The sequence below is a fragment of the Tursiops truncatus genome, chromosome 9, assembly GCF_011762595.2.
Source record: "Tursiops truncatus isolate mTurTru1 chromosome 9, mTurTru1.mat.Y, whole genome shotgun sequence".
Classification (NCBI taxonomy): domain Eukaryota; kingdom Metazoa; phylum Chordata; class Mammalia; order Artiodactyla; family Delphinidae; genus Tursiops; species Tursiops truncatus.
This window is the reverse complement of record NC_047042.1, coordinates 18,934,993-20,088,425: the sequence shown is the minus strand read 5'-3', so window position 1 is coordinate 20,088,425 and position 1,153,433 is coordinate 18,934,993. Positions and strand designations below refer to the sequence as shown.

Here is a 1,153,433-nt window from a genome sequence, read left to right as displayed (position 1 = left end):
ATATCAAAGTTTAGTTGTGCAAAAAAAAAAAAAAAAAAAGTTTAGTTGTGCAGATTATATGAAATAATATATGTACCTGATATAGTTCCTAGAACAAAGTAGATTCTCTAGCTAGCTATAAAATTGTATATACAGTGTTACTTGAGAGACAGTATAACATGCTTGGCATGTAGTAAGCACTCAGTAAATGTTAACTGTTATGGGGATTTGCATATGATAACAGTAATAATAAAGATGCACATTTGTATTGTACTTTGGAGAAAACTAAAAGATATTGGTTATTTTACCCTAAATCATCTTTTTCTGACCACAGCAACCAACAGTGATTCCTCTTTCCTTTGACCTCATACAGAACTTGTCTTTTTCAGCTGATTCAGCACTTACAGTACTTCACTCATTCCTGTTTTGTGGCTAAATTTATATGGAGATTTGTTTCCTCTAGCAACTAAGTGATGTCAAAAATTGGAAGGAGCAGTTTTTCAGGAAACATTGAGGTCCCTGTCATTGGAGATAATCAAGCATAGAGGGCACAACTAGTGTGGTGTAGAGGGAAATCTAGCTTTAAAGGACTGGAACTGGTAGTCTTGAAGCTCAGCTCAGATTCAACAAGTTTTTCAATTAGAATGCAGTAAGTCTCTCAGAGGTACTGTCTGGAACCCTGCTAGCTTTTTATACCCCTTTCACAAGCATCATATTTAGAATACAGTAAGTTCTCAATAAATACTAGTTGCTTGCTCAACCCTTTATGGGTATCTTCAAGGATGTAAAGAATTGTTTTAAGAATACAGGAATTCTTATGTTGCAAGGGGTAGGATAACATTGTTTTCTGCTTAGAGAATGGTTAGAGTTCAAGGAACCAGAGAAAATGTAAAGCAAGAAGGAATATTTTAAACAATAAGAATAGTTTATTGAAAGATGAAACAAGCTTCAAAGGGAGATTCAAGGCTCTTGGTGTCTGCAAACCCTTTTCAGTAGCATCTGTCAATATCTTGGACTGCTTGAATCACTTCTGCTTTAAGCCTTTTTTTAAAGCTCTGATATTCTTTGAAGTTAAACTTTCTCAGAGGTTTTAAATTAAGAATAACTTATAAAAATTATTACAAGGTCTATGATACATTCATGGTAGCATTCTCACTCATGGAAAATCTGAGGCACAAAGATGAGTCCAAGGCATTATGCTTGGCATAAATCAGTGCAGATCTGGGAAATGTCAGAACTTTTCCTCTTTTATAATTCATATTTTCCTTTAGAGACATGTAAGTCGTATTAAGTACTTAAGTCTGCAGGCATTTTTCAACATAATCATTCATGAAATTCCATTTCCCCCCTACTGATAAGATTATTATATGCTCTTCTGGCTACAGTGCTACAAAATCACACATATATCAATGCTGTTGATTTTCTTTTCTCAGAAAATGTTAGACTGAGATTCTTAAGCTTTTATAGTGAAAATGGAGAGAAAATTAAAAATTACCGATTTTGACTTCCATCCCATGTATCAACCAATTTTGCTGTGGGTTAACAATCTTGAAGACAACTTCCAAATCGCTTAGTGAGTTAAATAATTTCTTCTCTGTATCTTATGAGCTGAGTCACAGTATGGGGGCTTAATGACTGCATTCCTAAGTTGGGTATGTAGAAGAGACTGATTTTCACTAACATTTACTGACTGTCACAGTAATGTGCTTCTGCCAAAATCCTGATTTACACCACCTCGACAGGTGGCAGCTCCCAGTCTCAAAAAAGCTCACCTCATGGTGCATACTCATAACACCATCTCTTGACTATTTGCCTCATTACATTCTGATTAATCCTGCTACCAACTTCTGTTTGGGGGTGGGGTGGGGTTTCCTATTGATAATTACAGAAAAATCTTGTGCTACCAAGAACTATTTTCTATAATGAAGACTATTTTGTGCTGCTTCAAAGGCTGAAATACAACTTCCACAATTCTAAGTTATAAACTGAATTCATAACTACAGTATCTCAAATATCCTTTCTGACCACAACATTATGAGACTAGATATCAATTACAGGAAAAAAAACTGTAAAAAATATAAACATATGGAGGCTAAACAATACACTACTAAATAACCACGAGATCACTGAAGAAATCAAAGAGGAAATCAAAAAATACCTAGAAACCAATGACAATGAAAACACGATGACCCAAAACCTATGGGATGCAGCAAAAGAAGTTCTAAGAAGGAAGTTTATAGCAATACAATCCTACCTCAGGAAACAAGAAACAGGGCTTCCCTGGTGACGTAGTGGTTGAGAGTCCGCCTGCCGATGCAGGGGACACGGGTTCGTACCCCAGTCCGGGAAGATCCCACATGCCGCGGAGTGGCTGGGCGCGTGAGCCATGGCCGCTGAGCCTATGCGTCCGGAGCCTGTGCTCTGCAACGGGAGAGGCCACAGTAGTGAGAGGCCCGTGTACCGGGGAAAAAAAAAAAAACAAGAAACATCTCATGTAAATAACCAAACCTTACACCTAAAGCAATTAGAGAAGGAAGAACCAAAAAACCCCAGAGTTAGCAGATGGAAAGAAATCATAAAGATTAGATCAACAATAAATGAAAAAGAAATGAAGGAAACAATAGCAAAGATCAATAAACCAAAAGCTGGTTCTTTGAGAAGATAAACAAAATTTATAAACCATTAGGCAGACTCATCAAGATTTTTCTTGGGTCTTGGAGAAGACTCAAATCAATAGAATTAGAAATGAAAAAGGAGAAGTAACAACTGACACTGCAGAAATACAAAGAATCATGAGAGATTACTACAAACAACTATAGGCCAATAAAATGGACAACCTGGAAGAAATGGACAAATTCTTAGAAAAGCACAACCTTCTGAGACTAAACCAGGAAGAAATAGAAAATATAAACAGACCAATCACAAGCACTGAAATTGAAACTGTGATTAAAAATCTTCCAACAAACAAAAGCCCAGGGCCAGATGGCTTCACAGGTGAATTCTATCAAACATTTAGAGAAGAGCTAATACCTGTCCTTCTCAAACTCTTCCAAAATATAGGAGAGGGAGGAACACTCGCAAACTCATTCTATGAGGCCACCATCACCCTGATACCAAAACCAGACAAAGATGTCACAAAGAGAGAAAACTACAGACCAATATCACTGATGAACGTAGATGCAAAAATCCTCAACAAAATACTAGCAAACAGAATCCAACAGCACATTAAAAGGATCGTATACCATGATCAAGTGGGGTTTATCCCAGGGATGCAAGGATTCTTCAATACACGCAAATCAATCAATGTGATACACCATGTTAACAAATTGAAGGATAAAACCCATATGATCATCTCAATAGATGCAGAAAAAGCTTTTGATAAAATTCAACACCGTTTATGATAAAAAAAAAAACGTCCAGAAAGTAGGCATAGAGGGAACTTACCTCAACATAATAAAGGCCATATATGACAAACCCACAGCCAACATCATTCTTAATGGTGAAAAACTGAAACCATTTCCTCTAAGATCAGGAACAAGACACTCTCACCACTATTATTCAACATAGTTTTGGAAGTTTTGGCCACAGCAATCAGCGAAGACAAAAACATAAAAGGAATACAAATGGGAAAAGAAGAAGTAAAACTGTCACTGTTTGCAGATGACATGATACTATACATGGAGAATCCTAAAGATGCTACCAGAAAACTACTAGAGCTAAATAATGAATTTAGTAAAGTAGCAGGATACAAAATTAATTCACAGAAATCTCTTGCATTCCTATACACTAATGATGAAAAATCTGAAAGAGAAATAAAGGAAACACTCCCATTTACCACTTCAACGAAAAGAATAAAATACCTAGGAATAAACTTACCTAAGGAGACAAAAGACCTGTATGCAGAAAACTATAAGACTCTGATGAAAGAAATTAAAGGTGATACAGACAGATGGAGAGATATACTATGTTCTTGGATTGGAAGAATCAACATTGTGAAAATGACTGTACTACCCTAAGTAATCTACAGATTCAATGCAATCCCTATCAAAGTACCAATGGCATTTTTCACAGAAAAATTTCATAATTTGTATGGAGATACAAAAGACCCTGAATAGCCAAATCGATCTTGAGAAAGAAAAACGGAGCTGGAGGAATCAGGCTCCCTGACTTCAGACTATACTACAAAGCTACAGTAATCAAGACAGTATGTTACTGGCACAAAAACAGAAATATAGATCAACGGAACAGGATAGAAACCCCAGAGATAAACCCACGCATCTATGTTCACCTTATCTTTGATAAAGGAGGCAAGAATATACAATGGAGAAAAGACAGTCTCTTCAATAAGTGGTGCTGGGAAAACTGGACAGCTACATGTAAAAGGATGAAATTAGAACACTTCCTAACACCATACAGAAAAATAAGCTCAAAATGGATTAAAGACCTAAATGTAAGGCCAGACACTATAAAACTCTTAGAGGAAAACATAGGCAGAACACTCTATGACATAAATCACAGCAAGATCCTTTTTGACCCACCTCCTAGAGAGATGGAAATAAAAACAAAAATAAACAGATGGGACCTAATGAAACTTAAAAGCTTTTGCACAGCAAAGGAAACCATAAACAAGACGAAAAGACAACCCTCAGAATGGGAGAAAATATTTGCAAATGAAGCAACTGACAAAGGATTCATCTCCAAAATATACAAGCAGCTCATGCAGATCAATATCAGAAAAAACAACCCAATCCAAAAATGGGCAGAAGATGTAAATAGACTTTTCTCCAAAGAAGATATACAGATTGCCAACAAACACATGAAAGGATGCTCAACATCACTAATCATTAGAGAAATGCAAATCAAAACTACAATGAGGTATCACCTCACACTGGTCAGAATGACCATCATCAAAAAATCTACAAACAGTAAATGCTGGAGAGGGTGTGGGGAAAGGGAACCCTCTTGCACTGTAGGTGGGAATGTAAATTGATACAGCCACTATGGAGAACAGTATGGAGGTTCCTTGAAAAACTAAAAATAGAACTACTTATGACCCAGCAATCCCACTACTGGGCATATACCCTGAGAAAACCATAATTCAAAAAGAGACATGTACCACCATGTTTATTGCAGCTCTGTTTATAATAGCCAGGACATGGAAGTAACCTAAGTGTCCATTGACAGAAGAATGGGTAAAGAAGATGTGGCACATATATACAATGGGATATTACTCAGCCATAAAAAGAAATGAAATTGAGTTATTTTTAGTGAGGTGGATGGACCTAGATTCTGTCATACAGAGTGAAGTAAGTCTGAAAGAGAGAAACAAATATCATATGCTAACACATATATATGGAATCTAAAAAGAAAAAAAAATGGTTCTGAAGAACCTAGGGGCAGGACAGGAATAAAGACGCAGACGTAAAGGATGGACTTGAGGACAAGCGGAGGAAGAAGTGTAAGATGGGACGAAGTGAGAGAGTAGCACTGACATATAAACATTACATATATACACTACCAAATGTAAAATAGGTAGCTATTGGGAAGCAGCTACATAGCACAGGGAGATCAGCTTGGTGCTTTGTGACCACCTAGAGGGGTGGCATAGGGAGGGTGGGAAGGAGATGCAAGAGGGAAGGATTATGGGAATATATGTATATGTATAGCTTATTCACTTTGTTATACAGCAGAAACTAACACAACATTGTAAAGCAGTTATACCCCAATAAGGATGTTAAAAGAAAAAAAGAAAAGAAAAAGAATGTATATATAAATTTATCACTGTCATTTTGCTGTGAAACAGAAATTCATACAACATTATAATTCAACTGTACTTCAATAAAAATTTTTTGTTTGTAAAAAAAAAGTTATTTCTTCTAAGAGCATATTCTGAATTTCCTTACCGTAGGAAAAAGAGCCTTGTAAATGTAAATATCTATGTAAATGTACATAGATATTTAATTTTTAAAGTTAAAGTATAAACAAAAAGGTAATTCTTTAACAAACTAATTTTATTTTTCTTGAATATTGACCATCATTTATTTGGTGTTAGCCCAGAAATAAATAATCTTATAACATCTCTATACACAATTTGGGCATAATAAACATCCACACACATTGACATATTCATGTAGTCTAACAACCACTAAGATGTGTACATATATTTAATTTAGCACACACATGTGCTAGACAGTTAGGTATATACTTACATGTATTTACATGTAAATATATGTAATCTAACATGCTAAAACTTGTAAATATTTAATTTGCACACATACACTACACATAGGTATACATTTACATACATACTTACATGTAAACACACAAAGGCATGTTTTCAGTGCGTACATACATGTGTAAGTCCTTGTGGTGAGACATCACTAAACCTGATTTTCTCGTCTTTAGTGCTGTTTCTTAACTACCTCAACATATGAAAACTGAAATAATAAATAATTTTGGTCAATCTCCAAGGTTTTCACTCTCAAATAACCTGCATAAAGAAAAATATGCACATTCATATGTATGGATATTGCATTCATGTATTTATAGCATACTTCATTCCCCAAAAAAGGGAATGAGAAAGAAAAACTAGATTAAGGGAACGTAAAAAGCAACTGGAGTAAATAATTTTATTTATTCCTTTGGTTCTATCCAAACAACTTAATAAGACAGAGCTTCCAATTTATTTGTATTGTAACATCCCAGTTAGACCAATTTTTTGCCAAACTTGACAGTCTGTTATTTAAATTTGCAAAATGCTCAAGGAAAAGTTTTCTTAAGAAATGGTCAATTATGACTGTATCAAACATTGCTTCCAAAATAAATGTGTCTTTCAAGAGCACCAAATAATTTTAGTTTAACATGATCGCTGAATGTCTAAAGTTCTCAGAACAAAACTAAAGTTGGGGAAAGTAATTAAAACCAGATTCTAAAAAGTCAATACATCTGAGGCTCCAGACACTCAAACTGCATGTGCTGTGGTTTCCAGTAAAACTAAAATGAGGTAATTTTTTATTCCTGTAATGTTCATGATTTGTGCAGAACCAAATCAGGGTAAAAATGCTCATCTCCTCCTTTTTCTCATTAATTCATTATGTAGTTTTCAATGCTTTAAGCTAGAAAGAAAATCTCCTATAGTTAGCTTCTAAAGTAATAAGAAAAAATTTCCTGATAAATTTAGGATAACCTAAACATCTCAGTTTAACCACCTTAGTTTATTCTCTTCCCCCTCTCTTGTAAATCCAGATAAGGAATTGTGAAATTGGCTCATGTGTCACTTTCTCCTCCCCCTTCTTTGTTTCATCTCTTTTGGAACTTAATAATTGGGCTGGAGGAGGGAAGGAGGAGAAGGATTACCACATGCCCAGAAGTGTGAACCTTGGATCCTTGGAAGAGGTAAAAGGAGGTTAAATGCCCCAACACTCGAGTGCACACACACACACACACACACACACACACACACACACACACACACTCCAAAAGCAGGGAGGAGAAAAAGAGGGATGATGAGAAAGAGAAAAAATTTTTTTCATGAACTTGAATAGAACAGCTGATCTTATGCAACTAATAATTAAGTAATTCTGTATTTCCATGTGCTTGTATTCCCCCTGTTTTATTTTCTTTTAGGGCACTGAAAATCAATACATACCAATTTTTAAAAGGTTACATTTTTTAGAGCTAGGCCAAACTCAGCTGTATGATCATATAGTTAGCATATGGGTAAACGCTTTCATCTAAGATCTCAGAGCACCTAAAAATAGTATGATTTTTCAGGCTCCAAAGAATGAAAATAAAAAGGCCTGGAACCTGTAGACTCAAAGATAAATGGCAGAAAGCAGTGGCTTCCTGATATGTAGCCTCAGACTTTGGTCAGCCCTCTGTCTCATCCAAAGAAGCATTTTAAAATTAATAAGTGATAGATATTAAGAGGCCATGTATGTCATCACCATGGTAGGTTTCAATACTTCTGAATGATTTGTAGTTGTTGATCAAATGTGACTGATCACCATATAAGAAATATAACCCAGTATTAGAAATGTTAACACTTAACCGTTTTATTTTAATAAACTTTATTCTATCACTTTGTCAAAGACCTTTTGAAAGCCCGACTAGATCATATTCATGGATAAAGTTTTATGTAAATGCATGTTTAATCCTTAAATGAACTGCAGTAGGTAAACCATGGTTTAGCCTTACAGGAACCTCTTGGCTTTTTCTTCTAGTGGGTTACATGCATTATAACCCCTTTTGTTATTGTAGAGTTACAATCTTGTCCTATATGCAAGTTGTTAGTCCTCTCTGGGATCTTTGTTTTGAAAGATAGTGTTTGTTCTTTTTAACTCTTTATACAATTGAATGTACTACTAGGTAGATTTCTTAGGAACCTGCTAGAACCTTTGGAACCAGGGTCTGAAACTGGGGGAAATTGACATTGCTTGACACTAATACCTCTAAAAGGAGAGTCCCTAATGGTGTTACATTTTCCTCTTAAGTACCATTATATTGTCCAGATGCAGTGAAATACAGCAAAAATCATTTGAAAACAGTTTTTCCCACTGTCATGTTGCCAATCAACCATTTAGAACAGCAGTTCTCCACTTCTACTCTTCGTTTCTGTAAAACTAGATGAGTTAGATTAGTTTGCTGAGATGGCATAGGACTTTGGACTAATCATTTAAGCCCTCTGGGCCTTAGTTTCCTCACTTGTAAAATAACAGAGTGGTTTAAATGGTTCTAAGATTCCTTGAGCTTCAGAACACTAGAATTCTATGCTAAAGTCTAGAGCACCGTTTGGCCTGTCCCTCTCTATAGCCCACCAGTTCATATAATATTTTAACACTCTCCTATTAGTAATGTTAGGACTTGCAAAGTCCATTTCAAATTCATGGAAGAGAGCTTAACTTCAAGTCTGCCATGCTCTGGTGGACTTTTCAGCCATCATTTGCAGTATCTTTCCATATGTGAGATAAATCCTTTTATCTCAATAAGGGTTTCTGTTTAAAAAAATTTTTTTCTGAGTTTAGCCCCAGATTTTCATAAATGCTTGGGGTTTTGAACTCTCAGGATAATTTAAATGGAGTTTCTGATGCATTTAACAGTTTCCGCATTCCTAGATTATTAGTTCCCTTTAAGAATGTTATCTTCCATTATTTTACTAATAAGTAACCAGATTTTGCCCTAGTTCAATACATGTGTGACATATGATTGCAACTTTTCTTCTTTTAACAGCAAATTGAGTTGCTTAATGTTGTGATAAACATTACATGTGGCTTACTCACAATAGCTACTTTATGACTTCCTATATATCACTCAACACCAGGTCTAGGAAATGTACTTCTCATGAGTTCTTAAAGTACCATTTGAGCACATAATCATTTATTCTATCCAGTTACTTATCTCATGCTTTCTATCCTGGTAAACTATGCTACCAGCTATGTTTGAGTAACTTAAGTCCCTAATTGTTAAGTACCTGGTATAGGTTTTCAGAGTCCCCCAGTTTTTATGGTTAGATGATATAACACAGATTATCTACAGAACACTTCCATTATATGAGACTTTTACCACATTGCAGTTCATCATTCTACAAGTAAAATGTCAACCTATCCCTAGTTATCCTGTAAGTCTGACATCTGGAAGGGAGAGAGTAGACAAGAAAAATGGGAAAGCAAACCTCTCAGTCACCTTGGGCTGTGGAGACCTGACTATTGGCAGATGTTAATCTTGGCTCAACCAGGATCACATATGTATTGTTACAGTTCCAATCCACTTCTTTTTTCTGTTGTGACCTACAAAGATTATTTGATTTGTGCTTAATTTTCAATCTTAATTCTTTAACGAAGAACTGTAATTATCTTACCTGAATTCCAATATCAGTGATTTTATCACACTCAGATAAAGTTCCTTTAATTTTTTATGCCTGGAAAGTGTCATCAAACCCAAAAAATGTTTAATATAAAGATTATTTGATGATTATAATTTAGTATGGAAGGTATATTTCCAATGAGATAACAATTATGCAAACTAAAAGAAATTTAGCTTCTGTCTTCTATTTCTTTACACTTAACAAATCATAAAATCACTTTGGTTAGACAGCATTGTTAAATAAAATTTTCAGGTTGTCCCTAATGTTTTACAAAAAGTGTTAGAAATCCCAGAGGCAGGAAACTTCTTATCTTGCCTTCTGTTTCCAGGTAAATGTTATACGAATCAATATAAAGAAACCTTAAAGACCCCTAAGCTTACAGCTTTGTTTTGAAGACGCTTCATGTGGCTAATGAATCTATTTATCAATAAATTCTTTTTTATGCCTAGCCTAAACATCTGAAAATCTTTAGCTCATTTTATTATGTTTAACTGCTTGGAGGGAGAAGAAATATCTTTATATAAAGGCGTATAGACAGATAATCATTCATCAGTAGCTCACTTCTTTTTTGGGCTAAAAGCTTTGCTTCTTTTTATTTAAAAAAATACAGATTGTACTTTTAGCCCTTCATTTTTTTATGTGTGGTTTTGCTGGCCCATTTCTCCGTACCCTCCTGCCCTAAACTGGCACAACATTCAGATAAGGAACTGACTAATGTGCATTATAGATGCCATCCTCCTGTTTTGCATTCAGGATCATATTACTTTTCTATTTCTGTTAGATATGCTTCCTAGACCATTTTCCTCATTCTATGGTCCCAGAGCTGGCTGGCAGGGAAAATGCCAGAAATGGTATATGATTTGTCCTTTTTACATTTTATTTGCAGGACTGGTTTACATTTTATTGATCGTAAAAACCACATTTGGATCGTAATTGAAAATGGGTCCTGCAAATATTATATCCCGCTTTTTTCACTGATGTACATATTAGGCCCTTTCATTTTTCAAAAACAAAAGCCAGATCAAGGAGGAAAGTGCTTGAAGTTCTGCTTCATTGAAGTCACTGTTTAAATTGCAATTTCTAATCTCATTTAACAGTCCTGTATACCACACAAAAATAAAATCACTCCATTTATACTTTTAATTTTATTGCAAATGTGGATTCTTTTGCTAGGAGCACATTATGTTTTCTGTCTCCTTATTTCAAAACAAAGAATGGGCAAACCCTGTGAAGCCATCACACGTGGTCTGGGTTCCAGATGTGGATGCTGTTTTATTCATGTTAGAAGAATTGGAGTTTAGATACTACCCCAACAGAAACTAAATGGTTTGGACAAAAATATCAAGTAAGAGATGCAAAGTTTTTCCCTTTGCCCTGTACTTGATAATAGCTAAAGATGTTTTATTATTCGATGTGGACTTTGTCTTATGAAACTATCTCTGAATAGTTTCTCTGAAGTTTTCACTTTTTTTTTATGTCTATGTAGCCATGTTAGAATTTTTTAAAGATGAGCTGTAATGAAGTATACTTGTTAAGTATGACATTTAACAGACTATAATATCTTTACCATTTTGTTCAAAATTATTTTAAAATATTAATTAGTATTAAAATGGAGTGCCACATTTCATCACTATGGTTGTTCATTAAAATGTATGGCCTCAAAATTTAATTAATTAAATATCATTAGCCATTAAGTAAATACCATTAAGTAAATCAAAACCACAGTGAGATACTAAATAAGTAAATTAAGTAAATAGCCATTAAGTAAATCAAAACCACAGTGAGATACTAAATTACTAAATACTACATACCTACTAGGATGGCTATAATTAAAAGGACAGATAATAAGATGCCTTGGCATTGTGAAGCTTATAAATGCTCCAAATTAGAAGGTGAAGCAAGTGATGGTTCCAGCATTTTACAGTCTTTCTTTATACCTTAGAAAGTCTTAAATCTCAGGTCTAGGTAAAATTCATTCATTCTTAATTCATCATTCGATAAATATTTATTTAGCATGTATTATATTGTTCAGGCTCTGGGATAGAAGCTGGGAGTATAAAGGTCAATGAGGTGCAGTGTTTACTGTCAAGGATCCCATAGTCTGGCATTAAAGACAGACGTGTACACTAGATCATTACAACCCTGTGGAAGGTAAATACTGTGCACGGTGGTCGAACCAAAGAGGAAAGATGAGGGCACTACTTTGGATTAGAGAAGACTGCATGGAGGAGAGTCATGAGTGGGGAAGTGTAAATTGCCAAGAAAGCTACAAAGGGAAGGACATTCCAGGCTGAAGGAACAGAATGTGCAAAAGCATTGAGGTATGAAATAGTATGGCATGTATATGGAACTATGTAGCATGGCATGATTAGATTTACATGGATTTTTAAAATATCTGAAAAGCTGATCTAAGAATTTCTGTTAAGGAATAAACTGCAGGGTTTTGTTTTTGTTTTGTTTTGTTTAATACCTTGTTAAGTGCTTGGGGGGGAAAGTCCTGGGGGTTGGCTGTGCCAAGCTTTTACTTCTGGGAGGGATAAGAAGAGGAAGGTGGGAGGACAAGACTAAGAAAGAAGCAAAGAGGAGCCAACCAGATGGAGTGACTGGGCCTCAGTGAGGCAAAGAGCAGGTGGGTACTTAAATTTTCAGGGAAGTTGTAGCATCATGAAAATGTAAATCCTCCTTCATCTCCCTCAAAAGTCAGCCAAACTCACGAATGCTTTGCAGGAAAGGTTCTGGTTTATTTTCCCAAAATTTAGAAGGGGCTAAATTTTGTAATCAGGTAAAATGCAAAGGAAAGCAGATGGTGTGGTAGCCTGGAGAAGTCACTAGCATTACAGGTTGTATGAGAATGCGAAGCCTTAGGAATTCATAGGAATCCTGGGGAGCGCCTTGCTCCTTCATAGGCCATGGAATTGAGAGACCTGGATCTTAGGGGTCCAGGCGTCCCTAGTGAAAAATTGGCTTATATTGTAGCTCTGGTCCATTGAAGGGAGTGTCAAGACTTAAGACTCAAAAGGAAGCAGGCACCAAGCCATGAGAGCCTCGTACATTATTCTGGAATGTGGATTTTATCCTATGCAACATTGTTAAACAAAACTTTCCCTCTTTAGGGAATAAGTGACAATAATGCAAAAAGAATGAGGATGTGTTTCAAAAGAGGTATAGAGATCACAGGGCAGGGGGTGATTGCTTTTAGTTGGAAGGAATAGGTGACAGTCTAGAAGAGACTTTCACAGAGGAAGAAGAATCTGAATTAAGCCTTAAAGTCTGGGTAAGATTTTGACAAAGGAATAGGAACAGTGTTTCAGACTGAGGAAGCAGCATGAACAAAGGCTTCATTTGGAAAGTGTGAGTTGTTTGGAAAATAGTTCAGATTGGGGTCACTGGGAGTAGTGGGTGGGAACACTACATGCTGCCAGGAACAGATAGATGTACACCAGATAGTTGGGAGCAAACAAATCCTTTGAAAACTATTCTTTTTTTCCCCCAATTTTACATCTGGAATTGCTTAGGTGATATAGATAGACATCAGCAATGAACGAGTTACCAAATGTTGGAATGGTATGTGTGTCTGTGTGTACTTACTATATGACTGAGTCATACTACTCCAGGCTTAGAATATCACCAACATAAACATAAAACATACTTCCCCCAACTCTTTATTTTTAAAATATTCAAATCTACAGCCAGGTTCAAAGAATGGTATAATGAACACTTACATATCCTTTACCTAAATTCACCAGTTATAAATACTTTGCCACATTTTGCTTAATTGCTGTTATAGTTTTACTGATATTTATGTGTGAATATAGTTTTATATGTATATATAATATATATATTTTAAATTCATATGTGTAGTGTGAACCATTTGAAAATAAGTTTCAGCTATCTTGATGCTTTACCTCTGAATATTCTATATGCATCTTCCTAGGAATAAGGACATTTTCCTATGTAACTATATAGGATTATGTATATATAATATGATACTGAAGATTAACAGTACTACCATACTATATAATATAGAGTCAGTATTCAAATTTGCTTTTTATCCAGTCCTCAGAGTTCACACGTTACATTTGGTTGCATGTCTCTTTAGCCTTTTTTTTTTTCTTTAAATGTTGTCTTTCAAGATCCCAGGCCAGCCATTACGTAAAATGTCCCACATTCTGGATTTGTCTGACTGTTCCTTATGATTAGATTCTAGGTAAACATTTTCTGTAAAACTACTACCTAGGTGCAGTTTCATTAGAACTGTATTTTTTTCTGTTTATTTAATAAATAATCCATGATGTGATCCTTTGAGACCGCATGAATTCCCTGTTTCCCAACAACGTTTCAGTCAATGATTTGAGCATTAATTGATGATCCTTGCCTAAATCAGTTATTTTGCTGAAAGTTGCAAAATGCTGAGTTTTCTGATTCTATCCTTTCTTCTAAATATAGAATCTGTTATTTATTTAAACCTTTTTTTCCATCACTCTTTCCCTTATTTCCTGCTGAATAGTTTGAGAGGTACTTTGAACAAAAGATTATTTTAGACATAACAACTAGCTGTCCCAGTTAATTTGTTGTGTTACCTATTAATCTTTTTTATTAAGATATAATTAACATATAACATTATATTAGTTTTAGGTGTACATATAGTGATTCAGTATTTGTATGTATCGTGAAATGACCATCACAATAAGTCTGTTTAACATCTGTCACCATATATAGTTACAATTTTTTTTCTTGTGATGAGAACTTCTAAGATCTCTCTTAGCAATTTTCAGATATACAATACATTATTATTAACTGTAGTCACCATGCTGTACTTTACACCCCATGACTTATTTATTTTATAACTAGAAGTTTGTACCTTTTAGCCCCCTTCACCCATTTTGCCCACACCCCCCAACCCCACCTCCACCAATTACCAATCTCTTCTCTGTGTCTATGAGGTTTTTATTTGTTTTTTTTTAGATTCCACATATAAATGAGATCATACAGTATTTATCCCTCTGTGTCTGACTTTTTTCACTTGGCATTGTGCCCTCAAGGTTCATCCATGTTGTCACAAATGGCAAGATTTCCTTCTTTTTTATGGCTAAATATATATATATATATATATACACCACATTTTCTTTATCCAGTCATCCATCAATGGACACTTCGGTTGTTCCCATGTCTTGGCTATTGTAAATAATGCTGCAGTGAACAGGGGGTTATATATATCTTTCTAAATTAATGTTTTCATTTCCTTTGGAAAATCTAGATCATATGATAGTTCTATTTTTAATTTCTTGAGGAACCGTCGTACTGTTTTCCATAGTGGCTACACCAATTTACATTCCTACCAACAGTGCACAAGCAGTCCCATTTCTCCACATTCTCACAAACACTTGTTATTTCTTATCTTTTTGGTAATAGCCATTCTAACAGGCAACAGTCTTTTAATTTTCCCAAACTCCTGTTAAGCGCATTTACAAAATGGAGTTACTGTTTTGCTTGGTGTAATTATGTTGTTTGTTGGCAAAAGATGACACACTGAGGAAAATAAAAACATCAGTATGTTGCCCTATTATAAGACTAAATATTTGGTCATAATTAAAAAACAAGTTTTATATATTGTTGAGGAAACCTTGTTAATCAGCTTCACAATCTGAAAGATTTAGTCTTTACAACTTGCACATGGCTTTTCTTCTGAGAGTCTGTGCTTTTAGAAAAAGTCTGGAAGATGGTCTAGGCATTATGGAATACTAACTTTAGAATAAAATACAATGTAGTTTATCTGATAGCCAGGAACCATCCTTGTTTATGGTATATTTCAGTTTGGAAACTGTCAGCACTTTAATACAGGCACACCAGAACAGTAAATAAGCATAAATAAATTTTATAATCTGTTCTGCGTATAATTAAAGAAAGTCTCTTGAAAAAATCTGTATAAAATTACGTAAGATTGCATAGTTTGTCCAACTTTTAATTCATTTTTTCTTGAATACTCTTTATAAGCAGTAGCTTGTAGGCTTTCAATATTAAAACACTGAAACAAACCTCTCTTCCATAGTCATGACATAAGCCATTGTAAAGTATGGAGAAAATATGACACATGATTAATAACTACATTATAAGGAGTTCATACAAATTGGCAGGAATATTGAGACCCCTCAATATATAAATGACTAAAGAATCTAAACAGAAAATTCACATAAAATACAATCACAAAGATAAACAAATATAGGGGGAAATTTCTCTGAGAAATCTATAAATATAATCTATACAATTTAGGATATTTGAATATAGGATGTTGGAAAATACATTCTATGAAATAAGATGGAATGAGGTACCCAGGAGTCTAGGATGACTGAGGACTTTGATGTAATTATTGGGGGTGTAGATCATGAGAAATCTAAAAAGAACAAAAGATCCCTAACAGCAAACATAAGAAGCCTCCTTTCTTGCTGCTTTTTTTTTTTTTTGAGGGTAAAATGGGATATAAGTTGTTGTGATAGAGGGGATACAGTTAGAAGGTGTTGTTGAAAATCCTTTGCGTAAATTTTCTGCTTTCAGTAATGCTTAAATTGTAATATATGGAATGCCTATGATTCCTTGTCAAACATACTGAGAAACAAAACAAAACAAAAGGGAAGATTCTGAAGTCAAATGGGTGTCTGTCTTTTTTGTCAGCCAGGACCAAATGAGCTCTTAGTCAGGAGAGATGTGCCCTGGTACTGGATTGAAACATGTTGAAATGGAATTCAGCATCTTGTGTCCAAGTCCTAATCCTTTTCTTAGGATTCTTTTCCTGGTTAATGGTACCACCATGTCCACAGCTGACCAGATAAAAACCTGGATATTATCTGTGTCTACTCCTCTCCCCACTGCTCCCCATATCCAATCAATCACCAAGCCCGCCCTACCTATACTACCTCCTAAAAATCTCTTATGCATGCCTCATCTGCCACCATGATCAAAACCTCATTATTTCTAGTGTCATTGCAATACCTTTCCCATTCTTAAATAGATCCCCCTTACCGTTATGTCTGTGTACACAAATCTGTATGAGTCGTACTTAGAGTTCTTCAGTGGCTCCCATTGCATATAGCACAGTCTGAATCGCTTTGCGAGGCCATACACATTCTGCCCTCCTCCTCTTTCTCCATCCTCATCTCCTGCCACATCCTCCGTCTTCTCAGGCCATGCTATGCCAATACAAAGTCACCTGTGGATCTCCCAACATATAACCCTCTGTCATGTCTCTATGCCTCCCCCCCTGCTTCTTCCTTCATTGAGAATGCCCTTCTCTTCTTTACCTCACAAACACCTACTGAAGCTCTTAGCTGCACCTCAAAAGCTGAAGAGCATCTCCTGACTCCTCCACAGAGACAACAGGGACAAAAGCACTCACTTTCCAACTCATCCATGCTGCCAAGATGCAGTGCAGTACACATATCTCCATAACAGCAAATATACCTCATTATGTCATAATTCCAATAAATTATTGCGAAGATGCATTGAATGTTTACCGTGTGCCACACACTTATGTTAAGCACTTTACAAATCCTCACAACACTATGAGGAAAGTAATATTATAATTACTGTTTTAAAGAGAGGGTAATGGAGGCACAGAGTAACTTGCCTGAACTCTCATAGTGTTGTGACACCAGTAAGGATGTGAAGCCACACTCTGAACTCATTCTTTTAGTAACTTTTAGCCATGTAATGTTGTTACTCTTGTTGTTGTTTTGCCACTAAGGTGTACCTTGAGACCAGGCTGTGTAAGTTTAATACTCCTATAACCTTGCATAGCGTTTGACACACAGTTGACAATGAATAAGTATTTGTGAATGAATGAGTAGTCTATTTATAAAATTATTTTTATGGACCCAGTTTTCCCTTATCTTGCTGGCATACTCTCAGAATTCTTGGATGAAATCTAGTTCCCTTTGTAATTGTGTGAATCAGTGTTAACATTTATATAATGTTTCTTTCTAAAAGATTTGCTGTGTTTGGTGTTGCCTACCACATTCTCTTAGGAGTAAAGAACAAAACTTTTATTGGAAATATGTTTTATCTCAATTAACACATCCTCTTTCTAAAATCATTGATAATGCTATCTTGTACAATGTCCATGAAAATGTATCTTAACCTCACAAGTGATCTTCCCCTTTATACTCTGGTTAGCAATTACAATTTTATAAAAATAATTTACCTTTTCTTCTTAATTATTTTTATTTATTTCTACTTACTTGATTATTAGTATGAATTTTGTATCATACTTCTTTTTGAAATGTGTCAACCTTTCCACCCTAATTTACCAACCTACAAGTCTAAAGGAAAGTAGGCTTTGGTCAATACACAGAAATTGGTCCTCTATATGTTTATGGAGGGAAGGAAAATTAGCATCTCTGTTACCTGGAAATAGAAAAGTCACCTTGAGTCTACTTGCCTCCTACCTGATGGAGGTTGAGAGGAAAGTTATATCAACCAGATATTCTCCTTGAGGGAAAAGACAAGCTCAGGATGGTCACTTCTTTTTGCAATGATTTTAGTAGGCATTTTGCTGGAAACAGGAGAAAATTGACTGGAACTTCTATAAGGAAAACAACTATTGCTAGTGATGGGACCAGCAGACTCATATAAGGCCACTGGCTGGGAAGAAGGGCCTGGAATGGACTAAGGAGAGGTCCAGCTTCATATGAAAAAGTTCAGTAGGGCAGACTTCTAATGTGTTTTTTGTTTTTAATCCAAGGCAAATCCATTTGTCTCTGAGTTATTCTGCTTTCTTTTAACTCCCATTCTTTCTATTTCTTAAATCTCAAGAGATTTCATGTGCTTCCTCCTTTAGGGGTTGTGCTACACTAAACCTCAGGCTTTATTTGTATGTGTGTTCCATGCAGATGGGTGGTCTCTTGAAAGCATATCATCAGATTAAGACATGCAACTGTAAGCTCTCCCACTCCAGCTCAGATCATAGCTAAGAAAATGTGGAATTTTTAAAAGTCTAAGTGTTTGGTTTACAGGAAGGAAACGGTACCAGATCCATTCATTCCCTCACTCACTGACTCACTGATCAAATATTTTACACACCTCTATGTACTAAGCATAATGCTGGGCATCCCAAAGATAGGATGATCCAGCCTCTGCCCTCAAGAAACTTACAATTTGTAAGGAGATAGGCGTGGAAAAAAATATTAAAATATATCGAGCTGATTCTTTATTGGAGGCATTATAAAGTACAGCGGAAGCACAAGGCAGGTAGATCCTAAGCCTGCCCAGGAATTCCAGAAGAGCTTCACACAGCTGAAACTTGAGGGATGAGCAAGAATTTACTAGGTGGACAAGAAGAAAGGCTGTTTCCGACAGAGAGATTAACTCACAGAAATGGGAAGGCAAGGAGAGCATGCCATGTTTGCGGAGCTGTAGGAGAGTCAGTTCTATATCTCTGGAGCAAAGATGAAAGGTGGGAGTCATCTGGAAGTGAGGCTGCACAAGTAGGCAGGAACCACCTCAGGAAGAGCTTGGTCCTCCACAGTAGACTATTTAGACTTTATGCTGAAAGCAACGTAGAGCTCCTGAAGAAGTCTGAGCAAGGAAGTGAAAGGCTCAGGTTTGCATGGTGCAAGATCACACCACAGCAGAGTGGAGAACAGATCTGAGGACAGTGATACTTAAGGCAAGAGAGGTTAGTAAGGAGAAATGGTGCTTGAACTATGGCAGTGGCAGCAGGGTTGGAGGGGAGGCAGGAGACAGATATAGGAGATATTGTTGAAGTTCTCACATTGGCTTATTTTTTTTGGCTAGAAATATCTGAAACTAAATGACCTTATAACATATACAGTTAAAATTAAGATGGAAACCACACGCCAATATTCAATTAGGAATACTGGTTTTTTTGTTTGTTTTGCAGTTCAATTTGAAAATAATTAGGGTGCTACCCAAATGAGGCCATCTAAAAGCATAACACCCCTCTAGGGGACTATACTGTAATGTGGCAGAGATAAGATACAATATATTAGGAACTAAAGAACACTTATTTAGAAAACCATCTAGAGTAATTAATCTCACCATGTGATTTATGTTTTCTTAAAGAGAGAATGCATCAATAAAATAAAACCTATTGATATTGCCTTGAAATGACCTAGGTTGAGAGTGTGAATTTTTTTTGAATTTTATTTTATTTTTTTATACAGCAGTTTCTTATTAGTTATCCATTTAATATATATTATCGTATATATGTCAATCCCAATCTCCCAATTCATCACACCACCACCACCATCACCCCCCGCCACTTTCCCCCCTTGGTGTCCATACGTTTGTTCTCTATATCTGTGTCTCAATTTCTGCCCTGCAAACCGGTTCATCTGTACCATTTTTCTAGGTTCCACATATATGTGTTAATACACGATATTTGCTTTGCTCTTTCTGACTTACTTCACTCTATATTAGAGTCTCTAGATCCATCCACGTCTCTACAAATGACTCAATTTCGTTCCTTCTTATGGCTGAGTAATATTCCATTGTATATATGTACCACATCTTCTTTATCCATTTGTCTGTCAATGGGCATTTAGGTTGCTTCCATGACCTGGCTATTGTAAATAGTGCTGCAATGAACATTGGGGTGCATGTGTATTTTTGAATTGTGGTTTTCTCTGGGTATATGCCCAGTAGTGGGATTGCTGGGTCATATGGTCATTTTATTTTTAGTTTTTTAATGAACCTCCATACTGTTCTCCATAGTGGCTGTATCAATTTACATTCCCACCAACAGTGCAAGAGAGTTCCTTTTCTCCACACCCTCTCCAGCAGTTGTTGTTTGTAGATTTTCTGATGATGCCCATTCTAACTGGTGTGAGGTGATACCTCATTGTAGTTTTGATTTGCATTTCTCTAATAATTAGTCATGTTGAGCAGCTTTTTATGTGCCTCTTGGCCATCCGTATATCTTCTTTGGAGAAATGTCTATTTAGGCCTTCTTCCCATTTTTGGATTGGGTTGTTGGTTTTTTTAATATTGAGCTGCATGAGCTGTTTATATATTTTGGAGATTAATCCTTTGTCCATTGATTCGTTTGCAAATATTTTCTCCCATTCTGAGGGTTGTTTTTTCATCTTGTTTGTAGTTTCCTTTGCTGTGCAAAAGCTTTTAAGTTTCATTAGGTCCCATTTGTTTATTTTTGGTTTTATTTCCATTACTCTAGGAGGTGGATCAAAAAAGATCTTGGTGTGATTTATGTCAAAGAGTGTTGTTCCTATGTTTTCCTCTAAGAATTTTACAGTGTCGGTCTTATATATAGATCTCTAATCCATTTTGAGTTTATTTTTGTGTGTGGTGTTAGGGAGTATTCTAATTTCATTCTTTTACATGTAGCTGTCCAGTTTTCCCAGCACCACTTATTGAAGAGACTGTCTTTTCTCCATTGTATGACCTTGCCTCCTTTGTCAGAAATTAGTTGACCATAGGTGTGTGGGTTTACCTCTGGGCTTTCTATCTTGTTCCATTGATCTATGTTTCTGTTTTTGTGCCAGTACCATATTGTCTTGATTACTGTAGCTTTGTAGTATTCTATGAAGTCAGGGAGTCTGATTCCTCCAGCTCCGTTTCATTCCCTCAAGACTGCTTTGGCTATTTGGGGTCTTTTGTGTCTCCATACAAATTTTAAGATTTTTTGTTCTAGTTCTGTAAAAAATGCCATTGGTAACTTGATAGGGATTGCATTGAATCTGTAGATTGCTTTGGGTAGTATAGTCATTTTCACAATATTGACTCTTCCAATCCAAGAACATGGTATATCTCTCCATCTGTTTGTAGCATCTTTAATTTCTTTCATCAGTGTCTTATAGTTTTCTGCATACAGGTCTTTTGTCTCCTTAAGTAGGTTTATTCCTCGGTATTTTGTTCTTTTTGTTGCAGTGGTAAATGGGAGTGTTTCCTTAATTTCTCTTTCATATTTTGTACCATTAGTGCATAGGAATTCAAGAGATTTCTGTGCATTAATTTTGTATCCTGCAACTTTACCAAATTCACTGATTAGCTCTAGTAGTTTTCTGGTGGCATCTTTAGGATTCTCTATGTATAGTATCATGTCATCTGCAAACAGTGACAGTTTTACTTCTTCTTTTCCCATTTGTATTCCTTTTATTTCTTTTTCTTCTCTGATTGCCATGACTAGGACTTACAAAACTATGTTGAATAACAGTGGTGAGAGTGGACATCCTTGTCTTGTTCCTGATCTTCGAGGAAATGCTTTCAGTTTTTCCCCATTTAGAATGATGTTTGCTGTGGGTTTGTTGTATATGGCCTTTATTATGTTGAGGTAAGTTCCCTCAGTGCCCACTTTCTGAAGAGTTTTTATCATAAATGGGTGTTGAATTTTGTCAGAAGCTTTTTCTGCTTCTATTGAGATGATCATCTGGTTTTTATTCTTCAATTTGTTAATGTGGTGTATCACATTGATTGATTTGCGTATATTGAAGAATCCTTGCATCCCTGGGATAAATCCCACTTGATCATGGTGTATAATCCTTTTAATGTGTTGCTGGATCCTGTTTGCTAGTATTTTGTTGAGGATTTTTGCATCTATATTCACCAGTGATATTGGTCTGTAATTTTCTTTTTTTGTAGTATCTTTGTCTGGCTTTGGTATCAGGGTGATGGTGGCCTCATAGAACGAGTTTGGGAGTGTTCCTTCTTCTGCGATTTTTTGGAAGAGTTTGAGAAGGGTGGGTGTTAGCTCTTCTCTAAATGTTTGATAGAATTCACCTTTGAAGCCATCTGGTCCTGGACTTTTGTTTGTTGGAAGATTTTAAATCACAGTTTCAATTTCATTACTTGTGATTGGCCTGTTCATATTTTCTATTTCTTCCTGGTTCAGTCTTGGAAGGTTATAACTTTCTAAGAATTTGTCCATTTCTTTCAGGTTGTCCATTTTACTGGCATAGAGTTGCCTGTAGTAGTCTCTTAGGATGCTTTGTATTTCTGTGGTGTCTGTTGTAACTTCTTTTTCATTTCTAATTTTATTGATTTGAGTCCTCTCCCTCGTTTTCTTGATGAGTCTGGCTAATGGTTTATCAATTTTGTTTACCTTCTCAAAGAACCAGCTTTTAGTTTTATTGATCTTTGCTCTTGTTTTCTTTTTTCTATTTCATTTATTTATGCTCTGATCTTTATGATTTCTTTCCTTCTGCTAACTTTGGGTTTTGTTTGTTCCTCTTTCTCTAGTTCTTTTAGTGTAAGGTTAGATTGTTTATTTGAGATGTTTGTTGTTTCTTGAGGTAGGCTTGTATTGCTATAAACTCCCTCTTACAACTGCTTTTGCTGCATCCCATAGGTTTTGGATCATCATGTTTTCATTGTCACTTGTCTCTAGGTATTTTTTGATTTTCTCCTTGATTTCTTCAGTGATCTCTTGGTTACTTAGTAATGTGCTGTTTAGCCTCCATGTGTTTATGTTTTTTACGTTTTTTTCCCTGTAATTGATTTCTAATCTCATAGTGTTGTGGTCAGAAAAGATGCTTGATATGATTTCCGTTTTCTTAAATTTACTGAGGCTTGATTTGTGACCCAAGATGTGATCTTTCTTGGAGAATGTTCCATGTGCACTTGGGAAGAAAGTGTAATCTGCTCTTTTGGGATGGAATGTCCTACAAATATCAATTAAATCTATCTGGTCTATTGTGTCATTTAAAGCTTGTGTTTCCTTATTAATTTTCTGTTTGGACAATCTGTCCATTGGTGTAAGTGAGGTGTTAAAGTCCCCCACTATTATTGTGTTACTGTCAATTTCCTCTTTTATAACTGTTAGCAGTTGCCTTATGTATTGAGGTGCTCCTATGTTGGGTGCATATATATTTATAATTGTTATATCTCTTCTTGGATTGATCCCTTGATCATTATGTAGTGTCCTTCCTTGTCTCTTGTAACATGCTTTATTTTAAAGTCTATTTTTTCTGATATGAGTATTGCTACTCCAGCTTTCCTTTGATTTCCATTTGCATGAAATATCTTTTTCCATCCCCTCATTTTCAATCTGTATATGTCCTTAGGTCTGAAGTGGGTCTCTTGTAGACAGCATATGTATGAGTCTTGTTTTTGTATCCATTCAGCGAGCCTGTGTCTTTTGGTTGGAGCATTTAATCCATTTACATTAAGGTAGTTATCGATATGTATATTTCTATTCCCATTTTCTTAATTGTTTTGGGTTTTTTATTGTAGGTCTTTTCCTTCTCTTGTGTTTCCTGCCTACAGAAGTTCGTTTAGCATTTGTTGTAGAGCTGGTTTGGTGGTGCTGAATTCTCTTAGCTTTTGCTTGCCTGTAAAGCTTTTGACTTCTCCATCGAATCTGAATGAGATCCTTGCTGGGTAGAGTAATCTTGGTTGTAGCTTCTTCCCTTTCATCACTTTAAATATGTCATGCCACTCCTTTCTGGCTTGTAGAGTTTCTGGTGAGAAATCAGCTGTTAATGTTATGGGAGTTCTCATGTATGTTATTTGTCATTTTTCCCTTGCTGCTTTCAGTAATTTTTCTTTGTCTTTAATTTTTGCCAAATTGATTACTGTGTGTCTAGACGTGTTTCTCCTTGGGTTTATCCTGCCTCGGACTCTCTGCGCTTCCTGGACTTGGATGGCTTTTTCCTTTCCCTGTTAGGGAAGTTTTTGACTTCCCTAACATGGGAAATATTTTCTCGGGTCTTTCTCTCTCTCTTCTCCTTCTGGGACGCATATAATGCGAATGTTGTTGCATTTAATGTTGTCCCAGTGGTCTCTTAGGCTATCTTCATTTCTTTTCATTCTTTTTTCTTTATTCTGTTCTGCAGCAGTGAATTCCACCATTCTGTCTTCCAGGTCACTTATCCATTCTTCTGCCTCAGTTATTCTGCTACTAATTCTTTCTAGTGTATTTTTCATTTCTGTTATTGTATTGTTCATCTCTGTTTGTTTTTTCTTTAAATCCTCGAGGTGTTTTTCTTTAATTCTAGGTCTTTGTTAAACATTTCTTGTATCTTCTTGATCTTTGCCTCCATTCTTTTTCCGAGGTCCTGGATCATCTTCACTATCATTATTCTGAATTCTTTTTCTGGAAGGTTGCCTATCTCTACTTCATTTAGTTGTTTTTCTGGGGTTTTATCTTGTTCCTTCATCTGGTACATAGCCTTCTGCCTTTTCATCTTGTCTGTCTTTCTGTGAATGTGGTTTTTGTTCCATAGGCTGCAGGATTGTAATTCTTCTTGCTTCTGCCGTCTGCCCTCTCGTGGATAAGGCTATCTAAGAGGCTTGTGAGAGTGTGATTTTCTGATAATTACAGATAGCATGCCTAATGTTTAGTATCTATAAAATTACATCCAGAATATCTTAAAAGGCATTATCAGCCCATGTCAAGATTCTACAGCTATTGTCAGGAACATCAGGGATTACTTGCTTAGCATCTACCTACCCAAGCACAAGAGTGGGAGGAGGAGCATCCCAAGCAGAAAGTATAATATATATAAAGATCCTGAGATAGGAAAGAATTTGGCTTGTTTGAGGAGCTTGAAAGTGGCAGTGGGGCTGGAGGAAAGAGAATGAGAGGAGCAGGCACATGAAATGATATCAGAGGGGTTGGCAGGCATCTGTTTAATTAATGGTAAATGTTCTTTCAAATTTTGGTCTTTCTCCGATTTTATTTTTGTTTTATTAGACGTTGTTGGTTATTCCCTCAACATTCCACACATGACTACACTCACCTGATTCTCTTACAATATTTTTCATCTTCTCTCTTTAGTATCCTTCATGGATTTATCTTCTTCCCATTCTTTAAATATTGGTGTTCTGTTGTGTTCTTCCTGGGTACACATCTCTCCTTACTCCCTACACTGTCTCTCCGGATCTTGGCCACATTCACACCTCCATGCTGATGACTCCTAAATCTGAGTCTTCCTTCAGGATCTCTCTCCCAAGCCTTTGGCCTGAATATCCCATACACTCTGACTCAGTCTGATAAAACTGACATCACCTTTCCCTCAAAACCTGTTACTTTTCCTACATTACCTAAGTTTCTTTCAGGTAGGACTTCCATCCGCCCAAAGCCAGATTTTGGAATCATTCTTATCCTCCCCCTCACCCCCAGGCTCTTATCTTCCACATCTAATCAGTCATCAAGTTCTTTGAATTTTACCTCCTAAGTAGTCTTGAATATGTTCTTTCCATACTACTTCTGTCCTGTGACCTAGTTCAAGAACTCCTCATCTCTTTCTTTAACTATTGAAGTAACTCCCACTGGTCTCCCCTCCAGTCTGTCACCCAGAGAATAACCCAAATAATCTAAAATGGGAGGCTGACTCTGACTGTGGCTCCCCTTCTAGATGCTACTTCATCATCCACTGATTCAAGTCCAGGCTCCTTGGGGATAACGTGATATTCCCTCAGTGACATCTCCTTTTCACAGTATATTCTAGCAGTACTAAGCTACGTAAAGTTCCTTCAACAAGCATGCATTTGCATGCTTCTGTGTTAGACAGACTGAGTTAATAGATCCTTTTCTCTGCTTCCTCTACCACTACACCTGCCACACCATATTTAAATTAGTCACACCCTTCCAAACTGGGCTGCAGGGAACAGATCTTATTCAAATTTGGTGCCCTAGAGCTCAGCATTTGTTCCTTCATTCAATGTGTACTTATCGAGTGTCTGCTACCCCCAGGGAAAACAGCAGTGAACAAAACAAAGTCTCAGCCTCATGGATCTCACATTCCAGTGAGGGGACTCCAGGAGATGGCCTACACAGTAGGCACTCATGGTGAAAACTTTTGAAAATCAGGCAAATGAAAGAGTCTTCTTAAAGCCCCTGTCTAAGCATACTGTCTGGAACATTGCTCTGACTCATTTTTCCTTTAAACAAGTATGGTGGTGACTAAAACAGTTTAAGCAACAGATTGAACTGCCCTAACTGTGGATCCTGTGGTCTTCAGCAAATGATAATTCTCCTAACTAGAGTGGAAAACATTTTCCTGTATACATGGAGATATAACCTTATATTCAAACAATCCTCTGGGGTAAGTAGAGAACAAATAACATCCCACTAAATTAGACATTAAGAAAAAGTTATGGAAAGTTAAAGAGTTTTAAAGATAGCTTAAAATACCATCACATTAATAAGCTATTTCCTTCACTTACAAACCCTATCCTGTTTATATTGGAAAAGTTGATGTTTTTCCTTTTCTATAAAATATGCTTATTAGATAACTTCCTAAGTAACTTTTATTCATGGATGATGTAATACATTAGTCACTATTGTCCACAAAAAGAATGGCCGAAGACAGTAAAATAATTATAAAAAATGTATAAAGTTTGAAATAACTGTGTTCTCTTCTTGGCTTCCCCCATTTAAATTAGCTCTCTCAATTAAACATCTTTTTGGATTTCTAAATATCTGTAGTTTTGCCTTTGCTGATTAACTTGCTCATAAGTATCCATGACTTTCTGAACACAGTGCCCCATCACCCACTGCAACCCTAGAGAGCTTTTCTACCTCCAAAGAGTAAATTTCACTGATATCCCTGCTTATTTCCGGAGCGCTTATACATCTCTATAAAGCTGTCTTGCAGGTGACTCAAACTAAACATGCCTATTTTCCCAACCTGTAGCCAACCTGTTCCTCCCCCTATGGAAGGGACACAGCTCAGTAAAGGACACCACCATTTATACAGATGCTCAAGCCAAAAATCTGGCATCATCCTTGATTCCCTCCCCCTCTTCCTTACCCCCATACTCCTTCTATCCCTAGCTCCCGTTGATTCTTTCTTCTAAATGTCCCTCAATCTGCTGTGCCAGCCCTACTACCATCTCCCTGGTTATAGCCCTAATATAGACCCTCATAATTTTTCACCTGGATTACTTTATAATTGGTCACTAGTGCATAGGGACCTTTTCAAAATGTCAGTCTGACTGTGTTACTGTCTAATTGACAATACTGAATGTCCTTCCATTGCCAACAAGGCAGAGAACAAACTCCTCACTGTGGCTTCTGGGCCCCTTATGACCTGGCCCCCGCCTACCTCTCAAACATCATCTCTCACCACTCTCCTCCTAATCAAGCTATACCTAAATGTGCAGATTTCCTTGATGCGACCATACTTTCAACCTCTCTACCTTTGTGCGAGCTTTTTCTTTGGCTCACCACATACTCTTTCTCCTTCTCTCGTAAAAGAAGATCTTCTCTGACTCTCTGAGCCAGGTTAAGTTTCCCATCTGTTTGTTTCCCACACCCATCATGTTTTGTAACCACTTGTCTCACACCTGTCTTCCACTAGAATGTAAGGGCTAGGAGGAGGGGCCCTGTCTGTTTTGTTCAGCCCAGTATCCCCAGCACCAAGCACAATGTAATTGGAGTATATTTTTGTTAACTAAGTAAGTAGTGTGATTGTAACTAAAAACTCACTAGTGAAAAGAATTGTGAGTGAACATAATTATTAGAAAACATAAATTGTTTTTTTCCCAAAGGTGTAAGTGGTCACATTTGATCTCTGGTGAATATCTGTAACATTCCAGAGTTTAAATCTCGAATGTTAAGTCTATAGTCATATTTGCACTTCATCAGACCTACAATCCAGGCTGGTGTTTAGCTGCCTGAGTTGACATCTGGGCTGACTCATTTTAATTTGACTGTTTGAGGTTAGCTTCCACAGCTGTTGTAGCACTATGTTGTCAATGATTTGACTTTTAGATCACAATTTAACTTACTTGGAGGAAGAAAACAACAGCCTTCAGAAGACATATTTTTCAGACTTTTGGCAGAAAACAACTAGCTTTCTTCTCCATAGGTGCTCTTTCAGATTGTGTGTATTCTTTACAAGAAAATTAAAAGTGAATGGGACTTGAGGCTATATTCCTAAGTTTTTAACTTTTCCTCAGTTAAAAATTTTAATATATGGTCTTCGAAAATAAAAACTGAGCTTTTCGCAAATGCTAAAAACTAGGATAGAGCATCTGAGCCTACCTTCGTTAATTCAACAAATGTTCACCAGATCCTTCAGGCTTGTGATGAGTGCTGTGGTGGAATTATATTTTGATGTACTTTAAAATGTGCTTTGATCCTTCTTGTTACCCTGTGACCCTTCAGTCAACAGCCTGGCCTTCTACTTATATGTGTCAGGGAAGGGTTTTTACAGAACAACACAGGAGAAAGACATCCTAGACTTGTAAGCTTTAAATTCTAAACCCTGAAAGACTTGGAACATGACATTTTTAAAAACCATGTAATCAGTTGGAACATTTCTTCCACCCTCAGATTAGACAAAGAATCTATGCCAAGAGAAGAGACTGGGAGCAAAGAAGAGAAGAGGGGAGAGGAGCAGAGGGGGAAGGAGAAGAGAAAGGAGAGAGGAGAAGAAGGGAGAGAGAAGCGGGGGAAGGAGGGGAGAGTGGAGGAAGAAGAGGGGAAGGGAGAGCAGGAGGGAAGCAAAAGAATGAGGTGCTGGGATACAGGGCCCTGTTCCAGACCTCCCTGGACTCTATCTCCTGATAGGTTTGGGGGTCTAAGAGTACATGAGAACTCATTCTACCTTTCCCTGGTATGGCTGTGCAAAGCGACAAGGCAGGAGAGTTTTCCTACGCTCATCATTTTACCAGCTAAGATCTAATGAGGAAAATAAAAACAACTCTAATTTCAAACTGAGGAAATTTAATTGTGAAAGAGAATTGACGACATAGGTGTTAGAGAACTGAGGAGCCTAATGGAATAATGACAAAATCTAGAGATTTAGCAGCAGGAAACCACTACCACCCCTATGCTGGAAAGACAATGGGAAGCAATGGTGTTTATTAGAGCCCAGAGTCCAAGGTCAGGAGGGAAGCTAGAACCACAGCAGTTCTGACTAAAGGGAGTAGATCACAAAAGACATGCAGCTGATGACAATAATGAAAGGAAAGGTGGAGGAAAACCTGGCCTCTCCCTCCTTCTGACCCTCCCATTGTGCACAAATGCCTCACAAGCACCAAACCCAACTGGAATCTAACTGACATGAATCAGCCATTCTGCAGGAGAGTGAGAAGGGTGAGGCACGGGTCTGAGGGCAAATACACCCAGATGTAACAGCAGGAAAATGTCTGCAGGGGATGTCTGGGATTGTGGACCTAAGAAGGCCTCACAGAGTCCCCATGCCCCAGGATGACCCAGAGGGGCCCAGAGCAAGGGCCCCTATGACAAAGGAGCCTGAAGATTTGAAGGGGGGCTTGGAGCCAGGAAAGGGAAGACACATCAGGAATTTACCTGGAAGGAAACCAAATGGGCCCTCAGACATCTCACTGGATTCCACCTTGGACAAAAGACAGCATTGAGAAGACCAAGCTTGATTCCACCATGAGTTGACTACATGTAACTGCCCTGAGCTCCCACTCTCATACTACATTTAGACAACACTCCAGGGAAGGGAAGAGGAGACCACCTAGCAGAATGGAGGCTGAATCTAAATTCACTCTTAGATAAAGAAAGGAAAGAACCTGAACCAATGAACAGACATAGTTATTTAAAAGAGCCCAGTGAATATGTAGGGAAGGATGGACATATAACACAGGTATCAGTAATGCAGTGAGAAACAGAAACAGGTCATGTTAAAGAATGCACTGTGGCTGGAGATGTACATAGAGAAGTTCCTGTACTTGCCTGTAAGGTAGGACTTCTCAGAGAAGGCCTCAGAGACAGGTGATATTTGATGAACTTGAGGGATGAATAGGGATTTAGCAAGCAGATGGGGGAGAGATCCTCACCTCTGTTGTCCTCTTCTATCCCTCCCAATGCTTTGATTTTTAAGAGAAGCCAGTACATTCCTTATCTAACTACAGTCCATTAAAGTCTTTCAGAAACATGACAGATCTCTGGGTTTATCTTCATTTTGATTAGTAAATGGGGCAGTGCTGGAATGATAGGATAGGTGTGACCTGTGTTTCAACTCTGACGAGTAGCAACAGCAGCTTGCAAGAAATGAGTTTCTTAAAATGTATCCTCTTATAGATTTGTAGAGGCCATTTCTAGACTTCAGTTTTGAACTAAGGACTTGGATCTCAAGGCACTCAGGTAGTCTTATAGAATATACAATCCACAGGAAAAATATACCTAAGCCATCCAAAATATATCTCCACAATAACCAAATGTCTATAATTGAAACACATGTCAGATCTATCACATAAAACTCTGATCTGTCAGGACTTTCCTCAAAATACTGTGTTTTGCCAATTTTTAAAGAAGAAAAACAAGACCATTGATTTACAAATAACTTCATCCATCGCTATTCCAGAAACAATATTCCCAAACTTGCCCTTTATAATCCAATATTCTAAGAAATAAAAATAATTGTTCTCTCCATTGTTTACACAATGGAAAATGATTATATTACAGAAAGCAATAGAAGTCATTGAATTGTTTTTACCTCATTAGAGATGTCTGTTCCAGAGAGATCTACTGATACCAAAGAAAAGATGTTTACAATAAATTCAATTCCTAGGTCAGTCAGATGTTCACAATTTCGTAAACTCAAGTAGTCTAAATTAGAGCAGCTGAAAGAAAGTAGCATGAAGAGTTCATTTTAGCTTTTAATCACACTCAGTAGAAATTTCTTCATATTAAAAACTACTTGGGGAAAGCAAATGCTATTGAAACAAGGATTTTCCTTTTCTTGTCATAAAAGTAAGCTTAAAAGTGTAAATAATTGCGACTTCCCTGGCCATCCAGTGGTTAGGACTCCGCGCTTCCACTGCAGGGGGTGCGGGTTCGATCCCTGCTCGGGAATTAAGATCCCACATGCTGTGGGCAGCACAGCCAAGGAAAAAAAAAAAAGTAGAAATAATTGACATTACAAAGTTGAATGAAAGAGAGGTGGATTATTGTATAAAACATTCTGTGATTTCATTTCATATTGCAATTTCTATTAAGAAAAAATATATTACATGCATACAAAAACTATCATGTAAATACCACGATTGGGACCGCCTTCTTTCACGGCTTTGGGATACACCAGAAATACATCTACACGTGGAGCAACTCCTAAATACCACGATGAATGACCACTAAAAGTGCAAAGTTAAATTTCTCACTTATCTTTACAAGTGTGTTACAAGAATTGTACTTAACCCTTTAGTGTACACAAGACCTTTTACAAGTAAACAGGATCAAGAATAAACCCACCAGCTAGAATATCCCTTGGGAAACACTGTAAAGGTTTACATAGAGATGATATCCTTGAAAAGTACAGAGAAGTCACCCAGGTATAGCTATTCATAACTTCATGAGTGATTCGATCTCAGACTTTCTGCAAGTTGAAATTTTGTAAGAAACGTCTTAGATATAGTCAAAAGATTAATTCATTCCATGACTCCAATGTCTTATTTCATTTTGCTGAATATTGGACCAGCTTCTGGACATCCCTCATGTTTTCCAAATGGCTTCAAAAGTCTACCTCTGATCTGTCCTATTAACAAATATACGATTACTAATAACATGATGTAAAATATTATTGTTTTATCATACCACTCTGATAGTTTTGCAATAGAGGCATCACCCAGGTGGATACAGTTACATAAATTTAGCTCTCTTATCTTTGTGCTTGCAGGACCATCAAGAAACTGCTTTAATCCCATGCCACCAATTCTGTAGGAAAGAGTAAGAAAAGCTCTACATGTGATTTTATGTATAAATATGTAGAATACTATTAAAATAAGTTACTATACCCAATACATTCCAAAATAGCAAGGTGATATCTATATCTGGTATTTTGCCAATATTTGTAAACCAAATTTGATTATATAGCTTTTATTTTAATAGAAAATATATAAATGATAGTAATGGGAGAAATATTACTAAAAATGGTATTCCTATTCATCTGTTCATTTAATTAGGTGGCCTAATTATTAATAAAACAGATAGCCTATAAGGTTTCTTCCCTGGGGTTAAAATGTGATCATGTTAAACAGTGCCTGACGCAATCTCCTGCAAAAGAAGAAGACAAAAACTTAGGATAGCGAGAACCAAGCCTAACAGTCAAACTACTGTCAAAATCTTGGAGGAATTTCCACTAAGTACAGGTCAATTTAGCTGGACTGGGAACCTAATAAGTTACCTAAAGATCCCTTCTTTCTGAAGCAGAGAAAATCTGATGCTGTAAGATCTTGACCTCAGTCTTCCCATACTGTCCTTAATCATAGACACCTATGTGTCAGTGCCATCCCTCCCACCCCTCCCATGTAAGTCCACATTTATAAATGATTCTCTAAATTATAAATAGTCAACCAGAAACAGATTTATAATAAGATGACAACAAAAACAAAGAAAATTGTGCAGTGGTATTAGGTAAAGATAAATAAAATTAACACAGGGGTGATAATTTTACATAGAGTTAGAATACTATACTAGTAAAAATATTAAGCAAGACTAACAGGGTAATTTTACATTGATTAGGTATCACCCCAATGAAGATAATATGGTTGGGTATAGAATTTAGGGAGCATATTCTTTACTGCCATGAAATTGCATACAGTGAAATGGTGTAATGATGTAACAATTAAAATATATATATGTGTGTGTGTGTGTGTGTGTGATAAAAAAAATCAGACTATCCATAGAAATTAACACAACATTGTAAATCAACTATACTTCAATAACATAATTTTTTTTTTTTTTTTTTTTTTTTTTTTTTTGCGGTACGCGGGCCTCTCACTGTTATGGCCTCTCCCATCGCAGAGCACAGGCTCCGGACGCGCAGGCTCAGCGGCCATGGCTCACGGGACTAGCCGCTCCACGGCATGTGGGATCTTCCCTGACTGGGGCACGAACCCGTGTCCCCTGCATCGGCAGGCGGACTCTCAACCACTGCGCCACCAAGGAAGCCCAGTAAAATAATTTTTTTAAAAAATCAGTGTGGTTAAGACTTCATGCTTCCAATGCAGGGGGCACTGGTTCGATCCCTGGTTGGGGAACTAAGATCCCACATGCTGTGCAGTGCAGCCAAAAAAAACCAACAACCCCCCCCCCAAAAAAAAAACCCTAAAAAATCAGACTGGCCTTGGATTTCTCCTCTGTAACAGAAATACCAAACATATAAATGTATATATATTATATAACAATATAAACAATATTAATAAAAAGATCAATTATAAATAATTTTCTGTTACAGAAGAGAAATCCAAGGCCAGTCTGGATTCTTTTTTTTTTTTTTTGGTAATTTTAATCATGAACTTTTATGCAATATATAATATAGCATAAATACAAAATGAAAGAAAAATAAAAATTCAAAAAGAACATAATTAAGATACAATTTTGTATTAGACTTAGCTTTTGACAAACAGAAAAGGGGCATAAAGTTTAAGTAATATAATTAATGTAATTTAAGTTCCATGGACTATTCATATATATTCAACATGATAAACAACATAACCATCATCTTTTTCACCAGCATTACCCCTAAATAAAGATCCCAAAAGACAGAAGTTGTACAGGCTGTATTTTTGTACCATGATGTCATAAAATGAAAAATTAGTAACAATGATAATTAGATATAAACTACATGGATATCTGAATACATTTTTAATAAATAATTCTTGGGTAAAGAGAAAATCAGATAAGTATTATAAAACTATATATCTTTCCAAAATTTATATATTTAACATAATTTCAATTAATAATAGGATTTTTTCTGAAATATGACAAAATTATTCTAAAGTTCACTTGGAAGAATAAACTGGCAAAAATATCTAATAACTTAAAAGAAGACTACTAATAAAGAGTCTCATTCTATTAGATATTAAAACATATTATAAAGCAGTAATAATAATAAAGGGTAACATTCCTTGAGTGCTTATTATGTGCCAGACACTATTCTAAGTACATTATATGAATTAACTTATTTGATCCTCACAACAATCCTGAGTATATATTCTTTATTTTCCCCATTTTACAGATAATGTACTGTGCAAGATTAGACAGAAAACAGATAAATGAATGGAACAGAAAAGATAGCCTGACAACAGACATTTATATACTAACACACACACACACACACACACACACACACACATATACTGACATGTGTATGTGTATATATATGGATGTGTATATATAGATATATATATACATTTATATGATAATCCTGGAGGTATAAAAGTCAATAGAAAAGGACTTTTCAGGTAATGGTCCAAGTTAATGGGTTGATGCAGTTAATCCTAAACCTGGCTGTGCATCAGAAGCACCCATGTTGTTTTTTAAAAAATATATAAGCGAGTGTTCCATCCCTAGATATTCAGATTCAGTAGCTCTGGGGTAGGGCTTGGGCATATGTAGTTTTATTCAGCTCTTCAGGTGATTCTGCTGCCCTGGAATTTTCACTTTTAAATCATATATATTTTTGAAATTTATCTTTTTATTATTACTGATTCCTAATTTAACTGCATTGTAGTTAGAGAATATAGTTTGTTACCAATACTATGAAAGTTGTGGGAACTTGCTTTAAAACTTCATACATAGTCCATTTCTTGAAGGATTGATATGTGGTTGAGAAAAATGTATACTTTGACTCTCAAACTTCCTGTTTTAGGTGTATCTCTTATAGATGAATTTTAAAAATCTAATCTAAAACGCTGATATTAAACCTTCTCTGTCTTTTGTTATACTCTATCACATTTTTCTTTTTATTTTTTCACTCTGCTGTCATTTCTTCAGTTATCTTCCAGCTTTGTACTTCTCTTCTTCAGTGAGTTCTAATCTGCTGATTAGCAATTCATTTTCTTTATTTCAATAACTATATTTTTTATTTCTAAAAGTTAGTTTTTCAAGTAAATCTAGTTATTTTTATCACATTTTGTTGTCTGCTTATATTTCTGGTTCCATTATTTCTTCAAATATTTCATATATAGTTACTTAATATTCTGTGATAATTCTAATATATGAATTATGGAAGTTCAAATTTATTTTGCTTCATGGTGACTCATATCTTTGTACATTTGATGGTCTTTAATTGCGAGCACCTATTTATTTGACTTTAACCTATGGGAACTTTGGACGCCTAAAGAGAAGGTGCTTTCCTTCAGAAAAGCTTTGAGCTAACTTCTTCCAGGGGTCTAGGTACTATCTACCTGAGACCACTGTGTCCCCCTTGAAGAGGTCCAGACACTGCAGAAGTCTCATCCTGCTTCCCTATCTTGAGTCTCACTAAAACTGATTGTCTCAATGCCAATGTTGAAATGAACATTTATGCTCATAGCGGCTCTATCTTTTATGTTTGCTTGGTATTCACTGTTCGTCTTAGAGAGTCTACTCATTGAGAAGGTGGTGAAGAATCATGATATTGGATATTGGATATTTCTTGTACTCTTTGTGGGCTCAGCAATGTATTGAAAGTATGTTTCATCCAAGATCTAAATTGTTTGTAGCAAGGAGTCCTTTGAAGTGTTTTGTCAACTCTACTGCTGGACGCAGAAAAACCTCCATTTCTTTTTAAAATTAGGTAACCTGCAGAAGCCTGAGTGAAATATATGAATGCAATTCAGTTTTATTTCACATGTTAATACAGATAGGGTTAGCTGTTACACACACACACACACACACACACACACACACACAGAGTTATCCTGCTTGCATTATGGTGCCAGCTTGCTCATGAGCTTGCAACCAAGATGCCAGCTGGAACTTTAATCATCCAACGGATTGACTGAGGGTGGAGGGTCTGCTTCCAAGTTCACTCACATGGCTGTTGACAGGAGGCCTCAGTTCCTTGCTGGCTGTTGACTGAAGGCTTCATTTCGTAATCCAGGTTTTTCCCATTTCAAATCCTGTCTTTACCTCCCCTCCACAACCCATGGTGCCTCCCCATTTTAATAACAGGGAACATGAGTTAAGATTTTGTGTAGCTTAGCTTATTACTCTGACTTGACTTATGTTTTCCCAAATATTAGCCAATTTCATTGTAGATCAAATGCTATTTTTTTATCATCTGGCCCTTTAATATAATAAGAAATTTATACAAGCAAGAGGCTGAGCTATCCACCAGGGAAGAAATTTTAGCAAGAATTTGATCGTTGCCCACCTGAGAATACCGGGATAGAAGCCCATTTGTAACCCAGCTAAAGAAAGGGTTTCAGTAAGAACTTGCCCTCTGTCCATCTGTGAGCAAACCCACACAGAGGAGAAATCTAACTAGTACCCAAGAGGAAACACTTCAGTAAGATTGGTTCTTCATAAGCAAGTTGGAAAGTCCATTTGGGAAAAAGACCTATTAACTGAACTAGCTGTGAGAACCATCACTAGGAAAGGTGGCCCATAAGTGTTCCAGCAAATTCATTTAATCTTACAAGGGCCTGTGATTCCACATATCCTGAGCATCCCCTGACAATCTCCCCATGCCCCTACATAACTAGTCTGGGTTGGGTGCCCCTCCTTTGTTTTACCGCAGAACTATGCATTTACCTCCACTTGGACTCCTGACTTTCATGTTTACTCTCCTAACCGATGAGCATCTTGAGGAAGTCTGGAACATTCTAGATAATCAGTGTTTCTTGACTGAATGACTCATTACCTTACACAATTTGCCAGATTCAACAGAGTAAGCTGCTTCAAAGGTGAGAGTGACTTGAGGCTACCATCTGTTATTCCATTGCAGTCCACCATGTAAATGTGACTGATATTTGGAGAATTCTTGTCTATAAATTTGAAGCACACATCAGTAATCCTTTTATTTCCTGTTTTTTTTTAAAAAAAGAAGTATTGTATTTGAATTGCCACAAGATTAAAAGTAAAATTAATGCTAAACCACTTTTTAACATCACAGACCTTCAAATCGGATCTTTCTGAGGTCACAAGTAGAAAGAGGTTTGAAAGTACAATCGGAAATATGTGGTGCACCAATGAAAACTACTGATGTAATTCGATGGCATTTTTCAACTAAAGCCTTTAGAAGAAAAAAAAAAAAGATTAACCAGAGTATAGAGAACAAGCTTATGAAAGTGATGAGGTTATTTTCTTCCTCTCAATATTTTCAGAAACAGACACATTAGCTATTAAATTGTCCTAATTTCAAAGAAAATGGGACGTTTTTTCAATGTATTTTAGTACACTTACATTTGAGTAATGCGTAGGAATCAACTAAATGATGTTACAAAAGTAAGGGAGGGCTTCCCTGGTGGTGCAGTGGTTGAGAGTCTGCCTGCTGATGCAGGGGACACGGGTTCGTGACCCGGTCCGGAAAGATCCCACATGCCGCAGAGCGGCTAGGCCCGTGAGCCATGGCCGCTGAGCCTGTGCGTCCGGAGCCTGTGCTCTGCAACGGGAGAGGCCACAACAGTGAGAGGCCCGCATACCGCAAAAAAAAAAAAAAAAAAAAGTAAGGGAAAACATGAGAAAATGGAATGCTGAAAAGAATCACTACATTTAGAAGCTTGACATGTAGAATTAGACTTAAGGTTTATGCTTAAGCCACAATATCATTGAAATAAAAATATCCTAACTGTGCAACGAAGCTTCTCAGGGTATTTAAGGATTCAAATGTGTGTGTATAAATTTCCTAATGATTTTCTTATATAAGAAAACTAAAATGAAAAACCCATTCATATTTTTCAATAATTCAAGCCTCTAGAAAATGTGCCAACCAAATGTGACTGAAAAGAAAATATAGTTTCCAACTACGTACTTTTACACAGTTGTCCGTCAGAGTTGGCGTGTCATTGATGGTCAGATGCCTAATCCCACTGCAGCTGTTTGCAATGTTCCTGAAGCCTTGGACTGAAATCTGAATTGTACAGAGTTGGTGAAAATGTGGGAGAACCCATTAGTATGACCTCTAATAAAACCCTAAGATAGTAATAGCCAAAGTTATGTCATGATTTTGCTACTGTGTTTTAAAATTGAAACCATAAAATATTGCAGACATAAAAGGAAACAAAGAATCTAATCTTGATTTCTTTAATTTTTATATGTAGGTTTTGTGAAATTATCATCACAGTTAGTCTAGTTAACTTATTATTCTATTTTTTATTGAGGTAAAATTCATATAACATAAAATCAGTCACTTAAAAGGTCATTTAAACATTCGTAATTTTGTATAACCACAACTTCTACGTAGTTTCAAAACATTTTTATCACCCTAAAAAGAAACCTTTTACCTATTAAGCAGTTGCTCCCCATACTCACCTTTTCCCAACCCCTGGCAATCACTAATCTGTTTTCTGTCTCTATGGATTTACCCATTCTAAATATTTCATATAAGTGGAATTATACAGTATGTGGTCTTTTGTGTCTAGTTTCTTTCACTTAATGTTTTTGAAGTTCATCCACAATGTGGTATATATCAGTACTTCATTTTTTATGGCTGAATAATGTTCTGTTTTATGGATATACCACATTTTGTTTATCCACTCATCTGTTGATAGATATTTTGTATATTTTGAATAGTGCTGCTATGAACATATGTGTACATCTATTTGTTTGAGTACCGGTTTTAAATTCTTTTCGGTATATACTTAGGAGTGAGATTGCCAGATCATATGGCAATTCTATGTTTAACTTTTTAAGGAACGACCAAAATATTTTCTACACTGGCCATACTATTTCACATTCTCATCAGCAATCTACAAGGGTTCCAATTTCTCCACATCGTTGCCAAAACTTATTTTTTATTTTTCCATATTTTCCTTTTGCAAAAAATTTCCTAATGAGTTTGAGGTGGTACCTCATTGTGATTTTGATTTGCATCTCCCTAATGACTAATGAGATTGAGCATCTTTTCATGTGCTTATTAGTCATTTGAATGTCTTCTTTAGGGAAATATCTACTCAAGTCCTTTGACTAATTTTCAGTTGGGTCATTTGTCATTTTGTTGAGTTGTAAGAGTTCCTTATATATTCTGGATTCTAGACCCTTAGGTATATGACTTAAGAATATTTTCCCCATTCTTTAGGTTATCTTTTCACTTTTTAATAATGTCTTTTCATGCACAGTTGTTAATTTTGATTAAGTCCATTTCTCTGTTTTTTCTTTTGTTGCATATGCTTTTTTTTAAGCAATGAATATTTATTTATTTATTTTATTATTTTTTTAACGTTTTTATTGGAGTATAATTGCTTTACAATGCTGTGTTAGTTTCTGCTTTGTAACGAAGTGAATCGGTTATACATATACATATATCCCCATATCTCTTCCCTGTTACGTCTCCCTCCCTCCCACCCTCCCTATCCCACCCTTCTAGCTGGTCACAAAGCACTGAGCTGATGTCCCTGTGCTAGGCAACTGCTTCCCACTAGCTGTCTGTTTTACATTTGGTAGTGTATATATGTCCATATATACACTACCACTCTCTCACTTTGTCCCAACTTACCCTTCCCCCTCCCCATGTCCTCAAGTCTATTCTCTAGTAGGTCTGCGTCTTTATTCCCGTCTTGCCCCTAGGTTCTTCATGACCTTTTTTTTTTTTTAGATTCCATATATATGTGTTAGCATATGGTATTTGTTTTTCTCTTTCTGACTTACTTCACTCTCTATGACAGACTCTAGGTCCATCCACCTCACTACAAATAACTCAATTTCGTTTCTTTTTATGGCTGAGTAATATTCCATTTATATATGTGCCACATCTTCTTTATCCATTCATCTGTCAGTGGACACTTAGGTTGCTTCTATGTCCTGGCTATTGTAAATAGAGCTACAATGAACATTGTGGTACAAGACTATGCTTTCAGGGGTCATTTCTACAGTTTGTTGCATATGCTTTTGATGTCATATCTAATAATCCATTGCCACATCCAAGGTCATGTAGATTTACCCTCAGTATTTTCTTGTAAGTTTTATCATTTTAGCTCTTATATTTAGGTCATTGTTCCCTTTTCAGTTGATTTTTATATATGGTGTGAGGTAGGGATCCAATTTCATTTTTTTGCATGCATATATCTAGTTGTCCAGCACGAGCTATTGAAGAGAATATTTTTTCCCCCACTGAATGGTCTTGGCACCTGTGTTGAAAATTAATTGGCCATGACAGTATAGGTTTATTTCTGGACTCTCAATTCTATACGTCTGTCCGTATGCCAGTACCACACTGTTTTGATTACTACAGCTTTGTATACTGATTTCTTTCTTTCAACTATCATTATCCACATTAATGGAAGCAGCAGTGGTAGAGAGTATTCAAAGTAATTACTGGTCAAAAGATCAAATATCGTCACCTATGAATGAATTACCTTAAAATAACATGTTATTTAGGCTCCATTTCCTAACAAATGGTCATGGATGGGAAATGATATACTGATTCAGTAATGGGAAACTGAGACTCTATCCAGAAACGAACATCAGGGGGAACTCTCCCACAGAGTCATCTTCACAATAGCATGACAGTGAGAATGAGGAACAGCAGTTGTATATATTATGATCTTAATCTTGTTTTAAAAAAGTATGTGTTGGGACTTCCCTGGCAGTTCAGTAGTTAAGACTCCACACTTCCAATGCAGGGGGCATGGGTTCAATCCCTGGTGAGGGAATGACATGCCACATGGTGCAGCCAAAATAAGTAAAAATAAATAAAAAAATTAAAAAGGTATGTGTCACAGACAAATGGACAAAAAACTAGAAAGACACATTTCAAAATATTGTTCGTTATCTTTGGATGCTAGGATTATGGATTATTTTTATATTCTTTTATATTTTAAAAATTTTATATAATGAGTGTATAATTCTTCTGTAATCAGAAAACAATTTATATCAAAGGAAAGAAGGAAATTCAGTCCTCTTCTTCATACAGTAGACTTACAGTCACATACCTAAAGAAAGTGCTGCTGAAGTAAGCTGAAAGTGAGCATCTACTGAGAACTTCTGCTCCAGGACATGGTCCTTTTAACTTATTGAAAAGCCAAGACACTGGGTGATACTTGGCCTAAAAGTATCTTGTTAGATGATTTCAAAGACCTCCTGGTAAAGCTCAGGAATACATCTGTGGAATTCCTCTTTCTCCCACTCTTTAGTCAGTGACTGGAAGAAAAAGTTGCTGATCAGAAGATCCAAAATGTTCTATGAGAGACTGTGGTGAGCTCAATGAGTCCAGGAGGATTTATAATAACTACCATTTAAGTAACACTTATTGTGTACCAGGTACTCTTTTAGGCAATTTTCATATACTGGTCTATATAATCCTCACAACCACCTATTGGGAGGTATTTTTTTTTTTTTTTTACAAATGAGAAAAATGAGGCCCAGAGCAGTTAAGTAATGTGTCCAAGGTGATCTAGCTCATAAATAGTGGAGCCAGGATAAGAATCCAGGCAGTCTAGTTCCAATGTAGTCATTAAACTACACTACCTCTTAAAAAGATCAGCTTGCTTTACTGCGCTTAAAAGGACACAAAAGACCTTTCTTTTTTTTTTTTTTTTTTTTTTTTTTTTTGCAGTACGCGGGCCTCTCACTGTTGTGGCCTCTCCCGTCGCGGAGCACAGGCTCTGGACGTACAGGCTCAGCAGCCATGGCTCACAGGCCTAGTTGCTCCGCGGCATGTGGGATCCTCCCGGACCGGGGCACGAACCCGTGTCCCCTGCATCGGCAGGCGGACTCTCAACCACTGCGCCACCAGGGAAGCCCCTTTCTTTTTTTTGAATTTTACTTAATTTATTTTTTTATACAGCAGGTTCTTATCAGTTATCCATTTTATACATACGTCAATCCCAGTCTCCCAATTCATCACACCACCACCACCATCGCCCCCGCCACTTTCCCCCCTTGGTGTCCATACGTTTGTTTTCTATATCTGTGTCTCAATTTCTGCCCTGCAAACTGGTTCATCTGTACCATTTTTCTAGGTTCCACATATATATGTTAATATAGGATATTTGTTTTTTTTCTTTCTGACTTACTTCTCTCTGTATTACAGTCTCTAGATCCATCCACGTCTCTACAAATGACCCAATTTTGTTCCTTTTTATGGCTGAGTAATATTCTGTTGTATATATGTACCACATCTTCTTTATCCATTTGTCTGTCGATGGGCATTTAGGTTACTTCCATGACCTGGCTATTGTAAATAGTGCTGCAGTGAACATTGGGGTACATATGTCTTTAAAAGGACACAAAAGACCTTTTGCCACTGGACTCTGAGAGAAACCTGCTGCCTTGTTCCTTCACTTTTGGATCCAGATGCTAATGCTACTGTGTTAGTCAGGGTTCCCCAGAGAAAGAGATCCAATAGGAGATAGATGGATAGATGGATGGATGGATGGATGGATGGATGGATGGATGGATAGATAGATAGATAGAAACATACATACATACATACGTAGATACATAGAGTTATTATAAGGAATTGGCTCATACAACAATAGAGACTAAGAAGTCCCAGGATCTGCAGTTGGTAAGCTGGAGACCCAGATGAGCTGAAGGTATTGTTCCAGTCTGAGTCCAAGTCTGAAGGTAGGAAAAGACCAGTGTTCTAGCTTGAAGACAGTCAGGCAAAGAGAGTGTATTTTCCCTTTCTCAGCCTTTTTGTTCTATTCAGGCCTTCAACAGATTGGATGAGACCCCCACACTGGGGAGGGCAATCTGCTTTACTTAGTCTCCTGACTTAAATATTGATCTCATCCAGAAACACCCTCACAGACAAACCTAGAAAAATGTTTATCCAAAAAACTGGGCACCCCATGGCCCACCCAAGTTGACACACCAAAATTAACATCACAGCTTCCTTGAAGACTTTGGACATTGACTTTTCCTAAGACTCATGGTTGATGCTCTTTTTGCTCTTGCCTGCTTTGTCCTGGCTGATCATCTGCGCTTGCCTGGCCACATTTTTTTTCCAGATTAGCATCTTTGAGACCATTCATCATATCTGGCACCACTAACTGTCTGAATCATACACAACTGAAAAGAAAGCCCTAAGACCTTATTGTTGCCTCACATTTTCAAGTTAAAACAGAAACTCTCTAGCCTTAAAGTTTTAATTCTAAATATTTAATTAAGGAACTTTAGTGTCTTAAAGTTAAATTATGAAATTGGTAGGGTAAGAATTCCATTTTTTAATATTTTATTGAAGTATAGTTAATTTACAATGTTGTGTTAATTTCTGCTGTACAGCAAAGTGATTCAGTTATACATACATATATATATTCTTTTTCATATTCTTTTCCATTATGGTTTATCACAGGATATTGAATATAATAGTTCCCTGTGCTATATAGTAGGACCTTGTTTATCCATCCTATATATACTAGTTTGCATCTGCTAATCCCAAACTCACGATCAAAAATTCAATTTTTAATGCATGTGTATGAGTATTATTTAACTTGTGTAGCCTGATTTCATTATTTAAATTGTATAGCTTAATTTTTATTATTTAACTTGTGTACCTTTGTGAGAAATCATGTTTTTCAGCACTGTGAGCGTTCTCACGGAGTACATGGGATTATACCATGTTGTGAAAGGTCTTAGCTCATAACTGACTCCTCACACGTAAAGACATACTATAAAATGGCTGGAGGTGGGAACAGTAGGAGAAGAGACAGGCTATTCTAAGGAGCTTGGACGTCTATAGACCGAGGTAGCCCCAGGAGATAAGGAAATGGAGACTCAGGTCTCTTGATCAATTTTCTCCAGATTACAAATTGATCAGGCAAGAACACAGGTGTGCAAACTCTTAATCCAGTACTCCTTCTGATTAACATTCTTCAACAATAACATCCAGTTCAAATGTTCCATTCCAGCTTCCATAGTTCTTCAAACCTAGTCACTCCAGCCAGAAAGACATCCAACTTCTTCAATACTCAACGGACCTCTCTGCTCTTTGTCTGACCTTGTTACCTCTCCCTGCCTCTTTCTCTTTTCATCTAATCAAGCCTTAACTATTCCTCAAGTTCCAGTGACTCCAGCCCTATTCTGCTACCTTCCTTCTCTTTCCCTCACAGGTCTATAAGTATTTTAGCCTATAACTTTCCTATAATCTGTGCATATCTTATTTCCCCCAAGGAGATGATCTTACACTCTTTTTTTTAACTTCTTACTGTGTTGGATAACTATTAGGGGATGAATGAATTAAATTTAGGAGTAAGACAAAGTCTGGGAAAGAGTACAGAATTTGGCTGAAGACAAGATTGAAAATGATTCCAAGCTGAAAGTAAAGCACAAGCAAAGGCAAAGCAGTGGAAGCCCTGGGCTTAAATGAAGTGGCAAGATCACCCTTGGGATGAATAAGAAAACTTAGTAGGTAAAGAGGGAAGGAAAACTAATGGAAGACCCATAAGGCAAAAGTTACATATTTCATATTGTATTGCCATGGGTTCTTGAATAAGTTTTCCATAAATATTCCCAGAGAAAAGTCCAGGGGAGATGAATTAACATTATAAATCTGGAGAACAGAGGAGGGGGAAAGAATGCTGGGCTTGGAGTCAGCAGAGCTGGGTTTGAGTCTGGCACTGCCTCTTTCTCACTTACAACAAAAGGTAACTCAACCTCTCTGATGCTTTATAGATGTTTTCTCATCTATAAAATGGATATAATAATACTTATTTTAGGAGTTTCTTGAGAAAACAAATAGAGTAATGTATATAAAAGTGATTAGTTAGCACAATATCTGGCATGTGCTTTGAGAACCAGTTTTCCTGTTACTGTTCTTCTGGGCACATTGTGAGCCCACAGAAAAATAAAGGTTCAAGTACTAGAGGTAGAGGGCCTCGAAAGATCATTCTAGTCCATCCCTCACATTGTAAACATAAAGAAAAGGTATTTAGAGAAATTGTGTGATTTGAGAACAGGTTCCTTATCTATTCCTCACTGTGCGTCCCCAGTGCTGGACGTAGTGTCAGACACAGAGTGGCAGCTCCATAAGTGCCGAATGAATGAAAGAATGTTCCTGAGTCACACCGTGACTCTGCGGCTCTCCACCGCAGAGCCAAGGATAGAGACTATTTCTCCCGTTGTGACTCACAACTCCAGGGATGGAAACAGTTGTTTTTCACAACACTTCTAAATTCCTCCCCTTTATCTCAGCCCTAGTCTATTACCCTAACACTAGCCTCTCCAATAATGGCTTCCCCAAAACAAGCGAAAAACTTTTTCTGTCTTGCTTTCTCAGAAACATGCTCATGAGAAGATTCCTGAACAAGGGGAAAAAATGAGAGCAGTAATCAGCCACAGCTGAGTGGTTCCTTGCAATGCAGCCAAAAACTGGGTGCTATCAACCAATAAGATTGTATACAGAAAAGGGGGGTCAGGGAGACCTCTGAGAAAAGCTTTTTAGTTTTGTCCTGGCATGAAACACTTAGTTCTCTACACAGTTTATTTTAGAATATCCAGAGAGTTGCTTGGCTAATATTTCATGACTCAAGTATTCCTGTCAGAATCCTTTAGGGTAACCAACTATTAGTTGTTCTTTCTCTTCACTGAAAGAATGGTGATATAAGCCTGAAATTAAAGATTCATCTCTAGGAGGAAAAAGCAAAATATTTTACCACGTTCAAATACCGGGTTTCACCACATCTGGTATCTGTGCATTTTCTGTATAGTATTCTTACAAAACTTGGGATCTAAAATCTTGTTGTTTAGTTTTGAGGTGATTTGGGCTTCAATTTGGGCACCAACTGGAGCCCTGCCACTCTGCTATTTTCTGGTTTAAGTTCCCAATGATTTAGGAACTTGGGGAAGTTGGCCACACCAGTGGTGTTCCAGTCTCAAGTCCCAGCAGACTGCTACTGCTGCTATTGGGGGCAGAGAAACCTTGGTGATCACAGGGAAATTCTCTCCATCTGCCTCGTGTGTCTCAACCCATCAGCACAACAGGACACAGCTGTCTGTGTGGGAAATGCGCTATCAGTGAACCATACAAAATGAAGACGAGAGTGCTGTGCATCAAGGTCTAGCTCAGATCCCTCCTAGCCACTCCAAAGTGGTAAAAAGAAGGAAGAGACTTACCTCAGTGAGGATAGCATCTTACCAAGCTCCCAGTTTCCACTTCTTAACAACAGTGTCTTTGAATCAGTTAGCTCAACAGCACAGAAAAGAGGTATATATATAGGGCCAGACCCTCTATGACAGCTAGAAATATCCATCTTAGGTAGACATGGCCCACACTGTGTTCCTGTACCATTTCCAGCTGTTTCTCTCATTCTAACCAGCACTGCAGCCAGTGACTAACGTGTAATGTGATGACTTTAGTCATATCCATATATCCTTCATGACTTCTTGGTGACCTCAGAGAAGCGTGGCTTAGCAAGTAGAATGAATTGTTGGAAAGACAAAGATTTCTCCCAAAGCATTATGGAATATTGTGTTTTATTGCATTCAAATGTGCCACAAGCTTCAGTAGGAACACTTCCCAGGATCTGTGTTAACAGGGCTTGACAGGCTTTCAAATATTGTGTCCTCTGTGGTGACAGGAAGAGAGGTCTAATTATTATCTCTGCCAATCTCTCTCTTTGGATGATGCTGTACTTTCCAGTCTATATATTCTTCATGGCCACCCCCTCCTCTATGTTCACTAATGCACTTCTCCCAGGTAGCCCTGGAAGAAGCTTCAGATAGAGCTGTCTCTTTGTCTTACATCTCAGAGCACCAACGACCAGAGCCCTCACTTTGCATTTTGCATCTTCTGCCTTATATGCACATGTCTAATATCTATGCACATGTCTAATATCTATGCACATGTCTAATATCCCTGCCAAGGAACATGAACAGCATCTTATCCATCATATCCTTTACAGTACAGCACCATGCTTAGCGCAAAGTATGATGCAACAACCGCTTGTTCGTAGACCAAGTAGTTGTCAAATAAGTTGTTTGTAGAATGTAAATTTGTAGTTCCAAAGTGTGTGTGGGGGTGGAGCATAGTCAATACAGTCATTTGTTAAAGATTGCCGTATATATCTAAAAACACTGAACAGCCAAACAAGAAAAAAAGTTTCATTTTCCAATGTGAGTAAGGAACTAGAACACAAGATTAGTAAAGCCTGCGGATGCCAGGAAGGCAAGCATGTGTGCCAACTCAGCATGTACTCACCGCACAATGACTCAGAGCTGCGATCTGCAGAAGCAGGCTGACCCTTCCTAAACTTTACCATTCTTGTCTAGAGTATACTATGTTGTTCTCTTCCTCACCCACTGGCCAAATTACTTATAGCTTCCCCTGTATTATAACGGAGCTTTATCTCCTTCTTTTTTTTAAGATTTTTTTTTATGTGGACCATTTTTAAAGTCTTTATTGAATTTGTTACAATATTGCTTCTGTTTTTTATGTTTTCGTTTTTTTGGCTGCGAGGCACGTGGGATCTTAGCTCCCCGACCAGGGATCAAATCCTCACCCCCTACACTGGAAGGTGAAGTATTAACCACCAGACCACCAGGGAAGTCCCTTTTTTAACCAAGAGAATCACAACTATGATACGTTACTTTTACAACACAGTGATCCATAGAGCTACTTGGTTTGTCTAGATTTATTGAGCTAGATGGTGGCTTTACAGCTGCAATCCTAACTACGGGCTTCACTCAGGTCCAAAGACCTAAGTAGAGTTTTATGAGCAGTTCATGAAATTCTGTGTGTAAGTCATTTCCTATGATAGGGAGCAGAGGAGAAGCTAAAATAAGTATGGTTTTTCAGAAAGCATTAAAATTTTTTTCAAACCTTTTCTCCAGAGGGGTGAATATGATTAGTCCCCTGAGACTCATCATTTTGTCATCTGATTCTTCAAGATCTAAAAATTGTTTCCAGATGTTTTATTTTTTTGCTACTTAATGTAATAAACATCCTTATACATTTTGGCTACAAAGAGATTGCATTAATCTATGGATGCTAAACGATAGGTGTTTGTTATATTTCTTTATATTTTATTTTCAGTATGGCTAGTATAAAGTTATATTCAAAGTAATAATAACAACCATTTAAATTTCCATGAGTCCTGTCTACAAGAAACATTAAAAGATGTTAATAAATTCTTCTATTTTTTTTTCCCAATGCGGGTTGAAGTGCGATTCAAAAAGGACACAAAACATTCCTTTAACAGGGAAACTCAAGCACAAGAACTGACCCAGAAAAGCAGAAATTGCACTGTGACTTTTCTGATTCATGGCTGCTTTTCCACTAGAACCCCTCCTTACTGATGACACTTAAGACCACATAACATTTTTTTCAAATATGAAATGCAGCAATAATTTTTTACCATACACAGTATATAGCACTTTATAGTTTTACAGATGATAGTCTAGTGGTTAAGAGCCTGGTCTTCAGAATTAGGTGGATCAAGGTTCTAATCTTGACCCAGACATTTTCTATGTGACCTTAGGCAAGTTACTTACTCTGTCTTAGCATCATTTTCAGTGGTGTGTGGAGCCAGCTTATACTAGCTTGCAAGAGCAGATTGTTAAAATTTTAGGAACTATGGAAGCCAGTTGTTAAACACAGCTAGTTAAAAGATTAAATCATATAAACTTAAAATTAAATAAACAATATTAACAAGTGTAGTGAATACCCAAACTCATGACCTTCTAATTATTTTACCACGTTACCATTATCTATGCTCTTGAAGATATGTATGTTTATTATATCTGTATGGTGACAGTATTACATAAGGCACATTTCTTCCTATCTCTCTGTTCAGTGACCTCTTGTTGTTAGCTTGAAATAGGCCATGGTGAGAGTTTTTACACCATGGAGGTCAACAACCACTGTAACTCAGGGATTTGCGTGTTCCTATCCAGTTGTTAGATATTTACCAACAGACCAGTGTTCAGTTTCCACATCTCAAAAATGGGAATAGTGATACTGACCTCATGTAGTTATTTATAAATATTAAATGAGATAATAAATGTAAAACACTTTCTTCAACACCTAGCTCATAGCCAATACCCAACAAATGGTAACAGTTATTATTACCATCCATTAAAATATAGAATAAGGGAAAATGTAATCAAATAAATATTAAATGAATTATAATTTGGCTGTTACCAAGTTATTTTGGTACATAACCTGTTTATTCACAACTGGTTTAGCTGGTCACATAACTTTTATTGTTCCATTTACCTCCTGCTGATAAACTACCAAATCTGTACCTCCACTCCCAGCTCTGCTCCAAGGACCAGACTTCCACTTTCAATTAGTTCTTGTCATTGACAACCAGGTATATCACAGGAACCTCAAATTCAGCTTTTCCAAAATACCATTCATTATTCTTTTCCCCCAGTCTTACTCCTTCTTTAGTTATCTTGGTTAGTCATCATACAGAAACACAAAATCCTAAAGCTGAAAAAGATCTCAGAGATCATCTAGCTAACCTAGCCATTCTACAGAAGAGAGAACTGAAGCAGAAAAAGCAAGTAAATGTCCAGGGTTGCACAAGTGCTTAGTGGCATAGCAAGGACTAGATCCTGAGTCTCTTAACTTCAGTTTGGGGCTCCTTTCACCGTCCCATTGCCTTCTGCTGTATGAGAGAGAGTGAGAGAGGTTGCTCTGCTTATGCAGTCTCTGTTCCATTTGGCTAATGCATTCATCCCCGGATGTGCCTCCGTGGCTTTCTCCCACCTCCACCACAAACCCCAGAGGTGAATAAGTAAGACCTTCCATGATCCTTGCCTCTCTGAAAGGGGAGGTTGGAATTTATGTAGCCTAGAGAGAACTAAAATGACCTTAGAATCTTCCAGTTTGCAGTTTACACAGTGTACCTTTAAGATTCATGGTTCCCAGAGAGATTTCATAGTACAGGAATTACTGATAAACCATTATTACTATATTGAGTATTCCAATCATTTGAACATCTCTGGGATGCTGTCCCTTTTCATTTCTGTTGACTTGTGTAGTAACTGAAAAATAATTGATGAAAACATACTTTCACTTTAGTATTTTGTAGTTTCCTAGGCTCTTTTCTCCCTGTAAATCGAAAGAAATGTCAGACCCAACTCTTACCAAGAAAAGATCATCAGACCTTGCTGTAGCAAGTTGCCAACTTCTCAGATACCTAACAAGCCTCCTGAGCTTCCACCTGAAGAACCTGGCTAGCCATACCCTGAAACTGGCTGCAGTTTCATTCATTCATTCATGAAACATTGATCAAAGTCCTACTATGTGCCAGGTATTTATTATGCACTGAGGATACAGATACAGATAAATAAGGCACCATCCTGACCATCAAGGAGCTCACAGTGGGGCGGAGAGCAGACAAATAAGCAGACCATCAAATACACAGAGAATGCTTAGTGGAAGTGGAATAAAGGGATCTTAACCCAACCTGGGTTAGGGGAAATGAGGGGTCAGCAAGGGGTTCCTAGAGAACGCTGTGATTGAGCAGAGCCTCAAAGGGTATGTGAAAGTTAACCTGGTGAATGGGAGAAAGGGAAAGTATGAGGGTGTTTAGTCAGAGGGCAAAAAGTGAGCCTAATGGAAGTACTTAGGCTGGAAATGAAGAGCACGGGAACGGAGAGGCAGAAACTGTTGTAAGCTCTCTTGCTCTCTGGTTTAACTTAAATCTTAAATCTGAACATGTAAATCTGTACCTTGGCCCAAACTCCCCACTCTTCATCTGGCTCCTTTTCCCACTCCATGTTCAGAGTTACTGGTTTCTGGCCACTTGGGTTTCAACCAGAGATTGGCTTCAGCCTAGCCTTCCTTCCCAGCATAGCTGTGATTATTCCATGCCTAGCTATAACCCACTGCTAAACACAATTGGAGATACATGAATCTGTAGGAAAAGTGGCTACCCAAAGGCAATATCAACATGAGAACCCTTGGAGTTACACACAAACAGAGCAGAGGGTAAAGGAAAAGCATAACCGGGAATCACTGCCCTCCTAATTGGCACTTTCTCATGTACATGTAAGATAGACTTATCCTTTCCATTAAAACTCTTAATCCTACCCGTATTTTCTTCTTTGAGATTTTGAAAGAAACAAGATCATATGTTAGAGAGCTCTGATATGAACATGGAACTAATATGGATCTCTTTGGAGCATTTTAGCTGATGCATTTTTATCCACTTATTCATTCATTTGGGGGTATGTGAGAAAGACTTAAAGGAGGTGAGAAAGCCATACAGGTAGCTGCAGAAAGAGTGTTCCCGGCAAGGAAAACAGCCAGTGCAAAAAACCCGAAGGCAAGAGCTTGTGTGTTGAAAGAACATCAAAGAAGCCAGTGTGGCTGGAGCAGAGTTGGTAAGAGGAAAAGTAGTAGGAAGTGATGTCAGAGAGACAATTAGGGAAGGAGGCAGATTATATGGAATCCTGAAGGTCCTTCCAAGGCTTTTGTTTTATTGAGTAAATAAGAAGAGTTGCCAGGTATTTGAACTGAGGCAGAACATTGACTTGGGTTTTCAAAAGACCATTCTAGATGCTGCTGTGTTGAGAGGAAACTTAGAGGTTGAAGTGAAAGCACAGAGACCAGTTAGGAAGCTATCACAATAATCCAGGCAAGAGATGATGGTGACCTGAACTTGGGTAGTAACTGTGAAAATGGTGAGGAGTGGTCAGATCCTGGAGAGATTCTGAAGTAATAGTCAACTGGACTTCCTGACAGAGTGCATGTGGAGTGTGAGAGAAAAAGTCAAGAATATTGTATTAGTTGACTAGGTCTGCTGTAACTAAGTACCACAAACTGGTGGCTTAAACAGCAGAAATTTGTTGTCCAACAGTTCTGGAGGCCAAAAGGTCCAAGATCACAGTGTTAGCGGGGTTGGTGGAAGGGTATGGTTCAGGCCTCTCTCATTCGTTTGTAGATGGCTATCTTCATGTTTACATGGCGCTTTCCATGTAAATGCATGTGTCGGTGTCCAAATTTCCCCTTTTTGTAAGGACATCAGTCACATTGCATTAGGGCCCACCCTAATGATCTCATCTTAACTAATTACATCTGTAATGACTTTATTTCCAAACAAGGTCACATTCTAAGATACCAGGGGTTAGGAATTCAACATATTAATTTGGAGCAGATACAATTCAGTCTGTAACAGATGACTCCAAGACTTTTGGCCTAAGCAGCTGTAAACATGGAGCTGTCATTAACTGAGATAGGAAAGGCCGAAGGTGGAGCAAGGAGTTACATTTTCGAGCAGGGATTTTTTTTTTTTTTAAGATTTAAGAGTCTAGGGACTTTGCTCATGGTCCAGTGGTAAAGAATCCGCCTTGCAATTCAGGGGACGCAGGTTTGATCCCTGATCAGGGAAGTTAGATCCCACGTGCCGCGGGGCAACTAAGCCCGCGTGCCACAACTGCTGAGCTTGCGTGCCTCAACTAGAGCCCTCGTGCTGCAACTAAGACCCGATGCAGCCAAAAATAAATAAAATAAATGAATAAATTTTTTAAATGATATGAGTCTAAAATTCGAGAGAGAACTCTGGGTTGAAGATCTATATTATCTATCATATATATGTGTCTGTGTATGTATACACAATATGTGTATATGTATATATATGTACATGCATATATACATATATTACTTCTCTCTATATATAACATATATAAGTACTCCTGTATACATATATACTCCTATAAACACATATACATGCACATGTATATATACATATATAAACATACTCCTATGTGCATACATTACATATATATGTATGTGTATATACGTATGTGAGCATATATTTGTGTGTATGTGTGTATATTATGCATATACATATGTAATGATTTTATATATACATTATATATATTTTACATATATACATATATGAGTGTTTGTTGTTGGGTTTTTTGGGCATAATTTTAGATTTATAGAAAATTTGCAAAGATAATACAGAGATTTCCCACATACCCCTTACCCAGCTTCTCCTGATGCTAACATCTAAAATAACCATAGTACATTTGTCAAAACTAAAAAATTAACATTGTTACAGTGCTATTAACTAAACTACAAATTCTATTCCTGTTTCACCAGTTTTTCTATAATGTCTTTTTTCCTGTTCTAGGATCTAGTCCAGGATACCATATTACATTTAAAAATTTCTAATTGACATGTGTTGAATTTTTGACATCAGATGGTACAAAACTAGATACAGTCCAGGATTTATATATGACATAAAGCAAGGATTAGCATTCTCTGAGGCCTGTATATTAAAGATTTCTGTGATTATGAGGGCTGGTTGGCTGCAGCATATTTCCTTCCCTTCCGCTTTTAAGTCACTGTGCATTGCCATACTCTGTAGCCCCAGTAAAAGAACAGGAAATAAAACCATGTATCCTACTTTTGAGACGCTAGTGACCTCTGGTCTGAAGACATGCATGGCACAGACCAGTGTCCTCTAAAGAAAGAGGGAAAGTCAAATTGACCACAAGCCAGAGCTGACAGATCACGTGAGAATGAGGGGTTTGTCTGGATATTCACTACTCAGTCTTCTGCTCTCATTGGAACTGCAGATCTTGGCTTTGTAGAGCCCGTGGCAACAGTTTTCAGCTAGGGTGCTTCTGTAATTCTCACTACCCACTTTCAATAGGGCACAGCCATGTTGTCATAAAAGGACCCGAGACACCCACATGAACAGATTCGTTGGTACTGTAGAGTGTCTCTGGGGGAGCACCTCAGACAGGAAGTGGAAAGTCAGACCTTACATTCTGGTCAGGAACCTGTCCTCTGAGCCTTCTCCCAGTGATGGCTGTGTTCCTGATGCTGAGTGCTGCAGCAGAGGTTGCTGGAAGCAGGTGGCTAATTCTGTATGGGTTTCCGGGCTTGTCTGAAGGAGGGGTCCCTGAGGACAGGAGGCTGATGGCTCATCTCTCACCACGGTTTGTCTAGTCAGGGATTCAGTTCCCTGGCTCCAGCTCTGGTGATAGTATACTGAAATTCCACACCTTCGCCTTACTCTTTTCTGCTAACTCTGCTCATAGCAGTTCACACACTTCCTTTGACTGGCTAGGAAGGCAGAGAAGAAGGAAGCCACTGCCGAAAAAGGTCAACCTGAGCCATACAGAGAACAGAAAATGAGTATAGATAAAGGAAAATTGTTCTGCTGCTGGAAGGCAGTTGAGGATGATGACATTGTTATTGGACTATCTTTATTGTACCTAGATGCTGTTAATACCTTTTTCACACTGTTGTTGATGGTAATTGTTGGTCTTTCATCTCTATTTTGCTGTGATAGATCTTTTTTTTTTTTTTTTTTGCAGTACGCGGGCCTCTCACTGCTGTGGCCTCTTCCGTTGCGGAGCACAGGCTCCGGACGCGCAGGCCCAGTGGCCATGGCTCACGGGCCCAGCCGCTACGCGGCATGTGGGATCTTCCCGGACCGGGGCACGAACCCGTGTCCCCTGCATCGGCAGGCAGACTCTCAACCACTGCGCCACCAGGGAAGCCCTGTGATAGCTCTTTATTGGAGTTCTTTTTCTTGATTTAATGTAAGAACGCCTTTGAGTTTCCACTCCAACATTTTTTTCTTTTGTACGCAGAGGAGTTTCTTCCTATTTCTTCTTTATTAGAACCTGTCTTCCCAAAGGCTCCTGCTTACTGATCCAGTGGTCTTCCCTTTCTCTGTAGATGTCTTGTGGCAAGAAGGGAAGGCCTCCGGAGCGGCGTACAGTAGTGAGAAGGAGCTCACTGAACGAACTCCTTGTGAAGGTGAGTGAGTGCCCAGTACGTGGAGTGTGTGGCCCTGCCACTTTAGATTACCACATTTTTTTCTCCTTATTTTTGTAATTAAAAAAAAATTACTTAATGAAAGTTTATTGTTAAAATAAAACTAAAGAGGTTTAGAAAGTGTCTCTTTACCCAGACATAGGCAAATATGCGTAATATTGTCAAAGACATCTTCAATCTGTAAAAAAGTAAAAGGTTACTTATGTTTCCAGGCTTCATAGATGCCCTGTGTAGAAGGCAGATTTAGGGAAGGTAGTCCATCATTTGAGATTTTTAATGACAAGGTATATTTTGTTGGATCAGAAGAGACAAAGGATGGAAACTGGATCATAATTTCCTGTACTACCTGAGTCTCAAATCACATGACCTGAGAATGAGCAGTGGTCTCAATTATAATTCAAATAATTCTCATTTTTTGTTGACTTTAAAATTGCCTTTAGCTTTTTCCATTTCTAATCAAATTTATTTTTTAAACCCCACTTCGTCATATAAAATTGGCATTGGACTGCTGGTCTCTAAGTTCTTTGTGTTTTTTTTGTTTTTTTTTAAATTTTATTTATTTATTTATTTATGGCTGTGTTGGGTCTTCGTTTCTGTGCGAGGGCTTTCTCTAGTTGCAGCAAGTAGGGGCCACTCCTCATCGCGGTGCACAGGCCTCTCACTATCGCGGCCTCTCTTGTTGCAGAGCACAGGCTCCAGACGCGCAGGCTCAGTAATTGTGGCTCATGGGGCTAGTTGCTCCGCGGCATGTGGGATCTTCCCAGACCAGGGCTCGAACCCACGTCCCCTGCACCGGCAGGCAGATTCTCAACCACTGCGCCACCAGGGAAGCCCAGGTCTTTGTGTTTGATTATTGTAACTATGAAACTGCCCATACCTTACTAAATATTATAGGTTTTGCTCAGCTCTATCTTGACATGATACCCGACCTTACTTCTATGCTTAAGAATCTTTCAACCAGTCCTGTTATTTTCCCACATGAACACTAACTCCTGCCTTTTCTCTTTACAGAGTACACCTTGCTCCTATGTTGTTTTCCTTTCCCTCCTGTTCTTAATCATGAATTCCTATTCATGTCTCAAGGTTCCACTCAACAGATAACCTCCAGATCACTCAGGATGTTCATTATTCCCTCTTTAAGGCTCCTTACCCTCATGTACATATGTACATCTGGTATCGCACTTAAAATAGTTGTTCCAGACACTCTACTAAGTGGTTCACATGCATTATCTTATTTACTTATGGCTAGAACCCCATCAGGTAGGTACTATGATTATCCCCTTTAGCATATGTGGAATCTGAGCCTTAGAGAGGTTATTTGACCTAAGAATACACAGCTAGAAGTGATAGGTAAAGCTAAGATTTCAAACTGGGTCTGTTTGGTGTTTTAGTCTGTGCTTTTAACCACATTTATACTTCCTCTCTTACCACATTGTAAAATAATTTTTATGCCTGTCTGTCTCCTCCACTGTATTTTGATCTTCTTTAGATTAGGGAACATGTCTTACCATTTTTCCAGTTTCTATTGTTGTGTCTGATACCTAGAACCTTTTGTTTGTTGCGTGATTCTTTTTTTTATATGAGTGTTTGTTGTTGTAGGTGATATTTAAAGCCATGATCTAGGTGACGTCACCAAGTGCGTGATGAGAAGAAAAGTAGACCAAAAACTGAACCTTGGGGCTCTCTATGATTAAGAGATTAAGGGGTTCAAGAGAAGAGGTGACTGAGGTACCTTTAGAAACATTGTCAGAAATAAGAGAAAGAGCCAGAGCTATAGCACAATATCATTTATGAGGATTAAAATCCACACACAGAACCACAATATAAGAATGCAAGAATACATTGATATATATATGTATATATTAATATATTCCTTTTTGTTGCTAGAGAAAGACTTTTATGTTTTGCTCATTTTTTAAATTGAAGTATAGTTGAATTACAATATTGTGTTAGTTTCAGGTATACAGCATAGTGACTCAGTTTTTTTGCAGATTCTATTCCATTATAGGTTATTATAAGATATTGGGTATAATTCCCTGTGCTATACAGTAAATCCTTGTTGCTTATCTATTTTATGTATAGTAGTTTGTATCTGTTAATCCCATACTCCTAATTTGTCCCTCCCCCTCCCCTTCCCCTTATGTAACCATAAATTTGTTTTCTATGTCTGTGACCCTGTTTCTCTTTTGTATATATATTCGTTCGTATTATTTTTTAGATTCATATCATATGTCATATCATATAGATTTGTCTTTTGCTGTCTGACTTGTTTCACTAAGCATAATATTCTCTAGGTCCATCCACATTGCTGCAAATGACAATATTTCCTTTTTTATGGCTGAGTAATATTCCTTTGTGTATGTGTGTATATATATATGTGTGTGTGTGTGATATATATGTGTGTAAATATATATATACACACAACAGATGATTGGCTTAAGAAAATGTGATATGTATATATATAAATATATATATATATATATATCTCATCTGTTGATGGGCACTTGGGTTGCTTCTGTGTCTTGACTATTAAATAGTGCTGCTATGATCATTGGGGTACAAGTATCTTTTCAAATGAAAGTTTTTTGTATATGGAACCACATAAAACAAATTAGAGGGTTTGCTTGTGTAGAGAAAGGGGAACATGAGTGGGAAATGTAGATAAAAGGGAATAAATAAAACAAGAGATCAGCCTTGCCTGGAATGATGATGAAAGTGTGCCATGAATTGAGGAGTGTGATTAAATCTGTTCCTGGTACCTGAGTTCCAAAATAAGTAAAATAAAATAAATCTAGTATGAAATAAAATAGAAATCCCTGGTTATGTTTCTTCCCTTGAGTACTTTTCCTCTCCTGAAAAATACCACAGAGAACACACAATATTTTTAAACCTCTCTTCTTATTTTCTTTTAGTGAACGTAGTCACCAGTGATGGATTCTAAATGTTTGATTAAAATAGTTGAAAAGAGGGAAGTTTAATGAAGCCTGCTTGCTATGGAAGTGAATATAAGATGACTTAAATACTTATTGCTAATTTCTGAGAAGGGAAGAGTACTCATCAGCATAGAAGCCCACTCTAGGTTTGAACGTTGTTCTCCTACCTCTCCTGTACTGCACTTTAACAATAGTGTTGCTATGAAAATAAATTATGTGGGTACATATAGGGAGTAAGTATGTAGAGCCACAGCATTAGCTTTCCTGCAGAAATCACACCCTCATGAGTTTTCTAAATCATAATCATTAGGATTGACACAGCCAATTTAGGAAACTAACGATGATATCAACAAAAGCCAAACATACACATACTTCACACCCAGCCCATTTGATTCCTATGTGTATACTCAACAGAAACACATTCTGTGTTCACCAAAGGACATGTATATAGCACTTTGTGCACTTTTCTGTATATTATACTTACCCTCAAAAAAGTCATTAGGGAATGCCTTTGCTCAGTATGTCCCAGCTGTCGGTGCCAGCAAAACAGGAAGCAGATTTAATCCGGTTTCTTGGGTGGTAAGGATTGCTTTGTGGTCAGTCACAGGCATGCTCAAAGCAACAAATTCAGGTACATGGTAGAATACAAGCATGTGAAGAGCTATGAGAAACCTTCACAACTTCCTCTCTTGGGGCTTAGTTTTTTCCTTGAGAAAGGCTTTCCATCAAAGTATTCAATACCCCAACTAAAAGCTAAATAGGAATCACATCCTCAACAGTTGTACCAGTCAGCTTCCTTGAGTCACAATGACCCAACATAAACTAGCGTAGGTAAAAAGGGAATTAGTGGTATCTCTAACTGAAAGTCCAGCTAAGCAAAAATATACGATCTCTCCTTCTCAAACACAGCATCTCTTCCTCTTGAAGGTCAGCTCTTTGTGAGGATTTTATTCTTTCCCATTGCAGACAAATTTCCTCCATGTTCCTGAGCAAGAGAACCACAAACCAGCCTAGACTTACACATTCCAGGCCCTGCAACCTCAGAAAAAACTGAATTTATTTTTCCCAATGTTGAGCACCTGAAAGAGTTTTGAATAGTTCTGCTAAGGTCATGCTCTTCCTGGAAAAACCATAGCCACTGCACATGGAATTTAGGAATGTCTAGGCCTGGGCCAAATGATAGCGGCCATTGGAAAATACTAATAGTAATCTAATAATAATAGCTAATCGTGGCTAAGCATTTACTGTATGAAGCCATCATTCTAAGACTCTTATATGTATCAAATAATTTCATTCACACAACACACTTAGGAAGTTACTAGTATTTTCCCCATCTCATAGATAAGGAAAGTGAGGTATACAGAAAGCTTAGGTAACCTGCCCCAGTCCCATACCTAGTAAATAGTAAACTCAAGATTAAAATGCAGGTGCCCCAGAACCAATGCTTCCAATTGCTGTGGTGTGTTGCTTTCAAGGTGCCACAACTGACCGCTCCCCAGAACCACAAGGGAAGGGAGAGGAGTGGTTCCTTGAAGCAGAGTATGAGATGCAAAGGAAAACTACCAACATCTCATACAGTGGTTCATTAGTTTCACTTATTTAACTAAACATTAATCCAAAAATTCAACAAATATCTGACAAATGTCTACCATGAGTTAGGTCACACATCATTCCTTAGAGCATAGAAAAAGACGGATTCATTCACTGTCGCCAAATGTCTCCCAGATTATAGATGACAAAGGAGCACAGGAAACAGTACCTTCTTTACGTGATAAAGCCATTTTGTTTCCAGAGTCTTTCCAAATTGTATTTAAACATGGTTTTTAAAAAATTATTTTATGGCATAAGGTTAGATTTTATAACTTTGTGTAAGTAGCAAATATAAAAGCAAACAAATTAAATTTGTTCAACTGATTCAGCCAGAATCATTTTGTTAAATGAATGTAGATTTTTTTTTCTTCTGAAACTACTATAATGAAAATGTTGCACTCAGGCTCTGAAGAAATTTTTTTAGAGAAATATACTAATAGGTTTTTTTTTTTTTATCATCAACTGTGTCAGGCACTTAACTTACATTATCTCCAATATTCTCCAGTTTGAAAGAGATTTTTTAATTAATTTGAAAAATATTTTAACAGTGGCGGCCTGTTGGGATAAGAATGCTGTCATTCAACAGATATTTATTAAGTGCCTGTGTATGGTTTAACTTTGCCTGGTAATCAAAGAAATACAAATTGAAAATATAAAATATCATATTCAATGTCAAATTGGCAAAATTTTTTATATACAATATATTTATGAAGAGAACAAACTATTTTACATTTATGCTAAGTGTAAACTGACAATCTTTGTAGGGTATGGATGGCCTTAAAAATAACTATATCCTCTGACCATTTCACTTCTAAAAATTTGTACCAAAAAATTGCATAGACATATGTAAAGATATGGCTACAATAATTTTCCTCACAGGTTATTTATGACAGCAAAAAAAATGGTAGGCCAAAAAAAAGAACTGTAGGCCAATAATGAATGGTTAAATACATATTGGTATTTTGATACAATGAAATACTATATAGCTATTAAAAGTAAGTTACAGGAAAAATATTTAATGGAATAAAGACATATTCACTTTATAAAACATTAAATGAAAGATATGTGTACTATATAATCCATTTCAGTTTAAAAAATTCTAGACAGGCATAGAATAAAGACCCTGAAATTCTAGTAGTGTTTATTATTTCTGGTGATGAATTTTCAGGTAATTTAAATTTTTTTCTCCTGTTTTTTTTTTAATTAATTAATTAATTTATTTATTTTTGGCTGTGTTGGGTCTTTGTTGCGCACAGGCTTTCTCTAGTTGGGGCGAGCAGGGGCCACTCTTCGTTGTGGTGCACAGGCTTCTCATTGCAGTGGCTTCTCTTGTTGCAGAGCATGGGCTCTAGGCACGCAGGCTTCAGTAGTTGTAGCATGTGGGCTCAGTAGTTGTGGCTCGCGGGCTCTAGAGCACAGGCTCAGTAGTTGTGGTGCACGGGCTTAGTTGCTCCGCGGCATGTGGGATCTTCCCGGACAAGGGCTCGAACCCGTGTCCCCTGCAATGGCAGGTGGATTCTTAACCACTGCACCACCAGGGAAGTCCCTTTTTCTCCTTTTTTTCTTGTATTTTTCTGCCTTTAGCATGTAATAAGAAAAAAAGCAGGTTTTTTAAAAGTGAAAAAAGAAAACTCAAAGTGGCAAGTATATGGGTAGAAATTTGCAGAGGATAGTGAGAGAGCTCACTGAAGCAGCCCTATCCCAGTTCAGGCCACGTGTGAGCAGAGGCTTTTTCAAGGAGGAGAAACTGGGCAGAGGCATCACCTCAACCCCATCAAAGATGATGACATGCAGGGGAACGTGCAAGTGCTGGTACTCATTAGGAAATCGGTCATATTACTTAGTGCACCCTACAGTGTTTATCCAATCCCATAAGAATGCAGAATATTTCTAAAACATATGTAATTGATTTTCACTTTTCTTTGTAGTTCTCCATCATCCACTTATTTATTTTTTCTAACAAATATGGATTCAAATTCTTTCACAATACTGTATACATCTTTCCTTTTTTGGGCAGCTGTGACTGCATTAACATTTAGCCCTTGACGTAATTCACTTATGTTAATCCAGAGCTTCCAAAAGACAGAGATGCTATTTGACTCATCATGGTGCCCAGTATGCAGCAGGCACTCAATAAACACCAGTGTAAAGCATTTTGTTGTAAGTTTCTATTCTCAACTTTTTGTTTTATTAGGGCCTTTTTCCTTGATCAGATATACTAACACATGACTTCATAGTGCAAAATTCCAAACATAAGAAGAAAATACATTTTACTTTCCAAGGGAAGAACCTGAAAAACCTGTGAATAGTCAACTTTCCTTCTTTGAAACCATTTTATACTGTCATATCAATGCAAGTAGGTCTGGAAGGGTGAAACTATCCTCACACCCAGAGCTAGGGAGGTAGATGGAGCCTCCTCAAAAGACTTAATAAGTCCCTCAGAAGCAGTGACATCCAAGATTCACTGATTCTCTGAAGTTACAGCAGCAGCCATTATTAAGATATCTGTGGTTCATAATGAGCCCATTTCTTATAAAGTTTCAAATGGTACAATTTCCAGTGCCTGACACCTAGGGTTAAATCTCTCGAGTAATTAAATTATTAAATGAACAAATGGAAGACAGATGAACAAAAAAAACAACATTATTTTGCATAATGATGTGAAATACTAATGTCACTGTGGTTTGAGACTTACAAATTAAGGGTCAGTTAGGAAAAGAAATCTATTCTTTAGAAATACATTCAGACCAAACTCAAATACCTACTGAGGCAGGCAGGCAATGCAGTGAAGTGGTAGCAGTTCCAGAGTAAGTGCATGTGTGGACATTACTGAGTGGAGGAGAGGGCGGCATACTGAGGAGAGGGTGCCATCTCAAGGGGGTGAGGCTGACTCAGCTCCAGCCTTTTGTTGCCATGTGGGAAAGCAGGCCCAATTTTGCTAGTTCTTCTGGTTTTTTAAGAGAAACTTGAAGTCTAGATTTTTATTTGAAAACTCCAAAATTCCAAATGTTGGCTCAAAATTTAAAGACAGACTGTGTCTATATGTTTTGAATATATATCTAGCCAGAGGGTCATCAATTTGAAACCTCTCATTTTGACTTTAGTGTGTCTGAAAATATTTAACCTTAGGACATGTGCATGAGTGTTTGTGTGTCTGTGCATGTGTTGCGTGTTTTTGCTACAATAATTACCTGATGGAAACTGAGAAGAACAAGGAGGTAAGTCACACTGTGCAGAGGGTTCGGAAGCACTGAGGTAAGCTAGGCACGACTGTATGTAAAATAGATAACTAATAAGGACCTACTGTATAGTACAGGGAACTCTACTCAGTACTCTGTAATGGCCTATATGAGAAAAGGATCTAAAAAAGAGCAGATATATCTATATGTATAACTGATTCACTTTGCTGGACAGCAGAAACGAACACAACATTGTAAATCAACTAAACTCCAATAAAAATTAATTTTAAAAAAAGTACTGGAGCATGTATCTTTAGGGGAGAGATTGATCAGTTAGATGTGTCACGCACATTGAGTTATTTCTGAATTTGCAGGTATTCTTCCTTTGTGATTAGGCCTCTGTGTTTGCTAACTGACATCCATATGGAAGTTAGGCTCCCATCCTCCCACAGAGACTGGGAGATACTGATGCTCTCTCTCTTGATGATTACATATTAAAGGCTGGCTCCCAGGTCTTTGAGGAAGACATTCCTGGGTTGTAAAACTGGCAAGAAGCTTTTTAAGGGCTTTACATCTCAACGGGAGCAGAGAAAGAATGTACAACCACAAGTTTTCTAAAGTAAACGCTCTAAGGAAAGGGAGGTCAGGGGTCCAGAGTCCAGAAGAAGCCTGTCTGAAGTTTTGTCCATCTGGAGGGAACATTAAGGCCATCTTGGCCACAGAGTGATGGTAGATGTTGATGCTATATCACAGTAAATTGGATGTTAAACAAATGCAACTTCTAGCCATTTCAGCCCTAGCTTAACGTCCCCCCCTCCTTTCCCTTACATCCTCTCCACTGTGTGGTGTACCAGGAAACCATGATATGCCAGTAGTAGTGCTATGTAAGATTTCTGTCCATTCAAGAACTTGGAGGAGAAATCTGTTCTGTCCCTGTATTCCTTCCAGGGAATCTACCTGCTTATAACTGTACCAGTACCATGTGCTTTCACCAGCCGTGCAGCCCTGGGAGCCTTGGTCTTTTCATGTCTAAATGGGCATGATAAATACATACTGCACAGCATTTATATGAGCAGTAAATTTGATCTGTATGACAGTCAACATGGTGCCTGGCATATAGTAACAGTTCTCATTTGTGTTATTAGTCTCATAGAATGATGAACATTCTATGACACAAATATCAATAAAATACACAGAGAGGTGAAAGAAAAGTTAAAAGAATCATGACTGAAATCAAACAAAACAGAGCAGAAGAAACTATCAAGGAGGTAGTAACTGCTTCCAAAGTGCCATGCCCTACCCTCCACAATTCCACACTCTTTTCTGCCCAGTTTTCCTTAGTCTTGTTCCTTCAAACTTAAATATTTCCCCATATAGACCTCAAATCGTCATGTTATTTAGCCCAAGGATATAATGCAGTTTTAAAAATCATAATCTTTGGGCTTCCCTGGTGGCGTGGTTAAGAATCTGCCTGCCAGTGCAGGGGACACGGGTTTGATCCCTGGCCCGGGAAGATCCCACATGCCACAGAGCAACTAAGCCCGTGTGCCACAACTACTGAGCCTGCACTCTAGAGCCCGCGTGCCACAACTACTGAAGCCTGTGCGCCACAACTACTGAAGCCCGTGCGCCTAGAGCCCGTGCTCTGCAACAAGAGAAGCCACTGCAGTGAGAAGCCCGCGCACCACAACGAAGAGTAGCCCCCGCTCACCGCAACTAGAGAAAGCCTGCGCACAACAACGAAGACCCAGCACAGCCAAAAATAAAAACAAATAAAAAATAAATAAATAAAATCATAATCTTTGTGTATTTCCTTTCATGCATTTATCACTTGTAGCATCTTACCCAATACTATTTACTCTCTGAGGGCCCACGTGAGAGCAAACTGACTCTTCAGGAAGTTCTTTGCAAATTCTCCCCACAAAATGTTTTTCTTTGTTTGTATCTTGGTATCAATTCTAAAAAGTTTTCAAGATTTGGACTCTGGTATTATAACTGTGCTCAGAGTATCCACACAGACGTGTTCTGCTTCATCATCCAATGAACTCTGCCTGTTAGTGGATGTGGCGCTCCAGTGGAAGGAAGCCAAGAGCCTATAGTAGCGATCCTGGGGAAAATTTAAGCAGCTGTGGCCATGTAATTTAAAACCTCCAAAAAGTGTGCTGCGGTCTCTGCACAGCGTTAGTATAACATGAGGGCTGGATATAGCCAGTTCTCATTCTCTGGAGGACTTCTTCGCCTGCTGCAGGAAAGAGAAGGCTGAAAGACAAACCTGGGTGCAGCCGGAAAGGTCCAGATAGATGAGCTTGTGGCATCCATTCCCCAAATTCAGGTACTGTAAACCTTTGTCTGTAAACTTTCTGCAATAAGCCAAACTAAGATTCTGTAAACTGTGGAAGTACCTGAAAAGACAGGGCGAGAGAAGAGAGGAAGGAAAGTGATTATACTTTCGTTGTTTTCTCACATCTTTGTTAAGCCACTATGACAAAGAGAAGTAAAACTGTAAATTAATCTTTTCTCCTTACAGATATTCAAGAGTTGAACTTTACTGTTAATACTCTTCCTGTTAAGTAAAGGAGATTGCAGTAGCATATCAGATAATGCATAATCACATTTCAAAAGAAAATAATTAAAGATTTGTCTAGATTTTTAAGAAAGCTGATTGGGATAAAGCTTTGGGGGTGGGGGAGGTTTGTGCATTCCTATTGTTTGGAAGTTAGTGTTTGAAAGCAGTTTCAGAGTTTGTGTTATTGTTGCATTTAGGTTTTATCTTTGGAGCACCAAAATAACATGCAAAATGTCTAGGAGGACAAACCCTTTGTAAACATTTAAGTGGCGATTAACTGTTACATGAGAGTTAGGATTTGGGGCAGAAAGGAGGCAAAGTTGAACATAACAGGCTCTTAAAATGGACATGGTAAGCAAATGGCTTGAAAAAAATTTTTTTGTAACAGTGCATGATTTTGTATGTAACAGTTTCATTATTATGGATAAAGAAAGACATTGATATACAGAGCTTAAAAATGGGTTAAGAACCGTCTGCAAATGAGTGGGCAACATATGAGAGGAATAAAAACTACAGTCAGAGGCTATCAATCTCACTGGAGTTGAAACAGATTAACTATGGCATTACCACCATGACCAAAATGAGAGCTTCCAGAAAAAAAAGAGGGTCTTCAGGACGAGTCTGTACTACTGTGCAAGGGCTCACGGTTTGAGGACACTCTGGATGATTTTCAAAGCCCTCCTAAGCCTGGCATTTTATAAAAGTGCAAGAATTCCCACTACTGCCTGCTCTTGCAATGGAATTAAAAACGTGCTTTTGGTTTGTGATCTGTAACGGTTTAACAGCAAATTAGAAAGCAAAAAGAATGAAAAGTAGGAAGAAAACTCTCTGTCCCTCAAAAGCCCACAAATGACTAATAAAGTTTATCTTCACATAAATGGGAAATTAGATATGCAAGCTTTGACCATTAATCAGATTTATTTCCCAAATCTGAAAAAAATACAACTATATGATATGATTCACATTCCATAGCAAATTATTTGACTCAGAACACACATTTCCCTCTGGTAATGGCTGTGTCCATGAGATTCAGGAGAATGGAGAGGGAAGCTTTCTGGATTCCCCAGTGGCTGGGTGGGCAGGGTTCTGAAGGAGAAAGGAGCACTAACATCCCAAAGAACGTCCCTTCTCCTGGGGCCCTTGAGTTAACTAAGAGCATTGCCAAAGCTTTGGAAATGCTCGATCTTCCTCTCCCTGAAGCATACCCTTGTGATTCAGCTGAGTAAGTACAATTTTCTTGGGGGTTGTCATTCCTAACAACCCTTTAGCTCTCTAATTTGGAGAAAGGAATAGTGAGGCAGGCAGCATGACACAATGGAAAATACACAAGGGTTTGGAATCTGATGAAATTGGATTTGAATCCCAGTCCTGACACTTACTGCAACTTCTCCTAACCTCTCAGAGATTGTTTCCGCATCTGTTAAGTGGATATTTTAACATTATCTGTTTTTTTTTTAACCCTCACCAACTGTGGGGCCTCCAGCTTTCCTGAACCTCAGTTTACTCGTCTGCAACATGGATGTAATCCTATCTGCTCTTTCCTCTTAGAGATGTGACAATTACATAAGCACATAGATGTAATAGTATTATAATGAGAGTGATCTTTGATGATAAATATTAGCAGGGATATGGTAGAACCTTTAAATATATATATATTGTTATTGTTGCTACTACTACCTCAAATAATAATTACATATGAATTATTCTTATGAAGTTTGTACTGTCTTCCTTCCATTGAATGGAATAAGTACTCACCTGACAAGAGTGGTGCATACAACTGATACTAAGAGTTTGGGGGGCCTCATAAGCCACCTATACCCTCATTTTGGTCATGGTGGTAATACCATATGTAATCTGTCAACTCTAGCGAGATTGATAGCCTCTGGTGTAGTTTCTGTTCCTCCCATGTGTTGCCCACTCATTTGAAGACTGTTCTTCCTAACCTATTTCTAAGCTCTGTATATCAGTCAGTCTTTCTTTAGATATAATAATGAAACTGTTACTTGTGAAATCACGCATATTCAAATCGGGTCCAAGCCTATTGTTCAATTTCTTTAAGTGCATGTGTCAGTTAACAAATACCAAAAATGAGAATTGAGCGAGGAGTTCTTAATAGATACCTATGGACCTATGGCCCCTTTGTCAGCATAATATAATGTTTTTTTTTTTTGGAGTATAGTTGCTTTATGTAATGTTGTATTATCAACATAATGTTTTTGGACAGTAAGGGAAGAGTCTAGACCTTAAGGATGTCAAAGACGTAATAAGACTAAGCTCAGGATGATATGTCTCGCAGCATAAGGCAGAGTGTATTGAAGGGAAGAGAGACCAAGCGTGAACCATCAGGATGCCACACCAAATGAGGTGCTGAGAGTGCCACCTAGATTGTGGCAATGGGAAGAAATGGAGAGGGTTTAATTCAGGAAATATTTCAAAGCAAAAAATGTTTTGGAATGGGCATGAGCTGTGGGCAGCCCTCACTTTCAACTTTAGAAAACTGAGCAAGTCCCCAAAGAAGTGAGGAAAAATATTGAAATAAAAAACTGGCAAATCACTGTTGCTAAGAAAGGCAAACAAATTACATTTTTCTTTGGAAAGAAATACTAAAGACACGAGAGACAATGAGAACAGCAACAAATAACACATCTCTGGTTATTTACCGCTTAACAAATGCTTTTGCATACCCAAGCATGTTTGAAACAATAGAAAGCAGAGCAAAAATAGAGAATCATTATGAAATGTATTTTTATTATAGATAAGAAAGTCAACGTACATTTTTTTCATATGGCGAAAAACATCAATATTAATTAGTTTTATCCTAAGTGTTGTCTCAATAGCAAGAACTAGAAGTTAAAATCAAAACAGAATTCTCATTTTGGGTCCTATTTTTCTATCTGTTACCCACTAAAGGTATAGCTTCATTTGTAAAATAACTGTCCTTAAAAAATTATGCAGAGATGTAGTGTTATTTTAAATTTCCTAGGAGAAAAGTTTATCTCAAACTATGGTTGGAAGAGATGTTTTAAGTTAAAAAAATAATTTGTACTGTGATACATGCTACTCCCAAATCATCTACTTTGAGAGTTCAGATTTTCACATATGGATTTATGGATTTTTTAATATATATTTCTCTCTCTCCTCCCTCTTCACCCCCCCACTCTCTTTCTATCTATAGATACATACACACATACATACATACACACATGCACATATATTCTCTCTCTATATATAAACACACATTCATACATGCACATATATTCATCACATATATATCTTAATATGAAATGCTAAAGAAAAGTACTGAGTGATGTTCTGTATTGCAGGACAAAGAATCCTACAGAATTCCTGAAACGGTCAGGGGCCCTCCACAGTGGTGCTTCTGGAGCTGGCTTGTACCAGCCCATGAGAACCAATTGTTAGCATCTCTTCCCAGTTCCACATTCAGTGGCATCATGTTGGTAGCTTAAAATTGGCCATGATGGAATTATTTATATCACAGAAATCAATAAATCCTACAAATCAAAACACACCTTTAGGGTTTCCCTGGTGGCGCAGTGGTTGAGAGTCCGCCTGCCGATGCAGGGGACACGGGTTAGTGCCCCAGTCCGGGAAGATCCCACATGCTGCGGAGCGGCTGAGCCCGTGAGCCATGGCCGCTGAGCCTGCGCATCCGGAGCCTGTGCTCCGCAACGGGAGAGGCCACAAGAGTGAGAGGCCAGCGTACCGCAAAAAAAAAACACCTTTACTCCCTACCCCAGCCAGTTATTAAACATTTATCGGGACACTGCTGTCCTTGGAACACACTTTCAGAACTACTGATATAGAGAATCAGCAGTATGCTGAGAAAATGTATACAGAAATAAAAATGATGAGAGAGAAGATGACAGCTTTGAAGGACAAGAATAAAAATCGATCTAAAAATAAAAGGGGATTCTTAAGATAAAACCTGAACAAATGGAATAGAAGCATTTAAAAAGAAAAATATCCATCAGATAAACCCAAATTGAGGGACATTATATAAGATAAATAACTAAACCGTATTCTTCAAGTGTCGAGGTCATGAAATACAAGGAACTACTGACGACTGGCACAGATTTGAGGAGACTAAGGAGAAATGACAACTGAATGCAATATGGAACCCTACATTGGATCCTAGAGCAAAAATAAAAGGACATGAGTGGAAAACTTGATGAAATTTGTATAAAGACTTTAGTTTAATTAATAGAAAAAAAAAAGAGGGCTTCCCTGGTGGCGCAGTGGTTAAGAATCCGCCTGCCAATTCAGGGGACACAGGTTCGAGCTCTTGTCCAGGAAGATCCCACATGCTGTGGAGCAACTAAGGCCGTGAGCCACAACTACTGAGCCCATGTGCCACAACTACTGAAGCCCACGCACCTAGAGCCTGTGCTCTGCAACAAGAGAAGCCACCACAATGAGAAGCCCGTGCACCATGACGACGAGTAGTCCCCGCTCGCCACAACTAGAGGAAGCCTGGGCGTAGCAATGAAGACCCAACACAGCCAAAAGTAAATAAATAAATAAATTTATTAAAAAAAAAAAGAAGGAAGGAAGAGAAAAACACCTTCCTTGGCTGAGAAAAATCTAAGTTTTAATGTTCAAAAGGTTTACTATGTTCCAGGAAAAGTTAATTGAAAGAACACAGTTAAGTTTCGAAGATGTTTTTAATTTCTCAGAGAAAAGGAAGTTCATGCCAGCATCTTGGCAGAAAAATATAGGTTACCAACAAAGGAAGAGAAAAATCAGGCTGGCTTTAGACTTCTCTTTAACTTGAAATAGTAAAGATTATGGAGCAACATTTGTAGGGTTTTAAGGATAGAGTAAGGGACATGATTCAAGAACCATACACCAAGAGAATTTGTTGTTCATCCTTCAAGACAACAGAAAGTCATCTTCAGAAAGTAATGACTGAAAATCTAATACTTGCACATCTTTCCAGATAAAGAGTTTTTAAAACTATATTTCCAGTCATCATAGGGTGAATCAAAATCAAAATTAAAGAATAAGGAAATTGTGGAACAAATGGACCATCAATGAATGTTAAAACTAGAGTTTGGACTACATAATCATTATAAATATGATTACAATGTTGAGTTCAAACACCAAAAATCAACATTAAAAGGAAAGTTAAATGATTAACAAAAATCACAATTAATAGGTATTTACATATAGGTGCGTGGAAGTAGAAGAACATCAAGTTCAAGGGAGAATTAAAGTGTATCAGGTCTCTTGCCTAACACAGGGGGAGCCAAAGTTACTGTTTCATTGTGACTTTGATAATTAGAGAAATGCATGTTAAAGCATGTTTTTAAAAAACATACAAATATCCACTAGTTAGAATACACAAGAGAATATGCATATATCTTTGAAATGCATTCAGATTATAGAAATAACACTTTTATAGCAAAAGGCAGAAAAGATGAGTACAGTGCAGTAACGTAAAAAATAAAAAAATCTAAAACATAAAGCAAGATGATAAAAATAAGACCATACACTCAGTTTTGACAAGAAATATTAGTCTTTTAAACTTCCCTCTTAAAAAGGCAAAGAGATTGAAATTTTTAAAAATAGAAGTTAGCTATGTGCTGCATGTAAAAGATAAACCTAAAGTACAGCAACACAAAGGTTAAAAATATGGGTATACATAAAGTTATTCCACAAAAGAAACCAAACGTGACTGTATAAATAACAGATTAAAAAGAATTTAAGGCAAAGAAATATCAACCAGGATAAAAAATATAATTTTATGTGAACAACTGCTACAATCTATAATGAAACATACTACTTATTAATCTTTACATGTAAAATAAAAAAAATAAATTAATAGAAGCTTTGTCATAATAGGCAACTAATATATCACTTATCTATGACATATCGAGAATTTATACATATATGTGCATATACACCTAGAAATGTTCTCTGAAAGAAACTCTTTTGTTTTAAACATTCATGGATGATTTACTGAAATTGAGTATATAAACTAGTCCACCAAGAAATCTCAATAAATTTCAAAAAGTAGAAATAATTCAGTCCACATTTCTTGACCACAGTGTAAAAAACTAGAATTAAAAACATAAGCTTAATTAAGAAACTTCAACAATTTGAAACCCAAAATCCTCTTCTAAATAATTATTAGGTCAAAGTGGTAATCAACATATAATCAAATATACAACAGTTTGGTTAGAAAATGAGAACAATATTTATCAAATCTTATAAGCTTTGCCTAAGTTCTTCTTTAGAAGTAATTTCATAGCTCTATTTTTTATTTTAAAAGGAAAGAAATCAAATCATACAAATGAAAAGTTTAAAAAGATACAGGTACATCAGGCCCAAGTCCAAAAGTAACCATTTAGAAAATATAATGAGAAATCATAATCAGAAAGGATACTATTCACAATGGCAATGAAAAAGACACCACAGACTATCCATGTGAATAAAACAAAATTTTGAGACATTTAAGAACATTTGAAAGAAAAATTTTAGAAGTATACTATGTTCCTGATAGGGAGACTAAATATTATAAAAATATGGATTATTCCCAACTTATTTTACCTTTAATTATTGACATACTGGTAAATATCTTACAGCTGGTTCTTCAAAAACATGTATGCATATAAATGTATATATGTTTACTGTAAATTTGTACATCTTACTATTTTCTTAAATAAATTTTTTAATTTAATTTTATTTATTTTTGGCTGCGTTGGGTCTTTGTTGCGGTTCGCAGGCTTATTGCAGTGGCCTCTCTTGTTGCAGAGCACAGACTCTAGGTGCGCAGGCTTCAGTAGTTGTAGCACATGGGCTCAGTAGTTGTGGCTTGTGGGCTCTAGAGCACAGGCTCAGTAGTTGTGGCTCATGGGCTTAGTTGCTCCACGGCATGTGGGATATTCCCGGACCAGGGCTCGAACCCGTGTCCCTTGCATTGGCAGGCGGATTCTTAACCACTGCGTGACCAGGGAAGCCCACCTCTTACTATTTTATATTAACTATTTTACATATATAAAAGATGTATAGCACACAACTTACAAATAATAACATACACAATACTGTTTATTGCTAATTTCATATAATCAGTTGATTCTCACACAATGTTTTCATTCATTGACTTTTGCCAAACTCATAAATATAGCTAGTACTTTTGTCTTCTCCTATGTGCACATAAAGGAAGAATAAAATTGTTCACTCTGATGTATTTCTTTTTTTTAACCAAAAAATAAAGTTCAAAAGCTTGAGGAATGGGTATAATTCCAATATGAATATTTTTATTTATATTAATGGGTAAGACAAAAATAAAACCACAAAGATTTATGTCCAGATTTCACTCATCCATCAATGATGTGACAGTTTTCAAGTACTGAAAAGATATTTCCTCACCTTTTTTGTGCTAATCATAATGTTGCAGCTACAGACATGACATACTTTTTTTCAATATTTTTTATTGAAGTATAGTTGATTTACGATGTTGTGTTAATTTCTGCTGTACAGCAAAGTGATTCAGTTATACATATATATACATTCTTTGTTAATATTATTTTCTGTTATGGTTTATCATAGGATATTGAATATAATTCTCTGTGCTATACAGTACGACCTTGTTGCTTATCCATTCTATACATAAAAGCTTACATCTGCTAACCCCAACCTCCTACTCCATCCCTCCCCCAAACCCCTGCCCCCTTGGCAACCACAAGTCTGTTCTCTATGTCCGTGATTCTGTTTCTGTTTCATAGGTAGGTTCATTTGTGTCATATTTTAGATTCCACATATAAGTGATGTCATATGGTATTTGTCTTTCTCTTTCTGACTTACTTCACTTAGTATGATAATTTCTAGTTGCATCCATGTTGCTGCAAATGGCTTTATTTCATTCTCTTTTATGGCTGAGTAGTATTCCATTGTATTATGTATCTTCTTTAACCATTCATCTGTCAATGGACGTTTAGGTTGTTTCCATGTCTTAGCTATTGTGAATAGTGCTGCTATAAAATAGCGATGCATGTATTTTTTGAATTATAGTTTTCTCTGAATATACGCCCAGGAATGGGATTGTTGGATCATATGGTAATTCTGTTTTTAGTTTTCTGAGGAACCTCCATAATATTTTCCATAGTGGCTGCACCAACTTACATTCTCACCAGCAGTGTGGGAGGGTTCCCTTCTCTCCACACCCTCTCCAACATTTGTTATTTGTAGACTTTTTAATGATGACCATTCTGACTGGTGTGAGGTGATACCTCATTGTAGTTTTTTTAATTGTTGATTTCTGATAGTTACCTTTTTTTAATTTATTTATTTATTTATTTATTTTTGGCTATGTTGGGTCTTCATTTCTGTGCGTGGGCTTTCTCTAGTTGCGGTGAGTGGGGCCCACTCTTCATCGCGGTGCACGGGCCTCTCACTGTCGCGGCCTCTCTTGTTGTGGAGCACAAGCTCCAGATGTGCAGGCTCAGTAGTTGTGGCTCACGGACCTAGTTGCTCCGCGGCATGTGGGATCTTCCCAGACCAGGGCTCGAACCCATGTCCCCTGCATTGGCAGGCAGATTCTCAACCACTGCGCCACCAGGGAAGCCCTCATTGGAGTTTTGATTTGCATTTCTGTAATAATTAGCGATGTTGAGCATCTTTTCATGTGCCTATTGGCCATCTGTATTTCTTCTTTGGAGAAATGTGTATTTAGGTCTTCTGCCCGTTTTGGGATTGGGTTGTTTGTTTTTTTGTTGTTGACTTGTATGAGCTGTTTGTATATTTTGGAAACTAAGCCCTTGTCGGTCACATCGTTTGCAAATATTTTCTCCCATTCTGTAGGTTGCAGACATGACACACTTTTAATCTGCTATCTTGTCTTCTCCAGTCTAAACAATCAACAAAAAAATAAATCAAACCCTAATTTGTATTGTATGGCATTTTTCATGGTACAGAACACTCCCATTTTGGCTGGTTCTAAGCTACCAATGAGAGAGGTCACTGAACATGGAGTTGGGAAGAGATGCAGAGTGCTGTAATATTTTAACCATACAGATACAATGGTCATAACCTCTAGAACATAGATGATAGTAACATGTACAAAAACATTAGAAGGTGATGAGTTTTTAGTATGTACTACCTATATAAAAATTTTAGATATATAAAGAGGTATCACACATCACTTGAGAAATTTTTATTCAATAAATGATGCTGGAATAATTGTTTAGTTATTTAACAACTCTTTTTTTTAATTACTGAAGTATAGTTAATTTACAGTGTGTTAGTTTCAGTGTACAGCAAAGTGATTCAGTTATACATACAAGTATACATATATATATTCTTTTTCAGATTATTTTCCATTATAGGTTATCAAAAGATATTGAATAGGGTTCCCTGTGCTATACAGTAGGTCCTTGTTGTTCATGTGTTTTATATACAGTAGTGTGTATATGTTAATCCCAAACTCGTAATTTATCTCTCCCCCTCCCCTGCCCCACTATCCCCAAGGGTTTAACAACTCTTGATGTGAAAAAAAAGATATTCTTAGCTCATGGACTGCACTAAAACAGGCTTTGGGCTGCACAAGTCATAGTTTGATGAACCTGTTAGATCACTGCTTCATTTATCTACCAAAATTAATTCTAGGTTGATTATAAATTTAAATAAAAACAAATCATAGGGCTTCCCTGGTGGCGCAGTGATTGAGAGTCCGCCTGCCAATGCAGGGGACACGGGTTCGTGCCCCGATCTGGGAAGATCCCACATGCTGTGTAGCGGCTGGGCCCGTGAGCCATGGCCGCTGAGCCTGTGCGTCCGGAGCCTGTGCTCCGCAACGGGAGAGGCCACAACAGTGAGAGGCCCGCGTACCAAAAAAACATCATACAAGAAAAAAAATAAATGTATATCAAATGCCTGGAAGGAGGAAAACCCTCTATTTTTTAAAAGACTCATGAAAAATTTCAAAGGAAATGTTTGATAGATTTGACTGACTAGAATATGGAAAGTCAATTAATGAGATAAAGCAAATATGCATGTTTCCAGAAAATGGTTAGAGAGAAAAGATAAGGAAAATTACCACCTATAATTTTCTCTGTTTAAGCTTCTCTAAATGCCTCACTGTTATTTTTCGAAGGATCTCAAAAAAGTTACATTCTCAAAAATGGTTCATTCTTTCACAGTAGTTTGAAAACTGTTTTGAATCTCTCCCAATATGAGCATATACTCTTCCTGATTAGTCTTTTTCTTGGTGAAAATAAAGAATAATTGAATGACGTAAATTTTTGATAAAATTGAATATTCTGTCAACTCTTAGTGATGTCTTATATTCTCCTTTCCCTTCTTCTCCAAAGAAGTGCTGGCTTGTCAACAGTCCATAGATCAAAAAAACGCAAGCATCAGGTTTCCTGGAGGTGATGGGGGTCCCAACAGGTAACCAGAGCATGGCAACAGGGAACCTGGCTCTGCAGTGCTCAGGGTCTAAGGAGGCAGGATATTGGGGTTCTGTTGTAGAGAAGTCCAAACACTGGACTGGGATTGATGGGCCAGGCTCCAAAGCCCAGGAACGAGGACCAGAAAGAGATAGGCAGAGCCTAACTCAACCTACTGGGCAAACTGCTACAAGAGTGACCCCCAAATACTGGCCAAGGCAAGGCTAAGGAGGGAGAGGTTAGGCACTAGCTTGGGGACTTGAAAGCAGTCCTGTTATCAGAATAGGGGTACCAAGGTGGTGGGGTGTTAGTAAAAGGATCACTGCCTTTGGGGAATACTAGAGCAAGTCAGAGCCTAGAGGAGCATAACTATTTTCAGTGTAATACAGATAACACAAGCATTACCTCGGCAGGAGTCGCATTGTCCTGTTGGTGATAGTTGTGTTAGATAGATTGAGATACAGGACTCCTGGACAGCTCTCAGAGATGTATCTCATTGATTCATCGTGCATAAAAACACAGGGAAGAATCTTATCAAAGTCTAACAGGCTTTGCTATTTCCCTATTATCTCTCTATTATCTCACTCCCTACTCCAAAAAAGTATATGCGAGTCTTGGTCTCTTCATAGTCTCTGTTATCATTTATAAATCAAATTAAGTAGAAGGTGATGGCTTTGCTTGAAGGTTCATTACTCCCTCCCGTTCCCTTTCTTTGGAAATAAAATCCCATTGCATCACAATGACACTTCACTAAAATCTGAACCCTTGCCAGTTCAACCCTTTGAGCTCGTGTCAAAGTGTCAAACACTCCTGACTCGTTAGATACATGAAAGTGATTAAAAGTGGATCCATTTTTAAATTTACCAAAATCATTCTGAAAGACAGGATGAAACTCTTTCAACTGGACTTCATTAAAAAGTGAGTCCAGGGCTTCCCTGGTGGCGCAGTGGTTGAGAGTCCACCTGCCGATTCAGGGGACACGGGTTCGTGCCCCGGTCCGGGAAGATCCCAATGCCGCGGAGCAGCTGGGCCCGTGAGCCATGGCCGCTGAGCCTGCGCGTCCGGAGCCTGTGCTCCGTAACGGGAGAGGCCACAACAGTGAGAGGCCCGCGTACCGCAAAAAAAAAAAAAAAAAAGTGAGTCCATATTTACACATGTATATTGATACAGAGGTGTGTGTGTGTGATTAAGTTTCTGTGGTTCTGTTACTGAAGGTATTAAAACAGCTAAACAGCCTTGCACCAAATTTACGTTAAGTTTGAGATGTCCTGAAGTAAAATATAGGCTGCATACGTGTTGGACATGAAATTCAATGCAGGGGGTACTGCAGGGGAGAAAATCAAAGATTCAGGGAACCCTCTCCCAGAGAGCTGAAATCCAGTACAAGAGAACAGTGTGACTGCAACATGAGAAAAACACGGAGTGATTTCAAGCATGAGCCCTAAATTGACATTTGCAAGACAGATGTGTTTCAAGCTTTGATTGCAATGGTGCTGCTTCTTGTATTGGTAACTATTTATAAGATGTTCTAGAATGAGTAGCAGCGGGTTTGTATTTATTTAATGATTTATGAGTCTCCCCAGGAACACTGAAGAAGTCTGCTAGTTTTAAATATTTGTGGTACATTGTCCTGGAAGAATAGGCCTTTGCAGGAAGAGGTAAACTGGCACTAGGCTAGGAGATGAGGTTCGGGGAAGAATTCTGCGTGGTCAATATGGCTTCCCCGAACACCACTAAGGATGGCAAAGGTTTACTTTCAGCAGGACCATCAATGCCTAACATTCTGTTCCTAGCTGCTTCCTGGAATGATGAATATTAAAATAACAAAATCCTGTAGGTCAGAGCATCTTGCACATGGGATAAGAACTGATTGATTTACAGGGGAAGCAAACCACACCTTAAAGAGAACACAAGGTTTTTTTTTTTAAGTTGTAAAACTGTAGTTCTGTTGTCGAAAGGTTCTATGTGCCAATGACGCATGAGAACAAGTGCAGGGCTTTCAATAAACACTGTACTCTTGCCACTGCATTCGAGATACCAGCAATTTTTCTAGACACTCCACCACCAAAATGTAGGATTTGGATATACATGTACAGATTAAAGAGTATACAGTACACTTTTTCCCAGCAGGAATGGAGAGAACAAACATAATGTGTGGCATTATAGTTCAATAGAGAGAATCTATCTTCAAAAATGTTCATGGTGCCAATCAGCCGTCAAAGTGATTGTGCACCTGGTGGAAGACGCCAGCAAAAATGCAAATGAAATGGGACAAGGAGGAGGATAGAAAGCTGGTTTACACCCTAGAGAGGTGGCCACACAGATGAAAATATATGGGAGCCAGCAAGAGGAAGATGAAGTAGGCATTATGTAACATAGAATAATCTGATTTTCCCTTTGAGATGAGGAGGAAGTTCAAAGGAATTTTGTTCTCAATATTTAAAAGAGCTCAAATTTCAATCCCCAAATGTTTGAGCACATAAATGCAAAAATTGTTTCAGTGTCTACATTGCAGGATGGTCCATGAATTTGTCTATGATGCACTCAAAATCTCTCCAGATGTAATATATTCGTAAGGCAAGCTTCTTAGAAATCAAAGCTTTTTGAATGAATGTTACTCAACTCCTTAAATGTAAGCCTGTCTCTCAGTCTTTGTCTCAAAGGGAAAGACAATAGTAAAATGTAGCTGGATAAAGTTATCAGCCCTGTACATTATTAAACTCTAAAACTGGAAAAGACTTTGATGTTCACAAATTCAACACAGATGGAATTGTTTTTTTTGGTTTTTGGGGGGTTTTTTTGCGGTACGCGGGCCTCTCACTGTTGTGGAGCACAGGCTCTGGACATGCAGGCTTGGCGGCCATGGCTCACGGGCCCAGCCGCTCCGCAGCATGTGGGATCTTCCCGGACCGGGGCGCTAACCCGTGTCCCCTGCATCGGCAGGCGGACTCTCAACCACTGCGCCACCAGGGAAGCCCAGATGGGCTTGTTTTGGCTTTCCTATTAGAAAGCCAAATTAAAGAATATGATCTTTTATCCAAGTGAGAACTAAAACTCCCTGAGGGCCAAAACTGAAAATTCATCTTAAATTCCCTATAGAACCTCTATTTTATAACATATAAGTTCCCTATATATCTTTATATATAAAGATAAATATATCTTTAACATAGTAGGTGCTAAAAATATCCACAGAAAGAATGAAATCCAGTAGAAATCTGAAATAAAGAACTGTTAATGATGAGTCTGGGTAGGTAGCAAGGAAGAGCCAATTCACGAATCTTTTCACCTGTGCCAAGGGGCATGGACTTCATCCTGGAGCTGGTGCTTAATGAGGAGGGGGAAGCAATCAGGCCGTTCATTCTTTTCCCTCCTATCTCCAAGCAAAGAGCACAGCCGGAGCAAAGGCAAAACAGCAAGAGGAGCTTGGTGCATGCAGGAAAGAAAGCATAGCAGCTTGTGGCTGCTGAAACTTAATGTGCATGTAGGATTTATAAGAAGATGAGGCTGGAAAGGGAGGCAGAGACAAGACGACCGAGGGTCTCCAAGGTACAGTAATGTTAAAGAGCTTTGACTCTATCCAATAGTGTAGATGATAAGTGTGTGTATAAATGATGGCAGATGGTAGTGAAGTGGTCACATCTGCCTTTAAGAAGGAATATTCTGTGTCCACAGGGTGTAAGACAGATTGGAAGTAGAGGAAAGCCTGGAGACAGGGACTAGGAAGGAGTTGGCTAGAGTTACATGTTCATTTCCATCTTCTTTGGCACCACAGCTGATAACCATGAAGACTTATAAATTGAGCCTATTGTCTCTGCTGGGGCCCAATTTTTTCTGTCTCATGCACACATGGCCTTAAACAGAAATATAGTTCATTTTTGTCTAATCGTTGAATAGTTTCCACTTTCCAGAGACTCCAACCTTGGACATATCTACAGGAATAATAAGAGCATTACATAAGTTGGATAAAATTTCTTGCCAGTGTTTAACATAGTTTGCTTTTCTCCATATTTAATCCTAAATGAGCACACAGGCATGTATTTTGGCAGAATCTCTGTGTATTAGTGCTCCAGTGGAGCAAGTCTGAATCTATATAAACAACAGTAAAATAAGCTTATACTCACCGTGAGTGTTGGACAGTCAGAGACATTCAGCTCTTGCAAGTTTCTACAGAGGCCTAAATCAAACAAGTTACACATTATTAAACACCATATTACAAATCTTTAAAGTTTTTCCATCCTACATTCACTGCTGTGTATTCATCAGAAAACAAACAAAAACCCTGGCAAATAACTTGTCCCAAGTATATGGTTTCCTTTCCCCAGAAAAAATGATTTATTTTGGCTTTAAAATTAAAAAGTATACACATGTTTATTATTGTTTGAGGATTAAAGAAGGAAGGGGGAAAGAGAAAACTATTTTGGGAAGAAACTGTATATACTTAGAGCTTTCAGCTTTGAAGCACTTGAAGAAAACCAGTCTGCTTTTTTGTGGCATGACATTTTTGTTAATTTGGGGGGTTTTGTTACCTTTTAACATTCAAACATACAAAGAAGTTGAGAGAATTGAAGAATTGTACAGTGAATGTACCCATCACCCACCCATATTCTACAATTTATATTTTACTATATTTGCTTTATCACATATCCACCTGTACATCCATCTCTCTGTCCCTCAATCCATCTTAATTTTTTATGCATTTTAAAGTAAGTTGCAAACATCAGCACACTTCCTCCCCACAAATAATTAAGCATGAATATCATGAATAATTCATCATGCATAGAAATTCACAAAATATTTCTATTTTAGGTTAGAGTTACATACAGTTTACAATGAGTTGCAGATTGAGATGTGGAGAGTCAGAAAGGTTAAGTGCCTGATTAGTTCTGGAACCAGAGACACCTGCACAGCTTGTGCTCTGGCAGGGGAAACAAGGCTTGTGTTATACAATCAGCTCTCTGGGTCTAGACTAACAGTAAGTAAAACTCCAAATCTGAGACAGAAGAGAAGCAGTGAGGGGAGGGGACACAAAACAGTGAATGGGAGGAATGCTTGGGGCAAAGAAGGGGAAAGGCATTCTAGATGGAGGAGACCTGTACAAGCAGGAAAACTCCAGGTAAGGGGATGATCCTGGCATTCACACTGCTACAATGAATAGGAAACACATCTGCCAGTTATAACCAAAGAGCCCCACGACAATAACAACAGAAATGTTATTAATTATAAATCCATTTTGAATATTTATGTCTCTGCCAAGAATGGGCTATGTCCTAAGTAATAAGTACAAACCAAAACCAATTTCAGAATTTTAAAGATGAAAACAATTCTTAAAAATGTACAGCTCTTGACAGCAAAGGAAACCATAAACAAGACAAAAAGACAACCCTCAGAATGGGAGAAAATATTTGCAAACGAAGCAACTGACAAAGGATTAATCTCCAAAATATACAAGCAGCAGCAGCTTATGCAGCTCCATATCAAAAAAATAAACAACCCAATCCAAAAATGGGCAGAAGACCTAAATAGACATTTCTCCAAAGAAGATATACAGACTGCCAACAAACACATGAAAGAATGCTCAACATCATTAATCATTAGGGAAATGCAAATCAAAACTACAATGAGGTATCACCTCATAATGGTCAGAATGGCCATCATCAAAAAATCTACAAACAATAAATGCTGGAGAGGGTGTGGAGAAAAGGGAACCCTCTTGCACTGTTGGTGGGAATGTAAATTGATACAGCCACTATGGAGAACAGTATGGAGGTTCCTTAAAAAACTACAAATAGAACTACCATATGACCCAGCAATCCCACTACTGGGCATATGCCCTGAAAAAACCATAATTCAAAAAGAGTCATGTACCAGAATGTTCGTTGCAGCATTATTTACAATAGCCAGGACATGGAAGTAACCTAAGTGTCCATCGACAGACGAATGGATAAAGAAGATGTGGCACATATATACAATGGAATATTACTCAGCCATAAAAAGAAATGAAATTGAGTTATTGTAGTGAGGTGGATGGACCTAGAGTCTGTCATACAGAGTGAAGTCTGAAAGAGAAAAACAAATACCGTATGCTAACACATATAAATGGAATCTAAAAAAAAAAAAAAAAAAAAAAAAAGGTTCTGAAGCACCTAAGGGCAGGACAGGAATAAAGATGCAGACGTAGAGAATGGACTTGAGGACAACACGGGGAGGGGGAAGGGTGAGCTGGGACAAAGTGAGAGAGTGTCATGGACATATACACACTACCAAATGTAAAATAGATAGCTAGTGGGAAGCAACCGCATAGCACAGGGAGATCAGCTTGGTGCTCTGACCATCTAGAGGGGTAGGATGGGGAGGGTGGGAGGAGACGCAAGAGGGAGAAGATATGGGGATAGATGTATATGTATAGCTGATTGACTTTGTTATAAAGCAGAAACTAACACACCATTGTAAAGCAATTATACTCCAATAAAGATGTTAAAAAAAATGTGCAGCTCTTGGAAGTCATCAGTAATACTTAAGGGAAGAATAGATACCAAAAAATATAATAACTAAATTTATGAGATTATTAATATTTTTATAGAGTGGTTACCTGAATTCATGCAATTCAAATATTTATCAAGAACCTGCTATGTGCTAGAAACTCTACAGGTACTGGAAATACAGCAGTGAACAAAATAGAGAAAAATTCCTGCCCTTAGGAAGTTTACATCCTAGTTGGGGGAGAAGGACAATAAACAAAAGAAACAAAATATCTATTTTGACAGATGGTGATACGTGCCCTGGAGAGAAATAAAACCAGAAACGGAATAGAGGGCAACCAGCGAGTGGGAAGGGGTACTACTTTTAAATAGAGCAATCAGAGAAGGTTTTGCTGAGAAGGTGACAGTTAAGCCAAGATGTGCAGGAAATGACAAGGACAGTTGCAGTTTAGCCTGAGCATTTCTGGAGCCCACCTTCAACATGATTGGTGATTGGGAGACAGTAAAGGAAAGAAAAAAATAAGCTCAGGAGAACATTCATTGGAGTCCAACTCTGATTTGCACATCTCAAAGCTGTAAGGAGAATCCCTTTAATTTCTTGAATCCAGTTTCAGTTTTCATAATGCTAAGTCCTAACAATGTGGAGTACTTCCCCTGGATCAGGCACTGCGAAGTGTTTGATGCACATGAGCCTGTTTCATCTTCCCAACAATACTAGAGGTATCCTCAGTCCCACTTTACAGATGCTGAAGATGAGGTTAAATAATTAGCCTGAGGTCACACAGTTCAGCAAGTAGAAGAGCCTTGATTCACACTCAGGGCCCAAACATTTAGCTACCAAACCAGGCAAGTAGGAGGGTGTGGAGACTTCTACACCACTCTTCTGCATGTGCCTTTATTAACGGAATGCCTTTGCTTAAAAATAAAAGTAACTTGAAAACTTGCTATTATTTGTCAGTTGCGTTGCTCACAATGGTCTCTAAATATTTTTTCCTCCTGCAATCTAGGGACTCCACCGTACCTCAGCTGGGCCTCATTGTTCCTGAACTGCATTAGTTAAGATTACGCAAACGTGGATTTCAAAGGAATACTTTCATTGTTCCATCTGTCACACCAAGTAATTGGGGCCAGCTGGATGTCAGGATGCGCGTGGTAACCATCTTAATCCTGCTCTTCTTTTGTAAAGCCGCTGAGCGCAAAGGAAGCCCTGGGGGTGCGAGAAACCGAGTGAATCACAGCCGGGCTGGTGGGAGCCGGAAGGGCTCCAGCCTGGTCAAACGCTACGCTCCAGGCCTCCCCTGTGAAGTGTACACATATCTTCACGAGAAATACTTAGATTGTCAAGAGAGAAAACTAGTTTATGTGCTGCCCGGCTGGCCTCAGGATTTACTGCACATGCTATTAGCAAGAAACAAAATCCGCGTACTGAAGAACAGCATGTTTTCCAAGTTTAAAAAGCTGAAAAGCTTGGATTTACAGCAGAATGAGATCTCCAAAATTGAGAGTGAGGCTTTCTTTGGTTTAAATAAACTTACCACTCTCTTACTGCAGCACAACCAGATGAAAGTCTTGACAGAGGAAGTGTTCATTTACACACCTCTCCTGAGCTACCTGCGTCTCTATGACAATCCCTGGCATTGTACTTGTGAGATGGAAACGCTTATTTCAATGTTGCAGATTCCAAGGAACCGGAATTTGGGGAACTACGCCAAGTGTGAAAGCCCACAAGGACTAAAAAATAAAAAACTGAGGCAGATAAAATCTGAACAGTTGTGTAATGAAGAAGAAAAGGCACATTTGGATCCAAAACCCCAAGTGTCAGGGAAACCCCCAGTCATCAAGCCTGAGGTGGACTCTTCTCTTTGCCACAACTACGTGTTTCCCATACGAACACTGGACTGCAAAAGAAAAGGTTTGTAAGTTTCTTACTTTTTCGTTTTCATGGATGATTAAAAATGCTTTCTGAGTCTTAGGAATTTCTGCATCCCACCATGACTTAGAATTTTGGGAGCATTTCCACCAGAAATCTTTCCCCAATGACAGTGGAATTTACCCGAGCTCAAGGTGGTTAGTGATTTGGGGAACATTAGAGGAGGGTAGGAGGTATGCTCAGGAGGGGCAGCCATTTGGGTCCTACTCTTATTTGCTCATTGCAAGCTGTGGCTGTAAGAAATTTCTTTAATTTTAAATCCAATGTAACTTAACTTATGTAGGTAAACCAGTGGGTATGAAATCAAGTGCCAGTGCTGTCTGTATAACCTGATTTACACCAATTAAATTCAAAACATGGTATGCATCTGTGGGGCGATAATAACCTCAAGGAAAACCATGTGCAGAGCAGGACAGGTGAGAACACCAGGAGAAGGAAGCCAAGTGGGCTGTAGTGATGGCGTGTCTGTAGTTCTTATAATTTAGTCTCAGAGTTTTCAAAAATGCTTGCTAACATCCTGTATCTTAATTGTTCCCAAATTATCCAAAATAAAACATAAGAATATTGAAAAAAACTAAGTTGAAAGTATTAATCCAAGAACTATGCGACTAAGAATAGCTTTCTAGACTATTACTTTCTGCAAATCATTACTTGCTTTTACATCGCACACAATCTTGGGCTAGTAGTGTGCGGGATTTGTGCATACAGGACAAATACATGAAATAAGAAAACAGATGGGAGATTTCAGTAAGGCTCCTGACATGTTAGTGAAGACATTCTCAAAGTGTGGTCTGGGCACCGCTAATCTATCCTAGGACAACAAGGCATTTTGAGTGTCTGTTTCATTTCTGTCATGGGTTAATAACTTATATGTAATATTAAATTAAAGCCAGATGTCATTGAATTAGGGTCATAAAGAGCATGGTATCATTCCTTCCAGTTATTTTAGGAGGGTTTGTTTTAAGAACAGAAAGGAAAGGTTAAGAGGAACATGGAGACTGGCTCCTCTCAAGGAAACCACAGGCAGGAATCTGTGGATTTTGAAGAAGCAGGAATAAATTTGTTCATTTTTCAGCGAAGTCTTGCTCAAGACTTGCTCCCTCTCTCTGACTGTGGAAGGTGACACCTGGTTAGATCACACCACGACTACATGACACCAAAAGCTTTGCTTACTGTGACACTCTGTGAAGTATATATCGTTGATGCTAGAGTAGAGCAATTACAGTATCATAACCTGGGAGATGCCGTCATGGGATCCTCTGAGTTTGAGAGAAAGTGCTCATTAATTCAGAACGTACTATGCTCCAGGTATTCCACACACATGCTGTTTACAGCTGCTAACAAGGTAGTAATGATAGTATCCCCATCTACAGTTGAGGAAAATGAGGCTAAGGGAGGTTCAGTCAGTTGCTCAAGGTCTCATAGGCAAGCAGCAAAACTAAGATTTGAAACTTGGTCCACCTGAGCCTGCTGGCATCCATAATTAATCTAACCATGTTCAAACAAGCAGCTGGAACAAAGAAAGCGTTAAAGAATTGCAGAGAAGTCAGTACGTGAAGTTTTTCTGTAGCCAGATTGGGTGGAATTTCCCTAACACGGTTAACAGTGAGTACTTGGTGCTTCATGACAAAGAGCATGTTTTACTAGGATTTCCTTTGTGATGCTTAAAAACTTGAATTATATATTTTAAAAACTAATACAAAGCTACTATTCCTAGACTTGAGTTAGAAAACCTACTTGATATCGCTAAGGTTCTATCCTCAAGCTAAAGTTAATTTGCACTTGCTGTATCAGGTGACAAAGAGAAAATAGTAGAATTAAGCTCATTAATTATCTGAGAAAAATGCTATTAACACAAAATTGAAGATTTCTACAGCTATACCACACTGTAATTTAAGAAAAGATAACATAGTAGGAAATAGCTTTCTTTTTTACTGCTTTTCTACTCTGGCCATTCCCTCTCCAGTGAGCCTATTTCTGCCTTTGTCTTTTTTTCCATGATGTTTTTCTCTTTTTTCTTGGCAAAAATCAACTTATAAAAATACAAATATATTTTTTATTGCTCTCCTTCCTCAAGTTACTGTTGTTGTCTAAACACAACCTTCCAGACATGCTCCATAAATTCATTCTTCATGCTTTAAAAACACATGATTTACTGGAAAACAGTATAAATAAAGTTTATATGACATGCACGGTTAGTACATATATACTAACACTAAAGGACAACTCAAGGTCCTTCACTTGTTAGTGATGATGTAAATCAGAGCCTATACTTTTTAGATTATAAAATGAAGGGTAGTTGTGTCTTTTAATATCAATATAAATCACTCTCACTATGGTTGATATCAGTCTATTGATTCAGCTGATAATTTACTTTTCATTTTTTGGTATATTGTTGATTCCCATAAGTTCAAAGTCAAAGGTCTTCTCTATTAAATTCCCTTTGGTACTGCCTGGCACAGGGCCATGTTCTTTAGATTGATGACAATAGTTGAGCTGCTTTCTTTGCTCTTACAGAGCAGTAATTTAAGCAACTTTTAAACATAAAAATATATAGAAGTTAAAAATCATGGCTGGAATTCAAGTATGACACTGAATTTTATCCATTGTAGTTTTCCTTACCCCATTCTATAACTAGATAATAAATGTCAAATACTGAGACTAAATGTTCAGCAGTGTTCATCTCTAACTGCCTGCCAGAGGGTAGTAATACTTTTGATTGTGCTCACATGTTGGACACTATGTAGGATCTAAAGAAGCCTAAAACATGCCATCAAGAGTGGAACTAGCAGTGATATTAATGAGAGCTGCCATCTAAATGCTCTGTGTGCCTAAGACATAGCAGTTTCATGCATTGTCATTTACTCCTCACAACCTTAAAAGAAATACTATTATTATCCTCATTTTAGGAAGGAAGAAGTAGAGGAGTAGAGAGGTTAGGTTGCCCTTTGAAGATCACATAGGCAATCCCTAAGCAGTTCCCAAGCCATTGGCCACCATGCACTGTCCTCTCTTCCTTCAAGATTCTGGGTATGCCTATTAACCAAGAAGAATATATAAAAGCCTTCTGGGTGATTCCTTCCAGTATTGAACCCTCCTCTTAGGCTCTGTACAATTCATCATGTACATGATCACACTCAAGGAACCCGAATACAGATTCCCTTAACTCGGGAATTAGTTGTGCCTTTCCTAGCTGACAGATGATGAGTCAGATGGTGTGTGTAGGGTACCTAATACATGCCATTTTGACCACATAGACCTCAAAGATCACTATTTTTGCCTTAAACATCTGACAGCAAGAAAAAGAAACAATAGCTTTATTCACTGGGTGACAGGCACTTTGCCAACAAAACTTAGTCTTTCTAAGGGAATAAATGTGAGATTAGTTGAAAGCCATGTTTATGCCATATTGAGATGGATGGATTTGCCAAAAATACATGAGAGAGTTTTAAAACTGCTTTTTAGCTTCACATTTACCAGAATAATTTACCATTTTAAGGATTTATTTTACTTCTAAGATTAGGGCTGTGGCGAATTATGACCATAAATTGCTCCCAGCTGCCTCTGAAGATAATTTCACCATTAGTTTGAACAATAATTAAGAATCTTTTATTTGCAATACACAGGGCCATTTATATCTCTTTACCTACCACTACCAAGCCTTAAGAGTAGTTCTGACATTGCTGACAATCAGGGTAGCCTACTAAATGAGAAATTACGTGGAAAAAATTTCCCAATTTCCTCCTCAAAATCAGCAAGGTTTGGTGGGGGGAGAGGCAATGCTTGCCAGGGGTGATAAGTAAATATGATATTCGTTGAAGGTTTACCAAAAACCTCAGATAGCAGCAAATAACCGTGTGGTGCCTGGTCTAGAAATGGGGACATTGACCAAATTTGATTTCTGGTCTGGGGAAATTTGTATTTGTGTAATCTTTATCAAAGACAAACATACTTCACATCAACATTTGCATTTCTCATTCAAGTTTAAGGTTAAAAACTAAAGAACTGTTTTTACTCATCACTACAACAAATAAGATTTTTCCATGTTTTTCTAAGGCTACAAGTAAAGGCTTTGGTTTGCATTTCCTGGTATTACTTGTGGATCCTATTTTTACTCAGGTCTGCTGGTAACAATGCCACAGTTGGTTCTGCAGTTCATATTCCTCTTCCACAGGTCTGCCACGTTGCTTAAGCTGGGTTTCAGGGTGTTCTCATAAACATTTTTTTTCTACCCATTTATTTGTGGTTAACCCGCTTTAGCTTGTCCTACAATGGTTGCTTGGGACTCACCCTCATGTCCTACAGTGGTTGCTTGCCATTCACCCTCATGTCCAGCCCAGCAGATGTGGGTTCAGCAAGCAAGTACTGATAAATAGGCTGTTTTCCAGGACCTAGGAGATACTAACTCTGGTGGCAAGGAAGACCTACAGCCCTTAATGGCTTTGTAGGGCCTTGGTGAGGACTTGGGCTTTTATTCATAGTGAGATGGGAAGCAATGAAAGGGTTCTGCCATCTGGAGGATGGCAAGCCATCTGGTAAAATGACAGGATCTCACATGTTTTAACATGATCACCTGGGCTTAGGACAATATTGGGATAATCCAGACAAGAGGTGATGGTGGCTTGGCCCAATGGGGTAGCAGTGAAGGAAGAGAGGAGAGGTGGGATCCTGGGTATTTTGAAATAAAACTCTATTCCTCTTTTAAAAATCTTCTAAGAAAATGCCACAGCCATTCTCAATAATTATTCCAAATGCTAAATGTCAAGAAATTATTTCTTCAAGTGTCTCTGTGGTTTTCACTTTTTCCTGGGATATCCATCTCCTTGTTTACGTGTAGTGCCCAAGAGAGAATATAGCTCTCCAGTCAGGGTCTTGCTGATCCTAAAGGGAGGATTACCTCAGCGTTGCAACATTATAATAAGTTCAAGTCTTAAAATCTTTCACCTTTCTGTATGTTGGCAGACACAACTCTAGGTCAAACAAAACAATGTCTTATCGGAGGATGGAAATAAAATCAATCCAAATATTCAAAGCATTTTTATTACAAACGGGCTCAATATTCCTGAATCATTAAACTCAACACATTTAATGAGCTCATTATTTCCCATATGTTAGTTAGATAACTTTGTTGCTGCCTAAGAAACTACCCCAAAACTCTGTGGCTTAAAACAACACACTTTATTATCTCACAGTTTCTGTAGGTCAGGAAACCAGATATGGGTTAGCTGAGTCCTCTACTTCAGGATCTCTCACAAGGCTGCAATAAGATGTGGTTTCACCTGAAGGCTCAACTGGAAAAATATCCTCTTCCAAGCTCATATGACTGCTGGCAGGATTCAGTTCCTCAAGGACTGTTGGACTGAGGGCCAGAGTTCCTTGCTGGTTGTTGGCCAGAGGCCAGCCTTAATTACTTGCCATGTGAGCCTCTCCAAAATGGCAACTTGCTTCATCAAAGCCAGCAAAAGAGAGTCTGCTAGCCAGACAAAAGTCACAATTTCTTATAACCTAATTATGGAAGTGAGCTCCTATCATATTTGCTGCATTCTATTATTAGAAGCAAGTCACTAGGTTCAGCCCATACTTAAGGGGAAGAGTTTATACAAGGGCATGAATATCAGTAGAGGAGATTGTTGCATGACATTTTAGAAGCTGGCTGCCACATACCACTTATTTATTTATGATATATTAGGCACTTCCCTCAGGAAGCTTCCATGGCAAGGAGGGTGCAAAAATGAAAAAAATCAGTAAGATGTACCCTGCGCCTGATGCTGATTAACTGCCATTGAGAAAAAGCAGGAAATGGTATTATCATTGCTGTTGTTGCCTACTTGAAAGCAGGGAGATGTCATTTTAAATACAGAGCCAGAAAGGTCTTATGGCCATTCCAATATATTGACCCCCACCCCAGTTGCTCCCCAATCCCCACTTAACCCTACATGACAAGCTTGAGGATTCTAAGCAGATGGAACAGCGTAAGTGAAGCAGAAAGGTACCATGAATAGGCAGCAGAGCATAGTGGTTAGAAGCATAGTTTTGGGGGCTAGCATGTCTGTGTTTAACTCCTAGAGTGTGTACCAAACGTAAAATAGATAGCTAGTGGGAAGCAGCTGCATAGCACAGGGAGATCAGCTCCGTGCTTTGTGACCACCTAGAGGGGTGGGATAGGGAGGTTGGGAGGGAGGGAGATGCAAGAGGGAAGAGATATGGGAACATATGTGTATGTATAACTGATTCACTTTGTTATAAAGCAGAAACTAACACACCATTGTAAAGCAATTATACTCCAATAAAGATGTTAAAAAACAAAAAACAACCCCAAACACTCAAGGCAGAGATACAGCAGCAAAATTGTCAGCTGCTTCCCTTTATACCCGCTGAGCCTGGGTGTTATACAAAAAAAAAAAAAAAATCCTCGAGTGTGACTATGGGCAAGTTGTGCCTCAGTTTCTTCATCTGTAAAATGGGGATAATGTACTTAGCTCATAGGGTTCTTGTCACATAATACTTGTTAGGGCACCTAGAAAAAGTTCTTGTACATAGGTACTAAGATACCAAGATCCCATCAAGAAGAAAAAGCAAATTTAATAGTAATAAGGATACCAAAGAAGGAACTACCAATACCATCCCATTAACCATGGATTCTGAGCTGTTAAAAGAAGGGGGGGATGTAAGACTGAGTCTTTATGAAAGTAAACATACTATGAGTTAAGAAATCATATATACCAGAAGGGGTTTTTAAAAAATATTTGGAAAACATTATCAGTAAGTCAGTTATTCTATAGCAAAAAGGGAATTATGGATAAATGGATACCACCTTTCATAAACTTACTGTACCTAGTTCAAGGAATTTCTACTTATTCAGAAAGTCTTTGGGTCATGCTGTTTCTCAGGTGTGAACTAATCTGGACATTTTATTTGTTGCTTCTAATTTTCTTTTGTCTGAACAGGTTTGCTTCTCTTCACAGGCTTCACTTGCCCTACTTAAAATTGAATAAAACCTTTTCAGAATATTTTGCTAAAGATTAAAAGAAAGGGCAAGTATTATGCTAAACTATAAAATAAACACACTTTATAGTATTTTAAAGCATGATTTAAAGACAAATATAAATAGTAAGAGATAAATTAGGTGAACCTTGATTTCCTATTAACCTATGAAAAATAACTGGGCTCCTCTTCCAGAGGCTTTTTTGTAGTCGTAGTCATTGTTGACTCAGTAGTAGTAGTAGCAGTAGTAGCAGTAGTAGCAGCACTATTGTTATTACTGTTTCTCCTGAGGAGTCCAATTACTTCAGTACCTTGGGAAGAGTCAGGGAGGAGTGGTGGAGTATAAATTATGTCACAAGGATTCAGGGAATAAGTGGGTGATGAAGAAGCAGGGGGAGCAGATGAGGACTATTCTTTCTCCAATTTTAGCGTCCAAGGAAAGGAGAAATGAGGTAACAGCCTGAGGGTCATCAGGGTGGAGGGCTTTTTGTTTCTTTTTTAGGATGGCAAGATCTGTGCTTATTTGTTAACAGAAGGAGTCTGAGGAGAGGGATAAAAGGAAGATGCAACAAAGAGGCAATAATTAATACTGAAAGCTCTTAGAGGAGTGGGAAGGGAATGGGAGGGGAGGCAGGAAGAGTGGTTTGATTTGTGGGTTTCATTTTGTTTCAGCTTTCTGTTTTTAAGAGCGTCCCAGGTGATTCTAACAGGCGGCCAGGCTTGAGCCCCACCACGCCGCCTGATGCCCAGCCAGCTGAGCTGCACTGCCTGCTGTCCTGCTCTTGATTTCTTGCCGCCTCTAGGAAGTTTCTCAGAACAGTTCAGCAAGGAGTGATATCTGCTCCTCTAAGTGTGATGCACTTGGTTCGCTGGGCTTTGGTGGAATTTAGCATATTCTAAGGCTTGTTCATATAGTAATGTTCTTTGGCTTTAGATGGGATATCCTTTTTCCCTTCAAGAGCTGACTCTTCAGTCACACAGGGATAAGAGTGATAGAACAAATGGGGGCAAGAGGAGAGCTTGATAACCTGAACATTTTTATTTTTTCCAGAGTTGAAGAAAGTTCCAAACAACATCCCTCCAGACATTGTTAAACTTGACTTGTCACACAACAAAATCAACCAGCTTCGACCCAAGGAGTTTGAAGATGCTCATGAGCTAAAGAAATTAAACCTCAGCAGCAACGGCGTTCAATTCATAGATCCCGGTAAGTTCCACAGAATAGCCCTTTAAACAGGTGACAGGTGTTCTCTGTTTTTTTATTATGGCAACAATTTTTTTTTTTTTTTTTTTTTTCTTTTGCGGTACACGGGCTTCTCACTGTCGTGGCCTCTCCTGTTGCGGAGCACAGGCTCCGGACGCGCAGGCTCAGCGGCCATGGCTCACGGGCCCAGCCGCTCCGCGGCATGTGGGATCTTCCCGGACTGGGGCACGAACCCATGTCCCCTGCATCGGCAGGCGGACTCTCAACCACTGCGCCACCAGGGAAGCCCATGGCAACATTTATAGTAAATACAATTTAGTTTTTAAAAAACTAGTAAGAAGTTTGAATTTAAATGAAACATGGTGCTTATAGTAGAACTTGCTTGGCCCTCAGAAATATTTGCCAAACTGTTGCTTTATGAAGTATGTAATAAGCAACAATTATTCAGTTGGTCCAAATAAAAGAAGTGTTTTGTAGAATATATTTTAAAAATAAGAGTATATGGCTCGGGCTTCCCTGGGGCACAGTGGTTAAGAATCCACCTGCCAATGCAGGGGACACGGGTTCGAGCCCTGGTCCAGGAAGATCCCACGTGCCATGGAGCAGCTAAGCCCCTGAACCACAGCTACTGAGCCTGCGCTCTAGAGCCCACACGCCACAACTACTGAAGCCTGCGCACCTAAAGCCCATGCTCCGCCACAAGAGAAGGCACCACAATGAGAAGCCCGCGTACCGCAGCAAAGAGTAGTCCCGGCTCACCACAACTAAAGAAAACCCGCACGCAGTAATGAAGACCCAAAGCAGCCAAAAAAAAAAATACATAGGGTATGTGGCTAGTGCTCAGTAATATGCTAAACATGTCGTGATTTTTAAAAGGAAATTCAGATCTGGCATTTTCTTTGCTTTTCATTAAGTCCAAACTTATTTAAAGTAAGACTTTAACTTGTTTAAAGTAAATTTGAAACAATCTGCTAAGCAGAATAAATTAAGCTCATAAAATTAAGATCTAGGGCTTCCCTGGTGGCGCAGTGGTTGAGAGTCCGCCTGCCGATGCAGGGGATGTGGGTTGTGCCCCGGTCCGGGAAGATCCCACATGCTGCGGAGCGGCTGGGCCCGTGAGCCATGGCCACTGAGCCTGCACGTCCGGAGCCTGTGCTCCGCAACGGGAGAGGCCACAACAGTGAGAGGCCCGCGTACCGCAATAAAAAAAAAAAAAAAAAGATCTAGTGTGCTCATAAATTAAGATAAAATGTGCTCAAACTAGAGCCAGAGGGATTTTATCTAATCCTAAATGAAGATCAATTCTCTTTTCCATCCTTCAAATCTCTTCTCCATTTGCTAAGCAAAGCCTCTGACAAAAATGAGCATGGTAAGTTAACTCACTGAATTTTAGAAAGAACTGAGAATTACTGCAGTGCTGATCAGATTTGTAACGTACATAATATTTGTGCCTTCGCAGTGCGTTCATAATTTGAAAAGCTGTCTTTAAAAATGTGTATTACTACTATTAATAGTGCAATGTTAATGTCATAAACATTTTGAGTACAATTGTTTCTTGTTTTCTTAAAGGTAATTTAATACCATTAACAGAACATTAGGATTTTAACATTGTAGAAGTAAAAACTGAAAATGAATATTCTAGAGCTACCAAGGCATATTTTAGTATTAATAACATTTGTAAATATTAAGAAATCATAATTTTAAAAAACTTTGAAAGGAACAGCAATATGCTACACTCATACCTTAGCCTGTACAGATAGTGTAAACTTGGGAGTATCTTAAAATTTTGAGATCAAAAGCAATTTTCATTTTACATTGAATAAGAATACTATAGAGATACTCTTCTCCCAAACGTAAGCGATCATTGTATTAGTGTGCAGGTCAGTCACTGGTAGCCGGTCTCCACAAAGCCAGGCCACAGGGTGAAGAATCTGGAGGTGGAGATCCTCTTTTGCTGAATGAGAACCAAAGAACTGCAAGACAAGCATGCCTGTCTCGGGTCCCTGGGCAAGTGTCTAATCCCCCCCCCCGCTCCCCCCCGCCGCCCCCCCCCCCTCGCCCGCATGCAGCAACAAAGACCCAACGGAGGCAAAAATAAATAAATAATTTTTTTTTTTTAAAAAAGAGAAGAGGTCTTCCCTGGTAGCGCAGTGTTTGAGAGTCCGCCTGCCAATGCAGGGGACACGGGTTCGTGCACTGGTCCTGGAAGATCCCACATGCCGTGGAGCAGCTGGGCCCGTGAGCCGTGGCCGCTGAGCCTGCGCTTCCGGAGCCTGTGCCCCGCACCGGAGAGGCCACAACAGTGAGAGGCCGCGTCCCGTTAAAAAAAAGAAAAAGAAAGAAAAAGAAAATTGTGAGATCATTAACTCACAAAATGTTTGCAAATTTTTTAAAATGCAGTGTCTTCAGAACTATCATTGCAAGGGCTGACCTTTTGCTCCTCCCCAGCCACCTGCTCCCCTCTCCCAATGACCCAAGTCATTGCTTTGCACCAAAATAGACTTTTAGGGGGAATTAAGGGTTTTGTCTGAGAACAAATGATATGAAAATAGTTAATGGTATTAGTTTGAGAGCATATTTTTCAAATTCAAAATAAGGGCACTGTATGCTCTGAGGAGAGTATTTTAAAAGAGCAATGAGAAAATGTTTGAAACAAACAAAATATTTGAAATCAGCATTGACCTGTAAATTCTAGAGTAGCTAGTCAGTTTACATCAACTGAAGTAGGGATAATTTAGGTTTAGATTTCTTTACTCTCAGAGGGGAAAAAAAAGCTTTCTGTTGTATTATTTTGTGTTATGTGTTTGCTATTTGTTTTAATTATCCACCCTCCAGCAGAATTAAATGCATATGGATTCAAAGCTGATAGCTACCATAGCTTGCCAAAATACAACCAGATGTCTTAAAAATGTTGATAAAAATTTTTTTGGTTTTGGACAATACAAGAATATAATTCCTTCCCCCTGGGAAGGAAACTGGGAAATGGCTATTTTCTAGGCATTTTCAGAGTTATATCCCAGAGAGCTGTCAAATCACCCCCAAACACGTTTCTCATTTTTTATGCACTTATGTCTTACATTTGAGATATTTTCCTAATTCATGCCTTTTTTGTGGCAACTTTCCAGTGAGTATTAAAAAATGCACATGAGCACAAAGTACATTTTTACAAATTAACTTAAAACTGATTTTTCAAATAAAATATTGTATTCTAGTCAATTTAATCAAGGGGAAAGCTTTGTCTGAGTAAAAACATATTTCAGAATTTTACATTTAGACACGTATACTGTTAGGGAAATATAATTAAAACCGAAGTCTTCACCCAACACAGAAATCCTCTCCACAATGGTAAAGAGAAAGAAGATTCTTTTATTATTGAATAAGCATTAAACCAGAATGTGATGTACATCACAGGCAATCTGCTAAGAGATTGCAGAGACAGAAGGAAATCTCACCCTTTGTATAGCCAAGCAGATACAACCTAATACATACGTGTTTTCAGGATAAATAATAGCTAGTTCTTAAGTAAGAAGACTTGCCAGCACCGTTTGTCAAACATTGTTCATTCTAACCTTACTCGCAAGTGAGTTGGCATCTGTGTTAGCTAATTGGCTTTATCAAGAGGAAAACAAACTTCTATCTTTATGACAAGAGGTGATTTTGTGACTTGGAAGAAGGCTCCTACCCCCCCCCCCCCACAGAAACTGGGAGACAGGTGTTCTCTCCCTTGATGTTTCCATTTCAAAGAGATGGCTCCCAGGTTCTTAAGAAGGATGATCCTCATAAAGCTGAAAAAGGCCTCTTTAGCTTTCTAAAGGATATATACACATTTCAAAGAGAAGAGAAAGTACGTGCAAGTTTTCTAAAGTAAGAACGCTGAGAAAAAGGCGGGGAGGGAAATCTTTTCCTTTATTTTCAATAGAGAGAATTAACTCTCTTATTTTTTATTTAAATTTGTCCTTATAATATACAGTGCACTTAACCCAATTACCCAATTGGTTTAATAAATATTTTCTGTTTCTAGCTGCTTTTTTAGGACTCACACATTTAGAAGAGTTAGATTTATCAAACAACAGTCTGCAAAACTTTGACTATGGAGTATTAGAAGACTTGTATTTTTTGAAACTCTTGTGGCTCAGAGATAACCCTTGGAGATGTGACTACAACATCCACTACCTCTACTACTGGTTAATGCATCACTACAACGTGCACTATAATGGCCTGGAGTGCAAAATGCCCGAAGAATACAAAGGGTGGTTTGTGGGAAAATATGTTCGGAGTTACTATGAAGAATGCCCCAAAGACAAATTACCAGCATACCCTGAAACATTTGACCAGGATACAGAAGATGACGAATGGGAAAAAATATATAAGGATCACACAGCAAAGAAACAAAGTGTAAGAATCACTATTGTGGGATAACTTAGAAATTGTTCTGGTTGCAGCTAATTTTGTATTTGCTAAACTGGTGTTGGAAAACCACATGTTTAGATTTTGATTAACTGTTTTACCTGTTTAGGCGAGGTTACCCAGCTAAAGGAAGGTTCCCTTAATTATTATTATTGTTGTCACAGTATAGTAATCAAGGGAATACTCTCATGCTGCTTGCCTGCCTGTTTGCAGAACAGCTTTTGATGGTGACTCCACACTGGCAACCTGCAGGAGTTGGGTCCTAATGATGGCGTTAGGAGGTCATAATGTTCTGTATAAATGTTTTTATTGCTTTTTGAAAATTAAAAAAACCTGGTTCATTTTTATATGCTTTTCAAGAGCTGCTTGCACATACCTAAAGATGATCAAAATGAAGAGATACAAATGCTTAGTAATAATAAAATGTAATTCTCTCCCCTCTGCCCCCCAACTTTTTTTTTTTCAGTAAGTCAGCTTGTGCATTGAATAAATTTCCATTTCTGATTCCTGTGCACTCCAAAATGAGGTCCTGGTAAACCCAAATTCTCAACTACTTTTCACTGATCCTTGCAAAAAACTGTCAAGCTAGACCTGAAGGAGAATTGCCACAGGCAATAAGCCAAGAATCTGAGAATTATATTAGAGACGGCTCAGAAGATGGGACTCTCAGAAGCAGTTGTAGATGATGTGAACATGAGCTCTGAACAGGTATAAACACTAGTAAATGTGGAAACAGCACTGGTTTTTTAACAGAGTTCAGACTAGGAAGCCACCTGTCAGTGGGAAGGATCTGAGAGCCCTTCCTGCTAAGCTAATATGTCAAGGAACATAAAACAGGATGAAATTAGGATTCAGGGTCAGGATTTGGGATGAAAAAGAAGCAAACAGAAAGGGAAGTGATATCAGAAGCAACTGAGGGCAGAGGTGGTACCCAAGAGAAGCCCCATGATTTGCGTTGCAGGTTAAAATTAGTTCACCTGGAGAAACAATAACCAGAAAGAGAGGAAGTTTCTGGAGACTGACCCATCAGTTTGTATTTTGATAGTACTGTACTATTAGAAAAATAAAATGCAAAGAAATATGTACATATCATTAGAAATACCACTTTTTCCTTTTTATGCAGATTTTCTTTTCACTGAGTTGAATATATTTCCATTTCTTATATCAAGGTATTCATACAAAGTTTGACAACTGGTCTTATCTGATACTTGTACAAATTTCCAAAGTATAGAACGTGGTAAATAACAAAGAGTATTAAGCATTTTTTTTTTTTTTTTGGCCGCACCACGCGGCTTGCAGGATCTTAGTTCCCCAACCAGGGATTGAACCCAGGCCACAGCAGTGAAAGCACCAAGTCCTAACCACTGGTCCTCCAGGGAATTCCCTTGAACATTTCTTAAACACCTGTTAGAGGCCAGACACTGTGCTAAGAGCTTCACGTATTCTATTTCTAATTCTCACAAGATCCCTCTGAGGTACATAATATTATCTGCCTTTTCTAGATGAGGAAACCGAGGCTTAGTATGTAGGTAACTTGGATAGAGCCACAAAGCTGGCAGGTGGCAGAGCCTGGATTCAGGTCCGCCTAAGTCCTTTCTACTGTGCAAGGATACAGAGCACTCTAAATGTTACCTTTAGTCATGGCTGCCTCACATCAGAACTTCCAGAAACAGACACTAAAAGAATAGTATGTGCTTTTTCTCCTGAAACACTTATGAGGGCAGGTGATAATCTTTGGGTCATGTCAGTTAATTCTATTAATATGTATAGGAAACCAAGAGAGTGGGAAGCTGGAACAATTGCTGGAGCTGGTGGTTCAGGAAATGACACTGGATTGTAAGGTTCTAACCAATATGTGCATTTTATCAATGGTTTGGGTCAGGGTGGAGACTTAGAAATACTGGTTCTCAATGCAAATTCTCACATTGTTCAACATGAGGTATTGAAGGTAGCAGTTAAGTTTGAAGTGTTACCAGAGAGATGTAATAAATTCACTTATTGTTGATGAGCACTCAGAGTGGAATATTAAATAAAACATCCAAGATTTGATGGTGGAGAATGCCAGGTGGGACCTCAGTGGAAGACAGAGGCACACAGTGGGAATGTGAGGGTTCTGGAAAGAAATAAGGGCATTAAATCTGATTCAGAGAAGGGCCCAAGTTACTCTCTGGTTTAATCTTTGGAGGCTAGCTGGGAATTTTATTGGTTTATTTTTATATTCAGGATCATTCCCAGGGATCTATTTGAAAATAAAGCTCTGGAACACATCATGATAGAAATTGATCCAGACCATCCAAAAGTAAGTCATTTAGAATTGCTAATATCTCCCAGGGCCAAAATTTAAATACATTTTTAAAAGCTTAAAATTTGCTCTTTTTTTGTATCTGAGTTTATATTTTTTCAGGGAAGCATAGTTGATCAGTGATGGAATTAATAATTAGATACCTCCTCTTCTGCTAATTTCTTTTTTTAATTAATTTTTATTGGAATATAGTTGATTTATAATGTTATGTTAGTTTCTGCTGTACAGCAAAGTGAATCAATTATACATATACATATATCCACCCTTTCTGCCAACTTCATACTTGATTGATTAATAACTTGCCTTTGCAACTTCCTTCTGTTCAGTAGGTGATGAAATTCAAGAGTTTTTTTAAAAGTATATTTTATGGTAGTCAAAAATAATACAATCCTGAGATCTACATATTTGAACATATATGTTTAAATATCACTTGAGTTTTTATCCAAATACCCAAGTGTTTTTTTTTTTCAACTAGTTCTAAGATTCTTTGATTTTTCTGAAGTAAATAAGATTTACCACAAGCTGAGTTCTCCTGAGTCCTAAGCCTGAGTCAACTCTGACCTAATTTTTGATTATTTGGGAAAGATATTTAACATTAAACAGTTCAGATAATTCATTTACTAACCATCCCCTCCTCTGGAGTTTACGCCCTGGATCAATTAACGTCTGTTTCTGAGAAATCTGAACAAGTCTCCTGCCTTAGCAAATAGAAGCAATTCAGTAATGAGAATCTACTTGTCTAAATTCTGTGAGATGTTGGGGCTTCTTTCTGCAGCAGGTGGAGTGTTGGTGAATGATGGGGAGATGTAATATGTATCAGTCAACAGTGCAACAAGGGAACTCCTATAAGACCATCAGCTGCCTTTTCAGCAGAAACTCTGCACACCAGAAGGGAGTGGTGTGATATTTTTAAAATGATAAAAGGAAAAAGAATAATCTACTCAAGGCTATCATTCAGATTCAAAGAAAAGATCAAGAGTTTTATAGACAAGCAAAAGCTGAAAGAAACTGGGTTTACAAGAAATGTTAGAGGGACTTCACTAAGTGGAAAAGAAAAGGCCACAACTAGAAATATGAAAATTACAAAAGGAAGAAAATCTCATTGGTAAAGGCAAATATACAGTAAGGATAGCACATCAACCACTTATAAAGCTAGTAGGAAGTTTAAAAGACAAAAGTAGTAAAGTCATCTATATCAACAATAAGTAGTTAAGAGATGCACGAAACGAAAGATGTAAACTATGATGTCAAAAACAAACTTGGAGGGAGTAAAAATGCAGGGTTGTTAAAATGCATTCAAACTTAAGAGATTAGGAACTTAAAATAATCAAATATGTATAAAGATTGCTGTATATACACCTAATGGTAAGCACAAACCAAAAATTTATAATAGATACACACAAAAAGAGAAAAAAAATCCAAACAAAACACTAAAGATAGTCACCAAATCACAAGGAGAGAGATCAAAAGAAGAAAAAAATAACAAATTGGTTTAAGATGGCAGACTAAGCACGTTTCAGTTTTCCTCTCCTACCCAAATTACAAGAAATAAATGATTTTTAATCTATAATATCCTTGGAAAACAAAAAGGAATGGTCTTGGTGGATCAGAAATTAATAGTTCCTAAAAATCCAAAGGCAGACATGACCAGATTGGATGAGGAACATGCATAAGATGGCTGCTGTAAAAGATGGAGCAGCATTATATCTTTATGAAGGGTGTGTCCCAGAAATTAAAAGATATAATAGTATTAACACCATTCTCATTAAAAATATGAGAAAAGGACTCAAGAACAAGACAAGATGGCTGCATATCCTTGCTACTGAAAAAAGAAGTAAAAGATACAAGATAGGAATGAATGGAAATAAAACTGTTAGTATTTCCAGATGACATGACAGTCTACCTAGAAAACCTAAAAGATTCAACCAACAAACTTAAAACCAAGAAGATAGTTTAATACGTGATCAGGTAAAATAACATCATATATAAAGCTACTGCTTTCTTCAGCACCAGCAATAACCAATTAGAATTATTCCATTTTGTGTTTTTTCTTTTTTCAATTAAAAAAATATTACAGATAACAGTTGAAACCCCTTGTGAACCTCTTCCCCATTTCCTTCAACCCTCTCCACCTTAGAGGTAACCACTATCTTGCATTTGAGGCCTTTGATTCCCATGCAAGCTTTTTATATTTTACTGTGTGAGTGTGTATGTACAAGTGCCCTTGAATATATAGTATTGAAATTATTTCCAAATATAAAGTGTATGGTATGATTTTACACATTGAAAAGTTGTATACAAATGGTACTAGATTATGTATATCATTCTGCAACTTGCTTTTGCCCATTAATATCTTTAGACTCATCCATGTTGATATTTACATGTGTTTATGGCATTCTTTCTCATTATCTGAAGTCAACATGGATGTGTACTTTTTGAAATCTATTTTTTCTCTCATTTCCAGAAATACATATGGAAACTTAAAAATGTACCTCAAGGGACATATGGGTTAATGCAATGTGTTAACCCATATGTCCCCCCAAAATTCACATGTTGGAATCCTAACCCCCAATGTGATGGTATTAGGAGGTGGGGCCTTTGGGATGTAATTAAGGTGGAACTCTCATGAATAGGATTAGTGCCCTTACACAAGGAATTCCAGAGAGTGCTCTCTTCTGCTCTCTATCATGTGAGGATACAGGGAGAAGACAAAAGTCCACGACCCAGAACAAGGCCCTCACTAGAGCCCAACCACGTTGGCACCCTGATCTTGGACTTCCAGCCTCTAGAGCTATGAGAAATAAGTTTTTGTGGTTTATAAGCCACCCAGCCAAAATGGAACTTTATTATAGCAGCCTGAACTAAGACAATTAAATACAGACTTCACAAAACAGCTTGGAAAAAACTGGAAATAACCTCAATGTCCATCAATAGGAAGAAAGTTAAATAAGTTACAGTATAGCCATAGTATGGGAAAATAACTTTGTAGTTCTATATGTACTGACATGAGAAGATTTCCAAGACACAATAGAAAATATAAGACAGTATGATCCCTTTAATGTTACAAATTAAAATTGTGTATTTTTAATCACAAATACGTAAATGTATTTTAGAAAAACAGAAAGACTGATAATGTTGAGTACCATGGGGTAAGTGAATGGGTTTGAGGGAGATGAAGGTAGATTTCTGCTTCTACTGTCTATTGTTAGAATTTCTTTGATGAGAAGTTCTTATATTGTATTTTATTAGTGGATAAACTAATGACATATAGATAGAAAAATGTTAGACAAAAAAAAAAAAAAAGCAGTCAGTCAATAAGAATGACCAAAGGACCAACTCCCAGGGCATACACTCCATCAAGAGCTGGCTATATTATAGGACTTTTAAATAGTTTTAATAGGCATTCTTATGTCCTAAGGCGGTAATTGAAGTTTCCATTTTAAAATACAGGAAAGCAAGACAAACAGTTGTAATGAACATACTTACTGATCTCAAAGTTTTCAGTCGGAGAACACAACCATGAAAATTCAAGCACAGCACATTTAGACGCCATCTTTGCAAAGTAGACACTATGTGCTTATCTGTGATTATATTTTTTACTGCGGAAAAATCAATCTAAAAAGGATAAACAAAAACATTAAGAAATGAGAGAGATCTTTTGCATGTAAAACTTTAAAAATATTTTTAAAGCATCAAAGAACTAAAATTTCTTCATCTCACCACTCATTTTTTTTGGGGGGGGGTTGGGTTTTTTGTGGTCATTCCCAGGTTTAATTGCAAATAGATTTTTTTTTCATGGTCATTCCTAGGTTTAATTAAAAACAGATTCTAAATGTCCAGTCCAGGTTGACAGCTGGGAGGGCAGGGGTCTCACATCCACCCGTCAACAGAGTCAACTGTCTTAGAGTGGCGTGGATGCCCGCCTGTAATTCCAGGTGAGCCCCAAGGCTTCCCCCTTCTTCAATGTCAGTGAACTCTCCTGGGTTCATCATTAATGTGTGCCTTCTTTTTTCATGAGCACAAACTATACATTGAGTCCTTGACTATAGGAAAGACAGTTTAGAGTGTGTGGTCTATAATGGCCTTTTCATAACTCATAATTTGGTGGGGGTAGTTCTAGAGAAAAGGAAAGATGACCTGAGTGTACCTTGCTGATTATATGTAAAATTGAAGAGCACAGAGGTTTAGTGAGCTCCGAATGGCCAGGGCTGGTTGATAAACGATAACATAGTATTTTTTAAATTGAAGTATAGTTGATAACAATAACATAGTATTAATACTATCTTTCAGCTAAAAGGTTAAGTATGTGAACATTCACTTTCTCATTGCCTTCTGAACAAAACTATTCTTTGTGCTAAAATGTTTGTTATAGTTGCGCCACATTTGAGCACTCACAAATAAAGGAAAAAATAACTGCAAATGAAGGACAACACATTATTGAGGAAAGAGAAATTTGCTGAACATAAAGCAGCTTAACTTCCAATCCTGGCTTTGTTCTTCACTGCCATATGCTCATATTTTCTTCATCTTTAACCAGTGAAGTCTTGGCAGAAGTGCTGGCTTTTTCTGCCATTTTTCTGCAAGATATGTCCTGATTTTAATATTGTACATGTTCTTTCTCTTCCAGATCATTTGGATTTATTTATTTTTCTTCTTTATGGGTTTTCCAAAGGAAAAAGTAACACCTAATCTGTCACATAAGTAAGAGATTTATTCCTTTAAATCAGTGGTTCTTAGTGTGGTCCTGGGACCAGCAGCATCAGCATCATCCAGGAACTTGTTGGAAATGCAAATTCTCAAGCCCCACCCCAGACCTACTAAGTCAGAAACTCTGGGGGTGGCAACCATCAATCTGTCTTAACAATCCCTTCAGATGATTCTAATGCATTCTAAAGCTTAAGAATCACTGCCTTGAACTACAAATACATCTAAGACAGGAATACTAAATTTGGTAGCTAAGAGGGGTTAACTAAGACAGAAGCACATTTTCTTATTGCCATTGCTGCATAAGATGAGAGTAGAGCAGTATAGCCAAGAATGGGATGGTGTTCTGATGAGATGTAAAGATTCTGAGTTGACTTATAGAGCCTAGATTCCCTGTACCTTGTCAACTCCTCTTAGTTTCTTTGTCAAAGTTTCTGCAGAATGGCCCTGACCACCTATTCATAGATCAGTCTGAGCACATGATATCATTTGTCCTCCAATCAATAGCAATTAAGGAGGGGTGGTGAAGCTAGCTATTTACTGGACTTAGGCAAGGAAAATGTTACTACTCCAACATTTGTTGATGGCATAAATGGTCACAGTTGTTAAGATTAAAGCAATCATCCAAGAGAAAGAAAAGAAAGGTCGTCAGGGATAACACATGCTTATTTTCTGTTGTTGGCTAAGACCTACGACCCAATGTCTCTTTGGAATGAAAAATATAAGCTTGTTCTAGTTTATGAGAATAGTATAAAAATAGTGCAATGACAAGAACAATACAGAGGCATGAGCCTAGGAGTCCGCATTAGAAAATTCCTGAGTGTGTGTGTGTACATGTGCATGCAAATACACTAAGAATTATCAAACAAGCTTTGCGTACATGTATATTTTAGCCCTATTTCATGCTCAGTAATTTTTTTTCCTTTACTCCATATTTTGTGCTGCTTTGTTGTATTTTTTGAACCAACAATAATAGCTAATATTTACTGAGTGCTGCCTACATGCCAGGCTCTACAGTAAGCACCTTGCTTGCATTTTCTCAATATATCTCTGGAGCTCCTTGACTAAGGCAATGTTAAGCCTAACTCAGATATAATGGAGCTTTGTTTCAATCCAAAAATAATATTCAATTTATTTCTACTAGTTAAATTAGAAAATACTCATATTGAATCTCTTCAAATAACATTTTTTTATCTTGTCCTTCAGGCTTGTGCCTGGACAAAAGAGAAACAAATGCACCTACTTTTTGTGGCCCCATGTTGTGGAGCAGGGAAGAAGGTATTCCCCATTACGGGTGGCTTTATAGCGGTCTATTCTCCTTTGAGAACTAGAATAAAGACATAGCTTCAGGTCGTGTCTACTTACACCATTCCACAATGAGCTCATTTGTGTCATCAACAACCAGGAGCGATTAACTTGACCACATATTACCACATCTCTTAAACTGAGGTAGGAGAAAATCTAAACACAAAGAAAAACATTCATGATTTTGAAAAAATATGTGAATTTTGATCTAACTCTTCAATTTACCATTTTGTGTGAGTGTGTGTGTGTGTGTGTGTGTTTTAATGGTAATGTAATCCGTATATTGTGGTAGCAGGGGTTTATGTGCTTGAATTTTATCTGAAGGTAGGAATTTTATCTAGAGTTCTAGAACTTATCTGATGCTGCCTTTGATATAATGTGATCAAATTGATAGTTGCAGAAGGATGGTGAGGAAGATAGGTAGATTTATTTTATTTTCTGAATTAAAGTGGTATTCTGCTAGAAAGTGAATAATTTTCCAAATAATAGCTGGTACTACATAGAAGGCATTCAATAATTATTTTCTGAACTGGATTCTTTTCAAAGTTATAGGATTCCTGGGAAAGATCAATAAACCCACTTTGGCTTCTATTTCTAGAAAAAGGGTAGACTAGAAAATCTGGAAATCCTCTTGATACAAAACATCAGTAAATGCTAAAACAAACATTTTTAAAAATATTTCCTTTTTAAATTTTTTAAAATTTCAGCTTTATTGAGGTATATTGACATAAAATTATAAGATATTTAAAGTGTACATCATAGTGAGTTGATTTATGTATACATTGTAAAAGGATTCCCCCATCTAGTTAAATTAAACATATCCAACATCTCACATACTTATCTTTATTTATTTTTATGAGAACATTTAAGTTCTACTCTGTTAGCAATTATACAACACAGTGTTATCAACCATAGTCATTATTTAGATGACTTTAGATTACTTTTAATCTAAAGTGTATTAGATTATTTATCTCCATGTATTACTTAGATTCTCAGACCTTATTCATCTTATAGCTGAAAGTTGATATCCTTTTTCCAAACTCCCTATTTCCCCTACCCCATAACCCCTAATAATCAGTTTTCTACTCTCTAAAACAAACATTTGTTTTTTAAAAATAATTGAGTTTTCAAGAAAGTAAGGAAAATATCCAGGGCCCCAGTCTTTGTAAACCCAGACACACAATAAGATATCCACGCCATAGTTGCTTGGGATGGGAGAACAGTGGAGGTAGTTGCTGCTTTTCATAACAAATAGGTTCAGATTTTACTGGCCATGCAGGGACAGAAAAAGTTACCAGGCTTATACAAAGCTGGAGGTCATAACTGAGTCAGAGGGAGAAAGAGAAGGAGACAGAGAAAGGGAGAGAGACAGAGAAATCCAGGATTATAAAAAAGAGATGTAAAAACAAAATAAAAAACTGCTATTGACAAGAGAAAAACTGAAGTACCTAGCCTGGGATGAAAAAAATTTCCCAAAGAATTTGTAACCAAAGACCACTTATTGTGTGCATTGGAATTTGAATTTTATTATGTGTGGGATCTAACTTGAATTTATTACCTTTGTAATTGTATTTGATACATTAACATGAAAAGAGTTTCCAACTTGGTAGTAACTATGGGGCATTTGGCAGAAATAAATACCCTCTCTCTAAAGAAACACACCCTCAAACCTGGCCTTGTAGAATTCGTACAGATTAAGCCACAACAAAATGAGCTCTCAATAAAAATTACAAAACACAGGAAGGAAAAAAAGTCCAACAAGAGTGAACAACAGTAAAACAATAACTTCATGAATAAAATTGTCAGTAATCATGAAAACATTAAGGTGATGAAGACAAAAAAATTCTTGAGAAAAGCTGTTGAAAAAGGACTGGGCAGATTTATAAAGAAACCAAATAAAATTCATGGCAATTAAAAACATAATGATTGAAACTAAAAACTCAACAGATGAGTTAAATAGCAGAAGAAACCCAGCTAATACAAGGAATAGCAAACTGGATTATGTATAATGAAATTACACAGGATAAAGCACAGAGAGATAAAGAGATGGAAAATATAAAGGAGGTTAAGAGAGACATTATATAACATAAAAAGGTCCAATATTCTATATATCTTTATAGAGTTTCCAGAAGGAAGGAACAGAGCAAATGGAATCAAAGCAAAACTCAAAAATAGGGCTTCCCTGGTGGCACAGTGGTTGAGAGTCCACCTGCCAATGCAGGGGACACGGGTTCGTGCCCTGGTCCGGGAAGATCCCACATGCCGCGGAGCGGCTGGGCCCGTGAGCCGTGGCTGCTGAGCCTGCGCGTCCAGAGCCTGTGCTCCGCAACAGGAGAGGCCACAACAGTGAGAGGCCTGCGTACCACAAAAAAAAAAAAAAAACATATTACAGACAAAAATGCTTTAGAACTGATGAAAAGCAACAATTCTCAGATTTAAGAAGCACAAGAAATCCCAAACAGGATAATCAAGATACCATGGGTTTGTAGTGAAATTGCAAAAGGCCATAAGCAAAGGAAAACCTTAAATGCAACTGGAGACAGATTACCTACAAAAGAATGTCACTTAGCAGTCGCAGAAAGCATAGTCAGCAGAAAATACTTACCAATCTCAGATACCACATGCAAGTAAATTACAACTCAAGGATGAGTATTAAGTAAAGACACTCTACGACAAAGACTGAGAGAGTTTGCCTCCAATACACCCATCACAAAACAACTTCTAAAGGACATTGAAATCAGAGGAAAGGAGTGAGATGAAATAGTAATGATGGGCAAAGAAATTTAATAAGCATAAGGGTAAACCCAGCAACCTTATAAAAACATATAAGGATGATGACACGTGGGAGTACAAAAAACAAGGGACAAAACTGCTAGAATATATTCATACTCTAAGACTGGAGAAAGTAATCAGAGTTAAAATGTTCTAAATTCCATTAATGAGTCAGGAAGAAAGTATAGCTATTAATTTACTTTAGGCTTTATTAAGGTAAATGCACATGTCAAAAATATTTAAGAGAAGCCACTGAAATAATGGAAATAGAATGGATATCTTCTAACACATGAAAATGGGGACAAGGCGGTAGCTTTTAAAATTCAATAAATAAAGGCAGGAAAGGACAAAACAAGTACATAAAAGAGAATAAATAGTATAAAATAAGATGAGAAAAATGAATCTAAGTATATCTAGCAATAATAAATTTAACAAAATTCACTGCTTGGAAGACAAAGATTATCCCTAATAATGCTTTTGCTTTAAAGTTTTCCCCTCTGATATCAATATAGCTATCAAATTTCCTTTCAGTTGTGTTCATCTTGTTCAGTATTGTATTTTAGGTGGATTTTAAAAATTTGTCTGATAAAGAGGGTCACTACATTATAATTAAAGAAAACAATACAAATAATTTACTAAAGATATATAACAATTCTAAATGAAAGTATCCAGTAGTAGAGCTGCAAAGATACAAAGGAGAAATTGACAAATCCACAATCATCATGAAAGGTTGTATCAGAACTCTCAATTGTTGATAAATCAGTGTGAGGAAATAAAAATCTTTCCTGGATTCCTCAGTGCTCCTGAGGAAAAAGCTCTAGCCTCTGGAGACAGAAATCTATATGATAAAAAGGTAATGTTTTGTCTTCACTTCCTCTATAAACATTTTACTTTCCACATACTATGGAGATTAGATCTGTAGCTTTCTGTCTAGTTAATTTCTCTGATCTAAAAGGATAATAAAACTTCTCTTGTCTCCCCAAGAAGGTCAAATGTGTATAATCTGGCCTAGTTCCTTCCCTAGGTCAAGTTCCCAAGATGTCAGGAAGATCCCTAATAATTTACATTCAAGGAGATACGTGTCGCAGGACCTGGGAGACATCTATAGATCATAAAAACTAGAGACACTGGTGCTTATCTGGCCCTTGGAGAGATGTATTTACAAGGAGTCCTACCTCCCTCTTTTACTTATAAGGACCCTTGTGATTACATTGGATCCACCCAGATAAACAAGGATAATCTCACCATCTCAAGATCTTTAACTTGAGTCTGCAAAGACTCTTGCCATGTATTCACAGGTTCTGAGGATTGGGGTGGGGGTGGGGGGCAGGTAGCACAGGGGACTATTATTCTGCCTATCAAACTATGTAAGGAAATGATAAACACTAAATTTAAGAGAGCAGTTAATTTTTTTTTAAGATCTTTATTGGAGTATAATTGCTTTACAATGTTGTGTTCGTTTCTGCTGTATCACAGAGTGAGTCAGCTATACATATACATATATCCCCATATCTCCTCCCTCTTGCATCTTCCTCCCACCCCCCCATCCCACCACTCTAGGTGGTCACAAAGCACTGAGCTGATCTCCCTGTGCTATGTGGCTGCTTCCCACTAGCTATTTTACATTTGGTAGTGTATATATGTCCATGCCACTCTCTCACTTCATCCCAGCTTACCCTTCCCCCTCCCTGTGTCCTCAAGTCCATTCTCTACATCTGTGTCTTTATTCCTGTCCTGCCCCTATGTTCTCCAGAACCTTTTTTTTTTTTTTTTAGATTCCATATATATGTGTTAGCATGCAGTATTTGTTTTTCTCTTTCTGACTTACTCTGTATGACAGACTCTAGGTCCATCCACCTCACTACAAATAACTCAATTTCATTTCTTTTTATGGCTGAGTAATATTCCATTGTATATATGTGCCACATCTTCTTTATGCATTCTTCTGTCGATGGACACTTAGGTTGCTTCCATGTCCTGGTTATTGTAGATAGAGCTGCAATGAACATTGTTGTACATGACTCTTTTTGAATTATGATCTTCTCAGGGTATATGCCCAGTAGTGGGATTGCTAGGTCATATGGTAGTTCTATTTTTAGCTTTTTAAGGAACCTCCATACTGTTCTCCATAGTGGCTGTATCAATTTACATTCCCACCAACAGTGCAAGAGAGTTCCCTTTTCTCCACACCCTCTCCAGCATTTATTGTTGGTAGGTTTTTTGATGATGGCCATTCTGACCATTGTGAGGTGATACCTCATTGTAGTTTTGATTTGCATTTCTCTAATGGTTAGTGATGTTGAGCATCCTTTCATGTGTTTGTTGGCAGTCTGTATATCTTCTTTGGAGAAATGTCTATTTACATCTTCTGCCCATTTTGGGATTGGGTTGTTTGTTTTTCTGATATGGAGCTGCATGAGCTGCTGCTGCTTGTATATTTTGGAGATTAATCCTTTGTCAGTTGCTTCATTTGCAAATATTTTCTCCCATTCTGAGGGTTGCCTTTTCGTCTTGTTTATAGTTTCCCTTGCTTTGCAAAAGCTTTTAAGTTTCATTAGGTCCCATTTGTTTATTTTTGTTTCCATTGCTCTAGGAGGTGGGTCAAGAAGGATCGTGGTGTGATTTATGTCATAGAGTGTTTTTCCTATGTTTTCCTCTAAGAGTTTTATAGTGTCTGGCCTTACATTTAGGTCTTTAATCCATTTTGAGTTTATTTTTGTGTATGGTGTGTAAGAGAGCAGTTACTTCTGAGGGAGGGGGAAAAATGCAGTTAGAGCGGCTTTAATTGTATTTGTTAAGTTTTATTTCTTAAACTGAGTAGTGATTACACAGGTGTTCATTATATTATATTTCTTTGCATGCCTAAAATATTTTATTTTAAAAACCTCACTTTTGAATAAAGTACCCAGGAATAAATTTAAGGAGGTGGAAGACTAGTACACTGAAATTTCTTTCTTTACTGAAAGAAATTAAAGAAGACCTAAATAAATGGAAAAATATCCCAAGTTAATAGATTGGAAGACATAATAACAATAAAAGAAATTTAATCAGACTTTGAAATCTGCCCATGAATAAACACCAAAAACAAACAAACCCGCAGGCTCAAAGAGTTTACAAGACTATTCTATCAAATATCCAAGGAATAGGTAATACTAACACGAATAGTATTAAGATGTCAATACTATCGAAAGTGATCTACAAATTCAGTATAATCCCTATCAAAATGCCAGTGGTCCTTTTTTTTCCCCAGAAACACAGAAAAGCCAATCCTCAAATTCATATGGAACTGCAAGGGGCCCCAAGTAGCTAAAACAATTTTGGAAAAGAAAATCAAATTTAAAGGAGACACACTTCCCAATTTTGAAACTTATTACAAAGCTACAGTAACCAAAACTGCATGATACTGGCATAAGGATAGGTAAATATACTGTTGTAGTAGAATTAAGAGTATAAAAATAAACCAGGGCTTCCCTGGTGGCGCAGTGGTTGAGAGTCCGCCTGCCGATGCAGAGGACACAGGTTCGTGCCCCGGTCTGGGAAGATCCCAATGCCGCGGAGCGGCTGGGCCCATAAGCCATGGCCGCTGAGCCTGCGCGTCTGGAGCCTGTGCTCCGCAACGGGAGAGGCCACAACAGTGAGAGGCCCGTGTACCGCAAAAAAAAATAAATAAATAAACCAATACATCTATGGTCAATTGATTTTTGCAAGGATGCCAAGAACATTCAGTGTGGCAGGAACAGTCTCTTCAATAAACAGTGCTGGGACAACTGGATATCAAAATGCAGAAGAATAAATTTTGGACCTCCTACCTCACATCATACACAAGATTTACTCAAAATGGATCAATAACCTAAATATAAGGCTAAAATCTATAAAACTCTTAGAAGAGAAAATAGGGGTAAATCTCCATGACCTCGGGCTTGGCAATGGACTCTTAGATATGACAACAAAAGCGTGAGCAATAAAGGAAAAAATAAGTTAGGATTCATCAAAGTTTAAAACTTCTGTGCATCAAATGACTTTATCAGAAAGTAAAAACTCTACCTTTTGTCTGTATGTGCTGCAAAGGGGAAAATGTGCCACAAATTGTCAGTCATTGAAATGGCCTAGAAGTACTAGAAAGGTATTATGGTCAATCAGATGGCCTGAAAAGTGTACCTGTACAGTTTTGCACATATACTATACTTGAGGAAGTATTATAATAGACAGGGTTTATGCTCAGGGGTAAAAGCAACCTAGAAAAGAGAAGTAGCAGCACAGAATAGCAGTAAAAGTGTAGGGCCAAATTTCTGAGACTCTAAGCAATGTGAGAACAAGTGACTTGTGTAAGAGTTGGGTAAGAACAACTTGGTGTAAGAGGGGGCCAGAAAGCAAAGCCCTAAGGGTAGCAAACTGTAATAGAACTAATGAAGACATAAAGTCACTGAAGAGAGCACCTCTGAGTCTCCTCAACACACAAGGAAATGGACATGCCACTGCTCAGGGTGGATTGAGCCTTTATTCCAGAGTCACTGCTACTCCTTCGAAGGTTACTGTCTTAGTTTCCCAAGGCTGCTGTAACAGATTATCACAAACTGTGTGGCTTAAAACAACAGGAAAGGGTACAAGTCTGAAATGACAGTGTTGGCAGGGCCATGCTCCCTCTGAAGGCTCTAGAGGTGGCTCCCGCCTTGCCTCTTACTAGCTTCTGCTGTTTGCTGGCATTCCTTGGCATTCCTTGGCTCATAGCTACATCACTCCAATCTTTTTCACATGGCCTTCTTCCCTCCTGTGTGTTTCTGTGTATCTGAATCTCCCTCTCCTTTCTTTTATGAAGAAACCAGTCATTAGATTTAAGACCCACCCTAATCCAGTGTGATGTTATCTTAGCTAATTACATCTATTTTCAAACAATTTTGGAGCGATTTTGAATTTTGAATTTTGGAGCAATACTACTCATTTCAATTACCTAACTTCCCTGAGTCCATTTCCACATCTGCAAAATGAGGGTCTTTGATGAGCAAATCTCCCAAAGCCTCTTCCATACTGAAAATTTTATGATTACTGTTGTGATTCATGGCCAGATAGTTAAAACTAGACTTCTAATTGTATTGCCATTGTGTAATCTTTAATGTTAAGTTTAAAAGGTTGATTTTTCCCATATCATGTAATTAAATTACTTTTAAATGAGAAATCTAACAGAATATTATTTATAACCAAAAGAAAGTCCATTTCTAACTGGATTGTACCCATCATCCAGGTGCAAATCCTTGCGTAAATGGAGACAGACTTTTATATGAAAGGCATTCCTGCATTCTTGTCTACCTAGTAGAAAAGCAAGGAGCTAATAGAAAAAGACCATATAATGCCATTTCCGATATGTGGTATTAATTTATTCACTAGTTCATTTAACACTTATTGTTAAGCACCTGCTCTATGACAATCATACCTCACTAATTCTATAGAACATTACCCAGAAATATTTAAGAGGCAGATTTTCCACATCTCAGTGTGGAATAAATTTTTGTGAAGAATTTAAGTGCAATTACCATAAACTTACACTTTCTCCTAGGGAGTCATGCCATTGTTGTGCAATATATATTGAGAGTTCTAAAACATTCATATGCGTTTATACTTGGAAAAATGGAAAATAACTCCACAAGGAACAGGGGCTGTTGCCAACATGGAAACCTGGGAAGAACATCAGGGCAGGTAAGTGTGGATTTCTAATTCAATTCCATAGAAAATTACTGTGTGGTTATTCTATGCACGGGATTCTAACAACAACAGCAAAAAAAAACTGACAAGATGTGACAGAATAAAAAGCAAAGTTTTAAGAAAACTTAATACCATAAACTATATATAAGTATCAAGTGTGAAGCTATTCAGTCTTCCTATTTAATATGTATCAGTCAGTACCCACTATGTGCCAGGTGGAGTGGGATCCTTAGGAGAAGAAAGAACATCTAGTGGTCGTGAAAACATAGTGAGGCGAGCTAGAGAAATGAAAGCCCATATTACAAGGGAATTGGAGGGATGTAACAAAGAAGACAAAATAGGAGAGAAGACCCTTGCACCCCTAGGAGGGGGAGAACAAAAGAAAAAGAATTCACAAGTTCAAGGAAGCCTGCTCTGCCCCTAAGCAGTCACAACAGGTGCTGGTGGTATATGATCCCAGCTAAGGAATATGGCAGCAGCTGGAAGAAAAGTCTACCTTTCACACTTAATGCCCACTCCTCACTTCTCCTGATTCATGTGGTAATGAATAACACTTGCAAGAGACCAGGAATGGTTCCTGGGATGGGGAGACTATGAAATGCTGACAGTAAGCTGAAGCACCAGGTGTACAACAGATATTTTCATTTTGACCCCAAATGATAGAACTAGGATCCCTGGGAGGAAATCAATAGCTGACAGATTTCAGCTTTATGTAAGGAAAGTCCTCTAGGCTAGTCCCTTCTAGCACAAAGACTCTATGATTTTAGGATTTTGTAATTCTCTGCTCTCCCAAGCAAGCAAGTTCCAAAAGAAAGGAATGTATAATGGTCATGGTGAGAATTAAATATATTCTCTAACCCTCTGTGGTGTTCGATTGGTATTGGAACACATATCAGCACATGTGTTCAACATAGAAGCAGGGAGAAGGATCAAGGAAGAGCTAAAGTGAAGTGGGCTGACTAGGAAGGATGTCTGCTCACTGATTATGATAGAACATAGAGTGTGTTACCGAGGAGTTACTGACTTGGGGTAGAGGAGCCTGTTGGAAGAGATGAACTTTAAGTTCCTCCTAGACGAAGATTCTGTTATTCTAAGATTTTGTAATTCCTTGCTTTCCAAAACAAGCCAGCTCTTAAAAAAAAAGAACTTCATGAGAATTAAATCTATTCTCTAGTAACACCAGCACTCCCTACTTATTTGTTAGATTGCCTGGATAGTAATGCATTTCATGTGGGAGTTCTTGCTGTGAGCACAGTGAAAACCAAACAAAAATAAGTCCAGACACCATTGGCCCTGGAGGGGGAAAATGTTACAGTATAAATCTTCTAAATCAGACACAATTTGTGCATCACAGAATTATGCGACAGTGTGCACCATCAAATAACTGTAGCAAAGCCTCCTGAGCAACTGTATAGCACTCGGTTTACAAAATGTTGTTACGTGCATGCTGGCCAAATCATTCTGCAAGGCCTATATATTCACGTTGCTTGGTAAAGCTGAAGAGGGATTCCCTTCAGGTCAAGATATCTGTATTTCTCGAGGTTTATAAAAGAGAAAAAGTAGAAATGAGAAAAACATGCCTGTGAAAGGCTGGTTTCCACTAAGCTAAGTCAGGTACCACTCACTGGTACCTCTATCCAGTGACTGAGTAGGTGAGCCTGTTAGTTCTAAACCAAGAGACCATACCTCAAAGCTGGAGAAATGGAAAAGATCCTTTCTCTTGATGGAAATAAGATATAATAAAAATTAAAGGTTCAGTTTTGGTCCATTACACATAATGTGTCAAAGCCTATATCACAACCTTCAGGCAGGCCTGGTCCTCTGCCCAGGAATAAAAGAACGATGGAGGGATGTGAAAACCCGAACCCTTCCTCTTTCTAAACCTATTAGGTGGGACTAACACAGTAGGCATCTGAGTGGAATGTGAGTAATAGCCACTCCCAGAGGAGGGCATCCACTTAGGAGGGCTACCCCGTGCAGATGTTTGAGCTTCAGTGGGGGAGGCGGGCATCCAAGTGAGGCAGAGGTGAGGGGTGAGGGCATGGTGTCAGGTGGGGCACCAACAGCATGAGGAAGCTGGCCTGGCACAAGGCTTAGAGCCCAAGTGCACAGGAAAGTGATCTAGTCAAGCAATGGGGACGCAAGGAGAGATAAGGCAGGTGGTCACCCTGGGGGGCGTGGAGGGGAGATGGAGCTTGGTGGTGTGAGAAGCACATCGATTCTTTTTTTTTTTTTTTTTTGCGGTACACGGGCCTCTCACTGCTGTGGCCTCTCCCGTTGCGGAGCACAGGCTCCGGACGCGCAGGCTCAGCGGCCATGGCTCACGGGCTCAGCCGCTCCGCGGCATGTGGGATCTTCCCGGACCGGGGCACGAACCCGTGTCCCCTGGATCGGCAGGCGGACTCTCAACCACTGCGCCACCAGGGAAGCCCGCACGTCGATTCTTGAGATGAGGGACTAGCCTGTGTGGAATGTCAGAACCAGAGGAGTGTAAGGAGGGTGGTACTTGCACAGGAAAGGTGGCCGTGACGGTAGGAGATTGGTACATATGGGGAAGAGGTGGATAGATCAAGTAAGTTAAAAGGCTAGGAAATTGGGAGCCGGGTTTCTCCCTCTAGGAGAAGGTAGTTATGAGTGTGGAAAGGAAGAAAACTAGAATGAACCCTGTGGTGTTACACTGGAAGTGGGTATTGGTGGAAAATCGTGGTTTTCGATTATATACAACTAGATAAATAGGGGAGGCTAGGAGCAGGAAAATCATCCCCTGAAGCTCATGAAGAGTGGACTCTTGAACCAAATCAAGGTTCTGTTAACAAGAAAGAGGGGAGGGATTGACTATTAAGCAGCAAACATCTTGCCAGTCCACCACCCAACAGATCGTCAAAGTAGGGAGCAAACACCCTTGGCTTCAGGACGCTTTCACCACCTCTTTGATTTCCTGGGTCTTACTCACTAACCTAGTAGTATTTAGTATTTAGTATTTAGTATTATAGTATTTCTAGGTTATTGCTAGACCAGGGGTCAGCAAACATTTTCTAAAAAGGGTCAGAAAGTAAATATTTTGACTTTGTGGGCCAAGAGGAAATGTCCTCAACTCACTGAACAACAAATCACCAAAAGATGAATGGTCTTTTTTATTTTACATCTGAAAATGTAAAAACTATTTTTAGTTAGAAATTCATACAAAAATAGGTGGTGGTGGGCAGGTTTGTCCCATAGGCCACAGTCTGCCACCCTTGCTGTAGACCATCCCCATCCTCAGCACTCCCAAGATGGGGCCCAGCTTGGTGGCTCTTCTGGGACTTAACCTAAAAGAGCTATGGCAAGATCCCTTGGGGCAAGCCAAATTCTTAACCCTATTTGTTTCTTGTCACCCCTGTCCTGAGGGCAACCTGTGTTCTGAAACACTCATTTCATCAGAACCAGCAGAGCCAAATTTAGGGGCAAGAAATGAAAAATCCCCAAAGATCTTTTTTGGCAACACTGCTTTGCCTCAGAAGGGCCAGTTTTCACAATTCCCAGAGATTAAAAATAGAGTTCTGTTAGAATGTGAATATATTTAAACATTCACTAGTAATCGAGGTCATCATTAGGCAGCTTAGGCATAAGTGCTTTTAAATGTCAGAGTAAACCTCTTGGGTCATTGACCATTGACTGTCTACCAGTGGGATTGTTTAGTATTGGTTTAGTCATGTTTAGTATTGGTAGGCTCATTCACAAACATAGTTCACATCAGCTTTATCCCCATTATACAAATCAGGAAACTGAAGATCAAAGAGATTAAATTACATGCTGTAGATTACACAATGTCTCAGTCAGCTCAGGCTACTATAACAAAATACCGTAGACTGAGTGGCTTGAACAGCAGACATTTCTCACAGTTCTGGAGGCTGGGAAGTCCAATATCAAAGTACTGGCAGATTTGGTTCTTGGTAAGGGCTTTTTTCCTGGCTTGTAGACAACTGCCTTCTTGTTGTGTCCTCACATGGTAAAGAAAGGAAGCTCTGGTGTCTCTTCGTCTTCTTCTAAGGGCAGCAATCGCATTATGGGGGATCTACCCTCATGACCTCTTCTAAACCTAATTATCTCCCCAAGATCCTACTTCCTAACCATCTCATTGGGAGTTAATACTTCAACGTATGAATTTGGTAGGGGCACAACCATTCAGTCCATAACACACAGTTATCCAGAGCTCAGATTCATACTTCGATTTTCTACATTTAGGATTCATTTCCCTACACAATTTCCACTGAAACTTTACCCCATTCTAGAATGATATATTGTTCTCACCTGACTGCCACCTGCCTAGAATAGAATGAGTCATAAAACACCTTTCAGCGTAAATTTTAATCCTCACCATATAACCTCTATTTTGAATATTTTCCCAAAGCCTCATAATTATTAGACATTTTCCAATCATAAACTACTTGACAGTATGAAAAGACTTTCATCATTTTGCTGACAAATTCTCCTAAGAGATATTTGTGTCAAAATTCTGCAAACACCCATTTACTTGAAGAAAAATTTTGTTCGAAAGTAAACCTCAATTGTTTAATGAAGTCATTCTCCTCATCCAAATTCAAAATGGAACTTTGCCAGTACGAGGTCAAGAGTTTTCTGTTCCCTGTTTAAACTAACCATTCCTTTTTGCACAACATCTAATGTCAAAAAATATAACAACACTTTCCCTTCCAAACAGAGGAAAATTTAACCATATCCCATTAGAAATAGAACTCCCAAGAGTAGAACACTTAACAGTTAATCTGCTTCCATGGCTAAATTGCATGTTCTATTTAAACTTAATCTTTAAAAAATTTAAATATTATTTCAATTCCTGGACCACTCGTAGCAACTATCTTGTTCTGCTTACCCAAAGTAGGACATTCTAGAGAAGTTATTTTTGTTTTTAATGCAGTATTTCTGATGTATAAAATGGTAGATATTCTAAAAACTTAACTGTGAGCTTCTTCTCATGTATATAGAATCTTAAGGGAAAATAATAAATTAATGTGAGTTTTTCACTCTGTACCTTTCTTCTATTTCTCCCTAACTTAAACTTATTCTCAAAGGAGACATATGCTCTCTAGAAGACAGTATCCTAAAAAACATTCTACTATGATTCCCAAATGCCATTAAAAGTCAAAACATTGTTTTGGATATAAGTTCCATATGGGTCTGAACTACGGTTTGGTGGTTATAGCCTGACATTCAAGAGTTAGATCCCAGGGACATATAGACCAATATTTCCACAAGTGTTACTTAAAATATTAAAAAATATTTGGTAGGAAAAAATAATTATGTGACCAAATAAGTTTGGGAACTTCAGATCAAAGCAAAGTAAAATATTATGAAACATTTAAGCATCTAGAGGAAGAAAGAAATTAATAATAAGCACATATCCATTAATCAGATTTAACAAATATTACCCTTTTAGAAACTGAAGTCAAGAACTTTTTTCTTTAGGACCTTCTTTTATCTCCAGAAAGACAGTGACATTAACCATTTACTGTGAACCTCATTTTTGTTTTTTTAATGTAAATTCTCTATTCTCACAGCTTCCAAGATGCCGCATTATCCTGGTTTTTCCCTGACTCTCCACCCTGGTTCTCTGCTCTCTCCATTTTTCTATTAGTCTAGGGAAACAATAGGATATATACATATGTATGCACACACACACACACGCGCACACACACACACAGACACACACACACACACACACACACACACACTGTAAGTAATTGGCTCCCACAATTATGGAAGCTGAGAAGTCCAAGATCTGCAGTTGGCAAGCTGGCTATTCAGCCTTCAATGGCTTGGATGATACCCACTCCCACTGGGGAGGGCCATCTGCTTTACTCAGTGTACTAATTCAAATGTTAATCTCATCCAAAAACATCCTCACAGACACACCCAGAAATAAAGATTAGCCAAATATCTGGGCACCCCATGGCCCATTCAAGTTGACACATAAAATTAACCATAACAGTCCCCAGTTGGCTTCCCTGCCTTTTCTTAAATCATGGGTATTTCCCAAGGCACACCCTTTGGCACCAGCAAATTTTTAAAAATTCTCTCCCTCAAAGAGTTTGTTCATTCTTACGGCTTATATGATATTTTATTTATGACAACTACCTAATCAAAATTTTAATGCTAGACTTTCAATAAGAAGGGAAAGAAGCTTGTGTGAAGGTGGAAAGGACATTTACATTTATTGTGCACTTCTTCTGTGCTAGGCATTTCATTTTAATTCTTAGAAGACCCCTGTTATGTGTCCATGGTTATCCTAGTCTAAAGATAGAGGGACCTAACTCTATACCATTTTCCAGTTCTACCTGGATTAGGCTTGCTACATAAAATACAGGATGCCCAACTAAATTTGAATTTACATAAACAACTAATAAATTTTTAGTATAAGTATATGCCACATATTGTACAGGACAAAGTTATACTACAAAGAAAAGGAAAACTTTACCTGAAATTTAAATTTAATTGGGCGTCCTGTATTTTTACTTGCTAACTCTGGCAACCCTCACCTGAATTGGGGTCCTCCATTGCTTGTTCTGGTCCCTTAGCTCTGTATACAGACCCTCAGTGTCTGCCTGACCACCTGTCCCTCATCACCTGCCTGTTGCCATGGTCACCACATGTTGACAGCTGCCATACCCCGATCCCTGTGTTCTACGCACCTGCAGGACTCTCACCAGATGGGAATTCTTTCATGCTCACTACCTGGCTTGGCTGTGGCTGTTTGGCCAAATCCTCTGAAGACCATTCTCTACCACAGTCAGCTATGGAACAGTCTTCCCCTCACTCCACCCAGAACTAGCACCACCCTGGTGGTCGTGATCCTGGTTAAGTGTCCCACCAGCATATAAACCATGCCCACTTTCCATACAATACAGGGTCTTGTGGGAAGGGGGAAAATATGGATAGAAAACTGATTTTAAAAACCCAAAAAATGGGCTTCCCTGGTGGCACAGTGGTTGAGAGTCCGCCTGCCGATGCAGAGGACACGAGTTCGTGCCCCGGTCCGGGAAGATCTCACATACCGCGGAGTGGCTGCACCCGTGAGCCATGGCCGCTGAGCCTGCGTGTCCGGAGCCTGTGCTCTGCAACGGGAGAGGCCACAACGGTGAGAGGCCTGCGTACCACAAAAAAAAAAAAAAAAAAAAAAAACCACAAAAAAAAGCAAAGCCAGAGAGGCATCTTAACAGCTCAGGGGAGCAGAATGAGCCCCAGAAAGGAAGAGTAGACAGGATTTTTGTTCAACATTTTTTCACCATTGATAAGACTGTAAGCATCATGTTTATAAAAGCAGTGAATTCCACAGGCTGTACGACATAGCTAACTCACTGAATATTGGAATTAGAACCAAAATCAACAAGATGAACTTGAATAGGAATAACAGGAACTGCTGTGTTTAGGTTGAGAATAGCAGTGACATAAGGTAAAACTGCTGGCCAGCAGTTCGGATAAAAAAGACCTCAGCATTTTTGTTCAACACAAGTTCAAGGATAGGCATTATGATGTAGTAGATGAAAAAACAAGACTTAGATTCAAACATACCCTATCTCAATTCCTGATTTCACCACTTAGGGAAAGAATGGGAGCTTATGGCAGACATCTGTGCTGCATTCCCATGCCAACCCTCCTAAGAGGTGACAGGCCCCCTAATGGGAGCCCTCTGAAGGCCACAGCAACTGACCACTAAAAAGCCTGCCTTGAACGCCATGGTAAGAATCCCTGTGCCCAAGCTTGGTTCAGAAACTGTGGAGCCTCCTGCCTTCAAGGGACTGAATCAACTTAGGAAGCACAGGTGTGGTGGCCAGCACTGGACTTAGTGGGCTCAAGTCCAGTGCTCTTCTTGGGTTCTTGGGCTCTAAGAGACCTCTAAGACTCTTGCACAACCAAGGAGCAGGGGCCAAGGGGGATTAGGATTACATGTCATGATTGAGATTGACTTTACTGGCTGCCAAATGGGTGGAGACGTGTAGCAGACGGACCTGACATAGGGGAATAAATAAATATGACATTTATTTTCATCCAAATATTAGGGAGTATAATTCACACTCTACAAAGTTTAAAGTACTTGTTCAGTCAGACAGACTCAGACCAATCCCAACCATACCACTGCAATTTAACCTAGTTTCCAAGCATCATTTCATTTTTTTGCAAAAAAGAAAAAATAATGCCAAATTCACAAAGCTTTTAGGAGAATTACATGAGATAACTTGTGGTAAAAACCCTAACATAGTTCTTAGTGTGGTATGGTTGCATTTTATACAAATATGAATTCTGTGGATTTAAAATAGTGCAATAAAAATGAGACCCATTCTATGGCAAAATTTGAAAAAAATGTGAATCCCATTTTATATTTTTATTCTTTTTTTTTTTTTTTTTTCTGGTTCATGTATTTCTTGTTTTTTTTTTTTATGTTTCTTTTTTTTTTTTTTAACATCTTTATTGGAGTATAATTGCTTTACAATGGTATGTTAGTTTCAGCTTCACAACAAAATGAATCAGTTATATATATACATATATTCCTATATCTCTTCCCGCTTGCGTCTCCCTCCCTCCCACCCTCTCTATCCCACCCCTCCAGGCGGTCACAAAGCACCGAGCTGATCTCCCTGTGCTATGCGGCTGCTTCCCACTAGCTATCTACCTTACGTTTGGTAGTGTATATATGTCCATGCCTCTTTATCGCTTTGTCACCGTTTACACTTCCCCCTCCCCATAGCCTCAAGTCCATTCTCTAGTAAGTCTGTGTCTTTATTCCTGTTTCACCCCTAGATTTTTCATGACATTTTTTTTTTTAATTCCATATATATGTGTTAGCATACGGTATTTGTCTCTCTCTTTCTGACTTACTTCACTCTGTATGACAGACTCTAGGTCTATCCACCTCATTACAAATAGCTCAATTTCGTCTCTTTTTATGGCTGAGTAATATTCCATTGTATATATGTGCCACATCTTCTTTATCCATTCATCCGATGATGGACACTTAGGTTGTTTCCATCTCTGGGCTATTGTAAATAGAGCTGCAATGAACATTTTGGTACATGACTCTTTTTGAATTATGGTTTTCTCAGGGTATATGCCCAGTAGTGGGATTGCTGGGTCATATGGTAGTTCTATTTGTAGCTTTTTAAGGAACCTCCATACTGTTCTCCACAGTGGCTGTATCAATTTACATTCCCACCAACAGTGTAAGAGGGTTCCCTTTTCTCCACACCCTCTCCAGCATTTATTGTTTCTAGATTTTTTGATGATAGCCATTCTGACTGGTGTGAGATGATATCTCATTGTAGTTTTGATTTGCATTTCTCTCATAATTAGTGATGTTGAGCATTCTTTCATGTGTTTGTTGGCACTCTGTATATCTTCTTTGGAGAAATGTCTATTTAGGTCTTCTGCCCATTTTTGGATTGGGTTGTTTGTTTTTTTGTTATTAAGCTGCATGAGCTGCTTATAAATTTTGGAGATCAATCCTTTGTCAGTTGCTTCATTTGCAAATATTTTCTCCCATTCTGAGGGTTGTCTTTTGGTCTTCTTTATGGTTTCCTTTGCTGCGCAAAAGCTTTTAAGTTTCATTAGGTCCCATTTGTTTACTCTTGTTTTTATTTCCATTACTCTAGGAGGTGGGTCAGAAAGAATCTTGCTGTGATTTATGTCATAGAGTGTTCTGCCTATGTTTTCCTCTAAGAGTTTGATAGTTTCTGGCCTTACATTTAGGTCTTTAATCCATTTTGAGCTTATTTTTGTGTATGGTGTTAGGGAGTGATCTAACTTCATACTTTTACATGTAGCTGTCCAGTTTTCCCAGCACCACTTATTGAATAGGCTGTCCTTTCTCCACGGTACATTTCTGCCTCCTTTGTCAAAGATAAGGTGACCATATGTGCGTGGGTTTATCTCTGGGCTTTCTATCCTGTTCCATTGATCTATCTTTCTGTTTTTGTGCCAGTACCATACCGTTTTGATAACTGTAGCTTTGTAGTATAGTCTGAAGTCTGGGAGCCTGATTCCTCCAGTTCCTTCTTTCGTTCTCAAGATTGCTTTGGCTATTCGGGGTCTTTTGTGTTTCCATACAAATTGCAAAATTTTTTGTTCTAGTTCTGTGAAAAATGCCAGTGGTAGTTTGATAGGGATTGCATTGAATCTATAGATTGCTTTGGGTAGTAGAGTCATTTTCACAATGTTGATTCTTCCAATCCAAGAACATGGTATATCTCTCCATCTATTTGTATCATCTTTAATTTCTTTCATCAGTGTCTTATAATTTTCTGCATACAGATCTTTTGTCTCCTTAGGTAGGTTTATTCCTAGATATTTTATTCTTCTTGTTGCAATGGTAAATGGGAGTGTTTTCTTGATTTCACTTTCAGATTTTTCATCATTAGTATATAGGAATGCCAGAGATTTCTGTGCATTAATTTTGTATCCTGCCACTTTACCAAATTCATTGATTAGCTCTAGTAGTTTTCTGGTAGCATCTTTAGGGTTCTCTATGTATAGGATCATGTCATCTGCAAACAGTGACAGCTTTACTTCTTCTTTTCCGATTTGGATTCCTTTTATTTCCTTTTCTTCTCTGATTGCTGTGGCTAAAACTTCCAAAACTATGTTGAATAAGAGTGGTGAGAGTGGGCAACCTTGTCTTGTTCCTGATCTTAGTGGAAATGCTTTCAGTTTTTCACCATTGAGGATGATGTTTGCTGTGGGCTTGTCATATATGGCCTTTATTATGTTGAGGAAAGTTCCCTCTATGCCTACTTTCTGCAGGGTTTTTATCATAAATGGGTGTTGAATTTTGTCAAAAGCTTTCTCTGCATCTATTGAGATGATCATATGGTTTTTCTCCTTCAGTTTGTTAATATGGTTTATCACATTGATAGATTTGCGTATATTGAAGAATCCTTGCATTCCTGGAATAAACCCCACTTGATCATGGTGTATGATCCTTTTAATGTGCTGTTGGATTCTATTTGCTAGTATTTTGTTGAGGATTTTTGCATCTATGTTCATCAGTGATATTGGCCTGTAGTTTTCTTTCTTTGTGACATCCTTGTCTGGTTTTGGTATCAAGGTGATGGTGGCCTCGTAGAAGGAGTTTGGGAGTGTTCCTCCCTCTGCTATATTTTGGAAGAGTTTGAGAAGGATAGGTGTTAGCTCTTCTCTAAATGTTTGATAGAATTCGCCTGTGAAGCCATCTGGTCCTGGGCTTTTCTTTGTTGGAAGATTTTTAATCACAGTTTCAATTTCAGTGCTTGTGATTGGTCTGTTCATATTTTCTATTTCTTCCTGATTCAGTCTTGGCAGGTTGTGCATTTCTAAGAATTTGTCCATTTCTTCCAGATTGTCCATTTTATTGGCATAGAGTTGCTTGTAGTAATCTCTCATGATCTCTTTTATTTCTGCAGTGTCAGTTGTTACCTCTCCTTTTTCATTTCTAATTCTATTGATTTGAGTCTTCTCCCTTTTTTTCTTAATGAGTCTGGCTAGTGGTTTATCTATTTTGTTTATCTTCTCAAAGAACCAGCTTTTAGTTTTATTGATCTTTGCTATTGTTTCCTTCATTTCTTTTTCATTTATTTCTGATCTGATTTTTATGATTTCTTTCCTTCTGCTAGCTTTGGGGTTTTTTTGTTCTTCTTTCTCTAATTGCTTGAGGTGCAAGGTTAGGTTGTTTATTCGAGATGTTTCCTGCTTCTTAAGGTGGGCTTGTATTGCTATAAACTTCCCCCTTAGAACTGCTTTTGCTGCATCCCACAGGTTTTGGGTCGTTGTGTCTCCATTGTCATTTGTTTCTAGGTATTTTTTGATTTCCTCTTTGATTTCTTCAGTGATCACTTCATTATTAAGTAGTGTATTGTTTAGCCTCCATGTGTTTGTATTTTTTACAGATCTTTTCCTGTAATTGATATCTAGTCTCATGGCGTTGTGGTCAGAAAAGATACTTGATACAATTTCAATTTTCTTAAATTTACCAAGGCTTGATTTGTGACCCAAGATATGATCTATCCTGGAGAATGTTCCATGAGCACTTGAGAAAAATGTGTATTCTGTTGTTTTTGGATGGAATGTCCTATAAATATCAATTAACTCCATCTCGTTTAATGTATCATTTAAAGCTTGTGTTTCCTTATTTATTTTCATTTTGGATGATCTGTCCATTGGTGAAAGTGGGGTGTTAAAGTCCCCTACTATGAATGTGTTACTGTCGATTTCCCCTTTTATGGTTGTCAGTATTTGCCTTATGTATTGAGGTGCACCTATGTTGGGTGCATAAATATTTACAATTGTTATATCTTCCTCTTGGATCGATCCCTTGATCATTATGTAGTGTCCTTCTTTGTCTCTTCTAATAGTCTTTGGTTTAAAGTCTATTTTGTCTGATATGAGAATTGCTACTCCAGCTTTCTTTTGGTTTCCATTTGCATGAAATACCTTTTTCCATCCCCTTACTTTCAGTCTGTATGTGTCTCTAGGTCTGAAGTGGGTCTCTTGTAGACAGCAAATATATGGGTCTTGTTTTTGTATCCATTCAGCCAATCTGTGTCTTTTGGTGGGAGCATTTAGTCCATTTACATTTAAGGTAATTATCGATATGTGTGTTCCTATTCCCATTTTCTTAATTGTTTTGGGTTCGTTATTGTAGGTCCTTTCCTTCTTTTGTGTTTCTTCCCTAGAGAAGTTCCTTTAGCAGTTGTTGTAGAGCTGGTTTGGTGGTGCTGAACTCTCTCAGCTTTTGCTTGTCTGTAAAGGTTTTAATTTCTCCATCAAATCTGAATGAGATCCTTGCTGGGTAGAGTAATCTTGGTTGCAGGTATTTCTCCTTCAACACTTTCAATATGTCCTGCCACTCCCTTCTGGCTTGCAGAGTTTCTGCTGAAAGATCAGCTGTTAACCTTATGGGGATTCCCTTGTGTGTTATTTGTTGTTTTTCCCTTGCTGCTTTTAATATGTTTTCTTTGTATTTAATTTTTGACAATTTGATTAATATGTGTCTTGGCGTATTTCTCCTTGGATTTATCCTGTATGGGACTCTCTGTGCTTCCTGGACTTGATTAACGATTTCTTTTCCCATATTAGGGAAGTTTTCAACTATAATCTCTTCAAATATTTTCTCAGTCCCTTTCTTTTTCTCTTCTTCTTCTGGAACCCCTATAATTCGAATGTTGGTGCGTTTAATGTTGTCCCAGAGGTCTCTGAGACTGTCCTCAGTTCTTTTCATTCTTTTTTCTTTATTCTGCTCTGCAGTAGTTATTTCCACTATTTTATCTTCCAGGTCACTTATCCGTTCTTCTGCCTCAGTTATTCTGCTATTGATCCCATCTAGAGTACTTTTAATTTCATTTATTGTGTTGTTCATCGTTGCTTGCTTCATCTTTAGTTCTTCTAGGTCCTTGTTAACTGATTCTTGCAATTTGTCCATTCTATTGTCCATTCTATCTCCAAGATTTCGGATCAACCTTACTATCATTATTCTGAATTCTTTTTCAGGTAGACTGCCTATTTCCTCTTCATTTGTTAGGTCTGGTGGGTTTTTATCTTGCTCCTTCATCTGCTGTGTGTTTTTCTGTCTTTTCATTTTGCTTATCTTACTGTGTTTGGGGTCTCCTTTTTTGCAGGCTGAAGGTTCGTAGTTCCTGTTGTTTTTTGTGTCTGTCCCCAGTGGCTAAGGTTGGTTCAGTGGGTTGTGTAGGTTTCCTGGTGGAGGGTACTAGTGCCTGTGTTCTGGTGTATGAGGCTGGATCTTGTCTTTCTGGTGGGCAGGTCCACGTCTGGTGGTGTGTTTTGGGGTGTCTGTAGACTTACTATGATGTTGGGCAGCCTCTCTGCTAATGGGTGGGGTTGTGTTCCTGTCTTGCTAGTTGTTTGGCATAGGATGTCCAGCACTGTAGCTTGCTGGTCGTTGAGTGAAGCTGGGTGCTGGCGTTGAGATGGAGATCTCTCGGAGATTTTTGCTGTTTGATATTATGTGCAGCTGGGAGGCCTCTTGTGGACCAGTGTCCTGAAGTTGGCTCTCCCACCTCAGAGGCACAGCACTGACTCCTGGCTGCAGCACCAAGAGCCTTTCATCCACAGGGCTCCTTAATTTGGGATGATTCGTTGTCTATTCAGGTATTCCACAGATGCAGGGTATATCAAGTTGATTGTGGAGCTTTAATCCGCTGCTTCTGAGGCTGCTGGGAGAGATTTCCCTTTCTCTTCTTTGTTCTGACAGTTCCCAGGGGCTCAGCTTTGGATTTGGCCCCGCCTGTGCGTGTAGGTCGCCGGAGGGCGTCTGTTCTTTGCTCAGACAGGACGAGGTTAAAGGAGCCGCTGATTCGGAGGCGCTGGCTCACCCAGGCCGGGGGGTAGGGAGGGTCACGGAGTGCGGAGCGGGCCTGCAGCGGCAGAGGCCGGCGTGACGCTGCAGCCTGAGGCGCGCCGTGCGCTCTCCCGGGGAGCCGTCCCTGGATCCCGGGACCCTGGCAGTGGCGGGCTGCACAGGCTCCCCGGAAGGGCGTGTGGCTAGTGACCTGTGTTCGCACACAGGCCTCCTGGCGGCGGCAGCAGCGGCCTTAGCGTCCCATGTCCGTCTCTGGGCTCCGCACTCTTAGCCGCGGCTCGCGCCCGTCCCTGGAGCTCTCTCAAGCAGCGTTCTTAATCCCCTCTCCTCGTGCACCAGGAAACAAAGAGGGACGTAAAAGTCTCTTGCCTCTTCGGCAGGTCCAGACCTCTCCCCGGACTCTCTCCCAGCCAGCCGCGGCGCACCAACGCCCTGCAGGCTGTGTTCACGCCGCCAACCTCAGTCCTCTCCCGGCGCTCCGACAAAAGCCGGAGCCTCAGCTCCCAGTCCCGCCCGCCCCGGCGGGCGAGCAGACAAGCCTCTCGGCTGGTGAGTGCCGGTCGGCCCGATCCTCTGCGCTGGAATCTGTCCGCTTTGCCCTCCGCACCCCTGTTGCTGTGCTCTCCTCCGCGGCTCCCAAGCTCCCCCACTCCGCCTCCCGAAGTCTCCACCCGCGAAGGGGCTTCCTAGTGTGTGGACACTTTTCCTCCTTCACAGCTCTCTCCCGCTGGTGCAGGACCCGTCCCTATCCTTTTGTCTCTGTTTAGTTTTTTCTTTTGCCCTAACCAGGTACGTGGGGGGTTCCTTGCCTTTTGGGAGGTCTGAGGTCTTCTGCCAGCGTTCAGTAGGTGTTCTGTAGGAGTTGTTCCACGCGTAGATGTATTTCTGGTGTATCTGTGGAGAGGAAGGTGATCTCCGCGTCTTACTCTTCTGCCATCTTCCCGGAAGTCTATTTTTATTCTTACGTGGAAAAACATCTTGAATGGGTATGATTTGCTAATCACTAATTGGATGTGGAGAATAAAAATAAAAGGGGAAGTTTAGGATGACCCTCACAGTTAAGATTTGGGTGACAAGTGATGATGCTGTTTACCAAGAAAGGCCAGGAATATGGAGGGGTGGGGAGAAGTCCCCCAACGGCAGTAGGGAGGTGATGTTTTTAAGTTAGACAAGCTAGGGGGAGATTCTGTGGAACATTCAGATAGAGGTGCTCAGCAGGTATTGCTGATAGTGGCCTGGGTCTCAGAAGAGAAAGCTGGCTGGAGATTTATAGATTTGAAAGTCAGGAGTAAACAGCATATAACTTAAAGCATGTCTTTGAAATCACCCGGAGATTGAGGATGGAATGAGAAGATCAAAGAAGCAGTGATGTAGCCTTTACAAATACTATCATATAAGAAGTGAATAGGAACACATTATCTCTAGAGGAATCTTAAAATGAATGTTCAGAGAGGTGGACAGAAAACCAGGAGGGAGTGTTGTCACTGAGGCTGAGTTTAAAGAGAGATTTTTCTTCAATAATTTTTTAATTGAAGTATAGTTGATTTATAATGTTCTGTTAATTTCTGCTGTACAGCAAAATGATTCACTTATATATACATTTTTAATATTCATTTCCATTATGGTTTATCATAGGATATTGAATATAGTTCTCTGTCCTATACAATAGGACCATGTTGTTTATCCATTCTATACATAAAAGCTTACATCTGCTAACCCCAACCTCCCACTCCATCCCTCCCACACCCTCCTGCCCCTTGGCAACCACAAGTCTGTTCTCTTTGTCCATGATTCTGTTTCTGTTTCATATATAGGTTCATTTGTATCATTTAGATTCCACATATAACTGATATCATATGGTGTTTGTCTTTCTCTTTCTGACTCACTCTACTTAGTTGACAATCTCTAGTTGCATCCATGTTTCTGTAAATGGCATTATTTCATTCTTTTTTATGGCTGAGTAGTATTCCACTATATATATGTACCACATCTTCTTTATCCGTTCATCTGTCGATGGACATTTAGGTTGTTTCCATTTCCTGGCTATTGTGAATAGTGCTGCTATGAACATAGGGGTGCATGTATCTGTTTGAATTACAGTTTTGTCTGCATATATGCCTAGGAAGGACTGCTGGATCATATGGTAATTCTGTTTTTAGTTTTCTGGGGAACCTCCATACTGTTCTCCATAGTGGCTGCACCATCTTACATTCCCACCAACAGTGTAGGAGGGTTCCCTTTTCTCCACACCCTCTCCAGCATTTGTTATTTGTAGACTTTTTTTGCGGTACGCGGGCCCCTCACCACCGCGGCCTCTCCCACCGCGGAGCACAGGCTCCGGACGCACAGGCCCAGCGGCCATGGCTCACGGGACCAGCCACTCCGTGGCACGCGGGATCCTCCCGGTCCGGGGCACGAACCCGTGTCCCCTGCATTGGTAGGCAGACTCTCAACCACTGCGCCACCAGGGAAGCCCTGTAGTTTTGATTTGCATTTACAGAGAGGTTTAATGCTAAAGAAGTTGTCATCCATGTCTGGTCACAGAAAGGTCAATAAAGTCATAACATTTTCATCAGCTGTTGAAGGGCAGTGGAGAGTCTAGCTAGCACAACTTCAGTGGAAAAGTGGGAGCAAAGATGGGCTTCAGGAATGTCCATTTTAAGGGAGGTGATACTTGCACTGGATGCTGCCCTGATCAAATCACACTTGGAATTTTTCTTCTAACTTTGGCACTGTTGAGTGTGAAGTACTGATTGGAGGAAACAGCCATTGCATAGGAGAAGAGAAGCAGGCAGGCATCAAGATTAGGTAGTGAAAGAGAAAAACAAATGTCATGTATTAACGTTTATATGTGGAACCTAGAAAAATGGTACAGATGAACTGGTTTGCAGGGCAGATATAGAGACACAAATGTAGACAACAAACGTATAGACAGCAGGGGGAACGTGGCAGGGAGTTAGTTGGTGGTGGTGTGATGAATTGGGAGATTGGGATTGACATGCATACACTAATATGTATAAAATAGATAACCAGTAAGAACCTGCTGTATAAAAAATAAATAAAATTAAATTTTAAAAAAATTAGGTAGTGAAAATAGAAGATAAATTAGAAGGCTCAGGAAAAACCAAACTGATAAGCCATGTTATATGGAAATTAGAAAGACAAAACGAAGGGGCAGAGGCAGGAATATGGAGTGATTTATATTTTTTAACCACAGAAGGAACAGCAGCCAGGAACACAGTGTGGATCAGACCCCATGGGGCTGAGGATCTCAGCATGGTGCACTCTCCACACCCTATCACTCTGGCAAAGGATGCCTTCATGATGCAAACAGCATTATGAGGAAATCCTCAAGCTCTGAATAAAACCATAACTGGTCAGAGCCTTAAATGACCTGGGTATCTCTATCTGGGAGACAGAGCTTTCCATATAAAAGGATTAACTTGAACCTGGGTGCACAAGACCCACCCTGGGTGCTGCTACTCCCACTGATTCTCATCTGACTCAGTGTTGAGTAGTAAGTCACATGAGTGAATATTCACATTGTCTAGTGTCGTTTTCTCTCACACTGCTACTTGAAGGGAAACCTCAGGACCAGGATAAGGAAGGAGCTGAGTATAAAAGTACAGAGAGATCCAGGCCACCGATTACCTGGAGAGCTCCCCTGTATTTAGAAAGTTGGGCCCATTCAGGGTGGGGAGAAAACATGGTCCATACCACTCTATGAGGGACCTACAAATAGAGAATTCTCAGAAAATGGCAACCAAGATAGTAGCAGGAGTGGAGGGGGGAAGAGTTGAGACTAGAAACTGTGAGAGAAGAATAAACAGTTGACTGAACTGGGAATTTGTAACCACATAAGTACTAGAAAATAAAATCATAGCTATGTTTTATAATTGACAAATTTGTTCTTATTCCTTGTGGATGCAGCAGAAAGAACTAGGGACAAAGGGTGCTTGGGAAGCTGCTTTCTCTGCTTTGATATGAGAAACAACTTGCTAATTACATACCTACTCCTCCCCGAAAGGGAACAGAATGCACCCCAAAGTCAACAGCCTCTCAAGCACAGAAAGCGTTAGACCAGAGGCTGGATACACATTACTATTCCTGGAGATGCTTCATTTTCTTGGCCTCATATCCCCATCCGAAAGCACTTCAGTAACACTCCAGGGCTCTGTCTCCACCCCTCCCATCTCCCCAGGAGAAGAGGAGGGATGTTACCTGACTGGCGAATTTTGGAGAAATAACCAGGCCTACAATTCAGCTCCCGGTCCACTCTGCCCTGACTCAAAAGCAAATGCATGCATCCTGGCTGCCCTCAGCAGCCTGAGGGAGGGGTGCAGTAGTCCAGGCTGTGCAGTGACTGAGGGTAAGTCTGTCTGATCCAGGTGTAAAGTACTAGCAAGTCACCTTGGTCAATCAATGTCTTAAGCCATGGTTTCCTACCATCTATATCTATATCAGATAATATTTAGCTCTCCAGCAGTCTACTTCCCAACTGTTTCCAAACTCAGACAAGGAAGAGGGTATTATTATATTGTCCCCTAAGACTCTAACAGTATCTCTGAGGAATACCGTCCTGGGGGAAATGTTAGACCATATAACTCAGAAGTTGTTCTAAATGTAGGATTCTGTGACTTAATGACTTCTCAGATACTTCTAGGATCTTCTAACTTAGTGTCCAGTTGACATTTCAAATTCAATGAATCTAAAATTAAATTTCTCTTCCCCCCACACCAGTTCACTCTCCCAACTTTGCAGCACATCAAAAGTACAACTGGCCTCATATTCATTGAGATTTAAAAGGTTAAAGTTCCCAAATGGTAGGGAAGTTGAAAACATCCCTATCATGATTGCAAATCCATACTGACATAGCCAAGTGGTGTTTGAAAAATCTGTGATCGCCAAGATCTAGTGAGAGTATGGAGAAAAGAGAAGGGGCCAAGGTCAATATCCACAGGTGCTGTGAGGAAGCTGGGGGAGAGGGAAGAGCGAGAAACCTAACATGAGGACCAAGAAATAATTCCCAGAGAAAACGACTAGGACGTGTCATGCCATAGAACCACCCCCCTCCAAAAAAAGGGCATTTCAAAAAAGAAGCATAATCAAATGCTACTCAAAGAACAGGGAAGAAGTGAGCATAAGCTATTGGATTTGATGATTAAGAAATTCCTGGGAATGAGACCAAGTTTGTGGCGGTGGGGCTGAAAGGGGAAAAATCATTTCCCATTCATTTATTCAACCAGCATTTATTGAGCATCTAGGGGTTATGAATTCAAAGCATGTAAGCCACTGTCCCTGTCCTCAAGGCACTTACAGTGCAAGAGGAAAACAGAAAATAGACAGTTATAACAGACAGTAAGAAATGCTTCAGGGGCTCTGGGAACACATAAGAAGAGTAACTAATCAAGACTAAGGGAGAGGACAGAAGATCAAAGGTAGCCTTTCTGGAAAAGATGACATCTGAGCTGTGCCTAGACAGGAGTGAGCCAGTCAAAGAGAAGGGGACCCTATACAGAAAGGGCATAATGGCTGGAGAGAATGTCTTATACTTGAGTAGTAGACTAGGTAACTCAGTATAGCTAGAGCCAAAGATTCCTGTGGAGAAATGGTGGAGAATGAAGCTGAAAGGTAATGAGGGGGACAGAAAGGGCTTTGTGGGCAATGTTAGAGCTGATGGGGAGTCAAGGAGAGATTTTAAGTGGGAAAGTAACATGAATAAATGTGACTTTAGAAAGACATCTCTGGTGGGCAAATGAAGAATGAGTTGGAAGGTCAAGGTCAAAAATAGATGCTGGAAGACCCAACTAAGGGTTGGGTCTTTATATATAGATATAGATATATAGATATATCTAGATATATAGATATATAGATAGATATAGATATATAGATATATCATATTTTCTTTTATCCATTCATCTGTCGATGGATACTCAGGTTGTTTCCATGTCTTGGCTAATTGTAAATGATGCTGCAGTGAACAGGGGGCATCTTTTTGAGTTAGTGTTTTTGTTCCCTTCAGATAAATACCCAGAAGTGGAATTGCTGAATCATATGGTAGTCCTGTTTTTAATTTTTTGAGGAACTTCGATGTTTTTCATAGTGGCTGCAACAATTTACATCCCCACCTTTGCTTTTGTTGTTCCTTTTAGTAAAGGTGTTCATTTTTACCCTGACATATTTTCTTCTTAGCATTTAATTCTATATGACATGTCCTTGTGTATGTTTCCTTGTTTGCTATCTGATTCTTCACCCTAAAATATAAGTCCCTTGAGAGCAAGGTATTTGTCTAATCCACCACTATTTCCCCAATACCTAAAACAAAGCCTTGTACATTGTAGGCATTCAACATAGTTATTAAATAAATAAAATAAAATCTTTATGGAGCACCTGCTTGTGCCAACCTCTTAGGTGCTGAGGATAAAGAAATGTAAAAAATCAATAAACAGAAACTTCAATTAAATAGATTTGGGAGACCAGAAAGGAGAACTCTTACACCTGCAAGGATAGCAGAGCCCAACAGGAAGAACTCTTCTTTCCATGGCAAAGACTCAGGCAGTGAGAAGCCATGGGATCTTTGTTTACTTAGCCCTCCCAACTTCCTTTTCCTTCTTATAAAAGCACTCTCCTTCCCTTGCCATTGGGGGACTTGCGCATGACTCATAATGGTTACAGACCTCCAACTGCAATTCTCTTCTGCTCCTGAATAAACACATCTTTGCTGGAGAATTGCCTGATAGTATATTTGTTTTAGGTCAACAGAAGTAATCAAAACAGATGTAATTCCAAAACCCCAAAAGCATACAATTTACTGGGAGAGACAGACAGAAAAAACAAGAACACTGGGCTTCCCTGGTGGCGCAGCTGTTGAGAGTCCACCTGCCAATGCAGGGGACATGGGTTCGTGCCCCGGTCCGGGAAGATCCCACATGCCGTGGAGCGGCTAGGCCCATGAGCCATGGCCGCTGAGCCTGTGCTCCGCAACGGGAGAGGCCACGGCAGTGAGAGGCCCATGTACCGCAAAAAAAAAAAAAACCAAAAAAACAAGAACACTATTAAAAAATAATAGTTATGTACAATGAGAAGTGCTATGAAGGAAAAGAACAGGCCTTAGAGCAAAGATTGATTTTAGATTGAGTAATCAGGAGAGGTCTTTCCAATGGGGAACATTCTGAGACGTAAACAGAGACCTAGTCAAACTAACAGCAGATGGAGAAGAGTTCCCTATGGGATATGAGCACGGGCAAAGCCCTCTGTAGGATTTTCTACATTCACTTCTTACATTTTCCTCTACTGGGATGCTTGTTTTCATCCAAGAGTCATAGGTGTTTAAAGCTGGAAGTGATCCTAAAAGCTATCTAGCCCACCCTCATTTTACAGAAGAAACTCCGAATACATATGTACTTTTTGCTGGGAATTTTCAAAGTCTTTAAACTGAGGGTAAGAGAACATAGATGCCCTGTGGGAGGTCAGCAAGCTGACAGAGCCAGCAGGGCTACGTGTAGAATCCAGTCTTCCTGACTTTCTCTTCAGTGGCTTCCTGTCATTCAGCCATCTAAATTCAATATATTAAAAATAGTAACTTCTACTGAGAAATTATGTGTGCTAGGCATTGTTCTAAGCACTTTGTGTGTATTAACTCATTTAATCCTCACAATAGTAAGTGCAGGAGATATTATTATTATCCTTTCATTACAAATGAGACAGCTTAGAAACAAAAAATTAAGCAAGATGTCCAAGGTCATGCAGCTAGTGATGGAATCAGCTATCCAGACTCCAGAGCGCACTCTCGGTTTCCATGTAGCTGCCTCTTTCTGTGCTGTAGTTTTTCACCTCACAAATGATGTATCATTTTGCAAGGGTGGTTCCTGCTAAAATTAATGTAGCATCTTCTACAATTTAAAAGTCATGAAAACTTTATTTCAAAATCATTTGTAAACTTCTTAATTTAGGTAGCGTTACTGATTAGGGCTGAAGTGATGAAAGCCAGGTCTATGGGCACAGCAATCTTATACCCAAAATAAACTGATCCTAAAGCAATTTTTAGATGTTGAGCTTAATCTGCTTTTTCACCCACCCCACAGATTGAGCCAACACACACACAGTTCTTTGATGGAGCCGTGTGGTTTTGGAAGCTCCCTTATCTGAAGTTCACACAGTGCATGCCTAAGAAACTTGGAACCACTTTGCTTTAGTGAATTGAGGTCAGACTGACCTCTGAGGTTATCAAAACATAAACTCAAAAAGTCATTGAGACTACTCTTTTGTTTTAGAATTCCAAGTAATTTAATCTAACAGGCCTGAACCATCTGGTTTCTCTCCTGCAACACGGTACAAGTTTTAACGTTTTTCCAGGGACATTTTTCCCCAAGTGAGATGAGTCATCCACACTATAAAATCTGAAGGTGATTTTACAAGTCTTTGCAAGTCCACACACTATTATCTTTTACAAACAAACAAAAAGTTACAGTTGTTTAAAATGAAAGACAGCCCTAAGATACTACTTATATTATTAAACTAATCAAACACTTTTCATTTTAGGACAACTGCATTACTTGACTAGATTATTTAGACTTTCCAAATTCATCCACATAAGGGTTTTCTCTGTATTGCTTGTCAAACTACACACATACAAAAAAAAAAAAAAGTTGCATTTTCATGGAAAATGATCTTTGCCGAACCTCCCAAATAGCTCTGAGTTTGACTGATAGTGTATGAGCTCTACCATCTAACAAAGCAGCATTTCGTAATGGGTAAATGATACTAAGGAAAATGATAGTGAAACAGAACCTGACTTCTTTTCATGAGTTGATGCAACTGAACCTAAAAAGCAAGCCTACAGTTTTTCAAGTTAGGTTCAAATTGCATCACAATAATTGAAACTGATTGCTGTTTTCAATTATTCCTTCAAAACATTAGGCAGTCTAAATATACAAATCTCCATTTTGAAAACTAACACTTCCAAAAACTTTAAAGTTTAGATCCAGCTCACATTACATTTTTATGTGTTGTTTCTTAAGTCCCTGAGAATTCACTGACCAGAGAAGTCACCAAATTAAATGCCATTTTAGAACTATGATTTAAAAAATTAATTCTGCAAATCTATTGCGTTAATAAGCTTAATAAACACAACTGTTTAAGACAGGAGTGTTAGAATCATTAATTTCCAATTTTATAACATTATATAAATTCACTCTTTTATTACCTGTACATTTTAATGGATATTCTTGACAATTTATTTGATTGGGAAAAATTTGAGACTATCTCCAAAAATAATTCTGTGCTTTAGTGTCATGTCAAGATTGAGTAATTTTTAAAAGTTACTCTTGTATTTTTTTAAGGGTAGTACAACTAAACAGATGTATTGAATATAATGGTTCTTTTTTTTTAACATCTTTATTGGAGTATAATTGCTTTACAATGGTGTGTTAGTTTCTGCTTTATACAAAGTGAATCAGCTATATGTATACATATATCCCCATATCTCTTCCCGCTTGCATCTCCCTCCCACCCTCCCTATCCTACCCCTCTAGGTGGTCGCAAAGAACCCAGCTGATCTCCCTGTGCTATGTGGCTGCTTCCCACTAGCTATCTATTTTGAATATAATGGTTCTTAATTATTGTTTTTTATTTCACAATTATTTTACTCATATGTACACATACTATAAATGATTATTTTACATATATCAATATAATTACATATATATGTGTGTGTATATATTCTTATTCTATTTCTTTAGAATTCTCCAAGAGGAAAAACCAGAGTGATATAGAGGCTATAATTTTACCCAAGTAGTCAGGAAAACCAGATTCTGGTCTCAGTTTTGTAGTTGTCTGGCTTTGGGGATGTCATTTAATTTCTCAGATCCTCAGCTGTCCCTCCTGAAAAAGGTAATAGCTCAGCACAAAAATCTCTATGTTCTTTTCTAGATCATGCTATGGTTTGAGCACTCTGACAGACTCTATAAATCTGATCCCCCAAGGGCTCAATATCATTCCACAAAGTGGTGGGGGTGAGAATTAGGGTGGAAGGAGGGACAGGAAGACTGATCATAACCCATGACGTGATATCATAAAGAAATATTTAAAATGCAAAAACTGGCAATGATTTTCATTGTCCTGAGCAAAATCCCCAGTAATTCTACATGTTTCCCATATCCTGATATGAGATTTTTCCAAAGTGAATCCAAACGTCAATTAATTCAACATAAACTCGTCTCTGTAAGTTTAGAGTTTTGTCCGGGTAATGAGAATGCAGAAGTCTTAAAAATCAAGGGCCAAGAGGGTTAAAACTGCCCAAGGTCGTATTGCTAGTGAGTAGCTAGGGCAAGATATGAACCTAGTTCTCCTGAGCCCTATGCCTGGACTTTTAATCATATTATCAAACCAAAAGACTTCTTATGAGAAAGGATGCAAGTTCATAGCTCATCATAACTGTTGAAGTTTCCATGTACAAGTTTCTGTTAGGGCCCGGATCACATTATAAAGTGGTTTACTGGCTCTGGGTTCTGTGGTTCTTTATTAGTTGGCATTTTTAGTTTCTCTGAACTGGAAGACAGAAGAGTATTAAACCAGAGTTCCTCTGCAGCAACTATGTATTGACTTCTTAAACATCTTCTTGTTTCTTATCTGTTGTAATTGTTATTTTGCTTTTCACTGAAACCAACATTTTTTTCTGACAAGGAGGAATGCCCTTTTAAATACTGTCTGATGACTGGCAGTTCAAATCCACCTTCAGTGAGGCTGATTGCCCAATTATCTCACCCAATCCCCCACTCAAAGTCCCCTCCTGCCCATAGCAATCTTGCAGTTAGACCTGGCCTAGTGACAAAGTTCTAACCTAAAGCACATCACTGAAATTCTTGACTGTGGGGTCTTGGGGAGACTTTGGCTTTCCTAATAAACAAAGGTAGAGAACCATTTGCCTTCTACCACTGTGATTTTCCCCCTTCTCCTGGCCTGGTGAATGAATATGAGGCTGGAAGAGGAGTAGCCGTATTGGAACCACGAGACAATAAGCAAGAGGATACTAAGGACTGTGGAGTGAAAAGATAGAAAATTTCCACTTTTATTGGCATTATGGAGGACCAGCCCTGGATTGCCTTCCTCTGGACTTTGTGTTACAGGAAAAAAATAAGCCCTTATTTCTTTAAGCCCCACTATCAGTCAGGTTTTCCTGTATTGGTAGGTGAAGGCAGTATAAGCTGATACCTTAGAGAATTACTAGACCCAGAATGTTGTGCATAAAATAGCTACTTTGAAGCACACTGAAGTGTTTGCATCCAGTCAGCTTCTGAGACTAGGCACTTAAATGTTTTTATGCTCTCCTTAAGTCATCTGTATGGAGGCCCATAAAAAGAAAGGTGCTGTGTTCTTGAGACCTAAAGATCTTTCAGAACCTTACGCCTTTTCTCTTCTGTTTCAATCAGCCCTAGGATTATTTTTCAGTTATTGAAAGCTTACCTTTTATGTCTATTCATCAATAATTGTTTAGAGATTTGACTGTCACAAGCACAACAAACAGCCTGAGGAAAACTTTGATGTTTTTATTCTAGATCTGCACCATCTTTCTTAACCTTGAATTGGAGCAGCACAGTATAATTTCTTAAATGACATATTCATTCACTTGATAAATATTTTAAAATATTCTGTGTGCTTGTAAATCAGGGAATATAATATGAATAAGACATACTCCTAGACATCCAGGAATAATCTAGTATGTGTATACCATTGAGTGCCTTGACTAACAGGCAACAAAACCATGTTGAGAAACTGTCTTGTATTTGAAGTTCATTACGCAACTTTCTGTCGACTACTCCTTATTGACTCAAAACTGATATTAATAATGGCCTGAAAATAGCTTTCATCACTACCCATGGCAGAAATTAGAGAAAAACATCTAATATAAATATTCTACATTATATAGGCAAAATGCCCTTAGAACAGAAAAGGAAGCCAAGATGGGTATGGATGGTACATTTGAAAAGAGGGTACAGAGATCAGGAGAACAAGATTGAGGAAAGGGGTCAGGAAGTAAGTTGAAGGAGTTCCTACCTGATGGCATGTATTTTCTCAGTGAAGAAGGATGGAAAGTGAAGGTGAAGGGCAGTGAAGTGGGGGATTTAGCATGAAAAATTGAAGAGTGGTAATAGTCTGCTCAGGGTACCATAACAAAATACCACAGATTAGGTGGCTTAAACAACAGAAGTGTATTTCTCATAGTTTTGGATGGTGGGAAGTCCAAGATCAAGATTGTGTCCAGTTTGGTTCCTGGTGGGAGTTTTCTCTTCTCTGCCTTCTTGCTGTGTACTCATATGGTGGAGAGAGAGCACTGGTGTCTCTGCCTCTTCTTATACAGGCAACCACCCTATTGGATTAGGACCCCAACCTCATGATTTAACCCTAATCATCTCTTCACAGGCCCTATCTCCAAATACAGTCACATTGGACGTTAGGGCTTCAGCACAGGAATGGGGAGGGGAGGACAGAAACATTTAGTCCATAAATAAGAGCTTAAACAGTCTCTGTAAGAAATGGAAGGAAGAGACCCATAGAAGGATAGACAGGCATTGTTTGGAGCGACTGAAGTTAAATACCACTCAGGAAAACCATCAGCAGTCTTCCACTTCCAGCCATGATAAGGTAATGGTATGAAACTCTCCTTCCCACCATATATAACTAGAGAAATGGACAAAATATGTGAAACAACTGCTTTCAGACGTTGGACAACAGTCATCACAATATTCGGATCTGTGAAAGAAGGAAAATAAATGAGATGAGACTTATGATAGCCCAGGCTTTCTGCATGGAGACATTTTTTGGCTGCTTGTGAGAGAAAGAGTGCCAGGCAGTCTCACTAAGCCAAGGAGATAGAACCCCAGTGGGATTCAAGGATGTTGAGGTTGCTGGAATTTATCAGCAAAGTACTGGAAAAGTGGGAGTTACACAGAAAAGATAGCTTGAGAAGTCTGCATAGGGATCCTTGCATCTTTGCATTTTAAACAATATGTGTGCAGGGGACACTCCATGAGGCTGAACAAAAAAGTGACTACTGGGGACAAAACATCTGCGGGGAATCTGTAAGCAGAACAACTACTATAGTTCGTACGGGATTGGAAAATTTACAAATTGAGACAAATCAGAGTACAGACATGCCACAGAACACTTGGGGCGTTCAGTAAAGACCCCGGAAGGTCACATGATAGGAGTAAGGAAAAACTAGCCTAGAGTATAAGTTATTCTAGTCTTTCCTTAACAAAGCTTAAGTATAAGCTGAGAAAAGATGAAGTTTATCTTCAAGTAAGTTAACTGACTACAAAAACCAGTACAAGGGCTTCCCTGGTGGCGCAGTGGTTGAGAGTCCGCCGGCCGATGCAGGGGACACTGGTTCGTGCCCCGGTCCGGGAAGATCCCACATGCCGCGGAGCAGCTGGGCCCGTGAGCCATGGCCGCTGAGCCTGTGCGTCCAGAGCCTGTTCTCCGCAAAGGGAGAGGCCGCAACAGTGAGAAGCCCGCGTACCGCAAAAAAAAAAAAAACAGTTCAACACTTCTTAAAAATAACAACATAATATAGTCAACAATGTAACTTACTAAACATCCAGCATATAATAAAAAAATTACTATATCTGTAAAGAAGGAAAATCTGACACAACACATAACCAAGAGAAAAATTTAGAATGTAAACACACAGAGAAATTACAGGGATAATAAAATGAGTAAACAAGTTCTTTAAAACAGCTATTATAAAAATGCTCAAGGATTTCAAAGAAAAATGAGAGAGAAGTGGAGATTTTTTAAATGAACCACATAAAACTTCTAGAGATGAATATATCTATAGTGAAAAATTCACTGGAATGACTTAATAGCAGATTAAACACTGACTTTTTTTTTCCCCTAAACAAACACTGTTTAATTATTTTGGAGGGAGGCAGTGAATAAAAACAAAAAAATCCCTACTATAAAACTAGGCAAATGCCACTAACGACCAATGATTTTCTTGTTGTACATTATGAGGAAGTTATCGTTTATTGTGCCATTCCTCTCTGCATCTTTCTGAGATGTTTCTAAACTCAGAATTGACTATATGCATTTTTAGCCCCTTTTAAGGTAGTTGAAGAAAAAGGAGGTTAACAAAAGCTAGTAAGAATTTTAAAATATGCTAAGTTCATCCTACTTACAAAATTCAGCAGTATGTTGCAGGCTATCTATTATGCAAATTGTTGGTGCCTTTTTTTTTTTTTTGGCCAGTTTTGGTGAGTAATTAAACAGAAGTTAATGGCTTTTTAAAGACAGTTGCATATTTACTGTGCTGAACTTGAAGACATAGCAATAAACACTATTCATAATGAAGCACAGAAAGAAAAAAAAAGGCTTAAAAAATGAACAGGAACTCAATGAAATGTGGGACGATATTAAGTTGTTTAATAGATGTGTAATCGTTGTTCCAGAAAGAGGAAGAAGACAGAAAAATAGTTGAAGAAATAATGGCTGAAAACTTTCCAAATTTGCTGAAAAATATAAACATGTATATCCAAGAGTTCAATGAATTCCAAGAAGGATAAACACAAAGAAAACTACAAGGCATATCAAAATCAGATTGCTAAAGATTCAGTAATAAAAAGAAAAATCTTCAAAGCAACAAGAAAGAAGACACATACATACAAAGGAAGAAAAAAATATTCCACTGATTTCTCATTTAAAATAATGCAATCCAGGAGACAATGGAATGACGTCTTTTAAATGGAATGAATGAAATTTTAAAAAACCTGTCAGTCTAGAAGTCAATGTCTAGAGAAAATCTCTCTCAGAAACAGAGTAAAAATAAAGACTTTTTCAGAGAAATACAAGTTGAGAAAATTAAGCACCAACAGACGGACCTGTGCTTCAAGAAATGTTAAAGGAGGTTCTTCATGCTGAAGGAAAATAGTTCCAGATGAAAACTCAAATCTAAACCAAAAGAAAGAAGGCCAGAATCAACCTATTTGTGGAAAAATAGAAAATACTTTTTTCTGAGTTTTAAATTTCTTTAAAAGATAATGAACCCTGGGCTTCCCTGGTGGCTCAGTGGTTAAGAATCCACCTGCCAATGCAGGGAACACGGGTTCGAGCCCTGGTCCGGGAAGATCCCACATGCCGCGGAGCAACTAAGCCCGTGCGCCACAACTACTGAGCCTGCGCTCTAGAGCCCACGAGCCACAACTACTGAAGTCTGCTTGCCTAGAGCCCGTGCTCCACAACAAGAGAAGCCACCACAATGAGAAGCCCGCGCACCGCAACAAAGAGTAGCCGCCACTCTCCGCAACTAGAGAAAGCCCGCACACAGCAACGAAGACACAACCCAGACAAAAATAAAATAAATTTATATTTAAAAAAAATAATGAATCCCTTCCACTACCCTTTCGCTTTCTTCTTTCAATACAATTCAGTCTTAAAGCCATTAGATTGGTCCAAGCAAAGCAGGCATCCATGCCAGGGTAAGGGGCGCAGAAGGGGCTCTGTTGGCCCAGAACAGGGCATCAGAACTAGGGTACATAAAGGGGAGCATCCACTCAGTGGCGCAGCCTTCCTTGCACAAAACAGGTGAGGAGGGTGTCCCCAAGGAGGAATGTCCCAGAGTAGAATATCAGAGCCCCAGTGGAAAAAGGAAGACAAACGAGGAAGCATGGCTCACTGTGGGATACTGGAGCCCAGAGTAGATGGAGCCCAAGAAGAGGACATCTGCCCAGCACAGACAGTCAGAGAACAAGCAGACTGAGAAGGGCATTCGTCCACATAGAAGTATAATGTAAGATGTTGAAGTCTGCAAGGAATGAGGAGGAAGTTCCTAAGGAGGGGGCAGCCACTGTGGGATGTCAGAACCTGAGCAGGACAAGGAGGGGGAACCGAGGAAGTGAAACCCTGTATAACATACCAGGAGCTAAGTGGGATGTGGAGAGTGGCTCTACTGGGGGAGGAGGGTGGCATGTGGTGACAGAGCCTCCTCAGTATAAGGTGGGCAACCCCAAAGAGGGGCAGCTCATGCATGGAGCGTCAGAGCCTGAGTAGGGTAAGGAGGGCATCTACAGAGGAAGGTACTCAGTGCAGGGCGTGTTAGCCCAAAGTTAGAAAGGCAACTACATAGGAGGAAAAGCAACTGGCATAGGATGTCAGAGCCCAAGCAGTATGAGGAGGGCCTCTGCATGGCAAGCAATGTCAAAGCCTGAGCAGGATGAGGAAGGTATCCACACAGGGAGGGAACAGTGGCAGCCACGTGTGTGACTGCTTCCACACAGGGGGAGTGATCAAATAAGTAACTACATGAATAATGAGAGCTGGGATTCTCACTGTTGGAGAAGGACATTGCAGATATGTAAAAGGAGAAGACTAGTATGAGCCCTGTGGTGCTAAATTGGACCTGGAAGTATCCACATACAGTTTAGGTTTAGTTTAGGTTTTTTAGGTATATAGAGGTACATAGATATGGGGGGAAATATGTATATGTGTGTTCCTACTTACAGTCTCTAGTTCTGTCTACTGAGAAGGCATGGGAGAAGCAACACTTCAATGGTGATGATCACAGATAGAGTTCAAATCTTGGTTCCTATGTACAATTCTCCATTAAAAAGGATTCAAAGAGTCCTAGAGAAATGACCTATCCAGGATGGAGCATGGAAAGTACAAGAGGAGCCTGAGACATCATGCTGTGCTATAAAGTAAGGAAGTGCTCAGAGGATGATAGTTACACATCAAAGGGACAGAGAAGGCAACCTGAAAGGACTCCCACTGAATCTGGAACAATTTGAGCAGCAAAATAAATAGTGATAGTAATGGATTATAACCCATTGAATAAAATAGAAAACCATGAGTCCATACTGATATAAATAAACTAAAAGTTTGATGAGGAATGCGTATATTTATATAATTGTAAAGTACCTACCCACGAAATGCACATCCATTACAAAGGGGGCAACTGAATAGTGGAGAAGCCTAGCAGACACCACTTTCAACAAGCAGCCGCCGTGAAATCACCAATCCTGGGCAAATCCAAATCCTGTGCCACCGATAGGATGCAGTGAGAAGAGCACAGCATGATGTCTGTGGTATTTCCAGGAAATATGCAGAACCTGAATCTATTCTTGAGGAAACATAAAACAAGCTCAAATTAAGAGAACTTCTACAGTAAACCTGGCCTGATCTTCATGTCAAGGGAATGAAAATTAAAGAAAGGCTGACTAAAGGAGAGGAAGGGCCATGATAATCAGCTGTTCTGTGTGATTCTGCACTGCATCCTTTTACATTATTGGGATAATTGGGGATACCCAAATTAGGTCCGAGGATTTTGATGGCTGACTGTAAGAGGATGCCCTTGTTATAGTAAATACACCAATAATATTTAGGGGTGATAGAGCATCATGTCAGCAACTTACTCCCAACTCGTTCAGGGAAAAAAGTTCTTTGTGTTGTACTTGCAACTTTTCTGTTTGAGATTGCTAAAAATGAAAAATACATGCTGAATAAAATATAATTGACTGTTTAAAGCAAAAATAAATTCTAATGTAGGGTTTATAAATACATAGAAATAAAATGCACGGCAATCATAGCATGAAGCGCAGGAGGGGGAAGTGAAAGCATGCTCTTGTTAGGTTCTTACATCAAATGTAAAGGGATAAAAAATTATTCTAAGGCATAATGTGCAATAAATTAAAAATGCAGCTGCTTACAATGTAAATAAAGAAACAGCAGTCAAAACGTTGGAGTTCAAAGACAAAAAGCAGCTGCATAAGTGTAGGAAGGGGTGTGATATGGCTTAGAAAAATAGCTAAGAATGACATATTAATATGACACAAAAAGAGAAATAATTAGGGCAACAGTAATAGACTCTGTTACTTAAAGCTTTAAAATTTCTCTCATCAAAAGACTCCATGGGCAAAATTGAAAGCAGGCATCAAGTGTAGGGGAAAAAATCTCAAATACATTCCAGGAAAAGGGTGAATATTACCAGTATATAAAGAGCTATTATGAACGGTAAGAAAATTATAAGAATTCCAATTTAAAAGCAAGCAAGAGATGAGCAGACAATTTATAAAGAGGAAACAGTGGACAAAAATGTCCTCATCCTAACTCTATGCCATACATACAGTGCAAGATTAGATATAAATATAGGTATAGATATCTTGTTTCCCAAAATAACTTGAGCTCAAGTCTCTACATTTAGAAGGATGGATTTAATACATGGAATTTTATAACGTACATCTGCCATCAACCAGAATAAGACGATATTTTACAACTCTTCCACCATTTATCAGGTAGTCCCACAAAGTAGAAATGGCTTATTTATCAAAATAGGAAAGAATATAACCAGTAGTTGGAATTATGGCTTATATTTCAGAGATCAATTCAATGAGTTGTAAGCTATAGATACATGATTCTTGTTGTTATGAACTCATGATCTATGGAAGAAAGATGATAGGCATAAATATTTTAACTAACTGAAAGATGCAATATGACAAGCCCCATTTATATTCTGGAGTGTAGGTATAACGTTAAGATTAAAAGATTAGGGATTAGTGATTAAAAGATAAGCATTGGGTTATCTAAAATCTGTTGTACCTTAAATGACAATATATGCTTGAAGGAGGAAGGAAAGAAAGACATTCCTTTCATTCTTATTTACTATAGCTTTAATTTCTCCATTTTTGATTGTTATAACAATTTACAGCCATCCAAATTGATGACTTCCAAAAAATGAAATAGCCCAAAGCTAGTTGTAAAAAATATTTTCCTTCAAAATATGGCTTCCATCATTCATGCAAGGTTCATAAAACCACTCTTTAAACAAACATTGTGAAAATAACTAGTTAAGATATGAATTCATACGAACCTGTAATACTGTTCTTTTGGGTAACTGTGAAATGTCAAATTCAGGAATCTCACCTACAAGAAAGACTTCAGACACATTTTGTTCAGGTGAAATGTATTCTTCTTTAGAATTTACTCTGAGTTTTAACTTGCTTCTCCATTTTTTAAATTGAAGTTCATGCTTTAACATCTGCCGTGAAAATAATTTACAAATTCCATGGAACTCTTGTAAGGATTAAATGAGATGATACATGTAAAACACAATGCTTGATACAATCATAGCACCAATTAAACATTATTTATTATCATCATTGTCATTATATAAATTATCATTGTCCAGAGCATGTGTAATAATGTGTAGTCTCTGAATCACCATTATAGATCATTTCCACCAGTTGTCATACAACATTGGCATAGGCAGTCACCTTGAAGATGTGGTCCAGCCTTCTCTTTTAGAGATGAGGAAGCGGAATCCCAGAGAGTCAAGGTTCTGGTAATGCCAGAACTGGTATGTGGGGCATGGAAGGGTGCGGGTTAGCATGGGGCTATAGAAGGAGAGTTAGGGGAATTCCCCGGCAGTCCACTGCTTAGGACTCTGTGCTTTCACTGCCCAGAGCCTGGGTTCAATCCCTGGTCGGGGAACTAAGATCCCACAAGCCACATGGTGTAGCCAAAGATGAAAAAAATAAATTAAAAATAAAACTAAATAAATAAATATTTTTAAAAAGAGAGAGTCAGAAGGAAAGAATTTGGAGAACTGCCTAATCTATCATTACAGGAAGTCCCCATTTTAACTTTCAATACGTTCCTTAAAACTGCATAATCAAGAAAACACCCAAAGGGTAAATAAGTGTTGTACCCATACAAACACACACACACACACACACACACACACACAATTTTGGTGTAATATATGGATATATTAGAGCCTAAGGAAGAGCACACATTGGAGAGCTAGCACATACAAGTGTTCCCTGCCTCTCCTCCCAGCAGACACCTGCCTTCCTCACTCCACCCTGAATACTGGCCTAGTAATATTGTTAGGCCAAGATATCACATAGCTAAAAGAAAATATTTTCTCTAACTATTTAATACATATCTATATTGAGGATATTATTATCATATATATTAATATGTATCAACTACTACAAAACATTGTGCTCAGTGTATGGGGATGGTTAAGAGAACAATACTGCCTGCTCTCAGGGATGTTCAGTTTAAGGGGATGTAAAAGGGGCAGCCTGGTCATGCACAGTTACCTTTTCACCATTAGACAATCAATGGCCAGGCTAGGGGCCAGGTCAAAACATTAGCTTGGTACAAGAAGTGGTGGAAAACACAGAATGCCCAGACTAAAACAGTGGTACCCAAAGTACAACCATTTAACTGGCAACGTTGAAAATGTCGTCCACAAAAGGCAGGTGCTAGAGGACATCCGGTAAGAACACCAGTTCAATACCAGGGGTCGGTAAACTTCTAGAGAGTAAGAATGATCAATGCTTTATGCGTCTCAGTCTCCTCCGCAGACTCTAGCACTGTTTCAAGCATTATGTGAGTAATAAATCTTTTCTTACTCTCTTGGTACATACATAGTATCGTCAGTGTCAATATCTGAAACAATCTGGAGTGAGAGGCATTGATCTTCCCCTCCACAGGGCAACCATAAAACAGGGGGGTTAATTTCTTCCTATTTTTCTCTTTCCTATTTATCCCAACTTTGTATTTCAAAGAATATTAATAAAACGTTACCTACTAAATAATGTAACTACAAAAAATTCCAGCGTGTTTCTATGTCTGTTCCTAGTTACTATGAATATTCTAAAACAATATTAAATGATAATATACTGTACTGATAGCTAAAGCAAACTAGAGATACTTTTAAGTTTGGAGGAGTTTGCTTGGATCCTCTGTTTTGATTGATTTAATTCCTAATGGGTGTCCCAGTTAAGAATGATCCTTTAAATTCAGCAATTTAGTAGTTTAAAAAATAATTTAGTATTAAGATTATAATTTATTAAATTGAATGTTGAAAAAGAATAAAAAGCAATTTAATCTTATCTAGAAAAGAATAAATTTAATCTTTATCATTTATTTCTTTGTTATAATCATATCAAACAGTTCCTCTTCCACTTTAGACATCTATATCCACCTAAACACTTGCTTAAACAAAAAATCTTGGTGTCTTTATCAATAAATTTAAACAAAATGTTAAAAAGATTTTTCCTTGATGTTCATAGTTCAAATGAAACAACAAAATTTTTTAGGACATATTTTGGGTAGCTGAGGTGACATTTAAATTACTAAGTTAAAAGAACAAGGACCCCATTAAAAGTATATAATATTCAGGACTTTAGTGTTTTCCACACAGCATTATTATCTGAGGCAACATCAATGTAACAGCAAAATTCAGTTTCTAAAAAAATTGTTTCCAATATGCCATACCAGCTCATCTTCTCTCTCTTTATACTTATGTCTTGCTTTATCCCTCCATTTAGTTAGGATAATTATCAGCTTGTAGCAGTAGAACATCTGTTGTACCCACAGTAGTGTATCTGAAGAAAGTGCATTAGATTACTGTATATAGTTAAAGCTGCTCTCAAAAAAACAAAGTGTTTACTATTCTATCATGTTTTTAATATGAACCAATGTTGCATCTGATAGTTTTTTATTTTAATTACATATGAAATTACTTTTGACAGCAGTAGATAGTACTCCTGAGACTTTATTAACCTGTAAACATCACCTTTGCCCTTATAAATTAAGATATAATAGATGCAATAAAATGTCAAGATATATATCATTTCTTTTTTAACAAATCTGTTCTTTATAAAACCAGAACTTCCAAATTTATTCGTAGAAATACAATCATGAGGTAGTATTCTGATTTAGTTAAATACCCTATGATTAAATAGATTGTTCCATATATATATATATATATATATATATATTTATAAAAATATATATATATATATATATATATATATATTTTTTAACCAGGGGTCCAAAGCTCAAACATAGGGGCCAGGCTGGGAAGGAGGATGATTAAGGCAGGCCTTGGAGACACCACTCTTAGATAATTGTTTCCTCTCAGAAATAGAGACCCACTACCCTTATGTTAAAACCATCAGAGGGTCCACTCTGAGGTACGAACAGGAGCCAGTCAAGAGGAAATGATTCTCTGATTTGCAGCAGCCATAAACAAATCAGTATCTAGTGAGCTGGATAAAATCTCTGTTCTTGCTCCTAAGAGCACATACATACACTGTCCACTCATTACAACTATCAACGGTTTAAGTAAAACTTAAACTTATTTTTCTATAAGTTTTCTCAGGTATTCATTAAATGAAATATCTGTAAAGAATGAAGAGCTCTCTACAAAAAATAGTCAGTTTTGATATCTATCAATCTATCTATATCTATACCAGCTCTCTATTATGTAAAAAAGTTAATAGTAGATCCCTATTTATATTGAAACTTGTATATATATATATCTCACACAAATACATACAGAATTTTATTTTAAATATGCTGTTTTCTATTACACTAAAACCCTTTGAGACATATCTCATTAAATATTTTAAATTAGTGGCTTTACATTTCATGACAATCCTCTAGACATAAAAATAATAAAAAATTCTTTAGTACAAATTATGTTTAACTGTTAAGTTTGTTGAAACTTTGGATACATGAAAACAAAAAACCAATTGTTACTATGTAAGAATTTACCTTTAAGTCGTTCTTTTTGACCTTTCACATAAGAGTGCCAGTGATGAAATACACATTTTTTAAGTCTGAAATTGTCATATTCTATTGATTTTTCCATTTTTTCAGCCAGAAGCTCATCTTCATTTGTAGGAGATATTGCTATCTTTCTCCACGTGCTGTAAGCAGAAAATACAGAAACATAATATTTTGATGTTATGGCAATACATTAGTAAATAAATTGAGAGAGAGAAGAAGAAATACACTGGGCTTCCTTTACCTCCTCAAAAACCACAGCATGAAAGAAATTGTTATTTTTACTGTTTTATTTACAGCTAGTCCTTGCATTTCCTTTAAGCTTGCACTTCCCGTGTCTACATTTCGAAAGCCCAGAAAGCTCTGAAATCTAAAAGTTTTTTTTTTTCCATAACCTATTTAAGGGCAAAGCTAGACCTGACCTAAACTAATTTTGCATCAAAACCTCTCTGAATCTGACACATAGCTGTTCACAGTCTTTCTTCATTTTTCTTAGTAAGAATATACATATATGTTTTACTGTTGAAATACTAATATGTTCAGATATGTTTGGTTCCAATGTGCCATCCCAGACACCACTGAACATGTTATACAGTACACAGTATGTGCAGAGATTTCCTTTCTAAAAAGTTTTCTTAGAAAGGGAATCTAGATTCCAAAACATGTTGTCTTCAAGGGCTTCAGATAAGCGGATTGTGGACCTATACTTTCAATTTTGAAGTTCTATTAAAAAAAAAAACCTGACACCTCAAAGAAGTAAAGAACATCTTTTAACTAAGTAAAAACCAATTAAATATAAAAGAAATATATAATACAAAATGGTGGAAACAAGATTAAATAGGTAGGGACTTCCGTGGTGGCACAGTGATTAAGAATCCACCTGCCAATGCAGGGGGACACGGGTTCGAGCCCTGGTCCAGGAAGATCCCACATGCCGTGGAGCAACTAAGCCCATGCGCCACAGCTACTGAGCTCCCGCACCTAGAACCAGTGCTCCACCACAAGAGAAGTCACCGCAATGAGAAGCACATGCACCGCAATGAAGAGTAGCCCCCGCTCACTGCAACTAGAGAAAGCCCTCCGGCAGCAACGAAGACCCAATGCAGCCAAAAATAAACACATTAATTAATTAATTTTAAAAAAGATTAAACAGGTAAAATCAGCACAACTGGCCAAAAGTGAGCTGTTCTTCACCTGGAGACTGTCAAGAATAAGAACACAAAGAGGAAGAAATAGTGTATAAAAATCATGTTCTTACTAAAAGTGGGTCTTCAGTAAACGTCCAGTATAAAAAGTACATGCTTTTATCATTAATTCTGGAGTCACCTAAAATAAAGAAAGAGATGAAATAACAGCATTAGAAATAAATGGAATACACAGGCTACCTCTGGAAGATGTACAAGAGAATGAGAGTGATGGTTGCATTCGGGAAGTAGAATAAGGCAGTAGAGAGACAGGAACAGACTAGAAGAACTATATACCATTTATATATTCTGGAATTTTATTGTGTATGCCTATTACCCATTTTTTTTAAAGTTAAAATCACAGCTTAAAATTTTCCCATTATATTGTACTTACTTTAAAGCATTTTCAGGTAAGTACTATGGCATTATTATTATCAAGTATATTGATAGGAAATATTGATAGTTGTGGGTTGGCTGGTCACTATTAAGCTGAATGATTTTGCCTTCTCAAGGGTAGAAAATGAGGGAGGGATAAATTGGGAGATTGGGACTGACATATACACACTACTATATATAAAATAGATAACTAATAAGGACCTACTGTACAGCACAGAGAACTCTACTCAATACTCTGTAATGGCCTATATGGGAAAAGAATCTAAAAAAGAGCGGATATATGTATATGTATAACTAATCCACTTTGCTGTACACCTGAAACTAACACAACATTGTAAATCAACTATACTCCAATAAAAATTTTTAAATAAAAATAAAAATAAATAAATAAAATTAGGGGCTAAGCCCAAACTCAAAAAAAAAAAAGTAGAAAATGAGATTCTCTGTTAAAAAAAATACAAGAATGCCTCACTTGCCAAGCAGGAATAGGAAAACTATATAAATTAAAAGTCTAAACTGTGGAATATGCTGAAAGAGATGCAGATATCACTTGCAGTTATTCACAATAACACACATTAATGTGCGAATGGCTCACTGAGGATTGCTGAAATCGTCTGTACCTTCTGTACATTCTTTAAAGAGTAAAGATAGTATTATATTAACAGTAGGTTAACATAATATAGGTATCTTTACTCCACCTCAATTGGACATCAAAGCTCTTAGGAAGGCAACAGCGGCAGCACTAAGCCTCCACCTTCAGATGGCTTCACAGGTTTGGGACAGAGACACTTGGATTTTTTGAATTCACACAGGACAGCTTTGAGATTCCCAGAAGCAATTGGTTGGAATTTTAAGGAGAAACCAACCTCCTGTGTTACAAAGATAGGGGCTAGAAGCAGTGAAATTTGGGATACTCCTATCAACACTGTTACTATCCCAGGATGGTGAGACCTGGAGAAATTTTGTAATAAATGAAAAGATAATGAAATACCATTACAAATCATTAATGCTAACTTACAAACAGATACCAAATTTATGGCTCTTTAATATCAGTAGTAATTGGTCCCATTACTGTTTTTTTTTTTTTTTTTTGGCTGTGATGGGTCTTCGTTGCTGAGCATTTTCTCTAGTTGCAGAGAGCGGGGTCTACTCTTCATTGCAGTGCTTGGGCTTCTCATTGCGGTGGCTTCTCTTGTTGCGGAGCACAGGCTCTAGGTGTGTGAACTCAGTAGCTGTGGCTCATGGGCTCTAGAGCGCAGGCTCAGTAGTTGTGGTGCATGGGCTTAGTTGCTCCACAGCATGTGGGATCTTCCCGGACCAGGGATCAAACCTGTGTCTCCTGTATTGGCAGGAGGATTCTTAACCACTGTGCCACCAGGGAAATCCCCCCATTAATTTTTAACTTTGTAAGATACTCACTTTATTATATATGAGAAAATGGACGTATTTAAATAATACCTATAGAAAAAAGGTTTTACTTCTATAATACTTGATGTACCTAGTATAGCATAAGTTAATCATTAACTTCAGATTATAATTTTTGGTTTCTGGCATATTATAACATAATTTTTCCTCTGGTGGGCAATTCCTCTTTTTGCTCAGTTAATCCTTGAAACAAGAAATTATATATTAATTGTCTTAACACATCTTACCATATTTTAAAGCACCATGCCTTTATCTCATTCATGAGCTTTATTAATATCCCATATAGTATCATTCTAGAATAATGCTAGCAACATAGTATGGAGTTTGCTATAGATTGAATGTTTGTGTTTCCCGTAATTCATCTGCTGAAACCTAATCCCCAGTGTGATGGTATTTGGAGGTGGGACCTTTTGGAGGTGATTAGGTCATGAGGGTGGAGCTCTCATGAATGAGATTAGTGCCTTTAAAAAAGAGGCCCCAGATGGGCTTCCCTGGTGGCTCGGTGGTTAAGAATCTGCCTGCCAATTCAGGGGACACGGGTTCGAGCCCTGGTCTGGGAAGATCCCATGTGCCATGGAGCAATTAAGCTCATGTGCCACTACTGCTGAGCCTGTTGTGCTCTAGATCCTGTGCACCACAACTACTGAGCCCACGCGCCACAACTACTGAAGCCCACGTGCCTAGAGCCCATGTTCCGCAGCAAGAGAAGCCACGGAAATGAGAAGCCCATGCACCGCAATGAAGAGTAGCCCCTGCCCACCGCAACTAGAGAAAGCCCACATGCAGCAACTAAGACCCAATGCAGCCAAAAATAAAATAAATAAATAAACAAAAAGAGACCCCAGAGAGTTCCGTCTCCCCTTCTGCCATGTAAGAGCATAGCAAGAAGATGGCAGTTTATGAACCAGGAAGCAGGCTCTCAAGACATCAAATTGGCCAGCACCTTGATCTTGGACTTCCCAGCCTCCAGAACTCTGAGAAATAAATTTCTCTTGTTTGTAACCACCAGTCTATGATATTTTCATTATAGCATCCTGAACAGACTAAGAGTTTATTAATATGTGTTGAATGCATTAATTTAAATCCCTCCCAACTCTGAATTGTTTATTTTTCATAGGCTATAAAAGCTAATAGTAATAACAACAATAGTAAAAAGAAACCATGTCTTTAATGCAGAAGTGAGCACAGTCTAAAATACAGTACCATGGCCTGACATAAGTATTGGATTTTTCATGCTGAGTAGTTTTCTTATTTTTTGACCTTCTGCAAATTATTGACAGACCATTTAGTGTTCAAGGAGCTTTTGTGCATGGAGGGAAACACTCACTGTTATTTGTATTTTAGAGCTCTGTTTAATAAACACAGTTAATTCAGTACAACTTGGAAAAATCAATTTTTCTTACACATGTAAATGTTTATTGCAAATTTCATTAGGTAAAGTCCCTGAAACAACTTAAACTAAATTAAAAACTTACAAAGATGTTCCTTAGAACTCTCAAATGCCATACACAGCAGACACACATACATAAATGCTATATCATTAGCTATTATTACTTATTTTATATTTAAACTTATCCTAAAGTAAACAGTATGAATCTAGTTTGTATCTTCACTATTTCTATACTTCATTATTTTTATTCCTTCCAGATTACAGTAACACTTATTTTGATCCCTCCTCAGGAAACGATCTCCATCTCAAAAGACTACTTTTGCAAACCAGCAAGGATATAGGATGTGGTTATCTTGTTTAGGGCACAAGATCTGTCTGCTTCTCCCAAATTATTAAAACCCCAGCTCCTGGGTTCATAAAGTTAAGTTTCCTTTTCATAGTTAAGCTTTGGTTGTTATATCAGTAAGACTTTTTAAGTCCACATCTTTCATTTAGATTTTAGAGTTTTGTTACTCAGTGCTCTCTCTGATAGCATCATTTTAAAAGTCGTATAAGGGAGTGATCTCTAGGACATATTGAGTGAGAAAAGCAAGAAGCAGAAGGCTGTATGTAGTCTGCTACTTCTGTGTAGGAAGTCAAGGGGGAGGGGAATACATGTATTTGCTCATATATTTTCAAAAAAAAGCAATGGAGAGATAAACTAAAAGCTACTGAAATTGGTTACCTAGAGAAAGGGATGGAATAGAGTAGATAAAGAGGCAGGAAAGGGAACAATACTTCTCTGCGAACTCCTCATTTATTGTTTTGATTTTTGCTGTCATGTAATGTTACAAATAATTGAAAAAGCATAATTATATCAAAGAAAAAAAAGATGACCATCGACACACAAAAAAGTATTATTTTAATGAAAATACCGGGTAAGATATATATATCTTAAAAGCAAAAAGAATTGCATAATTTTCTTAAACAGCTTTCCATAGTTCTTTGGTTACTGGTCTTGTGGTATTGTTATTTCAAAACCATCATATGGGTGTTGTAGGATGAAACTAATAAGCAATTAGTTAATGTCAGGCAGACCATGGGTGCCTCCTGATGCAATGCATTAGAAGGAACCCAACATCTCCTCTGCATTATTCTTGTCATCAGAGAAAAAGAAGGAAAAAAGAACCTGAATATCGAGTTTGTAGATCTAACTGCAAACTTGCAGGAAATACAAGAAACAGAACAAATGAAAGGATTCTAGAGGAAATGAGAATGTGGGACATTTTACATGACAGATGATCTGTTTTCTTCTATAAATAAGTGGCGTGGGAAAAAAGAAGAAAGGAGAGGGCTTCCCTGGTGGCACAGTGGTTGAGAGTCCGCCTGCCGATGCAGGGGACACGGGTTCGTGCCCTGGTCCGGGAGAATCCCACATGCCGCGGAGCGGCTGAGCCCGTGAGCCATGGCCGCTGAGCCTGTGCGTCCGGAGCCTGTGCTCCGCAACGGGAGAGGCCACAACTGTGAGAGACCCTCATACAGCAAAAAAAAAAAAAAAAAAAAAAAAAAAAAGAAGAAGAAAGAGAAATATTGCAGATGACAAGAGACATTAGATACATAACAAACCAAGTGTAATGTGCGGACCCTGTATGGATTTCAACTTAACAGAGCCATATGTGAAAAGGCATTTTCGAGGCAATTTGGAAAACCCAAATATGGACTGAATATGGAGTCTATATATATCTGAATGTGATCATCACTAGATGACATTCAGGAATTATTGCTCATTTCATTACATTTTACAGACAATTGCACTGTGCTACGTTCTCTAAAAACACCATTTGTTGTTAAAGATGAACACTGAAGTATTTATTGGTAAAGTAATACAATTCCTGGGATTTACTTTCTAATACTCCAGCAAAACGGGGGAGGGGAGAATAATTAACAAGATTGGCAAAATGTTGATTATTGTTTAAGCTGAATGAAGGGGGATCATTATATATTCTCTCTACTTTTGAGTCATATTTAAATTCTTCTGTAATAAAAAGATGTTTTTAATGTTACAGATGCCTTTTCTTCTTGTAATTAGTAGGCCCACCTGGAGATTTCATTTCCTAAGAAATGAGAATCAAGTCTGTGAATTTAGTTTCCTCCTTACAATGGTTGATTCTTTAATCTTGGAACACACAGTTAAACTGTCTTTCTGTCTACTGTCATGAGAGCAGTTTCTCTCTTTTTTTTTTTTGTAACTGTTTGGCTTACAGTTTCTTGTATTCAATCTTCTCTGTTTGCACAAATAGAAACAAATACATATTCATAAATAGACATGTCCTTGCTGTGGAGGACTTCATAGCGTGAGGCCATAAAAATGACTGCACGCTGAAACCATGCAAAGCAATCTTAATAATCCATGGGGGAAATTACAGTTGTTTGTGATCTGTAAAATATTTTAGCAAACCATTAAAAACTCTGACTGGCAGTTATAACTATAGGAAAGAAAAATGGCGGGGGGGGGAACAAAGCTATGTTTATTTAGTATACTGTAATTTAAAATATTAGAAACATTGAGGATTAAAGTGTTTTATGTCTTTGTGGGGGAAAAAAAAACCTTTGTTTTTCTCTGAGGGTGAAAGAGAAATGAATTGTCTATCCAGCCTAGGTTGAGCTCTCTAAGCAATCCTAGGCACCTAGAGATTTACAGTTTGCGAAGTCATATCTATTTTCTGTTTTTTCTAACTTACGAAGTGGGCAGCCTTTCTATGCCTTGGTGAATTGTCATACTCTTTTCTAAATCTGGATCAGCTTCCAATATTTTGTGCTTTTAATGTCATGAAATATCTCTATGAATTCCTTTTCAAATAAAACTTTAGATTTGAAGTAGCTACAGTGTCTCAGAATTCTGTGCAAACTTGTAAAGATTCTCTGTGGGCTTCTAGCTAGACATTGGACACAATCTGATTGTATTTTATAAGGTCATTTTCAAAATATTGATAATATTTACCCCTCTAGATCAGTGGTTTTTAATAATTTTAGTATCTTATAGCAATGGTTTTCAAGTGTTTTTTCATGTGACATTATACTCAGTGCAGTACTGTTCTAGAGGATAAGGGGTGGGGAGGAGAGGATCAAGAATCCCATCCCCTGGGTCTTCTCTCCCCAGCTCCTGAGGTTGCCCCCAAACACCTCCAAGAACACAGTTTGCAGATATCTGCACTCCATAGTGGATCAAAATTCTGTGGTTGATAAAGTCTTTAAGACACCCACACACCATGATGCAGATCAACTATGATCAAACATATGGGTTCTTCCCAGTGTATTGGTGCCTCTGAATCATCCCAGGCTTGGCAGAAATATCCCATCCCTCTATTTCTGTCTCTCTGTTGTAGATCACTGATTAGGATCTGGTGTTACTCTCCACCCATCCTTCTAAATGATGCTTCACCTTGTTCCTGGCTCTCAGCACCCACCGTGACCATGGCTTTGATTCTACTTTTCAGTGCCTGACGTCACCAGCAACTAGCCCTGCCTGTGCTCACTGAGACACCAGCCTGGGACCTAGAGGTATGACACATGGTCCCACACACATCTAATTCGTGTTGCCCTTTCTCTCCCCACATGCCTTTTGCTATTTTAGCTTCTCTCAGGTGCACAGTCTTTGTTCTGAAAGTCTCCATATTCTGAATTACTTCCTTCCCCTCTTTACAGGATCAAAACCAGCTGTTGGAGCTGGTTGTTCCTTTCATTAACTTGGTCTGGTTTTTAAGTTAGGTCTCATCAATGTTTCGGCCATATCTTTGTGAGCATAATTCCCAGGCAGATGGCAGAGAGAATGGAGGGGGCGTGGAATACAGAGGAAGTAGATTAGAATGGAAAGAAAATATCCTCCTTTAAAGCTTTCCATAATGCTATTTTTGTCATTATAAAGATACAAGAGAGGAGGAGAAGGAGAAAGGGGGAGATTTAGTAGAGAGATTTTGTCAGAAAGAGAGAGAATAACTGCCTGTCCAAATGCTTCTTGGAAATTTGGGGAGGTTTCTATGAGTGTGGCTTTGTGCATATGTGTGTAGGGGGGTGGGGTGGGATGTTTGTATATGTGTATGTGATGTTCTTTCACGTTTCTGAGTGGCCCCAATTCCAAAAACAGTGTGACCTCACACCTCTCGTGAAATCTAAAATCTTTTTGAGAGCTTCCGTCCAAACTTAAGATGTATAGTGTAGAGTGTTTGGTTAATAATACTTACCAGCTGATCATCCAGTCCAAAAAGTTGTTCCACGTAAGTTTCCAACAGTCTCCGAATTTTGGGTTTCATTGATGGATCAATGCACATATCCCTTTAATAAAATCATAAAATGCAGTCAAAAATTAATTTCATTTCATAGTAATTAGTTCCATAATTAAATCAGTGATTTTAATGGGTGGAGGGGAAGGGAAGGGAAGGAAAAACACTTCCCCTTGGGAGAGGCATGTCAGAATCACCTGGAGGGCTTTTTCAAACCACTCCCCCCTCAGGATTCTGCTGTGCTCCCCAAGAAGCATCCTCATCCTGTCCTCATCCTCAACTTGAAATAAACTGTCCTATGAGCACACGTTGTTGATGAGAGTGTGCTATGTTTCTCACTTAAGAACCAGTGGAGAAATTTTTCCTATTGAAGTTTGGGGGACTTAAAAGCCAATGGAGGGGAACTTCCCTGGTGGCGCAGTGGTTAAGAATCCGCCTGCCAATGCAGGGATCACGGGTTAGATCCCTGGTCCAGGAAGATCCCACATGCCGCGGAGCAGCTAAGCCCATGCGCCACAACTACTGAGCCTGCACTCTAGAGCCCGCGAGCCACAGCTACTGAAGCCCACACGCCTAGAGCCTGTGCTCAGCAACAAGAGAAGCCACCACAATGAGAAACCCGTGCACCGCAAGGAAGAATACCCACCGCTCTCTGCAACTAGAGAAAGCCCACGTGCAGCAACGAAGACCCAACACAGCCAAAAATAAATAAATAAATAAATTTATTTAAAAAAAAATAATAACAGACTGCAAACTACTTGGGGTAACTAAATGTCCTAGCTCAGTAAACAATCATGATGATTTTATATATATATATATATGCCTATGGAGGGATTCTTGGACAATCTTAAGATTGGAAACATTCATTAGCAAGACCTTTTTTGATAGTATACAATGAGTGTTTTACCTTCAAAATAAAATATCTCCCTACCATAAATCAAAACAATACTTACCAGAGAAGACTTTCAAGACCATTTTCCATTACAGCAGTGATCATTTTCTCTAAATACCTCAGGGGATCCTCAGGACATGTAACAAGTAGACCACATAACAGAGCCTGGGAAAATGAAATGGAATCAGTGTTTCTGGATTTGCATGTTCTTACTAAGCAAGAGACTTTCTGTCAGACAAAGTCAAATAATGTGACAGTTTCTAAACTAAATGTGCTTTATAGATACCCCTCTGTGTTTATTCAATGTTACCAAATAACCAGAGCAACATGCAGTTTACCTTTACTCTTAAAAAAAATTCCGTTGTAAATGGCGAGTTGTTGCATTATGTGAGGGGTCGCGGGTTAGATCCCTGGTCCAGGAAGGGACAGTCCAATTGAAGAAATAGTTGTGATTACCTTAGATCAATGGTTTCTACCATTTTTAAATATGAGGAACTCCTTTTTTATTGAAGTATAGTTGATTTACAATGTTGTGTTAGTTTATGGTGTACAGAAAAGTGATTCAGATATAGATATAATCTTTTTCATTATGGTTTATTATAGGATATTGAATATAATTCCCTGTGCTATACATTAGGACCTTGTTGTTTATCTTTTTTATATATAGTAGTTTGTATCTGCTAATCCCAAACTCCTAATTTATCTTTTCCCCCTCCTCCTTTTCCCTTTGGTAACCATAAGTTTGTTTTCTGTGTCTGTTTCTGTTTTGTAAATAAGTTCATTTGTATCATATTTTAGATTCCACATATAAGTGATATCATATGGTATTTGTCTTTCTCTTTCTGGCTTACTTCACTTAGTAAGATAATCTCTAGGTCCATCATGTTGCTGCAAATGGCATTATTTCATTCTTTTCTTATGGCTGAGTTATTTTCCATTATATATATATAATGGAAATTGAATCAGTGATTTTAATGGGTGGAGGGAAAGAACGCTCCATATATATATACATATATATGTATATATATGTATATATATGTGTGTGTATATATATATATATATATATGTTCCGCACACAGCAACGAAGACCCAATGCAGCCAAAAATAAGTAAATAAAATAAAGTAAATTTTAAAAATGTATTGGTGGGGCTTCCCAGGTGGTGCAGTGGTTGAGAGTCCGCCTGCCGATGCAGGGGTTGCGGGTTCGTGCCCCGGTCCGGGAAGATCCCACATGCCGCGGAGCGGCTGGGTCCGTGAGCCATGGCCGCTGAGCCTGCGCGTCCGGAGCCTGTGCTCCGTAACAGGAGAGGCCTGCGTACCGCAAAAAAAAAAAACCAAAAAAAAAAAAAAGTATTGGTGAGTCATATATTGAATACCTCTCCATTTGAGACAGAGAAAAAGAGTTACAGCACACATCCCACAGCAACCACCTGGAGTGCTTAGACATTTCTCTTTGGTTCACTGGTGGGTCTCCTGGTACAGGTGTGGGGATGTGTATGTGTGTGTATAGCGGGTGAGGCTCTCTCTTTGGCCCTTCCTCCACATAGGGCCTCCTCTTGCTGGCTTTTTTCCTACTCCTCTGTCTCATGAACAAAATAATTCCACCTCTGAGTCATGCAGAGTTCTTCCCACCTACCTCCATGAGCCAAGTGTCAACAGATCCAGGCCTGGGGGTCCTGGGTTTTAGACCCTCAGCAGTTCTCATAGTGTTCCTCCACATAAGAGCATAATTCTCCTGACTGAACCTGCACAACACATTTTCCCATTTGCAGTAGCTCCATGTCCCCCCCCTCCCCCCCACCTTAGTGTGCAACCTGCGGGCTGGGAACCTAGCCCCTAGGGCTATGGCCAAAGGGTAAGACCTCGATGTCTCTCCCTTCCCAGCTCTGCCTCCGATGTAGCCCCACCCCAGCTGCTTACAGTGAGCACTCAGCCATCTGCAGACTAATTTCCTTCTCCCCCAGACCTAAAGAATATAGTGATACGGGAGATCAGTGTTCTCACCAAAGTTGTCAAGCTGGATTTGAATAGTCTTCTATTACCTAAGGGCTGAAGTTGTCTATTCCCTGGAGTCTAGACTTCAGACAGCTCCCTAAATAGCCCTGATGAAAAGCCCATCTGCTTTCTAGCCCTTCTGTGCCTCAATCACTATAGTACTGAGTTTCTCTACTCCCTACTCCACATTCTCCCCTTGATCCTAGTCTGGTACCCAGAGGACATCTGCAGCAGAATAACCTGGCGAATGAATTGGTCTCAGAGGATGAGGTCTAGGAACCTGCATTTTGATTGTCTCCCCAGTTGATTCCTATCACACTGAAGCCTTACTGGAATTCAGCTTTAAAGTAAATTATTGAGAAAATTGGGATCTGATAAATGAATATGAGAAGTTGCTTATTTCTTTATATTTCCAAGCTCCACAGATCAGAAAACTACTTTTCCTGAAAGTTATCCCGCAGAAATCAAATCAAGTTGAAAGGATAAGTCTATGGAGTGCTAATAAAGTCATATGGAACTAGCATTGTTCAAATGTTCACTTTTTGCATAACAAATCTCACTGTTCATAGTTTCCCACTGGGCAAAATAAAATATCCTGGGGTTTCACATCTTAATGTGTGAACAGTGCATAGCTCCATGCAAATATGAAAGCATAGTTAGTGAATCAATAGATTTCTTTTTCTGCTATAAAACCATTAGCTTGGTCTTTATAAGGAGAGACAAAATATGCAAAGATGCCTGCAAAATGAATGTTTGACTCTCAAAAAACGATGAGTAGGGCTTTATTATTGCTAGCCTTCTTAGTAAAAACTTACATGGTCAAGGACAAAAAAAAGACCATGACTTACTTGGCTTTCTCAGTCTTGTAAATTCATAAAACAATTGTGCAATCCTCCACTTTCTTTGCCTCTGCCTCCCTAATCTCAGTCCAGAATATTTCTCAAATATTCTGAAAAATGTCTGGGTACTGAGGACAAAGAAGGGTTTATCCAAGACGGTTGTTTCTACTCCTTTTCAGTACTACCCATCTTACAAGAAGCAAGATAATGCAGTGAATGGAGTCCTCTGGGTTTAACTCCTGGATCTGTAATTTTCTGGTGTGTAACCTCTGACAAGCTACTTCTCCTGTGCTTCTGTTTCCTTAACCATACATGGGATAATAAAGGTATATATATCATAGGGCTATCATGATAATTAAATGAATTAATATATGTAAAGTACTTGGAATTGTTTTCTAGCACAAAATAAGTACTCAATAGATAATAATGATAGCAAGGCATCATCATTTTTTAAACCATTCCACTGCTAATTATCACTTCCATTACAGGAAAAGACTTGGACAAAGAGAAAATAAATTTTTAAATATTCCCTTGTACCATTCAAAGGCCAGTGTAATGACAGAGAAAGAGAGACTTTATACCAAGTCTATTGGAAGAGATTAAGACCAATGCATTTGGTCTTGGTTAGGAGAGAGAAATGGTTAGGAGAGAGAAGTTGATAGAACAGTAGTTTAAATATAAATAGCAAGGTAGGAACTGTATATTAGAGCTATGGGTAGATATAAGACACTTGAGAGAGCAAGTCTTGTTTATCTTTTTAGATACTCAGATAAACATAGGAAAAATGCTAAGGGCCTAAATAGCAATATAGAAGATAATTGCTTCATGAGGGCAGAGATAAAAGTGATTACCAAATGCTTGTGGGGTCCTCAGCAGTTGGAGAAACTTTCAACTGGTAAGGAGAGGGCAAGGGTCTTCCTCTTGGCAAGAACAAAACCTCAGGGGCACAAACCAGTTTGGCTGGAATGGAGGATAAATGTAAAAGAGAAGCAGGCAGAGTCACTCTGTGACGACGTCAGAATTCCATACCGGGACCCAGGACTGGATCCTCCTCTAGACACAATAGGTCATTCATGATCAAACCCCTGCAAGATCAATCACATGGCCAAGGTCACAAATGGCCATACAGCAGAGAGTCGCAGCTCAGTGTGTTTCCAAGATCCCTCTAGGGTTGACCTCGACTTTTAGAGGGTATATTCTTGCTTCTGGATTTCACAGATGAGGCAGAGAAGGGCCAAGTGATTCACAGAGCCAGCATGTTTTTAAACTACAAACCTCGGACTCCCCCCTGGCCCATACCATGCACTCAAACAAAATTGTGTGCACGTGTATCTTTCTCCAGAACTTGAGAGGTTTTTTTTCACGTTATCTCTTCCAAAATATTTTATTCATATGCCAACCCCCAAACACATTCTTCTTTCAAGTAGACGGTAATCATATAGTTTACACCTTGTTTTTTTCCCAGATGAGATTGCTTTTAAAATTGCAATGTCAGCACCATATAGTTACAGAAACCCCTTTACTTAGGAAGAGACTTAAGTTTCTAAACATTGTCCAAAGTCCCTTCAACCTCCCTACCCTCCAACCCCCAAAACAGTCCAAAGTGCCATCTCAGAAATGCTCACCATCCCCATCTGTAGTAGAGACGGTGTTGGCATACTGTAGTTCTAGGAGTGTCTTAATGTTTTTCTATGGAGGTTAGTAAGTTAAAAATTTGTAAATAAAGGGGGTTCTGTGTCTTGTCAACATTTAAATAGAGGGTGCCAAATTTTTATTTTAGAAACTCTATAACTAAAAACATATTGAAGATTATCGAAAGGGATCAACTGGATTTAGCCATTAAGGAGGGACCCCAGGGACAGGAAGATGCCCCCAAGGCCAGAACTTGAGGGGTTTTAAGGCAGACTGGACAGGAGAGGAGACGAGGTCTCTATGAAGTGAGAGCAAGACAGTAAAAGCAGGATCCTAATACCTGTGGGATTGTGCCTGGCCCAACAGGGAGGTGGTCACCAGCCATGTAATCCCTAGATGAGTAGGTGAATTGTTACTGAAGAAATAATAAGCCTTTGGGTTGTCATATGCCTTTGGGTTGTTTAAGTGTACCATGGGTTTTCCTCTGGAACTGCATCTATAAACTGGCTGGCTGGGCTAAGGGAACACAGCAAACATAACTGCTCTCAGGGGAAGCCACAACCTTCTAGTCCCAGGGTCCAGCAAAATGAGTTAGTGTGACCAGTTCCTTCTCATCTACATAAGCTTGTGGTCTCTTGCTCATATATTTAGTAATTCCTGATTCTTGCATTTCTGGCAAGTATTTGCAGCTATTAGTCTCTAAAAATACTTCTGATAGTAGAGTCTATGTGATTTAGAAATAAATACGTTTTTTAAAAATACAGATTGGAAACTTAATCATGAAAGAAACACAAAGCATAAAAACTGCATAAGAATTTTTAAAAACATGTATTTATTTATTAATTTCTAAAAATAGAAAACTTTGCATAAAGATCATGGTTTGTAACTTAAACATGCCCTCTGCTGGGCAGATCTAGTTTTGCAAACTCCTTTAATCTTTCCTAGTTGTTAAACCGAAACCTGAGCTAACACTTTCTCACACTCGCAGATGCAATCTTTATATGTAGGGGCTAAAGAGTTTTGTAGACATTATACCCTTAAGATCTTGCCCATCTTTGGTCCCTATGGGGCAGGCCTTGTTTGTAGACAGTGTGCTGACTTCTGCCTAGTATGTAGAAAATTGAAAGAGAAACAGATTTCTAAATACTTCTGATAACTTACTGTTTGATATTCTACCAATAGGGCTTCATTGTATGGACTCCTAGCTTAGTGATAGCTTTTAAAATATAGATGTCTTTTGGAAGGAATATCTCCAAGGAAGGAGATTCCAACGGTGGTGGGATGAGTATTTCAGAGTTCTCAGAGAGAGAAACAATGAATATAGTGAGAGTGAAGAATTAGAAGGCAATATTCAGTTTCCCCACAACTGTATCGAGGCGCAGGCTCTCAGTGTCTACATGTAGATAGTTTTTTAAAAAAACTTTGAATTTCTGAAATATACTTTTGCCAAATCTTAGAATATATAGAAAGTAAATAATTTATTGCCCGAATCTTTGATCATTTAGTTCACTTTGTTTTTCAAATCTAAAATTAAAGTTTAAAACAATACTTGACTCCAAGGTCTAAAAAACTGTCTCTATGTTTATATCTGTTGTATAAATAATACACCTAGGTTGCATGACACTGTGCTAGGTGCTGATGGTCTATGAGGTCTACTCACTTGCTGCCACATGGAGGACATGAACCATGAAGGAAGAGATTATTTCCTGTGACTGATCACAGTGGTTTCAAATTTTGTTTTTTAAATCAGAAAAAAAAAATCTTAAAAAAAACCCCAAACTCATGGGAATCCCCAAATATAATCTAGATCCTTTCTTAACCTCTAGAGCATCCCCCATAGGCATCCTTAGAACCCTGGGATTCTGCTAAAAAAGAAAAAAAAACTTTGGAAATCTATCAGTATGCAATTAGTCACACACAGGCCTACGTGAAAGCAGAGTGAGAAGATTTTATGGAAGTGCCATCGTAAGCAGGAAAAGAGGCTGACCCATCTAGGAAAGAGGGTGTCCAGGAGACCTCAGCTGGCACAGCAGCCAGAGGAAAAGGGCTCTCGTCCCAGGGAGACCAGACACAGGCCTGCAAACTGGCCAGCCAGCTGGTTTCCTAGACTGAGAAACCGGCACTTGCCAGCAATGAGTGTTTTTATGCTTCCTATGCTTTCTTTGTATGTTTTTTTTCTAATTCTCCATCAATAAATTTCACTTGATGATAGTATGGGAAAGCAAAAAAGGAAGCACTTTTCCCTACACATAAGCCTGTTTTCATTATTTTGTTTAAATATATGAACTTTTTCTGATTATAAAAATATATATGTTCTATGTAATTTGGAAAGTTGAAAAAAAATACAAAGAAAATAAAAAGCAACCATCATCCTGACAACCAGAAATAGCCTCTAATAAAAATTTTAATTTCAGTCTTTCCTCAATACATATATTTTTACAAAATTAAAATTAGGATCATACTACAGTTTTTTTTTTTTAATAAATTTATTTATTTTATTTTTGGCTGCCTTGGGTCTTCGCTGCTGCGTGCGGGCTTTCTCTAGTTGTGGTGAGCGGGGGCTACTCTTCATCGCAGTGCATGGGCTTCTCATTGCAGTGGCTTCTCTTTGTTGTAGAGCATGGGCTCTAGGCACGCCAGCTTCAGTAGCTGCGGCATGCGGGCTCAGTAGTTGTGGCTCGTGGGCTCTAGAGCGCAGGCTCAGTAGTTGTGGCGCACGGGCTTAGTTGCTCCGCGGCATGTAGGATCTTCCTGGACGAGGGTTCGAACCCGTGTCCCCTGCTTTGGCAGGAGGATTCTTAACCACTGTGCCACCAGGGAAGTACCTACATATACCTTTTTTTTATTCCTGGCTAGTTATTACATTGCGAACATTTTTCCATGCCACCAAAAATTCTTCAAAACATCATGTATTGAGGTTGGTTGATAACCTATTGCATAAAATTATACCATAAATGTTTACAATTTATAAATGGCTGGACATTTAGGTGTTTTTAACTTTTTCCCTTTATTAAAAATTATATGATATACATATTATCACTACTAATGATGAAATGTACATATCTTCACCTCTATTTCCTTAGAAATAGAATCAAAATGTGTATTTTGAAGATCTTCATACATTTCTCAAAATTGCTTTTCTAAAAAGATATTATCAGTTTATACTTTCATTGATAGCCAATGGGAGTGTCCCATTCACCTTGCCAACACTGAGAATTAAAACATTTTTATATTTGTTGATTTGATGAAAATAATTCATTTTCATCTACATTTCATTTTTTCAGTGCAGTTAAATTAGTTTTCTTACATTTACTAGCTGCTATAGACTGAACCGTGTCCCTGCAAAATTCATATATTGAGGGGCTTCCCTCGTGGCTCAGTGGTTAAGAATCCACCTGCCAGTGCAGGGGACACGGGTTCAAGCCGTGGTCTGGGAAGATCCCACATGCCATGGAGCAACTGAGCCCGTGCGCCACTACTACTGAGCCTGTGCTCTAGAGCCCGTGAGCCACAACTACTTAGCCCATGAGCCACAACTACTGAAGCCGGCACGCCTAGAGCCCATGCTCCACAACAAGAGAAGCCACTGCAATAAAGAGTAGCCCCCGTTCGCTGCAACTACAGAAAGCCTGCATGCAGCAACGAAGACCAAATGCAGCCAGAAATAACTAAATAAATTTATTTAAAAAAAATTCATATTTTGAAACTCTATTCCCCAATGTGATGGTATTTGGAGATGGGGCCTTTGGGAGATAATTAGGTTTAGATGAGGTCATGAGGGTAGGATCCTCACGATGGGATTAGCACCCTCATATAAAGAGACACCAGACAGCTTGCTCTCTTTCTTTCTCTGCCAAGTGAGGACACAGTGAGAAGGCAGCCATCTGCAAGCTAGGAAGGGAGCCATCAACAGAGCTCAGCCATGCTGGCACCCTGATCTTAGACTTGCAGCCTCCAGAACTGAGAAAATAAATTTTTGTTATCTAAGCCACCCAGTCTATGGTATTTTATTATAGCAGTCCAAGCCAACCAAGATACTAGCCATCTATGATTTTCTATACATTCGATATGTCATTTTTGGGGACAGGCTTTATTTAGATAAGGATGCAAGATATAACAGTAACCAAAGAGAGAATCTCAAAGGGATGGTAGAATTCAGAAAGATAGCAGGGCCGCCTGTTGAATCTCTACTCATGTCTCCCGAAGTCTCCCCTGGAGTCTTTCTCAGCTAAGGATTTAAAAGGTTTTGTGGTTTGAGACAAGCCATGGCAGCAGTTAGTCCATGACTTACTCTCTGTCTTAGTCCATTTGGACTCCTATTACAGAACACCATAGACTGGGGGACTAATAAACAACAGAAACTTATTTCTCACAGTTGTAGAGACTGGGAAGTCCAAGATCAAAGTGCAGGAAGATTCTGTGTCTGGTGAGCACCACTTCCTGGTTCATAGATGGCCATCTTCTGACAGTGCCTTTACATGATGAAAGGAGCAATGGAGCTCTCTGGAGTCTTCATCGTAAGTATTCTAACCCCGTCTATGAGGGCTCCACCCTCATGACCTAATCACCTCCCAAAGGCCCCACCTCCTAATACCATCACATTGGAGATTGGGTTTTAACATGAATTTTGGGGAGACATAAACGTTCAGTCTATAGCATGTTCATATCACTTTGTTCATTTTTCACAATATGAAACTAATCACTGTGATTCCTGAAGATTTGAAAATAGGTATCAATTTATTTCGGTGCATGTGAGAACAACTGTCCCATGTGTGACACTGATTGCAGGTGATCAACCTGACTAGACAGCCGCTCCACCCTCCCTGTGCCACTCAGACTCTTCCTGAAGTTCCAGAAGCTTGGTGCCTGTGAAAACAACAACCTTCTCAAAGACACAATGATCATATCTGGGTCAAAGGTAATTTTCTCTGGCTTATTAAATATGTTAATGCATTCCAGACCTGCACTAATATGGCAGCTACCAGTTTCATGTGGCTATTGAGCACTTCAGATGTGGCTAGTCCAAACTGAGATGTGCTGCAAGTGTAAAATACACACTCGATTCTGAAGACTTAATATGATTTTATATTGAGTCCATGTTGAAATGATTATAGCCTGGATAGATTGGTTGGTAGAAAATCTCTTGTTAAAATTAACTTTGCCTATTTCTTTTCACTTCTTTAATGTGTCTGTAGGACACCCAAAGGGATAACGCACAGAGCACTCAGGAGAAAGTTTGAGCTAGAGACAGCTTCAGAGTCATAGCTGCAAATGGTTGAATCTGTTTTCTACTAGCACATGGTAGATGCCCGGCAAATGCTTGCTGATGAAATGGTCAAATGTACCCTTCTTAGCTGACCACTCTTGCCATCCCCTCCAAGAAAAAAAGGCTGGCTGGTGTCCAGAGCCTAATCTGTTGTTAAAAAAAAAACCTAACTTGAATTGAACATAAAATCCAGCAGATTTTAAGCTGGTGTGCAAACCTCTAGAAGCCCACAAAGGCTTTCCAAGGGATATGTGAGGGTGAATAGTATAAAGGACTCCATTTCCAGATCCTCACCTTTCCCATGTATTCTTTCCAGAACCTGATTTGCCTCAGGACACATTTGTGATTTTCTTTTCCCATTCTTCCCATTCACAATTGCTTTCTCCCACTCTAGAAACTAAAGGCCTGTCTCTCATCCATCTGGAATCTCACTACACAGAAAACTGAGGCAGAGAGATTTAGAAACTTGCTCAAAGTCACACAATTAGTAATTGGCAAAGCCAAGAATCAAACCTAGGCAATCTCGTAATAATAGATAATCCCCTTGTATTGCTTCACACACTTTAGTGTTCAAGTAATAAACCTCAACTAAACATGGAGTTTATTGGCTCCTACACTAGAAATTCTAAAGGTAGATCATGCTTTGGATGAATTTAACCCAGTGACTAACTGATGTCACTAGAGGCCTGATTTCTTTCCATTTCCCGACTCTACCTTCTTCAGAATCCGCTCACCCTAAAACCATCTTTCCTTGTGGACACAGGAGAATTGGCAATGGCTCCCAGGGCTACATGCTTCCCCACAAACATCCAGAGATGCTATATCTCTGTCCCAGCATTCCAACCAAGCAACCTGATCTAAACTGGTTTAGGTCACATCTTGCCCTCTCCCACGATCCTCACCACCACCCGTCATAGTCACAAACATTGTGGCCAGGGAACTTGAATGCGCTGGTTGTCATAAGCCAATCAGGGTCCAACCCCAGAGATAGGGATAGTCAGTTTCCCTGAAGCATATGGGCTATATGGGGAAGAGGTAGTTTATGGAATAAGAGTGTTAGAAATATTAGGAAGAGGGAAGTAGATGTTGTGTAGGCAACTTGTTAATGTCCAGTATACATCTGCTCCTGGGGAACATAGAAAAGAAAGAAGGGATATTTATAGAAGAATTGAGACCCACTTACTGGGTGATAGTGTTGTGATCCACATCTTGTTCGTTCAGATAATACTTTGAGATCCAACTTGATCCCAGATTCCCCTTGAATGAACAAGCCAGGTATATAGCTGATTGTATTTCCTTAAATGGCCATAACAATATATCCCATCCCATGAGCTCTTTTTGCAATGTGACTTTGATACACTTCCCATCAAGAAGTGGGGTATATGTTCCCTCCTCTTGAATCTAGGTGAAAATAATGTTATGTTCACTTCCAAGCCTAGGTCATAAATGGTGATATAACTTCTACCTAGTTCTCTCTGGGGATACCTGCACTTAGAACTCAGCCACCATACTGTGAGGAAGTCCAAGCAGCCCATGGAGAGGCCCATATGGAGGAACCAAGCCTCCTGGTTCACAGACCTAACTGAACTCCCAGCCAACATCTGACACCAACTTGCGAGGCATGTGAGTGAACCATCTTAAAAGTGGATCTTTAACCCTCTGCTGATCCACCCTGGATGGTACCACATGGAGCAGAGACAAGCTCTCCCTAAAAAACCTTGCAAGAATTTCAGACTTTTGAGCAGACTAAATGAGTCATGTTGTTTTAGGCCATGAAGTTTTGCAGTTGTGTTACACATAAATGAATAATTGATACAGCAAGCTAACAGAAAATGACTGCACAGCCAAATCAAGCCTGTCATTTCATCCATCCCTAGCTACATACATTATGAGCAGCCATGACTATCATTTATTTTAACTTTTTATTATGGAAAACTTCAAACGTATATAAAGTAAACAATAGTATAATGAACCCCTATGTGCCCATCACCCAGTTTCAACAATTATCACCATTCTGTGATCTTTGTATTATCTATATATTCACCCATTTTTCCACCTGTTCTCAATTATAATTTTTTTAGGTAAAGTTTACATGAATTCAACACAAATCCTAGCTGTATAATTCTGACAATGGATACACCTACACCTCAGTCATTTTCCAACTCCCCAGAAAGTCCCCTGTGTAGCGTTCCACTTAAGCCTTCTGTATCAGTCAGCGTCCAGCCAGGAGACAGAAATAAGTAAATAAGTAAGTTGAGTAAAGAACATTTATTCTATTCTAATAACTAAATTCTAATAATTTAATTCAAAGTTATTCATATTAACAGACAATGGTTTTAAATTAATAATAACATGTTAAAGAAAACAGGAAATGATAGACAAAATGGATGAAAAGATGCAGAATATTAATTGGAATGTATAAAAAAATCAAATGGACATTCTAGAACTGAAAAATATACCATCTGAAATTAAGAACTCATTTGATTCATTTGATGTATTTAACAGTAGATGAGACTCAGCATAAAACAGAATCTGTAAACGTGAAGACAATCAATGAAAAATATCCAAACTTAAGCACACAAAAGAGAATGGGGAAAAAACAGAAGAGAGCCAAAGAGGCATAGGCATGTAGGACTAAGTTAAAAAAAAAAAAAAAAAAGCTAACATATTTATGATCGGAGTCCCAGAGGGAGAAGAGAGAATTAGGTAGAAGCAGAATTTGAAAATGACCAAGAATTTTCTAAAACAGATGAAAAATATCAATCAACAGATTCAGTAAGCCCAGTGAATCAAGCAGGATTGAAAAAAAAAAATCAGCCTCTATTCAAAAGTCGGCAGGGAAATGATATCCTACGTAGACAGCCAGGTTTTATTCAGGACAGGTAGGTGGAGTTCAGAAGAGGTTAAATATACATAGAAATCTGTGATGAAAGATGATGGATTCCAAAACTTGCAGAAGATGGGTTTTAGAAGAGTGCTAGGCATGGAAAATTGGGTCAGGCGAATAGATGTACAGGGATATGAGACACAATGGGATTCAGCCTGATAGTCTCTTAGGGGAAGCAGGTAACCAGGTTAAGGTGGGTGTGTGAGGCTCTCTTGCACCTGCTGGTAACGTGGTAGCAGAGGTGAGTGAAGGACTCCTCGGAAGAATATCGTCTTAGGCAATGGGGAGCACTTCTAAGGGCCTCTTTTCTCTAGGGGCAAAACAGTATGGTAGGCTGGTGAGGAAGAGGTGCTCTCATCCAGAGGGGGAACCAGGGATGCCTCCTGCAGCCATGTAGTGTTATGGCAAGTGGAGAGCAAGGCAAGGAGAGGTTACTACTTCCCTGATGTTCCCTGACCCTCAACTTGAGTCCAGTTGTGCTACCTGCGCCACGGCCAACTTGGACTGAGTCATCACTCAGAATGGCTTTATCCTGAATCTTAAATAGCCCTCTGTATCTGCAGGTTCTTCATTCATGGATTCAACCAAATGTGGATCCAAAATGTTTGGGGGAAAATTCCATTGTTTCAAAAAGCAAAAGAGTTCACTGTGTGCAGGCAACTATTTACATAGCATTTACATTGGATTAGGTACTATAAGTGATCTAGAGATGATTTATTTAGAGGTGATTTATACAGTGGGATGTATGTATGCAAATACTATGCCATTTTATACAAGGTCCTTGAGCATGCACAGATTTTAGTATCCATGGCGGGTCCTGGAACCAACCCTGAGGATACTGAGGGACAACTGTATTAGGTCCTTTGAGGAGGCTCTTTCTCCCCAGGATAGTTTCACGCCTCCAGGCCTACTTGTATTGATATGATAGTACAAAAATGGTTTCAAAGAGGGAAAATTGATGATCCACAGATTTTTCAGGTTCTCCCCTTGGAAACTAAGTCCATTTCCTTTTTATAAGTTTGGAATTTTGCACTATGAAGTCATGTGTTATTTTTATTTATTTATGGCTGTGTTGGGTCTTCGTTTCTGTGCGAGGGCTTTCTCTAGTTGTGGCAAGCGGGGGCCACTCTTCATCGCGGTGCGCGGGCCTCTCACTATCGCAGCCTCTCTTGTTGCGGAGCACAGGCTCCAGACGTGCAGGCTCAGTAGTTGTGGCTCACGGGCCCAGGTGCTCCACAGCATGTGGGATCTTCCCAGACCAGGGCTCGAACCCGTGTTCCCTGCATTAGCAGGCAGATTCTCAACCACTGCGCCACCAGGGAAGCCCTGAAGTCATGTGTTAATATATCTGACCAAGAAAAAGGTCTAATAAAACAAAAAGATGAAGATACTGAGAGAGAACTATACAAACATTCCACTTTCTGACCCCCATCTCCTATTTTCCAGCTCCCTCACTCAATTACTCCCTCTACCCCTCTTCATTCCCCTCTTACAAACTTCTACTTTCTACCCACATATCAGTATTATGTCTTGTTCTCATTTCCCACCCAGTCCTTAGAGTCCTTGCCCATCAGTTCAGGCACTCTCAAAAGCTTAGCTCCCTCACCATTGCCCTTCCATTATATATGTCTGGCAAACTCCTATCCTGGATGAAGTCAACTCTTATTTGTGTACCTGCATCTGATTTACTGAGTGCTGCTTGAGAAAATCATATAACTGGGAAGATGAGTACCATGCTCTCTACACATTTTCAAATATAATTGTACAGAGGTAAAACATGAATGAAACTCATCATAAAAAAATTAAAACAATGTATATGGAGTAAAAGATGAGAGTTCTCTCCTAAAACCATTCCCCAAAACATTGCTGTTAAGTTTGCCATATGTTCTATGCATGTATTATTGTCTTAAATATAGATATATATGCATGTACATATATATACATATAAACACACATATATACACATATACATACATATATGAAATCAGATAGGTAGCTAGATTGTAGTACACACTTTGTTAAGCAATTTGCATTTTTTTCTTTTCTTTTTAAAATTTAATATGTCACGGAGAGCCCTTCTTCTCAGAAGGTACAGGTATATTTTATTCTACATAATATCCCATTCCCTTACTTACACTTAGGTAATAACCATTTTCACTATGAACAATGTTATAATGAAAATATTTGTACATCCTTCTGGTTACATGTGCAAATATGTCTCTAAAGTGGATCCTCAGAAGTGGAAATGCTTGGTCAAAGGGTATTCATATTTAACATTTTAATACATATTTCTAAATTACCATCCAAAAAGGAGGAGCTATACTGAATTGCCCTCCCACCTGCGTAGGAGAGTTACTACCCCAAGCTGGGCTCTCAACACTGCCTGGCTCTCTTTCTCTTTCCTTCCCTAGACTTCTAACTCTCCCTCCTTCTCTGCATAACTTAACTACTCAAAACCTCTTCTGCACCCTCCATCCCCACCCAAACATACCATTCTTGGCAAATATTTCACCTAATATTAGCAGAGAAAATGGAAGTCACCAGAAGAGAACGTTCTTGACTTCCTATCCCCAAACCTACAAAACCTATCCACCTCTTGTCCTCCTTCCCTCCTGTTACAAGGCGGGTGGGTGAGGACAGTCCTTCCTCCCGTGTTTAAGTCCTGGTTGTGCGGTCCTTCCCTTCACAAAGGGCTAACTACCTTCCATCTAAAGGTCTCAGCTTCCACTCCTCAGCCAACTTAAATCTATTTTCTGCCTTCATCGCTCTACTGAAAACCCAAACTCACCTTGGGTCAAATCCACTACACACCTTTTCAGGTCCTTATCTTAGTTGACACTATTGCCCACTCTCTTCATAAAGCCACACTCTCCTGCTTTTCCTTCTCTGTCTCCACAGCACTTCATTCTCACTCCTCTAGTCTTCAGGCTCCTCTTGTCCAAACCTTAAAAGTTGGAGTTTGGGGTTTCTGTCCCGAGGCCTTTGTTCCTTCTCTCTGGGAGATGTCACCCATTCCCCCCTTTCAGGCACTGTCACCCCTCTGTCTTCAACTCTGATCGGTATGTTCAGCCCAGACCGCCGACCTGCCCAAATGTGACTTCATCCTTTCCTTTTCGCTCCTCTGAACCTCCACTCCCTCTCTCCACCAAACCCCAGTCACTCCTCTGGGAAATCTCTTCCAATTCCTTTCTCTTCTAACTCCGGCGCACTTGGCTCCAGTACCTCGCAGACCTGAGGAATGTATTTCTCCTTGAAGTAGTTCCTCAGCCTGGGTCTGGCAAGGCGCAGCGAGGCCATGACCGGAGGCCCTGCTGAAACTCTGCGCTTCCAGCCTGCGCTTCACGCCCCGCGCAGCAGGAGCCGCGCCTGGCTAGGGGCTGGCGCGTCTCGGCGTTGCCCCGGCAACCACGCTGCGTGGAGGGGAGGGGCTAGGCGCTGCGTTGCCGCGAGCGCCCACCCTGGTGCCGAGGACTGCCGGGAGGGAGGTGAATCTCGGGCCGGCCTGGGGGCGGTCCCTGGTGTGTGCTCTTGGGGCGTTCAGTCATTGCAGCTCTTCACCGAGTCCCGCTCTCCTTCACCCGCGCCCCGCCCGGACTCGAGGAAGCCGCCGGGACGCGTCCGGGCCGACAGGGCGGTTTCCGAGAGGCGGAGTTCAGTCGCCCATTTCCTTTCTCCGTCGGCTAGAACCCGGACGGCGGCAGCACCCTCTGGCTTCGGACCATCCTGCGCCAGGCCCAGCGCTGCGCGTGGCCCCAGCGGCAGCATGGGCGGCGCCCGGGATGTGGGCTGGGTGGCGGCGGGCCTGGTCCTAGCGGCCGGCGCCTGCTACTGCTTCTACAGGCTGACGCGGGGCCGGCGGCGAGGCGTCCCCGGGCTACGGCTGCGCCCCTCGCGGTCTGCAGGTGAGGCCACGGGGTGCCTGGCAGGTGGGCGGGGACGGGGACTGTGGCTTTCCCAGAGTGGGGGTTGAAGACGCCACAGGTGCTCGTGGCTTTCCAGTGCTGGGAGTAAATAAGGAGCCCAGCCAGGGAGGGAGGCTGATGAGAAGGGCAAAGTCGGGAAGCCCAGGTGCAAAAGACGGGTCTTCCACGTGATTGGGTGAGTGTAGGGTTCAGAGGTGGTTCCCCGCCTCCATTTCTTTGTTCAAAATTCCGGGATGAAAAATTGCCCAGACTTTCTTGTCTGAGTCTGGCGTCACAGCTGAGAACAGTTTCTCAAAAGCGTGTTGATTGCCTCTCAACGTTAAAGCTTGCTCCCGGCCTTTGTATTACCAGGGGGATTCTGGGGCGATAGATGAAATTCTGCGTGCAGGTAGCCTGGAAGAAGGGACGCCGGAGGGGCAGTTCTGAGGGGAGGTACTTTGAAGTCGCCGTGGTCTATATATATATATATATACACACACACACACAAAGTATGCGAGAGATCCTGGAGATACAGATATAGCTATGTATATCAAATTAGAACAGTTGTCTGCATGGAGGACACCCTCCTGGCGGACAAGTGCATGGTGAGGTTTCGGTCCAAAAATTGATTGCTGCATTCAGGATTCTAACAACTTGTTGAATGTTCTAGGGGGTATTTCAGGTCATGAAAGCTGTTACAGAAATAATTAAAAATAAAATCTCCTGCCAACCAAGAAATTCCTCTCTACAAATGTAGAAAAGAACTAAATAGCTTTATTAGAGAATAAGCATTAAACCAGGTTGCTACGCCCATCACGGGCAATCTGCTAATGGGATTGCAAAGACAGAATTCTCACCCCTTTATGTATCCAACCAGAGATAACCTATAACCTCTTTCATATTAAGTACATGCCGTCAAGATAAACAGTAATTTGTCCTTAAGAGGACTTGACAGAACCATTTGCTACACGTAGTTCATTCTAAATTCACAGGTAGTTGGGGTGGTATTTGTGTTAGCTAATAGCCGTTATGTAGAAGAAAAATAAGACTTCTCAGTATCTATGATAACCGCGTAGTTACAACACAGAGCCAAGAACCGAGCTCTGACTCACCCAGAGACAAGGAGATGGGGACTCCATCTTCCTTGATGTTTACACTTCAGATGACACCAGCGACGCTAAGAAAGATTTTCTTGGGTTTTAAACCGGCAAGAGGCTTACTTAGCTTTTAAAAAGATGTATATTTATATCAAAGGGACAGACAAAGGATTTACAATTACTAGTTTGCTCAAGGAAATGTTCTCAGAAAAGGGAGTGGGTGAAAGGTTTCTTTCCCTTTTGGCACAAGGGGGAAAAATTCATTTTAAAACAGATTTGGACTTACCTTTACTTCCAAAACCTACTTTGTTGTCTTTGTGTCAGAGATATTTTTGTATAAGTAGTCAGGTGACCCGAACTCAGATACCTTCTCACTTACACTTACTCAACATGATGAACACTGACAAAGTCTTACTACCCCCCCCAAAATCACCAGTACCTTGGCCAGGCAGCTTACAAAATACGTTGCTCACAGCCACTACCTGAAGCTACACTTTTTTCTTTGAAGAAGACTCAAGAAATACCCATTTTGTCAGCATCACCCTTATGTTTTGGAGGGTGATCTATTTTTTTTAAATTGAGATAAACACCGTATTAGTTTTAGGTGTACAACATAATGGTTTGACATTTGTATATATTGCAAAATGATCACCATAGTAAGGTTAGTTGACATCCATCACCACAAGTTTTCTTGTGATGAGAACTTTTAAGGTCTACTGTCTTAGCAACTTTCAAGTATACAATACAATATTGTTAACTATAGTCACCAAGCTGTACTTTACACTCCTAGTACTCATTGCCCTTATAACTGAAAGTTTGTACCCTTTGACCCAGATCTTCCCATTTCCTTCAGCCCCCAGCCCCTGGCAACCACCATGACACTCTGTTTCTATGAGTTGAGTTTTTTAGATTCCACATAAAAGTGAGATCATTGTGTATTTGTCTTTCATCGTCTGACTTATTTCTCTGGACATCATGCCCTCAGGATCCATCCATGTTGTCACAAATGGCAGGATTTCCTTCTTTTTTATGGCTGAATAACATTCGATTGTATGTATGTGTGAGTGTGAGTGAGTGTGTGTGTGTGTGTGTTATCACGTTTTATTTATACATTCATCCATCGATTGACACTTAGGTTGTTTCCATGTCTTGGCTATTGTAAATAATGCTTCAGTGAACATGGTGGTGCAAGTATCTTTTCAAGGTGGTGATTTCGTGGAATCACGAAGTGGAATTGCTAGATCATGCGGTAGTTCTGTTTTTTTAGAATTTTTTTTAAAGTTTTTTTTTGATGTGGACCATTTTTAGTCTTTATTGAATTGTTACAATATTGCTTCTGTTTTATGTTTTGGTTTTTTGGCCACGAGGCCTGTGGGATCTTAGCTCCCTGACCAGGGATTGAACCTGCACCCCCTGCATTGGAAGGTGAAGTCTTAAATCACTAGACTGCCGGAAGTCCCTGGTAGTTCTATTTTTAATTTTTTGAGGAACCTCCATATTTTCCATAGTGATTGGAAATTTACATCCCCACCAGCAGTGCACAAGGGTTCCCTTTTCTCTACATCCTAACCAACATTTGTTATCTATTGTCTTTTTGAGGATAGCCATTCTAACAGGTGTGAGGTGATAGCTAATTGTGGTTTTGGTTTGCATTTCCCTGAAGATTAGTGATGTTGAGCCCCTTTTCATGTACTTGTTGGCCATTTGAATGTCTTTGGGGAAAGGTTCATACAGAGCCTCTGCCCATTTTATAATTAGATTGTTTCTTTTTTTTTTTTCCTATTGAGTTGCTTGAGTTTTTTAAATATATTTTAGATAGTAACCATTTATCAGATAAATGATTTACAAATACTTTCTCCCATTTCATGGGTTGCCTTTTTATTTTGTTGATGGCTTACTTTGCTGTACAGAAGATTTTTTCATGTAGTTCCACTTGTTTATTTTGCTTTTGTTGCTTTTGCTTTTGGTCAAATCCAAAAAATCATGTCAAGACCCATGTCAAGGAGCTTACCATCTATTTTTTTTTAGGAGTTTTAGGTTTCAGGTCTTTTTTTTAAGAATTTATTATTTATTTATTTATTGGCTGCTTTGGGGTCTTCCTTGCTGCATGTGGGCTTTTCTCTAGTTGCGCCAAGTGGGGGCTACTCTTTGTTGTTGTGCGCGGGCTTCTCACTGCGGTGGCTTCTCGTTGCGGAGCATGGGCTCTAGGCGCAGGGGCTTCAGTAGTTGTGGCCCACGGGCTCTAGAGCGCAGGCTTAGTAGTTGTGGCGCACGGGCTTAGTTGCTCCGCGGCATGTGGGATCTTCCCGGACCAGGGCTCGAACCCGTGTCCCTTGCGTTGGCAGGCAGATTCTTGACCACTGAGCCACCAGGGAAGCCCCTAGTTTTCAGGTCTTATATTTAAGACTTTAATCCTTTATGAGTTGATTTTTGTGTATTGTGTGAGATAGTGGTTCGGTTTCCTTCTTTTTTGTGTGTGAATTTTATTTTATTTTTTATACAGCAGGTTCTTATTAGTTACCTATTTTATACATATTAGTGTATATATGTCAATCCCAATCTCCCAATTCATCCCACCACCATCCACTGCTTTCCCCCCTTGGTGTCCATACGTTTGTTCTCTACATCTCTGTCTTTATTTCTGCCTTGCAGACTGGTTCATCTGTAGAAAAATGGTACAGATGAACTGGTTTGATTCTTTGGCATGTAGCTGTCCAGTTTTTCCAACACCATTTATTAATGAGACTCTTCTTTCCCTATTGTATAGTCCTGGCTCCTTTGTCATAAATTAATTGATCATGTGTGTGGGTTTATTTCTGGGCTGTCTGTTCTATTCCACTCATCTATGTGTCTGTCTTTGTGCCGATACCATACTGTTTTGATTACTATAATATAGTTTGAAATCAGGAAGCATGTGAGTTTCTGTTGTGGATTTTTGGTTTGCAGTTACCATCCATGAGGTTTTGATATAGCAGTACATATATATATAAACAAGATAGTTTTGAGTTGCTGGTCTCTTAATCTCAAATACATTTCCAATGTCCTGCATTTCTACTGTCCTCACAGTTGATGGTTTTGATATTTGTGTGTGGATGATTTCCTAACTTTACTGTATGTTTGCCTTTACCAGTGAGCTTTACCCATTCATAATTTTCTTGTTTTTAGTTTTGGGCTTTTCTTTTTTGCCTAGACAAGTTCCTTTAGCATTTGTTGTAAAGCTGGTTTGGTGATGCTGAATTCCCTTAACTTTTGCTTGTCTGTAAACATTTTTGATTTCTCTGTCAAATCCGAATGAGAGCCTTGCTGGGTAGAGTATTCTGTTTTTGTTTTTTTTTTAATATTTTATTATTTTGGTTTTTTTGTTTTGTTTTGTTTTTCACACACACACACACACACACACACACACACACACAGTATTTTATTTTTACAAGAGATAAATAGACTGACACCAAGCATTGTAAATGGATGACCACAACAAAAGCAACAATGATTGCAATTACCAAACACGAAACACACTCACACTATGTCATAATATTGACATTCACTCCAGTAATCCTCCACTGTAATAGCTCCTTTACTTTGCAGTGAAAATTGATTTGTATATTTTTTGCCTTTGAGTCCTTGTGGGATTTTTTTTTTTTATTCAAACAGAAGGTCACAAAAATTATAATCATCCTCATCAGTTCACTCAGTCCCCTGTAATCAATTTTTTTTCATCTTGATCTTTTGTTAGCACTTTATGAGTTCATCAGTTTTCCATTAGAGTTCTGAAAATGCTTATTCATTCAGTTCAGCAGTATAGTCAGTTACCAGAAACCTGTACTTGTCTTTTCCATGAATTCCTTGAAGATGAAACCCTTTTATAGTAACATATTTGCAAAAGCATCAGAGTACACCCAGAACTGTCTGTAAATGACAAAAGACTTAAAAATGACCACGGTTAAGGATTTGATGAAAGTTCATAATAATGCAATTGACAAGGAAATTTAGTTATTTCTGAGATATACATTTTAAAGTAATAACTAGAATTATGACTTATAATACCAGAACATACAAGATTTTTAGAAATTTCATGTAATGTCTGAAACATTTATATTAACATATTTCCATAAAAATAACCCAAGGAAAGTTTAGTTGTTTTGTTTGTTTTTTTATACTGCAGGTTCTTATTAGTCATCGATTTTGTAGACATCAGTGTACACATGTCAAACCCAATCGCCCAATTCAGCACACCACCGTCCCTACCCCACCACGGTTTTCCCCCCTTGGTGTCCACGTGTCTGTTCTCTACATCTGTGTCTCAACTTCTGCTCTGAAAACTGGCTCATCCGTACCACTTTTCTAGGTTTCCACATACATGCATTAATATACGATATTTGTTTTTCTCTTTCTGACTTACTTAACTCTGTATGACACTCGCTAGATCCGTCCACGTCTCAACAAATGACTCAGTTTCATTCCTGTTTATAGCTGAGTAATATTCCATTGTATATATGTACCACATTTTCTTTATCCATTTGTCTGTCAATGGACTTTTAGGTTGCTTCCATGACCTGGCTATTGTAAATAGTGCTGCAGTGAACATTGGAGTGCATGTGTCTTTCTGGATTATGGTTTGCTCTGGGTATATGCCCAGTAGTGGGATTGCTGGATCATATGGGAATTCTATTTTTAGTTTTTTAAGGAACCTCTATACTGTTCTCCATAGTGGCTGTATCAATTTACATTCCCACCAACAGTGCAAGAGGGTTCCATTTTCTCTGCAACCTCTCCAGCATTTGTTGTTTGTAGATTTTCTGATGATGCCCATTCTAACTGGTGTGAGGTGATACCTCATTGTAGGCTTGATTTGCATTTCTCTAATAATTAGTGATGTTGAGCAGCTTTTCATGTGCTTCTTGGCCACCTGTATGTCTTCTTTGGAAAAATGTCTATTTAGGTCTTCTGCCCATTTTTGGATTGGGTTGTTTGTTTTTTTGATATTGAGCTGCATGAGCTGTTTATATATTTTGGAGATGAATCCTTTGTCCATTGATTTGTTTGCAAATATTTTCTCCCATTCTGAGGGTTGTCTTTTTGTCTTGTTTATGGTTTCCTTTGCTGTGCAAAAGCTTTGAAGTTTCATTAGGTCCCATTTGTTTATTTTTGTTTTTATTTCCATTACTCTAGGAGGTGGATCAAAAAAGATCTTGCTGTGATTTATGTCAAAGAGTGTTCTTCCTATGTTTTCCTCTAAGAGTTTTATAGCGTCTGGTCTTACATTTAGGTCTCGAATCCATTTTGAGTTTATTTTTGTGTATGGTGTTAGGGAGTGTTCTAATTTCATTCTTTTACATGTAGCTGTCCGGTTTTCCCAGCACCACTTACTGAAGAGACTGTCTTTTCTCCATTGTATATCCTTGCCTCCTTTGTCATAGATTAGTTGACCATAGGTGCGTGGGTTTATCTCTGGGGTTTCTATCTTGTTCCATTGATCTATGTATCTGTTTTTGTGCCAGTACCATATTGTCTTGATTACTGTAGCTTTGTAGTATACTATGAAGTCAGGGAGTCTGATTCCTCCAGCTCCGTTTTTTTCCCTCAAGACTGCTTTGGCTATTTGGGGTCTTTTGTGTCTCCATACAGATTTTAAGATGATTTTTTCTAGTTCCATAAAAAATGCCATTGGTAATTTGATAGGGATTGCATTGAATCTGTAGATTGCTTTGGGTAGTATAGTCATTTTCACAATATTGATTCTTCCAATTCAAGGACATGGTATATCTCTCCATCTGTTGGTAACATCTTTAATTTCTTTCATCAGTGTCTTATAGTTTTCTGCATACAGGTCTTTTGTCTCCCTAGGTAGGTTTATTCCTAGGTGTTTTATTCTTTTTGTTGCAGTGGTGAATGGGAGTGTTTCCATAATTTCTCTTTCAGATTTTTCATCATTAGTGTATAGGAATGCAAGAGATTTCTGTGCATTAATTTTGTATCCTGCAACTTTACCAGATTCATTGATTAGCTCTAGTAGTTTTCTGGTGGCATTTTTAGGACTCTCTATGTATAGTATCATGTCATCTGCAAACAGTGACAGTTTTACTTCTTCTTTTCCAATTTGTATTCCTTTTATGTCTTTTTCTTCTCTGATTGCCATGGCTAGGACTTCCAAAACTATGTTGAATAATAGTGGTGAGAGTGGACATCCTTGTCTTGTTCCTGATCTTCGAGGAAATGCTTTCAGTTTTTCACCATTGAGAATGATGTTTGCTGTGGGTTTGTTGTATATGGCCTTTATTATGTTGAGGTAAGTTCCCTCTATGCTCACTTTCTGGAGAGTTTTTATCATAAATGGGTGTTGAATGTTGTCAAAAGCTTTTTCTGCATCTATTGAGATGATCATATGGTTTTTATTCTTCAATTAGTTAATATGGTGTATCACATTGATTGATTTGCGTATATTGAAGAATCCTTGCATCGCTGGGATAAATCCCACTTGATCGTGGTGTATGATTGTTTTAATGTGTTGTTGGATTCTGTTTGCTAGTATTTTGTTGAGGATTTTTGCACCTATATTCACCAGTTATATTGGTCTGTAATTTTCTTTTTTTGTAGTATCTTTGTCTGGTTTTGGTATCAGGGTGATGGTGGCCTCATAGAATGAGTTTGGGAGTGTTCCTTCTTCTGCGATTTTTTTGGAAGAGTTTGAGAAGGATGGGTGTTAGGTCTTCTCTGAATGTTTGATAGAATTCACCTGTGAAGCCATCTGGTCCTGGACTTTTGTTTGTTGGAAGGTTTTAAATCACAGTTTCAATTTCATTACTTGTGATTGGTTTGTTCATATTTTCTATTTCTTCCTGGTTCAGTCTTGGAAGCTTATACCTTTCTAAGAATTTGTTCATTTCTTCCAGGTTGTCCATTTTATTGGCATAGAGTTGCTTGTAGTAGTCTCTTAGGATGCTTTGTATTTCTGCGGTGTCTGTTGTAACTTCTCCTTTTTCAGTTTTCCTTTTTGCCTAGAGAAGTTCCTTTAGCATCTGTTGTAACGCTGGTTTGGTGATGCTGAATTCCCTTAACTTTTGCTTGTCTGTAAAGCTTTTTGATTTCTCTGTCAAATCCAAACGAAAGCCTTGCTGGGTAGAGTATTCTTGGATGTAGGTTTTTCCTTTCATCATTTTAAATACATTGTACCACTTAGTTCTGGCCTGCAGAGTTTCTGCCGAAAAATCAGCTGATAACCTTATGGGGATTCCCTTGTATGTTATTTGTTGCTTTTCTCTTACTGCTCTTCATGTTTTCTCTTTGTCTTTAATTTTTGTCAGTTTGTTTAATATGTGTCTCAGCCTGTTCCTCCTTGGGTTTATCCTGTATGGGACTCTTTGCGCTTCCTGGACTTGAGTGTTTCCGTTCCCATGTTAGGGAAATTTTCAGTTACTATCTCTTCAAATATTTTCTCAGGTCCTTTCTCTCGTCTCTTTCTGGGACCCCTATAACGTGAATGTGCCTTTAATGTTGTTCCAGAAGTCTCTTAGACTGTCCTCGTTTCTTTTGTTTTTTCTTTGTCCTGTTCTGCAGCAGTGATTTCCACCAATCTGTCTTCCAGCTCACTTATTCATTCTTTTGCGCCATTTATTCTGCTACTGATTCCTTCTAGTGTATTTTTCATATCAGTTATTGTATTGTTCATCTCTGTTCTTTTTCTTTTTTTTTTTTGCGGTACGTGGGCCTCTCACTGTTGTGGCCTCTCCCGTTGTGGAGCACAGGCTCCGGACGCACAGCTTCAGCGGCCATGGCTTACGGGCCCAGCTGCTCCGCAGCATGTGGGATCTTCCCGGATCAGGGCACAAACCCGTGTCCCCTCCATCGGCAGGTGGATTCTCAACCACTGCGCCACCAGGGAAGCCCCATCTCTGTTCTTTAAATCTTCTAACTCTTTGTTTAACATTTCTTGTATCTTCTCAGTCTGTGCCTCCATTGTTTTTTTGCGAGATCTTGGATCATCTTTACTATCATTGTTCTGAATTATTTTTCAGGCAGATTGCCTATATCCACTTCAATTATTTGTTCTTCTGGGGTTTTATCTTGTTCCATCGTCTGGAACATATTTCTCTGCCGTCTCATTTTTTTTCTAACTTTCTGGGTTTGTGGGCTCTGTTCTGCAGGCTGCAGGATTGTAGTTCTTCTTGCTTTTGATGTCTGCCCTCTGGTGGGTGAGGTTGGTCCGGGAGCTTGTGCAGGCTTCCTTGTGAGAGGGACTCGTGTCTGCCCACTGGTGAGTGGAGCTGGGTCTCGTCCTTCTGGTGGACAGTGCCATGTCAAGTGGCATGTCTAGAAGTGGCTCTGGGCTCAAGACAACTTTAGGCAGTCTGCCTGCTGATGGGTCGGGCTGTGTTCCCACCCTGTTGGTTGTTTGGCCTGAGGCATCCCAGCACTGGAGTCTGCAGGCTGTTGGATGGGGCCAGGTCTCGGTGCCAAAATGGTGACCTCCAGGAGAGCTCACACTGAGGAGTATTTCCTAGGGGCCTCCGCCACCAGTGACGTTGCCCCTGTATCGGGCCACAGCCAACCCCCACCTCCCCAGGAGTCCCTCTGAGATCCGCAGGTGGGTCTGGTCCAGTCTTCTGTGGACTCACTGCTTTACCCTGGGTCCCAGTGCACATGAAACCTTGTGTGCACCCTCTAAGAGTGGAGTCTCTGTTTCCCCCAGTCCTGTGGAGTCCCGCACTCAAGCCTCACTGACCCTCAAAGCCAAATGCTCTGAAGTCTCCTACTCCCAATTCCAGACCCTCAGGCTGGGGAGCCTCATGTGGGGCTCAGAACTCTTAGTTTCTGTGGGAGAACCTCTGTGATATAATTATTTTTCAGTTTGTGGGTCACCCACTTGGCAGGTATGGGATTTGATTATATAACAGAAGCGCTCCTCCTACTGTCTTGTTGTGGCTTCTTCTTTGTTTTTCGGTGCAGAATATCTTTTTTGGTAGGTTCAAGTCTTTTTTTTGTTGACTTGAACAAAAAACATGGTTATTTGGCAGTTAGTTGTGTTTTTGGTGTTTTTGTAAGAGAAGGTGAGCTCAAGTCCTTCTACTCCGCCATCTTGTCTCCCATCACCTCTACAAGAATTGTTAAAATGACTTTAAGTGGAAAGGAAAAAGGCACAACTAGAAACGTGAAAATTACAAAAGGAAAAATGTCATTAGTAAAGGTAAATATACAGTAAAGGTAGTAAATCAACTGCATGCCAAGCTAGTAGGAAGGGTAAAAGACAAAAGTAGTGAAATCGTCTATATCCACAATAAGTAAAGAGATACACAAAACAAAAAGATGTAAAATATGATGTCAAAAACAGTAGTCATGGGCATGGGGGGAGTAAAAATGCAGGGTTGTTAAAATGTGTTTGAAATGAAGAGATCAGCAACTTAAAACAATCACATACGTACATATGTGTGTGTGTGTATGTATATATATATGTATTGCTATATAGGAGTCATGGTAACTACAAACCAGAAATCTATAATAGAATCAAGAAGAAGATGTAACAATTTTAAACATATGTGCACCCATCATAGGACCACGTAAGTACATAGCAGATATTAAGAGACATAAAGGGAGAAATCGATAGTAACACAATAATAGTTTGGGACTTTAACACACCACTTACATCAGTGGACAGATCATACAGACAGAGAATGAATAAGGAAACAGTGGCTTTAAATGACACATTATACCAGATAGAACTATTAGATATATATAAAACATTCCATCCAAAAGCAGCAGAATACACATTCTTTTCAAGTGCACATGGACCATTTTTCAGGGTAGATCACATGCTAGTCCACAAAAAAAAGTCTCAGTAAATTTAAGAAAATTGAAGTTATATCAACCATCTTTTCCAACCACAATAGTATGAAACTAGAAATTAACTACAAGGAAAAAACTGCAAAAAACAAATACTTGGAGGCTAAAACATATGCTGTTGAACAACCAGTAGATCACTGAAGAAATCAAAGAAGAAAGTAAAAAATACTGGAGACAAATGAAAACAGAAACACAAAGATCCAGAATCTATGGGATGCAGGAAAAGCAGTTTTTTTTTGTTGTTTTATTTATTTTTTTTTTTTTTTGTGTTACGCAGGCCTCTCACTGTTGTGGCCTCTCCCATTGTGGAGCACAGGCTCCGGACGCACAGGCTCAGTGGCCATGGCTCACGGGCCTAGCCGCTCTGCGGCATGTGGGATCTTCCCAGTCCGGGGCACGAACCCATGTCCCCTGCATCAGCAGGCGGACTCTCAACCACTGCGCCACCAGGGAAGCCCAGGAAAAGCAGTTTTAAGAGGGCATTTTATGCAATACAGGCCAGCCTCAGGAAACAAGAAAATTCTCAAATAACCTAACCTTACACTTAAAGGAACTAGAAAAAGAAGACCAAACAAAACCCAAACTTAGCAGAAGGAAAGAAATTATAAAGATCAGAGCAGAAATAAATGAAATAGACTCATAAAAAAAATAGAAAATATCAGTGAAACTGAGAGCTAGTTCTTTGGTAAGATAAAATTGATAAACCTTTAGCCAGACTCATAAAAAAAAAAAAAGAGGGGGCCCAAATCAATAAAATCAGAAATGAAAAAGAGGTTAGGACCAACAACACAGAAATAGAAAGGATTATAAAATACTACTATGAACAACTATATGCCAATAAAATGGAAAACCTAGAAGGAATGGACAAATTCCTAGAAATGTACAATCTCCCAAGACTGAACCAGTAAGAAATAGGAAACATGAACAGACCAATTACCAGTAATGAAATTGAATAGTTTTTTAAACTCCCAACAAACAAAAGTCCAGGACCAGATGTCTTCACGGGTAAATTCTACCAAACATTTAGAGAAGTGTTAACACGTGTCCTTCTCAAACTATTCCAAAAAGTTGCAGAGGAAGGAATGCTTCTGAACTCATTCTATGAGGCCAGCATCACCCTGATGCCAAAACAAGACAAAGATATCACACAGAAAAGAAAATTGCAGGCCAATATCATTGAACATAGATACAAAAGTCCTCAACAAAATATTAGCAAACTGAATTTAACAGTACAATAAAAAGATCATACACCATGATCAATTGGGATTAATTCCAAGGATGCAAGAATGGTTCAATGTTGGCAAATGAATCAGTGTGATACACCACATTAATGAATTGTAGAATAAAAATCATATGATCATCTGAACTGATGCAAAAATGTTTTGACAAATTCAGCATCCTTTTTTTTTTTTTAACAAATCCCTCAACCAAGTTGGTATAGATGGAACATACCTCAACATAATAAAGGCCGTATATGAGAAGCCCATAGCTAACATGATATTCAGTGGTAAAAAGCATTTTCCTCTAAGATCAGGAACAAGATAAGGATGCCCACTCTTGCCACTTTTATTCAACATAGTATTGGACGTCCTAGCCACAGCCATCAGACAAGAAAAAGAAATAAAAGGAATCCAGATTTGAAAGGAAAAAGTAGGACTGTCACTATTTGCAAATGACATGATACTATACATAGAAAATCTCAAAGACACCACCAAAAAGCTCATCAATGAATTTGGAAAAGTTGCAAGATGCAAAATTACTATACAGAAATTGGTTGCATATCTATACACTAACAACGAACTATTGTAAAGAGAAATTAAGGAAACAATCTCATTTTCCATCACATCAAAAAGCATAAAATACCTAAGTATAAATCTGCGTAAGGAGTTAGAAGACCTATACCTAGAAAACTTTAAGACACTGATGAAAGAAATTGAAGATGATGCAAATAGATGGAAAGATATATATGTTGTGCATTGATTGGAAGAATTCATATTGTTAAAATGACCATATTCTCAAGGCAATCTACAGATTCAAGGCAATCTACAGATTCAGTGCAATCCCTATCAAAATACCAATGGCATTTTTTCAAAAACTAGAACAAATAATTTAAAAATATTTATGGAAACACAAAACACCCCGAATAGCCAAAACAATCCTGAGAAAGAAGAATAAAGCTGGAGGAATCAGGCTCCTGGACTTCAGACTATACTGCAAAGCTACATTTATCAAAACAGTATGGTACTGGCACAGAAACAGACACATAGATCAATGGAACAGAATAGATAGTTCAGAAATAAAGCAAGAACTTATGGTCAATTAATCTAGAACAAAGGAGGCAAGAATATACAATGGGGAAAAGCTAGTCTTTTTAATCAGTGGTGCTTAGAAAACTGGACAGCTACATTTAAAAGCATGAAATTAGAATATTTTCTCATACCATATGCAAAAATAAACTCAAAATGGAACAAAGACCTACATGTAAGACTGGAAAGTATACAACTACTGGAAGAAAACATAGGCAGAACACTCTTTGACATAAATCGTAGCAATATTTTTTTGAACCTGTCTCCTAAGGCAAAGGAAACAAAAGTAAAAATAAGCAAATAGGACCTAATTAAACTGAAAAGCTTTTGCACAACAAAGGAATCCATTTGCAAAACAAAAACACAACTTACTGAATGGGTGAAAATATTTGCAAATGATGCAACCAACAAGGGGTTACTTAATATCCAAAATATATAAACACCTTATACAACTCAATACCAAAAAAAGAACCTGGTTAGAAAATGGGCAGAAGACCTGAACAGATATTTTTCCTAAGAAGACATGTAGATGGGCAACAGGGACATGAAAAGATGCTCAGCATTGCTAATGATCAGAGAAATGCCAATCAAAGCCACAGTGAGATATCACCTCACACCTGTCAGAATGCTGTCATCAAAAAGACCACAAATAACAAGTGTTGGTGAGGATGTGGAGGAAAGGGAATCATTATACACTGTTGGTGGGAATGTAAATTGGTGCAGCCACTGTGGAAAACAGTATGGACATTCCTCATAAAACTAAAAATGGGACTACCACATGATCCAGCAATTCCACTCTTGGGTATATATCCAAAGACATAAAAATGCTTTAAGGTAGGCATTATTAACTCCCATGTAATAGATGAAGAAACTGAGTCTTGGAGAGGTTAAGTCTCTCAGCTGGTAAATAGCTTAGCTGGAATTTGAACCAGACTTAACCTTGGCTTACTTTTAACTTTTAACTTACTTTTACTTTTAACCACATTGCACTTCCTTCCTTCAAGTGAAAAATCTATGATTTAACACTTTTCCCTGTAAATTTTTATTTGGCTATTTATAAATAATTTATGTATCTATGAAACTTTTTAATGACTTTGTGGAAAATATATAAGGAAGTTATAGGATTTTGAAATATTTTGGAAGTATGAATGAGTTAAATTTATCCTATTTCTGTCATGTGTATATGTATAAAATTACACAACTTCAGGGCTGTACAGGAACTTTTGGAACCAGTTATAGTGTTTGACCAACCTTATTTTACATGTGAGAAGACTGAGACCCAAAAGAGGTTAAGTGGTTGTCTGCAGCTTTGTATTTTCATTTCTCTGGTCTCTGCTACTAACTCCTTTGTGACATTAGGCAAATCCTTAAATGATCCTGGTCTCAGTTTCTTTGTGTGTAAAATAAGAGGTTTGGATGAACCCCCCAAAAATCTTTCCATTTTAAAAATCTGTGTTTTTGTCATTGTTTCACTTACCTTTTCAAGTATTCTTTGGGTGAAATTCTTTTATAAGGTGTTAACGAGGCAGGTTGTGGATTCAGGCGTAAAAGCATGGTACAGAGGTTCTGATTATAAGACATGGGAGTGAGAATCTGCTGGCTTTTTGGCTTTTAGATTTTCCTAATAATTGATTTCTTGTTTGGCTTCTTCAGGACATCATATCACTTATTGGCTCCCATAATCTAAACTTGTCTGTTTACCTCATATTTTTCTGTGTTTCCTCTTTAAGCAATATACTCAATTATTTTAATAAAGTGATACATGTTTACTGTAAAAAAATCAGAAAGTACTCATGAGCACAGGGGTAGAAAATAAGTCATTCATAATCCCAGCATCCAAAGATAACTTTTAATAATTTGAGAGACATTTTTAAAAACAAAAAGCACAGCTGTGACATCATACAGCACCTCTTGTTATAAACTGCCCCCTCAGCCCCACCCTGGGCAATGTACTGTGGACACTTGCACTGTCTGACCTATTCTCATAGTTTAATTTGGAGAGAATCATGTTCTATATTTATAACACAATTATAGCATTATACAAATGCTTTCTGTTTTTCCTGTGGTGATTTCTACAAAGAGGATTTTTTTTAAAAGGTTAGAGCTATAAATTTTAAATGTTCCTGAGCAGATCCAGCATTTGACTACTTGACCTATTCCTCAGAAGAACAGCTTTTGTCATCACCCCCAGGTGGACTGCTGTTCTTGCGTCTCGGTCATCATGCCTTGCTCATATAAACCAAACAAAAGCGCCCCACGAGCAGCATGATTGGGCCACTCCCATAGCTTTTGCTCCAGCCTGAGGCACTCTTAAAACTGTGATCAGAACAGTTCTCCCTAATGCAAATTCTGTTTCTTAATAATCTATGTCTGTAGGGAAGTGCTCCACTGGATGGGTGTACTTGATTTTTACAAAGAAGAAACAGAAAATGCTGTTGGCATGCAGTGCCTTACTAAAAGAGAAATGCTGTTGGCATGCAGTGCCTTACTAAAAGAGAAAAGTAACCATTGGCTAATTTCTTAACGTTTATAAGCCTCAGTATTCTGTCTGTAAATTGAGAATTATAATAGTATCCTCTGCCAAGGGTCACTTGAAGATTAAATGAGATAAGGCATTTGAAGTGCTTAAAACTGTGCCTGGCATCAGAATATGCATTCAGTATTGTTCGTAAAAAAAATTTGTCTCATATTGATTTTAAATGAACTTTAATAACTTTATTCTTATGCAGAAGACTTAACCAATGGCTCATATGATGATATCCTAAATGCTGAACAACTTCAGAAACTCCTTTACCTGCTTGAGTCTACTGAGGATCCTGTCATTATCGAAAGAGCTTTGGTCACTCTGGGTAACAATGCAGCCTTTTCAGTCAACCAAGTGAGTACCCTAGTCTCTGCAAACACGTTCCTCCTATTCTCACACACCAGCACCAATTGTGACCGTGATAAGTTACTTAACCTCTCAGAGCCTCGATTTTTTCATCTATATAGTATGGCTATGGATACCTACAGAATAACGTTTGTTTACTTCTGAAAAGCACAGCCTAATAGTAATACGAGTAGTAATAGGATTCTAGATCAAGATCCTTATGAAGTTGGTCACTGGCATCACATTTGTAATAAGTGTATCTAATCAACACTTAGCATTGCGTGGCCTTTTTAATTATTTAAAGTTCAGCAGTGCTGCAGTAGAGCAACAAAAGCATCTGACATTTAAGTACATGTTTTACATTGTACACAGGGCTTATGAGGATGGTTCTGATGCAGGTGCTCCCTAGACCACACGCTGACAACCACGGACCAATGTAAATGGCCTCTGCTTCCTCCCCCCACTACCCATGGAGAAAAGTAAAACAGTTTTTGTCATTATTTTCAGCTAATGCCCTTTCTTAACATTGTCATGCATGCACAGTTTTGAATTTATACTTCATTTTAGTCCGTATTTATCCATCATGTCAAGGTTTACTCTAAAGCTCTAGCGATTTATAGGGAGATACAAGGAATATTTGTCTGTTACTCACATTTCAGTTGTAAATGACAGAACCCAACTTAAATTATTTCAAACCAAAAAGGGAAAATATTGAGCTCAGTTAACTTGGACATCCAAGGGTATCATTGGTTTCAGGCACAAGTGTGAATATAGTTCAGGGTTACAGAAAAAATTATCAGACCTTCTCTTTCTCTGTCTTTTGGCTGCTTATCCCTGCTTCTTTTTGTGTTTTGATCTCTGTCTCTCTGGCCACAAAGAGGTTTTCTTCACAGGGATGGAAAGAAAGTCACTGGCCTCTCAAGCCTTCATTATTGTAGCTTATGATCTGAAAGGTGGAGTTGCTCTGCTAGGATAAGTGCCAACCCTTTGGATTGATTGTTGGGCCAAAGCACCCTGGACCATGATTACCAAGGCCTGGCTCACATGTGCATCCTGCAGCCAAAAACAACAGGGATGGGTGTGAACACAATTGACCAGCAGTCCCACCAGGGACTATATAGGATAGAGGAGGTGTTGTGTCTGCCCCAATAGATAGAGGGGTGCCTGGCAGACGGAAACAACAGATGGTGACTAGCTTATTAGCATGCCTGTATTGGGGTTATTTCCGATGCCATAGTTTTATATTCCTCTGAAACAAACTGTAGTCAGAGTGAGGGGGTCAGAAGCCACTGGTAAACAAGTACTTTCTTCAGTAATGGGAGTTGGTGTCCCTCGTCATCAATTATAATGCCTTCATCTGCTTTAACAGTACAGTTTTTTTTGTTTTTTTTTTTTAAAAAGGGCTGTTTTCTAGTAACCACACGTTCTTTGAAAGAACCTGGAATTGCAGAGGGAAAACTTCTTTATCTCTTTTTCTGATAGAATGGCATGTTTTGGCCTGACAGGAGTCATTTTCAGCTTATTTTTCTTGTGAGGAATGAAAGTTTATGTCTCTTTCAACGTTGGGACAAAGGCACATAGTATTTAGTGTTGCAGTTGATTGTGAGAAATCTCCAGATTATTTTTCCTCTGAAAATTTGGGCACCATTTCCAAACTGTGTGGAACTTTAATACTTCAAGATGTTAATAAGTTTTCTTCCTCTCCCCCAACTGAAAAATGATCTTCTTTATGGATAAAGTTTATAGAAGTACTATATTCAATACTCCCCTCTCGGAGATTCCAATGCACACGAACATAGGATTGCGTCAAAATAAAGAGACGTGTTTAGTCTTGTTATACCCAGAGTTTCTCAAAGTTACTTATCCATGAAAGCTCCCTTTTTTTTAATGGAGCATCTACTAAAATCTTGAGGGATTAGTCTTCCAAAGTATTCATTTTAGCAAAACAATACTGTAGTGTTCTAAATCTTAATGCATTTCCAAATTGGCCTGTAATAGAGATATAACTTATTTCAAAGTAAAATAATTTTGTTTGTAAATTGCTTTGAGATCATTATAGTAGCTCTTGTAGTAGATATAAATCTTCATTGTATATCTCCATGCTATAGTTTAAATATTACATATATTAATAATTTATTTTCAATTGGTTTCTTTACCTATAAAATTATGGGTAGTAAACTTTTTTGAAAAATAGGAATCAGAGGTTGTATATGGGAACAGTATTTCCAAAGAGTCATGAGTTTTTATTTGTTATTTGTAGATGCAAAGAATATAATGAAGGGGGGTGCATTTTGAAGTCATGGTCCTGTTTTTTCCTTCTTAGGTCACGATTCGTGAATTGGGTGGTATTCCAATCATTGGAAGCAAAATCAACAATCCCAACCAGAGTATTAAAGAGAAAGCTTTAAATGCACTGAATAACCTGAGTGTGAATGTTGAAAATCAAATAAAGATAAAGGTAAGTTATCTGAAATCACAAAAGGTAAGGATTTCTGTAAATGAAAGAGAAAAATAACAAAAAGGTAAGTAATGAAATTTTAGTAGGCCATACTTTATAACTTTATAGCCAAGAATTATTTTTATTTTTTTCCAGCTTTATTGAGATATAATTGACATAAATATTGTATAAGTTTAAGGTATACGACATGATGATTTGATACACATATATATTGCAAATGATGGCTGCTACTGTATAGCATTGGCAAACACCTCCATCACCTCATAATTACCTGTGCATGCATGTGTGTGTGTGGTGAGAACATTTGAGATCTACTCTCTTAGCAATGTGCAAGTATACAATATAGTATTGTTAACTATAGTCACCTTGCTGTACATTTGACTCCACAACTTATTCACCTGATAACTTTGTTTGTCTGCTTTGATCACATCTCCCCATTTCCTTCACCTGAACATTCTCCTCTCTGTTTCTGTGAGTTTGGCTTTTTCACATCCCACATGTAAATAGGATCATTCATTGTTTGTCTTCTCTGTCAGACTTATTTCACTTAACGTAATGCCCTCAAGGTCCGTCCATTTTTCACAAATAGCAGGATTTCCTTTTTTATAGTGAATAGTATTCCATTGTATATACACACATTTCCTTTATCCATTTGTCCATTGATTGACACTTAGGTTATTTCTATGTCTTGGCTATTGTGACTAACACTGCAGTGAACACGGGAGTGCAGATGTTGCGTTGAGATAGTGATTTTGTTTTCTTTGGATATATACCCAGAAGTGGGATTACTGGATCATATGGTAGTTCTATTTTAAATTTTTTGAAGAATATCCATACTGGTTTCCATAGTGGCTGCACCAACCACCAACAGTACACAAGGGTTCCTTTTTCTCCACATCCTTGCCAGCACTTGTTACTTCTTGTCTTTTTGATAACCACTCTACTAGGTGTGAGGTGATATCTCACGGTGGTTTTGATTTGCATTTCCCTAATGATTAGTGATGTTGAACATCTTTTCGTGAACCTATTGACCATTTGTATGTCTTTGGAAACATGTCTGTTCAGGCCCTCTGCTCATTTTTATGGAGACTAAGTCAGAGGAAGGAGGGACCTGAACCAGCCAATAAGAAGTGCAGTGGACTTCTGAATTGGGGGTTCAGTTTAATCCAAGTGTGGTAAAGGAACCAGGCCAAAGTCAGATGACATCAGCAGGAAGACACAATAAATGAGGAAATTATGTTAATTCAACATTTATTGAGCTCCTGCTCTGTGTTAACAGAGTTTAGAAATGAACGTGATTAGCTCTTGTTTTAAGAAAGCTAGAAGGAGGGATGAGGCAAGTCCACAAATAGTTGTAATTCAAGGCAGAACATGATGAAATACTTTAAGGAAAAATACAAGTAAAATATCATTGAATACACAGAAAGGAGAGATTTCATTCAGAAGTTTCTGTAAAAGGTAGAGCCCAAGATGGCTCTTAAGACTGTCTAAGCTTTCTACGGGCAGAGTTGGGGAAGGAGGGAATCACAAGAGAAAGGAACAAGGTGAGGTGGGCACGGCTCCAGGAATAACTGAGCTGGCCCATTTGGTAATCTTGTTGCTAGAACTGAAATGGAGAAAAGATTCAGAGCTAATAAGGATGTAAATGCTCAGCACATTTTATGAAATGCTTTGAAAGACATGAGCATCCTGTGAAAATACATGATTTATAATGATTCTAAGGAAATGCCATTTTTTAAAAGGATGGATGTAGAATGAAATGGTGACCCAGGACAGCCAGATTGATTTGTAAATATCATTTAGATCTTGAAACCAGATTAAAATTGTAATCTCTCTTTGCTTTACTGCCATTAGGTAACATGAATACATTTGGATATTTTTAAAAGTTAATACTGGCTTATGGGACAGTTGGTAATTCCTTAGCATTTTATATTAGGGAATTTTTCTTACCAATTAGAATGTTTGGTGGAGTTCAGACTTAGGTGAATACCAATTATTTGTGAGACATAACTTTTCCAAGCTGGAGAGATCATGGCCAAAACATAGAAAATAGAGTTTCAGAAAAATTTCCATCACCCTGGGTTTAGTTTAGATCTGTCATGTGTGAAATAGGAGTACTACTGGCATTGCATTACTTTTTGCCAGTGGCGGTTTACAATATTATGAAGGAGTAGTTCATATACATATACCTCAGTAAATAAGAACCTTGGGCCAAATAGAGTTTGCCTCTGCTTTTTTTTTTTTTAATTAATTAATTAATTTTTGGCTGTGTTGGGTCTTAGTTGCTGTGCGCAGGCTTTTCTCTAGTTGCTGTGAGCGGGGGCTACACTTCGTTGCGGTGTGCGGGCTTCTCATTGTCGAGGCTTCTCTTGTTGCGGAGCACGGGCTCTAGGTGCGCGGGCTTCGATAGTTGTGGCACGTGGGCTCAGTAGTTGTGGTGCGTGGGCTCTAGAGTGCAGACTCAGTAGTTGTGGCGCACAGGCTTAGTTGCTCCGCAGCATGTGGGATCTTCCTGGACCAGGAAGATCCTGCCCGTGTCCCTTGCGTGGGCAGGCGGATTCTTAACCACTGCACCACCAGGGAAGCCTTCTGCTTACTTTTGAAGGAAAGAACTCTAAAGAAAAGTTCTATTTGACTTTGTGTCTCCCCCATTCTTTACTTCTAACATGATATCACCCCTAGATCCTACTGTTCAGGTACTTAACCATGGTACAAAATGGCCCTACAGGTCTTCTTCCTCATCCAAGTGTGCCCAGACACAGAAAGGCAGACGGGGTTGGGAGGCCCCCCATTGGTGTTGGGAGCATGGTCTCTGGGGTTGGACACTGCTCCACCAGCTCGTTACATTGGGCAGGGGGTCCAAGCTCTTGGAAGAGTTTAAAGTCCTTGTCAGTAAAATGGCCATAATAACACTGCCTCATTAGAGTTGTCTCAGGGCTGAAGTGAGGTATATCTGTAAAATACTCCGTGCCTCCCATTAACAAGGGCAGCTTAAAAAAAAAAAAGTCACCCAAGTTTGAGGGCTGGATACAAATACCATCTTTCCTAAGGAGCAAGTCTCATCCTGAACAATCACCCTGTTCTGCTGTGCAGAAAAGTTACGGTTCAATAGAAAAATTTTGGAGATCCTAAGACGCTCACTTTTTCCCCGCCTTCAGGTGTACGTCAGTCAAGTCTGTGAGGATGTCTTCTCCGGCCCCCTGAACTCCGCTGTGCAGCTGGCCGGACTGAGGTTGTTAACAAACATGACAGTGACCAATGACCACCAGCACATGCTTAGCTGTTACATTACAGACCTGTTCCACTTGTTGCTCACGGGAAACGGAGGCACCAAGGTATGAAGGAAGTGGTTGGTCATTACTTGCAGTACAAACAGCTATTGCATCCAGTTTATTAAGATTGGAATTCAGTTTACAAGTCACCCGTCTTAAGTTGATGCTCCTCAAAAAAGAAAGTTCAAAGTTTACTAAAAACCCTTACATGGGCGCAAGAAAGTATATTATTTTTATACCCTAATGTTGAATTTCAAAGTTAACTTGTGAAAATAATCTGTTGTTTCACTTATCAATAGATGGGTATTCATTTGGTTTTCTGAAAATCAGTTTACCTTTTACTGAAGTGAAATAGCTAGCTTCACCCGCACCAGATACAGGACCATTGTGATTCAAAGAAGTCTTTGAGTGACAGTGCTGGGTAATTGAGTTTTTTGCTTACCTCAGGGTTAACAGAACTTTTTTTTTGATTCGACCATTGTGTGTTGTAAAATCTTTCCGACACTGATACTTTTAAGTTTCAGTAATGCATGTCTCAGTGCTCCACTTTGACCTGTTATGTATCAATAGATGTAGGAGGCAACAGAGTTGGAGCTGAATTAACTGGGACACCCTGTGAAAACTGCTTGAGTAAAGCCCTCATATTGGTGTGCATTCTTACCAAGCACCACTTTTCAAGAAATACCATAAAAACAGAAGGTAGAGTAATCAAAGGCTCTAATTAGTTGAGTCAGTTGTTCATCAGTGTTTTACTGTATTGGTCTGTGTTCTCTGGCAGAGTTGAAAAAAATGCATGAGCATTTTAGAAGGACTAAATGTGAAGCCAAACTCCAGATAATCAAGTTCACTGAAGTTACTTCTGAGGTTATCAAATTGTGATTACAGCAGAGCCTTACTATAGTCCTTTTAAAATTTGTTCTGAGATGTTTTTATATGGGTTTTCCACATTTCAGGTAGCCAGACTTACTTAGATCTGGTCCAAGATGTACCCGAAGGCACTCAAAATTAAATGTAATAATTGTATTAGCAATATTTTAGGAATAATGCTCCATCCATAGGCAATTTCCAAATGCACACACCCGTCAACACCCCTCTCTCCAGGGGAGCAAGGTAACTTCCAGCCCTTGACCCCATAGAAACTGCATTCTCTCTACCACATGGCATTGGAGCTGTTGGAAACTCTTCTGTTCTCTCTGCAGCTACTTTGCCCAAAACCTCAGAGGCACGTTGTGTTCAGAGCCAAGTACCTCTGGCCTTGGGGCTGTATATATCTGTCTCAGAGATGGTTTGTATATATATATTTTTTAACATCTTTATTGGGGTATAATTGCTTTACAATGGTGTGTTAGTTTCTGCTTTATAACAAAGTGCATCAGTTATACATATGTTCCCATATCTCTTCCCTCTTGCGTCTCCCTCCCTCCCACCCTCCCTATCCCACCCCTCCAGGCTGTCACAAAGCACCGAGCCAATATCCCTGTGCCATGCGGCTGCTTCCCACTAGCTATCTACCTTACTACGTTTGTTAGTGTGTATATGTCCATGACTCTCTCTCGCCCTGTCATAGCTCACCCTTCCCCCTCCTCATAACCTCAAGTCCGTTCTCTAGGAGGTCTGCGTCTTTATTCCTGCCTTACCCCTAGGTTCTTCATGACATTTTTTTTTCTTAAATTCCATATATATGTGTTAGCATACGGTATTTGTCTTTTTCTTTCTGACTTACTTCACTCTGTATGACGGACTCTAGGTCTATCCACCTCATTACAAATAGCTCAATTTCGTTTCTTTTTATGGCTGAGTAATATTCCATTGTATATATGTGCCACATCTTCTTTATCCATTCATCCGATGATGGGCACTTAGGTCGTTTCCATCTCCAGGCTATTGTAAATAGAGCTGCAATGAACATTTTGGTATATGACTCTTTTTGAATTTCGGTTTTCTCAGGGTATATGCCCAGTAGTGGGATTGCTGGGTCATATGGTAGTTCTATTTGTAGTTTTTTAAGGAACCTCCATACTGTTCTCCATAGTGGCTGAACCAATTCACATTCCCACCAGCAGTGCAAGAGTGTTCCCTTTTCTCCACACCCTCTCCAGCATTTATTGTTTGTAGATTTTTTGATGATGGCCATTCTGACTGGTGTGAGATGATATCTCATTGTAGTTTTGATTTGCATTTCTCTGATGATTAATGATGTTGAGCATTCTTTCATGTGTTTGTTGGCAGTCTGTATATCTTCTTTGGAGAAATGTCTATTTAGGTCTTCTGCCCATTTTTGGATTGGGTTGTTTGTTTTTTTGTTATTGAGCTGCATGAGCTGCTTGTAAATTTTGGAGATTAATCCTTTGTCAGTTGCTTCATTTGCAAATATTTTCTCCCATTCTGAGGGTTGTCTTTTGGTCTTGTTTATGGTTTCCTTTGCTGTGCACAAGCTTTTAAGTTTCATTAGGTACCATTTGTTTATTTTTGTTTTTATTTCCATTACTCTAGGAGGTGGGTCAGAAAGGATCTTGCTGTGATTTATGTCATAGAGTGTTCTGCCTATGTTTTCCTCTAAGAGTTTGACAGTTTCTGGCCTTATATTTAGGTCTTTAATCCATTTTGAGCTTATTTTTGTGTATGGTGTTAGGGAGTGATCTAATCTCATACTTTTACATGTAGCTGTCCAGTTTTCCCAGCACCACTTATTGAAGAGGCTGTCCTTTCTCCACTGTACATTCCTGCCACCTTTATCAAAGATAAGGTGTCCATATGTGCATGGGTTTATCTCTGGGCTTTCTATCCTGTTCCATTGATCTATCTTTCTGTTTTTGTGCCAGTACCATACCGTCTTGATAACTGTAGCTTTGTAGTATAGTCTGAAGTCAGGGAGCCTGATTCCTCCAGTTCCTTTTTTCGTTCTCAAGATTGCTTTGGCTATTCGGGGTCTTTTGTGTTTCCATACAAATTGCAAAATTTTTTGTTCTAGTTCTGTGAAAAATGCCAGTGGTAGTTTGATAGGGATTGCATTGAATCTATAGATTGCTTTGGGTAGTAGAGTCATTTTCACAATGTTGATTCTTCCAATCCAAGAACATGGTATATCTCTCCATCTATTTGTATCATCTTTAATTTCTTTCATCAGTGTCTTATAATTTTCTGCATACAGGCCTTTTGTCTCCTTAGGTAGGTTTATTCCTAGATATTTTATTCTTTTTGTTGCAATGGTGAATGGGAGTGTTTTCTTGATTTCACTTTCAGATTTTTCATCATTAGTATATAGGAATGCCAGAGATTTCTGTGCATTAATTTTGTATCCTGCCACTTTACCAAATTCATTGATTAGCTCTAGTAGTTTTCTGGTAGCATCTTTAGGATTCTCTATGTATAGGATCATGTCATCTGCAAACAGTGACAGCTTTACTTCTTCTTTTCCGATTTGGATTCCTTTTATTTCCTTTTCTTCTCTGATTGCTGTGGCTGAAACTTCCAAAACTATGTTGAAAAAGAGTGGTGAGAGTGGGCAACCTTGTCTTGTTCCTGATCTTAGTGGAAATGCTTTCAGGTTTTCACCATTGAGGATGATGTTTGCTGTGGGCTTGTCATATATGGCCTTTATTATGTTGAGGAAAGTTCCCTCTATGCCTACTTTCTGCAGGGTTTTTATCATAAATGGGTGTTGAATTTTGTCAAAAGCTTTCTCTGCATCTATTGAGATGATCATATGGTTTTTCTCCTTCAATTTGTTAATATGGTTTATCACATTGATAGATTTGCGTATATTGAATAATCCTTGCATTCCTGGAATAAACCCCACTTGATCATGGTGTATGATCCTTTTAATGTGCTGTTCGATTCTGTTTGCTAGTATTTTGTTGAGGATTTTTGCATCTATGTTCATCAGTGATATTGGCCTGTAGTTTTCTTTCTTTGTGACATCCTTGTCTGGTTTTGGTATCAAGGTGATGGTGGCCTCGTAGAAGGAGTTTGGGAGTGTTCCTCCCTCTGCTATATTTTGGAAGAGTTTGAGAAGGATAGGCGTTAGCTCTTCTCTAAATGTTTGATAGAATTCGCCTGTGAAGACATCTGGTCCTGGGCTTTTCTGTGCTGGAAGATTTTTAATCACAGTTTCAATTTCAGTGCTTGTGATTGGTCTGTTCATATTTTCTATTTCTTCCTGATTCAGTCTTGGCAGGTTGTGCATTTCTAAGAATTTGTCCATTTCTTCCAGATTGTCCATTTTATTGGCATAGAGTTGCTTGTAGTAATCTCTCATGATCTCTTTTATTTCTGCAGTGTCAGTTGTTACCTCTCCTTTTTCATTTCTAATTCTATTGATTTGAGTCTTCTCCCTTTTTTTCTTGATGAGTCTGGCTAGTGGTTTATCTATTTTGTTTATCTTCTCAAAGAACCAGCTTTTAGTTTTATTGATCTTTGCTATTGTTTCCTTCATTTCTTTTCATTTATTTCTGATCTGATTTTTATGATTTCTTTCCTTCTGCTAGCTTTGGGGTTTTTTTGTTCTTCTTTCTCTAATTGCTTGAGGTGCAAGGTTAGGTTGTTTATTCTAGATGTTTCCTGCTTCTTAAGGTGGGCTTGTATTGCTATAAACTTCCCCCTTAGAACTGCTTTTGCTGCATCCCACAAGTTTTGGGTCGTTGTGTCTCCATTGTCATTTGTTTCTAGGTATTTTTTGATTTCCTCTTTGATTTCTTCAGTGATCACTTCATTATTAAGTAGTGTATTGTTTAGCCTCCATGTGTTTGTATTTTTTACAGATCTTTTCCTGTAATTAATAATCTAGTCTCATGGCGTTGTGGTCAGAAAAGATACTTGATACAATTTCAATTTTCTTAAATTTACCAAGGCTTGATTTGTGACCCAAGATATGATCTATCCTGGAGAATGTTCCATGAGCACTTGAGAAAAATGTGTATTCTGTTGTTTTTGGATGGAGTGTCCCATAAATATCAATTAAGTCCATCTTGTTTAATGTATCATTTAAAGCTTGTGTTTCCTTATTTATTTTCATTTTGGATGATCTGTCCATTGGTGAAAGTGGGGTGTTAAAGTCCCCTACGATGAATGTGTTACTGTCGATTTCCCCTTTTATGGCTGTTAGTATTTGCCTTATGTATTGAGGTGCTCCTATGTTGGGTGCATAAATATTTACAATTGTTATATCTTCTTCTTGGATCGATTCCTTGATCATTATGTAGTGTCCTTCTTTGTCTCTTTTAATAGTCCTTATTTTAAAGTCTATTTTGTCTGATATGAGAATTGCTACTCCAGCTTTCTTTTGGTTTCCATTTGCATGGAATATCTTTTTCCATCCCCTTACTTTCAGTCTGTATGTGTCTCTAGGTCTGAAGTGGGTCTCTTGTAGACAGCATATATAAGGGTCTTGTTTTTGTATCCATTCAGCTAATCTGTGTCTTTTGGTGGGAGCATTTAGTCCATTTACATTTAAGGTAATTATCGATATGTATGTTCCTATTCCCATTTTCTAAATTGTTTTGGGTTCGTTATTATAGGTCTTTTCCTTCTCTTGTGTTTCTTGCCTAGAGAAGATCCTTTAGCATTTGTTGTAAAGCTGGTTTGGTGGTGCTGAACTCTCTCAGCTTTTGCTTGTCTGTAAAGGTTTTAATTTCTCCATCAAATCTGAATGAGATCCTTGCTGGGTAGAGTAGTCTTGGCTGCAGGTTTTTCTCCTTCATCACTTTCAGTATGTCCTGCCACTCCCTTCTGGCTTGTAGGGTTTCTGCTGAGAGATCAGCTGTTAACCTTATGGGGATTCCCTTATGTGTTATTTGTTGTTTTTCCCTTGCTGCTTTTAATATGCTTTCTTTGTATTTAATTTTTGATAGTTTGATTAATATGTGTCTTGGTGTATTTCTCCTTGTATTTATCCTGTATGGCACTCTCTGTGCTTCCTGGACTTGATTAACTATTTCCTTTCCCATATTAGGGAAGTTTTCAACTATAATCTCTTGAAATATTTTCTCAGTCCCTTTCTTTTTCTCTTCCTCTTCTGGAACCCCTATAATTCGAATGTTGGTGCGTTTAATGTTGTCCCAGAGGTCTCTGAGACTGTCCTCAGTTCTTTTCATTCTTTTTTCTTTATTCTGCTCTGCAGTAGTTATTTCCACTATTTTATCTTCCAGGTCACTTATCCGTTCTTCTGCCTCAGTTATTCTGCTATTGATCCCATCTAGAGTACTTTTAATTTCATTTATTGTGTTGTTCATCGTTGCTTGTTTCATCTTTAGTTCTTCTAGGCCCTTGTTAACTGATTCTTGCATTTTGTCCATTCTATCTCCAAGATTTCGGATCATCCTTACTCTCATTATTCTGAATTCTTTTTCAGGTAGACTGCCTATTTCCTCTTCATTTGTTAGGTCTGGTGCATTTTTATCTTGCTCCTTTATCTGCTGTGTGTTTTTCTGTCTTCTCATTTTGCTTATCTTACTGTGTTTGGGGTCTCCTTTTTGCAGGCTGCAGGTTCGTAGTTCCTGCTGTTTTTGATGTCTGTCTCCAGTGGCTAAGGTTGGTTCAGTGGGTTGTGTAGGCTTCCTGGTGGAGGGGACTAGTGCCTGTGTTGTGGTGGATGAGGCTGGATCTTGTCTCTCTAGTGGGCAGGTTCACGTCTGGTGGTGTTTTTTGGGGTGTCTGTGGCCTTATTATGATTTTAGGCAGCCTCTCTGCTAATGGGTGGGGTTGTGTTCCTGTTTTGCTAGTTGTTTGGCATAGGTTGTCCAGCACTGTGGCTTGCTGGTCGTTGAGTGAAGCTGGGTGCTGGTGTTAAGATGGAGGTCTCTGGGAGATTTTCGCCGTTTGATATTATGTGGAGCTGGGAGGTCTCTTGTTGACCAGTGTCCTGAAGTTGGCTCTCCTACCTCAGAGGCAGAGCCCTGCCTCCTGGCTGGAGCACCAAGAGCTTTTCATCCACACGGCTCAGAATAAAAGGGAGAAAAAGTAGAGGGAATTAGTAGAAGTATGAGGAAAGAAAGAAGGAAAGGAGGGTAGGAAGGAAGGAAGAAAGAAAGAAAGAAGCAAAGAAGGAAAGAAGGCAAGAAGGAAAGAAAGGAGGGAGGGAGGGAGGAAGGAAGGAATGAGGGAAAGAAAGAAAAAAGACAGAAAGTATAATAAAGTTATTGAATTTAAAAATTCTTATTTAGAAAAAAAAAAAGGACGGATAGAACCTTAGGACAAATGTTGGAAGCAAAGCTATACAGACAAAATCTTACACAGAAGCATGCACATACACCCTCACTAAAAGAGGTAAATGGGGAAAAATCATAAATCTTGCTGTCAGAGACCACCTCCTCAATTTGGGATGATTCGTTGTCTAAAGGAGGGAAGGAAGGAAGGAAAGAAAGAAAGAAAGAACGAACGAAGGTAAAGTATACTAACATTATTAAAATTAAAGTTGATTATTAAGAAAAAAATTTTAAAAAAAAACCATGGACGGAGAGAACCCTAGGACAAATGGTGGAAGCAAGACTATACAGACAAGATCTCACACAGAAGCATACACATATACATTCACAAAAAGAGGAAAAGGGGGAAAAAATCATAGATCTTGCTCCTAAAGTCCACTTCCTTAATTTGGGATGATTGGTTGTCTATTCAGGTATTCCACAGATGCAGGGTATATCAAGTTGATTGTGGAGCTTTAATCCGCTGCTTCTGAGGCTGCTGGGAGAGATTTCCCTTTCTCTTCTTCTCACAGCTCCCAGGGGCTCAGCTTTGGATTTGTCCCTGCCACTGCGTGTAGGTCGCTGGAGGGCGTCTGTTTTTTGCTCAGACAGGACGGGGTTAAAAAAGCCGCTGATTCGGGGGCTCTGGCGCACTCAGGCCGGTGGGGAGGGAGGGGCCCGGAGTGCGGGGCGGGCCTGCGGCGGCAAAGGCTGGCGTGACTTTGCACCAGCCTGAGGCGCGCTGTGCGTTCTCCCGGGGAAGTTGTCCCTGGATCCCGGGAACCTGGCAGTGGCGGGCTGCACAGGCTCCGCGGAAGAGGGGTGTGGAGAGTGACCTGTGCTCGCACCCAGGCCCCTCGGTGGCGGCAGCAGCAGCCTTAGCGTCTCCCGCCCGTCTCTGGGGTCCCCGCTTTTAGCCGCGGCTTGCGCCCGTCTCTGGGGTCCGCGCTTTTAGCCACGGCTCGCGCCCGTCTCTGGGGTTCGCGCTTTTAGCCGCGGCTCGCGCCCGTCTCCGGAGTTCCCTCAAGCAGCGTTCTTAAACTCCTCTCCTCACGCCCCAGGAAACAAAGAGGGAAGAAAAAGTCTCTTGCCTCTTCGGCAGGTGCAGACTTTTCCCCGGACTCCCTCCCGGCTAGCCGTGGTGCACTAACCCCTTCAGGCTATGTTCAAGCCGCCAACCCCAGTCCTCTCCCTGCGCTCCGTCCGAAACCGAAACCCGAGCCTCAGAGCCTCAGCTCGCAGCCCCGCCCACCCCGGCGGGTGAGCAGACAAGCCTCTCGGGCTGGTGTGTGCCGGTCGGCACCGATCCTCTGTGCGGGAATCTCCCTGCTTTGCCCTCCGCACCCGTTGCTGTGCACTCCTCCGCGGCTTCGAAGCTCCCCCCTCCGCCCCCCGCAGTCTCCGCCCGCGAAGGGGCTTCCTAGTGTGTGGAAACTTTTCCTCCTTCACAGCTCCCTCCCACTGGTGCAGGTGCCGTCCCTATTCTTTTGTCTCTGTTTTTTCTTTTTTTTTCTTTTGCCCTACCCAGGTACGTGGGGAGTTTCTTGCCTTTTGGGAGGTCTGAGGTCTTCTGCCAGCGTTCAGTAGGTGTTCTGTAGGAGTTGTTCCACGTGTAGATGTATTTCTGGTGTATCTGTGGGGAGGAAGGTGATCTCCGCGTCTTACTCTTCCGCCATCTTCAAGGTCCCCCGGTTTATATTTTATGACATGTTGAAAGTGACTCACACCACAATACTATGTTCATTTTTGGTTTGTTTTGTTTTGCCACTACATTGCCTAGCAGGTATTTCTGGGATAGAAAATTTGCTTTTTTCGTCTGTCTGGGAGGCTAACCACCAGTTGTTTCTCCATTAAACAATGACTTTAGGGACTTTCCTGGCAGTCCAGTGGTTAAGACTTCGCCTTCCAATGCAGGGGGTTGCGGGTTCGATCCCTGGTCGGGGCCGCTTGGCCAAAACTCCAAAACATAAAACAGAAGCAATATTGTAACAAATTCAATAAAGACTTAAAAAATGGTCCACCTCAAAAAAGTCTTTTAAAAAAAATGAGTTTAAAGTTGCAACTTGCAAATGAACTTTTGGATAATGATCCATTTGTAAGTGGAAGAATGTATCCATTTTAGATATTTTCTTAGTAAAAAACCACCAACATGAATTTTTTAAATCTTTATTTTTAATAAGTGATCTCACTCTACTATAATAACCTCTTGGGTTCAACACTGATTCATAACTAAATACGAATAGTAGAAGGTGAATTTAAGTAAACCTTGTGTTTGCTACATCTGCCATGAGAACAAAAGTAAGTAATGGCTTAAAAGAAATGTCCTAGAGCCACCACAAGATGGCATATGTGACACAAGAAAAAGTTACGGTTCAATAGGACAGACCGTGGTTTCAAAACAAAATACCATATACATGTTTAATCTGTAGTTCTACTCTAACTTTATATATATTTTTTCTCACCTTTAACACACGAGACGTAAACCCAGGTCACGAGTCTAAAAGCGGGCGGCTGATTTCTATCTTTCTATCTTTATACTTTTTATTTTATATTGGAGTATTGTTGATTTACAATGTTGTGTTAGTTTCAGGTGTACAGCAAAGTGATTCAGGTATACATATACATATTATTTTTCAAATTCTTTTCCCATTTAGATAAATACAAAATATTGAATAGAGTTACCCGAGCTATAGAGTAAGTCCTTCATGGTTATCTATTTTAAATAGTGTTTATATGTTAAACCAAAACTCCTAATTTATCCCTCCCAACACTATTCCCCGGTGGGCACCCTAAGTTTGTTTTTGAAGACTGTCTGTTTCTGTTTTGTAAATTAGTTCATTTTTTTTTAGATTCCACATACAAGCGATATCATATGATGTTTGTCTTTCTCTGTCTGATTGACTTCACTTAGTATGATCATATCCAGGTCCATTCACGTTGCTACAAATGGCATTATTTCATTTTTTTAAGGCTGAGTAATATTTCCTTATATATGTACCACATCTTCTTTATCCATCCACCCGTCGATGGACATTTTAGTTGCTTCCATGTCTGGGCTAGTGTAAATAGCCCCGCAAGGAAGGTTGGGGTGTATGTGTCTTTTTGAGTTATGGTTTTCTCCGGATATACGCCTAGGAGTGGGATTGCCAGATCATATGGCAGCTGTTTCTTAAGGAACCTCCCTACTCTTCTCTATAGTGGCAGTCACCAATTTACATTCCCACCGACAGTGTAGGAGGGTTCCCTTTTCTCCATGCCCTCTCCAGTATTGTTTGTAGACTTTTGGATGATGACCATTCTGACTGGTACCCCTTGATACCCCCTCGTGCTTTTTTTTTCTATTGGAGTATAATTGCTTTACAATATTGTGTTAGTTTCTGCTGTACAGTGAATCAGCTATGTGTATACCTATATCCCCTCCCTTTTGGTCCTCCCTCCCATCTGCCTATTCCACCCCCCATCCCACCCATCTAGGTCGTGTCAGAGCACCGAGGTTAACTTCCTGTTTTATAGCAGGTACCTGCTAGCTCTCTATTTCATGCGTGGTGGTGTATATGTCGGTACTGATCTCACAATTCATCCCACCCTCCGCTTCCCCCACCCCGTGTCCACATGTCCTTTCTCTATGTCTGCATCTCTATTCCTGCCCTGCAAATACGTTAATGTGTACCATTTTCTAGATTCCATGTATATGCGTTAATATATAGTGCCTGTTACCAATTTACATTCCCACTGATAGCGTAAGAGGGTTCCTTTTTCTCCGTGTGCTTTCCAGTGTTTATTGTGTGTAGATTTAAAGATGATGGACATTCTGACTGATGGAACATGATGCCTCATTTTACTTTTCATTTGCATTTCTCTAGAAATAAGTGATGTTGAGCATCTTTTTTGTTCCTCTTGGCCACATGTATGTCTTCTTTGGAGAAATGTTTATTTAGGTCTTCTCATTGTTTGGGTTATTTTTTTATATTGAGCTTCATGAGCTCTTTGTATATTTTGGAAATTAACCCCTGTTGGTCACATCATTTGCAAATATTTTCTCCCATCCTGTAGGTTGTCTCATCGTTTCTATGGTTTCTTTTGCTGTGCAGAACCCTCCTGCACTCTTTGAAATTTATCATGAACATGTATTAATTTTATTTAAAAGTTTTAAATGATAAAAATAGTAAAAGTAGGGGAAGTCTTATATCTTTCTATTTAACAAATTAATATGTACAGTGTGATCAAAGGAATGTGTATTAGGATATGTATATGAGAAAATACCAAACTTAGTATCATTTCTAGTCATGGAAATGTGCATTTCATTTTCCTTTCTGCTTTTCTGTAGTTAAAAATAATGTTCTATAGTAAACACATAATGCCTTTGTAATTCGAAAAAGGTTTATATAATAATATCCGGGTCTCTTCCAGGGAGTAATGGAGGGCACATTTGTCACTTTTTCCTGATTTCAGTCTGCTCTCCCTGCTCCTCACTTTCTGCAATTTCAAGTATCTTGTAGAAAGTATACTTTTACATGACTTGCATTTTTTTTTTTGGCTGCGTTGGGTCTTCGTTGCTGCGCACAGAGTTTCTCTAGTTGTGGCGAGCCGGGGTTACTCGTCGTTGCGGTGCGTGGGCTTCTCATCACGGTGGCTTCTCTTGTTACAGAGCGTGGGCTCTAGAGCGCAGGCTCAGTAGTTGCAGCGCACGGGCTTAATTGCTCCGTGGCATGTGGGATCTTCTCGGACCAGGGCTTGAACCCGTGTCCCCCACATTGGCAGGTGGATTCATTTTTTTTTCTTTTTATATAGCAAGTTCTTATCAGTTATCTATTTTATACATGTTAGTGTATACATGTCAATCCCAATCTCCCAGTTCATCCCACCACCACCAACCCTCCGCCACTTTCCCCCTTTGGTGTCCACACGTTTGTCCCCTGCATCCGTGTGGCAGGCGGATTCTTAACCACTGCACCACCAGTGAAGCGCCACGACTCGCATTTTTAAAGGAAGAATTCCATTTGAATATTTTCATTACTGACTTTTCAGTTATAAGTGATGAGTTCTGATATTTTGGCTAGTCAGCTATAAGATAACATTTGCTTATTTATGTCACTGCGTAGTTAAATGATTGTACAGTTTTTCACATAGAAACGATAAGCTCCAAGAATCATAGAAACCTAGTATAAAGCACCATATTGTTAGTCTTCATAACCAAACTATCCCCAAATTTTCATACTTGAAGTAGAAACAGGTTTGAGAGATTCGTTTTTTTGTTCTAAAGATATTTCACTTAACAGTAATTGTAATAAAGATTATTTATGTAACACATGTTAAACTTACTCTGTGTTAGGTATTTCTGTGCGCCAGGGGTAGGTAGCTAAGATGTTCATTATTTTCTCCCTGTCTCCCTATCAGTATCATTGGAAAACTAAGGTTTTAAATAAGAGGAATTGAGAAAGCTTCGTGGAATGGAGAAAATTTGAGTCAGACGTTGAAGAATAGGCAGGACTTTAAAATGTGGACTTGGTTGGGGGACAGCATGCCAGGGAGAGAAAACCCACGCTTGCTAGTCTGAAATAAACTAATGTTCTTATTTCAGGTTCAAGTTTTAAAACTGCTTTTGAATTTGTCGGAAAATCCAGCCATGACAGATGGACTCCTTGGTGCCAAAGTAAGTTCAGTAGCTTACATATTTGTTTTGTCCATACAAATATATAGATTTGGACAGACAGATCTGGAAGGAAAGGACTTACCTCAAATATTAACAGGGATTATCTCTGAGGAGCAATATTAGAGGTGGGGTTTTTTTTTTGGTTCTTTCTGCTGATATGAATTTCCTGTAATTTCTGTAATGAACGTATTTTACTTTTAAAAATCATTTTGAAAAGTTCTCCCTAGCAATAATGAATTACATTTTTTCTGTCTATGTCCAATTTGGGGTACTTATATATCATCACGTTTTATATTTGACCGGCTTATGTTCAGTGTATCTTAGTATCCACTGACACACTAGTATTTATGGAGGCCACAGTATGTGCCTGATGCCAGGCTGAGTGCCAGGATACACCAGTGAGTACAGCATTACCTGGTGCTTGTCCTCGTGAGCTTACAGTCTAGGGAGAGGAGACAAAAATATGTAAGAAAGGAGCAGTTAAAAGCTGTGGTATTTTGAAGGAAGCATAGGTTAGTGCTGTGGTAGAATGGACCTCACGTCCTATAGAAAAGGGACCCTGTCATATTCATCTGCTCAGCCCTATGCCCTGCACACTGTGTTTGGTGAATTAATGAGTTTCCATGATGACTGTATATGATGGGTCTTAAAGAGGAAATGGGTGTTTTTCCAAATGACTACATTCTAGGATTCCAAGGAAATAGTATCAACCTCTTTTCCATTAGTATATGACATAGGAGTGCCTAAGATTTTACACATTTACGTTACGCAGTCTTAGGGATCGTTTTCTATGACAAGATCTTTAAAATGCATTTTACTACAGCTTTAAAATGTGAACATACACATGGAAAATGTTTTCGTATATTTTTTAATCTTCATTGTTTCCTACTTCAGGTGGATTCATCATTCCTTTCCCTTTATGATGGCCATGTAGCAAAGGAGATTCTTCTTCGAGTTCTCACACTGTTTCAGAATATAACTACCTGCCTCGAAAAGGAAGGCCGTTTAGCTATTCAGCCAACTTTCACTGAAGGTTCACTGTTTTACCTGTTATATGGAGAAGAATGTGCCCAGAAAATGAGAGCTTTAGTTTATCACCATGATGCAGATGTGAAGGAAAAGGTAACAATGATACCAAAATTCTAACTGGTTGGTCATATTTTTCCAAAGAGTAATGCAGTCTAGAAATAATACGCATAAACTTCTCATTTTTCACCTTCCTTACAAAGGGATTCTTTGAACTGCTGAATTTAAACAAACAGTAAATATCACCTTCCATCATTAACACAGCTACAACTTGCCCTGGTCTCGGACCATTTTATTGATACCAAAATAAGAGCTTGTTCTGAAACCATTTTGTTTTTATTTTGCTTTTTGCTAAGCTACTTCAGTTATCCTCTACAGGGAGTGACAGTGACCTTTTTATGTGTAAGCTACCCTTCCACTGTTGGCAGTGATTTGCAGTTATGCATCTGGGACAGCAGCAGTATGTTTCATAAGCGCCCTAGGAAGGACCCGAGATCAATCCCAGACTCCCAAGGCCACCTGCCACTCTTTCAGGTCTGTTCTAATCATTAGAATCTATTCTAGTCTATGTAAACTGTTAGAAATGTTTCCTAGTACTCACCCACTCCCATTCAGTTTGATGTGTATAACATACTGGGATCAATCAAAATCCACCCAAAGGCAAAGGCAATTGGTTAAATCAGTTATATAGTCTTTAAAGAGAATGAAGCAAGTCTGAATGTGCTGATATGGAAAGACGTCCATGAAATATGGTTGTTTTTCAAAATACATGTTGTAGAAAAATATGACCCCATTTGTGGTTTTCTTAAATCAAAAAATTTATGCTTATATATGGACAGAATACTTCTTTCATATATAGGCATTTTGGTATATATATCTAGAATGAAAGCCACACTCCTGAGAATAGCATTAGGGAGTAAGGAAATGACTTTTCTATGTACACCTTCTAGTGTGTACATAGAATTTTGTGTACATTGTGTACATTTGAATTTTTTACTCTGGGCGTAAATTTCATAATTTTTTTAAATAAGAAAAATGTCACAGGATTATTTTCTCCCCTTAATTGAAAGAAGTTTTATTAATTTTCACCCATATTTTACATGATTAAAATTACAAGATATGAAAAATTCTCAGCAGTTATTTTTAATAGTATTTTTATCCCATAAGCTAATCTAACAATTCGAATTCAGCCAGGTTCCCCCGTCCAGGTTTTGTAATATTCAAGTTCATAACCACCACCATGCTTAGTTATTAAGTAAATCAATTTGTAAGCAGAAGCTTTCCTAGTCATGTATTTAAGGCAAAGCTTTAAGAGAAGAGTACTTTAAATTTCATTTGTAAATACATAGATTTCCATAGGAAGTCACAAATCCTCAAACAGAAAAATGGGCTTTATCAGGGTTATCCTGATACAGAAATGAAACTTGGGAGACATATTTTTACAGTATAAATGTGATGAAAATGTGAAAATTCTGAATTAGCTACAGCAGTAATAATGTACATTATGAAGGCTAAGGATCATTTATCAAGTGATGCACATAAGTATTAACTCCCTGAAAGGCACATTTCTTTATAACAATTTTGCTTAATCTTCCTCCTTGTTTACTGAAAATATATATTCAAAATGTACACACATTAAAACGAAGATTTGATTTCAATGTGCGGTAGCAGCATTGGATTCTAAAACACCCTCTCTTCTTTTCCTCTATTATTAGTTTGAACAAATAACGTTTCCTGGAGATGAGAGCATTGAGTTTGAAATGTCAAAATGCTAGAGAAAAGGGGGGAGTCATCTAGAAAGAATTCCACAGGGAAAGTGCACAGTTTGATCTTTACCTATGTAGGTCATGTGCCACATCTTACCTTTTTTAGGTGGGCTTTCTCCTAATTGATGGTCCCACCCTCTTGGGCAGTGAGTTTCAAAGTGTTCTTCAGTTATCACGGGAGAAAGGGATTTCAATAAAATCTTACATGTTGGTATGGATGCTGGCTAATCAAAGAGGAAAATGAAATTGACTTAGAGGATGAGACAAATGAAAAGGTATTATGACATGTATTAGACTGAATGGAGGGAACAGAGTGGATTAGTCTTTTCAAAATTTGTTTTTGCTTTGTACATAAAACCCTTCAAAACGTGGATAGGAGAGATGAAGCTCAGTGTACTTCCTAATGAACAAAATGTCAAAGTGGAAGGAATGCAAATAGTCATAAAACTTACAGCTTACAGCTTGGAGGAAGCCTAGAAAATGAGGCAGGCCCAATTAAGTGGAACTTAGAACGTAATTTAAAGTGCTTGGAGACCCCTCAGTTAAACAGTACATGTGAATACAAAATTAACAGTAAGGCCACTCAAGGAGAAGAAATAATTAAGCAAGATGTGCTTGGCTTGCTTCATAGAGCAGAGGCAAGAGATGAATTTTCCGTCTGGCGTGCAACAGCAAGGAAGGTAACCACAGAACTCTGGCTAGTATTAGGGCAACCTATGCCAAAGCTAATCCACCATAAGCCAAACATCTTGATTCCCATCTGTTTGCTAAATGTTCCTTTGGAGTGAAAAAGTGGGTTTTTTTTTCCTGAAAGTTTATGGGGAAATTTTTTGTGCTTTAGTGCCCACGAATCATATACATTCAGCTATATTACATATACATTTCCCCTTGACAGATTTGCATCTTTGTAGATAAAAATGCTAAATTTTGATATATATTATTTACATTTATCTTGGCTATTATTCTCCAAATTTACAAAATGTGGGAGACAAAGTTGTTAGTCCTCAATGTTTAGTGTCCTTATGTGCTTGAACATACATTATCAAAAGCATTAGCCTATTTTCCACTTTCAAATCTACCTACCTGTATAAGGCAGTGATATCTGAAGATATCATTTTCTCCCTTATATTTTCCAAGTGTTTTTTCTTAAAAAAAGACTTATTTATTCTTCACAGTTTTGGGAGGTAGGTGAAAATCATCCTCTTGTTGCACGTGAGGACACTGAGGCACACTGAGCTTAGGTGACAGAGAATCCAAGGCAGAAGCAGGATTAAAAGTCAGATTAAGTGGCTAACATGCATATATATACGTGAAAATAAATTACAGGGCACTACCTGGGTAGCATTTGGTGTAGGACACCTATTTTGATTATTTTGTGTGAATAAAGTTCATTTCACTGAGGCTGGATTGGGAAGACAGAATGGGCCTCTAATCAGCTCTCTCATTTAGGAAGGTTCAGAGTAATGGAGTGCGTGTAGAGCCTGTCTAGGACTAAAACTCAGGGCAGTGGACTCCCAGAATCACTGTCTTTTTTTTAACCACTAATATTCCACACTGGCTTAATAAAAGTAGAACCGTGCTTAAGGATCGTGTAAATATAAGAGAATCATGTAAAACAGAAAATATTTATAAAGCTCACTGACATACTGGGGTTTGAGCTAAGAAACCAGAAAAAATAATGAGTATATATATATAGAGAGAGAGAGAGAGAGAGAGAGAAGATGGAATATGGAAAGAATAAAATTTAACTCAAAGTATATGGTCTATTAACATTTAATATCTGCATTTATCTTTGTAAATTATTTCCTTGCAGCTATATTTGTGCTGAGCAGGTCTGACTTTTAGATTAAAAATAAAACATTTCACAAATCATGTTCTCATAACCACACTTCCCCTTCCTCTGCCCAGCTCAGAGGGCTTTTGATTTGGGGATTGTAGGTATGCCACAGAGTATATTATTCCTCTCTTTAAAAAAAATGGTAACTTAGCCCAAACTCCTATGTTTTTATGTTTAAAAAAATAAATCTCTTAACATTTGGCATATAACCATGTGGGGAATCAATGTCATCATTTGCTCTAACATGACTGTAAGAAATATGTTTCTATGTGCAGGCCTGTGAGAAAATCTAGGTAGGTAGTCAGCCTTGACTTACCTTGCAGAAGGCCCCTAAGAATAGAAAAACAGAAATGAGTTTTTAAAATCAGTTTTTCATAATCTCAAAACTCTACCACTAAAGTAGAATGCTTTAGTAAAAAAAATTCCATTGCAGTGTTTTATGTCACTGAGACATGACTTAAAATCTACATTAGCCTTCATTATGTAAATGACCCACCTTGAACTCTTCTCTGTTTATAAGAACTGGCAATCATATTAAGCAGGTTACAACATAGAACACAAACCTGCAGAAGTTGTTTCCAAATGTAAAAAATTGTAATATTCATGAATTTCTTAGTCTTTTTGGATTTATATCCGATGATGCCTTTTTCATTAAAAGCTCCTGTGCTCATATTTACTCAAAGTTGTCATCATCAGTATTAAGGTATCTTGACTCTCCATGCTTCAAGACAAAAAAATCTTCAGTCTTAAGTCCATATCTTTCTAGAGCCTCACTCAGTTTCACTGGAGGTTCTAAGTAATGCTGGCAAAGGGCAGAGAGAAACAAAAATGGAAAAAGATTAAGCATACATATATTTGGGGGGATATGTCAAACAAGAGTTCAAACTAAAATAACCAAACAGCCTACTTAAAGTAATGCTCTTCCTTTTCATTGAAGCATTAGCAAATGAGTCCATCATACTTTCTAATATAGAATCATTAAGCCAATAGAAATGTCATATTTATCAATCTGTTAACACCATGCATGTCAAATTTGGCCTTAGATTGAGCATTATTAGACTGCATGAATTCTGATTAGACTGCATGAACTCTGCTCACATTTCCCTACATGAAATCCCAGTCTAAATGGAATCAGTGCTAAAGAATTAAGTGTTACCAATAGTTTGGGAGAACAGAGAAACTTAGATTATAAGGAAGAGTATGTGTGTACAAGCAAACGCTAGAGAAAATATTTTTGGCTGAAGAAGGGTTGTCATCCCCAAACCCCAACCAAATACTGATTCTGTAGTCTATGGATTGAAGAGGGGCCTCAGGAAAAGAGATTTAACAGGTGGAGTTACCTTTTGTTTCCTCACCTTTTCATAACTCAAAAAAAAATAAAGACAGCACACTGTTGAAGAATGTTTCAACATACTCAAATGTTTACCAAATAAATTGAAACCACCTGAACATGTGTTATAGTTAAAGAAAGCAAAAGGTATAAAAGAAATCACTTCACCAGTTATTTCTCTTTCGAGCTAAATATTTACAGTGTATAGTAGCTATTTTTACAGGAAATAAAGGAAAAAAACAGGTATTACACAAAGGGTTTTTCCCCCAATTTCAATTAGAAAAGCTATAAAATGTTAAAATTAAAGCAGAAATAAAAATCAGTCTCTACTCTGATCGCTGGTGGTAAGTCTGCTTCTTCCCTCCATGCAGCAATGGCTGGTGAGCACCCAGAAAGCGGCCAGGTCAGTGAACTAAATAAAAACCCTTGCCTTCCTAGAGCTGTCATCCCAATACAGAGACAGATAAGAAATGAATAAAGGAAACAGTATCTGAGTGGGTGACATGTTCTGGGTAGAACATCGTTGGTAAGTGTCGGGGGTGGAGGTTTAATTTTAAATACAGCCATCTAAGAAGTCCTCTTGGAGATGGCAACTTGAACAAAGATCTGAGGGAGCAGATTGCACCAGGCTTTGTAGGCAGCTGTGAGGGCTGTGGCTTTGACTGGGAGTGTGATGGAAAGCTGCAGGTCCTTCTGGCACAGGAGTGTCACAATCTGATCTAAGGGGTAAGGTCGCTGCCCTCTGCAGCGTTGAGAACAGACTGTAAGGGGCAGTGTGGCATCAGTGACGGGGGTAAGAGGTACTCAAAGTCTAAATACAATGTAAAGGATGAGCTGACTGCATGTGGGGAAAAGCTGGAGGGAGGATATGAGAGAAAGAGAGTAAAGGGTTTGGCCTGAGGAACTGGAAGGAGGGTGTTGCCATTTACTGAGATTAAGAGAAATGATTTTGAGAGAAGATCAGGAAGTTTGGTTTTAGACTGAAGTTTTGGGTACCTGATGGGCATCCAAGTGGAGAAGTCAAGTAGGCAGCTGGATACATAAACATGGATTGTAGGGGGAAACCTGGGCTAGAGAGGTACAGTGGGTAGATGGTGTTTAAAGCCGTAAGACTAATGAGATGCCCAAGGGAGCAACCAACTAGAGAAGAAATGGGGCCCCTGGACTGAGTCCTAAGGCACTCCCTGCTGACGAGGAACTAGCAGCAGAGATTAGGGAGGGCCAGCCAGTGATGTACTAGGAAAACCAGGCAAGTCTTCTGTGGCTTCAGATGTACACATTGCTAACAGTTACTGGCCACACGTGGGTCTTTTCTCCCCGCTTGCTCACTTCTAGGTTTATGGCTACGTTTAGAGGGTCAGGGATGCCTTCCCACTGACTATGGAGTAACTGAGGTTAACTGTGCATTAGTTACCCAGTATTCCTAGAGAGAGCCACTTATTAATGGATTAGTTGACAACAGGAATCCACTTTTAGTCTTTTTTATGCATATAGGAGATTGCTAATATATCCCCCATGAGATTTAACTGTAAATAATAGCCTAAGTCAAGAAGCTTCCCTTGCAAAATTGTTTTTAAGAGATTTCAAAATGACGAAATTCTTTCCCAATGAAAAATAATTGTTCTGTTAAATTTTTTCTCCCCTGTGCTCTCTCTACAAGTCTTGGCCAACAATACACTTACACAATTGCCCTACACTAATAATGTCTTTCCTAGACTGTAACTTTAGTTATAAGCTATAATTTAGTATGGATTTTGATGTTGCAGTATCTTTCTGAGTTTCTTCGTAGGTCAATTCTTGGCTGCTTCAACCATCTAGAAGGGAGCTCTAGAAGTAGGCAAGAAAGCCTCTGAGTGACTGATAGCTATCTCTTAGTACAAGCACATTAATCCTGCAGGGAAGGTAAAAATGCCCAATAGCCATGGGACCAAACAATATGTATACAGCAAGGTAGTAGGTTAGACATATATACCACGGAATCTTACTCAGCCATAGAAAGGAACAAAACTGAGTCATTTGTAGTGATGTGGATGGCCCTGGAGTCTGTCATACAGAATAAAGTAAGTCACAAAGAAAAACAAACACCATGTATTAACGCATATATATGGAAACTAGAAAAATGGTACTGATGAACCTAGTGGTGGGGCAGGACTAAAGACGCAGACATAGAGAACGGACTTGTGGACACAGTGGGGGAAGGGGAGGGTGGGACGAATTGAGAGAGAAGCATTGACATACATACACTACACCATGTGTAAAATAGACAGCTAGTGGGAAGCAGCCGCATAGCACAGGGAGATCAGCTCAGTGCTTTGTGACCACCTAGGGGGGTGGGATGGCGAGGGGATATAGGTATGCATATACCTGTGCAGCAGAAACTAACACAACACTGTAAAGCAATTTTAATCCAATAAAGATGTGGGAAAAGAAAAAGTAAGTGGTGAAAGCAGAAGCTCCCAGCAGTGTGGACCCATTAAGGGCCAGGCAACCAGCCCCAGACAGCTCATACATTCCCTTTCAAAGGGGTCACTGTTTTATGATCTACTCCAACAGAAGAGACTCAAAATAAAGACCGTGGTCATTTAAGAAGTTAACATATATTATGTAGTGCCTACAGTTTGTTTCTACCAAAACTAGTCGGTTAAGTTGAAGTGCTTAAATACATCATTTAGGAAATTCACTCATCATTCCTTAGATGAATCAGATGTTGCCGTACGTACAATTTTAAAGTGTTGCCAAGTCAATACATCCTTAAGCTGCTTATATTATAGTAAGCAGTTATTACAACTATTTACATGCAAATCATTTAAAACTGTTTGCAAAGCATAGGCTAAACCTCCTCCTCCAAAATTCCGTGTACTTTATAATTTATTTAGCAAACTCGCAGTTCTCAATTTATGCAACTAATGTCAAAAAGACTAAATGAGGGCTCCCCTGGTGGCGCAGTGGTTGAGAGTCCACCTGCCAATGCCGGGGACACGGGTTCGTGCCCCAGTCTGGGAAGATCCCACATGCCGCGGAGCGGCTGGGCCCGTGAGCCACGGCTGCTGGGCCTGTGCGTCCGGAGCCTGTGCTCCGCAACGGGAGAGGCCACGGCAGTGAGAGGCCCGCGTACCAAAAAAAAAAAAAAAAAAACTAAATGAGAGTGTATTTTATATTTCATTAAGAAATAAAGATGAAGTTTAGATTTAAAACAGTAATTCTTGAAGGCTGCATAACACAATAACTCTTGAAGACTGAGGTTTTCTCTCCTCATCTTCCCATCTCTGTAAAGAACATAGCCACCTTCCCAATTACTCAAGTTAAAAATTTAGGAGTCATCCTAGATTCTTCTCTTTGCAAGGTTTAATAAAATACTATTACTTCATCTAAGTTGCTGAAATATGTTATATATAGAACATAAACATACATATATCTAAATTTACCTATATACATATGGAACACACATACACACACACGGAATAAGACACTGCTTCTAAATAATAGTGGTAAACCAATGGAAACCAGTATCAAATTCCCCCTTCTCCAAATACACAGACACAGAAACACACATCATATTCTCCTTCACCCTTCCCATGCCCGTGGACATTCATTTATTGATTCCATTCTGTCCCCCAGCAGTGTGGCTCAGGGCCACAGCATTGCAGAATGGGAATTCAGATTGGGGGGGAGTCAGCAGGGGGCAGGCAGTGTATTAATTCTGGAATAAGATGCAACTAGGGAGAGGGCAGGCCAGAAATAGGACAGAGAGGGAGTGCTTAAATCAGCATGAAAGCACAGGGCTCCTGCAGAGAGGCCGTGGAATGTGGAAGATGCCACACAGAGCAAAATAGAAGCCAAGTTCAGTCATCTGTTTCTAAATTTTGCTTAGGGCAGGCCCTGGATTGAGGAAAGCAGAGAATGCTTTTTGCTAAGCTTCTGTTTGATCCCACAACCCTGGCTAGTAGCAGAGTTCCAGGGTTCAGCTACCTTAAGGAAAAATAAGCTCTTCTGTACTAGTCTAGGAATAAAACCACCTTTTATCCCAATGCCTGGCACACAGCAGACACCAAGTCAGTGTTTACTGGATGAATAACATACTTCTGAAAACTTCCAAGCTGTCCAGCCTCACTTCCCCCATTGCCCTCCCTATCATCCATACTCTGGCTGAACCGATTCCTCACTATTCCCCATGCTTGCTGCCTCCAATCCCACACTTTCCTCCTCTTGAAATGCCTTCCTCCTTGCTTTTTCACAGCCAAGTTCAAATGTCAACTCTTCCACGAAGCTCTCCCTGATCCCTGCAAGTCGTAACAGTCCCTGACTCTGAGACCACTTTATCTGTCCCACTTTACAACACTCTGAGTAATTATGTGCATGTCTTGTATCTTCTGCCAGAACAAAAGCCTCCCGTGAGAGGGATGACATGACGGTTCATTTTTCTATTTACTAAGGCTGCGCACATTTTTGGTTATATAAACACTTGCTTCATTAACTACACAAATAAGCCAAAAGAACAACATGCACTGAGGATTTTTTTTCCCACTGTACATAAATATCGTTTCACTAATTAATATGATTTACCACCCTAAGTCACTTGATGACCACGCAGGTTCTGATTCTAGTTTGGTTTCCGAACACACTGCAGGGTACAGTGATCAGTCCTATCATCGGTCAGACACGTCACGAGTTATTGTTACCACAATCACACTCACCTCATTCGCTAAGGCAAAAGTTCCCCAGTGAATCGCCACAGATCTCTTTGTCTGCACATCAATGTGAATCTTTACAGCCTCTTCTGGGTCTACATGCTGGTACTTCATAAACCACCTGATAAAACACAGTAATTTATTAAATCTGGGCTTTTAAGTATACAATAAATTCTAATTACTGCTTCATGTAATCAACCTTTAACATTCTGCACAGAAATAAATCACAGTAGGCAAAACCATCTCCCTTCAGTCCACTTTTCTGCTGGAAAAAAATAAAAATCTTTCTTGTACAAACTGCTATAACAGTAGATACGTCTCAAGCAAAACTTCCCTTTGAATAGTAGATTTTGTTTCACATGTATTTTTATTTTACTGATGATTTATTCTGAAGATATCTTATTACTTTAAAAAGCAGATATTTTGCAATCCTGGTATGAATGAAAGAAACAGAATAATGGGTAAAGAACTAGAAATCAAAACTCCAGTTGCAAATAACCTTGCTGAAACAATTTTTTTTTTAACGTGCTAAAGTGAAAAGGAAACAAAAATTAGTGTATAATTTGTAAGATCAGGAGCAAAAAAAATCCAGTTACTATTCAAGGATTTTATTTAAATACCATACAACTGATGAATGAGGTGTTTGGTTTGGCAAGAAGAAAGGGTACATCAGGGAGACTAAATAGAGTTTAGCAATGTGAAAGGCTGCCTCATGCCTGGGAAGAGACGGCTCTGGAGGCAGGGGGCCTGGGCGTGAATCCCAGCTCTACCAATTCCTGGGAATGCCTTTGGAGCTGCTTCAGTTTCTCCAACTGCCATTTCCTGGTCCGTGAAATAGAAACTATACCCACTTCACAGGGTTATTGTGAGGATTAAACAAGACAAAATTTATTCAAAGCATGAAGTACAGCAGCTACTTCATAGAATTCTTCCAAAAGAGTAGGGAGTTGACAAAGCCAACACTTTCAGGAGAATTATTTCTGATACAAAAGTAAAATGTACTACATACAGGCAAATCCTTTGCTTGCCCAGCCAGCAGTTTATTTATTTTTATAAATTTATTTTATTTATTTATTTTTGGCTGTGTTGGGTCTTTGTTGCTGCCCACCGGCTTTCTCTAGCTGCATCGAGCAGGGGCTGCTCTTCGTTGCAGTGCGCAGGCTTCTCATTGTGGTGGCTTCTTGTTGCAGAGCGCAGGCTCTAGGCACGTGGACTTCAGTAGCTGTGGCACTCAGGCTTCAGTAGTTGTGGCTCGCAGGCTCTAGAGCACAGGCTCAGTAGTTGTGGCGCACGGGCTTAGTTGCTACGCGGCATGTGGGATCTTCCTGGACCAGGGCTCAAACCCGTGTCCCCTGCATTGGCAGGCGGATCCTTAACCACTGTGCCACCAGGGAAGCCCCCTCAGCCAGCAGTTTAGAAGAGGTAAAACAACAGTGTCTTCACATTATTTATATCCTGGGTCTGCTACTGGCAATGAACACTGCAGTGAAGATTAAGGGATCTGGATTCAGCAGAGGGGCTGCTGCACTTTGTAGAACACGTCATGGAAAAGTTCATCCATCTGCACAGCACAAGGGTTGTTATTTACTGTTAGGAGTTGCCGGGCCTGATGGGAGCCCCAAAACAAAGCCACTGTGTTCTCAACAAGAGATTAGAGAAGCACTTGTTCTGCTTTATCTCCTGACACTTAGAATTCAGGGCAAGATGAAAACAGTTTTGGCTGTTTCTCTCTATTGATTTTTTAAAAACTCCTACTTCAAATCAAAGGGATAGACATATTCCTTTCTTCAAATCAAAGGGATAGACATATTCCTTTTCATGTCTGAAATACATTTAAAATGTTTACTCTAGTATACAAATTAAAATAAAAAGTCAAAATCCTAACCGACTTGGATAGAATGCCCGATGACAGGAGATCCCAAAAGTAAGGGTGAAAACATTCTAAGCAGATTATTGAAAATCGTTTTGGGTGTGATCATCTTACATTTATAGACTACTCTGAAGTTTTGTTGATAACAACATTTCTAAAACTTTAGTACTGGGGCTTCCCTGGTGGTCCAGTGCTTAAGACTCCAGGCTTCCAATGCACAGAGCATGGGTTGGATCCCCAGTCAGGGAACTAAGATCCCCCGTGCCATGCAGCATGGCCAAAAAAAATAAAAATAAAACTATAGAACTGACTAGAGAACTGGAATACAGAGTAGAGGCTACTACCAATTTAATTCTTTAGAGCAAATACTGTCCTCCCCATCCTTCTCCCATCTTAGTGACAAGACAGCTGCAGTGCAAGAAGCAAGGGGGAATTATGTGAGTGCATTTGTGTACTTCGGCTGTACATATTTTATCACCTGTATATGACAAGTCTGTATATTTCTACATATGAAAATTTTATTTTCACAAGCACAAGTATTCTAATATACTAAGAACATATATTGAATAAGGATCAATACCATATAAAATTGATTTGTAAACAGGTTGACTGATGTTTTAAGAGGTTTCATTAGAATTCAGAATTAGAATTATGTGGAAAAGTGAAATTCAAGCCCTACTATTGGCTTATAATAATTTTTTAGTAAGGTAAAAATATCTAGTCCCTTAAATGAAGAAACTAGAAAAAAGGGAGAAGTAAGCATTAATATACTTAGCAATGTAATGGTTTTGGTGAACTTAAAAAGTTAATGAAAAGTATAACAATCTGATGGAAACCAATGATCAGATTTGCTCAATTCATCTATGTATCAGTGTTCTGTTTGTAGGATCACCTAAATAAAATGCCATCCTACATACCATTCTGTATGAGTCTGTGCATGGACTTCAGAAAATAAAACATTTTTTTAAATTAGCCCCTACTTTGCTACTTTTAGTGTTTATTTTCTCTTAACTTGTACATATCAACCAGAGTTGACTGAAATCTAACTGAATTCTTGAAAATCATAGGCAGTATTAAGGAAAACACAGGCAGCGGATGGGTCTCCTGGGTCTCAAATGCTCGTGTGACCTTTATCTGCTCTGTGCTCTGAAGACAGGCAATCAGTACAGAGAGGTTGCAGGGCAAGTGGTAAGTAGTGCAGCAATGTCTTTAGCAGACTAACCTCAGTGCTGCCTGCAGTAAGACCGTCACAAGGGACTGATGCTATAGGCCAAGCCCTTTTTCTCCACTAAACACAGGACAGGGCATGGGTGCATTCCACTCATGGAGTGTATCCTCCACGTGAAAGAAAGACCAAGAGTCAGGTTTGAGTACTGGCCGACAGGTTTAACTTTAGTCGGAATAGTACACGAACTTCGGGCTAGGCAGAGTAATTCTTTAAACCGTCGTCCTTTTCTCTTGGTAATATAATTTCAGTAACTACAATTATTTAACTGATATCACTGTAATTAAAGCATTTTAAAATTCAAAGAAAAATTTTAACTGACTCTGGCCCACCAACCCCCCACCCAATGTATAACAAAGCCCACCATTAAAACCACAGATTACTCGGAGTCCAGTTAATTTATCATGTAGCAGGAATGCTTGCTTTAGACATCTACATACCTTGGTTCATACGCTCCAATGGGAATAGCTGCGAGGTCAAAAGGTCCAAATCTTTTTCCTATCTCTTCAAAAGCAGAGCAATAACCAGTGTCTCCTGCGAAAAAAAAGCGGTTCCAGGGCCCCAAGACAGACCAGCTGCCCCAGAGAACCCTGTTGTCATCCGTCAGAGTCCTTTTACACCAGTGCTGGGAAGGTGTGAACACAAACGTCACCTTATCGTGTCCGGGGACGCAGTTCTCCTCCCACCAGTCCAGCTCGATCACATTCTCACAGCCACATTTCTGCATCCAGTCCAGGAGCCCCAAAGGCACAAACCACCTCAGCTCGTTACCAAATCGCTCGTTCAGAGCAGTGACAGAACTGTAGTCCAGGTGGTCGTAGTGGTTGTGGCTGATGAGGACCGCGTCTATCTGGGGCAGTTCACCGACGGTGCAAGGGGGACGCCGGAACCGCTTGGGACCCATGCGCTGCGACGGGGAGGCCCGGGCGCTAAAGACAGGATCCGTGAGCAAGATGAGCTCATCCATTTCCACCATCACTGTCGCGTGTCCCAGCCACGTGACTCTTAAGCCAGCTTCCTTCACTCCAGCTTCTTCAGGGTCATCGATAAAATACGGCTTAAGCACTGGGAGTTCTTTATCAAGCTCCTACACATATGAAGAAAGAAAGAAAAGCAGCTGTTAAAAAAAAAAGGTATTATGTGTCATCATAAATACATTTTTGACCTCAATTACAGAGAGAAGGGTTATTTGGGGAGAACTGAAGTCATTCGATAAATCTGTTAATTTTGCTTTTTTCTTGAAAGTGCATACTTCTTTCTGAATCTGACTCAATAATCACTGCATAGTGATGTAAGATGTTACTCCCAGATGCAACCAACAAAGGGAAAATTAAACTTAAAACTTTGAGTACTGCTGACTTTACGAAATATTTTTAAAGGCTCTCTTCTGTAAATGCCAGAAGTAGACCAACCGAGATGCAGTCCCTTTGCTACTGCTGTTTACTCAGCTGGTGCATTCGCTACTGAAAACTGCCTCAGGAGGTCAGCCCCTAGAAATAGTAAAGAAAACTTTTGACCACATATGTGTAGATCGTGGATCTCACGTGAACCTGACTTCCTGAGTACACAGAATTCAGAGCAGAGTGCTCTGGTCGTTGCTGGGAAAGTCGGGCATAGATGGTTCTCACCGCTTACCTCTGAGGTTTTCTACCACTGATCAAACCAATGCGGAACACGGTCCCTGCCCATGAGAAGATGATCGCTTTTGGGGGCAAACAGGTGTGAAACAATAACTACAACATAATGTGTTAAGTATTATTCCTTTATTATTCTTCATTTTATCCTTGGATTAAGCTGGACCAACAAGAAGCTGTGTTCTAGCATCACAGTCCTGGCTTTTATAAAACTTTCATAAACTGTGCTTTGGAGTTAGGCCATACAGCTGCATGGAGGTCTCTTCCTTGTGAAACTTGCCGAGCATGTACCGTGGGGCTGGCTGTCTTGGTGACTGGGTACCAGCGCACACCAACCCCACCTTCACACACACACCCCAGAAACACTGCTCTCGATTCCCTGTAACAGGAAAAGCTCTTCTGCAGAGCAATTGGCTTTACTCCTTTGACTACCATTGGGAAAACTGACAATCCTGCTTTGACTTTTGCTTTGACAGGAAGTTCAGAGTAAAAGCTGAAGACTCCTCCAGCCCATATGCAGACGGGAACAGGGCAGGGCACATCGCAGGGAACAATGGAACAGATTTCTATGCTAACCTTTCTTGGCTTTATTTTTCTACCCTAATTGTCCATTTGCTCTTGTATGTTTATCCATCTGGTTTTTTTACTGCTACATGTCTTTTTATAAGCTGCTGCAAATCAGTTTTGAAAAAGGCATGGTACTGAATAAATAAAATACAAGGCATGCTGTAGCCCAGTAAGAAGGAATGAAGAGCCCAGCTGCGGAAGGCATTACAGACACAGTAACTTGTGTGCGTTCCTGAGGAATGGTGAGAAGTTCCTGATGCAGAGAAAAGGGGGAAGGGCATTTCAGGTGGAGAAAATGCCCAAGCAAAGGCACAGAGCCAAGTAGGAATGTGGCGTTCGGGGGGTGCAGAAGACAAACTGAAATCTTATAGGATCAGAACCCAGTAAAAGCCTTGAATCCCACACTTCACCCAGAGACAGTGAGGAAGCATCGATAAGAAAAGAAAAAAAAAAAGACATGACCCAATTCATGTTTAGAGAAACCACTTTTCAAGTTTAAATGATGACCTGGGGTGTGTCACAACAGCTGCCAGGAAAGACAAAGAGCTGGACAAAGGAGACAGCAAAGGGCAGATGGGGGAGATGCAGGTGAAGGGAAACAGAGAGGTCACTGAGCTGGTCCAAACAGGAAGTGGGCCCAGAAGGTGGAGAATGACAAGATAGCTCTTAGCCAGCCTAAGCCTTAGTTTCCTCATCTGAAAAATGGGTATAATAATTGCACCTACATGTCATTACTGGGGGCTGAATTAGGAGAGGCTGGCACACAGTAAGCCCTCTGCAAGTAATGCAAAAGAAGAAGGAAGCACACCCCAACCCCGACAAGCAAGCAGGCACCACCCCTATCGATCCCTTACATATTTACTTGTTGCCTCACTCATAGTTAAGAGTTAAGATCCGAGTTAAGATCCTGAGTAACATCCAGGCATGTTCAAGTCCTCCCTGATGGCTCAGCCACCTTCCTTCAACTCATTCCACACACTAGAGCCACCTCAAACACTTTTCTTAGGGCGTACCTCTCTCCCCTGCTGAAAAATCGTCACTGGTTCTGTACTGCTTGACAAAGCACGTCTTACCTCCTTAGCCCAGTGGTAAGCCTGTTGGTGGACTGCCGCTCCTCCTTTCCAGCTGTTTCACTCAGTTCCTGCACACGGCTCTGTACTCCCCCCAACACTGGGACTGCAGCACCTCGCTCCCAGCCTAAGCTTGGGAGCCTGGCACAACACTGACCCTCTTCCTTCTCTCTCTCATCCCTTCAAGACTTTAATCAAATCGCACGCCCTTCACGGAGCCATCCCTGAGTCTCCACAGCCGGCATTGCTCACTCTCCCTCTCCACTCCCATGCCACCTGTTTGCACACCATGGATGTTCTGCTTTTTACCCTGGTTAACTGTACACAGGATGCAGCCCGTGCCTTATTCAACTTGGAATCATTCACAGTGCCTGCTTCCATGACTAATACACAGCATGCACGATAAAATTTGTTGAATGGATGAGTGAATGAATTTTTCAACTCAGTTCTCAAAGCTGGTAGTTAGGGTTGGTGAACAAATGCCATACGGTGTGCTTATCAAGAATTATGTTAGAAAGGAGAGGGAATGAGTATCAGTTGAGTCCCTAGCATGCGTTAGGCTTCATACGAGGCACATGATGATGATGCAGCATTATCTAATGTATCAAGTACTTTCGAATAACACAAAATACATGCATGGAGTGCTTACCATGTGCTAGAAACTGTGCTGCTTCATAAAATTTTTTCATTTAATACCACAATGCTGGAGGTAGGTGTTATTAACTCTCTCCATTTTACAGACAAAAAAACAGAAGTTACAGCATTCACACGAGGGCATGCCGCCTGCCTCCACACATTCTGCCTCACGCCACCATACTTACTCCCAAGTATTCTCATTTAATACATATTTTTAAAAAACACAAGTACAGGGCTTCCCTGGTGGCGCAGTGGTTGAGAGTCCGCCTGCCGATGCAGGGGGCACGGGTTCGTGCCCCGGTCCGGGAAGATCCCACATGCAGCGGAGCGGCTAGGCCCGTGAGCCATGGCCGCTGAGCCTGCGCATCCGGAGCCTGGCTCCGCAGCGGGAGAGGCCACAACAGTGAGAGAACCGCGTACCACAAAAAAAAAAAAAAAAAAAAGGTACAGGCATACCTTGTTTTATTGCGCTTCACAGATACTGCGGTGTTTTTTTGTTTTGTTTTGTTTGTTTTTTTACAAATTGAAGGTTTGTGGCAACCTTGCATTGTCAGATGATGGTTAGCATGTTTTAGCAATAAAGTATTTTTAATTAGGCAAACGTAACTTTCATATGCACTGAGAAACCAAAAAATTAGTATGACTGGCTTTCTTGCAGTGGTCTGGAACTGAACCCGCAATATCTCCAGGGTGAGTCCGTAACAGCCTGGGAATCAGGTGGGGGAGAATCAGATGTAGATTTCTGTGGACACAAGGACACTTTTAGAGATGACAGATATGTTCATTTTCTTGATCATGGTGATCATTTTGCAGGTTTATACAGATATGCAAACTCGCCAGATTTTACTTTTTGAATATGTGGTGCTTCTATTATGTTAATAAAACTATAAAAAAATTTAAGTAGCATCATGTTTAAACAGTGCATCAAAATATCTGAAACAAAACTCCCTGAAAATTGTTGCATTTTTTTTTTTTTTTGCTGTTAAGTTTAAAAGTCATTTTAAAGTTTAATATCTGGCATTATCCACTGACAACTGAGAGGAAACAAAACCTTGAGCACCTCTGGCAGCCTCAACTTGTTCTCCAAACGCAGTACTAACAGGTAAAGTGTGGAAAGAAGCCCATCACAAAGGATCATACACTGTGTGGTCCTATTTATATGAAGTTTCCAGAATAAGCAAATCCACAGACAGAAAATAGGTTAGTGATTTCCAGGGGCTGGAGAACTGGGGGGTGATGACTCAGGACACAGGGTTTCTTTTTGGGATAATAAAAACGTATTAGATTGTAGTGACGGTTGCACAACTCTGAATGTACCGAAAAACTGCCACATTGTACACTTTAACCAGGTCAATTGTATAATACGGGAATTATATCTCAACAAAACTGTTTTTTCAAAAAGGCAAAACGTCTGACAAGAGATCTGAATTAAGCAGTCACACTTTTCTTCAAGGTCCTTTCCTCTTGCTATATTGTTTCTAAGCCCATCCATCGCAAAAGAGTAGCTTATTTTAAAGAATTTGATCTCTAACACTACTGGCCCATGAAACTCAAAGAAATAGTGCCTACAATTGAGATTCCAAAAAGAAAAAAATAGTTTTTTACTTTTTATCCTAATCAGAGTTTGAAAAAGCACGTAGAATGGGGAAATTCTTGTTTATTTACAGAAATCAAGCACCCACTTGGCATTTTTCTTTACTAGATCAAGATTTTTCTTGGTTGGTCCTCCTTCTTTAAAGCTACAAATGGGAAAATCCCCAAGCCTGTTCTTAACCTGTACACTAGTTAATGTTTCACTTTTCTTGGGGAAAGGGAAAAATCCCAACATTTATTCAACCACTACTCTGCCAGATGCTTTAAGTACACTGTCATCTAACTCTGTGAAGCAGATGTTACTGCCATTTCACAGAAAACCAGACCAAGGCAGAGGGTCACTAAGACACTTGCCAAGGTCATACAACAAGTAAGTGTCCAATCAGGAGTGGAATCAAGGTCTTCTGACTCTCAAGACCCTCTCTCTTCATTAAACCATAACTCTTTCCATGGCATAGATAATGTTAACTTCAAAACAATGAAACCCACATTCTTGTTAATATTAAGTATATGTGTTTCTGTACATGAATGAGACAGAAAGCTTTGACAAAAATCTGTTCAAACCATATTTTCTAAAAAAAAAATCACTTTTAAAGAGGACTTGAGTTAATCCTTTTCTTCCAACTGAAAGTATCTTTGTGCTGTTTTAGGAAACTTTAATATCTGTACTTCGCAACTCATATTTAAGATTTGAATTAAAAATATTTCTTTTTCATATTTATTTTGACGATATAGGTGAACACTGAATAGAGATTGATTTTACCAAAATACCACCGATTCAATTAAATATGAATGCTAAGGTTGTATATTTTTGCCATACTATCCATATTAGGAGTACAAGATGCATCAAAATGGCTTAATATTTTTAAACTCCTCCTTGATTATAAAAGAAAATGTGCTTTATAAAATATTTGGAAAATATAACATAAAGATAAGAAGAGTAGCCATCCATTATATCCATGTGCAGAGATTACAACCACTGTTAAACATTATGCTATTTTTATGCATGGTTAAGATCATAGGATATTCATATTTTCTACTCTTTTTTTAAATTTCATATTATGACATTTTCACCCATCACATAAAAAAGTGAAACACATAGTGATTTAAAAATGAAACAAATTCTTGAGGAAACCTGTCAGAAAGCAAAACAAAAAAATAAAAAGAAATGAAATACAGGGGAAATAAAGTTACAGAGGGTTGATCTAGGAGATCCAAAATATAATCAGTAGTTGTTTTACGACGAAAAGATGGAGGGGAGGAAATTTTCAAGGAAATAGACAAGAAAATTTCCTAGAACTGAAGGCAACAGATTTTTACATCTAAAGGGCCCACCAGGCATCGAACATGATAAATAAAGAACCACACATCCTGGTGAAACTTCAGAGCATTGGTGCCAAAGATATGATCCTCAGAGTTTCCACAGAGGAAATCAAGGTCCCACACAAAGGATCAAGAAATGGCACTGAACTTCTCTAAAGCAATACTAAAAAGAAGGTCATGGAGGTAATGCTTTCAAATTCTGAGAGAAAACTGTTTCCAAACTAAAATTCCATTCCCACACTATCAATCAACAATGAGAATAAACTCAGCCTTAAAAAAGAACAAAACAATGCCATGTGCAGCATCATGTATGCAACCAGAGATTATCATACTAAGTGAAGCAAGTCAGAAAGAGAAACACAAATACCATATGATATCCCTGATATGTGGAATCTAAAATATGGCACAAATGAACCTATCTACAAAACAGAAACAGACTCACATACATAGAGAACAGACCTGTGGTTAACAAAGGGTAGGGGGTAGGGGAGGGAAGGACTGGGAGTTTGGGGTTAGCAGATGTAAACTATTATATATAGGATGGATAAACAACAAGGTCCTACTGTAGAGCACAGGGAACTATATTCAGTATCATGTGATAAATCATAATGGAAAAGAATATAAAAAAAGAATGTCTCTTTGTGTATAAATGAGTCACTGCTGTACAGCAGAGATTGGCACAGCATTGTAAACCAACTATAAATTCAATTTAGAATAAAGAGTGAGAATAAAGACATTTTAGACAAGCAAGGTCTCAAAAAACTATCGTCCCGTGTACCCCCTCTCAGGAAGCTCGTTAAGAGTGCGCTCCACCAAAAGGAGAAAATATCCAAGAGGGGGAACAGGTGGGACGCAGGAAACAGGGCCACAGTGAGGAGGGAAAGGGGCCCAGGAGGGCGGTGAGGGAGAGCCCGGAAGGAAGCCACAGAGAGCCTGGAGGGCATCAGCCCAGATTAGAGCCTGGTGCTGAAAACCTCCTGAAGGTCTCCCCCTCGGGAAGATGGTCCTGAGAAGCCATGGGAAGGAGGGAGATGATCAGTCATAAATACATAGAAAGTTCAACAGACGAAAAAGGAGGGATCATTAACCTCAGAGGGAAAAGTATGTGAGACAGGAGACATGGCCATACTACATTGGTTCATCAATGAACAATACTGACATAGTCACAATAATGTAAATAGTAAGGGGAAAGCTCAAGTAGAAGCACGGGAGAGATGGGGAGGGATACAGAGTGGGTTACATCTGATAGTAATGTGAAGGACCACAGAAAAACAAACACTGCGTGATTCCACATATCTGAGGTATCTAAAATAGTCAAACTCATAGAATCAAAGAGTGGAATGGTGGTTGCCAGGGGCTGTGGGGGAGAGGAATGTGGGGAGTTACTATCAGTGGGCGCACAGCTTCACTTAAGCAAGATGGGGAAGCTCCAGGGATCTGCTGTACAACATGGTCCCTGCAGGCAACAATAATGCATTGTACACTGACAAATTTAAGAGGGTAGATCTCATGTTAAGTGTTCATACCACAATAAAAAGAAAAGAAATATGAAGACAAACTCCAAAGGAAATAAAGGGGCCTGGGTGGCAGAGGCTGGTTAGGGGACTGGTATTTGTCTTATAAGCCTGTCGGTAATATGATTTTTTAAAAAAAACCTGTATACATGCTTTTTTTTTCCCCCTCGATAAAAATAAAAAAGCAACCTGCTGGCCTACTACAGTACAAATATAAAATAACTGCTACGTATCATTTTTTCAAAGGGCATCCTATTCTTCAATATCATACATTTAAAGAATGCGTGAGATTTTCAAAGTACTTTCATGTGTCACATGAATCTCAAAACAATCCTCGTCACCGAAACTCTCTTATCCTAACTTCATAGATCCCTCCCCTCCACCCCCCCCGCAAAAAAAAGAGTTCCTTGAGGGACTGTGATAGAAATAAGGTCACACACGGACAGGATTCCTGAGCCTGAGCCTGGTTCCCAGACTCCTGGTGTCCCACTTTTTCTACCAGGCCATGCTGTGCAGCCTCAGTCCCGTGTCTCTCTCCTACTCCAATATGACTGTCCCTCTCACTTCTACAGCAGTAACTGATAAGGACGGCCTCCTTCCACTAATGAAACTCGGAGGTGCCTGCCTCCCTCCCTCTTTGAAGTTCTCCAACCTCCTTTCTCCTAACTGTTGGAGACTATCATCAACACTAACAATCAGAGAAGGTCACTGAGCCACTGCAAGAGCACAAAGCACATGAACAACTTGAAGCCTGTGAGCGGACCCACTGCTCCAATGACCCAGAAAAGGCAAATATCAGGAACGAAGTACTGTTGTCTAACCAGGCAATGCAATTGTGTAGCTCTGCTAATAACCCATTTTCACTTTGTTGAGAGCTGTTCTATTATTTTATACTTTAATCACATGTCTTTTCCAGAACACTTTCATATTCATAAACCTAAACATAACATACTATAATGATGTAAATTCCATTATATAGTCATCATAACCCTACATATATCATATTATCCTCTTCTTCCAAAACAATAATTTTAAGATCTGTATTATTAAACTCTAGCGTCCCAATATCTAATTAAAATAATTTCGAGAAATCTGATTAAATTCTGAACTGGCCTAACGATCTGAAGTAAGTATGCTTTACATAGTCTTTAAATTTTTTTAAATGAATAACTCTATCACACTTAGCAGTTCTTAAAAATTAATAATCTGGGCAACTTAAAGGGATAAAGTATGGACTTATAGTATTCTATGAAAATAAAAGAAGTCAACATGCATTTAATCTAGTTAGTTCTAGGCTTTTATTGGAAACAAGGAGAAAGATGTAGGTAAATGATAAGAAAATAAAAATTGGATTAAGACAAATGAGTCTTCTCTCTTACATGATGCCACATCTGTTTAAATGCATTCATACTGAGCCTTCTTTTTGACGTTTTCTAAAAAACAAACCGCCTTAAAAAAAAAAAAGCTTAATAACGAACCCAAAACAATTAATAAAATGGGAATAGGAACATACATATCGATAATTACCTTAAATGTAAATGGACTAAATGCTCCCACCAAAAGACACAGATTGGCTGAATGGATACAAAAACAAGACCCATATATTTGCTGTCTACAAGAGACCCACTTCAGACCTAGAGACACATACAGACTGAAAGTAAGGGGATGGAAAAAGATATTCCATGCAAATGGAAACCAAAAGAAAGCTGGAGTAGCAATTCTCATATCAGACAAAACAGACTTTAATATAAAGACTATTAGAAGAGACAAAGAAGGACACTACATAATGACCAAGGGTTCAGTCCAAGAAGAAGATATAACAATTGTAAATATTTATGCACCCAACAAAGGAGCACCTCAGTACATAAGGCAAATACTAACAGCCATAAAAGGGGAAATCGACAGTAACACATTCATAGTAGGGTCCTTTAACACCCCACTTTCACCAATGGACAGATCATCCAAAATGAAAATAAATAAGGAAACACAAGCTTTAAATGATACATTAAACAAGATGGACTTAATTGATATTTATAGGACATTCCATCCAAAAACAACAGAATACACATTTTTCTCTAGTGCTCATGGAACATTCTCCAGGATAGATCATATTTTGGGTCACAAATCAAGCCTTGGTAAATTTAAGAAAATTGAAATTGTATCAAGTATCTTTTCCGACCACAATGCTATGAGACTAGATATCAATTACAGGAAAAGATCTGTAAAAAATACAAACACATGGAGGCTAAACAATACACTACTTAATAATGAAGTGATCACTGAAGAAATCAAAGAGGAAATCAAAAAATACCTAGAAACAAATGACAATGGCGACATGACGACCCAAAATCTACAGGATGCAGCAAAAGCAGTTCTAAGAGGGAAGTTTATAGCAATACAATCATACCTCAAGAAACAGGAAACATCTCAAATAAACAACCTAACCTTGCACCTAAAGCAATTAGAGAAAAAAGAACAAAAAACCCCCAAAGTTAGCACAAGGAAAGAAATCATAAAAATCAGATCAGAAATAAATGAAAAAGAAATGAAGGAAACGATAGCAAAGATCAATAAAACTAAAAGCTGGTTCTTTGAGAAGATAAACAAAATTGAAAAACCATTAGCCAGACTCATCAAGAGAAAGAGGGAGAGGACTCAAATCAATAGAATTAGAAATGAAAAAGGAGAAGTAACAACTGACACTGCAGAAATACAAAAGATCATGAGATTACTACAAGCAACTCTATGCCAATAAAATAGACAACCTGGAAGAAATGAACAAATTCTTAGAAATGCACAACCTGCCAAGACTGAATCAGGAAGAAATAGAAAATATGAACAGACCAATCACAAGCACTGAAATTGAAACTGTGATTGAAAATCTTCCAACAAACAAAAGCCCAGGACCAGATGGCTTCACAGGCGAATTCTATCAAACATTTAGAGAAGAGCCACCACCTATCCTTCTCAAACTCTTCCAAAATATAGCAGAGGGAGGAACACTCCCAAACTCATTGTACAAGGCCACCATCACCCTGATACCAACACCAGACAAAGATGTCACAAAAAAAGAAAACTACAGGCCAATATCACTGATGAACATAGATGTAAAAATCCTCAACAAAATACTAGCAAACAGAATCTAGCAGCACATTTAAAGGATCATACACCATGACAAGTGGGGTTTATCCCAGAAATGCAAGATTCTTTAATATACAAATCAATCAGTGTGATAAACCATATAAACAAACTGAAGGATAAAAACCATATGATCATCTCAATAGATGCAGAAAAAGCTTTCAACAAAATTCAACACACATTTATGATAAAAACTCTCCAGAATGTAGGCATAGAGGGAAACTACCTCAACACAATACAGGCCATATATGACAAACCCACAGCCAACATCATCCTTAATGGTGAAAAACTGAAAGCATTTCCACTAAGATCAGGATAAGACAAGGTTGCCCACTCTCACCACTCTTATTCAACATAGTTTTGGAAGTTTTAGCCACAGCAATCGGAGAAGAAAAGGAAATAAAAAGAATCCAAATCAGAAAAGAAGAAGTAAAGCTGTCACTGTTTGCAGATGACATGATACTATACATAGAGAACCCTAAAGATGCTACCAGAAAACTGCTAGAGCTAATCAATGAATCTGGTAAAGTAGCAGGATACAAAATTAATGTACAGAAATATCTGGCATTCCTGTACACTAATTATGAAAAATCTGAAAGTGAAATCAAGAAAACACTCCCATTTACCATTGCAACAAAAAGAATACAATACCTAGGAATAAACCTACCTAAGGAGACAAAAGACCTGTATGCAGAAAATTATAAGACACTGATGAAAGAAATTAAAGATGATACAAATAGATGGAGAGATATACCATGTTCTTGGATTGGAAGAATCAACATTGTGACAATGACTCTACTACCCAAAGCAATCTACAGATTCAATGCAATCCCTATCAAACTACCACTGGCATTTTTCACAAAACTAGAACAAAAAATTTCACAATTTGTATGGAAACACAAAAGATCCCAAAGAGCCAAAGCAATCTTGAGAACGAAAAATGGAGCTGGAGGAATGAGGCTCCCTGACTTCAGACTATACTACAAAGCTACAGTCATCAAGACAGTATGGTACTGGCACAAAAACAGAAAGATAGATCAATGGAACAGGATAGAAAGCCCAGAAATAAACCCACGCACATATCGTCACCTTATCTTTGATAAAGGAGGCAGGAATGTACAGTGGAGAAAGGACAGCCTCTTCAATAAGTGGTGCTGGGAAAACTGGACAGCTACATGTAAAAGTATGAGATTTGATCACTCCCTAACACCATACACAAAAATAAGCTCAAAATGGATTAAAGACCTAAATGTAAGGCCAGAAACTATCAAACTCTTAGAGGAAAACATAGGCAGAACACTCTATGACATAAATCACAGCAAGATCCTTTCTGACCCACCTCCTAGAGAAATGGAAATAAAAACAAAAATAAACAAATGGGACCTAATGCAACTTCAAAGCTTGTGCACAGCAAAGGAAACCATAAACAAGACCAAAAGACAACCCTCAGAATGGGAGAAAATATTTGCAAATGAAGCAACTGACAAAGGATTAATCTCCAAAATTTACAAGCAGCTCATGCAGCTTAATAACAAAAAAACAAACAACCCAATCCAAAAATGGGCAGAAGACCTAAACAGACATTTCTCCACAGAAGATATACAGACTGCCAACAAACACATGAAAGGATGCTCAACATCACTAATCATTAGAGAAATGCAAATAAAAACTACAATGAGATATCATCTCACACCGGTCAGAATGGCCATCATCAAAAAATCTAGAAACAATAAATGCTGGAGAGGGTGTGGAGAAAAGGGAACCCTCTTGCACTGTTGGTGGGAATGTGAATTGGTTCAGCCACTGTGGAGAACAGTATGGAGGTTCCTTAAAAAACTACAAATAGAACTACCATATGACCCAACAATCCCACTACTGGGCATATACCCTGAGAAAACCATAATTCAAAAACAGGCATGTACCAAAATGTTCATTGCAGCTCTATTTACAATAGCCCGGAGATGGAAACAACCTAAGCGTCCATCATCGGATGAATGGATAAAGAAGATGTGGCACATATATACAATGGAATATTACTCAGCCATAAAAAGAAACGAAATTGAGCTATTTGTAATGAGGTGGATAGACCTAGAGTCTGTCATACAGAGTGAAGTAAGTCAGAAAGAGAAAGACAAACACCGTATGCTAACACATATACCTGGAATTTAAGGAAAAAAAATGTCATGAAGAACCTAGGGGTAAAACAGGATTAAAGACACAGACCTACTAGAGAATGGACTTGAGGATATGGGGAGCGGGAAGGGTAAGCTGTGACAAAGCGAGAGAGAGGCATGGACATATATACACTACCAAACATAAGGTAGATAGCTAGTGGGAAGCAGCCGCATAGCACAGGGAGATTAGCTCAGTGCTTTGTGACCACCTGGAGGGGTGGGATAGGGAGGGTGGGAGGGAGGGAAACGCAAGCGGGAAGAGATATGGGAACATATGTATATATATAACTGATTCATTTTGTTGTGAAGCAGAAACTAACACACCATTGTAAAGCATTATACTCCAATAAAGATGTTAAAAAAAAAACAGAACTTAAGAATTTATCAGTATACTGAATTATTATGATTTCTAGACTAATCATAAAAAAAAAAGATTACGTAGAAAGACTTATCATGTATCTCGATAAAAAATCCCTTTGCAAAAATGTTTCTCCCAGAATATTTATTCAAAAATTTAGCTCAATTTCAATCAAAATAGCAAAAAAAATTTTTTTGAAATAAAAAAAAATTTATAAATTTCATCTGAAGAACTAATAGGAAGGAAGAGCCAGGTTTTTTTAAACCTAAATGAAAATGAGCACAGATATTAAATCAAATATTAAATTTACAAACATTAAAACAGTGTGATCTTGTTGCCAGAAAAGATAGCTCATTGGAACAGGATATTCCAAAACAGGTATACTGGCATATATACAAGTATATGAATACTGAATATAAGGTTGGAATTTCAAATCAAAGAGGAAATAGAAGATGATTTAATAAACAGTGTTGGAATTTAATAAATGGTGTTTATATCTGAGCTGGTTGTCTAAGACATACATAGATATGTAAAGCACCCTATATGTACCAAACTAGATTCCATATGGATTAAATAATTAATTTTAAAAAGTGAAAAAAAAAAACCAAAATACAGGTGATGATGTATCTGATAGCTAGCAGAAATAGCCTTTTTAGGCACACAAAGGAAAAAATAATAAAGTAAAATATTGGCATATTTGCATAAATATTAAAAACTTTTCTGTGTTAAAAAAAAGTCCCCTTACCCCCTCAAAAAAAAAAAGTGATGAGCTGGAAACAAAACTTTGCAACATCTATGAGAAAGGATTAAAATGGTTAAATATAAATAAATTCCTATACATCTGTAAGGAAAAAAAGTAACACTTCAATGGAAGAAAGGTCCAAGAATACTAGAAGATAATTCACAAAATAAGACCGCATAAGCCTAAGTAACTTAAAAATGGTTTAGCCTGATTAGAAGTAAAAAAGAAATGTAAATTAAAATGTCATCATCTTTCACCTTTCATCAGCAAAGGTCTTTTTTATTTTAATGACAAAGCTAATTGTTGGTTAGGAGTAGAGAAAAATAGATCCTCTCTCATACTTTTGGGGGGAGTGTAAACTGATGCAATATTTTTGGAGGACAACCTAACAATGAAGTATGAAGTGCCATAAGAAAGAAAAAAGCTTACACTTCATTAAAGAATGCAGTTCTCACCCTTTTCTGCCTTATTATTCCTCAAAGCACTAATCATCTTCCTTTTCTGCATTATTCCTTTTCCTTTCTTTTCTGCCTTATTATTCCTCAAAGCACTAATCATCTTTCAATATTCCACATCATTTACTTGACTACTGTCTCTCTTCCAATAAACCTAACTTCCAAGGAGGCCAGGTTTCCTTTCTGCCTTGTTCATGGCTGTATCTCTTGCACCTACAACAGTGGAATTTAAGAACCACTCATAAGCCACAATCACCCTGATACCAAAACCAGAAAAATATACTACAAAATAGAAAATTACAGGCCAATATCACTGAAAAACATAGTTGCAAAAATCCTCAACAAAATACTATCAAACTGAATCTAACAATCCATTAAAAACATCATTCAATATGATCAAGTGGTATTTATCCCAGGGATGCAAGGATCTTCAGTATCTGCAAATCAATCACTGTGATACACCACATAAACAAACTGAAGAATAAAAACCATATGATCATCTGAGTAGATGCAGAAAACGTTTGACAAAATTCAACACCCATATGTGATAAAAACTCTCCAGAAAGTGGTCATAGAGGGAACCTACCTAAACATAATAAAGGCCATATATGACAAACGCACAGCTAACAGCATTCTCAACAGTAAAAGCTGAAAGCATCTCCCCCAAGATCAGGAAAAAGACAAGGATGTCCACTCTTGCCACTTTTATTCAACATAGTTTTGGAAGTCCTAACAACGGCAATCAGAAAAGAAAAAGAAATAAAAGGAATCCAAACTGGAAAAGAAGAAGTACAACTGCCACTGTTTGCAGATGACATGATATCATACATAGGAAATCCTAAAGATGCTACCAGAAAACTACTAGAGCTCATCTATGAATTCAGTAAACTGCAGGATACAAAATTAATACACAGAAATTTCTTGCATTACTAATACTAAAATGAAAGATCAGAAAGACAAATTAAAGAAACGATCACATTTACCATCGCATCAAAAAGAATAAACTACCTAGGAATAAACCAACCTAAGGAGGCTAAAGACCTGTACTCTAAAAACTATAAGATGTTGATGAAAGAAATCAAAAATGACACAAACAGATGGAAAAATATACCATGTTGTTGGATTAGAACCATCAGTAGTGTCAAAATCACTATAATACCAAAGGCAATCTACAGATTCAATGCAATTGCAATCAAATTGCCAATGGCATTTTTCACAGAACTTGAACAAAATTTTTTTTTTAATTTGTATGGAAACAAAAAAGACCGAGAATACAAAAACCAATCCTTAGAAAGAAAAATGGAGATGGATGAATCAGACTCCCTGACTTCAGACTATACTACAAAGTGATAGTCATCAAAAAAGTATGGTACTAGCACAAAAACAGAAACATAAATAAATAGAAAAGAAGAAAAAAACCAGAAGTGAACTCACGCACCAATTAATCTACCAAAGGAGGCAAGACTATACAATGGAGAAAAGACAGTCACTTCAATAAGTGGTGCTGGGAAAACTGGAAAACTACATGTAAAAGAGTAAAACAAGAACATTCTCTAATACCATACATAAAAAAGAACTCAAGGGGCTTCCCTGGTGGCGCAGTGGTTGAGAGTCCACCTGCGGATGCAGGGGACGCAGGTTCATGCCCCGGTCCGGGAGGATCCCACATGCTGTGGAGCGGCTGGGCCCGTGAGCCATGGGCCCTGAGCCTGCACTCCGCAGCGGGATAGGCCACAACAGTGAGAGGCCCGCGTACCACAAAAAAAAAAGAACTCAAAATAGATTGAAGACCTAAATGTGAGAACAGGCACTATAAAACTCTTAGACAAAAACACAGGCAGAATTGTTTGACAAAAATCAGAACAGTATCTTTCCGGATCCACCGCCTAGAGTAACGAAAATAAACACAAAATAAAAAGGGGGATATAATAAAAGTTAAAAGCTTTTGCATAGCAAAGTAAATCATGAACAAAAAGACAATCCACAGAATGGAAGAAATATTTGCAAATGAAGTATGAACAAAGGATTAATCTCCAAAATATACAAAGAGCTCATGAAGCTCTAAATCAAACAAATAAACAACCCAGTCAAAAACAGGGGAAGGGGCTTCCCTGGTGGCGCAGTGGTTGAGAGTCCGCCTGCCAATGCAGAAGACACGGGTTCGTGCCCTGGTCCGGGAAGATCCCACATGCCACAGAGCGGCTAGGCCCGTGAGCCATGGCCGCTGAGCCTGCACGGCCAGAGCCTGTGCTCCGCAACGGGAGAGGCCACAACAGTGAGAGGCCCGCGTACCGCAAAAAAAAAAAAGGTTATTACCCATAAAAAGAGTGAAATAATGCCATTTGCAGCAACATGGATGGACCTGAAGGTGACAATACTAAGTGAAATAGGCCAGACAGAAAAAGACAAATAGCATATGATATCACCTACAGATGAGATCTAAAAATTGATACAAATAACCAAATTTACAAAACAGAAACAGAGTCACGGACTTAGAAAACGAACATATGGTTACCAAAGGGGAAAGGTGGGGCTGGAGGGATACCTTAGGAGGTTGGGATTAACACCTGCATACTAATATCCATAAAATAGATCATCAACAAGGAGCTACTGTCTAACACAGGGAACGCTACTCAACAATCTGAAAGAACTTATACAGGAAGGGTCCGAAAAAGAGTAGCTATGTGTCTCTGTTTACCTGAATCAAGCTACTTAAAGCTAAAACACACACAACATTGTAAAGCCACTATACTCCAATATAAACTAAATGTTAAATTAGGAAACAAAAGCAAAAACGAAATTCCTACAACATTCTCCTCGGGCCTTGGGACCCAGAGAGCTTCACATCCCTGGAGCCCCAGCAGCCTTGGTTTCCAAAGGCTGGATGTCATGGGGCTTAGGGAGCTGGGAAGGATGTGCCAGCAAATGAGCTCTCCTTGGACCTGCAGTGCCTGATCCCTTCGGGATGGACCACAATCTCCAGATCCACGATGGACCTCTGACAGCAAGGCCAAGCCTAGTGCAGCCAAAGGATGGTGGACCCTCTGGGCCGGAAGGGCTCTGAAAAGTCACCTGGTCCCCATGTCTCCTGGTGCTGGGGTTCCCACCTCCAGCCTCCTTCCGCAGAGTCACCCCACTTACGGATGCCAGCACCCTCAGCACAGCGCTTTGGCAGAGATTGGGATTTGTCCCGGGGGAAAGGGAAGGGGGTGGAAGTATTGAGACACAAGTCCTTGGTTGTCTGTTCTGGCACATTCCACTCATTTAAAACCCAGCAGCAGGACTTTCCCTAAGCCTCTCATTGCCCGAGTAACCAAAGTTGGGCAACCAGAAATGCTGCTGCCTTGTTTCCTGGAATGACAACTTTAAAACCAGTGCTTACATACGGTCACCTTATCTTTGATAAAGGAGGTAGGAATGTACAGTGGAGAAAGGACAGCCTCTTCAATAAGTGGTGCTGGGAAAACTGGACAGCTACATGTAAAAGTATGAGATTTGATCACTCCCTAACACCATACACAAAAATAAGCTCAAAATGGATTAAAGACCTAAATGTAAGGCCAGAAACTATCAAACTCTTAGAGGAAAACATAGGCAGAACACTCTATGACATAAATCACAGCAAGATCCTTTCTGACCCACCTCCTAGAGAAATGGAAATAAAAACAAAAATAAACAAATGGGACCTAATGAAACTTCAAAGCTTGTGCACAGCAAAGGAAACCATAAACAAGACCAAAAGACAACCCTCAGAATGGGAGAAAATATTTGCAAACGAAGCAAATGACAAAGGATTAATCTCCAAAATTTACAAGCAGCTCATGCAGCTCAATAACAAAAAAACAAACAACCCAATCCAAAAATGGGCAGAAGACCTAAACAGACATTTCTCCAAAGAAGATATACAGATTGCCAACAAACACATGAAAGGATGCTCAACATCATTAATCATTAGAGAAATGCAAATCAAAGCTACAATGAGATATCATCTCACATCAGTCAGAATGGCCATCATCAAAAAATCTAGAAACAATAAATGCTGGAGAGGGTGTGGAGAAAAGGGAACCTTCTTGCACTGTTGGTGGGAATGTGAATTGGTTCAGCCACTGTGGAGAACAGTATGGAGGTTCCTTAAAAAACTACAAATAGAACTACCATAGGACCCAGCAATCCCACTACTGGGCATATACCCTGAGAAAACCATAATTCAAAAACAGGCATGTACCAAAATGTTCATTGCAGCTCTATTTACAATAGCCCGGAGATGGAAACAACCTAAGCGCCCATCATCGGATGAATGGATAAAGAAGATGTGGCACATACATACAATGGAATATTACTCAGCCATAAAAAGAAACGAAATTGAGTTATTTGTAGTGAGGTGGATAGACCTAGAGTCTGTCACACAGAGTGAAGTAAGTCAGAAAGAGAAAGACAAATACCGTATGCTAACACATATATATGGAATTTAAGAAAAAAAATGTCATGAAGAACCTAGGGGTAAGACAGGAATAAAGACACAGACCTACTGGAGAACGGACTTGAGGATATGGGGAGGGGGAAGGGTGAGCTGTGACAAAGCGAGAGAGAGGCATGGACATATATACACTACCAAATGTAAAATAGATAGCTAGTGGGAAGCAGTCGCATAGCACAGGGAGATCAGCTCAGTGCTTTGTGACCACCTAGAGGGGTGGGATAGGGAGGGTGGGAGGGAGACGCAAGAGGGAAGAGATATGGGAACATATGTATATGTATAACTGATGCACTTTGTTATAAAGCAGAAACTAACACACCATTGTAAAGCAATTATACCCCAATAAAGACGTTAAAAAAAAACAAAAAGAAACCAGTGCTTATGGGTACTTCACATTCACAAGGCCTGTGAGGCTTAAATGAAAAACGCCCTCTAGAAATGTAGTGTGGTAGGTGATTGAAAGAGAATTGAAAACAGAGCCGACTTTCAATAAGCCCATTTCAGGAGGTAAATTTTATTCACGAGGTTTTTTCTTGTTTTGTTTTGTTTTTTAAAGCACATGAAAAGCTTAACATCGCTCATATTACCTCGTACCAGTTACAGTGGCCATCATTAAAAAGTCAACAAACAGCAAATCCTTGAGAGAGTGCGTACAGAAAAGGAACGCTCCTATGCTGTTGGTGGGAACGTAAACTGGTAACAGCCACTATACAGATCGGTATGAAGGTTCCTTAAAAAACTAAAATAAATCTACCATATGATCCAACAATCCCACTCCTGGGCATATATCCAGAGAAAACCGTACTTTGGAAAGACACATGCACCCCAACGTTCATTGCAGGGCTATTTTCAATAGCCAAGTTGTGGAAGCCACCAAATTGTCCACCAGCAGACGAATGCATAAAGATGTGGTACATATATACAAGGTAATATTAGCCATAAAAAAGAATGAAACAACACCATTTGCAGCAACTGGCTGGACCCGGCAATGATAACATCAAGTGAAGTAGCCAGACACAGAAAGACAAATGTCATCTAATATAGCTCGAAGGTAGGGTCTAAGGTGGAAATGATACAAATGAACTTATTTGCAAAACAGAAACATACTCACAGACTTTGAACGCCAACTTACGGTTGCCGGGGGTGGGTGGAAACATGGCTGGTAGGAATAAATTAGGAGTTCACACTTAACATGTACCCACTTGTATATAAAACAGATAATCAACAAGGACCTTCTGTTTAGCACAGGGAACTGTACTCGTTATTTAGGTAATACCCTAAATGGGAAAAGAATTTGAAAAAGAATAGATACATGTGTATGTACAACTGAATCACTTAGCTGTACATCTGAAACTAACACCACACTGTATATCAACTATACTCCAATATAAAATAAAAATTAAAATAAAAAGCAAAGAAACACAAAGAACTCCTGCCTTTAAAAAAAAAAGAAAGCTTACACTTCATTAAAGAATTCAGCTCCCACCCCCCAACTTCCTTTTTCTGCCTCATTATTCCTCAAAGCACCAATCATCTTTCAGTATCCCACATCATTTTCTTATCTGTTTATTGTCTCTCTTCCATTAAACTGAAGGCTCAACGAAGCCCGGCTTTCTGCTTTTTTTTTTTTTTTTTTTTTTTGCGGTACGCGGGCCTCTCACTGTTGTGGCCTCTCCCGTTGCGGAGCAAGGCTCCGGACGTGCAGGCTCAGCGGCCATGGCTCATGGGCCCAGCCGCTCCTGGACCAGGGCACGAACCCGCGTCCCCTGCATCGGCAGGCGGACTCTCAACCACTACGCCACCAGGGAAGCCCTTGTCTTTCTGCTTTTTCATGGCTCTCTCTCTAGCACCTAGAATAGTGGAGTTTAAGAACAACTGGCCTGGTGAGTTCTCAGAAATTGAACCCAGTTTCTTCAATATCTCCAAATCATCAGAGTTCAGAGATGTATTTGGTTCAGAGTTCAGAGATGTATGTGGTCACTCACTTTCCTGTTTGAAATGAAAGAAAACTAAAGACAGCATTACTACTACTGTATTTTTAGAAACCGTGGCCCAAAAACCAGGAAGGAATTTTTACCGAACAGGTAACAGACCCATCTTGGCCCCCTACCCTAAACCCTTCTTCTCACAGCCTGACTCCATGTTTCTCTTCATACCAGGTTCTCCAGAAGACATAAAATTTTCTTGTTCCTCCCATCCACAAAGTTGAAACATACACTAAGGTTTTATCTATTAATATCCTGACTCATTCTTAAACAGTGCTGAGAAAATATTCATGTTACTCAATTCTGTTAACTAGGATTAATACTATGAACATTCTTTAGCATCAAAGTGACAATATGGGTTTTTTTTAAATCTCACATCCTTTAAAGAAAAATAGACACACTTACTAAGGTAAACGATCTAACACCACCGCCACCGACCCACTCCCCAGCCTCCTGCCTTACTGCAGATCAACGCTTCAGGGATACCTCCACTCTTTTCATCCCACCCACTTCCAGTGTCTACTAGTTCCTTATCTCTCAGTTCCCCACAAGGCCTGGCAGGACAGGGGTTGTTGGAAAAGAGAGGCCAAGTGGGGTAGGAGGTGTAGAGGGGCAAGAAACTAAGAAAGGAGAAAAAAGCACTCCTGTCACTGGGAGCCACCGACTCCCTGCTGAAGTGAAATTTCACTCATCTCATAAACCACAGGCCAAAGGTTAATAGTCTCATCCTAAGTATAACTAGCATATCGAAAGCCCAGTAACCTATTCCCAACTTTTAAAGGAGTGGAAGGTTATCTGACGATTTCTTTTATAACTTTAGCAGCTTTTTCCAAGGATGAAGAGCCAAGCGCTCCAGGCTTAACCCTTATAATTCATATTCCAAAACACAGGTTACTATTTTCTAGAACACGCCATGCACTTTCTCTCCTCTGTGACCTTCCCCACGCCCATCATCCACCTGGAAAACCACTGTCAAATAGTTTTTATCTTTCTAGGCCCAGCTCAAGTATCATCTCCTCTGTAAAGCCATTTCCAATCCCACCAGTCAGAATTAATTGCGTCCTTTCCTATATTTTTAAGACATCCGTTCCTACTTCTGGTTGCCACCACATCAGAGCTGGTTATTCACACATGTACTTTGCTGCTCAACTGTGAACTTGAAGGCACCTTATTCATGTCATCTCCCCAGAACCTTATCGTACAAAAGGGCTCAATTAGCTAACTGGAGTGTCATAACACAATCCACAGCAACGTTAAGTGATACATATGTTAAGAGCAAACGTGCAGCACTCAGAAAGCCAGATGCTACCTCTTTGGAGCACGGAACGCTGCTGTGATCTTTTTCCATCATCAGCCATCTGAGAACATTTGGAATAGAGGGATTTTTCCACGTTGGCCAAGGGTTAACAAATCTCCCATCCTTTCCTTTCTTTGATTTAGTTACATCTTCTTCTAGTCTGTAATCCAGTTTGAAACTCTTCCTGGAAAACCTAGAAGAATCACTTCCTCCAGAATTGCGTGAATTTTGGCGCTTTCTTACTGCTTCTTTAGGATATTGGCAAATTGTCCTCAGGGACTGGTTGCTTTCATTTTCATCCATGTCCTTTCGTGAAGAGCTAAAAAAAGGGGGAGGGGGGATATACTGAGTTTAACATACAGACATTAAAACATACACGTAGTATTATTTCTTAACCAATAAAAATTTCCTCAAACTTATAACAATGTCTCTATTAGGCTCAAACTTTCTTCCTGCAAAATACAATTTCAGAATCCAGTATTACTGCTTGCTAAATAGAAAAGGTGTTTGCTTTACTTATTACTGCCAAACCTTTAAAAAAATTCCTTATGTGGGGCTTCCCTGGTGGCGCAGTGGTTGAGAGGCTGCCTGCCGAGACAGGGGACACGGGTTCGTGCCCCGGTCCAGGAAGATCCCACATGCCGCGGAGCAGCTGGGCCCGTGAGCCATGGCCGCTGAGCCTGTGCGTCTGGAGCCTGTGCTCCGCAACGGGAGAGGCCACAACAGTGAGAGGCCCGCATACCGCAAAAAGCAAAAAACAAAAAACAAAAAAAAAAAAAAGGAGGTTCAAAACTTGATGAAGATCTTTACGTTATACTGATTTTCAACCAATTTAAGACACCATGAATTTGTAAGGCAGTTATTTTATGTGCCACTAAGTTAAAATGTTATCAACTATAATTATGTCCTGCACTGTATGATTCACCCTGACATGGGTGGTGTTAAAACCGGAATAAAATGTCTTAAAACTGATGAAATACACCATTTTATAGTGTGCTCCTAGGTACTATATATTAAGTTTCTGTTTGCTTTGCTTTCCTTTAGCTTTTTAGCAAAACTGGTTCAGTCAATAAACTGAGTTAAAAATGAAATTCACGGAAAAACAAAGCAGTATTTTCTTTGCCGATGCATGTTGTGCACGTAACTCCCACAGAACGTTCTCTCTTTTATTTATTATCCAGTGTACTTCCCATGCTTGGGACATATCTGCCCTCCCATCAGTCTCCTAAATGCCTGTGGGGTTAACACCATTCTCAAGGGAAATCCATACTGCATGCGAAGGGAGGGGAGGACAGTTTAATTTTAACCTGCAAAGCCCTTGTGCAGACATTTCAATGAACTGAAATAGTTTGATTAGCTATGTAATCTAGCAGTGTATTAAAACGACCCTTTTCTTTACTAAAGATAGGAGAGCAAATATAAAATTGTGAATTCATAGGCAGGAGACAAGATGGCGGAGCAGAAGGACTTGAGCTTACCTCCTCTCACGAAAACACCAAAATCACAACTAACTGCTGAACCACCATTGACAAAAAGACTCGAACCTACAAAAAAAGATATTCTACACCCAAAGACAAAGAAGAAGCCACAACAAGACGGTAGGAGGGGTGCTTTCACAATATAATCAAATCCCATACCTGCCAGGTGGGCAACCCACAAACTGGAAAATTACTATATCACAGAGGGTCTTCAACAGAAGAGAGAGCTCTAAGCCCCATGTCAGGCTCCCCAGCCTGGGGGTCTGGCACTGGCAGGAGGAGCCCCCAGAGCATTTGGCTTTGAAGGCCAGTGGGGCTTGAGTGCAGGAGCCACACAGTCCCGGGGGAAGCAGAGACTCTACTCTTCGAGGGTGCACACATGGTTTCATGTGCACTGGGCCCCAGGGCAAAGCAGTGAGTCCATAGAAGCCTGGGCCAGACCTACCTGCGGGTCTTGGAGGGTCTCCTGGGGAGACGGGGTCGGCTGTGGCTCACTGTGAGGGCAAGGACACTGGTGACGGAGGCCCCAGGAAATATTCAACAGCGTGAGCTCCCGTGGAGGTCGCCATCTTGGCACAGAGACCCGGGCCCCAGCAACAGCCTGCAGGATCCAGCGCTGGGACGCCTCAGGCCAAACAACCAATAGGGTGGGAACACAGCCCCACCCATCAGCAGACACGCTGCTTAAGGTCGTCCTGACCCCACAGCCGCCTATAAACACACCCCTTGACACGGCCCTGCCCCCCAGAGGGACAAGACCCAGCTCCACCCACCAGCAGGTAGGCACCAGTCTCTCCCACCAGGAAGCCTGCACAAGTCCCTGGACCAACTTCACCCACCGGAGGGCAGACGCCAGAAGCAAGAAGAACTACCATCCAGATCATCCAGACAGAAAATCAATAAGGAATCAGAGGGCTTAAATGACACATTCGACCAATGGACTTAATTGATACTTACAGAACATTCCATCTAAATGCAGCAGAATACACATTCTGGAGTGCACATGGAACATTCTCCAGGACTGATCACATGCTGGGCCACAAAGTGAGCCTCAGTAAATCTAAGAAAATTGAAATCATATCAAGCATCTTCTCTGACCACAACGCTATGAGATTAGAAACTAATCACAAAGAAAGAAAACTAAAAAAACACGTGGAGGCTAAACAATAACACGTTTAGTAACACGTTGTTACTAAACAACTAATGGATCACTGAGGAAATCAAAAAATACCTACCTAGAGACAAATGACAGTGAAAACATGATGATTCAAAACCTATGCGACATAGCAAAAGCAGTTCTAAGAGGGAAGTTATAGCAATACAGTCTTACCTCAGGAAACAAGAAAAATCTCAAATAACCTAAACTTACACCTAAAGCAACTAAAGAAAGAAGAATAAAACCCAAAGTTAGTAGAAGGAAAGAAATCATAAAGATCAGAGCAGAAATAAAATAGAGACAAATAAAAGAACAGAAAAGATAAAAGAATTTGAAGCTGGTTCTTTGAAAAGATAAACAAAATAGATAAACCTTTAGCCAGACTCACCAAGAAAAAAAGGGAGAGGGCTCAAATCAATAAAATTAGAAATGAAAAAGGAGGGACTTCCCTGGTGGTCCAGTGGTTAAGACTCCATGCTCCCAATGCAGGGGGACCGGGTTCAATCCCTGGTCGGGGAACTAAGATCCCACATGCTGCATGGTGCAGCCAAAAAAGAAACAGAAAGAAAAAAAGAAGTGAAAAAGGAGAAGTTACAATGGACACTACAGAAATACAAAGGATCTACTACTGGATGTACTACTGCAAGCAACTATATGCCAACTATAAGCCAAACCAAACAAAAAGGAACCACACTCAGTAATAACTGCCATTGTCTATAATAACCCACAGCAGCCTGTACATCATGAGTGCTCAATAACTATTTATTGACCGAATAAATGAACAGGAGCTTAAATCCTAATCACTCTTCACTGAGACAGAGTTAATTGTTTCTGAGAGAATCTGCTGGGAATAAAATTACAGGAGAAGCAAAAGTAACCAAAGGACAATGAGACAAAATTCAACAAAGGGCATTCCCTCTAAGTCTACTAATTATGGAGATAAAAATCAAAAAATCTTAGGGAATACTTCAGTAGTTGAATTCTATGGTGGTAAAGTGGTGACAAAGTGGTAGAGACCAGAAGATGCCTACCATAAAATCTAATCCCCCTTTTCTCCTCAGTAACAGAACACCAGTTTTACTTAGGGTAGCTATGCACCAGTTAATGACTACATTTCCACACCTTCCAGCTAGGGATGGCCGATGCGATCGAAGTAGAAGTCTTATATAGGAAAGGGAGGCATTCTGGATTCTTCCTGCATCCTGCTGCCTGGAGCCATCTTGAGCCATGAGTATCACGGCCACTTCTAGGAATGGCGTAGACGACTAGGACTTCAGACAGAGGCCACGTACCAAGCCTGGACCTTGCAACTCTGGATCTCCCCAAACTAATCCTAACTGATATAATGACCATAACTTGGAAGTTTAGGGAAGCTATAAAAACACACAAAGTAACTATCCAAAAACAGCGCCTTCCTAATCCAAACATGGGTACACAGAGCAGCACACATGACTACTATAGGTATATCGTTTATTGAGCACTATATGTGTCAGACATTTTATACACATTCATTATCTCATTTAATCCTCACAACATTCCCTCAAGGTAGATAGATATTACCCTCACGTCACACGTGACATACCAGAAGTTCACAGAGGGTAATAATTTACCTGAAGTCAAAAAGCTGTTAACAGTTGGACCTGGAAATCCAACCCAAGTTGATCAGACTGCAAAATTCATGCTCTTTCCACTAATCATGTTGAATATGCACGGAAAATCCAATAAATTTACCTTAAACAGATACCTAGGTTCTAAAGTTAGTTGCATACAGCCAACAGTATGGTCTCAGTGACAAGGCTAGCCTTTCTTGCTTTCAACAATGTCTTTTTTCTCCAATGTCTCTTTTATCCCCTTTCAAAGTAAAAAGCACTTAGTAGACACTCAATAAATACCAGTTCCCTTATTTTTCTTTTTATAAATGTACTTATTTATTTATATTTTATTTTATTTTTTTTTGGCTGTGTTGGGTCTTCGTTGCGGCGAGCAGGGGCTACTCTTCATTGCAGTGCGTGGGCTTCTCATCGCAGTGGCTTCTCTTGTTGCAGAGCACAGGCTCTAGGCACGCGGGATTCAGTAGTTGTGGCTCGTGGGCTTCTAGAGTCAGGCGCAGTAGTTGTGGCACACAGGCTTAGTTGCTCTGGGGCATGTGGGATCTTCCCAGACCAGGGCTCGAACCTGTGTCCCCTGCATTGGCAGGTAGATTCTTAACCACTGCGCCACCAGGGAAGCCCTATAATTGCCCTTTTAATATTACACGGCGATTTCAAATGATGTAACTATCCTATTTAATTGCTAAATTATTTTCATTTAAAATTACACAGAAAAGAATAATAAATTAGTCCTATATTTCAGTCATATAAACAGAAAATACACATGGGGCCTTGAAGATATTTTCCTTGCCTTGAAAAGATGCCTTTGAGTTCATCCAGCATATAACCACCTGGCATTTTATCCTTCCAGCTGGAAGAATTTTTAATCAAGTCCAATGAAGAGACTTTCAGGTAAGAGGATCAACACCTCGGGGCTTTCCCAGTTTTAGCACTGAAAGTCCTATATCCTGGGAATGCCCTCAGTTCTGGGAAAACCTGAAAGATTGATCACTCTGCAGCCTCAGGGTACCATATATATGCATAGTAATGCCTTCAACAAAATGTGGGCAGTGTATACTAAATTGGAGATGAGCTTTATTATAAAGTATGATTTTAAGATATTTGGGCAGCTAAGCAAAAAGAAATTATAAAGCTCTACATAATCGTGCTTAACCAAGAGAATGTTGCCGAGAACATCAGACGTTTATGTCAAATTCTTCTGTGATGATATTCGATACACGCTCCAGCATTCACATTCACCCAGTTAAAACATGGGCTCCGAAAGGCACGCATACATTTACACACGATGGACAGTTTGTCTACATATAAAATTGAGACACTATATGAGGAAAGAATAAGAAAGGAATGGACTTTCAAGTAAGAATTTTAAAGTACGAACGGTCCCCGACTTACAATGGTCCAACTTATGATTTTTTGACTTTACAATGGTGCAAAAGCGATATGCATTCAGTAGAAACACTACTTCGAACTGTGAATTTTGATCTTTTCCCGGGCTAGTAATATGTGAACCAAAAGATACTCTCTTCCCTTGCTGGGCAGAGGCAGCAAGTCACAGGTCCCAGTGGGTGACCGGGGTCGCTGGCTAGCAATCACCAGGGTAAACGACCCATACACTTACAAGCATTCTGTTTTTCACTTTTACTATAGTATTCAATAAAGTACATGGGATATACAACACTCTCCTATAAAACAGGCTTTGTGTCAGACTGTAGACTAATGTAAGTGTTCAGAGCATGCTTAAAGTAGGCTAAGCTATGATGTCCGATAGATTAGGTGTATTAAATGCATTTTCAAATTATGATCTTTTCAACTTCAGTCATGTTTATGAAGATGTAACCCCATCGTAAGTCAGGAAGATCTGTACCTCATCTCTGTGAAATGGTGGAAACATTTAATTTTGACGTTTCACTTTTGTGGCATCATGAGAGGCTAAAAACTCTTGCAAGAGTAGAAATACGAGAGATTTCCCTAGTGGCACAGTAGCTAAGAATCTTCCTGCCAGTGCAGGGGACACAGGTTCGAGCCCTCGTCCAGGAAGATCCCACATGCAGCAGAGCAACTAAGCCCCTGTCCCACAACTACTGAGCCTGTGCTCTAGAGCCCGCGAGCCACAACTACTGAAGCCAGCGCGCCCTAGAGCCCGTGCTCCGCAACGAGAAGCCACCGCAATGAGAAGCCCGTGCACCACAATGAAGAGTAGCTCCCGCTCGCCGCAACTAGACAAAGCCTGTGCACAGCAGCAAAGACCCAACGCAGCCAAAAAAAAAAAAAAGTAGAAACAGGAAATCTGTAAGTTAAGGGGTTGGACCAGCCGCATACGAAGGTCCTTTCTAACTTGAACACTCCATGACCCAAGTCATCATACTGTGACCCCTTTCTTTTACAGGAGAAGCAAGTCAGGGCAGAGAGGTACATGGCACTCCAAGGGTCCAGCTCTGTCTGGTGATGGAGCCTGGACTGCTGATTAGCCATCTTCTCACCTGAATTATGCCTAGAAACACTTAGAACCAACAGAGCATGTGGTCAGCATGGGGAGATAAATGATATATTTCACCTCATGGTGGGTATTTCACTTAGTTTAGCTCATAAACAGATAAACTAGCCTCAAGTTTAAAAAAGAACTTCGAGCTCAGAAATTCTTTAAACCATCATTAGTTACTTCAACCACAGAATAACACAATACAGATAGTAGTACTTTGCATTAACTCTCTAAAGAAGCCAAAGGAATGAACACAGTAACTTGAAAAGAAAACGAACATCTTTGTAGTTTGAAAGACCTTCAAAATACAGAAAACAACTTTCAAAACAAATTATTCTGTCATCCAGTTTTCCTAGCAACAGGATCTTTTGTAAGCAAATCAAGTGTCTGCCCATTTTAAGGGGTGCCAGAACAATGAGGAAGCTTGGTTTTCCTATATTCTGACCATTTCATTCTTATAACTGAGAGAGATTACAGAGAAGCACAGAAGTCTACAGCCATTTTTTACTGTCCCTTAAATCTGGGAAGGCCCTCAAATTAGATAAACAGGAAAATCTACTGCCCCCGAGGGGAAAGGTGAATTGTTCTAGGTAGCAGGCGTACACTGAGTTGATTTTCAATCATTTCTGAATTTATGCTGATCCATCTAGATGTCAGCCCTGTGCCCCCATAGCCAGTGGTACTTACCATTCACACCCAACAGGTTTAGGGCTGCAACTTATGGCTGTGATGCTGACCAAAGTTTGCTGATCCCAACCACTATTACCTTGGCTTCAGCTGGTACCACCTCCTTTCTAATAAGCAGCAGCTGTGCATACACGTACTGGGCCAAAGGCCAGGGCTGTTGTGCTAAGGAACCCTAGGTAAATTACTAAAATCTCCCAGGCTCTCAGTTTCCTGTTTCCCTCATAGGTGGAAGGGCATTAATAATCTCACATATTGTACGTCTCTAAAACCAAAGTAAATATAAATATATACAAGAATACTTGAAAGAGCTTTGTAAATTATAAAGTTATAATACATTATTTAACCAGCTGAGTTGGCAAAAGACTATCTCTGACATAACAAGACTGCCCCTGGGGATATATGAGTTCATACATAATCTATCACAAAAGTCTGTTAATAAAATATTTACTTTGTTATAAGGTAGAAACTAACAAACCATTGTAAAGCAATTATACTCCAATAAGGATGTTAAAAATAAAGTATTAAAAAATTTAAATACACAATAAATGCTTATTAAATTCAAAAGACAAGTCAATGAAAGCACTATAGATATAGATAGGTAGAATTTTTTGGTATTCTAGCAGTTAGAATAGCACATTACTTGACTCTCATGCTGGAAATCACATGGGTGATTTTTTAATGCCAGTTTTACATATGCCCTCACAGGCCTTCAGGATAAAGGTGCTCGTTAACCATTAATTATGTGCTCAATCCATTTCCCTAGTAATACTTCAACGAAAACATTTTTTATTTGTATGCATTTCAATCTAAAATGCCCAGATCAACACAGTCCTTCAGCTACAGCCATATTCTAATTTACAAAAAAAAGAGCAGAATGGAATGGAAAAACCCACTATATCTGTTAGGTAGTTAGACATTAGCAGCAAGGAGGTGACAGTGGCGAAAAGAGGGGACTAGTGGAATTACACCCCGACCATCTGACGACCCTCCCCTGACTCCACCCAGACCGGGGGAAACTATGGTGTTGTGGCGAGCAATTTATCCTGATAAAGAGGGAGCACAGTAACACAAGGGGACTTCCCCGGGCTGTGCGTGCCCAGACTAGACAGGCGTGTAACCTAGAGTAAACCAAACTCGTTATACCATCATTATAATAAAATCTGCAGGTGGTTTTGCCATCCCCCTTGGGCTTTTCTTAGCGAATCAAGGGTAAGGGCATGCGCAATAAGGAACTTGTTACCTAGCTCGGGGCTGTCAATCAAATAATGACCTCCTGTCACTCACCCACGATTGCGCCCCGCCTCCTCGCAGAGCGCTCCTTATAAACACCCTTAAGCCTGCACAAGAGCTCCTGGCTTCACTTCTTAGAAACAGCCCGCTCTCCCTCTGAGAGTGTAATTATGCTTTAATAAAACTCTGCGTTGTGCTTAAGCCCTAAGTGGTAGTCTGCAATTCTTTGCATGCTATCACAAGGACCGAGATTGCTGGTCCGGGTCTTCCGGTGACCTCCTCGGTTGAAGCTATTTTGACACTACCCACGCCAGCCCGGTAACATAGCTACAGCTATCTACCACTACAATGAAAAAGCAGAATAAAACAACACAATTAAAGGCAAATAGTACTTTGTCAAACACGGACAACATGTTCTTAAAAATTTCCCCAATTTCGCAAGCTCACTAATACTCAAAGTAACATAATACCCTTTTCATACAGGATGATTGTATCATCTAAAGCATAACCAAAACCCAAACCCGATGACGGAATGCTTATATTAAAATATCAGTCAGTTGTAATTGAATAATTTAAAAATTAAATTTTGCAATATGAAATCTGTACAATTTGAAATTGTGAAGGAAGATAAGAGTATGAGAAATACACTATTCTCATCCCTTGGAGACATGAAATTCTTGCAGCAGGAAAGCCTGCAGAATGTAATGAAATAAAACCTGAAAATTGCGACAATATCTTCAGTTAACTAACAGTTTGAATTGAAATCAATATCTCTCTTACATTTTAAACAGGCCCTAAATTTCTTCTCCAGCAGATCTAAATTTTCTTGCAACAAAATCAGACTACTGTGGGAAATAGGTAATCTTTTTAAAGATTACATAACTTCTTTCTAAATGATATCGACGTCTGCAGCTAAATCAAAACCAGTGAAACTGAAAATAGAAATGGAACTGCTAGATATCCATTCTTAACAAAGATGGAAATTATTTCTTAATTTCCAGACAGCTGTATCTCAGGAATGACTTTCTCATTAACTTAATTAGAATTATCAAATAGCAAACACTTGATGCTAATTAGCCAAAATAAACCAGGTGAGTCATATTACAACATATATAGAACAACTGCAGTAAAGACAAGGCCGAAAACCTAGCTACTTTTTGAAGGTTAACTTTTCTCATACTCAATATTTTCCAGGTTCAACTGAGATGTGATGCATCTCAGACTCGGGAGCCTGTATAAGCGTATTTATCTCAACTACCAGAATTACATTTGAAAAATAAAAAAACTATCTGAATACCTGGTCTGAAAAGCCTGCAATAATATTCAATTTGAGAAACAGAAAACTCAAGAAAGCGCCGGCTTCCACCACCTCGCCGCACCTTGCTCCAATCTTTCGCTCATTTCCATTCCATGGTTAGTTTAAGATAAAACGGGAGAAACCTGGTAGAACGGATTTTTAGAAATAAATACTACAGGTGAAGCAGAAATAAATTGCTCCAAGGAAGTTGTCCACCCACTCATTTACGTACAACCAAAAAATACACCCACATGTATTCCAATCGGTGAAGATGCAACCTCGTGATTTGCAGAGGAGATTGGACTTATAACAAATCCCAGGGACGGCTACTCTCCCAAGCGAAAAAAATCATGTGGCTCTTCATCCAGGCAGCCTCAGAGATGCGGGCTCCGCACCTCGTGAAGTGCGGAAATTCAAACGAATCCCTGCCACTCACAAGTGCAGCATCTCCGAGATGAGGCAGGGCTTGGGAGCAGGGACCCACCCACATTCCGCTCTACTCCCGGAAGAGTCCAAGCAGCCCCAAGCTGGGGAGTGCGGACCGTTCCACCCAGAGACCGAGAGGAAGCAAGCGGAGCCGGGCGAAGGAAAGGCGCTGGAGTGGGGGGGGGGGGGGCAGGGAGGGGGGGCAGGGAGGCGGGCGCTAGCGAGGGGGGGGTGCAGGGAGGCAGGGAAGCGGGCACGGAGCGTGGGCTCACCTGACGCGATGGTCGGTCGGGCGCGCGCGCCGCCGCCGCCTCTGCTGCTGCTCTTCGGCCACGGGCCACAGCGCCGCCGGACACAGCGCCCCAGCGCAGCGGAAAGGGCGACGGTGGCCGGCGCCCGGGTTCCTCCGCCCCCGGCCCCGCAGCGCCGGCTCCGCCGAGGGCGTTAACAGCTGCAGGCAGCGCCTCAGCGCTCGCCGCCTCACCATCCTGGGGGCGAGCCGGCGCCGCATCCGAGGCCCACTGGGCGCCCCCACGCCGCGCGGGGCCCTGGCCGAGCTAGATTCCGCTCCACGTTGCCCGGTCACTCACTCATCGTGTCCTTCGAATCTGGCAGCCCCGCCAGCGTCAGCCCCGCGCCGTCCGCCGCTCAGGCCTTTATCAAGATGGCCGCCCACCCCTCCCAGGCCCCGGCTCCGAGGCCTTGTTGGCGGCGCCGCGGCACGTTTCGCCCTTCCTAGCCGGGCCCATGCCTCTCTCGCACTCTGCGCGAGCCCTTCTGACACCAAATTTGCTGTCCTGTCCTAGACCCAGAAGCTAAATTTCAGATCGCGTGAACAGCTTCTAGAACACCCTCCCTAATTGCTAAAATTAAATGGGATCTTGGGGGCCTCTCGTAGCCTGCGTGATCGTAGTAGACCAGCACCTGGTAGCAGGATACTTACAACCTATGGTGCCACGAGCCTCGTAGCGAAGAAACCAAACTAATTTGAAGTCTGTACAGTAGGTATTGAATATTCATGGCAAGCATGGCCTTGTCACGGTCTGTGCTCATTATTAAAAAGATGTCACAGCTTCCTGGTATACACAGTTCTCATCTAAATTTGTTTTAAAAAAATCTCAGGATGATGACAACAGAGCACCAAATTATGATTCCCAGCTTTTCCCAGGTTTTCCTTTTTGAACTACAGGATGAAATTTACTGTTTCAATAAGTAATTTAAGAATAGACAGATGGAAATAGAATTCAATAATGGGTGGCAGGGCAAAGAGATTCCTCTATAAGAGTCCTCGGGGGTGTGTCCACGGGCCAGAAAGAAATGCCCTCTGTCTGGGACTGCGAATGCAGATAGGACTGGTGGAAAATGCAAACCGAACTGTTTTGCAATTTGAAAGTGACCGTGCCAGTGTAATAGCGTAGGAATGTAAAGAAGATTATGCCAGGTATGGACTTTCACCCCCGCTGGGTAGCTTGCAGCCTTTGCTGAATCTTATTAAGTGTGATTAAGAGCTGCTTGCTTGCTCGTGGGCTGGGCTGAGACTGCACTCACTCAGTGGTACCTCAGGTGCAACAGGAAAAAAAAGACACAGCGCTACAAACCCAAACTGTACATTGAAGCTACTGTTAGCTAAGGAGGTCTTCACAATGCTCTTGGCTAAGGAACTTTAAAAAGATGCCCTCTGTTCCCCTCACCGCAATTCTTTATGATGATTTTCAAACATACAGAAAATAGAGATGCCTTTTTGTTACACCGTTTGAATAAATTGCAGACAACAAAATCAATCACCCCTAAATATTTCAGCCTGCCTCTTCTAAAGAAAGGACGTTCGCCTCAATCACAATACCGTTAGCACACCTAAGGAAACAATTCCCTTATACCATTTAATGTTCAGTCCAGTTTCAAGTTTGTGTGATTGTCCCAAGAATGACTTTTATAGCCTTTTTTTCTGAACTAGGCTTATTAACTGCCTAGGCTCATGCATTGCATTCGCTTATTATGTTGTTTAAGAAGCAATTTGAAACGTTCGCTTGATAACTCTTCTCTACAAACTTACAGATAAATGGAGACAAATGTTTACAGCTTGTTTTTCACTGAGACCAGGTGCTTTTGATAAGCACATTTATGTAGACCAGGAAAGTCTAGGAGGAATGAATAGTAACCTTTTAGTACAACACAGAGATTATAATTGAAGCTGTATTAATTAATGTTTATGCTTTCTAAACATAAACTTTTATGTAGTTTACTACATAAACTTTATGGATTGTGTTGTAATTTCTACTTGACTTCCAAAGCTTAATTTTTCTAGACAATGAAAAGCTGTTTAGTAAAACAATTTCTATCACTCCAGGTAAAACCTCTAGCTTGCCCTGCTTCGCAGTACAGAGCAGAATGAACACTGTGCCTTTCACTCATGGTTTAATTTTAGATCCTGACCTGCTGAACTGGGTTTTATTTGTCCTTCCTTCTTACGCCACCCCTAGGAAGTCAGGCATTCAGCATATAACTGTTTGTCTTTTAAACTGTCACTGTTAAAACAACAGGCCTAAAATGGAGTCACTTATGCTAAGCTCCACATCACCAAATGGAGACTCAGAATGTCACCCTCTCCCAGAATAGGAATCTTAAATCAGTCAGTCAGGAATCACCTGGTCAGCACTAGTTAATCGGCCTGATAGGCCCATGCCATCCCCTAAAGGAAAGTGACCTGTCACAACCAATCCACTTTCTGCTATTTTAACTTCCTGGTCCACTCCCTTCTGCCTGTAAAGGTCTTTCATTTTGTACAACTCATTGGAGCTTCTTTCTATCTGCTAAATGAGATGCTGCCCAATTCATGTATCATTGAAAAAAGCCTATAAGATCTTTAAAATTTACTCAGTTGAATTTGTTTTAACATTACTTCATTTTTAAATGTTAATTAATGCTGTAAAGAAGAGGGGCAAATTTACACAGTTCCCTTAAAGTGGCTGGTGGCCAAGGTAACATTTCTGGAGACTAGTATTAAATGAGCTTATTTTATTTATTTTTTTTAAGATTTTTTCGATGTGGACCATTTTTTAAAGTCTTAATTGAATTTGTTACAACATTGCTTCTGTTTTATGTTTTGGGTTTTTCTTTTTTTGGGGGGGCTGCGAGGCATGTGGGATCCCAGCTCCCCAATCAGGCATCGAACCCGCAACCCCTGCATTGGAAGGTGAAATTCCAACCACTGGACTGCAAAGGAAGTCCCAAATGAGCTTATTTTAAATACTTCACAAAATGTTAGTTAAATTACTTCTGGGAAACCACATATAAACCAATTTTAGCACAACAGCTCATCTGTAAAGTGAGTTCTGCAATCAGTACTGTCCTTTCCTCTCCCAGCTCCAGGCCAAAAGGCACAGAGGACTAGAGCACAGCGTGACTACTTACTAGAGGGCTTTAATTCAATGTGTATTTATAGCAGCACCTGTGGAATTCAGTTAACTACTGAGTTCACCTCCAGTTAAATCAAAATTTATTTGCATGATCATTAACAATCTACAGATAACTCCGAAAAGCAATAAGGCAGCTAACTTCTAAATCAGTGCTCTGCCATTAACTACCTCTTCGACCTTGGAAAATACCCTTCCCACCTCACCAGGCCCCCACTCCTACCCTCCAAAATGACTGAGTTTCCGTGGCCACTTGCAGTTGTAACATTTGGTGACTCAAGATTTTGGAGGAAAATATGTGAAGACAGCATGCTGATTACAGGGGGAGTTGGATTACATTAGGCCAATGGTCAGGAAAATCTGACCTGAGGGCCAAATCTCGCCTGCCCCCTGGTTTGTTTTGTTTTTGATTCAAACTATTTTTTTTTTCAGAATATAAAGTCCTCAACATGTATATTATAGTGATACTTTTTCACTTCTTGTATTGGGGTAAAAAACACATAACATAAAAATGGTTAAGGTGGTAAATTTTCAATGCACAGTTCAGTAGCATTAAGTATATTCACATTGTTGGGAAACAGATCTCCAGAATTTTTTCATCTTGCAAATCTAAAACTCTATACCCATTAAACAATACCCCTTCTTCCACTACCCCCTGGCCTTGGTAACCACCATTCTATTTTCTGTTTGTGGATTTGACTATTTAAAAACCTCATCCAAATGGAATTATCCAGTATTTGTTTTTTTTGTGACTGACTTCTCTTAGCGTAATCTTCTCAAGGTTCATCCATGTTGTATTGCAGCACGTGACAAGATTTTCTTCCTTTCTTTAAGGCTGAATAATATTCCATTTGCCATATTTTATTTATCCATTCATCCATCAATGGACATTTGGGTTGCTTCCACCTCTTAACTACTGTGAATGGTGCTGCTATGAACATGCGTGTGCAAATCTCTCTTCAAGACCCTGCCTCCCATTTTTTCAAACATATACCCAGAGGTGGGATTGCTAGATCATATGGCAATTCTCTTTTTTGAGGAACCTCAATACTGCTTTATTGATCTGAAACAAATAGACTGCCAGATATTTCTCCAGCAAAGATGGACTCGGTATCAGCAGAGAACTGCAGTTCAGGGTCTGCAACCATGGTGAGCCATGTGCAAGTCTCCGTATAGCAAGGGAAGGAGCACACTTTTATAGAGGAGAAAAGGAAGTTGGGAGGGCTCAGTAAACAGAGAGTCCATGACTTCTCATTGGCTGAATCCTTGTCAGGAAAGTAGAAAGTAGAGTCTTCCTTCTTCCTGTTGAGCTCTACTATCATTGCAGGGTGAGAGAGCTCTCCCTTCTGCTCTCCCAACTCTATTTAATTGAGGTTTCCGTTTATTAAATTTTCAATACTTTCCATAGTGGCTACATCATTTTACAATTCCACCAACACCAAACAAGTGTTTCAATGTCTCCGTATCCTCATCAACACTTGTCATTTTCTGTTTTCTAGATATTAGCCATCCTAATGGGTATGAGGTGATATCTCATTGTGATTTTGATTTGTATTTCTCTGATGATTAGGAATCTTGAACATCTTTTTGTATACTTGCTGGCCATTTATATATCATCTTTAGAGAAATGTCTATTGAAGTCCTTTGCCCATTTTTAAATTGAGTTATTTGATTTTTTGTTGTTGAGTTATATGATTCTTTTTATATTCTGGGTATGATGTGCAAATATTTTCTTCCATTCCATAGGTTGCCTTTTCACTCCATTAGCTGTGTCCTTGATGCACTGAAGTTTGTTTGATAGAGACCCATTTGTCTATTCTTACTTTTGTTTCCTGTGCTTCTACTCTCATATCTAAGAAATCATTGCCAAGTCAAATGTCATGTTTTTCTTCTGTTTTCTTCAGTAGTTTTATAGTTTTAGGTTGCCACCTGTTTTTGTATGGCCTGTGAGCTAAGAATGACTTTTTTACAGTTTTACATGTTGGGGGAAAAAAATCAAAAATAATATTTTGCAATACCTGAAAATTACGTAAGGTTCAAATTTCAGGGTTCATAAAAAAGTTTTATTGACATAAAGCCACATTAACTCATTTACATATCACCTGACTACTTTTGCACTGCAGGGGGCAGAGCTGAGTTGTTGCAACAGAGACATATGACCCACAAAGCCTAAAATATTTACTATCTGACCTTTTACCAAAAGTTTGCTGACCTCTGTGTTAGACTATTTTTAATCATGAAACTTTAGATGCATTTAAAAAGGAAAAGTGAAAGAGGAAACCAAAGTCACCAATACATATGTATTTTGTGATTAAGAAAAATTATTAGATTTCCAGGGGTTTTTTGAACTTTTATATTTGAGTTTATTCTTCATTTAACTTTTAAAACACCAGTTTTAACTTTAAAAACACTGCTTGTGTTGAATATAGACTTCAATTTTTAATCCTTATTAGACTGTCAGGAGGAATCCACTGACAAATTAACCAGAAGAATATGGGAAGACCCGCCGTGGTTTTTTCCAATGAGAGAGGAGCCCTCCTACACCTAAGTGGTTCAAAGAATATGACTTGAGGGAAGTCTTCTGGGCACACTGATTGTGAAATATCACTCATTCTTTGTTCTCGTACTTTTTTGCTAATGTTATTTTGGGTTCCCATGCAACTGAACTGCACAGTTACAACAAAAGATTGGAATTTAGAATATAGAATCAAATATTTTCCAAAATCTAAACACCAGAAACTGACTGTTAATGTTGAAGGCATTAAGTCTTATTTATCCTCTTCACCCTAGCTAACTAAATATTCTATCTTATGAAGGTTGGGCCCTAAGATAGATACTTTCCTAATGACTTGTTGGATTAATTGAACTTCTTTTTACATTCAGTTTGCCGCCCAAAGAAACTTGACTTGATTCCTTCACATTATGATGCTTTCATTGCACTGCTTTGTGCAATGTGTGCGGTACCTCTGATTTAGGCGTTGCTATTCACAGCAGTGAGTGTAGCTCTGGCCAGACCTGCCACTAGCATATACAGAGCCCAAGGCAAGAGTATTAACAAGAGACATATTCTACATATCTAATTATTTAAAAGTCATAAATCAAGCTGACACATGGTTAAGTAAAACATTTGATCCTCCTACCCTGACAAAATACACCTTCATAAAGACAAGGAAGCCCAGGTTCTTTGGAGCTCTCGGCCTCCCCAGAGTTCTCCACCAGACCCTGGCCATCCGTCTGGGAGAGCTGGCCTTTGGTCCGTGATATCAGCTCCAGAGCTTTGCTCTGTACTGTGATGGCCTGGAGCTTACCCATATGAACCCTTCCCCATATCTAAGTTCCTTCCATTCCCCAAAGAGCCACCCCTTGGCCACCCATGGGCCTTGCTGCCTGACCTCAGGAGGATGGACATGGGGAAGAGGTTCGTGCACGCCCTGGAAGCAAGCTTGGGAGCATTTTGGCAGGACTCCAAATTCCTGGGTACCTGGAGAGCATTTAGACAGGTCCCTGTGGCACACCCGAGGAGAGGTACAGCCAAAGGAGGCCAGAGTGGGCTCTCAAGCACAGGGCTTTTTACCTGGGTCTAAGGGTAAAAGACTCAGAACAGTCTTCAGCATGTCCCGAACTGTACACACAGCCAATCCAGAATCAAAAACTATGAACCTCCCGCATCTGTAAAACAGTTGACTCAGCTAGTCACGTGGCTCTACCATCAGTGATTCAGCGAAAAAATTTTCAGGAGTCCCTTAACCCTTTTTAAATTGCCAACCACATTTCCAGCACAATGTTAATTCAACTTGGATGGCATGTATTATGGGCAGGGAGAGAAAAGACTTCTTCTGGCCTTCTTCCCCCCAAACCCCTCTGGTATCTGATTGTCTAGAGGCTGAGCAACTAATGAGGGTTACTTGTCCCAGTCCTTCCCAGCTACCCCTAAATTCCCAAATCTCCAGCCACAAAGAGGTGTGTGTAATCTGCTTCCAATTCAAGAACAAAGAATACTGCTCTCTGTGGTAAACTGAAGAATCCTCTCTTCCCCAGAAAATATTCACCTCCTAAGCCCCAGAATCTGTGAATGTTACCTATGTGGCAAAAGAGACTTACACATGTCATCAAGGATCTTAAAATGGGGAGATTAGCCTGGATTATCCAGGTGGGCCCTAAATGTAATCACAAGGGTCCTTAGAAGAGGGAGGGTAGAAGGTCAAAGAGAGAAAAAGGCAAGGCACTTCCCTGGTGGTGCAGTGGTTAAGAATCTGCCTGCCAATGCAGGGGACACGGGTTCGATCCCTGGTCCGGGAAGATCCCACATGCCGCGGAGCAGCTAAGCCTGTGCACCACAACTACTGAGCCTGTGCTCTACAGCCCGTGGTCCACAACTACTGAGCCCACGTGCTACAACTACTGAAGCCCACATGCCTAGAGTCTGGGAAGAGCCCACATGCCATGGAGCAACTAAGCCCGTGCACCACAATTACTGAGCCTTTGTGCCACAACTACTGAAGCCCACGCACCTAGAGCCCGTGCTCCGCAACAAGAGAAGCCACCGCAATGATTAGAAGCCTGCACACTGCAGCGAAGAGTAGGCCCCTGTTTGCCGCAACTAGAGAAAGCCTACGCACAGCAACAAAGACCCAATGCAGCCAAAAATAAATAAATAAATTTTTTAAAAAAAGAAAAAAGAAGGCAATGTGGCAACAGCAGCAGGGATTGGTGTGATGCAGTCACAGCCAAGGAAGGTGTGCAGCCTCTGGAAGAAACCAGCCTTGCTGACACACTGAGTTTAGCCCAGTGAAAATGATTTTGGCTTTTGGCCTCCAGAACCATAAGAAAATATATAAATGTGTATAAATCACCAAATTTAAGGTACTTTGTTACAGTAGCAATGGAAAACCAACACATTCTCCTTTAAGCAGTCTTTGAACTGTGATAACTATAACTATATATATATATATATATATATAATATTTGTCCATTAACATAACACTCATGAGTAGACACACATGTCTAAACTCTATACTGTGACTTCCAGGTTGAGCTCTGAAAGACCCAATTTCCAGGCTTCAGAGGATCAAATTTCCAGGCTGGTGCTAGGAGTCATGGTTGGAAGATTCAGAGAAAGGAGCAGAAGTCCTAGTGTTGGGAGATATTGGTAGGGAAGCAAAATTTACCAAACCAAAATGTGTCTCTTGGCGTGAGGAAGGAACAGAAGACTCGGGAAGTTTTTCTCTGCAACTCTCACTTAACTGCCTAAAAGGATTTAGATAGAGGGCCTATTCGAGGAAAGAACCATCACCAGAGGTATCTATAGTATAATATGAACTAGGTTTGGTAGACAAGGGAGGAACCTAGCAAAGCCTATTAAAATTCCCCTTTGTGTCGCATTGTTGGTTTGGCCCAGCAAACATTTATTTATTGATACTAAACATTTGCTCTCTTCATTCTTCCTATGAATTTACTTTACTTTTGAAGTCCCAGACCCCTACTCCCTTCTCCTTGGTCCAGGATGACATATATACCTCATTTTACTTGGTTCTTTGGAATTTCCTGTGGATTCCCTGTATGTTCATAATTAAATTTCTTTTTTTTCTCCTGTTAATCTGTCTTATGTCATTTTAATTATTCAACCAGCCAAAAGAACTGAAAGGGGAAAGGGGAAGTGGGAAATTTTTTCCCCTCCTGACAGATTGCTTCTGGTCCTGCCATGAACGTGTCATTAAGCATCCTGAGCCTCTGTGAGGTTAACCTGCACAATCACTAAGATCCCTTCCAATTCTAAAATTCGGAGCTGTAGCAAAACATGGTTTCCCTCCGAATTTCACATTCACATGTTACTGCTGTTACAATCGCTCTCCAGCCAACCTTTCCAGCCTCCCTGTCCACCACGAAGCCTGCATGTCAACCACACACACATCCGAGCTTTTGCACACATTGCTTCTTCTGCTTGAAATTATCTTCCCTGGGACTTCCCTGGTGGCGCAGTGGTTAAGAATTCGCCTGCCAATACAAGGGACACGAGTTCGATCCCTGGTCCGGGAAGATCTCACATGCCCCGGAGCAACTAAGCCCGTGTGCCACAATAACTGAGCCTGCGTGCCACAACTGCTGAAGCCCGCTTGCCTAGAGCCCATGCTCTGCAACAAGAGAAGCCACCACAATGAGAAGCATGTGCACTGCAACGAAGACCCAACATAGCCAAAAATAAATAAAATAAAATAAATAAATTTATTTAAAAAAAAAGAATTTATCTTCCCTGGCTTCACCCCTGAGCACGCAGGCTCATCCCTCAAATCAAGAATCACCACCTTTGAGGAGCTCTCCCACCTTCTCAAAGCAGAATGGTCATCTCTGCCTTGGTGCTGTCAGAGAACTATTAAAGCAGGTAGCAAATTAGAGTATGACTCTTTGTTTCCATTTCTGGTTCCCAAACCAGAATGTGGGCTACTCACATGCAGACACTCTGCCTGATCCATACGTATACCTCTAGCACCTACTCCTGTGCTCGGCACACAGCAGACACTCCTATTGTGTCTGTGGACCGAATAAATGAATGATGATTCCCTGAATTCTGCAGAGCCTACTTGGGACTGGGCAGGAGAGGGATGTGGGGAGAGATGGAAAAGAAGTACAAGAGGACAGGAAATTTATGTTTCTACAAGACTTTCAGAGCCTTGGAGAAAAAGCTGAGTCTGATGTGTGCGATGATTTAGTTCAAGGCTGTCCTCAGATACTCATTGTACATGCAATCTAGCATCTCTCTTGACCTTGCTTCAAAGTCAGTTTTTAAGTGGAGTTATCAGTATGAGCTACCTTGCACAGCAATCTGCTGATTAGAAGCTCTTAACTGGGGCAGATGGCAGGCAGCCATGTATGATCTGTCAGCTTTGCATCCTCGTGTGCCCCTAGGCAGAGGCTACAACTTTAGAATTTGATGGTAGCTAGTTAACAACTCTGGCCTTATAGACCATTCTGAGTAACAACTCATAAAACCGTCTACATTCAGTGTTCTTTCTTAGGCATAAGAAATACCCTCCCCCTACTCCTTGAGTGATCTGGATATGTCTTCCATCTTCTTGATGGAAAGGACAAAGGACAAACGTACTCAGAAAACCTCCTTAAAGTGGAAATGAGGTTATCATTTCCACACACCTTAGAAAACCTATGAAGTCTTTTCACAATATATAGACTGATGATAATTTACAATGTGTCCTTGATCATGCATCTCTTTTTTTGTGTGTGTGTGGTACCCGGGCCTCTCACTGTTGTGGCCTCTCCCGTTGCGGAGCACAGGCTCCGTACGCTCAGCGGCCATGGCTCACGGGCCCAGCCGCTCCGCGGCATGTGGGATCTTCCCAGACCGGGGCACGAACCCGCGTCCCCTGCATCGGCAGGTGGACTCTCAACCACTGCGCCACCAGGGAAGCCCCATTGCCTCTCTCTTTATGATGTACTCATCTCTGTATGTTCCTTTGCTGTTTCATTCCATATACTTGTGTCATTTTAGAATTTTACATTTGAGATTCAGCTTATTAAAGGCACCACTTACTGTACCTTTTTCATGTACCAGACACTATGCTAAGGGCTTTACAAATCTTATTTAATCCTCATAACAAACTCAGGCACTAAGCATTATTATATTGTTTTTATAGAGGACAAAGCTAAGATTTTGAGAGGCTAATTAACTTTCCTGAGGACACAAAGCAAGTAAGATGTGGATGTAAGAGCCAGGCCTGTGTCTGTTGGAGAGTTCCTCTTCTGTTTCAATTCTTCTTAAAAAAAATAGTTAATTTATAATTGTATATTAGTTTCAGGTGTACAGCATAGTGATTCAGTATTTTTACAGATTGTACTCCATTAAAAGTTATTAGAAAATAATGGCTATAATTTCCTGTGTTGTAAGATATATCCTTGTTACTTACCTACTTTATACACAGTAGTTTTATCAATCCCATACCCCTATTTGCACCTCTCCCCACTCGTAACTCCTAGTTTGTTTGCTGTCTGTGAGTCTGTTTCTGTTTTGCTATATACATTCATCTGTTTTGTTTGTAGATTCCACATGTAAGTGATACTATGTAGTATTTGCCTTTCTGTCTGACTTATTTTGCCAACAGGATATTCTCTAGGTCCACCCACATTGCTACAAATGGGAGAATTTTATTCTTTTTTATGGCTGAGTAGTATTTCATTGTATGTGTATATACACACACGCAATGTGTGTGTGTATATATATATATATATGCGCCACACCTTCTTTATCCATTCATCTCTTGATGGACACTTGGATTGCTTCTACATCTTGGCTATTGTAAAAAGTGCTGTTATGAACACTGAGGTGCATGTATCTCTTCAAATTAGTGTTTTCATTTTTCCAGATATATACCCAGGAATGGACTTGCTGGGTCATACGGTAGTTCTATTTTTTAGATTTTTTTTTTTGGTTTTTTTGTTTGTTTGTTTTCAGTACGCGGGCCTCTCACTGTTGTAGCCTCTCCCGTTGCGGAGCACAGGCTCTGGACGCGCAGGCCCAGCAGCCATGGCTCACAGGCCCAGCCGCTTTGCTGCATGTGGGATCTTCCGGGACCGGGGCATGAACCCGCATCCCCTGCATCGGCAGGCGGACTCTCAACCACTGCGCCACCAGGGAAGCCCTAGTTTTTAGTTTTTGAGGAAACTCCAAACTGTTTTCCATAGTGGCTGCACCAATTTATATTCCCACCAACAGTGTACAAAGGTTTCCTTTTCTCCACATCTTCACCAACATTTGTTATTTGTGGTCTTTTTGATGATGGCCATTCTGACAGATGCGAGGTGATATCTCATTGTGGATTTGATTTGCATTTCTCTAATAATTAGTGATACTGAGCATCTTTTCATGTGCCTGTTAGCCATTTGTATGTCTTCTTTGGAAAAATGTCTATTCAGGTCTTCTGCCCATTTCTTGATTGGGTTGTTTGTTTTCTTGATATTGAGTTGTATGAACTGTTTATGTATTTTGGATATTAACCCCTTATTGGCTATATCATTTGCAAATATTTTCTCCCACTCCAAAGGTTGTCTTTTCATTTTATCAATGGTTTCCTTTGCTGTGCAAAAGCTTTTCAGTTTAATTAGGTCCCATTTGTTTCTTTTTCCTTTTATTTCTTTTGTCTTAGGAGACAGATCCAAAAAAATATTGCTATGATTTATGTGAGAGAGTCCTCTGCCTATGTTCTCTTCTAGGAATTTTACGGTTTCAGATCTTACATTGAGGTCTTTAATCCATTTAGAATTTATTTTTGTATATGGTGAGAGGAAATGTTCTAATCTGTTTTACATGTAGTTGTCCAGTTTTCCCAGCACCACTTATTGAAAAGACTGTCTTTTCTCCATAGTATATTCTGGGCACCTTTTTCATAGATTAATTGACCATAGGCATAGGGGTTTATTTCTGGGCTCTATTCTGTTCCATTGATCCATGTGTCTGGTTTCGTGCCAGTACCATGCTGTTTTGATTACTGTAGCTCTGTAGTAGTCTGACGCCAGGCAGTGTGATTGCCCCAGCTCTGTTCTTTTTTTTCATAATTGCTTTGGCAATTCTTGCTCTTTTGTGGTTCCATACGAATTTTAGGATTATTCGTTTTAGTTCTGTGAAAAATGTCACAGGTATTCTGATCGGAATTGACTTAAATCTGTAGACTGCTTTGGGTAGTATGGTCATTTTAACAATTTTGATTCTTCCAGTACAAAAGCGTGGGACATCTTTTTACTTCTTTGTATCATATTCACTTTCCTTCATTAGTGTTTTATAGTTTTCAGAGTATAGGTCTTTCACCTCCTTGGCTAAATTTATTCCTAGGTATTTTACTGTTTTTGATGTGATTTTAAACAGGATTTTAAAAAAACTTTTTCTGATGACTCATTATTAGGGCAGGTGGGGCCCACATGGACTCTCAGTGTGTGAGCTATGGTCGAGCGATTGCCACCAGAGATTTGGGATGCTTCTGATACACGGCTTGAGTTAGCGCTAAGGAGAGCCATCACTGCCCCACCTAGGCTCTGCCCTGGGTCCGGGTCACATCTGTGTCCCATGATCAAGTCTTCTCCCTGGTCGTGGCCACCCCAAATCTAGTGCTGTGCTGTGGCGTGGAGTGAGGTCACAGAAACCTGGGGGCCATTAGAGCAGACTTCTCTCCACCCGAGGGCAAGCCAGCATGCACGCTCCTCATGCGTGGAGTCCAGGCTTCCCACAGACTCTGTTAGTCTTGGCAGTCCTCCAACCAGCCAGAGGGGCTCATCTCCCCTTCGTAGGACCCCAGGACCTGTGCATCCAATCTGCGGCTCTCACCACTCACACCCCAGGGCAGGTGTCTGCCTGTGCAATCTCCCTTTTTTTCTGAGTCCCCTCCCAGGGGCATGGATCCTGACACAATTGCTTTTCTTCCCTTCCTACTGGATTACGTGTGGATCTTCTTACAGCCTTGGTTGTACGGGGGTCCTTCTGTTTCTAGTAAGTTTTCAGTGAGAACTGTTCCACACGTAGATGTATTTTTGACTTGTTCGTGGAGGGAGGTGAAATCTACGCCCTCTTCTCCTCCATCTTCATGGATCTCCTCTTTGTTTTAGTTCTTGAAGTCAGAGAGAGCAAAGCTAGAGCCCTAAGGACTGCCTACATGGATCCAGGCCAGAAATGAAATATAGGTTTATGATGTAAATGAACACTGAGGGGGAGATTAGTGGAAATTACAATGCTTCTTAGAAATTCAGATTAACCTACAGCCCCTGTCATGTTCTGTGCCATCATTAAGGTGAAACTTTGACTGTGGATTAGGTTTTATTTATTCCTTTAAAAAATACAATAAAAACAAGATCTGTATTGTATCCTACAACCTAGTTCTTCTGTGGAAGGATAAGGACTTCTGAGAGGATGTCCAACACAACCGTAGTGAGCTTAGGATTCAGGGACTGTCCCCGATTTGCAATGACAGTCTGAGATTCACTCTTGGGTTGGTCTACAGGAAGCTACCCAACTCCCAAAGAGCAAGAATCATAGACTTCAGTGGTTTCCCAGATGTCTATGGATAAGAACAGCTGATTGCATTAAGATCACTGGGAAAGTATGTTTCAAATACAAACAGATAGGCCTCACCCAGGAGAGGTTTTGGTAATAACAACAACAACTAACACTAACAGTGTTTACTATGTTCCATGCACTGTTTTAAGCATTTTACAAGCAGTTACTCATTTAACTTGCTTAACAGTGCTGTGAGGTAAATACTATTATTGTCATCACCAACTATCAACAATGAAACTGAGGCACAGAGAGGTTAAGGAACTTGCCCAAGGTCACCTAGCCATTCGGGGGCTCAGCCAGACTTGAACATAAGCTGTCTGGCTCCAGATCTGCACTTTTAACCTGTATGCTATACTCTCCATAATCTATGTTAACGAGTTGTCCAGGTGATTCTGATGTGCATCAAGGCTTGGAAATCCTGACAAACCTCGATGATATCTGAATCTCCTCTTACAACCCTGTACCCAGCAGTCTCTCAGCTAGGGTTGAAAGCCAACCACCTCAGGACAGTCTATTTTTGAATGTCCAGTCAGTAGCTATAGCAACCTCTGCTTCATGGAGACTAAGACATATCCTGGGAAGAAGCATATAGGATGGAGAGAGTGTGGAAATAAGGTGATGTACTGTACTGGCTCATACAGCTTGGAAGAGCTGTTTGTGTGCATCTCTTCCCAACACTGTGTTTAATGGCGTTATGTTGGTAGCTTGAAGTCCACCCTGAAGGGAGAATTTACACCACAGAAGTCAGCACACACCACAAAACAAGGCTTCTTTTCCCCCAAAGAGCCAATAGTTAAACATTTACCAGCACACCACTGGATTTATGGCCTAATCCCAGCTCAACCACCTATTGGCTACATCACTTCAGGCACATTGTTTAAAACTTTCCAAGCTTCATTTTTCTCATTTGTAAATATGGGAGGAATGACAGCTACGGAAATCAAATGAGGTAAGAAATGTGGAAGCATTGGCACAGTTTTGAAAAGATGAATAAAGAATAGGCACTTTAGGGCTTCCCTGGTGGCGCAGTGGTTGAGGGTCCGCTTGCCAATGCAGGGGACACGGGTTCATGCCCCGGTCCGGGAAGATCCCACGTGCCGCGGAGCGGCTGGGCCCGTGAGCCATGGCTGCTGGGCCTGTGCGTCCGGAGCCTGTGCTCTGCAACGGGAGAGGCCACAACAGTGAGAGGCCCGCATACCGCAAAAAAAAAAAAAAAAAAAAAAGGCGCTTTACAATAATGTTCCTTTTTCTTCCCATTTCTCAATTGCTCCCCAACAATGAAAGACATCTGTCAAATTCCTCCATGTCTTCTCTTTCCCAAGCTCAAATTTCTTTCAATTGTTACTCACTGTTCAGTGTTTCCAGATCCTTTTTCATATTGGGATACATGAGACAGAGATCACAGCTGTAGCTCCCTTTGGGAAGTGTTTTGGCTATTTCTCTGAGTCCCCAAAGAGCACTTGTGCTCTCAGTGTGGTCAGCTGCCCTTCCTGGTCCAGCTCACTCTGCTTGCAGCCCCTCTGCCTGCAGCTTGGGCCTGTGCCAGACATTCTGTTGCTTTCAGTACTATTAGTGGTGCACTAGAGCCCAAGAAAATCATATTTCTGTGGCAAAGGGGGAAGACCACTCCTATTCCCATATGATTTGATTATCTTTCACAAGTACCAAGGATGTGTTGCTTAGACCCCAAAGGCCCCCAAGTCTTGAAGATTTTATGAAATTGCTGTTTAATTGTTTTACTCCCAATCCTTCTCCATAGGAATCAGGTATGAATTTGAAGGGGAGGGATTGCCTGAATCAGGAGCTAAATTCAAGTGACAAAACTTAAGCCCAGACCACTCCTTGCAACACGTAAGGCTTTGCAACTGGGCCAAGGTTAGCTGCCTGACTCTTCCTTTTGGTTCTGTTCTCTCAAGAGGTTCATTTGTCCATCAACCAGCCAGACAAACCCATGCCAGTCTGACTTCCAGTGGTGAGCTCACATAGACTCAGCTTGGGGGCTCCTACAGAATTCCTCATGAAGCAGGCACCCAGAGCTGAATACCATATTCCAGGCAGTGTGGATATGCAGCATGGAGAAGGAAGATCCCTTCTCCAGGGTGGAACCCTATAGTTTTATAAAAGTTGCCTAAGATGGAATTACTTTTTAAAAAATCATCACACTGTTATTACCTGCTCTATAAAAAATAAAACTAAATTTAAAAAATCATCCCACTATTTTTAATATAAACTGAACTTGCCGTTTGCAAAAAGATTGTTTTTAGGTTGTGGCTTACTTATATCTTCCACTCATCTCCTATTTGTATGGTGGATTCTTTGAACATAAATGGAGAGCTTTTAAGTCTATACCTATGAAACCTTAATGTATTGCATTAGGCCCATCACCCCAGCCTATTGAGCCTATCATCTTAGGTTACAGTTTGGTCTCTGTCAAATATCCTTGCATGTGGCAAAAACGTGACTAAGGTGATCGGTTTTTACTGAAAGGTATAAGAAAAAGGCCTCTTGGACAACCAGACAAATGTTTGTCATTTACGACACAGCAGTAACTCTCCTGGCTCAAAACATCTTTGGTAACCTGAGCAATCCAAATGCTAGTGACACTATTTTGGAGGCCCCAAATCTGTCTTTGTTTCTCTCTCTCTGCTTTTTTATTCACTTTGCTTCTACTGCCCCCTTTGCTGCTGCTGATTTCTACTGGCTTCCCTCTATATCTTGGATTCAAAATGCCCTTAACGTGAATCTGATGGGGTCTGATAGTCACCACACAATCCGTGGGGCAGATTTCTCATGCGGACCACTCACAGGCCACTGCTCTGTCGTGACTAGCTTAACCGAGGATTTTCGCTAGAATAGCCATTAGCCCACTCAGATGTGGCCGACACAATGAAGTCACTTGACAAAAATGTGTTCATTCAACAGATATTAATTGGTCACCTACTGTGTGCCAACTGTTGTCATAGTGGCTGGTGGTATACACCAAGTCCCTGCTCTCAGGGAGCACCCATAAAAAGAAAGCCAGTAATTTGACAAAAAATTAGTGGTAAGTGCTATTATATATATACATAGAAGAGGTAATGAGAGAGACTGGGCTGGGGGAAGGGATTAGAGAGAGTTGACAGGGAAGACCTCTTTGAAAAGATAAAATTTAAGCTAAGATTTAAATGATGAAGAGTTACTCTTGCCAAAAATCTCTGTAAGCGTATTCTCACACATTCCAGAGAAGTCTAGCAAAGGTCTGAGTATGGGAATGAGGCTGGTGTCCAGAAACAGAAAGAAGGCCAGTGTGGTCGAACTACAGGGCCTAAGGGGAAGAGAGGCAGAAGATAAAATTGGAAAGGCAGGCAGAGGCCAGATCATTTAGGAGCCACTTAGGAGTTTTAAATACGGAATGTGTGTTGTGGGTGGGAAGATGATCTGGTTTAAAGAAGCTCAGAATGTGGCACCATCAGAAGGTACTGCCTGGAGATGCTTATTCAAGGTGTCTGGCCCTGGCAGCCACTTAGCATTTCATATGTTGTTCAGTCCACTCATCCAGAAATTCTTGTCCCTCCCTCTTTCTGTCACTTATGACTTTTTTTAAAAAAATAAATTTATTTATTTATTTTTGGCTGTGTTGGGTCTTCATCGCTGCGTGCGGGCTTTCTCTAGTTGCAGCGAGTGGGAGCTACTCTTCATTGTGGTGCGCAGGCTTCTCACTGCGGTGGCTTCTCTTGTTGTGGAGCACAGGCTCTAGGTGCGTGGGCTTCAGTAGTTGTGGCACACGGGTTCAGTAGTTGTGGCTCACAGGCTTAGTTGCTCTGTGGCATGTGGGATCTTCCTGGACCAGGGCTCGAACCCGTGTCCCCTGCACTGGCAGGCGGATTCCTAACCACTGCGCCACCAGGGAAGTCCCCGCTTATGATTTTATAAGCGTGCTTTTCAATGTTCTCATCCAGGTTATGATATGAACATTGCTTAAGAGAGCATCTGAAGGTCCCAGCCATCAGCGATAATGGAAAAATCCGAAACCAAGGTCTAGATCACAGTACAGGAGGGTGGGCTGAATGACCAAGGGGATTGCTCAACTTTCCTCCCCATGCTCTCCCCCACCCCACTGAAAGAGTGAAAACCTGTCGGGAGCTAAAACATGAAAAAAAATCAGCTCAAACTGAAAAAGAAAAAAGGGGGGAAAAAAAGCAGCCCTGCTGTCATTCAGGCTGGGAGGATGAACACAGAGCCAGCTGCAGAGTTAACAGGAAGCACTGCTCCCCGCCAGTCTTATGGCAGCTGTAAAACGCCACATCCCTCCTCTTTGAATGGCTGCTTCTTTCCTTCCGAGGGTGTCCCAACCCATCTTATTATTTCCATATCTCACTGGGGATTCCTAATTGCTAAATAGCCCTCCATTCATGGCAGCGCCCACCACCTGGTTTACTTCTCTTAAAGTCACAGCAGAAACAGCATCCAATACAGAGCTGTTCCTTGCTTCCCTTACGCCCCCCTCAGAATCCTTCAGAAGGAACCCTCAGACTTACAAAATGCTTCCCTCCTCCCTCTCTTTAGTGCTCTCCCTCACTGCGCGGGGTCAGTAAATCTGGTTTTGTGGGACCACAGGTTTGTGCCTGGGCATCTTAATACCCTGACCCCTCCCTGCTTCCTTTCCCCTAGTGACTCTGAAATATAGTCCTGGGGAGGTAGTCATTCAATTTTAAAACTGAGATACTAGAATTTGAAATTATAAATGATAAAGATGCATTCACCTCTCATCTGTGTGCTATTTGATTAGTGGAGTAGGCAGTGATAGTGCTAGTTTTGCTACAGAAGAGGGGGTAGGGGACTGTGTCTTGATGTGCTCTCAGAAGCCCAGGTCCTCATATCCCACCAGGATTCCTGTTCCTATTGGCAATTTCCTTCAACATACACTCTTTTAAAAACTACTCTAGGGGCTTCCCTGGTGGTGCAGTGGTTAAGAACCTGCCTGCCAGTGCAACGGACATGGGTTCGAGCCCTGGCCCAGGAAGATCTCACATGCCGCGGAGCAACTAAGCCCGTGCGCCACAACTCCTGAGCCCACGTGCCACAACTACTGAAGCCTGTGCGCCTAAAGCCCGTACTCCGCAACAAAAGAAGCCACCGCAATGAGAAACCCGCACACCGCAACGAAGGGTAGCCCCGTGCGCAGCAACGAAGACCCAACACAGCCCAAAAAAAAAAAAAACCCACAAAAACAAAAACTTCTCTAATTTTGGGACTTCCTCAGTGGTCCCGTGATTAAGACTCCTGCTTCCACTGCAGGGGGCAGGGGTTCAATCCCTGGTAGGTGAACTAAGATCCCACATGCCGCATGGCACAGCCAAAAAAAAAAACCTACTCTAATTTTGTATAAAAAGGGTTCTAATAGCTACCAGCTGATGTTAATTTTTAGGGTTTCCAGAATTAGCAAAATGGCCAGCAAGAATGCTGAAGCTACTACCAGGAACGTTTATGTTTTCTTAAGGTAATGACAGAGTTCACTGTTACTACAATATGGAATTACAAATATATGTTATTGATACTACTGGCTCCATGCTTGACCTTGCTTTTCCACGAATATAAATTTTACTGTTTTAACGTTAATCATAGGTTGCATATATGATGTTGCCCCTAAGAACAAAAAAACTGGAGTCAACTGTGCTCAGATACAGTGCGGAATAAATATGTTCATGGAGCAGAAAGATGGTGGGTTTGGACTCAGATCGTCTTTTCTTAACTCTATGACCTTGGGCTATCACTTATCCTCTGAGCCGCAGTTTCCTCATTTATCAAAGAGATCATTACACCTACCTCGCAGGGGTGTTTTGAGGTTAGTGAAAGTACGTGCAAAGCCCTAGCACAGTGTCTGACACACAGCAGGTGCCCAGCAAGCAGTTGCTATTCTTATGAATATCAGTCCCATCTAGTCCCCAACTACTGAATTCCTGCTCCGACCACAGGGTGCGAGCTACCTCGCACCCACTCCAGCCTCCACTCCCCACTGGGTGGCTCAGCTCCGCCGGTGTGTAGGCTAATCCTGACTGCAATGTCCAACCATCTTGGCTGTTGGTTTGAGATCTGGACCTCTGCCCTGTTCCCACAGGCCTGACTCTTGGTGCTCTGTCCAGTGCCAGGTCCCTGTCCTTGGGACCCTCTTGTCAAACCTCCCAACTCTCATAATCCTTCCTCTACCAGGAGGATCGAGGATAACAGTCTCGCTCCCAAGGTCAGTCCAGCAATGCGGTCCTATCACCAGCTAACAAGCCTCCCCGATTCCACTGCTTGGAGTTCCAAATATCATTACCTCTTCTGTCCTTCTGAAGGCCTTGCCCCTCACCTGTTGGGGGATTCCAGTTCCTGGGAGCTAGATCTCCCTTCATCTGGCTTGGGTAATACGTCCTACCTTCTGGAATACACGTTTCTCCTAGTACCTGTTCTCTGAATACCTGTCCCAAGCCAACTATCAGGAATCCCAACGCTGATTCCGGGATGCTGTTCGTCTCTCCTGCCTATTCATAGTGGTAGACGGATCAGGATAGTAGAACCATCATACTGAAGCCTTTAACTTTAACCCTAACCCGTTGTCGTACCCTAACCTGTACCCTAAACCGTACCCGTTGCCTAACCCTAATCCTAACCCTAACCTTTACCCTAACCCGTACCCTAATTCTAACCCGTACACTAACACTAACCTGTACCCTATCATGTACCCTAACCCTAATCCTTTTTCGTACCCTAACCTGTACCCTAAATCATACCCGTTCTCTAAGCCTAACCCTAAACCTTACCCTAACCCGTACCCTAATCCTAACCCGTACACTAACACTAACCCGTACCCTAACACGTACGTTAACCCTAAACCGTTGTCGTACCCTAACCTGTACCCTAAACCGAGGGGCACACTAAGGTGTGTAAAATCTGGTTAAGTCTTTGACCTTTTGACCTTGTAAATGGTCAGGAAGACTGCAAATACCAGGATTGAAGTACTCTGGGGAGGCAGGCAAGTCACTGCCTCGGTGGAGTTTTAAATGAATCTGAAATGATCGTATATTAAAGAGCTGGAGAGTTCGGCTGCTCTTAGGATTAATGTTCACTGGGGACAGAGTTTTAGTTTAGATAGTAGATTAGTGTTGTAATTTCTATCGCCACTTCTTAAAAAACACAGCTGTCAGTTGGTTGTTGAGTGTATTTGGGAGCTAGAAAGTATTAATAAGCAGGCGTAGCTGGTACTATTTTGTCAACATTGTCTCCTAGGTGTGGCCAACTCGGACCAGCAAGTCACTGGGCTCGGTCACCTTTATTTCTGACGAGGCATCTGGGCAAATTTCAAGCATTATGTGTTGTTATGAAGAATTTTTTTTCTAATGCTTCTACCTGCCTGTTGGCAATAATCTAAGTTATAAAGAAGGCAAATAAAAATAGCATTTTATATAAAATAATGCATGTTCACTTTAGAAACTGAGAAAAATACAGTGAAGTACAAAGATGGAGATAAAAATCACTATTTATCCCAGCATCTAGAAATAAATACTGCTAACATTTTTATGCTATCATACTTGTAGTTTAAAAATTCAATTTGCATATGATGTTATGTGTTTATTAGGAAATAACGTTTGGGGGAAAAATAATAACAGTAATGACCATCACTTACTGAGCCCTTATGTGCCAGCTTCTGTACTAAGTGCTTTAATATGTATTAACCGATTTAATTCTTTCAACAGCCCTGAAAGGTAAGCTGGTGAAATAAAAGTGTATTCAAACCAGGCAGCCTGTCTGGAGTGTGTGTTCTTACCCAACACACTATACAAAGAAAACAGAAGCTACTCATAATCCAAAGGGACTCAGAGGACACCTTTAACATGTTACACTTCAAGAAACAATTTTCAAAATTCACCAGAAGTTGTATCTTGTGATTCAAGAAGAGAGATGTTAAACAATGCATCAATATCAATAACATTCAGTAGGTCTTTTATATGGCGCTGCTCCAAACTTTAACATTTTCTCTCACAAGCAAAATGATAGCATAAAAACTAACCTTTTGTCAATTATTTTATTTCATAATGCATTTGATCAATTATATTGAGCATCAGTGACTAAAGGGGAAAAGTCTGAATGAAGAGGGAAATAAAGTAAGGAAAACAGGAGCTTCCCTGGTGGCCCAGTGGTTAAGAAACCACCTGCCAATGCAGGGGACACGGGTTCAAGCCCTCATCCAGGAAGATCCCACATGCCGCAGAGCAGCTAATCCCGTGTGCCACAACTACTGAGCCTGCGCTCTAGAGCCCACGAGCCACAACTACTGAAGCCCACGCACCTAGAGCCCCTGCTCTGCAACGAGAGAAGCCACCGCAATGAGAAGCCCACGCACCACAACGAAGAGTAGCCCCTGCTCGCTGCAACTAGAGAAAGCCCACACACAGCAACGAAGACCCAATGCAGCCAAAATTAAATAAATAAATTTTTTTAAAAAGAGAGGAAAACAGCAGTGCCTGACTACAGTTTAAAATTAGCCTCTTCTGGACTAGATTACTCTTCCATGGACTACTGCAATGGTTCTCTCCCTGGTCTACCAGCATCCACTCTGGCATGCTTCAATCCATTTTCCACAGCAGCTAGAGTTTCCTTGTAAAACACAGATTTGGCCTGCTACCTCTTAGAATGAACACAAGCTCCTTACCTGGTTCACCAGACCCTGCAAACCTCACTACCAAAAGCATTCACAGGCTTCCCTAGGTGCCTAAGACTCCCAGGCCCTCTCCCTCCCAGCAGCCCCTACTGCGCCCTCTGCCTGCATCACCGTCCAGAATACTGCTTCTCCTTCCTCAGCTCAGAGGACGATACCTCAGAGGAGCCTTTCCTGACCTCCCTGAAGAGGCCAGATTCCCATCCATTGAGTACTTATGGCACTGGCCACCTCTCCTTCTTAGCATGTCACAATCCCAGTTTTAAATTGGTGCATTTGACCATTTATTGGGTATCTGTCTCCCTGACTAGAGTGTGAACTCCGTGAGAACAGGCTCCATGTCACCAATAGATCCCCAAGGTCTAGCATGGTGCCTGGCACAGAGCAGGCACCCAAAAAGTTAGTAAATGAATGACTAAACAAATATGTACTGAAAAGTTTATTTCCTATTTTTATAATAAGTTGCTATGTGAAATACTGTGTAATTGAAGTGATAACATTAATTTATATAACATTAAGAAAAACAGTCTGATACAGAGTGAACACTAACCTGATTTTACTGTCCAATAGTGAGCAGAAAATTAATCCAACAGGAAGGGATTCAGCTCTGTGGGATGGAGCCTCAAGGAACAGAGGTGATACAGGGTTTTAAAGCCAAATGCATAATGGTCCATGATCTAATGGGCTTGCTGATAGGTTGAATTCAGGAAGTACAAATTTAGTTCAGACAGTACAATTAAGTCACAGACAAAAACTGACTATTTCACCATCAGGGCACTTTGCTGCTGGTGGCAACCAGTATTCTTAGAAAAGCTATTCCAGTTCTTTCTTCTGGAGTCCTGACTGCTTGCTATCTTGAAATTTCTCTTGCCCTCCAAAACTCAGTTCTGCAGATGCTCACTTTGGGGACTCACCCAGAAAGACTATCTTTTCTTTTACCTGGTTGGTACATTGGTGTGCATTCATCTCTAAAACAAGGCCGATGATATCTTTCTCAAAGGATTCTCATATAGATTATTAAGATAACTCAAGAAAGGAAGATAGTAAGTGTGTAATCTACTACCTAATAAAGACCACTTAGATGTTATTGAAAATGGTGTTAGTGATTCAAATGATACAACTGCTTTTGTTTAAGGACCAGTATGCCAAGCCCCACTAAATTTTGCTGTGCTAGTGAAGACTATCCCCATTTCTATATTGGTCTTCTAAAGGAGAACAGGAAAGATATCTTATGGAGAATCTCCCTGAACATGTTTTTCTTCAATATATTGTTGACCAAAAAATTAATAGTCAATGTAAGAAAGAAACAGAAAATTTTATTTGAGCCAACCTGAAGATTATAACCCAGGAGACAGCCTTCCAGAAAGCTCTGAGGACTGTTCCAAACAGTTAAGTATGGGACGATGCAAGCAACTGTGTTCCTAAAATTCTCTCCTGAAAATATTTAACTATTTGAGGGCCAATCTGCCAGTTCTCCCAGAGCCCAAAATGCTTCATCCTGATCTTTGCCCTGAATTCCTTTCAGGGTGTGTCGTAGGTCAGCAACTACAGTGGCTAATGACCGGATCCTTGGAGAACTGGATGGTGGGCTATGTTCTTTATTTTACAATACCCTCTCTTTCAGTCTTAATTTCAACCTAGGTCTCAGACCCATTTCATGACCGGTTTGTCGCACGGTGCTAGGAACACTCATCCTCAGGTCAGCCGAGGATTTCGTTGATAGGCTACTCAATGTGCTATTACGGCACTAGGCCCGACTACCTGTAGCGAAAAGCCTCTGGACCACCTGTCTTACTAGTCTGTCATGGTCCAGGAAATCGTTTCCTCTTCCCAAATCTAGAGTTACACTATTAGAATTATCGATCTTACAGGACTCTATATTTGGTCAATCATTTCAAATCACTTAGTCATCATTATTTTTAATAAGAAGCTGGTCATACATTTGGTAATGCAAGAAACAACAATCTTGTAAAATAGGCAGAAAACAAGTAATAGAGCTAGTAACATTAATAAGGTCCTAAGTAACGTTATCTCCTAAGGAGTTACATGGCTGGCACCAGAAGAAAAACAGATCGTCACGGCTGAGCAGGTATTTCTGCCCTGGGGGAGGTCTGGTTAATGCATAATGCAGATGCCCAATGCACGCCAGAGGGGCAGGAGGAGGCCCACATGGGCAGAGAAAACTTTTAGGTTTAAATTTTTCTTGTCTTGCCTTAAAATATGAATTTCATTTCACCGATATTAAATGAACTCATGCCTTCAGTACCATAAAATTCAAGGCCGCGGTTGTTCTGGGAAATTTCTTAGATGCCTTGTGGAAGTAAAGCCTTAGAAGAGTGGAGGCCATGAAGCATAGAATTCGGTCAGAGCTTCAGGTCCTTTTCAGCATCTCACCTCTATTTCTTGGAAGCTGTGTGACCTTAGCGTCTCAGAGCCTCAATTTTCTCATCCGTAAGGTGATCATATTAACTGATCACCAGGTTATTTTAAGGACTAAAAGTTTTCATGGGAAACTTAACTCCCATATAAACTGAGTAATCATTATTTGTGTATATAATAATATCACTTTTATATACAATAATAATAACTGGGCCTAGTGCTCCATAGAAACACAACCATAGTACCCCATCTGTTGGCAGTTAGTCATATGCACCTAATAAATTAAAACCAAGTTCCCTTACCAAGTTTATGGTTAATCTCTCTAAATCTAAAAGTTTATGTCCCCTCTGACCTCAATCCTGTGCTAATTGAACACTAACCAAGCAGAGTCCGATGACTATAATGACGTTATAGACAACAGCAATGTACATACTAACAATATCTATAATACATGGTATTACAGATATCATCATTAACATACAAACTCAGATTGTTCCTCCAGGGCGAGATAAGCTAACAGACCCTGGAGCTGTGGACCACCTGGCCAGAGGCTCATAAACCAGAGACATGCGGACTCCCAAAACTACAATTAAGAAAGGTCACAGATAGGTCACAGACAATGATTAATCCCAGGCTTTGTTCTTCCCCTATAAAAGAACCCCTAGCTCAAAGACCAAGTTGGAATGGATATGAGGCTTGTTTCCCACTCTGTTGCTTGGCACCCTGCAATAAATCCTACTTGGCAAAAGCGAGAGAGAGGCATGGACATATATACACTACCAAATGTAAGGTAGATAGCTAGTGGGAAGCAGCCGCATAGCACAGGGAGATCAGCTCGGTGCTTTGTGACCGCCTGGAGGGGTGGGATAGGGAGGGTGGGAGGGAGGGAGACGCCAGCGGGAAGAGATATGGGAACATATGTATATATATAACTGATTCATTTTGTTGTGAAGCTGAAACTAACATACCATTGTAAACCAATTATACTCCAATAAAGATGTTAAAAAGGAAAAAAAAAATCCTACTTGGCTGCAAACTCCTGCTGTCAGAGTTTATCCTTCTGTGCCATGGGCACATGAGCCCTTTTGCTCAGTTACAAAAGCTCAACATACTAAAGGGTTATGGGACCACAAACACAAATGTAGAAAGACGACCAAATGACCATTATGGGGTTTAAAACCTTAACGTCCGCATATGTTTGAAGATAATGTCATATCTCTAGTCAACCAGAGAGGAGTACATTAATATGATGCATAAATGCAATGTCCCCACCTGATTAAAGGCATTATATTATTAGTACATCAATGATATTCTAAATGAAAATTTTAAAGAAAAATATGTAAGATTTGATGTGAGATAAGCAGAAGTAAGCTGCCTGAAAACAAAATAAACATGTTAAATTTAGTCCTACATGATACTGGCTTTAAAGAAAAGTCTCCAGGTAGAGTTGTACATGAGAAAGCATCCACCTTCCCTGTGTGTACATATGTTACCAAACCAAACTTGGGTCTGCTCCCCCCCCCTGTGCAGCAAAGCCAATTTACTCATACAAGGTTGTGGTGAAGGAAAGCACAGCATTTATGTGCAGGGGACCAAAAACAGAATACGGGCATCTCATGTTCGAAAGATTCGAACTCCTTGATGGCTTTCAGGGAAGGTGTTTTAAAGGCAACATTTGGGGTGAGGGCTGAAGGGTGCATGACTTTCTTCTGATTGGTTGGTGGTGAGGTAACAGGGTGAAGTTTCAGAAATCTTAATCATCAGCCTCTGGTTCCAGCCAACCTGGGGTCTAAGTGCTTGTGGTTAGTATGTAGTCACCATCCTCCACCTGGATGAAGTGGGGCTCTTAGTTCCTGCAGAACAACTCAAAGATTTCTGTCAGACTGCTCTGTATACCCTTGAGGAGGAATAAGGACTCTTTTATCACTGAACCATTGCCATTACTTTTCTTGTTTAACTGCTTTGTTGCTGCATTCCCTCACTTCCCTAATTAGTAACTGCTTGAGCCTGCTCTTTGGAACTAAGGGAAGGCCTAAGACACTACCACCTTTTTCTACAAGCAAGAAACGGGGGACATGGAGGGCCTTTTGTACCCGGGAGGGCTCTACAACGTTCTGCTCAGTTTTAATCCCGCGCCCCCTTCTTTGATATTCCTCAATCCTGAAGGGAACAGGGGCAGGACAAGAAACAGAATAACGGGCTTCCGTGGTGGCACAGTGGTTGAGAGCCCGCCTGCCGATGCAGGGGATACGGATTCGTGCCACGTTCCGGGAAGATCCCACATGCCGCGGAGCGGCTGGGCCCGTGAGCCATGGCCGCTGAGCCTGCGCGTCCGGAGCCTGTGCTCCGCAACGGGAGAGGCCACAACAGTGAGAGGAAAAAAAGAAACAGAATAACATTTTGAATAGAGAGGTTAATCATAAACCCAGCATGGGAACTTGATTTAAGGGGGACTCGGTTTCCTCTATATATATGTATTTATCTATATACATGTATTTATCTATATACATGTGCATACATATAGCATATGTTTTCCCAAAGAAATTTCCATTTATTTGCTTCAAATAAGTCATTTTATTTGTCATTCCCCTCATTTTATTTTCAAGGTGGAGAAAGGATTTCATGAATTATTCAAACTGTCTTTTTATGGCTGAGAAAGGTCCTGCTATCTTAGAAGCAGTCTGATCTGAGACAATTAAAAACAGGCCTACTTTTTGTGTGACTTTTAAAGTTCTTGGTAGCTAATGTCTAGAAGCAAAAACTGTGTGTAGACATTGCAGCCTGATCCTTCCTGAAGGAAAATCCTAAATCACCAATTTCAAAAGCCTTAGCTTTGCTAATAAGGAACATTGAAATCTGCAGCCATTATGTTTCACTTTAAGCAGATTTCCTTACAATTCAAAAGTACAAAGAATCAATCTCAGTGCCCTGAAGGTTCTTCAGGCTATTGCTCAGCTAGTAATCATGGGGGAAGAAAAAAGCTATTTTCAACTTAATTGGTTGGAGAACAACCTATAGATATAAAAAATGCAATTTATGGCCCACTAATGAACAGCTATTTAAGAAATGCTCACATTGAAAACACTATTTATATACATTATAAGAAATAGTATAAAGCAGAATACTGCTTAATTCACATAAAATCTTTCTGGTCTTATTTGCTTGGTCTGTTTTTTCAGTTCCTATCTGCTGCTTCAATGAGTGAAAAGAACCTCTAGGCAGAAGCCATTGAAATACTCTTTAAACTTGTGAGTAGTTTCATTATATATTGCTGGCTGAATCATAAATGCTGATGCTGGCAAAGTAGTCACAGTAGAACAAAGGGGATTTTTAGGTGCTTCATCTTCTCAACACCACTTTATTACTATTGTTATAAAGCTTTGGACAATCAGTTACGGTTTGACCCCCCGTTTAGCCAGCTTTTGTTATAGCTCAAAAATCAGTTGAGAAACTCTCTATCAAGGCTTAGAATGATAGAATTTCAGATTCAGAAGAGATCCTAAATCAGTGAAGCTCCTATCAGAAAACAGAATTCCATGCAAAGGGTTTAATTGAAGATAATTTAATGGCAAGATGATTTACAGGGATGTGGGCAAGGTTAAGGGATCCAAAAAGGGATGAGAAACTGAGGCGGGAGATAGATGGGCCCCAGGCTGAGCAGCTGGAGTTTGTCCCCTGAGGGCAGATACACCAAGATGAAGAGGAGGAGAAGCTGAGCCCCGCCTAGAGACCACGTTTCTCATTCTCGAAGTCAAGGAGACATTCCCGACTACACATGTGCAGAAAGGCTCCTCAGAGGTCAAAAGGGAGGGGGCGTCACCTCACAGGAAGGGATGTCAACCTACCCATAGATCTCTTTACTAGAATCCATCTTGGCTAAGAGATGTGCGCGACACACACACACACACACACACACACACACACACACACACACACACACACACACACACACACACACACACACACACACACACACGGGAGGGTCCTGAGATAAACCAAATACAGACTCAGAACCAGGCAAAGCAAGATGATTGGCCAGAGGAAACCTGGAAGAAATGCCCCATAAAAGTGATTCAAACTACCACGAGGGCACGACCTTCTCTCTGAGCCTGCCTGTGTGTGCCCATTCACACGTACTCTTTTTCCTCCTAATAAGCACTTTACTTGCTTCACTACTTTCCGTCCTTGTGGGAATTCATTTCTATAAAGCCAAAGGGGCAGGGGCCTTGTCACTGGTCACTGGTCCCTGGTGGTCTAGTGGCTAAGATTCAGCACTCTCACTGCCGCAGCCTGACTTCAATCTCTGGCTGGGAACCGAAATCCTGCTTCAAGCCGCTGCAGGCCAAGCCACCCAAGATAAGAACCACCCAGGACTAACAGTGGGGTTGTTACTACTTTGACCGAAAAGGGCAAGGGCAGAAGACAGTGTCACGAGTGCTGGGAGAGTTGGAACTGTAGAGGGAGACAGCTGCAGTCCTACCCAGAGGAAGACAGAACCACTGCTGGAACTGAAATGCTGAGGCAGGGAAGCAGCAGGAGGAAGGACCTCCATTTCCCGCTCTCCATCCCGTGGCAGTGCCTCCTACTGGATGAACCCCAAGGGAAGCCAAAGGCGGGGAGCCTAGATGATGATGTCTGTAAGGCTCAGCTCCCGCTTGGGTACAGAGATCAGGGTAGAGAGCGACAGAATGGATGAAGGGGCGGAACAGAGAATAACCCAACAAACCCCTTAGAGGCCCGTAGGTCTAGTGATCCTCAGACATGTGCAGGCAGCAAAGCATGTGGAGATCCACTCAGTCCTTACACAATAACTTGAGTCTAGCTGACTTTAACTGCACGCCTACCACATGCCAAGCCCTGCTAAAAGCAGGTAAATTTGGAGATGCCTAAAGCATCTCCAAATTCAATTCAACAGAATCCTATATAATTGTATATTTACCATTACAATTTTTTTTTTTTTTTTTTTTTGCGGTATGCGGGCCTCTCACTGTTGTGGCCTCTCCCGTTGCGGAGCACAGGCTCCGGACACGCAGGCTCAGCGGCCATGGCTCACGGGCCCAGCCGCTCCGCGGGCATGTGGGATCTTCCCAGACTGGGCCACGAACCCGTGTCCCCTGCATTGGCAGGCGGACTCTCAACCACTGCGCCACCAGGGAAGCCCACCATTACAATTTAAAATTGTGTATTAAAAGACCGTTTAAAAATTCAAGACCTTTATGCAGTGCTATAGAATGATCTGAGATATATTGTTTTAATACACAGGAGCACAATGTTGTATGTAACATGCTGCCATTTATATTTTTAAAAGAGAGAAAAAAGTATATAGACTATAAATACATATGTTTGCTTGTACAGTTGAACACAGGTTACTACACGACAATCAAAGATGCTGTGAGGGGTGGTAGGGAGTGCAGAAGACTGACTCTAGGTTATACTGGGGTTTTCAACTGCATGGAGGGTTGACGCCCCAACCCCTGTGCTGTTCAAGGGTCAACTGAATATACTAGTCAGTCTTTCAAATGAGTCATGAGGAAGTAGTAATGTCGATTGTCTCTATGGAAAGGAAATGGGTGGCCAAAATAGAGGGTAAAAAGGCATACTGTTTACTTTCTTGAGCCTTTTGAATTTTGAACCATGTGAATATATTATCAATTTAAAAAAATAATGAAAAGTAAAAATTTTTAAGTCAACATAAAATGGTAACTGCACAGGGTGTATGGCACCCACAGGAGGGATCTATAGGCTGGTCTGGGGGTGGGGATGGGGTCAAGCCAGGCCTCCTAGAGAACGTGACGCCTGAACTGAACACTGAGAGAAGGCAGAGACCGGCAGGAGGGGAAAGCGCTGAGACAGCTGAGATGGTTTAAGCAAGAGCACAGAGGAAACGTGCGAAAAGCTGTGCATGACTGAGCCAAAAGCTGCAGTGGCAAGTGACCGCAGAGGGGACAGGACAGCGGGCAGGGCCAGACTGTGGGAGCCTTGTGGACCCTGCTATAAAGTTTGGATTTCATCCTGAAAACGAAGAGTCATTGCACCAACTTACACTCCCACCAACAGTGCAGGAGGGTTCCCTTTCCTCCACACCCTCTCCAGCATTTATTTGTAGACTTTTTAATGATGGCCATTCCGACCGGTGTGAGGCGATACCTCATTGTAGTTTTGATTTGCATTTCTCTGACAATTAGTGATGTTGAGCATCTTTTCATGTGCCTACTGGTCAGCTGAATGTCTTCTTTGGAGAAATATCTGTCTATTAAGGTCTTCTGCCCGTTTTTGGATTGGGTTGTTCGTTTTTTTGATATTGAGATGCATGAGCTGTTTGTATATTTTGGAGATTAATCCCTTGTTGGTCCCATCACTGGCAAATATTTTCTCCCATTCCATAGCTTGTCTTTTCATTTTGTTTATTGTTTCCTTGGCTGTGCAAAAGCTTGTAAGTTTGATTAGGTCCCATTTGTTTTTTAAGTTGGTGCAGCCACTATGGAAAACAGTATGGAGGTTTCTCAAAACTAAAAATAGAATTACCATATGATCCAGCAATCCCACTCCTGGGCATACACACCTGGACAAAACTGTAATTCAAAAAGATACACACACCCCTATGTTCATAGCAGTACTATTCACAATAGCCAAAACATGGAAACAACCTAAGTGTCCATCGACAGATGGATAAAGAAGATGTGGTACATATCTACAATGGAATATTACTCAGCCACAAAAAAGAACGAAATAATGCCATTTGCAGCAACATGGATGGACCTAGAGATTATCATACTAAGTGAAGTCAGAGAGACAAAGACAGATACCATATGATATCACTTATATGTGGAATCTAAAATATGGCACAAACGAACCTATCTACAAAACAGAAACAGACTCATAGACATAGAAATCAGACTTGTGGTTGCCAAGGGGGAGGCAGGGAGGGAGAGGGATGGACTGAGAGTGTGGGGTTGCAAACTATTACATTTAGAATGGATAAACAACAAGGTCCTACTGTATAGCATAAGGAACTATATCCAATCTCCTAGGATTAACCATAGTGGAAAAGAATGTAAAAAAAGAATGTATACATGTGTACACCTGAGTCGCTTTGCTATACAGCAGAGATTGGCACAGCACTGTAAATCAACTCTACTTCAATAAGAAAGAAAAAAGAGTCATTGTAAACTCTGGGGTTAAGGATGGCTTTGAGGGAGGTGAAACTGCAGATACAGAAGCTATTGTTCCAGTCCCTGAAACACAGGTACACTTTATTCCATCAGGTGACCCTAGAACAACTAGGCCAGCAAGAAATCCAAAAACAAACTCATCTTGAATTACAAAGACGATGTGGCATATATATACAATGTAATATTACTCAGCCACAAAAAAGAATGAAATATGGCCATTTGCAGCAACATGGATGGACCTAGAGAATATCATACTAAGGGAAGTGAGTCAGATAAAGACAAACATGTGATAATCACATATGACATCACTTATATGTGGAATCTAAAAAGTAACACAAATGAATCTGTATACAAAACAGAAACAGACTTACAGACATAAAAAACAAACTTATGGTTACCAAAGGGGAAAGGGATGGGGAGGGATAATTAGGAGTATAGGATTAACAGACACACACTGCTATAAATAAAACAGATGAACAACAAGGATTTACCATATAGGACAGGGACCTATGTTCAATATCTTGTAATAACCTATAATGGAAAAGAATCTGAAATATATATACATAACTGAATCACTTTTGCTGTAAACCTGAAACACAATACTGTAAATCAACCGTACTTTAATTTTTAAAAATCATCTCCAATCAATTTCCCTTTTTAGTCATGGTGAGATCAAAGTTTAACACATTATAGGTGTTCAATACAATATCACATATTGACTAATGGTAGTTTATAAGACTAACAGTATTTTAAGATTTATATCTAGTTTTGACATTAACTCAAAGAAGTTCATGTATTTAAACTTTTACTTATATTTGCTCCAAGATAATTTAATAAGTTAGTAGGTTGAGAGAGAAGGAAAACCTAGGAGGAGGAAAGCACGGGTTTTAGAGTCAGAAAGCCCTAGATTAGGTTCCCAGTTCAGACTTTGATTCATGTTGTGCCTTGGCAAGTGGCCTAATCCCCTTGAACCTCAGTTTTCTCGCCTCTCCAATGTGAATAAAGAAACACCACCACCTGCCATTCTATTTTCTCCCCCCACCACCCTCCTCCTCATGAGGCAAGAATGTAAATTAATGAAGCCTAGTTTTCTAAGTGCTTCCACTTAGAAACACAAAAAGGAGCACCACAGAACTTCCAAGGCATGGTCTAAGGTACAATGTATGCATTATATCCACTGCCAGCTACACTCATCTTGAAGACAGACACCACAGTCACACATTCATTCAGCTATTCAACAACTTATGAGCTCCCCCACGGTACTGGACATGGTGCTACTGTTGGGGATGGAGAGGTGGGTGAAACAGGCATGGTCTCCACCCTCACAGAGATCATGGCTAACAGGGAAGCAGGTGAAATTACTCAACCCACAAACAAATATAAAATCGCTCTTTGTGAAAAGTGCAGTGAAGGAAAAGAGGAGGTACGTGAGACAGTAACGAATGTCATTTCTATTGCGAGCATCTTGGGGCAAGTTCTCTAGAAGTAGAACCTGAAGTGGGGACACTTGTGCAAATGATTCATTCAGAGAGTGCTCTCTGGAGAGGCCTCTAAGGGACTGACAGCAGCAGAGTGAGGACGGGTGGAGGGGAGAATCTGGGTAAAGATGGGTTTCAGGAGAACTCTAGCCTCAGCCTGACCCTACCAGGAGCTCTGAAGCTTCCTTTCAGAACCAAATTTGTCTCAGAGGCAAGAGGACTGAGCTGTTTTACCCCCATATCACTTAATAATTGGTTAAGGCCGCCCTCTTCGGGGAGAATAACCTCCTAGGCATCTTTCATCCAGGCAGTTCCCATCAGCCAAAGGCAATTCTCTATACAAAGGTGCAGGTGTGAGCAGTTAGCAGCAGCCGTCTGGGGAGGCTTCTCTAAAGAAGTGAGTTTTGAGCTAAGACTTGAAGGACGGGTGAGAATTAGCCAAAAAAGTGTATTCCAGGCTCAAGAGATGACATGCGCCTAATGAAAAACAAAAAGATCACCAGGGCTGGAGAATTGTGCTGTAGAGGAACGCGGATCAAGATTATTTTGGGGAGAACCCGAGTCATTTTGGATTTTATCCTAAGAACAATGAAAAACCATTGAAAGGCTTTAAGTGGGGAAGAGACATAGTCCTCCCCCCAGTATTTTCATAGCTCCTTGGACTGGTCAGGAAAGAGTGAGAAGAGGGAAAGGGAAGATGTTGGGAAACTCGTTAGGAGGCTGGTTTATACTCATCTGGGCTATGAGGGATGGTGGTTTCCACTAGGGTGGAATGGGGATTGAAAGGAAAAAATGGACTCAGGATATATTTTGAACGTAGAACCAACAGAATTTGGTAATGAATTGTCTGCAATGGGGAAAGTTTTATATCTCGATGGAAGATCAAAATAAGAATTTATATTTATACTATTTCCCCTCTTTTTGTCTTTTTTTTTGTCTATAGTATGCAAAACACAGGCTCAGAGCCTGGTGTTAAGGGGCGTTTTTTTTCCTGCCTTCCCCTGTTAGCGGATACGGCATACTGAAAGAGACTGACAATAAAGCAAGGTAACGAAACAGCCACTCTGCAACAGCTAACCAAACATCTAGGGACTAAATTGTGTATGAGCTTTCTACAGCGGCACAACAAGTTGACACAAATTTAGGGGCTTAGAACAACATCTATCATCTCACAGGGTCCATGGGTTACGAGGCCGAGCATGGCTTACCTGTGTTCTCTGCTCCAGGGTCTCACAAGACTACAATCAGCATGTCAGTCAGAGCTGGGGTCTCATCTGGGGCTCGGGGTCCTCTTCCAAGTACACATGGCTGTTGGAAGAATTCATTTCCTTGCGGCTGTAGAGCTACCGACATCTTACTTCTTCAAGGCCAGCAGAGGAATGGCTTACCTCTACACCCTTTTAAAGGGCTCACCTGATTAGGTGAAGTCCCCCCAGGGCTAATTAACTTAAACTCAGCTGATTAGGTGCTTTAATTCCATCTGAAAAAATCCCTTCACCTTTGCCATATAATGTAACCTAATTACAGGAATGAGTTTCCATGGGGAGGGGGTTATATGAGGACAGGGGTCACTGGGGGGTCATCTTAGAATTCTGCCCACTGCCCACTGAAACTAAAAAGAGATCAATAGAAAAGAGTTTGATGCCAGTTTATGGATTTGGTAGGAATTAAAAAAATACCTTTATCATTAAATTCTACTTCAGGATTAGCAATCTCTATACAAATTTGGTGAAATCAGCCAGGGTTAAGAAGAGAGGGCTGCATACAGGAGATCCAGGTAGAGAGATAACCAACTGACGTGACTAGCTTCTCTCCCTGGAAATCTAAAGTACTGAATTGGCAGATCATCATTCCTATAGTTTCTGAATTGCCTATTCTTTTCTCAGATACGAGATAACTGAGCAAATGTTGAAAATAGGTTCAATTCTTACTTCTGTAAGAATCTTACACCCATGTCTGAAGAATAGCATCTTGTGACTCACGTGATTTCATACTCTTGCAAATCTGTTTTGAGATCTTTATAGAAGCTTTCCGCACATTAAATTAGATCCTAGATGTTGTCTTCTTCATCCCCTCTCTACCAAGCCTGTTGGAGTCTTCTCGTGAAGATTTAGCAAGTTTAAGTCTACCCTAAAGGTAACCCCTGGAGTCATTTAGAGCAGAATATTTGTCTAGAAGGCACTGTAGGTCTTCACTACAGGAAAGACAGTCTGTAGGAAGGTTTGTGGAGTGAATAGAGCCCAGGGGCAGAAACTTTCGGTACATATCAATCCAGTGTGAGTCAAGGAGCACTGAGTGGATGATCAATGGAGAAGAACAAGATGAGGAGGCAATTAATGATTGAAGAGTCCCAGAAAGACCCCTGGGTGAGCAAAGACCATCGCAATTTGGGGTCATCTAGACCAGAAGGAAATGAAGGTGAGGAAGACAGAAAGTCAAATTTTGCTAACATCATAAATGCTGGACTTAGTCTCCTATAGAAGAGAAATGGTGGCCTGAATGGAGGTAAGTGGCAGTTCAGATTTTTCAGAAATTACTTTTCTTCTACTACACTTGATTACAATTGATTCCTAGCTAATAAACACAAACCAGAAGTTTGAGGAATGTGAAGTTGTTTGTATAAAGTGCCCTACATTTTCTTCTGCCTCTGCCCTCAAGGATAAACCAGGTAACCTATAAGTATTATACACACAGGCATTCACTCAAACTCAGAAGCATTCAAAACATAGGAAAGTGCATAAGAAGGACTTTGACAATAGTGATGTGGGGGCCATGAGCTACATTCCCAGGGATTGATTGTGGCCTCTGTTCCCATGGTGATTATACATTCAACTCGGGACTTCCTTCCCACTCAGTGTAACCTCCATTAAGAAGCAAGAAACAAAAGGAAATAAAGCCAAAGCACTTCAGTGAGTCCAGACTGGGCACAAAGACTGCCGGCACCACAGCCAGACTCAGGGAGCCGCTCAAACTGCCACATTACACATCTCATGGCACACTAATCGCTCCTTCCTCATTAGGGGGCCATTGTACAAAAGGCTGGATCAGGAAAGCTTTATGAAACATGCAAAGATTTTTTGCTCCAATTCATTTGCAGTTCCCTTTATTACCTTATTAGTTATGCCCAGATGAACAATTCTAAATTTCCTTTCCTATGTCCATTTGTAAGAACCTCTGTGACTAATACATCTGTGCGTGTGTGCGTTTGAGTGTGTGATGGTGATACATGATGATCAGTAGATAGAAGCAGTACTCTTCCCACACGGCTCCTCGCGCACAATACAAATTTTCTTTTGGAAATGTAACCTCATTTTTTCCCTTTAATTCAACTTTTTATTTTGAGATAGTTGTAGATTCACATGCAGTTGTAAGAAATAATAGAGATCTCACGTACCCTTCATCTATCTGTCCAATGGTAACATCTTTCATAACTGCAATACAATATCACACCCTGGAAATTGACATTGATGTAATTAACTGACCTTCTTATTTCACCAGTTTTACATGCATTCATTTGTGTGTACTTAATTCTATAAAATGTTATCACGTGTGTAGATTCATGTAACCATCACCATTTCAAGATAGAAAACAGTTTCATCACCTCTGGGATCTCTCATGCTACCCTTTCATAGCCATAGTCACCTCTTCTTCTCCCTGTCCTTCTTCCCTCTCTGCCTGAACCCCTGGCAATCACTAATCTCCCCTCCATCTCTATAACTGTGTTGTTTCAAGAATGCTTTATAAATGAGATCATATAGGATATAACCTTTTAAGATTGGCGTAATTCTCTTGAGGTCATCTGTATTGCACTTATCAAGAGTTCATTCCTTTTTAGTGCTGCGTAATAGTCCATAGTATGGATGTACCACAGTTGGTTTAACCATTTACCTATTGAAAGACATTGGGATTGTTCCCAGTTTTGGGGCCATCATGAATAAAGTTGTTACTAATATTCATGCAGATGTTTTCATCTCTCTGGGATAAATGCCCAAGAGTACGATCACTGGGTTGTATAGTAAGCACATATTTTATTTTATTTTTTTAAAAACCTGCCAGACTAGGGATTTTCCTGGTGGCACGGTGGTTAAGAATCTGCCTGCCAATGCAGGGGACATGGGTTTGATCCCTGGTCCAGGAAGATCCCACATGCTACGGAGCAACTAAGCCTGTGCTCCACAACTACTGAGCCTGTGCTCTACAGCCCACTCGCCACAACTACTGAAGCCCACGCACCTAGAGCCCGTGCTCCGCAACAGGAGAAGCCACCGCAATGAGAAGCCTGCACACTGCGATGAAGAGTAGCCCCTGCTCGCCGAAACTGGAGAAAGCCCATGCACAGCAATGAAGACCCAACGGAGCCAAAAATAAATAAATTAATTAATTAAACAAACAAACAAAAAACAACCTGCCAGACTATTTTTCAGAGTGACTGTACCACTCTGAAATTTTAGATTCCCACCAACAATGCATGAGAGATCCTGTTTTCTCTGCATCCTCACCAGCATATGGTATTATTAGTATTTTTGATATCTCGTGTTTTTTAAAATTAATTAATTTTTAATTTTATTTTTGGCTGTGTTGAGTCTTCATTGCTGTGCACGGGCTTTCTCTAGTTGCAGTGAGCGAGGGCTACTCTTCATTGCAGTGTGTGGGCTTCTCATTGCAGTGGCTTCTCTTGTTTCGGAGCACGGGCTCTCGGCGTGTGAGCTTCAGTGGTTGTGTGTGGCTCACAGGCTCTAGAGCGCAGGCTCAGTAGTTGTGGCACACGGGCTTAGTTGCTCTATGGCATGTGGGATCTTTTCGGACCAGGACTTGAACCCGTGTCCCCTGCTTTGGCAGGCAGATTCTTAACCACTGCACCACAAGGGAAGCCTGATATCTCGTGGTTTTAACTTGTATTTCTTTAATGGCTAATGATGTTGAATATCTTTTCATGTGCTTATTTGTCATCTGTATTTCCTCTTCAGTGAAATGTCTGTTCCTGTCTTTTGCCCATTTTCTGATTGGATTGTTTATTCTTTACTGTTTTGAGCATATTTACATATTCTAAACACAACTCATTTATTAGATGTGTGGCTTGCAAACATTTTCTCCCAGTCTGTAGCTTGTCTTTTTACTCTCTAATAGTATCTTTCATTGAGCGAAAGTTTTTAATTTTGATGAAGTCTTGTTTAGCAGTTTTTCCTTTTATGGGTTATGCTTTTGATATCAAGTCTAAAAATTCTTCAACTAGCCCTACATCCCAAAGATTTTATGTTACGTGTTTTTCTAAAATTTTATAGTTTTACGTTTAAGTCTATGACTCATTTTGAGTTAATTTTTGTATAAGGTGTGAGGTTTAGGCTGAGGTTCATTGAGGAGCAGGGGGCAGGGGACTCTAGGAATATCCAATTGCTCCAGTACCATTTGTGGGAAAAGGTATCCTTTGACCATTGCATTACTTTTGCATCTTTGCCAAAAATTAGTTGGGCAGATGTGTGTGGGCCTATTTCCGGTTTGAGATAATCACAAAAGACGCAGATGAAAATGACAAAGCTTCAAGAGCCTAGAGAGATGTTAATAAATGTGGAAGACAGATAAATTATTGTAATTCAGCATAAAGATAACTGTTATCCCCAATAAAGAATCCACTGAGTGGAATGTCAGATGATGTAATCAAAGAGAATTTTCCTAAATGAAGGAAGAAGTGAATCTGCAGATTGAAAGAGTATATCGTGTTCCCTGAAATTATGACAAAAATCACTGAACACACGGGAATTCCCTTGCAGCCCGGTGGTTAGGACTACATGCTTTCACTGCGGAGGTCCCGGGTTCAATCCCTGGTCAGGGGAACTAAGATCCTGCAAGCCATGTAGCATGCCCACCACCCACCAAAAAAATCACTGAACACAAAGCTACACAATATTAATATGTATCCTTAGTTAAGTTATTAGACTTCAAGAATAAAATAATTTTTTAGGTTTTCAAACAGACAAAGCAAGCCATATTTAAAAGTGTTAAAAAAGATATGGTTAGCCTCAGACTTCTCCAAAGCAACATTCAATTCAAGAAAATAATAGTGCTATGGGTTTTTTTTGTTTTTTTTTGTTTTCTTGCGGTATGCGGGCCTCTCACTGCTGTGGCCTCTCCCGTTGCGGAGCACAGGCTCCAGACACGCAGGCCCAGCGGCCATGGCTCATGGGCCCACCCGCTCCGCGGCATGTGGGATCTTCCCGGACCAGGGCACGAACCCATGTCCCCTGCATCGGCAGGCGGACTCTCAACCACAGCGCCACCAGGGAAGCCCTTTTCTTCATTTTTGAAGGATCATTTTACTAGATATAGAATTCTTGACTGACAGTCTTTTCCTTTCAGGACTTCGAATATGTTGTCTCAGTGCCTTTTGTCCTCCATGGTTTCTGATGAAAAATTAGCTATTAACCTTGTTGGATCAAGTGTATGTGACAAACTGCTTTTCTCTTGCTGCTTTTAAGATTTTCTCTTTCTGTAGTTTTATTATTATGATGTCTTGGTGTGGATCTCTTTGAGTTTATTCTACTTGGAATTTGTTCAGATGTTTAGACATGTAGATTAGTGTTTTTCATCAAATTTGGGTGTTTTGGATCATTATTTCTTCAAAGATTCTTTCTCTCCCTATCTATCTCTCTGTCCCTTCCTTCTGGAACTCCCATTATGTGTATGTTGGAATGCTTGAAGGTATCGCAAAGGATTCTGAGGCTCTGTTCATTTTCCTTCATTCTTTTTTCTTTTAAACCCACAGACTGTTAATCTCAGTTGATCTAGCTTCACATTTTCTGGTTCTTTCTTCTACCTGTTCATATCTGCTGTTGAGCCCTTTCAGTGAATTTTTCATTTCATTTATTGTACTTTTTAATTCCAGGATTTTGATTTAAAAATAATTACTATCCCTTTATTGATATCCTGTATTTGATGAGACATAATTCTCATACCTTCCTTTAGTTTTTTAGACATTGTTTCCTTTAGTTTTGTGAACATTTTAAAAACAGCTTATTTTAAAAAGTTTTTGTCTTTTAAGTCCAATGTCTTGGCTTCCTCAAGGACATTTTCTATTGATTTTTTTTTTCCTGTGCATGACCATATTTTCTTAATTCTTTGAATGTCTTGTAATTTGTTTGTTAAGAACTGGACATTTAAAATAATATAATGTGTCAATTCTGAATATCAGATTCCACCCCCTCCCAGACTTTGTTGTTGCTGTTTGCTTTTGTTTGTTTAGTGACTTTTCTAAGTAAATTCCTTAACATCATGTGTTACCACTGAAGTCTCTGCTCAACTAGCTTAATGGTCAGCTAATGATTATACAGATACTTCCATAAGTGCCTAGAACCAATGAACTTCTCAGTTGTTGTTGAGGAGCTCTGTGTATGGTATACCTTCAACACTTAGCCAGACAGTTGACAACTGTGCCTTAGCCTTCACTTCCTGCTTGCACAGAGCCTCAAGGTCAGTGCTGTGGGAGGGTTTAGGGCCTTCTCCTGTCTTTCCTGGGCATGTGTACAGCCCTGGGTATGCACACAGTCATATACATGTGCATGGCCTTCCAGATTCCCAGGAATACATCTGGGCTTTTCAAAGTCTCTATAGGTATACCTCAGATATATTACAGGTTCAGTTCCAGACCACCACAATAAAGTGAATATTACAATAAAGTGAGTTGCATGAATTTTTCAGTTTCTCACTGCATATAAAAGTTACATTTATACTATACTATAGTCTATTAAGTGTGCAGTAGCATTATGTCTAATAAAACAATGTACAGACCTTAATTTAAAAGTTATCTCTTGGGCTTCCCTGGTGGCGCAGTGGTTGAGAGTCTGCCTGCCGATGCAGGGGACATGGGTTCGTGCCCCGGTCTGGGAGGATCCCACATGTCGCGGGGCCACTGGGCCCGTGAGCCATGGCCGCTGGGCCCGCGCGTCTGGTGCCTTTGCTCCGCAACGGGAGAGGCCACAACAGTGAGAGGCCTACATACCGCAAAAAAAAAAAAAAAAAAAAAAAAAGTTATCTCTTGCTAAAAATTGCTACCCATCATGTGGCCCTTAGTAACATTCAAGATCTCTGACATCACAGATCATCATAACAAATATAATAATAATGAAAAAAGTTTGGACTATTGTCAGAATTACCAAAATGTGACACAGGGACACGGAGTGAGCAAATGCTGTTGGGAAAATGGTTCCAATAGGGTTGCCACAAAACTTCAATTTGTAAAAGACAGAATATCTGTGAAGCACAAAAAAGCAAAGCGCAATAAAACGAGGTATCCTGTATAGACAGCTCAGGCCCTAGCTTTTCCTTTTAAGCTTCTTGGTTTGCCTATTGTTTGCCCTTACTCTTATCTACTACCTCCAGGCAACCACCCAAAGTTAGATAACCGCCTCTAAATATTTTTGACAAACATCCCCAGAAAAAGGCTTTTTGCTTTGAGTCAGGTTAAATAAAGGCAACCTTGCAAGTGAGATCATCCAGGGAAGCATGAGACAGGTCAAATAATTCCAATTCTCTGGATTTGAGGCCTTGAAGGAACTCCAGCCCAATTTTGCCCCCTCTGGTGGCTGCCGATTTTCATCTTGGCTGTGGGATCCTGGTTTTCAAGGCTACCATGGAGTTAGGAGGAAGGGGTTAAGGATAGAGTTAAACACTATAAGTTTAAACACTATAAAGCACTATAAAGCTCCCTTTGCTTATTGCAATTTAGGTGTTTTTATGAGGGGGGGGGAAACTCCCCAGATTACTGCAAGACTTGTTTCATTTCCAGAGTTTTGAAAATGTTGATTCTGGCCATTTTTATTTTGGCCACGCCACATGGTACGTGGGATCTTCATTCCCTGAACTGGGATCGAACCCATGCCCCTTGCAGTGGAAGCATGGAGTCTTAACCACTGGACCGCCAGGGAAGTCCCAGATTCTGGCCATTTTTAAAACCAGTTTTCTCATTTATTTTATTAAAAGAAGGGAGGATTTTCAGAGGTTTTATTCTGTCATTTTCCCTGACGTGTTAAACTAAGTTTGAATTAAGATGTGCTAAAATTTCCCAGGTGCTTCCTGTGATTATACCTAAATATTTTTGTATATATGTATGATGTTTGTATTTCTTTATTAATGTTAACACACATGTGTTTTAGAAACCTGAAGGGATAACCTTGGTTGTCCTCATTATATAATAGATCCTGTGGGCTGAACCTGTGGTTCATAGCAGAAGGGAGATGTGGAGAGAGATGAGGCTGGAAAGGTAAGTAGGAGTTAGCTCATGGAGGGACCTATCTTCCATACTAAGGAGGCTTCACTTTATCCTGACCAAGGGAAATTACTGGGGGGTTCTTCATAATGGTACTATCATACTAAAAGCTGCATTCTGAAAAGATCCCTTGGGCTTCCCTGGCGGCGCAGTGGTTGAGAGTCCGCCTGCCGATGCAGGGGACACGGGTTCATGCCCCGGTCCGGGAAGATCCCACATGCCGTGGAGCAGCTGGGCCTGTGAGCCATGGCCGCTGAGCCCGCGCATCCGGAGCCTGTGCTCCGCAACGGGACAGGCCACAACAGTGAGAGGCCCGCGTACAGCAAAAAAAAAAAAAAAAAAGATCCCTTGGGCCAAAAACTATGACAGTGGGGCTGGAGTGGATTCAAGAGGCAGGAAAGGGGTGTATCAATTGGATGTTGAGAGTGGGGAAAAAGGGAGGAGCTGAGGGTGAAACTGGGTTTCTGGTTTGGATGTCTGCTGAATGGAGGTAACATTTGCTGTTTTGCGTTGAATATACAGGAATAGACTCCTGGGCAAGACAGTGAAACGCATTTTGGACAAGTTGATATTGAGGTGCCAATGGGATACTCAAGTGTAGTTGTCTAGTCACTGAGTGGTTAAGGGGGCCTGGAGCTCAAGGGAGAGGCCTGGTTGGGTAGACAGGAAAGGCCTGAGGTGAAAGTGGAAACCATCAGGGAGAGTGTGCAGTAGAAGAGGCCCAGGCCCAGGTCCAGAACCCTGGGGAACAGCAACGTTCAGGGCAAAATGGTGTGGTGCTTAAGTGCAAAGGCTTTGGAGCCACACCGCCTGTTATTAGTGTCTTGACCTCAGGGAAGTTATTTACCCCAGTTTCTGCATCTGTAAAATGAGCATATTGAATAGCACACTTAGAACAGTGCTTGCGATGTTTAGTTTCACTGAGATCTGTGGATAAAGAGCTGTCCAAGAAGGTGAAGAAGGAACTAGGAGAAGGAGGAGGAGCTCTTAAGGTGCAATGAGGAAAGACAATTTCACAGAGATTTACCAAGTCAAACTCAGCCAAGAGGGCGGTACCAGAAGGTCTATAAAGTGTCCATCTTTCAGCAATTAGTGGTTTCACCAAGAGCAATTTCTATGGAATGGAATGAGCCAGACCGTAAAGTGTTGAAAAGTGAGTAGGGGTCAACACTGATACTTTCTTCCCTCTCCTCACGGCGCCTCTCTCTCCCGCTAAGGCTTCCTCTAAGGACAATGAGTTATGGATCATATTCCCCTTTTTCCAATCAATTTCGGCCACCAATGGGATAATATGTTGTACCAGGTTACCTTTCATTCTTCTACTTTTGTGCCTTGCACGTCGTAGGCGATTGAAGTAACTGCTGATACAAGGGCTTCTACAGACTCCTTAATTCGCGTTATTAGATTGCTCGCACCACGTCCAGGTCCATTCCTTCCACGACTGCTTAGAGGAGTGTCATTTCCGTCATGGCCACTTGGTGGGGCCCGCCCTCTCGTCTGGGACGTCAGGTCACAATCCCGGAAGCACATCCTTCGCACAGGCCCGAGGGAAGATGATGGCGGCGGCGGCCCGAGCGGTGCTGTTCCCCGCGGTGCGGCGGAGGCTCTGCGGTTTCACCGAGAGGCTCCTGGCCGGAGGTGCTGCCGGGCGGGTGAGCTTCCCTCCACTTGTTTGGGTGCCGCCGGGACCAGGCTAGGCCGGGCCTCTCTCGCAGAACTCCGCGCGGCGAGCCTGAGTCTCGGGCGCGCGGCCGGGCCGCGGGCGTCGGATCCACACACTCCCCCCAACGGCGGGTCGGGCCTTCCCAGCCGGGACCCGTGGGGCATCAGGCGGCCGGGGACGCTTATCTCCCGCCGGCGCTGGTCTGGCTTTGGTACCCCGCAGCGCGTGACCCGCCAGTGACGTGTGGCATGACCCTGGTTTACCGACCCCCTGCCCTAGTCACTCGGGAGTCATCATAAAGAGTGCGTGTTGATCACTAAAATCGCAGTGGTTGCTATTGGGGGAAATTAAAAAGTGAGGACCCCACCCCGCTCGCCCCGAGTTCTCTTTTTTCTTAAAACTGAGCGTCTTCATCATCAACTCTGCTTCCCGTGAACCAAGGGGTAGCTAAGGGAAAAGTTTGTCTGTATATGTATATTTCTCGTGCAAGACTAGCTTTGTCTAGAGGAAAAGAAAAGATGGGGACGGGCGAATAGTCCATAGGCAACAAGTCAGTCAGCCAGAGTATATCTTGAGCACCTGCCCTTCTTCCTGCCTTCTCTTTTTCTGGCTTTTTAAAAACTGCTTTTCTTAAACGGTGGAAACCTTAAGCATTTCTACGTTGTGTATAGGTATTTTTATATTTTTCACTCCCTTTCTTGGCTTCCCCCATTCACCAACCCCCGCTTCTGCCCTCTATGGTGAATATTAAACATTTCTAGGAGAAGTATTGAAATAAAAGTAGTTTCTTTCAGGATAATTATCATAACTGTTTATTTGCTGTAAGGAAAGGGCATATGTAGACATGTTGCTGGCTTTAGGAAAGTGGTTGGTTGAGGAATGTTCTCAACATAGGCCAGCCAAGGGGTGGGTCTCAGTGGAATAAAAGTTAAGGAGGAAAGAGTACTTTATAGAGTCTCTTTGGGATAGATTTGGTTTTCTAATCAACATTTCATATTAGAATAGTGATATGTTTTGCTTCTTCCCTCCACCCCCAACCAGTCACTATATTTTGGAGGAAACAGATTGAGAAGTACACAGGCTGCTACACAAGTTGTTCTGAATGTCCCTGAAACGCACGTAACCTGTTTGGAGAATGGACTCAGAGTGGCCTCTGAAGACTCTGGGCTCTCAACATGCACAGTAAGTGATTTAGTTTGACCCCTCATTAGGCGAGAGAGCAAACTGTTGATTTTAATTTAAGCTTCTCAGTTGGTTGGCAGGTGGTTGAAAGTAGCAGCAATTATTTTGCCTTGACAAGTGACTGTCACTAGTGAATCTCTTCCTGTGATACTTCCATACCACACGAGTGTCTACATCTGGTTCTTGTAGCCTGTTGTGTCATGTAGTGTTGATAATAATGAGAGAGATATATTTGCTGGACTACTCTGTGCCAAATGTTTTTACATATATTGTCTTATTTGATCTTTAAAATAGTTCTTTGTAGCAGGGATCATCATATCCATTTTACAGTTGAAAAACAAGATCAGAGAAGTTAAATGGTTTTGTCCAAGGTCACACAGCTAATACATGACAGAACCAGGATTTGAACCTAGATTTTCTGACAGTCTCTGATGTTCTTTACACTATACTTGTTAATTGACTGTAGTAACACATTGGGCTAAGAATCTGGGTCCCCAGTAAAGCTGGCAAGTAGGTATTTGTGGCACCCAGCAGTAGCCTGATGACCAAAAATTTTAAATCTCAGTTCATAGGACCTTACTGTCAGTCCACACTCAAGAAGACTTTAATGTTAAGGCTGGAAAGCATTTGTCAGAAAAAGGAAGAAGACTGCCCCCTACCCCTACCCCGTCCCCTCAAAAGAAAGAAGATGTTGTCTTATTTAATTCGTACTTGATTGCATTAAGGTTGGGCTCTGGATTGATGCTGGAAGTAGATATGAAAATGAGAAGAATAATGGAACAGCTCACTTTCTGGAGCATATGGCTTTCAAGGCAAGTTGTAAGACTTTTTTTTAATGCATTTTCTTTAAGAGGCAGTAAACACAAAATCTCATTCTCAGGTAAGGAGAACTATAATAGTATAGCATGTTTTACTTTTAAAATCTTTTTTTCGGGATAATTACCTGAAATAATTACTGATAATTGCTCTGTAGAGCGAAACAAGGATTTTCTCTTGGGATGTAAGGGTCGTTTGAACGTACGCCACTATTTCTGAAGCCTGATGTACTTTAGAAACCAAATTTGGTCCCTACGTAGGCTTATGTCCTCGTATTCATTGTCTGAAGTGTTTAGAACAGATGAGGGATAAAGGAAGAGGTCATAATTTTTTTTTCCCTCTTTTATTTCAGGGCACCAAAAAGAGATCCCAGTTAGATCTGGAACTTGAGATTGAAAACATGGGTGCTCATCTCAACGCCTATACTTCCAGGGAGCAGACTGTATATTATGCCAAAGCATTCTCTAAAGATTTGCCAAGAGGTATTGTTATTATTTATACTGCAGATATGTAATTTCCACAGGAATTCAGAAATGATTTAGTGCTGTTTACATTATGTTTGTTGAGAAAGAAAATGAAAAAAATGAACCAAACTTTGATTGAGGGGGCACCTGTTTTTATTTTTTCCTCCAAATATGAGAAACGATAAAAATATTTGTAGGCTGCAGGACTTGTGCAAACCAGGCCCTAACACTTGATTCAAATATTACTTCCTCCAGAGCCATACCTGTGTAGTGAACTATTTTTAATTGTTTTATTATTTGTTTACTTTTACTGCCTACTTTTTGTTTTGTTTTTTTCTCTATCCTGTTATCTGAATATTTTATTTCGACAAGTCAGAACAGATTTTCTATCTACTGACTGCTGGGCTTTGTTTTTGAACAAAACTTGCTTGCTTCTTTATTGCATTTGCACATTCTGGTTCCTCATCCTGGGGTGCACTTCTTTCTTAATGTCCTTTCCATTAATTTTTTTCAAAATTCAATTTATTTAAACTAAAAAAACCCACAAAAACCCAATACAGATCACCGATCCCCCACCCCCCGCCCCAGCAATGATCAGTCTGTTCTCTGTATCTATGAGCTTGGGTGTTTTTTTGTTTTCGACTTTTTTTTCCCCACATATAAGAGAGATCATATGATATTTGTTATTTCTCTATCTGACTTTTTCGCTTAGCATAATGCCATTGAAATTCATCCATGCCATTGCAAGTGTCAAGATTTCATTCTTTTTTATGGCTGAGTAATAATACTCCTCTTTGTATGTGAGTGTGTATTTGTGTATCACAACTTCTTTATCCATTCACTCATTGATGAACACCTAGGTTGTTTCCATATCTTGGCTGTTGTACATAATGCAGTGAACACGGAGGTAGGTCTTTTCAAGTTAGTGTTTTTGTTTTCTTTGGATAAATGTGCAGAAGTGGAATTGCTGGATTGTATGGTAGTTCTATTTTTAATTTTTTAAGGAAATTCCATGTTGTTTTCTATCGTGGCTGCACCAGTTTACATTCCCACCAACAGTGTAAAAGGGTTTCCTTTTCTCCACATCCTTGCTAACCCTTGTCTCTAGTCTTTTTGATAGTAGCCATTCTGACAGTTATGGGGTGATATCTCATTGTCATTTTGATTTGCACTTTCCTGATGATTAATGATGTTGAGAATCTTTTCATGTACCTGTTGGCCATCTGTGTGTCTTCTTTGGAAAAATGTTTATTTAGATCTTCTGCCCATCTTTTAATCTGATTGTTTGTTTTCTTCCTGTTGGTTTCTGTGGGTTCTTCATATATTTTGTATATTCGCCCCTTATCAGATATATGATTTGCAAATATCATCTTCCATTCAGGAGGTTGCATTTTCATTTTGTTGATGTGCAGAAGCTTTTTAGTTTGATGTAGTTCTACTTGTTCATTTTTGCTTTTGATGTCAGGTTCAAAAAATCATCACCAAGACTTATGTCAAGGAGCTTACTACTTCCTCAGTTTTCTTCTAGCAGTTTTATGGTTTCAGGCCTTCTGTTCAAGCCTTTAATTAATTTTGAGTTAATTTTTGTGTATAATAGGTGTCCAATTTCATTCTTTTCCATGTGGCCGATTTTCCCACACCATTTATTGAAGAGACTATCCTTTCCTTGTTGTATATTTTTGGATCTTTGTTGTAAATTAATTGATCATATATGCTTGGGTTTATTCTGGGCTCTCTGTTGTGTTCCACTGATTCAGTACCTGGTTTTATGTATCATACTGATTTGATTACTGTTCTTTGTAATGTTTGAAATCAGGGAGCATGATGCTTTCAGCTTTGTTCTTCTTTCTCAAGATTGCTTTGGCTATTTGGGGTCTTTTGTGGTTCCATACAAATTTTAGGATTGTTCATTATATTTCTGTGAAAAATGCCATTGGAATTTTTTTTTTTTTTGGCGGTACGCGGGCCTCTCACTGTTGTGGCCTCTCCCGTTGCGGAGTACAGGCTCCGGACGCGCAGGCTCAGCGGCCATGGCTCACGGGCCTAGCCGCTCCGCGGCATGTGGGATCTTCCCGGACCGGGGCATGAACCCGTGTCCCCTGCATCAGCAGGCGGACTCTCAACCACTGTGCCACCAGGGAAGCCTGCCATTGGAATTTTGATAGGGATTGCATTGAGTCTGTATATTGCTTTTGGTAGCTTGGACATTTTAACAACATTAATTCTTCTAATCCATGAGTGTGGACTATCTTTCCATTTCCTTGTGTTGTTTTCTTTCATTAATGTCTTGTAGTTTTCCTCGATTAAATTTATTCCTAAGTATTTTATTCCTTTTGATGCAATTGTAAATGGGATTACTTCTTATTTTCTCTTGCTGATAGTTCATTATTAGTGTATAGGAACATAACAGATTTTTGCTTATTGACTTTGTATCCTACAGCTTCACTGAATTCGTTTATTAGTCCTAACAGTTTATTTGATGGAGTCTTTAGTGTTTTTTATATGTAATATCATGTCATCTGCAAATAGTGATAGTTTTACTTCTTCCTTTCCAATTTGGATGCCTTTGATTTCTTTTTCTTGCCTAATTGCTCTGACTAGGAGCAATTTTTTTATTCCTTTTTTGTTACAAAAACTCTGAAGCAGAATAAGCAAGTGTTCACTTAAAAGATTATTGATGATTGTTTTCATAGCAATAAAATAAAATAGATTTTATTTTTATTTTGTAGAAGTAAAATAATTATTCTGACAGCATAACTATTTTTTGTAGTTACCATGTTGTAGAGTGTTTTGGATATCTTAAGGGAAAGTTATTACACAAAACATTTTCCCAGTGGGAGAATTAATGAAAAAATGTAGCAGTTTTAGTGCTAATTGGTGAGACTATTAATCTTTAAGGTCCTTGTATAGTTGTAGTTAATTTCATTACTTTGAAATTTTGGATTCCTAATAGGCTTTCATTAATAATGTTTGAATGCCACTTTACACAAGTACCTTTGTATATATGTAATTTGTGTATATATCATCTCATTTGATCAGCATAGTAATCAGATAAGTGTCTCCACTGTGCAGTTGTGGAAATTGAGGCGCAGCCCAGACTGTGACTTTCCCCGGATCACATAACTTAGTGGCTTACTGTGGACTCAAATGCGTGTCTTCTCACTCAGATTCACTGTGTCCGGTTGCTTTGTCAAAACAACAAAACAAAACACCTACCACCTGCAAATAAATAAAGTAAAATTTTCATAACATGGTAGCCTAACTTGTGCATTAAAACCAATGAAAATGAAAACAGTGGACGGTGTGTTAGTTTGAATTGCAAAAAACATTGGTTAGATTCTTAATGATTTCCGTAGAAATAGATTTTGCCCCAGGACTAGTTAGGCACTAAGAACAAAGGGCTAGGCCAGGCTACTTTAAAGGACTGTTGATTCTAGCCTGTTTCTCTCCTTTATTTACACAGAGAACAGCAAAGAAAGCAAAAAAGAGGACTAGAGAAAGGAAGAGAGAATTTAGAAGACCTTTTTTTTTTTCTTTCTGGTTTCTGGCTGGGAAGGACAGAGTCCCTGTTAGTGGGGGTGGAAATGGAAAAGAGAGGCGCTCTTTGAGGAATCCAAAATGGAAGTGCTCTCTGAGGCAGATCCCACTTTGGGAATTTGCTTGAGGCTTTTATACTCTCAGTTGGGTGAAACCTGGTGTGTGAGGTAATAATTAGATGCTTAGACAAGTGGTCTTCAAACTTTTATGATCATCCATTCTTATCAGTAAGAGACTTGAACATATATCCTCAATATAGGTATATGTATAAATTAAATACATGTACTGCTGTACTAATATATAAAGTGTTACATATACATTAGAAAGAGAGAAGATTCTGAGTAAAACATAAATATTGGGAAATATGAATCCCCACTTCAGAAGGTACCAATCTAGACTACTACTTCCACATAAAGGGGGGTCTTCACACAGGATCCCTTGTCCTCCCACCTGTCTTTGGGCTCTTCCTTACCCACCTGGGCCTTTATTTCTCTTGTCGGGACAGATAGGTTTTTTTTGTTTGTTTTTGTTTTTAAATTTTATTGGAGCATAGTTGATTTACAACATTGTGTTAGAGGGATGGTTTTACAGATAATTTTTTCTTTTTGCCCAGGATCTCGGTCCCAGCCTATTCTAGCAGTCTGTTTTGTCATGGTGGGTAGTCTGTAGAGGTAATTAATTACAGGAAGTCCTTGGTATTTGAACATTATTGCTTCTGAGACAAGTCACCTTAAAGTGAACTTAAAACAAGGAACAGAAATTTACAGCAGAGTAACAAAATGAAACTAAAGTTTATAAATTTGTTTTATATTGACTAAAATTTAGATTGTGATTGCAACTATATACTAATTCTTCAAGGATAGTTTAGGTTTTCCTTTTTTGGAGAAGTATGTACTTTTTCTGATAAAATTGCTTAATAGCATGATAAATCCTTTAGTTCACTTGTGGCTTTTTGCAAATTAGGGTCATTTTTGTATAAATACTTGAGGGTTTTATCAGTTTTTCCAAGGGTCACTTTTAATCCTTTGATAGTCATGTTATCTCTCTTAGGGTACCTATCCTTTTTTTCAAATGTTAACTGCTCCAGCTCTGTTGGATCATTATTTATCAGTGACTTTACTAATTAATGGTCAGAATCTAACCAGCATTGACCAGAATCTAACCAACATTGACCATTAACTGGAGTTAAGTGGGGAAAGATATTTGAGAGGACACTAATTCTGTAAGTGGTTCATTGGGGGTATATATTAGATTACGATGGTTCTTGGCTTCTTAATATAGCAGCCTCGTTGCTGTGGGATCTTGGGTAGTAACTATTTGGGTGATGTCGGCTCTCTGTGTGTACCTGTGTGCTCTGAGTAGATAGATAATTTTCTCCTTACCATTGTCACAGAGAACAATATACAGTTATATGCAGATTTCCATGACCGTTCTGAAGTGGTTGTAGGCAGTCATTTTACAAGTGTTGTGGGGACTTCTGGCAAATTTAGTCTTCTTCAAGTTCATCTGTACCACAGGGGATTGCATTTCTCATTTTAATTTAGTCCTTCTAGGTATATCAAATTATAGAAACATTTATTTCTTCTCAGTTTAATCATTTAGTCAATATTGAGTGATGGTCACTATCATTGTTTCTGATGCTAATTTAATAGGTTTTAAATAGTGAAAATTTAAGATTTTAGTGTTTCTTCTTGTGTTTTATTTTCAATAAGCTGTAGAAATTCTTGCTGATATAATACAAAACAGCACATTGGGAGAAGCAGAGATTGAACGTGAACGTGGAGTAATCCTTAGAGAGATGCAGGAAGTTGAAACCAATTTACAAGAAGTTGTTTTTGATTATCTTCATGCCACAGCTTATCAAAATACTGCACTTGGACGGACAATTTTGGGACCAACTGAAAATATCAAGTAGGTATAATTCTCAGATTTTTTTTTTTGAGAAAAAATTTGAATTGTGAAAATAAACATTCACATTCAAAAAGTATGTTTCAGAAAGTAATTTTTTACCCCCAATAATCTGAATGAAATTGTACTTAAGCTACACTTTAGCCCCACCTAACTCCCAGGTGTCTGGGTTTGTAGCTACTTCTGGAATAAACAAGTGATGGTATTAAATCTTTTTTTTTTTTTGATACATACTTTGATACTTGTTGCATATATCCTATTTCTGACTGCATTTAACTTAGAATACCTTTAAGGTCCAATTTAATTTCAGGTATATTATGTGAGGATCTGTGCTTTTAAATTTCCTTTTAATATTGCTTTTCTTACTCCACTTACAGGTCTATAAATCGTAAGGACTTAGTGGATTATATAACCACACATTATAAGGGGCCAAGAATAGTACTTGCTGCTGCTGGAGGTTAGTTTAAGTTTCTGTGACTGTTTTAAACACAGAGTGATGTACTTATCAGTTTGATCCTATTGGCAGATGTCTTTAGAGGTTTTATTTAGAGAGCAGATTGTTAAATGTGCTGGGTAAGGGCAGTATGGAGCCCTGGAACCAGACTTTTCCTCTGTCTTCTCTTTAGTAGAGTTTTTCTTTTCTTTTTTCTTTTAATTTTTATTTATTTTTGGCTGTGTTGGGTCTTCGTTGCTGCATGCGGGCTTCCTCTCATTGCGGCGAGCGGGGGCCACTCTTCGTTGCAGTGTACGGGTTTCTCATTGCGGTGGCTTCTCTTGTTGCAGAGCATGGGCTCTAGGCACGCGGGCTCAGTAGTTGTGGCTCGCGGGCTCCAGAGCGCCGGCTCCGTAGTTGTGGCACACGGGCTTAGTTGCTCTTCAACATACGGGATCTTCCCAGACCAGGGCACAAACCCGTGTCCCCTGCGTTGGCAGGCGGATTCTTAACCACTGGCCACCAGGGAAGCCCAATAGAGTTTTTCAGTGGGAAAATGTAGTGACCCTCCAATATGTAAGTGTGCACACATAATGGAATTTCCTTGTAAGAAAAGGGCAAATGAGTGAACTGGGAGATAATGAGACTTGGAAGATGGTGTTCTACGGTTTGGGAATCTCTTGAGATTTTAAATTTCTTGAGAACCAGCTTCATCCTTGGTCAGGCATGGTATGAGTATGTTACGTTGTTTATTCATTCTTTGATTTGTTCGTTCTTTCAGTAAGATCTGCTAGTTACTGAAAAGGGGAAGTATATGGGGGATTAGGAGAATATTTAATGGGAATCTGAACATGCAAGTGGCATCTGGACAAGGCTTCCTTGTGAGAACATGTTTGAAGCCAGTGAATGAAAGAAAATTCACATTAGATTTTGCTAGATTTCCTGGTAATCTGAATTTAGGCAAATTGTACATTTTATTGGTTTCCAGTTTTGTGTTCTCTTTCTCTTTTTAGGACAAAGTGAAGATACATGGAATGTTCTTTTGTGTAAATTTTTCTCTCTTTAGAAATGACAATAAATTAAAATTCTAGTTGCCCTGGATAGACTTTAGGCTCATTACTTGGGAATAATGGAGAAGATGAAAATGAGGGTTAAATATCTTAAAACATGTTGCCTTTGTGTGGCAGATAAGTGTGCTCTGAAGTTATCTTGAGTTAGTAACATTGTTTCTAAAATGGCTGGGGTTCAACAATTGAAACTGCCTTGGAAAGGGGAACACTATTGGTTGGATGGGGCCTCAGCAGCTAAGCTGTCAGGAATGTCTCTGCCATTGTTGGTGGCATATGGATGCAGTGGGTTTTATCATAGTTCATTGGTTCATTTTGACATCACCAGAGTTGGGATATCTTACAATTAATTAATGGCCTATCCTAGATTAATTAGCATTTTGTCTTATTGGTACATGAGTGATGATATTTCTTATCAACAGTGGCATCTTCAGTGAAACAGGCCAGAGTTAGCTTGATTTAAAAAAATAAAATTTACCGGCTCCCCTGCCTTTTGGATAGAGGTAAGCAGAGGTGGTGCTGGGGCAGGAGCTGAATATCTGGGACATCCAACCAGGAGGGCTATAGGTGAAGGTAGTAAAACAGTGGAAGTGGTTGTTAAGTGCTGAGAACTGTGTGCTTGTTCATGGTTCTGCACTCTCTGCTTGTCATCCTTGTATCACCAGGGTCTTCCTATTGTTTTGTCACCCTCTGGATTGATATCTAAGGCGGCTCTCCTACATAGTGATTGTGAAAACGTGTGTAATCATTCATTGTCTTGTTTTATACCAGAGATTTGTTTGGAAATATGGGTGTAAGTTGTGCTTTTATGTTCTAATAGAATGTTTCATTAAAAAAAAAATCTTGTGATATTTTTTAAGGCACTTACCCATGTTTAAATTTGTCTTGTAAGTTTAGGAATCTCTCACTGACTGAATCTGTTTGGATCCCAAGTTTGGAAAATAAGGGATATAGAATCTAAGTAACTCTTTAAGTTTTGGATGGCAAGTAGTGAGTGTTTGAATAGCTATGAATTTATTCAGAAATTTGTATGAGGTTATTTTGTTCCTGTATTTTGATAGCAGAGCACAGAGAATGAAGCGTATCTTGTATCCAGCTTTCTTTAAATGATAGTTATTCTTTTCTACTTTAAAAAATTTATTGAAAGGTGACTTTTCCTTGCTAGTTTGCATTCCAGGAGTTTTAATTATTCAATATAACATGATTCTGCATGGAAAATGGTATTTTCAAGCTATCTAATTATCCTTATCTGTGAATCCATTGGTATGTTATGAAAACTGTGATGGGTCTTCAGAATGAGAAAGCTGTGCAGCCCCAAGCCTTATAACAAGGGAAAGAGTGTGCTCTGTGAGCTTACTCTTAAAAAGGCTTTTAGTCAGAGCAAGTAGTCCGTGTGTAACCTGTATCACATTATACCACCTTGAGCTTATTGTAAACAGAAGTATTGGCAGTTCGTTGTGTGCTTTACACTGCACTGCTACTGGATATATAACGTATTTTCCTTCAATTTAGGGGTTTCCCATGATGAACTGCTTGAGTTAGCAAAGTTTCATTTTGGTGACTCTTTGTCCACACACAAAGGAGAAATACCAGCTCTGCCTCCCTGCAAATTCACAGGAAGTGAGGTAGGGCAAGCCTCCTAAGCTAGTGTTTAACCCTTTGGGTTTCTTGTGTTGTATTTATGAATGTGTGTAGCAAATGTGCCTGTTTCTAACAGTAAAATGGAAGAAGCCAAAGGAGTCCAGCCGAGGATGGACTCAGTTGTTTATATTCTTTCCTGTTCCATATATTTAACCACCTATTTTTCTTTCCTAAGGAAGTAAGGTTTTAAGAAAAATATAATTTGGTCTTTTTGTGCTTTTTGTTTGATACTATGCCCATTTTCCTATTGTAGGGCATAAAAGTTAATCTTTTATTTTAAAAACACCTCAAATTTTGACTTTTAATCAGGTTTATTCTTGGCTAAGTTCTGCCCACAGTACATTTCTGGGGGGTAGCTGTTAAAGCCAGAACTTGTAGAGAACCTGCTACATGTCAGCTGTATCTTTAAGCCTCATTAGAAGCTTAGTTTGCCACATTAGGGATGATGCTCATATAGTTGTATCTGGAAAGAAGCCTGATGTTGGCAATTGCATAAGACTGTAGCATTGGCAGTACAAAAATAAGCCTGTTATGTCAAGATTAGCTTAAATTTAGAGAGTCAGAAAAATTCAGACTGACAAAAGATTATCTCTACCAGTGAAATAATGCATCGCTTTTTGACCAGGTAATTATCTGGTGGCTGTGTCTGGATTATTTCAAGTGGAGATCTTTTGGTGAACTTCTTCTAGACTATACAGTGTAATGAGGCCTAATTGTTTAAAAACAAAGGAGTGTCATGGTGAGCATTTTAACTTTGCAGTTAATGGAGCTGGTGAGTTTGTTTCTTGTTAAGCATGTTATATAGTGGTAATCTTAACTACAGCTTTGTATCCTTTATCCTAACTAGATTCGAGTGAGGGATGACAAGATGCCTTTGGCACATCTTGCAATAGCTGTTGAAGCTGTTGGTTGGGCACATCCAGATACAATCTGTCTCATGGTTGCAAACACACTGATTGGCAACTGGGATCGCTCTTTTGGAGGAGGAATGGTAAGTGATTTTAAAAGTAAATTTCCATAATAAATGAGAAGATGAAACTTCGTAGTATGAATTTTGACTTAAAATATAAACTGATCCTGGATTGCATCCTGGGCCAGAAAAAAACAATTTTTTTCTTTTGCCATATTGGCAAATTTTGAATAAGGATAGAAGGATTTGTTAATAGTAATATATCAGTGTTAATATCCTAATTTTAATAATTGTACTGAGGTAAATTTCCTTGTTTTTCAGAAGTGCACATTAAAAAGTATTCAGGGGTAAAAGGATATCTGCACTGTACTCTCAAACAATTGAAAAATATGTTAAAGAGAATGATAAAGCAAAAAAAAAATGGTAAAGTAACAGGTGTTAAGGAATTTGGATAAAGGAAATTCTTTGTACTATTTATGCTACTAGTCTGTAGTCTGAAATTACTTCAAAATACAAAGTGTATATATTTATACTCAAAGATTTTGAGAAAATACATTTCATATAAGTATCTTAGGCTTCACATGCAATATAATTTCAATTTTTTAAGCAAACAGCCCAAAGCTCTACAAATTGGGTTGATAATAGCTAATTATTTTTATTTTAAATTTTTGTTGTTGTTGGCAAAGCATATTGGCATGGGTTATTCAGTTTTTTGGTTGATATGGTTATAAATGATTATTAAACAAAGCTGGAACACAGAATTAGAAGTCATAACCATATCTCACATCAATCACTGCTAGAAGTGGAATGCTGGGCTGGATTGACCAAGGGACCCTGTAAACATACCTGAACTACAACCTGTGAGGTCAACCCATTTTTAATTTTAATTTTGGCCTGATTGGATTTTTCCTTTTAATTTTAATTTTATATTGGAGTATAGCTGATTTACAATGTTGTGTTATATGTACAGCTAAGTGATTCAGTTATATATACACATATATATCCATTCTTTTTCAAACTCTTTTCCCATTTAGGTTATTACAGAATATTGAGTAGAGTTCCCTGTTCTATACAGTAGGTTCCTTGTCGGTTATTTTATACACAGTAGTGTGTATATGTTAATCCCAAACTCCTAATTTATCCCTCTCCCAACCACATTTCCCCTTTGGTAACCATGAGTTTGTTTTCAAAGTCTGTGAATCTGTTTCTGTTTTGTAAATAAGTTCATTTGTATCTTTTTTTTTTTAGATTCCACATGTAAGTGATATCACTGACTTCACTTAGTATGATAATCTCTAGGTCCATCAATATGTATTATTTTAGAAGTGGGTGCAGCTAGTAAATTAATTACAAGGATTCACTGCTTTAACATTATGAATTTCTCTGGGGATGATGCATTGGGCTGGTGAGATTATTATAATTCTTAGTTTCAGTGAATTTTTGCTTTATTATTGAGATACTGCTGGATAAAACTGAGAAACTCAGCCTTTTAAGGCAGTCACGATTTTCACATCTCATTTTTCTTTCTGGTAATTTGGACATGTATACCTACAGTTCTCTTGGACAGTTTTTTTCCCTTACAGAATTTATCTAGCAAGCTGGCCCAGCTCACCTGTCATGGCAACCTCTGCCATAGCTTCCAGTCTTTCAACACTTCCTACACAGATACAGGATTATGGGGAATCTATATGGTTTGTGAACCAGCCACTGTTGGAGACATGCTACATGTTGTTCAAAAAGAATGGTGAGAAAAAATTTAAATCATGCTTAGAATTCCCACTTTAGACTAGTTTCTTTTTACACTGTTGATGCTGATTAATTTTTTATGGTGATGTTATTAGCATTTTATTAAGAGAACAAGACTTAAGTAGTAGCAGTTACTGCTGTGTTTTTAAAGATCACAGATATTTCTTCTAAGTTTCATGTGAAGCTGATTTATAGTATAGAAAATTCTTAATCATTAAGAAGCAGATTACTTCAGAAAGAATATCTTAAAAGTTAAAAATGTTTAAATGCCAACTAGAATTCTAGGAAATATTTCTAAAAGTTACTTGGCTTGGAAAGGCTGTGTTATGAAAATGAACCTGAAGTTGCCATTGCTAAAAGAAAAATGTAGTGTTTTAGTCAAAACTAGTACCTTGAGACAGGCAGAAGGGCCCAAAGCTTCTTGGAAAACTTTTATTTAGCTCTGGTCCCTTTCCTCCACCATTCTTAAATGGCTTACATCTCTCTAAGTCTAGTTGGAGTGTAATCATTAATTATTAGGTTTAAGTTAGACTCAGCTGGATTCTTTTGAGAAACCAATGACCCACTGACCTATCTATCCCTTAACAAGTCAGATCCTATCAGATGGGGATTCATGAATTTTCAAAATGACTGTAGCATTTCTCAAAATGCAGTCAGCCTATTTTTATATTGTATTGAATCTCTCCTAACCATATCATTTTTGAGAAATTAACACTACCAGGAAAATAATCAGTAATATTTTAACTTTTGCTTAACTGTTGGGATCATTAGTAATTTCAACTTTTTACTAAATTGAAATCATAATCACTTGTACATTGTGGTGTAATACATAGAATATAGCATCCTTTCTTTCTTTTAGGTCATTAACTCATGAAACGCATAACATTTTCAAACTACTTTGACATTTGATTTTTCCAAATGGTTTTTAGGATGCGACTCTGTACAAGTGTCACTGAAAGTGAAGTTGCACGAGCCAAGAATCTTCTGAAAACAAACATGTTGCTGCAACTTGATGGTAAAAGAATTAAACACATAAGTCCTATTTTCACATGGTTGACTTACGTTCCAGTACTTAGTTTTCCCTTTTCTTTAAAACAGGTTCCACTCCCATCTGTGAAGATATTGGTAGGCAAATGTTATGCTATAATCGAAGAATTCCCATCCCTGAGCTTGAAGCAAGAATTGATGTAAGTAGTCCTTAGATACTATTGGGTCTTGTGTAAAATGATGCTTGTTACAACACCTGGAGATACACATCATAAATCTTGCTTTAGCTCTAAAATGTCCCAGGTATAGAATGTCTTCACTACTACAAAAAGCTCTGAATGCTTGTGTCTTCAATTTTTCAGGCTGTAAATGCTGAGATAATTCGAGAAGTGTGTACCAAATATATTTATGATAAGAGTCCAGCTGTTGCTGCTGTTGGTAAGCCTGGCTCCTTTTCTCCTATGCAGAAAGTTGGCTAAGGACTTTCCTTCTCTTTAGTTGTAACTGTCCTTTCTTTTAATCCTTAGGTCCCATTGAACAGCTACCAGATTTTAAACAGATTTGCAGTAACATGTGCTGGCTTCATGATTAAAATGCTCCTAATAAACATATTTTGAACATATATATTTATAAAACCGAGACCTGCAAGTCCTAAAGAAAAAAAATGAACATCTATACTGGTAAATATGAATGAAATACTATCTCAGACTTTGAAAGAATAAGACCACCACAATGAATGGTAGATCTCTGAGAAATTATACTGGAACAACACACTTTAAGTATAGTTTTAAGAATAAAATTTTGTACAGTATTTTCAGTTTTATTATAAAAATGCACACACAACAAAGATTGTCATAAGTCATTTCTTGCCTCTACTTGCGTTCAGCACTTGTTCTTGAGCAGCTTTCTTTGCTTTTACCATTTCGACAAGTTCCTAGGAAGGGAAAAAGATGTTACTTACACCGAGAAGTTGTCAGAATTTGCAGACATTTCTAGTGTTTGGTATAAGTATGTAAAACATCCAAACTGGGGTAAATCTACTGAAAAGGTTGATTTTTTTTTTAGTAACTGCCAGAGCTAGAACATTTCTAAGGTTGGTTACTTCTAATATTGGCCCCACGACTACTGTGGTATTGAATAAGCACAAAAACATAATTTAAATGATTGATAATGGAATCTACACACTAAAGATCTACAACCTTATATCGTTTCATGCAGTCCTTCTTTGTCCTGCCAGGCACTGCTTCTGCTATTTTTTCCCATCTTTCAGGTGTATTTACTGGGTACGTTTTCAAAGCTTGTTCCAAAAGCTTCTGTTCTTCTGTTGTCCAAGGGGTGAAATCTGTGCATGGACCTGTTTAAGAAAAAATTTTGTTTGGAAAATTTTATTCTAATTGATAGAAAACTGTCCTGGAACACCTTCCCAGATGCGTCTTTTGGTACACATCTTGGTAAGTGCCCATTTGAATCTGTGATGTGCAATCTTGAACAGACCAAATTAGACGCACATATATACCTCTAGGTATTAATTAAGGAAAAAACTTTAGATAGCTCACATCCCAGAAAAATATGAGACTTTAAAGCACAATATGCTTTGTATTTCTGGTCTATCACAATCTAATCTTATATTCACCAGACTTTTTTAAAAAAAATCAGATTTAACATACACAGTTGGACTTCTGGGTTCGAAACCACAATCACAAGTCATTTAAGATTTCTGATAAATCTAGTTCCTTATAGCATAGTTCAAGAGCTGCCTCCTACTTAAAAACTTTTAGCCCGATGAGAGCCTGGAAACCATTCTCATTTTACACTGGAAGAAACAAGTTTAACAAAGCTAAGCCAAGCTCCCATGGTTTCAATGCTGTACAGCCAAGGTGCCATTTCCAGTGTGTCACTGTCACCACGTCCACTAAAATATTGTGGAGCCTACACTGTGCATCTCTACTAAACCAGACCTTTATGTTTGATAGAACACCTCATACATGTATCAGAAACAAATATATTCCTTCCTAAGATGCAAGAAGTATACATCCCACTTCTGTAGGAAAATGAAAATGTGAAAATGGTTAAAATGATTTGGTTATTCTAAGTTAATGGATTACTGACAGCTTAGTTATTTCAGATCATGCAGTGAAAACACAGTGGCACCTATCCTACCAGCAGTGAGACTACCTCTTGAAATTGTAACCTGTGAGATCAGGTACAAAGTAAAGCCTAGAAATCTAAGTTATTTCCCAATTAAAAACATACTCACAGACACAGTGAACAAGTTGAAAAACAACACACCTTACAACAAGGCAGAGAACTTGTATTTCAAGACAGATTAAAGACTGAAGCTTTTTTTGAAATCAGCTTTTAAAATTCCAGGAACCCCTTAGTGGAATTTCCTTTTATTAGTTTGAAGCCCCATTTAACACCATAGATTTAATTCATTTCCTCTCTCTTGGAAAAAAGATGGAACTGACATATAATTATTATCTGCTGCTTATTATCTGCTGTTATGATCCAGGGACTTCCCAATACCAAAATGAATGAAACATATAAAATTCCTATGAGAAATCACTATTCCAAAAAATGTGGCCAGCTTGCTGTTTACTGGAGCAGTTGAAGAGAGAGGGACCTGCCCATTAAATCCATAAAAAGAGGTAAAGGAGTCAGGCCTAAGTACCGTATCACTCCTGCCCTCACAGGGTCACCCATCTGCCAGAAAGCACAACCATCAGTGTCTGCCTCCAGCACGGAAACTAGTCCCACAAGAAAGGGCTGAGAATAACGCAGTAATATTTGAATGTGTCTGATTTTTGTGGATGGCGTAAGGGGCAAGAGAATTACCTCCTTTAGAAGTGCCTTCCAAGTGTTCTGAAATTTCTTTGTTACTTATCTTTCTGAAAAGAGCCAAAATAATGCCCAGCCTAGACAAAAGTCACCCAATTTTGCAAATGCAACTTGCAAACGCAGAATGATTTTTTCCTCTTTATAGAACATTGTAAGTCTCTCCTAGTATTTTCAAATTGAAATTTTGGGATAATGAACCAGACCAAGAATACAGGAAAAGTGGGACCGTTAAGACAGGGACAGGTCATCATGAGGAGTCAAGGCTGTCAGTTAATCCCAAAACATACATTTGGCACTGTGATCTGGAAAGCATATCCAAGATTAGCTTAGTTTAGGGAGAAAAGGACTGGTGGCTCACAAATGCATGTAGTGAAAGAGAACTTTTCAAAGTTTTGTCAGCAACTCACATTAAGGAAAAAAATGTCGCATCTCAGACACTTATAAACGTGAACAAAAGTTTCACAAATACCCACTTATGTAATAGGTGTAATGCTCTCTGATATTTTCTATTCATGATCCATTAAACTGATTTCATGACCCACCTCTGAGTCATAATTTGCATTTGAAACATACTGGTCCAGAGTAATCAAATTAACTAGAACACCCAAGACATGTCAGCACAACAAACTGTCTGTATAACTAACTTGTTCTGAGCCACGTAAGCTGCAGGCATGCTGCCCCTTTACTCCTGTCTTCCCTTAAAAACAAGGACCTTTCCTTATAGTGTATTTTTCAAAATCAGGAAATCAACCTTGATAAAAAATTATCTAGTCTACAGACCTTATTCAAATTTCAATTGTCCCAATATCCTTTAATACTGATTTGTAAAATCTGGTGAACAAAACAAACACAACCCCTCCCCTCATGGCATATGAAATGGAAGAACTGTAATTCTCAATGGTGCTGATGTAAAACTGTCCTGAAAACATCCGCTTTATACCTTTCAGTCTGCTAAATGCTTTCCATTCCATTCACTCTGAATGTAGACCGTAGATCTTGTATACTCTCACACAGATACATGGTTAGCATTTTCTACTCATAGAAAAATAAAATTTCATTACCTTCAAATCGTTCTGAAGGTGTTGCATTGTCTGCTTGACACACCACACCGTGTTCTTTTTTAAACTTATCAAAAGCCTTTCTGTTTATGTCATCTTTTTGATGAGGGTCTGAAAAGGGGAAAAAACTTTAATACAGATCATCTCATTTAGTCTTTCATTAAATTGCATAGATTATTTTTAAAATATGTATTCAAGGTAGCAAAAAAATTGATTTGGCAAAACTAACTCACCAAGTTTTTGAAGACTCTTTGCTTTGCCAATAACATCTTTGGCGGTTCTCTTGACTCCAGAAGAAGAATGTATGTTCATGTAATTAGCAATAACTTCCCATCTAGAGCAACCGATACAAAAATAACGAAAAACCCCAAACAAAACCCAGAATGATCCCACATTTTTAATGCAGAAGGGTTAGCTATAACATCTAAAGAATTAGCTCTAAATTGGTGGTCTAATTATTACTATTGCCTGAACTATGTTTTTTGCTTTTCATATGTTTAAATCAACTGTGTATAATCTTGGTTTCAAGTTTGTACAAAACCTTACTGATTCTGTGTAAAAATCAACAGAAATAAAAGCACACATTTGTGTATACTGCCATTTGGACACATACTTAAGGAGACAGATCATTCTGAAAAGAGAACCTTAGTTTCCTCATATACAGAATAAGGGAGGCTGGATCTCTAAGGTTTGAGTTCTCAGCTCAGACTCTGCAGTGAGCTCCAGTTTGAGGTCGGAAGCAACAAAGAAGGATTAAGACTGAAAGAGAAACTATGGAGCACAAAACCTAGTGCCTACTATAAACCACAATGGACTAAGCCAACATGAGAGTCAAGGTTTATGTCTTATGATCCTTAATTTCCTGAGAAATTGATGAAGCATCCTGCTGTATGTATGGATATACATATGTGTGTTGGTATAAGCTGCTAAGACTAGCAGGTTCAAAATGCTTTTCACGCTTTGCACAGAACTTAGTGTCCAGGTCCAAGCATATCTCTGGAAGTTTGCTGTAATGTGCTGCTATTTGGGTGTCTACATTATCCCTAGGCTCCAGTATGTGTTGAAGAGAAGTTTCATTAGAACGAGTACCTTGAATTTGTTCCAGCAGGGAAGAGATTCACAGCTTTAATTAGTAATTGCAGATCATCTTCTGACCAGTGTTTACTGCCATTTCCACCTCCGCCAGTTGATTTCTCTGCATTCTTAGATGCCTGTCGCATACGAGCCTCAGCTTCCTCTTTCTCTTTTCTAATTTGCTCATTTATTTCTTCTATCTACACAAATATCATAGGTAAGTCAGGGACTTAAAACATCTTACTACTCTACACTCCCTTGCTGACTTGTGGTTCTCGACGCTCAGCATCATCCAGGCAGGGAGCCTACACCACCCCCCAGGCCAGCCCCAAAACCACAGTCAGCCTTTTCACTCTGGCTTCCAGGCTGCATATCTCTGCTTGAGGAACAAGAACCAGCCTTGGCCTGACCTACCCTGTATTCCTATCATATCTCTATTTGCCTTGGACACTACTTGTCAAGTCTATAGTCATTGGGTTATTCACCCACAAGGCCATTTCAAAGCGCATACCCACTCTTTTGCAGATAATGTCATTTACTCTCTACAAAAAGGTAAAAGCACAGCAAAGTGGCCTTTGGTTTATCTTGAAGTTCTACCTTTTACACTGTCACTTCCAGTGTACTTTCAAACATGCACAAGGGAAAAAAAAATCTTTACTTGATGATGTTGCTCTGTCAGTTGCAATCTTGGAGTCATCTCTGACTCATTTCCCCACTTCAATCCCTTAGAACCAGTCACCAAGTCCCAAAGATTTCAGTGATTCCCATTATCACTCACAGTCCAAGTCCTTCCAGTGAGATTCTTACACTAGTCACACTCATCCAATGCCTCTTGTCTACAAATGCCAGATTAATAGCACAATGTTAACCCTGTGCTACTCAAAGATCTGTGGTAATGGAAACTGTTCATCTTGGTATTCAAAACCTGCTTAATTTGGCTCTACTCTTCTTAACTAACTTAAACTCCCGCTTCTTCTTCCCCTAACTTTCTACTCCTACCTGTATTTTACACTGCTCTCCGACCTTCATTTAACACTGTCGTCCTTCAAAACTGGCTCAAACCCTTCACTAAGCCTCCCTGACCACTCAACCTGGTGTTGGCACTTCCTCTCTAACCTACAGCATTTACTGGGGGCCCTCCATCTTTTGGTCCTTAGGCCTTTTCTCTTTAGCATAACTGTTCCTGAACTCCTTTGTGGCAGCAATAGCAAATCACCTAGGCACGGGGCTATATATGGTAGGTACTAACACTTGTTGCACTGAATTGAATTTCTGGGCCTGTTTCCTCATCTGTAAAATAAAAGGTGTAGACTAGACAGAATAAAAATCTCTTGGTTCTAAATGTTATTATCCAACAAAAATGCTCAAGGAATAGTCAACACAATGATTTTTTTCTAACAGTGATCCTGAAAAATCTATGATTAATGTGCTAGATAACTACAAATCAAACTATATATGGTAACAACTATACACACTTAAATCCAATTTAAGTCAACCCAAAGAGAAATGAGACACTCTTTGCCCCTATAGTAACTTACATGTTAGGTGGGGAAACACTGAGGTGAAAGCAATACTAAAGCAGAATTAAATGCTAAATACAGGTAGAAGTGATATGTTTTTCTATTACCTGTTTTTCCAGAGCAGCCTTTCCTACTTCTTTTGTAGACGATGTGAGTGTTTCATTCAAGCACTGTAAACTTAAAGGAAAAAAGGGGATGAAATTTTATCCTAAGCCCAAAAGAAGACTTTAACAGCAGCTCTACAGTTATACCTCGCTAGTTCAAGCCGATCACAAAGTTTTTCCACTTCCTCCATCATTTTAACACGTTCTGCCTCATTGTCAGAAAAGTGATTCCAGGTCTAGAAGTATGAACACAAACATTTTCATCATCTCTACTGGCACTCAAGAGTACATCCATAAACACAACTACCAAGCATGAAGTCCTTGAGAGGTTCTTAAGTTGACTGTATGGCCTCCTGGCCACCGACAAGCACATTCCCCGGGCACCATGCAAGGCTTTCCCTGGCCAGCCAGCAATAAGGAGGCATTACTAAATGGATGGAGGTGCAAAACAGAAGCAAGGTGATGGTGCAGAAGGCCTCTAGATGATATAAGACAATGAGTCCTCAGACAACCACTGAAGAATCAAGAAATTCTATATAACGACAAATTAAAATCCCTTTGTTAGGCTGCCTGTTCTATTTACTGTGTGCCAAACTGTAAAAAAGACAGTGTGTTAAGAAACAGGAAGTTCAGCAAAACCTGATATAACTAGAGATTATGCTTAGAATGGAATATTGTGATGTGCCTGGGTGAACAAGAATTGGAAAGTATCAATACTCTCATGCTGCTTTCAGCTGCTGCTGACCCATCTCTCATTCCTCACTTTTCCTTGCTTCCTTAATCGATGCAATCTGGTGCTAAGGTTCCAATGCTTCTTTTACTGTGACACCTCCCTCGGCTTCCAAAAGCCTTACTGATTTTCTTCCTACCTGCTTGGGTCACTCCTTCTCAGGCTCCACTTCCTCTGTCAGTGCCATAAGTATTGGTGTTTGCCAGTGTCCCATCTCCACCCTCCTTGCTCTATACTCTCCCCTGGGGGGATCTCCACTACTTGCCATTGAGATGTAGACGACTCTGTGACAATCCCACTCAACTCCAGACTTTCCATCAAAGTTAAGTCACCTACTGAGTATCTTCATCTGAGTATCTCAATGCACTCAACATGCCCTAAACTGAAATCATTCTTCCCCAGCCTTTTCCTCTTCCTTTGTTTTCTGTTTCACTGAATAATGCCATCACCCATCCAGTATTCCATGCAAGAAACCAGGACATGTATTAACCCTTACTCCTCTTCCACCTCCAACATAAAATCAATACCCAACAGGCAACAGCCAATCTTACCTCCTAAATGTTGGTTCATTTAATCTACCTTCTTTTCCCACCATCTCTTTTAGTTCAAGGCCCATGCTCTCACCTGGATTATGCAAAAGACTCAATTTCTCTCTGCCTCTAGTGTTCTCACAGCATCCTGAGCATAAGTGACTCAGGATCAGAGTCACTTTTAAGCTAGCAAGATATATAATGCTCTTCAAGACCTGGCCCTTCCTTCCTCTGGCTCATTAAACCTCACTTTTCTGGATCTCTACACTCTCTCAATGCTCCCTGATCTCTCTCATCTCTAATCCCATACACACACTGCTTCACCTGGCTGAATCCCACTAGATCCAGAAAGCCTTCCTTGACCACCTGTTCGGTACCTTCTTGTCCTAGTACCCATCTTAAAGTGTTTCACTGGCCTGTTTTCTTGTCATTCTCCATCGTTAACCAGCAGATTCTTGAAGGCAAAGACGGTGTCGTCATAGTATCAACATCAATTATAACTGCTTGACACATAGTTAAGTGCTCATCACATATTTGATGAATGAATACATGAACTCATGCAGGAAAGGAGCTTATAATAAGTTACCAAAGGCCAGAACTTTAACCCTCATTTAGGCACCATCTCTAAGAACTATTCAAGTTTTCTATTTTCTAACTGACCTTTTCAAGTTGTTGATCCAGTTCTCATTATGCCAAATCTAACAAGTGCTACATGTGAATGATCTCATTTAATCTTCACAACTCTATTTCTAGGTATTATTTCAGTTACTGTATAGGTGAGGAAATTGAGACATAAATGGGTTGAGGGAACCTCCTGAGGACCAGAGACAGGACATGGGAAGTGGAAAATTACTTTAAATCTGAGTGTATGCTCTCAACAACTATGATATCCTGCATTCTTCTCAGTATAATTTTCTAGGTGAAATCTGAGGAAAATCTTTCATTTTTTTCTATTTAGATTTTCCTCTTACTTACCAAAAGCTTGAAGAGACATCCTGTGCTTGTATTTTTATTAAATGTCTTTCAAAGCCTGCTAAATGGGGCAGGTTAATTTCATTAACTGAAGATTTAGGATGGCATATATTAGAATACATATACTAGTGTCTAGAGCCTCTGGACAGTCACGTGAAAGAGTCTTCTATACACAGTAAACATTTACATACTTGCTGAATTTAACTACAATGGTGTAGTATACTGTGTGGCAATCTCTACTATAGCTTGGAATTTCATTAATTTATTCATTTGATGCTACTTGATATGGAACAATACTGGCCTCTAACTTTACCAGTTTAAAAAGTAAGACCATCTCTTGGACAAAACTATATTTGAAAACTTTTGGGGTTTTTTAGTCAATATTTTTTAGTAAAAACTGTACCTGAACACAAACTACCAGTACTCAACTGAATGATATCCCTTTATTTAGATAAAAATGAAAGCTTTTAGATCCTTAAAAACAACCCAAGTTTAACTTCTTAAAGAACTTTTTCTTTGATAAACATTGATTTTACACCATTAAGGAAGTAACCAGTCAAAACCAATTTTGTGGCACATTTTCAGAACAAACGATCCAATTTCTCCAACCAGGGGAAGGGGGAGAGATGGTGATGGTAGGGGACCTGCAACGGACACAACCAGGAGACACACAGCTGAAATCTTTGATCTTATTTAGATAAAAAGACATTGAGATAATCAAGAAGGTGTGAATATGGAACAAGTATTAGAATAATAAACAACTTTTTTTTTAGGTTTGAAAATGGCAAGATGGTTATGTTAAAAAAAAAAAAACCAACCAACCCTATCAGAGTTGCATACTGAATATGCATGTGTGAAATTTTTAAAAAGTGAATTTAAAAACGTTTATATTCTGAGATAAAATGTGTACAGTAGTTTATATTTCCATAGTATAAAAATATTTTTAAGCTTAATCAGCAATTTGGTTTACTTGTATGTAGTGCTTGTTCAATCACAGTCTGACGTACCTTGCATGAGTTTCGAAGTTTTTGTCTTTCCTTCTTAATGGCTTTTTTCTGGATATCTTTTTCCTTCTTTGCCAATAACGCTTGTTGTCTAACTTCCTCCTCTTCTTTTTCCTTTGCTAACCGAGCAGCTTCTAATTCAGCTTGTCTTTGCTTTAATAATGGAAAATAAAATCATTTAATAAGAAAATTAGAATTCCAAAATGCTCCATAATCTTATTCAAAAAATACAATTTTTAATAACTTAAATTACACAAAGGTAAACATCAACTTATCAAACACCGAAGGAAAAGCAGATGGTAAAGTTCTATAAAAATTTATTAGAAATGTAAAAAGGACATATTAGAAGTGAGTGTAGTATTAAGAAATTTACATGACATTATGTTTTTGCTCAATAAGAATTTGCTGGTAAGGAAGATCATTCTATCAACTGTGCCAAATGTCATGATTCTTTCATAGTAGCACCTAATTCTCTACTACTAGATTACAGTATTTAAAAATAGATCTGAAGATTGAAGATTTTATGAACATTTAAAATCCAACTTTGTCAAATGTCATCTTACTTTCTCTTTAGCTTCTTGCTCCTTCCGTTTTGCCTCTGCTTTTGCTTTCTTTTCTGCTTCTTTCTTGGCTTTTTCTTCTTCCTTAAATTTTTTTATCCTTGGATCACAGCTATATGCATTATCTACCAGAAAAAAAGTTAATCTTTTGAATTTCTAACATTTAATTAAAGAACTTTAAAAAAAACATCAATTATCCTTACCAACTAATGTTCTTATTCTGTTCATTTCTTCTTTTTTCCTTTGGGCCCTTGTTGCTCTGTTCTGCTTTTCAATCCATCTCCTTTCATCACGACTATAAAATAGGAAATACTGGAAATAAACTATTGCTTATGGATGGTATGACAGGAAAATGTAATACTTTATAATTTAGCTACAATGCAAGTAATGTCTTGAAAGGTTAAAATGCTATGTCATTATTAACATTAAAGGGTAATAGTACTTACTATTATTTTTGGTTAATTTTTTGGGAACATTCATGTCAAAATAATTTCCCTACACATATAGGGAAAATGAAAATAAAACTGGTTAAGCAACCGGAAGAAAAAGAATTTGCTGACTTGAGCTTTATTGACAATTACATTCCTTGGCAATTTCTTAAGCTTCATAACCAACTATTGATCTGGCACTATCAAGCTTAACTTGTGAGATAGGATCTCAAAATACCAAAAAAACTCATTTAAAACGGATACACAGAGAAAATGCAAAAGAAAATATATGTGGTATATTTTTACATCATCACAAATACCAAAGAACCAAACAAATATCTTCCTTTATTAATGATTTACATACATACCATTCTGCTTTTTCTTTTTCTTCTTCATCTAAATAAGAGAATTCTCTCCAAGAATCAAAATTATACCTAATATAAACAGAAATAAAATAAAATCAAGCCAAAACAAATGAAAAAAATCTTCCTTTTAAAATTAAGTTAGGTGCATATAATTTTAAGAAACTTTAATGATAAGTGGATGAGTTTGTTTTAATAGATCCCTCCCCTCTCTTTTGATACTGAACTAGCACTATACCCAAGTCTTTTTCTTCTTCTTTTTAAAATGACATTGTATTTGGTATGAAAGTCTAAAATACTCATCACCCCTAAAACAAAATTCCAGCTCCCTGCTATCTCTTCTGACTATTAGGTTTCTCTCTTGCCTGGGACTTGATAAAGTTTTCCCTGCCTTCACCGCCACTAGTCTGTCAAGTTTTAAGGGAACCTAGTAGTGGTCACTTTATCTGGTTTGTAGAGCTAAATTTTGTCATTTTTGTCTTACAGTGACTTTGTGTTTTCATATTTACCAGATACTTAATGAGAAAATATAGCACACATAATATAAAAATGGAAAATTAATACTGCGCATTAAAAATTAATGAATTAGTTATAGAGACAACATCGTCTTCATCATATATTCAAGTACTTAAAGAAATAGCTAAATGAAAAATTATTTTTTAATGATTCAAATAACTCCTTATTTTTCATTTTTTACTGCTACAGTGTGCGTGATATCTAGAAATCTGATAAATAGAAAACAGATTGAAAAAATAATCATAAGAGCCTAAATATTACATAGGAGATAATACAGCATTCTGTGAAAACCTTTTTGATTTCTAAACACAGTGCTTTTGTTCATTGAAGGTTCTGCAATTTTCCCATCCCTCAATTAATTTACAGAAGTCAGTCGAGCACTTATTGAATACTTACCTTCTTAAAAAATGAAAGCATGGGAGAAACAGTGTATTCACTCACCAGAAAGAATAAAATGCATCTACATCTTCAAATGATGAATTCATATCACCAAGTTTAGGGACATTTTTTTTATTTGACCATCTGAAATATTGAAAAAAGAAAAACTCAAAACATTTTGTACAAAAAGTTCAACAAGCTGATTTATTAAAAACAACAGTTTTTACTAAATCCCCTACAATATCCCTCCCCTATGTCCTCCATGACTAAGAGATGGAACTGGGAAATCAGCAGTGCAGTGCTGAAAAATGCAGGTGCAATAAAAGGTAGGGCAAGGGGAGAGGGGGTGTGAGGGGGAGAAACCAATGGAACAGTGTTCTAACCCTCAGGTTATCTTCAGTTCTGTAAATTACAGGGTTGTAGCAGCTGCCAAGCTGGCCAGGAAAAACAGGCTCTAACGCCACTTTTCAAGCTCACTTAGTCCTGCCCCTAAACAGGCAGTACGGAAGTGACCGGTAGGCCTTGCCTTTTAAAAAATGTGAATAATCACAGATGGAATAGATTTCCACCCCCTTATCGCCACCACTTTCCCCCTAAGAGTCAGACTTGTAGGTTCAGCACTTCACCCACCATCTCTAAAAGGACCCTGAGTTTGCTACTGACCCGTGTTTTTCCACTCTGTGAAACCATCCCACAAAAAAACATAATCCACTATATATATATATATATATATATATATATTTTAAAACCACCTTCAGCACTGTTACAAAACAAATGTGAGGAGAAAGGGTGGAGGAAATAATTAGTATGCATCAAACTGCTAATCAAAGTGCTTCTCAAACTTAGCTGCCCATTAGAATCACCTGGAAGCATTAAAAAAACCTACAGGCATTCCAAACCAATTAAATTAAAATCACAATTTCTCCAGGTGGAACCCAGGCAGCGGGAACTGTTCAGGCTCTCCAACTGATTCCAATACGCAACTAAGATGCACTCTCAGGAAACCTTCCAATGCAGATGGAACCAAAAAATGTAGATTATTGGTTCACACTACTTAAAAACTGATTTTAATGAAATAAATTACATATGCTTTAATCTTAAATATAAATCATCCTTTGTCAGAGAACCTTATGATAATCAGACGCTCAAAAATAGAACAAAAGCTTTCCTAAATGATAATGGGCCAAATGCAGCAGTGTACCCATTAACAAAGGGGAAGGAAAGAATGGGAAATTACTGTCACTTAAGTATCAGCATCACACTACATAAAGTCAACCATCGTTCCCCCAAAGGAAATTTAAAAGAAAAACATCCCATGAGTTGTAATTTCACTAAGGAAAGGAAGAACTTCCATTTAGAGAGCAAAATAAATTAGTAGAGTAAGTTCACCAGAGGCGCTCAATATTGTAGAGGATGAGGAGGACAAACACAAAACTATTACTAGCTATTACTAGAGGAAAAAACCAGAAACTTGGAACTACAAGAAGCCAACCAACAGAGCATCATAGCACAACCAGCCTCTGCATTCAGTTCAATTAAAGCTCATTTTTCTAAAAAAAAAAAAAAAAAAAAAAAAAAAGGCCAGCCAATAGAGCATTATGATCACAAGGGGATGCCTTAACGCACCTGGAATTCCTTTCAAACACTGGGGAAAACACTTCAAAGAAATTGTCCTTTGCTTCACTTTTAGAAGGAACTGAGTTATCAAAAGTAGGATCTACACTGTTAAATGCTCGTCTTTTCACTGGATCAGATAACATTTCATAAGCTGAGGAAAAAAATCATAAGGTCACATCACCACAATGCTACATTTTTTTCTTAAAAAAAGTTATTTTTCATATTTAAAAATTTTGTGTGCTTGTGGGGAAGGGAGGATTTAGGTAATAGCTCTAGCACAATGGGACTTAAGAACTTCTTTAAGTACCTCTTCTGGAAGGCAAAGGACAAAACAATAAACACTCAACCACTTTTTTTTTTTTTTAACAATCCGATGTTTATTTATCAAATTTCATCAGTGGAGTCATCGACCGGCTTTTAAAATAAGGGCAGTTTCATTATAATAGCATACTTGGCAAACCATATAAGTCCAGAAACACTCAACCCTTAGGAAAGCATGACTCTGAGGAAAAAGAAATAGCTAGAAGACTAACTGTTAGATCCCAAGGTTATGAAAGATCAAAGGATCTTTGACATCCTGAGCACTATGTATGAGTGGGTCAACAAAGAATAAGTTTGAAAGGTGTGTATACAATTTTTTAAAAATTAGCATCAAACTGTAAAATTACATTTAAGGAAATATTTAGGTATGGTGGCTCCCTCTCTTAATTTGCTTAATGAGGATATGGCTATTTAAATATCCATTGATGGCTGGGGAGGAAGTTGACAGAATCAACTTCTTCATTTAAATAAGCAAAACGTCTGAGGAACAGTTTAGCCCCGCAAAGTGTCTGAAATGGGAAAAGATCTTAGTATTCTCATTATTAAACGTAACAGGTATAAGAATTAACTCTAGGATGCGCTTCTCAAAAGAACCGCCTGGAGAATCTTGTTAAAATGCAGACTCCAATTCAGGAGGTCTGGGGCAGAGCCTGAGCTGCTGCAGTTCTGACAAGCTACCAGGGTTGCTGATGCTGCTGGGTAGGAGAGCCTCACTTTGTGCGGTGAGGCTCTGGGGGAGATTACCAGAAATAACCAGATGTTAACTGAAGATGTTTTAAAATGTTATGGTATAAATGAAGTACAATACGCATAGGACACCTAATCCCAGCAATTAATACATAATCTTCACTAACGGAAATTTCTGACTCTAAAGCGTTTTCTTACCTTTAGTTATGCAAGTGAAGTAGTCATTATCTCCTTCTTTTATTGGTTCACCAGCTGCTTTCCGTTTGTCTGGGTGATGTTTTAAAACCATTGCTTTATCTACAAAATAAGTCAGATTTAGATAATTTGTCCTTTTAGGCATCAAAGCTAAAAATAAAGATGAGCTAAATAGAGCCATTTCTAATAGCATAGTATTAGTTTAAAAAATATTTTCTCCTACAGTAAAATATATGCTTATTAAACAGAAATTAGAGAAATTGAAATAATTATTTTAAGAACTGGCCAAAGTGCCAGCACCCAAAGACAAGTGCCGTTCATATTTTGGTGTATTTCCACACAGACTTTTTCCCCCTTAAGCATATGCTTTCAAAAATGTAGCTATAATCATTTTATATATACCAATTTAAGTTGTGATTTTTTTCAGCTTAACATTACAGCAGTTCCATTTTCCACGCTGTTGCAAACTCTTCAAAAAATTTTAATGACTACTTAATACAGTATTTCAAGTAGATTTACCATAACTTATGTAACTGTTTCTCTACTGCTGGATATTTAGATTGTTTCCAATTCTTCACTACTGTAAGTTAGTCAATTTGAATCATTTTGTAGAGAAGTATTTTTCCATATTTAGGGCTCTTTCTTCTTAGGATATACTCAGAGAAGTGAATTAGTGACTGAAAATGTAGGAACAAGTCCCGTTCTAAAAGTCATACCACTGCACACCCCTATGGGAACATCCTTTTCACCACAACCTCAACACTGGACCCAATTATTTAAAACATGATTATCACTGGTGCTCAACAAATTTTTTGCTGTTCTTTATTTCTACCCTTCATCCTTCATTTATGGAGGAAAGAGAGGCTGTCTCAGTTTTTTCTTCTTAGTTTGTGTGAGTCACTTTACAATGACTAATGGCGGCTGTCAACATCTACTGAGCATTTAATATGTGCCAGCATATTTTTTTTTTTTTTTTTTTGCGGTACGCGTGCCTCTCACTGTTGTGGCCTCTCCCGTTGCCGAGCACAGGCTCCGGACGCGCAGGCTCAGCGGCCATGGCTCACGGGCCCAGCCGCTCTGCGGCACGTGGGATCTTCCCAGACCGGGGCACGAACCCGTGTCCCCAGCATCGCCAGGCGGACTCTCAACTACTGCGCCACCAGGGAAGCCCGCCAGCACTATTTTTATCAGTTGATCTTCTCAGTAACCCGCTGAGGAAAGTACTATTAGTTTCTCCCTTTTACAGATGAGGAAAATGAGGCACAGAGAGGTGAAATAACCATTTAACCTCTATGCAACCTGTCCAAAGTCCTGGCCAAGTTGGGCTCCAGTCCAAGCAGCCTGACTCCTAAGCCTGTGCTTGTATGCTGCCTCTCCTAGTCAATCATGTTTGATGCTAATGCTTTCCACAACTGCTGTGATTATTCTTGTTGTCAAAAAACATTCAGTTTAATTTATATTTACTGATCATTTCCTTTATAATTTTATTCTGGTACTTATAAATGTAGGTCTTTCATTCTGCAAAAGTTTGAGATATATGTTTCTATTTTAATATTTTCTACGGTCGGAACTGAAAAGCTTATTTTTTTTTCCAAAGTCCTAATACCATCTGATAATCCTCCCTTCTCTACTAATTTGTGACGCCTCCTTTATCACAGTAAATTTTACCAGGGTCTGTTTCTGGTTACCTATTCCTGTCCCTGGATTATCTTTAAAATGACTATAGCTTTCTAATTTGATGGTAACTTCCAAAAACTGTGTATTATTTTTGTGTATTTTTCTTGCATCTGGCTACCTGACTCAGCTCTTTCAGTTTTTAGGTAGATCCTATATTACCTACAAATAATGTATTTCTTTCTTTCCTTCTAATAGTTCTCTCTCCTTTAATATCGTTAATTCTCTGACCCAAACTCCCAAATAGCATAAAAGTAAGGGGCAGGTAAGCTTCCCCCATGGGTTTTTATGGTAATATCACTAATGTCACACAGTTAAAAGTTTGTTGGCAGTGAGTGTGAAATACTTATCTAAGTAGGGAATTAACTGCATTTCCTTTCAAAGTTGTATTTACCAAAAAGGAGTGGATATTAAATTGTACTATATGTACTTTCACATTCTTCTTAGGACATCACACTGACATATTTCCTAAGAGAAATCTTGTTCATGGGCATTATTCTTTAATATACTGTTGAATTCAATTTGCTATTTTTTTTAATTAATTAATTTTGTTTTATTTATTTATATTTTTGGCTGTGTTGGGTCTTCGTTGCTGCACACGGGCTTTTCTCTGGTTGTGGCGAGCAGTGCGCGGGCTTCTCATTGCAGTGGCTTCTCTTGCTGTGGAACACGGGCTCTAGGCACGCGGGTTCAGTAGTTGTGGCTTGTGGGCTCTACAGCGCAGGCTCAGTAGTTGTGGTGCATGGGCTTAGTTGCTCTGCGGCACGTGGGATCTTCCCAGGCCAGGGACTGACTATCAGGCTTGGAAGCTAAGTAGCCAGGAACAATAATCACACCATACCAGACAGTTCAGTGGTGTGATGACCCCACCACTGTTGGGCACTGCAGGAACACAGCACAGGCTCCTCCCATGGCCAGTGCTTGGGGAAAGCTATAGCTTCTCAAGGCGCTGCTCTTCCACCCCTGCTGTCAAAACAGATGCTGTTCAGCTCGGCCTAACTCACATCGGTTCTCCTTTGAAATGCTGAGGAGTAAAACCTAAGTCACATGCCTACAAACATTCTCTATCTCAAGTCGTATCTTTTTATAATAATTCAGGCAACTTTTCTTCTTTATTTGCAATTACTGTCTGTTACATTCATTCTGACCTCTTCTTTAGGGAAATCTGACATCTCTTTATTCTTTCCTTCTGAATCTTGGGAGCATTCCTCAAGGCTATCCTCTGCTTTACTTTGTTTTCTAATTGTACGTCAGCCTTTCGAATTCTAAATGCTGCTCTCCTGTTTTTAGTTTCCAGGCAATTCTACTTTTTTCTCGCTAGTCTCTTTCTGCAGTGCCTATGCTGCTCCCACCCCGCCCCCCGCCCCCAAGGCAGTGTCTTCATATCTCACTGACAACATGCAGCAATTAAGTTTTCTTTTGAACCTGATTATAAAGTCTGAGACAGATGATGTATGTCTCAGTTTTCTGTTGGATAGTCTCCTCTTATGCTACAATGTTTTTTTCTTCATTGACTTTTCCACCTAATCACCTCTAGTCATTCATGTACAGTAGGGCATCCTGAGATTCTCCTATATTCTGTTCCAGGGGTGGGGTTGGGAGAGGCAAAAGATGTCACCCAATATTAAAAATAAGGCAATAAAAAAAAAAAAATAAGGCAATGGAGGCCGAAGAACAGCTGTTGTGTATATTTACTGAAATTTCAAAGACCTACCTCTCCGCCCTTCCCCACCAAAGACAGTTTCTGGGATGTTTTGAGGGTACATTAGCAAATGGGCTTTTATTGTACATTCATATTTCTATTATTATAAAAAGTCTCTGATTTTTTTAAATATTATAGTTGATTTACAATATTGTGTTACTTTCAGGTGTACAGCAAAGTGATTCAGTTATATATATATATATATATTTTTTTTTTTTTTCTGATTCTCTTCCATTACAGATTATTACAAAAAGTCTGATTTCAAATTTTTAAGAAGCATAATATGAAACAGTTTTCAGTTTAAAACATGGGAAGTATTTTAAGCTAAAATGATTAAGTTTAGAAAGTTCAAATCAAAGATTTTACTTCCATGTAAAGAATAGCAAACCTACATGCACCATATGCCAGTGTGGCAGTTTTTCTTCAAGAAAAACATTGAAATACCACTGTTAGTACTCAAGTACTTTCTCTTAGCCCATCATTCAACTTTTCTAGTATATTCTTTTCAGATAATGCAGAAAAGGAAGAAAAGACCACTTACTTTATCCACACATAATTGAATCCCTAATTTTCATTATAGCAATTCAAAATATCAATAAACAAAATTAAAACTTTTTACAAACTATTATGTATAAAATAAGCTGTAAGGATATATTGTACAACACAACAATATTTTATAGTAACTATAAACGGAGTATAACCTTTAAAAATTGTGAATTGCTATATTGTACACCTGGAACTTATGATACTGTACATCAACTATACTTCAATTAAAAAAATAAATTAATTAAATAAATAAAATGTAAAAAAAAACCCACCAACCTCCTTTATGTGTGTGTTTGTGATAGGATTCAAGAACTAGAAGGATCTCAACTGTCATCAGTCTTACATTATTATTAGGTTTGTCTGTGCTAATGATTATAAATTTGCAAAGAATAACTTTGTATTTTTACTTTTGGACAAGATTTCAGAGAGCAGTAAGTAGCAACTGTCTATTTTACAGTGACAGAGGAAAGAGAACAACAGTCTGCTTCTGAATAAATACTGAGAATATTCAGCAAGGTGGCAGAGAGTGAATCGCAAACCCACATAACGTTAATAATCTGTACAGTCAGGGTGCAAAACTTCTGGCAACAGAATATTCAAAAATTAATCTCGGGGCTTCCCTGGTGGCGCGGTGGTTGACACTCCACCTGCCGACGCAGGGGACACGGGTTCATGCCCCGGTCCGGGAAGATCCCACATGCCGCGGAGCGGCTGGGCCCGTGAGCCATGGCCGCTGAGCCTGCGCGTCCGGAGCCTGTGCTCCGCAATGGGAGAGGCCACAACAGTGAGAGGCCCGTGTACCACAAAAACAAAACAAAACAAAACAAAAAAAACTCTATTATCCCAATAAAACAAATGGACTTAACAGAAGCAAATGGATGTTTCTTTTACAATTATTATACATTTTTTATCTTTAGAGAAAGAAACAATTCCTTCACCTTAAAACACCAACTGCTTTCCTAGCTCTCAATCACTTCTGGTTCTTTCACAAATTATATGTGTCAAGAAATATTTGGTATCTGTATGCTATTGCAAATACTTTTCCAGGGCAAATGAATTTTCCTGGCATTATGTATATTGCAATGACTATTCATACACACTAACATATGCTTAATCTAAAATCATGCCAGCTTTTAAAGAAATCCAATCATAGGTCTAAAATAATCTCATCAATTCCTTCACCTTGTTAAAAAGTATTTCCTGTGACTTTCCTAAATACAAGAATTAATGAGAAAATTTTGAGTTTATCTACTAAGGCTCAACTAGCATTTTTCAGCGTGAAGTAGGTCTCATTCAGTCATCTTCCTCCAAGTGCAAGACTTTCTCTGTCCCTGATTCCCTCCTCCTTTTCCATATGGCCACAATCTTACCTCCTCTGACCTCAATATCCATTCTCTAGAGTAGAGGGCAGAACTCTGTCCTAAGACAAAACAGAAAACTCATCACCTTCACCTCTTTCATGAAACTTTACTAATCAGGTGAACCGAATGGTGTGTAAGGAATTACGTCCACAGGACTGCAAAGGACAGGACAGTTCGACAGTTCACACCACTAAGGGGATGGTGTTTCATAAGGCCTATAAAGACTGGGTTGCCAACAATTCCTGCCCCCGTCCCCCCGCCCCAATTTTTAACCTTGTCAATGAAAAGAACAATGAAACATCAGATAACTCTTTCTTCCACAGAAGACACAGGGTGGTATCAACAAAGATGTGACCTAAGATCACAAAAGAATATTGAAAAATCTAAGTAACAAGGCAACTTCCACTAAGTACAGCTGGCCATACTTCCAAGGGGAGGTGAAATATTATTTTTTAAAAGCTTGTTATTGGAATAGTGTTCTTTATCCTGTCACACACACACACACACACACACACACACACACACACACACACACACACACACACACACACACACACACACACACACACACACCTGATTTCTTGTTCCTAATGAGAAAGTCCATTCATGAGACTGCATTTTTCTGGTTTTGAAGGTAAGAGACTGTGGTTACACATCATTATACCATAGAACACATGTTAAATCTAGAGTTATGGCTATAGACTATGATCTTGCATATCTTTTCAAGAGGATAACATTTCCTATACCAGATATTTGATTATTTCAAAATAACTAAGTACTTACGAGCTGCTTTAATCTGTCTCTGTGTAGCTTTGTATCTTACATGGCCGAGTCCAAGTACTGCATAATGATCTTGGTTCTGATAAAGACACAAAATGGGAGTCAAGTTTGAAATGAAGCCATATATCATATTCCTTGTGTTGGTACCCTAAAACAGTTTCCCAAAGTGAGACTCTCATAACAGAAGTCTAGTGAGATGTTCCATATAAAATGGGTTCTGGGACTTCCCTGGTGGTGCAGTGGTTAAGAATCCGCCTGCCAGTCCAGGACACATGGATTCCAGCCCTGGCCCGAGGAGATCCCACATGGTACAGAGCAACTAAGTCCGTGTGCCACAACTACTGAGCCTGTGCTCTAGAGCCCATGAGCCACAACTACTGAGCCTGTGTGCCACAACTACTGAAGCCCACACACCTAGAGCCCGTGCTCCTCAAGAAGAGAAGCCACCGCAATGAGAAGCCCATGCACCGCAATGGAGAGTAGCCCCAGCTCGCTGCAACTAGAGAAAGCCCATGCGCAGCAACAAAGACCCAATGCAACCAAAAAATAAGTAAATAAATGAATAAAAAAAAAATAACAGGTTCTGAGGTCATGGAAGTTTGGGAAATGTGGACCATTGTATACAGCCTTCTTAATAATCTGTACGCACAGAAACCAAACAAAGGCTCTGAGAAGTCCTGCAATTAAAAAAAAACAAAAACAAGCAGACGGAAACCTATATAGCCCAGCATTTTCCAAAACTTGACCAAAGAACTCTTGGTCTTGTATTTCTCTTAATACATATTAATATGCTATGGGCATCCTTAAATCAAGGTACAGCCAGGAAGATTTCAGAACTGAGGGGAGCATTACAGTAGTCCCAGTAGGTTGGGCCAGTGGCAGTGACAGGACAGGAGCCGTGGAGCAAAGAAGGCTGGATGGAAATTTTGAGAAACTGGGGATGAGGCTTCTCTGGATAGGAAGCACCTGCTTTCATTTCTGCTTTGGTTAACATCCTTACAAATCTAGAGATTGAGGTAGCACCTGAGTGAAGGCTCCTTACCCAAAGGGTGTATCTAGTATTGGAGAATGAGTGGGGAGAAAGAGGGCTTGAGGGCATAAAACACAGGAGAAAAAAGTCAAATAGGGTTGACTGGTTTTCCTTTAAATTCAGGACTGCAAACTCCCTAAGGATGTGCTCCTTTATTATGTCTGGCACTCACACTTTGTTCCAGTTGGTTTGCTTTTCCACTCCCTAAGACTATTATTACGTATTATTACATACTTCAGTTCTCTAGTCTTTCCTTAAACCTCACAGACCCTGCTCCACCCTCTCATTAATGGTCTTGCCTCCTGCTTAATGAAAAAATTTAAATTATCCTACTCAAATTCCAGCATCTTTCTGCCATCTTACCTGCACCCATGCATCTTTCCCTTTCCCTCACCATTGAGAAAGCCTATCCTACCGAGACAAATTACTCCATCCCTCCTGGTTCTGAACCACCTTCTCTATGTCTCTCAAATGCTAGCATCTTTCAATTGTCTTCTAAATTTCAACTGGATTATTTTCATCATTGTACGAAGAAGCTCTGTTATCTCTCATCTTTAAGACCCTCCCATGACCCCACTTCCATTTCTTTGCTGCCCATCAAAATTAAACTTCTTGAAAAAGCCATCCACAGAACATTTTTACCCCCTCTAGCATTCATTTTCAAACCACTCCAATCTAGTTCTGCTCTGTCCATTCTCACCCCAGGGGCTATGAAGCTGCTCTCTTCAGTATCAATTTCCAGCTGTCAAACACAAGATGACCCAGCTGCCTTCACTTGACTTCAACTCTCAGTGGCAGCACAGCTGACTCTTTTCTTGAAACGTTATTTTCCTTTAGTTTCTGTGAATCCACTGTTTTCCTCCCATCTTCCAGTAGCGTTTTTCAGCCATTTTGACTGGCTTCTCGAAGCCCTGCCAAGCTCAGTCCTCGGGCTTCTTTCTCTCTATATACTTTGGTCCAAGGTGACGGGACCCATGCCAGGGCTAGAAGACGGTAGGTGCCCTGTAAATGCTCGCAACTCCCCAGTTCATTCTAGTGTGGACTCCTGAGCTCCAGATGCAGAGACACGACGCTCCCCACAAAATTCCTTTTCCTGCAACCCTGTGCTGGTGACTGACACCACAGTCTAGCAGGTGACTCAAGCTGGGATGATCACGGGTCTTCCCAATATGTTCCCTTCTCTTGGGCGGCACAGCCCAGGTCTCCAAGACCTGTCAAGTCTACCTCCCCGAAAAGCAAATCCGTCCCTTTGTCCTCAAAACTTGGCTACCAATTTAGTTCAAGCATCAAGCAGTCATTCGCAGGCTTGGATTACGGCACTAGCCCCATAAAGGCAAACTGTTCCCTTCCCCTCTGGTCCTGCCCTCCCTTTTCAAGCAAGTTTCTGTACTGCCAGGAGAACTACTATTCTAAAATTAGCTCAGAAACTTTTGATGACTTCTTACTGCCCCCAAAATAAAATATAAATTCCTTCCTTGCCATGGCATGAAAAGGACGCAACAGAGTTTCATCTAGACTCTGTTTTCAGTCTAATTTCTCACTGCCACCCCTCAATATGCTACTCTACCCTTCACCAATCCCTGAAGAGGCAGTGCATATTCTTTTACTCCTTTGTGTCTTTGCATATCTATTCCTTCTGCCCGTAACACCTTTTTTCCCTTCTTGTTTCATAAACTGTCACTTAACCTTTTAAGACCAACTCAGACATGGCTTTTTCTGGATTTCTCCATCAGAGATAGTATCCTAGGGCTACTGCTGTCCCACTCAGGGCTTAACAATAAACAGGTGCTCAATCAGGATTATTTTGTTGAAGCATCTTAAAACATGGCTTAATAATGGAAAACTGCCATCTGACCGAACAAGATTCAGATATTAAGTACCTTCCAGTCTTTGGGATCAAGTGTTTTCAGCATGGGAAACTCTTCTAACTGCAATTCTTCATCTTCTGATTCCTCTGATAATTCTTTCTTATCCTCCAGTTCCTGAAAAGAGGCAGAAGCATTTCTGTTTCTCCTCTTAACAAAAGCTTCAAACCATCTTCCCACAGGTTCAACTTGACAGAGTGTTGAGGCTGTGATTGAAAGCGTTAAGAGAGGCTTCAATGTATTGCATGGAATAAATCTGTTCCAAGGCAATAAATAAGATCAAAACAGTGACTGCATCAGAATATAATTTTAAAACCATCAACTGAGAAAATAACTGCAGTAATCCAGTTAACATGAGGGTTATCAATAAATAATCATTTCCTAGTATTTACAGAGAGAGATTCAATCAACCTCTTCCAGTTATCTGACAAAACAAGACATTGGGCAATGTCAACAATAAATCAATACTTTTCTGGGGATATGAAAGGAAGATGAGGAAAAGGGAGAGATGTTGCAAACTGCTTTCCTTTTAGACTTGTAATAAAGCGATAAATAATTATAAACTGTCAAGAGCCAGCCTCATCAACAAAAATCTAAAAATAACTCAAAATATCTTAATTATTAATACCTAAATTTAGATAGCTTTCAAAAATTTTAAGAATCCACTAGCAATGATTTTTTCTGAAAGACAATTTTCAAGCAGCTAACAGGAATTTACTAATGAAACTGTGCTTTAGTGGAACAGCTTTGAATCTGAAATCAGAAGCTCTGGATTTCAGTGCAGGTTTGACAATTAGTAGCTATATGAAATGAGTCAACGATGCCTTCAACTGTAAAATGGGAACAATACCTATCTTATCTGGTTCCTTGGAAGGATTGAATGACAAACGATAAAAGCACTTTCAAAGTCACAAACTGTTAAATAAATGTAAGTCTTTATCATTATTCCTGGAAAGTGGGGTAAGTCACTATATATGTGTACGTTAACAATTCAAAAAAGGTAGTTTGGGTCAGGAAAAAAGTGAACATCTTAATTTTAATTTCATATTTCAAATGAAAGCAAAAAGCTTTACTGTCTGGCAAAAACTCAGATTTAAGTCTTCCCTTGTACCTAATGGCCACAATTCTGTAAAAATAGCTGACTTTTCATGTTTTGTGTTGGGAAATTAAGATTTCTTCTATCATTCACAGGAGAGCATTCAAAAACACTATATTCAAGAAATACTACCTGTGTAGTGTGGGTGTGGCTTTCAAGAACATGACCTTTCAAGCCTTTCCCTCTACTTGTAAGATTACACAGAAACTTCTGTAAGCAGGAAAACAACACGTGCCGTGAGATATGTCCAATATCACACACAAGCGTCTGTATACGTGGCTATGGTAATCAATGAAATCACTGAAATTAGAGACCCTTTAAGTTTACAATACCATGACTGTCCTGGGCTATAAATCTAAGAACCTACAGCAGCAGGACAAATTTCACCCCCCCTTTTTTTTAAAACTGAAGATAGTTGACTTCCACAGAACAAGTTTCACTTAATGACTGCCTTTAAAAGTCTGTTTACACGGGTCTTACCACCAGCATACACAGTGGTGTTTTCATATTGAATATGAAGAGCAGTGTCTGAGTCGGGACATTTAAAAAACGAAGCCGGAGCAAACGTAAAAGGGGAGAGAGGTGTTTGAGCTCCAGCTGTAAGGCTTTGTAGGGCCCCCGGCACGTGGGGTGCTCGCTGTGGGCAGTCTCCTGCCGTAGGCAAGATGCTTATGAGAACCTTTTTAGGGTACTGGAGGGTTCGGTCCCGAACTCCTCCGCCCAATCCATGAGTCAGCAGCCGCGAGACAAGGAAGAAACTGCGGGGGCAGAAGGAAGACGCCCCCCTTCCTCCTTCCTTCCAGTCTGGGGAAGGACTTCTGAATAGCAGGGAGCAAAAAGACACTTGTCACGGCCCCACACTCTATAAGCTACTTGCCAGGGGCAAGGGTAGAGAGGTTTCGGGGTCGCCAAGGTGGAGGCCCGAGGCAGGGGCTGCTGAGGCTAGACTGAGCAGGGGTTGAGTGGGCACGTACCAGAGGTCAGAGCATGGGTGATGGCGGTGCCCCGGCCTTCTGCAGCGCTTGGCAGGAGCAGCATGATGACGCCAGAGCCAGCCCCGCGGGCGCAGCAGTTCCCGTCCCAGGCGGAGGGCTCTTAGAGTCCCGCCAGCTCTACCTCCCCGTCCGAGCCTCGCGCCTTGGCTCTACGATGTCCAGGAACCGGCGCATGGAGACGACCAATAACTACTTCCGGGATGAATCTTTCGTGGTGCGTAGGCCAATCCCACCCCCGCCAACGTATGCGGCTGTCTAGGTCCTACTGACTCAGATCCGGGTGGGGACAAAGATTCACGAATGAAAGGTTCCTAGGTTTATCAGTTCCCCGGTAAAAAGGATTATTTGCCTCGTCCAGGTAGAATATGGAATACGCAGGACATGATTTTCCATAGCAGCTCTTACTATATTCTTTTCCTTTTTTTTTTTTTTTTTTTTTTTTTTTTTGCGGTACGCGGGCCTCTCACTGTTGTGGCCTCTCCCGTTGCGGGCACAGGCTCCGGACGCGCAGGCTCAGCAGCCATGGCTCACGGGCCCAGCCGCTCCGCGGCATGTGGGATCTTCCCGGACCGGGGCACGAACCCGTTTCGCCTGCAGCGGCAGGCGGACTCTCAACCACTGCGCCACCAGGGAAGCCCTTCTTTTCCTTTTTAAGTTAACTACTACTTTATTAGTTTGAATTGAACCGTTGATTTTAGTAGTAGCTGTACTTGTATAAATAGAAAGTGAGATGTGTATGAATTAGTACTGACAATAACAGTCTATACATTCATAGAGAATTCTGTACATAAACCTGTAATGCGTTTGTGTTTACCTAAATAATAATAGGAGCTAATGTTTGTGCTAGTATTAATTTACCTGGGCTATCGCATTTAATACCCATATCATTTGCAGAAGTAACCCCTCTGTAGTATTAGATTCTAATCCAAGGCCAGCAATCATTTTACCCTGCTCTAGGAGCATGAAGTTTTCTTTCAAGATATTCCCAATTACAGGACTCTTGTTTAATGTTTAATTGTTTAATAAAATTAATTATACTTCTGCTGTATGATTCCTTCTAGGACTGAGGTCAAATGCAAGAATTAGCAAAAAGAAATCAGTGGGTGGAAATTCACAGACTCCACCTCCCATCCTCCACCCCACACACAGTTATCTGGAATAGGTTGTGCAAAAGAGAAGAATTGATGTGCCACTCTTCTGCAAAGAGAGCCAGAAATTAGTAAATTATTATCTAGGAATTACATTTTCACTGTTAAATACATTGAATTGGCCTGTGTATCTGCCGCATGACAAAATTGTTACTTCAAAACTGACATTTCAAAAACTAAACTAATTATCTCACCCTAAAACTCTTCCTGACCTGTAGCCACTGTTAAAACAAGCTTTAAGGGTCAAGGTTACCTGACACCACTTTCTTAATTTTTTCTCACACCTATCCCAATTGTTCTCACCATAACCTCTAAGAGCATGAAGGTTATTTTTTTTAATTGTAGTAAAATACTCATAACATAAAATTCTCATCGTAACCACTTGAAACTGTGCAGTTCAGTGGTGCTAAGTACATTCACTCTGTTGTGCAACCAATATCCAGAACTCTTTTCATCTTGCAAAACTGAAACTCTTACATGCGTTAAACAACTCCCCATTTCCACCGCCCCTCAGTCCCTAGCAACCATCATTCAACTTTCTATCTCTGTGAATTTGACTACTATAGGTACCTCATATAAGTGGAATCATACACTGTTTGTCTTCTTGTCACTGACTTATTCCCTTCGCATAATGTCTTCACAATTGCAGTGTGTGCCAGAATTCTTCTTTTTAAGGCTGAATAATATTCCATTGTATGTACATTTTATTTATCCATTCATCTGTTGACTGGGTTGCTTCCACCTTTCGGCCATAGTGAATAATGTTGCTATGAACATGGAGGTACAAATTTCTCTTTGAGACCCTGCTTTCAATTCTTGTGTGTATATACCCAGAACTGGAATTGCTGGGTTATTTGATAATTCTATTTTTAATTTTTTGAGGTACTGCCATACTGTTTTCCACAGTGGTTACATCGTTTTACATTTCCACCAGCAGTGCACAAGGTTTCCATTTTCTCCACGTCCTCACCAACACTTTTTTTTTTTTTTGATAATAGCCATTCTAACAAGTATGAGGTGGTATTTCATGGTTTTGATGTGCATTTCCCCAGGGCCTAGTGAAGCTGAGCGTCTTTCCATGTGCTTCTTGACCATTTGTATAACTTCTTGGGACAGATGTCCATTCAAGTACATTGTCCAGTTAAAAAATTGGGTTGTGTTTTGTTATTGAGTTTTAGTTCTTTCTTTCTTGGCGGCTCCACAGGCTTGTAGGATCTTAGCTCCCCATCCAGGGATTGAACCTGAGCCCCTGCAGTGAAAGCTCTGAGTTCTAACCTGTGGACCGCCAGGGAATTCCCGTTTTAGTTTTTATATATTCTGGATATTAGCCCCTTATCAGATATATGACTTACAAATATTTTCTCTCATTCTGTAGGTTGCCTTTTCACTGCTGACTGGGTACAGAAAGGTCAGGCTTTTTTTTTTTTTTTTCATTTCTAACTTCTACAATTGTCTAACTGCTCTCTTCCATTCCTCATCTCCCGAATTCATTTCTTTCAAAACCTGCTCTCTTCTCTGGCTCTCCTGTATCTGAAGATGGTACCATTCTTTGGCAGCAGGGTCAAACATGGAAACCATTTACCTCCTCATCCCTTGTTAGTGTCAAATTAGTGAACAACTTCTATTTACCTTCACTCTATGTATAAATCTAGTCACTACTCATTGCGTATCGAATAAGCCAGGTACTTTACAAACATTGTTATTTAATGCATCCACAGTGCTGTGAGGTCAAGGGGAAAATTAAAGCACAGGGATTAAAGAAGTTACCCAAGAATACAGAGTTTAAATGACTAAAGCAGGATTTAAACTCAGCGACCTCAGCCTGAGTTGATCTTGCAATCTGTTGCTCTGGGAACTCGCCACGGTGAGGGGCTAAGGGAGAGCGACGTTCCCTGCTAACAGCGAAACCTTCTCACTCCCCTTCGCTGCTCTCCCGCCGCAGGGCCTGTCCTCCGTGGCGTTCTTCCGCCCGTTTCTGGGGCAAAAGGGCCCGCGGAGCCGGCCTTACTTCCGGTGAGGAAGGGAAAGGCAGGAGCGCCACCGGAAGCGAGGAAGGTGCTGTGTAATCACCCAACAAGCTGAGGTTCTTGGATCTCCTAAAATGCCGGATTACCTCGGTGCAGATCAGCGGAAAACCAAAGAAGAGGAGAAAGAAGACAAGCCCATCCGAGGTCAGTTGACGTACGCAGGAGCTCCGGGCCGGGGCAGGACCATCGTGGCCCAGGGTCCGGGATGGGGGGGTTGGATTCCTGCTCGGCGCTCTGTCGCTTTTGTGCCGCTAGCGATTTGAGTCTGGTGCTGCAGACGGGTTGACCGGCCTGTCCTCTCCGTCTCCCCTCTACCAGCCCCGCGTCCTGTGTTCATCTCTCGCTGATCGAAATTTTTATTCACATTCAGCTCTCAGGTCTTGAAGGAGTCACGCGCCCCGCTTGGCCTTGCAGGCCTTGGAAAGTTCCCCGCGTGGCGGTGCTTGGTCGCCTGGACCCTCTTTGCTGTCCCTCCTCCCCCTCAAATGACAGCTTGCTGTTATCACTGTATAGCCAGGATCCTGAGACGTAATTTTCTTTTTTAAAAAACATTCCTTTGACTAGATAATTCATTCACGTGATTCAAAACACGAAAGCGGAAAAGATAAATGGAAAAGTGTCTCATCCTTGACCCCGGCCACCTCTTACCCACGGAGGCAACTGATGTTGCCGTTTTGCCTCATCTTTCTAGGCATTTTCTTTGTACATTCAAGCAAGTTTGTTTGTAGATTCCTTTTTTTTTTTACATAAATGTAACATGCTGTACATCTTGCTTTTTAAAAATTTTAATGATATAAGTTCATATCATTATGTAGAGTCAGTGTGGTCTGTATAGTATCCCAAATGATTGGGTGTTCAGTAATAATCATTATTGATGGACATTATACGAATGAATAACCTTGTTAATATAACTCTTTACAACATGCACAAACACAAGCTGTAGGGTAAATTTTAGAAATGAAGTTGTAATTTTTATAGACACTGCTGGGTTACTCTCCTTAGAGACTATACCACTTGACCCTTTCCCCGCAGCACGTTCGTTCCTGATTTCTTCCCAGTAGCCCCTTTTGTAAAAGCCTCATCTTTATGCTGTTTTCTTTTGTTCCTTATAGGCTATTTTAACACATTCTTATGGTGGATTTTTGTTGTCTTTCCTTCCTAAGCAACTTCAACCTCTCCTAGCACCCTTTCTTCTTAATATCCACCCACCCCTCAGAGAAGGAGCATTTCCTCTCCACTTTCATCTCACTCTTTTCCCTTGAAAGAGGTACTCAGTCACCTAGTGTAAAATTTAGTCACAGAGATGTAACATTTCATCTGGGTATTTCTCTGGGTAAGTTATAATTCTATAAATATATTAACAAATGTATCCCTTGGATACAGTTATGACTAATGTGTGTAGCATTTTTCTGCGCTTCTTCATCCATGTCTTACTTGATCTTTAGAGCAACACTGAGGCTAACAATTTTCCAGGTGAGAAGACTGTTGCTCACAGAACTTAAATGGTTTTTCCAGGGTTACTTAGCAAATGCATGATGTTGCTGGGACTAGTGCTCAGGTTGTTTTGAATCTCAAAGTCTGTTCTTTGGGCTCCGTGTTCTTGTTATGTCATATCACTTTGAAGCTATGTTATGTACTTTTTAAAATCTGCCTTCACCCAGTTAGATAAAAGTTCCTTGAGTCCAGGAACTATTTGACGGTTGTGTTTATATCATTACAACTTTTCACAGTTTTTCTCACTCAATGCAATCTGAATTGAACAGAAAAGAATTGTAAGCTCTAGTTTCTTTTGTTTGAATTCATATATTATCTCTTTTCTTGTAGCTCTGGATGAGGGGGATATTGCCTTGCTGAAAACTTATGTAAGTCCTTTCAATGTCTACAAAATATAGATGTTTTGTGTTGAAATAAGGACTCTTGTTGGTATTGGCCTTCCAGAATAGTTGGAAGAGACTGTCCAGCTGTTTAATCTTCACTGATAAAAAGTTATCTACCTACAGTTTCTATTTAGAATAGATCAAAGAGTAAATACTCAGTGTGTCTAAGCTTATACATTATCTCTGTACTATTTGTAATTAAAGTGCGGTACTATATTGAAAGATTTGAAATAATTTATTATATTTAGAGATATTTACTATATTTAAAATGTATAAAAATGAATTAGATCTGAAATGGTAAGTTTTAATGCATAGAAATGGACTTGAATTTTAGATAATTTTAGTCATGATTTTCATTTGTTACCTTGCATAATGGTTTGCTGCCTGTTTAGGGGAATATATTGGTTCAGGAATAGTTCTGAAAATGATAGATTCCCTCTCTCTACTCTCATTTCACAAGCTTTAGGACAATAATAGCTATTACAAGTGTAACTGTTAAAAGTTTTTGTTTATAGTTTAATACATTGTTGGTATCCTGATATTCTAATTAAACTGACTTTAACTCCTAGGGTCAGAGCACTTACTCTAGGCAAATCAAACAGGTTGAAGATGACATTCAACAACTTCTCAAGAAAATTAATGAGCTCACGGGTATGTATATTTTTTATTTCTGTTTCCCCTCTTTATGGGTAATGGTTTGATTATATCAAAGGAGCTGAAATACCAATGTCACTCTTCCATGAATCACAGATTTAAAAAAATTATTATCCTTCCTATCTGTTAAGAAATTGGATCTCATTTAATAATCTGTTTTCATTACCTTTTACAAGAAAGTTTAATGCTTAAGCAATTAAGAAACATCATCCTTTAAGCAAGTATTGTTTCTGTTGGTCAAAGCCAAGTTCAGTTGACTATAATAAACAAGTCAGAATTTCTTCTTGAATAAAAATATGATCTCACATGGTACTGCTTGAAGTAAGCGGGCTATGGCCTAGTAGTCGGAAACTTCTTTTTGGGAACTTGAGTGGTGAAATTTTATATTGATAGTATTTGACTTGCACAAAAAAATGTCAAATATGACATCGCATCACATTTTTGGCCTGTGACTACTTTAGGGCCATGGTTTTCAACTGATGTCATCCCCCTAGGACATTTGGCAGCATCTAAACTCATTCTTGATTCTCCCAACCTAAGGGGGAGGTGGTGCTAGTGATTAGTGGCTAGAGGCCGGGGACGCTCCTAACCATCCTGGAATGCACAGGATGCCCCCCACAGCAAATTATTCAGTCCAGAATGGCAGTGGTGCTGGGGTGAGAAAGCTTGCGTTACAGTCCAGTGAATTTTGTAATCTTTCTTTACGTAGGTATTAAAGAGTCTGACACTGGCCTGGCCCCACCAGCACTCTGGGATTTGGCTGCAGATAAGCAAACACTCCAGAGTGAACAGCCTTTGCAGGTTGCGAGGTACGCATAGTGCTCTGTGGAAATTTATTTTTATCTGTACTTTCAGGTACTTTTTCAAGCCTTGGGTATAATGTAAGAGTTCGTAAAGAATTTTTATGCCATATTCCAAGTAAGTGCAGCTTTCTCCAAAAGTATCTGGGGTTAAAACTTTATACTTTAAACAATTATTTAAGAAATAGGTGAAGACGTAATCATATAAAAGATTCAAATGATACAGGAAGATACAGAGCAAAATATGAAAACCTTCCTTCCCATCTAACTACTGAAAATAATTTGGTCCTCTTAATCCTCCAGTGCGTCTTCACGTATATATTTACATACAAAGAAACATCCTGTTTTCATTTTAGATATAACTACATATTTTAGAAATCTTTCATTGTCTTTGTTATAGATGTACCTTTTTTTTTTTAAATTTATTTTTGGCTGCGCTGGGTCTTCATTGCTGTGTGCGGGCTTTCTCTAGTTGTGGTGAGTGGGAGCTACTCTTCGATGCGGCGCGTGGGCTTCTCACTGCGGTGGCTTCTCTTGTTGCAGAGCACGGGCTCTAGGCGCACGGGCTTCAGTAGTTGCAGCACATGGGCTTCAGTAGTTGTGGCACGCGGGCTTTAGAGCGCAGGCTCAGTAGTTGTGGCACACGGGCTTAGTTGCGCCTCAGCATGTGGGACCTTCCCGGACCAGGGCTTAAACCCGTGTCCCCTGCATTGGCAGGTGGATTCTTAACCACTGCGCCACCAGGGAAGGCCAGATGTACCTTTTTTATTTCTTGTTTCTCTTGTTTTTTAAAAATTACATAATATTCTATAGGTGTTGGGTTGTTTGCAATTTCTGTTATGATAACAGTGCTGGACTGAACACGCATGTTAAATATTTCTCTACATACGTGCATGCATTTCTGTAGTATAGCTTACTAGAAGTGGAATTATGGGGACAGAGGCATTTACCATTTTGAAAATGTATGAAAAAAAGTGGTTTGGCCAGTCTACATTCTTACCCAAAGGTTTTGAGGGAAATGCGTATTTGCCTGATCAATGTAAGATATCTGATTATTGATTTTTAAACTTTTGCCATTTGGGCAAAAAAATTAAAAAAAGAACAATTCACTTTAATTTGTGTCATGCTGATTAGTAGTATGATAGCTACTTCTTATACTTATTAAACATTTGTATTTTTTTGACCATTCATGTTTTGTTCCATTGGATTGTTTCTTGTTAATTTTTAGGAATGCTTCATTTATTGTACATATTAATCTTTTCTTAAATATGTTACAAATATTTTTTCTCAGTCTCTCACTTGACTTTTAACTTCTCAGTACTTTTTGTTGTACTGTTTTAACTTTTTAGGAGGTAAATATATTAGCTTTTTCATTATACCTTTTGGGTTTTAATGTTGCTTAGAAAGGCCTAGCCCAGTCCAAGATTATAAACATGTTCTCCTGTGTTTTATTCTAATTATTGAAAGTTTTGTTTTAATTTTGCCTCTTTAATACAGGTACAGGTTATTTTTCTTTCATCTTATCCTCCTTTCCTTTTTCTGTCTTTCCATGCTTTCATTTATTTGCTTTTTAGTTTTATCATGGTTTTAAAGAGTTAAATAGTTCTATGACAACAGTTTCTCCTAATTCCTCTTTACTAGAGGCACCTATTTTCAAAACTTTTAGGTGGTTATTTTGGTTTCTGCCTTTCTATTTCTAATGGATAGAGTCAAGTTTTGTATATTGTAGATCACTTCTTGATGTTTTAGTTTCAGGTGGTGTTTATTGGTTTTCCCACCATGAAAGATGAGGATTTTGTTTTGCTTTGTTTCCTCTGCCTTCATCCCAAAGACATGCCCTTCTCATCCTTACGGCCTCATAATGTAATTATATTAAAATTTTGGTTAGATCCATATTTAGTGTTTTCATAATTATGGCTGAGTAAACCCTATTCACAAAGAGCCATTAGTAAACTGTGATTACTTTTCCTTTCTTCTACCACTTTTTGTTTTCCTTGCCCTAACTGTCTCGTTTTTTCATTTGCCTTGTTGTCTATGTATATTACTAACTCAGCCCCCCGCCCCGCCCTCGGTTTTTCGCGATCATCAGTTATTCTTCAGATGCCTTAGGTCCGTCAGGTTTTCTCACGTGTACCTCAGGTGCATCAGCTGCATCAGGTATTCTCTCAGGTTCATCTTCCTGAGCAAGCCTTTCCCAGCACTTTCTGACCTGCTTCAGTCTGGACTGGTTGCCTGAATGCCTGCTGAATCACGAGCATCCTGTGACTTCTTACCCTGGAGGTTCCCTTTGACTCTCTCCTGTTGCTTGTGTATCACGAGTTTCTCTTTCTGATTTAATTACACCCTCACTAGGTGGCCTGTATTCTCTGGTAGCTTCCTGAAAGGGTCATTTGGGAGGTACCATATGAGACCACATATGTCTGGAAATATCTTGGCTGATAGAAAATTCTTCTCCTTCAGAATTTTGAAGGCATCGTTACATTGTCCTCTGCCTCCCGGTGGTGTTAGTCTGAAGCCATTCCGATTCCCAGTCCTACGTATGTGACCTTTTCTTCCTCTGAAAGTTGTAGGCTCTTCCCTTGTTCTCAGTGTTCTGAAATTCCATGGCTTCGTGCCTTGGTGTTGGTGTGTTTTCAGCAGTGGTGCTGCGCTCTCATGTCCTTCAGTGTGCACATTTTCTTGAAGCTATTTATTTGTAAATAGTTTCTTTCCATTTTCTTGGTCCTCTGTTCTGGACTTGTGTTACAGGAATATTGGACCTCCTGGAAATGCTAATCTTTCTCTCCTTCTTTTCTCATTTTGTCTTTTTGTTCTACTTTTTTGTTAGATTTTCTTAACTTTGAGTCTATGTATTGATTTTTTTCCCTCTCACTTAAGTTTTTAATTTCCAAGAGCTTTTCTTTCTTTCAGTGTATATGTTGTGCTGTCCTGTTCTCATATCATGGTTGTAATATGCTGTCAACGTCTAAGGAAGTTAAGGATAACTGGAAGGTTTCTGTTTCCTCTAAGATGCTTTTTTCCTCTTTGCTTGCTTGGTGTCTGTCTTTTATGTTAGATGTCTGGTAATCTTACTTTGTGCTTTTGTTTAGTGGGAGACCAAAAAGCTGATAGAAGCTCTAGATTCAATAGTGAGGCATGTCTATCTCAGGCTTCACTGTAACTTATACAGTTGAATGTTTAGTTGGGGAGCCTTCAGGGTCAGTGTCTTTAGATCTTTCATTTGGATGGTCACTCTTCCCAGAGAAGTTGTCTTCAGTCTCACGTTGTCTCCAATCTCCAATATTTTGGAAGAACAGTGGAGATAGAGGGCTAGGGAATGTCAGTGGCAGGTTCACTTACGTTTAATCACCCTTCCCCTCTCACCTCCACACTCTCATTTTCAGTGAAGTTACCACCACCCTACCCCTTGCCCCAGCATTTCTTGACACTTTGTTTTTTACTCTCCAGAATATTGTCATCACCTCCAAAAGAAACCCTGTACCTATTAACTGTCCCTGTTCCCCTCTCTCACTGGCTCCTGGCAACCACTCATCTACTTCCTGTCTCTATGGATTTGCCTATCCTGGACATTTCATATAAATGTAATCATACAAGGCATGACCTTTTTCTGGCTTCTTTAGCTTAGCGTAGTGTTTTAAGCTTCATTCATGTTGTAGCTTGTATCAGAACATCTTTTTTTTTTTAATAGCCTAATTATATTCCAGTCTAATTTCTCTCTTCGTTGATACTCTCTGGTGAGACATTGTTCTCATACCTCCCATTAATTCTTTAGACATGGTTTCCTTTGGTTTTTAAAAAAAATATTTATGACACTGATGAAAGTTTTTGTTTAGTAAGACCAATGTCTAGGCTTTCTCAAGGACAGTTTCTATGGACTTTTTTCCCTATGTATGGGCCATATTTTATTTCTTTTTGTGTCTCATAATTTTTTGATAGAAACTGGACATTTTAAATAACGTCAGTTCTGGAACTCAGATTTCCCCTATCCCCAGGGTTTGTTACTGTTGCTGTTCCTTGCTGTTTTTTCTTTGAAGTTTTTTTGGTCAGCCTCGTTAGCCCCAACTGGTAAATGCCACCTCAGAGAGTTGATGTTAAACAGTTGCCACCGATTATTTCCAGTAAATGTCCTGTGGGCAGGGGGTGTGTAGACAGCGAGCTGAGTCCGGTCAAATAAAAGCAAGTCCTGAGAATGGAGCTTTTCAGCTAGCTGCCCGACAGGTCAAATAGTTCTCTGGGGTTGGGCTTTTGGGGAGCTCCAGTTCTTTGTCCCTGCCTTCCCCCAGGAAGGCTGCTTGTCTTCACATCTATCACGGCTGTGAGGCCGTTGGCTTTCAAGTCTTGTGCAGAGCTGGGGAGAGGGCTATGGGATGAAGGCGAATTTAAACGCAAAATGCTCGCTGTTCTTACCAGGATTCAGCCCTTTTCTTTTTTTTTGAATAAACATTCTTTGGATTGTTACAGACCTATAGTTTTAGTTCTGAAAATGTTGATTTTCAATGTTTTTGCCAGTGTTCTCTTTGCTTTTAAGGATGAGCAGGTTTTCAAAGGTCCTTATTTAACGTTTTGCAAGTTGAGGTCCCTGTATATATACTTTTTCAGCTGAGAATTAAAAAAATCCCTATCTGTGCAACACTGTTGGCAGGGTCTGTCAGATAAAGTAGTGATAGATACTTTCTATATATAAAATTCTACTTCCCTGGTAGACCTTTTCCAATAACAGAAAATGGAATCCTGTCCACAATTTATGCTGCAAGGACAAAGAATTCTTTACCTTACTCTTAGCTCTACCTATATGCACACGCCAGAGACTATTTTGTATTTCCCTGTATTTGTTGCTACAGCTTATGATATAAGCTCTTTCCAATATGAGTTCTGTTTTTTGTTTTTGGGTTTCTTCTGTAGGAAGATAGTATAGAAAGTAGGCAGTAGACTACCTTCTACTGTGATGTATGTGGGGTTTCAGATTCGCCTTCACCACAACCCACAGGAAAAGAATATATTTAAGTTAAAAACAGCAACAGTAATAATGGATTTGAAGTATAAACTCAGGAAAGAATAAACATATTTATTACTTGACGTAAGACAAGATGACTGTCTTTTTATAGGAAAAATAAAAAGGAGAATACCTGAAGATATAGAGGAGTATTACTAATAAAGCCATATAGTTATAAAAATCAAGAAAGAACTTTTTTTTTGTAGTTGAGCATTTGTTTTTGTTTTTTTATACAGCAGGTTCTTATTAGTTATCTGTTTTATACATATTAGTGTATATATGTCAATCCCAATCTCCCAATTCATCACACCACCATCCCGCCTCCCCGCCACTTTTCCCCCTTGGTAAAGAGAACTTCCTAATGATGAAATATTTGGGTTTAATTTTCCAGGGGAATGTATCTTTTGAAATTTTTATGGCTTGGCTAAAGTTGAGCAGACCCTTGGGATTGAGCATATTCTGTAGAGAAGGATCCTTAACAGTGGCCCAGTTTCTGCAGTTCTAGTTTACACCTGCTTATTCGTGTACTGCATACCCAGGGGAGAATCTAGTTACTTGAATTCATTATTAGTGGTTCAGGTTCCTTACTCTAATCAAGCCTTTTGCCATGTTAGATGCACAAAGATAATCAATGCTGATTCGGAGGACCCGAAGTACATCATCAATGTGAAGCAGTTTGCCAAGTTTGTGGTGGACCTCAGTGATCAGGTTGCACCTACTGACATTGAAGAAGGGATGAGAGTTGGGTAAGATTTCTATTTGCAGTAAATACTCGTCTTTCATTGAAGATGCCATGTCACATTCACACCCTTGGCTTGCTTTTGAATGGGTGAACTGGGCGCCATGGAATACCGGGGTAACCTAGGAGAGGGCTGCAGTTGGACAGCCTTGCTGCTGCTGCATCTGTTTCGTGACCTCCCCACCCCCACTTGGCCTTTTATGGCTTCAAATGTCATGATCAAACTAAGTACAGAATTGTAGAGTTGAGTTTGCCAGTCTATTTAAGGTAACATGGTGTAGGTGGAGGAAGCACTTGCTCTAGGATGGTTATGAGGATTAAGTGAGTTAATGTAAATAATGTATATAGAACACATGATAATTCACTCAGTAAATTTTTTGAATGTATTGGTGAGGCTCTTTTTTACCTCCTCAGTGTGGACAGAAATAAGTATCAGATTCACATTCCACTGCCTCCTAAGATTGACCCAACAGTTACCATGATGCAGGTAAGAAACCACGAGAGGGAAAAGGAATGGCATGACTGATTGCATCCATCTCAAAAAAACGTTGAAACTTTTTAACTAATAAAATATTAATATGTGGGTATGTATTGAAGAGTTGCCAAAATTTTTAAAACAATTTTTCAGATGAGAAAGTCTTTATCGGTCTTTATTTTAGTAGTTTGTCTCTCACTTAGTGTCATAACAAGTAATATAGCAAGTGGGTCTAGGACACTGGGCAGTGTATTCCATTTTTATTAAAATTCTTACTTGCTATAAATCTGATTTTTCTTTTAGGGTATTGGGTCTGCTCTACTGGATAGAACAATTGGATTAGTATGCAAAAGCATGTGGCTCTATGTTGTACATTTTCATCCCTCTCTTAGGTGGAGGAAAAACCTGATGTTACATATAGTGATGTGGGTGGCTGTAAAGAACAGATTGAGAAACTTCGAGAAGTAGTTGAAACCCCACTACTTCATGTAAGTGGTTGAGTCTGTTGCCTTTTAAATTTCTTTGTACAAAGATGTGAGAGCCTTTTGTGTACTGTGCACTAAAATTATGCCTATATATTAGTTTTAAAATTTTATGTTTTCCTAAATGAAAATTTTTGATGGGGTAGAGGGTAAAGGTGTGGAGAACTGGTAAGTTCCAGAAGAGAAAGTAAAAGGATTGAGTCGTCAAGCCTATTCAAAAAAAGAAGAATCTGCTATCTAGAGTGACAAGGGAGGTTGAGGCGTAACCTTTAGAATAGGTTGTTGTAGAAGAAACAATGTGTTTTAATGCTATCAAGAAGAAATGGGCTTTAATTGAATCAAATTAAGCCTGGGGGGATAATGGAAAAAACTAGAATATTAGATATGAGATAATACTTTTGTTCTTTAAACACTGTAATTTTTTAAAATTAGGGGAAAAAAATGTTTTGTTAACCCTGGATAATAGAAATACCTTTAAAAGCCATTCAGCCTTGTGTATTAATGAGTCTAGTTTAGATCTTATGTCTTATAAGTAAAATTCTTATTTAGATTAAGTATGTAAATTGTGGACTGAATAATTTTGGTTTAAATATATTGATGTAGAAGTAGTCTTGTTTTTATTATAGAGAATTGATAAGTGTAAAAATCGTGTCTCCATCACAGCCAGAGAGGTTTGTTAACCTTGGCATTGAGCCTCCTAAGGGTGTGCTGCTCTTTGGTCCACCGGGTACAGGCAAGACACTCTGTGCTCGGGCAGTTGCTAATAGGACCGATGCTTGCTTCATTCGAGTTATTGGATCTGAACTTGTGCAGAAGTACGTCGGTGAGGTAAAGTAAATTGATAATAATCAAAGAATATGTAGCTCTATGAAAGATTTATAAAGCATAGATGAAATTAAAATGGGAATTCCACATTGAAGATTGAGACCTGAAACTTTTTGATTGATGGATTGTAATTAGTAGGTCAGAAGCCCAGAAGCCACCAGCATTCCCGTGCGGTCATTTGGAAATAAACTGCTGAACATTTTTAATCAGTATGCTCCCTACTCAGAAGGGTGACATTTTCTACACATTTGGTTTGTAAGATCAATAACCCAGTAATGCCCAGTGAATGCATTCGAAAGTGTATTCACTTCAGGGGCAGTGTTTTATGTTGTTCTGAGAAAGAGAACAGAGATTGTCTATGTGTATGTGCGTGGGTGTATGTACACACAGGTATGTACACACACACACGTTTTTTTCATTAGAGAGTAAGTCTAGGGCTGAATATATTATATCTGAAACATTAATGATTAGTATACTTAGAAAAAGGATCTGCATGAGTTGAGATACACTTTTATTCCGTTATCAAAACTTACAAATCAAATTCATTGATTAGAAATGCCAAGTGATGGATCAAATGCTTTTATTTCCTCAAGTTTTATTGATTGAAATGGTGCCTTTATTTAATCGTGTTAATTTGACCTCTTCAGGTCTTAAAGTTATTGGCTATTTAATAGGTACAGAATCATGAAATTACTTAATATTGTTTTAAAGCTAATAAGATTAATTTGACGGAATAGGTAACAAACTTCAGTCTTTCTGAAAAAGCTTTAGGTAATAATGGTTGAGAATACTGTTAGGAATATTAAAAAGTTTGAAGTATAACTTATTATATTTTAAAAGATTTTAAAACCAACTCTGAATTAACACTTTTTTTCATCAGGGGGCTCGAATGGTTCGAGAGCTCTTTGAAATGGCCAGAACAAAGAAAGCCTGCCTTATCTTCTTTGATGAAATTGATGCTATTGGAGGTATGAATGGTATCTCAGAGAGCTTTACAACTGGGTTTCACAAGAATTCTGTAGTAGTATATGTAAAGTTCCCCTGATGCATTAATCTTGTACAGAATTTTAAATTCCAACTCTTTTATGAGCTTTAGCACATCAGAGTCACGGATCTAATAAACTTTAGGGCCACACCATAAAGGAAAGATGAAGCATTATATATATAGCATTGGTATTTCTCAAAGTCTTTATCTTTGAACTTTCCCAGTTTCTTTCCTAGGGCACATATTTTCACTTTAGCAACTCCTAACTTGGGATACAGCTTCACTTAATCGGATCAGAAAGCACTGGGGCATAATTTAATTGGTGGTAGTTTTTCATAAAGTGTACATAAAATAACATTATTGGCTTCATAGATTTGATGAAATACAGTATTAGCTGTGCAATCTAGACAAGTTATTTTAACTACCTCTGAGCCCCAGTTTGCTCCTCTTATAAAAGAAATGATAATTCCAGCCTTGTTTATTTCATGGGTTTTTGAGAGGTTTGAAGTCAGTCATAAATGTGATTGACTTTGAAAACTGTATACTGTTCTATAGGCCTTGGCTTTTGTTACAGTCTATAAGAGTAATAGTTCCTATTAGCTGCAGATACCAGACAGTTGTTATTTAATGAACTCAGTGACAAAAAAAGTCTTAAAAAATACAGTGGATGCTCTAACACTGTTTGGGGACTGTGGTTAGGATACCTAAAGTCTTGCTTTTAGACTGGATGGATGTTGTGGGCTTTGGACATTCTGTAGGTAGTGTTCAAGGGCCATAATTTGACCACAGTCTGTAGATGCCATGTTGTGACCCTGAAGTCATATTTTTAGTATCATTGGAATAAGCCTTATGATGTCAGGATGCTCTGAAACTGTGGCTTCCAAAACGGATTTTGTATAAAACAGTATTAGGGTGAAGGAAGAAAATACTGGTACTTTCCTTCATATTTAATTTTAATCTCATTTTTAAAATTTCTATTTTTTGTATTTTATAATGTACATAATGCATTACTACAACAGGATGTATTTATACAATTTTAAAATGAAAAAGTGTATATGGAGGCCTCTTCTTGTGCTATTTTGGTTGAAATGAAGAAGAGTATTGACATTAACCTAGAGTATTCTAATATATCCAAATCAGTGTGATAGTAAGCGGTTACAGTTCTACTGTATTATGGATTTAGCCATAGTTTTAAGGACAGTTTTGAGAAATTTAGAAGAGTATGGCATTTTCTTACATATACTCAAATACCACTATAGTGCTAATTTTGCATGTATTCTTTTGCCTAGTCCAGGTGTATACTGTGTTGAATGGAGGTGTTCTTCAGTGACTTAAACCAAAATCCTTAAAGAGGATTTAAAAAAATACTTTAAAGGAACCTATGTTAAATCAACCTATGATGAGTCCTTTTCTCGTTAGTTTTCTAGTTAGTTTTGTGTAAATCAGGCTGTTCTTACAGGATTTGCTTAAAACTGAGAGGTTCCCTTGGGCTGGAGGGTGTGATCTGAGCTGAGATTTACTGAGCAGAGTGCTGCTTTGAGTAGATGTGAAGAGTGTCTTTCCTCCTGTCTTCTCAGGGGCTCGTTTTGATGATGGTGCTGGAGGTGACAATGAAGTACAGAGGACCATGTTGGAACTGATCAATCAGCTGGATGGGTTTGATCCTCGAGGCAACATTAAAGTTCTGATGGCCACAAACAGACCTGACACTCTGGACCCCGCGCTGATGAGGCCCGGGAGACTGGACAGGAAGATTGAGTTTAGCTTACCTGATCTAGAGGTGGGAACATCATTTCACGGTAGAAAAGGGATTCTTGAAATTTTTTCTTCCTGTGCTGTTTTCCAGTTTAATATTTGTCAATTCCCCTATTTTTAGGGCCGGACTCACATTTTTAAGATTCATGCCCGTTCAATGAGTGTTGAAAGAGATATCAGATTTGAATTGTTAGCACGACTGTGTCCAAATAGCACTGGTAGGTAGAAAGGTCTTGCTTCTATTTGCTGGTGTGTCTATTTGGGCTGCTTTAATTAAGCCTGTTATTTTCTTTTTGTTTGAAAGGTGCTGAGATCAGAAGCGTCTGCACAGAAGCTGGTATGTTTGCCATCCGAGCACGGCGAAAAATTGCTACTGAGAAGGACTTCTTGGAAGCTGTAAATAAGGTCATCAAGTCCTATGCCAAATTCAGTGCTACTCCGCGCTATATGACATACAACTGAGCCCTGGAGGTGTTCGTGAAAACACTTTTCATTGGAATCCTAACCTTATACAGACTTCTTAATAACCATTTCACACACAAAATAAGTGGTTTTCAAAATTGTATGCTTTTTTTCAGATGTCGTTTCTCTGTGGTACAATAAAGGGTGATATCTAATGCCGTTAGGCAGAAAAGCTGTTTTTTGACTTGCTACCATTTTTAAAGGTTCCAAATTGTGAAGTGCTTGCTTTGACCACATATGTTCTAGGCATATGCTGGTTGAGTGCTGTACATACATTATCTCATTTTATCTTCCCATCTGCCCAGTGACGTGGATTTAACAGATGCAGAATTTTCCTACCTCGTTTCCTTGTAGCAGAGCTGGGATTCAAGTCCAAGTTTGATAGCTCCATCGCCGATGTCCCCATCCATTATGCTCTTCTGCCCTCATCACAATGGCCCATCCAGGCATATGATCACATGTGTTTCGACAGGTTTTTTCCTACAACGTTGAATAAAGCAGCTTTGGCTAAACTATGTTTAAAGTGTAGGAAGCATCTGATGTAATGTGTTTTGCTTTGCCATTTGAGTTGATTTCAAATTAATCAAGAAGAATTGTTGATTTTAATGACTAGCGAAGTAGTAAAGCAAAAAGAAAAACATACACATAAATAATCTCATTTAGAAAATCCGGAATTGGCTTTATACAGAAAAGTACTTATTTTCATTTTATAAATTAATGGTTTAATGGTTTATTAAACCATTATAATTTAATGGTTTAAAATTTCAGTAAAGCTCCCGTTAGACTTCAGGTCTATAGTGAGGTACTTCTAAAATAAAAGTTTTTATTAGAATCTTAAACAAAGCTCTTTAAAATGATTTCTTGTACAGCCACCACCAAATTCCTTCCCCTCTTCCACAATTACCCCTTCCAGGCCCCTGCCAAACACTGAGACCCAAACACAATAAAGAATATTTTTATTGTAGTTCAGTATTCACAAGTAATGCAAAATAGTGAGAGATGGATACATTTTAACTCACAAAAGAAAAAGTTGACAACATAGAAAATGCTGTGTTCCACTGAAATATTTAAAATATGAAAATTTTAAAGCAGAATAAAGCTGTTCACTCAAAATCCAACCAACATCCTTTCTTTCTCTTCATTTTTGTGAACTTGATGAGAAGATTTTTTTTCTAATCCTGCCCTAGTCTTTCATGAGGTATGAAAGCGAACCATTTCCAGTTTATGCTGATAAGTGAATGACTAAAGATGTATGTTTTTGTGCTGTTTTGATCAATGTAAGCATTTAGAACACACTCCTTCAAGTCTTACCACTTGTTCATATTGCCACATACATCAGATGCACCAACGTGAGACAACTCAAGTTGGTTATGTGGTGCTCACTCAGGCCTAACGTGTCATAGGCTGTGAATAATCTTGACATCTCAGTTTCATGATGAAAATCTAACTGGCCACACATCAAATCAATGCACAATGAATTATCTGAAAAATCGGGGTGTTTCTACCCAGGCATATGTATGCAGATAGCATCAATGCTATCTAGATTAGCATGTTTGTACCCCATTTAAAAAGAAAATATACACATTCACTGGTAACTCCCTCCACCTAAAATATGTATGTGTGCATAAACACGTGTATATGTGTGTGTACAGACATACATGTTTACACATATTAGCGTGCTGATAAATCAATACAAAGGGTTTATGACTTCAGAAAAATACTGTAGCGATCTTTTAAAAAAAACTTTTAAAAAACATTTTAAAAATGTGATTAGATTTATAAAATTTAATTTTCACAAAGCTCAGGTTCATCTGTTACATAAAGCTGAAATGCTATACACCAGTACAATGAAAACCCTGGTAAGCCTTTTTTAAAGGCAAAGTGGGTTTTTGAGATGCTCAAACTTGTTTAAATCCAAGTCAGTAAGCAGGCAGGTTACCTGGTGCAGTCCTGGCTTTTGAACGTTTTGCTGCTGGGATTTGAGGGGTTTCAAAACCACCGCACACATTTTGGTTAGCTATATGTTTGGAGAATTAGATAACACTTTTATCAGTCCTCAAACCAACTTTTATCAGCACTCAATCCATGTTATCAAGAATCTACACACTGAATCCTAAAAGCATTGCTGAAAAAAGACCAAAAGCATTTCTGCACTCACTAAAGCACACAGGCTCATAACAAGGAACTTGTGTTTGATTTTAGAATTTGAATTAATTAAAGGGGCAGACATAATAAAGTCGTCTTCACCACATACACTTCCTTCCCTCAGCCCCACACAAAGGTACCCCCTCGCCCCCCACTCCCCAAACAGGACAACACACCCACCCACTCTGGGGCAGATTCTCTGGGTTTGCTACCCTCTCCACACACTGGAGGGCAGTCTCATTTTCTCAACATGTACCTTGGGAGGCAGACACCTCCTTTCTCTGTTAAACAGGTAAGGATACAGGATCAAACCACATGGATATTTTAGATGTTACCTGAAAACTACAAAATGCTTCTCCCAGAGCCTGCAGAGGATTCATACCCTTCACTGTTTCTCTGAGTCCCACTGCAGATGAGATTGGCATTGGGATCCCTCTCAGCTGCCATATGATTGTACAGTCAGCGTCTATGACCTGAATGAGGAGTTTCCTGGGCCCTGGTTCAAAACTGTTTGCAAACATATTCCATCCGGTCATGAGACACAGAACAACCATGGTCATGTTGCACAGGATTTGAGAAAGACAACATCACTATAGGGGGCCTTCCTGGAAATAGGGCTTTCCCATATTTCCATAAAATAAGCCTAGTCTAGTCCCTATATCCATCAGTGTGGATTATGCCCTTTTGGATAGGGCAGTTAAGAATCTGAATTTGAACCAGGGCTGAAAAACATAGAAAGGTATATACTAGCAGATTTTAAGGTCCGGAAAGAAGGAGGTAGAGACAAAACTTGATTGTAAGTAAAAGAATTCAGGAAATTTCCCACCGTATGAAATAACTCTAAGTAAAACATTCCAAAATATTTACATATAGATAGAATACATTTTGAAATACATTCTTATGATATCAGAGGCATGCCAAAACAAAAACATATTACCCCTCAGTAAGACTTAAATGCTTTTTATGTACATGGTAGAATTCTATTCAAAATAGGTTAAAAATTAAAGGACAGAAAAGTTAAATACAAATTTGTAAGCTACAGACAAGTACTTTTTTTGTATACTGCTTTCAATCTATCAATAACCAGGACTTGAATATCTGCTGTGTGTAAAGCATTTATTGAAGACTGGTGCTAAAGATTATGCAATAAAATATTTTATAATATTGTTTAAAATCCTTAAGTTCTACTTTAATGGCTGAAACGATACAAGCCCTTTTATAAAAGTTTCTAGTACAAGCTGAGGTCCTATAACTACATGCTCTTTCAGAAGGCAGTCTGTATCAGAATGCAGATGTATCTGATGATTGCAAAGGAAATAACTGACTGCAAATCTAATTTCACTCTAGATCTAGATAAAGTATTGATTAGAAAGGGGCGGGGGTCTACTCTGAATTAAATTAGTAAAGTCACTGAGAAACTTGATAAGACTTAAAGCAAACAAGCCATAGGGTTTGGTTTGGACTAGACCCATGCTAACCTACTTCTTTCCTGATGCACTTTTCCCCTGGAAGTGTTTTCTTCATGAAAACTAAAACAAGGAGTCAATAAGGAAACATGTAAAACAAAAACAAAAACAACTATTAGCAGGAAATCTTAGCAGATGAGGCTTTAGGCAGGTTGGCTAATACTTGTGCTGTGATTTGGAGTGAGCAGGTGGTTAGAATTACAGGAGCAGGAACTTCTGATGACAAACTGGCTTAAAGGTCTCCCTACTCCTTTTGAACAACTGTAGAGAAAATGCTTCAAACAGCATTTTACTCACTCATCGGCTTAAAACTGAGTTTGATGAAGAATTAACTAACTCTGTGGATTCAGAAGGAAGGTATTAAATTATACCCAGGAGTCAGTTTTCTAAAATATGTGGTAAATCAGTTTTAGCAACAACAAAACTTCTAGGGCCTCCTACTGGCCACAGGTGTGACAATTTGAACACCAAAAAGAATAACTATAATGCACTGAAACACATTAAAACTACAACAATTCATGAGTGTATAATTACACGAAAAAGGAAAAATCAAAAAGAACCTAATTCGTCACCATCTATTAAACCAACTCCTTACTTTGAAGTTGATAACTAAATGGAAAAAAAAAATTTAACCTGCCCTTCCAGTAAGAACTATATTTAAGGATGACTAAATAATTCAAGTTGAGGGAAAGCTGTAGTTTACACGGAAACACCAATTGATAAATGCAGAAGAAATGAAAGAATTGGAAAAGAAAATTCACACACCTTAATAAAATTGCTGCTTTAGGCAAGGATTAACACTAGACGTTAAAACCTCTGGGTGAACGGCTAATGGAGAACTGGGCATTCATTCAGTGCCAAAGGAACACCATACAGATAACTCACTAGTCACAAAGGAGAAAATATAATTGGGGGATTGGTTGTCATATTAATCCAAGTGATTTATTTTAGCATCATTAATGGTAGGTCAGCTAGATATTACTTGTTTTCTGTTGTGATGCGATTTGAAGCACGTGCCTCATCTATGCACGTATCTCATCTATGCACGTATCTCATCTAGCAAGAAATGTTTTATTCAAATTCATGAAGCCTTTAGTTAGACATAACTTCTAGATCACAGGTAGTTCAGGAAATAAAGGGACAAACTAAATAACACCTTGAAAAAGCGAGTGGACACACTCACAAGATGGGATTCTACAGGACAACTGCCCCAACTCCCTTTAACAAGTTAATGTCATCAAAAAAGGGACAGTGCTAGATTAAGAGGGGACATGACCATTTGTAGTGTAAGGTCACAGAATGAATACTAGTTTGGATAAACCAACTACAACTGTGGAGACAATTGGGGAAGTTTGAATATGGTCTGAGGTAAACATGTTCTAGAATGAGAAAGCAAAGATGGATGACTGAAAAGAACAGGTCACAGAACACTATGTAGAGTATGATCTTATTCTGGTTAAAAGATGTAAATATATATGGATAGAAAAAGATCTGGAAGGACATGCATTAAGGTGTTAGCAATAATCTTTGCTGGTAATGTAATGTTTTTCTTATTTTTGCTTGTCTATATTTTCTAATTTTCTGCAATGTACCTACATTGCTTCTGTAACAATAAATGGTTATCTTAAAAGAAGAACTTCTAGAAAATTGTGGGTTTGCCTCCTCTGTGAGATAACTGATCACAGAAAGTCTGTAGATCAACAAGTACAAAAGCAAAGAACTACTACCCATCTGGTGACAGGGTATCTGATTTGTGGATAAAGTACTTAAATAAATTCTTTAAGTTCACAAAGATAATACTAAAGAGTAACAGAAATGTCACTACACAATAAATGCAGGCAAGAGGCTAATAATATCTTTGAAATAGTCAATTAAAAAAATACAAGTAAGATACATCTTGCTATGCGTCATTCACCCTCCAAATCAAGCCTTGTATTTACTAGTATTTACCTACTACTAGTATTTACCCTTAGGAAAAAAACATTTAGTGTCTACTATTTAAAGTGTGTAGGTTAGTAATTTCACGAGAAGCTCATACCCCATCGCAGGCTGAGCTCCTCGTCTAAGCTTCCGGAGTGGCGTTGGGCTCAGAGTCCTCCTGGGGAGGAGCAGCCGTGGCCTCCTGTTCGGCAAGTGCCTCTCGAACTTGGCTGCCTAAGACTGCATCGTGAATGCTGTGGAACAGCAGATCCAGTAAGGCAGGATTTTCAAAGAATTGATTTTGAGTGAGGTCACTCACGACTTGTGCTATAAAAGAAGAAGGGAAAATTAGCCCAGGGACTTCCCTGGTGGTCCAGTGGTAAAGACTCCACCTTCCAATACAGGGGACGTGGTTCAATCCCTGGTCGGGGAACTAAGATCCCACATGCCGTGGGGTAACTAAGCCCGCCCACCAGAACTACTGAGCTGGCGCGCCTCAGCTAGAGAGCCCAGGTGCCACAAACTACGGAGCCCACGTGCCCTGGAGCCTGCGCACCACAACTAGAGAGAAAACCTGCACGCCACAACTAGAGAGAAGCCTGTGCGCCGCAATGAAAGATCCTGCATGCCTCAACGAAGATCCTGCAACTAAGACCTGATGCAGCCAAGAAAAAATAAAATAAATCAGTAAATAATAAATTAAAAAAAAGAAAATTAGCACACACTCTGGGTGTCAGTCTTAAACATTAAAAAAGTAACACTTTCATATAGTTTAAATATTAAAATGATATAATAAAAATTATTTTTTACCATACATGGTATTATTCTATGGTGTAAATGTACCCTAGTTTATTTAACTGGTCCCTTTTGACAATTAAATATTTTCTAGTGTTTTGTTCTTAGAGACAGTACTATGATCATTAACCATGTACATGTGTTATTTTGAATGTGTGTAGCATACTGTTGGATTTGCTGGGTTAAAGGTAAATGCATTTGTAATTTTGAAAGAAAATGCCTGTCTGCCCTCCACAGAGGCTGCTCCAGTTTGCACTCCCACCAGCAATGTCTGAGGGTTCCTGTTGCCCCACAGTGAGCCTACAGAGCCTGCTGTCAAACATTTTCAGTTTTTGCTGTTTTGGTAGGTGAAAAGTGATGCCTTTATGTGAATTTCATTTTCAAGCACTGTTTTAGCCAAAATTTATATTAAAACAAAAAGAGCAGGCATTGTCTGGAAAAACCTAAATGATTTTATATAACTATGTTTATGGCAGCCATTACACAAATAATTACTAAAAAATATACCAGCCCTGAACAATGGTTTATTAGCTCCTTTCCTCCAACTCCCGTGCAGGAGGCCTACCACCAAGTAACCCAGGGATGTGAGTGCTGTAAGTGGCAAATTTCAAAGCTAGCTTTAGATTTTCGGAATAATTTTCATTTTCACCTAAAACTAAAATTAAGGGAAAATACTTCCAAATGCAGTTATTTAAAAAACAGAAACAAAACCAAAATGTTAAAACTTCTCCCATTCTAAAAGTGTACTCACCACTGCATCCTGCTAAATACACATAAATGCCGACATCTCCATATTCCTTTACAATCTGTAATAATGTTGAAATAAAGTTTAATTTCTCTTGACTCTGTGAAGTGCAAGTTTCTTTCTACCAATACGTATTTAGTGATATAAGATGCTCTGGTTCATTCACTTGAGCTACTCCACTTCAATAATTATGCATTTTGAACTAATCATTTAAAAATCTGTATTTTGTTTGATTTTTATATCAACAGTGATAATCTGGAACATCAAAGAATTCTTATCAAATTTTATTCAAGTGTAATAAATGTATTATGGTAATGGTTTTTAAAAGAATCTTCTCGAAGAGGTATATACTGTAATATTTACAGATTATATGATGAGCGGGATGTGCTTCAAAATAAGAGAAGGTGAAAATGGTTGTGGGGATAAATGAAACAAAATTGACCATGAACTGATAATAGTTGAATCTGAGTGATAGTTACACGGGGGTTCATTACACTCTGCTCTTTATTTTGTATATTTTCGATATATTCCACAATCAAAAGTTGAAAAACAAAAACAACAACAAAATTTTGAGAGTTGAAAAAGGACCCTAGTTCAATTCTCTGATTTTACTGATGGTGATACTGGGCACAGAGATACTAAAAGACTTGTTAAAGATGATGCTTACCCCTGCCAGAGTTTTTACACCAACGGAATCCATAAAATTGACTTGAGTAAAATCCAGAATGATGGTGTGGACGTTATCCCCTGGGGGCATAAATCTTTGCAGTTCCTCAGGAAGTGTGCTCTTGGTGACTATTGGGGGATATTTTATTTCATCCTCCTCTTCCTCAGGCTTGGTGCCATCTTCTGCATCTACTTCTGCATCCTATGTTAAAAATCAAACCAAACCAGAGCGCTATGAACAACTCATATTTTGGTTCTGAGAAAGATTTATGAGGGACAAATTAGTCCTCATATGCTCAAGTTTCTGACTATACCAGACCATTTCCAAAATATTTGCTATATCCTAGCCCTGTAATATGACAAAAAAGGATATATACACAATATTCAGTTTTAGCTGTTTCTTTTTTTCTTCCTCCTCTTCCTCTTTTTCTTTTGTCCAATGAAATCCACTCTCTTTAGTCATCATATACATTTTCCCCTAACTTCTAAAATAGTCCCATTAACTTCAACATGACAGACCACAGACCACAGACAAAAACCAGTCTTTGAGGTTTTTTTACTAACAGCTGAATGAATCTCTGACAAAGTAATAATGGTAACATTTATTAAGGTACTGTGTGATTTCTATTTTTTAAAACCATGTTTTCCTGGGCTCCTATCACTACTTATTTCAGAAGCATTCTCATAACTGACCTTACCATGTATCTTTAATATACAAAGGATACTTAGCTTGTTTCTAAGCTTTCCTACTTTAGGGACTTGATGCTGTGTTAAAACTTCAATCATGGGGCTTCCCTGGTGGCGCAGTGGTTGGGAGTCCGCCTGCCCATGCAGGGGACACAGGTTCATGCCCCGGTCCGGGAAGGTCCCACATGCCGCAGAGCGGCTGGGCCCGTGAGCTGCGCGGGCCGGCTGGGCCCGTGAGCTGCGCGTCCGGAGCCTGTGCTCCGCAACGGGAGAGGCCACAACAGCGAGAGGCCCGCGTACCGCAAAAACAAAACAAAACAAAAAAAACCTTCAATCATGAATAAAGGTGGGGGGCACTGCAGATCAAGAGACAAGGGAAAGTTACAATGAAGGGATCACTCACCACTTTGACGACGGTTGCATTGGCCATGTTGGCATTTCCAACTTCCTTAGCATACTTCTTCATGGCCTTTCTTCTTGCTCCCAATATGAAGGCTGGGTTCACTCCAGTCTTTACAGAAAGGCAATATATGCAAAAATAACTTCCTGGCTCCCAGAAACCCACCCAAAGCAATTAATCTTCAAATCTCTCCATCTGACTGTTTTCTATGCCTAATTATCACCATAACCCTTGCTCTATCTTTCCCTCAGATGCCCTGAACTGGGTTATCCCTCGTTAAAAGAACAGTAGTAACTTTTCTTATTCTTGGTCTTGATTCAAGACAACCAGAAGCTAAATATTAAAGAGAATTTTAAAGTAGTATTTTTCAAACTTAGATCTCTCAGAGACTCTGTGGGTTGACTGGAAGGTTTTCCTCCTTGCTGGAGAGTGTGGGGTGGAGTTCTAATCATGATCAAAGGAACCCAAGAATAAGAAATTTAAAATTAGTTCTTCGTTTTTTTTAAAAAAATTATTTTTGAATAGGTAATACATGCATATGATAAAAGAGAATGAATAGCGGTGTTGGTTACACAACAATGCGAATGTACTTAATTCCATCCACTGACTTGTATAGTTCCAAATGGTTAAAATGATAAATTTTAAGTTATGTAAAGAAAAATAAAACAAAAAAGATAAATTTTATGTTATGTATATTATACCACAATTTAAAAAATAGAGGCGGAGAAAAACAAATAGTATAAAAGGTATACCAAGACATTTAAGTGACCCCCCCATGCCTATCAATCCTCAGATTCCCTGCTCAGAAATAATCACCCTTAGTTTCTTGTGACTCACCTTTCTTTTTAATGCACTGCTATATAAGTCACTATTTGCATAATAAATTGGGGCATTTATTTGGAATATTTTTATTCCAGGAACTTCTTTCACCTGAGAAATAAAATGTTAGTGAATTTAATATATGGAAATATTTCAGAATCGAAACAGCAACTGCCTCCCTCTTCTAACTTGAGAATTAATACAGAAGTTGCTAAGGGCCCTCTGACAGTGTTTAAATAAAATAATGTCACTCTAGCTGACCTACTCATGCTCTGGAGAAATGCGTGCTGAGCAGAACGCCTTCAAGAATGCACACCTTTTCATTTCTTTTAAAAGTCTTTCTTTGTTTCATTTTTACCATAAAGTACAAAGAAGAAACTGAAATATTAAAAAAAAAAAGAAGTGGGTAGGAAAGGCGAAGCTGCCACTCAGACTGTGACAAGCAGCCGAATAAAATGAACAGCGGCTGATACTGGTTGATTCACAGAACGTAGGCAGGAGTGAAAATGGACCCAAGTGAAACAGAGTGAAAATTTTATCAAGAAGCCTCATGGGGCTTCCCTGGTGGCACAGTGGTGGAGAGTCTGCCTGCCGATGCAGGGGACACGGGTTCGTGCCCCGGTCCGGGAAGATCCCACATGCCGCGGAGTGGCTGGGCCCGTGAGCCATGGCCGCTGAGCCTGCGCGTCCGGAGCCTGTGCTCCGCAACGGGAGAGGCCACAAACAGTGAGAGGCCCGCGTACTACCAAAAAAAAAAAAAAGAAGCAGCAGGAGGGCTTCCCTGGTGGTGCAGTGGTTAAGAATTCGCCTGCCAATGCAGGGGACATGGGTTGGATTCCCGGTCCGGGAAGATCCCACATGCCGCAGAGCAACTAAGCCCGTGTGCCGCAACTACTGAGCCTGCGCTCTAGAACCCGTGAGCCACAACTACTGAAGCCCGTGCGCCTAGAGCCCGTGCTCTGCGACAAGAAGCCACCACAATGAGAAGCCCGTGCACTGCCAACAAAGACCCAATGTGGCCAAAAATAAATAAAATAGAACAGAAAAATTTATATATTAAGAAAGTGAAGCAGGAAAAAAAATGAAGCGGGAGAATTCCACAGCCCCACCACCTACATTTTACACTGCTAATACTAGTATTTTACCACCAGTTTACACTCATCAGAAGGAAATCATGCCCATAAAGACCACCCTGGCAAACAGTCTCAGTATTTTGTAAACATATACTTTAAGTCCAAGAATATATGTTTATCCTCATTAAAAAAGGAGGAAAAATAAATATTAGGAGGTTGTGTAACTGATGTGTAGTATAAACTGTAAAACTGAATCCAGACAGTAAACTGAAGTTCAGGCTTTTCGCTTTGACCACCACACCTCCCTGCTCTCCACCCCACTCTTTGTCCTAAGTAAAAATAATATCTAGTTGGCCAGTCACATCACATGCTTACAACCATTTAAAATGATAGAAAAAGGTCCTACCTCCTCATACGCATCTATGTCAATGTACACATCAGTGTCAGGAAGCTGCCCAAGGACTATGTAGCTCGGACTGAAGACAGAGAAGGAGCGTGTTAAAATACCAACGTGCTGATGCACAGGACTTGACGGAAACACGAGGTTCTGCACGTGGGATTTGCTAGTGACTTCAGGGATACTTGATCCTTTTATGGTGCCTTTTCAGAAGGGCTCCACATATATTCACATTCCCAGTGCCATTCCAAGCCTAACACACCCCACACACATCCCCAAGACGTACGCTATATACACACACAACACATACACCTCACAACACACAGAGCCCCCCCCCACAGCACATACGCACACCACGTACATACCCACACCACGTACATACCCACTACATAACACTACACACACATCCTGTACATACCATCCAGATAGCACACACACAACCTGATCAAGACAAAAGACTCAGGCATCTAAAGATGGGGGCAAAAATGAATTGTGCAGAGTTCAAACCATGCCAGGGACATGTGTAACTCAATCTCATGTTACTGGGTAGATAGAATTACCTTCCTGTTTTAATTCTAAAGCAGGAGAGGGGATTTTCATTTTGTCTCTAATAAGAGTCTCTGACTCATGGAGCAGTGGGCGGGGGGTTAGTCAACAGAAGGTGTGGGGAGAAAAAAATCTCAAATCAGCATAGAAAGTTTTCTGAAGGCTGGTGTGAATAGATTTTAAACATTATTTTTTAAAAGCACAAATTCCGAATTCTTTTTATAGGACAGTCTGGCTCAAATTAGATACTGAAATGATGACAGGTACTACTTCTTAAGCACCTGATATTACCTTATTATAGCCCATGAAAAATCCTACTGGGCTTATTTCTGCCGTCATGTGGAAGAGAAACTGAAGTCCAGTGGGGTTAGGTGAGCTGTTCAAGGTCAGAGAGCTTGGCAGAGTCAGAATATGGCTCAAGGTCTTGTATGGACATTCCATGGTCTCGTTACTATGCTCTGGTGTTCTCAGCGCATATGTGCAAGTGCTTTGTGAGTTAGAATCTACAGCAGAAATGTCAGGGGTTTTTCTAGGTGGATTCCTTCAACAAGCATTCAGAGAACACACACTATATGCTGGTACTGGGCTCCAGGAACCTCGTGTACACAACCAAGGTGCTCACAGTCTAGTGATGTTTGTGGACAAATATAACACCGACTGATACTGGAGATGAGAGGCAAGGTTCTCAGTTGAGTTCCCAATTATGAGAAAACCTTCCATACGAGACTCGAAATGTTGTCCACATGTTGCAATCTAGTGCCAGCGGGCGGAGGTGAGTGAGGGGTGGACACGGGGACCACACAAGTACACAAGTAACGGCAAGACTTGTGAGGTGCTGGAGGACCACAATGCTGCTGTGGGCGCACAGGGGAGTTGGGATCTCTCTGGCTGGGTGAGCGGGGTCTAAACTTACGTGGATTTCAACAGGCAGATGAGGAAAAGGCCTTCCTGACCAGCTGGAGCGCTCTGGAATCCCACTTCCTCAGGTCTAAATACTCCCTGTTTCTTCCCTAATCACCCCAGGAGCAAGAAAGTCTCTCTTCATGAACTCTGATGGGGTTTTATTTGGCCATCTCTTATGCTTATTATCACTTGTACCTTGCTTACACTTAACTGAAGCACTTACAACTGTGTGTTCCAATTTCTTGAAGATGGATTATAAAATGCTGATTAAGAGTTAGCCTCTGGATTCACAAAAACTCATATTTGAATCATTGCCTACCACTTGCTGTGTGATCGAAGTTACTCAATCGATCTAGGCCTCAGTTTCCCCATCTGTGAAACGGGGATGCTAACAGTCATTGGGCTGGAAGGATGAATGACATAAAGCGTGGACCTTGGCACACAGCCAGGCACATAACTAACTACGATAATTTAGTGCCACCATTACTTCATTATCATGATTAGCATCATCATTATGTATCTGTCATCCTTAGGAGAGTGCAGCCTTTTTGAAGGGAAGGACTATGTTTTATTTACTGCAATATCCCTAGAGTCTAGTATCTCCCTGGGAACCTAGTAGTCCCTCCAAAAAGACTGTCCAATTAAGATTATAAGATTATAATTATTCTAATATGTTTTGCCCCCGCTTGGGGGCAAAAACTGAATTTCCGTCACATTTATAGCATCACCCACAGCGCCTGCATGGAGGAGGCATAAGGAACTATTTGTTGATGAACTGATTGTCCCTTGACCATGTGGGCTTTGAGGGAATCTGGGTGTTTGGAAGACAAGCAAAGCCACTGAAGCACCAGCCCTCTCTGGACAGCACGGCCTAATTACAGAGAAAGAAGCAGCTGAAAATAAACACGTAGCCTTGGTACTGGCTCCCCAGACTCTAACCTACAAAGACCCAGCACAATCACCAACAGGGACAGAACATTAAAAACGAACTTTAGTTAATTATTTGGGGGAGAAAAATAAGCAGAGCATTTAAAAAACAACCTGCCTAACTTTAAAATTTATGATAAGAAATCATAAACTATTATTTGGGTAAAAAAAACCACCAAAAAGTGAAAAAAAAGTCTCCAATTCTATACCATGGCTTGTTAAAGGATACAGATATTTTTAAACCATAATGTTCACTAAAGCTCTGAGAGAAAGAACTCTTGCATGTACTAATAATGCTCGTACAAAAACGGCGGGGAGGGCTTCCCTGGTGGCGCGGTGGCTGAGAGTCTGCCTGCCGATGCAGGGGACATGGGTTCGTGCCCCGGTCCGGGAAGATCCCACATGCCGCAGAGCGGCTGGGCCCGTGAGCCATGGCCGCTGAGCCTGCGCGTGCGGAACCTGTGCTCCGCAACAGGAGAGGCCACAACAGTGAGAGGCCTGCGTACCGCAGAAAAAAAAACCCAAAAACCAAAAACAAACAAACAAAAACGAGGGGGAGGGTGAACTTCTTTTACATAAAAGTGGGTGACAGGGTAGAGTTTGTTATTAAAAACAGTGTAATTTTTGAGTTTAGATTCCACATTTCCCTCTATGTCGTTTCTGAAGAGGAAAATGCTCATTTCCTACGCTGTAGAGTGGGAAGCATCCCATCATTTCCATCTAGCAGCCCTTCAACATACCACAATCAAAACTTTAAGAACTATCGTGTGATTTGCAACTACAGGCAAAAACAGACTAACCTCATTTTCATTCCACCCGTGTTAAATTTGTTGCGTGCATAGGATGTGTCAGGCACCGTGCTAGGCTCTTCATGTGCATTATTCTCATTTGAACCTTGCTGTGACTCTTTGAGGCAGCAAGTAAGAGTCTCATTTTATAGAGGCAGAGACGGAGGCTCCAAGAGGTCACGTAAAATCACAGAGCTTATACAGAGTGTGCAGCCAGGACTTGAACCTAAGGTTGTCTGACTCCGAAGTCAGACTATTTGAAAACATAATGTTTCCTTTTTTTTTCTTTATAGTGATTTATTTATTTATCATGAACAGAGTATTTTTTTAAAGTTATTTTATACCTTCCCCATTGGGCTCAGCTTCGTACTAGGAGAAGAGATGACAGGTGATAATATTTCAGGGTGGAGGAAGGAACCGCTGAAGCCCCACATATGATAACTTGGTGTCAGCGTCTGCTCCATGTTATCAAAACCTATGTCAGCACCCGGTGCCAAAGCAGACTGCAAGAACACACAGTTCATTTACCCTCACAAGAGGGTAAATAAGCCAGGGTGCCACAGGGGCCAGAGTGGCAGGAACCATGAGACAAACTAGGCTCTTTTAAGAGAATCACTGATGGAATTATAAACTGTGATAGAGTAGAGCATCTGGCATGATCATATTGAGTTTTTCATTTGGCAGTTTGTTTATTTAGTCAACAAGCCCCATGAGTCCTCAGTTCCCTTTCATGCTGACCAGAAGTAACCAAAGAGCTTACTTTGACCAGATCGAGCTTTGATCTACGTTTAAACTCACTGTTGCAGTCTCAGGCAGGATGCACACCCATGCCAATCTGTGCACTCACCTCTGTGTTCTGTAAATTACAGTCATCAGTGCGATGATCACAGCAGTAATCAAGCCATAGTCCAATCCCAGGAACAAGGAGGAAACAAAAGTAGTAAGCCAGATGGTCTAAACAAAAGACAGAAAGCTTCAGGTAGAATCATGTGAAAAATTTCCTACGAGTTACACACACACACACACACAGAGTACCTAGCCTTGTTGCCTAACTGGATACTGCATATAATAACTGGCCACAGTAACTTATCTTTCTCACATTTTTATCAGCAACAATACATTTGTTGCTATGACATATTCACCTAGCAATCACCTTTGTTACTTACCAGCTCTATCTTGCTGGTTCTCCAGAAAAAGGGGAGATCTGAGAATTGCATAAACATTCCTTTCAGGTTGACGATCACAATGGCCGACAGCACAGCCTGAAACACAGCACATTCATGCGTGCCTCTCCTCTTGTGTCCAGAGACCCCCCTCTGCTGGCCCTTCACTGTCCTGCAGCTGCCCTCCCACCGTGCTTTCCCCACTCCCTTCCTACAGGGCAGTGATGGTACATGTGGAGACAAGAACACCTGGATTTTCAGGACTTGGTTAGCTAAAATGGGACTTGAAAACCAGACTTACAGCCTAGTAGCAAACCTGCATGGTGGTCAAGAGGTTCAGAATTAAATGGCACTCAAGGACTTATCTCACCCATGGTCTTCCTGCACTATGATTTTCTCTAAGCTATAGCATTCCTGAGCTCTACTAGATTAAATGTTCCAGTAACTAAACGTTTTATGAGTGTAGGCCATCTCAAATTTTTAATGGGAGTATAAGGTCATAGAAGATCAAAGAGAGAAGAACCTTGGAGATTAGCCAAACCAAAACCTCCACTTTGCAGATAAAGAAACTGAGAATCAAAGATGCTGAGATGGCTTTCCCTAGGTCCCAGTTGCTGGCAGACTGTGGAACAGGATATTGATCCTAGCCTTGGCCCTTTCTCATACCACCTCACTAGGGTTACAGTAAAAACCCATGAGACAGCCACAAAAATATAAACAAATAAAATAGCAAAGTCTCTATACATGAGAAAACCTCACACCAAATCTAAGCTACATACCTGGGGTAATGATTCAAAGAGGAATCCAGTGGCTAATATGACCAGCAGAATCATTAATGAGGCCAAACAACCTGCAAGCTGAATGAGAGAAGACACGTGGAAGGGGCTTTTAGGAGACCTGAGTAAGAGGCGGGGCATAGGTTGGTCTTAGTCTTTTGATAATCACTGTGGGAAGATATGGCTTCACATAAGTCATCCATACCATTACATAAACCTGTAACTCATTCCCACTCCCTTTCTGAGGTTTTGGTTCCTCATATAGCCTTTAAACCAGAAGCTGAAATATTTAAATACCCTGAATGAAATGCCCGTGCCAGGGGTGGGGGAGAGGAGATGTATGGTGCTGACCCAAGACTCACAGGGGCCAGAAGAGTTCAGATAAGACTTTTACCATCCAAAGTGGTAGCCACTAGCCACAGGTGGCTATTTAAATCTTAAAAAGTAAAATTAAATAAAATTAAAAATTCAGGTCTTGGTTGCACTAGCTACATTTCAAGTGCTCAAGAGCTACATGTGGCTAGTGGCTGCCATACTGGACAGTACAAATATCAAACATTTCCATCACAGCAGAAGGGTCTATTGGATGGTGCTGGCATCCTGCCCATACTCACTCTCAGGCTTTCATGACAACATCCTATGTCTGAACTTTGAGGTTTACTGGTAGCAGGGAGTGTTGTTTAATTTTTCGATTTGACTGGCGAATATACCCCTTTTCTGTAGATTCAGTTCCTTGTGATTTGCTTCAACCAATCATGCCTTTCTCTGATTCATACACAGCTCACTGGAGCATGGATCTTCAGGCAGAATACAATCAACAGATTAAAGTTTATCACCCAAATCACCAGACCTTGGAGGCCAGTTGCATACGCACCTGTGTCTTCCCTCCAGTTCCCTCCTGGACAAGGCTTCGAGACAAGGAGCATGAAATTGCAAAAGTCTGGAAGAGTGAGCCAGTGGAATTGCACAGTCCCAGGGCAATGAGCTCCTTTTCCACGTGGAAGCAAAGCACAAAAGAGATCAGTTATTTTTCAGGAAGCCAGGCATGATGGCCCATTTAATGCACATTTTCAGCAGTATAGGCTGTCTCTTCATTCCCTTTCCAGATACAAGAATTTGTTTAACATGACTTCAAAACAGGAATTAATGCATTAATTTCTTGAATTAATTCAAGAAAAACACCTTGAATTTTTATTGTGTTGGAGATAAATTTTGCGCTCACCACCTAGCCCCCTCTTTCCCAAACACACTCTCTACACAAATAATGCTTTTGTTTTTAAAGAAAACTGCAGCAAAACGGACAAAATATTTTTGTCGTTTAAGAGAAAGTTATTGGTGAACAGGACTGCTGGCATCTTTTAAATGCCTGGGCTCTTGCTCATCAAGGAACCCCTGCCAGTGTCCTCTTGGGACCAGTGAGTGGGTCCTGATCTCAGGGCAACTTCCGGGTTTCCTAGACGGATTACTGTGTCTCGTATGAACATGGAGCGTCTCGTCTCCTCTTAGAAGTGCACAGTGTGAATTTCTAAGATAAATACACACTGGGTATTTATCTTAGAAATAAATAATGGCTCACAGTATTCAGATTCAATACTTTATCTGTAGCTATCTTATAAAAGAAGGCGGCAAAGAATGTATTGTGGGGTTTAAGTGATGAATCATAAACTCAAAGTTCAGTGAACAAAGAGAAGGCTTTCCTGTGGAGTAAAAATGGTTCTGGAAAAACGTTAGATTCTCAGGCTGTGAGCTTTAAAAATAGGGATAGCGCCTAGAGGAGCATGGCAAACTGTCCACCTCAGAGTGGAGACTGCACCTACTGATGAGGTGAGGTAGGAGTCTGGACCTCAGTGTTCTGATGATGTAAGGCACACAAATCACGAAAAAATTGTAGCGTTGAATAAATACATGCTTCAAATACATCCATCACCAAAGTAATTTTTTTTTCTACCAAGATGGAGAAATCCAGTTTATTTGTCTCCTATAGTAGAGCAAGATGACTGTGCCACCAGGAAACATCCGCAGGAAATTAATGAGTTTTACCTGATTGCCATCGACCTGGTAGCCATGCTTATTCGCCAAGGTCTTGGCCATTGAGATGGTCACCGAAAATCCAACGATCGCTATGGCAATGGCGTCCACGTACACAAGGTGGAAGAGGCTGGTGTCCGGATTGGCCGGAGGTAGCAGCCTGAAAGGTGAAGCTGACTTTAACCTGGGCATTGTGACCACTGGAAAAAAACATGCAGCTAGAGGGGAGCACTGTAGGGGGGCATTATCTGCAGATGAGGTGATCAACACTTGGGTACTTGTTTGGCAAAAAGCAGGGCCCTCTTTGACACACAAGTTCTTTCCAGGCCCCAACCCCAGAGTGCCGGCTTTCTACCTGAATGGGTTATCAGCAGAGATCAAATGCCGTTTTATTTAGAAAAGGAGTAACCTCATACCTCACGGCAGCCCGTATGGCAGGTGTAAGTAAGACTCAGAGCAGGTAGAGGAGAGGGTCAGCGAAGCGCTCAGATGCCACAAGACATTCGAACCAAAAACTGAGGTGAGGAGGGAGGTGGACAGGGGTTATGATATCAGAGAATTACTACTGTCCGGGCAACACTAGGTACTCACTGCTCTCCCTTGCTGTTTGATGTAAGGACCCTGCTTCTTCCCTGGATCCCTTTAGGTGAGTGTCTAACATGGGAAATGAGCAGCAGATTATACTCCTTGGGTCACATCTGGGAATCTTAGGAATCTGGAGGGGCCAAAAGTGTGGCTCCTGGAGCTCCCCAATGGGGAACCTAATTTTTGTGGTCCATTCTTATAGTTTGGAACCTTTGTCCTAAAAGAACAGAATAGGTGTTCCCCAGAATGGTACGGGGGAAGGGGCAAGAGAGGTTTTCAAAGGCACCTGCTCCAATTCAAGGCACTGGGCTAAATAATGATATCAATTAATTGATGTACAATATTATTACTGTTACAGTCATTCATTAGGCGCTTCCTCTTGTGCCAGGTTCTGTGTTTATCTATCTCCAACAGCACTGTGAGCTAGGTACCATTATAATCCCCATTTTACAGATGAGGAAAATGAGGCATAGTGAGGTCAAGTAACTTGTCCAAGGTCAAACAGCTCATCTATTAAGTACAACAAAAACCACAAAGAACCCGTCTCTCCACACTATTTCTCATACTGTGTCATATCACAGTGACAAAAGGGCTGTCTCAGCTTCTGAGGTAAGGGAAAGGGAGGGGAGCAAAGGAACCTAACATATATTAAGCCTAGATTATGTGCTACATGCTTGATATATGTCATCTCATTTGCCCTCAAAACAATCCTTTTCGATGGGTGCCATTATTACCCCGATTTATACGTGAAAAAATGGATGCTTGCAGATGTTAAGTAATCTGCTGAAGATGGAGCAGGGAATCAGACGCGGGGGGTCTGCCTATAGAACTCACTGTCTTTTCCTTGCACTTTGCTACATAAGCACTAACCAGGAGAGAAGGCCTGGCAGCAGGTTTGGGTCTGAGGAATAAGAATATGAGAAAAGAATGTATGCTGCAATGAGTGAAGAGAAGTAAACCAAGGAACATGATATATTGCCGTGAAGGGGATCTCTAACAGTCAGCTGTCACTTTCTGAACACTGTATTATATATTTATGGTGTGTGTGTGTGTGTGTGTGTGTGTGTGTGTGTGTGTGTGTGTGTGCAGATAAATGTGGTAGTTTGTTTCCAAATACAGCCACCACCAATTCCTCGCATACTTCTGCGTGCTGCTCCCCTATCTAGATGTGGTCTGTTTCCCCTCTGGTTGAATCTGGGCTGGCCTTGTGATTTGCTTTGACCAACAGAATGTGGTGGGAGTGATGTTGCATGAGTGCTGGAAGCAGCCTGGCAGCTTCTGCTTTTGTCCTGTTGCCCTGAGCTGACACCTAAAGAACCTGGCTACCCTGCTGGAGACCCATATGGAGAGAAGATGCCAGCCAGCCCTCAGCTGTTCCAGCCACTGCAGCTGAGCTGTCAGACATGTGAGCGAGGCCTTCTTGGATCCTCCAGCCCTGGTCACCCCTTCAGAGTCTGCAGCTGCCTGAGAGACCCCAAGGGAGACGACCACTCAGCTGAGCCCCACCTACACTGACAAACTGCGAGCAGATAAACGGACATTGTTATAAGCCACTGTTCTTCGGCAGTGAGACTCACAGATCACTGAAGCAGTATGACTGTATACAGATAGGAAGTCAGGGAGGCATTATTGGTTGCCTGCCTGGTTTTGGGCAAAGTTCCAGAAAGATAAGGTTTCTGGGAAGCCAACTTTCAAAAAGGCAAAATGTTCTTAGTTTTAAAAAAAATGTTTAGCTCTCCTAGAGCCTGCGTGCCACAACTACTGAAGCCCGTGCTCTGCAACAAGAGAAGCCACTGCAACGAGTAGCCCGTGCACTGCACTGCAGAGTAGCCCCCGCTCGCTGCAACTAGAGAAAGCCTGCGTGCAGCAACGAAGACCCAACACAGCCAAAAATAAATAAATTAAATAAATAAATTTATTAAAAAAAAATTTAGCTCTCATACGTAGAGGGAAAGCAACATATTTGGGTATAATGCAATAGGGAAAGGAAGGTATTAGGTAGGAATGATGGTGGCATGTGAATTTTTTTTTTTTTTTTTTGGCATGTGAATTTTTAAAAGGAGAAATCTAAGCGTGAAAATTCACATGTAGATTACTTGTGATTAGTTATTGAATAGGGTTATCTACTGGATCCAAAGACACATGTTTATCACATGACGAATTATGTTAGTGAGCCAGGTGTGAGGTAATGGAAAGATCACACAACTGGGTATCAGAAGATTGAGTTCTGGGTCCAGGCTGGGACATACCAAACTTCACTCACGTCTCTCAAATGTCACCTTCCTTGATACCCTACCTAAAACAGCAACCCCAGCCCCTCCTATCTCTTACCTGGCTTCCCTTGTCTTCGTAGCATGTCTCACTATTGATGTATTGTCTATTTCTCCTAGTAGAATATAAGTTCCATGAGACCAAAGGCTTTTATGCTTGCATGTTCACTTTTGTTTTTAACTACTGTGTCCCTGGCACATAATAGGCACTCAATAAACATATGCTGAATAAATGGGAATAAATGAACTTTCTTCTCTGCTAAATGAAGATAACATATATCAACAGTGTAATTGTGAGCATCAACTGACATGGCGGGTATAAAAGTACTTAAAAAATTGTAAGTGCAAATAGAAAAACAAGGGTCATCACTGTGTTATACCTTTACATTGAATCATAAGTAACATGTTTATGACAGCAGTTCGCTGAAGTTGAATGCAGGCTTCTGAACTTTGGCTTAAAAAGCAACTCCTGCTGCCTGTGCTTCCCTGGAGATTCTTAGGTGGTTCCAGGGGCAAGGCCTGATGGAATATACCAGGTCCTGTCAATGTCCAGCATCTGGGCAAATGTCTGACTCTTCTTTTGGAAAGAGAGAACAGAGTGGCAAGAAAGAGACAGTACCAGGAACAGAAAGACAGAGACACGCAGAGCGGTACAGAGATAGCCAGAGTATCAGAGAGGGACAGAGTGAGACCAGGAGAGGCTCGCAGTCACGCTCACTCCTTCAAATATAAAAATAATAGTAAAAATTTTAAAATGTAGAATTAGGTACAAGAAAAACAGATGAAGCAAAGAAGTAATATATGATTTAAAACTAGAAACCTGATTGAAATAATGAGCCACAGAACTTTCAATTAACATGTCTTGAACGTGCATGCCAAATGCTACACTGGCTGCTTTAGACACATTTTCTCCTGTAACTCTCACAACTGCTCTTGAGATAGTCATCAATTACCATGCTTACCTAGCAGGGGAGGAAACTGAGGCTTTGAGAGGATAAGTGACTTGCCCAAGGTCACAAAGCTACTAAGTGGCAGGCTAAATTTAGCTTTTTAGCTCCAAAGCTTTTTTTGCTTTTAGCTCCAAAGCTACCCAGGAAGAGATCTAAAAAACCAATAAATGCTAAATAGGAAACAGAACAAAACGAAAACCCACATGCCATTTGTTGGTAGGACTGTAAAATGGTGCAACCACTTTCAAAAACATTATGGAGGTTCCTCAAAAAGTTAAAGCAGACTACCATATGATCCAGCAGTCCCACTTCTATGTACATACCCAAAAGAACTGAAAGCAGGGTCTTGAGGAGACACTTGCATACCCATGCTCACAGCAGGATTATTCACAATAGCCAAGAGGTGGAAGCAACCCAAATGTCCACCAACAGATGAATGCATAGACAAAATGTGGTATATACATAAGGTGGAATTTTCTTCTGCTTTAAAGAGGAAGGAAATCCTGTCACATGCTACAACGTGGATGAACGTTGGTATTATGCTAAATGAAATAAGCCAGTCACAGAGACGGCAAGAGTACTAGAGTACTAGAGTACTCGGAGTACTAGAGTAATCGGATTCATAGAGAGAGAAAGTAGGGGATGGAGGGAAAGGAGAATGGGGAGTTATTGTTTAATGGTACAGTTTCAGATTTGCAAGACGAAAAAGTTCTGGAGATCTGTTTCACAACAATGTGAATACGCTTAACACTACTGGACGGTACACTTATGAATGGTTAAAATGGTTAAGTTTTATGTTATTTTTTTCTTAACCACAATAAGCCACCCCCCCACACACACAGCCAAAAAAACCAAACTCAAACCCCCCCCAAACCCTCAGCTATTTGATACGTAGGAAAAAAAAAGATTGTTCATTGCAATACTAAAGCAGGACTTCGAAGCAGTAATAGATCCCTTGATTATTCAAGTCACACGGTTACTTGAAACTATTTTCCTACCCCAGAGGAAGTGTCCCAACGACATCCACATTGTACGATTCATGCAGGCTAAACCCAGCTGAAATGCCAGTTCCCATAACCACCTGAAACAGACACAAAACCAAACGTACCTTTAGAAATGAACATTCAAACACCACAAAAATAAGCTTCAAAGAACTTGTTAGCCAAGCCAAATCTATTCTCACTTTCTCGGTTTTTTAAAAAAAGAATTACAGTTAGCTTCCAGCAATTCTAACTTCTCCTAATGACCCTTCTCCACAAAATTAAAATGGACTCTACAGCCTCCTTGTGGCCTGGAATTCTTTTCTCTTTACTTTGTTCTGTTCCATCCCGAGGCATTTGGCTAGTTGGCTACAAACAAAGAAACCATAAAACCTTTCAGGGGTTGGCTTTGCCTTTGGGGCAGGTAAAATGAGGCTCTGGACAAGGTGGCACAAATAAAGGACATGAAATACGTATTGTGAGGGTGGTACAGTGACAGTGTATCATTATAACATGTAGGTTTGGATCTATTGCACAATCTTTCTATGGACTCTTGTTTCCAGGACAGCAGCACCAAGGTGGTTAGAGGCCTCCACCAGCACCCCATGGCTATCTTCTCCCATGTCTGTTGCCAAGTCAGGGTCAGGGTGAAACCGCCCATCACGGAGTGTGCTTGTACGTAAGGTTGCCTGGATTGTCGGGGCACAGATTCAGTCTGTGTGTAAAGTACAAGCCTTAGTGAGCTACAAGAAGAGAAAAATAACAGAAGGAGAGACAGCAACTTTCTTCATCCCAAAGAACCACTGCTTGTAGAACTTTCTGAGTGGGTTATCCAGGAGCGAAGGCATAGGGCTGGCCAGGGAAGGGAGCCAGACCCCCACCAAAGGGGGCTGCTGCAGGGAGCCAAGAAGAAGGTAAGCTCATTATCAGACACAGCAGCCCGAGAGACCAAGGTTGTGGCTGCTTCCGGCCGCTATGATGAAATGCCCCTTCTTTGTTGGTTGCAATGTCTGTCCCCCTTAATTACATCCGTTGTGCATCGCAAACTGGGGGGGTGCCCAGAAAATTCAAATCCACAGGATACACATGGCTCAAGTTCCTGAAGCATCAACTTTATGCAGTGATAAATAAATTGAAACCAAAGCTTTCCTACCAACACAAACAGATGCATTGTGAAAGAGAATGCAGAACCCCAAACAATTTTATGATAAAAAAGGAACTGTATGTTTAATGAGAGTCATGAAGATTCTGTCCCAAATTTTCCAGTATGGCTTCCCTCTCCCTTGCTCTGAGGAGCACACAGATAAGAAGTTAAAAAAAAAACCCAAAAAACAAAAAACAGGTTCAACCATAATTTTAATGATAGAATTCTGGAGAACCATTGCCCTGGAAAACATGAAGGAAACTTTAAAGAGAATCTGGAAAGTGGACAAAACTAGGATCCCAAGCCAGGAAAGTCAGTCTTCATCATTTACTTCATGATTAGGGCCTGCCTTTCTCCACTGCCATGCGAAGGAGCTGAGAACCTCTTGCTGTTCTCCAAGAGGAAACAGGAACTCTGGGCCCAACCCCAATGAGAGAACAGGTCTTAAAACAGTGAGAGACAGTCCAATTCGGGTATAGACAAGATGAAAGCAAGGACAAGGGTCAAAGGGCCTGGCTTCTTTGTGAGCTATACGAGCCAGTGGTTCTTGTGGCTGGAACTTTTAGCTAGATTTGGATCAGACACCTATACTTTTTATTGCTTCTCCTTGTGGCTCCTGAACTATACACCAGACACAAGAGGGAAGAGATATGGGAACATATGTATATGTATAACTGATTCACTTTGTTAAAAAGCAGAAACTAACACACCATTGTAAAGCAATTATACTCCAATAAAGATGTTAAAAAAACCAAAAATAAAAAATAAAAAATAACTATACACCAAAGTGCTCCAGGCTCCCAAGAAGAACTCACCAGGACACTGTGGGACATGACTTTCAAGGAAAACAGTGACACGTGTCAGACACCATGCAAACTTCTAGTTTGAGGTAGTTCACAGTTTCGCTATTAGTTCCTACTACATTCCTTTCAGTCACACCACATGTTTGCAAAGCTGGGCATTCAGTGGTCACTGTGATAAAAAAGCAGGTACCATGCAAAAATCAAAGTGAACAGGAAATGATGGTAGTGGTGTCCATCTGATTCCCAGGTTTGAGGGATTGTGAAGTGCCCACCAGCCGCCATACGCGTTCATTGATAAATTACTGTGGTGATTTAAGAATGTCACAAAATATATTTTATTTCAATATATGTGCATTATTTTTACAAACAGTTCTTAAGTTGTTAGACATAAATACGTATGAAGTTGTTTGGACCTTACTACTTAGTAAATGGAACTATTACTTTTGGCCTAGGAGTGCCAGGAACCAAGAAAGTTTGGGAACCTTCGTCATTTGCTCTTTTCAGAATGGAAACAGCTTACTTTTTTCAGGTTATTAAAGTTTATATGTTCATTATAAAACAATTAGACAATAAAAACTTTGAAAAAGAAAAATCTCCATAATTTCACTCAAAGATAGTTTACATTCACATTTTTATGGACAGACTTCAGCTATATTTTAAAAATCATCCATGACTCTGCTTTAATGCTTTTCTCTTCTTGTCAGTGTATTTGTAAAAGTTCCCCTTGACAAATTCCAACCTTCTCTTGGCAGAAGTGAGAGAAAAGAGGTCAAGTCTCCTCCTCCCGGGTCCACTTCTAAACCCCACACAGAAACAGGTAGGCGTAAGCTGCTGGACGCTGACTTACCGCAAAGAACTCTAAAGGGATGGGCGCTGGCAATTTTTCTTTAAATCTCTCATTAAACTCCTTGCCACCCAGCAGCAAACCAAAGACCATCAGCCCAACGCCTAGGGAACACACGTTGAGGTTTTTAACATTCTGCAACACAGCAACTGTACTCTGTAACACAGTGAACACTGGATGTTACATCAAGCAAGAGCCCCTGAATAGACAGAGACAGTCTAGTGCTCTAATTCACACCAGCCATCCCATTAGTGGACATTTCTAGCTAAAGGTTCTCAGGCTGAAGTCTCTCTCTCTGCAGCTTTCACCAATTAGGAGTCATTTTTACCCAGTCATACATCTTGGTAGTTGTAATCCTTACCTGACAATCTTATATTACAGTGCTCTTTGCTACGCTAACATCTCAATGTAGAATGGTAAAATTCAGAAAAGTAACCCTGAAGCTGAGTCCTGAGCATTAGGAAAGGATTAGGGGTAATATCAGCAAAAAAATCCATAGGTAAATACATACGAAAGCTTTTAGGAGCTGAAAGAGGGAGAGAAATCACTGTTAGCAGATGAAAGACGAAATCACTGTTAGCAGATGAAAGTGAGCTTTGAAGGGAAGAGAGTGGCTGAAGCTTGGAAAGAAGCCCAGGAAAGTTAGAGAAGAAAGCCGCTTAATTTTCTCCTAAGGCTGCCGTCTCGGCACCCCAGATGCAGTCAGTACTTATCTGGACCCTGGGAAAGCAGGTTACCACCGAGCCCAGGCTACACACTTTTCCTATCAATGCCTAGGAGCATTCTCTAGTATGCTTGTCTGTTCTATTTCCTTTGTGACAAGGCATTTTGAGAAATCTCAGAGTAAGAAGCATGTTACCAGCTATTACGGGAAATGAAGAATTGAGTTATTTAGGGAATGCTCCCACAGTTGGACTCCATTCTAATCAGTGAAGGACTCAATTTAACTGTTACTTCCTCAAAGTGACTTTCCTAGACCCCTAATCTAAAGCTCTCTCTATTCAACTTTCAGAGCAGCCTGATTTTTTCTTCAGAGCACTTAACACAATTTGTACTTAATTACATATTTATGTGATTAGCAGTTTACTATGTGTCTTCCCATTGGACCGTAAACTCACTGCTCTGCCTAACACAGTGTCTGACACGTCAATACCTCCAAAGGCTATAGACCTCTCATTCCAAGGATAGCTTCAACAGCATCTCAGTTCTGGTATGTAGTGCTTACACTGTCATTTGGTTTTAATAATTTTCGTAACTTCCTCTTTATCCATGGTTATTTAAAAATACGTTTTTGGTTTCCAAATGTATGGGGGTTTTAAAGCTATATTTAGTTATTGATTGCTAATTTACTGCACCATGTGAAACAACGCTGCATTTTTAGAATTTGTGATCAGTTTTACGTGACCACTCTCAACGTGATCAGTTATTACCATTGTTACCTACGTGCTTGCAAATAATTTATATCTTCTCTGAGTTGGGTAGAAGGATCTATGTCTATTTTATTAAACTGGTTAATTGTGACAGTTACACAATAGATCCTTTACAGACTTATTTTTTTGCCTGCTTGAGTAAGCAGTTTTTGAGAGAGATCTATTATCCCATAATGCCTTTAAATTATTTGTTAGTTCCCAAAGATAATCTAATTTGTCTTAAGAAAAAAGCAGTTTCTTTAGCTAACTAGAGTCAAGGTGAAATAACCAAATAAAGACGTAACCAGGGACTTCCCTGGTGGTCCAGTGGTTAAGACTTCGTGCTCCCAATGCAGGGTGCCTGGGTTGGATCCCTGGTCAAGGAACTAGATCCTGCATGCTGCAACTAAGACCCAGCACAGCCGAATAAATAAATAAATATTAAAAAAAGACCTAACCAAAAAATTCCTTGTGAGGTAGATAGTATCATATATTAAAGAAATGAGACTTTAAGGTTTAATTTTCCTTGTAGTGCTCTTCTCAGAAAAGCCTTAGAATAACTAAATCTCCTCCATTTTATTGAAATTCTTGGACATAAGAAAAGTGAGCCTTGAAGGTAAAAGAGATACAGAAGAGAAGGGGGAAAAATAAAGAAGGGAAAACAAGTACCAGTAAGTCGGGAAGTTGCTTACTTACATACACCACTGAAAAGATCCCACTGTACCGCTTTGTTTTAACTCCAAACAGGTATTTTAACATGGAGGTGAAGACATGCACAGCTGCCGCAGTGGTAAACCCACGGACCAGGGGCTCCGTGAGATATATGGCCACAAATCCAAACCTACAGACACCTAGGCAAAACTTTTTTTTTTTTTAAATGACAAAGAAACAAATAAATCACATGATAGGTCACGAAGTTAAAACCAACAGAAAACATTAAAAAGTTCTTTCTGGACCATTTTCTAATACTACAAACTTGCACCTGCAGCAAGTTAAGTAGCTAATAAATCAATCACTGGTTATGCAGAAAACAACGGAAGGTTTGGGAGGGCCTGGAGCCCCACGGAGCAATGGGCACCCCCGTACTCTCTCTGTCCCTCAGAAGTGGGGGTAGGCTTAGTCATGTCACTTCCTGCTCCTTCCAGGCCCTCTTCCCATTACTAACCCATCCCGCTTCAAGCTAGTCTTGCTTTTGGAATCTCTAAAGTATCCAACTGAAGCTAGCTAGCTAGTTCCTATTCAGTATCAATTTAAGTAAGGCATGCAGTGGGACCGGCGTTCCTGAGCTATGAACCCTGAGCTCTGGAGTTTTGCTGGCTGACCCTATCCACCATGTAGACCAGCCAAGTGTGCTCAACAGATATTTATTAAATGAGCAAATGAGAGCCCATTTCCACATCTGTGAGTCTTACCTGAATGATTCCTGTAAGTAAGGTCACAGACATGGCGACTTTCACTCTCAAAGCATCTCTTGCCTCCGTACTATTGGTTGCGTTTACTCCTCCTGGAATGACTATATCATCTGGTACTAATCGAACAGCCACGCCGCCTATCATCAGGCTAATAACTGCAAATGGACCTGAAATAAGGAAGCATTAATCAGGGAAATTATGTTCAGTATGTCTGATGTGGTTGTTTCCAGTACCCCAGGAGACACAGGTAAGGTCAATAAATCCTCCTTGAAATAACACTGCACTGTGACAAAATCTTCCATCCCACACACTCTTCTAGAACCCTGACATTTCCCCATGAAGAGGTGGTCTAATTCCTCTCTCCTTGAATTTGGGTGGACTTGTGACATGCTAGTAATCAAAAGAATGCAGCAGAAGCGATACTGCGTGACTGCTGAGGCCAGGTAACAACGGGTGATGCGGCTTCCACCTGAGAGCTGTACTGCTCGCTTGTGCTGCAGCCCTACAGGCAAGAAAGCCCCAGTCAGGACCACGTGGAGAGAGGGTGAGGGCGGGAGGTAAGAAGAGAGGGAGGGGGAGTCCAGCCTTCCTGTAGCTGCTCTGGCTCTTGCTCCCACCTGACTCTTAACTGCTTGAGAGACTCCGAGCCTAAACTGCCCAGATGAGCCCTTCCCAAATCCTGACCCACAGGAACTGTGAGAGATAATCAAATGGTGGTTGTTTTTAGCTGCTAAACTTGGGGGGGGGGGGTGTGTTACCCAGCAACGGACAGCTGAGACCTTGTGTGTGTTGGCTGGTGGCAGCCTCAGGCAGCATCAACACTATTATGAAATCCATATAAATCTGATCCTAAATACACTAAAGAGAAACCAAGTACAATTCAGTGCCTAAAATAAGATGAAAATGCATTATATGCATGGTAATTAGGAACTTGCAGCATCACTAATAAAACAGAGGAAAAAAAAGAGATGCAGGCAAATTGTATTATGCACTCAAGCACTTATTTCACAGATTTCAACAATTGCTCTTTTTACACAAGAAAACTGTCTTTTTCTATTATGCCCAGATTATGAGAAAGCTGCTAGTTCTAGAAATCTTGAGGGGGAGTGTATTCTTTAAAAGCACCTACTGGGTATACAGTAACAAACGTTGTTACTAAGCAGATGTCCTAATAACAAACATGCTGTTTCTCTGGCACACTGCAAAGCCTAGAAATCCAAAAGGAAAGGTACTAAAATATCAACTGTAAGGTTTACCTATGGATATGTGTCTGGAGGTTCCAAAAAAACAATACATGATAACGGGGTAAAATGAAGAGTACAGGCCAAACACCGGAGGCACAGCTGCCAGCATTGCAAAGGCTAAACCTGTGGGATAAAAAACCAAACAGAAACGGGGAGCTCATTAGAAAACAGAGGGCTATGTGTGTTTTTCTCTTGGTTCTTTCTCTATGATGAACAAGTGAAAATCATGTTAATTTAAGCAGATGTGTTTTAACATGCCCACCCTTCCATCACACTCTTACATGGAATCCTATATTTGTGTTCAGAGAGCCCAGGCTGAGACAGTTTTCCTTGTCATCTCCTCTTTGCCAGGGGTGGGTTTTTTTCTGCTTTATTCTTTCCCAAATTACATAACGGCAGAAAGTCTTACTTGACTGGTGCAGTTGTAATCTGGTGTTGATGCCCAAATGCCAGCTGTTTCTCCAATGGGGTGTTTTTAGGGTTCTCTGGAGACCCGTTTTCAGTGAGGAACTCCCACTGTACTATTCCCTGGCCGATGTAATGCCGCCCCCACCGACCTAGGCCCCTTACAGGTTCCAGTTCTTACACCTCCTCCAGCTTCTTTCTGCTGGCAGCTGCTCATCCTGTAGGCAGACTTCTTGGGCAGGTACCTTTCAAATGAGCCAAGTCAGGTTACCTCCCAGGGTGCCCAGTTATCTGATGCTTTACCCCAGTAAACTGTGCAAGTGCAGGCCATGCCCACAGGAGGGGTCCTCTTCATTTTGCTGTCATAGGCAGTTCACACCCTTTCACCTGTAGATTTATTTTTTTTTGCAAGAATTAGGCAATAGTGCCCACAAACTCCAGGGGACACACGTCCAGTGCTCCAAGTGATTCTCTTGCAGTCCTTCCTTAACTTTAGGTGGAGGGGAAATGCACAGGGCTTTTTTCACCTTTCTCTCGAAAATTCTCATTCCAAATCTAGTATCAGTCTTCTTGTCCCCTTACATCCTGTTGGAGTGATGCACCGAGGAGAGAGCCTGTGTGTCATTCACTCATCGTTTTGTATGGATGGCCTGGAATCCCTCTTTAGAGCGTGTAAGCAATAAACACCCTTTGTTCTCAGCTTTGGGGCCTCACCAAGTGTCTGGAATAACTAGAAAGTTCATGCAATGCATTGTCATATTGTGGATAAGAACATTTTAGCAAAAGAAGAGTTGGGAAAGCGTCCCTATTTCATATGTAACAATATGGTAAGTTTAATGTTGCATTTAAAAATATTTTTTATTTCTAGCAAAGAAACACACGTCCATAGTATAAAAAGCCAAGCAGTACTAGGGAGGCTGGGAGGAAAAGCCAGCACTCTTCTGCCTTACTCTAAGTTCCACTCCCCAGAAGCACTCACTTCTAACTCTTTCAGCTGTTTTTCTACCATTTATCTCCATTTCTCTAAATCAGCAGTTCCTACATGAGAGGATTCTGCCCAGCCCCAGGGGACATCTGGCAATGTCTGAAGACATTTTTTATTACCAAGCCTGGGAGTGGGGCTGCTGCTGCATCTAGTGGGTAGAAGCCAGGGATGCTGCTACCCACCCTGCAATGCACAGGATGGCCCCCCACCACCAGTGTACATGGTACAGGCTGAGAAACCCATTCTACATAACCTGTTCACATTGTTACTTCTTGGTTTATCGTTGTAGATATAAACTGTTGACCTTCTGTAATGCCTATTTTTTCAGATTCCTCTAGGTTATGATTTCAGGATTATGTGACTTTTTTTTTCCTTTCTAGAAAGTTTTGGGATCTTCTATTTATTCCTGGTATTCTGATATTTTACAATGGTGTGTCTTGTTTTAAGTTAATTTTTCACGAATTCTGATGGGTACCTGATGGTTGCTCTCAGTCTGAAAACTCATGTATTTCAATTCTGAGAATATTCTTTGTCACTATAGCTCTTTTCTCTGGGTACAGGTGACCATCTGTCTTGTGCTGTAAGTTCTTGCAGGCTCTCTGGAGCTGAACAGGGCAAGGAAGAGCCTTTGTGAGCTCACAGTTCAATGGGTAAATGTTTACGTAATGTCTACAGGTCCAAAAAAAGTTGTGGAATGGCACTTCAGTAAAAAACCCAACTAGGCTAAATTCTGAGGATTTCTTTGACGTATTCATTTACATGCGTTCACTACAGCCATTTCCTGTGGCGCTGTCAGTCCAACTTGACTGAATGTCGGTCTAGCTCCTATTTCCCACTCCGGATGCCGAGCCTCTGACTGCTCCTCCCCCTGCCCTCACCTCTGCCTTTAAATACATCCCTTTCTCTATCCTTGGGGTGTTGGTGCCAAAATTGTTGTGGAGAGTGGTCCTAAACCTGATTTAAGGCTTTTGTTTAACAGATTTAATAGATTCGATAACTCAGTCACTTGGAAAATTAAAAACTCAGCTAACTGATCACTGGGAAAATTTTTTTTTTTTTTTTTTTTTTTTTTACAAAGCGATTGTTCAGTAATTAGTTTTTGGGCAACTGGAGAAGGGAATAGATTTTCTGCCAGCTTACCTAGAGGCTGTTCAAGCCATTATCACCTTTTGACCACACTGAGTCACTGTCACCTCTAATTGGTCTCCCTACATTCATCCTGGTGACCTCTCGCCAGCCAAGTCCACTCCCCGTACAACAGTCTCAGTGATCTCTTACCAGAAATACCCAACTGAAAAAAGCACGCTGACAGCTTTCACTGCGCTCAGAACGAAATCCAAAGGGTCCCGTCAAGGCTGTGCACACCTGCCACTGCTCGCCTTGCCAGGCTCCAGCCCCTCACTCCCCACACTCCTAGCACCCTGCCTCTCTCATAATTCTTCAAACACCCAATTCTCTTCCTGCTAAATGCCTTCACACATGCTATCACTTCTTCCTGAAGTGCACTTCTTCTCATTCTTTACCTCCCTGCTACTCGTCCTTCAGGTCTCACTTCAATCTCACCTTCTTAAAGGGGTTTTTGTGACTTACCTACTTAAATTAGGTCCCCCTAGTATCACCATGTCAGAGTGCCCTGTATCTTCCTTCACAGTGTTTACCATCATTTGCAATAAAAACTGATGCGTGCTGTTATGTGCTTCATGTTTCTTTCCCTGATTGGATAGTTAGTTCCATGAAGATGGGGACGGCCAGGCAGATACTTGATAAATGTGTGTGAATAATCAATGAGTGTTTTCTTAAATTCTTATATCACATATAAAATCACACAAAGGCACAAGAATTCAGTATATCATGGTCCCTTGTAGTAAGAATATGGACTTATAAGTCAAGAACCTGAACAAGGACAACCCCTGAAAGAAACACAACATTGGAAATCAACTATACTTCAATAAAATTTAAAAAACAACAAAAAAGGACAACCTCAACAACATGCTCATGGAGTGACTGATTAACTTGGCGAGAGAAAGGCAATGCCCAGCCAGCTCCTACATGTACTGGTCTGTAAAACAGTATTACCACATTCTACAACTAATATCTCCGGGGCTTTTAAAAGGTTATTTAAAAGGGTTATTTCTGGAGAATTCCTTTAAACAGGTGAAGGTTACTAGAACTATAATGATAAAAACTATGAATTTCCAATCACGATGAAATTAAACAGAAAAATGGTCAAGCAACTGTTCGAGGAGATGGTAGCGAAGGACAGAAAGAAAGAAATATATTCTACTGACCTTGAGGAAGCTGCAGCACACCTGTGCTTATGCCTGAGACTATGTCACCCAACACATACTCCTTGAATCTGTATGCAGGCAACCACTTGGTTATGGGGAGGAACATGTAAATGATATTTCGTATTTTCTTAGGGGTACATCTGGAGAACAAAGAAATAGATAAAATGAGGATCATTTCTGTAGAGTTCACACCAAGGCATTTTCCCTTCCTCATATCCTGGAGCAGTAAGGAAGAATTCAAAACTGGTGCGGAGGATGACTCTTCTACTCTGCAGAGGTCAGAGACAAGAAGACCTGCTTATTATTATTATTTAAAAAAAATAGGAACATCTGGGCTTCCCTGGTGGCGCAGTGGTTGTGAGTCCGCCTGCCGATGCAGGGGATGCGGGTTCGTGCCCCGGTCCGGGAAGATCCCACATGCCGCGGAGCGGCTGGGCCTGTGAGCCATGGCTGCTAAGCCTGTGCGTCCAGAGCCTGTGCTCCACAACGGGAGAGGCCACAACAGTGAGAGGCCCGCGTAACGCAAAAAAAAAAAAAAAAAAAAAGGAACATCTGAATTGTCTCCACTCTAATGCTCTACAACTGACCATGAAAAAAAATACTAGCTTCAAAATAGTTGAGATATCCCAGAAGCTATTATTTCAACAGGTGAAACTCTTAATGTGCTTCCTGTGTTGGTGTAAAGTGAAGTAGGGGAATTATTTACTGATTGAGTTAACTCTTGGATGTGGAACCAATGACCAGCATCTACCCACTTAGTTTTCCCTTTCCTTATAAAATGAAGGAAATTTTCACAGGTATTATGAGCTTTATGAATATGTCTCTGATTAGGTAAACTCAAAACACCATTTGTCACGGGAGCACTGTAGCTAAGTCTATGTCTGGTTATCTTGGTTAGGTGAACACCATGCTGAAAAAACCAAGGCTTTGCAGTTAATCCCCGGATGGTTTAATTAACTTTGATACACAGACTATATTCTGGACCTCAGCCAGTCCTTTTGCCAGTCTATGCCTACAATCAAAGACATCAGTGAGTAAGAGTATGGACAGATGAGTTCCATCACCACTGTGACAGCCTCAAGTCCTCCTGGTGATGAGGAAGCAACTTATTCCATTTAAAAGGATAATGCATTACTGCAGCATGCATGGTATTTTATACAGTGCCTTTAGTGGTTAAGAGCATCTGGTAATTAGATGCAGGAAGATACGGGAAGCAAAATGTCAGGCAACTATGGCAAGAGCAATGAATTTGAGTGAAACAAACCAGATTTCATAGCAGTCTCCTGGTTTAGAAAATTGAGATATTAATAACAGCTGCATTTATATAGTGCTTGCCATGTGCCTTGCGCTTTGCATATATTAATAGGTTTTAACCCCAGGAACTCGATGATGTAAGCCCTAATTACTATTCCCATTTTACAAAGCAGGAAACTCAAGTGCACAGCTGGTGGGCGGCTGGGACTGGGATCAAAACTCAGACAGTCTGACTCCAGTGCACATACCTTCAACCTCTCGTGATGTCACACCTAGAGCACAGGGTCACTGTGAAGCTTATATGAAGCTGTGGTCTCAAGGGTTCAGGAGGCAGCAATCAGATGGTTTGCAAAATCAGGTGTGCAATCAGGTACACATGTCAGGCACACATGTATTACACAGCCATGTTGCTGGCCTGGGAATGGTAAGTGTCCTAAGACACTGAGTGTCCTTGATAGCTTAGGTTGGGGACTTAAATGCATAGATTCAGGGTGTTGCCACATGGAGTAGAAGTCAAGTGGGAAAAAGAGGGGTTGGAACATTCCTGAGAGACAAATGGAAGAGGTGGATATTATGTAGGTGGGTGGAGAAATGGAAAGTGGGTTGTTTATATAGACCTTTATACAGACATAAGGCATAGAAGGAATTGAATAAATATGGTGAAATATGTAATAAGCTTGTGTTCCATCAAATATCTACCACTGAATGAACTGTGTGGACAGCTCTGCAAATCACGAGAGCTCACCATTTGTTTTTTCCTCCACATTGCCAGATTCTCTTTATACATTTGACCTTGCTTCTCTCATAAGTGAAAGACAGATTAAAGGAAATAAGTGGAAACAACATACGTGAATGCCTGTTTCAGCTTATCCCCAATGGATTCCGAAATCTTGTCCTTCTTGTGCAGTCTTTCCTGGAGGACCGGGTGACTAAAGATAGGTCTTTCCACATAGTACCGCTGGGTTGCTGCAAGGATTTCAGTTTCTTCAACATGATCCATAGTACTCTGAAATTATTCATCAATAGCAGGAGACGAGCATTTCCTGAATTTCACTAAGGGAGAAAATAAAAACTCTGTCAGATGCCAAAATCCTACTGATGACCGTTCCGATGCATCTCTTCTTGGCGGTATTATTGCAAGTTATTCTGAGGACCTCTTCATCTTTGGACACCCAGAGCATCTAACCTAGTGATCTGGACAGAGTAGGCACTAATAAATGAAAGGAAAGCAAAGTCAGTAAAAAACATGTTGTCTCTCCCAGGGCAACGAGGGGGTAGTGTGCATACTTTAAACAAAGGATCGTGTTAACTTCAGTGGCTAAATGCTGCAGCAAGTTGACTCCAAGTCAATATTAAGGGAACAGGGAATCAGGCTGACTCTAACCATTTACACATCAAAGAAAAAGAAAAAGGAGCAAGATCAGTGCTTAAATTGACCCTAAGTTTCTTGAAGGTACATTAGCCTCCTTTCCAATTCTGTATTCACATTTGGTTACTCCTTAAATTATTCTATGGTTCAGAGCTGAGGCTTATGTCTCCACAAGAGCTACAAGTTGAAAACATCAGTGCAATGTTATAATCATTTTAAAGTTTATTGTGTTGTCATGTGTAAGACTATTAGGATGACTGATATATCTATATTTATATCTATCTATCTACCTACCTACCTATCTACATAATGAATACTACTCATATGAGTAAAAGAAATGATTAAGGAATAAAAACCCAGTGTGTTTCTGCACATGGGAATGTGTACAAGGATGTTAATTGCAGCTTTATGACAGTGAAAAGTTGGAAAAAACCCAAATGTCTACCTATATGCAATAAAACATAAATTTTTGTATAGTCATAAATTGAACGCTATGCAGTAATTTTAAAAAAATGAACTAAATCTGTATGTCATCATCAATAAGTCTCAAAAACTTAATTTTCAATAAAAATGCAAGGCACAGGTGGGTACTTCAAGGATGCAATTATTTAAACAAAGTTTAAAAACCTTACCAAGCAATAATGTAGGTTGTTTGTGTACACACATATATGTAGTAAATGTATAAAAGCACGCATGTCAATGACAAACACTAAGATCAGGATGTTGTTACCTCTGGAGAGAAGGGGAACGAGACTCGGAAGAGATAGGGAGCTTCAACTAACCAAATCTGCAATGTTCACTTTGTAAAAAAAGAACTGGCACAAAAAGAGCAAAATGTTAAGATTTGACTAAGTCATGTGGTAAGTACACTGGTGTTTAATACACGACTCTGTCTGTAAATTTGAATGATATATTTTATTTTTTTATTATTATTATTAATTTATTTATTTATTTTTGCGGTACGCGGGCCTCACTGTTGTGGCCTCTCCCATTGCGGAGCACAGGCTCCGGACACGCAGGCCCAGTGGCCATGGCTCACGGGCCTAGCCGCTCCGCGGCATGTGGGATCTTCCCGGACCGGGGCACGAACGCATGTCCCCTGCATCGGCAGGCAGACTCTCAACCAGTGCGCCACCAGGGAAGCCCTGAATGATATATTTTATAATAAAAATTAAGTGCACAACAACAACTAAAGCCATCAGTCCTAACTGAAGGAAGTTAAGGGCAGAGGAGTTGGGGGTTAGCGTGGGTTAATGGTTAGGTGCCTGTGTGGTGACTGAGTGAAGGCGGGGGATTATTGATGCTGGTCAATCCAATTCCCTTATGGTGAAATCTTAACATTCAAATTGAAATTACGTTCATGTTTTCAACCAGGAAACATCACGCAAAACAAATGCCTAAGTCTAAGGAGGCTGAAAATTTAAAAGTCTAGAATAAAAGGGAATTCTAGCAGCAAATGCAACTAAGTATCAGGACAGATGATATGAAAAGATAAGCCTGGAGAAAGAGGATTCTGCAGTAGAATCTGACAAAGTAAGATTGTACATCTTCTGTTTTACAGTTAGCAAGGCTGGTTGGCTTTTCATCTAACTTTTTATTTATTATTCCAGGAACTCATCATAATATCCAAAAATGACTGGGCTGAGGTATGCGGGTGGGGTCTGAAACACAGCAACACCACCACTCTGCCTTCCCCCTGCCCCCAACTCCTCCAGAACATCACGCAACAGCATCATAGAACCATATGCAATTCAGGCAACCTCCCATGCTGCTTTAAGCCTCTGTACCCATGCCCAGAGTTCCATTCACTCTGACAAGAAATTGTTTCTTTCCCCTCACTCTCCTTCCACTTTCTCCACACCCTAATCACTGTATCTTTCAAAACCAGGTTTTGTCCTTTGCTTTCCTGAGTCCCCTCTCACCTGTAATCCCCCGTGATGTCGGTCTATACTCGCTGCTTCATATAATTTTCTGTTTCTTCCCACTGTATAATTATTGGTCTCCTCTTCTAGATTGCAAATTCCTTGAGGCAATACCATACCCTGAATTCCCAGGACCCAGTACAGTCCTTGTCTTACTGATGAACGTACACAGTCTTTGGACTGGTGCATCATGTTGTCGATAGTGTATGCCACGCCTCCTCTCTGTTACTTCATATTACAGAGGATTAAGTCTGCTCTGACATTTTAATTTAATTATTTATGCTTCTGGACACCTCCTCCTTGGTTGTCTTCTGTCCTACTTTAGAAAGATAACTTCCTTCTTGATATAGCCACTCAAAGAGAAAAAGACCAGGTAGATCTGAGGGAGGTTTAATAAGAATCCCTGTTGCAAAAACCTACTTTTACCACTGATTTTACTGTTACTCCACATGAATTTGCCCAGTTGTCGATGGGATGAATTGTGATGACCACGTCTAGGGATGTGTTATCATAGAAGGCAGCAGTGGCCAAAACTGCCCTCTCACCACGTGGGGAAGGTTTTAAAGGACTGGTGTCTGGCCCCACTCTGAACCTCCTGAATTAGGATCCCATAGGTGGGGCCTGGACAGTGGGCACTTACTCTGAGTAGGTGTGAGCACACATCCCTGTACCTGAGTGGCAACCTTCTTTGAAGTTTTCAGAGCAACATAATAGGTTAGGCTGAAATGTAGCAGAAGAAATAAAATATTTCTAAAATATTAGAGACCCTTCTCTTTATTCTCAAAAGTCCTTTGGCCACCCCCAACAGGAATTCCTCATTTACACCTATTACTCGGAAGGCCATGTATCATCTCCTCATTTCTCCCCCTCACAGAACCTGGAAACAATTTCTACCTCATTAAGCAGCGCAATTATATGTAAGTTTTAAATTTCTCCAGCAAGATTCAGATGATCAGCTAGGTAGGAATTTAACATATTTAGAAACATTAGCTTTCAACTCTGCCTAAACACGGAATCTCCTCAGGTGCTTTTGAGAAACAGCAATGCCTGGGCTCTACACCAGACCAATTAGCACAGAGCCTCCGAGCAGGGCCTCTGGGAGGTGTGGCCCAGGCATCGTTTTTTTGAGCATCCTAAGATGATTCTAATGAGCAGATAAAGTGAAAAAAACCACTGTTTTATAACCTAAGAGAGAGAAATACATATGAAAAAGACATAGGAAAATCACAAAGAAATATCTGAAAACAAAAACCAATTATAGGCTTTTCCAAAATTAATAATGAATCAGTGACATGATTAAAGCCAGATGAGTTTTTTTTAAAGTAAACTTTATAAAATAACATAGGCTATGCTATAATACAATACATATAATAAGCTATAATGTAATATGCTTACTGAAAAATCCATGAAGTAAGTTTTGAAGAGGAATATGAAATATAAGGACATGATTTACCAGTAAAAAATGTTTCTTTGCATTTGCCATTTTCATTCAGGGCACTGGTTCTCAGCCCTGGCTGCACACTGGAATCACCTGACTCTACTGCCAGGGATTCTGATTTAATTGGTCTGGGAGGCAGGCAGGGATTGAGAGTTTAAAAGCTCTCCAAGTGATTCAAATGCACAGCCAAGGTTCAAAACCACTGACTTAGAGGCTGGCGGTATACACATTCACATTTACCTACACAACCAACCAACCAAAAAGAAGAAAACTGAATAGGGTGTAAATAAATTGTGTGCAATGCATTATATTACTGTCTTTGCTTATGTGTATCTTTGAAATATTTAATAAAAACTTACAAAAGAGAGAATTATCTAGCTTACGTTTCTCCAGCAAAGTCTTATTTCTATTTGTATATTCTCATAACAAAAGGGAGTTGTGCGTAGGTGGGCAGTGCAACATCCACTACACTTCATGCAAATGCTGAATAAAACTGAAGCCTTAGTTGTTACAAACATTCCATTCAAGGTTTAAATTAGGATCAAATATTAAAGGAATTTAGACCCCAAAACATTAGATGGACTTAGGAAAGCCTTAGGGTATGCACTCTCTGCAGTGTTGCCAAATAAAATATAGGATGCCCAATTAAATTTGAATGTCAGATAAGCAACAAATAGTTGGTTAGTATAAGTATGTTCCAAATTTTGCATGGGGCATACTTATATTAAAAATTTATTGTTTATCCCAACTTTAACTATTATATTTTTCTTTGCTAAACCTTGCAACAATAACTCTCTGTAGGTCAGGAAGAGACAGAGAAAAGACGGGATTCTCAAATTTTTGAGGTTTTAGGACCCTGGCTACAATCTATGTCCTCCTTGAGATATCTGGCAGTTCAAAGATGTCTCAACTGGGAAAGAAAAGGACTGCTGAGAACAGTAAAGGAGAAGAGGATGTTATAATGAAAGGCTGTCCTATTGGGGAACTTTTTATGTTCACCACAATGATTAAATAATTAAAGCCTTGAAGGCTATCAATAACCACCTCATCAGAAGAAGAGAGGCAAAGTAACCAAGGGACCAATGCAGGAGATCAAATGACCAGACGCTTATCTGACAGATAATGAGCTTCAAGTGTGCTGATTGCAATTATAAATCACCAAGTTGTAAGACTAAGTACATAAACCCTCACACGAGAAAAGTCACCTCTCAGATGGCCCAAAGGGACAAGTCTTCTGGCAGGCCCTCCAACGAAAATACTAATAACAGAAAAGCAAATTGATCTAGACATTCAAGCCCTGCTTTCCACAGCTATGAAAGAAGGGATTTAAAAACAGTTTAGAACACCTTTCAACATAGATTTCTAGATCTGAAAGTAATCTTGGAAATCATACAATTTAACTCCCTCACTTTGTGAGAAAAGGAGCTCATCTTCACTCACTTGACTTATCCAAAAATATTCTCAGAATGCAAACCTTGTTTCCTATTCAAAGTAGTCATCAAATATAAAAGGCTCAGATATTTATAAATAAAAATGTAAAACTACATTTTTATTTAGAACAACAGCAACATTTTAAACTTCAGACTAAAGGCAAGAATTAATTGCTTGACAATTATGAAGATGCACTATGCTTTTGTGGAAGATGCTCCAAACTGGAGGTTGGGGGCAGGGTCTGGCCCTAGTTCTGCCTCTCAATCATCTGAGCTATTCTATACTGTTATGACAGGATCAACTAGACCAGGAGTCCCCATACTTGGAAGCACATTGGAATCACATGGAGAGCGTCAAAAACCACAGATTTCCAGGCCCTCTAGAAATGCTGATTTAGTAATTCTGGAGTCTCTATTTTTCAAAGCTCACAGAGTAAGACTATAGTCCAGAAAAGAATTACAGTCCAGAAATAATTTTTCTTTCACCTATGACATTACCAGCCTTTCCCTGAAAGCAATTTGAAAAAGCTGCTTCCTCTTTTCTACACTTCTGGGACTTTTAGCATAACCAAGATAAATTCCCTGCTTTTCCTTATTAACAACCACTGATTAATTAAAGAGGCCCAATATGTAGAAAGGCCATGCAAAATCCATGCAAACTGGTCCTGAATGTAGACTGTAAGCTCCATGAGGGGAGGGCCACTGTCTGAACACCTAGCACATAGTGGCATGCAGCTTGCTGACTGAATGCTCCCGCAGTGTTTTTGAGTGTTGGGGGCCAAGGTTGCTGGAGGATGTAGCCCGGGGCTCTTCCCATCCTTTCCCTCTTCTTTTATAATTATCCACCTCCCCTGAGGAGGAGGCCACCTACCTCCTCAGCCAAAGGATTCTTAGATTAGTATCCAGAGAGGCAACACCGTATGGTAGGCTTTGGGTTCGGAGAGACTGTGTTTGTAGACTGGAACTGGCACTCGATATGTGTTTTTTGCAAGCCTTCATTTGTTTATCTATAAGTGGAAGTTCGGAGCATAGGCTGTGAAATCACACAGATCTAAGTTCCGGTCCTGGTACTGGCTTCTTGCTAGGACATCTAGCAAGTTACCTAACCTCTCTAAATAGGGTGACCATAAGTCTTGGGTTATGCTTGCTGTCCCAGAGTAATTCTTACTTCCAGAATGTCCTGGATTGGAAAATAAATTATATGTTTCCTTCCGATTCTTCAGCTATACCACTCAGATAAAACCTCGTTATATATTTGTGAAAATAAATTAGAAAATGTTTCTAAAGTACTTACATGGGGCCTGGCACACAGTAAGTGCTCAATAAGTGTGACCGTTACTACTGTGGAGAGGGTACCTAATTTCCTTCAACCTCGGGTTGCTCATTTGTAAGTGGGGATAATGGTTTTCCTTTGTTTTCATTTAATTGTCTTTTTGAATCACTGACATATTCACAAGGCTCAAAAATTCATGTGCAAAAAGAATTAAAGTGAAGTTACACTGCCATTCCGTGGCTGGGAGCAATCATGGTGTCAGTTTCCTGTGTGTCTTTCCAGAGATATTTTCTACATAAGTAGATATGGGTATATGGTCTTCTTCTTATAAATGGTAGCATGACTTAACCCCATTCTACACCTTGCTTTTTTCACTTACTATATCTTGGTGATCTTTCCATACCAGTACAAAAAAGTTTCCTCTTTCTTGTGTTTTTAAACAGCTGCATACTGTGCTGTTACGTGGATGTTCCTCAATTTGCGTGGCCAGTACTGGTAGTGCTACACTGAGGCTTAATGTAAGAATTATGAAGCGCTTAGAATAAGGCACTCAATATTTATTATTTATAATTACTATTACCTTTTAGACAAACCTCACATTTATTTCCTTTCACCTGCTCCATTTCTCGAGGCCTTGGGCCTCCATTTATTCATTCGTTCCAATACAAACCTACTTAGTCTCTACTTATATGCTGGGTTGAAACATGCAAGTTGACTATGCTTACAGATTAATAAACTATGGTACATGCCCTCAGGGAACTTGTCATCTAATGTCTTTGCAGCAATCTATACCCTTTTAAGGATGTCTTACAGGTGGCTAGGGGCATATGAAATAATGGAACATATAGGGGAACATAGGAGGTTCTGGGGATGGGGGCAAGAGATCATTGGTGAGGAAATACAACACTTAGGAAATCAGATCAAGGGCCTTTGATATAAAAATCATGTTACTTTTTTCCTTCTTTTTATAAAAGTAATATATAAGCACTGTGAAAATTTGGAAATTTTCCATTTTTCTTATGCATAAATGATACATAGTAAATGTATATTGCAAATACATATGTTTGTATGTATATGTAATGTATATTTACTTGGCTGAAATGGTCTTAATAGTTTTGCATTAAAATTTTTTTTTACTTAACATTATATCATAAACATTTTGCCATGTCAATAAACAACTTCAGGGACTTCCCTGGTGGCGCAGTGGCTGAGAATCTGCCTGCCAATGCAGGGGACACAGGTTCGATCCCTGGTCTGGGAAGATCCCCCATGCCGTGGAGCAACTAAGCCCCTGCGCGACAACTACTGAAGCCCACGTGCCTAGACCCTGTGCTCCGCAACAAGAGAAGCCACCGCAATGAGAAACCCGTACACCACAACAAAGAGTAGCTCTCACTCACCGCAACTAAAGAAAGCCCGCACACAGCAACAAGGACCCAATGCAGCAAAAAATAAAGAATAAAATTTAAAAAAATAAACAACTTCAGAAGATATTTTTTAATGATTTTATAATATTTTCTAATATATATGTACCATGATTTAGTTAACCACCTTCCTTATTATTAGACACTTAGGCTACTTCTAATTTTCTGCTATCACAAGTGAGATTTTGTTTTTCGATCTGAGTTTATGTGTGTAATGGTAATAAAATATAGTTCATATTTAAACAACGTTAATGCTCATTTTAAGTAGTGGATAACTTACAAAGTGAGTACCTAAAAACTTCAAATTGACTTAAAAAATATCATGAATGATTGACATTTATGTGAGCTTCTTGTCTATACACAATAATTAGTCATTATAGTATAACATTTATTGACACTCTGCCACTGAAGAATCACAGTATCTATGGAAGGTAGGAATTATCCACATTTTTCAGGAGTAATAACAGCTGGGATTGGAATTTAGGTCTGCTCACTGCAGAAACCATGCTCTTATGCTATGCTGTCTCATTAACTGTGCATCAGATTAATCGTAGCAAAATGTTTATCTACTTTTATCGAAATTATATTAATTATAGGCATATGTTGTCACTTGTGGTTTGTTGCTTAGGAAGCATGGTGGTCTTAACCAAATTAGAAGCAAGATTAGAGGTCAAGCAAGGTTTCAGAGAGGATACTGCACTGGAAGTAGCTCTTGAGGCAAAAAGTGAAGGTGTGTGACTCTGCACACAGAAGTGAAAGGTAAAAATTAATAGGACCTATTCACAGAATACCAAAAGCACTGGTAACAACTTTGTTTTAGGTAGTTATAGGAAATGAAACTGGAGAGGTCGAATAGGATGAGGTCTCATAGGACCATAAAAGGCAGGCTACACATTCAAATTTGAAGCCATATGCTCTAGCTATTTGAACATATTCCCATCCTCCTTTGTCCTATACAGAACTACTGATCAAAACCACCATACCAGGGACTTCCCTGGTGGCACAGTGGTTAAGAATCCACCTGCCAATGCAGGGGACACGGGTTTGAGCCCTGGTCTGGGAAGATCCCACATGCTGCGGAGCAACTAAGCCCGTGTGCTACAACTACTGAGTCTTCCCTCTAGAGCCTGCGGGCCACAACTACTGAGCCCGCGCGCACCTAGAGCCTGTGCTCCACGACAAGAGAAGCCACCGCAACGAGAAGCCTGCACACCGCAACAAAGAGTAGCCCCCGCTCTCCACAACTAGAGAAAGCCTGTGGGCAGCAACGAAGACCCGACGCAGCCAAAAATAAATGAATAAATAAATTTATAAAAACCACCATACCATGGAAAAATTATTCAATTCCACTAAAGATACTGAATCCCTTCCAGCACTAATTTTCTGTGACTCCTTAAGTTGATAAATTGCAAGATTTATTTTCCAACTAGGAACACATGAAAGATCATTAATAGTCAGAAGATATGCCTCCAGAATCTTCTTTGGGACAAAAAGCTCAGTAAATCATATTGGTGCTTAAGTTTGAATGACAGATATTTTAATAAGAAAGAGTTCTCTAGTTTAAGTGAAAATGAAAGAACTACTGGCTTACCACTCATTTCCTTTTCTAAAATAATAACTTTAGTCAAAATAATACAGACATGATAAAAATACAAGTATTATGGAAGGGCTAATCACAAAAATAAACAGTTTTCCATCCCTCTTTTCCCCAACTCCAGCTGTATTCACTGAAGGGACCATTTTCTTAAAACCAGTTTTTGTTTTTAGTTCTTCTTGTGGGCTTATTTTTAACTCTAAATCAGCATTTTCAAAAAGAGTGCTATTAGTATTTTGGGTGGGACTTGTGTGGAACTGTGCTGTGCACTTTGCATTTTCATCTCCGATACTAAATAAATGCTAGTAGTGCCCTCCAGCCACTATGATACATTTCCAAATCTCCTCTAGAATTGAGAACTACTGCTCTAAGTAATATAATTATATGGCTATATATGTTGTAACATCTTTTTTGGAGTATAATTGCTTTACAATGGTGTGTTAGTTTCTGCTGTATAACAAAGTGAGTCAGCTATATGTATACATATAGCTCCATATCCCCTCCCTCTTGCATCACCCTCCCTATCCCAACCCTCTAGGTGGTCACAAAGCACCAGGCTGATCTCCCTGTGCTATGCAGCTGCTTCCCACTAGCTATTTTACATTTGGTAGTGTATATATGTCCATGCCATTCTCTTACTTGGTCCCAGCTTACCCTTCCCCCTCCCCGTGTCCTCAAGTCCATTCTCTACGTCTGTGTCTTTATTCCTGTCCTGCCCCTAGGTTCTTCAGAACCATTTTTTTTTTTTTTTTAGATTCCACATATGTGTTAGCATACAGTATTTTTCTCTTTCGGACTTACTTCACTCTGTATGAGAGACTCTGGGTGCGTCCACCTCACTACAAATAATTCAATTTCGTTTCTTTTCATGGCTGAGTCTATCTTTTGATTTATCGAAATTAGACATTTATGAATGCTTACCATGAAAAATGAATATTTAAGTCTCCACATTGCTTGCAATTTTTTGCTAAGTTGTATTACTTAAAAAGAAAAATTTATTCATTTTTGGCTGCATTGGGTCTTCGTGGCTGCATGCAGACTTTCTCTAGTTGTGGTGAGCGGGGGCTTCTCATTGCAGTGGCTTCTCTTGTTGTGGAGCACCAGCTCTAAGCACGTGGGCTTCAGTACTTGTGGCACGCAGGCTCTGTAGTTGTGGTACACGGGCTTAGTTGCTCCATGGCATGTGGGATCTTCCTGGACCAGGGATCAAAGCCGGGTCCCCTGCATTGCCAGGGGGATTCTTAACCACTGCACCACCAGGGAAGTCCCTGTATTACCTTTTAATTTGTTGACCTATATAACCAATATAGGCTAAGTCATTCTCTCTATTCTTTCCTTCTGGAATTTCTATTAGACATTTGTTGGAGCTTCTCATACCACTGTGTCTTTTAACCTCTGACATTTTCCATCTTTTAAACTCAATGGGTTGATTCTAGGCAATTTTCTCAGATTTGGCTTCTAGTTCACTAATCTACCTTTGGCTCTAATATGTTGTTTAGTTAGTATATTAATTTTTAAAAAAAGCCTATATTTTTCGTTTATCTTCTTTTTGAAATATGCTTTTTTGTGCACTATTTTTTTCCTTTTTTCTATTCTTTTTACCCCTTTAATAATTTTTTTTTTCCCCCCAGTACGCGGGCCTCTCACTGCTGTGGCCTCTCCCGTTGTGGAGCACAGGCTCCGGATGCGCAGGCTCAGCGGCCATGGCTCATGGGCTCAGCTGCTCCGTGGCATGTGGGATCCTCCCGGACCGGGGCACGAACCCATGTCCCCTGCACCGGCAGGCGGACTCCCAACCACTGTGCCACCAGGGGAGCCCACTCCTTTAATAATTTTTAACACACTTATGATTTTTTTCACATATTTCTATTATGTTCAATTCTTTGGGATGTGATTCTTCTATTTGTTTTGTTTGCTGACACTCCCTTATGGTGGTTTGTAGGTTTTTAAAATTGTGAGCTCATATTAAATGGGAGGGAGGTGAGAAGAAGTTCCCTGTCTCCTTGGGCCTGACGTCACGTCTTCCTTCCAGATTTAAATGGCATGATCCCATCCCCACACCCCAGGATCTGTATCCCCCAGAGAAACTGCTATGGTTGTGCTGAGTATAAGCTTGCACTTAGTGCTCTTTTAAACCATTTCCTGCATTCTTCTGACAGTCTTTATTTTAAAGTTAACTACTTATTTAAACATGTCATTGTGTTTTAGTCTTTATTTTTGTATGTTTGTACTGAAGGGACGTCTGTATGACTCAGTTTAGTTCTCCAGGTTGCTAGATGTCCTGTTATTATAACTCTGTGAATATAGTTCATTACTGGTTCTATCTGTTGAACAGAAATTACTTAGTTCTTCTTAAAGTCATTCTTCTTGGAGTTTACTGACTACTTGTTTTAATTTGTATCAATTTCTTTCTAAGCCTGGTACAAAGCTGCCAGCCTAGGATTGCATTTGGGGAGTAACACTCTTATTTCACATGTTCCTCCTTCTTACTTTTTACTCTCTTTTTGCTAGAGCACATCCTTAGGCAACTGTTTCAGAAAGGGTACTTGCAAGTAAATTGCCTGAGTCTTTGAAGATCTGAAAAGGTCTTCATTTTACTCTCACACTTAATAATTTTACTGGCAATAGAATTTTAAGTTCAAAATCATTTTCCCTCATAACCCTGAAGGCATTGCTCCACTGTAGTTTAGTATCCAGTTCAATGATGAGAAGCTTTACATCAATCTTGAGTGACTTTATTTTCTCTTTCAGAAAGTTTTAGGAACCTCTCTGTATCCTTGACTCTGAAATTTTATAATGATTATATCTCTATATAGACATTTTTCCATTCATTTGATGGATCATTTTTATCTCACGCTTTTCCTCAACTACAGGAAATCTTTTCCTAGTATTTTTTTGTCAACTTCTTCCCTTCCATTTTGTTTTCTCTTTCTAGAGCCCCAATAGACTGAAAGTGGACTTAATGGACTATTTCTCTATGTTTCTTATCTTTTCTAGCATATATATTCCCCATCTCTTTGACATTTCATTGTACATTCCAGGAGATTTCTTAAACTTTATCTTTCAGCTGCTCTAATAAACTAATTTTTATTTTAGCAATTATTTTTAAAATTTATTTATTTATTTAAAATAAAATTTATTTATTTAAAATAAAATTTATTTATTTTAAAATTTCAAGATCCTTTTTTGCCTGTTTTTTGATTATACTTTTTCTTTATAGAATTGTGTTTTTGTTGTATGGAAACAATATCTTTTTAATCACTGAGGGTACTCACATTTTTTAAAAGCTATTTTCTTTCTGTTTTTGATAGTCCTTAGATTTTTATTTTATTTTTTTAATTGAAGTATAGTTGATTTACAACGCTGTGTAGCTTTACTTCAGGATGAGGAGGCAAGAGCTGGCCTTCAGGCTAGGGGCACCTCTCTTTTCAAATGCCAGAAACAGAAAGGGTTTACTCTTCAATGCCAAACGCCCAGTCTCTCTGCTTTCAGGCCCCCCTGCTTATGCCTGCTCTCTGTCCTTGCTGACTTCACGCTCAGAGCTTCTTTCTAGAGGGTCACTCTCCTTCCCCTGGTGGTCCTTCCTGATCCTGGTGGTGATCCAAATCTTGGTTCTGTTTCATCAGCAACTTGCCTCCAAGCATTTCGCTATCCCATTCTCTTCAGAGTTCTTCCTACTATTTGTATAATGTTACAGCCATTTAAAAAGAGTTATAGGACAGAGGGAAGGCAAATCCTTGTCCTTAGTCTGTCATCTTTCATTTTTACTTATTTTTTTTTCATTTTGCAAATTGGGTGATTGTGTGCTAAATTTTACACAGTAAACGTATTTTCAATATAAAGTATATATAGATGTATGGAGAAAAATGTGAAAGCATTTATCACAAAATGGTAAACAGAGGTTATGTTTGGAATTGTGGGTAATTTTATTTTCTTCTTGCCTGTACTTTCTAGGATTTCCACAGTAGACCCTATTATTTTCATAACAAACATAATAAAAGTAAGTTTTAAGTGCTGATAATAGGATTGAAAGGTACTTTCTGTTATACTTTCAGAGGAGGAGTCTGCAAACATAGGCGACCCTTACATTTGAGAGGAAAGGTGAGATTTATGTTCAGAGACCTCTGAGAATCCCAGATTTGAGAATACCGCTAATTGAGAGATGGATGGACCCAAGCTACCAGGTTTATGTTTTTGTTACATGCTTCACATGCAACCCGAGGAGGCAGGTAATAATTTCTCCACGGCCAGTGACGCATTATCAGGCCCTTTCAGATTTGTTCTCCACTGATAATTGAAACCAAAACCACTACTGCAGGAATCACACACCAATACCACCTACAGGGGCCAGGTAGGTAATGACAATGATTGAAGTGAACCAGGTGAGTCTGTGCCAATCTCAAGAGCACATGCCAAGTCCGAAGTGGTCACTGCTAGTCAGCTCTCACTGAATGTTGGCTTCCATTTTAAACTTTCTTCATACTGAGGTTCGACTGACATATAATAAACTGCACAGATCAGTGTTTGGTTTAATGTGTTTTATCATGCATTTCAGACTACTATGCACAGAACCTTTTCATCATCCAGAATTTCTCCTAGTGGCCCTACCTAGTCAATCCCTGCCACACCCCCATGTCAGGGAGCCTCAGTTCCGATTTCCATCGTCATAGATTAGTTTTGCTCATCCTAGAACTTCATATAAATAGAACATTCAATTTTCAAAGAGAACTTGAAACTGTATTTTAATGAAAACTTTCTTAATTTTTAAATGTTGGAAACCAACACAAATTTTTATAAAACAATATGCAGACCCAACAAATCACACAGGCTACATTCTATTCGCTAGCAATGCAACCACTTTTTGTCTGGACTACAGTATAAACCAAGGATATACATTGTATAAGTTTATTAATTTCTCTCATGATTGTTGGTTTTGGTACTGACCATTTTTGTTTCTTATTGACTAGTGGCACGTTCTTTAAAAAGGAAGGGCAAGCCTAATCTTCAGGGCATCAAGAAAGCAAAGATGGGAAGACTGAATCCCACTCCAGAGCCAACCTTGGGGATAAAGAAACCACAAGGGGAAATATCGGTATCACCTGATTTGATGAGGAAACAAAAACTGGTTAACATCCAGAGGGTGTAACAAACTAGAAACAGAGATCACAGGGCTTCCGTTGTTTTGGCTAACCAGTAAGAAGCCGCATCTTCATTTCACCGTAGAAGTATCACACGGAAAAGGCCCTACGAGATCTTCCCCACCCTCCCAGACTCCATCACACAGCCACCCCTTTCTTTGCTGATTTCATTTCCTTCCACTTCCCCCCTCATCCCTCTGCTCCAGCCACTCGGACCTCCTTGCTGTTTTGTGTATGTGCCAGGCCCACACCTGCCTCAGGGCCACTGTGTTGGCTAGAAAGCTCCACTCCCAGAAAGCTCCATAACCTATTCTTTTCTTTTCTTTCTTTTTTTTTCTTTTTCTTCTTTTTTTTTTATCATCTTTGGGTCTAGTCTCAGGGTCACCTTCTCAGGCCACCTTATTTTAAATATTGCCCAACCAACTCCTACACTGCCTTCCTCCCAGCTTTCTTTTTCTCCACGGCACGTATCACCATCTAACTCACAATGTATTTTACTTCTTTATTTTCTGTCTCCCCTCCTGCCTTCGCAAAAATGAAAGCTATAGGAGGACAGGTGCAAAGCAGAAATTCATTAGACACTTGTTGAATGGTTAAGTGAATCAAGGAAGGAAGGAAGAAACAAAATACCCTGCTAGCTTTGGAGACTGTTGTTAAAAGTGTTCAAGAAAACAGGGACCAGTTAAGAAGATGTTATCATTTCTAATTACCTTGAGGAAGTAAAGATTAAAAAGCAAACTAATGATAATTGAAACCAAAACCTAAGAACCAGACCAACCCTGATTATACTTACTAGCTTCAAAAATTAGATCTGTGGGAGGACAAATGCTTATATATAAACACATAACTGGGTGTTTGAGTTTAGCAAGAATTAAGTTTTTCATTAGATTTAAAGTTATGATGATAAAACCATCTTTTTCTAGCACATTTGTTCCTATCTTAATTCATTTTAAGACGTAGATAAAGAATAAATTGTGAAATAACAAAACAGCCTGTGCCCAATACCACTAAATCTTTGGGAACAATGATCAGCAATAAACATATAAAACGAATCCAATCTTAGAATTTTTTCTGAGTGCAGCCAGCTCTAGGAGGATGGAGAGTGCGGGGCTGAGCTGAATCTGTGGTTCTCCATCACATTTTTGACCCCAGGTAAGGGCAGCTCTGAGACACAAAAGTAAAGAGCCCCAGAGCCAGTAGCTTTCCACTCCAGAAGAAAATATTCCCCAACCTAAGACATTATTTAGGATTAAGTCGGGCTCTGGGATTGGTCAATGCTGAATTAGACCAAGTATGTCCAGGCTGCCAATTCACCCATGAAGATACCACTCCACGTACTGTGTATGGAAGATGCAGGGAACACGTAGGGATCATGGGCCACAAGCCCACATCTACCAACACATCTACCAACACAGAGCAGGTGGGATCCGATTTGCCTAAAGTTTAGAAAACTTGAGAATAAATGTGTAGGAGCTCTAAGACCACTAGCAGAGAGAAAAGAAATTAAGTGTAGCTCCTTGCAATCCATGAGCCTCCTTAGCCTTGTTTTACGTTTCCTTCTTAATGCCTTTCCATCTTTTGTCAACTTAGGTCCATTTCCCTTTACTGATCTGACAGTCACACATACACAGTTTTTTTTCTTCTTCTAAGTGTTTTCGGATACGAAGGGCAGTGGGAGGGAAAAAAGGGTAGGATAAAGAGAAATAAATTTCACGGATTACACTTTAATAACTCCTATCTCTAAACTGAAGAATAATTTTCAAAGTGTGAACATGTACAGAATTTACAATGTAATGGCAACAAGATTAGGTCCCAACAACTGATGAAAGTACACAATGTGCTCTTATCTCAATTCTGGTAACTCGATAGTCTACAACTACTTGAGAAGGTGTGAGGATCATTTTTTTATCTCAGTTTGGACACAGAAGCTCACATTTCAGCAACGATCGATGTGATCATCCTTATCCCTTGCTGACACCTCCCCAACCCCAGAAAGTCACAGATCACCTCTAGGAGAAACTTTCAATAGGCTAGTAAACACTGGCATGGATACCGAGAGAAGAGAGATAATCGTCTCTGGGGACCTTCAGGAACAGCTAATCATTTTAGATGGGCAGAGTTACACCTAATTCAGTCCATCAAAACGAACGAGGTGCCGAGAACTCGCAAAGCATTGTGGGAATATTGAAACCACGAGAAGGCACAGCATCTTCCCTGAATAAATTTAAATTGCTTGATTTGGACTGCTTCTTAGAAAGGTGTGTTTAGGCTTGGTTACCATGGAGTGGACGTAATGCTGGGCCAAGCTACGCATGAAAGCAGATTTTACTGCTTTTAGGTTACACAACCTTAGAATCAGTTCTTAGCGTTTATTTAACCCAGTGATTCTCAATCTTGGCTGGACATTAGTGTTTCCTGGGGGTGTGGGGGGACTTGTAAAAAACAGAGATATCTGGGCCTGCCCCAGACCAATTAAATCAGAATCTCTGACCCAGTGTATACACATATTTTAAATAAACTCTCCAGTTCCATCAAATGCAGGGAACTACACAGTAGTTGAGAACCACTGATCCCATGACACACACTTCATCCATAGAAAAATTACGGTCCAAATAATTTAATTGATTTGTTACTTAACCAAGATCACATACCTAGTTAAGGAGAGAACTTGGATTAAAACCATGATCTCCATTAATTTAGTAATCCAGTTAATGTCTATCAATGACATTCTAGGGTTGTGACCAGTTACCTAGTTGTCACTCAAAGGTAAGATAAGTTAAAACTGGTTCATATCTAAGGATCAGTTAGGTTGGTCCTGATCCAAGTTAAAAGGAGACAGTAAACCGTGATGGTTCTGGCATTCTCTTTCTTACCATTTTCTTCCAAATAGTGCTACATGATATAGGCTTCTGGAAATATTAAGGAATCTTGTAGTCCAGGTAAAATTCATCACTACCTATGACTCACTCTCCCATTTTACTAGTTCCAGGGGCCTCTACTTACCCAGATCCAATGTGCAGCACACAGAGCAGGGGGCAGGGTCCCCAGATGGGAGGTCTAGTGCAGCTCAGTGAAATCCTGATCTGTGAGGCTGAGAGCTGGAGATGGGAGAGCTTGCTCCTTGGCCCTGGGGATAGAAGAAGGAAAGTTAGTCCACTGGTTACTGTTTCTTTTTAAAAGAATTTATGTCCAAAATATTCTTAATGCTGTCCACTCATTCCTAATACTAACCAACTCTCTCCAAGACACAACCACTGCTATCACAGTGGTTCACATTGAATATGGTAATTATATGATATATCTGTCTCCTTCCCAAAGGTGAACTACTAGTATGTGTTGTGTGAGAGTAAGTTCAAATTTTGAACTCAACCATTCCCATATTAGAAAAGTTGGCAGGTGATAAACGGTTCTGAATGAGGCATCAGTGCTAAGAGAAAAATCATCTCAGAAACACTTTCCTTGAGAAGAAAAAGAAAAATTGAAAAACGAGATTCATGATGTTCAAGATAAAAGCTGATCTTGAGCAACTAAAAAATTAATAGGACTAATTTGTCTTCAGTCTTTTACAACTAATTATTACAACAATTATTACTTCCCATTCACAGAACACTTACTCAAAAGGCCAGATATTTATTCCATTTGAAGTAAATTAAAATATATCTACAGTCTGTGGATTTACCCACATCCTTGCTTCATTTCCATTTTCCTCCATCTACCTACCTTCTGACTTATTTACTGCTCCTGTTCTTTTTTTGTTTTTTTAATAAATTTATTTATTTATTTATTATTTTTGGCTGTGCTGGGTCTTTGTTGCTGTGCACGGGCTTCTCACTGAGGTGGCTTCTCTTGGTGCAGAGCATGGGCTCTAGGCGCACAGGCTTCAGTAGTTGTGGCTCGTGGGCTCTAGAGCACAGGCTCAGTAGTTGTGGCTCACGGGCTTAGTTGCTCCACAGCATGTAGGATCTTCCCGGACCAGGGCTCGAACCTGTGTCCCCTGCATAGGCAGGCAGATTCTTAACCACTGTGCCACCAGGGAAGTCCCACTGTCCCTGTTCTTAAGCAAGATACCATGAATCCTCCAAAAGATACACAACATTCTAAATGAGTGTGCATTTTTTCTAGGGATCAAGTCCCTAGCTTTGGCCAGATTTTAAAAAAGGCCTGTCCCCTCCCCAAAAGTCCCCTAGAATACAACTGTTTTCAAGGGTAAAATTGGGAAGCTGATGATGATGTTGATGGCTTCTGGTATCTACAGTTAAAGGTTTTATGAAGTTGGTCTCTGGAACTATCTTTCAAAAGAAGGCTTGAAAGATTTCCTGAAACTGGATCTATCTTCCAAAAGAATGGACTTAGATAAGACAGTTTGGAAAGCACCAGAAATTAAATTTATTCATGCTGACTCTGTCTTCTTTCCTGCAAGATTTCACTAGTTTGAAACCAAAGGAAAGGAAAATCAACATCTAATTTTTCTTGTTGATTTTGACTTCATTAACTTAACGGTAATGCAAAGGCTAAGGAAAACGTACTTTCTTATTTAGTTGTATTACTTAGAAAACCTTTTACTTTGGAATTACTAAAACGCAGACCACCTGCAATGGCACGATAAAATTGCCAAATGATTAAGTTATCAGGGGCTACACATGGCATTTAGCATGAAGAGAAGCCCAACTGTTTTTGATTTTAAATTGAACAGGCACCGCATCTACACCTTACAAATCAGTCCACTGTTGTTGTTGTTGTTTTAATTACAAAGTTCCACCATCTTCCATTCTTCTGCAGCTCTTAGCAAAGCACCTCACACAGGAAAGGTGCTCAAATTCTTGTTGGATTGAGTCAATTCTTTTGGTATCACTCATAAATTAATGAGGAACGTGTAACTCTGTATAGTTTCAGAGTAGTTAAAGAGAAAAAAAAAAAAAAAGAAAGAAATGCTACGTAACAGAATTGGGGCTTCAGGTGTTACTTAACAGGCTAGAATGCTTTCCAACAGTGCACTTAAGATATCAGCCATAGCAACCTTACCTACGAATTCTTCCCCCTGTTTCTTTCTAATGCACATTGGCTTGAATTTCTCTCTCCTGCCTCCCGTCCCCTGCCTGAAACTCTTCAGAAACAAAGAAACACTACAGAAATAATTAGGATTGCCTGGCAAAAACCTATTTCAAATTTCACTTCAGAAAGGCTTATGCATCCTATTGCATGCTTCAAATTCCTCTCCATTTCCAAGCTCACCTTAAATGATACATTTATATAACACTAGAGATTCCCAGTTCTCAGATAAGAAAAAGATGAATCAGTCCACCCTCCACCCCGAAATTGCCATTTTTGTTGTGTTTCCATTCAGGTTTTGAAAGTTTTAGACCCCACATTAATAGGTAGTCCTCATCACGGGGAGGAAAAGAATCTCCCCACCTGCCTCACAGCCTGTGTGACCGCCGCTTTAGGGTTTCCATCCTGCTTCATCGTGGGTCTGGCCCAGAGTGCGCCCCAGCTAGGCAGTCAATGCAAGCGAACTGATTTCCTGCAACTGTTTTACAAGTCAGGGCTTTCGGAGGCCATCATATCAGGGCGGCTATTACGGTAGAGCGCCCACTGCTTAGGCCGGAGACTTGTCTTAGGCGGGAGGCCACCACTACCAAATTCTAGGGCAGGAAGGCTCTCAGCAAGCCCTCCGCTCAGGGAGAGGCCGGAGACCCAAGGTTCAAACGTCCCCTGGGCGCCGGGAGGAGGCGCTGAGCAGCCCAGTTTCCGAACCACAGCTCCCCTGGGGGAACCAGAGCCGTCCAAGCGGCGAGCGCACCCCGGCTCCCGGCTTGGCCGGGGGCGGTGCCGGGCTCCAGGAAGAAGACGAAGGGCAGCACCGGGGCTGGGGTACACGCGGCCTGAGGCTACGCATAGCGGGTTAAGGCGGAGGGTTCTGGGAGCCTGAGAGACTACGAAAACAAAACTGTAAAGACCAGAGGGTTGCGTTAGAACCACAGGGACGCACACGTCCAGTGAAGACGCAAACGTCGGGTAAAGAAGCTGTGCGGCCGCGGCCTCGGGGGGGCGGGTTGGCAAAGGAAGGCGCTTCTTCTGACTTTATCCTGTCAGGGGTGAGAGACGGCCAAGGCGTGGGCACGTCAAATGTTGAATTCGTCTTAGGAAAGGGGTTTTCGGAGAGGTAGAGAGCCCGAGACACAGAGCGGAGCTAAAGACGCCGGGAGAGGCGGCGACGCAGCGAGTCCCGTGGGCCCCCGCGGACCAGGCGGGGGGCGCTCCGCGCGCGCCGCGGCCGCTCCCGCCCCGGCCCCGGCCCGCGCGCACTCACCGGCCGGCGCTGCCCGGCGCTGCCCTGGGCGGAGCCGCCGCCCCGCCGCGCTCCGGAGCCGCTGCCGCCTCGACGCCGCGCCACTGCTCCCCAGACCGGCAGTGGAGGCGCGGCGCCCGGCGCGACCCGTAACCCGAGCCCGCCCCGCCCCCCGCCGCGCCGCGCGACCCCTGCGCCTCAGAGCCTCCTCTCGAACTTCTAAGGTGGAAGGAAAGCCACACCCCGCGCGTCCAGCCCAGCAGTGCTGCGCGAGCCACACCCACGCTCGTCGCCCGCGGCCCACGGACTCCTCAAGATGGGATTCGTGTAGCAAGCAGAATAGACAAGCGAGAGTATTCAAGCGGGAAACATTTCATTGCTTACTGTCATTTTTTTTTAAATGAAAATACCCTAACAGATATTTCAAAATACACTCATTATGGAGACTCACGTTGACACAGGAACAATGACAGTACTGAATTGACAGTGCAGTTGTTTTGTTTTGTTTTTGCGGTACGCGGGCCTCTCACTGTTGTGGCCTCTCCCGTTGCGGAGCACAGGCTCCGGACGCGCAGGCTCAGCGGCCATGGCTCACGGGCCCAGCCGCTCCGCGGCACGTGGGATCTTCCCGGACCGGGGCACAAACCCGTGTCCCCTGCATCGGCAGGCGGACTCTCAACCACTGCGCCACCAGGGAAGCCCTGTTTTGTTTTTTAAAGCTTTGACGAATTGCCTCGGATGAACACTACCTGCAAACATGCACGACAGATTCTTTCCCAGGCATTCGAGTTAGAATTTACAAATCAGCTTTTGTTTTTTATTAAGTAATGCAACATAATATGCAATTTAGGAGAAAGGAATATAAATGGAGGGGAAATGGAGGCTAGAAAGAAGGAAGGGATAAAAGAAGAAGCAAAGAGGGAAGGGAAGAGCCTGTTTTATTTTTAACACCTAGGATAAAAGAGAGCACCGTGGCCAGAGTGCACGAATCCAAGAAGGTGAGGGGTAGAAATGATTTCAATATAAAAACTTTCCTCTGGCTTTGTCTTAGCAAGGATTATGGTTGGCTCATTAGGGTCATTTTTTCTTTCTTTCTGCTTTTGTGCGTTTCCAGAGTGCATACTGTTGTGACACATATGATGAGCTAGCTATTTGGCAGCGGGTCTTAAAGCTGAAAAGCGCGCTTGGAGACCCAGTGGCGTCTGAGCAGAGGCCGGGTATCACCCTCGCAGCGCGGGACGGGAGAGCTGGAAATTTCCTCTCTACTCCATAGGAGGGCACTCTCGTCAAGAGCACCGCACCAGCCTAAGAGTCCTGTGATGAGGAAGTTACTGGTATCTCGGCCTGTGTGTAAAACCAATTTTGCTTTTGTTCAAGCTTTGATCATCTCTGAATAAATCCTAACAGAGTGAGATACTGAGAAGGAATGGGATTCCTGTGACATGAATTTCTATTGTCGTCCATTTGACACTGGTCTTTGCCATCTTAGGAGATTACCTTGTCACACACAGGTCCTGCAACCCAGTACTTAAACTATAATGTACATGGGAATCACCTGAGGATCTTGTTAAAAATCCAGATTCTGATTCAGTCGGTCTGGGTTGGGCCTGAGATATGCACTTCTAACAAGCTCCTAGGTGGGGCTGGTGGGCCGATTGGAGGACCAAATATTGAGTAGCAACACTGTAGACAGGTGGATTATAAACTATTTTTGGAAGTAGTGCTCAGGTACCTAATATAATAACAATTGTAATAGTAATACCGAGTAACACTTATTCAGTGCTTGGCACATGTGCTTGGCATTGTTCTAAGCACCTTACCTGTATTAACTTATATCACAACAACTTTGTGAGTTAGTGCTATTGTTTCTAGTTTAGAGATGAGTTTACTTTCAGTTTGGTGGCTTGATTTAATTTTTGAACTTGTAGATTAACATTGACCTCCAAAGTGAAAGCTATACAAATGTTAATAGTTAGAGAAATGTCTTCCCTCCTTTGTTCCACTCATGCCACCCAATCCCCCCCGGGAAGTAACCAACTTCATGATTTTGTCTTATTCTTCCTGGTTTCTCTCCATAAAGCTAAGCAGGTATAGCTATGTGTTCTGTTTCCTCTTCTTTCTTAAAGAGTGACTGTAAATGCTCTTTTGTGCTTAGCTTTTTTCACGTCCCAATATCTATGGAAATCACTCCATATCACTTCACAGAGATTATCCTCATTCTTTTTTACAGTTACATAATACTCCATTGTGTATATGTACCACACTGTGTTCAAACACTCATGTATGTTTGGATATTTATGTAGTTCCCAACATTTTATAGTTATAAATATTTTATTACAGTTAGGAAATTTAGAGGAAGACCAAATAATCAACTTCGAATCACCTAAACTATGAACATGAAAGAAATTACATTAAAATTAGGAATGCCTGGGTCTCTTCAGTGTTTAAGGGAGTTGTTTAGTTTTTGTTACGGTGATTGCAGAGGTGGTGAAAAGCGCCTGACTTATCATAGTATGTCTGTTTTCCATGGATAGTAACATTAAGGGATTCTTATAATAATTTTGCTGTAAGTTAGTTTACTGTCTCTAGATTTACTGAGGCAATATTTCTTACACACAGTTTCTGTGCCTTTTTATTATTCACATGTATGTCCATATATTATTCAACCAGTATTCTCTCCATAAAAGTCATGTTTCCAGACTTAACTTTTCTTTCTCTGCTGTATTGGCATGGTTTCTGGACACTGGAACCAGGGGCTGGAATAAGGTAATAAGGCCGCTGGAGAGAGGCAGACTTTCCCATTGTCATTGCATGGTCTTCTGTGTCTATAAAGACAGCATCCATTTCCATCCATGTTGGGTTTAAAAAATACTGTAAAAATTCATTTATAATAAGCACCCAAAGGACTAAATAGAAGATACAGTTATGATGACAAGCTCCTCTCACCTCTGAACTGGGATTCTTTCAGTAACAGCTATTTTTTTTCTTTTCCTTCTGCACAATAAATAAACACATAGTCACTTTTTGTATTTACTACTATATTTTGTATGTGAAGCAGTTTGTAGTTTCTCTAGAGAAGTATGAATCCTTGGCAACATTCTTACCAGACAACTTAAAATTATTCCTCAGCTGTTGTCGCAAATCTACCTGTTAATTCCAGTCTCCCAGCTTCTTTTCTTAACTCCAACCCCTCTCCACACTCTGGTCAGAGTGGACTTATCCCGGTGCCTCCTGGGGTAAAGCTGAATTTTGTTAGTTTGAGAAAGTACTCCCCTTCCCTCCCTCCTAAGGCCCCCAGCAACCCTGGACCCTGACGTCTCTCCAGGCTGCTCCCCGGCACCCCTCCTCAAATACAAATGAGCTTTGACTCCCCCAAGGAGCCAAGCTGCTTCCCGTCTTTGCATTTTTGCACACGCTGCTCTATTGCTAGAATATATTTCCCCATTGAATCTGCCTGACAAAGCCTATTTATTCTTTTCTTTTTTTTGGCCGTGTCACACAGCTTGCGGGATATTGAAACCAGGCCCCCAGCAATGTGAGCGCCGAGTCCTAACCGCTGGACCGCCAGGGAATTCCCTATTCTTTTTCTTTTTTTGCTATAATATTTAGATCCTCACATGAGAACAGAAATATGACAAGCCCATTTGTACGCACACAACTCATTCAAGTCTTAACATTATATTATCTTTTGACATTTAAAAAAGAAATAAAATATTTTAGATACAATGTCTTCCACATCCCCCACTCTGATCTTATTTCCTCACCCGAGGTAACTACCATCATGCATTTGTATGTATCACTCCCATACATGCTTTTATAGTTCTGCAACGTATGCATGTATTCATAAGCAATATACAGTATTTGCAAGTTTTAATATTTGATAAATGGCATCATACATTTATAATTTTGCAACTTTTGTTGTTATCGTTAATAGGTATACTCTAAGTTTATCCATTTTCACCACCAATGTTCTATTATGCAAATAAATCACAATTTATCCATTCTCTTGTTGATGTACACTTGGATTGCTTCCCATTATTTGCCAAGTAATGCTGCTGTGAACATTCTTGCACAAATCTCTTTGTGTATACATGTGAGAGTTTTACTACGGTAAATACCCAGAAGTAGCTTCGTCATGCTGTATACACAAATACAATTTTTACTGATATTGTAACATATTCAATGTTACTAATACTATACTACTCTCTACAAAGATTTGTATTAACCGTATTTTCTTATTTTCAGTATTCTTGATGTCCTAGCATCTGGGGTCTTGCTGACATATACAATTTGCTGTCAAAAATATCAACTGGAAAACATTAAAATGAATGGGTACATGTTTTAAGTGATCCCCTCTAATTCTTTCTTTAACCTTGGAACATAAGGAAGAGAGTACTAGTGACAACCTCAGTTTGGGGAATTTTTAAAGTAATATAGGTGTTATTTCTTAGGTAAAAGGTAAAATATGTGTGATATTGAATATATTTAAATTAGATATGAGTGTAGTTTACATTAAAATGTACAGTGAATAAGAGACAACAGTGTAGAAACCATGGAAACTTGGTCATACAAATACTTTTTATCAGTTACTAAACTTTGTTTCCTTTAGCAAGATAGGTCAGTTGAGCCAACAATACTTGAATTCCTACTTTAACTGTGTTTTCAAATTAAATAAACCAATAGATGTGAGTCCCAACTTATGCTATTAAAATTTCGAGGAGATGAATTGGTGGGGAGTTCAAATCCTGTTCTGACGGCGAGACACATGGATGGGAGCACTGAAAATATCTCAGCCGTAGGCAGGGGGTAGTTCTATGGCACATATAAGTTACTTGGAAAGATGAGGCTTTGGGAAAAATTCAACCCCTCGTACCAATGAAAAAAATGAAACAAAAATACCACCAAATGGTGAACCAGCAGCAGATAATTTGTGAACGAAGAATCAACAATTAAGATACAATATTTAGAAATATTTATGGGCCACATATGCACCGAATTATACAATATGTCATATATTAGGTAGAAAAAAGAAGGCCTTGTATCTCCAAGGCAATGATTTACAATGGATTTGATACCAGACTCAAAATAAAATTTAACTAAACTTCTCAGTGAGATCATCCCTTATCCTTTCAATGGGAAATCCAATAATTTCCAATCTCATTGGAGATCATCCAATGAGAAATACTACTGCCACTCAGCCCTTTATTACCTGGGTATATTTTTTTAGCCCTCTGGAAAGCCAACAAATTCAACAATATCAACATACTTATTTTTTTGTAGATGTTAAAAACAAGCAGGGAAAATGTCTCAATCAGCATTTTTATCCTCAACACTTAGCACAGTGCCTGTCAAATAGCAAGTACTCAGTAGATATCTGCTGAATGAATGCATGAGTACTTATTATGAGTACTTATTATGAGCTAGGAATTATGTCAGCAGCTAACAAAATTTTCAGGAGTTAAATAATTTTCAAAATTCTCTACTGGCTTTTCTTAGTGTAATTACAGAGTGAATAATAGAAAAAAACTGAGTAAGAGAAAAATGGCAACATTGAGAGTGTGGCTTCATAATTGCTATTATCAATGATGAAACAAAATAAAAAAACAGTAAATATATTTGACACTGTTCTTTCCAAACCTGACCAGGCTTACAAATCCTACAGAAAATTTAATTAACAGTAAATAAAGACAAATGAACTTCCAATGGCTTTTGAACATAATTTTTATTTAAGCATGGGCTTTTAGCATGGTTCACCCTAGAGCACAACCTTTTCGTTAAGTTAATAGAGAGTTCAGGGCTACCGGGCCATTATAATGTTGCTGGTGTTGGTACAACTTCATCAGAAAGGTATGACTATGACCCGCAGGAAAAACAATCCACAAAGAGAACACAATGAAAACATCCACTGTTTCACAAATCACTCTGTTACCACAGACACAAAATGGCAGTTACTGTTAGTAAATCAGCCACAGAACACTTTAAAAGAATCTTTAGACAAGGAAATGGGAATTCCTTTGTGGGAGACAGGGTCTTCATCCACAATTTTTAATTAGAAAATATTTCAAGGTCAGGCATCTTTCTTATCCACAAAACAACGCTAAGCCAACATACATTTCAAGGGGTGTATTAAAGGAGATACCATATCTTTACAACTATCCTCTTGAGTAGGTATTTCAATGAATTTTCTGCAGAATATAAGTAGCCTGAAATTCAGCAGCAAAATATTGCAACATAAGTAAATACAGTGTCAATGTGTTGTTATATTGTAGAAGAGAATACATAAAGGACAAACAATGATAATTTAATCATATGAAACATGATACATAGCTGAAATACAGTCCACTTAAATAGCTTTGTGACCAAGAATGTTAAATACTGTACTAAATGCCATTTTAAACATAAAATCTCTTAAACTTTTGTGCTTAAACTTTTTTTTTCTGTTAAACTATTTCTTATTTTCAATACTGCCACTGTAACTGATATTACCACAGATCACAATTTGCACAGACACATCAACATGAAGACATTTACTTATGAGAAAATAAGTCACTTGTCATTAGTTCACAGTGTGGGAAAGTGGTGTATACTCAGTCTTGAGAAGGGCTTTCAGTTAATCACCAAGTCCTTCACAGAAATTTCCTGATATCAGATGCAGTACAAGATTTAAAAGAACGGAAAACAACACATCACAAGTTGGAAGGAAAAATAAACTTTTTGATTCCTCATGGGTATCGTCTAAGTGACCTTCGTCTTCTGTTGTAGAAGTGCCTGAGCCCATGTTGTCGTGAAAAATTCATCATGTAATTTTGTTTGCGAGTGCTGTTAAAATCAGAAAGGATAGAGGCAGGGGAGGGAAAGGAGAAAGAGCATGTAAGTCCCATCATTGAAAGCACAATCTAGGACCTTAGTCTAGGTCCTAAGTTACCCTGATACTTATTTGAAAATTTTCAGGGTTAACAGGTCATGCTGACATTACCACCCCAGGACAGAAGAACTAAAGGCTGACACCTGAATTCACTGCCTTTGGCCTTGAAGAAATCCCCTTCTTTTCATGAGTGAGGTCCGAACCAGAAAAAATGGTAAATTCTCTTGATTCATTGCAAAAGTGGACTGAAACTCTTTGGATCTTTAATTTTATTCTTGAACTCTTTCTGAAAACATTTACTTGGATGGAGTTCATTTGAGACTAAGTGCGTGCTGTATCCATTACCTTATTTAAATACACCTTTAACAAGTAGAAAGCATAATTTGATTCTTTCAGCAAACATTTTCATTTAAAGCTTAAAAAGCAGAAACAAACAAAAGGAAAACAAACTTGTTATCTGAATCAGCTTGACCTTCCTATTTTATGCAGTCTCAGGGGCAAAATAAGGAAGTAAGTTTTTTTCTCATAAGGTCGGATTCCACTGCCTTCCTCAAACAATAAGCAGCTTGGGTCATATTCTATACACATGGCCTTATGAAGGAGACACCCCACTAAAAAAAGATCATAAAATACTAAGAAAGTGTAATTCAATGTATAGATGTAAATATATGTGTATATATTCCCCCCATGTATGTACATACACGTTCATGCATACATACTCTACGTGAAGCTGATAAAAATACTGAAAATGGATTTTAGGAGCCTGTAGGAATATGCACGATACTGGTAGAGACAGCTGTTAAAGTTCTGGTAAGGAAAATGTAATTTAAAAAGGATCATTATCCATAAGGTCACTGACAAGAATCAGACTCCTTTCACACATGGACTGGAGTGACAACATGTCTCTATGTAGCACTGAAGTGTGGTTTTTAAGTGTGAGCCTCTTAGTGTTTTCCAAATCCACTGAGTCTCTTGAATACTGTCTGGTCCTAAAGTCTTTTCCTCCTTAATTTTATGGGAACACAAAATGCGTATGGAGCAGGACAATGTCATGTGATGTGCTATCACCATGAAGGTCAGTCATGAACTTGAGTGACCATGAACTTGAGTCACCGTGAAGAGGTGGGAATGGATAATTTTGCACCGAGCAGTGTATTCTTCTGAGTTATTAATGATCAACAGACCAGGCAAGGTGTAAAATGATACTGTTTTACCTAGGATATTATCCTAACACTTGTAACATACAGAAACCTTTAAAATAGGATTTTCTAGATGTTTGATCATTCGAAAAGAAGATTTATAATAAAATCTCTGAAAGGAAAATGCATAAAGTGAACTTCATCAGATATGTTTAATCAAAAAGCAATAGTATCTGTGCTGAAAACTTGATAAAAAGAAGACATCACATTGATATATATTTTGCAAAATAAAGTGCTAATAACTTTTCACCCTGGATTTCTATACTATAAAAATGCTAACTAGAAACTATAGAATGGAAACAAAATATACTCTGAAGACACTGTAGAGAAAAAGAAAAAAATCAGGTTTCGTCTTCAGGTAGCTTGACTATCCTCCTTGCTCCCCTGTATCAACCAAGTTGACCCGTTTCAATGTCACAGTTGAAGAAGGAAATGAATGTATCCATTATTCATCAGCTGCTATAAGTACTAGTTGCTGCCTATGTAAAGTCTAGTTACAAAAAACGGACAACGACCTAATGTATTGAACTAATCAAGTGTCAGGAGAAAGAATCCTCTCACCTCTTTGGTCACAGAAGATTGGGACTGGCACTAGCTGTCTTCCTGCTAGCATCCTAGGACATCTTGTGGCCCTTTCCCTGAATTTCCCTGAGCTATTACAGTGGCCCCCTAAGCTAGCCTCCACATTCTCTCCCCTTATGAAAGAAACACCACTGAAAAGATACTATGAAATACTAAGAAAGTATCACCGAATGTGTAATTGTATGTATGTGTGTGTGTGTATCTTCCCACACATACGTACAATTAATTTTGCACACCAGTTTCAGCAAACTTTCCCTCAAATGCTGGCTTTATCTTGTTAAAAAAAACAAACAAAAATACCCCATTCATAATCCTTGTAAGTCAACTTCGCCAGCTATTTCAAGTCCTCCACATGTTTCACCTTACTCTGTTTTTCAAGTCCTCTTGAAAAACAGTCATCTCTATTCAAACTCACCTTGAGCCCCTTCCATCTGCCTTATTGGACAATCCCCAACACAGCTTCCTCAAATTTCTACTTATTTTTCAAGTATCACATTTTCTTTCTTGCTCACCCGCTGCAGTAGGGATTTCCCCCCCTCCTGTGAACCCTCATACTGCTCATTTTCTGCTTTGCTTGGAGATGATTTGTGTTCACATCTTGGCTCCCCATGACTAAACTGCGGTGGGTGTCGTGGATGGGCCCCACTCCCTCCAGCCCCACATCATAGCGCTGAGCCTCCTGCCTGACCCCTGGGGGGTCAAGGCATGTTTGTTGAACTTATGGTGACTTACTGATTGGATTCCTGTTGTAAATCATTACTCTTTAACTATAAGGAATAATTGCAAAGTTAAAGCAATGAAAATATTCTGTTGAAAACACATTTAAAGATAAAAGGTACTCAAAGAGAATTTAAAATAGTTAAAATATCTTACATGGAAAAAAGATAAACTCAGAACACTCAAGATATTTAGTTACCTTAATGTGACCGAGATGGACATGAAAGTGACCTCAATATCCGGGAACAAAGGAACATTTAATTTGAACAAAAGTTGATGTGCATGTTTAATGGCTTTAAAGCAACTTCTCCATATAACTATTTACTTACTATGGACTGATTTAAATTCTTCATTTTTGTATGTGAGAAAATAAATATTAACAGGTTGCAGATCTTTTAATACCTTGATAATCGATCAGTCCAGCTTGGAAGCTGACTTTTACCTTAGGAGGCATGTTGATTCATTGGATACCCTTTAATTTTGAATACATTTTCGTATCAGTAGCATATCTTTGGATCTCTGCGAATGTTGATATGCACTCAGCATTTGCTATAGATGTCTAGTGTTTTGTAGTCACATTAGAAATGGCCACATTTTCAAATCACACTTGAAACTAACTAGTAATTTTGTTATGTAAAGCATAAATATCTCTGGAGACAGTTAAGTTGGAACCTAACAAAGCAGACTTTTCCAGTTCATAAGCTTTTGAAAATCAAGCACCATGGGAAGCTATACCGAAGTGCTGCCTGCTTCGAAGACCATTTAATAAACTGTCATGGTTATTAAACTTGTGGCTTCTAAAATGTCTAAGTTATAGGATTGGGCATTAGGGGAATGTTAAAAAAGTTTAAAGATCTCATGCTTATTATCTTCTTTTGTGAAGCAGATCTGAGAGCCTATTTTTGGTTTTGATACATGTAGATGTATAGTTATAGATAAGCTTATAACCAAAATAATTAAGGTGTGGTGGACAATTTTAAGGATTTATTTCTTCACTGTGATTATAGGGGAAAGTATTTTTATTATAATTCCAGTGAAAGCAGGTAATATTCATCCCAAGGCATATCAACTACAGTACTTATCAATTTGCTTTGATTCTGAATAGAACTAAGTCCATTTATAAACTCCCATTAATGAGTTAAGTCACTGAAGGAAGGGAGAACGATAACTTCTTGGAAATGCTAACTTAAATTTCCATTATCACTGAGGGAATTTGGGGACTTTAGACAGCATATGGAATAATAAAATGTTTCCCTGTTTCTGCATAGGAAATACGGATATTGTAAGTTTTTTCAAGAACTAGTGACTGTTCTCTCGAACTGCTCTTCTTCACTGGAGCCACTATCTTAGGTTATTATTATGAAAAAATTTGACTGATTTTTAATTGATTCTAAAGGAAATGGGGAAGATAGAGACTTGGCAGAAGTAATTTGAACTCAGAAATTTAGGCATTTTTACTGTTTGGTAATTTATTTTTCATCAAAACAAAATGATACAATAAATAATATTTTATATCAATGCAAAAATAAGAATCCAGTGACTGCCATTATCTTTCAGAGAAATACTGATGAGAGTAGAATGGGAAGCTGCCACTGAAACTAATCAATGAAACTGCCCTGCATATAAAAAAGAAAGTACATTTTACTTTCAAGGCCATGTGTTTTCAGGAGGGCTACATGTAGATTAGTGTGGGCTCATACATCTCACAAATGTAGAAGGTTTCATTTTTCTTTTCCCTGCTGACTGGGGATAGGAATAATATCTGATATTGTGTACCTTGGGGAATTGTAAGGATTAAATGAAAGCTTCTAGTAGAATATGCAGATGTTTAATAAATGATAAACATTTTACCTTCTTTCCTAAGTTTTAAAGTATCTCTATTAGAGAGCAAATGGAAATATATACTTAAAAAGGCCAGTCTTACCTAAGGATATCATCTAGAACTCACAAATATTATGAATAAACCCATTCCCTTTTGCCTGTTCGTTTTTTAACTTAGAATAGAATTAAGAAGTCTAGGCATCCTCACTCATGTCCAGCACAAGAGATCTTTTGAAAGACACTGCATGTAATCAAAGCCCTGAGCTCTTTTCCACACATTTCTATTTTCACTTTCCCCTCATAACAAACTTACAAACTGTTAACATTTCAAGAGCACCTAACAAAATCCCAGGCACAGAGTCAAACATTCAAATGAAGGAATGCTGACTGGTACTCTGATCTATACTCTTGTGCCCCTTATTGTATACATCAGAAAATTACCACAATTTGGCTGAACTCTGAGTTTACATGATCTAGGTTTCAAGTGTTCCAGTATATTTCAGTATCCCATATAACTTTGTTTTCACAGGTTTTTTTTCAGTTGCAAAGGTCTTCTACAAAACTTCTCAGTTAATGTAGGTAACACTGATGAAACTATTAGTAAACAGTTCCCCGGAATTAGTAAGAAGACTTACCTTACTCTAGTGGAAAACCAATGACAGCAAATAATGAAATATAACACAAGTTAAAAAATGCCTTTCAACACATGCAGCACTGTGATTAGTCATAAAAGTCTGATCAGGTTTAGATGCGATAAAGGATTTTTCATCTCTTTTGAAAATAAAAATTAAAGAAGTTATTTCTTATTCTTCTATACCTAATATATACATATATTTAACTTTTCTATGTAATGCAACATGCAATATTTGCTCATAACCATATGTCAAGGTACATGTAGCTATAGTACTACATTTGGCATAAATGTTGCATATAAAGTATAAATATGAAAGTAATAGTTTAATAACTACCATTAATTTTATTATTTGATTTTTCAATTATTTACATTTTAGAACATACTTATTCCTGAATATATTAAGGAATGGGCTCTTAAAAATACGTAAGTCCTCTATATCAAACAACACAATCAAATTTAATAAAGGATAAATATGCTTTGCAACAAATGTAATATGCTGTTCTCCATAAATCATTTGTGCCAAAAATGTGACAGTATCTTGATAATGAATACATGAGGGAATGGCCATGATGGAACTCATATTATAAAATCTGATAAATGCCTTTAAGACCATAGTTAGCAGCATATTCATTTCCAATTCTCAGCAAATGTGGTAATAATTCACTTTTTAGTAAATCAGTTCACAAAGGCTGACTCTTTACCGAGCAATTTGCTTTCAAGGTACACATGCAAAAATTGGCCCGCTTCATTGTACACATGACAGGTTGTGACTTAGACACGTACACAGGAAATGTGATGTGTGAATGAAATGCAGAGTTGGGTGAGGGAGATTCTTAGGGTAGAAGGATGAGTGCCCGGCAATAAGACAAAGGATTCCCTTTTATCCTAAGAAGAACCCCACCAGCATGGATCTTGTGAGGGATCTGCCCAAATGTATTCAAAAACATTTACTGAAAAACAAATATTCTACACTAGCCAATGAATTCAGAGAAATTAGGTTTCTGATGCTTGATTGTCAATGACTGTGTTAAGCTGCATCACTCAGACTTTACGGATGAGGACTTTTTGTAAGCTAGTGAGGCTGGAAAAAAGTGATCTGTCAATTCAGTTCATCTGTTCTGTGGCAGATTAGCAAGGGCTTATCATCATGAAGTGCTTTTCATGTGCAGGTTTTATTGAAAAACATCATCAGAGTGGGGAGATTACACTCTCAAACAAGCATAAGGCATAAGTGACTTCGCTTGTTAAATGCTAAAACTGTGGTTTTTATCTTTATGGTGTGGGGCTTATTCTGTATATCCATATTTATGAAACCCAAATCCTTCTGGATGGAGATTTTAGAATTAAACCATTAAATTAAAAATATATTCTCTATCTTGCTCATTTAGGATGCACTCCTAAACTCTGAAATATTTTCAAAAGTGCTACATTTTTTTCTCATCAAACTCATGTATCTTCTTGGTTAATATGGGCAGTACTGACGTTAGACTCAAGATACCATGCGTGACCACAGTTTTTCTTTCTAGGAGTTTTTAGCATGTGTCCTTAGTGCACATGCACAAAAGCTAAACTATGGTAATAAAGCTAGATTAGGGCCAATCTTTACTCAGAAAAGAAAATATATTCTAAAAATGTATACCCCCAACCATTGGTTGCAAAAAACATATTAGTTGCCCTATCTGTGGCATTCAATTAGGCAGGGCTTGTATCTCTTGAGATATGCACCTCAGCCTCCTGTTCCCTCCACACTTAAGGAGTTAACATTACTAGTTCCTATAACTAAGTGTTATTATACAAAAGTATAGTTAATTAAGAGGATATTTTGAATTTAATAGGGTTTTATGGGAGTATTCCACCTCTCCATTTCTAAATATACATCTACTGCAGCAAAGTTATAATTAGTAATATTTGTGAATTGTGACATGAACCTTGGCTGGCTTCTTTGTGCTTTACTTGGTTGCAAGACACTTGGAAAAATTATTATATTTTATTTTTCTGAATTATCTGGAACTTCATTTTTAAGCTCATCAAATGAATGAATTAAAGTAACTGTTTTGTAGAGCTACTAAGGGCATATTAACTAGCAAATGCCTTAAAACTTTTTGCGACTCTTCTGAAAATAAGCAGTTTGAAAGAATACAGTGGCATAGAAATATTAAAGCCTAAGACAAGAGCAAAACATCAAAAACATAGTTCTGAAAATATAATTTCTTTGTACCGTATTTTTTAAACAACTCATTGATTGAACTCAGCTTTATGAAGTATTTCTTCTTTCCAAAAAAGAAGGAAAACAAAGTGACTCCTTTAGTTTTAACAAATTTTAACATATTATATAAATACACACACATATTTATATAAATATATAAAATTTTACGGTTACACGTGTAAAGTTATAATTTAAAATTATTCACCAGAAGACTGAATAAAACTCAAGTCATGCAATACTCTGCATGTGTGGCAATGCTCTTTTCTCATTTGAAATGTTTTAGTGCCCTGAGACTTTGAAACAATCATGCAGAATAAGAGCAGACAGGTGCCTACGTGCTAACTTCTTCGAAGTCTTAAAATTCTGGAGATGGAATAAAAGTGAAGTCTTTATAAATACAGATTATTGCTCCAGAAGAATACCAGAAATGCTAGGTTTCTGGTATCTTATATAATCTGACCTTGATTCTTGTAATAATATCATGATTCTGGTTACTGCTTATAAAAATTAATACCAACAGCAGGTATACCAGAAGGTTCCCTGGGGAGCTGTGTGGTGAGAACCTCTGAGGCAGCAGGTCAACTCTGTTCTGCTCCCAAATTGTAAAGGGGTTATTTTACACCAGGGAGTATATTTGTACTTCTGACCCCACCTACTCTTTAATCTTAGTACACGGGAGGGAACTGTGGTGATAATATGCCTTTGAAATCCAAAATGGGTAACTGCAATTGCTTGGTTGGATGGGGGGATAAGAAATATCCTTTCAAACACATGACATGTTAACAATTGTCGTATCTACCCAAGGTCAGTATTAGCATCCTGCCTTCTATTGAGGACTGTCAAGCTTTGAACTTTCCATAAAAGTTGGTAATGCTTTGTCAGGCACAGGAAGCCCCATTAATGTAAACTGTCTTGGCAAGAGACTTGAAAGATAAAAACTGGTTATTGACTCTAAATTTGATTCTCAACCATTTTATTAGAATGAACTGAGGTGCTTTTAAAAAAGACCGATGCTCAGGTCTCACAGAAGGTCAGTTTAAAGCAACTAACCCGTAGGTATGGGCATGGACATTGGGACACTCATTGATGCTTCCAAAAGCTCCTAAGTAATTCTGATGTTCAATCAGATTGAGAAGCGCTGCTCTGAAAGGAAAGTAGCCAGAGCATAATGGCTAGAGGGTTGGGTTTTGGTCTGTCTGGATCTCGCTCTCTCTGAACTTACCATACATCATTCGTTTTAGAGCCCAGGTTAGTCTATTCTCCTGGAATAATGCAGTCTGAGGAAATCAAACTCTAAGTAAAACATCAGCCTCATAATATAGATTCAAGTGAGTCTGGACTGTTACTTTAAACTTCAACTTTATCTTATGGAGGCAGAGCCCAGCAAGTTGTCCAAAGCAGCAGAGCGCACAGTGGGAGCTTGTGTAGGAACCGGGTTGCTCTTGGATTTGGGGATTGACATGGATGCCATGCAAGCAGGTGCCTCAGTGAAAACTAAGACGAGGGCTAACTCAAGACTGAAAGATTCAGCTCATGGCTATGATTGAAAGAAAACAAATCTGGTAGGTTTCCTACCAATTAATCACTTAAATTTGCTTTCAAAATGACTGAAATCAGCCAAGGGACTGATTTCGTTTTCGATCTGGTAAACAGAATGAACATTTGAACCTATCTACCGAGAAGATTCGCCTCTCCTTGCCAACCACTTGGAGCCATCAGTCCGAACCCGTCGAGACATAAGCATTCCAGTTCTACAGGAACTAGATTGTTAGAGAAAAAGCAAGTCATCTCACTGTGGAACAGTCAACCCAGTTAGGTGAGAGCGCTGACAACTTTATTCTATGGGAAAAACCATGGGGAACACCCTTCATTTCTTAGGTGCTGGGATCGGTCACGAGGAATCTGAAACCACAAATTCTTTCTTCTCGTTTTGACCATGTCATTAAATGGAAGAATGCCCCAGGCATCTGTTGCTAGGACAGGTGTTTGTAATTGGGCACATGTCCTAGTGATACTCTGTACATAGACCAGTACAGATCCTTTTTCTTTTCAGGATGTCATTCCATTTTATAAGGCAACTCAGACCTGGTAGTAGGCATTGTTTCCCATTTACCTGGAGACTTCTGTTCGATGCAATTTAATTAATATTGTCAAACCCTTAAATAAACCTTTGCTTATTGAAGTTTTCTAAGTTATATTAAATTATATTTGGGGCTTTGTTATTTCACTGTTGACTAGAGCTGTAGTTTGCAATTGTGGAAGACTATAAGCCAAAGTGGTCCCATGGGGGTTTCTCATCAGGGACAGTTCTTACTGAATTAAGGAGCATGCCATATCAAAGAAATTTCAAACCTTTCTGAAATGGACATGAGATGCTATGTATCAGATACTCACAGGACGACCTCCACATGGTCCAAAGCCCATTGATCATGACCTGTTCCATTGTGGCGTGGCTGCCACCAGCGCAATAAAACTCCTTTCATCCGTGCCTCCCTGGGTCACAGATAGAAGGACAGAGAGATTAAACACTAGAACACAGAGAACTTTCTGGTAGGTGACTTCCAGACTTCAACTACAATAGTCTAATCTTAATCAACATAACTTTGGGTATGGAATTTAGATTTGCTCAGGTCATAGTATTCTCCTAAGCAGCATCAAGTGTTATTGGCTACTCAAGGATTTGCAATCCTTCTACATGTCTCTCCCTTCTTCCCCTTGCTCCACTAGTACCTGGAAGAGTCACATCTTTAGTCAACAAATGTGACGTGCCTTCTATGTGACAGGCACCGTACTAGACGCTGGGGTACCATGCCAGGCAAAACTGACTAAGCTGCCTATCCTCAGCAAATTTTTAAACCGGTGTACCCAGCAGAAGATTAAAAATGTTGTTTCCTAAACGACTAGAAACACTGGTTACTGGGAGGGAAATATGCAAACACACCCTTGTATTTAATTGCTTTTCTCTCTTCCCTCTCGACCTTATCCTGGCTCCCAGTTGTTCCTGTTGTCCTAATAGAAAACGGTAACACAACTCTGGAGATCTGGATTAGTCTTGGTTCTGCCACCACCTACTTTTGCGGCGCTGGTTCAGTAACTTCACCAAACTCTGTTTATTGTTAGGATCATGTGTGACATCATGCTTTTGCTCTCTGACCGCTTACAGGGGGACGTTGTAGGACACCCTCTGAGCCTGTGTGAAGTCCTTAGGCTGGTGCTGCGCGATGACGTGCCAGGTGATCCCGTTGTTGACACTGTACTGCAGCAGCACGGCCTTGTCCACGGAGTGGGGGCCACTCAGGTCGCTGTTGCAGCTGTCTGTCTGCGATGTACTCCCAATTTGCAAAACAAACATGATTTTGCTGAACAAACACAGGGGAAACCACGTGTAAACAAAAGTCAGGAAGTATTCAAGGAGTTATACGTTCTACTTTTTTATCTTTCTCGTTCCTAAAGTCCATAATTTTCATGTTCATAATATAGTAAAAATAGAAGCATCCAGTCTTATGACTAAGTCACATAAATAACAAAATTTATTGAACTTATCTTTTACATCATACATATGAAAAATAAGCCCAGAAGGCTGGTGTTCTACACAGTGAAAATTTTGACTTTCAAAGATCTTTTTTCTTCTTATGATATTAGAAATCTTGTTAGAGTATTTCTCCTGAAACACCTTCTGTTCTCTGCAAAGTGATATGGGCCAAATAGGCAGCTGAGGACATGGAGAGGACAAGAAATAAAACCACAGTATTTATGCTACATGCTTTTTACAAATAGCTTCAAGCTGGACAGAATCTGGACAAGGATAAATCATCATGTTTATTTTAGGAAAGGATGTCTGGAGATCAGAGCAGAGGGAAAACTGAGTTAGACGCACAGGCTCTGGACAATATCTGCTATCGTGTTTGATGTGTCCTTTTGTTTTTCACAGGCATCCTTGCCCTTAGAAGATACAGTTTTTAAACATAGGAAATCTATCCTCGTAAGATTCCTAGTGATTAACAGGTGGTCAAATAAAGAGCCTGACTTAAACTGGTAAATGCATTATTTAAATGCATTAATTAATTTAAAGCAAAGTTACTTGCCTGACATGGTGTGCAATCATTAACTAAGTGGCTAGTTGTAGCTATATATGGGGTCAAGGAAGACATCAGGTTGATCTAGATGATGCACATCTCTTTGGTAGGAAAAAAATTGGGGGTGGGTGGACACAACAACTTCTGACGTCTATGGTTAGTTATATGGTTACTCTACAGGAATTAATTTTTTAATATTTTTATTGTTTATCATACTGAAGGCCCCCCCAACCTGCCTTTCTGCCTCTGAAAATACATTACTAATATTAAGCTTCAAGTAAACATCTACATTCCAACTAACCCAACATTTAATTCTCAAAAATACTCACATACTTTTCAGCATTCAGTGAGTAGTCTAGTATTTTGCAACCTTTATAAAGCCTTGGAATCTCTTCTTGAATTACACAGACAATAAGCTGTTTTTGTTCTGGCTAAGGTGGTACAGCTGGGAAGGGCAGGTGGGGAAGGAACCCTCTTGGGTCTCTTTTTCTCTGTCCTCTCTATTCTGCATTACCGTGCAGCTCATAAAGCATGTGAACTTTTAAAGTTCCCAGCCATCCAGCCATCGGTCCTCCACTTCCTTTTATAGCTACATATGCTAAATACAGGAATATGTATGTTTGCATTACTACGAATCTTCTTCACATTCACATTTATATTTACATGCTTGCATATGTTCCATATTAAATTATCTATATAGATTATTCATAACCAATTATTTATTTTTGCCAACTTTATTGAGATACAACTGGCCTCTAACACTGTATAAGTTCACGATGTTCAACATGTTGATGTGATACACTTATCCATTTCTTATATTTGGCCATTTCTCCAGGCTTATGCCTATGTTACCAACACTCAGCCAGTGTGTGTGAAGAGATACAAGGTAATTCTACACTCAATTTAAGCAAAGCATAATTCTGAGCTGTGAAAACATATAATGCTTTTTCATACCAAATTCAGATGATATTTAGGTTTCCACTGCTTAGTGGCACCTGTGCCATAAAGTTCATGATCATGGCTGACAGCAGACAATGAGGCGCCTGTGACTGATTCTACGTCTGGACTACAACCTGGGAGTTGTATTACCTTGCTCGAGTGAGATCCAGAGGTTTGGTGGCAGCTTGCCTTACTTGACAGCCGTTAAAATAGAGTGAGTCTCCATGGGCATAGGGTGCCAGCTGCCCACAGCCACTTCCTATCACTCCACCTTGAATAGTCTCCCAGTTTGCCTCAGTGACTCTTGCGGACTCAAAATTATCTTTAATATAACTGGGAAGATCATGACTGAAAACAGAGCAATCATCTCCTAGAGGGAAAGGAATAGTTGCAAAAATTAGCTGGAACAAGCAGAATCAACAAAGATTAAGAACAAGCATTCAATTTCAGATTTAATCCAATCAATTTCAGATTTATTGTAAGAATGACAAAATACCAAGCAGATATAGACTCCCAGAAATACATGTTTCTCTTTTATTTCAGTTGACTTGTGTTGCTGAAAAATACCATTATCTTTGAGTCAATGTTTACTAAAATATGTAGGTGCTAATGTGCTTATTTCTTGTATAAGCCCATTGTTAAAAAACTACAGCATCTGGTTGGGCCTGTGTTTACCAATGACATATCTCCAGAGGGTGATCTCACCCCGGCATTAGAGACAACCTAATTTCTGGTCCCCTAGCGTGATTTTGTAGCCGAAAATAAGTCATGTTCTTGTTCTCCTTCTAGCTCTTATATTTGATGATTCTTGACAGCAGAGTCTATATTTTATTCATTGTTGGATCCCAGCACCTAGCACAATATTGAGCACATATAAAATATTCCATCATGAAGCTGGGATAAATACATGAATAAAAAACTGGAAGTGTCTCTCAGAGACCACAGATCTGAAATATGGGCATTTAAGGAAGGTGCTACTTTAGCTAATGTGTATGTCTTCGCATTTCTCCTTCATTGCAACAGCACGACTTTTCTCAACGTGTACAACAGTTCAAAATCAAAAGGTCATAGCTCTGTTGGATCAGAGAAGAGGGCAAATTCCAGACACCTAGGACTCCTTGTGAGACATCTGATTTGTTCATTTGCCTAAAGTTCAAATTCTCCAGCTAATCTACAAACAGACCCAGTTGGTCTCAGCGGTAATGAGACCAGGGGAAAAAGATGGTGGCTAAGTCATTTCTAACCTCAGAGATGTGCAGCGGTCTACATTTACCATACTCATTTCACTTGGAGGCAAGGAAGTAGTATCCACCAAGAAATCTAAATGGATTCTACGCAATTCAAATCTATGGGGTCTTCCACTGTACCCTTGGGGAAGCTATATAATTTGGTCCTCTTTGGATAACTCTCTCAGCTCTGAGAGACAGCAAGGCTGGCTGGAAAGGACAACTTGAGTTCTGGTCTTCTTACTGACATGTACTTGCTATGTGACCTCAGGCAAGTCACTTAACCTCCCTGAGCCTCAGTTTCTTTACCTGTAAAGTGGGAATAATGATATTAACCATAGCTAATTTATGGGGACTATCATAAATACTAAATGACTCTGCTGAATGTATTGGTGGATACTGTGTAAATGGTAAAGGATGAGGCAGTGCAAGGATTCACTCAGAAAAGATTTACTGTGCATTGCTATTAGGCTCCAAGGGTATAATGGTAATTGGATAGAGTGAACTTCGTAACATAGAGGCTGAAACCTATGAGAAACATTGCATCAAAAGAAAGCAGGGCTGCAGGCCTTCCAACAGGCTGACATAGCAAGCTCCTGTTAGGAGTTGACTGAATACTCTGCCCCCAATACACAGTTAGCCTCTGGAAATTCAAGCAGTAAAAGTATATTTTTTTGAGTCATGAAGGTTTTTTCGTATGTGACAGAGTGACCTGGGAAACAGAACATCTTGAATTGTCGGCTCCATCTTGGGAGGACAGTGGCTGCTCCTTTCCCGGTCCAGGGAGAAGGAATATTGGTCCAGTATCTAGGGACAGGCAGCCAGGCCAGGCAGAAGAGAGGTCCAGAGTGGAAATCAAGTGTGAAAGGTAGGGGTTGGAGCAGGGAGTTATATGGAAGTTGGAGAATGTGAGGTACCATAGAATATCCTGGGAGGATAAAATCTGCATTTTTAAAAATTCAAGGAACATAGCATAAAATTAACCTTGGTAATTCATGCCAGAGGTAAATATCTATGTGATCAAAGAGTGTATCATCTATCTCAAATCCCTCAGGCCAGAGTTTCTATCCATTTCCTAGCAGCCTTTGCACACATGTTGAGATGAGAACTCCATGGTCTCCTGTGTCAAGAACGACAAAATGGGATTCTCACCTTGGAAACTTTCATCGCAGATGCAGATGGCGCCGGTGGTGCAGTACCCGTGCCCACTGCAGAGCTTGGGGCAAGCCTCTCCGATGTACACGTGGTCAATTGCCCAGCTCTGCTTCTCCGTTTCTTCGCCCTTCTGGATCCAGCGAAACTGGGTTGCACTGAAAGTCCCACAAAGAGCAGAAGGGATCCAGGAGGCTGTTATTTTCCACGGCTACGTCCAGCATCCAGCCTCTGGGAATGGGGGCTATTTCTAAGAAAAGGGCTTCCCAAACTTCTCCCCGAAGCATCCGATTGGTGGAGGTGAGTGGTGTACCCCTCACATTCTAGGAGTATATACCCCAAAAGCCCTGAAAATTTTACGTGAATTTCCTATTCTGTTCCATAATAAACCTATTTTTCCTGTAGTGGTGTATCATTTTCAAATCTTTGAGGAAAATAAATGCTGCTCTAGGAAGACTGGGCTCCATTATATTTACCCTGCAGCTTTGCGTAACCCAACCAGCCTGGCAGAACCCAGAGGGCACTGATTCTGCGAGGAGCAGCACAGCCTTTGGGGGCACAGAACACCGGGGCAGATACGGTGCCAAGTCCAAGTCTCTGGGCATTTGTGACTCTGGGCCTGTGATTGAGTTTGGTGTGTGCTGTGGTATTTAATCAAAAGAAAATCTGACGTGTATGAATCATTTACCGACAAGATCCTATTTCTTCTTGGGACATGCAATTGCCATTTAGGGGCATGAGTTGGTGAGAGGAGGGGGAGATGAGGGGAAAGGGTACTAGGGCTGCAACTAAAAGTCTAGCCTCATTTTATCAGTTGCTCTCGCCTCACTGTATGTGCTCTGCCGAGACAGGCAGATGATTCCACCAAGTTGACCTTAGTATGCAACCTACCTGGAGGAGACATGGTCAGGCAGCTGGATGGTGATTCTCTTCCAGCTGGAGCTGTTGACAGCATTGTAGATGGTGGCTTCATGGAACTGGAAGGGGGAACAGCCAATGCTGTTTGAAGAGGAAGGAAGGCATTGGGTCTGAACGAGCTGCCAGGAGTCGGACCTGCAGAAACCAAAAAGGCTGCATTAGACAGCTCTTCAGAGAAGTACATGACCTGTCTTATGTCAAGGGAATGCTTTAGGGCTGGGTTAAATTAAGACATTTTAATGTAACTTTCCTATTTCCTATATATATTTATAATTACAGATAATAAAAAGAAAAATTGAAAACTATCTCATATGAGAGAGATCCTAACTCTTTTCAGGCACATTAATATATTCACAGATGACAGAATAAAATGATGGCAGGAACAGAGTGGCATTCTAGCGACTTCCTCCCACTGATATTGTTACAAGAACTACACCTGGAGTCGACTGACAAAGTTCTCTATCTACCCAAACTTTCTCACTATAATTCATTTTTCAAAGTGGTGGTGAGAGGCAGGCCTGCCAGCACCAACAAGGCAAACTTCCTCTGTCAGACTGATGCTCAGTACTGCTACTATGCTTTAGGAGGTGTGACTGTAGCTAGAGCATGTTCAGACCTTTCATTGATCTATATTTTTATTAGGGCTGGTTGAGAACAAGCAACGTGAATAAAAGAGGGTTCTACTTTGAGGACAAACTTAGTGTCTTACTTAACTTACAATGTAAAGTTTGTTGGCTGCCGCGTAATATAACATTGATTTTTCTTGGTTTGAAGGAAAAATGTGAAAATAAGATACGTGTGTGAATTTTATACAAATGACATTTTTACATGTATACACAGGAACTGCCACTTTTAACACATAAGAATGCTCCCCTGTAAGCAGCTGCCTTAAAAACAGACAAACATTTGAATTGTATATTCTTGTTTGGAGGAAATGTAAAACATTGTTTCACAAACCTTGCATCCTTAGTATACTCCAACATTACGGAATGAAGGTCACCACAAGAAGTAGCTTCACAACCCACCACAATCTAAAACAAGCAAACAATTGATATGTGTCAGGCTAGATTACATAATACCTCTCATTAATTAGAAATCCCATCTCTGTTCATTATGACTCTGAAAAGTAATCAAGAAGTATTCAGAGAAGCTTTTACAGAGCAGCCTGCCAGGACACCAAGAACACATTCTTTTGAGCTTTGTTAAAGTCATGCCATTTTGCAAGGAGACGAGAATTAAGGTTAAAGATATACTATTTCTATTTACTTAATTAGTATAACATATTAATCATAAATTTGGGGAAGATAAATTGGTCAAAAGGAAAGCAGTAGTTGGAGAATTAAAGGAAAGAAACAAAGTATCATTGGTTCAAAACATTTTCATTGATATCCTATCTTCATTGATGCTACCATTAAATTTTTATTTGTAATTAAAAATAGCAATTTTTAATTACTTAAATTTATTCCTAGTCTTTTTCCATTTCCATGTAAATAAAAGCATTCCATATTATGTGCAATTAAATGCTTGAATCATCAATAATGCATAAATGCTAGAAAAATTTGGTGATTCAAATTTAAGTTCTAATCATCTACTCAGTAAGTCCTATTTCAGTGCTGATAGTAGGGAAGGTTAATGCTAAAAACTTTAGACTATACGCTTATTCATAAAACAACCCTGGTTTCAGAGATACAATACAAAGTATATTCCAATAGTGGAAATGGAAACCAGAACCCATACAAATAAAATGCTGTGGTGCTTCACAGGAAGGAGAGATTGAATCTTATTAAGTAGGTTAGAAAATAGTTCATCAGAAGTGGGAGATCTAAATTATTCCAACTACAAAAAGAAAAGATAATTGTGTGATGTGATAGAGGTGCTAATTATCACTATTGTGGCAATCATATTCCAATATATAAATGTATCAAATCAACATGTTGTATACCCTAAATTTACACAATGCTATATGTCAAATATATTTCAATTAAAAAAATAGAAAAGAATTCATCAGGTAGAGTGTATGTGAACTGTCCCTGAGGAATGGGGAGAGTCTGAGAGGTAGAGACAGGAGAAAGACATTTGGGTGGGAAAGCACTGTGAAATGTCTGGAGTGCAGCGTGTGGTGTGTTTTGGTCTAAGTGTAGAGTATGTGGAATATTGGTGGAGGAGGTTGGAAAGATTGGTTGAGTTTGACAGACCATGAGTTGCAGTCAAAGGTGTTTGATCTTAATTTGGTAGGCAGTGGGGCGTCATTAAGGGTTAATGAGCAGGGGAATGATGGGCTCAAAGCTGTGCTTTGTAAGGATCAATCTGACTGTGCTGTTGAAGACAGGTGGGAGTGGAGAGAGATTAGAAAGGAAAGGACTACTCAATGGCCTACTCATTGAATTAGGGCCAGAATAAACGTGGTAATAGTGCAAACAGAGGAGATGGGATGGGTGCCAGGAACACTGGGAGTTAGAATTTAAAGGATGTAGTAACTGATTAGATGTGAAAAGTGAAAAGTCAAAGACTAAATTAAAATTTAGAGCCAGTGAATAGGTGACAGGCAGTGCTATCAAGAGAAATAGGAAAATCAGAAAGAGAAGTGGGCATGGGGCAGGAAGATATGAAGTTCACCATTAGACATGTTGAGTTGAGATGCCAGTAAGGCAGAGGTGTAGAAATGTACACAGGCTATTAAAAGTACTGAATTGGCTATTGATGGGTCAAGGTTGGATATGCAGATTTGGGAGTTGCTCTTAAAGGTGTGATATTTGAAGCCAGAGGATGAATGAAGTTTCCAAAGGTGAGAATGTCTGTGAAGAGAGAAGAAAGCCAGGGAGAAGTACTAAGAAATGCTGATATTTACCAGGTTGAGGGAAGAAGAGGAACCAAAAAGGAGACAGACGTGGATATCAAGAAGGTAAGAGGAGAAGCAGCAGAGAACCCAGAAGCCAATAGCAAAGAGAATTTCACGAGCTGGAGAAGACAAGGAAAAGAGTGCCAAATAGTACAAAGAAAAGGAAAAATGAGGAATGGGTGAAAGCTGAAAGCTGTTATGGATATGGTGTTTAGAAAGTCTAGGGTGACTTTATTTTTTAATTTTTTTAACTTTTTATTTTATATTGGAGTGTAGCCGATTAACAATGTTGTGACAGTTTCAGGCACACAGCAAAGCAACTCAGCCACACATACACAGGTAACCATTCTATGGTGACTGTAAAAATGCAGATTTAGTGACACTTTAATCATGAAATTTCTGGGGACAAGCTTTTTTTTTTTTTATGAAACAAATTGACTTGGCTAGAGAAAATTTCAGTCTCTTCAGTTCTGGGTTGATAGAAGAAGCAAAAGAGGAGGTCCCAACCAACTTAATCAAAAAATGCTCTGATGTGAGCCTGGTAGAGGGAAAGCCTTAAGGGACGTGGCTTGGAATTAGGGGTGGTATAACACTGGACATGACCTTGAGCATCCTTCATGTCACTAAGTTAAAGACAGTCCTGAGGGAGTGGTAGCATTTGGGGGGCTTGCCTCACCACCCTACAGTCTCTGAAGGAGAGTTTAACACAGAGCTGAGGAAACCAGAAAATTTGTTTGTTTTTTCAACATATCTCTAGGAATTTTTCATCTTGCAAAACTGAAACCCTATACATAATAAGTCCTGATTTTCCCCTTCTCCCAGCTGTGAATACATTTTTATTATACTGATAAGGATTCTTACTATTAATTGTGATTATAGCACATCTTTTTAAATAAGGGTATTAGAACTGATCTGTCTCTTTAAAAAGATCTAGTAATAAACGGCATTTCTGTAATGCCCCTTTTTAGTGTGTTCTTCAGTGAGAAAGACATTAATTGATATTGCTTTATCTTTCTCTCTAATTGTCTATTAATTACCTCCTATGCCTTCCCTTCCATTCTTCTATATGAATAAAATATGCAATTTTAAGAAGTGAGAGTCCTTTTCAAATCTTTGAGGATTTGGGAAGTTCCAATTGGGCTAATGTACAGGTTCGTTTTTGGAAGTCAGAGACAAAAGAAAAATGGAAAGACATAATGAAAAAGGATAGATAAAGAAACAAAGTGGGCCTTCCCTGGTGGCGCAGTGGTTGAGAGTCCGCCTGCCGATGCAGGGGACACGGGTTTGTGCCCCGGTCCGGGAAGATCCCACATGCCTTGGAGCGGCTGGGCCCGTGAGCCATGGCCACTGAGCCTGCGCGTCTGGAGCCTGTGCTCCACAGCGGGAGAGGCCACAACAGTGAGAGGCCCACGTACGGCAAAAAAAAAAAAAAAAAAGAAAGCAAAGTGGCTTGATGTATGAAATAGGCATAAAGAGAAAGTGGTACAGAAATGGAGGAGAGAGACTGACAGAAAGGGGGGACAGAGACAAAGAAACTAATAGGCAGATGTGCCTATTTGAGCTTTTTATTTCCAAGTTTGGAAAAGTGAACTCAAGATTACATATCTGAGATACAATACAGTTACATTTCTTGCCACGTCCCAATATACTTAGATTTTAACCTGTGTTCAAATAATCCTACAAGATAAAGGTCTTTGTGAAAGATAACTTCTTTTATTGATAAAGTCTCTTTTAATGAATGAAATCAATCATTTCCTTGGAGTTGTTCAAATAAGTATTCTCTCTATACCCCCTCCCCCAAATGTAATGCAGACTCTGGAAGAGCTGCTTCCCCTTACTTTAAACTGCATCATGTATCCTGGCTGTATGATGAGTTCTCTGGAGGAGAGAGCATTGTGAGTCTTGTCCTTCTTTTTATTTGGCCAGTAGAGGTGGAAGGATGGATTGCCACAGAATCCTGCTGTCCTCACTGCATTAGGGTAAAAACTCCAGTTTTCTTCATGGGAAGTGCCTTCTGTTAAGGTAAATTGGAAGCAATATGGCATGTTATTCTCTTGAATTAATTGGTTTAGTGTTGAACTACCTGAATGTCTATGCTCTAGCTCTTTGCTTACTCTTTAAGATTGACTTTTATTTTATTTAACTGGTATAATATACAAATCCAAGATGAGAAATCACATCTAGAAAAGATTATTAAATGCTAGGACAATGATTACTCAACTTTTAAAATGTAATTGCTAGACCGGTAACTTTCACCACTGCAAAATTTTTCCTGGTATACTTTCAAACCAATACAATGTGTATCTCTGCACAGAAATTCCTAAAGAAACAGAAATTATTTTGGGCTACTGAAATTTCAAATTATACTTAGAGTGAGACATTTTGTCTTTAATGAGATTTATTAAAGTCTTAGTTGACATTTCAACATAAATTCTTAGTTGACATTTCAACAAGCAGCCAACCTTGAAGATGTATAAATTATTGGGCAAAATAATAGCTAACATTCATTGATCAGTAAATATGTGCTAGGAACTCATCTAAAGGCTTTTCATATAGTAACTCATGTAAAGACATAATCAGACAAAAGACTCACAGGAAAGATTGTTCAATGTCTTGTTTCTTACCATCATCAAAAGTGTCGACCAGTTGACTGGGATTGATTTCTGCTCCGCCAATCAAAATGTTGTCTAGTGCCCACTGAGCACGCTCTACCCCGGAGACCACAAGTCCATTGCTGATCACAAAAGGCTGCCACCAGCGAAGTCGAGTTGTGTTGGTGAGGGCATCCTCGGGAAGAAGGATGTAGTCGTGTCTGACAGAAATGTATTTCTGATAATCCATCTCATGGAGCAAAGTCCAAGTAATTCCTATAAAGCAAATACACCAAAAAAGTAACATATCTGGAAAAAACACCACAAACCACCAGTATACTGCAGTTACCGTAAATTTCCCAAAGAAATCTTCAGCCAGATAATGAGAACTGATTTCACTGACTTTAATATAAGTGTTCCCCACTTATACATATTGCTTCAAAATGAGGCTGATGATATAAGGGGAAGAAGTGTATTTAGAAATACTTGGCCACAAATAGAGACACTTAAGTAAAAATTATATACTTTCTGCTTCTAAAATTTTGTTCTCGATTCCTATATGCATTATTTCTCATAAATAATGAGAAACACCCATGTTTTGCATGTTTCTGGACAAGAACTCCTAGCATTTTTAAATATAGCTATTATAATTCTATGCAATTTGTGATTTGTTGGACGAATATGAAGCTTCTGTCATCAACTGATAAGAGAGTAGGTGGAATGTTTATGTTACTTAAGAAAACACTTTTTGAATATCCTAAAATACTTCGGGGTCATCTATTTATCTGCCAGTTATTAAGAATGATACCTATCTGCTAAAGCTGATTTTCTAAAGACCTCATGGTACTACTGGCCTGGTTTCAGCTACTTCAAAATAATGAAACAGAATCTTGTTAAAAGTGTGACAGACTCACGAATTGACTATCTTTTTTCACAACTAATGACGTTTTCTTGTAGCTCTTCTATAGCATTTATTACATGCTTGTTCACACAAAAGCTTTTTAAAACACTTTAAAATGTTTTTAAAATTATCTTTTACTTGGAAGACCAAGCAAAAATTTATTTCTTAATTGTATCATTTATAATCAAGCTTCAGCTAAGCATCGTGATTATCTTCTTTATTCATAAAGTTTGGAGTTTATTTTTTTTAATGTGATTTCTCTCTTGTCCCTTTTTGGGTAGATTTTGTATAACACAGAAGTCACACATATATAGAACGTGTAATGCAACTAAGGTCTGTAGCTTTCTCTTTGTGGCTTTCACTATTTGCACTGCCAGGTCAGCAAAGCTTTGCAGGGACTCTGCTGAGGGGCACTGGATGGAATGTGGCAATCTGCTCCAGGGCGTGGCTTTCACCCCCAAAACGTGCCTCCATTGGTAGAGTAGTCCAACAGCACGCCTTCCTTCCGGCAGATGGGCCGATGGCAGGAGGTCATGTTATTCTCACTACCGATGCGCCCCCAGTATTGCAGGAATCTGAACGCAAGCACATATTATCCGTCAGAACAGTTAATTAGAACAAATCGTCTACTCAAGTCCTGGATAACAGCGTCTTCCACACGCGTTCTGGTTCGGGGGCCAGCTTACTAAGTTGCGACAAAAATAACAAAAAATTGACTTACTTTGCCCCTCTGAGATCTAAATCTTGGGTAATAGCTTGTCTCACTGTGGATCCCCCAAAATAGAGTGCAGTGTCCTCTGCAAGAATCCCACACTCAGTACAAGTACTTCCACCTTCCAAGGACATCCATAAATCAGGCTTGATTTCTTCACTGTCAAAGCGTTCCTTCAGGAAAGTCTGGAAAAAATTAAGTGGCATGTATTTAAAAATAACAATTTTAAAGAATAATTATGGAATAGTTAAGACAATACAGAATTACATCTTGGACTTGAAAAGAATTAGAGCTGATTTCAAATGCTTTTCCAAAAGATATTAAAAGAAATCCAACAGGATACATCCATAGTGTTCTTTTCCATCATATATTGAAGATCATTTAAACTGCTTAAATAATGTTTAATAATTGGAATTTAAAATCTAGAATCTTAAAATAAAACAATTGTAAAGTTGAGTATAGTAATACTCCTACTGGTAAAACGTTACTTAAGCATGTACTCTCAAAATATACTTATTTATTGATATATTATATAAAAATACTTTTGTACTTTATTTTGTTTCTATGAAACATGAACAAAAATTGAAAATTTAAAGAAGATAAAATAAAACAGTTTTAGCACTTTCCCCCCAATATTCCCTGATTTCTTGTTCTCCCTGGTAGTACGTGCCCCTGACCTTGGAGATTGATTTAGGAATCCAGAACCCTTAAACCTAATACATATTTTTAAAGTTTCCATACAAAGGATTTATTGACTAGGGGCCCCAAAGAATGTGGTTATAAATTATTAGTCTCACTTTTTAAATTTTTTTTTATTTTTGCGGTACGTGGGCCTCTCACTGTTGTGGCCTCTCCTGTTGCGGAGCACAGGCTCCGGACGCATAGGCTCCGGACGCGCAGGCTCAGTGGCCATGGCTCACGGGCCCAGCCGCTCCGCGGCAGGTGGGATCTTCCTGGACCGGGGCACGAACCCGTGTCCCCTGCATCGGCAGGCGGACTCTCAACCACTGCGCCACCAGGGAAGCCCCTAGTCTCACTCTTAAGCTGGTTCTTGATGCATGGTCCGCAATGAGAGTACATGCTTCCTCCAGGGGCTTTAACGTTACCTTCAGAGTGTGAGTCAAGTAGCAATTTGGCCCAGAGTATCCCGGATCACAGATGCACTGTTCCTTTAAGCAGTCCCCATGGCCTCTGCAGTTGTCCAAGCATTCAGGGCCCAGGTAGAAATTGTCAATTGCCCACTGAGTATCTGAGTGCTTCTGATAGAACCTAAACCTTACAGGACTATTGGCAACACAAGAGCAAAGGAGTGAAGAACAAAAGTTAACTTTACTCAGGTCCATTTTCCTGCGTGTATATTCAGCAGTCAAGAGAAAAAACATTTAAATCATTCTGACAAGATGAAATGGGTTAATAAAAGATGTCTTCAGAGTACCACTATCTTTCTAGAAATGCAAGTTTAAAGCCAGTTCAATTTACCTTTCAAAATACGTGACTAAACTTGTAAAAAAAAAACCCCACCAAAACCACAGTGGAATCTCTATTTCAAGCAAAAGGAACATTTAAAAATGCAAATCCGTAACTATCATAAATCAGGTGGCTTATGAACTGGAGTCCAGTGGCTGTGACACAATTTCGATTCATTAATCGTATTCCTGAAATTGTACAGAAGGTGAATCAATCCTTTGACAGAGCCTTGTCAGCATACACACGGCCCTCAGGTGGTTGGGAAACAGCAACTCCTGAATTCCTCAAAGATAATGAATATTCTCAGAGTAACTGTGCTAATTAGAAGACAATTTTGAAAGGGTTATATATTAAACGAAGATTTCCCTGAGATTTCAATTTCATCATTGCTCTTCTCTGTCTTCTGGGGGAAATACAAGCCTCATAATTAACCTTATATTAAAATATGCCACCCTATTTTGGTGGAAAGAGTTCACAGTGCATGAGGGAACATTCTGGGACGATATGAATGTTCTGTATCTTGTTTCATGTGGTGGTTACGTGGGTTATACGATGGGAAGAACTCTCTGTGAGGAACAATTAAAATGTGTTCATTTTACTGAATGTAAATTATACTTCATTATAAAAAACAGAGTAAAGACAGGAGGGGGAAACGAGGAAGTGAGGTTGTGGTGGCTCCCCAGCATCCCTTTCAGCACAGATGAGTCATATGAGATAATCACTGTAATATAAGGCCCCTCACTATTGACGGAGTCAGGAACGGGCATTCTTGAACTAATTTGTACCAACGGGATGCAAGGAGGCACTTGCTCCAGCTCTGTTAGAAAGAAAAGCGACTCTCTCTCTCTCTCTCCCATTGGACACAGGTAAGGATACACTGTGCTCCAGCTTTCTGGAAGTCATCTATGTTCACGAGGAGAACCAGCCTGAAGACTGAGTGTGACATCCGTGTGTGGACAGTGGAGCGAAGAGTAAGAGTAAGAAATAACAATGTCCTTGAAGACACTGTTGAGCTTGTCAATCAACCAATCCTAGAGTCCACTTATCTTTGGGTTTTTTTTCATTATAGATATAATACATTTCATCTTCAATTGAGCCAAATTTAATTTGAATTTGAATGGAGTTTTCTGTTACCTGTAGCTGAAAGTATCCTGATTGTTTTCTAGCATGTTAATTGACTAAGCCCTTTAGATTTGTAGCAGAAAACTGTGAGTGGTCATGTAATAAATGATCTCTAAGGGACTTTTTTTTTTTTTTTTTTGCCATGTGTATTCAAAGGATCTATATGTTCTGGTCCTATATCCTAACTCTGTTTTACAAGAAGGATCTTCATTTAGCCAGAAACTGTGATTCATATGGTAGAAGTATACCTGTCATCTTCATTAATGTATCTTTCCCCCTAATTTTATAGTTGAAGGGAAATTTTTAAAAAATATGTATTTATTTATTTATTTGGCTGCACCGGGTCTTAGTTGCAGCATGTGGCATCTTTGGAAATTTTTTGTAATTGCCTAAATTAACTTATCCACATACTTTTCAAAAAACAGTTTAATCATCTTGGCTCACTACTGCTCCAGGCTAATTACTTTTCACCGCAGGTGCAGAACATAATGCTTTGATAAGAAAAAAATGAAACCTACCTACAAACTGCATTTGCACAAATAGCATGATGAGTTAGGTTTTGTTCTTGGCTCTATCATGGATTGACAAGGCAGTAATGTGGAAAGCATATGATGTACAGTGGACCACAATTTACAAGGTGCATAAGGTAGCATACGTGTTTTCAACTGGCTCCAAGGCCATCACTATTGCTCTGTCCCCATTTTCAGACACTGAGGTATGGAAAATGGAAGGGCCTGTCAAGGTCTATCTTGACAAGTCTGAGGATTACAATTTGAGGTCTCCTTAAATTAGCTCATCATGGAGGTCACCAGTTAGAGAACCTTTAGAGTTAGGGAGGAAGAGAGCATTTCATCCACAATTACACAATACTTTCAGGCTGACCACAGTGTCCCTAAACCTATGTCTACTGCTTGGAACTAGGCTTTATTTTAATCTTCTACTTACTTTCCAACTAAACTTTCAGGAAGTGGGTAGGTGATCCTTTTCCATCCTTTAGTTGGAAAGAATACAGATGGCTGAGAAACACTTCCAGAGCATTTTGGGTCTGCAGGTAGGCACTGAGGGACCAGATAACTCCAGCTCACACCAAAGTCAGTAGAGTACTGCACATGAATTTGATTCTGGGTGACTTTTTCAGATACTTTACATCCAACAGAGATCTAACAAACGGAAATGCAAGATTATTGAGGTATTAAAACCATATTACATGTTTCTGCTCTAAAGACTTGGTAGCAAGAAAGTTGCCGATCACTGACAGACAACCACATCTGTCCTGTATTTTCAGGTTCATTATTTGCTCTGCTGATAGACGGCGGAGTTGACATGGTTGTCCAAGGTGACAGATTATAGAAAGTGCCACATATATCGTGCAGGGAGTTTGGAGAGAAGCTGAAATCTGCGCTCCTGCCGTGGCTGGCTGATTGCCTTGCTAGGCCTGGGCCTCCTCTTACAGATTGTTGTTTGTTGTGCTAATGGGCTGGCACTTCTGTTTGGCAGAATGCTCGACCAAGAAGGATTACTAACAGCTTTACCAAGTTTACTGTTTTGTTATACAATTTATGACTCTCAGTAAATCACTTTTAACTACAAGTAAGATGCAATGAAGTAATTACAGAAGGTACTTTCGACCCTAACCCTTTGTTGATGGAGATAGTCATAATGCAACATTCGTTGCTAATACAGTGGGATTGAGGTAGACAGAATAAATTGATTGAAAGAAAATCTTGGCCAAAATTGATGTTGGCATTAATGCTAATCATGCCTTTGTTTTCTATAATTTTTTTTCTCCAGAAACACTGAAATGCTTTTGTAAAGAAAGTAGGTATATAAAAAAAAGTAGGTATAACTGCAATAGCTTTAATCTTCTCTTAAAGGAAGAAAATTGCCTATATCATATAATGATTTAGAATTGAATTGAATTGAAATTGAAATTGAATTGAAATCAGTATCCTACATTTTATTTATCAATATTTTGCTCTATCAGTATTTAATCCCAGACAGAAACACATTTACTCTTATGTAAGTTTCATCTTGAAATAGTTCAAAAATAAAATACTTTTAATCATTAAGTTATATACAGTTGGGATGTATTGATATATTATCTTAATATTAAATTTCATTTTTCAAAGTATGTATTAAGTCAATAAAGTATTGTATGATCGTTGTCTCCACAATTTTTTTCATTTTTATATTGCTGGTGTATGGCTATTTATGTAATTGAGGTCATCACATTTTCACCTTGAATTGCATGATCCAGCCTTCAGTGGGGGTCAGGTCATGGGTCACTGCATACACTTCTCTTCCATCGTGACTACCACAAATCATGACACCATCAGGGGAGTCACAGAATCTTTCTACTGTACAATCATCATGGAATAGCCAGTGCTCATTTACTTAAAAAAAGAAGAACAAAAATTTTATGACAGATTTATGACAAAAATACTTTGAAACAAATTTTCACTTTAGGCAACATCTAGAATTATGTTAAGTAGAAATCTCTCTTCTTACATACCATCCACAGACAAAACACTAATGTAAGCACATCGTTTTAGGAACATGGATACTGAGAGATTGAGATATATCAAGTACCAATACTAGCTAAGTCTACATTTAGAAAGAAAGAGTGTATTCTATGTGTTACAGATGAAAAGCAAAGGAAAATGTATACCCATTTCTTTTTTCTGACAGGTGTTTAACTTTTTAGACAGAATCTAAAGGAGGAAGATTTTTAGTAACATGATAGAGGAAGATTTTTAGTAACATGATAGCCAAGTGAGTTAGCTATTTCTACTCAAATTTTGGTAGTACCTTCTGGGCAATTAAAAAAATTGTAATAGTAAAACTCATAGAACCAGAGAGTAGAATAGTGGAAGGGGGAAATGGGGACTTGTCAGTCAAAGGGCACAAAGTTTCAGTAATGCAAGGCTGAATAAGTTCAGGAGATCTATTGTACAACATGGCGCCTACAGTTAACAATTCTGCATTTCATACTTAAAAATTTGCTAAGAGAGATCTTAATGTTAAGTGCTCTTACTATAACAGAAAAATCAATATTAAAAAAGAGGGGGGGCAGGAGGAAACTTTTGGAGGTGATTGATAAATTATGGCCTTTATTGTGGTGACGGTTTCATGGGTGAACACTTATCTCCAAACTCATCAAATTGTATAAATTAAATATCTAAAGCTTTTTGTACATCAATTACACCTCAATAAAGTGATTTTTTAAAAAAAGCTTCTAGGAGTCTAAGGAAAATTTAAGCAGAAAGGTTATGATCTGATCAGTGTAGAATAATCCTATTGTCCCTCTCTCTCAAACACACACACACACACACACACACACACACACACGTGTGTGCGTGAGCACACATTCGTGTCTGTCACAATTCCCTTTCCCTTTCGGAAGAGGTGGTTTGTTTGTTTTTTTAATAAATTTATTTATTTAATTAATTTATTTTTGGCTGTGTTGGGTCTTCGCTGCTGGGCGCGGGCTTTCTCTAGTTGCGGCGAGCGGGGGCTACTCTCCGTTGCGGTGCACGGGCCTCTCATTGCAGTGGCTTCCTCTGCCGCAGAGCACAGGCTCTAGGCACGCGGGCTCAGCAGCTGTGGTACACGGGCTTAGTTGCTCCGCGGCACGTGGGGTCCTCCCGGACCAGGGCACGAACCCGTGTCCCCTGCATTGGCAGGCAGATTCCCAACCACTGCACCACCAAGGAAGCCCAGAAGAGGTGTTTGAACATAATGATTTTACCCCAGAAAGGTTAGAAATGAAACATATCTGTAAATCTCATCTAATTCATGATACACTTTGATTTCATAGGTCCAACGTTTCTCTGCAGTTTCCTGGTTAGCTCCAGCATTCACAGTGAAGATGAATGGGTGCAACTGGAGGCTTGGGTTACTGTGCAAATCACAGAGTTGGCTGGTCTCAGAAGAGTCAGAGAAGAGACCAAACAATTTAATTGGAATTGAGCCTTCACTAGTGTTGTGTCTTTTTGATTTTGTCTGAGCATAACATATATCTGTAGAACAAGCAGTTTATCTCCAGGACTCAAATGGCTACCACAATGCCATTATCTGTTAAGTTTTCATTCCATGGGATTTGGAGCTACATTTAGTCCTATAGCACAGATACAGGATTCAAGAATCAAAAGGCACAGAAATTTGAATTCCAATAAGAATACCCTGAGTTTATTCTGGGGTACATATTTTATTTTATGCTAGAACTCTGCAATCCTGATGAAAAAGGGCTTACATTAATCAGCTAACACTAATTTCTTCCACAATACAATAAACTACTTATATAAGTAGATATTACACTTTCTAGGAGCACCATCTTTGTAAGACAAGCAGGAGCTTAATTGTACATCAAGAATTAGTCTAAAGTAAATATCACTATTTTAGGTACTTGAAAAATACGTATTTGCTTTTATTCGTACAGAAGTTGTACTAAAATTATTCTCTGATCATAAACTCACTTATGTAAACCATTACATAGGGAAAAATAAATGAGTACTTTAGCAAAGTTCTGAATCAGATCTATGTAAGTCTTCTCAATAACCTTCTTGAAAGAGTAAGACTACTTGGAAGTGGTGAAGAACATTTTAAGCTTTTTCTATTTAAAAGGGTGATTTTTATTAAATATCTGCAGTTATACCACTGTGCCATGTGAAATACTAATAAATAAATTAATAAGAATAATTAATCTAAATATTCAATGTTTAAATGATAAAAATTATAATGGAATATTATACACCTATTAAAATTATATTTTCAAAGGTACTTAAGGACAAGAGGAAATGGTAAGGGTTTAATTCTAAATGAAAAAAGCAGGCTACAAATATGTATAATTTAAGATTATAATTTTGTTAAAAATACGATTATAGGGCTTCCCTGGTGGCGCAGTGGTTGAGAGTCTGCCTGCCGATGCAGGGGACACGGGTTCGTGCCCCGGTCCAGGAGGATCCCACATGCTGCGGAGCCGCTGAGCCTGCACGTCTGGAGCCTGTGCTCCGCAACGGGAGAGGCCACAACAGTGAGAGGCCCACGTACAGCAAAAAAAATACGATTATACAGAGGCATAGAAAAAAAGACTCTAAGAAAAATATCAAAATATTGATGATGGTTATCCTCTGGGTGATTTTCATTTTCATCTTCATGATTTTCTGTATTTTCTTAATTTCATACTTTGAACATGTGTTGCTTTTAAAATAAAAACTAATAATTAAGTATTTTAAGTTATTAAAATTCCTCACATTTCAACTGTCTTCAGCATAGATTTCATTCCTCCAGAAGGTTCTTATCAGTCTTATTATTGTAAAATACAACCAGATTGTCCTTTCTATGCAAGAGGCTACTGCAGAGTTGGATATGGCACAGTCCCACTGTCTGATGAATCTATAGGGGTACAGTATATCTGTTCGATAGCACTTGCAGTGTTGATACGATATGTGTAATTAAACATCACTACTTCACCTGAGGATACCATGTTTTATGTAGTATAACCAAGTGTGTGGCATGACAAAGCCATATCCTTAATATACGACACCACTTAAGAAAAGGTGACCAGAATAGTGTCACGAAATGAAAAGAAGTCGTTAAAAATAAGAACAGCATGGAGAGATCCTTGACAGTTCACTGGGGCACTGTGATACTCCTATCAGGAATGAAGAATAACAAGCATGACCTTGGACACTTCTGAAAACATGAAATACCATCACAAACGCGTCTGATGTGCAGCAAAACAAAACACTTGTCCTTGGAGAAAAAAAAAATGTCCAAAAAATGTTGGCTTTCTAACCAAAATAAAAAACAAGAAACGTAGAAATGAAAATTTTTAAAAAGAAAATTACCCTATTAATAAAATTATTGAATGCTATTAAAACAAACTTGCTGGCTTGACCGAAAGAAAAGATTTAGTTACAATGTAAACCAGGAAGGTTGAGAGAAGCAAAAGGGTGACACCCTTTTCACTGTTTCTGTATCACTTGAGAATCTGTAAAAGGTTCCACATTCCACTTTTTGGAAAAGACCCAAATGGATTCTCATTTAGCATCAGTGAAAAATTTACCTGCAGTTTTGTCCTCCATAAACATGTCGAAAGCAATTCTTCCCACAGGGCCAGCGTCCGAGGGTGAACGCTCGTGCTGGGGCACTGGGGCGCTGCTGAAGGTGTCCAGCATGACGGTCCTCTGGTCCGCAGACCCTGAGATGAGGACGTTGTCAATGGCCCAGTCGTTCTGGTCCAGGCCGTCGTGTCTTGGCTGCCACCAGCGGAAACGAGTAGCAATCTCTTTAGCGTCAGAGGGGAGAAGGATATTCACGAATCTGAAGAAAATGATGGTTGGGGTGGGGGGGGGGAAGTCTTGTCAAATATCTCATGCAAGGAAGGGATGTGCAACCAGAGATAAGATATTACATGTCACATGGAGGATGAGGAGAGGACGTTAGCTAAAATTGTTTTTAAAAACCACGATAAATTGTCTTAATTTTACAAAGTCTCACAAATCACTAAATTGGGGAAACAGAATGTGAACAAATTCAAGCATCCTGGAACTACCCCCTTGCTCTAACTGTCCCTGGGCAGAACTGAGAGGGACCCTACAGTTTTCTGCTTGTCTAGAGACCCTCCAGATCCGTAGGCATAGGGTATATTCACTTTGGTAGACATAAACCGATACTGACTTTTTTTCTGCCACTCAGGGGTTGGTTTCATCTGTTTCCTTCCCCTGCCACCTTGATTTTATTCCACTCCCATGTGTACCAGAAATTTGCTTGGAATTTGGACACTAGATTGTGGCAGGACATTTGGGTTCTCAGCCTGAGAGTACCAGGATATATGTAATTACTTCATCAGTTGCCTGGTTTGACATCGACTTTATGCTTTATTGAAAACATTATACTTAGAAACGCTGAGTGAGAACCATGGGCTAACAAGCCCAGCAGGCTGCCCCTGACTCAATCACCAAAGACAGACATGGAAACACATGGCTCCACCCTCCAACATGAATCTTAATCAGCTACAAATAAGGTCGGAAATACCCCTTAATCACAATGATGCATTTAAACCTCAGGAAGATATCAAACCCCTTCGAAATGATATTCGCAACTCATAAAGTCTGTTGGGGAAAATAATTCCCTGAGGTTTACTCTCTCATAAAGTCTCATCTTTTTATCCATGCTAATCTACCTCCCTTTACATTCCAGGGCTGCCTCTGAGTGTTAGCACTGCAGTTCATCCTGGGAAGACCCCTTAAGCAGAGGGCTTCAATATGACCCCTGGGTTTTCGTCTTTCACATGGAAGAGGTTTTGTTATTTTAGTTTTGCCTACATACTATCTCCTTGTTGATTTTATGTTCCCTTCTTCTTCTCTCTTTGATGTCTTCCTTGAAGTATAATGACCAGAAGAGTAGGAAGTATTCCAGATGAGGGGCAATCAAAATCCATTCAAGGCTAGGATGTTATTAGTTGGATTTCCAGTACTTGGATTTTAAATACTTTTAAAAAAATATTTATTTATTTATTTTATTCATTTGGCTGCTCTGGGTCATAGTCACGGCATGCAGGATCTTCAGTTGTGGCATGTGGACTCTTAGTTGTGGCATGTGGGATCTAGTTCCCTGACCAGGGATCAAACCTGGGCCCCCTGCATTGGGAGTGCAGAGTCTTAGCCACTGGACCACCAGCGAAGTCCCTTAAATACTTTTTTTGATTATGTCCATCATTTTGTGCACCCTTTGGGCCATGATAACTCAGTGGATCTTGGTCTTAGGGAAGGGAAGTGTAGACTGTGAATCCCAGACCCTCAGCTGTGTAGTAACTGGCAGTTTGGAGACCATGAGTCTTTAGGTAAATAATCTTTTCCAAAGTTAATTTCCTCATGCATCTCAGTTTTGAAGCTCACCTGTGCCCCTCCCTTCCCTCTTTTTTTGTATGCTCACCTTGTAAGATCTTTCTATAATTTTTCTCCTTTGAATTGGCATGTTTAATTAACATTTTAAAAAAGTATTAAATAACATCAGAAATCTATCCGTTCCTGGAGGAACACACAATCACACTTCTTTATCCAGAGCAACAATCTTTTATCTTCATTTCTCTATCCTGATAAATCCTTGACCACATTTTAAAATCCTTTGGAGTGGAAATTTATCCAAGGCTGCTGAAAAGTGTAAATAAATTATGACCACTGTTCCTGCCTTGGTGAATTTGTTTCTCCTTCAGAGAACTAAAGTGGGTTAGACAGTTATGCTTTTACCCTACAGAAACATAACTTCCTTCTCCCTGTATACTATGCTGTTAAAGTGTTCAGGAACTCATATGTGAGAGTCATTATAACTTTCTCCATAAACAGTTTACTTGCCTTGCCTACTATCTCCTACTAATAGGTGAGCACATTTTTTTGCACTATTACACTGTGTACCACTTAGTTTCTATCTGGAATCCTTTATTGGTGTCCAACTTTAATGCAAGTGCAGTATTTAAAACTTTTGCTTATGGCAGAGACTGCTGGCATTTCCTCAACTGCCGCATTCCCCATTCTCCCTTCATATTAGGAGCCTATCTTTTTAGCGAGGCGAATAATCACTCAGAATAAAGACACCACGTCCAGACTGCCTTGCATCTGGGTGTGTCTCTGTGACTAAGTTCTGGCTATTAGAATGAGAAAGGAAGTGTGGACAACTGTTAGGAAGTGTCCTTAAAGAGAGACAGCACACTGCTCTTGCCCCATCCTCCTGCCTGCAGGCTGGAATGTGGGTCCTCTCAGACCAAAGGGTTGAGTGTGGCAGAAGTACCAGTTAGAAGGAACCTGGGTCTCTGGTCCTGGTGGAGCCGCTGTAGCAGCTCTGGGTTACTTCCTTCTGGATCTAACTTACATACGAGCGGAAAAAACACCTTTTAAGTTATTTTAGGTTTTCTGTAATTCACAGTTGAACATATTCTTGACTGATAGGTTGAATTTAAATTATCATTTAAAAGATCCTTGATTGTTTTAATTTTACATAATTTTTAGCTTGTACCTGGTTTGCCATGCACTGAGATTATCTATGTTTCTCCTTTTATTTATTCTGTTTCTTGACTGGGCTGCAATCACTCCTCCCCTCCCCTCCTTTCTCCTCCCCTCCCCTCTGCTCTGCTCTCCTCCAACCTTCTCTCCTTCTCTCTTTCTCTCCTATATCACCTTCTCCTTCCCTATTCTCCTCCTACTTTAATAAATATGCTCTTTTCCTTTTTAACAACCTTTGGACTTTTCTAATCAGCCACAACTGTTTTTTGCCCTTAAAGAGTATATTCTTAAAAATGACCCATGCATTGTGTTTCTTCAGGGTTTTTCAATAAGGAATTTAAAAATAGACTCTAGGCTTCTTAAGGATATTTACATTTTGTGTTTATTTTCTAGCCCCCAATTCTCTAAAATGGAGTGAACACTATATAAACAAACAAATAAATTACTTTTCTGTTTCCACTTTCCCAAAATGCTCTTGAAATTAATTATCATATATTCATTAATTTATATGAGTTTTTACAGTGGATCTATTCATTACTGGCATTGTGATTGTGTATTTTATCTTATTTACGGATTCACAAACTAGTTTTTTTTGAAATAAAAACCCCAAACCAGCTGTTTATCTAGCTCAGAAACCTTGTCTTCGTGTTGGTCTCAGAGGCATCCTCTACTGGTGAGTGTGGTCCAGGTCCCCTGTGGTCCCTGTGATGGATTGCTGGCAGGCCTTACTAAGCATCTTCGCTCAACATACTAGTTATAAGAGATAAAATAGAATACAAACCCAGGTTTACTGTACTGGTCATAGAAGATTTCCATTAGCAGGTTCCAGGTAATGCCTCCATTGACAGAATATTCCAAGAGAACACCTTGGTTACGGTTGTTTGGTGTGATCAGGCATCCATACATGAAGTAAAATTGGATAAACTCAGAATTAGTGAGGTTTAGATCCACTGTGACCAACAGCCGACTGCAACCCTAAGGAAAAGAAGCAGAATGCAACAACACGGTGATAAGGAATCGTCATTACAGGTTCTAGGTATTCTCTGGCTTCCATCCTTTCTTTTGCAATACAAGTCACACAGTATTGCAATAATGATTTTCTTATCTCTCCTATTATACTAACTCCTAGTATGGCCTTTAGCATACAGTAGGTACACAGCAAATATATGCTGAACTTTGAAATTTCAGTATTAGAATTTACTTACAAAGGGCAATGTATTCTAAAGAGATTCTCTTCTATTTTCTTCTAAGCAATACGAGAGCTGAAATTAAAATAACTATTCTATATTTTTATTTAATTATTTCTAGCTATTTATAGGTATCTTTTAGATTTTTAAAAAGGTATCAGCTATTAACAAAATAGTATACTGAGATGACTATTTTAATATGCAATTTAAAAATGATGTCCAAAAATGTAATACAACTTAATTATAATTAGCAATATTAGTTGTAAGCTTTTTAAACTTTTATAGTTGATTTTAATGTTTTCTATATTAATTCATTAACATAGTCATTTCTTAGTTGAACCTATGAAGAAAACTAGGCCTCTCAGAGTTCCATCTAAGCTAGGAGGAGTACTGTGAACACTGCATTCTTTTTTTTTTTAACATCTTTATTGGAGTATAAATGCTTTATAATGGTGTGTTAGTTTCTGCTTTATAACAAAGTGAATCAGTTATACATATACATATGTTCCCATATCTCTTCCCTCTTGCATCTCCCTCCCTCCCTCCCTCCCTATCCCACCCCTCTAGGTGGTCACTAAGCACCGAGCTGATCTCCCTGTGGTATGTGGCTGCTTCCCACTAGCTATCTATTTCACATTTGGTAGTGTATATATGTCCCTGCCACTCTCTCACTTCATCCCAGCTTACCCTTCCCCCTCCCTGTATCCTCAAGTCCATTCTCTAGTAGGTCTGTGTCTTTATTCCTGTCTTGCCCCTACGTTCTTCATGACCTTTTTTTTTTGTCTTAGATTCCATATATATGTGTTAGCATACGGTATTTGTTTTTCTCTTTCTGACTTACTTCACTCTGTATGACAGATTCTAGGTCCATCCACCTCACTACAAATAACTCAATTTCACTTCTTTTTATGGCTGAGTAATATTCCATTGTATATATGTGCCACATCTTCTTAATCCATTCATCTGTCGATGGACACTTAGGTTGCTTCCATGTCCTGGCTATTGTAAATAGAGCTGCAGTGAACATTGTGGTACATGACTCTTTTTTGAATTATGGTTTTCTCAGGGTATATGCCCAGTAGTGGGATTGCTGGGTCATATGGTAGCTCTATTTTTAGTTTTTTAAGGAACCTCCATACTGTTCTCCATAGTGGCTGTATCAATTTACATTCCCACCAACAGTGCAGGAGGGTTCCCTTTTCTCTACACCCTCTCCAGCATTTATTGTTTCTAGATGTTTTGATGATGGCCATTCTGACCGGTGTGAGATGATATCTCATTGTAGTTTTGATTTGCATTTCTCTAATGATTAATGATGTTGAGCATTCTTTATGAAACACTGCATTCTTAATCACTGTTGATGATTATAAAAATCCAACATAATATATGTCCTCTTGCTACTCTTGGGCTAAAATACTAGTATATTTCATTGGCACAAACGTAAACTCTAAGGTAGGACGTGGTAGGGCAGTAAAGAACTGATAGTGAATTTGTAATTTTTAAAAATTAAATGGCCTGTAAAGGGTATTTAATTATAGTATTGGAGAAATTCTACTTTTAAACAAGTCATCTTTGGCAGCAATGCATAATGGCTATAAAGTTTCTCAAAGCAATTTGCTAACATTGCTGCTATCATTCACAAAATAATCTGCTATAAATACACGTGTTTAGTAATTACTAACAATTACTCTTTCTTGGATAATTTACATAAGGGATTAATTATTGTTAATAAATTCAGGAAACTGAAGCTCATTTTCCAGATTTTTGGCTCCCTAAATCCCAAATCTGTTGCAAGCTCAGGAATTTTCAATTAGAGCATCATTCAGGTGGAAGACCCTCACACATTGTGCAAGCTCTCTATCCCAGGCTGGAAATTCGTTTAAGTCCTTTTTAAATGTGTACTTAAATGTGCCTGTGCTGACACTACCCTGAATAATTAAATTGTCGCAGCTGATTTGTGATACGAAAGTGTTGAAAATAATTAGCATTTTCTGATTTGTAGAAAGTTGTGAGTTCACATCAGGGTTGTGCATTTAGAGTGTCTAACTGTGCATCTTGATTTGCCAATTAAACTTCAAAAGAGACTCGACTTTTTGGGGGGAACTCAGAGGATGCAGAAATGAATAAACAGTAGCCAAACACTAACCCCACTGAAATGCAGAGCCATTCCCGAAGCCACAGCTCCACACACAGTACTTAATTTCCCTCCATTCACAGTCAGCCAGTTCTGGTTGGATGGGGCCCGATTGAAGTTGTCTTTGAGTTGGGTTGGAAGGGAGGTCTGGGGCTCATCACAGTACAGGCCACCCCACTGCTCGTCACAGCTGGGAGTGGAAAAAGAGAAAAGAAAAGTCAACATCAAACAAAGCCCCTGCAAGTGTTCTCTCAAATTAGCGAAGCCAACTCCTTTTCCTAGTCCAAGATGATGAAAGGTTAGTTATCTTCACAGAGCTTGCTGGAATTCATCTGCTCTCCTTAACAGTGCTTTAGGTTAGAAATAAGCTGTGAATTAACTGCCTCTAGGCTTTCCTAAAGTAGTGACTTGGGCTTACAGGTGGAGAGAGAAGCAATTTGAAAGAATTTACTAAAGCCCTGTCCCTGCATGACACAGCTCTGGATGGCTGATAAGGAACTGCAGCTACCAAAGTAAACTGGTTGGTCCTAATAATTCATGAAACTGGTCTTTTTCATAGAGGCTTTGAGCCAATCAGGAATTCAAGAGGCCACGTTCCAAATAGCAGAGGGTACTTTGGATAGCATCTGCCATCTCTGACCACAGAAGTGAACTCCCTGTTCAATGTTAGAGGAAATATGAATATAGGACTGGGTGGCTCCGGGATCTCAGAGGTCATGCTGGATATGGGCTAGAATCATTAATCAAAGGAAAGACTCCCCAGGTGTACAGGGATTAGTGGAGAAGGAACTGAATTCTCTATCAGCATTTTCATTCATAGTATCCCATCGAACAGCAGTCTTTGAAAATAAAGCACAGAGCCCTGTTGTAGTACACAACACACACACACACACATTCTCTCTCTCTCTCTCTCTATTTAGATCCTTCCAAAGATACTAAGGCTCTCTGAGTAAAATTGTAGGTCTGTCCATCAAATACACCTGGCAAATTGATCAGGCATTTATATACTTCCTTATGCAAATACCACAGGAATACCATTCAAACCACAAGTAAGGCATATCACTACATACATTCAGACCTAAGTGAGAAAAATACTTAAGATGTATTATTTTCAGTCAGAACATATTAAACTCCTGAACTTCTTCTAATGTCTTTTTCAAGGCTCAGGTATATCACAGAAACATAGAAGAAAATAAAACAAGTCAATTATAAGTCAGCCTTCTCCCTACAAGATATTGTTCAGTTCCTACTCCCCAAGCAAGAACAAAGATAGCCATAAACTCCATAGTTAGCTCAAGGTCAGATTTCAGGAAAAATGTATCAATATAACCTAAAGCAGCTTGGAAGTGATTAAAAAATCAGTTTCAGAAAAATTTCCTGGCCAGAATGTGAGTCAGGAACTTTCTGTAAAAGGAAGGAAAAAAACCTACTTACACACAGTTTCCTTGGATGCACCTTCCGTGGCCACTGCACATATCTGTGCAGCCATCCCCGATATAGACATTATCTATTGCCCACGTCTGCTGCTTGTCAAAAGGAGCTGGTTGATGCCAACGGAAACGAGTGGCTTGGGACCTTTGAAGAAAAAGAGAATTATAATGAAGGATGTGGTGGACAAGAGAAAGTGTTCTGGTATGTTTGAACAAGTGCATGGAGGAGTGTTACCCAAATGCACGTACATCCTCACCTGTGTTCTGAAAAATGTATTCATTACGGCCAATTCTTTGCCAAACTTTGATTAAGAGAACCAAACCAAACTGAACTGCAATAGCTTGAGAATATACTGTGTTGGCCGAAAAGGTCATTTGTTTTTTTCTGTAAGATGGCTCTAGTACCGCTTAGCTGTCTTTAACTTCATTTGAAACAATTTTGTTAGATTGTATTGGGACAGCTGTCATATCAGTGTGGCAGAAGGTAGTGGAACAAAGCGGTGAATATGTTGTTCAATAAAATTCTTGGTGAAAATAAAAAAATGTATCTTTTGTTTTTACTTAAAAGCTGAAGGAAAGTTTTGGCCAACTCAATATTTTAGGCCAATGGGCTTTCTGAGCCTTGTAAAAACAGACTAGAACAGATACTAAAACTAATGCTAAAATCAGTAGCCTCATGGGACCAGTGAGCCCTGAATTTTGTGTGGAAATCACTGTGGAGGGACAACAGGGCTGCTGCCAAGTTGTATTTGCATTTTAGGAAAAGATATTTGTCCTTGAGGAGCCATAACCCCTCTGCATTTGAGTCGGGGAGAGGATTTCAACTCCTAAGCGCTCCCTAAGGCCAGACACTTTTGTACAGGAGGCAAACTGGTCAGCATTTATGAGGAATTCTCACAATGAGAGCCTTAGGAAGACTGGGGGTGTATATCAGAAGGATCAGTGAAACCCTAGATAAGATAATTGGACAGAGAAGAGAGAGGATAGTAAGACTCTGTTAGTAAGGATAGTAAGGATAGTAAGCTCTGTTACTCCCAGACTTATTTTATATTGATTTAAATGCAATGTAAATAAAACCCAAACAGAGATTCTCCCATTCTGGAGAATATATATTTGCTCATTTGCACAGCTTGGGGGAGTCTTGTTCATAAGGACAAATAAACTTATGTGTTTAGGGACACTAGATGGCAGTAAAATCCAAACAATGCCTGAGGCTCAAGTGAGCCTGAACATTCAAAGACCTTGGAGGAAATAATTAGCCAAAGCAACTCATTTTATGGATTCATGTACTTTTCTCATTAAGAGATATGCTAACCACTTGACTAAAAGATACCTGTTTTAGGCAGGACCAAAGACCAAATAACAGCAAGATGTAAAATTATCCAACTGAACACATTTATATTAAGTTTAGAAAATAGAAAAGAAACAACAGAACTCAAATCTTCACTCTGAAAATAAATCATTCAGTTTGATATCTGTTTGCTGAGCAGCTATGCACTCATTTCTCCATAACCTGTCTTGCTCGCCAGCTTCCATCTGTTCGTCTCAGCAGAGAAACGTCTACCTAATACCCTCCTGTCACTTGCTATTGCATTTAACTTCAATCCCAAGCTCCTCCTTGGCCCACAAGGCTCTGCCGGAGCTGAGCCCTCTCCTCTGGTCCCTCAGCCTCCCTTCTGGAGCCCGGCTCCTCCTCTCAGTTCCTGAAGCTCCTCCAACTCTTTCCTGCCTTCTGCTGACATGTTATTCCTTTCTGCCCGGTTAACCTCTGTGTGTCCTTCAGGTCTCAGAGGGAATGTCAGGTCTTCATAGAGAAATATTCTTTCAGATCCCTTTAAAAACTACATTTCTTCCATAGCAGATGGTTCTTTTCCTTTCACAGTATTTATCACAACTTTCGTCATATATTTATTTGCATATGTATTTTTTTTTTTTTTTTTTTTTTTTTTGGGGTACGCGGGCCTCTCACTGTTGTGGCTTCTCCCGTTGCGGAGCACAGGCTCTGGACGCGCAGGCTCAGCAGCCATGGCTCACGGGCCCAGCCGCTCCGCGGCATGTGGGATCTTCCCAGACAGGGGCACGAACCCGTGTCCCCTGCATCGGCAGGCGGACTCTCAACCACTACGCCACCAGGGAAGCCCTGCATATGTATTTCTTAAATGTCTGTCTCTTCCTCAGAAAAGTTGTAAGGGAGGAGGGTTAATCTCTTTTTGTTTAACATTATACACTCAGTGTACAGCACCTAGCCCTTAGTAGGTGCTCTAAGGTGCAGTGAGCTGGTATTCTCAGAGTAAGTAATATGAAGACGCCCCCGCTGTGGTTGTGTAACTCAGTGCTCTGCTCATCAGTTAATTTTTAATGACTAAGTTTATTAATAGCTATGCCTGGTACATGCAGCAACATCTTATGAATAACATAGTGGAATATCGTATTTCCCATAGCACATCATTACTTGGATTATAATAACAAGTCAACACTTACATACTTATTCTGTGCTTTAGATTATATGTTGCTGAAGGGCAGGAAATATCTCTGTATTCCTTCAAGGAAAATTGTTTTATATCTTCAGTGTGCATAGATAGTGGGCAAGTAATAAGATTTCCTTGTTCCCCTAATATTTTATATATGCTCCATTACCTTTAAAATTTTTAAAAATTGAAGTATAGTTGATATACAATGTTTCACGTGTATAGCAAAGTGATTCAGTTTATATATATATATTCAGTTATATATATATATATATATATATATATATATATATTGGGTTGGCAAAAAAATTTGTTTGGGCTTTTCTGTAACATCTTATATGTTCTTTTTCATATTCTTTCCCATTATAGTTTATTATAAGATATTGACTACAGTTTCCTGTGCTATACAGTAGGTACTTTTTTTTTTTTTTGTGGTATGCGGGCCTCTCACTGTTGTGGCCTCTCCCATTGCGGAGCACAGGCTCAGGACGCGCAGGCCCAGCGGCCATGGCTCACAGGCCCAGCCGCTGCACGGCATGTGGGGTCTTCCTGGACCGGGGCACGAACCCGTGTCCCCTGCATCAGCAGGTGGACTCTCAACCACTGCGCCACCAGGGAAGCCCCAGTAGGTACTTTTAAAAATCTATTTTATATATAGTAGTGTGTATCTGTTACTCCCAAATTCCTAATTTATCTCTCCCCGCTTCCTTTCCCTTTTATAACCATAAATTTGTTTTCTATGTCTGTGAGTTTATTTCTGTTTTGTAAATAAGTTCATTTGTATCATTTTTTAAGATTCCACATATAAGTGATACCATATGATATTTGTCTTTCTCTTTCTGACATATTTCACTTAGTATGATAATCTTCTGGTCCATGCATGTTGCTGCAAACGGCATTATTTCATTCTTCTTTATGGCTGAGTAATATCCCATTGTGTGTGTGTGTGTGTGTATATATATATATATATATATATATATATATATATATATATATATATATCTCACATCTTCTTCATCTATTCATGTGTCGATGAGCATTTAGGTTGCTTCCATGCCTTGGCTATTTTAACAGTGCTGCTATGAACATTAGGGTGCACGTATCTTTTTGAATTAGAGTTTTTGTCTTTTCCAGATATATGCCCAGGAGTAGGATTGCTGGATCACATGGTAGCTCTGTTTCTAGTTCTTTAAGGAAACTCCATACTGTTCTCCATAGTGGCTGCACCAATTTATATTCCGACCGACAATGTAGGAGGGTTCCCTTTTCTCCACATCCTCTCCAGCATTTATTATTTGTAGACTTTTTGATGATGGCCATTCTGACAAATCCATCACCTTTTATTAAAGCTCTTATCACGTTTTAATAAAAGTGCCTATTTATGCATAGTTGCCTCTGTTGGATTATTCTCCTTACTTACCATTTTACTGTTGGTGACTCCTATAGATGGGGCTTCATAAACCTTTACTGAAAGAATGTTTAATTGGCAGCAATAAAGGTGGCCAGAAAGAATCAAATGGGAGACGTCTTGAGAGTGGTCGGGCATGGGCTGGGGGTCAGTGGTGGAGACGGCAGTGATTTGATGACTGTTAAAGGTGGGGGAGATCTTCCTAGCAGTTGGGAGATGGCAGAGCTGCCTAGCATGAGGCGGCCCTACCCACGAGAAAGACAAGATCCAGCCCCACCCACCAGAACACAGACACCAGTCCCCCCCACCAGGAAGCATACACAAGACACTGAAGCAGCCTCACCCACTGGGGACAGACACCAAGAACAATGGGAACTATGAACCTGCAGCCTGTGAAAAGGAGACCCCAAACACAGTAAGTTAAACAAAATAAGAAGACAGAGAAACATGTAGCAGATGCAGGAGCAAGGTAAAAACCCACCAGACCAAATAAATGAAGAGGAAATAGGCAGTCTACCTGAAAAAGAATTCAGAGTAATGATAGTAAAGATGATCAAAAATCTTGGAAACAGAATGGAGAAAATACAAGAAACATTTAACAAGGACCTAGAAAAACTAAAGAGCAAACAAACAATGATGAACAACACAATAAATGAAATTAAAAATGAAATCACAGTAGCAGAATAACTGAGGCAGAAGAACGGATAAGTGACCTGGAAGATAAAATAGTGGAAATAACTACCACAGAGCAGAATAAAGAAAAAAGAATGAAAGGAATTGAGGACAGCCTCAGAGACCTCTGGGACAACACTAAATGCACAACATATTCAAATTATAGGGGTCCCAGAAGAAGAAGAGAAAAAGAAAGTGTCTGAGAAAATATTGAAGAGATTATAGTTGAAAACTTCCGTAACATGGGAATGGAAATAGTCAAGCAAGTCCAGGAAGCGTAGAGAGTCCCATACAGGAAAATCCAAGAAGAAACACGCCAAGACACATATTAATCAAACTATCAAAAATTAAATACAAAGAAAAAATATTAAAAGCAGCAAGGGAAAAGCAACAAATAACATATACGGGAATCCCCATAAGGTTAACAACTGATCTTTCAGCAGAAACTCTGCAAGCCAGAAAGGAGTGGCATGACATATTTAAAGTGATGGAAGGGAAAAACCTACAAACAAGATTAGCCTACCCAGCCAGGATCTCATTCAGATTTGATGCAGAAATTAAAACCTTTACAGACAAGCAAAAGTTAAGAGACTTCAGCACCGCCAAACCAGCTTTACAACAAATGCTAAAGGAACTTCTGTAAGCAGGAAACACAAGAGAAGGAAAAGACCTACAAAAACAAACCCAAAACAATTAAGAAAACGGTAACAGGAACATACATGTTGATAATTACCTTAAATGCAAATGGATTAAATGCTCCAACCAAAAGACACAGACTGGCTGAATGGATACAAAAACAAGACCTGGGGCTTCCCTGGTGGCACAGTGGTTGAGAATTTGCCTGCCGATTCAGGGACACGGGTTCAGGCCCCGGTCCGGGAAGATCCCACATGCCGCAGAGCAACTAGGCCCGTGAGCCACAACTACTGAGCCTGCGCGTCTGGAGCCCGTGCTCCGCAACAAGAGAGGCCGCGATAGTGACAGGCCCGCGCACTGCGATGAAGAGTGGCCCCCACTTGCCACAACTAGAGAAAGCCCTCTCACAGAAACGAAGACCCAACACAGCAAAAGTAAATAAATTAATTAAAATATTCAGGGGACAAAAAACTTTAAGAAGTATAAGGCCAATAAATGTCTAAAAAAATAAAAAAAATAAAAATAAATAAATAAATGTAAGATTTATTAAAAAAAAACAAAAAAACAAAACCAAGACCTGTATATATGCTGTCTACAGGAGACTCACTTAAGACCTAGGGACACATACAGACTGAAAGTGAGGGGATGGAAAACGATATTCCATGCAAAGGGAAATCAAAAGAAATCTGGAGTAGCAATTCTCATATCTGACAAAAGAGACTTAAAATAAAGACTATTACAAGAGACAAAGAAGGACACTACATAATGATCAAGGGATCAATCCAAGAAGATGATATAACAATTGTAAATATTTACGCACCCAACATAGGAGCACCTCAATACATAAGGCAAATGCTAACATCCATAAAAGGGGAAGTCGACAGTAACATAATCATAGTAGGGGACTTCAACACCCTACTTTCACCAATGGACAGATCATGAAAATACATAAGGAAAAACAAGCTTTAAATGATACATTAAACAAGATGGACTTAATTGATATTTATAGGACATTCCATCCAAAAACAACAGAATAAACTTTCTTCTTAAGTGCTCATGGAACATTCTCCAGGATAGATCATATCTTGGGCCACAAATCAAGCCTTAGTAAATTTAAGAAAATTGAAATCATATGAAGTATCTTTTCTGACCACAACACTATGAGAGTAGATATCAAATACAGTAAAAAAAAATTTTAAATACAAACACATGGAGGTAAACAATACGCTACTAAATAATTAAGAGATCACTGAAGAACTCAAAGAGGAAATCAAAAAATACCTAGAAACAAATGACAATGAAAACACGACGACCCAAAACCTATGGGATGCAGCAAAAAAAGTTCTAAGAGGGAAGTTTATAGCAATACAATCCTACCTCAAGAAACAAGAAAAATCTCAAGTAAACAACCTTACTTTACACCTAAAGCAATTAGAGAAACAAACAAAAAAACCCAAAATCAGCAGAAGGAAAGAAAGCATAAGGATCAGATCAGAAATAAAAAGAAATGAAGGAAACAATAGCAAAGGTCAATAAAACTAAAAGCTGGTTCTTGAGAAGATAAACAAAATTGATAAAACTATAAGCCAGACTCATCAAGAAAAAAAGGGAGAAGACTCAAATCAACAGAAATAGAAATGACAAAGGAGAAGTAACAACTGATACTGCAGAAATACAAAGGATCATGAGAGATTACTACAAGCAACTATATGCCAATAAAATGAACAACCTGGAAGAAATGGACAAATTCTTAGAAAAGCACAACCTTCCAAGACTGAACCAGGAAGAAATAGAAAATATGAACACACCAATCATAAGTAATGAAATTGAAACTGTGATTAAAAATCTTGCAACAAACAAAAGCCCAGGACCAGTTGGCTCTACAGGTGAATGTGATCAAATATTTAATGAAGAGCTAACACCTATCCTTCTCAAACTCTTCCAAAATATAGCAGAGGGAGGAACACTCCCAAGCTCATTGTACAAGGCCACCATCACCCTGATACCAACACCAGACAAAGATGTCACAAAAAAAGAAAACTACAGGCCAATATCACTGATGAACATAGATGTAAAAATCCTCAACAAAATACTAGCAAACAGAATCTAGCAGCACATTTAAAGGATCATACACCATGACAAGTGGGGTTTATCCCAGAAATGCAAGGATTCTTTAATATACAAATCAATCAGTGTGATAAACCATATAAACAAACTGAAGGATAAAAACCATATGATCATCTCAATAGATGCAGAAAAAGCTTTCAACAAAATTCAACACCCATTTATGATAAAAACTCTCCAGAATGTAGGCATAGAGGGAAACTACCTCAACACAATACAGGCCATATATGACAAACCCACAGCCAACATCATTCTCAATGGTGAAAAACTGAAACCATTTCCACTAAGATCAGGAACAAGACAAGGTTGCCCACTCTCACTGCTATTATTCAACATAGTTTTGGAAGTTTTAGTCACAGCAATGAAAGAAGAAAAAGAAATAAAAGGAATACACCATTGTAAAGCAATTACACTCCAATAAATATGTTAAAAAATAAAAAAACAAACAAAAAAACATGGTCCACACCACCCCCCCAAAAAAAGGAATACAAATCAGAAAAGAAGAAGTAAAACTGTCACTGTTTACAGATGACATGATACTATACAAAGAAATCCTAAAGATGCTACCAGAAAACTACTAGAGCTAATCAATGAATTTGGTAAAGTAGCAGGATACAAAATTAATGCACAGAAATCTCTTGCATTCCTATACACTAATGATGAAAAATCTGAAAGAGAAATTAAGGAAACACTCCCATTTACCACTGCAACAAATAGAATAAAATACCTAGGAATAAACCTACCAAAGGAGACAAAAGACCTCTAGGCAGAAAACTGTAAGACAGTGATGAAAGAAATTAAAGACGATACAAACAGATGGAGAGATATACCATGTTCTTGGATGGGAAGAATCAACATTGTGAAAATGAGTATACTACCCAAAACAATCTACAGATTCAATGCAATCCCTATCAAACAGCAATGGCATTTTTCACAGAACTACAACAAAAAAAATTCACAATTTGTATGGAAACACAAAAGACCCCAAATAGCCAAAGCGATCTTGAGAAAGAAAAGTGGAGCTGGAGGAATCAGGCTGAGTTCAGGCTATACTACAAAGCTACAGTACTCAAGACAGTATGGTACTGGCACAAAAACAGAAATATAGGATAAAACAAAAACAAAAACAGGATAAAAAGCCGAGAGATAAACCCATGCACATATGGTCACCTTATTTTTGATAAAGGAGGCAAGAATATATAATGGAGAAAAGACAGCTTCTTCAATAAGTGGTGCTGGGAAAACTGGACAGCTACATGTGAAAGAATGAAATTAGAACACTCCCTAACACCATACACAAAAATAAACTCAAAATGAATTAAAGACCTAAATGTAAGGCCAGACACTATAAAACTCTTAGAGGAAAACATAGGCAGAACACTCAATGATATAAATCACAGCAAGATTCTTTTTGACCCACCTCCTTGAGAAATGGAAATAAAGACAAAAATAAATTAATGGGACCTAATGAAACTTAAAAGCTTTTGCACAGAAAAGGAAACCATAAACAAGATGAAAAGACAACCCTCATAATGGGAGAGAATATTTGCAAATGAAGCAACTGACGAAGGATTAATCTCCAAAATATACAAGCAGCTCATGCAGCTCAATATCAAAAAAACAAGTAACCCAATCAAAAATGGGCAGAAGACCTAAATAGACATTTCTCCAAAGAAAATATACAGATTACCAACAAACACATTAAAGGATGCTCAACATCATTAATCATTAGAGAAATGCAAATCAAAACTACAGTGAGGTATCACCTCACACCAGTCAAAATGGCCATCACCAAAAATATCTACAAACAATAAATGCTGGAGAGGGTGTGGAGAAAAGGGAACCCTCTTGTACTGTTGATGGGAATGTAAATTGATACAGCCACTATGGAGAACAGTATGGAAGTTCGTTAAAAAATTAAAAATAGAACTACCATATGACCCAGCAATCCCACTACTGGGCATATACCTTGAGAACACCATAATTCAAAAAGAGACATGTACCACAATGTTCACTGCAGCTCTATTTACAATAGCCAGGACATGGAAGCAGCCTAAGTGTCCATCGACAGATGAATGGATAAAGAAGATGTGGCACATACATACAATGGAATGTTAGCCATAAAGAGAAACGAAATTGAGTTATTTGTAATGAGGTGGATGGACCTAGAATCTGTCAAACAGAGTGAAGTAAGCCAGAAAGAGGAAAACAAATACCGTATGCTAACACATATATACGGAATAAAAAAAAAAAAAAAAAAACCTAGGGACAGGACAGGTATAAAGACACAGATGTAGAGAATGGACTTGAGGATATGGGGAGGGGGAAGGGTAAGCTGGGACAAAGTGAGAGAGTGGCATGGACATATATACACTACCAAATGTAAAACAGATAGCTAGTGGGATGTAGCTGCATAGCACAGGGAGATCAGCTCGGTGCTTTGGGATCATCTCGTAGAGGTGTGGGATAGGGAGGGTGGGAGGGAGACGCAAGAGGGAGGGTATATGGAGATATATGTATATGTATAGCTGATTCACTTTGTTATACAGCAGAAGCTAACACAACATTGTAAAGCAATTATACTCCAATAAAGATGTTAAAAAAAGAAGACAACATTATACAACATAGAAGCTGGTGATTCAGTGTGAATTTTCTGTCATTCATCAGCATTTTAACTTTGGAATGTGTTTTTCTTTCTCTCCTTTTGTTAATTAAATAAATGGCTAAAAGAAAAAAGAACTTGTAATTCCCTTGACTATTTCTCCATGATTAACCCAATAAATATTATGTTTAGTTATTTGGTTTTCTTAGAATAAGACCTTTTCTTTGCAGTTACAGTAGTTGGGAATATCATTGAAATATCTCCTCCTACTCTAAATTTGTTTACCTGCCAAAAGGTACAGACTCCTCCAACCCCATTCCATCACTCCAGTCCTTCCACAATCTTTTTGCCCCTTCTTGAGCTTATCACCATTCCTTTAAACTTCCTGCACACATGGAATAGCTTCTGTGCTGTGGCTAAAACCACCTGGCTTCCAAAGTGTAGTAGTTAATCTTTAAAGCCAGTGGTATCGGCCAGGTCATTAGGGCCAGTAGAAGAGAATGGATCATTTTCAAACTGTGACTTTAAATAGCCAAGTCACACCTGAGCCTTCCAGTGGCAGCTCCCACACCCCACCTTTCTTGGTGGATTTGGGTTACCTGCCCTTCCACTGACTCACTCTGGTTCTCAGGTGACATTTCAAGAACGATGCCACTTGAGTCACCTTTATTTTTAGGTCTGGGGTTAGTAAAGGAGGAGAAGGAGGCATATTCAGAATAGGGGCTATGAAATTGATTTTGGCATCTTCCTATTTTTTTCAGCCTTTCTCAAGAATGCCTGGCATCCTCCCTTTCTATTTCTTCTTGGACCATATCTCTTAGGCAAGCAATAAAGATGTAGTACTAATACAGTGGTTAAGCCCATGGGCTCTGGCACCAGACAAGCTGTATTTATTTCCAGTATCTCACTGAAACTGTTCTTTTGAAGGTCATTGACTATCTCCTTATTGAAAACTCCAGTAAATTTATTGTGAAACTGTCTTCTTCTTGACTCTATGTAGCATTTGTCACTGATTTGATCTATCCCTGCTTGATATTCTATTTTCACTTGGCTTTTGGATACCACTTTATTCTGATTCTCCTTCCTCCTTGACTGCATCCTCCTGGTTCCTCTAATAGCTATTTCCACTCATTCTGCTATTAAATTTAGGGATCCTTTCTTTTTAAATGCTCTCCTCTGGAGAGCTGCTGCAGTTTTATAGCATTGCCTATGACCTCTATGTTCACGCCTTCAAGGTTTATTATCTTCCCCTGGGCTCCAGTCTTCATAGCTCTGTCAAAAGGATATTTCCATCACATTTAATTCAGCATCTTTTGATTAAATCTGCTGCACTGTCCCTCCTGGAATCAGCTTCAGCTCACTCCTCTCTTCTTCTCACCACTTTCTCAGGCTTCAAACTTTAAAGTCATCTTTTGATGTGTGCAAGGGAGAAGAAGTTAGTGACTGAGTTTTATCAATTCTTTCTCTGAAATGTCCTATAATATCTACTTCATCCCCCTCATGTTAGCTGTACCCCAGATCCTTGTTACTATGTACAGTCATTATCACAATACCTTTGTCTTTGTCCTACTTGAGTCTCTCTTTTCTCCCAATTTTTTTTTCTTGGAAGAATTAGTCTCAGCTCAAAACTCACCACAGTTCATTTTCCCTACAAGTCTAAACCCCTTTGCCTTGCTTCAATGCTTACTATAAATTACCCCAACTCTGCTAACAAACAACTTCCCATAACTTACAGATACGAGCTCCCTCTTAAATCAGCAACCTCTGTGCTTCTCCCAGACTCACGTGCCCTGTTCACGTTGTTCCCCTAATTTAGGATGTTCTTTTCCTTACCCACCTAAGTCCTAGCCATCCTTTGAGGCCAGGGTCCATCTTTTCTCAAATCCCTAACTCTGGCATTCAACACTGTCTCCCATCTCTCAATACCTACAGCATTTCCAGCCCATTCCTCAGTGAAGCTCTAAATTTTACTCAGCATGTATTATTTTTAAGTTGTTTATTTTCCCATAATCAGATTGTAACCTCTTCCAGGGCAGAAACTTAAGATAGCGTCCTACCATTACTATGGGCTCACTCTTGTTAAGTTAACTGAGGATGACTTCTTAGTCTGACTGAAGTCTGGTACTACACTTGAGCTATGGTTAACAAATGTGATTATGTAGTTAACTCATAAAAGTAAAAACGACTTACCATTTAGTAAATGTTTACAATGTCCCAAACACTTCCAGGCACATTGATTAGCTTTTTATATAGTAAAAAATATCTTCATTTTTCAGATAAGGAAACTTAAGCTTAGGGACGTGAAATGACTTGCTTAGAAGCTCACAGGGCTGAAAAGTGGGAGCCCTCCACTAAACTGCAATACTTTCTGGTCTTTTTCTTTTCTTTCTTTCTTTCACGAAGATCTAACTTCACCAGTGTAAATGGGGAGGATTAGAGACTATGGTTCTATCTACCCCAATTTATTTAGGTTTCAACAGAGCAATGTCTGGAGCACAGTGTGATATATCTTGTGTTTAGTCTCACTGTTGCTTTCCTGATGAAAAGCACCAGCATCCGTTCAGTTTTGCAACTCAGAGACCAGGGAGTCATCTTCAACATTGCCCCTTCCTTCACTGTCCCACATGCCTTTCATCATTAAGCTCAATTTTATTGCCTCCATTTCTCTTGAACTTCTTCACTTCTCTTCATGTCTGCCACATCTTAGTCTAAGCTACCAGCAGTCACTGTCTCTTTAAGGGCCTCCTTACATCTACTCTTATCCTCCCCAATTTGTTCTCCAGTTAGAATAAGCTTTTCTGAATGCAAATCTGATCATGTCTCCCCATCCCCAAGCATTTTAGCAGGCTTCCAGCATCCATATAACAAACCCCTAAATCTTTTTTTTAAATTAATTAATTGATTTTTGCCTGTGTTGTATCTTTGTTGCTGCACACGGGCTTTCTCTAGTTGTGGCGAGCGGGGTCTACTCTTCGTTGTGGTGCGCGGGCTTCTCATTGCAGTGGCTTCTCTTGCTGCAGAGCACGGGCTTTAGGTGCGCGGGCTTCCTTTGTTTGTGCCTCATGGGCTCTAGAGAGCAGGCTCAGTAGTTGTGGCACACAGGCTTAGCTGCTCCACGGCATGTGGGATCTTCCTGGGCTCGAAACTATGTCCCCTGCATTGGCAGGTGGATTCTTAACCACTGCACCACCAGGGAAGTCCAACAAACCCCTAAATCTTTAGTATGACCGACTCTCCATGGTCTGACACCATCTTACACCTCACTTCACTTTCTCTCTTGGTGTCTGATCCATTCTATCAGCATCTCAAATATGCCTGTTTCCTCCTACTACAGGGTGTTATCTTTACCTGGAACACCCTTCCCCTTCCCCTTCTCCTAGTTAACTTGTATCCTTCCTTCACATCACACTACAATTATTTTCTCAAGAAAGTGTTCCTTGACCTTCTTGACCAAGACAAATCTCTCTATGATGTATAATCTCTTAGCACCATGCAAGTATCCTCCATCAGTTATCAGAGTTGAATTTCATATTTACTTCTCTGATTACTAGTGATTTCTGGTTAATACATCTTTCTCGCACTAGACTAAAAGTTCCTTGAGGCGGGGCTAAGTTCAGCCTCTCACACGGACCTAGGTAATAATGAAATACTTAAAAAATACTTGTTTAATGAACGGTTTAATGCATGAATAATCACTACTGATGACTACTAGTCATTTCAGTTTGGTTAATGGTTTGATGTCAATTTGTGGACACCCAACCTCGGTTGACTGTTTCCACCACTGTGCCAACAATACTGAGAGCCTAGCTCTGTGGTCACATGATAAGTGAGCGGACAAACTACAATTGGCACATTGTCACAGTCACTCCTAATTCCTACTTAGCTCATAGCTTTAAGTTGTCAGCATCATGTTTGTTTATAGTGAAGAACTACAAACTAAAATCCTCAATTCTGTCCTGGCAGATGACATAAACACTGATGTCCCAGTATTTTGCAGATGTTGAGGCAGTAAGTTCAACTCAGAATAAGGAAGCACTGCACTTAAAAAGCAACTGGATGAAAGAGCAGATATAGTATAGATTAGCTATCTTGAGTTTGAGGCAAAGTGCTCTGAGTCTGGCACATTGTTCTAATGATCTTTGGCCCATGGCAAAGCACAGTTAGAAGGGGGTCTGGCTTGGGTTCCAGCCATGCTCGTTTCTTTCTGAATTACCCAAAGGGCCTTGTTATAAAGCAGTGTTGCCTTTAAGACCATTGTACAACATGAACTTTCAGGGTAATATAATAAACAAACTGCATATTTTCAATATGATTACAAGATGAAATGCATGCTCATCAGATTTTTAAAATATCATTTGAAAGGGTCAAAATTTTTATGGGTATGTGTAAGAGACAAAAGATAGATTAAAAGATGAGGATTAATTATTTTTCTTGAGTAAAAGACTCAAGGGCATAATAACGAGCTGGAGTATATCTTAGAATGTCGTTTGTTTGCAAAATGTTACCATGTTGCTGGGTAATAATTCACAGAATTCATAATGACTTAAAAGACTACCACCTTAATAGAGTTTTTTTTTTCTATTTTACTTATTAAGATCACCTTAATAATTCATGCATGGCAATACCTTTAACGAGCAACAAAATCTCACGTATCTCATTTAAACTTGGCAACTCTGCTAACAGTTGATATAGTCTTGCACCCCTGAGCCAGCAATTGTACAGGAGCCCTAGGCTGTTAGTAAGTGAACCCATCCCATTTATGATAATCCCAGGAAAAGTTAAGTCCTAGATGAACGGCTGAATTTTACGATCATTTGCTAGGAAGATTTATTCATTCTTCATTTGTGGGGAGGTGAGAGAACAATAATGAGCCCAAACTATAACTCCTGTTCCACAGACTGCATTGGTGGCTTTGCTTCTTTCTTAACGGCAGCAACTGATTACCATTTTCTACTTAGATGGTGAAAAGAGAGAGAGGCATGTAACACTATCCACTAGGCAAGGTGAGTTCTCTGCTTTACTCAAGCAGGAGCGCAAATACAGAGATAGTTTAGACTTAACTTCTCTACCAGCATCTACCAGGCAGTTTTATTAAGACACTGTCATTTCTTAAAGACACAACGAAGGAGCATTTACAATTGTTTTTCACATAAAAGTACATTCCAGGTGATAATTCTCAAGATACTGTTCAAAATAAAATTTCAAAAGCAGACAGTAATTTTAATACACATTTTTATGCTACATCCGTTTATATGATACCACTCACTGCTATATTTACAATAGTCTGACTGACAGAAAATAGACTCCATTTAAATCCATTAAGACTTGTTCTTGGCCTAGTGACTTAAGTTGGAGAAGCTCACTGAGCTGGCCACTATTTCCTTTCATATGCCATTTAAAAAAATATTAGAGTTAAAAGTCAGGAAAGGCCTGGATTTAGGGAAAACACAGGACAATGTCACCACAAAAACTGGTTTCTTTTTTACGTATTAAGGTCGCTTTAATAATTCATGCATAGCAATATCATCAACAAGTAACAAAATCTCATGTAACTAATTTAAACTTACTGTGCTGAAATTGGACATGCCAAATTATATCACATTCGGGTTCACTACATGCAGAAACATCCATACCTGGTGTACGGTGGGAGAGGCAGAGTAATTCTGGTCCATTTGTTGAAAGTATCTGACACCAGGATCCGCTGCAGGTGATAGCGATTGCATTCAACATTGGTAGGCAGACAGTCCCTTACCAGTGGGTGCCATGACAATCCAAGGTCTACTGAGTATTCCAACTCAATAGCTGAAACAGGAAGCATTATTCTGGTTAGAAATACATACCTGCAGATCCAGGAACCATAATTACTTATGTTTTCATATGTTTTAATTTCAATCAAATATCATTTGATTTTCCCCAAATGTATTTCCTGGTGTTATTTTTTCCTCTGTATACTACTAGTGATTATTTTTAACTTTCCATATTAAAATAATTTTTCTGTTAAGGGGATATGATCAAGTGAAACATAAAGTAAATTTTCCTGAATCACTTCTTTAATTGTGAAATTTTCAGAACAATTCTAACAAATCAATTGCTTCACATGCAGTTAAAGCAATAATAATAATAGTTATAATTTATATATATTTATTATTTAATTTAATAGTTATAGGATATATATTGTATAAATACATTATATAAATTAGATATAATTTATGTATTATAATAACTATATTTTGTCTGTTTATTTAAAGGTTAACATACAAATACAGAACGTAATAACCATATGTTATAATGACTACTTTTTAAATAGTTAAAAATGTTGAGCAGCCTTCCCAAAATTTAAGCATTCTATAGGGATCCTGACCAACTTATGCCAAACTTTCTCTGGTATAGGTGAAACTCCTAAGAAAATGACAAATCGGGCTTCCCTGGTGGCGCAGTGGTTGAGAGTCCGCCTGCCAATGCAGGGGACACGGGTTCGTGCCCCGGTCCGGGAAGATCCCACATCCCACATGCTGTGGAGCGGCTGGGCCCGTGAGCCATGGCCACTGAGCCTGTGCATCCGGAGCCTGTGCTCCGCAACGGAAGAGGCCACAACAGTGAGAGGCCCGTGTACCGCAAAAAAAAAAAAAAAAAAGAAAAAAAAAAAGAAATTGGCAAATCTCTTTTGCTTATATACCCTGCTTTGCTGTGTTATGGAATATACTGGGAAATCAGAGAAGCATAAAGAGGGAGCTGAAGGCCATGTAGTTCGTGCCAAAGCAGGAAGTCAGGCTGTGGGTCTTATGGAAAGAGATTTCTTTCTTTCTCTTCTTCCAAAACATTCAACCTATACGCTTTGTTTTATATGTCTCTCTCTGGTCCCTTCTTAAGACTTTATAAACTACTTCAGCCCATACCTCCCTACTGAAATTTCCTAAGACCATGATTCTCAGTTTTGGCTGCACACTGAAATCGCCTGGGTACCTTTAGAAACTACTGATGCCAAAGTCCCACCTGCAGAGATTGGGATTTCACTCTTGTGGGGCAGGCCAAGGTGCTGGGAGCTTTTAAGTTTCCCAGGGGATTCTCCCATGCAGCCAGCGTGGGACCACTCACTGGTCCTGGTGGCCTAAGTTTCCTGGTGGCCTTTTCTAGTTAAATACAATGGCCTGTCTCAGTCTTCATTGTTCTTGCCCTCCCTACAGCCTTGCACATTATTGATGACTCCCTGGTTCTTGAAACTTTCCTTTCGTTTGGAGGACATTATTCTGAATCTCCTGTCTTATTTCCCTCTGACTTCTGTGCTAACTAGCCCAGCTATGGGCATCTTTCCGGACTCCATTTCTGGCCTTCTATTCTACACCTATCTTCCTTGGGCTTCAACTGTTATCTCTGTGCCCAAATCTCCCAATTTTACGTCTCAAAATTGATTTTATTCATTCAGCAAATGTTTATTCAGCCTGGCATTGTCCTGGATGCTGGCATACCGTGATGCACAGTATAGACAAAGTGCCTGCTTTCTACACTGCAAGCCCTCCGCACTAAAGGATACCACCACTTAAAACTGTTTTCACCAAACTAGAGAAAGACTCATCATTGTCCCTCATAAATAAATATCTCTTCTTAACTACCAAGTGCTATCAGTGACAATGCTTTTGCACTAGTTTTCTGGGTTCAGAATTTAGAAATTATTTTAGAAATTTTACTCCTTTCTTCTTTACCCTCTATGTTCAACATGTCACCTGGTTTTGAGGTTTGCTGCTTCTTTCCTTTTGGTTTGCAGTGTCTCATACTAGTTTTATCCATGCCCTTTCTCTTCATGCCACGTAATTCAGGTTTTCATCACTTCCTACAGAGACAACCACTGACACTTTTTTGTTGGGATTCTTCTCTACCCACCTTCATTGGCTCCTGGGCTAATCTCCCTAAAACCCACCATGCCACTCCCCTGCACTTGTGCCCTCTTTTTTTTTTTTTTTTTTTTTTGCGGTACGTGGGCCTCTCACTGTTGTGGCCTCTCCTGTTGCGGAGCACAGGCTCTGGACATGCAGGCTCAGCAGCCATGGCTCACGGGCCCAGCCGCTCCGCGGCATGTGGGATCTTCCCGGACCGGGGCACGAACCCGTGTCCCCTGCATCGGCAGGCGGACTCTCAACCACTGCGCCACCAGGGAAGCCCTGTGCCCTCTTATTCATGACCTTGTCAAGCACAAATTCCTGTGCCTGCCTTTTAATGCCCTTCTTAATTTGCTGCCAACTCTTCTTGGCCACTTTCCTCTTTCATTTTTTTATTCAGTTCCATCTTTTCAAGAGGTTTACCCAGCCTACAGAAGAAAGCACATGTGACTGGGCTTATGAAGGCAGAGTTTCAGTCCTGGTTCTGCTGCATGCTGAACATGTCATAACTCACCTCCCTGGTCTCTAGCTGACTTCCTATGCTAATGAGGGAGTGGGTGTCTAGGACCCTGAAGTCCCTATCTATTTTCAAAATTAGCACTCTACTCTCCTCCGGTAGATGCAAATATTATCTGTTCAGGCTGGTCTGCTCATGGTTTACCCATGGACCAGGAGAATCCCCGCTTTATGCTGCCAGCCAGCCTGGGGTGTCCTCTCTTCCCCATTCACCCTTCAGATTCACTCCAACCATCAATGCCCACTTGAGATTTAGCTTCTTTGTGAAATCTTCCCAAACTTCTTGGACTGGCCATCCATTGGTTATCTCTTCCTCGGCTGAACTCTCATTACATTTTGCATTAGTACCACTCCATACAGCACTGGATTTAGTCATTTATTGGACTCACTTTCTGAAGTATCCCCTCAACTAGACTGTACCTAGTGAAGACAGCCTGTGTATCTTATACTTTTCCAAGTTCCACCTTTACTGACTAGTTTAGTGTTGACTGATTGAGTCTGAAGTAGAAAGAATTCTTCTGGGCTTCCTTCTTAGATCTGTCCATTAAATTCAAACTAATGGAAATATGAAAAATCTGGATTTTGCAGGACCTTGGAAGTAACCAAGTTCTCCAGATTTTGGACCGCAAGAATCTAAAACATTCTAGTGTGAACATTCTAGTTTGGATCTCTTGGAAGAATAGTGATACAGGGTGATGCAAGACCAGAAGGTCCCCAGAATCCTGACAGATCTGCAAATTCCAGTGAAGGGTCCAAGTATGCAGAGATGTCAGTTTTTAAAGCTCCTAAGATAGGCTCGTGTGTGTGTGTGTGTGTGTGTGTGTGTGTGTGTGTGTGTGTGCGTGCGCGTGCACGCGTAAGGTATGCATAACCTAGAAGATGCAAACTGGTCACAATCACGGTGGTTTAGAATATGCTATGACCCACGGTGGCAGAAAGTATCAGACAAAATAGGAACAACAAAATTTCATGATTCCTGGGAGATGGAAAGGAGACAATAACTGGACTAATCTAAAGCCCTATGAATTAAAACCCATGTGAATACAAATGTATGTGTAAATCCTATTGCTTATTCTGACATTCTCTATATGACGAGAACCCTTTATTCTGTAAATATGATCCTTAAAAAATCTGGATTTATAAACGGAGATAAATTGGGGGCTATTGTTTATAAAAAAAAGAAGTCTTCATGGACATATGCTTAAAAATAAGCTCACATTCTGAGGTTTTAAAAAATAAACGTCTAAAACTCAATTTACACACAGCATTTTCAAGAATGCAGTTAGGTTCTGACCGAAAGCACACTTGTGTTTTACTTACAGACTTCTTGGAGGTGTAGTATAGTCCTTTGACAGAGGCAGCCTTGGATGCCCATTTACACTTCTCTGTCCCTCTACCTGGAAAGGGAATACTTACCATAACAAGAGTCTGTGACCGAGCAGGAGGCAGCAAAATCTATCTGTAGGAATGAATCCTCATTCACAGCAATGTCTGTGGTGACCACATAACGGGTGCTGGCCTTTTCGATGAAGACTAGGGCATCACCAGTAGAGCCACACACAGGCATCTTGGTGCCTCCGGGGTGAAGCAGCCATTTCCTACTGTCCAGAGTTGTGAAATCATCCTCCAAGACTGTATTACCAGAAATATTTCCTCCAATAAGAATCTGAAATATATTTTTTAAAACACAACTTTTCAGTTTGGTTTCGAGATAGGAGAAAGTTCGTTTCTTTTTGTTTGTTTGTTTTTATCTGTCAGATCGCTCAAAACTGGCGTTATACAGCAAGCTTAATGTTAGAGGGCCTTTCAGCATGTTCCTGTTTCTGTGGTCTGCTTGCCCCCCTGGCAAAAAGCTACAGAAACAAATCAAAAGACTGACAAAACCATTCACAGCCTTCATGGGCCAAATTGTGCCTTTGGAAACTACACGTACCCAAACTGGGAACGCAATGTTTGGCTTACATTATTTTCCATGTAAAATTTCTATTTAAGGACAGTAGTACCCTAAGGCATTTCAGTTCCAATTCTTTGCATGGATTCTACCGTCTGTTAACAGGTTCTTTGAGTTCTTTTTGATATGCGTATTATTATGTATGAAGATCCTTTAGAACTGTCGTCCATAAGGATGTTAGGGAGATTTCTTTATTTTTTCTTTAAAGGCTAGGAAAGAGGATTGGGCAACTACTGCATGTGGCACCAATGCTAATTTGCACATTTTCCTTTTCAGAGAATTATAGCCTTGTATCACGCTTGATAAGGTCCCTCTATCCATATGGCAGAATCCTCTTATGAGCAGAACCTGGGCCTTCTGTTGCGTCGTTTGTTTTTATAGGCTCAGGCAGTTGAAGGAATAGAGAAATGAAAGGAACCTAAATGCCACATCTAATCTAGCCGTGTGCCCTTGGGTAAGTCACCCAACTGTGGGTACTGGGCTTCCTCTACTGAGCGAGGGGTTGGACTAACTGCTTTCTAAAGCCATATTTAGCTCAAGTGACAACATTGTAACAGTTAATCCTGAAGGGACTGACCTGGTCGATTACCCAGGGACTGTAGAAGTGCCCATTTTCAGATGGTTGCCACCAGAGGAGACGTGTAGAAGCAGAACGGGCTTTCAAAGGTATCTCCAGGGCTATGTACCTGCCCACGTTGCTGGAGTTGCTGAAAAGGAACTCTTGAAGGAGACTCCACGAGAGGCCACCATTGAGAGAATATTGTAGAAGTACAGGTTGGCTCCTGGGGTCTGGAACACCTTTACCACATCCCAGTCTCATGAAGAACTGCACAAATCTGATACGAGTAAAATCTACTGTAGACTTTTACTTGAGTGAAAATTCACACCATTAACAAAAGACAAGTGCACAGGATAATAGGGGGAATGTATAGCTTTAACGAATACCATGATTTAACGAACGTCCGAAGCAATTGTTTCAAAGCCTGACTTCCCTTTTTAATGTGAAAGGGAGTTAATACAATGTGAAGTCTGAAAAAGGGTATTCTGTACCCATATTTATATTTGGCACTCCTCCAGAGGGGAGAGTCTGAGGGAAGTGAGCATTCACTGCACCCTCTGGCTATTCTATAAGAAGATGGGAGGGGTCCAAAGGCTGTCCAAGTTTGGGAGTGTCTATTGCTATCTATTCAAGATAAATTCGTATCCTTGTCCTTAGTACCTGAAACTGGAAGAAAGTAATCAATGTAGTTTATGCCGTTTATTGGCAAAATCATCCATTCCCTGGTTCTACCAGTAGTTTTCCAGACCTCATATTGTTGGTTTTGTGAGACACATTTAAATTCACCAGTTGTAGCACCTCCCTGTGAGAGGCCAGGCATCTTTTGCAAGAGGTGTGTCAAACCTGAGCCTCTTTTCTGTCTTTTGCGCCAGGGGCAGGAGAGCATGACTGTGGGGTGGTGGTGGTGGTGGGCTGTGCCAGGCTCTGACTGTTGCTGGGTCTGGGATGGGTGATACTGGCCATCGAGAACTGTGGCAGTCAGCCAGTGGCAATCTTCCCAGCTGGCAGGGAGGTGGACAGAGTGGCAGCAACCAGCTGGGGTGCCAATGAAAACCAGCTCACATGTTATCTTTGGCAGGCGAGCTGCTGGTGCCTGGTCTGGCCGCTGTGCTAGCTGGTAACGCAGAATGAATTTCACATGCAACCCAACACACGTACCCAATTATGGATGCGTGTCAAACATATGAAATATATTGGGGCTTACGATAAAAGTTAGCAGTTCCATATATAAAATCATGCACTCTTCATGGGTTCCTCCCCTCCCCCATCTCCACTAACTGGGCATTCATTTACCTCATAACCCTGAGAAAATTGGGATTTTATATGGAGGTCAATATATGCAAATCTTATACAGCATGCTACTGAGATGAGATAAATAATGGAGCTTTTAACATTGGATTAATGACAAAAATACATGGTTAGTGCCTTGTGAAGTTTATATCTATAAAAACAATAATCATTTACAGAGAAACACTTTTAGCACATTGTCTACTTGTATTGGGAAAATGTTTACATTAATTTATAGATAAACCATGTTAGAATTATTTGGAAAAATCTAATAATTTCTAAATTAGAGAACTCAGCTGCCAATGATAAATCTTAAATAAAGAGAAACAAACTACGTGCATTAAAATAGGATGGAGATAAATAAAATCTTGCTTTCTATAACTGTAAAATTATTATCTCATAGATAAGAGTTGTATTTTCTATGAAGCATGATCAAATTTATAATTCAATAAATAAAAGATTTAGGAGGAAGAAGAGGATAAATATGTTACAGTGTATGTTAAGATACTCTGAAATGTTTCAAAAGATGAAACATGATTTCTTTGTTCACTGGCAAAAATAGGTCAGGGTTCCATTTTATACATGTTAAACTGTATTTTCTATTTTACTGGCTAAGTTTTTGGCTCATCAAATGATCAAGGGATACACATCTTGACAGGACATAATCCTCTGAGCCAGTTTAAAATGTTTGTTTCTGAGTGACTGTGCTCAATTTAGAAAATGAGTGCTTTGAATGTATGAGCAAATCATTGGAAAGAAATGCTTATAAACAATAAGGCTACACTTTAGATGTTCTTAAATTGCTAATGGATATAAAATTAACTGTGAATAATTTGTGCATGTATTATATTTCAATTAAGCTTTCTCCTAAGAATGGTAAAGAAATTCTACATAGTCCAAGTGCTAATGAAATGTATTCTGTAGAAGGTGGATAAAGAAGATGTAACATTACTTTCTTGAAGTTAAAGTGAGTTAAACGTTGTCATTTCCTGGTCATCCACCATGTAGAAGACCAGGTATAAACCTCTGTCCGTTTAGCTGTGTTTCATTTCTGATCCAGTTATTGTTCAAATCTCTCTCAGTTTTAGAATGGAAATTATATAAATTGTGTCTTAATGGAGTCTTTGACAAGAGAGAAGCTCAGCATTTACAATGGAAGGCCTTGTCCTTGAGATCTCTGTTTCTTTCTGATTTGATTATGTTCTGCTACTTTATATTACAAGGTGGCTCTTCAACAGCATTTAAAAATGATTACCTAGCATGTGATAAATCCAGATCTCGTGTCATCAACATGCGTAAGCCATCTTCATTGAAAAAGAGGTTGTTTCCACTGGAAAGGATTCCACACTTCCGAGATGGCTTTCCACCACTCATTAATAAGAATCTATCAGATTCTAGCTGACCTGAAAAAAGTGGAAAATGTGGTTTACCTATGACCCCAAATACAGTCATATTATTTTTTAAAGGAATTTAGTAAGTGCTTTGTGCAGTTTTAAAATATGAAGTCATGAATATTGAAGTCATATATTTTGGGGATAAGAAGTCTCTTCAACATTTTAGCTTGTCTGAACTGTTTAACGTTGGCTGTATGATTTAAGGGTCCACATGACAGAAGGAGGAGGCCTTTTCCTGAGTATCTACGGTCCAGCCAAATTGTTCCCTCCTTCTGCTCCTCTGCACTGCAAAACAAGACACTGGCTAGTCAGAGTGGTTCAGCCCAAAATTTAAAAAGGGTAATGAGACCTTTCCACTGGTCTCTTTACTGTGTCCTTGCTACTGAGAGGACAGTATCAGGCCAGTGTTATATAATATTTTAAAAAACACAAATTTAATGGGAGAAATTTCAGTATAATTTAATATTTCCTATTAAATAATGTCTTTCAAAACCACCTTGCCAATCTCTTTAGATATTCACCTTCGATCTAATTTACTTTTTTGATTGTGGTAAAATGCATATGACATAAATTTTGCCATTTTTACTGTTTTAAAGTTAATGATTCAATGGCTTTCAATACATTCACAATGTTGTAAAACCACGTTGTGTTGTGCTAACTGGCTCCAAGAATTTTTTCATCACCATAAAGAAAACCTTGTACCCATTAAGCAGTTACTGCCCATTTCCCCCTCACCCAGCCCCTGGTAACCACTAATCTTTCTGTCTCTATGGATTTGCCTATTTTGTGTTTCATAAAAATGGGATCATGACATGTGGCCTTTTGTGTCTGACTTCTTTCTCTTAGTATAATGTTTTCAAGGTTCATCTATATTATAGTATGTATTAGTATTTCATTCCTTTTTATGGCTGAATAATATTCCATAGTATTGATATACCTAAACCTAATTCTAAAATATACCTTAAAACCATAGATATATTATAAAAAATTTACAGACAACTTGGGACTCTCACTGTTGCAGCTTCTCCCGTCGCGAAGCACAGGCTCCGGACGTGCAGGCTCAGCAGCCATGGCCCACGGGCCTAGCCACTCCGCGGCATGTGGGATCTTCCTGGACCGGGGCACGAACCCACGTCCCCTGCATCGGCAGGCGGACTCTCAACCACTGCGCCACCAGGGAAGCCCAGAAAAAAAATCTTTTAATCTCACTATCCTAACAGAGATAGCTATTACATTTATTTAAGACTTGCTCTTGTGAGAATGTTTTCCCAGTATTATCAGAAAGCATATCCAATGGATATACAATTAACTGTGAATAATTTCAATCATTAGAGCACGTACATTTTTCTACTTTGTCACATATCTTCATACATAATGACATTAGATTCTAGGTATAACTGAGGTGCATAAAGTGACAAAAGGCTGCATAATGAGTTGGTGATAAAGCAATGACAAGAATTTATATTTCCGGAAACTTGTTCCTTCTACCCAAGATTAACCCTCTATAGGCATTTCCAAAATTATCATTGATCAGAAATTACATGTGATAGAAAAAAATGGCTAAAATAGCCTTAGTTCTTCTCAATTACGGTCTTGTTCACTCTCACTGACCATTGTTTCAAGAATGGAACCCTATGAAATTCAGAACTAAATGAAGCCTTGGGTGGTCCCAAACGTAATGATAAATAATGAAATATCAGAGTAGAACTTAATGATTACTTCTACATTACAAATTGTGCTTAATGTATACGTTCTTTCACAAAACTACATAGATTTTAAATGAAGAAATTACCTTCAAAATCATCCTTGAGAAAATCAGGATTTTTGGTGCTTATTTTACAGGTTGGACCAGAGTAGCCAGGATCACATATACACTTGGTTCCATTGATACAACTCCCGTGTCCGTTACACATCTCTTCACATTGGGGACCGATATAAACATTATCAATGGCCCATGTCACTGGCTGAGAGCCAGCAGGATAAAATCCTTGGTACCATCTGAAACGCACAGATCTGGAAAAGAGATACAAGCCCTTCAAAATCTAATCAACACATTAATGTAAGTAAGCACATCTGATCAATGAGCAGTGGGCAGTTACTACCTCTGCACCACACTCAAGAAGTACAAAACATGGTTCAACATTTCAGGACCATAAACTCCATTCCTCAAACTCCAGGATTTTGCCAATAAAGTTCCTGCTTTCTATAAGCCCTTCCCAATCCTACCACTATGTCAAAGTTCCACTTGAGCTTCCACCTTTTTCTATATTGACTTTTCTTGGTAAGGATTTTTCCATTAAATACTGTCTATGTTCTACATAACTAATCTTTTTTTAATGGAGGTAAAATTCGCAAAGTATAAAAGTAATAACTAACCATTTAAAGTGTACATTTTGGTGGTGTTTAGTACCTCCACAGTGTTAGCCAGCTATCACCTCTATCAAGTTCCAAGACACTTTCATCACCCCAAAGGAAACCCTGTGCCCATTAAGTATTCTCCCCTACACCCAGCCCCTGGCAACCACTAATCTGCTTCCTGTCTCTGTGGACTTACCTATTCTGGATATTCCATATAAATGGAATCATATGCTATATGAGCTTTAATGTCTGGCTTTAGTCACTTATCATAATGTTTTCAGGGTTCATCCATGTTGTAGCAAGTATCAGAATTTCATCCTTTTTTATGACTGAATAAGATTTAATTGTACGGCGATATCAACTTTATTTATCCATTCGTCAATTAATGGACATTTGTTTTGTTTCCACCTTTTGGCTATTGTGAATAGTGCTTCTGTGAATATTCGTGTACAAGTATTTGTTTGAATACCTGTTTTCAATTTTTTTTTGTAGAATCATAGTGGATTTGCTGGGTCATGTGGTAAATAACTCATCCTTTAATTTCTCTCTCTTCCATAATTTTGCTGGAATTTCCATTATTATAGTTACAGCTGGAGGTATTTAAAAGCACACCTATTTGCCTCATTGGCTATGAGCTCCTAGAGGCCAATGCTCGTAACTCTTTCTTTTTTGCACGCTTTCACGGTGACCAGTACAGTGTTTCACACATAGCAGATGCTCAATGAATGTTTCTTGAATGTCATTTGTTATGGAAAGCCTTAAAAGCCAAACTAGGGTGTTTTGGATTTTATCCTATTGGCAACAGAAAGTCCCAAAAGATTATTTTAAAGAGAGGAGTGACAGAGTCAGATTTATTTTTAGTTCAATGTCTCTTATTTCTTAATTTCTTTTTAAATGAAACACAGTTTTCCTTTTTACTTGAAAGATGATTGTCCTATCACGTTGCTGACGATAAGTTAGCTCCTTAGAAATAACCTACATATTTAGGTAGCAGTCCAGAAATAGTTGAGTATATTTTATTATGTACAAAACTCGGTTCAAAGAAAATAGACTTTATTTCAGAGGAGCTAGATATAGAGATGGCATGTGCACTCATATTTGTACCCTGTGAATCTGTCCAATTTTCAATTATATAGAAACCAAATTCAGAATAGTTCTTTTTATTTGAGAAACAGAAATTAGAAGTCAGTATTAGAAGCATTTACTAGACTTCTAAAGTTTAGCAGATAGAAAGCAGATGGAGTCAAGTTCCCACATATAATTTTAACCCTAATTTCATTGTTTATATCAAGACTCCAACTATATTAAGCTGCCCCCAAAATGCCAGTTCATAATTAACTTTTATTTTCTAGTACCTGTCAGAGTTTAGTCTTGGCAAGAAGCACTTCCTACCTGTTGAACTTTCAGTCTGCTGAGCTGAGGGAAACGGCTGGAGTTTTCCTTTGAACAAAGCCTACCTCGATTTTGTTTGAACTTCTTATTTATTCAAATGTTCTGAATAAAAATGAACCACCTTGGTTGGATATTTATTATTGTTCACCTGTCTTGACACAGAAACTGCAGGCACTATGATAAATGAACTGAAGGGTCTGGTTTCACTGTGGTTCCCAGTCTGCTGAAATCTTATTTTGAAAATTTCTCACTGCCACCCTCCCTGGTGAATGTCAGCATCTGTTCTCTCAAGCCAGTGGTACCCAAAAGAATCTGTTTTTTTTAATGTAAACTTAAAATTTCAAGCACACAGCAGTGTTTTCATTAAATAGGGGTTTTGGTTGACTCATTATGAAACTGCATAAAGCAAAAGCAATTAGGAAGTTTTAAAGACAAAAAGACTCTAAACGAAAAAGACACAAGGGTGATGTGAATAAAATTCGATGGAAGCTCAATACTTATGCTGCAAATGTTAACTGACTATATGTAAAGGCAAGAAACAGCCATTTCTGCACCTGAAACATTTAGTATAGTTTTTTGGTACCTAGTGTCCTGTGAGTACACAGAAAAAGGCAATTTAAACACGGGTAATATATTTTTTTTAGCATGTAGCACATGTTCCATTATTATGTACCATGCTGAATACAAACCAAGGAATGGTTCACTGAGTTGGAGAAAATTTAACTTTTGCCTTCCAGCCATTCATGCCTGTGTGGGTCTTAAGAAGAGTGCTAATTGTTTTCCTGAAACAAGGACTAGGCAACACTTCTAAGGCAAATTCTTCTCTTTGCAGAAGCAGTTGAAGGCAGTTTGAAAGGTAGGTTTACACCACTGTGAGAGCGGGCATGCCTCCTTAACAGATTTACTTTCCTTTCATAGAAATGAAAATCACATGGAACGTAAATAACATGATGGTTTAAGTTCTGTACCTTTATAATTAGAGGAGGTATATTTTAAACTGACTCCCAATATACCAGTCAGTGAAAATACAGATGTCTGCTTTTCTCTCGTTCAAATTACATCTCCATGCCTTATGTGTAAGCACAGCCTAGTGGACAAAGCCAACTGGTAATGATGCAGGCTCCATGATCCTGGAGCACTGTCCCGGGGTGGGTAGCTTCATTTAGTACCTCTGGTTGGCAGTGACTGTATATCACACACCTTTAAATCGGATTATTTTCATGTGGGAACTTGCGGAAGCAAGTCTCAGCTGTTAAGACAATCTAAAATCATGGCCTTCACCCTATCTTTAGGGTTGTTTTCTATTTAATCTAATTCTTAGCTGAGCAACTGGAAGGAATTAGCAGTCCACTAAAAAGGAAACCTGGAGCTTTTCACAGTACCATAATGATCATGGGTATTGGTCAAAGGAGGCAAAGTGATTGTTCATCCAGCCATTTTCCCCTGCCTGCACTGCCCATAAGCACAGATTTTTGGAATTTATGTTTCTGTTGCAATGCTTGGCCTTCTGGCTGTAGCTGATTTGCTCAGATTTTCTTTTCTAGAAATGTAGAATTAAGAGTTCCAGAAGATGAGAGCTGGAGTTTGCTGACTGACGTTAACATAGCATGATAAAAAGGAGGATCATGAACTCCTTTTGCTGATGCCCCCAAACTTCCTGAGTGGAGTCCATGCTCTTCCCCAGTATTTTTCTAATAAGTTCTTCCACTTTTTCGGTAAGCCTCTTTATATTTCTCTCAATATATGATCTTAAATAACACGACTGATTTTGGATAAAAAATTTTTCCTGAGCTATTTCCCCCTGCTCAATTCTGCTATAGACAAGTTCACACCCCACCCCCAAACACCCCAATAGCAGCTTTCCGGTTGTGCTGGCTGAGTCTTCAGCTCTATTTATTCCTGGTCTTCAGAGATTCTCCTTGCCTCCTCAGCTGTCACTTCGAAAGAATCTTGAGGAGAAGGGCTTCCCTGGTGGCGCAGTGGTTGGGGGTCCGCCTGCCGATGCAGGGGACACGGGTTCGTGCCCCAGTCCGGGAAGATCTCACATGTCACGGAGCAGCTGGGCCCATGAGCCATGGCTGCTGAACCTGCGCTCTAGAGCCTGTGCTCCGCAACGGAAGAGGCCACAACAGTGAGAGGCCCGCGTACCACAAAAAAAAAAAGAATCTTGAGGATGTTTTGCTTAGTAATGCTTGTTTTTAAAAAACAATTAGATTTTCTAATAGAATAATATCCTGGTGTAATAGTAAGAATTAATAAATTACTTACTTGATAACACAAAATATTAGTATTTAGTAATCAAATTATAAAAATTTTGCTAATGATATGATGAGGAGTGAATGGATTTATGTTCAAAGAGAATGAAGACTTTTTTTTTTTTTTTTTTTTTTGCGGTACACGGGCCTCTCACTGCTGTGGCCTCTCCCGCCGCGGAGCACAGGCTCCGGACGCGCAGGCTCAGTGGCCATGGCTCATAGGCCCAGCCGCTCCGCGGCATGTGGGATCTTCCCGGACCGGGGCACGAACCCGTGTCCCCTGCATTGGCTGGCGGACTCTCAACCACTGCGCCACCAGGGAAGCCCTAGAATGAAGACTTTTGAAGATTCACTTTCACCCTTTTGGAAACGTAATAGGTGTTAGCAGTTTTGCTTGAAGACTCAAGACTTCTAATTATGCTGAGTTTCACATCAGGAATGTAAATCTATCTCCATCTTGAAAGTATGATATTAGTACTTCCTTCTTTTTTTGGCATGCCCTTAAGTTTTTATTCTGAGAGAAAAGACAAATTCTGAGGCAGACTGCTTTGCTGACTTCCTCTCTTTGTTCACTTATACTATTAGTTTTATTTTTTTGAACTATACTTTTCATTTCTATTGGAATTGAAGTCCTTTATCTCCAAATAGCTTTTCAACAGAAGAGTCAAATATATGTAACAAGAATGCTGAGAAAGGTTGAAAAAGTAGAAATGCCTGGGGAAAGAGCACTAATAAATTTTTTTTTTTATGAGACACCTGGAATATTCTGCAGGCTTCCGTCCTCCATATGTGCCCTCTCCTTGCACGAAAGACATAGGCAGATGTTCGAAAGTAAAAATTCTAACTGCATTTATATTGTGAGGTAGGGAGCAGAAGGGAGACAGATTATAACACTAGGGAAACCATATTTCTGTTGCTTCCTAACTGATCTAATAAAGACCCATGGGGATATGAACCCCAGGACGGGGTGCTGCCCAGGGTGTGCTCCTTTAAATCTATCTTCAAACTATGAATTAGTAGTATGTCAGTTTCCTATGTTTTAAACATCCACTGATCTACTTTCAGTGGAGAACTAAGGAAGAAATGTAAAGTGAAAATTTCCCTGATAAAGTGGCAAGGCAACCATGACATCACGGAGAAAACTGTGAAATGAGAAGAACATGGTGCGAAGCAGCAGGTCCTTACCCGCAAAGGTGCAGCTTCCCAAAGTGCACAACCTCCCTCCTCCAGCCCTGGGTGGTCCCCGCATAGTAGGTGCTGCTCGGGTGGTGCTCCGTGGAGCACAAAGAGCTGACATGGCTGCTGCTGTGGTAGCAGAGGGGGAGCAGCAGGTGCCAGGTTGCCCCAAAGTCCCTGGAAAATTCCAGTCTGACCGGATCAGCAGAGGAGCTATCAGTTGAGCATCCGACATTGATCTTGGTGAAGAAGAAAAAATGATACAAATTACCTCAGAGCAACAAGCCTTGAAATGATTCACCACTTCATTATTTTCTCGAGAGTCCATTTTCCTGGGAACTGTCTTGCTGAAATACTTAACACCATGAAATTCTGTTTTGCCTGAGTAATACTGCATATTACTTTTAAATAACACTTTTTCATAAAGAACCTCAAAGGGCCTCATAAAAAATTTACTTTCCCTCATTTCATAAAAAGCTAGGAAGTGAATAAGGCAGAGGTTGGCATGGAATTCCAAATTTTACCTTTAGCCCACTTTCACTGCCAAGCCAAGCAAATCGTAAGGAAAAGACTGCTTCCCTAATCCTAACCGTTAGCTTTTTTTTTCAGACTGCTGGATGGAAAGAAGACCTTCTACTTTCCTTCCTGTGATACCTTCAAATAATCCCCAAAGTACTGAACATGGAGAATCTTCAGTATGTTTTCAGTCTTAAAACAGACAAAATACAATTATTGTCACTATTTCCCTGGCATAGGGAGAATATTCTCTGAAAGACCTTTTTAACCATGAGGGAAATAACCACTCCACTCCTTTTTCATACTTTCAAGTGAATTAAACTAAAACTTAAATAAAGCATGTGATTCTTTCTATGAAAAAATTTTCCCACTTCCAATTGGGGTCAACATTTTCTTGCTGTCAGAGCAACCAGATATATTTATATAATATTTGTTGTTGTTGAACTTACTCCTCTTACCTTATGATGAGTAAACTATTGACATTTGATAAACTTTTCAGCTATAGGCATTTGTCTCTACCTAGATTCTTCTGATAACAGAACTCTTGAAAGGGCCACAGGGATTACTTTTTATTAACATTTAAAGCATAAATGTTAGAAAATATAACAGAAGGTTATATAAGTAACTTAAAATAAAATCAGAAAATATAACAGAAAGCTTAAAATAGAGAATAATTTTTCCACTAAGGCATCATTTGGTCTCTGACTTTAAGATGAAAGAAACAACTCTAATTTAGAGTATGCAGACAGTTAATCTAGAGCAAATATTCAAGCTTTTTGATGAAATTAGGCACTGTCCAATGGTTGGTATAGATTTCAGCTATGAAACAAGTTATCTTCAAAAGTTAATGCGGGGGAGGGGGGGCTTCCCTGGTGGCACAGTGGTTGAGAGTCTGCCTGCCAATGCAGGGGACACGGGATCGTGCCCTGGTCCGGGAGGATCCCACATGCTGCGGAGCGGCTGGGCCCGTGAGCCATGGCCGCTGAGCCTGCGTGTCCGGAGCCTGTGCTCCGCGACGGGAGAGGCCACAGCAGTGACAGGCCCGCGTACCGCAAAAACAAAAACAACAACAACAACAAAAAAGTTAATGGGGGGCTTCCCAGGTGGCGCAGTGGTTGAGAGTCCGCCTGCGATGCAGGGGACATGGGTTTGTGCCCCGGTCCGGGAAGATCCCACATGCTGCAGAGCGGCTGGGCCCGTGAGCCATGGCCGCTGAGCCTGTGCGTCTGGAGCCTGTGCTCCACAATGAGAGAGGCCACAACAGTGAGAGGCCTGCGTACCACACACACAAAAAAAGTTAATGGGGTCCTCCCGGAAGGCCTTGGGGCACAGCGGTCCCACCCCCTGTGCCCAGAATAGAGCCCACATTTCCACAGAGCTGGAACTCCTGGCTCGGGGTCTCTTCCCTCCACTGTCACTGAACTGCCCCGGAGCCTGAGGGGAGGGCGGCCTCACTGAGGCTGCCGGCTCTGGAGGGGCCCCTGCAGCCGAAGCCACGACAGTCCTGGGGACCGCGGGCTGGATCAGTCATCCTGGGTTAAGCCAGCTGCCATGTCATGAGGACACTCAAGCAGCCCTAAGGAGAGATCCATGTGGCAAGGAACTGAGGCCTCCTACCTACAACCGCGTGAGACATGAAAAAATGTTCAACATCAAGAATTATTAGAGACATGCAAATTTAAACTACAAAAAGGTATCACCTCACACAAGTCTGAATTGCCATCAGAAAAAAATGTCTGCAAACAATAAATGCTGAATGGGTTTCCGAGAATGGGTACCCTCCTATGCTGTTGCTGGGATGTAAACTGGTAACAGCCACTAATCAGAACAGAATGAAGGTGCCTTTAAAAGGTAACAATTGAGCTACCATATGATCCTGCCGAACCACTAATGGGCCTATAACCCGAGAAGACCAGAATTCAGAAAGACACAGGCACCCAAACGTGCACTGCAGCGATATTTACAATAGCCAGACATGGATGCAACCAAAATGTCCATCTACAGATGAACAGACAAAAAAGAAGTGGTCCATGTACACAATGGAATATTAGCCATGGGAAAGATGAAACAGTGCCATTTGCAGCACCACAGATGAGCCTAGAGATAATCATACTACACAAAGTAAGTCAGAAAAAGAAAGACAAATATCCGATGATATCATTTACTAGTGTTATCTAAAAAGTGATACCCATGAACATATTTCCACAGAGAAAGGCCCATACAGACTTAGAAAAAGGTGAAAGGAATGGAAAAATTAGGATGTTGGTGTTAACATGCATTTAATAATTCATATAAAATATATAATCAAGAAGGACCTAATGGATGCCAAGGGAGGTTTACTCAACGCTCTGTTAATGACCAACATGGGAAAGAGTCTAAACCTGATTAGATATATGTATACGTATGAATGAACCAGATTCTGTACACATAGAACAAACACAACATTGTAATCAAATTTATTCTGATAAGAAATAAAAATTAAATTAAACAAGAAAAAGAAAAAAAAAGTTAATGGGAATTCCCTGGCAGTCCAGTGGTTAGGACTCAATGCTACCACTGCAGGGGGCATGGGTTCTATCCCTGGTTGGGGAACTAAGATCCCTCATGCCATGTGGCGTGGCCAAAAAAAAAAAAAGTTAATACTATTGAACCCTAGCACAATGTACCTTTGGTTCTGCTGATTTTATCTAAGCTTTTGAAATATATAAACGTTTTTCTTTTATACATTATTAGTTTGCTGTCTTGAAAAATATGAGTCCGTGAATATTCATGAAATACCCAGAAATGATAAGAAACAGTATAGTATTATTTTATCTGTAAAATTCATGACACCATGATAAATATTATATAAATGTGCTGGCATGGTATAGTTACACTGACCTGGATCCTAAGTAATATATAAAAATTGTGACTATAATACTACTAGAATAGTATGGTCCTTTTCATTTTTATAATGTTTGAAATAAGCTATTTTGACAATTTCCCATTGTAGTAGGTGAGGAGATTATGTCATAAATAAAGGAGCAAAATTCAGAAATAAACCTTAGTAGAACAATTGGTTCCGCTAATAAAAGTGAATTATGATGTAAAATCTCTTTTGTCCTTGCACAAAAATGGAAAGTCATAACGCATGAAATCATCTGAGATTTTCCTCCTCTTTCCTAGCTTTTGTTCAAGATAAAATTTAAAGCATTTCTAATAGAACAAAATCAAGTACCTCAAATTGTATGATGGTGTTCTCATTCACATTCAGGTCACGAGTAGTAATGGAATGCTCACCAACTTCATTTGAAACAAACACCATAGCTGAATCTTCCTCGCTGTTATACAAGAAAACAACAAGGAATCCATTTAGGCAAAAGATCATTGTGACCTGTATAGAGCAGGGGTTTTATTTTTACCTTCTCAATTAAGTACTTACGGTGCTCCTTTGGAAGAATATGGGCAATAAAGACCAATGTTACCACCAGGGTAGAAAAACCAATTGTCTTCTCTGGGCCCAAAGTCAAAAGTATCTAGAAGCATCACAGGGTTGTTTAAATTATTTCCATCGATGATGAAGTCATCAACAATCCAGATTTCTTCTTTCTTACCTAAGGCATTTTTGGATAAAGCAAGTTTTTTCAATGGTGAAAATCAGGTGGACATTTTTGCTCATTGGAAGAAAGTAAAGGACAGAGGGAACTCAGTAACAACCGATTAAACAGATGCCTTCTAGACAAAGAAGCACAAACTATGTAAGTGTGTTTACACGGATTAAAGTGTGAAAAAATTAAGCTTTCAGGGCTATTAAATTGACACTGCACGGAGCAGCTTCAGTAATTTCAGAAGGCTGGTAAGAGTCTGCTGCCCTTCCTGTCACAGCGGTGCTATGGACCCTCCACCGCAAGAGTGGGCTTTGAGTTATGCTTTCACGGTTTAGGGGACTCTGTAAGATACCGGTATCTGTGAGGATGGGTGGTCAGCCTGTGGATTTAGTACTGAGTTACACTAACTAGTCTATTCATGGAGTAACTCAGGACTTTTTAGAGTCAACCCATGACTTAGAATCATGCTTCCTTCAGGCTGAAGGATCATGGCCATTATAACACTGGCTTGATGCACAATTTTATTTAGGTGTTAAAAACTACACAGAAGAAAATATTCTGTGTTATATAATACTTTATTTTCTCCTTAAAGCGTCTCAAAACTTGTATGTTTAGTTGAAGATATGTGGGGACATACAGAAAACTAGGAAAATCACTCCTTAGGCTGTCAGAATTTGACTCAGCGACTTAGGCAGGGTGTTTAAGGAAGATATAACTGAGCAGATAAGAAGGGTGAGCTCAGTGCTTTTGTAAAGCATTGCTTGGATTTAACTGGAAACAAGGTGATAAGACCATACCAAGCAGAAACAAGATTCCTCAAGGATGCTTTTTCACTGATTCCTACTTTTAGTAGAATTCTTACAAAATATAAAAAAGGATCTGTAAAGAGGAGCCTGTAGAAACAACCTGATGATTTAAATGAAGTCACATGTGCCTCTCCCTCTCTAATCCTATCACTGCTCTAATCCTAGTAGCTTTCTTCCCTTTTCTTATTTTGGAAGCAGTTGGTGAAAACAATGAAGAACAATTGGTGAGCATTCCAAACATAACATGAAGACGACTATCCTCTGGACTGTGAAACTGGTTGCATTTCTTTTTTTTTTTTTTTTTTTGTGGTACGCGGGCCTCTCACTGTTGTGGCCTCTCCCGTTGCGGAGCACAGGCTCTGGACACGCAGGCTCAGTGGCCATGGCTCACGGGCCTAGCCGCTCTGCTGCATGTGGGATCTTCCCAGACCGGGGCACGAACCCGTGTCCCCTGCATCAGCAGGCGGACTCTCAACCACTGCGCCACCAGGGAAGCCCAGGTTGCATTTCTTTTTTGGACTTTTCCTCAGTGATTATACAAGATTATTTTTTCTGTTCACGGTAAATTAAAATTATTTTTTGACTTACTAGTTATAAAGGAAATGTTCAGGTTAAATTTTAGAGATGGAAATACATCTTTCTTATCCATTTCTGTGTTACCTCTGCAAAGAATCTGCTTAATATGACGTCTCTGTGCTTACTTAGGCCATTAAATGCATAATTTGGTAGAGTCTGGTCCTTTATAATCAGTAGTTAGTAGAATTACAGGAAGCAATAAAACATTATAAATTTGTAAAATCCTTCTCTGTAACCACCATTTGAAAATACTGTTAAATTATACATTCACGTTAGCTTATCACTAAGGCAAGTGTATGTGATAAGAATATTTTATCTCAGGCACTATCTGCTTTGTGTCAGTCCCTCTCACTTTGTCACGGCTTTTGCTGTAATGCTGTTCTATCTCACTAATGAAGTGCCATACTCAGAAGAACTATGGGGACTTCCCTGGTGGTCCACTGGTAAAGAATCCACCTTCCAATGCAGGGGACACGGGTTCGATCCCTGGTCGGGGAACTAGGTTCCCACATGCTGCGGGGCAGCTAAGCCCATGTGCCACGACTACCGAGCTCGCGTGCCTCAACTAGAGATCCCAAGTGCCACAAACTACAGAGCCCATGTGCTCTGGAACCCGCGTGCCACAACTAGAGAGAGAAAACCCGCACGCCACAACTAGAGCGCGCCACAATGAAAGATCCCACGTGCCGCAACTAAGACCCGAGGCGGCCAAAAAAAAAACCCCCCAAAAACAAAAACACATAAATATTTAAAAAAAAATAACTATGTATTCCTAAATGAATTCAGTAAAAAATGTAGTTACAACTGATGAATACCTAATGGTAGAGCTGGATTAAATTTTAAAATCCTTCGCTCTGTGACAGTATTTAGCTGTATTTACATCAAGAGAACTTAGGAGTCAAGCCCGAAGACAATACATAGTCAAGTATGAAGATAAAGATATATAAAGCTAAATATTCCTTGCGACTCCTCAAAAGCGAAGCATGTAAAAGGTACTGTGGATAGCGAAGCCACTCAGCTGACAAACCCTGCCTCCACACCTGAGGAGCAAGCATGCTAGCGTGCAGCAGTCAGTTTTGATCACAGGAGAACATGTGCATTTTTACCATTGTTATAAGGTTGCCAGAGTCTGAATCTTGTAGCGTTGGTTTGGGCAGTGTATGGCAAGGGAACATTAATGAAAAGTATGTTGGTCATTTGAGGAAAGTAAAATTCATCCATCAGGTGCCAGGTGATTCCCCCATTCGCGGAGAATTGTAATAGAATAGAGTGGGACCTCTCTGGGGTACCTAGAAAGAAGGTAACAGAGGCATGAACACATCATTATAAAAATGGGGAAGTGGTATGATCTTAGACTATTTTTTTTGTATTGATGCATAAGCTGACTTATATTCACATAGACACCTTAGAGTCCAAATGCTTCTGAGGCAACTTAAAGTGATGATGGGTTGGGATTTCTGTATAAATATATCTCAAAACACACACCAAATCTTGCATTTTCACACAATAGTATCTCCCTCTTTTTCTTAGATATGAACACATATCTTTCTGTATTTCATCTAGGAAATAGTACATCAAAATTTTTTTATTCTGTAGGCATCACAGTTCTACAAAGGGCCAAACATTTAAATCCCAGAATACACAGAAAATCTACTTGAGAATTTATTATATCCAAATGGCATTACTTGTCAAGAAAATTAGTTAGTTAATATGAAAGGTCAGAACGACAGAGTTGACTTTTGGGGTTCACCGTTCACATCTGCGAAAGAAAATCCCAAGTTTCCATAAGTTAAATTTCTTAAATTTAAATTTCTTACGGCTAGAAAGAAGTGGTGGAAAAAAGACTCAAGGACATGATGATAAACTTAACTACCACAGGACTAGTATGATTACTACATCTGTATGAAATTATTATAAAACAAGTAGTTATCTTACCCTTATATTAAAAGGAATATATAGTATAGAACATTTGTGAACACTATGTACTCAAATTTATGTTAGCTCTCCCATATAACAAAATTAATAGGCCTCAAATCTGTTACTTCTCTGTGGAGGAGGAATTATACATGGGGAAATTTGCTTGAAGGGAAATAGTGAATTCATACTCATAGAAAGGCTTACCTTTTGCTATAAATCGAAGTGAAAACTGAACATACATTGTATTGGTACAGTCTAGATCTCTTGAAATGAGCATCCTTAGTCCTTCCTGTAAACAAAAACACATATGTTAGGCAATCTCATTTCATTTGCAAAATTATTTTCCTTTGATTTTATACATCTAACTTACATTAGCTAAATGATACATAATGATCAAGAAGCAATACTTGGTCCAGTTTGGAAGGAAAAATTGATCATTTCCCCTTTCAATGGCTTTCATTCCCTATGCCTAACTAACAATATCTCATTGTCTCAACTCCAAGTCACACTTTGCTGTGACTTATAGAAAGCAGTGCAAGAATGATAGCATTACATATCTACAGGCCTTTTTAAAAAACAGCCTCCTTTGATCACAGCATGTTGTGAGAGGAATAACGAGGAAACAGACGGAAAATGTGCCAAGTGCTCCTGCTGGAAGCTGGGAGCTAATAGGTAACTTTTTCAGGGTTCCATAGAGTCTTAGGAACTTACTCATTTGCGTGCTGTGACGGCCCTGGGAAGCTCTCATTCAGGCTGACACAACACCCTCCAGTTGGTCAAGTTAAATAAGGCATAACTAAGCAAGTCCCCAAGCCCAGGCTGGAACCATTCATGCAGAGAAGCCAAGGAAGGCGGAAAGTGATCATATTGGCTTTAGTAATTTTTTCTGCTAATTAACTATTTCTGGTTGCCTGGGATTGACAGCTCCATAGCTTGTTTTCTCCGTGTGTACACAGGGTTGCGGTGACAGCCAGTAAAACAGAACTTCACTATGCAGATGTCCTAGGTACAAACAGGCCTTTCGGTTTCTCAGGTCTGACTCTGAATGAAGTGGCTCTTTGGTGGTGTGGGGCTGTGTGATACTGAGTGGACACTGTCTATTGATTTCTTAATTATCAACTAACAAATACCAAATGGAATCTTAGGTAGAGAAAGCAAATTCTTCCTCTTCTTCTTAACATTTATTATAGAGTACATTCTTCAATAGCTGAAAAATTTTAAATAGGACTGATTTTGTAATAGTAACCATATATTGAGTGCCTACAACATGCTGGGTTCTAAAAGAACCACTTTACTCCTTTAAGAAGCACCTATCACTCCTAAGGGAAATATATTATTATCTTCCTGTTGCAGATAAGGAAACAAAATCTGAGAGGGACAGTAACTTACCCAAGATTGCAAACGTGAGGATAGCAGGATTTGAACTTAGATATGTCAGATTCTGAAACTTATCCTCCACCCTTTAAGATACCATTATTTTGTTTATTAAATTATTTTTTGGTTTGGGGAGAGATATCCAGCTAATGTTAAATTTAGAATTTGAGAATTATTTGATATGGTAATGAAAAAGCAACTGCATTTATACCCACCCTTGAACTTCACAAAGCATAGATTCAAACTTCCTGGATTAAAGGCTGCTGTGTAAAAGCCTTATATTTCCAGTCTTATTTTTCTTTTATCATAATAACTCACTGCCCTGCTCAGTCCCTGATGCTTGATCACTGCATGTCTTTATATCCTTACCCTCTGCCTCATACACTTACAAACAGAAGGCCTTGGATGTTTTTACAGCTTGGCGCCATGTAGAGGTTAAGCTTATGGGGAAAGGTCACTTCTTCATCTTATCAATACAGTGAAAAAGCTTTGAGGTGGGTAGTTAACAGATCCAGTTCATAAATATCCCTTGACAACATCAATATAAAGGAATATGATTGTTCTTCCCCCTTGATTATGGAATGTGAGTATAAAATTGTTCCCATGGGTCAATATAAGTCAGCCATAAAAGAACCCATTTTATAGTGTATCTTGTAGGAGCAATTTTTAAAAAATTTATTTATTTTATTTATTTTTGGCTGCATCGGGTCTTAGTTGCGGCACACACGACCTTTGTTGAGGCAGGTGGGATCTTTCATTGTGGTGTGCGGGTTTTCTCTTCTCTAGTTGTGGTGCGCAGGCTCCAGGGTGTGTGGGCTCTGTAGTTGTGGTGCGTGGGTTCTAGTTGAGGTGCGCAAGCTCAGTAGCTGTGGCCCGCGGGCTTAGCTGCCCTGCAGCATGTGGGATCTTAGTTCGCTGACCAGGGATCGAACCTGTGTCTCCTGCATTATAAGGCAGATCCTGCATTATAAGGCCAAGGGAAGTCCCTTGTAGGAGAAATTTTGTTGAAAGTTGGCATGATCTGTAATTATGAAGGTATCTTTCTTTCATATTTAAAATTTTGTTTATAGTTAAGCACTTGATATTGCCCAGTGGAACTGTCATGTCCAGCTTCTGTATATATTCTAGTTCATACAGATGTTTTTTTTCTCATCCTCTTCCAGATTCAGTAATCCATTGTGCTAAAAGTGAAGCTATTTTAATAGTGGATAGCACTCCTGAATCTATAAACATTAAAAAGAGCCTATCATTTCCTTTTTCACAAAAGAATGCCTTTCTAGGTCAAACTACAACCTACTGAATGGCACACGCTGAGCCCTCTCTGCATCTTGCAGAGCTGATAGATAATATGTCCAACACATATAATGCTTGGCTGCCCTTGCATTTGGATGGCTACAGGGAACATATAAAAGACTATATGTCTTCCTTGTTTATAGGATCTAGAGACCAGTTTAATTCTACTGCTTAAAATTTTATCAGGTAAAGATATTTGAATCACAGGACTTTATCTTTTTTGGTCTTGTCAACTGCTTCAAGTAGATAGTGGCAATGAGAGCTAAAGTCTCAGACAAGACTTAAAAACATACACACAAAAAAACAGAAGATTCCACCCCGAAATGTCCTGCCTCAATTTCTTTTGGCCCCTTATAGCACTCAGGGACTTATAAATCTCTCTGACCCTTAAAGTGCTTTTTCTATCTCATCTAAAACTTGAGAAGAATTCTGGATTCAAACAAGGATGACAGTCAGCATCTATTAGCTATAATTGAAAAAGTTCCAGGGTGTCTAATTTTCTAACTGTTAGGTGTTAATTATTAAGGATGTACAGAAACCCATGCAGATTTTTGTTAAAGATTTCATTTGCACACCTAGATTAGCCGATTTCCCCAGCTGAGTGAGACAGGATGTAGCATGTATTCACATATGAAGATGTGTCAGCTCAGCACTGTTTCACACAATTGTTTACCAACCCTCTAACCAACATCTAGGTTGAAATACAAAAAATACACTAATGATGTTTGAGAATGTTATTTAACTTGGCTTAAATGTTTGGTTTTCTTAAAGTCACCAACTGGTTGTATTGGTAGGAGGAAAAGAAAGAAAGTGAAAGGAAAAAGCAAAGACCTTCTGTAAAATCAATTAAAAAATATTCTAAGTTAGATACTTAATTACACATAAAATGCTACATTCTAGAAGTCAAGATTCTAGAAGTAGTATATATATAATTTTTACATACATAATTCTAGCAGAGAGGAAAGAAGGTCTGATTACCAAAGCAAAGGAAAAATTTTATGCCTAAGTGATCATAAAAAGTGACTGCAGTGAATATAAGAGGAAACATTTTTTGTTGTTTTTGTTGACATGAGCATATTCATGTTCCTTAAGGACCCTTTTTTACTGAAATATAAATTACATAAAGGAAAGTATCAAATTATGATGGAATTATCACAAAGTAACACAGCTACGTAATTTCCATACAACTCAGGAAACAGAACATTACCAGCAGTCCAGATGGCCCCTAATTCTCTCTTCCAATTTATACCTCATTTTCTTCTGCCCAAACCAACACTATCCTGACTTCTAAAACCATGATATGTCCTAGAAGACAATAACTATATATAAAATAATACATCATCTGAACAGAAATGCATGTGTGTGGAGCAGTGAGTGAAGTAGGGAATTCAGTGGTAGTGAAGAAGAATCTTATCTGACCCCTTTAAAAATGAGCGATGTTCCAGATTTGATGGTTTCACCATTCAGATTCCCCCTCTCTGCACCATATACTTCAGGCCAAAGGTCGGGATGTAAGTTCCCGTTGAAATCATCTTTAAGAATCGAGGGCAGAGGAACGACAGGAACACAGTAGGTTCCACCAAAGCCCCTGTCACACCTAAGAAAAAAATGAGCGGAGAAAAGGAATTATCTGTCGTGAGATCAAGAAGCCATCTTTATCTCTGCATTACAAAGAAAGAATCTGCCAGTTTTATTAACTTACACACAGCGTCCAGCATCACAAATCCCTCGTCCTGAGCACATCCAAGGGCACCCCGAGGCCAGCACAACGTTATCAATAGCCCAGGAGTCAGCCCCCATGGTGTAATTGGCTTGGATCCATCTGAACCGGGTCCTGGGAGAGCTAAGCAAAAACAAACAAACAAACAAACAAAAGAAAACAACCAAAAAAAAAAAAAAACACACTTGGTTTGAATGGCAACCTTCAAAGCACAAAAACATTTATTTTAATTCTTTCCCTTTAAAGTGCCCTCTCTGGCTTCCAGTTCCCTCTTTATTTGAGACACTTCGTTTTCATACCAAGTAATGGATGTTGTTTACTCTTGACCCACAAACAGGAGAGTAGAAAACATGCTTTAAAAATATTTCACCATTTCTTTCATACAAGAGCCTCTGAACACATGTGAGATGGGAGAGTTACTTTGAACTATCACTTTATTCTGTGTTTGAACTACATGCAGAACCTTAGTTTTTGCTTTCAGGCTTTTACTACTTTTCAGTACTGGGAAAGAGATTGAGGATGATAAACATGCGTATAAGTTGGAATCTTACAAAGGTCTTGCCGTGAGGTCTCTGTTCTACTGCTCCCTAAATGGTTTCTGAGGTAGTAAATGGAAGCCCTATCCAACCTCTGCCTCTATTTTGGTTCCTGAGGGCCTGGCTCCCTTAAAGGTGAAGACTAGAATGATGTGATGTACTCCCATGTTTTTTATTATATTTGCGGTCTGTTATTTGGAATATACTGTCAGAAGACCACTTTATCCAGAAATATGTGCAGCCTTACCAAACAGCAGTCTCTCACCTAGGAACAGACTGCACAGTAGAAATGTGTTAGTTATTTGGAAAGGAGAACACAGCTGACTTGAAGTGGAATTTCAACAGTAAAATCTCAAGTGCTATAGTTTCCCCTACACAAGTTCTCCTTCAATGCAACACAGCTGCCAGCATGGTGGCTCTGAAACAGAAATCTAGTCACATCGACACTCAGCTTTACACCCTTGAAATGGTTCCCCAACACATGCAATGTCAAGGCCAAACCTCTAATAAATACACGGCCCTTTCATTGTCTGCCCTCTGCCCTTGCCTCGTCTTCCCCTATTGCCTCACAATTATACTCTGATAGCATGGAATCCTTGCACTTCCCCATAAACTCTTGTTTCTTCTGGCCTCTGGGATTCTATTTCGGTTTACAACAGCACATACGCCCCTCCTCCCCAACGAGTGCTTTTCACTCAGACAAGCTCTACTCACTTATTTCGACTCAGCTCAGACATCAGTTCCTCCAGAAATCTCCCTCCGATCTCCCCAAACTGAGTTAGGTAGTATCTCCCTGTGTTTCAATAATACCATTGGGTTTTGCTTCTGCTATCATTTTATAAGATAACTGTTTAGATACCTGTTACCCTAAATAATATATTTGGATCCTGGCATCAACTTATTCATTTTGTGTCAGAGATCTAAAACATAATAGATATTCAATAAATGTTTGTTGAATAAAAATAAAGTGAATAAATGAGCTACAAGTTAGCACTCTTTAAAGCTCTGGGGTCCACAGGAAACTATTTTGGGTTATATACTAAAACGCTTTGATTTCCTGTGTTTGTTTTTTTTTTTTCTGCCACTTGTTTGTGCCTCTCTGAATCCAAATTGAACGAGGAAAATGGAAACCACTGTAAATATTTAACACAGAGGGAATTTAACACAAGGAATTGGATGCACAGTTCATGGCAGAGCATGGGGGCAGTGAGGAAACCAGAGTTTAACAAAGTCAGGAAGCACTACAAGTCCAAAGATGGAGGGACACAAGAGGAGATGAGGTTAGTGCCCAGGGGCCAGTGTCACATGGAAGGACATCTCGGGGAAGCTAGAGCTGCTGAAGTTGGCCAAGATGCACTTGAGATAGAAAGGGAGGGGAAGGAACACCCTGGCTTAACTTTATTTCCACCCTCCAATTTCTTGCCAGTATCTGCTACTCTCTAAATCTATCAGGAAGCCAGCAAACACATGCAGCTGGCAAATGCAGCTTACAGAGGACAATTTGCCTACAATTCAGAGCAGAGCAGTGGAAGGGAGATACAGGGATGTGCGGGGAGCAGCCCCAGGAGGGTACAATCTCTACCACCCACCATAGTACACATTGGTTCCTAGAAAGATCCCCAAATTATGCAAATGCCTAAACCACAGAAGTGGGAGCCTGTTGTAAGCCCTAATATAACACCTGAATGTGATCTGAAATACTGTGGAGGGGAAGAAAGATGTAAAAGGATATGAGCATCCCCAAAGAACGAACCTTTTACTCTTATTCCGGTACTGAGATTAAAAAAAACCCAAACAGGGGCTTCCCTGGTGGCACAGTGGTTGAGAGTCCGCCTGCCGATGCAGGGGACACGGGTTTGTGCCCCGGTCCGGGAAGATCCCACATGCCGCGGAGCGGCTGGGCCCGTGAGCCACGGCCGCTGAGCCCGTGCGTCCGGAGCCTGTGCTCCGCAATGGGAGAGGCCGCAACAGTGAGAGGCCCGCGTACCGCAAAAAAAACAAAAACAAAAACAAAAAAACCCAAACAACTAAGGATACTCTTCCACATGTGATGATTTCACAAACTGCTTCATGTGGATAAGTATCAGTCTGGTTATTGGGTAGATATTTGTTTTTACAACAGTTTAAAAACTGAATCTGGTGGGCAGCCTTCACCTTGCTGAAGAACAGAAAAGTTCAGCCTTGGAAAACTCTCGGAACTCTTAACCACATTTAAAAATTGTTACCCAAGCACCTTGAACTTTTCTTTCCCCCCGGTATACTCCATGCATCATTATCATGAGAGAGTAATAGAATTGCCAAGTGGCATCATAATTATTTTCCAGTTAGGTGATAGAAACCCGAAGTTCTGACATGTAGCCAAATGACAATTCTCACATGGTGGAGAGTGGAAGGTAGACAGTGATCCGCTTCCAATTCTGGAATCTCTCGGAGGTGTAAACTGAACTTTCTGTGTAGTGCAGACAGCCAATGGTTGGAGGAACACACTCTTCGGTGACAAGATGCCAGTCCCTGCCATTGTTCAGAGAATACTGGAGCTGTACACCGTGGGAGTCGCTAAAGGGCTTGCTACAGCCCATGCTCATTTCAAACTGCAAGAAAGTCGATGCTGACACATGAAAGTCCCAGGTCTCAGCATAACGAGGTTTTCCTACAAAAAAGGAAAAGTTTAATGGCAGCACATAATTGTGCTCTTTTCTTATTTGGTGTTTCTGCTCATCATGCTTTCAGTGGCAAACAAAACTCATGTCTTATCTATAGTGTCTCACATGTGCTTTGGCTTTTCATCTCACGTTGACTATTTTTATCTAGTTAGCATAGACTCAGAAATATGGAAGGCTTCTAACTTGAAAAGCTTTACCATCTTGAGACAGGCTAATAGAGAGTCTGCAAATTGTAATACTGCAAATTATGAAACATGGGAATGTTTTCAGATAGGTACTTTTGCCCCACTTTTAAGAAACCTTAGTCATATTATGCATGCCATGAAAGACAGTTCCTGCACAAACTGTTATTGGGCTCACCAAGTTACATTAAAGGACAACACAGGTCTTTACTTCCAAGAGCCCCCCTCAGTGCAGGCAGTTATGCACACAGTTTTGCATTAGAGAATCTGCTTTTGGGTTTTAGTTAATTTAATCCTCCAGTTAATGAAATATTCTCCCTTTATCTGGTGAAAACGTATACCTATGTTTTCAGTGAATATCAGAGCAGTATCCATAGAGAGACAGTCAGTATTGACTTGACCTCCTTGGATTCGATACCAGTTGGCTTGCAGATCTAAAGAGCCATCGAATTTGTCTTGAAACCCAGTTTGCGAGCTGTCGTTCATTCCTATAAGGACGTCATCCAAGGCCCACTGGGCTGAGTGCTTCCCTGAAATCAGATGAATAAAGGCAGTCAGAGAAGGTTCATTATATAGCAATAGGAATATCTTTATGACTGTGGCTTTAAATCAAATTATCTAGAAATCGACAGCAAATTAAGAAACACACAGCACAACGTGGCTTTAACTGGATGATCTAAACGCTACCAGGAAACTTGGGGTGAGCAGTAACTTGCCATGTTGGGGTTGCCACCATCGGAAAGCTGTTGCAGGTGTCTTTGCCTCTCGTGGAAGGTCGATGGAAATGATCTGTGGTTCCAGAAATGACATGAAGTCCAACTCTCGAAGCAAATGCCAGAGTATCCCATTGTCATTTGAATATTGAACAACAAGCCCTGAGTTAAAAGACATAAATCCAGTTACTTAGACAGCTCTCCTAGAGGCAAAAAAGGCAAGGGACAGTATTATTTGAAATGGCAAGACTGCAGGATTGCATCTCATAGGATGAGGGCACATTCATCTAACTTCCAAGGAATGAATTCATAGACCTGAAGGCTCATCAATTTCTTGACAGTTTCTAATGCACTGACTCCTAGGAAGTGGGGGGAAAAAAATACATAAGCTCTTTTTAAAGACCACTCAGCTTTGTATGGGTGATGAGTAGGTTGGTAAGGGGGACATAAAAATCCACTCCAGATTACGTATTTGAATTTTAGATTCTGTCCTGAACTTTACAAAGTCTCATATCATTATTATATACTCAAAAAACATCTCAATCTCCCAGTACAAAACCAAGACGTGCTCTGTGCCACCAGTGTACCAGATAGGAAGCACAGCCCAACGTGAAGGTCTGTTAAGCAGAACAGAATTTTTACTGGCACTTCACACTTTGTCAGACCTTGGTCACTGAAGACTGAATAAAGACAAATTATTAAATAGCAAAGCAGAAGAACTCACTCCCATCCGATGGTTCTACCTTTCTTTCTCTACCTTTCTACCTTTCTAGTTCTACCTTTCTTTCTCTGTGTCACCTTTCCCCTTCACTTATCCCTTCTACCCCACCTCCCTCTGCCTGTCACCAGGTGTGATTTAGGGAAATGCATGTTAAAGTTTAAGATACTTCGTGTGCTATTCCTGCTACCTATCCCAGAAAAACTTTTCTTTTAAAAGAGGACACAGGGAAAGGGTAATGTTGAATGCAAAGGAAAAAGTTGCTAATGATGAAATGGTAGGAATCAACAGGATATATATATGATCATTAGCAATTAATAAAAAAATATATTTTACTTGATGTGGGGGGGGCAGAGGGCTTTCTTGGCATCTATCTGATTGCTATTCTATAACTGTTCCTAAGACTGGCACTGCATATTCATAATTATGACTGGGGATATTGAAGTGCTTTCTGAGTATTCACAGAAATTAGGTTCAGTAAAGTTGCATTTGTTATATTAATTTTATTATGCTCTAATCTTTTTGTAATTGCAATAATTCATGGTTCTTACAATAACTTTTTAGTTTCCTCATTATTGACTAACCAGAACATCTCAATCCCTCTGTCATGTTGCACAGCAAAGAGTTTACTAAAATTAAGTTTCAAGAAATAATATGATAAAATATAGAACTAAAAGAAAGCCTTTTAAGGTTAATTGATGTTACCTGGAATTACTGTCACCACATCTGACAAGGGGTGATGCCAGAAATAATAATGACTAAGATGCAAAAAAATTGGAAATCTCAGGAGAATTAATCCTACCATATTTAAAATACAAGAAATCATCATGTTTGACGAGAGGATAAAAACAGCTCAAAGAATAGGAACTCTCTGGGGAGACAGTATGCTGTGTATGCGTGTAGACATGCGCAGTTGGAGCTTCAGTGGGTGGAGGTGAGACCCATGTGCTGGAGAAGGGAGAGAACCACACCAAAGTTCATGAAGAACACTGAAGCTAGGCTCTTTCTCATTTTTATTCTAGTCAAGGTGAGGAGCATCTGAGAAAACTCCAGTCTCCAACCCTCGACGTTTTCTCAAAATATAGTTTTTCTTGTAGATATTAATTTGTTTGATATGGTTTATATTTAATAACATAGGGGAGAGAGAGAGAGGGAGAGAAAATGAATAATTTAGATAGTTATCTGGGTGACCTATTTAGAAAGCAGATACAGTACCAAGAAATGAAGCGTCACAAGACTAAAATCTCACTGGTGGTCCTTTAGCACCTTCTACTCAAAGTATGGTCCAAGGACCAGTGCCTGCATCACCTGGGAACTGTCTCTATCTACCTGTGGTGTTTTTACATGTCCACAAATTCTTTGACACTCCTCCCATCAAAAGTGAAGCTTAGTTCTCTTTTTGAGTGTGGCTGGACTCAGTAACTTGCTTCTAATAGAATATCGTAGAAGCGACAATGTGTGACTTCTGAGAGTAGCCCATAAAAGGCGCTTGCACTTTCTTCCCTGCTCTCTCATGGTTGTCTTTCTCTGAAGAAAGTCAGCTGACAGGTAGTAAGGACACTCAAGCAGCCTATGACTAGGTCCACTGAAAGAAACAGGCCTCTTGCCAATAGCCATGTAAGTGAGCATCTTGGAAAGAGATTCTCCAGCCCTGGTTGAGTCTTTAGATGACTGCACCGTCTTGGCTTTTATCTTGCATGCAGCCTCATGAGAGGTCTGGAGCCAGATCCACCCAGAAAAGCTGTTCTTGAATTCCTGACTCACAGAAACTAGAAGGTAACAGATGTTGCTTTAGGCCACTCAGTTTTGGAATGATTTGTTACGCAGCATACCACCCAAGTCCTACTGAATCAGAATCTGCATTTGAAAGCCTCCTAAAGGATTCAGATGTACACAGGAATATGAGAAACACAGCTCAAGAGGTCCATACTCCATTTGGTTTCTTCTTGCTGCCTTTCTCCTCATTAACTTTTTCAGGAGTGTCACTTATACCTTCAGGCAGCAACAAGATCTACAGAGATGAGGGCCCCAATTCTGCAGGACAATGAAGTGCCTTGCAGATAAGTATGAAGGAATGGAGAAATGCAAGACAGGGAAACAGCAATATCCATATTTTATATCAATCGCTGAGCCTCTTCAGCTGTGTCATCTAAACACTGTCCATCTGAATACACCAAGCCATCTTAGCTCATCTACTGAGTGTTTAAGGAACATAAAACATTTCCCTTTTTAAATTACAATTTCATCTACAATCTTCCCAGTCTTATTGAAGATAGCCTAATTTTGATTTTAATTCCAAATATGTAAATTGAGGCTTCAGCTTGAGTATGTAAAAAATTGTGACTTTCATCACTAGAAGAGATTTGTTCAAGGATTTAGGCAGATTTACATTTTAACAACCACTTTTCAATAAAAGACTGAGAAATGCCTGTGGGATGTAAATTACACAGGCAGCAGTGAGTTCAAGAAAATGGCTCAGAGTGGTCCAGAAAAAGTTGTGTTCTTAAAGGAATCCTAAGGGAATAAGCCCAACAGGGCAGACAAGAGCATTTGTAATCAGAGGTTAAGTATAGAGCAGAGCTTCAGGTCAGCAAGTGGATGCTTCCCACTGTACTCTGGCCAGAGTTGGTCTTTTTTTCTCATATACAAATAGGGGTACGGATTTGTAATTTTCAAAAGAGTCATGCACATATGCACATGCACACAGTTGCTACACTGTGCCAACCACAAACTATTTTTAAATAATAATTTTATTACAAGGGTCAAGGACAACATTAAAGTGCTCTACCTCTCCAATCAGCTAGCAATGTCCTGGGACAGGACCCCATCTACCTTTGCATCCCTCAAAGCTCCTGTCTCTGTGTGGGCGGAGAATGTGCTCTAGAAATACTCCTTTGCTTTGAACTACATATTGCTTCCGCAGGGTGATCCTGTAAAAACTTAAATCAGGTTACGTCACTACCTGACCTAAAAGCCTCCAATTGGTTTCCCTGACGACAGTGGATTCCGACCCCACCTCCCTACCACGACCAGCAAGGTCCTGCCTGACTGGGCCCCTGCCCCTCGCCCCCAAGCACTCCTCGACCTTCACATGCCCCAGGCCACTTGGCTTTCTTCCTGTTCCTCCAATACCACAATTCTTTTCCACCTCGTGGCCTTTGCTGTTTCTTCTGACTGGAAAACCTCCCCTGAGCTCCTCCTGTGCTGGCTCCTTTTCACCCTTTAGATTTCAATTTAAATGTCACTTCCTCAGTGAGGGCCCTCCCAGACCATTCTATCGAAATCTGCATCTGCCCCTGCATAAGTTTACTTTCCATCTCATCAGCTTATTTATTTCTGTCTAGCCCATCAATCTAACATCTTGCTTATTTCTTTTCATTACCGTTGATTTTCTGACTCCTCTTACTAGAAGGTAAGTTCCCTTAAGGGCAGGGCTTCTGTCTGCTATGCTCATCATTGCCCCACTAGTTCTTCCCATCCTGGCATGTGGTAGTCTGCATGTCTTGTTCCCTTTACCACACACTCTCTTTCCTTCTGCCACGTGGCTGGCAACATCCAGAAGCTCCCCAGCAGCTGTTTCATTATCCTGGGTGCTGGAATGAGGACCTCAGATGACCCATGAGGAAAATGCAGCACAAAGGACAAATCCTTTTTGTTTTAACCCACAGAGATTTAAGGGTTGTTTGTTATTGCAGCATAACCTAGCTCATCATGACTGATGCATCCGTCTTTCAGTGACACTGTATCGGTGCCACCTAGAACTGTGTCTAGCTTAGAGCAGATTCTTAATAAATGTTTGTCAAGAGATTAGGAAATGCAAAATAGTCTATATAAGTTTCTAGACTGCTGCTTCAGTAAACAGATTATCTGGATAATTACTAGACTAAAAGTACTGAGATACTTAGAAAAAGTCATGGAAGCTTTCAGTGATGATATGGCCAAGGACATTTAGAATTGATGAACAGAGCTATTGGTAGCTCTATTGACTAACAGGTACTATAGTGTTTAAGCCAATATGTTTTACATAGTCATGCCTGAGAGAATAACAAACTTAGAAGCTGCAAAATTCTTCATATACTATTTACGAGGTCAATGTTTGGAGGAAAACCTATCTGAGAAGCTCATGGATTTTGTACCAGGAACCAACTCATATGCGGGGTCCCTTAAGGAATCCGTCATATCTGTAGAGCAACTGAAGGCCATCTATGTATGTTTCAAGCCTTATGAATTTCTTTCAGCACTGAATCATGGAGGCAGAAGATGGTATGGATGCCTAGAGAGAGGAGAGTTCTGGGCAAGGAGAGAGGCAATGTGCATGGTGGTTAAGGCATAGGCTCTAGAGCCAGCATGAGTGGTTTGACTCCCCGCTTATCTACTTACTGACTGAATGATCTTGGGTAAGTTACTTGACCTGTCTGTGCCTCAGCTTCTACATGTGTAAAATAGGACAAATAATAGTACCTATGGCAAAGAGGTATGGGGAGGATTAAATGCATTAACAGATAAAACACTTGGTACAGTGCCTTGCATATAGTAGGTACTCAGTAAAAGTTCATGTTTATTACTACAAGAACTGCTCCTTCCACCAAAGGATTCTAGTACCCTCAGGATGCTTACGGGCGGGAAGCAGAGTATGATCCGCATTCAGCAATACCCTATGCAAACAAGTTCCTAGACCTAAACCGTGCTGAATGTAAGAGTCTCTGCAATTTCGTTTCCTCCCGTGTAAAGTTATAAAGGAACAGGTTTCCCTGTTTACAGGCTTAAGGATCTGGATGAGGAATCTTAGAGACCAAGGCTCTATGTAGTTACCCACTCACTGATAGAGGAGAGAAGAGAAGGAATGATCTAAGGTAGTGTATCAGTTTACAAAATCCCGGCCAAACTTTGGGAGGAGAAAGAACTAATTTGCTAGTAGTAACTGTAATTTCTATGGAAATATAGCAGCTTACCTTCATTTCTAGCTCGTGGTTTGATGCAGGTAATTCCTGAAGTTTTGCTTCCAATTTGTATATAAAACTGAACGAGTCTGGGGGAAAAAAATCCCAAAACACTTCAGTTTACTTACAAATAGATGAGCTCAGAAGAGATTTAGCCCTTTGTATTTTGACACATTAAAAAGTAAAACTCCTATAATTCTTAGGTACTACTTTTAAATTCGAAGGGCATATGACAAACAGAAACTACAAAGATTATATAGTAAGTTAATTCTGTAACCATTTGAAAAAGTTAATTAATATGACCATTAATTTTATTCTGGAATAATTACTGAAACAAAAGGAAACAGTTTAATTCCACTTCATTGTGACAGTCTGATATGATTTAATGAAATCACTGAAATGGGAATTCCTTTAAATTGAGATGATACTATCCTTGGAAACTCAGGAGGAAAAATCTAACATTAAAAAGTTGAATGCTGGGACCTCCCTGGTGGTGCAGTGGTTAAGAATCTGCCTGCCAATGCAGGGGACACGGGTTCAATCCCTGGTCCAGGAAGATCCCACATGCTGCGGAGCAACTAAGTCTGTGCGCCACAACTACTGAGCCTGCGCTCTACAGCCCGTGAGGCACAAGTACTGAGCCCGCGTGCCACAACTACTGAAGCCCGCGCGCCCTAGAGCCCAGGTGCCGCAAATACTGAGCCCACGCGCCGCAACTACTGAAGCCCGCGTGCTCTAGGGCCCACGTGCCACAACTACTGAGCCTGCGTGCTGCTACTACGAAGCCCGTGTGCATACAGCCCGTGTTCCGCAACAAGAGAAGCCACCACAGTGAGAAGCCCGCGCACCGCAACGAAGAGTAGCCCCTGCTCGCCACAACTAGAGAAAGCCCGCACACAGCAACGAAGACCCAATGTAGCCAACAACAACAACAAAAATTGTTTAAAAAAAAAAAAAAAAGTTGAATGCTGTATTTGTTTAGGGCCAGATAGTTACCTGTATTACTGATTTAGACTCAGATGGTTTAATTTTTCACAACTGACACTCACTCAGTGTGATGTAAACCATGCCTCAGCCCACAGTAAACCAACCTACATGGCAGGCACACCTCTGTGACAAGGACTCAGAAGGAAGGGAAAGAGATCGAAGGCAGAAAAACTATGACACAGAACCCCAGATTTTAGTGAGAAGAAGGTCTAAAAGTTTCAAACATTTCTTTGGTTTCCTTTCTTCCAATTCTAAAATAGTTTGACTAAAAATAAAAACGCACAGTTTTATTTTAGGTGTGCTACTATTTCATTTGCCCTTAAAACTAAGCATTTATTTATTTTACCAGTAGGTGTCAGTGTAGGTATTTTAAATTTCTGGAACAGTTTTCAATAAGTGAATACAAATAAACTTAGATAAATGGGGGTCATGACATTTTTGGACACAGAATTTAAAGTTGAAAAAAATTCTTTGTTTCTCCTGGCATATATTAAAATTAATACCAAATAGTTTTCATAATAACACAGAACTTTAGAAAACCAAGCTGACATATATTAGACACACAGGCCTTGGTGATGACTGTACGCTGATTAATGAATTGGAGTATAAGTTTTGCAGAAACTGCCTATTTTATTATAAAGTTATGCTTTATTTTTATATATCAGAATCTATATAGAGAAACATTACTATGTAAACCCTCAATAACAGAACAGAGTGTTGTAGGTTAGAACACATGGCACGGTAAGTACTATGTTCATGGAGAAGTATACCAATTAACTATTCACCTGATATTCCTGGTGTCCAGAGGGATGGTCCTTGCTTCCCTTTTTCCGGGGCCACTGAAGTACAGAGACTTGCCATCGTTAAGTGTTCCACAGCCCGTTCCAATCTGGCCTCCGGTTATCTTGTACCACAACGGACTGAGCTTCCCCTCAAACCTATCGAACATCTCACTGTGGTTAGGGACAACAGACACACAGGTTCCTTGTGTGGCTTCCGAGAAAAGAAATACACAGGAGAGAGGTTTTGTTAAAATCATGAGACATTGGAAGTTACATTCAGTGCATGGGCAAAAGAAGCATTGCCACAGGTGTTAGGGGAAAGAAACCACATCAAAATCTGAATCTCCCAATCATCTGTCTGAAATACAGCCATCACTTCTAACATCAAAAACACTATTCTGCTCCTATAATTTTAAATTTTTAAACAGAGAGACATCAGGAACCACACATTTCCATGATTCTTGTTACTCAGAGGATTTGTGTAAACTGAGAAATAGATTTTGTCCACAACAAAATTGGTTCATTTGTTCTTTGTATTAGTGGATCAATAAGGGGAGTTAATCCCAGATTTAAAAGAAACACCCTGAAACCACGAGTGACAGCACTCTCTACAGAAGGCCTGCAACAACATATGTTTGTCTTTGGTCACGCACCAGATGAAGGGCAGAGCACTGAAAAGCTGGGAAGGATCCTTTGAAGTTCCCTCCAGGAAAAATTCTATAAAAAGATTTCGGAGCTTATAATATTTTCTCCAATTTTACTCTTTAATCTCAGCTTCCTTTTTATTTTGCTTGTAGCAACATCCAAGGGTGACTGTGGTCAGAAAATACTTCTCTTGTAAAGTTCTCTTTTGGCAGTCTTGGGTTTATCATTTCATAAGTTGATTTTTACTTTAAATGTATACAATTACATTTTGTATAAAAGCAATGTAAAAAGCACAGGCAGCCAAGTGGTTAAGAGCTCGGCTGCCAGGGTTTGAAGCCCAGCTCCAGCAGCTCCTAGCTTTGTGACCTTGGGAGAGTTACTATACCTCTCTGTGTCTCAGTTTCCTCAAGTGTAAACAGGGACAATAACAGTACTACACTATAGGGTTATTTATTGCTAGAATTAAATGAGGTGAAATAAAAACACCTACTATAGTGCCTGGCATGAAGTACGGACTCAAGCGATGTTAATTATTTTTACTATTAATAATAAATAAATATACTTTAGGAATGAAATTTGTGTTGTCATGCGTTTCCTTCTTAGGCAGTTCAAAACTACAAAATATCTCAGCACCTCATTTGCCTGGGTTACAAATTCCTACAATTAGGACTTAAAGAAGAATAAACTCAGAATCTATTTCCTTGGAAGAAGTGACATGAAATATAGTAACTAGAGACGAATATTTTACAAACAAATCATCAGACATGTCTGCAGCCTTACCGGTATACCCCAGGTCGCAGAAACACACCCCTGAAACGCAGTCCCCATGGCCACTGCAGTAACTGGGACAAGGCTCTGATATGTACACGCCATCCAAACCAAAGGGAGGCACATTCTTCTGTGAGCTGCTCTCTTGGATCCAACGGAATCTGGTCTTACTGTTGGGAAAAACAGCACAGGTGTTTCTTGTACCAGTATCTCATAGCAAAGCACTGAAATACAGAACGTTTCAGAAAAACTCAAGAGAGATTTAATATTTATTTGGAAGTCACATTCACTTGATTGGTCACTTCACCTTCATACGGTGTTTCTCAGATCTTTCTCAAAACTTCTTGATTTTTTTCTTCAGCATAAATATTTCAATATCAGGAAAATCAGATAAAGAAGATTCTGATGGCCAGAAACATATTATATAGGTTTTTGCTTGTACATTTTAAGAGGCTATTTGGGAATCTTTGAAACCATCAAACAGAATGGTCTTTGTTAGGACAAATGAGAGGACTCTGGCTATTTGCCATTCTCATGATTCCGGGAGGACAGATCCAGTTCGTACTGACAGCTCTATTCCCACCTGTTGCCTCTTCTTCTTACCTTCAAATCTCCAAGATGCTCATTCTATAAACTCTTAGCAACCAGCTGGGCTGCCAATGAACACTGGTAACTGCCAACAAACAAAAGAGGGACCTGGTCCCAGTGCTTCAAAACCCTGGAACACCAGTGGCCTGGGCTACTGCCCAGTCCTATTTTCCCCACAACAGTTGTGAGGTTGCCAAACTAAAACTTGTCCCAGTTGCTTTCTAACCTTTCCAATCCCTTCAACACATCTCTTTTCTTTTCAAATATATGGAAATCCACACACATCTATAATTTCATACCAAGAAAACACCTCTTCCTTCTCAGTTCTACTAACATTAAAGAGGGAAGATGGATTAGGTTATCTGGATACCAGTTAATTCTGCTGCCAATATTTATAGACTTTTGAGTGAATTCAGTTTCTTAGTAAACAAGAATAAAAAATCTTAAAGATTAATGAAGATTGTCAAAGATAACTGTAGACAAAGGTTCCTTTTCCCCTCTATTATTGTGAAAATAATACAGCAGTATCAGAATGCATTTCTTTCTGGCTCTTCAAATAGCTTTGGTAATTTGGCAACACTGAATCATAACCCTGGCTTTTTTTCATTATTTTAAGTTACCTACTTTTAGCAAATTTGCAAATGTAACTAACGATGTTGTTTTCTAGGTTTCAACTAATGCAAGTCTTAACACATTCTTCATTGTGTCAAGAGGAAGGTGAACACATCTTTTATTTACTTTGGAAATAATTCAAAATATATTGGTCTTATTTTTTAAGGCAAAAAGACAATTGAATTGAAGATTAGAAAAACAGAGCAAAAACAGAAAGGAAAAGAAAAAACTCATGGGCTTTGGGAAAATTCCTCCCAATAAAGTTGTAACATTATTTAGCCTGTGAAGATATTTTTCCTTTCAAAGGAAATAAATGGAATTGATGAACAGCATCTTTTGCCAATTGCTCATAAGAAAATGGTAAGCCCTCTATGCCCCTTCCAGAAGATAAGCTGCATATCTATGATAAAAGAGGAAAACATACCAATTCCCTGATAGAAGTCTTCTTTAATTAGAAGTCATACTTGCCTTTTCTTTTACATTTCTATAATATAAATAGAACCCAGAGAAACATGGATCTATGATTTCCGCCACATGGAAAGTGAAAAAAGGGGTAAGAATAATTTCTTTTCTTCACCTAGGCTCTCTCACCTGGGCAAGATGAGGGCATCTCTCTATCAACTGTTCTGTTTCATGGAAGAAGCAAGTTCAGACTGAGCCCCAGAAGCATTCAGAAAGTTGAAGAATCCCAACTGTAGGTAGAATTCTAGAAGCTTTGGTAATTCGATAGGGAGTGAAGGGTAAGTAAAGCCCTTTGACTCATTTCTGATTCTTGGGGTCCTGTAGTTGTCATTATAAAAATAAAATAATCAAGGTCTGGTCTGGCCAGAGAGATGAGGCACCCTTGTTTGTAGATTCTAAGGCTGCTATAGACCCAAGAAACAGAGTAGGCTGTTAGATACTTGAGAAGGCAAAAGACTTCAGGAGCTCAGTATTAAGGCATCCATATTTAAATAAAGTTTTAAAAAAGCAAAATGACTAATCATTTGATTAATAAGGTGTCCAGGACATGGTGAATTATTGCTGAGAGTCCTAGCTGGAAGCCCATATTTCAGAGTGAAAGGGCAAGAGATGGCACCTTTTCCTTCTTTTAATCTTTGTTAGTTGGCTTTTAGTTGGAAGGTACAAATCAAAGCAACAAAGATTTCACTGATCATGACATAAACAAGCTTTGCTTTATCTCCATTTCTCCAAGTTATGCCTGGTTCCTGATGCCTACTGCTTTTCTGTTCTCTTAGGAGCACAAGCTTGGAAATGAGCACAAGTAATTTAGCAACCTTAGGGCTGCCTGAAGAAGAGGAAGAACGAGTAAGGAATTTACAGAAAAACATAATCATAGACCATCGGAAGAAGGGAGGAAATAAGTAGGCCGAAGTTAGCTAATAGCATGTCTAGATTCCACATAGTTAATCTTTTTTTTCTTAAATAGAGGAGATGTAGCTTTAAAATGATTAATATTATGAATGTGTGTGTGCACATGTGTACATGTGCTATTCATATCTTTTCAAGGGGACACAGCAGAATGCAGAACAATGATTTCTTGCTGAGCAGCACTGAATTTATTTTGGAAAACATTTTAGAAAGGGAGGTGTCTTCAATTAGCTAATCACCTGTTGCTGGTCCTTATTCTTCATTTAACCAGCATTTACAAGTGCCTATAACATGCCAGGCGGTGCCAGGGCTGGGCACATGATGGGGAGCAGAATTCCTGCATGGTTCCTACCTTTACGATGCCCACAGTTGAATGAGAAGACACATTTAATCAAACCCCTGCACAAAGAAATGTAAACGTGCAACTCTGATAACTATCACCATTAAGAAGGACATAGAGCCAGGAGAGCATGAGTCTTAGAGGTCTTTGACCTGACAGTCAGGAAGCTCTGGGAAGGTGTTATAGGACGTGATGATTGAGGAAAAGACAGAATTTAATCTTATGTAATTTAACTAGAAATAAACCAGAGTGCAATTCGACTATTCATATCATTGAACAAAACTTCCCCTTTGCCCTGCATGTTCTAGATAAGGAAGAAATAAAAGGTAAGACTCTCTCTCTCTTTGTTCTCTTCCCCAACTGCCACCTTTGTTCAAAGGATGCCTGAGTGACCAGGAGAACCAGTTTCTACCCCTCTCCCTTCCACCACCACACTTCAGAGGGGTGTTGCATCTGTCTCTCAAACCAGGAAGGTGCGTGTGCACCTGCTTGTCCTGTGATAGGTGGTGGTGGAGGAGACATTCTGCAGCATAGTAAGCAACGGTGTTTCTAGTCCTTTCCAGAGACATCGACTTCTTGCATTCTGCACAGGGAGCCTAGAGCAGGCTGAGGGGCATGCTGTGTGGCTGGGGAGACAGTCAGGAGGGATGTACCAGCACATATTTACCACCACCAGTGTCTCTCCTCTGTAAGCAAGAACCAAGAGACTTAACATGAGCACAAACTGCTCCTTTGAGAAAATCAGCTTCGAAATATTCGTCAAAGAGCAATGTTTTAGTAACTATTACAAGCATGTTGCCTTGTGGCAAAATAGGTCCAAACTTTAACAATTTTCACACTTAGAATTCTCAGCTTTCCAACACTGCATTTGGAGATATCTGAGTTTAACATATTGCAGAAGAAACAACAACAGCTCATTTACTTGGGTTGAAGTAGAAACATATTTACTATTCTGTAGCAGAGAGCTCTCCATCACAAATGCCATCCACCAGCAAGCTGGACGGTATTCAAATGAACCACGAAGCCAGATGCTAATGAACAAGATTTCTTCTTCCAAAAGCTGAGGTCCAAGAAAATATTGATAAATTGGGAGACTCAAAATTTTGGCTCACTTTGTGATGTTAAGGACAACCTTTTTTTATTTCTGAGATGTGGCTTTACCGAGCGGGTGTTTCCACTCAGCGTCAAACAAACTGCAGTTTCAGATTCAACTTTGTATTATCTGGCTCTGGAGTATTGCACCAGAGGTGTGTTCCTTGTCTCCTGATTCTATTGGCTACTTTCACAGTGATGTCTTCCAGCATCCTGGTCTCCTAGTCATTGCAGCAAAGATGCAGCCCTTGATGCACTCCGGCTTCATGGCATGCTGCACTTGTCTATTTGGAAGAGATGTGGTTGGGCCACAGTTTCAGAAAAGCATGGGGAAGAGGCAGGCAGTGGTGGAGGAGAGAATTACAAGGGCTGTACTTTACATACCTAGCTTGAAATGGGCAGCAAGCAGGATGAAAGGGCTATTTAGCTGCAAACACAGATATGTTCTTATGGACAGATGTCTCAGAGGATGAAGCCTAGAGGGTAGAACCAACAGCTGAGAAGAACAACAGCTTAGGGAGCCACTCGTAGGGAGCAGAATTATCTCAATCAAGAAAACTTTCTTATCCTGGACATTGCTCCTGGAGGAGGGAACCCTAGTAACAACAATCTTGCTAGCTTTCAGAATCCCTATGAGCCAGTGGTTGCTATGTGATTCCCATTCTTTACTCTTTTTTTGAGTTGGGGTGTCTATTGTGTTTATCTTGTCATTGTCTCACTGTTGTATGTTGGGTAATGGGTGGGGTGGATAACTTGTTTCTTTAGGTCATAGGTCAATGGGTCAAGAGGAGCCATATCCAGGGAACTCTGACTTGATAGAAATCATGAAATCAGTGACTTAGTACCTGATGCTGTGATGAGATGAGCGTTTGGGGGTTTTGGGAGGAAAGTGAGTACATCTGCCTGGGGGAGACATGTGAGTCATTAGGGCTAGGACAAAATATGGTAGGTTGTTACAATAATGACCCCCAATGGATCATACTAAATCTTCTTCTACAAGACTTCCCTGCACTTCTTATCAAAAAGGGGAGTCTGCTTTCTCACCCTCTGAATCTGGACTGGCCTTGTGACTTGCTTTGACCACTAGGATGTGGCAAAGAAGACAGGGTCCTGCAGCTTCTACTTTTGTTCTCTTGGAACCACCTAACTGTGGAAACTGTTATGAATACTGGGACGGATACTGGGATGAGGACCACTTAGAGAGAAAAGTCCTACTAATCCCAGACACTAATCAAGCTACCAATTGAATGCAGCTACATTATAAAGCTTAGGAGAGACCAGCAGAAGAAATACCCAGCCAATTCCATAAAACCATGAGAAATAATAAACCACTGTTGTCTTAAGCCACTAAGTTTTGGAGAGGGATGTTGCATAGCAATAGGTAACTGTACAAATATTATCCTAGGCTGTACTGAGGAATATGAAAAAGGAATAAAGATGATTTTTAAAAAGTAATGCGTCTATGCATTCCTGATCTTTTTGCCTTCCACTGGTTAAGAGATGACATGGTCTGGAATAGCTGCCTTGGATCCAGAGATAGAAGTTGTGTGTTCAGAATGGCAGAGACACTCTGTAAACTCTGAAGTCCTCACCTGTGGACACTATGCAAGAAAGAATGGATTTCTAACTAGTTTAAGTCTTGTTAAGCATTTGTATTTGTTTCTCTGTTATAGTAACTGGGCCTGTATCCTGACTAAAGCAGAATGCAAGTCAAATTATTAAATTTCACTAAAGAAGGTCAACTCATCAACTCTGCCACATACACATCAAATCATTTGAGTCCCTCTTTGATACATAACGAAGTACACTGGCATGTAAAGACAAAAAATTACTTATAAGTTGACTTGGATCCACTGACTGATAAACCATTTCTTGGAACAGCTGGCATTTAAACATTATGTTCCAAAGTTTAGTAGATTACCACACAAACTTATACATCCTGACCATACTTCTTACCCATTTGGGAAGTCTGTGTACCAACGTCTAAGGTGTAATTTTTGGAGGTATGCACATCTAAGTACTGAGGGAGGCAGATGAACACAAGCAGCATACCCAGCTAGATGCAAATTTGGTGATCAATTAGGTGAAAGATTATAGACAGAATGGTCTCTACAAACATTAGAAGTAAGCCACTCCTATAGATTTTCTAGCTTTTATCACTGTATCAGTCAGGATGAGATAGGTTGCCAGGGTAACATGCAGCCCCTAATCTCAGCGGCTTAACCCAACAAAAGTTTATTTTTTGCTTATGCTATAATGTCCAGTATAGGTTGTAAGAAAGTCTGTTGATTGTAGACACTCAAGGACCCAGACTGATGTAAGCTTCATCTCAAAAGAGGCTTTCATGAAGCAGAGAAGATAGCAAAATGCACATGAACTCTGAAAGTCATATGTTTAATTTCCACTCACATTTCATTAGGCAACGCCAAACTTTATTTTTTATATAAATTTATTCATTTATCTATTTATTTATTTATTTATTTTTGGCTGCACTGGGCCTTTGTTGCTGTGTGCGGGCTTTTTCTCTGGTTGTGGCGAGCGGCGGCTACTCTCCGTTGCGATGCGCGGGCTTCTCATCGCGGTGGTTTCCCTTGTTGAGGAGTACGGGCTCTAGGCGCACAGGCTTCAGTAGCTGCGGCACGCAGGCTCAGTAGTTGTGGCTTGTGGGCTTAGTTGCTCCATGGCATGTGGGATCTTCCCAGACCAGGGCTCAAACCCGTGTCCCCTGCATTGGCAGGTGGATTCTTAACTACTGCGCCACCAAGGAAGTCCTGGCAATGCCAAACTTTAAAGGGTGTGGGGAAAGTATAATCCTATCATATTCCAGGAAGGAAGTAAGCTGGAAGTATTGATGAATGGCACTAATGAGTATCTCAACCATATATTAATTTACATCACCAGCAGTGCCAGTAGTCTTCTTATACCATCTCAGCTCTGCACAGAAATGCTTTGACTGAGTCACAATTGAATGTTATGTTCTAGGATTCAATTAAGAAGTGTCTACTTGAAGAATGCTTCATCTTTTGAAAAACTATAGAGTTAAAACACTGATTTTCACGTTACCTACTCTACCTGACACAAAGATACATATACGTACTATAAAGGTATTCTAGAATACTGAGTGTAGAAATATATGATATATATATCTGATATATATTGTCAGAATATATGTATTTTCTTTCTTTTTACCCAACAATGAGAACCAAATGACCCTATCCCCTGACCTCCCACACTATGTCCTAGCTGCCAGGAAGCTAAGAGTTAAATTTGTTGCCCTATTACTGAAACTAATTTGCTTCAAGTTCTTGATCCATTTATCTCATTCTTCTGTCAATTGATTTTAAATCTTTTCCCCTATTGATTTAATTATTTATCTTAATGGTCATTTAAAGGGATCTTTTATATTGTAAGATATCTCAAATTGTCTATTTAAGGAGGCATTACATTATCACAAATCTCTATATAGTGAAAGTCTGATACGATAATGCCTTATAACTCCCTTAGCTTTTAAACATCTTTTGTTCAGGGCTGTAATCCAGTGCCCAGAACAGAACTTGGCACAGGTAGGGTGGCTCAATAAATATTTGTTGAATGAATGAATGGATGAGCGAGCGAGTGAACTTTTTCACAAGTATGAGCGTCATTTCCTCAAGAGTCCTTACAGCTAGAGTTTATGAATTCTCTTAGGTTATTGAGATAAATGAGATGAAGATACTGAGATAAATATATGGTCCTCAGAAATGGCAACTATGGCACATAATAAGAATGGTCACTTTACCTGGATGCAAGAGACCTTGGAATAACAATGGTGATTCTCGTCCATTCTTCAAAGTCCCCTGTGTGATACAGGGTGGGCTCACTCAGTTCTCTGGAGTTTCCTTCACATCCTTTGCCTGCAGAAGCTGGGTAACAGCCTTCTTTCACCAGAAACCAGGACATCCCAGCATCGTGAGAGTACTGAAGAAGAACTGGGGCAGCGCTGCTGAATTGATTGGCACACCCAATGTTTAGCTGTTAAAAGGAAAGACAAAATTATACAAGCTTTTGGTTTCAAGTCATCATTTAACAAATTAGGTGCTACAGCCATCAGGGCTCTTTCTACTGAGTTTGCACTAAATTTACAATGATAAAACACAGGCAGCTCAATTCCAACCAAGACCCTTTCAAAGGTTCTGGAAATCTCTGTATAGGCAAGCAATAGGGGATTTTCAATAGAAAGCGGGACCAGTTGCCCATTTTGTGGATTTCTTGAGATTATAGAAGCGAAGAGAGAAGCACAGATGGGACTGGAGTCTTGGACAAAAGATAGGAAGCCAAGAAACTGCTTTTTTTTTGCTTTCCCAGACAGAGGGTATAAACAGAGGGAAGCAGACGATAAAGGGCTGTCCTCTTCAGAACATGAAGGTTACTGAAGCTGTCCTCTGCTTTCAGTGGAACAAGCAATTTTACTCTGGTTTCTTACAAAAGCTCAGTAAGAAATCATTCTCAGCTTAGATGAAAGAGCTAAGTTCTTGTCACAGCATCAAATAAGCAACACAATCCAGAAATAAAACTATTACTCTTCTGTGTACTTGTGTAGATGATTGTCATCACAGGATTAACAATATTCTAAAAAAAATTATAAAAACATGCAACCTAAATCCCAATGCCCTAGCACAACCATTTTTATTCTTGTTTTCTCTTCTAAACTTTATAAAGAAGCATATCAATACCCAGAAGTAGTATTACTGAATCAAAATGCAGAAACACTTTGAATTTCCTATTTATATGTGTTCATTTTGAATCACCTGGGTTCAAATGAATCAGTTTTACACAGCACTCAATATTATTATAATTAATAAATGATTGTATTACTGTTTTAGTTTATATATATATATATATATATATATTTTTTTTTTTTTTTTCTTTTTTTGCGGTACACGGGCCTCTCACTGCTGTGGCCTCTCCTGTTGCAGAGCACCGGCTCCGGACGCGCTGGCTCAGCGGCCATGGCTCACGGGCCCAGCCGCTCCGCGGCATGTGGGATCTTCCCGGACCGGGGCACGAACCCGTGTCCCCTGCATCGGCAGGCGGACTCTCAACCACTGCGCCACCAGGGAAGCCCCTAGTTTATATTTTTTGATAATTGTAAATGTCAGACTCTTTTCCTGGTATTTAATTACATGCTATCTTATATAAATGATCTGTTCATATCTTATTTCATTTGTTGGTTGGTGCCACCATAGAATTTTATTGTAAAGACTTTATAACTAAGAATAGTCAAATTTTAAAGAAAAAAATTGAAGAACTCAAAAGAACATAATCATGACCAAAAAATAAAGGACGCAGGAAAGGTAGGCCCATAGGCAAATAACATTGGGTCAGAGTTCAAGGGCCAACCAGCTCATCTTTGTGACTATAAGGTAGCTTGAGCCAGTCTTTCAAAAAAGGAAGACTCCATATTTTCCTTAATTCCATGCTCAGAGCTAGAAAGCGGCTCTCAGAAGGATTTAAAAATGTGGCCAATGGCAATTTTATTGTGATTCATTTCTCCAAGTTTACATAGTTAAATGTCAAGAAAATAAAGACTTGACCCTCTCAGATGCCTGATTACCTTTTGTAACACAAACCCTTTTATTATATTACCAGTTAGTAAGCACAGTCTTCGGTTGGCACGTGGTGACAGCATCCACACTGGGCACACATAGTTATTTAGCTTTTTGTCTTAGACTTATTATCACTGCCACTGTTTCTAAAGTAAGCAAGTCGATGGAACTTTCAGTTCTGTGACATCTTTGTGATTTTTTTTTTTAATTGACCTGCCTCTTAACTGTTGATGTCTTCTAGAATGCAGTTCTTGGTTTTCTTATCTTTTTACTTCATACTTGCGTCCTAATCTCATTCACAATCATAATTTCAGATTCCTTCTGAATCCCTATGACTCCCAGATATGGTCGCTCTCAGGTTCTCTGCACAATGTACATAACTACTTCCTGTACATCTGCCCTTCAGCAATCCACAGGCATCCCTAAATCCTATATTTGCAATTTCAGTGACTGGAGGTAGAAATGTGGGAGTCATTCTAGAATCCATTTTATCACCCAATAGGTCACCCAAACCTGTAGACTACTCACCTTTAACATCTTTCAGACCCATCCATTTATCTCATAATCCCAGGCTTCACCTTAATCTGGCCTCCTCATTTCTTACTTTGATGACTGCTCTAGCATCCTCACTCTACTCAACATATGCCCAACAATCTGAGTACTTCTCTCTGCCTCCTCTGCTATCCCACAGGTCCAAGTTCCCATCATCTATTATTGGGATCACCACAATAGTTGCCCAGCCAGTCTTTCTATCTCTGCCTTTGGCTCTGCCAGTGTACTCGCAACACAGTCACTGGAGTGATTCTTTTTTATTTTTTTTGCGGTACACAGGCCTCTCACTGTTGTGGCCTCTCCTGTTGCGGAGCACAAGTTCCGGACGCGCAGTCTCAGCGGCCATGGCTCACGGGCCCAGCCGCTCCGCGGCATGTGGGATCTTCCCGGACCGGGGCTCGAACCCGTGTCCCCTGCATCGGCAGGCGGACTCTCAACCACTGCGCCACCAGGGAAGCCCTGGAGTGATTCTTTAAAAGCCTAAGTCAGAGTATGTCACTCTTCTGCTAGCCATTTTATTTAGAGCAGAAGTCAAAGTCTGATCTTATTTTTTTCTACCTGTCTCCCCTTCCTCACTTTGCTCTAGTCACAGTGGCATCCTTCTGGTTTCTTGAACTTTTCCAAGCACACTCCTACTTCAAGGCTTTTGTCGTTTTTGTTCTCTGTGCCTGGAGTGCTCGCTGCATGACTCCCTCCTTCACTTTTCACAGGTCTCAGATTAAAACTTATTTTATTAGTGAGGCTAACTTGACAACCTTTTACAAAATAGTAATTATCCTACACCACCCTAGTCAAACTCTCTATTCCTAGTTATTCTCATAGCCTAGAACTGAGCCCGGAACATAGTAGATGCTTTACAAATATTTGCTGAATAAATGAATGAATGTACTTGTTGATTCCAGTTTTCCCTCCTGTTAAGTCAACAGAATGATCTTTCTAAAACACAGGTCTGATTTTTACATTCAATGTATTAAACATCTTCCATGACTCATCGCTCTTGGGTTAATATCCAAGTGACTTAGAGTATCATATAAAGCCCTTTAGGACAAACCTCATCTCTTATTTCTGTGGCAAATACTCCAAACTCCTTAAATTTCTGACATTTCCATTCTCACTTGCACTTTCATGTATTTTCACATATTTGCACATTCTGTTCCCTCTAACTAGAATCCCCCCACCCTCTCCACTTTTCAACTGGCTAAGTCTCTGTATTTCCAGAAACTTCCAATTTCAACTCATCCATCCATCCATCCATTTATTCAACCAGCAGATAATTTTGGAGCAGCTGCCACATGCCAGGAACTATGTCAGGTACTCCTATAGTATCAGAGGCTCTCTCTACCACAGCACTCCAGCGACTGTAATGCAACTGTTCACTTTTCTGGCTCACTTGCTAGTTTCTGAGCTCCTTAAGGGCTTGGGCTATATTTCTCATCTCTCTATTCCTAGAGCTTAGTGTTGACACATGGCAGGCAGTCACAAAAACTTTACCAGCACCGTGCCTTTTGTAAAAATAACACCAAGTTCTTATTACAGATCCCAAATATACATTAATTATCAATCCCCAAATCACTCATATTACATATCTATTATCAACTGATAGCCACAAATCAACAGTTTTCTGCTGGTGTGATTTGAGAATTGAGACTTTTCTTAGGCATTATGCATTGTTGCTGGTTGTTTAAGTACTTGAAACATTTAGTAATGTTTTCTCTATTTAGATTTCTAAACTTCAGAATACCACCTTGCAGAGTTCAACACCTACACACTATCATGATTTTGTGACTAATTAATTAGAAAACGTGCAAGATGAGAAAGAGCATATTATTCTGGCAATGTATTTGCTATTGGTGTTATTTTGTTCCCATTTTAGGCAGTACCAACAAATTAATATAGAGTCATATACTGTTATGAGTGTTCTTTCCATGGCAATTTAGCATCAAAATCTAAACAGAGAAGGACAGCACTTCACTAATCATCTTATTTATGACTGACTTGTTTACAGACCTCTGGAAATTATATTTGAAGAGCTTCCTGTAAACATCTGATCTCTTTAATAATTCCATTTGTAACTTATTTAGCATCTGCATCCTGCCATTATGCAAGGACCATGTAGTTGTGCCGGCTCATTGAAACTGCATTACTTTCAACCCCAGAATTCACCAATGGGATTTTATTACAAACACAATGAAATTTTGATTAGGGTTCTGAAAAAAGAGCTTGTCAAAGTAAATACTTGTTATACATATTGACATGTTATCACAGCACAGAAAACAAGCAGCTTTTAAGAGAACAATGAAAATTAAAGTAAAAATTTACTCAATCAAAGGAAGAGAAATTGTTTGAAAACCCCATAGTAAAAACATAAAATTACTCATGAGTCCAAAAAGCACTGGTAAGCTGAAAAGGAGAACTTTTCCATTACCATTCAGAAGCGTGTATTAAGTCACAATCAGATTGAAATCCTCAAAGTCATCTTTCTTTTTAATTCTGGTAGAGTTCCATGAGCCCTTAAAGAAATACAATGACATAGCCACAACTCCTGGGGCTCATTAAAAACTGACAAGCTGTTTCCCTTATGGGTAGAGCTAAAAAGCTTTGCCATTCTAAGATTGTTGGCAACTTTGTTCAGATGAGTCCCTACTTTACTAGAATATGAATATTTTGTGTTCTTTGTGAATTTCATTTATAAATCTGGAAGATGGCTGCTCCTTAACCTGCAAGAAGTTTGTGCATAAATACCTTAAACTGCAGCACATATCCAGGCTTCAGCGTCAAATCTCGAGTTACTGCAAATCGATCCCCATCTGATTTTCCAAACACCATGGCTGATGGCGTGGCAGAGCAGAAAGTTTCATTTTTAACCATTCCTTCGTTAGCCAACATCAACCACACACTCATTTGATTCATAGGGTAATCAAAAGCCGGCTTCTCATAAAAGTTCTAATAGGAACAACACAAACAACACAGAAAGGCAATTTGGTAGCTTTGAAAACAAGAAAGGAATTTTCAGTTCATGACATGCAGGGCCATGTACTACTTGTGTTTCTAGGAAAATACAGCAGACTCTCTAAATTAACATTTTTTTTGTTTTTTAAACTGCCATGAACTTTTTCTCCTGATTATTTAACAACTGAATATATTTTGCCACTGTGTATCTAATCATTTCATAAACACACTAATAATCATATTTAATGACTTGGCCAAACTTTCTAGTCTTGTTTTTTGTTTTGTTTTGTTTTTTTAACATCAAAATAATCTATGAACTAGTAGCATAGAGAGGTAAAAAAGTTAAGTGCAAACACAGAAAACTAAACTACGTGTTCAAGTGTCAAGCACTAAATCTTTGGGGGAGTGAGTAGTTATTTGATCCCATCCTCTTTTACCATTCTATGTCTTCTTGGAGTTCAGACATAATGAGAAGTACCTGGGGTAAAGTTGGGTTGACAACTGGGATGATTTGTTTTTGCTTCTCGGACAGAATGATGATGTCATCGACTGCCCACTGGTCATAGCCCTCCCCTGAGAACACAGGCTGCCACCAGCGGAAACTGGTGCAAGGGGTCTTGGCAGCAGCTGGCAGCTCCAGATAGACAAATCTGCATAAAAGCAAATCATTTAGCGTTGGGAAAGGAAAAGCGTTGTTTTTGTTAGCAACTGTTAAAATAACACGAGTAGCAACAAGAGAAAGTTATGTTTTGTTTGATCTCTTGGTATTTTTGTAAAGTTTCTAAGTTTAGACAGATAAGACAAGAGGTTGAAAGTTGTAAGCAAGTTTAGTCCTGATCCTGGTTTTTCCGTTTGGAATTGTATCTGTCGGAGGCAAATATTTCAACTGCGTTTGATTCATTGAACAGTGTCTTTTGACTACTATGACAATGGCCATAATATTTTAAAGAAACCCTTAAGAAAAAGCTGTTCCTTTGTATGTTATTGCATTAAAATAGCATTACAATTTTTTCAAGGCAGTTCTTACTTATTGGGGGAAAACATAAATAAGCATTAAAAATGAAATATAAATCACCCATAAGCTACCACATGGGGTTGGCCTCTGTTAACAATTTGATGTATATCATTAAAGCATGTAATCTTTTACATAGGTGAGATATATGTATGATTCAGTATCTTACAGTTTAAAACTTAACATTATATCATAAGCACATTCTCATGTCAATAAAGTAAGTTCTTAAGATCATTTTACCGTTTATATAATTTTTCATCACACAGATGTGCTAGTATTTATTTCACTTTTCCTTATTATAAGTAATTCTGTGATGAAAAATCTTTATGTATAAAGCTCTATGTATACCTCAGTTTATTTATTTAGGGAAGATTCTTAGAAATGGAATTACCAGGTCAAATAAACTGGACACGTTTAAGGCTCTGGATTTTTCCAAATTCCTTTCTGGGAGGGTCATGATGGTTTGCAGGATGACATGAGAGGACCTGTCTTGCTGCTCCATGTGGAGAGAGCACTTGGTGTTGTCATTAAAAAATGACCATTTGACTGTTGAAAAATGGTATCTTTTTTATTGCCACAGAGGTTGGATATTAATCACATTTTATTAAACATATGTCTTCCCTGTTGTGTAACATCTACTCATTCCTTTTCCCCATTTTTCTATTGGGATCTTAGTGTTTTTCTTGATAATTTGTATAAGCTCTTTACAGGAACACTGATCCTCTATTTCTCGTATTTGTTGCATATATTTTCTCAGTTTGCTTTCCTTCTTTTCATTTTTTTTCTGTTTTCTTTGAAATATATGTGTTACATGTGTATGTAGTTTTACATCTGTATGTAGTATATTTCTGTGTAAGCAGTCCTTTTCTTTGTTAATTCTTGCGTTGAACTTATGTTTAGAAAGTTCAGGTCTTTTTCCAAGATCAGATAGCAACCTAAGTGTTTAACTCTTTAACCAGTCTTTAACAGTTTTTGCTGATGTAAGGTGATAATCTAAATAGGTACTTTTCCCCAAGAGCCTACCCATTTTTTTCTAACACCATTTGATTGAATAACCATTTCTTTATCATTGATAGTTGATGTGTCTTTTTTTCACATATGTTTGTACAGATATCTGAGTCAATTTCTGGGTCATCTATTTGGCTTGATTGTTCTATCCATGCACTGGTATCATTCCACTTTAATACTGTAGCTTATACAATATGTTTTAATATTGTGCAGGGCATCCCTCTATATTTTGTCAAAAGTTTAAACTATTTTTGCCAGTTTATATTTCCAGATATAAAGCTTCCCCCCAAAACATGCCACTAAGATTTTGACTGGAATAGCATTAAATGTAAATTAAGAGATTTCTTCATATCACAATGTTCAGTTTTCCTATCCAGGGATGCCGTATTATTTTCCATTTATTTGTTTTCTTTTATATCTCTGAAGGAAGTTTTGAAGTTTTATCATTTCCTTTACAGAGATTCTCAGTATTGTTTCTTAAACTTATATTTATTTATGTATTTGCCATCATGGGGTCTTCTTCTGATATCTTCCAATTCAGAATTTCTTAACCAGTTTAGTGTCATAGAACTCTCTGAGAACGTGATGAAATAACCCCTAAAGAAAAACTCCCTTAAATAAAAATGGAATATCTCTGGAATTTGAAAAAGCTAGTGAATTTTTGTTTGTCTATACAGTACTCTAGTTGCTTTACTGAATTCTCAGTAATTTCCAGATGGACAATGCTATTACTTGGAAAAAATAATTTGAATAGTTTCAAACTGTTGTTTAAACCAGTTTGGCCCCATTATCAATTCCCCTTCTACTGTATGGGGGGAATCTCACCAGGCTCCATCTCCCACCCACCATCCCTGACTCTCTCCTTGGATGTTATGACTCTTGTTAGACCTAGTTGCCTCTTCTCTGGTTTCCACCTCTCCCCCTGTGTGCCTTAGAAGAAATGCTTTGCGTTGGTCTGTCTGCATATCTAATTGTGTTATATTATGGAGAGTTATGTCACCTTGAAATAACTCAATGTTTTAAAACAATGAACTTATGAACCTTCAATCTACAAAATAGCTCTATTGTAAGTATTATATCTAAAATATATTTAATTTGTAAGAATTGGATCTACATATTTTTCAATAATTTTTTTCCAATAAAATAAGGTTCAGTTGTAAAATGCAAAACAGGGGTATTAGTATGGTAAGGCCTAATAATAATCAAGGAGATAATAATTATTATTGCACTGGAAGGAGATTGGGGCTGGTTACCTGGGTTTGCTGAAGTCTGAGAAGTACATCTCTGCCAGCAGGTGCCACTGGATGCCCCCATTGTTGCTGTACTGGAGAAGGATGCCCTCCTCTCTGCTGTCGGGCTTGTTGCACGCAGCACTCTCTCCACCGATCTGTATGTAGAACTGGACAAAGTCCACCCAGGAAGTATCCAGATCCCAGCTCACCAACCGTCTTTTTCCAGCCTTTTGGAAGAACAGAAAAATCACAGATTCAATTATCTGGGAGCAATTAGTTGTTTCCGTTTCAAATTCATATGAGCATCCTAGCACTATGTGGAGATGATCTTATTCTCATTTATTGTTGAGAGGAGCAGGTTATGCCATTTAACTGCTCCTGGATCCATTCTATTAGTCTCTACATCACTGACTCCCAGATTCGGTTATGAGATCCTTGAGAACTGCTAATTCCACCAAAGGGTACTGAAAAGTCTTTAATAATAAAGCAAAATTCATTTTAATGAAAACACTCCCAGCATTCGCTTTGGAAATCTCCTCCAGGCAGAGTCATGGAGAAGAAAGACCACATACATACTTTGAAATCAGCTGGAGCTGGGTTTGAATCTCAGCCCATGATTCATGCTGTTCACTAGCTGTGTGACCTTTCTGAGCTTTTATTTTCCTCAAAGTTATAACATGGGTAATAATACCTTCCTTACAGGGTGTTGTGACAATTAGATGAAATAATATGTTACATAACTTGCCTAGCACACGGCATCTCTTCCTGAGGGGACAATCTCTTAATAGATATGCCCCGGCTCTCCTCCTCCCTGGGAATTGAGGTAAAACAGGCAAGACACAAACTTCTTGACAAAAATAGAGTACTGAAGTCTCTCGGGCTCCCAGTCAGTCTATCTCTTGGAAATAGAGAGGGTGGGAGGGATCATTAAATAAGTTTTTGCAACCATTAAATGGTCTCTTTGTGTCTTAAAAATGTTAAAAACTTCCTCAAATCCAGCAACTTGCTTCTTTTGCTTAGTGCATCCCCTGCCTGTCACAGTTCTGTTGTGAGGTATGAGATACAAATTGACAAGGTTTGTCATCATTTCTGTTGTCTCTAAACGGTTTCATGCTAACAGGATTGAAAAAAAGTTTGCTGATAAGATTCTTGCACCCAAACTGATTCTGCCAAAGCTAACCCATGGACTGCACTGAGTGGTCTTAGAGAGTTTCCGAGGAGTTCAATTAATATTTGGGAAGAAAACCTGAGACAGAATACACAGTATAGAGAAAAGCACCCCTCACACTTACAATTTAAACCCTACTCTAATCCACTAAGTTAATTAAGAAAGGGTTTCAGTTATTAGAAGTCACAGGGGAAATACTTGGGGATAATTACAGGAGTACACTGTTACTGATAAATCTAAAGCCAATTAAGAGATTCCAAAATAGACAAGGGTGCCAGCAAAAAGAGAACTGAGGTCAATCCTGAGACAGAAACTCATTTTTTGGAACTCTCAATTTTATGTATGTATTAGAAGAAATCGTAAAATATGCATTTTCAACGTGTTAGATGTGCTTTTCATTTTTCTTGCTGTTGATTTGAAATAGTGTTAAGTGGAAACAACTCAGAGATTATTATAATCTGACCTAGAATTTTCGTGCCTCAGGATCAGTACAGGAAGAATGAATTTGAGAAGAACCTAGCTGGTTAATTCCCACCCAGAAAACTTCTATGAAAACCCTGGCATGTGGAAAAGAGCCAGAACGATAAAGATCTAAGGTGAGGAGAATGATAAAAATCCAACTATCACAATTAAATGGTTGGAATGATTGGTCAATTGTGAAATTCACAGAACAGTGTTGTTCTTCCAGGAGACTATGGTGTTGCTCTATAGAGATTTTGAGAGTGTTTTGTGGGATTATTATTATTATTTTTTTTTGCGGTACACCGGCCTCTCACTGTTGTGGCCTCTCCCGTTGCGGAGCACAGGCTCAGCGGCCATGGCTCACGGGCCTAGCCGCTCCGCGGCATGTGGGATCTTCCCGGACCGGGGCACGAACCCGCGTGCCCTGCATCGGCAGGTGGACTCTCAACCACTGCGCCACCAGGGAAGCCCTGTGGGATTTTTTAAAAATGAAAAATATCATACAAATGCTTGGTTTGGCACTGAAGATGTTTTTTCCTAGAGAGTAGTACAAGTCATTTTCTTTTGTCTGGTGACCTGAAATGCTGAACATTGTTTTAAAGGGGGAAAAGAGAGAAAAAGGAAATGGCTCAGGGCAAACTATTTTGTCAGAATTTAGAATCAGATGTTAACACACGGTTTGCAGTTTTTCTACTATACTATGATCAATGTATTTATGTATATGTGTAGATATATATAAACATGTAATATGCATAAACATGTGTTGGAGTAATAGATTAAGGACCTCCTCATTCCTAGAGTGTGGAAAATACCCTCCAATTTCCCCCAGCATTCTAGGTTAAAATGTCTTCAGTGTTTAGATAAAATAATACAGAATTTAAAGGTAACGCCTACAGAATCTAGAGCCTTTATAACAAAACCTCTAAAATGCTTTATAAAAACTTTACCTTTTGACTTCCATTAAAATTTTCTTTAATCAAAATGCCAGTAGAATAAAAGTCTACTATATTTATTTGAAAATAACCATTTCTTTATAACTTTCTGTTGTTTTCCAATTTTCTTTCATCCATTCATTGATTTCTTTCTTCAGCAAATAATTACCGGTTGCCAGTGATACCAAGCTCAATACCACGTGTTATAAAAACAAACTTGAAAGGGGAGTCCACAGATACGTACGTGCAGGGAGAGTAATAACTTAGGGCTGCAGACCAAGTTCTATCCCTTGTTAAATCCCATTTGGTCATATGATTAATGATCAATGCTCCAATCTATTCAGTCTCAAGGGTATTTATTGATATGTAAATGCCTAACGCAAAGCATGCATTTCTGAGTTGAACATCTTATCTAGAAGTTTGGCTCAGTCAGTAAGACTGTGCATTTTGCTGGGTACTGTGAGAATAAAAATAAAAATATGATCTATATATGTAGGGAACACAATGAGAGGGGCAGTCAAAGAAAGGAAAGATCAGTGTACTCTGCCCTAGTCCCAGAAAGCCCCATGGAAGTGAAACTGAGCAGGACCCTGTGGGGCTTCTGGGCACAAAAGCCTTTCCGTGTGCCCCACTCCTTGTTTGTAGGGAATAGACTCCAGCCTCTATGACCTTCCCTGAGTCCCAAAGGACAGATTCAAACAGTTGTCAATCAGGGAAGGGAGGGTATGCAGAGACACGGGAGGAACGGCCAAGAAACAATAATGCAGCCTTGGCGCAGGGTTGTGGTTCTGCCTCAAGGGATACACATTAACAATATCTTTTGAGCTCTTTATAGAACTAAAACCCAACAAGTGGCAGATGTCAGCATTCTTCATACCAGAGAAGACCACCTGAGGCCAGATTAAAGGAGCCAGAGAAGCCTATCAAGAGATCACCTGAAATGAGATTAAAAGAGTGCAAGGGGCTTCCCTGGTGGCGCAGTGGTTGAGAATCTGCCTGTTAATGCAGGGGACACGGGTTCGAGCCCTGGTCTGGGAGGATCCCACATGCCGCGGAGCAACTAGGCCCATGAGGCACAACTACTGAGCCTGCGCGTCTGGAGCCTGTGCTCCGCAACAAGAGAGGCCACGATAGTGAGAGGCCCGCGCACCGCGACGAAGAGTGGCCCCCGCTCGCCGCAACTAGAGAAAGCCCTTGCACAGAAACAAAGCCCCAACACAGCAAAAATAAATTAATTAATTAATAAACTCCTACCACCAACATCTTCTAAAAAACAACAACAACAAAGAGTGCAGGCCCTGCACACACGCTAATCTTATCAGCAACCCCACCCTTGAACTATTGCTATAAAACTCCTCACCAAATCCTCCTGGGGTGGGACACAGTTTTTCAGGGCAGGAGCCCACTGTGTCCCCCTTTGCCTGGCAAAGCAATAAAGCTATTCTTTTCTACTTCACCCAAAATTCTGTCTCTGAGATTTGATTTGGCACCAGTATACAGAGGCCAAGCTTTCGATGTCAGAAGCAGCAGGATTTGGGCAAAACACTGCAAGGTTTATATGGATGTGAGAGGCCGTGGAAGGCCTAACGGAAAGCAGTGGAGGCTAAGCAAAGAGGGAAATTGGCAAAATCTGGGATGATGAGGAGAGCTTCCTGTTTGGAGCAGAGGACTCATGTTTGGAAAAAGAAAATAAGTTCTGTAGTTAGGGCAGCAGTATTGGAGACTATCCTGAACACTGGTGATGGAAGAGTGACAGGACAGAAGCATGTTTTTAGAGAAATTAATCTAGGGTGGTTTGCAAAGGTCTAAGGAACACTTCCTTTGGGTTATTACCCCTTCTTTACTTCAATTATGCTGGCTGGTGGTAGGTGCCAAATTGTGTATCCCACCTCTCTGCCAAAGGAGCGAGTACATAACTCTGGCCATGCCAATCATATTACGCCATTCCCCGGACACGTGACTGGCCAATCAGAAAGCTTTCCCACATTTTCCTATGGAGTTGCTTATAGAGCTCTGTGGCCATGGTTTCACTCTCACGACGACAGCTGACCTGAAAATAGAGTCTCCTCTTAAGGAGAGAGTTCTGTGGGCATTTGTGTTTCCAGCTCCATGTATCTCTGAGTCAAGTTTCATCTAAGCCCTCCCTGTTTTGATTAGAAGAACCAATTTTCCTTCTTTTTTGCTTAAGCTAGTTTCTCTCACTTAGAATTCAAAACAGATCTGACTGATAACAAGAGAAAAAAGTAAAAATATGATCCTTAGATATTTTGACAAAAATTTAGGGAGAAAGCTGGTTTCGGAGAGGAAGAGAATGATTTTATTTTTGAAATGCTGATTTTGTTAGTGGCAGGGCGTACATATGGAAATATTCAATGATACCAGTTTGAAATTTATTTTCATAAAATGTAATTATGATAGCTAACACTTATAGATTATTTCTATATGCCCAACACTATCCTTTATTCTTTACCTGCATTAACTCACTCTCAACATCCTACTTTACAGTCGAAAAAACTGTGACACAGAAAGATGTTATAACTCTGCAAGGTGAACCAATTAATTAGTTTTGGAGCCCAGGTATAAAGCCAGGTAGCTTGACTCCAGACATAATCTTGAATTAAGTGTTAGAAATATTGATATGTAACCTTTATATGTTTAAAATATCTGTGTGTATGCACACATGTTTACTGGGGTGTTTGGGTAAATATTGGTTAAGGATTCATAATCTTGTTTTAAAATTGATGGTTATGGGAGACACAATCTTTTCATTTCTGCATGATTATACAGTGTACCCAGATCTATGCAATGAATATTGGTCACTTATTGACTATTATCTCTAAGAATAATGACATGGGGATCTTAGATGTCAATGGATAAGAAATATCATTAAATGGAATCCGTCCCTGATTTTCTGTCATTTTCCAGCTTGTTTACTTTGTTATTTACATTTTCTTGTTTACATTTTCTATCTTGTTTACATTTTCTATCTGATTCTTTGTTCTGCACCTGCCTCAAAACGAAAGCTGTACCTATTTTTGCATTTGCATACATTAACTTGTTTTGGATTTCTGCCCAAACAGGTTCTGCAACACATCAGCCCTATGGTATATCACCCACCTTTGTGTACTTGCTATGTGACGTGGAATGGGACATTTTCAGTTGTCCTAGAATTGGTGGCTATAGTCCCTGCTGGAAAGAAGTGGTGCTGGTCACCCCACATTCTAAAGAGAGCTGCCAATAATTAGGGTTGAACACATTGCTCAGGTTGGAGAGCTGGACCTGCTCCCCTCTGCAGTCCTTTCGAAAACTATATGAAGAGATGAACTGGAGGAGGCACGAAGAAAAGAATGTGCTGTCTGGACTGTAGCAAGGGAGGAGAGGAAGGTGGTTCTCTCAGCCACATCCCTCACCAAGCAACACGGGTTATGAGTGTTCCAAGAGAATCAGGCACCTCTATCCCTAGTCGGTATGTACTGATCTGTCTGCTTCCACTGGGAAAGCTGAACCCTGCAAGAAAACCTTCTACTCAGAGCCCCTGTTATGGGGTGCCCCCAAATTCATATGTTGAAAGGTTAACCCTTATAGGGATCGTATTAGGAGGTGAGGCCTCTGGCAGGTAGTTAAATGATGAAGGTGGAGTCCTCATGATGGGATTAGTGCCCTTATAAGAAGAGACAGGAGAAGGCCTGCTTTCTCCCTCTCTGCTCTCTCTCTCCACCATGTGAGGATACAATGCAAAGATGGCCATCCTGCAAATGTGGAAGCAGGCCCTCACTAGACATTGGATCTGCTAGTGCCTTGATCTTGGACTTTCCAGCTTGCAGAACTGTGAGAGAAAAACGTTTGCTGTTGAAGCCACCCACTCTATGGTATTTTGTTATAGTAGCCCAAGTTGACTAGGACAGTCCCACATCAGCTGATGCCACCAGCAGCCACCAAACTGAGCTGAAATAGGACCTGAGATGTCTGCTCTTGATGTAGAGCTGGCCAGTACCCTAGGAATGGCTTTGCACACCCCTACCTTCACCTTTATTCCTCCTTCCTCCAATCATATTCTTGGGATTAATGGATTGACAAATTGAATAAACATTTCTAGAAATGTTTTCTACATGTTAGGTACCGTTCTACATGATTTACAAGTACTAACTCATTTAACCTGCATAATAACCCTAATGAGGTAGATACTCTTTTACAAACGAGGAAGCCAAGTCACAGAGAGGTTAAGGTATTTGTTCCAAGTCACACAGCTAGGAAGTGGCAGAATCAGACTGAAACAGGCAGTCTGGCTCCAGAGTTGCTGTTGTTAACTTCTAAGCTCCACTACCTCCACCACCACTCACGTCCTCACCCCCAGGCCCGCGTGCTCACACACCCTCCAAAGCCTGGTATGAGAAGGGGCCAAGACCCTGCCCCACTCAAAGCCCCCCAAGACACAAGCCTGGCTGGCACTGGAGGAAAGGAAAGCAATGAGCTTTAAATCAGGTCCAAGAAAGGCAGGAATTTTAAACCGGCCTATCTGGATTTGTAGTAAGCAAAGACAAGCATAAAACTATGAATTTCCCAAATGGAGCTAAGGCATAGAAATTTGACAAAGTCCAGTCAAAAGCAGGGAATGTAGGGAAAAATAAAACTGCGTCATATTTGTACCTTCTGAGTTCAGACGGCTACAACATCAGTCACATATTGAAATAGCCACTGTGCTGATCACTTACTCCTGGCTCTTAGTCCTACCTTGCTGAAATACAGAGATGATCCAGAAGAGATGACTCCACACCCTTCTTCTGGTTTTACAATTTCTCCCCCAATAACTTCTTGCCAGTCAGACTCCCAAGCATTTGGGTTCTCAAAGTCCGACATGATCGTGGAAGGAAGGGCAGCTTCTGGGTGGCACTCAGTGCCTTGGTATCCCTGGTCACACCTACAAGAGAGGAGGGCCGAGTGAACAAGTGATGGACTCCTGTGTGAATGCCACAGCCATCTGACCTGCAACACTTCCTATATCTCACTTTTGTTCGGGTATTGGCATCTGTACTAGACTTTTCTCTACAGTGTAATCTTTGAATATGGTGGTGGCAACCTTCAGTTTTGCACAAGGGGGAAAAAAGGGATAGAATCCATTCTTAAAACAAATAGTGCTGTAACAGTAGAGATGAGGCATCAAGTAGTAATGAAGGATACAGGCGTGTGTGCACATGCATGATGGGGGGAGGGGAAGGATCGTGAGATCTTCCCGTAGGCTTAAAAGGTCACATATAAATGTTTGTCTGCTCACCCAACATTTAATTGTGGCCGTGTTTTACAGTTCCTCTTTCTGATTAGATTATGTCTCTTTTAGAGTCTTTAAGTATTCAAGTGTGTTCCTATCTCATCCTCATTAGCAATAATCACCATCTCCCACCGTACACAACCTTGAGCTTCTGGTGAAGTGCTGTAGGAAAGCGTGTAGCAGCTGTTTGACTAGAGCTTTAAGACTATCAAGGGAAGGAAGGGGGAAGCAATAGCAAGGCTCTGTTAACTAACAAAGAGGACTTTGGGGCTAATTGATAAACTCTGAAATTTAAACCCAGGAGGTTACATTTTAAGGTTTACAATCTATGGCTTTATACTTACTGAAATACAACAATATCTTTTACATCTAGAATAAAGACAGAAAGGAGGATCGTTTTCCTTTGGCGATCTCATTATTTATCAGGTGATTCCTATAACTGATGACAGCTGCTGTGGTATGGCTATAAACACACATCCAGAAAAGCAGAGTCAACCAGGCCTCCTGACGCACGTACCTGCACACGCCGTGGTCGCAGGAGCCGTGCCCACTGCACATGTTTGGGCACTGCTGCCCAATGTAAATGCTGTCTAACGCCCACTCGTCTTGGGCAGTGTAATAGCTCTGACTCCAGCGGAAGCGGGTGGCGCTGGACCTAGAAACAAGGCACAGTAACAAAAACAGTATTTTAACTGACATGGGACCGTATAGACAAGGAACGGTGGAGCTCAAAATCCTTCAGAGAACGAACTCTCTGGAACTTGAATTTAGCTGCTAATCATCCACCGTGAAGGAAAGCCTATTTTGTATATACCTCGATCTTAATTTATTTGAGACTACATTTAATTAATAAATTTGTATTTTAAAGAAAAACACAATATCAGATTTATGTTGTTGTTGCACAGGGATTTGACGCGCGGAAAAGAAAGGAAGTAAAACGATATCTTTTAAAAATAAAAATTTGTAAGAAACTGTCTCTTTCACAGATGAAAATGCACAGTGTTTAACTTAGAGTAAGGCAGTTTCTTAAAATAAACGTTATCAGTAGTTATTGGAAGACTTCCAGTTAGCTCTCAATGCAAAACAAAAGTTTTGTTTGGAGGTACGGTTTTGGGGTTGAGGGGATGGGCTACAATGTACTATTTTACAAGTAAGAACATCTGGGTGCTAAATCCTGCTTCTTATTTCTGAAACATTAACTTGCTTAGGTTTCACGGACAAGCTGATGTTAAGTGGAGATAAACACTTTAAAACAGTCCATTACACATAGAGAAACACTTGGGACCCTGATTCATCTAAACTACATATAAACGCTAAAGAAGAGGATGTTTTGAGAGCAATGCCAGGAAGGTTTTCATTCACTGACTACCATAAAAAAATTCTTTTAAAATCACATCATACTTTTCACCTCTAGAAACTTTCAGGAATCCATGATTAGTTCTTTCTGGTCAAAGCACAAAAAAAAAAAAAGAAAAGAAACCAAAAAGAATTTGCAGAATTAACGTGCATGCTCAGTTCCATTAATTAAACCCTCCCCAAGTACACTATCTACAGATACACTTGATCTTAATGGCTCTGAATGATCCATTAAAGTCTACTGCATCAATTACCCACATATTGAATACTCCCTAAGTACATAACAGGCTGTTAAAATCCAGACTAAGCCTTTACTGTTTATTTTACTAACGATCTGTGGCTAATAGGTTGCATTTTTATTCCTAGTAGGATGATTCCAGGATTCACTGAGGTGCATCCACTAGACACAGGTTAGCGGGATATCAGTGCTCTTCATGGTACATACAATGAGACAGATGCACCTCTTCTATGGTAATAGTTTATATTTGTAATCTAACAGCCATCACAATTTTCACAGTCCCATTAAGAAATGTTTTTTAGAAAAGCCTACTATAAAAGTAAGTACATTATCTTAGAGCCCCACAGAAAACAAATAAATTAAGACGCATGCACCACTGTCATTTAAAGGAGAGATGACTATATTTCTTTTAAGATTGATTACAATCTGAGTCAAGTCTAGGGTCACACATATCTAGACGGTGAACTCCTTTGGGGACAGGGATATGTTTTTGTCTCAGTAGTCTGCACAGGAACAGAATAAAGTAAGTGTACAAAAACAGTCTGCTAAAAAATGAGCCGATGAGTGGAGGGACAAGGCCAGGAAAGGGCAGCCTGTTTCTGACTTCTGCAGGTAACAGTGTGAAGAAAGTGCTAGGAGTCAGGCGACCGGTCCCCCAGGACCCTGGCTCTGTAATTTATCAGCTGTGTGATCTTTACTGGAAAATTTAAGACTTCAGGGGCTTCTAGTTCCTCACCTCTCAAATAAATAGATTGGGCAATCTGATTTCTAAGATCCCTTCCAGCTCAAAAATGTAATGATTGCTCTGGTGGTTTGTTGACCGAGGTGATAGTTTATTTTCTTTAGCGTCACATGCTTACATGAAACCCATGGCATACATTATTCTGAAGTTTCAAACATTAAAGTGGGGTTGGAGGGTTTCAGAACCTGACCTAGATTTCTCAATTTATGCTTCTAAACAGTCACATGTAAACACTCTCCAAATTCTTTTTATAAGTAAATTAATCCTTACATGTACCTATGAGCTCTTGAAAAGATATTTCCTTAAGATAAAAAGCTTAAAAAGTGAATTATTCCATTTAAAGTGACAATCCACAGTTTCATGTACTGATGTTAATTAACAGAAAAGAAAGCAAAAGAGGTTGAATATTGGCTTCGTTTTTAGTGAGAAAAAAAAATTAGTTGTGTGAGCAATCTCCAGCTGGTCACAGGTGAGAACACAAGGTGTGATCTCACTGATTTGCAGCTGCATCACTGCTAAATATCGCCCTCAATACAAACTGGCAAAATATTTAATTTGCCAATTTTCTCTTTCTCTCTCTCCCTTCCTCTTTCTCCCTGCCTCTGCCTCTCTCTCAAAACTAAGTATTCTTAGGAGGAAAATCTTGTGTACTTTGGATTGAGTCTGGAAATAGCACTACTGCTGTGTGGATCATGAAATGAAGTTGACCTACATTTAAAATTCAAACTATGGATTCTCAAAGGCAACAAAACTTGACAGTCTTTTCTTTATTTGATTTTTTTCCTCTTATAAACTTCTAGACTGAAATAAAATACCATTGAGTCATCTCTCGATAGTTAGGTAACTGAGGAATCAAGGTAAATGAAGTCCGGCTAAATTGTATTTTCTACCTTCAGAGTGACTATAATTACATTTACCCAAATATCCTGAAACTCATTCAGTCATTAGGTGTTGATTTGTTCATGAAGTCAGCAACTGACAGCTGTTTGGGTCTCATTAGGCCCTGTTCTTATGTAAATGTCTCTCACAAAAACAAAATTAATTTTCATTGGGTAACAAATGTTCAGTTCATATACAAAATAATTTCTTTGAGCAGGTGTATACATGTTCAGTATTCCACTCTAAGTTGTCCTATCTAGCATTATCTTCTAAAGTTAACAGATCTTTGACAGTGCAGACCAAATTTGCTCGTCTACATTCAATTTATAGTTGCATACGCTGGACAATCAAAACAGCAGAAGAAAGATTCACCAAAAGGAATATTGCTTCACACTAAACTGTACTTCCTTGCCCCAATGCTTGGGAAAAACATGCAATCTGCAAAAGTTTGAAATGCATATAATAAAGTTATCAAGAATGCCAAAGAGAATAAATGCACTTTATCTTTATAGCAGAGCTTTAAAGCATTACAGATCCGAAAACAATGATAATAACCAGCTGAACACTATTTTTTTGAAATACTATAGCAATAATGTTTAGTTTACGTATTAGTCAGTAGAAATGTTAAAATAAATATCCTATTGGGTGGTTTGTTTTTAAGAAATATTTTTACTTTCTTTACCCAGGGCTTTGAGGGAAATCTGGAAAAGCAGAATTCAATTATTTACCTACATGTACTTAAAGGCAAATTGTCAGAGGAATGATCTAGTAGATTTTTCTTTCAGTTTGTAAAAAGAGATGGTTTGTAATAAAACATCTCTTTAGTTCATCAAGGCACATTGAATTGAAATTTAATTTCCCAACATTTAATGAGCACCTCTACAACATGACAGGCTCTGTGTTAAAACTAAAGAGTTTAAGGATCAATATATTTCCTCTCAAGTGTTGAATAAACATTGACAAGAACGAGACCTTTTCTTACTATACTAAAACTTTCAACCTAGTGGTACTATCTTTTTTTTTTTTTTTTTTTCTTTTTTTGTGGTACGCGGGCCTCTCACCGCTGTGGCCTCTCCCGTTGAGGAGCACAGGCTCCGGAAGCGCAGGCCCAGCGGCCATGGCTCATGGGCCCAGCCGCTCCGCAGCATGTGGGATCCTCCAGGACCAGGGCACGAACCCGTGTCCCCGCATCGGCAGGCAGACTCTCAACCACTGCGCTACTAGGGAAGCCCTATCTTTTAAGCTAAGAAAATAATAATGCTACATACAATCTCAGTGTAAAATAACCTGCAAAGGCTTTTTCGATAAAGGACGATACTTTCTGGATATTGCCTAAACTATATTAATTAAGAATTATAATTTAAAACTTCTCTGGGAACAAAAGGACATCTCTAAAATACACTATCAGTATTATCTTGTCATCATAATTTTGAAATTGTACCCCACATGTCAATGAATAAAAATCAGTGTTTTTTAAATAATGAGGGTAATATACTTAATGGCAAAATAATGGGGGCAAATTAAATAAAAGAAGCTCAGTAGCTTTGCACCAAGTATGACCAGTATTTCAATTGTTTGATGTGTCGCTTTTTATAATCTTGATAGATATGCTTGGAATATCATTGAAATTAAATAAAAATCTTGATTATATTCCCAGCAGTAGATATAAAAAAGTAGGATGTTAGAAAAAGTAGCAACTTGTTATACAAAGCATTAATAGAGTATCCAGGAAGTGGCTCACAGTTGGATATAAAAAAATCTGTGGAAATCAAATTTCAAGCATTTTGTTCCAACCGACATAATGATGAATCCTTAAAAATAATCAAGGAGACATTCTTCTATAATGTAGTAATTCAATCTTCAACTAAAGGAGGTATAATAATAATTCTAGGTAGTTATCTAACCAATTGTTTTTTTGTACAGCCTAACTTACATAAAACAGTCTGAGAAGGGTTGATTCAGTAATTTTTTTTACAAAAGGGGTCTTGGAAGGCAGATACCACAGAAAAATATAATTTTTGTCTCTTTTATGCTTTTTCTGCTACACAAATCACAGAATCTTAGAATTCCAGAACTGCCAGGGACCTTTTAAGATTGTCTAGTTCAACCTCTTCATCATACACATAAGGAGTCACGTTTGAAGAGGTTAAATGGCTAAAGCATGTAGTCAATCAGTAGAGATATACTGAGAACTCAGCCCTTCTAATTTCTAGTCAAAGGTTCTTTCCTGGGCAAGCTCGTCCTATCCCAGGGTTTAAACAGGACTCATACTATTTAACTTTTCAACCCAAACCTCTTTTCTGAGCTCCAGATTCATAAGTCCAATTGGCTTCTTGACATTTCTGCTTGAGTAGATAAGTATCTCAAACTTCACATTACAAAACCTAAGAAGCACTATGTCTCTTAATTCTCTGCCCTAAATCCATTCCTCCAATCCCTCCCATCTCAGTCAGTGGTATTACCATCCAACAATGTTCCCAGGCCCAGACTTTAGAAACTGCTTTTGATTCTTCCATTTCTACCTCAGCCCCAATCTGGTCCATCAACAAGCCCTATTTGATTAAAATACATTTCATAAAAGATGTCTCTTTCCACGTTGTTACTATCATACTCCAAGCCACCTAAACATCTAATGCCTGGACCTCCCCCCTCCCCGCTGGAACTGGTCTCCCTGTCTTCACTCTTTATCCTACAATCTATTCCTCACACAGGCCTCAGTCTAACATGAAACAATGTAACATTTGGGGAAAATGTGCTTTTCTCTTTCATATTATCAAATGTTTAACTTTCTCCCTAGTTACTGAGGCTTCTGCTTCCTGGGGGATGATTTCCATTGTTACTGAAAGAATGTGAATAGAGAAAAATAGTGTATATTAAGTTTTTAAAAGAAAAAGAAGGGCTTTGAACCAAGAAAACAGCCTTGCAATCCAAACTGTCTTGACATAAGAGTTTTTAGATTCCTGTATCATTCTCTTTTTTTTTTTTGCGTTACGTGGGCCTCTCACTGCTGTGGCCTCTCCCGTTCTGGAGCACAGGCTCCGGACACACAGGCTCAGCAGCTATGGCTCACGGGCCCAGCTGCTACGCGGCACGTGGGATCTTCCCGGACCGGGGCACGAACCCGTGTCCCCTGCATCGGCAGGCGGACTCTCAACCACTGCGCCACCAGGGAAGCCCTGTATCATTCTCTTTTATATGTCAAACCCAAAGGAACTGGATCATTGAATTTTCCCAAAAAAAGAAAAGTTGAGCCAAAAGGGAGGTGAGAAAAAGCCAGGACAGTTTGGAAACCAAACTTTCATTGGCTCTATTTTTCAAATAGCCTAGGAATAAAAGAAAGATCTTTTGATGCTGAAAAAAAAGAATGCGTCTTGCTACCTTGTGCTTAATTCTTCTTCATATTCATCATGCTAAAAGAGATAGAAAAGTTAAAGTGACAGCCATATCTGAAGATGTCATCTCTTACCAAGTTTTCTGGGGAAGAAGCACTATGACTCTTTTCCACTGTGTGAACTCACTGGCATGGTAAATACTTGCTGATGTAAATTCCTGACAACTCGGCATACTTGGAAGGCATTCCTAAAAGAGAATCATGCAAAAATTCAACTCAGCTTCTGTTTCCTCCAGGGCAATATGTTTACTCTCTCAACTCAAGTGAAAAAGACCTTGGAGAAATCTAATGTTACAATCTCAACCATTTGCAACATGAATGCAATCTATAAATTGTCCTTCTGTGAAGCTAAAATATTTGGGAAATAATTTAAATGAGATCCCACATTGGAATTAAATGTCTTCCAATTCTCACACGGAAAAACAGAAAATGGATTAGGATCCATTTTTTGGCCTGTGAGCATAACATTGGCATTTGGTAAAATTATCCTATTCACTATGTATTTATGCATTTATTGCAATATCAGACCACCAGTATGTATATATAAAGAAGTACATTTTATTCCAAGAAACTGGAATTATGTATTTCTTTTTTAAAACAAGAGATACCATATTCTTAATATGATCTACCTGCAGGTGAAGAGACTTAGAAAAGAACAGATGAAGACATGCTATAGAGAAAGAAGAAAGAGACATTTATAGAAAAAGAGAGCTAGAGAAAATAACATCGAAAACACCATCCCAGTATATCTAGTCCTGAAGTTATTCCCATTTTTAAAAATTTTCAATTGCCCTTTAGTATCTGATAATGCAGAATGTGGCATCCTTGTAATCCACTGCTGACTTGATGTCAATTCTGTTACAAATAACATTGTTCCTTTTCAACCAAAACTAAACTTTTAGAATTGCAATTCTTTGCTTCCTGTGTTAAAACGTGAAGGCTACCTAACACAAACTTTAGAAAAAATAGACTTACCTCTTGTACAAGGTGCCAGGTGAGGCCATGGTTGGTTGAATACTCTAGTTTCACCTGGTTGTCCATGTGTGGAGTGTATTTCTGGCCACAGCCCATCACCAAGCTGAACTGAATCATGTAGGATGCTCCTATCTGCATTGATTGTGTTTCCACATAGCGCATACTTGAGGCAAGTTTAGAATCTCCTGTAAAACTGAAAGACAGAGGTGGAAATCAGAAAATTAAAAACAGCAATATATTAGGGAAAAATTAAGCTCTTCGTTTCATATCATACATCAAAATAGTTTCATTTTACTTATTTAAACCTTGCCAAGCTCTAGAATGGATTTTAGTTCATCTAAAAAAGGCAATTTGAAGGCTTCCCTGGTAGCACAGTGGTTAAAAATCCGCCTGCCAATGTAGGAGACATGGTTCGAGCCCTGGTCGGGGAGGACCCCACGTGCTGCGGAGCAACTAAGCCCGTGCGCCACAACTACCTAGCCTGCCCTCTAGAGCCCACAAGCCACAACTACTGAGCCCACGCACACCTAAAGCCCGTGCTCCGCAACAAGAGAAGCCGCTGCAATGAGAAGCCCACGCACCACGACGAAGAGTAGCCCCGGCTCACCTCAACTAGAGGAAGCCTGCGTGCAGCAACGAAGACCCAATGCAGCCAAAAATAAATAAATAAATTTATTTAAAAACAAAATCTTAAAAAAGGCAATTTGAAACAATCTGCCTATCAAGGAAGCAATATTTTCTTTTAAGTTAATACCTACAGTTGTCAAATATATTTGAAAATGGGTACTCACTCATATACTGCTCATGAGTATAAACCCTTTGACTCATTTCTTGGAACCTATCCTAAGGAAATAGTCCTAAATTCAAAAATAATTTTATAAAATACAATGAATATTGCAGGTTTACTCACAGTAGTAATTGGCAACAATTTAAATGTCAAACTATAGGAAAAATGGAATGCTTTAGTAAATTGGTATAGTCATGATAGATTGTCCATACTTCAAATATTAATGAAGGTTATATAATCAAATTAACGTGTATGTGAAAAAGTAAGTTTTAAAAAAATCCACAAAATGAGGAATGAAGGAAATTCACCAGAATGTTTGCAGGGGCTGTGTTTGATGGTAGGAAATGGGACAATTTAAAACTTCTCATTTTTCTTATTTTCCAAATAGTCTTCAATGCTCAGCCATTAACTACTGAAAACATGATAATGCAGTTCTAATGGTTGTACCTCAACTCAAAAATTCCCATGTTTTACTCGTCTCAATTGAGTACTACGGGATTATAAACTGCTTGAAGGCCCGCACAATTACTTTTTCAGAGAAAAGTGCTCAAGGAATTTATAACCTACCAGAGGAGATTAAAATATGGACATGTTTCACTGTAGTTAATATGGGTCAATGTAAATATTCCCAGGGCCAACCACACTGGGGTTTGTCTGCCACAGTACTTGGTACTGCCATTCTGAAGCAGGTCAAGTACCAGTGTTCAATGGTAAGGGGGCTTAGCTGACAAAGGAGATAATGCAATACTCCATGAAATCTTTGAGGCACTTAATATTTTTTCTTAATTCCCCTTTGCTGAATCAGCAAAATAAGAAGCTACTATTCTGATTTGCTTCTTCCAGAGTTTAAGATGTTATTATTATTTTTATTTTAATTGTAATTTTTTTTTTTTTTTTTTTTTGCGGTACGCGGGCCTCTCAATGTTGTGGTCTTTCCCGTTGCGGAGCACAAGCTCCATGGCTCAGGGGCCCAGCCACTCCGCGGCATGTGGGATCTTCCCGGACCGGGGCACGAACCCATGTCCCCTGCATCGGCAGGCAGACTCTCAACCACTGTGCCACCAGGGAAGCCCTAAGATGTTATTTAAAGATGGATTTTTGCTTATACGGAAGATCATCATGGGTTTGGGCTCAAGCCTATAAAATTTAAGAAGCTTTTTCCACACAATGACTAATTACTGTTTAGCTAAATTTTAAACACTTGAACAACAAATAGAGTAATAAAATGTAAGAGCCCTAATCTCTGCTTTAGTGTACTATTCATAAATGAAGGGAAAAGTCTTATTTAGTACTGCTAGGCTTACAAATCCAGTGCTACAACTTGTTTGTTGCTCTTATAAAGATGCCCACCAGTTGCTGAGTTAGGCCTATATCCTAAGACAGTGCTAAGCACAATACGCATATTACAATACATCCTTACAATAACTCTGTGAAGTAGGAACAATTACCTCTAGTTAACAAATAAGGAAATGGGGATAGTAAATGGTACAGACTCAATGAGAAATCAGCTTTGCCTGACTCCAAAACCTCTCAACCAATACACTATCGCTTTGTCCTTCTATTACTCTAAGATGGAGAAGAAAAAACACTGTCGTTTTTTGTTTTTTAACACTGTAGTTTTGAATAATTTTCAGTTATACTTAATTTAACAAGCATTAACTTTCTGTTACTATGCAATGATGCTCCGATGTTAGAGATGTAAAACCATGACTGCTGCTATGTGTTAGGGCATACAGGATATGATCTAGAAAATATGAAGCCGTAGGATGCATTTTTTAGCAATATTACAAAATAAATCAACATAGAGCAAAAATAATAGTAAGCTATATAGGCACAAACTCATCTATATCAATTCCAGAGTCTTTAAAACAGGCAAAAAAATCCCAAATGCTTCTCCCTGATGAGAAATGAATGCCGCTTTTTGCTTCAAGGGTTATATGCTTTATGAGAAAGGCAATCAGAGGCAGCCAACGAGGGTTGATTTAACTTTTTCCTTTAAAGGCACATATTCCCTGGGCATCTGGTAAAAAAACCACAGAGTGCATGGAAGCACATGGGCTGAACGGTCTACAGGCCACACAGAGGCACTAAAACTTTCTCACTCGTGTCATGTACATTGTCTCTCCACCCCAGCATTTCTGAAATAATTTAAGATTATTTTCACAATCAGCTCCTTTTAAATGCCTCCCTTCTGAGATGGTTTAGTGTCCTGGCAATTCTACACAGATTCAGAAAGAAGTGCTACGTTTTGTAAATAGTGCCTGCACCCAAATTTTGCATAGTAACAAATTAACCATGAACTTGGTTGGAAAGAGGAAGCATTCACACCTGAGAAGTGTGTGCTCTGTGAGCTACCCTGATGATAACGGCTTTTAAAGGTGCCAAGACACCAAGAAAGAAACAAGACAAAAAGTATAAAAGGACAAGTTAAGAGGCTAAATGAGGACAGTTAAACAGTGACAATAAAATTCTTATTTAGCATGAATGTTTGTTCCACTGGTAATTGTGGGCAGATACTGTTGGGTAGGCTGATCAGCTGCCATCCACAGCCCCTCTCTTCCCCAGTCACCTTGTAGTGATTGGTCTGGGGGTTGCCCAAGTCCATCATAAGTCTCACCAATGAGACATAAGTGAAAGATGCTAGGTGGGTATACTCACTCAGCTTTAATATAAGCTTTTAAAAAAGAGACAGATGGAGTTGGCTGGCATGTCCTTTTGCCTGTTGCTCCTACTGTTTTCCTTCCTCCCTAACGGGGCAGCAGTCAGCCTATGAACAAAAATATTCAGTTGGAGCTCTCTTTGCTGAGATGGTGGAGTAGAAGGATGAAGAGAACATGGGTCCCTGACGGCCTTGTTAAGCTGCTTACCAGCCCTGGATTGCCAGTCCTAGGACTGCTTGTCACAAATGACAAATAAGCCTCTTCACTTTTGCTTATGCCACGGTCAGTCTTTTCTGGTTGTTTTTGTTACAACCTAGAGCTGAATGCATTTCTTTCTTTCTTTCTTTTTTTTTTTGCGGTACGCGGGCCTCTCGCTGTTGTGGCCTCTCCCGTTGCGGAGCACAGGCTCCGGACGCACAGGCTCAGCGGCCATGGCTCACGGGCCCAGCCGCTCTGCGGCATGTGGGATCTTCCCGGACCGGGGCACGAACCCATGTCCCCTGCATCGGCAGGAGGACTCTCAACCACTGTGCCACCAGGGAAGCCCTGAATGCATTTCTGATACACCTGCCATACTTCATGGTATTGCAGGATACCTCTCCTGATGTCTTAATCTGAAGCAAAATAACCCAAGAAGATCACAGACATCTGTGCCTTAAAATCTTTTTCTTTTTTTTGTGCCTTAAAATCTTGACCATTCATAGAACAAGTTCACTCGAATGTTTATGATTTATTCAAGACTGGCTGAAAGCCAAGTGATATTAGGTCTGACGTTTTCCTCCTGAATACTCTGATGTTCATACACAGATGGAATTTTAGGGGAGAGAACTTGAAAGCCTGCAATCCTTTAATTTACAAAACTGCTCCTCTTTGCTGCTTGTCTAAGTCAAGATACATTTATAAAGGCAAAACTGAAACTGAACTTCTCTGTTGCAATCACAGAAACAGAAAAAAATTGTCCACATCAGCATTTTGGGGAGAAATTCCGAGACAGAATGCCTTGGGAATCGGAGGCTCAGTTCTATTCATGTTGATTTGCAAGAGTGCCTCAAAAATAAAGGAACAATAAAAAAAGTCCTGCATCTAATTACAAGATTTAATGAGAGAATAGGGATAACACTTTCCATTAGGACAAGCTTAGCTCCCTGTGCCTTTTCATTTCCACCCCTAAGAAGGCTAGTAGGCTCTCTGTTATGACACTGGTAAGTGGACGACACCATAATGTGACTAAGCCTCCTTAGTCGTATCTTAGTCCAGAGTATAGGTCCTTCGCCTCCCCCTTCCTTGCTTAATCTCCGGTACTGCTGAGGATCTATTGTCCTGACCAGGCTGGAAGCCTCTCTGCAGGGAGAGGTCACATCTTGTTCACCACTACATCCCTCACAGCACTCAGAGCCTTGTGCACCTCAAGAAGCACCTGGTGTTAGCGCACGACATCGTGGTTTTCTAACAGCTGGATTATTTCATTTGACCTCTGAGTCAAGACCATTTGGGAGATACCAGGGATCCTCAACATTGTATTACAGAGAAGGAAAACTGGGAGGTTGAGCTGTTGGCCTCCAGGGTCACACAGTTACTAAAAAGCTAGAAACCAGGTCTTCTGATTTCTACTTTGATGTCCTTTCCACTATGTCATGCCTACCAAAGGCATGTAAAGAATGTTAAATAAAATGAGCACATGAGTGGGGTGTCTTGATGGGAAAGAAGGCAAGTTTTCCAAAACCACAGTTACTTAAATGCTGTAATGAACACAGACAAGGTTTTGAGGTTATCCTCACTTAAAGAAATTGCTTTCTGTGTTTCCCTAGAGCCTCATTCCCATCTCCAGAAAAAAGGCTCTTTTATATGAAAGGCAGATACATCTAACTAAACAGGAGAATACTCAGGCCACCAAGTTCTTTAAAAGCAAATTCATGTAAAACAGCCAAATCACCTAGCGACTGAGCCATTTTTGACAATTGATCCATCTCTTTCAGAATAGTTTGGTAAGTAAACAATGTGGCTGTAGTGTCACTACCCATGGGCCACAAGAGAAGACAACGCACCAATATTTACATTTCTTAGAAATCTAAGCAGTATTCTATCATTTTCAAGAACCCCATGGAATAGAACAGCTCTGCAGAACTCATTTTCAGAGAAGCAGAAGACCAACACAAAGCTGTTTTTAGTCTGATACTATTCGGAAATTATATTAATTTGCAGAAGGACATGTGAATGAATTTAAGCCTCTCCATCATCCTTTTTTGGGGGGGGGGTTTGTTCTTGTAATCATCAAAAAATGTTTACTAGAGTTGACAGAAAAACTTGCTGATACTGTGGAATTAAAGGTGGCATTTAAACTCATTTGTTATTTCTATAATATTATGTCTCAAAACAGAAATAACCATGATTTTAGTGGATTATATACGTTTTACACTTATTGGAAAAAAATCTGACATTATAGAAGCATTTTTTTTAAAAATAAAAATTCACAATTCTACCTAGAGATGACCACTGCTAACGTTTTAGTGTAAGTACTTCCAGACTTTCTTATGTTTACACACACACACTAACTTTTCTTTCTTTTAAAAAAATTATAAAATTGTAATAGTCCTGTTTTTTTCTTTCTAAAAACTGTTTCATTGCTGTCTTTCCAGATCAAAAAATATGGTAAGACACTGTCATTTTTAATGAATAAAGCCAATCTCCAATTATGGAAATCTTTGGAGGTTGTTTCCAGTTTTCACTGTTATAAACAATGCTTCTATAATATGTATCCTTGTATATCTTTGTGTACTTGTCCAATTATTTTCTTAGGATAAATTCCTAGAAGCAGACTTACTTGCTCAAAGCAAAATTTAAAAGTTAGCACTTATTGCTAAGTTGCCCTTCAAAAAGGTTGTACAAAGTTACACTTACCAAAAAATATTAACAACGACGGACGGAGCTGCTGATTCTCACCACATATCAACACTGAACATGCACAATATTTTTCACTTCAGCTACTCTATGCAGTCTTTTAATCTACATTTATTTGATTACTAGAGAAGTTAACATGCTATTTATGTTAACTATTCATTGCCTATTTGTAGTTTTTTTGGGTTGCCTTTTCATGTACTTTGCCCATTTTTACAGTTGGCATTTATCTTTTCCTTACTTATTTGTACAAGTTCTTCACATATTTGGGAGAAACAGTCTGTCATATACGTTGCAAACAGCCCCTTGCTCCCAATTTCTTGTCATGTTTTGTTTTCAGGGAGGTCACCGCCCCTGTTCACAAAAACAAGTTTAAAAATTTCAAGTGCTGGAATATGTGACCTTAATGGGCCTGCTTTTGGTGTCATGCTTTATTGGTATCTATTAAGTCAGCCTCAGAGCCTCGTTCATAATCATTTTTTGCAAATGTCTAATGGACACATGAAAGGGATTTGTATTTTTTATTTGTAGGGTACAATTTTTTTTCTTTATCGATTAAACCACCCTTGTTATTTACGTCTCATACATTTCTCTAGGTCCTCACCTATTTTTTGTTTGCTTCACCCATCAAGGACTCAAACAAAATATTGACATCACATTCTGGATTACGGTTGTTGTAATTTTCCCTCTGTGATTCTAACGGGTTTTGCGTTATGCTCACCATTGTGTGGTATTCAGGGTGTGGAGGCCCCTGACTTTTCATATTCCTGTGGACATCTATCCCTCATGGCATCGCCTGTGTTAGTGGTCTCTAGCCCCAGCTTCAGCCTTGAAGAGTTTAGTGGGGCCAGGTGCGAGGGTCCACCCAACATTTTTTTTTTTAACATCTTCATTGGAGTATAAATATTTAAAATGTTGTTAGTTTCTGCTGTTTAACAAAGAAAATCAGCTGTATGTATACATATATCCCCATATCCCCTCCCTCTTGCGTCTCCCTCACAACCTCCGTATCACACCCCTCTAGGTGGGCACAAAGCACTGAGCTGACCTCCCTGTGCTATGTGGCTGCTTCCCACTAGCTATCTATTTTACGTTTGGTAGTGGATATATGTCAATGCTACTCGCTCACTTCATCCCAGCTTACCCTTCCCCCTCCCCGTGTCCTCAAGTCCATTCTCTACATCTGTGTCTTTATTCCTGTCCTGCCCCTAGGTTCATCAGAACCATTTTTTTTTTTAATTCCATATATATGTGTTAGCATAAGGTATTTGCTTTTCTCTTTCTGACTTACTTCACTCTTTATGACAGACTCTAGGTCCATCCACCTCACTACAAATAACTCAATTTCGTTTCTTTTTATGGCTAACATTCCATTGTATATATGTGCCACATCTTCTTTATCCATTCATCTGTTGATGGACACTTAGGTTGCTTCCATGTCCTGGTTATTGTAAATAGAGCTGCAATGAACATTGTGGTACATGACTCTTATTGAATTATGGTTTTCTCAGTGTATATGCCCAGTAGTGGGATTGCTGGGTCGTATGGTAGTTCTATTTTTAGTTTTCTAAGGAACTTCCATACTATTTTCCATAGTGGCTGTATCAATTTACATTCCCACCAACAGTGCAAGAGGGTTCCCTTTTCTCCACACCCTCTCCAGCATTTACTGTTTGTAGATTTTTTGGTTATGGCCATTCTGACTGGTGTGACGTGATACCTCATGGTAGTTTTGATTTTCATTTCCCTAATTAGTGACGTAGAGCATCCCTTCATGTGTTTGTTGGCAATCTGTATATCTTCTTTGGAGAAATGTCTATTTAGGTCTTTTGCCCATTTTTGGATTGGGTTATTTGTTTTTTTTAAAACTGAGCTGCATGAGCTGCTTGTAAATTTTGGACATTAATCCTTTGTCAGTTGCTTCATTTGCAAATATTTTCTCCCATTCTGAGGGTTGTCTTTTCATCTTGTTTATGGGCTCCTTTGCTGTGCAAAAGCTTTTAAGATTCATTAGGTCCCATTTGTTTATTTTTGGTTGTATTTCATTTCTCTAGGAGGTGGGTCAAAAAAGATCTTGCTGTGATTTATGTCATAGAGTGTTCTGCCTATGTTTTCCTCTAAGAGTTTTACAGTGATTGGCCTTACATTTAGGTCTTTAATCCATTTTATTTCTTTGTATGGTGCTAGGGAGTGTTCTAATTTCATTCTTTCACATGTAGTTGTCCAGTTTTCCCAGCACCGCTTATTGAAGAGGCTGTCTTTTCTCCATTGTATATTCTTGCCTCCTTTATCAAAAATAAGGTGATCATATGTGCATGGGTTTATCTCTGGGCTTTCTGTCCTGTTCCATTGATCTGTATTTCTGTTTTTGTGCCAGTACCATACTGCCTTGATTACTGTAGCTTTGCAGTATAGTCTGAAGTCCGGGAGCCTGATTCCTCCAGCTCCGTTTTTCTTTCTCAAGATTGCTTTGGCTATTTGGGGTATTTTGGGATTCCATACAAATTGTGAAATTTTTTGTTCTAGTTCTGTGGAAAATGCCATTGGTAGTTTGATAGGGATTGCACTGAATCTGTAGATTACTTTGGGTAGTATAGTCATTTTCACATTGTTGACTCTTCCAATCCAAGAACATGGTATATCTCTCCATCTGTTTGTATCATCTTTAATTTCTTTCATCAGTGTCTTACAGTTTTCTGCATACAGGTCTTCTGCCTCCTTAGGTAGGTTTATTCCTAGGTATTTTATTCTTTTTGTTGCAATGGTAAATGGGAGTGTTTCCTTCATTTCTTTTTCAGATTTTTCATCATTAGTGTATAGGAATGCAAGAGAGTTCTGTGCATTAATTTTGTATCCTGCTACTTCACAAGACTCATTGATTAGCTCTAGTAGTTTTCTGGTAGCATCTTTAGGATTCTCTATGTATAGTATCAAGTCATCTGCAAACAGTGACAGCTTAACTTCTTGCCCGATTTGTATTCCATTTATTTCTTTTTCTTCTCTGACTGCTGTGACTAAAACTTCCAAAATTATGTTGAATAATCGTGGTGAGAGTGGACAACCTTGTCTGTTCCTGATCTTAGAGGAAATGGTTTCAGTTTTTCACCATTGAGAACGATATTGGCTGTGGGTTTGTCATATTTGGCCTTTATTATGTTGAGGTAAGTTCCCTCTATACTTACTTTCTTGAGGGTTTTTATCATAAATGGGTGTTGAATTTTTTCAAAAGCCTTTTTTGCATCTATTGAGATGATAATGTTTTTTCTCCTTCAATTTGTATATGGTTTATTATATTGATTGATTTGTGGATATTGAAGAATCCTTGCATTCCTGGAATAAACCCCACTTGATCATGGTGTATGATCCTTTTAATGCGCTGTTGGATTCTGTTTGCTAGTATTTTGTTGAGGATTTTTGCATCTGTGTTCATCAGTGATATTGCCCTGTAGTTTTCTTTGTGACATCTTTGTCTGGTTTTGGTATCAGGGTGATGGTGGCCTTGTAGAGTGAGTTTGGGAGCGTTCCTCCCTCTGCTATATTTTAGAAGAGTTTGAGAAGGATAGGTGTTAGCTCTTCTCTAAATGTTTGATAGAATTCACCTGTGAAGCCATCTGGTCCTGGGCTTTTGTTTGTTGGAAGATTTTAAATTACAGTCTCAATTTCAGTGCTTGTGATTTGTCTGTTTATATTTTCTATTTCTTCCTGGTTCAGTCTTGGCAGGTTGTGCTTTTCTAAGAATTTGTCCATTTCTTCCAGGTTGTCCAATTTATTGGCATATAGTTGCTTGTAGTAATCTCTCATGATCCTTTGTATTTCTGCAGTGTCAGTTGTTACTTCTTTTTCGTGTCTAATTCTATTGATTTGAGGGTTCTCAAGACTCAAGAAAAATCTTGATGAGTCTGGCTAATGGTTTATCCATTTTGTTTATCTTCTCAAAGAACCAGCTTTTAGTTTTATTGATCTTTGCTATTTCTTTCATTTCTTTTTCATTTATTTCTGATTTGATGCTTATGATTTCTTTCCTACTTCTAACTTTGGGGTTTTTGCTCTTCTTTCTCTAACTGCTTAGGTGTAAGGTTAGGTTGTTTATTTGAGATGTTTCTTGTTTCTTGAGGTAGGATTGTATTGCTATCAACTTCCCTCTTAGAACTGCTTTTGCTGCATCCCATAGGTTTTGGGCTGTCGTGTTTTCTTGTCATTTGTTTCTAGGTATTTTCTGATTTCCTCTTTGATATCTTCAGTGATTTCTTGGTTATTTAGTAGCATATTGTTTAGCCTCCATGTGTTTGTATTTTTTCCAGACTTTTTCCTGTAATTGATATCTAGTCTCATAGTGTTGTCATCAGAAAAGATACTTGATACAATTTCAATTTTCTTAAATTTACCAAGGTTTGATTTGTGACCCAATATATGATCTATCCTGGAGAATGTTTCATGAGCACTTAAGAAGAAAGTGTATTCTGTTGTTCTGAGATGGAATGTTTTATAAATATCAATTAAGTCCACCTTGTTTAATGTATCATTTAAAGCTTGTGTTTCCTTATTTATTTTCATTTTGGATGATCTGTCCATTTGTGAAAGTGGGGTGTTAAAGGCCCCTACTATTACTGTGTTACTGTCGATTTCCCCTTTTATGGCTGTTAGCATTTGCCTTATGTATTGAGGTGCTCCTATACTGGGTGCGTAAATATTTACAATTGTTATATCTTCTTCTTGGATTGATCCCATGATCATTATGCAGTGTCCTTCTTTGTCTCTTGTAATAGTCTTTATTTTAAAGTCTATTTTGTCTGATATGAAAGTTGCTACTCCAGCTTTCTTTTGATTTCCATTTGCATGGAATATCTTTTTCCATCTCCTCACTTTCAGTCTGTATGTGTCCCTAGGTCTGAAGTGGGTCTCTTGTAGACAGCATATATACGGGTCTTGTTTTTGTATCCATTCAGCCAATCTATGTCTTTTGGTGGGAGCATTTAATCCATTTACATTTAAGGTAATTATTGATATGTATGTTCCTATTACCATTTTCACTGTTTTGGGTTTGTCACTGTAGGTCTTTTCTTTCTCTTGTCTTTCCTGCCTACAGAAGTTCCTTTAGCATTTATTGTAAAGCTGGTTTGCTGGTGCTGAATTCTCTTAACTTTTGCTTGTCTGTAAAGGTTTTAATTTCTCCATCAAATCTGAATGAGATCCTTGCTAGGTAATCTTGGTTGTAGGTTTTTCCCTTTCATCACTATAAATATGTCCTGCCACTCCCTTCTGGCCTGCAGAGTTTCTGCTGAAAGATCAGCTGTTAACCTTATGGGGATTCCCTTGTATGTTATTTGTTGCTTTTCCCTTGCTGCTTTTAATATTTTTTGTTTGTTTTCAATTTTTGATAGTTTGATTAATATGTGTCTTGGCGTGTTTCTCCTTGGATTTTCCTGTATAGGACTCTCTACGCTTCCTGGACTTGCTTGACTATTTCCATTCCCATGTTAGGGAAGTTTTCAACTATAATCTCTTCAAATATTTTCTCAGAGCCTTTCTTTTTCTCTTCTTCTTCTTGGATCCCTATAATTTGAATATCTTGGTGCATTTAGTGTTGTCACAGAGGTCTCTGAGACTGTCCTCAATTCTTTTCATTCTTTTTTCTTTATGCTGCTCTGCGGTAGTTATTTCCACTATTTATCTTCCAGTTCACTTATCTGTTCTTCTGCCTCAGTTATTCTGCTACTGATTTCATTTTTAATTTCATTTATTGTGTTGTTCATCGTAGTTTGTTTGCTCATTAGTTCTTCTAGGTCCTTGTTAAACGTTTCTTGTATTTTCTCCATTCTATTTCCAAGATTTTGGATCATCTTTACTCTCATTTCTCTGAATTCTTTTTCAGGTAGACTGCCAATTCCCTCTTCATTTGTTTGGTCTGGTGGGGTTTTAACTTGCCTCTTCATCTGCTGTGTGTTTCTCTGTCTTCTCATTTGTTTAGCTTACTGTGTTTGGGGTCTCCTTTTCCCAGGTTGCAGGTTCGTAGTTCCCGTTGTGTTTGGTGTCTGCCTCCAGTGGATAAGTCTGCTTCAGTGGCTTGTGTAGGCTTCCTGGTGGAGGGGACTGGTGCCTGTACTGTGGTGGGTGGGGCTGGATCTTGTCTTTCTCGTGGGCAGGGCCATGTCTGGTGGTGTGTTTTGGGGTGTCTGTGAGCTTAGTAGGATTTTAGTCAGCCTCTCTGCTAATGGGTGGGGTTGTGCTCCTGTCTTGTCAGTTGTTTGGCATGGGGTGTCCAGCACTGGAGCTTGCTGGCCGTTGGGTGGAGCTGGGTCTCTGGGAGAGCTTTTGCCGATTGATATTACTTGGGGCCTGGAGGTCTCTGGTCGTCCAATGTCCTGAACTTGGCTCTCCCACCTCAGAGGCTTAGGCCTGACACCCAGCTGGAGCACCAAGACCCTGTCAGCCATAGGGCTCTTGATGTCTGTTTTCCTTCCTGCTACCTTCCTTCTCCCCATCACTTAGAATCCTTGGGCAGCCATCCTGTCACGGAGTCACCTGAGGGCTGGGTGTTGGGTCTGAGTCATGCGGGGTGCTGGGTGCTCTTCTCTGCTCCGGAGCGCAGTGTCAGGGGTCTTGAGTGGCGTCTGAGGGCCAGGTTATGGATTCCACCCAGATTTACATCTGGGCCCCCCATGCAACTTTCACTCACTCCACTCTCATCAACAAACTTTCCTCCCACACCCCACTTCTTCCAGAAGCTCATTCAAGTTTCAAATTCCAAAAATGGTTCAGCATTTTCTCTGTTACATTGCCACGATCACTTCAATGAGGAGTTTAGAGAAAGAGTATGTAAAACATGTGGGGTTAACATATTGTATTCATATGACAGTCTGATTTATTAACTTTCCCTTTGTTTTCCTGACTACATTCTTTCCACCAGTTTCTCAACTGGAGTAATTCTCCATGTAAGAAATTTCTAGATACAAATTTATTTTATGACAATATTTTTTTTTTTAATAAGTTTATTTATTTAAGTTTGGCTGTGTTGGGTCTTCACTGCTACGCACAGGCTTTCTCTAGTTGAGCAGGGTCTACTTTCGTTGCGGTGTGTGGGCTTCTCACTGCAGTGGCTTCTCTTGTTGCAGAGCACGGGCTCTAGGCATGCGGGCTTCACTAGTTGTGGCTTGTGGACTCAGTAGCTGTGGCTCATGGGCTCTAGAACACAGGCTTAGTAGTTGTGGCACATAGGTTTAGTTGCTCCACTGTATGTGGGATCTCCCCAGACCAGGGCTCAAACTTGTGTCCCCTGCATTGGCAGGCAGATTCTTAACCACTGTGCCACCAGGGAAGTCCCTGATAATCTTTTTCACTTACTTCAATCTCTAACTTTGAACAAATTTGAAATTTCTACATGTAATGCATTTTGTCATGTATTTACTCAATACTTTGTTTTAAAAATCCTTATGGATTTCTAAGTGACTAAACCACTCTGTATTTATCTTGTTAGGCTGAATTGGCAATAGAAGATATTTTGGAATACATGTGCTTTTCAGCATGTATTTCAGGCTCCTTTTATACTTTTGTTCCTAGCATCTGCTTTATTTTGCTTATTGTTACCATTCCTACTTAAGTACATAGTTTATATTCTTTAGCTTCTTCAGTGTCATTTCCATTTTCTCAGTTTGGAAATTTACACATGGTTCTTCAAGTCAGGACTAACACTTTACTTTAAGCTATATGACGCTTAAATTGAGCTGCTTGGCTGCTGTTTCTTCAGCTTTTACAGAAAGCAGCCTCTTGGTAAACAAAACTCAGCAAAAGATTGGACACTTAGTAGCAGTTTTGTCTCAAGGATCAGATAACTTTCTGTGTGGGAGATAGAATAGGCGGGAAACGTGTCACCTAGGTTAGACATTCAGGCTGTTGTACACAGTGGCTGTTACCACAGTTCTCTCTTTATAACCAGGTTGCATGCACGTACATGGGTGCTACGTGAGATTGGCGGGTGACTCGCCTTTGTTGGGAGTCCGGAGGTCCATCTGCACCCCAGTCACCCACCTTTGTCTCCTGTGAAACTAGCTCAATTCTCCCAAACCCTACATGCCAGCAGCTAATTCCAATAACTTAAAAAAAAAAAAATCTAGTTTTAACGTTTATAGAAATTTTAAAAGTTTACAGAAATTTGTTGGTGAGGTAATGCTTTCAAAGATTTCTGTCGAGTCTCAGCTGAATCTTCCTTTTGTCCACCTAACAGCAGTTTTAGGAAATGTTCAGCAGCTGGAAGTAAACTGCGGCAGAAATAGGGAAATGTCTGCCACAGTCGTTTCCCTTAAAAGTCAGAGGGGGAGTCAGCATGAAGCACAGCCTGGGCTTCGGCCCCCAAAGAGAAGCAGAGAGAGATAGGGAGACCGAGGGCCAGAAAGGGGACAGACTATCAGAGAGCGGGGAGATCAAGGACCCAGGGGAAAATAGCTCCTCTCAACTCTCATAATGCCTGCCAGTCTCTTGCCAGGAACCTGTGGATGTGTGAGTAGTGAAGTTGTCAGGGACCCAACAAGACTTCCCTCCTCTTCTGGCGGGAAGAGAGGAATCAGAGAAGCTTTAGCTGTTTCCAGCCTCTGTTAATAACTTCACCTCATCTCAGATCTTTGGCTATCCAGAACCTCCTTCCTCCTGTTATTCTTCCATACTAACTCCAGAACCAATTTTGGTTGAAGTGAACTTACCCAGTCCATATTTACACTGCTTATAGTTAGGGCTTGCTTTTTCAACACAATCCTGTTGTCTCTGTCATCCCTTTCCTGTTTCTTCTTGCACCTCACTTCCTTTCAGGAAGGAACACACTGGCCCATGTAGTTAGGCCTGAGAGCCCTGAATGAAAATGTTGAGCTTGGAGGGAAGAGGTGAGGCGAGAGAGAAAGATACATGAGGAATCTTTGAAATTCTCTCTTTCTTTATCCTTCCAACTATGTGCAGCCGTATAGCGTGTACTAACTTAGTACTGAAGCAGGGCCATTTTAAGAGTTTCATAGGACTTTGACACTTTTAATTTTGGAAACTCCATCACACATCATGGCAAACATATTAAAATGCACCCATGTCTCACATTACATATGTATTTTTTGTTGCAAAAACCTTCAAGTGGATTTTATAATTTTGCCTTTAAATTTTATTTGGCTACTGGTAATGCATGGAATATACATTTGCCTACGATTTCTCAACATACGCAGGAATCTGACCAAAAAATTATTTCTAATAGCATCAAATTTCATGAATATTTAAATTTAGCAATTAATGGGGTTGGCATATGTTGTGTTTTGTAGATATTTAATTTAAATTTATTAATTTTAGTATTGCAATTTTCTTATCATATTTCTGAAACAATATTCATTTTCCAAGCCCCTGGACTTCTTCCAGTTATCTGGAAAACTTGGAGGCCTGGCACTGAGACTAACGAAAGAACTTCCTAGGAAGAGGCATAGGCAATGCAAAGGTGCTGGGAGAGGAAAGAGCTTGGCTCATTGGGGTAGAGTAGGAAGAATGATGTGGTTGGGCAGGATTGAGTGAAAGGCAGGGAGGCAGGAGAGGCTGACCAGGTCAGGCCACCCAAGGCCTACCACGAAGCTTTGTGAACCACTGTTCATAGAAAGTAACTACCTCAGCCTATTAAATTTCTTTTTCAACGAGCCAGACATACCTTGAATCTAGATCATGAAAGGCAGATTTCTGTTATTAATTTGTTTAGTGGTACGTTCTCCTACTTCTGAAATCTCACGTAGCCACTTAGTCTAAAGGGAGATTTTTAGGAAAATCTAACTTTGGAGAAATAAATGACTCAAAAGTCAACCGTTTGGACATGAATCTGGGAACATGGCCATTTTATTCATTCCTTTGGCAGGTCCTAAGCCTCTGTTCTCCGATATATATTTTCAAGTGGTCCATCAGCCTGTTCCTTGCAACATTGTAAGCATATGTGGATGACACTACTGGCCTCTGAGCTTAGCTCCTTCTACTGCTTCTCCTATTATCATTACCATCTATGCTCACACAGCAGTTACAATTATATTAAAAATATGATTACATCACTCCCTTGCTTCAAATTATTTACTGGATTCCCGTAACACTTAAAATAAAATCCAAAGTCTCTCTGTTGCACTATAAGGCCCTAACATAATCTATCAATAGTTCCTTGCTTGCCTCAGGACCTTTGCTCTTGCTGTTTCTGCCTGTAATCATTTCCTTGCACACTTTCACATCAGTGTTTCTTTCTCATATTCTGGTCTCTACACTCCCAGGAAGGTTTCCCTAAACATTTTACCTAAAATAGTCTGACTCTCCACTTATGTCATCTAACATTCCATTCCTTTATCCTCACAGCAATTACCACTATCTGGAATATTATTACAAATTTGTTTACTTGCTCAGTTTTGATTTTCTCCTCTAGAAAATAAGCTCCACAAACAAAGGGCTTTTCTATCTTCACCTTTAGTACCAAGTGCTATACCTTCAGGACAAACAGCACTTGTAGTGCAATCAATAAACAGTTGAATGTATAAATTAGCCTATCAACAAATGAAAAATTTCATGTAATGAAACCCTCAGGATGAAAAAGCCTAATAAATAGGATTTATTTTAGAAACTCATTTATAAATTTACTTGGGGGTATATTCAATTATATTACCAATTTTATAGAGGCACTGATTCCCCTGGGTACTGAAAATACTTTCTTCATAGCTGTTGAAAATAATAGTGACTTTTCAGTTTGTCACTCAATGTATTTACCTTATCTTTTTGCTAAGCTTCCTAATCACTTGCTGAGAAATGGTAGTTGAAGTGGCTCTTGGGAGCCAGTTCACCCCAGCTGACTTTCTTCAGTAGCACAATTTGAGTTGATTTATTATTCTAATAGTTTTTGTAAAAAATAATCCCAAGAAGACTCTAGGCTTACTAATAAACAATTTAAGCTGACAAAATTTCTATGTAAATTATGGGTTGATGTTCAATGAAAGAAAAATCCTAAAGATATTTACTTGGCTATCATTTTTATTCTATAAGCAAATTCATTTTATAAAGGGATAGTTATAAATTTGTTTCTCTTGTGACCTAAGGGATCAAGGCTGTCCAAAGTTTCAGCAGGGCACTAATCCAACCTCTCCTTTGTCAATGTTTACCAATGACACCTTCCTTGTATTAGTATCAGGCAACCTCCTTGACTATTTTCATGAGACCAGTCCAAAGGAATAAAGATCTGCATGTAGAAAAGACTCTTGACTCTTAACCCCTGCAAATACATATTCCTATTTTTAAAAATTAACCAAAAGGTAGCAGAAGAAAAGGTAGATCTCGTTAAAAAGTGTTTCGCCCACTGCTTGCTAAATGTGTATTAGATCTGCCTGTGGGCTTGTCAGTCCCCACAAATGCATGTCAGGTTTGTGCAAGCATGAGCTCTGAAGGGATTTTTCTAGGCCAGTTAGGAAATCTTTTTGTGTTATCCATTACTGCACATTACTGTTGATTCTTGATGGTTCTTATAATCTAGAAGTACCTTAACAACCACTTTATAGCTCCTATTGTACAGCTTAAAACACATTCCACTCATTGTTCAGTTCTGCTATATTATTATATGACTATTATATAATGCTAAATTATTGGTTTTCTTCAATTGGTAATAGAGCCACAGTACTATTTCCTACCTTTTACTGCAAGTGAATTGTGTTTAATTTGTATTATGAGATAAACAGGCTTTTAGGATCCTTTTAGTCTGGGATTTTCCCCTAGGCAACTCTTGCTTCTCATAAAATATACAAATTCTTTTTTGTTGTGCATGTTTATAGATGCCCCATGAGATACGAACATACATTTTTTGAATCCAGTTTTATTGAGATATAATTGCCATATGCCATTGTATTAGGCATACAACACAACGATCTGATATATGTATACGCTGCAAAACGATCACTGCAATAAGTTTAGCTAACATCTATCACCTCACAGTTACAAAATTTTTTCTTGTGATGAGAACTTTTAAGATCTACTCTCTTAGCAACTTTCAAATATAAAATACAGTACTGTTAATTACAGTCATAATGCTGTACATTACATCTCCAGAACTTATTAATCTTGCAAGTGAAAAGTTTGTGCCTTTTGACTCACTTCACCCATTTTGCCCATCTTCCACCCCCCACCTCTGGCAACCACCAATCTCTCTCTGTATCTATGAGTTTGTATTTTTTCAAAGTCCATCCATATTGTCACAAATGGTAGAATTTCCTTCTTTTTTATGGATGAAAATACTCCATTGTATGTATCATACTGTCTTTATCATACATTCACACATCGATGGACGCTCTTGTTATCTCCGTGTCTTGGCTATTGTAAATAATGCTGCCACAAACATGGAGGGGGAGGAACAAATATATTTTCAAGATAGTGATTTCATTTCTTTCAGATACATACTCAGAAGCAGAATTGCTGGATTGTATTTTTAATTTTTTGAGGAACCTCCATAAAGTTTTCCATAATGGCTGCACCAATTTACATTCCCACCAACAGTGCACAAGGATCCCCTTTCACCACATCCTTGCCAATACTTGTTATTTCTTGTTTTTTTGATAATAGCCACTCTAACTTGTGTGAGGTGATATCTCATTGTGGTTTTGATTTGCATTTCCCTGATGATTAGTGATGGTGAGCATCTTTCCATGTACCTGTTGGTCATCTGTACATCTTCTTTGGTAAAATGTCTATTTAGATCCTTTGCCCATTTTTTTTTTTTTTTGTGGTACCCGGGCCTCTCAATGTTGTGGCCTCTCCCGTTGCGGAGCACAGGCTCCGGACGCGCAGGCTCAGTGGCCATGGCTCACGGGCCTAGCTGCTCCGCGGCACGTGGGATCTTCCCAGGCCGGGGCATGAACCCGTGTCCCCTGCATCGGCAGGTGGACTCTCAACCACTGCGCCACCAGGGAAGCCCCCATTTTTTTAAAAAAATTATTTATTTATTTATTTTTGGCTGTGTTGGGTCTTCGTTCCTGTGCGAGGGCTTTCTCTAGTTGCGGCAGGCGGGGGCCACTCTTCATTGCGGTGCGCAGGTCTCTCACTATTGCAGCCTCTCTTGTTGTGGAGCACAGGCTCCAGATGCACAGGCTCAGTAGTTGTGGCTCACGGGCCTAGTTCCTCCGTGGCATGTGGGATCTTCCCAGACCAGGGCTCGAACCCGTGTGCCCTGCATTGGCAGGCAAATTCTCAACCACTGGACCACCAGGGAAGCCCTGCCCATTTTTAAAATTAGATTGTTTAGGGGTTTTTTTTGGTTAGTGAGTTGTTTGAGTTCTTTATATATTTTAGATATTAACACCTTATCAGATATAGGATTTGTAAGTATTTTCTTCCATACTGTAGGTTCCCTTTCCATTTTGTTGACAGTTTTCCTTGCTGTGCATAAGCTTTTCAGTTTAATATAGTTAATATAGTCCCACTTGTGATTTTTTGCTTTCACGGCCTTTGCTTTGGTGTCAAATGCAAAAGAATAATCGCCAAGACCGATGTAAAGGAGCTTACTGCCTATGTTTTCTTCTACGAGTTTTATGGCTTCAGGTCTTATGTTCAAGTCTTTGATCCATTTTGAGTAAATTTTTGTGTGTGGTTTTGTGTAGTCCAGTTGTTTTCTTTAGTGTTTCGCTGTTCAGTTTTCCAAACACCATTTATTGAAGGGAGTCCTTTCCCGATTGTATATTCTTGGCTCTTTTGTCAAAAATTAATTGATCATACATGGATTTGTTTATTTCTGGGCTCTCTTTTCTGTTCTCTATTGATCTACATGTCTGTTTTTATGCCAATACCATACTGTTTTGATTACTATAGCTTTGTAATATAGTTGGAAACCAGGGAGTATGATGCCTCCTGCTTTATTCTTCTTTCTCAAGATTGTGTTGCCTATTTGAGGGTCTTTTGTGGTTTTTATACAACTATTCGGATTGTTTCTTCTATTTTTGTGAAAAATGCCACTGGAATTTTGATAGGGATTGCACTGAATCTGTAGGTTACTTTGGGTAGTATGGACATTATAACAATATTACTCATTCCAATCCATGAGCACTGATTATATTTCCATTTTTCTGTGTCTTCTTCAGTTTCTTTCATGAACGTCTTACTGTCTTCAGTGTACAGATTTTTCACTTCCTTGGTCAAATTTATTGCTAGGCATTTTATTCTTTCTGATGCAATTGTAAATGGAATTGCTTTCTTATTTTTTCTTTCTGGTAGTTCATTGTAAACATATAGAAATGCTATTGATTTTTTGTGTATTGATTTTGTATCCTGCAACTTTGCTGAACCTGTTTACTAGTTCTAGCAGTTTCTGTGGAGTCTTTAGTTTTTCTATCTATAATGATATAATATCACATCATCTGCAAATAAAGACTGTTTTACTTCTTCCTTTCTATTTTGGAGACTTTTGTCTTTCTTACCTAATTGCTCTGGCTAGGACTTTCAGGACTATGTTGAATAAAAGTGGTGAGAGTGGGCATCCTTGTCTTGTTCCTGATCTTAGAGCAAATGCATTCAGCCTTTCATCATTGAGTGGGCTTGTCATAGATGGCCTTAATTATGTTGAGGTATGTTCCCTTTATATGTACTATGTTGAGAGTTTTTATCATAAATAGATTTTGAAGTTTGTCAAATGCTTTTTCTGCATCTATTGAGATGATCATATAATTTTTATCTTTTATTTTTTTTAATTTTATTTATTTTTCTACAGCAGGTTCTTTTTAGTTATATATTTTATACATATTAGTGTATATATGTCATTCCCCATTTCCCATTTCATCCAACCACCACCACTACCCCTGCCACTTTCCCCACTTGGTGTACATACATTTATTCTCTACATCTGTGTCTCTATTTCTGCCCTGCAAACCGGTTCATCTGTACCATTTTTCTAGGTTCCACATATATGCATTAATATACAACATTTGTTTTTCTCTTCCTGACTTACTTAACTCTGTATGACAGTCTCTAGATCCATCCACATCTCTACAAATGACCCAATTTTGTTCCTTTTTATGGCTGAGTAATATTCCATTGTATATATGCACCACATCTTCTTTATCCATTCGTCTGTCGATGGGCATTTAGGTTGCTTCCATAAGCTGGTTATTGTAAATAGTGCTGCAATGAACTTTGGGGTGCATGTGTCTCTTTGAATTATGGTTTTCTCTGGGTATATACCCAGTAGTGGGATTGCTGGATCATATGGTAATTCTATTTTTGTTTTTTAAGGAACCTCCATACTGTTCTCCATAGTGGCTGTATCAATTTACATTCCCACCAAGAGTGCAAGAGGGTTCCCTTTTCTCCACACCCTCTCCAGCATTTGTTGTTTGTAGATTTTCTGATGATGCCCATTCTAACTGGTGTGAGGTGATACCTCATTGTAGTTTTGATTTGCATTTCTTTAATAATTAGTGATGTTGAGCAGCTTTTCATGTGCTTCGTAGTCATCTGTATGTCTTCTTTGGAGAGATGTCTATTTAGGTCTTCTGTCCATTTTTGGATTGGGTTGTTTGTTTTTCTAATATTGAGCTGAATGAGCTGTTTATATATTTTGGAGATTAATCCTTTGTCTGTTGATTCATTTGCAAATATTTTCTCCCATTCTGAGGGTTGCCTTTTGGTCCTGTTTATAGACCAAAGCTTTGCAAAAGCTTTTAAGTTTCATTAGGTCCTATTTGTTTATTTTTGTTTTTATTTCCATTACTCTAGGAGGTGGATCAAAACAGATCTGCTGAGATTTATGTCAAAGAGTGTTCTTCCTACGTTTTCCTCTAAGAGTTTTATCGTGTCTGGTCCTACATTTAGGTCTCTAATCCATTTTGAGTTTATTTTTGTGTATGGTGTTACGGAGTGTTCTAATTTCGTTCTTTCATATGTAGCTGTCCAGTTTTCCCAGCACCACTTATTGAAGAGGCTGTCTTTTCTCCATTGTATACCCTTGCCTCCTTTGTCATAGATTAGTTGACCATAGGTGCGTGGGTTTATCTCTGGGCTTTCTATCTTGTTCCATTGATCTATATTTCTGTTTTTGTGCCAGTACCATATTGTCTTGATTACTGTAGCTTTGTAGTATAGTCTGAAGCCAGGGAGTCTTATTCCTCCAGCTCCGTGTTTTTCCCTCAAGACTGCTTTGGCTATTCAGGGTCTTTTGTGTCTCCACACAAATTTTAAGATTTTATGTTCTAGTTCTGTAAAAAAAATGCCACTGGTAATTTGATAGGGATTGCATTGAATCTGTAGATTGGTTTGGGTAGTACAGTCATTTTCACAATATTGATTCTTCCAATCCAAGAACATGGTATATCTCTCCCTCTGTTTGTGTCATCTTTGATTTCTTTCATCAGTGTCTTATACTTTTCTGAGTAGAGGTCTTTTGTCTCCCTTGGTAGGTTTATTCCTACGTATTTTATTCTTTTTGTTGCAATGGTAAATGGGAGTGTTTCTTTCATTTCTCTTTCAGATTTTTCATCATCAGTGTATAGGAATGCAAGAGATTTCTGTGCATTAATTTTGTATCCTGAAACTTTATCAAATTCATTGATTAGCTCTAGTAGTTTTCTGGTGGCATCTTTATGATTCTCTATGTATAGTATCATGTCATCTGCAAACAGTGATAGTTTTACTTCTTCTTTTCCAATTTGTATTCCTTTAATTTCTTTTTCTTCCTTGATTGCCGTGGTTAGGACTTCCAAAACTATGTTGAATAAGAGTGGCGAGAGTGGACATCCTTCTCTTGTTCCTGATCTTAGAGGAAATGCTTTCAGTTTTTCACCATTGAGAATGGTATTTGCTGTGAACCCATGTCATATATGGCCTTTATTATGTTGAGGTAGGTTCCCTCTATGCTCACTTTCTGGAGAGTTTTTATCATAAATTGGTGTTGAATTTTGTCAAAAGATTTTTCTGCATCTATTGAGATGATCATATGGTTTTTATTCTTCAATTTGTTAATATGGTGTGTCACATTAATTGATTTGCATATATTGAAGAATCCTTTCATCCTTGCAAATAATTCCACTTGATTATGGTGTATGAACCTTTTAATGTGTTGTTGGTTTCTGTTTGTTAGTATTTTGTTGAGGATTTTTGCATCTGTATCCATCAGAGATATTGATATGTATTTTTCTTTTTTCTAGTATCTTTGTCTGGTTTTGGTATCAGGGTGATGATGGCCTCATAGAATGAGTTTGGGAGTGTTCCTTCCTCTGCAATATTTTGGAAGAGTTTGAGAAGGATGGGTGTTAGCTCTTCTCTAAATGTTTGACAGAATTCACGTGTGAAGCTATCTGGTCCTGGACTTTTGTTTGTTGGAAGATTTTTAATCACAGTTTCAATTTCATTACTTGTGATTCGTCTGTTCATATATTCTAGTTCTTCCTGGTTCAGTCTTGGAAGGGTATACCTTTCTAAGAATTTGTCCATTTCTTCCAGGTTGCCTATTTTATTGGCATAGAGCTGCTTGTAGTAGTCTCCTAGGATGCTTCACATTTCTGCGGTGTCCATTGTAACTTCTTTTTCAATTCTAATTTTATTGACTCCTCTCCATCTTTTTCTTGATGAGTCTGACTAAAGGTTTATCAATTTTATTTATCTTCTCAAAGAACCAGCTACTAGTTTTATTGATCTTTCCTATTGTTTTCTTCATTTCTATTTCATTTATTTCTGCTCTGACGTTCATGATTTCTTTCCTTCTACTAACTTTGGTTTTGTCTGTTCTTCTTTCTCTAGTTCCTTTAGGTGTAAGGTTAGATTGTTTATTTGAGATGTTTCTTGTTTCTTGAGGGAGGCTTGTATTGCCATAAACTTCCCTCTTAGAACTGCTTTTGCTGCATCCTGTAGGTTTTGGATCGTCGTGTTTTCGTTGTCATTTCTCTCCAGGTATTTTCTGATTTCCTCTTTGATTTCTTCAGTGATCTCTTGGTTATTTAGTAACATACTGTTTAGCCTCCATGTGTTTGTGTTTTTTTAAAGTTTTTTTCCCTGTAATTGATTTCTAATCTCATAGCATTGTGGCTGGAAAAGATGCTTGATATGATTTCAATTTTCTTAAATTTACTGAGGCTTGATTTGTGACCCAAGAGGTGATCTATCTGGGAGAATGTTCCATGTGCATTTGAGAAGAAAGTGTAATCTGCTGTTTTTGGATGGAATGTCCTATAAATATCAATTAAATCTATCTGGACTATTGTGTCACTTAAAGCTTGTGTTTCCTTACTAATTTTCTGTTTGGATGATCTGTCTGCTGGGTTAAGTGAGGTGTTAAAGTTCCCCACTATTATTGTGTTACTGTTGATTTCCTCTTTTATAATTGTGAGCAGTTGCTTTATGTACTGAGCTGCTCCTATGTTGGTGCATATATATTTATAACAGTTATATCTGCTTCTTGGATTGATCCTTTGATCATTATGCAGTTTCCTTCCTTGTCTCTTGTAACATTCTTTATTTTAAAGTCTATTTTATCTGATATGAGTATTGCTACTCCAGCTTTCTTTTGATTTCCATTTGCATGGAATATCTTTTTCCATCCACTTTCAGTCTGTATGTGCCCCTAGGTCTGAAGTGGGTCTCTTGTAGACAGCATATATATGGTTCTTGTTTTTGTATCCATTCAGCAAGCCTGTGTCTTTTGGTTGGAGCATTTAATCCATTCACGTTTAAGGTAATTATCGATATGTATGTTCCTATTACCATTTTCTTAATTGTTATGGGTTTGTTTTTGTAGGTCCTTTTCTTCTCATGTGTTTCCCACTTAGAGAAGTTCCTATAGCATTTGTTGTAGAGCTGGTTTAGTGGTGTTGAATTCTCTTAGCTTTTGCTTGTCTGTAAAGCTTTTGATTTCTCCATTGAATCTGAATGAGATTCTTGCCGGGTAGAGAAATCTTGGTTGTAGGTTCTTCCCTTTCATCACTTTAAATATGTCATGCCCTCCCTTCTGGCTTGTAGAGTTTCTGCTGAGAAATCAGCTGTTAACCCTATGGGAGTTCCCTTGTATTTTATTTACCATTTTTCCCTTTCTGGTTTCAAAATTTTTTCTTTCTTTTGTTTTTGCCAAATTGATTACTATGTGTCTTGGTGTGTTTCTCCTTGGATTTATCCTGTATGGGAGTCTCTGTGTTTCCTGGACTTGGGTAGCTATTTCCTTTCCCATGTCAGGCAAGTTTTTGACAATAATCTCTTCAAATATTTTCTCTGGTCCTTTCTCTCTCTCTTCTCCTTCTGGGACCCCTATAATGCGAATGTTGTTGTGTTTAAGAGGTCTCTTAGGCTGTCTTCATTTCTTTTTATTCTTTTTTCTTTATTCTGTTGCCCAGCAATGAATTCCACCATTCTGTCTTCCACTTATCCGTTCTTCTGCCTCAGTTATTCTGCTACTGATTCCTTCTAGTGTAGTTTTCATTTCAGTTATTGTATTGTTCATCTCTGTTTGTTTGTTCTTTAATTCTTCTAGGTCTTTGTTAAACATTTCTTGCATCTTCTCGATCTTTGCCTTCATTCTTTTTCCAAGGTCCTGGATCATCTTCACTATCATTATTCTGAATTCTTTTTCTGGAAGGTTGCCTATCTCCACTTCATTTAGTTGTTATTCTGGGGTTTTATTTTGTTCCTTCATCTGGTACATAGCCCTCTGCCTTTTCATCTTGTCTATCTTTCTGTGAATGTGGGCTTTGTTCCACAGGCTGCAGGATTGTAGTTCTTCTTGCTTCTGTTGTGTGCTCTCTGGTGGATGAGGCTACCTAAGAGGCTTGTGCAAGTTTCCTGATGGGAGGGAATGGTGTGGGTAGAGCTGGCTGTTGCTCTGCTGGGCAGAGCTCAGTAAAACTTTAATCCGCTTGTCTGCTGATGGGTGGGGCTGGGTTGCTTCCCTGTTGGTTGCTTGACCTGAGGCAACCCAACACTGGAGCCTACCTGGGCTATTTGGTGGGGCTAATGGCGGACTCTGGAAGGGCTCATGCCAAGGAGTACTTCCCAGAACTTCTGCTGCCAGTGTCCTTGATCTCACAGTGAGACACAGCCACCCCCTGCCTTGGCAGGAGACTCTCCAACACTAGCAGGTAGGTCTGGTTCAGTCTCCCCTGGGGTCACTGCTCCTCCCCCTGCATCCTGATGCGCACACTACTTTGTAGGTGCCCTCCAAGAGTGGAGTCTCTGTTTCCCCCAGTCTTGTCAAAGTCCTGCAATGAAATCCCACTAGGCTTCAAAGTCTGATTCTCTAGGAATTCTTCCTCCTGTTGCCAGACCCCCAGGTTGGGAAGCCTGACATGGGGCTCAGAACCTTCACTCCAGTGGGTGGTCTTCTGTGGTATAAGTGTTCTTCAGTTTGTGAGTCACCCACCTAGCAGCTATGGGATTTGATATTATTGTGATTGCGCCCCCTCCTACCATCTCATTGTGGCTTCTCCTTTGTCTTTGGATGTGGGGTATCTTTTTTGGTGAGTTCCAGTGTCTTCCTGTCGATGACTGTTCAGTTAGTTGTGATTCCGGTGCTCTCGTATGAGGGAGTGAGCACACGTCCTTGTACTCAGCCATCTTGAACCAATCTCTATCTTTCATTTTATTAATGTGGTGTATCACTTGACTGATTTTCACATGTGGAATTACCCTTGTGTCTCAGGAATAAATCCCACTTTATCATGGTATATATTCTTTTAATGTGTTGTTGAATTAGATTTGCTAGTATTTTGCTGAGGATTTTTGTATCTATGTTCATCAGGAATCTTGGTCTGTAATTTTCTTTTCTCATGACACCCTTGCTTAGTTTTGGTGTCAGAGTAATGCTGGCCTTGTAAAATGGGTTTCGAAGTATTCCTCTCTCTTCTATACTTTTTGGAGGGCTTTGAGAAGAACTGGTATTAATTCTTAGAATGTCTAGTAAAATTCACCAGTGAAGCCCTCTCTTTATCTTTTGTGTATCTACTCTGAGTTTTTACTTTGTGGATACCATGAGGTTTATATAAAACGTCTTACATTTGTAACAGTCTATTTTAAACTGATAACAACTTAAGTCAAATGCACACTAAAGCTCTACATTTTTACCCCCCTCCACCATGTTTCATGTTTTAGGTGTCATAATTTACATCTTTTTTATCTTGTCTATCTGTTAACAAATTATTATAGTTACAGCTATTTTTTTTTTTTTTACTATTTTTGTCTTTTAACCTTCATACTAGATTTATAAGTGATTTACTCACTACCATTACAACATGAGAGTATTTTGAATTTAACTATATATTTACCCTTAGCTGTGAGATTTACACTTTTATACCTGTTCCTGTTATTAACTAGAGCCCTTCTGTTTCAGCTTGAAGACTGTCCTTTATCACATTTCTTGTAAAGCCCATCTAGTGGTGAACTCCTTTAGCCTTTGCCTGTCTGGAAAACTCCTTATCTCTTCTACTAAAACGAACTGCCAATTCTAATATGCTATGATGACCATACCCTCATAGTTTTACACATTTTGAAACCAAAACTCTAGATAATATGATAGCAATGTCCTTTCCACCTGTATACTTAGCTAGTCTACTAGATAAGACAGAGGAATGTAAAGGTCCCTTGGTATTATCACTAATAGTATTAGTCAAATAATCTTTAATAAATCTCAATTAAAATAACTCCCTTAGTGATCTTAAAATATATGGAAGAGGCTTTAAAGACTATTTTTAGAACACAAAGCAGACAGAGGTTCTGATTTCAGACACTATGTATGGAAGAAAGGAAAGTACTACAAATAATTAAAGGCAATTCATTTCCCCATGGAAAAATGTGCTCTAAGATGACATATTGTAAAGTGATTTATAGCATATTGACTGTAGTTCTTCTAATGAAAAAACAATTGTCCAAGTTTTCCCTGGAGAACACTCTCAGTAACAACAATCCATGCTCATGAAAAGCCATGAGTTAGAAAATGAGAACCAAATGAACTCTCAGCTGGCAAAAGCCAACAATAATTAATTTAACACCAGTCATTTATACAGAACGTGTATACATTTCAAAATTTCCCTTGAGAAAAACAGGTCATTGAACGGCAGAGGCCACATATTTGAATATGTTCAAAGAATTTTAACTTAATAACATGCTCCAAAGGTTTTACATTTAAAAAAACCTTGTTTTTAGGACTAGGTAGTTATGATAAATAGTTGGTCAATATCATCATTTGAATTTCAGTATCGTAATAATTGTTTCTGAAAAACATCGCTAAAGTGAGTTCACACTGAACTTGGAACTTGGACTATATATTCTTCAACAGCAGCAGAGAGAAAACGGTGTCATTAAATGGGGCTTTATTCTGATTCATTGGCTAAGAAAATGGGAATAGTTTGAAATCTTCCATGTTGTTTCATTTTAATGAGCAGAGAGCATTTTTCATGTCCTTATTAAAGCGGTTAATGTGTTTCTCTAGTCTCATTATCACCACCAGAGTATAGTCTCTGTTGTTTCATAGCCAAGACAACTCCTTTTCGTTTCAGAGAAGTCAAATTTGATTGCTCACATGTGGTTGTTAATAAAACTCCTGTGGCGCTGCTCAAGGTGCCCATGGGGATTGTACAATTATTTATATTTTCTTATGGTTTTCTATAATTATTGTGATTGTACTTTCACAGAGTAAATGTATCTCCACCAATTAAAGCAGTGGTGGGTTAAGAATATTCATCAGACTTGTGTGAAAGGATATTGTTCTTAGCGTTTTGCAAAGCACAGAAATTAAACTGCTGTTATCATGTATTCAACCCAAGTGTTAAAATTAAAATGCTCAGCAACTTTGGAGTTTATCTGAGCAGATGTTAACTATTTACGAAAAAATAAACATTATACAGGACTTGCATTCATGATATGATTCTTTGTTGTATTCAAAGTGCTGGAAAGAAAAACTGCTACACAAACTTGGGGGATAGTTTATGGTATATGACCAATTTGGATTATTGTTAATTTAGGTCAATTTAAAATTGCAGAACCATAAAATTCCAAGAAATCTCATTTTGCTTTACATCTTTGTATCTTACTTGCTTCACCCCTTTATTTTCTTTGAAGACTCCAGGACTAAGAAACAGCATGCATAAAAATAAGCATCTGAGGCTATCAACTAGAAAACACACAATATAACCTTTCATATTTTGTCATAGAGAAATTTCATTCTATCTAGTTTGACAGTGCTTGCAGCAAAAGTGATCAGCTGTACTTCCATGCCATTAGCTGTCATTTTGATGCTAGAATTTTAGCCTGCTGTGTGTGAGATGTGACTGTCCATGCACAATTCCCATCAAAGGTAATTTTATGTGCAATGGTGTGTAAAATTTACCTCTAATTATGATAAGGTCACTGATGGGTCATTTATGATATGTTCTCGGGAGACAATTGCAGTGAATAGCTTTTGGCAAGATTCATCTGGAGAAATTAAATTGGTCTGACCATGACTCAATAGAAAGTAAAAGACTCTTAGAAAATTATTCCTCAATCATGTTTAAAGTTCTAAAGGAATCCAAAGAGGGGCAGTTTGCACAGTGGTGAAGGTTGTGAGTTTTGAAATTATACAGACCTGAGACTTAACCTAGGATCTCTATGCCTAGAAAGTCCTATCTGATCTGGCTTCTGCATATCTCTTGGCTTCTATTTCTGACATTCACTCCCTCATTACCTGGGCTCCAGCACCATTGGCCTTCTTCCTGGTTTTTGAACATGTCATGGTCACTAATGCTTTGGGAGTCTTTGCACCACAGAGTTTCCTGTAGTTGTACGTACGTTCTTCCTTCAGATCTTCATGTGCCTGGAACTTCCTGCTCTTTTACTTTCCAATTAGTGGAATGTGTTGTATCCACTCTCTGAACTACCCAAACACAGCCTCCTCGTCTCTATCTAAAGTTGCCACCTCCTAACTAGGTAATCACTATTGTGTCATCCTACTGATGTTCTTGAAGTACTAATCATAGTCTTAAGTTATTTATTTACTGCTTAATGTATAATTAAGTTTGCATATGACGATAGGGAGAAAAAAAATCTAAGAATGAAAGGTATCTTGACTAGGAAATCCCACACGCTTGAAACCCCACTGACATTAACTATACAAGTCACTGGTCCAATATTGCTTGATAAAATGGACTAAAAAGAATATCTTTGGGTTGGAGAAACTTCTTGGACTTTATGTAAGACAGCATGAAAATAAAACATGTGATGAGAAATTTTTTTAAAGTAGTCATTAGAGTGATTTCACTTTTCACTATGATCATGATGGACCTCCATGAAGGGAGAATACGTTAGTCACTTTAGTTATTAACACTTCTTGAAGAGGGTTTTTATATGTAATGGTGGGAAAATGAAAATTTGAGATGAATAAATATAGTGAAATTTTATATTTATTTAAATCTATCAGTGTTTTGTTTTTAGTCTTCTTTCCCAAGATAACTTACTTATAGACATAACAGCGACTTTTCAAATGGTTCATGTTCAGCTAATATTTGTCAACAAACGACTAAGTGCTGGATGGACTGGAAGATCATCTTTGGGTTTCAATCCTTAATGCAAATTGTAACAATAACCACAAGAACAAAGATGAAATTCTTACCAAAGGGTCCAGTCGTGGCCACAGTATGGCTGAACATTTCCAAGGTAGAATCCCAGAGATTGAGTGACCTCCACAAGATTGGTAAAGTCAAGACTAATGCTATTGAAAAGTACAGATGTCATGATAATCTCATCAATAGCCCATACATCCTCTCCCTGGGAAGAATGATATGGTTGCCACCATCTGAACTGAATTCCAAACTGTCTTGCATCATCTGGTAATTCTACAGAGATTATTCTGAAGAAGAAAATAGAAGTAAAAATTCAGATTACTTTGATTATCTTAAAATACAAACATTTATAGCAGGATCTTTTTTTCCTACAGTATAATATTTGAAAAAATAATTCTCCCACTATGACAAACATTCTTGAGATTTCCAATTTCCTGTCTGACTCCAACAAAGTCTTCTCAACACATCTAAAACTGTGACTTTGCTTGCACTCAGCTGCTCTCAGAAAAGCTAACTCAATAAAACATAGTTGTCAATGTGGCAGGATTTGCCTAAGTCTGGTAAAGGATCTTGGGCAGCTTGTTACACACATTATACTTTTGGGCTGGTTGGAACCATGGCACTTCCTCATTCCCAGGAGTTCAGCATAGTGTGCGAGGTCACTTGCTGTGTCATGGTGGCTATGACAGTAAACCTGTATCTGACAAATGGGGAAGAAAATTAAGAATAATATCTAATTTCCAGAAGCAATCATTGTACACAGCAGCAAGAACTATGTATTAATTGCCACTGCAATGACATCTGCTTGAAAGCTCCATAAATCATAGTACCATGCTGCTCAAATCCGTACACAAGGTGCGATGTGAAACAAATGGCAAATGGAACATTTATCTCCATCAGTGTACAATTATACACCAGGAGAGGTGTTTGCAGTAAACGTACACTGAAGCGACTGAATCTTCTTCCTAGTGAGCAAAGAAAAACTCCCTAAGACAGGTGACTAGCTGGATAACTTAGAAATAAATTATTTAAAAACTTCAATGTCTAAGGCTGGATTTACTGAGAAATTAGATTGATTTTCATATTTGTATTATGTTCATCTTTAATTATTACACAAAGAAACATTAAATCACATCTTGAAAATGTAATTTTTTGCATACTGAAAGTTATTAAAAGTAATATCTATTTTTACTTTAAATAATCTGCATATGAAAATATGGGGTGGAATAACACGATTATCACCATTGATTATTTAAACAGTAAAAAATTGGTAGGACTTTTTGTAATGTGAGAAAACATACTTTTTAAATGATGAGAAATCAATGTTCAAATACAGAAATATAAATTAAAAAACATTTCTTAAACTAAAAAGACATAGCTATAACAGGTTTATGATTTTTTTAAGTACTTTCCACAATCTGCTGAATTTTTTTAACCAATGTGAGTTTATTAAAAGAAAAGTACTTATTAAATACTTAATTATTTCAGTAATTTTCACTTTAATTTTCTAAATATTTATTTATTTATTAAATAATTAAAGAATATTTATGTTTACATATCAAATATAGAATAAAATAAACTATATTCAAACTGGCTCAACAATGAAAACATCATGCATTAATTTAATAATTTAATTTGATTATCATTGTTATTAGAAAATTATAATTTTCTTTTAATATTAATAATTTTAAAAGCAGTTACTGTTCTCGCTGATGAAAATAAATATAATATTAAAAATTAACAACTGAGAAGTAGAATTTTTCGGGCAACTTTAAAGGAAAATAAAGTGCATATGTGTGTGAGAACAGTAACTGAAGTGCCCAATATTTTCCCCAGCAGAGATGTGAAGACTGTGAGTCTGTAGTCAGACTCTTGGGTTAAAGTATGCACTTTGTCACCTCATGATTGATAACTCTGCAGCTTCAGTGAAGGTATTTAACTTGTATGTGCCTTAGCATCTTCATCTGTGAAACTGGGATAATAATATCCTTATGGCAAAGTCAGAGACTTTTTTCTATTTTTCACTAGTGTATCTTAGCACCTAGAATAGTGTCTGGCGTATAAAAAGAGTAACTTCTTGCTGCGTAGATGAAGTACATATTATCAGGATACTCTGACAGAGATTCAAACACAGAGGCACAAGGAGGTTAAAGATTTTCTTTTAGGTTAAGCAGCTTTTAACTGACAATGCCAGGCTATGGACCTAGGGAACATGGCTCTAGAGTCTGCAACCTTTACCTCTACGTTATATCTTGGAGTGGGGTGGGAGTCTCTGCTTTACCACTCTATGCATATTACAGTGGCTGGTTAGAATGGCTATGGAGCCATTTGATCAGAATATTCCTAGATGAGAACCCGGGGACTTAGGTCAACTTTCTGTCTCAAACTTCTTTTTTTGGATAGGTACTAAGCTCATGGATTTCCTGTAATCAAATATAATAATCAAGACAAAAATAAAATATAATTAGACTTCACAATAATTTTAGAATAAGAAACCAAGCCCTATAATTAAGAAAAATCTAGAATAATTTGTCTCACCAAAAATATATAGTTTTATATTAATAAGAATGCCAATTAGTTCACAAGGCAGTCTAGTCAGTTAGAATTAAAAGATTAACTTAGATATATTTACAGACTTTAACTTTTATTAATATCAAGCAGATAGAGTTCTTTCACTTACTGAGTGAATTATACGTAAGGAAATTATTAGAAATCAGCTAGGAATAACGGTAGTTAGCCAACTATCACATCTAATTTATGGATCACACTTCATTTTCGAACAACCATGGCAGAAAGGAACAATATGGAATTCACAGCAATTACAGACAGCAATTTATACTGAAGAAAACACAGCAAATGGCTAAAGGCATCAATAATTAACTGTCTCATGGAGAGTTTACATGGTTTGTACTATTTCTCATATAAAACATAATTTAGTGCCTAGAATATATCAAATTCTACTTCTGCCATGTCACCTTTTATTAATATTTATAAGAGAGAGGGGGAGGAGGGAGGAGTCTCTTGGACAGAGGCAATATATATAAAATGAAAGTGTTCTTGGTTCCACTACCACGTTCTCCTTTTAAAAAAATCTCCCCTCTGATCTTAATCTTTCAAGCTGTGCACATACCTAATGCTGAAAAGCCACCTTGGTTCTGCTTAGAAGAAAAATGTTGCTGTCAAATGGCAGACAAGATTAAATGTACCTGTGCAATAGTACATTAAATGTATAATTTCTTTTCATATCAACCAAGATTAATTAAATTTCATGCTACAAATTGATTACTGAATTTTGAAGCTGTCCATCCTTGTTAGAAAAAATTGTGTTTTGGGCCAATTTAACTTAGGACAATGATATTTTCTTCATGCTTTCATCATTTTTATTATCACCTTGATTTTTGCTTAATTTTCTTTTAATGCTTATTATGGAGAACCTATGAAATGTTTCTTTGGGATTCATATGTCTCTACTGAGTGAGAAAGTTGAGTTTAGTCTTACATTTACCCTTATAGGGAAAAGACTCAACACATCTGGTGCATTCCCTTAAATTTTACAACATATAGTATTTACCACTCATAATAGTTGTTAACTATTATCTCTGTTACATGCTACTTCATCTTCTAATGAAAATAAAAGTTCTCATCTATTTGCAAATACTTAAATGAAGGGATAGCTCTAGGCAGAATTTTAAAGTATATAAACTCTATCATCATTGCCCCTGTCCTTCTGCCATGGTGCCAACGCACACTTCAGTGCCCAAAGTCCTCACTCTTTTTTTTTTTCTTTTGCGGTACGCGGGCCTCTCACTGTTGTGGCCTCTCCCATTGCGGAGCACAGGCTCCGGATGCGCAGGCTCAGCGGCCATGGCTCACAGGCCTAGCCGCTCCGTGGCACGTGGGATCTTCCCGGACCGGGGCACGAAGCCGTGTCCCCTGCATCGGCAGGCGGACTCTCAACCACTGCGCCACCAGGGAAGCCCTCCTCACTCTTTCACATCTTTCCATGATCAACATGTATGTACTTCCAGGAAGGTAAACTGTATTAGCTCTTTATATCGGAAAGTGAATGTAAGTCACAGTGATACCTCCTCTAGTGCTATTTTAACTTTCCCATCCTCCTCTTCTCCTGCTATTTTAAAGGAATTTCAGTGAGCAAGTCAATAAGTGTTCTAGAAAAGGAGAGGACTCTCTGGACTCTTCTGAAATTGTATCACAAATGCTGATTACCACTCTCCCAAACTGAAGGATGGCCCTACTTCAAGTAAAACTTAAATCTCACAATTGTGACTATATATTATGAAATATATAAGCCAAAGAAAAATAGAAGTGGCCTGAAGAAAGGGCTTTAAATACAGCCTCCACTCCACCTTTGCCAGGGACTCTATACATGCTAGAAAAACTTCTTTATACTCATTACTTAATTATATTACATGCAAATTGGTCATCAGATTTTATGAGTTATTATCTCATATTATTTATTATAATATATTATCATACATTGCTAAAAATATTTATCAACAGCATTTATAATTTAGTACCATATTAAAATCGTACCTAATAGTTTGCACTATAGTTGAATAAGGAAAGTAGTGTTAGTTATTTTTCTCTTTCCTAGGGATCAAAATATTTCCCTTAGATGCACATTTCAGAATATGAGAATAAATTTCTTCAAATTACCAGAAGTCAGTAGGGCAAATGAATTACAAGAATGCAGCTTTCTAGCTTTTCATTGCAAGAGGCATCAATCTTTGTCCTCACCATCTCTCAATGCAAAAGCATCTGGACTCTTACACCACTTGAATGATGATTTCCCCAGGAAGGAGATATCACCCTTACCATTTTTTCCAAGTGTTTTCCAACATACCTGGGCTCATGATAGTTGAGATATGAATAATGCTCCAAGAGTTTCCAAGTTATCCCATTATCATAAGAATAATGCAATAAAACACCTTCACCAGGCTGGTCAGGGGCTTTGCATGTGCTCAGAACAGACTTGCTCCCCAGCCTCAACGTGAACTGGAGAAACCTAGACACGAATTGTCTAGAATTAGTGTGCATAAACATTTGAAATCATAACATTCATTTTGGCTTTTAAAGAATTTTGAACAAATTTAAATAAACTACTCAAAAGCTGTAGGTTTCCACTCATCCCTCTTCTATAAAATGTAAGTAATTTCACTGTGAGATGTATGAATATATGTAGAAGATGAGGTCACTGCATGTGTTTTGTAGACAGATATATCTATACAAATATAACGGTATGTTTATACATATTTGTATACTACATACTTGTGTACATACAGTTAAAACGCCAATCATTCCTTTGCTGCATTATTTATTAAGCACTGGGGGAAGGAGAGATGTAGAGTAAATCTAATCAGCCTCTGCAAGCTGTCAAATAAATAAAACTACATAAATAATTAACTAGCCCTTGGCTTAAGAACAGTTTTGATGCTAACAGTTCATATTTTAAAAAATCTAGTCAGTCATTAGTATCTTAACGTCATCAGTGAGCCTTTTAATTTATTAAAAACCAGGGCAAATTAACTCTATATAAACTATAAGCTTCCTCTCAACCTGGTTGAAAATCAGAAGATATATATTAGTAAAAAAGAAAAAATTGAAAATTAATAGATCTGAATTCAACTGTTATCTCGTTTCTGTATGTATTCCACCCTGCTTTAACTCACCTGGATTGTGAGCTGTCAAGGAAAGATGTAATTAGCTGACGCCTCCCATCTTTGTTGAAAACCAGGGCCTTACCACTGGCCAAGACACCACAGCCAAAGCTGACTTCAGCACCACGGATAGAGTAAAAGTTATGGTAAGAGGAGAGCCTGGAACTGCCGAAGCTTTCAGAAATAAACATTGGGAATGTCTGGGATGCCATCTCACAAGCTGGGCCAGAAAATCCAGGGTCACACCTGAAAAAGAAACCATGATATTAAATCTTAAACTGTTGGCCCTTTCAGGGATTCCTTTATCCACTTTGGGGATGAGGAAGTCCAGAGGCCAGGACTGGATTGAATGGTAATCAAAGCTCATTCGTCTTTGGAGAATACTGAATGTGAAGACTTGATATGGGAGAAGTAATTGTAAATATCCCAAAAGAATACAGCCTTTGCACAGTCCTGCTGTAAAAAAAAGCTTATGATTAAAACAATAATTCAGCACTCACCTTCAACCAATGCCAGTAATTTATCTTCAAATGCATCTATGCTTGTGCACATTTCCAGTTTAAAATCCTTGTAAAAGGTATATTATATGTATATAATTTTATTCACAATGATGTTCATTAAATTTGTAAAAGAAACAACATAAATAAAATACTTCTATAAGATATCTAGAATAAATTTCCTTTATGAACAAACGTAAAAATACACATTCTGTTTTTGACAGTAATTACTGGAAATATTTGGAAAAGATTGGAAACTAGATTGGCATTATAAAGGGAATGTATACACCCTTGACCTAGATAGATGTCCTTAGCAGAACTGTGTTGTCTCAGTGGAATTCCACATTAGCGGTGCTTCAAGAAACACACACACACACAAACACACACACACACACACACACACACACACACACACACACACACACACCAGCCTGCCTGCTGCCATGTAAGGATGTGCTGTATTTATGTTAGCTGACTAGAATATATATGGAGCTCCCTGAGTCTTCTGTCAGTGAGAAAACTCATCACAGATGACTTAATAATTGAATATCAGAAACTTTTTATATTTTAAGGAGTTTGCTCATCAGGAATTAGTTTCAAATTCTTTATTTTTACTGCACTATTTCTTTCTCACTATATTTACTATGTTTCCCATTATAAAATTAAATTGGTGTCTTTTTGGGTGGGTGGCAGGTTCTCATCTAAGCATGCAAAACACTCTAAAATTTGAAGCAAGTCTTTTATTTTTATTTATTTATTTTTAATTTTTTATTGAAGTACAGTTGATTTATAATGTTGTGTTAGTTTCTGGTGTACAGCAAAGTGATTCAGTTATACATACCTATATTCTTTTTCATATTCTTTTCCATTATGGTTTATTACAAGATATTGAATATAGTTCTCTGTGTTACACGATAGGTCCTTGTTGTTTATCTATTATATATATAGTAGAGTGCATCTGCTAATTCCAAACTCCTAATTTATCCTTCTACCACCCCTTTTCCCCTTTGGTAACCATAGGTTTGTTTTCTATGTCTGTGAGTCTGTGAAACGAGCCTTTTATAAAGCAAGTGTACCAATGAAGTGATATTATGGCACAACTCATAAGGTTACTTCTTTAGCACTAGTGCAGAAACTGGGATCTATGCTGGCCTCACAGAGGGTCCATGGAGTGTGTGAATGTCCTGAAATCAAACGCCAAATTTTATGTGTATTGGATATTCTTGGGGGGCGGTTATAGTTACCATCATTTTATCAAAAAGGTTGCACCTTGGGCTTCCCTGGTGGCGCAGTGGTTGAGAGTCCGCCTGCCGATGCAGGGGACGTGGGTTCGTGCCCCAGTCCGGGAAGATCCCACATGCCGCGGAGCGGCTGGGCCCGTGAGCCATGGCCGCTGAGCCTGTGCTCCGCAACGGGAGAGGCCACAACAGTGAGAGGCCCGCGTACCGCAAAGAAAAAAAAAATATATATATATATACCTATATGTGGAACAATTCTCATGGAAAACTAACCGGAAACTGGCAGAAGAACTCCTATACAGCCAAGGCTGCCAAGAAAGATGGCCATGTAACGAGGCAGGGTGGGAAAAAAAGGCATCAGTTTGGGATCTCTACCTCTGGGAGGGGTCTAAGAGGAAAGGAAGGACTGTATGGTTGGACCCTCACCCTGGGAAGTGAGCCACAGACTGGGCTTCCCAGTCCTGGGGTCCTACATGGAGGAGACAAGCCCCCTTGGCTGCTGGGAGAACAGCTGGGACAGACAGAAGGGTTGGAGAAGCCTAGACTCCACTCGCAAGGAACACACGGGTGCTGGCTTGCCAACAGACAGGGCAGAGCGAGCTCTGGACCAGTGGCTGCTACCTCGCCGTGCTCCCCAATCCACGCTAGGTGAACAGCCCGATCCTGCTCACTCTGCAACATGGCTTGGCATGGGATCTAGGGCAACCAGGACCTGGGAAAAGACTCCATCTAGGGACGCAGAAATGGCCTGGGGTGTGGTCTCGGTAGGGTAGCGGCCATTGCTGCTCCTTACTAAACAGTGCTTCTGAGGCAGCCCAGACCCCCGGTGACAACACTGCTCCTCCAGCCCCCACGGTCAACACAGTGACCCCCATTCCCGGCTGAACAAATGCTCCAACCCTGCCCACATCACAGCTTGGCATTGGATCTAGAGCTGCCAGGTTCTGGGAGAAAACTTGATATAGGGGCACAGGAGCAGCCTGGGGGGCCTGGGGATTGGGTGGGGCAGTGCGGCTTACTCTGGCAGCACCGTGAAAGCAGCACAGACCCCTGATGGCTGCGCAGCTGCTGAAGCCCCTGTGACTGGCTCCCAGCCAAGCAAATGCTCCAGCCCTGCCCACTCCATGCCACAGCTTGGTGCTCCATCTGGGGAAGACAGGTCCTGGGAGAAAACTCGATCTAGGGACAAAGAGGAGGCTTGGGGGCTTGGGGTGTGGTCCATGTGGGGCGGCGGCGGCCATTGTTGCGCTTACACACCCCAGAAGCAACCCAGACCTCTGACGGCGGCTCAGCTGCTTCAATTCCTGCAACCACAAGCACCGACCCCCAGTCCCAGCTGAGCAAACTCTCTGGCTCCGCTCACTCCATGCCACAACCTTGCACTAGACCTAGGAAATGACAACAGGCAAAGGATGCAAACTTGGGTTGCATCTGAGCAGAGCTGCAGATACCTACACAAGCAGCACATCAGACTTCTGTAAGTGCAGTAGCCTCACTTACTTCAGCACTCTCCTCCACTGGGGCAAAGGTCCCAGTGTCAGGAGAAGGCATAACGTACACTTAAAGGGAACACAGCCAGCTGGAGCCCTACCCTCAGGTCGTCCCCTCCAGCAACTGTGGAGCAGACCCCACCCCTGACATGGCTCCAACACTCATGGAGCAGAGAGGAAGTCCTGCCTCACACCTTGCGCAGGCTCTAGCCCCTCCAGCATCAACAACATCCCCTATCAAGGTGATAGTGGCCAGCAGACCCTGAGGAAAGATGTGGGTGGCATCCACGTCAAATCCAGTCCTCACACCAAAGACACTGGGCACATGCAGTCTACATGGGGATGCTCTCACATAAAAACACCCCCTTAGGCTTCCCTGGTGGCACAGTGGTTAAGAATCCACCTGCCAATGCAGGGGACACAGGTTCGAGCCCTGGTCCAGGATGATACCACATGTCGTGGAGCAACTAAGCCCATGCGCCACGACCACTGAGCCCACATGCCACAACTACTGAAACCTGCACACCTAGAGCCTGTGCTCCACAAGAAGAGAAGCCACCGCAATGAGAAGCCCGCGCACTGCAACGAAGAGTGGCCCCCACTCACTGCAACTAGAGAGAGAAAACTCCTGAAAAAAATAATGGAACAGAGATAATTAGTCTACCAGACACGGATTCAAAAATTTGGTAATAGGGACTTCCCTGGCAGTCCAGTGGTTAAGACTCTGCCCTTCCAATGCAGAGGGCGTGGATTCAATCCCTGGTCAGGGAACTAAGATCCAACGTGCCATGTGGTATGGCCAAAAAAAATTTATAAAAGATAAGAAAATTCTTAAAAGTCAAATCACAACTCTCACGTTGTGCATTTAAAAAAAAAAGTTGGTAATATAAATGCTAACTGAATTAAGAAAGACTATCAATATAAATGCAGATCATCTTAACAAGGAACTAGGACCCAATCAAAAACAGATAATTCAATTTCTGAGATAAAAAACACTCTAGAAGCTATGAATAGCCAAATAAATAATACAGAAGAATGCATAAATGATCTGGAAGACAGAATAATGGAAATTAATCAGAACAGCAGACAGAAAAGGAAATGAAAGCAACATATGAGATCTATGGGATAATATAAAACATGCCAACATATGCATAATGGGTTCCAGAAGGAGAAGAGAGAGAAGGGGATCAAAAACGCACTTGAAGAAATTATGGCTGAAAACTTCCCCACCCTAAAGAAGGAAACATATTCAGGTGCAGGAAGCACAGAGGGTCCCAAACAAGATGAACCCAAAGAGACTCACACTAAGACATATAATAAAAATGGCAAAAGTTGAAGATAGAGAATTCTAAAGACAGCAAGAGAAAAACAGTCATACACAAGGGAAACCCTATAAGGCTATCGGTTGATTTCTCTGCAGAAACTTTTCAGGCCATAAGGGAGTGGCATGGTATATTCAAAGTCCTGAAAGGGAGAATCTGCAACCTAAGATACTCTACCCAGCCAGATTATCATTTTAAACAGAAGGAGAGACAAAGAACTTCTCAGAGAAGCAAAAACTAAAAGAATTCAGCAATACTAAACTTACCCTAAAATAAATGTTGAAGGGTCTCCTCTAAATGGGAAAAGAAGCAAGAACCTACAGGAAAGGGAAAATCCCAATAGGAAAGGAAAATATATAGTGAGGACTGAAGATCACTTAAATAAGCCAGTATGTAGATTAAAAAACAGAAAAATTATAAAAGCAACCATAACTACAATAAATAGTATAGGGATAAGCATGAAGATGTAAAAAAATGACAGCCAAAACACAAAATGTGGGTGAGGAGAGTAAAAAATGTAGGTTTTTTAGAATGTATTTGAACTTAAATTATCAGTTTTATCAGTTTAAAGCAAGTAGATATAGTTATGGGTCAACATATATGAACCCACAAATAAAACATATAAAAGAGATACACAAAAATCAAAAAGAAAGAAATTCAAGCATACTACAAAAGAAAATCATCAAGCTACAATAGGAAAAAGAAAAAGAAATGAACAAAGAAGAACTATAAAAACAACTGGAAAACAAGAAATAAAATGGCAATAAGTACATACCTATCAATAATTTTGGAGAGGATGTGGGGAAAAGGGAATTCTTGTACACTTTTGGTGGGAATGTAAATTGGTGCAGCTACTTGGAAAAGAGTATGGAGGTTCCTTAAAAAACTAAAAACAGAACTACCATATGATCCAACAATTCCACTCCTGCGTATATATCCGGAAAAAACAAAAACTCTAATTTGAAAAGATACGTGCACCCCAATGTTCATAGCAGTACTATTTATAATAGCCAAGATATAGAAGCAACCCAAGTGCCCATTACAGATGATTTACATTAGAGGATGTGGTATATATAATATATAAAATGGAATATTACTCAGCCATAAAGAATGAAATGCTGCCATTTGCAGCAATGTGGATGGACCTAGAGAATATTATGCTTTTTGAAATAAGTCAGAAAGAAAAACAAATACTATATGATATCACTTATGTGTGGAATCTAAAAAATAATACAAATTAATGTATATAGCAAAACAGAAACAGATTCACAGACACAGAAAACAAACTTGTGGTTACGGAAGGGGAGAGGGAGAGGAGAGAGACAAATTAGGGGTAGGGGATTAACAGATACAAACTACTATATATAAAATAGATAAAACAAAGATTTACTGTATAGCACAGGGAACTAAATAACCTATAAAGAAATATAACCTGCAAAAATACTAAATCACTATGATGTACACCTGAAACTAACACAATATTGTAAAGCAAGTATACTTCAATTAAATAACAAAGTTAACCCGACACTCTAACTTCAGTGGTTACCAATGTCTTGCCTCATATATATAATTTCTAAATGATCAGGTTCAAAGCACTTTTATGATTTTTTAATGATTTTTAAAATGAGTTTTCCATTAATTAATTATTTAACTGGCTAATTAATGACTCTTTTTTGTTTGGAGGACAAGAAGAGAGACTAGATGATCCATTGTTGAAAACTTATCTGTATAAAAAAGACTGTGGTTTCAGTAATTCTCAGGATATCTTATAATTAAATATGATAGGTGAATGACATAATGACTATCCATTCTTGCTATAAATAAATATAATGCAATGCTCCGATGGTGACCGGATATTAAACTGTTTATGTGTAATTTCATACTTCATATTCAACATCATTATTATATAAAATTCTTTATATATCATTTTGAAGACTCAAAAGATTTTCAAAAGTAAGCAAGATTTGAAGTTACATTTAGAGATGATGAATTTTCTTATCAAATCTGTTAATTTGGCCCACTCCAGTTTCCTTGAACATTGGGTCTATGGGTCATTATTGATTTTTATAATTCATTTACAAAGCATGCCAGGAATTAAAATATGACTCATGAACACTAGAACAAGTTTATGGGGAAATACCATATTGAAGACACTAAAGATGGAAAAGGCAGCCATCAAACTATGAAGAATTCCAATTTGTTCACGAATTTACATGAAGTATGCTACATCTGTTCACAATTTAGCCTAACAGAAAATGTATTTATTAAGCAACTTCCACTTACAAAATACGTTTAATATTCTATTACACTTAAATTCCATTTGGAGTATGCTACTTTTAGTCTTGCAAAGACCTTAAAAGCCTAAAAAGGAAATTAAAACAAACTAATATGACCCATGGTTTCAGTAGATAAAGCACATATCAAAAAAGAGAAGTATAGATATGACTCAGAACTGCTTACTTGCAACCATGTCGAGTGCACTGTCCTCTGCCAGAACAGAATTTGAGACACGATGGACCAACATAAACTGCAGGGCAAAAGAGAGCATGTGAAAGATGGCAAAATCACTGGAAAGACGACCAAGAACACCGTCAGCATGTGAAACAATTTTGTGAAGCAATACCCATGAAATCTCGTTCCTTGTATGTATGTTGTGCACAGGAATCCAGATGACATATAGAGTGCTGCGTGACAAGGTAAGTGCTTAGTTACAAATCTGCCAGAACTCTTTTAACTTAAATAATCCTTTCAAGATTTTAATCTTTCATAGCAGAGAAAGTAGGGCCATGTGATTTGGGTTCCTTAATGGAGTCTCTTCAGCTAACGTGATTTCAGGCAGAATATTAGTGCTTCTGTTTTGAACTCTCCACACAGTTTATATTCTTCAGGTGGAAATAAAGAATTTAGAAAGGATCAATTTGATATATCAAAAAATAAATAGATTATAATTTAATTTAAAAAAACTATAATTTCATTTTCATCTGAGGAAAATCTATACCACGGCAGATGATTGTTGTATGTATTTCTAAACATTAATTCATCCTTCCTGAAGTGGGGAGTTAAAATCTGTGGTTGAGCATAAAGTCTTCTCTACAATGCAGACCTTTTTTTAAATGGTGGGCTTGACTGATAATGATCTTACAAACCTAAATTCTAACCTTGGGAATGCTGAGAAAAGGGCCCCTGCCTGTCGAATGGTAGGTTCTGAGATACTCAGACTCAAATGCATTTAAAGATATTAAACCTTTTGATAATCAGTACAATCAGTAACACACCAAATAGTGTGAAAGTGGGATAAACCAATGAGGAATTAGAGACGCAATGGTTACTGAGACCTCCCGTATTCAATTTCAGGCATAAACAAACTTACTATTCATTATCATTTTCTCCTCTGTCTTGTAATCACATCAAAAGAGTTAAGCAATTTTATTTTTTAAAAAACTTTCCTGTGGTCTAGGCTTCTACAAGCGTTTAATCCCTGGAAGTCAGTTAACAGGTGCAGCTGTTAGGGAAATGAGAGCTAATGAGATGCAAAGCAGGCCAGTGGAAAAACTCTTTCTCAAGGAAACTGTTGGTTTAGGAAGAGATTAGATAGCAGGCTCAGTTGTTCAAAAGGTATTGGTTTTAGGTGTCAAAAAACCCTGGATTCAAATTTTGGCTTCACCTGGGAAACTGTGGATAAGTGATTTATCCTGGCTAAGCCTATGTGTCCCTATCCTTTAAAGTGGGATAATATTCCTTGAGGAAAGAATAAACTAAATGTTTCATGCCTGGAACCTGGCACCATATGGTTATGATCATCATCTCATACTGGAGTCAAGTATCCTTCGCCACCTTCCTGCCCCACCTGCTTTGATGGCTCCACTGGACACCGAGTGCTGAGGAATCAGAAAGGGGTTTCATCCTTCTTTAGCATGGAAGAGTGTATGGATTGTTTTCCCAGCCCTCTTGATTTTATGGCTGCTGTAGGATTTGCTCTAAGTCCTGTAAGCGGTTCATTGCATTCTGCGGGGCTGCCCTATAGTGTACCAATGTCATACATCACAAAGTCCCCATCATTAAAAAAACTCAACAGTAGAATAAGACTTTCCAAGTCAATGAAAAAATTGGAAAAAAGAATTTTGTTGTCATCTTCCCCTGCTAATGATGAAGTCATTAGGATTTGCAGTATGAGTAAATTTACAGGCTCTGTTTTTCTAAGAGTGTGGAAAAGATAGTTTTCTTCACTATTATCATTGATGCAATCCAGTTTTAAAAATTAAAAAGTGGTAATAAACATATTGGGCTCTAGGATCTTCCATTTTACTAAGAATTTCAGGATAATTTCCAATATTGATCTGTTTTTTTCTGTTTGTTTTCTTTGATATAATTCTGAAATTCCATAGTGAAATGGAGGAGACTTCAAGGGTTCTTTGGCAAGTTGACACACATTTCCCTTGGGAGGGAGTGACAGTGTGTCCTCCTCTTGCCTTTTGAAGAAACCAGAGAGCAGGTTCTGCTTCCGCGAAAGCCTCATGTATAGAATAATGTCAGAATTTAAGAGATTCTGCCTCTAGTTCTGCATTCGACCCACACTCCTAACCATACCTATTCCATGTGTTTTTATCTTTTCTCATTCTACTCAAAGCTTGATGTTGGGAACTCAGGACTTTCTGACTTTCTGACTTAGAATCATGTTGTATTAGCCTTCTTTAGGAAATTTAGATATTCTTTTCGCAGGCTTATGTGACTTCATTTGTGCTCTTAGTTTCCTTATATGCTTTATTTCATTACTGACTTTCCAATTTCTTTTCTGATTATTTAAAGTAATCTAAGTTCATTATAGGACCACTGAAAAGTATGACAGCAGGAAAATGTCATCCATATCCCATAAACCAGAGGCACATACTCATTCCCTAGAGCTAATTAACAGGTGTATTAATTCAAATACTATGCAAAATAGTCTACCAATGGAGAAATTCCATCTTAACAAATTCATCCTTAGACATTTTTGCAAATACACTATGTTTGTGTCCATATGTTTATATCCATACAGCTCATAAGGTCTTTGAAGTCTGGGTCTTTTATTGGTCTTCTTTGAATACAGATTGTTTAAAAAATTTACATCGGCTCATCACCAAATTATCTTGCCTGAAGTTACTCCTGAGTTTCAAGAATGTAAAACTTCTTGAATTATGTATCAATTTTTAAATTTTCAAAAATAACAAAAATATTATTAAGAGATGGAAAATCAGCATGAAACAACAGTGTAGGCTTTTCCTGCTTTATAAAATGGACACAAGTCAGTGGCTATACTACTAAATTTGCTTAAGTATTGATATTTTGTCCTTCCTTCCTTCCCTCTACTTCATTGTAGTATAACTCTTCAGTCAGATTTATATACTCTCTGAAAATAGGGAATCTATGAATCTGCCTGTAATGAGAATTATTAAAAGAGTTGGCTATTAATAAAAAATATAAGAAATTTACAGTCATGCACTCCAATAGATTAAATATTATCTTTTCTCAGTGCACTTGTCATAAGTGATATTGGCTTTAATGTAATGCAACAACATTGTTTATCAACAATTCACTTAAAAATGAAAGATAACAGGATATTTTATGTATTTCTGAATTTTCCTTTTATACTGTTTTCTGAAAAAGAGGTAAAAGTTTCACTTCACAAGTTTCATTTTAGAGATGACATTTCCTGATGTGTGGTGTCTGCATCTACAGGAGAAGCATTCCAGATGTTGTGGTAGCTACTAAGAGAAGAATGGGTCTTATTTTAATACATGCAGGATGGTATGTATGTTAATTTTGTAGAAAACATTCAGGGAAAATGTTAGGATATCCCTTGTCATCAACTACAAGTCTGAGTTTCACGACTTTATGCATTTTAAAATAATGTATGTTGCAACATTCTAGCCTCTAATATTGCTGACTCCGCTGTCTTTTTTTCTGATTGTGCATCCCTGGGCTTCTAACGGAATGCAAAGGAGAAAGGGAAGAAAGGGCATTTAATGAATCGCGAGACCATGACTTAGAACGGTGATTAAGTCTGTGCTGATGAACAAAAGCACAGGAAGATGCTACATCAATGGCATGTGATTATGACAGACATAAACTAACCATTATCAATTGCCCACATGTTTCCAAGGATTGGTCCCATTTGTCTCCAGCAAATTCTGGTATCCCGGGTTAGTGCTGCGTTAGGAAGAGGAATCGTTATTCGGTTCCACCTGCAAGAAATTTAGTACAAAAGAGCTTCTTAGCACAAAACAGCTTCACATCCATGTTCACATCTTTTGAATCTATTTTACATGCTTTTGAAGTTCTAGTCTCTGTATGCTTGAGATAGCACTTAAGTTTGGTAATGAACTCTTTAAATTCACCTGTGGAGTTTGTTGATCTATTTATCTAGTGCTTATCCTGTAAAGTGGCAAGTATTTTACATAGTCATCTTTAATTCTCTTAACAGTCCTTAAGGGGGTCAATCACTGTCCTTAATTTACGTGGAAAGTTAGAGTAAATAGCATTACACAAGTATCAATAGCCGGCAGAACCAGGATTTGAGCCCAGGTTCAATTCCAAAGCTTGACTTTCTTCCATTTGTCTATCTTTTCTTAAGTAAGTATTTTGGCAATAAGCCTTCTGGTAGTAACTATAGGGTCATCGTATAGAACTTAAATTTATGTAATCCAAAATATAAAAGCCAAATACCTAAAGAATGAATGACTCTACAAATTGTGATCTTGCATCAGATTTACCAAAGTTACTGTCTGTTTTAAAAATGAGATCACTACTAAATCAGATGAAAAAGAGAAGGCAGCTTCCTTACCTGTTATGCCAAAAACACTAATCTCAGGCTTACTCATCGACTTTGAGTCTGCAACATGGATTCAGATCTCTTGCTATGTTAGAATGCACTCACCCACTGTAGTTTTCCGAGGAGTAGATCGTGCTGTGGGGAAGGTGCGGTCCAGCACAGATCTCAGGCAAACATTCAGTGTGGAGCAGGGACCAGGAACGCCCATGGTTGGTAGAAAACTCTAAGCTGACACTGATAACACCAGACCAAGCACAACAAAAAAGGGGCAAAGATAACAAATGTAATGAAATGACTCATCTCTGGCGAGGGACATTAAACATCTGTAGAACTACTGTACAAATTAAGATGCTGTTTCCAAAGCATCTTCCGTTCTACTGAAGTCTGACCAGCTTTCAAAAGGCAAGCAGTTAATTTACTGCTATAGAAACAAAATATGTTTTAAAGACAGCGAATGCGAACTTGAGTTTGTGCTCCTGAATCTGATAGATGGCAAGGCAATTACCATGTCTCACACTGCCGCTTCATCCTGTGAATGTCAGACTGACAAAATCCTTAGAAAGGACAAGGGCAACACTTCAGCAAATGAAACCGAGAAGTCATAGCTCTTGAAGTGCTAATTGATTTCTGTGCCTATTATTACGGGGTCACTAACCAACTGGGGTCAAGCTTTTCTTTGGTTTGTTTTTTCTGCTCTCTCAGCAATCTGTCAGAATGGATGGCTGCCACAGCTCCTCCAAACACCTCTGATACCTAAGACCAAGCTCTTAGAATAAAGCCATTTCTAATCAAAATCTATCTAATCATACTCTACATATTAACTGAAGAACTTTTTTCTTCCTTTGAGGGAAAGTGTGTACTTTGTTAATGGATATTTTATTAAAAATTCAGCTGAAAACCTACTGAGAAGTTGCTCTGATTTAATAGCCAAGTCCACGTGTTCATTGTTAATTTGTCCACAGGCGCACAGAATGCGGCTTCCTACCTGTTCCCAGGTTGCTGTGTTCCACATCCCAGATTAATGGAAAACTGTATCATGTGAGACATTGTAGAAGGGAGAACAGGTAAGACGTGGAAAAAATCTATGGCCCAGACATTCCTATTATGTCCTTGATGGTTCTTTTGTCTGAGACAAAATCTGGTAGCAGGAGTCTGAAGTTCAGGATTGATGACTACAGAAACCAAAGATGGAACCTTCAAAACAAAGGAAACCAAAATCACTCATAACCTTCCCTACGGGAGTCTTGTGAATTCTCCTAAATTCAATCTTGCAATTACTATGTACATAACTGCCGTTGATTAAGCACCAAGCAATATTCTGTATGTTCCATTTGTTATTTCATGTAGAAGATGCTGTCCTCATGGGGCACTCATTTTAGTCACTCAGAATTCCTCCTTTGCAGACACCTGGAACTCCCTGTGTGTGACTGATCAGGCCCTCTCTACCTGAAGATAAACTGGTTTAAGGTCTTTAAAAGTTATCACAGCATATGTATCCATTTTATCTACCTTAGCACAAGATAAAAGCAACTTATTTACATTTCGTCATCAGTCTTCTTTTAAAGTGTATTGTATAATATGAATTCTTTGCCAAACTAGGTATTCTGAAAATAGGACTCTAAGCGGAAACAGCCAGAGCAAAGAGTTAATCCACGATAACTGACGTATTGATTTGGTCTGAGGCATGCAGCTGACCAGAGCGGGTGGAACCCTACCTAGTCACAGCTGGAAGAGTGGTCCATTATGAAATCCCAAATGGTATAACTTGGGTGACCGTAGCATGTGGAGTGTACTGGGTACTTTCTTTGGTTGTTCCCTATTCTAGCCTTGATGCTTATCTCCTGTCTTCCTAACTGAAGCTATGAGATGCTAGAGGCTGGCTGTGTTCAAACTTTTTAAAGTCCCGAAGGTGCCATCAACGTGGAGGGAAGGCTAACTAGTAATGAATGTGTGAGTGTACTCTCAGCACTAATACATCTACTATTAGAAGAGGATAATTTTCTACCTTGTGATAAGCATCACATAATTTTGAAGATGTTTGCAAATAACTAGAGCCAACATCTGTCCTAAATCCAAAGGGCAAATCTCTGGCTCCAAAGACTCAATCTCTGCCTCAAATTATCAAAGAAAAAAGCAAAGGTAATAGCAATCTGTACTTTTACAACGTCTTCTGCCTAGGAAACCTCAAATGCTAAATTAATAGTCACTATGCCTGATGCCAAGTCTGTGAAGCTGCATAGTTAGAGCCACTTTTAGGGCTTTCTTAGGGACGAGAATAATTGTCAGAGTGTTGGGCTCCTCCTTATTGTCTCTAATGGGCTGTAATTCACTCTTCCTGATAAAACCTCACTTTTTGTTTGTATCAGGAAAAAAAAGTGAACGCTAAAATAATGTCCATGTCACTGTTTTAAAGAAATGTGGCAACTTTCTGGGCTGCCAGAAGAGAGATTTATCCTCTAGCACGGCATCTAGCATGGTCTTCATGGTTTTGACCTGGACTGGGGTGGGGCCATCTGACACACAGATTGGCATGGGTACCTTATATGAGGAATAGGAAAGGGTATCCAGTGTAATGTGCTCTTTTCTTCCTTCAGTCTTTGCATACAGGATGATATCATTTTCATGAGACTCTCCAGGGTCACAAATCCCTCCTGCACAAAAAATTTTAAGTGTTAGTACCAACTTGCATCCATTAACATGTAAAACGTAGTGTTAAATTTCAGGATAAAAAATAATTATGAAACCCAGATGTCACTTAAGAATGACCCTAAACAAAGGTAACCAGACCCAAAGGAAAAATTTATGAAGATAGTTCAGATAGGCCATGCTAAAGATCAAAGACTTGACATTTGTGAAGGCCAAACTATTTACTTAATGAGATTACTCAAATAATAGTCTGCAACAAACTGTGACTACCTGTCCATATCTTAACTCTCATTAAAGAAGTGTGCTCTGCTTTTTAATAAACCATTACTTCCTTATATTTGAGGTCTTTATAGCCCAAGTTCAGAACCTATTGATTACGGTTTTAAAAAAACTGTGGTGACTCACTGAATCAAGGATTTCTGAAGCAGTGTGTTACTTAAACTGTTGTATGTAGTATCTTTAATATTTTAGCACATATTAGGTATTTGCTTTTTTTTTTTTTTTTTAGTACTTAGGAAAAAGATTTTTTTTTAACATCTTTATTGGGGTATTTGTATTTTAGATGCAGTTCATTTTACATTTTTACTTTTGGTACTTCATTTGATTCTTGGAAGCTATATAGGGTAGTTTACTCTCTATCACACTACTTTATAGTCATATGAAATGATATAAAGTTAGAACTGAGAGGTAGTTAAGATCATCCTGATGATGCAACTGAATAACAGAGCAAGTACCTGAAACTGAAGATAATTTAACCAGTTGGTGGAAGAGCCAGGAGTTGATGTTATGTCTCAGCCTTTGACCCTCTATTCTACCGCATTCGGCCAATAATCCTTATTACTGCTGGCTTCTATCAATTGTCTGCTTAACCTGGATTTTAAAGGATTACATGTCTAACCAGAAACCTCTCCCCACTCACCATCATCCTTCATAACAGCACCAAACATAATAGCAGGAGTGGTGATATGTACATGGATTTCCTGGCAAATATTCTACCCCTAAGGTCCAAAATTTATAACATTAACTTTTTATTATTATCTTTTAAAAAAACCCTCTTCCAGTTCTTAAATCAACCATCATCAATGTTAATTTTTATCTACAGGCAATTTTTGTTGCTAATACTCTACGGTGACAAAAAAGCAACCTCAAAAACTCTAGAATAAAGTTACCCTTTAAGAGTTAATCTAGTAAAATCAATAAATAATGCCTGAGGGCTTCCCTGGTGGCGCAGTGGTTGAGGGTCCACCTGCCAATGCAGCGGACATGGGTTCGTGCCCCGGTCCGGGAAGATCCCACATGCCGCAGAGCGGCTGGGCCCGTGAGCCATGGCTGCTGAGCCTGCACGTCCAGAGCCTGTGGTCCGCAACAGGAGAGGCCACAACAGTGAGAGGGCCGTGTACCGCAAAAAAAAAAAAAAAAAAAAAAAAAAAAAGCCTGAGACTCACCATCTGTATAAAAAAATAAAGTGTCAATTATTGCAAGTGTCTGGCTTAAACTCGATCTGGGTAACTGGGATCTATCTGATCCTGGGGAGAAATTACTGAAATGTGATGTTAGGTAAGAAAGCTAGAACCTGAACAGTACAAGAAAGACCATGATAACAGAAGTAACTTGGATGGTGGTATTTGTGAAGTCTGGCATGTTACATCTGTCAGACATATGTAACTTGGCATATAATAAATATTTACTGAGTTAAGTAATCTGAATTGAGAATAGAGAAGCCAGATATAGGGATAATGTAGACCCCACCCAAAAAGATGTTTATTGTTCAATGGCAGCAACCTGTCGAGAAAAATCTCATGATTTTGACAACTGATATCATATTTTTAGCATTTCATTACATACTTTAAGATTATAGTAAATATAGCAAGTAAAGCCATTCAAAATGACAGTCTGGTGGGGGGGGAGAGGTGGGGGAAAGACCTCCATGAAAATTAAATTCTCTTTTTTAAAATGTAACTTTTAAGAATTGACCATTGAGCCCATATTAAAGACTTACCAAAAAAGAACAAAAAAAGGTGAAAGGTCACAGGCAGTGTGGGTTTAAAGCACCACATCCAGAGACATAGGAACTGAAACAACAATTCTCTCTAATTTCATTAAAATTTGTTCCCTGTAACTCCTCTCTGCTCTCTCAAGAACAGTTCGTGAACTGCACCTGAGTTTCAGAGAGAACAGAAACCCACATGGGAGGCTCATCCAGCCCAGAATGACAGAAGAAGAAAGTCCAAAAGGAGCCAAGACTTTAAAATGATGACAGACTTTATCTGAAAGATCCCTCTTGGGGCAATTTATCAGTTCTGTGAAGTTTCAGTGACAGCAGCTCCTACAGAAAGACACGGATTCTTCTTCAGCTTCATTCACTTTGATGTATTGTGGAAAGGTATGACTCAAAGGGCGTTTTGTACAGCAATTAAGGTACAGAAAATTTCAGTAGAAACTAGATGGACAGTTAGTTTTAAAGTATTTTAAATCCTGTTTTAAGTAGATTTAAGACACTCATTTATATTAAGAAAGTGATTTTTTTTTTTATTGACTATGTGTGGGACATTGGGCCTAAAGGGGAGATAAGCCCTGACCTCAAAAAGTTTGTAATTCAGCAAGTAACTAATACACATGTCTAATATACATGAAAGAATGATGATTAGCAGTAAACTGTGTTGTGCTGCCGTAACTGCAGTCAAAATTCAGAGAAAAGAGATACAAGTGTAGGCTAAAAGGGCTGGGTATATAGGAGATGCTAAGTAAATATCTGTTGAAGGAATAATAAAGAAAACAAACCAAAAAACCCAAATGAATGATGTATATTACGTTATTTTTGTCATGTTCACTGCATTCCGGCTCTAAGAACAGTGCTGGATACTAGTCCTCAAATAATTTGTGTTGTATAAATGAAAATGTGTGAATGAAGGAAATAGAACTTGAACCAAACTTTGAAAGTTGAGCAAATTTTCCAGAAATGGTAGTCGCAGCAGACTGATATGAACCAAAGGATGAAACCAGGAAGGACACGTAGGCAGTGTCTAAGAAGAAAGGAGTGTGATCTGGTCTAGATTAACAATCAGTCACTGACTTTCCTAAGGCACCATACTTAGTGAGGGGTTACTTATAAACTGTCTATCATATCTTAAATCTCTTCCCATATTGTTTTCTTTTCTATCAGCTACCAAACTTTTGAAGTCTTTTCTGTAGAATCCAGTCTTATCCTACCTTATCCTACTGTCATCCTGTCCTAGCCTAGCCTAGCCTAGCCTACCCTATCCTATTCTAAAAACACCTTTGCTGATTCTGCTTTCTCCTCAAGGTCAGACCCCATTTCCTTCCTTGTGTTTACTGGTGAACTTCCTGAAAGAGCAGTTCTCAGTCAGTGCCACGTCTCCATTTCTTTTAACTCTATGCTCTTTAGCTTCCCAGGCACCACACCATGGGGAGTCACAGGTGGGCTCTCAGCCCTGTCCTGGTTGACCTCTGACCTCTGTCTCTGTGGCCTTCCTACACTGCTGATCACCTCCCTGTCATCCCACCCCTGAACCACTCTCTTCCTTTCCCTCTTTAGCATAGAACCACACCCTCCTCCTGCATTTCCTTATGCCCTTTCTCAGCATCCTTTGTCTACTCCTTTTCCTTCTACCTATACTTAGGTGAGGGTTCTCCTTAAGGAGTTTTCATGTCCTTTGCTTACTCTGTCTCCTGCTTGGGAGAACACAGCAACTTTAGTGGCTCCGGTTATCACCTGTATGCTGACAACTTTCAAATCCGATTCAGCCCCTGAGTAGAATTTCTGCCTTCATATGGCCTTTCAGAACCCTCAACCTCAACAAATCTAATATCAAAATCCTCTACTGCACACTTGATCTTTATTGTGATCATACTTATTTTTGACATTTCCTATTTTGGGAAATGGCACCATTCTTCCAAACATCCAGGAGAGAAATGTGTCCTCTCAAGACTGTTCTCATAGTCCCTAGTCAGTTGGGTGTGAACTTCAGTTGGTTCCTTCTCCAGTTATTCTATCTCTGTCCCCTCCTGCACATTATTGCCACCATCATTGCCATACTTCCTTTGTTGCTTGGACCAGTGCAATAGCTTCCCTAATTTAGGGTTGCCAGCTAAAATACATTGCATGACCAATACTTATACAAAAAATTATTCGCTGTTTATCTGAAATTTAAATTTAAATAAGTCTCCCCCACCACTCACTAAATCTGTCAACCCTATCCTACCTGGTCTTCTATCCTCTAATGTCTGATTATTTCAGTCTTTCCTTCACACTATGCCAGAATTATCTTTCTAAAACAAAGATGAGAATATATTATAGAACTGACAGAAATCATCTGATGGCTCCATGTTGCCTAGAGTAGGAGAATCCAAATTCCTCTGTATGATGTTAAAGAAAGTCACTCACTACTCTGGCTTCAGTTCACTTTTCTAGTTCCAGTTTATGTCTTTCCTTTCAACTATACTGGGAAAAATCACCCAGCCCCAAACATGTCATATACCTTTATACTTGTGATTTTTCTCAAAATGCTGGCTTAGCTTGAACCTTCAAGGCCAGTTCAAATACCATCTCCTTCGTGAAACTCTACCCTAATCCCTCCACTACAATACCCAGAGCTTCCTCTGCACTTCCATAACATTTTCATTCCATTACAGCCAAACTGCAATCTCTTTTATAGTTAAGTGTTACTTGTGCGCAAGGGCTCTTAAGTAATTTTTATACATAAAAAACCAAAGATATATTGAGTCTTAAGTATTTATTAGACACCATTTTGAAGGCTTTGCATGTATTAACTCATTGATCAGCAACTCTGTGATTTAGGTATCATTATTTTCCCCAGTTGTAGTCTCTATATATGCTAGCTCAGTGCTCTACATTCAATAGGGACTCATTAATTTTTTTAATCGAATGGAGATGCTTTTATTTGGGATAAGGTACTTCGGGTCTATTCAAGTGAATGTTTTCCTCCGAGTCAATATAATTTTAATTGATTCATTAATAATCTGCTTTGTTCTAGAAAGAATTAAAGATGACTTAATCTCTTATATAGAGATGACAATCTCTCATATAAAGGCATCGAATGGTTTGATTTACCGTAATTTACTACTAAAAAATGAAGAATTCAAATATATTTTGTGAAAAATGAAAAAAAAGGAAAATACTTAAATTAGACGGGCATATTAAATGTTTATTACAATTTGCCAGGGGGTGAGGGCAGTTCTTAAAGTTTCCCAGGAATCACTCTGAATAAAATGAAAGCCAGTTTGAATTCTAATTATTTAAAGGAATTGAGGTCTGGGTCTTTAAATATACAACTCATTTCAGAGTTAAGGTGAGGATATCCTTATGGCAGGAAGATTATATTATTATATTTTATATCCACAACTTCCCTGTTTCCAAACAGATCATTATTGAAAATGAGGTAGCATCACACAGGCAATGTATTTGAGAGCATGATACAATCTGAAGTTTGCTTTGCCACTCTGAGCTGTAGGAGGTGAGGAATGTGAGAAAAATAATAGGCACTGCAGAAGCCTAGACTTGGAAGTTCTGTTTGTCCTGATGAATTGACATCTTTGCTAGTAAGGTCAAAGGTGGACAGTGTTTATTTCCTGTTTCACTTCCAGGTGTTGCCTATGCTTTTCCAGTCATTTAACAAAAAGGCATGTGACACCTACTCACATTTCTGGAATGACATCTAGTGAAAGAGTATGTAACTGTGGCTCTTGCTGACGAAAATGATAAATTTCAGAGGACGCCCATTTCAACCCCCTAATTCCTCCTTGGGTATTTTTCTAAACTTTTAACTATTTATTTGCTCTGCAGTCATCTGAAGAAAAATAACATCTTATAAGCACTTTTTTCCTTTATGTGTTTGCCAACATATTAGAAAGTAGAGAATAGTATTAAAGCATTAAAAAGTATAATAAATCTGTTTCTTTCTTAGCTTCCTACAACGAAAGAATTATGCAATGATGAGATATCCATGAAAACAAATGATTCACCTTGATAATTGTATTTGGGGGAGGCTAGAGGCTTTGGACAAAGGAGTTACTTTGTTCTTAGCTTCTCTCTTGTTGTCTTTTCAGCTATGACCATTGCAGGAAAGGTGGAAGGAAGGTCTAAAGGCATTTTGTCTTTAGGCCTAGTCATGCAAGAACAAGACTAGCTCTTGCACAGGATGGTTCCAGCAAGGCTGGTGTGAGGCAGATGTGAGCACCACAGACATTTGCTCAACCAGTAGAACTCATAGTTCATGAATTTTAATTTTATATTGTAGACAACAAACAATCTTACTTCCTCAGGAATAGGTGCTCATCTAGAATTTGCCCTAGGTCAAGAAAATTTGTTCAAAATGTACCTACCCATAACAAAGTAAAACCTCAGGTTCCCGTAACCAGTTGTGTCCAGGTAAGGAGTGCATATTTTCCTCTCTCCATCTTTGAGGAAGACCATTGATAAACCTGATTCTATTGTTCCACATTCTGTACCAATGACAGCTCCCAAGATGTCCCACCTTGAAAAAATGACAATCACTAAGAGTTAAAATAGTAAGTCAAAACTTTATAGAGTATAACATTTTATTTTTAATGAGGAATATATACTTAGTAATGAATAATTCTGAAATAAAGATGTGGTGCTACAGGCACTTCCCTGGTGGTGTTGTGGTTGAGAATCCGCCTGCCAATGCAGGGGACATGGGTTCGATCCCTGGTCCAGGAAGATCCCACATGCCGCAGAGCAACTAAGCCTGTGCACCGTGACTACTGAGCCTGTGCTCTAGAGCCCACGAGCCACAACTACTGAGCCCGTGTGCCACAACTACTGAAGCCCGTATGCCTAGAGCCCATGCTCCGCAACAAGAGAAGCCACTGCAATGAGAGGCCCACGCACTGCAATGAAGAATTGCCCCCGCTTCCCACAACTAGAGAAAGCCTGAGCATCAATGAAGACCCAATGCAGCAAAAAATTTAAAAATTAAAAAGAATAAGATGGGGTACTACAGATCGTGGGTAATGAACAAAGTTTAAAACACATTCCATTCACAATTCCAGTTTTTCTGTACAGGATAAGTTTAATCAATACTACGTATAGTTTGTCTACTACATGATAGCCTTTATTCTCAAAGCACTTACAGTTGAGGTGAGGAATCAAATTTGAACTAAGGAAAAAGGAAATCATAAAAGATAGTGCCATAGTATCATAAATACTTGTATGCTGTTTGGCACATTAAAAAATAGTCATAGGATGAAAAGTCATACAAGCTGGAAAGAATCTAGCAAGTTTTCAAAAAGGGGACCGGATTTAAACTGTCAAATAGGTATTTGAATATGTAGGAAAATAAAAATATCTAATATATAAAAACTCTTATATCTCCTTAGTATTTATCTCTGCTCATGTCTAATTTGGCAACCGCTTTTCACACAACTAACTTGCTTACAGACAGAGGAAACTGGGACACACAGAGGTAAGTGGCTTGCCTAAGGCCGACTGCCTGTTCGGTTTTAAATTGAGATCTTTTGTTTCTTAGTTCACTGTTATTTTAGTAGTTACAGTTCTAAAGAGGACACTGTACCAGGACAATTAATGTTGAACTGGTTGAGACCAAGATGTTTAGGAAATGCTTAATTTTTTGTCTTTTAAAAGATTATTATCGGGCTTCCCTGGTGGCGCAGTGGTTGAGAGTCCGCCTGCCGATGCAGGGGACACGGGTTCATGCCCTGGTCCAGGAATATCCCACATGCCGCGGAGCGGCTGGGCCCATGAGCCATGACTGCTGAGCCTGCGCGTCCGGAGCCTGTGCTCCGCAACGGGAGAGGCCACAAGAGTGAGAGTCCCGCATACCGCAAAAAAAAAAAATAATTATTATCAATCATTCAAGGAGAAGCAGCTCTTTTTCCTTTTCTTCTTTCAAAAAACTTTTTATTGCAGATACTCTCCTTGTGTTACAGTCTTTCAGATTTATCATTTCTTTTCTTTTTTCTTTAATTGGAGTAAAATTGCTTTACAATGTTGTGTTAGTTTCTGCTGTACAATGAAGTGAATCAGCTATTCAAGGAGAAGCAGCTCTTAATAGTACTGGACCACTGTAAATACCAGGAACCTCTCTCGACTCATACAAGAAAATTTCACACTGGTTCATTGGTCTTTCACCTGCTCCATTTATCCCAATAAAGCCACTCAGCCTACTGCTCCATAAAGCAAGTTAAGGTTATAAATGATGCATATGATGACTCCTTTTAGGCATCCATCTGCTTTAGGGTATTTTTAAAATGAAAAATTAAATTGGAAAAGATCAGATTGTCATGGACTGAAAGAACGTTTTATTCAAGTGAGAAATGAGATTAGTAGTCTTTTTCTCTTATTAGTTGTAAATGATTAACTCTTTTAGATTAATCTAAAGAAATTATTTTCATTGACTTCTACCACTGAGAGGGCTATATGAGATATGATCCAGGCTATACATTTCTTTTTAATCTTTATTTTAAAGTCCAACATATTCAATTTTACTCCAGTCTTTATTTATCCCACTGTAACGGTTGGAAGATAACAAAAGTGAGGTTATTTTCTTTGGAAACCCAAATATTTAAAATCAAAGGCTTGATTTAGTTGGCTCTGAAGAGAAAAAAGCAGAGAGAAATCTGAAAATCATTTTGTAGAAGTCTCATTGCTTTAAATAAATTATCTTGCATTTATTAAAAATTCAGTAGGAGCTTCTTGTAGCACAAGCTCATTCTTCGTGAGTTTGTATAAACACTGGCTCGAGCTTAGTTGGAGGCAAAGTATCCTTGAGGGGATCCCAGAGCTGCATCAACTACTGAGGGACCTCAGAGATGCCCTTTCACCTGCCTGGACTTCAGAATCCCTCTCTGTAAGGTTGCAAAGTTATGGTCTTTTCCAAGTACAAAAATGTCATGGTCTCTGACTCTCTCTTAATATAATAATTACATGATGTAAAATTATAGCACGACCAAATCTTGGAGGCCAGCAGTGGTATTTAAAGAGCTCTATAGTTTGGGCAATATCTTGGATGGCACCACAATTTCCCTGAAAAGGAGTGTTACTTTTCTATGGTTTAAATTATGTTTTCTCCAAGGAAATGCGGTTCTTTGTGAACTGCCTCTGAAGGAATGTCTGCTAGAGGGGAGAACTCTCTGCAACAGAGCAATTTATATTTATCTTTGATGGCTAATTCTAAAAAAAGATCCCTTACATTATTTATTATAAATACATTGGTATCTATTATTTATAATAGAGTGGGGCGAAGTTGGAACACACAAAAAAAGTTTAATAATCAATAAAATGCCTTAAGGCAACTTCGTTCCTTAGAGGTAGAAAGGTCACAATAATATTTAATTTATATTTTAAAGTATGTCCTTCTACTTTCTGTGTCAAAAAGAGAGTTCTTTTTGTAAGCAAAAATAACTTAAAGAAGTTTCTTAGCTGGAAAGCTGATGATCCTCCCTATCAGCTGCTTTGGAATGCTTTGAGAATAAAATTAATTATGTTTGCATTAGCTTATACTTTAATAGTTTTAAGAATGATATGAGAGTATACATATAACCGATTCACTTTGCTGTACACCTGAAACTAACACAACATTGTACATCAACTATACTCCAATAAAAATTTTTTAAAAAGAATGATATGAGAGAGTAAAACTTAACTGTTCTCACCAAAAACACCCCAAACAAACAAACAAACAAAAACAGATAAATATGTGAGGTGATGGATATGTTAGTTAACTAGATGGAGGGACTCCTTTTACAATGTGTATGTATATCAAATCACCACAATGTACACTTTAAATATCTTACAACTTTATATGTCAATTGTATCTCAATAAAGTTGAAATTAAGCATATTTTCTTCACAAGCTTAAAAAAATAATGACGCATATTCTTTGAAGGGCAATCTGGCAGTAACTATCAAAATGAAATTACATACATACATATATATGTATATATACACATACATGTCTGATTCTCTAATTTTCTTTTAGGAATATCTCTTTCAGAAGTACTTTAACAAGTATACAAAAATTTGATTATAATATTCTTTGTCTATTAATAGAGGTTTAGTTAGATAAACTGGTATAGTGCCTTTCTGAAATAATGATATATATTTACTGGCAGAAGAGACATTCATAATATATTGTTAAGTTTTAAAAAAACAAGTTGTGGGACTTCCCTGGTGGCGCAGTGATTAAGGATCCGCCTGCCAATGCAGGAGACACAAGTTCGAGTCCTGGTCTGTGAAGATCCCACGTGTCGCGGAGCAACTAAGCCCGTGCACCACAACTACTGAGCCTGCGCTTAGTACAGCCCGCGAGCCACAACTACCAAAGCCCGCGCACCTAGAGCCTGTGCTCCACAGCAAGAGAAGCCACCGCAATGAGAAGCCTGTGCACCGCAACAAAGAGTAGCCCCTGCTCGCCACAACTAGAGAAAGCCCGCGTGCAGCAACGAAGATACAACGCAGACAAAAATAAATAAATTTATAAAAAAATAAAATAAAATATCAAGTTGAGTATAGTAAGGGAAATGTGACTCTAGTGTTTTTTTTTTGTATAGCCAGCAAATTTTCTGAATGATATATGCCAGATATGCCTACATTTCAACAGTGTGGAGTGGGATTAGCATTGGAGGACTTTTAGTTTTTACTTTACACATTTTCTTTTTTTTTGCAAAAGGAAAATCATTTTCAGAAAAAAGAAAGGTATTCAATTTATAATTCAGAATGAAAACTTAAATGATCTCATCATAGGTTGATAAAATTACTAAGAATATGAACATAGGCAATAGAGGTCTTACATTTTAATCACTTTTTTCCCTACAAATATTGGCATAAAAGACTCTAAAGGGTAGTGGAACATTTCACATTATCTATGAAAATTTATTTATTTATTTATTTATTTATATATTTTTTTGCGGTACGCGGGCCTCTCACTGTTGTGGCCTCTCCCGCTGCGGAGCGCAGGTTCCGGACGCGCAGGCTCAGCGGCCATGGCTCACGGGCCCAGTCGCTCCGTGGCATGTGGGATCTTCCCGGACCAGGGCACGAACCCGTGTCCCATGCATCGACAGGCGGACTCTCAACCACTGCGCCACCAGGGAAGCCAAAATTTTTTTATTATATTTCCCAGAATGTATTAAACCACCTAAAGTTGGTGACTTTAGGTTTGAACTAAGATATAGAATAGAGCCTGGCTATTAAGATCCTACATTTACCAAATTCATAAGGTTTTTTTAATCTACTAGATATTCTCTGAGGTTGAATAAGTTCATTACATCCATAAGGTCTCTCTCTATTTGGGATGAATTCTCTGATATTTAATATGGGATGTGCCATAGGAAAAGACCCTCCACATTCCTCTATATTCATGAGGTTTATCTCTAGCATGAGTCCTGTGAGGTCATTTTGACTAAAGGCTTCTCCACCTTCATTGCATTTATAGGTTTTTCCTCCAGCATGACAGCTTAGGTGAAGGTAAAGGATAAGCTCTATTTGAAGGCTTTCCTGCATGCACTGCATTTCAAAAATTCTTTTCTTCAATTGGTTCCCCTATATTTCACTCAAATTCAATTTTGCTTTAGGTTTTTATTACATGCATTGTATTTATTTACACTCTTGCTGCAATAACATTAATAAAGAATATTGGCTTCAGAATGGTAGAAAGCACTCAGCTTTCTCACTAATAAGACAGAAATATGACCTAGACTGAGGATGTTTAGAGAAAATGATGTACTGCCTGGCGTATTACAGTTTCAATAAATGTTAGTTTCCTTTTCTCCCCCTGTAAAATGTAGTACTATTTTTGTTTTAAAATAAGTGAAAGTGGCAATTCAAATGAACTTCTAAGTTATAATGAGTGTTTTTATTTTTTTCACACTAGAATTAGCAGAGCAGCAATCTTAGACAATGTTGTAGTACAATATGCAAAGGGTAACTGCTTAAACAATTTAAGCTGAAAGAAAAACTGTACTTTCTATCCGTGGATTTTTTGTACAGTTTAAGATTTTGGTTACAAATCTATCGGGGTGCTTAAACTTATTACTTATGTGATCTAAATAGTCAAGTGGGTTTTACTTTAATAATAATGAACATGCCTGCAAAAAAAGAAAGACCCACTTAATACAGTGTTAACTCAGTCTGTCAGTCTATCTTAAATTCACTTACCCTGAATTAGAAGCTTAAATAAAATGCCAGAGGTAACATAATTCTTCTGGGTAGGATAGAGGGAAGAACTGTAGAAAATAGCAAGAAGATGCTGAAACTGTTCTGAAGAGTTCTATGTAATTTTAAAGCCAATTTTTAATAAAAGCATCAACTGACATTGAAGGGGCTATAATGGAGATTGTTCTTGTTGGTCTATATGCAGTTTTGGTTTTCAAGGTATATGTAACATTCTTTGGAACTATCTCCTCAGAACAAGGAAGCCAATATAAATTTGTTTTATTGAGTTTATATTGCTTTTTTCTTGGTTTTATTCCAGTGGATAGCATTGAAATTTAAGAAAGACATTTTGAGTCAGTTTCAGGACTGACCCTCTTTTCTAAGCAATGCCATTAAAAAACATAACTAATACTTGTATTTTGGTCTCTTTATAGTAAATCACCTATCAGAGACTAAGTCATGGCTGACCTGAGGAAAACATTATCTGTGCTCAAATTTTTTTCTATAATCTTACATGAGCTGTTTTAAAATATATTTCTTGAAAGAGCTTCTTCAGAACAAATTTATAAAGCAGTTAATAGGGTGTGAGAGTAGCAGAGCAGGATTGTTAGGACTGGAGGTTGGAGAGAACTGGAAATAGTCAGGTCAGCAGTCCAGAGACTAATCTCTCTGACCATTGGATAAGTCCTGTTTGCCCTCTGGCATCTTTTCTATGTCTTGCTGGTACGTGGGAGAATTCTGGGTATTCCATCTATTTGTTTTCTAGTATGATAGCAATATTCTCATTATTGGAAAATTGGAAAATAGAAAGAGTAGAAGAAAAAAGTCACCCATAACCATACTACCCCAGAGACAAGAACAATTTCTATTTTACTATATTTCTACTATTTTATATGTATATTTCCAAGCGGTCATGATAATATTATACAGATGGTTTTGTATTTTGCCCTTTTTCATTTACATTAGTAATATACACATTTTCCAGGTTACTATTAACTCTTTATAAATGTGCCACATAATATTTTATTACATATATGCCAAACTAGTCATTATGCCATTCTCATGTTTCAAAATACAAAGCTAAATAATTATACTACTTAGCATACTTTATGGGGCTGAGGAATTAATTCTCAATTTCCTAATGCTCCTGAATATGTTCTAGATAACCTGGAGCTATGTTTTGTGAGGTGTCAGAGCTCTGCTTTTCCTTCGTATAAACTCCTACATATTCAGGACTACCTTGTGGTCAGTGTGCAGCAGGTGAACTACTGAGGAAAGACTACAGAAAATGAAACATGCTGAAGAAGTGGGCATCTGAACATTTCAGTGCCAGCAGCCTCCTCTAAAGCCTTCTACAGAAAAATCCTATCATGGGCTAGTGTTATGCCAAGCTGTGAGGAATTAAATCACTTTGGGAGGATTCAGATTTCATTCTCTTCTTTCTGTGTCTTCAGTAAAGAGTGTCCTCTCTTGAAGAGGGAGTGAGTTGCTGTATTCTGGATGCTCACAGGGACAGCTGGTTTGGAGAGGGGAAGTGGTTATTAACCAACTCAAGAATGGCAGTGCCAAAAGCAAAGATGTACACATGCTGCAAATTAAAGAAGGGTTTAAAATTTCTATGAAGGAATTCCAGAACAATTTTAGCATACCTAATCATATGAACTTATTCTTTTATTATTTGAAAATTTACTATGTTTCAAAACAGAAAAACAATCTGTGTAAACAGAAAGTAATCTTAGAACCCACATCAAAAGCAAACCAGAACAAGTAAGAAGTCTTTTTTTTTTTTGCGGTACGCGGGCCTCCCACTGTTGTGGCCTCCCCCACTGCGGAGCAACAGGCTCTGGACGCGCAGGCCCAGCGGCCACGGCCCACGGGCCCAGCCGCTCTGCGGCACGCGGGATCCTCCCAGACCGGGGCACGAACCTATGTCCCCCACATCGGCAGGCGGACTCTCAACCACTGCGCCACCAGGGAAGCCCAAGAAGTCTTTTAACAGCTTGCAACAAGTTTACTCTGATCCACTTTAGCACTTCCATGGTTTTAAAATATATCCAATTATCATTTTAACTAATACTGTCTTTTTTAAAATGACATTTCATTGGTTTATTTAGAGAATCCAATGTAGGTTTCACTGGACTATTCAACTTTGTGTTTCTTTCATATCTTATTAGTTACTATGAATATAATTTTTCTTTGAGTACCACTTTGGTCATATCCCATTACCGATAGTAAGCATAGTTGGAATAACAACCAATTTTTAAGTCTTCTGATTGCTTATTATATGTCATGCGTTGTGCAAAGTGTTCTTCATATACTGTTGCATAGGAAATTGAGTCATCTGTGGTGATGTGGATGGACATAGATTCTGTCATACAGAGTGAAGTAAGTCAGGAAGAAAAAAACAAACACCGTATATTAATGCATGTATATGGAATCTAGAAAAATGGTACTGATGAACCTAGTGGCAAGGCAGGAATACTGACACAGATGTAGAGAACAGACTTGTGGACACAGTGGGGTAAGGGGAGGGTGGGACGAATTGAGAGAGTAGCACTGACATATATACACTACTATGTGTATAATAGATAGTTAGTGGGAAGCTGCTGTATAGCACAGTGAGATCACCTCGGTACTTTGTGACAACCTAGAGGGGTGAGATGGGGAGGGTGGAAGGGAGGCCCAAGAGGGAGGGGATATAGGTATACAGACAGCTGATGCACTGTGTTGTACAGCAGAAACTAACACAACATTGTAAAGCAACAATAATCTAATAAAGATGTAAAAAAAAAAAGCCACACACACAAAAATACTCCTTTTTAGCCCTTTTAATGCTTAAATCTGAATTCTACTTTATCGGATTTGAATATCTGAAATTAATATGCCTCCTTGCTTCTTTTGCTGCATTTATCTGGTATACTAGTTTCTCTTCTTTGACTTTCAACTTCTTGTGTTGTTCTAGTTTGAGTCTCTCATAAATAGCAAACATATAGCTGATTTTTTAAAAACCTACTGTGAAAATCTCACTTAATAAATGAATATATCTACTCAAATTTATTGTGTACTGATATGTTCAGATTGTACTGATATGTTCCTGCCAAATTGTTTTCTGTTTTCTATTTACCCTGTTTTTTATTGTTTATTTTTTGTCACTTTCCTGGCATTTGTTGGACTAAGTATTCTTTGTTTTATATTAACCTAATGCTTTAGAAGTTATGTAGCCTATAAATTGCAATTTTTTTTTGAATTTTTGTATTTTATTTAACTTATTTTTTTATATAGCAGGTTCTTATTAGTTACCCATTTTATACATGTTAGTGTACATATGTTAATCCCAATCTCCCAATTCATGACACCAACACTTTCTCCCCTTGGTGTCCATACATTTGTTCTCTACATCTGTGTCTCTATTTCTGCCCTGCAAACCGGTTCATCTGTACCATTTTTCAAGGTTCCACATATATGTGTTAAAATACGATATTTGTTTTTCTCTTTCTTACTTACTTCACTCTGTATGACAGTCTCTAGATCCATCCATGTCTCTACAAATGACCCAATTTCATTCCTTTTTATGGCTGAGTAATATTCCATTGATATATGTACCACATCTTCTTTATCCATTCGTCTATCAATGGGCATTTAGGTTGCTTCCATGACCTGGCTATTGTAAATAGTGCTGCAATGGACACTGGGGTGCATGTGTCTTTTTGAATTATGGTTGTCTCTAGGTATATGCACAGTAGTGGGATTGCTGGGTCACATGGTAATTCTATTTTTATTTTTTTAAGGAACCTCCATTCTGTTCTCCATAGTGGCTGTACCAATTTACATTCCTACCAACAGTGTAAGAGGGTTCCCTTTATTCCACACCCTCTCCAGCATTTGTTGTTTGTAGATTTTCTGATGATGCCCATTCTAACTGGTGTGAGGTGATACCTCATTGTAGTTTTGATTTGCATTTCTCTAATAATTAGTGATGTTGAGCAGCTTTTCATGTGCTTCGTAGCCATCTGTATGTCTTCTTTGGAAAAATGTCTATTTAGGTCTTCTGCCCATTTTTGGATTGGGTTGTTTGTTTTTTTGATATTGAGCTGCATGAGCTGTTTATGATTTGCAGTTTAACCCTTTCTCTGTGGATTCGTTTGCAAATATTTTCTCCTATTCTGAGGGTTATCTTTTCATCTTGTTTATAGTTTCCTTTGCTTTGCAAAAGTTTTAAGTTTCATTAGGTCCCATTTGTTTATTTTTGTTTTTATTTCCATTACTCTAGGAGGTGGATCAAAACAGATTTGCTGTGATTTATGTCAAAGAGTGTTCTTTCTATGTTTTCCTCTAAGAGTTTTATAGTGTCCGGTCTTACATTTAGGTCTCTAATCCATTTTGAGTTTATTTTTGTGTATGGTGTTAGGGAGTGTTCTAATTTCATTCTTTTACATGTAGCTGTCCAGTTTTCCCAGCACCACTTATTGAAGAGGCTGTCTTTTCTCCATTGTATATCCTTGCCTCCTTTGTCACAGATTAGTTGACCATAGGTGCGTGGGTTTATCTCTGGGCTTTCTATCCTGTTCCATTGATCTATATTTCTGTTTTTGTGCTGGTACCATATTGTCTTGATTACTGTAGCTTTGCAGTATAGTCTGAAGTCAGGGAGTCTGATTCCTCCACCTTCATTTTTTCCCCTCAAGACTGCTTTGGCTATTCGGGGTCTTTTATGTCTCCATATAAATTTTAAGATTTTTTTGTTCTAGTTCTGTGATAAATGCCACTGGTAATTTGATAGGGACATTGCTCTGGCTAGTATAGTCATTTTCACAATGTTGATTATTCCAATCCAAGAACATGGTATATCTCTCCATCTGTATCATCTTTAATTTCTTTCATCAGTGTCTTATACTTTTCTGCATACAGGTCTTTTGTCTCCCTTGGTAGGTTTATTCCTAGGTATTTTATTCTTTTTGTTGCAGTGGTAAATGGGAGTGTTTCCTTCATTCCTCTTTCAGATTTTTCATCTTTAGTGTATAGGAATGCAAGAGATTTCTGTGCATTAAATTTGTATCCTGAAACCTTACCAAATTCATTGATTAGCTCTAGTAGTTTTCTGGTGGCATCTTTATGGTTCTCTATGTATAGTACCATGTCATCTGCAAACAGTGACAATTTTACTTCTTCTTTTCCAATATGTATTCTTTTTATTTCTTTGTCTTCTCTGATTGTCGTGGCTAGGACCTCCAAAACTATGTTGAATAATAGTGGCGAGAGTGGACATCCTTCTCTTGTTCCTGACCTTAGAGGAAATGCTTTCAGTTTTTCACCATTGAGAATGATGTTTGCTGTGGGTTTGTCACATATGGCCTTTATTATGTTGAGGTAGGTTCCCCCTATGCCCACTTTCTGGAGAGTTTTTATCATAAATGGGTGTTGAATTTTGTCAAAAGCTTTTTCTGCATCTATTGAGATGATCATATGGTTTTTATTCTTCAATTTGTTAATATGGTGTATCACATTGATTGATTTGCATATATTGAAGAATCCTTGCATCCCTGGGATAAATCCCACTTGATCATAGTGTATGATCCTTTTAATGTGTTGTTGGATTTTGTTTGCTAGTATTCTGTTGAGTATTTCTGCATCTATATTCATCAGTGATAGGGGTCTGTAATTTTCTTTTTTGTAGCATCTTTGTCTGGTTTTGGTATCAGGGTGATGGTGGCCTCATAGAATGAGTTTGGGAGTGTTCCTTCCTCTGTAATTTTTTGGGAAGAGTTTGAGAAGGGTGAGTGTTAGCTCTTCTCTAAATGTTTGATAGAATTCACCTGTGAAGCCATCTGGTCTTGGACTTTTGTTTGTTGGAAGATTTTTAATCACAGTTTCAATTTCATTACTTGTATTTGGTCTGTTCATATTTTCTATTTCTTCCTGTTTCAGTCTTGGAAGCATATACCTTACTAAGGATTTGTCCATTTCTTCCACGTTGTCCATTTTATTGGCATAGAGTTCCTTATAGTCGTCTCTTAGAATGCTTTGTATTTCTGCGGTGTCTGTTGTAACTTCTCATTTTCATTTCTAATTTTATTGATTTGAGTCCCCTCCGTCTTTTTCTTGATGAGTCTGGCTAATGGTTTATCAATTTTGTTTATCTTCTCAAAGAACCAGCTTTTAGTTTTATTGATCTCTGCTATTATTTTCTTTGTTTCTATTTCACTTATTTCTGCTCTGATCTTTATGATTTCTTTCCTTCTGCTAACTTTGGGTTTTGTTTGTTCTTCTTTCTCTAGTTCCTTTAGGTGTAATGTTAGATTGCTTATTTGAGATGTTTCTTGTTTCTTAACGTAGGCTTGTATTGCTATAAACTTCCCTCTTAGAACTGCTTTTGCTGCATCCCATAGGTTTTGCATTGTCGTGTTTTCATTGTAATTTGTCTCTAGGTATTTTTTGATTTCCTCTTTGATTTCTTCAGTGATCTCTTGGTTATTTAGTAATGTATTGTTTAGCCTCCGTGTGTTTGTGTTTTTTACGTTTTTCCCGTGTAACTGATTTCTAATCTCATAGCATTGTGGTCAGAAAAGATGCTTGGTATGATTTCAATTTTCTTAAATTTACCGAAGCTTGATTGTGACCCAAGATGTGATCTATCCTGGAGAATGTTCCATGTGCACTTGAGAAGAAAGTGTAATCTGCTGGTTTTGGATGGAATGTCCTATAAACATCAGTTAAATCTATCTGGTCTATTGTGTCATTTAAAGCTTGTGTTTCCTTATTAGTTTTCTGTCTGGATGATTTGTCCGTTGATGTAAATGAGGTGTTAAAGTCCCCCACCTTTATTGTGTTACTATTTCCTTTTATAGCTGTTCATATTTGCCTTATGTATTGAGGTGCTCCTATGTTGGGTGCATGTATATTTATAATTGTTATGTCTTCTTCTTGGATTGATCCCTTGATCATTATGTAGTGTCCTTCCTTGTCTCTTGTAACCTTCTTTATTTTAAAGTCTATTTTATCTTATATGAGTATTGCTACTCCAGCTTTCTTTTGATTTCCATTTGCATGAAATATCTTTTTCCATCCCCTCGGTTTCAGTCTCTATGCGTCCCTAGGTGTGAAGTGGGTCTCTTGTAAACAGCATATATATATATATATATATATATATATATATATATATATGGTCTTGTTTTTGTATCCATTCAGTAAGCCTGTGTTTTTGGGTTGGAGCATTTAATCCATTCACATTTAAGGTAATTATCGATATGTATGTTCCTATGACCATTTTCTTAATTGTTATGGGTTTGTTATTGTAGGTTCTTTTCTTCTCTTGTCTCCCTCTTAGAGAAGTTCCTTTAGCATTTGTTGTAGAGCTGGTTTGGTGGTGCTGAATTTTGTTAGCTTTTGCTTGTCTGTAAAGCTTTTGATTTCTCTGTCAAATCTGAATGAGATCCTTGCCTGGTAGAGTAATCTTGTTTGTAGGTTCTTCCCTTTCATCATTTTAAATATATCGTGCCACTCCCTTCTGGCTTGTAGAGTTTCTGCTGGGAAATCAGCTGTTAACCTATGGGAGTTTCCTTGTATGTTATTTGTCATTTTTCCCTTGTTGCTTTCAGTAATTTTTCTTTGTTTTTAATTTTGTCAGTTTGATTACTATGTGTCTCGGTGTGTTTCCCCTTGGGTTTATCCTGCCTGGGACTCTCTGTGCTTCCTGGACTTGGGTGGCTATTTCCTTTCCCATGTTAGGGAAGTTTTTGACTATTATCTCTTCAAATATTTTCTCCAGTCCTTTCTCTCTCTCTTCTCCTCTGGGACCCCTGTAATGCGAATGTTGTTGCATTTAATGCCCCAGATGTCTCTCAGGCTGTCTTCATTTCTTTTCATTTTTTTTCTTTATCCTGTTCCATGGCAGTGAATTCCACCATTCTGTCTTCCAGGTCACTTGTCCATTGTTCTGCCTCAGTTATTCTGCTATTGATTCCTTCTAGTGTATTTTTCATTTCAGTTATTGTATTGTTCATCTGTGTTTGCTTCTTCTTTAATTCTTCTAGGTGTTTGTTCTTTAATTCCTCTAGGTCTTTGTTAAACATTTCCTGCATCTTCTCCATCTTTGCCTCCATTCTTTTTCCGAGGTCCTGGATTATCTTCACTATCATTACTCTGAATTCTTTTTCTGGAAGGTTTCCTATCTCTACTTCATTTAGTTGTTTTTCTGAGGTTTTATCTTGTTCCATCATCTGGTACATAGCCCTCTGCCTTTTCATCTTGTCTATCTTTCTGTGAATGTGGTTTTTGTTCCACAGGCTGCAGGAATGTAGTTCTTCTTGCTTCTGCTGTCTGCTCTCTGGTCTAATCTATTTTCTTTACCACACATATTTACCCTTAAAGTTTTCTATTAACATTAAGAGTTACCCAAGATCTATATCCTCACTCCAAGCAAGTTAAGAACTTTGGCAGTATTTTAATTCCTTCTTCTTCTCTTCTTGTCAGTCTCCCTCTGTACCTCTCATATTGAGGTCATCTGGGCTTTAATTCCAATTTTTATTAAAAATTTTCAATAATCAATACTTTTTTCAGTCTGAACTACAAGCTTTACTTTTTTCCTTGCTCACTCCTCTTTCTTGAATCTATCATATTTCTCTTGGATTAATTTCCAGGTATACATCTTCTAGTAATTCTTTCAGAGAGCATTCAGGAGTAGTAAACTTTCTGAACCCTGTGTGTCTGAAAATTTTTATTTTTCCCCAATACTTGAATGATATTTGACTGGAGGGGAATGTTATGTTCCAAATAATTTTCTCTCATAACATTAAGATAACTGCCTCATTTTATAAAATTATGCTTAGTGTTACTAAGGAAAGTATTACACAGTGAATCTCATCTAGAAGCTTTTAGCATTTCCTCTTTTTTCTGCATTCTAAAGTTTCTCCCTGATGGTCTAGGACTGGATATTTTTCCATCCACCTTGCTAAACATTTTCTTTCTTCTTCTTTTTTAAGTATTGGGAACTTGTCTTCAATTATATTTTTGAATATTTCATTCCACATATTCCCTCTGACCCTTCCTCCTTTTGGAATTCCTATTATTTCTAATGTTAGAAGTACCAATCTCCCCCGTACACTTTACATTTCTTTTTCTTACATCCAATAACCCTAAGTTTTGGAAAGATTTCAAGACTCAAATTTCCAGCTCATTAATTTGTTCTTCAGCTATGCTAATGCTCATATTCAGAGGGAAAAAAACCATTAAATTTGTTTCAACAATCATATATTTTCATTTCTCACATCTCTATTTTTTCCTCACAAAATCTGTTTTAATTTCACAAATGCAGTGTGCTCTCTTATCTCTCTGAAGGTATCAATTATACTTCTTATAAAATCTCCATTTGTTTATTCTGCTACTTCTATTTTCTCAGCTCTTAGTTCTCTAGTTTGATGAATTTTTTTTAATGGAGTGGATTTTCCTCAGATTTGATGATTCTAGACCATTTGCTTAGATTTGTATCTGCTATTCTTCCTTAGTTTTGGTGTAAAAATGCCCACCAATGGGAGCAGATGTGCCCTTGGGTGGGGGGTACCATAGGGGTCCTGGAGGTTTCCAGTTTCCTGGCATTGCCCTGCTTCTCCATTCCAAGTGTCCACATTCATTGTTTGTTCCTAGGGGCAGACATGCCTGCACAGAAGTGTGTGTAGTCAAAGACTCACCTACTTAGCAATCTCGACAGCAGGACTCCAGAGACCCATCTGATTCCTGTGTTCAGTACCTAGGACCCTTTTGTAGTGTGTCATTCAATATATGTTTTGGGTTATAGTTTCCTCCTTCCATCAGATCCTTTTCTCCTCTCTCTTTCTCTCTCTATTTTTTTTCTTCTTTTGTGCAACACTTCATAATTCCTGACTCAATTAGGGCACACTCTGTTGTCATTATAGATTCATTTGCTTGTTTTCTGTAGTTTCCAAGGATTTGGGGCAGGTGGGGAAGACTAGAGCATGCTGTGTTGATTCAATAGTCTAATATTCAATTATACAGCCATAAAATATGAGATAATGCCATTTGCAGCAACATGGATGTACCTAGAGATTATTACACTAAGTGAAATAAGTCATAGACAAATGTCATATGATATAACTTATATGTGGAAGTTAAAAAAATGATACAAATGAACTTATTTACAAAACAGAAATAGACTCACAGCCATAGAAAACAAACTTACGGTTACCAAAGGGGAAAGGTGGGGAGGGATAAATTAGGAGTTTGGGATTAGCAGTTACAAAATACTATATATAGAGACTTCCCTGGCGGTCCAGTGGTTGAGACTTTGCCTGCCAGTGCAGGGAGTGTGGGTTCAATCCCTAGTCGGGGAGCTAAGATCCCACGTGCCTTGTGGCCAAAAAACCAAACCATAAAACAGAAACAATATTGTAACAAATTCAGTAAAGACTTTAAAAATGGTCCACATCAAAAAAATCTTTAAAAAAATACTATATATAGAATAGATAAACAATAAGGTCCTACTGTATAGCAGAGGGAACTATATTCAGTATCTTGTAATAACCTATAATGGAAAAGAATCTGGAAAAAGAAAAGGAAAAAAAAAGGATCTGAAAAAAGAATATATATATATATATATATGTATAACTGAATCACTTTGCTGTACACCTGAACCTAATACAACATTGTAAATCAACTACACTTCAAAAAAATAGTTTAATATTCATTACATGTGTGGAGCTTCTCTAACATGAATACTTTGGTGACAGCAAAAAAACAGATATTTTTTAAAGTTATCTGAATAGTTAAAAACATACAATGTTTTCATTTGGGATGAAAGACAAGTATACAAATTCCATATTCTAGTAATGTGTTTTTCTACAAAGCCCCCTCCCACCCAAAGACAGCCTCAGATGGGTGAGATATGGTAGTTGCTAACTAGATGTGTTTGTGAGGTTAAGCCAAAGTTCAGAAAGGCTCACATAAATTAACAGTGTATCTATTCAACTTTCTCTCTTGCTGAAGTAACAGATGTGTCTTTAGGAAAAAGAAAAGAAACTTTAAAATCCCACTTAAAATAAACCTATCAACATACAGCTTTATGATGTAAAAGGCAAACAGCTTTTGCATCCTTGTGATCTGAGATCAAATAATTTGACTCAAATGGAAAGAAAACAGGAATATTTGGAAAGTGGTTTCCAAAAAAGTCATAATGACACTGGCTTTTTTTTCTTGCCATTCATATGAAATGTTTTGAAGCTATTATTAGAGAGGACTGCATATTCTTTTTTCTCTCTCATAATTCTTTTTTTTTTTTTTTTTTTTGCGGTACACGGGCCTCTCACTGCTGTGGCCTCTCCCGTTGCGGAGCACAGGCTCCGGACGCGCAGGCTCAGCGGCCGTGGCTCACGGGCCCAGCCGCTCCACGGCATGTGGGATCCTCCCGGACTGGGGCACGAACCCATGTCCCCTGCATCGGCAGGCAGACTCTCAACCACTGCGCCACCAGAGAAGCCCTCTCTCATAATTCTTATGGGAGAAAAATATAGTTAAACGAGATGAAAATATTATATCCATATTAATAATCTAATTTTTCTGTCTTAAAAGAAAGTGACCTCAAAGCTACAATCCAATCAATTTAATTGGTCACTCTTGAATAGAGTGGGGATTTACCACCTACATTTTATGTCTATTTTAGCATGTGAGCTTTTGATGATAAATTCTGTGGGTGGTGATGGCTGAGGGGAGGAATGAGACAAATATTCAGTAAATCTGGCTGATAAAACACAACAAGAATTTCACTACCAAGTTCCTAATCTGTGTTTCTTTGTCAGCTCGTACCCTAGGTAAAAATGCTTCATGTTAATTTGATTGTGACAGGATTTTTTCCCTGGAGCTTTGATTATAAATTATTATAACAGCTTTCTTTCTCAGATCAATAAAGCATCGTTTGGGAATGCGTGGATGTGGAGAGGGGGCACACACACACACATTCACATACAACGCTATGGATTAAAGCAGCATTTTACCATCATCCCCAAACAGAGAAAACACTAGATAGTCTCATTATCCTTTTATACCTTTTTAAATAATATAATGCCAATGTGGATGAATGGTTCACCAGATGAGAGCACAAATGAGGTAGTTCTGAGGGGGGCGGTGTGGTCTGATATCCTAGGGGAAAAGCTACAAATAAACCCAAGGTGTGGTTGCTAGAATAATTAAGCTGCTTTTAGAATTAAGGTGAATTTATTGTGTTCTAATTAGAGTGGCACAGGTGCTTTTGTTGAGCACATTATTCTACCTTATTGGAACAGAAATCTGCTGACAATGTCACAGCCTGAAAGTATTGGCCTCTTATCTGTGACCAAAACCTGATATATCTCAGTACTGAGAAGTGGCCAAAGAAACCACCTGAGTCACTGAGCGAATGGAATTTGCACTGATGTTCCTCTGTATCTGTGTTGAATTTAGCTCTTTTTTTAAGCATAAATACTTTTAGTTCATTTTGTTTGTTTTGGGAGATGAATATTTTGGTTTAGCCACAAACTCTCACATCAGTAGTGCTCTGAGATAGCAGAATGTCTGATCTGTTAATTGGAATATATTTTTTGCCAGCTATTTTTCTGGATTAGTACATTAATTTTCTAAAATGTGCTTGGTTTCTTCTAATATCAAATCTATTCCTTTCTAAGCTTAATTCATAAAGGTGTTTTTGTGTGTGTTTGTACTAAGTCTCCACTAATGTTAGTAGCAGAGAGCTGTATGGACCATTAATCCATCCAGTAAGCATTCTTTTGTTCTTTTATAGATGCTTTTTGATAATACAACAAGCTAAAACAAAGAAGAGGGCATTCTAGGAGAGGGAATATGTGGATATGAAGGCCATAGGTAAAAATAAATTGTATCTCTTCCCAAAAGAATAAGAGGACATTAGGACTTCGAGGAAAGAGATAACTTGGTAACTAGCTAGCCAGCTAGCTACATAAATAACAGGAAAGGGTTCACGCATGTATCAGAATGGTACCACTGGAGACTTGTGTTTCTCTCTCTGCTTTAGTGGGATGGAGACTGGGTATCTGGACAACACTGTGGCATCATTTGTGTTCCTAGAGGATGTAGGTCTCACTGAAGAAAATGACCTACAACTGCTGCATAGGTGGTATTAGCTTGGAGAGGTGAAGGAGTGGAGGTCACGAGTCTCTGGTGCTTCAAAATTTGGGACCCTCTCATAGGCAGTTAAGCTCCATCATCAGGAAAGGGATTTGAATTGGTCTTTTATATCAGGGGTCAGAAGGAAAGAACTGATATGGTGACGTAAAGCTGGTGATGGATCTTTTATCTCTAGAAGGTAGGTAAAGAAGACTTGGCATGCACTGTCAAAGTTCTAGACCCCATCAAAGCCCATGGGTCTCTGAGGGGAGTGGAATGAGCCCTATGTAGTACAAGGGCTACAAAGGAAAGCAGCCAGGTTCCTGGGGAGATCCTGGACACGAGAGAGAGGAACAATGGTTGCTGGTCCCTCAAGGAGACACCACAGCCACACTGGACACGGCACTTCAAGAGTGACAGGAACCTTGAAAGAGAAGGTTCTGTGGACTGAAGGGCTTGTGCATCACTGCTAGGCTTGGAAAGGTCAATAGTGCACCCTTGAGGGGGTGGGGTCCCTCAAAGTGTCAGTCTCCTTCAGAGGCTTCCCACAGCTGGACTTCCCTGAGGTGGGGAAGAGCAGGGCTGGGTCAGCTGCTGTAGAAATCTAGCTTTCAACAGTGAGAGACCTTGATGTGGCAGCAGAAGGTCAAGAAGCAGTAGCAGTGGCTTAGGCTGCTGGTCAGACTTCCCTTTTATTGGGTCCAAATGCAGCTTCTGGGCAATGCATAGGAAGTGGGGAACCCAAGAGGTCATCAATAGTGGCCTTCTCTCCCCTCTGACACTTAGAATCCCATCCAATTTTGATTGAATTGTTGAGATCAGAGGGACGTGACTATCTCAAATGTTGTGTTCTGGGAAAGTTCCTCGTAGTTAAGCACTAAATTATTGCTATTTCATATCCATCATGAAATTACACTTTATGTTAATTTCATTCATCTTCATCATAGTCTTAGAAAACATACACTAAACAGCAGTAAGGACCTGGTGTTATGATTACAAGTGTACACTGCAAAAAAAAAAAAAAAAAAAAAAAAAAAAAAAGCCAGGTGCAAACCAGAGAATTTCTAGAATTTCTTTCCAATTCATACTACCTTATGAATTTTGTTTCTCTGAACCTATTAATTTTTTTCAACTTGAATTTCTGAAAGTGCTACTCAATTAATAGGAAATATCTTAGGGTCACTGGACCCAGAAGAAGTCACATAGTTCAGAATGGCCAGAAAATACTACCACCAAACCATCCTCATTGTTTCAACCTCGACCCCATATTCTTTCTTTAAATATCTCTCAGGGACTTCCCTGGTGGTCCAGTGGTTAAGAATCCCCCTTCCAATGCAGGGGACGCAGGTTTGATCCCTGGTCAGGGAACTAAGATTCCCACATGCTGCAGGGCAACTAAGCCCACACGCCACAACTAGAGAGCCTGCACACTACAACTAGAGAGCCCATGTGTCACAACTACAGAGCCCATGTGCTTTGGAGCCCGCACACCACAACTAAGAGAAGCCCACACACCTCAACTAAGACTCGACACAGCCAAAAATTAAAAAATTTAAAAATATTTTAAAAAAATCTCTCAAAGATTAAATTTTACCCCCTAAATCAATTTTTACAGATCACAGCCACACTCCACTGAAAATCAGGTAACAGCATCTATAAATCTCAGACCCCAGGAAGACAACTGAAAGTCTCAATATAAAAGTAGTGGAAAGATTTTATATTCTATACGCATTGAAAAATAAAACACATTTTCCCAGTAAAAGCTGAAGAAACAAAGATGAGATATAAGTGATTCAACTGAAGTTAAAAGGTATTTGCAATCACAAAAATTAGTATGCATAAAAATAGCTGATTACTTAATAAAGAATGTTTAACATAAGTGTACCCCTTTTGGCTTGTCTATGATAAGGATCACCAGTATTAAGTATACTTTTGCTATTTAACAATATGCATTTAAAATATTTCCAGTGGAATAAACGTAAGTGCTATACACAGCATGGGAGATAACGATTACTTACCCTGTAGGCTGGCTCTCAAATTCTTCTGACCACTGCTCTTGAATATCCTCTGTAGAAAGATCTACATCCCGGGTGGTGGCAAAATTGAACTCACTGCCTTCATTTCCATGGAAATAAATGGAGTTCCCATCTGACTGACAGCTATGCTGTAGATAAAAAGAGAGCATGGGGTGTCTGTTGAATTGGTTTTGTAGCTATATCTGTCTTACTCATGTATAATTAGAGTTTTTAGAAAACTCATTATGTTATTCCCTCTATGGTGGACTCCAAAATCAAAAGAAATCGTTACCTCTTTTTTTTTGGTCTTGTTTAATTCAATTACAGTTTCTCTCTAGCTTATTAAGTTATCACAAAAAAGGAGTCAAGAGGCCATTTGAGTTTGCCACCTCAGCCTTCAGTATGAAACAAGAATATTTTAATTGGCATAATTTCCCATCTTTACCACAGTCCTTGTTGTGGGAATTAAGTGTGATAATGACTTGTCATATATTTTCAATACTGTGGTTACAGGCTAAATCACACTGACCTTTTCAATATTCCATATATTTCTGGCTTGCCATTCAAGCCTTTCACAATTTGTCTATAAATGGGATATGAGCCGAATAGCTTGCTAATCAAAACATGGAATACAGAAAAGGTCAAAGTAATCCCTGATATGATCATATATTCTCAGCCAGCTTTTGAGTAAAAGTGTCTGACAAGACCTAGGAAGTGCATGATGTCCCCAAGGAGGAGCTCATAAACAACAAACTTTGTTATTCTCCAAAAGAACACCAGGCTTACAAAGAATAAAGAAAAATAATTTTTTGTGATGCTTTTTTTATAATCTATATTATTTCAGCTTAAAGTGAATAGTCAAAGGCAAGATCCAACTCTGGAGCTGAGTAAACTGAGTATTTAGTTTTAAAAAATATGATAAGTTTTTGCATTAATCATTTTTTGGTAATGTCACACATAGAGAAATGCTAAAAAATGAAAAGACCAAACATTCTTTTAAGTTTTATATACTCTTAAAATAGGAATGAAGAAAAATAACTGGACAGAGAGTATCAGTTGGGCCCAGTGACGGTAAGTTCTGCAGGGCAGGGGTCATGTCCCTGTATTCCAGGTTTTAGCACAGTGCTTGGCATATGGTAGGAATTCAAAAATATTTGTTGAGTAATTCAATAAATGAATGATATGGTTATGCCTTTCAGGTAATTAACTAATCTGTTATGGAGAACTCATGATGTAGTAAGCGTTAAGGAAGGTACTGGAGGGAAGGGGTTTATAAGAGTATAATAATATCCAATCTTTGCTCTACAAAATTACAGTCTAGTTGATATTTATCAAAGGCAGCATATGGAAAGCTAATGAGTGGAGGAAAGTAGGAATCACTGTGTCCAGGGCTCTAGATGTGCAGGCTTCATGTATGAGCAGGTCTTCAATTGGCTTTAAAGGACTGAGAAAAATCCAAGTTGGATGACAAATATGAATAAATTACATAGGTGATAAGTAGGCATAATTTTGAGAATTAGACTGGAGCCTGACCGTAAAGGATCTTAAATGGTAATCTAAGAGATCTCTGCAACATGCCATCAGCAGTGATGGTCTAAAATAGAGCAGTGATGTGTGCAAAGAAATGTTTTATGACTATTAAACTAATTATGGCAGGTAAAATCAATGGGGAGGGATATCAGACTTCTATACTGAAAGAGTAAAAAAGCTTTCAGAAGCTTCCAGAAGTTCAAGAGAATTGGAGCATATGATCTTGGGGGAGTCATTTCACAGCACTAAGACGTAAGGCATACCCACTGGGCCTGCCATCAGCTTAGATAATACTGTAGTGTGTGGCAGGCTTCACCTGCCTGAGGCTCTTCTTCACACCACAATGAGTACAGATTATTCACGGATGTTAAATTGAGCTCATTATATATGATCCTTAACCCAGATACATTGATCAAAACTAGGATTCAGGGCTTCCCTGGTGGCGCAGTGGTTGGGGGTCCGCCTGCCGGTGCAGGGGGTGCGGGTTCGTGCCCCGGGTCCGGGAAGGTCCCGCGTGCCGCGTGAGCCGTGGCCGCTGGGCCTGCGCGTCTGGAGCCTGTGCTCCGCAATGGGAGGGGCCGCAGCAGTGAGAGGCCCGCGTACCGCAAAAAAAACAAAACAAAACAAAACAAAAACTAGGATTCAGTTTATTTAGACAATAGATTTTAGAAGTTTCACTACAAAAAGAAAAGTTGTAACTACGTGAAGTGATGGATATGTTAACTAACATTATTGTGGTAATTATTCTGCATTAAATACATCTATCAAAAAACCCCAAAAAACAAAACAGTAAATAGAAACTGTCAAGCAATGACAAACCCAAGGATCCTCTACTACTATGCACTCTGTAAAGATAATGAATGCTAACTAGAATAACAAAGATTACTTTGCTAATAATAAATCCACTGAGCTCTAAATAGTGGTTTTCACAGTTATCTTCCCATTCTGGAATCCTGAACAACTATGGCCTATGTTTATTTAGAATTAATATAAGGACTCTGACACTGATGCAAATGACATTAGGTCACTGTCCAAGGAAAGGGCATATATGAAATATCTATACATGTGAAAACAGAATAGTCTATATTACAATTTAAAAGGATATATTTGTGTAATGAAAAGAGTGACTTGCTTAACATAAAATCTTGGTCATTTCTGGCTAAACATCAATTTAATTATTTCCATTTTGATTCTGTTTACCTCAGAATTATTTGTTAATATTTTAAGACTGTGTTATACATAACTATGCTTTGCTACTCTTCCAAGATTTATATTATTAACATATTTGATGCATATTTTAATTTAGTTGAGATAGAAAATTTATGTAAAGAAACACATCATTATGAAACTGAATACCATACTGTTAAACTCACTTTACAAAATTAAAATGAGTTGGTGTTTTAGAAAAACTGAAGTTTTTTTTTTAAAGATTTATTTATTATTTATTTATTTTTGGCTGCGTTGGGTCTTAGTTGCGGCATACAGGATCGTCGTTGTGGTGCGTGGGCTTCTCTCTAGTTGTGGCATGCAGTTTTTCCCTTCTCCAGTTGTGGCGCGCAGGCTCTAGGGCGCGTGGGCTCTGTAGTTTGCGGCACTTAGGCTCTCTAGTTGAGGCGTGCGGGCTCAGTAGTGTGGTGCATGGGCTTAGTTGCCCCGCGGCATGTGGGATCTTAGTTCCCCAACCACGGATTGAACCTGCGTCCCCTGCATTGGAAGGCAGATTCTTCACCACTGGACCCCCAAGGAAGTCCCTTAAGTATATTTTAAAGGATCTTTTTGTTAGTTATTGGCTGTTACCAAATACATTTGGTAGTTTAGTAGATCATTTGTAATTATACAACTATTAAAAACTGGCTATCAAAAATATATTTTTTATATTTAATATTGTATCTATATGAAATGATGGATGTTCACTAAACACTGTGTTAATCATTTCAGGTATGTTAGTCAAATCATTATGTTGTACACCTTAAACTTCTACGGTGTTGTATATCAATTATATTTCAATAAAAGTGGAAGAAAAAGATTAGCTATCAATATACCTTTCTGTCATTATAACTGCTAGCGCCAGCGTATGAAATACAAGTAATATTTACCATAACAAGTATGAAGAAAACAACCTGAAAAAAATGAACACTCATTTTGAGTGTTAACCAATTTTCATAATTGCAAATCTAAAAACTAGTAGGATGTCTTTGCCAAGTTTCCATGAAAGACAGCATGGTATAGTTTTTTACATAGTTTATTTTTATAGGGAAGGAGCTGTTCTTCACCAATTGGCAGTAAAAGGACAATGCTCGAAGTCAAAATTCAAACGAACAGGGCAGTGGTTTATAACAGTCAGTGCTGGACTTGCACTGAAACATCTTAACCCTGTCTGTCGAGTTTAGGGGAAGATTCATATTCCACTCTATTCTCTCTTCCCAAATGGGCCCAATGCCCTTTTGGGTGTGGAGGGGGAAAAGTATTGCTCTTTGAATGTTTTCTTCATCATAGTCTTAGTACATCAACACATTGCTAAAGAAAGTCTGTGACAGACCCAAAGCGAACAGCCACAGCTCAGCGTGAAGTGAATCAAATCCCCCTGTCTCTTAGCAGGATGGGGCTGCCAATTTCAGGGCAGCAGGGCCTGGAGATGCACTGAGTGCACACACTACAATGGACGGCTTGCTCTGCTCCCTACCATGCTAAGGAGATCAGGACATAATTTCTGCCTCAGCCATTATGAGTAGAACAGATGTTTTCAAGGTTTGGAGTAAGGGTAATATAAGCCAGCTGGGTACTATTGGGACTATAAAATAGGGGATAGTCTGTGCAAAACTGGTGAATTACTGAGCCATTTGAGCAGGAATGGGCCTACCAAGAAGTTGATTATGTATAATCCTTATATTTAGGAATCCTGGGAAAGATAGGGGGCCAGTCAGGGTTCTCCTTCTGAGGATTCCTGCATCAATTACAAGGCTAGTTAGAGTTTTACATTAATTCTACTTTAGAATTGGTCACAGGGGGCTCAGTGTCTTAGTATTGGACTGGTTTCCCAGATGCTCTCCAAACTAAGAATTTATGCCTGACTACATTCAGATTGAGATAGAGCCCCTGTGCCTCTGCTTGTTTGAGATTGCATCTCTGCCTCTGAATGGAAATCCACCACCTGTGTGGGTAGGGGTGCTTGAACTTTCCCCTAGAACCCAATTCAATTAATTTAGCACTTACATGAGCTGAGGTGATTAAGGTTAGAAAAAAACCCCAAATACTGGAAACCAAAAACATTCTTGACAAAGAATGAAAACTCAGTTACTGTCCATCCTCAAGGAGTTTGGGGATTGGAATCAGAAGGCATGTTCCGATGCATTTTCTCTACTGAATGGCTACATGGTTTTGCACAACTCATTTAACCCATCTAGGCCTGTTTCTTAGGCTGTGGAATGGGGCCAATAATATCTATTTCCTAGAGACGCTGTTAGAAGCACAAATTATATTTTATGTGGAAGTATTTTTTTGAAATCTCTAAGTGGTATAAAATAATTGTTATTTTATTTCTAAATATGCACTTTTCCACAAATTTCTAAATATGCACTATTATATTCCCTTTGCAATATATACCCTTGGCAGTAGGTTATAGAGAAATAGAATATTTAAATCTATTTTAAATTGTTTCTCATTAGACTAGTCACTAAAATTCTTCAGATCAACTTAAAACCTTTAGTAAAATGTAAAAGAATATGTTGCACAATACAATATGGTAAAATACTACAAACATTCATTCATTTTCAGGGCATACTGAACCATCAATTAGAACTTTAAAAGTTCTCCAAACTTTGGCAGATTACCAAACATTTTCCTTAGGAAAACTTAATAATGCAAGATGTGTGCCGCCACTTTTCTTACAGATGAAATGTATATCTATGTATTTATGTTAAAGAGCCAAACAAAATGTGAACTGAAAGAATTTCAGAAAGTTGCTCTCAGTGATTTTAATACCCAGCTGTTTTTGTTCAGCATCTATTCAAACTCATGTCATTTGCGAGACAATTAAAATCTAAACAACTTCGTAAGACAGTTAAATGTCTAACTCTGTGAGATACGTGAGCTTTAATATGACAAGAAGAATACTTTGGAATTCAGGGCTACTTTATTTTGAGTATGGTAAAAATATAGCAGGTTTTCTTGAGTAAATGATTACAAATAACATGTGACTTCCTGAGTCTTAGCTTTTTTTTTTTTTAACTGTTGAATTGGAGACAGTTTTAATAACTGAAACGTCCAGCATAAATGAGGGTACAAGAAAAGAAGACTCTATTGGTTAGGATATAAATTGACAGGATTATTTTGGTTGAATAATTTCACAGTATCTATTTTAAAATTTTAGTGTTTAATGCAACTGTACCCAGAAATTCTACTTCTAGGTATCTGTGCTATAGACAAAAATAGCATGAGTGCTTGAAAATATATGTACAAGGCTGTTTACCACAGCATTTCTTGTTATAGAAAAAAAAGAGGACAAATTTCCATAAATAAGGAATACTTAAATGAATTACAGTAGAGCCACATGATGAATACTACACAAACATGAAAAAGAACAAAATTGATCTGGAAGGTGGATGAGCTGCTATCTTAAGTGGAAAACACAATTAACAGAACATATTATCATGTGAGTCTTAGCTTTTGACTGACTTATGGTGAGTATATATCAGGTAATTAAGAATTTATTTTTGGTAAAATAAAGGTATAAATTCTGCAGATGGCTCTATATATTTCTTTCTATCCCTAGCCTTCCTAATTACATTAATGATGATGTTAATTATCATTATTTTTACTTCATTATTTTAGCATTGACCAATGAGTTTTTAAAATCACTTAAATATCATCCTTATTTGTTTCCATCTGTCAATCAAAAATGTTTTTCTACTTTGCTGTTAAATGGGTTTCCTTTACTTGAAAAGCAGAACACCCTGTAACTGACAAGAATTTGCCATTCAGAAAAGCATCAACAGGAAACATCAGTGAAAATTCCTCAGTATAACAAGTCTTTGGCCACAATTCAGGATAGCATTTTTCTAAGGCTGCTCCCTATACGCTGCTGGAAATGTTAATGATTTCACCTCTGTACTTGTAAAAGTACTTACAATTGCCTTCACCATAGTTTAATTAGGTTTTCATCAAAGATGAACACTGAGGCACCTCTTAATATTATCTCCCTGGGGTCTAATGGCCCTGATGATTCTTTCAGACATCTGTAGCCTTACAATTTAGTTTTGACGATATCCTTTTAGTTGGAATGAGTATATTGGGCATTTGGGCAATGCCAGCTTGCAGAGAGCTGGTGGCAGATGGAATGAAATCTGCCTGGTATGCCTTCCCCTCCACATGAGCAGAGAGCCATCCATTTCCTCCATTAAGGAGTTGTCACTCAGCCCACCCAGCTGGAAGACCATTTTTGATAGCCAAGCTGGCTGATGGCAGACAATTCAGATACAAAGCACACTTTAAAAGGAGCTAAAACATCATTTGTAGGAAAATTGAAAATGCACAGCTTCCACCACAGCCAATTTTTTAATGACTGTAATATTTTAAGTGATTATTTTTGCCACTTCAGATTGCTCCTTAGAGAGGAGAGGTTTTTAAATTAAAATCTAGGCAACGCATAACAGTTGAGATATGAGGAGCAGAGGAAAGAGAAATAAGATGAATAAAATTAATTAAAATGGCATTGTTGGCAGAGCCATAAATTAGCCACTGGTTGGAAATAAAATATATTGGTATAGGAGTTTCTGGATTAAACTGGTATGTATGACTGAGTGACTAGAAATGGACTGATCTACACCCTACAAATCATTGTGTTTCCTAAGCCTTTCACCATGCTATAGCTATTATCATATAGAAATATATATATTTCCTACATCCTGGTTCAATGGTCTTTAATGGTACAGACTTTCATGCTTATAAAAAAAATAGGAAGAGAATGATTTCTCTCATGAGGCAAAATGAATTTCTGTCATTTTCCACACATTCAATTTCTAGGTAATTTAATGCCAGTTAAAAAACTGAAAACTTGGCTATAAACACAGTCCAGGTGCAGGAGGGCTGAAGTGCATTTTCTCTAGTCAACACAATAGATTCAACCACAGTGAGCAAATTTTAGGGAGCTTAAAAAGTGTTTCTTTCTCATTATTTTATGGATTCATTAAGCATTTGAATCACTTTGTACTATGATTCATAAAGATTCAATTCACGGTATATTTTGTAACAAGTGTGTAATTATTTGGCAATAGTTATGACAACTCTAAAATGGCAATAGTGACAGATTTGAATTGGAGTAATGAGAGAAAGAATAACAATGTAAAATTCCATAGGGCAGTTGTTAACCTTGTCTGTAGGGATCAACTTAACTTTCAGAGCATCTGAAGTTTTCAGACTGGCCTCCTCAAATTAAGGCCAAGAATGCCAGGCGCAACGGGGGAGGCTGCAAGATACTGAGGAACAGAAGGGCTGGGGCTTTATAATACAATGTAGTTGGCTTTGAAAATCAAAGCTGTTTGATCTTGGAGAAGCCACTTAACCTCTCTGAGCCTCTATATTTTCATCTGTGAAATGGGGCAATTGTGAGGATTAGATGAGATAGTGTTAAGTAACATGCTTATTCTAAAGACTGATGAATCTTAGGAAATCAGTAAATGCTAATTCCCTTCCTTCTTTCGTCCCCTATCTTCATTCATTTATTTAAAAAACCTTACCTTAATGAGTGCCGCTATGCAAATAATTGGGCTATGTGCTGTGCTAAGTACAAAGATGATGGGTAATGTTACTATGTTTTGGATGTTCAGACAGAATAAAATAAATTTCACATTGAATAACGTATTAACTTAATTAGTGATTAAACGTGTCAGCTTCAGACCATAAACAAACAAGAAAAGGGTGCATAGTCAAGGAGGCTCTGGGGATTTGTTTGGTTATTTTTAGTAGAATTTATCGAAATTATTTGTTTCTGTGTTACTGCCACTCTTGTCATGGTGATTTGGCTCAATTCCATGTTTCACTAATGCTATTCCACATTAATTACTGTACAAATAGGCTGCATTGGGGGGAAATTGTGAAAAGCACACTACTTACGTTTAACCCTTCATCCCCAAAGTACTCTTATTAGCTTAAAATATATTCTGGCTCATTCTACAATATCATGTAGCCACCTCTTGGGGGAAACATGACAATAAGAGCAATGCAATCCAAAGTGAAGAACATCCCAAGCAAAGGGAATTTACAGAGACAGCATGCAATTAACCAAGCTGGAATCTGGCCAGAAAATCATAGGTAACATTCCGATTCTTAATGGAAAAAGACGTGGGAACATGGTCTCGCCACAAGTCTTACTGAGCTCAGGTTTATCCTCATTAGAAAGCCGGTACTCAAATCCCTCAAGTTACAGACCAGATAGTTTCCAGTACAGCGATTTGCAAAGCACATTTCTGGAAAGCATATCTGATTTCCTCCTGTTTGTCCTTACATTCTAAAAAAGGAAAATCACTGAATGGATTTTTTAAACCTTTTTCTGGGGTGCCCAATTCATGGAAGACAAGTTAGGCATTATAGTAGGCAGATACTGTTCTGCCAGGGGATTATATTCCCAAAAAGCACATTTAAAAATAAATTCTGCTTTGAATGTGATCACCCCTTTCACCATTTGTCTTTGACTTTTTTCACTAGCCTTGACTTGTGTTAAGACTACATTTTCAGGCAAATAAATTTACATTTTTTTCATAATTTGGATATTATAACCTTTATTCTCCATTAATGATTCAACAGTTTGTGACAATAGTATTAGACAGGTGACAGCAGAATTCCAGAATGAAAGCTCCAGTTTTTATTCAGGACTGGAGATCTGCCTAGTGTCCACTGGGACAAGGAATTTGGCAAATGCATAATGTACAAGAGCTATAAGAAAATTAATAGACTCTCTTGCTCTGACTTAATTCTTCTCCTTAATGGGTTGTTGAGTCACCTGATGGCTGTTGACTTCATTAGGGCCTTTTGGTGTTTGTTCAACTAGGAAAATTGTCACTATCATTGGATATTTATCAACAGTAAATGGAGGAGAGAGGAAGCAGTCTAACTGGAAGTAGAAATACTTCTAAATTCTGTATACTTAGTTACTCCCAATCCTTGGCACACATCTGCAAAATTTAATAATTTACTTTTTAAGAAAATTTCTTTTAAATACATTCGAGCACAGCCTATTCTAAAGGACAAACCTTCACAACAGAATCTGTGACATTTAGTACTGATTTACTTCTCAACACAAGTTGACATAAAAGTGTAAAAGGAGTAATCTGGAATTCTTTGCTATCCATACAATGAACTAGGGTAATAAATAGAAAAAGATTAGCAGATACAGGCACAGAAATCAGAGTGGGAAGATTTCTTAAAAATAAAAAAATACGAGGAACAGCCCATATCTCCTAGTGATCTGCACTTAATCTGTGAGTCAACTCCAGAGTTGACAGAAGCCAGTGATTTATGCCTTTGCAAGCTGAGGGTAACCAGGCTAGCTGAGCAGATATAAACATTTATTAACAGTGAGTGAGCAATGTGTGCTCTCTCTCTTTCTCTCTCTCTCTCACACACATGCAGATATCAAGGAGTTGTGGATGATTCCTGCTTTCAAAATACAAATTTTGGCTGCCACCAAAGATGGGAGTGAACAAACAAACAAAATGAAGCAGCTGCTTGACCAATATTTACCTCCATGGCATATTGATCCATCTGGAAATTCTGCTTCATTGGGTACTATTAAAAGATGAAGAAAACAGAAAAAAACAAAAAACAAAAAATCTGCTCATAGCTCTGTCCAAATCATTTGTTCCTGGGTTCTCCTCTGAGTACTCTCCTGACCTTTGCAGCTCTTCTCTCTAAGGGTGAGTTACAGAAAGCAGGTGGCTGGAGCAGCTCCAGCTTGACCCTTTAAAATCCTACATTTAGTGTTTTTCTTTGAACTTGAAATTAAGAACATTTTCAGATTGCAGGATGTGTTTTTGAGGAATTGGGAAGAGATGACTTTGATGGATTTGTCCAGATGTTTCAAGAATGACTAAGGACAATTAAGCACTAAGTACTCAGGGCCTTCACAGACATGCAATGTTCTCCTACCACAGATATAAAACTTGGAGGATAAGGCCTTCCTCATAGTGCTGGCACCTACAGATGATTCATGAAATGTCACCATTACTACTGCTGCTGCTGCTGCTACTACTTATAATTATGGTTATTATTATTTATTATCCAGTATCCATGCTACTCAATGGAGATGGACATGAGAATCCTACCCAAGGTGAAACGTTGATTCTTGATTCTATATGTCTTAAATGGAAGGGGCCAAAACATTCATTTCCCTTAAACCTTGATGACAAAACCAAGACCGTCTGCAATGAGTTGGAGTACCAGAAGTTGCCCTGAGATTAATCATTCCCCCATTTCAGGCAGGAAGAACGTGCCTCCCACTATTAAATGTGGCAAAACACCCACAGCCATCTGATAGAGAGCAGTGCTGTCAGGGGATGGCAGCTGTGGCAGCAACAGCCAATTCTAGCAACTGCAAATGATGGACTAACAAAGTATATTCTGTATCTTTAGAATAGACACAACTGACACAAATAATTCTTGATTAGTTTAGAAATTGTATATAAAAGTAATTTAAAAAAAGGATGCAATATTCTGTAAAAGAAGGAAATACCATCGTAACTAATAAGGAAGGCAGGTGTTTCACTGTCAAGTGGGTTCAGGCTCCTTGCCTTGCTGAGTCCACAATGGACCTGCTGTGGAGACTGCTAATGAGGCTGGTGCTGTGGCTAGCTTTCTGACTTGCAGTACTAGACTTATTGGCATGCAGACCCCCACCTATTTGGTTGTGAACAGAGGCCTGCTTAGGGATTCATGGGAAATAAAAAAATTATGATGGTAATTAGAAGCACGATAAGAATGTGGTGCCCCTTTTCTTCCACGTGGGCAGGTTCTCTGGAAAAACACTGGAAGCTGAGTCAGGCAAGGCCATGACCTTGTAAAGAGAATGGAGGAGAAACACAGACAGCTGTCTAGGAAGAACATATTAATTCTGTAACCTCTTACAGTCCTCTTCAGCTTACCAATACAAATAAAAAAGTGCAACAAACATAAGGTCGGGTTCTACATTAAAAGCCGATACTGTTAGACATCTACTTCCTATTAATTACTAAAGAGCCAACAGATGGTAATGGCCTTCTACCAGCCCAGGGCAGATTTAAACTGGTGACCTATAATTGCAGTTCTCCAGATCACATAACTCCTTAAGTTAATTACTCCATTTGGTCTTCTATCATTCTGCCCTACTTGAGATAAACAAGGACAGGCTCAGATGAAATGAATTAAATAGTACCAAAGAAATTGAAAAAAAAAATCTCAAGAAGATAAGGAGAAATATGTACTATGAATGCCAGTGACTCATTTTTATATTTCCTATTTGACCTGCCACCCTCAAACATTATTTTCAACATCAACTGGACACTTTACATACTCACTACTCTCTATTACCTTATTTTATGAATGGTAGCACTTAAAAAATCACTTGTTGTTAATAAAGGAAACTACTATTGATATTATAATTACATGAATGTCATTTCAACTTAATTCCAGTGGAAACTATTTCTTATTTTGATTGCCAAAGTTACACCTACGGGCAATACTTGTGTCCAACCTAATCAATTTACTGCATTTGATTTTGATATTACTTTAATGACATATAAGGATGACATAATTTGTGAGTTCTGTATTTTTTCTATCGTTATCTCCTCCCATTGTAGCTATCAGCTCAATCCTTTTGCCTTTTACATATTTTTCTCCATATTCACTTCCCTGTAGAGTTTATTTGTTCTCAAAGTTTTCAGTGAAGAGGACACATACTTATTAGTCCTTTATATATGACAGGCACTGTTCTAAGGGTTTTACATGTATCTTCTTATTTAATTATCACAACATGAGATGGATACTATTACTATCCCTGTTACAGGTGAGGACGCCAAGGAACCAAGAGGTTAAATAACTTGCCCAAAACCACATGGACAATAAACTGTGAAACCAAGATTTGAACCCAGTTAAGCCCATTTTCTTAACAGTTGTGCTATATCCAGTCCCATTCACAATCTTTTTAGCTGCCTGCATGTCATCGCTGAATATAAAATTTATTTTCTTTCCCCACAAACTAGAGCTTGATATTTTTTCAGCTTTTCATTCGTTCAATTAGCACAATGTATCATGTACCAATACTGGAGATTCAAAAATGGTAGAAACAGTTCCTGAGCTTAAGAAGCTAACACGCTAAACAGGGAAACAGAAACATAACCACAAAGCAATGTTGTAAACACTCTCATAGATGTATATTTACGGCATAACAGAATGTTGAAATGGAACTAGGTTAGTGTTGGATTTGGTTAAGGTGCCAAGAAAATAGGTAGCAACTGCTCCACATTCCAAAGAGAGGTGATGGACCAACTATAAGGACTTAGCAAAAGAGGCAGTAAAATGGCTTAGCCACTTACTCAAATTGAGAGCACACAAGCCTGAAGCTGAAGTATGTAGGCAGCTGGCAAGCAGAGACATGATTCCTTTAGAGAGGGGTGTTGGTGAACTGTGGGTCACACCCATGCCCTCGTCAGGGGAGGAGGGTACCTTCCCCTTGCCTCAAGCCTGGTGATCAGGACTTCAAGAACACCCCTTGGAAGGGATGCTCTAAAGGCTTAGACTAGTGCCCGGGGCTGCCTGGCGGGTAGCTGGGTAACAAGAGGGCTGCACTTCAAAGTAATTAACTTCTCTTCTCCCAATGATGGATTCAAGGTGAATGTTTACCATAGACTAGAATTGGGCCCATGCACACAAGAGGCAGTCTGGTTTGTCTAAGATCCTGCCCCCAAGGCCTTCCTGGAGGGGCAAGGAGCCCTTAGCAGAAAGAGGCTGAGGTCATGAGTCAGAGGCCCAGTGGCTAGGAGTGGAAGTAGACATGACCTGAGAGATGTATTGGGGAGCTACAGGTGAGAAATCCCCAGTTCTGGTGAAAAGTAGGGGCATTTCCAAAGAGCTTTTTGGTAGAACCAAGAGAGAGCCAGCTTTGATCACTTGCCAGACCAAGGGATCAATAATTCCGGCTTACAGTGTCTGCCTCTTGATTCTTCTCCTGCCTCCTGACCCAGCCCTGGATAGTTCCGAGGCTAAAACTCATGGCGGTTAGCAAGGAGGGAGAAGGAGCTGACCTCTATCTCTATCCCTACTCAGCAGACCTAAGCTGGAGGAGAGGAGAAGCTATGGGCAAAGCTTGGAGTTTGCATTATTACGGTGAACTATGTGGTATTCGTTATGGAATGGAGACTGGTGACTAAAGTGACTGATTGCTTTTTTGGTCTAACAGTAGTCTGGGGATCTGCCTTAGGTTTGTGCAAAAAGGATAGAGATTTAAAAAGCTGTCTGAGTGAATGCGAATGGTCACTAGCGAGGAAGAAAGAATGTTTTTTTGTAGCCAGTCTCCAACCTCAAGTCCTGCTTATTCAACCTCATGGTTATAGCAGCACAGAGAGGAGCCAGATGTTAACTACGCAAAACTTCACCCAGACAATGACATTTGAACTGGGCCCTGAATGATGCTGGGGAATGACTAGGCATAGAAAAAAGAAAGGTGGAAAAGCACGTCTAAGGGGGTGGGAGTGTGAAATTCTGTGTTGTGTTTGTGAGGCTGGCACACAGGGAAGCAGGAGATGAGGATGAAAAGTTAGGCTGGGCCGAGATTGGAAATCGCCTTGAATTACATGCTAGGGAGTTTGGCTTGTCTCCTCTAGGCCTACACAGGAAGCCATCAAAGGTCTTGAGTATGGAGGGTGCATGATGTAATTTCTTTTAAGGAATGACCATGTCATTTTTTTGTCAGTGGCGTCCCTTTGTATGAGCCTTGGCTCCAACATCCTTGTCACAGGAAGTCTGCTACCATGAAACTGTTGATTTCTCTTTCTTTAGTGTCCCCCTGTTCTCACTCTATTTCACCTTTCCTATAGATTACTGCAAATGCCTCCTACCTCCATATGGAAAATATTTTAATACTCCTTTCTCCTTAAGTTCCCTTTAGGTCAGCAGTGGTGGACCAGTAACTATGATTGTGAAAATAATATCAGCTGTTGTAGTGTGGAAGAAAAGGAAGCAACCAGTGCTTGGCCTGAACTTACTAAATTCTGATGTATCAACATCTGTCACCCAGAGAAAGGAATATATAGTACAAATGGAATAAAGCTGGAGTGAGATCAAGAAATATGAGAAAAACAAGAAGCTTTCAGCCTATAGCCAGAGAATGATGGTGAAGAAAATAGGCAGATAAATTAACAAATAGATGATGGGAAGAAACACAGGACCAATAGGGAGCATGTCAGTTTATATTTACTACTTGTAAGAGCAGTTATGTGGAGCTGAGAGTAAGAGTTCTGAAGTCGGATTCTGTATTTGAACCCTGGCTCTGCCACTGGAAAAGGGGCATTCTGGACAAGTTACTCAACACCTCCATGTTCACTTTCCACATCTGTAAAATGGGGCTAATCGAGCAAATTTTTATAGGTTTATAAAGATCAACTATATGAGATTATACATATATAATCTCACACACACATCTGGAAGAGCAAGTCCCTAGAATAATAAGTGAACGATAAAAAGTAGCTGTTCAGACTTCCCAGGTGGCACAGTGGTTAAGAATCTGCCTGCCAATGCAGGGGACACGGGTTTGATCCCTGGTCTGGGAAGATCCCACATGCTGCAGAGCAACTGAGCCCCTGTGCCACAACTACTGAGCCTGCTCTCTAGAGCCCGCGAGCCTCAACTACTGAAGCCCGCATGCCTAGAGCCCGTGCTTCACAACAAGAGAAGCCACTGCAATGAGAAGCCCGTGCACCGCAACGAAGGGTAGCCCCCGCTCGCCGCAACTAGAGAAAGCCCGCGTGCAGCAATGAAGACCCAACACAGCCAAATAAATAAATAAGTAAATGAGGAAATTGTTCACGTTCAGAGCAATTAAAAAAAAAAAGTAGCTATTATTATTTAACCAAAGGGTATCCTATCTGTGCTTGGACAATTTTCCTTGAATAAACTCTACTTTGTAATGATGCACACTTTTTTGATTGCTGTTAGACTCGATCTTCAATTTAGTTAAGATGTAAACATCTTGGAGAGTTTTAATGAATATAGAAAAGATAACGTATAGGTTGAACAAACAAACACCCTCAAAACTAAAAAGTCCAAAATAAAGCAATGTTCAAAACATGTCCTATGACCAATAGGAACATCGAAATATGCCTTCTAATTGGTTGTATTTGGTTTTCATCTCAGAGGCCACCCGGTAAAGGAACAATATTTGGTGGAGAAATTGCATACAATTTAAATAACCAATTTTTATTTCTAGAACTCCAAATCACTTGGCAAAAGCAATTTTTCATGCTTAAATGTTTGAGCCAAAAAGCAAAAGGTTGGTCATGCAAATGAGTTAAAATGACAAACTCTTAGATTTTATCATTGCACTTATTTGAAATTTTAAAAAGAAATATCAGAGAGACTTCCCTGGTGGCCCAGTGGTTAAGAATCCACCTTCCAATGCAGGGGACGTGGGTTTGATCCCTGGTCGGGGAACTAAGATCCCACATGCCGTGGGGCAACTAAGCCTGCACGCCACAACTACTGAGCCTGCACGCTCTAGAGCCCGCGTACCACAACTACTGAGCCCACACGCCACAACTAGAGAGAAACCTGCACGTTGCAACGAAGAGCCCTCCTGCCACAACGAAAGATCCTGTATGGGGCAACTAAGACCCGATGCAGCCAAATAAATAAATTAATTAAAAGGGAAAAAGAAACATCAGAGAAAAGTTTCTACTTGATAGCCAAAGACCCTTGTATAAATCATTACTACAATGACTTTTTTCTTAGTAGGCCTAGGTAACTAGGCAAGTCTGAAACATGTGATTAGTAAGCTTATGAGTAAGATGAGAGACCACAAAGCAAAAGTATACTCCACACAAAGTTGTAATTTAAGTAACCATTACTATGAAGCAAAACCACACTTCATGCATTTTTATCATGGGTGGTACCAAAGTACAGTGCATTAAGGCACCAAAAAGCTAATTATATAAGTATAATGATGACTTACAAAACAAGGCATAAAAAGTACATTTATATAGTAACGGGAACTGAGACCAAATAATCACCGATGATTATCACGGGAAAAGGATGTGAATCCCAGGCCCTGAGGTCTCCATGTGTTTCCTGGGTTTCTTCTTGCCAATGTTGAACAGTGACAACAGAAATCCTTCTCTTCATCAAGTAGTAGTGGGATATGACATGGGATATCCTTACAAAGGTTCTTTTCCATACCCATATGAAAGGCATCCATGGACTCTCTTTAAAGGAACCTAAGTTTTAGAGTCTTTGTCAAAACAAATTTCCATAAGGTTTCCTGGGTGTTTTCTCATGCTGAGCAAAGATGATGCCTGTTCCTAATGCTAGTCAATTGGTGTAATTTCATCAACTTAAAATAAAACATCTAGAGTTTGATTTGTTAAGCAACAAGTTATTGTGTCAGGGGAGTTTCCTAAAAAGGTGAAGGTTTTCTAAATAATTTGGAACCATTTTGGACCATGTTTCTAGAATTCAAATAAATTATTCAAAGGAGATGAGCATTTTAGATCTTTATATTCTGCTTGGGACTCCTCCTGTGACCTCACCCCCATGCAGCACAGGATTTTTTTTGTACCAGTGAGTCACATTTTAAAAAATTCTCCAATCTGCATCTGTACTTTATTTGTATATACTGGAAACTTCAGAGAGTCCAGTTGAGGGTCTAATGGTATTTTTAAATATTGCCTAGGCACAATTTCTTACTCTACACACTCTCTGGACAGACAAGCTCATGATTTCAATTCTCATTCAAAAGGTTGATAATTGCCAATTTTGGATCTTCCTCTGAGTTTCTGATCCATACATCTAACCTCCCACCAGATGCTGCTTCTTGCCTGCCCCGCCCCCCAGGATTATCAAAATCAACATGTCCAAGGTGAATTCAGCTCCTGTAATCCCGTTCCTCTTCCTGTTTCCTGTTTCAACAAATGGCATCGTTGTTGAAACAACGATGCCCAAACCTTGTCCTTGACACCTCCCACTCCATCATCATCTCAGTCAGTCCCCAATCTTCTCCATTTCCTCCTAAAAATCTCTGAATCCATCCATATTTTCCCATCATCTCTCCCCTACTTCTGGTCAATGTGATCACCCATTGGACTACTGTTTGCAGCCTTCTATTTGGTTTTCCTGTATGCACTCTTTCCCTTCCATTCTGTCCTCCAGCCTCGAAGGGATATTTCAAAACTCAGATCTAATTATCTGACTTATTCAGAGTACTTCGGCGACTCCCCATCAACTTCAGGATAAAGTTCAAACTCTACAGCAGCTTTCAAGAGCTTTAAGGTTTCATCACTGGCCATATCTTCAGACTTTATCACAAGTCTCCACTCAAAATCTGTTAGACAACTATTTGGAACATTGTCCAAGGCCTCTGCTTTATGCTATCACCTTCCAGCCTTTATGTATGTGATTTATGATTCTAGAAACACTATTCCTCCCTCCTGGCCAATTTGAAATTACCCTTCATTCTCTGCTTGTATCCCTATTCTCCTGGATAGTCTTCTTAATCCCTCAAGTCTGGATTTGGTACTGTATGTTGTATTTCCACAGCACTCTAAACTTTCCCAGCAAATCAACAATGATGCTACTTTGCACATGCATGTTGACATGTCTAACTCTCCCACTAAACTGACAGCCAGTGAAGGAAGAGACATATCTGCCTTTTTGTGTTTGTATTCTCTAGGTTCAGCCCAGTACATGGCACCATGGATTCTCAAAAATACTTGTTAAAGGGATAAATAAATGAATGATTTTCCTTGCTTACAAGGGAGGGTAAAGTAATATTACCTGTTCTTTTAATAGTGGCTTTAGTAAAACTGTTATCTTTGTACAATTTGGTTTACTGAGCTTTAAGTTTTAGAGGAGAGGAGAAGGAACAAAAGAGAGATCAAACCTTCACTGTAGCTCCTGGGAAGAAAAGCCAGTTGCCCGTGTCTATTGGATCCAGATTATCTTCTAAAACAACTTGTCTGTGAGCTGAGTTGATGACCAGGACGTTATCTAAAGCCCAGCAGGCTTCATATACTTCACCTACTCGGAGATTTTCCTGCTTCCACTGAAACTGGACGTTCTCCCCTTTGGCGTCTTCAGGAAGGTAGAGGATATGGACGATTGTGCTGACATTGGAAGGGGCTCTGGAGAGACGAGAACTGGTGTCACAATAAAGTTCAACAGTGTCCACTTTACTTTTCTTAGAGATCCTTTTTGTTTCTTAATTAAGACTGTGGTTTTCTTATCTTAAAAATATTGTACACATTACAGATTAAATACTAACAATCCCATACCCCTTAAATCTTTTAATACATGCTGATTATTAAGATGTTCGTATTGAGTGATGAAAGTTTAAATATTAAATGTCTTAATGAGCTTTACGTTTAACACAAGGCAGGCAGTAAGCATATTCAGGCAAGCCAGTAAAGGGATAATTGAAGAGAAAATGGTACACAACTGCCATGGCTCCTGTAAAAAATCAAAGTGTATCCAGCACAGTTTTTTGTGAATGGTAGACACTCAATCTAAAACCATACACTTGGGACTTCCCTGGTGGTCCAGTGGTTAAGACTCTGTGCCTCCATTGCAGGGGGCACACGTTCGATCCCTGGTCGGTGAACTAAGATCCCGCATGCCGTGAGGCCAAAATAAATAAATAAAATAAATAAAAGTGCTTTAAAAAAATAAATAAAAATAAAACCATATTTTTTTATGATACTGAGAAGAAAAAAAGGAGAAAAACTATAAAATTATCTTAATTTTAATTCTTATTTTGAAATTTTGCATCTATTAGAGATCATTGTATGCTGTATGTTTCATAATCAGTCTTTATGTAATAGTTATTTTATTTCTAGTAACCAGATACATTTTTGTTTTGAAAATGTCAGATTTGCCATGAGAATTAAATGCTCTCATTTTGAATTCTTTAGAATTCCATGCAGACCAGTCTTTAAAAACATGATATAATTTAACATGATTTTTATATTACATCTGTTACATCTAGGTCCTTTTGCTATATATATATATATATATTTTTTTTTTTTTTCGGTACGTGGGCCTCTCACTGTTGTGGCCTCTCCTGTTGCGGAGCACAGGCTCCGGACGCGCAGGCTCAGCGTCCATGGCTCACGGGCCCAGCCGCTCCGCGGCATGTGGGATCTTCCCAGACCGGGGCACGAACCCGTGTCCCCTGCATCGGCAGGCGGACTCTCAACCACTGCGCCACCAGGGAAGTCCTGCTATATAATATTTTTATTAGACATTTTATTCTACTAAAGTAGAAACCTGCTACAGTAAAAATGATGGCTTTAGCCAAGATTAAAAGTAGTACTAAAATACAAACTAGTACAGGGCTTACTATAAATCAGTTTTGAAAGGACTAGAGAAAAGCCATATTTTTCACTCACCAATGAAGCACACAGAAATCCGCAGAATTGTCTGTGCAGGTTATGAATGGTGTACCTTACCTTTGGGGGTAATCAATTCCCCTTTCCTTTAAAATATTTAATGATGACTATGTTTTTAACTTCAAAAAGAATTTAAACTAATGAAGATGCTACATTTTAGTTTTAGGAAGTGATTGAAAATATGTCCACTCTGATCACTAATAGTAAATTTGCATTAAATGAGTATGATAGTTTGGTGCCTGGACTAAAATTGAAAGTCTCATTTAGTGAAAAATAAATGGAATCAACTGAGTGTGATCTTTATATCTTGTAATTAAATGTGTACACTCACTATTTGCCATATCAAAAGCGTGTGGCTGTTTTTCAGCAAGAAACGGCACTACAATTTATCTAAACTAGGGTGTATAACTATTAGAGAAAAAATGGAGGCATGAGTAAAACTTCCAATACTTATGCTGCTTTGCTTAAAGCCATTTATATAAATCAGTATTTAATATGAATGCATTTTCATAATAACTACTAGAAATTAGAAGGAAGAACAAAATGCTCTGTTATAAAATTGGCAAGTGGCACAGCATGTCAGAGCTTGGCTTGTACCAGGTGTCTATAAATAATATCTTATCCTGCCACAGAGGGAGACAATCTATTAAAATCCATGAGTTAGAATCATTTTTCTCAGTTTTTGGTTAGACTAGAGCTTGAACGTGTGAGACTTTTATTTTTATTTGAAATACTACTAGAAACTTTGGACAGATTGGTTTAATATTAAAGACTAAGAACCTAATATTTATTCTTCTCCCCCAAATAAATCACAATTCTTTCAATATGGAAAAATGGTAAGGAAAATAGCGTGAGAAAAGAAAACTGTCACAGAACTGATGGAAAATGTTCTACGTGAGTCATGCTAATTTAAGAACTAAACTGATAAGAATAACCACTTAATAAAATTTCAAGGTATTTTTTCCTTTAAATACCTCACCATACCTGAAATCAAGCACCCATTTTGAATTTTATTTTATGATTTAAACTACACAGAAATAGTTAACATAGTTTGAGTTTTGCTAAATGTAATCAAATATTTTCAACCTGAATGAACTTCTCCCTCTTTAAGCATCAACCTAATTTTCTTTTTTCAAAGGGATTTTTTTTAAATAAAGAAAATGTAATAAATGATTACAAGTCGCATCACAATTATGATAACAGAATTTTAGAACTGGCCTTAGGGAAGTTAGAAGGAAAATGACAGAACTAGAGATTGGATCCAAAAGGCTATTAACTCATTATCATCACAGACTGGAAGGAATTTAGGTGGTAATCTGATATATTCCTAGGCCTATAAACCAGGCCACAGCCAGGCCACCTAAAGAGATGGGTGGTGATGTTATTTTGGGGAGAATTCCATCAGAAAGGTTAGTATCTCAAATGTACTTTTACCAAAAATAAATAGTTTGTTATAGCTACTACTGACAGTGTTAAGTATTGAATGGAAAATGACACTTTTAACAACCTTGTTCAAACAGAGCAGGTAATAATATGTGCATCAAGGTAATTCAACATAATTAACAACCAGAGTACTTTTAACCATGAGGAATAAAGCCAGTGGTAGAATGAAGGTAAACAGGGAAGCAGAAATCCACCTACGTCAAAATTTATGAAGATACTTTAAATGACAACAAACCTAATTTTCTCAAGCTGAATCCAGTCCACAGTATTGTTCTTGGCATATGACACAATGATGCAAGGGTCTGAATAACTAAAGCGACATGAACCTGAACCTGTAAATAGCAATAACAATAAATTTCAAAGTTAATACAGTGTAATTACATATTATCCTTCCTGATAAATACGCTAGATAATTTTCTAACCACGTAGATAGTTATCTGATCATTTCCCCATTCTTCTAACTATGCTAAAATTTCTTGTAATCTGTTCTGATAAACATTATTTGATAAATAATTTTAAGAGTTGAAAAGAGGTAAAAAAGGTAAATTTCAGGTCTCTTTAGAAATACATGAACTTCTAAATTAAATTTCAATATAAGCGTTCAGTTCTATACCAAGAAATATCTAAATATTATAGAATGATTAATATGGATCTTACAAGTTAATATCAATAATGATTTCATTTAATGGCATGTGAGTCATTCAGCTGTATGAAGAATAAAAATAGCATTCTTCTTCTGTGTGTGTGTTATTTAAATGATGAGGCAGTATGTGAGGAACTAAAATACTGTAAAGTAAATTCAAGTACTAAATGAATGAGAGCTATTAGAGATATGATTGATATTATTCTACTACAGCCCAACATTAAAGATTTAAAAGAGAGACGTTATGTCCCATTGTGGATATCCGGTCATTGTCTTTCACTATTATTTTCAATACTGGAGATATGACTACCAAAGAAAGTTTTAAAACTCTGATAAGAATTTGTTTTTACATGTTCATTGAATACATACAAGAAAACACAATTTGACTGTAATATCAAAGATCTTCATAGATTCCGAAACCAGCCATGAAACATAAGCCAGGAGTTTATTGTAACTCAATAGCAGGGTTTTTTATACTATATTAAAAACAAATGAACCAAAATAAAAAGAAATAGGACAATTTATTTTTAACTCTCATCCATCTGCTAGAGCAGCCCTGGTTTCAGCAAATGGCATCTGTTGATGGTTTTTACATTTGTAGTACTCAGGAGTTCCAAGCTTTAATCAAACTCATTTATTTTATTTCAGTGGTGTTTAGTACAACACCAGTTAGTGTGCAATTGCCAAAGTTGGCAGTGTGCTAAAAAGGCCAAACAGCCGTTTTCCTAGATTTATTCGCACAGCTAAGATGTAGATGGAAACGCATGAGAGAAGGCTACTGAAAGGAAAGTTCCACAGCAACCCTGAGCTCAAACAGAAACCTACTTTATGCCATTTTGATCATTGCTAAGTTCCATCTTTCTTAAGCAGCTGCTTAAAATAAATATCAAACTGTGGCGCCGGAAATGGAAACAGCCAGGATTATGTGAGACAAACTTCAACACCAAGAAATATGAGGTCTGGCAGACAATCTGTCTTTTCAAAAGACAGTTCAAACTGGCCTAAAGAATGTAAATGGTATTTATGTGCTTCCTTCGTGTTTTATACACCATAAGTACCTAAAAGCAAATGTATAAGGTGAATCCCAAAAAAGGAAGGGATAGAACAAATGATAACCAAAAAATGTTCCTTACAGAAGCAATTCGGTGGAAATTATTTACAAATTGAAAAAAGAGAAGGAAAGCTGATAAACATGAAAATAAAAATGTGTCTAAATATGACCCTGATGACCAATATGACCCCTTTCCTGTCTATTTTCTTATGTTACCATCTCAGTGCTGCGAGAATAAGTTTACTATGCACCCATAAAACAAAAAAGGTACCTGGCCGGTGACTCACTTTTTCTTAGTCATTAAACTCTTTTGTACCTCAACTATTAATATCTTCTGAACTCATCTCCTCCTCAGTATTGTCAATGGACTCTCAGTAGCTCTTGCCAAAACTTTTTAATAATGATTAGCTGGTCTCCCTGTCTTCAGCCTTACATGTCCTCACCCAGCCCCACTCTTGCCAGTGCTCTTCCTACAAGTGAACTGAATTGTTACCTCCCTGCTTATAATCCTTCGACAATTTTTCAGTCCCTTCAGGAGAAAGCAGTACTTCTACCCCAGTGAGATAATGGTGCACAGTTTCTAGAGATCATATGTGTAACCTGGAAAACAGAACTAGCCCAGGGTTCCCATGTGAAAAGATAGCTCAAAAGCCACAGGGACTCCCAACAAAGGAGTGGACAACTAGAAGACCAGGACTGAGGTGTGCGGTACGAACAGACAGCCAGAGGCGAGGTACTGCCCATGCCAAGGGAACTTCCCCTCCTGGAAGAAGCGCCACCCAAGAGAACCAGTCAGCTTTGGATAGTTGCCTCCCTCTGGGAGCACTCCCCATCAAACTACCATCCCAAATGGTGCCAAGCCAGTGAATAAATGATTCTCCATGCCCACTCCTAATACAGCTGTTCCACACAGACTGGGTGAATTTCTTCTTCACATAAGCCCTTCTGAATTGCAGCCCCACTGTCACATAGACTTCTGTCAACAGAACAAGATTTCCCCTTGCCCAGGTTGACAACGGTTGCTTGACTCTGTCTGTGATAAAGGGAGCAAAGAGTTAATTTACGTCCACGTGCCCACATGCCTAACACCACCCCCAACTCCCTGCCCCCAGATCCGGTGGTGCAGAGCTATCACATACCTCAAAGCACCTCTGATGCAGTGACGAGACAATAATGAGCAGGTGCCACCTACAACAGGTACTTCTTTCTTTCCCCTCTTAAATCGAAGATGTTTAATTGCCAAAGCTGATATTTAACACCAGAAAGGAAAGACAAACCCAAGTGAAAAATGCAAAATATCCTCTCACTTGCAGATCCATTTTCTCTCTTTCAGGTCACTTCCAATGTAATTGTAGTCCTTCACTCTAAAGTAGTAACTTTGCAAGGATTTAAACAATTGCTGAAGGAGGGAAGATACTTTAGAACCATGGTTATAAAAGTATGGCCTGAGAATCATGATGAACTTAAACAGGTCTAAAAATTCAAACTCTTTCTTTGGTTCTTACCGACAAATGAGGAAATTCCATATATTTCCATTTTGACCCACATCAAGGATACAAGTAGCCTACAAAGTGATTAAGGGTTCCTAAAGTTTGGTACTCATAGATAAAACTGATGAACTTCTAGAACTTACTGAGGACCCCCATCTAACAGTCTAGGATATCTGGCTCCAGTGTAGAGCTACAAACACCAGGATTACTGCAATATCCCCAGTTTGGGGGAGGACAGGATATTTTGTGTTAAAGGTACCTCATGAATGTTGTTTCCAGTTGGTCTTGGTTGTCAATTCTTGATTTTAAATTGACAAATAAATTGATAAATGATAAAGATAAACCTACATGAATTTACTGTAACTGTCATTTACATTATTATTGATTATTTAGTCAACCCCACAGTACATAACGATGGATACTTTTTTCAGCAGCATTTCTGGCCTATTATTGTCTTACAGTTTGTCCTATGGCTTAAGACATATATGCACTGCAATATAACTACAAGCCATCTCTACTCTTCTGCGAAAGGAGATATCTACATAATGCCTTGAAACTATCTTGCAGCAAAACCACCTTTCATTGATGATGTCCTGAATCTGTGCTATTGAATTTGTGCCTATGGATTTATGCTATTTGAATAACTTGCTCTGCATTATCAAATTATGTATAAAAATACTGGGTTATTTTTTAAATTTTTGGAATTTTAACATACAATCCTATGTCTAAGTTCCTTTTTATTAGGTTAACAATGCACCATGTATAGTTAAGAAAAACAGAGACCCAGACAGTAATGCCCTCATCCTTTCAACCACTGCACCAGTGTTTTCTGCCTTCCTCCTGTTATACTGGATGAAGTGTTTCTGTTCTTACCAATGGTGAACCTTCTCATGTGGTCTAGATCCCATCTTCTCTTGTTCTTTAAGATTTCCCCTCTTTCTCTTGTATCACCAATTTCTGCCAATGAGTTTCCTGGATCATTCCTATTGTCATACAAACATCATAGAAACATACAAAGCATCTCCCATCTTAAAAAAGTTTTTTTTGATGTCACATCCCTAACTTCTGTTCCTTCCAATCCTGTTTTTGTTTCCCTTTACAGCAAGACTTCTCAAAAGGGCTGTCCAGTGATTGCCTCCACTTTGTCACATCCTCCGATTCCCTTTCCCTTCCACCCCGAAACTGCTCTTGGTTAGGTGTCTGGGGAGTCCGTGTTGCCAGATCAACAGATCATTTCCCCATATTCAGGTTACTTGACTTCTCAGCAGGATTTGTCACAGTGCATCCCTCCTTTTTTCTTGAATACTTTCTTCTACCACCTTCTTGATTTTTCTCCTGCTTCACTGACTGCCGCCTCTCAGTCTCTTTTGTTGCCCTTTTCCTTCTTGATCTCAAATTGTTTTGGTAGCTTTCTCTTATCTACATTGCCTCCTTTTACTTTGAAGCTTTAAATAATATCTATAACAGATAATACCCAGAATTATATTCTCCATGAGATCCAGACTTATAGATCCAACTGCTACTCACCATCTCTAATGGACAACTCAGACTCTTTAAGTCAAAATTAGAATTATTGGTTTTCCACCCCCCAAATATCTAGGATACCCTTTTCATTTCAAATGACACCACCCCAGATGCTCAAACAAAGCACTAGGTGTCATCTTTGGTTCCTCCCTTTGCTTCATTGCCCACTTCCAACCCATCAGCCTGGGAGTTCTGACTCCAAAATATTGTTCAGCTTCTATTCCTCTCTACTGCTACCACCTTAGTCAAGTCAGGGTCATGTCTTGGTGGTTTTCTTACTCCCTTTTTTATCCTCCTATAATCCATTCTCCACACAGCAGTAAGAGGTCTTTCAGAAACAGAGGAATCTTTTAAATTGTTTTAGCGATCATGTCATTCATTCGTGGCTTAACATCCTCTCAAGGCTTCTCAGCCCATTAGGAATAAAAGGTTGAGCTCCCTCCGTGACACAGAGCTTCCCTTGTACCACTCTTCTCGTTTACTGTGTTCCAGACACTGTGGACTTTCTTTCTCCTCCCTGAACACTCCATCTCAGGGCTTCCATGCCCCTTCTCTCTGCCTACAACTACACTGATTATGTCAATTTCCTCGTACTCTATTCTCTCCTCATTCCATTCATATCTTTCCCCACAGACCACCCCTTGGCTGGGTCCATCTTCTCTCTTGGGGTTCTGTGCAAACATCACCTCCTCAAAGAAGCCTTCCCTGCGCATTCAATGTAAACACCTCCATCTCCCAGGGTCCAATCATCCTCCATCTTATCACTCCATTTTAAGTTATTCATAGTACTTATCACTGTCTAAATTTACCTGTTTATTTACTTGTTCACTTGATCGTTGTTCATCTCCTGTTAGAATGCAAGCTCCACTGAAGGAGGAACGTGTTTGTCTTGTTTACTACTTGTGTCCTTGGTACCCAGAATAGTGCGTGGTGCACAACAGAAGCTCAATAAACTCTGGCTGGATCATAAATAAGTTTGCTGTAATTTCTCCATTTCTTTGTTTTTGCTGTGTTATATTTATACTAGAAAGGGTAACTATAACCGTAGATCAATGGGACTTAAGGACTTTCGATTTGCCTGAGTTGGGTCAAAGTGAAAAGGCATCTGAGAGCCGTGCTGTAGAATATCTGGGCTGTATGTATCCTTACCACAGATTAACTTTGGTACTGTTATATAGTCAACAGGGCAATAATTCCCCCATGTTAATTAGAAACTGCCCTTAGATGACTTAGATGGTTACATAATCCAGTCTGCTTTTAGAATAAAAATATCAGAGACAGATTACATGAGTAATTATGGTACATTTTTGTCAGCCAGATAAAGTAATGTGAGGAATAATGATAGCCAGATGAATTATTTTACTTATTAGTAAAGTCATAATGGCCCAGCATAATTAAAAATAAGCAATTTGCAAAGTCATACAAAGTACTCAAAAGCCACATAGAATACCATCCCCAAGGCACATGTTCTGACCTCTACATCAGGAATCATTTTCTACTGCATTAAAAAAAAAAGAAAGTTTCTCGAATGTAATGTCTTCTTTTTTTGCGGTACGCGGGCCTTTCACTGTTGTGGCCTCTCCCCTTGCGGAGCACAGGCTCCGGATGCGCAGGCTCAGCGGCCATGGCTCACGGGCCTAGCCGCTCCGCGGCGTGTGGGATCTTCCTGGACCGGGACACGAACCCGTGTCCCCTGCATCAGTAGGCGGACTCTCAACCACTGCGCCACCAGGGAAGCCCGAATGTAATGTCTTCTTAATAGTAAGACATTATCTAGTCCTTTCAAGTTGATTTATTTTGTGTCTGTTTGAATATTTAACTAGATTAACACACTGTTCTAAGGAAGAAAACCCACTTTTATGTCTAGGAAGAAACCTAATAAAATTGTAACCTTATAGAAAAATGTTACTCTAAATTGTAATGTTATAAAATCTTTGATGATAGGTACATCTTATCGTCATATAACCTTATCATCACATAGCCTTAAATAGATCTTAATCTTTCTCATCTAAAGGAATTCTATATGATAATAAATTCAATGCTTGTTAGTATTACTGATAATTCTATATAATTTTTTAAACTTCAGTTTTTAGAGTAAAATTCCCTCTGATATGAGTTATCTTCCAGAGAGAAAGTATGTGTAGGGCTTAGGAGAGTGAATGGTGGGGGCAGGCTGCCAGGTTTGCAATCTGGGCTCTGACACTTTTTAGCTGTATGACCTTGGACAAGTCGCTTATCTTTCCTGTGTCTAGTTTCTACATTTGTTAAATGTGAATAATAATAGCAATCACTTCACAGAACTGTTGTGAAGATTAAGGCGTTAACACATAAAAAGTGCCTAGAAAACAAATCTTGGTCCACGTTAAGAGATTTCAGGGGCTTCCCTGGTGGCACAGTGGTTGAGAGTCTGCCCGCCAATGCAGGGGACATGGGTTTGAGCCCTGGTCTGGGAAGATCCCACATACAGTGGAGCAACTAGGCCCGTGAGCCACAACTACTGAGCCTGCGCGTCTGGAGCTTGTGCTCCACAACGAGAGGCCGTGATAGTGAGAGGCCCGCGCACTGCAATGAGAAGTGGCCCCCAGTTGCTGCAACTAGAGAAAGCCCTCGCACAGAAACGAAGACCCAACACAGCCATAAATAAATAAAAAAAAAATTTTTTTAAAAGGCAAAATTCCTTTAAAAAAAAAAAAGATTTCAGGTATGATTCAGTATTTTTGTTTCATTTCATAAATTCATTTACCCCAGAAAAAGGAGCAAATACTTGTTTATGGGCTAAATATTAAGTTGAATTACTGCTTAACAAAGAACTTATGGCACATTTTTCCCCCCATCGATTCTTTGGTTTGGGGCTGTTTTCCAGCTCTTTGATGGAAACGCTGTAAGTTCAACCTGGAGATGAAAACTGAGACCCAAGTGAGTAATCTACCTGTTTGTTAGCATCACTGTAAATGTGTTAGAAGGGAAGAAAGTTGTCTACTTGATAAGAAAAAGAAGGCCCTTTGGGATCAGTATAATGAAATATACTTTATAAGGTCTTTACAATTGCTAGAGTGGAAATTTGATTTTGCAGTTCCTAGCATCCAAAGAAAACAGAAAATCTGATCTAAGTTTTAGTAGTATCCACAGAGAAAAAAAAATTCTAGTAACTCAAGAGAGCAATTAAGGTTTCTATGAGCAGAGAGGTACTACTCTGTGCATGTCCACTTTATAGGTAAGGGCACGGAGGCAAAGAGAGGTTAAGCGATTTACTCTAGACCCAAATGGGACTCAGAATTGGGTAGACCAGAACCCATGCCTTCAACTACTTCACTATACTCCTTCTGGTGCATAAAGCACACTTAAAAAAAAACAGACAAACAGTGCTTCATTTTCACATGGTCAGAACATGTTGGGACAGGCTTTTGTGCTTCTGCTTCTACTCAGGCTCCTGACTTGAGCCAGATGGTCCTTTTTGGGTAAAACCTAAAGGACTGAACCACCTCTAGCCTCAATATCAGGTTTACTTGGGCATCACTTTCTCTGCAGGTTCCCTGCCCATTCCCCTCCTTTCCCTACCCCCGTGGCCAGTCACCCAAATCTGCGCACCCTCCTCCTGCAAATTTATTGAATCTATGCCTTTATTTTACCTTCACCACCACCTCCTGAGACCATCTCTCACCCAGATCAGTGTGATAACCTCCTATCTGGGCACTCAGAACAAACACAAAAGGTATTGTAAAGAACATTTTTTTGTCATTTGCTTTAAAAATCTATAGAAAGGCATTTAAAAGAGATTTTAAAGAATAGTTGTATTCCAAAGAAGTAAATCCTAACACCTCCCAACTCAGAAAATTTTAACTATGTGGAAAGCATTAACCTGATATAATATTACAGTCAGGATTAAATTTAAGATAACAGTATAATCCACATTTGTATCAACGCATTCCATAATATCTTGTAAATCTGTTTCTGAAATAATCATTTTACTATAAGGAAACAATTAATATTTACAAATGTAAAACAGTGCCTAGTACTTCTTATTTAAAAATAAAGAAATAAGAAGAATGGTAAAGCTTATTTCTAAAAGGTTGCTTTCTTTCACTGTTAGAGAGACTCATCACTATGATTCTAAGAAATATTTTTTTGTAATCTCGGTTTGATCTTTGAACCACTTATTCAATTTAAAATTGCAACTAAAATTGGTATCAACTTTTACCTCCCCGGGTTCTATTTAAATAGTATCATCCCTAGTATAATTTGAAAAACAATAGGTAAGTAACTTTCCACTTTTTTTATAGGGAGTCAGGCCAAGATGATCAATCCAGTCAATCAATCAATCAATGAGTCAACCAATTATTAAAAATATTTCTTATTTCTGAGGTACTCAGAAGCCTATTTATTTTCTCGTGATTCAGTCCCACTTCCCTTGACTTTGGCTGTCATTCAGGAAAAACTAGGAAATGTATACACTTTGAATAGCCTTTCCCACTTAAGAAGTAAAATATCATTTAGAACTGACATTTACATAAGCTGTGTGGTGATCCGTTAGCAGTCCACATGCCTCTTATGTTGGCCGTTCCCTCTGCTGGGCTACCTCTCCGACACAATTCAAGTCTTTGATCAATGGTTACATCCTCAGTGGCTGCCCCCTGGCTGCCTCCAACAAAATGCTACTCCTCATTTGATGACCCCTGATTAATTTTCTTCATTGCATTCATTATTCCCTGACATTCATTTGTTTGATATTCATCAGCATGTCAGCCCTATCAGGGCAAAGATTTTGTTTTGTGAATCCTGTCTCCCCAGTGCCTTGAGAGCTACTTCACACAGAATAGGAGCTCAGTGAATAGTTGTTGAATGAACGAACGAATGAATGAATGAATGCAATTTAGGAAGCACTTTAAACTCTAGGAAGAAAGTCTTTTGGAAATGCAATGATACCATTATTATTATTGTTGTTGTTACTGGCTCTTTTGTAGCATTTCTTTTCAGCAGGATAAGGAGATGGAGGTGATTTATAGCCTCTGTCCACCAGCACAGAGACTGTCACTCTTCTGGGAAAGCTAGAGGGGCAGCACATTTGTTCTCCGATGCTGAGAATTGTTAGGGTAACAACACTGCATGGTTTGGCTGATGCTGCTTTTCTGTTCCTCTACTCAATATCTTTCTCTGATGGCAAAACAGGCTACAAGTATAAATTAGCTACAATTGGATGAATAAATGTATCAAAGGCAACCTACTGTGATATTTCTTGTGGGGCCCCCCTGAACTAAAACAGACAACATCATAACCATATTTTCAGACAAAATGTATTCCTGGTTAACTCATAGTTCACTCTTGTCACCCAGTTCTAGGATTTAGGACTACAGTGGGAAGACATTTAAGAGATCATGAAGATGTACACTCTCACTTTACAAACAAGTTGTCAGGGGTTCACACAGGCTCCACCACTTCCCCAAAGTTACACGACAAGGCCAGTTGGCAGAGAAAGGACGATATGGCCCGACTGCCAATCCAGTGTTCTTTTCCCTTCCCCATTTATATCAACAACAAAAGTTGTTTATCAACAAAAATGAGTCACAGAGACATGGAAATATTCTCAATGAAAAAATACATGGCTTAAAATATCTACATTGAAAAATTTTTTTTCTTATTTTGCATTAATGACTATTATTTACAGGGAATCAGAAGACTAGGTGGAGCAGTGTATGGAAATCTCCATGATTCCTACGTATGACTACTGAGATAGGCAAAAGTAACAGAATATTAAATAAAGGGAAGGTGATAGGATGTGATTGGTATTTGGAAGGGAAGTTGAGGCTTTCCCATGAAAGAAGTGTGAAAATGACAATAAGTTTATTATAAGAATGCAAACACATCTTTATCAGTATAACATCTATAAATATAATGCTCCATTCTAACATGTTAGTGTAGACAGTGGACAGGGCAGACAGAAGTGGATTTACCATGAAGCTCATGGAGCTTAAGCTTCAGGGCTCTGCACTTGGATGAGCACCTTCCAAGGCCCTGGGAGGAACTCTAGCCATGTGTTCACATGACCATGTTTTATAACATTTGCAACCAATTGAGACTGCTGCCTCCTTTCTTGACTACTGCCTTACCATGTTACCTTCATGCCAGGTGGTGTTGAAGTGGCCATGGCAGCTTTGGGGATCCATTTAAGGGGAAGTTGAGTTGGAGATATGTTATGTGTGTGTGATACAGTTACATAGTTATGCAGGTCACTTCTATTCCATAGTGCAGTCATCCTCAGCGTAGAAAGAGCTTCTAGGAACATGCCTACCACCCACTGTGATGAAGTACCTATGTCATCATGACTCAAGAACAGTGGTAATAAACTGTTCAGTGAGTGACATCAATTCAGAGTTGCTAAGATTGGTCACTGTGCAAGAGAAGTCAAAATGCCCTGCAGTCTTGTAGTTCATACATGAAAGAAATTAAGACAGAGGTTTTTACAATTTGCTAATGATCCTAAAGACGTACATGATATATCAGTAAGGAATTGTGAAGGTAAGATGTTAAATAAATGAAAAAAAAAAACCTCTGATCCACCAAGCTAGAGGCAGAATTATTTTTCTAGTCGCTAAATAAAAATATTATAGAATTGTCATATGCAGAGGCAGTTTAAGAATATGCACCCAAAAGTTGTAAGAAAAGAGTATTTCAGGTAGTTAACAAAGACGTTATGTTATATTTTTGGATTTTGTGATGCTTGTGGTATTGTCAACTTCTAAAGATTTGTAATTTGTTGTGATTTCTTTTCTCACTCTAAATAAATATTCACATTTGTACCTAATTTTGAATGTGTAATTTTGTATTCTTTTCCTTAAAGACAACCTAGCCCTCACCCAAATTGTGTAAGGTTCAAACATGGACCCACAAAACCTAGACCCACCCCTGTACAGAGCATGCCCTGAAGCGTGTTCCTGCACATTTCACCAATGTCTTAACTCACACGGGAGCACCAAGGTCTAGATTACATGGTTCACTTTCCACTTTGCTTAACATGGCACATTCCAGTGACAAATGTATTGTAATGCAGGACAACAATAAAAAGAGAATGAGAAGATATGGTTCTTGAAACTATTTTCCTTCTCTATTACTTCAGGCAGATCTGGCTCAATTAAAATATTCTTAAAAGGAAACTATCACATTACAACTAGATTAGGATGGATGAAATGACTTGTAAGTAATTGTTTGCTTACATAAGAAACATGCCATTCATTTTTGGACTGTGTTGGAGACCACCTGAGTGAACCTCAGGAGCTCAACAAAAGCCAGTGAGAACCTGTACCTTCCAGGATTTACTAAGTGGAGTGTTTCTGTGCAGTGCTGGCTGAGAGGCTCTTAAAGGGCTGTTAGGGTTTATAATGCCAAGAATACACAAGCACGTGAACAAGTACCAATTATGTGCTAATCAATGAAGCCTATATTAAGCACACTGAAAACCTGTTCATTGTGCAGTAGCCCATTAACCATAATGTACATGTCTGGAGGAGATGCTAGGGAACTTCCTAGAGACAGCAAATTCCCAAAATTCACAAATAAACTTCTTCCTTTCTTCTCATCTCTCTTGGGTGGTTGCCATAAAAATAAACAACTTAAAAAATAGCTTGATTTAGTATAAAATCAAGACTACTTAAAAAATAGATATATTAGTCATTTATTCTATTAAGAATTCAAGAGTTACTCCCTTTCTCAAAATAACAGTCATACAAGTCCATAATCCCTTAAGGTAAGATAAACTTCAGGATCCAAATTACTTACTTATTTACTTAATTTACAGATTTCAGAAAGGTAACATGGTAAATATACCATATGTTATGCAACATCCCCAGCAAGGTCTGAGGCAATACCCTATAATGAAACATATTAATATTTCTACAGTGAAATACATGAAGATTCACGTAAGTAGTATAAATAAAGATTATAAATAGCCTTAAATCATTTCAAGTCAGGTTTGGCTGCCAAATGAATTCAGGTCATGGGAGGCTTTGCCATTGCATAACTATTAAAAAAAAAGGTTTGTGGTTTTTCCGAGAGTTTTTGTATTGTAATATGGAATTACAGATTAGGAATTGTGAGCCTGTGTCTCCAGTAGCCCTCTCTATTTCTTTATTTCTTTTTACTTTTATAGTAAAAGGATAAATCAATTGGTTTTAGTCTCCCAAGCCCAGGGTAGTTTTATTCTTATTTGGTTATGCCCTTCTTCACAAAGCCCCAGACTTTTCAAAGTAAATCAGAACAGAAACAATAGAAGGAGCTACTGCCTCTTGGGGGTTCGGTAGTGGTTGCCGGGAGCAGGCTCTTTCCTCAAAGCTCTGCCTGAAAAACAAGCTGCCTTTTTAAATGTGGCACAGGGCCACAGAAGGAGAGAAGTGATCTCGCAGAATTTATAGATGGGGAAAAGCACTGCCAGGAATCATGCCTCTAGATAGTGGAGCGGGACCCATAAATACTGAAGGCTCGAGGAGTGTCTGGACAGAGCCCTGCTGAGGATTCTTGCAACCCAAGCGCTGCTGCTGCCATTCCTCAAAACGCAGACCTCAGAGACAAGCAGGGTGCCCAGAGCTGCATGGAAACAACAGCATTTGATATAGAAAGATCATAAAGTGATGAAATCGATGTAATCAGGCTACTTAGAACTCCCTGCTAGGACTGGAGCAAATCTTAGCAGATTCAACCCATCCTTTCATCTTTTCAAGGTAGATAAATGGAGGACAGGGCCATTAACTAGAGGTTGTAGTGAATGGAAAGAGAGAAAGAGATGAATGGGGAACTTTTAGAGAAGCTTTTAAAAGCCAGACACTGTCACTCCCAGAGGATGTTACATGTTACTGTAGGCTAAGGCATTCAAAAAAGGGACTTGCCTCATTCTATATAGTGAAAAATGTGATGAGCAACATGAAGATATTGGTATAATAAGCAGTTCTGGCAATTATCTATATTTTTTTCCCCCAGAGAGATTTTTAAGGACAGTACTACTCACTACGGAGAAAAGGCTCATTGTATCCACAAGCACTGAGAAACACAGTAAAAGCTTATTTGCCACCGGGCAATTCTTCTTCTAAGTAATTCTGCCACAAGCAAGTCATGGACCATTATTATACAGATGATCAATATTTTGATAGTTGCACAAACTTCTGCTCAAATATTTCACTGGAGGCAGCTGGGCATGTTTATTTTCCAGTAACAACAATGATGTAGAACAATGATTATACTATACTTAGGTTTTTATTTCCTTCATTACCAAGTCTTCCAGAAAAATCCTAAGGGCGTTAGCTCTCTCAGCCCATGGCATCAAAACAACCTACCATAAGTAGCGCAAAATCTTTGTAATACGGCCAGTCTAGAAGAAGTACTACCTAATGCACGGGACCTAAATTGTGACTGCCGGTTTTAAGCAGATAATGCTGTAATTTCCAGGATAACCAGTTTTATATATTTCTTAGTTTTCATGTTTGTTTTATTCCTCTCCTAGTAGAAGAACCTACACTTGATAAGACTGTATGTACCTGTTCATACTATTTTGCAATGTGGCACATCTGTATAAATCTGTTTCATTAGCTTATACATTTTGTAAAAACTGTAAGCAAGTTTGTCCTTCAGCAGTGAGTTAGCTTCTTGCCTGGTTTGCCCTTTGAAGCCAGTTGTTTTGGTTACTTATTACCTTCATGGACCTCAGGTATCCACAGAGTACTTGGATACTGTTCTTGGCTGAGCACCAGTCTCCCTGGCTCCTCTGAGGCATTCTAGTAGCTGCTGTCCCCACATCTAACCCTGCCCACACATCCTGCCATGCAGCACTGCTTCAGGCTCTCATAAAATACAGGCTCAATTCGCCTGGCCTGGGCCTGCACAGAGACAGCAGCTCATGCCTTGATGAAGTTCAGAGACTGTAGCCAAAGGGGAAGCAGTCTGATTTGTGGGTAAGAGGCAGGGAAGGAAAAAATGGTTACTGTATCGGATAATGCTTTGTGGCAGCCCAGGCGGGACGCATCCTGGGGCTTCTCAGTCCCAAATGACAGGGATGGGAATTGTGACTGAAAGGAGCCCACAGATATTACTTTAATTAAGAATAGTTCCATTCCACACAAGAGGAAATTCTCAAATTACTCTTGGATCTGTCAAGAGCAAGTGAATTCAATTTTGGTAAAATATGATGACCGAAGTTGAGATAAATCATTATTTTATTAATAGAAATTGTCGGTTTAGAGAAATCAACATGTCCAAAATCTTCGGCTGCCCCAAAAGATCAATTAAGCAATTATTTGAATATGAAAATCCAGAATTTATGTCTATAAATCTGTTTTGCCCACCAAAAAAATACCTTTGGGGGGAATTAAGCATATTTTTAAATGAAGAAACATATTTCAAGGATAGTGTTGCAAAAAGGACCATTATATGAAAGTAAAATTTCCATTTTAAGCATCTACTAAAAACTGATATTAAGGATTAAGAGAGGTCAAATAAAGTAACAGTAAAAGAAATCCTAACAAATATTCTATATTTATGCTATACACAGGCTAAAAACACGCTACCTTGAATGAAACTCAAAAAACCTCTCTCATAAAATATAGAAAAAGAGCCAGGTTTTAAAAGCAACTCTTCTTCCCCTTATGCTTTATATTTATTTTTAAAATGAGGCTACTAGTAATAATTTTTGTTTTGACTGACTTTATTAGTAAACAGGCTATTAGATCTGCAAGCCTTTCCTTCTGAATAAATGTGACAGTATGTGATTTATTGTACTTAATATTTTGCTCCTTAGTCACTTCCTTGGCTGAAATTCCCAAACCTCATTAGGTGACTTCTTTCGGTTTACGGCAGACGGACAATGACCACAGGATATAAAATGAACAGCTGTCCTCCTCCCCTTTGTACCTTTCTCCCTTTCATTCCTATTCCCCATTCCCTCACTTCCAAAATATTTGTATTTTTTCCTTTTTCCTGCCACTCCTATAAGAGAGAAAGGGACCAATTCCCTCCTGGTTTATGGAACGCCATGCCATTTCCAACCAATTTCAGGTGCCCAGCCCTTTGCAAGTTCCCTCCCAAGTCCACAACATAGAGGTTTCATCAGATCTTATGTTGAGAAAAACACAAGGAAGACAAATGCAAAATGTGTCAGGCTTTGCCAGGTTCCCTGCTGAGCAGCCCTCCTTCCCTGGGGTGGAGGCCATAAACCAAGCCCTGGTGCTCAGGCCTGGCTCATTTTCTAGGAGGATTGATCCCCACCTTTGGCAGCAGGTGCTAAATAACATCCCTCTCCACCCCCAGCAATCTGGAGACTCAGCATTACCACCCTTGTTGCAGTTCGGGCTTTGACCTTGGTCTCAAGGTCTTAGAATGGCCACTGCCTTATCTCCCTGAAGGGAGCCATCGCTCTAACCTTCCTTGTGATGCTGAGTCTCTGGGGCAGTACCACACCTGCTCTTGTCAGTCTCCCTCCCGAATGATAAAGTCCTGCCTTTGGATCTCCCTCTTTCCTGGACTTTCCAACAGGCTTCCCTCTCACCCTCCTCTGTGGTCTGCACCCCTCCGTTTCTTCTCCCACATGGACTTCCCCTCCCCCACCTCCACCTATTTGATAATAAACTTCTGGAAGGCTGGGCAGTTTCTTAGATTTTGCTTTCCCTACAGTGGATGTATTCACATCCTAAAGATCTGTGATAAAAGAATCCTTGATCAAGAGTCCTTGATTGATAAGAAAGTGAAAACTGCTGGCTCAGACCAGGTTTTAATATTGCCCATGGATTTCATTCAGCACGCCCCCTTGCCTCAGCAGTCAAGAAGGGTCTGGTATTGAGCACCAACATGGAACCTCACTAAATCTCTTTCCTAACCTAAGAATAGAATTCAATTCAGTTCATATTTATTTAGTTCTAGTCGTGAGTAAAATTCTGCCCTAAATACAAAGAGGGATCCTTGTACCCTCCTTAGTCCTCACGGAACATTTAAGCTATAAAGGGTGAAAGTGGATGTGCATAAATAGCCAGAGTATATAAATCAATGCAGAGTGAAGTAGGCATCACAAAGTAAATACAGAGGAAGTAGGGGTTCAGATATAGGAGGATGTGGCAATGAGATGAGTTTTCATGGAGGAAAGACCATTTAATCTATATCAATGATCAATTGCTTCTCATCCTATTGTTCACTGTTTTATCCCTTCTACTAGAACAGCCTTCAATAAATATTAGTGAAACATAGTTATGAATGAATTATTAATATTTATTTTTAAGCCTCATCAAGATGAGTGACAATGAAATAAATATTTCAAAAGAGAAAGGGTACAGTATCTTTCAAACTGTATTTTAATTCACGTAAAGACAACTCTTTAGTTATCAGTTTCAATAATGCAAAGACATAATTAATCTCAACAGTCTTTGCCAGAACCTTATACTTAGTAGCATCTTACAATATTTCAGAATATTCCCCTTTATTACGTAAGATAGGACTTAAGAACTTGGGGTGAGGTGGATTTGAAAAATATATAAAGTTCATATAAAGTGGTCTTTTAAATATACATTCCCTAAAAAGGTCAACTGCAGGATGAAGAAGAAGGATAACCTGAATTAAAATCAGTTCCAAACTTTAATTATTAAATAGATAACCCAGAAGTGTTCCATATATAAATATTTCAATTTTTGTGTTAATATAGATTCCTGAAGATCTAAAAATCAAGTAATAAACAAATCTTATTTTAATATCTTTTATATCCAAGAATCTTAAACTCAAATAAAACATGTATTTAACCTTAAAAAAGCACATGTGTTAAGCTAATTTTACCATTAAAATTTTCTAAACTTCTGTTTTTATTTATGTATGTTTTGAGCTCAAGTCACCAGAGATTTTTTTAGCCTCATACTCAGAGATTCCCGTGTTTTCAAAAGAGTTTTTCATGACTTCATAATAAATTCCCCAAGGTCTTACTTACTTACCAAGGAAAGTGACTCTTAAAAAAAAAGGAGAGTCTGATTTAGAAATATATCTCAGGATATTCACAACAATTCCTACCAAGATATAAGAGGGCTCAATTTCTCCTCCTTCTGAATTAGCTGTTCCAAGAGTTGAGGGACAGTTTCTCTACTGAATCAAGTTCTAAGTAATTAAGATGTTTGTGAATCAGGCTTGAGGGAAAAACTTCCCTCATGCTAAATGCAATATAATACCTCTTATAAGTGGCATTTATTCATTACATCTATTTGAGAAAGATCTCTTTTCTTTTACAAAGCAATCTTCCAATTCAGCAATGAATACCTCTAACTTTGTAATTTTCTGGTTTTTATTTTTCAAAATACAAAATGAGTAGCTCTCATTTATCTCAGAGACTCGGTAGCATGTACAGCACAAAGGAGAATAATTCAGGCCTAAGAACATTTTCATATCTTAATCTGTAAATATAAAACATTTATGATATAATGCCTTTCCTCTGCTTGAGGTGATTAAAAACAAACAAAAAAGCAGTGAAAAAAAACCAAATAAACAAAATTACACAGGACTTCCCTAGCGGTCCAGTGGTTAAGACTTCACGCTTCCAATGCAGAGGGCCCGGGTTCGATTCCTGGTCAGGGAACTAAGATCCCACATACCGCAACTAAGGGTGTGCACCACAACTACTGAGCCTGCGCACTCTAGAGCCTGTGCGCCACAACTAGAGAAGCCCATGTACCTCAATGAAGACCCAGTGCAGCCAAAATAAATAAATAAAAAACACACACAAAACCCAAAATCTTTAGGATATTTATAAGTAAAACCAAAGAAAAAAGATACTAACTCTATAAATTATGAACAAATAAAAGATTCTAGCTAGTTCAATAATAGCAAACTGATAAACACATGGATATGTATTTTCATCTACTGGCTTCACTAAAAGCATAGTTTATTGGTGATTTTCTGTTTCCTTCTGGGTCACCTTTTCCATTGACTGAGGTCCTCAGATCACCTCCCCCAAATTTCTTGGCGTGAAATGTCTGCATCATACCAATTTAGCACTTGGCTACATAATATTACAGATGTCTCTGTAATAGTTACTTGTCATTCAGGCAAGAAATATTTATGAGCATCTACTAATTTTGAGTCCCTAGGCTAGGGGCTGAGAATAACATGATGGACAAGACAGATTTACCTCCTATAGCAAACCGTTCTTCATAATGTATGTTTTTAAATGCTTTACTTTCAATCCCCATTTAGCCAATGGATTCTATTAATCTGAAAAAAAGAGCTGGGCTAAACTGAACAAGCATATTACTTGGCAATTTCTTGTTGAGTGAATCAATGCAGATTTACATTAAGGAAGGGACAAATCCATTCTTAACACAACTGATCTTTCTTAAGGAAGATCACACACACATTAAGAATTAATTTCATTATATTTCTTTATTGCTCAAGAGAGAAAGAGGTCCTTTTTCCAACCTCTATTTCCTTCTTAAAACTCCCAGCTGATGCAGATTAGCTCTTCAGATGGACACAAATGTTGTGACATTTCTCACAGCCACCCCAGGCGGTCCTCCTGCTCTAGGAGAGCACTCACGTTCCCATTTTAAGCCTTGCTTATGTCACTCTACCTCCTTAACTGGAAAAACTTTGTCCTTTCCACTGACTCATGCTGTTGACTTTCAGGGATTCTCCTCTCTAAGAAGCCTTCCTGTATTGCTCTACTCTGCAGGACCTAACACCACGGGGACGTGTACACATGTCCATCTATGTTTATAACAGTCTGGCAATTCTCTAGACGTTTCATGCTCCATATGCATCCAGAGGCTTCTACCACACACTAAACACTGTGAAAATGTTGTTTTCTCACTTTTTTGTCTTTCCATAGTTAACGTTGGCTCATAAAAGCCTAACCAGACAACAAATAGTCAGTGAAATTTTGTTAGGTGCATAATGGATCCAAAGCACTACCAGCACTTCCCTTGGACCGAGGACCCTGCCTGGGAAAACAGAGTTTGGAGGCATCTGTAAAATAGTGGTTTACAAGGGCATCTTCTCAAACTTTTCTTCCTGTCCCAGAGGAAATCTAAAGGAAATGGGTAAATGCCCCTAAGCTTACAACCATAAATTCTACAACTTGAATCTAATGAATCAAGTGAGGATTGTAGCAGATCGATGCCTCAGCACAGAAATGGATATGAAATCTTTCACTGGAATGGAAAAATGAAAAGTTGTTCTAAGAATATTTTAGGACATCTTTCAAGATGATTTAGCTGTTGATAACCTGGTACATTTCAACTTGCAGAACTGTGTTTTCAGGATGCTTTAACTTTAAAATTCATTGGGTTAAGATAGTCTGTATATTTATGTGTGTGTGTGTGTGTGTGTGTGTGTGTGTATTTAGAAAGAGTTGGGATAGCATTGGTGCTGAACATTGGCATGATAGAGTTTATTTGAGACACTCCTTAGTAATTCAAGACATTTCTATATGGACTATCTTGGATAACGCTTGTGATGAAATTAAAATGTTTATAAGAGCAATATAAAAATATCAAGACAATAATTTATTCAATTGTGGTTATATAGCCATAATTATGAACATACTTATCATTGAGGCCATAAATAATGACAGAATCCCCTAGAAAATGGTCTATATTACATCTGAATCATCATGATATACAATGAACATTTAACATCCCAGAGGACCCCTTAAGGAGTGACTCTAAATCTGACCATATTTAACCACACTATTTGAATAGATTTGGAAAGTTCCACAAGACACAAATAAATATAAATGTTGAACTGTCTATACACAGTGGGTTTTTTTATAACACACTTAATATAATGTTTGAAGAGAATATGAATTCAGTGGCTACTTGGCTGCGATTGCTACTTTGGTTATTGTGGGGCTTGTGAAGCTCAGGATGAATATACACAATTATGACGTTTCTGGAATTTGTGTATGTGCCCCAGTCTAGTCCTCACACCACACATACAAACAGAAGAATACTACTCCAAGCATTCATCATGAGATACACAGAACCATTTCTGGAAAGTTCTGCCCGCTATGCCTATTTACCATACAACACCATAAAGCTCATGGTTTGCCACTACATTGTTTCTCAGCCACTTTAATACTTCTTAGTTCCCAAGAATTTTTATTCTCAAAACGCAGTAAGCAAATTCCCCAAAGAAGTCGCTAGGGAGTAAATTATAATTTCTTTAACTAAATATTTTGTTTCATTCCCAAACAATGACATGTTAAAATTTCACTTTTTATTCTAAACCTCCCACTCAAAAAAGATTTCTAAGTGTACTTGTTAGTTATAAACTTGACATAGCTATCTATCTATCCATCCATCCACCTTTTTGCAACTCCCTGATTCAGTTACTCTTCCAGTCTTCTAACCTGGTATTCAAATCCATGCTTTGTATAATACAAGCAACTCTCTGGCTCACTGAGCTGCAGCCCTCTGGCCTGTGGGGAAATCAAGGATTCTTGCTAAGTCACATTTTTGGGTCTAGTCTCAAGCCCCTGGGCATGGTGCTTGCTCTGGGTTTTGGGTCTCAGGCACCAAACCTCACATTCTCTGATAAACACACCTTCTTGGTCCTCTTTCATCAGCTCTATTGTTGATGGTAGGGTGCTGTTGAAAGGTGGGGAAATGAATCTATGCCAGCTCCACAGTATACTCTTTACTATTTACAAAAATAGAATTTTTTTTTCCTTTAAGGAAGGATAATTTAATTGGTGCTGGATCTCTGCTACCATGACTAAAATTTAAATATAGTAGAATTGTGAGGCATATATTTTAAAGAGGATTCTTTTGTGTTCTTTAATTGCATAAAGATATTATCTGAAATTAATATTCAAATATATACTCAGAATACAGATAAATAAAAAATCTAGCTTATATTTTATATTAATAGCATAATGAATTTAAACACATTTGTTCTGGTTAAGAACCTCTAAGTTACACTAGCCCGTCATGCTAGAGTTTTAAAAATCTGTTTTTGTAGCACCACAACTTTTTAAAAATGAGCTTTTTTTCTGATTATAGAAGTGTTACACGCTCATTATAGAAAATTTAGGATACACTTGTTAATAGATCAAAATTTAGGATACACTTGTTAAGAGATCAAAGAAAATCGTCTTTACCAAAAAACGCATTATTTTGTTTTTGCCAATGCTTTTCTTATGACCACATATGGACTTCTGAATAGTTTGTAAATTGTTATAGGTAATGCTATCAATGTTAGAAGAAGAGTCCAAACCGTAGTCAGGCAGGTTCGCATTTTTACTTACAGAAGCTGAAAGGAGGCAACCTGAGGAAAAAGTGACAACTACAATGCATGACTTGAAGAAAATTGTTCTTAGGCACAATCAACCACAGTGGCTGTGAGAGCACTGATTTGCAGTTAGGACTAGAAGGCTAGTGAGGGAAACAGTCCTTTCGCTAACGGGGGATGCCCAAAGATATGAGGGTGAAGACAGTGGAAAGTGGAGGATGCTGTCTCAGGGGCATGGCTGCTAGCAGTCCTCATGTCATGGGGAGAGGCCAGGAGGTTTCCATGTTATGAGACCAAGACCAATAAACTAGCCCCCATCTAGAAGGCAACATCTTTCTTTACCTAGAACATTCCCTTTGGAAACTTGTGTTATTTATTAATATACACCTTTGAAAATTCAAGTGGAAAATAATATAATAGACAGCAAAACTATAAACACTTGATCAAAAGATACCTGATTTTACTGAATGCTTTGGGTAGAAATTTTTAGCTCTAATACAAAGGCACTTAAAAGAAATACTGCCAGATACAGTCATTTTAAAATTATCTGTGTCTGAATTAAACATAGATTATTTATGTCAAGCATGAAGCCTTAATTGGTTTCTCTGAACCACCAATGATTATCTTTTTCACTGCCATTCAGTAAGAATGCAGGAAATTTAACAGATTTCAATCTTAATCTGAGGAAAACATTACTAGTAAGGTAATTCTGTATAATATAAAAACCCAATACATTCAAAATCCACATGTAAATACCTTTAAGATGTTTCAGATTATTTGGATTATTTTTAAATACCACTTGCTGTCAGAGAGAAGTGAGAACAGGATGTAGCATTTACAATTTTTTTTATTTCACTTCAAAAATGTTTTAAATTATTTACTGCAGTGTTAAGACTTACTCTCCTCTAAATCTAAAAGTATTTGGCACCATAATCCTGCTTATACACTATGATTAAACAAACACTTCCAAGTTAAATTGCTTAACTGCTAAAATACTTACCAATGGAAAACTGGAGGACAGAAGCTGTTGTTGTATTAAGGCCTGTGGTAATCTAGAAAAAGGAATATAACAAAATAAGACAAGATAGAAAGAGAGGAGGAGAAAGAGCAGAAGATTCAGGAGGAGGGAGAGTGTAAAGGATAGAAAGGAACCATAAACAGAGGTTACGTTTATCCAGCGGTTAGCTTACTTCTATCGACATGTCAGAACACAGATGTATTTCTCTGTGAGATCCTCACTTAGGCACTGCTGGTACATTTCTCAGGGTCCTATCGAAAACTCTTTTTTAGTATAATTTACCAGGCACGTAACACAGTCCCCTCCACTCACCCCACCACCTCCTCTCTGTCCTCATCAACAGACCTGGGGCCCAAGAGAATATCATAAAAAGTGACCAAACAAAAATTGGGACCAAAATTAAGAGCAAATGAGAAGAGTAAGAACGTTTTGAAAAATAAATAGAATTACAACAGGTAGAAGGTGCAGGATATCTTTGGGGGAAGATGAAAATGTTATAAAATTGATTGTGGTAATGGTTGCATAACTTTGTGAATAAAGTAAAAACCTTGAACTGTATACTTTAAATGAATGAATTGTAGAATATGAGGATTATTTCTCAATAAAACTGTTACTCCCCCCAAAAGTAATCAAATTATAGGCCTAGAAATACTCTTCCAACACATTTCTATTATTTTCCCTTAGTTTCATGAAGAAGCATGCCTAAATAGTTTTCCCCCTTTTAAAAAAAGGAATGGTACCTTATTTAATTTTAAATAAATTAAAATTTTAAAAATATTTATTTATTAATTAATTCTTTTGTTCATTCATTCATTCTTTCTATGGAGTGGTGACTTTGACCCATACCAGCTTAAGTAAGATGGGAAATAAGGTTCTCATTTTCAATGACTCTTTTGTTGGGTTTCTGACCCCATAAGGTAAGGTATGGGATGCCTCCCATGACTGCACCTTATAAAACAAAAAGTGTATAACTGTGTTTTCAACATGGCAGAAGCAGTAGACTTCTTAAATGTCATAATAACATTCTTAGACTTGTCCCTGCACTGTGTTAGCCCCCATGTGATGGAGCCCACAATGCAGAAGCGTCAAGAGATACCCAGTTCATGAATCACCATGGGAATTCGTGGACAAACAGCGAGCCAGTCTCTTGAAGTGCTAGAATTCAGCTGAGATGTGAATATCAAAAAGTTGAATTGCACTTCCCATTTCTACAGCACAATTTGGAAACATGACTGAGCATGTGTTTTAAATATGTGGCTTTAAAGTTCATGAAGAAGCAGAAAAGGTAATAGAGGGGAGGGCAAGACAGCCCATTTTGTAAGTTGTCTAGATATCAGTATAGGTATCAGCTCCTAATTGATTTTAACCATAGCAAAAATCACTAGTGTCAGGATGTCAGGTAAAATTCTCTATTGAAATCTCTCATTATCACAGAATATTTAAGAGAAAGCTGGCCCACCATGCTCGGAACTGTTTCCTACTTCCTTCCTCTCACCAGAGTCGTTAGGGAAAAATGCACTAATAGAATTTTCTTTAAATAACAAAAATACTAGCTCCTTTTCAAGATTCCTTTAGAAAAGGTTAGCAGACATTTGGTGCTGTCCAAAATGCCCAAAAGACATTTGGTCCACTACAAAAAGTCCTTGATATTTGGTCCTGTCCAAAGCAATTTGATGTGGACCAAACAAGCTCATGGATGTTTTGGATAGATCAAACTTCAAGGACCCTTTCGTGTGGACCAAATGTCTTATGAACCAAATGTCTCATGGATGTTTTAGACAGAACCAAATGTCCTGCGAAGTTAAAAGAAATCTGTTTTTTTTCCCTCATAACTTTTAAAGTAAGTTCAACTACTTATCCTCGTGGGTGTTCCACTTGGAAATTTTGATCTTAAAGTCCAAAGAGGCACATGGAAATTTTAAAAATTTTTCACAAAATTGAATGAATGCTCTTTTCCCCCTCTGATTTTATGTAACTGAGTAGATTCGCAGATGAGTTATGAAACACTCCTGAATATAAGTTCTTTGAAACAATGGTATGGTATTATATAAGTTAAAAGCACCACGGCTATTGTTATTGCTAGTGAATTAAACAGACCAGAGCGTCTTTGATACTTATGCTGGGGGTGTAATAAATGATGCTTTTGTCACCTGGGTGATCAAGTTTCACAGCCGTGACCTCTGCTAGCAAACAGTAAATCACTTGAAATAGTGCCAAATTTCAATTACATGTGCTAACTGAGGGTGACCCTAGACTTCGATTAGTCATTGATTCCACACTTTTTTCTTCACCGGGGAAGCGAAGGACTGTTGACTCCCATTCTTTTACCTTTACCCATTTAGTTTATGAGTAACACTGTCAGCTACGAGAAAGAACAGGAAAGATGAAGAGAAAAAAAAAAATGAAGCATTGCCTATAAAACCTATTCACCTATATTCACATTTGAGTATTATATTTATTATTCTTGAGTTCAAATATATGATTTCAGTCTGCAAAGTTATTAAGTCTTTACATGGGACATTCTGAAAACTAAAGGACCTCTTAAAGAGATTTTGATAAATATTACAGCGACTATGAATGTCTGAGAGAGAACTTTTTCCCTACCAAATCTCACTGCTCTTAAATTATCAAATCAACTCTAAATTATAGAAAATTATAGAAAATTAATATGCTGACTAAATGAATCTGAATAATTCACTGCAGGCTGAGGCTGTTCATTCTATACTTCTTCGCTGCAAATTTTCACTGAGTTTAATCCTGTTTTAGCCCAAGCTCCTCCTTGTAACTAAAATGCATTTGCAAATATGAGAGAATAATTGAGCAAATATTTTATTTTTAAAAAATGAAGAGTACCATGACTACTTTTGCTTTAAGCTCTGAGAGAGCACATTTTCTCTTAAAGGAGTGGGTAAATGAATTCCTCATTACCTTCATTTCAGACTAGCAAAATGAATCAAGTTAGGTGCCACTCCCTGAAATATGGAGACTTCCCTGAAGTAGTGAAACGTGTGAGGGCTGCACAGCAGAGCAGCAGTGGAAACTGAAATGCGTGGTGTGCCCATGTGTAAGCAGGTACCACCTCTCACTGGCTCTGAGTTTTATTGAAATGAAATAGCCATTTGACTAAATTCACAAAATGGAAATGCTCTTTTAGGCATTTTAAAAAATAAAGCATTAACCTACTAAGGTTCTTTACCTGTGGTCGGTGGTTCTTTGTTTCACAACTTCAGTAAGAATTGGATTTATGAAAAATTTTAAAGGATATTTTTTTAAAAAGTGATGTTTGGGGCTGATAACTTTCATCAGTTCTCACACACAACTGTTTTAACTGGATTCAGTTTTGAAGTGCCGTGCAAATATTTGAATTTTAGTGGACAACAGCATGTTTACTGACCACTGAATTCATCACTTTTCTTTCGATTGATCTTTCTCTTGTAAACACAACTTGGGTACAATATACATTTCTGCTCCTGGGATGCCAATATGGTATAAAAATTATTGGAAATTAGAAGTTGCCAGTGTGTAAAATGTAGATGTCATCCTTATCTTTGTTAATGTATCTTCATTCTATTCCCTTTGAGTCTACAACACAATTCATCCTAGGAAAATACTTATGACGAAATATAAATCTGTTTATGTTTTTTCCTTTCTTGGATAAAGAAAATTATTTTGAATATTTTCCTTTTTAGTCGAAAGGCTGATCTCACATTAATTATATAACACAATTCAAAACTAGCCCACTGGGTGTATAAATTCTAATGCTAAATAAACTGGGATACAGTGAAACCTTCAGGATTAAATATATTACATGGGATCAAATAAACTAGATACTTCAGTTTCTATGCTACAGAAATATGAATTCTGGTATTATATTCTTAGATATGTTTATTTCTTATTAATCAGAAACAAAAAAGAATTTACCAAGCATTTCCAGAAATATTACTGAATGGGTGAACATTCTAAAATAGGCATTTATTCTAAGCTTGATTAACTATGACAAAAATTTAATTTTGTTTTAAGGTTTATAGATAATTAATTCAGTCATGGTACATTATTTAAGATGTACTAGCAAATCTATTTTTTCAAGGAGAATTTCACTACAGAGTCACATTTATCTGCAGGAATGTTATAATATCTTGTTAAGAGTTGAATTATGAGCACCTATTATTTTAATTTGCATCCAATTAACTCTGTTTGTGTTCTAATTTCAACTAAAAACTCTTCAATTTATCAATGTTCTGAAGCTTGTATGTTTAATAAATTAAATTTATTTATTGCCATGAAAGGAGTATTCAAGCAGCATAAAATAAGAACCATGTTATAAAAACTAATTGACTTTCACAATTTGATAACTAAATCTTATTTTAATTACCTAGCAAGGTTTTTTCCTCCTTTTTACTGTGGAAGCCAGTCTTTTGGCCACTTTTTAAATTAATGAATTGGAAACATAACGTGTGGTGGAGGGGTGAAAAACACAACTTTGTTACTAAAAGTTCCATCATAAGGAAGATGTGGGACAAAAAAGGAGAGGCATTGAAACTCAAGTCAAAAAGCAGAAAAGCAAAGCAAAAGAGATGTTGCGAAAAGAAAATTAGATGCAAAGAAACTGAGCTAGAAGTACAACACAACAATTGCTTTTATATCCTTTTTCAAGAATGTGAAATGAAGGTAGTCTTGGTGCCAGAAAGAAGTAGCAAGTGACAACAAAAGGCTCACTAGCCACATGCTGATGGCTAGTGGTTTTATTGTTTTCAATTTAGAATGCTCATGTTTCATTTTACATATGATCCAAGGACTTACCTTTGGCAAGCAAAATCTAATCATCTAAATTGAAGTAACCTACTACTGAACAATTTGGCATAAACCAAAATTTTTAAAAAACTGGTTTATTCAGTGTGCTCTTTCATTTCAAAAAAATTCATTAAAGTTCCTAGGTGGTTAGGAAACAAAGTATAAAAATAATGTGATAAAATTGCTCATTTAATATTTTTGGCTTGCAAGGAGAAAATAAGAAGTGTAAAAGTAAAGCTTTATACAAGAACTTATAAAGACACAAATTATTTAGCTATGATATATATATGTGTGTCATATATATATGTCATGCCTGTCATACCCATATTTTTAAAAAGGCATATAATCACAATGATGCACTATGTTTAATGAGATCCATTGATGCTGCCAGTTTTATGACTGTATTCTTTATTTTTTACATTTGAAAATAAATTAGAAAATCACTGCTCCTAATTTTGAGATATTTGCAATAGGACTCATAAATAATACTGCAAATTTTCATCTGAACTGGAATTGGGTAGGAAAACCTTTTGTTGGCAAAAAGTTCAGTAAAGACTGTATTTGGAATAATGTACATAAATAGCACATACTTACCAATTCTCTTGGACCATATGGCTCACAGAAGGTGACAGCATTGCCATGCATAATTGCACCACACTGTTCTCCAGTCTCACAGTTGTTACATTCAACCCTGTGGGAACACAGAACACAACCTCAGGTTGTGAACTAAGTAGCACAATGTGGTTTATCACTCAGGTAAAGAAAGATGTAATAGTTGTTGTTATTCAGTTGAAATCAACATTTCAAGGAAGATAATGGTATTTTGTATTGTGACATGTTAAAGAAACATAAAAACAAAAGGATTTGAACTTCAATCCCAATTCTTTCAGTTACTCGTAATGGTGGGTAAGTTACTTAACCTCCCAAAGTTTCAGTTTTCTCATCTGTAAAATGAGGAAAATAATATGGACCTAAATATCACATAGTTATCATGAGGATTAAATGAGAGAGTGTACATAAAACACAGAGTACAGAATCAATCTCACAGTAGGCACTTAATGGCCACTGGTATTATTATCAATCATTACATAATATACTATGCCCAATACAAGTATTTTGCTAATATGAAAGATAAGCAAAGTAATATACACTTATATAATGAACTAAAACCATATATCTCTGAAATCAAAAGGTGTTTTACAAATTTTAAACCTTTTTCTTTTGAGTTATGATTAATGTCAATGTTTAAAATAACTGTTCTTAAATAGATTTGCATGTCTATGAAATATACTATGTAAAAAATAATGGAATCAGATTGTACTTAATCCACATAGTAATATGAAATAAACACAAATTCTAATTCAAGCAAATTTTGGAGACTGAGTTAATGTTAACCTTGTAAATAATTTAATTAGTTGCTTTATTATTATAAAGTGAAGTGGCTAATAAAACCTTAGAACAGAATCTCAAAAATAAATATATTCATGTCTTCAGTATAAATTGATAATATGAATATTCTGGATTTGACTTTGCATATTTACAATAACATTGACAATGATTTGCATCATGATACTTCAACCTAGAATCATTACATGTACAAAGAAAGAATTATGTTTCCTCAGTCTGAACCTCAAAGCACATGAGAGCTGTATTTCATGCAGAAAGGACATTTTCAAAGACTCACGTTCTAGGTGCCAAACATTATTGAAAGGGCACCATGCCCTTTGTTTTTGAAGATCATTGTACCAGGCCCTTTTAGCTGTTTGCTAATCTCAGAGAAAAAGGGAGCAGGAAGCCCTATTCAAATAGGAAGAAGACAAAAGTGTGAAAAGATACCAGGTAGCCCATAAAGCCAAGAGGCAGAAGCACAATAAGTAAGTAAAAACGTGGCCAAAAAATCGAGGTATTTCCTATATGTGTATTGCATGGAATAAATTATTCTAATCTTTTGAGCTGTGTTCCTATACAAAGGCGATCAACAATGTCAAGAAGCTTTGCTTTTTTAAGAATAAACAGAGAACAACTTCTGATATAGAATTTTTAAAGGTAGTATCTCAAATCTTAGTAGGAGATTTAAATCTTCTCTTGATTACTGTGAAGCAAGATTCTAATAACATGTCCTTGACATTAGAAGAGGCATAGTAGTAGCTTCATAAAGGCAACAAATATGTCTCTTGTTCACCATTTTATGCCTGGCATGCTGTATTCCATAAATATTTGTTGAATGAGTGAATAAATATAAGGCAACTTCATAAGCAGAACTATTATTAGGGCCTGAGATCTAAAGCACTTCAAATAGAACCTGGCATACGTCAAATAGAGCAAGCATGATGTAAGCGTTAGCATAAGTGTTAGCTATTATTATTATTATGGATTTCTACCATTGTCATCCAGAACAGGTATATTAGTTTTTTCCCCCCACAGGGAACCTACTATATGAACTTCTTACTACTATTTTTCTATTCTTAAAACTACACATTGGGGCTTTCCTGGTGGCGCAGTGGTTGAGAGTCCGCCTGCCAATGCAGGGGACACGGGTTCGTGCCCCGGTATGGAAAGATCCCACATGCTGCGGAGCGGCTGGGCCCGTGAGCCATGGCCGCTGAGGCTGTGCATCCGGAACCTGTGCTCCGCAACGGGAGAGGCCCGCGTACCAAAAAAAAAAAAAACTACACAATTTTTCCCAAGGAGTGTGATTATGATAAAAGTACAGAGAAGTAGCACTGAACTTATAGTATGCTTCTTACTTATTGATAGATGAGGATTATTTGGCCTCCAAGGCATTGTGAAATGGCTCAAAAGAAATATAAGCTTTGACAGAGAGAAATTAAAAGATTGTTCAACCCTCACAATGACTATCTGCCATTTTCCTCCAGTGATTCTAAACTAAAAGCATCATTGTTGATGTGAAGTCCAAGGTCTGATATTTGAATCCTCATAGCAATCATTCTCTCTATAAATATTGATCAGCACTCCCCAAATCAACTGTATATCAGAAAAACTGTATCTGTATAAATACATGTATTACAAGTCTCCATCACCTACAGTTTTGATTAAATAGGATTCATGTGCAGCCTAGGCATCTGTATATTGTTTAAAGGTGATTCTAGCATAGGTAGCCTACAGCCTGGCACTCGGGAACCAGTGAATGGACCACAGATGTTTGATGTGTTTGGAGAACCCCTTCTATTTTGTGGAATAACAGGAGTTAAAAAAACAATAAACACAAGAAAAAGGAAATCAGATACAGCTTTGTCCCCACTTGGCTCAAAAACCCCTCTGGACCTTTCTTTGTTGTGCTGCATAGCTCCAGAAACTTAAAATAAAATTACAAAGGCACTGGTACCCTGTTGAAACTTAAAGATTCAGAATTACCAGCTATTATTCACTAAGTTGTTGCTACCTGGAGGTACAATGGCTTCATCAAGGATTGATGAAACAAATCCGTTAGCTTCTTGTCAAGGTCTTTTAAATGTCCTTTGCTTGAATTTCTCACAGTATGTCTGGGTTTGTCAACATAATTTATTTTGAAAGCACATCCCTCTGGGTGGTCAAATCCAACCCACTCTTAGATGCCAATGGTGTTATTTATTCATTTATCATTCATTAATTCATTCTTACAATTAACAACCATATGTTGAGAACCTATAGGCAATATGATGAGCTTTAGTGGTACAAAGACCAAAACAAAAACAGTATTATTTTCTTCCAGGAGTCTATACTCCAGAAGGAAAGGCAGGGAAACAAGCACACAATTAAAATATAGGGTGCCAACGCAATGATAGCTATTTACTGCATCCTATTATGTGCCAGATATTCTAAAGCCTATCTGAATCTTTCAACTTCTCTATAAGATAGTTTTCAGTGTCCTCGTTTTACTAATAAGAAAACTGAGCTCCAAAGAAGTTAAGCATTTGCTCGAATCCTACAGCTGTAAAGTTGACAGACTGGCAATCTGGACCCAGGACTTGCTAATTCCAACACCCATCACGTTTTCCATAGCTCTTCACTCCTTATAACAGGAGTACGCGCTGGCTGTGATGGTACCTAACTTAGACTAAGGAAGTAAGGGAGAGCTTCCAAAGGAGGTGGTCCCAGAACTGGTCCTGAATGAGAAATAGGAGTTAGTCAAAGAAGAAAGGTGATGGTGTCATAGGGCACAAGGAATGCAGAGATTATGATACAAGTAAAACTGCTACTTCAGTGTGTTAGTGTGCCTGGAACCACACTGGTACATGAAGAGGGTGGCAAAGGATGGGGCTGGAAAGTGGCAGCCAGTTCATGGAAGGTGTCATGCGCCATTTACCAAGTGATAGATACTGCACTAGGAACTCTACAAACAATGCCTCAATTAATTCATATATCCCGCCTTTATTTTTATCCACATTTAGAGGATGCTAAAACTGAGATTTAGAGACATTAAATGATTGTCCAAGGTTACACAGATTGAAAATTATAGAACTGGGATTCAAACTCCCACTATTCTGCTTCCAAAGTCATGATACGATCCAACTTTTAGGAAAATTACTCTAACAAATAATGGATTAGCGGTAGAAAAGACTGGACTGTTGATATAACACAAGCAGGACACAATAGTGCCTTGAAATAAGGTGGAGATGAAGAAAAGAGTATCACTTTTTAATAGAAACATAATATGATCCACATATGTAATTTTCAACTTTCTAATGGCTACAGTAAAAATAAAAAAGGATAGGTGAAATTAAGTTTAATAATATGGTTTATTTAACCCAGTATACTCAAATTATATTTTAACATGTAATTATACAAAATTATTAATGATATAGTTTACATTCTTTTTTCATAAAAAGTCTTCAAATTATGGGGTGTATTTACACTTACAGCACATCTCAATTCAGACTAACCACAGTTCAGGTGATTAATAGCTGCATGTGACTAGTGGCTACCATACTGGACAGCTCAACTCTAGGGAATTACAGGGCTTGGAAACTGACTGCTCTTCTGGTTATGCTGACAACTGGAGATGACCAGCTGACAATGATTATATGTATTTGAACTTCAGGGAAAGGAGATCAGCACTGACAGGACAATTTAAGATATGGCTGAAATCATAGGAGTGCATATTATTGGGGGCCAGGGGGAGAGGGGAGGATATACTAAGTGAGAAAAGTAGAGGTCCAAGAATGGATCCCTGGGGAACAACTATATCCTTAGTCTGGTTTCTGGAAAGCTCCAACTATCATCGTGACCCTTCAGTGTGTATCAATCTGAGGCTATCCCTGCATACTTTTCCATGATTATTGGCAGTGGGTTCATTTCTGTTCATGTTCCTAACAATCCTAATATTTTTGTGCTGCCCATCAAGGTGACTTTTCTAACAGTGAGTCTATAATATGACCTTCCTAATATTTTTTCTACCATTAAAGTTAAGCATTGTACAACCACTTACATGAATGCCATCATCATAAAGGAAAAGAAAAATCACAAATTCGTGATGAACACAATGACTCTGATGGAGGCCAAATAATACAAAGGGCAACTAGGAGTCATGGCTTCCCAGAAGGAAATAGTGATCCATTTCAGAAAAACAAGGTAAGTTTTAAAAACCTACAGATGTAAATAAGCATCCAAATTTCAAGAACAGGAATTCTTGGCTCATCCCAGAACCTACAGCAATGCCTAAGTGCTCTGAGTGCCTGAGTTCTTCCCTCATGTCTTTCTCAGAATGCCCCTGCGTCTAACAAGTTAACTTGGTTGAGTAGGGTTAGGTACCTAACCCCAATGGGTGCTCTCTGCGAATAATACTAGTAGTCTAAAATTCTACTCTTCCCTTATGAGTTGTTCCTAAGAATAAGGGTTCAATTTGCTGGATAATGAGCAATCCAATTATCTCTAGGCTCGGAGCAAAAAAAAAGTGCTATTTATTTCTAACATTTAAACTGTGGTCCCCCAACCAAATTTTCTCAAGAAAATGATGGGCTCTGTAAAGTTAGGTAACATATTCTTCAGAGATTGGTGGGAAGAAGAAGTTTTAAATAATCCCAGTTAAATAGACTTCTATTTTTCAATTTAAAAGGAATGTGACCTCCCAGGCTAAGGATTAGAAATGAATTGCTTCTCTGCTTAAGAGTAAAAGTAATACCGACTATTTCTCTAATCTAAGAAAACTTGCCCCCTCTTTTTCTTTTTCTCAATATGAAAAACAGAACATAAGAATCTGACAAATACCACAGCCCATCATACGAATCGCCCACCTCAAAATATAATCTGCCATGAACAGTATGATTAAAAGACAATTTAAGGGAAATGCTTGCTATCCCCGAAGACCAGGCAAAGCCTGAATATATTGAGCCCTCTCTGAACCTATTTATCACATGCTTAGGTACCACATGAATCTCACCTATTACTACAGTTCACAGATCATTGGTCATTCGAGTTAGAGGGCATCTGAAGTATCACTGAGTCTCAATCAGCCCCTGTCATTTTACAAATGACAGAACAGGACTAGAGGCTAGATTCCCTGACTCCTTGTCCAATATTCTTCCTACTCCACTCTAATGCAGCCAAGAAGAGAAAAGAACTCTAATTCTACAAAACTCATGTGCATTTCAAAAACATTTGTCATCATTTTTACTATCAGAGTTTATCTGGAAGAGCTACAATGTCTTTTCTTAAAAGTTCTTTTTTCATTTATAGGATAAGGGATTTTGCTTTGCTAATGAAAATGTACAAAAATAAGAGAAATGTCATGGACTTCACAGAAAATGTTCAGAATGAATTCACTGGACTAAAGTACATAATCAAATTCAATATTCCTTTGGTTATGTACATCCCTACATAATTCATCCCTATTTTATATATACACTATCACACTACCATTTTTTCCCTAACAAAAACATAAAGGAAACAAACAAAACCATAAAGGAATCAGTAAGGATGAAGGCAGGTACTTGTTGACCAGCACATCTAGGGTCCAACTGGAAACATAAAAGAAAAAGAAATGCTTTGAACCAAGATTTGTTTTTCACTCTAACAAGCTCCTTGGCAGTTTGAAACTTGTTATCTTGGTGTCAATTCTCTGTCTTTGTTTTTTATCATTTAGGTGGCTGTTTCTGTTTAGGAATTATATGCAATGTGCATTTGTGTTATAGAGAGCACACTTCTGAAGGTATAATTCTGTTTTTAATCATGACTTTAAAATTAATAGTCTGGAAAACACACCAAAGCCCCTGTTCAGGAGGCACAGAGGAAGCTGGAGTGAAATGTCCCTGGAGTGCCCCGCAGTCCCCATGTCCTGCAGTGACTCACACAGGACTTTCAGGACACTGGAAAGAGGAGGAGGATTAATGAGAAAATTGGGCTCCTTCGCACAACCACAGATTTATGAATGGTTGGTGGTGACATCATCCTGATAACAATAAATAAATAACTAAAATACTATTTTCTCAAGAGCAGTCTCATTACGCAACTCATTCTTCTTTTTAGATCAGAGTGAAATCACTCAGCCTTTCGTCAGTTACTCTGCTGAAACAAGTTAATCACCTGGAAACTCAGTGACAATCAGTTATCATCAAATTCTCATTTGAGATACATGCCGTTTGTCCCCAAGACCGAGGACATCGTATTATCTACCCATGATTTATTGCCTCTGAAGGATTCAGTGTCTGGTATTCTATGAGTTGGAACTGTCTATTCACTAGCATTTCTGAACAGAGATATTAAAATAATTTTAATATTTGATCTGATTATAAAAAGTACATTAAAAATGGAAAGAGAAAAGAGAAATCTCTTATAATTTCCCGACCCAAAGATAACAAGTCTCTTCCCCCAGTTACAGCTCACACTGCATGTGCTGACACCATCTCATGTGTGGGCTTGCACAACAAGGCCAGATCATGGACTGGTGAATCCACCAAAGTAAATAGGACCCTGCCAGCCCTGTGGGAGCTGGGCAGTCAGCTGACTTCTGGAGACGTCGGAGCTCCTTGTAATTTCCACTCAAACCTCAACAAGGAATCAACTATACTCCAATAAAAATTAAAAAAAAAAAAACCCTCAACAAGCAGAACACTCAACTTTTGACCATATTTTATAGCAAAGAGACAATGTTTTATAGCAGAAAGGCACGACTATTGTGAAAGATCAAGCTTAAAAAAAACCCTCGTGGGCTTCCCTGGTGGCGCAGTGGTTGAGAGTCCGCCTGCCGATGCACAGGACATGGGTTCGTGCCCCGGTCCGGGAGGATCCCACATGCCGTGGAGCGGCTGGGCCCGTGAGCCATGGCCGCTGAGCCTGCGTGTCCGGAGGCTGTGCTTCGCAACGGGAGAGGCCACAACAGTGAGAGGCCCTCATACCGCAAAACAAACAAAACGAAACAAACCCCTTGTAAAATCCTCTTTTCTTTGTAAATGTGGAATACTTTTAGAAAAACAGCAAGGAAAGTTCACTCTATAAGACTGAGAATAATATCACCTTCAACAATGTCATGCCTTTTTTCTAAGGAGCTAACATATGCTCTAAATGTGAAAATGACAAACTCCATTTATAGCTCATTCTTTCTCATTACTTCTCACTAAGGAAGGTAAGAGAACTCTTCTTATTTCACCAGGGAGTTTAAAAATTTGATCTTTGCTTTGCTAGCAAGTATAATGGCAAATATTATTTGGATTAAAAATAACCGTTCTATACCCTACTACTGCATGCAATATTCTGACCTCCTACTATGCTGAATTCCACTACATACTGCTTGAGGAAATATTTTATCACTTGTTTCAAATGTACTTGACATTTAATTCCATTGAGTGAGTTCTTATTTCTGTCATGTAAAACAGAGCTTAAAGAAGGAAATAATAAGCCTCCAGATTCACACCTTATTTTATTAGTAGGACACCTCCTGGTTAACCTTTCTATTGTAGATGAAGTTTTCCCCAGAGCAATTACATCATGGTAAGAGGAAGGAGGGGGAGGAAGCAAGAGATGAAGGTTAGAGGAGAGTGTAATAATAAGAGAAAAAAGTTATTAACAAAAGAGAAGAGAGAGTGAGAGAGAGTAGAAAAAGGTGAGGTCAAGAGGGAAAACATGAGAGAAAAAGTAGAAAAAGATGCACATAAGATCAGAATATTGGACCATTAAACCCTAAAAATCAAATTATAATTCCACAACCCCAAAATACAGTGATATATTAGAAGTTCTGGCAAAGGTGTGTCATCCGATAAAATATTTATTTTGCCATACTTTTCTCACCTACTCACGATCTCCCGTAGTCACCTGGTCTTGAAAACTTGTAAGGTGTATGTTCCATGTTACATGGGTAAGCCTATTTGGTGATATGTCTTCCAAGTGATCAGTATTACAAAAAAGTCCCTTGGACATCCTTCAGCAGTGATGTGGAGCCTTTGATGCCCGTGGTTTGTGTTCCCCTTCACCCAACACTGTCTTCCAAATCTTACTGCCCATTGGCCTGGTGGACATTGAGTGGATGCACTTTTTTTTTTTTCTTTTTTGCGGTACGCGGGCCTCTCACTGTTGTGGTCTCTCCCGTTGAGGAGCACAGGCTCTGGACGTGCAGGCTCAGTGGCCATGGCTCACGGGCGCAGCCGCTCCGCGGCATGTGGGATCTTCCCGGACCGGGGCATGAACCCGTTTCCTCTGCATCGGCAGGCGGACTCTCACCAGGGAAGCCCGTGGATGCACTTTTATCCAGTTTTTTCCCAGTGACATTGTTCATCAGACTTATTAATACTTTGTTCTGATTACCTGGAAACTCCATTTACATTGTGGTTCTCATACTTGGCTACTAAATGGAGTCCCCTCTGCTGTAGTTCTCAATGGGGGCTCCAAGATACTAAGGAACTTTGAAGTAGTTTTACTCTTCACTTGACTTCTTTTCTCTTATGGGCTAATCTACTAATCACTGAATAAATAAAGCTCCAGCCAGAATAACTCACCCCCGAACTAAATTTCAGTCTTTTTAGAGTCTTTATTCAGATAATTATTTTTCTCAAAGCAAATAAACTTTAATAAGCCAAGTCACCAAACTTTTTGCTCCATTTCTGAATAATTTCTCCAATAAATTTGTATTTTCAAGAAAATATTACATGCAGCAGAGTCTGTGACCTCAATTTCTCTAGTCCTGCAGTATGATCTTTTACATATAAAAATGGAGATGTCCTAGTCTTTTCTTGATTCAAGCAACCCTATGCAATGCCAGCCACAGCTTTTTGGCTTCCTTCGCTGTAAATTGTGGTGCTTTCTGTATGATAAGCCAATTGACAGACGTCTTCATTTGCCATAGGATCTGAGACAACTTCATCTGTGTCTTTCTTCTTGATGTCTCATATCCCTGTCGGCATCACAACTTATTCATCTAAGATGCTTCTTCTGACGAGTGACTCTTGTTCTTCCCTGATCTCTGCTGAATAGGACATCTCTGCTATTATTATTGTGCTGGAGGGGAAACATCTGTTGTCTTCTAGTTGCTATTTGTCATCATGTTTTCTAACAGTCCCAACATTTCCCACTAGAACATCAGAGCCTAGTGATATTACAGCTCTAGATGCCTTCTGTGATCTTCAGGAAACAAGCATTAAAGGGATAATCTGTTAAGCAAAACAAAGATTCCTTCTAGACTTTGTAAGTCCTTAGAGAGTAAAGACACCTCTTAAGAAAACTTAAAATGTTTTTAAAAATTCATTCACTTTTTTAGTTCCTTTAACTCTCTCTCTCCCTCTCGTTGAACTCTTTTTAACCCAAGTTATGAATCAGAAATGTCTCCTATTTCTTAACTTTTCTCACTGTTTTTTTTATTACTGTTGAAATTTTTAAAAATTTATTTATTTTATTTTTTTGGCTGTGTTGGGTCTTCGTTGCTGCATGTGGGCTTTCTTGCGGGGCAAGAGGGGGCTACTCTTTGTTGCGGTGCATGGGCTTCTCATTGCAGTGTCTTCTCTTGTTGTGGAGCATGGGCTCTAGGCGCGGGCTTCAGCAGTTGTGGTGCATGGGCTCAGTGGTTGTGGCTCGCGGGCTCTAGGGCGAGGCTTTGTTGCTCCGGGCTTAGTTGCTCCGAGGCATGTGGGATCTTCCCGGACCAGGGTTCAAATCCGTGTCCCCTGCATTGGCAGGCGGATTCTTAACCACTGCGCCACCAGGGAAGGCCCTGAAATTTTTTATTGAGGTAAATTTGCACACAGTGTAATATATGGATCTCAAGTTTTGACAAAGGTATACATCTATGTAACCCATGCTCCCTCAAGATTATATATAATGTATTAATCACCCCAGAAAGTTCCTCATGCCCCTTCCCAGTCAAGTCCCCATCCCTGAAACAATCACTAATCTAATTTCTAGCACTTTAGATAATTTGGTCTATTATAGATTTCGTATAAGTGAAATCATACAGTAAGAACTATTTTGGGTCTGCCTTCTTTCATTCAACATAATATTTTTAAAATCCAACCATGTTGTTTCAACTATCAATAATTCATTCCTTTTTATTGCTGAGTAGTAGGCCACTGAATGGATGTATCATTGTTTATCCATTCTCCTGTTTATGGGTACCTGGGATGTTCCCAGTTTTGGGCTAACAGGTGTATTTCTTTTTAATTAAAAAAATCAAGATTTCTCTCCATTCATATGGAATACTGGCAGTGTTTATATCATACTAAAATAGTTAATATATAAAGAGAAACGATGGGGACTTCCCTGACAGTCCAGTGGTTGGGATTTCGCCTTCCAATGCAAGGGGTGCAGGTTCAATCCCTGGTCGGGGAGCTAAGATCCCACATGCTTTGGGGCCAAAAAGCCAAAACATGAAAAAAAAAAAAAGGCAATATTATAACAAATTCAATAAAGATTTTTAAAAAACTATAAAAATGGGGGGCTTCCCTGGTGGGGCAGTGGTTGGGAGTCTGCCTGCCGATGCAGGGGACACAGGTTCGTGCCCCGGTCCGGGAAGATCCCACATGCCACCGAGCGGCTGGGCCCGTGAGCCATGGCCGCTGAGCCTGCGCGTCCGGAGCCTGTGCTCCGCAGCGGGAGAGGCCACAACAGTGAGAGGCCTGTGTACCGCAAAAAAAAAAAAAAACAAAACTATAAAAATGTAGTTGAGACACAAGTAGTAGATGTTTAAGTGAAATGTTGAGATACAGCGTATTTGTAGGTTCTTACTTTCCTTCTAAATTTAGTTATATGAGGTTTTTCTTCCTACCTTTTTTTCTTTTTGGTTGTAGGGCTGTCTCTATAGGAACAAGACCCTACTGATCCCCCTCCACCTTCAGGAGCGTAATCACACTGAGCACACTTGATAATGGGGAATTGTCAGTAGTGCTGATAAGTCGGTGTTGCTCCATCCACAATCTCTCTCACCCCCTTGGGTTCAATGGCACATTTGAACAGAAGAAGTTACTATTGTGGTTCAGAAGTCTACCTGCATGCAGCCCAGCATCAGGGCAAAGTTAAAGTGGAGAAGCCTCACCCTCATCAAGCCTAATGTGCCACTATATTCCCATGAAGGGGTTTTGCTGTTGTCTTCATTTGTAACTTTACTTCTCATCTTTCATTCAAGCAAAGCAATCAGAAGTGCCTGAGAGAATGGGAGATAAAGGTCACTTCTCTGGCAGAGCCCCAAAGAGATCTGGGGGGCAAAGAGCTGAAGGATCCTATACTCTACATCTCAGAGAGGCAGAAGGACCATAGCAGCATGAGAGCACGTCGGAGCAGCACAAAGACACCCACAGTCCAGGCCCAGGAGCAGCAGAAGTTTTCATGCCCTCAAGCAGGGCTCAAAACAGAGCAATTGCTATGAAGGAGTGGTTAGGACAGGTGCGAAGGCTACCTGTGCAGACCAGTCACCAAAAACTGGATGAGATAGGGAAGACTCAGTGAGCACCTGCAGGAACAGAGGACTGGGGGACCAGAGGTGCATCCCCACCCTACCCCTTGCTTTTGAACTAATAAGCTCTCTGAAACTTAGCTACAACACCAGAAAAATGGGAGAGGACAAGCCAAAGTTGACTGAAATTAAAGTTTTCACCACTGGTAAAAGGGGGACAGTGAAAAGAAATTAAGTTGGATTATAAAAAAAATAAAGTTTTATTTCTCTGATACCCAAGTTTGTAGACAGAATTCATAACTGTGACACCTGCGTAAGCCTAAACAATTTCTGGAAGGACTAGCAGAAACTGGTAACAGTTGATGCCTCTGGAGGGAGGGAATATAGATCTAGTGTAGGAAGGTTTATTTTTATTATTTTTTTAATATTATTGAACTTTTCACCAAGTACGTTTAATTTTTAAATCAAATCTAATATTTAAACTAAGCAGAGAGACAATACATTCAATATTGAGTTGGTGTAAAAAAGTTTCTTGGCTCTATTCCAACTGCCGTCATACACTTGGAATAATAACTTGGTTGTTACGTTCATTCATAATAATAGTAATATAATTTTATGTTCCTTGTTTTTTGTGTACAGTCATTTGTACAGAAGATAAGAAATTTGGATATCAAAAATTACATGAGGGCTTCGCTGGTGGCGCAGTGGTTGAGAGTCCGCCTGCCGATGTAGGGGACACGGGTTCGTGCCCCGGTCCGGGAAGATCCTGCATGCCGCGGAGCGACTGGGCCCGTGAGCCATGGCCGCTGAGCCTGCGCGTCCGGAGCCTGTGCTCCGCAACGCGAGAGGCCACAGCAGGGAGAGGCCACAGCAGTGAGAAGCCCGCGTACCGCAAAAGAAAAAAAAAAAAGTTACATGAAATAAAGTGGAAAAAAAGTTGATTTCATTAGATGAAGTCAATGGAAGCAAATAAGCTGTGAGTGATTAACTTTTAAACTGATCTCTCCCAATCATTGCACAGACGGGACTTTAGTTTCATAATTTCTCCCTTTGCTTATCCTTAAAAATTACAAGTTAAATAATGCATATGATGCTTTTCAAATTCCATGGAAGAAATATGCTCATAAAAGCATGTTTTTCTCTTGTAGCAAATTATTGAGTGATTATTGAGTCTCGGGAATTTGTCCAAAAGCAGCAAACCAGGCCTCATGCTTCTTTCTATCTGGTGGTGAGTGGTAGTGGCAAAGAGTTATAAGTTGTCAGCAAGGATTCTCCTTTTCAGTTGCCACAAAGCTGCCCAGTGGTTTCTAATCCCATGGGGTAAAAAAATCAAAGACAATATCATAAGGGACAAAACTCCCATGTCAATATGTATACCAAGAGAACAGAGATGTCAAGAGAGTGAAAACTGCCTATGAGATTCCAAAACAACACAGGACTTTGTTACTTTATTGGAAACCTTTCCCTGGAATATTTGATTGTATTTGTTTCTAACTTTAGGGAGCTTATGTCTATTTTAAGGGGGCTTAAGCATCTAATACCCTCATTTTCCCCTTCTCTCTGACTCTGCTATATTGTCATTAATATATATTCCATACATTATATAATACAGATATATTTAATTTGAAGTCTGTTTTTCATCCAAATACAATGAGGGAAGACTTGGGGACTCATTTACATAAATTGGCTGAAGAGTATTTTAATAATAATGATTTGGGGTCATATCTGGGCTTAGGGGAGGCATGTAGACCAATGTGCAGATATTCCACAGGAGGAAGAAAGAAAGGGAAAAAGGGAGGGAGGGAGGGAGGGAAGAAGACAGAAAGGCAGGGAAGGAGAGAGAGAGAGTAAGAGAGGTGGGGAGGGAACTGATTTGTACTGAGCAGCGTCAATACACCAGGCGAGGTGCCAGACCTTTTCAGGCTCATCAGACTTTAAAACAATGCTGTTACGACAGTATTTGGCTCACTTTTACTGACAAGGAAACGGAGCTCAGAGTGGTAAAGCAAGCCTTTTGCTTTTCTCAGATACCCAGCTGGCAAGTGGTTAGCTCAGGAGTCAAACCAGACCAGCCTGATCTCAAAACCCCTGCCACCTTTGTTCAACAAAGCCATCTCTCAAATGATGAGAGCTTCATGGTTTTTGTTTGTTTGTTTTGTTTTTTTAATCTTAAAGAGGCTAGATGAAGGAGATTGTGGGCAAAAAGGGATAAAGTAAAATTACTCTGAAGCCCATTTGATAGAAGACAGAAGTATGTAGCTTTTTAAAGTAAATAAAAGGTTTTTTAAAACATTAGGAAAAACCATAGCATAAGTAAAAGGGACATAAAATCCATAACTTCGGTCAAGAAAGCATCTATCAGATCAGTCATGAAAATGGGTGAAGCAAAATCAATCATGTTTTATTGATTTTAAAAACAGCAGAATTTGGACCACATAAAAGTCACATTTTGTATTTGTCAAGAAAACTCACTGAAGAAAATGAATTAGCTTGACAGAAATGAACTTGCCTTGAAAGAAACAAGTCATCTGATAACATTTATACTAATGGGATATAAAAAAGCCAAATGTGAGGAGAACTAGGGAATTTTTCTGGGGTAAAACTAGTGCTTAGAAAGTTCTTTTTTTTTTTTTTTTTTTTCTTTTTCTTAAAAAAGATTTTCAATTTATTTTAGGAAATTTATATTTAGGATATGTTCAGAGGGAAGTGAAATTTTGTTGATAAATTATTTCTTTAAATGGCATATCAATTTTAAGACTTTATATCTCTGTCTAGTCTGAATTTTTTGTGTATTTACATTCTCTAGATCTATATTTCTTTCTAGAAAAGACATAAAAAGTTTCTGTCTATATTTAAGCACCAACACTCTCTAAATCTGTATGTCATCTTCAACTGTCAGGTCAAGGACCACTTTCTCCAAGAAACTCTCACCAGAGTCATCCCTCCTTTTGCAGAACTGCAGTATGCTATTTGTAATCCTCTATTACACTTAAGGATTTCTATCCTGGATTATAAGCTTTTTAAAAATATGTTTTTAGTGTCTCCTCTACAGAACTATAAGCTATTTGAGAGAAGGAACCACATCCCTTTTTAATGTACTATATAAATAAAATAATTACTGCTTGATATTTGTTAAACAATGAAAATAAGGAAAAGCAAATGAATATCATACTCTGACATTTGAGGATGAAATGGTTTTATTCTCTTTCTAGTCTTGAGTATTGCTTGGATTTTGGTTGCAACTTGATTACATTAGAGTTTCTAATTTATCTTGAACTCTTAATCACGTACACAAAAACATTTAGCACCACAGAAAATCCACATTCATATATTCTCTCAAATTATGCAGACTATAGGTCTGGGTGGATAGTTGCATTTCTTCAAAATCAGCAAAAATACAACAAACTGCCAACAAATTCATGCATCCATTTATGTGTCCAACAAGTCTCTAATGAATGCATTTTGGTTCATTATTTCTTTGCCCTCCAAAATCCCATGGAGTTGCCCCTAAACAGTCTTGGAAGGAAAGACTGGAGTATAAATGAGGTAATCCAATAACATAGAAGCTATTTGGAAGTATGACTCAAATCATCTGTCATTTTCAGATAAACCATTTCCCTTCTTTCGTTTGGCAAAATGCAATTAATAGACATAGTAAAGCATAATGTTTTCTATGTAAAGAACTTGTACAACTGAAAAAAAAAACTGATCACACCGATGGCTTTGAGGGGCACCTAGATTCAGTTCTTAAAGAAGTCAAGAAATAGATATTCTTCAGCTCGGTGCTTTGTGACCACCTAGAGGGGTGGGATAGGGAGGGTGGGAGGGAGATGCAAGAGGGAGGAGATATGGGGATATATGTATATGTATAGCTGATACACTTTGTTATAAAGCAGAAACTAACACACCATTGTAAAGCAATTATATTCCAATAAAGATGTTAAAAAAATGAAATAAAATAAAATCACCATGCTGAATTGGAAAAAAAAAAAAAAGAAATAGACATTCTGCAGGCGACAGTAAGCCCAGTTCCCTAGTTGAACAATTCTCACTGATACCTTAGAGCTAAAGAGCAATTTCATTTTATGCAGTCAGAATCATTTTTTAAATTAAAAAAATTTTTTTTGCATTATACAGACCAAAGTGAGGCATGTTCGTATAACTTACCATATGTTTGGATTCAATTCCTTTTGGTGGTAGGAGTCAAAGTCATCTCGTAGGATAATACTGTCGCTATGAATTTCAGCTAAAAGAAGAACAAAAATTTAGAAAAGGATTATACTAAACAATAGATTTAGCTACGCAAAAGAGTCAACATGCTGCATTTATGAGGAATAACAGTATTTTAAATTAAAACTGGATTTTAAATGAGCAGATGATTATATTTGCTTTGTCCCTAAACTACTAAGTGAAAAAGTAACTCTGTTGTTTAGAAGTCTGGAAACCAGAGCCCCCAAAAAGAACCCTACCAAGGTGTCACCAGGCTGCAGAGGTGGGAAGACCAAGGTCAGCACTAACCTACAAGGAGATGTCACCCAAGACTTGCCCCTCATAGCTCGACACACCCAGAACAAGGTCAGTGTCTAACTCATTTTAGAGCACTGAAGGGAACAGAACATTGTGACTATTTATTGTCAGCTAACATTGCTGGTATTTACTAACCCATTTCCTCTTCTCTTTCCTACTATCCCTCTTGCCCTGGCTTGCTTTCTCTCATTCCCTATATTCACTCATTTTTTATTTAATGTGTTTCAAATTGTTAACATTTTTCCCCCTTAGAGCTGCACAGGAGAAATTATCTACATGAATAAGTAAAACTTCCAAATAAAGTCATGTTAGAAGTCAGGAAGAATGCTAGGGAACCATCCATAGTCTTAAATATATTCTCATTACACTTGAGATTGTATTAAATACTTATTTTTAAGCTACAGAAGAACTCGAGTCATGCCAAAAGCAAAGAATGTTTTCATAAACTGTAGAGTATGTGATATTTCCACTGAACAGAGGGTGGACAAGTAAAAACAATTTCATGACCAACTACAATGTAAGTAGGCTCATTATTAAGGTTGTATGAGGAATGATAATTATTTCTATTCAAGTTGTAAAAAATGAATTTAGTGCTCAAAAACCTCCTCATCTGATTCCCATGGTTTGCTGGGGAAATTTGTTTCAGCTAATATAAATTCTCTGGGTCTGTATAAATTTGTTTGGACTAGTTTACACATGCTTTTCGGGACAATTAAAATCATATGATCTGATTAATAAAACATAACCAAAATTTTTTATTTTTTTCAAAAGTGACATTTTACCCTTTTGGGGGGGCTCACTTGAATATAATTCACTGAAATCACTGGGTAATTAAAATCACCTCCAAATATCAGGAAGCACACTTCCAAATTCTCTTTGCCACCTGCAGCCATCCTCGCCCTCTTTATACCGGGTATGCCAGCAGGTAAGCACATAACAAAGTCCGGGAAACCAGTGAATCAGCATGTATTGAGAGAAATGGCTGTTCAGACTCGAAGCCTTAGGCCTGACAACAGGGAGGATATGGATTTACACTGGAGAGAACACTGTGATGTCTTCTGTGCGTGGGAGTGATTTAATGACTCCTCTGAGCAATTAGATGCAGTGCCTGAAATGCCTACAGGGTACCGCTCTCTCAAATACCCAACCTGGTCGAGGCTCAGCTGGGCCACTGCGGGTCACCAGCCTGCCTCGGCTGCTAGAAGGCATGCTTCTAAGTGCTTGCGTTCATCTGCCAAAGAAGAGGAGCCCCAAGCTGTAGTATTACATAAAAGTAGAGCTTCTCAAGGCAGATTTTCCAAAGAGAAAAATAAATTAATTGGGTTTATAGGTTGAAAGAGAAAGCCCAAGAGACAAATACTGACCCATCTGCAAGTCCCACAGTGAGAGACATCTGAAAAAGCTGGAGCCAGCTAGGATGACTTCTTTTCATTTTTATTAAATAGTGTGTGTAGGAAACTGCTTTTAAAATAAGTCTTCACTGTCACCTATGAGAAATTTAACTCTTAAAGATTATTTACTTTCTAGAGATATTTTTTAAAAGGCATGGGTAAGCCTCTATGGTTATTTGTTCATGTATTTATTTCTTTACAAACATTATTATATCATTGACTATATACTTTACAAATATGGATTCATTTAATCCTCATAACAACAATAGGAGGCAGGTACTATTATGACTTCCATTTTATAGATGAGGAAACTGAGGCACAGAGAGGTTATATAACCTGCCCAATATCACCTTGCTAGCAAGTGGTGAAAGTGAGATAAATCCAGTTGGTTTGGCTTCAAATCTGTGCTATTAAGCACTATACCACCCTGCCTCAAGAACTATGGCCCACTAAGTACATGGCAGAATGAAAAGATCATGAGAAAAATGAGAGGTGGCAACTTTACATGGTGCCATTAAAAAAGGCATTTAGTTATTTAAACAACCTCATTTTAATTTTTGAAGAAATGGCCAAATTATTTCTCTTTTTACAACCCAATACATATCTCAGACCTGAAATGATCTCAACTCCTCCATACTCATAGCTCCTTGCCCATTGCCTCCATGCTCTACTATTTATGATGGGTAGGGGCTCTGGGGAAATTTCAGCATTAGAACACTGTGTCAAAAGATCACACTCAACAGAATCCCAAGGATAAATGTACCAACACGTTCAAAAGTCCCTCCATTAACCCCAGCTGGGCAGCTGGATCACCTCATAAGGTGAGGTCCCGGGTTCAAGCATAATCTGGACCTGAGTCTGATTTCAGTGAATGATCAGCGAATCAGAGAGGGCAGAGAGTTTCCTCACCTCTGTATCACCTGCTCACATGGCAGAGGACTAAAACAAGTAGATCTAGTACTAAGGTCAGTGACATCGGGGTCTCAAACACTTACCTAGATGCGGGTGCATACTGGCCTCTGTTGGAGCTGGACCGAGAGAGAAGAAGGGAAAGATGATTGATTAGCAACAAGAGCAAAATCCATTAATAAATAATCACAAATTCAGTTACAAAACTTAGTCATACTAAACAAATTAAACGGCTAGATAGAACCTTTTTAGAGGAGTAAGAAGAAAATGCCAATTAACATCCTAAAATAAGATGGCCAACTCACTACTCATTATATTTAAAAGTCAAAGTGAAAAGTAGAACCCCTTACATACAGGGCAGTTATTTATTATGCAAGTTAGTCAGGTATCCCTTGAAACACACAATATAAATGTGATGTGAGCACCCATTACATGACATGGGCTGTTGTGGGTGTGAGGTATAGAGACAAAAAGCACCATCCTTGCCTTCAAAGAGATTACCATCTGGTGGAGACAACTACAATATAGTGTAATAAGTGCTATGGGAGAGTGTTCAGAGGTCCTGGGGTGAAAAGGGGGACAAGGGAGGGATACTAATTCCAGGCTGCCCAGGAGAAGAGGGTTGTCAGGAGGGGCTGCTGAGTTTTGAAAGACTAGCAGGAGGAAGATAGGTGGGGGTAAAGGAGGGGAGATATGCTTCTTTCTGGAGTGAAAGTGAAATGGCATTGAGAGGTAAAAGAGAATGGCCTTTCACAAGAACTACAACAATTTCAGCATGACTAGAAGGAAGTTTAAGAGGAGGGGGTGGAAAAGTGAAGTTGGTAAAATAGGGAGGCCAAGATCATGGAATTGAATGTTAAGGAATTTGGATTTTACCATGGAAGCATGATGATCTCCTGAACATTTATCAGCAAAGGAGTGCATGTTCAAATATGCATTTTACAAAGGGGCACTCTGATAAGAGTTAGGAAATAAGGGACACTGGCCAACTAATACTTTGGCTATGTTTTTTCCTCAAAGGACTTCCAAATCTATGAAGAAATATTGCCAGCTCACTATCTAAAAATTAGAAATCATGACAGATATTTTAAAATCTTTTACATTCATTAAAGAAGAACTTCAGCTGGATATTAAAAAAAATTAGTTTCTATCACGATGGTCAGTGCTTCAGTTATGTTAGATGAAAAATCCAGACTTAAGAGCATTTTAAAACTAGAGACTGATGTTTGTCTTACTGCTGCATACCAACATATTATATATATTGAAAATACTTGTGCTCAGCTGTATGAACTAGATTCTGTGGAAAGTGTCATAGATACAGTTGTTAGAATACACATGCAAATGCTCTGAATCATCACTAGTTTACAGAAATCAAGAAAAAACAAAAAACCCAGAAGAAAAATTTAATGATTTTGTGTTTTACGCCAAAGGTTATTGGTTATGAGGAGTTTTACAAGGATTCACTGAACTGTTAACTCTAAGATTTTTTTGAAACAAAAGGAATAATTGCCAATTATCCGATAACCAATGACCAAAACAAGGCACACGGATGCACGTTCCCTCACTAATATCACACTACATATGTGTGAACTGAACTTGAAGCCTCAAGGAAAGCAAGAGTTTACTTGCAAGGTAGTTGAAAACTTAAGAGAATTCATGTTGAAATTGAAACCTCCAACACACAAATAAATAATGATTTTACATATTTTCCTAATATGATCAATATGCAGATTTTAATTGCAATAGACAATTTTCTAAATTGTCTGCAAAAGAACTCCAAAAGTATTTGAAGAATTTCTCGTTGATATTGATAATTTGGGAGTTGCTTTTCAACTTATGTAATATTCCTGTGAATCCCATGTTAATAATACTAGGCTGACACAAGAGTAAATGAATTTACTTGAACAGACATAGGTTTCAAACTGACATGTTTTTGTACCAAGGTTATTTAACTCTTCTGAAAAAAGATGGACAAATCTTGTCAAGGTGGGTGTGGATATTAAAGGAAAATAACTTTTTTATATTCGACTCAGTTATTGGAAGACCTTTAAGTAGATATGGAATACTTTGATAGGTCAATCCAGTTTTGAAAGGTAAAATTTACAAAATCTTAATACAGGGCTCCCCTGGTAATGCAGTGGTTAAGAATCCACCTGCCAATGCAGGGGACATGGGTTCCAGCCCTGGTCCAGGAAGATCCCACATGCCGTGGAGCAACTAAGCCCGTGCACCACAACTACTGAGCCTGTGCTCTAGAGCCCGTGAGCCACAACTACGGAGCCCACTTGCCACAATTACTGAAGCCCGCATGCCTAGAGGCCGTGCTCTGCAACAAGAGAAGCCACCACAATAAGAAGCCCGCACACAACAACCAAGAGTAGCCCCTGCTCGCCGCAACTAGAGAAAGCCCTCGCGCAGCAATTAGGACCCAACACAACCATAAATAAATAAATAAATAAATTTATTTATTTGTTTATTTATTTTTAAAAAGATCTTAATACAGACCAAGTATTCCAATACTTAAGATGTGCTATAACACTACCATATATAAAATAGATAAACAACAATGTCCTACTGTATAGCACAGAGAACTATAGTCAGTATCCTGTAATAACCTATAATGGAAAATAATCTGAAAAAGAGTGTGTATGTATATATATGTGTGTGTGTATATATATGTGTATGTATATATATGTGTATGTGTGTGTATATATATATGGAACTGAATCACTGTTGTACACCAGAAACTAATACAACATTGTAAATCAACTATACTTCAATTAAAAAATGTGCTTTAAGTGTAAAATACAGACCAGATTTCAGATAATTAGTACAAAACTGTAAAATATCTCAATTTTTTATTGATTATATTATATTGAAATACTTAATATTTATATATTCTGTGTGAATTAAACTGCATTATTAAATTTACCTTTTTTTTTGGTTTCGTTTTTTAAATGGGGCTTCTAGAATATTTAAAATTACACCTGTGGCTCACATTATACTTCTATTGGACAGTTCCAAGCAATAGCTAGGAGGGAGATCTGTACTGTTCATCAGTTAAGGAAACATTATCACGCAGGAGGTGGTGAAGTCATGGAAGCAGACCAGCATGTCACTCCGAGAGAGCATAGGGGAAAAAAAAAAAAAAAGTGATATGAAGAGGTAAATGTGCATTTCAGGGACTGAAAGAACAGGAGCTAGCAAAGGAGACCAGGAAGGACGGCATTTCATTATGGATATAAGGAAAAGAGAGAGTTTTAAGAGAGAAGAGGGTTAAAGGAGAGGCCAAAATAATCCTAATAAAGCTGGTATCTACTGAGAACATCCTGTTACCAAGGCACAGTGTTAAGCAGGGTGTGTAGATGAACCCAGGGAATTTGGCCTCAGTGACAACTCTCTCAACTACTGTACAAACTACTTTTTCAAGAAGGTTCACTGCAAAGACAAGAAATGAGATTTTGTAGCACCTATCAAGGGACTTGGACCAAAGGGATGTTTTTTTGTTTGCTGTGTTTCTTAGGATATCATAGTATTTTACCATGTTCAATATTAACTACCTTACCAAAGGGGGTCTCTGTATTCATGGGATAAATTGTTAAGATGGGCAGGAAATAATACTGATATTTGTTAAATGTGTAACTTGAAAAAAACTGGGAAATAAGTTAGTTAAATTAAGTATAAAATTTATGGCAATTATCAGAAATATTTTCTAGTCAGTACAATGGGTAGATAAGTGTAACAAAATGTCTGCAGAGGCATCAATTAAATTACCTACTTGACTTTAAATGACTCTGGTGACTAAGGCCTGGATGCAATAAACAGAATGTTATGTTTTAGTGTACTTTAATCTAAGGAGTCCACCCAAATTGATATCTCCCTTTCCGAAATTTTGGCACATGGCATCTTTCACTGAACCACCTCCAATCTAATCATCAGGGAGGGGCCATTTAGAAATGACCCTCTGAATCAGAATCTCTGAGAATGGAAACTCAGAATTTGTATTTTTAAAAACCTCCTCAGCTGATTCTGATAAAAAGCCAGCTTCAAAAACCATTGTCTTAATCCCCATAAAGTTAACAGCTGATTTTTCAGCAGAAACTCTGCAAGCCAGAAGGGAGTGGCAAGACATATTTAAAGTGATGAAAGGGAAAAACCTACAACCAAGATTATTCTACCCAGCAAGGATCTCATTCAGATTCGATGGAGAAATCAAAAGCTATAACTATGAGACAAGCAAACACTATGAGAATTCAGCACCACCAAACCAGCTCTACAACAAATGCTAAAGGAACTTCTCTAAGCAGGAAACAAAAGAGAAGAAAAAGACCCACAAAAACAAACCCAAATCAATTAAGAAAATGATAATAGGAACATACATATTGATAATCACCTTGAATGCAAAGGGATTAAATGCACCAACCAAAAGACACCGACTGGCTGAATGGATACAAAAATAAGACCCTTATATATGCTGTCTACAAGAGACCCATTTCAGACCTAGGGACACATACAGACTGAAGGTGAGGGGATGGAAAAAGATATTCCATGCAAATGGAAATAACAAGAAAGCTGGAGTAGCAATACTAATATCAGACAAAATACTTTAAAATAAAGACTGTTACAAGAGATAAGGAAGGACACTACCTAATGATCAAGGAACTGATCCAAGAGAAAACATAACAATTGTAAATATTTATGCAGCCAACATAGAAGCACCTCAATACATAAAGCAAATGCTAACAGCCATAAAAGGAGAAATCGACAGTAACACAATAATAGTGGGGGACTTTAACACCCCACTTACACCAATATTCAGATCATCCAGACAAAAAATAAAGAAGGAAACACAAGCTTTAAATGACACAATAGACTAGATAGACTTAATTGATATTTTTAGGCCATTCCACCTGAAAGTGAAGAATACACTTTCTTCTCAAGTGCACATGGAACATTCTCCAGAATAGATCACATTTTGGGTCAAAAATCAAACCTTGGAAAATTTAAGAAAATTGAAATCGTATCAAGCATCTTTTCTGACCACAACACTATGAGATTAGAAATCAATTACAGGGAAAAAACAGTAAAAAACACAAATACGTGGAGGCTAAACAGTGTGCTGCAAAATAACCAAGAGATCACTGAAGAAATCAAAGAGGAAATCAAAAAATACCTAGAAACAAATGACAATGATAAAATGACGATCCGAAACCTATGGGATGCAGCAAAAGCAGTTCTAAGAGGGAACTTAGAACATAGCAATTCAAGCTCACCTCAAAAAACAAGAAAAACCTCAAATAAACAACCTAAGGTTACACCTAAAGCAACCAGAAAAAGAAGAACAAAGAAAACCCAAAATTAGTAGAAGGGAAGAAATCATAAAGAAAAATGGAGAAAGTCCGCATCTGCAGGCGGACTCTCAACCACTGCACCACCAGGGAAGCCCCGTACTGCTTTTTAAAATTCCATATATATGCGTTAGCATATGGTATTTGTTTTTCTCTTTCTGACTTACTTCACTCTGTATGATAAACTATAGGTCCATCCACCTCACTACAAATAACTCAATTTTGTTCCTTTTTATGGCTGAGTAATATTCCATTATATATATGTGCCACATCTTCTTTATCTAGTCATCTGTTGATGGACATTTAGGTTGCTTCCATGTCCTGGCTATTGTAAATAGTGCTGCAATGAACATTGTGGTACATGTCTCCTTTTGAATTATGGTTTTTTCAGGGCATATGCCCAGTAGTGGGATTGCTTGGTCATATGGTAGTTCTATTTTTAGTTTTTTAAGGAACCTCCATACTGTTCTCCATAGTGACTGTATCAATTTACATTCCCACCAACACGACAGGAGGGTTCCCTTTTCTCCACACCCTCTCCAGCATATATTGTTTGTAGATTTTTTGATGATGGCCATTCTGACTGGTGTGGGGTGACATCTCATTGTAGTTTTGTTTTGTGTTTCTCTAATAATTAGTGATGTGGAGCATCTTTTCATGTGCCTCTTGGCCATCTGTATGTCTTCTTTGGTGCAATGTCTATTTAGGTCTTCTGCCCATATTTGGACTGGTTTGTCTGTTGTTGTGATATTGAGCTGCATGTATATTTTGGAGATTAATCCTTTGTCAGTTGCTTCATTTGCAAATATTCTCTCCCATTCTGACGATTGTTTTTTCATCTTGTTTATGGTTTCCCTTGCTATGTAAAACCTTTAAGTTTCATTAGGTCCCATTTGTTTATTTTTGTTTTTATTTCCCTTACTCTAGGAGGTGGGTCAAATCCCTTGTTGTGATTTATGTCAGAGAGTGTTCTGCCTATGTTTTCCTCTAAGAGTTTTATAGTGCCTGGCCTTACATTTAGGTCTTTAATCCATTTTTAGTTTATTTTTGTGTATGGTATTAGGGTGTGTTCTAATTTCATTCTTTTACATGTAGCTGTCCATTTTTTCCAGCACCACTTATTGGAGAGGTTGTCTTTTCTCCATTGTATATTTTTGCCTCCTTTATCAAAGATAAGGTGACCAAGGCTTCCCTGCTGGCGCAGTGGTTGGGAGTCCGCCTGCCGATGCAGGGGACACGGGTTTGTGCCCCGGTCCGGGAGGATCCCACATGCCGCGGAGCGGCTGGGTCCGTGAGCCATGGCCGCTGAGCCTGCGCGTCCGGAGCCTGTGCTCCGCAACTGGAGAGGCCACAACAGTGAGAGGCCCGCGTACCGGGAAAAAAAAAAAAAAAAAAAGCAGTACGGATGAACCTAATGGCAGGGCAGGAATAAAGACGTAGACGTAGAGAACAGACTTGAGGGCACAGGGATGGGGAAGGGGAAGCTGGGATGAAGTGAGAGCATAGCACTGACGTATATACACTACCAAATGTAAAATTGCTGGCTAGTGGAAAGTTGCTGCATAGTTTCTAAGGATGAGAGACAACAAAAAATGTTCCTAAAGAAGTAGGCTTTGTATTTAGAGAAAATAGGATACAACACACATTTAACAGAAGTAAAGGTTTCTTCCAGGTGTCTCTGCATTGTGATAAGAAGACCAGGTCAGATGATGACCACAGATAGACACAAGGGAGGATGCACTGGCAGTGAGGGCCCTGGTAGTTGTCAGAGGGGATGGAACTGGAGAGAGGGGAAGATAGTTTGGAGTGGTTCTGTACCCAGAGAGGTGACTGAGGGGAAGTTTCATAATATGGTCCTGATTTAGCTTCACTGGTGAGACCCATAAGACTATATATAAAGGCTGGACAGAACTTTACACTGTGAGGCACTCACTTTTTATTTTAACACCGAGCTGTTAACAAATCTGGATATTTCTAGATTCACAAAAACGATCAGTTGTACATCCTACACTATAGAAAAAATTCACTTCTGAGAATAATACCAGGATTTCATTTTGGTTTACACAAACCATTGATTAGTTATGAAATCATTTACCTTCCCATAAATGTTGGGGCAATTCAGATTAATATGAAGTTTCTACCAATAACTTGTAAACTCTCATAAACAATGCAACAGTTAGAGGCGAAACTTTCAGTGGTGTTTTAGAATTAAAGTACAATGATCATGGGATACCATATCTTGCAGTTGGATTTCACTGATCACTCCAAGGAGCTCCATGAGTATTGGCAATGGATAAATATATCCAACTCATAATTCTGAATATCTATTTATTTTTACTAATCCTAGGCAAGATGACAACATCTATGTTAACAGACGACATAACATAAAGAATAAATAGATTCATGTTTCAAAGAACTCTAGATCTCATTCAAAATATTAGCACATCTTTGTAATCTTTACCCACAAGTTAATGTCACTGAAATCCACAAAAATGTAAAAACTATGTCCTTTGTAAAGCTTGACAACTTCAAGTAACCAGACTAAATTGGAAATTGAACTTAAGTTGTATCTTGATAACTTAAGGAGTATGCCAATGTCATCAAAATGAATCAACTTAGTCAAAACCACAGATATAATATGAAATGCTAAACAGGCAAGTTAAAATGAAGATTATACTTTGCTTAAAAAAATAAAGTAAAAGCAAGCCAACAGAACGTAAGAATCATGATGGCAATCTCACTAAAACCTCCATGTTTTTTAAAAGCATGTTTCCAGCAAAGCATTAGCAATGAAAGCATGGCATACTCTGACTTGGTTTTAGTTGAAAAAGCCAAACACCTTTAAAACTTTAAAATTATCAACACAAATTGGTAGCAATTTTCCCAGGAAAGTATTAAAAAATGAGGATCTATGTAATATCATTAGTCAAATATCTCCTGAAAGCAGGTAAACAAGAAAAAAAGTGGGGAAACTTTTAATGTTTTTTTTTGTTTTTTTTGAGGTATGCAGGCCTCTCACTGTTGTGGCTTCTCCCGTTGCGGAGCACAGGCTCCGGACGCGCAGGTTCAGCGGCCATGGCTCACGGGCCCAGCCACTCTGAGGCATGTGGGACCTTCCCGGACTGGGGCATGAACCCATGCCCTCAACCACTGCATGGTTCAACCACTCAACCACTCAACCCATGACTCTCAACCACTGCACCACCAGGGAAGCCCACTTTTAATGTTTTAAGCATAATACAGTCCTTTCATACTAGATAGGTAACAAATGTTCTTAAGAGTCAAAATCACTCATAACTGTGCACTAACAATTTATTTTTCCAGATTCCTTTCAGTGTTTGTGATGGAGCCACTTAAAAGTTATTTCGGGACTTCCCTGGTGGCGCAGTGGTTATGAATCTGCCTGCCAATGCAGGGGACATGGGTTCGATCCCTGGTCTGGGAAGATCACACATGCTGAGGAGCAACTAAGCCCATGTGCCACAACTACTGAGCCTGCGCACCACAACTACTGAAGCCCGCGCACCCTAGAGCCTGTGAGCCACAACTACTGAGCCCACGTGCTGCAACTATTGAAGCCCGTGCGCCTAGAGCCCGTGTTCCGCAACAAAGAGTAGCCCCCACTCACTGCAACTAGAGAAAGCCCACACACTGTGACAAAGACCCAATGCAGGCAAAAAAATTTTTAATTAATTAATTAAGTTTTAAAAAGTTATTTGTCCTCCAAATTCTGTAGTAGGACCTATCCAGGTTATTTGTTCTGGTAAAATACAAAGGTTTACATCAATAATGAATTTTCTAGGTCTTTGCTTAGTCAAACATTTTCCTAGATGCTAGCGTATTATTAAATGACCTGAATATTAGGTATATAATTTCACTAACATTTCATGGGCTATGTAAAGAAGACAAGAATGGATCTTTTTAATTGATAAGTTAATACAGTTGAAAATAAAAGAAACCTGAATCATTATTTTCAGAAGATACTTTAAAATTTCTTTGAAAAAATATATTCCTTGGAGAGCTTCCCTTTTACTTAGCTGTGCTATTCTTGAAATGGTTTATTAATCTCCATGAGTTATAAGAAAAAGACTGGAATTGCTTTGAATGAATACAAGAACTCATACTAATGCAAATTTGATAAAGATAATTATGCCAGGAATAGTGAATGTGAATGATTATTATGTGAAACAACTGTAAAGAGACCCCACTTACAAACAAGACAGTCAATTCACATCATAGAGATTGAGGAGGTCTAACCTGAAAAAAAGTAAATTCGGTAGCAAAGTTTTCAAAGAAAAATATGCTTCCTGGTCTCTTTAAACAAGACTATTATTTATCTGTTTAAAGTACAAGTACAAAAAGCATGTACTGACACCTTGTTGAGTAAATGTAAAAAAGCACTCAGCCCACATATGTTAACACACCTTTGTGCTGGTGCTGGTCCTAGAGTTGGCAAGAGTTGAAGTTACTAAGGAATATGTTTACTTTTTTGGAGGGTGAGATATATTTTTAAAAGTTCATTATTTTCCACTCACTGTAAATTAATCTGACCTTCACTACAATATGAAAATAACCGGTAATCAATCCCTTTCCAAACTTTTAAACACAACTAATGTTAAATATCTACTGTTTGGCACTAGATAGAGTTACTCCGTCAATACTGCCTTTCATTTACTAAATATATTTTCTCTATTATCTCCAATTATTTGGAGAATCTCACAGATTATAATTAATAATTTGTCCTTATGACACTAGCAACAGAGCACTTGCTGAACTTTGCAGATAGTCAAATTCAATGGAAGATCAGAAAATTTCTGTAAACTTCAACAGGAAGCAATTGATTTCATTTGGACCTTAGAGCTCACAGCCATCCTTTTCTTAATTACATTCTAACAGGTTAAATCTTTGGATGTTTTTAGAAAATATCACAAACGTGGATCATTATATGGTTTCTCAATATTAAATTGAAGCAGAAATTCTTCCTATCATCAATTCAATTTGTCCAGGAGACAAATTACATGCTGAAAGTAAAGAAAAGCTTCATTTCTTATAAAGTATTTCTGTGTTTATGCTCTTTCAAAGGTTGAGGTCACCAGCATCTCCTGAGGTCACAGCAACCTAAAATAAGCAAAAGAATGGGGTCGCATTTAACTCCTCCAAAGGCTGTTCTTTTGACAAAAGTGTTTTTCTTTCAAATGCCTTATTTTGGAGGAAACTTTTGAGTAATCATGTGACTCCAAAACATATTTTGGCCAATTTGTTCAATAAATTATTCACTACAAAGGATGGAGATTTCAATATGCTGGGCAGAAAAAGAAAGGAATGTCTGGAAACAAATTGAGGGAGTGGTTAATGAGCTTTGTGTTAATATTATTGATTAGTTTTTTAAAAAGTCTTTGAGTCAGGCAAACACTATATGGCGGATGATAGGCATTTCTTACAAATATAGGTATTATGTTATGGGAGCTATAGCTCCTGAATCATTTTAGAATTCAAAGGCCCTAGGTAGTTTTGCCTCAGGTATCTCTTCACCTAATTTGAAATTCAAATGTATGAAACTTCCAAAGCTAAATATGACAAATTAGACACAGTCTGTGAAGTTACCATTTAATGAGCTATGAACCTAGACTTTCATCTCCCCAGGAATAATTTCTTTATTACTCTTTGTATTTTATTGCAATAAAGTACCATTTGACCTTCAAGTATGATAATTAAGCTTCCAAAAATGTTATAAATTTAGAGTGAGAATACTTCTCCCTGTGTTCAGGAATATACTTATGATCAGTATAAAAGATTACTTAATATTTAAAGACAGCTAAATTATACACAGAACCAGCAGTATTAGAAAGCATTTTTCTCTTCCCTTCCTCTCCTATATCCCATCTCAATTTGAATTGTGTCTCATAACAACTTATCATCACTCATATTCTAAAATATATGGAATAGGTGCAAAACTAAAATATATCTTTATAACCTACAACTGGGGGAACAGAGCACTCTTTCAGGTAAGACTTATTCTACTAGGAGCTGTCAATAATGAGATCTTAAACACTGAAACTTGTGATTCATTGTCTTGCCATGCTCATGCCTTCACCTTTTCTAGGGGAGATATTCATATATTTTTTCAAAACTTTGCCTATGTTATGAATAAAATCTTAAGTGAAAGATCAGAATGTAAAACAATATATCATCTGAATTGTTTGTGAAGAGATGGAGATGATATATTCAAGATGAACTTGAAGAGATGAAGTTCATAGATGGGGCAGAGGAGAGGAAGTGCAGCTATAAATTGACCTGTAGCCTGAGCATATATGGCCTTTAAATAGCTTTCAGAGGTGGGAAGAAAAATCATTAGGATCATCATCATCACCAAATAATAATAATAATAACAACAACAGCAATATTAATACTACTACTAAGAAGAACAGGAACAAGAAGAAACCTTGTTGCTAATGTTAGCAGAAATTTGTTAGAGGTCTACCAATATCTATTCTCCTCCTCTTTTTTCTCACAGGACTGTGGCCCCCCGTTAGAGGTATATTTCTCAGTATCCCCTGCAGCTCCTGAGACAAAGGAATCAAGTTCTGCCCACAGGGAGGTGAGCAGAAGTGACCTGGGTCACTTTCAGAGCTGGGTCATGCCCTTTAAAGGAACGGGCATGATTCTTGGTCCTCTATCCTTCCTGCTACTAGGACATGGGCCCTGGATATGGAAGCTATGTTCTGTACACAGTAGAGCCACTCCACCAGCCCTGGACCATCTACCCCCAGACTGGTTTATGACTGAGAAATAAACACACTTCTAGCCATTTAAGCCACCTGCAGTTTGAGGCACATGCCAAAGAAGCTTCATCTATATTCTGAAAGAGTTATTTCTTGTGGGCTGGGGAATGGGTCCCTATTGGGGAAGGGTATCCTCTCTATCTCAGTCATAATCCTAAAGGCCAGAGTGTAATTTAGAGCTGATAAGACTGTGAGTTCCTGTGAGTAGAGATTTCAATTTGTATATCTCTGCACCCCCATGCCTAGCACAATGTTTGGCACACAGCTGCTCCAAAAATGTTAGTTGATTGGTTACTGATAACATCAATAAGATATTATTGCTAAAACCATTGCTGCTAGAAAATTCTAATGTTCTAATGCTCTCCTCTGTTCCCTCCCCTCTTAGTTACTTGTACATATGTTATCGTCTTCATTTTACCTTTTCACTTTCCTTTATATACTTAAGGATAAACTGTACAATTCGCCTTGTTCTGAAACAGATGTAAGGCAGCTAACAAAGAAAGGCAATCGAGCAAGACAATAACGTGGGAAAACAGGATAACAAATCAGGGTTGGAAAAATATGTCCAGTGGAGATAAATATGCAAGATGCATGCTCTGACATTTTAACTTTGGCTCTGAAGCTCTAAAGTTACAGAAACTGAAGAGTTGAAAACATGAAAAGCACACATATTGCTCAGGAGAAGCGTGGCTATTTCAGATGCAGAGACTTAAGAGAAGCTTCTCCTGCGGTTTCTTACAAAGGGGACACTGAGCAGTGCAATGAACATCATTTAAAATAACATCCATCCAACTGTGAATTTGATAGGGCTATTCCTAATAAAGTCCATCAAAGCAAAAGGAGCGCATAATGTTTAAGTATGATTGTAAAAAACAGTTATGCGGATATAGGAGGTGAAGGTTGGCTGGCAATTAAAGAAACAATATTGGGTTGGCCAAAAAGTACCTTCAGTTTTTAAGTAAAAATAAAAGACACATTTTTCATTTTCCCCAAGAACTTTATTGAACAACGTATTCACCATTTTGTTCCACTACCTTCTGTCATTTTTCAGGCAACTTCATAATTCCATCGTCCCAAAACTTTTTATCTTTTTGAGCAAAGAACTGTTCCAGGTGCCTTTTACAGTCTTCCAGGGAATTGAAATTTTTTTCCATTAAGAGAATTTTGTAAAGACCGAAATAAATGGAAATCAGAAGGTGCAATGTCTAGTGACTACAGGGGATGAGTCAGAACTTCCCAGCCAAGCTGTAACAGTTTTTGCCTTGTCATCAAAGAAACATGCAGTCTTGTGTTATCCTGATGGAAGATGATGCCTTTTCTGTTGACTAATTCTGGATGCTTTTTGTCGAGTGTTGCTTTCATTTGGTCTAATTGGGAGCAGTACTTGTTGGAATTAATCGTCTGGTTTTCCAGAAGGAGCTCATAATAGAGGACTCCCTTCCAATCCCACCATACACACCACATCACCTTCTTTGAATGACAAACAGCCTTTGGTGTGGCTGGTGGCAGTTCATTTCACTTGCCCCACGATCTCTCCCGTTCCACATTATTGTACAGTATCCACTTTTCATCACCCATCGCAATTTGTTTTAAAAATGGAACATTTTCGTTCGTGTAAGTAGAGAATCGCAGGCAGAAATATGGTCAAGAAGGTGTTTTTCGCTTAACTTATGTGGAACCCAAACATCAAAGTGATGAATATAACCAAGCTGGTGCAAATGATTTTCAGTGCTTGATTTGGATATTTTGAGTATGTAGGCTATCTCCCACGTGGTATAAGGTTGATTGTTCTCAATTAATGTCTCAGTTTGATCACTCTCAACTTCAACTGGTCTACCCGACCATGGAGCATTGTCCAGAAAGAAATTTATAGCACGAAACTTCGCAAACCACTTTTGACACGTTCAATCAGTCACAGCACCTTCTCCATACACTGCACAAATCCTTTTTTGCATTTCAGTTGCATTTTTACCTTTCTTGAAATAATAAAGCATCATATGCTGAAAATGTTGTTTTCTTCCATCTTCAATATTAAAATGGCTACACAAAAATTCATCAATTTTGATGTCTTTTTTAAAATGCACGCTGATATGACAGCTGTCACATACAATGTAACAGAATTGTTTCGAATGAAGTTAAAGACAACTAAGCGCTACCAGAGCCATCTTATAGAAAAAAAAAGAACGAAGCTTTTGGCCAACCCAATAGTAATTAGATAATTTGTGATAGGTATACCTGCTCTATATGGCTCATCCATTCCTTCAACTAACAGTTGAGTACCTACTAAGTGCCAGACACTGTCAGATTCTGGGAATGTAAAAGTGATCCAATATCTGCTTGATCAAGGGTTTCAAAGGGCAGGAGGAAATACATGTAGAAGTTAACACATGACAATGCAATAAGATAAACTAACTTCAATTTGTAAGTATAAGGTGGATTAGGGTTAAAAATACATATGATGGAGGAGGAGAGATTTGAACTGCATCTTTAAGGATGAGTGTAACTTCATCAGGAATATGGAGAAGGAGGTAATGTGGAGTGTATTCCAGGGAAAGAAACTGGCATATATATAAGCCACAGAGATAGGGGACAGGACAGCATGTTTGATGAAGTCAGTGCTTTTTATGGCTGAAGTAGAGAGTTTGGTATTAGGTGAGGGTGGGGAATATGGAGAGAGCCTACATGCAATGAGGTTGGAGAGAGAGGCAGGGTCAGATCATGGAGGGCCTTGAAAGCAGGCTAAACTGGGCAAATGGAGGCAGTTATAGGGTTTGAGGCTGGGAGGAAAAAAATGAGGTTTGTGTTGAAGAACATTTTGATAGATGTGTGGAAGGCTTGAACCAAAGATATGGCTGTACATGCAGAAATAAAAGCATTTGTTTAGGAGATATTGAGAAGATAAAATAAATTGGTTTTAGAGACACTGAGTAGACATGGAAGAAAGAAAGGAATGAGGAAAGAAATATTACCTAGATCTCTGTTTACTGACTGGGTCGAATATGTCACTGACTATAACTGCAATGAAGGGGACCAGTCTGGGGGAAATGTCAAGTTCATTTTAGAATATATTGAGTTCAAGGAATCTAAGGAATCCAAATGTCAGTGCCCAGTAATAATAATGATAGCTAACATTTATAGAATATTTATGTGCTAGCCACAGTGCTATGCACATCATTATTGCACTTAACTCTCACAAGTTCACTAGGTTTCTTCTGGGCATAGAATATTGTGCCAGGCTCTGGGGAATGGTATGGGATGACCAGAAAAGTAGGTACTATTACTTTCCCTATTTTACAGTTAGGTAATTGAGACTTTGAAAGATTACATAGCTAGAAAGTATCAAATTAGAAATTGGAGACTTCCCTGGTGGCGCAGTGGTTAAGAATCCACCTGCCAAGGCAGGGGACATGGGCTCGAGCTCTGGTCCGGGAAGATCCCACATGCCGTGGAGCAACTGGGCCTGTGCGCCACAACTACTGAGCCTGTGCTCTACAGCCTGCGAGCCACAACTACTGAAGCCCGTGTGCCTGGAGCCCATGCTCTGCAACAAAGACAAGACACCACAATGAGAAGCCTGCACACCTCAACTAAAGAAAGCCCGCGTGCAGCAACTAAGGCTCAATGCAGCCAAAACTAAATTAATTAATTAAAAAAATAGAAGAAATTGGAACCCAGGGGCATATAGCTCCAAACTCTACTCTCTCAACCACTTTGCATTACTGACTCAGTAAGCATGAAGCAAATGGACAGAGTTCAGGAGATGAAAATCACAGGTGTGAGTGAGATCACCAGGGACAATATAAGAAGTCTAAAAGAAGCTGCAGGACAGAATCACTGCCAATCCCAGATTGTATCCACAGGAAGCTCAGGAACTCATTAAGGAAACTGAGAAGGAGTAGGGAAGTCAGGTAGGGTGAGGACCAGAGTCCTTTGGATTGGTTGGCACCTACTGGGTTACTGATGACCTGGAGGATGACTGTTTCCATAGATTACTGGCAGTAGAGGTCAGATGGCGGGGTTAGGAGTGAAGCCTGAGAACACACATGACTCTTTCAAGAAGCTGGAGTGTGAGGGAGAGTGATGGCCAGAGGAGTACTCACAGTCAGAGACAGTGTTCCTGCTCAAAGTTGCAGTGGCTTTGGCATGTTTAAACCCTGAGGAGGAGGAGATGGTGAAGAGGAAGAAGCTGACGATATGGGAAAGAGAGGGCGAAACTGTTGACCAAGACCTCAGAGGAGATGGGGGGAATGCCATTCCACTGAGTTTATGTTTTTCCTGTAAATGTATTTTGGACTTTCTCTTTTAGGTTTGGACCAATATATAAACTATTTATGAACAGGATGTGAAACTGCCTTATATTGCCACACATTCCCATGCATCTGGTATAATGTTCCACATATACCCATAGGGGACACAGCATAATATGTGTTAATATTAATGAATTTCAACTCTTACAAACATGATTATGAAAATTTGTATTAATTATTACATTAAACTGAACCTTCAATGTAAAACTACGGTTGGATTAATTGGTTGCATGAAATAATACTTCACCAAAGTAAAGCCAAAGTAAAGTTGTAATTTACGTGTGTTTACAACAGCTTTGCTCTCCCCCAAGTAATTATACAGATGCAAACCTAGGCTTTGTCCTCCAGAATGGGGGGGAATCCAGCAGATTACACACCAGCTTGAGTAGAAAGTGTACTTCTATGGGCATCCAAAAGAAGTCAATGTCAAATTCTTGTCAGGCATAAATCTTGGTGTTTTGACTCTGGACTAGATAAAGCTGTCAAGGGGGAATGTATAGAGCCCTGAGAGCTGAAAAGAAGCCTGTTTAAATCTGTGTTCAATCATCTTAGAGCAAACAGCACCAGCCCAAAATACTATTCTTTAGGAAATTAAAAAAGCAGTCAGACCCACCTAGAGCCATTAGCAAGGAATTTTACTGTGGCCCTATGAGTCAGCTCTTCCCCTTAATCTTGTCTGTTGTCAAGATCACTTAGGGACACTTTTTGCCCGCCACTGCCCCAGGAGGGCTTCAGTTCCTTCCCCTGTTGGGTAGTTTGTGAGATCCTGAAGCAAGACTGGGGATTCCTGGATGATTTTACCAGAGCATCTTAATTCAGCTCTCTTTGTTTGTAAATTACAAAACACAGGATATCACGAACAGCAGTTGCAACTGCTACACTGACAAAATAGCCACAGGGAAACAGATGTCTTTTTTTTTTTTTTTTTTAATTTATTTTTGGCTGCATGGGGTCTTCGTTGCTGTGCATGGGCTTTCTCCAGTTGTGGTAAGCCGGGGCTACTCTTCATTGCGGTACACGGGCTTCTCATTGCAGTGGCTTCTCTTGTTGTGGAGCACAGACTCTAGGCGTGCAGGCTTCAGTAGCTGTGGCACATGGGCTCAGCAGTTGTGGCTCACGGGCTCCAGGGTGCAGGTTCAGTAGTTGTGGCACACGGGCTTAGCTGCTCCACGGCATGTGGAATCTTCTCGGACCAGGAATCAAACCCATGTCCCCTGCACTGGCAGGCGGATTCTTAACCACTGTGTCACCAGGGAAGTCCCCAAACAGATGTCTTTAGCTAGCAAAAGTTTTATCAATGGGAACATTCAAGTGAAACACATCATTCATTATTTTTCACTTCATCAGTTAAAGTGGATATGGTAAAACCCAATTCTGACGCTTAGTCAATTTTGACTTCTTTAGTCTGAATTAATAAAAAATTTACATTTCAGGATACTGGAAAGACATTTAGTAATACACGTTACTAAGCATTCAAGGATAGCCAAGGGAAGTTTCTGGTAGATGTGACCTACAATTTATACAATATTTGGGTATAAAAGGTATTCTTTATTTTTCACCAGATTTACTGAGATATAACTGAAAAATAAAAATTGTATATATTTAAGGTATTCAACTGGATGCTTTGATGTGTATACATATACATTGTGAAATAATTACCACTATCAAGCTAATTAACATATCCATCTCGTCACATTAAAAGGCATTCTTACTGAACAGCTAAGAATGTAAAAGAATGAAATTAGAACACTCCCTAACACCATACACAAAAATAAACTCCAAATGTATTAAAGACCTAAAGGTAAGGCCAGATACTATAAAATTCTTAGCAGAAAACAAAGGCAGAACACTCTAGGACATAAATCACAGCAAGATCCTTTTTGACCCACCTCCTAGAGAAATGGAAATAAAAACAAAAATAAACAAATGGGACCCAATGAAACTTAAAAGCTTTTGCACAGCACAGGGAACCATAAACAAGATGAAAAGACAACCCTCAGAATGGGAGAAAATATTTGCAAATGAAGAAACTGAAAAAGGATTAATCTCCAAACTTTACAAGCAGCTCATTCAGCTCAATATCAACAAAACAAACAACCCAATCCAAAAATGGCCAGAAGACCTAAACAGACATTTCTCCAAAGAAGATATACAGATTGCCAACAAACACATGACGGATGCTCAACAACAGTAATCATAAGAGAAATGCAAATCAAAACTACAGTGAGGTATCACCTCACACCAGTCAGAATGGCCATTATCAAAAAAATCTACAAACAGGGCTTCCCTGGTGGTGCAGTGGTTGAGAGTCCGCCTGCCGATGCAGGGGATGCGGGTTCATGCCCCGGTCCGGGAGGATCCCACGTGCCGCGGAGCGGCTGGGCCCGTGAGCCATGGCCGCTGGGCCTGCGCGTCCGGAGCCTGTGCTCCGCAATGGGAGAGGCACAGCAGTGAGAGGCCCACGTACAGCAAAAAAAAAAAAATCTACAAACAGTAAATGCTGGAGAGGGTGTGGTGAAAAGGGAACCCTCTTGCACTGTTGGTGGGAATGTAAATGGATACAGCCACTATGGAGAACAGTATGGAGGTTCCTTAAAAAACTAAAAATAGAACTACCATATGGCCCAGCAATCCCACTACTGGGCATATACCCTGAGAAAACCATAATTCAGAAAGAGTCATGTACCACAACGTTCAGTGCAGCTCTATTTACAATAGCCAGGACATGGAAGCAACCTAAGTGTCCACTGACAGATGAATAGATAAAGAAGATGTGGCACATATATATAATGGAATATTACTCAGCCATAAAAAGAAACGAAATTGAGTTATTTGTAGTGAGGTGGATGGACCTAGAGACTGTCATACAGAGTGAAGGAAGTCAGAAAGAGAAAAACAAATACCGTATGCTAACACATATATATGGAATCTAAAAAAAAAAAAAAAAGGTTCTGAAGAACCTAGGGGCAGGACGGGAATAAAGATGCAGACCTACTAGATGTGTGTGTTTGAAGAGGTTATGCCAAGCAGTTCACAGGCCAATGAGTATATGCCCACTCCTGCCCGTGCCTCCACCGTGATCTGTGCACACTGCGGCACCAGCAGTGGCCACGCTCGATACACTCACATCTGCTTGACACTTGCCACCTTTGTCTTACAAGGGCTCAAAAGTGTGTGTTCTCTCCTGGGTGTTCAGGAAATTAAGGCAGCAGTGGTGATCTTGTTTATTGAAGTTGTAATTCCTAAGGCTTTTTAATGTTGGATTTTTTTAATTTAAGAATCTATTTGGTAAAATGGAACCCACTGTGGGCTGTGAGTCAGCCAGAGATTTGGATTCTAATCCTGCCACTCACAAGTGGTGTACAGTTTTGTCAAGTTAACCTTCCTGGCTTTGTTGCTAATCTACACATAAGGAAGCTACAGAGCTAGGATCAAGAGCATACATTCAAATATTATTCCTCATCCTCAGTCTATACATACCACATACCTTAACATTTTCAGCAGAAACTCTGTTTACATGATTCTGAGGAATATGGATTAGGTCTGCAGCTCTTTCTAGACCGTTTGACAATAATACTTCTTGCAAAAGACTGACTTCTTCTAGTTCCTTTCAGGTTTTCAGTCAATTCTGAAATTGCCTCAATCCTTTGCTTTGATCACCTCTAAGAGTAGTTCACAAAACACTACCGCAAAAAAAAAAAAATGGTCATGAAGAATCTAGGGGCAAGATGGGAATAAAGATGCAGACCTACTAGAGAATGGACTTGAGGATACTGGGAGGGGGAAGGGTAAGCTGGGACAAAGTGAGAGAGTGGCATGGACATATATACACTACCAAACGTAAAATAGATAGCTAGTGGGAAGCAGCCGCATAGCACAGGGAGATCAGCTCGGTGCTTTGTGACTGCCTGGAGGGGTGGGATAGGGAGTGTGGGAGGGAGATGCAAGAGGGAAGAGATATGGGGACATATGTATATGTATAACTGATTCACTTCGTTATAAAGCAGAAACTAACACACCATTGTAAAGCAATTATACTCCAATAAAGATGTTAAAAAAAACAAAAACAAAAGAAACCACTACCACATCTGTCTTTAAAATCACCTAATGACATTTTGGGTAATCCCACAGATACCTTCTTGGTCTTTGCTATGTTACTTCCCACTGAGGCCTGCCTGACTTACCTGCCACCCTATTTAAAATTGCAAACTGCCTTTCCCCCTTCTACCCAACTGTGTAATTTTACCCTGCCCTATTCTGAGGTCTTTTTTTTCCCTACAGCACTTGCCACCTTCTAACACGGTATCACATTTACTCATTTATTATATCTCATATTAATTGTCTATCTTCTCCACTACAATGTAGGCTCTAGTAAAGCAGGGATCTTTGCTCTGTTCACTACCATATCCCAAGATCTAGCTTAGCCTGGCCCATGGCAGGCATTCAAAAATTCTTTGTTGAGTACTGAATGTTAAATGAATTCACTTCTTTATTCTCTACTGCTGGTGAATGAACCTAAGCATCTTCCGCTTTCAAAACAATTGGGAGTATACAACCTGGCACCCGCCTACCCCACACCCGACTGGACATGAGAAAACTCTGCTTCCTCGTCTGTACTACCTTGTCAGCAGAATTCAGCTGGATATGTGTTTATAATTACTTAGGACCTCAGGATTCAAGGTGAAGACATAAAATCCCCAAACCTGATTTATGTCCCAAGAGCATTCAGGGGACTCATTAGTGTTTAGATGGAAATCTGTGAATAGTTTTCAGATTTCTTAACGCAATGATTCATCATTTTTCAACCTGAGGTCAGTGTAGAGAACACTGTTTTAGTGACAGCCACACTGCCTCATGGTGTTCCGCAGCAAAAGTTCAGGGTTAAAGGAGATTTTTTCAAGAAAGACAGAGATTTTTCAGATGTATAATGTTTAAGGTGATATTCAGCAAACATTTAGAGTGTCTGTTTTATGCCAAGCATTGTTAGATGTTAAGAAAAACAAAAAATTAAGTCATGGTTGCTGGGCTCAAGAAGCTTCAAGTCGGGGTGATGGGGTGGGCATGAGTATTTAAACAAATAATTATAACAACATAGACCAATCACGTTAAGGGAGACAGGCAAGACCTCACACAGGAGGAGACATGGGAGTTGTAATTCAGAATTTTCCTTCAGTTCTTAGAAGTGATTTATTCCACCTGCTTCAGCAGAGTTGTCCCTCCTTCTTCATAAGTATAACCTTATATTTGTTGTGTTTTGGGGAAACATATATTATAACCCAAATAATATAAGCTCACTGTAAAAAAAATATTAGAAAATACAGATAAGTTCAAAGAAAAAAATTAAATGTCCATAATCTCACCACACTGATCTACTTCGTCTTTTTATTTCCTCCTGGCTGACCTTGAATAAAATTTTGCTCCAGCAAGATGCCTTCCCTTTATCATTTACCGAGCTTGTACTTTGTGCTAGGGATTCTGGAGAGTATGGTCACACAAAGCCTGGATCCAGACCTACTTCTCTATGATTCAAAAGTCCTCGTAAAGGCTAAATCCAAAAGGAAATGACTGCCTCTTAGCATCATTCTCCCCTCAGGCCTCAAGAAAGGAAAAGCAGCTCCTGACATCCAGGAGCTGGCCTGGCACTCACAGCTGGGCCTTGGTGCTCTTCCAGTGAACAGAAACAATTTCACAGAACATCAGCTTCAGACAAAGCCACTCTGTGATCATGATGGGTCAAGACAGACAAAGGACCACTTTATAATCACATCTGAATGCAAGCACAACCAGAACATTGTCCAACTCACAATATACCATGCATCCCTCTCTCCTGGCTGATAGGAGTAACTGCTGCTTCTTTATCAATTACAGCCTTAGCCTGGCTCTGCTCTGCCCTCCCTATGGATAAGATTTATTGAGATCCCCAACCATAGAATACCCACACTTGCTAATAGCATCCAATCCAGAGCAAAGCCCCACTTCCTTAAACCTGAGCCGAAATTACAAAATATAGGCCCAAATAGCATAATGATTCGTTTTATAATTTCCACTTACTGACCCACACCATAGTTCCCAATGATGTACCTTCTCCTATTCTGGAATGAGCACTAAACCCCATCTGTTGAACTCTAGGCGTGCGCCTGATGGTCTTTGTCTACAAGGCAGTGAAAGTCTATAAACACTTTGCGTGCGTGTGTGTGTGTGTGTGTGTGTGTGTGTGTGTGTGTGTGAGAGAGAGAGAGAGAGAGAGAGAGAGAGAGAGAATGAACCCATCTTTCCCTTGAACCTGCTTTCCACTAGGGCTGCCCTTTCTCTCCTTCCTTTTAATCTTAGATTTTTTCAAAGCCTCAACTTTAAATACTTCTCAACTCACAACAATTTGTCTTCCCTTGACTGTCTGACTCCAAACCCTGGGCAACAGCTTTCCAACCTGTAAGGCTTTAATATGCTTAGATGCTCATGTAGTCTGGCCTCTCCCGAAACCATCCTCACTTATAAATTGCCAATGACCTGTTAATTGAAAAATCCTATAGCATTTTTCTTGTTCTCCTCACCATTCTTTTGGAAGCCTCTGTCCCTTTTGAACGCCTCTCCCATGTTGAAAATTCTTCCCTAGTACCCCTATTTCTGAAGCTTGCCCCTTCTCCCAGAGTTCCCTCTTCCGTCCCTGCAATGGCTAGCATTCCACACTGGGCCCCTTCCTCCCTTCTCCGGGGAACTCCCTGGATGAGTACATTGCCTCCTCAGCATCTATATCCTGATGTGTCTCCAAACTGCCTCTCTACTCAGCAGGCTGCTGGAGAGCCCTGTGGGACGGAAAGCAGCTTCCTCAGGCCAACACATTGAAATCCAACCACTGTACTCCAACTATTCATTCGTTCAATAACATTTATTGGGTGCACACTATGCACTGCACATCGTGGAAAGCTTTAGAGATTCAGCAATAAAGAGCACAGTCCCTACCCTCAAGGAGCTTATAGTGAACAGCAGACAAGGCATGTGCGTTAATGCTCTTATTACAACACACAATGAATAGTTATCAAATGAACGAATGCATGCTTAAGGAAGAGATTTCTTTGAAAGGCAATGTAATATGAATGCTAATACTGTGGGCTACTGGCCAAATTGCCTGGGATCCAATCCCAGCTTGGTCAATTTCTAGCTGTGTGACCTTAAGTTATTCTCACTGTGCCTTTGTTTCCTCATCTGTCAAGTGCAGATAATAATAGTTCAGGGGGCTGCAGTAAAGCTTAAACGAGTCCATGTTTGTGGAGTGCTGAGGGTGCAGTCTGACACATAGTAGTGCTAACAGTGTTTCCATTTGCATTATTCCTGCGCCTTCAGAGTTATGTCACCATGCACGAGAGTCGCCAAGACCAGATCGAGGAGGACTGTAAGGGGGATCAGAGACTTTTTTTTCAGGAAGAGGTAATACCAAAGCAGGGTCTGAAAGCCTGAGCTAGACGAAGAAGACAAGAAGATGAAAAAGGGTCGACCAGGCAAAGAAGACAGGGGGGTATAGAGTACCAATAACACTGGTGATCAAGTGACATGCATGCCAGGAATTTTAAGGAGAAAAGAAAGGATGACAAGAAATGAGGCAGGGGAGGAAAACTGAGGCCAGATTGTAAAGGATTTTCCTCGTATATCAGTAGGGATTCTACTCTGAAGATAAACTGTTGCCTCCAATTGAGATATTGAAGGGTTTGAAGCAGGGAAATGATAGAATCCTATTTCCATGTTAGCAGCTCTGCATAGAGCACAGAGAAAGTGAGAGCAGGGAAACTAGGGACGAGGCTAGTAAGCAATTCCCCAAGGAGGGGATGGGTCCTCATCTAAGGTGGGTCAGTAGCAATGGGAAGGATAAGAGAGATGGAATCTTCCCTCCTATTTTTTCTTAAACTGCGGCTGACCCTTCAGGACTTGATCCTCAGGATGTCTTTCCTAACCATCCCAGGCGAATCTAGCTACCTCTGTGATCCCAGCCTTCAAGAACAGGAAATGGCTGTTTTTACTTTTATATCCATATTTAGCACTGTGCACTAGGACAGGGGCTTGCAGGGGCTGGATACATGTTTGCAGAATAAAATCCTTCACTGAATGCCTTTTAAGGAAGGGGATCAAGATTACATGCCATCTAAGACATCATTAGTATGTTTTCTGATTCTTTCACTTTTTTAATATGCTTAGATGCAAACTATTATATATAGTATGCATAAACAACAAAGTCCTATTGTATAGCACAGGGAACTGTATTCAATATCCTGGGATAAACCATAATGGAAAAGAATATAGAAAAGAATGTATATATATATATGTATAACTGAATCACTTTGCTGTATAGCAGAAATTAACACAACATAGTAAATCAACTATACTTCAATAAAAAAAAATAGTTAATATGCTTAGCCAGCAATCATCTTGTAATAATAGCTATCCTCAAGCTCCACAAGCAAAATTTTTGTTTAAATTCCTTAATTTAATTAAAATCAACAAACCTACCAAGTATGTTGTGACTGAAAGGCATTGTCCTGTGGTAGATATATAGAGACTGTCATTTTACTCTCTTTGATACTTACATTAGATATTCCTCATCCAATGCATAGGATATTATTACATGTTAAATTTATGTTATTTTATTTGAGGAGATAATTGATGTTTTAATTAAAAGTGAGAGGGCCAAAATAAATATATGTTTTATAGCACCAATTATTTCCCTTATTATTCCTGACAGCAGGAAGCAATCAATCTTGTTAGCATCCTTTCCACCCTATCTTGGATGGATTGATATGATTTCAATTGATTAGGTGCTGTTGAAAAAGCTCAATGTTTTCCTCTGGTCCTGGGCTGAATAGAATTTTTAATAACATCCCAGTCTACCATCATGTAAATCATGGTCATGTGTAACATTACTATTATGTAAGGCATTTTTTTCCCTCACTGGTTGAGAATTTTTTCCCACTGATTTTTCTTGGTTTTTTCCTTTTCATTTCAAATGAACCCAATCCCAACAATTCATTTACAACAGAAGAGACTCAAAAATTCAAGGCTTAAAAGAAATCAGCTTTTAGGCAATGATAAATGTCAGTAAAATTAGACATGTCTTTTCCTGACACTACGCAGTTTTCTGGATATTAACGTTCACTGCTATATGGTGTTCTATATTTTCAGTAATGCGAACATTTTTATAGTCTGGAAAAAGATTTACATTGTGGTAGATTTCTTGAGCCTACACAAAGGCTATCACACTTTTGCATTCTCAAAAGTCACAGAATACAAATCTGTTCAAATAAACTAAGAACACTGATAATATATGTGAAACTAGAATTAGAATGGGGTTTTCAGATTCAAGAGTTATTAGGTAAACAATCAGAAGTTTGCCAGTAATGGTCATCAAGTGTCTCATTACTTAGATAAAGCCATATTGGTGATATATATGACTATAAATAACAATTGGTACTTTCTTAAGCCTTTTAAAAACCCACATAATTTTCCTAATTTCTGTCTTAAACCCATTAGAGTCTCCTTAGTAGAGAGATAATTAGTAGAAATTTCCTTTACATTCAATAATGTAATTCTTAAGTTAACAAGTTTCCCCCAAAATAGAACTCTGTAAACAAAAATTGATAATATGCCTATGATAATGGTGAAAATGGGATGACATTTTGTTCATTGTGTGCATGTGCATACGTTCACATATGTGCGTCTATGAGACTTTGGCATGGGTGAGAGTCTGGATGGGTATGAGGCAGTGACAAAGCTTAATGTGACTACTTAATGTACACTTAACGCATCTGAAATGATGTTGCATCTGAAATTAATAGTGCACACAGTAGAAACAAGCATATCGATACTACATACACGATCATCTATAACACACTCAAATATTAAAAGCTATAAACAAATATTTTCGACAAAGTTAACAAGAAATTTAAGTGGTAAATTACGCAGATGTGTTTTTGTAAAATTCTAAAATTAGTAAGATTTTATATTTCCAGGACAACTAAATATAACTCATTAGGAAAAAAAAACTATGAAAAGAATATAAATTTTCTCTGGTTTATTTCACTCACACTTAGTATCTTCAGAACTGTACAGATCTTTATCAATAAGTAGTAACTAAATAATTATTAGAGATATTAAGGGGTCAATAATTCCATTTTTAAAGTGCCATGATCAAGTAATAGTCATGAAACGCTTACTCAGTACATAGGACCTACCATGAATAATTTTGACACAACCAATATGAAGAAGTCAAAGATGATTCTTACCTCCTTGTTCACACAGTTGCTGGGCTAAAGCATCTTTGAAGATAATCTGGCCTTTGTGTGTTGCTGTAGCCCTGGAAATGAACAGAAAAAGGTTAATACAAATCTTGTAATATGTTTGGTGATAACAATGTATTTTTAAAACCTCTTTTTTTTTTTTTTTTTTTTTTTTCGGTACGCGGGCCTCTCACTGTTTGTGGCCTCTCCCGTTGCGGAGCACAGGCTCCGGACGCACAGGCTGAGCGGCCATGGCTCACGGGCCCAGCCGCTCCGCGGCATGTGGGATTTTCCCGGACCGGGGCACGAACCCGTGTCCCCTGCATCGGCAGGCAGACTCTCAACCACTGCGCCACCAGGGAAGCCCTAAAACCTCATTTTTAAATGTTACGTGGATATGATTTTTTTTTTAAAAAGTGCCTCTGAACAGAGATAAAAATGAACAATAGAGTCAAGGCTTAAACCAAGTCACCTGGGTTGAGAATTATCTTCTGATTGGTCTTATTTTGTAAAGATACTGTAACATTTGTGGGCTTATTCTGAAAACTGCAGATGTGAGCAAATCTTGGGTAGAAGAACAAGTACGGAAAGGATGTTTATTAAAATTTATTCTTCAAGAGACCTTTATATAAAATGTTTTGTGGTGCAATAATGATATTAACACTGGAGGAAGATGCTCTTAATGTACATTTTTCTGAAATCGATAGTCACCATAACACCATAACAGATTTGAGATGGAGAATTATATTTTTAAAGTTTTTTTTTTAAAGAGGCCTATTTGGAACTTTCATAATTATAAAGTCTGTCATAATAAAATACACCTTTTCCCCACTGGGTCTAATTCACCACTTGAAGGAGATGTGCATCTTTACTTCCTCTAATCAGAGCTGTGCACATGTACTGGTGAAAAAAATAACATCCTTGCAGCAGATGTATTACTCAATGGTTATAATAGGAACTGTCTTATTAAAGGAAGAATTATTTATGCTTTATATTTGAAGTGTTTTTCCTTAAGATTCTTTTCCAGCACAAAAGGTATTATTTAAATGAATTTAAAACAGGAAATCATGCCTCTTTAAAAAATTTGATTTCAGAAAATAAGCCATACAAAATCTTTTTAATAACTAAAATATATTAACATTAAATCTCAAGTTTAGTTCTAGCCAAAACCAGCCTAGGACAAAAATAATTTGATTCAGCCATCACTTACTGAAGATGGATTATGTACAAAGCACTGGGCTAGGTCACAAAAGGCAACTTTTGGCCTCTGCAATTCCCCTCCATATGTGCACCCCTCAGTCAACATCTTGCCCTTTGTCCAGCCCAACAGGACCTCATGGTTGCCCACATCCCCACTCTGGTCTCCAGGTGGATGCACACTCCTCCTCCATGCCGCATACCTTTCTGATTTCTATCCCCCACTGAATTGTTACAAGTGTCAGTCCCCCAGGACTTGAGTCTCTGGAAGTAGTCTGATAGACTAAGCCATGATGAAGTGTTAATGGGTGATATTGCTCCAAGCTAACATATTTCAGCTGTGAAACTGAAAATATTATACTTTAACACACACACACACACACACACACACACACACACACACACACACAATGACACAGCAGTGAGAGTTTTGAATGGTGGGAAGGAAATATAATTGAAGAGAAAAATCACTGGGCAGCTGTCAACTCACACTATATGTGAAGTTTATAAGTGTAATCAGCCCTTGTTGTTGCATATTAATCATTATCGAAATTACAGATAAACAGATGCTACCACTCTCCCTATATAGTCACATATGTTTATAGGTTTTCCATTGCTTTTAGCAAGGTGAACATGAGAGGGACTAAATTTAGGGCCAATCTAAGCCATAAACATGACCCACAGACTCATCAGTTACAAAATTTATTTCCAGAGAGAACGTGGAAACTTGATTTACCTAAATACGTTTCATTATTCAAATCTCAATCAAGTCAAGAGCTTTTTCTTCTTCTTTTTTTTTTTTTTTACAGTACGTGGGCCTCTCACTGTTGTGGCGTCTCCCGTTGCGGAGCACAGGCTCAGCGGCCTGTGCTCACGGGCCCAGGCTCAGCGGCCATGGCTCACGCACGGGCCCAGCCGCTCCGCGGCACGTGGGATCTTCCTGGACCGGAGCACGAACCTGCGTCCCCTGCATCGGCAGGCGGACTCTCAACCACTGCACCACTAGGGAAGCCCAAGTCAAGAGCTTTTGAGCTCACATATACTTCTGATAGCAACACGGCAATCATAGATGTATAATTTTAATTTGACATTTACTTTGCAAGGGATATATTTTCTGATCACTAACCACCAAGAAAAGTCCTGCAACATACAATGTTTAAATAATTGTTCATTTTAGTTGTCTTCAGATTTTAAGTATATACTATTCCTACAGTAATATTTCTCGTTGGTCCACAAACTTATTATCATTGTGCCAGTGTATGCTCCCATGAACACAAAAAAACCAAAGTATCCAAATAAAATTCATGTCACAGAGGTTTTGCTTTTTCCCTGGGTATCAGAGATACTGATATATATGGGTCACTGCACAGCACCTTGTGAATCGTCCATACTGCTTCCCCTATTACTCAGTTTCTTCAGATTTAGAATTTCATTCATGCTTTTACTTCTTCTACTGTGGTTCAGTGAGTGAATTTCTGAGAACTAGAGAACAACTGAAACTGAAGAAACTTTTATCATCTAGTCAAAATTTCTTTAGCAGTGGTACTCATTCTTCAAACAAATATTACAGAACTCCGATATATGAACAGGGGAGCCCTGTTGGAAGTTGCTGGATTCCCTCTCCTCACCCAGCATGCTCCCTACCACCCACTCCCCAAAAGGTCCTGGTGCACTTCTCTGGAACACTTGGGAGTTTGAAGTGGAAGAGTTTGAAAACCGTTGAACTAGTCTAACTCTTTACAGTGTATGGATCAAGAAACAGAGGCCCAGGGAACACCTGCTGAAGGTCACACAACCTGTTAATGGCAGAAGGAACCTGATTCCAGGTCTTGATGCCAAGCCTTGGATTCTTCCCACCACATCAGCAGTTTTCAAAATGTGCTCCATAGTGGTACCCAGGGGTCTCCATGGGAGTCAGAGGGATGGGCAGCAGGGAATGCTTCAGGCACCATTAATTCAACCAGAGCACCTCGTTCTAATACTTGTTCTAAGTATTTAATGTTGTTTGAAGAAAGGGCTCAGCAGTTCAAAATTGGATTGAGAAGCATACTATGTGCTCTCAGAAAGAGAAAGACAAATACCTTATGCTAACACATATATACGGAATTTAAGGAAAAAAAATGTCATGAAGAACCTAGGGGTAAGACAGGAATAAAGACACACACCTACTAGAGAACGGACTTGAGGATATGGGGAGGGGGAAGGGTGAGCTGTGACAAAGCAAGAGAGAGGCATGGACATATATACACTACCAAACGTAAGGTAGATAGCTAGTGGGAAGCAGCCGCATAGCACAGGGAGATCAGCTCGGTGCTTTGTGACCGCCTGGAGGGGTGGGATAGGGAGGGTGGGAGGGAGGGAGACACAAGAGGGAAGAGATATGGGAACATATGTATATGTATAACTGATTCACTTTGTTATAAAGCAGAAACACACACACCATTGTAAAGCAATTATACCCCTATAAAGATGTTAAAAAAAAAAGAAGCATACTATGTGCTCAATGTCATTCTCTGGTCTTTTGCTTGGGAAAAATAAAAGTAGTAATAATAATAATAATGTGACTGGTAGAGGTATATATAAGGCATATATATATATATATACACACACACACACACACACACACACATGTGTCATGTATATATATAAACCATGCATATATGGTTATTACTATTATAACACATATTATGAATTGAAATTGACCCCCTGCTAGGCACTGTTGTAAGGGCTCCACATAAATTAAGTCAATTAATCTTGACAACAACCCTACTAGGTAGATACTATTACCTTCATTTTCCTGGGACATAGATCTATTGTTTGATTTGACTAATGTCATGTAACTGGTGCTAGGCCAGGATTCAAACCCAGGCAGTCTGAGTGCAGAGTCCTCACTTTTAACTGTTAACATTAAATTGTCATTGATCTGGTTCAAAGGTGGGATGGTAGCTTGTGATGTCTTTTCAGAGGGAGAGCCTGCTTTCCAGGCCTGATCTTTAAATTCATGCCTCCTTGAGACTGTGCTCTCGATTCCAACTTTTCAGTACACTTCTCTTGATTGCTTCTCCTACAGTGTTCTGAGTCCTTGGGCTTCCAGTCAGCTCATTGCAGTTCCCTTTTAACTCTATCACATTTCCTCTATCAGCCCCCACATCCCTTGCATCGCTCCTTTTCTCCACCAAATATAAGAGCGCTGGATGCTAACCTCATCAACATTGCTGCGAAAACCCTGGAAGGATACACAGGACACACACACACACACACACAGGTGTTGACAGATAATCATCATGTACATCACCTTCTTTACAAACCTTTAAATCCCTCAGATCACAGTTTAATATAAAAATGCCCAACCCTACAGTAGGTGCATGGTTAGTGATTTTAAGGGTCTGCTTATTAGCACCTTATCTTTGGGGGAAGAAAGAGCAGAAGCCCAGGTGACCACCAGGCACATAAGTACCATTGCTTTTACCCATGAATGTGTCTGCTGTACATGCCCCAGGGTGTGACATGTCAATAATGGCAAGTCTACTTTGAACACATTTAGAGCTATGAAATAGTTTATGGTGGTTTACTTACAGAAGCACAGTACTTACTTCAAATATTCTACAGAAATATATATTTATATAAATATATACTTAAATATAATATGTAAATATATAGTTTAAATATAAACATAAGTATATACATTTAAATATAAAAATATATTTATGTATTCAAAAATTGCTAAAGTCACAGTAACTCAGAGTCAAAAGTCCCTAGAGGTCATGTCCTCCAATTTTTAACCCATAATATATTTTTCTTTTGTTATAATAAGATACAGCTATGATATATGGTGACAGGCCTTATTTGTTTTCAGAATTATATTATGCAATTTATAGCTCTCTTTCAGGAGGACATCTATCAAATTTGTGGTGCTAATAACTATGTTGGTACTACTTGTACTTAATTTTCCATAATTACCGGTAAATTTTTAGAAGAGTTCAGAAGCTATCCTCATTGTTCACTGCCCTGGGGAGTAGACCTAATTTCTTAAATAAGTTTCTAATAAGTACTTATCTTCTTGGGAGATGCATAGGTTTCTAGAGCAAGTTTGCCAACAAGAATCCCTATTAACTAAGTAATTTTAAAAGCTAGGGGGGCTGTTATGATCTATCATTTGAAAAGCTCCACAGATTCTGCCAAATGAAGAAAGTTCATTATGATCACCATATTCAGAGCTTGAAATAGCCTGAATTTAAAAGAACACGCCATATTCTAGTTTTTACTGCACTCCTAGAGCAACTGTTTGCCCAAGCCATTTAACAGTAAGTATGTATTGTAATGAGGCACAAAGCTGAAGCTCACAGAAAGACCAGTGCGTGACCACAGTGAGCTGCCGCTAACAAGCTCTCTCTCTTCGTACTTCTTTATTCACTTGAGGCTTCAGATTCTCTATATGAGGATAGGGTTAATAATAACAGTTATTTAAAGACAATAATATTCACTCTTCTGATACTTAAGTCTCTCTACCTAAATGGATTTCAAGCTTCTGGAATAGTAGGAATAAGTAAAATTATCTCCCACCAAGGCACCTGTCATAATGATTTGAACATATAAGGGAATCAAAACTATATTTTTTCAGCTCACAATGTGCTTCTATTGTGCAATATTGCCATCCAGTTTCCAAAACAGGACTAAAAAGGGGTTTAAATGTAGTTGCTACAATGCCTACCCAAGTGTACTGTTTTGTTACTTCATCAATCAATTTGCTCACAGATTAACCTAAAGGATCATTTTTAAACCTAGGACGATGTGCTTTACATCTCCAGTGGTGGGTGACTTTCCCACTTTTCTCCCTGATTTACCAATGCGGTCTGATATGTTCCTGTGTCTTGCCCATTGACAACTGTAAAGGCATTCATCTGTCAGCAACGTGACGTTAATCTAGTGTAATATCAGCGTGCCTGTGCCAACTACCCTCCAGGAAATGTCAATAAATATGTGGAACATGGGAAAAGAGAGAGCGGTCCAAGTTTGGTCAATTTGATCTTCAAAGGAATCAATTCACTTACAAAGATTCTTGACCCCTTTTCATCAGCAAATTACTGTACCTTCTAATTAGGTTGAGGATTTAGCTTGACCGTTATTAAAACAAGAAAAAAATACCAAATTATTTAAAACATGTAAAAAGGAGTAATGAATAACTTCAGGGAGAAATTATTTTTATATTAAACTCTCAAACCACGTCAAGGCCATTGCAAAATGATAAAAAAAATGTGGATGTTTTCATAATGCTTTTGCTTTTCAAAGCTTTACTGGGCTCTTTGTTTTTATAATTACATCTTTTATTCTTAAGTCATAGCATTTTCCTCTGTTAAATGTATAAATACTTTCTCTCCCTCCAAACACAAATTTCAGCCTTAATGTTTTTATGTGCTTATCCAATAATCACAACGTCTCCATGTTCTTAAAAATCACCAAATATATGAATTTATGATATTTTCTGATCAAGGTATAATTTTCATCAGTAAAACAAAGAACATATAAATAAAATAATTCAAATAGGGCTAGTAAGTTAATGGTTAATGGCAACCATAATGGTTAATCCCTTTCAAGAGACTCAGCAGAGCTAACTACTCAAATTAAGATGTAGCATGTTGGGCTTCCCTGGTGGCGCAGTGGTTGGGAGTCCGTCTGCCGATGCAGGGGACGCAGGTTCGTGCCCCGGTCCGGGAAGATCCTACATGCTGTGGAGCGGCTGGGCCCGTGAGCCACAGCCGCTGAGCCTGCGCGTCTGGAGCCGGTGCTCCGCAATGGTAGAGGCCACAACAGTGAGACACCCCTGTACCACAAAATGTAGCATGTTAATCAAAATAAAACCAGCTAGTTCTATTACTTTGGGAGGTAACTTAACCTCTCCTGATTAATTTCCTGATTTGTTTAAAAAAATAGTAACAGATGATCTTCAAAATTCCTATAAATTCTAAACCTCTATGATTCCATGATTCAAGATTAAGTGAGCACATATGAGCATGTACACACACACACACACACACACACACACACACACACACACACATGCTAGCTGCAGCCTCTATCGAGAGAAGTGCTTCCCAAAATCACGTGGCACAGGTCACAGGTAACGGTGTGCTACAGCAAGCTTGCGTCACCTCATGAGAGCTTGTTTTTTAAACAGTTATATTTTTATTTTAATGTGAAATTTAATATATGTGTGTGTGTATAAATGGGTTTTGCATGTATATACTATAACTACTGCAGCTATATCCCCTAACTCATGTAAAAATATAAACTTTATCCTAGTCATTCAAGTCAAAAAAGTGAGTCACAGACTTAACCTCCTCATTCATCAGCAAATTCTGTCAATTTTATTTATTTACTCTCCAATGTACCCTTTTTCTCCATCTCCACAGCCATGTTTTAATTCAGGACTTGATAATTTGTCACCTGATAAGCTGCAACACTCGCTTGATTGGAATATCCCTCCAGATTCACCCCCATGCCAATGCAGCTTTCACATTGCGCCAGTTTTCTTTCTAAGATTGCTAGAAATCCTTCTGCAGCTCTCCAACATTTAAAGGAGTCTGTCAAATTCCTTAGAATGGCCTAAAAGGTTCTTCAGGTTCTGGTCCCTGCCTGTGTATCCAGCCTCACCTCCCACTGCACCCTGCAACTGAGCCACAGAGTAGTCTTCACGGGTTCTAGAATGCACGATTTATTTCATGCCTGCCGAATTTTTTATGTCCTGTCCCCTGTGCGTCGAAGTCTCTTGCCAAAAATCTTTTATTCATACTCTAAAATTTATCCAGGAATCTCTTCCCCTTACAAAACCTTCTTAGATCTCTCAGGTAGCATTAGACACCTTCTCCAAGGATAGCACAGCCTATTTTCTCAGCTCTGACATAGAAGCTTCCTAATTTAAGGTGATCTGACTTGCAGCCCAGCCCTCTCTTTTCACAGTCATTCTTATCATAAATTGAAACAACATGGTAAGTAGCAAACTCGTATTCATGACTGCCTAACAACCTCAACTAACACAAAATCAACGTTGATGCCTTCCAAATCCACCAAGACTAAGCCTCTACAATCCACACTAAAAGGTTAATACTATGGAAAATTAATCAGATTAAAAAGGAATTGATTGCCTGAGTACATGATAAGATGCTATGAATCCACATATCTCTGAACCTGGCAAGAATCTGGTCAAAGGCATTGTCTGTCTTTGAAATTTTAACAACATGCTTAATTAAAACATTAAATAAGGAACTTTCAGTGCTACAAAGGATGCTTTTATCTATTCAAGGAGAGAAGTAGTTGGTCTATAGTCAGATTTCTGGGATGGAGTATTAGCACTGATATATAAAAATGAAATATTTTTCCAGAAAATTTAACAGGAAACCATAGAAAAGAAAGATTGTTGTATATAATAGGAGTTTAACTTCCATTAAAAAGTGAGCAAGGCAAGGCTTCCCTGGTGGCGCAGTGGTTGAGAGTCCGCCTGCCGATGCAGGGGACACGGATTCGTGCCCCGGTCCGGGAAGATCTCACATGCCGCAGAGCGGCTGGGCCCGTGAGCCATGGCCACTGAGCCTGCACGTCCGGAGCCTGTGCTCCACAACGGGAGAGGCCACAACAGTGAGAGGCCCGCGTACCACAAAAAAAAGTGAGCAAGGCATAACTAAAAAAGATTCCATGAAGGATCTTCCTTATCCAACATTTATCATTCAAAGACTTTCAGAAGCGTTCTGCATATTGAATCAATAATGGGAATTCTCCAAAGAGTGAATTCCAACTTTAAATGTAGTTTGAAGTTCCTTGGGAAAAAAAAAAAGAAAGGAAGGAAGGAAGGAAGGAGGGGGGAAAGAAAAGAAAGAGAAAGGAAAAGGAAAAACAAGAAAAGGGAAAAAGAAAAAGGGAAGAAAAGTCTGGGCTTACAAGAAAAAAGCCATTTTCTCTACAACTAACATTAGATTTAGCCCATGACAAAAAATTCTCCTAAAGGGTATTTACAATATAGATTTTAGATGCTTTGCTTTTATACATAGTAATTTTAAAGGTATGCATTTGTATTTTATTTCTATACACAATTTTGATATTTTTAGTGTGTGAAAAGAGATTTCAGGAATGAAAACCCAACTGATAAACTTAGGAGTTTGAATTGAGATAGTCTGGCATGAGACCAGGCCTAAAATCCTAACTCCTTTCCTTCTTTTGATAACTTTTCCACAACAATTTTATGTTTCTGATATCTGGGAGCATCTTACTATACACATCAGAAGAAATTCATCAGCTTCCCAGAAGAGATGTGGGTTGTGACATGACCACCACTGCCTGCCTATGTGGGAATTTGGCAAAATATAAATGGTCTATGTTCATCTGGCAGTTATGTTCATCTATGGTGTTGTATGCACTCCACCAAATGTAATTGAAACCCTGATTTTCACTTAAAGTATTTTCAATAACACTGCTATGTGATACTGCATTGAAATAAAGAATAATCATTTTGGTGAAAAAGCACTGATAGTTGCAGGATATATAACACTAAAGAGAAGCAAACATTTATCACTGGCAGAGTTTTATCCTTTGTTTGCTTTGTAAATCAACAGCAAAGTGGATTTAGGGAGGGAAGATAACCTCTGAGCAGGCAAAACTATGTTTTGTCTTGTCAGTGTGCAAAAGGATTGCTCTCAACAACTATTAAAAGAAGCAGAGATGCCAAACTTCTCAGGATTGATCACAGAATTTTAAAGTAGGGAAGGCTGATAGGACTGATTCATGTAGCAAGAAGGATTATACCCAGGTGCCAAACAGCTTCCAAAGCTCCCAACTCACATGCCACTTTTTAAAAACTGAATGGAGGAGTGCTGTACACCAAAATGAAGGACTTTTTATTGTCTAAATTCTAAATAGCTTGAGTTTAATCAAGAATTGTTCTGGCTCAGAAAACCACAAGTACAACAAGAAAAGACGTACAACTTTTGTTAATAAAAAGATCATGTTCTGTCTGCCTCCACTAAATAATTATTCACAAACCCTTAAGGATTATGAACTTGATGAGGTACTAAGGTAACAGCCTGCTTTAGGTGCTCACATTTCTTAGTCTGGCCCTGTTGACATATGATAGGTGCTCAGCAAATATCTTTTGAGTTAATTTGAATTGTGTCTTCTATAGTAGGCTACGTGTACACTAGGCACAGGAATTTTTGTCTATTTATTTTCTTTATATTGTGTTCAGTGCTTGACATATGGTAGCCACGCAGTAAATGTTCATGGAATACATGAATGATTCGTTTGCATTATGATTACTATACAGTGTTAAAATGCTTTAATAAGTAACCATAAATTATGCATAAGAAACACTTAGAGAAAGATGGTTAGGTGATAATAATAGATCGTCAAGATAAACATTATTATAAGCAAGATTTATCCCAGAAATCAGTTAACAGCAAGAGCAATAAAAGCAAATAGGCTAATGTATTTGTTTTACTATTGCAACATGTTTTCATGATGTAACATCTCCCAGAGTATTCTTAAATCACCTGTAATCCAGAAATGCCTTCTAAAACTTCAAAACAAAAATGCTTTTCATACCACCTTTTAAAATCACTAAAACTCATCAAAGAAAAGAGTTTGAGTGGCTTTGCTGCTTTAAACACCTTTTAACTAAGTAAGCCTGTGTCAACTTGGTTCAGAGGCATCCTTAGGCAATGCAAAGACTAAACTGGTAAAATAGTAAACCAATTCTAAGAAAACCTTAGTAAAAATTGGAATTTTTTTATTCATTGGATAGTGAATTAAGGAGTCTGTATATTTGTTGAAACATTCATGCTAAGTATTTAGGTATCATCTCCGAGGGGACAGATAGAAAAAGTACTAGTTGCAGATACAGAAGAGGAGATTGTCCTAGGTCTGACGCTCATTATCTACATGAATTAGGCTGTATCACTTAGCTTCTGTGTGTCTCATTTCTTTAACCTATGAAATAAATTGACTGGACTGGATAATTTCTAAAGTTCAAACAGTAGATCTGGAATCAGAAGATGTGGGTCAGCACCACAACTCAATGGTTTATGTTGACCCTAGACGAATGTTTATTTTTTGAGAGAGGATTTAAAAACTTGCACTACTTCTCTTTCAGGGCTGTGGTGAAAATCAGAAGAAATCAACTCCATGGAAAGACTGTAAAAAATGTGAGGAATTATGATGATAACGTTCTGTCATTTTGGAAAATACTGGCACAAAACTGAAAAAGAATTATGAAACATATAGCCCATAGGAAAAGTCACCCCCTTATCCTCCAAAAAAAATAAAAGGGCTGTAAACTCTAAAATGTTTTATGGCTGTGAGAAAGCTGATGAAAGCTCTAATGAAGCACAGGATTTCTAACCTAGTTAATTAATCATAATGAATTAGAACAATATTGGTGTATTGATATAATACTAATATTCTTGTAAAATCCTGCCAACTTACATACACTGGTTACTTTGGAGGAAACAAGTTATAAGGCAAGCCTCTATCATAGGCAACAGTATTTAGTATTTTTTTCTGTTCTAAAAATAATTTCTGTGTATTATGAAAATTTTAAAATACAGGAAAGTATTAATGTGAAAATAAAATTACTCATATTCATGCCTAGGGGAGATAATCACTATTAACATTTCAGTAAACTATATATAGTCTTCTAGTTTTAAAAATTAGTTTATGAATACAAAGATTTTTAGAAAATTACTTGCCTAAGAAGTAGGTTTCTATTCCCTTATACTTAATATTTATTATAAATAGTTCCTACATCATTAAATATTTTTAGAACAAGATGTTGATAGTCTAAATAATATTCTACTGTATGGCTATATCATAATTTATTTATTATACTATTGTTGGAATTTTGTTTCTGGTTTTTAATATTTTAAATAATAAAATAAATAAGCTTTGATCATATCTTTTATTTTTACCTCTCATTTTACTGAGATATAATTGACATGTAACATTGTGTAAGTTTAAGAATGTGAACGGTATTAATTTGATACATTTATATATCGCAAAACAATTACCATTAGCGCATTAGCTAACACATCCATCCTGTCCATAATTATCATTTCTTTTTTATGGTGAGGACATTTAAGATCTACTCTCTTGGCAACATTCAAGTATATGATACAGTATTGTTAGCTATAGTTGCCATGCTACACAAAGACCCCCAGAACTTGTTAACTTTGTAACTGGAAGTTTGTATACCTTGACAAATATTTCCCCATTTCCCCTACTCCCCAAACCCTCGTAACCACCATTCTACTGTTTCTCTGAGTTTGACATTTTTAGCATACCTTGCATTTTAAGATGGATTTCCAAGACTGGGAAACTAAATTAAGGGCATAAACATGAAAGCCATAATTCCAAATAGCATTTAAGGAAAGGTACATGTCCCCATCAGCGTCCTAGAGAGCACCCATCCCACAATACCTCTGATGGCAATGAGCATTATCAGTCTATCAGTTTTCATTTCAAAGCTGTCATGCTACTTTTAATTTCCATCCCACTGATTATTAGTGAGGATACTTTGCATGTTTGTTGGTTACATTTTTCAGCTTTGGGAATTATATATTCACGTCCTTGCTAATTTTGCTATGGGTTTTGTTTTTGTATTGTTTTGTTTAATTTTTTGGCCACACCACATGGCACGTGGAATCTTAGTTCCCTGACCAGGGATTGAACCTGCACCACCTGCAATGGAAGCGTGGATTCTTACCCACTGGACTGCCAGGGAAGTCCCTTCTCTGGGTTTTAATGTTTTTCTAATTGATTTACAAGAGCTCGTTAAATGTTAAGGCTATTAATTCCATGCTATATTTGTTGCCAATATTTTTTACGCAGTTTATAGTTAGTCTTTTACTGTCTTTATGATTTTTTTATTTTTAAAAGTTTAAAAATTTTGTGTAATCAAATCTTTCAATCTATTGCCATCTAATTTTTTCTAGCGTTTTCATGCTTAGAAGCTCTTTCCCATTCTAAACTCAGTTAAACAGATGCTTGCATCCATTTTCTTTTGGGAATTCTTTCTACTCATCTGGAATTTATTTTAGTATACAGCCATTCAGTGGGGATTTAATTTTTTTTCATTTATTTTAAAATGTCTTTGCATATTTTATTGGGTAATCTTTGATCAACCTATTTATTATGGAACGTTTTCTATATTGTGTTTTCAGCATATATCAGAGTTATTTTCTGAAATATCTATACAGTTCCATTGATGTGAAAGCCTTTGACAATTTTCCACACTAAATAATTTCCACACTAAACTCAATTACATGGATAGACTAATCAGGGACTTGGGAATAATGTTTTCTCATGATTTCTGACTTGATCAGAAATAGACAATTCTTCTATTAGCCATAATTACCATGAAGAGGAAATGCACAGTGAAAATTTCAAATCCACAGATTATGCTTATTTCTAGTTGTTAAATATCAGTTGATTCAGATAATTATAGGGAATAATTCCTATGGCAGTCTGAGAATACAGACTTGTCGGTTGAGTATTTATGTGGGTGAAAAGGAATCAATTTGAGGAAAATTTAATAAATCTGAGTCTTATTCTCTAGAAATATTGTATCAGAGAGTGTCTGGAATTTAGACATAAGGTACAATATAGGGGGCTAAAAAGAGGAAGATGGAGAGAAACGTCTGGCATGAAGAATTGGACTGCCACCTATTTCTTTTACTTTATACACATTATCAAGAAATTGAAAACCAACAAGGCTAAAAAGAGGATCCTGAAAGCTTCCAGAAAAAAGAAATAAAAGAACTTTCAAAATAAGAGAAGAATTGCATCATTTTCATGCACTCAATTACAGCACTAGACGCTTTCAATATTTTCAGAGAATATTACTTTTAATCTGCAATTCTATTTCTAGCCAATCTGTCATCAAAAATAAGGAATCAAACATTGTACCTCCCATGTATACTTTCTCAGGAAGAAATTGAGAAAGTGATCCAGAAAAAATGACAGTGTAAATTAAGAAAGAGAAAAAATCATTAATCCAGGAAAAATAAAAAGTTGTTCAAGAAAGAAAAAAATTTATAATATACCACTTGGTTCTGCAGTGAATAATATTTATATAATTATTGATTGAAACACTGATGACTGATTTTATGAACTATGTGATATATTTATACTGAGAGGATGTGGGGGATAAAAGTTGTGTGTTTGGGGGGTAATGATGTAAAAGATGTATATCTTCATCTACCACAATGTGAAGTAACTTGATTTAAGTATAATAGTTAAAAATATAGATACGAATACCAGAAGGAGCAGCAAAAAATGATTACAGTGACTTACTCTGGGAGCACTACCAGGAGGAGTAGAGAAGGAAAGTCTTCCTTTTTATTATGAGCCTTTTCCTATTATATAATACTTAAAACTTTTTTTGTCAAAATAAAATTTCATTTAAAAAGAAATTAGGGGCTTCCCTGGCAGCGCAGTGATTAAGAATCCGCCTGCCAATGCAGGGGACACGGGTTCAAGCCGTGGTCTGGGAAGATCCCACATGCCATGGAGCAACTAAGCCCATGCACCACAACCACTGAGCCTGCTCTCTAGAGCCCGCGAGCCACAACTACTGAGCCTGCGAACCATAACTACTGAAGCCCACGTGCCTAAAGCCTGTGCTCCGCAACAAGAGAAGCCCCTGCGATGAGAAGCCCACACGCAGCAACCAAGACCCAATGCAATAAAAAAAAGAAAGAAAGAAAGAAATTAGTATCAAAGCAAGCAGAAGGAAGAAAATAATGAAGATTAGAGCAAAAAATGAATGAAAAATAGAATAGAAAAACAATAGAAAAAAATCAATGAAACCAAAAGTTGGTTCATTGAAAAGAACAACAAAATTGACAAACCTTTAGCTATACTAATCAAGAAAAAGAGAGAGACAGAAAACAATTTACTAAAATCAATAATGAAAGAGGGGACACTACTATTGACTACAGAAATAAAAGAATTATAAGAAAACACTATGAATAATTAATATCAACAAACTAGATAACCAAGATGAAATGGCAAACTCCTAGAAAGACATAAAGTACTGAAACTGACTCAAGACTAATTGAAAATCTGAATAGACCTATAACAAGTAAACAACTGAATTGGTAATCAAAACTTCCCACAAAGAAAATCCCAGGTCCAGATGGCTTCACTGGTGAATTCTATAAAACGTTTAAAGAATAATTAACACCAATCCTTCACAAACTCTTCCAAAAAGTAGATTAGGAGGGAATACTTTTCAAAACATTCTTCAAGGCCAGTGTACCAAAACTAGACAAATATCACAATAAATACAAACTACACAAATATTACTTATGAATATGGACACAAAAACTGTCAACAAAATACTAGCAGATTGGAATCCAGCAACATATTAAAAGGATTATACACTAAGACCAAGCCAGATTTAACCCAGGAATGCAAGGTTGGTTCAATATACAGAAATCATTCAGTATAATACACCACATTAATAGAAAAAAGACCAAAAAATGAATGATCATCTCAATAGATGCAGTAAGATAACCTGACAACTTCTAACATCTTTTGATGATAAAAATCATCCAACAGGGCTTCCCTGGTGGCGCAGTTGTTGAGAATCTGCCTGCTAATGCAGGGGACACGGGTTCGAACCCTGGTCTGGGAGGATCCTACATGTCGCGGAGTAACTAGGCCCGTGAGCCACAACTACTGAGCCTGCACGTCTGGAGCCTGTGCTCTGCAACAAGAGAGGCCATGATAGTGAGAGGTCCACGCACCATGATGAAGAATGGACCCCACTTGCCACAATTAGAGAAAGCCCTCGCACAGAAACGAAGACCCGACACAGCAAAAATAAATATATTAATTAATAAACTCCTACCCCCAACATCTTCTTTAAAAAAAAAAAATCATCCAACAAACTAGGAATACAAGGGAACATCTTCAACCTGATAAATGTCATCTGTGAAAACTAAGAGGTAATGTCATACTTATTGGAAAAAATGAAAGTCTACCCTCTAAGATTATGAACAAGACAAGAATTCTGTTCTTACCACTTTTATTCAACACTGTAATGGAGGTTCTAGCCTGGATAATCAGGCAAGAAAACGAAATACAACGGATCCAGATTGAAAAAGAAGAAGTAATGTCATTGTGAATGACATAATCTTGTGTACAGAAAATCCTAAGGAACCCACAAGAAAATTATTAGAATTAATAAATAAGTCCAGCAAGGTTGCAGAATAAAAGACCAATATACAAAAATAAGTTGTTTTTCCATGCATGCTTAATGAGTAACCTGAAAGTAGAATTTAAAAAAAAAACAATTCCATGTACAGGAGCATCAAAAAACCCAGAATACTTAGGAAGAAATTTAGCAAAGTAAGTGCAAGTCTTACACATGACAAGATACAAAACATTGTTGGAAAAAACCAAAGAAGATCTAAATAAATGCAAAGAAATCCCATGATCATTGATCAGAAGACTTAATATTGTTAAGATGGCAAAAATAACCAAATGAATCTACAGATTCAACACAATATCTATCAAAATTCCAACTTGGTGTTTTCTAAAAATTTTGCAAGCTGATCAGTGGAATAGAACTGAGAGTCCAGAAATAAACTTTCACATTATGGTTAATTTATTTTTGACAAAGGAGCCAGGACAATTCAATGAGGAAAGAGGTCTTCTCAACAAATGGTGTTCAGTCAACTGGATATCGACTTGTAAGAGAATGAAGTTGGACCCCTACCTCACACCATATTAAAGAAATTAACTCAAAATGGAATACAGACTTAAATGTAATAGCTAAAACTATAAAACTCTTAAAAGAAAGCATAGAGGTAAATCTTTCATGACCCTGTATTTGGCAATGCTTTTTAAAATACAACATGGAAAGTGCAAGCAAAAAAGAAAATAAATAAATTGGACTTCATCAAAATTAAAAATTTTGTGCAACAAAAGATACCATCAAGAAAGTAAAAAGACAACCTACAGAATGGGAGAAAATATTCACGAATCCTGTATCTGATCAGAGACTTGTATCCAGTATATATACAGAACTCTTAAAATAGTAAAAGAGAAATAAACCAATTTTAAAATGGGCAAAGGATTTGAATAAACATTTATCCAAAGAAGACATCCAAATAGCCAATAAGCACATGAAAAGATGCTCAATACCATTCTCCATTAGGGAAATAAAAAAAAAAAAACCCAAATTGGGTTACGCTAGACCTACAGTAGGATGGTTAAAATAAGAAAGACAGACAACAATACGTGTTAATGAAGATGTGGAGAAATTGAAACCTCATGTATGCTGGTGAGACTATAAAGTGCTGTAGCCATTTTGGAAAACAGTCTGTCATTTCCTCAAAATGTTAAATATTGATTTACTGGATGACACAGCAATTCCATTTGTAAATGTATACCCAAGAGAATCGAAAACATGTGTTCACACAAAAATATGTACACAAATGTTCCTAGGAACATTATTCACAATAGGTCAAAGGGGAAGCAATCTAAATGACCACCAACAGGTGGATGGCTAAATAAAACATGGTATATACATACGACAGAATGTCACTGAGCCATAAATAGGGATGAAGTACTGTTGCTATAACATGAAACTTTCAAGGGTGAACCCTGAAAATGTGGTAAGTTTAAAAAGCCAGCCACAAAAAGCTAGATGTTGTATGATTCTATTTATATGAAATATCCAGGATAGGCAGGCATATTCATAGAGACAGGAAGTAGATTAGTGGTTTCCAGGGGATGGGGAGATGGGGAATGACTGCTATGGACGCATGGTGTCTTTCTGGGGTGATGAAAATGTTCTGAAATTTTTGATGATGATTGCACAACTCTGAGAATATACTAAAGCCACTTAATCGTATACTTTAAAGGGATGAATTTTATGGTATGTAAATTATATCTCAATGAAGCTCTTATTAAAAAATAAAATTGAAATATAGTCTAGAAGGTAGACAAGCTAATAATAGATAGGCATATAATCATTAAGGACAATCATGAGCGTTTTGGGGTTACTTCTGTTTTCTTGAGAATGATGTTTTAATGGACAAAACGAAGTGTTTTGTTGCTTGAAACAACCAGAGAGCAGAGGTAAATTAGTATTTTTTTAATGCTGCCATCCTTCAATGCTTCATTAAAAAGAATACAATAGGTGGCCCAAGGAAACTATAAAGCCTCAAACTGCAACCAAATGTCAATTAAACCCAAGTTTCATTTCTGCATATTATATGCAACTTTGAGCCCAGGGAGAGAATAATTTTTCTCTTCCAATGTATAAGTAGTGTTTCTCTTACCTGCCTCAGTACACATTTAGATGAAAGAAAAACACATTAAATTACTGATGTAATGATTAACTGAAAGTCCCCTTAATTGTCTAGCATACTTACAGCAAAGCCCTTTGGCCCGATTCAGGCAACTACAACTACAACTCTTACAAGTACATTCAAAAGCAGTCATGTGTACCATTAAAAAAAAAAAAAGAATTATACTATTGAAGTAAGCACAATGAATGCTTAGGATGTTGTCTGGATGAAGGCTGATTTTTTTCTGTGCCCTTCTCACCTAGAAATACACTCCTTTAGGTCAATAAAGAACCATATTTGGACTGAATCTCCTAAGTGTTTCAAGTAAATTCCAGTACTGCTGGGTGGCTGGGTGGAGTGTGCAAGTGGGATTCCTGGTGATGTCAACAGTTCTGTTACTAGTGAGTCTGATTTTGGAATAGCACAAATTTCAGCACAAATCTAACAAGAACCATTTACTAGCCTAAACAGAAACAGTCAGTGGCCCCAGTGAGAAATATAAAATCACTGCCAAGTGTAAGACTCAGGCAGGTGCATTTTTAGGGCAAGCAAGGGGAACGGGAGATGGGAATGGACAGTAAGAATGGTAGTGGTCATCATGGGTAGGACAAATGAAATCTTGCTAGACAGATAATTTTTTTTTATTTTAAGGGTGTTTAAAAGGCTGATTCTAAACCATCTAGATTAGTGCTTTCAGAAATCGGAAGCTTTAAAAATATACAGGGCTTCCCTGGTGGCGCAGTGGTTGAGAATCTGCCTGCCATTGCAGGGGACACGGGTTCGAGCCCTGGTCTGGGAAGATCCCACATGCCGCGGAGCAACTGGGCCCGTGAGCCACAACTACTGAGCCTGCGCATCTGGAGCCTGTGCTCCGCAACAAGAGAGGCCACGACAGTGAGAGGCCCGCGCACCGCGATGAACAGTGGCCCCGCTCGCCGCAACTAGAGAAAGCCCTCGCACAGAAATGAAGACCCAACACAGCCAAATAAATAAATAAATTTAAAAATATACAGATTACCAGGTCCCATCCAAAAATTAAAAAATAAGATAGATAACCAACAAGGACCTACTGTATAGCACAAGGAACTCTGCTCAATATTCTGTAATAACCTAAATGAGAAAAGAATTTGAGAAAGAATAGATTCATGTAATACATGTATAACTGAATCACTCTGCTATACACCTGAAACTAACACAACATTGTAAATCAACTATACCACAATATAAAATAAAAATTTGCAAAAAAATTTATTCAGAATCTCTGGGCAGAGGGCTCAGGCACAGGTGATTCTACTTGTAGCCAGGCTTTAAAACTACTGGTCTGAACAGTTACACTGCTGTACATTTTTCCTTATGAGTCAGAAATGTTTCGCTCTCCCTCTTAGTAACATCTTGCACTGTGGTAACAGCCATCACTATCAGCAAATTATTTTATTCCGTCTTTCTCCAACCAAAGACCCTTTAGTAAGGATTAAAATGTATCCTGCTGATCCCGGCAGGACACTGCCCCTCATTTCTCCTCCATTTTTCAATGTCTTTGGTTTATGGGAATCACATGTATATTTCACTCACAACATTAGCCAGAAAGAGTAATTTTTCAGTGAAGAGGGATTCCCCTATTAACCTAAAACTGTATGAAATGCTGTATTTTTAGAGTTGTCTCCAGTATAGTCATTCACAAGCTGGTGTATAGGCAGGATTTCTCAATGTCAGCACTACTGACATTTGAGCTAGACAATTCTTTGCTGTAGCGGGCTGTGCATGGTAGAATATTTAGTAGCATCCCTGGTCTCTAACTACTAGATGCCAGGTATGACCAAAAAAAGTCTTCAGACATTGTCAAGTGTCCCCTGGGAGCATAGGCAAAATTGCCCCAGTTGAGAATCACTGGTGTATAGGTTTGTAAGAACTCAGCCCATATCAAAATTATAAGATTCACACTGAACCTTCTGTTTACCACATTGAATATCATCCATTTTGACATTTATACAAAGAAAAATATTTCAGATTTGGCTTATGTCTAGGAGTTTAATTATATATAATATCCTCTAATGCCAAATAGAATTTTCTATTGAAGTCAATTTCTGCGGAACAGTCATAACTGGTTTCCTCCATTGCTCTGGGCAAAAGAGAAAAGTAAGATCCGACACACATTCTGCAGTAGATGTCTGTATAAATGGTCCTTGCTGGCTCAAACTAAGTCTCAGTTCTAGGAAGATTGTTCTGTCTGACTCACATTTTCTGTGACTTTACTCTTTGATTAACACAGCCCTTGGGGTTGGGGAAGTTGTAGTGGGTAGTGTTTTTGTTTAAAAGCCCTTTCCTGGAATTGAACACAATGTTGTTAGAGAAAACCCAGTGTAGATAAAAGAGAGTTCATGAAAATATAAGGCATAAACATTAAAGTTCAAAGTCAAGAACATACCACAAAGGCCAGGGATTCCCTAACAGAGCAAAGAAAATTGAGTAAATTAATCAGAAAATCAGGTATTTTACAGTGGAATTACGTGAGTCAGCATATTTTTCCTCCCTTTGCTAGGAAGACATGAACAAATCATCCAATTTCAGGAACTTAAGCTAAAAGAAAGCCTTCACTGCAAACAAAGGCAGAGCCAGTACAGTCAAAAGTGAAAAGTAAGTCATGGAAAATGAATATATTAAAATTCCTCTGGAATTACAAGGCACTGCCCCCTGACTAACAGCACAAAAATGATGGCCCATCATAATTTTGCCCATTATTTGAATTACATTCTGGGTAAAGTAGCAACAAGGAAGACCATTTTGACACAGCTTGGGTTCTTATAATGTCATTCTCTGCCTTCCTGTGAATATTCCATTTTTGTATAATGCTGAAGAAATCACATTTTCATTTTTCTATAGTTCATTATGGCTCATTGCTGTAGCAACTGCCAAACCAGTCAATTTGTACAAATAATAGAACAAGCTTCCATTGTCTCTCATCTGACACAGCGCCAACTAGTCGGGCTACCTTTTCCAAGAGGGAAATCATGTTTTTAAACTCTTTATCTAATTTTAATGTCCCTGGAGTCATACACGGTAAATTCTTTTGGAACACTGAACTGAGCGTTATGTACTCAAGCACTTACCCCTTTAAATTAGGTCATATAAAGACTACTGATTTCCATGTTGCCATTATACAAAGGACAAACCCTATATGAGTATTTGAAAGCCCAAGTGAATTTGTTTTCCTTCTGATATTTTAAAACAGTGGCAATTTAGTGACCTTGGTTGTTCTAAATTATCCATCTCCCAGCACATCAATTAGTGTTTGCTTAATTCAGATTTCTGGAATCAATCACCCTTCCCTGAAGAGGAAAAAAATGGCTGTGTGCTTCTTGTTTGGCAACTTTAATTCTCAGCTTGGTTTTTGTCTTTTAGCATCATTTATTGCAGTGAGAAGAATAGAATCAATCCTCTTACACTGGATACAAGTCATAGCATCCAAAATGTACAAAATAGAAACATTCAATGGTTAAATAAGCTAAGGGTCTGTAGAAAGCAAATGGGTACACAGCTATAGGGGCATCCTTACATACCTACATGATATGACCTGCATGCCTGAAATTCTTAAATAGAGATTTATTCCTTTGAATAGTAATTGATCTCTCTATAAGGTCCCTCTACTTTAAATGTTTTATATGGGGATTATTTTAGACTTATGGAAAAGTGGCCAACATAGTACAAAAGAGTTCCCATACACTCTTCACTCAACTTCCCCTAAATGCTAACTCCTCACATAATCCTGGTACATTTGTCAATACTTAGAAATTAGCATTCAGATTTAACCAGTTTTTCTGATAATGTCCTCCTCCCGCCCCATAAGAATCCAATCCAGGATACCACATCATATTTGGTAAGATCTCTTGTAAATATAAAAATTTCCAGGCAGTGTAATTTATTAAATTACAAACCAACTCTATTATGAACTCATTTATTATATAAATTTTCTTCTGGAAGGAAAAGATAAGGGCAGCATAAAGATCCTGGGCATGTGAGGATACATAAAGGAATTGTGGAAGGAAGGAAACGCTGCCAAGAAAGGAGGAACCAAATCAAAGCTTTGCAAAGACATTCAATTTTGCCTGGGGCAGGCCCCCGTGCAGCTATGTGTAATTAGCGTCCTCGATTACTACATCTGACAAACTAATTTTCATTTGAGAGAAAACAACAAATCATTAATTATGGTAATAAGTCATGGATTAAAATCTTTGTGTGTGGATTCTACATGCTCTGTGATTTGTGCCCTGGGTCCGCCACCATTTTGCTCCCTCAGCCTTTCCAGCTCCTCACTCCTGGGAGTCCTGTGTGAAGACATCTCTGATTGCCCAGCCCTGGACAGCACCACTCACCGACTCTGCAGAACCAATTCAGAAGGAACTCTGCTACTGGGCATAGCAAATCCTCCCTGTGATGCCCTTAGTAGCTACAGTCTTTGTTTTGACAGCTACTTGAAAGCAGAGATGTCCTTTAAGAAGCAGCAAAGTGTTGTCATTAAGTGCCTGAGCTTTGGGCTCAAATTTGGGTTCAAATCTTAGCTACCACTCAATAGACTTAATCTTGGGCAAATTAAATAACCTCCCCATACCTCGATTTACTCATTTATAAAATAGGAGCAATAATAGAACCTAGCTATCTTTTGGTGGAGACGAAATGAGAAGATCCCCATGAGTATGTAGTCATCCCTGACACCCATAAGGTCTATTTCATCCCTGTTCTTAAAACCAATCCTGGAGTTAGGCAGGACAAAGGACATTGTTTCAGAAGTAGGGTCTCAGGGAACAGCCCTGATTCTTGGGAACCCATGTTGTTCTCTATATCTCCTTCCTGTCAGGCAGATCTGGGACCCTTTCCTCACACGAACATCCCTCCTTCTCTCCCTTCCACACTGACTCAGTGGACTTCAGACTTCCACCTAGGCACATGCTCTAAGACCTCCTGGTTATAACGCCAGGCACTACTCCAGGCACCAGGGATAAAGCAATGAACAAAAGACGTTTTGTGCCCTCAAGAAGTTTACATCACAGTCTCCACAGCTAGAGTTCCAGATGCAAACCATCATTTCTCTAGGTTCCCAGGGTTGGCTGCCCAGATTTGTCATTGGGCTCCAATTAAGGGAAACTCCAACGTTAGTGTCCCTTGGTCTGTGCTGTCCCCTGCCTGACGTAGAACCTCTGGCTAGTCTCTGCCATAGAGTCAGTGTCCTGAGCTTTGGTGTCAGACCTATCCCCTCCTTTCTACTTGCTTTCCACATCTCATGGGTTGCTGTGACCACCACACCTAGTACAGAGTTGCAATTTATTAGAGCAATAAAAACATCCATGGGGCTACCACCTTACTATTAATAATAAACAGTGTCAGAATTATCCACCTTAAGTAAATGGTTTATAGATTTAAATACTTTGTACCGCCAGGTTTCTTCAATCTTGAATGGGAAACACTTGGGGAATGACAGCTGATGATATTTCTACTTTTAAATCATGCATTGTCTATCAATAGTATGCATTTTAAATGAATATATCTGATTACATATAAAGCAACTATAATTAGAACTATGGCAAAGTTATATTGTTGAACAAATTGTGCCTCTGTGGGGAGAGACCACTGCTTCTGGAGTACATGCTGCTCTATCAATATTCCTTTATTACCTATCACATTTACGGCCTAAGGTCTGCTTTTAGTTCCTCTAACCACCTAACCATTTCCTACCTCAGGACGTTGGCATGTGCTATGCAACTACCTTTGGAGAATTCTCGTTGACAGGCTCAATCCTCATCATTCCGGAGGCCTCACCTTTAACACCTTCCTCAGAAGAGGCCTTCATTACCTCCCCGACTAAATCAAATTCCTTGTTATAGCTGCTCATTATAGCTTTCGCTCCTCCTTTGTGGCATCTGTCACAACTATAATTATTTTATCTGTGGGACGTATAGTAGAGTGGTCAAGAGAACTGAATGCCTGATTTAAATCTGATTTCAGTACTTATTGGGGTAAATCACATGAATAAATGACAATTTCTCTGTGCCTCACCAATAACAGTACCTACCTCACAGAGTTGTGGTTAATTGTTAGCTACACTAATTATGATTTAATATAACAACAACAACGACAACAATAATAATACAAGTTCTATGGCAGGGACCAATTTTGTTTGTTCACTCGTATACTTCTAGGGCTTGGCATAATCTATGGCACATAGTAGATGGTCAATAAACATCTGATCAATTATTGAATGGATGAGAAACAAAATAAATAAAAATCAAGTTTCTTCTTGGTCAGGGTTTACTGCTTAGAGGGAAAAGTTGCTAATGCATGAAATTAAGTAAGAAAACAAAGGCAAGAGCAACATGAGAGATCAATAACTTTCACAAATTCAGGGAGAAAAAAATAAAAGAAATAATTTATCCCACTCAAAATTTAGTCACAGGTTCTTGAAAAAACTTTTTAGAGAGAAAAAAGGAACAAAAATGATCATGTGTAAAAAATTATCATTTTCAGTAAAAAAATACAATGAGATATGATCAAATAAACAAGTAACATTGATATTTGCCTTATATGATGTTATGCATACATTCCTTAGCACGTATATGAGGGTGTTCAAATATTAAGAGCACAAAGGAAGACTGCTAGTTAAAGGAATACTATTGTAAAATAAATCACAATCCTCTAATTGGTCTTTCTCTATAAACTTGGATTTTCACATATTGGATTTAGTCTTAGACCAAGGTTCACCAGAATTTAAATTAATTTAAATATACAAGTGCTATAAAAGTCACATAACTTTAAGATACCCAAATGTAAAATTTTGAGAAGCATTTTGTTTAGTAGCAAAGGATAATATTAGCACTGTGCATTAAATCCCTAGGAAAATAAACTAAGCTTCTAAGTACCAACATAATTGCAAGTCTTCTTAGGAAATCAGAGTGCCAGTTCCATTCAAACACTTGGATTAGCTTCAGGAATAGGTATATAACTACATCTGAAATATTCAAGCAGGGATTTTGAAAAAGTGTACCTTTCATATAAAGTGTAGATACAAGAATTCCTGCAATGCTTGTTTTACTGAACAAAAATAAAGCCTCCAAAGTAACCACGGTCACGATAAAGCTATTTTAGGAGTGCTGGCACTTTTTAAAATGAAGTAAACCAACAGCATTTGGTTCACATGGTAATATATCCTATAATGAGTTGTTTTCATATTTCCAATCAATACGTAGGAAGAACATTCCCAGGCCCAGTTTCCAAGTGAGTTTAAATTTGGGTCAAAATGGAATCATCCACACAGATATATGAACACCAAAGTTTTGAGTCTCTCTTGTGGGTCAAAAAAGCTCACTTTTTTCCTAAAACCCTTTCCAGATTTATGATTATAGGACTAAAATACTCCATCTTTATTCCTACTCAAACTCACACTTTATAAACACATTCCCAGTTTCTGCTTTTTCACCTGCTATTTCACTAAAGGTATTTGTCTTTTGTTCATACCAATGACTCACAATGATAATGATTAAAACACCTATTAATATATCTAGCACTTTTAAATACATCTTAACTCTTTACTTATTCCATTCATTGCCTTCACTTAATGCCTCTTCATATGCTAGGTGTCTTTAATATACTTAGTGTTCTCGCCTCATATAATAAACTCTTATACATTGAGGTAATTAACACTATGGGATAATAAAAGACACCTGACAGGAGTGACGATAATTGAAAAATCATGAGAATAACTCCATGACTTTGCCTAGTGCTCCAATAGTTGATTCCAAAAATATTTATTCTTTGGCACCTTCTAGATGTAAGGCTTTATGCTACATTCTATGGGGCATAGATACACAAACCTCGTTAAATTGCTTCGAGATTGCAGCTCGATATCTAGCTTCTAAGGCTAGAAGGAACTTAGAGACATGTACAATTTTACAGGAACTTCTGCAAATTATAATGGGTGAAGATCATTATGAGACCTGACGACAACTTTGACTCTTACATTTCCAGGACAATAGGAACAGGCAAGATTATAGATCTTAGGATGCTGTCATTTTTTTCTTCTGCTCCTCTCCTAGCAACAGATGCAGTTATGGGAAATGCTTTAGATATTGGGGTTCATTAGCTATTTTAAAAGGTGGAAACTTTTATACAGGGGGAAATCTCACCCAAAACAATCTCAAGGCTATGAAAACCATTGAGAATCTCTGAGTTCTGTGTCTAGGGGGAAAACTGCACCCAAAAATATCTCAAGGCTATATGAAAACCATTGAGAATCTTTGAATTCTGTGTCTAAGATCTTCAAATGATGTGTAATCAGAAAAAAGCCCTCCATCACGTAATTAGCTTTACCTTCACTCCTGCCGAGGGAGACAGAGTCTATCACACCCATTTATTTCCCCTTCTTGTATGGGAAAAAATTTCCTACTGTTGGAATACTTTTAAAATGTTCATATCTTTATTTTTGAGACTTGTGTCTGTTTACTGACAGTTTTGCAAAACTTGATTCCGTTTGGGGGTTAAGAGAAAGGTTATTTCAAGGACATATAAGAATAATTCTAAATTACGTCTAACTCAACCATCATGATTGATAATGGAGGCAAAATATTAATGAGGCAAAATCTCAAATTTCATCAGAAGTTGCTAGACAGCTTTCCTATTTCAAATAGAATGTCACTAAATAGTCGTCTGAAAAGAATCCCATAATTTATGTCTGAATCTCTGACAAATTAGGAGTAATGCCTGATACACTATGCAGGTCACAGCCTGTCAGGTAAGCATTTCTTACTGTGTGGCAGCGACAATGCATATATTAGCTATGTAAATGTGAAATCTACACAAAATTTCCAGGTTAGAATATATTTAAAGAATATGGTCATAAATAATGCGTAGTAATACCAACCCTGATTCTGCGATGTCTGGGCATCCACGAATTATTTACAAGGAGTAAGAAGCAAATCTTTTAGACAGATCTAATGAACTAATACATGACATCACTAAGAAATAATGCAGAAACTAGTGATAGGTTATTTCTTGCTAACAAATGAAACTCCTAAATCTTAAATATTAGTTGCCAAAACAAGTTAGAAAACAGCATCCCAAGTTACTCAGTGCAGAGTGGCTTTGCATAACGCATTTTCTCGCCATTCTTTTATGAAAGTCACATCCAGCCAAGATAGTTTTAATTTGGGGGAGTGAACAAATGGTCATGGGTGAAAGAGCAAGTGTTGCTGATCCAGTGGTCTAGCAGGGACTTGGCTTTCATGAAAGAATTTAAGGTTGAGTAAAATAATACCTCAGGGTCAAGGAGTAATTCAAGGTCTAAGGAAAAAAAAACTAGACTTTGCTCTTGGTTTTGTAGCTAATAGTCTGGGCGAGTGAATCTGGGCAAGTAGTATAACTTGTCCAAGCACCAGCCTTCATCTGTAAAATAGGAGCAATAGCTGGCCTGCCTATTTCACAGGTTGAGATGGATATCAAATAAGGCAAACGATATGAAAGTGTTTTGTAAGCAGTAGAAGACTCAATACATGTAGAAAAGTAAAATCTAAATCCCCAAGAATCAATGTTTTTTCCAACTCTAGATACATGAGTGTGCATGGCACATGGATACATAACTGTGGGCACACATGCATAAAAACATACAAAAGGCATATGTGCTATCAACTTTCAAATTTGTAAAATAGTCATCAATATTTGAATGCTACCTCCATTTTCAATGTTCTACTCCTCTGGTCTAAGTGTTTAAAACAATGTACCATGGTGTGTATCAGAGGAAAGAGTGGGTCCACCCCTCAAATACTTCTGAATATGCCAGCTAACTTCCAGCAATTTGGATTTTTTTAACCATTTTTTAAAAATTAAAGTATAGTTAATTTACAATGTTGTGTTAGTTTCAGGTATACAGCAAAGCGATTCAGATATATGTGTATGTGTGTGTGTGTGTGTGTGTGTATACATATTTATTTATTTATTTATTCTTTTTCACTACAGGTTATTACAAGATAAAGAATATAGTTCCCTGTGCTATACAGTAGGTCCTTGTTGTTTATCTATTTTACATATAGTAGTGTGTATATGTTAATCCCAAACTCTTAATTTATCTCCCCTCCCATCCCCTTTGGTAACCAAAGTTTATTTTCCATGTCTGTGAGTCTATTTCTGCTCTGTAAATAAGTTCATTTGTATCATTTTTTAAGATTCCATATATAAGTGATCATATGATAGTTGTCTTTCCCTGTCTGACTTACTTCACTTAATATGATAATCTCTAGGTCTAATCTAAGGGTTCTTCTAGTAGCCATTGGTCTGATGACGGCTTAATCTTGGGGGTGTGAAGATTGTTCGCATTTTCCTAGGTCACAGGCTCTTTTAACTTATCAAAATGTGCTTTAATTGGTCACACAGCGACTTTTAAAATGAAGAATAAGCCAAAATGGTTGGTTTTTTACTTAAGGGACATGCGGATATGGTCACAGAGGTGTCTAGAAAAATGCTGGATAAGCAAGGAGGAGCTGGAAGGGACATGGAATGTTTTCCCAAGTGTTTTTCTTATCAGATACTCCATGGGGATGAACACTGGCTCACTATAGTTAATAAAACTTTTTATTTTTCAGCTCAAAAGAAAAAATATGTGGAAGAGAACATATGGATTCTGAGTTGCTGAATAAGGAAAAATCAAGAGTATATATCTTCAGGGAAATTTTACCCATCTTGAAAAAAATGCCCTACTTATTGATAAAGAAAATATAGTATGTATTTTTCGAGAAATTTAAATAAAGTCATGCTAGTTTTTCAAATGAAGTCATAATACTACAATATGTTTTAAAAATAGAGAAAGAACCGAACATTTTGCTAACATCTGAGGTAAGTGCTAGATAACCAGTGTATCTATAGTTACTGGAGAGAAGGAAAAGGGGACTTCAGTTAAGCCCACTGGTTAAAGTAATTATCCTTGGTATCAAGAGAGAATAGAGCTCCCTGTAAGTACTTTCTTAATGACAGCCATAAAATATAATTTGCCTCTTTCACATTCTAAAAAAAGAAGAAAAACAAACCGTGAATTGAGTAACCATCAAGAGATTCCTAAAAATAATCTCTTTTTTAAAAAACACAAAAATCAGTTTGTCTTTTTCTTGGCCTTAAAAATCAAGTACCACTGCAACCAAAGCCTTAAGAGTCAGTATAATCTCTTCAGGATAGATTTAAGTCAGGAAAAGTATCTCTTCCTTAGTATCCTAAGATCCATGCTCATCCATTCAGTTAATAAGTATTTCCTGGCATCTACTGTGTTACAGGCTCCAGCAAGTGCTAGAGATAGACAAACAGTAGGCAGCTTTCAAGTGAAAGACCTCACAGACTAATGGAGAGAGACACATGAAATGACAATTATAACGGAATGAGGTAAGTGCAAGGGCAGCACAAAACAAGGACTTTTAATCTGAATGGGGACACTGAGAGGTGATAGCTGAGCATAGTTTTAACTGGTAACTGAGAAGTCGTCAGGTTTTAAAGATGGTGGATTGAATGCAAACATCAACTTCCACTCCTTCCTGAAACCTCACTAAAACACAGTACAAGATTTTAGACAAAGGCATAAACCCAAAGAGCCAAAAAGACAGGAGAGGTGACAACAACATCAAAATTTGGGAAACTGGAAAGCAGATGGATGAGTTGCAACTAACCTAGCACACACTGAAACACTGAATCCAAAGCCAGCAGTGGAGTAGGCTGAAAGAGACTTGGAAATTAGTAGCACTGGACACCTTCTGAAGTTAGAAATTCTTCGTTGAAGTCCTGTTTAAGAAGCTTCTTTTAAGAGTGCCTCTCCTCAGTTCTACATAGCTCAGTGACAGGCCCTCATCATACCAGCAGAAGACTGGAGGTTTACTCTACAGAAACCCTAGGCACCTTTGAGGCCAGAGCACCATGCTGCAAACAGGAATAAACGAAAGTTTACTACTAAGTGAGACCCCCAGCTTTTTTTCCCTTCTTGGCTCCCATAACGCTGCAGACCAGGTGTATACCCTCCCTCGAGAGACTGGAACATCCTTTTTGGAAACTCTGACTTGCCTGAAAGAAAAATCTAAAGATACTAAAATCTGAGACGCTCAGGGAATTAGCCAAGCCAGATAAACCTACAGTGAAAACAACTATCACCAACCTCTCTCACTACCGCCCCTACCCCTCCTCACTTCCCCCACAGAAATTCTGGGTGATTTTATAGGGTCCTTTAGCCAAAGATCACAGGGCTTTTGAGGAAATTCCCCATTATGAAAGAGAGAGCAAACAAACAGGCAGAAAAAAAATAAAGAAAATAGATTACATATACCCACAAAGGAAAAATGGTGCAGTTAAAATATTTCTATAAAAAAATGTAAAGATTCAAAAGGAAAAATGTATTAAAAATTTGAAATATTGGGGCTTCCCTGGTGGCGCAGTGGTTGAGAGTCCACCTGCCGATGCAGGGGACACGCGTTTGTGCCCCGGTCCAGGAAGATCCCACATGCCGCGGAGCGGCTGGGCCCGTGAGCCATGGCCGCTGAGCCTGTGCGTCCGGAGCCTGTGCTCCGCAACGGGAGAGGCCACAACGGTGAGAGGCCCGCGTACCGCAAAAGAAAAAAAAAAATTTTTTTTTGAAATACTATAGCAGAGCTGAAAGGCCAATAAAAGATTTGGAAGATAAAGCTGAGGAACTCACTCAGAGGTAGAGCAAAAAGACAAAAAAGATTGAAAATAAGAGCAAAAAGTAAAGAAAACTAGATGATTTGTCCAAAATGTCAAATGTCAGGTAGAGGCATACCAGAAAGAGAATAGAGAATATGGGGATGGGGATGGGAATGGGACAAATCCTCAGTGACATAATCCAGCAGAATTTCCTAGACCTGAAGAGCAAGAATTTGCAGACAGAAGAGCCCAGTGAGGTTCCAGTACAAATGAATAAAAACAGAACCATAACAATCTATATCATCATGAAATTCCACAAATCCTAGAAGTCACATAACTTTATAAAGAAAAACAATTTTTCAAGAAAGGGTCAAGATTCAGAATGGCCTTGGTCTTCTCAAGCTATACTGGGGGCTAGAAGGTACTGAAGTATTGCCTTCCAATTCTGAGGGAAATATTTCCAATTCACAATTCTATACACAATCAACCTATCAATCAAGAGGTAGGATTAAGACATTTTCAGACCAACAAAGTCTCAAAACTTTGTTTTTTCTACTCAAGAAATTACCAGAGGATACTCTCTTCCAAACAGCAAAACCACAGTGACAAAAGTGGAGGAGGGCTTGCAGGGAGTATATCAAGAAAGAGGAATATGTAAAATAAAGGAAACCAGAGAAGCAAAGCAAGAGAGAGAAAGAGGAGATCCCAGGGTACTGGCTGTGCAGCCAGCCTAGGGAGTGGCCAGTCCAGATTAGAACAGGTCAGAAGGCTCCAGGAGATTTCTTTGAGAAGTTTAAACTAATGGAAAACCTAATGGGTTTGATTGTGTTGAGAGAAGGTTTCACAACTAGGGAAGAAATACATACTCAGAAAAGAAAGCAAATAAAAAAGCAAGGAAATTATTAATTCTGGGGAAAACAAAAACTTAAGCTGGAAAGGAAAAGAAATTACAGTACAGTATATGACTCAGCTGTGAACGGTCTTTACATAATCAATACTATAGACCATTACTATTGGTCCAACCAAAATCACAATCCAGTCTCCCAGTGTAGAGAGTCGAGAGACAATGCTTAAAACTGGAAAACCAAGAATTGGCAAAATAAGCATGCTATGTAGAGAGATGGAGGAAAATTCTAAAGAATCAGCTAAAAGAGGATCCCTGTTGTGACCTCAGACAGCAGAAACACACACGTCAGGAAATATGTGACATTAATGACTTCCTCGGTAAGCAAAAACAGACTTGCAAAACAAGTCAGGTTTTCTCTTATGTGTAGTAAAACCTACTCCTAAATGATACAAATTCCCGTAGATACTGTTTACAGAAATTCGCTACTTTTAATAAGTCCTTAATCTCACTGTTCATACAAGAAGGAACTACCTGGATTATCCTGCTGTTACCAATCCCCCTTCTTTAGTCATTTTCCCCTCTGAGGCACCCTATTCCCCAATTCTCCTACTTTCCTTCCCTTCTGCAGACATGCCCGAGGGCTCCTCTGCTCTCCTGGGTGCATTTACTCTGCCCTTTGCCCCAAGCGTTATGAAATCAATTACTTATTACACTACTAAGTAACAGTCATTTCCTCTCATTCTTTTGTCAGTGGGGCCTTGAAAGCAATAGCTCATCCATCTTCTTTTCAGAGCAAGGTCCAAATAAGTGGATCTTAAAATCATCACGACCTCAAGCTAGGTCTAATCAACTGGAACGAAAGGAAGGAGGGGAAGACATTTGTGTCAGTTTCTTGCATATGTTGGAATTATTTTCTTTGGCAGGAACATATCACATTCTTTCTTTGTGACAGTCAGCAGAGCTGATTACAGGGCTCCACAGCGGGCCAGTGATGAGCCTCGACAACCTGGCAATCTCGCGATTATCCCAGCGCCCTGTCGCAGCACAGCTGGAGTCAGATTACCCTTCTCTTTGGGAGAAAAAAATCATGTCTTCTGCATGGATTACAGTGCACTCACAGTGTTTGGTTCAAAGAATAAATATCGGGCATTGCAGCAAGGATAACAACAATGCCAGTAAAATTCTCCTGACACTAGGAGAGCTCACTTTTGTCACCCTCTTTTTTTTTTTTTTTTTTAGGAAACTGACATATCTTGATTTCTATTTTCTGTACAGTTTGCTTCCAAACAAGCAAGGGACTGACTTTCCTTGCAGTAAACTGTAATATTTTCCTTTTCTTGGGCTGGACTAACAAGGAAAGATAAACAGGCCTATCCTCCCATAGTTAGTTATTTTTAAAATTATTACTGAAAAGAAATTTTAAGGCTTAAAATAAAAACTATTTTGACACAGCATGAATGTTCAATTTTTTTTAAAACTTGTGCAAAAATAGATTAAAAAATAAACTGCAGTTATTAATTCACATTGAACTACCTAAATAAAGAATATACACGAATTACAAACTCAGAGCAACTGTTTTTTCATTATACTTCTCTTAGTGTTACTTTCTAAAACATATCCCACTGGTGGGGCAACAATAGAAACCAGTCATACCTAAATCAAAATAAATTGCATTTATCTGAAAAATGGCATAGTGTAGAGCAACCTATTATTTTTACCTGGTGCATAGAGTCATATGGAAAAGCCTGGATTTAATCACAAGAAGTACTGTAAAATACATTTGTGACACCCTCTAACCTAACTCATGCCTACATGAGAGATTGGTACATCTTATGAATTAAACATAAGTCCTGATTTATGTTCAGTTATCCCTCATATCAAAAACTACAGTAGCAGAGCTCTGTCACTGTGAATTCATTTAATGATATTGATGAGACAGCCAGCACAGAGACTGAAAAGTAACCGCCAGTGCATAGCACGGCCCTATAAATCACTCCTGAAGAGAGGCTGAGCAATAAATAACAAGTCATTAATTCACTGTAAGTTATGCTAAGAAGCTCAAACTACATATGTACCAGGCTGTAAATAAACGTCTCTGGTACAGTATTTGGAACAGGCAATGTTTGGCATTAAAACAATTTTATAAGAGCAAAAATTCATTGAGCAGAATTAATTCACTGTGAATTTCCCTTAGCAGACATAACACAGAATTAAAAAAAAAAAAAAAATCAACCCCAAAACTTCTTTCATCCAGAGTGAAACACATTTCAGGTATTAAAATCCAATGGAACTTTTTTTAGTGCCCCAAATTATGAATCTATCCCGTGAGTGATATAATGGTTCTGCCATAAAGCCCCTGAATGAGCTAATAGCATTTCTGTAAATAATAAACTGGTAAGAATGAGGCTAGTTATTCAAATGGTTTGCCTTGTTGCCTCTAGAGGACCAGCAGAAAATAGGTAGCTCTTTACTACTTTGCTTTCTTAGGTGAGTCAGAAAACGTTCGAGTTCAAGTGACTTTCACTAACCTCTTCCTCACCCACCAGCTCCCACCTCGTGAGAGCTCTCCAGCTGCTCTTTCCCCCTAGCCCTCTAGAAACAGGCTCTCAAGCTGCCCAAGGGGACACCATCTGGCCGCACCCGGCCCTTCCGACCTTTGTGCAGACCCCAGGGCCATACAACTGTCTGTCCTGCCTCCTCTACTCAGACTCCTGCCTCTGCCACTTGACTGCTAAAGAGTCTTTCAAACAAATTCATTTCCAGATTTATTCTTTCCAGGTAATGAGTGTACAATTTAATGGGAACAGTTAGAATAGAAGCCTAACTGAAAGTGGTGGATCTAAAGATGAGAATCTCATGCACTACTGCAGACAGGTAAGGGACATATTTTGAAGGAAAAGAAGCCTTTTTTTGTAGTTTGTAGCTGCCTAGCGCTGGATTTTCTTGGGCTTGCATACATATAACAAAGACTAATCTTTCCTTTTTCTTATTGCTTTGTAATCTGTAATCAAGGAACTCTAAATGAGGTCTCATCAGCAAAGACTGTTAATCTGATCCTTTATGCAGAATCTGAATACAAGGGTCCTAGATACAGTATCATTTTAACTATATTGCATTTCAAGCTGATATCTAATTTTCTGCGTAAAATCACCTTAAGGCGATCTTTTATCACCATTGCATTCTAATTCTAACTTATCTAATATCAGTTTTTAAATGACTTCCTCCCTAGATACATCTGCTTGCATTTTTCAGCTTCAATATTGTTGTTATTTCCCGACTATCTCTAACATTCTCTAGGGACCTTTTGAATTTTGTCTTCTCACTGGTATTTAGTTACAAACACTTATCCATTTAGCATCATCTGAGAATTTAATTAACTTAACGTTCTCTCTTGTTTCAGGTCAATAATGAGGATGTTAATATAGATGTGACATTAGTCTCCCTGGAAGGTCACTGGGAACCTGTTCTCTTGCTACACACACAGCCAATTATCCTCTATGATCCTCTGACCAGTTGTTTTGTTTACTGTTATGTGGTAACATCCATATCCTTGTCAGTTTGAAGTAAAACTGCATGGGAACTGAGAAAAGATAACAGACTACAGACAACAGACTGTAGACTACAGACTTCATGTCTTTACGGTTACTGACACCCAGGAATATCAAGGAGGCATACACTGAATCTTTATGATTTTCCCTAAATGAATTAGGAAAATGCTAAATGGAAGTAACTTTGTCTCCAGATAAGGAAACTGAAGCAGAGACGCCAATGACATCAGAACTTTAACAAGTCAATCTGATTACTTCTGTCTTTACTTTTTTTAAAGGGAGGATACATAGTATTTTTAAAAGCCAGTATATACATGTATACAAAATGCTCCATTATTTAGACATAGTTGGAAAATTGGATTTTCCACATAAGCAAAATTTCCAGATAAGCCCAGAAAAATGAAGCTTATGCCATGAGCATAGCAAGAAAATCTGACACTTGGAATAGTAGTAATGTATCAGGAAGAAGGTCTTTGAGGAAAGGAGGAAGATTGAAGATCTCCTTTCCCTGTATTTTTCTCATCTTTTTTTCTCTATTTTTCTACCAGTTTTGACTCCTTCAATGAATCAGAAGACCATGTCGTTTCTTGTATTTAAATTTTTTCTTTTCCCTTTTTTCTCCAAATAGTGGTTTACCTAAACACACAAAATAATACTTCTTAATAATTTATTAACCATTACCATATAAGTGGACTCCAAACTGTAATATTTTAAAGAGGGTTTTTTTTCTTGTTTGTTTGTTCTGCATTTACATATAGTAATGATCAACTTCGTGTGGTCATTGGAAAAGCATCAGTTAAGGGCCCATATTAGCCCAGGCTAAACCTGAGTTGCAGTCCTGCCTCTTACTAGCTGTATAAACTAGCTGCGTAATGAGAAAGCTATTTAAGTACCCCAAGTCTCTGATGCCTCATCCATAAAATGGGGATAATAATACTGCTTATTTCATAAGAGTGCTATGAAGATTAAATAAGAAGAATGAGGTGAAGGGCCTAGCATAGTGGATGACACACAGAGAGACACCTAGGGAATCATGTATTCTTAAATAAAAATAAAGCTGCATAATCTGACAAAAAATTTTCTTCTGATTTGGAAGTTTGTTCTGACTGACATTTAAACAAATGAAGATTAAATTCTATACATTTATGAGTTAGTGCTATATATTTAACAAATGACCTTATTGGAAATAATACAGTTACCTGAAACTGAGCCTGTCCCAGAAAATCCAGGATATAAATCACAGTCTATGTAGATTAATAAATCCAAATAAAATATCCCCATTTTCATCAGTAATCAGGGATCAGTATTGGGTTTAAGTGTAACTCCTCACTGTCTTTGCTGCATTGTTAATATGTGAAGGAAAGATGGAGAGCAGAAGGGTGGAGTTCAGCCTGCAATGCCCTCTGAGGGACCAGAGGACCAATGAGCTGAAAGATCAGCATGGTGTGGTGAAGAGGGAAGGAAGCAGAAGCCTTGGGTTCTACTGCAGGCTATCATCATCTAGCTTGGTGACACTGAATTAATAACCTCTCTGGGCCTCAGTTTCCTCACCTTTAAAATGAGAGTTTAGGTCTTTCTAGCTAGTCTTAGAACTTGAAGTTTTTCCATGCTAAGAAAACTCTCCTCTTATCAATAATACAACTTCTTGGCAATGTTTCTAAAAAGGTAGCTTTATCCAAGTTAACTTACACATCTTTAATTATCCAGAGGAATGGCCAGTTGAAAAGGCAATTAGGGATGGAGGAAAATGAGAAAGAAATTGTTGTAGGATTTTTCATTGTCAACTTTCAGCTGCCCAACTGTCATGCAAGCAACTTTATATACTGAAAAGATTTGTTCATGAAAGTGACTGAATTTGTAGTAATGCAGACAAATATTATTACAGAGCTATTTCTGACTTGGTTTTGCAATGGAATTATTTTCCATTTTCAAATATTTATTCGAGAAATTCAACTCAGCCATATCATCATATTTTTGTTAATATACAACCTTGTCAACTTTTACACATTTCATGATAACATACAAAAGTTTTACTCTTTCCAGGTAAACAAAATAAATCTTTGCATACGTGTTGAAGTTTCTAAGACAGGCAGCTGGGTGGATATCTTTAAAATGTAATTTTCCTTAGATTTTAAGTAAAGTCATGAGTTTGACTTGATACATCAAATGAAAAGTAAGTTATCTATGAAAATTTAAGTGTATGAGTATCATTACTGTATTTACTACAGTTTTATTAATTGAACCATTTGATTTACCAATAATTCATACTTCTTGGCCAAATACTGTTATTGTGACACTTTCACACTTAAAAATGAAACTTCCACTTGTGGATTAGCATTATTGGTGGTGGGAAGTCATTCCTGTGAACTGGCAGAGGTGCAACAAAAGTGCCACAAAAATAACAGCTTTGGTAGTTACTTTGTAAGTTAAAATTTTAAACTCAAAGACTAAAACACTGGCACACCAAAGTACGTTACTTTGAAAATCTCCATGAGAAAACAGCAATTTTTTTTAGAGATACTAATTATCCAAGGCCATGCTCATTCTCAACACTGCTGTACTGAAAAGCTCTGTGTAAATGGATCTGAAACAACAAAAATGTATTTCAAAGGTGTTTGATATATAAATCCCCTGATAAAATCTTTCATTAAAAACACTTTGTTTTTAAGTTCAATCATGTATAATGGCTCATAAGTTGAACTGTTATACATCAAGTTCTCCAAAACAGAATAAAAGGCACTTCTGTATGCTCTAGAATTTTATCTTTATTTTCTCAATGTAGAATTAGCAAAAGGGGGCTATAGCTCTCAAGACAGGTATCATTATGCTAAAAAAATTTAAACCACCCTTTATTTTGCATAAAAATATAAAAAGATCAGATGCAGAAAGTTATCTCCAAAACAGAAAAAAAAGTTGTCTTATAGTGGCTTTCCAGAGACTTCTTTCTCTGAAAAGACACACACACACACACACACACACACACACACACACACACGCGCCAACGTCTTTCCATCAGGACTGATATCATATAGACTCCATATAAATATAATTTTATCTGACACTGCAACCACTCTTCCTGGGACTGCTGCCTGTGAGACCATCACTCTCTTCTCAGTGGCATTTGAGAGGCTTCCCAGAATTTGGAGGATCATGGAAACCACAAGAACCCTGCATGAAGTTGGAGACAGAGTCCACGATTGCTTCTAGGGTCTACCTCTTGGAATAAAACTGATAACTCACATAACATCATTTTGTAATAACAGCTGAAATTCTATTTCTTCTTACATTTCTTTAATTTGTCTGCACATTGATACCAATTTTGTCACTCTTCTGCTCACTCATGTTTACAATATCATCCTACAATTTATACACATGAAGTCAGCACTTCATTCCCTGGAAGAATCTAGCATACCCATAAACTTGAATATTTCACTGTGAATTCTCACTTCTAGGTGATTTATACGTCCGTGTATTGAGACCAAGGGTAGACAGACATCCAAAGCTGAAGGCCATGGTTCTAAATATGTGGCCAGGCCCTCTCTATTTGATGCAATGCCTTGTTTTTGATATAGCAGTTGCAGAGATAAAGGTGAAAAAGGCATTACCCAGATGAAAAAGACATTATTTTATAGATTATTCTACATGGTTAAAATGGTCAATATTAATCATGCTCACATTTGTGTTTGTATAATAAACTATGATGTCTAAGAATCAGTCTGTAGGATTTCCTTTGGGAAAAGCTCAAGGATATTTATATTAAGAATTTACTTTCCCAGTAAAGACTAATTAGAATATGGAAGAAGGGATAGACAATGACAATGCTATAAAAAATACAATTAAGAAATAGAAAAGTGTATGTGTCATCACTCATGACAATTTTAAAGGCTCTACTATGGGCCTATAACCATTAAATAATTAAGAATTTAGAAAGTGAATATTTATATAATATAATAAAGCCACTCTCATTTATTAGTGAAATTTACATTCTGTATGTTTTCCTTACACAAGAAAAAATGGGAATGTTACATTCAAATTATACATCTGAAATAACAAAGATATTTAAAAATATATAAACATTAGACTAAGTGGCTCAGTCACTACCAACAAGTTAGTTGCAAGGCTATGCATTCCAGGGAGCTTTGGGAAAGGGACTGAATGTGTTGTTTTCAACTGAATTAGTTTGCTTTATAAAACAGACATTTAAAAGGCATTGAACAATGGAACAAAAAATATTGCAAAGTGAGAATCGATGTTTTCTTTTTTTTTTTTTGAGACAATGTTTTCTTAATTAAAGTGATGACTAGATAGAACAATGATAAGTAAAGTGACATTTATCTTAATCTATCAATAACTATCAAATATTATTCTATAGAACTACTACTGTTAAAAGTTGAAAAGTTAACTACAGTAAGTCTTTGTGATGCCAGCCTTAGTACAAAAATCATATGATGTTATTTTAATCAGGTTGACTTCATAGCTTAACTTTTCATTTTAATCTAGTTGACTTTATAGTTTAATATGAAAATAATATATTTTCATAATTAGTAGTGTGCAAAGAGCATTAACTATAAGGTTGTTCATCATAAAGCTGTTACAGTAGTGGACACTGGAAACATGCAAAATGTCCATAAACAAGGGATTGATTAAATACATTATAGTACAGCCATATAATAGAATACTATCCTGATAATGTTGTAGATGGATGTTTATTAGGAAAACATTTACAGTGTAACACTAGGTTTAAAACAAAGCTAGATTAGAAAATAAAATGTATGACAGAACCTCAATTTTATAAAAAATAAAATTGAACACATATATAAATCTAGAAAAATATACCCCAATATACTTAGTATTCTTATTTGTGAGGTAGTAGGAGCATGCATATGTGTGTGTGTGTGTGTGTGTGCGTGTGCGTGCACACGCACGCACGCATGCAGGGGCACAAGTGTGAAGGTGCATGTATGTGTGTATACAAACATAGGTATTCACCTAGCTGTAGTTTTAAATGCTTTCTTCACTACATGAGCATTGCTTTCACAATTATAAAATAAAATTATTTTAAAACATTTAAAAAGTTGTTTTTATTGTCAAGTTTAAGAAAAACAAAGCCTGTCTGCAGCATATATTTATTTACTGTCATTCTTTTAAATTGTAAGTCCAAATCAAGGCATTTTTGCATTCTCACTCAAACATAAAATACAGAAAGCCAAAAAAAATTAACTTGACATTTTTACAAAAAACACTGTCTGAAACAAACAATTGGAAGGAAAAAAGCATATATTCCAAGTATAACGCTTGGATTAAAAAATATATCTATTTTTTAAAGTCCGATTTGAAGTTACCAAAGGGCAATATGGAGTTGAAATTACAGAATAAATACTCCTTGAGAGAAAACTCTGATTCCCTTTGATCTTCAAAGAGGTCATCTCATGCTCCAAGTGAGCTGTTGAGAAATCTCCCCTTGCTATTTATTTGTATGGGATACCTGATTGCACAACATACCTAAGATCCATTGTACAAAAATTTTAAAACCTATGTTTCAATGGCAAAATATAACATTTTAAAATCAGGAATTATTTCTCTTGCATTGATGATTTACTACAGTTATTTATATTCTCAGTTTCTTCTAATAGATTTCTATTTTCCTGTAAGTCCATAAATATTGCTTTAATTCCCTGTATCCAAGATCTTTAAACAGAAGCAGACACTAAACCCATTCTATTTATAAATTCTGATGATATATAGATAACATAGATTCAGTTGTTCATCTATAAGATATACAATATAAAGATCCTTGTAAAACTATCCATTTCAACATATTTTTAAAAATTTCTCTACTATGGCATTTATTACCAACTAGAAAGTCTGAAAAATATCAAATATTTTATTTTAAATTTTAGAGTTAAATGTTACCATTTAAAATGCCGTGAGATATATTTACTTAGATTCTTTATCAAAGTATAAAAATAGTAATAGCATTTAACTTTAACACCAAAAACTAATGAATGACATGGTTGGTATAATATTTAAAAGACTTTATGTTTTCACCTAACATGATTCTAGGTACATTTTTCTGTTCCATTTTTCCCTCCCCCACACAAAATGATTCCATGCCAAATCCCTTAAATTCCTCTTTTGAAGTTTAAAATTAATTCCCATGGTTACTCTTCTATAATCTCCCATCTTTCTGAAAATACAAAATATGCTCATACTTTTTGAGAAATCAGATGAAATCCCAAATATCCTATGAGTATGTATTACGCTTTTAAAAAGAAAAACCACACACTCATTCTCTAAAAAACTATTCATCAAGGAATATAATTCTGTAATTAATACAAATGAGGTAACAATTTGCTTTAAGTGTCCATTCATAATGTTAAATCAGTGTTAAATCATAAAGAACTTCCATGGAAATACACAAGACATATACATTGATTCTAAATGAAATTCATTATAAGCAGCTCTATTACACTGAATGGCAAATGAATTCTTAGTAATGAGGCACTTGATGTGTTACCGAGAACTGGGATTGACAAGAAAACCACTTAGCTCACTTTCTAATAATATTATAGCAAGTTACTGATAAAGCACCTATATTTTTCAATTTGGAAGAAAAACTTTAAAGAGGATGATGTTTTACCTAACCTTTTTAATATAGTCTGCTTCCTGTACAGAGTTTTCAAAGGTTTTGCTCTTTTATAAGCTCATCTTGCCCATACCATCAGAAGTCTATAAGAGCAGATGCTGGAATAATTAAAAACCTATCACTATAGACTCTTCCATCACATCACAGACTAGGAAAATGAAGGCGGTTTATGGGTGCCCTTGTCTCACTTTATCCACCTCTTCATGGTTGAGGTGTAAGCTTTAATGTGCATCCTTGCACCTCTCCTCCATCAGGAAGCCTGTCTCTGGGGATCACTTGCAGAAAATAGGACACTGAGTCCATAATTAACGTAATCTCTTTCCAGGCAGATGCTGCAGTTGGCTCTGTTATCACATATTACAAAAGCCATCTTGAGGGCTATAAAATGTGCAGCAAATAGCTTTGGAGATGAGAAACAGCAATTTTTCATCTAATTTTGATCCATAGACATGTAAGCACTGTGTTGCTACTTTTTGGTTTTAAGCCAAATAACTATTATGGTTCTGAGATGAGCCAGGCAGTAACCAAAATTAAAGAATACTTTAGCTTTTATCCTCAAAGTGAGGAAAGCTCTTTTGTAACCATCTTTGCACTTAGCAAATAAGGATGCCATCTCATATCTGAGCATTAATGCCTGCAGGCAGATTTAGAAGAAAGGCTTATGTAGCTTAGCTTTACAGCCATACTTTCAATATATTTGCTTAAGTTAAAACCAGGGGTTGATTAAGGGACCAACCATCTTATCTCCTTTGCAACTACAATGTACATTTTTAATTAGAAGCATTTCTACTGTTTATCTTTCGTATAATATTTTAGGGCATTGCTCTTTGAAATACATGTCAGCCCAGATAACTAATATGTTCATATTATTCATAATCTCTTCTATAAATACCAGTAGTGGAGAAAAATGGTGGAGATTTGGCTAACACATTTTTGTTTCCAGCTTACGACTTGTCAGTGTGGGTAAGCAAAACCTGATCTCAATATTGTGAGGTGCTAAATGGAGATGGAAATAATTTTGTTTAATATTTATTTCTCAGTGTTAAACATGACAACTTCTCAATACGAACTGATTCAATTTTAAAAAAGGTGATCTTAGAACTCCAGAAAATATGTGGTTTAAATATTTTTATTTCCTCAAACTGCTTTTTTCTTTTTAAAAAAAATTTTAACAGCAAAGTTTTATGTAGACTTGGGCCTTTCAAATTAAAATGTCATACCAGGGTATATGCCCAGTAGTGGGATTGCTAGGTCGTATGGTAGTTCTATTTTTAGTCATGTACCACAATGTTCATTGCAGCACTATTTACAATAGCCAGGACATGGAAGCAACCTAAGTGTCCATCGACAGATGAATGGGTAAAGAAGATGTGGCACATATATACAATGGAATATTACCCAGCCATAAAAGAAATGAAATTGAGTTATTTGTAGTGAGGTGGATGGACCTAGAGTCTGTCATACAGAGTGAAGTAAGTCAGAAAGAGAAAAACAAATGCCGTATGCTAACACATATATGGATTCTAAAAAAAAAAGAAAAATGGTTCTGAAGAACCTAGGGGCAGGACAGGAATAAAGATGCAGATGTAGAGAATGGACTTGAGGACATGGGGAGGGGAAAGGGTAAGCTGGGACGAAGTGAGAGAGTGGCATGGACATATATACACTACCAAATGTAAAATAGCTAGTGGGAGGCAGCCACACAGCACAGGGAGATCAGCTTGGTGCTTTGTGACCACCTAGAGGGGTGGGATAGGGAGGGTGGGAGGGAGACGCAAGAGGGAAGGGATATGGGGATATATGTATAGCTGATTCACTTTGTTATACAGCAGAAACTAACACAACATTATGAAGCCATTATACTCCAATAAAGATGTTAAAAAAAGAAAAAAGAAAAAAAAGAAACTATGAAAATAAATAAATAAATAAAATGTCATAACATAAAGTCAGATGCCACCAGTGCATGCCTGGAAGTTTAAATAACATAGTATAAACCCTAATTTTCTAACATGATCTTCTGGTACCTTTGTGCGTTAAGGCATTTTTTCATTCATGTATTCATGCATTCACTCAACCATCCAACAAATAATTTTTTTGCTCAAATAATTTTATAATACTACTTGCAAGTGAAATATTAGAAAATATGTACTCAGTATTCTGCCACCTCAAAGCCAATTTTCAATTTTACATGTTTCTTTCAGCTCTGTGTATATGCATGTTATTTTGTTTTTAGGTAATTACTTTGTCCCTAGCATTATTAACTTTTGCTTGCTTTGTCTGATATTAATATAGTAACACCTGTAAATCAACTATACTTCAAAAACCAACTTTCTTTTGGTTAATATTTTCCTGGTATGTCCTTTTCCTTCTCTTTCCTTTTAATGCTTTTGTGCCATTATGTTTAGGTTTGTCTCTTGGAAGAAGTATATTGTTGGATTTTTGAAATTGCCTTCTGAAAGTCACAGCATTTTAGTTGGTGAATTTAATCTGTTTACATTTATTGTAAGTATATATGTATGTGTATGTGTGTATATACACACATACACACATATATATAATACCTACATGCTTATGTTATCTTATATTACATTTCACATTCTGATGTTTTTTATATTTGCCTTTTCTCCTTTCTTCTGGTGGATTAAGTTTTATTTAATCCTTTCCCCATCCCATCCCTATTTTGGAAGTTACACACTTATTTCTGTTCTATACATTTATGTTTCTAACAATCATCCTTAACTAAGCCTTCAGTCTTCTTCCAGAATAACTGGAGAACCTTAGAAAATGTTAATACTGATTTCCCTTATACACTGATGTTGCTTAGTATTTTGGTTATTCTTTGCCTTTAAATTCTATCCTAAAATAGTTATTGCTTTATATTATATATATAAATTTATTTGTATATTCAGTGTTCATTTAGAATTTCTAACATGCTTACCAATGATTATTTATTATTGGGTCACACCATAATTTCATGCATCCTACACCTTCTGAGTTTTTCTTTTTACTAAAGCACATTCTTTTAAAACTTGCTTTAAAATGATGTCTATGTAGTAAAAACAATTAAACCTTATTTCTTTGAAAATGTCTTTATTTTGTTTTCACACTTGACTGATAATTTATGAAGGTACAGAATTCTGGGAAGATAATTATTTTCCATCCTCACTTCGAAGATACTGTTCCACTGTCATCTGATGTCTCTTGCTGCTGATGAGAAAACCACTGCCAGACTAAATTTACAGGTTATCTGCTTTTTCTTTTCAGTTGTCTTTGAGATTTTCTCTGTCTTTGACATTCTGAAGGTTCACTATGATCCATATCATTGCTAATTTATTTTATTTATCTTGACTAGATTAAAAAGTTTCATGTCTTCCTTAATTCTAGAAAATTCTCCTCCATGATCTCTTGAAATATGCTAGTCTTCATTCTTTCTATTTTCCCCTTCTAAAACTTCTATTAGATGCTAATTTATTAACCTGGTGTTCTGTATCAGGACAAAAATGTAAAATTAGACTCCTCCCAAGCTGAGTTTTTGTTTCCCATGAGTGACTTATTTTTACCAAAGGCTCCAGTCAAATCACAAGCTTCTTTGCTGTTTTCCCAGATAGAGTTGGATAATATTTTGATACTCTAGGCTTCATGTAATAGGCCCAGTTCCTGCTCCCTCTCCTCTCCCATCTCATGGCAATAGCTACAGGCCCCACTCAGGTTAAAACTCTAGACTTGGGACCTATATCCAGGATTAAAATACCCATAGGCCACCACAATGTGGGCTGCCACTTCCTGATCCAACTCTGATAGCTCCCTTTTTTCCCAGAATTGTGTGCTTTCTTTTTCTTTCAAACCAGTTTTTTAATATATTTTAAATGTTTACTCATTTTATCCGAAATTTCTGTGTGATTTCAGCGGAAAGAGTTTTTGCCATGCCAGCTCAGGGTTCCATGATGCCAAAAGTCCTCTGCAAACATAATTTTAATGTGCCTGAAGTTGTAAAAATAACTTTTTTATGATTTTGTCATTTAATATTCTAAGCATCTCCCAGGTTGCTATACTGTCTTCCATAATTACTATTTTAAAAGTGACATAGAGTGGTAATACAGAATAGTAGTTAAAAGGACATGTTTTGGATCAAAACAAACCTGTCTCTGAGCTCTTCAAGTTCTTCCTTCAGTAATGATTCTAGGAGAGGAGAGGAATTTAGTAGCCTGCCTGGTACACAGGTACTCACTAAATGGAAGTTGCTATTTTTACTACTACTATCACTATCATCATCATCTTCATCATCATCAAATGGTATTCCAAATTTCATTGTCACTCATTTTCCTATTAATGATGATTAGCCTTCCGGACCAGTTAATTTTAAATATTAGGTACATGGTGGTAGATTTTCATGGCATAAGGGCATAATGGAAAAGGCTCAGAACTTAAAACATTATGGCAGGGGATGGGGGGAGTGGTGGGTTGGCAAGGTCAGAGCAGGAGCTGAGGCCCAGGGGTGGGGGCAGAGAGAGCCCAGGGCAGCCAAAGAGTAGCTCTGAGGCCTGAGCTCTGTATGGGAAGGTAGCCAGAGGGAATCCTTACCTGTCACACTTTGCCTACCATTGCCCACAAAGTTAAGGACCATAGAAATTGCTGCACTGACAAACAAAATTAAAATGAACAGTTTGGTAACTAGCTTTTTACATATAACTGCCCTACTTGCCCAGGTTAGCAGTTATGGTAATTCAAGTTCATAGGACAACTGCAAAATCTTAGCTTTACTTTACTCCTTCTGTATGTCCTTTGAAGTACATGGTTACATTCTGTAAATGTTAAGATAACATTAGAGGAAAAAATAATTCATTTGATCCTCTAAATCAGTGCTGCGCACTAGCACTTTATTTTTTTTATTTTTATTTATTTTTATTTAACATCTTTATTGGAGTATAATTGCTTTACAATGGTGTGTTAGTTTCTGCTTTATAACAAAGTAAATCAGTCATACATATACATATGTCCCCATATCTCTTCCCTCTTGCATCTCCCTCCCTCCCACCCTCCCTATCCCACCCTTCCAGGTGGTCACAAATCACCAAGCTGATCTCCCTGTGCTATGCGGCTGCTTCCCACCAGCCATCTAGTTTACGTTTGGTAGTGTATATATGTCTATGCCACTGTCTCACTTCATCCCAGCTTACCCTTCCCATGCCCCGTATCAAGTCCATTCTCTAGTAGGTCTGCATCTTTATTCCCTGCTTGTCCCTAGGTTCTTCTGACCGTTTTTTTTTCTTTTTTTTTTTTTTTTTTATATTCCATATATATGTGTTAGCATATGGTTATATGTGTTAGCATATGTGTTAGCATTAGTATTTGTTTTTCTCTTTCTGACTTACTTCACTCTGTATGACAGTCTCTAGGTCCATGCACCTCACTACAAATAACTCAGTTTCATTCCTTTTTATGGCTGAGTAATATTCCATTGTATATATATGCCACATCTTCTTTATCCATTCATCCGTTGATGGACACTTAGGTTGCTTCCATGTCCTGGCTATTGTAAATAGAGCTGCAATGAACATTTTGGTACATGACTCTTTTTGAATTATGGTTTTCTCAGGGTATATGCCCAGTAGTGGGATTGCTGGGTCATATGGTAGTTCTGTTTTTAGTTTTTTAAGGAACCTCCATACTGTCCTCCATAGTAGCTGTATCAATTTACATTCCCACCAACAGTGCAATAGGGTTCCCTTTTCTCCATCCCCTCCCCAGCATTTACTGTTTGTAGATGTTTTGATGATGGCCATTCTGACTGGTGTGAGATGCTAGCACTTTCTGTAATGATGGAAATGTGCTAGATCTGTGCTGTCCAATACAATAGTCACTAGACATATGTGGCTAATAAGAACTTGAAATGTGGCTACTGCAAGTGAAGAAATGTATTTTTAATTTTATTTGACTTTAATTAATTTAAATTTAAGTAGCCACATATAGCTACCATGTTAGAAAGTACAATTTTAAACAAATTTTAGAATATGTGTGTGTGCATATGCACATATGTGTATGTATATACATATGTACGTATATACACATATAGCCACGTGTATATATATACACAAATATACATCTGTATATAAATATACATATAATGTATATTCAGATAAGTCACAGAGGACAAGATAAGTTCTTTAAAAAATTCTTATCTGGAAGAAGCAATCAAAATTTTATTTCATATTTGTAATAATGTCTTAATATTCAGAGATTTTACTAAAAGCAGAATTAAAATGCTTTTGCTGGTATGTATTATGCAAGTGACTAACTATATTGGCAAACTGTGGAGTTGTTGCTGCCATGAGAAAAGCTTATTTACCTGTTTCCCAGACATTTTTGTCATCACTACTTTTGACTGTGTAGGCAGTTTAATGAAAAGGAAATAATTTCACATTTGGAGCTTCTAAAACTGGTTCCATCAAATTCTACTAATAGAGAAATAACTCAAATCTCTGCCCATATCTCATTTAGGAAATTTCTGTCAGATATTGAGAACTCTTAATAATTGTAATATGTAAAGCTTTTAGATTTACTGATTTCGATCTTTCTGCTTTCACAAGTGTTCCATGTGTTTTCAAGTAAGAAGTGCCAAGTGGAGTTGTAATCCCATCTAAACCACAAGGCCTTGTAATAGGAAGCATCTCATGGATTCCAAACCTCAGTCCATTTACTTAAGTACCCTCCACAAGGTATGATTCCATTACAGGAATGGAAGGGATGAAGGGAAGGACGGATTTGCCACATAGTTTTGTTTTGTTCTGTTTCTAGACATAACATTAGGAAAAACTACTATTTCTATATAAAAAGAAAAGAAACAAAAAAAATCACTAACAACTACTGATATTTACTGTGGGATAGAATTCCATAGATGCAGGTCCATCTTTGGACCCTAGTTAAAAATACTTCATTACTGAAGTAGACAATTTTCTCACTATAAAGCAGTTCTACTTCTCTGTTGGTCTTAAGGTTTTGATGCAAAGAAGTGTCATAGTGAGATTCCAGTAATTCCCCTAATATACCCAGTGCCATTTACACAGAGGCTTTTTACAAGAAGGAGACACAGGAAGGGAGAGAGGAGACAGGAAAAAATGAAGGGAATGGTTCTACTTTTTTAATATCTGTAAATTTTTAAAAAATATGTTGTATAATTAATATAACAAAAATAATTTCTTCACACCTTCCTGGTGATTAATGGATATATTTTATCTCAACATTTTACCATACTCCCTAAAATTAAGGATTAAATCCCCAGGAAGCATCTTGACCTCATTTACCAAAATGTTGATAAATAAGAACACACATTAGTCCCTGAACTTAGATTATCTCCTTGTCCAAGCCTAACTGGCTATTTAACTCTGATGAAAAACAGGCCTATGGGGAAATGAGAACTATCAGGCTTCTAGCCACTCACTTTTAAGGGTAGATAATTTTTTTTTTTATCCTGTCATTCAAAGGTATGTTTTTGAGCATCACTGAAATCATTGTCTCAAGTTGGGGAATGTCTGTTTAAAAAAACAAAACTGGACCATCAGAAAAAATCAACACACTTATGACTTAGGAGATAGATGAAATTCCTCCTTTGTAAAACAGCATAGCTGGTTTTATCAAACAGTGTGGATACGATCATTTCAGCCTTCCATGAGAAGTAATTTATCTTTGCAGTAAGCTCTGCATAACCTACAAAGTAAAATAACATTTCTGTGTATCAACTGTTAGCATCCTTATCTATAGGCATGAATGCACTCCCCATAAATGCACCCATGGGCAAGTTCCTGATCTTATTTTAAATGTTTAAGTAACAAGGCAAATATCTCCAGTGTTTTCTTCTGATTGATGGGAATAAATGGGCAACCACGCTATCTTTCATGGGAATCATCCAGAAAGACTAGAATGGCTCTCATCAAAAATTAAAGGCATCAGAGATATACTCAAGGCAGCATTTCAAATCTCTGCCTCAGTATTACTTTGAGGCTGTTCAGTGTTCAGAAAGTACCAGTGTCTTCAATCCTCTAAAATGATTTTTTGTCTTCTTGCTAGTGTACTTTTAAAGCCTCTCTAGGAGAATCTTCCTTTCAAATATCAAATGTTCAAATATGGTCCACCTGTATACCTCTTTGCTGCCCTGAGTTCAATTCTTTGTTGTTGCTTCAGTATCTTAAATAGAACATTGCTTGCTTCATTCTGTTCTCAGTTGTGAGGGAGTTCACTTAAGGTTAAATCAGCATTAATTTAGGCACAAATCTGATCTTCTTTTTTGTTCCATTTTTATTCTAATATTATCCTAGCATCTGTCCAATCAGTTTAACTTAAATCTAACAGTATTCAATTTTGCCTTTAATTCACACATTCTCTCCCTATATGCAATCCCCTTGTGACAAGGGATGGGTATAATCAGGACCCAAAGAATGAACCTACATCATACATATCAAGATCAGGCCTATGTTTGACATATGAGTCTACTGTGTTCTCCACATTTCAGGAGTTTAAATCAGTGCCTTAGGATATTTGAATGAGTTAGATAATATTATAATATCTCATACAGAGATAGATTTCAAAATGAGGATAGGAAACACATGTTGTCACGTTAAAAAGTTTGAGAAATTCTGATACCCCATTAAAAACTCTAATTTTCATCATATCAATATCATGGGTATTTTATCCTATAAAATAGGTGATGATTTTAGAGGCAAATGTAGTAAAGTGGCAAAAATCACCTGCTTGAAACTGGACTGTCTTCTAAACAGGCTGTGTCAATCGCTAGGTGAGTTATGTTAGGCAAGTTATATAACATCTCTGCACTTTGATTTACTCATCTGTAAACTGAGAAAATAATAGCACTTCATAGAATTACTGTGAGAATAAAATGGGTTAAAAGATGTCAACTACTTAGAACAGTGACTGGTACGTTGTATATTTTCAAAAATATTAATGAATTTTGCAGTTGTTATTTTATGGCCTTCTCTTTTTTTCTTTTTTTTTTTTTTGCGGTACGCAGGCCTCTCACTGTTGTGGCCTCTACCGTTGCAGAGCACAGGCTCGGGACGCGCAGGCTCAGCGGCCATGGCTCACAGGCCTAGCTGCTCCGTGGCATGTGGGATCTTCCCGGACCGGGGCACGAACCCGTGTCCCCTGCATCCGCAGGCGGACTCTCAACCACTGCACCACCAGGGAAGCCCTAGCCTTCTTTCCTTGTTAGTTTCTCACTAACTTTTCGGGTTAGAGGCCCTGGAGACTTCCTTCCATCCTTTCTTCCCTCCATCCCTACCTTTTCTCCTCCTCCTCCTCATCCCCCCCACCCTCTTCTTCTCCTTCCTCTTCCCTCTTTTCTCTCTGTACCATCTCCTGACCCTTGGGAATTTTTTTTTAACTTACATCCAAAAACTTCAGATAATTAAGCTTACTCATCATTAAAGACTAATCAAATACAAAAGTAAATAAAACTTACTGTCGTAAGATCTGCATACTAAGCAGATCTCTGGATGAACTTATCACTTAAAATGTAAATGTCATCAACTGGTGACAAAAAACTAATGACAAAATAACTTCAGTTGTTATTTGATCCACTTGATATATCTGTACCAGTACAACCAGCAACTTTATCCTCAGGCCATCCTCTTCTCTGTGTCTCTCACTTGATTATTTTTAATGAGAAAGGCAGTAAAAAGACAGTCCAGGGAAGACCTTCAAGATGGCAGAGGAGTAAGACGTGGAGATCAGCTTCCTCCCCACAAATACATCAGAAATACATCTACATGTGGAACAACTCCTACAGAACACCTACTGAATGCTGGCAGAAGACCTCAGACTTCTCAAAAGGCAAGAAACTCCCCACATACCTGGGTAGGGCAAAAGAAAAAAGAATAAACAGAGACAAAAGAATAGGGACGGGACCTACACCTCTGGGAGGGAGCTGTGAAGGAGGAAAGGTTTCCACACACTGGGAAGTCCCTTCACTGGTGGAGACAGGGGTTGGGCAGGAGGGAAGCTCCGGAGCCATGGAGGAGAGTGCAGCAACAGAGGTGCAGAGGGCAAAGTGGAGAGATTCCCACACAGAGGATCGGTGCCGACCGGCACTCACCAGCCCGAAGGCTTGTCTGCTCACCTGTAGAGCCCATGCTCCACAACAAGAGAAACCACTGCAATGAGAAGCCCGTGCACCAAACGAAGAGTAGCCCCCGCTCTCCAAAACTAGAGAAAGCCCGCGTGCAGCAACGAAGACCCAACACAGACAAAAATAAATAAATAAATAAATAAATAAAGTAAAATACATACTGCAAATTATAATTGTAAGATGCCATCAAATGTAAGACGCAACTTTAGAGATACCAAAATGTAAAAGAAACTTCTGTATTTTAGAATCAATGAAATATGTCATTAGTTATTAAGAAATATTTATTGACTATACTCAATATTTTGTAATAACCTATAATGGAAAAGAATCTGAAAAGGAATATATATGTAATATGTATATATGTATGTATGTATATATATATCTGAATCACTGTGCTGTACACCTGAAACTAACTCAATGTTGTAAATCAACTATACTTCAATAAATAAAAATAAAGCAAGAAAAAATATTTATTGAAGACTTTCTATTATCTATAGTTCAGTATTAAGAACTATTAGATATATAAAAATACCTAACACAGTCCCTGACCTTGGGGGATTTCAAACCCAGTTAAAAAAGAAAAAACACATGTGAAAAATTAAATAATGATATGAATTAACTAATGATATGAAAACCTCATACAAAATACATTACAAAAGCATATAACTCTGGTTGAAGTTTAATTTCTAAAAAGTAATTCTCCCTACCTTGAAAAGTAAAAGCTTTAGTTTTGGAAGTTAGTCAAAAAGAGAGAATCAGAGTATATTTATATTCAAATGCCATAGGTGGTTGTTTTATTTTATCTTTGTGAAATGTTTACATTAATGTTGAACATTAGCAATCCTCTTCAAGTACTACTGGGCACATACTAATTATAGATATTAACTCTTACATATACCTCTACTGAACACATAATAAATACTGTAGTAAGAAACAAAGGTAAGAAATTGCAAGACATTAGTTCAGAAAATTTCAAATGAATTGTTCAGTGGTCCACGTTCAATCATCAGTTTTCCTGTACTCTCTCACAAACTAATTAGGAAAAGAGATCAACAAAAACATCTTGCCCACATAGGAAGCAGCTACTCTATGTAAGATTCAACATAGTCATGGCTTACAATAAGCAGAGACTCAAACATTTATTAAGAATGCTAAAAAGTGCAAATTGCATCATCAAAATTTTATTATGAAATACAAGTAAGGGTGTCTAAACTTCTTTGTAATCAGTAATAATTACTTCTAACCAAACTGCATTTTTTTTACCAACTGCTAATAACACTGTTTGGGGCTGACTTAAAATACCTACATTATGCTTGCCAAGTCACTTCTGACTATAATTTGGTTTCCAATATTACTGATACCAAAAAGAGGATACCCTAGATGACAGATATTTTTTTAAAAAAAACCTGGGAACTAAAAATATATATTTCTCCTCCTACCATAAATCAATACCAGAATGACAATGTATTAAACTACAATGTTTCTCAGACTTCTCTGGTAAGAATCACCTGGAGTGTGAGTTTAAAATATAGATCCCCAGACCCCCTCTTCTGGAGAATATGATTCTCTGGGACAGGGAATTTGTATTTTGGCAAATTCCCCAGCTAATGTCAGAGAATGTGTGGATAAAAACACTAACGTAATACCTTCCCAGTACCTTGGTTATTTTTTTTAATACATTAATGTATAAAAAAAAAGAAGCATTAACAGATATAAAAGCACTGGGACTTTGAGCACTTAAAACCAGTTGATTTGGAGGAGCGCAAATCAGACATATCACGAAAAAAAACCAATATTTGTCATTTTCAAGATCCATTTATCTTTTATAGGTAAGAAACTATATGACAAACCTTTCTAAGTATTTAGCAATGTACTTCTCTGCTCTTTTTTTTAATGTTTATTTATTTATTTTCTTATTAGTCATCCACTTTATACACATCAGTGTATACATGTCAACCCCAATCTCCCAATTCATCACACCACAACCCCCACCCCTGCCGCTTTCCCCCTTTGGTGCCCATACATTTGTTCTTTACATCTGTATCTCAATTTCTGCTCTGCAAACCAGTTCACCTGTACCATTTTCTAGGTTCAACATATATGCGTTAATACATGATATTTGTTTTTCTCTTTCTGACTTACTTCACTCTGTATGATACTCTCTAGATCCATCCACGTCACTACAAATGACCCAACTTCATTCCTTTCCATGGCTGAGTAATATTCCATTGTATATACGTACCACTTCTTCTTTATCCATTCATCTGTCGATGGGCATTTAGGTTGCTTCTATGACCTGGCTATTGTAAATAGTGCTGCAATGAACATTGGGGTGCATGTGACTTTTTGAATTATGGTTTTCTCAGGGTATATGCCCAGTAGTGGGATTGCTGGGTCATATGGTCATTCTATTTTTAGTTCTTTAAGGAACCTCCATACTGTTCTCCATAGTGGCTGTATCCATTTACATTCCCACCAACAGTGCAAGAGGGTTCCCTTTTCTCCACACCCTCTCCAGCATTTGTTGTTTGTAGATTTTCTGATGATGCCCATTCTAACTGGTGTGAGGTGATACTTCATGGTAGTTTTGATTTGTATTTCTCTAATAATTAGTGATGTTGAGCAGCTTTTCATGTGCTTCTTGGCCACCTGTATGTCTTCTGCGGTGAAATGTCTATTTAGGTCTTCTGTCCATTTTTGGATGGGGTTGTTTGTTTTTTTAATATTGAGCTGCATGAGCTGTTTATATATTTTGGAGATTAATCCTTCATCCGATGATTCATTTGCAAATATTTTCTCCCATTCTGAGGGTGGTCTTTTCGCCTTGTTTATGGTTTCCTTTGCTGTGCAAAAGCTTTGAGTTTCATTAGGTCCCATTTATTTTTGTTTTTATTTCCATTACTCTAGGAGGTGGATCAAAAAATATCTTGCTGTGATTTATGTCAGAGTGTTCTTCCTATGTTTTCCTCTAAGAGTTTTACACTGCCTGGTCTTACATTTAGGTCTCTAATCCATTTTGAGTTTATTTTTGTGTATGGTATTAGGGGTGTTCTAATTTCATTCTTTTACAAGTAGCTGTCCAGTTTTCCCAGCACCAATTATTGAAAGACTGGCTTTTCTCCAGTGTATATCCTTGCCTCCTTTGTCATAGATTAGTTGACCATAGGTGCGTGGGTTTATCCCTGGGCTTTCTATACTGTTCCATATATATTTCTGTTTTTGTGCCAGTACCATATTGTCTTGATTACTGTAGCTTTGTAGTATAGTCTGAAGTCAGGGAGTCTGATTCCTCCAGCACCGTTTTTTTTCCTTCAAGACTGCTTTGGAGATTCAGGGTCTTTTGTGTCTCCATAGAAATTTTAAGATTCTTTGTTCTAGTTCTGTGAAAAATGCCATTGGTAGTTTGATAGGTATTACATTGAATCTGTAGATTGCTTTGGGTAGTATAGTCATTTTCACAATATTGATTCTTCCAATCCAAGAACATGGTAGATCTCTCTGCTGGTATCATTTTTAATTCCTTTCATCAGAGTCTTATAGTTTTCTGCATACAGGTCTTTTGTCTCCCTAGGTAGGTTTATTCCTAAGTATTTTATTCTTTTTGTTGCAATGGTAAATGGGAGTGTTTCCATAATTTCTCTTTCAGATTTTTCATCATTAGTGTATAGGAATGCAAGAGATTTCTGTGCATTAATTTTGTATCCTGCAACTTTACCAAATTCATTGATTAGCTCTAGTAGTTTTCTGGTGGCATCTTCAGGATTCTCTATGTATACTATCATATCATCTGCAAACAGTGACAGTTTTATCTCTTCTTTTCCAATTTGGATTCCTTTTATTTCTTTTTCTTCTCTGATTGCCATGGCTAGGATTTCCAAGACTATGTTGAATAAATGTGGTAAGAGTGGACATCCTCGTCTTGTTCCTGATCTTAGAGGAAATGCTTTCAGTTTTTCACCATTGACAATGATGTTTGCTGTGGGTTTGTCATATATGGCCTTTATTATGTTGAAGTAGATTCCTTCTAAGCCCACTTCCTGGAGTGTTTATCATAAATGGGTGTCGAATTTTGTCAAAAGCTTTTTCTGCATCTATTGAGATGATCATATAGTTTTTATTCTTCAATTTGTTAATATGAGGTATCACAATGATTGATTTGTGTATATTGAAGAATCCTTGCATCCCTGGGATAAATTCCACTTGATCATGGTGTATGATCCTTTTAATGTGTTGCTGGACTCTGTTTGCTAGTATTTTGTTGAGGATTTTTGCATCTATATTCATCAGTGATAGGGGTCTGTAATTTTCTTTTTTTGTAGTATCTTTGTCTGGTTTTGGTATCAGGGTGATGGTGGCCTCATAGAATGAGTTTGGGAGTGTTCCTCCCTCTGCAATTTTTTGGAAGAGTTTGAGAAGGATGGGTGTTAGCTCTTCTCTAAATGTTTGATAGAACTCACCTGTGAAGCCATCTGGTCCTGGACTTTTGTTGTTGGAAGATTTTTAATCACAGTTTCAATTTCATTACTTGTGATTGGTCTGTTCATATATTCTATTTCTTCCTGGTTCAGTCTTGGAAGGTTATACCTTTCTAAGAATTTGTCCATTTCTTCCAGGTTGTCCATTTTATTGGAATAGAGTTGCTTGTAGTAGTCTCTTAGGATGCTTTGTATTTCTGTGATGTCTGTTGTAACTTTTCCATTTTCATTTCTAATTTTATTGATTTGAGTCCTGGCCCTCTTTCTTCTTGACTCTGGCTAATGGTTTATCAATTTTGTTTATCTTCTCAAAGAACCAGCTTTTAGTTTTATTGATCTTTGCTATTGTTTTCTCTGTTTCTATTTCATTTATTTCTGCTCTGATCTTTATGATTTCTTTCCTTCTGCTAACTTTGGGTGTTCTTTGTTCTTCTTTCTCTAGTTCCTTTAGGTGTAATGTTAGATTGTTTATTTTAGATTTTTCTTTTTTCTTCACGTGGGCTTGTATAGCTATGAACTTCCCTCTTAGAACTGCTTTTGCTGCATCCCATAGGTTTTGGATCGTCGTGTTTTCATTGTCATTTGTCTCTAGGTATTTTTTGATTTCCTCTTTGATTTCTTCAGTGATCTCTTGGTTATTTAGTAACGTACTGTTTAGCCTCCATGTGTTTGTGTTTTTTTACATTTTTTTCCCCTGTAATTATTTTCTAATCTCATAGCGTTGTGGTCAGAAAAGATGCTTGATATGATTTCAATATTCTTTAATTTACTGAGGCTTGATTTGTGACCCAATATGTGATCTATCCTGGAGAATGTTCCCTGTGCACTTGAGAAGAAAGTGTAATCTGCTGTTTTTGAATGGAATGTCCTATAAATATCAATTAAATCTATCTGTTCTATTGTGTCATTTAAAGCTTGTGTTTCCTTATTTATTTTCATTTTGGATGGTCAGTCCATTGGTGTAAGCGAGGTGTTAAAGTCCCCTACTATTATCGTGTTATTGTCTATTTCCTCTTTTATAGCTGTTAGCAGTTGCCTTATGTATTGAAGTGCTCCTATGTTGGGTGCATATATATTTATAATTATTATATCTTCTTCTTGGATTGATCCCTTGATCATTATGTAGTGTCCTTCCTTGTTTCTTGTAACATTCTTTATTTTAAAGTCTATTTTTATCTGACATGAGTATTGCCACTCCAGCTTTCTTTTGATTTCTATCTGCAAGTAATATCTTTTTCCATCCCCTCACTTTCAGTCTGTATGTGTCCCTAGGTCTGAAGCGCGTCTCTTGTAGGCAGTATATATATGGGTCTTGTTTTTGTATCCATTCAGCAAGCCTGTGTCTTTTGGTTGGAGCATTTAATCCATTCACGTTTAAGGTAATTATCGATATGTATGTTCCTATGACCATTTTCTTAATTGTTTTGGGTTTGTTTTTGTAGGTCCTTTTCTTCTCTTGTGTTTCCCACTTAGAGAAGTTCCTTTAGCATTTGTTGTAGAGCTGGTTTGGTGGTGCTGAATTATCTTAGCTTTTGATTTCTCCTTCGAATCTTAATGAGGTCTCTGCTGGGTAGCGTAATCTTGGTTGTAGGTTCTTCCTTTTCATCACTTTAAGTATATCATGCCACTCCCTTCTGGCTTGTAGAGTTTCTGCTGAGAAATCAGCTGTTAACCTTATGGGAGTTCCCTTGTTTGTTATTTGTCGTTTGTCCCTTGCTGCTTTCAATAATTTTTCTTTGTTTTTAATTTTTGCCAACTTGATTACTATGTATCTCGGCGTGTTTCTCCTTGGGTTTATCCTGTGTGGGACTCTTTGCACTTCCTGTACGTGTGTGGCTATTTCCTTTCCCATGCTAGGGAAGTTTTCGACTATAATCTCTTCAAATATTTTCTCAGGTCCTTTCACTCTCTCTTCTCCTTCTGGGACCCCTATAATGTGAATGTTGTTGCATTTAATGTTGTCCCAGAGGTGTCTTAGGCTGTCTTCATTTCTTTTCATTCTTTTTTCTTTATTCTGTTCCCCAGCAGTGAATTCCACCATTCTGTCTTGCAGGTCACTTATCCGTTCTTCTGCCTCAATTATTCTGCTATTGATGCTTTCCAGTGTAATTTTCATTTCAGTTATTGTTTTGTTCATCTCTGTTTGTTCTTTCATTCTTCTAGATCTTTGTTAAACATTTCTTGCATCTGCTCGATCTTTGCCTCCATTTTTTTCGCGAGGTCCTGGATCATCTTCACTATCATTATTCTCAATTCTTTTTCTGGAAGATTGCATATCTCCACTTCATTTAGTTGTTTTTCTGGGGTTTTATCTTCTTCCTTCATCTGGTACATAGCCCTCTGCCTTTTCATGTTGTCTATCTTTCTGTGGATGTGGTTTTTGTTCCACAGGCTGCAGGATTGTAGTTCTTCTTGCTTCTACTTTCTGCCCTCTGGTGGATGAGACTATCTAAGAGACTTGTGCAAGTTTCCTGATGGGAGGGACTGGTGGTGGGTAAAGCTGGCTGTTGCTCTGCTGGGCAGAGCTCAGTAAAACTTTAATCCGCTTGCCTCATGATGGGTGGGGCTGGGTTCCCTCCCTGTTGGTTGTTTGGCCTGAGGTGACCCAACACTGGAGGCTACCTGGGCTCTTTGGTGGAGCTAATGGTGGACTCTGGGGGGGCTCACACCAAGAAGTACTTCCCAGAACTTCTGCTGCCAGTGTCCTTGTCCCTTGGTGAGCCACAGCTGCCCCCCACCTCTGCAGGAGACCCTCCAACACTAGCAGGTAGGTCTGGTTCAGTCTCCTATGGGGTCACTGCTCCTTCCCCTGCATCCTGATGCGCACACTACTTTGCACGTGCCCTCCATGAGTGGAGTCTCTGTTTCCCCCTGTCTTGTTGAAGTCCTGCAATCAAATCCCGTTAGCCTTCAAAGTCTGATTCTCTAGGAATTCCTCCTCCCATTGTCGGACCCCCAGGTTGGGAAGCCTGATGTGTGACTCAGAACCTTCACACCAGTGGGTGGACTTCTGCAGTATAAGTGTTCTCCAGTTTGTGAGTCACCCACCCAGTAGTTATGGGATTTGGTTTTATTGTGATAGCACCCCTCCTACTGTCTCATTGCGGCTTCTCCTTTGTCTTTGCATGTGGGGTATCTTTTTCAGTGAGTTCCAGTGTCTTCCTGTCAATGACTATTCAGCAGTTAGCTGTGATTCCAGTGTTTTCGAAAGAGGGAGTGAGAGCATGTCCTGCTACTCCGCCATCTTGAACCAACGTCCAGTTCCTTGGTTATTTATCAGCATCTTCCAATTTTGTTTTTGGTTTGGGGAGTCCCTGATTTGAGGCTGATCACCTCTGCAGACTCTGGACTTCCTGCAAAGTTGAGGACTAGATCCAGGACTCTGCATGCTCATAACAACCCTTTTCAGGAAATTATTACTAACCTTATATAATGGGTGGGAAAATTAAGTCTTAGATTCACTTGGCCCATACCGGGTATTTTGAGGGCACCCCCAAAAAAATACCTACATTATTTATCAGAAGAGAATACAATTTGATATCCCAGCAACAGTGAGGCCATAAGCCATCAAATATCATTTTAAAACAGGTTAAATGAGTAACTATATCTATTTGGACATAGGCAGTTCTGTATTGCTGGCATAGATTTAATTTGTGTTCTTTCAAAAAAGTAATTCTTGTTTTAAATGAAGAAGTTACGCATGGCAAGAATTTAAATTACCCTAACGAGTGCCAACATGAGTAAGATAAAGCATGCCAAAAGAGAGAGTCAGAGCTTACTATTAAACTAAAGAAAAAGACAACATTGTACATCAGATACAGCTGGCCCTCCATATCCCCGGATTTTGCTTCCATGGTGGGTTGTATCTCTGGATGAAGAAACCACAGATACAGAGGGTCTGCTGTACCATGCCGTTTCACATACAGGACTTGACCATACATGGGAGGTCCTAGAACCAGTAACCCCCACCCACCCAGGATACAGAATTCAAAGGGCATTTTCTGTGAATTCTATGTATAATTCCTTGAACCAACTGTGGAGGAATCACGAAGAAACAAGAATTTGCCCTTATCCAATCTAATCTAATAGAAAAGGCAAGAAATTAACTCAAATAAATATAGAGTAAAATATAGTCAGCATTATAATAGAGTTACAAGCAAAATGTGATAATACACATCACTTCTGTTGCTGATGTCTTAGAAGCTTTACAGAAGATTTTTTAAAAATGCCAGCTTGGAGAGAGAGGCATGGACATATATACACTACCAAATGTAAGGTAGATAGCTAGTGGGAAGCAGCCGCATAGCACAGGGAGATCAGCTCGGTGCTCTGTGACCGCCTGGAGGGGTGGGATAGGGAGGGTGGGAGGGAGGGAGACGCAAGAGGAAAGAGATATGGGAACATATGTATATGTATAACTGATTCACTTTGTTATAAAGCAGAAACTAACACACCATTGTAAAAGCAATTATACTCCAATAAAGATGAAAATAAATAAATAAATAAAAAGAATGCCAGCTTGAAGAAAGAACAGGAATTTAACAATTGAATTTGAGAGAATAAAGCGTTCTAGGCTAAGGGAAGAGCATGGCAAAAGAGAGGAAGTCATGGAATGTATAGGGAATTGTGGGAAGTACTGCCAATTTGTGCCCATCAGGAGGTGCAGGCTATGGGAGATGAGAGAAGATGATCAACAGCAAGATTTGGAAGAACCTTGAAACCAATGTCCAAGGGCTGGCCTTTAGAAGGAAGTCTTAGGATATCCAAGTTTTGAGCACTTGTGCCTTAGAAAGATTAACTGGACAACAATGTGCAAGATGGACTGGATGGGAAATAGGCTGGAGGTGAACAGACCAGTTAGGAAGCTACTGCAATCATCTTAGCAAGAGGTATTGGAAGGAAAGGGTTCAGAAAAACTTTCTGAGGGAGAAAATGATGGGATTAAATGTCAACCACCTGGGTGGGATGAATCTCACGTTTGCAGCCTGAGTAACCCAGAGCAGTGGTCCCCAACCGTCTTGGCACCAGGGACCGGTTTCATGGAAGACACGGGGGGGTGGGGGGAGATGGTTCAGGCAGTATGCAAGTGATGGGGAGTGATGGGGAGCAGCAGAGAAAGCTTGGCTCCTCACCTGCTGCTCACTTCCTGCTGTGCGGACTGGTTCCTAATAGGCCGCTATCAGTCTGCGGACTGCGGGGGGTTTGGGGACCCCTGACCCAGAGGATAGGCAGAGAGAGAGTAGATAATCAGTGATGTGATATAAACCCTTGACATTCAACTGTGTATTATTAAGGGAGAAGAAAAGGTAGTGGTAAATTTTGGAGTATGTAGGTTTTATGGGATTTTGTTGTCTGAATAGAAGGTTGGAATAGAACACTATTCAAGATGAATTCCAGCTCTGTTTCACCTGACTGCCCATAGAATAGCTGTTTCTGAACTGCCTTTGACCTTGTTCCATTGGCCTACTTGTCCATTCAAGAAATATTTAGTAAATGCTTACTGTGTGTGCAGAGACTGTACTAGACAACTGGGGCAAATCAGTGAACAAAATAGAAATGCATTCTTGCCTTCAAGGAACTTGCATTTCAGCAGAAACAATCACACGATAAATAACATACATAATTAAATAAATGAAGTATATCATGTGTTAGAAGTGAACAAAGGGCTATGAGGGAAAAAAGAGACGACTAAGAAAGATGAGAAGCAGTGATTGTAAGGCAAGGGTAGGGGAACAATCTATATTGAGAGATGTCACAAGTCACAGACTTTGAAGCGTAGTTCAGAGTTTATCTAAGGATGCTGTTGGGACATTGCTCACTACATTTCCCTGTTTCCTCTTAATGAAAGCAAAGGAGAGATTCAGTAGGTTTCTATAGAGTTCTGACTTCTTACCACCATGAATCAGCTAACTGATCACATTTTCCTCTTGGCACTAGTGGCTAGAAAGCTAAAAGCTAAATCTCTAATCTGTGGTCTTCTTCTAAACCATGGTTGGAGCCTCACAGCATTTTTTTGTACCTGTTTTCATCTTATTTTCTGAATATCATTTTCCTATTGCCTTGATTTCTTCACATACTTTTATCTTATTGTGTATTTTAATCAGCTAAAATCCAATTTAGATCTCCTGAGGTATAAATAAATATGCAAAAATAAACTGCTAAAATTACTTTTTTTTTTTTTTTTTACAGTTTTGGCCTCTTTTGACACCAAAATGAGAGGCTTTAATGTTAAATCTGTTAAAATAATACATTTAAATAGTGACTGTATATGTAACCTCATGAGAAGTATATTTGTAACCTAGCCGGACCCTATGGGGCCTTCCCAGGACAGACCACCCCATGTGCTACACCTGTCTCTTACTTGTAGAAAAACTTTAGCCTCCTAGGGCTTCCCTGAGTGCCAAAGCATAAATTTAATCAGAGAAGTAAGAAAATACGGAAACAAAGGCAAACAGCCAAGCAAGACAAAATTGTAATAGTTTAGTCAAGGACCTTTAGTTCCTCCTCAAGGGCTACAGATAATATTCTGAGCCATGTCCTCTGAGCTGCTGTGTAGATACTGAAACCCCCACCAGGTGGTTAACTGTATGCTGCCCACAAATACCTTGACCCCACACCAGCTGGAACCAGAGGTTGATAATATCGACTCCTGTTTACCTCGCCATCAACCAATCAGAAGAATGTCCATGAGCTGATCATGTACCCCACAACCCTCTCCCTCACCCTGTCTTTAAAAAACCTTTCCCTGAAAGCCACTGGGGAGTTCAGGTCTTTTAAGCACTAGCTGCCTGGACTCCTTGTTTGGTGCCCTGATATAAACACTGTACTTCCCTTCACCACAAGCTGGTGTCCACAGATTGGCTTTACTGTGTGCAGGCGAGTGGACCCAAGTTTGGTTTGATAACACATTTGCCTTCTGTACCAGTCACAGACATTTTGGGTACTTACATGAAATTCACACAGCCTGTGCCAGCAGGTGGAGCAATCCAGACGAAGCTGAGGTTGGTTGTGGGCAGATGACTCACATGAGAGGCCACCACACTGCACATAAACTGGTTACCAAACTGGTGGTCAGACATGATCCCTGACAAACAGAAAGGAAGGGAAGTTGTTATAAAAACAATAAAACAAAGTCCTTATGATGGCATAATAATATTTTCTGGACATTTTTCTTTTATATTAAGATTCAACATGCTGTTTGGTTTCCCTGTAAGTTATGCAATTTTCTACTTCCTATTGTCAGAAGGAAATGAATCGTTTAAAACATTATTGTTAAGGAGCAATCTACTAAATTATTGGTATAGTATTTGCTTCATTTTGATTTTGTTGACTGGTCTTTGCCCATCAACAAAGACCACCAGGAACACGGTATAACAAGGTTGGATTTATTGGAAGTGTTTGCAGCAATGGAGACCAAATGCTATTGGGAACTTGCAGGTATCTCAGTATGAGGATGTTAGGAGGAGCTTGTTAAAATATTTGGGCTTGTGTTAGGTTATTTTAGAGAGTAGGGTGATCAAGCTGGCCCAGGAATTTCCCGATTGTAGTACTGAAAGTCCTGCATCCTGGGGACCCCCTCAGTCTTGTTGGGGAGGTTCCAGGTAAAGGTGGTTTTGCCTCTGGATTTGGTACTATCAGAAAGTGGGAGCAATTTTATCACTGAGTATCTTAATTCTTATCTATGAGACATGAGGAATGGAGTAGGGCTAAAGCTGAGATCGATAAAAAAGCAGCGGCAGTCATGTTAGCATGGAGAGGGGATGTTGGTCATTTTTGTGGTTTGCACCATGTTCTTGCTTTTTTGTCTGTGTTCAGGCATGATTACAAGGTGATCTTGTTTTTGTCTCAAACCACAACTGTCTCAGCGTGGATGACCTATGAAACTGCTCATGTTCAACACGAGAACATCATGGCCTAGCTGAGTACCAAGTCAGCTCCCAGCTGAGCTATCAGGAGATGCTTATTTTCTTTTTTAATAAGGTGATTCTCTTATGTTTACCTCAGATATAAAATATTAATAGATAACTCAACACTAAGAAAATGAATAACTTGATTTTTGTAAATAGGCAAAAGATCTCACCAAAAAAGATATATAGATGGCAAATAAGCATACAAAAAGATGTTCAACATCATATGTCGTTAGAGAATTGCAAATTAAAACAATGAAATGCCTCTACACACCTAATATTCAACCAAAGTCCAAAACATTAATAATTCCAAACACTGGTAAGGATGTGGAACTACAGTAACTTATTCATTGCTGGTGAGAATGCAAAATGGTATAGCCATTTTGGAAGACAGTTCGATGTTTTCTTACAAAAATAAACATACTCTTACCACATAATCCAGAAATCACACTCCTTGGTATTCACTCAAATAAACTGAAAATTTATGTCCACTCAAAAACCTGCATATGGATGTATATAGCAGTTTTATTCATAACTGTCAAAACTTGGAAACAACCAAGATATCCTTTATTAAGTGAATGGATAAACTGGTACATCCAAACAATAGAATATTTTTCAGAGTTAAAAGGAAATGAGCTATCAAGCCATGAAAAGACATGAATAAATAAGTGCATAGTACTAAATGAAAGAAGCCAATATGAAAGAACTACATGCTATATGATTCCAACTATGTGACATTCTAGAAAAGGTAAAATTATGGAGACAGTGGTTGCCGGGGTTAGGAGGGAAGGAGGGAGGTATGAATAGGCAGAGCACAGAGGATTTGTAGGTCAGTGAAACTATTCTTTATAATATTGCAGTGGTGAATACACAACACCAAGAATGAAACCTAATGTAAAGTATGGACTTTGAGTGACAATGATGTGTCAGTGTAGGTTCATTTGCTGTAACAAAGATATCACTGTGGTGCAGGATGCCTGGGAGGTTGAGGGTGGGGTGGGTGGTATATGGAAAAACGTTTTACTCAATTTTGCTGTGACCTAAAACTGCTCTAAAAATAAAGTTTATTAATTAACAAAACACTACCAGGAGTGGGCAGTTAAATAAAAAATTAATTTGTTGGCTTTGTGAACTTGGGCAAATGGCTTACTCTCTCTGAGATCCAGTTTCCCTGTCTTTAAAATGAAAACACATGTCCACTCCATCCTAAAGTTATTGTGAGAATTAAATGACTCAATACATATGACAGCATCTGGTACAGTAACCCTGTATTTGGATAGGTGCCCTGCCTACACGTCATCACAGCAGTTCACACATTGCTCCATCATACCCTGGACCATCTCTCCAGGGAGTCTATGAGGGACTAGGTCTTTAATCTTTATATTTCAAGCGACTATCACAATGTCTGGCACATCACAGATACTCAAGAAATATTTTCTAAATAAATACAAGAATAATTTAACTATAAAAATAAAAGACAATGTAAATTATACACGTTACATCAACTAATGAAATAGAACCTTCTAGAATAGCAAGTTGTTCAGAATAGGTCATACTGGCCAAAGAAATAGAACAAGTCTATATTTTGACATATCCTAATGATGTTACTTTTCTCAAGTATATATATATAGGTATTTTTAAAGCTGTATCTTGAGACAAAAGGATGAAAGTCATCAAGCCAGAGAAACCACAAGGTTAGAGAGGATGAGAGACTCCAGACTCCCAAGGAAATCACAGAGTGCTGAAGGAGACTCAGTAGCCGTGACTCAGGAATTGCCACTCCCCTCTGGTCGGGCAAAAAGCAGGGATCCAGTGTATGGAAAATGATACATATGCAGGAGTCAGCCTGGCCAAAAATGAAAGCAAAAGTTCCAGCCACAATCATGTGGGAATGGAAACGAATCAAACAAAATAACGTTTCAGGGTTTCAGAGTCTTGCTAACAGAATTCATGTTCAAATATCTCCTCACTCCTCAAAGCTCCTCTTAGAAAGTGAGTCATGTCTAGACTGCATATTACTTGACAGAGTTTTATAAGGTAGCTATGGAGTTGCAATTGCCTAATGCCGTACCCTGGGTAAATACCCTACAGGACGACATTCTTGCAATCCAACCGTCTAGCACAGCAGTTCTCCAACTTGGCTACACAGAAGCAACACCTAAAGAGATTGAATAAATACTGGTTCCCAGACATTCTGAGTGAACCAGCAGAAAAAAACAGTATTTACAGAATCCCTGTGTTGCATCAAACACTGGGTTAGGCCCTATGGAGGTACACAGAAGAAATATAGAACATTGTCCCTACCTTGAAATGACTTCAGCTGGGACGAGAAAACTGGAATAAACTAACATTATAAACAGAACAACTAGAAAATAAGTAAGTGTTAACTGCGTGGTATTTGAGAAAAATACAAAAGAGGAGAGAAAGAGTGATTAATGTGGACAATTATAATAATGACAACTAATGTTTATTGAGCACTTACTATGGCCTGACACTATTCTAAGCGTTTCATGAATATTTACTTGTTTAAGGCTCTTAACAATCCTATGCAGTAGGAGCTGTTATTTTCTCTATTTTACCCATGAGGAAACTAATATGATGAAGATAAATACTTGCTTACAGTTATACAGCAAGGGCAGTATAGCCTGGATTCAAACAAGCATCCTTGCTGCACAGTCAGAAATGGCACTGTAGACAACAAGGTCCTACTGTATAGGGAACTATATTCAATATCTTATAGTAAACTATAATAGAAAAAGAAAAAAATGACTTTGTTGAAGAGAGAGACTGGAATTGAGTTTTGAGGGAAAAACTAAGATTTTCCATATTTGTTTTTATGTACATGAGGCAGGAGAGTATAAGCACGAGATCGTACCCTCAGCTCTGTCACCCGCCACTGCATGACCTTGTTCAGGTTGCTCCCTCTCAAGCTTCAGTTCCAACATCTATAAACTGCTGGTCCATGATCTCTAAGACTCCTTTCAGTGCCTTAGCTCTCTGAGTACAATTTAAATGAACAGAAGAAAGATGGGAGGACAGCTCACAAAGGCAGACATAATGAGCAGAGGTACGCATATAAAATGAGAACGAGGGGAGAGCAGTCAGCATCAGCTTCCAGTGTTCTGTGAAACACAATTTACTGCATCTGCCACAGTGATCTCCTTAATGGCTTCTGTGTCATGAAAGACATATGCCATCTAATATATGTGATTTGGAAACCTATTCTTGGATAACTTTAATTTGAATTTGATAACGAATTTAAATTTACGATGGTGCTTTCCCTTGCTGCATGCTGGATAATAGGATATATATATTGAGTTTTAATATTACTTGAAAAAGGGAAAATCAGAGCTATGATAAAAGAATTTAATTACACTGTGTATCTCAGGGAGATATATACATATAAAATATATATGTGTGTAGTGTAGCTATAATATAGATTTTATTTTCATTGTTGTGGCTATGTGTAAACTTTCATACAAAAATTTTTTCTGTGGAATTTCTTCCCCCAAAAAAGAAGCTATTCTTTTCCAAGAGAACTGGACTATGAGAGAAAGAAAGCACTTCAAGAAGTATGGCTCTCTTTGTCTAACTTTGGATGAAGAAGTAAAGGGTATCCTTCAATCTGTGAGGTTCTATGAGACCGATAACTGTCCTGATAGATTTTAAAGCATTTACATTATAGATACATTTTCCTTTTGAATATTGTGTACACACATTTGAAAAATAGGAATATTGACAATCTAACTATAATTTCTGAATCAAGAAATAACCAAGGTAACTTTTTAATATAACTCTTCCTTTGACAAAGTATGAGTGTTTTAAATTCATTAAATTCTTCAAACCATTGGATATCTAATTTAAAATTATCTAGCATCTGTCTTCTTAATCAAAGTTGTGGTTAAAGGATAGGAATCTATGCCAGAGCTTCCTTTATCCACATTATACTTCTGCAAGATTAGGCTCACGATGTCTTTAATTGTTCTAAAGTTGCTTCCATGATTCCTTTTAAGACAGTGATACTCACTTCTGTGCCTTCCGGGATGTCATTTTCCTTGACAAGTCTTCAGTTATTTTAAGTTTGTGACTAAACCTTGTATGAACTCCATTTTCCCTCAGGAATACTCTTCTATGCTTTTAATGTGCATACCTTGAGTCTTCAGAACTTTAACTAGAATTTCTATGATTCCCCCATTTTGAAAATAAAATGTACACATCCTCATAAAAGTGTAGGCTATTCGCTTCCAAGAAACACCCTGAAGATGCTATTACCAAAAATAACCAATGTACTAGGAAAATTACACATTCATGTTGGGTTTATTCTATATTTTATAGATTAAAGACGTGGATTACTCAAATCGGTTCAGTTTGTAATTTGCCATAGTTAGGGTTAAAGTGGGTAGAAGCATGTCCTGGTTTTTTCATGTGATTCAAGAACTAAGATATCTGTGGATGGGATATCACGAAATAAAGGGAAAGTACATTAAGATTACAGATTTTTGGTTTGTGATAAATGTAACCTTCATATATAAAAATTATGAAATCTTAAATATTTTATTGTTTCAAACACTTTCAGAAAGTATGGCAGAATATTTTGTCAGGAAGTTTATTAAATTCATTAACTTATGTCTGTATAAAAAGTGTAAGAACAGACAAATATTTAAGATGATTTGCTTCCTTTTATTTTCATCATTTTCTCTTTGTTTCAAAGGGATATCTAAAGGCTTACATGAGTTAATAAAAAGTAGACTGTTCTGACAATGTAGTCTGGAAAGTTAGTGTTATATTTTAAGTGACGAGAGAAAGTGAATTATGGAGTTCCTATATGGCATTCTTTAATCTTTTCATTTGATTCAAATATGAATAACTGTTTACTTGCAGAATTTGACTTGTCTATTATTTGCCTTCTTTGCTAGGTCAATGTACACAAATATTTCAACAAAGCTAAACATGATTTTATATGCTGAAAAGTAATCACCGAACTTGCTGAAAACATACTTATTGCAGCTTATCTGTGAAGTACCAGCCTGATGAAAATGGATATGAAAATAATAGCTTTCAAGTAGTGATATAAGTTAATGAAAAGTATGGGCAACCACACTCACACATATGCACTGGGTATATTTAACATTTAAAGCATTGATTTGAAGGCATTTGGTTTCAGATTTAGGTCTAGAAGGAAAAAAGTACGAAAACCTTTTAAAAATCTTTCTGGAATTGTATGTCTATGGGTATACATTAGAAATGTATGAGGATCCATGCTATTCCCATATGTCTTGTTGGTTATACACAAAGAACTTATTCTAAGTCAACCTGATTCTTTCCTCACTCACGCAGTTACAAAGGTGAGAATTCTTGCTTTTGCCTTCCCTCTTCATCCCTCTTCCGGCACTACTGTTTATCAAATGCCCTCTCTGCGCCAGGTGTTTTCCCCATGTTATTACCTTACTACTATTATAGAGGCAATAGAGGGGAAAGGTTGAGAGCACAGACCCTGGAGGCAGTCCGCCTGGGTTCAGATCTTTGCTCCACTACCAAGGAATTGTGGAATTTGGGGCAGCTTACTGAAACACTGTTCCTCACTTTCCTCTCCAGGAAAATGGAGATGATAATAATAGGGTGGCTCTGAAGATTAGATGAATATATGCACATAGTTAGCACTCTATGTGTTAGCTGTTACTATCATTCCCACTTCAGAGATAAATGAGAATTATCAAGAACCAGTGGATTTAAGTGACTTTCCAACACTTAAACAAGTGTTGATAACAGAGCTAGTGAACAGCACTGGAACACAGATCCATCTTCTATCTTACACTGTCCACTGGATTCCTCCCTCCTGTGTCCGTAAGAGGCAGTACCTCAATTCCGGGACAGACCCCTGTGTCGATCCAACCTAAATCCAAATCCAGTGATGAAATGCAAACCATCTGACAGTGAGCATGAAGAGGGCCCCTGCTCTAGGAACAAACTCAGGTGCTGTCCTCCCCCCACCCCACATTCCAACCCTCTCTCTCCAAAGATGTCAATTTCTTATCAGACAGTTTTTGGATAACCTTTGTCCTCTTGCTAGACACATCCCTGAGTTAGGTACAGACGTGAGTGAGACATCTTTAGGTCAAAAGTGCTCCCCTAAGGGGCAAAGCCATCCAGTTACACTTAGGTCTATGTGGCCACTGAGTTTGACAGGTCTATGTGGCCACTGAGTTTCACAGAGTTCGACAAAGACATTTCATTCAGTAACTTCAGCCTTTCCAAAGAGCTATGTAAAGTCTGCACTGTATTTAACTGAAGCTCTCTGATCCACTGTTTCAAAGCATATCTCTGCTGCCTTTCCTCCTAACACTGCATACTCTGCCTCCCCTCTTAAAAGTTGCTTGGTGGTAGATAATCTCTACACGTTGTCTGCCCCCAGCCTTTCCAAACTAACTGCACCATGCTGGCTATGTGTCCAGAACTATACTCCCCTCCTTTTCACTGCTGCACTTGACTGAATCTAGATTTCCCCACACTTGGTCCTCACTTCATATTGCATTCTTCTATATTCAAGTCTCATGAGCGTTGGTCTAGTAGGTGGAAACTAAGTTGCATGCCTTCACCCTAGAAAGGAAGTATGAAAATTCTATTTGGGGACGGTGGTACTAACAATATGGGAAACTGTATAGAAATGGTGGCCAATCATAGATGGCTTATGTCTACTTCAGAGGGCAATTTCAAAGTCTATAAAGTTCTAGATTTCTTGATCCAAAAATAGCTAAAATAACTGATAGTCTTAAAAGACCACAGCTTTTAGGACTATTTCCATGAACCTCTACATTGAGTTCTTTACCCTTGACCTTGAACGGGCTTTCTGTCACAGGAAAAGTACTGCTCATAGCAGTCAATCTATTTGATGGACAGGAGCAAAAGCTCCCCATACCCTTCCTGCACAGCCTAATAGATTTCCCCAAAAGTCACATAAGGAGAGAAGATGTGTCTCTGGTTTCTGACTCCAGAGGTGTAAATCTGGAATAAATGACAGAGTTCCTGCTAAAGGAGGAACATCAATGAGCCAGCATAATATTTATTATCTCAGCTAAAGTACACTACCTACCTAGTCACTCCAATCAATCATCAACTCTTTCTGATGTTACCTCAAAATTTTTTCAACTGTGTCCCCTCTTGCCTACCCTTCCCACCATGGCTTTATTTCAGGCTTTCATTATCTCTTTTTTTGACCAGTGCCAATAGCTCCCAAACTGGTCTCTGTATTCAGTTTTGCCTCCTCAGGTTAATTCTCAGTACAGGTATCTTTCTAAAATGCAAATCTGATTTTATCATACTACTGATTTAAATCCTTCAGTGCAATCCAAACTTGACAAAATTAGTCCTAAGTACTTCAACATGAAATTCTGTCCTCTATCTAACTGGGCTCATCTATCATAACCCCTACTCAAACTTCATACTCTACAAAACCAAACTGAATATAGTTGTATGTACTTATCTCTGGCTTTGCTCCTGTTCTTTCTGCCTAGACCAGGGGTCAGCAAACTATGACCCACTGGTCAAATCTGGACTATGGTCTGTTTTTGTATAACCACTGAACTAAGAATAGTTTTACATTTGAAAAGTTGTAAAAAAAAAATGAAAAATATGCAAAAGAGACCTACCGTTATAACCTGAAAGGCCTAAAATGCTAACTATCTGGCCATTTACAGAAAAAGTTTGCTGACCCTTGACCTAAAGTGCCCTTTCTTCCTCTGGCTTGGCTAGACCATTACTTTTCACTTAATACACACAAGATCATAAACCATCTCCTCCACAAAATTTTCCTGTACAATTCCTCCTGTATCCAAGGTTAATGTTAGGAACATTTGCATGTTCTCATAATACCGAGAACTGTTCTGTTATTGAAGTACTCATTGCATTACAGAGAGTTATCTGTCTTCCCAATTAGATAAGTTAGTTATATTATAAATTATTTTATCTATAAAAATTTATCATACGCACATAATAAATGTTAATGGAATGAACTTTGCTGCAAAAAGGCATTGCAATTGACATCATATGGTATTACAGTAATTTAAATGATAGGAGCTCTCCGTGGTACTGGAGAGACTCTGCCTACAGCTTCTTCCCATACAATGCCCAGAACCTTTATGTTTTGTGTTTCTCAGTTACCTTCACCAGCCTCTATCATGACTTCATGACTTTGTCTGCTACTTTCTAGTCAACTTTCCATAGAATCCTAACTAACTCTTGTCCAACTCTCTTCTGCTCCAGTTAACTGTACATACCTTTTTGGTCACGGCATTTGGTGTGCACCAGATAGCCATATACTCACACACAATTTCTAGCCTCTTTGCAGTTCAAGGGCCCATGTGAATAATTTTGACCAACGGGATATGCACAGAAGTGAAGTGTATTATTTCCTACTTGAAGCACAGAGCAGAGACTGTGAGTCCTCTAGCTTCCTTTATTCCCTTGCCTTGATAGCAGTGGAAGCCACACACTGTGATAGTATAGCCACAATATGGAAATACCTTAGATTGTTGAGTCCCTGCATGGAGGACAACTACCCTGAAGAGTCTTCAACTCCTATCAGACTATTGAGATAAGCTGCAACTTGGGGGTTAATTTGTTACCAAAGCAAAACTGAATTTCCCTGATTAATACATCCTTTTAATATAACTCTTATCACACTTCATTTAATTCTATTTCCTTTATTAAATTTTAAGTTACTTGAGAAAAGTGGTTTGGTCTTACATTGATTTTGCACAGCATCAGTCAATAATTGTTTGCTAAATGAGCAGACTTCTAAGTCTGCTTTCCTCTTCTCCATAGTATTTCCTACTGTCAAAAAGAACAATAATCTGTTTACTTTACAGCAGTCAAAGGAAAACTGATGAATGTAAGCTGTATAGCAGTAGTCAAGAGAAAGGACTCTAGAGCCAAACTGCCTGGGTTCACGTCCCAGTTCTGCCATATACTAGCTATGTCCTTGTTAAATTATGTAAACCCCCTGTGCCTCAGTTTCCTTACATGTGAAATATGGAAAACAAACAATATTACCCATCTCATCAGGTTACATAGTTAACGCATGTAAGTGTATAGAACAATACCTAGCCCATAATAAATACTACATAAATGTTGGCTTCTTCTACCTCATTAAAACTTCTTGTTAGGGGCCCTAAATTTCTATCCATGTCTCTAGAAACTTACAGAACAAAGATATATTTTTCTGGTAAAGACATTTCATTCAGTAACTTCAGGCTTTGTTTTCTTACAGAATTAACTAATAAGTTAAAAAATATTAAATCATACAATATAAAAAAATTACAGCTTTGTAAAACATTATAATTATGGCAAGCACTTTATCTATATACATCATAGTGGCAGTTTATGTGCTGTAAGAAAGCACCATCACTTAATGAATGAATTGATGATCTATATTTCATCACGTTTTCAATTCTACTGATTCCAAATCAGATAAAATAAATATCAATAAATTTTTAAAGACAGACCACAAGGAAATTGCTTTCAAATATGATGTATACTACTTTCATTTAAATTTTGCTAAAATTCATACTCCACTGAGGCAATAATTTGAATATTCTATCAGAAAAATGAGTTTTTCATATTCCTCAAGGCTAAATGACTGCAAAGTAGTCTTAGAAATTTAAAAATTCCTTTCATATTTAAAACATATTAGAAGGGGGCAGAGTCAAGATGGCAGCATGGGAAGACGCAGAGTTCACGGTCTCCTCACAACTAGGGCATCTGCTGGACGCTGGTGGGGGACCTCGAAGCCCAGGGAGATGGGAGGAACCCCAAAGCGAACCGCGTGCAGGATCTTGGTTCACGAGCCGGGGGTCAGGCCAAAGCTCCTGCAGTGGGAGCTCTGAGTCTGAACCACTGGACTAACTGAGAACCTCAGACCCCAGGGAGTATTCATTGGAGTGAGGTCTCCTGGAGGACCTCATCTCGGGACCAAGACCCAGCTCTACCCAACAGCCTACAAACTCCAGTGTTGGAAACCTCAGGCCAAACAACCAGTAAGACAGGAACACAATCTCATCCATCAAAAAAAAAAAAAAACAATGAGATGGCAAAAAAATATCTCACAAATGAAGGAGCAAGGCAAAAACCTAGAAGACAAAATAAATGAAGAGGAAATAGACAATCTACCTGAAAAAATTCAGAGTAATGATAGTAAAGATGATCCAAAATCTCGGAAGTAGAATGCAGGCACAGATTGAGAAAATACAAGAAATGTTTAACAAAGATCTAGAAGAACTAAAGAACAAACAAACAGAGATGAACAATAACTGCAATGAAAAATACACTGGAAGGAATCAGTAACAGAATAACTGAGGCAGAAGAACAGATAAGTGAGCTGGAAGACAGAATGGTGGAAATAACTGCTGAGGAGCAGAATAAAGAAAAAAGAATAAAAAGAATTGAAGACAATCTCAGAGATCTCTGGGACAACACTAAACACACCAACATCCGAATTATAGGGGTCCCAGAAGGAGAAGAGGAAAAGAAAGGGTCTGAAAAAATATTTGAAGAGATTATAGTGGAAAACTTCCCTAACAAGGGAAAGAAAAGAGTCACTCAAGTCCAGGAAGTACAGAGAGCCCCATACATGATAAACCCTAGGAGAAACACACCAAGACACATATTAATCAAACTAACAAAAATTAAATTCAAAGAAAAAATATTAAAAGCAGCAAGGCAAAAGTAAAAAAATAACATACAAAGGAATCCCCATAAGGTTATCAGCTGATTTTTCAGCACAGACTCTGCAGACCAGAAGTGAGTGGCAGGATATACTTAAAGTGATGAAAGAGAAAAACCTACAACCAAGATTACTCTACCCAGCAAGGATCTCATTCAGATTTGATGGAGAAGTCAAAAGCTGTTCAGACAAGCAAAAGCTAAGAGAATTCAGCACCACTAAACCAGGTTTACAACAAATGCTACAGAAACTTCTCTAGGTGGGAAACACAAGAGAAGAAAGAGACCCACAAAAACAAACCCAAAACAATTAAGAAAATGGTAATAGGACCATACATATCGATAATTACCTTGAATGTAAATGGATTAAATGCCCCAACAAAAGACACAGACTGGGATGAATGGATACAAAAACAAGACTCATCTATATGCTGTCTACAAGAGACCCACTTCAGACCTAGGGACACATACAGCCTGAAAGTGGAGTGATGGAAAAAGATATTCCATGCAAATGGAAACCAAAAGAAAGCTGGAGTAGCAATACTTGTACAGATAAAATAGACTTTAAAATAAAGAATGTTACAAGAGATAAGGAAGGACACTACATAATGATCAAGAGATCAATCCAAGAAGAAGATATAACAATTATAAATGTTTATGCACTCAACATAGGAGCACCTCAATACATAAGGCAAATGCTAACGACCATGAAAGAGGAAATCAACAGTAACACATAATAGTAGGGGACTTTAATGGCCCACTTACACCAGTGGACAGATCATCCAAACAGAAAATAAATAAGGAAACACAGGCTTTAAATGACACAACAGAACAGACAGATTTAATTGACATTTATAGAACATTCCAGCCAAAAGTGGCAAAATACACTTTCTTCTCAAGGGCACATGGAACATTCTCCAGGACAGAGCACATCTTGGGTCACAAATCAAGCCTTGGAAAATTTAAGAAAACTGAAATCGTATCAAGCATCTTCTCTGACCACGACGCTATGAGACTGGAAATCAATTACAGGAAAAAAACTGTAAAAAACACAAATACATGGAGGCTAAACAGTGTGCTACTAAATAACCAAGAGATCACTGAAGAAATCAAAGAAGAAATCAAAAAAATACATAGAAACAAATGACAACAAAAACACGAGGACTCAAAACCTATGGGATGCAGCAAAAGCAGTTCTAAGAGGGAAGCTTATGGCAATTCAATCTCACCTCAAGAAACAAGAAATATCTCAAATAAACAATGCAACTATACATCTAAAGCAACTAGAGAAAGAAGAACAAGGAAAACCCAAAGTCAGTGGAATGAAAGAAATCAAAAGTTCAGAGCACAAATAAATGAAATAGAAACGAAGAAAACAATAGCAAAGATCAATAAAACTAAAAGTTGGTTCTTTGAGAAGATAAACAAAATTGATAAACCCTTAGCCAGACTCATCAAGAAAAAAAGGGAGGACACAAATCAATAAAATTATAAATGAAAAAGGAGAGATTACAACTGACGCTGCAGAAATACAAAGGGTTTTAACAGACTACTACAAGCTGGAGGAAACATACTCCCTGACTTCAAACTACACTACAAAGCTACAGTAATCAAGACAGTATGGTACTGACACAAAAACAGAAATATAGATCAATGGTACAGGTTAGAAAGAACGCAATATGGTCACCTAATTTATGACAAAGGAGGCAAGAACATAGAATGGAGAAAAGACAGCCTCTTCAATAAGTGGTGCTGGGAAAACTGGACAGCTACATGTAAAGAATGAAATTAGAACACTCCCTAACACCATACACAAAAATAAACTCCAAATGGATTAAAGACCTAAATGTAAGATTAGACACTATAAAACTCTTAGAGGAAAACATAGGGAAAATACTCTTTGACATAAACCACAGCAAGATATTTTTTGACCCGCCTCCTAGAGTAATGAAAATAAAAACAAAAATAAACAAATGGGACCTAATGAAACATAAAAGCTTTTGCACAGCAAAGGAAACCATAAACAAGATGAAAAGACCACCCTCAGAATGGGAGAAAATATTTGCAAATGAAACAACGGAAAAAGGATTAATCTCCAAAATATACAAACAGCTCATGGAGCTCAACATCAAAAAAACAAACAACCCAGTTAAAAAATGGGCAAAAGACCTAAAGAGACATTTCACCAAAGAAGACATACAGATCGCCAAGAGGCACATGAAAAGTTGCTCAACATCACTAATTATTACAGAAATGCTAATCACAACTACAATGAGGTATCACCTCACACTGGTCAGAATGGCCATCAAAAAATCTACAAACAATAAATGCTGGAGAGGGTGTGGTGAAAAGGGAACCCTCCTGCACTGTTGGTGGGAATGTAAATTGTTACAACCACTATGCAGAACAGTATGGAATTCTTAAAAAACTAAAAATAGAACTACCATATGACTCAGCAATCCCACTACTGGGCATATACCCTGAAAAAACCATAATTCAAAAAGAGTCATGTACCACAATGTTCATTGCAGCTCTATCTACAATAGCCAGGACATGGAAGCAACCTAAGTGTCCATCGACAGATAAATGGATAAAGAAGATGTGGCACATATATACAGTGGAATATTACTCAGCCATAAAAAGAAACGAAATTGAGTTATTTGTAGTGAGGTGGATGGACCTAGAGTGTGTCATACAGAGTGAAGTCAGAGAAAAACAAATGCCGTATGCTAACACATATTTATGGAATCTAATAAAAAATGGTACTGATGAACATAGTGGAAAAATAGAGCAGGAATAAAGACGCAGACATAGAGAATGGACTTGAGGACACGGGGAGGGGGAAGGGGAAGCTGGGGCGAAGTGAGAGAAGCATCAACATATATACACTACCAAATGTAAAATAGATAGCTATGGGAAGCAGCAGCACAGCACAGGGAGATCAGCTCTGTGCTTTGTGATGACCTAAAGGGGTGGGATAGGGAGGGTGGGAGGGAGGATTAAGAGGGAGGGGATATGGGGATATATGTATGCATATAGCTGATTCCCTTTGTTGTACAACAGCATTGTGAAGCAATTATACTCCAGTAAAGATGTATTTAAAAATAATACATATTAAGAAAAAAAAAGAGATAAAACACAGCTATTTTAAAATTTATTATAATCTTTTAACTCAAATTTAAGCAAAGCATATTGGTGTCACTAAAAAAAATGATGCTGGGATTACTTGAATATACACTCACTTGAATGTTCACCAGCAAGGTTCTTAACAAAGCAAGTTATTGGCTAAAGCCAAATTTAAATTTTTTCTCCCCTGTAGTTTTCATTTATTTTTAATAAATCATGCCTACTTGAAGCCTTCGAAGTTTCTTCTTTACGTACAAATTATACCATTCCAAGCTTCAGTTTGAATGATTATGTTTCCATTGTATGGCTTCTTTTAGGCTTTATGTAAAATATATAATCTTTAATGTGAACTTGTAACCATAAGTCTTATATTGCTGGTAAAGTTTACATCATTTCCAGTTTGTATTCTTTGAGAGAAAGAAATTTAATTTTAGGTTAGGAATTATCTATCTACAGTTTCTAACTGAAAAGGCAATCACCTAAACATTTTTTAAAAGAATCCATTTGTATACCTCTATTCATAGTTGGGAAGGAAATATTAGAATTTTTATATTTTTACATCAAATGTGTATGTTCTATAATATACAAAGTAGGTAAGTACAGGAGTATATGTATAGAATTTAGAAATTAAAAGTAAATAAATAGGAAAATAAATAATTATACATTCATGTTCAAAAATTTTACTAATAGAGGAGTCCAATTAAAAGAAAAATTTTGCTATGCTTGGTTTAGAGCCTTCACTAGGTCAGGGAGGAAATTAAGAGATTTAGTGTGAATAACTCTCTCTCTTGTGACTTTCTGACATCAGGGAATCATCAGATTCTTAACTTATTCTCCTTTGGTTGGTAAGGAGATACAAATAGTGATGGGAATAAGGACAGAAAAGGCTGTGATTTGAGCCCACTGCTGTATTTTTCAAGGGAATGTAAGGCGAACATGTCAGGGGAGCATACCAGAAGCCTGAAATCAGCAGAATGTGTTTCTGATTAGTCTGTTATGGAATTATGATCTACCCTGAAGATGCCAGATTTCTGCCAACAAAAGTTAAAGATTCCTTGAGGGCTTAACACAATGGAAGACTCATGCACAGATATTGGTAATACAAAGCAAACTACTCTAAGGATCATTATTTTGTGAGCCCAAAGGGATAGCAAATGCTTTGGGGACAGAATCAATAAACAATGACAGCAGCCTTTCAGCTTGGTTTTGAAAGGGAAGTATAATTCTGGAGGGGGGCTTGTTGCGAAAGGAACAGCATGCTCGAAGTGGAAAAGTGCTGGGAGAACAAGGAGAAGTGGGAGTGGCTGGAATACAGTGCCGTGCATAGCAGGCACAAGGCGGGGGAGGGGGAGGGCTGGAAAGGCAGTCGAGGCCAGAAAGGAAGGCCCTTGAATGCCTCACTTAAAAATTTGCACTGCTGCAGGCACAATGAAGAGTGATTACTGGAATTTTGTATATGCAGAAGGAAATATTAAAATGGTAGTGGTGTGTAAAATGGATGGGTACAAACCAAAGAGCATAAAGGACAGTGCCTGGAAAATTACTGCAAGAGATCCAGCAAGGCATGAGAAGGGTTGGAATTCTGGTGTTAAGAGAAAGGTTTTTATTTGAATTCATTGCTTTATGCCTGGTATTAGTGTACTGGGGCTGCTGTAACAAAGTATCACAAGCTGGGTGGCTTAAAACGACAGGAATTTATTGTCTCACAGTTTGGGAGGCAAGAAGTCCAAAATCAAGGTGTCAGCAGGTTGTTTCTTTGTGAGGGCTGTCAGGGAAATTTTGTTGATGCCTCTTTCTTAGCTTCTGGTGGGTCCAGGAGTTCCTTGATCTATAGGTACATCATTCCAATCCTCCACTGTCACATGGCATTCTCCCTGTGTCTCTGTATCTTCTTACAATTAGGACTTCATAACACAACTCAAATAAATGTGGAGGGTCATGAGGAACTGCAGTGCTCTCACTCAGAGAAATATGTTTGTGATTAGTGTTCTGTGACTCAGGGTTAGGTATTGAGGCAATGTTTTATTAAGATGCTACCATATAAGAATAACTCATTTTCTAAATATTGATTGATTTTACAATTCAGACTTGCCTAAAATGCAAAGTATAATAGAATGTAACATCACATAAAATAATGAGGGGTATTACTTAGAAGCGTGGGCAGCAGGAGGGGGAGAGATAATTTACATCAAAAAACAAATATATTGACAAAAAAGTCTAGAAAAAAGTTCTAGATTTGCAATTGGAAACTGCATGCAGGAGTCCACATGACTTTTTGAAATTAATATGTATCTTTACAGAGAGGTAACCCATTGTCATCCATACAATTTTTTTTTTAATATTGAAAATCACTGGCTAACATAAACTCTAAAAGAACATATAAACAGTTACAGTATAATGATAATCAAACATTTCATTAAAGACCTTCAGACAGGAAGAAGTCATTTGTACCTAGCAAAAGTTATTAGTAAAAACTATCCTAAGTTTACTTGCCAACACAATTAATTACACTACCCCCCCCCCCCGCAATACTGCCACCCCACCCAACATGTTATTGATGAGAGCCAGGCAGAGTTTCGGCTTACATGACAATATGATTCTTTACAAAGATGTCACAAGAGGTGACATCAAGATCTCTTTCTAAAGACTGGAAATATGACTAACTAAGCTATCATTGAATGTAGACTTTAGGAATTTTTTTTTAAGCAATGAGAAGTTCTCTATGAAAGACTGAGATTGCATTTCATGAAAGAGTGTGGTTGCAAAAAGCCCACCCACACTGTCCAGTTTTTAGAGGAAGTTTATTTGGCCTCTTTTAAGCAGACTGTTTTTTTCCTTTCCATGCAAATTACAGGGGTGTAATAGTCTCACCTGGGGGTATAGGGATTTACAAACACAATTCCAATTACAAGGAACAGGATTTGCCCACGTAAGGGCCTGCTCAGAGGGCTTCTAATTTGTAGTGTCCCACCCCCACCTCCGCCCGAGGCTAAGCATAATTCTGTCCACATATGGAGAGTGCGTGGATGCCTGTGACCAGTGCACCAGGTGGGAGGCTTGGAGCTTGCAGTCAGGGAGGCTGAGCAGATGATTTACAGCTGACTTCTAAGAGCTCCATAGAGAACCTCCAAGCACTGCACTAAATGCCGCCAATCAGACAAACCCGGTGGTGGCAAATGGGCTTGGCATTAACAACAGAAATAAAATATGCTAATCAGTTGTTCTGCTCCAGGAAAACAGGTCACCAGGGAAAGGGTTGGGAGGGAAGCCACATCTTTAAGGATATGCAGAAGTTTTTGGTTAAATTTCGACATTTATCTCTAGTCATGACTTCACTAATATTTCTACCTCATTTACGACCTACTAATGTTTTATGCAACTACCCTCTTCAGCAGTCTCCTTGGAAATCTTCAAATCCACTTCTATGGTACCAGCAGCTACCATAGCTACCAGCGGCTACAGCAACTGTGGCATTTAAAATACGTATAACATGTCTACTTCATTTTAAAATATTCTCTATGGGATGCAGTATAGTGTAACAGTTAAGTACAACAGGGTCAGCACTAGGCAAACTAGGTTCAAATCCAGTCTCTGCCGTTTAATAGCTGTGTGATCTTCGTCAACTTAAAATCTCTAGGCCTCCATTTCCTCACCTATAAAATGGTAATGTAATAATAACTAATTTTTAGAATTACTGAGAGAATTAAATGAGTTACTATAAGCATAGCTCTTGGAATGGTACCTGGCACACAGTACTCAACAAACGTTAGCTACTGTAATTCAGTACACTGTTCACCTTTGACATGATAATTGCATTCTTAAGTATAATACTAGAAAATTTGAGTATTCAAGCCAAATACTTTGATGGCTTATAGTGGGGTCTAGGAGTTAGAAGTATGCAGAAATAAGAGGTAATGGGAGCATTGTGGTTTTTTGTAGTTGTAATTATATAGTTACAGAGCCTAAACGTCATGAAAACATAAAGTATTTGATTAAACTTAGACTATTCACAAAAGCCTTTCCTTTCTGACCTGAACCAGCACTGTCATTAGTGTATCCCTTACTGGATATCTTTATTGCATCACCTTGATTACCCATTGCTTTATTACACAAACACAGAGACACTCCAACAATGTAGCGATGGTGCTCCCAAAGCTTTTATTCTTCATTATAGCAAATGTTGACGATGTGACTCAAATTTTATTTACTAATTAACTGATCCTATTATGTCCAACTGGCCTTAGAAATGATTACTAGCCCCCTAGGAAAAAAAATCCTTGTATGTTTTATTACACATAATGAAGACCTGAGCCCAGGCTTGCCAAAGACAATAGAAGACTGGTGATAAAAGACCTCAATTCTATATTTTCAAGTCTTCACAACTGTGGGGCAGTCATTGAGATTGCAGCAGAAATTTGTGGTGCAGTCGCTGAGATTGTAGCAAAAATTTGATCCTTTTAGCTTTAAAACTGAAGGGTAAAAAGAGGGGAGTGGATAGAGGGGAGGGGCAATAGAGGGGTAGGGAATTAAGAGGTACAAACTATTAGGTATAAAATAAGCTACAAGGATATATTTTACAACACAGGCAATGTAGCCAATATTTTATAATAACTATAAATGGAGAATTACCTTCACAAATTGTGAATCACTATATTATACACCTGTAAGTTATATAATATTGTACAGCAACTATACTTCAATTTAAAAAAAGCTGAAGGGTGGAAAAAAACTGGCCAGTTGAAAGGATAGAAAAAAGTAGAGAAGACTATAGAAATTATCAGATTCGTTTTAGTGAGAAAAAAATGCATGTTTTGTGTACCTTTTGAGTGTGTGCAAAAAACCCTGACACTAATGCTACTCAAAAAATGGCCACTCCAATTTCACCATGATGATGCTCTGCACTTTTGGTACCTTTAAAGGTTTCACATTTAGTCTTACAAATACTGGATTATATATAATGTAAGTATAATGTTAATTGAATTTTTAACATGGCGCACAACGTATACAATTTTATTTGATTTCCCCTCGTAAAATAACTTTATGGCAACTGAACTTTTTTTCACAAAACCTAGAGTCCTAATCTTGATTTTGTTTCTGTGTCAGATCTATAGCAAGCTTCCCAAAATTGAATAAATGGAGCACAAAACATAGTGACAGAGGTTTTAGGATTTGTCTGACTTGCTTTCAGCTCACTGAGAAAAGATTACAGAGCGAAGATAAGATATCCAATGTTAAGACACTGAGACCACTTCAGTTTTTTTTAAATGTGCACAATGACAACAATTAACATTCCTCAAATCCCCATGAACAAAATGTCAAAGCAATATAAGTAAACCATTAAGCTATATCCTCTAAAGGCATTAGTACAATTACTTATTTTATTGGCTTTGAAGATGCAAGCCAAGCCATGACAAACTGAATTGGACATATGCTGTTCATTATATCATAACTATAAATGGAAATATTTATATTTCCCCAGATGTTTCTATCAACAGCAGAAGGTAATTAATTATGACAAGACTAAAAAATAATAAGAACAAAAAAAACACTGAAATAACTTTACACTCCCCTCAAAATACTTAATATTCATCAGATTATGAAATCTGTGAGGCAGATACTTCAACACTTCTTTGCTATGTTCCCTAAGGGATTAAGGTATTTAAGTTTTTATTTTAATTATAATGTGTAGCAAGCCAATTATTATATGGAGTAAGTCAGTGAATGGGATCACACTGCTTTATGGGTCCTGTGATAGTACTGAGAAATGAATGTTTAGATGCTGGAAAACATGTAATGAGGAAAAACCTGTTGAAGGAGTCTCTGAAGTGATAAGAGTCTCATTAGGCTAGAAATAATAAGAAGAAGAGTAAGAGCTACATTTTTTTTTTTTTTTTTCCGGTACACGGGCCTCTCACTGTTGTGGCCGCTCCCGTTGTGGAGCACAGGCTCCGGATGCGCAGGCCCAGCGGCCATGGCTCACGGGCCCAGCCACTCCGCGGTATGTGGGATCCTCCCGGACCGGGGCTCGAACCCGTGTCCCCTGCATCCGCAGGCAGACTCTCAACCACTGAGCCACCAGGGAAGCCCAGAGCTACAATTTATTGATGCTTACTCTATTACCTGCACTTTTTCCCCCCCAAAAAATCCTCACAACTCTGTGAAGTGGCAGCGTGGTGTGATGGAGCTGGCTTATACAGGCTACAGAACGCTGCTGATTGAAGCTGAATGTCTCTTCCCAACTCTTCCCAATTCAGTGACATCACACTGGTAGCTTGAAACTGGCCATGGTGTGAGGCTTTACATCACAGAAACTGCCACATGATACAAATCAAGATTTCTTTTCCCCCGGAGACCGGGTTCTTAAACGTTTACCAGCACACCACTGACAATAGGTATGATTATTCCCATGTTACAGAGGAGGCAACTGACACTTAACATGGTTAAGTAATTGGATCAAAGTCACAAAATTCAAGCCTGAGATTTGCCTCAAAACAATCCAGTGGGAAAAGGGAAAATGAGTGATGTTCTGAGTTTGATGATCGTTGAAACTGGGTGACAGATGCATGGGGGTTCCTTGAGCTATCATGTCTAGTTTTATACTGAGTAAAATTTTCTACAACACACACACAATACTGACACTTGAAGTAACAAATCAATTTAACATAATAAATCACCCACTGAATCAGAAGTTGAAGAGGTAGGATTCAGTAATCTTTTTTAATGTCAAAAGTTGATAAACACTGCTTTACACTACTATTTATTTACAGGAAAAAAAAAAACCTAGAACAACCCAAATGACTATTAATAGGGGATGATGAATAAGTATGGTACACACAATGAAGTACTATACAGCTATAAAAAAGGAATGACAAATGTGTCTATACATTACTATTGATCGGTGTCCTACAGATATTAATTTTTTTAAAACAACATAGATATAGAAATTATGTATGTATATTTATGTTTAGATTATTGTTATCATTATTTATCTATGAGGGGGAAGAAGATATACAGATATAGACGTTGATACAGATATACACAAATAGAGAGACATTTGTTTATATTATAAAACAAACAAAAAACCCAATAATTTTTTAAATGATTACATAGAGGGGGAGGAATGAAACACAAGAGAGAAACTAGAATTCTTAGAATAAATCTTGTTTTGTGGATTCTATAGATACTTTTAATCATGTGAATTATTTGTGTAATTCTGAAACAAAATTAAATAAAAAACAATCTCTAATAATCAAAAGTAAAATTAAGCATATTAATTAACTGTATATTTATTTGGTGGCACAATTACAGAGAAAAACTCTGTAATTTTCTCACATCCCAGCAATTCTCTGGACACCAGCTGGGTGTCCCACAATTCAACTCAATTTTGACACTATCTACCTGGAGATAGCATCAGATCCCACAGGTTAAGGGTCAGTCCTATAAAGAATGCCCTCACTCTGCCCTGACTTCACATGCCAATCGCCTATGCTTATCACCTATGCTTCTGGAACAATCAGCTACAGATTGGAGGTTCCAAGAACCCTTCCTTGGACTTCAGACACTGGTCTCAAGTCCAGGTTGTTACCTGTACTTCTCAGTAACTGGCTACAAATCAGAGGTTACCAAGACCCCCTCCTAAGGTTTGATTTATTTGCTAGGGCGGTTCACAAAACTCAGAGAAACATGTTACTTACTAAATCACCAGTTTATTGTGAAAGGATATAACTCAGCAACAACCAGATGAAAGAGACGCATTGGGTAAGGTATGAGGAAGGGGCACAGAGCTCCCAGGCCCTCTCCAGATGTGACAAATTTCCACCTGGAAGCTCTCTGAGCCCTGTCCTTTTGGGTTTTTTATGAAGAATTCATTACACAGTCACGACTGATTAAATCATTTGCCATTTGTGATGATTCAACCTCCAGCTCCTCTCCCCTCTTGGGAGGTTTAGAGGGGTGGGAAGGTTTACTGAAAGTGCCAACCTTCTAATCACATGGTCACCTCTGCTGACAAACAAGCCCCATCCTTAGGTTACCGTAGGCCTTTCTAAAAATCACCTCATTAACATAACAAAAGACATTTAAATGGCTCTTATCGCAGGAAATTCCAAGGGTTTTAGGAGCTCTGTGCCAGCAACTAAGTCAAGAACAAATATGTATTTCTTATTATAAATCGCAATATCACATATGCAAAAATAAAGTCAGATTTTGCCAGTAGGGGACTCATAAATTAACTCAGTGGCTACCCCTCAGGTTTAGCTCCCTCTGATTATAACTCTAAACTCTCTTGGATAAGACCAAGACACAGGAAGTCCAAGAAGCAAAATGGAATATAACAAGTACAAATTTTCTCACTAAAGAAGGAAAACCTAAGGTTTTTCGGGTAGTACAAAAGGGTGATCTTTTTGGATTTTTTTTTAACATCTTTACTGGAGTATAATTGCTTTACGATGTTGTGTTAGTTTTTGCTGTACAACAAAGTGAATCAGCTACATGTATACATATATTCCCATATCCCCTCCCTCTTGCGTCTCTCTCCCACCCTCCTTATCCCACACAAAGCACCAAACGATCTCCCTGTGCAATGCAGGATCTTCCCACTAGCTATATTTCGTTTGGTAGTGTATATACGTCAATGCTACTCTTCCACTTCGCCCAAGCTTCGCCCTCCCACCCCATGTCCTCAATTCCATCTTCTATGGCTACCTCTTTATTCCTGCCCTGCAACTACGTTCATCAGTACAATTTTTTTTTTTAGATTCCACATATATGCATCAGTGCATTTGTTTTCCTCTTTCTGACGTACTTCACTCTGTATGACAGACTTTAGGTCCATCCACCTCACTACAAAGAACTCAGTTTCATTTCTTTTTATGGCTGAGTAATATTCCATTGTATATATGTGCCACATATTCTTTATCCATTCATCTATCGATGGTCACCTAGGTTGCTTCCATATCCTGGCTATTGTAAATAGTGCTGCAATGAACATTGTGGTACATGACTCTTTTTGAATTATGGTTTTCTCAGGATATATGACCAGTATATACTTTCATCAGTAGTGGGATTGCTGAGTCATATGGTAGTTCTATTTTTAGATTTTCAAGGAACTTCCATACTGTTATCCATAGTGACTGTATCAATTTACATTCCCACCAACAGTGCAAGAGGGCTCCCTTTTTCCACACCCTCTCCAGCATTTACTGTTTGTAGATTTTTTGATCATGGCCATTCTGACTGGTGTGACATGATACCTCATTGTAGTTTTGATTTGCATTACTCTAATGATTAGTGATGTTGAGCATCCTTTCATGTGTTCATTGGCAATCTGTATATCTTCTTTGGAGAAATGTCTATTTAGGTCTTCTGCCCATTTTTGGATTCGGTTTTTTGTTTTTCTGATATTGAACTGCATGAGGTACTTGTAAATTTTGGAGATTAATCCTTTGCCAGTTGCTTCATTTGCAAATATTTTCTTCCATTCTGAGGGTTGTCTTTTCATCTTGTATATGGTTTCCTTTGCTGTGCAAAAGCTTTTAAGTTTAATTCGGTCCCATTTATTTATTTTTGTTTTTATTTCCATTTCTCTCGGAGGTGGGTCAAAAAGGATATTGCTGTGATTTATGTCATAGAGTGTTCTATGTTTTTCTCTAAGAGTTTGATAGTGTCTGGCCTTACTTTTAGGTCTTTCATCCATTTTGAGTCTATTTTTGTATACAGTGTTAGGGATTGTTCTAATTTCATTCTTTTACATTTAGTTGTCCAGTTTTCCCAGCACCACTTATTGAAGAGGCTGTCTTTTCTCCATTGTATATTCTTGCCTCCTTTATCAAAGATAAGGTGACCATATGTGTGTGGGTTTATCTCTGGGCTTTCTATCCTGTTCCACTGATCTATATTTCTATTTTTGTGCCAGTACCATACTGTCTTGATTACTGTAGCTCTGTAGTATAGTCTGAAGTCAGGGAGCCTGATTCCTCCAGTTCCCTTTTTCTTCCTCAAGATTGCTTTGGCTATTTGGGGTCTTTTGTGTTCCCATAAACTGTGAAATTTTTTGTTCTTTCTGTGAAAAATGTCATTGGTAGTTTGATAGGGATTGCACTGAATCTGTAGATTGCTTTGGGTATAGTAATTTTCACAATGTTGACTCTTCCAATCCAAGAACATGGTGCATCTCTCCATCTGTTTGTATCGTCTTTGATTTCTTTCATCAGTGTCTTATAGTTTTCTGCATACAGGTCTTTTTTCTCCTTTGGTAGGTTTATTCCTAGGTATTTTATTCTTTTTGTTGCAATGGTAAATGGGGGTTTTCCTTAACTTTCAGATTTTTTATCATTAGTGCATAGAAATGCAAGTGATATCTGTGCATTAATTCTGTATCCTGCTACTTTACCAAATTCATTGATTAGCTCTAGTAGTTTTCTGGTAGCATCTTTAGGATCCTCTATGTATAGTATCATGTCATCTGCAAACGGTGACAGTTTTACATCTTCTTTTCCGATTTAGATTCCTTTTATTTATTTTTCTTCTCTGATTGATGTGGCTAAAACTTCCAAAACTATGTTGAATAATATGGGTGAGAGTGAGCAACCTTGTCTTGTTCCTGATCTTACAGGAAATGGTTTCAGTTTTTCACCACTGAGAATGATGATGGTTGTGGGTTTGTCATATATGGCCTATTATGTTGAGGTAAGTCCCCTCTATGCCTACTTTCTGGAGAGTTTTTATCATAAATGGGTACTGAATTTTGTTGAAAGCTTTTTCTGCATCTATTGAGATGACCATATGGTTTATATCCTTCAGTTTATTAATATGGTTTATCACATTGATTGATTTGCATATATTGAAGAATCCTTGCATTCCTGGGATAAACCCCACTTAATCATGGTGTATGATCCATGGTGTATGTATGTGCTGTTGGATTCTATTTGCTAGTATTTTGCTGAGGATTTTTGCATCTATGTTCATCAGTTATATTGGCCTCTAGTTTTATTTTTTTGTGACATGTTTGTCTGGTTTTGGTATCAAGGTGATGGTGGCCTCATAGAATGAGTTTGGGAGTGTTCCTCCCTCTGCTATATTTTGGAAGAGTTTGAGAAGGATGGGTGTTAGTTCTTCTCTAAATGTTTGTTAGAATTGGCCTGTGAAGCCATCTAGTCCTGGGCTTTTGTTTGTTGGAAGATTTTAATCACAGTTTCATTTCAGTACTTGTGATTGGTCTGTTTATAATTTCTATTTCTTCCTGGTTCAGTCCCAGAAGGTTGTGCTTTTCTAAGAATTTGTCCATGTCTTCCAGATTGTCCATTTCATTGGCATAGAGTTGCTTGTAGTAATCTCTCATGATCATTTGTATTTCTGCAGTGGCAGTTGTTACTTCTCCTTTTACATTTCTAATTCTGTTGATTTGAGTCTTCTCCCTTTTTTTCTTGATGAGTGTGGCTAATGGTTTATCAATTTTGTTTAACTTCTCAAAGAACCAGCTTTTACTTTTATTGATCTTTGCTATTGTTTCCTTCACTCCTTTTTCATTTATTTCTGATCTGATCTTTATGATTTCTTTCCTTCTGCTAACTTCGGGGTTTTTTGGTTCTTCTTTCTCTAATTGCTTTAGGTGTAAGATTAGGTTGTTTAGTTGAGATATTTCTTGTTTCTTGAGGTAGGATTGTATTGCTATAAACTTCCCTCTTAGAACTGCTTTTGCTGCCTCCCATAGATTTTGGGTCTTCGGGTTTTCATTGTCATTTGTTTCTAGGTATTTTTTTATTTCCTCTTTGATTTCTTCAGTGATCTCTTGGTTATTCAGTAGTGTACTGTTTAGCCACCCTGTGTTTGTATTATTTACAGTTTTTTTCCCTGTAATTGATATCTAGTCTCATAGCATTGTGGTCGGAAAAGATACTTGATACGACTTCAATTTTCTGAAATTTACCAAGGCTTGACTTGTGACCCAAGATATGATCTATCCTGGAGAATGTTCCATGAGCACTTGGGAAGAAAGTGCATTCTGCTGTTTTTGGATGGAACATCCTATAAATATCAATTAAATCCACCTTATTTAACGTATCATTTAAAGCTTGTGTTTCCTTATTTATTATCATTTTGAATGATCTGTCCATTGGTGAAAGTGGGGTGTTAGAGTCCCTACTCTTATTGTATTACTGTCAATTTCCCCTTTTATGGCTGTTAGCATTTGCTTATGTACTGAGGTGCTCCTATGTTGGGTGCATAAATATTTACAACTGTTATATATTCTTGGATTGATCCCTTGATCATTATGTAGTGTCCTTCTTTGTCTCTTGTAATAGTCTTCATTTAAAGTCTATTTTGGCTGATATGAGAATTGCTACTCCGGTTTTCTGTTGATTTCCATTTGCATGGAATATCGTTTTCCATCCCCTCACTTTCAGTCTATATGTATCCCTAGGTCTGAAGTGGGTCTCTTCTAGACAGCATATATACGTATGGCTCTTTTTCTGTATCCATTCAGCCAGTCTATGTCTTTTGATTGGAGCACTTAATCCATTTACATTTAAGGTAGTTATCGATATGTATGTTCGTATTACCATTTTCTTAATTGTTTTGGGTTTGTTATTGTAGGTCTTTTCCTTCTCTTGTGTTTCCTGCCTAGAGAAGTTCCTTTAGCATTTGCTGTAAACCTGGTTGGTGGTGTTGAATTCTCTTAGCTTTTGCTTGTCTGTAAAGGTTTTAATTTCTCCGTCAAATCTGAATGAGATCTTTACTGGGTAGAGTAATCTTGGTTGTAGGTTTTTCCCTTTCATCACTTTAAATATGTCCTGCCACTCCCTTCTGGCTTGCAGAGTTTCTGCTGAAAGACTGGCTGCTAATCTTATGGGATTCCCTTGTATGTTATTTCTTGCTTTTCCCTTGTTGCTTTTAATATTTTTTCTTTGTATTTAATTTTTGATAGTTTGATTAATATGTGCTTTGGCGTGTTTCTCCTTGGATTTATCCTGTATGGGACTCTCTGTGCTTCCTGAACTTGACTACTTCCTTCTCGATGTTAGGAAGTTTTCAATTATAACCTCTTCAAACATTTCCGCAGACCCTTTGTTTTCCTCTTCTTCTTCTGGGACCCCTATAATTTGAATGTTGGTGCATTTAATGTTGTCCCAGAGGTCTCTGAGACTGTCCTCAATTCTTTGCATTCTTTTTCTTTATTACGTTCTGCAGCAGTTATGTCCACTATTTTATCTTCCAGGTCACTTATCCGTTCTTCTGCCTCAGTTATTCTGCTATTGATTCCTTCTAGAGAATTTTAAATTTCATTTATTGTGTTGTTCATCATTGTTTGTTTGCTCTTTAGTTCTTCTAGGTCCTTGTTAAACATTTCTTGTATTTTCTCCATTCTATTTCCAAGATTTTGGATCATCTTTACTATCATTACGCTGAATTCTCTTTCAGGTAGACTGCCTATTTCCTCTTCACTTGTTTGGTCTGGCAGGTTTTTACCTTGCTCCTTCATCTCCTGCATATTTCTGTGTCTTCTCATTTTACTTAACTTACTGTATTTGGGGTCTCCTTTTCACAGGCTGCAGGTTCATAGTTCCTGTTGTTTTTGGTGTCTGCCTCCAGTGGGTGAGGCTGGTCCAGTGGCTTGTGTAGGCTTCCTGGTGGAGGGGACTGGTGCCTTTGTTCTGGTGGGTGGGGCTGGATCTTGTCTTTCTGGTAGGCAGGGCCATGTCTGGTGGTATGTTTTGGGGTGTCTGTGAACTTCTTATGAGTTTAGGCAGCCTAAAATCATAAGCCTGCTAATGGGTGGGGTTGTGTTCCTGACTTGCCAGTTGCTCGGCATGGGACCTCCAGCACTGTAACTTGCTGGCTGTTGAGTGGAGCTGGGTCTTAGCATTGAGATGGAGATCTCTGGAAGAGCTCTTGCCAATTGATATTATGTGGGGCTGGGAGGTCTTTGGTGGTCCCATGTCCTGAACTCGGCCCTCCCACCTCAGAGACTCAGGCCTGACACCAGGCCAGAGCACCAAGACCCTGTCAGCCACACGGCTCAGAAGAAAAGGGAGATAATATGAAAGAAAATAAATAAATAAATAAATAAATGAGTAAATTTTAAAAAATTATTAAAATAAAAAAATATTTTTTAATAATAAGAAAAGGAAAGAAAAAAAAGAAGAGAGCAACCAAACCAATAAACAAATCCACCAATGATAACAAGCGCTAAAATGTATACTAAGATAAACATAAAAATCATAAACAAATCAGTCGCAGATAGCAAACCCCAAGTCTACAGTTGCTCCCAACTTCCACCACCTCAATTTTGGGATGATTCGTTGTCTATTCAGGTATTCCACAGATGCAGAGTACATCAAGTTGATTGGGGAGATTTAATCTGCTGCTCCTGAGGCTGCTGGGAGAGATTTCCCTTTCTCTTCTTTGTTCGCACAGCTCCTGGGGTTCAGCTTTGGATTTGGCCCCGCCTCTGCATGTTAGTTGCCTTCAGGCATCTGTTCCCTCCCAGACAGGATTGGGTTAACGCAGCAGCTGATCAGGGGACTCTGGCTCACTCGTACAGCAGGGAGAAAGGGGTATGGTAGTTATAGTTGGAATCTGGGGCAAGCCTGTGGCAGCAGAGGCCAGTATGACATTGCAATAGCCTAAGGCGCAACGTGTGTTCTCCCGGAGAACTTGTCCCTGGATCACGAGGCCCTGGCAGTGGCGGGCTGCACAGGCTCCCGGGGGTGTGTGGATAGTGACCTGTGCTTGCACACAGGATTCTTGGTGGCTGCAGCAGCACCATTAGCATTTCACGCCCGTCTCTGGGGTCTGAGCCGATGGCCACGGCTCACACCCGTCTCTTGAGTTTGTTTAGGCAGTGCTCTGCCTTCTGTGGGCAGACAAGAAAGGAATCCCCTCTCACACACCCTGAAACAATGGTCTCTTGCCTCTCAGGCAGGTCCAGAATTTTTCCCGGACTCCCTCCTGGCTAGCCGTGGTGCACTAGCCCCACAGGCTAGTTCACGCAGGCTGTGTTCACGCAGCCAACCCCAGTCATCTCCCTGGGATCTGACCTCGGAAGCCTGAGCCTCAGCTCCCAGCCCCCATCTGCCCCAGCAGGTGAGCAGATGAGCAGACAAGCCTCTCTGGCTGGTGAGTGCTGGTCAGCACCAATCCTCTGTGTGGGAATCTCTCCACTTTGCCCTCTGCACCCCTGTGGCTGTGCTCTCCTCCGTGGTTCCGAAGCTCCCCCCCCCCGCCCATCCCCCATCTCCGCCAGTGAAGGGGCTTCCTAGTGTGTGGAAACTTTTCCTCCTTCACAGCTCCCTCCCAGAGGTGCAGGTCCCATCCCTATCCTTTTGTCTCTGTTTATTCTTTTTTCTTTTGCCCTAACCAGGTACGTGGGGAGTTTCTGGCCTTTTGGGAGGTCTGAGGTCTTCTGCAGCGTTCAGTAGGTGTTCTGTAGGAGTTGTTCCACATGTAGATGTATTTTTGACGTATCTGGGGAGGAAGGTGATCTCCACGTCTTACTCCTCCGTCATCTTGAAGGTCCCCTCCAGAATGGTGATCTTTTGGTGTATGAATGTGAAAATGCTTGGCTGTCAGTAAATATGAAATATTGCAGCACTGAGTATTTCTACTCGATTATGGCTGATACATAGACTTCAGGAAGATGAAAGGCAATGATAACTGGAAATTAATTTTAGTTATTGTATCAGTCATCCTACTGTGGTACTGGTCTCCATTTATGCCTTTATCTATCATCCATCCATCTATCTTTCATCTATCTTTCTATCTACCTACCTCATCTCTCAATCTCTCTTTCCTCCCCCAGGCTGGCCAGTCTCTCTGTCTCTTTCACTCCCATGCCTCTTTCTCTTTTTTTTTCCCATTCCTCTTTTATGTTTCCACCTTTCAGGTGCCCTAACTTATGGTTCCCATGTTTGGAGCATGGAACATGACAGGTCCTCACTATATTCCTAGTGAAATAAAGAATTAAAGTTTTGCTTTATGAACTCTTCATCTAAAGTGAAACATGTGATGATTCCTAGATAAGGGACCAAGGATGAAGGGGATATGACTGAAAGGCAGAAAGGTCAGCAGTAGTGAAACATAAAGTGGAGAAGGAACAGAAATCTAAGCCTTGGGCAGCCTTAGGCATCCAGGATGCTCTCTTCCAGCAGATAGGAAGCAAGGAGCAGATGGTCTAAAAGATGGTAAAAATGTTTATCTGATCCAAAACAGGCAGCAAATCAGATAATGGGCACGTCCCTTTCCCCCAGTTGAGGAATGTAAAGATTTACTTAGGGAGAGCCACATATTTGAGTGAACATCTATTCAAGTTCACATCAACACTTACTGGGGAGTGAGAATGTCCAACAGGCTAGGGACCTGAAGAGCTGAAACAGGCCAAACACAGAGAGGGTAAAAGGAAGAAAAGATTTAAGAACTCGGCCATCTGCTATTCAAATAATAAAGCCCAGCAAAAGAGACTGAAAAGAATAAGCAGCAATGTGGGCCACCTATAATGAACAGTTTGGCAACTATGAAAAAGAGGTGTGTCATTTGGTGGGGGGGGGGGGGCACGCTGCAGGGCGTGCAGAATCTTAGCTCCCCAATTGAACCCGTGCCCCCTGCAGTGGAAGTGGGAGTCTTAACCACTGGACCACCAGGGAAGTCCCAAGGTGTGTCATTTTGAATGAAGGTATTAAGATGCTTATGACTCTAAGAAGAAAAGACACAAAGCATAAAAGCAAAAGGAATAATAGTGATCATTATAGTCTCTGCTGAAAAGACAACTGTGACACCATGTACCATGTGAAAGAATCAGAATGTTAGAGCCAGAAGTGGCCCTGGAAGCATCTGATTTAATCCTCTCCTTTTACAGATGAGGAAACTTGGGCTCGGGCAGGTAAAGTGATATGTCTAAGGACACAGAGATCATGAGTGAGAAGTCTGGGGTTAGAATCCAGGACTCAGAGGCCCAGACTGCTATTCTGAAAATCACACACCCCTGAAACAGGGGGAATCCTTTTAATGGCCTGACATTTGTGTTCTCTTTAATGGCCTCACATTAGTGTTCTCTTTTCATGGGACACTGACTCTTAGAGTTTTGAAGATTTTTTGAAAAAGCTACAGAATGGGGCTTAGAGTGGGGGCATCTAGAGGGTGGAATACAGAGGGTGGCAGACTGCTCAGTGGGATTAGACTAAATAAAACATTCAATATTTATATATCCTATATCTATAGAGTGATTTTTTTCAAGGTGCTTTTCTGTACATCTCTTCAGCTGAATCTCCTTTGAGACTGGTAAAAGCTCCATTCTTCAATGAGGACATTCCACTCCAAGACAGTACAGTGGAGTCACATCTTACATTTCACATAAGGTAACATCACTTATAAGCAATATTTTCCCTTTAAAAGTCTCCTGAGTTGCTCAGCATTGGAAGATATCACTGTTTTGTTGGCTGAGCACTGAATGTGGTAGTTGGCTTACATGAATGTGATATGCTTTGCAAAACACATGCATCCTTAAACAATAAAGTTACACTGAGCCCGGGGGATGTTCACACTACTGAAGCCATGAAGAACTCAGGCAAACTGAAGCAACAGCAGATTGACATCTCATATTTTGCCTTCCCTCAGAGGTATACGCTGTTTGGATGGGAAGATAGGTAGAACCACTTGCACCATTTATTTTTATTCTTCCTTCTGTCTCTCTCAACTATAGTAGAATTCTCATAACAAACATATATGTGACACTACTCCACTCTAAGTGACTAACCCAAGGTCACAAGGCTAGTTAGTGTTATTTCAGGCTCTTAGGTATATGATATCCTGAAAAAAGTTAATGAAAAATGTTTATTTTCAAAGGTAGAGTGTGGAAATCCCTGAACTTGCAGTCAAGACACCTTGATTTAGTACCCACATCTGATGTCTGAAAGCCATGGAACATTAGTCAATTTGCCCAACCTCTCCATATTAGTTTCTTTACCTGGAAAAGGGGTTAATATTACCGATCTTTTACTTATAGTATGTTATATGGATCAAATGGAAAAAAATGCCAGGTAGAATATTTTGTAAACAGAACAGCCATAACATATGCAAGAATTATTGTTATTTAAAAATATCAGTTGCTGTCTTGGAATTGATCCTGGAAATGTGATAAACTTCTCAGTCTATTACTAGAAGCAAGCAGTGAGTACTATTTCATCCCACGTGAAAGAGCACAACAACTTAAAAAAAAAAACAAACCATGATTAAAGTTGGCAAAAACATATCAAAACAGATTTGCTTTGTCTTCCTCTTTCTCCCATCGAATCAAGGTTTATTTGAAAGACCCACTACAGGGCATGTTTGATAGCAGGTGTGGGCTTGCTTCCTTTTAGGAATGGATGTAGCTTTGGTAACCCAATTTATTAAATGTGCAATTTATTATATTTTTTAAAACTAGATATTTGTGATTGTACCCCTGAAATCATTTAGACCCCAGTAAATCAATTAGATAACCAAAGTAGATATTACAAAGTAGTTATTTTTCTCTTATTTTCATATTTTAAGTCAAAAAGAGAAGTGCTGTAATTGAATTTAATCAGGCATTCCTACCAGTAAAATACTTTTGGAACATGTACCACAGTACTGGGTCTTTATTTTATAAAATATATACACTTATTACTGCACTATTATATTTTACACATTATAAAATACACAAAATTAGAAATTGTAAAAGGATAGGACAATGACAAAACTAACAGTATAAAAACAGAAGTTCTAATATTTTCTTCACATCATCCAGTGGATCATCTTCTCTGCCCCCTATGACATACACATAGCCTCCCCCATCCCCTGACATACACACACACGAGGGACATAGAACTAGATTGTTTTTGTTCATTAATTAATTAGAGAAGGAATTATTATCTATCCCTAATTACTAGCTTAATATGTCAACAAATTTCACCTATTAAACAAAACAAGGTGATACATATAGTTGTATTTTAAAATTAAATAACCCCAACCAAAAATGAGAACTAGTTAACACTGAAATTAGACTGCTTCAACCACACAACTGTACCTGAATACATGTTAAATATTACATAAGTTCTGCAACAGGTAGGTAAGTGACAGTTAATATTTACTTGAAGCAATTTAACTAAGCATTTCTGTGTGGATCTTGTCACAAAATAAACATTATTTATGTACTCTTATTGTTGCACTGTGTGCATGAGGAAGTACCTTCATCTAAAAGAGAAACTCGATAAACCAGACCATTCATATTTCCCAGTTTGATAACAGTACCCCACAAGGTCAACTCTTAAGAGAAAGATTAGTTCATTATATTGCCTTACTGAAAAAAAAAAACAACAACAAAAACTCACATACAAGTTTGTTATGTGTCCTTTGGGCATGAAAATATAAAGTCACAGAAGATTCTATGTTACTTTTTTGTTTTGGAACATATATTACGAACCATTTAAAATGTGCTATATCAAAGTGGCTGAGCTTTCTATGCAGCTATCACACTTAAACAAAAAAAAAATACAATTTAACAGAGAATATCTAAAAATATTTCCTAGGAGAAAATCAATATTTATTCCACTGAAATATCTAAATTAATTCTTGGCTCAGAATTCTTACATTTGAATGTTATTTAATAAAGAATCTTTGGCGCTGTTCCTGATTTGGCATATTTTCCTCTATGTCATCTTGAAATTTAATTTCCTCTTGACTGCAGGAGGCTATAATGTTTAGTAACTATGCAAGTAGATACACTATTGATTTCATTTTACAGAATAGCAAGGGGAAAAAAATCTACCAATTTTCTTTGTGTGATAAAACAATGTGTACCAATTGCAAACTGCCTAATTCATAATCCAAACCAGAGCAGACTCCAGGCAACGCTGTGAAGTCAGCCAAATTCATCCACTGCGTCCTCCCACCTCTCTCTTCAATGCCTTTTTTCCTCCTGGCGCCAAGTGCTCTTCCGCTCTGTCCAAGTGCTTGACAAAATTCAAAGCACTATTTTAAGAAAAAAATTTGGCCCTACCCAAAGGCACCCCTAAGGTCACCTCCATACACAAGTGGGATGGTGTTCCATATGGATACGGATACAAAGAGAGTGCCTGAATTTTCATAATGAAATGCCACCTGCATCCCTGTAATCTAAAACACGCAGATCTCTTTTTAATCAGAAAATAGGATATCAGGAACCAATTTGAAAATTCAGCCTCTGGCTGACCAAGCTAAATCATCTGAATTTAAAGAAAGCTTATAAGGGCCATGTTAATATCTTTAGGCATCCTAAATCCTATTTCTGGGTTAAAATAAACTTAAAAAGCAAAATAATGTTTTCTAAACCTACCTCCACAAAGCAATTGATTAAAGGTATTTTATTAAATTTTATTTTATAGAAAATGTTAAACAAGGAAATGCATTTGAAGATTATCTCTATATCATTTCAGAACCTTAATCCATATGAAAGTGTCCTTAGTTAAGTATCTATATCATAAAATCCCTCCCAGAAGTCAGTACCAGAGAAAGTATGTTCATCCAGATCACCCTCCAGTATCCAGACAGAACTAGTTAACAATTATGTTCCCCTTTTTGCCCGGTATATTATGGAACTCAGACTTAAAATCTCCCACTATGATTTTGGATTTGACTATTTCTCCCTTAGGTTTTGCAGTTTTATGAATTTTGAGACTCTGTTAAATGGTGTATATATACATATTTAAGATCATTACAACTTCTTACTGAATTGCACCTTTTATCCTCATTAAATGTTCCTATTTATCTTTTGTAATAATCTTTGTCTTGATATTTTGTCTCATATTAACATAACCACACTTGTGGGGTTTTTTGGGTTCTTTTTGCAGTATGCGGGCCTCTCACTGTTGTGGCCTCTCCCGTTGCGGAGCCCAGGCTCCAGACGCGCAGGCTCAGCAGCCATGGCTCATGGGCCCAGCCGCTCCACGGCATGTGGGATCTTCCCAGACCGGGGCACGAACCCATGTCCCCTGCATCGGCAGGCGGACTCTCAACCACTGCGCCACCAGGGAAGCCCCACACTAGTGTTTTATGTGTGCTGTTTGCATAGTATATTTTTTCCATCCTTTACTTTCAATCTGCTCATATTTTTCTATTTAAACGGCACCTCTTGCAACAGGATATATGTGGATCTTAATTTTTATATCCAGTCTAACAATCTCTGCCTTTTAATTAGAGTGTTTAGTCTATCTATATTTAATGTAATTATTGATACAGTTAGGTTTAAGTCTATCACTTTTTCACTTGTCCCTTTTGTTCAGGGGAAAGTAATAACCTTACAAATTTTGTGAGGTATGGAATGTGAAGTTTAAAGATGTGAAGAAGCCAAAAAATGTGAAAAAGGATGTGTAAAGGGGCAGGTGTGAAGTGGTATAATAAATAAGCATTTGAAACCTCACATTTTAATGTAATTAGTTTTTCTTCTTTCTTTTATTTTAGGATATTACAAGGAGAAAAAATCTACTGTATTTTATATTCACCCACTTTTACATCATTTTCAGTTTTGTTCTTTACACCTTCTTTATTTCATACAGATCCAGGTTTCCACCTACTATTATTTCCTCTTAACCGGAACCGTGTCTTTTAGAATCTCCTGCAGTGCAGATCTGATGACAATGAATTAGTTTAGCTGACACTTATCTGAGAATATCTTTTTAAAATTTATTTTGAGGATATCTATATTGTATATAGAATTCTGGGCTGACAGGTTTCTTTTTTCCTTTCCTCACTTTAATGATGAGATTCAAGTCTCCTGGCTTCCATTATTTCTGATAAAAAGAAAGCAGTCACTCTTACTTATGTCAGGTATCTTTTTTCTCTGGCTGCTTTAAAGGTTTTCTTTTCATCCTTGGTTTTTAGTTGTTTGACCAGTGTGCTTACATATTAATTTCTTTGTATTTACATCACTTGCAATTTGTTGAGCTTTTTGAATCTGTAAATTAATGTTTTTCATCAAATTTGGGGAATGTCTGGCAATTATATCTTCAAATATTTTTATGCCCAACTCTCACTCTCTTCCTCTGGAAATCCTATTATTCATATTTTAGACCATTGGCCCACAGGGCCCTGACGTTTTTCTTCAAACTTTGTCCTATTTGATGTGCCAATTGACTAATTTCTATTTTTGTCTTCAGATTCACTGACACCTTCTTCTGCTTATCTAATAAGCTGTTAAGCTGAACCAATGAATTTTTCATTTCAGTGGTATTTTTCAGGTCTAGAATTTCCGTTTGGCTCTTTTATTACAATTTATACTTCTCTGTCAAGATTCTATGTTAAATTCACTAAGACCATGTTTTCATTTAATGCTTTAAACATATTTTCCACTACTTCTTTGTACATTTTTATAACAGCTGCTTTAAAGTCTTTGCTAAATCCAACAGCTTGGCAATCTCAGGATTGATTTCTATTGACTGCTTTTTTTCTTAACTGTGGTATGAAGAAAAGACTAGAATTGAGAAGAGGAAGACAGAAGAGCAAAACAACATTTTAGTGACTCCTATGTCTCTATAATAATATCTGTTCCTCTTTGGAAGGGAGGGTGATCCCTAGCTTTATAGTCTGGCTTCTTCATTTGTATATTTCAACATTTCTACATCCCAAGATAGGGCAGTTACAAGAGGCTTTAAGTAATAGAGTCTATGCTAGAAATAATGTATCCATTTTTACCAGTATTAGAAATTAAAACAATGAGATATAATGCTAACTCAACCATTTATTACTGACACTGCAACAATATATGAATTTTTTTTTTTTTTTTTTTTTTTGCAGTATGCAGGTCTCTCACCGTCGTGGCCTCTCCCGTTGCGGAGTACAGGCTCCGGACACGCAGGCTCAGTGGCCATGGCTCACGGGCCCAGCCGCCCCGCGGCATGTGGGATCTTCCCGGATCGGGGCACGAACCTGCGTCCCCTGCATCGGCAGGCGGACTCTCAACCACTGCGCCACCAGGGAAGCCCGAACATATTAACAGAAATTTCAACTGTCTTAGAAGACCACATTTTGAAATATTGTCCAAATATTAAACACAGGTTGGTTCTATAATTAAAAGAGTTTTAATGTGCTACCATGCCAAAAAAGTGGTAGATATTAATTGCAATCTAAGCAAACTTACAACGCCTTGTTAAAACTACAAAGTGGATATAAACCTGTGACTTAACTTCTTAAACGACTACAGCCAAAAAAAATACACACAAGACTTAGAAATTTTTTCCAGGCATAGTCTGGAAATGTCAAAAATTGCAACCAGTTAAAACTCAAAACCCTGAATCTCTCTTTTATAATTGATGGTTGGAAAGCACCTCAGGTCCTTCTAAATGAAATTTCCTTGTAGTAAGATGATTCTGAAGAGATCCAAGAGACTTAGGGCATAATTCATATTTTAAGTACATGTGAGAGGCAACCCCCAAGAGTCTATGCACCATCACATACAAGCCACTTTCTAGCAAGCATACTTGAAGAAGCATTCTAAAGAGAACACAACAACATGAATTCCCACAGTAACCATGATGTTCTTGTTGCAGTATAGCTATTCCTTTGTTTGATTATGTACTCCTAAGGGACTACTGATTCTAGTTTCTGTCTCTCACTTTGTTTAACAATTGGCCATTACTGATACTTTTTTAGGGTTAACTTGTATACGAAGACTGGGGAAAAAAGGCATTTCATTAGGGATTCAACTAACATGAAATGTCAGGATATATCTTTTTTTATTCCTCTAAATATATGTTTGCTTCACCTCCTATATACATATACCTATGAAAGGTTGTATGTAAGGGCAAGCCCACACAGGATAAAGATGTGGAGTATTAACTTTGGGATTTACTATACCGCTGAAAGCTCTGAACACAAAGATTTTAAATGACTATTTTCCCTACTCCCAGTTACCTCCTGTCCTTCCAAAAATATTTGATTATAAGCTTTTATTCATGTTTAAATGTATACAGAAGTACAAAATGGTATTTAAGTTATTACTATTATTAAGTTCTTATTGCTTTTGTACCTTTTCTTGACATTAGTAATACTTTATATTATAATTATGCTGAGCATTAAAAGGATAAAACCTGATGCCTGGTTGATTTTACTTTCACTGTGTGAACTAATCTCTATCTAAAAAGTTTAACAAACTGCACTCTTCAGAAGCATACCATGTGATACTTAATGTTATCTGAAAAAAAATTCTGATTCAAAATATGAAAAGAAAATCAAATCATATGCTAAAATTTTGGCTATTTAAAAAGACTCCTTGGTTAAAAAAAAGGGCTTCCCTGGTGGTGCAGTGGTTGGGAGTCTGCCTGCCGATGCAGGGGACACGGGTTCGTGCCCCGGTCCGGGAGGATCCCACGTGCCGCGGAGCGGCTGGGCCTGTGGGCCATGGCCGCTGGGCCTGCGCGTCCGGAGCCTGTGCTCCGCGGCGGGAGAGGCCACAGCAGTGAGAGGCCCGTGTATCGCAAAAAAAAAAAAAAAAAGATTCAGGCTTCAAAATAGAAATTACAAGGTTTCTCTGGTGGCGCAGTGGTTAAGAATCCACCTGCCAATGCAGGGGACACAGGTTCGATCCCTGGTCCAGGAAGATCCCACATGCCGTGGAGCAACTAAGCCCACGTGCCACAACTACTGAGCCTGCGCTCTAGAGCCCGTGTTCCTCAACAAGAGAAGCCACTGCAATGAGAAGCCTGCACACTGCAACAAAGAGTAGCCCCCGCTCTCCGCAACTAGAGAAAGCCTGCATGCAGCAACAAAGACCCAATGTAGCCAAAAAAATAAATAAAATTTAAAAAAATAAAATAAAATAGAAATCACAAAATTAGCTACCTTTACTTACTGCTTTAGCACTTGGGAAGTTTCTAGACACAGAAAGTCTAACTCAAGGTCATTGACATCTCTGTACTGCTAAACCCTTTCTCAGGCTTTATTTCATCTGACTTCTCCACAGGTTTGACCTGCTGACTTCCTCTCCGCTTCTGGAAATGCTCTCTTCCTTTGGCTTGTGGGATACCCAACCACTCTGTCTCTCCTACCTCTCACCTGTCTCTTCCCTGGGTCTTTTGCAAATTTCTCTCTGCCCCTCCCGTAAGTATCAGTATTTCTCAGAATTTAATCCACTCTTCTCTTTTCCCTTCCCCCTCCCAGGGTGATCTCAATCACTCCTATGGTTTCAATTGCCACCTATGGAAAATAGCTCATTCCCAATTTATATCTTGAGCCAAAAACCTTCCCTGAGTTCACTATTATTGCATATTGGACACTTTCATTTGAATATCCCAACACTGTTTGACTCAAATCATCGTCCTTGATTGTTTGAATAAAGACCATCACCTCCTACCCAGGTCAGAAACCTGAGCGTTAGCTTTGACCCATCACTTACCCTCAGCTCCATCTTCCTAACCTGTGGATTCTATTTCTCTAAAATCTCCTATAGATGCTCTTCTCTCTGTTCCCTCAGTCATCACTGTGGCTTAGCCCCCATTACTTCTCCCATGGGTTACTGCCAAGAATGTCTCTCCTCCATTCCTGTCCTTCTCAAAATAACCTCCATATCCTGTGTCCAGAGTGATCTTTCTAAAACGCAAATTGGTCATGTGACTTCCTTGATAAAACATCCTCAAATCCAGACTCCCCGATATGGCCCATAATGTTCTCTCCTGCCTCCAGAATCAGCCTATGCCACAGCCTAGAATATCCCCCTCCTTCCTGATCCCTCAATTTCACACACACAGTTAAGTGCCTTCCTGTCTAGCTAAGAAGCAGCTTTGCCCCTTTTACATGCTCCCTTAACATTTACATGCTCTCTGACCTTTGCAACTCTGCACAGCCAGTTTACCCTCAGATTAGGATTGTGACTTATTCAACACTGTTTCTCTGCTGTCTACTTTGGTAAACATTTGTCAAATTGTTGAATGTTTATCAATTGTTGGTGTTTGCCCCCCTCTTCTCTCAAGTACATACACCTTGAAGCTGCTCCATTCATGAGAAATGACTCATGCAGTAACGTGACAGAGATGCCTCTGCCTACTTTGAAGACAAGAGTAGGCAGAGGTCACTAGAGACTCCCACCTGAGGGCAGCCTAGAGGTGGGTGAATGGAGCTCCTCCAACTGCAGTGTCTGGCACACTGATGGGAACGCATGACAAAATTTCCTGCTTCAAAAATTTTAGCTATAGGGCTTCCCTGGTGGCGCAGTGGTTGTGAGTCCACCTGCCAATGCAAGGGACATGGGTTCGTGCCCCGGTCCGGGAAGATCCCACATGCCGCGGAGAGGCTGGGCCCGTGAGCCATGGCCGCTGAGCCTGCGCGTCCGGAGCCTGTGCTCCGCAACGGGAGAGGCCACAACAGTGAGAGACCCGCGTACCGCAAAAAAAAAAAAAAAAATTTTAGCTCTAACAGATCATCAAAACTGCAGAATCATTTGTGCCCAGGATGGGAGTGGGATATTCAAATACTAGGATTCAATAAAGAAATAATACTGAACTTATTTTCCTGTCTTCAAGTAAGGTAGATTCACAAAGCCCTTTCAAAAAATATAGCCAGGGGTTTCCCTGGTGGCGCAGTGGTTAAGAATCCGCCTGCCAATGCAGGGGACACAGGTTCGAGCCCTGGTCTGGGAAAATACCACATGCTGTGGAGCAACTAAGCCCATGTGCCACACACTACTGAGCCTGTGCTCTAGAGCCTGCGAGCCACAACTACTGAGCCCACGCACCACAACTACTGAAACCCACGCACTCTAGGGCCTGCGTATTGCAACTACTGAGCCCGCGCACCTAGAGCCTGTGCTCTGCAACAAGAGAAGCCACCGCAGTGAGAAGCCCACGCACCGCAACAAAGAGTAGGCCCTGCTCACCACAACTAGAGAAAGCCCATGCACAGCAACGAGGACCCAACGCAGCCAAAAATAATAAAAAATATATATAGCCAATACTTTCTAATAACTATAAATGAAGTATAACCTTTAAAAATTGTTAATCACTATATTGTACACCTATAACTTATATAATATTATACATCAATCATACTTTAATTAAAAAGAAATCTTTCCAAATGTTTGTCTCCACCAGATATATGCTTCTGATTACAGATTAAACCCAGATTCATTTTCTATTATTTACCTCTTTCCCTACAAGTGGGCAGATGGTCAGGGTTTGACTCTATTATTGGTCAATTTTCAAACACTGGACTTGAAGTCAAGCCATAACTCAGGCTTTTACTAACAAAATGAGCCTCAAGCTGAGACCCCAATGCTCAGCAAGGCAAAAGAAAATAGACATGTCTAAGCTATCTTGAATTTCAAGCCATTTGCAAAATATCATCAACCATATCCTCTTCAAACATGCAAAGGAGTATAACTTTATGGTTAAGAGACTGAGCTCTGCAGTTAGAGACACCCTGAGTCTATGCTCAGCTCATTGTCTGTCTGATTTTGGGCAAGTCACTCAAACACTCCTAGCTTTAATTTTCACACAGATTATCTTTTCCAAAGCATTTTAAATAGAGTATGAGTAGTTGAGCTCATACATGCAAAGCACTTAGCTACCTTCAGTAAGCTTGCTACCATTCCTTCCTCTTCTCTTTTACAGGTCAGGTCAAGCAGAGATAACTGGAGTTAGCAAGGAGGGGGAAGGGAGAACATCTCTTGGTTTTTCATGTTCTGATATTTGCATTAAGTGCTATGGGATTGGCCACGACAGTGAGGGAACCAAACCATCCCTCCCTATTCCTTTGGAAGGATGGTGCACCGTATGCAGACCTCTGATGATAAAACATTTGTTTCATTTTGATTCAAAGGGAAGAGAATGACTTGCCAAAACACCAACGACTATACTTCATGCAACACGTGAATTTCTCTGACAGGTGTCTCCATTCCCAACACTGACCAGGCCAACACTAGCTAGAACAGATGGCCCAGCTGGCAGCATATGCATTTTCATCTTTTTGCAGTTTCTCACATGTGTGATGGGGTGGGTGGGGTAATGCAGTGTTTTCTAATGTTTTGATAACCTTGACTGCTGTTTGTCCCATGGGCCAATTTTGTCTTGGACATATTTCTAATTTTAATATTTGACAACTGAAGACACTGAGAGGAAAAATAAAAAATGCTTTTCTAAAAACTGATCCTCCACACATGTTATCACACAGCTGGCTCCTTCCCAGACTTCATTAATTTCCTTTCCCTTGAGCCATTTTTCCCACCTACATATCATTGCAATGTTTATCAAAATATCATAAAAACTGCTTCTAAGCATTTTCCACAAGCTGTAGTTTAATACAATAGTGTATTTAAGTAAGACATTCACCCTTTTCTGAAATAAAAAACTATAATATATTTCGTCCCAACAGTAGCCCACCTGTTCTTCATCTTTGTTACTTCCAGACTATAAACAGATGGCTGATTTAACAAGTAGGCAATTTTAACATCCACCATCACAAGCAGAAAGGTGGCATAGCACATCTAGGTAGAAAAGCTTACACATCCTAGGTGCAATTTATAAGTAACTTTTATTTAGAACCTGAAAACCGATTTAAAACACAGATTTAGAATTTTATACATGCAAATACTTCACATCTTTTTAAAGCTATTTTTACCTATTCTTTTATTTTTAGCTCAGTTGTGATGTAGACCATGAATCATTACCACTATAAAGCTACTATTTCAAATGTAAGAAAATTAAGACACCAATAATTATAAGCTGCATATATACAATGTCCATTTCAGTAGTCAAAATTCAGAGGAAGAATCCTCCCCCTACCATCATTATCACTATAATCGTTGTCATCACCATCATCTTACATAGTGGTTAAGAGCACAATAGTTAAGAGTATGAGCTCTAGAAAGTGAGATCTAGGTTCAAATCCCTTCTCCTTCCCTTCCTAGCTGTGTGACCTGGAAGAAACTGCTTAATTTCTCTGAGCTTCCAATTCTCTCCATCCCCAACTCCCTCTACTACTGTTCTTTTCTCCTCGTCTCATTTCCTTACTTCCTATTAAGTGCTCAATTTATTGTAATTTGGCTTCTGCTTCTACTAAAAGTGGTCTGAGGTCACCAACTACCAGTTCTCATTGCTAAATCTAACAGACACTTCTCATTCCTCATCTTCTTCGACCTCCTGAGACCACTTGATCTTTTTGGTCATGCTGTCCTTTTGAAAACTCCCTCCTTTGATTTCTGTGATAACCCTCTCTCTTGGTTTTGTTTCCTTCCTTTACTTGCTCCTTCTGATTTCCTATAAATTCCTCCTCCTTAATAGACCCTTAACAATTGGCACCATCAACATTCTCTGCTTTGGACTCTTTCTCATTCAACAAACATGATCCTCTGTAATCTATCCCTCCTTACTTCTGTAGCCTCAGTTCCTACAATTAACCACATACTTTTATTTCTGGTCCCCTTCTTCTGGCCTCTTCATGCTATTGATCTACTAGAAGCTCCCTGAATGCCTCATATTATATACTATTTTTCAGTCTTCCATATATTATTTCTTCTTTTTTAAAAATGTTTCTTTCTTTTCCCTTCCCTTGTCCTTTGCCCTTCAAGGTTGCTTGTTGGTTCAAGCATCACCTTGTGCTCCAGCCATCCCAGCTAAGGCACCAGATTTGTGAGTGGAAAAGTCAGTTTGGATGTTCCATCCTAAAGAGATGTGTCATAGAATAGAGACAAATTTCCCCATTAAGCCCTACCCAAATCACAGAATCATTAACAAATAAATGATGGTTGTTATTTAAGCAACTAAGTTTTGGGTGGTTTCTTAGGCAGAAACAGATAAACAAAACACTCCCAACCCACTAAATTAAAAGCTCCTCAAATGCAGAATCATATCTTGTTGATTGTCTTCAAACCAATACATTCCCTGATTCGTGAAGGTCCCATGAATGAATGAATGAACCAATCAACCAACTAACTAACCAGTCAGCCAGTCCATCAATCAAAAGTCCTTAAATTTAGTATTTTTCCTTTGTTTTAATTAAATGTTTCTTTGAACGAAAGCACAACAAAATGGGGAGAGGGAAAGATAAATGAAAAAAAAAAACTAATGCTACTTAAATTCATACCCATGGAGGACCCTCCCAACTAAAGCGCTAGCTCTGATCTGCTTCTACAGCTACAGTCTCACTTTTTCTAGTCCTTACTACATAGGGCCACTCGGGTATGTCCCCCTCTGTTACCTCAAACTGAACTTTTACAAACCCTCCAAACCTATTTGATCATTCTGGCTGTATTAAAATAATTGTTCATTCTCTAAATATAAAAGTTACCTTTGACTTCTACCGTCATCTCCTCACCAGTATCTCCAGTCTCTAGTTCCCACCAGTTTGGTTTGGCTACTTTTAAAAAATTCATCCCAAGGACTTCCCTGGTGGTGCAGTGGTTGAGAGTCTGCCTGCCAATGCAGGGGACACAGGTTTGTGCCCCGGTCCGGGAAGATCCCACATGCCGCGGAGCGGCTGGGCCCGTGAGCCATGGCCGCTGAGCCTGCGTGTCCGGAGCCTGTGCTCCGCAACGGGAGAGGCCACAACAGTTAGAGGCCCGCGTACCGCAAAAAATAAATAAATAAAAATTCATCCCTTTCTTTAAAATCCTTCTGTCCCAGCCTAGTTCTGACTCTCATCATCCCACCTCTCTCACTTATATGCGGAATGTTAAACATAACAACAATGACAACTAAAAAAAAGAAAAAACCCCAAAACCCTTGTAGAAAAAGAGAACAGACTTGTGGTTATCAGAGGTGGGGACTGGGAAGAGGAGAAATTGGAGGAAGATGGTTAATCCAGTTATAAGATAAATAAGTATTAGGTATGCAATGTACAACATGATGACTATAGCTCATACTGTTTATGATATACAGGAGAGCTTTTAAGAGAGTAACTCCTAAAAGTGCACATCACAAGGCGAAAATTTTTTTTCCATTTATTCTTTTCTTCTTTCATTTCTTTGTATTGTATCTATACGAGAAGATGGATGTTAGCTGAACCTATTATGGTAATCATTTCACAATACACGTTAAGTCAAACCATCATGCTGTATGTCTTAAACTTAACACAGTGATGTATGTCAATTATTTCTGAATAAAACTGGAAAACAATGGTTACCTCACAAGGTGGCACTTGATTAGTGTGGTCTAATGTAACATGTGTGCTCCCCCCAAACCAGATTATACGGACAATATTTTACTCCTCTTTAATATAACCTGTAAAGTATTGAACATTGCTGAATATGTACCAAAAAATACAATAAAATAGTAAAATGCATGGAGAGTCTTATAGTTGCATATCCAAGTCACAGGTGTGTCCAATGTAAAGGTCTTTCATAAGCTAAACATTTAATGTAAAGCTAATTAGTTCATTTGTTTTTCGGAAGAAATGGTGATTATTTCAATAGCCATCTTCTCTTGCAAAAACAAATTACATTATTTGCAAGGGTGAAAGTAAATAGATCTTAAAAATAATTTCCGTGAAGTGACTCAATATTAAAGTCTATTATTTAATGACTTTTATTCATGAGCAGTGCTATAAGAATAGGTGAGGTGATAGATGATGTTTGCAGTGAGGAAGCAATTTAAACTTGGTTTTTGTTAGTCTTAAAAACCAAAATTAAATCAATAGACAAAAGGAAAGAAAACAAAAAGTTGGAGGCCCAGCTCTTTGGTATACACAGCCTCTGTTAATAGGATAGGGAATTCATTATCCATATCAAGAGGAAATGGACAAACATTTTATGCCTGATAAGATTTTTTATTTATGCATTAAATTCTTTAAAAGATACCAACTGAAGGATATTCTTCATCATGGGAAGTTTGGAGAAGGGATTTATCCATATGCTAAAATCTATCAAAGCTATTTCCTGAGTCTGTACTAACAGACGCTAACCCCAATTAGCCTTTCTCAATCAAGGGATTATCTTTCATGTACAAATTAATTCACATCTTGATTTTTAAGCTATGGTGAGTTATTTGTTTTGTGGGAACATAAAAGTCATTTTGATATTCAGAACAGCAAAAAAAGTAATTCTAATTAAGCAAATCCTAAAATGTTATAACCTTATCTAGGAAACAGCTATGAAATAAGGATAGCTGTTTATGGACTAACAATTGTGATAACAATTCAGGTCACCTAAACTTACTACTCCCTAATGAAATGTCACATTTCCCTGTCATTGTAAGGATGTATCTCATCACCAGTGACAATTCTATACCCACAAGATATCTGTCTTCATATTAGGTGCTATGGAGTTTATACTAGGCAGCTGTCACCCTTGAACAAATTACTAGCAATCTAGTGGCAATATAAAGTGAGCAAGGAGAAAATAAGAATTGGAATAAACTATGTAGCAAAACAATATACAAATAAAGACAAAGCAATAAAAAGGACAATGTGAGGACCAGTACTAGGTGATTTTCTGCTTCATGCAAATGTTGTTTATGTCCAGATTTCTATTAAGGGATCTTTATTCATTAACAGAATAGTTACTCCACAACCTCTGATTGTTCCCATCCCTGGGTCCTGGCAATGATTTAATTGCCAAAGATAAAGCATATCAGTCATGATACAAGGTAGCCGCTGAAGAGTTGTTGGAACTCAGAATCCACTTCCTCTTCTAACTTCAATATTTGGCACCCCAGACAACCTCACAGTTTATACAAATATTGGTATTGAATGGTGAATAGTTATACAGAAGTGAGGATTAGCTGAATCCCCTATGACAGGTCTTAGGTGCACCTAGGTGAACAGAAGAAAACTGCCTAGCCATTGCACCTAAAATGGAGAATGGAGGAGTCTGATTCTGATACAGTGTACAAGAACAAACCAAAGGTGAGTTGCAAGAGAGCTGGAAGCTTGCATGGATGGGAGAATATTAACCCAAATATTGACAACTAGAAGGGAAATTACCTAAGGGAGAGCCAAAGTGCTGAGAGCTACATCTCCTATGCAACAAAAAGTCAAAAGAAAAATAAGTGGAGTGTGTAGCATAATTACGCTTTGTGGTCTACTCTTGTTGTGGCAGTCAGGATGGGAGGAAGGGATGGTGAACTAAGAGCTGGATGTTGTATGATTAAGAGCTTTCTGTGGTCAGACGAGATCAACAGAGTCTAGACAAGAAGACATGCACAGAATGTCATATGCAGAAGAGGTGCTGTGTCTTTGCTCTAATTAAAGTGTTTTGGTGTGTACATGGGTGTCACTGGCGGAAAGGAAGATGAGTGGTTGGATATAATGAAGAAGCACCAGAATTGGGAAAGATCTTCCATTTCCTTACCCTTGCCTTTGACAGTCTCAGAAGAGTTCTAGGAAGAATATAGTCATTTCTCACCTTATACATAGACATAATATGGCAAAATAACTAGGGTTGAACTAGCCCACAGAATTCTGGAGAAAACTTTCAGTGGTATGGATCAACTGTGCTCCTTTTGTTCCAGAAGCTAGTGGTAAAACAGTAACTACTCTCAGGCCTCCAGCATTTTCACTGCCTTATCCTACCCTGGAGGGGTTCTCTATTGCTTCCAGATATCCCAGGACATGATGAGAGTTCTAAGCTTACCCTCTGGTCTGTCCCGAAGAAATCGCATACAAATCTTCTTTCCCTTAAATAAAATCACCTGGTCTCTGAAACTGATTTCTGAGCTCTCCTATACCAGCTCATCTAAGAAAAAATATATATAACCTGAGAACCTGGAATCAAACAAGTATTTATGGAGTGAGGGTATAGAGAGACCTAGAGAGGAAGCACAAGGAACTGCTGCGGCTCTTCCCACCTCATTGGGGATTTTCAATAGCCTCTTATCACAGATGGGGCCTTAGAACAGGATCTCTGCGGCTGGCCGTTGAAAGCCATAGAGAATCCCAAAAGTTGAAGTAGAAACTGCTTTAGGGTTTACATTTCCTTGATATTACTACATTGATAATATTTGGCATTGCCCAATCCCACTTAATCACTTAAATTTTCTAGCGACCACTTATTTAACCTCATGCTAAAGAGATGGTCTCATTTTCTTTATCCATCCATCCACTGATGGAAATTTAGGTTGTTTTCATATCTTGACTATTGTGAATAATGCTACAGTGAACATGGGAGTGCAGATATCTCTTTGAGATCCAGACCTCAATTTCTTCGGATATCTACCCAGAAGTGAGATTGTTGTATCAAATGGTAACACTATTTTCAATTTTTTGAGAATCCTCCATACTATTTTCCATAGTGGCTGCACCAATTTATATTCCCACCAACAGTGTATAACGGTTCCCTTTTCTCTACATCCTCACCAACAATTTGTTCTCCTTTTTCTTTTTCTTTTTCTTTTTTTTTTTGCGGTATGCGGGCCTCTCCCTGTTGTGGCCTCTCCCGTTGCGGAGCACAGGCTCCAGACGCGCAGCCTCAGCGGCCATGGCTCACGGGCCTAGCTGCTCTGCGGCATGTGGGATCTTCCCGGACTGGGGCACGAACCCATGTCCCCTGCATCGGCAGGCGGACTCTCAACCACTGCGCCACCAGGGAAGCCCCTTTTTTTTCTTTTTAATGATAGCCATACTAACAAGCATGAGGTGATAACTCAGTTTTGAATTGCATTTCCCCAATGATTAGTAATGTTCAGCACTTCTTCATACAATGTAATATTATTCAGCTTTAAAAAAAGGAGTTATACAGCAGAAAGGAACACAACATTGTAAAACAATTATACTCCAATAAAAATATTAAAAAATAAAAGTTCCAGATTTGGAGGGGAAAAAAAAAAAGAAGGAAACCCTGTCATTTTGACAACATGGATAGACTGAGAGGACATTGTGCTAGGTGAAATAAGCCAGAGACAGAAAGACAAATACTGCATGATCTCTCTTGTATATGAAAGCTAAATCTCAAATACATAGAAGCGGGGGTAGAATGATAGTTATCAGGGGCTGGGAAAGGTGTAAATGGGAGGTGTTGGTCAAAGTTTCAGTTATACAAAATAAATAAGTTCTAGAGATTTACTGTAGGAAAAAAAAAGAGGTCTGAAAGTATAGTAAGAAGATTCTCTAGCAAAGCCATTGCTACCCTACTCTTGGCCTCTGCAGAAAGTAGACCGATATCCCCTCCAGATGTATGAAGCCCCATAGCCCCACAGCATGGTAATCCACAGGTGCTTTTTCCTGGAAGACTAGCTCCTGCACCAAAGCACAAAAACTTGGCAAGCACAACAGAAGCCAGATTTCAGCCCTACTTAGCAAGAGGCTTTGGGTAAAGTACAGACTGCTCAGCCACTGTTCACAGAACCTCTGTTCCCCAGTTTCCAGCCACTTGTCTTATGTCTCTAGTGACTCTTACTGACCCACCCTTATCATTCTGGCTTTCTGGTTCTCAGACCCCCGGGGACTCCTGATGTTCTCATTTGGCCTGCTGGCCACCGACCCGCAAGCCGTGACCTCTGCGTGCCGAGGACTCATGAGTTGCAGTTCCTTCTCCTGATCCCCTGTCACCCAGCCCTGATTATGACAAGAGACAAAAGGCAGAGGCCAAAACAGCCAATTACACAAGTTTATATTTATCGAGGGTGATAATGTCTGGAGTAGAGAGACAGTTTATACCATCGTTTAACTATTCTAAGCATGAAGATCTCAGTCTGCGTTAGAAGGTGAAAACAATCTATACTTCATGCCATGTAAGTAAGTGAAACACTCTTGCTTTCTGACCTCACACCTTTAGGAGGTTATTAGCTTTGCTGGCCGCTCTTGAGCTACATGGGAATGCTGCTAGCAAGTAGGCAGCCGATTCCACCCAAGGAGAGCACTAACAACAGAGGACTGAGGGCCATCACCCTTATTTCTCTTTTGAGAATGCTGCCAAGAATCGAACATGTAACTTATGAGCTAAAGTGCACAACGCATAGAAAGTATGAAAAGCCATATAAAATTTTATATTTCTGAACATCAAGAGGGTTTAGTGAAGAAAGGCCTGGTGAAGGAGGCCCTTTTTGCTTTTCTCATTCTTCAGTCATTACTGACAGGATCAGGCTTAAACGGAGTCAGAGGCTCCCCCCAAAGTCAGTACATCTTTCCAGGAGTTATCTTATTCTCTCCACCTCATGAAGACAGATTAAGAGAGAAAGAAAGAGAGAGGAAGACAGACAGAGAGAGGCAGGCAGGCAGACACAGACAACAAATGGGGATGACTTTCTAAAAATTGGTGAAGGTTCTCTCAGATGGGTACGTTTTCTGCAGCTATCTACAAAGACTCAAGTGCTTCCTCGTTGGAGAGGAATGAGGCACTATTAGATGCACTAACCCCCAAATCCTTGTCTAACGGCCTGGCATAAGAAACATTTTCCCAGCCTTCTCCAAGTAGGTAGGACCGCACAGAGTTTGTGCCAGCGAAAAACGTGACCTTTCTAACACTGACTTAGCTGGCACTTTTAGGGTGGGCTTCTCTAAGCTCTGGACAAGAAGTTACTACAATTCAATTCTATTTTCAATTCTATAACTTTTTGTTGATGTACACTTCAATTCTCTTTTGTTTCCTTGATTTTACACCAGTCCCTTCCATGGCACTTCTGGCAATAGTTTGGGCACTCTGCTGGCCCCTGTGCCTCTGGTTTTCCTCTCCCCGTGTCTTTTATGCACTGCAGCTGTACCCATGTCTTGGATCTGCTTGGGCACAGTGGATGGCACTCAGAACTGTTTTTTAATCATTTTTCTTTCTAGTTAAAGAGACTCTGTCATTTCATCTCATTGTAGCTTTAGCACAATATGTCTATCAACCTGTAGAGGACTGTCCTTGGGATCCACACTGTGAGACTCTATTATGGGGAGACCAAGACCCTTTTGGTATTTAAGCAATCAAGCTCCCTAAACACTACAGAAAATGGTATGATCCTTGAGTCCCATTCTCTTTCCGAATCAAGAAATGGATAGTAGCAACTGAAAGTGAAATTCCATCAAAGTCTTTATTTGCTTGAGAAGAAATTAACCACTGATCTAACTGAGCCGTCCTTCATGTGGCTCTAAAAAGTCTTCCTTAGCCACTCTGCCTGAGTTAGAATAAGAAGTGCCCTTGCATCTTGAAAACAACACTGTGTTCAGTTGAGACACTTTCCAGCTTATGTTAGTGGGATTACGTGCCTGACACTGGTTTGTAAATTGTAGCATATCCTACAAATGTGCTGACTGGGATGGTGATTCTCATCTCATTGTGCTATATGTGGTAAGTAATGTTGCTGGTGAGGCAGGAGACTTATCTGCAATGGGTGTCCAGTGACTTTGCATCAGGCTCAGTAATCTTCCCTCTAGCACTACATCTTACAGCCTTTCCTCCCAGCTCTACAGCGAACTCAACGCCAGTCACTCCATGGCAGCAGTACTTCAAAGGATACGTTGGACCTTTCCCTCACCTGGAATTATTCTACTTGTGAAGTATTAGCTCCTCACATCCCAACTCTGACCAAATGCTCCTCTTCCTCCCGTTCTTACTACTTTACCCCTACCTTGTTGTTTATTCATTAGTCATTTATTCAACAAATACCTACTGCCTTTACAACCTCATCAAGCCCTCTGATTCCTTTACTTCTCTTGCTAATGCCCATGTTTAGGACCCTCCAGGTCTCAGCTGCTTTCTCAACCAGTTCAGACCCACTGTGCATCACGTCATCTGAACCCTGGACACTCTCTCACCAGCACCTTAGCTTCCCTTGCTTCAACCCAGGGGAACAGAGTGAACGAGAGGCAGGAAGAATATAGTGCGGTGGAGTAAAGGGTAAGAAGCATCTCACTGTCCACCAAGAGTCATGCTCCCCCTGACACAGGACAGAACTGTTGCTGAGAAGCAGCTGCCCCATCTAGAACTACATCGTCCAGTATGCCTCCTCCCAACCTCATCGTATCCAGGTGAAGCCATATGACTAGTTTTCACTCAGGGAATGTGAGTAGAAGTGATGTATCATCCCTGGGCCAAAGCAGTTAAGTAACTGTACCTTCTTTACTCTGCTTTCTCTCTTCTATCAGCTGGCAACTGATGCCCAAGGTAACCTTAGAATCCTTAAGAAGATAACAGAGCCTCTGTCAGTCATTCAGGTCTGAATGAGTCTGTGGAGCAAACCCTCCATATTGACCAGAAACACCCACCATGGACCGATACACAAGTTAGGAAATAAATTCTCTAGTTTTAAGCCACTAATATTTTGCAGGTATATATGACAGAACCTAGTGATTCATTAGCAAATTTAAAGGGTGAAAGCAGAGACGGGAAAACAATCATTGAGAGTACATGTTATATGCTAGGTAGTTTATCTCTATAATTACACTCAGTTTTCACCACAGCCATGTGAAGATTCATTTTCTAGATGTGTATTAGGGAACTGGGGTAACTCTTTATAAGATCACAACCAACTCTTCTCAGGTTTGTTTTGAAGTCTTTAAAAATTATAGAGGACTAACACATTTGTGATATTTTGTACTTTGGAATTCATAAGGTATCTCAAATATTTGAAAGAAAAATTATGAACAAGGAGCATAAAACCTTATTCAATAGTTTTAAATATACTTTAAAATATACTTTTATAATATATTTGTTATTTTAAAATGTAATTTGGGCTTCCCTGGTGGCGCAGTGGTTGAGAGTTCACCTGCCGATGCAGGGGACACGGGTTCGTGCCCCGGTCTGGGAAGATCCCACATGCCACGGAGCGGCTGGGCCTGTGAGCCATGGCCGCTGAGCCTGCGCGTCCGGAGCCTGTGCTCCGAAGTGGGAGAGGCCACGACAGTGAGAGGCCCGCGTACCACAAAAAATAAAATAAAATAAAATGTAATTTAAAGTATACTTTTTTTATTCACATTATGACCAATCACCTGACAAGGTCTCACAATTTCAGCCTTTCACCTAGGGCTGCCATTTCTCTGCATTCTTCTTGATGTGCCTTCATAAACTGCTCTGCTCCTGACATGCTGTAAATATGGGCCACGCTCTGCTTGATTATAAAAAAAAAGCCAAGAACCTAAATACTATCACTCTGGACAATCCAAGTGAGTAAATGCTGCTTACATAATGAGGGAAGGGATGAGGGGACAAGAGTAGAAAGTGAGCTCATGCCAACATAAAAGACACACTGAAGAGAGGAAGAAAAGTGGGGGCAGGGAGGAAAGAAGAGAAATACAAGACTAAAGGAAGGATAAAAAGGAACAGAGAATTGAAAGAAATGAGCAACCACTTAGAAGCAGAAGCACAGAAAATAAGTAAAAGCACTGAAAAGGGGGACTAAAAGGAAACCAACAACAAAATGAAAAGGCAACCCACTGAATGGGAGAAAATATTTGCAAATGTGGTAAGGAGTTAATACCAAAAAATATATAAAGAACTTATACAACTCAATAGCAAAAACAGAAAAAAAACCCGATCTGATTTAAAAATGGGCAGAGGTCCTGAATAGACATTTTTCCAAAGAAGACATATAGATGGCCAACAGGTACATGAAAAGATGCTCAACATGACTAATCATCAGGGAAATGCAAATCAAAATCACAATGAGCTGTCACCTCACACCTGTCAGAATGGCTATCATCAAAAAGATGAGAAAGAATAAGTATTGGCGAGGATGTGGAGAAAAGGAAACCCTTGTACACTGCTGTGGGGATGTAAATTGGGGGAGCCACGATGGAAAACAGTGGAGACATTCCTCAAAAAATTAAGAACAGAACAACTGTATGATCCAGAAATTCCATTCTGGGTATAGAAAATGAAAACACTAACTTGAAAAGATATGCACAACCCTATGTTCATTACAGCATCATTCACAATAACCAAGATATGGCAACAACCTAAGTGTCCATCGATGAATGAATGAATACAGAAGATGTGATACATATCATATATAAATAGTTATTATTTAGCCATAAATACATATATATACATATAAATATATGTTATCATCCATAAAAAAAGAACGAAATCTTGCCATTTGCAGCAACATAGAAGGACCTTGAGGGCATTACACTAAGTGAAATGAGTCAGACAGAGAAAGACAAATACTGCATGATCTCATTTACATACGAAATCTAACAAACAAACAAACCAAGCTCATAGATGCAGAGAATAGATCAGTGGTTACCAGAGGCAGGGAGGCAGGAGTCAGAGAAATGAGCATTTCTGCCATGAATGTTATATTGCAAATCTGGGGAAATGTAGTCAACCTATCAAGAGTGCAGTATTTCATTGTCCTCCTTGTTCTAGAAGCCAAAACCTTTCCATCCCTACAGAGAAACAAAGCATCTATGTTGAGATACATGTTTTTTGTTCAATTAATTTGAGATCATCCTAAAGACTTTATACTGTATTTTCACATGCACAAATCTACCCATTAGTGCTTTCTGGAGAGGGATGGGGGGTGGGGAAGTGCAAAATAAAGACTATTGGCTATTTCATGTAAAAAAATGGGGCAAAATGGGTGAAGGGAGTCAAAAGGTACAAAGTTCGAGCTATAAAATAAATAAGTCATGGGATGTAAGTTAGAGCATGGTGACTACAGTTAATACTGTATTGTGTATTTGAAAGTTGCTAAGAGAGTGATCTTAGAAGTCCTCACCACAAGAAAAATAATTGTGTAACTATGTATGGTGACAGATATTAACTAAACTTACAGTGGTGATCATTTTACAATATATATAAATATCAAATCATCATGTTGTACATCTGCAACTAGTATACTGTTATGTCAATTATACCTCAATAAAAAAGTAAATAAAAAACAAATGAGTAGCCACCTAGAAGCAGAGGGAGAGAAAATAAAGCACTGAAGAGGGACTAAAAATAGGAGTTAAAAAAAAGAAGTGGGGGGTTTGCCTGGTGGTACAGTGGTTGAGAGTCCCCCTGCCGATGCAGGGGACACGGGTTCGTGCCCCGGTCTGGGAAGATTCCACATGCCGTGGAGCGGCTGGGCCCGTGAGCCATGGCCGCTGAGCCTGCGCGTCCGGAGCCTGTGTGCCACAACGGGAGAGGCCACAACAGTGAGAGGCCCGTGTACCGCAAAAAAAAAAAACACTTAAATCTTAAGCAGTGTGTATTATATACTTGGCACTAACCACTCATTCACTAGTCCAAACGAAAAAACTTAAAATATATTTAAAAGCATGATACTATTTAATAAAAATATTAACTTTTAAAAAACGGTTTAATCTATGCATTTTTTAATTCTTTTGAAGAGTAACACAATGGTAACTTCTGCGGTAACAAAAACAAAGAAAATTGGGAGTCAAGTTTTTATTTTCTCCTTGGTGAATCTCCAGCTAACCATTTCATGCACTCAAGTTCTAACTCTAATAAGCCGAAAAACACAGAGGAAGCTGTGGCCCAATTTCATGAGGATATTTAAAGGCTGAGAAAGCCCATGCAATTATTAGGGTCAAGAGAAAAGCACATTAATAAAGCTTCAAATCTTATGTGTTCGCAGCAGAATAGCAACCAGCAGTTGGTGTTTTTAATATTTAGAACCAAAGAAACTAATTCTTTAATGTAATGACAGTCCACTTTAAGCAGCGTTAACGCTAAGCCAAACTCACAGTTTTAACTCCACTCATGTTCTGCTCTGTCTCAACGATGTAATCTTTACATACTGTGTATATTTATTTATTTATTTTACAAGAGAAGTTCATCTATAAACTTTCTTGACCAACCTTGACTTGGCACCAACTCATCAGTTAATTAACTGTTAACAGATTCTTCTAGACATGACTGCTACACAGATATTTTATCTTCCTGTTAATTAGTAATTATGCACTGGCAAGCAAAACAGTGTTTCTTTCCAATTATCCCAGAACTCAGTAATTATTTAAACTTGGCTAATTAGCATTAGAGGGCTGTACAGCTTCTGGGCAAATTGTGTTTGATAATCCCTATTAAAATATACATGGTGGTTGTTGACTTGTAACAAGAAAAAAAAGTGGCAGTTCAAAGGGTATTAGATACAGGACCAGGCAAACGGACCCATTAAAATTCCCCCAACTGCTCTAATGAGAATGCCAAGGGTCATTTCTGCCTAGTTTACCATCTGTTTGGTTTCTGGCATGTGTCTCTGGTGTGAAGGGAGTGTCCTGAAGCCCATTTGGCTTATCACAGTGTAATCCAGTAGTCTGAAGCAATTTCAATTGTTTATAAAGTGGCATATTAAAATCAGAAGGCTACACACATGAATGGAAAACTTTTAAGTATAAAAATGCTGCCACATGGGCTTCCCTGGTGGCGCAGTGGTTGAGAGTCTGCCTGTCGATGCAGGGCACATGGGTTCGTGCCCCGGTCCGGGAAGATCCCACATGCCACGGAGCGGCTGGGCCCGTGAGCCATGGCCACTGAGCCTGCGCGTCCAGAGCCTGTGCTCTGCAACGGGAGAGGCCACAACAGTGAGAGGCCCGCGTACCGCAAAAAAAAAAAAAAAAAATTGGCAAATTTATTACATGACCGTCGTATTTACTATCAAAACCCACACAAGTACTGCGATTCATCCTCTCCCTAGTCCATGCCCTCTGCATGGGACTGACTGCCTTTTAACAAACTATGTTGTTTAGTCATTCATAGAAAATAAACAATAAACATATCTAACCAATTTCTTTTAACTGACTTAATACCTGTACTGATAATGTCAAACAATAGGGTTTCTATAGTTTCTTTCATAGGCACGTGTAGATGTGCTAAGTATTGAAGGAAGCAAGGTGAACACTCAAACTGTGTGTGTGTGTATGTATGTGTATATATAATCCACATACAAATATATATGTATACATACAGATATATATATAGTCGTTTCAGTTATCCTATAACCATTTTCTCATGCCATTAAACATTATACAAAAATAGAATTTTAATGGCAGCATATTATTCCCATTAACACTCTAACATATTTCATCATTCCCATGTTATTGGGCATTTAAACTACTTTCAAATTTTTTCTATCAAATAGTATTTCGGTGAATAATCATATACATCAAACTTTGTCTACATTTCTGGTTTTTTAAAATTTATAATAGATTTCCCCAAACTAAAAGAACTATGTCAAAGTATATGAACATTTTAATGGTTCTGTTTACATATTGCCACTAACCCAGTATACACCAACATCAACAATAAATAGCTATTTTCCAGCATTGGTGTCAAAATTAAATATATGTGAGTTTAAACACCTTTGCCAAATTAAGAAATATACCTCAGAATTGCTTTAATAATGTATTTTTAAAGGTATGCTCTATTTTTATTTATTTATTTACTGTATACTCTATTTTTTTAAGCCGTGCTGGGTGGCATTTGGGATCTTAGTGCCCCAACCAGGGATAGAACCCATGCCCCCTGCATTGGAAGCATGGAGTCTTAACCACTGGACCACCAGGGAAGCCCTTAATAATGCATTTTTATTAGAAATGAGTTGAATATTTTGCTCACATTTATTGGACGCCTGTCTTTCTTCTTTTGCAAATGGTATGAGTTTGTTGTTTGTTTTCTTTTGGTTGCCTTTATCACTAGGGCAAAATGTTTGTTCATTTTTTAATCTTTAAAAATTAGCATTTTTATTACACAAGCAGTTCTTAGCTTTCAGACAATTAGAAAGCAGAAAGGAAACACATTAGATGTTCTAAGATTATACCATCCTTACAGTCCAGGGATTTAAAAAACCCACTTAGTCACAACGCTCTATTCTTTAAAACAGTGCTTCCCAAACTGTCCCATGCAAAACTAGCTCTGAAAGATGTAAACAGATATCCTTTGGGAAAAAAAGAACTCCATGCTAACATAACTTTTTTAAAGTAAGCTTATTATATGCTGTTCTTGAAAATTCACAGTGTGAAAAAGTTCATTAGACTTAATGATGTGACAATAAAAATACTGATAATCCAATTCTTAAAATGGGTCAAGGCCTTGAATAGACATTTTTTCCAAAATATATAAATGACCAATAAACACGTGAAAAGATGTTTAACATCATTAGTCATTAGGGAAATAAAAAATCAAACCACAATGAGATACCACTTCATATCGACTCTAAAAAGAAAAAAGAAAATAAGCATTGTCAAAGATATAGAGAAATTGAGACCTCATATATTGCTACTGGGCCTGTAAAATGGTGCAGCTGCTATGGAAAATAGTTTAGCAGCTCCTTAAAAAATTAAACATAGAATTACCATATGACCCAACAGTTCCACTCCTAAGTGGAATTTTAAAAGAATTTAAAATATATGTTCATACAAGAAACTTGTATATGAATGTTTATAGGAGTGTTATTCATAATAGCCAAAAGTGCCAAAAATGGAAACAATCCAAATATCCAACAGATAAATGAATAAATAAAATATGGAATATCCATACAATGAACTACTATCTAGCCATAAAGAAGAATGAAGTACTTCATCGTTTAATACGGTTCAATATGGATGAACTTGAAAACATGTTAAGTAAAAGAAGCCAGTAACAAAAGGTCACACATATCATTATTTCATTTATATAAAATGTCCAGAACAGGCAAAGCTATAGAGACAGGAATTAGATTAGTGGTTGCCAGGGGATAGGAGGAGGGGGGATTTGGGACTGACCGTTAATGGATATAGGGTTCTTTCTGGGGTGATGGAAATGTTTTCAAGTTAGTGGTGATGGCTGCAGAACACAGTGAATGTACTAAGAATCACTGAAGTGTACACTCTTAAATGGAAAGTTTTATATTATGTGAGTTATAGCTCAAAAATAAAAAACAAACAAAAGCATATTAAAGATTTTAAGAACTACTGTAACTTTCTTTAACCAGCCATATTCCAAGCTTTTTTACTCGTTATCCACATAAGACCTATTAACATACCATGAGACACTAATGTTTTCAAGAAACAGTGTGGGAAAACCTGCTATTAACACAATATTTTAAAATTCATTCTAAGATGTGGCTATCATCTCCTTGTTAAAAAGAGAAAAACAGCAAGAAAGAGAAAACGGAGGGGAAGGCTAGGGGCTTAAGGGATAGACTTCATCAACCTCATCATTATTCTAGAGCTGGTCATTTGTCCCATTCTCCAGAAGCAGAAAGCCAAATCCCAACTGAATTCTTTTATTAGTAACAGATTTCTCTCCATTTTTATTATTATTGTTAGAAATGCTATTGGATCATTGAGGTTAAAAGTCAGGTTAAAAAAGAATCATCTCATAATGCAAATAATTATTTTAAAAAGAAAACAATTAAGGATAAATAAAACATCTTTCCAGAGCCTGATGTCTGATAGCTCCATTTATTTTACTTTTAACTTGCTATTTACTAGAGTTCATGTGGAGCGGAACTTTCTGAAAGAGAACCAGAAATAACATAATTAACTAGATAATAACAACAACATGGTTCTGATGTATGAAAACACATAGGAAGAAAAGCAGGAGGAGAGCTCAGTCTGGACTTTTACCAAAATATTAACAATTTTTGCTATTCTGTTTTCCAAAATGGCAACTCCCACACTATCAAGTATCTTTCCATTCAGACATTTAGAGTCCTGAAAACAGTAATTTGTTGTGTGCTTGTTTCAGAGAGCAGCCTACATGTCTACGAGGCTACATGCAAAACTCAGCATCAGAGGGTTGAATACAAAACACAACAGAAGACAAGAGTGAAAACAGAACTGGCATTTGGTGAAGTGCCTTTATTGGACTCCTACATCTGTTTTCAGATTCACATGTTGTACCCAGAACTATTTTCTAGGCAATGCCAAGAATTTACTTTCACTTTTTTTAATACTTCAAAGATAATTATCAGAATTATTTCTAGGAAGTAAGAACACCGTAAAATTATTTTAAGTTGTTCACAAGTTTAACTGCCAGGAAAGAAGAGGCCAACCTTACTCATGAGTATTTATAAACCAATTACTGTGAACATGAAACATAAACTCATTTATCATTACCTGGATACCTCAAAAAAGGACTGGAAAACCTGAAGAGGAAACTACATTACAAGCAAAACGACCACTAGACCAGTTGTTTTAAAGTTTATTCCCTTAAGCATATACTCAATCTTGTCTCCGGTTAAAGTGGACAGCATACTGTGAAAAGCCTCACTCTTACAGAAAATAGTTATCTCTTATTAGCAAAGACGCAGGATTCCTAAGTGGTTTTAAAACTTATTGTTTAAGAAAAAGAGAGAAAAGTATTTCCAATTCTGCTTTTATCTAGTGAGGGGTAAGACCTCATTTACAGAAACTTATTTTCCAGAATTATTCTTAAAAACTTGGGCATATGAGAAAGTACCCCATGACCTAGAGTACTAATGACCAGTGCTCTATCCTTTTCGTTAGGTGCTCAGTCTTCAAAGCAAATATCTTCTTTAGTAACAAAAATTAGGTTACACTTGCCAAGGCAGAGGAGTCTCTTTGCCAATAATTTTTTAACACTAACAGGCAAAATTATAACAGAACAATTGGAAATTCATAACTTACACAGCATAGTGGCAACTTCTATTAGAATCTGCTCTAAAAATGTGACTTTACTGATGTTCTTATTTATGAGCAGCCAGTTTACTCTGTTCCTGAGCACATGGATTTGAGTAAGAATAAGAAAGAGAATGGAGCTACAAGAACTCCTCTTCTTTAGGGATACATTTTTAAAGTAACTGCAGTGGTTTCTGGGCACATATCTTATCAGGGCTGAATTCCTCTACCTAGAATCTGTGGACTGTCCAGAGAAAATAGACAAGTAAATTATTCAGGAGCTATGAAATGGATTGAATCATAGGTCAAGTGTTGGGTTTCTTTTAGGTTTTTTGTTTGTTTGGTTTTTTGTTGTCATTTGTTTGCTGTTTGCCTAAAGGAAAGAAAACAAGGGACTTAATAACTTTTAAACTAACATCTACCATTTTCAATTATGTAAAAAAAAGTGTTAAAGTTATGCAAAGGATTACACATATATACCAGGAAACCTTCCTTAATCATCTCACTTGATGTACTCTTAGACTATATTCCCAAGAAATTATAGAATCACCATTTTTTGTAAAGATCTAAGAGATAAAATTAGAACTTAGCTGTCACATATCATTCAGACTGACTTGCCCTATGATATGAAGATGAACTGGATGATCTCTTGACATTCTTTCTACTCTCTTGATCCTATAGAAGGCACTTAATCAATCACTCTTCTATCTGAAGGCACTGGTGCCTGCCACTTCCAGGAGAGAAAGGAACAAAGTAGTAGGCAGGATAATAAATTTCTCCAGGATCTCTGATGATACAATATACATTTGTTCCTTTAGTCTTAAATGTCTGTCCAGATGTATAGACTTATATATACATATACACATTCAGAAATACACTCAAACTTAAAGACAATAATATTCTCTCCCTCTTATCCATACCTGTCCACTTGTGCACATACATGCATTTACTAATGTCAATGCTAGTAAACAGTAAAATACCCGATGAAGCCTCAAAGATTTTTCTTGGTTTATTCATTCAATAAATATTTATTGAGCACTTGTAATATGCCATGAGAGTGAAGGTAATAACAAGACCATCTCTCGTCCTCAAAGAGGTATAAAGGTTTTTTAAACAAGTAAATTCAGTAGATTGTTAGAGATGTCTAGTAAAGGTCACAGAGTGTAGCATGGAGGAAGGAGCAGAGAGTTCCATGAGGTGGGGACCAGGGAGGAACAGAGAGGAGGTTAGTGAGGACAGAGGCCCTAAAAGATGGCAGGATGCTTGCCCAGCAGACAGAGCCAGAAGGAATTCTAAGCAGTATCAACAACGTCTAAAGCAGCTGGGATTTTGAAACTGTGTGTGGGTTGCTATGATTGCTACACAGGTGTGTGTGTGTGTGTGTGTGTGTGTGTGTGTGTGTGTGTGTGTGTGTGTGTGTGTGTGTGTGTGTGTGTGTGTGGTGAGAGTAGGTGACTGGAAAGGAATAGAAGGAGGCTGGGAAGAGATGGGGGTTAGGGACACGCAGGGCTAAAGCAGAGAGGGCCTTTTTTTAGTCAAGGTTTTTTTGGTTGTAATAGAAACCAACTCAAGCTGGCTTGGTCTGTAAGTGGAGTTTAATGACAGGCTATAGACCCGGGTTTGGATTATGGCTTTGCAACTCCCTGTGTGTGACCCTGGTCAAGTTACCTGCCCTCTCTGTACCTTAGGCTCTTTACCAACAAGATGAGCATAATTATAGTAGGATTTTTGTTAGGATCAAAAGAGTTAGTACCTGCAACACACCTGACACATAGCAAGTGCTTGATAAATGTTAACTATTTTTAATTGTTTCTTAGAGCCCAAGAATATCTGAGCCTGGTGGGAAGAAAGCCTAAAATAAGAGCCTGCAAAGCTCTGATACCCCAGGCAGCGTTCTATCTCTCTCTTCTTCTCCTCTCTCTGCAAGACCTTCCTCTGAGCCACTGTGGAGGAGGGCTGCACAGGGCTCCCAAATATTTACATGTGCCTTGATCCAGCTCATGAATTGTTGAACTGTGACTGATGAGTCTTAATTCCAAATTCCTGTACTAGTAAATTTGAATGACTCAGCTTAGCTTGTGTATCCCGTGGTTTAAACTGAGGCCAAAGGGATAGGATAAAAACATGCCACAGTGGCCTATCTCCCTTAAATGGGAGAAAGGAGGGCAAAGGAGTAATTTATCTTGATTTCTAACTATTTTCTAGTCTGAACCATAGAAAAGGTGAAGCTATTTGCATCTTCAGAGCTGTTAGAGCTGCTGATGAGTTATTTAAGGATTCTGGTGGTACTTCAGTTTGCATCCTCCTTGAACTTTTCCAATTTGCACAGTCCTAACTCCTTTTAAGAATCTGGACACTACCAAATATAGTATATCACTTAAAACTGTAGTATATCCATACAATGGAATATGATCTAGCCATAGAAAGGAATGAAGTACTGATATATGCTACAACATGGATGAACTCTGAAAACACCATGCTAAGTAAAAGAAGCCAGACACAAAGGGCCACATATTATATGATTCTGTCTACTTGAAATGTCTTAAACAGGCAAGTCCATAGAGACAGAAAGTAGATCAGTAGTTGTCAGAGACTAATGGGAGGAAGGAATAGGGAGTGGCTGCTAACAGGGATGGGGTTTCCTTTGGAGGTGACGAAATGTTCTGGAATTGGATAGTGGTGTTCATTGCACAACCTTGTGAATATACTAGAAATCACTGAAAAGTACACTTCAAATGGTAACTTTATAGTATGTGAATTATATATTTTTAAAAAGTATCTGAGACTGTGTATGATGTCAGAACACCTGGTTTTAGTCTTCACACCTACACTCTCTCTCTTGCAGAGTCACCACTTGCCCTTCCTAAGCCTTGTCTCCTTACCTATACATTGGGGCAGGGGCTGAGCCAGGCTCTACCCAAGGTACATTTCAGCTCCAAGGTCTATGGGTAAGAAATTGGGTGCAGGACTTCCTTGGTGGTACAGTGGTTAAGAATCCGCCTGCCAATGCAGGGGACACGGGTTTGATCTCTGGTCTGGGAAGATCCCACATGCCGCGGAGCAACTTAAGCCCTTGTGCCACAACTACTGAGCCTGTGCTCTAGAGCCCACGAGCCACAACTACTGAACCTGCATGCTGCAACTACTGAGCCCCCGTGCTGCAACTAAGCCTGTGCGCCTACAGCCCGTGCTCCACAACAAGAGAAGCCACTGCAATGAGAAGCCCACGCACCGCAACGAAGAGTAGCCCCCACTCGCCGCAACTAGAGAAAGCCCGCGCAGCAACGAAGACCCAATGCAGCCGATTAATTAATTATTTTAAAAACTTGGGTGTATTTCCCCCACTCCAAATTAATGTCACCTCCCACTTTCATAACTTCTGCCACTTGAAGCATTTTGTCATTCTGTTTCCTATTTCAAAGAAAGAATTCTCACTTCTTTCTGAGTGTTTTAAAAAAAAATACCTATTTTGAGCATATATACAAGGCAGTTGAATAGATAATCTCACTTAACCCACCTAACAACTTTGTGAACTGGCCTTTCTTATCAACCTCATTTTACAAATGCAGACACTGAAGCTCAGGGAAGGAAAGTATGTGGTCCAAGGTAGGAAGAAGCAGGGCCAGGCATACAGCTGGAGCTGCCTCACTCCAGAGGTCACGTCATGGCCCCTGCACTGAGCTGCCTTCCTCCACTAACTCCTCCACTTGGCCCAAATCTCATGTCCCTCAACATTTTCTCTAGCAATTTGTCAATTAATGAATCCAACAGTTTTATTCATCATGCCCATTACTCTAGTAAGTGATTCTTTTTAGTGATTCTTTTTAGATTTAGGAACTGGGAAATATCCCTGAATTCTTTGTCATATGTCAAATGCAAACTATATGACAGTATTTCTTAATCAAGGTAATGCTGGCATACCCAGATGGAATGAATAAAGAACAAACTTAGTCTAATACCCTATAAAGAGGAAAAATTAATGGCAATTTCATCTCTTGTCAACTATGCTCTTTGTACTATTGACTACAGTAATTTGTTTAATTAAATTATAGTCTTTGTGTTAATTATAGATCATTTACCATACCCAATAAAAGATCATGCTTCCAATCCCTCAATGTGTTTAAAATTCCACAAGTATGTTACAAAGCATTTCTTTGTAAAGAGACAGACAAAATAAATTTAACAAGATCACCTGAGTAATTAAACTTAATTGCAGCTAATAAATAAATACCACTACTATACAGGATGTTATTTAATGAAGTTGCTAGTGGCTGCCCCTTCTTTACAGATATTATGGCCTAAACATGTGTATGTATTCATAACACGTGTATGTCTCAGTCACATAGACAGGATACCTAAGACTGAGCTATAGTTAATGTCCAGGGATGCAGCGGTCCTGGTGATACTTAGTAAAGTTGTAAAAAGTTCTAGTTAGTTTTAATGTGAAGGATATCCAAAAATTAGCTTAAATAGACCCTATGTTTTTATTCTTAGTGACAATAAAACAAAGTAGTAACAAAAGCTTGCATTCTGGAAATGAAAGATTAACATACAATCTAAATCCACTGGTAAAGTACACATTCTTATTAACTAGTGACCAATATAAGATTTACTAAAATTTGAAGTCTTAAAATATTTACTTTGCTTTGTAAATCTATCCCTATTCATCTAAAGTTAGAGTGTCATATCACACTGGAAAAAAATCAGATCATTAAGTTCTAATACTGTGCTTCAAAGATAATGCTGAAAATATTAAATTTTTATGGTAGTTACTTAATCTACTAAAAACATGACAGGATTGACTGAATCCAAGAACATATCATGGATCTGTTTACTACATTTTCTCCCCAAACTTAGATTCCATCAAGTCTTGCCCTTTTAAGAGTTTTATAAATTAACAAATGATTGACTCTCGAATGGCTAATTATTACAGAAAAAATAAATGAAACACATAGGCAATTATAAAGGTTTACGTGAAAAACTGCTAAAATGGCTGATGTATTACCTGAGTAAAATTATCTAGGAATTGCAAAGCAATTTATGCAAGATCTAACAAAAGTTTAATTTATGCATGGTCTAACAATTTGAAGTGTGGCTGCTACCCATCAGACGTGCAAACCTGATTCTCAGGTTTTAGAGAGCCAGAATACCAAAAACCGAGTAATATGCTTTTAGAGCCAGAATACTAAATATTGAGTAAAATGTATTTCAGTGTCTGGAAAAGGAACAATTTTTGTATGAAAGGATATTCAAATAGCATTTCACTGAGCAACCACAATAAGCCTTGAAGATTTATATGACTGCGCTGGAATTCAGTGCCAAAGACAAGAGGGAAGCATTTTTTTCTGGGATACACAAAGAGATACCCGTAATTAAACATCACACTTCCCCAGAGCAGCATGTTTTCTTATACTGACAAGCAAAATGAGGTATTTAAAATCATGCACTGCTGGCATACAGTCATCTTTTGCATAGCTATTGTTTTAATGTATTTCTGGCTATTAGGCACGTGTCTATTTTTGGTCAGTGAGGTATGATCTAAAGAATTCTGGTTTCCCATAAAAGGCTGTAGTTATGTTAGTGGAATTACATTTATACCACAGTATCTTAAGGATAATTATGGCCTTATTTTGGCTGGTCATACACACATTTTATATTCAAAAGAGAGTGGCTATAACTTTAGTGTAATCAGTATGATTAAAATTAACTATAAGCAGAAAAAACTTTCCGAAGTACCTTTTCAGACTCAACTATATGTTTTACTTTGCCTTATTAATCACAGCTAGTTAAACATATCACACACTAATTCCACGACATATTGGGAAAATGCCAAACAAGTCATGTTTGCTTAACAGTCCATCAATTAAGTCAGGGCCTAATGATAGATTATGTATTCAATAATTCTTTTGTTCTAGATCAAAGAATGCCACACTACTTCAGCCTGATCCTACTATAACTACTAAACTACCAAAAAGCAGCAATTCTGTTACATTTTCTATGTCTTCTATAAGACTTTTCCTCTACTTTCTCACCTATACCCTACTCAAATTGAATTTTTTCTATTTTATTTAAATTATAAAGAATATATTAAACTTAAATACCCAAAAACTTAATGTGCTTTTGTTTCCAAAAATGACCATTTACCTACAAAGACATTTAATCTTCTTCTTTCTATTCTATTATTTATGAAGATTAACTGTTTAACAATATTCAGGTATATTATTTTATTTTTGTACATCTTTATTGGAGTATAATTGCTTTACAATGGTATGTTAGTTTCTGCTGTATAACAAAGTGAATCAGCTATACATAAACATATAGCCCCATATTTCCTCCCTCTTGCATCTCCCTCCCACCCTCCCTATCCCACCCCTCTAGGTGGACACAAAACACCGAGCTGATCTCCCTGTGCTATATGGCTGCTTCCCACTAGCTATCTGTTTTACATTTGGTAGTGTATATATGTCCATGCCACTCTCTCACTTCGTCCCATTTTACCCTTCCCCTTCCCTGTGTCCTCAAGTCCATTCTCTTCATCTGCGTTTTTATTCCTGTCCTGCCCTTAGGTTCTTCAGAGTTTAATAAACTCAAAATGGATTAAACACCTAAATGTAAAGCCAGACACTATAAAACTTTTAGAGAAAAACATAGGCAGAATACTCTATGACATGCATCACAGCAAGATCCTTTCTGACCCACCTCCTAGAGAAATGGAAATGAAAACAAAAATAAATAAATGGGACCTAATGAAATTTTAAAACTTTTGCACAGCAAAGGAAACCATAAACAAGACGAAAAGACAGCCCTCAGAATGGGATAAAATATTTGCAAACGAAGCAACTGACAAAGGATTAATCTCCAAAATATACAAGTAGCTCATGCAGCTCAATATCAAAAAAATAAACAACCCAATCCAAAAATGGGCAGAAGATCTAAATAGACATTTCTCCAAAGAAGATATACAGATTGCCAACAAACACATGAAAGGATGCTCAACATCACTAATCATTAGAGAAATATAAATTATAACTACAATGAGGTATCACTTCACACCAGTCAGAATGGCCATCATCAGAAAATCTACAAACAATAAATGCTGCAGAGGGTGTGGAGAAAAGGGAACCCTCTTGCACTGCTGGTGGGAATGTAAATTGATACAGCCACTATGGAGAACAGTATGGAGGTTCCTTAAAAAACTAAAAATAGAACTACCATATGACCCAGCAATCCCACTACTGGGCATATAACCTGCGAAAACCATAATTCAAAAAAGAGTCATGTACCACAATGTTCACTGCAGCTCTATTTGCAATAGCCAGGACATAGAAGCAACCTAAGTGTCCATCGACAGATGCATGGATAAAGAAGATGTGGCACACATATACAATGGAATATTACTCAGCCATAAAAAGAAACAAAACTGAGTTATTTGCGGTGAGGTGGATGGACCTAGAGACTGTCATACAGAGTGAAGTAAGTCAGAAAGAGAAAACCAAATACCGTATGTTAACACATATATATGGAATCTAAAAAAAAAAAAAAAAAGGGTTCTGAAGAACCTACGGGCAGGACAGGAATAAAAACGCAGATGTAGAGAATGGACTTGAGGGCACAGGGAATGGGAAGGTAAGCTGGGACGAAGTGAGAGAGTAGCATTGACACTACCAAATGTAAAATAGATAGCTAGTGGGAAGCAGCTGCATTGCACAGGGAGATCAGCTCAGCTCGGTGCCTTGTGACCACCTAGAGGGGTGGGGTAGGGAGGGTGGGAGGGAGACGCAAGAGGGAAGAGATATGGGGAGGAGATATGGGAACATATGTATATGTATAGCTGATTCACTTTGTTATACAGCAGAAACTAACACAACATTGTAAAGCAATTATACTCCAATAAAGATGTTTAAAAAAAAAATGCCAAGTGACCAGTGGGAGACCTGAGAATTTGATTATGGAGGTCTAACTACCATCAATGAGCTTCAAGTTCAGAAGCCTCTTCAGACTCTGCATCCTAGGGCTGGTGGTCATGGGAAGACTACCTGCAATTTAAGCTAATCAATATACATTCTAATTCAAGTGAAACTGCCTTTTTACAGCTTTCAAAGTCACAACAGAAAATGTCTTAAAGCCTAAAACCCTTAAAGAAAATGTCTTTAAATCATTTCTAACAATTTTCAATTGTTAGTTGTTTGTTTGGTTACTAGCTAAAATCTGAGGCAATATGATACATGCCTTTTATATGTTCTTTCAAAATGTGTTTATAATATACTACAAATGATATTTAATGATTTTTCTCATTTAAAGGCTCCAACTTGGTAAACGATGGTTATTTCATGCAGCCAAGTCCTCTCAAATCATCTGGGTCTAAAAACTTCAGAAAAATTCCACCTGAGACCTGTTTGTGTCTGTGTGCTTCCTCCTCACCCCCACCAAAGGAAGTATATGCAAGTCCTGGAATGAGACTTCAGGTTTCAGCTCAGACTTCAGCAGCAGCTGCTTCAGGTATCAAGATTTATAATTTTGGAACACCTAGTTTTACTGAGTATTTTGCCATTGTCATCAGCATTTCATAGATGAGGAACTTAAGCTTAGAGAAGTTAAGCAACGTGGCTGAGGCACATGACTAACGAAGGTCGGGGTATGGATCTGCAAGCAGGTCTGCCTGACTGCACGGCCCACGCTCTTATCCCCCCCTAATATGTTCCTTCCGGTCCAGGCTTGGCTGATGCCAGCCTGCACCTGAACTCCTTCCGTGCCTTGTCACATCAGACCTTTAACCACAGAACAGTCTTTCTGCATCCACTGCTGGACCCGACAGTTTGTTCTCCACACTGACACCAGAGTGATCTCCTCAGCCCGAAACCCTCAATGGCACTCTCTGCTTCAGATCTTGAACGATCTGGCCCTGGTGTCCTCTCCAGCCTTATCTCTTGCCCTCTTGGTTCCAGGTCAGCCACTCCAAGGTTTTCTTTCCATTCCTAGAACACAGCCAGCCTCTTCCCACCCTGAGGCCTTTGCATCTACTGTTCTCTTCTTCAGGTATGCTGTGTCCCACATTCCACAGACCTTTAGGGAACTAATTCCTACTCATCCTTCACATCTCAGCTCAATACCACTGCCCCAGGAAAGCCTTTCCAAACTACATGTCATTTTACTCCAGACTAGATCTCCTTTCTCTGTCACGCCCTTTCCCAGCACTCAGTACATTTCCTGCCTAGCCCCTAGCAAGATTTACTATTACATATTTACATGGTTATTTAAATAATGTCTCTCCCATTTAACTAATGTAGATGAGTGGTTCTTAAAATTTACTGTGTATCAAAATCACCTGGAGTCCTTATTAAAACGTGATCCCTGCATCTCAGCCCCCCAGAGTATCTGATTCTCTGAGTCTGCAGCAAGGCCAGGAACTCTATATTTACAAGTTCCCAGGGATGCTGAAGATGCTGGACCCTGGACTGATCCAGTACAGTGGTTCTCAACTCTGGGTTAACATTAGAACCACCTGGGAGCCAATGCCAAGCCGGGCTCCCAGAGGTTTTGATTTAATTGGGTTAAGGTAGAACCCAGGACATCTTATCTCAAATACTGCATACTTATCCTAAAAACGTTTTTATCTAAAATTTAAATGTAACCAATGTCTTGTACATTTTTATTTGTTAAATCTGGTAACCCTACTTGGAAATCCTATTGTAACATAACATGTACTATGTTATATATTTATGTACACATATTATATATATGATTGTAAGCTGACCTTTCACTTCTACAGAGCACAGAAAGGGTGAGGCTAAAAGAGTGGAATTTTTAGACTTAACTTTTTTTTCTTAAGGATTAGACCTTACAAGTAGTTACCAACAGATTATAAAAGCTTATTTGGTATCTAAAATGGGGCAAATCCTCAATGTCAAATAATTTTAACAGGATTATTGAATGACTTCTAGGTTCCTTTAAGCCCTGAGGCTGTGAACCGCATCTTGGGCCAGCAGGGTAACAATGCAGCCTCAATATTATTGCTCTGACATCAAGCAGTGAGTTATCTGGGCAGAGCTCTGCTGGGACTCAACATAGACGAGATGTTCTTTCATATATCAAAAGTAGGTAAAATTTATTTATTTAATAAGTATCCCAGAAAAAATAAAACGTTGAACACGTGGCTGCTTTAGATAATGCAATTTTGTCTTTCTCACATCAATGGAGGAAGTCTTGTGCAGTTTTCTAATCTTAGAGTAGGATCAGTGATTTCATGTCTTATATAAATTGATATGTTAAATTTGCATTTTTGATGCTGTAAAGGGTCTACCTAATTTCAGCTCGGCATGTTTACCGAATTATGGGTAAACTATAGATTTCCAAATCGAGAATCCTCTGTGATCAGTGACCATCATGTAGCATTCTGCCTCTCCACTTAAGTAACCCTCCAGGTCTCTGGTTTAAGGACAAAGACTCCATATAAGTATTTCAAATATTAAATCACATTATTTTATGAATACTCACAGAATGTAATCATTTCAACAATTATTTCTATCTTCCACTGTGTGCGATGCTTACTTGCCAAACAATGTGACACTTTTCATCTATTCAGGATTTTAAGAACTGTTTATAAAAACAGGCTACTGAATAGATGCATGGGCATCAGAATGAATTCCAATTTCAGCAACCTAAATGACAGAACACAGGAATCTACTCAAACCCCATAGGACCAAGTGTAATAGCAGTAGTACATGGAGAGAGGGATAGAAAGACGGTAACACCAAGCTCATGGTTGGCTGCATATTTACATGACTTATTTCAATTCACCTAACTTCAAGCAAACACACAAATATCACTTCAGATTATTTTTTCTGAAATAATAAATGTCAAATACTTTTAAAACAGATATTTCAAAAAATAAGACCTGTAACTGTATAAAATGTAGACAGTCATGGGTTTCTTATGTCAGGATAGCTTACCAAATCCAAAAGCACTGGACCCTCTGATGCTCTGTGAAGCCTGAACACTTGTAGATGTGTATAGTCCTGTCACCAGTAAGCCATCAAAGAAGGTGCTTGTTGAAATTGTCACTGAAATACAGGGGAAAAAAAGAAACCTTAATTAATACAGTCAGAATAATGAGATACATTTCTGAAGTGTTAGACATTGTCAAAACAATCTTTACTCATTATTAACAAATTATTTTTATACTATCCCTACTTAGTATTTTCTTTATATTAGAAATTACAGAGGAGGAAAAAGAAAAAAACAAAAGCTCAGAACTCCAATGTCTGTAATTGCTGGTCCTAAATTTAGTACATCAGTCCCACCTTTCTGCATTCATTTACACTTTCCCTAGCTATGTGCAAAATCATTGGAAAATAATGTAGTACTGAATAGTCAGTTTCTCCACCTCCATCACTACCCCTGAAGGTAGTCAAATGCATTGCTGGAGTTTTGGCACTGTGATGAAACACTCTTATTTTTTTTAATATTCAATACTGTGGGAAACAATCTTACATCAGCTGAAAGCAGAATAGTAAGCTGCACTGCATTTCTTATTGTTACCCTATGTTTCATAGATGAGTCCCCCGGAGTCTTTCAACAAAAGCGGACTAATTTGCATGAAGACAGTCAGCCCTTCTCCCTTTGAGAACAGGAAAAGAAGACCACTACATGCTTTAAGTTTTAGAACAAAGTCTACAAGAGGAGTCCAAATGGTTTTACAACCAGAAAATCCGGATGTTCCTGGGGAAAAAAGAGTCAAATTAAGTATATCTTGTACACTACTCAGGTTTGGCTTATTAAAAAATTGTATCTTGCTCACCACCCTAAAAGTTGATCATAATTTCCTCCTTGACATAATAATTTTTTCTCCTGCATTGCCTTTATTACATCAAGATGAAGGCATTTGTAGGAAGCAGCCAGGAGAAGGTAATATTATTTTGGTAGTACACAGTACAAGGCTGTCATAAATGCTTGCTAGCAATAAGGAGAATGACCAGAGTGACATTAACTGTGATGAGAATGTTTAAATTAAACTCCAGGAAATCCAGTGAGTAGAGTGGAATGGTTTGAAACATCCATATTATAAAACATAAATAAGACACATGTATCAACAGAACAGCCTGACATCATGCTACCCCCAAAATGGCATTGGATGTTGGAATAAATCATCTCCGTATCCTTTAATAAGATAATAGCTAGTATTTTGAGTGCTGGCATATAAACCACATGAAAACCATTCAGCAGGGCACTGAGATAAGTAGTTTACATGTATTATCTCATTTCATTAACAAAACATTTCTATAAAGGGGGTACTGTTATCATTCTCAGGATACAAGTGAGGAATCTGTGACACAGAGCAATTAAGAACTTTGTCCAGGACCATGTGATAACATCGGAACCTTTTTGATGCTGTTTACCTGGCTTGTCTCCCATTTTCTCCCTGCCCTACACCTACCACCCCCCACCAAATCCCAAAGTGGCAAAGTGGCCGTGGCTAAATTTTTGTTTAATAACCTCTTTCCCACATTATTCACATGCATTATGAGTATTTGAAAAGCAAAATGAAAGCTACAGGAGTCAATATCACCGTTACTAGTGAGGAAGAGGGCCAAAGGCAGCCAGGAGGTGTCACCTTTGGCACCATGGGTGAAGCCCTAGGCCAGATAAGGGATGAGATCTGGTACTGGGCCCTCATCTACTGCTCCCTGTTCTCCAGCAAAACCACTTCACCTCTCAGAGTCTAAAGTTCCTCATCTGTAGAATAACACCCTAGTCGTTGGCCCCCTCTTTTGCTTACCCCAGATTCCCACAGATGGTTGTATTGCTGCCTTCATTCTTTGGTTCAGTGAGGTAAAAAGTGCTTAAACTGCTTCTGTGCCCCATCCAGGAGGTTTAGAATTAGGTTACTTCCTGTTAAGTTGCCTATACTAACCACTGAACTCAAGTGCTGTGTCTCAGATTGTCCTTCACAGCAAATCAGACCCAAGCTGCAGAGTCTTACTGTGGACCCACGGGACCTCGCTTTTACCTACTTCCTCTCAATCCACTCCACTCTACTCCAGCAAGATCGCACCAATCCCACGTTAATGCACAAATGCAGTCCCTGTGGACTCCTCTGCATGCCTTTATGCTTCTACTCTGGTTCCTATTTCCAAGATTCTGAAAAATGTAAGGGTTTTATGTGTTTGGGATTGAGGCAAAACTGAATTTGAGTCTCACCTCTTTCTACCTTTGTCCAGGGTGTGACCTTAGCGTGAGTCATGGACTCCCCATATACAAAAGGGAATCATAATACTATCAGGTCTACTGTAAGAAATAAAGACAAATACATATTATCTATCAATGTATCTAGATCCTTAACACACGATCATGCACACAGTAACAAATCAATAAAAGTCAGTTACCTTTCCCTGCCCTTTTTCAGATCTGGAAGCCCTGCTTTGCTCCTCCCTTCCTGAGAACTGGGGTCCTGTACAGACCTCCTGGCATCTCCCTCGCCAGATGCCTGGGTATGTCCAATCATTGCACTACCCACATCTGAGTCCTACTGCCTGCCAGGATTCTCCATGTACCCTTCCCACCCACTACTTCATTTCCAACCACAGTCCACTCAAGTCTGAGCTGTGATCTCAAATGGGCCCAAGATAAATGAGCATCCCCAGCTTGTGATTAGTTTAACTGTCTTTCCAAAAGATACTCTTCAAGCATCTGTTCAATGCTAATTTAAAACAGACGCTAAACACTCTCGGAGAAGTGGCTGAGAAAGAAAAGAACCACGCATGGCAGCTCTCAATTTTTCTTCTACTCAGCTATTCAGCTCTGGCCTCAAACAGCTATGTCCCTCCCAGCAAAACATAAGCCCTGCCATGTCTACCATGACAATTGATAAATTCAATTTATTGGTGGCTTGCACATATCTAGGGAAGTTTCAATAGCTTAGAGATGTACATCTAGTAAGCTATCTGGGTGGCCTGTGACTCATCTGGAAACTGAGCATGGCCAAGGTCTACTGTGCCCCTTAGATATCCAGCCAGACTGTTAATCCTTTCCAGACCTCCCCTCTCACCTACCACCCAGTGCCTCTCCAGACCCAGAGGATGAAGCAAATTCTATCTTAACTCTTCCACACACCGTAAGAGGAGCCTGCTTCAGATCAGTTCTCTTCTTTACTTAGATTCTTGGGTGCTGAAGCAGCAAGGTCTAGTGAAAACAGCCCATGAATAAGAGAACTGGACTTCATTCCCAATATTTGCTATGTCAGACTGAGCAAGGTTTTCTCTCTGCTTGGTTCTATTCCTAGTAGTGATGTGATTACCTATTATTTGGTAACCTCAAGGGCAGGTGGGCTTAAATATGCGAGAAATCGTTTCTAAACATTAAATGACTTAAAAAAAAAAAAGAAATTCGTAAGAAAAACACTTACTACTCTTAGAGACTCTTGGCTTTAAATACCTTCCATAAGCTGACTACTCTTAAATTTCTATCTCCAGTCCAGACCTCTTTATAAATATACTCCAGATACATATCAAGCTTCTGCTCAACACCCCCGCTTGGATGTCCACAAGACGTCTCAACTTCAACACGACCAAAACTGAACACCCACCCCACCCTGCAAACCTGCAACTCCTGCAGCCTTCCGCAGCTCTGCTGATGGCAGCACCGTTGTTCCTGCTACTCAGGCCAAAAACCTCTAAGTCAATTTTGGAATCACCTTCTCCCATACCCTGAATGCAGTCCATCAGTAAATCCTGCCGGCTCTGCCTTCTGATCATTATCCAGAATCTGACCACTTACCACACTGTTCTGAGCTACCATCATCTCTCCCGTTGTTGCATTAGACATCAATCTGGTCTTCCTGGTTCTATCCTCTCTCTACAGCCTAATCTCAGTGTAAGAGTCAGAGGAATTCTTTTTAGACATCCAATCATGTCACTCCCCTGCCTACAACTCTCCAATGCTCTCAAAGTCTTTACAGTGGCCAACAAGGTCCTATGTGATGTGCCTCCGTGCCATCTCTGTTCCCATGACCTTCTGCTTTCCTCCTGACTCACCCCACTCCAGGCACACTAGCCTCCTTGCTGTTATTCAGATATGCCAAGCCTTTGCACTAGCTCTTTCCTCTCTGCCTGGGACTCTCTTTCTGCAGATATGTGAAGGGCCAATTCCCTCACCTCTTTCAAGTCAACTCAGATGTCACCCTCTCAATAAGGCCTGCCTTAACTACAGTATTTAAAATCACAAACAGCCCCCCAGTCCCCGGTCTCTGTAATATCCACATTTCCAATGCCCCATACTTTGTTCTAACTTCCCCACCCCCACTTTTTTTCTATAATTATCACCTTCTAACACTGATATATTATACTGATATATTTACTTAAAGTATTTTTTGTTGATTATGTTTATTGTCAGTCTCATTCTGTAGAATGTAAACTCCATCAAAGCAGGTATCCTGAGTGTTTCTTTCAGTAATATATCTCAAGTACCTGAAACAATTCCTGACACTTTTGGGTGTTCGATAAATATGCATGGAAATATTTATTCATGAATAGCTCATTCATAGAAAAGTGAAGCCAGGTTGTCTTATCTTCAACTTGTTTCTAGAGGAAAAGTATGTTGTGAATCCCAGACTTTGTCAGTCAGATGAATCCCACTTGGAGAAGCCACATGGGGAAAAAAAAAGAACAGAGAAAAGTTGGCTATTTCTACATTTAAAACATTTTCCAGAGTGCAAGACAGATCAATGCAGACAGAAACTGACTCAGAGACCAGCCAAAGACATTTGTTAAAATGGCAAACCAACTTCAGTACACATACGTTCTCAGATACTGTATGTTTATAGACATCATCTAAAGAAAGAGTTCCCTGTTAAAAATGAATTGATTATCATCTATTTTTCTGCCTGCTAGAGTTGGGAATTTACTTTTTAGGGAAAAAATGAGATTTGCCTTTGGAAAAAGTCTCTACTCTTGAAACTGTGGAGCAAGCATTCCCTTTCCTCCTCTAAACAGATGTAATGCATAATCCATACGTGAACTGGTTGGTAATTGGTCTCTGTTTTCAAGAAAGAGGAAATGTTGCTCAGACTCTTACGGAATTAAAGAGCTATCTTCTGGTCACCAGGTCCCTTTTACTCAAGAAGATAATCGGTCTAATTTCTGTATTTAAGAAACACCTGACACAGTTTTGATTCCCTGCTAGCTTGTAGGAAACGTCAGAATGTCTGCAGCCCACATGTTTAAATCGACGAGAGCATTGGAGCAAATCCATGAGCAATCTGAGTAAGACAACAAAAACTTTACACCAAGGCACTTTGACTTTGAAACAATGTGAGGGACTTCCTTCTCTCTGCCCTATTCTCTCTCTTTCATCAAATGTTTCCTCTTATCTCTACCTGTAGCCCCCGGTTAGTCTGTCAGGGTTTCCTAAAAACACGCACACACACAAAACTCCACAGAAACAAATAATTATTTCCGACATCGAGGCTGCTCAGTGTGGTGCTCTGAAGCTCTCCTTACCTGTGTAATTCCGCATCATTAGCTTCTGCAGAATTCGGTTTTCCTTTGGGGCCTCTTCCCTCATCTTACCTTCTGAGATTTTCCTGATTCCTTTCTACCAAGCGTCATAGGATCTCCAACCTGCACTGACTCTTACTCTACCTACATGCTGTATCTTGACTTCCCTTCTTCTAACTCCACTGGGACTCACCCTTCAAGCACTATTTTAGCTTCTCTACTCTTAGCTCATCACTTGCATCCACCAACTGCTGCCATCCAGGCAACTGGAATAAACTTCTTGAAAGTGGAAGAGTGATGTACGACAAATTAAAGGAAAAGTTTACTATACACAGCACTAATATGGCTACTGACAGAAAATAAAAGTGAAGCTAACATTTCTGAATGTAAAATTATTTTAATATGCATATGAACTAGAAAGAAAACTTACACTTTTCATGGTTATAATATTTGGCTCAAGTTGATTAAATATAGATACCTGTTGTCTACTATTTTAAATAAACTATACATGAATCATAGGATTGCATATGTGGTAGACAAAATAGATATACTAACTGCAGAATGTAAAATACATAGTACTAATTCAGATTACAGCGATTTTTGTAAGTTTCTGATACCCTGATTCAGAATGGTATAGTCTCAACAGCATAATTTAAAATGTTCCGAAGCTAATGTCATTTAAAAACATTCCCTTTAAAAATATTTGTATATGAAACTACCTTTTTGTAAATAGAAGTTATAGTTAAAATACATATACTTGGGTACATTAGCATGGAGAACAACTGCACAAAATATTTATATTTGAACTGCCTTTAAGATAAATAACTGTTAGGAATACCTGTATCTAACTGATATTTAACTAGCCCAGTTGATAAGCAAACCCTTCATTTTTTTCCCAAGATTATCAGCCAAATGTTCTAACTAATATGCTAAGTAGGGAACAAATAATATTTTAGCAATTCACTTAAAAAGAAATGTATTATATGAATAATTGCTGAATCTAGGTAGGGGGTATACAGATGTTTGTTGTGCTAGTCTCCTTTGTTTCAGGAAAATTTCATATTAAAAAGTTGAGGGAAAGAAAGGAGCTTAGTATAAATACACTTATAAATGCACTTAGGATGAGCAAACTAACCCAAACAGTAAAAATGCACTGCAAGGGCTTCCCTGGTGGCGCAGTGGTTGAGAGTCCGCCTGCCGAAGCAGGGGACACGGGTTCGTGCCCCGGTCCGGGAAGATCCCACATGCTGCGGAGCGGCTGGGCCCGTAAGCCATGGCGGTTGAGCCTGAGCATCCGGAGCCTGTGCTCCACAACAGGAGAGGCCACAACAGTGAGAGGCCCACATACCACAAAAAACAAAACAAAACAAAACAAAAAAACAAAAAGCACTGCAAAGTACGTAATACATTCAGACTTTAAAACCTGTATACCTTCTATGAGCCAAGAGCTGTGTTAACACTGTAATTTGGGTTTTATTAAATAGAAAAGCAAAAAGAGATATTTGGAACTAGTTTCCTATTGACAAAATGTTTATAAACTCTATCTGATATCCTAACAACTCTAGTTATTTTATGCAAATTTATCGCCACCGTGGTATTGGAGCCACCAGTTACCCACTTCAGACAGCAACGGTTTATGTAAAAATCATCAAATAATAATGTAATGACTTTAAATAGGTAAACACTTACTTAAAGAATTCAGTCTGACTTATGATCTACTTCTTTCCATGGTTTTACAAATTTTCATGGTAAATTTATAAAATTCTTCCCCAGAAGACTTTTTTTTTCCTTAGAGTCAATTTTTCTATCTTTTATATTTTCGCATTAAACTGCTGTATGGAGAACTAGCTACTTTAATTATAGAGAAAAAAAGCAATATATATATTATGGATTGCAAGTAGTGTTTTGAACCTATCAGTACATTTTAGGGAAGAAATAAAGCAAGTATATTATTACCTATGATCAGAAAGCAAATGTGTCTTATCAGATCACATAATTCCCTTGTTCAACAAACATCTCTAGCTTCCTATCATTCACAGATTACAATCTTATATTCAGTGTGATTTCAAAGTCCTTCAGGTTGTGGCCATAACCAGTCTCTCCAGTCAATTTTCCCCATTTCAGCTGAAAACACCCTTTGATCCATTTAAGCTAGAACATGTTCTTTACTTCCCTATCTCCTTCGTTCCTTCCTCCCTCCCTCCCTCCCTTCCTCCCTCCCTCCCTCCCTCCCTTCCTCCCTTCCTTCCTTCCTTTCTGGCTGTGTTGGGTCTTTGTTGCTGCGCCCGGGCTTTCTCTAGTTGCGGCAAGTAGGGGCTACTCTTCATTGTGGTGCACGGGCTTCTCGTTGCGGTGGCTTCTCTTGTTGCGGAGCACGGGCTCTAGGCGCGCGGGCTTCAGTAGTTGTGGCATGCAGGCTCAGTAGTTGTGGCTCGCGGGCTCTAAAGCGCAGGCTCAGTAGTTGTGGCGCACGGGCTTAGTTGCTCCGCGGCATTTGGGATCTTCCCGGACCAGGGCTCGATCCCGTGTCCCCTGCATTGGCAGGTGGATTCTTAACCACCGCACCACCAGGGAAGCCCTCCTTGCCTTTCTTTAAAGGGTACCTTCACCTAGAATGACTTCCCTTGTTTCCTTTTGTTAAAATCCTACCCATTCCTCAGGCGCAGGCTCAAATGCCATCTCTCTCATGAAGTCTCTTCTGACCTCTTAGGGAAAGCTCCCTCTCTCCCCTCCGTGACCCCATAGCTCTCAAAAATATGGAATACTTGACACATTCCACCTTCCACAGAGCCTGGCCCACAGGAAGAGCTCAATCAAAGCTTGTTAAATTCAGGGCTTCCCTGGTGGCGCAGTGGTTGAGAGTCCACCTGTCGATGCAGGGGACGCGGGTTCATGCCCCAGTCTGGGAAGATCCCACATGCCGCGGAGCAGCTGGGCCCGTGAGCCATGGCCACTGAGCCTGCACGTCCGGAGCCTGTGCTCCGCAACGGGAGAGGCCACAGCAGTGAGAGGCCCGTGTACCGCAAAAAAAAAAAAAAAAAAAGCTTGTTAAATTCAACCATACAATATCCAAAAGAAACAAAAATACTTATTTGAAAAGATACATGCACCGTAATGTTCCTAGCAGCATTATTTATAATCGCCAAGACATGGAGACAACCTAAGTGACCACTGACAGATGAATGGATAAAGAAGCTGTGGTATATATATATATACAATGGAATACTACTCAGCCATAAAAAAGAATGAAATTTTGCCATTTGCAGCAACATAGATGGACTTAGAGGGCATTATGCTAAGTGAAATAAGTCAGACAGAGAAAGATAAATACTGTATGATATCACTTATATGTGGAATCTAAAAAAATACAACAAACTAGTAAATATAACATAAAAGAAGCAGAATCATAGATATACAGAACAAACTGGTGGTTACCGGGGGGGGGGGGGAGGGGCAATATAGGGATGTGGGGGTGGAAGGTACAAACTACTGGGTGTAAGTTAGGCTCAAGGATGTATTATACAACAGGAAAATATAGCCGATATTTTGTAATAACTGTAAATGGAAAGTAACCTTTAAAAATTGTATAAAAATTTAAATAAATAATTTTTAGAAATTCAACCATACAGAAATATTTGTTACAACATAAAATAACATAAAAATAAAATATCACTGAGAATATAGTATAGCCAATGTAACTAAAAGTGTAAAATCTCTATCTCTTCTACTGAAAAAAGGGACCAGTGTTATTCATTGAGGAAAGTGAAAATAGAGGTTTCTCCTGAATGGAAACAAAAATAAAAATTAATGCAGTATTTTTACTGTAGTGCTCAAAAATCAGAAATATCTAGGAAAATTTTTGTTGAATTTTACATTTAACCGTAAGAGTGATTCTTTTGCATATATGTACTTTGTGTGTGAATATATGTGTGTATATATATATATATATAATTTTATGTACATACCAAATTAATCTGATAATTTTGTCACTAAGACACCCTTATCCTCACTGTGAAGCTACTCTGCTATTTCCTCAAATAAAAAATAAGAAGGGATCAAAAGGCTGAGGAGGTTGTACATATCTCTCCCACATCTGTGTTAAATTGGCAATGAGCTTAGCACTGGGAGTCTATGAATATGGATTGCTGGGTTGTGACAGCTCAATGAAAACATGATGTAGCCTTACAATTCAATTCTTATCAGTGGCTCAAAGAGTACCTCTGTCTTGAAATGACTAATTACAGAGTCAGTTATTATCTATTACAGCTTCTATTAACTGTTCCCAACAAGACCCTAATACCATTCTTCCAGAAAATCACGGTAAGATGAAAGTCTGGAAGAAGATAAATTTAGACATTTAATGCTGTTTGCATTTCATCCTAAAGCTTCTGGCTTACAAATACTCTATGGGCAATTAAATTTTGATCACTTCAAGCATATTCCATTACTACTTTATAAAAAAGACCTTTAATATGTGCATAAAAGAAACATATTTTATAATAATTGAAATGATGTTTCCATCTTTTTCAAGACGACAAACATAGGAGGACAGCAACTTGCAAAAATGTTGAAATTAAGTATTAGTGATGATGCACCTATTGCAAAGAGTTTCCATTTCTTATTTTTATATATTTTGAAAATGAAAAGCACCAGAACTAATACTGTCAATATTAAAAAAAAATGTTGCCACATTTTGCCTTATGAACAGAAACTCATTTGCCTTTGAATACAGAACAGATTAAAGAGACTGAGGAACAAACATAGTACTCTAAAAATGAAATCAACTGAGTTTATTTGCCACAAAATTTCATCAACAAGGTGTGTTCAACTACTGACTCTTCCTTAGTTAAAGTGCCACTAGCCCTGGTACCAAATAGAGACCATCTAAAAATACATTATAATTTACATTCAAAATCTCTATAAGAACACAATCCTCGAACTACTTCTCATTACATATATTAATTCCATTATGACATGGTTTTATGTGGTTTTCAAATGTTAAGCCAGCCATTTCAATAACATCCCCAAACCAACAATAGCTGAGAAAAAAAATCCCAGTAAATATGTAAAAGAAATGACTGGAGGTCAGGATTCACTGAGGGAGTGCATGAATCAGTAGCAGTGAACTAAACACACAGATCTTAAATAATGAGACCACAAACAAATAGACTCCAGTTAGCCCTCTGTGAGGGGTAGAGAGAGATCACCCATGCCTTACCTATGTGCTCTAACAGCTACTCAAAAGAGGCATGATGAGGAAGGATATGGCTGCCCACCTAGTGTCAGTCTCCAGAGAAGCAACGCTAAATGAACCTCACTCATCCTTTCCTGCTTCCCTAAGTCTCTACTAGATGGCTGACCTAGCGCATCTCTAAGAGCATTTTACCCTCAGATTTAAGTCACCTCCATCCTCATCATCATCCTCCTCATCATCACAGCTAAACAATATTTGAGCACTGTATGCCAGGTACTGTTGTAAGTCTTATAAGAATTAACTTATTTGATCATTTCAATATCCCTAAGAAATAATTACTATTAATATACCCTTTTACCCATGAGAAAGCTTAAACAAAGTGGGGGTGGGTTAAGAACCGCACCTTACGTGGCATGTAAAAAGGTGGCTCTAAGAAATGGAAGCCATGCTCCTTTTATCCTGGACACACTGCATTCATCTCCTGGAAGAGCTGACACAGTGGCAGGGGCTTGACCTTCTCTTGGAAGGCACTGCTACGGTGGTACTCCCAAGCCCCAGGTGCATGGGTATAGTCCTGGGAGTATGCCCAGCAGGCTGATCTATGGAATGCATTTAACCTGACATCTGCTGTACCAATCATCACAGCCCTTTAAAAAAAATTATTATTATTACTCCCTTTTTTCATTTTATATGGCTTTGTACTGTTCCTTGGGGGACAAAGGAGGCAGAAAGAATGGCTTCCCCAGAGGACTAAATAAATGCAGGGTGATGGAGGACTAAGCTAAAGATCATAATAAAAGGTCAAAGAGTCCTGGATCAGCCCACCTCTGAAAACAGGGGGAGCACGCCCTGGCAAATGCCCTCCCACCTTTGTCTCCATCTGAAAGGAGACGAAAAAGTGAGTATGATCTGGGAATTGTGACAGGTGCAGGGAACCCATTATATGCAAAATTTAATGATGTACTAAAACATTTTTGAGGGTCTGTAAAAATGCTCTTTGCTAGCTGGAAGAGGGATCCAGCATCTCTGTGGAAGACTATTATGATATATTTATTACAGACTCAGAGATTCAGCTGAACCACATGTAGTCTCTAAGTCTTATCTTCCCGCACCACCAGTAATAAAAGGAGAGCCACTGAGGTTTTTCCCTCTTTTAAATTCTTCCTAGGAGATAAAACGGATGTAGTCAAATGTGTTTGTGAATTTATTATTTTAAAATTAAGCCCTTTGGAAGTAAGTTTAAATGACAGCATTTGGTGAATGTAAATCTTTTGTTTCTCCATCCCTCCACATTGCCTTTCTCTCTCCTTTATGCCCCAGGGCTGTCTGTCTCTCTCTTCCTCTGTCTCTCCCCGTCTCTGTCTCTCTCTCTCCTCTCTCTGTCTCTCTCTCTCTCTCTCTCTCCCCCCCCGCCCCCCCCCCCCCCCCCCCCACTGAGCATTTCTGAAAACACTAACAATCGGGGTAGAATCTCACATATCTTATTTAGGTGAAAACCCTTCCCGAGACCTGGAGACCTAGGTCAGAATAAACACCTGAGATGAGGTCCTGAACAGTATTTTTGAAACCTCCTTAAAACTGTTCAATCTATGCTAAACACAAATTCTTAATTAGTGATCTTGAATATAAAGAAGAAAAACATAATTTTACATTGATTTACCCTACTTTTAGTCCCAATTGAAGTTAAAGCAGTAATGATTTCTTTTTGTCATCCATTTTTGCCTTTCATAATGTAATTCTGAAGTTTTAAAAATTCCTACAAATAATGATAAAAATCTTTAGTTTCTAGAACCAAAAATACTTATTTTTTTCTTTATAACTAGCACTTTATTATTATAATTTAGAGAACTGTTGCCAAGAATTACTGGTATTTGTGATTTATCTTTGCCCTTATTTTTCATGTATTACTTTTATATGAGGCTGGATGATACTTATACATGAAAATTTCATATTGTTGGCCCTGCACTCGATAAATTATTAAAGTGATGTGAATAGGAAAGTGGTGTTCAGATTTTCAGCAATTTTTATCCTTTTGTTCTTTCTTTTTTAAAAGAAAGACTACCTTGTCTATAACTCACTGCAACTTTTTAAAATTTAAGCAAAGATTAACCTTAAAAGAAAGCATTTTGGGGGACTTATCATCCCCAACCTTCTCAAAGAAGTTCTAAGAAATTTTTTCTTTGACATATGGATGTTAATTAGTTTTTCCAGGCTGGAAAAAGTAAGCCTAGTAATTCTCCTAAGCACATATACAGGTAAATATGTTATAATAAAATGCACAGATGCTTAGGGAATAAACACATGTGTAATTATTTTTCCAATATAATCAGGTGTTTAAAGCCTTTACACAATTAAAAAGCCCTGTAGTTATTTTGTTTTTATTACTCTATCTTGGATTTTTTTTTTCTTTTTATCATGAAGTCCCCCCCAATTCCTCCAAAATGTGGTTTTGATTGAGCGTAACTAAAGAAAATTTGCACTCATGTAACAAATTACAGAGTGACTCCTATTAGTGCCCCCAAGGTGTCCAAAACATAAATATATATTTTTATTTGCAACTCAACTATTGATAATATATTACAAATTTTCAACATGGTACTCATGTGTAATGTATCTTTATATGTTATGTGACAGAGATGTATCATACATCTCTTATGCTTGTAAACTGACAAAAATCAACATTAATAACCAATGATTAATAGAACTCCTAATAGGCATAGTTAAACTCAATGTAGCTGTAAAATTACTGCATATTTTTAAAGGGCATTTCCATAGTACTCTCGTTTGGCACTTCTGTACGTTCATTTCAATTCACTTAGCTAATTACAAGCAACTGTGCTAACATCAAAGCATCCATTTAAATACATACTGAGTTTATTACACATATGACACACATATGGAAAAAATAAACTCTAAAACTCTACAATTAACTTAGGACAAATAGAAAACTCTCATTTATAGTCATACCTAGTGTATGTGTGTGTATATGTGTGTGTGTGTATGTGTGTGTGTGCGTGTGTGTGTCTTGCCCAACTCATTCATTCATTAAAATATTTATAAAGTGCTACTACTTAATATAATATGAACCATCTTATATGTTTATAAAAACATTTGAATAATTGTTCTTGTCCGTCTGCAGAATAATCTTTATTCCATATTTCAAAATCCAAATCATAAAATCCAAAACTGCTAGCATTGAAATTCACAAAATAATGTTAGGTAAATGATGTGAAAGAGAAATGTTCATGTACAGGCACAGCTAGTTGCTCTTCTAATAAGCTACAACTAAATGCTTTTCTAAGAATTTTAGATAAGAATAATAACTAAATAAGAAAATAATTTAAATGTCATTTACATTGATAGATGGTATCTGATAGTTCTTTGATAAATTATAAAAGGAATAAATACATAACTAATTTATATAACATCAAATTGTAATTACATATAATATTTCTCTTATGTGTAAAATGGAAAATGTCACACTTTATATTTTACAACGTGGCATTTAGTATCGTGAGTCTTAAAATCCTTCTTAAACTAATAAAATCTCTTGTACTTTAGTATAAATTTGCATTTTCAATACAACCATAAGACAGTTTTTCCAAAGATGAAGATAAAGAAAAACTTCAGGTGTGAATAATTATTAAGAAACGTCTTAAGGCTTAGGAATACAGGAAAAAGTTAAGTGATTAGTTATGTAAAAATTGTTTAAATGAGAGGAGTCTGCAAAGGACTAAATGTGTTTTGCACCTGTGGTATTCCTTATTTTCTGATGTAGGATTTCTAAGAAAATCTTAATCTAGCCTTAGCGCATACTTGTTTTTGATCTGTTCGGGTGTTTTTCTTGAGAAAATTGACCTAAATTCTTAAGTTAAAGACTTGCCATAAAAAACTAGAGTTGGATGAAAGACAAGCTTGCATATAGATACATTTTTATAAACTTGTACATCTTGTTGGCAAGTATTTGTATACAGAAAGGTTTATCTAAGATAGAATTCCAAACAGAATTCAAAATACCAGTTACAATATCTATTCAACAGAGATGGACCTATATTCTACAAGTGCTAACTAATAAAATTACTACTTTTTAGTCAAATAATTGAGCATTTGGTAGAACCATGAGCCAAACTAAATTCTCCCAAAGATTATTTTACTTTATTAACTAAAACTTTCAATCACCTGAGAAGTTTGCTAAAATTCAGATTCCTGGGTCTCCTTCCTTCCCCCACTTGACTCCCCCAGGGATTCTGATTCTGTAGGATTGATATAAAGCCCAGGAATTAGCATGTTTAACAAGTGTCCAACCCGGGTAAATTCTGTGTAGGTGGTCCTAAAATAGACCAATTACAGTGATATGAAAAGTTCCAGATTAGAATAGAATCTCCAGTGAAGGCTATCCATAGGACTAAAAATTATAATTGAACTGAAACTACATTAAGAATTCCACTACACTAAAAAGTTACTTTGCCTTTTATTATACTGCAGTTTCCTCCTAGTGCAAATGATGTTTAACAAAATGAGGATGTAATGGGACACCTGTTCTTAGATCTCATGGGTGCCAGTGACGTTTCTCTCACTGATAAGGATAGAAACAAATCCAGAATAAGGATTAGCGGCCAAGGCAGTAGATTAGTGGTGAGGACTAAAGAGCAATGTCAGAGCCTGTGGCGACCTATGTGGCAAATGGAGACCCCACTGTATGTCCTGACTGGATTAGTAACAAAGAAAAGAAGCTAACTATTTCCTGAATTTGGCAGGTATACCTTTAGAGAACATTTATTTACCCAATGCTACATAGGTTATGAATTCAATACCAACAAAAATAAGGGGGGAGAAGGTAGGGAAGGTTAAGTAAGTGTATCTTGTAGGAAACCCTTTCTGGGTACTATGGTGCACCCTCTCTTTTCTGATTGCTAGTAAGTCATTAGAATTTCTAGAATTCACTAATGGAGTAACATGAGGTTAAAGGTCTACGGTTGCTGGAATCCCTACCATCAGAAGGAGTCACAGTACTTCTGTTATCCATGAGACAGAGAAATAGCGGCTCAGGAGCCACATGTTTTTTCGTACGTTTTTCGGTACCACGGCTGGAGAATTGAGCCCATGTTCAGTGTTAGGTGATCTCACTGCCTCTTTATCTACCTTGAGCTTCAACTCTTCTCTAAAGGTATGTGGGTTCTACATTTTTCATTTGGAATAGGTGGAAAAGGTGAAAACATAATTTGGATAGCTAGGCTTTCCCACCATTTTCCAACATCATACAGTTCATTCTTGTAATTTATGTTCTAGAAAGACACCACAAACACTGAATTAGCAAATACTGAGCCACTGCTCCCAGGGGACAGACAGGGTTAGGTTTCTTTGAGCCTCAGGTCACAACATTTTCATCAACTCAAAATTACATAACCTTGTTTTATGTATGCTTCTGTTTAAAGACAACCTTATTTAATAGGTGTTATTGACTCACTAACATTTAACTTAGGGCCAACACACTGGGACTCATACCTGAGTGAAACTTACCTAACACACGTATTCTCCCTACATCACAACTTGCAGCAGTTTGGTACTACCACTTGGGAACCATTTTAAATAGCAAAATTGCCAAGAAAAAGCACAAAAATGCAAAAGATGGCACTAAATAGACTGTAAAAAGGACACTCGTTTACAGTATGAGGGCTGAAACAAGATGACAGAGGATTCAACCTCAGCTGGGAAAATGCAAGCCTGGCAGCTCCGAGAATGTCTGCAAATGACTGCAAAAGTGCTCCAAGCATGGATTTGGGGGATTACAAATAAATCTCGGCAACTAGGCAAAGTTGCAGATATGGAACCTGCAAAAAATGAATACTGACTATATCATCTGCCCCAAGCCAAGGGCCATCCCACTGCTTATTCCTGCCATACAAAGTACCACAGACTGGGCGGGTTAAACAACAGACATGCATTTCCTCACAGTTCTGGAGCCTGGAAGTCCAAGATCAAGGTGTCAGCAGGTTTTGTCTCTTCTGGTCCCTCTCCTTGGCTTGCAGATGGCCACCTTCTCACTGTGTCCTCCTTTGCACACATATGTCTGTGTCCAAACGTCCTCTTCTGATAATGACATCAGTCATATTGGACTAGGTCCCACAGAGAAGACCTCATTTTAAGTTAATAACCTTTTTAAAGACCTTTCTCCAAATACAGTCTCATTCTGAGGTGCTGGGAATTAGGATTTCAACATATTAATTTGGAGGGGGACACTATTCAGCCCATACCACCATCAACGCCTCTCTAACACACATCACTTTTCTCCAAGCTTCAGTTCACTGCAGCCTTGGACTTCCCAAAAGCACTCTTCAGGGTATGTGTCCTTGTGTGTACCTCTCTTTTGACTTTTTTCAATGCTTTTTGAAATCTGAGCTGATCAGGCTGTCTCCCTTTTATTCCTCATTATAACAAGTTATAATTTATCATCAGAATCAACAGTTTAGAGACCCCTGTCCCTCTTGGGTCTTATAAAATTCCCTTTTGGAGTCTGTGCCCAAGGGATCAGACTCCTTAAACAGTTTCTCTGCATCTTGAACACTTATTATATTAGGAGGTATACCAAGAATTCACCAGAATTCCATCCAGGCAACCACAACCTGCCTATAAACTGCGTCTCCAGGCTTTCCTACAACTCCAGCCTCCTGGATACCTCTGTATTTCCAAGAATGTGAACACAAGGATTGCTTTCCCAGTTTCAGGCCTTTGTTCTCACCATTCTTTTCACCCACAACTCCTTTCCTCTCCATCTCTCCCTGCTGAAATCCCTCCAGTTCCTCAAGGCCTCATCTAAATGTCCCTGCTTCAGGATGCTCCTACAATTCTGATCACCAGTTCCAATGTGTGGGGGGATTTTCTCATGCCACCAAGCAATTCTCCGACACCACACCAACTGGGTGCCCTACAGTTCAACTCAGTTCTGACCTGTATACCCAAAGACAGCATCAGATTCCACAGGTTAAGGGCTCAGTCCCACAAGACTGCCTCCCACTTCAGATGCCAATCATGGGTCCAGGCTGTCACCTCTGCTTCTGACCAAAGCACTTATCCAGGCATTATACACCCAAGGTCCCCACAACCCCCCTCCTTGGGTTTGATTAATTTGCTAGAGAGGCTCACAGAACTCAAGGAAACATTTTACTAACTATTGATAGATTGCTGGTATATTACAAAAGATATTAAAGGATACGAATCAACAGCCCGATGGAAGAGATGCTGAGAATGAAGTATGTGGAAGGGACATGGAGCTTCCATGCTCTCCAAGTGTCCCACTCTCCCCAAATCTCCACATGTTCACCAACCTGAAAGCTCTCCAAACCCCATCCTTTTGGGTTTTTTATGGAGGCTCAATATATAGGTATGATTAATGAAATCATTGGGCATATGTGATTGAACTCAATTTTCAGCCCCTTTCCCCTCCCTGGAGGTGTTGGGGGTGGAAGGGAGACTGAAAGTTTCACCCCCTAATTACGTTGTTGGCTCCACTGGCAACCTGTCCCCATCCTTAGGTGCCTTCCAAAGTCACCTCACTGTAATAACAAAAGACACACTTATGGCTCTCATCATTTAGGAAATTCCAAGAATTTTAGTAGCTGTGTGTCAGAAATGGGGATGATGAACAAATATATATTTCTTATTATAAATCACAATATCATCTCATGCCTAATAGAATGGCTATTATCATAAAGGCAAAAAATAACAAGTGTTGGCCAGGATGTAGAGAAAAGACAACCTCTACGCACCATTGCTGGGAAAATAAATTGGTGCAGTCACTATGGAAAACAGTATGCAGACTCCCCAAATAATTAAGAATAGAACTGCCATAAGATCCAGTTATCCCACTTCTGTGTATTTACCCAAAGAAAACAAAAACACTAACCGAAAGAGATATATGCAGCCCTATGTTCATCACGGCATTATTTACAATAGCCAAGATATGGAAACAATCTAACTGCCTATGAACAAATGAATGGATAAAGATATATATACGGAATATCTATTAAACCATAAAAAGATGAGGTCATGGATGGACCTTGAGGGTATTATGTTAAGTGCAATAAATCAGATAGAGAAGGACAAATATGATTTCACTCATGTGTAGAAGATAAAAACAAACAAAAAAACAAAATAAATGAACAAAAATAAACCAAACAGAAACAAACACATAGATACAGAGAACAGAGTAGCAGCCACCAGAGGGGAAGGGGTGTGTGGGCGTACAAATGGATAAAGGGGACCAACTGTATGGTGACAGATGGAAACTAAATTTTTGGTGGTGAGCATGCTGTGGTGTATACAGAAATAGAAATATAATGTCATACACATGAAACATATAATGTGCAAACCAATGTTACCTTAATAAAAAACAAAATTTTAAAAAATCACAATACCACATTCTGCATCCATTCAAGCCTTCATTCTCCCTCCCGAGAGCTGCAATCACTCTCAGCTATGTGAAGCTTGCCACCTTCTACCTTGAAATATTTATGTGTATACATCTGATATCCCTTGATAGGTTATAAGCTTCTTGGAACTGGTGGCAGTGATACATCACATCCCCATACCACTGAGCACAATCCCTAATAGATTAAGAGCAAGTGTTTTTTAAGTAAAAATGCTCTGCTTTAAGTAAAAATTTGAACTAGAATTAGGTGAATACAGTTGAAGTCCGCCATGACTACTCTATCTTGCTTTTCTGCCAGCTATGAGAACATCACCACCCATGTCTGCCATCTGGATGCTTTACTGTTGATTCTCACAGGATACCACACCTCTGCTTCTTCCCCTGATCCTACCCCAAAGTTCTCCAATATGCTTCCACCTTCCACACAGCACTACTCCCCTCCCTTATACACAACTCTCTCAGAAGTGGTCCCTGAGGCAAGGCAGAGGGACAGAAGTGAAAAGAAGCGATACAGGGAAGGGAGGGCAGCCAACAGAAAGCACATAAGCTATCATCGTGGGCAACTGAAACTTAATCCTGTGGGAAAACTTCGGGAAATAGTATCCAATACTTGCCTCAACATTATCCCCCTTGAGGGTGAAGGGAGCTGGGGTACTTATACACCAATTCCTGTCATTCACTGGAAGGGCTGCTCCTGGGGGAGTCTGTTCCTGCCTGCAGTGCACATGGGCAGGAGCGAAGTGACCTTCCAGAAAAAGTCCTCTGGCTCAGAGATGCAGATTTTGCAGTTAGAAGCATGCTGGAGCACAATGAAATGGCAAGGTTTAAGGATATGGACAGTGGTGTGCTGCTAAATGTGTGACAACTGCTTCTCTGGGGCAAAAAGACCCTGGTGTTTTATTATAAATATTACAAACTCCCACCATGGCTGATGTCAAGGTACCAGCTGCTACCTCACTGAGCACTGAATTGGGAAGGGAAACAGCAGCACACCATTACTCCACCATTGGGTATTTTCCCCATAGAGATGCAAGAGATATAAACAATAATAAAACGTAGTAAAACAATTAGGAAGTGATGAGATCTGAGTATATATTACTATTGTTTTTCATATTATTTACATATTGATAATTCTACAAAATTTAATTTTCAATAATCACTGTGCTTAACACCTGGCTCACAGAATTCCTGAAAATGTAACACACGGCATTTGTGAGGGGATGGTTTGGGAGGGCACTAAAGTCTCACTTGCAGTCTGTTCTTTTTGAACAAAATATACCCTTTCTATACTGTATTCTAACCATGCATTTTATTCTACCTGTAGGGCAATGAGCAGAATTGTTTAAAACTCCAGGTGGCCTGGGAGCTAGCTGGAGATGGGTCCTCCTCTCCTCAGCAGGAGAGGCTGCACTCAAGCCCAGATTCCCATAGGATGAGGGGCTTCCTCCCCCATTGGAAGCTACAATACTCCATGAACCCCAACGATTTCAGAGGCTGGACAGGTAACTTTCCAGACAACTCTGGTTTCTGACTGCCTGGCCTCAAGCAGACTGATTATTCCGCCATTGGCAAGATTGCTTTTTTACTCTCTTGCTCTATAAAAAGGGAAAACCACAAGGGAGGGGAGGATTCCTCCACTGAAATACAGACCCTGGTCCCTGCCTACATCTTCTTGGGATGATGAGACACAGCACAAACTTTCTACCTGTGGCTCTTTGTCCTTTAAGCTTTCTCAGTAATGCCTATTTATTAATCCAAACCATCAGTCACATTGTAGAATTTGTCCCAAACCCTTCAGGATAGTTGGTGATCACAAAGGGATCCACCTTGCAGGACACTTCCAAATCTCAATATAGCTAGGAAATAAACTGTTGTCTAGTATTAAAATTTCATATTCACTCTGTGTATCTTTTCCACTGTGGTTCTTTCTACTTCACACCTGGTTAAAATTGTAAAATCTATCTTTGGGTTTTTTTGTTTGCTTTTCAGATTTATGTAAGCATTTGTCTCCCACTTCCTCATATTCAATGAAAATCACACACCTGCTAGACACATTATTTCTTGTCTCCATGAGATATACTTTATCCTTTGCCAGGAGCCCATTATTCTCGTAGCTTAACCATAGGCAGAAACCCAAATCCTGTTTTTCAATACTTATCTATGTAGCCAGATGATCATATCCTATATTCCTCTTTCTCTTCCAAATTCAGCTTCCCAGCTCAGAATCACAACTTCCAAAGGTGATGTGGAGGGTACGTATAATCAGTGCGTCCATCAAGCACCTGGAGCTGGAATATATAATATTGTGCCCACACACTGACAGACATCAGCCTCTCCTCCTGTTGCTAGGCAACCATGCTGACTGGCAGCACATGCGTGCTCCTACTATTCCACCTGGTGGCGGTGGCAGCACTTATTCACTGGCTCTGGGGTCAGAATAGCTGGCAACAGCAGAAGGCACTTCACTAACTTGGAACTCCCACTAAACTCAGACATAAAGGGATTTCAGGATGGTAATGAGAAGAATGTTCACCACACCTGCACCTAAGGAGAAGCACAATCTCTGAAGAAGCAACCATCCTGGGCGGGATCCCATACAGAAGAGCATTTTCACCTATTTGCTTTTAACACATAACCACCAGTGGCTGAAATGCAGAGCTATACAAATCTCCAATCACAATGGCTACACAAGAAGAGAAAAGCCATCAGCATGACTCGTTTATTTCTCAAGCCTAACACAAAAGAGTGCTCAGTAAATGTTTGGTTATAAGTAATGAAATTTCTCTCTCTCCTAAGTATTTATGTTAAAGTATATTCTAGTTTCCCTAGTTCCTGGGTTTTTAGTTGGTCTATAACCATATTTTATAAGTGATCAAATGTCCTCATCTTTTGCCTCTAAACTACTGCCTCTCTTCCTTCACTTCCTATTCACTTTTCAATTAACTGCAATCTAGCTTCCACCTCATATACTCCACTAGAACAGCTCTCACTAAAGTAACTACTGACCTCCATGTTGCTAAATCCAATGGCATTTCCAGTTCCCATCTTACTTGACTCCTCTGTACCACCCCACCTTTTCTTCCTTCTGTCTCTCTGAGCCTCATTTGTTGTTTTTCTCCTGCTTAACTGGAAATTTCTTCTCATACTTTTTTGGCCAACTGTTCCCAACCTCTAAAGGAATATACTTTAAGGTTCTGTCCTAGGCCCTCTCCAATTATTCTATCTCCTATGTCCCGGCAACATCAGCATCTTCTTTCATCTACACATCAGTGGATCCCAAGCCTTCCTCCTCTAAGCTCCAGTAGATCCCCCTAAGTCCAGACAGCTACTTGGCATCACCACCTGAATGTCTCAAAGACATTCAAACTCAACCTGTCCAAAACTGAATGCATAATTGATTTATGTAACAAATATTTAGTGAGTACCTACTATGTGCCAGGCACTGTTCTGGAGCTGAGGGACTTCACTGAATGAGACTGAGCCCCTGACCTCAGGAAGCACAAAAATACTCTCCATTCTGCCATCTCCAATTTGATTCTTTCTCAGTGTTCCCCACATTCCTGAATGGTACAGCCGTACAACCAGATGCAAAATACAAGGACTGGAATCATTTTTAACATCTCTATCTCTCTCTCGGCTCCCCACACACCCAGTTCCAATACTGCCAATTTTCCCTCTTTGATGTCTCTGAAGTCTGTCCATATCTCAGCTCTGGTCATCTCTCTATTACCTCCCTATTCCAAGCTTCTATCATATTCACGTTTATTGCTTCAACCACTTCTTAACTGCTCTTTCAGCATTCACTCTAGCTCACCTCCCTACACAGCAGCCAGAGGGGTCTCTTCAAAAGGTAGATGTGATTGTGGGACCCACTCATACCCCCAGTTCAAAACTTCTCTTTAGCTTCTTTTGTTTCATTGGATACAGGAAAAAACCATAAGCAATGGTCTACAAAACCTTGCTTTAAATGCTAAGCCTCATCTTGAGAACAATATATCCCTTCCCTGTCTGTTCTAACCACACTTAATTTCCCTTCCTCCCATCACAGTATCAGTGTGCCTGCTGCAGCTCCCTTTACTGGGAACCTTCTTACACACACATACACATAGCCTCTAAAGGGTAAAATTCTATTTCTTCTGCAAACTTAGCAGATAAATCTTCCCGAATTTTCCCTATGTTCATTCAGTTTACAACTATATTCTTGCTCTGAACTATTTCCATGGTTATCTGTCAACCAATGAAAGTCATCAAAGGTCAGCAGAGGATACTTACAATCTTATGTTCCATTTCTGCCCTTAAAAAAAATTAGCTACCATGTTCCATCTCAGGCTTTTCCTAATATTTTTAAGATAATTGTTCCAATTATTCCCTTTCTCCCCTGTGGTTTTCAATATCTTTTTCATCTTTATTTTATCCTCCTTGCAGATATGTTAATTGTGTATCTATTGTCCTTAACCTCAAATCTGGTTTTGTAAGGAAATGACATGTACATAATAAATAAACATATGAAAATGTCTGATGGAAGTGAGCACTGAAGAGATATTTAATTAATCAATTAATTGGAAGTCAGAAAACCTGGTCTCTAATCCCTGCTCACACTAACTTCACTAGGAAAACCAATTCATTTTTTTTTTTAAGATTTTTTTGATGTGGACCATTTTTAAAGTCTTTATTGAATTTGTTACAATATTGCTTCTGTTTTATGTTGTGGTTTTTTTGGCCGCGAGGCATGTGGGATCTTAGCTCCCGACCAGGGATCGAACCTGCACCCCCTGCACTGGAAGGCGAAGTCTTAACCACTGGACCGCCAGGAAGTTCTTATTTTTAAAATAAGAAGATTCTAGAGAGACTACAAACTGGACACCTGCAGGCCAAATGTGGCCATGGATATGTTTTGTTGGCACAGCAGTGTTTGAATAAACTTTTGAACCTGGTGCCTTTAGGTGGGGCCTATACCCTCTAGTTTGCACAGTAATTATCACTTCCTTTCATCCTAACCCTGATAACTTCACATAGGTACTGCTGGCCCTGGAACACCGGGTTTGAGAACCCAAAAGATTATATGATCTCTAAAGTCCCTTCCAACTGTAAAAAATCATTTAGGCCCTTATTATACAGGAAATCTTTATGAAATAATGAGAAAAATTGAATTTGGTTTACATCAAAATGTAGAGCAAAGAATACACAACAGGTAAAGCTCAAATTTAACATCCAGGTACTCAGAGATACAAAAAGTATTATGCCAAATTATTTCCAAAAGAGGAAAGAATGGCTTAAGGCTTATAACACCTGGAGATCAGAATTCTAGCACAGGGATTAAGACGCATATGTTAAAATGACCTCATCCTAACAGGCTTGGAGCTGCAGGTTATTTGTCCATGTTACATAAAACACAGCACAATCTGCCAGTGCCCATAGCCTCTGCTCAGTAACAAGGCTCAGAATAGAACCAGAGGCAAATGAAGATACATTTGGCAATGAGAAACAGACCTCCCACCTCACCCCCACTGACTCTCACTTCTGTGAGTGGATTCTTTCTTATTTTATTAAAATTCCACTGCATTCATGCAAAAGCTACTTTAGAAAATCCCGAGTTCCTGAAATTATAAACACTTTGTCTCCCAGATACGGTAACAAACAAAATCAAAGGTATCTTTAAAGGCTGAAACAGCCAACTATAAAGCCTTTGATATGTATAATTTTGATTTCAATTTACTTACAATCCTCCTTAAATTTCAGGAATGGACACAGATTTTTCTCTAAAAGAGTTATATGGATGCTTTGAAAAAGTGCTAATAAAAAGAAAACTTGTATCATCACTTTCCCAAATTTTTATGAGCTAAAAAACACACTATCCTTAAGTTTTATAAGCTTTAATGTCCCAAAGAAATTTGAAAAAAAATAAATGAGTAATTTTGTAGCTTTATTTTAATTTCTATATAAAATAAATTAAAAAATAAATTACCATGTCCAATAAACATATGAAAACATTAACCTCGTTAATAAACAAAGAAAACCTAAACAGTGGTCAGATATCAATTCCTGTCTACCAAGAAGGCAAAGATACACACACACACACACACACACACACACACACACACACACAGATGAAGAAAACACCCAATATTGGAATGTGGGCACTCAATAAACTCTGGTGGAGTTTGAGGAATATGTAGTAACATGGGAAATACTTGGCAATAAAATGTTAAGTGGAAAAAGCAGGATGGCAATCTCTAGATATAACAGCAGGATCCCAATCTGTTTTTAAAGTATATTTATAAAGGCTCTACTTGCTGATCTGGGTGAAAGTTATACAGGTGTGTTCAGTTTGTGAAAACTCAATAAGCTATACATTTATGCTATTCCTTTTTTTTGGGGAGGCATGATATACATCATTAAAATATTAAGTGTTGATTTATTATGTTTTATACAAATGCCAGCCAAAAAAATGGAAGGAAATTCAAAAAAAAATTTTTAATCTCAGTGTTTGCCTTGGTAATTTACTGGGGTTGGAAGAAGGCCTATCTAGAAAGCAAAAAGGAGCTATAGCAATTAAATAATTTATATGAATTTTTTAGAAAACTATATGGTATATGTTGTGCATTCAAAACTGTGAGAATCATTATCGAACCTTTAAAACTACCACTGAATAGGACTTGAATTCTTACTGAGAAGGAGGTTATTGAAAGCAATCACTAAAAACTCAGATTTGGAGAGGATACTATGCTACCGTTACCAGCCCCTGCTCCACAGTTATCACTGCTTACCAGCAGCTGCTATCATTCCCACACTCATCTCCTGATGTGGATCCCCCAACCTCTCATTCCTTACAGCACCCCATAAAGTTCTAGGGCTAAGACTGGGAGTACCCTGAGGCATAAACTCTCATCTGATCCCTGATGAGATAACCAAATCTTAAACCTTAAGGATAACCAAATTGCTTTAATTTGTCTCCAGATTCACTTGGTGATGGGTGTCTGGGGGATAGATTAGATAATGGGTTTAGAGAAGAGATATCTGAAACCAAAAATTTCCGCAGCTGCTTTTGTTAATAAAGTAATCTTACAGGATATCAGCTGTGGGTAATGTTTCCTTCCTTTGTAAAGCTCTTATCTATTATCTACACTTTGACGGACACTTTGGATTCGATCCTAGCTAGGAAACTTCATTGCGAAATTAATAGTAACCTCTTTTGCCAAAGGTCAAGAATGAATTAAAGTTAGCTTCTACTCAATAAACATTCAAGGCCCAAATCTTCCTCTCTGGGAAACACTACTCCCTTGGTCGCCTCCCCTTCCCCTCCTGCCCCCATACCATCAGGTCAAAACTATCCCCACGGAAGAGATCAGCCTTCCGTAACTGTCACCTTGGGAGAGTTCTCATACAGCTGAAAAAGAGAAAGACACACTGAAATTTCTACTGCATTTTCTCTGACCATAAATCTCAGACCCTCCTGTGTTTCCTCTAAATGGTAAACTAAAACACTTTTAGATACTCTGGAACTTATTAAGACAAATACATGTTGTCAAGATTGTCCAAAGGGCATGGAAGAATTCAAGCTGTTTCTTTCCTTTTAAAGGGGATTGATTGGCTTTTTCCTCCTTTAGGCAAACTCACAAGTAAAAACCCCATCTAGAGCTAATTGATTTCTTCTCTTATCTGGAGTGCCTTTCCACTTTATTTTTTTTTATTCCATTTATTATTTTTAGTCTCTATCTCCAACCATACCTAGCCAGATGAAAATTATTTTCCACTTATTAAAACTAAATTATACTTTTTTCTAATTAATAATGTAATGCCTACTCATTCAAACTTTTGGAATTAAAAAAAATTTTTTTTAAATATTAAGTCACCTGAGGGACTTCCCTCGTGGTCCAGTGGGTAAGACTGCACTCCCAATGCAGGGGGCCTGGGTTCGATCCCTGGTTGGGAAACTAGATCCTGCATGCATGCCGCAACTAAGAAGCCTGTATGCTGCAACTAAAAGATCCCGCGTGCCACAAATAAGACCTGGTGTAGCCAAAATAAATAAATAAAATTTTTAATTAAGTCACCTGAAATACCATTACCCAGAAATCAACACTGTCAACATTTTGTTCCAGGGATGTACAGAGGGCCCACTATACTATGCCATTTTATAAAGGGACTTCAGCATTTGCAGATTTTGGAATCCACTGGGGGTGGGGAGGGGAACCAATCAGATACTGAAGGGTGACTTTATGTACAATTATAACATTTAACCAAAGGACATTTGTCCACTATTTCTCTGATAACCAAAGAGCTCATAACCATCTTAAAGCTAAAAAATTACAAACCAAGCTGTGAATTTACTGATGATGCTACCGATTGTTTCAAGCATTCATAGAACACTAGGCCAATAGGACAAAGAGAGAGAACTTGCCAGGCCGGAGTATCGCTTTAAGTAAAGTGATGTGTGCACATCATAATTTAAAAATATAACTATAGAGAGAGAGTATCTGGCTTAAATAGCATAGTTAAGGCTTAAAATACAATTTGATTTACTACATGTAACTTACACAAACATTCTAAGCATATGTCTATTCTAAAAAGCAAAAACTAAATTAGTATCTTATTAAGGGACACATTTGTTAACCCAGTGATTCTCAAAATTTTCTCTATAGAATACAACCTATCTAGAAATCACCTAGGGGCTATGGAAGTAATGCAGATTTTCAACCCTTATCAAAGAGCCAAGAAAACAGAATTTCTAAGCACTAAGTGGGTGGCAGGGAGGAAGACCTGGGGAATCTGCATGTTTAATAGGTACTCCAAATGATTCTTAAAAGTGATAAAGTTGAAGAACCGCTGCTTTGTCTCATAATTAATAGAAATGACAACTACAGTTGTTTTGAGAATCAAACAGATTTACATTTTTTGGTATACTTATAAAATATTAATAAACAGAAACCCCAATTAAATAGAGTCAGGAGACCAGAAGGGGGAGCTCTTATGTTCTGCGATCACAGCAGAACCCTAGAAGAGGAAAGACGCGTGTTCTTCCTGGCAATAATTCTGCCAAAGAAAAGCCATGGACTCTGTTTAGGACAGCCCTCCCAACCTCCTTTTCCCCTCTATGAAAGAACTTTCCTCTCCATTTTTGCTGGGGACTTGCACAAGGCTTGCCGCGGTTGCAGACCCCAGATTGCAATTCTCTGCTCATCCCAAATAAACCCATTTTTGCTGGAGAGATAACTTGCAGTCTATTTGTTTTAGGTCAACACACTTTACAGACTTGGCTAGTGATAACTGCACACTTAATATGATTTATTTATGACAATGACTTTCTCCTAAATAGAATACAATAAATAATATGTGATGAGATCAAAAGAATCCTATCACTGAAATCCTAATTTTCCCCCTTCGAAAGAGAAAGGCTTCTCTCTGCTAGAAAGAAGGCAGGTTTAACCTTGGTCATGATGGATGTTAGAAGGGTAGGTACCAAATGGGAGATAAGATGGGACACTGAACACAGCTTGGATTAAAACTGTGAAAGGTGCCCTGAGCCAGAAACCCATTTCCTTCCTCAACACCAGCTTGCTCACATAACCATACAAAGCTTTGTGCATGAGATTTCACAAAGGGGAAGCCATGATGTTTAGTGGCACAACAATGGAAATTCAATGAGATCTTCTGAGGCTAGTCAGTACTCAAGTTAGAAGTGCACATTTTGGGAGAATATAGTTAGTCCTTAAGACTAATTATACCAGCTGTAGCACTAAGTGCTGTGTGAGTACCAAAAACTAAGGAAGTCTTAAAAAGTTCCTTTCAGAAGTGATAAATTGGAAATTACTACCCCCCCATTTCCATAAACAATGGTTTCCTTAAAATTCAGAATCTTTTCTAGATGGCAAGATATTGTTGGACCCAGTCAGACTAGTTTAAGGCTTCAGTGCCACACACTAGCCAAGTCCAGACCCTGGGGATTGGATGCTTCTGTGAACAAGCAGGCGTTGGAACTCCTGAGACAGACCAACTGCCTCCAGACACGTGAGAAACTCTTTTTTTTTTTTATCTTCGTAAATAATTTTTTTTTGAATTTTATTTATTTTTTTATACAGCAGGTTCTTATTAGTTGTCCATTTTATACATATTAGTGTATACATGTCAATCTTACTCTCCCAATTCATCACACCACCACCATCCCCCACCCCGCCGCTTACCCCCCCCTTGATGTCCATACATTTGTTCTCTACATCTGTGTCTCTATTTCTGCCCTGCAAACCAGTTCATCTATAGAGAAACTCTTACTGCAAGAGATTGGAGGTAAACTGTGCTAAGTCAGGCCAGTGACCCTGTGGTTTCAGTACTAATTAATGGCAGTAATTCTTATTAGTAAATTAATTTATAATTCTTAGTAAAAACTCTGATTTTTCTGCCAAGAATTACAAAAGTGTGGTGGACAGCAGGTGGACAGTGACTAGGAGTCTTAGGTCACATCTATAACTTCGCTGAGCATAGGCTGGGAGGCGTGCGCTGACCCCAGGTTCGCTCAAGGATAAATACTGCAGCGAGTCATCTGCCAAGGGGTGGCACACCAAGACTTGGAGCCCAGAAACAACCAAGTCCAATTCAATTAAGGGTTGATTTAAGTCAGGAATTAACACTCTACTTGGATTACATCATGACCATCAAGAAGTCCCCTGAATTCTCACTTGTGGTGGTGCTACTCAGGGCTGAAAAGGAAAGGGAGGGCACTTTAGTGACCATCTTTCAAGTGAGGACTTAAGGAAGTCAGACGTGATACACCTAGGGCTCATTCTCTTGAAAATGAATCCCTGAGTGGTGCAGATTTGCAGGTTCTCAGGTAATGGGCTGAGCGGGCTTTCAATGTGGCAAGGTGGCCATAAGTGAGAACCTTTAGCCACTCACCCCTGGGGTTTGCAGACTCTGGTATGAGCAAATAAACACTAAAGACACTTGACACTAGCCAAGCTTTGGGTGCTGGAAATGGCCCCATGCTTGTTTCAGTTTGGAATAATAGGGCCCTATAACCTTTTTATTAAAGGCAATGGAAGGAGAGTCCTCCACGGTTGTTTCCTGAGAAGTCGAAATTCCCAGCCCCCAGATATTTTTTCAAAAACCTATGGATCCCCCTGTAGTGCCTATGGTGGCTGGCAGTGCCTCCAGTTCACCCCTAAAATAGAAGTGCAAGAATTCTATTAGGAGTTAAGCACACTCACAGAAAGAGAAGACGAGTTGCAAATAGCAAGGATCTCTGCACTACACTCAAATATGAGGAGCTCCCAGGGTGCTGGGGAGCTCTCAAATGGCTGACCAGGGGAAGTACACAGGGCAGAGCTGACTGATGTGAGAAAGTTCTTCCCCACTGCCAACCCTGCCTAAGAAATCCTATAATTGTATTACTTTACTAGGATCAGTCTTGATCATAAATACTCATAATCCATCATCACAAATTGAGGTTATACAACTACAGACCTCTCAGACATTTCCCAACAGCTAGTCCTAATCTATAGAGAAAACAAGTTCTCATACATAATAACACTTCGGACCTCAAACCTGATACCTTCTCTCCAAAATGCTCTCTCTTCCAGCCCTTCCCTGAGCCAATGTCTGCTCTGCCTGCAATTCATATCATAGCTGCTTTTCCTCAAGGAAGTTTCCCTAATTGTCTCTGACAAGGTTGCAAGCGCCATTAAATATTCCCACAAAAACTCACACTCCTCCAGCTTAGCACTTACCACATTGTAATTAAGTTGTTTGAGTAGTTATTTGTTTAATCTCTATTCCACAACAGACCATGGGCTTCATGAAGCCATGACAGTATCTTATTGCTGACTGTTATACCAGCGTTGAGCATATAATAGCTGCTGAATAGTATCTAATAAATGCATAAAAGAGCAACTAAAAATTAAAATCAAGGTAAAGTTATCACTACAATACTTTCACATTATTAAGACTACGCAAACTTAACGTCAACTATTACTTTTTTCTTTTTTCTTTTTTTTTTTGCGGTACGCGGGCCTCTCACCGCCGCGGCCCCTCCCGTTGCGGAGCACAGGCTCCGGACGCGCAGGCCCAGCGGCCACGGCCCACGGGCCCAGCCGCTCCGCGGCATGCGGGATCTTCCCGGACCGGTGCACGAACCCATGTCCCCTGCATCGGCAGGCGGACTCTCAACCACTGCGCCACCAGGGAAGCCCTCAACTATTACTTTTAAAGATAATTAGGCTTAAAATGTTTAAAAGATACTGTTAACGTTTAATTTTTCATTCTGCTCTAGCTTGTGAAACAGCAAACAAAAAAAAATGGTGAGAAGTTCAAAATAATATTTACCTAAAATAAAATGAATTATTTTGTAAACTGGGCCTGCAAATAAAAATGGTAACTAAACTGTCCTAGGGTGACCATGGTTCCAGTTAAATAATATCCAATCAAGGCAAGATATGGGTATTAAACATTCATAAGCTGCTCAGAATATTATGAATTAATCAGTGCTTCCTCATTTAAATATTTAATATTTAATGCTAGTGCTTCTACAGTCTCTTGAAATTATTATACTTTCTTATGTCTTACAACTGAATAACAATAGAGTTGATATATAATATCTGAGAATTCTGGTTATGGAATCCATAGTACATTAAAGAAAAGCATGGTTGTAGTGCATTAAGCTTTTGATGAAATTCTCAACACATGTACCTCAGATGCAAAGAGATAATAATGACAACAAAAACACTCGTGGTAAGCAACAGTAAGTGCTTATGGGATGTGACTGCCTTTCATCCATGATGAATTATTTGTAGAAGCTTACTAAAAATCTGGCTTTCATGAACTCCCCTAGACAAATGTAAGTGTATGCTAAAGGCATTTTAGATATTACAAAGTATTCGTGCTTGCCACGTTAGTCTAGCAAATCTTCTAAACACTAGCTGTGGCAATAGAATAATAATCCCCAAAATGAATTCATTCATTCCAAGTCCTCTCAGCCATCTTAAAAGTAATGTCAGCATTTAAAAACTCAAGGTAATAGCCATAAAGTTTTATTCTTATATATACTCTATCACTCAGAAATCTCAAGGACAGTAACTGTGACTCACTGTATCTTACAACACAGTCAGTTCCTTTAACCCTATCAGACAAGCCTCTTTGTGCATCAAAAACAAAACAGTGGTGACTGTTACGGGTGAAACTGTGTACCTGCCTCCCTGCCGCCGCTGCCCAGTTCATATATTGAAGTCCTAACTCCCAGAACCTCATACTGCATCCTTATTCAGAGACACGGTCCTTACAGAGGTAATCAATCTGAAGTGAGGTCATGTGTGTGGGCCCTGATTCACGATGACTGGTGTCCTTACAAAGAGAGGAAATTTGGAAACAGAACCAGACATGCAGAGAGGGAGCACAGTGTGAGGAAACACATGTAGAAGACAGCCGTGAACAAGCCAAGGAGAGAGGACTGGAACAGATTCTTCCCTCATAGCCCTCAGAAGGAACCAATCCCGCCCTGGGGATTTCAGACTTTGAGCCTCCAGAACTGTGAGACAATATATACCTATTGTTTTAAGTCACCTAGTTTACGTTACTTTGTTACAGCAGATCTAGAAAACAAACACAGTGACATAAGTAAAATATTGTGTATTACAACAGAAGTATTTCATTCATAAAATATAAAAAGTTAATTTCCCAGTGAAGCTGCAATTTGACTCTAGTGCATATCTTAACATGAGATCTCAGCATATATTATATATTATTAAATATTACTGCTTACAGTGTCATGTTAGTGGGGAGAGTTGTAATTGCTATGGCACTTGTTCCTCTGAAATTCCGTTTTCCACACTGATATAGATTTTTACCATGACATTGTCTTCATTCTTTTCCAAAATAAACTATTTAATTTCTGTCTATATATCTATAGCAAAGCTAACTACAGCAAAGAACAAAGTATAAAATACGGCCATTTTCACCAGATGAATAACACTACTTTTCACTGAGTAAAGCAAATTTAGAACAGATACTCAAATGCATTAATATCTACAAGTACACTAATGCCTAGCACTGTTGATGCCCATGACCATTATAATCATTAATGCAATAAGAATATTCAATAAGGGACTTCCCTCGTGGTGCAGTGGTTAAGAATCCACCTGCCAATGCTGGGGACACGGGTTCGAGCCCTGGTCTGGGAAGATCCCACATGCCGCAGAGCAACTAAGCCCATGCACCACAACTACTGAAGCCCGCACGCCTAGAGCCCGTGCTCTGCAACAAGAGAAGGCACCGCAGTGAGAAGCCCGCGCACCGCAACGAAGACCCAACACAGCCAAAAATAAATTAATTTAAGAAAAAAGAATATTCATTAAAACATTTGAAACATTTTAAAACTTTTAATATCTGCATTATTTTGTTTGGATGCCTTACACTAAAACTACATTTTTGTGACTGGAATCACATTCTCAGTATTCTAAGGAGTCTTCTATGTAAAGAAATACTTGAGGAATATACATACCCATATATATATATGTGTGTGTATATATATGGGTATGTATATGGTATATATATATATATATATATATATATACACATATACACACACTTCCTTCTTTATATAATGTGTGTGCATATATATTTAACTTCATTCTATATCAACTGATTTTTTAAAAATAATTTGGGCATTTCATGTCGAGTCTGCATAAGTTGGAATGTATTAATACATTCATTTTAGCTAGTTTAATAAGTTTTAATTCTCAAAATGCCTGTGTATGAAAAATCCAAAACAGGAGCATTATTTACAATTAAGAAATCTCCACTGAGTGAAAAGTAGTTTCCCCAAGATCGTATTTCAAAGGTCAAATCTGGGACTAGACTGTTCATATGTGCGGAAGAAGGCCAGAGATATTCTAGATTACAACCATTCCTTTCATTATTAGTGGACAAATTAAAAATATAAATTTGAAAAGAATATTTTCTTTGCGCCTCTCACATACTCTGTATCTAACATTTAGCCACAGATGCAGGCATTCTGTGGGCTACGTTTATACTTCTGTATCAAAATGCTAAGCAAAGCGAGTTATATCAAGCTTTCAGCTCACATGTTTTAAAGAGAATAATGTTTTCAAGACATAGTCAGATTTACAATTAACAGTATAGTTTACTAAGATCCTATAATACATACCATATTCTAAAATAAAATTTCAAGAAATGTATGGAAAAGTAAAACTACTAATAAATTAAGTCATGATAAATTATTCATGATAAACTAAGACATGAGAAAATTTAGCAATATGAATTTAGTTATCCAGAAAAAAGGCATGTAGAACAATGAATCTAGATATGTTTTTTTAAAGTGGCTCTTGAGCGTTTGCCCCATATTTATGCGAACATATAAGATTTTAAAGTAAATACCAAACATTTCAGTCAAATCTTACTAAATGATTTTAACCTCTGCTTCATCTAGTTATTTGAAGATACTTCCTAGTGCCTTCTACTACCAAAAAAAAAATTGTTAATCTTTTTTTTTTTTTTTTCCACTTAAAAACTCTTGATAAATGCTTTTGGCTCTTAAAGGACAGTTATCATGAAAACATTTCGTTTCCAACACTGTATACTGCCATGATGATCTATTCCTGTTTCTGTATTAAAGAGGCTGCTAAACGTTATTGAAAATACAACTTGGGTAAATAATATTGAAATGTTGATGTTCTGCAAACAAAGAATCTCCAACGCTCTGTCACTATAATTGCAGCTGATTTTTTTTAACCAGTGGGTTTCCCAGTCCTATCCCAAGTCAACCAGCAATCAAATTTATTAAAAATCTGACACCACCTGCACCTTTGTCAGCTTACCAACTATTAAAAGTCAAGTACCTTTAACTGTAAGCAAATAACATCTATTTCAATACACTGTCTTTGGATTATATCTAAATGAAATAAAGAGGGAGGAATAATATCGTAGAGAGTAAACATGGTATTTTTGAGGGGGAGGAATAATATCCTAGAGTAAACATGGTATTTTTGAGGGGAAATAAAGTACTATGTTCTTTAATTTAAATCCTGTAACTGCCTTATCATTATATAATCACTACTTTGAATACTGCACATATTGCCAAACCACAGTCCTAATAAGACAGACTTGGCAGGGTGGGAGTTAGGTTCATCTCAATTTTTCTACAGCAGCCTGCTCTAAGGAGACATTTCCTTCACTTGAAGTACTTAGCCTGAACTTTCCTCATCAAATCCTCCAACACTCCTTACCATGAAAACATGCTCATTATCTCCTCTGGGGTGTGTTCATGTGATTTAGTTCTCACAAGCATCTGTATTCTAGGCCCTTTTTGACTTTTGAGCCCCTAAATTTAAAAATCTAATGCACTTACATGCACACGTTCAGACACCAGTTCCAATCTGGCTAGTGAAACATCCTTTCATTGTAACAATTGTCAAGTTAATCTGAAAGAAAATAATTTAGATTTGGTATTATTACTATTTATTTTTTTTTCTGGGCTTGCTTAAAACAGTGGTTTTGTTGTTGTTCTGTTTTGTTTTGATTTTAATTATTTTATGAATTTTAAGGCAGTTAAAGGGTTGAGTACAAGTAGTGAGAACCTCAAGTCTGATTCTTCACTTCATCCTACAGTCTATTTGCAAAGTCAGGAAATATAAGAAACAGATTTTTAAAAGTATGTTAATTATATACAACTCCTTACAATTCTTTTTTTAATGTCTGAATTATAGTTTGTTTTGCTTTTCGTTTTTTACTGAGGCATAGTTGATGAACAATATTATATAAGTTTCAGGTGTACAACATGGTGATTCACAATTTTTTTTAACTTATTTATTTTATTTATCTTTGGCTGTGTTGGGTCTTTGTTGCTACGTGCGGGCTTTCTCTAGTTGCGGTGAGCAGGGGCTACGCTTCGTTGTGGTTGCGTGGGCTTCTCATTGCAGTGGCTTCTCTTGTTGCAGAGCACAGCCTCCAGGAGCACAGGTGTCAGTAGTTGTGGCAGTAGGCTCAGTAGTTGTGGGTCACGGGCTCTAGAGCACAGACTCAGTAGCTGTGGCACACGGGCCTAGTTGCTCTGCGGCATGTGGGGTCTTCCTGGACCAGGGTTCGAACCCGTGTCCCCTGCATTGGCAGGCGGATTCTTAACCACTACACAATTGGGGGAGCCCAATTCACAATTTTTAAAGGTTATACATCATTTATAGTTATTATTATTATAAAATATTGGCTATATTCCCTGTGCTGTACATTAATCCTTGTAGCATATTTATTTTATACATAGTTTGTACCTCTTAATCCATTCCCCTATATTGTCCTTTCCCCATTCCCTCTACCTACTGGTAACCACTAGTTTCCCTATGATTCTTGACTTTGCAAACACACTGTATAATACTCTTTTTAATATAAATTTTAAAATAAAATTACTTTAAACTTTTTTAATAAATTTTTAAATAGAATAAATTTACTTAAATTTTAAAATTACTTAAATTTATTTAAAATTTTACTGCTTTGGTACTTAAACAATTATCATGAGTTAACAACTCGTTCTCAGCCCTTTTCCAGTTTCCAACTAAAATGAATATTTCTCCTGATATATTTCTATAAATCCTTCTTTAAACACATTCTCTGTGTCTCTGTACCTCTCTCTTTCTCTCTCTCTTCTGATGTAAACTCAACACTATAAGAAAGTCTCTGGGGTCTTGAAATAATGTCACTAGAGATGACTCCAAATGCATAAATGGAAACATGAGGAACTAGTATCATTTCTATATAAAGCTTAGGGAGATATGTACTAAAAAAGCATACACAGTAGCTGTTTGCATTCAAAAGTTCAGGAAATGTTTTAAAAGTCATATTATTGAAAAGTAAAGATGATGAGCAATATCATAGTGTCTCTGACACTTACACAGAAGAATGAAAGAAACAGTCTGATAAAATACCTTTTTGCCTTTAAAAAAATTTCACCCTCAGTAACTGGGAAAATGGTATTTTAACATGGAAATGGGCTCTGGCCTTAGTTTAAGGTGTCTTCCCCTGCAAACCCTTCGTTAGATGAAGTCACACCCCTCTATGATGTCACAGCCATCACTACATCCACTTCCCAGTGGGCCTTCTGGTGGAGACCAATCAGCAAAGCCTGGTTTCTCCCTTCCTCTTTCTCATTCTGTGTGATGAGCCAAGTTCCAAGATTCCTGCTGACTTCAAAGGGAGATGTGCTCCAAGATCAGCACCACAGGGGAAAAAGTCAGTGCAAGAAAAAGCCCCCAAATAAAGACAAACTTGAAAGTATCCTAAACTCACATTATTGCAAACAGTTTATTGAAAAAAGTTAAAATATTGCCCTACCTAAAGCTCACAATAACGATTTGGAGGGTTATCATTTTTTGTTTGGTTTTGAATCCACATGCATAGTTTATTGCACTTTGCCAGAAAGCATCAACAGGGCTCAGGGCAACTTAGACAATGAGATTCAATAACTAGCAACGGATAGTTTTCTCCACCATTTCACTAAAAGCAGTTTGAATGTGCTCTTGACAAATCATGTTTTGGCAGTGCAGATATTTTTGAGGCATTGCTTGGGGGAAACATACATACACACACAGAGAATTTTATATAAAAATATTAAATATATCGATCTAAATATCTAATGGGAATGTAATCTCAACTAGCAGCTACAGTGAATTTGTTTTGGTAAAAATAAATGATCAAAACCCACTAGCTTTATTTAATTTACATCCTACTCTTATCTCTTCTAATTGTTACATACAGTTGCCAAGGATACTACGGCAAGGATAGGCACCTAACCGAACACTTTGGAAGAGAATGATGTGAGTGTGTATGTGTGTTTGTGCACAAGTGTGTAGGTGTGTGTACATGTGAGCATGCGTGATTTATTTACTCCCACTTTCCTTTATTGGGAAAAAAGGAAGCTCTTCATATGTCCTTTCTGACAATCTACCGACAATCATTTTCCAACTATAGGCTATCTGAATTAAAGTGTGAACTGATACAGAACAAAACACACATGAGATACTAGAATTCCTACATACTCTTGAGACCAAGTTCTGGCATGGACTATATAAAATGAACAATTAGACTTAAAATCAATATTGCATAAACAGATTTTATAATTAGATTATCAAAGTGATAAAATCTGGATAGGCAAGAACCAATTTTTATTTTCTGGTAAACTGTAACAGAAATGACAAGGAGTTATTAATCTGGATGTAGGCTAAATCATCATTATTTCAAAAGCACACAGACAAAAGTGTTGTCACGTATATTTAAGCTGATTTTTTTTTAAGGACAGTAATTTCAAGAGCCTCAGAAAACAAAATCAGCAAGATTGAGGAGAAAAAAAAAAAAAAAGCTTTTTTTAGCTGAAGAAAAAGCTAAAGGCTATCTTTTATAAAAGAGGTTTTAGCTAATGGCAGATCATTCTGCTCATCAAACACAGGAAAGGATGCCAGCCAGCAGCTGTGGCCTGGTGTTCAGACCTTAAATGTATCAGCAGTTCTATTTTTTGAATAGCATATTATTTGATTCAATCTTAACTGGGTTCCAGTCCTATCTTTGCATAGCTATGATACCTTGAGTAATCCAACCAATTTTTCTGGACCTCGAATGATTTAATAAACATAAAACAGAAGTAGATTCAATGACATACAAAATGTTTTCCAGCTCAAAATCTCGTATGACTCTCTGGCGTTCTTATGAAATATATTAATATATTACCATGAACAGTTACTGAATTCCTTTCTCTAGAAATTAAAACTGAGTAAAAATAATCAAATGTCTTTCTGCTTGAACTTAAGGTTATTTTCTCCACCAGCAGAGGAATAGATATGACTTGGTAACTCCTTATGATTCTATACCTTCCAAAGTAATCCTACTCAGTGATATTCAGTGTGTACTTTCAACCTGAGGACTCAAAACTATCTCCAATTTTAGAAAACTCTCTGCCATTATCCCTCTGAATATTGCATCTGCCTCATTTGCTGCACTCTCTCTTTCTGGAACTCCTGTTAGATGTAGGATAGTGTTGTTGCTACATTCTTGGCTCAGGTTCCTGCAACTGGTAGAGATTCAGGCCCCTACCTACATGTACGGCAGGCTTTCGCTTCTGTTCCCGCTCAGGCAACCTCTTTTCTCCCCCAAGAACCAGGATAAGATGCTCACTTCCACGTCACATGTCAAATCTAAAGGGTGGGCAGAGATTTTCTGGTACTCATGTGGAACAGGAAAACCACATCCCAGCTTTGGGCCTTATACTGAAAGCTCAGGTCGATCTTTCTTTTGTGGTTAGAGACGTTGACTCAGAGCTAAAAATCTCAGCACCTAAGGCATGTGTTAGGTCCAGATAACCTTGTGGCCTACAGTAGCTTCTGTTCTTTCTAACTACTGTGTCTACGGGTCCTTTCTTGTTTCTGGCACCTGAAGATATCCCCTAGTTTGCTTTAGAGCTCAACTATGTACTTTAAACTTTTTTCTGTCATATTTTATCCAGCATTTAATATGTTTGGAATAGCATCAGGGTTTTGCCAGGTTAATTCACCCTCTACCTATTGCTATAACTACATTCTACACAGACAGTAAGGTTCTATATCCCTGGTGGTCCCTCAGGCACATTAAAACATCCAGTTGCACTGTCAGTTCTACTTACTACATTGCTGTTAGTCATCAGTCTACCTTGTATCTAGAAGAGCCACTACCTGAAATGAATAGATTTCCTGAAAGACAGGAGACCATGGTAAAACTGATTTTAACGTTAGAAGAGTTCAGTAAGAAAAACAAGGTCACAGTGTTGCTGAATCAACCTCCTGCAAAAGAAAGGAAAGGCCAGGATAAGGCCAAATACAATTTAAGAAGTTTGACAAAAACTGAGTTTTAATCAGCAAGACATAAAAGTATATCCGTACAGAATGATTTTTCGGTATAATAATAATTAATCTTATGAGAAAAATCTCTCCTTTGGGCTAGTTTTCAAAACTTTTTAATTAGGAATCATACTGATATATTATAATCTTTGGATAGAAGCTTGGTTAACAAGGAGAAGATAGGAAAGTGTGTTAGACTAAAACACCGTGTGTACATCTTCTCCCAAAAGGGGTCATTAGTAAGGATTTAAGAAGGCTTAGTGGTGCTAAAATTTCAATGTAGACTTGAAAAGGAGCTAGATGGTAAGGATGAAGCTGTAGAGGGCAAGAACTGTTGGACTGAACCAAAAGAAAGAAGAATGGGATCACTGGAATGTTAAAAGAGAACTCTCCTGGCAACTTTACAACTTGTGCTTAGAAATGACAAAGATGAACATGGAAAGAAAAACATAGGGGAGGGGATGAATGGATGTTCTTGGTGTCTTGGGATTCTCTAAGCCAGACAGAAAATTAACACTTCATATCTGGAGCTGGAAGCGGAAGCATAAACACAGGTAACAGGAGACTAAGAAATTTGCCATAAAGCAGGAAAGAAAACTGGCAGTGTGCAGGAGAGGATAAATGACTCATGTTGCTGAGGTATAACTGGAGGGGCACTGGGCTGTTTGCCTTGGCTTCGTCAAGCCATTCTCATTGGAAATATCTCTGGAATTCAGTTCCCTTGAGTTAAAAAAAAAAAAAAAAGCGTTCTACACTGAATCTGTCTCAAGTGAAATAATATTTTTTCAAACTTTTCTCATCACTCCAGTAGACAATTAATACATTTAGGAAAACAAATTCTTCTTTTTATATACAGTTTGCTGAACAAAAGTGAATGGAGTTACAAAAATTATCTCAGGGATTAAAACTAAGAGAATGAGTCCTTGGTTTTTAAGAACTTTAATAAAAAGTTCTCTAATTCTAAGAAGGTTGATTCAACCATAATAACAGTCCTTTACATGTGTGTAACACATCATAAAATACTGTCACACGTCTAATTTAACCTCCCTAGGAATCTTGCAATATAGGGAAAGTGGAGATTACCTGAACTCTTTTGCCCTTTTGTGTAGCAAGGCCCAAGGAAGTCAAATCACTCACCCTGGTTGCATGCTAGTGCAGGGGTCCCCAACCCCCGGGCCACTGACTGGTACCGGTCCGTGGCCTGTTAGGAACCGGGCCACACAGCAGGAGGTGAGCAGCAGGCTAGCGAGCGAAGCTTCATCTGTATTTACAGCCACTTCCCATCGCTCTCATTACCGCCTGAGCTCCGCCTCCTGTCAGCATTATGGTGAGTTGTATAATTATTTCATTATATATTACAATGTAATAATAATAGAAATAAAGTGCACAATAAATGTAATGTGCTTGAATCATCCCGAAATCACCCCCCACCAGTCCATGGAAATATTGTCTTCCACAAAACCGGTCCCTGGTACCAAAAAGTTTGGGGACCGCTGTGCTAGTGCACACAAGTATGAAAATATGCACACACAACACACACACACACACACACACACACACACACACACACACACACACAGCAGGGCCTTGGTGTGATGCCTGTTCATCCCACTTTTATCCCAGGCCCTTTGTACTCCCCTACAGGGTCCCTTCCTCTCCTGAATGCATCTGCATTAGTTTTATACGTCTTTGAATATTTCCAGATGGGTCTTTTTAGATTTCACAGTCATTCCTGAATGTTTGCGTGACAGAGGGGAAATACATTAAATCTGCAGAAAATCCACCTGAAGGCAAAATATGTACCTTAATGTAGATTTGACAAAGCATTAGTAATAGTCTGAAGGATAACAACATATAGCCCAGCTGTCCCCCGAGTACTGGAAACACTAGACACACACACTGGTCAAGTACCAACACAGACTTGGACCCCTTCAGACTCTCCTAGGAAGACCCCACCACTCCTAAATTTGGCTCTCCTGACCTACACACAGTAAGAATACAATGTGTGTCTGGGAGGCCCCAGAGGGCTGTATGATGCCTAACTCCTAAATTTACTGGCCCTACTGATGTAGCCCAAGGCAAGCAATTTAAGCTATTTGTGCCCCAGGTCCTCACCGACACAATGGATAGAATAGTACTACTGCATTATGTTCATATAAGGATTAACTAAATCAAGATAATGCACATGAAGCACCCAGCAGTGTCCACGATTAAGAAGTCAATGAATATTCCCCTCCCCTAAGAATAAGTCACTTTTCACTGGCAGTTTATCGAGGGCATCAGTCCTGTCACAAATGGGACCCGGTGTCAGTCACTGTTCCAGAAACTTTCAAAACCTTGTGTAGATTTGGTACACAACTTCCACTATTTCGAGGAGAGATAGTAAGATCCATGGGCTGAGATTCCTGAAATAAAAGGTAAAGTCTGATTTGTGACCGATTTTCTGCAAGTTTAAAGAAAGTTCACATACCACAGAATGCTTCTGTCCAACATGAATGGAGCAGCTTCACGGGTAGTTTCCTACCATTCCCTGTTCTCTCAGCCACCCAACCATCCCCCCTCCCAGCAAAGATCACATAGCGGGAAAATCTCCACTGTTGTGAAGGTCTCAGTGAGTTCGATATTTCATTGAATATCTGTGTGTGTGAGAGTGTGTGTGTGTGTGTGTGTGTGTGTGCGCATTCATCTAAGTGGGGAGGTATGAAAGATCAAACTGATAGAGATTATCAGAATGTGTGTCTGTGTGGGTGAGTGTGTGTGTACTTTGCGTCAGATATTATGTTTGGACAAATGAAAGACTAGGGTCAGAAATAGTGTCTGTGATTAGCCATACACAAGGGACTCACTATGCAGTGGCTCTCAAAATAATCCTACCGAATCAAAGCTAAAGTATCTGAGCTTCTCCACTGCCAAACTGAAAACTGAAAAACATCAGGAACAGTAGACTTTGTATTTTAGAAATAACCAGAGCCCTAGGGATATCTAGTCCAAGAAAGGGATACCTGAGCCTATTTACTTCCCCATTCTAAAGACAAGAAAATTGAGTCTGATTCAAAGATGTGTTCAGAGTTCACAAACCTCCAAACATCAGCCCAGTTATTTTTCCATTAAATCACATGCTGCTCCTCTCCTTCCTGCACTACTTACAGAGAACTCCTATGGACTTCTTCTAACCACACTCACACCTTATGATCCCATTTACATGCAGATGGCACCAATATTTATATTCCCAGCCCAGACCCCTTCCCTGAATTCCACTTTTGCATCCTACTGCCTACTAGAAATCCTCACGTGTGGCCAGTAGTTCCAAACTTAACGTATCCTAAACTGAACTCCAAATACGATGCCCAAACCTCCTCTTCCTGAAGTCTTCCCCATCTCAATAAACAACAACTCCATTCCCTGAGTTGCTCAAGCCACTACCCTTCAGGCCATCCTGAAGTCTCTCTCTCTATCTCTCTCCCCCACACACAAGTTATCCTCAACAAATTAAACTACAGTACTACTCTGGTCCAACTCATCATCATTTAACAACTATATCATTACAATAGCCTCCTAACTGGTCCCTGCTTCCATTCATGGCCCTCTGCAGTTCAATTTCAATTCAGCAGCCCAGCAGCTCAGAATGATCCTTTTGAAAGAAAGTAATTAGATGGTATTGCTCCTTGGCTCAAAACCCTCCAAAAGGTCTCCATACATTCAAGTCCTTACAAAAGCCCATGAAACTCTATAGTATCAGCTCTGTCCTTTCCCCATTTTACTAACCTCCCTCTACTATCCACTCCCCAGACACACTATCTACCCTTGCTGTGACTCAAATACAGAGGCAGGCTCCTATGTCCTTACTGTCGTTTCTGCCTGGAAAGCTCTTCCTCTAGACAGCTGCAGAGCTCACGCCCTCATCTTCAAATCTTCACTCAAAAGTCAGCTTCTCAGGGAAAGCCTTCCTCCCCATCCCTACCTTCAAAGGTTCCCTAGCCCCCTTCCCTGCCTTTTCTTCTCCTTAGCTTTATTTTCTTCATCTATATTTTTCCATTTACATATCTTCTTATTTTCTGACTCTTCCATCTTGGCTATAACCTCCATAAGGTTAGAAAGTTTCCGGTGTATTAGATGAATAAATGAATAAATCAATGAATGAAACAGTAAAATCTTCTCTAAATAAAACTGGTTCCCAAAGTAGGACCAGAGTGACCAACTGCATATATTAAATGTGCCTATATATCTTCATTTATATTTGTGCATGAGAATGTCTATGCCAGTATATGTGCACGTGTGTGTTTACTGTGAAGATTCCTATGAATAAGCAGTGTTAACACTCTGATCTGGCCCCCAAAATCCTTGTGTATATATATATAGAAAAAAGTACTGTAAGTTGTTTCCCAAAGATTAGAAATGGTAGAGCCATGTAACTAATAAAGAACACTGCTTTAAGGTGCCTTCCTCAAATACAGGCTCACTTTACTCTTCAGAAATCACTACCAAGCTTGGGCAAGCTTTTATGGATAGCTGGTATTCTGGAGCTAAGTGAACACAAGAGGGATATGTAAATTGTTAGGGAAGATGAATTTCTTTAAGCATGAATGTGGACTACATATTTGGTCAGCAAAGTGCAAATGAACAGGGGAATTTAAAATGCTGCTTGTGCAGGAAGTACAAGATAGAAAATATGTCTGATTATAGACTCTTGTGTTCTCTGCTAAGATAAACATGATAAATTTGAGAGAATACAGAAGTAAGAAGAAAGATATTCTATAACTGTTCCAGGTCCTGATGAAGAACCAACTCATTTTTTTCCCAAACTGTATTTTTTCAATATACTTTAAATGTTAAGGAACTGAAAAGTCATCTTTAAAATTTACAGTTGACAATAGCCATCTCAAAAATATTTTGATCTATTTTTCCCTTACCTGTGGAGCAACTAAACTGAGGCCTAGAAATCACAAACTGATGAATTTAGGTCCCTACCCACCATGTTTTCTATCATTCATATGCTTGTGGCAGCTAATAAACAATAAAATGGGCAAGATGAGACCTAAAAAACAGAGAGAGAAGAAAATCTAGCTGATTGGGTAATACATTTACCAGGTGCCAGGTAATTCACTCATGCATAGTGGAAAATGGTGTAGTCTTGTAAGCACAAGAGCAAAGCAAACACAAACAGCAGATGCTGCTGAACTAGTTTCCGGGGTTTGTTTTTTTTTAACTTTGCTTTGAGACATACACATCAAAAATAATTCAGGATTGTGAGTCCAAGCTCTAGAAATCATTCACCTGGGTTTGAGGTCTGCTCTACCACTTAATAGCTCTATGTTTTTCATGTCTCAGTCTCTCCATGTGTAAACTGGACATAAGAGTATCATTTCAAAGAGCTGTGAAAATTAAATGAGATAATGTATATAAAGTACTTAACAAAGTGTCTATAAGTAATAAGCATGAAGTAAATATTAGCTACTTTTTAATAATGGTGGCATTTAAATTCTGAGTTCCCCCGAACATGTCTTTCTAACTGGAAGGGGTCTTTCCATCTCTCTTTTCACCACAACAAAATAAAAGTAAAGTTCTTATTTTAAATTCTTTGACATAAATCGTAGCAACATTCTTTTGGATCCATCTCCTAAAGCAAAGGGAAAAAAGCAAAAATAAACAAATGGGACCTAAGTAAATTTAAAAGCTTATGCACAGCAAAGAAAACCATTGACAAAATGAAAAGACAACCTACTGAATGGGAGGAAATATTAGCAAATGATATGATAGATAAGGGGTTAATACCCAAAATATGTAGACATCTCATACAACTCCTTATCAAAAAAACAAACGACCCAATTTAAAAATGGGCAGAAGATCTGAATAGACATTTTTTCCAAAGAAGACATACAGATGGCCAACAGGCACAAGACACGATACTCAACATCACTAATCATCAGAGAAATGCAAATCAAAACCACAATGAGCTATCACCTCACACCTGTCAGAACGGCTAACATCAAAAAGACCACAAACGTTGGTGAGAACATGAAGGAAACACTTGCACACTGTTGGTAGGAATGTAAATTGGTGCAGCCACTGGGGAAAACAATATGAAGATCTTTCAAAAAAGTAAAAACAGAACTACCATGTGACCCAGCAATTCCACTCCTCGGAAAACAAAAACACTGATTTGAAAAGACACATGCACCCCCATGTTCACAGCAGCATTATTTACAATTGCCAAGATATGGAAGCAACCTAAGTATCCATCAACAGATGAATGGATAAAGAAGATGTGGTATATATATACAATGGAATGTTACTCAGCCATAAAAAAGAATGAAATTTTTCCATTTTGCAACAGCATGCATGGACCTGGAGGGTATTATGTTAAGTGAAATGAGTCAGACAGAGAAAGAAAAATACTGTACAATATCGCTCGTGTGGATTCTAAAAAGTATAATAAACTAGTGAATATAACAAAAAAGAAACAGACTCACAGATATACAGAACAAATTAGTGGTTAACAGTTGGGAGAGGGAAGGGGGAGGGGCAAGACAGGGATAGGAGACAGGAAGTACACACTACTGCGTATAAAATAAATAAGCTACAAGGAAATATAGTGCAACACAGAGAATATAGCCAATATTTTATAATAACTTTAAATGGAGTATAATCTATAAAAATTTTGAATCACTATGTTGTACACCTGAAATTAATAGAATATTATAAGTCAACTACACCTCAATTAAAAAAAGAAAAGTAAGTCTTATTTGAAAACATTTAATCAGGAGTTGGGGCGGGGGAGACCTTCCCAAAGTTCTCTCTCTTCTTTCTGAAAAACCTCCCTTCCTCCCTCCCTCCCTCTCCTTCTCCCTCTCTTTCTTTCATTTTTCATTTCTGGATTGTTTTATTTAATCTCTAATACATTCACTTATCTACAGTTAGTTATAAAAAGCAATATCCTGTAATAAACAAAACACCTGTAACAAAAGCTACTTCCCTACTGCCCTTTATGAACTCTCATCCTCCTCAGCGCCCACCACTATCCTTCAGCTAAACGTCCAAACTACATACTGGCTCCCTCCACTCCTCATAATGGCCCTTATCCCCTAAACTCCCTCCCATACATTCCTCTCAACACACACACGAACACCCCTTTACAACTTACCAGACTCTCTCCTTTCTCCTGCCCCATTACCGTTCCCATCTTTCCCTGCTGCCTCCCTCTCTTCATTCCTATGCCTTTCCAACCACCACCAAGTGTGGTGTGCCTCCACTCACAGCTCTGTGCCACAAACAGGTGGTCTGCCACAAAGTCACTGCCCTGAGGCACCTCACCACTATGAGGTTTTAGCTCTAAGAAACACAAGAGAGGACACCTCCCGAAAGACATTTCATGGCAGACGTCTTTGGATACTCCATTCAGAAGTCATCGTAAGTGTGTGTGTACGCATGTGCATGTGTGTGTGTGTGTGTGTGTGTGTGTGTGTGTGCGCGCGCGCACTAGATAGATGGACTAATGAATTCATGAGTCTGCCACTACCAAAACATAGCAGTACAACTAAGAATTAGGCTGAATGTCACAGAATACACTTTGAAATGATAATCTAACCAGAAAGGGTAAAAAAGTAAATTAGAGTAAAAATTTATAACTGTATTTTTATAATAAAGAAAACGATTATGATTACTTCAGCTGATAGAAAAACTTCTGAATGTGGTCATGAAAATGAAGCAAAACCAGCAATAATATAAAATTCCTAAGGACATGATACCCTAAACCAATGAAGACAGTGGGGTGAGGCTAAGAAAAGAGTCCAGCTTTGGGCTTCCCTGGTGGCGCAGTGGTTGAGAGTCCGCCTGCCGATGCAGGGGACACGGGTTTGTGCCCCGGTCCGGGAGGATCCCACATGCCGCGGAGCGGCTGGGCCTGTGAGCCTGGCCGCTGAGCCTGTGCGTCCGGAGCCTGTGCTCCACAACGGGAGAGGCCACAACAGTGAGAGGCCCGCGTACCGCAAAAAAAAAAAAAAAAAAAAAGAGTCCAGCTTTCTCAGGTAGGTTAGAGACAGAAACACAGGGAACAGGAGGCAGAAGTCAGCCAGTGGTGGGAACAATAAGACGATATGAAGAGACTGAGTGACACTGCGTCTGTCTTACGTAGGATATTTTCTCCCTCTCTCCAAAGCCTTCTGCTTGAGTCCTTTTTTTTTTTCCCTCCCCATTCTCTTTTCTGTTATGTCTGTCTCTCTCTGCTCCTTCTCTTTCCTCTGTCTTTGCTTTACCCTCTCTTCCCACCCAGCTCTTTCTCCATAACCAGTGGCAATCATAAGGCAGACCCTAAAACTAGATGATGATGATGATGACAATAATAACGACAGCAACATTGCCCTACATTTCTGTACCACTTTACAAATTACAAAACATTTCCACATAATGATCTGCCACCCTCTCAGGTAAGTAAAGACAATATTTTAATCCCCAATGAATAACCAAAGGCTTAATGAAATTCACGACACAGGTTCTCTAGGTTAGGGGTTTTCATAGACATTATCTCTTTTTTTATTATCAATATAACCTTGTGGATACAAGCCCACTTCAGTACACTGGCTATCCCTAGGCCAGTCAGGTGGGTTGTGGGTGAGAGTAGCATTGGTTGAGGAAAAAAGAAGTTTTTTACATCTCTGTTGTTTTATTCCTTTTAAAAATCTAAGCATATGTGGCAAATATTAATATGTGTTATATCTAGGTGGCAGTGCACTGATTGCCTTTTTTTTTAACATCTTTATTGGAATATAATTGCTTTACAATGGTGTGTTAGTTTCTGCTTTAAAACAAAGTGAATCAGTTATACATATACATATATCCTCATAACTCCTCCCTCTTGTGTCTCCCTCCCTCCCGCCCTCCCTATCCCACCCTTCTAGGTGGTCACAAAGCACGGAGCTGATCTCCCTGTGCTACGTGGCTGCTTCCCACTAGCTACCTATTTTACATTCTGTAGTGTATATATGTCCATTGGTTTGACATCTAGGTCTCAGGTACCAGCACTCACTACTAAGGACTAGTTGGTACTCTGTGAGAAATAACTGAGGAGAAGCAGAGGAATCCACTATGCGACAGTAATGAGTGGCTGGCCCCACTCTCAGATGTCCCAGCAGAAAACTAGTGTCAACAGAGCCACCAAAACCCCCTTCCCTGCACAATTATTTAGTCGCTCTAAGATTAGATGGGATCATTGCTCTAAAATGATTTGAATGAAGTCTCTGCAGCTGCAGTGTCATCACTCCTAATGTAGCCAATTCCAAACTGTGCACTTTATTAAGATGAAAAACAAGGAAGGGCTTCCCTGGTGGCGCAGTGGTTGAGAGTCCGCCTGCCGATGCAGGGGACGCAGGTTCGTGCTCCGGTCCAGGAAGATCCCACATGCCGTGGAGTGGCTGGGCCCGTGAGCCATGGTCGCTGAGCCTGCGCATCTGGAGCCTGTGCTCCGTAATGGGAGAGGCCACAACAGAGAGAGGCCCGCGTAGAGAAAAAACAAAAAACAAAAAACAAGGAAAAGGTGGGGAATTGTTTTAAAAATTAAATATATAATGTAAAGAAGAGAGGAGAGAGAAAAAAGGAAATTAAAAGTATGAAATAAATTTAGAAAGGTAAGTAAATGTAAAGGAGAAGAAACTAAATCTCGTCAAAGATACAACAAGGCAAAGGATATTATTGCTTCCTTGTTCAAATATAATCTAACCATCTAGTAATTCTTTTCACTAAACTATTTATATAATTCATTTGCAGATAAAGAGGCACTAGACTATTAAGAGCCAGTTAGAAGAGTTGGAGATGATCAACCAAAAATACTAAATGATGTCAAACTTTTATATGCTGCTTAAAAGAAGAATTAAGGATAAAACCTCATAACATTTAAAAGAATTTGATATGAATTGTCATGGTTTTATTGAAATATAAAAAGCCAGTCATACCAAATTCAACTAAAATTTCAGAACGATGGAAAATAAGATGACCAATTTAGTTTGACATTTTATAGGTTTCAATACCTCTCTGTACCTCCATTATCCCAATCTTAAATTGAGAATACCAGTACCTACCCCATATGATTCTCCTATGAATACACGAGGTAATTCCATAAAGGGGTTAAAGAAAAGCCCAGCACATGGTAATAAGAGTTCAATTAACTCTGATGTTGTTTTTGCTCATATATGTGAGTATTCCTACCATCCCTGTCCTCCCATCCATAAAATGGAGGCGTTTGCACTCACAAAAGAGATGCTTCTAAGACGAATAAGCTGGGGTTTTGAAACCCCTCCAATTCAAGTATTCTAAAATTTCAGTGTTCTATTTATGCCCCAACGACCTGTTGGAAATAAATTTTTTTTCAGCAAGATGGAAAATTAAGTTGTTGTGACACCTTTCTGGTTTGCATGCAATCTGCCTTTTTCCTTCATCCTGTCTTATTCATGTTCAAATCTTTAAAAATGCTTCCTAAAAATGGAAGAAAATCGACCCCCCAAAAATCTGTAAAAACTTTCAGAGAGTTCAATAAGATGCCTACATACAAAATATATAAAAATCAATAACATTCCTATATACTAGAAATGGTCGATTAAAAGATGTACTGTAGGGCTTTCCTGGTGGTGCAGTGGTTGAGAGTCCGCCTGCCGATGCAAGGGACACGGGTTCGTGCCCTGGTCCGGGAAGATCCCACATGCTGTGGAGCGGCTAGGCCCATGAGCCATGGCCGCTGAGCCTGCGTGTCCGGAGCCTGTGCTCCGCAATGGGAGAGGCCACAACAGTGAGAGGCCCGCGTATGGCAAAAAAAAAAAAAAAGACGTACTGTAAAAGATCACTTGTACTATAGAATAAAATACTTAAGACTTAGTGGGAGAAAAATGTTCTATTCAACAAATGGTAGTGGGGAAAATGGCAGAACACATAGGAAAAAATTAAATCAGTATCATTCTTCCCAGACATGAACGAATTCCAACTGATGTGAGAGTTTAATGTAAAAACTAAGCTACTAGGAGAGAGAATTTAAGAACGTTTTTGTAATCTGAGGGTTCAGGAAGCTTTTTATATGCATGACACTGAAGGCAGAAATCATACAACAACAATAGAAGGTAACGTTCACCAGCTTATTATATACCAAACATACATCATCTCAATATTGTTATGTCTCTATAAGTCTTCCTTTTAGATATAAAGAAAGGGGTCTTAGAGACGTTAAGTAACTTTCACAACAGTGTATACAGCCGATCTTCATTATCCACAGATTCCATATTTGTTAATTCATCTGCTCTCTAAAATTTATTTGTAACTCCAAAAGCAATAGTCAAGGCACTTTCACAGTCATTCAGATGCACAGAGTGGCAAAAACTTTGAGTCACCCAACACGGACAGCCCAAGCTGAGGTCAAACAAGGCAAGTCTCTGTCTTCTTATTTCAGCTTTCATACTGTAAACAAGTATCCTTTTCAAGATCTATTTAGCCACATTTTCACATTTCTGTGCTCTTTTTGGTGATTTTGCTGCTTGACATGGCCCCCAAACATAGTGCTGGAATACTGTCTAGTGCTCTTAAGAGGAAGAAGGCTGTGATGTGCCTTACAGAGAAAATACGTTTATGCATGGATTATATAGTGCTGCTGGCCATGAGTTCAATGTTAATGAGTCAACAATGTATATTCAGTAAGGTATCTTTAAACAGAAACACACATAAAACACACATAAAAGGCTATGTATTGATCAGTTATGAAAATGTGACCACAGGCTCACAGGAACCTAACTCTATATTTCCTCTAGGAACCACGGTTTAGTATTTAATTCACTGTTCCCACAGATGTGATAGATATAACTATCACATATAACAAGAATCAACTGTAAAAAAGAAAAAGGTAGCAGAGCCAGGACTAGAATCCAGGCATGTCTGATTCCAGAGACCACACTACTAACGTACTGTCATTCTCTCTCTGAAAACAGAAAACAACGGATTGGCTTGACTACACAAAAATTAACAGATAAAGGACAAATTGGGCAAAAAGTACGTGTAACATTTATTACAAACGACTACTAACATCCATAAAAATTTCTTCAAATAAATATGAAAAGAGGGAACTTTAAAAAAGAAAAATGAGTAAAGGATCTAACAGATACACACAAAGGATCACACATACAAATCAGTAATGAGACACAAAAGAAAGTATTTGACCTCTCTAATAATCAAAGAAGTAAAGATAAAATAATTTTAAAATACTACTTTTCAAACATATAGGTTTGTCAAAGACTAAAAAGAATTATAGCACCCAGCATTAGTCTGTGCATGCGGACAGACTGCTGTACAAAGTGTAAACTAATATAATCTTTTTGGAGGACAATCTGACAGTAGGTATCAGTATTTTCGTGTTATTAATAAATTTTGAACTGGAAATTTCAGTTCTAGTTACTTATACTGTGAAAGTACTTGTTGACATCAGTGAATGATAAACATGAATGAAAAAAAAAGCTCTTTGAATGTTGTATTTATTATCCCAAACTTGAATATTAAAGGAAATTAAGGGGGCAGGGCCTAGGCAGGGTGAAGTTCAAGCATGGAGTGGGCCTCTGCTTAGGACCTGGGCAGAAGGGGAGAGGCAGCACGTGGAAAGGGGGGCCTCCGGAGTGTGGAGTTCCAGAGTTTGGAGAGTATCAGATGAGGAAGTAAGACAAAGAATCTAGGTCTGGAAGAGGAACCAAGATGGCGGAGTAGAAGGACACGCTCTCACTCCCTCTTGCGAAAACACCAGAATCACAACCAGCTGCTGGACAATCATCGACAAGAAGACATTGGAATTCACCAAAAAAGATACCCCACATCCAAAGACAAAGGAGAAGCCACAATGAGACGGCAGAAGGGGCACAATCACAGTAAAATCAAATCCCGTAACTGGTGGGTGGGTGACTCACAGACTGACGAACACTTATACCAAAGAAGTCCATGCACTGCAGTGAAGGTTCTAGGCCCCACGTCAGGTATCGAAACCTGGGGGTCCGGCAACGGGAGGAGGAATTCCTAGAGAATCAGACTTTGAAGCCTAGTGGGAATTGATTGCAGGACTTCAACAGGACTGGGGGAAACAGAGACTCCACTCTTGGCAGGCACACACAAAGTAGTGTGCGTATCGCGACCCAGGGGAAGGAGCAGTGACCCCAGGGGAGACTGAACTAGCCCTACCTGCTAGTGTTGGAGGGTCACCTGCAGAGGCGGGGCAGGGGGCTGTGGCTCACTGTGGGGACAAGGACACTGGCAGTAGAAGTTCTGGTAAGTACTCCTTGGCGTGAGCCCTCCCACAGTCTGTCATTAGCCCCACCAAAGAGCCCAGGTAGGCTCCAGTGTTGGGTTGCCTCAGGCCAAACAACCAACAGGGATGGAACCCAGTCCCACCCATCAACAGTCAACTGGATTAAAGTTTTACTGAGCTTTGCCCACCAGAGCAACAGTCAGCTCTACCCACCACCAGTCCCTCGCATCAAGCCTCTTAGATAGCCTCATCCACCAGAAGCAAGAAGAACTACAATCCTGCAGCCTGTGGACAAAAACCACATTCACAGAAAGATAGACAAGATGAAAAGGGAGAGGGCTATATACCAGATGAAGGAACAAGATAAAACCCAGGAAAAACAACTAAATGAAAAGGAGATATGCAACCTTCCAGAAAAAAAATTCAAAATAATGATAGTGGGGGGCTTCCCTGGTGGTGCAGTGATTTGGAGTCCGTCCGCCAATGCAGGGGACACGGGTTCGTGCCCTGGTTCGGGAGGATCCCACATGCCGTGGAGCGGCTGGGCCCGTGAGCCATGGCCACTGGGCCTGTGCGTCCGGAGCCTGTGCTCCACGGCGGGAGGGGCCGCAGCAGTGGAAGGTCCGCATACCGCAAAAAAAATAATAATAATGATAGTGAAGATGATCCAGGACCTCGGAAAAACAATGGCGGCAAAGATCGAGAAGATGCAAGAAATGTTTAACAAAGACCTAGAAGAATTAAAGAACAAACAAACAGAGATGAACAATATGACAACTGAAATGAAAACTACACTAGAAGGAGTCAATAGCAGAAAAACTGAGGCAGAAGAACGGATAAGTGACCTGCAACACAGAATGGTGGAATTCACTGCTGTGGAAGAGAATAAAGACAAAAGAATGAAAAGAAATGAAGACAATCTAAGAGACCTCTGGGACAATATTAAATGCAACAACATTCGCATTATAGGGGTCCCAGAAGGAGAAGAGAGAGAGAAAGGACGCGAGAAAATATTTGAAGAGATTATAGTTGAAAACTTCCCTAGCATGGGAAAGGAAATAGCCACACACATACAGGAAGTGCAGAGTCCCACACAGGATAAACCCAAGGAGAAACACACTGAGACACATAGTAATCAAATTGGCAAAAATTAAAGACAAAAAAAAATTATTGAAAGCAGCAAGGGAAAAACGACAAATAACAAACAAGGGAACTCCCATAAGATTAACAATTGATTTCTCAGCAGAAACTCTACAAGCCAGAAGGGAGTGGCATGATATACTTAAAGTGATGAAAGGGAAGAACCTACAACCATGGATTACTCTACCCAGCAGAGACCTCATTCAGATTCGATGGAGAAATCAAAAGCTTTACAGAAAAGCAAAAGCTAAGAGAATTCAGCACCACCAAACCAGCTCTACAACAAATGCTAAAGGAACTTCTCTAAGTGGGAAACACAAGAGAAGAAAAGGACCTACAAAAACAAACCCAAAACAATTAAGAAAATGATCATAGGAACATACATATCAATAATTACCTTAAACGTGAATGGATTAAATGCTCCAACCAAAAGACACAGGCTTGCTGAATGGATACAAAAACAAGACCCATATATATGCTGTCTACAAGAGACCCGCTTCAGATCTAGGGACATATACAGACTGAAAGTGAGGGGATGGAAAAAGATATTCCGTGCAAATGGAAATCAAAGGAAAGCTGGAGTAGCAATACTCATATCAGATGAAATAGACTTTAAAATAAAGAATGTTACAAGAGACAAGGAAGGACACTACATAATGATCAACGGATCAATCCAAGAAGAAGATATAACAATTATAAATATATATGCACCCAACATAGGAGCACCTCAATACATAAGGCAACTGCTAACAGCTATAAAAGAGGAAATCGACAGTAACACAATAATACTGGGGGACTTTAACACCTCACTTACACCAATGGACAGATCATCCAAAATGAAAATAAATAAGGAAAAAGAAGCTTTAAATGATCCAATAGACCAGATAGATTTAATTGATATTTATAGGATATTGCATCCAAAACCAGCAGATTACACTTTCTTCTGAAGTGCGCACAGAACATTCTCCCGGATAGATCACATCTTGGGTCACAAATCAAGCCTCAGTACATTTAAGAAAATTGAAATTATATCAAGCATCTTTTCGGACCATAACGCTGAGATTAGAAATGAATTACAGGGAAAAAAAAGTAAAAAACACAAACACATGGAGGCTAAACAATACATTACTAAATAACCAGGAGATCACTGAAGAAATCAAAGAGGAAATAAAAAAATACCTAGAAACAAATGACAATGAAAACACAATGATCCAAAACCTATGGGATGCAGCAAAAGCAGTTCTAAGAGGGAAGTTTATAGCAATACAAGCCTACCTCAAGAAACAAGAAAAATCTCAAGTAAACAATGTAAACTTACACCTAAAGGACTAGAGAAAGAAGAACAAAGAAAACCCAAAGTTAGCAGAAGGAAAGAAATCATAAAGATAAAGATCAGAGCAGAAATAAATGAAATGGAAACAAAGAAAACAATAGCTAAGATCAATAAAACTAAAAGCTGGTTCTTTGAGAAGGTAAACAAACTTGATAAACCATTAGCCAGACTCATCAAGAAAACCATTAGCCAGACTCATCAAGAAAAGAGGGAGAGGACTCAAATCAATAAAATTAGAAATGAAAAAGGAGAAGTTACAACAGACATCGCAGAAATACAAAGCATCCTAAGAGACTACTACAAGCAACTCTATGCCAATAAAATGGACAACCTGGAAGAAATGGACAAGTTCTTAGAAAGGTATAACCTTCCAAGACTGAACCAGGAAGAAACAGAAAATATGAACAAACCAATCACAAGTAATAAAATTGAAACTGTGATTTAAAATCGTCCAACAAACAAAAGTACAGGACCAAATGGCTTCACAGGTGAATTCATTCAAACATTTAGAGAAGAGCTAACACCCATCCTTCTCAAACTCTTCCAAAAAAATTGCAGAGGAAGAAACACTCCCAAACTCATTCTATGAGGTCACCATCACCCTGATACAAAAACCAGACAAAGATACTACAAGAAAAGAAAATTACAGACCAATATCACTAATGAATATAGATGCAAAAATCCTCAACAAAATACTAGCAAACAGAATCCAACAACACATTAAAAGGTTCATACACCATGATCAAGTGGGATTTATCCCAGGGATGCAAGGATTCTTCAATATATGCAAATCAATCAATGTGATACACCATATTAACTAACTGAAGAATAAAAACCATATGATCATCTCATAGATGCAGAAAAAGCTTTTGACAAAATTCAACACCCATTTATGATAAAAACTCTCCATTAAGTGAGCACAGAGGGAACCTATCTCAACATAATAAAGGCCATATATGACAAAACCAAAGAAAACATCATTCTCAATGGTGAAAAACTGAAAGCATTTCCTCCAAGATCAGGAATAAGACAAGGATGTCCACTCTCACCACTATTATTCAACATAGTTTTGGAAGTCCTAGCCACGGCAATCAGAGAAGAAAAAGAAATAAAAGGAATACAAATTGGAAAAGAAGAAGTAAAACTGTCACTGTTTGCTGATGACATGATACTATATATAGAGAATCTTAAAATTGCCACCAGAAAACTACTAGAGCTAATCAATGAATTTGGTAAAGTTGCAGGATACAAAATTAATGCACAGAAATCTCTTGCATTGCTATACACTAATGATGAAAAATCTGAAAGAGAAATTATGGAAACACTCCCATTTACCACTGCAACAAAAAGAATAAAATACCTAGGAATAAACCTACCAAGGGAGAGAAAAGACCTGTATGCAGAAAACTCTAAGACACTGATGATAGAAATTAAAGATGATACAAACAGATGGAGAGATATACCATGTTCTTGGATTGCAAGAATCAATATTGTGAAAATGACTATACTACCCAAAGCAATCTACAGATTCAATGCAATCCCTATCAAATTACCAATGGCATTTTTTACAGAACTAGAACAAATCATCTTAACATTTGTATGGAGGTGGAGACACAAAAGACCCCGAATAGCCAAAGCAGTCTTGAGGGAAAAAAACAGAGCTGGAGGAACCAGACTCCCTGACTTCAGACTATACTACAAAGCTACAGAAATCAAGACAATATGGTACTGGCACAAAAGCAGAAACATAGATCAATGGAACAAGATAGAAAGCCCAGAGATAAACCCACGCACCTATGGTCAATTAATCTATGACAAAGGAGGCAAAGATATACAATGGAGAAAAGACAGTCTCTTCAATAAGTGGTGCTGGGAAAACTGGACAGCTACATGTAAAAGAATGAAATTAGAACACTCCCTAACACCATACACAAAAATAAACTCAAAATGGATTCGAGACCTAAACGTAAGACCGGACACTATAAAACTCTTAGAGGAAAACATAGGAAGAACACTCTCTGACATAAATCACAGCAAGATCTTTTTTGATCCACCTCCTAGAGTAATGGAAATAAAAACAAAAATAAACAAATGGGACCTAATGAAACTAAAAAGCTTTTGCACAGCAAAGGAAACCATAAACAAGACGAAAAGACAACCCTCAGAATGGGAGAAAATATTTGCAAACGAATCAATGGACAAAGGATCAATCTCCAAAATATATAAACAGCTCATGCATTTCAATATTAAAGAAACAAACAACCCAAAGCAAAAATGGGCAGAAGACCTAAACAGACATTTCTCCAAAGAAGACATACAGGTGGCCAAGAAGCACATGAAAAGCTCCTCAACATCACTAATTATTAGAGAAATGCAAATCAAAACTACAATGAGGTATCACCTCACACCAGTTAGAATGGGCATCATCAGAAAATCTACAAACAACAAATGCTGGAGAGGGTGTGGAGAAAAGGTAACCCACTTGCACTGTTGGTGGGAATGTAAATTGATACAGTCACTATGGAGAACAGTACGGAGGTTCCTTAAAAAACTAAAAATAGAATTACCATATGACCCAGCAATCCCACTACTGGGCATAAATCCAGAGAAAACCATAATTCAAAAAGACACATGCACCCCAATGTTCACTGCAGCACAATTTACAATAGCCAGGACGTGGAAGCAACATAAATGCCCATCGACAAACGAATGGATAAAGAAGATGTGGTACATATATACAATAGAATATTACTCAGCCATAAAAAGGAACGAAATTGAGTCATTTGTTGAGACATGGATGGATCTAGAGACTGTCATACAGAATGAAGTAAGTAAGAAAGAGAAAAACAAATATCGTATATTAACGCATGTCTGTGGAACCTAGAAAAATGGTACAGATGAACCAGTTTGCAGGGCAGAAGTTGAGACACAGATGTAGAGAACAAACGTATGGACACCAAAGGGGGAAAACCACGCTGGGGTGGGGATGGTGATGGGATGAATTGGGCAATTGGAATTGACATGTATATACTGACGTGTATAAAACTGATGACTAATAAGAACCTGTAGTATAAAAAAAAAAACAACTAATACTAAACTTTCTTTGGGTTATTTGTATGGAAATATGTTAATATAAATGTTTCAGACCATTACATGAAATTTCTAAAAATCTTATATGTTCTGGTATAATGTTATAAGTCATAATTCTAGTTATTACTTTAAAATGTATATCTCAGAAATAACTAAATTTCCTTGTCAATTGCATTATTGTGAACTTTCATCCAATCTTTAACCATGGTCATTTTTAAGTCTTTTGTCATTTACAGACAGTTCTGGGTGTACTCTGATGCTTTGAAAAAATGTTCCTATAAAAGGGTTTCATGTTCAAGCAATTCATGGAAAAGACTCTGACAGGTATAGGTTTCTGGTAACTGACTATACTGCTGAACTGAATGAATAAGCATTTTCAGAACTCTAATGGACAACTGATGAATTCATAAAAGTGCTAACAAAAGATCAAGATAAAAAAATTTAATTACATGGGAGTGAGTGAACTGATGAGGATGATTATAATTTTTGTGACTCTGTTTGAATTAAAAAAAAAAAAGAAATCAGGAACAGTGGCTACCTTTGAGGGAGTTGCGCCTGGAAAAGAAACATGAGAGGAACTTCTGTTTTCCTGGCAATGTTTTGTTTCTTGATCTAGATGTGAAATACACTGTTCATTTTATGAATTTGCAGTGAGTTGTACACCTATGCTAACTTCTCTGTTCTGTATTATTTGTCATTAAAAAGCTAAAGAAATGAAAAAAAAAGGAAGGAAATCCTGACATACGCTAGAAAATAGATGAAACTTAATGACATGCTAAGTGAAATAAGCCAGGCACAAAAAGACAAATACCATGTAATTCCATTTATATGAGGTACCTAGAGTAGTCACATTCCTAGAGACAGAAAGTAGAATAGCATTTGCCAGAGACTAGGGACGGTGTGGGGTGGAATGGGGGATTACTGTTTAATGGGTACAGAGTTTCAGTTTTGAAGGATGAAAAAATATTCTGGAGTTGGATGGTAGTGATGGTTGCACAACCATGTGAACGTACTTAAAGCCACTAAACTGTATACTTAAAACTATTAAAAATGTTAAATGTTATGTATATTTTACCATAATTAAAAAAGTAATTAAAAAAAAGAATCTAGGTCTGCCATTTTACAGTGGAGAATTTGGATAATAAAGTTGTGGAAAGAAAAGATTTTGAGAGAAATTCTTTTTTTTTTTTGGTAAATTCTCAGGCTGTTGCCTGGGGAACTAGAGCAGGCCAAGTCTTAGATTTGCGATGAGTGGGCACTGGACTGAGGATGTATGGACAAAGTAGAATGCAGATTATTTGCGTTTGGACAGTAGTCATGAATAGAAATATGAAAAATAAGTCTCTATGCTAAGTTAAACAGGACAGGTTTGTATGATTTTAGGTGAAAGGAGGTCAGTCCTATCTCCCGTTTGTCCTCCGTCATACAGTGCACTCATCAGAGGGCACTGATTCTTTTTTTAGTTAATTAATTATATACTTTTTATTGGAGTAGAGCTGATTTACAATGTTGTGTTAGTTTCAGGTGTACAGCAAAGAGAATCAGTTATACATATACATATATCCACATTTTTTAAGATTCTTTTTCCATATAGGTCATTACAGAGTATTGAGTAGAGTTCCCTGTGCTATACAATAGGTCCTTATTGGTTATCTATTTAATATATAGTAGGGCATTGATTCTTGTGTGATCAACAGAGCCATGGGATTTTCCAGTGGGGTTTTACATTAAATTTCTATATGTTTTAGGACATAATTTTGCTCATGTTGTCTCCTAACATTTTATATGCAATATATGTAGTGCTACCCACTGTTTGTTACTTGTTACTGATTTCTGTCATACTTTCATCTAACCTAAATGTTTATACAAGTGAAGAAAAGAAGCTCTATAATATGGGAATGAAATGAGGGAACCTCTAACTGAGGAATGATATGTGTTTCTTAGAAACTATGTGTGTTCATAGAATTTCTAGGTACTAACAACTTAGTAAGTTTCCTAGAGTTTGACTTTGATGACCATATTGAGATCCATAATCTTATCCGTACTTATCGTTCTTTTTTCCCCCTTAATTTATCAAAGTGGCATAAAATCACAATTCTAGTGTTAACTGTATTTTGACTTTTTTAAAGGCTGGTACAAACAAGATTTTTTTAGAAATTCAAAAAAAAAAAGGGGGGGAATTAAGTACAGCTGACCCTTGAACCACAAGGGGTTAGGGGCACAGACTCTCCACTCAGTCGAAAATCCACATAAAACTTTATAGTTGGTCTGCTATACCCATGGTTCTGCATCCGCAGATTCAACCAGCCTCAGAACACGTGGTACTGCAGTACGTATTTACTGAAAAAACTCCACACATAAGTGGACCCATGCAGATCAAACCCATGTTGTAGAAGAGTCAACTCTGTATTTGTGTACATCCATACAACACTATATAGCCACCAAACAAAGATGAAGCTCTGCATTTATTGCATAATACTGAAAACACAAGCTGAGTGAAAAAAAGCCGACTGCTAGATATAATTTGATCCCATTTGTGTCTGGATGTACATACCCAGACAAAACACATGATTGCTTACAAGTAAGAGATTCGATTGAGAGGTTAGTTTCCTCTCTCACACTGGAAGGGCTCAGTCCTCAGGACCATATCAAAGAGGATTTCATTGCCTCACACACTAAACTTTCTAAATTTTCCCACTGAGTAATCCCTAGAATTACAGGGCAAAGAGGCAGAGTACTATCCCACTGAAACGCACTGACAGGATTGAAATGCAGGTGAGGTATGGGCAGATCCCATGTCACAACTGCTGGCATCAGACACCTGACTTCTGTTTAGAATAGAGGGGGCAGTCAGCCGTTGAGGACTCCTGATGTTTGACACCACTAGATTTAGGAAAAGAAAAGGCCATGATGAGACACAGCATCACTGTCAGACAGAGGCTTACAGAAAAAGGGTAAAATGAAGTCTGAGAGTAACAGGAGTAGCTTGAGAGCTAAATTAGAAAGAACAAGAAACCTACACACTTTGAATTTCATATGTGTTCACTTTCTGGTTTATTAATATTTTCTTGGATAAAAAAGGTAGCTGCTTCACACGCTGCTAATGTATGTAGGCATAAGATAATATACATGTGGTACAAGGTTAGATAGAAGTGCTTTATTAGTGGCACTCAAAAAAGGTACCATCAGCAAAAGAGTAAATTCATGATGTCAGCAATTTCTCTGATCCAGTGGTGGCTCACAACTGAGAATATTAGAATCCCAAAAAGAATTCTATGCAGGAGAGTGAACTAAACTCTGCTGAAAAAAGCAAATGTCCCCTGAAGGCTTAAGTAAAGGCATCTGGCATTTGCACTCAACCACTGCAGTCAGTAGCAATAATTCAATCCATATGGTACATGGGGCGGCTTTTTCAAGAGCATTTTGAATAGTGGCTAAGACAAAGCAGGTAATGGCAGAAGGTTACTGTATCAACAGAGAGTGCTTTTGTGGTTCTCGGGGAGCCACTTGCTCCACAAGAAAAGAAACATAAACAAATGAGATCAGTGCACTAACAATGCATGGAGTTATGATAATCCACAATTTTAAATAAGATAGGGAAAATATTTATGTAAATATTTATCTCATCTTTAAGTAGGAAAAGACTCCCCAAGCACAAAAGTAGTATGAGAGAACAAAAGAAACAAAAATACACCTGTTTTCATAAATTTACTAACATAATCTGCACATAAAAATTCATGACAACCTGAGGGAAAGAATTTTGCCAAATTTGGAAAGATGTATAAAGATATTCACTATAGTGTTTATAACACTGAAAACAAAATGTAATGACAAAAATGTCAAACATTTATAAATTTATAAATTATGCTATAGCCATTCAATAGAGTATTATGCAGCTCTTAAAATTATATTTCTTTGAAAAATATCAATAAAATGAGCACATAATGTTAAGAGAAAAAAGATTATAAATCCTTTTTTTGTAAATATAGATCTATTTACTCACAGGAAAAAAATATCAGCAAGTGTGCGACAATAATAATACCTAACATTATTTTCTGTGCCAGGCACTGTGTTGCTCTTTATAAGCACTGTCTCATTAAAGTTTCATAACAAACCCATAAGCCAGGTACTATCATCACTGCTATTTTTCAGAAGGGAAAACTGAGACACAGAGAGGTGAGGTCACTTGCTCAAGGCCACGTAGCTTGAAAATGCAAAGTCCAGAAACCAACCCAGCTTGTGTGCTGTCTGCCACCACAAATCCCTAAGAGCTAAGTCTCCTCTGATTTCAAAGGCTTATAACTTAAAGTATCCATGTATCTTAGAAATACAGTGGGGAAAAGAATTTTCAATCTTATCTATAAGAGGAGCAGTTCTCACAACTCCTGGAAACGTTCATGTTGAAATCCGTAAGTACGGAACCTCTGATGCTGTCAACTTACAAGGTATCAGTAAATAAAATGTAATGAAAAGCCAGAATTCTCAGCTGCTGTTCCCTTCATATATTCATCACTGCCCAAATAGATTTCTCTTAAAAGATGAAATCTTTTAAGCGAAATCTTTCGTTTCCTTTTTTGTGTGTTTTTTCTAATGTCGGTACATATCTATTGAGTGCGGAGCCAAGCTATTTCGGTCTCTGTTCTTCCCATTATTTATTCCCATTCAGATGAAAATTTAAATGCAAAGTATATACCCATTCATCAAAATTGCTTCAAATTTATTTATGGTACAGCACAGAGGAGCTTCTGGGAATAAGAGCTTCAAGTCTATTATAGTTTCTATTAATAATTCTAGTCACTAATTGCTATGAGAACTTTTCTGGATATGCTAACATATAGTTAAAGCAAAGCCAATCCAACAGACTACTATAAATAAAGTTGCATAGTCTCACAAAAGTCGTGAGAATTTTGTAAGTTTGGAGGGTGGGAAAGTAGAAACACAGTTTTTAGATTTTTTTAAAAATTGTTATCATGGATTCAAAAGGCCAAATTGTACTCACAAACATATCTTTATAAATTATCTTCCTGATTGCTTTCATTATTTTGGAATATCACTTTCACATAACAATTTTAAATATAACTGAGATGAGACAGGATTCTCAAGTGCTACTTTTGCTCATTGACTCATTAAGTCAAAATGTTTAATTAAGTGGCTGCTATGTGCCACGCACTATCCTAGGCACTGGAAATAGAACAGCAAACAAAACAGACAAAAATCCCTGCCTTGTGGAACTTAAAGGCATTATGCTGATGGTCACAGAAAGCAAACAAGGTAAAGAGTAAAATATATAGATGATGATAACACCTATGAAGGAAAACAAAGCAGTCCATGGGGATACGGAATACTGAGGAGAAGAGAGGACAAAGCTTTAAGAGTGTGAACAGGGAAGAACTCATTGAAAAGGGGACATCTGAAGACACACCTGAATCAGGAAGGGAGGGAGCATGGGGCTATCTGGGGAACAGCATGCTAAAAAGGGGAACAGAAAGTGCAAAGGTTCTGAGATGGGACTGAGCCCCACATGTGTCTGAAGAAAAAAGAGGCCCTCATGATTTCAGTGGAAGAGTAAGAGGAAAGTAGTAAGATATGAGGTCAGAAAAGTAACAGAGGAGGCAGGTGCTATGGGGCCTTAAAGGCCACACCAAGTACTTTCTCTTCTTCTTAAGGAGAAGGGGAGCAACATAAAGAACGGATACAATTACAGAAGATTTTATTGTTCAAATTCAGGCAATATTTTTGGGAAAACAGAGGCAGACCAGAGTTTCTCCAGGCAACTTGGTGGATTGGATGGTTGTCCTAGGTATGGAGCAGAGGGTTGGTTTTAACCAAATCACTCCAGCTGCTGTGTTAGGACCAGAATGAAGGTGACAAGCATTGAAGCAGGAGAAGTGATCAGGAGCCTGCTGTAATCCACGTGAGAGAGGGTGGTGGCAATGGCAGATTCTGGGTGTGTTTTAATGTAAAGCCAGCTGGACTTAGGGATGGATCGGATGTGGGATGCTAGGGAAAGAAGGTCTGGGGACTGAACAACGGTAAGGACTCAGTTGGCAATAATGGAGTTGAGGAGACTCGAATAGGAGCTACTTTGGGGGTGACAGGGTGAGGGAAACAAGAAGCTCATTTGTGGGTATATTAAGTTTGAGATGCCAATAGACATCCAAGTGGAGATGCTGAGTGGAGAGTAAGACACAGGAGTTCAGGGAGTTGTGAGAGAGTCACCAACATGTAGACTGGCACTTAAGGCATCAGAATGGATGGCATCCCTAGGGAGATAGGGCAGATGAAAAAGAGAAAAGGAGAAAGGACACAGCCCTGGGTGCCCTGACACCACAGAGTCAAGGAGAAGAAGAAGAAAGAGCAAAGGAGGACTGAGAGAAGCATTTTGACATCTTCCTAGTGAATATCAGGATGGTTTGTCTACAGTGATGCATGAATGCAGAGACATGCACTCACTAATTTACCTTTGATATTCCCTTGCAGGTCACTGAATGTTAAGATCCCTCGGTGTTTGAGGTAAAGAGAAAAGTATACACATCGCAGTGAATATGGGTGTCTTGTACAGGGATAGGCAATCTGTGCAGCTTTGAGAAGAGAATCAGACACTTTCACAAAAACACAAGAGCATGATAAGTCACTGTTAGGTTGGATCTACATGCATAACAAAAAGATAATTCTGCCCTCTGCCCCTCACTCCCCAAAACATCACTAAAATCTTCACATCTGATGAAGGGTGCTATAGTACCCCAGAGAGCACGGCTTCTCCACGTGGCCTGTGTTGTCAATACCTTGCTACCCCAGAGGTCATTTCACACCTTTTTTTCCTTAAACGTATAACGTGAATATTGTGGCACTCATCTGTTGTTTCTGCCTGCCTTACACCTACTCTCCCTTCTTTGGGGTAACAACACCTCAATTCTGCTTCAGAGAGAGATACCCCTCTGACCTCAACATCCATCTCATGGGATGGCCATACCTCAGGTCGGCCAATGAGACTTGTGGTCCCAGGAATTAGAATTCAGCGACACAACAAAGGAAAGGAGTTGGAGAGGATTCATCCAAACTTTGGGGCCAGAAAAGCTGAAAATCAGAAAAAAAGCCAGAAAGTTTTAAAAAGTCAGAAAATCATGGTTCTTACCACCACGATTCCTTTAGCAGTTGACCACTCCCTGCTCCTTGATACACTATCATCATTTCTAAATCTAATGTTTGGATTTTCTTTCCATTCTGCAAGTTAACCCACCTCCTATTAATGAATCCCTTTAGCCCAAGTTAGCCAGAACTGGTTTCTGTGGCTGGCAGCCAGGGTACCCTGGCACACCTGCCACTCTCCAAACTGTACAGCTCTGTGGTAGCTCACAATAAAATGCATAAATCTTCAAGTGGGTCCATTTCTCAACGTAAGTAAAAATAAAGGTTTAGAGGCTATCATAAGCAAAATAAAAGCTTAAGAAATTGTTTTATTTGGTAATATTCCAATAACCATCCTAAATTCTGGTTGTAAATCTTTTACTGACAAATCTTTCTAAGGAGAAACATTCTTTTTATTCACTGGAAATACTTATTTGTCTTTAACTAATCAAAGTAATAGACTTTTTTTTGTACCAGTTTTTTCTACAGGATGACTATCAAGCATGTACCTCACTCAAGATATCCTACTCTTTTATGTTTGCAGAGACTCCGTGTTTTTCATTATGTTGTAGAAACACATAGGAACCACTGGCATAGCTGGGACAGGACAAACTCTTCTAAGCCGTGCAAAAATCATTCAGCAATGCGGGTCAAATCAATGAGTATTATTTTAACAACTGTGAAGCACTTGATCTCCAGAGCATCTTCATTTTACTTCAATGAATACAGATAGGTATCCCTTGGGTACTCATTAGTGATACCAATTTTGTATTTTAATTTATTGTAGTTTTCTATATGTTAAAAATATTTCACAGTTTATTTGGGATTGAAGTGTCTGCCTCACAGTTTCTGTTAAAAGGCTGAAATAAAGCACTCATATTTGAGAGAAAAAGTCTCAATAGTTTAATACCTGCATCAAGTCAGATCATCCCGTAAGCAGCCTCTTGGTTTCCTACACCACCCTGGAGGCTCACAGATTTGCCATTAGAGCTACAGCTAGGCACAGCTCACAGGCGAATGCTAAAGGGAGAGATGACCTGGTGTGTCCCGCCTGAGGAAAGAAATGATCTCTATGTGGACCTTCTCTACAGTTTTTGATAATAGCTTTTAAAGGCTACTGTCCTTTTGTTAATGTCAAATGAAGCAAATTTTTCTCTCCTAGTGAAAGCATGGGCCTCCTTCAGGCCCTCTGAGAACCTCCATGAGTTCCATACAGGAAGCTCCTACCCTGAATCTGTCCTCCACCCTCTGTTTTATTTCCACCAGGGGTCTGTTTTAGCTTCCACCAGGGTTCAGTGGCTCTCAGTTCAGATCTGATGTCAAACTCTGGGATAAACTATAACGGTGACAAATCAGGAAACATTGGTATTACTAACGTAATTCACCTTGCCACCTCACCTGGTTGCCAGAAAACCTATGGCTGACCTTTGCCCTCCTTGGCAGGAGGTGAATTAATTTGGGAACAAGGGCAGGAGAGGATGCTTAGCCCTTTTCTTCTCATTCAAAATAAGCTCAACAGAAAGTGATTTTTATAAGTCTGATCCACGTATGAAAAATAACCCTACAAAGGCGAGTACAAAACAAACGTTATCCCACTGGTGTCACTATCACTGTGAGAACAGACCTCTGATGAGCGAGGTCAGACACTGCAGGATGATCTGGCTTGTCACCCGGAGTTTCACCGTGTACCCCATCACTCAATTTCACAGGCTCTACCTGCCGACAGATAACACAGGAAATTCCTAAAGAAAGAAATACATTACAAATAGATGAACGTCAATGAAAATCTTTTTAAATGTCTCTCTGCTTAAATTATAGTTCTCCCCTTGTATTCATGTCCTTCTCAAGTTCTATTAGTGAGTCAAAGAACAAATTTCCTATTTACTTGAAAATCTTCATTAAAATTACATTCATCAAAATGTTAAAAACAAATTTGAGCAAAATTTGCAAATCACTTTCTTATATTTGTATTTGTGGTGATACTTTGAGAGCATGTTAACTCCTTTAGGTCAACAGTATACTAAATGATATCTTTGCTTTGTGCTTCATCTGGAAGGTGATGTCTAGTCAAGAAATATTGAGGACTGTACAATTCTGGCATCGTTTGGCATGGATATCATCCTTCTGGTTTGATTTTGCAATCTTTATTTTAAATGACGAAATTAGCTTTTACTTTTCCTTATTTTCTCTTTCTTCAAATGTATTTTGTTATTTCTTATTACTATTCCTTTCTTGAAATAATTGTCATTTCTAAAAAGAAATGCATACCAGTTAAAAGTATGGATTCTGGGGCTTCCCTGGTGGTGCGGTGGTTGAGAGTCCGCCTGCCGATGCAGGGGACACGGGTTCGTGCCCCGGTCCGGGAAGATCCCACATGCCGTGGAGCGGCTGGGCTCGTGAGCCATGGCCGCTGAGCCTGCGCATCCGGAGCCTGTGCTCCGCAACGGGAGAGGCCACAACAGTGAGAGGCCCGCGTATCGCAAAAAAAAAAAAAAAAAAGTATTGATTCTGGAGCAATACAAACTGAGAGCACTCCTGCATGACAGCTTTATGATCTTGGGCAAAATACCTTTCTGTGACTTAGTTTCTACATCCATAAACAAAAGGAGGATAATACTACCTACCTCATGAGGTTGTTGTGAGAATTACATGAATCAATATATGTAAAGCATATAGATCAGTACCTGACACATAATAAGTGCTACTCTAGAGTTTGCTATTGTTAATGTTGTTGTTATTAATTTATGCATAAGTTCTTGAGTTACCCTTTTAAAAAAATTGTTGATAGTATCAGTGCTTGGAATGGGAATGTGAACCCACTTTTCTAAAACTGCCTAAAACCAACTAATTTTCTTATATTCCTCCATCACCATCATTGGACCTATAACATTTTTTTGCAGGATGAGGATGCAGGAAGTGTTTACATGAGAAAAGGAAGTAAGAAAAGATCTGGAACCATGATCATAGGATATTTCAACATTCATAACAAAGGTGGCCTAAACAAAAAGATTACATGTTCCTGAAGGTAAGGCTGAGGTGCCTGTTTCCTCTGTCGATATGCAGCAAGCAAAAGAAATGACATTATTGGATTTGGTCCTAGAGGCTGAGCCAGACATAACAAACAAGGTTAAGGTTGGGGCAGAGCTCACATTCACAACCATGTCACACATCTAAGTATTTTAAGTGTCAACAGGATTTACATATGGTGATACTGCATTTTTGAGAGATAGGACTGACAGGAAACAAAGTTCATAAACAAACTCCCTAGCATAAATTGTCAGTTATAAGAAACTCCAGAAATTGGAGGTCAGGCACAGGTTACCTTCTCAAAACAGTACTATAAAGTTAATATAAAATGCACTATTTTTGCCACCTGCATAAGTAGCACATTTTGAAGGATATTCTGAAAATATATTATCAAAAGTGTCTTAGAAAGTATCCTAGTTCCATCAAGGTTACCAAAAGCAATTCTATGGGAGAACCAGAGCAGTTCAGAGATTGATACAAGAATTGTGACTGACTTAAAGAGAATGTAAACTGAGTCATTTGTGTGTTCAGAAGAAATGATTAGGATTGCACTCAGCTGCAAATAACAAGAACCTGACTGATTTTTCTTATGATATGAGAAGTCCAGAAGAGGTATTCCAGGGCTGATACAGCCGCTCAAAGGTATAAATAAAGACTCAGTCTCCTTCAGAACTCCTGGTCCACCATCCTTAGCATGGGACCATTATCCTCAAGGACACAAGATGGTTGTACCGCACCCTGCCTGGAAGAAATAGGTAAGGGCAGAGCAAAAACTATTTGCTGAGTCCTTTTAAAAATCATCTTTATTGGACTTCCCTGGTGGCGCAGTGGTTGAGAATCTGCCTGCCAAAACAGGGGACATGGGTTCGAGACCTGGTCTGGGAAGATCCCACATGCCACGGAGCAACTGGGCCCGTGAGCCACAACTATTGAGCCTGCGCGTCTGGAGCCTGTGCTCCGCAACAAGAGAGGCCACGATAGTGAGAGGCCCGAGCACCGCAATGAAGAGTGGCCCCCGCTTGCCGCAACTAGAGAAAGCCCTCGCACAGAAATGAAGACCCAACACAGCCAAAATTAAATAAATAAATTTATTAAAAAAATCATCTTTATTAATTAAAAAAAATCTTTCTAAAGACCCTACCCGGTAGACTTCCACTACATCTCACTAAATTACATGGCAGGGGAGCCTTGGAGGTAAGCATTTTTTTTTTTTTCTTTCTTAGCGGTACGCGGGCCTTTCACTGTTGTGGCCTCTCCCGTTGCGGAGCACAGACTCCGGACGCGCAGGCTCAGCGGCCATGGCTCACGGGCCCAGCCGCTGCGCAGCATGTGGGATCTTCCCGGACCGGGGCACGAACCCGTGTCCCCTGCATCGGCAGGCAGACTCTCAACCACTGCGCCACCAGGGAAGCCCAGGAGGTAAGCATTTTTAACTAGACACACAGTTGTTCTCAAAATCAGTTAGTAAGAAAGGGCATTTTAGTAATCACTGGGTAGACGACAAGCAATGCATGCCACATAATGAGGCATTATAGAATCTAGAAAGAGGACAGTGTTCCTCCAGTACAATCTAGGGAAAATGCCAACCAGCCCCGCTGACTTGATTGGATTGGATGGAGAAGCTTTCCTAGGTGCTGGAATCTGCCACTGAGATGATCTAACTCCATGCTGCCAAACAGCCTACGAATAGTATTTGCCCACCCATATAAACTTTGATACAGTGGACAGAATACACTGGTCAGCCAATGCCTTTATCCTGACAAGGATATGTTTTATTGTAAATGAACTAGCCTTCTACTTCACCACCCAACCATGTGTGGATTTAAGTTTCCTCAGTCAGCCCCTGAGAGGTGAACTATGGGTTCACTATCAAAATCAATTTCTCTCATTTCTAGTTTTGTTGAAACAGTTTTGTATTTTAAAATTATTTTACACGGGGTTGTAGACACATATATTGTAGGATTTAACAAAATACATTAAACTGCTGTTATTTACTTATCTTGGCATCTTTCCTAGACTACCACCTAAATACACAAAGTTTGGTTGTTATCATGGCCATCAACTAAGGAAACATACTCAATTTAGGAACAGGAAGGTCTGACATTGGAACTGGCTAAGTTAATAAAAGTTTTGGTTAGACTAGAACTACACTCATCAACTGTTTAATTCTAGGCAAGTCATATCTATTTTGTCTGGGAAACACTTTCTGATCATACATAGCTGGTGACAAAGAGACTTTTTTTTTTACTTTTGTGACCCTCCTTAATATACTCAGTTTGGAATTTCCCTTGAAATGGGCCACATGTTGACAAGGCACAAAATGAACAGGCACAGGTAAAGAGCTCCTATCTGTATATCCAATGCTTCAAATATCCTTATCTAATGCTGGGTGACTGTACCAGATGATAATAACTACTATCTAATATATGCATTACCTTATTTAATAATTGCAACCCCCAAATATGGATACTGTTATTTCTACATTAGAAACGAGGAAACTGAGGCTAGGAGAGGGTAGGTAACTTGCTGAAAGCACACAACTAATAAGTGGCAGAGAAAGGATATAAGCATGGGTCTCTCTGCAGCCAAAGCTTGAACTCTTCTCACTACATCACTGTGCCTCCCTAGACTTTCTTTTTAGTATAAGTCTGAGCTCTCAGCCAAGGAATCTTTGAATTTTTGAGCTGGAATAGACATTAGAGTTCACAGGTACGAAAGAGTAAAATATGTCTTATTGAAGAAAGACTGTGGAACATACCCCAGAGCAACACACCTCCCTTCTTGACTCCCAATCTAGTGTTCATACCAAGTCCCCCCACCCCCTTTTCGACCTGTCTGTTAAGTGCCAGCTACCTAAAAAGGTGGCATCACTATTTCATAGCTATGCAACTGTTACAAGTCTTGGCAAAGAGACCAGCAAGTAAAGGAGATAACTTGAGGTGACTGTGGTGATGACAGAGACAGACCTCATGCATTTACTAGAAGAGTCTCTATGCACTCAAGCATTCAAGACATCTCAAAATTGAGCTGCCTTTTAGATTCAAGCTAATTCAGTGTGCATTTTTCTAAATTCTACAACTCTCCCTCATGGTGTATATATGTGCTTCCATGCACAGACTTCTGATTCTGCAGTTTGACCCCATAGCTGGCAGTAAGTAGCTAACTCAGAATTAAACAGCTACTGGCTTGAAAGTTCTTCTAAGAGATTTTACAGTATAGGAAGAAGAGCCTACTTTCCCACCAGGAATAACTAACCCATGATTTTTAAAAAGGGCACGTGCATGTCACAGAAAGATAACATTAATTTTTTGAGAGAAATACAAATGCCTACTCACCCACTTTTATTACTGTAAACATCCAATCAGTACAATACATACTGATTATATAATATATACATATATATACACCAATATTTTTCAAGGGAAAAAAAGGGGTAGAGCTGGTGATAGGAAATCTGAAGAGAAGAAAGAAAAAGAGAAAGAATTGAAGGAGCAAAGGAATCAAGTTGTGAAGCAGAAAAGAGGAAGGAAGAGGAGAGGGAAGACAAGGCCCTGTGACATGGAGGAAAGGAGCAAAAGAAGGAGGAAAATGAGAAAATTTAGGAGGAAGAGAGGGGTCATGGGAGAAAGAAGGTGAGATACAGGTGTAAGGAGAGAGGGGCAGAGCAGGAAAGGCAGAGAGAGACGATTCTGAGGTGAGGGTAGCACTTAATGGTAAACTATTATCACTCCTTCATGTAACTTGGTATGTGGGCACCGGCGTACATCAATAACCAGGGCTATTCGAAACACTCATGAGTTCTTCTATAGTTTCAAGGAATCCTTTAATCAATAAGATTTAATTTATTTTGCTTTCCAAACGAAGTTTTATGTTTCTAAGGAAAGCTAAATTAGCATTAAAAGATAACCTGAGTTTTCAATGTTTACTTCAGAACCTCAGAGTTCCTATAACTATCTCTTTGTGGCATTCAAAAGCTATCTAATTACCTTAGCTTTGTTTCCTTGAATGATTAGAGCTGCCTTAAGCCACAAATCAACATCTGTACATGTGTAGTGACCCTTCTGCACACCCCCAAATCCAGTTGCTACACTTAGCTCCTACAGAAATCGAATAAAGAAGGAAAAAATGTGTGTAGTTTTAGAGAAGCACATGTGTTTCTCTAAAATAATTGGTTATCCTGTAGGCACAGCATTCAACCCTTCAGAAGCTCTGCCTTCAATGAGATTGGCATGGCAGGTGACCGTGGGGAAAATTACTCTCTAAGCTACACAACTGACACCTAAGTGAGATTACCTCATGTGGAATTTCCTGAGAGCCAAGAATATTTTTTTTTAACATACCATTCTTGTGTTTGAACAGTCATTATGAAATCTTCATATTTGAAAATTCAATTCCAAGTTCTGAAAATGTGTTTTTAATACTTCTTTAAGGCTGATAAGATTGAAATTATACAGTTTGGTTATTTTATTCAATATAAATAACTCTAAAATCGGTGGGGTAGGGGTGAGGTGGATTAATCACCCAAATTATTCTTGAAGCCAAAATATTTAGATAAATGAATTTTCCTTTTCATATGTATGTTATGTCATTACCCAGACATAGTTTAAAGCCCTACGTGAACATGTCCATTCTAACCAAATGCACTGAGTGCAGGGCTATCCATTTTTTCTATTTCCATACGGCATAAAGAACTTTTTAAAAAAGAAAGAACTTTTAAAAAAAAAGGAAGAACTTTATATTTTTGTGTGAGAATATATACAAGATTTTTTTTTAAATGCCAATGTTCAAAAAGCACCAGTAGCTCAATTTATTTATGCTTCTCTAATGTAAACGCTATCTGAAATATATTTCAAATATATATGTATCAACAACTTTGTGAAGGTTAAAGACATAATAAATAACTGTCAAAGTGTCATTTGAAGTCATCGGAGGAACAATTATGGCTTAATATGCAACATATCCTAAATAACTGATAATGTAAGGTTCCCAGATCATCTATAGAGTTGACCAATTCCAGAGAGGGAAAAAAATAAATCAAAGATAGGTTTTAGATATTGTCTTTTGAATGAAACTAATTTATGAAAAAATTTGAAAGTCAATAGTATTGACTTTAAAATCTTGTGAAAATATCTATCACTCACTTTTAAAGATGAAAAGAAATTTATTAGAATAAGATGGTTCTGTAAAAAATATACTTGTATGATTACAATGATACAACTTTCTTATTTTACTCTTTAACATTTTTAATGACATTAAAAATAATAGTTTAAAATAAAGATTCATAAAAATTGGAGTAAAATATTCTAATTAAATAATTTCTAGTACTGTAGTGCTGTGACTGAAGTAAGAATACCTGCCTAAATTAGATGTTTCCAATTATGATTCTAAAGACCTGATTTTTTTAGTGTATGACTGGAATTGAAACTCACACAGGGAATATATATTAAAGCAATATTTATATGATTTAAGAAATGATCTGAACCACATTAGTAAAATATGTTTGAAATAAATTGTAGAGAGTGAGATGAAATATAAGACAAGTAGAGAAAAATGCTTTAAATGTTCAATTTTCAAAGTCATATGCAAGCAGGACACAGGTGCAGTTCACTTATAAACTGCATTCGACAAATGATTCTGAGTTTAAATATGCTGATTCCAGAATCAGAGACATATAAAAAACAAATATCCACTCACCCGATCAACAAGCCAGTTAGTTACCTTAGCAATAGCAGATAACTTTAATTCAAATTTTAAAAAAAAATCATTCATTTGAAAGGAATTTAATCTAGAGTATATTACCAAAAATCATGTCTTGTACTTGAAAAGTCATTATATTGCAACTGCCTTTGAACAGTGATTTTTAATTAGCAACCAGTTGATTCCAGAACACGTGTATGTATAATAGGAACAGTGGCAATTCTTACAACAAAATACCATAAATACTTTATCCTGATTATATCTTTTTTAGGTAAACATTCTGTTTTAGCAGTTGAAATTGATTTCCCCACCCACCCCACAATAGGATTAAATAAATAATAGAATGAAAATGTAGCACAAAAGGACTACCAATAGTGATATTGGATTTACAAAATACAATCAAATCCCCTTTTTAAAGCACCATGCTTTATTAACAATTCAGTTCTGCTTAAGACAATTTTTTTTCTCTCAATCAATATTTTAGAGCATATTTTTCACTGTAATGGAACATTTCCCCCACCTTCTGCCACCTTAATAATGGGGATTCTCATCTTTTTAGAAATTCAGATAAATTGTCTCACCAAAGCTCAAGCACTTTCCACAGACTCATTTACTTATGCTTGGCTTTCACAGATAATGTTTTCTCTTATGTCTGACCTCTCCTTTTTGATGGTGACTGAATAAAGCCCATCTTGTGAGTAGGTAGGTCCTCATTACAGGATTTCAGTGTTACCTAAAAGTCTTTCTATCTCAAAATATATTATCTGCCTGCTCAGTGATGCCAAAATTCTTTTAAACAAAAAGGGAAAAACATCTTTCCATAGTTTTAATTAAGATTGTGGGAGAATATAACATTGACAAGTCACAGTCACTACAAACTGGTTGGGGGAGGAGTTTTAAACAAAAGCCTGAGGAGTGGGGGTGAGGAAGAGGGATTATCAGAGGAAAGGAAAGGTGTAGACATCAACTCGACCTTTGCATGTTTCACAATACTGCCCCAGTCCTTAGGAGAAGGAGCAGTGAACAGCCAGGTGTGGCTGGGAAAGAGAAAGGGCTACCTGACTGGACCATCTGGGTTTCCATTTCCTATTTTCCCATCATTTGCAACTTTCTGGTCCCCCTCCCAAAAAAAACAGGGCCTGGAAATCATGTTATGGAAAGTGACCATATTTTGGGATTTGTGCAAAAGAGGGAAATTCTAGGAAAAAAATGTTCTGACCCTCAGACTTTTCTAATTCAACATGATATATATATACATATACATATATATAACCTCTTATTGCTGAGCTTCTAAACTGCATTGTACTCATCATGCAAAGACACCATAGTTCACTGTGACCAACGATGTCATCTCAAGAAAGTCACAGACAACAGATTTTAAAAGCTATAGGAAGATGACAACAGAGGTACCAAGTGAACGAGTGACGAGAACTAGCAAAAGTAACCATGCACTGTTTACAGAGTTGCCAAAACTGCAAACAGATGGATAGACTACTTAACACTGGAAATATCTGACAATTCTGTAGACACACAAATTTCAAATTCTTTTGTATTATATTTTCGTTGCTTTTTTTTTCCAAAAGTTTTCAACAAAAATCTCTAAATAAATATGACACGTACAGAGACCCATGATATTGAACTCTGATATTTGCTTCTCCATTTCATATTCTGTCTCACAACACAAGTCTCAGAGGGCAGCTGACACAGCCTGGTCTACAATCATGTCCTGTGTTAGGTACCACTGTACATCTCAATGCATTCCTTTAGGTAAAAAAGTTAACAGCCATTAGCTGCACACAAAAACCATTCCCTCAAATGCTGACTTCGATGTAAATCATAGATAAGACTGAGTTTTCCTAACATAAGTGTTACATTTTAGAGATTTGGAAGATTACAAATAAAGTCTCAAGCTAATATTTTACATATTTCTTGGTTTTAAAAAAATTTGGCTGAATAACCTCCTACTTTGGTCTCCTATAAAATGAGCTAATACCAAAGTATATTAGGTTAAGTTTTCCTATCAACAGTTCAATTCTTAAATAGATGTTACATAATTAATTTGTAACATTAATTTCCAAAAGTCTAAAAGAAAAGGAGACACATGTAAGCACCATTTCATTTTTAAACATTTCTTCTACCTGTAGAAAATTTTACAAGGAAAAACTCTTACTGAAGGCCTATAGCTACAGCCAGTTTCAAAATCTAAATATTTGACAAAACAGGTTAACAGGAATTTAAAATCTTACAATAACCATTCTCAAAGTTTATAATAATAATTCAATCTTCTTAAACTTACATAATAAAATTTCTCTACCTTTTCTGGTGACAGAAGAGGTAGAAATTGAGACTTTCCCACACAATACGCAACTTGAAGTATTACACTGTATTCTTACTCTCTATCATTCTTTCCTTTTCTGACTTAGGATGTGATTATGGTCAGTCTTAGGCTGACTGATACTTGCTAGCTTTATAGCAAAAGCAAAGGCTATGTCATATTTTGGTATTTTTAAGTTATCTATGCTGGCACCTTACAAAGGATATGGAGAACAGGAAAAAAAAAAAAAAAAAGCCTACGTGTTATCACAGGTCTTCCATCACAACCTGACAATCACACCTTTTAGCCCAGCCTTGACTCACTTACCTACCACTCTCACTTAGAGCTAATAACGGGCAAGCACCTCTACTAAAGGTCACACTAAGTGACAAGCTCAATCAATCAGTCTTTGGGTGAGGTCTGGGTTGCCATCATATTGGCTGGTCCTTCTCAAAAGATTCTCATGAACTCAGAAAAACACCAGACAATTCTTGGAAAGAGAATACAATAAGCATTTTAAAAGAAGGGACTAGTTGCAGAAATTTAATATTCCAAAGTCTAAAATTCCAACCGAATTAGACTCCTGCTCTACAGACAGGGCTGACACCATGCCACAAGAAAGTTGTAAAAGCACTACTTTCAATCTCTAGAAAGCATTTATTTAGGCTAAACATTTTAAAGCAGATATGAAGGGCTTTTTAAATAGAAAGTTTAAGGATTCTTATCATTTTTATATCCATGTTTATCTGAAATGCCAGCTGCTCCGTGGATTATCTCCTGCTATACCAATAACTGTTAGCCTACAAGAGATGGAAACTATAATAGGAAATCACTAGACAATAGTTGGGTATCAGTATTTTTGCCTTGAAATTCTAATTAAACAGTGCCTGTCACCGCTTAAAAGCTCCATAGAAGTGAAATATTCAGGAGTTCCAGCGGAAGTAATAGAAAATAGACAATATCTTATTTTCCCACATACTCGATTTACTAGCTTCAAATATCAAAAACGCACGCACTACAGAAAATTCTCTTGCTTGCAGCTAAATTGTCCTTCTTCGATCATGTTTCATTTTGATGAAGGACTCCAGAATGATCCTTTTTTAAAAGGTACCTTTAAATTATAAGGAACTTCCAGTCCCTACCTGGAAATTAAAGCTGTGCAGATTAAAGACATAGTTATTAAGGAACATCACAGAGATCATTCTAAAAACAAGTAGCAGGTTACAAGTAAGAGAGGACTCAGAAAAAAGCACCATTTCCTGACATTTTAAAAGCCACTTTTAAAAGAACAGAGTGCTGGAAGCAGCCGCTCCCTGTCAGGAGGGTTGTCTGACACTGAAGGAAACGAGAGGGACCCCTGGCTGGGGAGCAGCGAGAACTTTGCGGCGGGCCGGCGGGCGACGGCGCGGGGCGGCCGCGGGCCGGGGCGCGTCAATCTGTCATCAGCCGGTCCGCAAAGCCCAGCAACCCCCGGATACCCTTCAGGGGGAACCCGGAGCAGGACAAAGGTCTGGAATCCAAGCACTCGGGTTAAGGAACCAAGATGCGCGTTTTCATTCAAGTGTCAGTTGCTAGAACCACGGGGGAGGAGGAAAGACCTCAAGAATTCTCTGGCGTTCCTCACCAGAACCGGCTCCTCACCGGGAGACGCGTGAGGGGAGTGTGTGGAGTGCGGGGGCGGGGGGCGAGGGGGGAATAAATCCCAACTCGCGACTCTATCCCCCGGTAACTTTGTTTTCTCTCCCTCCTCAGAGGTAATGTTGAGGTAAGGGTTGTCACGGTTCTTGGTTAAACGGCCCCTTGGAAGAAGGAAAGGGACACAAAGCTGCGCTGGGCGACGAGCGCGATGCTGTGGTACCTACCATGGTATTCTTGTCCCGGTACGTAGTAGGTGGGGTGGCCCGCAATGTGCAGGGAAATAAGCACTTCGCCCTGCTCCCCATCTCCTTCCAGCTCCCCGTGGTGCGTGCACAGGAAAAAGAAGGGAGAAAAGCGGGGGTAATAGCCCACCGCGGCGCGCACCCTCAGCGTCGCTCCCAGCATCAGCGCCAAGAGGAAAGCCCGCGGCGCCCAGCCACTGCGCTCCATAACGCCGCTGCCGCCGCCGCACACCCCGAGCGCCGCTCTCTCATTCAGTTTTGGAGGCGCCGGGACGAAGGAGCCGCGTGGAGAGACGGCGAGAAGGCGGCAGAGGGAGCAGAGAGGGCTCGGGCGCGGAGCCCCGCCGAGAAGTTCCGCGGGAGACGGCAGCTCCCAAAGTTTCTTTGGGCCGCGGGAGCGCGGGGCCCGGCTGCGGACGCCGAGAGCGCGTCGGCCGGTGCCGCGGTGCGCCGCCCAGCCGCCGCCGCCGCCGCCGCCTGTGCGCGACGCCCCTCCGCCAGGCCTGGGAAAGCGCCCGGCCCACTCCACACCTTCTTAAAGCCCGGGGCGCGGAATCGCCCCCGCCGCCGCCACACGTGCCCCGGCCGCTCCCCCGCCCCTCCGCGCCGCGCGGCGCGCGCCCGCCCGGCCCCCGCCCACTCGGGCTCGCTCGCCGCACCTCGAGCTGCGCAGGGCGCACGCCTCCGCGAGGCCCGGCGCCTGAGCCCAGTTCTCACACTGAAGGGCAGATGAGGGAATGCGAGTCGGTCGGGTTGGGGGAGGGGGCTCGGGGCCACGAGGTACGGGAATCGGCACGGAGGGACTTAAACGCCTCACAGAGAGAGAGAGAAGGAGACCCTCCCGCCCAGCTGTCCGGAGGAGCAAAAGGAGAAGACAGTCCCTTTTGCCCCTCAGATTTCCCTCCTTTTTCCTGAGAGGAGACGAGGGGGAAGTAGAGGGGCGGTGGGGACTGGAGCGGGCGCCGGCTTCTTTGTCTGCGCCGGCTGCGCCCCGCGCCCCTTGGGGCTCGCCCGCCTCGGAGCCCCCGGCGGCCCGCACTTGTTCCGGGGATCCGCCCGCGGCCCCGAAACGCGAGGGGCCCCTGCGCTTCTTTCCCACCCAGGCCTCGAGCCTCTCCCGCTGGCCCCCGCCCGGCTCCTCGCCGCAGCGACCGAGCCTCATCTGTAGCCGGATTTAAAATGAGATTAAGCGAAAGTAGAACTGGCAGCCTCCAGTGGTGCCTGGAAATGGTGATTTGTGCTGCTCGGGTGTGGGGAATTGTGTGGCGGGAAGGGCTGGCGGAGCTGAGCCCCGACAGGCGCTCTTCGCTGGACTGTTCTATTATTCATTGCTGCTGGGTTCTTCAGGCGGAGATGGTTGTAATTTTTTAAATCGGTGTTTATTTCCTTTAAATGTCAGCTACGACCAATGTCCCTGAAATGGGGGGAGGGGAAAACGTCTGGAGAGATGCTGGCAGCGGTGATTGAAGTGGGTGGTAATGAGCTGCTGCACAGGAGGCTGCGGGGAAGAGAAATAAAAAGCACGTTTCTAACCGAGGACGGCTGGCAGGAGCCCTGCGGCATCCGGAGATGGGGGAGCGGGGTTGCCAGGTTTTAATGCCTCTCCCCACCCACCCTTGGCTTGCCACCAAGTCCAGATAAACCCGCACGTACAGAAATGAGTAGATTATAAAATTGGAAGGGATGGTGTCTTTGCCTACATTGGGGGGACGGGGCGGGGGAGGGGGACGGGGGGAGTGCGAAAAGACAAGGGGAGTCTTTCCAAGGGGAGACCTCTATAGTCACTTCGTTGCAAAAGGAAGAGACTGGTTGTTTTCCTCTTACCCAGGCCGAGTTCAGACAGGTAGAAGGGCCACTTCTAGCTGCCTTCTGGTTTCCCTTCCTTCAAAATCCGCCAGGGCTCAACTGTTGTATATATTTGATGTAACAATCGTTACCGCTGCAGCTCTGTGCTGGTGCAGGCTTTGGGCCGTAGGCAAGTCACCTCATTTAATCCTCACAACACCCGGAGAGGCAAATGTGATCCCCATTTCACAAAGGAGGAAACAGTAACAAAGGCTGGATGCGAGGCAGCCTGGCTGCTGGCTACAAAGGCTCTCACCGGGACCTGCCTTGCAACCATCCAGGGCAACCCTAGCTAGACTAGGGAAAGCCACCACCACCACCTTTTCCCCGCAGGCAGGCGATGCTGCCTCAATTACAAGACACTCGCCCGCAGCTGGCAAGGCTGTTACCACCTCTTCCTGTCCCGTTATGTGACTAAATCCTAAGTCAAAATGAATCACTTCTAGAAAGAATCCAAAACTACTGAACATTTTTAGCTAACACTTTAAAAATGTTTACTATATGCCAAGTACTGTCCTAAGTGCTTTACATATATTAACTCCTTTAATCCTCATAACCCCATGGGGAAATTACTGTTAATAGTACATTTTACATATGAAGAAACTGAAGCACAGAGAGGTCAAGTAACATGTCCAAGGTCACACAGCTGTAATTGTGAGAGAGCTGTGACTTTGTCTTATTTCAGAGTCCCTGCACTTAACCATGGCAAACCGCTGTAAGGAATGAATGCCTCTTGTTGCTGTTAGAGGGATGGGATGAGAATTATTCTTTAACCAATGTTGGATTACCTCATTTAATTCTTACATTGGCCTGTGAAGTAGGTATAATTATCCTCATTTTTTAGAAGATAAAGTTGAGATTGATACAAGTTAAATAATTTGTCAAGGGCACTCCATAAGAAGAGGAGCCTGGGATCAAATCTGGCCATGCTTGATCCCAAGGTCGCTGCTTTAAATAAACCGTAAAGTAAAGTAGTAAAGCACTGATACTTGGTCCAGGTCACAATTGCACTTAATTCCCAGAAGGTCCCAAGTTCCCAGGAAGTCCCCCTCTTTTCACTCTGTAAGAAATATTCTCTTGTGAATCTCTCACCATGGCTTTCTTGACATTCAATTTATGTGACCAAGTTTATTTTCCAATCTTCCCCTTTTTTGTGCTTTCTTAACTTTTACAGCATGACTTCGCTATGTGCATTTGGGTGACTTTTATACTCTGAACTACGCAGGCTCGAATCTGTGACTACAGCCCTGTGGTTGTTCATTAACAGGCATAGAGACTGTTTAAATAATGCCCTGAGTGGTGTTGAGCTGCTTAAGAAGAGGGTAAATGCTTGTACACTCCACTTAGCAGTCCTTTGGACTAGCATGTGTACCTGTGCCCTTACAGTAATAGAAGCCCAAGTTCACACATCTCTGATACCTTCTTCAGGGAATCCAGTTCAACTAATTATTATTAATACTTTTTAATAATCTTTTATATTTTAAAAAATTAATTAATTTATTATTTATTTTTGGTTGCATTGGGTCTTTGTTGCTGTGCGTGGGCTTTCTCTAGTTGCAGCAAGCTGGGGCTGCTTTTCGTTGTGGTGTGCAGTTATCTCATTGCAGTAGCTTCTCTTGTTGCGGAGCACGGGCTCTAGGCACACGGGCTCATTAGTTGTGGTTCGTGGGCGCTAGAGCGCAGGCTCAGTAGTTGTGGCGCATGGGCTTAGTTGCTCTGCGGCATGTGGGATTTTCCTCGACCAGGGCTCGAACCTGTGTCCCCTGCGTTGGCAGGCGGGTTCTAAACCACTGTGCCACCGGGGAAGCCCAATAATCTTTTTTAAAATGAAGGAGGGCTTCCCCGGTGGCGCAGTGGTTGAGAGTCCGCCTGCCAATGCAGGGGACACAGGTTCGTGCCCCGGTCCGGGAAGATCCCACATGCCGCGGAGCGGCTGGTCTCATGAACCATGGCCGCTGAGCCTGCGCGTCCGGAGCCTGTTGCTCTGCAACGGGAGAGGCCACAACGGTGAGAGGCCCAAGTATCGCAAAAAAAAAAAATAATAAATTAAAATAAATAAATAAAATGAAGGAAAATTACACAACATGGATATAGAATCACATGGGGAACAGCATCTTCCTAGTGAAAAGTTCACTTTAAGTCCCACAATAACGTGGCAAACTGGGTTACAATTCAAAACTTCCAGTTCCTAGCTCGTGTGCTAACCCTTAGATCTTACTTCTGTTTAGTGAGCCATAATAAACATCTTGAGGAATATTTGTCTGGTCCACAAAATCTACAAACCTTTGAACTAATGGAAAAATAGAGACATACTCTTTAAGAAAATTTGGTTTACATCCAAAAAAATCTGCAAAAAAATAGAAGGTGATGTCAGGGTGAAAATGAGTGAATCTGTGGGAAAGGGAGTTTAAAATGGGGTAAGATCCCTTTTTAATTAAAAGAGCTTTGGAGAAGCAATTAGTCTACCAAAAAATTACATTTAAGCATCCAGACTATAAATTCATTTCTTGCTGATAAGTAGAAATTACTGACCAGCATTTGAATAATCTTAACACAATGGAAATTAAATTATATACTATGAGATCCACAACTTTCAAATGATTGGAAGATGATGACTCTAAATGAAACACAAAAAAGCTGTTAAATTACATTTTAAAGTTGTAAGCATTCATTCACTGTCTGCTTTCACTGATTTTTTGAGTCAAAGTATCAAACGTTTTGGTGTGTATGAGAAAGTGAATCTCTACTCTTATTTACTATGTAAAAGTCAAATAAAAAGTACATAAAATCAAAAAAGTATATACATATGGAGATGGTGAAATCAGTCAACTCTATAGGCTCCAAAATGGTAATAAAAGTTCAAATGACATATGTATATGTATAACTGATTCACTTTGTTATAAAGCAGAAACTAATGCACCATTGTAAAGCAATTATACCCCAATAAAGATGTTAAAATAAATAAATAAATAAAACGTATGAAAAACTAAAAAAAAAAAAGTTCAAATGAAAGAAAACCCTTCTTTAGATAGCAGTTAGTAAGCTTATAAAACCTACTACCCATAAGATGTACAATCTGAAGACACTGAGGCTCTTAAGTTAAAAAAAAAACAAAACAAAAAACAGTTAACTAAGTCTTTAGGGAATGAAACCACTTGGAAAGGTGGGTTATTTGAGGATTGGCTCTGATATGCATGTCTTGCCAGAACAAGTTACTTAATGTACCCCAAATTAAAATACGAAATAATTAAATCATGGGTCAATAAAAAAGCATTATACCATAAAATTTCTAAAAGAGAAAACAATTCGACACTAAAAATCCCTTTTTTAAAGCTTCTCCACTTCCAGGGATTTACACATGCTGTTTCCTCACTCAGGAATGTCCCTCGTATTCCTTGTGCCCTGACCACACTCCTGCAGCTCTCCCCTCACCCACCTCACTCCTCACTTGGATGCTATCACTTCATCCTCCAAGTCTCAATTTACATGTTTTTGCCCTTGCCCTTTCCTGACCTGCCTCTCCCCCCAAGCTAAATTAGTTCCTCTATAACTAGATCATTATATAGGCCCTAGCAACAACTAGCTATTTAAATTGAAATTAAACTAAATTAAAAATTAAGATGGCAAGAAAAAAGAGAACAGTGGAGGCTTAACTGAAAAAGAGGTCAAAGCTAAGATCTCCGAGTAGTTACTTTGGTAAAAAGTAGTGGGGAGAAGGAGGGAAAAACATTTCGGGCCAGAGCACCTACATGGAAGAAGAAGCCTATGTGAAAAGGAAGGTGGCAGATTCAAGTCCTGAAAGAACATCAGTGCAGATGGAATAAAGATTATCCAGGGAGACTGGTCTTGCCCTAGCATGGACAGTGGCCAGACTGGGCAGGGCCTTGTCAACCATACTGAGGATTTTGGTCTTTTTCCTGAAAACAATGGTGAGGCATGGAAGGGATTTTGAGCGGGGACATTCCCTGGTCATGGTTGGTTTGTTTGTTTTTAAGGTCATCTTGGTTCCAGAGGGGTGAATGGACTGGAGAGCAGTAAAAGTAGATGCAGCGAGAGGATTAGAAACGTGGTGCAAGGAGCTCAGGTGAGAGATGGTGTTCTGGAGAGGTGATGGAGAGAAGAGGATGGAACTGGGAAGTATGTACAAGACAAGTACAGGACTCGGTGATAGACTGGGTTACTGACTGGATAGGGCTGGGGGGAGAGAGAAGGGCTGAAGATGAATGATGCCCAGCTTTCAGTCTTTTGAAGCTTGGTGACTGTTGCTGTGCGATAAACTATTTTTTAAATATTTTTATTTATTATATTTATATACATTATATGTTAGTATATTTATATATTTTAAAATATTTTTATTAAGTAAATTTTTAATGAAGTATAACATATGCAGGAAAAAGTGAACAAATCTTAAATGTAGAGCTCAACGCATTTTCACAAGTGGAACATGGCAAGTGAGCTGCATTCAGAGAACAAGAGCAGGAGGGCCTATGAGTCTGAGCCATCAGTCTTCCCCAAGGCATGGAAGGGATTTTAGGCAGGGACGCAATATGTCTTCAGGATGGTTAGTGTTGCATGTTTTAAAACTTTATCTAAATGGAATTATATAATACATACGATTTTATATCTGGCTTCTTTGGCTCGGCATCATGTTTGTAAGAATCATCCACATTGTTGCATGTATCAATAGTTTGTTCGTTCTTATTACTACATAGCATATGGGGGGAGGGCTATCACAATGTATTTATCGTTAATGGAACGGTTGGCTATTTTCAGATTTTGGCAACTACGAAAAATGTGGTTAAAAATACTCTTGTGCCTGTCTACTGGTAAACATATGCATACATTTCAGTTAGGAAAGGGAGCGTTGGATCATGGGGGAACCTCTTTTGACACATTGCCAAACTAGTGAGATATATAGAGAAATCTTTAGAGGTGAAAACGAAGTGAAAGCAAGAATCCAGAGATAAGCTAATGAGTATCCAACCCACCCAGGACTCTGTGACATCTCCCATTTCAACAAACATTGAACTTCCATTTTGATGGCCAAATGAGGTGTGGAAACAGGAGATAAAGCTTAGGGCCTGCCCAAGGTGGGAAGAATGATAAGACAGTGCTACTCAAAGTGGGGTTTGCAAATCGGTCTACAAATTATCTGTTGCCAGTCCATGTTGAGATGTGTACAGAAATTGAGAGTGTTTGGAAACTTTTCTAGGGATTTTATAGTGCAGTAACATCCAAGTAATATTCCATTTTTCTTGTAACTAATTTTGATTATATTTTATTTAAAAAAAAAAAAAAAAAGTACCTGCCTGTGATGGCTCACAGATAGTTTGTGAAGCACTGTGATAGGAAATTCATGCATAAAGCTATGACCCATCCTCAAATAACTAGACCCTCAATGGTAAGGTGAACTAGAAAAAAATTTCCTCATTTGTCTCAGTCTTAGTGGAGAGTAGTGATGTCAGGGGAATTCTCTCACCAAAATGTGAAACCACAATCTGGTTCTCAAGAGTTTGTGGCCCAAATTCATACATCATTTTATTTCAAAAACCTCAAGCCAAAAATTAATTTTAAGGTGGTCCTGGGTTGAAACTGCTTCCAGGCCCTAGAAGAAATAAATTTGAATTTGCCTCTAGGAAGAAAAAACTCCATTCCTTTAAGTCAGGCTTCAAAGAATTACAACAGATAAAGATGCATAGGGGAATTCCCTGGTGGCACAGTGGTTAAAAATCTGCCTGACAGTGCAGGGGACACGGTTTTGGTCCCTGGTCTGGGAAGATCCCACATGCTGCGGAGCAACTAAACCCACGTGCCGCAACTACTGAAGCGCATGCACTCTAGGGCCCATGTGCCTCAACTACTGAGCCCTCGTGCTGCAAGTACTGAAGCCCACATGCCTAGAGCCCGTGCTCCACAAAGAGAGGAGCCACCGCAATGAGAAGCCCCTGCACCGCAACAAGGAATAGCCCCCGCTCACCGCAACTAGAGAAAGCCCGCGCAAGGCAACTAAAGAAAGACCCAACGCAGCCAAAAATAAAAATAAATAAATAAATAAGAATGCTCATAGCAATATTGATATTAATAGCAAAACCAAAAAATGGGAAACACCTAAATATCCATTAATAGAATAATAAATAAATTATCTGACCATACAATGGAGCAAAGGTCCTTGCTTTTCTTTAACAGCTTCACTGAGGTTTAATTTAAATACCATAAATGCTATCCATTTTAAATGTACAGTTCAATGATTTTTAGTAAATCTACAGAGTTGTACAACATCATCATGATCCAACTTTAAAACAAGATCCCTCATGCCCATTTGCAGTTAATCCCATCTTCTTCGCCCCCAGCTCCAAGAAACCACTAATTTACTTTGCATATATAGATTTGCCTTTTCTGTAAATTTTGTATAAATGAAATCATAAAATTTGTAGTCTTTTAGATCCGGCTTCCTTCACTTAGCACATTGTTTTTGAAGGTCATCCATGCTGTAGCCTGTATCAGCAGTTAGTTCTTTTGATTCTAAAGTATTACTCTAATATATGGATAGATCCATTCACTCTTTGGCTATTATGAACAATGCTGCTCTGAACATTAACATACAAGTCTTTGTATGGACATACATTTTCCTATCTCCTGGGTAGATGCCAAGGAGTAGAATTGCTTGGGAGCAAATGTTCTTAACCTTGTTTGTGCGAAGGACGTCTTTGGCAGTTTGATGAAATCTACGGACCTCTTCTTAGAAAAATCTTTTCAAAAATTTAATGTCTTTAAATATAATATGTAGGTTTATAAAGAAACAAATTATATTGAAATATGGTTATTATCAGCATACTAAAAAAGTTATACTAATATATGTATTTTTATTAGCCCATTAAATAATTAGATATAGCAGCAAGATAAGCAACTACCAGTGTCAAAAATTAATGGCCTGGGCTTCCCTGGTGGGGCAGTGGTTGAGAGTCCGCCTGCTGATGCAGGGGACACGGTTCGTGCCCTGGTCTGGGAAGATCCCACATGCCGCGGAGCGGCTGGGCCCGTGAGCCATGGCCGCTGAGCCTGCGCGTCCGGAGCCTGTGCTCCGCAACGGGAGAGGCCACAACAGTGAGAGGCCCGCGTACCGCAAAAATAAATAAATAAATAAATAAATAAATAAATAATAATGGCCTGAGGGTAGAGTCAAGATGGCGGACTAGGAGAATGCAGAATTCATGTCTCTGCAAACTAGGGCACCTACCAAGCACCGGTGGGGGACCACAGACACATAGGGGGATGGGAGGAACCCCCAGCGACCAGGTCCTAAGAAGAGGCCCCACCCCACGCTTGAACATCGCCCCCCACCCGCCTAGGTCCCGCCCCACCCTAGACCCCACCCCCGCCTAAGTTCCACCCCCGCCTAAACTCTGCTCCCCATAGCCAAAGCTTTTTTTTTTCTTTGCGGTACGCGGGCCTCTCACTGCTGTGGCCTTTCCTGTTGCGGAGCACAGGCCCCGGACGCACAGGCTCAGCGGCCATGGCTCACGGACCCAGCCGTTCTGCGGCATGTGGGATCTTCCCGGACCAGGGCACGAACCCATGTCCCCTGCATCAGCAGGTGGACTCTCAACAACTGCGCCACCAGGGAAGCCCTCTTTTTTCCTCTTTTAGATTGGGGTTCTCTTTTACCTTGTTGACATTGTTGTTGATTCATTGATATTTTTATCTTTCCTGATAAACCTTTTATTTTTCTAATTTTATTTTATTCTTTATACTTTGTTACTGTTCTGCTCCTTTTGGCTTGTTCCGCCCACATGCTTCCTTTTATTATCTTTTTCTTTTTTCTGTTGTAGTTTTACTTTACCTTGTTGCAATTGTGTCCATTATATTCTTATTTTTCCTAATATATTTTTATATCTTTATAATTTAATTTATTTTTTATTCTTTGATAATGTACTGCTCCTTTTTTCTTTCTTTCTTTCTTTTTTTACCATGCCACACAGCTTGCAGGATCTTGGTTCCCAGGCCGGAGGTAGGGCCCGAGCTCCTGTGGTGGGAGTTCTGAGTCCAAAGCGCTGGACTAACAGAGAACCTCAGACCCCATGGAATATTAATTGAAGTGAGGCCTCCAGGAAGTCCTAATCTCAGCACCAAGACCTGGCTGTATCTAACTGCCTGCAAACTCCAATGCTGGATGCCTCAGGCCAAACAACAAATAAGACAGAAATACAGCCCCAGCCATCAAAAAAAAAGAAACGACAAAAAAAAAAATGTTATAGACATAGGAGCAACGTAAAAACCTACAAGACCAAATAAATGAAGATGATATAGGCAACCTACCTGAAAAGAATTCAGAGTAATGAGAGTAAAGATGATCCAAATCTCAGAAACAGAATGGAGAAAATACAAGAAACATTTAACAAGGATCTAGAAGAACTAAAGAGCAAACAAACAGTGATGAACAACACAATAACTGAAATTAAAAATACTCTAGAAGGAATCAATAGCAGAATATCTGAGGCAGAAGAACAGATAAGTGAGCTGGAAGATAAAATGGTGGGAATAAATGCCAGGGAGCAGAATAAAGAAAAAACAATGAAAAGAATTGAGGACAGTCTCAGAGACCTCTGGGACAACACTAAACACACCAACATTTGAATTACAGGGATCCCAGAAGAAGAAGAGAAAAAGAAAGGGTCTGAGAAATATTTGAAGAGATTACACTGGAAAAATTCCCAAACATGGGAAAGGAAATAGTCAATCAAGTCCAGGAAGCACAGAGAGTCTCATACAGGTTAAACCCAAGGAGAAACACGCCAAGACACATAGTAATCAAATTGGCAAAAATTAAAGACAAAAAAAAATTATTGAAAGCAGCAAGGGAAAAACGACAAAAAACATACAAGGGAACTCCCATAAGGTTAACAGCTGATTTCTCAGCAGAAACTCTATAAGCCAGAAGGGAGTGGCATAATATACTTAAAGTGATAAAGGGAAGAACCTACAGCCAAGATTACTCTACCCGGCAAGAATCTAATTCAGATTCAACAGAGAAATCAAAAGCTTTACAGAAAAGCAAAAGCTAAGAGAATTCAACACCACCAAACCAGCTTTACAACAAATGATGAAGGAACTTCTCTAGGCAGGAAACACAAAAGAGGGAAAAGACCTACAAAAACAAACCCAAAACAATTTATAAAGTGGTAATAGGAAGATACATATCGATAATTACCTTAAATGTAAATGGATTAAATGCTCCAACCAAAAGACACAGACTAGCTGAATGTATACAAAAACAAGACCCATATATATGCTGTCTACAAGAGACTCATTTCAGACCTAGGGACACATACAGACTGAAAGCGAGGGGATGGAAAAAGATATTACATGCAAATGAAAATCAAAAGAAAGCTGGAGTAGCAATGCTCCTATCAGACAAAATAGAGTATTACAAGAGACAAAGAAGGACACTACATAATGATCAAGACATCAATCCAAGAAGATATAGCAATTGTAAATATTTATGCACTCAATATACGAGCACCTCAATACATAAGGCAAATGCTAACAGCCATAAAAGGGGAAATCGACAGTAACACAATAATAGTAGGGGACCTTAACGCCCCACTTACACCAATGGTCAGATCATCCAAAAAGAAAATAAATAAGGAAACAGAAGCTTTAAATGACACATTATACAATATGGACTTAATTGATAGTTATAGGACATTCCGTCCAAAAACAACAGAATACACTTTCTTCTCAAGTGCTCATGGAACATTCTCCAGGATAGATCATATCTTGGGTCACAAATCAAGCATTAGTAAATTTAACAAAATTGAAATCATATCAAGTATCTTTTCCGACCGCAACGCTAGGAGACTAGATGTCAATTACAGGGAAAAAATTGTAAAAATACAAACACATGGAGGCTAAACAATATGCTACTAAATAATCAAGAGATCACTGAAGAAATCTAAGAGGAAACCAAAAAGTACCTAGAAACAAATGACAATGAAAACATGATGATCCAAAGCCTATGGGATGCAGCAAAAGCAGTTCTAAGAGGGAAGTTTATAGCAATACAATCCTACCTCAGGAAAGAAGAAACATCTCAAATAAACAACCTAACCTTACACCTAAAGCAATTAGAGAAAGAAGAACAAAAACCCCAAAGTTAGCAGAAGAAAAGAAATCATAAAGACCAGATCAGAATTTAATGATAAAGAAATGAAGGAAACAATAGCAAAGATCAATAAAAGTAAAAGCTGGTTCTTTGAGAAGATAAACAAAATTAATAAACCATTAGCAAGACTCATCAAGAGAAAAAGGGAGAAGACTCAAAACAACAGAATTAGAAATGAAAAAGGAGAAGTAACAATTGACACTGCAGAAATACAATGGATCATGAGAGATTACTACAAGCCACTATATGCCAATAAAATGGACAACCTGGAAGAAATGGCCAAATTCTTAGAAAAGCAAAACCTTCTGAGACTAAACCAGGAAGAAATAGAAAATATAAACAAACCAATCACAAGTACTAAAATGAAACTGTGATTAAAAATCTTTCAACAGGGCTTCCCTGGTGGCGCAGTGGTTGGGAGTCCGCCTGCCAATGCAGGGGACATGGGTTCGTGCCCTGGTCCAGGAAGATCCCACATGCCGTGGAGCAGCTAGGCCTGTGAGCCATGGCCACTGAGCCTGTGCGTCCGGAGCCTGAGCTCCGCAACAGGAGAGGCCAAAACAGTGAGAGGACCGCGTACCACAAAACAAAACAAAAGAAATCTTTCAACAAACAACAGCCCAGGACCAGATGGCTTTCACAGGTGAATTATATCAAACATTTAGAGAAGAGCTAACACCTATCATTCTCCAACTCTTCCAAAACATAGTTGCGGGAGGAAAACTCCCAAACTCATTCTATGAGGTCACCATCACGCTGATGCCAAAACCAAAGATGTCACAAAAAAAGAAAAACTACAGGCCAATATCACTGATGAACATAAATGCAAAAATACTAGCAAACAGAATCCAGCAGCACATTAAAAGGATCATACACCATGAGCAAGTGGGGTTTATCCCAGGGATGCAAGGATTCTTCAATATACGCAAATCAATCAATGTGATAAACCATATTAACAAACTGAAGGAGAAAAACCATATGATCATCTCAATAGATGCAGAATAAGCTTTTGACAAAATTCAACACGCATTTATGATAAAAACTCTCCAGAAAGTAGGCATAGAGGGAACCTACCTCAATATAATAAAGGCCATATATGACAAACCCACAGCCAACATTGTTCTCAATGGTGAAAACTGAAACCATTTCTTCTAAGAACAGGAACAAGACAAGGTTGCCCACATTCACCACTATTATTCAACACAGTTTTGGAAGGTTTAGCCACAGCAATCAGAGAAGAAAAAGAAATAAAAGGAATCCAAATCAGAAAAGAAGAAGTTAAAACTGTCACTGTTAGCAAATGACCTGATACTATACATAGAGAATCCTAAAGATGCTACCAGAAAACTACTAGAGCTAATCAATGAATTTGGTAAAGTAGCAGGATACCAAATTAATGCACAGAAATCTCTTGCATTCCTATACACTAATGATGAAAAATCTGAAAGAGAAATTATGGAAACACTCCCATTTACCAATGCAACAAGAAAAATAAAATACCTAGGACTAAACCTGCCTAAGGTGACAAAAAACCTGTACGCATAAAACTATAAGACACTGTTGAAAGAAATTAAAGATGATATAGACAGATGGAGAGATATACCATGTTCTTGGATTGGAAGAATCAACATTGTGAAAATGACTATACTACCCAAAGCAATCTACAGATTCAGTGCCATCCCTATCAAGCTACCAATGGCATTTTTCACAGAACTAGAACAAAAAATTTCACAATTTTTATGGAAACACAAAAGACCCCAAATAGCCAAAGCAATCTTGAGAAAGAAAAACGGAGCTGGAGGAATCAGGCTCCCTGACTTCAGACTATACTACAAAGCTACAGTAATTAAGACACTACAGTACTGGCACAAAAACAGAAATATAGATCAATGGAACAGGATAGAAAGCCCATAGATAAGCCCATGCACATATGGTCACTTTATCTTTGATAAAGGAGGCAAAAGTATACAATGGAGAAAAGACAGCCTCTTCAATAAGTGGTGCTGGGAAAACTGGAGCGCTACATGTAAAATGAAATTAGAATACTTCCTAATACCATACACAAAAATAAACTTAAAATTGGATTAAAGACCTAAATGTAAGGCCAGACAGTAAAAGTCCTAGAGGAAAACATAGGCAGAACACTCTATGACATAAATCACAGCAAGATCCTTTTCGACCCACCTCCTAGAGAAATGGAAATAAAAACAAAAATAAATATATGGGACCTAATGAAACTTAAAAGGTTTTGCACAGCAAAGGAAACCATAAACAAGATGAAAAGGCAACCCTCAGAATGGGAGAAAATATTTGCAAATGAAGCAACTGACAAAGGATTAATCTCCAAAATTTACAAGCAGCTCATGCAGCTCAGTATCAAAAAAACAAACAACCCAATCCAAAAATGGACAAAAGACCTAAATACAGATTTCTCCAAGAAGATATACAGATTGCCAACAAACACATGAAAGGATGCTCAACATCAGTAATCATTAGAGAAATGCAAATCAAAACTACCATGAGGTATCACCTCACACCAGTCAGAATGGCCATCATCAAAAAATCTGCAAACAGTAAATGCTGGAGAGGGTGTGGAGAAGAGGGAACCCTCTTGCACTGTTGGTGGGAATATAAATTGATACAGCCACTATGGAGAACAGTATGGAGGTTCCTTAAAAAACTAAAAATAAAACTACCATACAACCCAGCAATCCCACTACTGGGCATATACCCTGAGAAAACCATAATTCAAAAAGAGTCATGTACCACAATGTTCATTGCAGCACTATTTACAATAGCCAGGACATGGAACCAACCTAAGTGTCCATCAACAGATGAATGGATAAAGAAGATGTGGCACATATATACAATGGAAAAGTATTCAGCCATGTAAAGAAACAAAATTGAGTTATTTGTAGTGAGGTGGATGGACCTAGAGTCTGTCATACAGAGTGAAGTAAGTCAGAAAGAGGAAAACAAATACCATATGCTAACACATATATATGGAATCTAAAAAAAAAAAAAAAAAAGGTTATGCTGAACCTAGGGGCAGGACAGGATAAAGATGTGGTCGTAGAGAATGGACTTGAAGACAAGGGGAGGGGGAAGGGTAAGCTGGGACGAAGTGAGAGAGTAGCATTGACATATACACACTACCAAATATAAAATAGTTAGTGGGAAGGAGATGCATAGCACAGGGTGAACTCCTCGGTGCTCTGTGACCACCTAAAAGGGTGGGATAGGCAGGGTGTGAGGGAGATGCAAGAGGGAGGGGATATGGGGATATATGTATGCATATAGTGATTCATTTTGTTGTGCAGTGGAATCTAGCACAACACTGTGAGGAGTTATACTCCAATGAAGATGTTAAAAAAATAAATTTTCTTTAATTTAAAAAATAAAAAATTGACACTATATATTAGACGCTAAAATCAATAAAAGCAAAAAACTCAGGTGACTACGAACTGGGAAAAAAAAAAGATAGAATGGAAAGTAAGACCAGGTATGCCTAGCCTAAACGCAATACATAGATTGTCTCACTGTGTGTATACATACGGTGTGTGTCTTTGTGTATGAAATACACACTTTGGGTGTCTCGATAAATCACACAAGCACTTTAGCTCCAATACCTTCCTCTGTAAAGTGGCGAAAATACCTCCCCAGGAGATTACTGGATATGTATTAGTTATTAAAACACTTTGTAAAGAAAATATCAATGCAAATTTAAAGTGTTAAGCATTTAAAAAAGATAATTAATGGCCTTACTCTATATTTCAAGGTCTCTATATTAAGCATAAATGTGATATGGAAATATCTGTGATTTCTAATGGTGATCTAGTCACATATTACTATGGTTGGTTGCCTGCTTTATAATTGAAGGAATGCTAAAATTCAGTTATAGGTTGGTGAAAATTCTATTTCATAGATTTCTTCCACCCCCTACTGGGTTCTTAACCTATTAAAAACTTGAAATACAATATTATACTGTAGTGAAAATGAATAAAGGAGAGATACTTATTTCAACATGAATGAATCTCATAAATATAGTGTCTAATTTAAAAAGTAGCTGGAGAAAATATATACTATTGTACCACTTATGTAAAGCTTAGTTACCTGCTAAATAACACTATTTGTTGTTTGGGCATTCATACATATATGGTAAAGCATGAAGGAATGCATGGGAATGACAACAAATTCAGAATAGTAATTACCTCTAGGACGGAAAGAGAGGGATTTGTCCAGGGAGGGAAAAAGGGGGCTTCAACTTGCAATGATATATTTCTTAGGGTGACAGGTACATAGGTGCTGGTTATATTATTTTATATGTTTACATTTTATGTTTCCAGTGTATTTCTATATGTATGAGATATTTCATAATCAATTTTTAAAAGAATGAATTAACTTTTAAAAACATGTAATTGAAGAAAAATTAAAGCCTTTACTTAAATATCAATTATAATATTCAAAATATTAATGCCCCACATATGACTAAAATACTTTGCTATATTCAAAACTGTGAAATTCAAAAATGGAAAGTGAAAATATAATAACTTTTTTCTCACCTATCATTCCCAGTTAAGAATTTGTTTAATTTTTGAAACTGGCTTCAAAATGCTTTTAGTTATGTTTAATATTCTTTCTCTTTATATTTTCTATTATTTGAGCTCCTAGGACTTTCCCAAGACATCTTTTCCAGATAATATTTAAATTTCATTACACTATTATTTGTTGATTAGAGCTGATAGAACCTTTTGATTGTAAGCAATGCAGACCCCAACTCAAATTAGTTTAATCCAAAAAAAGCTATTACTGGTTGAGAAAACGAAAACATCCAAAGGAAGTTCTGGCTCTGCGCACATTTTAAGTAACGCTACCAGGACTCCGTTCACTCTGTCTCTCAGCTCTGTTCTTTCCTGCAGAGGTATCACTCTCAGGCAGACCCTCTCAACATGGTAGCCCTTGGCAAGTTCAGACATACTTTATCATTACAGGATTGCGTCTCATGGATTGGCTTAGGGTTGTGTGCCAGTCCCTGAACAGTCACTGTGATGGAAATGCTGATGGTCCCTGTCAGTAGAGTGGGTAGAGTCTGGCCCGCCAAACCACACACACTATGAGAGAGGAAGGGGTGGGTCCCCAAAAGAAAATGTACCAAAAGAAGGGAAAGTGAAAGCTAAGCAGAACAAACAACAAATGTCCGCTGCATCAACCGAAATGCCTTCCATTGTTTGGCAGCGGAGGTTCATTCTGGTGTCACATATTTCTCTAGTAACTACAGCATGTCTGACAATATGTCTGAATGGATTCTTCTGCTTAATGACAAGAGCTGATCAGTCCCGGTTTTTAGGAGCAGCATTCGTGGTAAGGTAAATTTTAACTTGATCAAGAAAAATCTGGACCATTGTAAAATAGAGGCCAGGAGTCTCATGTTCCATAAAATTTAATAATAATAACAGTGTTTTCTATATATCAATATAGAAAACCTTGACACACCTAGGCTTGTAATCTATAAGGCATATTTTCTGAGCACATGACCTTGCTGGAAACTTTCACCACAAAAAAAAACATTATCTTAGAATTCAACAGCTATTAGCAGTGCTCATAAAGTAAGTTTTCTCTAACAGAGAGGATACAATTATAGATAATATCTACCCAATTTCTTTTCACAGTATTCAAGGAAATTTTCTAAGGAGATTCTCTACTTATAAATATTCCTCCCAAGGAAACAGGTAGCCAGAATTTTGCTTTTCAGGGGTTAAACTGAGGGAGATTAATAAATACAGATTCATTAAGTATTGTTCACCTACTGTATGCCAAGTAACATGCTAAGTCCTGGGGATATAAGAGTGAAGAGAGACAGTCTAAGCTCTCAAGGAGTTTGTTGTTTAATGGAGGAAACATACAGGCAAGTAATTATAATACAGTGTGATAAATAGTTTGATAAAATGAATAATTTTCATTGTGGTTTTTAGAATTGAGGTTCAGCAAGAAAAATAATGGAAAAGGATCACAGGTGTTGGGAATGCTTCAGTGGGGAATAAATGTCTTAGGGGAGACTTGGGCTAAGTCTTAAGGACAAGTAGAAATTACCCAAGTCCAAGCAGTGGGAGTGGAAAGGGCAACACAAGCAGAGTAAACAGAAATGAGCAAATAAGTAAAGATGTAGGCACTTCCTGGTAGGCCTTGAGAAGTGTACCTACTAAAATGTATCTGTCAAGGACCCACCGAGATTTTATTCATGTAATTGCAATTAATTATGTCTTTAAAACATTTTTAATAGGTTAATATTCCTGGGGCTGGTTATGGAAGAGATATTAGTCATCTGCATCTTAGTGTCAATTAGTTTAATCAGTTTGCTGCCCTAACACTTGGTTTCTATCAGGGGTCAGCAAACTTTAGTGTAAAGGGCCAGATGGTAAATATTTTTGGCTTTTCAAGCTATACGGTTTCTTTTGCAACTACTCAGCAATATAGTCGTACTGTGAGAGCAGCCATAGGCAATACGCGACCAATGGACACGGCTGTGCTCCAACAGAACTTGATTAACCAAGACCAGTGACTTGTGGTAACAGAGCTGTGAGTTAAACCAAGGGCTTAGGATTCCAAAAACAGTGCCCTTCCTAGCCATGCTGACCCCAAAAACAAACTTTGAACTCTGAATATCTGCCTGAACAGACAGCCCTTCCCCCTCTCTTAGTTTTCTCTCAAAGAGCCACCACTCAGAAGCTGTATAAGAAATTCTATCTCAGTTTGGAAGATGGTGCTGAGGAGAGACGGGAAACGCCGTCCATCCCTCCTTGATTCATTCCCCACCTTGGAGAGGAGGAGGTAGGAATCCTATACAACTAAGTGGCTTCTCTTGTTCCAGGGGTACACCTCCCTTTCAAGTTTATACTGTAAAGTATCAAGAGGTCCTCCTTGCCGGCCTGGCCTATGCATGGCACGCAGATGTGCACAGAAGTAATTTTGGCTTTGTGCAGATTACAGTGAACATTCCATTCCAATTCTGAATTTATCTCCCTCTCCTAGCACCCTACCCCAAATATACTAAATCATAGTTCGGGTTTAAGCCTAAAAGCCTATTTGACATATTACATCGCTGAAATATAGTACTATTCCACTGCTAAAGTTCTGTTAAGTCTCATGGTCTTGGACCATGAAACTCATTCTGAAAAGAATAAAAATATTGAAGGACTAGGAATCCCAAGCCTTTTGGTAGGGGAAAAAAAAGAATAAAACTAGCTACCTTTAATAATTTATTTCTCTAATGCTTTATCCTCATTTGAATTTGAGAAAATCTTAAAGGATTCAAGGGGACTTGTTCATGCCAAACAATTTATCTCTATGAATTCATTTTTTGTGCACTACACATGTCAGAGAAACACACACAATAATGCCACCATTACTTGCCAAGTGCATGAACTTTGATCTCAAATGGGTCATGGGTCAGTTTCAAACAAAGCACTAAATGTGAAATGATAAGCAACTTCCATGCCTATGATATTACGAGATTTTATTTTTCACATAGTGGACACAATGGCATATTTTTGTCTTTATTTTTCAGTTAATGACTATAATGCGGATATTGCTCAAAGCCAGAGAAGGTCTAACAATTTTGTTGGAGACAAACTTCTCAGCATTATACAATCCAGTCTAATATATTTTATTTCCTAATAGTTCAATGGACATTTCATTGTTCATTGATATTAGAGGATTTAATGAGAGAAAGGCCATTGACAAACTTGCCTTATAATTGAAAATCTTAACATTTTAAGAGTTATAAAACCGGTCACTATTAAAACACGGTTTGACAAAGTTGCTGTTGAAGCTGCAGACACTAACGTGAAAAGTAATAATAATTTTTAAAGCCTTGCCTTGGCCAAATTCTCTATCATTTATATACTTCATACAGGAAGTGTTAAATATCACACATTTTACATTAAATTTGAGGCAAGGTATTTATAACAAGACCAATGCTGTAGCTTCAGTATTAAGATAAGTAAATGAATCTGGACCCAAAACTAAAGGTGCTCAAATTCAGCTAATTTTGTAAATAACTGAATTGTCCAAATAGTGTGACCATAGCATTAGATTTGGGGATCATAACCAATTATCTCTAACGAAACCCCCAGTCCTTTTGCATGAACTTCTAGCCTTGTGGTTCTGATTATTCTAGAGGACTTGTGAGGTTTTTTGTTTGTTTGTTTGTTTTTATGAGAACCCACAAACCGAAATCCAATAATATACTTCTTACCCAATTTAATAAGCCTACTAACTGTAAGTTATACGCTCATTTAAAAGAAATGGTAGTTATGATTACTTTTTAAATATTATTTTAGCACTTTATGAATTATATATATGATAGTTTGGCCAAATTGAAGGCTTTAAAATCATTAGCGTTATTATTATTTTGCACTGGCATGGGAAGCATGAGCAGCAAATGTGTGCAACCATGCCTTAATGGTGATGGGTTTTGTAACTCTTAAAGTTAGATTTCTCAGTTTTAAGACAGATTTTGTTAATGGCTTTGCTCATATTATATTTTTTAATAAGAATTTTAATGACATTGTTAATAAGAGATTCTTAATAAGACATTGTTCCTCCTTTCTGGAAGAACTCCTAGTTGGTTCACCAAACTACTGCCTGCAAGGTGGGCTGACAAGTTTTAAAATTCAGTTGTAAATATTTATTCTAGATAGTCTTTATCTGAAGTGTTTTTGAAATACTGATGATGACAAAAATCTCCTTTCACTTTATAAGAGTTTAGAACTTAAGGTACACACAATAATGTAAACCACTAGCTGCTCGTTTTTTTCAGTAAAGGTAGCATTCAAGTCAAAGGTATTCAACAACTTATAACCTTTTTCTGTGCAGTATGATTAATTTTACATCTTTGGGGTGTCACAGGCTGAGAAAGCTGGCAAAAGACTACATTTTATGCTCTTATAATGCATAGTTCTCAGGTATTATGCTGAAATACTCCCAGAGTTATCCATGTTTTAGATCGACCATAATGTATTATATACAATATAAGGGTTGATTTCCTAACTCTCCATTACTTTCGTGAAAATATAGTGTAGCCGCCCTGCCTTATTTTGCAGAAGCTCCTCCACTGGGTGAGAACTGGTTCTTCCAAGAGTCATTTAGAATGCCTGAGAGAGGATTTTCTCCAAGAATGAGCAGTTCAGAGGTTCCACATGAGGTGAGGTCAGAAAAGCTTCCTGGTCAGAAGGTCCAGAGAGCAGACGCCCCACAGGGAGGACACCACATGCCCCTCTGTTTAAGAGGTCCATGTTCTCTGACCTGGATGGACAAGGTGATCCATGTACAGGGTGACACAGGCTGGTGAGTTATTGGGATCAAGCAGCTTTGCATGCTGACACTAAAGCCCTAAACTTTGCGTGTCAACAAGCAGCACTTTCTGGGAACTCAGTGATGGGCTTCCCCACAGCTCTTCTTCCTGCCTCTGTTAATCATTGAACTCTCTTTTTCTGAATTTCAGAATAAGCCATGGTTTTAACTCTAGGGTGGCCTGATAAAGGTCATCAATGGCCTGCCCTGGGATTTCCAGGTCAAAGGAAAAGAAAAAAAGAGGGGAAAATGACAACGACTGCCAACTTAATAGAGGTCTGTGACAAGTGTTATTGTTTGAAAAATAATGTTGACCTCAAAATGACCTTCAGTACAACTGTGCTCCCTGCTCCTAGATGAACGGAGCCTAGACTAAGCTATAACATCTAAAGGTAGGATGGAGCTTCTTTTATCCACCACATTTGAGTTTTGCTAATATTTGATGTACATGACTGGTCTCGGTCGGGACAACTATTGTCCTGATCTCTATATAAGGCAACTGGTTCACTGAGAGTTAAAGTGAGCATGTGTGACAGATTCTCTAAGAGAGGAAATCACATGTAAATCCTCAAAGACTTTGCAGGCTCTGGCTTAGTTACTGTACCTCCCAGTATTTACTACTGATAAAACTGGGCATGATGTTATTTTCTTGGAGGCATTTATTTTGTTACAGTCATTTTAGGCATCTGAAGGTCAGTATTCTTTGGAGAACTTGAAGCCAAAATGATGTGTTTTTTGGGGGTTTTTTTCCATAGCCAAATTAGATACAAAACAAGGAAATCTGAAGTTAGGGAAGGAGAAAATCACATTTCAAAGATTCAATAATCAGAATAATTTTCCTAATTATCCTGGCAGATGAAATTTTAAGACCTCATATGAGAGCAGAATATGTTAAAGCAACATGTGTTTTTTATGGTCAAATATACCGTTTGACCTAATTACTAAATTTAAATATATATTTATATATAAGCTGAAGTTCAGAGATGGAGGAAGCCCTGAGGTCACATCTTACCACGTACCAGGCAAACGCTATATGATCACCCAAATTCCAGCGAGCTGTCCATTGCTGCTGAATTGTATTTTCTAAGTTGCTTATTATTTAATGTTAAAGTATTATTTCTAAGCTGCTTATTACTGAATGTTAAATTATTAAACAAAGGTCAGGGAAATAAAAACACAATAAGTGTTCAGTAGATGACTTAGCAATCCAACAGCATAGTTTTACTAACATTGGTACTATAGTATCAGGCCATAAATTTTATATTTTCATAACATTCTGTGATTGAGAAAACATTTGCAGACACAAGCACTCATTTTATTTAGTCCTCAAACTGAACCTATGAGGTTGGTATTACCATTCCATTCTCTAGATGCAGATGATGAGGCTCAGTGAGTTTAAGAGTACCCAGTAGAAATTCACTCATTCCAACAATTATTGGTTGACTGCCTACAACGTGCCAAGCATAGCTAGTAAATTAACTTGAACTTAAATCTAATAACTAAATCTACTGTTGGAAACATGGTTTCAGTATCTTCCTCAACACAGAAAAGCAGGCAGCAGCTTCTAAACTATTCGAGTTGCCATCTCAGCACTGGGCCAATCTACTACTGACAATCTGATAGCTAGAAAGCAGTGGCTTTATCTAATGCCTAAAGTACTAATTATAGACAAAAATTGTGAGATTGAGACGAAAACCACCTACCCCCTTCCCACCACAGGCCTTTCTCTGGACTTACTCTCCTCTCTGCCTGTGTGCCTGTGTCCTACTTTTTCCACTTCAATTAACTTTTCTTTGAAAAGCAATCTGAAAAAAAAGTAGGTTCTTTAAGAAAAAAATAAAAAGATAAACCCAATTTTTAAAAAATACTGAAAAAGACAGATTTAAGCACTGATATGGAAGGATTATGGAAATTGTGGGGGAAATCTGTGTAACCCTATGGAAATAAAATTGAAAATAGAGGGGGGGATGTGGTAATTTTCCAGCAAGATATAAATAACCAAAGTTAGCCTAAAAAAAAGAATGAAAAACTAAATAGAGCAGTAATCATAAAAAATAACTAAAAATATATCTTTAAGAAAAGCTACAGACCCAGGTAGTTATACAGATATATTTAGTCTTAAGAAACTAATGATTCATGTCACTTAATGTACTTTAGCTCATAGAAAAATGCATGAATCTCCATTTTATGCAGATAGCAATGTCTTATTAACAAAACCCAGTGGAGAGTACAAACCAGAAACTTATAAATCAGTTTTGCTTATGAACGTAGATGAAAAAATCTAAGTAAAATATTATTAATCTAATCTAGCATTAAATGAAATGAGCAACAATTTGAGTTTATTCTAGGCATGCAAGGATAGCTCAATATTCTTTCAAGATAATTCAGTATAAAATGAATATTGTTATGAATGTAACAATAGTATACTAAAATGAGATTTATCAAAATTTACCATCCATTCCTAATTTTAAAAACCTCCAAATAAAAAATAAGTAGAAGGAAATATGATAGAGACTGACACAAACCAAAAGCCAACATCAAACTAAACAGTAAAATGCTAAAGCCATTTCTAATGCTAAAGCCATTTCTATTAAAATCAGGGACAGTGCATAATGTCCACGTCAACATAATTAAACATCATTTTAGAGCTAATGTATTAGATAAGAAAAAAATAATTCATATAAATATTGGAAAATTTAAATATTATTCTTTTTTAAAGGATGTGGTTATAGACATAGAAACTCCAAGAAACCAATTTAGTAAGTTAATAGTATAAAAAAATGAATGGATTTGAGGTAATATACAAAAGCACTTAGTTTCTCTTTATACTGGCAATAACCAATAGAATAACATAACATAAAATAACAGACACAGACATCATTTATGAGATCATTAATTATGACAAAATATACATGAAGAAAAATATAAAACTGTACTAAAGAACATAAATCAAGACCTGGACAAACTGAATGATATACCCTGATCCTGAATGATGAGTTTTAACATCATAAAATCTTATATTTCCAAAATTAATACGTAAATTTAATTCAATTCAAATATAGATATTTTAGAGCTGAGTAACATTTTAAAGGTCAATTGAAAGCATCCAAGAATAGCTAAGAAGACTCTGAAAAAGAGAATTGTGATATGGGACTTGCCTTGTCAGATATTAAACGTAATATAATGCTTCTGTAATAAAATAGCGAGTAAAAGAAAAACCACAAAGTATAGATAAATGATAAATGACAAAAGTGGCATTCCATTCATAAGAGAAAGTAGAGCTTATTTAATATATATAGTGCAAATATAGTAGGCTAGTCATCTAGGAAAAAAATTCAAACTTATTTCCCTATCTCATTCTATATACAGAAATAAAATATTATTTATTTATTTATCACTAATTATTAAAGAAATGCAAATCAAAACTACAATGAGGTATCACTTCACACTGGTCAGAATGGCCAAGATCAAAAAGTCAACAAATAATAAATGCTGGGGAGGGTGTGGAGAAAAGGAACCCTCCTACACTGCTGATATGAATGTATATGGTGCAGCCACTATGGAAAAGAGTATGGAGGTTCCTCAAAAAACTAAAAATACAGCTACTATACAATCCAGCAATCCCACTTTGGGGCAGATATCTGGAGAAAACCATAATTCGAAAAGATACATGCACCCCTATGTTCACTGCAGCCCTATTTCAATAGCCAAGACATGGAAGCAACCTAAATATCCATCAATAGATAAATGGATAAAGAAAATGTGGTATATTTATATAATGGAATATTACTCAGCCATAAAAATGTATGAAATAATGCCATTTGCAGCAACATGGATGGACTTAGAGATGATCATACTAAGTGAAGTAAGCCAGACAGAGAGAGACAAATATCATGTGATATCACTTATATGTGGAATCTAAAAAAAAAGAGATACGAATGAACTTATATACAAAACAGAAATAGAACCACAGACGTAGAAAACAAACTTATGGTTAGCAAAGGGGGGGCGGTGAGGGATAAATTAGGAATTTGGGATTAACATATATACACTACTATATATAAAATAGTTAACCGACAAGGACCTACTGTCGAGCACAGGAAACGATACTCAATATTTTGTAATAACCTATAAGGGAAAAGGATCTGAAAAAAAAAAAAGATATACATGTATGTATAACTGAACCACTTTGCTGTACACCTGAAACTAACACAACATTGTAAATCAACTATAATCAATAAAAATTTTTTAAAAAATGAGAATGTAAGATTATAAAAATACTTATTATAACATTATAGTTGCAATTAGTTATGGTATATCCATTCTAAGTAATTTTGTGTAGCTGTTTAAAGAAAAAAGTAAGATTTATATTTGTTATTTTTTAGGAATGTCCAAGTAATGTTATGTGAGAAGAGAACTGCCAAATAATGTAAAGAGTATCTTCTTATTTTTAAAAATCAGACATTATAAGGTATTTGCTTTTATCTGGGCATTGAGAAAGGCTGTTAATATGTTTCCCCTGGGAGTAAAATAAAAGAGGTGGGTATAAAGGAAAACAGTATTATCTTTTAAATATATGGACTGTCCCACTTGAAAAAATTTAATTAGAAACTAAATATATACACAAAGAAAATTTCTGGAAGATACCGAAAAGTGAAATTTGAGTATGCATAAGGGAAAGAAACTTTTCTGTTTGTACCCTTTTGTACTGTTTGAATTTGTTTTTTGAACAAGGAGCATGTATTCATTTTTAAAAATATGATAAACTAATTCCAGTGATTGAAAGTAGCTTAATGTAACCCTTAATGGAATATTTCAATTTTAATGGATGACTCAGGACTTTTTATCTAGGAAGGATAAGTCTATTTCAAATAGATCACCAGGGCCAATAGGAGAAGAACTCATCAAAACATACCATACAGACCCATTAACTTGGTCTACCTACTCACAACTCCTTTCAAGTATTCTTGAACTTAAAAGCTTTGCTGGGGCTTCCCTGGTGGCGCAGTGGTTTAGAGTCCACCTGCCAATGCAGGGGACACGGGTTCGTGCCCCGGTCTGGGAGGATCCCACATGCCACAGAGCGGCTGGGCCCATGGGCCATGGCCGCTGAGCCTGTGCGTCCGCAGCCTGTGCTCCGCAACGGGAGAGGCCACAACAGTGAGAGGCCCGCGTACCGCAAAAAAAAAAAAAAAAAAAAAAAAAAGCTTTGCTGTCAGGATTCCAAGGAAGCTGGGAGGAAACCTAAAGTTGGTGATTGCATTTTACAAGAACACTGTGAAAAGCCATCTGTAGCTAATTTTATGTGACCAGCAAGAGGTAGATGTTGATCACACAAAGAATAGATGGCAATACTGAGAGAATAAATATTCTGCTGTTATTCCTGGGTAAGTCCAACAGGCAGAAATTACAATAACTAATAAAAGAAAAAATCAATTACTTTTATAAGTCATGCTATAATATCTGAACTGGTTGGATGTGGGGAAGCACAAAGAAACAAAAGTTATTTATTACTTGTAAGTCCTCAAGTTCAATTTTCCTCTTTACATTGTCTTAATAAATTACACATCAAATAAATACCACTGAAGAAAAAAAAATAAGTAAAATGAGAGTTGAATGTCAGGTTGAGTAGAGAATTTTAATTGGAGAATAATGGTCCTTGTGATATGGATGACATTTTTAAGTAAAGTTATCACTTCCTTTCTCTCTCTCATCTCAGTCCCCAACACAAAGTGATAATTGCTTTAAAAGCAAAATACTTCTTGATACACTGATAGGTATTTTTTTCCCAAGGACTATAAGTAGCAAATTTCAACACCTGATGAATTGCTATTTCACATCTCACTTAACAAATTCGAATAGGCAGCTAAAAATCTCTTACAGGATATTCATTTATCTCACTTCAAAATGTTTGAGGTTGAAATCTGGCCCCGAAAATGGAGCAGAAAGATCAGGAAAGGGAAATTATATAACTGTCATCACAAATAATACTCTGTTCTTCTGGAACTGAATCATAGCATTTTCACCATGAATACCTATATTTCCTTCTCAGGAGAAATAATCATCAAAAATTTAGAAATCTAAATAAAATAGAGACAAACATTGCACTCCTACATGTAATCATTGTGAAAGAGTTAAAAATATGAAAAATATACAATACATAAGTTTTTTTACAGAAATGGAATAAACACCTGCAACATTCATACAACAGACAGAAGATAATTGTGGTCAATTATATTATGCTCCTACTCCTGAGAAAATATCTCACACTCCAGGAAATGAGTTCTGAGATCCTTCCTGTATGTGGTAATATGTCCCAGTGAGCCTTATTGTCTATTAAATGCCCTACTTTCACACAGTCTAAAAGTGAATATGCATTTTTATTGATTTTTATGTACCACACCTTCAGTTCCAAACAGACTTAAGATAGTTTTAAAAGACACATAAAGTGCAACAAGACCTCATAAATTAAAAGTCTGAGCAAAGGAGAAAGGAAAATATGGATGGGAGCATGAATGGAACCAGAAATAAGGCCAAAGAAAACATGTTACAATAACATCACTCTTGCTATTCATGGGCCACAGATTTGGTGCTAAACTCTCTAGCAGTGACTGCGAAAAGGAAGACATCAAACTCTAGCATATCCTTATGAAAGGGAAAAGTCCTAATGAACCTTCAGCATTGGCTTAAATTATTTTATTTGTAATAGTAGTAAAAATACAGTAACAGAGTAGATCTAACTCAGAGTGCTGACTATAATTTCAGGTACAATGCTGAATTCATTATATATATTAAATCATTTAATTCTCATAAAATCTAGTAAAGTAAATAATACTATTAGCCCTTTTTTATAGATCAGGAAACCGAGGAACAAAGAAGTTTTTTAATCTTGCCCAGGATTAAAAATACCTAGGTATAGGTGTTCTAGCCCATACCTAGTAAGGGATGAAGTGAGATGTTACTAAATGTGTACCTAAACAAGGTAAACATGCTGTGGGCTTATAGTTTTTATATATTCATCCATATGAAACAAATTTGATTAAATATAAACAAAGCTGCAAAAGTAAGCCAGCTGACAACTTTAACTTTATATGATAAATGTTCTTTGAAACTGAATCCTGCTTGTAACAGTAATATGGAACTGAGTGCTAAGGTGAAAGTCCATTTACGTTTGGCATGCTACAAGTTGATGACTCAATTGTCCCTCCATTTTTCTCTAATTAGGCTACTGAGAAACCTAGTTCATATGGCCTGTTGCGATACTGTTTGGCCTTCCTTTGGTGAGAAAACATCCTCAATGTGTCAAGCACACCAACGTTCTTTTAACATTCCTGGCAACTATTCAAGAACTACCACTTGGGGCTTCCCCGGTGGTGCAGGGGTTAAGAATCCGCCTGCCAACGCAGGAGACACGGGTTCGAGCCCTGGTCTGGGAGGATCCCACATGCCGCGGAGCAACTAAGCCCGTGCGCCACAACTACGGAGCCTGTGCTCTAGAGCCTGTGAGCCACAACTATTGAGCCCGTGTGCCACAACTACTGAAGCCCACGTGCCACAACTACTGAAGCCCGTGCGCCTAGAGCCCGTGCTCTGCAACAAGAGAAGCCACCGTAACGAGAAGCCCGCGCACCACAACGAAGAGTAGCCCCCGCTCACCACAACTAGAGAAAGCCTGCGTGCAGCAACAAAGACCCAATGCAGCCAAAAATGAAAATAAATAAATTAAAAAAAAAAAAAAGAACTACCACTTGGCATCAACTCTATTGGGGGCAGTTTTCACTTATAAGATACAAATGATCCAAAATATGCTTATATTAATTTTTTTCCTAGAATGTCATTTAAATAAAAACACGATATTTAAGTATTCTTGTAAATAACTCTCAAGTTCCCTCTTTTGGGAAACACCGTTTTTGTAGAAACATATTTGACCATGTTCTTAATTTTAAAAACAAACAAATTGCTCACGTATTACTAATTTTCATACTAGACAGTTATGTCTCGTGGGAGGGACAATATAAAGAGGGCAGTATGGAATTAAAATAATAATGCTTTTGGCACTTCTACAAAAAGAAGATAAGGATCTGGAAGTTAGAGTGATGCCATCACACTAATGGGAAACTCAATAAAAATAACCATGATGTTCTGGTTTGATTTGAGGATATATTTTTAAATAGAGGGAAGCCAGGTTTGGAGAAAAAAGTTTATGGCAATGAACTCAGAGATGTCAAATACCTGAATTCGTAAATCATATGTTGCTGGTTGAATACGGACCTATAGGCTGTATTTAAGAAGCTCTTGTATAGAAAGCTAAAAAGGCCAATAAGGAATTGAACCTGAAAAGGCACAATCTATCTCTATTCACAGATGGGCTGAGAGAATATTCTTTGGAAGTGTGCCATCCAAGAATGTATATTTATATAATGTCCTTAAGCTTGGAGATCAACAAAACCTTAAAGATTGATTATTATTTCATTTGTTTCCATTTTCAGTACTGTTAACAGTTAGGATACTTTCAAACAGACTTAAACAATTATAAAATGTATTATCTCGGGCTTCCCTGGTGGCGCAGTGGTTGAGAATCTGCCTGCCAATGCAGGGGACACAGGTTCGAGCCCTGGTCTGGGAAGATCCCGCATACCACGGAGCAACTAGGCCAGTGAGCCACAATTACTGAGCCTGCGCGTCTGGAGCCTGTGCTCCGCAACAAGAGAGGCCGCGATAGTGAGAGGCCCACGCAGTGAGAGGCCCGCGCACTGCGATGAAGAGTGGCCCCCACTTGCCGCAACTAGAGAAAGCCCTTGCACAGAAACGAAGACCCAACACAGCCATAAATAAATTAAAAAAATAAAAATAAATTTTTAAAAAATGTATTATCTCACATAATAAGAAGTCCAGTGTAGGTAGGGCTTGAGGGTTAGCTGATTTAGAAGCTGAAAGAAGTCTGGGCCCCATAGTCTTTCCATCTTACTGCTTTGCCTTCCACAGTGTGGACTTCTTACAACAGGTTTCCCCAGGGATCAGAGCATGGGCGCCAGTAGTAATAAGGGTACATGATTCCTCATTCATATCCAGCAGAGAGCAAATGAGAGTTTCTTCCTCAATTATGCAATAAGAGTACTTCCTTTCAGTCCTACGTGGCCCAACAGAGGTCTCATTACCAAAAGAATGCCACGAGCTGATTGCTTAAGCCAGGTTACTTAACCAATTCAGGTAAGAGACATTAGATCACCACAATTGCTTTACACTAGTTAAAGCCCATCTAGGGGCCGGGCTGGGTCACATTCCCTTAAGTCACATGGGTTGCATTTTGTGGATGCCTGCATAAAATCAGAGTTCCACTGTGAAGGGGGAAGCGGGGATACGAAGCTAGGTAGACAACTGATCTGCTAGCAATAAAACCTTTTCCTAAGAATGTCAAGGCAAAACATTTAGCATGGTGCCCTGATATACCTTGGATAGACTATAGGGGGCAGTAGTGGCTCAGTTCTCAATGGATTTCTACCATGCTGTAGTGAGGGACACTTCTCCTGGAGAGGTGTTTTTCTTTAAGAGTCAAATATCACTTGCTATCAGTAAATCATAACTGGTATTTTCATCACTGAAAATCACAGCTGCTTGGAGTTGAATGCATAGGAATAATGACTTGTTCCTTTTATCAGTATCGCATATACGGCCTCTCTGCACCTCTGACTTCACTAGCAGAAAACTGTTAGTAAGAACAGTTTATGCATTTGATTAACATATTTTTCCTACCAACCGTTTGCCTGCTATATGCTATAGAATGAGTGAACAGATACTTCTACGTAAGTATTCTATACAAAGCAGCATGATTAACATTAAACTCAAATGTTAAAAATGTTACAAAGATAAGCTAACAAACATGTAAACTTCTGATTTAATCAGGAAGACCTCTTCCTGATGAGTTGAACTCTGAGCTGGAGATGAATGAAGGGCAAGATAGAGGGGGAAGGTTTTCCCGATAAGCAGGCTAGAGCGGACAAAGAAAGAATGCTGAGCAGGGTGGTGACTATTGGGGAAGATAGTAGTGGATGGGAGGAAAAAAGAAAGGACCATGGGACTAGTTCACTAATAACTCACATCAGGTTCTGAATTACTGGGTAATGAGAAACCTAATGGAGGACACAGAAATAAAACTAATATTTGTTCGTTGCCTAAAATGTGCCAGACACTCTGTTGGGTGCTTAATGTATTTATTTATTTAATCCTCACAAGAGCCTAGCAAAGTTTTATCGTTATCATCTTCTTTCTATGGGTGAGAAAACTGAGGATCAAAGATGTTAAGTAAATTAAGATCACACAGCTAGTAACTGGCAGAAGAATTTTAGTCAAATCTGTTTACTCCAAATCCTGCGCTTTCCCACTGCCTAACGTTGTCTCTGAATCTTAGCATTCAGAATTGACCACAGGCTCTTAGAGGAAGACCTGGGAGAGGGTACCCCAATAATCTAAAAGAGGAGTGTGGTAGCTAGCAGACAGGGCGTGAATGAAATTCTTGATTATGTAGATTTAGATGAAATAATGTACAGGTTACTCACACAAATCTGTGAGGCACAGGATTCTAAAGTAACTCCAGGTTCCATACTTGTTTAGTTGGTCAAATGATTCTGCTTCCAACCAAAAGATAGAAGACAAAATGTCAGGAGTTGATTGTCACTGCTATCAAGGATAGTGATTGGGCCAAGTAACATCTGAAGGATATTGTTATGTAGCCCCATGGGTTATACTGCACAGATCTCTCTCCCTTAGGGACACAGCTAAATTCAAATTTTCTTAACATGTACTTAGTACCCAACCCACTTAAAATTTGTTCTAATCTGGAAAAGAATTGAGTCGAATCTCCCTTTTTCTTTTATACATTAATGGTATAAGAAAGATATTTAAAAATCTAAATTATCTTAGTCTAACGTTTAGCGTCTAAACAAACCGAGTATTGTTTAAGGTCAACTGACAAAGAAAACAAACTAGAGGGTGAATATTCACATTACAGTATAGCACTCCATGAATTAGCAAGCTCTCCCTGTCAACTTTAAGTGCACATTCAACTCACATTTTAATCTCATATCCTCTTTTGATTGCATATGTTACAGCTGAGGTTGGTTTACAGGTTTGTTTTTCTCAATAGGGAATTTCATGGCAGAGGTTCTGTTATTTGCCTTTTAAGAAAACCTCTTTAGTCATTTAAGATGTGCATGGTAAGTGCTTGTGGAATGACAGCATGTTTGTTAAATGCAAATGTAACATTTTAAATTAGTACTATTGGAAAGGAAAGAGCTCCTGGCTCCTCTGCTTTTTTGCTACATGACTCCAAACAAGTACTTTAACACTCTGAGCGTTATCAGTGATGCCTGCTGAACAGCACTGCTGTGAAGACAAACATAGTGATGAATGAAAAAACACCTTATAAATATTATTTATTTTATTAAATAAAGTTGCAATTGTGCAAATATTTTAGACACCGTGCTGTTCTACACCTTAGCCATGTCAATGAGTCAAACCTAGATAATTTACTCTGAAGATCTGATAGCAAGTAAAAGACATGTTCTGTAGTCCAATTGTGCTATAAATTCAGACTGGCAACCCTCAGAAGATTCCTTCTTTCCACCGTACTGAAGTGTAATAATAATAAAAAATGAAAAAAGATCCGAGAAACTAATACATGCTTTCTAGAATATCAGAGTTGTTTTTTCCCCTTTCCCTTATCTGTTGACATTCCCTTGAGCAAAGAAGCTGACTATTTTTTTAGATTTTTGCAGTACATCCACTCTGTACAACTCAAGTCAATGATCATGTAACTCCCAAATGAGTAAGTTTTGAACTAAAAACCAATGTCAGTGTTAAAAGTATAAGATATAAAAAAAGATCCCATTGGGGGAAGAACGGGCGGACACAAAGAAAAAGAATAATGGGGGTAGCTAAAAACTATTGCTTCAGTCTCAGCTTGGAGGTTGGGAAGGTAGGAGGAAATAGAAAAAATCAGAACGGCCATAATTCTAGAGCATCCAGCAACAGTTCCTACGATGGATTCTAAAAATGTGATCCCCTCAGATGCACATCCTCTTTCAATCCTCCATTCTTCTCAAATCCAGTGCAAGAAAGTATGTCGTCCACATTGTCTGCAAGAGCTACTTACTATGGTGCTGGGGAACCAAAAATAAATGTAGAATTAGTCAAAGATCCACGTTGTTTGCATGCAGGTCCAGGCCATACTACAAAATCCCTACCCATGATCTTGCCCTGAAACCTGACCAATGGACACAGAAAAATATAAAGGAGGGATTGTGTATCAGAAACCTTTGGCTGCCATGGTCCTGAGATTGGCAGCTTTTCTACCATTCGCTAATGAAGTGGGCAACAAATTCAACTAGACATTAAAACAATCAAATTTAATTCGGGGGAAATTTTTAATAGAATCTGGGGATTTTATTAAATATTAAAATGGTTCTCTTGAAGATTTGTTATTGGGCTTTAAAGGCTTGACTGAGGGGCTCCCTCCCACTCTCTACCCCCGCCCTGAGGGTGGTTATTCTGTTCTCAGTTCATTGGGTAAGGAAATACAATAGACCATGTTCAGAGCTCAGTTGGGAGTCATACAATCATAGGAGTGAATCCGATGTACCTACTTACTAGCTGGTGGTGTTCAGGAAGTGACTTCACCTCTCCATGCCTCAGTTTCCTCATGTATCAGTAGACATAATAATAGTTCCTGCCTCACAGAATTGTTGGGAGTGTTGCTGAGCTCTGTGAACCATTCATATTAAACACATTCCACGTCAACAGAGTAGGAAATCAAGGGGCTACAAGTTTCGGAAAATATACCTTGCCCTGAAATCATACACCAGCGTGTGGAGCACAAAGGAACGATGTTTGGTGAGTCTCTATCAGGAGTTACTGGGTGGCTTCGATCTGTTATGGGAAGGAAACAGAAGTGACGGCCCCTCCATTTCCTGAGAAGGGCAGAGAGGACATAGGCTGCCCATATCTGCACCTCCTTGAAAGGATATTTGTCTGAGCAACAGATTGTTTAAAGTTTTTGCTTTTAACTTTTAAAGCTTTTGAAGGACTGCTTCCAAGTGTGCTTTACAAACTCTGAGCCAGCCCTTGCCTTCAGGGGGTTTGAGGGAATAGAGCTTTGGACTTTGGGGCTTAGCAGAACATTAAAGGGACTGTACATCTCTTTTGTTATGCAGCCCCCAGGCAGGGAGGATCATCTCTCATTTTAAAAAAGCTTTCATTTTTCAGGGCCCCTTGGCACCTCAGATTCATTTTACATCTGAGTTTTATAGCTGTTACTTATTTGTTTTTTTGGTAGTCTACATTTATCTTTTTTATGTTTTTGTTTTCCTCTCTCTTTTCAGGTGTTGGTTTTTGGGAATGCACTCTGGGTTAAGGAGCCAGCTAGCACACACTAACGACAAGAATGTCCACTGTAAGCTTTTTAAATTGATGGATAATAGATCAGCAGACTACATTTAAAAGTCTTTTAAAAGACTACTTTAAAAATTATTTTTCAAAGTCAAGGATACTGTACTTTAGTCATTTATTTTAACACATGTAATTTAAGAAATGTTAACACGTGGGTTGTTTTTAAATCCTTTTATCTGAGGCTCTCTAAATAAGCTTTTATTATGGTGAGCCCATGTGTCCAACTTACTATGTCAAAAACAGAGGTTCCAAGAAGCTAACAGAATTACCCAAGGTCATTTAATAAGTTGTAGCCAATCCAGACATGGAGTCCAAAACCTTTGACCAGTGCAGGGTCCTGTGTGTGCAACAGAATGACTGAAAATTTTTTCAGACATGGAAATTTTCCCATTCCCATGCTGCAAGAGTCCATTTCAGGAATCTGGGAAAGAGCTCAAGGAATATCCATTGTCATACATATTATTTTTAATAATCCTAAGGCTGGTCGTTCACAGACCACACTTCAAAACCTGTATCTTTAAATCCAGTTCAAATCTCTAAGACAGTGAGTCTCAAACTTTGATGTCAGGAACAACTTAAACTTTTTAAAAATACTGAGACTCCCCCAAAGCTTTTGTTTTTGTAGGTCAAATCTATCAACATGTATTGAACTAGAAATCTGAATGGAGATGTTTAAAAAATATTTACATATAAATTCATTTAAAAATAATAATTCCATTACATGTTAACAAGCACATTGGTTATGAAAAATAACTATATTTTCCAAAATAAAATAAAAATTAGTGGCAAGAGTGGCAGAGTTTTACATTTTTGCAAATCTTTAAGACTGGCTTAGATAGAAAGCAGCTGGATTCTCCTATCAGCTTGTCCATTCATTCTGCTGCCATATGTTGCTTTGGGTTGAAGTATATGAAGAAAATCTGGCCTCATACAGATACTTAGATAGAAAAGGATAGACTAGTTTAGTAACCTTTATATATAATTGTGGATATTCTTCTTTGATACTATAGCAAAATTCAACAGGTGGAAGTTCCTTAAGGGTTGGTTGCAATGTGGAATCTGAAACCCTATCGGTGAACTTTTCATACTCTCTCACATTAAAATCCACTGCTCTCACTTGTATTTTGAATATCCTTTTACCTATTCTGGATTTTATAACATTATATATTATTTGGAAAATAACATTTGGAAAAAATTGTTTCACAGAGTTATGCAGATATCTTCCACATTTTGACATATTTTATTACACATATTTTTAAAAATTCATATTCATTAATATCACCACCAATATTGTCAGAAAAGTCATTAAGTATTGAGAAGCTGTCAAGCTTACAGTGGCAGATATGAATGTTCCAGAATCCTAATTATCACTTGGAAACTAGAATTTTATCATTGGCAATAAATATCTAAAGTTAGAACCTAAAACCAAGGTTTACTTGGTTCATTTTTGCAAAGTGTAAAAAGCCACATTTTACATGCCAGTTGTTCTTTCACATTAAAATTGTGTTCCATGAAAAAAAGTGGCTAGTTCAGCTCACAAATCAAACGATTGCACTATTGTTTTACCTTGAGACAATCGCTGGACTTCAGTGCTTTATGAGCTCGTTCTGTTTTGTCACACAAGTTAAAAAGACATGTTCTCAAAGATCGAGATAGCATACAATTAATGATTTTTATTGCTTCATCAGGGATGTTCTTAACTGAGACTAGTTTGTTCATTTGTTTAACTGCAAGTGCTTAATGGTGAAGGATGAGTACTTGTGCAATTTGGTACTATTGCCTTGGTTTAGGCTCAGGTACTAGCAGCTTGCTTTTGCATTATCAAAGCAAATGTCAACATTGCAAAAAAAGGCGAAGAACATTTTAGTATTTTTTTAAAACTAGTTTTGACCTTGCAGATCTCTGAAAAGGTCTTGAGGACCCCAGGGTCTGTGGATCACACTTTGAGAACCACTGCTCTACAAAAACTGTTTGGGGGCTTCCCTGGTGGTGCACTGGTTAAGAATACGCCTGCCAATGCAGGGGACTCGGGTTCAAGTCCTGGTCCAAAACGATCCCACATGCCACGGAGCAACTAAGCCTGTGCGCCACAACTACTGAGCCTGTGCTCTAGAGCCCGTGAACCACAACTACTGAGCCTGCGTGCTGCAACTACTGAAGCCCACGTGCCAGAGCCTGTGCTCTGCAACAAGAGAAGTCACCACAATGAGAAGCCCACGCACCACAAGGAAGAGTAGACCCTGCTCGACGCAACTAAAGAAAGCCTGCGTGCAGCAACGAAGACCTAATGCAGCCAAAAATTAATTAATTAATTAATTAAAAACAAAAACAGTTTGTGGGACTTCCCTGGTGGCACAGTGGTTAAGACTCTGAGCTCCCAATGCAGGGGGCCTGGGTTTGACCCCTGGTCGGGGAACTAGATCCCATATGCATGCTGCAACTGAGTTCACATGCCACAACTAAGGAGCCCACCTGCTGCAACTAAGGAGCCCGCCTGCCTCAGTTAAGGCCTGGCACAACCAAATAAATAAATATTTTTTAAAAAAACAGTTTACTATTATTTTATATATAATCCAGCCTGGAAAATAAAAACACAAATTTAGCAGGCTGCTCTTATTTTTATTGGCTCATCTTCCCCTGAAGAGGAGATACAATGATTATCATTAAATAACCCATCATTCCCATGAAGCCATCTTTAAAAATCATGTGTCCTTCTAGAGCTGTCAAGCTAGGAAGTATGCAATGAGATGAAAACTCAACACCATTTACAGAGTGGATGATAACCCAAGTGTCAAATGATGGTTACAGTGTATGGAGGGTCCACATGCTATTGTTTTACTCTTGGTCCAATACAAAATGAGGGATTAAAAAGAGTTTGGGGTGAGTTTAGGTCACAGTGGCTCTTGAAGCTATGTCATCACAAAGGCAAACATATTCCTTAGCTATGCATGCACTGCATACCATAAGCAATAAGGAGAAAACCTTCACCTATTGGCATAAGTATTCTGAATATTGAGGTTAAGGGAATTGTTATAGAAAAGATAATAATAATGTGATGCGGGAGAAAAAAGTAAATTTCCCTTTGCTCCTTAGGTGTTCATCTGCCAATGACTGGATGTTACCCTTGGATGCCTTTCTCATTTCAGGCCACAAGATGGAAAGGAGCTTCCAACTCAGAGTAAAATTTGAATAGGCTACACAACTGCCTTCTAGCTATAACTTTCTACATAGCCCGAACTGCTAAGAGCCTTCCAGCTCCTTCCATCTGACACAGTTTACCATACCCGGGAAACTTTCATATGTATTTTAGAAATTTCAGGATGCTTAATGATTTTTCAACTAGTTTTCAGCTATTATTGCCTTCAGTCTGTGGGTCACTGGTTTGGAGAGAAGGTACTGGATAACAGTGCTTTCTCATCTCCTCATTAACTAGTTGTCTGACCTCGAGCAGGTCTCCAGTCTCCCATCTCATATGTATAATAAAGGAGCCTAAACTCTAGCATGCACAAAATCCTGGAGCTGGAAGGTCTTCGGAGAATAGTGTCTACTTCAATCTTCTCTTTGTTAGAGCAAAAATAGCCACTGCTAATTTACCACTCACTATAGCCAAGTGTTATCCTACATGTTTGGTACATATTCACTCACTTAATAATTAGCTTTATGAAAGAGACAGTTATTGATATTATAGTCAGTTCTGCTATAACATGATGCATGTGTTCCAAAAAATCACCAATCTATGCATTGAGATATAATACACAAAAACTTTTCAGTGGCATATTTTTAAAAAGAGAGAAACCTAATAAAAATGGTAGCACAGTTTTATAGATGTGCAATAGTTAAGAAATACATAATTTTACTACAATAAATACACAGTTATATAGCTGTGCAATAGTTAAGAAATACACGATTTTACTACAATAAATATAGCACTTTACCTTGAAAAAGACCTGAAGCTTGCTTGTGGCGGTGAGCACCTGTACTCTCACCTTGCCACCCTATGTGCAGATAACTAAAGAAATACAGGAAAAGAGTGAGAGAAAAGATAAAGAGAGAAAAAGAACAGAGAGGAAAATACAAAATAGGCTGAGAAGAAAGGGGGAAAATTAACCAGAGGGGAGGGTGTCAGACTGTGGACGAGAGTGGAGCCAAGTTCTTGTGCCCCGTTCCAGACATAAAGTTTGCCAGCAACCTGTTTTAACAAGCCCTCAAGGAGATTTTGCACCACCCCAAAGTTTGAGGAGCAACACTGTTAGGCAAGGGATGATCATAATAGGCAGAGAAACTCTCAGTACTGGCTACAAAGAGTAAAAGACTGTGTGATCTAAGGAATGTTGGCTGTCAGATGATGAGAAAAAAATCAGTTTAAGCATAAGATCAAACACAGGTCATGTCGATAAAATGTTCTCAGCACAGAGACAGATTACTTGATAAAAATATGTTGTTTAGGGGCTTCCCTGGTGGCGCAGTGGTTGAGAGTCCGCCTGCCGATGCAGGGGACACGGGTTCGTGCCCCGGTCTGGGAAGATCCCACATGCCGCGGAGCGGCTGGGCCCGTGAGCCATGGCCGCTGAGCCTGCGCGTCCGGAGCCTGTGCTCCGCAACGGGAGAGGCCACAGCAGTGAGAGGCCTGCGTACCGCAAAAAAAAAAAAAAAAAAAAAAGTTGATTATTTGACAATCTACCATTAAAAGCCAATGTTTAAATCAACATAAGAAAGCAATGATAATAAAATAGACCGAGGGGATGGTTGAAAATCATTACTTTGTAGAGTTCTGTGACTATAAAACCCCAGTTTTACCGTAAGATGGCAAGAGTAGTCACAAGCCACATCTCATGGAACACAGTATTTTCCTACCTCATCCTCCAGCACATCCAGCTGAAATATAAAGCACAAGAAATTCTGAAAACCAATTTGCCCCACGTAAACTTAGAATATGGTAGCTTTAAATGGGTTATAAGGACTGGATTATCTCTTTTGTGAATACTTCAATTAAATAATTCACTTGTAGAACCTCTTTGAAAGTTTGTTATAGAGAAATACAAAACCTCATCCATCTTTCTCATATGTAGCTGCTGATTAGTATTATTATCAACATTTTATATCAGAAAGTGCTTTTGGCTGCAAGGGAGAGAAAACCCCAATGCAGAACAGTTTAAGCAGTAAGAAAACCTAACTAGGAGCTCAGAGGTAGGGCATCTCCAAGCTCAGCACCTTAGGGTTCCAGCTCCCTGTGCCCTCCTTTGCGCACTACCTTCATCTTCCGGCTGGCAGCAAGATGGCTCCAGCTGTCCCCATTATCACATCCAGGCTTGACAATATCCAAAGGAGAAGAGGCACCAGCTCTTTCTTGCAGCTCTTTTTTAGTAGTCTCCCAGAAACTCCCCAGCAGACTTCCCCTCTTGTCTTACGTCTAGAATTGGGTGACATGCCAATTGTGGGTCTTACTGACACAATACACACTAGATATCTTCAGCAGATCTCTGGAGATTTATTCTGTTAAGAAGAGTAGACTTTGCCAGATTCACGGAACCTTAGCATCCTAAGTATCCCTGGGGCGTTTGTCAAGTAGAGTTGGCATTTAGGCATTTTTATAAAAGTATTGAATATTGTCCCTTTTTCTGTTAATAAAGTACAGTCAGTTACAGTGAGGGTAAGTGTATAACTATGACTAGCTCAGACTAACCCTATGGGGTGGTACAGATGTTGGAAAGTCAACCACTATTATCACTACAAATAAGAATCTCCACTAACATTTACTATGTATACTTTCTATTGTGCTAGGGATTATGCTAAACCCTTTGCATGTATTATATCAGTTAAAAATGACAGGGCGAGAGAGAGTCATGGGCATATACATAGTAACAAACGCAGTAAGGTAGATAGCTAGTGGGAAGCAGCCGCATGGCACAGGGATATTGGCTCGGTGCTTTGTGACAGCCTGGAGGGGTGGGATGGGGAGGGTGGGAGGGAGGGAGACGCAACAGGGAAGACATATGGGAACATATGTTTATGTATGACTGATTCACTTTGTTATAAAGCAGAAACTAACACACCATTGTAAAGCAATTATACCCCAATAAAGATGTTAAAAAAAAAAAAAATGAATCCAGAAGGTATGTACTTTTATTAATTTCATGTTACACCTGAGGAAATTTGGGCTGAGGTTGGTGAATCACTTCAAATTACACATGCAGTAGATGCTGAGCTAGGACACAAGCCTAAAGACTACCCCAAAGCTCAACTCCAAGGACCACTCTGCAGTATGGAGAGAACACATTTAAAATTACTTTGTAAATTTAAATGTACAATTCAAACATCAACCCTCATACACTGTTGGTGGGAATGTGAATTGGTGCAGCCACTGTGAAAAACAGTGTGGAGTTTTCTCAAAAAACTAAAAATATAACTACCATGTGACCCAGCAATTCCATTCCTGGTATGCATCCAAAAAAACCAAAAAACTAATTCGAAAAGATACATGCACCCTAATGTTCACTGCAGCACTATTTACAATTGCCAAGGTATGGAAGCAACCTACGTGTCCATCAACAGATGAATGGATAAAGAAGATGTGGTGTATATGTACAATGGAATATTACTCAGCCATAAAAAAGAATAAAATTTTGCCATTTGCAACAACATGCATGGACTTGACAGGTATTATGCTAAGTGAAATAAGTCAGAGAGAGAAAGACAAATACTGTATGACAGAAGCCCCCAACCTTTTTGGCACCAGGGACTGGTTTCATGGAAGACAATTTTTCCACTGACTGGGGAGGTGGGCGATGGTTCAGGTGGTAATGCAAGCGATGGGGAGAGGCACATGAAGCTTTGCTCGCTCGTCTGCCACTCACCTCCTGCTGTGTGGCCCGGTTCCTAACAGGCCACAGACAGGGGTTGGGTACCGCTGCTGCATGATATCACTTATATGTGGAATCTGAAAAATGCTACAAGCTAGTGAATAAAACAAAAAAGAAGCAGACTCACAGACATAGAGAACAAACTACTGGTTACCAATGGCGAGAGGGAAGGGGAGAGAGGCAAGATGGGGGGAGGAGATTAAGAGGTACGAACTATTGTGTATAAAATAAGCTACAAGGACGCATTGTACAACACAGGGAACATAGCCAATATTTGCTAATAACTATAAATAGAGTATAACCCTTAAAAATTGTGGATCACTAAATTGTACACCTGTAAGTTATATAATATTGTACATAACTATACTTCAATTTAAAAGAGATTACAATATAATTACCAGGCAAAAGTGAAAATAAAAAAGACTATTATCAAGGTAAATATGGCATAACCCTCAGCAAAAGGGAATAGAAAGATGGAAGAGGAGAAGAGATACCAAGTAAGCTTGCCCTGTTGTGTTAAATGCATCCATTCTTTCAAGCTCTAAAAGTTTAAAAGAATCTGTGTGACTTCTGTGATGTCACGGATAAGGGCAAAAGTGCCTGAAAACTGGAGAAAAGCAAATGCCTGAATTTTCAAGGAGTGAAAAAGAGTAGAGTAGATTGTGAGCCAAATAATAACAGCTGACATTTATTATGAAGAAATATGCCTGGAATTGTTCCAACAATTTTACAATGTAGAATTATTATTCTCTGCATGTTATAGATGAAATACTGAACTCATGGGGTTTCTAAAAGGATTAAATAAGTGGTTAAATAAGTAAAGTATTCAGAATAATTCCTGGCACACAGTAAAACCCTCCATAAATGTAGGCTATTATCGTTATGCAGAAATCAAAGTTCTCCTCTTTATGCCTGCAGTGTGTCATCTTTATTTAATCTATATTTATTTAATTTATAAGTATCATCTGCTTTTCTAATCTTTTTATTAGCAATATGTTACAGCAATACTGTGTATCAAAGGAGAGTGCAGTGTTGGTAGATTCATTTTGCAGGTCAAGAAACAGAGGCAAGCAAATTAAGCAATCGATGTGACATTCTTTGGTTGGGTTAGTAGTTGAAGCAAGGTTAACTCCACTAACAATAGGACACAAGGGTGCTTAAGGCTCCTCTCTATGACTCACCAGTGTCAACTACACCTGAATCCAGCCTCTTCAGCAGTCTGGGGCCTGGGAGCTGAATTCCTCAGCCGAGCTTAAATTGCTGATTTGTTATTTACTGAACTCTGCTCTTTTTCTTCCCTTTGTGTTTCTGGCCGTTGTCTGCAAGTAGTCATAAAAGTTTCATATAATGACAGGTAAGGGACTAGGAAAAGATGCAGGCATATGAAATCTGACACTCAAAAGATGTATTTGTCTTGCAACATGCTTCAAACAAAGCATTTTCCTGGGCATTGAAACAATAATAGTGGAAGAAACCCAGCCCCTGCCAATAATGCTAAATCATTTGGCACAAGAGTTATGTTGCCCACCTCATAAAAATAGGTGTGAGTTTGGTGATTAGACACACTTTAATAATTGGAGAATGAAAAATTTTGCAGATTCTGAGGTGTGAGGGCAGCGGTTTTATTTATTGATTTGGACCGGAATTTAGATCTCTTTCATTGCGGGTCTCATTAGCACACAATCCCCACTAGGTGGCTGCAACAAATCTCTGGAGATTTATTCTATTAGGAGGAGCGGACCATGCCAGATTCAAGGACTCCTAGCTTTTGCAGGTTGCTCTGGGACGCTTATCAAGTAGAGTTGGCATTTAGTCATTTTTATAAAATTACTGAATATTTTTCTTTTTCCTATTGGTTAAGGTATTAATTATGAATTCAATTCCTTTCTCTTCCCCTAATTTTAAATCACTCTCATTGTCACCTCAAATGTATTTGTTTACTAATGCAATCGAGAATCATCTGACAAAGCAACCCATACAACTGATCCCCCGATATGTGGATACTGTATGTGTGTAACCATGATCTGTACAACGCAAAATCAAAAGAGGAAAATTTAAATTTCCCCCTGATGTGAATTTATATAATTGAAACCAAGAAAGTAGGTCCTTTAGCAGGGAAGAGACTGTTGGGTGGTCCTACTCGTGGCTCTCTTCACCTCCTGCCCCTCAGACTGGAGGAGTCAAAGAGCTGGCAGGTAACCTGGGAGTGATGGTAAAAGTGACCTATCTACTCCTTCAACCACAGTTAAGTAATATAGTATTCCAACCCACCTAAGGCCCTTGGGTGGCAAAGGTTTATGATTGACTTTCTTCACCTATTTGTGTTGTCTCTGATTTCTACTTTTAGACACAGGGCCTTACTAGACTCTCAGGTTCTCCTGATGACCTCAGTTATCAGAAAGTGTTCCCCTGGGGCCCTCTCCCTGGGCCTTCTCTTGTCTCCCTCAAAAGTATCACCCCCAAACGACAGACCTCATCTTATGTTCTGCTTCTGCTGATGGTTGTAGTCACTATCTACCGTCAAGAGGCTCTAACGCCCTAGGGGAGAAAGTGAGCTTCAAATCCTTTGAGTGAATAGAAAGAAGGAAGAGATATCAAATTGAACTGGTCTAAGAGTGAAAACACCTAGCAAACATTCAAAATAAAACCCCAAAAAAACTCACATCCCAGGGGATAATTCCCTTTAGGATATCTCCTGCATGCAGCATGACGTATTAGTGTCTGTCTCCTTCCCTTCAGTTACATTACAAATAGCTCCTTTCTATTCCCCCTCCAAGCACTAGAAAGAACCAGGTGCCATGATGGCATAAATAGGGGGATGGATAAAGAGAAAAGATAATTCTTCCTACAATATTATATCACTTTAGGAATCCCTACCTTAATGTGCATCATTGACTACAAAACAATTTGCTTTATTGCAACATTAAATGTATGTTATGTCCTTTTTCTACATATACAAACACATATGGGACAGAATAGAAGTTTCTGTGTGGGAGTATGTGCAGATTTCCTTCTTCCCCTAGTCTACCAAAAATATCCTGTAACTTCCAGGTTATTCCTCATCCCCTTCAGTCTTGTGAAGAGGATGAGTTATTTCTCACTGTCAGAGATGCTAACTTTATTTACACAATGAAGGGCTTAGAGAGAAGTGAGGTGGTAAGAGAAAGTAAGAACACTTTTTTTTTTTTTTTGCAAAGTTCAAAGGAAAAGGTGGCAGAGCAGATGTAAAGAGCAAGGGCAATGGATAGAGAACTATATATTTGTATTCCTTTCAGCTTTCCTTGTAAGAGGCAGTAAGGAATGGAATTCCTTATAAAGTATTTTTGGCTATTAACTGTGCTTTTTCATTCATATGTTTAAAAACAGCTTTATTGAAATGTAATTCAAATATCATGCATGTCACCATTTTAAAATGCACGATTCAGGGCTGTTTAGTATATTCACAGAGTTCTGCAACATCATCATTATTTAATTTCAGAATATTTTCATCACCCAAAAAGAAACCCTGTACCCACTAACAGTAACTCCCTATTATCCCCACCCCCAGCCCTTGCAACTATAATATACCTTCTGTTTCTATGGATATTCTGGACATTTTATATAATGGAATCATACAACATGTGCCTTTTGTTACTGGCTTCTTTCCTTAGCATAATAATTTCAAGGTTCATCCATGTGGTAGCATGGATCAGTACTTCATTCCCTTTTATGACCGAATAATATTTCATTGTGTGGATATAACACATTTTGTTTATCTATCCATCCATTGATGGGCATTTGTTTCCACTTTTTGGCTGTTATGAATATTGCTGCTATGAACATTTGCGTACAAGACATATCTTTCCAATTCTCTTGGGTATATAGCCAGGAGCAGAAATGCTAGGTCATATGTTAACTTTATGTTTTGAGAAACTGCCAAACTGTTGCACTATTTTACATTCTTAACAGCAATATAACCAATTTTACCTTTTTACTGTCCATCGTTTAGACTATAGACATCCTAATTGGTTCATAGTACTATCTTATTGTGACTTTGATGTGCATTTCCCTTATGTCTAATGATGTTGAGCATCATTTTAAGTGTTTGTTGGCCATTTGCATATTTTCTTAGGTGAAATGTCTATTTATATCCTTTGCCCATTTTTTAATTGTATTTGTCTTTATATAATCTGGATACAAGTCTCTTATCAGATATATGATTTGCAAGTATTTTCTCCCATTCTGCGGACTGTGGAAAGCTTTCAGCCTTTCACCATTAAGTATGATGTTAGTTGTGGGTTTTTCGTAGATGATTTTCATCAGGTTGAGGAAGTTCCCTTCTATTGTGTGTGGGTGTGTGTGTGTTTATCGTGAAAAGGTGGTGCAATTTGTCAAAAATTTTTTCTGCATCTGTTGAAATGATCATGTGGTTTTTGTCCTTTATTTTATAATATGGTATATTATATTAATTGATTTTTGTATGTTGAACCAGCTTGCATTCCTGGGATAGATATCCCTTGGTCATGTTGTATTATCTTTTTATATGTATTTAGTTTGCTAGTGTTTTACATATATATATATATAATCCTCATATATATATGTATATATATATATATTCATAAGAGATATTGGTCTGTAGTTTTCTTGTGATATTCATGTAATTTATATATCAGGACAATACTGACCTCACAGAATAAGTTAAGAAGTGTGCCCCCTCTTCTATTTGTAGGAAGTGTGTGAAGGATCAGTATTAATTCTTCTTCAAACATTTGGTAGAACTGACCAATGAAGCCATCTGGGCCTGGGAGTTTCCTGGTGGGAAGTTTTAAAATTACTAATTCAGTCTCTTCACTTGCCATAGATCCCCTCAGATTTTCTATTTATTCTTGAGTCAATCTCAATAATTTATCTTTCTAGGAGATTGTCCATTTCATTTAGGTCATCTAAATTGTTAGCATGTCTTTTATATGCCATGCACAGTTTCAGGCTCTAGGAATAGGGGTAAGCAAACAAGACTCTACCTTGCCCTTATGCAGCAACTATTCTCTCATAAGAGAGGGAGACGAGAAGTAAAAAATAAGTTCTATAATATAAAATATGAGGTCAGGAAGACATTTGATTATAGAGTACAGTTTAATAGATGACTGCTTACCAACCCACTGGACATTATATTCCAATCGTAAGTTAATAAGTTAATAAATGAACATAACATGTTGGTTGGATACCTACAAGGTTAAACAGATTCTCATAATGAATTTCCTTTCATATACCAAACCCATATAATGAATAAATTTGCATATGTATTTTATTTTTGAAATTAAAGTGGTCCACAGAGATATTAATTGGTCAATAAGATAATTCATTGAAGGGAGGGACAAATCAAGTCAAAACAGCTGTTTTCTTAAATGGCTACTTGATTTGGTGGCACTGAATCCCATCATACAGTTTATGTGAAGTAGTTTATCAGTGGTCCCCCTTCAATTTAGTCAAAATGGTGCCCTACATAGATATAGCCTTGCTGAATGGGAGGCCATCTACTTGATAGACTGTATGTACTCTACACTTGTATCATAACAATCATGATTCAGAGCTCACCTCAGGACCTTGGACAGCACGTGGGTAAGCTCTCTCATGTTAGCACATGCAAAAACATTTTAATTACTAAATTATGCTAAATTCTTTATGAACACAATATCATTATCCATAATGACACCGTAAGGTAGATAATATTATTTTCATCTTTTTACAGATGAAGAAACTGAGGCTCTGAGATACAAAATCTTATAGCTAGTAGGTGGCTGAGATGGAATTTGAACACAGGAAATTTGATTCCAAGCCAACATGTTTTTACCACTGTATTATCCTCCCTTACAAGTAACAAATTATACATGTAAAACGTCTTGCTTTGTCAGTTATTTGTGGCTAACCTCACCTCCTTCAAGTTACACTCATTAACAAAGAATAATGGAGAGAACAAGTCAAAAGGGCTATCTTCTATCTAAACCACTTCTTAAATATCTACACATCCTTATCCTTGTTTGCATCCTCAGAGGCAGCATTTGCATAGACTTCATGAGAAGACACATTATGCTAAAACTTGTGATGAACTAGGATAACCCTGAAAGTAATGGGCAAAGTCAAACATTAGCAATTCCTAGACCTGCAGAAAATCTATGTGAATTTAATGGCACCCTAACCCTCTTCAACTAACCCAGCATGAAATCATCAGCTTTTTTCCATTAAAACATTTAACAAAAAGATTCAAAATACTGTACTTAATAATCTACAACATATATAAAATGGAATAAAAGTCACTCAAGCTATGTGTTTCTATATATATATATATATATCTATATATATAGATATATATATATATATAGTAGAGTGGTTCACTGCTAGTATTTTGGTCCCTTGGAGTTTCTTAGAAAACAAAGATGGGATGACTAGAGTATTTCTAGAACAATTATGAACAGTCTTGCTGAATGAAGGCCTGCTCATTTATTGTTGCTCTTTACTTTTAACAAACTCAAAGTCTTTTATAGCAACAGAGAGGAGATTCTTTCCTAAAAATATTGAAAAACAACCCTCAGTATACATCCCCCTTCAGATACTACTGGTAAGCAAATGAATCCAACTTCAAACATAAGGACTAAAACAAATTGAACAACCTGATGTCAAGCCACTTCTTGGGACTCTTATGTTGACAGTCTCACTTCTACTTTAAAGCAAATCAAACCCTGTGACTCGGTCAAGTGTATTGTGCTTCCATTGCCTGTGTAATTCACAATTACCATAATAGGGGTGCTCGTTTCTCTGGCTGCATTATGACAAACACATGTGATGAATTTGTGGGGGAATGTTCACAAGCACCATCAGTCATTGTCTGGAGATCTATGATCCACATATAAGATCAACGGCCTGGTGATCTTTTACTGCTGAGCGGCACCATCTATCTCCACCCAGAAATCTTAAAGATTTCTTGGATAATCGTGCAGGATCATCTTTTAAGAGGCATTATCAATGGCCTCCAACCCCCCTTTTCTTAAATTTTTAAAAATATTTATTTATTTTTGGGTGCGCTGGGTCCTCATTGCTACAGGCAGGCTTTCTTTAGTTGCATCGAGTGGGGGCTACTCCTCGCTGTGGTGTGCAGGCTTGTTGCGGAGCACAGGCTCTAGGCACGCAGGCTTCAGTAGCTGTGGCACATGGGTTCCAGAGCGCAGGCTCAGTAGTTGTGGTGCACGGGCTTAGCCACTCCGCAGCATGTAGGATCTTTCTGGACCAGGGCTTGAACCCGTGTCCCCTGCATTATCAGGCAGATTCTTAACCACTGTGCCACCAGGGAAGCCCTCAACCCCTTTTGACTAAAGCAAAATTGATATAAGAGAGCTAGCCAGTGAGTCTCAGAAATTAAAGGACTTATTACAAATAAAATAATGAAAATAAGCTTTTACTAACAGGTTTAGCAAAGGGAAAAAAAATATATATATATATATATGCTCCACAATATCTGAGGATTAAGCTAGACATGCCAATACCTACTCTGCTTATAGATTTAAGGATATAAAATGTAAATTCTGAATGCAGTAGGACTGCCTTGCTAAAATCAACCACCACTGATTTGAAAGGTGGCCTGAGAGCTGCACTTAACTACAGTGACGGAGACCATGCTTACCAAATACCCATGTGCTCTCTCTATGGTAGTGCCTTTAAAAATTATGCTGGGTATAGAGTTCTTGGGATACTCTTTTCTAAAGATCAGCCTAGGGACTTCCCTGGTGGTCCAGTGGGTAAGACTCCACACTCCAAATGCACGGGGCCTGGGTATGATCCCTGGTCAGAGAACTAGATGCCACATGCATGTCGCAACTAAGAAGTCTGAGTGCTACAACTAAAAGATCCTGCATGTCACAACTAAGACCTGGCGCAGCCAAAACAAACAAACAAACAAATTAATTAATTAAAACTGGCACAAAAACAGAAACATAGATCAATGGAACAAGATAGAAAGCCCAGAGATAAACCCATGCACCTATGGTCAACTAATCTATGACAAAGGAGGCAAGGATATACAATGGAGAAAAGACAGTCTCTTCAATAAGTGGTGCTGGGAAAACTGGACAGCCACATGTAAAGGAATGAAATTAGAACACTCCCTAATACCATACACAAAAATAAACTCAAAATGGATTAGAGACCTAAATGTAGGACCGGACACTATAAAACTCTTAGAGGAAAACATAGGAAGAACACCCTTTGACATAAATCACAGCAACATCTTTTTTAATCCACCTTCTAGAGTAATGGAAATAAAAACAAAAATAAACAAATGGGACCTAATGAAACTTAAAAGCTTTTGCACAGCAAAGGAAACCATAAACAAGATGAAAAGACAACCCACAGAATGGGAGAAAATATTTGCAAACGAATCATCGGATGAAGGATTAATCTCCAAAATATATAAACAGCTCATGCAGCTCAATATTAAAAAACAAACAACCCAATCCAAAAATGGGCAGAAGACCTAGATAGACATTTCTCCAGAGAAGACATACAGATGGCCAAGAAGCACATGAAAAGCTGCTCAACATCACTAATTATTAGAGAAATGAAAATCAAAACTACAATGAGGTATCACCTCACACCAGTTAGAATGGACATCATCAGAAAATCTACAAACAACAAATGCTGGAGAGGGTGTGGAGAAAAGGGAACCTTCTTGCACTGTTGGTGGGAACGTAAATTGATACAGCCACTATGGAGAGCAGTATGGAGTTTCCTTAAAAAACTAAAAATAGAATTACCATATGATCCAGCAATCCCACTACTGGGCATATACCCAGAGAAAACCATAATTCAAAAAGACACATGCACCTCAATGTTCATTGCAGCACTATTTACAATAGCCAGGTCATGGAAGCAACCTAAATGCCCATCAACAGACGAATGGATAAAGAAGATGTAGTACATATATACAATGGAATATTACTCAGCCATAAAAAGGAACGAAATTGGGTCATTTGTTGAGATGTGGATGGAACTAGAGATTGTCATACAGAGTGAAGTAAGTCAGAAAGAGGAAACAAATATCGTATATTAATGCATATATGTGGAACCTAGGAAAATGGTACAGATGAACCGGTTTGCAGGGCAGAAATTGAGACAGAGATGTAGAGAACAAACGTATGGACACCAATGGGGGAAAGCAGCGGGGGAGTGAGGGTGGTGGTGTGATGAATTGGGCGATTGGGATTGAGATGTATACACTGATGTGTATAAAATTGATGACTAATAAGGACCTGCTGTATAAAATTCAAAAATTAAAAAAAAGAAAACACCTAAAAAAATAAAGATCAGCCTACACTTCCATTATGTATTTCCCAACCCCCTTTGCAATTAGGTTAGGGCCATATGATTAAATTGACCAGTGGGCTCTGTATGTGTCCCTTCCAGGCAGAGGCAAGTAGGAGCTGGTATGCCTTCTCCATCACTCTCTTCCCCAGCGGGGGCAACCTTGAAGAACATGCACAGGTGTCATAGAAGATGGAGATCTCCCTGGCCAACACTAGGCTGTGATGAGAGTGACAAATAAACTTTTATTGTGATAAACCCCTCAGATTTCAAAGCTGTCTGTTGCAGTTAATTACTCTGAACAATACAGCCACAAATAGATGGCATTGAGAATTCTCACCACTGAGAACAAATCTTATTTTCACTGCCAAATTGGGCATAAATCAAGAAAGAAGTTTTTCTCTTATCAAAGGAGTTAAAGAGTTCTTGCAACTATTCTAGTTCTATGGTATTGCCTTTAAAAATTATGCTGATCACAAGGTTCTTTGGGTACTGTTTTCTAAAGTTCAACCTACACCTTAATTACATTGTGAGATATGTAAAATAAAGATTCTGCCCAGTTATTCCAGTCATATTAGTAGGCTTGAAGAACAACATCTAATTCCAATACCCTGGGCTACATGTCCCAAGGGCTTCCAAACTACGGTACGCCATCTCCCCTGCAAGAGCTTTAATGTCAAATACTTCCTTGATCCATCTTTTTGGGCTGGGACCATCATATTAACTGTCTGCTTTCAAATGCAGTATGGAGGGGGTGGCCAAACAAGAAGGGCAGAGGCACCCAAACTTTTAACGAGCTGCCATCCTGAGCTATCTGCCCATAAAGAATGACTTTTATGGAGAAATCTCATTGTTATTCCAGAAGGCATCTGTCACATTACCTCAGCCACAATGAGTGAAGCACAATGAAGCAACTTTTTAGAAGAAGACCTTGGCCATAAGGTACATTTGGTGACCCAAATGTAGCTTATGTAAGGGTTGTAAAAGACTGTCGTGTAAGTAAGAATACTGCCAGTAACTCATCAAAGGAAATCATACTCCATGAAATACGACTAAGATGTCTTGGTCAAAAATATATGTCAACTTCCTAAACCTACTCCAGATGAAGAAATCTCTATTTTAAAAGATGTCTCAAAATGTTTTCCCATTATTTGCTGAATTTGTGTGTGTCTTCTTTTCTTCCATGATGACAGCCTTACTGCTGCGTTAGAGTAGACAAAAGGGGATTCCTGACTCTGTGTGCGTGGAGGACACAACTAGGCTGGAGGGGGAGGGAACACATGTGACTAAGTATTTCCCCCTCCATTGGTTTCCGTCTTTGTGGAGAGACATCCATTGCAAAGCACACCTGGAATCTCTGACCCCTTCTTCATCCCCAGGAAAGGAGGAATTTCTTATCTGCTTATCTGACTTTAGGAGCAGGGACTGTGGCTCTGCAGCTTAGTCCCTCCTTCCCCTCTTTTCTCTTGGGGTTTGTCTGGTTGCAGAGAAAATGTGCCACAAGGTAAGTTAGTGGCAAAGGCTCTGCCCCTGCAGGGGGAGGTCACCGTTTTCTTGTGCTACCTGTGATGGATGGATAAGTTGGTCAAATTCTGGGGTTCAGCATTAGGAAATTCTCTCTGGTTACACGCCTAAGTTACATCCTCCAACTCAACATTAATCAGCAATAAATCCAATAGCTTTATCTTCATTTGCTTGACTCCTTTATCTCACAGTTCAGGACTTGGCATGGGGGGAGTTGTATGTCAACCCAAGACAAAAATTCACCATCCGAACTAAGGGGATTTGTGTAGAAGACAGCTTCAAAGTCCCAAATGGGCCATAAAGTATTCAGATTCTCTGTATTAGTCAACTGACACCAACTCAAGCTAGAAAGGGGAGTGGGGAGGGAATGGAGTTTTTACGTGAAGATACAACGATATTTCATTGAACTCAGGACAGAAAAGCTATTGGACCTTAAAAGGGAACAGGAAACAGGAAATGTGAGTCCAGCTGGCTTCACTCCACCTCTTATCTTGACATCCCTCAACTTGCCCGCCTTTCTCTTTCTCTGCTTCTCCAGACCGCATGGGGTTTTATATGTGTGTGCATGTCAGGGAGGTGTCCACACTGATCTCATCAATTGCAGTCATGAGGAAAAGAATCATATAGACCAATATGTCTACTGTATCAATAAATCAATAATGTAGTTATCACCTAAGAGTTAGAAATGGGAAACAGCTGCATGAGGTTTGGGGGCTAAGAATATAGTGTAAAATAGATGGGAGAGAGGGACTGGAAATTAACTATAACAGCACTGGTAGTTGGTGCTGAGGGTACCTGTGAGATTTGGGGTCCAGTACTTAGAGACCAGTCATCCCAGCTGCAGCTGTGTCCCCAGTCATGAACAGCTGCTGATGTGCAGACACAGCCTAGGAAGAGAGTGGAGTTTAACCTGCACCGTTTTGCACCAATCAGAGGAAAAGAAGATGTTGATGGTATTTTCTCTGCTATAGGTAATGCTACCACTGTTCCCTTTTGGCTACCATTTAAATACATTCTTGTAGGAGCCCCCTGACTTGCTCTTCTAATTTGGGTCAATTGCTTTCCTGGCCTGCTACAGAATTCTTCTCCTGGGACTTCTTTTTATTGTGCACCCGAATTAGTGCCACCATTTCTTGCATCCTACAACCCCTTTTGAATTACTTTTTATCTTATTTTGTCAGAAGAAAATTCTTTAGAAGGAGTATTTTATATGTAAATTTTCTGAGGCTTTGTAGATCTAAAATTGTCTTTATGTTACCATCACTGTTAATTGATAATTTGACTGGGTTGTAGAATTCTAGCTTGAAAATTATTTTTCTCAGAATTTTGAAGGCATTGCTTCATGCCAGTTTGATTTTTATTCCTTTATATAATGACTTCTTTTTCTTCCATGGAAGTATTTAAGATATTTTATCTATCCTTGAAGTTCTGAAGTTCCACAATGATATGTTTATTTATGGGTCTTTTTTTCATTCATCCTTCTCAGAATTTGGTGAGTAAATTCACTCTTAATTTAAAATAATTTAGTTCAGATTAATACTAACTTAATTTCAATACTATATAAAACCTTTTCCCCAATATATACATATACCCCTTTTTTCCTCCCTTGGTCTATTATTATCATACAAATTACATCTTTACATGTGTGAGCCCATAAACATAGTTTTATAATTATAGTTTTATAATTATAGTTTTATAATTATAGTTTTATAGATGTCTTTTAAAACAGAAGAGAAGAATTAGGAAAAAGATAATTTCAATCCAAAGATTCATGTCCTTTTAGCTCTGAGAAATTTTCTTCTATTATTTCTTTGATAATATCTCTTTTTTTCCTTTCATGAACCTCATACTTGTGAGATTTGCCAGTTCTCTGTATATTTACTCTTTTATCCCAACTCTTCTATTATTTCATCAATAACATCTTTACTTTCCAAGAGGGCCTTCATGTACTCTGATTACTCCTTTTCTATAGTACTTTGTTCTAATTTATGGATCTATTATATTTTATTAATTTACATAGTAACACTTGCTCCTGCGACAAAACTCAATATGTTAAAAAAACGCATGGTGACAAGATCTCTCTCATCCAGTTCCCAGCCCTAGAGACAACCTTGTTATTAATTTTTTATGAACCCTTGAGAGGTATTTCATGACTTTAAAAAATACACGTACTCTTTAAAATACATTTTGAATCTCTTTGAAAATATAACTTCAGTTTTACTTTTCTTTTTCCATTCTCTTTCCTAAATTATCTCACATTTATTGGGGATCAGATATTCTCTTTATCTTGAACTTTTGATTTCATGATTCTGGATTTCTTCATATGATTCATTGTCCACCCACATGTAAACATGGACTAGATTCTTCTTTTTTAGGTAGCAGATACGGATTTTCTCCTGTTGCAAATGTTAGCATATTTTCTTGCTCATTTTCACCCCTGAGTAGAAAAGCTGCCTAGGAGCTCTCTTTATGTGTGTTAATGGTGGTAGAGAGGGAGTAGAAGTCATCAATACAACTAGAATAAGTGGTTGAGAGTTGGTCTGTATACTGATCAGGTGAATGAACAGAGGCCAGGCAAGTCTGCTCTATGTATTTACATAGAATCCCAGTTAATGCCATGTTTTCCATCTCCCTTCTCACTCTCACATCTGCCCCTGCCAACTCCAAGTTTAGAGTCCCTCTGGGTTTTGCTTGGGAGCTCAGTTCTTTCCACACTATTGTCCTTCTTTGCATTTACACAGAACTGTTTAGGACCATAGTTCCCACCAATTTGTAGCTGTCATCAATATCTTCCACCAGATGAAACCTCTCATCTGCTAGTGGTTCCCTCTAGTACATTATCTTTGGAAAAAGTTCTGGGCATTGGTAAGTAATGCAGTTCAATACACCAATCTAGCCTGTAATGGCATTTGTTTAGTAACATAAAAGTAGAGCCCATGGTGGGGATGGGTAGTTCTCTACAGAAGGATATTTTTTAATGTAAGGAGATTGTCAGTCTGTTCTTGTGGGTTTAGAGACATGTTTTGGGGGAGCCCTAGAACAGAGGAGGGAGAAGAAATGCTGTTTTTATTCATTTGTTCCTACATCTTCCTCCATTTGCCATCTGGAAGACTGGTGTTTTCCCGAGAGACATCCGGTAACCCTGTCTGTTCTGGGGTTTCTCCTTAAACAATAAGGAAGATGCACTGTAGTTATTATTTCTTCCTTATGAATACAGCATCTTGCAATGGCTGCAGCACTTTGGATGTTATCATGGTTTCATCTCCTTGGGAATATTTCTCATTTCCTATTTTGAGGTGCATTGTTTTCTTCTTCTGATAGAAGGACCTCACTCATCTAGGCTTCTAGCAACACTATAAAATTAGAAGGAAAAAAAACTTCAGAAGTGGCAAAACGGATGATTAACAGCAACGCCGTGGCATTATTAAGTTAAGGATATCATGCTGTTTACCCATTCACACATGCTTATTGATTTAATGTTTTGCAAATTTAGACCTGTTCAGTCTCAGCTGACATGCAGGTGCATATTCCAACCAGACTGATATTTATGCCATAAGTGAGAAATAACTTGATAATTTATGAGTGGTGAAACCCAAAGTCGAACAGGTTTTCCCTCAGGAAAGGAAAAAACACATGTGGCCCATTTTAGACAACTCTTTTCTTCAGTTTTTTCATTTTAAGAAAGTCCACACTGTCTGGTGGGGTTGTCGGAGGGAGAATTATGCAATTCAGTCAGCCCACGTTTTCTTTTACAAAGAGTCTCTGAGAGAAATGTGCCTGAGTGACGGATTTTTTTTTTTTTTTTTTTTTTTTGCTTGCTTGCTTTTTCTCTACGTCTGTGCAGAGGCTGGACCTACGCTAATGAGGACAGCCTGGGAGTTCAGCGGCCACATTTGGGATGTCCAGGGGTTGTCACTAAGTGACTGGCCCATGGAAATGATATACTGAGGGAATAATTAGTAAAATAGGTCCTGGGCAACATCTGATATGAGCATCTCCCTTTCTTATATGCCCCATGTTTGACAAAATAGCTAGAGATATCTGTTTCTTTTTTTTTTCTTTTAAACTAGGGATATGAATTTGGTTACAAAGGGGCAAAGGAAGTTTTTCTATTAGAGAGAAGGGCACGTATCAGTTTGGGGAGGAGAGGTTAGGGGAGAGTTGCTTGAAGGTCATCTTGGAAAGACACCCAAACACACTTGAACACAGGCATACATACACGCTTGCACACGTACTCATGCTCTCACATATGTGCTTAATGATGAGAAGGATGGGGAATTCTGAAGGTAAAAAAACGGGGCGCCAGCTCGTCAGTCCCCTTCTCCACAACCTGGCTCTTCTTTCGTTTGGAGAAGTCTGTGGCCGCTCAAGTGCCCCTGAGCCATAAAACGGATCTAAGCTTGTGTCAAAAGCTGCTTACCCTCACAGCAGCATGGATCCTTCAGAGACCATGGGCTTCAAGGCAAGATATAAGCTGCTCTGGCTTTGTTCTGCCACCACCATGGAGACAGGACCGGAAGGCAGGAAGTTGATTCAAAGACTAAAGCTGGAAAAGTGGGGAAATAGGGGCATGCAATAGTCACTGGTCCACAGTAATTCTGGAAAGCAGGCAGGCACGTGTTAATTTCTTGTGGAAGCCCAGTTCCGCTCCTTGGGAATAATTTTCTGTTGTTTTTGGTTCTTAGTTTAAGCTTATGGTGCTTCCATCAGAACAGTTCTCTTAAATATTCTGTGAGCTCTCCATGAATTCAGTCCTTTTAAGAAAGCCACAACCTCAAATCTCTTTAAGATAAGCTCTCTTCTACCTTAGAGTCCTTATGAAGCTGCTGTGTGACAATCCCTTAAGATTCTAAAAAGCCCCATTGCATAACAAGAGTCTGTGAGGCATGCTTTAAGTCTCTGAGGTGCCACCTTACATCTTCTGAGGTTTTATAAAAGGATCCTAGTGGCCCCATCCTAGATTTGGTCTTTGCCTGGAAGCCGTTTCCTAATTTGAGAGTGGTCTGCCATCTTAACAGATTGAGAAAAGACATCTTTTATGTTCAAATCTAAAAAGGCCTGGCTTCTTTATATTTCTTCCAATTTTCCTTGAAACTGAACAATTACTGTATTAGTTTTTTATTTCTGTGCAACAAATTATCACAAACTTAGTAGCTTAAAACAACACAGATTTATTATCTCAGAGCATATTTTAGCTGGGTCCTCCGCTCAGGGTCTCCCATGGCTAAAATCAGGCAGCTGTTATCTAGAGAAAGATCTGCCGGCAAGCTCCTTGAGGTGATGGAAGAATTCATTTCCTTGAACGGTGTAACTGAGGTATCTATTTCTTCCTGCTTTCAGCTCCTAGAGGACACTGTCATGTCCTTACTCTGTGGCCCTTCCAGAGCCTTCTCACACTTCAAGTCTCTTCACAGAAAGGGACCACTCCCTTTTAGGGGCTCACCTGGTTAGGTTAATCCCACTAGGATAATCTTCCGTTGATTAACTCAGAGTTAGCTGATTAGGAACTCTAATCACATCTGTGAAATTCCTTCTGCCATATAATATAACCTAATATAACCTATATATTATATGCCATATAATATAACCACGGGTGCCACACCAGGAGGTGGAGATCATGGGGGGCTGTCTTAGAATTCTCCCTGCCACAGTCATTTTTGGTTCATCTCTCCTCTCCCATTTCACCATAGGTAGCTAAAACCCCAAGCAGAACCATCCATGCTCTTCATGGAAATTTCTTCGCTCATCATCAAGTTTATTATATTTTCCATTTTCCACATTCAGTTACTGCATGAAAAGGGCCCCCTTTTCTCCAGCTTCTAGTTATTTTTACTCTTTCCTTTAGCTCTTACTGAAAGTTTCCTTGGGGGGTTTTAGACTTCCGCTAATGCTTTTTTCAAGCTCCTTTAGGTTTTTACTAACATGCTCCTTGTATCCACTCCAGCTACCATGAACCATGAGATGCCAAAGCCGATGATATGTTTTGGGGTTTTCTTATGGCAGCAGTACCAAAATCAAGTACGAGTACCAAAATATGCATCATTTATCCACAGTTGTATAGCAAGCCACTCTAAAACTTAGCTTACAGCAACAATCTTTTTTTTTTAAGCTCACAAATCTGCCAGGAGAATTCTAGACATAGGTCTGTGTTTATAAACCAATTAACACATAAGATGAGATGAGATTGCTCTGTTAGCTTAAAATTCTCTGGGCTAGGGCTTCTACTTTTTAGCCATTAAAAATTAGTTGTTTGGACCAAACTTCCCACTGAGAACTAGGAAAGCTGGAACACATACACATAAACACACACACACACACACACCAAGGCAGTAAAAATGTGTAGGGAAACATCTTAGGGAGAGGGAGGAAGCCGAAAGAGGTGAGTCTGGCATTTGGTACCACTATCCTTTCAAGAGACATGGCATTCTTACAAGCAGTAAGTGAGAAGCTGAGCAGAACTTTAAGCAGACATAGGTCTAGGCGGCAAAAACTGAAGCTCAAGGCTTTCTATAGAGCAGGAATCTACTTATAGAGGTGAGCTGGGACCCCAAAGGGATATACACTGGAAGTACAGCCCTGCCAGATACTGACATCCAACTTCTAAACATTTCAATTTCTGGTTATAAGGTGACCTGGAGGCCCTAGCTCAAGACCAGATTCCAAAAGTAAAAGAAAATTCTCACTGAAGGAAGATAACATTATCTAGAACTTCAACTTCCTCTCCATTTTTTTTTTTATATACAGTGTCTCGCACCCAATCAAAACTATTTCGGCATTTGAGAAGATAGTACTTAACCAAAAGCCAAGATAATAAAACATATGATAGATATTTATTATTTTGCCTGATGGAGTTATCAGACATGAACTTCGAAATAATATGTTCAAAGAACTAAAAGAACAAAACAGAGAATTTCAGCAGAGAAATAAAAAGAATGAAAGAGACACTTTAGCTGGTAAATCCTCATATTAATAGTAACTGATATTAAGAACTTGATGATTGATACACTTGACGCAACTGTCATACATAGAAGAGTATGCCCAACAACTGCAGCACCATTTATCTAAATTGGACATATGCTAGTTCATCAGCTGCTCTAACAAATTTCTTAAGATTAAAATTAGAGAGTATATTCTCTGACTACACTGGAAATAAGTTAGATATCCATAATAACACAACCACTGAAGAAAACTAGAAAATTCCCATATGTTTGGAACTTCAAAAATATACTTCTAAATAATCCATGTTACCCAGAAGTAATCAAAATGGAAATTAGAAAATACTTGACCTGAATGATAATGAAAATCGAACATAGTAAGGTTTGTGTGATGAAATGAAAGCAGTGCTTCCAGTAAAATATATAAATGTCAACATACATATTAGACAAGCAAAAGGTCTTAAAATCAGTGATTTAAGTACCCATCTCAAGAAGTTGCAAAAATAAAATTAAATGAAACCTAAAGTAAGTAAAAGCAGGGAAATTATAAAAGCAGAAATTACTTAAAAAGAAAATAAATAGAAAAGAGAAATTAACAAAGCCAAAAAATTATTCTTTGGAAAGACTATGAACATTGACAATACCTTGGCATGACTAATCCATGAAAAAAGAAAGAAGGCAAAAATAACCAATAATAGAAATGAAAAAGGGATATTACTACTCGTCCTCTGACAATAAAAAAGATAATATGAGGATATTAGGATTATGATGAGAGATTTGTAACTTTGGATAAAATGAAAAAATTCCAAGAACACATTACAACTGACACCAAAAGGTAGAAACTGTCCAACTGGTTCCAAAATCTATATGGAAATGGAGAGGGAGGAGGGGGAATTGGATGAAAGCAATCAAAATGTACAAACTCCCAATTATAAGACAAATAAGTACTAGGGATGTGATGTACAACATAATAAATATAATTAACACTCCTGTATGTTATGTATGAAAGTTGTTTAGAGAGTAAATCCTACAAGTTCTCATCACAAGGAAAAAAATTGTTTTCTTTTTCTTTTATATTGTATCTCTATGAGATGATGCATGTTCACTAAACTTATTGTGGTAATCATTTCATGATGCATACTAGTCAAATCATTATGCTGTACGCCTTAAACTCAAACAGTGCTGTATGTCAATTAAATCTCAAAACTGGAAGAAAGAAAAGGTAGAAATTGACCAACGGGTTCTAAAATCTATATGGAAACAGGGAGAGCTAATAACAGCTGAGATACTTTTGAAGAAAAAGAACAGACTTGGGAGGAGGCACACTACTGAATATCAAGACTTGTTCTAAAGCTGTTACAATTGAGATGGTGACACTGGCACAAGGATAGACTAGTAGAGAACTGGAAGAGAAAAAAAATCCAGCAAAAGACCCACCCACATATGACACTTGACTTATGTAAAAGGGGGCACAGCAGAGAAGAAGGGAGAAGACGGTCTTGCAGCAAATGGTGCTGGGGCAATTGGACACGCACATCAAAGAGAAAACTGAAAATAAAATGCAGAAAATAAAATTTGACTGTTCCCATGATCATGACAGGAAAAACCTCTAAACAAAAACACAGGAGTATATCTTCATGAAGTGAGATTGGTAAAGATTTCCTAAATGGAACACAAAAAGCACTAGCCATAGAAGAAAAGATAAATAAACCAGAATAAATTAAATTTAGGAACTCCTGTTCCTAAAGTAAAAGGAACCAATAGGAGAGTGAAAGGCAAACCTCTTCCACTTTGTGGGAGAGGATGTTTGAAAATCATATAACAGACAAGGGACTTGAATCCAGAATACGTAAAAATAATTTCTATAAATCTATAAGAAAAACATAGATAATCCTACAGAAAGATAATCAGATGGCCAATAAGCATATGAAAAGGTGCTCAATTTTATTACTAAATAGAGAAATATGCAAATCAAAACCCCAATGAAATACCACTACATACCCACCAGAATGGCTAAAATTACAAAGACAGACAATACCCAGTGTTGGTGAGACTATGGAGCAACTAGAACTCTCATGCCCTCCGGGGAGTGAAATTGGTGCAATCATTCTGGAAGAATGTACATTACATGTATACATATCTTATGACCCAACTAGTCCTCTCCTAGGCTTACACTGAAGAAAAATGCTTGCTTATATGAGCCAAAAGACACATATGAGAATATTCACAGCACCATTTTCTGTAAGAGCTAAGAATGAAAGAACCATAAAAACCAAAGTCCTATGAGCCATCATATGATACATACCATGTATTTTAATCATATAATAACAAAGAACATGGAGCAATGACAATTAAGCTGCAACTGCCACACATCATGGATGAACTTCACAAACATAATGTCGGAGCAAAATGTCACCCTCCCCCCAAATATATATACATATATTGTGTGTGTGTATATATATATATATTTTACACATGTATAAGTTGGTACCTAGCCAGAGATGTCAGGGAACCCTCTGCTAATCTCTGGAGATTTCTCTTTACAACTTCCTCCTCTATGATACTCTGCTCCACAAATCCCATTCCATTTTAGCCTGCCAGAACCCACAGGCTCTGTTAGGGTTCCCCCTGGAAACAGCTTCCAGGGAAGTTGGGGCAATTGAAGGGTTCACCTCATTTGTTTGTCTCCTTCCATGGATAAGAGTCTTGCAACGGCCTGTTATCTAATGTCTAAAAACCACAGTTTCATATATTTTCCCCAGTTTTCTAGTTATTTACAGCAGGACCACAGTAATAGAGGTGCAAATATTTGGATTCCACTCCTGGAAATTCTGATTCAAGGTGAGACCCTGGTATCTGCATTTTGAAAAAAGTATATAAAAGTGATTCTACAATGTAGTTCCCCAGTTGTCTATGATGAGAAGAAGGCCATTGTCACTAACTGACAGGCCTATGGTTCCTTATTTGAAATACTGACGGTCACATTTACACACACTAGTTGCATTTAAAAATTAGCATATATTATCATTTCAATTAGTAGGTATTTATATATGTATGTTATTTTATCTCTACTGGGCATTCTGACTCTATGAATTTGAATTCTGAAGTGAAAATATATTCACCATTCTAAAGTATAGAATCAAGCTTTGTTGGCGTGTATGCTTAATTATTTTAAATCATGTTGGATATCCCTTTACAAATGACATCTCTGTTCAAGGATTTTTAAAATGTATTGATCTTTTATCATACACCATGGTTAAGTGGGGTTTATCTCATGAATGCAAGGATTCTTCAACATATGCAGATCAATCAATGTGATACACCATATTAATAAACTGAAGGATAAAAATTATATGATAATCTCAATAGATGCAGAAAAAGCTTTCTATAAAATTCAACACTTATTTATGATAAAAACTCTCCAGAAAGTAGGCATAGAGGGAACCTACCTCAACATAATAAAGGCCATATATGACAAACCCACAGCCAACATCATTCTCAATGGTGAAAACTGAAAGCATTTCCTCTAAGATCAGGAACAAGAAAAGGTTGCCCACTCTCACCACTGTTATTCAACATAGTTTTGGAAGTTTTAGCCACAGAAATCAGAGAAGAAAAAGAAATAAAAGGAATCCAAATCGGAAAAGAAGAAGTAAAGCTGTCACTGTTTGCAGATGACATGACACTATACATAGAGAATCCTAAAAATGCTACCAGAAAACTAGTAGAGCTAATCAATGAATTTGGTAAAGTAGCAGGATACAAAATTAATGCACAGAAATCTCTAGCATTCTTATACACTAATGATGAAAAATCTAAGAGAAATTAAGAAAACACTCCCATTTACCATTGCAACAAAAAGAATAAAATACCTAGCAATAAACCTACCTTAGGAGACAAAAGACCTGTATGCAGAAAACTATAGGACACTGATGAAAGAAATTAAAGATGATACAACCAGATGGAGACATATACCATGTCCTTGGATTGGAAGAATCAACATTGTGAAAATGACTCTACTACCCAAAGCAATCTACAGATTCAGTGTCATCCCTATCAAGCTACCAATGGCATTTTTTTTCACAGAACTAGAACAAAAAATTTCACAATTTATATGGAAACACAAAAGACCCCAAATAGCCAGCGCAATCATGAGAAAGAAAAGCGGAGCTGGAGGAATCAGGCTCCCTGACTTCAGACTATATTACAAAGCTAAAGTAATCAAGACAGTATGGTACTGGCACAAAAACAGAAATATAGAACAAAGGAACAGGATAGAAAGCCCAGAGATAAACCCACACACATATGGTCACCTTATCGTTGATAAAGGAGGCAAGAATATACAGTGGAGAAAAGATAGCCTCTTCAATAAGTGGTCCTGGGAAAACTGGACAGCTACATGTAAAAGAATGAAATTAGAACACTCCTTAACACCATACACAAAAATAAACTCAAAATGGTTTAAAGACCTAAATGTATGGCCAGACACTACAAACTCTTAGAGGAAAACATAGGCAGAACACTCTATGACGTAAATCATAGCAAGTTCCTTTTTGACCCACCTCCTAGAGAAATGGAAATAAAAACAAAAATGAACAAATGGAATCTAATGAAACTTAAAAGCTTTTGCACAGCAAAGGAAACCATAAACAAGACGAAAAGACAAGCCTCAGAACGGGAGAAAATATTTGCAAATGAAGCAACTGACAAAGGACTAATTTCAAAAAATATACAAGCAGCTCATGCAGCTCAATAGCAAAAAAAACAAGCAACACAATCTAAAAATGGGCAGAAGACCTAAACAGACATTCCTCCAAAGAAGATATACAGATCACCAACAAACACATGAAAGGATGCTCAACACCTGTAATCATTAGAGAAATGCAAATGAAAACTACAATAAGGTATCACACATCGGTCAGAATGGCCATCGTCAAAAAATCTACAAACAGGGCTTCCCTGGTAGCGCAGTGGTTGAGAGTCCGCCTGCCGTGCAGGGGACGCGGCTTCATGTCCCAGTCCGGGAAGATCCCACATGCTGCGGAGCGGCTGGGCCTGTGAGCCATGGCCGCTGAGCCTGCGCATTGGTGCCTGTGATCCACAACGGGAGAGGCCACAACAGTGAGAGGCCCGCGTACCGCACAAAAAAAAAAAAAAAAAAAAAAAAATCTACAAACAATAAATGCTGGAAAGGGTGTGGAGAAAAGGGAACCCTCTTGCACTGTTGGTGGGAATGTAAATTTATACAGCCACCATGGAGTACAGTATGGAGGTTCCTTAAAAAACTAAAAACAGAACTATCATATATGACCCAGCAATCCCACAACTGGGCATATACCCTGAAAAAACCATAATTCAGAAAGAGTCATGTACCACAATGTTCATTGCAGCACTATTTACAATAGCCAGGACATGGAACCAACCTTAGTATCTATTGACAGATGAATGGATAAAGAAGATGTGGCACATATATACATTGGAATATTACTCAGCCATAAAAAGAAACAAAATTGAGTTATTTGTAGTGCGGTGGATGGATCTAGACTCTGTCATACAGAGTGAAGTAAGTCAGAAAGAGAAAAACAAATACCATATGCTAACATATATATGGAATCTAAAAAACAAAAATGGTTCTGATGAACCTAGGGGCAGGACAGGAATAAAGACCCAGATGTAGAGAATGGAGTTGAGGACATGGGGAGGGGGAAGGGTAAGCTGGAGCAAAGTCAGAGAGTAGCATTGACATATATACACTACCAAATGTAAAATAGATAGCCAGTGGGAAGCAGATGCATAGCACAGGGAGATAAACTCGGTGCTCTGTGACCACCTAGAGGGGTGGGATAGGGAGGGTGGGATGGAGACGCAAGAGGGTGGGGATATGGGGATATATGTATACATATAGCTGATTCACTTTGTTATACAGCAGAAACTAACACAACATTGTAAAGCAATTATACTTCAATAAAGATGTTAATAAATAAATAAATAAAATGTATTGATTTTTTTTTTTTTTTTTCTGCGGTACGCGGGCCTCTCACTGTTGCGGCCTCTCCTGTTGCGGAGCACAGGCTCCGGACGCGCAAGCTCAGCGGCCATGGCTCACGGGCCTAGCCGCTCCGCGGCATGTGGGATCCTCCCAGACCAGGGCACGAACCTGTGTCCCCTGCGTCGGCAGGCTGACTCTCAACCACTGCGCCACCAGGGAAGCCCTGTATTGGTCTTTTAAGAAAATCGCTGAGCTCACTTACATATGGATTCTGTAATGTGTAGCAGGTTTTAGATTATGCAAACACACACACCATAACTTGCATACACTTATGTTTTTAAATATTACAATAGCATTAATAGCTAATATTTATTGAGCACTTATGTGCCAGGTACTGAACTAAATTCTTTATATTGATTATGTACTTTGAATTTCAAAACCACCATAAAACGTAGGTCTTGTCATGATCTCCTTTTATGAGGTTGCTATCTTGCCCAGTGTTAGGCAATGAAAAGGTGTACAACCACAAGTCAGCTCAAGTGTTTGAGATTTCAAACTGTGCTTGTAAATACTATGCTACAAAATCCATGTAGAATCAGAGAAATTCCCCCAATATTTTGAATTAAAGTGAAACGGCGAAGGAATTTTGAGCAAACTTTCTTTTCTCAGATTAATAAGATTTTTAAGTTTACCTCTTTTATGGAAAGAAGTAGAGTAAAAAATTGGCAAATGAGAATTTTTCTAATGATAACCCTTTTCCTTCAAGTAAGCAATGACCTTTCAAGTCAATATTTACTATTATTGATTGAAATCTAAACATACAGTTAAGTTCAACTGAAAAAGGAAGTTTTGCCATATCAAAGAACTTTGATACAGATAAAGAAGAAAATGATTAATCCTGGGGGAATCAGAACTTTGCTCCTATGTTTACCTGCAGGTGAACGGCAGCAGACACTTTATCAAAGAAGAGTCATTAAAAGGAATCAGCAATTTCAGGAATCTCTTGAATCAATGCATAGCTCTCCCCTTGTTTATAAAAGCCCATTTGTCCCGTGCACACTGGCTGCGTTCTGTGCAGACATCTCACAGTACCACACATTCTCTGTTCAATAAAGCCATAAAGGCTGAACTCAAAATAGTTCAGCCATCAGGTAAGGTATTGTCCCATCTCCAAAATAAAGTCTCTTTTATTAACTTTCACTAAAAACAATAAGGCAGTCTGTGCATATGTGCATCAGAGACTGCCATAAAAGGAAAGGGCAGGGGATAATTTTCTATTATTTCTGTGTCCGTTCTTTGTGGGTTTTTTTAAGATACACTACCTTCCTCTCCTTTGCCCTTCCACACCCTAAAACATTTGCCTGTTTCATAAAACTCAGTTTAAAGAAACTTAGGTTAATTGACTCCACATGAATAGAAATGGTATGCAGGTTTCTATAATGAACATTTAGGATTGTTCATCTTCTTCACCTCTTACAGCAATTGCAAAGTGAGAGACACACCGGTCTGGAAGTCTAAGGAGCACCTGTTTCATTTACTCATGATATAACTTGAGCTGCTGCAAAAATTGCTTTTGCAAAAAAGATGAAAAATGATAAACAAGCTCCTCTTCCCAGAGCCATAGTAGCTTATCCATAACTATCACTTCATAAACAGTTTCAATCCAAGTCTCATCTTTTGGTGTCTCAGAGGAAAGCCTTGGAAACATGGTAGGAAAATGCATGCTTTGGCTCAAACTACTTGGACTTGGATCCCAACACAACCACCTACTAGCTGTGTAATCTTGAGCAAGTCACTTACCCATCCTGCGCCTTACTTTCTTATTGGGGAGTTGGGAACAATAACAGTACCTGTCTCATGAGTAGGCATTTTTTTGGGAAAAATTCAGCCATTTTTTGACTGTTCTCATGGTTATTGCGGTGATGAATTCTCTCAATACATATCAATTTATTTGAAATAGGATAGACACTATCTGATAGTTAAGACATCTCTAGATCAACCATATTTGCAATATATCCTAGCTAATTTCATCCAGCCTCAAGACTCTTTACAAATCCCTCCTATATACAGACTCTTCCATAACCAGGTCCTTGTCCAAAAGGACCTCATGCATATTCCTCCAAATTCCAAAATTACTGTAGTTGTTGCCTGGCTCGCTGTTGTGGTTTATCACCTACTGTTTTGTATTCTCAATTATACTTCTTTTTATTTATGAGTTGTCTTCCTGACAAGACTGTAAGCTACTCAAAGGTAGAAACTTTAATAGTTCTCTGATTCCTCTCTTATGCTTAGCAGCAGCAGCACCTTCTCATCATAATACCTCCTCTTATCTCTTCAGCTAAGGCAATCCCCCCAAAGGGCTGACAGCACACTCAGCAGCTGGGGTAACAAACCTTCATTTCTGATGGGGGCCTGGGTGGTACATCAGAACATCCACTATAATATTCAGGACAGTGTTAGTATAATAACCATAGAAGGTAGGGCCAGACCTTCCTGCACTTGGGCAGAGATTTTCTATCTGTCCTCTGTGAGAGTGTTGGGTGCAGATTTTCCTAGGGAGATGGATTGGGTGACCTCTGAAGGTTGACCTTATTTATTATCAGCCTACGTATGAATCAATAGCAGTTGAGAGGCTTCCTTGGGCAAATAATTATTGCCCTAATGAATCAAAATGTCAATGCTAACAAAACCTAAGTATCTGTTTGAGCACCCCTGTTCAATTACAGGTCCAAGGAATCCACCAATGATTCCCTTCCCCAAACCACACTCAAGAGAAACTGAAGAAGAGCTCGGAGCTGGCTCTAAACCTCTAAAAAACAAAACAAAACAAAATAAAAACTATAAGAAACTCTTGAGAAATAGAAGGTGGTTAGGTCTAGGGTGGGGTAGATGATGAGGCATGCTCTAAATGGGGATAGGCTGGCAGGGAATTTTCTAGTTGTGTTCTTTTCTCTTCCCAACATTCCCTGAGCAGAGATCATTGCCTTCTCTGCCATAACCACAGAGCCCTTAAGATAGTATCTTAGAAGCTCTGGAAGCTGCAGAGATAAAGAATATCAGGTCTCAGGGCAGATGAGCTGGCAAGCACCTGAGCAACCTGCTCTTCCTCAAAGCACCCTCAGCAGCTTTAGCAATGGCATCCTTGGGTAAAAGCAGTTCCTGGGAAGAGGGACCGAACTCCCAGGGTGGAAAGGATGATGCAAGGGTGACTTAATCCTGGATTTCAGCACGAGGGTCTCTTCACCACGGGTCATCTCCCCAAAATCATTTGGTATAGAACTCACCATCTTCTAACTCACTTGAGGAAATGCTAGCCAGGGTCTAATAAGCTTTTGCCCTTCTCTCCAGGTAGACACCACTAGCTGAATATATAAGCCAGGGTTCCAGCGGAAAATGGTGGCATATTCAACCTGATAATTTGAGAAAACTTTAATATTAAACTATTTATAGTTATGTAGGCAGCATATAGTGCTAGCAACAGACCTGAAAGGAGTTAAGAGATATTAGAATCACAAGGAGAAAGTTGGGATTCTGATCTTCAGTCAAGGACACAGCCAACACCATAGGGAGCAAAGTGAGAGAATAAATACACTTGACCTCACATTCTCCCCTCCCACCATTCTCCTGATGGTTCTTCCCAGTGGCTGAACCCAATAGGAAGCCAGAGGGCAAGGGAACCTGTTGATGTTGTCTGTATAGGTCAGCCGCAAGGGATACTGAGCAGGGTGGGAACAGATGGTGAGTGGATCTGGAGGGATGAACGGAAGACCTCCAGAACACAAAGTTAGCTGATGACCCCAAGGAACAAATAATGAGATATCTTACAAGGACAAACACTATGCAATGAAAACAAATACTGAAAAACTTGCACCAAAAAAGCAGAATTAATGTAACAAAGACTTTAAATGAATAAAATTCAGAGATATGGGTTTCCCTGGTGGCGCAGTGGTTGAGAGTCCGCCTGCCGATGCAGGGGGACGTGGGTTTGTGCCCCGGTCTGGGAAGATCCCACATGCCGCGGAGCGGCTGGGCCCGTGAGCCATGGCCGCTGAGCCTGCGCATCCGGAGAGCAACGGGAGAGGCCACAACAGTGAGAGGCCCACGTACCGCAAAAAAAAAAAAAAAAAAAAATTCAGAGATATAAGGAGGAATATTAGAAACATGAAGCAGAGGAAAGCAGTTATGAAAAATAGGTAACTGAACATACTGTGATGGAGAATAATACAGTAAATGGGTTTAACAGCAGAATGATTATAGTCAAAGAACAAATTAGTGAGGTGGAAGACCTTCCCACAATTTTGGGTGTCCAACCCTTCCTTGGGTCCCTTGAGTCAAAGTAAGTTGCCTCTCTGCCTAAGCTAATTCTGTCACTGGCTACCACACTAACATACTTTAACACTGCAAAGCTTATTGTGACTAATAAATGAACGTAGATTATGAAAAAGAAAATAGTACTAAGAGCTAACATTTATGGAGGACTTACTCTGTAAGTACAGCACCGTTTTAAGTGCTGTAAGTGTCTTAACACAGCCCTCAACAATCTTAGGAGGTAGGCTTATTCCCTTATTCCTATTTTACGTATGAAAAAACTGAGACACAGAAAGGCTAAGAAACTTATCCAAGGTCACACAGCTAGTAATCAGCAACGTCAATATTCTTAACCATTGTGACATGTTGCCTTATATAGAGTAAAACACTATAGGTATGTAGAGCATTATTATCATTTGGAAGAAATTAACATAAGAACTAGTGTCCATGTTACTGTTATTAAATAACTATTCTGAGATATGGGTTTGTTTTTTTTTTTTTAATCAGTATCTCATATAGAACCTTTCAAAAACTATTCGTGACATTTGGTACTTCTAACCTATGATTTCAGTTCTCTGACTTTAAATACTTCTATTACCTGAATCCAAATTAACTTTTACCGTGGCCCCAGTTTTTAGGGATGATTGCTATCGGTATTTTGGCTTATACAGCTACAGAGCCACATACAGTGTCTGTCTCTCTGTTATGCTCCCAAAGGAAGAAATGCTCATATTCTGATGTTTTATTATCAGGAAAGTCAGTAAACGATCTACACAGAGTTCACACGATATTCATAGAATGTGATCACATCATCTGAAATACATTCAGAGTCTCACTATTGAAGCTGTAAATCAAAAGCACAACACTTGTGCTGCCTGGTTCTCCTTGCAAGAGTATCTCTAAATTCATGTTAAACATATAAACGACTTTCTCAAGATTAGCAAATCAGATTCTGGTGAATCCCAATGCTTATCGAATTTATGCCCAGCAGAGGTTGGAAAGTTGCAAATTAAGTTTTCCACCCCTTCCTCTTAGCCCTCCCTGCAGAAGAATGAAGGACGCGTCAACTTTTTGTTAAAGGAACTACTCAAGGGAGAGAGGCTTTTTCCTTCAGGCTATTCACTCCGTGGTGTCTGGTTTCCTACAGAGTGCTAAGTATTGGTGGAAATCTGTTAGATGGAGTTTGTGCATTGGGCATCCTTGTACAAGGAACAGGAAATGAAATTACCACGTCATTTCACATAAATATCAAGTTGTCACCAAGAAGGCAACAACCTGTGCCAACATTAGATGTGAACTAGTGACTCCTAAGGAGCATGATGGCTTTCAATTTAAGAAAGGTTATGAGATGGGTGAGGAAACCAAGATGGCCAGAAAATACTCGTTTCTCTTGCAGTATAATATCTGAAATTTCATGGTTGGAGTTTCACTCCTTAGTTTCATATTTTGATGGGTTATTGAATTGCAATTAATCTAAGGAGAGGAGACATTTAAAATATTTTCAATTCTTTATTATCTTATTGGGAATGAGTTGCAGATCCTATGCTGTATGTTTTAGAAATGGAAATAAAGAATAAGAATGTACCTCTGGAAGGAGCGATGAGGGACAGGAGCTTAGAACACACCTAGTGTTGTCCAACTCCTGTCTTGCACTGCTATGTCTGACTGGTCAGTGTCTCACTGGGTCACTCAGTCACTGAACCAATGGGGAATCGGAGGGGCCCGGCCACCCCACAGGAGTAATTGGGACGAATTCTTCCATAAAGAGGAAATCACAGTAGGCCTCAAGTCAAGTGAAAAGGGAAAGGGAGCCCCTGATGACATTGTGTTGTACTTGGTAACAACCAGTTAGATCATGAGCCAACACGTTTGAGCAGCCATAATGAAGTAACTGCTCTGGGCAAAGTTCTACTTGAAGGTGGTGAAGAAAGAAGAATGGAATTAAATAGAAATAGAAGAACTGGTTGCCCTCGTCCTTTGAAAATCCAGGAAGAAAAATCATATAGACACACAAAACAAGGAACAGAAATTCAAAGCAACATGTCTGCTACTTCAAATTGGTAGAACAAAGGCAAAGAGTATGTAAGTGAAAGTTGGATCTGAGCAAGATTGATCAGAGAGCACTTCCTGCAGAAAAGCTCCAAGCCTCACCAAAAGGTAACGTCAGACATAAGGCAGCAGGGAAGAGGTCATTCCCAGGTGTTTTTATTTCTTAATAACTGCCCAATATGTACAAATGAGAGTAGACATTGGTTACATGGGCCTCTGGGTTTCAATTATACTGTTATAATACAGGCAGTTCTTCAATGAAACAAGCCCCCCACTGTCACTAAAACTACTAATGTAACTATGGATTGCAGCTATGCAAGGTTTTCCTAAGTCTACCTACCTCTGTAATCTCATAATACCTCATATGTATCCCTTCCATTGTACTTGCAGTATTATAATAATCTGTTTATGGCTGTTTCTCTTAAGAGTTTGAAAGTTCCTCAAGTGCTAGGATCATGTCTTCTTCATCCTAGTAACCCCAATACCTGACATAAGGTAAGGTACATAGTTGGCACTCGATAATACTTATTTATTCAATCAATATTAACCGAGCACTTACCTTATGTCAGGTGGCATAGAGAGGTGAACAAGATCAATGGCATTCTTGCTCTGATGGTACATATATGCAAAGCCTGACAGTGAGAGGGTAAATGGATGAAGAAGTAAAGGTTTCCATATGCAGGTGCTGTAGATGTTGCTCTGTAAGGCCTTTCTTACTTCTTGAAAGAGATAAAACTCTTTGGTTGAAAACTTGTCTTTGTCTTACCAATAAGTGTGTCCACAGAGGTCCAAGGCTTCCCCCTAGAGCAGAAAGCTTTGTTGTTGGAAGGTCAGAAGAAGACTGTCATGGGTAGATGGCCTGGCAGGGTGAGAGGGTGCAGGATAACCAGGCCTCCAGGACCTGAGCACCAAGAGGGCTGCTTATCAGTCTTTTTTTTTTTAATAACTTTTTTTAAATTAATTAATTTATTTTTGGCTGCATTGGGTCTTTGTTGCTGTGCGTGGGCTTTCTCTAACTGTGGACAGCGGGGGCTACTCTTCGTTGCAGTGCACGGGCTCCTCATTGCAGTGGCTTCTCTTGTTGCGGAGCACGGGCTCTAGGCACTTGGGCTTCAATAGTTGTGGTGCTTGGGCCCAGTAGTTGTGGCTCGCGTGCTCTAGAGCACAGGCTCAGTAGTTGTGGCGCACGGGCTTAGTTGCTCTGTGGCATGTGGGATCTTCCCGGACCAGGGCTCGAACCCGTGTTCCCTGCATTGGCAGGCGGATTCTTAACCACTGCGCCACCAGGGAAGTCCCTGCTTTATCAGTCTTAAGTGGGATTTGTCTATACAGTATTTTGCCTACGCTGTCTCTACTTTTCCTAGTTCCAGATTCAGTCAGCTCATCAATCCTATTTACAAAATGTCTACTACTCATTTATGTGCTGTTTCTCTCAAGAATCTCATGCTGTGAATTTCTAGCTAAGTCTAACGTTTCTGTTTTTACTCTCTGAAGACAGTCCTAATAAAATTTTTTCCCCGCAGCTTGGAAAATAAAGTTTGCCATCCAAATAACTTTTGCTTGCTATTATCATCTAATCCTGAGCAGCCCTGAAGTTTTTCTAAAAAGAATTTTAATAGGAAAGTAAAGCATGTCTTAAATTTATAAAATAAAATAATGACAGTTAACAATTGACTTATCATAAAATAATGGATTTTGCATTTGTCATAATTGAGTGGTGACAGACATTCCAGTCTCTAAAGATGCAGAGTTTTAAAATAGAAATCACTAAATTCTGTATAGCATTTTATAAATTAACTCTTGCTTCTAAAAACCAACCCACAAAGTATTTACTACGTGACTAATGATGAAACTTTAAGGAACTTTTTTTCTTCTTTTCCCAACTTTATTTCACGAAAAATTTCAAGTAAAGTTGAAAAAGAGTAGAGTATATACTCAGATGCCCCCCACTTAGACTGAACCATTGTTTTGCTAACTTTGCTTTATTTATACATATATAAAAATATTTCTCTCTTGTTGAACCATTTGAAAATAAGTTGCAAACATCATAAATTTTATCCTTAAATATTTCAGAATTCGTCAATTTAAAATAATATTCTTCTTTTATAGCCATAATATCATTTTCACCCTAAGAAAATTAGAAATTCTTCCCTAATATTGTCTAATATTTAGACCACATCTAAATTTCCTCAGTTGTCCCATAAAATGTATTTTTTTGTTTTTTTATTAAGATATAATTCACATACCATAAAATTAACCATTTCAAAGTGTACTTTTTAGTGGTATTATTATATACCATTATCACTATCTAATTCTAGAATATTTTCATCCCCTCAGGGAAATCCCTTACCCATTAGCAGTCACTCTTCTTGCTCTCCTCCCTCCAGCCCTGCCAACTATTCATCTTTCTGTTTCTATGGATTTGCTTATTCTGGACATTTCATACGAGTAGAACCATACAATATGTGTGTGGCCTTTATGTCTGGCTTCTTTCACTTAGCACAATGATTTTAAGGTTCATCTATGTTGTAGAATGTATCAGCACTCTATTTCTTTTCATAGCTTAATAATTCATAGCTGAAAAATAAAACTCCATTGTGAGGATATACATCTTGTTTATCCATTCGTCAGTGGACTGGACATTTGGGTTGGTTCTACTTTTCAGCTTTTATGAATAATGTTGCTATGAACATTAATGTACGAATTTTTTGTGTGGACATATGCTTTCAGTTCCTTTGAGTCTATATCTAGGAATGTAATTGTTGGGACATATGGTAACTCTAAGTTTAATATTTTCAGAAACTTCCAAACTGTTTCCAAAGCAGCTGAACCATTTCACGTACCCACTTGTAATACATGAGGGTTCCAGTTTCTCCACATCTTCATCAACACTTATGACTGTCCATCTTTTTTTTTTTTTTAACATCTTTATTGGGGTATAATTGCTTTACAATGGTGTGTTAGTTTCTGCTTTATAACAAAGTGAATCAGTTATTGTCCATCTTTTTTATCATAGCCATCCTAACATGTGTGAAATGGTACTCATTGTGGTTTTGATGTACATTTACCTAATAACAATGATGCTGAGAACCTTTTCACGTAATTATTGACCACTTAAATAGATTCTAGGAACACTATCTATTCAAATTTTTTGCTCATTTTAAAATTAGGTTGTCTTTTGTTGTTGAGTTATAAATGTTTATTCTGGATATCAAACTTTTATCAGATATATGATCGGCAAATATTTTCTCCCATTCTGTGGTTGAACTTTCACTTTCTTGATGCTATCCTTTCAAGCACAAAAGTTCTCATCCTTGATGATGTTCAATCTATTTTGTCTTTTGTTACTTGTTTTTTGGTGCCATTTCTAAGAAACAATTGCCTAATCCAAGGTCACAAAGATTTACCTCTAAGTTTTCTTCTAAGAGTTTCATAGTTTTTGCTCTTACATTTAGGTCTATGATTAATTTTGAATTAAAATTTGTATATGGTGTGAAGTAGGGATATGACTTCATTTTTTTGTACATGGATATCCAGTTGTCCTAGCATTATTTGTTGAAAAGACTATTCTTCCCCATTGAATTCTCTTTCACCCTTGTCAAAAATTAGGTGACCATAAATGTATGGGTTGTTTTTGGTCTCTCAATTCTGTTCCATTGCTCTATATGTCTAAACATATGCTAATTTTATGCTAGTCTTGACTATTGTAGCTTTGTAGTAAGTTTTGCAATTGTTGCATGTGTCCTCCAACTTTGCTCTTCTTTCTCAAGATTGTTTTGGCTATTCTGGGTTCCCTGCATTTCCATATGAATTTTAATATCAGCTTGTCAATTTCTGCAAAAAAGACAGCTATGGTTTTGATACAGATTGTGTTTAGTATTTTTAAAACTTACAAAGAAAGTGATAGCCAATATGCTTTTCTAAGCAAAGAGGCTTTTTAAGGACAATCACTTTTGACTATTTTAATTGTTTCAAAGGACTAAATGCATGTATTTATTCTCATTTTTAAATAACTTCATTCATTTTGAAAAAAAATTACATTAAATACATGCAAAACTGAATTTCAAAGGGTGTTCATGAATAAAGATGTGTGCTGCCGAGTAATCTACAGCACTCTTACCAAGAACTAGTGCTCTTTAATCAGCAACTCTTCTTAAAAAAAAGATAATTTTGCAAGGGATTTTTTTTTCTTTTGAAGAAATCTGATTGCTAATTATTAAAGAGAGTACTACATAACTCCAAACAACTAAGTGAGGAACAGATTGAAAGATGAATTTTCAGAGAATGAAAATTCAAAAAGCAACCACCACATTTCAATCTGTTGGTATAAGCTCTTAAAATGCTACTTCATAGAAGACTGATTGCCTAGGAGTTCAGTTAGCAACACTGTCAAAGAAAAAGATTTAAAAATGCTTCCCCTTACGAGTTTGGTGCCAAACTCGTGCAATTGATTTTTTCACTGCTCTTTATCTTCCTCAATGCCTCCTCATCACTTACCCCACCTTCTCTTCACTGAGTGCTTCCTTTTGGGGGGAATTTCAGGTATTGATTTTTTTTTTTTTTTTTTTTTTGCGGTACGCGGGCCTCTCACTGCTGTGGCCTCTCCCATTGTGGAGCACAGGCTCCAGATGCGCAGGCTCAGCGGCCATGGCTCACGGGCCCAGTCGCTCCGCGGCATGTGGGATCTTCCCGGACCGGGGCACGAACCCGTGTCCCCTGCATCGGCAGGTGGACTCTCAACCACTGCGCCACCAGGGAAGCCCAGGTATTGATTTTTTAAAGTATGTTAAAATAAAATTAAAATACATTATTGCTTAAATCATTTATTTTCTTACATCCAGGTCACTGATGACCCATTCTACACCAAGCTCTTGAGTTACATCCTGGAAAAGTAGCAAGGACCTGGCTGGGGAGTGTATGGATCAATTCAGGTGGGTGTGCACATGAATATCAAGGTAGGATGCTATTCACCCTCCACTGACTATACAACAAGACAGACTTAGGTGTAAAATTTCCTAATAATAAAAATGTTTTGGTACTTCTAAGACAAATTCATCTTCAATAGGACTTAAGCTTGATTAGACAAATTAATTTTTTTCTATGTCAAATACTATGTAATAGAAGAAATAATACTCAAATATATATGTCATAACTGAATTTTGCCAGCTGCAAAATTTCATAGAAGATAGCTTCTTCATGGATTATATGAGGCAAATTTTAATGTCAAAGTGGCAATTTTCAATCACTCAGTTTGCTTCTGAGTTACCTACCTTCTGTCAGAAAGTCTGTTCAGAGAAGGAAATTCATCTTAATACAACTAAACAGGAAATGTACATAGTGAGGTAAATCTAATAAGAAAACTCAAGTAGCATATTCCAAAGCAAATACAAGTGATATTTTTCTTACCGAGTATTTTTTTTTTTTCTGCGGTACGCGGGCCTCTCACTGTTGCGGCCTCTCCCGTTGCGGAGCACAGGCTCCGGACGCGCAGGCTCAGCGGCCATGGCTCACGGGCCCAGCCACTCCGCGGCATGTGGGATCTTCCCGGACCGGGGCACGAACCCGTGTCCCCTGCATCGGCAGGCGGACTCTCAACTACTGTGCCACCAGGGAAGCCCCTTACCTAGTATTTTTAATTCTCTGATCCACTAGCCTCCATGTATTATCCTAAATTACCAAAAGTTGAACATATGTAGATTTAATGTGTTTGGGCTTCAAAAGGTGATGTGTTAAGTCAAATACCCACTCACACAAAGATACATTCACCCTCACTAGTTTTACTGAAAGGTTTAACCTGCCAGTTGGGTGCAGTTTCTGAGAATGTCTTTGCTTAGTCTGGTTTGAAACAACTCAAGCCTGGGCTCTCCTTGCTTCAAAATCCTTGTAGAAAATTACTGCAATAAAGTATAATTTTCCAAAGAATTGGAATTATAATGCTTCCATATTTTTAACTTGTAATTTGGTATTATTAAAGAATGTACTCTATGAAAGTAGCTTTGAAATTATTTTTTTACTCTGACACATATAAAAAAATACATTTTACATTGCAAATCAGTACACACAGGAGTATGTGTATGTGTGTACATGTGTGTGCGTGCAACAACAGAAGTTTTATGAAACAATACTTGCCCTTACTACATGCAGTGCATTCTGATATTTTCTGTTCTATTTCTTTAATTTTGTAAAAATGCTGAGTAATCCACCCAACTGATTTCACAATTCAGTAACAGACCCCAACCTTCAGTTTGATAAACACTGTTTAGAGAAAGACAGTCTTATCACATCAAAGTAATCCAAGAATCGAACCTCAGTTTGTTACCTGATAATCCCAGCTTTGACTCAGCTGCTACCCCACTCTGAGTAACAGAGATGGCTTCTATTCTTCCCTGTTTTCTTTCTTCTGTAATGGTCTCAGATGCCACATACTGCAGGCAAATACAAACATGCCAAGAGATAAGACTAAGCAATCATGTAGCATCAGTCGCAGAGTTTAAAAAAAATCTCTCATCTTGAACATAAAAATCTATAAAATTGGTGATTATGTAGTCAGCAATCAAGAGAAGGGCAAATATTGAAGGAGAAATAGTCCCACGAAAGCAGAACACATATAACATTCTACAGTCTGCCTCCCTCTAGACTAATTTTTTATCCTCTGTCCTTCCTACTGTCAAATTTTTTGCTCAGTAGGTAGAATACGGTCGCCTCCTTTGCCCTAATGTCTGCTTTCTTTTCCAGAAAGTTGCTTTTTTCTCAGACTCATGGCACCCTTCCATGCAGTCTCTCTCCATCCTTCTCTAGCATCCTCTGAATAATGGAGGCTCTTTTATTCAATCCAGGGCACTAGCTCTCACTTGACTCCTCACCCACTAATCAATCACTCATTGCCCAAGGATTCCCAGTAAACTCTGGCTCCCCTTCCTCCCTGACAGAACATCTTTTCAGCTTTCATCAAACAAAGGCACATGACTACATAGCCAACCTAGATAAGAACAACACAAAACAAAAGAGGGGTTTAAAACTTTTTTACTTCATTACAGACAACGTCGTTGTCTATTGGGTAGATATTAGCCACTGTATCTACCCAGCATAAGATAAAGATTTGATTTGATATACCCAGGGGCTAGGTGGAATTGATTTAGCCATAGGGAATTCTCTGCCCCAGCCCTGGCCAGAGAAAAATTCCCTTTAGTGATCTTGGCCTTTCTGTTTAACTGCACATATCTCCTTGCTAGTGGGGCTGTGTCACTGTAAATCTTCCATCTCATCACTTGTGGTTATTGTTAATTATTTGTACTTTTCCTTCAGTGACTCTCTTATTACTCATATGACCAAACTAAATACAAATTAAACTTGTAACCTAGAGTGGAGTAGAACTAGACCAGCAACTTTCTGTCCAAAAACGTTGTTTCAGCATCTGCCATCTCATCTTTTTGGAAGTCATATTTTATATCATCCCATCTAAAAAAGATGGACTAGATAACATTTAATATCAGGTGACAAAGCTCAACAGAGAAATAACCTGCTTGACTCTTTTTACTTTATTGTTTTTCCCTGATTTTAACTAACAGATACCTACATATATATTTTTTCCCCAATATTATATAAAGGTATAAAGATAAAAGTGAGAATCAACCATCATTCCACCACCTAGAATAACCACCGACAACACTTTGGTACATATCCATGGAGATGTTATTCTCATAAATATGTCACATACACATTAATGCAATATTTAATATTTTAGAGAATCTCAAAAGCAGTTCCTTTTGGGTGGTTGGACGAGGCATAATTTTTTTCTACTTCTTTACCTCTTTCTATGCTTTGCACATTTTAAAATAATGTCCATGCATTGGTTGCAAATCACAATAAAAGAAAGTAAAAAACTGAAAAGACCAAGCGAGGGGCTACCATGAGGAGAGATGTCATGTGGCCAGATGGAGGTTGGGGCAGGCAGGGCACAGGCATGGGAAAGGCGTGCAGGTGGGACTGGGGACGGGTGTGCAGAGGAAGGAAGCCCCAGCTGATCACACCTAATTCTCAGTTCCTGCTGTTGTTCTCTCAGAACTTTCACACTTGGGCACCTTCACAGTCACTTGCACATATGTTTATATTTCCCAGGACTTCACTAAGAGCTGATAAAAAGAAAATTACCTAGATCTTTTGCCAATGTCAAAAAGTGAGGAATAATTTATATGTTTCCCCTTAACTTCTGCTGTTTGGATCATTATGAAAAACTTTGCTCATAGATAGGATGTAGCTGACAGGAAAGATGTGATGATTATCTGTGCTCTCTCCATCAGGCTTGGAGTGGAGGAAGTGCACACATCTCTGCAGGCCCGGACTGACTCCCCATAGGCCACTATTGCCATGCAACTCTATTAAATTACACTCCTTCACCAATCCCAGGAAAACTCCCCCTCTTTCCCTAATGAAGCATCTATCACCCTTTCCACACTGAATCTACAGCCCACTCCCTCTCCTGCACCTTCATATCTCAGCCCCATCCATCTCTTCCCTTTGTTTTACTCTAGGAGGGAGGCATGTTATATATTGCTTGTGTAATGCTTTAATCATGGATTATGGGTTGCTTTACAGCTCCCCGAATGCCTTGGCAAAGTCTCTATATAAATAAAAGTATTATTATTAAAGTCAATTAATCAGAGGCACAATTCACTTTTCAGTGTCTGAAACCTTACTGATGCAGAAAAGGCTTCTTGTTCACCTCCAGTGAAACAACATTTTTGGGAATCAGTAATATAGAACATGGGACTACAGAGGTCCTTAATTAGATTGTGCTTTGCACATACATATGGATGCATTTCTTTTTGTTGACCTGTTAAGGATCAGTGATTGATCAGCAGTGAAATAAGACACGCTACTGAGTAATTATGTTTAGGAAGTGCTAGTGAGGCTTGTCACATAATTTGCAAGCTATTTTAATTCATACTCAGCAGAAGAAAGGAGAAGCAGCTCCATGTATAATAAGAAATCTCTCACCCACCTCAATTTCTTTTGATAGATTCTCTGTCTGGAGTAGCTAATTCTTTTTTCTTTTTTAATTTTAGTAAACTTTTTATTGAAGCATACATATACATACAGAAAAGTGCACAAATCATAAGTGAACAGCTTACTAAATTTCACAATGGAAACACAAAAAAAGTACTACTCAGCTTGCCGTGGGAAGTGGCCTCAGTTCCGCCGGGGGCAGCAGTTCCACCATCAAATACACCCCCGACTCCTCCTCCAGCAGGAAGAGCTATAAGCACTGAAGCCCTGCCTTTGCCTTGGTTCCACAATGTCTCAGGCCCCCTCTCAGCTGCATTGCCCTCTCCTCCAGTTCCTTCTTCTCTCCTGCTTCCTACTTCTTTTACTCCTTGAGTTAGAACTGAAGTTGCTGAGAGCCCTCATCTCCTCTCTGCCAACACCTATTCCACCTGAGCTTCCATTGCTCACTCTCAGAAGGTCACCGCCTGGGTCCTACGCCACAACGGGGCAACTCCCCCTTGCTTTCCACTGGCCTAGGAATTCTCCATCATACAGGCGCTGGGTCCTCCCTTGCAGTGATCATGAAAGTACAAGTGGCTAGTTCTGTGATGTACAGGGTCTGTATCCCTGTGATGTTTCCTCTGCTCTTTGCCGCTACGATTGCTGAAGGAAGACAGCGGGGCTCCAGGCGGATGGCCTTCAGTCCCACCAGGGCTCAGTAGGTAGATTAAAAGACTTCTCAGACATCTATCTTGATACCGATTTTAAATTTTAAAATTATCTAGGGACTGGAAGACAGAGTAGGACGGCACAGTAGTGGTATTTGGGCAAGTTATTCTGAGGGCCTCCCTGGTGGTTTCTGGGTAGGGTCCTGCCTTTTTAGTTCATTCCATCCCTCCTCCCTTTCCTAGTTTTTCCACTCCCTGGCCTCCTTAACTTTCACCTCCTCTCAACTCTCCTCCTTCCCTCTTTCTTGGTCTCCCTCCCATCAGAATCTGGAGGATCTTCACCCACATCTGCTCTGGATCTTTCTCTCCTGACTTTACCCTTGCTTCCAGGCTGAGCGGAGACAAAAGACTGGAGCCTCAGCGCTCTTGAGGCCCACAGGTTCTGCCCCCTCACCTTCCCACGTAGGCTTCCTTAGGGTTAGTGTGTTCACAGCACTGCTGGCAGCTGAGGACTGAGCAGGTGGAAGGAACACATAAAGGGAAGGATGGATGTAGGTGGAGGGTGAACAGAGGGATGAGCAGAACCATTTCAATCAATTCTTTCTGGTTTCCCGCTTTGACTCCCGGGGTCAATCAAATTCAGTCTGGCTGATTTAATATTTACTGTGCTCCTTGTACCATCACCAAGCACTATTCAATTTCAGGTGCTGAGGTGGCACAGTTAGAGTCTTGTTTCATTTTGGCTCCAGCAAATCCATCCTTCTCTCCGAAAACCCAAAAGGTGGTTTATGGGGATTGCTCGTCGACGGAGGGGTTGCTGCTCTTGTGTCTCCTGCCAGAGGGATGTTGCCTGTTCTGTGTCAGTAGGAGACCATTTAAAACACCAGCAAGGGACCTGGACCTCCTGCTTCATCATTATGCCAAGAATCCCCAGCCTGTATTTCTTTTTCAACTGATTCTGACAGGTTGGTTTTTGTATTTTGCCCACTGGCAGCCTAAATTGGAAACTTGGCTAAAAATGAACTGGCTGAAGTTCAATCCAGACAAGATGAATGCCCAGGGTTGGTAAACTATAGAAATTGGAAGAGATACCCTGGTCTCTCTTTACACAGGGTTTTCCACAAGGGGATGATGGAGGAAGGAATGTCAGAGGAAGGAATGGGACTATCATTTGGCAAGTGTTATATTGTGTTGAGGCAGAGTAGTGGGATGGTGGACATTAAAAGGGCTTTGGATCAAACCATCTGAGTTAAATCCCGGCTGCATCAACTAGCTGGGTGACGTTAGGCAAGTTGCTTCAACTCAAAGCCTGTTCTCCAGTCTGTCGTTTGGGATGGTAACGCAGGCCTCAAAGGTGAAAGGCTGCAGTCAGCTGGATTATGCATGTGGAGGGCCTGGCGTAAGGTCTGGCACAGCTCCTCCAGAGAGTTGTGTCTTTACCTCTTCTGGATGGGATTCTGTTTTTAAAACCAGAGGATGCTGATGTCAGGGCCCTAGGCTAAAAGCCAGAGTTTTTGAAGGGGCTAGATTTCAGGTCCGATTGAAGTTAGGTTTCAAAAGGGGCATGGTTGAAACTCCAAAAATGTAGCTCTTCGGTTTGCATTTCCGTTGAACAAATCTTACAAAATGCCAAATGTCTACCATTCCATTACATCCACAGCAGAGAGTATGTGTGTGAGGATCTTCTGGTCTTGGTGAGCTGTCACCAGAGTCCAGATCCTGAACCACAAGAGGTACTCCTGAAGAATTATCTTCTTGTGCTTCTTCGAGCTGGGAATTCCAGTAAAACTTGGAAATAATCATTTAACCCATAGAGCAGCTTAAACTGCTTAAACTGCCATTGGGAAGTAAAATCCACCAAATAAGAATCAATGGCATATAGACATTGATATACATATTTAATAGATGATATGGTATGATAGCTTGCTGGGATTATTTGTTATTGTCTCAAGGAAAGTATGGGAGAATTACACACATGTATCTTCTGTGTAAATGAAAGTATAATATTTTTATACCATAAAACACTTATTAAGAGCCTGTATTATACCTGGAATCATGTCTCATGATAGACTCAGAGATGGGAAAAGATACAGGCCCATCCCAAAGGAGGCCACAATCCAGTGTTTGAATTCATGGCTCTTCAGTGTAGTTTTTACACACAATAAAGAGAAAAGTTTCTCTGAGGAAGCACATTTCTGAAGTTATAATGGTAGAAAAAAAGATATGAGACCAAGACAACTGATTCCTTTTTTCTCTTATATGCTACATCCCCATAGCTCAGGAAATCTTGTTAGCTCCATCGTGAAAGTATATAACTAGACTCTACCGACTTCTCACCACCTCTCTTGCTACCACCCTAGACCAAGTCGTCATCATCTCTCACTGGGAACAGCCTCTTAACTGATCTCCCATCACACTCTATTCTAAACACAGTGGACTGAATGGCCCTTTTAAAGCCCGCCACCCCTACACTCCTGGCCCTATGCTCTGTAGTTTCCTATTTCACTCAGAGTAAAAGCCAAAGTTGCCCCAGAAATCCAGGTTGCCATTCCCTCTCCAGCTTCGTCTCCAATCACCTCCCCTGGAGCACCCTGCTCTAGTACACTGGCCTCCTTGCTGCTCCCTCACCCATCCTCCCAGCTACCCTAGCCCAGGGTCTTTGCACTAGCACTTCCCTCAGCCTGGACCATTCTTCCCCCATAAAGCGACATGACTAACCCCTCATCATCTTCAAACTTCTACTCAAACGTCACCTTCTCAATGAGGCTTACCCTTACCACAGTATTCTAAATGGTCACACATACACACACCCCCCCAACCCTGGCACTCCTAACTTGCATTTCTGTCACTGATTTACTGTTTTACATTTGTGTAATTTGCTTGCTTATTATATGTATAGTTTATCCTTCTCCTTCCACCAGAATGTAAACTCTATTTTTGTTATTTTATTCACTAGTGTATCCTCAGCACCTGGAACATTTAACAATACGTTTGTTAAATGAACGATTAATCACATAACCAGGGTAGGCACATACCTTAGAAGTAATCTGACCTCTCCCATCTGACACCTCAAACTTTTCAGGAATTGTGCATCGAATACAAAAACTGAGAACGATCTGTATTTCTATGCTCTAAACGAAGTTCTGCTAAGAGTGCACTTCTTGGCAATGGATTAATTTACACAGTTCAATTTGATTTCAACCACTGGATCTAAAATTATCTGCAGTGAGGGACCCTTTTAATTTTTTTAATTAAAAAAATTTTATTGAAATATAGTTGATTTATCATGTTGTGTTAGTTTCAGGTATACAGCAAGGTGATTCAGTTTTATATATGTTCTTTTTTAGATTCTTTTCCATTACAGATTATTACAGGATATTGAGTAGAGTTCCCTGTGCTATACGGTAGGTCCTTGTTGGTTATCTATTTTATATATAGTAGTGTGCATATTTTAATCCCAAACTCCTAATTTATCCCTCCCCTGCCTTTCCCCTTTGGTAACCATAAGTTTGTTTTCTGTGTCTGTGAGTCTACTTCTGGGGACCATTTTTTTTAAGAGAAAAAAATACAATCTGCAGTAGACCGATACTTTTAAACATTACAGTAAAAAGTATTACAAGAAAAGTAAAAATAGAAATTTAAGAATTAAGTTAATAATAAAATATAATGTACTACTATTATGTTCAATGGAAATATAATTATCAAAATCCTGAGCATCTATTCTTTTTTTTTAATTTTTTTATTTTTGGCTGTGTTGGGTCTTCTTTGGGTCTTCATTGCTGCATGCGGGCTTTCTCTAGTTGTGGTGAGAGGGGGCTACTCTTCGCTGCGGTGGGCAGGTTTCTCCTTGCAATGGCTTCTCTTGTTGCAGAGCATGGGTTCTAGGTGCACGGGCTTCAGTAGTTGTGGCACGTGGGCTTCAACAGTTGTGGCACGTGGGCTTCAACAGTTGTGGCACGTGGGCTTCAGTAGTTGTGGCACATGGGCTCTAGAGCGCAGGCTCAGTAGTTGTGGCTCATGGGCTTAGTTGCTCTGCGGCATGTGGGATCTTCCTGGATCAGGGCTCGAACCCGTGTCCCCTGCATTGGCAGGTGGATTCTTAACCACTGCACCACCAGGGAAGTCCCCTGACCACCTATTCTTAATTTCTATTCTTACACCATGGTTGGCAAGTAAGAACAGTTGGAGAAACATGCTTTGAGAAGCACCGGACTAGACTCTGCTTCAGAGTTCACTCTGCTCTCCTGCCCTCCTGAGGCTCTCAGCATGCCTTTCCCCTTGCGCCCTCAGGTTAACAAGGTTGGCCTTTGTGTTTTGCTAACTTTGTCCACAATCTCCCTCCAAGGAAGGCCTCCAGAAGCCTCCTATAGAATCCTTGCACATTCTAGTTTAACAGAAGCCTAGTGAGCTGATCTTTGGAACATACTGATAAAGCCTTATCTTTCCGAAGTCTTTTATTCTTCTGTTGGGGAACAGCAAGGCCACCATTTTCAGTTGATTTTATAGTTGATTATGCTCCCTGTTACTAAAAACATATTTCTTAAAATGCAATATGTTTAATACAGTTTGTATATATGGTACTTGAGAACACCTAAAAATAAGTCAAAAATTTTATCCATATCTATGAATGTAGTGGGGCAATATAATCCTTATTTTACAACAGTTAATAGTCTATTGCCTGGTTACAGTAACACTAAGAATTGTATCTATTAAAGAGATGTGACCATTTTAAAACTGCTGAAAAAGTGTTTTGGGGGATGAAGTTGAAATATAATTCGGAAAATAAAAGAGGTAGTAAACTCATATTTTGCTAGACATTTAAAAACTCTGATACATGCAACAGAGTTCCCATTTCAGTGTGCAGCAATTTCTCCCCTTAACAATACCCTGACTGAGCTTCTGTAAACTTACCAGGCATTTGTTTTCAGTTTATGTACCAGATTTCTCCATGGAGATACATCCATAACATGAAGGCATTCAACACAGAACATGACATGCAATGCCTTTATTCTGCTAGTTTAATTAATGCCGTGACAACTGCCTGGCAGAGACGGCAGTGCAGAGGAGGCCTCTGTAGGGAACCGCAGGTTATAAGCAGTAAGAAAACCGTCAAACTGTTCCTGAGATCCAGTATATCAAAACTCGAAGCTTTTTTTGCAGCATCACTGGAGATAAATTCCAAGGAGAACAAGCAACTTGAAAAATTGGGTTGTTTAGTCTAACAAAGAAGAAAGTCAGTAATGATACAAGCCGTCATTTTTTACTCATTTCAGATTTCTAGAAAATGGTTTCCCCACCTTAAAACAAAATTCTGAAACTAATATAATATTGCAAATCAACTACACTTCAATTACAAAAAATCCTAATATCCATTCAAGCCATATAAGTTCTCAATGCCCTGAATACTTTGCTTGAGGAATTCAAGTTTCTCTCCTCCCTTCAAGGGGGATATTGACCATCAACACGGGGCTGGGTATAGTGGTGAACCCGACAAAGTCCCTGCCGCCATGAGTGAGCCGGGGGCAGACAGTGAATGAACCATCAGATACAGGATAGGAGGATGATGAATGAAGTGGAGGTGCCATTGCACACAACAGGGTCAGGGAAGGCCTCTCTGATGTTTGAGCTGAGACTTCAGTAAGGGAGGGACTGAGACCACTAGGGAAAAAGTGTTCCAGGCCATGGGGGCAGCAAGTGCAAAGGGCTGAGGCAGGAGCCTGTTTGCTGGGCTTGAGAAAGAGCAAGAGGCCGGTGTGGCGGGAGCAGAGGGTGCAAGTCCAAAGCGGCTGGAGCTTAGGTGAGTGTTAGCCAGAGGCCCATCACGTGTAGAGCGCCATGAGGGTTTGTGAGTCTACGAAACAAAGGCCTCTTTCATATAACAAATGTCTTCAAATGGCCCTTTTACTCTCTTGTAATAAAAACCTGTAGATAATATAGCTTTCACTAATAATTTAAAAAAATTAATATAATGCCCCAACTCCAGGAAGAAGTAGAAGGCCTACAATAAAATAATTCTTTCCCAGCCATACCAGAAACTATAATGAGTTAATAGGATCCTTGCACCTGTATATCAAATCACTGTGCATCTGACAATGGACTGATACCAGTGTGTTGGCAACTCAAGAGCATCATGTTGCCGTATAGAGATTTTCTGAAATGGCAAGTACTCTTGAAGAGTTCTGAACAAAACGAAGTACAAACATTCCCTGAGGTATGCAGCAGTTGCATTCTTGGATAATTAGGTATGTGGCAAAAGCCTGTAAAAATTAGTTTGCATTTATGTGTAAAATGGACTTAGGATCTAGGCTTGAGTCATAATTAATAGATTTCAGGACTTTCAGAGGTCTTCCTGGATGCAGGACACTTTTGCGTTGTGGGAAACTATTCTGAGCATCGTACAATGTCTGGCATTCCTGCCCCACTCACTAAATGCCAGTAGCACCTCCACATACTTCCCATAAGCCCCCCAGTAGACAGTATCATCTCCTTGGAAACCACTGTGATAGTCCATGACAGAGGCTTTGGGTTTTACGAGAAGGTGTTGGGGGTTTTGAGCATGGATACAGACCAGTGCTGTCCCACAGAACTTTATATAATGATGAAAATGCCCTATATGTGCCCTGTCCAATAACATGGTTGCTACCCACAGGTGGCTACTGAGAGTTTTAAATGTGGCTGTGCAACTGAATTTTTACTTTTATCAATTACTTAAATTTAAATAGGCACATGTGGTTAGTGGTTGCCATGTTGGACAGAACAGTTACAGATGATATAGATTCCTGAAAACCAGTTTTTTCTTTTGTAGTCATCCCTCCCCACCTTACTTTCATGATCATTTCTTCTTTATTCTGTGGATATAACCACATTTGAAAACCTAACTCCTTGAAAGAGTTGGACTTGGACCACTGCACTGTCACTTACGTAAGGGCTAATTAAGTAAAAAATAATGGGGCCTGATACCCAACACCTCTTACCAAACATGGGCTAGCAGTGAGCTGAGCCCTTCCCCCAAATGAAGAATGTCTGACCTGTAAGCGAAATCACCTGAGGGACTAAAGTGTTGTACGAACCTGAGGTTTAGAAGACAAAGCTATAGCACAGTGAGGACTGAGAATGGGAGAATAACAGGGGAAATGAAGACAGAGTTAAAGGGGCCAAGACAGGAAGCAGAATGATGCAAGAGAACAGCTTAACCTGAGGAAGGGGGTGGGCAGCCTTTAATGTAATGATACAGTATGCTCAAATCAGGGGGCAGTTATCTCCCTACAGTTGCTGTGAACTGGGTGGTGCGACTCCAGTTAGGTGAACTTCCTTGCCGACTGGACCCTCCTTCACTCTTCCTGAAGAAGAAAGCATTCCTTGTTTCCAGACTTTGCTCAGCTGTTTCCTCGCCTTAAAATCTTACCAGGTCTGCAGTGTCCGGGCTACATGCCACCACCTCCCCTGTATACTGTCACCACACAATGGACTGTCACACACCACACATCCAGTTGGATGAATCACCTTCCAACTCCTTCACTCTGTGTGCCTCTATCACAGCATTTACCCCAACCAGGTGAAAAAAGGCCTCCCCTCACTCCCCGAGTGGATGTGACCCTCCCCTCTCTTGAACACTTTGACCCTTTCCTTGGTCATAACGTGGTGTGTGCATCCTGGTCCCGTCCCCCTCTGCAGAGTGCCTACCCAAAGTGGGTGCTGGATGAACAGCTGCGAATGGGAATTTAGCTACTTTTCCCCTTCGCAAAGAAGAGTCCTTAGGTGTTAGGCATAATAACAGCCCCCCCAAAGGTGTCCACACCCTATTCACCAACACCTGTTAATATGCTGCCTTACATGGCAAAAGGGACTTTGCAGATATGACTGACTTAAGGATCTGGAGATGGGGAGATTATCCTGGATTATCTGGGTGGGCCCATTGTATTCAGAAGGATTCATAGGGAAAGGAAACGGGGAGGCAGGAGAGGCAGAGAAGGAAATGTGATGACAGAAGAGGAGGTCAGATTCAGAGAGGGATTTGAAGAAGCTATGCTGTTGCCTTTGAAGATGAAGGACGGTACCAAAGCAAGGAATGCAGAGAGCTTCTAAAGCCTGGAAAAGTCAAAGAAACAGATTCTCCCCTAGAGCCTCCAGATGAACTCAGGTCTGCCAACAGGTGAATTTCAGCCCAGTGAAACCCATGGACTTCTTACCTCCAAAACTGTAAGACAATAGGTCTGTGCTGTTTTAAGCCACTAAAGTTGTAGTTGTTAACAGCAGTGATAGTAAACTAATACATCCCATCTGCTCTTCAGCTATCAGAGGGCTCTCCCTCCAGGGCATGTGAGCTCCAGGGCAACTTCAAGGACTACTACTTTGAACTACACCATTGTCCTCTCAGCAACGAGGCATGCCCACTGCTCGCCCAACCTCCCAGGTCCTTCTGAGCATCTCCAAAGGGGCAGAGACACCTCCCACCCTACCACCACCGAGACCGAGGCTTGCTCATGGAGGAAGGCCCTATCTAAGGAAAGTCTACACTTGAGAATGAATAGTTTTCACTTAATACATTGATAAACCCAGAAATGTTTCCAAACTGTGTGCCCTGAGTCTGGGCAGAGGTGGGACCTTCCTAGCATAGCCTTTGGGGTATCAGGGAGCAGGCAGCTTCCTGCAGAGGAGCTGGTATCCTGACAGTGCTGTGTGCAGGTTAAGGAGGCTCTCATTGACTTGATGTGCTCCCAGAATTCCCTGACCCCCATCACAATCTACTGGCATTGCCTGTCCAGTCGCCCTCCTTCCTGCTGGAGCAAATGCCTGTGGGTGCAGGGTCCGAGTCTGTCTTATTTGCTGCTGCATCTCCAGGCTAAGCATGTTACCTGGCTCGTAGTGGACACTGTACACTATGTTGAGTGGATGAAGCCACTACCAGGTGTATTGCCTAGTATCAAATAACTATCTAGGGGGCTTCCCTGGTGGCGTAGCGGTTGAGAGTCCGCCTGCCGATGCAGGGGACATGGGTTCGTGCCCCGGTCCAGGAGGATCCCACGTGCCGCGGAGTGGCTGGGCCTGTGAGCCATGGCCGCTGAGCCTGCGCGTCTGGAGCCTGTGCTCCACAACGGGAGAGGCCACAGCAGTGAGAGGCCCGCATATCGCAAAAAAAAAAAAAAAAAAAAGAACTATCTAGAACCAGCACTCATGGGCAACTCAGAAAGGCACACTAGTGGGGCCTCTTCTCTGGGATGCACTCTTCAAGCCACTGTAATCTGCCTTTTACCCCTTCCTAGTCTTTGTGATTTGACAGCTTATATTCTTTCCAGTGGACATTCTCTTCATTGGCATCCACGACCCAAATTTCTCTGGTGTTTACTTGGGCCTTCCTTTTCTTTTCACTATTCCTCTCCGCAGGGTTTGATCCATGGTCAGGACTTCAGCTGCCACCCAAAAACTGATGAATCCCAAATCTACCTCTAGCTTGGAATTTCTCCAGAGATGCTCAGCAACTTAAAAGTGCCTGACAGCGGCAGAACAGTCTTGAACAATACAAAGTAATAGATGACAAGGCCCTAAATCGTTTAATAAAGTCAAATGGTTTTCTGGCCTTGTCACCTAACAAGGCTGGATATATTACCCTGATTTTTCAAACAAGTTCCTCACTCGAAACTGGTTACCTTAATTCTATATCTCATTTAGGCTTCTGTGGACATAAACAACAACTGTTAAGTAAGCATCCTCATTTAAAAAATCCTTCATCAAACAATAAGCCAGAAAGATAGTCACTGATTCTCCTAATGTGGGAACAGGTGGGGGAAAATTATGAAGGAACGGAATCAGCAGGAATAATTACATGTCCTCCATACAGAGCCCCACACCCCGGCCCCAAGCATAACCTACTTGGACAGCAACTGTTCCCCTATGTGATGATAAAGTCAATTACCTGCTCTCCATTACCCAGCATATATTTTGGCATTACAGTTTCCCGGGTCTTCTTGCATTCAACACATACATATTCACTAGACCTGGTTATAAAGAAACTGTCTATAAGCAACATCTCTGAATTCATCAAGGATATGGCTGAATGATCCTTTAAGTAAGTGACTCTGCCAGTTGGAGAAACACTCTGTGATGGATGTTCCCATCTTTGTTTTGTTTTTTTTTATTAATGTGAATTTGGTTGTTATTTGTTTGTATCAGTTATTTTCCACCTGTAATATTTCTCTTCTGTCCATTTATAATTTAATTTTACTGCTGCTGACACTGATTTGTAACCAGAATAATTATCAAATGTCATGAATGCACCATTAATCCCAAAGAGAACATTTACAAACCTAGTTCACTCACGAGTCCTAACCTAAGCCCCAGCCTCCACTGAGCACTCCTCAACCTTCAGTATGCTGCTACTGAATTGCCCTTCTATGGGATGAATATTTTGATCAATATACTCCTGACGTATTAATTTATAATAACTAGTTTGGGAAAGGCTTTATTTCAGATGATTCTTTAAAAAATAATAGACAGCTAACAATTTTTCTTATTCATTAAGTTTGTGAATCTACAGATACAAGGCTAGGATGTTCAAGAAATAATTTTCAAACCCTTGCTGTGTTCTTAATAAATCCATTACATCGTCTCAGCATTACAAGACATAGATTTTTTTTTTTTTTTTTTTTGGCTGTGTTGGGTCTTCATTGCTGTGCAGGGGCTTTCTCTAGTTGTGGCGAGCAGAGGCTACTCTTCATTGTGGTGGCTTCTCTTGTTGTGAAACACGGGCTCTAGGCGCGCGGGCTTCAGTAGTTATGGCACGCGGGCTCTAGAGCGCAGGCTCAGCAGGTGTGGCGCACAGGCTTAGTTGCTCCACAGCATGTGGGATCTTCCCGGACCAGGGCTCGAACCCATGTCCCCTGCATTGGCCCACGGATTCTTAACCACTGCGCCATCAGGGAAGTCCTAAGTCATAGATTTTTAAAGTAGTAAATTATGCTCAACACATTTTCTTCCTTTCACTCTCAGCATTTCAAACAGTCAGATTCCCATGACAACTGAACCCCACAGGGTCCCCACTGGCTGCTCATGACATATTGAAAACCTAGCTGAGATTGACTGTGGGGTCACAAGCTTCAGCAGAGGCCCCTCACCATGACCTAAGTATTTCCAACGGGAAAGAAGACATGCCTGGCTTAAACCTGTCAGCACGCTCACCCCCTCCCCGTACATGAACTTTCTGGATTGTACTCCCCCTCTGGGAGAGTAATCAAGAGCAAAGCTTCAAATGAGAAACAGACTAGCTCCTCACCACAAACATTTTGAGGCCCCTTAGAATACAATGCAATGCAAATATGCTGACTCTGCATTTGGCAAAGATAAACTAAGAGACCCTGAAATTGATGGCTGTGGTGTCTGCAGTCCCATTAACTAGGATTTCAAGGTTTATCTCAAGGATACAACCTGTGCCATAAGCAGTTGCTAGAGAACACAGTATTGAAGATATACTGACCAACCTAGCCTCACTAAAATTGTAGCCATGGTATAATGGTACACTATGGCTTGGGTTTGAAACGTGGCTCTGCATCTTGATTAGCTGTGCCTTGAAAATACCTCTTAATCCCTCCAAAGCTTTGGTTTCCTCACGTACCTCCCTGCGGATTTACTGAAAATATAGCAGGGTTTTTAGAAGTGGCAAATTTAAACCTAGCGCTTTCCTTTCCCTCTTTTTAATTTTTGCTTTTATATTAAATTTTTTCACTTCTACTCTATTTTATTCTGTTCTATTCTATTATTTTTACCACTGAGCCAGTGATACTCTTTGACTCAGAGATTACTTATGGTCTAGAACAAAGAATCATTGCTAGATTTGAGGGTTTTTTTTTCTTTTTGAGGTAAAAATAAAAACATAATAGTGAAGTGCATAAACTGCATAACTCTGTAGTGTACAGCTCAATTGAATTTTTCTATACACCAGTGTAACCACCACCACCTGGATCAAGATACAGAATACTGGGACTTCCCTGGTGGCACAGTGGTTGAGAGTCCGCCTGCCAATGCAGGGGACATGGGTTCGTGCCCTGGTCTGGGAGGATCCCACATGCCGCGGAGCAGCTGGGCTTGTGAGCCATGGCTGCTGAGCCTGTGAAGCCTGTGTCCCGCAACAGGAGAGGCCACAACAGTGAGAGGTCCGCATACCACAAAAAAAAAAAAAAAGATACAGAATATTTCCATCACTCCAGAAAGTTCTCTCATATCCTCTTTCAGTTAACAACACAATAATCACCACATTTGGAGGTAACCACTATTCAGATGACCATGAATTAGTTTTTTCTGTTTCTGGTTTATTTCACTCAACATAATGTCTATGAGATTTATCCATGCTGTTCTGGGTTCTAAGAACATACAATTTTTAAATTCTTTCTCCTATTGATAAATATTTGGTCATTTTCAGTTTTGACTATTATGAATAAAGCCACTATGAACATTCTTATACACATCTATGGTGGGCAAATACACTCAGAAGTTTTGAGCATATCGCTTAGGACTGGAATTGTAGTGTCTTAGTCTGGTTTTGGTATCAGGGTAATGGTGACCTCATAGAATGAATTTAGGAGTGTCCAATCCTTTTCAATTTTTTAGCATAGTTTGAGGAGGAAAGGTATTAGTTCTCTGTTACGTTTGGTAGAATTCTCCTGTGAAGGTGGCTGATCTTGGACTTTTGTTTGCTGGGAGTTTTTGATTTTAAATTACAAATTTGGTCTGTTCAAATTGTCTGTTTTTAATTGATTCAGTCCTGGTAGGTTGTTATGTTTCTAGAAATTCGTCCATTTCTTCTAGGTTGTCCAACTTGTTGACATACAACTACTTGTAGTATGCTCTTATGTTTTTTTTCATCTCTGTAGTATTGGTTGTTATTGCTCCACTTTAATTTCTTATTTGGGTCCTCTCTCTTTTCTTATTGGTGAGCCTGGCTGAACGTTTATCAATTTTACCTTGTAGAAAAGCCAGACTTTGGTTTCACTGATCTTTTCCATTTTCTTTTTTTTTTTTTTTTTTTTGTCTCTATTGTATTTCTTTCCTCTCTGATCTTTATTACTTCCTTCCTTCTGCTGACTTTGGGCTTTATCTGTCCTTTTTCTAATTCCTTTAGGTTGTGGGTTAGGTTGTTCATTTCAGACTTTTCTTATTTCTTGAGGAAGGCTTGTATCACTATAAATTTCCCTCTTAGAACTGCTTTTGCTACATGTAATGGATTTTGGAGAGTTTTAGTTCCATTTTCATTTGTCTCAAGGTATATTCTGACTTCTTTGATATCTGCATTGACCCATTTATTTTGAAGTAGCATGTTGTTTAGTCTCCATGTTTTTATTCTTTTCCCTTTTTTCTTTCTGTAATTGATTTCTAGTTTCATACCACTGTAGTCGGAAAAAATGCTTGATATAATTTTTATCCTCTTAAATTTGTTGAGACTTGTTTTGTGGCTTAGCATGTGATCTATCCTGGAGAACATACATGTGCATTTAAAAAGATGTGTATTCTGATGTTTTTAGATGGAATGCCCTGTAGATATCTATTAAGTCTAACTGGGCTATTGTGTCATTTAAGAGCACTGTTGCCTTATTAATTTTCTGCCTATGTACGTGTTTTTCCCTTTCAGGACTTTGAATATATCATGTCACTCCCTCCTGACATTCAAGGTTTCTGCAGAGAAATCAGCTGATAGCCTTATGGAGACTCCTTACTTTTCTCTTGCTGCCTTTAGAATTCTCCCTTTATTTTTAACTTTCACCATTTTAATTATATGTCTTGGTTTGAGTCTGGGTTCATTTTGTTTGGGACCCTGTGTTTCCTGTACCTAGATATGTTCCCTTCTTTAGGTTTGGGAAGCTTTCAGCCATAACTTCATCAAATATATATTCAACCCCTTCCTCTCTCTTTCCCTTCTGGGACCCCAATGATGCAAATGTTAGTACGCTTGATGTTGCCCAGAGATCCCTTCAACTGTTCTCATTTTTCCTGCTGTTTTTCATTTTTTCTGTTCTGAATTCCATTATTCTATTTTCCAGATAACTCACACATTCTTCTGTACCATCTAATGTGCCATTAATTCCTTCTAATGTGTTTTTCATGTTATTGTATTCTTCAGCTGTTTCTTTTTATATTTTCTAGTTCCTTCTTAAAATTGTGTTCATCTATTCTCCCTAATTTCTTTAGCATTATTACTAATGCTTTGAACTCTTTATCTGGTAAATTGTTCATCTGTTTCATTAGTTGTTTTTTCAGGGGTTTGCTCTTGCTCTGTCAATTGAAACAAATTCTTCTGTCTTCTCATTTTGTTTAACTTTCTCTGTCTCTATGAAATTAGGTGAAACAGTTACCTATTGCAGTCTTGAAGGAGTGTCCTTGTGTGGGAGTGACCCTATACAGTCTGCGTGTGCCCAGTTACTTTGCGGGAGAAGCTGGATCTGATGTGAACATGAGTCACATCTTTCCCCAGGATGTGCAGGCAGCTATCACCTTGGTAGGAGGGGGTACTGGAGATAGAGGGGCGAAGGCCAGAGGAGGTGTGAGCCATGACTTCTCCTCTGCTCAGTGGCCATCACTGCCCTATCAGTGAGAGTTCTCTTTAATTCCTCATTTGCATAGAGGTCTTTTTTTAAATCATAAGTGGATCTTGTCAAATGATTTTCTGCATTAAATTGTGTGGTTTTCTTCTTTAGTCTATTGACATGGTGAATTATATTGGTTGACTTCTGAGTGCTAAATCACAATCCTGAGAAAACTCCACTTGGTCATAATGTATTATTATTGATACTTTTATACAGTTGCTGGCTTTGATTCAGTAATAATTTGCTGAGGATTTTTGTGTCTATCTTAATGAAGGATATTGGTCTGAAAGTTTTCTTGTCCTATCTTTGTCTGGTTTTGGTATCAGGGTAACCCTGGCCTTGTAAAATAAGTCGAAAAGTATTCCTCTTCTATTTTCTGAGTTTGTGTAGAATAAGTATTATTTATCCTTTAAATAATTATTAGAATTCTTTAATGAAGAATATGGCTATTCAGGTTATCTATTTATTCTTGAATAAGTTTTGGTTGGCTGTGTTTTACAAGGAATTTGTCCAGTTCGTTTAAATAATCAAATTCATGGGCATTCAGAATATTATCTTTCAGTGATTACATTCTATCATACGGTAATGTGTGTGTTCTTTTTTTCTTGATTAGCTTGACCAGAGGTATCAATTTTGCTGATCTTTCCCGAGCAGTAGACAGATTTTCTTCTGTTCCTTTAGCCACTTCTTCCAAGGACTATCAGGGTCTCATCTGCCACTTCACAGCTTTCTCATCGTCTACTCCTCAAATTTCTCCCCTAAGAGGCATTCTAGTGTCAGCGTTGAGTGAATACATTTTTTCATACACACTATATAAGTATTAGAGATAATGTATATGAGTTGTCTATTACAGTGTCAAGCACATAAATGTTCACCTGGTAATTATCACCATTACAATCACATAGTTTTAACAGTGAAAGAGGAAAAGAAAAACAAATGTCCACCTCAAATGGCAATATGTGTCCAGTAATCCCTTGAGCTTTTTTCCTCATCTTCCTTACTCAGGTAGTTCTTATTTACTGTTATGTAATGATGGACCCATATTTGTAGTTTTAATCATTAGGTAGGCCTGTCAGTTTTACTCTGTTCTGCCTCCTACAACTTTCTTACTAATGAATTGTTTATGATGGGGATTAAAAGAGAGTCAGTGCAAACCAGTCCAGCATCTGGAGCCACAACTCCAAACATGTCCTCTACTGAGCATGATTCAGTGGCGGACTTATCATGATTAGGGTAAAAAAACCACAACACAAGATAGATGGATATTTCCAAGAAAATTAAAAAAAAGCTACCAAATATCACACACTTAGATATACTTAGAAGGAACCTTTATTTTAATGATGAAATTCAGCATATTATTTTTTTTTTTTTCTTTCTGCGGTACGCGGGCCTCTCACTGTTGTGGCCTCTCCCGTTGTGGAGCACAGGCTCCGGACGCGCAGGCTCAGCAGCCATGGCTCACGGGCCCAGCCGCTCCGCAGCATGTGGGATCTTCCCGGACCAGGGCACGAACCTGCGTCCCCTGCACTGGCAGGCGGACTCTTAACCACTGTGCCACCAGGGAAGCCCAGCATATTATCTTTTAATTAATTTTTACTTCTGAAATGGAAAGAATGCAAATTCCTAGTAGTAAGAACAGCTCTAAAAGAATGGATTTTGGAAATTAATTAACATAATCTGTGAACTCAGTATTTACAGGTCATTTTGTCTTGGCTGGGCATCACATAAATTGCTATATCTAAATCTATGACCCACTCACTCCATTCCTGTCATTTTTCTTTTTAATGTTGCAAAGACTTTTTGAAATTTTAGTATTAAATTTAGTAATTTAGTATTTGCAATTTCAGTATATAAAAAAAGAAAATTTCACTTTTATCATGAATCCCTTCTTCCTATGGAAACAAGTAACTGAAGGTTCCTTACAGTTTAGAAGCAACTCCCCAGGGAGGGGGGTTTACCTTCTAGAGGGGCTCTGAATGCTCCTAGGCAGAAGCTCAGTGGGAAGGTAGTTTTCTGACTCAGAAGAGCTGGCCATAATTCCTTCATGTACACATTTCCCTCACAAATTCCCATTTAGATACTGACAACCCCTGAATTTTTATCTCCAACCTGGGCTTCCACCCTGAACTCCAGATTTATCTAACTGCCTTCTTGACATTTCCAATTTGATACCTAACAGAAATCTCCAACTTACCATGTCCACACATGAACTCCTGATCTTATCTCCCCTACACATTTCCACATGTTCACGTTAAAAACCCTGGAATCATTCTTGACTCTTTCTTTCAAAACTGACACCCAATTAATCAGCAAATCATGCAGACATTTCTTTTAAATTATATCCTAAATCTGGCAACATGTCACCACCCCCACTGTTAACACCCTGATCTGAGCCACCATTATCTCTCACTTAGATTTTTTAATAGCCTTCTACTTTTCTTGCTTCCACTCTATTCTCAATATAGGTTCCAGTAATCCTTTTCAAAAAAATCTAAACCAGATCATGTGACTCCTCTGCTCAAAACTCTCCCCATCTCACAAAGAATAAGAACCAAGGTCCTATATCCACTCTATTTTAGATTCTTTTTCCCATATAGGTCATTATAGAGTATTGATAAGAGCTGTGTATTACAGCAGATAATACTGTGCTATACAGTAGGTCCTTATTTGTTATCTATTTTATATATAGTAGTGTGTATCTGTCAATCCCAGCCTCTCAATTTATCCCTCCTCCCACCCCCGCTTTCCCCCCTGGTAACCATAAGTCTGTTTTCTACATCTGTGACTCTATTTCTATTTTGTAAATAAGTTCATTTGTACCATTTTTTTAGATTTCACATATAAGTACTCAAATATATGCCCAGGAGCAGGATTGCAGGATCATATGGTAGGCCTATTTTTAGTTTTTAAAGGAACCTCCATACTATTCTCCATAGTGGCTGTATCAATTTACATTTCCACCAACAGTATAGGAGGGTCCCCTTTTCTCCACACCCTCTCCAGCATGTATTGTTTGTAGACTTTTTGATGACGGACACTCTGACTGGTGTGAGGTGATACCTCATTGTAATTTTGATTTGGATTTCTCTAATAATTAGTAATGTTGAGCAACTTTTCATGTGCTTTTTGGCCATCTGTATGTCTTTGGAAAAATGTCTATTTAGATCCTCTGCCCATTTTTTTTTTTTTGCGGTACGCGGGCCTCTCACTGTTGTGGCCTCTCCCATTGCGGAGCACAGGCTCCATATGCGCAGGCTCAGTGGCCATGGCTCATTGGCCTAGCCGCTCCGCGGCATGTGGGATTCTCCCGGACCAGGGCACGAATCCATGTCCCCTGCATCGGCAGGCGGACTCTCAACCACTGCGCCACCAGGGAAGCCCCTCTGCCCATTTTTTGATTGGGTTGTTTTTTTTCATATTGAGCTGAATGAGCTGTTTGTATATTTTGGAGATTAATCCCTTGTCAGTCGCTTGTATGTATAACTGATACACATTGTTGTACAGCAGAAACTAACACAACATTGTAGATCAACTATACTCCAATAAAATTTTTTTAGAAAGAAAGTTAAAATATGCAAATGCAATAAAATATTTACAACCTATTAAAAAAGAACCAAAGTTCTTCAATGCCCTGCAAGGCTACACATGACCTGGCACCCGTTACCTCTCTGATCCCATATCCTACCAAGGTTGTCTTTGCCTCCTGTATTCCAACCATATTGGCCCCCTTGCAGCCAGAACTCCTGTGCTTTGGAGGAATGGAGAAGAGATGTTTGATGAGGGTATGTGTACAAGAAATAGTCTGTCACACTAACTCAAATTTTTAAAGACATAAAATATATTCCATCTGCATTCCATATTTTTATTTTCAGCCTATTATGCTCTGTGTGGTGATTTAAAGCATGCTTGCAAATTCTGTGACACTCCTTTTATCAAGAGGTGGGTATAATAATTCCCTTCCCTTTAAATAAAAGGAGGACTTAATCACTGCCTTAATCACAATACTGCAAAAGTGATGCTATGAAACTTCTGAGGCTTGATTAGAAAAGGCCATGCAGCATCTGCTAGCTTCCCTTGGCATGCTGACTTTCGGAACCTCGTCACCATTCCATGAAGTGGAGAGAACACATGAGAGACCATGTGTAGGTATTCCAGGTAGGAGCCATTAGCCAGTGTCAGCCTCCAGACAAGGGTGAGGAAACCAGCTTTCATGTGACTCAACTCCAGTCTCAAGTTGCCCCAAGGGATACCACTTTGAGCCAAGCTCTGCTCAAACTGCAGAGTCATGATCAAAATAAATGATTGCTGTTTTTGCTTTGTCATCCAGATATAGGTAACGGAACATCCTGTTTCCACACCATTTCTGATTTGTATTTCCACAAATTAGCATCTACTTCACTGCCCTCCTCCTTCCATACGTCAACTTTTGTCTCTCTCCCCTCACTTTGGTGCTTCTTTTGTTCTTTCTCCCATTTTATTATGATGACAAGCATTTTAAATAAGCAATTCTACTGAAAGAGACATATTGGCCACACATATTTGAGAATAGGTTTTTGACGTTATAGCTTTGAAATATACTGCTTTTCATTATGTTGATGTGGTTTCACATCTTTATATACTTGGATGTAAGTGATTTACAAAAAAACCCCAAAACCGTTGTCACTTTAAACATTTTTGATGAAATACCAAACTTAAGTCCTACCAGTCATGTTGCACAAGGCTGCTATGAGAATCATTAATCTTCACCTGATCTGTCCTTTCTTTCTCAATATAAAAGACACAATTACCCCTTTTCTTTAAACTACCAGAACAATATAGTAACTAAAGTAAATATACCAAAACTTTTACTTACAGAGGCTATCTCTGAATGTTGTTAACTGGTGATTTTTACTTCATGATTGCCCCAAATTTCCACAGTAAACATGTGTTCCTTTTATAATAATTAAAAACAGACTTTTAAATTATGTATAACAGCATTATAAAAAAAAATCTAAATTGTTTTCTCTTTAAACAGGGGTGGGGGGTCTTCTCACATTCTGGTTTTTTTTTTTTTTACAGTTTAACCCAGAACTTTTATCATCAAGAAATCAGGCGACCAGTCCAGGCTGCAGGGAGCTGTGGGCAGTGTCCTCTTCTGTTCAACATTTCCAAAGTTTTATTCTTACCTAAGCTGGGGAGTTAGCTCTCCTAGTCTAGTAATCTAAGAAAATTTCTTTTTATTGGTAAATGTTTTATTTCTCCCACGTAACTTTCAGTTACAATATCACAATTTTAAAAAATAGATTTTTTAGATCCACTTATTTTTCTCTGTAGGTCACTTCGGCTTAATTATTATGGTTTTACACTCAGAGGCATTTGTAGCAGCTGCCTGTTTTATCCTTCCTCAAGCCATGTGGCTCTTTCCCATGTCTTTCCATCCTCTCGATGACTAGGCTTTAGTCATCAATATTTTTCAATTAAAAAAAGAAAGATTGATGTAGAAAACAGCAGGGGTTTCTATTTCAGCATCCTTTCTCATGGATGCTTACAGGGTTAGTGCATCTCTGTTCCTCTAAGGATCTCTTCATTTCCAGCTGGATGAATCCCATGAACTAGGATGGCTGAATGTTCCTTCCCAGAGAAAGTGAACCTAAAGTGGTTTCAGAAATTCTAGGGTACACATAAGCCAGTGCAATGCCTCTATTATTATGAAAGTTGGTCCAAAGTGATAAAATCATGTGTTTGGATCTAACATTCTCCACAGAACTAAGACGCTAAGTGGGTCTGGTTTTTCCTTTTGGGACCAAATACTAAATGGGACTTGGCCCAGGTCTCTTATTGCCACTTCTTGTACTGAAAGGGATGGGGTTTATACGAATAGTGGAGAACTCTTATTTGAAAAAATAAAATTAACCTGCAGTTCTGTGGTGAGTTGATTAGCAATAGTTATGACCACCTTCTCAATTCATTTCAAGATGGTTTCTCCCTCACTATGTCAAGAACAGTTTTCACCTCTATTCTGGTGACCCCTACATTAAAGCTTGGCAGTAACTCTGATCTCTAACTAGATCCAGCTACACACTTGACACTCCACTTGGATAAGCACCTCAATGGCACACGTTCAAAACTGAACTCACGATCCTCTTCATCCCACAGACCTAGTCGTTCCCTCAGGATTTCCTATTTCGAGGAACGGCTCTCCCAATGCTGATAGCACCTGTTGTCCAGGACAGAAATCTGTCTCCTCTGTCCACTGCTGTATCTCCTACTCCTACACCCAACACAATGCCTGACACATAGATGGTACTTAGTTTTTTGATGAATACCGAATAATTTTATGGGAACTCCCATTAAATGGGAATCTCAACTTCCTCAAAGACCAATGAAACTGGTTATGGTTTATCCAAAACCCCAAGCGAATCTCTACTGCCTCTAAAATCCAGACTCTTTTCTCATGCCAAAGCTACCACTATTTACTCAAACAGCTGAATGCCTCCTAAAATCCCATCATTATTGTGCATCAACATGCAGTTAAATGAATGAATTGATTATAATTTTCTCTGCTCTACCAAATTTCTACTTCTCAAACTGTGCTTCATGAATGTGTCACTGCTGGAAAATGAACACTAACTGTGCATTGAGGGCATTTAACAGCAAATTTGAGTGAAACATTGCTATCTTGAGAGGAAAGATTTCTTTGAGCTCTACCAAGCATTTCTGAAAGCAAATTGTGTCAGCAGACTGAAATTACATACAAAATTATCTAAACTATTTTACATATGATACAGTCACACTTTGTAGGAGATGAAGCTTTCAAAATGTAGGGGATGAAGCTGAATAATATCAACCTCTGGTTAATTACCTCCAACCTAAGCCTCTGCTCATGGAAAAAGGCATAAGATGCAACTATGGTACTCAATAGTGTGAGACTTCAGGCAAAAGCAGAGGATGCTATTACAGCCCTGGTCACATACATGGGCAGTTGTGGCATTTCATCTACTATTTTAGAGACTCTCTGAGTACTTAATGCGATAAGGGATGCATTATTCCTGGACTTGGTCCATTACTTTTCTTTTCTTTGCATAGTACAAGCAGAGTAGGGCATACCTTGGAGTAACAAAGGAGGCTTCTTCTTATGCTGAGCTTTCCTTGCTCCAGACCACCTTAATTACATTAAACAGTTGCTGGTTAACTAAATCCGTCGGAGGTATACCACTAATTGTACAGCCATCACACCTTGAGGGCAAACACTGTAACTCCTCAGTCACCTGCTCTCTGATTGATCATTCTCAGTTCATGCTTTTGACTATTCAACAAGATCCTGAAAAATAAGTAATGAAACCTACATGTGAATTAGAACCCAGTAGAAAATCCTTCAATTCTAAAAATAAGAATCCAAGGTATTGTGTCCATTTGAATAATTCAAAAATTTTTAACAAGAGGTTTCCTAGATAGGATTAGGTAAGAGTACCTCTTCTCTATTTAGTTGGAATGTTGTCACATTCTGTCACTTAACTCCTTTTGAGGTCACAAATATTTCATGATAATAATAATAGCTAACATTTATTGAGCACTTACGAAGTGTCAAGTACCTTACTTAGATCGGAGTTTCTCAACTGTGGCACTACTGATACTTTGAACCAGATAATTCTGTTGTGGGACATGCATTTAGGATGGTTAGGAGCATCCTAGGTCTCTACCCTCCCGTACCTCACAACCAGTTGTGATAACCAAAAATGTCTCCAGAAATTGCTAAATATTCTCTGGTGGGCAAAACTGCCTCCAGTTGAGATCTACCACCTTAAATATATCAACTTATTTATTAAATCTCTAAACAGCTGCATGAGGGAAGTTCTACTTTCCATTGTATAGGTGAGAAAACAAGAGGCACAGAGAGATTCAATAATTTATCTAACATCACACAGCTCCTAGAGATACAGCTGGTCTTTGACAAAGGTAGTCTGACTCAAGAGCCCCAGCTCTTAACTGCTGCCCTAGAGACCTGACCCCTTTTTGACTTTTTAGGGCTTAATGAAAAGAGACTTGTTGGATCAGAATCCCTTCCAGAGTTACTGAAAAGGAACTGTTTCAGCAATGAAGACTGATTCAGGGATTGAAACTGACTTGAAAATAAGAGGGGGAATAAGGTCTCCTCCTTACTATGTATATCTGAGTCATGGTAATGGAAAGAAGACATTTTTAAAATGGAGGATCAACCATGTATAAAAAAATCTAAAATCCCACAGCCTGGTAACTTTGTTCTTCTACCACCTAAATCATTTTTAGATCTAGGTAGAATAGATGCTTAATATAATTTAGACACCTCCTCTTTTAACAGAAATATCTGGCCCACCAGCCAGCATCATTCTCATCATTAGATTCCCTCCTCTAATTGGAGATTTATATCTTCCAATTAGAAATTTCATTTGCAGATGATCCTTGTTAAAATGCTAATATCCACATTAAGCTCTGTTAGTCTTCGTTTAAATAAATTAATCAAGTTAGTTAGTAAGTCATTTAGCAAGCCATTAGTAAGTAAATTACAAAACATAAAGTTCTCATGGCCCAGTCAAAGACAGGGAAAATCTGGTTACAAGGTGTTTTGCAGGGAAGCCATACATAGGGCTGGTGGCACAGTGTGGGGCAGTACAAGATAAGCAAGGTGCTGGGCCAGGGACAGGTGGCCAGCAGTGAGAAGGCAGGGAGAGTCACATACAGAAAACGTTGCCTCCTTTCTGTCTTCCCCAGTTCCCTATTTGACAATCTCTGTCCCCCCTCATATTCCAGAGTTCTTCCCTCAAAAGGCAGATTGGTCCCAGGCTATCGAAGAAAGCTGCACAGCAGACCTGCCACTTTATAGCAAACTATGAGGGGCTGAAAATCCCCGAAGTGCATTGCTCTTCCTTGAATCAGCTACTCAAACTGCCTTCTACTTGAATGATACACAGATTTCTACGTGCAGTAAGCCTAAGCCTGAATTTGCAATGCACATGGCTTTCCCCTGGTCCTGGCTTCTACAAACATCTGTGGAACACAAAATTTCACCATCTTCCATGGGACAAGAGACACAGGGTGAGGGTGCTCCATGCTATCTTGTGTAGGCAGAAAAAAAGGAATTTCATTCCTTCTCCCCCTACTCAGTACCTCTAAATAAATGCAAGTAGACAACCACTCGTGTTCTTTGATCCAGAAAGTGTCAGTCACTACATTAAAAGGCTTCCTATTTGGGGGTGCCTATTGTGAGAATTTTTCTTCAAAAAGAGAATGAAGGAATAAAATGCAACTGAAATTTAAACTAGGCTCCGTAATTAAGCACTTTAAAGCTGCTGAAAATAATTTTCAAGCATTTACATGCTAACAGAAAATGTCTTAAAAAATATGAATAGACAAGAAAATCAGACCCACGGTTCATAACTGATATAACAGGAAAAAATTTTATTGTGGAACTATTAAAGGCCAATGATTAAAAGAAGGAAAGAAAACCATCGTGCAGATTAAAAAGCTATGTTGGGTAGTTAATTGCAAAAGTGACCAGATAAACCTCACCTAAGCATACTGCAGTTATCAAGTAGGCTTAGAGGTGGAAAGCTGCCCTATATCTGATCAAACTACCTTGCCTTTTGAGAAAATCAGCGTGAAAGATAAGCATATGCGAACTTGGATCTTAAAAAAAAAAAAACAAAAAACTTCTACTTATTATATTTTGCAACTATGATTTTTTAAAGTGGTGGCCTTAGGAAAATCTGCTTTGGCAAGCAACTGCAGAGGCTCCTGTGGAGAGGAAGTGAAAAGACTGGGCTTATATACAAGGGCTGCTGGCACGTTCAAAGTGCAGGGGATAGTTCACAGAGTAAAATGTAGTCCTAAGTAAATGGGTTTCGGGCAATTTCAGTGTTAAGATAACATCATTAAGAGTAGAACAGATTGTGCTCAAACCCTGCTGTTTATAATTAACACGTTCCTTCCAAATACTCCAGGGTCCCTGGTAAATAGTCTTCTGCTCACATTCACCCAGACCAATCAGAGTATTTTCATCAGATTCCATGCTGGGCCAGCACCTGTCTGGACAAATCCAATAGAGCCAAAGAACTCCTCTCCCTGGCCAACTGAGTAGTTGGATGAACACAGCTTGGCTTAGTCATTGTCACAGTGTCCATATGGCTTTGAAGCTTGTTTTCACAAGAAATCATACAAGTATTTTATTATGTCAAAGTTCACCGTCCTATAAACAAAAACAGACAGTATGTTAGCATCCTCACTGCCCAGACTGCTCAGCTTCGTATGTATGATTCTGAGAATCACATGCAAAATAGTTCACAACTATTGCTAAACAATCCTAAGATACTGTCAAAAGCATCATGACAGAATTGACATTATTTTTTTAAATGTCACTAGGAACAGAGTTTCTTTAAAAAGTTTTTTTTCCCCAACGCATAAAGTTTGCTTTTCTAAAAAAAGGAAACGAAGTTAGAATTATCCAACATTCTGTATTTCAGTTATACTACAGAAAGTTTGGATTTCATCTGAAAGCTATTTGCTTTTTGTCTAATAACCAGAATAAAGTAATTAGAGATGCAGAAGTATTTAAATCTTCTTTGCTTTTGAACATTGTTTATCTTCCAAAACACCTGTTTTATCATTACATAATGCATAGCTCATCTGTCCTCATTTGTAGTTTTCGTTCTTTTCAGTCTTTTAACACTGGCTGACCTGTGTGTGTATTGTAACTAAATCTGTATGATACAAGAATACGATACAACAAACAGACGATGTGAATGTATATTTTTGTACTCTGATGGCAGGCAGAATAAAATAGCAGGAGACAGAGACATATAATTATTTTCCTTTCTCTAAACTCATTCTTCACTATAAATATTCAGACTTGGAGGTTTATTATTTGAATAAATGGTCAAAATAATTAGATATAATAATCTAGCAATAAGTATAAAATTAAAGCCTTAAAGTATTCAATTCTACAAAAATAATCATCCATGTGAGAAGAGCCTTTAAAGATGCACTAATTGCATGCTCTTATTTATTAAACCATCATCAATTAGTGTTTTTGTCTATCATTTTGTAATACACTTTCTAAAAAAGTTTCTAAGCAAATGACTGACATATCAAATATTTTTAAAAATCTGGAATGGGGAACTATAGATACTGCTTATGAAAACACATTTTAAAATAGCTCAAATGAGATGCTATGGCTATTGTGGTACCTAATGATGGAATGAAGAGTACTTTAATTGTTTCATTACAATAGTGTCTCTTTAAAGAACACTAAAACTTTCCAAATTGTATAAAAACACTGTCAAAACAATTCTGTTATCATTAGCAGTAATAAAACAACTAAATATAGTTACTAAAATAAAAACTTATCTCAGGCATAAAGACACAAAAGTTATGGTTATTATACCATAAAGCTGTTTATTTTTATGTCCTTTTCTTTCATTCAACTCTAGAGCCCCACCAAATTTACTAGTAACAAGGTACCACTAACAAATCATTTTTAAAAAAATCATGAAAAGATTTTTCATGATTGGTTGAAAAGATCTTTTTTAGAGGATTTTAGAAGGAAACAGACATAGTAGGCTATTTTTAATCATAGGTAAAAAGGAAGGTTGAATTTGTATATCTCTCCAGGCACATTTCCCCACAATGATTTTGGGTCTTAAGGTTATAAACCTAAAGTAACAAGGTAAAGTGAACTTAGTGTTAAGTAAGTTTTACTGTCTTTTGGATTTCTTTCTTTCTTTCTTTCTTTTTTTTTTTTTTTTGCATTGAGTGGAAAAGAAAAAGTTTAGAAGAAGCTAAGATGAAAACAATTAAAATTCCAACACTATGGGACCAGAAGGCATTATGTGATAGACTATTACAAAGCCATATAAAATGATCAATATGAAGCCATAACTACAATATTAAGAGAGGTAAGGAGAAAAGAGAATTGCAACTATGTTGTGATAGCTACAGAGAAATGTTTGTATAATGGACTAGTACTAGAACATAAACAAATGAAAATACTGTGATTTGTTAGTGGTAGGACTCCTCCATCTTATCTAAATCTATTTAACACTGCAGCATAATTTATGCAATAAATTTTTCTTTTTAGAATGAATGGACTGACTTAAAAATACTACGCAATTTACACTAAAAACACTTAAACACTTAAAAACACTAAGCATTTAAAGGTTCACTACATTCCATTTCTCTGCTTTGCCACTGGGAAGTACTCAAGTAAACTGAATCATACAGTTAAGATTTTTGGACTTTTAAAAAAACTAAATTAATTGTGAAAAGAATATGTAAGATCATTCCTCTAAGAAACATTTACTGCCCAAGATGTATGACTACCTTTCTCTATCATCCTTCCATCCCCCAGTATAAACAGGTGACTTACCCAACTGATCCCCACATTTATTTTAAGACACAGCAGAATTTGATAGAATAGCCACAGGGCAACATCAAAACTTAAACCACACATTCCAAAGATAGTTTTTAAATACTACAGGAGATTCTCTCTCTCATAGAACACAAATAATTATTTTCTAAAGTAAGCATCTAGAAAGAAATAGGATAAACAAAAATAATGTTGGTGGCACTCTGCCTAGGAGTAATTCTTAAACCAGAATTTAGAATACTTTAATACAAGTTAATTACATGGCATATATCTAAGGATTTAATTTTGGCTTTATCCTTTTATTTCACTTTGTTGATGCTTTTACTACATTGAAATACTTTTTTCTCATGGGATACTATTTTATTTCCTTTTACTTTTGTAGGCAGTTTGAGTTTTTCATTTTTAGCTTGGTCCTTCAGACAATTTGCAATCATACAACTTTAAGTTGCAATCTTAAGTTATTTTGTAGTGTCTACCCACTGACTGTGGAGGGAAAAAATTAGAAACTTTAACTACCGTCAACATTAAGAACAACCCAGGGACAATATTTAATACACTTCTTGTCATCTGTCCTCTCCCATACTCTACCTCCATATTCTGTGCTCCTTTCTGGAACCAGCCTCCTAATGCTTCTCTGTCCAAATCTTTCCACTGTTCCTTGGTCAAGAACATTCTCTATGTCCTCTACCTCTTCCATGAATGAATGGTTTTTTTCCTCTTCCAGGCTTAACTGAAAGTTGGCTCCCCGTGAAGGACCAAGCCTCTTCTTCAGATCTTTCCAGTGAGGTTAGACTCTACTGCAGCCCAGGCAGTCCTGGCAGGTGGGCTCAGTGTCCCTGTGCAAAAAGCTCTGCTCCTCTGAGTCTCAGACCATTCCACTAACCACCCTTTATCCCCCTGTCACCACCTCTTAGTCAGCTAATAATGCAGCAGCCCGTTCAGTCTTCCTCTCTATTCCAAGATCTACCTCAGCTTTAGTGACTTCCCTGCACACTATTCTTCTCTCTTACCTCCAGTGGAGACAACTAGTTTACAAACCTCTCTTCGCTTTCTCCTGATCTACAAATAATTACTGAGTATTATGTGCCAGGCACTGAACTATTAGCCCTCTACTAGCTTTACTTCCTTCCTTCCCTTCCTAGCTTAGACTCCATGGTTTGTCACTTCAAGCATTCATCTGCTAGCATCCACTGAATTCACCTGGCAAAATCCCAATCCTATGTGATTTCAATTACAGCCCTTTGCTGTCCCAGTACCTGGCATATGGAATGCTGTTGGAGAAGATCACAAGTTTCACAGATTGCTGCCACTGTAAATTCAAGGTCAGGAACCTCAACTGGGCCCTCAACACTAGCATCAAGTTGCTTTCCTTGTCAGCACTTTCTCCCATTCCCCACAGCAGCTATTTCAAATATCCATATTCCTCTCAAACTGCTAGTACTTCTGTCCTTAGTCTCAATATTGCCTCCTCCTTTACAGGCAGAATAGAAAACATCAGATCAGACCTTCTTCAACTTCTTGCCACCAAATCTCCCAATTCAGCTCCATTTGAATCCACCTTTTCCTCTTGTTATAATGCAAAGGGATTCCCCTCTCTCATCTAAGCCTACTTCTTTAACTAATATTTCTAAATCCCATGTTCTACACCTTTTCAAGGACTTTGTGCTTTAAATTAATAGCTCTCTTTTGTATCATTAACTCTCGTTCTCTACGAGTTCTTTCCTATCAGCATTTAAATATGCTCAAATCTTTAAAAAATAATTACCTGCTCACAACCCCACAATCTGGTTAGTAGGTAACAATCCTCTCTCCCTCTTTATAGCAAAAATATTCTAGAATGTAGGCACATGAGGATAGGATACAAATCTGTTATACTTCTTGCTATATCCCCAAAGCCTAGCATAGGGATTATAATGGACAACACAATAAATCTTAAGTGAATAAAAAGCATCCTATTTACTGCATCAACTTTCTTATAAATACTACTTCAATGCCCTATAACCTGACTTCTACCTCACTGTATCCCTGAAAGTGTTCTTGATAAAGTTACATATGACTGCTTTACCATTAAATCAGATACACTCGGCCTGATTTCTTGGCAGCAACTGACAATTTTGACCATTACTCCCTTGCCTTAGGTTTTTCTACCTTTCTTGTATAATATACAACTTTTTATATAACTGTTTTATCCACTTAAGCTTGTATCATGAGTGTTTTCCTGTGTTTTTATCCTTCAAAATTATGATTTTAAATAACCGCACAATGGTTTTTTTGTAAGAATATATAATAAATTACTGATCCATTCCCTTACCTTGGATATTCAGGTTGTATCCTGTGATCTCATTGTTCATTCTCTGCCACGGGTGTCTGGAACTAGGGCTACCTACTTCATCTTTGCTAACTATCCTCGGGATCTCTGATCTCCACCAAACCTCAATTTGGAATGAAACTCTGTCTCCTTAGTAGCTCCCTTCTTCTTGTCGCCCCCAGAGGCAAGTCCACAATTGTTCCCTTTCATCTGAAGTTTTACTACTAATCATGATTTTTAAAAAACATGCAATACTTTGGACATTTGGCATATATTAAGTTTAAAGTCTTGTGCTGCGTTTGAGTAAGGCAATGACTGACAGTCTTTGCTCTGAGTTTCATGGACTTATACTGTAGGGAGGAAGTTCTAATTACTGAATTAATTACTTACGTAAAATAATGATAAGTCTCAGAAGATAAGGGGACCTGTATAACTGTTTATAGTGTGTGTGTGCAGGCATGAGCGATGGGAGGTCATTGTATGTTTGAGATGGCTTCTTCAAGGAAGAGACATTTAAACTGAAATCTAAAGGTTACGCAGCAGTTAGCTAGATAAAGGAGAGGAGGGGTTGGGAAGTGCTGCATATGCAATGAATGGTGTTATATGAAGAACTGAAAACAGCCAGAGCGGTTAAAGTGCAAATACCTAGGGGAGAAGATGTGCGTGGCAAGTATGGCTGGGCATAAAGGCCGGGGCCAGGTCACTGGGGCCTCGCCGGCTATTTTAAACATTCTGTCTTTTATCCTAAGAGTTATGGGAAACTATTGATATTAAAGACTTTTAAGTAGGAAGGTGATATTAAATTTTTATAAGATCATTCTGGCAATAGTGTGGACAACAAATTATAAGGGAATAAGAGTAGACAGAAGACCAATTAGGAAGCTACCAGAGAAGAGATGATGGTGGCCTGGTCTAGAGGGCTAACAGAACAAATGACAAAAGTGAATGAATCTGAGACACAATAGGAGGGACCCAACAGGCTCAAAAGGACTAATGCTTGGATACTGCGAGTGTGGGAGTGAGTGTGGGAGTGAGAAATGTCAATAATAACTCCCAGGTTTCAGGCCTGTGGAACATGGCAGACTGAAGTGCTAGTCGCTGAACCAGGGAACACTGGAGGAAAGCTGCATCACTCCTTGTTTGCTGGCAGGCAGAAGCAGAGGTAGGAAGTGCTGAGTTCAGCTTTGTAAATACATTGATATAGGTGGGAAACATCCAATAAAGGTCAAGAATATTAGAAAAAAGGTCTGGCCTTTAAAAACTGGAGAGTAAGATTAGTGCATAGATAGTTGTTGAAGCAGGGGTAAAGCTAAAATTACCTAGGAAAAAATATAATATGAAAAGAAAAAAGAGCCAAGCCTCAAGAACCAGCTACATTTAAAGGTCAGGTGGATAGGATACGCTGGCAAATGAGCTTTAGAAGAAACAGCCAAAGAATAAATATGAAAACCAGAAGACTGGAATCATGGGCTCTAGGGGAAGAGAGTTCTGAGAGACAGAGAGAGAGAGAGATCAACCGTGTTGGGTGCCTGAAAGAACAGAACAGATAGTCTGAGGACTACAAAAGGTTCTGGTGAAAGGGAGGAGACGGAATTCAGAGCACAAGTGGAAGAATCCACCTTAGACAGTAAGAGGATCCCAACCTACTGATAAAGGAAAGACAGAAGATGGGCACCAATGTAGGTAGCTGAAGAAGTTCTCAACTGATAGTCTCGATTTAGCTCTGTGAAACAGTGAATACTGAACAGAGTGAATACAGACATTAGAACTTGTGGTTTGAACAGAGTCAAGAATCTAGGTTGAAAAGAAACCTATGAACCACATGCTCTACTGTTCAGTACATGAGATGGAATGGCTGGGAGGCTGGTAGAAGATAATCAGTCATAAGGAGAAGAGGAAAATTGAGCCAGATTGCAAGAGTCTCAAAGAAACCCCCATTTTCACAAGAAACTGGGGGAAAGTAACAATCTAGAAATGGCACCAAGAAAAAAGGATAGCACTTAAAGAGCATCCAACCCTGAGGGACTGGGGTTTGAGAAAGTAAGAAGCTACCAGTAGAGATAACTCTAGGGAAAGTATCTCCAGGTAAGAATCAGGTTTTCATTAAGGCAGTGACAGAGAATATTAGGGAAAGATAGAAGGATGGGGGAGGGAGGGAAAAAATGGCAGGTTAAATCATCAGAAAAGAAGTACAAAAACATCACTCGGATGAGAAGGTGGATGAGGGCAGATGTGGAAAGAGGGAGGTGACTATTCTTTGGACACTGCCCATGGAAAGTAAGAAAGAGTAAACACATGTAACAAAGCAAGTTAGAGTTCCCAAGTTCTATGGCAAAATTCCAGGTCTACAATTCCTGCTCCCTTCTGAGGTTGTAAATGGAAGTGCACTTCTCTGGAAGTGTTTAATATCAATGATGCTGTGGATTAAGCAACACACAGTTCAGTTCGGTTCACTGCATATTCATCATATGGGGCACTCACAAACCTGTCCTGTATGTGATTATGATGGGGCAGAACTCAACACATACACAGTCATGACAAAATCCCTGAAGTAAACATTCAGCATTCAAAAGTTATGCCTTTGACAGAGGCTCCTAAGATACAGAGTTTTAAATACCATTATTTAGAAACAGAAAGTTCCTGCTTTATGGTCATGTGGAATGCATTCCAAAAAAGTTTCTGCTCAATTTCCTCCGTGTAAAAGTTTGCCCAGTTTTATCATAACAACACATTTCAAAACCCTCATTTCAAGTTTCAGAGTCTACATGTCATCAAAATGTCTCAATACCTGCTTCACAGTATCACAGAACTTTTAATTCAGAAGAGACTTTGGGGCAGAAGCTGCCAACCTGTGGACTTCAGAAACTTCAAGAAACTGTAAAATTCATTAGAGGAGATCTGCAAATCCATACCTATGTCAAGCACTGGTTTTAGGCTGAATAATGTTCCATGCCTATATATTATTAATTTTGAAATATACAAAAATACTTCCATAATTAATTTTAAAAGGATTTTAAAATGGAATCATCATATTCAAAAAGGTTGGGAAGACACTGCATTATGGCTTGTCTTGTTCCACCTACCAGGCTACCCACACACTACCTCTTCTACTACAAGTCTTGACAAACTGTTATCCAGTTGCAACCATAACGGCTGGAACATTTTGCCTAACAGCAAGTACATCTCTTCATGAGGAAACTCGTTACATTTTTAAATAGCTTTCATTTTGACAGACATACTTTCCTCCCTTGAATTTCTAATGCTCTAGAATTATCGAGAATTAGTTTCATCCATTTTGCACATGACAGCCTCTGAAATACTTGAGGTGGTTACCATATCCTTCCTAAGCCTTTTCTCTCACACCTTGCCCCTCACTCACAGATGTGACATGGTTCCTCATTCTACTACTCTCTCCTCCTGCCCCCTCAGCATGTACCCATTCATTAATGCCCTCTTTTAAAACTCCAAGCACAGCACAGCATACCACATTTGATCTGCCTATGGCAACACACAGTAGACCTATTATATCCCTTGAACAAGACACCAAGACTTTTAAAACCCTGCAGTCATCTAAAATACTTAGAACTTAAGCCAGGTCTCTTCCATCTTGTTTTAGTACCTATGAGGTTTTTTGTTTTTTTTACTGAGGTAGCAATGGTTTTTAACATTATATAAGTTTCACGTGTAATTGTATTTTGACTTCTGTATACACTACAGTACATACTAGGTTTTAGTAGTCAACTGCCCATTAAATCCTACCTTGCTACTATGTGACGATTATTCCAGTCTGTTAAGGTCTCTCAGAATCTTGATTTTTTGCCATATAACATGTTAGCTAATTCTCCCAATTTTATGTCATTTGTAAATTTGATGAGAGGGTTCATTCTACAGTGAAACTTATGCATTCTTGGCACTAAAATGACCTTTTCTTGCTTAAATGACTAACGACATTACATTAGAAAGAAGATTAATTTTTATATTTAGTATATCATTTACATAATTCAAGACATTTAAGTTAACAATTATTCTACACTTGCCTAGCAATAGCTCTGATGAAGTCCAGAGATACTGTGCATTTGTATTTTGGTCCATCAAGCTGATCGTCATGGCCAACCAGGGTTAATAGCTGAAGAGTCACTAAAGAGGTAATCTAAAAATAAGAAAGCATTTTTATGAGAAAATGGTTTAATCAGATTACATGATGCCCTTGTTTCTGAAACATTTTATACTTTGATAAAGATATATAACTGAATTCACAAGGACATCTGCAAAGAATATGACTACTTTGAAATTTGTATATACAAATTTGTACATATGCTTAAAGTCTTAGTTAAACCAATGATCAACCTTTAAGGACTCCACTAGAGACAAATTTATTTCATTTAATGACACACACATGACTGCTAACCTTTAAAAACTATAAACAAAGGACATTCTTTCTCTCTATAAAAAATTTATGAAGTTTCTATCTAAACAGCTCAGAATAGCAAATCTGTACTCCCTTGAGAATTGAGCAGTTAAAATGTGAAAGTGGGCCTTTTTCAGAGTTGGGTATCTGGTTAGGTAAGAAATACATCCTTCAGACCTGGACTTAGTCTTCTTTTAAAACTCATCACCAACTAGGTAGTCAGGAAAACACCGGGTGGATTAATACTGGCAAAAGCAAAAGTGTATTTTGACAGGTCAAAATCAAAATAATTTCACATGCATAAGGCCAACAAAAGTGTTAAATGCTCTGAAATCCAAGAAAGAAAGCTGACCCAAGAGCTGAAATTCTTTGAGTAGCCCATTCTCTTCTCCCAATTTTATTATGCTGCAAAGACTCCACTATGTTTCCCATTACAATTTTTAAATTTTATTATTATTATTATTTTGGCTGCGCCACGCAGCTTGCAAGATCTGTTCCCTGACCAGGGATCAAACCCGGGCACGGCAGTGAAAGCACCAAATCCTAACCACTAGACCACCAGGGAACTCCCTCCCATTACAATTTCACAGGGAAAACTGTTATGCAGTGTTCAGTCAGCTGTCATTACTTTATAAACAATTTTTTAAAATGAACACATGGATAGATTACCACAGTATTTTATGTATAGAAAATACTACATTTAGCAAATATAAAACATTTTTTCAATTAGAAAAACATTTTGTATCAATAGATCGAAATATGAAGCTCTGCATTCAAAAGGCTAAGACTTTTAATTTCTAATATTACAAATTACATTTTTGTCTTTTAAGACAAAAATGTCTTGAAACTTTTTTTAAAGTAAATTTATTTATTTTTTGCTGCACTGGGTCTTTGTTGCTGTGCACAGGATTTCTCTAGTTGCTGCGAGCGGGGGCCACTCTTTATTGCGATGAGCAGGCTTCTCATTGCAGTGGCTTCTCTTGTTGCGGAGCACGGGCTCTAGGCACGCGGGCTTCCGTAGTCATGGTTCGTGTGCTCTAGAGCAAAGGCTCAGTAGTTGTGGTGCGGTTGCTCCGCGGCATGTGGGATCTTCTCGGACGAGGGCTTGAACCAACGTCCCCTGCACTGGCAGGCGGATTCTTAACAACTGCGCCACCAGGGAAGTCCCGAAACACTTTTTATAGATGTTCTATGTGTTGAAAAGAACATGTATTTTGAAGCTTAACGTTACACTCCCCATTCTACATATATTTATTAGATCAAGCTTGTTTGTGTTGTTGAAATCTTATAAACATTTTTTATCTACTTGAGAGAGGTACTAAAATTCTCCCCTTATAAGAAGTTTGCCTTTTTCTCTTTATAATTGTTAGTTTTTGCTTTGTATTTTTGAATCTGTGTTATTTGATGCATAAATTTAAAATTATGTTTTGCTGACAAATTAAATCTTTTCATTATTATCTAATGGTCCTTTTTTTCAAAAGTAATGGCTTTGCCTTAAAGTGTTTTTTTCTAGTATTAATATACCTATATCAGCATTCTTTTAGGTGCTTATCTTTTTTCCTATGTACTTTTCATCATTTTACTTTCAGGTTTTGTATTTTCTTAACTTTAGACAGTGCTCACATAAACAACATGCAGTGTGATTTTCTTTTTATAGTCAGTCTAACAACAGTCCTTTTGGCTGGACTATATACTCCACTTGCTTTCACTGTAAAGATATTCTAAAATTTTATTTCTACCATTATGTCAAGCTTTCTATTTCTCCTTCTATGTGTTTTATTCCTTTCTTGCCTTCTTTTTTTGCGGTATGCGGGCCTCTCACTATTTTGGCCTCTCCCGTTGCGAAGCACAGGCTCCGGACGCGCAGGCTCAGCGGCCATGGCTCACGGACCCAGCTGCTCCGCGGCATGTGGGATCTTCCCAGACCGGGTCACGAACCCGTGTCCCCTGCATCGGCAGGGGTGGACTCTCAACCACTGCGCCACCAGGGAAGCCCTCCTTTGCCTTTTATCGAACTGAATTATAATATTTTGAGGACTGCCCTGGTGGTCCAGTGGTTAAGACTCTGTACTTCCAACGCAGGGGGTGTGGGTTTGATCCCAGGTGGGGGAACTAATGTCACACATGCCGTGGGGTGCAGCCAAAAAAAAAAAAAAATTAATCCCCACTGAGATGTAGACATTCGAGAAAACACTTGAAAAAGATAGAAAAAAGGTATGAATTATAATATTTTTTCATTCTATTGTTTTACTCTATTACCTTGGAAATAGTTTTATACTCTAATTTCCATTTTAATTTTTTCTTTGGCCCCCAAGCTATTTTAGAATTCTTCTTTAATTTTCAACTCATAAAGTTCCTCTAGTATTTTTTTTGATTTTTTTTTAAGGGGGGGATATCACAGAATATGGTCTGTATACTACCAATCCTTTGAAATTTGATGAGAAAGCTGGATTCTTCAGGGGGAAAGAAGAGGGCACAGGGACACGAATGCCACTGTGGCAAAGAGTGAAACTGACCACAGTGGTCACTCTGCCTGTCCTGCCTGCCAAGCCCCTTCCCTCTTTGTCCCAAGAATGTCTTCAGCTGATGGCAAATGAGTGAAAAACATGCCCACAAAATGGGATGACCCATCATAGGCAAACAAGGTGGAGTGAGACAAGCGTTTTCTCTCTTACTTATACACATACTTATATCCTATCCTCCATTTTGCCTCTTGGACTGCAAAGCCTAAAGTATTGACTATGTGGGCCTTTTACTGAAAAAGTTTGCCAACCTCAGCATTCAAAAAATTGCTAGATTCAGATAATTAATTTAACCAATGTAGAAATCGAGATGTTCAGTGACTTGTCCAAAGTGATAATGACTAGATAATGACAGAAACTTACTTGACTAGGATTTAGGTCTCCTAACTACAATTCCCAAACTTATGAAAAGCATGACTAAAATGCGATCATAGCTGAGAGCTAACTTCTAATAAGTTGTATTATAATCTTGCCTGAATAAAGAATGTGTTAAAAGAATGAGGATGATCTGTAAAAAAGGGAGTGTTCAAGAGAACAGACCTGTCAGTGTGCCTCCAGCCAACAGGACCAAGGGATCCTTACCCATTAACTTGGAAATCTAGTATGTGCTGTAAGTACTGTGGAGGTGTAGTTGTCCAGCTGTCATTCTGTTAATGATTTTCTTAGTAATGTTTTATATGCACATATGAGTAAAGTTGATGAACAGGTAAAAACATGTCAAGTTACTCAGCATTTTTATAAATGTGCTCCCATTTACCTAGTTTAGGAGTTAAGTTAAATGAAACAGAAAATTAAGTTGGCTGTTAAAAATTTGTGAAATAGGGCTTCCCTGGTGGCACAGTGGTTGAGAGTCCGCCCGCCGATGCGGGAACGCGGGTTCGTGTCTCGGTTGGGGAGGATCCCACGTGCCGCGGAGCGGCTGGGCCCGTGGGCCGTGGGCCGTGGGCACTGGGCCTGCGCGTCCGAAGCCTGTGCTCTGCGGCGGGAGGGGCTGCAGAGGTGGCAGGCCCACGTACCGCAAAAAAAAAGAAAAATGTCTGAAATAGTATTGTGCTCATTAAATGAGGTCATCTGTAAAGCAACTTAACACAGTGCCTGTAACACAGTTAGTATTCAATAATATGAGCTACTATTTATATTATTACCATGTATTAGCACTATTTTTTAATTTCAAATTTAATGAATAGCTTTCTTTTCTAACAGCTTTTAGAACTGTTAACTGTTAGAAAACTTTTCTAACAGTTTTCTTTACTGAAAACTCACTATATTTTATCTGAAAACAGTTTCACATATATATATATCCTATAGCTTTCTGAATAATGAGCCATGCTTGTTTAGAAAATAAAAAATAAAACTATCTGCAGATTTAAAATACCTTTATGAGATTTATAAATATTGACAACAAACTATTGGTTACCTGTGGGGGGAGAGAGAAGAGGGGAGGGACAAGAGTAGGGAATTAAAAGGTAAAAACTACTATGTATAAAATAAAAAATAAACTACAGGATATATTGTACAGCACAAGGAATATAGCCAATATTTTATAATAACTTTAAATGGAGTATAACACCCCAAAATATTAAATCACCATGTTCTACACCTGAAACTAACATAATATTATAAACCAACTATATTTTAATTAAAAAAATACTTCTGAACAGGTCAAGAAAAGTAATGTGCACATATATAAATTACTTTGGAGAAACACTCAATGTGTCAATTTCACCAGGAAATGATGTAGATTAAAAAAATGAGTTGACCAATAAAACCTGTATGAAAAATATAACAAATTAAAAGTTATATGGCAGATTAGACCCAGATGTAGAGAAAATTAAGGAATATGAGGATAGTTCTGAAGAAATGATACAGAATGCAAACTAAAGAGGTTAAAAGAGAAAATATGAAAGAGGTTAAAAAATAGAAAAGACAAAGTGAGAAGATCTAACATATTCCTAATCAAAGATCAAGAAGGAAAACAGAGATGGAAAGAAAAGGGCAGAAGTAATACCTGAAAAGACAATGGATGAAAATTCATCCAAAAAGATAAAAAACACCAAATCACAGAATTAAAGGACCAAATAAATATAAACAAGGAGAAATCAAAAGAAATCCATACCTAGACACATCATAGTGAAAGTACAGAACACCAAAGATAAAAAGTTCTTAAAAGTAGCTAGAAAAGGAAAAACAGATTATCTTCACAGGAATGGCAACTGGACTGACAGCTGTTCTAAGAACAACGATGACAGATGATAATTGAGAAGCTAATTAAAAAAAAAAAAAATGGTGCCAGGTACCACAACAGTAACAGAATTTGCTGTTTTCTCAGGTTTTGTTTTTTTACTTTTTTTTTTTTAATGGAGTGTGCTGGGTGTCTCTATAATTTTGTTCAGATGCCTGCAGAACCTGGAAACGCTGTTGCTGCTATTGATGCATAACATACTGCTATTGGTCTTTTTATATAAATAAATAAATCTATCTATCTACATATATATATAATTTGAATTTTTGGAAACTTTAGCTGTGCTGTCAACTTTGGAGAAGTATCCCAGTTGTACCGTGTTGGGTTGGCATTGTACAGAAATCAACAGCCATATTGGTCTAGAAATGTTAAACATAATTTTTTCCATTTGTACAGGGGTAACGCACTGTATTAAATATGTAAGGTCTTATCTACATCGGTTTGATTACAGAAACTAATAAAGTATTCTCTAAAAAAAAACAAAGAACGATGAAAGACATAAAATAGTGGTGTATTTTCAACATACTGAAGAAAGTAACTGTTAACTCAGAACCGTATGGCCAGAAAAAACAATCGTTTAAGACTGAGAATGAAATAAAAGGCACATTTCCAAACTAAGAACAACCAAAGGTTTGCTATCAAAAGATCCCTATTCACTCAAATTCCTAAAATTACCTCCAGGTGAAAAGTAAAGGAATCCAAGTTGGAAGGTCTGAAGTGCAAGAAGGAATGAAGAACAAAGAAACTGGTAAATGTGATGGTAAATCTAGATTAATTTGCCTGTTTAGGTGATAACAATACTATATTATGGGTTTAAAAATAGGATTAAAGTGCACAATACCAGTAATACATAAATTGGGACAAAATGAAGTTAAAATGTCCAAGGTCCTATGGTATCTGAGAGAATAAAAGTACTCACTAAATTTTGACTTTGATAAGTATGAATGTTATAATAGTTATAGTAACAACTAAGAGAATAGAAACAAGTGTATGTACTTCTAAATTAGAAGGGGAAACCTGAACTAGAAAAATCCAAAATAAAGTAAGAAGAAACAAAAATAGGTAAGACAAATATAAAGTATAAAACAAGATAATAGATATAAACAAAATTACATTAGTAATTATATTAAAAGTTAACTAACTTTTGCAAATAAAAGGCAAAGATTAAGTGACTGAAAAAATAAATCCAACTATATACTGTTTAGGAGAGATACATCTAAAACAGAAGAATATGGGAAGGTTAAAAGTCAAAGGACAAAATGAGATACATGAAGCAAACTAAAGAGAAAGAAAAATGATGGTGTCTTCATGCAGACAAAAGAGAATTAAAGAGAGATTTAAAGAAGGGCTCACTTAGTAATGACAGAATGGAGGCCCTGAGCTCCTATCTCTCACAAGCTGAGTGGCTTGAGACCTTTACTATGAAGGGATGAGACACAGAACAGGATGAACAGCCAAGGAATAATGGAATCTTTGGGGGAAACTGAGTACTGCTGCAAGTCAGGACAAACTCATTTTCCTTCCCAGTTTAGAAACAGGTAGGGAGCATGATGAGAAAGTAGGTCTGAAAGTTTAATGAATGGGAGGCTACATAGAAAAGAGGTGACATCGTCTCCTATGACAAAATATACTCATTAACTTCATTCCTTTCTATCTTTCTACCAGGAATTCATTTGCTAAAGTAGGTTAGTAATAGACATTTGAAACTCACAGATTAATCTCCCTTTATTATTAAAAATAGATTTCTTTATTAGTTCTTTTTCTTTTAATATAGAAGACATTACTTACATTTTACTTTCCCACTGGTATTTCCTTATACTATTTCTTATAACTTCTACTTTCCTGTGATTCAAATACTCTCACATATTTAATTCAATTCTTTAATCCAAACTGTATGCTATATTTACTCTTCTTCCATTTTCTTCATAAACACAAAACCTTTAATCTAGTTAAGTTAGAATTTCAAGAATATTTTCAGATATCTGTCTTATTACTTTTACCATATTAGTTACAGCAAATTACCAAAGGCAATTAAGTTGAAACAGACAGTCCCTTGAATCACTTTCAGTTCTACCAAGATTCCATGATAAATGAATCACATAAATTACACAAAGGATATAGTACCACTTTAAGATGTAGCAGTCAAAAAGCATTTCCAAAATATTAGTAAGATGACTGCTCAATTTGTTGGGGGGTGGGAGGGTAGGGTCTGATTTAGGAGAAACTTATACACAAAAAATCTAAACCAAAGTGAAAACAATTAAATTGTAATGTTATTTTTCACATTAAAAAACACTAATTTCAGAGATTTTTTTTTTTTTTTTTTTTTGCGGTATGTGGGCCTCTCACTGTTGTGGCCTCTCCCGTTGCGGAGCACAGGCTCCGGACGCGCAGGCCCAACGGCCATGGTTCACGGGCCCAGCCGCTCCGCGGCACGCGGGATCCTCCCGGACCGGGGCAGAACCCGCGTCCCCCACATCGGCAGGCGGACTCCCAACCACTGTGCCACCAGGGAAGCCCTCAGAGATCTTTTACTCCTTGAACTTACCATATGAACAAAACTAACATACAAATACATAACTTAGGAGAATGTTACATAAAGCAGTGTACAAATACCAACAACTTAAAAGTACTTTGCCAGTTTATGAAAATAATGTGGAGTAAAACTGAAAAAATCAAATACAAAGATTAACTTATGGGTTCAACATTTTGAATCTCAAACATATTAATTTATGCCTAGATGAAAAATTCTGGAAAAAATATATGAAACTTTTGGAAAATTATTTCTATACATGTATAAGTACCAGAATACCCACCTTCCTCTCCATTACTGAATCCTTAAAATTATCTAATTTTTATTTCCCACTGCAGAGCCATGAAACTCTTGAGGACTTGGTCTAGGTACTGTGCATTCAAAGATGAATAGCATCATGGAAAATACTGATTTACTTCCTTGCCCAACGTTAAATGTTCACGACAAAATGATGAGGTCACATCTGCAGGCTGGCATTAATGTCTAAATATTTTGATATGGTCAGTAGGAATATGGCAAAGCCTGTAGACAGTAAGGGTACTCAGGACCAGACTCAGTTTTGTATTTGAGTGTGTGCAAACGTAAGATAGAGGTGGAATCAGAGTCTTTCTCATCTGCTGCAGCAGCCAAGGATTTAGTAACAAAGAAAACGACACACAAGAGTCACTACTGTTGTTAAGACCCCAAATGAAGGAAGCGATTTAGTTCCAGCAAATAAGAATTAACTGGAATATTTTGCAGGCTATAAAATTGATGTCTTAGAAAGATTTAATCTTTGTTGGGGAAAAGCTCTGTAAATAATGGCAAAATAAATTTGAATATTTTGAAATATTTTTTAGCACTGTCCAATTTACAGAAAGCTTTTCATCCAATTGAGCTAAAATAACCCTAAAACATATTTCATAAACAAATACTAACAACAAGCCTAGCCAGAAGAAAATATATCAAAAAAAAAATACAGGAGGACTTCCGGTCCAGATAACATGGCACAGATTCATATTTATGGTTCTTCCCTGCTAAGTGCAACTATAAACCCTGGAAATAACCTAAATAGCAACCAAAGGACTCTGAAAGGTGGAAAGAGGAAGGCAGACTGCTTAAGGACCCAGGAATGGAGGAATAATGTAGAGGCAGGAAGTCTGAAGAATCCCCACCCAACAGCACAAGGTGACCCAGGCTCAGCATCTCCTGACACCCAATCCAGAATAGAAAGCTACCCAGGTAGGCTTATTTCTCTCCTGGACTGAACAGGAGTCCTGCCCAAAGGCTGAAAGTTGTACGTTGTGTATCTGGCAAAACTATCCCTCGTGAATGAAGTGGAAATAAAGACATTCTCAAATGAGGGAAAACTAAAGAATCCGTCACTAGCAGACCTACCTTTGAAGCATGGCTAAATGGAGTTCTTTAAACAAAAGGGAAATAATAAAAGAAGGAACCTTAAACATCAAGACAGAATAAAGAACAATGGAAAGAGCAGAAGTATGGATAAAGTAGACTATCGCCTCATGAGTTTTCTAAATCATATTTGATTAAAAACTGACACCATCTGATAATCAAGACAATGATATTTAAAAAGTGGGAAAGTTAAAATAACCTAAACGTAAGTAAGGTTATCGTATTTCATTGGAAGTAGTAAAACATTGATACCACTTACAGAACTAAACATGCAATTACCATATTACCCAGAAATTGCACCCTTTGGGCATGTTCACACAAAAACCTGTATATGAACATTCATAGTAGTTTTATTTGTGACAGCCAAAAACTGGAAAGAACCCAGATACCCTTCAATGGGTGAATGGTTAAACAAACTGTATATTCCATATCATGGAATACAACCCAGCAGTAAAAAAGAATGAACTACTGGTACATGCAACAATTTGGATGACTCTCAAAGGAATTAATTATGCTGAGTGAAAAAAAAAAAGCCAACCTCTAATGTTACATACTGTATGATTCCATTTATACAAACTCTTGAAATGACAAAAATTTTAGAGGTGGAGATTAGTGGTTGCCAGGGATTAGAGGAACAGGCAAGAGAGAGGTGGGTGTCATTATAAAAGGAGGGGTCCTTGTGATGGTAGAACTGATATATCGACTGTGGAGAGAGATACACAGACCTACACACAGAATAAAATTTCAAATAACCAAATATGCACAGACATACACAAAAATGAATATATGTAGAAGTGGAAAATTTGATTAAGATCAGTAGATCACATCAATGGCCATTTCCTGGTTGTGAAACTGGGTGAAGGGCATGCAGCAAGAAAGAGTCCTTATTATCTCTTTCAACTGCACATGCATCTACAGCAACTCAAAAAAATTTCTTGATTAAAAAATAACACTGCTAAAATACACAAAATATAGAGGGCTTTGAGAAAGACCTTATAAACTGCCAGAAGGCATTTTATCTCAAAATATTTAAGGACCTATGAAGTAGATACTTAAACCTACTCATAGAAATAAAAACATTTTTTGACCTTTATTTACAGGGATTTTAAAGAAACTATTTGATAAAATATTGTTCAAAGTGGGCAAGTGTGAGAATATTATTTCAATATTGATAGGTCACTGGGGTGAGGCTATATGGGTTTTTAAAAGTTCATAGATTACAGATTTTCCCACTGAAAGCCAGATAATTAGTTGTGACTTGTGGTTCAGCCACAAGGAGGATTTGTAGCTGCTGGTTTCATGCTGTGAGCCCATAAAAATACCACAATGTTGCTCCAAACCTGTGGCTAGTACAACTTATCACCTCCTCTAAAGCATAGAAGGATTACAGCAAAACTGCTATTATATAAATCCCAACCTCAGTGTTCTACATTTCCCCAAATTCTACCTTTTATTTCTATTTTTTTCAATGGTGAAAGTTTTGTTTTTGTTTGTTTGGAGGCTACAGCAACCAAATGCACTTCAAAACTTATTAAATACTAAAGTGTTCCACTATAAAAATTATTATGAAATAAAATTATGAGCTAGCCCATCAGGACTGGAATCCTTGGAGATCAATGCCTCATTTCACAGATGAGAAAACAGACATCATAAAAGGATGACTGGCATTATCAGCCCCTAGTCAGTCACCCCTAACAAATTAATATGTTGGACATGTTAGCAGATGTTTCAAATTATTAATCCAAAAGTCCCAATGAAAAAGAATATAATATATATACCATGCAAGAGGTTTACTAGAAAACATTTTAGAGTCGTGACACACTTTAAGTACTTAATCCTAAGAATATTTAACATATTAAAAATGCTTAGCCAAAATAATGCTTCATTTTGGGTGCTCATGAATATTAGAAGGTGGTCTGCCAAGACTATGACTACTGTAGTAAAGATCCCAGTCAGTGCTTTTATCTTTTCTGCTACTGCTCTTCAAAGTTCCTGAGAATGACACATATGTAACTGGCATTCACTCCTGAATGGTCAGTTCTACTGAATATCAGTGACCATGGGTAATTAGTAGTATAGGGAGTGGAACTTGTTATTGAGTCCAGGTTCTATAGTTTAGATATAGACATCGACAGTTCTGTATCTACAGGCTATAGATATAGGTGTTGTACTAGGCACTTTATTTTATTTTTTTAACATCTTTATTGGAGTATAATTGCTTTACAATGTGTACTAGGCACTTTGATTCCTTCAGTCCTCACAACAGCACAGCCATGAGTTAGGCTCTTTTTCGAGAAAAGGAAACATCTTCAGAGAGGTTAGTAAATATTCAAGATCACTGAGCTAATAGTGGTAAGAGTTACACTGGATTTGAATACCATCTGAATTCAAAGCTTATACTCCTTACACTACCCCAAAGGGAGATGCAGAATATAGGGAAGAGATCATCTTATTGAGACAGACTAAGGAAAGCATTACAGAAGAAGGCACCAATAAGGAAAAGTGAGTAAAAAGACAACTCTGAAAGCATTTCACAATGAAAGGGGATACTGTGAGTCTGCTGGAGGTTAGAAACCCAGCAGCAAAGGCACTGCAGATAAAACAGAGGAAAAAACTTAAATGAAATTGTAGCAAAAAGGATAAAGAAGTATCTCAACAAAGGCAAATGTCCTGCCCCAGGGATACAGGTAATAGCCTTAAGAATTAACAATCAACAATCCTGTGAACAAAATTATCAGATATGAGAGGTCTGATATTACCAAAGTAATATTAATGTGGAATTTATTAACCTTATGACATTTAAAGTTTTCATAAATCAAACTGCATATTATATTAGACATAAAATTACTGTTTTTAAGGTTTAATTTTTAAAAGATAAATTAAGGTGGAGGAAAAAGCACAATTTCTTAAAATCTGAAATTATTAGACAACACTGAAAATGGTATCCCAAAGCAAAACTTCCTATACATTTGTGGATTAAAGATAATTTACCAAAAAAATTCATGACTATAAATCATACAAAATATATAATAGTTGAATAAATTAAAAGTTAGCATACACATTAAAAATGTTAAAGCAAAGATATGAAAAGGTCTTTCCTGAAACACTGGAATAATTGTCAAGAAATACCATTTTAATTACCTAAGTAAATTTAAATTTCTGTGGGGAAATTATTACTCCTCTTCTTGGTTTCTATTACCTGTAAAGACATATTCCTTTGCCAATAATTTTCAGACTTTAGGGAAGTATACACTGTTTTCCACAGCTGTTTTTGTTGTCTATTGTATCAAGCTCAAATTCAAATGAATGAAATTCAACTGACAAAAAATTAGCCTAGAAAATGGGTTTTCTTTTTCAAAGTGAGGGTTTAGATTTTGTGCTAGGAAATACAGAATAAAGTTTAAAAAGAAAGTTGTACAAAAAGTCAGTCTCTTTACCTCTAAGTTTTAGCCATGTTTCCATTGATGTTTCTCCTCAAAATATAAATTCTGGTTTTTACTCCTTGGTTTAAAATCAACAAACAAAACTAAAAATCTGAAGCATCTTACTATCAAAGAGAATAATATTTCCGTAGTCTTTATACACACACACACATATACATACATAAACATATAAATGTAACATATTGACACTAATTAAAGGATTTTATTTTACTTTAGCTTAAAATAATCAGTCTACCTAATTCAAAAGCCAAAATATTTATTTTTTTCCCTCTAGCACCTATGTCATGACTGAGGCATTCACAAAGAAAAATAAAAGCTAAAAACCTCCTTAAACATAAAATGTTTTAAAATTTACATCTTTAATGGGGTTCTACAATATGTGCTTAGTTAATCTTTGCTCTGTGTACTATTATGTTCTTTGTTCTCATCCATCTAGGGGATGAGCTGATTATTTATGTCTTAACAATAGGAGTTCATGTACCACAGGGAGGATTTTTTTTCTTAATCCGAGAGGCAGTCACTAACAAGCTTCAGCTGGAAGTGCTTGATGTTAAAACAGTGTGAACCTGTTCCTGGGCTAATAAACTACGTTCTTTCTGCCAACAAAAGGAAATCAATTTACAACTGTAATTAAATTTTAACACGCTCATTATTTTTATACTTTCATAGGTTAGTATATATGTCAACTGATTTGTGAAATATCCTATCCTGCTTGTTTTGGAAGAGCTTTACAATCTGAAACATTAAATTATTTAAATAAAAAAACATGTCGGTGTATGAGGTCCACCCAACCCAACAAGCAACACATTTGATCTGATTTCAGGCAATGTGATAATTCATGAACATATAGCATATATCAAGAAGAGTTCAACCGACATTTTTATGCATACAAAGGAGAGGTGGTGAGTGCAGCAACGAAGGGAGGGAAATACTCTCTTTTATTTTAACTTATTTTAAAGTAATTGAACTTAAAAATCATCACAGTGGGGCTTCCCCAGTGGTGCAGTGGTTAAGAAACTACCTGCCAATGCAGGGGACACAGTTCAAGCCCTGGTCTGAGAAGATCCCACATGCCGCGGAGCAACTGAGCCCGTGAGCCACAACTACTGAGCCTGCATGCCACAACTACTGAAGCCCATGCACCTAGAGCCATGCTCTGCAACGAAAAGCTACCACAATGTGAAACGCACACCGCAACGAAGAGTAGAGCCCGCTCGCCACAACTAGAGAAAGCCTGCATGCAGCAACGAAGACCTAATGCAGTCAAAAATAAATAAGTAAATAAATTTATTTTAAAAAAAGCATCACCGTGAATTTGTATTAAAAAAAAAAGAGCAGGGAATGGACTGTTACTCTTCAAAACACTCAAAAAGTGATATGAATGTTTATACTTAGAGGAACTAAAGATAGCACCTCTAATCTCTGGAACTTTTTAGCATACAGATGACTGCAGATCTTTAGTATCCAGGAAGACCTTAACTTCATGCTTAGAAGAATGGGAAGTCATTCATTCAATGAGTGAATCCCATGTTCAAGGCACAGTGCCAGAGACACAAAAATGAAGACAAAGTCTGTGCCCTCAAAGAATTCAGGGTATCAGGTGAGACAAACATATAATACAATGGCAATAACACAATATGAGTGCTATACTAGTGATACGGATAAATCCAATTACCTGACTTTAGAAAAGGTAATGACTAATAGGAAGGGAGGCAAAATGTGAATTCACTGAGAAATGGCATTTGGGGGGTGGACCACGAAACGTAAAAGAGAGTTAAACAGTGGGGAAGACGGCACATGTAACAACACAACAAGGCAAACGGGTGTGCTTTCAGCGAGGAAAGCACCTTACTGTGAATGGTGTACAAGATGAATAAAGACAGTGGCAGAAAATAGTGCCAGTCTCTGAAGGGCCTCACAAGAAATGCTATGAAATGTAGACTTGGTTCTGTAGATAACGCAACTCATTAAAAAAGCATAAGCAGAAAAATAAAACCATATTTATTTTTTAAGATTTTTGCTGATGACTGTATGCAAAATAAATTTGAAGATGTCAGTGTCAGGGAGACCAGTTAGGACAGTGTTGCAATGGTCTAACTAAGAAGTAATGAAGCTGTGGATTTAAGGCAATGGCAGTGGAGGTGGGAAGACAGGAATAAGTTTGAGACATTTGTGTTTAGGAAGAAAAACAGACTGGGCTTGTTGAACAACTAAGTGAAGTGAAAACAAAAGAGGGTTCAGAGACAATTTTTCCATTTAACTAAACTAAAAACTAGAAACTGTATTATCTTTGTTTTTCTAGTACCTAACATTGTGCACGCCATGAAGTATGTGCTTAGTAAAGGATGAACAAGTAAATGACAAGTTTTGAAACTTAGGTAAGGCTGAAAAAATCACAGGAAAAGGTTTAGGGAATACTTGGATATACTTGGTTTTGGATACTTGGTTTTGTATCCAAGTATCCAAAATATACTTGGTTTTGGATATATCAGGTGTTGATAAACATGGCACATTCAGGTCTGATTGTTCTGTTGGCAATCTGGGTCCAGAGATACAGAAAAAGGACTAGAAATACAGAATTCAAAAGTTATCAGCAAAGGATTTCCCTGGTGGTCCAGTGGTTAAGAATTGGTCTTGCAATGCAGGGAAAGCCGGTTCGATCGCTGGTTGAGGAACTAAGATCCCACATGCCCGCACACCGCAACTACTGAGCCCGCACGCTCTGGAGCCAGTGTGCCACAACTAGAGAGAAGCCCACACACCGCAACAAAGAGCCCGGGTACCGCAACGAAAGATTCTGCGTGCTGCAGCTAAGACCCAACACGACCAAAAAAATAAATCAGTAAATAAATATTAAAAAGAAAAAGTTATCAGCATACACATAGCATTTGAAGCCAAGGGAATACATAAGACACTCCCAGATAAACCTAGTTCCCCTTCTTATTCCTAATTATTGGAAATTCAGCTCTCCACCACTATTCAGTGGCCAAGGTGAGAGAACACCTTAGGTTCTAGAGGTGACTTGGGAACAAGGACCTTAATTTCTCATCTAGGGGAAAGGACAAGGACTTGGTGTAGCACTAGCTCATGAAAAATGTCCACTATGGGCAGATGAGGCCAATATCCTCCAAAGGACTCGGATTAGTTGTGAGCTGACAAGGAATCAGGACAATTTCTCATTGGAAACCCCCTTAAGCATCAACATTTCTTTTAATCAACTTTTTACAGAGTATTTTAAAACGTAGCACACATTTCCATAATGTAGATTTTTTCCAAATCATTTAACTCCTAAATTGTTCTTACTAAAACTCCTATCCTCATTAAAACAATCCAGTCATAAAGCTCTAAGGTATGCATTTGCCTATATAGTCTCTGTACTAACAGATTTACTTGGATAGTCATGTGTAAGCACATACCCATATAAATTTTTTGTGTGTGCTTTCAGCAAAATATTTGCAAAGTCAAATAAAATTTATTGGTGTTCAATATTTTTCCCAAAAAATTGTGAATAAAGGGTATACATTTGGTATATTTATTAGAAAGGTAGTCATAAAATATTGCCTACAAAAGGTTCCAAAATATTATTTTATTCCACAGTTGAAAGCATAATTTATGCAGTATATCTACCCCTTAGGCAGTATTTTACATGTCACCCTTAAGCAATGGTTCCATTTCTCTAGAGTTCAGTAAACATGCCTGCTGCTGGGCTGATACATTCACAAAGGCAAAGTGGTTACACTGAAGAAATTTAACACCAGATTTAGGGAAGACAGGAGAAAGGTAGGGGTAAACACTGTCCTTTTACAAATGAAAATGAGAAAGATTTTATCCCTGGGCAACAGAGTAAAATATACTTGTGCTTTTTATTACCCTTGGTTATACTTAGTATTCCTTACAACAATAGTGCAGCTGGTGAAAATCTTAGTTCAGCTTTACTCTTTCCAAATATGAAGCACAACAAAACGGTTTTTAAAAAGTCTCCTGAAATAGACACCTACTACAGAGTGGTCTGAGAGGCAGAATGTTAATACATCCACACCAAGGGTAGTAGGAGATTTCAGAATCTAATTTACTGCACCAGTGGAGACACAGCATCACGATGGTAAGGTTCTTCCCTGCTAGAGAAGAGCCCGCCTCTATCAAACAGCACCCCTGCTGACCTATTCATCAGCAAAGTAGGCATTAAGTAAGGCTCTTGCACTATCTATGGAATGGAATGCCTCACAATTTCAGTTGTCGTTAAGAAAAAAACATAGTAAGATTATTAGAAAACGTTAGCATTTCGGATATTTCCTGTGATTTACATAATATACCTTAATGGCATCAAGCATTTCAGTTGTATATTATAGAGACACTGGAATGCTGCTACAAGTCAAATGAAACACAGAAAAATTGCAAAAGAAGAGCTTTTCACATTTTCTAATAATCTAGTAACCAGGGAATTTGTTTTTAGGAAAACTGCCCCTTTTGTTCACCAACTTCATTATCTATAAACTAATTCTCATACTTAAATCACTTCGTATGAATATCTTATATAACTAGATTTTAGGATATTACGTTTCATATTTACAAGGTTCAAATTCTTATCTAAGCAATATATGCAAAGGATAGTATTTCATCAACTATGATTTCTGAATTTCCGTGATTATCATTTGATAAATATAATTACCTTTTAAAAAATATAAACCAAACAACTATAGTTTATATAATACACAAATTTTTTAAGATAAAGATGTTTTTATAAGTCTATAAAATGAGTTTATTTGGTTAAAGTGCTTTTGGTTAAAAATCTATAAAAGTAGTTTGAAATACTGCATATAAAAGAGTGACATAATAACTTTTAATCATAAGGTATCTGAAATGCAGCCATGTAACTTTAAGAAAAGCCACTTAGTTTATAATATGCTATGCATAATACACTACTTATTGTCCATAACTTAAGTTTCAAGTTTTAACTGATTGTTTGATACCAATGTCATAATTTAATTATTAACCAAATTTAGTTATGACATAGGCATCAAACAATTGTGCTCCATAACACTAAGTTCAAGGAATGTCAGAATGAAAATTTCAACAAGTAGGTTTGTTATTTTACTTGGAAAAAGACATTTAAATATCTATATTATCAAATATCATGGACTACTGAAGTGAAAAATCCTATTTTTATATATTCACTTTACAAATTTAAGTATTAGTTTTCACTTCAAGTATTTAGGTATTAGTTCCTTCAGCACGAATTAATTTTTTTTTTTAACTCTTGTATAATCTGGAAGTTGCACACAATATTAATGAAGGGCAGAGGAAGCCACAGACTGACCATAAGGTCCTTGAGGGCAAGAACTGCATTTTCTTGACTTTTGTATTCTCTTTACATAACACAGAGCATGGAACATAATAGGCCCTTAATAAACATCTGTTAAATGAAATTTTAAGCAAAGAAAACTTTAATTCCAACTATGGGAAAAAAGATCAATACTGACTGTGAATTTGAAGCTTGAATTAAATTACATTTAAACACTTTTAATTAAATAAATATGGACAAAATCCCTTCACCTTAAAAAAACCTGAAAATTATATAAATGTTCTATACATCTACCTATAGCTGAAGAAAAATGCCAAGTCTGTTTTTGGTTGAATACATAAATGTAACCTGCCCTAAAATTTATAGCAAAAACATCTTCCTACAGCTATAGTAAACTAGAGATTAAGTGTCTACTTCAAAAACTTCCATACGTAAAATAACTAAATCATTTTGCTTTCTGATTAATGATAAATTCATTTCAAAAATACCAAAATAGGGCTTCCCTGGTGGCGCAGTGGTTAAGAATCCACCTGCCAATGCAGGGGACACAGGTTCAAGCCCTGGTCTGGGAAGATCCCACATGCTGCGGAGAAGCTAAGCCCATGTGCCACAACTACTGAGCCTGCACTCTAGAGCCCACGAGCCACAACTACTAAAGCCCGCACACTCTAGGGCCCGTGCTCCACAACAAGAGAAGCCACTGCAATGAGAAGCCCACGCACCACAATGAAGAGTAGTAGCCTCTGCTCGCCGCAACTAGAGAAAGCCCACGTGCAGTAACACAGACCCAACACAACCAGCCAAACAAACAAACAAATAAAATTATTTAAAAAACCCAAAATAATTAGTTTAAATATATCCTTACCATAAACCAACACTTAAAAGAGCAAAAAGCATAAGGTTAACTAAATGCTATTACAATTAATGCAACACTTGTGGGAAAAGATCAAGTTGATTTATGACTAAAAAATTAAACTGATATAACAAACGTAAGACCAAATATATTCTAATATATAGTATCATGATGTGAGTTCAAAAGAAAATGGAAATGTATATTTTTGAAAAAATATATATATTACTACACTTTGCTCCATAATGCTTATTTATACTCTTGAAAATAAATTTAAAAGGACATTTTAACTTAAATTTTTTTCTTATTAAATTATGCACAAATAGGAAACGATTCAGAAATTAAATATTACTGAAAAATACAACTTGTCAATTTGGTACACAGAACTAAAGAACTATGCTCCTTTTCTCATTTTTCACTTGTTTCTTGCAATTAATTCAGAGTGCACTGTTTCTTACAACTAATAAAAAAGAACTTATTATTTTAAACCTCCCAAACTGTAGAATTACAGTGAATTACCTTCAAGAGTAATTTCTCAAAATGCTAACTGATCAAATAAAATCAATAATAATATGTGATATATGTGTAATTGAATGTCCTTAACTTTTTAAAGATAATTTTCCTTTTAAAAGTCACTTTAGAAACCTGTACCAATAATTTCAGAAATAAACTCTTCAGCAATTTTATCCTCTGGGAAAATATACAGCAATATGGCTTAATATTTCATTTTATTTTAATTTTATTTTATTTATTTACTTATTTTTGGCTGCGTTGGGTCTTCGTTACTGTGCGTGGGCTTTCTCTAGTTGCAGCGAGTGGGGGCTACTCTCCGTTGCGGTGCGTGGGCTTCTCATTGCGGTGGTTTCTCATTGCGGAGCACGGTCTCTAGGTGCACGGGCTTAGTTGCTCCGCGGCATGTGGGATCCTCCCGGACCGGGGCTTGAACCCATGTCCCCTGCATTGGCAGGCGGATTCTTAACCACTGCGCTACCAGGGAAGTCCCAATATTTTAAAATAAATGATATATCTGACAATCTTAAAGAACTGTTCTCCTACTGCCTTCACCAAACTACAAGAGTATGGAGGGGGTAGGCCAGGTTGAGTAAGAGAAGATACAGAAATATCAAAACAATGAAATAAACAATTCAAAAGTTTCCAAACAATTTATCATTTTTCTTCAAGACAAAAAAAGATAAATTAAAAGCATAACCTGGTTTTAATATACTTTTGAAAAAAAGGCAATTCAATATCTTTTAAAGATGATAAATGGTCTTCAAAAATGTATCTCATAACTAACTTTTGAAGGTAATACCTACACAAATTACCATTTCTTGCTTATAAATAAATGGTATTCTATTTATATTCTACCACTTATAAATAAATGGTATTCTATTTACATTCTATTCGTGCTGACAGGAGAAAAGAATGAAAATACCAGAATTAATGATTCCTCATTCATGAAGTTTAGGTATATATAGAAAGGCTACATTTATTTTATTTGAATGAATTTTTTAAAATGACCCATGATCATGAATGTAAAATTGTATAAGGATTTGGATAAGATGAAATTATCTTAAAGGTCTAAGAAAAATTTAAAAACTATATTTCAGTTCAATAAATTTGAGCATTAACCTATTGTAAAATGTTAAATGTGCTATTATTCCTTTACTTTTTTATGAGACTAAAAAGTTAATGAGTAGAATTTTATCTAAAATTTAGTAAAGAATAAAGAAATTGAGAAGGATGCCAACTACAATACACTACGATTACTCAACTATTATGAATTTGACTATTATTCTCAATTGGACTTTTAATAATATTAGAGATTCCTTAAGCTACTATTTTTATAACTTCATGACAGAATAGATTTAAACAGATTTAAATGAATGTGATGGAAATAAAATTTTGCTTCAAAAGGATTTTGAATGTATATACCACATTTAATCAATTTACTATATGTGAAAAATTATACATAATTATGTAACTGGTAAATGAAGCTATAAAATAACACATTACTGTAAAGCAAATCCTTAAAACAGTTGCAGTTAGACAAAATGAATAGAAAAATAATACTTTACCATCTCATATAGACATATTATAACCAATAAAAAGCAATTTGGTTCCAGGTGGAAAATATTCATGCAAAACAATTCCTTACCAATTTTATTTACATTTTCATGAAAGTGTAAAAGTGTGAGCGTGCGCACATAACATTAAATATCTTCAGGCAAATTTGTTTTGCAAATAAACTAATGTGTTAAATTAACAAACAGCTCTCTCTAAATATCAAAGACAATATTAACAAGTAAAGCTAGGTTTTCCTGCTCATTTTAAAGCTAGAATGCAACAATATTGCCATCTAGTGTTCATATCAAGTACTTCCAATACAAATGTGGTCATATTCTTGTTTTGCACTTAAATTAAGTGTGTACAGGTTAAATACAAATTGTCATTCCTATGGGCAAGAGTACAGTTTTGATGGATAAGTAAATGGAGAAAAACAGAAAAGGTCACTAAGAGATAATGGGAAGAAAAAATATAAGGCACGTGGGATAAATACCTTTCTTTTGGATGCAATTTCTGCCACATTTTGTTTTTAAACATGGTATATGTTATCTGATTTTCTTTGGTACTCTACTGACCAAACAAAAGTAAAGGTAAACTTCCTAGGGCTAGTTATACAGTCACCCCTCAGTAATTGCTGGGGATTGGTTCCAGGATACCACCCACCACGCCTCCATACCAAAACCCAAGGATGCTCAAGTCCCTTATATAAAACAGCATAGTATTTGCACATAACCTATGCACATCCTCCCATACACTTAAACCTTCTCTAGATTACCTATACTACCTACTACAATGTAAATGCTATGTAAATAGTTGCAAATTCTATGTAAATACTTGCCAGTGAGGCAAATTCAAGTTTTGCTTTTCTGAACTTTCTGGATTTTTTTTTCCTGAATATTTTCAATCTGTGGTTGGTTGAATCTGTGGATGCAGAACCTACGAATATGGAGGGATGACTGTAACTATCCCTTTGTACCGCCCCCCGGCCCCACCTTTATGTCCCAAATGAAATCACTGAGATCAAGTCCTAAATGATTTCTCATCAAATAAACATAAGTTCATTTAAAGCAGTGTTTTAAATATACAAAATTTATTTTGATTACTGCTAGTTAGAAGAGATAAAGAATAAAAGGACTGAGGTTGTTAACACTGAAAAGAATTTAGCTTCATTAAAAATTAAGATACATTTGGGGCTAAATTGTTTAATTACAACATTATAGGCATTATTGAAAACAAAGACTGGTGACATTGTTCATCTATAATCAAAGCCTCAGAGTAGCTAGTAGATCTCTAAATCAGCAGCCTATCATTATTTTTGATTGTCCATCCCTATAAACCTAGACCTGCTGCTAGGAAATGCTCTACCAATGTTAGGTACCATATGTAAGGTGTGACGTGTGGTGGTGGCAGTATTAGTACTGGATCAGAACTACAATGACTGCTACTACTGCTACAGTATAACCCCGCTTACTTTCAACTAATCTGGTGTGACACTTCACAACTGTGTCTTGCTTTTTTTCCTAGTCCCACACCTTTGGTCATATTATCCTCCCTCTTAGAGCTCTATAAATTCTATCCATTGGAAACAAGATGTCAGCTAATTTTACTATTATTTTTCCTTTTTTATTTACTCATTTTTGTACAACGAACATGTCGTATATTAATTAGAAACATTTAAAGAAAAAAATCCTACTGATTCTCTATAGCCCGGCCCCATTTTTCACCTTTCCTGTGATACCTTCAAGTTCTCTCCTCTTGTCCAATCCAAAAGTGATCTCTTTCTACTCTAAACTTCTCAGCAGCACTATCTAGCATTCACTTACAGCCTTACAATATTACTTCTATGTACATGTTTTTTTATCCCCCTCCCAGAATAAATTATAAGCTCTCTGGAAGAAAGAAATGCACATTTGTTATCCTTCTTTGTGTCTCCCACAAACATAATTTTTGGGCACCCAAGAAATATTAATCACATGTGATACAAACACCTTTCTGCTCTGTTTAGAAGCACTGTCTCCTTCACTTCCCTAGGCTTTAATTCTCAAAGATTTACTCATTTTGTCATAGTGGGAAAATCACTTAATCTCTCTGAGGCTCAATTCCTTACAATAAAGATCATAATACCTGATGTCTATTTCAGTTATTGCAACAGCAAAAACAAAACAAAAACCTCACATGTTATATGTAGAAAGCTACTAATAAAATGTACAGTTTGACTAAAAATTAATTTCAGACAAAAGCATTTAAATATGTATATACACATGCATACACACACACACGGCAAAAAAATCCCTGTAATACAGATTAAAACTGAATTAGATTTTTAAAACTATCAGCATTAGGGCTACCATCCACTTACTCATCTAGCTAGTTATTTACGTAACCTAATAACTCACTAGACTACTCTTCTTCAAAAATGTAATAAATGTAGACACAATTTTCTATAAAGTTGACTTATATAAAAATTATCTAACTTTAACGTCGAGCACACTGAGAACATAGCTATTTTTGGTCCCCAAAGACTTCTTTAAATGAAGAATCAAAAGTTACTATCACGCATTAGATTACAAAGTCTAATATCCATTCAGGAACCAAATTTATTTGAAGTGAATTAAAATGTAAATGCTATTATTTACATGTTTTTCAACCTAAAAACATATACATAAAATAAAATGCTCACTGAAACATCTGAGGTGACTGCTTTTCAATAAATACTAGTTACATCATTTGGTTTTTCTTCTATCCATTCATACCATGTGCTAAGTGCTGTTTTTCTGGACCATTTAAGAAATCTACTGTAACTGCATTTTTAACAAATAGGTTTTTCTTAAATGTCACCTAAAAAAAGAACCTTAGCTACTTTATAAATGTCTTATTTCCTATTTTTATGCTACTGCTGCCATCTAGTGAAAATTTTAAGAACTTAATCATTTTGGAAAATACATCATTTTTTAAAAAATGCATACTGTCAACCTGCAAAGTATATATATGAGGAATAAGAATATTATGGATTATTTTCTTATAAATACATTTCTAAATTTTTTCATTAAATTATATTTCTATATTATAATTCATCAATTTAATCATGAAGCCACTTTTTTATTTAATCAGCAAGATAATTATAATCATTTAAAAATTCCTTTATTGAGAAAAGAAAAAGACCAGAAACAACAAGTTGTTTCTGTCATCAAATTATACCTTTAAATATATGCAATTCAGTAACACCCTCGAAAATTGCATATTTGGAATTTCAATTACTTACCAAGGACGTTGTTCATTATATAGTTAAATTAGTAACATATGCTGACCAAAAATCTAAATGCCTGGAACTCTACTGATCAAATTACCTGAAGAGTTCCATAAAGGTAAAGATGATACATAATAACCGATCATTAACATTACCTGGGAGAAGATATTTGCTGTTGGAGCAACTCTGCTATCCACAATACTATATAATATTGCTAATAATCTGTCTAGTGGAAACGGTTTTGGTCCGAGGAGATGATTGCTTGTCTATAAGAAAAAAAAATCATGGATTTTCTTCTTACAGCAGAACACTCACTTTCTGTACTATAAATTCCAATAACAACATATTTACATTGTATATAGTTCCCCAAATAGGCTAATAAATCTAACTTGCAATCTCTAAAACTTTACCTGATATGATCATGATTTACCTTTCAACATTTTCTTCAAGATGTTCTGATTTACATCAACAAATATTAAAGGACTCACAAGTTACCCAGTCTAGGCCCGAACATCACCCCTATTTTGCTGTTGTAACCAGATGTTAAGTGACTTAGCCAAGTCATTTGTCAAGACAGTGTACAACCAAAACAAGGGTCTAGGCCCTAACTCCTAGACTAGAACTTACTACTAACTCCTCACCATTCCTCTTTGTGCAACTGCCTGAAAAATGTATTTGTTCAACATTAATAGTTCTAAAAAGATCAGTTATAGTAAATACTAGCTTAGAAAATGAAAGCAGTGTTTCATAGTATGTGAATAAGCTGTCAGAAACAATGTAAAATTTATTAAAAATTTTTAAGATTGTAAAATGTTCATACTTGTCTACAAAGTCAATGGTACAATTACTTGTCATTAGAAAACTGCAGTGCTCAAGGGTCTATAGATAATTAGATAATTCTATTAGATAATTTTAGTAGCAATGTAATAATTTAAGTACTCTATATGAGCAAGGGCAAATAAAATGAGAAGCTTTATTTACAAGCATGGGAATAACTATTTCTTTAAAAGAATGACTGTAAGTAAAAAAAAAAACCTACTCAGAATTACAAAATGAAGTATTTACCTCAGCTATTTATATCTAAAACATAGTTTAGAAATCATTTTCCAGGTCTCAAAGTTTATATGCTTTTCTTATTAAATACTTCAAACATTTAGAAAAGAGATTCATAAATACCAATGCAACCACCCACTTTTATCACATCCAAACATTATGCAATTTGTACAAAAAAAGCATTAGATCACATTACAAACTGAAGCCCCCTTGCATCCCTCCCACATACCACTCCTCCCCTTCCCTCCCTAGAGGGAACCACCATCCAGAATCTGGTGTTTTTATCATTTTCATGACAATTTTTAAACTACTACTGCTATATATGTGTCCATAAACAATATACAGCGTTGTCTGCATAATCTAATATCTCAAATAAATGATATCATTTTGGACATAGCACTCTACCAAACTGCTTTTTTCCTTCAACATTGTTTTTGAGATTTATTCATTTTGATACATGTAGCTCTAGTCCATTTTTAAATTACCCTACAGAATTCCATTTCATGACAAATCAGTCTACCCTAAAAAATTAATCCCCATAATTCATCACAAAGAATACTGTGATGGCCAATTGTGTACATTTCTCCTTGCACACGTGTGAACTTCTCTGTGGGAATGCGAACTTCTCTGTGGGAATGCTCGATTAAAGTAGGGGGCAGAGAATGCTATGTGATCATCAACCCTGCTTCTTCTTGAGCACATAGGAAGACTACATGTCTCAGTCTCTCCTGCAGTTAGATGGATGCCATCCGATTGAGTTCTGGCCAACAGAATATGGGTGGCAGCGATGTGAGCTACTACCAAACCTGGCCTTTCAAACCACTGGATCCTTTAGTCTTCTTTACCTTTGGTGACAACTTAAGAGGCCACCATGTTTCACTTGACATCACTATACCACCATAAAAAAGGCCCACATAACTCATATCCAACTGTGTCGTGAGCAATATATATATATATACATATGAGCAATACATATATATATACATACGAGCAATACATAACTTTTATGTTAAGCCACTGAGGGTTAGGGAGTTTGTTTTTCACCACACCACTGTCCAATCTATCCTGATCAATGTAAAGTACGTTCACATATTAACTTTATTAGGTATGACCAACCTGCAGAACACGCAGCCTCTTATTCTTCCATATTATCACCAACACTTGGAATCATCAGACATTTTTTTAGTTTTGCCAACCTCAGAGTGTAAAATAATACCTCAGTGTTGTTTAAAGTTGCATTTCTCTCATTAGTGAATGAGGGTGATAATCATGTTACATTTGTTAGACATTTCCAGTTCCTTTTTGTATCGTTTTATCCATTTATCTACTGAATTTTTGCCTTCTTCTTATTAGTTTGTATGAGCTTTAAAAATCCTAGATACTAATCATTATCAGGTGTATGAGTTCAAGAACAGTGGTTAAACATCAAGGTAGGCTTTGGATTCAGAAGTCCTGGAATTGGATGCTGGTTCTACCACATTAACTATGTATTCTTGGGCAAGTTACTAAATTTCTCTTTAATATTCAGTTTCCTCATCTAGAAAATAAGGACAATGATAGCAACTACATTTATTAGGTCATTGTGAGAATTAAGGAAGATCATATGTGGAGTTTAACAATGTTTGGCTTATACTGCTCAACAGCTTTTATTATCATCATCATGATATACTTGTTTATATGTATTTTCTTTTCTACACAAATGCCTTGAAAACAGGAGATGTTTTATTTACCTTTTTCATCCCTAGCACTTGGGATTGTTAGTTAAATAAACGAATGGATGAAAGGATAATGAAGGAAATTGTATTAGAGGGAAGAAAGAAAAAAATAAAGGTAAATGTTGAGCTATCTAAATGGAACTGGTGTCCCTGTCCTCATCAAAACTTAGAAGTGAATTGAGGTTAGTAAAAATTACCAAATTCCTGAAGTGTTGGGAATAAAGTGGGAGGCAATTCAGGCTGAGAATCACACTGTGAAATGCTGCTGACACTTTTCTGATTTTCACTTTTTATTTTGTGATTAGAAAACACATTTCCAATTTAAAATTAAAGTATTCTAGTGCCATGGAGGGCATATGACATTTATCTTCTTCACAGAACTGATTCTGTATGCTATAAATGCAAACTGGCTTCCCACCTAGAGAGAAAGCCAAAGTGTGAGAAATACCTCACTAGATTCGCTATAGCTTATTAGACAGAATGTACGAATGGAAGAAATAAGCGAAAAAAGAAACCAAATAAATGAGATAAAATGGAATGAAAACTGGTATCAAGCCAAACCAAGAAAAACAGAGATGGGAAAATAAACTTAGAGTTATAGATATTTATACCAGAAAAACTAAAACTAGGAACAATTAAAAGAAGTTTAATTGTGGGGAATGGGACTATGAGTGAGGAGAGGAAAAATGCTGCTTTTTCACATAAACTAAGTGGCAGATAATCTGGTATCACATACATGCATTAGGTGAATTGAAAAGCAAAATCTTAAAAAATGAGTGTCAACTGAGGATATACAGAGAAAAAGAATTATCAACTGAAGATACATAACAGATTTAAAACAACTGTTATGATTATTATTCGTGTGGTTTGCTTTTAATGTTTGATGCCCTAATTGAGAGCTTCATGAGAGCAGAGACAATGGTTATTTTGTTCTCCACTACGTCCATAGCATCTAGCAGAGTGCATGGCATAGAGTAAGCATTCAATAAGATTTCAAAAAGAGAAGGAACAAAAATACAAAGAAACTACTAAGCGTACACAGATTTTAGTAACTAAGCTCAGATTTTAAAATGACATGAACCAAAGACAAAAGAGGCTAACACAAAAGTCAAATCTATAAGAATAACATCAGAAGAACTAGAGCTCACCTAAAGACAACTTCACAGTGTCTTTGCTCATACGGTTCCCTCCGTCAAGACTGTCTTCCTAGACTTGTACAAATCCACTCATTCCACAAGGATGGTCTAACGTGCCAGCTCTTTCACAGTCCTCACTGATCAGCACTAATATATCTCCCTCTTCAACATCCTTAAATAATTTTCTCTGTCTAAAGAATAAGGCCTAAAATTTTTAGCTTTATGTTCATTCTTTGGTTTCCTTCTTTCATTCATTCAATTTATTCATTTGTGCAATAAACACCCACCAATTACCACCAAGTGCCGAGATAACAGAGGTGAAGAGATGGGCTTTCTTCCTTTAACTGGTGAGTAAGGAAATTCCTCGACAGTTTGGCCTCAATTGATTTTTCTCTGAAACTCACCATACGCTCCAGTCAATTTCATTATTTCTTGTATATACCCTATACTATCTTACCTCTGTTTCTTGGCTCAAATCATTTCCTCAACTAAAATGTCTTCTCCTCCCATCTTTGCATATCTAATCCTCACCATTCCTGAGTGCCCACTCAAAATGCAAGCCCTACTACACATCCTTCCCTCCCTACCTCAGCCAGAAGTACTCTCTCCTCCTACCCATCCTTTATGACCCAAAGCAGCTACATACATACGAAAGAGGGTACAAAATCAATGATCTGCCTATAGTGGAGAGCCTAATCAGAGATGTCTCAGTGAAAGGGCATACTAGAAAAGTCTTTCCATGCCAAGCAAATGGATTTGGTGAGGAAATCTGCCTGCCAAACCCTAGCTCTGTGTGAATGGGAGAAAAAAGGCTTCCCTGAGACTTTTAACTAGAAGCCAGAGCTAATGCTGATGTGGGGGCAGAATTCACAATAGCTTTGTGGTCTGCAAGTCCCCAGGCTGAGAACTGAATTTCAAATGATCCCAGGTTACCAGTGTTCACAAGTGCTTGCAGAGAAGTACGTGTAAAACCTTTCAAAGGAACACATCTCAGGCCTCAAAAATTAAAAGACTAAGTTCAGCCAACAATTAAAAATAATAAAATGTTCAGGAAACAGGACATTATGTGCCCAAATCAGCAAAACTAGAAAACGTGGAATTAGACTAACAAGGACTTCTAACACTGAAATATAAGACACAGAATATTAGTTTTTTTATGTTAAAGAAAAATATGAATAGGAAAAATATTAAAGTGATCAGATAGACTTGAAACGAACCAGTAAAACTTCTGAAGATTACACATAACATTACTGAAATTACAAAACAAATTACCCAGAATATAGCACACAGAGATGAAAGGGAATGAAGAATATAAAGACTTAAAAAACACAGATGGTAGAGTGAAAAGGTCTATCATAAGCCTAACCAGTGTCTCAGGAAAACATGTCAGAGAGAATGGAGGAGAGGCAATATTTGAAAAGTTAATGACTGAGAATTTACGAGAATTAAATAAAGGCATCATTATTCAAATTTAGGAAGCAAAACTAATGCCAAGTAAAAAGAAATTCAATCCCAGATACACTACAGAGAAACTGTAAGAAGACTAAAGTAAAAGGAGAAGAGAACTTGAAAGCAGCCAGAGAAAACAGAGGAATAACACAGGAATAAGAGACTCACAGCAGTTTTTTTTTAGCAGTAATAAAGCCAGAAGACAGTAAAATAATGTCCTCAATTCAGAAGTGTATACTGAGCAAAACTGCTTTTAACAATGAGAGTGAGAAACAAAACTCACAGCTTCTATAGTGCAAAGTTTACAGTTCTAACTTCTCTATCTTCTGCCAGGAGAAACCGCAGTGGTTAAGATGTACAAGAGAGCTGAACAGTCTAAATGCTCCTTTTGGAAATTTCAACTTGCCCCACACCCCTACCTTCAAAGTTGCTTAGTGCTTCTAATTCCTAAGCTTTTCCAGATTCCTTGGGTCAAATCAGCTTCTTTTGGGGGTTACGTTTCAGCCTTCTCTGATGTGCTCAGTCACCGACATATCTATCTACTAGTCAATTCCAAATTTTATAGATCTCTCATCTGCTTAGTCCTTATTAGTTTAACCTTTTTAATTTCTTCAATGCCATCTTTGTGGTGTTTCAAAGGGGAAAGGAGGAAACTAAGCTATATTTAATTAAAAATTCCAGGGTGACCTTTTTCATCTATTAATTCACTAGAAAAATTTTGTGAACTACCTTTTATCTCTAGAACGAGCTCACCTGAATTGTGCCTCCCCAATCACTGTATCCAACATAACAAAATACTACTACAGCATTATGATGGTACCATATCAATACAAGTAACTTCTTACATCCAAATGACTATGTAAATGCATACAATTATGCATTTATCAACTTCCTATAATATTCTAAATTTGTAAGTTTTTCCCATTAAAGAAATTACAACATAAATACCTTTTCATGTTTCTTTAGAAAGTTGGTTTTCTTGATTTTCCCATGATGCTGCAATTAAGCAAAATAATTTTTAAGATGAAAGATAGTATTCCACAAAACCAGAAAGCATAATTTGTTTAAAACATGACACACATAAGAGTAACTTATGTATCTTAGGCTTTTTTATTTTATTCTATTTATCACCTAAAACATCACCTTAAAATACCAACATATTTTAGGCTTTTTAAATCAATTTTGATTGTATACAGGATTACTTGTGCATGTAAAGAAAGAGGTTTCAAAATAAAAGTGGTATTTCCTAAAAGAACTTATATTGATTTATTACAGCACATTTATTTCTATAAAAACAAAACTTCCAAAGATAAACGGGTTTTCAATTCATTCTGTAAGGCAGGCTGTCAATTCGCATAAAATTGAGAGCATTTAGTTAAGCACTTGGGATTCAATAGTAGGGAAAAAATATAGATGCAGTCCTTGCCCTCTTGAAACCAAAGACTAGTGGTAGAGATAGGCAAAAAATAAACAGACAAAAATGTATTATATTTAATAATAAATCAAACTGCATATTATTTGTTTTCAAGAAGAAATTCTAAAATGAGATTTCTCCAACTAATATACATGCAGAGAGCCTCCTGAATGTTCTGGATAATGATGTATGGAGTACATGATACTATAGTAGGAGCTTCAGAACAATAAAGGAGTTACTACCCTTAAAATCATTCCCATCTCTCGTATTTTTAACAAAACCTTAAATTTTTTTAAATGTAGAATTATTACCTAAGGTATACCTGAACTCTTCTGTGAGACTACCTACTTCACCCATTCAGGCTGTGATCTTAAAGTGAGAAGTCAAAAATAAATAATTAAAGGGGGAAAAAAAAGAACAGGTGGAATTTAAGCATGTAGAGATTGGAGAGGAAGGAATTCTAGATGGAGAAACCAATGTAAACAAAAGCTTGGGGAGTTGGGAAAAACAGCTAAGTTCTGGAAACAGAAAAGTTAAGTTTGAATTTTTTTTATTAATCAGCTTGTAATTGGACTTGCTCAGGATGTGTAGCAAAATATATCTTGTTGCAAGGATAACTTTCACCCACTTGACATAATGCCTTGGTAAGAGAGTGAGTGTTATAGGGAGAACACCACACAGAGCACCCGAGTTCACTCTGGAGGAGAGTTGGTGTTTGCTTAGGTGGAAGGTGATTGAGGTAATGGCTCACGCATCCTAAAGAAACCCTTTTGGGAAGTTTAAGTGTGAGGAATGCTCCACTGATGGATAAAGTTCTGAGGGCCTCTAGATTTTCTTATCAACATTCATTTCAGGAATATTGTTTTTTGCTGTCATTTTCAGACTAATTTGTCTTTCAAAATTCAGCAAGCAATGCTACCCCCTCCATGAAGCCTTCTTTCCTCAACACTTCCCTGCAAGTTGTTTATCATATCATGCTTACTAGACACTAATACCACCCCTCTTTTTTAGCCTGTCTGCTCCAAGACTGTCCCCACCCCAAAAGTGGCACTCACTCACCCCCAATATCCTAAAGAAAGTTCTCAAATAACACTGTTGACTGGCAAAGGTCAAGTGAGAAATAAAGAATAAATGATTAAAGGAAAATAAACAAACAAAATCTTTAAAGAATGAGCCCTAAATACATATTTAGCAATCTCTTATTCTAATCTCTATCCCTTACAAATTTACAAGTGTTGAGGAATTTCAAAATATTCCCTAGATCTGCAAAAATAAAGTGAAAAAGAAATAATCATTACCTTAAGAAAAAACCTTTTGTCAGTTCTTGCTGGATTATAAGAAGCGAGGTATGCAGCAATGAGAATAAACTTAGAGTAATATGGAAGTTCCACGTGAGTATATGCCGAGAGACCTAGATAACAAAATACTTTTATGAAGGTATTTAACGGGCTACCATTAGATTTTAAGTATCTCTTACCTTTTCTCACTTATCTTTTGACTTCCATATGGTACGCTCTAGTCAAAAGATTTTAAAGTGCCCTGAGCTTAAAGTGCTATGATAATGACGGTGGTGGGGAAAACATTATTGTTAATGATATGCTCTGCTCATTCTGTTATTTTTGTTTGGCTCCGCCTCTTCTAAAGTCCTGCCCTTCAAAGCCACACTCTCCATTAAACCTTCCCTGATGCTCCCCTACCACACCAAAAGAGAAAATTTGTCTCTACTGTGAATTCCTACTTCATGTACCTTACTTACGATCCACATAAATTTATACCTTATAAAAAAGAATTAATTAAACGTAAGTGATATTTCTTACTAAGCTACAGTGTTCACTGAAGGAGCCAAGTCTAATGTTTTTTTTTGTATCCCTACAGTACCTTGTACAAATAACTGAATGAATGGATAAATAAAACAATAGAGTCAGTCAAGCAGCAATGATTTTTATGGAAAGGGAAAAAGGAATCTGATATTTACTGAAATATCTAGTATGTGTAAGGTGCTTACGTAATGATTACATGATGTGCTAGGTGCTTTCCTTAAGCATCTCTGAATCTCTGCAGTAACTTAAAAGTAGATATTCTTTCCATTTTAGATAAAGACACTGAGTTGGGCTCAAGGCCACATAGGCAGCAGAGCAAATTACTGCAGATTTTTTTTAAACTCTAGTATCTATTTCTTTCCATTACAACACACAACTGAAAATCACTTGTATGGTACTTCAAGCATTTAAAAACCAAAACAGGGACTTCCCTAGTGGTCCAGTGGTGAAGAATTCACCTTACAATTCAGGGGAAACAGGTTCGATCCCTGGTCAGGGAACTAAGATCCCACATACCGCAGGGCAACTAGCCTGCACACCACAACTACTGAGCTTGAGCACCTCAACTAGAGAGCCTGCGTGCCACAAACTACAGAGCCCACGCACTCTGGAACCCAAGCGCCACAACTAGAGAGGAGCCCGCGTACTGAAAGATCCCACATGCCTCAATGAAGATCCCGCATTCCACAACTAATTCCTGGCACTGCCAAAAATAAATAAAATAAACAATAAATAAATCTTTAAAAATAAATAAATAAAAGTTAAAAATAAAAACCGAAATGGAATCTCAATACCACTTCATTTCATACCACTTCCCCCACTGACCCAACTAACTGGCTACTGACTCAACTTTTAAATAAGAGTATTTTAGATGGTTGCTTTACTTTTTTTTAAAGTAAAAGTAAAGTTGACCCATACGGGGTGGGGGAATGTTGGGGGCACAGACACCCCTCTCCTCCACAGTAGAAAATCTGCATATAACTTTTGACTCCCAAAAAACTTAACTAGTAATAGCCTACTGTTGACTGAAAGCCTACTGATAACAGTCAATTAACACATATTTTGTATGTTATATGTATACCTACACATATATTATGCATTCATGGCATACCTAACTTTTTCTTAATTTTTCTGATATTTCTAGGCTATGCAGTTCGTCTGCCAGTTTTTTCAAATTGTTGTGTATCTCCAAAACATTTTCCAATATATTTATTGAAAAAAAATCCGTGTATAAGTGGACCCATGCAATTCAAATCTGTGTTGTTCAAGGGTCAACTGTAGTTTTGTTGGGATAAACCCAAAGTAACAGTTTCTTTAAAGAAAACAAAAGCACAAAACTTTCAAAATATAACCAAATGAAATGCATCCCCCAAACTACATTAACATAAAATTGAATTTTATTATATAACTCATGAAATACATATATACTGAGATAAAATTAGGTATACAATTGATTGTTTTAACACAAGCATTTAAAGAAATATAAACTGCTTGGTTTTCACATGATATAACCCAACATGTAGAAACTGGTATTCAAACTTCTTCCTATTACATTGGTGTGTTGCTTAAAAGAAAATCATTAATTAAAATATCATGGTAGGGAATTCCCTGGTGGTCCAGTGGTTAGAACTTGATGCTTTCACTGCTGGGGCCCAGGTTCAATCCCTGGTCAGGGAACTAAGATCCTGCAAGCTGCGTGGTGCAGGAAAAAAAAAAAATCATGGTAGCTTGCAAATTATCTTTTATAACACTACTGACTGATGCTATCTTTAGTGTTAACTTAATATCTTGATTATTAGTAATCAATTAAAGAAGTGTCTCTGGTAATTGTCTCAACACTTCCTTTAATACCTTTCAGTTGTCCTGGATCTGTGTCATCTTTCTGTAGCTTTTCCCACTGTGAACTGAAAAAAAAAAGAAAGAGCAATGATGGATTGAAAACATATAAAATCAATGTACTGTATTTAAAACAAAGCCGTAGAAAAACTAAAACTTTTTTATTTAACAAAATACATTTAATTTCCTCATAAATAAGACAAATAACATATACATGTTCGTACCTCTACAAAATCATTTAGTGTATATTAGAACAATATAAACTTATATATCAATGCCCAGATGTTGTATTTTTTAAAATCTCTTTTCCTCTGATCATAATTATAAAGCTATCAAAAAGCACCAACAAATAAATAACATCACCTACCATACAATAAAACTCCCAATACTCCAGTTATCATATTAAATACAATTGTTATACACCACTTCTGAACTCCGTAACAATTTCTTTAAGTATCATTACATCAGAAAACTGAGGCCCACAGGTTAAGTTGCCCAAGGACACTCAGCCAGTCAATAACACAAACTCTGCAGGCATTCTACAAGGTTTCAGCTCTTAGTTCCACTACCAGGGAACAAGGTTGGAGACTTTTTCATAATCTGTCCAAAGTGCTTATAAAAGCTATAAAACCAACATATATTCCCAATAACAGTTTGTTGAGTGAGCATCTAACCTTCTATAGCTTTACTCTCCTTTTCTTTATTCTGCTTAACCCAATTATTATTATTATTATTTTGGTTTTTTTTGTTTTTGCGGTGTAAGGGCCTCTCACTGTTGTGGCCTCTCCCGTTGCGGAGCACAGGCTCCGGAAGTGCAGGCTAAGCGGCCATGGCTCACGGGCCCAGCCGCTCTGCGGCATGTGGGATCTTCCCGGACCGGGGCACGAACCCGTGTCCCCTGCATCGGCAGGCGGACTGTCAACCACTGCGCCACCAGGGAAGCCCTGCTTATCTCAATTATTTAATCTCAATTAGAAAATATGAAATATGTGATGATTATTATTCTTTAATTTAGTAAAAATTTTATTATACACAGGTGAATGGAGGTTGGGGGTAGCAGGGAAAACAGCTGAGTCATTTACTGTGAAGAAACTTCAAATGGACCAGGAGATATCACCAGGCTTAGAATGCCATTTCTCTACTACACTACTGGAGAGTCTCACTGGTCCTTTATATCACAGTGTTACAAAAAGGTAACTAAGGGCATTATATATGCTATTATTATAAAGGAACAAAAACGCAAACTGCCCTAAATACCAAAATTTTTTTCAAAAAGACAAAGAAAATAACCACATAGGAAATTCTGCAAATTAATACAACAGTTAATAAAACATATATATTTCCTATCAATAAATATAAATGGGTATACCCCATTAAAGAAAAAGGTTTTCAGAATGCCTCGGTAAGGCAGGAGGTCAAATTAGCAATGCTTATTTCTGTGTTCTACACCTTTCTGTGAAAGAAACATACTAAAGATTATATATTAATTGCATATATAAAGATGTTATGTTACATATGCATACTTGTAAAAGAAAATGAGTACAAATCAGAAATTATATAGGTGGTTAGGAAAAGAATGAAGGGAATAATGGGGTGTGAGACTTCCTTGAGTATTTTTTAATAGTTTTAGGTTCTGAATTATTCTGACACCCTCTTTTACCTGCACAGCAAACAATGAGTTGATTCTACTTTGCCCTTTCTCTTTCTCTTCTTCTCCCATTTTTTAACTTTGTAACTGTGTTATTCCCATCCTTGCATAGTATGTAACATATACATAGTGTTCTTCTATCCTCATTCCCATCTTTTCGTTTTGAGCTAAAATTAATCAAATTTGGTGCTCATCATTCCTTTTGCTAAAGTTTCCCCAGTCATCTCCACTGCACCAGCACTGTCACTAGCAGACTCTTCAGGAAGTGTTTATGAGTATAGTGTTCCCTGAGTTCTCACATGTTTAAAACTGTTTTTCTATAGCCACGATACCGGCATGATAAGTTGGCTAGATATAAAATTCCTTGGCTTACACATCCCCTCTCAAGTTTCTTGAAAATGTTGCTCACTTGTTGTCTTGCTTTATTATAGATTCACTTTCCTTTGTAAGTGACATATTTTTGCCTTAATTTCCACACCTTGCTTCATTCTTCACCACCAAGCCTCCAGGAGATGCCATGTCCTTCCAAATCACCTCTCCATCTCCCCTCAAAAACAGTACTTTCCCAAATCTGCCTTGTTAATTCTTGTCTACATACTCTTGAAACACTTCCTTTTGATTCTTCAGTAGCCAGTGCTCTAATCCTTCGGGTCTCACTTGTTCTCAGTATTATCCCACTCAGGGTTGGACTCTCTTTCTGGAGGTGATTCATTTGTATTTCATCACTACAAGTCGACCCCATCCCCTGTCCCCACTGTCCTCTCCTCTTTTCCTTATAGTCTTTGCTTAACTTTTCACTTCAGCATAAGCCCCAGGGTTGCTTTGCTGGCTTCAGTTATTTATTTCACTATTTACATATAAACTGAAGTTTACAGTCAGCTCTGTAGACTCCTAGTCATATTGCAGGCAAGGGTTATGAGTGATTTTATTTGCTTTCCTTACTGACCTTGTGGAGAGAACTTGATTTAGGTGGCCAACACTATCCTATGGGAAACTGGAAGTCCTTCTATTACTATGTAAGAGTCACTTTAACAAGTATCCACATTTTTCTACCTTTAAAAGATCAGATCACAAGCTTTTCTATTCTGTGACTTCCAAACATTCTCATTAATTATTAAAAAGAGAATAATAATATCTTTGTAATGTTTCTACTTATTTAGAAACTATTATATTCTTATAATCAGCTAATTAAATCAAGCACAAAGTATAGAATAAGGTATTCATGAAAGAAAAATGATAACAAAATTGATTAGAAAGTGAAAAAAGACAAAAGCGTTGATGTTTTTAAACTTCCTATGTTGCTTTGTAATGTAGGCTAAACCTAACACCTATAAGGAACTTTATTATTCACAAATCATCTTCACATATATTATTGAAATCTTTTAAGGACTGTTAGAAGAGGGATCCGAGGTCTAGAGGTTTTAGGTGAATTGCTAAGACCTCATAAGGCAGAAAACAGCTAAGCTGGAAATCAGAACTATGTTCTCACTACTCTATGTCTGTGCAACCATGTCTCCTAAGCAGCTTCATTACTATGAAAGTCTAATAACAGACAAATGTAGACTTATGACTTGACTTATACGTTTCTTTAATAATCAATTTCTTATTATACCATTCAAATATCTAACATAAATATAAAAAACAAAGCTGAAACTGATTTTCCTGTAGCTTTCCAGATTTAAAAAAATTAGCAATTATTAGAAATACGCCTTGTGTAACATACTGGCTAAAAATTGTCTGTCCTTCCCAAAATAATAAGAAATGATTCAAATCACAAGAGTTTTTGCCCAATGTGAAGAAGGTAAAGGAAAACATGTACATTTTAGTGAATATCCCAAATATAGAAAAAATACATATACTAAATAGAAAATTACCTTGATATTTCCCTGAGATAAACAGTTTGCATGGCTTTTTTCAAATGAGGTTCAATATTTCTCCAGAGTTTGCGAGTATCACGTTCACTTGCTACTCCAAAGAGAGAAAATTTCAATAATTTAGAATTACAGAAACTTTTTTCAAAAGAAATATTATTATAGTAAAATTATAGTTACCTTCTCCTTTAACAACAGGTTCACAATATTTAGGAAAATTAAGTACTGCCTACAAACAAGGGAAAAAAAGAGAAAAAAGCACTTATCTACCACAATTAAATATTATTTTTCAAGTAAAAATTTTATTAGAATTCAGGCAATTTTATTTCAATATAATTGGCTCAAGTAAAATGTTATTACAGTTTATTACTACAACAAAACCACAATTATCAATAACAACAGTAAAACAATATGCAAAATATTCCTTAACTGGCTAAATCCTGCCTAATGTATCAGCCTCTAAATATAAAGAAATATAACAATTCCCAAAGCAAATTTAAAAGCACATACATAGGGGCTTCCCTGGTGGCACAGTGGTTAAGAATCTGCCTGCCAATGCAGGGGACACAGCTTCGAGCCCTGGTCTGGGAAGATCCCACGTGCCATGGAGCAACTAAGCCTGTGTGCCACAACTACTGAGCCTGCACTCTAGACCCTGCGAGCCACTACTGAGCCCACGCGCCTAGAGCCTGCGCTCTGCAACAAGAGAAGCCACCGCAATGAGAAGCCCGTGCACCACAATAAAGAGTAGCCCCTGCTCGCCACAACTAGAGAAAGCCTGCGTGCAGCAACGAAGACCCAACGCAGCCAAAAATAAATAAATAAATTTATTATATTAAAAAAAGCACATACATAGAAAAGATGCCTAAAAAGAATATTCTGCAGATGATTTATTAAACTCTTAAGAAATATGCCACTTACAAACTTTAAAACAAATAATAATATCCATTTGAAGGAAAAAAGACAACATATATTATCCTATGTTCTACATACTCAGAAAAACAGAACACTATACTATTTTTTCTCCAATGCTTAAAGATCATTTCTTATATTTATTAGTATTACTAGTAGTAGTAAAGACTTAAACCATACTTCAAGCTTCAAGTTTATGAATATGATGTAACAACATAAAAAGCTGTAACCTCATCCCTAAATAAAATCATTCCTCAGTGAAACCCAAAGGACTTTATAAAAACCATGTTTAAATTTCACATTTTCTTTTCCTACTAATAGTTTCTCTAAATAATTCCTCCTTCTTGCACTTTATAATCTACTTTGAAATGGCTGCCAGCACAGATTCCCACAGGTTTCAAGGACATCAGTGCTAAGGAGTAGAAGCTACAAGTTATTTCCCAGGAAGGACAATGGATGAGTATTTGCTCCTGACTCCATCTCACACGGAGACCGTGCACTGACCCTTGCTCCTCTCTGTAAGCCCCCCTGTTGTCATTTCCCTTGGGCACCAGGAGTCTCAGACATTCAACTTCCAGAGAGATGTTAGTGATGAGCTTGAACTAGAACAGCTTGTCTTCTGTTTTTTTCCCTACTCAGAAGATGCTTGAAACGTACAACTAAATCAGAAGAGGTCTAAAGTTTAAAAGTTCCAAAAACATACTAAATGTGAACAATTTTAAATGGTCATTTTCTCCTACATTCTATCTCAAATACACACTGAATCCCTCTAAGTAATACTTTTCAGACTGAAGAAAAGAGCAAAGCAAAGAAAATGTACCAAGAGATGTAGAATCTGTTCCTTTGAAAGCAACTGTTTTCTAGCCTTAGATATATTACCATTTTCTGTTACATGGAGATAAGACCTTAAGTATTAATAAAAGGTTCTAAAAGTGAAACCAGATATTCTTGCCTCCTCCTTTTCAGATCCCCACAACTAAAGTAGAAAGGTAAAAATTAAATAAAATATGAAAATTAAAGTAAATACAATTATTTTCCAAACTGCCTATGAAGTGTAAACAGCTATTCTAATGTTTTTAACAACTTTTTTTTTTTTTTTTTTTTGAGGTACGCGGGCCTCTCACTGCTGTGGCCTCTCCCGTTGCGGAGCACAGGCTCCAGAAGTGCAGGCTCAGCGGCCATGGCTCGTGGGCCCAGCCGCTCCGTGGCATGTGGGATCTTCCCAGACCGGGGCATGAACCCGTGTACCCTGCATCGGCAGGCGGACTCTCAGCCACTGCGCCACCAGGGAAGCCCTTAAAAACTTTTTAAAGTAATCTTTTATATAACTATTCAAAGTAATCCTTTATATAAAGATTACTAACTCAAGGTCAGTGGCTAATGAAACACCTATATAAAGCTTCTGACAATATTCAAATTCATCTAGATTCCAGACCACTATCAATACATACATTAACCTGAAACAATCTGTTACAAAAAATTAACAAAAAGATATAAAATTGCTTATTAAGTTTTCACACCACCTTTCTGTTAATCTTCATTTTAATTTTAATAAAGTTAAACATTTTCTGCAATTAAAGAAAAGAGAAAGGAGGAAATTTAAAAAACACTCCTAACGACGTATGAAAAGAAACAACTAAAAAGACAAAGGTTTCTGATCAGGTCAAAGTTTGTACTAACCCACTGACTTCTACATTCTTAGGGTGTATTTGCTCCCAAAGGCCATATCCAAATTTCCAGAATAAATTTTCAGCTTCTAGCCTATCTCACACCCTTTCTTCATGGAAAAATATTAAAAGATGTACTTTTTTTTTTTAAGCAAAATGAGCACGGACCAGATGCCGGAGTTCCTTCAAATCTCGACAGACGGTGTAGAAAACTCCAAGAAGAATGTTAATGTAGGCAGCATAGAAATCAGCCGAATACTCTGGAGGATGATCATGGGATAGAATCTTTTGAAGGTTACCTGTTCACAGGACACAAATGAACAGAAATGACTGACCCATCACCCTAGTTATATCTCCTAGCATTTTATAACAAAGGTTTAAACAATAAATACACAGGCTCAGCAATTATTAGGAACAATGAAACAGTTACAAGATTAGAATGCAAAAGTAATACAAGTTTTGAAACTGAGGTAAAAGAATTATGAACCTAACATTCTAAGAAAAATTACTAAATTTTACTCAAGACAAATACGAAGCAATGACATCTAAAGAAAAACACAAGAACCTTATAACAGGCAACATGAATATCAAGGGCAAAAAAATAGTATGGATTCCACTTATTTTTCTAACAATTAAGTAAATCAACTAGATAAAAATAAGCGGTACTACATAAACTACCACCAAACTGGAAAATGCTCATTTTTTGTAAAATGAAAAGAACTCATGATTTTTTTAATGAAAATCTTCATCTTTACTATGTCATTCCATTTTTATAAAATGTGTTTTCTTCCTACAACTTTGGTGTCTTTATTTCTCTTCTACCTTAAACTCCTTATACAGTATCACATGTTTAGAGTCCTAAACTTATATTTTATCCTGCTAGAAATATATTGTAGAAGCACAGTTAAAACTAAAAAGAAACCACCTATTATTCAAAATTTCCCGGTTATAGCACATAAATCAGTCATTCACTCATTCCTTATTGCAATTCCCTCTGACTTCTTGATGCAATGGTCTCTTTTAGACTTCTCAGTTAAGAGCTCTTTGAACATGACTAGTACTTTAAGCCCAGTTCCATAGGATTCAAGACTTTCACAATACTTACAAGTGAAAATTCTCATGGGATGTTCTGATCGTGTCAATTTCCTGTTGTCTAAGAATCCCTTTAAGTGAGTATTTTTACCATGGATACTCTCCCATTTACCATCAGCCTTTGATTTTAACTACTGTCTTATTCCTCACAGTCAGTTAGATATAGGTACATAACAATAGATATGGCCTATCAACAGATACTAATATACAGAAATTTAGAAACAGCTACATTAATGGGATCTTTTAAACAGGGCAGTTGGCCAAAACCAAAAAAACAAATAAACAAACAAGGGCCCAAAAAACATTTCAAAGCCTATTCTCATGCCTAGAATGTTATCCTGAAGGAATTTCAGATAGAGACTGTTACTAGATCTGTATTTTAATATCACAACCACTGAAAAAAAATACACAAAGTCCAAAACTTGACTTTGGAATCTATGTATTTTTACATGTAATAGGAGTTTTAAATTTAATGTTACTAAGCTTTTTAAAACAAATATTTGATACACTAAAAATTTCTGAAGGTGCCTTAAAACTTGGAGATAAAGATATTTATATATTGTGTTGGCCAAAAAGTTTGTTTGGGTTTTTCCATAACATGTTACGGAAAAACCCAGAAAACCCCGGAAGAACTTTTTGGCCAATCCAATAAAAGCTGACAAATAACTGGATAGATGAAAGAAAGAAGAGAGGGAGGCAAGGAAGAAAGGGATCAACGGTCAGACAGACAAACATACATAGGCAAAAAGGTGGTCTCTAAATGCATGGATGAGGAAACCTGGAAACCAGTTAAGTCTCCAGCTTAGACTGCACTCCTAAGCTCCTCCTGACTCTCTTCTTGGTATCCCTTCCAGGTGACACTCAGTACCTCCTAAGAGAGTTGATTATATATGACCACTGGCCCACTTCAGTTCTGACTAAAGTCTTCTAAGAATTAGAACTCTCACTGGGTTGCAACAAAAGTAGAACAGCTGCTTAGTTATACAGGCTACAGACAAATTCTCAGAGTACAACTCAACATTAAGGAAGCCATACCAGCTCTAACAGTCAAACTTACTAAAAATCCCATCTCTAACAGAAAGCTGAAAGCAGTGTACTAGCAGGTAATAAATCAAGGGAAGGAGAAAGCACTTGATGGGTCCCCTGCTGTATTAAAATTTCACTATCAAAATACGGTCTAACACACCAAGAACCATTTCTAACATGGAGAGGGACTTCTGCTGCCAGTCATGAGGGAGTAAGAGGGTCCAGAAATACTCTCCTATAAATAACTAAAAACTGGACAAAATATAGAAAACAATTATTTTCAGACATCACACAATAGGCAACAAAGGACTGTGATACATGAGAAAAGTGAAATGAGGTGAGTCTTACCATCAGCCAGGCTTTCTAACTAGAGGTAATTTTAGAACTGTCGTACAGGAGAGTTCCAAAAGGAGCCCATTAATCTCAGTGAGTTGATAAGACACAGATCAGAGAAGAGAGAGCTAAGGTAGCTAGAATGTGCAGGGTAGAATACATGAGAAAAGGAAGCTATGCAGAGAAAGAGCCCCAGAAATCTGCCTAGACGTTGCCCTTGGTTCTTAGCTGAATAACAGTACTTATATGCATAGAGTAAAACCTCAAAAGGACAAGCAAGAACACCTTCTGGGGAAAAAACAATTACTGGAGAGCTGTTAAGTCAAACAATTTCCAGAGTTCAGACAGGGCTATAAACTGTTCATTTTGCCACCAGTAAGAATGGAGAAACTATACTAAATACATGGGGCATTCAGCAGAGAACCCAAAAGGACTATATCTTAGAAGTAGAGCTAAAATTAGCCCTGGAATAAAGGCTACTCTAGACCCTCTCTCCAAAAGAGCTTAAAAATAATCTCAAAAGGGTCACATGTACCTTCAAGTGATTTAAATGCTTAACTAGAAAAGAAGTCCAACATGCAACAAAAAATTTAATACCTGTCATTCAATCAAAAATTACTAAACACATGTGAAAGTATAATGGATACCCATAATAGAGAAAAATTAGTCAATAGAAACACCCCCACAACGAAAGAGGTAGTAGAATTAGTAGACAAGAACATTAAAACAACTAATATAAACATGCTCATATGCTCAAGAATATAACGGAAAACAAAAGCATCATAAAATTGGTAATGAAAATTCCACTGGGTTGGATTAACTGCAAATTAGACACTTGTAGATAAAAAGGTCACTGAACCTGAAGACACAGAAACAAAAGCTATCCCAAGTAAAACACTGAGGACAAAAAATGATGTAAAATTTAAATAAATAAATAAGAGATTCAGCAGGACAGTATCACGAGGTCTAACATTCATGTAACGTGGTCCCAGAAAAAGGTGTGGGGAGCAGAGTCGGGGGGAACAACAGGACACAGATAAAATATTTTTAGAAATAATGGCTGAAACTTTTCCAAAGTTAAAACTATACACTCACATATCCAAAAAGCTCAACAAATCTCCAGCAGGATAAACAATAAAAGGTATTTTCCACCTTGCCTTTTTATTTCTGTAAAGCCCAAATAGTAATATATTATAAGGTTTATAATAAATGTATATGTTAAATGTAGGACAAAAATAGCACTAAGGTTGTGAGGTGGGAAATTTTAAGTCATTGAGATTTTCAGATTGTTAACTAGAGAATAACTTAACTTATTCCGATTGATTCAATAACTAAACCAAAAACCTGATCAACTGCACTATAATCCACCTGAAGAAAAAAAAACAAAGCATTACCAAAAGATGAGCAGTCTGCGTGTGGGAGAGGGAAAACAAGAAATCCAAATTAGGGCCCTAGTGATACTGCTAAGAGGAAAGAGTGTCCTGAACATCAGATACCATATTTCTACAGATGACATATGTACCAAGTTATGATTGGATGACTTAGACACTAAGATTATCCTTTTGCCCTGGTTCCATGCTTACTTATTCTGACTATAATTTGGCTTATCAATTAATGCTTCCTTTTTGAACGTTTTTTTGTATGATTATGATGCTTCTGAATTATTTTAAAAAAACCTGATATGTTAAAGGCTCTAAAATTTAATAATCAGATGAACTTGGCTCCACATTATACACTTTTCAAAAATCTATTAGCTTAGGGCTTCCCTGGTGGCTCAGTGGTTAAGAATCCGCCTGCCAATGCAGGGGACATGGGTTCAAGCCCTGGTCAGGGAAGATCCCACATGCTGCAGAGCAACGAAGCCAGTGCACCACAACTACTGAGCCTGTGCTCTAAAGCCATGAGGCACAACTACTAAGCCTGCATGCCACAACTACTGAAGCCCACGCACTGCAACGAAGAGTAGCCCCCACTCGCCGCAACTAGAGAAAGCCCGCGCCCAGCAACAAAGAAAATACAGCCAAAAATAAATAAATAAATTTATTTTTTAAAAAATCTATTAGGGCTTCCCTAGTGGCGCAGTGGTTGAGAGTCTGCCTGCCAGTGCAGGGGACACGGGTTCGCGCCCCGGTCCGGGAAGATCCCACATGCCGCGGAGCGGCTGGGCCCGTGAGCCATGGCCTCGGAGCCTGTGTGTCCGGAGCCTGTGCTCCGCAACGGGAGAGGCCACGACAGTGAGAGGCCCGCGTACCGCAAAAAAAAAAAAAAAAAATCTATTAGCTTACACTTTCTAAAATTAGCACGGTCACTTTAATTATTTAATTATGTCCTCAAATTCTCTCCATCTCTGCTGCTTTGTATCCTTATTTTTATAAAATTTAATCAAATTCTACAATTCATTATAGCATACTTTAATTTCAACTTCACTTGAATACCAGCATTTTTTAATAATTTTTCACTAAAATGGGTCATGAAAAACTTTAACATCTAATGGTCACAAGAGAAGTACAAAGAAATTCTTTTTATGAAATCCTTTGATTTATTCATTTTCTTCCTACCCTTTTCTCTTCTCCTTGTGATTTTTCATATAAGAGGAGCTATTAAAAATTTAAGGGTTCCCTTCATCTGTTTTGGTTTCCTTTTTGTTATCTCAATTATCAAAGGCAGGAGGTGTTACCTGATCGCTGTTCTTGTGAAAACAGACAAAAATGTGTTGATCTTAATAATGAATGTTTGTAGCTGATCAGTTCACAGGGATAGTGTTTCAAGGTCAAGGAATGTTATTTTTTCATAGCCTCTAGTCATCTTATGCTTCAGTTATGATCTTTGAATCTGAACTATCATATTTGCACAGTAACAGCACAGTATTAATCTACAAAGCTACTCAGCAACAAAAAAAACTATTGTATTCTTCCAAAGATAAAAATTATTAGGATCTATGAAATTTAAGATTAAACACAAACCAAAAAGAAACAAGAAACACAAGGGCTAGCACAGTTGCTACTGTAAGAGTTACAGTAATGAAAAATGAGATTTATAAAATCAAAAGATACATTCCACATAGTACTTAACTCAAGTACATGGTATATAAAGATTTCAGTACAATTTTAATGTGCTTTGCCAATCTAAACAACTCACTTGTACGGATGTAATAATCCCACTTATATATACATCTTACTGTAGTGACTAAAAAAATGTGAAAATACACCTTTATTTACAAATATGTGAGAACTGCTCTTTCAAAAAAACGTTAATTATACAAGAACAACCTCTGTAAGTGCAGAAATATAAATAATATTTTATTTAAGATTGGCAGCAGACCATAATAGATTAAAACATCCAAGTATTCCCATTTGAACATGCTAGCTTAATCTTTCAAACAACAAAAACTATTTTACTGAATATCATTTATCAAAACAATGTTTTCAAATTTACCTATGCTATAATCAGGAAAATACAAGACAAATGGCTCAAAGCATCCAGTATTTGGACGAAACTTTTCCCAAACAATCTCGCTGAGAAAAATAACAGTCACATTTCTGTCAGTCTGTAAAAGAGAGATAAATAAAGGTAACTTTGCATTAAAAAATCTTAATCAGAACACTAATTCCATTTGAATTTTTCTTTCAAAAGAAATCCAGCAAAGTTCCAACATATAACAAATTATTTGCATACTAATAAGCCATATTTAGAAAACCCAATCAAGGAGCTCATCCTTGTATGCAAATTTTCAAACATAATTACTTAGAATTTCCATAAAACTTTTAGGTTAATCGACAATTCAGTTACCCATGAATACTAGGACAGTCACACAACGACTAATTTTATAGAAATTAAGAAACACATCTGCTTGAACGATTAAGACAAGAACTTTTTATGGAAATTTTCAAAGAAATCACATGCTTTATATCAATAAACCAAAAAAGACAAAACTTAACATCTCTCGTGATTAAAACGGCTATAGTACCCAGAGGAAAAAAAATATCAGTTGCATATTTTAATGTATATTCAAGATGTTGAGTATACATTAAAAACACAAACAAGTGTGAGTATCCAAAATACCAGTGTTAAGTAAACAGAAAACTTTTAAAATATATGTAGAAATTATAATTAGTATTCCAAAAATAACATTAAGAGAACAAGCTCAATGTGTATGTTATCCTTCTACAGAGTGGCCACAAATGCTAATTCTAATGCTAGAATTTATCTATAGACACCTGGCATTCTCAACACAAATTTTAATATTCCCATGTTCTTTTGGACCTCTCCCAAGTTGACAAAACAAGACATATTTGTTTTGTTCTATAACTATTCTTAGGACCCAGTCTCATACATAAATTACACTATACTTTGATGGTGATTTACTATTTATTGATTTCTAACTTATGTGTAACCTTATATTCCAATTTTCATTATTTAGAGAAATATACTTCTGGCTAACAAAGATAGCTGAGTTCAATAAATTAATAACTCCACAGAAAATGTAGCATCTTTACGAAAGAAAGGAAAAGATTTTTACTTTCAAATGCTTTTTGTCTATTAATTTTTAAGAATCCTTCAATTCATTTCCATAGGGATAAAAAAGTATGCTCTAAACACAATCTTGATTACAAAGCATTGAGTTGTTTTTGCTTTAAAATATGATTACCCAAAGGAATTTTATAAAGTCTGTTAAAAAAAATACTGAGAGGTTAAAAAAAATAGAGGCATTTATCAGTCTAAAAGGATTTTAAGGACTTCCCTGGTGGCTGAGTGGTTAAGAATCCACCTGCAGAGGACACGGTTTCGATCCCTGGTTCATGAAGATCCCACATGCCGCTGAGCAACTAAGCCTGTGTGCCACAACTACTGAGCCTGCACTCTAAAGTCTGTGAGCCATAACTACTGAGCCCACACACCACAACTAATGAGCCCGCGTACTGCAACTACTGAAGCCCATGCACCTAGAGCCCATGCTCTGCAGCAAGAGAAGCCACCACAGTGAGAAGCATGCACACCGCAACGAAGAGTAGCCCCCGCTCGCCACAATTAGAGAAAGCCCACACGCAGCCACAAAGACCCAACACAGCCAAAAAAACAAAAAAAAAGTATATTAATAATAAATTAAAATATATATATTACAAAATAAATAAATAAAAGGATTTTAAGTTGGGTAATGTTCTCATCTGTTCATCTGGAAGTACTTTCAGTGTACAGTGATATCTATCATAATTTAAACTTCATTTTAGTCTGATAAGTAATATAAAAAAATGTGAAATGCTTTTGCTATATTTCTCTTAAATGAAACACACATTTAAAAATCAAATATGCTTTCAGAAACATCAAAACAACAATCTTCTTTTCTGATGGAGTTGAGCTTACTATGAATCTTTTCATTTTCTTCAAATAACTTCCATAATTAAAACTAAAAAAAAGTGAAAGGCCTACGTACTGTGACAGGATGCATGATCAAAGGTCTAAGTACTGTGACAAGATAAAAACAGTGGGGCAAGTTTTACTGGAAGGGCGAGAGGACAGCAAGAATGCACTCTGGCTACCAGAGAGGGAGTCCTTGAGCAAAACAATGGGAAATAGTGGACAGATTTATGCAAACACACACAAGAAAAAATAAATAAAAAGAGAGAAAGAGACCTTTACTCAATGAGGATGGGTCCCTGAGGTCAGTAGTAAAATGCCAAGAGTTAATCCATGTGGGAAAGGCTAGACTGCATGAGGAAACTTCCACAATAAGTCACCAACAGCTACACTTACTCTTCTCTTGTCCTCTCCACATCTGCCTCTCAAGACTATTACTAAAAGAGGATTTTAGGAGTCAGCCTCAGGCACACAATGATTTCAGTGGCAATCAGTTGAGAACTTCTAGCAGTTTCTCAAATTTGAGTAATATACTTAACTTTTCAAAGGTGGAAATGCTCTAGGCACTGTCTCCCCAAATATTCACTTAATTATTATAATGTTCCTTAATACTTAAATAATACAGACATAAAACTAAGTAAGTATAAACTATTTATGCTCAAGGTACTTATAAAGTCATAAAACCACATATTTTTACTTATAAGTTAAATATAAAACTATAAAACCAGTAAAATTTAAATTGACATTATCTGAATATAATGAACATTACTGTTTTGCCTAAACTAAATCTTTGCTCACTTCATGAATATGGTACTAACAGGAAACAGCCACAGTCCTTTTGAGTTTAGCATTCCTATAGCAACTAGTATTGGTAAAAACCGAATTCTCTCACCAATTTCCTTTATTCAAACCACTACAAACTACTGCCTGTTGTTGCCATCATATTGCTATTTGGCTTTCACCTGACATATACATAGTAAGTCTCTCCCTGTTCTTTTCTCATTAGGCCATGACAATCACAGTAGAATTAGTGTTATTCAGGGCCAACACAATTTTAAGTTGAAACACAAAGCTCATTCTAAAAACTGAGCGGCTATGAGACAGAACATCAGATGATCCAGAACAGACCTATCATTCTTTAGATTACTGAAATGAAAATTTTAAAATTCTTGCAGACAGTTCAAAGTCTAGCCCATCTCCACAATTTACTCTAGCAAACACCTAAAATCCTTTAATAGAAAGCAGTGTTAGCCACTTCACAATCAAAAATAAAAGCTAAAATAGTTGAATAAGTCTTATTAAATCACAAATTGTTTTAACTTTGAAAAAATCCTCAACTTCACATGTAATAGAGAAATGCATATCAACTTTATATTAAGAGATTATTTCTCACCTATCAAATTAGCAAAATGAAAAAATGTGACAACACAGTTCTACTGATTAGGCCATAGGGGAAAAGAATTCATTCATCACTTACCAATTCTTGTAACCTAAGAAATCCAGGTAAAAGATATGCTTCCATATCTCTTAGATACTCTGCTTTATCAAGAACCTTATGAAAAAAAAAAGCAGTGTCAAAATTGATTTTAAAAGCCCTTTAGCAAAACAGTTACATAATATAATGCAAAATTATCTGAACTTCCCATGTTAAAAAAAATGGAACTTATGAATTAATTTTTTAAACAGTATTTACATTTGTGGAAGACATTTCAAATAGGTCAAATAAGTTAAAAAATGAACTACTAACAAAATGTTTCAACACAGATTTTAGAGAATGGGTCATAGTTATACTAAAATAGGTTTGTTTTAAAGATATACCATCAAAAAGATAATGAATGAAGATGCTCTAAGGACCTTTTCTTATAGGTATACAAGAAATAAAACTATGTGCATTTTTAATTACATTTAGTAAAAGATAAATGTCTACCACGTACCAATAATTACAAAGCTTTCTGACCTGACCTGAGAGATAGAAGAAAATTCTGAATTTCATCATATAAAACTTTTCTTGCTTGAACTTTGTAACTCGATACTAAACCCTGTTTAACTAGAAAACCGATCATGTTAAGAAAGATTTTTTTTTTTTTTTTTTTGCGGTACGCGGGCCTCTCACTGTTGCGGCCTCTCCCGTCGTGGAGCACAGGCTCCGGACGCGCAGGCTTAGCGGCCATGGCTCATGGGCCCAGCCGCTCTGCGGCATGTGGGATCTTCCCGGACTGGGGCACGAACCTGCGTCCCCTGCATGAGCAGGTGGACTCTCAACCACTGTGCCACCAGGGAAGCCCCAAGAAAGATTAAATTTTTGTTCAGTGTTATGATAATGCTACTGGGATTATGTCGCAAATTATAATCATTTAAATTAGGAATAAAATTAAAATGCAGGGAATATATTATTTCCCTGAATAGTCCAAATTGTTTTTTATCTGTTTTACTGATTGATAGCTTGAAACAATGTATGAGAGTAATCAACTTAAGATATTTCATTCCTAATTCATTTAGACAAAATAAAGCTAAAATTATCTACCACTAAAAAGATACAAATTAGTTTCTCTACTATGTATTCTCAATTGCAGTTTTCCCATCAATTTCCATTTTAAAACTCTCTAATACATGACACAGATTAATTCAAATAAACTGGTCCATTTGTATGCCCATTTTAATGCAAAACACAAAGCTGAAGCAATAAGTTAATAGTTCATTCTTCTAACTGGATACAATTAACCAACTGTAATTAATGGTTTTATGGTATTTTAATAAATGATCCTTCTTCAAAAGCAATTATCAGTGCCCGCTTCAGCAGCACATATGCTAAAACTGGAATGATACAGAGAAGATAAGCATGGCCCCTGTGCAAGGGTGACACGCAAATTCGTGAAGTGTTCCATATTTTTGCTAATTCACTTTGTTATACAGCAGAAACTAACACACCATTGTAAAGCAATTATACCCCAATAAAGATGTTAAAAAAAAGCAATTATCAAATAACTAATATTCAAAGAAGTTAACATTTTAATTCAGATTCAAACATTTTAAAAATAATTTACCTGAAGGTATTCTAATAGACTTGATTTGTAAGCTTGTTTACTGACTAGAAAACATCCTCAGACATCTTTCTGCATTATTTCCTAAGTGCTGAAACTTACCAATTCATATATTAGCTAGCTGAACGTTCTACGATTTACTCTAAATAATGTTCTATGCTAAACACCTGCAAACTTTTCCACCCTAATGTTTAGTCATCTAACAAATAACTTATCGAATGCCTACTTTGATCCACTGGGCCTGAAAAGTGAGTTGGGTCCTACTTATTCCTCATGGCTCTTTGCAGAATATTGATTCTCCCTCTTCCCTAAAGACACAACTTTGAAATTCTACTTGTTGGAGTCATCCAACACTCTGGGGTCATTCCTCCTTGGTCTTTAAATATTATAGCTTCTGACTATCACATCTCTAATATAACTCCTGTAGTTTTGGATATTTCAAAATCCACATAAATGACCTCCTTCTGATATGGTAGACTCATTTCCTTAAATCCCTCTCTCCACCAGTGATCTTGTTGCCTACGCTACCCAGTGAAAGATCAACTTATTTCCTACATCACTGGTTTCTGAAGTGTAGTCTGTGGCCCCCTGTGAGGTGAGGGTAGGGGGGTGTGCTGTTTCTGATACTCTTTCAGGAAGTTGGTGAGGTCAAAACTATTTTCATAATAATACTAAAAATTTATATGCCTTTCTCATCATGGTGACATTTGCACTAATGGTGCAAAAGCAATGGTGGGTTAAACTAGAGTCGTCTTAGCATAAATGAAGGTAACAGTGCCAAACTATACTAGTAGTTATTAATTCTTCACTATGTACTTGCTCTTAAGAAAAAAAAATTAGACTTTTGCTTCTAAGATGGAGTAGATGCACTTTTTCCTCTTCCTCCTAAGTAAAACTAAGAATCTTGAGTATTATATATAAAACAAATGGGGCTCTGAAAGGTGGAAAGAAGGAGGCAGACCAGCTAGGGACCTCAGGACCAGAAGAATGACAACTCACTTCAGAGGGTGAATTGTCTAAGTTGTCTTTTTGCCTCACATATCCCATTTGTCGAGCTGAATAAGCCGGCAACACAGGAAGGCCAAGCAGCACAGACCAAAAGAGCCCCAACCAAAACCTTACTTTCTCTAGCCAAAGGACCAGGAAAGGGGCAGCTTAGAGAAACTTCCAGGACTATGCACTCTCCAAGTTTTCTTTATAGAGGACATCAGTACATCACTGATTTCTTGTCTCATTTCTTTTTTTGTTTTTGTTTTTGTTTTGCCGTACGCGGGCCTCTCACTGCTGTGGCCTCTCCCGCCGCGGAGCACAGGCTCCGGACGCGCAGGCTCAGCGGCCATGGCTCACGGGCCCAGCCGCTCCGCGGCATGTGGGATCCTCCCGGACCAGGGTACGAACCTGTGTCCCCTGCATCGGCAGGCGGACTCTCAACCACTGTGCCAGCAGGGAAGCCCTTGTCTCCTTATTTCTTCATCCCCTAAACACTGGAGCACCAGAATACTCGGTCACTGGCCTCACCTCTTTTCTAACTCACTCACTCTCTCGGTGACCTAATCCTGTCTCACAGCTTTAAGTACTACTACTGTATGCTCAGAAGTCCAAAATGGTATCTCCATGTTGGACCTCTCTTGACCTCAGACTCAAGCATACAAGTGCCAACTCAACATCTCTACCTGGACTTAACATGCCCCAAACCAAATTCCTCATCACTCCTTCTCCCCCAGCAAGACCCCACCTGCTGCAGTTTTCTCCACTCGGATAATGACAACCTTATCCCTTCAAGCGCACAAAAACTTTTTTTTTTGAGTCATGCTTGACTTCTTTCTTTCTCTCCTCCTCCACACTCACTCTATCAGAAAATTCTGTCAACCCTACCTTCAAAATATATCCAGTCCATATCTTACCATATCCATTGATACTACCCCAGTCTAAGCCAACATGTTGTTTGCCTAGATTAATACAAATGCTTCATAACTAGTTGTATTAGTTTCCTAGGGCTACCATAACAAAGTACCAAAAACAGGGTGGCTTAACCAACAGAAATTTATTATCTCACAGTTCTGGAAGCCAGAAGTCCAAGATCAAGTTATTGGCAGGGCCATGCTTCCCATGAAGGTTCTAGAGAAGGACCTGTATCAGGTCCCTCTCCTAGCTCCTGGTAATCCCCTGCCTTGTGGCAGCATAACTCCAATCTTCATGTGGCATTTTCTCTATGTGCGTGTCTGTCTCTAAATTTCTTCTTTTTATTAGGACATCAGTCATACTGGATGAGGGGCCCAATCTACTCTAGTATGACCTCAACTTAACTAATTAGAACTGCAACGACCCCATTTACAAATAAGGTCATATTCTGAGGTAGTAGGGGTTAGAATTTCAACATACGAATTTTTGGAGGAAACAAATCAACCCATAACACTAGCCTGCACTAATGTACTCTTGTACTCTTCGTCTGATTCTCAAATGAAGAATCAAATGTACCTGTACCCTTCATTTGATTCTCAACATTACCCCTCTCCCCCTTACTTAAACTATATTCCAGCCAAAATGGCCTCCTTCATATTCTTTGAATACACAGGCATGCTCCAGTCTCCTCTGTATGCTCACGTAAATCTCTTTGCTTGGAATACTCTTTTTTCAGATATTTTCATGACTTGCCCCTCGCTTCCTTCAGGTTTCAGCTCAGTTATCATCATCTCAGTGAGATCTTCTCTGCCTTCCCACTTAGAAATAACTAGCCTCCCCCGCCCAGGGGATCCTCCCTTACTCTAATATACCACATCTGACATACTACATATTAACTTGCTTACTACATATCTTCCTCAATTAGAGGAATTAGCCACAAGTGGGCAGACACTATTTTGTCTCTGTTCCATCTCCAGTATCTAAAATAGTGCCTGGCACATAAGAAGTACTCAGTAAATATTTGCATAAATAAATGAACAAAATTAACATGTGGAAGGAACTGTTTTACACATTTAAGGAGATGCAAGAATGCATAAGATGTGGTCCCTTCAGTGAGTATAAACTTAGCCATTATGAGAAGGTATTATATTAAATTTTAATTTCAATTCCAGAGATAATCATTTTTTAAAATAAGGTTAAGGTGTTATAAAATCTCACTAATGTAAAACACATTATATATTTTCAGTTGTCTGCTAGTTATTTTCACATTGATGTAACAACTAAAACTTGAACTTAGCCAACCTAAAATCAAACAATTCATCTTTCCCAGACCTGCCCCATATATAATTGACAAGTCTGACCTTTGCTGTCTCTTCCATTTATTCTTTTCTGCATCTTCTGCCCCAACTCTAGTCCAGGCCCAAATTTCCTCTAATGGAAACAGTTACAAGAGCCTCAAAACCATCTAGCCTATGTCTTTCAATCCCCTCAAATTCACCTATTCAACATGCCTTCGCAGCAGTCTTCCTAAAGCATGTTTGTTGCTCTAGTCTTCACTACGTCCTTGCCTCTCACTGCCTAAGAAATGAAATAAAGCTTGTTAGTATGGTTTTCAAGACACTCCCTGATCTACCCCCACCCACCTTTCTACTCTTCTTTCTCTTCCTTCATACTTTAAACCCACTAAGACCAGGCTACTTGGCATTCCCTGGCCTCCATTCCCATCTGTATGCCTTTGCCTAATTCCCTCCACAGGAAATTCCTCTTCTTCAGTTTCTTCCTAATGATACCCGAATCATTCTTTTGGATCTATCTCAAATGTTACCACCTTATGAAGCCGTACCAGATGTGCCTGAATCAGTGCTTTGCATATCATGGTTATTACTAATCACATTCTATATGTAGTCATATGTGAGTACGTCATAGCTCTTCTACTAAAGTGAAGTTCCCTTTAGATAAGAACTACATCTACAGACTCATAGATAAGAGAACAAACTAGTGGTCACCAGTGGGGAGAGGGAAGGAAGGAGGGGCAACATAAGGGTAGGGGATTAAGAGGTGCAAACTACTACATATAAAATAAATGAGCTACAAGGATACATTGTACAGCACAGAGAATATAGCCAATATTTTATAATAGCTATAAATGGAGTATAACCTTTAAAAATTGTGAATCACTATGCTGTACACCTGAAATTTATCTCATGTTGTACATCAACTATACATACCTCAATTAAAAAACTATACCTCAATTAAAAAAAGAAATATATCTAAAACATTTTTATGTTGCATAAGCACCTTGTACAATGCACTGTACATAAGTCTCAAAAGAAAAATATGGAAATTGATCTAATAAATCAGTTTTCAAATAAGAGATGATACTTACAATATATACAGTCTGATCCTTGAGACTTTCAGCTTTGGTTATTTGTTTAAATAAGCGAACGAAGTCATTAAATGTTTCACAGGTTATTTGAGTAGAATATTCACCCTCTGAAGAACTAAGATGATTCAGCTTGTTTAAAATTTGTTCCAAAAGCAGCCTCAAGGTAAAGCATTCAACACAATTCACAAAGACATGTGGAAGCTGAAAACAAAAACCAAAAAAGTGTAAATAGAAAACACATATCCACAACAACGGCTCTGCTGGATATCCGCCATTTGCCCTTCTAAATCTATACCCCACCATTCTCCAAACTGCTCTGTGCCCCAGGAGGCTGACCACTACAGACTGCATCGCCCAGACTCATTTTCTAGCTCTTGCTCGATTCAGCCAAAGGGAAGAACCAGGAGACAGAAGCAAAGTGGTAAGAGAAAGAAGGTGAATATTCATTCCCTTGACTCCCACCCCCATCCCACAGCTTGACAGTGGCTGCATCTTCTATCAAAGGCAACAGCTCGAGTTGGGCAGCCTCTCATCAAAGGCTACACCTCTTGCTGGGGCCTGATTACAGCTCCTTCCTGTGCCATTCAGGTCTGAGAGAGGTAAAGGCTCTCAGCACATCACCATCCCTTATTGGTTCCCTTAACATTTCTTCAACCTTTGTAAAATATTATAGTCCCTCCATTAAACACACTTTAATTATTTGAGTTTTCATTTGTTTCCTACAGGGATTGAAAGCAAACCTGTATTTCCCGCTAAAGAATTCTTACAAAGAAACCCAAGAACATGTGAATGTTAAAATTCTTAGTGGGAATTTCTTACTTATAATTTTAAAATAATATTTTTAATCATGGACACACCTAAACCAAAAAAACATTTTTAAGAGTTAAAAACCAGAGTAATCCCCCTATAAGGACTTAGAACTAGCTCTTCATTTAGAGAACTATCAAAATGGAGGTAATTCCAGAAGTAACAAGGAAAAAAAAGATTTATAAATATAGTCTGTTCTCAAAATGAAATCACAAAAGCAGTACTGATCACTCAGAGGAAGACAGCGTGTGGCATCTGGCACAAATAATGGAACCTATAACTATTTTTAGCGACATTCTATAAATCTCACCCAGTAAAGAGGCTTTTCTTTCTCAGAGTAGCAGTGTAACTAAGGCTACATTATAGTTACTTAGGCACAATTTCACCAGCATTTTCTAACCTCCCTTACCCCCACTCCTTTATGAACTACAGTCCACAATAGCTCTGTTAAGACTGTGTTTACTGCTACCTGTGTGCTATCCATGACCTTTAATGGCAGCATATTCTAAATGTCTCTTTGTGTACCTATACCAAAAGTGATGATAATTATCATTACAATGTTTAAGCAGCAACAAAAACCAAGATACATTAAAAAATGAAATACAGCCCTTAACTATGGAACTTCCATATTCAGTTTTCATGCTTTTATTCAATATAGATATTTTTGGACACTTCATGCAGGGAGGTCCAAATGCAAATGCCTGAGCGAGGACCTTGTACACTCAGGTTCTGAAGCCTGGTATGAACCTCAAGCATCTGTATTTTAAAATGCACAGGCAAACTTCAGGATCAAAGGCTAAAATCCCTAAGTTGATGTATGCCAAGAACTGTGCTGGGAATAACCCCAAGAAACAGTTTCAAGCCAGGGAAACACAAACATTTATCACAGCTGAAAGGGATAAATATTACAACAGAATTAAGCACAGAGTGCTGAGGCTGCACAACAGAGGGGCATCTAACACCGCCTAGAGAGCCAAAAAAGGCTACCCAAAGTGTAAACACAAGAAAACATAGCAAAATAAATAAGCATTTGCCAAATAATAGGGTAGAAGAGTTGGAGTGAATGAGTACAAGAAAGCCATTCCAAGCAGTATGTGCCAAGGGTTGAAAGTAAGAGACAGCCAGAACTGTAAAATAGTTCAGTATGCCACACAAAACACACATACTCTGAGCTAGTTAGGACCGGGGGTAGCAAACTACAGCCTTTGGGTTAGCAACCTGTTTTGATATATACAGCCATGCCCATTTAGATAGACACGGTCCATGGCTGCTTCCACACTAAGGAGGAGTTGAGTGGTTGTAATATAAAGTACCTGGCCCGCAAGCCTAAAATATTTACTATCTGGCCCATAAGAAAAAGTTTGCCCATCCCTGGCTTAGGATATGAAACAGGGTGTGGCAATAATCACGAACAATAGCAGCTAAACTTTATTGAGTGCTTACTATATACTAAGTATTGTGGTAAGCACTTTTAATGTATTAACTCACTGAATTCTCACAATTCCAAATGTTGTCACTATTAGCCCTACTCTTCAGATGCGAAAGCACTAAGGGGTGAACCCAGAAGAAGAACATGAGTCTGCCAGACTCTATCTCAAATTCTTAGGCATTACGTTAAGAAAGATAAACTGAACTCAGCTCATGAAGGGTCTTATATATCAGGCAAAACACCCGAACCTTTTCCTAAATATCTTATTTAAGATTTTCATGGACTAGCTGCAGGGTGGAGAACAGACTGCACTTAGGAAACTGTTGTGGAAATAAATGAAAGAAATAATGGTAAATGAAACTCAAGTAGCAGCAATGGCTATGATTCAAGCTACATGGAGTCAAGACATTAATGATACAGAATCAACAGGATGTGTTTACTGTTCAATTTACTAAGAGAGTGAGGATAAAGAAAGAGTAAAGAGCAAGTTTAGACAACTGTGTGAATGGTGAAATTCACTGTTAGAGGCAATATGGGAAGAAGGGTAAAGGTGACATATTTAGTTTTGTACTTGTGGAGATTCAGACTTATCACTATCAATATTTCAAATATGTACAATAATGGAGAAGAAACAGATTTGAGTATTTTTAAAGAATGTATTATTATGTGTGTTTTCCCCCAAATATTATCATCCAATGAAAGTTAGAGTAATTTGGCTCAACTTAAAAAGTACATTCTAACATCAAGGCTCAAGTTATTTAACAATGCCTTCTGAAGCTTACAGTCCTTGAAGGTCTTCAACAAAAAGGTGGTCAGAAATGTTTTATGTAGAAGATATTCCTTCAGAGAAAGGTAAACTAAATATCTCCCAGATCCCTTCTATTTCTAGGAGTGTATGAATAAAAATCAATTAACACTGAGTTTGGGATATTCTTACCTCTAAAGTTTTCAACAAAGTTTGTGTTACATAGGTCTTTCCACTGGCAGTATGTCCATAAATAAAAATGGATGGAAAGCTGAAATGATGTCTCTAGCAGAGAAAAGACAAATATCAGTCTGCACGTACAAAACAGAAAATGAACATTCATCAATTTGTGACAAACTTTTCATGATAAAGTAAATTATTCAATCCAAATGATTTCAACAGTGAGCATTTAGTGGATTCATCATTATACCTCAAACCTACTTGAATTCAACTCTACTCTTTCTCAAAATTTCTGGAAAATCACATTTGGCCTATCTATTATATATGATATATTACTATACATATATATATTCAACCCTTTTTATTATTATACAGGTTTATATATATAAATGTTTGTATTTTCAAATTTGAGAGATTTAACAGATTTTTCAAGAATGATTTTGACCATACTTCATTTTTTTCTTAACCCTTTTTTATAGAATCTAAGCCCACAGGCTGCAACTTCAGTCTACATTCTAAAGCTTTTAAACTAAGCATATGTAAACACAGGACTAGAAAGAATTTCAAGAGTCCTCTGTTCTAAGGAAAACTTACAGGATAATTCTGAATTACGCTTACATTTACCTTGGCCTAAATGTGTACATTTCATCATTGTTTTCAATGATCAAATCTACACAGCATATATTTCAAAATACATATTCCCAAGATTCTCCTGAAGTACATTATGAGTCAGCAGCCTAGAGAAAAGTAAAAATTGTCAAACACCCCTATATTGGTCTGGTCAATACTACAAATATGTTTCATTCATTCAATGAACACTAATTAGACAGCTGCTAAATGCTGAAAACCATGATGCACTAAAGAGTACAAAAATCAGTTAGAGATAAAACCTGCTTTGGAGGAATTCACATACACTTAAAAAATAATTATAAGAAAATTGGATGATGCAATTTCCATGAAAAAGTAGAGTCTCTATGATCATCATCTACCACTACAATAGTACAGTTGACGCTTGAACAACACAGGTTTTGAACTGCTTGAGTTCATCTATACATGGATTTTTTTCAATAAACATATTCGAAACAATTCTGGAGATTTGCAACAATTTGAAAAAACTCACAGATGAACCACATTGCCTAAACACATAGGAAAAATTAAGTATGCCATGAAGCGTAAAATATATGTAGATAATAGTATATCCTTACAAAGGCATACGGTGAATGATATTTAATATAAAATTAATAATGTGTTAGTTTTCTGTTTTATAACTTGCTCCCAAAGGATTACATTACCATACATACCATATGGTATGTCTGTGCCTCCCAGCCTCTCCCCTCTTTCTCTCCCTCTCCCTTCCTCCCTTCTTCCTACCCCTCCTTCCTTCCTATAATTGGAGAAACTGTGTATTAGCCTATCATCACAGGTAAGTGATTTTTCAAAAAAATGTAACCATGTGTTTACAATACTGTATTATGAATATGACTGGAATACTGTATGCCATGAAACTTTATAAGGGTTCATTCATTAGTATATAGGTAGGCTACCATGAAGGAATTCTATCCGTAACAGAAGGCTACCATAAAGCAATTATATCGCTGCTTCTTTGTTATCAACGTATGAATCATTATACCTGTAAATAGATATGAATTTCTTTTTCACATTATCTTTTCATTTTTAATGTCTAGTTAGTAATATGTATAACAAGCCCAGTGTTTTGTATTATTAAGACAATATTGATGTAGATATTGACAGACGATTCATCTTATAAACAAGGTAAACTAACAGTATTGATAAATACAGTATAGTACTATAAATTAGTTCTCTTCCTTATGATTTTCTTAGTAACATTTCGTTTCCTCTAGCTTACTTTATTGTAAGAATACAGAATATAATATATATAACATACAAAATATGTGTTAATTGACTATTTATCGGTAAGGTTATTAGCAGTTAAGTTTGGGGTGAGTCAAAAGTTACACACTGATTTTCAACTCCACAGGGGGTCAGCACCCCCAATTCCCACATTGTTCAAAGGCCAACTGTAGTCACAAACATTTATTACATTCTAGCCACCAAGTTACAAATTTCCTTTTAGCAAGACAAATCAGGAACTCAGATTTATACAGGAAAATACTTTCTAATGGCAAATGCCCATGGCAAGAGCAGCCCAACAGATTAAAAATGGATGTTTCATACAGATTCTTTTCTTAAGTTTATACATAACTCTCTTGTAAATTAACTAGCTCAAAAATTCTGTAACAAGAATTAAACGCATGCTTGCTGAGCATCTCTGCTAATACAATACTATATTTCACCTTGAAAGAGAAGCACAAGATATCCTTCAGGACACTTTTCCAAGCTACACTAAAACTCTCCTTTCCTGGAATCCCACCACACTTACCTGCATCCACTATTTGGTGCTTAATAATATTCCACCTTACATCATCTTTTCTACTGTTAACTAGAACTGTACTGAACTCTTGCACTGTTATTTAACCTTTCACCTTCATAAACCTAACATAAACTGTAATAAGCCAGGATCGGGCACAGTGCCTGGAACAGAGAAGGTGCTTACTAAATATTTATTTGCTGAATACATAAATGAATCTGCTAAGAAATATGAACCAGTTTTTTATAGATCTTTGCATCTCCTACATGCACAGCACCTTACAGAAAAGCGCTACTAAAATTGTTAAATATGACTTCTTCCTGTGATTTACACCAAATTGATATCACTCATCTCTATTTGCCAACATTCATTTTCAGGAGGACCACTTCTGTTTGTAGTGATCTGGGTTTGTCTACTCCAGGGAAGGAATGCATAAGGTACAACTAAGAAAATGTTTCAGTGATAATATTGATAACTACAATTAAAAGCATTATAACTGGGCTTCCCTGGTGGTGCAGTGGTTTAGAATCCGCCTGCCAATGCAGGGGACACGGGTTCAAGCCCTGGTCCAGAAAGATCCCACATGCTGCGGAGCAACTAACTGGCCCGTGTGCCACAACTACTGAGCCTGCGCTCTAGAGCCCTCGTGCCACAGCTACTGAAGCCCACGCACCTAGAGCCCCTGCTCTGCAACAAGAGAAGCCACCGCAATGAGAAGCCCCTCACGGCAACAAAGAGTAGCCCCCGCTCGCCGCAACTAGAGAAAGCCCGCGCACGGCAACGAAGACCCAACGCAGTCAAAAATAAATAAATAAAGTTAAAAAAAAAAGACCCAATGCCTTAAAAAAAAAACTGGTATTAAAAAAAAAGCATCATAACTAGAATACTGACTGAGGGTGCAGTCCCTGACCTTAGTTCCCTAACTAATGTGCCCCTTTAGAAGGAGGGTGGTACTTTTCTACTAATACTTCACAGGCCACCCCAGACTGCCACCCAGGTAGTTGGATGAAAGCAGTACTTATGAAAGCAAACCAGAGGTGTGAGGGAAGAACGTGAGTGTGACCCTAAACTCTCATTTACTCTCCTTACAGATGAGATCCAAGTGTGATCAATTCCAAGTCTAATTAATGAGTCTGAAGCAAAAGGCTCACTAAAGGCCACCAGAATATAATCAAAAACAGATTAAGTATGGAATTGATGAATGCTACCTCCTATGGAAAGGACTCCGCAGCAGTGTTCATCCAGAGGAAACATTTAACCTCTTCTCTTAGGCATCACCTGAACTGCTAGTCAAGAAGCCTAGACTAGACCTCTTCTGTGCTTTAACAACGCTGGAAAAGCCGCTTAAGTTTTAAACCTGAAGCACCGCGTTGGCCCTTACAGGTCTTGACAACTACCCATCCACACAGAACTTACACTAACTACCTCACTGAAACGTGAGGACTCACTTTTGAATAAGTAACACTGGGCAATCACATCTGTTGTATAAAATCCTGTTCAGCTGGGGTAAGAAGCAACTTCGAGTAGCTACTCTGGACTAACACCCTCTCAAAACCGTGGCATGCGTAAAATATCACGTCCTGGGCCAACGAGCCCTAGTGCAGGCCGGTCCTTCCCGTGCAGTTTAAGAGACCGCTCACAAATTACTTTGGGTGAGGAGTGGGAGAGACCTATAACACCCCCTACCTCAACGCAAAAGACGGTCTACAGCCCCTCAGTCAGAACGAAAATTTAAAAATTGGAACATGTCGCAAGACCACGGAATTGTTTGCCTCCGGGATTTGGAAGAGAAAAGATAGCTGGACTACAATACCTCTCCAAACAGGGACTGCAAGGTGGACACTTGGGACTCGCGACAAAGCACCGTGTTTTCCAGGTGAGGCATGCTGGCGGTTACCAAATTACAGAGCAGCCCGCGGCCCGCTCCGCGTTCACAGCCGCAGCCTCACCCACGCTCGGGTCTCCGCGCTCTCGCCGGAAACGGGACTCTCGGGCTTGTGGGAGGAGCCAGCGTGGCCGTGCGTCCGCGTGACGTCAGCGCGCAAGAGGAGCGACGGACCCGCCCTAGTCTTCCACAGCCTGAAGCGGTAGGGTTCTGAGCGCCGTAGAGGGGTTTCTGGAGCCCGCTTTGTGGGGTTGGGCGTCTTGGGCTGCGGCCTTTGCCACCCAAAGGTCGAGAGGGGGATGCAGGGATGGGCGAACAGAGAAAGCGCTTGAAGGGGCTAAGGGGGCCCTGTGGGCTCCACTAAGTCGAGAACCTGTGGGTTCGGCTTTCCCGCCTAAAGGCCCCAAATTTAGAAACCGTAAGTGCTGCGGAGCTTTGTCGTGTAGCCCCACCCAGGAGGGGGAGGCGGTCGTGGAGCCGAGGCCCGCCTCCTTACAGGGACCTGAGGAAAGCGGGCTCAGATAACCAATATTCACAAAAGCTGCGGGTTTTTTTCCTGAGGAGGGTGTGGAAAATTGGCGTCCGGTGCAAAAAAAAGACTGATGGAGTCGAATAAACAACTTGGAATTACTAGTCTTACTCCAAGCCTGAAAACAGATCTGGAAATGCCTCTCCCTCCTAATGGGAGGAAGTTCTAGTGTCAGTTTCTGAGGGCAACAAGAGTGAAAAATAATGCTACCTTTAGCACAAGGCTTTCCGTTTATTTGTTCGCGGAACGCGAGCTAGAAACCAGACGCTAGAAGATTCTGGAAATAAACAGATATAGGAGTAGACAGAAATGTATGGTGAAAAGAGGGTTTGGGATCCTGAAGCTGCTGGGTTGGGGCCATTGACTCAACAGAGAGACCTTGGAAGAATCATTGAAACGTTCATTTTGAACTTTAACTTCTTTATCTATAAAAGAGAAATAATAATAGCTGGGTTATTGCTAGGGATAAAAGATTATATACTTAGTGCCTGATGTACATAGATTTAAGTCATGGATATCAGAATCAGAATCTTGTATTTGTGATAGCCAAAAGGATCTTTTGGTAATCGTGGTCTCCTATAACTTATCCGCTAGTCAAAATCATATATTGAAAGCAATTCAACTGCAATTGCCTAAGTACTTTAAGAAAGAATTATAAAGGGTACAATGGCACCATCCATCAAATCTTTTAGTGTTTCTTCCTAAGGGAAGCTAGCCCTTGACCACCCTCTCAAGACGGGGTTATACATTCCCATAACACTGTATTTTTATAATATTCAACAAAATTATAAGTAAATTATCTAAATGTTAGTCTCTGTCTCTAGCTGCTTTGTGAGGGCAGGAAACCTTGTCTTCTTCACAGCTCCACTTTCAGTGTATACTATACTGGCTGGTACATACCTAATAAGCAGTCAGTAAGTAATTATTGACCTGAGAGGAAGTGCCTTACTGCCTGGACAGGTGTAGGGAAGTTTCTCAGAGGAGGGAACTGGGATGCTGAGACTTAAGAATAAGGGTTCAGGGCTTCCCTGGTGGCGCAGTGGTTGAGAGTCCGCCTGCCGATGCTCCGCAACGGGGGAGAACAAAAAGACAAGCTAAAGACATAAAAGGGACAAGTAGGCAATCATATGCCAGGGACTGGCAAGTAATTTTTAAGAATAAACCTAGAGTTGCAGGAGGTCAGGCTGGGGCAAGTGTATGTTATGCTAAGAGGATTGGACCTTATATAGGCTGCAGGGAGCCAATGAAGAATTTTAGGCAAAGAAGCAAATGACAAGACTTGACTTTTAGGAAGTTCCTTTTGGCTACAGCATGGAAAATAGAATCAATTTGACTTGTTAAAAAAAACTATTGCAAAGTTCTAAACAATAAATGATAATGTCCTAAACTAAAACAGTGGGAAACAAGGTGACAGGGAATGGCAATTAAGGTTTATTAAACATAATGTGGCAGGCACTGTGATAGATACATTAGCCCATTTAAACTTCGCAGTATAATAGATTTGCAAATGGAAAAAGTAGCTGAAATTTATCTTACAAGTAGTGTATACTTGAACCTAGGTTTGCTTCACTCCAAAGTCCTAAATCTCTCTACTACATCATACTGGGAAGAAGCTGAATCTGAGAGAGATTTAGAAGTACATTTAATAGAAATCAGTGGCTGCTTAAATGAGATGGAGGGGGAAGTCTTTGAGAGTAACGTTTAGGTTTCTGATTTAGCTGATTTTCGTCTTTGCCAGTAATAAAATCAAAAATAGGAGCAGGCTTATAGATTTGGTGATATCTATACAGGATTTAGTTTTATCTTTAGGACCAAAGTGAGTTTCTCACATTAAATTTGAAGTGTCTACAGGATAACCAGATAGGTCCAGTGGAAATAGAATCTGAAGCTCCCAAAGAGAGTGGCCTAGAGAAGGAGATACAGAAGTTATCACCACATAGGTAGTTGAGCCAGTCCTCTGGATAAGATTACACACAGAGAATACATGTTTGTTACACATTAAACCTGCAAATAATCCTTTAAAAAATGTAATAGTAGTAGATGAAAGTTGGTGCTCAAGTACTGTAAATTATTTTTTCCACAGAAAGAATGTGTCTTCAAAAAATATCCCAATAGTAAAAAGCTCACTGAAATCCTTTACAGCATATTTAATAGCTGTAGTTTGGGGCCAGTTGTATTAGAACTCAAGTTTTAGTTGATGGAAAAAATCAGGAGAACCTACAATCACAAGTAGATTGTTTCACTAGGTTTTCCACTTATCGGAATTAGTTTTATAAACCAAAAATTTGGGTAATACATATAGCGCTAGTTTAAGGAGTATGAGAAAATAATGTGGGAACGGTTTCCTATAGAAAAGAAAAAGTGAACACATCACAAGCCATGCATGACCAATAGTTATGCACGAGGGATGTTTTAAAGAGTCCTGAAAATTGCCAAGTCTATCAATATGAAACATAAGGAGCAAAAAGTATAGTTTTTATGTGTTAAAAGGGTCTTTAACCATAATTTTAATCTTTTAAAGTTAAAACATTAAGCAAATAACATGAAACAACAGGAAAATTTATTTTTTATAACAAAACTCAAATAACTTGTTTATAAGTGTTTATGAACCAAAAAAAGTAACCTAATGAAGCTAACTTTATTATCTTTATTTTTAATTTTTTTAACAATACCTCTGTGCTCTTTTAATCTTTGGTTACTTATTCTGTAGTTTTTAACTTAATGATTTGTTTACTAAACAAACATAGAAGCTTTAATCCTAAAATACTCGGTGATAAAATGGGCTTTCAAGTTAATTGTTTTTCAATGCCATTTTGAAAGTCTGGTTTACATTGTGATGTACTGGCATTCCAGGACTAATAAAATATAAATTGTTTAAAAAGTAATCAAACAGAAAGAAAATCTTTAATAATGTTGTGGAACTTAGTCATGGCATCAGATAAACTAGCGGTAAACCCAAATATAGATGGAAAATTTCAAGAAGATTTTATTATAGCAAATTAATCTAATTCTATGAAAATAATTCCGGTTCATCCCCCTGCTCAAATCCTTCTCATTTCCCCTGCCAGCCAGATCCTCACAATGTACAAGACCCCATAAAACCTGCTCCCCACCTCACCCTTTACTTTGCTCACCTCATGTTTTGCTTCTCCTCCTTAAGCTTGCTCTCTTTCAGCCACACTGGCCTCCTTGCATTCTCTGGACTATGCTGGGCATGCTCCAGCTTCTTGTGACTCTGCTCTTGCTATTCCTCCTGAAATCCTTTTCTCAATTTTAATTCGCATGGCTCACTCCTGATCTCCTTTAATCTCTGCTCAAATGTCACCTTACTAAAGGAGCCTTCTTTGACCACTTAAGTCTGTGCTGTCCCCCATTCCCCTTTTTTTCTTTATTTTGATTCACAATACTTATTCACAGTACTTGTCATCTACATATTTTACTTGTTATTGTCAGTCTCTCACACTAAAATGTAAGGCCTGTGAGGAGCTCTATCAAAAAAAGTTCCTGGTGCATAGTAGGCGCTCAATAAATATTTATTGAATTAATGAATGACTTCACTTATCCCAAATGACTAGCACGAGCTCTGATACAGAGTACGTGTTTAACCACATTTGGTTAATGAAATGAATTACTAAGGAAAAACTACTGAAAAATTAAAACACTAAAAAAACCCCAAAAGTTCTAGTTTTAGTTGCAATGATGATTGTTTTCTGTGTCTTTAAATATGGCATCCCACCCTTATTCAGCAGTCTGATTATTGTAGTTTTAGCTACTTTGAAGACTACCCTAAACCCAAAAGAAAGAATGAAATGGTTGTTGTGCAAAAAATAAATAAGCATATAAATAAATAAAATTGGGTTAAAATCCAGGCAATTTACTCTGAAATGAAGTTAACTTTAGGTCTTTTGGACATTTACTCTTAAGGAAGTTTGAATGTGAAGGACCAGCATGGTCTTTAGAAATTGGATAATGTATCCTCAGTACCATGTTAGCCATTTGTGAAAGTCCCCCCAGGTGGATGAGGACATTGTTTAGGGTATTATCTGAAAATAAACCAAATATTGACTTTTTTCTAAAGTAAACATATTTTAATAACATATAAATACTGATTAAATAATAATTACCTATGTTCACATATTCATATTAGGAGAAAACATGGAGTAGATCTGAAAGCAATGTCATACTTGGGCAGATTGCTGTGTTATTTTATGTACCTTCTCTAACCTTAACTCTAATTCAATCTAAGCATGATGTCCACCTTTCCTGCTCCCTCCATTTACCACCTGGGATAGGCAGAATAATGTCTTCCCAAAGATAGCCACGACCTAATTCCAGGACCTGTGAATATGTTAGATTACATGGCAAAGGGGGATTAGGCTGCAGATGGGAGGAGGTTATCAGCTGACTCTGAGATGGGGAGATTAGACAGTACTTATCTAGGTGGGCCCAGTGCAATTACAGGCATCATTACTAGTCAAAGAGAGAGGCAGAAGAACCAGAGAGATGGCAGTGTGAGACTTGGTCTGACCTTGCTGGCTTAGAAGTGAGAGGAATGGGGACAGGAGCCAAGGAATGCAGGCAGCCTCTAGAAGCTGGAAAAGGGAAAGAAATGGATTCTTCCCCAGAGCTTGCAGAAAGGAATGCAGCCCTGCTGAAACCTCGAAATGAGTGAGACTCATTTCAGACTTCCGACCTCCAGAACTGTAAGAAAATAAGTTTGTGTTGTTTTAAGCGACTAAGTGTGTGGTGATTTGTTACAGCAGCAAAAGAAAACTAACCCTACCTATTATATGAGAGTTCATTCTGATCTTTTTGCTAGGATAAAAATTTATATGTACTCCAGTGATTAGTACATTCGGCCCTCTGGATCTGCAGGTTCCACATCCGTGTATTCAACCAAGCTCAGATTGAAAATATTCAAAAAAAAAAAAAAGGGCTTCCCTGGTGCCACAGTGGTTGAGAGTCCGCCTGCCAATGCAGCGGACACGGGTTCGTGCCCCGGTCCGGGAGGATCCCATATGCCGCAGAGCGGCTGTGCCCGTGAGCCATGGCCGCTGCGCCTGCGCGTCCGGAGCCTGTGCTCCGCGAGGCCACGGCAGTGAGAGGCCCGCGTACTGCAAAAAAAAAAAAAAAAAATTTCAGAAATTTCCAAAAAGCAAAACTTGAATTTTCCAGTCTCTGGCAGCTATTTACACAGCGTTTACATTGTATTAGATATTATAAGTAATCTAGAGGTAATTCAAAATATATGGGAGGATGTGCATCGGTTATATGCAAATACCACGCCATTTTATATAAGAGACTTGAGCATCTGCGGAACTAATCCCATGAATTCTGACGGACTACTGTACTCGTATTGATTAGTTTCCATAGTAATCATGTTTGGAAACAACCCAGCGATATTACGTGTTTAAAATGGATACTTCTCCCTTTCATCAAAAGTGAGGGCCATAATACAGTATACTCTGAAGTATAATAACTTTTTTATTGCATCAAAATTATGGAACAGCTCTATTAAAATTACACCAAAATATAAAATGCAAAAAATGGTGGAAATTCAAGGAAGAGTTGACAAATCCACTACTACAGCAGGGGATTTCAACAGAGTCTCTGTAAATTACTGTTAGGTTAAGAAGACAAAAATTGTAAGGATATAGGAGATTTGAAAAAAAACATAATTAACAGGCTTGATTTACCACATAGACATCTTTCTAAGCACATGCAGAACATTTACTTAAGTTGACCACCATGTACAAGGGTATAAAACAAGTCTAAACAAATTTTAAAGGATTGGTATCATAAAAATCATATTTCTCAATATAGATGTCAGCAATCAAAATAGATATCAGTACTTAAAAGATAAAAAATTCATAGGTTTGAGAATTCAAAAACATGCTTTTAAATAACTCAAGTTAAAGAAGAAATATCATATTTTTTAAAATATTTAATACTGAGTGATAACAAAAATAGCACATGTCAAAACTTGTAGAACGCAGTGAAAGCTGTACTAAGAAGGAAATGGAGCCTTAAAAGCTGGAAATTAATGCTGAATTCAACTTAAGTAGTAAGACTTAAGAATAAACAAAAAGTGTAGGAAGAAGGAGAAATAAAGATAAAAACAAAACTTATTAAATAGGCAACAAATATCAAATAGGGAGAATCAATAAAGCCAAAATTTTGGTTTTGAAAAAAGTTAACATACCAGAGGTACAAATTAATAATAAGTGGGAAAGTTTTCATAAATAAGTATACAGCTAAAATTACAAAGAAAATACTATCGACAAACTTTATGCTAATAAATTTAGTTCTATGGTCTGAATGTTTGTGTCCCCCTGCCCACATCCCATCACCAAATTCATGTGTTGAAATCCAAATGCCCAATGTGATGGTGTTAGGAGGTGGAGCCTTTGGGAGATGCTTAGGACATGAGGGTGGAGCCCGCATTTTGGGATTAGTGCTCTTATAAAAGAGGCCCCACAGAGATCTGCAGCTCCTTCCTGTGCACCTGCAATTCCGAGTTGGTCTCTCTACACATCCTTGCCTCTGCTCCAGAGACAGAATGCTGCTTTTTGTGACTTGGTACTTGCTTGTCTGCCTGGAGGATGGTGGAGTATCCTCTGTTGTCCATTTCTGCTTCAGGCTTAGGCGGGCCATGAACCTCAGGAGTGGTTTTTTTCTCAATAAACCTGTCCTCCTCCCCATAGCAGCTAAACTCTGCGGTGTGTCTTTGGGGGATCTTGTGTGGGAGAGTATTTCCTGCTCCATTTCTAGGAGTAGAGGGGTTTTCCTTTCATTCTTCTCCAGCTGTAGTTTTAGCTTTTCACATGCACCGTGAAGGTGACAGGGTTTGCTGCCTTTCTTCCAAAGGCTTAAAACTTTTGTTTTATACAGAACAAGGGTCCAGGCAGTGCTTTTTTTCAGTTCCTAATGCCCAACATTTCTCAAAGTTCATTTTCCAAAGGAGAGGTGGCCACTTCCTTTCCTGTAGGTTGCACCTCCAAGGGAGGCTTTCTCTGCTCTGCCCCCCATCTTCCTGGTGGGCATCCAGTAGGGGTCTGTGGAGATGAGCCTGTGAGTGAGTGTGAACTCCCCTTGTGTCTGTGGCTCTACGTTAGTCACAGTCAGCCTTTAACAAATTATTTAAAATTTTAGCTGAATGTTTTTGCCTGCTTGTATGACACCTATCTTACCCCCACCTCCTATTTTGCCACAGGTGAGTCAGGGCTCCCATCCCATCTCTCCTTGGAGGAGCCTGTCTTTCCTGTTGCCAGGCTACTTGGTTTCCCTGTGATCTTAGCTCTCTGATGGGTTACAGAAAAATTATTTTTTTAGTTTATCCTGCTTTTTTTTGTTGTTAGGGTCTTTCCATATATTATGCTCTTTCCATAATTTTACAGTCTAGATAGTAGAGTGGAACTCAACTAGTTATTTTTAAAATCCAAGCTCACGTATGTTCTCTCATCTCATTTTCCTTTTAACTCACCCTTTCTGCCCTTGGTTTGAACCTTCCATCTGAAAGCACTTTCATCATTGACTTAGGCTGCGTCTTCTAGGAAACCAAATCTAACACATCTGCCTATCTTAAGTGCAAGCCCCAATGCTATGAAACTCCCCCAATTTTCTCAACAAAATTTTCTAATCTCTCAAGTCTCACAGGATTTATCATTTACACTTGTTATAGCCCCTAAAACTTTCAACCTTGTATTATGAATATTCGTGCCTATGGTTTTTCAGGCACCAATTGGATGAAAATACCCAGATTCATTTATTAATTCCTTCATTCATTAGTCTAGCATTTATTGAGGACCTATCCCCAGAGTTCTGGAGGAATGAAGTGTGACCAAAAGAGACATTGTACCCATCCTTGTGAAAATTGGAATCTAGCAGGGAAGACAGGCAGTGAAGATGTATTGATTTGGCCAAAAAGTTCCTTTGGGTTTTAAGTAAAAAGACACATTTTTCATTTTCACCAAGAACTTTATTGAACAACGTATTCATGGTTTTGTTCCACTACCTTCTGCCATTTTTCAGGCAACTTCATAATTCCATCTTCCCAAAACGTTTTTCTTTAAATTAATTAATTAATTAATTTTTAGCTGCATTGGGTCTTCATTGCTGCACATGGGCTTTCTAGTTGCAGCGAGCGGGAGCTACTCTTCATTGCGGTTCACAGGCTTCTCATTGCAGTGGCTTCTCTTTGTTGCGGAGCACGGGCTCTAGGTACACGGGCTTCAGTAGTCGTGGCATGCAGGCTCAGTAGTTGTGGCACACGGGCTTAGCTGCTCCGCAGCATGTGGGATCTTCCTGGACCAGGGCTCGAACCTGTGTCCGCTGCACTGGCAGGTGGATTCCTAACCACTGTGCCACCAGGGAAGTCCCTTCCCAAAACTTCTTATCTTTTTGAGCAAAGAACTGTTCCAGGTGCCTTTTACAGTCTTCCAGGGAATTGAAAGTTTTTCAGTTAAGAGAATTTTGTAAAGACCAAAATAAATGGAAATCCGAATCCATTGTCTGGTGAATATGGAGGATGAATCAGAACTTCCCAGCAAAGCTATAAGAGTTTTTGCCTGGTCATCAAAGAAACATGTGGTCTTGCGTTATCCTGATGGAAGATTATGCTTTTTCTGTTGACTAATTCCGGACGCTTTTTTTCAAGTGCTGCTTTCAGTTCGTCACACTGGGAGCAGTACTTTGCTCAATTGTTTGGTTTTCCGGAAGGACCTCTTAATAGAGAACTCCCTTCCAATCTCGCCATATACACAACACCACCTTCTTCGGAAGACTGGCCTTTGGTGTGGTTGGTGGTGGTTCATTTAACTTGCCCCACATTCTCTCCCGTTCCACATTATTGTACAGTATCTACTTTTCATGGCCCATCACAATTTAAAAAAAAAAAAAAAGTTTTCATCACTTTTAAGTAGAGAATCTCATGCAGAAATACCGTCAAGAGGGTTTTTTTCGCTTAACTTATGTGGAACCCAAACATCAAAGCAATTAACATAATAACCAAGCTGGTGCAAATGATTTTCAATGCTTCATTTGGATACTTTGAGTACGTCAGCTATCTCCCGCGTGGTACAACGTTGATTGTTCTCAATTAATGTCTCAGTTTGATGGCTTCAACTTCAAGTGGTCTACCAGACCGTGGAGCATCATCCAGCGAGAAACTTCGCAAACCACTTCTGACACATTTGATCAGTCATAGCACCTTCTCCGTACACTGCACAACTCTTCCTTCTCCGTACACTGCACAACTCTTTTTTTTGCGTTTCAGTTGCGTTTTTACCTTTCTTAAAATAATAAATCATAATATGCCGAAAATGTTGCTTTTTTCTTCCATCTTCAATATTAAAATGGCTACACAAAAATTCACCAATTTTGATAAGTTTTTTCAAAATGCACACTGTCACATGACAGCTGTCACAATACAATCTAAGAAAATTGTTTTGAATGAAGGTAAAGACAACTAAGCTCAAGTAGAGCCATCTTATGGAAAAACCGGACTATCTTTTTGGCCAACACAATAATTAGGTTACTGCGTGCTACAAATGCCATCTTATTAAATAACAATATTAATATAAATACTTACAAAATGAATAAATGAGTAGTTGAATAAATGTGTTAGTAATAACCCCTTCTCCACAATTTTTTCCCTCTTCTTTATATTACATTTAGCCTAAAATATAATGTGTCTTATGGTTCCTGTCACATTATTGAGAATTTCACTGTATATAGCCCCAGGGAATATATTTCACAAAACTTTTTCTTTGATAAATGGCCAAAAAGTACCTCTTTGTAAGTGTTGGGTTTTCATTACAGGACCACAGTTTTCAGTGCTTCATACTCTCTGAGAGCTACTAACATATATTAGAAGTCTTTTTTAATGTTCCACTGAATAGGACCAATATTTTGAAATTCACATTTACTCAAATTCATTTCAATGACATAATTTGAAAAATTATGCCACAAAGGAGAAAGAAAGTAATAAGGATATGTAATGAAACTATATTCAAAAGTAATTTATGTCATGAAATATAAGAAAATCCAATATCAGTGTGAAATTAAATCAATATTAAATTGAAAAAGCAATTCAGTTACTTTTCCACTGCAATAGCCAGATCCGTTATTTTTACATTACTTTTTATTAAACTTTCAATATTGCATTTCTGAGGAAAATTTATTGGATAGGCTAATTTAACACTTCTGAAAAGACATTATATTTACTTTTACTAGTGGATATTCATGATTACATTCTTATTCACAAGGCAAATAATGAAGCATAGGCTCTAGAGTTAAACAGACTTGAGTTAGCACTTGGCTCCAACACTTGTTAACTGTGACCTTAGGCATATTACTTTTCTAAGCCTTTTTTCCTCTCATCTGTAAAGTGGGGGGAAATAAAACCTACCTTACAAGGTTGACATCTCTGTATCTCCAGGATGAGTTGATCCCCACTCATATTGAATTTCCCCAACAGCCTGACTGTCCTTCATTACAATGCAAGCACCACAATGTAAGGCAGAGATATTGCTGTCTTGTTCAATACGGTGGTATCTCCAGCTCCTAGAATAATGACTAGCATGTATAAGGTGCTCAGCTAGTATTCATCAATTAAATGCATGTGATGTGTTTAACACAGTGCCAAGCACATGGAAAATACCCAATAAATATCATTATGACTGTAATTATCTTGTTGATTAATTAGCCTGACCAAAACCACATTTATCTTTCCCTGCTGCTCCCATAGTTGTTCCATCTCAGTAAATCGGCATTACATTTTTTTGGTTGCTTAGGCCAACAATTTTGAAATCATATTTATTTTTCTTTTTTCTTAATACCTCACAAATCCATCATAAATCTTGGCTCTATCTTCAAAATATTGTTGGGAGTCACTCCTCCATGGGTCTCTCAAATTTCTGTATGTCTTATGAGCAAGACACTGACTGCCCTTTTTTCAGGACTATCTCCTCCAGGATGTTTAGCCAGTAAACAGCTTTGGAAGATATAGTGTCTCTCTCTGGAGCAAAGGGGCAGCCAAGCTTTCTGTCCAGTATGATAAAGATAATACCTCTCTCAGGAGTAAAGTGCAGGCATGTTTACTACTCATTATAAAAGATCCAGGTTCTCCAAGCTCAGGGTTCCCTTTCATGTAACAAAACCCACTGCATGGGTCTGTGGATATTGGGGCTTGGGCCACTCACACAAAAATGCTGTGATTAGGACATAGCATCAAAAGTGCACATCATGGAAGGCTTCCTAGAGAAAATGACATGATATAAATGCTGAAATATAAGTAGGAGTTAGCCAGTTGGATTAGAAGAACGTGTAAAGGTCCAGTGTTAGAAAGAGCATGAAAACATTAGAAAAGCCGCAGATGTTTCAGCGGAGCCAGAGTGTTGTGTACAAGGTAGAGAGAAGGAAATGGAGGAGGAAGGCTAGGGGAGCATATAAAAATAATTTGAAGAGGTAAGAGTGTCCTGGGTATAAAAGGTCATGTATGCCATAACATGGAGTTTAGACATAATCTTGAAGATTATAGGGAACCATTGAAGGATTTTGAGCATGGATCTTTGCATCTTGGAAAGATCACAGTGGCAGCAGTATTGAGAACATTAAACAGGCAAGATTGGAAACACAGAGACCTTTTAAATCTCTGATTTAATAAACTGGCTTAGAGTTTTTGTGAAATTTAAATAGGGAATGGCAGAAGCAGGGTCAGATAAAGATTCAAATCTTGCAAAAGTTGTGATGTTTTCAAGTTTCCCCCTGTGTACTTCAAAGAAAAGCTATATTAAACCATAAAAATATTTGCAAGGAAATTCAGTTATGTTCTGATATTGTCTTATGTTGAATATAATCTTTTTTTGATATGTCAAATATTTTTTCTAATTTATTTTCCTTTTAAAAAAAATTCCAGGGCTTCCCTGGTGGCACAGTGGTTGAGAGTCCGCTTGCCGATGCAGGGGACACGGGTTCGTGCCCCGGTCCGGGAAGATCCCACGTGCCGCGGAGTGGCTGGGCCCGTGAGCCATGGCCGCTGAGCCTGCGCGTCCGGAGCCTATGCTCCGCAACGGGAGAGGCCACAACAGTGAGAGGCCCGCATACCGCAAAAAAAAAATTCCAGGTATTTTAGAGAAATTATTGGTCAAATATCAAGGGAGACTTCCTCCTACTTGTCAGGATGTAAATTAATTACCTAGTTTGAAAGACTCAGAACATTGTGACAGAAATCAAAGAGTTCTTTATTTAAAAAAGGCTTTTTTTCATTTCTCTTTAACATTTTCTTTAAATAATAACCATGTATTATCTACACACTTGTTTCTCAGTTCTCTACTGGTGAGATTTCTCTCTTGGAACTGTCTCATAGTTTTATTAATGAATGCCTCTCCTGTCACAGAAATAGCTGATAAAATGATGCCCGTTTACAGTTAAACTCTGGACCTGATCTGGTCACTGATTCCCTGGGTTGGGGCAGGTGTATTCAAATGAAGTGCCTCTCTCTTTTATATCTGAGATGATTGACAGTGAGAATGTCTGAGTACAACTTTTCCTTTCTTAATTTGGGGCACTGAAAGGTGGGCTTCCTCTATTTTTTACTAAAAATTTACTAAAAATATTACAAAGTAACAAGTATGTAAAAATTCCCATGGCTGAGAAAGATAAGGTTTTGAAGAGCATCTAATATTTTAATATCTTACCCTTGCAGTAACATATCAATTGTTTCTTGGGAACAGGGCAGGGCAGATCTTTGTCTTCTGGTGTCCTTTCATCAAGTTCATCTTTTTCTCAGATGAGGGTAGAATTCTTAAATGACAAATAGCCAAGAGTCTTGGCTGGCAAGGTGAGAGTTTCTGAGGGCTCCCTGGGACCCCATACTCTGTTAGTGCCGTGATCCTGTGATGAAGTTAGATAATCCAACATCAGGAAAAGGATATGAAGAGAAATACAGATTAGAGAGCTATTCAGATGGTAGAATTGACAGGTTTGTTTGGTTAAAGAGAGGGAAAAGACAACAATGCCTGTCAGGATGCAGGTAGTGGCCATCACTGAGGTGAGAAATACTGGGGGAAGGGGTTTGGGGAGGACAGAGAAGATGAGTTCTGTTCTGGGCAGGCAGAGTTTGAGGATCCTGAAAGACATCCAGATGGTCATGCGCAGTTGGCTCAATGGTTCTGGAGTTTAGAAAACCACTTGAGCTAAACACTCAGATTTGAGAGTTATTAACATCTAAATGGCAGTTAAATTCACGTATTAAGTGAAGTCATTCAAGGAGCATGGATAAAGTAAGACTAAAGAAGGGGAACATGTATGTCTAAAAACTATCTACATTCAGAAGTGAGCAAACAGAACAGATTAACAGATTGAGAAGGCAGCCAGAGAGAGCACAGGAAAATTAGGAGTGAGGAAAGAGATGTCATGAAACTAAGAAAGGTTCACAAAAGAGAATAATCAGCAGTGCCAAATGCTCCGGAGGTCAAATGAAAAACACACAGCATGTATCATATCATATATGCTGCTCTGTAGACTACGTTTTTCCTTACAAGATGCTGCAAAGATTTTTTTTTTCATTTCAATAACTGAAGATCTGCACTGTAAATTTAAATAGCTACATGTAGCTGCTACATAGAATTCAATTGGATGGGTGCACCATAATTTAGCCAATCACCAAATGAACCTTAAAATTTTCCCAATTTTTGCTTTTATAAAAATTGTTATGAATACCTTTGTATATACATCTTGACATGCATTCACATATTTCCCTATGTTAAAATCCTAGAATTGGAATTATTAGGTTGTCACCCATACCAGCCCCTGAGAGCTGATCCTTGCCTTGATTTTTCTGTGTTTGTTACAAAAGCACCTGGTATTTGACAGAGATGTTTTGCAGCTGTGCTTTAAGAGATAGGCATGGTCAACCGCCCTGAACTGGCTCTGACTTGACCACAGGAAAGTACTTGCGCAAAGGAGAACTAGGTGTGGCTAAAGGTTACCTACGCTTCATTACTATGCTAACATTTCTGTTCAACGGGGGGATCTGTACTCTGCTAGGCCTTAAGAAGTGTGTGCAAAGAAGCATGTAGGACTGCAAATGCCCCAGCTGCTCCTGGAAATGTCTACCCCTTTCCTAGAGCCCTTATGACATCTTCCTCCCTTAAAATTCCCTTACTCCCTTCCGTACCAGGAGAAGGTGTTTTTAGAGCACAAGCTCTCCCTTCACCATTCCTTAATCAATGAATAAAGTTACTGCTGTGCTATACCGAACCTGGTTTCATTTGATTGGCATTTGTGACTCCAGGCAAAGAATCCATTGAGGGGTCACCGACCCCTTGGGGATCAGTAACACAGTCAAAATATCTACAGATTATTTACCAAATTGCCTTCCAGTAATTTCCTCCAATTAGCTAAACTTAGGATTTCTGAATTAAACCAGGGAGACTGGAAAGGGGTGGGTAGTCACAAGCTAGTAATGCCACCTGATTCTGGGCAAAAGGAAATGAACATCCTCTCTAGAGAAAAGCGCCTACGGACAGAGTCTCCAAGGGTGAAGATCTACCAATCCTAGGGCCTGCTGCTGCAGGATAAATTGCTGCACTGGCCAAATAGGAGGCAGCAGGCATGCCCTCCCCATTCTTGAACAGTATGCGGGAAGCCGAGGCACATTCTCCGAGCCTGAGGCTGCACCATCTGGAGTCAGCAGGCCAATTTAGGAAAATCCCTCATTTGAGTGGCTGGATTGTCAAGGAATGGTGTGTTTCTGGCTCTGGGCAGGTATTTGCAGGCAGCTGCAGCTGTAGGGTAGGGAAGAAAGCCAGAAGACTTGATAGAAAAACAAGTTGCCCTGGGGCTGGGTAAATGGGAAAGAGAAAAAAATAGAGCAGTTTTTAGGGAAAGAAGCCCTCCTAGAAGGTCAGCAAAGAAGGAAGAAAGCCTTGAAGAAGACAATGAGGTAGAAGGCCCTGGGGATGGGAAATTTGATTCCCTCTAGGGATCAGGACCTTTGAACTTGCCATCCAAATGCACAGCCTCCCAGTCAAAGAAGGTGAGGGTGACCAACCCACGCCTCTACCCAACCACCCACCCAGCTCTAGGGCCGCCCTGCAAATCCGGGCCAGTGCAGAGCCAGAGGATCACCTTGCTGGTTCGGACTGTTAGGACTAGAGGAGGATAAGGGTGGGGCTTGGTCATCTATGCCCTCCCACCGCGACCCCTGGGGTTGCTGATGCTGAGGGTAAGGGGGCAGGTAGTACTCCACTTACCGCACTTAGTTTGTGGATTTTTTGCTAAACCATGAGAGTTCATCACATTGCCGCGCTGACGGCTTTTACAGTGGAGGGCCAAGTCTAACCAGAACGCAGTCCGAAATGGGCAAGAGTGGGTCGGACATTAAGCGAGCAGTCTCTGCCCTTGGCCACTCTGCCCTGGCAGAAACCCTGGTTACCAGGGAAAGAGGGCCACAGAGGATGGCTGGAAGGAAGGACGATTCAGACAGATACCAATGGCTTCAGCTAGCTCTGCAGCTACTCGCCTCTGCCTCTAGATGTCGCCCTTGGAGTCAGAATAATAACTCCTGGATTCCCTGAGAATGTCGGACTCCAACAATAGGACATGGAATCTATTGTACCTTGCTCCTCAGGGGGGATGAGAAACCCTGACTGATTGAACTTAGAGACACATCCCACCCCGAAACTGAAGGGCTGTAAGGTGGGAGTGAGTGGCAAATAACTGCTCTCTCTTTCTTCCTGTGTCAGATATGTAGGAGACCAGAGGTTAGCAACTGGAATTATGCTACAGTAACTGAATCATCAGAGACTGAGACTTCTGAGACTCCAGAAGTCTCTTTGTTGCCTGGACAATAAACTAGTTTGGGTCAGGAGCTACCTCCAATCCCCAAAGAAGGTGCTGCAACTTCTTATTGACCCCAAGACCTCCAAGGTGCTGGACAGCTGAGTTTCCCAGAAAACTCTCTCTAAATAGCGGATACCTGCATCATCACTTCCTGGAAACTAAGTCATCTGTGTTTGCCCCACTGAGATTATTCTCATGCTTGCTCAATAAAAAAAGGAGAGGGGATGAAGAGGGTGTCTCTTCACCCCCACAGAGCCCACAGAGATGTAGATCTCTATGCGGTGGAGGAAGAATTGAGACGCTCAGGTTCTTGCTTGGTATCCTTGGCTTGTGAGTGTCCCCCCAGTGAAAGCTGTTTCTTACCACGTGATACTGCAGAATTCACCATTATCTACTTTACCACACTGTGGAAAAGCAAAAACAAACAAAAGATCATAAAAACAGCCGGAGAGAAGTCTAACAAGAAATCACAAACAAACTGACAGCAGACTTCCTACTCAACAATGAATACCAGGAGAGGAAGAATATTTCCGAGAGCTTAGAGAAAATATCTATCTCAAATTGTGTGCCAAGAAAACCTTCTTTCACGAATGAGAGAAAAATAAATTTCTCTTGATAAGTAGACACTTAGAGAGTTTGTCACCAATGGATCTATACTTAAATTACACATAAAAGCTGTACTTCAAAAAGAAGGAAAATTATATCAGAAGGAAGGTCTGAAAATGCAAGGAGCAATGGTGAGGAAAGAAAGTGGTAAACATAGCTGAATCTAAAACACTGTCTGCAAAAAAATAATAATAGTAATAATGTCTAATTTAAGGGTATTAGAAAAAGACAACTAAAACATGGGACAAGAATGACATGCAAGGTGGCAGGGAGTTGACAGGAATCTAAGTGTTCCAAGGACCTTTTTCAGAGGGGAGTAAAGTTAACATATTAACTTTAGACTTCAACATATGTTGTTCTTTAAATATATTGCTTTCTATAAATCGCGTCTTAACTTCTTTCTAAAAGGAAAAATAAAATGTACATCTGAAAACTTAGGAAGTGTATAAAGTGAAAATGTCTCCTTAATTCTGTCATTTATGCTCTCCACATGGAATTTTTTGATTACACATGCACACACACATGCACACAAGCACAATCAATTTTTTATTTTATTTTTTATTGAGGTATAGTTAACTTACAATATTATATTAGTTTCAGGTGCACAGCATAGTGATTCAAAATTTTTATAGATTATACTCCATTCATAGTTATTATAAAATATTAGCTATATTCCCTGTGCTATAAAATATAACCTTGTAGCTTATATATTGTATACATAATAGTTTATACCTCTTAATCCCCTACCGCATCTTGTCTCTTCCTCCTTCCCTCTACCCACAGTAATCACTAGTTTGTTCTCTATATCTGTAAGTCTCTTTCTTTTTTGTTATATTCACTAGTTTCATTTTTTTAGATTCCCACATATAAGTGATAACATACAGTATTTGTCTTTATCTGACTTGTTTCCCTAAGCATAATATCCTCCAGGTCTATCCATATTTTTGCAAATGGCAAAATTTCATTCATTTTTATGGCTGAGTAATATTCCATTGTGTGTGTGTGTGTGTGTGTGTGTGTGTGTGTGTGTGTGTATACACATGTTCTTATCCATTCATCTGTTGATGGACACGGTTTACTTCCATTTCTTGGCTGTTGTAAATAATAATGCTATGAACAATGGGGTGCATGTATCTTTTCAAATCAGTGTTTTCATTTTCTCCCCAGGAGAGGGTATATATCAAATCAGTGTATAAAAAACAGATAAGCATCATGATCAGTGACCAGTCACATCACTACTTTCAAAGTCTGTCTGTAATTTGTCACTGTGCACTTGTTACTAAGTTCAAATACAGACAGCAAAGTATGTAGTTGTGCTGCCTTCTTGTCTCTCAGTGATAACCCAACCCACATGGCATGACATTTTACAAAAATGAATACTCAGAAGAGGGAATTGGTCACCAAAGATGAAAGTGCAGCAAAGAAATGAAAAGTGATAGCATTGGAAGGGAAATGTGAATCACTATGAATGGAGTTATATAAGAAATAGCTGTGGGTATGTTGACAATGCCACCATTCAAGAAACTCTTGACATACAACAGAGGAACTTTGTGAAGGTGAAGGCATTGACATAAATAAGGAAAGTCGTTGTAATGAAAAAAAAAAAAATGAAGATGTCCCAGAGAAAGTGACATTGGCAAAGATCTTCACCTTAAAGAAATGCTCAGGAATATTTCACAACATTGATAGCACAAAGGATGAAAGTCAATAACATTTTTACACACTAGTAATAAACAGTATAAAATGTAATTAAAAAAATTATTTGCCAGGACTTCCCTGGTGGCGCAGTGGTTAAGAATCAGCCTGCCAATGCAGGGGACACGGGTTCAAGCCCTGTTCCGGGAAGATCCCACATGCCACGGAGCAACTAAGTCCGTGGGCCACGACTGCTGAGCCTGCGTGCCACAACTACTGAAGCTCACGTGGCTAGAGCCTGTGCTCTGCAACGGGAGAGGCCACTGCAATGAGAGGCCTGTGCACCTCAACAAGGAGTGGCCCCCGCTCTCCGCAACTAGAGAGTGCCTGCGCACAGCAATGAAGACCCAACGTAGACCAAAAAAAAAAAAATTATTTGCCAAAACAACAATAAGTTCCTAGCAATAAATCTTAAAAAATAAGGCTTTTAAGGAACTGTGAGCTTATCACTCTAAAAACATATAGTACATGTACAAAAACTTTTAACTATTTGGTCCCACCTGCAGTCGCTTGGGAGCAACACCAGGAAAATCCTCAGGGCCGCTTGCAGGAAGACCTAGGGGTTGGGGAAGCAGGATGCGAAAAGGCCTGATATGAAGCTGGATGTATGTCCAATCAGGGAAGCCCTCAACCAGGTGTTGCTCCTCTTTCACAACACCTTCCAGCCAGACAACGATGGAATGATATCTGAAGAATCTACTAGTGGCTTCTTTATATGGGACATACTACGACATCTTGGGAAGCCCTTCCTAAATCCTAAACACTCTGAATATATGATTACTGAGGTTCATCCTTCACCTGTTTTTTTCTCAAAGACATAACACTATTGAATGGTGCCAGTCATGGAGTATAATTGCAGTTATGGAAGACTTTGTTCAAGGCACTTTGTACGTATTTATACTGCTATTTGCTGTCAGCCCAGCAGCAAAGAACACAGATCTACTAAGTGTTCAAAGCATTCCCACTCCTGCATCTAGTTCCTGCTCCAACATTCCAGCCCAAGCCAAGAGGACACAGACGGGTCAAGGGTCTCAGGTAGAAACAAATGTAATTGAATGGTTTGTTTTGAGTTATATGGAGCCACACTCAGGCTCTCACCTTTACCCCATGTCCTACCTCTATTTTTGTCCTACTGGGTCATCCCAGAATTTTCTGAGAGGAGATTCTTCCTCATCAAGAAAAGAGGAGAATAAAATGGCTGGGTAAGGAAGAAATATGGAGAAGTGAAAAATGTAAAATATAAGGCATAAAAAATATAAATCAAACCATAGGTATCAGGAGTGAGATAGCAATATATCTAAAAAAGCAGCCAAGAAATAAAGAGAGAGAGAGAGAGAGAGTTATTGGAAAATTAATGATGGCAAATATGAATCTACACCCTCATATATACGAAATATTTACCTTACTTTATTTTTAAAAATCTAATTTAGGATGAGTTTGGTCCATGACCAGGTTGACAGAAAGCTCAATCTCAATCACACTGGAACCGCCCTAACCCCACCCTAATCTTATGAAGTACTCCAGGGAACTTACAAAATAGTACGAGTGGCACTTCCCATCTTCAGTCCACCCTGAATACTATTAATATTCATATTATCCTTGCTAGACCTTTGAAAAGCTCTTCTACTTCTTGGGCATGTGAATATTTTTGACCTCTGATCAAAATCAGAATGCTAGGTGGTGACTGTCTTATCTTGGGCTGCTATAACAAAGTACCATAGACCGGGTAGGTAAAGAACAAAAATTTATTTCTCAGAGTTCTGGAGGCTGAAAATTCCAAGATCAAGCTTGGAAGATTTGGACCCTCCTCTTGGCTTACAGATAGCTGCCTTCTTGCTGTGTCCTCACATGAAAGAGAGAGAGAGAGAGAGAGAGAGGGCGGGCTCTGGTCTTTCTTCTTCTAAGGACACCAGTCTCATCTTGGGGCCTCACTCTCATGACCTTATCTAAACCTGATCAGCTCCCAAGCTTTACCTCCAAATACCATCACACTGGGGGTTAGGGCTTGAACATGTGGGTTTGGGAGGGAGGTACAAACTTTCAGTCCACAACAGTGACCATGCAGTCGACCTCCCACCCAAGTTCTGCCACCTTTCCCATTCAGCCTTAGGTCCCCACTCCCTGTGGAGCCTGCTGACCTCCAAATACTTCCAAGTCTTTAGAAAATCCACTTTCTGTCTTTCTGTCTCTCACCCCTCAAAATCATCCACTTCTCTCCATTTCTTCCTAATGTCATCTCCTCAAGGATTTCAGCCTTTTGGGAAACAAGTGTCAGAAGAGGAGGTTGCCTATCCAGAGGCAAAGAAACATAGAGGATCTGGGGGATTGGGGAAAATGCTGAGAGAAAAACACAAATTAATACCTTAACAAATTATCCTTTCACATTAAAAGTCAAAGAAACCTTGTGTAATCTCAGCCAGGCTCAGCACCTTGATTAGGCAACAGACCACGTAGGAATTGGTGCCTGCACTTCCCAGATTTAAGAGAAAAGCAGTAATGAGTGGAGACCTCTGATCAAAATCCCCAATTCACAGTGTTCCCAATGCAACAACCTCAGCAGGTGACTGGCCAATCTTAGATAAATAGCCAGGTTCTGCAGTTGGTACCCAATGCATTACATATTAGCTATTGTCTACAATGCATGTCTAAAATCTAGAAAGCTTGGAAAACTGAAAGTGTTTTTGGTAATCATTTGGGAACAATATCTGGTCTGATATTACTTAAAAGTCTTCATAGTCTTCATTTGCCTTATTTCATGTGAGTAGTCACATGTTTTGCTGGTAAGATAATAAATAATGCGCTGGATAATAGGGTGTTGTCTCAGACTTGCAGGGGATATTAAGTAGTATATGACCCATGCACCATATTTTCTTTATCAAATCAGAAACATTCTGAATTCCAAAAGATTAAGCCACAAGGGTTTTAGAAAAATGATTGTGGAAATTGTATACTTGGATCTTACTGGCTCATGCACAGAACTGTTCCACAACAGACTCCTAAAGTCACTTATTTCCAACCACAGGGACAATATAACATTGAGCAGATGTGCAGGGTAATCACACTTGAGGTTGATTAACCTGAAGGCCTGGTCTGTCCTGAGGGCAGACAGGGAGCAATGAATCATGAGGAGAGGTAGCATGTGGCCAGGGCTGCCTGGCTCTCTGTGTGGTGTGTAAGTCTGCTGGGCAAGGAAGCAATAAATCCAGGATAGTAATAACTCCCTCTCTGTGGCTGGGCTTTATTTGCACACTGGGAACTAAATTGGAAGCTGAAGCTTTGTTCTATGTCCTTGAGATGGAAGTGAAGCGTAGGAAGAGACGGGAGTGGGCAATTGCTGTTAACCCAGCCTGAAGCTTGTTAGCAGAAAGGGAGCTTTGGGGGAACACAAATCTACGTCTTGCGACTTATCAAGGGGTTTTACCAGGTAGAGACCACACGCTTATTAGACCTCAGTTTTATATGACAAAGAAGATGTAGTCGGGGAAAAGAAAGCAGTAAGGAAAATGAAATGGGAAGGCACTTCAATAGGAAATGGTTTATTCCTTTACACGAGGAGACCAGGGGTAATACACAAAGAGGAAATTCTTTAAGAGGTAAAGATGCAGGCAAGAGTCCAAGAAAACCAAGAAGAAAAGTACTTTCAACATTCATGGGCCTCCTTGCAGCTACTTCACAGTATGAAAAGACATCCAGGAGTTATTTTCACAGTTTGAGGAAGCATCCATAATGTGAAGTCTTTTTTGCATAATAAAACATAAATATGAGCTGGTTCAAAGACTTTAGTATACAGAAGAGGTGGAAATAACTAAATAAACAAGTATAATTTAAAGTTATCTGTCACAACATGTAAGAATCTGGATTCACATTATTTTTTGTTGACTGGCCTGAGATGAATGGTGCCATGTAAATGGTAATAATGACTAATAAAGATGTGCTATCACTATTCCTAGTTAGCCTTATAGAGAAATAACACTCACCAATGCATCAATCAACTTTTCTGCGTGCAGACACCCACAGTCTGGTCTGCCGTCATAACAGACTCTTCTTCCCAAAAAGTCAAGGCTCAAGGGGAGGAGTGTGGAAGTTTAAAAAAATAAATAAGTGCAAGAAAGTCAGATGATTAAATTTGATTTGTGACATTACAAGCAGTTCTGGTATCCTGAAGCGTCACATTTCGGTTCTTACCTGTGTCAGAGCGCAAATGTAGATTAGAGATGTTACACAAGTGATAATACAATGGCCTCAGTGATCTTTCTTAAGTAATTGTTTCTTGCCTAAAAATTTCATTCTGTTTAGAAAAGGCATATTTCTCTCACTAATAAAAAACCTACAGAGATAAGTCTCATTCCCCCTGCAGATTTTTGTCTACCTTCCTCTTTAATATGCTTCAGGATAATTCATTAGTTTGTTCATTGTTTTTCACAGGAACACTAACGAGACTAGCAGACTCGAGATCATTTGTCTAGGAGGCTGATGTCTTGGTAAGTTTTCATTATACTCCGATCACTCTCACCCTTTGGTGGAAAATGCAGTGTTATGGGAGAGCTGCAAAGATGTTGTATACAAGGCCTTCAAATGCATATATTCAATTCATCGTTCTGGGGGCTCCAGGGCAGTGGCTACAGAAGGGAGAAATATGCGTAGCATCTGTTCTCAAATGATTGATGAAGACCTTCGGGGAGGGATGCATGGGTACAACCAAGTAGACAGAATAGGGGAGGCAAGATAGTAGACAGTTTTACACCCAAGAAAATAACTATTTTTGAAATGTTAGAGTAGCCTGTCAGCCTTGACATTTTTTTTTTTTTAGATTTGGGGGAAACTGGGGTGAGTAATTACAGGCAGTGACTGTCCTTGTTAAGATATTTCTGTAATTAGAGAAATACACAATATATCTCATTTAGAGGCACCTCAAATAGAGCCATGGGGACAGCCATCAGTTGGAAAAGGTTCATAAATTCGGAACAGTCAGGCAACGGTACTGAAGCTAAAAGCTGGCAGTGTCCGTGACAGGAGAGGACATTCTGTCATCCTAAAGCATGGACCCTGCTTGAAAGCAAATCTGGACAGAACAATCTGGAAAGAGAAACAGTTCTTGGAATCTGCAGTCAAATTGAAGGGAGGGCACAGAGGAAAAGCCTACTAAACTTCTGTGCATTAAATAGTCATTTTTAAATCCTATTTGCTTTAAGTTAATGGAATAAAAAGTATTTTGGAGGGGAGGAGAAAGATTCTTTCTTTAGACTCATAACACAGTTGGAATCCATTTTTGCTCAAGTGTAAATCTAATGAAATGGTTGAAGCGAGGCAGCTCACTGTCTAAGCAACCCGTGCTTTTATAGGCATCAAGCTGAAATCTTAACTGCCACACAATTTGTAAAAACGAGAAAACTTCACCCATGAAAGATTGTAGGAAACAGATATGTATGAATTAAGGTGCTAGTTGGAGGGACATAATCTTCATTGTTTAATTTCATAAATAGAGAAGCAGTTGGATGCAGCTGCCCTCTGGCATCTGGTCCAGATTTATGGGTGCCCAAACAGACATCTTGAATTCTAATGAAGACGTGTGGTCAGAATAACTGATTGCACAATCTTGTTACGTGTGGTTTTTGTTTTGCTTTTTTAATTTAGAAATATCCCTCTTATTCTTACCACACTAATGAAAGGAGCTTAAGAAAAAAACATATATTTATATTTTTATGTAATCACATGCTTAAACAGATTTTCAGAATATATAAGAAGTCTAAGGAAGTTTGTTTCCTCTATAACCAGGTAACATAGTCTTCCTTCTTCCTTCTCTGCTTCCTTTATTCCACTCTCCTTTCCTTTGCATTTTATATTTAGGATATGAAATCTCTGTAAGTGAAATGTGAGAACTATGTGAAAATTAGGCTAAAATGGAAAGCTTTATTTATTTTGTTTAAGAAAGCTTTATTCATCAGCTTTCTTAAACAGATAGATGTGATTTTTAAATACTAGCACCATATCTTAGTCCAGATGTAAGAATAAATTTTTAAATTAATTAATTAATTTATTTTTTTTGTTGCTGCACATGGTCTTTATCTAGTTGCTGTGAGCGGGGGCTACTCTTCATTGCAGTGCGTGGGCTTCTCATTGTGGTGGCTTCCCCTATTGCAGAGTACGGGCTCTAGGCACACCAGCTTCAGTAGTTGCATAATGCGGGCTCAGTAGTTGTGGTTCGCAGGCTCTAGAGCGCAGGCTCAGTAGTTGTGGCACATGGGCTTAGTTTCTCTGTGGCATGTAGGATCTTCTTGGACCAGGGCTCGAACCCGTGTCCCCTGCATTGGCAGGCGGATTCCTAACCACTGCGCCACCAGGGAAGTCCCCGGATGTAAGAATAATTTTAAAAGTCATGTCTATAAAGGAAAACCAAAGTATTAAGATGTCAGCTGACTACATTGGAGTAAAAGTATCTGCCCACATGTGTAAATTTTCCCCTTCTTATTTAATGTTCAGTGTAATGGAGTCCAGTTTTCATTCCAGCTTGAGCCAATGATATCATAACCGGCACTCAGTGCTTGAGCGTGGAGAATGTTACTTGATCACTTCTCGTGTACTGGGTTTGAAGAGGGACAGACTAGAGGCCAAGAGATCCATTAGCATCTCACTCAGCTCAGTTCTTGAAAGTGTGGCTCTCACTCCCATAGGCAATGAAAATGCACTTGAGAGCAACATTTCAGGACACAGGTGGCACATGTGTATTTCTGGTTTGCTGTCTAGCTCCTCTCACCTATCATGCCAAAGGACTATCTTATATCACCAGGGAGCTCATGGACAAGCACTAATCACTGAACCCCACTTTGCATGCCAGGCAATGCTTTAAGGATGGGTGACCTTAAGAGGCTATGTTTACTGGCCTATATTTAAGCACAGTAATTAAGGAGGTCAGGGCTCAGAATTCTGGCTCTAGACAAGAGAGGTCATATTCAGCATTATACACTGTTACACACATGCTTTTCTAAAAGGCCAGACTCCACAGGGAGCCTTCCTCAGAGACCGGTTGCTATACTGATAAACATCTTAGATGAGCTCACCAGAATAATAAATACAACTTCACCCAGGCAGATAGGAGTAGACTGTAATCTCAGTTTCCTTATCTGTAAGATAAGCATAATAACCGCTCTCCAGGCTGCCTGACAGTTTCTTGTGCTAGCTAAATGAAAACATATGAGTTCGCTTCATAAAAACTAAAGCAGTAAACCAGTGATCTCAGCCAGGTAGCCCAGAGACATGTTTGGTTTGATAGAAGAATGTGTTTCATGTTCTCTAATTTGGGTGCCTTCAGATGAATGATAGTCCCCAGCAGGTTTAACACCTGGTATAACATTAATTTATATAAACTGCCTGACCCTAAAGGCTTTTGACTTTATAATTTTGCTTATGCAAATCTAAGATATTATTACTAACAGTGAGAAACTTCTACTATTACAATGGTGCATGCATCAATGTCTAATAAATTATAAATAAATCTCTTTCTATATCAACTGTAAATGCACCCCATCTGACTATGAACTCACTGAGGAGAAATGTAATATCTTATTCATTATCATATCTCCAAAACTTAAGATAGTGTCTGGCATTGTAAACGCTCATTAAGTATTTATTGGGCCTAATTGAGACAGATGGTGGGGAAACTGGGTCATTGTAATAGGGTAGATGTTAAAGAGGAGCAGGATGTGGAAACGCAAAAAAAGGAAAAAAGTTCTAGAAGTATAAAAAGTGTTGGGCCTCCCTGGTGGCACAGTGGTTGAGAGTCCGCCTGCCGATGCAGGGGACGCGGGTTCGTGTCCCGGTCCGGGAAGATCCCACATGCCGCGGAGCGGCTGGGCCCGTGAGCCATGGCCGCTGAAACTGCGCATCCGGAGCCTGTGCTCCGCAACGGGAGAGGCCACAACAGTGAGAGGCCCACGTACCGAAAAAAAAAAAAGTGTGGAACTTAGCAGTCAAGTAGAAATTGGGCTTCACTCCTTTAAAGAGAAAAGAACAATATTAAAACAACAAATATTGAGCACCAAGGGGACACTGGGACACATGCAGGATAGTTTAGACTCCAGAATATGAGGTTCCAAGAAGGGGAAATGGAGTAGGTATTTTAAAGACAAAAAACAGAACAGGGTCTGTCACATAGTAGGAAAGCCCATCTGAGTGTTGCTGCTTGGTGGGCAACACCTGAGCTTGTTGGCTAGGCAGGTACTAGCCTGGCTGGAGGTGGTCTGTTGCACATGTTAGGATTAGGATTTAGGATTATGACGTCAGGTGCCTCTGCCGCCCACGTAAGATACGTATCTTTGATCTGTATGCAAAGTGCCCAAGTTGGGGTTTTGTCACACGGTTCTGTCTGCGCAGGTGGCCAGGTCATGGTTTATCAGCCTCCAGTCTTTCTCCTTCCTTTAGCTTCACGTCAGCAATTCACTAAGGTCTTTGCTCTCCCTCAGTAGTGTAATAAGCCACAGCTGGGACTAGAGTAGACCTTACATGTGCCATACCCTGGACCATTAGTCTAGGTGCATTTTGGCTTCCAGACTGCAACTTCTTCCTGCCTCAACTCTTATTCCATTGGGTCTGTCTCTCCCTTAGATCCCCTGCTTGTTTTTCAAATTGAATTAAAATTTCAACTCCAAAGACTCATGCTCATCTTCCCATGGAAACCTCCTGCTTCATTCATTCATGCCTACGCATGCCCTTTCTTCCATCAGGCTGTTCCTCATACCCTCATATTCTTAGTGAGTCGAGGCCTATTTTTCATTCGCAATGGTTTCCCCACTTTTCTTTACCGATCATTTGTAGTTTTAATTTAAATTAAATATTTTACTTTTGCAATGTGGGCTTCTGTGTGGTTTCATGGAAGTTCTGGCATAGGAATGCATTAACTCAAAAAGTCATTGCCCCAAGCGTGGCCTACTTATCTGGAAAAATGGCCTTGTCATTTTGGAAAGGACACACATCCTATGGTGAGAAAGGGAAGGGATTCCTATTTTGGCCATCCGTAAGAGGGTAGATGTAGCAAAATTGCCTCACCTGAAGCAGAGGTCCGTGAACGAGGGCCTGTTGGTCACGTTCAGCCTGCTGCCTCTTCTTGTAAATGAGACTTTACTGGAACACAGAGACATCCATTCTTTCACATATTGTCCATGGCTGCTTTCATGCTACAACGGCTGAACTGAGTAGTTGTAACAGACCATATGGACTGCAAAACCTAAAATTAAAATTCAGTGTCCAGTCATTTACAGATTGTTTGCTGACACCTGACCTTGAGTTTTCTTGATAATCTTAGCTTGTCTGGTCCCCTCCATTACATTGCAGCCTGCTTAAGCCCATACCTGTTTCCCTTGCTGCAACTTGTAATACATTCCACACAAGGAAAGAGTTTAATTTCTGATTGAATGACAAGCATTCATGCAAGAAACATTTTTTTAACATCTTTATTGGCGTATAATTGCTTTACAGTGGTGTGTTAGTTTCTGCTATATAACAAAGTGAATCAGCTATACGTATACATATATCCCCGTATCTCCTCCCTCTTGCGTCTCCCTCCCACCCTCTCTATCCCACCCCTCTAGGTGGTCACAAAGCACCAAGCTGATCTCCCTGTGCTATGCAGCTGCTTCCCACTAGCTATCTATTTTATATTTGGTAGTGTATATAAGTCCATGCTACTCTCTCACTTCTTCCCAGCTTACTCTTTCCCCTCCCTATGTCCTCAAGTCCATTCTCTACGTCTGCGTCTTTATTCCTGTCCTGTGCCTAAGTTCTTCAGAACCATTTTTTTTTGATTCCATATATATGTGTTAGCATACGGTATTTGTTTTTCTCTTTCTGACTTACTTCACCCTGCATGACAGTCTCTAGGTCCATCCACCTCACTACAAATAACTCAGTTTCATTTCTTTCTATGGCTGACGTCTAAGAAACATTTTTAAGTGCGCCAAATGAGCAGGAAAATCCAGAGGTGATTTATATTTTATGTGGTGGAAAGGCTATTTCCATGCCTTTTCTTCTCAATACATTGATTCTTTTAAGTTTTACTCCACAGGGGCACCATGATAAAAGCATCTCAAACTGTTGAAAAATTTTCAGGAGACATAGCCTCTTTGAGGAAGGGGACTCTGGTTCACTGCACCAGCCGTTGTCCTACTGCAGTGTTTGGCACAGAGGAGATGCTTGACAGATATTAGTCGAATGAGTGATGAATAAATGAGCTTCCTCTTCTGCAAATAACTTTATTTAAAATATGTTGTTTGAAAACATATGTAAACTTGAATTTCACAATGTTCATAGCTAGACAGTTAATTAACTAACACACAGGCATATGTTTGTTTGGAGAATGCCAACATATTTTACAGGGAGATCATCTAAAAAGCAAGCACTGGTAAAAGAAGCCCATCAGGCTAATTCTCTGTGTTATGAAGACCCCTCCAAATAACAGTATGATGATCAAAATGAACATTGGCAGCCTCCATTTAAAAAACAGATTGTGTTTCAGAATTACATTTGTAAGTCAAGACTTTGACTTACATTTCCTCATAGAAACAATCTTATAAGGAATGGCTAGATTCTAGTCCAAAGAAACCATTGTGGCAAGCAGGCTTTGTTTGGAGGAAAACAAACCTGGGTTCAATCAATCCTGGCCATGTCACTAAACACCTGACTTGGGCAAGTTATTCTCCGTTGCTGAGCTTCTGGGGTTTGTTTTTGCTTTTGCTTTTGTTTTTAAATCTGTAAAGTGGGAAAAAATAACACAAGGATTTTGGGGAGAATTAAGTGTCATAATAATATACATGAGTTGACTTTCACAATTCCTGGCACATATTAAATATTTTAAAAATTTAGTTTCTCTTTTGCTAGGTAGTAGTGAAATTTATATTTGAAACCCTTCCTTCCTTTCGGCACTCCTCTTTCACCTCTAGTACCCTCACCTCCCTAGAGATCAGTGATTTAAATCCTTTTCCAGGTCTATCTCAGTTCCCAAAGTACTCCAAGCCCCAGAATAATTAAGTCTCGTTTCTCTAATGCATCTGATCTTGCGCAGGTGTTAGAAAGAAAGCAATCTGAGTGAATTTCCTTACACTCCAGGGTTAATGGCTCACCATTCTTTTACTCTCCCAAGATTGTTAACGTTTTCCAAAGGGACTACTAGATCACCCAAATGAATCTCTAGCAGTCGAATTAAAATGCAGGCAGAGGAGAAGTGCCATTCCATTTCACCTATTAAAATGATCTCCCCACTTGTCACCCTAGTGGTGAGGCGGGAGGCTGCTGCCAGAGTCAGTTCTTCTAAGTCTGGGTTTCTGTGGATAAAGAGGTCTGGAAACACCCTGAAATTGTACATGAGTAAACAGAGGTACATTGTTCTGGGGAGAAGGTCTTCAGCTTTCATCAGATCCCAAAAGTGATACCTTGTGACTCCAGAATGGTTAAGGATCTCTGCTCTAAACTGTACCTGATTTCACAGTTTCTCCCCTGCCTGTACTTCTGAACCCTTAGATACTCTAAACACTCAAGTTCTGATTGTCTTCACCACAGGAATCTGAGAACTCTTAGTGACTGAGCAAGGGGATGGCAGGCAGGATATGAATAGCACTGGCTATTTTCTCCATAGGAATTTTTTTTTTTTTGCGGTACGTGGGCCTCTCACCGCTGTGGTCTCTCCCGTTGCAGAGCACAGGCTCCGGACGCGCTGGCTCAGCAGCCATGGCTCATGGGCCCAGCCGCTCCGCGGCATGTGGGATCTTCCCGGACCGGGGCACAAACCCATGTCCCGTGCATCGGCAGGCGGACTCTCAACCACTGCGCCACCAGGGAAGCCCAATAGGAATTTTTTAAGACAATATTTTTCCTTATAAAAGTGAATTCTCACTAAAGACAATTTAGAAATTAAGGAAAAATGGAAAGAAAAAACAGGAGAAAAGCACTTGTTCTAAGCATATGTGCAAATTGCTAGCTGTGTGATTAGCTTAGTTTCTTCACTTATTATTCTAGAATTTTTACTTAGTTTATTTTTTTCAGAACTCATAAAGCATTTATTTATTGAATGCAGAAGAACATCGCATTAGTAAAACAGGATGTGGTAGAGATTTCATATACTATTCAGAATTAGTGTATTTTTTCCAGTTTTATTGACAAGTAAAAATTGTGTATATTTAAGGTGTACAACATAATGATTTGATATACATTGTGAAATGATTACCACAAACCAGCTAATTAACACATCCCTCACCTCACATAATACCAACATCATATGGTTGTCATTTATGGATAAAATACAGTTCTGGCACATGGTTGGCTCCAATAAATATTAGTTATTTTGTTATTCTCATGCCTGGGTTTCATTATAAGATCGAGATCGAGACTTCCTTCACTGGTGGTCCAGTGGTTAAGACTCCGTGCTTCCACTGCAAGAGTCACAGGTTCGATCCCTGGTCAGGGAACTAAGATCCCACATGCTGTGTGGCACGGCCAAAATAAATAAAAATTTAAAAATTAAAAAAAAAATCTAGTTAATGATAACTACATTTCAGCTATTGTGGAGATTAAAGATACACCTGTATAACACTTGACACATAGCTATTATTATTTTGGTTATTAGTATCGTTAATATAACACTTTGTAACTATAACTTTAATACCAGCGCAATATCCCATTGATATGAAGGCACCATCTTTCACTTAACCATTCCTCCATAGCCGGCATGTAGGTCTGGAAACATCCTCGGTCCTTTTGCAGGGAGAGGGGGCAGCAGCTATATATAATTTTGTATTTAGGCTTATTTCTTAGTATATAGTCCTAGAAGTGAAAAGTAGTGTTCAAAGTACTTTATTTTTAAAGGTGATCTTACTTAAAGTTATTTTTAAAATATATTCATATTTTAATGATTTACTATATGTTGCCAAATTGGTTTTCAAAATTGTATGATATCACTTATAAGTGAAATGTAAAAATAATACAAATGAATGTATATGCAAAGTAGACACAGACTCACAGATATAGAAAACAAACTAGTGGTTACCAAAGGGAAGAGGGAAGGGGGAGGGGGAAATTAGGGGTATAGATTAAGAGGGTCAAAAACCCCAAAACTGTTGCAACAATTTGCCACTGGCAGCAATGTACAAAAGATCTACTTCACATCATCTCACCAGCAACAAATACTGCTTTTAAGAATAATTTCTCTTAATCTGATAGGAAAAATGATATCTTGTAGTTATTTTAATTTGTAATTGCCACTTATTGATAACCCAATTTTTTTCCTACCCATTTGTTGACCACCTTCAGTTATTCTTTTGTAAATTGTTTAAATGCTTTGTTCACACATTTAATATGGTCTTAATGTTTTTATTATCAACCTCTACATCAATTTTCTTTTTTTTTTAGAGATTTGTCAGTTTAATAGATTAACCCAAAGAAAATAATAATGTAATCACACTTCTGTAGGTGCAGAAAAAGCATTTGCTAATAATTAGTACCCAGTCGTAGTTTTTGTTTTTATTTTTAATTTTTTACCGTATTTACATAGTAAGAATTAGGCGTTTGTTTTGTTTGGCTAATATTTTACCCCTACTTCTTATTTATCTTTTAAGTCTAATGGAGTGGATTTTTAAAAGTAAATTTATTTATTTTATTTTATTATTTTTGGCTGTGTTAGGTCTTCATTGCTGCGTGCAGGTTTTTCCCTAGTTGTGGCGAGCGGGGGCTACTCTTCAGTGCAGTGTCCATGCTTCTCGTTGTGGTGGCCTCTCTTGTTGCAGAGCATGGGCTCTAGGCACGTGGGCTTCAGTAGTTGTGGCTCACGGGCTCTAGAGCGCACGCTCAGTAGTTGTGGTGCATGGGCTTAGTTGCTCTGCGACATGTGGGATCTTCCTGGACCAGGGCTCGAACCTGTGTCCCCTGCATTGGCAGGTGGATTCTTAACCACTGTACCACCAGGGAAGCCCTAGAGTGGATTTTTTAATGGCCAAAGTAATTTTTTTAATGTAGTTAAATAATCCCATTTTTTCCATCCATGTTTTAAATTTAGTATTCCTCCTCCTTCCAGAAATATCCCATTCCCAGTTCTAGTTTTTTTTTTTTTAATGGTTTGAAATTTGTATGCGTGGCTCTAAATGTACCTTAAACTTATTTTGATGTATGTCTGAGAAGTAAGAGTCTAAATTGTGGTTTAAATTACTAACTCACCATCTCAGACCATTTATTAAATAATCCTCCCTTTTCCCAATTAGATGTATCATTTATAAAATGGTTGCCTAAGAAGCAAGGACCAGTGGTAGAGTTTAAAATATGGAGGTTTCTGAAAATAAATTTTTATTTCTAGAGGTCCCAAATGCAACTACCTGCAGGGATAGGCAGGTAACATGAAACATAAAGTGACTGTGACTATGGGGTCTGGAGCAAAGCACAGACTTCCTGCCCTTCCTAAAGACATTCAAATTCAAAATGCTGGATTTGTCACTTTCCTTTTCAAGTGAAAAATGAGAAGAGAGAATCTTCCTATGTCACTTGCAATGTTTAGGCATATTTTATACTGAAAAGTAAAGAAACCTGTATGTTTAGAGATAATGAGTTGAAATTAAGGGTTTTCTTAGACTCTTAGTCTTAGAGATGTTCAGGATTTTACCTTCTACAAGGTCACAAAAATGTTCTACCTGAGACCCTGAGCTGACTGAAGAGTCTTCAGGCCTCTGGGACTTGCCACCCCTCTGATACCCCCTAATCCACCAAATTTTCTGGAGTCTGTGATCAAGAAGCCAAGAAGACTGGGTATGAAGTTATCCATTTTCCATGTGGCCAACCCTGAGCCACATTTCTCCTGGGACTGTGTCACCTGGCAAGCTGTGTTCAGTCACAAAGGGCAAATCTCCATCCTGATCAAATTGGCCTGTGTATCAGACCTGAGATAAAAGAGAGGGGCTTGCCATGGCTTTACAAAGGACAAGTCATTCTACGTTGCATAAAATGTGGAGAGTGCCAGGGGAAACCTCCTGAGGAAAAACAACTTCAAACGGAAAGACCAAAAACTAGAAGGAAAACCGCATGAAAAAATAACTCTGTTGTCTTGCTGATATTGGAGGATTAGGGGAAGGAACATATTTACCTGATTGGAATGCTTAAGCAAGTTCCTTTATTCATTCATTCAACAATTATTTCTTGAGCTGCAACAACTGTCCTCGCCTGTGGTATGGGAGATAACAGGAGAGAGTATCTAATTTTTTTTCTTTAGGTGGTAAAAATGTAACTGGAAGATTGACAATTCACAATATAGTGATTGTTTTATAGGGAGTATCTCAAGGTTTGATGCGAGTCAGAAGAGGAACGTCTAAGTCTGGCTGGGAAATAATGGAGGCTTTTTCAGAGGATGATGCTTCTGTGCTAATACTTGAATAGAAAAGAGATTGTCATCACTGACTTTCCAGGGCTTTATCTATTTGAAACTAGGTGCCAGTTATTAGCATGGAAGGACTACTTCCTCTCCCAAATCCCAAATAATCAATACTTTAGTGAATTTCTTTTTGCTTATATATTATTTTCTTTGTACTGTTTTATTTTAAATCAGAATGTGTATCATATAAGAGTCACTTCAGCTGCATATAACAACCAAACCAAATTAGCAACATATCAAATTTTAAAATCATATTGGGGAGGGATGGATTGGGAGTTTGGGATTAGCAGATACAAACTATTGTATATATATTCTTTTTCATATTCTTTTCCATTATGGTTTATTATAGGATAATGAATATAGTTCCCTGTGCCATACAGTAGGATCTTGTTATTTATCCATTCTATATAATATATATAGAATGGATAAACATATATATATATATACACACACACATCACTTGGCTGTACAGCAGAAATGAATACAACATATAAAATAAATTTTTAAAAATCATAAAAGTGGCTTCAACAAAGCCACTTTTATATATAGGAGTATATATCTTTGTACTTCTTTCTCTTGTAAGGAAGTCTGGAGGTAGGAAGGTTAAGGGTTGATATGGCAGCTACATTGTTGTCAGGGGTCTTGGTTTCTTCTGTTTTGCTGCTATATCATCCTTGGTGTGCTGTTTCATGGTTCAAGATAGCTGTCAGAGTTCCAGCTCTCACACTTCAGCCAGCAGAAAGAAGGAAGGGAGATGGAAAGAGAGCTCTCTCTCCCTTTTAAGGATATTTGGTTAAATTCCATAGATAATGCAGTTTACATCTCATTGGCCAGAACTTCATCACAAGCTTAGAACACGTGGCAAGGGAGGCTGGGAAATGTTGTCTTTTATCTAGCTAACAATGTGTCAAACTACAAATTGAGCTTGTTACTAAGGAAGAAGGGGTGAGTTGATATTGGGCGGCAACCAGCAGTATCTGCCACAGTTTGTCTATTCTTCTGGACTTGAACACATACTACCTGAAGACCACATCACATCCCATAGCCCCAGAGGGGCAGCCTGGTGGAGCAAGGCCAGTAGAGTAAAAGTTTTGTGAAAAGTGGATTCTGTAGAAAATGTTTGGGAAAAACTGTGTTACAAAGTTAAACAGGTTTCTTCATTGCAGGATTTCTCAGAATCATTTATTTGCTAATGTCCATTAGGCATCTCTAAAGGGTCCCAGGGGAGCTCTATAACAAATTTCCCAAATATATTTAACAAGTAAATAATTTATTTTAAAAAATCATTTCTTCCCAGGAGTTTTTAATGGGCTTAATGTTCCACAGGACATATTTTGAGTAATGCTGACCTAGTGGAAAGATTAGGGCTTTGCAGCCAAACTAAGATGTAGTAAATCCCTGCTCTTTTGCTTACTAGTAGTGTATCTCTTGCAGGTTGCCTTTGAATATAAAATAAAGTAACATTAGAATTAATCCAAGTTTAGTGCTGGCAAATAGCATGCATATTTTTAAAATATAAATAGACTTTAATTTTTAGAATTTTTTTTTAATTTATTATTTTTTTAAATAAATTTATTTTGTTTATTTATTTATTTTGGCCACGTTGGGTCTTCGTTGCTGCGCACAGGCTTTCTCTAGTTGCGGTGAGCGGGGGCTACTCTTCGTTGCAGTGTATGGGCTTCTCACTGCGGTGGTTTCTCTTGTTGCCAACCACGGGCTCTAGGTGCGCGGGCTTCGGTAGTTGTGGGACGCAGGCTCAGTAGTTGTGTCTCGCGGGCTCTAGAGCACAGACTCGGTAGTTGTGGCACACAGGCTTAGTTGCTCCGCGACACGTGAGATCTTCCCGGACCAGGGCTCAAACTAGTGTCCCCTGCATTGGCAGGCAGATTCCTAACCACTGCACCACAAGGGAAGCCCAGTAGAATGGTTTTAGATTTACAGAAAAATTGAACAGCTAGTGCAGGGAGTTCCCATATATCTTCTTTATCAAGTTTCTCCTATTAGTAACTACATTAGTATGGTACATTTGTTATACTTAATGAGCTAATATTGATGCATTAGTATTAACGAAAATCTATCATTTACTCAGGTTTCCTTAGTTTTTACCTAATATCCCTTTTCTGTTCCAGGATCCCATCTAGAATACCACATTACATTTAGCTGTCACGC

The 1,153,433-nt window shown here is 38.7% G+C and overlaps 10 protein-coding genes, 1 long non-coding RNA gene and 1 other non-coding gene across 29 annotated transcripts in view; 6 read left to right on the top strand and 6 right to left on the bottom strand.

Moving 5' to 3' along the window:
• The window catches only part of FBXL13 (F-box and leucine rich repeat protein 13), a 191,123-nt gene extending 14,937 nt beyond the window's left edge, over positions 1-176,186 (bottom strand). The window contains 19 exon segments of the mRNA XM_033862761.2: positions 9,836-9,873; positions 9,876-9,916; positions 31,229-31,354; positions 32,325-32,444; positions 37,360-37,522; positions 37,614-37,731; positions 38,470-38,568; positions 65,322-65,451; positions 76,430-76,554; positions 80,146-80,198; positions 102,813-102,945; positions 105,400-105,495; positions 147,009-147,176; positions 149,429-149,538; positions 150,713-150,867; positions 151,983-152,050; positions 159,340-159,430; positions 160,332-160,435; positions 176,112-176,186. Coding sequence (XP_033718652.2) covers positions 9,836-9,873; positions 9,876-9,916; positions 31,229-31,354; positions 32,325-32,444; positions 37,360-37,522; positions 37,614-37,731; positions 38,470-38,568; positions 65,322-65,451; positions 76,430-76,554; positions 80,146-80,198; positions 102,813-102,945; positions 105,400-105,495; positions 147,009-147,176; positions 149,429-149,538; positions 150,713-150,867; positions 151,983-152,050; positions 159,340-159,430; positions 160,332-160,435; positions 176,112-176,186 — 2,013 coding nt within the window.
• LRRC17 (leucine rich repeat containing 17) lies at positions 55,249-169,645 on the top strand. 6 transcript variants are annotated; one of them, XR_004528090.2, is made up of 8 exons: positions 65,117-65,381; positions 83,511-84,415; positions 92,469-92,624; positions 96,643-97,016; positions 97,495-97,736; positions 99,252-99,327; positions 113,663-113,802; positions 158,485-158,621. XR_004528090.2 is itself a non-coding variant. In XM_073809586.1 (5 exons), the coding sequence occupies exons 2-4, from the start codon at positions 83,647-83,649 to the stop codon at positions 158,616-158,618; spliced, it is 948 nt and encodes a 315-aa protein (XP_073665687.1). In that variant the 5' UTR covers positions 65,104-65,381; positions 83,511-83,646; the 3' UTR covers positions 158,619-158,659; positions 169,525-169,645. The 6 variants fall into 6 exon arrangements, 4 of the variants coding, with proteins under 4 accessions (XP_033718813.1, XP_073665687.1, XP_033718814.1 ...); XR_012333889.1 differs by having other exon boundaries at positions 97,495-99,327; XM_073809586.1 differs by lacking the exons at positions 96,643-97,016; positions 97,495-97,736; positions 99,252-99,327; positions 113,663-113,802 and adding an exon at positions 169,525-169,645 and having other exon boundaries at positions 65,104-65,381; positions 158,596-158,659.
• ARMC10 (armadillo repeat containing 10) lies at positions 176,185-227,486 on the top strand. Of its 3 annotated transcripts, XM_073809585.1 has the most exons (7): positions 176,185-176,791; positions 192,758-192,906; positions 195,221-195,355; positions 198,514-198,690; positions 211,390-211,461; positions 212,356-212,583; positions 227,314-227,486. In XM_073809585.1, the coding sequence occupies exons 1-7, from the start codon at positions 176,185-176,187 to the stop codon at positions 227,332-227,334; spliced, it is 1,389 nt and encodes a 462-aa protein (XP_073665686.1). In that variant the 3' UTR covers positions 227,335-227,486. The 3 variants fall into 3 exon arrangements, with proteins under 3 accessions (XP_073665686.1, XP_019796105.1, XP_019796107.1); XM_019940546.2 differs by lacking the exon at positions 227,314-227,486 and having other exon boundaries at positions 212,356-214,145; XM_019940548.2 differs by lacking the exons at positions 198,514-198,690; positions 227,314-227,486 and having other exon boundaries at positions 212,356-214,145.
• On the bottom strand, positions 215,403-303,433 carry NAPEPLD (N-acyl phosphatidylethanolamine phospholipase D). 6 transcript variants are annotated; one of them, XM_019940545.3, is made up of 6 exons: positions 303,266-303,433; positions 293,907-294,006; positions 248,179-248,485; positions 225,644-226,290; positions 222,115-222,229; positions 215,403-216,892 (listed from the first exon to the last, which is right to left on the bottom strand). In XM_019940545.3, exons 3-6 carry the CDS (start codon positions 248,467-248,469, stop codon positions 216,764-216,766), a joined length of 1,182 nt encoding a protein of 393 aa, XP_019796104.1. In that variant the 5' UTR covers positions 248,470-248,485; positions 293,907-294,006; positions 303,266-303,433; the 3' UTR covers positions 215,403-216,763. The 6 variants fall into 6 exon arrangements, with proteins under 6 accessions (XP_019796104.1, XP_019796102.1, XP_073665684.1 ...); XM_019940543.3 differs by lacking the exon at positions 293,907-294,006; XM_073809583.1 differs by lacking the exons at positions 293,907-294,006; positions 303,266-303,433 and adding an exon at positions 300,481-300,738.
• Positions 303,434-303,453: 20 nt separating this feature from the next.
• Positions 303,454-319,158, top strand: PMPCB (peptidase, mitochondrial processing subunit beta). Its single transcript, XM_019940550.3, has 13 exons — positions 303,454-303,609; positions 304,662-304,802; positions 305,528-305,614; positions 305,971-306,100; positions 311,332-311,530; positions 311,905-311,984; positions 314,540-314,652; positions 315,516-315,659; positions 317,162-317,322; positions 318,254-318,339; positions 318,423-318,511; positions 318,674-318,749; positions 318,839-319,158. The coding sequence occupies exons 1-13, from the start codon at positions 303,511-303,513 to the stop codon at positions 318,901-318,903; spliced, it is 1,470 nt and encodes a 489-aa protein (XP_019796109.1). The 5' UTR covers positions 303,454-303,510; the 3' UTR covers positions 318,904-319,158.
• On the bottom strand, positions 319,092-344,460 carry DNAJC2 (DnaJ heat shock protein family (Hsp40) member C2). Of its 3 annotated transcripts, none has more exons than XM_019940539.3 (17): positions 344,234-344,460; positions 342,179-342,369; positions 339,272-339,347; positions 333,209-333,307; positions 332,012-332,153; positions 330,449-330,529; positions 329,498-329,563; positions 328,905-328,996; positions 328,705-328,826; positions 328,145-328,294; positions 325,053-325,141; positions 324,909-324,978; positions 323,297-323,481; positions 322,441-322,541; positions 322,211-322,318; positions 319,511-319,665; positions 319,092-319,245 (listed from the first exon to the last, which is right to left on the bottom strand). In XM_019940539.3, exons 1-17 carry the CDS (start codon positions 344,295-344,297, stop codon positions 319,171-319,173), a joined length of 1,866 nt encoding a protein of 621 aa, XP_019796098.1. In that variant the 5' UTR covers positions 344,298-344,460; the 3' UTR covers positions 319,092-319,170. The 3 variants fall into 3 exon arrangements, with proteins under 3 accessions (XP_019796098.1, XP_019796099.1, XP_019796100.1); XM_019940540.3 differs by having other exon boundaries at positions 342,179-342,280; positions 344,234-344,448; XM_019940541.3 differs by lacking the exon at positions 342,179-342,369 and having other exon boundaries at positions 344,234-344,446.
• A 2,953-nt stretch (positions 344,461-347,413) lies between these two features.
• Positions 347,414-361,648, top strand: PSMC2 (proteasome 26S subunit, ATPase 2). Its single transcript, XM_004320266.4, has 12 exons — positions 347,414-347,573; positions 349,254-349,291; positions 349,876-349,957; positions 350,670-350,769; positions 356,368-356,499; positions 356,907-356,979; positions 357,360-357,455; positions 358,113-358,277; positions 359,155-359,242; positions 360,837-361,039; positions 361,136-361,232; positions 361,319-361,648. Exons 1-12 carry the CDS (start codon positions 347,504-347,506, stop codon positions 361,474-361,476), a joined length of 1,302 nt encoding a protein of 433 aa, XP_004320314.1. The 5' UTR covers positions 347,414-347,503; the 3' UTR covers positions 361,477-361,648.
• Positions 361,649-362,415: 767 nt separating this feature from the next.
• SLC26A5 (solute carrier family 26 member 5) lies at positions 362,416-418,332 on the bottom strand. Its single transcript, XM_004320267.4, has 20 exons — positions 418,192-418,332; positions 414,885-415,008; positions 397,142-397,346; positions 395,040-395,179; positions 391,374-391,484; positions 390,118-390,284; positions 389,402-389,566; positions 387,300-387,452; positions 384,524-384,606; positions 379,733-379,880; positions 378,567-378,680; positions 377,696-377,773; positions 376,920-377,015; positions 376,601-376,707; positions 372,599-372,668; positions 371,138-371,230; positions 370,304-370,411; positions 369,215-369,415; positions 368,554-368,608; positions 362,416-367,334 (listed from the first exon to the last, which is right to left on the bottom strand). Exons 3-20 carry the CDS (start codon positions 397,291-397,293, stop codon positions 367,150-367,152), a joined length of 2,226 nt encoding a protein of 741 aa, XP_004320315.1. The 5' UTR covers positions 397,294-397,346; positions 414,885-415,008; positions 418,192-418,332; the 3' UTR covers positions 362,416-367,149.
• A 5,541-nt stretch (positions 418,333-423,873) lies between these two features.
• Positions 423,874-939,889, bottom strand: RELN (reelin). The gene is made up of 64 exons (XM_033862920.2): positions 939,374-939,889; positions 860,510-860,620; positions 788,368-788,503; positions 724,564-724,634; positions 697,945-697,977; positions 695,199-695,277; positions 678,818-678,914; positions 673,415-673,466; positions 650,713-650,809; positions 647,531-647,771; positions 628,891-629,036; positions 607,940-608,091; positions 601,469-601,581; positions 599,916-600,124; positions 599,036-599,164; positions 598,234-598,343; positions 594,583-594,649; positions 587,588-587,821; positions 586,762-586,923; positions 581,949-582,185; positions 551,036-551,228; positions 550,136-550,248; positions 543,972-544,109; positions 542,920-543,106; positions 535,648-535,853; positions 532,853-533,024; positions 532,168-532,368; positions 527,067-527,299; positions 519,298-519,455; positions 517,876-518,083; positions 516,116-516,192; positions 510,449-510,607; positions 510,074-510,262; positions 509,264-509,537; positions 506,334-506,474; positions 506,051-506,228; positions 502,169-502,253; positions 501,154-501,336; positions 498,500-498,671; positions 498,296-498,398; positions 494,572-494,801; positions 489,174-489,394; positions 487,243-487,390; positions 484,719-484,977; positions 483,607-483,856; positions 479,434-479,602; positions 463,895-464,035; positions 462,473-462,650; positions 459,921-460,114; positions 456,205-456,461; positions 452,376-452,530; positions 451,083-451,297; positions 448,655-448,832; positions 447,558-447,733; positions 447,305-447,411; positions 445,969-446,211; positions 445,183-445,358; positions 441,463-441,536; positions 440,479-440,640; positions 439,588-439,745; positions 437,360-437,579; positions 435,356-435,553; positions 434,589-434,687; positions 423,874-424,989 (listed from the first exon to the last, which is right to left on the bottom strand). Exons 1-64 carry the CDS (start codon positions 939,597-939,599, stop codon positions 424,893-424,895), a joined length of 10,377 nt encoding a protein of 3,458 aa, XP_033718811.1. The 5' UTR covers positions 939,600-939,889; the 3' UTR covers positions 423,874-424,892.
• An 875-nt stretch (positions 939,890-940,764) lies between these two features.
• ORC5 (origin recognition complex subunit 5) lies at positions 940,765-1,117,296 on the bottom strand. 4 transcript variants are annotated; one of them, XM_073810186.1, is made up of 14 exons: positions 1,117,123-1,117,296; positions 1,112,933-1,113,025; positions 1,109,760-1,109,960; positions 1,103,908-1,103,982; positions 1,100,511-1,100,622; positions 1,094,793-1,094,923; positions 1,092,226-1,092,274; positions 1,092,049-1,092,139; positions 1,088,542-1,088,594; positions 1,086,169-1,086,281; positions 1,084,405-1,084,452; positions 1,078,259-1,078,369; positions 1,017,507-1,017,612; positions 940,765-940,889 (listed from the first exon to the last, which is right to left on the bottom strand). In XM_073810186.1, exons 1-14 carry the CDS (start codon positions 1,117,192-1,117,194, stop codon positions 940,780-940,782), a joined length of 1,365 nt encoding a protein of 454 aa, XP_073666287.1. In that variant the 5' UTR covers positions 1,117,195-1,117,296; the 3' UTR covers positions 940,765-940,779. The 4 variants fall into 4 exon arrangements, with proteins under 4 accessions (XP_073666287.1, XP_019796111.1, XP_019796114.1 ...); XM_019940552.3 differs by lacking the exons at positions 940,765-940,889; positions 1,017,507-1,017,612 and adding exons at positions 1,044,805-1,045,611; positions 1,054,132-1,054,244 and having other exon boundaries at positions 1,117,123-1,117,291; XM_019940555.3 differs by lacking the exons at positions 940,765-940,889; positions 1,017,507-1,017,612 and adding an exon at positions 1,044,805-1,045,611 and having other exon boundaries at positions 1,117,123-1,117,293.
• Positions 1,105,215-1,105,321, top strand: LOC117313692 (U6 spliceosomal RNA). Its single transcript, XR_004528276.1, has one exon. It is a non-coding gene; the product is annotated as a U6 spliceosomal RNA (small nuclear RNA).
• A 22-nt stretch (positions 1,117,297-1,117,318) lies between the features above and the next one.
• Positions 1,117,319-1,134,735, top strand: LOC141279617 (uncharacterized). The gene is made up of 3 exons (XR_012334203.1): positions 1,117,319-1,117,396; positions 1,129,641-1,129,847; positions 1,133,473-1,134,735. It is a non-coding gene; the product is annotated as an uncharacterized lncRNA (long non-coding RNA).
• The last annotated feature ends 18,698 nt before the right edge of the window (positions 1,134,736-1,153,433 follow it).

Excerpts from the sequence above, each read along its gene's own strand:
- LRRC17 (XM_033862922.2), top strand. The coding sequence starts at position 83,647 with ATGCGCGTGGTAACCATCTTAATCCTGCTCTTCTTTTGTAAAGCCGCT. Across the intron at positions 84,416-92,468 it reads ACTGGACTGCAAAAGAAAAG|AGTTGAAGAAAGTTCCAAAC; the intron begins GTTTGTAAGTTT and ends TATTTTTTCCAG. Across the intron at positions 92,625-96,642 it reads CGTTCAATTCATAGATCCCG|CTGCTTTTTTAGGACTCACA; the intron begins GTAAGTTCCACA and ends TTCTGTTTCTAG.
- ARMC10 (XM_019940546.2), top strand. The coding sequence starts at position 176,185 with ATGACCGGAGGCCCTGCTGAAACTCTGCGCTTCCAGCCTGCGCTTCAC. Across the intron at positions 195,356-198,513 it reads AAAATCAAATAAAGATAAAG|GTGTACGTCAGTCAAGTCTG; the intron begins GTAAGTTATCTG and ends CCCCGCCTTCAG. Across the intron at positions 198,691-211,389 it reads CGGGAAACGGAGGCACCAAG|GTTCAAGTTTTAAAACTGCT; the intron begins GTATGAAGGAAG and ends TTCTTATTTCAG.
- NAPEPLD (XM_019940542.3), bottom strand. The coding sequence starts at position 259,040 with ATGCGGCGCCGGCTCGCCCCCAGGATGGTGAGGCGGCGAGCGCTGAGG. Across the intron at positions 248,486-258,801 it reads CCGACCGACCATCGCGTCAG|CTCTTCACGAAAGGACATGG; the intron begins GTGAGCCCACGC and ends CCCTTTTTTTAG. Across the intron at positions 222,230-225,643 it reads ATTGGAGCGTATGAACCAAG|GTGGTTTATGAAGTACCAGC; the intron begins GTATGTAGATGT and ends GTGTTTTATCAG.
- PMPCB (XM_019940550.3), top strand. The coding sequence starts at position 303,511 with ATGATGGCGGCGGCGGCCCGAGCGGTGCTGTTCCCCGCGGTGCGGCGG. Across the intron at positions 306,101-311,331 it reads CTCTAAAGATTTGCCAAGAG|CTGTAGAAATTCTTGCTGAT; the intron begins GTATTGTTATTA and ends ATTTTCAATAAG. Across the intron at positions 317,323-318,253 it reads CATGTTGTTCAAAAAGAATG|GATGCGACTCTGTACAAGTG; the intron begins GTGAGAAAAAAT and ends AATGGTTTTTAG.
- DNAJC2 (XM_019940539.3), bottom strand. The coding sequence starts at position 344,297 with ATGCTGCTCCTGCCAAGCGCTGCAGAAGGCCGGGGCACCGCCATCACC. Across the intron at positions 332,154-333,208 it reads CTTCACTTGCATAACTAAAG|CTTATGAAATGTTATCTGAT; the intron begins GTAAGAAAACGC and ends TTTTTTCCTCAG. Across the intron at positions 328,997-329,497 it reads GAAAAAGAAAAAGCAGAATG|TCGTGATGAAAGGAGATGGA; the intron begins GTATGTATGTAA and ends CCTATTTTATAG.
- PSMC2 (XM_004320266.4), top strand. The coding sequence starts at position 347,504 with ATGCCGGATTACCTCGGTGCAGATCAGCGGAAAACCAAAGAAGAGGAG. Across the intron at positions 349,958-350,669 it reads GAAAATTAATGAGCTCACGG|GTATTAAAGAGTCTGACACT; the intron begins GTATGTATATTT and ends TTCTTTACGTAG. Across the intron at positions 361,040-361,135 it reads TTAGCTTACCTGATCTAGAG|GGCCGGACTCACATTTTTAA; the intron begins GTGGGAACATCA and ends CCCTATTTTTAG.
- SLC26A5 (XM_004320267.4), bottom strand. The coding sequence starts at position 397,293 with ATGGATCATGTTGAAGAAACTGAAATCCTTGCAGCAACCCAGCGGTAC. Across the intron at positions 372,669-376,600 it reads GTAATTTACAGAACACAGAG|TCCGAGCTACATAGTCCTTG; the intron begins GTGAGTGCACAG and ends CTCTGTCTTCAG. Across the intron at positions 369,416-370,303 it reads ATGCAACCGTCGTCAAAGTG|GATGCAGAAGTAGATGCAGA; the intron begins GTGAGTGATCCC and ends TTTTTAACATAG.
- RELN (XM_033862920.2), bottom strand. The coding sequence starts at position 939,599 with ATGGAGCGCAGTGGCTGGGCGCCGCGGGCTTTCCTCTTGGCGCTGATG. Across the intron at positions 502,254-506,050 it reads CATCGCTCATTTTTAAAGGG|GAAGGACTAAGGATGCTCAT; the intron begins GTCAGATAAGAT and ends TTTTGTTTACAG. Across the intron at positions 448,833-451,082 it reads CCTGAAAGTTTAGTTGGAAA|TCCTGTAAGGTTTAGGTTCT; the intron begins GTAAGTAGAAGA and ends TGTTGCCAATAG.
- ORC5 (XM_073810186.1), bottom strand. The coding sequence starts at position 1,117,194 with ATGCCTCACCTGGAAAACACGGTGCTTTGTCGCGAGTCCCAAGTGTCC. Across the intron at positions 1,109,961-1,112,932 it reads CTTTGTTGAAAACTTTAGAG|CTTCCACATGTCTTTGTGAA; the intron begins GTAAGAATATCC and ends TTTTGTTTTCAG. Across the intron at positions 1,103,983-1,109,759 it reads AGGATCAGACTGTATATATT|GTTCTTGATAAAGCAGAGTA; the intron begins GTAAGTATCATC and ends TTTTTTCATAAG.